A 1,151,277-nucleotide genomic window follows, 5' to 3' on the forward strand; every position below is an offset into this window, starting at 1 on the left:
ACTGCTTGAGCCTCCAGCTGTTCATGTCTGAACAAAAGTATCAAGAGAGCAGACAGTCTTTATAAAACAGAGTGGTTCCAAACTATGAGGCTACTCCTTCTTCTATAGTATTCTAAGAATATTTAATTTATCAGAATTATAAATGTGAAATTAGAGAAACCCATAAAGAAGAAAATGACAGTTGACAATATCCTCATTTCAAGCTATAACGTAGTTAACAACTTAAGCTTTTTACTTCAGTTTTTTCCTCATGAATGTGTTGACTGTGCATACATACATTTATTTTGGAACATTAATATAGATGGATTATGTTGACTACTTTTCATTTACCATTGTCTAGCTATTTCCTATACTATGAAAATATGTATAACCATTACCCAATAATTGGACTTACAGATTCTTCCCATTTTTTCCATTATAAATAGAGGTAAAATGATTAAAATTTAGAGCAATATTTGTCACGTTTTAAATTATTCTTCTAGGCTAGATTCCCAGCAGTAGAAATACTGACATAAAAGTTAAGAATATCGGACTTCCCTGGTGGTGCAGTGGTTGAGAGTCCGCCTGCCGATGCAGGGGACACGGGTTCGTGCCCCGGTCCAGGAAGATCCCACATGCCGCGGAGTGGCTGGGCCCGTGAGCCATGGCCGCTGAGCCTGCGCGTCCGGAGCCTGTGCTCCGCAACGGGAGAGGCCACAACAGTGAGAGGCCCGTGTACCGCAAAAAAAAATAAAAAAATAAAAGTTAAGAATATCTAAATCATCTTGTTACATACAGATAAAATGCTCTCACAACGGAATCTGCACTCTCATAGCAATATATAGAAGTACTAACTCATTGTTCTTTATCTACCTTCACTATATTTTAAAATCTTTGATAATTTGATGTGCCAAAAATGATTTGTAGGGAAAATGAGCTATTGAGTTTGTTTTCTCTAGTTTCCTAGATAGAGAAAAACAACAGAAAGTTGGGAATATGGCTCCAGAGCCTGGAAAAAAGTTCTGGGCTGGAGATATTGATCTTAGAGTTTTTGGGAAACAGAAGAGTGCTGAAACCAGGAGGTTGTGGGATGCACACGTAGGTTATGTGCTCAACTGTGTTTTTTAATTCCTTTAAAGTTGAACAAAAAGTGACAAAACTGTCAAGGAGCAGTAAAAACAATATGCATGGTAATGGCTATAATGCCATTGATGACAAAACATCAATAAAAAAAACATGTATTCAGACATATTAGGCTCCAGGTTACCCATGTGCATTTATTCACAATAATGCATCATATGTGGTAAATGCTATTCATATTACTATTGAATAAATGAGGAACTGAGGCCCAAAGCCCAGCTCACAGGTGTGGCTGTGAAACTTGCTCCTGGTTTGTCTGAATCCAAAGCATGTGCTCTTATCCATCAAGTTAGGCCACTTCTACAAAATGGTCATTGACTAATAAAGATGTTGGATTGAGGGGCTGAAATTGAGCTTCAGACTTGTCTTGTTCAACCCAGTATATTTAATAGGTTTGTTGACTTATAGCTCCTATAATTCCTTTTGCTCTTACAGAAGGTGGTAAATATTGTATACATAAGTATATGTGAAATTAAATATAAATAAATAAAATATATTAAATATATAAATATTAATATATAGGAATATAGCATATGTCTATATTACATATATATAAATATACTGTAATTTCAATTCATGAATTTAGACATGTAACTGAAAATTAAACAGCAATATTTCCAGATCTGTACTTCATAATTTTCAGCACAGGTTAAACATGTCAAAGGAAAACATGAGCTATGGCTTCAGTCCATACACAGATATTACTTCTACACTCATCCTGATTCCCTCCATCCATCTACCATAATAAAATGAAATGACAGTTATTCCCGGTACTTAACTACTTCTCATAAAAAATCCTTGCCGAGTGTTTGAGTGGTTTCTGGTCTGACATGTACAGAGCTTGGAAGTCATCATTCCCATCCCCACAACAAGAAAAAAAGCTGAAGAGAATGAAAATTAACAACGTTTTAAATATTTATCAGAGAATTGCGGTCATTGCTGCCTTGAAAACTGAAGGGACAGACAGGCAAATACAGGAAAGTATGGCTTCCCTGGACAGAAACCCATGGCTGAAGCTGCTTGCACATCTAAAGTAGAAATACTTTAAACTGTAATTGATGAAATGCTGGAGCCTTCGTGTAAAGCAGCCTGACAGTTAAAGACCTCAGACTTGAAGGTCCTCACACATTCTTGAGTTTTACCAGGAGCTTCCAATGGTCTCAGAATGAAGATCTGAGAAAAAGTCCCTAGTACTTCCCACAGAGGGTGAGGAAAAGTGACCGTTTTGGAATAAGTTCAGAGCTGTCTGTTTTTCTTCACAAGGTCTGCCTTCCAGGGAGATGATTTTACTAGAATCTAGCTTATTGGGGTTTTTCTGAAAACTATCTGATCTGGGGGAAGGGAAATACCCAACTGAGGCCCACTAAGAGACCAGGACTTAATCTTAGGAACATAGAATTCTTCCTTTGCCAACCTTTTACCTCTGCATCAATAAGTCTTCAACATAGTAACAGGAGATTGCTGCTAAAAGAACTGCAAGCCTCAGATCCTACTTCACAGTTTCTAGGGACACCCAGAGAAAATAGGGGAAACAAAAGCAAGGACACTACAGGAAATTTTAACTTCAGAGAGGAACCCACGGCTAATGCAAACATTAAACACAGCCTACCTTCCAACCAGATAAACATAAAACCTCACACCAAAGGACTGTCTTCCTTGGTTCTTTTGCCTAATGTATTTGTCCTCCTTCAACAAAAGAGTCACAAGGCATGCCAAAAGGGAAAAAAAAACAAAGTATGAAGAGACAAACCAAGAATTAGAACCATACTCAGATATCACAAAGATTTGGGAATGATCAGACATGGAATTCAAAATAACTATGATTAATATGCTAAGGTTTCTAATGGAAAAGTTAACAACATGAAAGAACATATGGGCAATACAAGCAAGGAGATGGAAGCCCTAGAGAGAAACAAAAGGGAATGCTAGAAATGAAAGACACTGTAACAGAAATGAAGATTGCCTTTGATGGCCTTATTAATAGACTGGGCATGGCCAAAGAATCAGTGACCTTAAAGATGTGTCAGTAGAAACCTCCCAACTGAAATGTAAAGGGATAAAAGAATGAGAAATATGGAACAGAATATCCAAGAAGTGTGAGCCAATTACAAAAGATGTAAGGCACACATAATAAGAATACCAAAAAAGAAAGCAAGAAAGGAAAAGAAGAAATATTTGAAGTAATAATGGCTAAGAATTTTGCAAAATTAATGACAGACACCAACTCACAGTTCTAGAAAGCTCATAGAACACCTAGCAAGATGAATACCAAAAATCTACACCTAGACATATCATACTCCAACTGCCAAAAATTAAGACAAGGAGAAAAATTCTGAAAGAAGGCAGAGGGAAAAAAAAAAACTTTATCTGTAGAGGAACAAGGATAAGAATTACATTGGAGTCCTCTTCAGAAACCATGCAAGCAAGAAGGGAGTTGAGTGTAATATTTTAAATGTTGAAAGAAAAAACCCAAAACTTCACTGTATCCAATGAAATTATAATTTAAAAGTGAAGGAGAGGGCTTCCTTCATGGTGCAGTGGTTGAGACTCCGCCTGCCGATGCAGGGGACACGGGTTCGTGCCCCAGTCCGGGAAGATCCCACATGCTGCAGAGCGGCTGGGCCTGTGAGCCATGGCCGCTGAGCCTGCGCATCCGGAGCCTGTGCTCCACAACGGGAGAGGTCACGACAGTGAGAGGCCCACGTACCGCCAAAAAAAAAAAAAAAAAAAAAAAAAAAAAGTTAAGGAGAAATAAAGACTTCTCAGGAAAACAAAAATTGAGGGAATATACCTCCAGTAGACCTATCTTGTAAGAAAAGTGAAAAGAAGTTTTTTAGAGAAAAAAAAATTACAGGTTCAAAACTCAGATCTACATTTAAAAAGAAAGAGCATTAGATAAGGAATAAATGAAGATAAAATATTTTATTTCTTATTCTTAATTTATTGAACAGATAACAGTTTTTTCTAATAATAATAGCAACAATGTATTCAGTGACTGTAGTTTGTGGATAAGTGAAATGAAATATAATATGGGGTGGGAGGGAGGAATTAGGAGTGCTCTGTTATAAGGTACTTGCACTAAACATGAAGCAATATAGTGTTATTTGAAAGTGACTTGGATTAGTTGTAACTGTATATTACAAACACTAAGGTGACCACTAAAAAAGTTAAAAAGGAAGTATAACTGACATGCTAATAGAACAGAGAAAAATAAATCATATAAAATACCAAGTTAAAATCAGAGAAGGCAGAAAACGAGTGGAAGTCAAAAAAAGAAACACAGAAATAATTCCACATAAATTTAGTCAACTGATCTCTGACTAAGGAGCAATAGAAATTCTCTGGAGAAAGGACAGTCTTTCAACAAGTAGTGTTGAAACAACAGGGCATCCACATGGGAAAAAAATGAATCTAGACCCTGACTTTACACTTTTCACAAAAATTGACTCAAAAAGGATCATAGACATAAATGTAAAACATAAAAATACAACGCTCCTGGAAGATAACATCGAAAAATATTGATGGCTTTGAGTTTGACAATGAGTTTTTATATACAACACCAAAAGCATGATCTACAAAAGAAATATTGATAAATTGGACTTCATTAAAATTTAAAACTTCTGTCCTGCAAAATACATTGCTAAAAGAATGAAAAGACAAGCCACAGATTAGGAGACAATATTAGCAAAAACCATATCTAATAAAGGCTGTATAACTATGATTCCAATTATATGACATTCTGGAAAAGTTAAAGCTATGGAGGTGGTAAAAATACCATTGGTTGCCAAGAGTTGAGGGAAGGGAGCAAGGGATGAAGAGATGGAGCACAGACTTTTTAAGGCAGTGAAAGTATTCTGTACGATGCAGTAATGGTGCATACATGGCACTGTGCATTTGGAGAAACGTATAGACCTACACAACACAAAGAGTCAACCGTAATGCCAACTATGGACTTTAGTTTATAATAATGTATCAGTACTGGTTCATCAATCATAACAGATGTGCAACATAAATGCAAGATGTTAATAATAGGAACCTGAGGGCAGGGGGAAAGGGAGTATAAGGGAACGCTATTCTTTCTGTCCAATTTTTCTGTAAACCTAAAGCTACTGTAAAAAATAAATAAATAAAGTGTAGTATTTTTTTAATCCAGACACATAAGGTAATAGGAACTCAACCACCCCCATCCATCTGTCCATCCTTCCGTCCATACATTTTTGGAGTACCAGCTATGTGCCTGATCTCATCTAGACCCTGTGCACACCTCAGTGAATAAGGGAGAAGAGAACCCTCTTCTCATGGAGTTTGCATTCAAATGGGGCTATATAGACAATAAACAAGAAAACAAAAATAACATAAATTCAGATAGGATTATACTGTTATGAATAAATGAAAACAAAAATATGGTGAAAAGTGTCTATATTAGGGAGAGAATGGTATTTTTAGCTAAGACCAGAAGGACAGAAGAGAATCCTGTCAGACAAGAAGGAGGGAGTGCGTTTTAAGAGGAGGAATAACAGATGCAATGGGCCAATTATTGTTTCAAACTAAAAACGACCAAAGAGCTTTTGAAGTCATTTGATGACACAGGGAAACAGGGAAGGTAAAGATATACACCGTTCTCTATGCTTCTAATAATATAATATTTCATATCTATCACATCACAAGGGAACCAAGTTTCCTATTTCGGGGCTGTCTTCCCAATCACATGATTTAAGTCTGAGGCTTGTTAAATGAATACTGGTAGGTTGATGTCAATCATTAAATTAGCAATATGGAAAAACCTAGAACAAGGATACCAAGAACCAAACATTTGTGTTTTGATTTGAGATAATTATTCAATATGAATTTTTTTTTACTGACTGAGTGACCAAAATTAATGACCTATACCTGGAACTGTAATTCCTATTCATAAATCAATAGAGAATGACCTGTATTTTCCCAGAGTTAAACCAAGGTTAAAGGGAAATAGAAAATCCCTTGCAAAAGTCAAAAACATTGGTAAAGTTTATCTTGCATAGACCGATACCAGAATGAGTGTATGTTATTGTGAGTGGGCAAAACAGGCACCCATTTATTTACTAAATTATGTGCTTGGCAGAGCAGGCTTTTCCTAAAGTTCTTTAGGAAATATTTATTTTTAGATTAAAGTTATCTTACCTACCAAAAGGAAACCAGTTTTCAAAAGGGTAATATAATTTTAAGTCATTCACACCTCTCAATTAATCTACAACTCTTTCTTGAGACAAAGTTTTGATATAGAGTGAAGAAGGGATAATCCATCTCCTAATTTCCTGAAAGGTCACTGCCACTCAGAAGAGATAGAGGGTGGTGAGTTTATAGACTCTTTCCTGTTCAAATGCCCAAATTCTAGCTTTCCTATGGGAATAAATGAAAAATAAAGTTGTCAAACTTTGTATCATGCATTCAAGCCCAGTGAAGCTGTTTTGTACTGCTGTACTGTCTGCTAAACCTATGATAATCCTACTACAAATTGCCTAGATTATCTGGTACCATCTCTTACTTTGAACATACTCTGCAAGGGTATACAATGATGACAGAGATTATCTTTAAAGGATGAAAACAAGAAGATCATTTGGATCTAAGAGATAATGTTCCATCAATTTCATTTCCTCGTGGATGAATTGATTTTCAGTTACCGAATTACAACAGACGAGAAGGAGTGAGCTAGGTATTAGCTCTCTGTCCCTGGAGAGTGAGACACAGCAGCAGCTGTTCTCTTAGGCAGTGGCCAGACGCCTGAGCTGCATTTAGGCTGGTGTGTGTTCTGGAGAAGTTATCTTCAACTGTTAAAACTGAGAAGAGAAGCTCTCTTTCTGTCACGTGCTTCAAAGGACTTCTCTGTTACATTCTGATTTTGGTAAACAAGAACCCATGAATTAACCTCATGGAACAGAAACTCAGTTCAAAATTTTGTTTCTGACCAATTTCTTAGTCTTAATTATTAAAAACTATATTTTATTGGTTAACAATAAAATTATCAATGGATGATAAAATCCTCAACCTAACAGTGCTTTACTAATATGAAAAGCACTCCTGGCAAAATCACTGTGGGACGCAAACTACACGCATGAACTGATGCCACAAAGAATATAGAATCACAGTCACCTTTGGCATATATAATATGCTTGTCTTCTGACAGTTATCTCAGCCACCAGTGTATATCCTCCATTGATAATTTTACTATTATCTGATAGAGTTGCCTTTGGATGCTACGAGGATGGGAGTAACAGGTGGTCCCACAACAAAAATAGAGAGTAATTGTTACTCACTTCCCAATATATCCTCAGTGAAACTCTCGGGGTATAGTAAAAATTCAAAGCCAGATTATCCACAAGAAAATATTTCCAATGATTCTATCTTCTGCCAAGTAACCCCAGGGGAACAGCCTTCCCGCAGACCAATGGTCCATGCCACATGGGAACATCCTTCTAGACCTTTCTTGGCATTGGTTCTGTGACTTCACTTTTAATGGGATGAGCCTCACAGTTCTTTGTGATGATTGCCCTGTAGGCAGAGTAAGTGTAGACTAGGCATTGTACAGGGTATCTCTGAGTGTCTCTCCTATGTCTTCAGGAATCTGTGTAGATACAGGCAAGTACTGATTCCTTGGGATAGGGTATTGTAAACTTAGTACCATAATTAATACCAATAAAGTAAATTTACCATCATAAATTTAATAGAATTGACTCATTGATTTTTACCAATGAGATATACCAGAACACTTTGGAGCAAGTTTCCAGTCCACTTTAAAAGGTTATTACTACAGTGTCTCCCCTTACAGCCTGAGATTGAAGAGAAAAAAGTGTGTTATAGAAGAAAGGATTTTAGTTCTAGGATCAACCACTTGCCAATTGTGTGCTCTTGAATGAGTCACTTTACTTTTCTTTTTTTAAAATGTATTTATTTTTATTTATTTTTGGCTGTGTTTTTTTTGTTGTTGTTGTTGTTTATCTGAGCGCGGGCTTTCTCTAGTTGTGGTGAGCGGGGACTACTCTTCCTTGCAGTGCGCGGGCTTCTCATTGCGGTGGCTTCTCTTGTTGCCGAGCACGGGCTCTAAGCGTTCAGGCTTCAGTAGCTGTGGCTCGCTGGCTCTAGAGCGCAGGCTCAGTAGTTGTGGCGCATGGGCTTAGTTGATCCGCGGCATGTGGGATCTTCCCGGACCAGGGATTGAACCCATGTCCCCCGCATTGGCAGGAGGACTCCTAACCACTGTGCCACCAGGGAAGTCCCACTTTACTATTTTTAAAGCCTCAGTTTTTTTAATTTATAAAATGGAGACTATTACTCCCCTATGGGCTTTTGGTAAATATTAGTTGTGATACTTATATAAAGTACCAAAGGCAGTACCTGACACATGATAGTATTTAATAAATATCGGTTTCCCACTTTTTACCTCAACTTATGTTCCTGTTTGAAAATTCCTTAGCTGATTAGGTAAATGATTCATTCCCTGAAATACATAACTGGAAAATCATGTGCAGATTAGAATACAGAGATATGACCCATATATAAGAAGAGAAATTTTGTCAAAAATAGATTATGTAAGGGGGGACTCTTTAAAATAAGTTGTGAAAGAACTTCCTCCATAAAAATTGCTCATCATCTGCAAATATTGTCTCAAGTCCTGGAATTATTTTAAGAATCCGTCAACACATTCCAGTACCAGGTTGTTCTGATGGAAGGAAGACCCTGGACTCCCAATTCTACCAAGCAGAGTTAACCAGTTTGTTCTCAAGAAATTTTTTTCATATTCCCCCTTTGTGATGAACAGAAACGGTTTTGTAAAGTGAGCAGAAATAGTATCTCCAGCCACCCTCCCCACTTAATTTCTGGTAACCATCTATTCCCTGATCTGGGTGTTCTAAATTTGTGAAAATTCAGTGAGCTATACACTGAATGATAGATGCATTTTATATATACATTTTATATTTCCATAAAATAACATTTTATAAAAGGACCCAGTAGCCAAATTGAAGAGGTTCTTACTGACCAAAAAAATGATCAAAATCTGAACATCAATAAGTATAATAAACCACAGTGGATTTAATACAACAATGTTTAAATCTCTTCATTCTTAAAAGTACTAAAATAAATGAACAAATAAGCTTTTTGGTTACCTTTTAAGGATGCTAGAGAACATATTCGTTATTTTGAAAACTAAATGTTTAAGAAGCTGAAAAAAGTCAAACCCTTAGATAAACAACAAGGTCTTGATGTATAGCACAGAGAACTATACTCAATATCCTGTGATAAACCATAATGGAAAAGAATAAAAAGAGAATATATATATATATATATATTTATAACTGAGTAACTCTGTTGTAGAGCAGAGATTGACACAGCATTGTAAATCAACTAGACTTCAATTAAAAAAAAGTCAAACCTTTACCTTGTCTTTCTTTTGTGAGCTTTATCACAGAATAACCAAATACGACGAGAATTTTTTCCTGATAGTGTCCCAGCTAATTAATGAAGAATGAATAAATGAATAATGATTAGATTAACAGCATTTTATGACACCTGATGAAACTGTGGACCAAGGTTATAAACATCTTTATGAACATTTCTCATCACAAAAGAAAGGTAACAATTCATGTTTCCTGATGTAAGAAGGAAGCAGACAACACAATCTAAGACATATTCTTGCCAAAATTTGATTTCAGGTTAAGCCTATAGATCTCACGACAAATTCACAGGGAATTCAGGGGGAGATGAACATATTAAAGGATACCACAGGGATGCAATTAGTGATTTCCCCACAAGAGTCTAGGGACAAAGACCTAGTTTCATCAACAAATAAAATTGCAAGGAAAAAGATGACTCCGGTGTACATGTAGATTATAAGAAGCTTAACGATCACATCCACTAATGTCAATGTGTGAATGTTATTTTGATGCAATTCCAAAAATAAATTTTAAAATTATAAGACAATTGCACGCAGATGAGAGTGTTATTAATATTAAAATTTATTTTCATTGTTTTAGTGAGATAATGGTATTGTTATATTCTTTCAGAATCCTTATTTTTTAGAGGTACACACTGAAATATTTATGGATGAAATAAATTTACATTTTGCCTTTGCCTTAAATAATCTTAGAGATGGAGAAAATGTGTGTGTGTGCTGTTCTGTGTAGATAAAACAAAGTTAATCATGATAGGTTTTGAAGCTGTGTGATAAGTATATAGTAACTTTCTCTGCTTTTGTGTGTTTCTAATTTTTTACCATTATAAACACTATAGATGGCTGTTAATTCCTTTGAAAAATAAGTGAAAGAACTCTTCATGTTACATATAATGCCCTTTGTAACTTGACTTTAATTGTCCACTGATTTAGGAAGCATCTTACTTACTCGCTATTTTTCAGGAGGATACGTGGGTGGCTGGAAGCATAGAAAAACAGTGATTCTGGAAATGGCACACTGATAAGAAATTCAGTACACTTTTGAATGGCTACCCTGAGTAGTTGAAATTTGGGATATAAAATCAGTGATACCCAGTGCCTGCTGTCACGGAGCTCAGAGTCAAACAGGGCACATGTATGACTATATAAGTCAGATGCAGTGAGACAAATGCTGCAACCAAAGATAACACTAAGAAAATTTAAGGCATAAACAATGAAGACTTGCTAGATTTGGAGGCAAGACACTGGAAGACCAAGGACTATCGGATATGAGCATTTTCAGGAATTTTTAAAGTATCTTTGTGAATCCTGAATTAGGCAACAAACGACATACCTTCAATTCAATTTAAAACTGTATATCCCTTTCTCTATTATTTTTCTTTCCCCTCTGAAACTGACTTTCAATTTGCTTAAGTGTTGTATGTCTAGGTCATAAAAAACAGCACCAGTGCTGTAAAATACAAGTACCAATAATGCAAAACTCCATCAATCAGTCCTCCCAAAACTTCGCTGGTAAGCAAGGCCAAGTTTTCCTCTTTTATTCCTACTGTTCCATTCTCTCTATCCTCTCAGAGCACCTTCATGAGATAATGAGTTGAATGTAATGATGAAACAGGAAATTAGAAAATAAGTAGTATTATATTACTTTATAATGGAAAGAGAGAAATAGTGAGTAGCTACTATCCCTCAGAAAAGGGATGCTTTGTGAATTAATCTAAATGTACAGTATGGAAAAAGGAAATGGACACTAAATTGTCACTTATATAATAGTGAAAAACTTTCTGAGTATTAACCTATCTTTTATCAGATAAAAGGACAAGAACAAGTTGATTATAAGAGAAAGTCCAAAAGAGTGAAAACTTCAAGATAAATGCATGATAATATATGGATATCCTACAGATTTTAACTAAATTAATGATAATAAAGAAATTAGACTATTTAATTTTCAAATCATACTGGGAAAAATCTCTAAACACTCATCTGTGCCTAAGTAGGTAAGTACAGTTTTCCTGAAAAAAATAATAATAATAAGGCCAGCCCCTTATCTGTAGTTTTTCTACAGGGTATGATGAATGGAGAGGAAATAATAAAATTTAATGTAAGCATGAATTTGAATCCATGTATTTCTTTATTACTTTTAATAAAACTAATTTTAAATCTAACGTTTTCTTACAGACCTTCATATGTAAATTTTTATATTATTAGTTAACTGTACAATAATGGGAAGCCATTCTCTGGCAATATAAGTCAAAAAATTTGGCTTCACATGCATCACCTTCTGGCTATTCGTTTGTTCAAACCAAGCCAACATCTATTTTCCTTAATTAAGTTAACAGTGATTTTGCTTAGAGAGACCACGTAAGAGTCCTGTTCGCCCACTGCAGGCACTGGATTAGGGCTCCAACACCAGCCTAGGGAAGGAAAGTGTGGTCCAGGTCTAGCCAATTACATGTCAAACTCCTCTCGTCCAGTAGATTTAGTGATAGATACATGGACCAGATAGTATCAAATAGTGCAATTCCACTCCCATGGATCCAATTTGCTCCTCAAAGAGTAAATCTCGGGATTTTTTTTAAAGCAGCCAGGAAGAAGCAAACTCTTCTTCGTCCAACTTGAACTTTTGGCTGTGGGACTTAAACAGAGTCAGAAACCAAAGTCAATATAATTGAGGTAGGCCAAGAGGTAGAAACAAGAGCAGGTAACATTTGAATCTCTGGGTCAAGCCATGCCTGGAGACAGTCCCTTTGGTCATTTAATCTAACGGATTTTGTTTTTATTTAAGCCAACCTGAATCGATGTTTTATCAGTTACAACTCCATGTAAACCATTCATTACAAAAGGCTATGCACTTGTTATAATGAAGCTGCTATTGTTCAAGGAGGTTTTATTACATTTCTCAGAGAACTGACTTAAGATTAACAGTTTACAAGACACAGATGAAATAATGTTCATTATTTTATAAGCACATCTCATTTCCAATCCCAAATAGCATTTTACAGGTTGAGCACCAAGCACTTTTTTACTCTGGGTAACAAGAGTTAACACACATGCACACACACACACACACACACACACACACATACACATGCAAGACAAAAGTTTACTACTACTTAAAATATTCAGATGCCTATGTTCCAGTCTCCAAAGAAAATTTTGGAGGTGTTATACACATGGCCTAAACAATGGCAGTAACGTTAGTGGATGTACATAGCATCCTTAAATAACAATATAGCAATTGCATATGTAGAAGGCAACAATTGTTTAATTGTTTAACAATTTCTCATGTTTATTTAAAAATCTATCTTTTTTAATAAGTTGAGGCAACAGGATATCAGTTCACCTGGGAATTCATTCATTCCTTCTGGATTAGAGTTTTGGTATTTTAAAGAAATTTTCAGGTTTTCCTAAATGATTATGAAAAAATAGGTGCCAAAAAACGACAGAAGTCACACTTTTACAAGATGAAAATTAGGTAAAAAACAAAGAAAAATATTGCTGTAGAATAAATAGTTCCATAGCTGGTAAGTAAAATTATTCTTTATTGAATATTTATGTAGAAGCAGTGGAAAACAAAATAAATAGCTACTCACTCTCCAGATGTTTGAAAATGCATAGCAAAAAATAAACTCAGAAGGGTGCCACTATTGTTGTTATAATTCAATAAAAAATTACCTACAAAATTTTAACAAAAGTATAACGAGAGAAAATAAAAATAGTCTCAGGATAGGGCTTCCCTGGTGGCGCTGTGGTTGACAGTCCGCCTGCTGATGCAGGGGACACGGGTTCGTGCCCCGGTCCGGGAAGATCCCACATGCCGCGGAGCGGCTGGGACCGTGAGCCATGGCCGCTGAGCCTGCGCATCCGGAGCCTGTGCTCCGCAACAGGAGAGGCCACAGCAGTGAGAGGCCCGCGTACCACAAAAAGAAAAAAAAAAGTCTCAGGATAAACACATAAGCAAGGTTTACAATTATTCACAGGAGTGAGTTTTTCAACTGGCTATGGTTAAAAACAGTGACATTTTTCAAAAATTTCATTCCAAACGGAGAACATTTTTTCACTTCAAGTATTCACATACATCAATATAAATAGAAATGTGTGTATATAAATAGGTCTGTTCTATTAATACACATGTTCAACTTTTTTTTACTGGGAATGATCTCTTATAAGTTGGTCGAGCTCAGTTATTGGATTCCTATTGCCTATGGGCCACCTTTATTAGAATTTTGAAAGAAGTTTTAAAATATATTTAATGTCATTGTGGTGTTAACTATATTTTAGTATTTTATAATTTCATATTTGTTATTAGATGTCTAATGTAGAAAATGATATGGATCTCTATTCACAAAAATGAAGGGCGCAGATAACTAACAATGAAGCTGATAAGACATCTACTCAGATGCCATTATTTTAGGATGAGGAAATAAATCCAGAGAAACGGAAGAAACCAGCATGACATGGCTCAATAATGGAAAGGGCAACCCAAGCCCACTGTTTTTCCGCCTTTGTACAGAGCTTTTATCATTTATAAAATATAATATGACATCAATGCTGAATTGTGTAAGAATTTGCAATATATAAATATAAACTGTCCACTTCTGCAAATCTCAGAGCTTAGGTCCATAAAATTGAGATCAAATCCTAATGCTTTAAGAATAAAAGTAAAAACTAGGACTGAACACTGCAGTAAACCAGAAGTCTTGCCTCATGTACATACTTAACTACTGATATTTCCAAATGAAAATAGGCATTACCACAACAATAATAAAACTGTACTAATTTATCTATAAATATTACGAGCTTCATACATCATAAAAAAAAAAAACTTTTCAACAATAATACAGACTGATATAACCAGACAGACATTGGGGAAATATACTGCCTTTTATAGTTTCTACTGTACAGTGCTCTAGAAAATGCTGTCCACACACTATATCTGAGAACACGAGAGTCCTACATCCAAGCCTTTAATGTGATAAAGCAGCCATCTGCAGGTGGTGAGAGACCCCACTGGGGAATCTGAACCTACCATGTTGCTTATGGTTTCCCATAAAGAAGGCTACAGTTACATCAAAAACTGAAGTCCAAAAAGCTTTAAGCACTCTTTCTTGAAACAAAACATTCAACAGAAGATACACTTGAAAATTAACTGTTCAAATACCCTTGCTACATAAAACTCAAGTGCATGTCATTCAATAGAGCTGTTGTATGTGAAAACCAGATGTAGAGTTTTTATTCTGATTGCAAATTTAATATACCAACAACAACAAAATACCACTCTGGTAATTCAATTACAAATGAACTGACCCTGTGTACCTTTTAAGCTGGAGCTATTGGGAATGATGATACAGTTATAATAGCACTGAAAATGTTGTATATTTTCCAAAAGGAAAGAAATATTGAGGGAGAAAATGAAGCCACTCTGAATGGGATGAATAAAAGTAACACATACATATGCACATACACACACATGCATACATACATACACACATGCATACATACATACACAAATACAAATAAAACTTCAAAATGCTTGTTTTTCCAGTTACAGGTACAATAATCTACAAGAAGGTTTTGCTCTTCATGGTCAAGACTAGCATTTTTGCCCTGTCTCAAATGTGTCTTTTCAGTAACATGAGGTTTTTTCCTCCACATACTCTGTTCCAGTAATGATATTTATCTGTAGAATCCATTTTAATTCTCTCAAATGCAATTACCAAATTTAAATAAGAGAAGGGGAGATTAATCAAAAGCGAGTATTGAGGGGACTCAGCATGGGGCATGGGGCATGTGCTGATATCTCTACAACAAGGGATGATACGCTGTGTGGCTCCTTGGCAACAGGAGTTCTTCCCAAGGTCTATTTCCATGCCTGGAACATTGAGAAAGCTTCCTCTGTACACAGTTTCCAGGGTGGTTCCATCAGATCACAAGCTCTCATTCCAGCTGCATCCACAGGAGGCCCGACTTCCTGGGGTTTCAAGCTTCACTGGCAGGCACTTGGGATGACCGAGGTACAAGGGGCTTTCGAGACCCATAAGCCATCTCCCAAGTGCAGCCTGGGGTTTTCACAAATGGATTCCCAGAAAGAGAGCCACGCCAGGTTCATTGAAATTCATAGATAAGCTACACAGCAAAACACAAGCTATTTAAGAACCCTTGTTTACTTAACCAAAGTAATAAAATATTTATGAGAAAAAAAGAACATCTAGCCAGTCCATAAAGTAAACTAGCTGACAAACTAATTAGTGTTTAATAACAAGAAATTTCTATCAATTGCCAGAAGCACCACAAATTACTTATGGAATATACAGACTTTTTTTTCATTTCTGTTCTAGTCTCAGTAACTAATATTTGGCCATTATTCATAATTGTTCCTTTGGAGTTTGCAGCATGAGTAGCAGCATAAAAAATTAACAATCTTGGAAATGGCTTTCAGAATATGATTTTCCACTTTTAATATAGGCCTAGTAACATACTTTGATGTAGAAAGAACAGTCAAGCCACTCAACAGACCTCTTTTTCTTCCCAAGTTTTAAATTTAATAGATAAGGACCTAATACTAAAAACAAATAAACACAAGCAGTGCTTATTTGATAAAGCCAGGTGCTATCCATATTTTAGGGGGTTGAATTATTGCTTCTTGAATTTCCAAGCTTACTAGACACATAGCATGGGTACTACTGCAGGAAAGTAGAGAATCAGTTTTTCAAATGCTAGCATTAATGTTTCTAATTCACCAGGACCTTATGCAGAAAACCAGTGTTCATTTGTGGAGTGTGTTGAACTTTATTAAATATACAATCTAATTAAATGTAAGGTAATAAAAAATACAACAAATTCAGGATCTCAGAATTAAGTCCAAATATCCATTCAATATCAATAAATAAATACAGAATAAATCCATTTATCAAAATAAAGTAACTCAAAGACTTAGTTAAGTAATGCAATTTTATTATATGTCAAACACAAAAAGTTGAACCCTCTCCTCCCTCCCCCAAAATGAGCAGAAAATCTCCAGGAAAAATGTTCACAAAAAGAAAGCTGAGTAGACTTTCCACAGGGAGAATGTGTTAAATGAGATCAAGGGACGCATCATTTAATAATGAAGGTCACAGTATCCAATGAGATTTCACACATAAACATTTATGCAGCAGATGGCAGCAGAAAGGTGTCAAATTCTACAATTATATTTCAATGATCATTTTTCTAAATACCAGCAATAACCAGTTAGAAAATTTATTAAAACCCCAAAAATGATGTTGAAATAAATATTAAAAAACTCAAGTATGTAGATTGTATAATATCATAACAATATTTATTCACCAATAAATGTAGAGTCAATAGCATCTCAAATAAGTGCCACCAGTTTATTTTTTAAATGCCCGGACTTATCTGAATATTTATCATTACAGAGTGGACACTCCTATAAATGGATGGGTGAGAGATTAAATTGGGACAAACTTTAGAGCACACAATTTGGCAATATCAACCGAAACATACATTTCAGGCACTCTGCAACACAAGCTTTTTATAATAAATGTATCCTATTCATAATATTCTAAATGTGCAGCATATTCTATGAATATTGATTTATTTAAATTATAGTTTATAATAGTAAGAGAGTTAAAGACCATCAAGTATCCTTCAGAAAGATGCTATTTCATAATATGTGATGTGGGCCACTGAAATTGTAGCCACACAGAGAAAATTAATAAGGCCTATGCTCAAGGATGATGCAAATTTATGGAATATTTCACATTTTGGTGTTCATTTTGTTATTTTTTTACCTATACATATTCTTACACACACACACACACAGGATGTGCATGCGTGTATTTGTGGATTCAGAGAAAGAATAATAGAAGTGAGAATTTAAAACATTATTTTAATAAGTTACTTCCCATTGTTTCCCAAAAGGACAGGAGCTGATGTTGAAAATACTGGAAAAGACGTAAGGGAATCATCCACTTTTCTCAAGTTTCATGGGAAACTGTTAAATTGCTTTGGTAATATTTGCCAAAAACTTTTGGAAACAAGCATGACTTCCCATGAAAAGTCCAATTTTGTTGATCAGAAAAGTATTAGGAAAGCATTCATAAGCTAAGAATTCTGAATTTCATTTTCATTTGTAAAAGACAGCCCCTGTGCCTTTTTTGATCTGTTAGCACACAGGGTAGCAGTGATCCACAGCCCCATGCACCTGAGCTTGCCTGACTTACAATTCCAGGGGATGAATGGAAATGCCGTACAGCAGCACTTCTCAAATAAGAAAGCAATGTAAATCCAGTGTGGGGTCCAAAGGGCATGAGGCAACTTACTCCATCTCATAAAATGCAATAATCTAGCAGGGTGCAATCACATTGTATGCAACACAGATGAAAAACATAATTGAATCACAGGAGGAAGAGGAAAAGAAAACCCTGGAAAAGAAGACAGTAGTTCAGTTGAAAATCAAAACCTGCTGCTTCCCAAGTTCCAGAGTATTTACTCCCCATTGTTTCCAAAACCGACTTTACAAAGTGCCCGTGGATGACAACCTCTCTTATTGGGCACATCTGTGAGTACACATTTTAACTGCTGCAATGACGCCATACTGAGAGATACATGAGCCAGCATCCATGAAGAAAGGGACACGTGGTATTTCCCCACAGAGAAGAAATTTGTCCTTAAACGTTTATATCTGTGTACATTAAAATCTTTATTTTATGTATTAGGTGTTAATTTTTTGTAATTAAACATATTAATTCCAGGTAATAATATCAATTGATACACAAAAATATTTCATGTGAATAGTAATCAACTTCTTAGATGTAGAAAATAGATTTCCATATTAAAAAAGAAAACTACAACAAAAAATTTAGATAAATTCCTACAAATCTAATAAAGCGCAAGAAGGCTTCTAATAACTCACAGTGCTAAGAAGATATAGTGCAGAGGCTATTTTAATGCTATTAGCATCCATCCATTTAACCAATAACTATTGAGTCAGACAGGATAAACATTTACCAGTAAAGCCAACCAAATCTATGTATTTGTCCATCTCTTTTAAGCTTTCAAATTTATTGACATAATTGCACATGATATCATCTTAAGATCTTTTTGATGTCTATAGAATCTGTAATTATATCCCCTTCATATTCCTTATATTGGGATTATGGGTCTTTTCACATTTATTCTTGCTAGGTATTCCATGTGCTCTTAAAAATAATACATATTCTTAATTTTTGTGTAAATGGTAAATTTGTAAATGTATTTATATAGATATATGATAAAGTATGTTTATTTGTTCAAATATTCTTTATCCATGATTATTTTTAGTCTACTATTTTATGTCTATTCACATATCTATCCACTTATTCCTTTTGTTTACTTGTTGATTTATCTCAGGCAATAAAAGAGTCTATTGAAAAACACCAGGTATCTTCCAAAATTAACAGAAAACTTGGCAAACTGGGCTTGGTCAAACACCATGAGACCTCCAAAATGTCACTGACTCCTGAGTGAGGAACCAGCCGCCAACCAATCACCTTCGATGCTTCCATTGCTGGACAGTCACTGCTACAAGAAACTTATTCCTCCACAGCTGACTTGAAAACTCAAACTATAAGTTATTGAGAGAAAGTTAATAAATAAGTTATTAGGTCCCTGGTTTGTAAGTTTTTAAAAATGTAATTGTTTGTTTTATGTATTTAAAATTCTTTTGATTAATGTATACAACTTCATGATGATATCTGTACTTGGTTGAGAATTTATTGTTACCAGTATGAAGTGCCTCTATCCTTGTTCAGGGTATTTTTGCATTAAGTAATATTCTTTATAATAGTAATATTGCTATAATAACTTTCTTTTGCTTACTATTTTCCTATCATATCTTTTTCATCTCTAATCTTCAACTTTTCAAAACATTATTTTTCCTACAATGAGTTTCTTCTAGGCAGCATAGTATTGATATTTTTTAAAATAATATGTTTGGAACACATGACATTTTGTTGATCAAATAAAGAAAATGAAGTTTAATTTCCCAATACTTTATTAAAAATGTATTGTTATAAGATATTTTATTGCAAAGATAAAATCTCGCAACAGAGAAAGAATTACGATAATAACAAAGTTTGCTGTAATAACAAGCTTTAAACAAATGTAAATTCTTTTGTAGTTTCTTTTATTGTTAAACGCCTGCAACATCAAATTTACCATCTTAACAATATTTAAGTGTACAGCACAGTAGTGTTAACTATATGTGTATTGTTGTGCAATAGATCTCTAGAACTTTCTTTATCTTGCAAAACTGAAACTGTAACCATTGAATGACTCTTCTTTTCCTCCCCCGCCCCTGGGCACCCAGCATTCTACTTCTGGTTTCTAATTTGACTGCTTTAGATACCAGATGTAAATGGAATCATGCAATATTCATCTTTTGTGACTACTTTATTTTACTTAACATAATTTCCTCAAGTTTCATCCATTTTGTAGCATATGATGGGATTTCCTTTTTTTAAAATATTCCACTTTATGTATATACTACACTCCGTTTATATTCATTCATTCATCAGTGAATATCTGGGTTTCTCCCACCTCTTGGTAATTTTAAATAATGAGGCAATAAATATATTTCTGAAAATATCTCTTCAAGATCCTCATTTCAACTATTTTGGATATATATCCAGCAGTGGATTGTTGGGTCACATGATGGTTTTATTTTTCAATTATCTGAGGAATCTCCATACTATTTCCTTAGTGGCTGCAGCAGTTTACATTGCTACCAAGATTGCACAGGGAGTAGATTCCAATTTCTGCACATTGTTGCCAATATTTGTTACTTCTATTTTCTTTTTTGTTCAGTAGCCATTCTAATGGGCATGAGGTGATATCTCATTGTGGTTTTGATTTGCATTTCTTTAATGATTAGTGATGTTAAGAATATTTTCGCTTGTCTGTTGGATATTTGTATATCATATTTAGAGAAATAGCTGTTCAAGTCATTTGCCCATTTTTTAATCACATTACTTTTCTTGTTGAGTTGTAGAAGTTCTTATATATTTTGGATATTACCTCTTATCAGCTATATGGTTTGCAAATATTCTTTCCTATTCCATAGGTTACCATTTTACTCTGTTGTCTTCTTTGCCATGAAGTTTGAGGTAGTCCCATTAGTCTATATCTCCTTTTATTTTCTGTGCTTTAGTATCATTTCTAAGAAATCATTGCCAAATCCAATATCATGATGTTTACTTCTAGTAATTTTAGTTTCAAGACTTGCATTTATGTCTTTAATTAATTTTGAGTTAATTTTTGTACATAGATAAGAATCTAACTTCGTGCTTTTACACTTACATGCCCAGTTTTAAAAACACATTTGTTGAAGAGACTACCCTTTTTCCATTGTGTAGTCTTGGCACTCTTGTCAAAGATCATTTGACCTTATCCACAAGGATTTATTTCTGGGTTCTTTATTCTGTTCCATTGGTCAATACATCTGTCTTTATGTCAGCACCATACTCTTTTGATTAATGTAGCTTTGTAATATGTTTTGAAATCCAGAAGTGTGAGGTCCCTTGCTTATCTGTAACCTCCACCCCTAGCTGTGAGAAACCTGGCTCTCACCTTCTGCCACCTAGTTACCTATTATCTAATTCATTGTACCTGTATAACTGTATCAGAATTGTTAACCTGTGGGAAACAGTTTTACTATCTGGTATGCAGTCCCTATGTGTAGTTGCTTTTGTTTTTAACCTTACAGACTCTTCTCATTTCTAACAGCACTCAGGTCAGCACCCTTTCACTCACTCCTTCAGAGATGTTATATGATATATTCATAATACAAGTAGATTGTTTTGTCACATTAATTTGTCTGCATTCCATCCTAGAATCTTCTCACCTCACAAAGGATTCTTTTAAAATTTACATACATTAAGTTCACTCTTTGTGTGGTAAACTTCAATGTATTTTATAGTTGTGTGTGTCTATCCTTACAATATCACAGGACCCTATGCTGGGTTAGGTTCTGGTACAGAATTTAGTCTGGGGTGGGGAGAAGGGTAGTAGTAAGAAGGAAAACATTTACTTAGAATGAGGTAGAGCCAAATCATACAAGCACTTAGTGATCAGGAAAATTTCTAAGTCAGCTGAAGAAAGTAGAAGTGAAATTCTCAGAATTTGGTAAATAGGCACAGCTCCACTCAAAGTAACTTGTATGCTGTTGGGCTAGATATAATAAATGTCATCCACATATGGTTAAAATTAATCCTTGAAATGGAGGTGAGGCTCGCCCTATAAATATATATCAGGTGGCCCCAGGTATAAAAACAATATGACCATAAAGACTGAGGAACAGTGCCTGGCAATTACTATGAATATGAAGTTACAGAGTCCTCTACTGTAATAATATCAGTTCCGTATAAAGAGAGAGGAGGAGGGAGTGAGGTAGAGAACTGGAGACATGAATGCACTTTTTCTAAACATAATTTTGGAATTGAATGTGCCTTGTGGCTATTTGTGCTAATGTTTTATCATTGTTCCACGAGCTACTGTAGCAGAAAGACAAGTTGTTTTTCCATAGTCATGGGGTCATAAATCCATAGTTTCATATAATTAAACAAAGTTTTGCAGGAAAAAAGCAAAATGTTGACATGTGTGGAGGCGTTTAAGATAGAAAGTACTGACCTAAGGGAAATATTGTATTTTCCTTTATTTAAGGACCACCTAATTTAAACTAATATCTAATTAATAACAATAAGTCCAATTACAAAAGCAAAACTTAATATTCAACAAAATGGTGAGTAGATGCTATCTCAGTCAATGATAAATGGATGATATTTTTAAAATGCATTTTGAGCCAATTAGCCAACTAAAAAAGTGTAAAATTATAGATTTTTCTTGTTAGTTTTATCACGACAATATTTGTATGATTAAAGATTGAATGGTATACTAAAAACCACATTTTGGAAGAAAATATAGCTTAATATTTATATAATCTTGGGGTTAAAGACATGTTCTTGCTCTTTTTGTTCTATTAACAGCTAGGTAAAATCTGGTGTGGAATATATGCAACCAGATTCTAGGAAATGTTTGCGTTAACACCATCCATAATGGAGATCGTTGGCCTCTGTGTAAAAGTCACAATCACAATAATTCACACTGATATTTGGGCATGTTCTCACTAATTCTTGACCCCTGAAACCACTCCAACCTTTGGTGACCCACATCAATACTTAGCACAGTTGGTTTAAGTGTATAACATTTTTGGAATCTTCTCACAAAAGCAGGTGTTCCCTGGCAATTCTAAATAAAAACAAAGCAACAACCCAGCAAATCTGAGGGCATTCTGATCTCAACTAGAGGATGGAGAAATGCTTTCCAACTATGACCCCAAAGGCAGAAATCTTAGAAAGACTAAGAGATTTGATAACATAAATAATTGAAAAACCTGTATAGCCCTGAAAAAACAAACATAAGTAAGGATGAAAAGTAAACAAAAATCTGAAAAAAAAAGGCAACTTATGTCACAAAAAGGGTTACAATTCTTACTACTTATAGGAATTGTTATCACTAGAAAAACAGGCTGATGCATGAATAAACAAACCACTAAAGAAGAAATACAGATGCTGAGAACACACATAAGTATTGTTAAAAAGTGCAATCTCACTAGCAACCAAAGAAATGGAAATTAATAATGGGGCAATCTTTTACTAAATGTTTTAATCAATGAAAATACCTAATATTTGTGGGAATAAGTGAAAATTTACATGTAAGCACACTGTTTAGGGTGTAAAGTGGCACAGGCTTTCTGGCAGACCACTTAAGTGTACATCAAATGATTTCGAAATTAAGAATCCTACTACGAAAGCAGCAGTTCTACTTCTAGGGATTTATTCCAAAGAAGTAGTTAGAGAAATGCCCAATTATGCATTGATTTAATGCATAATGGCTACCATTTACAATACATTTACTGCATTCGAAGAACAGTGCTAAACCCCTCACAAGTGGTATTTAAGTTCATTGTCACGAAGCAGTTTCAAAACTGCTCTGAGCCTTTAGTTTCTTCATGTGCAAATGGATATTATCCCCATTTGCACATGAAGAAACTAAAGGCTCAGAGCAGTTTTGAAACATGTCCAAGTTCTCACAGCTATCTACAGAATGAAGCTGGGAATCAAACCCAGTCTACACACATCGTATGCCTGCATACTCCACCATAATGCCTTCCTTATGGATGTTTACTATACTTATATTTAAAATAGCAAAATTATAAGGAAGAATAAAAGGAAGAGGAGATGGAAAAAATAAAGCTGAACATAACAGGACATTTACTAAAATTCATGTGAATTCATGTAATTTTATATATAAAATTTATATTTATATATAATAATTTTATATAATAATGCACATTAAGAATGATGATTAAATTAAATTCATTAATCAGAAATGCTGTTCCTGGTGGACATGGAACAATAAAAAAATTTTTTTAAATAAATGTATTTATTTATTTTTGGCTGCGTTGGGTCTTTGTTGCTATGTGTGGGCTTCTCCTTGCAGTGGCTTCTCTTGTTGTAGAGCACAAGCTCTAGGGGTGTGGGCTTCAGTAGTTGTGGCACATGGGCTCAGTAGTTGTGGTGCACTGGCTTAGTTGCCCTGTGGCATGTGGGATCTTCCCAGACTAGGGATCAAACTCGTGTCCCCTGCACTGGCAGGTGGATTCTTAACCACTGCACCACGAGGGAAGTCCTTAAACAAAACTTCTATATACAAGTAAGTATGTGAATAGAAATGTTTAAAATTCTACACAGTATAGTTTAGACAATTTTATAGTTTCTTATTACCCTGCATGTTTTTTCCAAGGAATATATATTTATTTCTTATTTCTTATATATTAAATTTTAAAAGTGAATCAAATGTTGAACTGCAGTGAAACAGTTAAGGAATCAAAGTCCTTGGGAGTTTCAGGCCATCTGAAATCTATCTGAGTGTTTTGTGAACTTTCTTATTTAGGAAGACCAGAGCTCCAGTGAATTTAAACTGTACTTCCATGCAGCATAAAATAACACAGTATTGTAAAACAATTATACTCCAATAAAGATGTAAAAAATAAAAAAAATGTACTTACTCCAAATATTTGGTTGGCAAGTTAAGAAGAAAAAGAGCTTCTCAGCTCTTAAATTTTTCTTTCTAGTAATGCTTCTATATAATATATATATGTGTGTGTGTGTGTATATATATATTATATATATAAATATATATATATATATATATATATATATAATATATATATATTCCCAGTTTTCTTTTATTTAGGAAAAGCTAGTTTAAAATATAAGGAACATGTACACTTAAGTTGGAAAATATTTACACTAAATTAATGAGCAAAATTTCACTGATCAGTTCGTGTTAAATGTCCATGAAGTAGAGGAGGGAAGATAGCTGACCTCCACATCTCTTGCCTTTAGCACTGTGAAATTTTAATAACCACACCAAGGAGAGAATAAACAAGTCACTAATGTCCTCTGTGTGTGTGTTCGTTCCTTGACAAAGGATTCCTTGGCAGACAAGTGAAGGTGGTGATTTACTGTCCATTAAAATGTGCTACTAAGCAGAAAGAAAAAAGCCTCTGCCCAGCGCCTGCCCTGGTCCCTGGACCCTGGCTCTCTGAATGGTGTAGGTGCAGGAAGCTAATGAACCTTTTATATTGCCAGTCATAAAAAGGGCCAATGTCTCTCCATGCAGTAATGGACTGTTCAGTGAAACCTGCCTAACAAGTTTCATAAGGAACTATTGTAAAATCAATTGCCTCATTGAGGTTAGTCTCACATAGCTTTGCAACAAAATAATCTAGTGGAGGTCAATGCACTGCTATTTCATGAAAATTAAAAAATGGCTTTTGAACCGTGTTTCCCTCCATTTTAAAAGAACAAATATATTTTCCACTCACTCAGCCACAGTTGTCTTTATCACAAGTCAAAAACAACCAGAAAAAAAAAAAGGCATCAAAAATGAATGAGGAAAGGAATCATTGTTTTGTTCCTAACAGTATAAAACAATAACAACATATATTTTCATGGCACTTTCAGGTTCAGTGATTATTTTTTAACAGCCTTGTGAGGTAGGCATCACTATCTCTGCTTTACACATTAAGCTCCAAACCTAGATTTAAACTCAGCTCTTTTACTTCCAACTGCAGTGAGTTGTTTGTGTGTTTTCTCCCTATTTTCTTTCCCTCCATTTCAAGCAGATGGTCAGACAATATGCTTCTTTCTCAGGGAATATTTATGGCAAGAAGGAAAGACAATGTAGTTAGAAGCAAGGCTTTCTTCCTTGCATCCTTCCTTCCTTCTTTCCTTATTCTTTCTTTTCTTTTTGTAAAACCCAATTCCTTTAAAGAGATGATTCTGTGTATCCCTGAGAGAAGAGCTCAGAGGCTCCTTAGAAAGCAGGTGGAGGAGAAAAAAAGAGATTTTCCTGAGACTGGGAGGATTGGAGAGAAACCTAGCAGTTTTTGGATGCCAATACTCTTGGTTTAAAGATATGGATAAATAGAGAAGCGTTAGCAAAGTGTGTCATAGAAGTAGAGGAAAAATAACAAATAAGACCTAAGAGGAGTGACTATTCAAAGTAGTGATGTTGAGGCTGAATAACCGTCCCTCAAAAGGTAGCCATGTCCAAATCCCCAGAACCTGAGAATGTGACCCTCCATGGCAGACAAGACTCACAGACGTGATTAAACTAAAGATCCTGAGATGGGGTCATGACCCTGGATTATCTGGCTATGCCCTAAATGTAATCACATATGTCCTTACAAGAAGGAAGCAGAGGAGGTCTGGGTATAAAGCAGTAGGTGTGATGATGAAAGCAAGAGGTTGGAGTTAGGCAGAGAAAGAACCACACGCCAAGGAATGAAGCTGGAAAAGCCCCGAAGTCTCCAGAGGGAACACAGTACTTCTAGTACCCTGATTTTAGACTCTGCCCTCCAGAACTGTAAGAGAATAAGTCTGTGTATGTGTGTGTGTCTTTGTTTGAAGCCACTATGTTTGCCGTTATGTGTTACAGCAGCAATAGGATACTAGTACAAATGATAAACGCGAAAGTTTATCAAACCCCAATGAAAGAGAGATGAAAGTCCACAGATTACAGGAGGGCACAGAGAGCTGTATAGGAGATACAGATTTTAAAAATCCACACTAGACCTATGAGAATGAAATTTTAAAACATCAAAGATGAGAATGTCAAGGCTTTCAAGGTTTCAACAATTGAACACCTGAAAAGGAAGTCTTATTAGCCTTCTCAAGAGAAATAGTAACTAAAGGAAGACAATTAAGTGGTACTTTCAAAGAGATGAAGGAAACATTGTGTGAAGCAAACTTGAATTTTATATCCAGTTAAATATCATTTAGATGTTAGCATGAGATAAAAACACCCTCTCTAAAAACACTCAGAACAAAATACCCCAGGAAGAAATGGAAGATATTGTGGGAAATATGGGAATTAACCATGAATAAATAACTAAAGAAAAATTGTAGCTTATAAATGAATAAAGTTGAAGATATTTCCATAACAGTTTGATGTAGATAACAGCAATGTGGTGGTGACGGTGATAGAGACACTGAGGAACAGAGATGAGAGAATGCTTAAGTTGAGTGCAGCATGTGCACTCAAAAACGTGTGCTCTATGCAAGTATTACATAAAAATGCTGTCTAAATTACCAATATATATACTTGTTATATAATTGTTATGGCATCTTGGATAGTTGGCCTCTTTATCATTATAAAATGTATGTCTTTACCCCTGAAAATATTATGCAATCTGTAAACAATTTCATTGGAAATTAATATAGCTGCTTTAGCTTTTCTATTGTTTAGTTTGGGGTTTGGGTTTTGGTTTATTTTTAACTTTTGTTTGTTTTTTTGTTTGTTTGTTTGTGTGGTATTTTTCCAGCTGGTGTTCTTGGCTATCTGGTTTTGTGTCTGTAAACAATTTTGAAAGTCCTTGCCTGTTATTTCTTCTAATATTTGTTTATACCTATTCCCTCTTCTGGGATTCCAATTATACATATATTAGGCCTCCTGAAATTTTTCAGTAGATTTAGAACTCTCTGCTCTGTTCTTTAATTCTTTTTTTCTCTGTATGTTTTAGTTTGGGTAATTTCTATTGACTTATGTATAAGATCATTGTTTTTTATTTACATTTGTAGAGTCTGCATTGAGACTGACAAAAGAATTCTTCATCTCTGTTGCTTTTTTTTTCATTTATAACATTTCCATGTGATTATGTTTTACAGTTGCCAGTCACCTGAAATTATCTGTCCCTTCTTGTATACTGTCTACCTTTTCCATTAATGGCTGTAACATATTAATAATAGTTATCCTAAATTCCACATTTGGTTCTGATAATCCAAGGACTGCTTTGTCTCTTCAGAGTGAGTATTTTCTTGACTTCTGTCACACCTCATGATATTTTGTTGTGAGATGGATATGTTGTATAGGACAGCAGCTACAAAAGCATTTTTGTTTAGTTCTTGGACATGAGCACATCTTTCCTTATGCCAGGCTTTTAGAGTTGGGGGTGAGCGGTCTGTGCAAACATAGCAAAGGGCTGGTTGGATGGAATTTTGTCCTCCATGTGGTTTGAGTCTCCCTGCTCAGCCAGGGTTAAAGGTGGGGCTAACACATATTCTCCCATCACCAGGTGTAGAGGTTCTGTTTTCCTCTCTGCTTCCCCATCATCAATGGGATTTCCACCAGTGCTCTCAGCCAACAGTTTCATGACTTTTCCAGCCACAGACTAAAGCTTCTGTTCCTCAAGAAGAAGGGAAGATGCATCTGCCATTCCCTTCCTCCATCAGCACCTTGGAGATGTGTTCTCAGGATTCTCATGGCATTCCCTGTCATGAAACAGGGAACAAAAGTATGAAGCCACCCTCTTGTCTGTGATCCACAGGACCCTCACATTCTCAGGCTAGCCCACAGTCAGCTGTGGGCAATATCTAATCATTGTATCTAGTAATGCTGAATACTATTATATCTAACAATAATAATAATAAATTGCTACCTTATTTCTGATCATTGTATAAAGAGGAAATGGTTTCATTTTTTATATTGAGTTTTTTCTTTCAATAAATTCATGGAGAATTTCTGAACTACTTATTTCAGTGACATTTGCCCCAGGCAAGTAAATATTGGGGTCTGTTTCTCCCTGAAGGCCCTTCTCTCCAGGTTTGAAGTTACCTTTCCTGTGATTTCAGATCTCAGAAAAATTCAAGAAAAATTCCTAATTTTCAGTTATCCAGTTATTTTTATTGCCATACAGGTGAGAAATGTTCTCAGTAGATAAGGGGTCTCCTACCAGCAAACATCACCCCCACCTTCTGCCATGTTCCATATTGCAGATACATTTACTTGTCAATATCAGATGCATTTCTACTGAAATGTCACCAAAATATTTTTGTTATAAATTTTGTCTAGTTAAACCAAAGGTCTAGCCCACTTCACAAAAATAATTTTTAACATCTTTATTGGATTGTAATTGCTTTACAATGTTGTGTTAATTTCTGCTGTATAATAAAGTGAATCAGCTATACGTATACATATATCCCCATATCCCCTTGCTCTTGTGTCTCCCTCCCACCCTCCCTATCCCACCCCTCTAGGTGGTCACAAAGCTTGAAGCTGATCTCCCTGTGCTACGCAGCTATCTATGCTTCCCACTATCTATCTATTTTACGTTTGGTAGTGTATATATGTCCATGCCACTATCTCACTTCGTCCCAGCTTACCCTTCCCACTCCCCATGTCCTCAAATCCATTCTCTACATGTGCATCTTTATTCCTGTCCTACCCCTAGGTCCCTCAGACCCTTTTTTTTTTATATTCCATATATATATATGTGTTAGCATACAGTATTTGTTTTTCTCTTTCTGACATACTTCACTCTGTATGACAGACTCTAGGTCCATCCACCTCACTACAAATAACTCAATTTTGTTTCTTTATTTGGCTGAGTAATTTTCCATTGTATGTATGTGCCACATCTTCTTTATCCATTCATCTGTCAATGGACACTTATGTTGCTTCCATGTCCTGGCTATTGTAAATAGTGCTGCAATGAACATTGTGGTACATGACTCTTTTTGAATTATGGTTTTCTCAGGGTATATGCGCAGAGGTGGGATTGCTGGATCATATGGTAGTTCTATTTCTAGTTTTGTAAGGAACCTCCATACTGTTCTCCATAGTGGCTGTACCAATTTACATTCCCACCAACAGTGCAAGAGGGTTCCCTTTTCTCCATACCCTCTGCAGCATTTACTGTTTGTAGATTTTTGATGATGGCCATTCTGACACGTGTGAGGTGATACCTCATTGTAGTTTTGATTTACATTTCTCTAATGATTAGGGATGGTGTGTATCTTTTCACGTGTTTGTTGGCAATCTGAATATCTTCATTGGAGAAATGTCTATTTAGGTTTTCTGCCCATTTTTGGATTGAGTTTTTTGTTTTCTTGAAATTGAGCTGCATGGGCTGCTAGTATATTTTGGAGATTAATCCTTTGTCAGTTGCTTTGTTTGCAAATACTTTCTCCCATTCTGAGGGTTGTCTTTTCGTCTTGTTAATGGTTTCCTTTGCTACATAAAAGCTTTTAAGTTTCATTAGGTCCCATCTGTTTATTTTTGTTTTTATTTCCATTTCTCTAGGAGGTGGGTCAAAAAGGATCTTGCTGTGATTTATGTCATAGAGAGTTCTGCCTATGTTTTCCTCTAAGAGTTTGATAGTGTCTGGCCTTACATTTAGGTCTTTAATGCATTTTGAGTTTATTTTTGTGTATGGTGTTAGGGAGTGTTCTAATTTCATTGTTTTACATGTAGCTGTCCAGTTTCCCCAGCACCACTTAATGAAGAGGCTGTCTTTTCTCTATTGTATATTCTTGCTTCCTTTATCAAAGATAATATGACCATATGTGCGTGGGTTTATCTCTGTTCTTTCTATCCTGTTCTATTGATCTATTTTTCCATTTTCATGCCAGTACCATACTATGTTGATTACTGTAGCTTTGTAGTATAGTCTGAAGTCAGGGAGCCTGATTCCCCCAGCTCCGTTTTTCTTCCTCAAGATTGTTTTGGCTATTTGGGTTCTTTTGTGTTTCCATACAAATTGTGATTTTTTTTTTCTAGTTCTGTGAAAAATGCCATTGGTAATTTGATAGTGATTGCATTGAATCTGTAGCTCACTTTGGGTAGTGATAGTCATTTTCATAACATTGATTCTTCCAATCCAAGAACATGGTATATCTCTCCATCTGTTTGTGTCATCTTTCATTTCTTTCATCAGTGTCTTATAGTTTTCTGCATACAGGTCTTTTGTCTACATAGGTAGGTTTATTCCTAGGTATTTTATTCTTTTTGTTGCATTGGTAAATGGGAATGTTTCCTTAATTTCTCTTGCAGATTTTTCATCATTAGTGTATAGGAATGCAAGAGATTTCTGTGCATTAATTTTGTATCCTGCTACTTTACCAAATTCATTGATTAGCTCTAGTAGTTTTCAGGTAGTATCTTTAGGATTCCCTATGTATAGTATCATATCATCTGCAAACAGTGACAGTTTTACTTCTTTTCCAATTTATATTCCTTTTATTTCTTTTTATTCCCTAATTGTTGTGGCTAAAACTTCCAAAACTATGTTGAATAATAGTGGTGAGAGTGGGCAACCTTGTCTTATTCCTGATCTTAGAGGAAATGGTTTCATTTTTTCACCATTGAGAATGATGTTGACTGTGGGTTTTTCATATATGGCCTTTATCATGTTGAGGTAAATTCCCTCTATGCCTACTTTCCAGAGGGTTTTTATCATAAATGGGTGTTGAATTTTGTTGAAAACTTTTTCTGCATCTATTGAGATTATCATATGGTTTTTATCCTTCTAATTTGTTAATATGGTTTATCACATTGATTGATTTGCATATATTGAAGAATCCTTGCATTCCTGGGATAAACCCCACTTGATCATGGTGGATGATCCTTTTAATGTGCTGTTGGATTCTGTTTGCTAGTATTTTGTTGAGGACTTTTGCATCTATGTTCATCAGTGATATTGGCAAGTACTTTTCTTTCTTTGTGACATCTTTGTCTGGTTTTGGTATCAGGGTGATGGTGGTCTCGTAGAATGAATTTGGGAGTGTTCCTCCCTCTGCTATATTTTGGAAGACTTTGAGAAGGATAGGTATTAGCTTTTCTCTAAATGTTTGATAGAATTTTCCTGTGAAGCCATCTGGTCCCGGGCATTTGTTTGTTGGAAGATCTTTAATCACAGTCTCAGTTTCAGTGCTTGTGATTGTTCTGTTTATATTTTCTATGTCTTCCTGGTTGAGTCTCGGAAAGTTGTGTTTTTCTAAGAATTTGTCCATTTCTTCTAGGTTGTCCATTTTATTAACATATAGCTCCTTGTAGAAATATCTCATGATCCTTTGTATGTCTGCAGTGTCAGTTGTTATCTCTCCTTTTTCCTTTCTAATTCTGTTGATTTGAGTCTTTTCCCTTTTTGACTTCATGAGTCTGGCAAACGGTTTATCAATTTTGTTTATCTTCTCAAAGAACCAGCTTTTAGTTTTATTGATCTTTGCTATTGTATCCTTCATTACTTTTTTATTTATTTCTGATACGATTTTTTTTTCTTTCCTTCTGCTAACTTTGAGTTGTTTTGTTCTTCTTTCTCTAATTGCTTTAGGTGTAAGTTTAGTTTGTTTATTTGAGATTTTTCTAGTTCCTTAAGGTAGGATTTTATTGCTATAAAATTCCCTCTTAGAACTGCTTTTGCTGCATCCCATAGGTTTTGGGTCATCGTGTTTTCATTGTCATTTGTTTCTAGGTATTTTTTCATTTCCTCTTTGATTTCTTAAGTGATCTCTTTGTTATTTAGTAGTATATTGTTTACCGTCCACATGTTTGTATTTTTTACAGTTTTCTTTTCCTGTAATTGATATCTAGTGTCTTAGTGTTGTGGTTGGAAAAGATACTTGATACAGTTTCAATTTTCTTAAATTTACCAAGGCTTGATTTGTAACACAGGATATGACATGTCTTGGAGAATGTTCCATGAGCAGTTGAGAAGAAAGTTTCTTCTGTTGTTTTTGGATGGAATGTACTATAAATATCAATTAAGTCCATCTGGTCTAATGTGTCATTTAAAGCTTGTGTTTCCTTATTTATTTTCATTTCGGATGATCTGTCCATTGGTGAAAGTGGGGTGTTAAAGTCCCCTAATATTACTGTGTGACTTTTGATTTCCCCTTTTATGACTGTTAGCATTTGCCTTATGTATTGAGGTGCTCCTATGTTGGGTGCATAAATATTTACAATTGTTATATCTTCTTCTTGGATTGGTCCCTTGATTATTATGTACTGTCTTTCTTTGTCTCTTGTAGTAGTCTTTATTTTAAGGTCTATTTTGTCTGATATGAGAATTGCTACTCCAGCTTTCTTTTGATTTCCATTTGCATGGAATATCTTTTTCCATCCTTCCATTTTCAGTCTGTATGTGTCCCTAGGTCTGAAATTGCTCTCTTGTAGACACCATATATTTGCGTCTTGTGTATATATATATATATATATATATATATACATATATATATATTCAGCTAGTCTATATATTTTGGTTGAAGCATTTAATCCATTTACAGTTAAGGTAATTATTGATATGTATGTTCCTATTACCATTTTCTTAATTGTTTTGGGTTTGTTATTGTAGGTCTTTTCCTGCTCTTGTGTTTCCCGCCTAGAGAAGTTCCTTTAGCATTTGTTGGAAAGCTAGTTTGGCCGTGCTGAATTCTCTTAACTTTTGCTTATCTGTAAAGGTTTTAGTTTCTGTGTCAAATCTGAATGAGATCCTTGCTGGATAGAGTAATCTTGGTTGTAGGTTTTTCACTTTTATCATTTTAAATATGTCCTGCCATTCCCTTCTGGCTTGCAGAGTTTCTGCTGAAAGATCAGTTGTTAACCTTATGGGCATTCCCTTGTATGTTATTTGTTGCTTTTCCCATGCTGCTTTTAATATTTTTTTCTTGTATTTAATTTTTGATAGTTTGATTAATATGTGTCTTGGCATATTTCTCCTTGGATTAATCCTGTATGGGACTCTCTGTGCTTCCTGGACTTGATTGACTATTTCCTTTCCCATGTTAGGGTATTTTTCAACATTAATCTCTTCAAATATTTTCCCTGACCTTTTATTTTTCTCTTCTTCTTCTGGGACTCCTATAATTCGAATCTTGGTGTGTTTAATATTGTCCCAGAGCTCTCTGAGAGTGTCCTCAGTTCTTTTAATTTTTTTTTCTTTATTCTGCTCTGTGGCAGTTATTTCCACTATTTTATCTTCCAGGTCACTTATCCATTCTTCTGCCTCAGTTATTCTGCTATTGATTCCTTCTAGAAAATTTTTGATTTCATTTATTGTATTGTTCATCATTGTTTGTTTGCTCTTTAGTTCTTCTAGGTCCTTGTTAAATGTTTCTTGTATTTTGTCTTCTGTTTCCAAGATTTTGGATCATCTTTTCTATCATTATGCTGAATTCTTTTTCAGGTAGACTTCCATTTTCTCTTCATTTGTTTGGTCTGGTGGGTTTTTACTTTGCTCCTTCATCTGCTACATATTTCTCTGTCTTCTCATTTTGCTTAACTTAGTGTGTTTGGGGTCTCCTTTTCACAGGCCACAGGTTCTCAGTTCCCATTGTTTTTGGTGTCTGCCCCCAGTGGGTAATGTTGGTTTAGTGGGCTGTATAGGCTTCCTGGTGAAGGGGACTGGTGGTTGTGTTCTGATGGATGAGACTGGATCTTTTCTTTCTGGTGGGCAGGACCATGTGCAGTGGAGTGTTTTGTGGTGTCTGTGAACTTATTAGGATTTTAGGCAGCCTCTCTTCTAATGGGTGGGGTTGTGCTCCTGTGTTGCTAGTTGTTTCGCATGAGGAGTACAGCACTGGAGCTTGCTGGTCTTTGAGTGGAGCTGGGTCTTAGCATTGAGACTGAGATCTCTGAGATAGTTCTCACCAATTGATATTACATGGGCCCAGGTGGTCTCTGGTGATCCAATGTCCTGAATTAGGCTCTCCCAACTCAAAGGCTCAGGCCTGACACCCGTCCAGAGCACCAAGACCCTGCCAGCCACATGGCTCAGGATAAAAGGGAGAAAAAAAAAGAAAGAAAAAATAAAATAAAGTTATTCAAATAAAAAATATTTTATTGGCCTTCCCTGGTGGCACAGTGGTTGAGAGTCCACCTGCCGATTCAGGGGATACGGGTTTGTGCCCCGGTCCGGGAGGATCCCACATGCTGTGGAGCAGCTGTGCCCATGAGCCATGGCCATTGAGCCTGTGCATCCGGAGCCTGTGCTCCACAACGGGAGAGGCCACAACAGTGAGAGGACTGCGTAACGCAAAAAAATAAATAAATAAATAAATAAAATAAAATAAAAAATAAAGTAATAATAATAAAAAGAAAAGAGCACCCAAACCAATAATCAAATACACCAATGATAACAAGCACTAAAAACTATACTAAGATAAACATAAAAATCAGAAACTAGTCAGGAACATACAGGAAATCCCAAGTCTACAGTTGCTCCCAAATTCCACTGCCTCAATTTTGGGATGATCCATTGTCTATTCAGGTATTCCACAGATGCAGGTACCTCAAGTTGATTTTGGGAATTTAATCTGCTGCCCCTGAGGCTGCTGGGAGAGATTTCCCTTTCTCTTCTTTGTTCGCATAGCTCCCAGGGTTCAGCTTTGGATTTGGCCCCACCTCTGCATGTAGGTCACACTCGGTCATCTTTTGGGAGTCTGAGGTCTTCTGCCAGCATTCAGTAGGTGTTCATAAGAATTGTTCCACATGTGGTTGTTGTGGGTTTTTTTTTTTTGTTGTTGTTGTTGTTTTTCTTTGCGGTACACAGGCCTCTCACTGCTGTGGCCTCTCCTGTTGCAGAGCACAGGCTCCGCATGCACAGACTCAGTGGCCATGGCTCACGGGCCCAGCTGCTCTGCAGCATGTGGGATCTTCCCGGACCGGGGCATGAACCCATGTCCCCTGCATTGGCAGGTGGACTCTCAACCCCTACACCACCAGGGTAGCCTGTAGTTGTATTTTTGATGTGTTTGTGGGGAGGAAGGTGATCTCCACATCTTACTCCTCCACCATCTTCATGGTCCTCCATAGACACTTTGATTTTAACATCCTCTCTAGGCTAGATCCAATTAAATCTCTGGATGCACATCAACTCTAACAAGATGCTTCAGTCGCACTGAATTTACATTCTTTCAAGCCTCCATAACTCTTCTCAAAAATAATTAATTCAAAATAGAAGAAAGTGGTATATATTTTTTAATTTGAAGTTTCATATCAAATTATAGCTACCGCACAGATTCAACAGAGGGCAGAACCTATTTTATGATGTTTGGAACTGCACTGTTAATGGCTCATTTGATAACAACTGTCGTTTATCTGCTTATATCTAATTATAATAGACAATTGTTACCTTATTCTGATCATTGTGTGAAGAGAATATTGTTTCTTTTTTTCTTTTATAATTTTTTATATTATTTATTTATTTATTTTTGGCTGCATTGGGTCTTTGTTGCTACGCATGGGCTTTTCTTTAGTTGTGGCCAGTGGGGTCTACTCTTCGTTGTGGTGTGTGGGCATCTCATTGCGGTGGCTTCTCTTGTTGTGGAGCAAGACCTCTAGGCGCATGGGCTTCAGTAGCTGTGGCTTACAGGCTCTACAGTGCAGGCTCAGTAGTTGAGGCATGTGTGCTTTGTTGCTCTGCTGTATGTGGGATCTTCCCAGACCAGGGCTCAAACCCATGTCCCCTGCACTGGCAAGTGGATTCTTAACCACAGTGTCACCAGGGAAGTCCTGTTTCTTTTTTTAATATTGAGCTTATTCCTTTAAGAAATTTGGACACGATATGTTAACAGAATGTCCCAGTTCAGCAAATAGTGCCCTGAAGTCTGAGGCAAAGGAACTTATCTCCAAACAGGAGATAAGAGATTCTTGACAGTCAGGAAGAACAAGCCAGTGGTTTTCTACTCTAAATAATTTCTGCATGTCAAATATTATCAAAAAATATTAAAATTTACATTGAATTTATAATTACTAAAATTATTTTAAGCTTAGTAAGAGTTGTTCCATATTAAAAAGTAAAAGAACAAGAAGACATTCCAGGCAATGACAATTTCTCATTGGTGTTCAGTAAATCAAGAACAATATTCCTTTGGTGACTATTTATTCCTTTTGAGAAGATCGAATCCTATTTTATAAGCAAGCCAATAATGTTAATATTGACAGGGAAACAAATTGTTGTTATTTGAAAAACAGTATTAATTATAAACTGTATATTACTATATGTGATCGAGTGGGGTTATTACTTTGTGTTGGGTTGTAATGAAAAGTTCAATGAATCCGAATTTCAACAAGCAGGGCTGCTAATCCTGGATGTGTCACCAACTTGATGTGACAAGGAGTTTTACTCAGTCTTCTCCAAGACTCTTTTTGACACAGGACATGATTCTAAATAGGTCAAATTAACTAATAAAAACATTGGTGGTACTCACTCCTCATACTAAATATTGTGCTGAAAATAAAGCATTAGGTGAGATGGATGAGAGCACAATCCCTGCCAACAGCTAATGGGAAACAAGAAATCTGAGCAAGTAAATACAGGACAAGGTGGAAGATATCAAATTAGGTTAAAACACATAAAATAAAATTCTCCATTTAGTAAATGACATCACCAAATGCTCAAATAGAGCAACATTAACTGAAATAGAATGAAGGAGTAACACACTTCATAGCTGCATTCCCCAAGGTTTTAAAATAAAATTTATCTTAGAACAATTTTAGATTTACAGAAAATTATGAAAACATGTAGAGAATCTTCATATACACCACGCCCAGTTTCTGCTATTATTGATATCTAACATTAATATTGTATATTTATCACAATTAATGAACCAGCATTGACACATTATTATTAACTAAAATCCATGCTTTATTTAGATTTCCTTAGTCTTATATATAATGTCCTTTTCCTCTTCCAGGATCCCATCCAGAATACCACATTACAATGAGTCAACCTCTTTCTTTAGGCTACTCTTGGTTATGCCAGTTTCTCAGACTTCCTTGTTTTTTTATATTCTTCACAGTTTTGAAGAGTCCTGTTCAACTATTTTTAGAAGATCCCTCAACTGGGATTTCTCTGATGTTTCTTTCAACACCAGACTGGGCTTATGGGTTTGGAGGAGGAAGATCACAAAGATAAAAGTCATGCTCACCATATCATATCAAGGGTACATGCTATCATCACTGTTAATGTTGACCTTGACCACCTGGCTGAGGTAGTGTTTGTTAGGTTACTCCACTGTAAGGTTGCACTTTTCCTCCTTTTCATACTGTCCTTTTTGGAAGGAAATCACTGCGTAGCCTGCTTTAAGGAGTGAAGAGTTATGCTTACCACCTGAGGGTGGATTCTCAAAGTCTAAATTCCAGGAACAATGGCACATTTTGGTGAGATGATTAGCACATTATCTGTCCTCTACAATCAGGGTCATTTTCTACTGCTAAGAGTAAGGTATCTCATTTCATCCAGTAAAATAAACCTGGTTCTCATGTTTTATTACTTTTTCAAGATTCAATATAAAATCTGTGAATGTTTTAAAGGAGAAGCAAGTATCTTGTGGTATAGAATTGTACTGCCATTGTGAGAGGCTTTGTGAGAGAAGGAACCTGCTATTATACTCCAACCCTAAGGAGGAAAATGTGGTCTGCTAATAATGATAAAGACAGGGGCAATTTCAATCTCCAAAAGCAGAAACACTGAAACTATCTCTTCTCTGTTTCCAGAGTTGTTTCAGTGAGCTTTCTGATGTCAGTGACAGTTTATTTTCTGAAATGTAACAACCGTATATACAGTCAGGACAACTCAATATTAATCTGATCTGGGACTGGTCATGACCCACCAAATGGGACCCCTTACCTGTATATTTAGAACGTGGTCCAGATGTTTGGTAAAATCTAAGTCAAGTAAACTCAATTTATAGATCTTAGGGGCTTACTGTATTGGAGGAGAGGGGGAAATTAATCCAAATAAATGTTTTGAGATAAAAAAAGAAGATGCCTCACATAGCAAATTGGTCATACAAGGACAAACCTCAATGGATATAGCAACGTATTTTTAAAGTTATTCTGCATTTCCTAGACTGGTCAATTAATTCAAAGTACACTTAAAGGGTACAATATGCAGCATTTTATTCTTGAATTACTAGCTAGTTTCTTTATTTCTAAAATGCTATAAATTATAAAATGCATTGATTTAATAATAGCTTTATGAGGGAAGGAGGAAAAGTACATTTCATTTATTTTAAAGAAAAAATTGTGAAATTTGAGAAAATACAAAAAATATTTTAGATTGTCACAATATTGTGACAATTTTTTTTTATTCCTGCATATGTCCTAATAGGAGCATTGATTGTTTAATGATGAATATGTAACTTCTAGGGAATAGTCAATATTGTTATTATTAAATTGTTTGTTTTAAAATTTATACCATTTCCTCATACACATAGGCAAGTATACACAAATCGTGATCATGAATAAATGATACCCAAGACAAAATAAAATTATATTTTAATGATTAAAAATAATTTTTGAAATTGTTGATATAATTGTGATATATTTTATTTTATAGCTTCTGAAATAATATTTTTACCTATTCTAGATATTTAAGTGAGTGTTAATGTAGTATATTTTATACTTAGTAAAATATTCCCCTTTAAAGTGTTACAGTTTAAAATGTACACAATTGACAAGTGTACATATTTGTGTGACAAACACTATAATTAAGATAAAGAACTTCTCAATCACCCTGTGAACATTCACGTACAAGCCTTGTGTGGATATAAGTTTTCATTTCTCCTGGGTAAATACTTAGAAGTAAAATTGACGGATCAGTTAAATCTAATGTAATCATTAACATGGTTGGAATCTAACACACCATTTTGCTATTTCTATTTCCCCATCGATTCTTTGTTACTTTTTCCTCGTTACTTAACTTCTTTTTGGTTAACAAATATTTTTATGATTTTATTTTATCTCTACTGGCTGATATAGGGCTTAAAAGATACCTCTTAATTTATTGTAATCTAACTTCAAATAATGCTACACCACTTCACATATAGTCATAAGAACTTTATAACATTTTACGTCCATATTTCCCCTCTCAAGCTTTATGCTATTGCTTTAATCATTTTACTTCTATGCTTGTCATGAACTGTGTAATACATTATTACTCTTTTTCTTTAAACAATTTTCTTTTGAAGCAATTAAAAATGACACAAACTATATTTTACCTTTATCCTCATTCTTACTGTTTCCAGTGATTTTCACTTCTGTTTGGATCCAAATTTCCATCCACTATCATGATCCTCTACCTGAGGAATTTTCTTAATGTTTCTTGTAGTGCAAGTCTGCTTGTTTATCCACAGTTTCCCATTAGAAAACTTCTGTAAGTTTTCCTTGTTCTTCTGTAGGTGAAGTTCCTCAGTGCTTTGTCGTTTTATCTTTGGTTTCCTGGAGTTTTCCTACATTGTGACTAGTTGTGGAGGGTTTTTTTTTGGAGAGGATGTGGGATGTTTCTGAGCTTCTTTGATCTGTGGTTTAGTTTCTTCATTAACTTTCATTATCTCTTTGCTTCTATTTTTCCTCTCTTTTCCTCTCCTTCTAAAATTCCAATTCCAATTATGTTAGACAATTTGATGTCCCACAGCCTTTGAATGCTCTATTTTTTCATATTATTTTTTCCTATAATCCAATGTGAAAATTTCTGTTACTAATTCAAATTCACTAATTCCTTTTTTGGGCCCAACCTGCTGATAAGTACATGGAATAAGTTCTTCTTCTCTGATACTGTTTATTTTTTAATTTATAGTATTTCTATTTAAGTATTTTTTTAGTCTACAACTTTTCACTGAAATTCCATATCTAGTCATACATGTTCAACTATATACTTTCCACTCTGTCTTTTAACATAATAAGAATAGTTATTTTAAAGTCCCTGTTGGATGGCTTCAACATTTTGGATTTCTCTAAATTTTGTTCTGTTGATTTCTTTAACTCACACTTTATTTTTTATCTTTGCTTTTATTGTGTTTCTCACTTTTTGATTGAATATAAGACATTGTATAGAATAAAATGGTAGAGACTGAGGTAAATTTTGTTTATAACCCCAAACTGGCCCATCTCTTCTCCTCTAAGACCATTCGTGTGGAAGGTTGATTCAATCTGGTTGGTTGAGCTGAGCTTGGTTCTATGGTTACTTTCCTCACTGGCAGTGCACCCAGGCTTCAAGTTTCTGCAGCAGGGGACTGCTGCTCTTTGTGCTTGGTGTTGGGCTCAGGTGACAGAGGGATTTTCTCAGTGTTTCCACCCCATCATCAGAAGCCATTTCTGATCCACCCTCATTCTCGGAAAACCCTGTGCACTCAGGGGGTAGGAACCAAGCATTCTCAGATGCCTTTTGCTTACACCCCTCTTCCAGAAGCAGTAGTCTTTGCATGCACTGGAAGCTGGAGGGTCATCTCCCTTTACCATAGGCTTTGACTTCACATAGAGAAGGGTCTGAGGAGGTGGGCGATATTTCTTAGCTGGCCCCAGGAACAACTGATCATCACTGGGATACCCACACCATCCAGGAAGGAGTCTCCCCAGCCCCCTGCCCTGTCCTCCGGAGCACCTGGTGGAAGCATAAGAAAGAGCGAAAGTGAGTGTAGACTCCTCTCACATCCCAGCTCCCAGTTATTCTAGGCTGTTGTCGGGCCAACACTTGGCTTTTAAGAATTTGTTAAAACTTTTTAGCTTCTTTCTTCTCACCCTCTTTTACAAGGGTCATCCACTTCTTCCACACTCTGCTAAAGGCAAAACAGTTCATGTGCCCTTAATTTCCTTGGATGGTCTGAGCAGCCTTCATCATTCAGAACACTTGGCTGCTCTCTGATGAGTTCAAGGAAGGTTATCTTCTAGAGATTTTCTGACCTTTTCTCAGTGTTAGGATTGAAGTGGCATTACCTTGAAGCTTTTGACATACAGGGTGGAAACACAACCCCTCATCTGTTTTGTCCTCATTCTAGCTATTTCAGAGATGAAACACAGAAGCCTTAGTCCCTACATGGATATTAGTATTTTAAGGTTTCTTCTAATTTTAAGGTTCTTAAACCACAGACTCCTAGAGAAATCGTTGTTTTGAAACTTCAGATGAGAGCTACAGGGAGCATTTTTTTCATAGTAACTAGGGAGAAGAGTAGTCCTCTGATATGTAAAATGATATTTAATCATGTCATTTCTAAGTCACAAAAATACCACACTATTCTGACTCAATTGCAATGGGCAAGTATCATCAAGTTGTAACCAGTTTAAAAAGATGCATTTAATATATAAAAATATGAACTATACTTATTTTTCACTTACTGTACTCACTATACACCCCCTGACAGTTTCCTACTTTCTGGCCCCTGAAGAAATTCTGTCAGGTCTCTTAGCCTTTGAGGGTCCCTCCTAGTTTTCATTAAGTTCACTAGCTAACAATCAGTCTATAACTCCAAGTTCATTGATTGTTCAGTTTCTCTGCTTTCCCCAACTTGGGTCTACTTTGGGTTTGAAAGTCGTGTGTGGAGATTCCCTCCTTTTCCCTTTCCCCTTCCACCTTGTGGTTTTTAGGGACCCCTTCACAGCCAGGGTGAAGGAAAGAGGAGGTTAAAGCAGCAGTGCTGGTAAATGTTCAACAGCCAGTTCTCCAAAGAATAAGAGAGATCTGGATCCGTAGTGCTTGCTGATGTCCTTGGTAGAAAGGCTCCTGTGATAGCTGATTTGATGCTACCAGCATATGCATCACTGAGCACAGAGATGAGAAGAGATGTACACGGGCAGCTTTTCTGAGCACCATCACTCCCCTGGGCTGGAGGGAAGGCAACGTGCTCCTTGTCTAGGGCAGATGTAGTCTGCTGTTGGTGCACTGGGCATGGAAGTAACCTGGTTTTCAAGCTTGTGTGGTTCACCTAAGGTTCCTTCCTTCTGCAGCTTCAGTGACGGCTCTTTCCTGCTGAAGACTCTCCTGTCCAAGGCTTCAATTTTTGCACCCTCCTGCCCCTCAGGTGGTACAAACAAGCAGGATTTTTCCATAGGGTCTATATATAAGCCCTGAAAAACATGTCTCTTTGGTGGAAGGACAGCTCTCTCACAGTGAAACCCTCCTTATTCACCCTTCCCACTACAGCTGGCCAGTCGCAGTGTCTCATATTTAGTCTTTTCAGGCAAGAGTCAAATACCAGTCCTTAAATAAAAATAAAATAAACAGTCGGAAGTCCTCACATTGCTTTTCCATGTTGGTGGCTTTGTACATGCCAAGACAGAAAGGGTCATAATTTAACGATCAAAGTCCTATCATTCTACGATATTTCCGTTTAAATGTATAGAGAATAAGGGGTAACTGAAACATCTATAAATAAGAAAATATAAGCAGTTTGTGTAGAGATATAATCCAGAAAGTATTTTGAAAGCAATAGCTCTGGAATGCGGAACGCACATACTGTGTTATTCCTTTCTAACAAAGTGGTTCTGCAGGCATTAAATGAGCAATAATTGCCTTAAATTGTGAAGTTTTTATTTTTTACTTCAGTTAAAGACAGAGTGGTAAAATGTGGAGCTCAGTGGGGTGGCCTGAGAAATCTCAAGGTCTGTATATTAATGGAAACTCCACCATAAATGGATTTGCAGTGTTGCCCTAAGCAAGATGCTGTCTCTCATTTGTTTCATTTTTCTCATTTATAAAATGAAGATAACTGAAGAGAATTCGTCACAGGATCACCTTAGATATTAAACAGGAAAATGAAAATTTGTTATTTCCTCCACATTCATTCTCTGTGTCTAGCTCTCATTTTTCTCTCTCCTTCATTTCTCTACTCAGCTGGTCTTGACCCAGCTTGTTTCTACACCATTACTTTCCATCGGTGTTTCAGTCCCTTCACCACCTGCCTTTCCTTCCCAATCCCTATGGGACTCCCTCTCTCAGCACACAGCCCGGTATCTTCTCTGCCTTCATCTTCCACCTGTCAAGAAACTTGACACATGTTTTCCTGATGCTTCCTCCTTTGCTTCTGCATAATCTTCTCCTATTTCACTCCTTAGTGAAAATCACTCCTTTAGTGATTTCCCCTCTTCTGCCTTATTTACTGGATTTTCTTTCTCACTTTCTTCATCTCTAAAATAAAAATAATAGTAGTATTTTATTCAGAGGATGTTGCTTGAAAACTCAGTGTATTGCTCTTTGGAAAGATACGAGAACATGCCTTTTATAGAGCAAGAGCAATATACCTGTTACTTATTAATGTATTTATCATGAGTGAAAAAAAAAGTTATGTAATAATAGATAACGTTAATTGTTTGTTTATTATGTTCCAGGCACAGCTGCAGGGTCTTCAAAGAAAATGACTCTGAAACAATATAAGCTATATATTGTAATTCTTACAACAGGGTCAGAAAAATGCCCAATTATCCCAATTTTATAGAAGAGTGAAGAGGTAAGTGACTCACCCAATGATGAGAAAGCTTGTGTTTGCACCTAAATTTGCCTGACTTCAAATCCCGTGCTCTTTCACGAGCTCAGTTTTCACAGTGTAATGTCCATGGCTATGTCTTTTTTCTGCCTGTAAATATTTTACATTCCCTTCTGTGTTCACTGTCTCATTGTGACATCACCAGATGCACAGTTACCATATCTAGAAATATCCATGACTTTTCAATCTCCCTTTACACTCCACATTCATTTAATCAGTGGCTCTTATTCGTCTTATCTCTGTATTTTCCCTTTATTCCATTCTCTCCCCTCCAGATCTCTGCTGCTTTGCCACTCAGACCCTCATCATCTCCTGCACATTGAATGAGCAACTTTGTCCTTCCAACCCATCCTCCCAAACTACCACCAGAATATCTTTTATAAAATACAGGTCTGTTCATATAATTCTTCCTCATTCTGTATAAAAATCTGAAATTGTTCCCTACCGTTTTCAGAATGAGCTCACAAACAGCTTAATATGTATAGATAATTCATGAACTGGTAAATGATAGACAGATAAGGTTATGGACTGAACATTGTGTCCCTTTAAAATTTGTATGTTAAAGCCCTATTCTCCAGCGGTAGTAATTGGAGGTGGTGATTTTAGGATATAATTAAGATTAGGTGAGGTCATGAGGGTGGTGCCCCCATGATGGATTCATGCCCTTTTAAGAAGAGGAAGAGAGACCAGAGCGCTCTCTCTCTCTCTCTCTCTCTCTCTCTCTCTCTCTCTCTCTCTCTCTCATTTTCCACGTGAAGAAAGTGAGAAGGGGGCTGTCTGCAAACCAGGAAGAGAGCTCTCATCAGTTTCCAGAACTGTGAGAAATAACTTTCTGTTGATTAAGCCACCCAGCCCATGATACTTTGTTATGGCAGCTCAAGCAGTCTAAGACAGAGAGGAAGAAAGATAGAGAGAAAGAAAGAAAGAAACATTTCTCAATGACACATATGTACCAAAAAATAAACAAATTCTTCCCAAACAAGCAAATTATCTTTTGCCACTATAAACTACCTTATGATCTTTCTTATCTTAAATTCCTCTTTAGCTTTCTTTCCCTTCCAAGAAAAATTCCAATTGCGTCTCAAAGTTTAACTCTAAACTGCCTTAATATTTTCTGCAGGACTTTGTCCATATCAATAGCAGCAGTTATCATATTGCATGTTTTATTTACGGACCTTCATGCCAGAGAGCAGTTCAGCCTTTTTCATCACTGGAACTCCAGTCCTTAGCATACCGACTGGTGTACAGTAGACAATAAATATGGGCTGAGTTCATTTCAAGTGTCCCTTGTGTGCTGGTTTTTGTATTAGGTGCCAAAGGAGGAAGAAACAGAGAAGAAAAGACATGTAAAGGAAGGGTCCTTGCTTTCACACAGCTTACCAGCTACCTAGCGCTACACAATTAATAAGTGCTCTTTAGATGTAAGACCATCGGAAAAGCAGCATTATGTGACTAATAGCACTGTTCATAATCAAAGAGTTCTATGTGCTCTCTTTTACAATGACCCATTCTGTTCCATCCCAATTCCTAGAGATGATAGAGTACTGTATCAAAAGAAGGAAATGCTCCCTCACAGAGAAGTTGCTGTCAGCGAATTGTCTGTCATTTTCTCCACGTGTGCTTTTACAAAGCATTCAGCTTTAGTATACAAGGATAGCTACTTCTGCAGAAGTCTATAACACTATGCATGCACATGCTCACACGTGTGTGCACACACATTGATGCAACCTCTTACACTACACACTCACATGTGTGCACACAGGCAACCACAAAAAGGTGCCCTCTCTCACACACAGACACTCACACACACACACACACACATTCAGATCTGGCTACTGAATCCTTGTGGAAATGAATCTCCTGTCCCTGGACACACTGTGGACTTAGAATTAATTCATCCTTCAACTGGAAGAAGGCAAACCTCAGTTTATAAAGTAGATTGAAGAAATGTGTGGTAAATTTTCTTGATTTCCTAACATTTCTCTCTCAAAGAGGTGAAATATTTCCATTCCCATGCAAACTGTTATTTTCAGGAGAAATTTCTGTTTTCACACAGAGACACTGACTCATCTCCTTCAGGTGGGAGTTTATGCTTAGCAAGATGCTTTCCAGGGGCAGATGGGCCCCATGAAACTGTTTCTCAGTAATATCATCAGCAAGAAAATGTCAGCAATAAAATGACCTGACTAGTAAACACTATGTGGTTAAGTGTTAGTTGTCCAAATATTTTAAAGCAGTCTCAGTAAGAACCACTAAGGAAGAGAACTTCCCTACATGCAGGCCTAAATAAGATCTCCTTTATCCCTGCTACTGCCTGTCATGGAAGTGCTCAAAGGGCCTGCGCATCAGAGGATGCTCCGAAGTACTGATACAGCTAAAAAGTGTTAGAGCTCTGCTACACGTCCTTCAGACTCTATTTATGAAGTAGGCAGTACCAGACCCAGAGGCCCACAGCTGGTCCAAAGAGAACTTTAGGCAAATTAGGGAAAGGCTCATTTTCCTCTGGATCAGGACTTCTCACCTCAGCCCTTCGGACACTGCAGATCAGATAGGTCTTTGTTAGGGGAGACGGTTTGCAGTGGGCTGTCCTATGCATTGTAGGCTGTTATCAGCATCCCTGGTCTCTACCTACTAAATGCTAGTAGTAGCCCTCTCCAACTATAAAAACCAAAAATTGTCTCCAGACACCACTGTTCTTAAATAAATTTATTTTTTTTTCTCTCAGTGTAAGCAATTGAAACAAATATATTTTCAGAAAGAGACACAGCATTGTGACCACAGATAGGACTCTTGTATGAATCTAGACTAAACATCAACTGCATTCTTTTTTTTTCCTCACACCCAGTACTTTTTCATAATGATTTTATAATTATTTTCTTATTTTCTCTTTACTAAAAACTGTATATGTATTTTTTTAGCCTCAAGGGACTAAATTGGTAAACATGATAGTAAAAAGCAGTGCTGTGTCTTTTTGCCTACAATCTTAGAGCAAACCTAAATTTCTTACTCAAATGATATAAAAATATAAATTCTTAATATATAAAATAAGTCTATCAACCAGATCCAATTCTTTTCAATAAAATGCATATTTCTAACAATAAATTCTCATATACTTTCCAGAGGCAGAGGCCACTAGCTACTGCCTTTAAATATGATTTATTTTTGCTAGAAATTGACAAACAAATGATTATTTCCCAATTCCCTCATTAGATCTCTAAAAAATTCTTACCTCTTCCATAATAAAGAGTCTCTAGCTGAAGCTCTGACATCAGTTCTATTTGTGGAAATCCATTCACACAAACGTGGTTAAGTAAATTATAGTACATTCACTAGATTTGAACCACTGAAAACAATGTTTATGAGTCAATGACACTGGAAGATGTAAAAGAATACCCACAATATTATTTAGTTATCTCTATCTCTCTACATCAGTGTCATCTTTACCTCTATTTATATTATTTATATTACATTTAGGGAAACCCTGGATATAAATGAAACCAAGCATTAACCTTGGCACTCAAGAGCTCTCCTAACACACCTCTTCTTACTTCATTTCACTTTCCAACATCTCACTGGTCACTGGTTCACCATACTCTCTTTGTGGCCCTGAAGAGTGACAGTGGTCCAGCCGATGTTTTGATCCTTCTCCCCTCCCTCCTCATCCCCCAATTCCTCCCCGTCAAGTGCAATCTCAGAAGTACAAAGCTATTTATAGGTCACTGCTATGGAAATTTAAAAATGCAAAAGTAAAATCACAAAGAACATTTTTATATTTGCATGTCTCATGACAACACAGAGTTTATATCATCAGCTATAATTTTATATGCATATATGATTCAACCCCATATTTCAGAAACAAAATGTATAATATCAATAGTGAGGTAGACATTATTTAGAGATACCAGTGAAGTCTTGTTTTGCCACAGTATCTAACACTATTTAGATATACACAGAGAAAGTCAATGAGAATCTGTGAGAGATTTCTTTTTAATTAATTTTGATTAAATATTCAGTGAAATCCAGTTATATTTCCCAGTACACAACTTTTAATGACTGTGTCTAATGCTCATATGATTTCCTCTGTTAAATTGTTTCCCTGTAGCATTTTCTTTTCTCAGTATGTTAGAAAGAGTTATAGAGAAGAAGCATTTATTGTATTTTAAATTTATGCTCATTGCTGAGTGGATGCCCAAAGGGCATTTGATAAATGTCCTTTCATAAATCAAAAAATAAATCAGGGGACAAAGATTGCTCAACAGCCTATCAGACTCATGTGGACATCACTGCTCCATGCCCCATAATCTGCACAGCTCTGACACTGTAAATCGGAACTTAAGGATCCATCTAGTGCTTATTATACAGTATCTCCTTCATTAATTATATACCCATGTCAGAGGGCTTTTACTAGGAATTTTTAAAGATGAGACCTATGAAGGAATGTTGATAGTTGCTTGGGTGGATTTGTGGATATACAGCTGGTTGAATATCATGCATTACTTTGTGGGATAGGAGGTCTTTCTCTTTTCTCAACTTTTATCAATGATATAGAAGACAACAAATATGCATGTTGTGCAGGCAACTTATAAAATGGTTATTAGACAAATCATAAGTTCAGTGATTTTAGAACCATTCATAATGGTTCTAAAGCAAAATGGCCTTGAAATCAGAAAGATCTCCCAATCCTAGCTCAGAAATTTAATAACCATGTGACTTGGTCATTTTACTTAATCTCTCCCTTCCACAGCATATTCGCGTAGAAAACTGAAATATCTCTTTTTACATAGAAGGGCTCCTGGATGGGGAAAACAAAGTTGTAAAGTTTCCGAGACAGAGGTAGAACCACTCTGGGCAAACCCAAACAGCATTTCTATTCCCAATACACAAACATACCACTTTTGGATAATCTTGATCGTGAATATATAGAGATTGGAAAGGAAAAAGTAAAATGGTCTTTATTCACAGATAATGGTATGTATAAGTAGAATATCCAAAGGAATTTACAAAAAAACAAAAACAAAACTAGTAAGTGAATTTTTCAAGGTAACAAAATACGAGATCAATATACAAAAGTCAGTTGTAATTTTACATGTAAGCAGTGAACAATTGGAAAATAAAATTTAAAAACAATACTATTTATAATAATACCAAACACTTAAAATGATTAAGAATAAATCCATCAAAAGATATTCAAGATCTCTTCGAAAAACTTACAGAATTTTGTTAAGCAAAATTAAAGAAATCCTAAATCAAGAGAGATATGTACTATGATTATATGTTAGAGAAGTCAATATAGGGGATGATTTGCACTAACTGATTTCAAGACATTATAAAGTGACAGGTACTGAGACAGTGTGGGATTTGAATGAGGGTAGACAAATATATTATGAAACAGAATCAACAGTCCACAACTATACTAACATTTAAATGGAAAACTAATTTTCAATTCAAAAACCAAACAATTAATAGGGAAATAAGGGTTTCTTCAACAAAAGGCAGTGAAACAACTTTATGTCCAAATTGGGGAAGCATGCCTCAAATTCTAATTTACACTATTTTTTCTCTCAGTGTAAATAATCGAAATAAGTACATTTGATAAAAGAGACAAAGTGTCATGACCACAGGCAAGACTCTTATGTGATTATACACCACACATCAACAACATTCCTATTTTTTTGCACTACTTACAGTATTTCTCACTATGGCTTCATAGACATTTTCTTATTCTATCTGCAAACTGTATATCTTTTCATTTTTAGTCTCAGGGACTAATTTGATAAACATGATGTGGAGAGCAGTGAATTGTCTTTTTTATGTACAATTAGGTTGTATTCTCCACAGTTGTAGAACAAAGTAAATTTTCTATTAAAAGGGTGTAAAAATATGAAGCCTTAAAATACAAAGTAAATCTTATTTCATCAACCTGATTCAAGTCTGTCAAGTAAAATAGGTATTTCTAACAATGTTAGAGTGTGCAGCCACTTTGGAAGATGGTTTACCAGTTCTTACAAAATCAAGCATACTTTTCCCATACGATCCAACAATCATGCTCCTTGGTATTTACTCATGAACTGAAAACTTGTGTCCACCCAAAAACCTGCGCACAAATGCTTAGAACAACTTTATTCATAATTGCCCAGACCTGGAGCAAACAAAACATCTTTCAGTGGGTAAATGGATAAACAAATTATGGTCCATCCAGACAGTGGAATATTCTTCAACACTAAGAGAAATGAGCCATGAAACCATGAAAAGATGTGGAGGAGACTTAAATGTATATGACTAAGTGAAAGAAGCTAGTCTGAAAAAGTTAGCTACTATATGGTTCCAACTACATGATGTTCTGAAAAAGGCAAAACTATGGAGAGAGTAAAAAGATCAGTGGTTGTCAGGCGCTAAGAAGGAGGAGATGAATAGGTGGAGCACAGAGGAGTTTTAAGGCAGTGAAACTATTCTGTATGATACAATCATGGTTAATACATGTTGTTATACCTTTGTCCAAGCCCATAGAATGTACAAAACAAGGAATGAGCTCTAATGTAAAGCAGAGACTTTGGGTGATAACTATGTGTCAATGCTGAGTCATCTTTTGTGACAAACATACCATTTGGGCATGGCAGGGAAGGTTGTGTGTGTCCTGGGGTGGGACAGGGAACTCCCTGTACTTTCCGCTCAAGTTTGCTATGAACCTAAAATTTCTATAGAAAATAAAATCTTAAAAAAAAAAGTTCAAGGAAAGGACTAAAGACATACCATGGGAAAGGCTGCCAATGACTGAAAATGTGACAATTTGAGTATTTTCAAAATGACTGTAATACACTGAAACACAATGAATATATAAAATCCATAAATGGAATGTTATTACTTAAAGGGGAGTAAGAGAGAAAAAGCTAGAGAGAAGAAAAAAGAAAAACAGTGGAGGAAGCACCAAAGGCACTGTTTGCTGATGACAGACACTAGAACATCATTCTAGTTTGGGTCTTGCACAAAAGAGACCCTGGAACAAGGATTTGTGTGTATGCAGTTGATTTGGAAAATAATCCTGGAAACACCAGCCAAAGAGTGGGGATGTAAGATGGAAAAAGGAGGAAAGCTTGAGAAAGTGTGTAGAGTGCTTGTTATTAGCTAATTGTCACAGTGCTGAACTGGGGCTTGATCCTCATGGAGGATTCTGGAAGCCAGTGTAGAACAAACATGTCAGAGATATCTCACCTGGGAGAGAAGGATCTTGGGTCTTTTTTTCACGTATTCCTGTCAGGTATTGGTTAAAGCAGAAAGGAGGAAGGGGGTTGGCAGCATTAATTCCCTCTGGTCTGCTATGGTTACAGGCAAAGTGAGGTCTGGTCACCAGAGAAAGTTGTCAGGCAAAGAGCTGCAGTATCTGTTGGTAGGAGCTGAGAGGAGCTTGTGCTGAAATGCTAACCCTACGGGAATGTGGGCTGGGAATCACAGTGCTGCTAGAGGCACCAGCTTCTCACTCTGACAGCTGCCAGAAAAAGGAAATGAATTAAACATATTTCTGTCATTCTTGTATGAAATGTACTTCAATGTAATCAAAGAATTCTAGCTCATGAGAGATATTTTTAGAGAAAAATTCCAACTAATAACTACAGAAATGAGAAAATAAAGAAATAACCATTTTGTTGGATAAAAAACAAGGACCTACTGTATAACACAGGGAACTCTGTTCAACGTTATGTGGCACCTGGATGGGAGGGGAGTTTGGGAGAGAATGGATACATCTATATGTATGGCTGAGTCGCTTTGCTGTGCACTTGAAACTATCACAACATTGTTAATCAACTATATTCCAGTATAAAATAAAAAGTCTAAAAAATTAACCATTTTGCAAGATTTAAATAAAATAATTAATTCAGGCAAAGATCATCACCTGATAAAAGAAGGCAAACTTTTCCACGGAAGGTTTAGGCTGCCACCACCGAACACAATGGTTCATCTTGGCATCAGTAAGAGTGGGACACCAGGCAGGCTGTGATGCTATCAAAGTATACAGCACCACCCAAGAGGGGTTCTGACCTCTGATAAGTTAACTTTTAATCTAACAAATCCCTTAGAGCTTGCTTTAAGTTTACAGGCAATCCAGAAGATGGAGGATCACGTTAAATGACTACATGAAGTTATCAATAAATCAAGAAACTGTCACTTTCTACAAGGTAATTGACCCAGTTACTTCAAGTCAATGGCGTGAAAACAAAAATGATGGGGTGATTGTATTGTATTTAAAAAGACCTAAGAGATTGAACAAACACATGTAATGGATGAACTTTCTGAATTCTGCTTCAAATAAACCAATTGTAATATCCTATTTCTGAGATAATCAGAGAAACTCAAGTGTGAAATGAATACTAAATGTTACCAGGAATTATTGTTATTTTTGATAAGTGTGATAAAAGCATTATGGCTCAGTAAGAAAAGGTTCATATTTTTAAGAGGTACGTACTAATCATATAGCATCAAAATTATAAATAATCTGGAAATTTGCTTTAAAATATTTCAGTAATGCATGTGTGTGTGTGTATGTGTGAGACAGAGAGAGAGACACCGGGCATGGCTAAATCTGGGACGGGTCTTCTATAAGAGATGCAGCTTTAGAAGAGGAACCAAAAGACAAAGTAACGTTATAATTAGACCAAGTAAGTGTTCATCTACAAGGTGTTCCTGGCATCATCAAGGCATATCTGGATGAAACATCCTCTAAATGTGCTGGACTCTATCCTGGGCCTTCCTCTTCAAACAAAGGAGGAATTCTGCAGACAAACAGCTGGCTTCTCTCTTAAGGGCATCTGTAATACAGCTAAACCGTGTGTTTAGTTTGTTGCTCTCAGACTCTCAGTAAGTACTGGTTACTATTAGATATTCTTTTTTCTTTCTTTTTTTTTTTTTTTGTTGTTGTTGCATTATCCATTATCCATTTATTGGCTCCATTTCCTTGACTCCATTTCCTTGACTAACCACTCTGCTTTCTTTTCATTAGCCATAATTTTTTTTTTTTTTTTTTTTTTTTTTGTACACAGAGCCAAGGTACAACCTGATGTAAGACCTCAGATTTAGAAAGAGGACCAACTCATAGAACTGGCACCTGTAAGAGTCTGGCCAGTGTTACCATTTTTCTATTCCCAATCACATGTAGTAGTACTGGATAAGTACAAGCTTTTATGACTATCTATTACCCTGGGTAAGAAAGAGCCAGAAATGGTTAGTTACCCACCTCTGCTGCTGAGCAGAAGTATCTCTTGGTCTCATCTCCCTGCATCTATACACTTGATTGGTTATATAAACAAGGATCACCTTCTGATCCAAAGAAATGTGTATCCAACTCCCTTTTTGTGTCATGTCCCTCATTTCCTGCTTAGTGGACCTGGCAGCCTAGGGTCTTTACTCAGTTACTTCATTTTTCCCAGAGTAGCAGAAAAGAAGCCAAGGTACTGAATTCTTGACTGACTTCCCATCTGTCTGACCGGGGATATTGCCCTGTCTCTGGATCTGTTAGCCTCTAGCTCCTTTGATAAATGGTATTAAGCAATATGTATGTTAATTAATTTGAAAAGCAGTATGCCAGGACAATTTTTATTTTAAAAATGATCAACATAGATTATAAATTTTAAAAGAACATTTACCTCAATTAAGTTATCATGGTCAACACCAATAGTGATGGCATGCTAATACGTTGTGATGAGAATTAGGCTCTACCTCTGAGGTCTTCCTCCCAAAGACACAAAACTCCAGTCTAATCATGAGAAAAACATGAGACAAAGCCCAATCGGGGGACATTCTACAAAATATTTGACCAGTACTATTCAAAACTGTTAAGGTCGTCAAAAACATCATCATAAGAAGCAGTCACAGTCAAGGGGATAAGTATAAGAGTACATAAATTATATATGTTTAGCATTCATATTTTTAGTGTAAGTATCATAACGAACAGGACCCTATGAGGCCTTCCCAGAATAGACCTCCACCCATGTCCTCCACCTGCCTTTTGTCTACAGAAAAACTTTAGTCAAAGAATAAATTTAATCAGAAAATGCTGAAAGAAAGGAAAACAATCAAGCAAGACAAAATAATAATACTTTAGCCATTAAACAAAGTCAAGGACGTTTAATTCCTCCTCAAAGGCTATAGATAATATTCTAAGCCATGACCTTTGAGGTGTTTTGCAGATACTGAAACCCGCACCAGGTGGAAGAAATTACCTCTATGCTGCCCAAAAGCACGGAGACCCCAGACTGGTTGGAACTAGAAGGTTGATGATGCTGACTTGCAATTACCTCACCTCCAACCAATCAGAAGAATGTCCACGAGCTGACCACGTCCTGCTCCTTGAACACTGTAAGACTCCTCACTACCCACTCCAGGACAGCACACAGAATTTTGAGGACATTAGCCTGCTGTGGCCCCCTTTTCCTGGCAGAGCAATAAAGCTATTTCTTTCTACTTCACTCAAAACTCTGTCTCCAAGATTTAATCCAGCCGTGGTGCATAGAGGGTGAATTTTGGTAACTGTATTCCAAATACTAAATTGGATAACTTGGACTCAACAACTATTTGCTGTTTGTCTGAAATTCAAATTTGCCTAGGTATCCTATATTTTTATTTGCTAAACATAGCAATGCTAATAACAATGCCACTCAACAAGTCTCTGTAATCTAGACTCTGTTACCTCTCTGATTTATACAGAACTCCATGCCCAGTCAAATTGCAGCTGTGACCTTTTGATAAATTTAGTATTCTCAGAGGATTAATTACCAGACATAGGCTTTGGTTATAATTATTTTGGACATGACACCTAAACAATAAGCAACAAAATCAAAAATAAACAAGTGGGACAATATCAAACTAGAAAACTTCTGCACAACAAAAGAATACATCAGTAAAGTGAAAAGACAACCTACAGCTTGGGAAAAAATATTTTCAAACTGTATATCTGATAAGAGGTTAATATCCAAAATGTATTTTTAAACCCCCATACAACTCAATAGCAAACAAAACCACCAAATAACCTAATTAAATATGGGCAAAAGACCTGAACAGGTATTCCTTCAAAGATATAGGAAGGGCCAAAGGTACATAAATGATGCTCAACATCAATAGTCATTAGGGAAATGCAAAGTAAAGCCAAAATGAGATATCATCTCACACCTGTTAGAATGGCCATTATCAAAAAGATGAGAAATAACAAATGTTGGCTTGGATGTGGAGAAAAGGGAACACTTCTACACTGTTGGTGGGATTGTATATTGGTACAGTCACTATGGAAATCAGTATTGAGAATCTTCAAAAAATTAAAACTAGAACTACCAAAAATTCCATTTCTGGGAAAATACCCAAAAGAAATAAAAACACTAACTTGAAAAGATATCTGCACCCCCAGGATTATTTACAATAGCCAAGACATGGAAACAATCTAGATACCCATCAACAGATGAATGAAGAAGTTGTGGTACGTAGGTACAATGGAATGTTATTCAGCCATAGAAAAATGAGGAATTCTTAGCATTGTGACAGATGGATGGACCTTGAAGGCATTATGCCAAGTGAAAGAAGTCAGAGAAAGACAAACAGTGCATGATCTCATTTATATGTGGAATCTAAAACAAACAGAAAAAAATTAAGAAAACAAACTCATAGAAAAAGAGCTCAGACTTGTGGTTACCAGTGGCACAGGGTGGAGGGAGAGGAAATTAGAGAAAGGTGGTCAAAAGATACAAAGTTCCAGTTATAAGATAAATAAGTACTAGGGATGTCATGTACAACATAATGACAATAGCTAACACTGCTCTGTGAACTTTAGCAAAGCTGTGGAGAGAGTAAATCCTATGAGTTCTCATCACAAGGAGAGATTTTTTCCTTTCTTTTTTCTTTTCTTTTTTATTGTATCTATATGAGAATATGGATATTAGATGGGCCTACTGTGGTCATCATTTCATAATATATGTAAATCAAACCATCATGCTGTAAATGTTAAATTTATACTGTAATGTATGTCAATTATTTCTCAATGAAACTGGAAAAATACTATATACTTTAAGTCAAAATCTGAAAAAATAGAATAAAGTTGTAAAGTATTTTAACAGTGAGTCAGAAGGGAAATGGAATAAATTTATACAGCAAAAGGGGGTCTGAGGATAGGAATGTAAGTTGGGTGTGTTTGTACAGGATTACATATAATGCTATATGAATGGTTCCCCATCTTTACATTGAATTATAGTTTTTATTGTCCACATAAACTGTTGAAATAATTCAGCTGAGAACGACCTTTCTCTAAAAAATTTTAACCAATCCAATATAGCTTCTATGTCACCTTAGAAAAAGAACATGACTATTGGACTTCACGTTGCACTCTGCTTTTCTCTGTGGCAGAATTATGCTTAGACTGGAGGGTAAACTTTGTAGAAATGAACGGGAAGACAAGATGAAATCAGAAAAGAACCATTTTTCTCTACAACTGCCTGAGGCTACTCACTTACATCTTTAAAATATGTATCAGCTCTTAACGAAAATGTAGGGTCCTGGTGAAGAAAAATCAGAATTCAAGGGCACGAGAAGCTGTCAGTTCCATGGCCCAAGAGCACTATAATATTAACCTCTATGCAAGTTTAAATTGTACCTCTGATATTGAGATTACAGAAAAATGTCTCACAGCATTAAGCATCAGAGAGAGGCTGAGAGTTTCTGCATTCGGAACACTTCTCAAATGGGTTACTGTATTAGAAACTGAAAATTTTAGTCTTGCAAAAAATATTAAGTGCCATATAATATTTAGGGTATTACAAATTTAGAAATAGGTATTGTATGTGACCAGATTTTCAATAAATTTACCATAAGAAGTTTGAGAAATCAAATTGGATGAAAATAAGCACCAAGAGATATTTGTGCATATCCTAGCTGTGCTATATTGTACTGATCAAATAATGCATGTTTACTAAAAAAGGATAAATTAAAATTGCCCCTAGTAAGAACCTTTTTATAAGAGATGTCTATTTGTAGAATGCTAGAGACATTGTCCTGGAGGGAAGGAGGAGGAGAAAACCTCTCCCTAAAAGTAAATTGAAAATGATGATATATATTCAATGAAAAAAGTTCCCACTGCCCATTTAAGATTTGGAAACATGAAATTTTATTCATAGAAAACCCTCCCATTCCCAGCACTCTTAAACTAAACTTTAAACTTTATAAACTTCTGATGAAGTCATATTCAAATATTCAAGAATAAGATTATGCATGCATATGATCTATGTAAGTACTATATGGCTTTAAAATCAAAGTCAAATTAACTGAGTCAGAATAAACCAGAATATCACTAGAATATTACCTGTACTAATACCTCTCTCTTTTTCTCAGTCTCTTTCCCTCTCTTTCTCTCTCTCTCTTGCGCGCACACACACACACATCCACACTCACATATTTGTATGCATGTGTGTATCTATTTCTATATCTATACATACACAACTGAGTGTATACACTCATGTATATCATATAACAATTAACATACAGGAACTTAAGCACCTGATTCAAAAGGTAACATTCTCAGCAGAACTGCAGCATACACTCAGAGTCATCCAGCGTTGTTACTCAGAGTAACAAAGTTACTATCTTTGTTTACAAAATTGTTACTGCTCCTCTGCTAAGTGAATGCTCTATGCAGAGTTAAAACTACAAAATCTGGTCCCTGGCTACCCGAAGAACAGTTTAGAAGTGTGTATAAGACAAACACCTATTTAGAGCACAGTGCAGTGCATGATGTAAAGCCACAATGTGGTTTTAGTAATGATGATGAGGACGACGAGGGAGAAAAAAGACTGAAAAGCACTGGTGGAAATTAACTATGAGGCTCCAGTTTAAAACAATGGATGGAACACACGTATTTGCCCTCCTCCCTCCTAAACTTTACAAATATTACAGTGACAGAGTAAAAGAGGTGTGAACCCAAGCAACAAAGAACACTAGAGCAGAAACAAAGAGAGTGGTTACTGGATTTGCACAAGGCGGTCGGCAGGTGAGGGGCTGGAGACCAGCAGCTGGCTGAGACTTCCAGAGACTTCCAGGATGTCTCAGAGAAAGCGCAAGGCCCTGGCGTGAGGGAGCTGGGGGTGGGCAGAGGTGTCCACACAGAGGTGATGGACCCCCGCTCCTTCTACACACACCAGCACCACCAACCTCCAATCCACGAGACTGAAAGTTTCTTTTCTGTAAAAACTCGACCTGGGGGGAACATGGATTTGAGAAATGAGAAACGGCAGAGACCTGGGCTAAGATGAGAGGTTGAAAACAGGGAGATTAAATTCTGTAATTGGACTGTGTTGACTTAGAAATCCTTCCCTGACAAACTCCCAGAAGGCTAGCTGCCTGTTTCATGTCACCCACTGACAGGATATTGTAGGATCCTCTTTGGAGAAACTTAATAGCCACATATCCCTCCCACATACAGCGTGTGTTCCACACCCTGCCCACCCAGCAAGAGAGCTGCTTTGCCACTTGATGACTCTAAATGCGAGCCATCCCCTCAACAAGGCTTGCCTGGCACACCAAGCTTTCAGTGGTCTTTTTAGGGATTTACTCTTGACTATGAACAGAGAAAGAAAGACACTGAAGACAAATAAAAAGCACCATAAATGGAATTTTTAAAGCACCATTGTGTTTCTTCGTATCTTCAGAAAGGTAGGAGGATAATAATTATTAATTGATGCAACTATGCTGCATAGCAAATGTCAGTTCCCGGTGAATTTAAGGTTCTTTCTTCATCGTGAAAGAATTCGGAGACAAAGCAGAGAGGTTAGGAAAGCAAAGTGAGAGTTTATTTAAGCAAGGATACGCTCTCAGAGGGAGAGCAGGCAGAACGGGTCAGGAGCTGCTGCCCTGGGTTTCTTGGGCAAGCTAGTGATGAGGGGCATGCAAATGAAGGGGTGTAAAGTTCACTGGGGAAGGAGTTTGGGGGTCATATTCCCTGATTTTCATCCCAGCTCCATTTTCCCGAGGGGAGGAGGGATTTTTGTCCTTATTTAGCTTAGATCAGACGTGTCATGGTGTCGGTACATGATGGGCATGTCTTATCTGTAAGGCTACTTTTATTGTAATGAGAGCATAATGAGCAGCAGGTTACATTCAGGCGCAGGGGATTCCTGCCTTTCCCCACTTTTCTTTATCGTTCCTCGGACACTTATCACCCAGAATGTGTGGTTTCCTGTCAGCCTGGAGGTTCCTGCTTTTCTTTGCCTGCCTATGGACCCCCACTGTTTGCAAGATGAGTGATTTCCTGCCACCTGGCCCCTGTCCCCATGTCTCTACTCATACCTAGCTACCTGCCTGCTGTCACAGTGGGAGAGATTTGCTGGGGAGCATCTATGATAAGAAAAAAGGGAAAGGGAGCCAGACAGGCAAGGGCAGCCTTGGGGTCCCAGAGAGGTCTCACTGTGCAAAAGGAGAGGAGGAAAGGCTGAGTTAGGAGAGACTGAAACTGGGAAATCCTTGAGGACCTGGGAAGGGAGCCTGAAGCCCAATCCAGCCTCTGTACCCTGACACCGAATCAAATCTCAGAGACATGTTTGGGGTAGAAAAGAACAGCGTTATTGCTTCGCCAGGAAAAGGGGGCCACAGCAGGCTAATGCCTTCAAGACTGTGTGTCCCAAACTGGGGGGCTTTGTGAGGAATTTTACAGTCAAGGGGGTGGGGTTGCTGATAAGGATCAGGGTGCATGCAGGACCCGAATTCCTTCAACCCAGAGATCCCCTGGCATCAGGTGGTGACGGGCAAACTGTGACCTTCTCTGGAATGAAGAGTGCTTCATCTAGTAGTTAACATCTTCCATCTGGTGAGGGTTTTAGTTCTGCAGAAGAGCTCAAAGATATTGTTACTTATATCCCTTGAAGGGGGCCCAGGACCCTGCCTCAAGGCTGCACTATTGTTTCTTGACTGCTCCTCCCTTGTCTCTGCATCCCATCCCTTCCCTGAAACTCAGGGAAAGAGACACAAAAAGGCTTTTGTGTCCAGGAGCCCCACAGAGTCCTGCCCGGTTTCAAGCCCAGAGCAACAATTATTATTGACAGAGACCAATATCTGGTGGAAATGCTGGGGTTCTAGCTCCCTGTGCCCCCCATCAGGTGGGAGTGTTGGGGTTCTAGCACCTCACCCCATCTTGGATGGGAATGTTACAGTTCCAGCACCATCACACCACATCAAGCTGGAATGTTGGGGTTCTCGTACCCTTGCCCCTACATTGGATGGAAAGCTTCTGTCCTCAGCATTTTCACCCCACATCAGATGGGAATATTGAGGTTCCAACTCCCTCACCCCACATTGGATAGGATGGTTCCAGGTTCCAGCACACATAGAGCTTTAAACTTTCAGATCAAAGGAAAGTCAGAGAATAAAGAAATTTCTCTGCGAAGCCTAAATAATATCTTATTGGTAAGGCTTATATACATTCAAATCATGCTCAAACTTTAACATTGAAAGAATTATAATATTTGAATTTATAGGATATCCAGTATTCTTATACACAAATTAGTGTATTGATTGGGATGGAATAATATTCTAAGAACTGGAAAGGAGCATTTCATGCATTTGTGTGAATCTGGAACCTTGGAAGTCTCACATTCCTTTGAGATTACCCTGACCTTTTGAGGGAAAAGTTTCTCTGATTTTAAAGGAAATGATGAGCTTTCAGAAGAATAGAGGCCACCCGGTATCACCTAAATGCCAGAAATAAGACAGGTCATTTGTCATAAGACACCAGGGCTGGTAAAACAACAGAAGGCTTCTATCAGAGATCCTCAACAGTGGAAAATTGCTCATGGTATCCCTAGTGATGAAATATATTGTCACCATTTAAAAACATATCTTGATCGAGATAATCAGAAAAAATCTAAGACTGCAGAGCCAACATCTGGCTTGAGTACGACAGGAAGAATCAAAGCCTATTGCACGCTTCACAACCCAATGTCCCTTGAATTAAGAGGGTATTAGTTTCCCTTAAGGAAAATCTTGCCAAACTGCAAGTATACTCCATAAATCTTCCTTCATGGCTTCCCATTTCCCAAGGTGAAATAACCTTGTAAAAAAGGGAAAGGGAAATAACTAAACGTTCCTGAAGATTATTAGATGTAGGCTCTAAGGTGGTGCTGGGAGTTTACCCAAATTCCTGGTAATCCAAAATATTACTATATTCCATCTGTCAGCCTGGGAGTTTAAGGAAATCAGAAAATAATTGGGTTTGGCTCAAGTTCTTCTCCTAGTAGGACCAGTGAGTACACAGACCTACTGTGATTATATGACTATTCTTAAGGTAGAGCTGAAATAGATATACTCAGTAGCTGGAAGAATTCCCAGCTGGGCTCCCTGACCTGTGAAATGAAGACTCTTATGGTAAAAAGAGCAAGTAGAAGCCCCTGGGATTAACTCCACTGACCAAAATAGTAAAGCAAAAGCAGTGGTACATCCCTGGGATATTTGTAGATAGAAGTGTCCCATTGAAATACTTGAAAAGTACAGGGTCATGCTTTCTATCACATAACTGTCTAATTCATCCATTAGATATTTGCAGAAAGTAACAAAATTCTGGAAAATCATTGTGGATTGTTGGCAACCAGGAAACAGCACTACTGTGCACCTCAGTAAGACAAAGGAGTGCCCAAGAGCACATTGCAGGGGATCCTGAAGTTACATGAAGAGGTAGCTCATCCTTCGATGGTACCCCTCTTACTAAGTGCCCATAATATGAGCTTAATAAATTTTAACCTCCTTCTGCTCAAAAGATTGGGATTTATTGTCTTTTTAGGAAATAAGCTTCTTCATATTTCACACACATGTTCCCATGTGGATATGTAACAACCGTTAGTATAGAAGACCACTGAATTCTACTAAAAATGCATATAGGTTCTTCAAGTCACACCAAACACCTATCCCAGCATAGATCTTTATGTTACATTGGAATTTTTTAATTACTGTAAAAGGACCCAAACTGGAACCCAAGAGCATAAAGGAAATAGAATACAACAAAAAGAGAATTGAACACCTGGGAACAAAATTACCTGGCAGGTTCCTTATATTTCACATCAAAAGACAGAACTAATGCTAGATGTTTATGTGTATATTCTATATACGTCCCTTTATATTTCTATATTCTTCTTAATTAATTGATTTGGGGTATTCTTCCACAAATTACACACAGGAAATTTTTTCCAACATAGGACATATTCCCAACTGTGTTGAGTGGGGCATGCCTACCTTAAAAGAACCCTTAAACAGTAACATGGCATCCATGGCAGTACTAGTTGTCATGAAGCTTTCATAATCATATATCATGCATTCTGTTAAGGGCATTTATTTATACTAGGAAGAAAGATTGGCAAATAACCTTCTGCTCAGTCTGAAACCAGTTCTTCAGAAATCCAAAATTAATGGATTTCGTGCCACTGTTCATGGGGTCTTAATATAGCAGTTTTTATTTAAATGAAATACCTTTTTCCTTAAAAAAGTATTAGCTTGGAAACTGATATACCGTATCACTCTGGGAGCAAACAAAAATTACTGGCAATTGGTAACAGAGTTAAACCAATAAACTGCTGTCTTAGGTGGATTAAGTGATTGTTTTACATTCTGTTATAATATTGTCACCTCAGATTGAGATTACTGTTCTGCTCCATTGCAAGGCACTAACTTTCACACAAGAAAAACAAATACCCCAAGGTCAGCAAAGGATTTCCATTTTCTTGGTTCTTCTCTGCCAGGAATGTCATGTCATAATTAAGAAAGTATCACATTTTCAGACCATCTCAAATACAATAAACTCAGCCTTGAAGAGTGAGTTGGAGCCAAAACTGGGCAAATAAGGTGATGTAGGTTATATTAAATTAGCCCAAGAAACAAGTAAATAGAAGAGTTTGATGTTACAGCTAGGGCTTTCTCAGCCTCCAGTTAAGTGTTTTTCCCTGCGCTGAAAATTCTGTTCACATCTTCTCCAGTGTTTCCTTATACGACACATCAAAAAACAATATTTCCTCTCACATATATGTTGTCTCCTGATGTGGGCTCTACCCAACAGATACCCAAAGGCAACATTTGGGATCAGAAATAAGCCACTGTATCAACCATGAAGCCTGAGCCAATGGCAAGTACAGGAATTGTGCTTTCATCTTGAAATGACTATTATTTTCCTAAACTAAATCACAGTTTTGTGAGGTAAATCCGTGTTTGCATTATCTTCTCAAGGGACACTTATTTCAAACAAAACAATTGTGTTTTTCCTGAAGAAGTTTAAATTTCTGATAAAAATCCCAAACCCCTCCTTATATATGTAGGAGTTTCCCAAGTTATTAAAAATGACCAACACCAGCAGAGAACCTCTTCTTGACCCCTCCATGCTTCTCAGAATATCTGTACACTGACTGCACTTTCTTTCTTTACTAGCTCCTAAGGTGGTCCCTGAAGTTGTTGTGGACCTGCAGGCTTATACACCAATCAACCGAAGTGTTCAAGTCTGCCGGTTGGACCACTGAAGCCTGCTGGCACGTAGGCAGTTTTAAAATGGCTAAACATTCTTCCAGGGCTTAGAGGAATTCAGACCATCAGTGCTCCATAAGTTAAAGACTGATAACACTCATTCTAGTTGGGTCTTCTCCAGCACAGCATTTTGTTCTGCCCCATATCCAGTTGGTTTGACTTGGTATGTTTCCTAAAAACATGAGCCAGGTGTCCAGCACTGCCAAGTCAGAAGTCATTTCCGTTTTGGATGCAAATTAGCAATTCTAATTTAATTCAACTTTGAATCTTTCAGAATCGTTTGTAAAGGTAACCTGATTTTCAGCAAAGCTAGAGGATTCTGACAATAGTTCCCTGCTTTTTGTAGAAAGTCAATATAGGTTGTTTGATTTTTTTTTAATTCATCAATTCTTTCTACTAATGATGGTTGGATGATCAATTTTAAATCTAACTTGAGAATATACCAATTTTATTAGGCTGAGTAAAATATTATCAAGATGATTCAAGTGAAGGAGTGAATCACTGCAAGGCACAATTTCTCAAGACCCAAATTATAACAAGCTAGACATACTCGTATCATAGACTTGATGTCAATAAAGCCTCTATATATGTGTTTAGTAATCACATGCACAGATTGATCTTCTAACATTGTCTTCCAAACTTCATGAAGGGAAAGATCAGGGTTTTTGTTAAATTACTTAGCTACTGTAGTCTTTAATTCAAAGGCAGAACCTCAATGTCTACTATCGCTACAAATTTTTAATCTAAATGAACTAAAGTACTACCAAACCAGTGCACTCACCATTCTTGTTCCAAGACTTGAAATCAATAAACTCTCTAAATCTGATAGTTTCATTAATAGAACTGTTCAATCATTCACTCAAAGAAATAAGGATGCCTATATTTATAGTCTAGAGCAGCTTAAAAGATAATTAAATCAACACCATTTACCTTCCCAGGGATTGCCTGAAAAAGATGAAATAAATAAATAAAATGTTGAAGACAAACTCCAAACTTATTTAGTGAAACATTCTTTTTGTAGGATTCCAATACTCACAAATGGAACACAATCCACAATGATTCTCCAACACTTTCTCTTCCTTTTTACCCTCACAATACTGCCCGTAGTTCAGGGGAAGATAGAATTAATTGAATACTTTGTCGATATATAACCACATTTTATTTCTCAAGAAAGGCCACCACATGGCATATGTCCCAGGGGTGCCATGCACCTTGAGGCCTCTTTGAATGGCACCTCCACTTACTATTTTAATACAGGAAGTCAAAGAGAAAGAAATTATGCTAAAATCAAACTTCTCTTGGTTCAATTGGTAGCATGGTAAAAGTTACCTGAATTCTCTGAATATTAGGAAAACAAATGGGTATTCTAAGAATTTTTAATAAATTAAAACATTCCAGTTAATTTCAAGGTAAAACATAAATGGGCCTCTATTCACACTTACCAATGCCTTGTAGCTAAGATTATTTAACAAGAGAATTTTCTAAATCAAAACAGTAATTCTCAGCCTAGTGAAAAAATCACTATCAAATTAAAATCCACGATCCAGTCCTCTTAGTCTGAAAGTAAAATATTTAGGGATAAAATAAGGGCTTATAGACAATTTATAATTCTCCTATTTGTTATCATTTTATTGTAAGTAAACTGAATATAGATAACTTTAAAGCAATTACATAAAGTTGACAACAATGATACAACTCTGTGCCCACAAATTTGATAACCTAGATGGAATGGACCAAATGCTTGAGATAAAGCCTGCTAAAACTCATACAGAAAGAAACAGACTATTTGAATAAGCTTATATCTATTTTAAGAATTGAAACACTAAGCCCATGTGGGTTCACTGGTGAATTCTACCAAACATTTAAGGAAGAAACTATACCAATTCTCTGCAGTCTCTTAGAGAAAATAGAGGCAGATGGAATGCTTCCTCACTCTCTCTATGATGCTGGTATTATCTTAATATGAAAACCAGACAAAGACATTACTGGAAAAGAAAACTGCAGATTAGTATCACCCACGAACACAGAAGCAAAATCTTCCAAATATTAGAAAATCAAATCCAACAAGGTGGTTACCAAAAGGGAAAGGGGGAGATAAATTAGGAGCTTGGGATTAACATATACACACGACTATGTAAAAAGCACATAACAAACAAGGACCTACTGTACAGCACAGAGAACTATACTCAATATTTTGTAATAACCTACAAGGGAAAGGAATCTGAAAAAGAAGATAGATAGTTAGATAAATAGATACCTGAATAACTTTGCTGTACACCTGAAACTAACAACACTGAAAATCAACTCTACTGCAATAAAAATAAAATAAAATAAAAATAAATAAACTCAAAAATAATTATACACCACAACAAAATGGGATTTATTCCAGGTATGCAAGGCTGGTTCAACATTTAAAAACAATTAATGTAATCCACATCATCAATAAGCTAAAGAAGAACAGTCACATGATCATATTTATAGATGCAGAAAAAGTATTTGACAAAATCCAACAACCATCCATAAAAAAATTTTTATCAAACTAGAAATAGAGGGGACCTTTCTCAGATATATAAAGAACCTCTACAAAAAAAAACTATAGCTAGCATTACACTTAATGGTGAGAAACTCAGAGCTTTCCCACTGAGATAGGCTACAGCACTAGGATATCCCCTATTACCACTGCTTTTCAACATCATACTGGAAGTCATAGATAAGTCAAGGAGACAAGAAAAGGAATTAAACTGCATAGATATTGAGAAGGAATAAATAGAATTGTTTTTGTTCAGAGATAATATGATAGCTTATATAAAAAATCCAAAAGAATCAATGAAATAAAAACTTCTAGAACAAATAAGCCATTATAACAAAGTTACAGGATACAAGGTTAAGGTACAAAAGCTTATGAAGAGATGTTCAAGTCATATGTCACTAGGGAATCGCAAGTTTAAAACAGCAATGAGATACACACTTATTAGAATGAACAAAATCTAAAACACTGACAGCACCAAATGCTGGTGAGGATATGGAGCAACAAGAACTCTCATTCATTGTTAGTGGGAATGCAAAAGAGTACAACTATCTTGGAAAACAGTCTTCCTGTTTCTTTAAAAAAAATTAAGCATATTCTTACCACATGATCCAGTAATCATGCTCTTGACATTTACCCAAATGGGTTGAAAGCATATAGCCACACAAAAACCTGCACATGGATGTTTATATCAGCTTTATTCATAATTGCCAAAACTTGGAAGCAACCAAGATGTCTTTCAGGAGGTGAATGGATAAACTGTAGTACATCCAGACAATGGAATATTACTCAGCACTAAAAAGAAATGAGCTATAAAGCCATGCAAAGACATGGAAGAACCTTAAATGCCTATTACTAAGTGAGAAAAGCCAATCTGAAAAGGATACATACTATACGTGATTCCAACTGTATGGCATTCCGGAAAAGGCAAAACTATGGAGGCGACAAAAAGATAGTGGTTGTCAGGGGCTGGGGGAGAGGTAAAGGGATGATTAGGCAGGGAACAGAAGATTTTTAGGGAAGTGAAACTATTCTGTATGATACCATAATGGTGGATACATGTCATAATGCATTTGTCCAAACCCACAGAATGTACAACACCAAGAGTGAACCCTAATGTAAACCATGAACTTCGGATGATAATGATGTGTCAGTGTAGGTGTACGGACTGTGACAAATGAACCACTCTAGTGGGGGACGCTGACAGTGGAGGAGCTTGAGCATGCATGGGGGGCAGGGATGTATAGGAATTCTCTATACCCCCCACCCAATTTTGCTGTGAACTTAAAACTGATCTAATAAGGTCTGTTTTTAAAAGCACATAAATCTGTGGAACTTGAAACTGAAGTTTAATCTAATCAAAAACTTATAAACAGAAAAGAAAAACAGATGATCCCACAAGTTAAATACAGTCTTACTCCATTACATGACATGCTGGCAAAGGCAAACTATGGGAACAGAAAACAGATCAACAGTTGAAAATGGCTATGGGTGGAGGAAAGTTTGACTACAAGGGCACAGAAGAGAATTTTGTCGGGTGACTGAACTGTTCAAAATCTTTATCGCGGTGGTAGTTAGATATATACATGTTGGTCAAAACTCACCGAACTCTGTACTAAAAGGGTGAATTTTACTGTATGTAAATTATACCTTAATTTTTAAAATTTGGAAAAATAAACATAATAAAGTGACAAAGAAATGCTCCTTGCAATCTATATCTACAGCTATAGGTTTTGCTTCCAGCAAGTCGATTAACTTTTCTTTTTTATGTGTAACAGGAAAACTTAGTGCTAAGGTGAGCACTCACACTTCATAGGTAACTAACTGTGTCAAAATTGAAACTACCCTAGGGTCCAAATTTCTCCTGTTAAAAACAAAATGAGTACACTCAATAAACAAAGTGTATTTCGTTGATTCAATGCACACCTGTGCACTAAGCATTTTAGTCTTTTCTTTGCTAAACGTCTTCATAAACCAGTCTGCATATAGAAGTAAAAAGTAGTATAAATAGATGTACATGCAGAGATGTGCTTATCCATTGAAATTTAGAAGTGGAAGATAGTGTATTGATCAAGCTTTCTGAATCCTTACAATTATAAAGCACACTGGGTCCAGAGGGGTTGATGCTCAGGACAGCATGTTGGTGACCACTGTGGACCATGACAGGATCCCCTCAGCTGCTCTCCTTGCTTCTGCCTTCTGTTCCAATCCAGCAACTACTGTAAGTCCTCTACATATGAACAAGTTCCATTCCAAGAGCGTGTTCGTAAGTCCAATTTGTTTGTAAGTCCAACAAAGTTAGCCTAGGTATGCAACTAACACAATGGGTTATATAGTACTGTACTGTAATAGGTTCATAATACTTTTCATGCAAATAATACATAAAAACAAACAAACATGAAAAATAAAGAAAATAGTTTTAATCTTACAGCACAGTACCTTGAAGAGTACAGTAGTTCAGTACAACAACTGGCATACAGGGACACTTTCACATCTTTGTAAGTTTGCAACATGAAGGTTCATATGTAGGGGAGGTACTGTAGTGGGCTACAACAAGTGTGATTATGTTGTTCCTTTAATCCAAACTTCCCAATGCATTCCCATCTCACTCAGAGTAAAACCTGAAGTCCATACAACAGAAAAAATTAGGCCTTACATGTTATTCCCTCTTCTTGTTTCTAGGATTTCGCTTCCTAGGACTCTTGCCCCACTCATGCCACTCCAAGGACACAGGATTACTGCCACACCTCAGCCACAGTAACACTAGCTCCTCTCAATAATGTGCTTCCCCAGGCATCATTATTGCTTTCTGGTTCTGTCTTAGTTCCTCCAAGTCTTCTATCAAATGCTACATTGAAAGTCAGGCCATCCTACCTAAAAATGCAACCCTGAACCGCATCAGCTCTATTCATCAAGTTAGCAATTATCAGTATCTACATACTATAGGTTTTAAATAATATTTGCTATGGTCAGTCTCCCCCGCCAGAATAGAAGCTCTGTGAGGACAGGCACAATAGATAAGAGAATTTCTCCCAGGGAGCAGAATTAGGATTTAACTAAAGCAATATCTCATCGCCAGTGGTAGGTTCTCCACAAGGCCTGCAGCATCAGGTCTTAAACACTGTGGACCAATGAGTGCTATTTGTCCCCCATCATTCAATTCTTCTCTGCACTGGAGGTTGTGTCACATCCTGGCTGTTACATGAGAGGCACATGACTTGTCTATTGGGTCACAGCTTTCTAAATGCTGAGAAACCACATTTGGGTCTCTAAACAGTAATGAAATCATGTCTTTGCACTGCATGTACGAACTAGGTGGCACATTGGATTGTCTCCCTAGGGGATGTACAAGAATATCCTGCTTGTGAAGAAAAGAGGAAACAGATATCCAAAGCTACAGGATACCTAAAGGAACACCAAAATTCATACACCTCTCCTTATAGCAGAGAGTTGTCATGGAAAGAAAGCACTGGTGGCAGCCAGGGTGACAGTTCCCAGCCTTTCCTTCACCTGGTAGGGGGTGGGCGGTGGCCAAGGACATAGTTTTTGCATTAGAAATGTGACCGAAAGTATAGTTGTCACTAACAAGTCAAGGCAGGAAAACCGTCAAGATGTGTTCTTCACCCTGTCTTTCCCTCCTGTTGAGGGCTAGGCCGTAGGTGAGAAGGAGCTGTCAGACTAAATCATAGTGGCCTGACCAGGACCATCGACCTTGGACTATTATGTAAGCAAGCTACAAACCCCTATTGTGTTAAACCACTGAAAGTTTGGGTTCTGTCAACATAAAAAAAAAAAAAAAAAACTCACAACCTAAAAGTTGAGGATTATGTTTTATTTTGTAGACAAACTGAGGATTTTAAGCTCAGGACTCAGCCTTTCAGATCGCTCTGAGGGATGACTGTGAAGAGGGAAGTGTGGAAGCCAAGATATGTAGCAGTTTTGCAACAAACACCAGGTAGTAGAAGCAAGAAAAGGGTACCGTTAAGTAAAGAATATCAGACATCTCAAGGTAAGGAATTTAGAGCTTTTCTGTGTGTGGGAAGATACAAGAGTCTGGGCTTCTTGAAATCATTCCTTTGACATGCACCTTAGCTCTCTAGGGCAGGCATCCTGTTTTCTCCCATCCTGATCCCCTCAGGGTGCACCCTTGGGGGCTGCTGCCATGGCTGAGGGCTTTGCAGGGGGCACATTGTTTGTCTCTATCCTGATCTCCCGCAGGGCTCAACTTGGGCTGTGGCAGTGGCTGAGGGCCTGATGGCCTCAGCATCCTTTGTGGATACGCAGGCAGTATTTCTCATTCACAGTTTGTTGGAGCTGCTCTTATTACTCTAACACATGTTTTTAGGCACTTTCCTGCTGATAATCCTCAATTCTTTTTAAAAGTTGTTTTTACCCTCTCCCAGAGTTGGAAAGAAGGATAGAGACTAAGCTCCCAAACACCATCCCAATACACACGGGACAGTGCAGCCATTTACACAAACACACACACACACACAATTCCATTTGCCTGGAAAGGACTCTCAGGTGACTGTTAACAAAGAAAATCTGCTCTAAGCTAATTTTTTCTGCCTGCATGATGCATCTTGATCACAGATGACAATGATAATGATGATCATTAAAAAAAAAAAAAAGGTAATGTCTGGCACCCTATTAAATGATAATACAGAATTATTAGTACTAAATAGAGCTTCTATAAAGTGCTCTGTGAAGAGACAAAAGAATACCTGAAAACTTGAGAGTCATTGACAAAAAGTCTGGAAGAGAAGCAGGAATTGGATGGTGAAGACCCCCATTTGCCTAAATAAAAGGTTTGGATTTGACATTAAGTAAATATGCACTTAAACGTTTAAGATTCTCTCTACTTCAAGGTCAACTGCTTGGAGAATTCTTCCCTGACCACCCAGCTGACTAGCAGCTCTCTATCCCTGAAGCATGCTTATTTCTCTCCATCACACCATCACTCCCCTGTCTGCCTGTCTTCCTCACTAGAACGTAAACTTGTTAAGTCAGGGATTTTTGTTTTACCCTTTCACCACTCATTCACTGAGCAGATTATTCAGCCCAGGATGAGCAGGAAGCAAGTAACTGTTGAAAGAATACAATGTGGGTGTGACAGGTGTGTATCTCCCTGCGCCTAGACTAGCCCGTGTCTAGAAGCATCGTTGCAAATAGGAAATAATCCCATCAACCTTAAAGCCGGAAATTTATACTGAAACACTTAGTAGGGTCACTCTATGATTGCCCTGTTCCTCCAAGTTCACTGGTTTTCTCTATAAATAAAAACAATTACACAGAATAAGTGCCAGGTTGTCTTGCTAGAATAAGCAGATATAAACTAACCTTCACTCAAACCTGGAGGGTGTGGTAAATATCATTACCATAAGGACACATCTTCAAACCTTTCCAGAGTTGTAAAGCTCATTACTGAACACATGAATTAACACGTTTTTTTTTTTAAATTCCACATGCCTACCCTCATTAGGTTCACTTACCACCTCCCAAGCAGTTCCACCCAGATAATACAGATTTGCATCAAAAATTCCTATTTTGGAATGAAAAAAATTCTTTCTGTTTTCATAATGTCATTCAGACATGATATGAACATATTAACCTAAAAATTTGTATTATTTTCTGAATCTCTTTTCTAAGCCAAGGTGCATATTTAGTAAACAGTGAATTGCTTAAGAAGTTAAAAGAGAACAAATCCCAGACATCGGTGAGAAACAAGGAAAAACAAAATAATATGTCTTTTTCTCAAGAGTATTTTGTTGACTGTGTTAAACTTGTATCTCTTATTCCAGGTAAGATTTATAATATCTAGTTCTTATTAATGTAAATAAAGCCTTTCAAGGGACAACCTGAAATATGTGAGGCTCAGGAGTGTCTCTACTGAAAGAAACTCTCGTAGACCTCTGCTACTTAAAACCTTGCAAGACTATGGAGAAGGCAACCCCACTAAGACCTCAGCAGCAGCAAATCCAACAGAGAATTTAATTGATTATTCTTTTAGTGGAGATTTCGCTCCCAGAAGCTCTTGTTTTTTGGTTCAGTACAGCAGTATTACAAGGTTATAACTGTTTTTTATCTGCTTAATCAGAGATGATCAAGCTCAAGCAAAGTGATTCATCTCCTGAGAGATTGATTTATAAACCAGAATGGCAATATTATCAGTTGATAATGTGAGCTGTAGCTGAAGAAATGGTGGCTATCTGGGGTACAATCGACAGGAGTCTTTCCTAGAAGTCACGTCATCTACAAATTTATTTTCAGGCCACATTCTTTATTGTACTTAGGTTGTCTATTATAATAGGTTCTTAGGTAGTTTTCCCAGGAATTAATTTTAATTATCTGGCATATTTCTATGACATGAAGCAACGATTAGCAAGTTCAAAGACAGTGTTAATTAAGTATAGGGTTTACTAATCCCCATAAAGTTACTAGACCACTAGTTGAAACTGCAGGCTAATATAGACCAAAGAGTAAAACCAAATAAAAATTAGTTTATAGTTGATATAAGTTCACAAAAAATGCTGTGATCAATGGAAATGTTTATTCTTTCCCATGAAAAAATTTCCCTTTGTCTGATTCAAGAATATATTTTTACAATAATGGTTTCTTTTTCAATAAATTATGTTCTTCATGAATTATGGATCACATTGTCTTTCAAACCCAGTACATGCAATTCTGCTAGCCATGACCCATGTATGAAGAAATTACTCAAGAAAATGGTACACATTGATTTGAAAAACTGAGAGTTGTTAACTTCAGATGCCACTATCAATTAAAAGTGTAATGATGATAAGTATGGATTTCCTGATCTTAGCACTAAATTGTTCTACCTTGTGATAAGAAACCTGGTTTTGTTTAACACTGAGCATGTAAGTATTGATTTTTCTTCCTGAGTTATGCTTTCACTGAAGTCTAAAGTTGAATTTTTAATGCAGGACAAATTAAGATGTTATAAGCACCAAGTAGATTTGATATGTCTGAAAACATAAAAAAAAGATCATTTTAACATTGGTTCAGTGAATATCTGTAAATAATAATCTGAGTACTTTCTCCCTGCACCTCTCACAGAGAGGTGAGACTTTTCAAACTACGTGGAGATTTTTCAAAAGACAGAATGTTTGAGTTGTAATAGAATAAAAATACTGATAGTAATAAATATTTATTGCAATGGTTAATGTTAGTTATCATTATATGCCACTGATGTGTATTAAGTGTTTATCTGTAATATTTTAGTTTGGAGTAGACATTATTAGACAGTAGTAGATACCAGGGAGTGCATATTTTTATTGTTCCACTTCATACATGAAGAAATTGAGGATTAGGGGGTTACACAACTTGCTCAGTTCACAACATGGGTAAGAGGTAGAGTCAGCATTTGCTTTAATCCTTTTCCTATTAACTGAAGACACACTGCTCCTTTCAGTTCCAACACCCTCTGACCCTTTTAAAAATGCACTGAAAGAAGGAAGTTAATAAAATTGATTACACCAAGTGAGATATAAATTACTATGAAGGATGGGAGTAGACTTTCCATCCAGTTTGCGATGATACAAAACCTTCACAGGCAAGATGGGGGAAGTGACTGACTTCTGAGTGACCAGGTTGATTTCTGGTCATTTAAGTGGACCAATTCCAGGAGATGTCACAATCATGAAGTGGGGACACCCATAAATAATTATACCTGTTACTTCAACTTCACTAGGAATAGTTGAGACAATTTTGCATTATATTCATATAGATCAATGGAAAACAATAAAGAATCCAGAAATAGACCCACACATCTACAGATAATGATTTTTCACAAAACTTAACACAAATGAAACTATAGACATAAGTGTAAAGGCTAAACTTATAAAACACATAGAAGAAAACATGAGGCAACCTACTCAATTTTGAATACATGAAGTTTTCTTAGCTATGATGCTGATAACAAAAACTATGCAACAAAAATTAATAAACTGGACTTAAATATAAAACCTCTATTCCTCAAAGATAGTGATAAGAAAATAAAAATGGAAGCACAGAGAGAAAAGGTTCACAATACATCAGAAAATATAATGTAATCCAGAATATATATATACCTATGTACATAATATTTATGACAAAACAATAACAAAACAACAATCCAATAAAAATTGGCAAAATATTTGAAACCACATAAGAACATGTAAAAATGCTTAATAAGCATATGAAAAATTCTTGACATCTTTACTTATCCAGGAAATACAAAATTAAACCCTCAATGATATAACACAACATACACGCTAGAATGACTAAAATTAAGAAGACTGACAATACAAAGTGTTGATGAGGATGCAGAGCAATTGAACATTTACCTATTATGGATGGGGGTATAAAATGGTACAATCATCATAGAAAACAACTTAATAATATCAATACCCCTCATGATCCAATCATAACATTCCTAGGTATTTAACTAAGAGAAATAAAAATATATGTTCACACAAAAGCTTTTAAACAAATGTTCATAACAGATTTATTCACATATCCAAAACTTGAAAACAACCCAAAAGTCCATAATCAAGTGAATGAACAGACAATTGTGGTATATCCATACATATAATACTTCTTAGCAAGGAAAAGGAATAAACTATTTATATACTCAATATCATAAGAATAAACTACACTGTTACTATTTTCTCCCACCAGATTGTCAATAATTAAAAAGTATGACAAGACATTTTTCACTAAGACTTTGGGGAAACAAGCATTTTCATATACAGCTGGTTGAAATGCAAACTTGTTCATGCAATATTTAACAAACGTAGTTAGGATTTATTTTTTGAGTTAGCAATTCTACGTCTAGTAATTTACCCTAAAGATATATCTAAACAATACAAATATGCATATGCACAAGGTTATTCACTGCAACATTGTTTATAAATGCCAAATATTAGAGATAACAAAACCCCTATATACAGGAGTTAAAAAAAAATGGATACATCCACACAAGGCTATACTATGCAGTTTTAAATAAGGATGAGGAACATCTCTATGAACTGGTAGGAAGGGATTTCCAGGATATACTGCTAATTGAAAGTAAAGTACAAATACCTATAGTTTGTAACCTTTTATTTTAGAAGGAAAACTAAGAAATTAAATGTATATCTACTCACTAGTGCACAAAGAAGCACAGGATGTATAAACAAAAAACAAATAGAAGGTAGGGTCAGAAAAGTGTGGAAACATGAAGTGTGACATCTATCTGACTATACTATTGTGCATAACCTGTCTTTTAGAGTGATGTCCATGTAACATATATACCAAAAATTTACAATAAAGTCAACAAGAATCCTAAAATAAAACAAACAGAAATAAACCTATATTTCAAGGGAGAGACACGACAACACTGAAAAGAGGAATAGGAGCTGACCTAAGAAACTTTTAGTCACCTTATTTTTATTACATATCCTCAGGCTGAACAGGAAAATAAATTTAAACAAACATTAAACTCTAGTTATTACCTTTTTCAGTGGGTTTGATTTAGCTATATAATACTACTTTCTCTGAATTTTAGTATAGAGCAAATAAGTAAATATATTGCAGACAGATGAAGCCAGAATTTTCAATGTGAGGTATAAAAGGATGAAGTGAGAATAAACATTTTTTTTGTTGAATTGGAATTGGAGTTATCAGTATGAACCCATAATTTGATAGATGGATATAGATACAGATATACATATTGATATATACATATCCAAATGGTATATTGATAGCTAAACAGGTACAAGTGTGTCTGTGTATGTACGTGTGTGTGTGTTTCCTGGCTCTGTCTATTAAAAGTAACTAAAAGCAATAATATCCAGTAGCAATGAGCAGATCTAGTGCTCAAATCTTGGTTTCCAAATACTATTCTCCACTAAAAGAAATCAGGGCTTCTTGGAGAAAATACTGATTCCAGATCCTGGACCAGGAGAATACAAGATGAGACTAAAGCACATTGTTACACCGAAAATTAAGATAATGTTGAAAAAGTGATGGGGACATACGAAAGAATCAAACCAAATTTAAAGGGTTGTCACTGGCTAAAATGCATTTATTAAATCAAGAATGCATAATTCCTTATTCCTTATGAAATGAATAAATTCATAGTTGAAAAGTAAAAGCTCTTCCTTATAATAGAACCCCAAAGAACACATGTAGGAGGAATGATCAAATTAGAAAAACTGTTTGATAATCATCATAGCAATCATTTATTTAGATAAGAATCATTAATGGATACTAAAAATAGTGAATGAAAGACTTCAGGAGAAACAGGATATTGACCTAGTCTCAAAGAATCCACCCATAAGATATTTATTTATCAAAAAATAAAGTAGTAACTTAGTAGCAAGCAAACTTGGAAGACATAACTTTATAATAAAATGATCAAAATTAGCATCATTGCATCGTTGGTAAAGGGACAAATCAGTAGCAATTACCTCCTAATACAAAGTACTAAAAACATCAATCCATGTTGTTCCAGTTGCAAATGCACACCTTAAACCTACTCAGTAGAAATCATCCAGCAATCTCAAATTAAAAGATCTTGAACACGATAACCAGCTTGCGCTTGTCAAAATGTCAATGACTGATGAACTGCTCCAGATGAACGAAGACCAAAAAGAAGTGAAAACTAAATGCAATGAGTATTCCTGGGTTGCATCCTATATCAAAACTTTTTATCTTCTGCTATAAAAGACATTATTGTGATAATTGATTAAATTTGAATAAAGACTTGTGACTAGCAAACAGCATTATACAGCTGATAATTGCACTGTAAATAGGTAAAAGAATTTCCTCAGTTTCAGGAAACACACACTGAATTATCTACCTGTATGGAAGAACACATCTGCAACTTTACTTTAAAAGGTTCAGAAAAAAATGTATATAGTGTATAATTGTGTTAGTATATTAATATATATAATATATATAATAAATAAGGTAAGTATTAATATTTGAGGAGTCTAAGACTTATGGAAATTTTACTATTCTTGCAAGTTCTCTGTAAGTCTGAAATTATTTCAAAATAAAAAGCTTTAAAAATTACTGTAATTAAGCACATCATAGTCAAACAAATGAAAACATAAGATAAGAAGATTATATTGAAAGAAACCCAAAAAAGTAATATTAAAGACAGGAAAACAATGATATGAATAACAGCTGTAAAGAAAGGCTAGAGACAAATGTGAAAAGAATTAAAAAGAAGAAATGCCATCTCCAAATCTATATCCAGTGATAATAATATATTAAAAAAAGTAGAAGATAAAAAGGCATTTAAAAAATTAAAACTCAGGAAATTTATCACTAGCAGACATGCACCACAAGGAAAATAATTTCAGATTGAAAAGTTATCATAGGGAAACTTCAGTCTATAGGAATAGATAAGGACCTTCAAAATATACATATGTATGGAAATATAAAAGGAGATTTTTTAACTCTTGCTTCTCTTTTCTTTACAATATATGTGATTAATGTGGTGTTAGTAATCCATGTAAAAGTAAATTAGCAGAGTATGTATAACAAAACAACTTCATTAAGAAGCTGAAATTATTACAGTGCATAAAAATATAAAATCCAATGAGATGCTATTTACAAGAAACACCCTTTAGAGATAGCTGGGAAGCAAAATGATAAAAAAAAAAAAAGTTATACTATACAAACAGGGGGCATAAAGAAACTGGAATGCTTCTGTTAATATCAGACAAACTAGACTTCAAGGCAACACCTACATAAGTATTAATTAAGTAACTGGAACTATAAGTTAACCAAGTTGGCATATGAAACTGAATATCACACTAAGCATAGAACTTCCAAATACACAAAGAAAAACATGACAGACATTCAGGAGATATAGACAAACCCACAGTAATAGTTGGAGATTTTCATACCTCTCTCTCAGTAATAGAAAAAAGGACAAGATAAAGAATTAATAAGGGAAAGGAATATCTGAACAGCATTAACTATCTTAAGTCACATTTAAAGATAAAATATTGTAATGTAGGGCAAACATGTTCATGCTACGTAACATATTACCACAAATTTAGTGGCTTAAAACAACACACTTTTATCATCTTGTGGCGTCTGTGGGTCAGGATCCTGTGCATGGTTTAGCTGAGTCCTTGGCTTCAGGGTCCCATCAGGCTGCAGTGTAGGTGTTGACAGGGCTGCAGTCTCATCAGAGGCTAGCCTGGGGAAGTACCAACCTCAAAACTCTCTCCAGTTATTGGCAGAAGTATTTCCCTGACAGCTAAAGAATTCATGACACCTTGCTTTACTAAATCCAGCAAGGGGAGAGATATACAGAGACCGAGACAGAGACAGAGAGAGAATGACTCTAAGATGAGTCTGAAAGCAAAACAGAGTCTTATATAACATAATCACATAATCACAAGAGTAGCAACCCTCTCCTTTGTCATATTCTATTAGTTAAAACAAGTCACAGGTCCCACCCAACTTCAAGGATAATGAATTACATTAAAGCATAAATACCAGTAGGCAAAAGCTTGGAGGTAAGCCTAAGTCTATCTGTAACAATCCCTAAACCAAACAATTGAAGCAATTTCTTTTTTCAAATGTGCTTGAAAGGGTCACCAAGATAGAATATATATTTAGCTAGGAAAAAAGAGTCTCAATACAATTCATATAATTGAAACCATACAGAGTACATTTTCTGATAACGGTGAAATAAAACTAGGGATCCATTAATGAAAATACCTAAAAAATTGCCAAACATTTGAAAATTTAGCACTGTACTTCTAAATTATCTGTGGATCAACAAAGAAATCATGATGGAAATTAGAAAATTTTTTGAACTAAACAATAATAAAAAATACAACATGTCATATTTGTGAAATGCCTCTAGAGCAATGTTTAGAGGGAAAGTCATAGCTCTAAATATTTGTATTAGAAAACAAATAAAGTCATGCCGTTTGTGAAATGCCTCTAGAGCAATCATTAGAGAGAAAGTCATAGCTCTAAATATTTGTATTAGAAAACAAACATTTAGAATCAAGAATTAAAGTTTTCACTTTAATAAGCTAGAGAAAGATGCACACATTAAATCCAAAGTAAATAGTAGAAAAGAAGCTATAAAAATAAGATCAGAAAGAATGAAATGGAATACAGACAACTGGAAAATATAACAAATCACAGTGCTAGAGAGATTAAAGCTAAGAAGTTTTTTAAGCCCATAAACTACTAATACCATAATGAAAAATGAGATATCATTACAAATCTTACAAGCATTAAAGGTAAATGTGAGAACAAAATGAAAATCTTTCTGCCAATAAATTTAATGACATAGTCAAACAGTCACACTTTTTGGAAAATACAACTTTTAACAAGTTGACTGAAGATGAATAGAAAATCTTAATAGCCTTTTATATATTAAAAAATTAAACTCATTATTGAGAACTTTTCCACGATGAAAATTCTAGGCTTAGCTTGTTTCACCAGTAATTAATTCAAAGATTAAAAAATAAATACTGCCATCATTTCAGAAATTAGAGGAGGCAAAAAAAAAAAAAACCCAGCAATTCATTTCTTATAACCAAAGCAAACCAGATAAAGGCATTATAAGAAATGAAAACTATGGACTAATATCCCTGATAAACCTTCACAAAAATAAGCTTAACAAGTGTGAACAAATCAAATCCACAAATATATAAAAAGGACAATACATCATGACAAAGTGTGTTTTATCTCATAAATGTAAGGCTGGGGCTTCCCTGGTGGCGCAGTGGTTGAGAGTCTGCCTGCCAATACAGGGGACACGGGTTCGTGCTCTGGTCTGGGAAGATCCCACATGCCGCGGAACGGCTGGACCCGTGAGCCATGGCTGCTGAGCCTGCATGTCCAGAGCCTGTGCTCCGCAACGGGAGAGGCCACAATGGTGAAAGGCCCGCGTACCACACAAAAAAAAAAACAACAACAAAAAATCTGACTCAACCTTGTTCAGTGTGAACACTGAGAAGGACAGCCTCTGGCATTAATTCCTTGAACACTAATTATCCAGCCTTTTCCAGATTAAATGAAATGACAGAACAATTACAGAACAATTTATCAAAATTACATAAAGTATAGTGAATACATAAGCTTGAAGATGATGAAAGGTCAAGAAGTGATTCTAAATAATATTGTTCCAAAAAGCAATATAAAAATCATAGCTGAGAAACCATGCATCCAGTTAGTGGCAGCCACATATAAATTCCTCATAGAAAAACTTCAGTGAAATTCACTCAATCCTACTCATTCTGGCATTATACATCATTCCCTTAGGCTTTGGGTTGAATCTGGACAGGAAAACAATATAGATCCTTTACTGTTTTCAAAGTCACACAATCTCTGTCTTTAGATTTCATGGTCTTAATGTTATTAATATTATTTTACCCCATCATTCTCTGTGCACTGTGATTTGTCATGCTTCCAGGTAAAGTGTTGTTTAGTGTGAGTTTCCCCATCTAAACTTTATTTCCTATTTATGTATGTCATTCCTCCTGGATTGTTCTAAAGTTTCATCCACTCTTTCCTTATAAATTTTCTTTGCCTTTTTACTGACCTCATGGGCTTTATGAAGCCATCGTGTTTTTGCTTCCTACATTTCCAAATCTGCCCTTACCCCTTTTATTTATGTTCATTAATTCCATTTTCCCCTCATGCTTCTTTGTTACTCCTCTGCTACAACCTCCCTTACCTGCGCTATTGTGATTTCACTCTTCTGACCTTATTTTGCCTCCCCCTTTTCCCTCTCCCATAGTCAGACCTCAATTTTTAAGGAATAATGTTTTATATATGAGTATAACTCCCAAAAAGTCTAGAATTCACTCCACTTGTATTTTTACTCTGGAAAGTTGAAATAGATATATTTCTTAACGATGTTTACTGGAGAAAAGATATCATTGTTGTTAAAGACATGTCCATGCCTAAAGCACTTCATTATAAGAAGTTCAGTACTCAAATGTTTTATTACATGTGTATGTGTATTTCTGTATCTGTATCTATATCTATATATCTTGGCTATTGTGAAACATATATATACACACACAATGATTTAATATATAACTAAATCATAGAGTGTAGGACCTACTACCAACAGTGTGCAAAATCCCAAAGTTCATGTTTATGTACTTGCTTGCTCCCTAATGAATCCTATCCTTTTATGCTCCCCTAACCTCATTCATCAGATAAACCATGAGAGCTGACATCCCACAGAGTTAAGGTAAAACATTTATCTAGAGATGTTGTAGTGAACTTTGACTACCCTGTCCCGATGGTGTATGGTATTTTTCTCTCCTCAGTGCTACCATTTATTTTCTCCCCTTGTGCACTGGGCTTATAGCACATATTACAGTATCAGTGTTGCTGTGGTCATTTCTGACCTTCCCTAATTCCTTCATCTGTGCACTTTCCTTAGTTCTTCACTCCTTTTAATTCTATACCTTCTGCATCAGGCTTTCTTCTCTTTTCTTTTCTTTCTTTTTTTTTTTTAACACATCCATCACCTCACATATTTGATTTGTTCATGATGTTTTGGTGAGACATTTAAGTTCTACTCCCTTAGCAAATTTCAATTATACAACGCAGTGTTATGACTATAGTTTTACATGTTTTACATTAGATCATCAGACCTTATTCATTTTATGGCTAAAAGTTTGTAACCTTTTACCAACCTCTCCCTATTTCCCATATCCTTACCCTCTGCCACCTATATACATTACAATTATGTTCATATTTCCTTTCATAAGGGTTTAAAGGGGAAGAATGCAATATAGTCTTATTTTCCCAAGATGAATCAATTGTTGAAAAAAGTTAAGATATCTTTTGTTTCATTAAGTTTCTACAGTCAACTAATCTTCATAAAACAATTATTTAAGTTATGGCAGTGGCTTTCATAAAACCATACTCTTCACAAAAGCAGTTTCATTCCAAAGTGATTCAACCAGTAGTTCTCAACATTTTTTCCCTCCACATCATATCTTAGGGGGGGACTTCCTTCATCAGCAGCAGTGACTTATTAATGATTCTTCTGTTACCAAATGCAAGTTGGTGGGCCCAAGGCACAGTGAGGCCAAACAAACCAAAACGTCAGAGTTTGGAGCAGAAAAATTTTATTGCAGGGCCAAGTAAGGAGGACAGGCAGCTTGTGCTTAAAAACCTTGAGCTCCTGATGGTTTTTGGGGAAAAATTTTTACAGGCAAAATTTGGGGTAAAGGGCCGATGGTGTGTGACTTTCTTCTGATTGGCTGGTGGGGAGGTAACAGGGTGGGGCTCCAGGACTCTCAATAGTCAGCCTTCTGGTTTCAGCCAGTCTGGGGTCTCAGCAAGTAGTTACCCCCTTCCACCTGAGTGGAGGCTTTAGTTCCTACAGAAGAACTCAAAAATATTGTTATGTATATCCCTTGAGGAGGAGCCAAGACCTTGATTTAATCGCTGCACTATTGTTTCTTGACTGCTCCTCCTTTGTTTCTTCATTCTCTCACTTCCCTAATTAGCTACTGTTTGAATCTGCCCTTTGGAACTCAGGGAAGGTCTAGGAGGTTGAATGAGGCATATTTCCTACAAACAGGAAATGTGGGGCACAGAAAGGATTTGTACCTGGGTGGGTCCCGTAGAGTCCTGCTCAGTTTCACTTCCACACTGGGCAGGGAGGTGGATAATCAGAATCTCCACAGAGCATATCCAGTTTGAACACCACACCTGGTTCTGACACAGCTCCCTAAGTGATACCCCCCCATCCCCGGCTCAGTTTCCTGACATTGATATGGGATAACAGTACCTGCTTCATATAGTTGTACTACTGAAGTACCTAGAAGTCAGGGTTTTTAGAAATTCTATACTTCAATATCTCCAAAATAGAATTTTTCTGTTATTAACAGTAAACTATACACTATAAAAAAGAAGGATCTATGTCTTATTTTATTTTTACCTTTACCCTCCCTCTATATCAACTTGTACCTTATAATTTCTCAATTTTTAATATACTTTAACTAAGTAGAGCAAAGATCAAATACGTAGGTGAAAAGTGAAATTTTCTAAGTGCTGCATCCATATGCACCATCTCAAGTACAAGTCTTCTCTACAACGATTCACAGCACTGCCCTGCATGTCCCCAACCTTAATCCCACTCTTCTTCCTTCCATGTGACTGAGTATTGCCAGAAAAAGTATTCATAAAGGCTCAGATTGTTCATTACTATTCATCAGATATAGTTAGGGCTTGCATCCTCAATGTTTCTTAGCACTTAGAACTCTTAATACAACACTTGTCACAATGCATTTAAACTGTTCATGTACTTTTCTGGCTCTCTCTCTGTAAGTTCTCTAAGACCTAGGACTGGGTTTGGTTTAAATTTTTATCCTCAGCAGCTAGCACATTACCAAGCCATTGTAGGTATGAAATAAAAGGCAAATAAATAGATGAACAAATGCATGAATGGTTATTAATGAAACTTGAAAGTGTACTCTAAAATCATAGATCCAAGAAACATGGACCAGCAGGTATTCAATAGGCTCCACAAAGGATGACCAAGACTCCATAATGATAACCTCTCAATGCAAAGAGCACAATCAAACTCTTCTCGGTTATATTTCATGATTAAATTGTACACTATGGTCTGTTGAGCACTGAGAAGTTGACTCTAGAATTAAAATTTTGGCTGACTCAACCTTGTTCAGTGTGAACACTGAGAAGGACAGCCTCTGGCATTAATTCCTTGAACACTAATTATCCAGCCTTTTCCAGATTAAATTCAGAATAGAATGGCCAGGTCAGGCAATCTCCTTAAACTTCAATAGAAGTTAATTATTCATTTATTAAACTCACTTACACCTAATTAAAGTTTTCCTGCAGTAGAAAATACAAGGTAACTGAGTTATATTTCTCTCCTTGGGGGGTGTATCTGATGTAGAAACAAATGAAAAAATTGTGACATTTGTGTTACAAGAATTCACATGTGACAACTGAATTGTCAACTTAAGGCATAATTCTTTCAGGTGACTCCCCAGGTGAATGTAGTTTTGAGTATAGTTCCAAATTTGGGTAATTTTTGTAGCTGGAAGAATAAAGCCTTACTATAGACCAGTAATGTTTATGTATCAGCAATGGTTAAACAAAATCAGAGACTGAATTTTATGTAGGTAACTATTACTGTTTTATGAAGCATAATCAATTGTGCTTCACCATAAATATTTATAACAAAAAACTAAAGACTTGAGGCTTAGAATGGAACTGCCATTTTATAATCAATTTTTATGAGATCCTTTCCCAAAGCCTCTGAAATGGCAGAATTGTCTGCGAAGAAGTAAAGATTGAATGATTTGCCATGGAAAAATAACATACGTTTATCCTAAAAAAAATTTTTCCCGTGCATTTCACTTTTAACAGTCATCAGTTACAATATGCTGCTTGAAATATGTTGCTTTCTTTTATAGCGTGTTTTCTAAGATTGAACATATTTCACAGTTGCAGATTTTTGCTTTAGGGATATAATTTCTTTCCTAATGGCATATCTTTGAATGTCTTGTTCTTTTATGATGGCAAGATTGACAGTTTTGTTTCCTAACACCATGCATCTTCAATTTAAACCACTGCCTGAAAATGTCAATTACCATGAATAAGCCATTACAAATAGATTTTGTACAAGGTCTGAGTTTACAAGGCTAAATGTTAAATCTCTTTCTAAATCCATAAAGTGCTTTATGACTTAGTTATTATTTTCATTTATGATAATAGTAGTGACCTAAAATTTGATTTGAAGCCCTCAAGTCTCTGCAGTCTTCATGTTTGGTGTACACAAAATGTTCCCTACCCCTGGATCTATAACCACAGAAGTGGGTGTGTCCTAAAGAGATACTTAATACTTTTGGAGGGGGACAAAAGATCATTTCTTCTAGTCATCTTTCAGAAAGGACTAGAGGGAAAGTAAGGTCTTCTCAAGATCGTATGTTGCTGATTTGGGTATTTCCCATCATTTTCTAGAATTAAACTACATTATACTTGTTTGTTTGTATGTTTGTCTTCCCACAACACTATGAGTAAGACATGTACTTTATTTTTCTTTACACTCAGAAACTAACAAAAAAAATACATGCTTAGAAATCTCTCAATAAATATTTGTGGAATATGCAAAATAAGAAATGGATGGATGGATGGATGGATGGAAAGATGGACGAGTGAATGAAATCACTACGGTATGCTGCCTGATGCAGTTGGCATGCTTGATTGTCACAGATATTGGTCCATCCAAACCTATTCCCTTTTTGAAGGTAAGTAATGGCCTAAAATAAATTTCTGAATGATGTAACTATACATGCTAATTTAAAGATTTTAAGAGATCTTAGAAATCTTTATTGAGCCATGCAAAACATTTTTTTCCTAATGAACTTTCATAAATCTTCAAAATATTTAAATCCCTTGTATAGGAGCACAAATTTCAATGCCAGAAGTTCATCAGTGTCATGTTCATTTTAAATCTCTTTTTACCAGGAAACTCAGAAAACAGCACAATTTAGAACTCAGTCTAAGATGTTCCCTGGACAAGCCAAGCAGAAACAATGTATTCTTCTCCTTCGGAAAGATAATAAACCTGATTTTGAAATAGCTGTAGCTTTATGTAGGAGGCATTAAGGATCATATTTCATTTTCAGAGGTTTTAAAAAATAATAATAGTATTAACTCTTACTGATCTGGTAAAGGAAAGAAAAAGGGTTTTCTTTACTAGGAAAGGATAAGATATATTAGGTTTTAAGGAAAAGACACAACTGGCTAATGGCACTATGTTGATATAAGGAAATCAGCACCCCATTTTGAAAGAAATAAAGGCACAAAAATTGGCAACTATTGCAGATATTTGAAGGTATTTTTCTTTGCCAGTCCACATCTGCTATATCTTTTGTTAACTGGATTAAAGCCAGCTGCTGTACAACCAGAAACAGAACTTTTTTCACACATGGGAGCATAGTGGTAGTAGTGAGGTATACCCAGTATGCAGAGGAGTACACACAAACATTTAAGAAATGGCATTTTCTTGTTTTTTAAATCAACTGAGAGTCACCTTTAACAATTTCCAAATTATGAAAATATAAGCCAATATGCTCTAACGTGGGATCCCACTTTTTGACACCAGTGGGAGTTGCCGAGAGTTGCATCAAGTTGTGTGCAGGGGGGCAGAGGCGCTGGGTACGCCTCCCGTGGGTTCATATGCTGCATCATTGCAGTGAAAGAGGGGCTCCCTCTTAAGTAGCTCTGAAGGCATTTCTGGCTCTTGCAGGACATCCCAGGTATCCCTAAAAACATGAACGTCTCCACTTTAGAAGCCATGAGAGTCTAGATTATATTTTCACTAATCCTGAAAACTTCTTCCAAGATTTCTTTTACAATAAATTATCTTATTTTTTAGCTTGTTTCCTGGTTTTGAGTAGAAATACTGTGTATATTCTCTATGAATTTCCCACACCCTCCGTTGCTATCCTAACCCTAGAATGTCCTCATTGTGATATTCTCTGCTGAGGAACCCTTGAAACATCTGGACATTTTTGAAATAGTTTTTTAAGGAAAGGATTTCACTGACATCACGGATGCCATGAAGCAATGGTCCCCAACCCCAGGGCTGCAGACCAGTAAGGTCTGCAGCCTCTTAGGAACCCAGCCCCACAGCAGGGGGCAAGAGGCAGGAAAGTGAACAAAGCTTCATCTGCAGCTCCTCATCGCTGGCATTCCTGCATGAACCATCACCCCCCCCCCCATCCGTGGAAAAATAGTCTTCCACGAAACCGGTCCCTGGTGCCAAAAATGTTGGGGACCACTGCCATGAAAGTAGCTGTGGTGAAACCGCTAAGTGTTCCCCTGGCACAGGTCAGAGAGCCTTTTGGACAGCAAGAAATCATCATCACTGAATTTATCTGCTTATTCTCTCATTTCAGGTCATCTCATACCATAGAGGAAAAAAAAGAACCAAAGAGGAGGACATCCCTGGTGTCGCAGTGGTTGAGAGTCCGCCTGCCGATGCAGGGGACATGGGTTCGTGCCCCGGTCCGGGAAGATCCCACATGCTGCGGAGCAGCTGGGCCCGTGAGCCATGGCTGCTAAGCCTGCACGTCCGGAGCCTGTGCTCCGCAACGGGAGAGGCCACAACAGTGAGAGGCCTGCATACTGCAAAAAAAATAATAAATTAATTAAAAAATAATAATAATAAAGTGCGGTCTAAATTTGCAGGGAGGCCCAGTACAGCTAGATTCCAGGCAACAAGCCATGTTATCTGAATTTGGTCGATAGATAGATAGATGATAGATAGACATGTATACATACAGATATAGTTCATTATAATTTTATTTCTGTCCCCATCTTTTCCTCTTCCATGCTGGACCAGCTGTACTTTGGTTAGCCTCATTCTGAGGCAGGCTCTTTCAACATGGAAATTGAGTTATCTCCCATAAATTTAGGAATAAAAACACCCTCTTGCCTAACAGAAAATACCTTTATCAAAGGTTCTGAGTTGGACCAAAGCACATAAAGCACCCTTCTTTGAACTGATCACCCTGACTTTGGTTGGCCAAGGATGGGCCAGATGCCCCTTCCTGGAGTTGGAGTGGGATTGGACCCATCGAAGAATAAGGGTCGAAAGTATAGGAGGTCAGTTCCCCAAAGGTAAATCATGAGCTGCTACCAGAAAAGGGAAACTTGGGTACCAGACAGGGGAAAACAGTAAATTTCTACCACACCTCCTCTATGTCAGAGAAGCAAACTTTCTGTTAAGGGCCAGAGAGTAAAAGGTTTTGTGGGCCATGAGGCATCTGTCACAATGACTCAATTCTGCCACCACAGTGCAAAAGCTGTCATAGACAATGTGTAAACAGATGAGCATGGCTGTGTTCCAAAACACCTTTATTTACAAAAATCGGCAGCAGGCCCAATTGGTCTGCAGGCTGTAGTTTGCTAACCCCTCTTTTACATATTCAACAGGAACCACACCCAGGGACAATGGGCATGGCTGTCACTGTCTGGTACACAGACTACCAAATGCTTTTTAGTAATATGTCATTCATATGTTGTTTTCAAAGCCAATTCAAAGTTCTCCTGCAAACATGGTCAGTAAACAGGATGCCCACTAATGAACAATTACTATAGAAAATAGTGATAAACCCCAAACTGAAAGGGCTATCAAACTGAGGAAAATTCCTTTCAACACAATTCTATGTTCACAATGATTTAAACAAAGATAGCAAAAATATGAAAATATTGAAAGAATCTATAATTCTCTTCATATGTGCAAACTTCCTTGTATCTATTTAAAATCTTGATCCTTGCTGGAATTTTTAAGCATTAATATCCCTTTTACCCAGGAAAACTACATTATTTCTGCATTACTAATTGAGACAGCTAATAATTTTTAGAAAGTAAAGACAATTTCATACCTCCCACCTAAAATTTAAAAATATAATTTTATAAGTATTATTCACAAAACTTTCAAATCAAAATATAAAAGTAGATGAAAGTGAGTTATTAAAATTTATAAAACTCTATAATTCAAAATTCATATTCTTACCTCAATAAATACAAAATTTTTCAGTCTGTCACTTGTTTTTCACAGCCTGTATCCATTTGTAAATATAATCCTTTCTTTTTCTTGAATTTATATACTGCCCCTACTTAATTATAATATTTCTCTCTTAATTTTGCCACCTCCTCCCATATGTCTGCATTTAATTTTTATTGTATTTTTATCATCATTTGCCAAACGTGAACTATGAGTACCACTCCCAATCCACATTCTTCAGTTCACGCCCTTCCAATACTTGTGTATAATTTCATCAACATTTCTGATTTCTTTCTAGGAAAGAAAACTTGATTCTTCTTAAAAATAAGGGGCATTCCTTATTTGGGTGCCTTTAAAAAGTGCAAGTGGTGATTCAGGTAAGTGTGGTCATGTTTTCATGGCAACAGAGACAAAATAAATGCCTTGATTTGCATACAGGGTGCTGGGTTCTACCTGGTGCATGAAGGTCCCGGTACAGATGGCGACTTGCCCCCAAATCACACAACGTACAGTTGGCAAAGTTCTGTTTGCCTAATTGCTCATCACACCACATCGAACTTGTTAGTTGTGCAAAGTTATGCAAAGTTGTGTGAAGTTTTTTGCAAGCCTGTTGCCCTCTATGATCCACCCTCCAGCAAACACCAATATTGTAGTTATTAGTGTTATGTGTGTTTGGGGTAACTTCCTGACCCCCTACAGTGAACACTCTCGCAGGGCTCCCTGATGCTGTGGACAGCTTCCTGCATGCAAAGCAGAGACACTGGCACCCAGGGCTGCTCTGGTCCTTAATGAAGAATCACTCCAGTTGGTGAAATTTTCTGGAACTCAGTTTACTCACTAAGTGGGAAGAGTAACACTTATCCAACGTCATGGGATTGTTGAAAAGCTCAAATAAAACACTTCCTTTAAAAGTACAAGGTAAATTCTAAAGCGTCAAACAAGCAAAATGTTAATTATGAAAGCAAGGAAGTGCAAGATGAGTCACAGCTTCACAGTCCCCATGATGCACTCCCCAGGCCTTGCAGATGATAAATTCTTGATTAGCAGTAGCTTGTTTTTTGTTTGAAGTTATCCCTTGTGTAAAGCAGACAAGCCACATTTTGTGACGTACAAAGAAGCATAAAGCACTGTCTTCAAAAATTTGAAACTGTCAATTTAATTGAAGAAATGGACTTAGAAACCTAAGAATGAAGAAATGGACTTAGAAACCTAATATAAACTAATATAAATAAATGTTTTAAAGTATGGTGAATGGACGATATAAGTTTTTTTTTTCCCAAGGTGTGTTTTGTGGAACACGAGTCCCATTTGTCGTTCCATGAAATCAGGTTTGTACTCAAGTATAAAAGTCAAGTGAAAAAAAAAAAAAAAGTCAACTGTACACACCGTGTAACCCCTGCTTGAGGATTCCAAATGCAGATTAGGATATTCAAAGCTCTGAGAAATACTGTGGCAAAGAAACTCGATTAACTTCATTTAAATCAGCAACTCCCAAAGGTGTTTGACCACATAACCCTGTTTTAATGAGAAAAAAAAAAAAAGATCAGAGGTCCAAAGAAATAGTGTTTTTCAGGCCATGTTCAGGAAATGCTGCTCTGGAGGCTCAAGGTAAAGAAAAGGTCCTGTGATGAGGAGCCTGGAGGGTTCCCGAGGTGGATGATGGGAAAGAACAGAGAAGAGGAGGAAAGGGTCTTTCCAAGTTTGGGATCACGAGTAGGTGGAATGTTGAAGCAGAGACTATGGACTCTGGGAAGGTGGAAGTAAGCCAAGCAGGTACCCTCGGGTTAATCAAATCCCATCCTGGTGTCTTCACTAGGGCAGACACTCAATATATGTTTGGTTAATTTAATTCACAGAATTAGGAGACTGGAATTTGTAATCAGAGGGCAGTGAGTAGACAAAGTAAGTACCGCTGAGAAGTAGAATGTGAGGCTGCAACGGGAAGAGAAGATGCTGAGAGGGAGGAGAGTGAACACACAATGGAGCATCATGGGCAGCTACCCCACACCTGGTCTCACTTAATCCTGACAGTGTCCTATGGCGGGGGAGTGAATGATCTCACATAAGGAGCAAGACAGAGGTCAATAAGAGAGGAAAAAAGCCCTGAGCAACCAAGATTCAAAGGAACAGAAATTGTGAAGCAGGAAGTGGGAATGGAAAGGTAGTCCAATGTGGGCAAAAGGCACAACCCAATGAGAAAGTGAAACAGAACTTCCTCCAAAAAAATTATCATCAACCTTTCCAAACTGATGAACCTTATTTTTTTAATTTATTTATTTTTTAAAGAAGATGTTGGGGGTAGGAGTTTATTAATTAATTTATTTATTTTTGCTGTGTTGGGTCTTCATTTCTGTGGGAGGACTTTCTCTAGTTGTGGCAAGCGGGAGCCACTCTTCATCGCGGTGCACGAGCCTCTCACTATCACGGCCTCTCTTGTTGTGGAGCACAGGCTCCAGACACGCAGGCTCGGTAGTTATGGCTCACGGGCCTAGTTGCTTTGCGGCATATGGTATCCTCCCAGACCAGGGCTCGAACCCGTGTCCCCTGCATTAGCAGGCAGATTCTCAACCACTGCACCACCAGGGAAGCCCATGAACCTTATTTTTAATAACGCCATTAGACTCCGGATTTCTGAGCTATTTTATCTTACAACTTCCTATAAAATTAACAAGAATTATACAATTAGGATAATTACTACACTTATTCTTTCTCTTTTTAAAAGACGTATCCTAATTCCTATCTTCTGATCTTCTGATACCTTCCCGGGTCTCTATTTTTGTATTCTAAAAATACTCTTTAGTAGTTGAATATGTTTCTTAGTTAGTTCAGCTGCAGCACTGCATTCAATGCCATCTGGAACCACTAATTTTATTTTGTTTAAATTATCCAAGTGTGCCCTTACCTGAATTTCAACAGCAGCTATTTTTACAAAGTCTTCATTATTTTCTAATTTTCTGGAACATGTTTCTTCTTTTTCCAGTATTTTAAAAAGAATGATTAAAGACACTAAAAGAACTGTAGGTCTCTGAAATGTGCTACTTTGAGCTGTCTCATTTTAACAACAAACACCAGTAAGATTTGGTTGAAACACTACATTTTCACTTGTTTGTTCTCTACTACATGCTTAATTAAAAACCTCTTCAAAGATTATTTTAAAAGCCTTCATTTTCAAATCAGCAGGATACTGACTCAATCTGCTTTGAAAAGTATTTAATAAAAATGAGTCACAAACAATTATTTCAATAACTACTGGAGTACAGGTGAGATTTTAAGACTGGAAAGGGAAATAACAAATGACTTCATTGGTAAAGGAGTAGGTGATTTCATGAAACATCTATGCTTGTCAACATAACCTGATGCTCTCAGGTGCTGCCCACTCCCTGCTCTGTCAGACTCCAGGCATTGGTCCTGCATAGAAGGATCAAGACAGCTCAGTCTCTACACCATCCCTGACTCAGAGAAATTTAAGGAGCTTAACAGTCCAGCATCAGCACCAAATCATACTCACCTCTAAATCCTGCTCAGATCTGGTAGCACTTGAGCTACCTGAGCTTCTGCCTTTTTCCTATTGCCTAAATCCTTATTCAGTACTCCAGCCTCCCAGTACATGTGGTCCTCTGGGACTAGGATTCCACCTTGCTTTGAGCATCTACACCCACAGCTCTTCCTGCATCTAGCTGGTATCCACCTGTCCGTGGCCCCTGCCCTGAGATAGAACTCCAGTGCTTGAGGACATACATTGCTAGGTCATCTGTCTACCTACCTAAACTTCTACTTATCACTCAGCTGAGCTTCCTCACTGCCTCATGATGCCTGCAGGTAGACCTCCCCCTACTTCACATGAGACCACCACACTAGCTTTCTGGCTGAATTTTCCTTCATCACTTGTCAGATTCTTTGATTTACATGCCTTTGTTTTGGAATGGACCTCAATAGTCCCTTCAGATGACCATATTAGGGATCAAATTTCTCTTGGTATGAATCTTTCTCAGTCTAATTTATTTTAATAACAACAAGACCAGGTTCAATGTAACATCAGCTTTACAAAAATGTTGACGTCTGAATACAAATTCAACTGGCAAACAGCAGCAAATTACAGCAAGTAATTACTCAAATTGCAATTGTGTTTTAAAAATTAATATAATAAGTAATCGTGTGTGAAGAGAAGTTTCTACAAGACAGTAAAGAGGACATTCCAGGACAAAATAATTACAGACTCAAGGGCCCAGAGGCATAAAGCTCAGAGCCGATGTGGTGGATGGAGATGAAGTTGGCCAAGTACAGAAACTTGGTCATAGGGATTTTCTACCATGATAGAGAGAATGCATTTTCTACTGAGAAATGTTCTCTTTGAAAAACACTGAGGGAAGGAGTAAAAGAATTAGATTTGTAAGTGATGGAGATCATTCTGTCAGTGATGTGGAACGTATGAGGCTGGAATCAGGGAGACCAATGGGAACTCTGCACTTACCAAAGAAAATGGACATGAGCATAGGAGTTAAGAATATGGCTTAGACCATAGCATAGAAATGAAAAATACTTCAAACAGGTCATGGAGAATAGGGAGTGACTGAATATTGGGGGAAGAAATGAGACAGAAGAATGACTGTCCAGGTTTCTGAGATGGGTAGGTTTGTGGAGAAGCTGATGAGCCCATGATACAAGAATCAATACATTCATTCATCCATCCCTTCTCTTGCCAAACACTTGGTAATTCCTATGGGTCTACATGACGAAAGTCACATTTGGAAAATGCAGATAGAGGTATGTCTCTGGAAATCAGGGGAGATGTATTGACTGGGAACTCATTGTCACAAAGGCAGAAGCTGAATGCTATGAAAATCAACAGAAAAAGCAAAGGAGAGTTCATAAAGTTGGAGGGAAAAAGAGCCAGAGAAAGCAAATTTTAAAAATTCAACCTTTGAGGACTTCCCTGGTGGGACAGTGGTTAAGAATCTGCCTGCCAATGCAGGGGACAAGGGGTCGAGCACTGGTCTGGGAAGATCCCACCTGCCGCAGAGCAACTAAGCCCATGAGCCACAACTACTGAGCCTGCCTTCTAGAGTCTGCAAGCCACAACTACTGAGCCCATGTGTCTAGAGCCCATGCTCCACAACAAGAGAAGCCACCACATTGAGAAGCCCGCACACCACAAGGAAGAGTAGTCCCCGCTCACTGCAACTAGAGAAAGCCTGTGTGCAGCAATGAAGACCCAACGCAGCCAAAAATAAATAAATTAATTAATTAAATAAAATAATTAAACCTTTTAAGCATGCCCTGTTTATATTCCTTGAAAAATTCCTCAAGGAATAAAAGTTGAAGATGTTATTGGGACAATTGACAAAATTGCAATCTAGCCCATGAATTATATAGTAGTATTACATCCATTTTAAGTATCCTGATTATAATAATTGTACTATGGTTATTTAAGAGCATGTCCTTTTCCTTAGGAGATACATTCTAACGTATTTAACGGGGCATTAAGTTTTCCATTTACTCTCTAATGGTTCAGAAAAATAAGATAAAGATATACATATATAAAATGTATTTAACATATAATTATAACTTTATTATTATATATATAATTTCTCTCTCTCCCCCTCTTGCTCCCTCTCTTTGAAAGAGAGAAAGTGGACACTGAAGCAAATGGGGCAAAATGTAAACAATTAGTAAATCAGGATAAAAGATAAAGAATATACAGGTTTTATTTACCTATTCTTACAACTTTTCTGTAGGTTTTGAATTATTTTACACTGCAAATTCATATCGAAATAAAATGTTTATATTAAAACTTGAGGAAAGGGGGTCATGTTGGAAAAAATTAAAAGAAAAGGAGAAATTTTTGTGCAATAAAAATTTTAAGGACTATTTCATATGAATAAAGTAAAAAAATGTTTTAATATAAGATTTATGGAGTCTGACGCATTGTTTAATGACCACTCCTCAGTCAAAAAGAAAACCTGTATAATCAAAAGGATGGAAATGGGATATAAAAATTCTGGACAAAATCAGCAGGTGGAGGGGTTGCCTGGGAATCAAAGATTCCTGGCAACTCCACATCAAATGTCTGTGACAAGTGCCAGCTCTGATCAAGGTATGTCCACTGTCAGTAAGAGTCTAGGAGCCCCTGTCTGAGAGCATAGGGATTAGTTTGCTCAGAGGGAGTCTCCATGGCTTCATAAGAGCACTTCTAGCGTTAACATTGTTGGCATATTATGTTTTGGCCATTCTTCCTTTCTAATATTCATGTAATTGTATATAAATATCTCCCCAAGGTAGGATTAAATACAGTAATTCCAACATAGTTATCTTTTCATTTTTCTTGGGTACAATGAAATAATTGATTCTTATTGATTAGACTCATTAATTCTACATAAAAGAAAATCTTGTCAGTTGAAAGTTAAGTGGAACTTATGATAAGGATAGATGTGTGACCAGGAAGCCCAGGGCAGGAGCAGCATTGTACCTCAGGGAGAGACTGGAAGCAGAAACTGGTGAGTGACAGGTACTCTGCATCTCTTACATCTCTTTCTTTTGTATTTTTGTCTCAATCTTCTCTCACACCAGACTAGCTTCCTCCTCATGCTCCAGAATTAGGATATTGTTTACTCAGAGCCCCTGGGTTTAATGTAAAAGATAAATAGATTTTAATCATACCCTGAGTGTATCAAAAATGGACAATTTTCCTGCCAATCGATTTTACACAAGGTGCCAAGACTATTCAACTGGGGAAGAATAGTCTTTTCATTAAGTGATGTCAGAAAAACTGAATTTCTACATTCGAAAGAATGAGGTTGGAAACTTCATACCATATACAATAATTAACATAAAATGAATCAACAACCTAAATATAATAACTGAAACCATTAAATTCTTAGAAGAAAACATAGGAGTGAATCAGTAATGGATTCTTTGATATGACACCAAAAGCATGAGCAACAAAAGGAAAAATAGATAAGCTGAACTTCACTGGTCAAAAACTTTCATGCATCAAAGGACATCATCAATAAAACAAAAGACCACATACAGAATGCGAGAAAATATTTGCAAATCTTCTACTTGATAAGGGTCTTGTGTCCAGAATATATAAAGAACTCTTACAACTAAAGTACAAAAGGACAAACAACTCAATTTAAACATGAGCAAAGGACTTGAATAGACATCCCATCAAAGAAAAGATACAAATGGCTAACACACACATGAAAATATGTTCAAAATCATTAGGCATTAAGGTAATGTAAATCAAAAATACAAAGAAGTACCATTTCACACCCACGATAATGACTATAATTTAGAAAATGGAAAATAACAAATGTTGGTGAGAATGTGGAGAAAGTATAACCGTCATATATTGCTGCTGACAATGGAAAATGGTTCACCAATGTGAAAAACAGTTTGGTGGTTCCTCAAAAGATTAAACATAGACTTACCATATGACCTAGAAATTCTACTCCATGGGAAGTATCCCCCAAAATTGAAAACAGGTACTTAAACAAATCGATGTATATGCATGTTCATAGCAGCACTATTACCATAACCAAAAGATGGAAAAACACAAATACCCATCACTGGATGAATAAATAAACAAACAGTGCTAAATACATACCATGAAATACTAGCCATAAAAAGGAAAGAAGTTCTGATACAGGGTACAATGTGGATGAAATTTCAAAATATTATTTTAAGGACAAGTAACACAAAATGTCACATATTGTATGAATAGTTTTATTTGAAATATCCAGAATAGATAAATCCACAGACAGAATGTAGATGGATGGTGAGCAGGGCTAGGGGAAGGGAGAAATGAAGAGCAAGTGATTCTTGGGTACAGGGCTTTCTTTTGAGGTGATGAAAATCAAGTCAGTGTGACCCCCTCAACCCTGGAAGCACCATGCCATCACCATTCAGCCACATTCCTCTCAATTTCAGCCACACTCAGAGACAGAGCAAATGGTCCTGGGTCACAATTCTAAATCCCCAGAGAGAAAAGTTATGATCCCAGTTGGAGTTCTTGTCCACACCTGGTCCATGCAGCTGGGACAAGGGAGGAGAGTCCTGTACAGACCGCCCTCCGTAGTAGAGGATGCAATTCTAGATACCTATGCAACATGCAGATGCCTTAGCAGTGCTTTATTACAACATTTCATTTCTAAAGTTAGACACAGGTGTGGGTGTGAGAGGAAAGGTACAAATGTGTATGTAACAATATCCAGACAAGTTCTTGAAAGTTTCTGAAGATGAAAAAATGACTTATTGAGAAGAGTTGAAAACGAAATTAGAAATGTGAGCTGCCGGGGGCTTCCCTGGTGGCACAGTGGTTAAGAATCCTCCCGCCAATGCAGGGGACACAGGTTTGAGCCCTGGTCTGGGAAGATCCCACATGCTGTGGGGCAACTAAGCCTGTGAGCCACAAGTACTTAGCCCACGCGCCACAACTACTGAGCCCACGCACCACAACTACTGCAGCCCGCTCATCTAGAGCTCATGCTCCGTAGCAAAAGAAGTCACTGCAATGAGAAGCCCGCGCACCGCAACAAAGAGTAGTCCCCACTTGCCGCAACTAGAGAAAGCCCACGCACAGCAAGGAAGACCCAACGCTGCCAAAAATAAATTTAAAAAAAAAAGAAGAAATGTGAACTGCAGGCTTGTACTCATGTAAAATCGTATACTATACAGGGATTTCTTGTGATCATTTTCACTCATCCTTGACCAGTTTTTCCAAGAGAATAGAGATGTGAACGACTCTTCTTTCCTTACTAGGATATTCGCTCTATGCACTCTTTACACTGGCATGTCTGTTCCTTACTTAAGGGTTCTTATTACTTATTGCCACAAGCTGTTAACCTCACTTTATCTATGTACTCAAAGAACAGTTGTTAAAGACTCTGCTTCCCACCATCAAGATTTGCAGAGTTCTGGCTGCCTGCTTTGCTTAACAGAAATGATTGTGTGCGGATGCAGTTCTCGGCCTTGTGCCAGTGTTTTCTGCCAAACTAGCAGCTTTTCTCTGCCAGTATCAGTCTTCTGTACTCCACAGTGATGGGAGAAGCACTTTAAACCTCTTTTTTGTGGAAAGACTTACTTCCTATTGCAGAGGTAATAGAAAAAAATTGGCCTGGACACACCCATTTGAACTGTTACATCATCCTTTCAAATTTCATTGAACAGAGAAAAGTTAATTTCAAACTGAACATAGAATAGTGGACTTCTGGGTTTTTCTAACAGTCACATGGTTAGATTTTTAACTCTTGATTTATCAGAGGGTCTTCAATAGGCTTCATAGAGGGTCAACAACAAGGACTCTCTCTAGTTGCAAAAACTTTATTAACATGATTTTTCTCCTAATTTAAAATTTAGTGGATTAGCAATTATATATCACCCTTTCCTAATGAATGCAGAAATGAGACCGACTAACATACATACAATGGAATACTATTCAGCCATGAAAAAGAATGAAATTTTGCCATTTGCAGCAATGTGGATGGGTTTGAAAGGTATTATGCTAAGTGAAATAAGTCAGACAGAGAAAGTCAAGTACCATATGATATCACTTGTATGTGGAATCTAAAAAGTACAACATACTAGTGAATATAACAAAAAAGAAGCAGACTCACAGATATAGAGAACAAATTAGTGGTTGCCAATGAGGGGGAGGGGCAGTATAAAAGTGGGAGAGTGGGATGTACAAACTATTAGCCTCAAGGATACATTGTATAGCACAGGGAATGTAGCCAATATTTTGTAATAAGTGTAAATGGAGAGTAACCTTTAAAAATTGTATAAAAATGTAAACATTATTTTAAAAAGGACCTTTCCAACCCAATTATTAGAATAAAAGAAAGGAAGAAGAAAAGAAAAAGAAATGCAACCAGCTAGAACCTGCATCCAAACTCCTCCCCAAGCCTCTGCCTCTGTAATGCCCTGGAGACTACACAGAACCCCTCATTAGCCAGTGCCACACTGGGTGTGTCTCATCACTCTTGGTTTGTTGCTGGTTTGTTGCTGAATCCACCATTATGTATCAGTCAGGGCCAGGTAGGAGACAGAGGGTCTATCCAAGCAGGATAACTGAGAAAAGTTCCAGAATGGGACAATTTATAAAACTATGTGGAGTTTTAAGAAATCAACAAGAGATGGTGAGGCATCCTGAGGCTGACACAGCTGGACCTGAAGGGAGGAAGTGGCTACCAAAACCTGGAGAGAGCCAATGCAGCTGTACGACACAGCTGTCCAGACAGACAGTGATGTAGCCACCAGCGGGGGAGTCCAGGGGCTGAGCTCCAGTCTCCTCCTGGTGAGTCTCAACAGCCAGAGGGCCCAGCCAGGGCGCCATTGACTCAGCCCATGCAGGGCAGCCTCCTGAGGCTCAAGCAGGTTAGAGAGGGAGCAGCAGTGCCTGACAGGAGCAAACAGAAATTTTGCAAGGGCAGCCATTGCATGAAAGGCTCTGAGTCTTCCCGCCCTGCTCTGCCAAGCCAGAAGGTTCACTGGCTCACTTACAACCTTTCACAATGGACCCTGACTTCCATACCAAACGACCATGCTCAGATGTCCTCCTCAGATGGAAGAACCAGTGGAGACAAAAGGTCCAGGTCAGCAGGGTCTCCTGATTCTCATTGCTCCTTTAAGAGTCACTGTGAGCTTCTAGAGACTGGTTCTTGCTCATGGCTTCATCCCCAATTCATTTTTCTGGTGTTTGGTGACTATTAAGTGGCATAAAATTCTTTTTTTTTAATTTAATTTTATTTTTTTCTACAGCAGGTTCTTATTAGTTTTCCATTTTATACATATTAGTGTATATATGTCAATCCCAATCTCCCAATTCATCAGACCACCACCACCCACATGCCAATTTCCCTCCCTTGGTGTCCATATGTTTGTTCTCTACATCTCTTTCTCTATTTCTGCCCTGAAAACTGGTTCATCTGTACCATTTTTCTAGGTTCCACATATATGCGTTAATATATGATATTTGTTTTTCTCTTTCTGACTTACTTCACTCTGTATGACAGTCTCTAGATCCATCCATGTCTCTACAAATGACCCAATTTCGTTCCCTTCTATGGCTGAGTAATATTCCATTGTATATATGTACCACATCTTCTTTATCCATTCGTCTGTTGATGGGCATTTAGGTTGCTTCCATGGTCTGGCTATTGTAAATAGTGCTGCAATGAACATTGTGGTACATGACTCTTTTTGAATTATGGTTTTCTCTGAGTATATGCCCACTAGAGGGATTGCTGGGTAGAAATGCTTCTTGAGTTAATAAACAAGTGAGTGAATGAACACATATTTTCTTCTCCTTAAAACAGGCTTTAGCTAGAGTAACTCTATGTCCTAGAACTTCTGGAGCATCCGTATTTCAAATATTCTTGCTTAATGTTCCCATGTAAGTACACTGACATTTGACAGACCCAGTGCCCTGATCTTCAGCTCTGAATACAGGCGTCCCAGCTGCTGAGACCTAGTTTTAGTATGCTAAATGTAAGCACCGAGGGCAAAAATGGCAATGGATAGCTTGCTGAGTTCATAGACTATAGTTATCAATATTCTCGCTCACTGGCCCATGGTAACATGCCAGCCCTGAAACCAATTTTGTGCTTTCAAAAGAAAGTACAGCAATCAATTACCAAAGAAGGATTATTTTTGTATTGCAACTGCTTGCCTTCCAGAATAATTTAAAAATCATTATAGACCACCACATTCACAGAACACTCTTCCACCCTTTCCCAATAGATTTTGCCTTACAAAAAAAGAAGAACTTGACAACCTGTTTATTGAAATACAAGAAACGGCTTTGTTTTACTGTTACTTCATTTTGAATCCACGGTGCTTCTCTATTTCGATCTTTACAAACTAAGTTGTCAAATTTAGTCAGTCTATAAGTTAAGGAGAAGCTATGATCCTCACATGGTCTGTTATAAAGCCATTTTTCTATTTTATTAGCCACATTAGCATTCTATTGCCCTTTAAATGTCACATGTTCAAGAGTACCACTGTATGCACCCTGGAAATATTTCTCCTCATTGTAATAAAACTTTAGGATACAATTTCCTAGAACATATATAAGATGACAGAGAAACAATAAAATTAGAATCAAATGTGTTGCGTACTGTTAAACAGACAAGAAACTAGGTTATTTTTCAGTCAAAGCTTTGTCATTGTTCTAACACTGAGCCAGTCAAGAAAGTGTTTCATTTGTTCGTTGGTACATGCTATTGTTTTTTCTTTTATCATCTAAACCATGATTAGAAAAATGAAATTTGCTCATTCTGAGATGTGCAGAAATATAAGATGCTACCTCTTTCTAAATAGAGGAAGGAAAATCACATCATGAGGAACAGTATTATTTCAGAAGTGCTTGCAACCCGCTAACAATCTGAGTATCCACTGTAGTTACAGATAAGCTTGGGGTTATAACATTCCCCATATCTCAAAACCTATAGTGAAATAAAGCAATACAGTAGACTGATCGAAAAATGAGAATGGGGAGAGAGTAAAGAATAAATGAATTCTGATTTTTCTGATGTCTTAAGTCCATATTTAGATCTTGTAAAAATGAGGTGAAATGTGATTTTCACCAATATTTTCAATGATCGATCCCCAAGAAAACACATGCAAAAGATTTCTTCCTTTATCTTACTCTTCCTATCATAATTCTTAGCATTTTCTAAAATTTTGAATTCTATTTTTCTTTTTTCATCTGTATCCAGGTCCTTTCAGCTCTCTTTCCAAAATACTTCTTTAACCAGTGTTCTTTCGTTTTCCATATCTTTCACAATTTCCATGGTTTGTTATTCCTTTAATTTACCTTGAGCTTTTCAATTCCTTTTGCTGACTTCTGACTCTTCCTTATTTCACCTACTGAAGTGTGATCAAATTCATCTCTCTGAGACATAAATCCAGGAATGCATTTCTTTTGATAAAGTATACTCTATTTCTCCCTAACGCCTATATTGACGATTCCCAAACTGTGGGAAGAAAAGCAACATTCATATAAATTTCCTAAATCATTGTGTAAAAGAAGCACAAAAATCACCATGTGGTCCACAGATCAAGTGGCTCATTTCTTAGGACAGAAAAAAAAAAAAAAATGAACTAGCTTCAGCAATAAGGTAAATGTATTTGTTTAACTACACAGGAAAGAGTGTAACTAGTGAAGATTAAGAACCAGAGATTTCTGTGATTCTTTCATTCATGGTTTACCTTCTCTGTACAGCAACTCCACCTTTTCCTTTTACAAGTTGCCTTTCCCCAAAGGCTGGAACTGTTCCCTCTGGGACTCACGCTTTCAAAGAGTTGCACAGGAGAGGAAAATATTCTTCCCCCTAGTTACAGGGCTTCCAACTTGGGAAAGATTCTGATTGGCTGTCCTGGGGAGTGGAGTTCTCTGATTGGCAGCTCCCACTCAAGTCGCCTGGTTGGAGTCGAGGTCCAAGTAGTCTCTGAAACATACATTCCTCTAGGCAGAGGGAGTCCATGCTATTCCCGTGTCAAAACAAAGGACATCTACTACAGGGGGTCTTGCAATTCTCTATGCTAAAATTAGTCATTATAGGGGGATATTCAGTTCTCATCATAGAGCATCAGTTTGTTACTATCTCTCCTGCTGGAAAAAAGAAACATAAAATCTGGAGAATTGGAGGAAAAAAAACACTTTAAAAAACTTTGAAGAGTAGCCAACACAGGCAAGAATTGAGAGGCTCTGATCCTCTATGAAGGGAAACACAACAAGGGGTGTTTTGCATTCATCTTGGCACTTCTACTGACAACATTTGCCATTTTTGATGTAGAGGAATAGAATGCCACAAGAATGCTAACAGAGGTTGGCGTTCAGGCCAAGGTACAGCAGTCCTAATAAACACCAGAAGGGCCACCTTCTCAGAATAAGGGCAAAACTGAAATCGACCAGCAAAATTGAGATAAACAAAGCTAGGAACAAGCCTCATCAGAATTTAAGTGATTACTTACACTCCATATATGTTATCAAAAAGAAAGGAAGAAAAACGGCATAATACAGAGGCTCTACTTTTTTTAATTTTAGCAGGTTTACTGAGATATAGTTTATATATCACAAAATTCACCCATTTAAAATATAGAGTTTAGTGGGTTTTCAGTACATTCACAAAGTTGCACAATCATCACCATAACTAATTTTAGAGCATTCTCATCACCTCAAAAACCTCTGTCCCCATTACCAGTAACTCTGCAATTCTTTTCCTGCCCCAGTCCCTGGAAACCACCAATTTATTTTCTCTCTCTATGTATTTGCCTTTTCTAGACATTTCACATAAGTGGAATCATAAGATATGTTGTCTTTTGTGACTGGGCTTCTTTCACAACACCTACTAATGGAGTTTCAGGGTCATATGGTAACTCTATATGTATCCTTTTGAAAAGTTGCTTTCCAAAGTGCTACACTGCTTTACATTCCCACCAGCAATGTATGAGGGTTTGAATTTCTTTCTATCCTAGCCAACAGGTGTTATTGTTTAACTTTTTTTACTGTAGCCATCCTAGTGTGTATGAAGTGGTAACAATCACATCGTGATTTTAACTTGCATTCTCCCATTGACTAATGGTATAGTCTAATGATCTGTTCATTTCTTTATTAATAATTTGCATATCTCCTTTGAAGAAATATTTATTGAAATCATTTTAATTGCTTTGCATATTGCTGAATTTATTAGTTTTAATAACTTTATTGTAGAATCCTTAGAATTTTCCATATACAAGATTACATAATCAGCAAATAGAGATAGTCATACATCTTCCTTTCCAAACTTGATGCCTATTTCTTTTTCTTGCCTAATTGCACCAGATAGAACCTTCAATGCAATGTTAAATAGAAGTGTGATAGCAGGCACACTTGTCTTGTTCCTGATCTTAGGGAGAAAGCATTCAGTTTTTCTCAATTGAGTATATTAGCTTTGGGACTAGCCCCGATGTCTTTTACCAGCTTAAGGAAGTTTCCTCTATTCCTAGTTCATTGAGTGCTTTTATCATAAAAATAGATTAGGTTCTTGTCAAATGATTTTCTTGTATCTATTGAGTTGTTCATGTGGTTTTGTCCATTGTTCTAGTAATATGGTGTATTACATTGATTTTCAGATGTTGAAACAACCTTCTTATCCAATGATAAGTACCACTTGGTCATGATGTATAATCATTTTATATGCTGCTTGATTTTGTTTGCATTATATTGTTCAGGAATGTTGTATCTATATGTATAGGTGATATTGATCTGTTGTTTTCTTTTATTGTATTATCTGTCTGGATTTGACACCAGGATAATAATACTAGCCTCACAGAATGAGATGGGAAGTGTTCTCTCTTTGTTTACTTTTTTGGTAAAGTTTGTGAAAGATAGGCAGTAAGTCTTTAAATGTTTGGTGAAATCACCAATGAAGTCATCTGGGCTTGGTTTTTTTGTTGTTGTTGTAGATTTTTACTTATTAACTCAATCTCTTTGTAATCAGTCTCTATCAATTATCTCTTTCTTTTGACCAGTTTCAGTAATCTTTGTCTTTCTAAGAATCTATGCATTTCACCTAATTTGTCAGCATGCTTTGTTCATACTATTTTCTTATAATCCTTTTTATTTTTGCAAGGTCAGTGGTGATGTCCCATCTTTTATTAGTGATTTTAGTCATTTGAATTTTCTCTTAGTTTCTTGATAAGCCTAGCTCAATGTTGTCAGTCTTACTGGAGAATAAATATTTTAAAACAAAAAAATCATATTTACAGTCATTTATGTATATACCTTTGTATATACCTATGTATGTGTATGTACCTTTACTGGTGCTCTTTATCACTTCATGTGGATTTGAGTTATTGTCTAGTGTCCTGTAATTTCAGACTAAAGAACTCACTTTAGCATTTCTTATGGGGAATCCTTGCTAGTAATAAATTTTCTCAGCTTTTGTTTATCTGAAATTGTCTTAATTTCTTATTGTTTCACTGGATATAGAATTCTTGACTGACAATCTTTTTTCTTTCAGCATGTTGAATGCCTCATCCCACTCCTCAAGAATGTTATACAGACTTCATCAAATCCTAACAAAATCCCTAGAAAATTAACGTTTTGGTAGAAATTCAGAAGACATTTCTAAAATTTGTACAGAAGGAAAGAGCCAAGATTATTTTAAGACAAACTACTGGATGTTGAGAATTACATAAAGCCACAGTAATTAAAGGAGTGTGTTATTGACATAAGGATCCATAAATAGAAATAAAATAGTAAGAGTCTACCAACAGAATCTCCCATAAGTGAACGCTTTGTTATGACAAAGTTTGTACCACAGAGCAGTGGAGAAAGAACTGTCTTTTCAAAAAAATTTTACTGGGTCAATTGGATACCAATATGGCAAAAAAGTAAAATGACATCTGCCTCATACCACAGCGAAAAAATTATACCTTATGGATTGGAGTTCTAAATGTGAAAGGTAATACAACAAAACTCCTTGAAGTGTGTCATCCAATAGAACTTCCTGTGCTGATGGACATGCTTTACTATCTGCACTGTTCAACATGGTAGCCACTAGCCACTTTTGAGCACCTGAAATGTGACACTTGTAACTGGATCACTTCATTTTTATTTTGACTTTATTTTACTTAATTAAAATTTAACTATGGAGTAGGCAGCTACTTCTTAATAGAACACAAAAAGTTCCCCATAATGAAAAAGACTGATAAGTGAGACTACATTTTAATTAAGAACTTATAGTCATCAAACAACATCTTCCAGAGGGTAAAAGGGTAAGCCGGAAAGTTGGAGAAACTGTTGTAGCCCACATAGTAACAAGCCTCCAGAAAATGAAAACATCTCCCATAAATCAATGAGAAAATTACCCCCCCAAAATAGAAATGATGGACAAATCACTTGAACAAGCACTTCCCAAAAGAGATACGCAAAGAAATCATACTTACATCATGAGTCATTAAGGAATTTTGGTTAAAATCACAATGGGATTTTTCTGTACACTCGCCAGAATAGCTAAAATTAAAAACACTAACAGGACAAGAGACAACGATTTGGAGCAACAGGAACATTCACACTATGCAAGTGGTAAATTGGAACCCACTTTGGAAAACAGTTAAGGCATTATCTTCTAAATTTAAATGCATATGTACTGTAGAAAGAGCATCTCCACTCTAATGGGTATGCCCAACATAAATGCATGTAGATGTGCACCAAAAGTCTTGGAAAAGACATGTGGAATGTTCTTCAATTTGTATTTATGTGGTATTTTCTCATGATAAATAAATTGTGAGATGTGGTAAGAAATTGTGAAATATAATGGAGTATTACAAAGCAATGAAAATGAACAAACTACCTGGACACACAACAACCAGACTGAAACCTATAAGCATCATAGTAAGGGAAAGAAATGAGATAGAAAGAATACATGTATGTGATTCCTATTCTGTTAGATTAAACAAAAAGTAGTACTAGTCCATCATGTTAGAAGTCAACGTCATGGATGTCATGGTTACCCATGAGGAAGAAAAGAATGGGACGTACTGAGTACTATACAGCGTGAAGTAGTCTGAGGCATATATAATGTTCAGTTTCAAGCCCTGGATAATGAACACCTAGGTTTGTTCCCATGTGGTCAGACATTCTGTATGTTTATGATTTGTCACTATTTTGGGGTTTGGTTATCCGGCATTGAAAAATTATAACATTATTACTTTAAATTCATAGTCTTAGAAATTTATCCCATTAACTCTTTGTGTAATTTCTTCCCATAGGCCAGCAGGTCCAAGCCTGGTTTTATGACATTGCTACTCTTGCCAGGTGTTACAAGAGCATGTTTGTGTATTTCAAAGATCCTCAAAATTAAATTAAATTAATTTCTTTGAAATTCAAAAAATAAACAATATTATAGTTTGAAGAGACAATGAGAATATCACAAAAGTCCACAAAGAATTTGACTTCCATCTCCTAAAACAGTGGAATGCCCTGCTTTAAATGAATGGAATCCTTGTTCTAGCAAATATTGATGGAGTCTAACTTTCCAAGGTGAATTTTATGGTGCTAACAACTTTTGTAAATGACTTCTGGGCTAAAATATTGAATTAGTATTATTATCCTTTGGTGGGTCATTAGATGTTTAATGAATGTTTTTTTTACACAGATAACAATGGACATTGTTATCCTGGTAGACATAAAAGAAACCATTATCTCACCACTTTTATATCCTTCTTTGCTTTAGTTCTCTTAAAATCCTTCCAGAAGAAAAATGTGTACACCTCTTTTCATTCTTTATGCCTCTCCAGGGTTTACATTAGTTGCTAATTGCAATATCCTGTTTTATCTACTTTGGTCCACAGAGATCAAAGACTTTTTGTGACTTCCTTTCCATAATACCAGGCATAAATTGCTATTTATTAGCCACATATATAATGAGCCAGCATTGTCAAGGGGAAATTTCTCTTAGATGAGAAAATTTGCATAAAAATAGATGTTTGCATTTTAATTCTATGGGATATGCTACTCTTATCTATGCCAGAGTTAAAATACAAAAACAACAAAATAATAATGTGTTGGGAAAAGGCTAATCCATAAGCTAATACACAATTTACCCTGGTCTAACCCTCAATAAGCTACAACAGCATCAGATATTAGTAGTGAGTTAGATAAAAATAATACTGTTCTAACGTTAACAGGTCAGAGTAGCCTTCTTGTAGAATCCAAAGACTTGAGGGTTTTCTGAATTATATTCTGGAAAACATTGCCCTATATTTCATTTTGAGGCATTTTGAAATATACTCCAATGAAACTTGTGAAGACATATTTTCCACATGTGTTTATGCCTCACTCCCTCTCACTCTACAACTCCCTTTTCCATTGTAAAATGGAATATTTCCTGAAAAATTGAGGTCTCTCTGGTCTGTCAGGATAACTGACAAAAAAACTGAAAAGGTATTTCCACTAAACAGTGTATGACAAGCTAGTCTAATGAAGTATAGCGATTTTCGTCATACATCAGTGACCCTGCAAAAGAATTACCCATTCCTCTTATAGAAACAAATTACATTCTGCTTGATATACTTTCTACTTTCTGAAATAGCAACAAAAAACACAAATCACTCACTGGAAGAGTTGTTCCCACCTTGCGCCATCTGGTACAATCCATTATTGCCATTTGAGAGCTGTTGCAACCAGCACTTGTTTGGTGATCTGTGTGTGTGCTCATGTGCATGTGTGTGCATACACGTGTACTCATGTGGATGTGTGTGAATGTATGTGCACATCTCTGATGTTATGTGCATGTGTGTGTGTGTTTAACTATATTTTAGAGGAAGAAGAGAAAATGAATCTTTCCTCTTTTAATCTGGAAAAAAAAAACTATATACATACATTTATTCTTAATACCTTGTTCTACCTTTGGAACCAAAGAGAAAGAAGAAATGTAGGATATTTCTTGTGGCATTTTCTGATGGACACACCGAATCATTGTGATTTCTATAGCCCGCTGATCCATGGCTGTTTTCTCACCACTTTCCATAGAAACTTTATATTTTTTGCTTTTCTTCTCTGTTGTGTCTTTACTTCTGTGAATTTTCATACTTGGTAAAGTTATAAAAGGAAAGAAAAATTGCACCTGAAAATAGTTTACCTCTTTGTTGAATTTATTTAGTTATTATTTCAGCTATCTGTGCTTTAAATAGGAGTCTCCCACCCACGTGAAATGGCTTTTCCATCTGCTTGATCTTCTGGACATAAAAAGTGAATGTCCTGCCATAGATTTAATATCAGAACTTCAGTGTGGGGTCCATATAGTTCATGTGTTTCCTAGGCTGGGAAATAATGAAGCTGCTTTTGTTTTATTTTGTTTTTGTTGTTGCTATTTTAGCATAATTGGATCCAAATAGACACTAGGGGGCAAAAAGGAAATGCATGTCAAAGGTAACTGGAAGTTCAATTTATGTGATGACATTTTTAAGCCCTATTTCCAAGCTGGCATTATTGTTGGTTTGTTTGCCTGTTTCATTAAAAGGAAAAAAATAGCTGAAATAATAAGAATAAGGTGGCATTGATACAAATCCTGGGCTCCTCAGCTGAAACTTCAGAAACAATCCCCAGGATTCTTTCTTTACTAAGGATTCTTAAAATTCCAATAGGTTGCCTATCAATACAAGTTACTTTATGAATTAATCTTTCTAGAATATGACACTTCTTAGCCATGCTAGATTTTCCAGGTTACCACCAAAGAAATAAAACAAGGATCAAAACAGAGTAAGCACAGAAAACATGAAATGAAGAAAACCTGCATCACAATAAGGAATCTCCAAAAGCCAACGGGTCTGTCTTCCAGCTGGGACTTAGTTTTGTAACCCAAATTTTATCAGAAAGCTCAGCAATATTCAGGCTGCCAGCAGAGAGATTCTGGAAGCAGAAGAGAACCAGATCTGCAGGGGAAGAAATCCAAACTCCAAAGTGAAATCGTAAACTATACCAAGACATTTTAGCCTCTAGGTTTGCTCCTTTCTTTTGTGTGCGAGAAGGGTCAAACAAGCACGACCATGCATTCTGCCCTTAAGTGGATGAAGTATTCCATTGCTGACTTCGGTGGGTGGCTGCTGTGAGCCTCTTACCTTATGGCTGCAGGTGCCAGGCACTTGTAGGCAAGGCAGTTTGTTGTCATCTGGCAGATGATAGGGATGAAAAGAACATTTCTGAATTAAAAGCCAGACCAATGTGCCAACACTTGAGCAATTGTCACCAGCATCTGCTTCTGAGGTTCCAAGCCTCCTGCCTGTGACTAGATTTAAAGACAGAGAGGGAAAGACAGAGATAGAGACAAAGAGAGACAGAGAGAGACCCAAACATTTCACTTGCTTTCAGTCTGTAGGAAATTTAAAGCTTTGGATTGTTACCTTCTATAGAGTCAACTAGGAGGACTAGTTAATACTTCATCTTCCAGTGCAGGGGTGCAGGTTTGATCCTTGGTCGGGGAGCTAAGAGACCACATGCCTCAGGCTCAAAAAACCAAAAACATTAAAAAAAAAAAAAGAAGCAATATTGTAACAAATTATACAAAGACTTTAAAAATGATCCACATCAAAAAAAATTTTTTTTTAAAAAGGTCAAGTGGGGAAAGCCCTTTTTAAAGTACAGACCTTGAGTAGATGTTAATTCAACCTGTAAATGTTTATGAGCCCTTCACATACTGGCCATCAACCAGTGTGGAGATCACAACTCTTTATAATAATAGAGTTTTTAGAGTATTCAGAAGGAATTTCTATTGTCATTTGTGCCATATTTTTTCCTATGCCTATTAAATTTGTATGATAGCTATATCTAAATCTATTTAATATCTATATTGACAAATATAATATGAGAAATTTAGAAGTCAAAATTATTCGGAAAAGAAAATCCTGGGGAAAGTATCCAAATTAAGTGAGACAAAAAAACATTACATGCAAAAAAAATATTTTAATGTATAACACTTAACAGGAACTAAAATAATAATAAGAAAAAGCAGAAGAAGAAGAAGAAGAAGAAGAAGAAGAAGAAGAAGAAGAAGAAGAAGAAGAAGAAGAAGAAGAAGAACCTAACATTCTAATTTGTAGCTAATCCACATATTTATTGAGCATTTACTTTATGCAAGATCCTGTGAAAAATATTATAGATATAAAAGATAAACAAAACATGCTCCCTGCCCTCAGAGAACCCCCTTTTTAATAGGGAAGATAAAGCAAATATATTAATAACCCTAACACATGGGAGAATATAGTGAAAGAAAGGAGTATGGTGAGCATGTGGTGAATGCAAGTGGGAAGCTGAGTTAGAAGCAGAGTCTGAAGAATATTTAAAATCAAGACTTGGAATGTCATGGGCAGGCCTGATACAGGTCCAATAGTGGCAAAAAGAAAACCCGAGGGTATACAACTGTTTCCCTGAAGGAGTGTCCTGACAGCATAGATGGGTGAGGATCCTGTTTAGCAGAGTAACAGAAAACGTTACTGACCTAAACGTGGAAGGAATAGGTCTCTTTCATAGAACAATTTGAACATGATTTTTAATTTATTTTTAATTAACATTTTAATGAACATTTTAAATGCAAAAAAATAGAAAAAATGGTATAATGAACCCTTAATCACCCAGTTTCAAAAACGTCTAAATGTTTACCTTTATTCTTTCATTAATACACCTTCAGCTTTTCTTTTGTGGAGGGAGCACATCCAAACTATTTTAAAGCAAATCCCAGACAGCGTATCATTTCACCCACATATGCTCAGTACCTGTTTTCATATAAGAACGTTTTTATAAAAACAAAACCACCATTAGTGCACTTAACAAAATTAAAAATTATTTATTGATATCTTTTAATACCCAGTCTGAATATGATATTCCCTAATTCACTCAAAAATGTCTTTTTATTGTTGATTTATTTGAATTAGATTCTAGGAAAACCCATAGCCTACACTTTGTTGATGTCTTTTAATCTATAACAAGTTCCCTGACCCCCTTCTTTTTTGGACTATTTGAAGAGCTTATGTTATTTGTCCTGATGAATTTTCCACTGCTTGGACTTAATTGTGTTCCCCCAAAATTCATGTATTGAAGCTCTAATCCCTTATACCTCAGAATGTCACTGTATTTGGAGATAAAGCCTTTAAAGAGGTAGTTAAGTTAAAAGGAGGTCCTTGGGGGAAGGGGGGGTCCTAAACCAATCTGACTGGTGTCTTTATAAGAAGAGGAAATTGCTACACATGTGCACAGAAGGAAGATCACATGAGGACACAGGAAGAAGACAGCCATCTACAACCTAGGAGAGAGGCCATGGAAGAAACCAAGTTGGCTGATACCTCACCTTGATCTCGGACTTGCAGACTCCAAAATGGTGAGGAAATAAAATTCTGTGATTTAAGCTGCCCTGGGGTATTTGTGATGTAGCCCTAGCAAATTAATACACCCACATTCTGGATTTCACACATTTCTCTCTCTGTCCCATACTTTTGGCTACCTGGTTGTGGATGATGCTGTGCTGGCCTCCCCTGGTCACCGCTACTGGTCCAGCAAACATCCCCCAGGAACTGTGGGTGAAGGATGCTGAAGGCTTATAGCTGTTCCCCTTCTCTGGACAACTACCTACAACTGACAGAGCCACCTTGCCTGGGAAATTGCTCCCACCATCTCACACCTTATGGCCTAAAACCAATGACTGAGCGACATGGGGACGTGAAAGCCTGGCTCACTAGCCTGAGGTGGGCAGAGGGAAGCAACTCCCTGGTGTGGATTATGCTCCCTTTATGGGTCAGGCCAACACTAGGCTTGACCTGAGACCAGCTTGCTCAGCTTTTCCCCCTGCTCTCTCTTGCTTCACAACCTACAGATTTTTCCCAAAGAACATTCATTCAATACTGTAAATCACATGCTCTGAACCCTGGATTGGGGACGGCTTTTAGAGAACTCAGTTTAAGTTGGTTGGTGACAGTAAATTTCTCTAGAAACAGAATCTTCGTATGGGGTTCTGGAATTGGATCCCTGGCAGACCTGAAGACAATGAGGTTTTTATGATTGGTGATGGGTGGAGTATTGCTAGAACGTAGTAAGTAGATGTGTGATTGCTAAAGCATCTACCTCTGATAAACGGGATCCAGATAAACATAGAAGGAAACACACTAGCTCTTGCAATACCTCTGTCATTTGAAAAACATGGGGAACTTGGTAATTTTAAGGCCTATAGACTTGGATGAACATGGCTAAGGGCCATAGATTCCTTGAAGAGAGAAAATGGCAGCCACAGATCTATTAAGCACAATTTAGAGCATAATGTGAAGGTCAGTGAACTTCTTTGAAAACATTTGAGTGAATTTTCATATTTTGCAATCCAAAGGCAAATGGAGCTAAAGATCAAGCATGAAACCTAATTCTAACAATGGAAAAACTTCAGAGAAGACTCCTCTAGTCGTCTTTGATGATTTACTTGCTTTCTGAAAAGACAAAATGTCCAAAATTTATACTGTTCCCCAGACCTAGAAGCAGCCATTTATTTAAGTGGCCCTTCTTCTTTTCAGTGTGGAATGGTATTTAAGTTCCTGAATCTGGAGGTAAAGGTGCTCTGAATATGGATGGAAGTGTCAAACTCAATAAAGTCAGATTAAAACCTGTCATTTTTTTAATTTTATGAATGTCAATGTAGAATTAAATCTACAGATCATTTGAAGATTTGCATGTTCAATATTTCAATTTTCCCAAAACACAATTTTCAGAGTCAAGTAGTTCAATAGCATGTCAAATGACTTTCAGTAACTAGATAAATGTTAAAACATAATTAAATTGGAAAACCCTAAGAAATCTGTCCCTGATTAATTTATAAAATACTCAAAACTCTGTGTACCCATGGAAAATGAATTTCAAGAATGGAATAATAAAAGGTGTAAGAGAGCAGTGATATAAACTAAAGTAACAGTAAAAACAGAGACAATCCTACTTACAGTTGACATGTGGTAAAATAAAGTTCTTAATTCAAGTCTTTCTTCATTAATCAAGTACAACTTCTAGTTTATTTCTTTAGAAATTTGTGCATAAAACCATGGTGTTCAATACACTAAGATCTAACCTCCCTAGGGAAGAGGGAGATTAAATATGAATCATTAAAATATCCAAGTTAACAGAAAGCTTAGAATCAACTATCACCATTAGTGTGTTGTCCATGGTCCTGATTATATATGGGGGATAGAATGAGGGAAACACCGAGGACACAATATTACCCCCAATCCCCACCTTTCCACCATAACAAGTTAAAATCCCAATACATGAGGAAAAATTATGAGCATTTATTAAAAATAAGACAGAACATAAAATATGACATTATATATTAATAAACTCAGTTTTGTAAGTTGTGAGATGCATTTGCTCTATAAAAGCATAAAATTTGCAAAATAGAAAACATCAATAAAGTAAACTGACAGTGTGAACCTATGGACTAATGTCCCACTATCAGGTCAGATTGTGTTCCCAATGCCAATTCCTTATAAACCCACTCTCCAGTCAAAACACATTCTATATAACAAAATATTTATAGTTTATCTCCCAATGGTCGCCCATCCTTTGCTTCAATATATGTGGAACGGTTTATTTTTCAGCTCATTTGGTGCTTTCTTCTAGTTACCTTCTTCAGCGCAACCCACAAAAACTCCGGGTCCTCACCACATTCCCACCAACAACAACTTAATACTGTGGATTTAACAAGGTATCATTTTAAGGCATAAGAATTGTTTTCCTTAACAAAATGGATTTCTAGTCAAACATTCAAATTTTACTCAGGATTTAATTTGTCCCTTTTCATAAGAAAATAAATGTATTAAATTATTTTAATTGTTGGTAATAAAAGGATCATTTCTTTGGTATAACTCTACTCAGCGCTATCTTTTTTCTTGTTTCTTTTAACTATAAGTTACATCACTCAATACACTCTTGGGCCATGGGAAGTCTAATTCTTAGATGTCTTAACTAATGCTTAAATCTAAAAGAGTGGCAACAAAATCCTAGTCCTAGATTAAAGTCCAGTAACATAAAACACGAGGAAAGCCTGGAGAAACTAACTCCAGTTAAAGTTTTTGTAAAAAAAAAAAAAAAAACCCTAAATATCTTAGAAAAGTACTGACACTCAACATGAAGACACAACATAAATACATTTGGGTGAATTGGCTGTGTGTGTGTGTGCACGTGTGAGTGTGTGCACACATGTAGCTCTAAGACCAAAATACTCTAAATGTACAAAGATATGTATGCAACCGAATTTATGTTACAGACAATAACCAAGTATTGTGTAGGAAAGACCTATTAAGAAATTTTGATTTATATGTCGTTTGTGGGTTTATTTCAAGGTGAATTTCCTTAAGGTTTTATTTCCTAATAAGAGGCATTAGCACATTTAAACAGTAGTTGAGTTTTACACGTAATAAGAAATGTAGTGTGTGTAAAATGTATAAAGAAATATATTCTTTCTACTGATAGATGCGAATGAGAGAAGGATGAAGATGAGACCTGTTGTTTAAGCAAACTATATACATTAGGAAATGGACAACTTTGAACCACCTACACGAAGTGGGTGAGAGTACAAGAACAGGAAAATTCACGTAATTTTTGTTACTCTTGGTTCATCACTCTATTCTGAAATCTTGATGCTTTCTTTATCCTATCTTAAGCCTACTCGTCAAAGATTTGTTAAAGATCTGCTACATGCTTTACTGTACTAAGTGCTTCAAGGAAAATTCATATAAAAATTATATCCCTTCTCTCAGGGAGATTTTTACAAATTACTATAGTATACAGCAAATGTAATGTGTGTGATAGTGGAAATACATGAAAATTCTAAGAGTACGAAGGCAGAGAGAATTATATCCTAGGCATTCTGTAAGGGTTAATCCAGGCAGATTCGCTGTGACAAGGGAATTAAAAAAGGTTTCCTGGAGGATTTTACAAGTGAGCTAGATCTTCAAGCTCAGGTAGAAAGAAGAAATGGAAATTACAGATAAAAAGCCAGAAAGATCAAAACTTCAGGTCATGTTTTATCTACTCTCTATAATTTTTGCCATGAAATATTCCATCTTCTGAAAGTGTTCAGAAACTAGGGTCTGTGAATGAGGGTTTTAATAAGGAATGAAACAGCAGATGCCAGATTGTAAAAGACAGTGAAAGAAATCCAGATAAGAGAATTATATTTTATCAGGTAAGAAGATAGCATGGGGGCTTCCCTGTTGGTGCAGTGGTTGAGAGTCCGCCTGCCAATGCAGGGGATGCAGGTTCGTGCCCTGGTCCAGGAAGATCCCACATTCCGCGGAGTGGCTGGGCCTGTGAGCCATGGCCGCTGAGACTGTGCTCCACAATGGGTGAGGCCACAACAGTGAGAGTCCCGCGAACCGCAAAAAAAAAAAAAAAAAAAAAAATGAACAGGGTCTCAGAGACTTACGGGACTTTGATGGTACCAACCTACACATAATGAGAATCCCAGAAAGAGAAGAGAGAAAGAAAGGGGCAGATAGAATATTTTTTAAAAGTCTGAGAACTTCCCAAACTTGATTTTTAAAATATTAATCTACACTTCAAAATAAATTCTGTTATTGATTTTTTAATTTAAAAATATTGTAAATTTGTACAGTACCACATTTTAAACATATAATTTTTAAAAATATTCACTCAAAATATTTGCCCATTTTTTACAGTTAAAAGAGTAGACAGAAATGTTGGGCAAACTTAAGTTCTCTATGATAATTTTGAACCTATATCTTGCTCAAAATCTTGCATCACAGGTTCAGAATATCAATTATTTTTCTTTTTAAAGTATGGAAGCCATTTTAAAATTGTATTTTTATAACTTTTATTTTATCAATAAAATAATTGTTTTCTTCCAAATTAAAAATTCAGGACAACTAAGTGAATTTGAAACACACAGGGCAGAAGAAAAGAAGTAACACCTCTAGGGCTTTAAATAGATAATTACTTCTAATATCTCCTTCCAGAATTTTTGCCAGGAATGCTTGTTTAAATATATTTAGAATGATAGCGTTGCTGTAGGTGCAGGTTATAGACAGAAAAGAAACAGAAAACAACTTGGAAACAAATAATATCTATTAATAAGTAGTTTATTTGTATTTCCTAACTTTAACATACGCAGTGTATAAGTCAATAAAAAGGAGGTTTAAAAAAATAAAATTACCATTCAAATTCTTTTATAAATGGCCATTTTGTTGCCTTTCACAACATTGTTTGAATAGGAGTTAAGATTAGATTTTTTTAAATAAATAATTTTCCAATCTCAGAGTTCAACTTAGAGAAATATTTTACCAAAATTGGTAAGTAGTGAAAGAGAAAAAAGAGTAATCATAGGAAGTGGACACAAAGTTGAGTGTCAGATTCTGTTTCCGTGTATGGGGGAAGAACATGTCTGAGAAAAGGGATCCTCGTGAGAAGAGTAGTCAGGTGTGTAACCAATGAGGAAAATCCAGCTTGGGCCCACCTGCAGTACCTGTCAGAATACACAGCTCAGCTAAATTCCAGAGTCTCTGGTGAAATCCAGGGAGGGAAGACTTGCAAGCCCTTTTGAGCCATGAATATGTTACTTTTAAAGTCATAGCTTCAATGCATCTTGGTATGTTTCCAAAATTTCTTTTTACCATAAAAATAACACATTTACAGTGTATTTTCCTAGTCCTTGTACATCTGTAACTGTCTTTAATGCCTTCCTGCGTAAAAAACAACTTCTTTGGTCATGTGCTTCTTGGGTAGCAGGCATTTATCTCACAAATGTTGACTACGGCACAGTTTTCTTCTGAAACTAGGTGCAGAGGAAAAGAAGGAAGCCAATTTAAGCTTTTGCACCTTTGAATGTAAAATATTCATACTTCTTCAATACTTCCAGAATCTTTCTAAGTTCTCATAACTAAAATGAAAAACACCATAGAGGGAAGGCTGTGCGTGTGTGGTGGAAGGGAGCATATGAGACCTCTCCGTACTTTCTGTTCAATTTTTCTATGAACCTAAAACTGGTCTAAGAAATAAAGTCTATTTAAAAAAAAGAAAAGAAAAGAAAAATACCTAGTGAATTTAGGAATGAATCTCTTCTCAAAGAGACTGAGAAGAGATTACTCCAAAATACAGTTATCATTTTGTAAATGAACCCTTCATATTGACTTAAAGGTACTATTACATTTTTTAAAATTTCACTGAAGTCCTCTCTTAACTCATGCATCTCCATGTTTATTCACCCCTGTTCAGTTTTTATCCTCTTTCTTCTCTTCCAATGTATAGCAGTCCCTGTGTCTTAAGAGTTCATTCAATCTTACAATGTATTAAGAATGTTTAGAAGTTTTCTACATTTTTATTCTTATTCATGTAATAAAACAATTGAAAAGAATGCTAAGTTCCCTCTATGACTCAAGATGTTATTCACTTGCCCCTTTGGTCTTCCACAGAACCCTTGTTTATTTGTGTTAAAGTAAGACAGGTTCTCAACAGAACCGTTCTTTACCAACAGGAAGGGTATGTGCATTGCTTTTGACTCATTCCCCATCCACCTGGATGACAATCAAAATTCCTCGTAGGATATTCAGGTGTAGAATAAGTTGATGGACATAGTTTCTTTCCCTCTATCCTCGTGTTCAGTAGACATTCATCCAGGTGGGTTCTGTTGGACCAGAGTGGGACCTCCCAATACTCCCAACCAATGAAACACAGAGCCCACCATGAATCCCAGCATGCACTGCTCCAGAGCTCTCCCCCTCACCCCACTCCTTGTGGCCCCTGACTTGTGACCAATGTTCTGCCGAAAGTCCCCCCCTTCACCCCACCTACTTTCTTTTTTTTTTTTTTTAATTTATTTATTCATTTATTTATGGCTGTGTTGGCTCTTCATTTCTGTGTGAGGGCTTTCTCTAGTTGCAGCAAGTGGGGGCCACTCCTCATCGCGGTGCATGGGCCTCTCACTATCGCAGCCTCTTGCTGCGGAGCACAGGCTCCAGACGCGCAGGCTCAGTATTTGTGGCTCACGGGGCCAGTTGCTCCGCGGCATGTGGGATCCTCCCAGACCAGGGCTCGAACCCCTGTCCCCTGCATTGGCAGGCAGACTCCCAACCACTGCGCCACCAGGGAAGCCCCCCACCTACTTTCTACTTTTTGTTTTCTATGAGTATGATATTTCAAAAGAGATGATAGAGAAGAGAACACAATAGGGAAGGGAGGAAGAACACTCTAATTGTGCCAATAATCAACACATGAATATAATGGAACCCTCATGTTTTCTTGATGCAATTAATCTAATCTCTCTAGGATCCATAATATGCAGTGGGCAAAGGCCAAGTAAAGACAGTTCATTAAGGAAATACAAATGCCTAATAAAAATATGGGGAAAATTCCATCTTATGAGTAACTACAGAAATACAAGTTGAAACACTGATGCATTATATTCACCTCTAATCTTAGTAAATACTTAGTGTAAAGAGTTATTTTGTGAATATGTATTATTGGTGAGAGTTCAAGACAGTGCAGACTTTTTTTTAAAGATTGTACCCTTTAAGTAAGTAATGTTACTTCCTAGCGTTTATTATAAAGAAACTATAATAATAAATATCATTCACAGCACTATTTATAACAGAAAACCAAAACACCAATAACAGGAAAATGATTAAATTGCAAATCTAAAGTGTAATTCTATTAGAAAATGTTTTTAAATTACTTAATAACATTTAAGAATGCTCATTATGTCATGTTAAGTCAAAAGAAGATTCATGACCCTATTATGAACAATACATCATGTACAGAGTTATTCCAGTTTTGGCCTCCACATATACATTTGTATAAGCAAAGTTTTTCACCATATAAGCGTAAGTTTATACATGTGTATTTACATGGAAGAAAGCAACTAGAAATATAAAATGTATTAATAATTGTTTTATGTAACAATTTATAAATTTTTCCTTATTTGTTCTAATAGACACTACTATGAAATCAATCTTCTTTTAAAATTAGAATAGAAACAAGTAACATCATAAAAATATTACTGAGAAAGAAATGAATAAATTAATGCCCTGATATAAAATTGGTATTTTGGGCTCACTTTTAATTGTGACTTAGACCTCAAAACATTATTGAGTGCATAGCACAGAATTAGACATAACCATATTACCCATTAACATATAAGGGCAGCCCGAATAATGATAGGAAAGGGGTACAATAATTGCTTTACTCCAACAGTGAATAATATTTAGAAACTGCCCTAAGCAAATGTACTCAATATGATATGGATAAATGTACAGAAGACATTCTGGGACCATTTATAGTACTGAAAGATGTACTTTATCAAGCAATCTCCAATGTATGGGTTAGAAATGATTAATGTTTCCCAACAGTTACTAAAATAAAAGATACATAGATGGTGAATAAATGATGATGATGATAGAAAGATAGATAGATAGGATGTAGACATTTTTAAAATAGCACAAGAAAGGGAACAAAATACAGGTCAAGGTGGAAGCCTTATTTACTCATTTTATTTGTTCACTTATCACTATTATTCTCTCTCTTCTGTGAAGAGAACCAGGAATCAGAATTTCTGAAAATTCATTCTCTGATAGTCTTCTAAAAGGCACTCCACAAAAATTCACACATTGGAGATTACTAGAAATTCAGCCACATATCTCTATAAATTCTCCTCATGTGGTAACATGAGTCAGATTAAGAAATCTTGATTTTCCCTTCAGGTTGAAGCCCAGATAAAATGTGACCTTAAGAGGCCTCTCTCATGCTTATTGTCTCCTGGGTCCCACTGGGTTGCAACTACCTGTCTTTATAACTCAGAGTTAGTAGAAAGAGGGATGAGAGAAGTATTTTCTCCCAGGTTGGAGGAAATCCTGGATCACTTTTCATCACTACCCCTGTGGAACAGGAATACAATAAAAGATGAAAATCTAAATGGTAAAGAAATCAAAAAGGGACATGGAAAAGATCTCTTCTAACCACTTGGATTTTCCACTCAAAAGCTCTACTTACTTTACTTATGAAAGTGTAAAAGTCCTACTCATAGTGGGGTTAATTTTTCCACCATATTCCTTTACATGCCACTTCCTTATGGGAGAAGGAAATTTTGCAACCCCCTAGAGGTTATGCTCCAGCTACAATCATCCACTGCTTGGACCCTTTCTTTAAAAATGAATAAATTGGGGCTTCCCTGGTGGCGCAGTGGTTGAGAGTCCGCCTGCCGATGCAGGGGACACGGGTTCGAGCCCTGGTCTGGGAAGACCCCACGTGCCGCGGAGCAACTAGGCCCGTGAGCCACAACTACTGAGCCTGCGCGTCTGGAGCCTGTGCCCCGCAACAAGAGGCCGCGATAGTGGGAGGCCCGCGCACCGCGATGAAGAGTGGTCTTGGCTTGCCGCAACTAGAGAAAGCCCTCGCACAGAAACGAAGACCCAACACAGCCAAATAAATAAATAAATTAATTAATTAATTTTAAAAAAATTAATAAATTGACCATTATTGTATATTTTGTTTTGTTCTAGGAACTATGCTTATTGATTTCCATTTATTATTTTAACCAATCCTATCAAAGCCTGTACAAAATAGCACTATGGTAGTAGCACTATGGTTGCTACTCCCATTTTAAAGATGAGGAGGCTGAGACTCCCAGGGGGCCTCACAGCTGGAGAGAGGTAGAGGTGGAATTCTAGCCCAAATCTGTCTGAACCCAGAGACTTCGTTCTTCACATCACCACATAGCCTGGTGAACTGGTCAATTTAACTAAATCAACTTGTTTTGAAACCAGTGTGGACATAATTTTAATAGGAGTATGCTTTATTTCACCCGATATTTCCAATGTAGTTTTAGGATCAAAGATGGTCTATGTATGTGTAACTAGCAATTTGATCTATAATTTACTGCATAAACCCAACATTTAATCTCAACCCATTTCTAAATATACATACATACACATATGTAATGTTCATAGTGTATTTTTCTGAAGATATAAGTGGTGACAGGGAGATTTACAGACTTAAACACAAAACCTGACCCCCAGTCCTTAGAATTATCACTTTCCGTGTTTCTTTTTGTTTTGTTTATGTATGTATGTATGTATTTATTTACTTGTAACTGGATTCTGTTGTGTCTCATCCCACTCTAAGAGCTTCATCTTCAATTTCATCTTTTCTTTCTTCTGATAATTATTCCTTAAGTGAGAGTATTTTACAAGATTCAATATCTGTGTCAGAGACTGCTAGCTGACCATCAATCCTATTTTCTTGTATTTTAAGCCACAGTCAGACTACATTTCCCATCTTCACATACAGCCAGTGGGAATGACCTATATATGTCCCAAGTCAGACCCATAAAAATATTCTCTGCATAATCCCCCATCTTCTTTACATGTGTGCTGGCTGAACATTGGAGGGCAATGTCAAGATGGCAATGCTTTGGCAGCCTGAGTCCCTGGATAAAATATAAGGAACAGAATCCCCTACATCTAGAAACTCTGAAGTTGACCCATATGCTCTGGTTAGATAAGCAGGAAATAAATAAAGCAGAGTCAGAGCATCATGTGTTGTGCTGCTTTGGGATGCCCTTAGCAACATATGAAATAAGCTTAGGCAAAACATCAATGGTTTTCAGCTGAAATTAAAGGAAATACAGAACTTCTGAAAATAAAGAAAAGCCGAGTGCTTCTGGCCCCAAATAGAAGAGAATAAGATTGATTAGAGCTTTGGGCAACAAAGGCTAATAAGACTCATCAGTTGGACAGAATGTCCTGGAGCTGCGTTAAATACCAGGCTCCACCTGTAAGCCTGTTATTTAAGATGCTTATATGGTGAAAGAACCATGGAAGGAGGAAGAAAAGATGAAAGGCACATCCAGGAATGAACTTGGGTACGGTTCTCCTACACATAACTGACCAGAAACAGGCCAGAAGCCTGATGGTTTCTAAGGGGAGGGTGTTGCCCAAGAAACCATGATTCTGGTATGAAAAAAATCCCATGATTGTTAGGTGAGCCTTGGAAAAGCCTTGAGGAGCTAAACGATGCACAAGCCCAAAGCAAACTGCATGTTCAGTCATTAAGGAGAGCGTACTCCCCATAACCTGCCTTAGGTGTAGACATGGAGAAGGGAAAAGAAAAACCCTTCCAAATGAGAATCCATTTTGTTTCAGTGTGTAAAAGTCATTTTGCAAAGTTAGCAGCTCAAAAAACAAGCATATATAAACTTGCACAATTTCCGTGGGTCAGGAATCTGCAGAGAGCTTCGCCAGGTGGTCTGTCTCAGGCTCCCTTGGGAGGCTGCGGGCAAGATGCTGGCTGGGCTGCAATCGTCTGAAGGCTTGACTGGGCTGGGGCATCTCTTCCAGTGTGGCCCGACATCTGACCCAGCAAGTCAGTGCTGGTGACTGGCCGAGGCTGCGGTTCCTCACCCCAAGACCTCTCCACTGGGCTGCTTATGTGTCCTCAGACACAGCAGCCGGCTCCCCGCAGAGGGCGCTCCAAGAGAGAGCAAGGTGGAAGCCACACGTTATCATGCCAGCAATATCCCATGGGTCAGGCAGCCCAGCCCTCTCCAATGCGAGAGAGGACAGCACAGGACCTTGTATTAGTTCCTGGGGCTGCTGTAACGAAGTACCACAAATCAGGTGGCTTAAACTAGCATTCTCTCACAGCTCTGGAGGCAAGAAATCCAAAATCGAGGTGTCATCAGAGCTGCTTCTTTCTGGAAGGGAGAATCTCTTCCTTGCCTCTCTCTTGGCTTCTGGTGGTTGCTGGCAATCCTTGGCTGTTGTTGGCTTATAGATATATCACCCAGTCTCTGTGTGTAGCTTCCCATGGGGTTCTATACTCTGTGTCTACAGATCTCCCTTTCCTTATACGGACAACAGTCATTGGATTTACAGACCCACCCAAGCCAGTATGACCTCACCTTAACCTGATTACATCGGCAAAAACCTTATTTCTAGAAAATATCACATTCTGAGGTTCCAGGGGAACAGGATTTGGCGGGGGGGACATTATTTGACCAAAACAGACACAACACCAGGAGCTGAGAATCATTCAGGGCCGTCTGGGAAGTTCACTGCCACAGCCGTTGACATAGGGATTTAGTTGCTGCTGTGGCTGTCATCATTGTTATAGCTGTTACCTACCTTCTCTTTCCTTTTCACTCCACAGATTCTCCTTTGGCAATATGTTCTTCTCTGACGACTTCCATTAGCAATAATACTAAGCTGATGGAATACAAACCCCTGTCTCCAGCTTTGATCTATCTTATGAGCTCCAAAACCACTTTTTTTTTTTTTTTTGCGGTACGCGGGCCCCTCACTGTTGTGGCCTCCCCCGTTGTGGAGCACAGGCTCCGGACGCGCAGGCTCAGCGGCCATGGCTCACGGGACCAGCCGCTCCGCAGCATGTGGGATCCTCCCGGACCGGGGCACAAACCCGTGTCCCCTGCATCGGCAGGCGGACTCTCATCCACTGAGCCACTAGGGAAGCCCCAAAACCACATTTTGATTTGTCTGACTAACATCTTGATACAAGATTCCGAAACCTTTGAAACAACATTTTCTAAACAGAATTTACCGCAGAATCCCCACAGACACATGGCAAACTACTCCTACTCAGATATATCATCAATGCCTCTCTAATTCCACTCTGAACAATCATTAAATCCACTTCCTCGCACCCACCTTTATCTTATTGCAGCCACTGCCCAGGTTCATAACTGGAATTGATAGCCCTCCTCCTACCATCTTGCTTCTTCCAAATCGGTGCTCTTTACAGCTACCAGCATCAGGTTTGTTTCCATACATACAGAACAGAGAATGCCACCCTTTTGTTATAAAATAGTCAGTTGCTTTCTATTTCAAACTTTTCATTCTGGTATTTAAAAGCTCCCTAAATTGATGAAGTTCTATTCCCCCTAATATAATCAGTCCTTTGTCTTTCTTCAAGTTGTTTCCTCTGCATGAATTGCCCTTCTGAATTCCAGGCATCTTTTAAATGACCTCTCCAGTTCTAGATTCTTTCAGAAGCTATTACACAGATTTTTTTTAAAGTATTCACAGATAAAACTGACCTCTCCCTTCCTTTACCCTCAGTATTATATTGTCTTACTTATTGTATATCTGCATTGGAATAAAATCGTTTACAGACACGCCTGGCTCCCTGATTGGATGTTAAGATTCTAAAGAAAAAGGACAGATTCTTGGTCATCTTATTAATCCCTAGGGCCTGACAGAGGACACCTCCTCCATGGTAAGAATTTGATAAGCGCTGACTAAATATGTGTTGAATAAATTATTACTGAATTATTTTAGATCCTCAAGTTACATGTATTGAATGTGTGTCAGACACTTGCTCACAGTGGAATCGGACTGGTTTGATCCAGTTTCCCTGTTACATTTTTCCAGAAGAATACATTTTCACCAGAGCCAGAAACCATCGGACTAGATTTGGACCATGCATTAGAAAGGTCCGTATTTGTAATCCACCTAATACCTTATGCTCTGAAATATTATATACACACTTTATATTTGCTGAAGCCATAAGAAACATTAACAGTTCACTAATTCACCCTCTTTTTTGGAGTAGAGAACTCATAAAGTACAAAATGACTCTAAGCAACAAGGGAAAAGAAAGCTCCAAGCATTGGATAAAGGCTTCCAACAGACACTGAGAGGCTCCTCTGGAGGTCTGTTCACACAGCTCTGGAGAAAGGCTCATGGTTTCCTCGTCCACACTTGACTTCTGGCCTCACCCTCCTGTGAATGATTCTGGTCCTTACTCCTGGTTCATGTGACACCAAAGGAGCCCTGGGCAGGACGGGCAGCCAGGCAGGGAGGCCGGCTGTGGTCCCCCTCTAGCCACAGCAGTGACGACCCCTGCTCTCCACCAGGACCTCCTGGGCCTTCACCCCTTTCCTTCTCTTGATTTCTCACCCAGATCAGCTTCTCCAGACTCTGCTCCACACAGGGGATGTTTTGGTCCCACTTTAAGATGAACCTCTATCAGGGTAGGGATCACTGTCTATTTCTTCACTGATGCATCATCCCAAGACTTTGCAGGGTTTCTAGGCCATAGCAGGTGCATAAATAAATACTTGCTTCATGAATGAATGACAGGTCAGGAGCCCCAAACACCAGGGTGTGACACAAACTGAGGGGAAGAGGTTCCCTTGTGGCCATGCCTTGTGTAACAAGAGGTGACAGCAGCTCCTGTAGAAGGAGGTGGGAGCCCCCAATGCCAGGTGCAGAAACCCCGCATCACTGGCCTTAGCAGGTCCTACAGCACAGGGAGGGGGCAGAAGACACCACTCCGACTGGCATCCTCTGTGTTGCTTCATGGCTACTGGTAGCCTTTGCAGTCTGTGGAAGGCATTCAGGACCAGAGAAAATATAGAAACTCTTATCTATGTGCTTTTCTAAAATAGAAAGGACCAAAGATCTTATCTGTATGAAAAGTACTTAGTCATTCTTTAAAGGAAGGCCAGCTCATTTTTATCAATAATGAGTCCAGAAGATTCACTGTGAATGAATGAAAACATGTTGTAATCTGCCAAGGTATAGCCTTTCCTCTTATAAAAGTTGTCACGTGAGAGTGGCATTTTAGATACTGAAAAGTCAGGGATCCATCTATAAGAGAAAAGCTCAAAGCTCAAACAGCTTTCTGACCACTCTCTTCTGCCCCTGAGCATTTCAAGAGAGGGCTGTTTTTGCTCTGGGAGATTTTCTTTCTCCCTCTTAAAAAAATGTGGAGAATATTTTTCTTCTTACAAAAACAAAAGCATTGAGACCGATATCATAAGTAAAGAGAACACACCACAGAGTGGCATTTTAGTGCTCGGATGCCATCAGAAGGTACTTAGTGATGTACACTTAGCCACATGACATCAGCATTAGAGCAACGGCTATGGTGAAATTACAACATACCGGACAGAAGTCCCAATGTCTCCAGTGTGCGCCATGAGATGGGAGGCCAAGCACAGGTAAGAACAGCACAAGGAGAAATCCTAAAGGGCTCGTTGCCCTTAATACCTGGAATTCAAACTATGACGGGGACCTGGAAGGTAAATGCTTAAGAACGTCAATGCACTTCTCAGCACCTCTGAAAAGTATCTACTGAAGATCATCCAAGAAAAATCCATATGTGCTGGGTAAGCTCAGTGGTGAACTCATTCAGGATGCATAGAAATCAAGGCCTTTTCCAAGAACTGTATGATTTCTCATCTTCAGATATGCCAGCAAGTAAATCAACAGTGGAAAATATTTCTGAAGAATTGCTAGAGCATGTGCTCCTTGAGGGCATAACCTGCTGCATATCCAGAGCAATCTCCATACCTAGTACAGCGGTTGGCTTATTTGACTGCTTATTTATTGAATTAAATAGATTTCAAGTTGATCTGGAAATTTGAAGTCTAAACCACAGGGTTGTGAATTAAGTAGATGATTTTTTATAAAATATCTATTTTAAATAAAAATTTGAAATATGTTGGATTAGATTCCATTAGACCCTAACTGCTGTCTAGTCCCATTTCTCAGCTGATAGAAGAATATCTGTTACAGCCAGGGCCAGCGCTTGTGGAGTAGAAGTTCCAGGAACAAATACTCTGGACTCTGGGCTGCCAGTTGCCTGCTGGTTAGACAGCAAAACTTCCTGTTAAATCAAAAAGCTGCATTTCAGGGCTTCCCTGGTGGCGCAGTGGTTGAGAGTCCGCCTGCCGATGCAGGGGACACAGGTTCGTGCCCCGGTCCAGGAAGATCCCACATGCCAGAAAGCGGCTGGTCCTGTGAGCCATGGTCATTGAGCCTGTGCGTCCGGAGCCTGTGCTCCACAACGGGAGAGGTCACAAAGTGAGAGGCCCACATACCGCAAAAATAAAATAAAATAAAATAAAATAAAGCTGCATTTCAGATCTGGTCAAATATTCCAGTAGAGATGTATGATAAATTTCTATAAAGCAGGGCTGAGGTTTTTCTTCTTATTTCTCCCTCCTCCCTACCTCCTTTTGGCCTCCTAATTGCTGATGTTGACCTAAAAAATAATGCAAGGTGTAAAAGCTTCACTTTTTCTTTTTCTTTATTATCCTAAGTGTGAACCTTACACGGTGAACTTGGGATGTCAACCCAAGAAAATACAAATATAATCTGAGTTTGAAAATATGCCATAGCTGCCTAGCTACAGAAAAGCCTGGACAGCTGTACCTGTTAGTCAGCTGTGCCACATCTGCCCACACTAGGCTGCAATTACGTTCTTTGCTTTGGAATCTCTTGTACTCTTTTATGTAATCTTCTTTGCTAAAATACGAGAGGAACTATCAAGCGACAATATGAAAAAACTCGTGGAGTGGCAATTCAGTCAATCCATCGGTCCTTATTGAGTGTGCGTCTCTTGTGAGGCGCTGTGCTCTGTATGATGTGGGAACGTACGGATGGTATTGCTTATCCTCAAGAAAAGAATCATCTGTAAAGGAGACAGGAGAAAACACTTGAAAGCATCATTTACGATACAGGACATGGAGAAAACAAGAAAAATTCAGAGCAGGGAATAAAAACAATGTCTACTGCACTCTCCCTGAGGTGTCTTACCCCACTGTGGGTCCAGCCAGGAGTTTAGTTTAGATTGCCTTTGGCAGCCCCCAAATCCATCCCAAGGCTGGCTGTGCTTTCAGCTCCTTGGGGACCATTGTCAGGCTTGATTACCAGTGGGGATAATTTCAAGTCTTGTGATTAGCTGGGACTTGAAGGCAGTGTGGAAATTCCAGAAACCTCCCCATGATGAGGTGCCTGCTTTCTTGGCCAATCTGGGGAACTCAGAGCAGGAGAATCCCAAGAATGTGAGCCCTCTGAGCCACCCTGCATTCTAGGGGAGTGTCCCCAGCTGCGTCTCTGAACCTCTTCAAAAAGAAGCTGGGCGTGAGACAGAGGAAGACAAATATCATATGATACCACTTATATGTGGAATCTAGTAAAAAATGATACGGTTGAACCTGTTTACAAAACAGCAACCGAGTCACAGATCTCGAAATCAGACTTACAGTTACCAAGGGGGAAATGGGGCTGGGGGGAAGTGATGAATTGGGAGATTGGGATTGACATGTACACACGACTACATATAAAATGGAGAACTAATAAGGACCCGCTGTAGAGCACAGGGAGCCCTACTTAGTATTCTGTAATAACCTGTATGGGAAAAGAACCTGAAAAAGAATGGATATATGTATGTGTATGACTGATTCACGTTGCTGTACACCTGAAACTAACACAACATTATAAGTCGACTATACACCAATAAAAACATGTTTAAATATGAGCTGGGCTACAGATGGGAGCCCACAGCAAAAGTTACACGTGATTTTAGAACAATGCTGGCACATCACAAGAACTCAATAATTGTCTGTCATGATCTTCATTTAAGTGTTTGAAGTAGAATTATAGTCATAGTCATGTGAACTTTTAAAAATGTTTGATACAAACTTTTCAGAGAGATTATACATAGTAAAATTCCAACCTAAAATGAACGAGAATAAACTTCTCACACAACCTGGCCAACACTGAGTATTAACCATTGTTAAATGGCTTCCAACCTGATATTTGAAAATGCTGTTTTAATTTTTCATGTTTTGGAATACCAGTGGGGGTGACCTTTACTTTTATCAAATGTTTACTAGTCAATTGTAGTTCTTGTTTGAGTTAACTGTGCCTGTCCTCTGGCAATTCTTTTCTTGAGTTGTCCACTGAATCTTTCTAAATCTGGGGAAGACAAATTAGAGTGATACGTAAGAAATGAACCAGGGAATGAAGAGACAGCACCTTCTTCATGAGCCTCTTCAGGAGGCAAAGCTGGATTAGATGGCAGTGAGAGAGGTTGAGACCGCTGAGAGTTACCATTTATTGAGACCCACTATGTACCAGGCACCATGCACACCATTCATTTATTTTACAGATGGTAAACTGAGAACCTAAGTACAGTAATGCATGTGAGGTAACTTAAGGTCACAGCTAATTGGTGAGGTCCCCCCATCTGCCTCCAGAGCGTGAACACACGGGCTCTGGGGCTAGATCATCAAATTTTGATTCCTGGGTCTACCACGTACTGGCTGTGTGTCCCTGGGCAAGTTACTTAACCACTCTGTGCTCCCAGTTCCCTCAACTGGGGATAATAATTGTATCTACCTCATAAGATTATCGTGACGACTAAATGAGGCATAATATACAAATGACAATGATCTGTTCATTTCTTCTCTCAGTTTATTAAAATCTCTGCTATAAGAGTAAATTTGTCAGTGAGTTTTATAATCTATCCCTTTTCTATTGATTTAAATATTTTGAGGCCATGAGGTTAGGTGAATAAGGGACATGATTTTTATATCTTCTTGAGGAAATATTGCTTTTATTATTAAGAAATCTCCTTCTTTATTCTCCTTAATTCTTTTCCCCATAGCTTTTTTTCTGATATAGCTCATCTAGTTTTCTTTAAGTTAATAACTCCATGGTTATCTTTTTCCCTTTCTACATTTTCGACCTTTCTATATCCTTGTATTTTAGGTACGTAGATAACTCTTCTAAACAGCATGTACCTAGACTTTCTTTAATCCATTCTGAGAATACTTGTCTTTTAATAGATGGATTTAATCCATTTAAATTATTAAATTTATTCCTAAGTATGTTATCTTTTTTGTTGCTGTTATAAATGGGGTTTTCTCCTCCATTATACTCTAATTGGTTATTTTTTTCTGTATATGGAGACTATTGATTTTTGTGTGCAAAGTTTATATTCTACTACCCTGATAAATCCTTTTATGGTTTGAGTTAGTTTTGTTATTGTTTCTCTAGGGCTTTCCAAACATGCTTTCATATCAGCTATTAATAGTGGTTTTACTCTTCTTCTAAGTCTTGTGTCCTTAATTGTTCTCTCTTTCTTAATTGCATTGGCTTCCCATGACCTGCTAAATATTCTTGCTTTGTTCCTGACCACGAAGGGAATGCCTCTTTCCTCTCCATTAATAGTCTGATATTAAGACTGAGGTATTTATATCTTATGATGTTAAGAAAGTACCTATCTGTACTTATTTTCTTGGAAGTCTTTAATAGGACAGGTGTTGAATTTTGCCAAATTCAAAGTTTCTAAACCACGTTTGGAGATAATTACATGATTTTTCCTCTTAGACTCATTAGTATGGGGAGTTATATTAATAGATGTCCTGGGCTTCCCTGGTGGGGCAGTGGTTAGGAATCTGCTTGTCAATGCAGGGGACATGGGTTCGAGCCCTGGTCCAGGAAGATTCCACATGCCACGGAGCAACTAGGCCCGTGTGCCACAACTACTGAGCCAGCGCTCTAGAGCCCGCGAGCCACAACTACTGAAGCCCGCGTGCCTAGAGCCCATGCTCCACAGCAAGAGAAGCCACCATGATGAGAAGCCCGCACAGTGCATTGAAGAGTAACCCCCACTTGCCGCAACTAGAGAAAACCTGCGCACGACAACAAAGACCCAATATAGCCAAAAATAAAATTTAAAAAAAAGAAAAGATTTCCTAATACTAAATCAGATTTGCATTCATAGTATACATTTGACTTAGTCATGGTGTACTTACATTTAATGTGGTTTTCAACCTGTTTACTAATATTGTAACTAGTATTTTTGCACTATATTCATAAGCAACATTGATCTATATTTTATTTTTGGCATATCTGTGTCAATGTTAATCTTGTTTCATAAAATGAATTTAGAAGTTTTCATTCATTTTCTACAATTTTTTTTAACTTTGAGATTATCTGGTCATGTAATGATTTGGTGGAAGTTCCCTGTGATAGCATCTGGGCCTGGTGCTTTTTGTGGCCTTGATAACTTTCCTATTTCTTCTATAGGAATGAATAGAAGCTTTTTGTCTCTACTGGGATTAACTTGGATAAATTTTATTTTCCTAAGAAACTGTTCATTTCACTGAGATTTTCAAATATATTTCCATAGAGGTGTAAAAATGTTTTATGTTTTTTCAAATTCCTCTGTATCAATAAATATTTTGTATATATGTGCTTTCTCCCATTTTCCTTGATGAAATTGGTCAGTGGATTTTCTTCTTTTCTTTCTTGTTTTTTTTGATATCTTCAAAGAACCAACATTTTGAATTATTAGATTCATCCAATATTTTTCTGTTCCAAACCTCATTAATTTTTCTTTATTATTTTCTTATTGTGCTTTTGTGCTTTTGTTCTGTTTACCTTGTACTTTGAATAACGTTTTAAATTGTAAATTCATTTATTTCACTCTTGCTTTCATTGCTAGAGCTATTTGAGGCTATATATTTTCCTCTAGTCACTGCTTTAAATGTATCTCATTGATTCTGATATGTAATATAAGTTCCTATTATTTTTTCCAGAAATTCTGAAATTTCAATTCATATTTCCCTTCTTCCCATAGTTGTTTAATAGAAGGCTTTAAGTTTCCAAATAGAAGGAATTTGAGGAGTTTTTAATTCCTTTTCAAATTTCTAGGATTTTGGAGGGTTTTGTTTTTTTTTTTTTTTTTTGATTAAAGACTTTTGTTTGAAATATATTTACTACATAGAATTTACCAATGTTTCTTGATGATCTGATATATGATCAAAATTACATACTTTTTGTACATCCTCTATGTGCAGTTGTGAAGAAGGTATATTCTCTATTTTCAGGATATATTTTTATATATAGTGATACATAGATAAAGATATAGACAGATATAGGTATATATACATATACATAAGAGCTACTTTATTCCAGATGTTTTTTAGATCCTTTATATTCTTACTTACCTGTGCACTTGACCTGTCTTTCACCATGTGATATGTTAAAATTTTCTACTATTAGTGTGTTTATGTGTATCTCCCCTTGCATCTCCTGTAGTTTCTGCTTTGTGCAGGTAGTGGCTGTTTGGGGCATAGGTAATCATTTCTTGGTTATGAATTTTTACTCTTAGCATTATAAAATAATCTCATATGATGCTCTTTTGCCTGAATTCTCCTTCATCCCAAATCAGAATTGCAGCACCAATCATCTTATTGTTTCCATGCCCGGTATACAGTCCCTCATCCCTTTATTCTTAGCTTTTTGAATCAATGTGCCTTGGGTGTGTCTTTATTTACAGCATAGAGTGGGGTTTTATTTTATGTGCCACTGTGAAGATGGTTTTGTTTTTTTGGGGGGGGCGGGGGGTGCATCACATGGCTTGTGGAACTTCCCAGATCAAGGATTGAACCCATGCCTCCTGCATTGGTTGTGTGGAGTCTTAACCACTGGACCAGACTGTCAGGGAAGTCCCGCTTTAGCTTTAATAGATGAGTCAAGCCCATTCACCTTTTATTGATATGATTGCTATATTAGTCTCAGATCTGTCACATAATTTTTTGTTATAATACCTGTATGTACTATGTCATATTTATTGTTTCTTTATATGGGGCGTCACCTCTGTTATTACTTTTTAAATTCCTTTGATATTTTTCAAAGGCTTAAACTTGATCTAGTTGTTAAATGTATGTTTATACCTTTTACAATGCAGAGTCCTCTTTTGTTTTCTTACATAACCACCGCTATTAGGTCTGTGAGGCTTAAATTGTATTGTTTGACTCACACCTATTTTCTGTGATTTTCTATTTTGAATGATCTTATTCTAATTTTCCTTTGTCTCTTCCTCTAATTGCCATTATTTACGTGTCTCTTTCTACACTGTCAGAACATATTCTTGTTTTAATCTTAGCTCATCCATTAACTGGATTAAGTTATCAGCATCAATTCTTTGCTAAGGCTTCCCCACTTGATGATGGTCATCCTTTCGGTGATGTTTCACACAGCCCATGTGTCCACTCTGTCCCCTGAGTTCCCGCACCTTCAGTGCTGTTGTTCCAAAGCCTATACTTGGAGGACTACTTGGTCTCAAGTTTGCCTAATTCATTTAACCACATCAGTAACTTTTTTTTTTCAGGAGGTCCAATGAATACTTTTAATAGGCTTTGTCTCAGGTTTAGTGATTTCAGTTCAATTTCCTGGGAAAACAATGGCCATTTTCAAGAAATAAACTTCAGTCTTTCCTCACTATCCCAGAAAATTTACCTGGATTGTTATTTTAAATATTCGTTCTCTTCCTTTATTTTGTTTTACTTCTTCAGTAACTCCAATTATATCTAATTGGGGCCATTTTTCCTGCATTCAATTACAAACTCTTTCCTTCTGAACATTTCACTTTTATTACATTTTCATCTTCTTCATCGTTTTTCTGCCTTTCTTCAAAGTTTCTTAGTATATTTCAATTGATTCACTCTAAGCCACCCAATAATATATTTTTTTCACTTCTGACATGGTTTTTGTCTTTTTCTTCATAGTTCTCCTGATTTCTATTCAGGTCATTACCATTATCCCCCTAACACTATAGCTTACCCATTTTATTGTCCTGAGATGTTCATTTCTCCTGAAGAGTAGACTTTTCAATGGTCATTTTTAGTAGATATTCTGTCATTTCTCTTTGATAGCTGTTTAGATATTTATTTTCATATTTGACGGCCCATAGTTTTCCTACAGTGTGCCTATGAATAAACGTGTTTTTATTTGTTGTTATTGAGACGTTGTGCTTTTTCATACTGAAGTTTCATGGTTTTTTTTTTTTTTCAATTCCAGAAAACTTCCTTCCCTATTACTCTATTATGTCTTTCTGAAACCTTATTTGATATATGTTGAGACTTCAATTTCTTTCCCAGTGTCTATTTTCCTTTCTCGCTAGTAATAAAATCTCTTTTATTAAAAAAAAAAAAAACACAAAATTAGGGGGAAGGGTAAGCTGTGACAAAGTGAGAGAGTGGCATGGACATATATACACTACCACATGTAAAATAGATAGCTAGCGGGAAGCAGCCGCATAGCACAGGGAGAGCATCTCGGTGCTTTGTGACCACCTAGAGGGGTGGGATAGGGAGGGTGGGAGGGAGGGAGATGCAAGAGGGAAGAGATATGGGGACATATGTATATGTATAACTGATTCACTTTGTTATAAAGCAGAAACTAACACACCATTGTAAAGCAATTATACTTTGATAAAGATGTAAAAAAAAAAAACACAAATTTTTTTTGTCACAAAAATCCACTGTATCAGTGATCAGTGGATGGGAAGACATCCCTAGCCTAGTTCCCCGTATAAAACTTCCATTTCCCTTTTCTATGGACTGTTGCTCATCCCTGCACCCATCTATTAGTTATACTGGGGTCATGGCCATGTCAGTAAATACTGACCAGTGAGCGAGGAACTTGGAAAACCTTTTTATTTCTGTTATCAGTTATACTAATGTACTGTGAGAAGTTAATAATGCAGGCAGATTTAGGCAGATTTAAATGAAACGTGTTTCCAAAATAATCATTCTATAAAAGGTAATTTCAATGATCAGTGTCAGTCGTTCCATCAGCATTTCTTCAAATTGTACTACATATCACTTTCTATTTTATGTGTAAAAAACATCAGTGTAATGTTAATTAATGTTGTCATAATCTAGATATAAATATTATGCCAAGTCAGAGATTTAGGGCAGCAGCTTTGTACTCAGAGACAGCAGATCAGGTCATATCCCCACTCGGCCTGCCCCTCACTGCTTGTGCGACCTTAACAAACTCAATTAAATTCTCTTAGTTCCTTCAGCTGTTAAATGGAGAGTTATTTTAGGAGAATAACTAATGAAAGTGCCTAGCACAGTTCCTGAAGCAGACTATGATTTAATCTGAAGTATGGCATCAGACAAAATTAAACAATGGTTCTGTGTGATTCTTCACCTTTAGTTCATCAAGCTTTTAAAATCCCTATACTTTAGTGACAACATGAGGAAGTGAAAATATCAGGTAATATTTGAACTCTGAGAGTTTTGACATCATCAGACCTAATAAACCAACACGGTCATTTTCCCAATGCAGAAAATGAGACAGTTAAAAAATTGTCAGAAAAAAAATCACAATAAGGCCAGGTCTCCTGACTTCCTTCCCAGTGTTTTTCCGTTACCCTATACTACCTCTGATCAGGCTGACTCAGAACAATAACTCATCTTAAAGTCTCAACTTTCTTAAGTGTTTTTTCCATGTTTGTTATATTTTAAATGTCACAGGACTTTCCTTCTCCAGTTATCCTGTTTTGCTTTGTGAAATTAACATAGAGAACATCTATAAAACTCAATTAATATAATTAAATATACATCAATAATACTTTACATATACATGCAAAATTAAAGAGTTTTATTCATATTAGCAAGAGGTGCTTATAAGCTAGCGTCAAGAAAAGAAGGAAGCCAACAGATCTTTCCATTAACATTTAAGACTGAATAGCTTCATTCTTTTATTTTATTATATCAAATTCAGTGTTGCTGCCAAACTTGAACTTGACTTTGAAACATCAGCCATATTTTGTTAATATCCCAGCTGTTGCAGGAGTCTTCAGGACAGACTGTGATGTAGAAAAGAAGATGGTGTGGAAATGAATTGAGAGTGGCTTTATTCTTGTTTGGCAGAACATTTGAAGTTTTTATCATTATCTTTCTTATTTGAGAATCCCTTGTGCCATTCTTCTCTCATTCCAAAATGGACACGTTACAAATGGAAAATTAGTGGCAACAGATAAGGACTTGGTAATTATGTGACTGCTAGGTGGTAAGATTAGGAGCCTATAATTTAAAGGAAATCACTGACTAAGCTTTCTAATTCATAAAGAGCAGAAAGAGAGCACATTTGTGCTGATGACATCTTTTCCAGTCCTCATTTGCCTTTATCCACCAAAAAAACCCCACTTTTTCTGTTGCAAACGTATCTTGACTGTTGAAATATGCAAGTGTATTTGGCTGAGAGTTGGTCATTAGAATAAAACTAATAAACAGAGATATAATGATAACATTAGAAACAAAGTTATTGTGGAATCTTAGAGTTTTCTGACCAAGGAAGTAAAAAGCTGTTCATTGCAACCTTCATATGCACTGCACCCTATTCACTGTGTGGTAAGAGCTTGTCTCTGACATCTGCTGTAAAATGCTCCTTTTATTCTCAATTCTGGAGCACGAAGAGCATTTAACTAAAGCCCTAAGGAACTGATTAAAAGAACCTGGCTCCCAGAGGCCAGACCAGCAGATTGCAACACAGAATGCCAATATATTATTTTATAATAATGAGAAAATAGACAATTTTCCAATGACAAGCATATCTATGCTCGGTCTCCAAGGAACCTCTTGTCCTAGAAACAAGCTTGGAAGACAAAATTGAGTGCCTTACTCAACAAGCACAAGTAATAGTAACAAAGGTTTTGAAGATGATAAATACATTTAAATGTATATCTTTAAAGGACATTTTTAAGTATGCCTATCAAAACTTTGCTGTATAAAAAAGGAAACTGGAAGAATATTGGTGTTAAAGTTCATGATAAGATAGACATCTGCCTTGTATTAAAATAGAAAATATCTAAAAATAAAATAAAAAGAGATTCTTTAGTAAACTTCATAGACTTTCAGTAAAAATTAGGATAAAATAGAAAATATGGTGTTTTTCTCTCTCTCATTTTTTTGGTCTTACTTCTCCAATACCTATGGCACCGAAGTCATGTAGGACAGCATAGTTTTGAAAATTTGACAGAGAACTGTAATAATATACTTTCCCTGAAATTTATGTATTCTTGGTATCTTACTGCAATATGACCATCAGAAGAGTCCCTGGGCTACCAGGAAGTAAAATTAAAGGTCACTTATATCATAAAATAGAAATGATGGCTCCAGAAAAACAACAAATGCCTAGAACACACTGTTATAATTTATTGACTACTTTACCCTTTCCTCACTGACTTCCTCTGATGTTGAGCTATATTTCTCAGTGGTTCATAAAGTACATCCCATGAAGGTGAGAAGGGACCAGGGGGATGGAGGGAAAGTAGCTGCACCTGGACATTTGGAACCCCTCTGTGACTGTGACCTTCAGCAGTTTCTCCTGTTTGCTGCATCCTTTGTCTTCACTTATGTATCCTGTGTACCCTGTGGAGCCTGTGAGTCCTTTCAATCCCCCACCCTGGGTCATCAATGCAATGTCTCACCTGTATGGCAAGCAGCCCTCTTATTAATTTACAAAAATATCTTTATTTTCATGCACTTCTTCATTAGGAACTTCAGAAAAAGTGCCGTCTAGTTATAAAAGGAAAGGTATTACGATTTTGGTTGGAAATTTGCTAAATATATAGATCTACTTATTAGTCAAAATTAACAGCATTTCCAATTTCCTTTCATGCCCTTCAGATAGGGATGAACACATACACAACAGTTAAAGATAAAAGCAACACAGCAGGGCATGTATGCAAGTGAGAAAATGGAGAAGGAAAAACTTGGCTGTTATAAAATGGGTGATTTTAAGGGTGCCACTAGACAATTTTAAAAGCTAACATTTATTAAATATTTCCTATGGGCCAGGCACTGTTTGAATCACTTTGCATAAAGCAAGTTGTTTAATCCTGACAGCAACCTGTGAGGTATGGATAGACGTGGATGATAGATAGAAGACTGATAGATAGATGACAGATAGATACAGAGATATGAGAGAGACAGAGGATTGATAGATGTAGTGATAGATAGGCAATAGAGATGCACAGATATGAGAGAGACAGACAGAGAAAGATGATAGACAGAGGATATATTAGATAGATAGATAGATAGATAGATATCTGACGATGAGGAAACTGACATTCAGAGAAGTTAAGTAATTCACTCAAGGCTAAACATTGAGGAGAATCAAGCTTCAGACACCAGGAGCTGAAGTGAGACCCCAGAGCTGGCGTCCTTAACCACTACTCTACACTTCTAATCAAATAAGCTAATAGTAGTCTAAGACACAACAAAGTTGGATATAATTAACCCTGTATCTGTGGTGTGTGTGTCCACGGTGCAGACATTTGCTTGCACTAGTTGGAGGCGGTATCAGGATTTCTGGAGGGAAGTATTTAATGGGGTTACCTAGGCAGCATCATAATGCTCAAAGCAAAGGCCCAGGTTTCAGTCCGTATTTCCAATCAAGACAAGAGCCCTGTCCACACCTTAGCTGCAGAGAACTCAGTGCGGAGAGGGGCCTTCGGACACATGCCTACAGGAGCTACTCTTGGGGTGATACGCAGCTCTCCTTTCTAGCACATATTCCAATACACAGAGACCAGAAACAGTTACTAAGGCTGCATATCAGAGGAATTTTGAACACGTACCTAAGCAAAGGCTGAGGATATTCTGCAAGTGTGTGAGGGCCTGAAACACGCAGCTCTTCAGCTCGTCGGGCAAAACCAAGGGATGGCGGAAAGCTCAGCAGAACCCAAAAGCAACTGAACTTCATGAGAAGAGATGTTGGTCTGATGCTACGTAAGTATCACCCTCAAGGCAGGTAGAACCTGAAGAAAAGCAGGACCTCTCCACTTGTTATGGAGAGCCGTGGTTTTTAGGCAAATCTAACACCTGGAAAGAAGCACCTCTGCCATTCTTAATCCAGAAAGCAGGTTGCATCATGTTTAATAAATGCTCTTCTTTCTTCAATGTTCTAAGAGAAAGTGTGCCTTCTCGCCTTTTTTACATGGTTTGGATGGGGCGGATTCCATCTGAACAATTACAGTCCAACAATCAAAACCTTAGAGACGCCACTGGATAAATCCAAGGTTTGTGTAGACAGCTGCTCTCTTCAGGCCAGGCTGAATATCCTCAGCTAAAGCCTTTACTACTTGAGGATTTAAACAAGCACTGGCCACAGGCAAATGTAAGCTGCTTTGTAATTCAGTAAAGTGGTCCAAATGTTCTCATCTCTGCTTCTGGAATCCAGATTTCTCAGGTTTAGAAGGGCCCTAATTAGCTGAAGTTAATCACATTTATGCAGATCTCCACCACTGTGTAAGCCTCTTACAGCCTCAGGATGGAATATAATCTTACATAATCACTAATCTTTTGCTACAATGGGCCTCCATCTCATTAGATGCAATTGCCCTATATTGGTGACATGACAGAACCTTGCACCATGCCCGGATGCCAGCTGGGTCTGGAATTATTTGAACAGGTGAAAAGGTGCTTTGGGAAAACAACAGAAAGAACAACTCCCATGATTTTCACCCAGACTCATCCACACAAGTCAAAGTCAGTTTTCTGAGGAGCATGATTTAGACCCACTTGCTCCTTTACTCACTTGTAAATCTCTGTCCAAGTTTCTTTCTGTCCTCACCTGCTTGGACTTCCCACTTGCTTTGCCCACCGTCTGTACTGTCCAGGACTCAGCACCACCCAGTGAGTGTCTAGTTGTTACTAGGGTTCTGATCTCCCATAGCCTCTCTGTACAGGTGTTCTGGTCCTAGTCTCCAGCTTAGAGGAATACCTCTAGTTCTACCAAGCTCCAGCATATTCAGTGGGCTATAAGGGCCATAGACAAAGAGACCAAAGTTTACAAAAGTATGTTCTATTTCATTAGGAGTATTAGAAGCCATTTTTGGCATCCACCATTTATTGCAAAGCAGAAGTGTATTAGAACCTTTCTTACTTTCATTTAATGGGGCCAAATAGAAAAGAATCTCATTCTCTAAATAAATTCAAAGATCAGATAGTCAGATGACTAGAGGGATCTTCAATCCTATTCAGCCCATTCCCAGTCATGGTAGCTCTAAGATGGCCCCAGACCCCACATCTCCCATTGTGCTAGGGTTGGTCCATTCGACCAATAGAAATGGCAGAAGTAATGGTGAGTCACCTCTGGGATGATAGTGTAAAAGACAATGTGCTTCCATCTTCCACTTCCTCTCTCTCCCTCTCTCTTTCTCTCTCAGATTGCTCACTCTATGGGAAGCCAGTCGCCAAGTCCTGAGCAGCCCCACAAAGAGAACTCATGGTAACAACCGAGGCCTCCTGCCAACAGCCATGCCAGTGATCTCCCAGCCCCATCGGGTCTTCAGATGACTGAAGCCCCAGCCAACAGACTGGCTGCAACCTCACAAGAAACTACGAGCCAGAAGCACCCAGCTAAGCCATTCCCAGAACCCTAACCCTCAGAAATTGTGTGAGGTAGTGACCTAGACAACATACAGGAGTGTCCCATTTGGGAAGGGGGGTGTTGGGTGGGGGGAGTCATCATTTTTTCACAAGTTCTGGAGCTGTTAAATTTGAAAAACAAACCCTACGAGGTGAACCCCCATGGTGTGATGGAAGAAAATACATTTTCTGCATATTATGATATTATCTAAATGTTTAAACACATGGAGTGGAGAAAGTAACAAGAGATCTACACCTCTTATTCTGATCTTGGGTGTAGAGCCCATTCGTACCTTATTCACTTTCACAGTCCCTGTAGCTCCTGACAGGGCTCCTTGTAATGGCAGGTGTGCAAGAAACGTGATGAATGGGTTAATGAGCCCATGCATTTGAGGGTGAGGGAATATTTTTCTTGTTGAAGTCCTGCTCTGTTACTCTCAAAATTATAATACTGATGATTTAATGCATGATTCAAAAGGTAAATACAAAAGGTCTATGAAGGAAAAAATACTTTCCCTCTGAAAATGTCACAGAAAAAATCATCATCCCACTTGCTACCTGGAGAGGTAACTGTGCTACGTTCTACCTCATCTCAGATGCAGCACCAACGTGTACCTGCTCTGACACTGAGATATATAAACATCCCCTTTCCCGCCAATTTGTAACCAAGGGCTAACACTGAATGTTTGAGAATCACAAGTTTTATTCAAATTCTCTCCCAAACCAATATCCTATTTCTTCCTCCATGAGTGAAAACACATGAAATGTGAATTGTAAGATGGTAACATGATCTGTTTCACTGTGGCCAATTTCAACCCATTTAACCTCCTTAAGAGAAAAAAAGAGTAACAAGAACATGTATTTCTGGGCACTACTGTTTTCTATAATGACTACTAATTTGAACTCTAGAGCCTCCATCTTTAATTATCAATGTCTAAATAATATGTTGGAACCTTAGCATGTATTACCTATTTTGAAACAACTAAATATCGTGCTACTTGTTGCACAAAGCAAGTTTTCCAGACTCAATCTCAGTCAGCATTTCACAGTCTTTTTTTCCCTAATGTTCCCTGTTTAAAAGTGGATAATCCCAGTTTCCTTCCACAGATGCGTATTTGAATGATGTATGGGCTGCTCCTTAATGTTAGGACTTTTCTTGTCTTTGAGTCCCTTTCAGTTACGTGTCACCAATCTTTGCTCTGTCTCTGAAACCCACTGAGTCAATGGCATGAGTATCACTTTTGATAAGTTGCTGGGGAAAAGATTTACAAGAAGGTAATGCATTTGTTGCTTAAATTAGGAAACCATCAGATAATATATACTTCTGATGTGACAGCTGAGAAATGAAAAAATAGTGCTTCCACAGAGAGAGTCGGAAATTGACAGGAAGAATACATCTCGTTACTGTTTTCACAAGGTAAATGATCCTATACTTTTGGATCTATTATCAATTAGTTGTGTTATTTTGGAAACAATCACTTCACATCTCTAAAGACCATATTCCTCATTTTTGCAGTGAAGAGATTTGATTAGATAAACTGTCCAATTCATTTCCTCTCTAAATCATGTGTGATTCAAACAGTACCTCATGGAGGGGTCTGAAAGCTGACAACAAACGATTAATAATCTATCTCTTGTCCTCTTATGGACAAAAAAACCCAGTGAATCCCTTTTCTTCTATCTTTGTAGTGCTCCCCACCTTGTACCCTGCCATTTCCATAAGATCTGCCTCATTGGTTTAGAGATAAGCTTGGCCGACTGTGACATTATTAACATCCTAACAGTTCTCTGTGGATTAGCACAGCACACTGACAAAGCGTATGTGGGGCTGCTCCAAGGCATCACATCAAAAATCCTATTTATGCAAATTTGCAAACTGCAGACTGACAAGGTAGTTTGTCTAAAAGATTCCTTTTTCATGTCTAGGAGCACCCGGCTGGCAGGAAGCGTTGTTGGAGTTCCACTGGGTGGCCCCAGGCTCCGAGCTGAGGGCAGAGTTTGTTCCTTCATGAAGCACCAGGCACAGATGAGTAATGAGTGATCTGAAGGGAACAAAGTGGGGCCCCGTTCACACAACCAGATCCTGTCAACTAGCCACTAAAATCGTGGGTTGTACGTCACTCCCAACACCACTCAAAATGGACGAGTCTCCCGGCCCTGCTTCCTCTGGAGTCTTCAGATTCGGGATGATTGTAAGAACACGATGCCACACTCCGCTGTATGCAACCTGCTACAGGTACCATATCATCACTCAACTGAGAATATATTTTACATAAAAACATACAAGTGAAGATGACGTTGGGAATGGTGTGACTGGTGACATACTACGGATGAGACAGAAAATGTCATCCATCAGTTGGAAAGTTCAGGGAATCAGGGATTCTCAGAGTGGGAAAAACCTCTCTTCCTGAGCTGTGGATCAAATCCAGATTCAAGCAGTGCACAGAAGAATTACTGGCCCAGAATCTTTGGGACACAACACAATATAAGCTCTCAAGAAAGTGTGATGAACTGCAGGTTTGGGAAGCAGAGCCTTAGAGAATCTGAAGCATGAGTTCCCAAGATGTCATTTGACTTGCCAAAACCGTTAATCGAGAAGCAGAGGTAAAACTGCAATAAAGGTCTCCTGATTCCCAAACAAGTGGCTCTTCTGACTAGTTTCCAGCAAAAAAAGCAAACTCAAGGTCATGCAGACCATCTACTGTTTTCTAGATATTCTATAATACATTTCTAGATCTAGAAAATCCAGCAAAATACGGTACCAACGTCAAATTTGAGCACTTGTAGAATCACTTACTAAGTTGCATTTTCTTTTTATGATGTCAGCTTACATTGATTATCTTTAAAATAAATAACTGTGAAAATTACTGCATTTCTAAGGGTTTCAGTAAGTAAACAAACATCTCTTCCCCGTGTGACAGCTGAGCCAATTGAGAAATAGAAAATAAGCAAGTAGGTGGAAATTCAACATACTATTTTTTGACTGATAAATGAATATTAAAGAAATTTCAGTCAGTGGGATTACTCGGATTTATTCACAGATCCAGTCATAGGCAGTAGTGGGCTGGCATCATTTCCCATTATTTTTTTTTTTCTTTTATTTTTTTCTTTTATTTTTTATTTTTATTAGTTTCTGCTTTATAACAAAGTGAATCAGTCATACATATACATCTGTTCCCACATCCCCTCCCTCATGCATCTCCCTCCCTCCCACCCTCCCCATCCCACCCCTCCAGGCGGTCACAAAGCACCGAGGTGATCTCCCTGTGCTCTGCGGCTGCTTCCCGCTATCTATCTACCTTACGTTTGGTAGTGTATATATGTCCATGCCTCTCTTTCCCTTTGTCACAGCTTACCCTTCCCCTTCCCCATATCCTCAAGTCCATTCTCAAGTAGGTCTGTGTCTTTATTCCCGCTTTACCCCTAGGTTCTTCATGACATTTTTTTTTTTTTAATTCCATATATATGTGTTAGCATACGGTATTTGTCTTTCTCTTTCTGACTTACTTCACTCTGTATGACAGACTCTAGGTCTACCCACCTCATTACAAATAGCTCAGTTTCGTTTCTTTTTATGGCTGAGTAATATTCCATTGTATATATGTGCCACATCTTCTTTATCCATTCATCTGATGATGGACACTTAGGTTGTTTCCAGCTCCGGGCTATTGTGAATAGAGCTGCAATGAACATTTTGGTACATGTCTCTTTTTGAATTATGGTTTTCTCAGGGTATATGCCTAGTAGTGGGATTGCTGGGTCATATGGTAGTTCTATTTTTAGTTTTTTAAGGAACCTCCATACTGTTCTCCATAGTGGCTGTACCAATTCACATTCCCACCAGCAGTGCAACAGTGTTCCCTTTTCTCCACACCCTCTCCAGCATTTATTGTTTCTAGATTTCTTGATGATGGCCATTCTGACTGGTGTGAGATGATATCTCATTGTAGTTTTGATTTGCATTTCTCTAATGATTAATGATGTTGAGCATTCTTTCATGTGTTTGTTGGCAGTCTGTATATCTTCTTTGGAGAAATGCCTATTTAAGTCTTCTGCCCATTTTTGGATTGGGTTGTTTGTTTTTTTGCTATTGAGCTGCATGAGCTGTTTATAAATTTTGGAGATTAATCCTTTGTCAGTTGCTTCATTTGCAAATATTTTCTCCCATTCTGAGGGTTGTCTTTTGGTCTTGTTTATGGTTTCCTTTGCTGTGCAAAAGCTTTGAAGTTTCATTAGGTCCCATTTGTTTATCTTTGTTTTTAGTTCCATTTCTCTAGGAGGTGGGTCCAAAACGATCTTGCTGTGATTTATGTCATAGAGTGTTCTACCTATGTTTTCCTCTAAGAGTTTGATAGTTTCTGGCCTTACATTTAGGTCTTTAATCCATTTTGAGCTTATTTTTGTGTATGGTGTTAGGGAATGATCTAATCTCATACTTTTACATGTCCCTGTCCAGTTTTCCCAGCACCACTTATTGAAGAGGGTGTCCTTTCTCCACTGTACATTCCTGCCTCCTTTATCAAAGATAAGTTGGCCATATGTGCGTGGGTTTATCTCTGGGCTTTCTATCCTGATCCACTGATCTATCTTTCTGTTTTTATGCCAGTACCACACTGTCTTAATTACTGTAGCTTTGTAGTATAGTCTGAAGTCAGGCAGCCTGATTCCTCCAGCTCCGTTTTTCGTTCTCAAGATTGCTTTGGCTATTCGGGGTCTTTTGTTTTTCCAAACAAATTTTGAAATTTTTTGTTCTACTTCTGTGAAAAATGCCAGTGGTAGTTTGATAGGGATTGCATTGAATCTGTAGATTGCTTTGGGTAGTAGAGTCATTTTCACATTATTGATTCTTCCAATCCAGGAGCATGGTATATCTCTCCATCTATTTATATCATCTTTAATTTCTTTCATCAGTGTCTTATAATTTTCTGCATACAGGTCGTTTGTCTCCTTAGGTAGGTTTATTCCTAGATATTTTATTCTTTTTGTTGCAATGGTAAATGGGAGTGTTTTCTTGATTTCATTTTCAGATTTTTCATCATTAGTGTACAGGAATGCCAGAGATTTCTGTGCATTAATTTTGTATCCTGCTACTTTACCAAATTCATTGATTAGCTCTAGTAGTTTTTCGGTAGCATCTTTAGGATTCTCTATGTATAGTATCATGTCATCTGAAAACAGTGACAGCTTTACTTCTTCTTTTCCAATTTGGATTCCTTTTATTTCCTTTTCTTCTCTGATTGCTGTGGCTAAAACTTCCAAAACTATGTTGAATAAGAGTGGTGAGAGTGGGCAGCCTTGTCTTGTTCCTGATCTTAGTGGAAATGGTTTCAGTTTTTCACCATTGAGGACAATGTTGGCTGTGGGTTTGTCATATATGGCCTTTATTATGTTGACGAAAGTTCCCTCTATGCCTACTTTCTGCAGGGTTTTTATCATAAATGGGTGTTGAATTTTGTCGAAAGCTTTCTCTGCATCTATTGAGATGATCATATGGTTTTTCTCCTTCAACTTGTTAATATGGTGTATCACATTGATTGATTTGCGTATATTGAAGAATCCTTGCATTCCTGGAATAAACCCCACTTGATCATGGTGTATGATCCTTTTAATGTGCTGTCGGATTCTGTTTGCTAGTATTTTGTTGAGGATTTTTGCATCTATGTTCATCAGTGATATTGGCCTGTAGTTTTCTTTCTTTGTGACATCCTTGCCTGGTTTTGGTATCAAGGTGATGGTGGCCTCGTAGAATGAGTTTGGGAGTGTTCCTTCCTCTGATATTGTTTGGAAGAGTTTGAGAAGGATGGGTGTTAGCTCTTCTCTAAATGTTTGATAGAATTCGCCTGTGAAGCCATCTGGTCCTGGGCTTTTGTTTGATGGAAGATTTTTAATCACAGTTTCAATTTCAGTGCTTGTGATTGGTCTATTCATATTTTCTATTTCTTCCTGAGTCAGTCTTGGTAGGTTGTGCATTTCTAAGAATTTGTCCATTTCTTCCAGGTTGTCCATTTTATTGGCATAGAGTTGCTTATAGTAATCTCTCATAATCTTTTGTATTTCTGCAGTGTCAGTTGTTACTTCTCCTTTTTCATTTCTAATTCTATTGATTTGAGTCTTCTCCCTTCTTTTCTTGATGAGTCTGGCTAATGGTTTGTCAATTTTGTTTATCTTCTCAAAGAACCAGCTTTTAGTTTGGTTGATCTTTGCTATTGTTTCCTTCATTTCTTTTTCATTTATTTCTGATCTGATCTTTATGATTTCTTTCCTTCTGCTAACTTTGGGGGTTTTTTGTTCTTCTTTCTCTAATTGCTTTAGGTGCAGGGTCAGGTTGTTTACTCAAAATGTTTCCTGTTTCTTAAGGTGGGATTGTATTGCTATAAACTTCCCCCTTAGAACTGCTTTTGCTGCGTCCCATAGGTTTTGGGTCGTCGTGTCTCCATTGTCATTTGTTTCTAAGTATTTCTTAATTTCCTCTTTGATTTCTTCAGTGATCACTTCGTTATTGAGTAGTGTATTCTTTAGCCTCCATGTGTTTGTATTTTTTACAGATCTTTTCCTGTAATTGATGTCTAGTCTCATAGCATTGTGGTCAGAAAAGATACTTGATACAATTTCAATTTTCTTAAATTTACCAAGGCTTGATTTGTGACCCAAGATATGATCTATCCTGGAGAATGTTCCATGAGCACTTGAGAAAAATGTGTATTCTGTTGTTTTTGGGTGGAATGTCCTATAAATATCAATTAAGTCCATCTTGTTTAATGTATCATTTAAAGCTTGTGTTTCCTTATTTATTTTCATTTTGGATGATCTGTCCATTGGTGAAAGTGGGGTGTTAAAGTCCCCTACTATGAGTGTGTTACTGTCGATTTCCCCTTTTATGGCTGTTAGTATTTGCCTTATGTATTGAGGTGCTCCTATGTTGGGTGCATAAATATTTACAATTGTTATATCTTCTTCTTGGATCGATCCCTTTATCGTTATGTAGTGTCCTTCTTTGTCTCTTCTAATAGTCTTTATTTTAAAGTCTATTTTGTCTGATATAAGAATTGCTACTCCAGCTTTCTTTTGATTTCCATTTGCATGGAATATCTTTTTCCATCCCCTTACTTTCAATCTGTATGTGTCTCTAGGTCTGAAGTGGGTCTCTTGTAGACAGCATATATATGGGTCTTGTTTTTGTATCCATTCAGCTACTCTGTGTCTTTTGGTGGGAGCATTTAGTCCATTTACATTTAAGGTAATTATTGATATGTATGTTCCTATTCCCATTTCCTTAATGGCTTTGTGTTCGTTATTGTAGGTATAGTCCTTCTGTTGTGTTTCTTGCCTAGAGAAGTTCCTTTAGCATTTGTTGTAAAGCTGGTTTGGTGGTGCTGAACTCTCTCAGCTTTTGCTTGTCTGTAAACGTTTTAATTTCTCCATCAAATCTGAATGAGATCCTTGCTGGGTAGAGTAGTCTTGGTTGCAGGTTTCTCTCCTTCATCACTTTAATTATGTCCTGCCACTCCCTTCTGGCTTGTAGAGTTTCTGCTGAGAGATCAGCTGTTAACCTGATGGGGATTCCCTTGTGTGTTATTTGTTGTTTTTCCCTTGCTGCTTTTAATATGATTTCTTTGTGTTTAATTTTTGACAGTTTGATTAATATGTGTCTTGGTGTATTTCTTCTTGGATTTATTCTGTATGGGACTCTCTGTGCCTCCTGGACTTGATTAACTATTTCCTTTCCCATATTAGGGAAGTTTTCAACTATAATCTCTTCAAATATTTTCTCAGTCCCTTTCTTTTTCTCTTCTTCTTCTGGAACCCCTATAATTCGAATGTTGGTGCGTTTAATGTTGTCCCAGAGGTCTCTGAGACTGTCCTCTATTCTTTTCATTCTTTTTTCTTTATTTTTCTCTGCATCAGTTATTTCCACTATTTTATCTTCCACCTCACTTATCCGTTCTTCTGCCTCAGTTATTCTGCTATTGATCCCATCTAGAGTATTTTTCATTTCATTTATTGTGTTTTTAATCGATGCTTGATTCATCTTTAGTTCTTCTAGGTCCTTGTTAACTGTTTCTTGCATATTGTCTATTCTATTTCCAAGATTTTGGATCTGGGAAATAGAATCTTGGATCAGCTTTACTATCATTATTCTGAATTCTTTTTCAGGTAGACTGCCTATTACCTCTTCATTTGTTAGGTCTGGTAGGTTTTTATCTTGCTCCTTCACCTGCTGTGTGTTTTTCTGCTTTCTCATTTTGCTTATGTTACTGTGTTTGGGGTCTCCTTTTTGCAGGCTGCAGATTCGTAGTTCCCGTTGTTTTTGGTGTCTGTCCCCCATGGCTAAGGTTGTTTCAGTAAGTTGTGTAGGCTTCCTGGTGGGGGGGACTAATGCCTGTGTTCTGGTGGTTGAAGCTCGATCTTGTCTTTCTGGTGGACAGGTCCACGTCTGGTGGTGTGTTTTGGGGTGCCTGTGGCCTTATTATGTTTTTAGGTATCCTCTCTGCTAATGGGTGGGGTTGTGTTCCTGCCTTGCAATTTGCTTGGCATAGGGTGACCAGCACTGTAGCTTGCTGGTCGTTGACTGAAGCTGGGTGCTGGTGTTGAGATGGATATCCCTGGGAGATTTTCGCTGCTTGATATTATGTGGAGCTGGGAGGTCTCTTGTGGACCCGTGTCCTGAAGTTGGCTCTCCCACTTCAGAGGCACAGCACTACCTCCTGGCTGCAGCACCAAGAGCCTTTCATCCACCCGGCTCAGAATAACAGTGAGAAAAAGTAGAAAGAAATAATTAGTAGAAGAAAGAAAGAGAGATTGAAAGAAAGGAAGAAGGGAAGTAAGGAAGGAAGGAAGGAAGGAAGAAAGAAAGGAGGGAGGGAGGAAGGAATGAAAGCAAAAGGAAGAGTGAATGGAAGAAGAGAGGGAGGGAGGGAGGAAGGAAAGAAAGAAAGAAAGAAAGACAGGAGGGAGGGTGGAAGGAAAGAGAAAGTGGAAAGAAGAAGGGTGGGAGGGAGGGAGGGATGGAGGAAAGAAAAAGAAAGAAGGAAAGGAGGAGCGGAGGGAGGGAGGGAGGAAGGGAAGGGAGGAAAAAAAGAAAGAGCAGGTAAAGTAAAATAGAATAAAGTATGAAATATAGTAGCGTTATTAAAATTAAAAAGTAATTATTGAAAAAAAACACGGACCGAAAGAACCCTGGGACATATGGTGGAAGCAAAGCTATACAGAGAGAATCTTACACAGAAGATTACACATACACATTCACAAAAAGAGAGCAGGGGGAAAAATCAAAAATCTTGCTCTCCAAGTCCACCTCCTCGATTTGGGATAATTCGTTGTAAAAAGAGGAAAAGGGCGAAAAGTCTGAAATCTTGCTAAGTCCACCTCCTTAATTTGAGATAATTCGTTGTAAAAAGAGGAAAAAAAAAAGGGGGGAAAGTCTTAAATCTTGTCCTCAAGGTCCACTTCCTCAATTTGGGATGATTCGCTGTCCATTCATGCACTCCACAGACGCAGGGCACATCAAATGGACTGTGGAGCTTTAATCCGCTGCCTCGGAGGCTGCACAGAGAGATTTCCCTGTCTCTGCTCTCACAGCTCCCGGGTCTCAGCCTTGGACCTGGCCCCGCCTCTGCGCGTAGGTCGCCGGAGGGCGTCCGTTCTTCGCTCAGACAGGACGGGTTTAAAGGAGCCGCTGATTCGGGGGCTCTGGCTCACTCAGGCAGAGGGGAGGGAGGGGAATGCCCTCTCCTCGCGCACCAGGCAACAAAAGGGAAAAAAGTCTCTTGCCTCTCCGGTAGCTCCAGACCCTTTCCCCGGACTCCCTCCGGGCTAGCACTAACCCCTTCAGGGTCTCTTCCTGCCGCCAGCCCCAGACCTCTCCCTGCGCTCCGACTGAAAGCCGATACCCGAGCCTCAGCTCCCAGCCCCGCCCGCTCTGGCGGCCGAGCAGACAAGTCTCTCGGGCTGGTGTGTGCCTGAGGGCACCGATCCTCTGTGCCAAAATCTCTCTGCTTTGCCCTCCACACCCCTGTTGCTGTGCTCTCCTCCGCTACTCCGAAGCTTTCCCCCTCCGCCACCTGCAGTCTCCGCCCGCGAAGGGGCTTGTAGTGTGTAGAAACCTTCCCTCCTTCACAGCTCCCTCCCACTGGTGCAGGTCCCGTCCATAACCTATTGTCTCTGTTTATTCTTTTTTTCTTTTGACCTACCCAGGTATGTGGGGAGTTTCTTGCCTTTTGGGGGGTCTGAGGTCTTCTGTCAGCGTTCAGTAGGTGTTCTGTTGGAGTTGTTCCACGTGTAGATGAATTTCTGATGTATCTGTGGGGAGGAAGGTGATCTCCGCGTCTTACTCTTCCGCCATCTTCCTCCGGCTCCCCCATTATTTTTGATGGCTGTAGGGATTCCCCTGTAATAGGTAATAACTCAGAGTAGAGGGAAGTCTGTATCCCAGCAGGCATCTTACTCCCAAGGAGAGGGAGAAGCTACTGTACTCTTCATGCCAAGGTTTGCTTTGCACCAACTCACAAAGGGAATGAGAGGATGGAGAGAGGCCAGACGTGCTTCTATAATGAAGCATTCTCCACTTAGAGGGAAACATCACGAATGGGGGACAAGCATCCCCGAGTAATAAAACTCAGTAACTACTGTAAAGACATTATGAGGTCTTTGTACATTGTGTTACATAGAGTGTAATTCTTTACCACACTCTCTGAATTCTCACCTGACATTAGCCCCAGAGCAGTTCCAATTCTAAGTATAGAATACATACAAATAGTCTTTGTCACATGCACTACCAGAATGCCTTCGGACTCAATCAGAGAATACATGCAGGCCTTAGTAACACATGTTTAACGTGACCCTTGTCTGCAGTTTGTTCTCATCATCCTTCCCTCCCTCCTCCTCCTCCTTCCTCTTCATGTTGTAATTGAGTCACTTAATATTGTCACACATCATCCACCCTTGAAAGCCACTTGAAATGCTTTTAGTAACAAGGCAAGGTACAAAATAAATAAATATTGGATTTGCCTCAAAAAGCAGCTCTACCCTGACAAATGATTCATCAAAGGAGGATTTTCTACATGCCGTAAGATGAATTTCACTTTAGGAGTGCTGATTTTCTGTCAAAATCAAAACAAAACACTGAACTTTTCTTTCCTTATTGGAATCATTATTCCACAAAAGCAATCACTCCCTCTCTCTCCATTCCCAAGGTGCCTAAGTTTTAAATATATTTCTCCAGCTCAGATATCTATTGGGGTACCAAATACCTACGAGGCTTTTGCACCTGGGCATCTCAAAGACAGCACCTCCTCAACTGAAGTGACAGTATTTCTTACAAGCATCTCCCTGTAAAATTCCCTTTTCAATGATCATGGAAGTACCCTGCCATGCACCACCCAAAAAATGTGGACATCATTCCAGAATCTTCATTATCCCCACCTCTAAATGCCATAAATAAACATAAGTAAACATGGTTTTATCAACATAACCTGGGACTATAGAATGTGTCCCCAGCCCCAAACCTCAACACCACATTACTAAAGGCCTATTTACCCTGTGTATCATATCCAGCTCTGAAGGAAAAATTACAAGACGGAAAAACTACAAGACAGGAAATACAGTTGGAAGAGACAGAGAAAGTATCAGAACCAGGCATGACAAAGATAAAGGAATTATCAGATAGGGAATTCCAAACAACTGTAATCAACATGCCAAGTACTCTAATTGAATATAAACACAGAGATGGAAACCCTAAGACAGAGCCCAAAAGAAATGCTAGAGATGAAAACACTGTCACAGAAATAAAAAATGCCTTTCATGGGCTTATTAGAAGACTGGACACAGCAGAGGAAAGAATCTCTGAGCTAGATGATATATCAATAGAATCCTCGAAAACTGAAGAGCGAAGAGAACAAAGACTGAAAAAATAAAACAGAATATCCAAGGTCTGTGGGATGACTACAAAATATGCAACATATGCATAATGGGAATAACATGAGAAGAAAGAGAGAAAGGAACAGAAAAAAATATTTGAAAGAGTAGTGACTTAGAATTTCCCCAAAATTAATGTCAGATACCACACCACAGAGCCAGGAAGCTCAGAGAGCACCAAGCAGAACAGATGTCCCCAAAAATTCTACCTAGGCATATTATATTCAAAGTACAGAAAATCAAAGGTAAAGGAAAAAAAAAATCCTGAAAGAAGCCAGAGGGGGAAAAAAAACAATTTACCTAAAGGGGAAAAAAGATAAGAATTATATCAACTTTTCACAGAAATCATGCAAGCTAGTAGAGAGTGGAATGAAATATTTAAAGTGCTGAGAGAAAAAATCACCAGCCTAGAATTCTGTACCCTTCAAAATTATCCTTCAAAAGTGAAAGAGAGGGACTTCCCTGGTGGTGCAGTTGTTAAGAAGCCACCTGCCTATGCAGGGGACAGGGGTTCACTCCCTTCTCCAGGGAGATCCCACATGCCATGGATAAACTAAGCCCATGTGCCACAACTACCAAGCCTCTGTGCCTAGAGCCCATGCTCTGCAACAAGAGAAGCCACTGCAATGAGAAGCACATGCACCACAATTAAAAGTAGCCCCCGCTCGCCGCAACTAGAGAAAGCCCACGCGCAGCAACGAAGACCCAATGCAGCCATAAATATATAAATAAATAAATAAAATTTTTTTAAGTGAAGGAGAAATGAAGACTTTCTCAGACAAACAGAAACTGAAAGGATGTTAAAATAAGTTCTTTAAAGAAAGGGAATATAATACAGCTTAGAAACTCTGATCTACATAAAGAGAGGAAGAATATCAATGAAGGAGTAAATGGGGGTAAAATAAAATTTTTATTTTTCTTATTAATTGATCTAACCAATAACAATTTGTTCAAAATAATAACACTGTATTCAATTATGTATGCTTATGTATATATCTTATGTATAATTGAAATGAATGAAAGCAATGATGCAAGGGACAGAACAGAGAAATTACAATTATTTTGTTATTATAGGATACTCACATTACCTGTAAGCCCATATAGTTTTATTTGGAAGTGAACTTGAATTAGTTGTAAATGTATTTTACCAACACTAGAGTAACCACTAAAAATAAATAAATAAATAAAAGTATAACTGATATGCTAAGAAAGGAGAGAAAATGGAACCATATATAAAATGTTTATTAAAACCTCAAAAGGCATAAAAAGTGGAAGACAAAAATAGGAACAAATAACAAGACAACAAATAGAAAACAGTAACAAGTATGGTAGATATTAATTCAACTATATCAGTAATCAACTTAACATCAAATATCTAAATGTACCAATTAAAAGATTATCTGAATGAATCAAAAAATAAAACCCAAATATATGTTGCCTATGAAAATAATATAATTAAATATTAGACATATATAGATTAAAAGTAAATGGTTCAAAAAATTATACCATGATAACACTGATCCAAAGGAAACAGGAGTAGCTATATTAATTTCAGACAGAGCAGACTTCAAAGCAAGGAAAGTTATCAGGAACAAGGAAGCACATTACACAATGATAAAGGGATCAATTTTCCCAGAAGACATAACAATAAACACTTTTAAGAAAATAAACAGAGAAGCTAGGAGAAAATATTTCCAAAACATGTATCCAATAAAGAACTTATAACCAAAATATTTTTAAGTCTTTCAATTCTACAATAAAAATTTTTTTAAACCCAGTTAAAAAGATAAGCTATGGCTTCCCTGGTGGTGCAGTGGTTGAGAGTCTGCCTGCCGATGCAGGGAACACGGGTTCATGTCCCGGTCCGGGAAGATCCCACATGCCACGGAACGGCTGGGCCCGTGAGCCATGGCTGCTGAGCCTGCGCGTCCAGAGCCTGTGCTCCTCAACGGGAGAGGCCACAACAGTGAGAGGCCCGTGTACCGCAAAAACAAAACAAAACAGAAAAGATAGGCTAAAGATTTGAACAGACACTTCACCAAAGAAGAGCTATATAAAGACAGCAAATAGAACATGAAAAGATGCTCAACATCATTAGCTATTATGTAAATCTAACTTAAAACTACAATTTAACACTACTATAAACTTGCAAGAATGACTCAAAATTTTAAAACAATACAGAGAGTTAAGATGTGGAGCAATAGGAAAATTGATCCACTCCTTCCAAGAATGCAATATGGTACAGTCACTTTGGAAAACAATGTCACTCTTGGGTATTTAACATGTGTCTGCACAAAGAATGTTCATAAGAGCTTTATTTGAATTAATCAAAAATCAGAACAACTCAAATGTCCATCAAGTGAATGTATAAACAAATTGTGGCACATTGCTACCATGGAATACAATTTAGGAATAAAAAGGAATGAACTGTTAGTACGAGGTATATCATGAATAAACCTCAAATTTATAGTGATGAGTAAAAGAATGCAGACATAAAAGTGTACATACTGTATAACTCCATGTACTTAAAACTCTAGAAGAGAAAAACCTGTAGAGACAGAAAACAGATGAGTGGCTGCATGGGGTCACTGCTGGGGAGTTGCCTGGGAAGAGGCACAGGGACTATTTTGTGGTGACAGAAATGCTCTACCTACTGATTGCATTGGTAGATACACAGATGTATCAATTTGTCAACCTCATCAAAAGATGCACTGAAAATGGGTGCTTTTATTGTAAGAAAATTATACATTAATAATGTTAATTTTAAAAACTATACATGAGGATGACTTCTGGTTTGGTAGCATAAGTAAGGACCCACTCTCTTGTGAAATGAGCATGACTGGTGAAACTTTTCTTTAAAAACAAATTTAAGTCTCTAGAAATTGTCCTAAGCGTATATAGCAAACAAATAAACATTCAGTCAAGAAAATCTATGAAATCTAAATAAGAATAGAAACAGTCTGTAGTATTTGAGCCATGATGCCCTCCTTCCCTCCTCCTTCCTTCACCCATAGTGACAGAAGCACCACATGTATGGAGACAGAAGAGGACACACAGCTTCCTCTCCCCTCAGCTCCCAGTGGATGGCTATGGTATCTCCCCAGGAGGGGAAAGCGACAAGTGTTTTTTCACCAAAGCCCCAGGTCCATGTTGTAGAGGATTTTCTTCCAGACAATGGCAACAGAGGGATCTGAGACTCTTTTATCTACCCAATTCTCACTCATAAAGCAGAAGCTCGGCCTTAAGCACGGCAGATGGAGAATATCAGGGCCCCAGTTGCTCTCCCCTGAGCCCAGTGCCATGCTAGTGAAGCAGGGTGTTTCAGAGAAGTGTGGTATTGTGCTTGGCCCAGCTCCAGGGCAGTCGTACAGAGATTGTTGCCCAGAGGAAGAGGAAAGGCATAATTACAGATAGCACCAAAGCTCTGCCCAGTTGAAGTAACTATATTTGGAACAAAACATGGGGAAATTCAATCCTAAAGGTGTTCTTGGAAACAATGGAGATTGTGGTGGTAAGCAAACAAGATATAAAGGTACTGAGTCAAAATTATTATGTGCAGTAAGAACAGCTCAGGGTGAGGAGAGCTTTGTAGCTGGTGAAAGTTGCAGCTGCTTGAGTCAGCACATGTGATAGAAAATTCTTTTGGAGAGCTCCTAAAACTCTTTCATAAGATAGGGAGCATTTGTCCTCATGATCAGGTCAATTTTCAGTTCAAGTAATTCTGCTCTGTGGCCCTAATATTCTTGATGCCATTTCAATTTTAGCATTCACCCTTGGCATCTTCCGCTTGAGGAAAAATCTTAACAGACAGCTGTGTCACACCGCCGACATCAACTGGCTTTCACACTCCCTACCTTAACATGGAGACCTTTGTAACTGCAGCTGGCAAACAATGACAGTTTAGTCAAGACACATCAGCTGCTTTTTCTGCAAGTCATACACATGGGAAATATTAATAATTGCCCCATAAAAGTTCATTTCTGTCTTATTCCTAAACCTAAACAATTTCCTGTGCCTTTATCTTTCAGTGTTACTGTATTAGTGTGCATTTAATGTATACGCTATTATAGCAGATGAGACAATGGTGTGGAAAAAAATTAATAGAGATTTCAGCTTGGCTTCAAGTATTCTTAAATCTTAACTCATACAGGCATTTCATTTTTCTAAACTGGACATTCTGCAGAGATAAATGAAGACTGATCACATTACCCAGAAGCTGGTTATCTTGATGAAAGATCTCAGGGAATCACAGCTGTAAGCAAATGTGACCCTTTGACATCTTACATGTAGACAGGTTTTGGAAGAGAGAGGCGGCAGTGTGTTAGCACAGCTGCTTCTCTGATAGGAACGCTGACAGTGCTGCAGTGATTATTTTTTTTTAAGTTCTGCATCCCATTAGTTCGGATACGAAAGGCTGATCGTTTGATTCTAATGTATTCACATTTCTCCCATCAGGAAAAGTCTCAGTCTGGTTCAGCAGTGCTAGAATCCAACACCACTCAGTCAAAATTATCTGAAACCTAAACCCTTATCATGTTTTGTCATATATTTTAAGAACACAGTCAAGTTTGTTATGTCAAGTGATATATGATCAACAAACAGTAAATGTAATAAAAATGAGGATATCATTCAAAATAAAAGCTATTTGGGCACCTGTGTCTGGCAGGTTATTAAAGTAGAAAATAGATGCTTGGGTTGTTTTCCTGACACTGGATAAACATTCCAATGGACAATGATAAATTGGAAGGTGAGAAAAAAGTGTCTTAGGGGGCTTCCCTGGTGGCGCAGTGGTTGAGAGTCCGCCTGCCGATGCAGGGGACACGGGTTCGTGCCCTGGTCCAGGAGGATCCCACATGCCGCGGAGCGGCTGGGCCCGTGAGCCATGGCCGCTGAGCCTGCGCGTCCGGAGCCTGTGCTCCGCAATGGGAGAGGCCAAACAGTGAGAGGCCCGGGTACCGCAAAAAAAAAAAAAAAAAAAAAGTGTCTTATCTCTTACATAGACAAAAAAGGACTTGACAGCTATTTTTACATTCTCTGTATGTGTCCAGATAAAGAGTGCATGACTGGTTTCCCTTGGAATCTTACACTGAGTATTTTTGCCTCAGTCTGAATGAATATTTGTTCAGAGTCTAGATACCACTGATTAACATCATAGAAATAGATGAATACAGAAGATAGTAGAGTTGGCAAGAGTGGGGTCATTTTAGAAGAACCTGGGGGAGGATTGGGACAAAAAGAGAGCATATTCGGATGTTCTTATGCATTCTTATTTTAAATGGCCCAGACTGGTAAAATTTTTAACTACATCAGCATGGGAATTAACTCGAGTGGTCAATTCCTGTCAATACTGAAAACCTTTATCTGTCACCTGGTAGATGAGAAGTCAATGTGAGATGAAACATGAAAGTTAAAGTAAGCAACGTATGGAACATTAAAGTTAATGCTCATTTTACTCATTAGAGTGCAGGTACTGAACAAAGCAGTGTAATTAAAATTATTTATCAAACTGAACACAGAAAGCAAAATACCTATTTACTGGGTGATAATATTTTGATCAGTTACCAATCTAAATATTTGTCCTCTCCTTTGTCTAGAAAACAGTAAAAATAATATAACTAGCGTTAAGTTTCTTCATCTGTAAAATGAGAATAACGGTGTCGCAGGACATTGTCGGGAAGGCTAGACTAATGATCTTTATTCTGGGCACGCACTTGGTGCCCTGTGAGAAACTTTCTTTGCCTTGTCTCCACCAGCAGACAGTCTTCTTCCCACATACTGGGAACTTACTGGGAACATACTGGGTCCTTCATTAGGACCCTGCCTAACCCTGCCATGTTCAGCCCATTCTGTCAAACTCTCCTAAAACTGATTTGCTCAGTGATCAGATCTAAGCTACCTTTTAAGGAACCAAGTTATTAAACATGTTGAATTAGGCTTTTCTAGTCAGAATTGCTGCTAAAGACTCTAGGTTTCAAGTATCCCCATGTTCGAAAGAGATACACCAGCCAGTACAAACAAGTCACACACAAGACGATGAAAGCTCTTTGGAGCTCTCCCCCAGGCCAGGTACTTACAGGAGACTGATCAGTAAGGGAGAAGACTGACCAGGAGGATTTTCTTGGAAAGTGTTTGAAGAGTACTGTGTGTCCCATACCCCCATCCAGGAAAGGATATATTTCCTCTAATTCAAGTCAGGTAAAAGGAAACATTACATCCACCATATAAAGTTTGAGGCATAGAGACTGAGTAATTGACTTTTATCTAGAAAAATCCAAAAGCAAGAGTTTGGCTGTAGGTATCTGTGATAGATGAGTGAGAAATTGTAGCTACATGGAGAGTGACCTGCCAAGTGCTTTCCATGGGCCAGAGTAGTCACCATGGAAAGTAGCCCATGAACTTCCATGAAAGAGCCCATCCCACAAATGGCTTGTCAGGGAGAAGTGACATCAATGGAAAGAAGCTGTGTGAGCTTTACCCCAAGACTGAAGTGTCTGCATTTTCACAGCAGAAACATCAGTACTATACCAGATTGCAATGACACCAGTCAAGCAAGACCTTCACATTCCTACAACTCCTCTCTCTGCTCACCCTGGAGGCACCAGAAGAACCAGGTCTAGGAGAAGAAAAGGAGCAAAGAGGAAAAAACAAACCACACCTTCTTCCTACATAAGCTTCTGGGTTAGGCCAGAAGACCTGTGGAAAAGAGAGTTTAAATTGAATGAGAAACCAAAGCTTCGATTTAGGTCTTTTCTGTGCATGAAACTTTATCAGTATCTGAAATTGACTGAGCGTTTGCCAGAGTCTTTGTTCTTAGGGAGAGGGCCATCTGACATGAGTCAGAAAAAGTTGCTTGTGGGGAGTTCCCTGGTGGCCTAGTGGTTAAGGTTCCGGGCTTTCACTGCTGCAGCCATGGTTCAATTCCTGGTCGGGGTACTGAGATCCTGTAAGCCGTGCGGTGCAGTCAAAAAAGAAGTTGCTTTTTTATTCACTACTCAGAGCCCAGATCATTCAATAAACCTATGATGATCATTAATGTTCAATGTTTCCTTAATATATTTTCCCTCCCTTTATGTTTAAATATTAAAAACGTATGCTTGGGAAAGTTCTTAAGAAACATTTTGTTCCCCAGCACAGTCTCCAAAAGAAGGTTGCTACTCTTGTGTTTCTGCCACATATTTGCCTTATGCATTCACTTACACAATTTTTTTTATTTAACAAATATTTATTAGTATCTTACTGCATATACATAAAGGGAGAAAAAATGGCACGGGCTCTTGGAATCATAATTTTCCTGACTTGAGTCCCAGTTCCCCAACTGGTTCACTGAGAAAACTAACAGGCTACTTGTGGTACTTCAGTCTTCTTATTGGGAAACATGTAAATAATAATGTCATCAGCATTAAATAAGATAACCCATGCAAAATTTTTAAATAGTTTCTCCCTGATCACAAAGACTCAGAAGCAACTATGACTTAAAAGAGCTAAGAGAAGAGTATTCCAGGCAGAAGGAACAGCAAGTGCACAGCCATCCGGATGAGGGAACTGGTTTTTCTGGTTAGAGGAACAGAATGAAAGCTGGTGTTGTTCTATATCAAATTACCCCAAAAAACTTTAATGCTTTAAAACTGCAACTATTAATGTGGCTCACTTTTCCATGAGTCAGCAATTTGGGCAAGTTGAGATAGACTGTGTTTCTGGTCTCAGTGGGGCTCACTCATGCTGGATCTGTTGGATCTGTTGGGGGCTTCTTGATCTTGGACTGCCTCAAAGGCGATAGCAAGTCTCTGCTCCACGTGGTCTCTCATCCTCCAGCAGGCAGCTGTCATGGTGTCTGGATAGTGACCCGAGAGGCTAGCAGAAGCACAGTAGGCCTTCTGATGCCGGGACTCAGAATGGATGCATCATCACGTCTGCTGCACTCATTTAATCAAGGCAATCACAAGGCCAACACAGATTCATGGGGGAGAGAAATAGACTTCATCTTTTGATGAGATAAGCTTCAGTAAGTCATGAATCTGGGTAGGGTAATATTTGGGCTGTTTTGCCATCTATACCATGACTGCTGATGCAATTAGTTCAATAAGAGAGATGGGCAGAAGTCAAATGATTCAGAACATGTGGGCCAAGTAAGGAGATGTAGTTTTTTTACTAAATACAGTATAACTCACTAGAAGCTAGGTGATTTATGGTTTTGGAATATTACTTAGGGACCCTACATAGGTAATAAGTTGCAAGAGCAGAAGCAAAGTGATCATTTAGAAGTAATTGAAGAAATACAGGAAATATTTAATGATGTCTTAGATGAGATGCTGGAAAAAATTCAATTAAATCAGGAAATATAAATAAAGCTGATATGACTTGCTAATGTACAAACTGTGGAGGGCTATGGAAAGAGAGGAACCAAGCATGATCGCTAGAGCTTTATGTACTGGGTAAGTTATGGGACTCTTTACAGAGAAGTGGAAAAGTGGAGAAGAAACAGGTTTCGTGAAGCAATTCAAATTATATTTTGTACATATGAAGTTTGTGATCCCATTATTCATTCAAATGGCAATGTTAAGTAAGCAATTAGATATGTGAGTCTAGAGACTATCGGGTGTTTAAAGCTAGAACAATCAGCATACCAATAGTATTTTAAAACAGGAAAATATATTTGATTACCCATAAATGGAGAATGAAGTACAGGACCAAATCTTATAAAATTCTAATATTTAGAGGTTATCTGGAAGAAGATAATAGCAAATGAGACAGGAGAATCCCTTGAAACCATCAGACAGTTACGAATAAAAGATAACCTCAGCACCTTGGCACTTCATATTGACATGCTGGGCTGGATAATTCTTTGTTGTGAGGGCTCCCTGTTCTCTCCCCACTAGATGCCAGTAGTACCTCTCCATCAGGACAACAAAACATGTCTCTAGACATTCCCAACTAACAGCTGGGGTATAAAAATTACCCCCAGTTGAGAATCTCTGGTCTAGGAGGAAAAAATGATGTCAATTGCATCAGATAATACTAAGTAGTCAAATGTACTGTGAAAAGAGAGGTGACCACAGGGTTTGTCACTATGGAGTTCCTGGTAATCCTGATGACGTAGTTCTAGCCCAGGGGCTGGTAGAGTCAACACCCAGGAGAATCCCATGTTTCAGTTTGTGAGATAATAGAAAAAATATATATATTAGTCTCTGCCCCCCAGTCCCTGACACAGGACTTATAAAAATCTTTGTAAGTTCCTCAATGATAACAAAACCAGGAGCATCTTTTGCACTAATGGGGTGAGTCTGGGTAGGCTCCTAGTTGGGGGCTGGTCACCAGAAAGACCAAGCCAGAATTAGAAGCTTGGCATTTTCAGCTCCAACCCCACTTCCATCCTCCATAGAAGGAAAAGGGGCTGGAAATGAAGGTAATAATTCACCATGCCTGCATGAGAAAGCCTCTATAACACCCCAACAGTATAGGCTTGGGGGAGCCTCCAGGCTGGCAAATACATCCACGCATTGGGAGGTGATGTACCCCAACTCCATGAGGACAGAAGTTCTTGTGCTCAGGGCCCTCCCAGACCTCACCCTATTTATTTCTTCATCCGGCTGTTCATTTGTATCCTTTATTATATCCTTTAATAAATGGGTAAATGTAAATAAGTGTTTCCCTGAGTTCTGTGAGCTGCTCTAGCAAATTAATCAAACCCAGGGAGGGGAATCATTGGAACCTCTGATCTATAGCCCATTGGTCAGAACCCCAGGTGGTAACTTAGGCTTTGTAACAAGCATCTGAAGGAGGGGGTAGAGGAGGGGAGGCAGTCTTGTGGGACTGAGCACCTAACCTGGGGGATCTGATGCTCTGTCCAAGTCGGTAGTGTCAGAACTGAGTTAAATTATAGGACACAGAGCTGGTGTCGCAGAGAATTGCTTGGTGTGGGGAAAACCTCCATACATTTTGTAACCAGAAGTGTCAGAAGTGAAGTGTTTTCTGGAGACACACCGTAGGGAAGAGCTAGGTTATTCCCTACATGGGAAGGAAAAAACTGAGGTTTTTTTCCCCCCATCATACAGTTCAAGTCTAAAGGCAAGGAAAAAACAATGTTCCAGCTTGAAGACACTCAGGCAGGAGGAATTCCATCTTACTGGCTGGACAGTTAGTGCTTTGCTCTATTCAGGTATTCAGCTAATTGGATGAAGCTGCCCACATAAGGGATGGTGATTTGCTTTGCTCAGTCTACAGATTCAAATGTTAATCTCATCCAGAAAGGTCCTCACAGACACCACCAGAATAATGTTTGACAAAATATCCTAGCGCTTCATGGCCCAGTCAAGTTAACTCATAAGATTAGCCATCACAGGTGTCATGGGAGAAAAAGAGAAAACTGGAAAAGAACAAGCCCAGGAGCTTTGCCTTGTAGAATAATCTCTCTCTCTCTCGTACTTAGCCTTTCATACAGCTGGTTGAGAGCTCCACCATGTAGGATCCAGGGACAGGACAATGTCAGAGCAAAGCCACTGCTTAGGACCCATCCAACCTCCATTCTTGATGACTGCTCCATCCCAAATATTGAGGTCATATTATAATTACACAAGCCTCTTCACCTACATGTAACATCAGAAACAAATGCCTCTACTCAGGTAAATGTACCAGTTCATAGCTATTACATGGACAATGATACAGGCATCTAAAAATATACCATCCAGAATAAACCAGAGAAGGCTATAGACTCCCCTTCGGGTCTAGTCTACCTGTTTCTCTTGCTATCGTCACGCCTGTGAGAGTTCTTGGCTTTCTACCCTCTGGTTTCACTGCTGAGGCTCAGACTCAGCTTGCTTGACAATCCACTTGGAAATAGGCCCCCAAGTAATTAATGTCAGCAAACATTAAGCTTAACCCAAATTAAACGTCCCTCAGGTCATAAATATAAGGCTGAGAGTCAAAGGTGTTTCCTCCTACCCATCCAGGTCCCCTGGGACATATAACCACCAGGCCAACTTTGCCAGGCTTCCCACCAGGGAGAGGAACTTAGAGAATCAATAATATACTTATTTCCATCTGAAGATGGTGTTTGCCACTTAATCCATACTCCTTGCCCACTTTCTTTTGTACTCAACTCATGGTTTCACTAAATAGATTTAGGCTATAGAGATTTTTTCTCCATATTAGATGCCCATGTTAGCTGCAGACTGATAATCATGCTCACATTAGCCCATGTTCCATGCCATACTAGTTGACACCCTGAAAAGGAAAAGCAGTGAGAAAAATACATTAGTTTCACATGCACATTTTGCTGAGTTGTTCATAACAAAAACACTCATCACCCTGACTCCTCTCTCATTTCCCACGTCCAATCCACCCAACCCTACTTTGTAGGTATTTTTTCTTTTTTAAAACTGTCTTATTTATTTACTTGTTTATTGGCCACACCCTGTGGCTTGAGGGATCTCAGTTCCCTCACCAGGGATCGAAACTGCACCCCCTGCAGTGGAAGCGCAAAGTCTTAACCTCTGTACCACCAGGGAAGCCCCTGTATGTGTCTTCTCTCATAGCACTCATCTTCTAACAAGTTACAAATTAAATATTCATATATGCCTTTGTTACTTTCTGTCCTCACACCCCCACCACCTCCATTAGATATAAACTCCAGAAGGACAATAATCTTTTTTTTGTTGTTCACTGATGAATCTCAACCACCAGGAATTGTGCCTGGAACCCAACTGGTGCTCAAGACAGTCTCTATCAAGTGAATAATTTGGATTTCTCCCAATAGGCAAACAGTTTTGTCAGAGAGCAACAAAACAGTCCAAGCCAGGGCTTCCATGGTGGCGCAGTGGTTGAGAGTCTGCCTGCCGATGCAGGGAACACGGGTTCGTGCCCTGGTCCAGGAGGATCCCACGTGCCGTGGAGCGGTTGGGCCCGTGAGCCATGGCCGCTGAGCCTGCACATCCGGATCCTGTGCTCCGTAACGGGAGAGGCCACAACAGTGAGAGGCCCGCGTACCGCAAAAAAAAAAAAAACAAACAGTCCAATCCAATCTCCTGTATTCTGTTTTCTCTAAGAGAGAAGCAAGTGGCCCAGGAACTTCTCCTATATCCTTCCTTGCCTTGTTCTTTCTTCTGACTTCTTTTTTTTTTTTTAACATCTTTATTGGAGTATAACTGCTTTACAATGGTGTGTTAGTTTCTGCTGTATAAAAAAGTGAATCAGCTATACATACACATATACGTATATCCCCATATCTCCTCCCTCTTGAATCTCCCTCCCACCCTCCCTATCCCTCCCCTCTAGGTGGTCACAAAACACCGAGCTGATCTCCCTGTGCTATGCAGCTGCTTCCCACTATCTATCTATTTTACATTTGGTAGTGTATATATGTCCATGCCACTCTCTCACTTCATCCCAGCTTACACTTACCCTTCCCTGAGCCCTCAAGTCCATTCTCTACATCTGTGTCTTTATTCCTGTCCTGCCCCTAGGTTCTTCAGAACCTTCTTCTTTTTTCTTAGATTCCATGTATATGTGTTAGCATACAGTATTTGTTTTTCTCTTTCTGACTTACTTCACTCTGTATGACAGTCTCTAGGTCCATCCACCTCACTATAAATAATTCAATTTCATTTATTTTTATGGCTGAGTAATACCCCATTGTATATATGTGTCACATCTTCTTTATCCATTCATCTGTCAATGGACACTTAGGTTGCTTCCATGTCCTGGCTATTGTAAATAGAGCTGCAATGAACATTGTGGCACATGACTCTTTTTGAATTATGGTTTTCTCAGGGTATATGCCCAGTAGTGGGAATGCTGGGTCCTATGGTATTTCTATTTTTAGTTTTTTAAGGAACCTCCATACTGTTCTCCACAGTGGCTGTATCAATTTACATTCCCACCAAAAGTGCAAGACGGTTCCGTTTTCTCCACACCCTCTCCAGCATTTATTGTTTGTAGATTTTTTGATGATGGCCATTCTGACCGTTGTGAGGTGATACCTTATTATAGTTTTGATTTGCATTTCTCTAATGATTAGTGATGTTGAGCATCCTTTCATGTGTTTGTTGGCAAGCTGTATATCTTCTTCAGAGAAATATCTATTTAGGTCTTCTGCCCATTTTCGGATTGGGTTGTTTGTTTCTTGAATATTGAGCTGCATGAGCTTCTTGTATATTTTGGAGATTAATCCTTTGTCAGTTGCTTCATTTGCAACTATTTTCTCCCATTCTGAGGGTTGCCTTTTGGTCTTGTTTATGGTTTCCTTTGCTGTGCAAAAGCTTTGAAGTTTCATTAGGCCCCATTTGCTTATTTTTGGTTTTATTTCCATTTCTCTAGGAGGTGGGTCAAAAAGGATCTTGCTGTGATTTATGTCACAGAGTGTTCTGCCTATGTTTTCCTCTAAGAGTTTTATAGTGTCTGGTGTTACAGTTCGGTCTTTAATCCATTTTGAGTTTATTTTTGTGTATGGTGTTAGGGAGAGTTCTAACTTCATTCTTTTACATGTAGCTGTCCAGTTTTCCCAGCACCACTTATTGAAGAGGCTGTCTTTCTCCATTGTATATTCTTGTCTCCTTTATCAAAGATAAGGTGACTATATGTCTGTGGGTTTTTCTCTGGGCTTTCTATCCTGTTCCATTGATCTATATTTCTGTTTTTATGCCAGTACCATACTGTCTTAATTACTGTAGCTTTGTAGTATAGTCTGAAGTCAGGGAGCCTGATTCCTCCAGCTCTGTTTTGCTCTCTCAAGATTGCTTTGGCTACACGGGGTCTGTTGTGTTTCCTAACAAATAGTGAAATTTTTTGTTCTAGCTCTGTGAAAAATTCCACTGGTAGTTTGATAGGGAATGCATTGAATCTGTAGATTGCTTTGGGTAGTAGAGTCATTTTCACAATGTTGATTCTTCCAATCCAAGAACATGGTATATCTCTGCATGTTTTTGTATCATCTTTAATTTCTTTCATAGTGTCTTATAGTTTTCTGCATACAGGTCTTTTGTCTCCTTAGGTAGGTTTATTCCTAGGTATTTTATTCTTTTTGTTGCAATGGTAAATGGGAGTGTTTCCTTAATTTCTCTTTCAGATTTTTCATCATTAGTGTATAGGAATGAAAGAGATTTCTGTGCATTAATTTTGTATCCTGCTACTTTACCAAATTCATTGATTAGCTCTAGTAGTTTTCTGGTAGCATCTTTAGGATTGTCTACATATAGTATCATGTCATCTGCAAACAGTGAAAATTTTACTTCTGCTTTTCCGATTTGAATTCCTTTTATTCCTTTTTCTTCTGTGATTGCTGTGGTTAAAACTTCCAAAATGATGTTGAATAATATTGGTGAGAGGGGGCAACCTTGTCTTGTTCCTGATCTAAGAGGAAATGGTTTCAGTTTTTTCACCATAGAGAATGATGTTGGCTGTGGGTTTGTCATATATGACCTTTATTAGGTTGAGGTAAGTTCCCTCTATGCCTACTTTCTGGAGGGTTTTTATCATAAATGGGTATTGAATTTTGTTGAAAGCTTTTTCTGCCTCTATTGAAATGATCATATGGTTTTTCTCCTTCAATTTGGTAATATGGTTTATCACATTGATTGATTTGCATATATTGAAGAATCCTTGCATTTCTGGGAAAAACTCACTTGATCACGATGTATGATCCTTTTAATGTTCTGTTGGATTCTGTCTGCTAGTATTTTCTTGAGGATTTTTGCACCTATGTTCATCAGGGATATTGGCCTGTTGTTTTCTTTTTATGTGACATCTTTGTCTGGTTTTGGTGTCAGAGTGATGGTGGCCTCGTAGAATGAGTTTGGGAGTGTTCCTCCCTCTGCTATATTTTGGAAGAGTTTGAGAAGGTTAGGTGTTAGCTCTTCTCTAAATGTTTGATAGAATTCATCTGTGAATCCATCTGGTCCTGAGCTTTTGTTTGTTGGAAGATTTTTAATCAGAGTTTCAATTTCAGTGCTTATGATTGGTCTGTTTATATTTTCTATTTGTTCCTGGTTCAGTCTTGGAAGGTTGTGCTTTTCTAATACTTTGTCCATTTCTTACAGGTTTTCCATTTTATTGGCATATAGTTGCTTGTAGTATTCTCTCATGATCCTTTGTATTTCTGCAGTGTCAGTTGTTACTTCTTTTTCATTTCTAATTCTGTTGATTTGAGTCTTCTCCCTTTTATTCTTGATGAGTCTGTTTAATGGTTTATCAATTTTGTTTATCTTTTCAAAGAACCAGCTTTTAGTTTTATTGATCTTTGCTATAATTTCCTTCATTTCTTTTTCATTTATTTCTGACCTAACCTTTATGATTTCTTTCTTTTTGCTAACTTTTGGGGGAGTTGTTTGTTTTTCTTCTTCTTCTTTCTCTAATTGCTTTAGGTGTAAGTTTAGGTTGTTTATTTGAGATGTTTCTTGTTTCCTGAGGTAGGATTTTATTGCTATAAACTTCCCTCTAGAACTGCCTTTGCTGCATCCCATAGGTTTTGGGTCATCATGTTTTCATTGTCATTTGTTTCTAGGTATCTTTTTATTTCCTCTTTGATTTCTTCAGTGATCTCTTCATTATTTAGTAGTGTATTGTTTAGCCTCCATGTGTTTGTATTTTTTACAGATTTTTTTTTCCTGTAATTGATATCTAGTCTCATAGCATTGTGGTCAGAAAAGATACTTGATACAATTTCAATTCTCTTAAATTTACCAAGGCTTAATTTGTGACCCAAGATATGATCTATCCTGGAGAATATTCCCTGAGCACTTGAGACTTTCCTCGGACTTCTGATTTAATCTTTGCTTCCAACTCTAATTTGATTAATTGGCTTTAACCCAACTCTTTCCCGGGAATCTGCTTGCTATTTTTTTATACCCAAGTGACAATAAATCATGTTGCATTTTTCAAGTAGCATTTCTATACTTATCCTTCAATTTCTAACTTTTCCCAAATGTCTCCTTCTGTGTTACATTTTAATCCTCAATTTATGGCACTGGCCTTTGATACCTTGTTCAAGTACATATTGTTTAGAAGACATTGTACAGCCTCCTGGGTACTAGAGTGGTAACAAGTGGTTTAGATCACTCTACCCCATTGAATCAGAGCCAAACCACAAAGCTGTTTGAATCAATTTCAGAATATTTTTTCTCCAACAGTGGGTGACACGGAACTGATTTTAAGCACGTTTAACCAAATCCACATCATTACATGAATGCAATATGATGAACTCATTTTGCAGCAGCATTGCTATATCCACACAAACAAGCACCCCAGCCACCGTGTGTAGACCATGCTTTACCTTGCTGTCTGAAAACACTTGAAAACGTCTTCTGATCCAAAACTGGCAGCAGTCTGGCTCCCAAACTGACTTCCCTCCATTGATTTTCTTGGGTAAGTAGTTTCCAACCCTACCTGAAAGATTAAAAGAAAAGGGGAAGAATTTCTCCTCAAAAGGTAAGGCACAAGGATTGCTGACACTACATTTTCATCTGCTACATTAAGCCATATTTGTCATATCCACTGAAGTATATTACATATTATTTAGTATTTTTTAAATATTCTATTTTTTTTCATCACAGTGGAAGGAAATCTCAGAGCAAAGTATATAAAGATTAGGAAAGTCACTCTTATATAACTTATTCCATCTTGATGAAAGTTTAAACATTCAGTAAGTGTCTTTCATCATCCTCCTTTTCAAGTCTAGCAGTCAATAATTATAGTGCTAAAGAACTCTAGGAAATTGAAAAGATATTAAACACGTTTTTTGTTGTCAAGGCCCATAATCCAGTTAAAAGAACAAAGCATGTTTTCATGAAAAAATTACCTTTTTGTAAATAGTACAAGGTAATATACTATGACTCAGAGAAAAGGGAGAGATGAGTTTAGGCTAAGCTGATTAGGAGTGGAGTAATTTGAGTAGGTGAGATGGGGTCTGCATCTTCAAAATTAGCTCTCATTAAATCAATGGTGTGGAGAAGCATGAGTGTTCATAGAACAGCAGCAGAGGTAACAGGGCTCAGTGTACAGATGTCCACATGTCAGATGGCTGGTTGAGGTCACAGGGTTAATTACTTCATCCGTCCCTTTGTTAATTCACTAGATCAATAAATTGTTTACTGAGTGTGTTTAATATACCAGAGACCCTGCTGAGTGGGTGCAGGGAATACAAGAGTGAACCAAACAGAAATAATCCCTGCCCTCATGGGGTTACATTTTACTAGAAGAGACAGAAGCTAAACAAGTTCACTAATTAAATAGTATGTTAAGTGCCAGAAAAGAAAGAAGCAGGTTTCTATAAGATTGAGGAGAAGCACCACAAGAAGAGTTAGGCGGAGAACATTCCAGGAGAGGGAACAGCAAATGCGAAGCCTCTGCCGTGTGAAGAACTCAACGCGTTGTGACAGTAGAAGCAGACTGGGGTGACCGCGGGGGTACAAGCAAGATGAAGCAACACAAAGTGAGGTCACAGTCTTGTCACAACCCAGGACTTCCATGGCAAATGGGTCCAGGGCAATGCGGTAAGGAGCTTGGTCTTTATTCTAAGAGTAACTGGAACACTCTGGAGTATTTTAAGCCATTAGTTGGCATAATGAATTTGTGTTTAAAAGAAATCACGCATGCTGATGTGTGGAATAGAATGGAGGGGATGTAAGCAGAAATCAGGAAACCAATTATGTGACTCCAGAGGTAGGATGCTGACTTCTGGAGGTGGTTTCCAGAGAAAAGGCCATGATTTTGGTATGAGAGGGGATCCTTGACATTATTCCAGGGAAATGTTTACCCATTTTTATTCTTGTGGGAAATACCCATGTCTGCAGACACAGAGGAGGAGCAGTGGGGAGGGAGGACATTGAGATAAAAGAGGGACAAAAGGGAAAATTAAAAGAATACAATCCTGAAGGACACAGAGATGCCAACTGGAGGGGTTAGCCTTGGAAATGAGATCCTTCTTACTCTAAGATGGTTGGAAAGGAAGACAGATATCTGGCTGTGGAGAGAATGCATGAGTTTGTGGTATGTCCACAAGCAGAACGTCACAACTGCTGTGTTCCAGGACATCCACCCATTTTTCAACCGACACTCGACTGGCCCTGTGACTAAAACTGGTAGAACGCATCTCGGTACTTAGTAGAGCATAGGTTCTTCTGTCTTGATGCAGAAAGAATTCAGTAAGAGGCAGAGTGACAGGTAAGGAAAGAGTTTATTAGAATAGGAGGCTTGTGAGAAATACAAGCTGGCGGGCAAGAGAGTGTCACATTGAGAACTTAGTGGACTACGGCTTTATAATCAAAGAGAAAGTGGGGAGGGGGAGAAGACCACCTTCTTCCTCATTCTTGAGTAGACGTTGAGCTTCCATCATCAGCCCCTCCCCTCCTCCACATTGGGCGGGGGAGTTTTCTTGTCCCTACGTGGTCAAACTGGGACTGTCATGGTACCGTGGAAATGAGCAAAAAGTTGGTAACCTATGCTAAAATATGGTAAATCTTCTCAGATTTCAGTATAAAGTCACCTTTTCCTTATATTTTTGTTTTTAGTATGCCCAGAAGAGCATGTCCTAGGAATCATTGGCTTACTGAGCTCACTGGGCAGGATGTGGGTCTTAGGCCACCATTGTTGTATTGTTTGGGGGCATGTCTCATGCTTCTGTTGCATGGTCTTGTTGCTAAACAAGCCTGATTGGTTTTGTGGTTAAGCAAACCTGCTTTCTTGAGTGATCATCAAGTTACAGGCGTCTCCCATACTGTTCCCTTTACTTAGGATCCGTTAGTGGGATTAACTATTTAATCACCTACTTTGTCCCTTTACTCTGTCCTTACCATGACAAGGTAGAGAGACTCGCTGTGGCTCCAGAGAAGGTGTCCGGATAGGCTAAAGGTCAGTGGACAAGGACCAACAAGGGCTTGAAAACAACAATGTAATCAGATGGTGACAATCGAACAAAGGAAGCATTTGTTAAGGAATCATGATAGGATAACCCTCTCGAAGCACAGAGGAGAGCAGAGAGCCTGACAACCCCTCTCCTTCCCAGTGTGTCCAGAAATATGGGAAGGACGGTCCTGAAGTGAGTCATCATGGCCTGGCCAGGTCTGGATCAGGAGTGGAGCCCGAACTAGCAAATCATAGACCTGGAATGAAGTCGGAGATGGTAACTCTAAATCCAGACTCTTTTCACAAGGAGAGCATTAGGGTAAAAGATTTGCCTGGAGCAGTAATTGAATGCATTGGGATTGACTGAATTTGGAGGTTTGCAATAAAGCAGCATTAATCTGAGTGGCCAAATGAGTAATAATGAAGAATTTAGCTACTGGAGTTTATGAAATTGACCAAGCCTAAATTCCATTTGGAAAATTGCCTTAGTTGCCTCTGCAGGACTCTGACTTGGTTCGTATCAATAGTGGTTCACTCTGGCAAGAAAAAAATAAGCCAAACAAAATATGGGGCTCCCGAAATCGGGCTGCCCAGGGCAGAACTCTTTAACTTGACCACACTTGGATTCTTCCAAGCTCTCTCTCCCACCAATTTTTCACCCCTATTTCTTACATTTCTGCCCATAACTTTACTGCTCCCTAATAAAATGGCACTAGCACATGTCTCTGGAAGGAAGCCAGATCCCCAAGTCCTCATGGCTGGACCACTGTTTTAGAAAATAGCACACCTCTGACTTGATTACATTTCATTGCCCAGAAACTGTAGCGATTTGGGGGGAAAGGGGTTTTACTACAGCTTTAGCTGATGATCGCTTTCAGTAGGGGGAAATACATTGGCTCAATAAAGATTTTTGAGTAAAACAAAGAAACAAAAATCTTGCTAGGACAGTCCGGTCTCAACATTAAGGAAACAGCAGCTTAGGATGACAGCTCACCAATCGGGACACCACCTCACCTCCCCCAGGTAAGGCTTTATAGGGTCAGAGTACCATTTCAGGCGAGTTTATACTGTGTTTAAATCTTCTGCAGTCTCTTAGGAACTTAGTTATTCTTGTAACATTCCTATTTCATGTTCATTCAATCTAAAAATGTGGCTTTTCTGAAATGTTACAAGATAGGCACAAATTAGAATGCTACGCAGCAGTGGTGGTGTTCGCCGTGTGTGGTTCTATTAAGCTGAGTCAATTTAGTGCTGGATAAAGAGAAGGAATAAATTAGAATTTTGGATGGCAGAAAGAGTCTCCCATCTGGCACTGTAATTACATACTACCTTGACCTTGCTGTTCTAGCCCTAGGGTTCCTGAGGGGCACACACAAGATTTAGGAGATATATGTTATTTAGAATATCTTCTTTATCTTTCTGAAAAATAAGCTGTATAAAAATTATTTTAATATGCCTCTCTCTTTTAAAATGAAATAACTTCCAGACGCCTAAGAAATGTGACCACTTTATGGTCGAAATAAACAGCCGAGATCTGTCTATTTTCACCCATGACATCAGACATTATTTCAACTAGGACACTGTTTCAGTACACTCTTCGGTGAGCTGGTCCCTGGGCTTTTCTTTCAAAGGGTCAGTCTTGGTTGCTGCTGACACGCGGCATTTTCAAAGACTCAAAGTGGTCTTTATTACAATCCTTGACTTCACCTTCTATGCTAACGGGAAATTGTATACAGCTCTAATCTCCCTGTCGCAGCCGAGCAGGAAGCTGTGCTCTGCCTGGTTCGATACTGCCACCCACTGGCAAAATATATTCCGCCCCCACTTCTCATTTTATTGATTTTTTTCTGGGCTAACATTTAGTGTTTCCTGGAATCCATGTGGAATTAGCTTTTAACGTTCTACCTAAAGCTACAGGCTGGACTTATAACCAAATAAAATCACCATCTGAATCACTGCTAGTCAAAATCCATCAAGATCTTGCCAAATAGGGCTGAAATCACCCAGGCAAGGTATAAGCTCATTTTTACTGTCAAATGCAAGCGTGTGTCACCATCCTGCGTTTTTTCAGGCCCTGCCCGCAGGGTAACCCAAAGCAGCCAATAGCCAGGGCCTTCTCTCTGCCCTCTGGTCTCTCCTCCCCATTGTCCTACTGGGTCTAAGTCTCTAGGTCCCTCCAAAGGGCTACTGCACTCACAGGCGACCAAATAAATGGATTGTTTTTAAACAGAAAATGGCCCTGATTGTCACTAAATATAACTAGTGCCTTATGTACATTTCATTGGAACCACCAGCTCGAATTAGCCTGTCAGAATTTCACTACTCCTGATGCCAGTGTGTCAAGGGACACAAACAATCAGCTCAAGAGAGTAAAGAAAAGGCTTATCACAGCCTTTACAGCATCCTCTTCTCTGAGTTCCATCCCTTTACGTGGTGCCTGATTTATTTCAAATTCTCTTCATGTTTGAAGTACACGTGTGTGTGTGCGCACGCATGTTACCCTTCAAACTTCAAAACCATCGCACGGTAAAACCTTATTTGTTATAAGGGTCCAAATGCTTTTTTTCTCCTTTTACTTTCCTTGTGCAAATGAGAATTTATCAAAGGCTGAATCCTAGCCCTTTGTGAGAAAAACAAAGTATGCTGAAAAAAGGATGTAAAATTCACATTGAAACTGGAAAGATCAAAGCTTGAGGAATATTGACCCAGCATGACTAAATACCACCAAATCTGAAGGCTTCAGGACTACCAAGAGTACCTCTTTCCAGGCGGTGAGAAAACAGAAATAAGTCTGTATTTAATGTGGAATCAGAAGAAGTGTCCCTTTGGTGCCATGTCCGGCCTCCAGCAAAAGTCAGTATGATATTGGATCCTTTCGAGAAAAGCTTCAACACACACGCCTCCAAAACAAATGTTTGGAACAGACCCCACCAACCGACGGGGGGATTGTTTCCCAAAAGATACAAATCCACTCCTGCAGTGAGAGCTGGGATTGCTGCAGATTCTTATCCCAACGATTGTGAGGAAAACTCTTTAAATATTGGAGGAATGTGCCCCAAAGACACATGTGTTGTGGAATCACGTGCCACGGTTCACCAGCCTTGGGGCCACGACAGGTGAGTCCACGAGTTCCAGAAAAACAGGCAATCCCACACAAGTTGCTCAGAGGCTAGCAAGAGGGGCGGCGGAGACCCAACATGGGTCTCTTCCCCCAGAGTCAGCATAAAGGATGCAAGTGTCTCTTTATGCTCAAAAAGCCAGTTTTCTACCAGAAAATTATGAAAACGTCCTCTTTTGTCTTCAAACCCTTTTTCTCCCATGCTGTATCAGTCAGGTATCTCTAGAGAAACAGAACCAATGAGAGAGAGAGAGAGGGAGAGAGACTTATTTTAAGGAATTAGCTTGGGAGATTGTGGAGGCTGGCAGGTCCAGAATCTACAGGGCAGGAGGGCAGGCTGGACATGCAGGCAGAGCTGACATTGGGATACTGAGGCCAAATTCCTTCTTCTCCAGGAGACCTCTTCAGGCCTTCAACTGATTGGATGAGGCCTACCCACATGATGGACGGCAATGGGCTTTACCTAAACCAAATGCAGAGTGATTGCAAATGTTCATCACATCTACAGAGTAACCTCAGAGCACCACCTAGATGGTATGTGATGTAACAACCAGTGTCACAGCCCAGCCAAGCTGACAAAATTCCCCACCACATCCAGGTCCTCTCCGTCTAGGTACCCAAGAGGCTATATGCTGAATATAAATCTATGTCACTTTCATATCACTTAAGATTCTGAAATATTTAGACCCCAGTTTAAAATATAACTGGATCCATCCTGTCACTTTCTCTCCCCTACCTTTCAACCTTTCTTCTCCATCTGCCTTTCTTGCCTAAAATCTGGCTTGGGGAGAGCTGGTCTCCTTCAGAGGGGTCAGCTGGCCTTCTAGTGAGGCCACAGGCTGGAGTGCCTGCCCCCTGGAAGCCACCGGAAGGGCACAGTGTGGAGGATCTCCCATGAGCTCTGCCTTGGTCAGGTACCCTCAGGTGTTCACGGCCTGTCTGTCGCAGGGCCTGGCTCTCCTCCACAGCTACAAACAGGCCAGCCAGGGTGGCAAGTTAAATACTAGTGTCTGAATATAAAATCTGAATAGAAGTCAGCAAGTATAACAGGATCTGCTTGGTTATTTTGTTTTAATTCCCAAGAGAAAATAAATGTGTTCATTCCCCCTAGGTACCTCCCACCAGCACTGCAGACAGAGCCCTTGTGTGCCCGGGACCCTAGGCTCTGCGTCAGCAGGCGGCCCAGGTGGCAGCCTTGTGGGGCCCCGTGGCAGAGGTCGGGAGCCCCCTGTGCTTCAGGGATCGTGTCTTGCCCTCTACACGATTTCAGCCCGACTCGGTGCGCAGACCGCGGGCAGAGGCTCCACTGCGGACCCCTGGCCTCCCCGGGGCTGCCACGCCCCCCGCCCCCCACAGGGGAGCACAAAGCGACAGAGGAGCTCACTGTGGCGCACGGATTCAGAGCCCAGGGCAGCCCCAGCCCTAGAGGGACAGGCAGTGCAGCCCACGCTGCTCACACCTGACAGGTGCCAGCAGTGGCCCTCATCCCCGAGGCTTCTCGGAGCCCACGGAACACAGACCCAAGCACGCGTCGCCATCAGACCTGCTCCAGGGGATTGGCCACCGAGACAGGACGCCGCTCCCTCACCCCCAGCGGGACGGACTGCAGAGCGATCACTACCATAGCCGATATCCCTGCCCACACAGCAAGTGCTGGTTTTTTATTTTTGAGATTAACTATTTTTTAAAATTGAAGTAGAGTTGATTTACAATGTTGTGTTAGTTTTAGGTGCACAGTAAAGTGAATCAGTTATATATATTATATATATATATATATATATGTAAATGAATCATATAATATTTGTCTTTCTCTGTCTGGCTTACTTAGTATGTTCATCTCCAGGTCCATCCAGGTTGCTGCGAATGGCATTATTTCATTCTTCTTTATGGCCAAGTAATATTCCATTATACATGTAAGGATTTACGGGGGGTGGCACCACGAGACCAGAACCTAAGAGACGTGGTTAGTGCTGGTCTGGAATCACACGGCAGGTAAGATGCTGTCATCCTCCAGCTCAGGAGACTGCAGGCAGCCTGCTGGCTGCTCTGGACATGGTGTGGCAGAGGAAAAACATTGCCTTGAGTGACCAACACTGCTCAGAGCATTAATACAATACATAATCACTGAGACTAACTATAAACAAAATTACTTGTGCATACTGGATAAAGAAAATAGAAGAACCATGAAAGTCACATGCACACACAAGGAGGAACAAAGAATTCGGAATTACTGACTTTGTTCTAGGAACAAAGTAATACAAGCAGTCAACCAGGACATACACTGTCCATGAGCAATAGCTGGTCAGGAGGACAATGCATCACAAACAACAGGCAGGCAACAGAGCCATTGGAGCCTAAGACTGAACAGGCTGTGGGTCTAACTTCGAGGAAGCAAATCACTTTAGGTTAACAAAATCAGACATCATGCCATAAAATTTCTAAAGTAATTGCTATTTGATTTGGGGGTGGTTAGAACATATTCTCTAGTAGATTACTTCTTTATTATTTTTATTTATATTTCTAACAGCTTTGTTGATATATATCTAATATAGAGTATACTGTGCATATTTAGAGCATACAATTTAAGAATTTTGACAAGTTTATATCCTGTAATCAATGTTATGAAATAAAAACCATGTGCAAAGTTTCTCTCGGCCCCTTTGAAATCCTTCCCTCCTGCCCCTTTCATTTCACCTCCATCCCCAAGAACCAGTAACCCCCTTTCAGTCATTATAGGTGAGTTTGCATCTCACAGAATCTTATATAAATGAAACCATGCAATATATCCTTTCTGCTTCGTTCATTCAACATCGTGTTTTGGGATTCATCCATTTGTGGCCCATATCAATAGTGTATTCCTTTTTATTGTTGGATAATATTCCATTGTATGGATATATCTATCCATCCATCTATGGATAGACATTCAGGTTTTCTTCAGTTTGAGGCTCTTGCAAATAAAGCTGCTATGAACGTGTGTACAAATATTTGCAAGGATGTGTTCTTTCGTTTCTCTGAATACCTAAGAGTAGGATGCCTGGGTTATGTGAGAGGTATATGTTCAAGTTTTTGAGAAACTGCTGAATTCTTTTCCAAAGTGATTGTACCATTTTACAGTCACACCAGTGGTGTATGAGAGTTTCAGGTCCTCCACAACCTTGTCAGCACTTGCATGGTCATTCATTTTAATGTAAGATAGTCTATAAGGTATGTCTCACAGTGGTTTTAATTTTCAGTTCCCTTAAACCTAGTAGTATTAAGCATCTCTTCATGTGCTTTTTTCCAATGGTTTAATTGACTTCTCTCATCAATTGATCTTATAGTCAACCACTAATAACTTTTTGGCTTTGCTATCACAATTTGTCATTTATTTTGCATAGATTCTCAAGGTGTAGTTTTCTTCCAACCTCTATTATTTACTGTGGAACACACAGCATAATATCAATGGTCAATCAGTTGCAAGACAACTCTTTTAGGTAACAATGAACCAAAATAAAATTTTAGAGTTTTATATTCAAATTCATTTGAGAAATAAACTTTCCATATATTGCTTTATCAGAGAGAAAAATGTGCTTTCCTTAAGAAATATATTTTCTCATTAAAGTCAATCTAAATTCAATAAGCATTAGTTTAAAATCATTTGGAAGAAGGCTTGAACAACTCTTACACTGCACGTAAATTTATACCTAATTTTCTTGGGTATAATTTCTAAGTTCAAAGGTTTTTCATAAAGATTTTTAAAATACTTTTCTGCCAATATTTATGCTTTGTCTCACCATAGTTACTACCTTTACAACATTTAAATGCTCCATTGTTACTATTCTTAGTCATTTCTAAGTTTTCCAAGGCTGATTTTATCAGTGTGAGAAGGATAAATAATTTCCATTGGCTAAATAATTGAACACATATCTCCCATGTATACATGTGTTTGAATATGTGAGAGAAAGAGAAATAAAGAACAAGGTATATTTCCTTTCAAAAATATTATTGTGAACATGTAAATCCAGTAAGTGAGACTTTACACATTTGGTATTCTCTACTAGTAAACTACATCAAAATAATAATAATAATAATAAATATATTTTCCCAGCCATATAAAAGCTCAAATAAACATTCATAATTGTAAAACATCCCAGTTACAGCAATAATATAACAAGCAATAAATAGTCACATTTCTGCAATATGCCTTTTGTATGCTCATCAATCAGCTGTTATTTCTCTCATCTGATGATACTGCTTAAGTATGTGAGTGTATTGTGAAGTTCTTAAGATTCTTCATTGACTATAGCTAAATACTTTCATTGTAGTAATGTAAAGTTTTACAGCAAAGTAGAGAAATGAATTGTTCAAAAATGAAAAAAAAAGAAGTCTTTCCAGGAAAGCACTGAGGCAGTGAATACAAAGGGAGAGGTGAGGAGGAGAATCAGAGAAAATGATGAAAAGTAAATAAAGTGTCAGAAAGCGAAGAAAGCATTTAATGAGGTGGAAATGAAGAGTCTATGGGAAGATAAAAGAAGAAAAGTGTCCAAGTATATTTTGAAAATTAGGCCAAAGATTAAATTAGTCCAAAGATTTCAAAATTAGGCTGAAGGTTAAAGAGAATTTCTCTCACCCAGGTCTTAAGTTAGAGGCCATCCCACCCATAGCCTACCCAGCACCTGGGCAGCAGGAGACAGCAGAAGACAGAGTCTGCACAGACCTAGAGAGCAGACTTGTGGTTGCCAAGGGGGAGGCGGGGAGGGAGGGAGGGAGGGATGGATTGGGAGTTTGGGGTTGGCAGATGCAAACTATTGTATATAGAATGGATAAACAACAAGGTCCTCCTGTAGAGAACAGGGAACTCTATTCAATATCCAGTGATAAACCAGAATGGAAAAGAATATGCCTAAGAATATATATATATGTACAACTGAATCACTTTGCTGTACAGCAGAAATTACCGCAACCTTGTCAATCAACCATACTTCGATAAAATTAAAAAAGAAGAAGAAGAAGACAGGGTCTGTTCCTGTGCCCACCAAGGAATAATGTGCTCCTGTGGTCGTCCTCCCTCCCTCCCCTGCCCCTCCTCCCCCCCCCCCCCCCCCCACGGTGGCAGCAGGTGTGAAAGAAAGCGCTCTGGGCACAGCAAGCCAGTGACTGAAGCATTCCAAGACAGAGTTTCAATAATAATGCAGCCTCTTGACCCGACTGCTGAAGACCTTGTAATAACAGTGTGTATTGAATCAAATTATTATGACATGCATCTCAAAACCTCTGATGTCACAAATAAGCAGAAGTGCCTGCTAAGTGGTGCATGGCCGTAATAAGGTTTGCCTGTCTCTACACTGGCGCTTCCTGAGCATTTGAGGGGAATAGAAATGTAAGGGTAAAGGAAGCTCTCTGTGCACAGCTCTTCAAATGCACCAGGTATGGCTGGGAGTCCCTGGTTGAAAGGATGGCCCTCTCTCTCAGCCTCGGAGGGACGTTTGCCATCCAAAATGCCAAATAATCGTTGTTAGGATCATAACAATAACCCAAGCATAGCTGAATTTGGATGGAGCATTTTAAAGTGTTGTAGAGCAGGCTGCCCTGCCATCTTGTGGTTGATATTATACAAAGAAATTCTCCTGTTCAAAATTGACACACAAAACTTGATCTTTATTTCTTGAGAGGATGGTGTCCATATTTCAAGATGGAATGTTCCAGAGAACTGAACTAAGAAGAGGGGGTGGCAGGGGTCTTCAACTTAGCCCAGCTTCAACCATACCCATGCCGCTCTTCAACACTTACTTGGAACTCTCAATAAAAATTCATGAGAAACATGTTACTAATCAAACTTATTGATTCACTTATTTTGAGTGTACACTTCAATGGATTTTGACAAATGCAAATAGAACAGTCGCTACCACCACCACAAATAAAATTTTCCATTATCCCCCAAATTTCCCTCATGCCTGTTTGCCACACTACCCACCCCATACCAGCCCTAACCACGGATCTGCTTTCTTTTATATTATGCCAGGTTTCGAATTTTTGATAAATTGAATCATACAATATATTTGCTTTGCTTCCTGACTTCTTTCACTCACCATAATGATTTGGAGATTGACCCATGTTGCATGTACCATGAACTTAATCTTTTTTCTTGCTGAGTAGTATTCCATTGTATGGATATACCATATTTTGTTTATTCATTCATTACCTGGTAGATGTCTAGGTAGTTTCAGTTTGGGGTAATTATAAATAAGTCAGTCAACATTTGTACACAAGTCTTTTCATTTCTCTTGAAATGCCTTGGAGTAAATTCACAAGGTCATATCGTGAGTGTATAATAACTTTATAAGAAGCTGCCTGAACTTGTTCCAAGGTGGTTATATCATTTTATTTTCCAACCAGCAGTGTATGACTGTACCTGTTGCACCACATCCACTCTGACAGTGGACACCCCACTGTAGCTGACAGAGCAAGTATGCTGGAATATCTTACTGTGGTTTCAGGATGCGTTGTCCTGTTTACTAATGATTAGCATCACACCTGTGAAATAAGATTCATATTTTATGGCAAGACAAGAAAAATTTAAACATAAAAATTCTTCTCTGCCCTTTGGCCTCCCCTCTCCCTCCACTGCACACTGTGTGTCTGCGTTGTGCATCCACCAAACCTCCCCCATCAGCAGGAATACCTGCTCAGCCATAAAGAGCAGCATTCTCTCAACATCAACAAGACAACTCCTGAAAAGTAACATTCGGGGCTTCCCTGGTGGTGCAGTGGTTGAGAGTCCGCGTGCCAATGCAGGGGACACGGGTTCGTGCCCCGGTCTGGGAAGATCCCACGTGCTGTGGAGTGGCTGGGCCCATGAGCCATGGCCGCTGAGCCTGCGCGTCCGGAGCCTGTGCTCCACAACGGGGGAGGCCACAACAGTGAGAGGTCCGAGTACCGCAAAAAAAAAAAAAAAAAGTAACATTCCTTCTTGATCTCGTAAGGGGCCATGTGGCGCTTAGCTCTGGATTGTGTTAACTGTCAATAATACGTACATCAGTTGATGCACAGCCCTCTGTCTCAAAAAACTTATATAAACTGTGTCTGACTTCTAACAGTGGAACAGTTCTCAGAGCTTTCTGAGATGCTCTTTCCAGATTACAATCCTCAAATTTGGTTTGAATAAAATTTACCAATTGTTTCTTAGATCAACTGATTAATTTTTCATCAACACACTACAAATGTACAGTACACTTGAGCAAGTACAGATGTACAGAGAAGTACTTAACAAAGATTCAAAGAGTCACATAAGCAGATTTCTGGAACTTTTTCTCTGCACAGCTCACAACTCTTCTGTCCACTGTCCTGCAAATTCCAGCCTCTTTGTCTCTCCAACTACCAACACTCACTGGTGACTTCCCTCCTGCTCTAAGGCCCCCTCATTTGTTCTCTCCTCTCAGGGAACACAGTACTACATCGCCTGCTGCCCAATGTCTGTAAGCAGTTCTTTCATTATTTTACCCAGTTTCTAGATTTTTAGCGTAGGAAGGCAAATCTAATCCCAGATAATCCATCAAGTGATAAAAGTGAAAATTCCCAGGAAGTTATCTTTTGATATTCAGTGAAAATTGAATGTGTGTATTAGCTCCCTGTGGCTTCCATAACAAATTACCACAGACTTGGTAGTTTAAAATGACAGAAAGTTACCCTCTCACAGTTCTGGAAGCCAGCATCTGAAATCAAGGTATTGGTAAGGCTATATACCCCACAGAGGCTTTAGGAGAAAATCCATTCCTTGTCTCTTCTAGCTTCTGGGGGCTGTCAGCATTCCTTGACTTGTGCCTGCATCCCATGAGAAAGGTCTTAAAAACCATATTACAGTCTAATCCCCTGATTTAAAACTCTGGAAAATGAGGCCCCCCAAAATGAAGGAGACATTTTCACTCAAGAAGCAGAGGAAATATACAGATTCCCAGATCTCGCCCTTAGATGCAGGTGGCCATTGGACCACACTGAGAAAGAGCATTCAAAGGGCCCTCACCTGGCCAGGAAATAAGGTATATAAGAATGTCCACAAGCCAAAGGAACAGGATACACCATCAGAGTGGACAGATGATTAAGCCTGCAATTTCAGCATCAGTTCTCCTATAGTCTGCTACTTTAATTAGACTCAAAGAGCCACGACCCTTGTAACATTATCTCCTGATTTTTTTTTTTTGCTGAGATGGATCATTTTCTTCTCTAAATCTTGACCTCTAACAAGTTGATCATAATACAAAGCCACTGGCCATGACTGAGGGTTTTTGAACTTATGAATTCACCAGGGAATGATGCAGCACTAGAATCAAAGTTCTCTTGCACTCTCCTGGTGCAAAGTTCCATCTTTAGGCTACAGGTGTTCCCTAAAAGTGAACATGGTCCTACATTCCCTACTGATGAAACTCTAAAGTTGCCCCTAAGACATATCCTGATCAGAGACTTCACAGCAAATATTTTCAGATTTTTCTAATGGCTTTAAAAAGAGGACACAAATGAAATGCACAATATACTTAATTTACTAAATTGACCTTGACACTATTTCAGTATCCCATGGAGCAATCGGAAATAGGGGGAAGAAAATTTAAGTGGTCTATAATGATATTTTAAAAAGCTAGAGACTAATAACTACATGAAAGTTTACATGACTGACATTTTTAGTTAAAGATCAGCTAGAAAATGATTTTTGTCTATGTGTTCTCAGAGCCAAAACCACCAGTCAATTCAATCAATCCAAATGAATTCAAAAGTCAAACTGGTTAGAGGAAAAACCCTAGTGACTCCTAAAGTTTCCATTTGAACAGGTAAAATATTATAAAAACACAAAGACATTTATAAGACTTAATACACAGTGCCATAAGAACGCTTTCTTTTATCCACTGAAGGAAATGAAAAATGTGTGTAAATCTAGCTTGGACCCTTGTCAGTTACATGAGAAATGTAAACCACTTGATGACATGGGCTAAGCTTTATTCATCACAGTGTGTAACATATAGAAGGGGATGTGTAAATATTTGAACAACTCCATAGGAATAGACTTATGTTTTTCTGGAATAGAATAGAAAGCTTTTAATAAAAGTGTTTTATTATTATTACAAAATAAATAATGTAAAGAACCCATGAATTTTGAAATGAGTTGCTGAGTAAAATCTATTATTCCTTTCTGCTGAGTTCTCTAACTCTTAACCTGACAAAATTAAATAGCAGTAAATTTCCTTATTTCTTCATATGTCTACATACTATATTTCATTTACCCATGAGACTCAAGCCAATTTAAATAAACTAGCATTGCTTTTCAAAAGTAAGCAATTACTTCAGGGAAAACTTTGATAAAATATTTCATGTAGCTCAAAAAAGCTTCAATAACACCTCCAGATACTCAATTTTTTGGAAATCCTCTACTCTGTTCCCCCTTCATTCCACTGGTGGCACTCCAGCTGGCAATCACAAACGTATCCCATACACTCCTGAAGAGAAAGTGAGATCCGAAATGAATATTTCATCCTTTCACTATAAACATTTCTTTATGTTTTCAAGTGTCTCCATAGAAAGTCTTGGGTAAAAATGGTAAGTGTAAATGGAATGCAAAATGGAAAATACTTTTAACTATTTTAAATGACTTGGTTTGAGAATAAAAATATCAAACTGGAAGTAGGGAGTAGGCAGTGTGGGGCAGGGTGGGAGTGGGATGGGTATGATAATGACCCGGTAACAGACAAATAAGCCCCAAAATGCCACTGCAGCAGCAACTCCAAGCTACAGTTCTCAACAGTGATGATTTTCAGGAGCAGATCAGTGCAATCTGTTACTTGGGACCCCTTGCCTGACTGCTTCCATGGTAACATCTCCCTCCCTCTCAATTCCCAAGGGCTGTTACACAAAGCTGAGAAATGGGTCTGGAGTCTTGATGTTCATTGAGGGTATATCCTGCAAGTACAACCAACTTTCAACAAATTAGATCTCTAAGTAAATAGGATCCCAAAGCGGTGCTAGATAATCATTAGACTCTCACATGACTCAAAAGGCCTGTCAAGATTTTCTAACACCTGAGGATTATGTTTGTAAAAACGAATTACTCTATTGACAAAATATGTCCGAAGCTATTAGTAGAGATTTACAATTGGAAACACAACTGAAGGAAGGTGTTCTCCTTGTGCCTGGGGGTCAGAAAGCTGGGAAGAATATTCCTCCTACTCCAGCCATGAGAAAAAGCTGGATAATTTCAAAAACATAATAATGGTATCTCAACAGAGAGCTAAGGTCACAGAGCAAATAACCTAAACTCTACAGAAAGGCATAACCATCCAAGGAGAGGTGATGGACCCTGGATCACTTGTAGCAGAGCACAGGAAGAAACAGTAGGCACCAAGAATTGATCCAAAAATTGTAGAAATTCCAAAAGGCTTGTGTGGACGAGCCTGAGAATACAGAACTTCTGGAAGCCAGAGACACAAGAGGAGGTCACACCCTCTCACTGGATCCTTACATACTTCTGCTGGGTGCTCCCAGGAAGGCAGCGCAGAGAAAGCTATGGGCTCTGGTGCAGCCTGGGGGAGGCGATGGTTTACTAGTGCAGAAAAGGCACAAGATAAAAGGACTCCTCCCCTCTGAAAATTAAGCTTTAAGCCACTACTAGAACCCAGCCAATCCCAGTGCTCACGTGATGACCCATTGCAGCTGGGGAAAGAGTAAAAGGAGCAAAAGCCTTCTGTCCTGGGGAAGGTGAAGGAAAACTCCTGGACCCAGGATCCTAAATCAATTCAGTGAGGTCTTTTACCACTGTGGGAAGAAAAGAAAGACCTCCCAGAATCACTGAAAAAAAAAAATCATGAATCAGGTACATATAGCCTAAGACTGAGGCTACACTGGGAAAACAGAGAAATGTCCCCTCCCAGTGACCCCTACCAGGCTAGCAAGCACCGAGGAACAAGTGACAGCAATCTACCACTGGGAGGGGGGTGAGAGCATTGGGTTGAATTGTGTCCCCCCAAACTATATGTCAGTCCAAACACCTAGTACCTGTGAATGTGACCTCATTTGGAAATGGAATCTTTGGATTTGTTATCAAGTTAAAATGAGGTTATTGGATCAGGATGGCTCTAATCCAATGACTGGTGTCTTTATAAAAGGAATTTGAACACAGACATACAGAGTGCAAAAGGCCTTGTGAGGCAGAGATATTCACAGACAGAAGATGGCCATACGAAGACAGAGGTGTAACAGGGAAGAACAAATCTGGCTCCATATTGGATCTGTTTCTTTTACTTTAACCTTCGTATTCTATTGATTTTGCTACAAGTTAATCACTAAAGGGATGCTGTCTATAACTTAAATTACACATAATGGCCCATCACCAGGAACCCTGCCTCCCATGCCTGAAGTTAAGCTAAAATACCTTTGTTTAGCTGCAAGAAACACCCTGACCAGGCCCACCTGTGAATGGCTGCAGGAAGGAAGAAATTAACCCATCCCCTCCAGAGTCTGGCTGGAACCAGGAAATATTTGTAACAACTTATCACCTTTATTACTTTACCTCCTCACCTACCCCTCTTTGTTCTATATAAGAAATGAACACCCAAACCCAGGCAAGATGGCTCTTTAGGACACGAGTCCACCCTCTTCTCAGTCCTCTGGCTTTCTGAATAAAGTCACTAATCCTTGCCCCAGCAATTCATCTCTCAATTTATTGGCCTGTCGTGTGGTGAGCAGTATGAGCTTGAACTCGGTAACAGAGGCAGCGATTGCAGAGATCCTGCCACAAGCCAATGAACACCTGGGACCACCAGAAGCTGCAAGAGGCAAGGAAGGATCCTCCCCTGGAAGACTGCAAGGAACGATCCTCCCCTGGAAGACTGCAAGGAACATGGCCCTGCTGGCACCTTGATTTCAGCCCTCTGGCTTCAAGAACTGTGAGAGATTACATTCCTGTTGCTGAAAGCCATTAAGTTTGTGGTAATTTGTTACAGCAGGCCTGAGAAACTAATACCCAGCCCCCCAGGCATAGGAGCACAGCAAAGATTAAGAACTGAAGATGGAGGATGAACCTGAGAAAAGCCCTCAGGATACCAGCCACCACCTTCAACACAAAGCAATACTGGCAGAGTTTGAAGCTAGGGGTGCAGTGAGTGGAACCAGGGCAACAATCAAACCTGAATCCAGCTCAACTATTGGCTGGGCTGACTTCACGTACCATACTCAAAGCATTATAGATGAAAAGTGGACCCATATACGAGCTCAGTCTCTACGAGTCTACAATACTCAGCATTCAAAAATTATTAGACACACACAAACTCTGACACATCATCTTCAAACTGCTAAAAGTCAAAAGTAAAAATAAATTCTTGAAGGCTACCAGAGATAAAAATACATGACACACAGAGTAATAATACAGGAGATTACAGAAGACCTCTTGTCAGAAAATATGCAACGTTAAATATGATAGAGGTTTTTTTTGCCACATTAACCTTATTTCAATTACCTGTAATTGTCATTGTTGCTCCCAGATTATCTTCCAAGTATCTGTAAATTTCTTAAACCATTGAATATTGAGAATTGAATTTATGCTCTTTCTCTCTTGGCCCTTTCAAATAAGATGCGTTTGCCACTTTAACCCACAAGATTCAAGTGGCCGAAAGAAAAGACTATCTCATTCTGCCTTATGTTCTCCATAGGCACTAAAACAGTGCTTCTCACATAGGAGGCATCAATCAATCAGTTTGGAAGTGAAATTGAAATTGTTCTTGTATTATTTCATTGTCTTGTATTTCATATCATACTTTTCCCTTCTTTATTCAATCTTTTCCTAGCTATCCAATCATCTCCTATATGTGTTCATTTTCACTTGCAAAAAGAAGTAATCTAAAAAATTCTGCAATGAGTTTGCAAATATTATACAATTTCTTAATCAGTAAAAATTTTTGCTTTGATTGATAGCTTTACTAGGAAAAATCAGGTTCCACACTTCAGTATATTTTATTCAATTATGGTGTTTTGCAAGAAGAGTTTATAATTAAGTTATGCTAGGTTAAAAAGATAATAATAACAAGCCCTTTAAGAAAATCTTATGTGAAGCTTCTGTATTTTGGCACAGTCTTGAGTCCATGTGTTAGAGGAACAGTGGTTGATAAGTCAGAGTCTATATCTTTTCGGTTTGGTCAAGGTTAAGAAAGGACTTTAATTTAAATTAAAATGTTATGATAAATAAAGATCGAGCACCGTTTAACAATGAATTCAATCATTCATCAAATGTTTATTAATTTCTTACTACATGCCAGGTACTCCTCAAGGCATTTAAGATACACTGGTGAACAAAACAAAACAAAACAAGAATACCCATGCCTTCAAGGAGCTTAAATTTTGGCAAAGGAGGATAAAGATAAGTAAGTAAATAATATAGCATGTTGGAAGGTGATAAACACTCTGGGGGGAAAAAGTGAAGCAGGAACAAAGGAAGGTAGCAGAAGTGGGTCACATTGTATGAGGCACATGAAGAATAAGATAGAGAAAAAGTGTGGAATTTGTTGGAGAAACACAATCAACAGATCAAATTAATAAACCATAGTTAGAAATCTTCCTATGAAAATATGACTATTTCATCTATTTGATGTTTTCTAATGATTATCCACTGTACTCATAATGTATGCTTACTTTATGCCTCAACTATCATATTCAATATCTATCCACAACCAAATATTTGCACTTATGCAAAATTCTAGTATGAATACATTTATTTATGAATATCTTCCCAACAGCAGCAAGGATTACAACTCTAGGATATATGGAATTCCACTGTCTCCCCCTGGGGATAATTAGAAAAAGAGAAAACTGGGGTTTGGGTACAGAAATGGGACAAAAAGCAGATGGCAAAGCAGGAGTCAGGTTTTCTTACAATGAAGTCTTCTGAGAAGTAAAGGACATGAAGAGGATATAAGAGCAGGACTTAGAGCTTCTTAGGTCTGTTAAGAAGAGAGTTAAGAAATGTGTAGATAAAATACATCTTATTTTAAATACCTCTAAATATCTGTGTGTCTGGAGCAAACCAACCACTGTCCACCAATGGAGATGCCGACCCAAAGCAATGAACTAAGCCCAGGCCAGGGCCCCAGCTCTGAAGGGAAAACACTCAACTTGAGGATGTGTGGACCACCCTGGCTCCTGAGTGATGATAAAAGACTTAAGAACATGTATATGTATCACCGAATCACTTTGCTGTACACCCAAAACTAAAACAACATTGTTAATCAACTATACTCCAATATAAAATAAAAAGTTTTAAAAAATTAAAAAAAGAACACATACTCTGGAGCCAGGGCACCTCCCCTGCTTACAAACCCCACGATCTCAGTCAGTTGTTAGACCCTGCAGGGCTTGCTTCAGCTTTCTCTTTATAAAGGGAGGATAATAACAGGGTACCTACTCTTATGGGTGGAAGGAGGATTAGATTAACTGATGTACACAAGACACATAAAGCATCAGAAAAAGTGTCACAAATTCATTGTGCCCATCTCTGTTCTAGGCTCGGAGGACAGGGTAGACAAAACCAACTGAAATCTACAACTTTTGGAGCTGACATTCAAGCTGGGAGGAAGCAGGCAATAAACAGAATCAATAAGTAAATTAATTGGGGTGTTACATAATATATACGTCTGGCGGAAGAATTAAGCAGGTATGAAGGATGGGAGATGGAGGGCTGTAATTCTGAGTAAGGTAGTCATGGATGGCCCCACCAGGGCACCCTGAGAAGAGACTCAGTCCACAGGGAGAGGCCAGAGTGTTCTGGTTGGAACCAGCTGGGAGGAGGGGTCCCAGAACAATGGTGGGCGGAGCCATGAGAGCCAGACAGGCACCTAAGCACTTGGGAATTTACTCTTCAGGACCGGGTGCCAGGGAGCCTGTGAGCAGAGTAAGTGCTTGCCTCACATTTCAGAAGCATCCCTCTGGGTGTTGAGCTGGGGGCACCAAGAAGAGAAGCAGGGGGACCAGTAGGAGGCGATCACTATAATCCCAGAAAAATATAACCCGGGCCAAGTGCAAGGTGGTGCCCAGGTGGTATTGGCCAGTGATAGCAGTGTGACTCTGGATATACTCTGAGGGTAAAGTAAGCGGGGCTCTTTGCAACAGAGCCCGTGACATTCAGTGTCTGTCACTGCTCTCTTGATGAGTTCTTATCACAGCAGATGAGAAAAGGTAGTGGGACACAGACAGCTAGAAATATCCCTGTCTTTACAATATTTTGCCAACCCAGATGTTCGATCTCTGATTCTGCGGAGGTGGACGATCTGCATGTCTGCGCCCCACAACATTACGACATCTACAGTATATAAGTAAAGTTCAGTCAAAGTTTAATTAGCATATTTATATAGATTGCAAAGTATTCCTATTTTCTGAGAGCAGAGGGGCTTAGGAATGTGCACCAAGTCTGAAGATCAAAGTTCTTCTTGGATGAGCAGGCTGAAAACACCAGCAGACGTGAGCCTGAGTCTGTGAGGGTCAGCCCTGAATCCTTATCAGCAACGCACCCATAACTAAAGCAAAATCTACCCAGAAACTGCAATGTGTGATTTATAGGACTGCATCGTTAGTCACAAAGTTTCATTTTGTTTCCAGTTAAGGGCTTCATATTTTCTGTGAAAGGTACAGAAACGAGAGCGGCTTCAAAGTTAGCAATAGTATCAAAATTGCTAACTCTCCCTGCTGCCTGTCGCAAAAATTCACTTAAACTGCAGTAAATATGCTTTAGGTTAGACATGTGGAACAATGTTTCTTTAGAGAGGTAATCATATCTGCAAAAAAGAGTCATCTTTCTTGGAGAAATTTAAGAATTTCTGGAGGTGTCTAGGGGGGGAATAAAAATTCCAAAAGCAGAAGAATCCTCTTGCATAGTTTCAAGGCTGACGCCTCCAGGATACAGAAAGATAACTTTGCTGACAGAGGGAGGAGGACGTGGCACCAAGAACCCTCCATATAGGGTGACCGAGGCAGTGCAGAACGTCCAGCCCGTGACAAGCAGGTGACAAGGTCAGGCCGAGCCACCCCAGATCCAGACAATACACTTTCCTCTAGGGGCACTCCTTTCCAAGGACGCTAATATATAAACCTGAACTCCAAACATATGTTAAAACATGTCTTTGCATATTAACATCTCCTCATCCCTTTTTCAAGAATCATAACTGCTTTTAGTTTAAACAGCTCTACACAATGGAAGCGATTCCAGACAATTCCCGTATTTCATGAATATTTGTTTCCGCAGAGGGGGCCACATAGCACTCAATCAAGTCATATGAATCAATGCTTGAATCTGTGAAATCGTAAAGGTGCTCTGATCACGCTCTTGGGTGCAAGTGACAAGAATCTATTCAAACTGCCAAAGAAGAGGTTTTATGAGGACCCTACAGGCCAGAACTCAGACCCACAAGTCTGGCGTCGAAGCATCTCTCAGTCCCCAGGGGCTACCCGGCATGTCTCACCTCAGTGTGTCCTCAGGTACGCACCGTGTCCTCTCTGTCCAGCTTCCCCTGGCCTTTCTCCCTTCCCTGTAGCATCACGTATGGTCCCTGCCCTCCCAGAGTCCCTCATCCCACCCTGGATGTCACCTGCAGCTTAGCGGGAAGTTCCCACGCACCCCTGGGGCCCTCTCCTGAGATCTCTCTCTCTGTCCACAGAGGCCTGCTGGCTCCTTCAGGGGCACCAGGGTCATGATGCACCCCCAGAAGCAACCCCCAACCCACACAAGATGGAAGTTGGTGATAACTACCCCAGCTTCCGCCCTCCTGGGTGGGATCATTCAGGGCTGGGTACAGGCTCCCTGAGCGTCCCAGCTGCCCACAGCAGACATGCAATATGCTTTCAGTTAGGCATTCCTGGGGCTCAGGTGTCCATCCTGTGACACTGAGGACTGGTGCCCGGTAACCTGCTGCTCACTCAGGGGTGGGTGTGGGATTCCCTTTGAAGGAGATCACCGCAATTACAGATATTGCCAAAGCACGTATCTGGGACTTGACCTTCACAATAGTTTTCGTGAGTTATTACTATCACCTCCCATTTTGAAAGAGGGAAATTGGAAGACATTAAGGCACTAACACAAGGGTAACCTTCCACCTGGCCTCTCTGGCCCTGCCAGGGCAGAGACGGAAATGTCACCTGTATTAGCCTCTGTTCAGGGATAGGAAGGTCCCATCAAATACTTGGGGTTCTTCTTTGGAATATTCTGGATAACATGCCAATGAGAGTTAACTTAGCTCCAAAAGCCTTTGTTCTGCAGAAGCCAAGGAAACTTGAAAGTATGTGATTTAAACAAGGGGAAGTGAAAATTCATGCCCTAAACCTTCCAGGTGAAAAGGAAATACAGTAGCCAAATTGGCTTATTATTGTACAAATGTGAAGAGTAGTGTTCTCAGAAAGAATAAGCTAATAGTTGCATTTCTGAAACAACTAGATAATAACTGTTCAGCCATTTTACAAGAGTGTAAATCAACTTTATTTGTGTGTAAATTCCTTGAGATTTGAAAAATCAAGTAGGTCAGTTTCACTTTACTACCAGAAGAGAAGTTCACCACTATTTTCTCATTTCTGCCAAGGACTCTGAGTTCAGCATGTTTTGAAAGTGTAGGAAAATGTCTAGCAAAGCACCGTCTGGGGAGAGGGAAAACCCAAATTACTTTCAGTGAACCGAGAGAATTTGAAATGGAAGATACAGTGAAGCAAATAATGGCCTGGAAATAAATTTTAAATATGCAATTGCTTATACAACGCTTGCATTTCAGAAAAGTCTAACATAAATTCTTAAAAGACCAGAGAATAAGAAATCTAGACAAAACTTAGGTTAAAAGATAATTTTCTTAACTAAAAATGAGGAGTGTGAATTCACAAGTAAAAAGTCCCATCCAATATTTACACCATTTTGAGCAGGGCCGGTCTAGGTTTGAGCCCCAGAACATAGCCCTGCACTAAGCATGCCTCCCCCACCCTCTGGCTCTGTAATACGGAAGAACAAATCTGACTCCATATTAGATCTGTCTTTTACTTTAACCTTTGTATTCTATTGCTTTCGCTTTGCTTTAAGAATGTTGCCTATAGCCTGAAATATACAGGATAGCTCATCCTCAAGGCTCTGACCTTTAAGGATAACATACTTTTCACTCATACAGAGATAAAAAGTTGCAGAACAGAGAAGAACATTTGTCTTCTTGGAGGTTTACAGGAACGCGTGACCTGACCTACATGGACAGCTTCAAGAACAAAGGATTCCTGCTCAAGAAGTTTGCAACTACCAACCACTCCCCTCCCTCACCTGGCCTTTAAAGATGCTTTGCTGAAACCCGTTGGAGAGTTAGGGATTTGGGGGGGATAAGCCCCCCATTCTCCTTGCATGGTCCTGCAATAAACCTTTCTCTGCTCCAAACTCCACACTTCAGTTTGTTTGGCCTCACTGTGCGTCAGGCATAAGAACTTGCGTTCAGTAAAAGCTCTACCTGTGTTGGGGGTCAGAGCTTCGTTCCTGTGGTCAAGGTTAGCTTCCCTGTTCACTCGTTCACTCAGGCACCCAGCATGCAGGGATTCCTCTCTGTCTTTGCTTCCTGTGACTGCTGTCACAAAGTACCACAGACTGAGTGGCTTAAACAATAGAAATGTATGCTCTCACAGTTCTGTAGGCCAGAAGCCAAAATCAGGGGGTCGGCAGAGCCAGGTTCTGTTCCAAGCCGCTCTCCTAGCTCCTGGCGGTTTCTTGACTTGTTCTCCCTGTGTGCGGGTCTGTGTCCAACATTCCCCTTTGCATAAGGACACAGTCATACTGGATTAGGGCCCACCCTATGACCTCATCTCAACTTAATAACCTGAAAAGACCCTAGTCCCAAATAAGTTCACATTCTGAGGGACAGGGGATTAAGAATTCAACATCTTGGGCTTCCCTAGTGGCGCAGTGGTTGAGAGTCCACCTGCCGATGCAGGGGACACGGGTTCGTGCCCCGGTCCGGGAGGATCCCACATGCCACAGAGCAGCTGGGCCCGTGAGCCATGGCCACTGAGCCTGCGCATCCGGAGCCTGTGCTCCACAATGGGAGAGGCCACAGCAGTGAGAGGCCCGCATACTGCAAAAAAAAAAAAAAAAAAAAAAAGAATTCAACATCTTTTGGGAGAACACAGTTCAACCCATAATGTCACCAAAACACATTACGTGTTATGAAGATACTGAAGGCAACAGGTATGACTTATGGCTCCTTGCCTCAAGGAGCCACCCCTCTTGTGGGGGGACACTGACCCATAAACAGAAAATCACCGCATCTGTGACAATGTGTACACAGGAGGGGCTTTGTGCCCCTAGGACAGTTTCCTAGACAAGGTGAACATCTGATTCTTAAAGATGGATCCTACTTACTGTAGCAGAAAGGATGGGCAGACTGTTCTAGGCTGAGAACCCTTCCCTGTGACATTAAAGCAGAGACGGCGTGATGCTCTGTGGGGCCAGGAATGGGTGCTTGTGACGGAGAGTGTGAAACGGGATGAACATGGGACCAACGAAAAGGACCAAGAACAGTGTCAGGTGTCCTGGACCAACGCCTGATGCCAGCCCTTCTACTGGATGTGAGGAGGTCAGAAGACAGTGGCTCCAAACACTTGGGAGAGGAAAGTGATGAAGTGAAGAAGGCCCCAAGCAGTACAGCCTGAGCCAATGTGGCTCAAATAAGAAAACTCACTGAGAAGGCAGAGGTGGATGGCCTTCGGGAGATTGTGGTCAGATCAGCTCACAGTCCGCATGCCCTTCTCCTCCCTCTGCCCACCTCTGTGTGTCTATGCTGCTCTCGAGGTCCTTCTTCATCATTGCCAGACAGTTGTCAGCAGCAACTGAGCAACTTGCCTCCTTGTTGACCTTCGGAGGCCAGAGGACACTGCTCCCAACCACACAGTAGCATCCTTGGCTTTCATCTGATTGGTCCAATGTAGGTCTTGTTCCCACCCCTAGACAGTAAGAGTCCCCTATACCAGGCTTCAGCCTGAGTTCCTGACCAAATACTGGGGAGGGATGAAGTCAAAAGCACCAGCTCAGCCATCAGAAGAACTAGGGGAACTTATACAAATTTCTAACACCCAAGTCTCACCAATCTCTCAATTTAATTAGTCCAGGTTGAAGCTCAGGCATCTATTTTTCCTTAATTTCCCTCAGAGGAGTCTAATGTGCAGATAAAATTGAGACCCATTGGCACGGTCGAATTTGGGATCCACTCTTGAATGTAGAAGGAAGGCCTGGTCTGCCACATTACAAGGGCTATGGTGGAGGAGGTGTGGGTACGGTGGAAAAAAATTAAAAATTAGAAGTATAAAACAATTGAAAACCACGGATTCTTTTAGGGAGGCAGAGTGGGTAACAGATGCTAGGTAGGCAGCCCACACTACAGCAGAGTAAAATCAAGGGAAGTTTGTTCTTTTTCCTTGCTGTATGTTTGTTTGTAACATGGATAACTTGGCCATGTTTACAAGTTAAGGGAAAAGACCCAGGAAAGGAGCGATTAAAGATAATGGATAGAGAGTCTGATTGATGGGGCAAGGTTATTGAAGAGTCAGCAATGGGTATCTCCAGAGGCTTAGAGCGTACACAAGTTAAACGCTCAGAGAAGCGCTGTTAACACACCGTTGAGTCCCTTGCAAATAACAGTAGACTCTGAGATCCAAAAAGAGCCGCTGCTTAGCAACTGGAAGTTATAAGTAAAGAGGGAGTGAGTCTTGGAGAGTGCTCTATGAGGACACTCAAAATCAATAGTTATTTCCTCCCTTCCTGGAAGGCAGTGCTCTTTCACTTTCTGTTTGCAGCTCAGAACAGTTTTGCATCCTTAGGACATTGGAAAACCCTCCAGAGTGCCCTGACTCTTACTATTCCAGGCAAGAAAGGTACAAGAACAAATCTACAACACACACTGATAGAATTTAAAAACTCATCTTGGAATTAAAATGCTGTTAAGTGTTGCAAGAAGAAAACATGGGAGAAATGGCACATCCATAGACCAAATTAAATAGTTCTTAAGGTCATAAATTTTGAATCAATTAGATCCAAGGGATTTTGTATATATTTAACGTAAAACATAATATCCATTTAAATATTATACCTAGAAGGCTGAGCTGAGAGCCAAAGCTAAGCAAATTCAGATGATAAAGTAATAATTTTAGATCAAGTCTCCACGATAACAATCAATGGAGACTGAAAAATCATAGTTTACTCTTGCAAAAATGTTCCTCTTAATTTATTTTTACATTTATGAATGGACCTAGAGCAAATTAGAATATGGGACCAAATTCAAGTTAAGATGTTCAGCATTCTGAACAGAACGCTTTATTCAACATTATAAAGATAAAGACATATTATAAATCAGTTTTAAATGAGCTTGCAAGTTCAAATTAATGAAGTTTATAAAAATTGTTCACAAAAAAAGACTATGATGTTTGATTAAAGTTATTGCTATTTCACTCATTCTGCTAATTTGGTCAATGTTTTTCATTCAAGTTTTAAGACTATTATTCAAAATATGCAAAGAACTTTTAAAACTAAACAATAAGAAGATAAACAATCCAAATAAAAAATGGTCAAAAGATCTTAATAGATACCTCATCAAAGAAGATATAGAGATGGGAAATAGCATATGAACAGATGCTCTACATCATTTGTCATCAGGGAAATGCAAATTAAAATAACAATGAGGTACCACTACACACCTGTGAGAATGGCCAAAATCCAGGACACTGACAACACCAAATGCTGATGAGGATGTGGAGCAACAGGACCTCTCATTTCTTGCTGGTGGGAATGCAAAATTGTGCAACAACTTTGGAAGGAGTCTTGCAGTTTCTGATAAAACTAAACATACTCTTCCCAAATGACCCAAATGTGCACATGAATGTTTATAACAACTTGATTCATAATATCCAAAAGTTGGAAGCACCCAAGATTTCCTTCACTAGGTGATGGATAAATAATCTGTGATACCTCCAGATAATGGAATATTATTCAGCATTAAAAAGAAATGAGCTGGACTTCCCTGGTGTCACAGTGGTTAAGAATCCGCCTGCCACTGCAGGGGACATGGGTTTGATCCCTGGTCTGGGAAGGTCCCACATGCTGTGGAGCAACTAAGCCTGTGCACCACAACTACTGAACCTGCGTTCTAGAGGCCGTGAGCCATAACTACTGAGCCCACGTGCCACAACTACTGAAGCCCGTGTGTCCTAGAGCCTGTGCTCCACAACAAGAGAAGCCACCACAATGAGAAGCCTGTGCACTACAACGAAGAGTAGCCCTTGCTCACTGCAACTAGAGAAAGCCTGCGTGCAGCAAAGAAGACCCAATGCAGCCAAAAAATAACTAAATAAAAGTAAATAAAAAATTAATTAAAATTTAAAAAAAAAAAGAACTGGAAGAAAAATATGCACTACATAAAAAATTTTCTAAAACAAAAAGAAAGAAAGAAATGAGCTATCAAGCCATGAAAAGACATAGAGGAAACGTAAATGCATACAACTAAGTGAAACAAGCCAATCTGAAAAAGCTACATACTGTATGATTCCCGCTATATGACATTTTGGAAAAGGCAAAACTATGGAGCAGTAGAAAGATCAGTGGTTGCCAGGGATTAGGAAATGAATGAATAGGCAGCGCACAGAGGATGTGGGGGACAGTGAGTTAAACTTCTCTGCATGATACTCTAATGGTAGATGCATGTCATTATACCCATGGCATGAACAACACAAGAGTGAACCCCTAAGGTGATGATGTGTCAACATAGGTCCATCGATTATCCTAAATACACCACTGTGTTGGGGGATGTTGATAATGGGGGAGGGTGTGCCCATGCAGGGGCAGGGGGGATACGGGAAATCTCTGTACCTTCCACTCAGGTTTGCTGTGAACCTAAAACTGCTCCAAGAAATAAAGTCTATTAAAAAACTGAATAACTATATTCATAAATATAGATAAACTATCCCTACCCTTGGGACTTTAAATCATTGGGTTTAATGCAAGAAATACCATGGAGACAGAGGAGTCTGGAGAATAATCTTGAGGACCTGTAAAGAGAGCATTGCTGGAGCCCCTGGATTCCAACCAGCCCCAAGTCCCCACCCACCCCTACCCCTGCCAACAGCCTAAGGCCAAACACACCCCTGGACTTACCTATAAAACAAGCCAGTAAAAGATCCTTGTTTTATGATACTGATTTAGGTTTCTTGCTACCCCTTGAAAAAAGCTCTATACTTTCAAGTGTCCTAATTGATAATTCTCACCAACACAAATTCTCATAAACTCTAAGTAAAGTAGCAATGGAACAAAGATCACTGGTGGACACACATTTAATTCTTGTATCAGCTTAGTGGGTGCTTCAGGTCTACCACTCTGGTTGAGAGGCGAAAGGGCTTCAGCTGTGCAGAAAAACATAAGCAGCATTGCTTTAACAAGTATAAAATGCCTTGAAAACAGGCCCTTGCAATACTTAAAATATTTATACCTACATTTATAATTAGAGTTTGCATTTGATGTCACTGGATCTGTAAGCCTTGGTCTAATGCAAATAGAAAATAAATTTAATTCCTTAGAAAATCCGTTCTCACCCGTTGTTTTTTCTCTAGCACACACAAGGTAGTTTTATGCACACAGGCTCTCTTATGGTGGGGTGGAGGGCAGGGAAGAAGAGATTTAATACTCTGACCTCAGCCTTACTCCCTCATTTTCCGTATCAAAAAACAAAGCCAATTGCAAGTGAGAGCGATGCTCTAACGGGGTAAGTTTTCATATGCCTGAGTACAAACATGGTCATTCTCCAGCTTGGTACCTTATTGTTGGTGTAACACTCTTCTCAGACTTCTCCATCCACCCTGTGTCGGTGCTGGGACAACAGACCAGCTCGCGGAGCCAACGTACCTCACCCCCTCACACTTCAGTCCCAGGAACTCCAGGACTTGGAAAGATCACCTCTCCCCAAGCAGCGTCAGGGCGCCCAGGGATTCTTGACAATGTTCCGAGTCAGTTCTCAACACAGTGACCCCTTCACTGCGCACCAGGGGAGATGAACGCAGGAGCTGAGCCAGGTGATAAACGTCAGAGCCCACTCGCCCCAGTGCTACCCCTGCCTGATCTACACACCAGCCCTTGGAGAGCCCCTGGGCTGCTTGGACCACAGTTGGCCCCCCCACCCCCTCACCGAGTCTCTAATCCAACAGGTCTCAACAATTGGGTCTGAGAATTTGCACTCCTAACACGTTCCCAGAGGTGCTGAGCCGCTGGTCAAGGACCAGACTTGGAAAACGACGTCCAGCCATACAGCTTGCTAGCACATCACAAGGCAGTGAGGATTCCAAGTTGAGCATAAGAAAGGGAGATCTGGTTAGGAAACAGACAAGTCACGCTAATACTAACATTTACTGAGCATTTACTGTAGTCCAAGTCATTTGCTAGCGCTTAACCTTTATTTTTCAACTTAATCCCGAAATATGTGAAGGAAGGATTATCACTGTTGCCATGTCACAGATGGAGAAACTCAGAGATGTGGAGCCACTGGTCCCGGCCACGTCGGGGCGCATAGCAGCCACCGCCGACTGCCTGCAGAGCTCGGCTGCTCTCTGGCACTCCCTGTCCCCCACCATCCGGGCTGGAAATGCCAAACCCTTTCCTTGGAGATCACCCTGGGCTCAGTGCCCCTGCCCCTTTCACCATGGTCTCCCTACAAGATGCCCTACTTTGGGGGTCCAGTGATGTCTCCCTCCCCTCATCCCTTTGGCCGAGGTCTGCAAACATTTCAAAAGTCCCAGCCCTGGAAGACTGCCCCAGCCTAGCAGGCCCCCCAGCCCAGCACCTCTGTTATTGAACTGTCCTAAGATTATCCTGTTCCGTATGGGCCTCCTTCCTGTAGCACCAGCCTCTCTTGCAGCTAGACTTCGAGCACCTACCCGATTCTGTCCTGTGATTTCTGGTGGGAAGTCTGTTGATCGCTCCTCGGAAGGATTTTCCTCCTGATACAAAAGCAAGGAATAACATAAAATGCCTCTCTTCTTTGGCCAATTTACCAAGAGGGAAGAAATCTAAATGTTAAACCGAAATACTAGGACAGCTGAACCATGGACAGAACCTGGATACCGTGGACACTGGAGCCACTGGATCAGCTCTAAACTGCCTGCCTCTGGGCTTCCTGACATTTAAAATAATACATTCTTAGATTTACTTAAAAGGTATAAAAAAGCACAGAGAGTTCCTAAGAACCTTCACCCAGATTGCCCTAATGTTAATATCTTAAGTGACTACAGTGCATTTGTGAAAACTATGAAATTAACACTGGTCCACAACTGGTATCTAAACTACCAGCTTTGATTGGGTTTCACCAGTTTTTCCACTACTGTCCTTGTCCTGTTCTGGGATCCAATCCAGAATTCCACATTGCCTTTTACTTTTTTTTCCCATGCTTCCTGTGCCCTCACTTAAAAAGAATGTCTTTGCTGCCCAAGCTCATGAAAATATTCTCCTGTGTTCCCTCTGGTGGCCTATTGTTTAGCATTTATGCCAAGTGTAGGCCCATCTCTAATTGATTTTCCTGGACGGTGTGAAGTAGAACTTGAGAAAGCACTTTTCCCTTACGTATACTCAGTTATTCTAACACCATTTGTTGAAGATATTTTTCCTTCACCACGGGATTGCTTTAGCATCCTTTTCAAAAACACTGACCATATATGAGCGAGTCTATTTCTGGTCTCTATTTTTTGTCATTTTACCAATACCATACTCTCTTGATCAACTTTATAGTAAGTTTTGATGTCAGGTAAAGTATGTCCTTGATTCTTGGTCCTTCACTTTTCCAAATAAATTTTTAAATTGTCTTTTCAATGTTTAGAAAAAAAAATTATCCCCAAGATTTTTATACCCACCAAAGAGGAGCTGGAGAGAGGAACTCTAATAATTGATATGAGCTATCTTTCTACCAGATGGATAAGGGTTTCAGAGCCAACTTTAATTTGACTTAGAAATAAAGCAACTTGGCATTCCATGTGTTATGGAGCAAATTGTACGTTCATGCTCACCTGCCACATTGTCGTTCCACGCAGACCCTCAGGCTCCATGGGCTCAGGCAGTGACCCTCTGTTTGGCTCATGTGTGTGCAGCCAACTGCAGTCCCTGGCACACAGGGCAGGATGTCTGCTCACAAACCCACAAAGTGCAGGCAAATGGTCTGTTAAGAAGCTCGACTCTGAAACAAAGATTTGCCCCTAAGAAGACTATTGGGTAAAGAAGTTCTGTTTCTTTTTTTTTTTTTTTTTTTTTCTCGGTACGCGGGCCTCTCACTGTTGTGGCCTCTCCCATTGCGGAGCACAGGCTCCGGACGCGCGGGCTCAGCGGCCATGGCTCACAGGCCCAGCCGCTCCGCGGCATGTGGGATCTTCCCGGACCGGGGCACAAACCCGTGTCCCCTACATCGGCAGGCGGACTCTCAACCACTGCGCCACCAGGGAAGCCCCTCTTTTTGTTTTTAATAGGAGAGATTTAGACATTTTTACCCTGATATGAAGGAACCGATGGAAAAGGGCTATCTGACAATATAAGGAAATAAGACACTGCTGAGTCGAGGGGCCAGGGAAGGAAAGAGCAGGATGAGGATGTGGGCAGAAAAGTCTCCCACATGGAATGAGCTTGGACTCCGGAGGCTACACAGGAGCACTTAGGAGCGGGGCCCCGGAGCCAGACAGCACGACTTGGCCGCAAGGTTCTGTGAACTTGGGCGAGTCCTTCACCTCTTGTGCCTTGGTTTCCTCATCTGCGGGGCTGGGATAATAACAGCCCCTTCCTCTGTTTGGAACAGCGAGCCCGGCACTGGGCTCTTACTGTGATCATGACACTTGGTAAATTTGAGGAAGGTGGCAACAGTGGATGAGAATATGGATGATTTTGTCATCAAAGATCAGGACATAAAGATGGTTCCGGGCTTCCCTGGTGGCACAGTGGTTGAGAGTCCGCCTGCCGATGCAGGGGACGCGGGTTCGTGCCCCGGTCCGGGAGAATCCCACATGCCGCGGAGCGGCTGGGCCCGTGAGCCATGGCCGCTGACCCTGCGTGTCCGGAGCCTGTACTCCGCAACGGGAGAGGCGATGGCTCTGATCAGATGGCTTCCGGCCTTGATTGTTTCCTTTTGTTTTCTTTAAATGTTATTGTAGTAGAGTTGATGTACAATGTTGTTTCAGTTTCAGGAGTACAGCAAAGTGATTCAGTTAGGCATATATTTACATACATCCATTCTGTTTCAGATGATTTTCCCATATAGGTTATTACAAGATATTGAGTAGAGTTTCCTGTGCTCTACAGTAGGTCCTTGTTGGCTATCTATTTTATATAGTGTGTATATGTTAATCCAAAACTCCTGATATATTCCCCACCCCCAACTTTTCCCCTTTGGTAAGGGTAAGTCTGTTTTCAATATCTGTAAGTCTGCTTTTGTTTTGTAAATAAGTTCATTTGTATCATATTTTTAAATTGTTTTCTGCCAAGTGGGAATGAAGGTCAGTAGCAGACACTGAAGCTGCTGTTTCATGGAAGAAGTGGGGGCTATGGAGGTGTCCTGTGGCTCAGGACAGAGGGAAAGGTCTCTGAGTCACCGGCCCAAGCCGAGATCTGTTGTCCACGAAAGGCACAGTGTGGACCTCCACGGTGATACATCTGACCTGATTTCCACAAGCAGGTAAGGACGTGGATTCACCTTGATGGACCATCTTGGTGCCTGGGCCCCCAGCCACCTACAGCCAAGACTCAGTATTCTCATCTGTAAAATGGGAACAAAATGTGATTTTCCTAAAAGAAGGGCTCTCCAGATGCTTTCGAGAGGTTCTAATCAGCTCTGAGAACCATGAGAAGTTTGCACGTTGCCCCCTCCTCCTTCAGAATATGCTGTTACCTATGTACAAGTTGGCCCCCAAAATTCCAGATGGAGCTGGCAGTGCTCCAACCAACCTGTGGGACAACCAGCCTGATCCCTTACAGTGAAAACATACACATCCACACACTCCAGGACCCCACTCAAGCAGGCACACGCCTTAAAAAAATAATGTCAACTTTCTTGCTGTTTTAATTAAATAAGGTAGTACTAATAGAATACACTCTGTGTACAATTGACAGGTGAATGAATTCATGATTACTTAAAAACTGAAGTCCAGTGGTCTCAGTTGCTGCTATTCCAAACAGAAATCAAAGCTTTGTACTTGCTGAATACTACACAAGATCCATGTGCCAAGTCACACAGAATTCCGATGAAAAACCCATAAAACAAATGGGCACAACATAAATGGGTAGCCAATAAGCAATGAAAAATAGTTATTGAGGGGCTTCCCTGATGGCGCAGTGGTTGAGAGTCTGCCTGCCGACGCAGGAAACACAGGTTCATGCCCGGTCCGGGAAGATCCCACATGCCACGGAGCAGCTAGGCCCGTGAGCCATGGCCGCTGAGCCTGCGCGTCCGGAGCCTGTACTCCGCAACGGGAGAGGCCATAACAGTGAGAGGCCCGCGTACCATACCGCAAAAAAAAATAGTTATTGAGTATCTACCAAATGTGAAAAATATAGAAAAGGGGGAAAAGAATAGCTAACATGCATATTTTAAGATGCTTGATCTTGTTAATAAGAAGACATTAAATGGCCAGATAAAATTTATTTTTAAAAGCTCAAGTAAGAATCTTAAATTAACTAAAAACTCATAATTCCCTCCCACTCCATTTTCCCAAAACCCATGCTTCCCACAGTCAGCTCCTGTCTGTTGCTCAGACACAAAGCCTTAACGTCGCCTTAGATTTCTTGCTCTCCCTCCAGCGTTAGATCCAAACCATCAGCAAATCCTGCCACTTCCCCTTCAAATCTGCTTTCCTCTACCCCCAGTTCTAGCACATCTGACAACTTCTCGCCACTCCCAAGTTTGCTGGCTGGCTCAGCATCACCTCCTGCTTGTATTCCTGGAAAATTCTCCTCGTGGGGTCCCTGTGTAGAAGGTTTCTGCCCTGGGGCTTGTATCGGCCATGGTTCTCCAGGGAAATGTACCCGTAGGCTATACATGTTAAAATGAATCTTTAAAGGAATTGGCTCATGCCATGTGGAGGCTGGCAAGCTTGAAATCTATAGGACAGGCCAGCAGATTGGAAACAGGTGGGAGTACATGCTGCCATCTTGAGGCAGAACTTGGTTACAGGGAATCCTCAGTTTTTGCCCTTAAGGCCTTCAACTGATTGGGTGAGGCCCACCAGCATTAGGGAAGGAGATTACCCTTACCAAAAGCCAACTGATGGTAGATGTTAACCCCACCCACCACATAGCTTTACACCAACACCGCAACGGTATTTGATTAAATCCCTGGGCACTGTGGCCCGGACAGACTGACCCATAAAACTCACCGTCCGAGCCCCTTACGCAGGAGACAGACGGGTCCTCTCTCTTCTACTCTCACCCCCAGTGACTGCCTGTCGCCCTCACAGTAGAAGCCCTGCTCTAGCTCTGGGCGTCTCCCCCTGTTCGTTCTCCCTTGCTTCCTCCTTTCTGCTGCATTTCCCTCCTTGCTGAGCCTACTCTTGGTATGATAACACGAGCAGTACTGGATGTACACCCCTGCTGTGCCTTGAAGTCCCACGTCCTTCTGTTTCCAGGGCCTTTGCACGTGCTCTCTTTCTGCCTGGAATGCTTCCACCAGACCCTTGTGTGATTTCACCTCTCTTCTTTAGGGTGTCTGCTCCAATATAATGATAGGAGGGAGAACTTCCCTCACTGCTCTATGTGAAATGGCATCGTCCTCACTATCCTCCACACACCCTGTCTCCTTTTCTCTGCTTTACTTTCACTCATAGCACTAATTGCCATCTGACATATTCACCAATTTACTTGTGAGGAACGGGTCAAGAACTGGTCAAGAACTGGGATTCCTGAGCCCAGGACTCCTGCGGCTTTGTATCTGGCATCTACAGCTGTGTCTCCATCATGTAGGATAACACCCAGCACACAGTGTGTCCTCAATAAATAATTGTGAGTAATGATTGAATTAGAAATAATAACTCCAATAGCTGCTAGTTACAAAGAGGTGAAATGGGTATTCTATGGTTGATGAGGGTTTAATTTTGGTACAACCAAATTACAGTTTCATGATTTGGACCAATTTGAACAAATCTAGAAAAAAATTAATGCATGTACCATTTTACATAGAAATCCTACTTTGACTAGTTTATCTTAAAAAACTACCGTCTCAAATAAAGGTTGTTCATGGCAGTTGCAAATGTCCATTCCATTGCAAAAAGATTTTGAGAACAAGCTAAGAGTCAGTGATCCATGAGAGAATAGTTAAATCAATTAAAATATAGCCACACCATAGAATAGGATGTAGCCATTCAACAAAAAAGCAGATTTTCATGTTCTTATTTTAAAAGATGATACTAGTATAATGTCAAATAAGGACAAGTTTCAAAGCTATTATAAGTTGATCCAGCTTTGTTAAAATATGTATGCACTTATTAATTTATAGTTACAATAAATTTATCATTAATTATTAATATAAGTGCACAAGCCTGTTATATGAATATATATATGCACCAAACACAAGTATACATAGAAGGACATCCAGAAGACCATCCCTTGCGTCAATATTATGAGTATCTTTGGGAGATAGATCCCTGGGATGATAGCATGTGTAGTATTATCTCTACAATCAAGATAAAGGTTTAAAACTACACAGACAAGATTAAAAGCCAAGATTCATGTCAATTCCAACATGCAAGTTAGACCCATGAGCAGACTGTAGTCTAGAATTTTGCCTTTCATGGAAATGTAAATAGTGAATATGTTTTGCCTAGATGGTTTTACCACCTCACGTGGTGAAAGCACGAAAGCAATCCTGTGCGGATGTTTCTATTGCACAGAGCATAAAGCATGCTGGAGATGTGCTTCCTTACTCCCTTCGGCCATGCAAACTCATGCAAACTCGCGTTGCATGAGGGCTGTGGTGTGCTGGCTGCGGGGGAAAGGAGAGCTCAGTGGGAGACACAGCGCCTGGTAAAGTGCCTACCAGAAGGGAATCCTCTCAGAAACAGACGTGAGACACCTTCTCCTGCGCCCAGAAACACGTGGGGAGTGCCACAGGCTGAGATGCCCTGTCTATAAGCAGAAGCCACATGCAGGAATTTGAAGCTTGCCTGTTGGGTGACCTGTAGGAGACAGAGGACTGGGGAACGTGGCTTTCGTGTGTAGAAGAGAAAGCATGGCCCATGGCCCCTATTCACGAATGCCAGCATGCCCTGGTCACCCTTGGGATACCCCCCATCCACTCCCTTGGACTCCAGTGGCCACTTTCATCACAGAAAGCAATTGATTCTCCTGTTCCTTCCTCACTTCAAACTTAATGCTTAAGACATCTGTGTTATGACTACGGCTTCTCTCTACTATGATTCTCATTCTCTTTCAAAGCCAAGCATTCTTGCAGCATCTCTGATGGACCCTCCTGGCACCACCAAGCTCCTGGAGACCTTGCACTTTCTTCTTATAGCCTAACAGTTGGGACTTGGACAGTTAAAGGTTTATCTAAATAAATCTATGTCATAAATACACTACCGTGTGTAAAACAGATAGCTAGTGGGAACCTGCTGTATATGTATAGCACAGGGAGCTCAACTCGGTGCTCTGTGATGGCCTAGATGGGTGGGATGGGGGGCGGGGAGGGAGGTCTAAGAGGGAGGGGATGTGTGTATGCATAGGGTTGATTCACTTTGCTGTGCAGCAGAAACTAACACAACATTGTAAAGCGATTATACTCCAATAATAAATAAATAAATAAATAAATAAATAAATGAATCTATGTCACCCAATAGACTCTTTCCAAAATGCTGTGAGATTTGCGATACAGTCCAGTGTTCAGGGAGTGACGTCAACACCATTGTTGAATAATGTGTCCCTTATTCTCCCCCCCTGACTCCACAACAACAAGTCATGGTCCATCCACAGACAAAGGTGCCTCTGTGGAAGCTGTGGGATCCAGCACCATATGTCAAGGGACCCAGGGACAGCCTCACCCACACATGACTCTGGTGATAGGCAGGTAGACCTTGGTCCCAGGTGTGTACCCTGCTGGGGCCCATGAACCAGCGCCAGCCCCTCTCAGCCGTGGGAGCCCTTGAAAAATGCTGTCTTAGACAATCACCTACAGTCAAGGGAGCCTTGTGAAGTCCAGGTTTCCAGAGGAGAAGGTCCTGCACAACTTTGGAGAAAAAAATACAAGTTTGGATGCACTCGCGTGGGTAAGAGGAGAAGTGTGACTTTACCACATCATCCTTCTCCCAGGGCAGCCCAGCTGAGGGCCAAGACAGCTCACGATCTTCCACAGGGGAAGGTGTGAGCTTGTGAGGGCCGCTTCTCTCTCCCTCCATCCTGAGTACCAGATCGTGGCTGCAGGACTGGGGGCAGGAAGAGGCTGGGAGAGCAGTGCCCTTCCTGGGAACTTCTTGGTGACAAAGGACTCCAAAGGGCCATCAGGCCTTTCTGACCCCTCTCCCCCATGGAGAATGCTCAGGAATCCTTTGGGTCCATCTGTTTACTCTCCTTACACCATTTACAAATACGTACACCAGAGCCCCATAACGGAGCTATTCCACTCATCGTTTTATAAAATATATTTAAATTGTGAAACATTTTAAATAAGCAATTCCCCATCTATAAAATGAGAATGATAACTGTAGTCTACCACATGGGGTCATGTGAGAATTAAATGAACACACGTAAAGCGCATAGACTCGTGTCTAGTATACAGTGAGTGTTGATTACGTGTTAGGTGCCAGCATAATAATTGTACAGCAATGTATAGAAAATAATATAAGCAATACTTGTGAATCCACTATCAATATTAAACATACATTAGGAATGTATCTAGGAATATCTGCTTCAAATTTTTCTTTTTTAAAAGAAATGAAACATTACAGATATACTAAACTATTAAAGCTAGCTATGCCTTCTCTTTTCTTCCCCACAGTTAATCAGCATCCTAGAATTAGTGAGTTTCATACCAATGTGTGTTTAATTATATGTTTGTTTAATTTTATTTAATGATTGTTTATTTGTTTAATTTTATATTTAATTAATGATACCACGATGTATGTATCCTCTTGAAACTTGCTTTTTTCACCTAACATTATATTTTTTATATTTAGCAATGTTAACATATGTAGCTCTATTTCTTTTAACTGCTGTATAGTGTTCCATTGAAAGACTTCATCACCAGGACCATTACTACTCTACTCAGGAACCATTAAGTTGCTTCCATTTTCCACTATCACAGTTATACAGTGACCATTGATAGATAGGTATTCAGATGATAGATAGAGATAGATAGATTATAGATAGATAGATAGATGATAGATAGATAGATGATAGATAATGGACAGACCAAATGAGAGAGAGAGAGAGAAATCTCCTTGGGTACATGTACATGAGTTTCTTCTTTAGGGTCAGACTTTTTTTTTTTTTTTTGGCCAGCCATGCAGATAATGGGATCTTCGTGCCCTGACCAGGGATAGAACCCGGGCTCTTGGCAGTGAAAGTGTGGAGTACTAACCACTGGACCTCCAGGGACTTCCCTAGGGTCAACCTTTATGGTAGATCAGGTTAGGTTATGCTGCAGTAACAAGTTAATCCTAATACCTGCTGGCATGTATAATATATCTAGCTGTAATAAAGCTTACATCTTACTGATGTTGCAACAGGGAAATGTTTATGTCACAATCCACACTCTGAGTAATAGAATCTTTGTGCTCACTTCCTCCCTGGCATGGAGATACTCCCAAGCTCTCTAAGGGACACAACTTCCCATCCAGTCCCTGCGTCCAGCTCAGAGTCCACGATCATTGGGGGATACCCTGTAGTCTCTCCATCCGCTGATAACCAGAAATAATTGTAATAAATGTACAAGTGTGTTTTCATACAGAAAAGGTGAGAATAGGGCTTCCCTGGTGGCACAGTGGTTAAGAATCTGCCTGCCAGTGCAGGCAACACGGGTTCGAACCCTAGTCACAGAATATCCCACATGCCGTGGAGCAACTAAGCCCGTGCGCCTCAACTACTGAGTCTGCAAGCCACAACTACTGAAGCCCACACGCCTAGAGCCCGTGCTCCACAACAAGAGAAGCCACCGCAATGAGAAGCCTGTGCACCACAGTGAAGAGTAGCCCCTGCTCTTTGCAACCAGAGAAAGCCCAAGTGCAACAACAAAGACAAAACACAGCCAAAAATAAATAAATAAAAGACATAATTAAAAAAAAAAGGTGAGAATAGAACATACACATAGCGGCCCTTGCTCTGCAGCATTTTGAAGGCCTGCAGAGAGACACTGTAAGGGTCCCTAGGAAGCATCTGGGTGAAGTGCTCGGTTTAAGTACTGATTCTGCATCTGAATGGAACCCTCTTGTTCATTGTCCTCGTCACTGGCTTGGCCCTCCTTTATTCCCCACTTGGACACGTTTGAAGTGGGCTTCCCAGAACATGCTTCCTTGGGGGATACACGTTTTCTCAGCTTCCTTCCTGCACCTCTTCATTGAAGTTCAGGGGTCCAAGGATGGTTCAAGGTTTTGAACAGCAATGGACTTTCTTGCCTTAGGTTTCCAATTTCCTTGGCAGTAAAAGTCCCCTCAAAACTCATTAGATGTCCACTCCATTTGCTTCCCGTCACTTCCAGGTGCCCACTGTTTGCTTAGAGATGCTCTCAGATCTTTTTCTTTGCTTTCTCATTCCCACGGCCCAGCTCTAATCCTCAATTCAAAGACAGTTTCCTGGAGGCAATGGGGCTTTGGTGGAAAGGCCACACCTATAACTTACTCTTTATTTTCACATGGTCAGTCAAGTTACAGAGTTTTTATAATCTCATCTCTTACATCTCTGGACTCAAAGCAGTCATTTTTTGTCATAGTAAGAAGTCCAAATTTCTGACTCTTTTGTATTATTCCTGTTTATTTCTTTTTACAAATAAGTTGATCTTGCCGGTGCTCACCTTTCTTGTAATATGTTATCACAACCCTCCCACATTGACCCAAACATGTTACCTGGTCTTCCTGCAAGGGGGGTTGGGACACATTAGGAACACAGATATTCGGTGACCAGCACAACTTGTGGCCTAATTACATTCTAACCTGTTCGGATCAATTTACACTCACTTCAGCAGTGGGTAAGACTTAGTTTATCCATGTCCTTGTATGCACTTAGGTTTAGCAGACTTTCTTTTTTGTCGTTATTCTGTTCAGAAATCTGTGCAGCAAATGATAAACTCCCTAAGGATTGGGACTGTGTCTTCTTTCCCATACTTCCAGCAACTAGCATATTGTTTGAAATGTACCTGAATGTTGATGTAATGAATGTTGCTTGAATAAATGAATGAATAGTAGGATGAATAGTAGGATGTCTTTTTTTAAAGAAAAATTAACCAGTCCCAAGTACATACATACCAAAGTGACTGCTACAAGACTTTGATCTTGACAAAGATTTATTATAGTTTATCTCATGTCTCTTCAAAAACAGCGTTTTTGTGGCATTAGCCAGAATCATGGTCAATTGAAAGAAGGACTTTCCTGCCCCGCCACTCCTCCCCCACAAATCCATTTGGTCCCTAAAGCCAGAAGCCCTCATAACATGGAATAATACATCCCTTTGCCTCTACATCCAGCTTTTCTGCCTCCACAGTAGATCTTCCCTGACCCCGTCTCTTGAGTGAATAGCTCTCCCTTTCTTTTTTTTTTTTTTTTTTTTTTTTTTTTTTGCGGTACGCGGGCCTCTCACTGTTGTGGCCTCTCCCATTGTGGAGCACAGGCTCCGGACGCGCAGGCTCAGCGGCCATGGCTCACGGGCCCAGCCACTCCGCGGCATGTGGGATCCTCCCAGACTGGGGTATGAACCCGTGTCCCCTGCATCGGCAGGCGGACTCTCAACCACTGCGCCACCAGGGAAGCCCAGCTCTCCCTTTCTTGACAAGCAAATAAATGCAACTTTGTGGGTTGGTCTGTTTTTAGTTCTAGTGGTCTTTATGTCGCTCTTTGACATTGCAGAAATTCATTTCCCTATATCTTGACTGGTGATGTGTCAAAATGACATGACACATTGCAGTGATAAGAGTTTAGGAACTGAGCAAGCCACATCTGGGTTTGGATCCCAGTTCTATTAATTAAGTGAACTTTAAGCAAATCAACTCACCATTTTACATTTTCATTCTCTCCCCTGTGTAATGGGATATCAGGTGCCTACTCAATGAGATTCCAAAGAACATAAATAACCCATAGAAAGCAACTTGAACACAGAGAACTCAACAAACATTAATAAAGTCTAATTTATTTTTATACATGGTAACATGTTTCTGTTTCAGTTGCCACCCATGTTTCTCAGAAAGAAGAGTGGATCAGGCCCTAGGAAGAGCTGAACATCTTAAGGAGACCTGTGATGAACACACCTTCTGGTCCATAGAAAGTAAACCTTACTTATCTCTTTCTCTCTCTCTAACCTCAAACCCTACTGTTCCAAGTTAGGGTTAAAATCCTCATGTTTATACCAATCACTGACATTTGATCTTTACTGCAGCTCTATATACGGTTGTCCAAAGTAACTGGACTTGCATTTACTCTGATTGTTCAGACCATGTCATAGGCAAAGTGCGGATACAAAGGTTGTCATGAAGATCACAATCACCTAAGACATGTGCAGTGCGAAGCACCATGCTAGTTTTGTAACGGCGATAGAGCACTGTATCATTTCATTAAATGGATATTTATACAGTGACTACTACATTTTATTAAGTGCTTATACATAAACTTGCATTGGCAAGTAAGAAATAAGTTTAATCTGTATTGCAGCAGTGCTGAATTTCCTATTCCTATCCAACAATTGAAAGTATTTTTTCCTGGAGAAAGTTATTGAGTGGAAGCAGAAAATACTCTAAGAACTACTATTTTTATGAATATGTATACAAAGTAAAACTAATCACATGAATACATGTACTTATTTCAATATCTTGAGTAGGATACATATGCCACATTAATTTTATTGGAGATTAAAACTGACAAAATGAAATGTATCTTCATTAATTTATACCTCTGAAAACATCCACACTATGTAGATGGTGGCTGTGAGTTTTCCTAGGTCATTCTTCCAGTCACTTAAGAGTTATCTGTCTGTTTTAATTTTACAAATTCATTAATAAATTCCCAAAGGTTCCTTAAAATACAAAACAAATGAGTACAATGGGTTAGAAAAAAGTACATTAAGCATAAAAGAAAATTTCAAAATAAACATCTATTTAGGACACATTTACTCAAAAACTTAGAGTAAGACTTTGCAACCCTCCACTTTCTTTCAAAGGATATTTGTAGTAGACTTTTGGCCTTGAATGTAGCAAAGTTTCTCTCTCTACATATGGGCACAGTCCCCTGCAACATTTTCCAGGCTAAGTAGGGTGTGGCAGCAGAGGTAGATTTACCTTGACGATAATGATGTTTAAACGTCAGGTCAGTTCATTCTCACTACCAAGACTATGGAACGAATCTTCCCTCTTTTGTATTTGTACTTCTATATTCTTTTCCTTTGAGGATAATACAAGGCCTCACAGAACCTGGATCTACCTGTGTGGCTCAGTCAACACCCATCCTAACACCTTTTCTCCTCTCTCTACCATGTAAACTGGCAAGTGGAATGGTTCTATTTTCTGACTCCTTTGCAGCTAAGGGTGGCCTTAGGATGTGGTGCTGGCCAGTGAGGTACAGTGGAAGTCCCTGGGAAGGGCTTTCCTTCCTAAATACAACAGAATAAGCTCATAATGTAAAGCTCTTTGCCACCTGTCCTGCACTTTCCCCTTTCTTCCCACATGGGACATAGACCCAGTGCCTGAAGACAGCCACGCTGAAGCCCTAAGGAGGAAAACCATCCTCAAGGAAAGCAGGGAAGGAAGAGAGAAGAACCCTGGTTCCTTGGTGATTTCATTGAACCTACACCACCAACAACTAAACGTTTTTTTACTTGTTGATACAATAAGCTCTTTCCATATTTAAACCATCAATGGTTTTCCCAGCCTTCCCAAATCCTGAGATTTAAACTATGGTACCAACTCAAACGAAAATTAACTCTACAAAATCTAAACATATGTGACAGATAATACAGATCAGCATTTTATTTTTAAATTAAAATTTTCAGAATCATACATGTATAGGTTGTTTCAAAGATTTAGTATCACTAAAAGCCATATAATTTGAGAAAAGAAAGCCACTCAGAGCCACACGCCTCCCCACCTTCCTGATCCCTGTCCATGAGGATTCACCCTCAACACTTCAGCTTTGTCCAAAGAATTTATTTCTAGATTGCTGAATAATATACACAGTGGAGATTGAAATCTTGGACTAAGCATTCTTAAGCACTGGAAAGGATGTGTGTCATGCATGTGTGAAGTTAACACTCAGGAATGTAAACACTTCCAAAGTACTGTCCAGTGTAATCTAGTTGTTAATGGACAGTCTTGATAGTTTCAACATCAGATTATTATGACAGTTCCTTTACCAGGGCATCAATACTCACTGCTGCTCCCCCTCACTCAGCTTGCTCTTCCCCATGATCTGCTTCACGTGGTTTTCAGTAAACTACCAAGAATTAGAAATCATTTGGTCATGTATAATGCATGATACTGCTCATTGGTAATGGCGGTGATGTTGTCGATTACGTCCAAATGCATTGCCACTTCTAGAATCAGGCATAGCATACTACTTCATACTGTATATAGTACAAATGTAATCAAGGCAGCACTACCATCTATGAAACAACAAATTGTTACCGTGCATTTTGGAGGGCTATCCTGGAAAGTCATTAAGGGAGCCAGTTCATTACATTCCTTGTCACCAAATAAACTTATTACAATTAATTTTTATGTGCAGAAGGGTTAGAAAAATGGTCAATTCTGATTGACACATTCAACTATTTAAAAAAGAATGCTTTTCTTTTCATTAATACATTAGCTTACAACTGTCCAGTTTTAAGCTAGTGTCTGCATAGCGAGATATTCCTGGCATGAGAGAAAGTTATCATTTAGAAAGATTATGCATATACTTTCATATTTGGTTTATGACATAGTACGAGAAGGCACTAGGGGGAATATTTTTATTGAAAAACATAGATTCGCACAAACTTACTTGTATTTTCTTCTTTAAAATTTTATTTGCTGTTTCCAACTTTATAGTTTCAGTCTGAAGGAAAAACGGTTTGAAAAGAAAGATACTTGGTTAAGAATATTTGTTAAATTTTTTTCCCCATTTATGGAACAAAAAGTATTATGTGAATACTGTTATTCTAATTTCAAAAGTATTCAACAGCACACCACTTAAAAACAATGAATAAACAAGCATGACTTGAAGGACATTTATTAAGACAGAAAGATCCTGGCCCTCTGGGTCAAAAACTAGAGAAGGTGGAAGCTGATGTTGCAAAAAACTGGAGAAGCTTATGGAAGTTCCAGAGTAGAAGAGTTACTCATTTTTCAGAGCTAATAATGGAATTTTTAAGATAGCCAGATATAATATAAAAATACAAACATCAATAAGTCACATAATATCAGTGTTAACTGATTATAAACTGTAATGTTAAGAAAAAAATTTTGAGTTGCCATTCACAATAGTAACAGATACCAAAAAGTCACAAGAACAAAAGTAACAAAAAATATTTAAGACCAGTGCATTAAAATAAACAAATACAAAATGATCCTAGATGGAGTGCTCATATTGTAAAGCTGTCAGTTCTTCCTGAATGAATTTCTAATTCATTAGAAGCACAATAAAAATACCAAGAGTATTATTACTGAAACTGAAAAATTAGTTAATACTGTAAATGACAATATCCAAGATAATTGTGAACAAAATAATGATGAAGAAAGGATATCTGCTCTTCCAGATATCCACCATATTGAAAAAGATTCGCAAGTGCATCATGAGGCTGAATAATGTATAATTAAGAAGTTGGGCTGACTTTAAATCCTAATTCTACTACTTGATGCTGTGAGCTTAATCAAATTACTTAGTATACCTGTGCCTTGGTTTCCCTATCTGAAAAAGAGGGTTAATAACAGCATCTATCTTTTAGGGTTGTTGGGAATTAAATGAAATAGTATTTTTGTATTGTTTACAGCAATATATGTCCATTGTAAATCCGTGATATATTTAGTTATTTTTTCTTCTGGTTAGAAATAACATTTCGAATCCAGATCCAGATATCAGTTACTTAATAGGATAATAAACGCAATTCTATTGTACCCTCCAGTATTTGAATTAAGGAGCCAAATATAAATAATAAATATTTAAAGTATTATAGATTACTGATATGGAATCATTATAGGGAATCTTCTATTTCCTAGGTTCAATCGATTTAAAAGGGGTCTTAATTATGAAAGAAAAGTTTACATGATTTTGCATTATAACATGCTCACAATACATAAAGCTACAACTTGTTTTCACTGTTTAAAAATTCAACTATAAATTAGTGTTTCTTCTCAAGTCAGTTTTAGTTTAAAAAATAAGGGGCAGACTCTAAATGAAAACACAGAAGGAAATCTGAACAGATTATTTTAAAATAGAGAGAGAGAAATCAAAACAAGTTTAGACCACCACCACCTTCCTATACACTTTATAATTTGACTTAAAAAGAAAAAAAGGTAGTACTGGGAAAATATAGGTAACTCTATAACCAGGAGAAAAAGAACATTCAAACATCACTTATAAATTCTCTAAGTAGAAGTTGTATTGAGTCAGATTCTGCACAAATAAAAATTAGGTCATAACATTAAAATTTTGGGCATCATAGCATTTCAAAACATAGATCATAATTTATATTTTATTGTTTATCAAGAAAATGGTTAGCAACAATTGACAAAGTCTAATATAGTAGACCCTCAATGGCAGTAACTAATCCTATCTTCCAGCATAATTGTACAACTTGTATGGAGTCTATGTGGCTCCATAGTAAGTATAAGGACTTTGGGGCCCAGAAGAATTAAAGTGAATCCCAGCTTTGCCACCTGTATTCTGTGTCAAGTTGGGCAGGTCACTCAGCCTCTCTGGGCTTCAGATTAAACTACATAGTATATTTTAGACACTGAATGATGGGAGTAATTTTTATGATAAACATTTTCTATACAAAGTTGTTAGGTTTTAAGAGATGTCAACTGACCTGAAAGAGATCCAATTTGACCCTTAACAGAGCTCTACAGAATTTTTATCACCTTCATTTTTGTTGTTTTAGCTCTATCTCTTAATTATTCTAATCATTTGCTATAAGTGTTTTGAAATGAAAATATGTTTGGACCAAATGTTATGTTATTTTTTTTCCCAATTGCAAAATAAAACACGTCATGTGTTTGCCAAGGTCTTCCAGCAAAAGAACAATGTAAACATTCAAATAAACAGTTTGCATACCTCTAAGCTTTTAATCTTATTCTCGGTGATATGCAAAATTCCAGTATGAACCAAAGTTGTTTTAATTTCTCTTTCAAGAGCTTGAATTTCATCCCATTTATTAAGCACTTCACACCTCTTTTTTTCAACCTTCTCAATAAGAGTAAGGCGCTCCTCCTTCATTACATTTTTCTCAGGTGATTCTGGAGTATTTTTTAAAAGCAAAGTATTCTATGTTTAATACCTTAGTCCTTATTAATAACATTATGTGTTAACAATATTATGTATGTTGCATAGAGTTATAAACTATAATGTAACTCAAACTTCAGTCACGTCAATAAAAATTATCTGATCCAAGTTAAGTACATGTATTTCATTGCTTTGGTTTTTATATATTTTTCTATATTGTGAATCTTTTCCTATTAAAAATATAAACAGTAAAGGCATAGCCACTGAGATAAAAGAAAAAATTATCTGATCCAAGAATGGGGGCATTCGTCCTTTAATTCATTTATATAATTGATGAGTATTTATTGAGTGCCTAACACAGTGTGGGGAAGACGCGTGGATGGATGACTTTGCCAGAGACGTGTGACTAAGTTGAGACCAGGAGGATGAACAGCAGTCAGACAAGCGGGAGGGTGTGGGGAGGAGGCAGAAGGGCAGAATTTGGCACATTCAGTAAAAGGAAAGTTACACAGTAGGCTGGGGACACTGAGGGACCGGTGAGAGACATGAAGAAATGACACTAGAAAGGAACAATGGGCAGATCTGAAAAGGTCTTCTAACCTACGTGAAGAAATCAGTCAAAGCTGACTTGAAGGCTTTTAGGCTGGGAAGAAACACTATCGACCATGGTCACTCTGTCTATGGTACCAAAAGTGAGAAAGGCAAGATTCCAATCTGGACGGCCAGTTAGGAAGCTACTGCAGTCATTCGAACTATCAGATCACGATAGAACCTGGGGCATAAAGAGAAGTGCAGAGGAACGATTTAGGAAATAGAACTGGTAGCTGCCATGATCTGGATGTAGAGGAGTAGATATCAAAATAACCCCTAGGTTTCAGCTTGGCCATAGGTAAGAACAGATGTGGTGGGAAGGGAATAATGAGCTCAGTGCAGCAGAGAGGTAAGAGAGAGCTGGCTTTGAACCCAGCTTGGCCATGGCCACTTACTACAAGCCCTGTTGACATGGTTGCAGGGAGGAGAGGGAAGACGCCTGCCAGTGGTGTTCTGACTTGAGCCGCCATGCATTTGGAGATGCCATTCACTGAAATTTCCAAGGACATGCAAATTCAGAGAGAGAGCGAACCCAACCTTGGACTTGTTGAGTTGATACTCACGTGCCATGTCCAGTAGGCAGTGGCATATACAGATCTTAAGCCTAAAAATGTATTTTAGCAGGGAAGAGATTTAGAATCAAAGACATGTGGATTGAACCAAAAACATGCTGGGCTCCAATAAATATCAGTATTCAAAGAGTACAGAGAGGAGGTGGAGACAGAGAGTAACTCACTGCTAAGGCTGCTTTGTTTTCAAGCAGCACAGCTAGATTCTGATGAGTGAGAGGTTTTAATTTTTTGAGAAAGAACGACTACTCCTTTTTGACAGGAAAAAAGGCAGAAAGAGGAATCATACCTACTTACACATAGGTGAGCAGGACCCAAGTCATTGCCGTCACTCAAACTTGCCAAATTTGGAAGAAGGGAAAAGTGGGAAGGTAAGTTTTGATACATGATGAGCTAACAGAGCAGAAACAGTCATTAAGCCTCTACATGAACTCTGAGAGATACTACAAAATAAAGTCTTTGACCCCCACCTCGATCTAACCTGAGGGTTTCACCTGAAACAATTAACTGTCAGCAAAGAAGCCAAAAGGAGTGTGACCCAACTATTTCTCTTTTTTACCTAAAGAGGAAGACTGTGGTATCAAAATGGGGGGAATTCCACAGAAAATGTGTATGGCTGGAGAAGGCTTGTGAATGAGAAAACTTTAGAAAAAGAATAAAGGAGGAAGAATACAGGACACCAGATTTCTTCTCAAAACCAGTCTCAAAACAGGGTAGACTTGTGAGAACAGCCTCAAAGATGCTGAGAGGAGACAAGTGATTCCAGGATGAGTTAGTGTGGAACAAACCTGGAGGAAAAGTGACATTTGAGTGAATCATAAATGTAAACAGTAAAGATTAATGAGCGACATACTTAATTGAACTTATTTTGGTTATTTAATCAAACTCCAAGTTGCGTATCTAATTTTGAGATAATTTTTAATTTTGTTACTGCATAAATGTTCACAAAATGTAATTAATTTCCTGTGAACTGTGTGTTCCTGCTCACATGTAATAATGATACAAGAAGGAGCGTACAAGCAGAGCAACTCCACTGTGCCAGGCCCTGTGTTCCTGCCTCACAAGGGCCATCAGGCTGAATCCTCCTAACGACTGAGGGAAGCACTGTCATTGTCCCCAGTGAACAGGCAACAGCTGAGATGAAACCAGTTCAAATAACAGCCATGTGAGTGGGTTGCTGTGATGGGCAGGTTGATGACAGTCTGCAAGAGAGGGCACCCCAGACCTGGGCAGAAACTCATTGTTGTCTGGAAAAGCTGACTCCTCTGATCCAGGAATAAAGATGTAAGGGTTGTGAAAACCAGGCTGGCCCGTCTTCCTTGCTGTTACCCTGGAAACCACAGGCCACGACCCCGCTTCCTCTGTTTCCATCTCACTTGGTTGCGCTGAAGTGTTCACTGTCCACCCCCCCTAAAATCCATTATATATTTCAAGACACTTTCTCTAAAATCAACAGCGTTTAGTCCTTCAGCACTTCCTCAGGGGAGCTGACTCTCTTATTTATACCATTTGGTCAATTTTCCTAGAATCTATTCCAAATATCTTGGTCAAAGCTTGACCTAATTCTTGCTACATAAGGTCCTGAATTCATTCAATGTTCCACTAAAACCCACAAAGATCCTGGAGGAAAATGAAATGCACACAAGTCATCTCTTGTTACAGAGAAACTCAATAACCAAAAGTGCCCAAAGCAGCAGAAACTGGGATAATGATCTTGGCCCTGACATAATCTCTTAAAGAAATCAACTGCTTCCTTGTGTCTTTAAAGTATTTCATTTAAACCACTTCAGATAAAATGAAAACTTACTGAATTTCTAAAGAACTTGATGGGGAAAAAAAGGAATAAAATGTAATAACCTCTCTGAAAAACCCTTTCAAACAACTAACAGAAGAGGCCATGAACAGTGGACCAGGTTTGAAGATTCCTCACCCGAAGGTCACAGCAAAAGTCACGTCAGAAGATCAATCACACGGTCACTCACCTGATCTCTTCTTAGTGGATTGCAGCAACATGCGTTCCAGCTCCAATTCACTTCTGAGTCTACGGTTTGGTGATAAAACATAGTGATGTATTAGAACCCTGTTTGTACCATTTTCCTTTTGTCTATTTTATACAACAGTCCTAAAATTGAGAAATAAGAACAGATCTTCTTAGTTTCTAACCAAAAAGGTGATTTGAAGATGTATGAGAGCCTGGATCAGTCAACTTCAATAAACAAAAGAATACTTTCTTACCAAGATTGCCTAAGCCACTGGTAAAGGAGCTGGTCTTACAGCATTTATTAATATTACTTGGTGACTTGAATTTTTAAGAAGCAAGGGGGCAAAGAAACTAGCATTTTACACTCTGAAGCCAATAATGAAATAATGTTTCCAATAATGGAAAAATCCTACCGATATTGGAATACATGTTGCATTTTCCCTGTTAATTATGATTGTATCCCATAGATACAATTTACAAATTCCACTATATTTAAACTAAAAATAAAACATAAGAAAAGTTAAAAGGAGGAAATAAAACTTTTGTTATCTCTTTGTATCTTCTTCCTCGTTCAAAATAAGCTACACTGACTATCTCTAATAGATTTAGAGAGAAAAAGGAATCAAATAAGTCTTGCATATACTGAGGGAAACCCTGTGATTTGGTTAAAAACATCAGCACCACAAATGTCTTAACACTGCCTTGTCTACAAGGGGCTTGATGGTTTAAGATTTTCGTACACATTAACTCATTTTATGACAGACTAAAAGAAATAGAAAAGTATTATGACTCCAAGTTTAAGAAATTAAGGTTAAGTGGGTTAATAATAATGGTGAAAACCTTTTCAATATATATTTCAGAGGGCTCAGTCTCCACAAACTTTTGATGTGTTGTGTTATATGAGACTTCCCTGGTGATGCAGTGTTTAAGAATCTGCCTGCCAGTGCAGGGGACACAGGTTCGATCCCTGGTCCAGGAAGATACCACATGCTGCAGAGCATGCACCACAACTACTGAGCCCATGTGCTCTAGGGCCCACATGCCGCAACTACTGAGCCTGCATGCCACAACTACTGAATCCCACAAGCCTAGACCCCATGCTCCACAACAAGAGAAGCCACCACAATGAGAAGCCCGTGCACTGCAACGAAGAGTAGCCCCTGCTCACCACAACTAGAGAAAGCCTGCACACAGCAACGAAGACACAGTGCAGCCAAAAATAAATTTTAAAAAAAACTTTTAATGTGTTACAGTTCTAAATGTTACTTATGTTTCTATTTCACTGCTTTGTTTTTCTTCCTGGGGACTTCCATTACATATAAGTTGGATCTTCTTTGCCTGTCTTTTATTTCAACCACTTTTTCTCCGACTCTTTTCCTTTATTTATCACGTTTTAATTCTCTTGATTGTTTCTTGCTTTTTTCTAATGCCCTTTGTTACATTTTCATTCAAAACAATTCCTCCCTGGACATGTCCTAGTTTAGTCTTGATCTATAATATAATTTTGACTTTTTCACTATCTTTCCTCAGTTGTCAAATCTTGTTTCATGGCCTCCTCCTTTGCTGCTGTTGATTTCTGTGTTTAAGTTTTAAATTTATGACTCAAAGTTGTTTTCATACCCTGAAATGCTCTTTTGAGAATATTTCATTTAGTTTGCAGGGCTGTGGCACAGTTTTCTTCTCCAGATGTTTGTTGTTGTTGTCATATGTTAGGGATTTTCATCAGCCAAATTATATGGGTCCTTATTTTCTGTTTTCTTTTTAGAGTCAGCTGTGTGGACACAGACTCTGCATTTTTATGGTTAGAGCTCCTAGTTTGTGAGATTCTTAATTCAAGAAGACACTTTTCTGTCAGAGAAAATTATACTGTTGTTTTTGTTGTTTGGGTTTTATTTTGTTTTGTTTTGTTTCCCTTTTTTTTTTTTGAAGAGACAAAAACAGTAGTGGGAGGGGTTGTGTGCCCTTTGATTTTCTTCTCTTAAGGGGTTCTAAATTTCTCTTCCTTGCTAATTTTTCTCTTCCAAGTATGCTGATCACTTCCTTTTAACCCTCTTCTCACCCATATCATCATCTCAGAATTGTTTCCTTGCTTCCACACTCACTTTTTTGTCCCCTTCATTTGAGTCAGTGCTCTGGTGGACCCCCCAGTAACCTGTGCAGTATTCTCACTTTGGGTGGTTCACTCTCTCTCACACAGTGCTTTTAAGACAATTTTAGGATTTCTACTAACTCCATTCTTCTCTCTGCTGCAGACTGACCTTGCTCTCACCAAGTTTTGCAGAAAGAGAGTAGATAATGTTTCACTGGCACAGAATGTTTATTTCTATTTTCAGGTATTTTGAATTTAGGACACTTTCTGTCTTTTAGTTACACTGAAGGCAGAGTCTTGATTTTTGGTTTTTGTTTCTTGTTTTGTTTGCTTGAGCATATTTTGAGTGTGTCAGATTTACTTTCATCTTTTTTTTAATTCTTTAAAAAATTATACCCTATCAGATTGTGGTTTCACCCTGAAAGACTAATGACAGAGGTTAAAAGATTGTCTAAGTTAAAAAAATAACTAGGGCATTCTTAAAAGCTATCTTGATTTTCCAGCATACTCAGCCAACAATAAATCCTCAGGGGACAACTGAAGATGACCTGAGATTCTTCAGAAACCTCCCCTCATAGAAACACCAGATTTAGTAGAACATCCTAGTCACGTGTGTGACAGTTTGTGCAAGAGACCCGGCGACCAGCTTGGTGTTGATAAAGGCAGCGTGCCACACCCAACAAGGCAGGAAAAAGTGTAAACTATGCTTGTCACATGGTTTTAAGACATTGTAAAATAAGTGTAATCCCAGTATAGATCAACCCTCACTTGTCATTACGGTCCAGGGCTGCTTTGATGGCCATCACGAGCGCCCTCAGCTCCTCTCTGGCCTGGTCGACCTCTGTGGTCCTCACCCTCCTCGTCTCCAGCCCCTGGATGTGAGTCAGCAAAGTCTGGGCAGAATAAGGCCGTAACAGGTGAGACAAACACGAAGCAAGGGTGAGGATTTTCCGTTTTTTTGTTACTACAGTGTATTCAAGATGTCCTGAGTCAAAATACAAATTCTAGTCAACATAGGTAAATAGGGAGGATGGAAGGGAGGGAGGAATATCAGAGGAGGGATAAATAGCCACATGAAGATCTGGGTAAGGTATATATTTTTTAATTTTAAGTTTTTGTTTTCCTAAGAAAGTTAGAGTGGTGGGGTTTCCTGTTGGTTTGTGTGAGGGAAGGAAAGTGCTGAATAAAGTGCTTTGAGCGCATTATTATCAGCACCACAATTGTTTCTTTCTAATTAGTGAGAAATGATATTAACTCGATGGCTATATATGGATATGAAGTGATGCTTCTCAAATGTGGTGAAACAAAGGTCTCTGCCTTCTTAAGTGATGGGCTGCCAAGTTTCCAGAAGCAGAAAGAAGAATCTAGTGCCCTGATGCCCTGGGGATTTTTTCATTCTGGTGTTTGATTGGGATATGGGCATATATGTTCCTTTGTGACTTTACCTCAAAAAGTAAAGAACAGGGTAGACCCCCAGCTGGAGCCATTGCTTATTCCTGCCAAACAAAAGCTTTTTTCTGAAGCACGAAAAGCTCAAAACAAAGAACACCATGCAAACATGTGATTTTCGATTAAGAGCTAAATTAGAACGGACTTCTTAATCAGTCTGTGATTTTTTTTTCATAGACAAAGTAAGACATTCTTCTTCCCAATTTATAAGATAAAATTTTTCAACTTTATTGAAAATGTCAAAAGTCATCCTAGCTACAGTGCTATATTCTCTTAGTTTTGTAAGCGATAACATCATTCCTGTAGTCCACCTTCCTTATTAAGCATCCACAGGTGTGGCTTAAGCCTAGAGGGAACCCCTGGAAGTTGACACAGTGAGAGGAGGTAGCCACAGTTTATGTGGGCTGCTCGCTCTCCCCTGAGGGTAACAACTGTACATGCTTTCCAGTAATTACTAACATAGCACCCTCTATATTCCCGAACCATTTACATGTATAGCTACTCCACGGTTTGGGACTCCAGAGAGTCCCATCTCTGCTTCCAATTTCCATGCTGTGTCTGTGTCCAAACTCCCCTCTCCGTCTAAGAACACCAGTCATTGGATTAGGACTCACCCTAACGACCGCATCTGAACTTGATTACATCTGCACAAACCTTATTTGCCAAGAGGTCACCCAGCTTCCAGGTGGACACTATTTCGCCTCATTGGGAAAATGCAGAATGTGCAGTGTGGAAGGAGCTGGTGAGGCATCAGGAGACAAGGACCACACACGAACTATGGCAGCAAATATTCAGTAAAGAGCAGCTTAACAACAGTGTTGGAAACTGGAGATGCTTGTGGGACATTTTCTTACTTTCATTTTGCTGTCATAACGAATTACCACAAACTTAGTGTTATAACACAAATTTATTATCTCTGTTCTGTAGGGCAGAAATCTGAGTGGCTTTTGGACTCTGCTCAGGGTCTCACTGGGCTGAAATCAAGGTGCAGGCTGGGCTGCCTTCCTTTCTGGAGCTCCAGAGCACAAACTCTTTCCATGTTCATTCAGGTCATTGGCAGAATCCGGTGCCTCGAGGTTGTAGGACTGAAGTCCCATTCCCTTGCAGGCTGTCAGCAGGGTCCACTCTCAGCTCCTAGGGGCCTCTCTCTAGTCCCTGCATCTGGACCCTCCACGTCACAGCTCCCAATGGTCCTGAATTCTTCTCAGGCTTAGAATCACAGAACTCTGCCCTCCCTTTCTGCCACCTCTCCCTTCTGACTTCAGCCAGGGAAAGTTCTCTGCTTTTAAGGGCTCGTGTGATTAGACTGGGCCCACCCAGTTAATTCAAGCTAATCTCCCTATTTTAAGGTCTGTTACCTGCCGACTCAGACACCTAAGTGTCAGCCTCCAGGGGGACACTGGCAGGATACACTGTAATCTGGAACTCGCGGGAAAGATTGGGGTGATGCATACAAAGCCAAGAGCCATCAGTGTAAGGGATCTCATCTACCAACAGAGAGTGAGGAGAGAGAGAGGGCCGATTCTGAGCGAAGCAGACACGCGAGGACTGGGTTACAGAAGGACAGACCTTCAGAGATCACGGAGAACTGGTGGCCAGAGATACTGCAGAAAACAAGAAACGTGTGTGCCTCCCCGGCCCACCCCTCACTGTTGCCTTTACCTGGAGTGTCCTTCATGAGTATAAAGCCCATTGTTATTAAAAGTGTCAGTTGTTCTAAATTATGGAGGCACAAATGGGGCTTCTTTGATTCAAACATGTTTCCAGTGCTCAGGAAATATGAAGAAATAGGTTCTACTTAAGACTTGCAGGATTGATTGTTACCTTACACTGTTCTGTGGGCTGGGTCTTCAGAAGTAATAACATATAGAGTTCATATTCATCCTATAGAAAGAAAAAAAGAGAAAAAAAGAAAGAAGGAAGAAAGGAAGCAAGGGAGAAAGGAGAGAAGAAAGAAAGATCCATTGGAAATGTGTTATGAGATTACAGTACAATGTAATATTATTTGCATATGTAAATAAAATGGAGGCTAAGGACGCCAGTTCAGATCATTTTAAAAAATGTAAGAATGCTCCTGCAATATATTAAATAGTATACACACTAAAATTTACAAAATCTCACCATCTTTAAAGCATATTTGAATATTAACTATTGATGACTTCAGGATAGAATCACAAAATACCTTGACACACGTACAACATATGACCTCCTGCCACTAGGATGCTCCGTGGATTTGGGTCCTACTGACCTTCCAGAGATGGAGATGTTCTATGGAGGGCAGACCACCACACCCTGCTTTTTTTTTTTTTTTTTTTTTTGCGGTACGCGGGCCTCACACTGTTGTGGCCTCTCCCGTTGTGGAGCACAGGCTCCGGACACTCAGGCTGAGTGGCCATGGCTCATGGGCCCAGCCGCTCCGCAGCATGTGAGATCTTCCCGGACCGGGGCACGAACCCGTATCCCCTGCATCGGCATGCGGACTCTCAACCACTACGCCACCAGGGAAGCCCCACACACCCTGCTTTTAAGCCTTGCCTGTTTTGGGGACTTGGACAATAACAGACTTCACACGCAACCTAATTCCAACCCAGCTATGATATGATGGTCACTTTCCCCATGAAATCACAACAAACTTATAACTCCTTAAAGATTCATATAAAATTATCTATGCATAACCATAGAAGTTTCTGTGTTACATATGTGCAGTTTATAAGAATTTATCTACAATTAGGAAGCTTTAGTATAAATATATGGGCTTCAGGAGTGAGCTAGCTGGGTGTTTATCTCATGTGACCCATTTATGACTCATGTGGCTGTAGGCACATTCCTTCAAGTTTCCGTGAATGATTTTCCTCATGTGTAGAATGGACACCATGATACTCGGCAGAATTTCTGTGAGGCTTGAGCTCATGTGTGCAAAAAATCATGCATGGCTCTCAATTGCTATCTGGGAAAAGCATGTTTCTCTTACCTTAATTTCTTTCAAGATATCACCAAATATCAAAGAACTATTGCAAATATCTTCAAAGACTTCTCCAAAGACCTGTAGTCTGTTGAACTCTTCAGGGTCACAGTCACATATTTTCTGGAGCTTCTGGAGGAAAAAGAGAACCAGCCCGTTTCAGGATGACTTCGTTTTTCTTTCTGATTACTTTCTCAGGTTGAGGAATCAGACACCCCATGGGGCTTTCTATCAGGGGGCACAGGTCCAGCCCCCCAGCGTTGGGTCTCAGCAGAGCTGAGTGCCAAACCACCTGGGGCTGAGAACCTATGTTTGCCTGATTTTTCTTTATTTATTCCCTTGCATCCTGTGAATCAGGGATTCACTCTCTGCCTCTACAGTGTCCTCAAGGTCCTTCTCCTTCTATCAGTCCTCTGAGCCAAAAATCTCATCACTGTTTGGTTATTTCATATGTAGACTCTTCCCTGCATCCTCACTCTTCCCATCACTAAGTACCACTCTCAGCCCTTGGTCGTTCACAACAGCATGTCCCACGATTCCAAACTACCTTCTACAGACCACCTGGCTCCTACTCGGATTTCACCTGCATCCTCACCTCTCTCCTCACCCTCTCTTCACATTCTTCCATAGTGAGTTAGGCAAACCTCTTCCTCAGGTGCTTCTGCTGTCCCAGGGACATTTGCTTGACTGTAGCTGCTCTGCAGCATCCATTGCTATCCATTATGAAATCACCTCCAAGGCACCACTTTCCAAACTTAACCTTCTTTGATTTCACCCTGTTACCATCTACATTATGTGGGATATTCTCAGCCCTTTTCCATCCTAACTGGGAAAGTAAGTGAGGCATCAGAGAGCAGCCTCCGCCCACAACCTTTAGACTCCCAGGACCGGCACGGGTACCGATAGCATCGCAGAACTGCCCTCCTCACCTGCTCCAGCTTCTTTTCATGGCACATCACTACCTTGCTCCCAGTGAAGTCACTCTTCAAGACATCTTGCTTTGCAAGAACTTGTTTCTGGAAACTCAAGAACTTCCTGTACTTGTCTGCTTTTGTTATGCCAGCCAAGTGTGAGCTGAGGTCCTGGAACTCGTCCCTGCCTGGGGGGCACATCGCACACTCACGGCTGGACTTCACTTCTTTGTAGTTCAGAACCTTCATCTTTGGCCATCTTAGCTCTTCTCTCTTTGGCCGTTCAGGGGAACCTTCCTCTCTCAAACCCTTCTTTGGAATCAAATCCTCCTCCGAAGTGTGGGAACCATGTGTCAGAGGGTTCAAATACCTGAAGAGTGGTGTGTTCTCGGCATCGTTTGGGCCCACAGCTGTGTTGATGGCAAAATAAGCTAAAGCATCTTTCATCTTTTTAATCTTCTTATCAGATGGCTTTTCTACTCTAAAGACGTTTGCCTCCTTGGGCCTGTTGGCATTGGGCCAGTGATACAGGATTGTCTCCAGAGGCCTGTAGAGCTTGCTGGGGTTCAGGTGTCCAGAGGTGTACATGTAGACATCATGTCTGTGGTCTTTCTGGAGTTTGTTCAGAAGTGTCCTTAGATTGCACAGAGTCTTAATACCTGGTGTCTCACAGTGTTTCCACCTTAGGTAAACTGGTCAGGAAAGACAAGAAGAGTATTAAATACCACTCTAGCTCCACAAAGAGGCTGTAAGAGGGCTGTGTGCAGTTGCTGAGCTGGCATATACTTCTCCCAGAGCAGGAGCCCACACATACAGAGAGGAGAGAGTACAGGCCAGCCTGACTGCAGACGAAGGGTGAACCAGGGCACGTGATGGGCAATTGCCATCAGAAAGCCCAGGACCCGCAAAGCCAGGAAGAAGGAAAAGGGGATTTTGATCCAGCAGGGAATTTCTTACTCTCTTAGCAAAGGCTCTAGAAGAAAAATCTAAATCTAAATCATAATTCTTAATGACGCTTAAAGACAGCTATGCTAGGGAATAAATAAAGGTGTTTTTCTTTCTCCCTTAAAACTAAACATCACAGGAGTCCCTGAGCAAACCGATCCATGACTGATGAGGCGTTCACACATCCCCTGCCCCATGTAGGAAGATAATGAGCCACAGAGGGAACCCTGTGGCTGTGTTGACAGGGGCCCCAGCTCCCCACACAAAGAGTCCCGGAGGTAGGAGTCCGTTCGGGCACTGGGAAACGCCAGTCTTCTGAATCAGTTCCCTAACTGTGTGAGCTCAAAGATCTTACATGACCTCTCTGGAGCAGTCCCTTCCTCTGCACAGTCAGGAGAACTGTCCTACTCTGAAGGGCTGACTGCCAACCAAACAGAACTGCTTTTGGCAAACAAGCACATGGATGAGTAGATACTCCATAAAGGTCACCTATTTTTATCAAAGGACTACAGTCCAGGGAACACCTTCTCAACACTTCTGGTAGGAGAGGAGTCGGCCCAGACTCCAACATGACACGGGGGAGGGGCTTTCTTCCTGGGCTGTCGCTGAGATGCTCATAGAGCAGCAGGCCTGGTGCACGACCTTCCCAGAGAATGCTGGAGGAATCAGCCAGCAGACGTCGTATCACTGCCTTGTTACCTGAGCTGAGAGGGGCCCTGGGAACAAGGCAGTGAACCAGGCCCATCGGGGCCCTCGAAGGCCTGGCCTGAGCTCTCAGAGGCCCAGGATTCACCTACATCCACACCTGCCACACCCCTCAATCCATACGACATGCCCACCTGTAACTAGGCCCCTTTGGTGACAGGGAAGCCAAGGGGAGTTTTGTGATCAACTCAAGTCCCAGCACCTGACAAGTGGTAGCGTTGGTTTCTCTATGCAGCATTTTTACCCTAACTGTTGGGTTCTTCCCTCATTCCACAAGGGCTCGAGCAAAGGGGGCCAGGACAGGGCTTTCTGGGACCCACACCAAACCCCTTCCTCTGTCCAATCCACGTCTGAAAGCAATACCATAAATCAGGCCGTGCCATTGTCTCCATTGCCACCTGAGATAAGAGATGAGAGACCAGAGGGTATGAGGAGGTGTAACAGCGTCTCGTGCTGTGTGATGAACCCCCCTACATTCAGAAGTTTCACACCCCCAGACTAGCTCACTACTCCATGGTCGACACTTCATCCTGCAGGCTAAGCTCCCCACTCCAGGATCACAACCAGGATATCAGGGTGTGGGCCTAGCTGGGTCCTTGGAGGCTTTGATGGGAAATCTGACCCTGGGCTCAGTCCTGTTGGAATAGAAGCCAGTTTCTTGCAGGTGTTGGACTGAGGTCCTCACCTCCTAGTTGGCCTTTGGCAGGGGTCACTCTTGGTTCCTGGGACCACCCACCTTCCTGGCCATACGGGCCACCTTAATCCCTGAGCCAGCAAAGGCACTCTGAATACTTCCCATGCCCTTGACCTCTGGACCTCTGACTCTTCCCCTGTGACGACCTCATGTGATTAGGTCAGGCCCACCCAGCACTCTCCCTGCAGTGGGGTCACTGGTGCCATGGGACACGGTGCAACTGCAGAGTGCTTGCCTCATGTTCAGTCCTGGGATCTGTGCTGGGCACGTACAGCAGGGGGCAGGGAACTCGGGCCACCCCAGGGCTCTGCCCACCCCAAACCAAGCCTGGGCTCTGGGCTTGGGCTCTTGCTCTCTGACCAAGCCCAGAGCCCAGGCTCCTTTTGCACTGTCCGAGGTGGAAAAGAATTATCCTTTCCCTCCTGTGCAGTTGGATCCTGGAGCAAACACTTCTAGCAATGGGATCCTTGAGAATTTCCTTGCCGAGTAGTTTTGTACTTCAAAGAAACCAGTTAAGAAATGTTAAAAAAAAAGTTTTTCAGCCAGAATTCCTTTTTTCTTTTTTCTTTTTGTTTAACCTTTTATTTTATATTGGAATATAGTTGATTAACAATGTTGTGATAGCTTCAGGTGTACAGCAAAGTGATTCAGTTATACATACACATGTATCTATTCTTTTTCAAATTCTTTTCCCATTTAGGTTACATAATATTGAGCCGAGTTCCCTGAGCTATACAGTAGGTCCTTGCTGGTTATCCATTTTAAATATAGCAGTATGTACTTGTCAATCCAAGCCTGTTTCTGTTTTGTAAATAAGTTCATTTGTATCAAGAAAATGTTAAAATATTAATAGAACAAGTTTTCAAGACAGATAATCATAATTCATCAAATGCACCAACACGTAAAGAAAGCACTAAAAAAAATTGCATCAGTTGGGCTTCTCCAGAGAAACAGAACCAGCAGGATGAATATACAGAAACAGAGATTTATTGTAAGGAATTGGCTCACACAGTTATGCAGTCTGGAGAGTCCAAAATCTTCAGGGTAGGTAGCAGGCTAGAGACAGAGTACACGTCCAAATACCTTCTGCTGGAGGATTTTCTCTTGCTTGTGGGAGTTCAGTTTTTGGTCTATTAAGATCTTCAACTGATTAGATGAGGCCCACCCACACTATGGAGGGGAATTTGTTTTATTCAAAGGCTCCTTACTTAAACGTTCATCTCATCCAAAAACACCCTCAACAGAAACATCCAGCATGTTTGACCAAATATCCAGCACTGTAGCCCACCTAAGTTGCCACATAAAATTCACCATCACACACATTAGACCCACTCTTTTTGGAAAATCGGAGGAAGTGACTTAATTGTTGTGTTTTCCTTTGTTTATTCTATTTCCAAAAATGAGTTAGAGCCACCAGCAAATTAATTAGTAAAATCACTTTCCTACTTAGAATTTGTTTTCCTTAGTTTGCAGGAAGACTTGTTTCACTAGACTTAGAGAATCCAGATTCCTGTTTCTCTCTGCCAAGATCTTATGATAAGTACCAAGGGTTCCATCTCAGCAATGAATATTTTAACGATTTTTCTAACTGTAAACATTGTGATTTGCATATCCTGCCATCTCAAGCTGACAACCAAGAAAAAAAAGTTGAAAGGGTTCATGGAAAATGTGACTCTTTACAAAATGATCAAGGAATAAATTTGCTTTAAGTAAAACCAAACCAACGTTTTGAATAGACACTGATAAGGCAGATATAGTCATAGGTTTTGGGGACTAGATTTGAATTAACAGATATTTCAACCATTGTTAGCATTTGATATTTTTAAACACGGGGTGTTGTTTTTCAGTAATTCACCTTTTTCAGAATAGAAGCAACAGGTCTTTAACATCAGAATTATTAGAAATCACTGCCCTGTGTTATCTGAACTCTGGGAACCCTGGCATCCCATGGAAGTCTTGTGGGTCTCTTTCTAGAACATCCTACACCACCTGTATTTTCTGTGCTCTGTCCCCCTCACTTCCATCCTGAAGTCAGCAAATATCCTGGAATGTGTTAATAGCAAGAATTCAGAGAACAGGCCAGGCCAGGTGGGGTGCCAGGCTTCAGACAACCCCGTCCCTCCCTGTGTTCTGTGGTCCCCTACCAACTCCTAAGAGAGCCTACATGGGGCATCTTTCCATCCATGTGGACCCTCTCCTTCTGGCTATTTTTCTCTGCCCCATCTTATCCACCTGGAGGATATTTAAAAACTCCTCTCAAGATTGTCAACTTTCTTTCCTGAGCCCAGCAGATGGCATTGGGACTGCTCCCATACACTTCTGTTATGACTCTTAAATTTCCTCAAGGGAAAGAACTACGTTGTATTCACACTAGCATCTTTGGGAAAAGATCAGGGGTAATTGTTTAGTTTAAAGAATAAATGTGGAAAAGAAGTAATGTTTTCAGAATTTTAAATAATAATTTAGAATTTTATTCTGTACCACACACTGTGCTCTCTCTCTTAGGGGATAAAGCATATGTCCCACCAGGAATCTTAAAGTCCGATAAGGAAGAAGATATGAACACCTGTGATAAGGGAGAATACAGGTGCTGTGGGAGAAGCACACATTACAGTGTTGACTGAGAAAGGAAAAAGAGATCTTATGTCAATTACCTTTCTTAGGTTGGTTGAGAGTGGAAGGCAGAGTAATGGTGCCTCAAAGATGTCCACCTCCTAAGCCATGCTCCTAACAAAAGGAGTTTGCAGATTTAATTGAAGTTATAACCTTAAAATAAAGAGATTTTTCGGAATTTTCTGGGTCCAGTCTAATAAATCCCTAAAAGCAGAGAACTTTCCCTGGCTGAAGTCAGAAAAGAGAGGTGGCAGAAAGGGAGGGCAGAGTTCTGTGATTCTAAGCCTGAGAAGGATTCAGGACCATTGGGAGCTGTGAGGTGGAGGGTCCAGGTGCAGGGACTAGAGAGAGGCCCCTAGGAGCTGGGAGTAGACCCAGGAGACAGCCAGCAAGGGAGTGGAACTTCAGTCCTACAACCTCAAGGAACAGAATTCTGCCAATGACCTGATGATCCTGGAAGGAGTTTGTGCCCTGGAGCCCCCAGAAAGGAAGGCAGCCCAGCCTGCACCTTGATTTCAGCCCAGTGAGACCCTGAACAGAGGCCACCTGAGCTCACCCAGATTTCTGCCCTACAGAACAGAGATAATAAATTTGTGTTGCTAGGAGCAGCAGAAAACTAATACATTGGGACAGTGCGTGGAATGTAGGTTTAGATGATCTGTGATAGGAAGGGTGGGACAGTGATGACAGGGTGGCGGAAGCTAGTGGCCAGCAGAAGGGGCGGCCAAATCCCTAGACAGAATTGGCATTTCAAGGACAGCAAGCATCGCAAGGAGAGGTGACAGGTGACCACCCAGAGCCCACCATCTCCCTCCCCCAGGGACCCCAAAGGGAAGAAAGCAGTGACACCTCCCAACCTTACGGAGTAGCGCGACGTCAGTTTCTTTACTTGCCTCTTAGAGAAAGGATGACCTCCAGGGCTGACCGACTGTAGAATTACCACCGCTGTCCTATGCACTTCCCACGGCCGGAATGCGGGCATCTCAGCCTCGCTGGCACCGAACCCACTGGCCTTCTACCCACTTTACCTGGTAGGGATTTGCCTGGCCACTAATTTTTCTTCCTACTTTTAATTTACAGATTATGTACTTATTAAGAAATACAAAAATAAGGTGAGATGCTCTTCTATGTCCAACCAGCGAGTTGTACTTTTTACACGAGAAATGAAGTTACTTTATGAATTTAATTCTGTAGGGCAGTTCCTGAGAGTCAGGGACCATAACACGGATGTTCCGGCAAAGTGGGCTTGGATGTTCTGCCTCAACCTCATGAGCTCTACTCTGGGCGCCCAACTCCTACCCTCCCACCCCTCATGGGAACAACATTGACACCCTCACGGGACACAAAGAAACAGGCGTTTTGTGCAAAACTGTCTGAATGATCTGTACGATGGAGGCAACACACCTGGAAGCAGACAGGAGCTTGACAAGAGCTAAAGTAGCACAATTAGAGATGCTTCTCACTCCTGGTGTTGAGAACACTTGCCCAGGGAGGGGACTGACATGATCATTTATATTCTTTATAAAGAAGAGGGTTTTTCTTAAACACAATTAGTATGTTGAGTAATTGCACGCAGAAGAAATAGTCAAAGAACTTACAAAATCACGTTTTAAGCAGGGAACATTTCCAAGACACTTTTGCACTCACACCGGCTGCTGTTCACCCTTATTTGTTAAGTTGGGTGATTCCTGCAGTGCGTTGATTGGGCCATATCCCTGAGACCAATCCCAGTGTGCATGTGGGGGAAGCTCTCGTTCTGGTTGAAAGTCTCCATGAGGCACTTGAGGACGTTCAGAAATATGGCCCACTTCTGATGAACCTAGGGGCAGGACAGGAATAAAGACACAGACGTAGAGAATGGACTTGAGGACACGGGGAGGGGGAAGGATAAGCTGGGATGAAGTGAGAGAGTGGCATGGACATATATACACTCCCAAATGTAAAATAGATAGCTAGTGGGAAGCAGCCTCATAGCACAGGGAGATCAGCTCGGTGCTTTGTGACCACCTAGAAGGGTGGAATAGGGATGGGGGGAGGGAGACACAAGAGGGAGGGGATATGGGGATATATGTGTATGTATAGCTGATGCACTTGGTTATAAAGCAGAAACTTGAGCACCATTGTAAAGCAATTATACTCAAATAAAGATGTTAAAAAAATTAAAATATAATTAATTAATTAATTAATTAATTACAAAAGAGAAATATGGCCCAGCCACCCTTGAACTAGACTCATTACCTTGTTGAAGAAACAGTAATAGTAATAGCAAATTTAACGAGTACTTACATTTGGTATCCTAAGCGCTTTACATGCACTAGCTCATTTAGTCCTCACCACGGCCCCAGGAGCTAGGTGCTCTTACCATCCCCTTTTGTAGATGTGGACACTGAGACACAGGTGGTTAATCAGGTGTGCATGGCTCCTGGAAAGCTGCTTCCACAGCTGATGGTCTCACTTGCCCACTAACCAATGCACAGAGGCCAGTACAAATGCACTTGGAAGTAATAAAATCCCATTAAAATATTTTATAATTCAGACTGCTTCAATCCAACAAGTTTTCTCTCTGTCCCAAATTCATCTGAATCATCAACATTTTCATGCATGCTGTGTGATGAGAAAGCAAGGGCTTCAGAGTCCAAAGACCCAGGACGAAGTCTGCGCCCCATTTGTAAAATACAGTAACCCAGCCTCCAGAGAGATGAATCTAAATCAGAGATGGGGAAGCACTTTGTACGCAGCGGTGTGGAGCTCCTGTGCTTTGTGGTTGTTTAGCGAGACTGTGGAAGGGCCATGTGCTAAAAAATATCCTGAAATGTGTTTTTTTAAAAAAGAACACACTAACAGCATCTAGAAATGTCCCCCATCCTCCCTCTTCCCAGAAGACACTCACACACACACACACACACACACACACACCCGACCTCTTTCTCTGCCTTTTATTATTGGATTTTCTGAGAAGTTTCCAATCCCCAAATCCAATCCTAAACCTTGGTGATCCGGGAGCTGAGTTGCAGCCACAAGAAGGGTTTTGATTCTTCACACTGGGTTACAGAAGCTGGGTTCCTAGGCAATCAAACATCAAACACCAAACACAAAACGTTCAATGTCTACTTACATTCAGGCTCCAAATCCTCAGCCATCACCTTCCCACTGCAGCTGCTGAGGCTGGGAGTTGCCCTGGAGACAGACAAACATTCCAAGTCCCTCCCCCAGGGCTCCTCTGTTGCCGGGCAACCAGGGTACACAGCCCCCTGCCAAGGGATCTCTCCTCTGACCTCCTCACATGCCTCTGGCCTTCTTGAACAGGGAGTACTAGGTTTGCTTGCCTGTTTTCCTTTTAAAAATAAAACCCTTTTTGTGATTTGCAAAACATCAAAATGCCCTTGCACTCTTTAATTCCCTTCCGAAGCCCAGGAAGCCAAAGGTAAGTGACCTTTCGTTGGGCATCTTCTATGGAGATGTACAGATTGTACAGTGCACGGCCCATCCAACTGTACCTGGAGTTCTAGTGCATAGTAGGTGCCAGGCTCTAAATGATCATTTAGTCATTTTAGTGTTATTATGCCGAAGTTTCTAGTAGGAAATTGAGATCAGTTAGCAGGGAACAAAAGCATATAAATTCACGTTTGGCTGCAAAGTTGGTGCTTTTTCAACAGGCTACCCCATATGTCAAGGGAGGAAACTCTAAAACCCTCTAAGATTCTTATCTTTGAACACTGTATTCGATTTAAATTTCTTCCAGGCAGAGGGAATTCAGTGCAGTGGAATGCTGGCTCCTCTATTCTCAGGAGATGTCACGCTGAGCAGCCCTTACGACTCACCAGCTCCAGATGACAAAGGTGACAAATCTGACCTTACAGAATTGGGAGGATGAAGTCAGTGCCTGTGAAAGATTCAGGGCACATGGTATTTTTCTTTTCTTTCCACTGATGCTGGCCGGACACTTTAAATGTGAGCCTTTCTGAAACCATGAAGTTGTCATGACCCTAGCAAGCTCAGACAGCTCCCTAATCCGGTGTATTTGAATTTAACCTGGAAAAAGGTAACGAAAGTGTTTACTGATCTTCTCTCTCCAACGTTCACAGTATTTAGGCATCCAACCGTAACGAGAAATGCTGGCAGGAAGTGCCCACGTTACACGAGGCTAGCTAAGCATTGACCCAGGAGAGGAAAGTTCCCTCCTTCAGTTAATTATAAATTAAGAGCAAACGTGTGGCAATACAGGTTGCCATGTTACCAACTACTGGAGATGAAACAGTGAGCTCTTCTGTTCAGACCTGCTTAGTGGTTTAGTAAAAGGGCCGATTATTTTTGTAGACAGAGCACGCCACCTTTTCCACCCTGTAGGGGCAGGCAGTCAGGTGGCAGAGGTGTCCCTCCTCCACCCCACAGGAAGGCTGAAGCGACAGGGCTCCGAGGCCATGGTAGAGACAGTTGGGGGGTGTCAGCCCCGGCTGGTGGGCGGCCTCCAGGTTCAGCCAGGGCTCATTCTTCGTGGACATGCACAGTCTTGGTTTAGATAAGGAAGAAAACGATACATTTGTCCCCAAGACCTAAGTTTCTCCCAAGTCAAGTCTTATGGACACACATACAGTAAATTAACCTAACCCTTACACACTACAGTTCAGGGAGTCGTTGGTCAAATCAATAGCAAGCCTTAGAAGCCCACCTGCGGCTCTCCGATTGCTAAATATTTCAACGAAGTGTCTGAAGCAGAAATGTATTTAAGTATTACGTTATGGGCGCAACGAACGGATCTGCCAGAACCACAGGGGTCTTCCTGGAGGCCAGACGTCTGTGTAAGAATCAACAATGGCTCACCTTGGAGTTATTTCTACCGGGATGGATGGTCTATTTTGTGTTTCAGCTCTAGGTGGCGCTGGAGCACATCTTAAAACACGACGGAACGCAGGTGAGATGCAGCCGTCCCAGCTCCTGTCCGCGCATCCTCCATCCTACTCCGCGTCCAGAAAGAAAAAGAATATTGTCTGCTCTTGTCACTTTGCCAAGACTGCAGAGATGCACGATTTATTCCCTGAAGATTCAGAGTGGAAAAGAGACAGACAACTTAGGGGACGGACGCGGTGATCTGAGCTTTGCGGAGACCAGAGGAAAAGGCGCAGAAGAAGCAGTGGTCGAGGACCCCAGCCTGAAGTGCCGGGGGCGGGAGGAGAGCCTCGGGTGGGTCAGAACAGCCAATGGCTTGGAGAGGCAATTGGTCAAAAATAAACATTTTCCGTGATTAGAATTCATTGAGCAGAAATGGGCAAAGTTGAACCGACTTTTTAAACATCTTTGTGGCTCTCAGCTCTGGAGGCGTGAAACAGAGATGCCTAGAGGGAACTTGAGATTAGACGGAAATTACATGCCAGCCCGAGGGGGGAAGACGCGGAAATGTAGGGAGGCTGAGAGCTGCCGGGTGCACGGGGCAGCGTCAAGAGGGAAATTCTGTTTGGTCCCGCAGGTGGCAAGGAGTTGTTGGAAGAGTTTACACAGTAGAGAGGCGAGCACAGGTTTCCGTGTGAGAAGCATAACTCTGGTGCTGTACTGGAGACGGTGACGGGGCAGTAGTGAGAGTCAAGACGGGCATTTCCAGGTCCACACACTGAAAGGAGGGCTGGCTGCAAGTCCACCCCAGTCCCACCCCCTCCTGACGTGGAGGAAGGAGAGTCTCACCCATCAAAGGCCCACAGCGTGGGGTTTTGCGCTGCCTTGCGTGCTTGCCTTTTTGGGGTCCGCACCCCACCTGTGGGTCTTCCCCTCTGCCCCGCCTTTCTCTCCTTCTCCCTCCCTCCCTCCCTCCCTCCCTCCACCTGATGGAACATTTCCATCGGAAAAACAAATGTGCTCTCGTTTTTTCCAATCTAAATATATATAAAAGCAAACCTTTGCTGTGACTCCACTTCTTTCTAAGGCAAAGGCGCCCTCGCATTTATTATTACTTTTTTAACAACTTTATTGGAGTATAATTGCTTTACAATGGTGTGTTAGTTTCTGCTGTATAACAAAGTGAATCAGCTATAGGTAAACATTTATCCCCATGTCCCCTCTGTCTTGCGTCTCCCTCCCACCCTCCCTATCCCTCCCCTCTAGGTGGACACAAAGCACCAAGATGATCTCCCTGTGCTATGCGGCTGCTTCCCACTATCTATCTATTTTACACATGGTAGTGTATATATTTCCATGCCACTCTCTCACTTCATCCCAGATTACCCTTCCCCCTCCCCGTGTCCTCAAGTCCATTCTCTACATCTGCATCTTTATTCCTGTCCTGCCCCTAGGTTCTTCAGAACCTTTTTTTTAAGATTCTGTATATATGTGTTAGCATATGGTATTTTTATCTTTCTGACTTACTTCACTCTGTATGACAGACTCTACCTAGGTCCATCCACCTCACTACAAATAACTCAGTTGCGCTTCTTTTTATGGCTATTGTTGACAGAAAAGGTAGTAGTCAGAGAACATTGCAGGCAGGGCAGTGGACTACCTGCTGAGGTGGGAAGATGCAGCGGAGCAGCCGCCAGGGTGACCCATAACAGTCCTGTCTCCACGCAGCTCACACCTTCTCATGTACAGCCTTGACTCTGCCCTAACGGTGTTTTTCTGCAGCATCACTTTAGTTTTAAGTGGTATTTGAGGGTAAAGTCACTACAAGACCCCAAAAGGTTGGAAATGTGCTGTATGCCTTAAACGTACACAGTGCTAAATGTCCATTATATCCCAGTATAACTGAAGGAAAAATATTTTTTAAAGTGCCTGATGGGGCTTCCCTGGTGGCACAGTGGTTGAGAGTCCTCCTGCCGATGCAGGGGACGCGGGTTCGTGCCCCGGTCTGGGAAGATCCCACATGCTGCGGAGCGACTGGGCCCACAAATATTTTTAATGTTAGTGAAGTCTGATTGATCTATTTGTTTTATCGCTGATCGTTTTTGTGTCATATCTAAGCAACTGTTACCTACCCCAAGGTCACTTGATCAGGAATCTGCTAAAGTGCCACCTCATTAGAGATATCCCTCGCTGTCCCTCACCTCCTGCCCTGCTCTTCTTCGTTCCAGCTGTCCCCATTGGACACGTTATGTACTGTCTGCCTTGCTCACTCCTCATCCGCCTTTCCACACTTGCACGTACACTCCTTGAAAGCAGTGTTTCTCTTGTTTTCATTCATGGCTGGATGCCCAGTGCCTGGAACAGAGCCAGACTCACGGTCAGAATTCACCACAGCTGGGGAAGTGACAGCGGAGCTATTCGAGCGCCCGAGTGACAGCACCACTGGCCAAAGCCTCCGGAGCAGGGGCTCCGGGCAGCTGGCTTCTGCAGCGCATATTGGAAGGATGCAAAAGGGCCAAAACAAAAGGCAGCACACACAGAAAGAGCAGAGATCCAAGGAGGACTTTGTGAGCTGGAGAACTATTGACAAATAACAGTAAGTGCCCTGATGGAAGAAAGCACCATCTTGCTGTGAGGGTCCGTGTTATGTGTCAATGCCTGAGCTGCAGGGACCAGATATTTGGCTGAACAGAAGTCTCGGCACATCTGGGAGGCTGTCGCTGGATCAGGTGAGCACTGGAATCAGTACAGCATCAAGCGGATCACCTTCCCTAGTGGGGGTGGCCCCATCCAAGCTGCTGGGGGCCGGAATAGACAGAAGGCAGGGGTGGTGGGGTGGCTCCCTCTGCCTGACCCTGAGCCCGGACGCTGGTCTCCTCCTGCCCCTGGAATGAGACTGACACCATCGCTGCTCCTGGCTCTGAGGTCATAAGACTCAGACTAGAATTTAGAAGCTAAGCCACCAGCTCCCCTGGGTCCCCAGCTTGCAGGCAGCAGATGGTGGGGCTTGTCAACCTCCGTAATTGCGTCAGCCAATCCTTTATAATAAACGCCTGTGTGTGTGTGTGTGTGTGTGTGTGTGTGTGTGTGTGTGTGTGTGTTAGGGTCCTACACAGAAACAGAGCCAGCGGGATATATATAGACATTTGTACGTACGTCCAGACACGTGTAGGTGTATAGCCCATTGGCTCTGCTTCTCCGGGGAACCCTGACTCATACTCCTGGGCTGACTCAGTTGGACCGTGAATGTTAATAGGATATTGAATAAAAGTAGTACTTTTATTCTGAAAGAGAAGCAACTTTTACAAAGGGAATTTTAACACTACTCTGAGTGAGGAAACTCCGCCTTGGTGATAGCGCCGCATTATGATTCGTCAACACTGTGATGTAGAGACGCACATGTTCACTCTAGTAAATTCCATGTCACTCTCAGGCCGATGCTGGCAAAGTAGTAGTTGAATAAATCTCTAAACTATTGGAACGAAGAATTTGAAACCCCGAATAAGCTATATCAATATAGCGAAGACACATTTCAGTGGCCCTGAATTCAGTGAAAAAACAATGTAACTATTTTTCTAGAGCTGTATTTAACTTGCCTTGATTTCCTAATTTGTCCAATGTGGAAACTGAATTCAGGCATGATGGGGTCACTTGTACTAAACTTACTGTGTCCTGAAGTCCCTTGGGTTTTAAATCAGTCAAATTAAAAGCCTGTCTCCCTGCTCCATTCCACCTGAATTCTGGGTGTGGCTGCAGGGGGACCGGGGCAACGGGGTGGGTGCTGTCATGCGGGCTCAGGAGCGGGCTGTGCTGGGTTGTTGCCTGGTTGGGGGGCGAGTGGGGAGCTATGGCTGCTCTGTCCTGCCTGGTCCTTACCCATCTATCCTCAGTGATATCCCCTGAGCCAGTCTGTGCTCCTCTGGCTGGTTTCTCGGAGGCAATGTCCCTCCCCTTTACCCCCTAACCACCTGTGCTGCGGTCACAGGCAGGAGGTCCGCGGGTCTGTGACCCTCCCCTCAGAGCGGGGCTGTGACCCCCCCCCAGAGCTGGGCTGTGACACCCCCAGAGCGGGGCTGTGACCCTCCCCCGAGAGCGGGGCTGTGACCCCCAGAGCAGGGCGTGGGCTGCGTTCACCCGGTGGCCCAGGCAGCCCGCCCCGCAGGCTGATTTGAGGCTTCAGCTGCGACCTGCACCCTCTCTCCGAGCTCTAGGAGAAAAGTGGGCGCCAGGATCCTGTTGACCAGATTCCACTGAACTGGTCTGGGGTGAATCCCCCCCGCACGGTTCTCACCTGGTGGAGACGACATGCTGACACCTCGGCAGCTTTCTTCTCCACAGTCCGTCCTCCCCGGGGCCATGCGACCCTCAGTACCGGGACTGAACGGTCTGGAGACAACTCTTTTCAGCCAGATTGTCAGCTTATAAACACCCATAGAAGCGTTTCTCTTAAGACTGCATCTGAGTTTCCCCATGTGATTTTTCAACTCAACAGCTGAGTGCGGTTTCTCCCCTCTGAGTCCCCGTTCAGGTCCTCACCGAGGGAGGGCAGGGAGGGAGGCTTGCTTATGAAGCACCACGTGCTCTGGGGCCGGTCTTCACTGGCGCCTCCAAGGTTCCATGTGTCTAATTCGTCAAGAGGTGCCCTTTACCGGCAGGCAGTGAAGCCCGGCTCACCCAGGACGGCAGGGTGCTTGCGTGTGGGGCTCTGGACCTGGACGAGGCTAGCCTGCTTTCTCTTTCACCAGCTATTTAACTTCCTTGGGTTTCATTTTCCTCACCTTTAAATGGGGGCAATAGCATGCATAATTTATAGAATTATCGAATACTGAGTTGATCCAAGTAGTACCTAGAGGGCCAGGCACACAGTAAATGCTCAATATATGTTAACCTCTGCTATTTCCGTCTGGGCGTGGGGTGCATCCCTGTCCCGAGAGAGCACGGTCAGGAGGGAGCAGATCGCTGAGCGGGAGGAACGGAGATTCTTGAACAGACGAGGGAACAGTCGTGCCTCTCAGGATGTGCTCAGCAGAAGGGAGGCTATTCCAAGAGAGAGACCATTACGGGGCGTGCTCGTGAAAGGACACGTGGGAAGAGCCAAGAACAGGTGTGCCTCGGGATGACGGAGCCACGGAGACGGGAGGTGTAGGAGATGTACCCAGAGTGCCAGTTGATGAACCCCGACAGTTGGGTCTCTTGTAAGTACAGGCCCAGCAGAAGGCCACTGGCAAATTTCTACGGGGAGGATGTCGAGAATTGCACGGGCTCCTGAGCCAAGATACACTGTTTTAAATGAGACTAGCTTAGGCACAGGAGGCCAGAGAGCGTCCAGCTAGGTAACTGAAAGGTGGTATCTGTGTGGCTGCAAGTACAGAACTAGCGTCTCAGAAGAAAAATCATAAAGCTACAGATTTCAGGACAACTTTAGCAAAAGCTCTCTGGCAGCCAGAGCTGTCAGACAATGGTCTGGTTTGCATTATGGGAACGTGTCCTCCACCCCTGGAGCTGTGTCCACTTGGAGGACCATCTACCAGAGGTGGCGAGAGTAAGTGACCTCGAGTTGCTGGTGGAAGGTCAAACCAGTGGCCCTCAAGTCAAAACTCTGACAGTCATAGTTTCACACGGACAGAATTCAGTTACCAGGAAGGCTTAGGAAACAGGTGTTTTGATGCATGGCCTCTTTAGTTACTGCCAAGTTAAGCAGGTAAATGTTATTTTCTTAACGTACATTAATATAATAATGTATCTTAGTCATTCTGTGTGTTAAAATGTTTGACTTTTTTGTTGATGACTGAGCATTTACCCTATTCTAAGAATATCATTCTGAGCAAGAATTCTACCTAATTAATGACACGGACATCAACAAGGCCAACATTATCGAAATGTATACCGTTACCAAATAAACATTTGGAAGTTGGTGTTTCAGATAAATGCCTGGTTTTATTTTCTAGTCATTTTACTTTCTCCCCTCAACATCAATCAAGGAAAAATCTCACCCGGCTCCCTTTTACGTGATGGTGGAAGAGGGCCGTGGGGAGGGAGGAGAGGGGTGCAGGAACAGCTTATGGAGGCTTCTGTTTCATCAGGCTCCGGGTCCTCTTGCAAACTGCGTCATTTGTGTATTACTTGGAAGATTTAAAAAACTGTCTTGTTAAATACGTGAGATTCTCAGGTCAAAAAGTATGTAGTTTCCCTTTTGTCTCTCCCAGAACTGGGCCTCTGAAAACAGTCATCACAGGAGGGGACAAAGGCACAGCAAGTCACAGCAAGGTGACAGAAGGCCTCGGGAGGAAGGAAGACTTGTGTCCTGCCCTTGACTCCCAGCCGCCCCGCCCTGCATTTCCCGGAACATCAGGCGCCCGACACACTTGCTGAATAAATGTTTGCTTAATAGTGTGGTGTTTTTAGGGTTCCTTTGGTGTGGAAATAGCTCTTGGTTATGGTAAGTCTGATGGAAAAGTCAAACCTGTGTAATAAAGATAAGGGTTCAAATTCAAATCAGCTTTACAGAGAACCAGTCTGCAAGCTCAATTACCAAATAAGTTTCTGGAGATATTAGCTCATGAAATTTATTTTTAACACAGTAAACATTTGATACAGTGTCACAGGAAATGAATATTGAACAAAAATCCTGTCTACAACATGCACAGTGCTGTGCATTCAGAAAGCAGTCCATCAATAAGAGTTTGGTGTGCAGAATTCCATTTGAAGGTCTTTCTATGTTCGTCTAATTAACAAGGCCGTGGATACCCATGTTTAACAATGCAACAAGTCTTTATTCCAAGAAACATTTATTTCATTCACTCTCAAATGTAGCTCTCATATGTTTTTGGTTAGAGAGGGTCTTGGGATGCGATTCAGCTTTAACTTTCTGGTCTTAAATATTTACCATTTCCCTGCCCACCTGATGGCAAGCGGAAAGCCAAATAAACACCGTTACGTTAAGTGGAGTTTTAAAGATGAAGCCATGAGGATACTGATCACGGTTTAAAGATTATGTGAGTTTAGCTGAGAACATTTTTTCTTCCTAGCAGAGAGAATCCCAGCGCTTAGTGTAAACACGCCCACCCCGTGCAGACCTTCCCACTCCTAAGCCATGTGGGCTTGGACTGGTCCTGGGAGCCCAGCTAGTGGGGAAGCTGCTTCAGGAACCAGCCTTGGCACTGGGGCTCATGAGTTTCGTAACATGAAGCAGTCTTTCTAAAAGACCACACTTTTCCCAGAGAGTCTTTTCACTTTTAAAATTACACAGTGGAGTTAATACAAATCATCCTGTAAAATGTAGCGTTTTAGGTTGTCTCATCCTTTCTGCTAGAAAATGGCTGAAGCAAACATATCACGTTGCTCCAGTGTGAACTTGGTCTCTCCTCTGCAGACGAGGCCTGGAGTGTTTGCACATGAACTTTTATGAAGCTGCAAAGATCTCTTACCTTCCCCACACGTGAGAACAAATGATAAACGTGAAAGGTGATATTTTAAAAACTCTTGTATTCAATTATTCACACCGAAGGATAGCCATTAAAATTATGAACATCTCTACATATATTTCATGTATCATACATATATATATATACTTTAAATGTATAATTACATATCAACAAAGGTCTCTTGCTGCTCTAAGCATGTAAGTAAAACAAAGATTTTGCAAAGTAATACCCATATATGCATATATACTGGCTGTTTGAATTATGAATTTATTTACAACTTGCCTAGGTTATAATCAGTGATTATTGTTATATTATACAAACATGACAGTAAAGGTTTCTTTTAAATACAAAGACAGCAAATGAATACATGAAAAAATTACACACATGTACAATATTTATAATTTATAAATGCAAAGTTAAGACCTCTTTAAATTATTGCACTTGTGCATGTTACAAAGTTTTTATATGTCGTACATATAAAATATTTTTAAATTTATAACCTATTAACTGTAATGAAGTTGGATATTGTTAACTCAAAATTCCTTCTCCTTCCAAAAGTGAGCCCATTAAAACTTTGGATACAGATCCATCGACTCTACAAATCAGCTTATTATGAGCATTATATTTTTGACAGCTTGTAACCTGTATTCCACTCCAGCAGCTTCTGGTCAGCAAGGAGATTATCACCAGCAAACTCTTAGTTGCCTTGGCTAGGCAGGGATAGAGGATCTCCTTTGTTCATAAGGACTTAAAAAAAAAAAAAGTCACCTCTTCTTTTCAGAAAGAGTCAAGATGCTGCATTTCTACAAATTTTGGTAACTGTTTCACAGTGTTCTGGGCACGCACACCTTTTCCAGTGGGTCACTGGGTGGGTTCTGGTGAATAGGTGGGGGGCATGGTATAGAAACACCTTTTACAACTACATCTACTCTCAGTGTGCACACTAAGTGAATATAAAGGGCATACACCATACAACAGGTCATATGGAAAAGAGTGTCTCCACATGTCGTTTACACAGTATATTTGAGATACGGCACAAGACTGGGAACTAAAGAAAAAACAAAAGCTGCAATGCCCAGGATAGGATGATATTTTAGGTGGTCTAGGGTACTGGATAACACAATTTTAAAACTTATCCTGCAATAGGAATAAAACCTTTCCACTTAAGCTTCAGTGAATGTACGGTTCCTCAAAAATATTAGCTGAAACTTGATGTGTGGAAACCGACTACCCTAATTGGCAAGCGTGATCTGGCTGGAAGTTTCAGCCTGGGTCCTGGGGTAACGCTAACCCGTGCCCAGCAGAGGTACACGCAGGTCTGCACCCTCTCAGGGCGGTCAGCTCTGCAGGACCCTCCACGGTCAGTCAGAGAAGGGAAAAGCTTAGAGTTCGGGTGAAGGTAGTAATGCTTCTTTGGATTTCAAACGTGTTTCTTGTCTTTCACTTTGTCCCATCTTTTCAATTTAGAACCAGAACAGCATTAAAACTGTTTTCTTCCTTTTTTTCTATTCTTGTCATTACATAAATGTATCTAGTGCTTCAGACAACCAAAATATCCAGTAAAAAAAAAAAAAAAAAAAAAAAAAAGACAAAAAACAAAAAGTGTAAGCACTGCATTGGGTATCACTAATTTAAACTTAAGTGTTTAAAGAAATTGGCAAAATGTGTATCAGGATAAATACTTAATGCAAAGGTAAAAATATACTAGCCATGCACTACAGACAAGCCTGGGGAAACCATCACTGACAGCATACTCGGTTAATTTACATTTTGCAGTGATTTTAAAATCAGATTAATACTTGCAATAGAAGGGATACACTAAGGTGACTAAATGAATATGTTTTTAAAGAATTAAATCCTGAATAAAATCAGCAAAGTGTAGAAAGCAAATACATTTGAAATATACAAAGATAGAAGTGATTTTCAAAATCTAAGTCATGCATATGTACCTGAAAAACCCAACAAAATCACATCATAATCAATGTCACAGTTTTTGGAAGTTCTTGCAAAAAAGACTGAATCTGAACAGTTCATCAGTTATGGTCACAAGGGTGACTGTGAATGAAATAAAATAAGGGATAGAAATCTGATAAGGAGAGAATGATCCTAACTCATTCCACTTGATAAAATTAACCATGGATGTGTCCCTTGAAATGTTTTTAATTATAGTTAAGTAAGAAAGCAAAACAATGAGTATATGAATGAAGAAGTAAAATTACAAAATTTAAAATAAAGGCACAGGCCAAGGCATGGTGAATCACTTAGTCCTATTAAAACTCAAATCTTTACTCTGGGTTAAAAGACCAGCAACATAATACTCAAAACTAAATCTATTAAGCAATCCAGGAAGCTAAGGATTTATGCATCTATGTGTATCATGTACATGTACAAACATAGCTACTGTGCTTGAATATACCAAGAAAGCAAAATTCACTGAGGTTGATTGCATAAAATAAAGAAAGCATAATATCTGAAAAGCATGCTAAAAAGAGGAAACCTACACTGAACAAATCTAGTTCTGAGTTAGCTCTGTTTTTGCTGCTGTGAGAACAAGTCACCCCGAGGAGCACCGTGATTGTCTGCACAGATGCTTTTCCATTGAGAGAAGAGTCAGGATGGAGGACAACGGTGTGTGACAAATTCAAAACCTGGTCTCTCTTCCAACATTGGTTTCTCACGTGCTTCTCAGAAATAACTAAAGTTGGGAAATGGATCACAATTCCTGCCCTAGTAAAAGGTTCATTTTTGAGAATTCCTTTCCACATTAATTGCATTTAAGATTTTCTATTTAATTAAATCACAACTAGTAATTAATCAGATACTTGCATTTTTTAGAATTTTATTCCGCTGCCCAAGTTCAATAGTTCACGTTGTTAGCATGCATTTCCAAGAAAATTTCTAGTTAAAAAATATATTTACTGTCTCTGAATGGAATAATTGCATTTGATGATAAAACTGTATCTATTATAAATCAGCACAACCAATAAAAATTTTGCAAATCAAATATTCTACATATACTCACAGCTGGTTACCAAATTTATACTGAACAGGGAAACTTTGGCCCAATATAAAATACCACTTTAAGGAGAAACTCATCAAAACTTTTGGCGATAAAAACCATCTGCCCTTTAAAGAAAAAATCTGGGGAAAAGACAAAACAGAACTCAAAAGCGTGTCTGCTAAATAAATCTGCCGAGATACAAGATACTCCTAACTGTGTGTTTTCCAAAACAGATTGTTAACTAAATATCACTGCATCTGAGGCCCTTTCATTTTAGGTAAATCTATGATTCCTAAGTCAATCTTACACATGATAAAAGTAATAGTAACAGTTTACATTAGAATACAGTCCTTTGTTCAAACTTTGCTTCTATTATGACTATTTCACAAGAAATCAACCAACCAATAACTCCATACACGTTTCTTTGGGAAACTACTGTTCAAAGTACAGGTCACATAATGCAATACACCTGGGTGTGCCAAAATAAGATACTTTTCTCTAATAATCATGTCAGAACAGCAACCTTAAAAATGCAAGAATAGCCATAGCATTCCCTCCCCCATGACTGTTGTCTCTTTCAAGAAGCAGAATTCATGCACTCTTTTAAAATCCTTTTAATTAAACAATAGTCTTCAGTGATATTTCCTTCCCCCTTGCAATTCAGTCTCCAGGTTCAGTTAGATGACCTAAGTAAGTTTTGTGATTAAAGTTGAATCTCATGGGTCCAGTTTCATACATTTGGCTGTAGGAAGTTTGGATGTATGCAACTTTTTAGAATTCAGTTCTGTGAATACATGAACATGAGAAAGGACTCTTTCTAGTCAGCTCTATATCAAACCATATACATTTTCCAACATGAAAAATCACTTTTTGAAGAATGGGGCTGACTTTTACTTTTCACAGATGTGTTTGCATCTCTCTCCCTTTCTCTCTCTCACACATATATGTGTGTGTATCTACATACATGTGTGTACCTACATGAATGTCTATGTGTGCACAGCTACATACATCCGTGTGTGTGTGTGTGTGTGTGTATCTAGCCACAGTGGTATTCTGTCTCCTTTGTTATTTCATTTTACCTCATACTGTATAATTATAATAGCAAATGGAGCTCCATGTAAGGAAGATGGCGACTTTCAGAAGCCCATAAGGAAACTGAACACGCAGTGGTAATTTTAAAATAAGAACTATGTTTATGTATAGCTAACTCTGCTGCAACACAAATAAACCATATTATAGAAACACCTGATTTCATCATTTTTGCAAAAACCAAGCTCATATGAAAAACAATGTGTATAGTATTGGATATGTAGAAGAATATTTTTCAAAAGTTATTTTGTTGAAAGTACTATTCCAGTTTCCTGCTTTGAGAATCATGGATAAGCCATTTGTTACGGCTCAGCCTAGCACTTCTGAGACTCTAATTCCTTCAGGTCGGGACTAGCACAGCTTCGGAGGTTACCATGTCATTGTGCTAAAAATCTTTAAAGCATTAATATGCACCAGAAGTGACTGGTTTGTAATCCTTGTAGGAGGGGGTCCAGACTATTACTTTTGCATATTTTTTCAAAACATTTACATTGTAGAGTAATATGAGCCTATCAAAACTGATACAGGAGAGGCTATGCAGACGCAGGTGTCTCTGTAGATATTCAATCTTGAGCAGAGCAAAGAGAACAGAGATGGGCCCCAATGCAGCTGCCGAGGGCAGAGAGCTTACAAAAGACCATGCAGAGTGCGAGCACGAGGGGAGTACAAACAGGAGATGAATGAGCGGCTCGCAGTGAAGACTCCCGGAGGCTTAAACGTTATGGTTTAATTGATATTAGGAGAAATGTATGGTCTTGTAATTAAATAATTTGTAGAACAACCCTTTCACTTTGAATGTGAGTTTAAGATTTTGCAATGACATCAAGTGAAAACACAAAAGAATCATTGTTAAAAATCCACGTTTTACATCCGTAAGAATTGTCTGTTGAAAAAAAATTGTATGCCTTGCTTTTATTTTGTTCTTTATGTAAAGGGTTTAGGAAATTTGCCAAGAAGACTACAATAAAGAAAAAAATAAAGAAAAAATATTCTCTGACATTTTTTGAATTGATACTTGGATTTCTGAGATTTAGTATGATGTATACCTGCATCTCGTTTCAAGAGGATAGAAAATCTGCTTCCTTTAGTGTTAAATTTATTCATCTAAGCTCTTTAGTATAAGCTTACAGAATATGCTTTAAGTCCACCTAACTTTTAATTCATGAGGCTCTGAAGAAGAATCGATTTTCCCACACTGATTGCAGAAAGGCGTTTCTTACTCTGTAACCTCGATGCCACGTGTCTGAGGCTGTCTGCTATGATTCACGCTAATTACAAGTAGGTCACACATGAACATCCACAAGAGTAACATGTAAAAGTTCCTATTTATAACCAACAACATCAAAGCAACACTGGTGTGAAAGTCAAAGTACAATATCCTAATAGTACCGTTTTAACCCTCACTGGAAAGATACAGTGGAAAAGTACCCCTTCCGAATAATTCTCCGTTTCCATTAAGGCCTCAGCTCTATTAGCCCATTAGAAAAGGCCAGTTCACAAGGAGTCACTGGGGCTGCGGATTTCTGGTCCTGGCTGATCACCGTCTGTGACACAGTACAGAGGAGGCTGGCAGGGAGACGTCTGCTGGATGTGTTTACTTGATGGTACCTTCTTGAAGAGGTCTGCATCCCAGTTACCAGGTGTAGGTTCCCCCCACAAAAATAAAAGGAAGAAAAGTCAAAGAAGCAAGATGAACGTCTTCAGGTGGGAGGGCTCAGGGGCGGACATCAGTCATCGATCTTCACGGGCAGCTTCTCCGAGGTCCCCTGGGCCGCCGGCGGGTTCGAGATCCACACGGCACTCTCCTCCCCTCGAATCACCTTCTCCCACTGGCTCAGGTTATTCCTGGAATAAGAGATACAGCAACAGGGGCTGTTTCAGAGAGAATTTCTGGACTCTGTCCCAACAATTATCCGCACCATCCTGTGGCATAACTCAGCCTGATGGCTTTTGGGTGTCGTTTTGACTCTGGTGACCTTGATTATAACCAGCTTGCAGGCTCCCAGCCTGTCCCCCGACTCGGCACCACAGCTCAGTCTCCTCAGAGGAGCCTCAACCACCAAAGCCCCATCCCACCAGCTCGTTTCTTAGCTGGGATTCACTGGAAAGGGGACTGAGCTGACGGGTGACCACCGAGGACACGCGGGATGGGAGGAAAGGGTGGGAGGGGGCCTGGAGCCGCAAGTTCATCCACCAATGACACCTCCGGCCAGGTCTTCCCACCCCATGGGGGGAAGTGTGTGTCCCCCCAGGGCGGCTCCATCCCCTTCACCCCACACACGAGACCGGGGAGAAGTCTTATTTTGAACACCGTGTCATGTATTAGAAAGGCACCATAAGTTACACCTGCTACAAACTTTTGAAATTTCCTCATTACGAGGTTGTATTTGTGCTCCGGTGGCCTCTAGTCTCAAACACAGCCGCACTCCCCCACCTCCTGTCTTCCCCTCTCAGTATCTGCAGCTCAAGGGTTGCAGCCTCCTCCTCTCCACCGATGGTGTGAGAACTCCCTCTGCCTGACCGCCACCCTGCTGGCCCAGCTAACCTCGCAGAGGCCTCATCAACATTCTCCACTTTGCACCTTGCTTTCTCACACGCAAAGTCAAAATCAGAAGGGAACCTTAGCATTAGCAAACACAAAGTTCATGCAAAGCAGACCTGCTAAGATACCTTTGGACAAAAGAAACCCCTAAAATATAACCTGAAAAATGTAACGCTTTAGCTTTTGTCCTATGTCATCAGGTATCATTTTCCCAGAACCTGAAGAGATTTTTTGATATATTGGGAAAAAAAAAACACCCACTAACTTTGTTGTGTTTCCTTGGATACAATGATACATGATGAATTTTTCAAGTTTTAATCATATTGAAATGGCCTTTAAGGGATTATGCGGTTTAGCCAAGTCCACAGTAGCAAGAAGGCATCAAAACTGCTGAGACAGCTGAATAACAATCCCAGAGCTTGATAATAATAGCAAGCGTTCATTCTGCTGGTTCTAAATATTTAGTGCAAATACAGAGAATTTTTGGACAAAAAGAACTTCTGAGTAATGCCTGCATCTATTTTTTTTTTTTTTTTTTTTTTTTTACAACATGCTGCTTGGATTTCAATTGATATTCTCTTTTTGCTTTGGTGGGACATTCATTTTTCCAACCTGACTCTATCAAGAATGAATACTCACTCACACTCCAAACTGTCCACATGGCTGAGCCCTTAGGGAATAAGATAATATTTTCAGAAACTAGCTACTGATTAAGGTCAGTGATGGTGCAACAAAATACACTGGGATGTTCTGTTCATCTCCACAGGAGCAGAGAAGAAAGAGAATCACTTAAATAGGAAAAAGCAGGATCTTTTAAAAATTTTCTTGCTTGTTAGTTTGTTTTCCTTAAAGAATGAGCTCATCAGATAAGTTTCCACAGCAGAGAATGGGAGCACGCTAAATCCTCGGATTTTGTTTACAAATATCTCGTCACATGTCTGTTCTCCCCTCAAAGGTGCATCTACTCCAGCCCCTCAGTGTAGTTCTGGCTGGGTGGTTAGAAAAATCGTGTCGAAACCAATTCCCCTGCAGAGAATCAACTCACACAGCCGTTGTTCAACACCGTTCGCCTTCCCCAAAGGAATTTCCTTTCAAAGTAAGATGAAAATCTTAAAAAATTTCCAACGTTCTTAGCAGAGTTTAGCCCTCCAAAAAGATGATGAGAGGACACAGAGAAATCTGAACTAGAACAGATCAACTGTTGATGGCTTGCATTTCTTCTGGGAAGAAAATGAAACTTAAAGAAGATGCCATTCAAGATTCCATCTCTTCCATTCAAACGATAAACTGTGTGATTTAAACTGGGTGCCTTTCCAAACCAGCAGCCCAGAAAAGATATTATTGTCTTCTTCAAAACAGCATTGGGCAGGGATCTCTGAGTGATAAGAACGAACAAACAAACAAAACTTCAAAACTTTATGAATAAATACTCTTGATGTATACTTGTTACATAGGCAAACACACAGCCCATTTATTGTAAACTGTAGTGAAGACACATATACTTGGAGATAAAACCCTATACATTCTTACCTTTTAAAAAATAGCATCACAGGTTGAACTACTGTGCATACCTGCAGGCTTTCAGGAGAGGCTCTGTGGGCGGGAAGATCTGGGTGAGAGTGGTGTAGCAGGGAATGGCCACGGCATTGTAGAATCCAAGCTGCCTCAGCGCAAAAACCACGGACAAGAAACACAATTGCACATTAGCAATTCTAGTAACACTATATTCCTCAAGTGAATTTTCTACTCCTCAAGCCTACCTAAAAAACGAAATGTTCCGGTTTTGCTAAGTAATCTTTGGCTCAAGGAACACTACTGCAGATTACAGTTAAAAATTCATTAAAATACATTCACAAAATAAAACATAAAAATTTAAAACATAAAAAGAAGTTAATCTAAAACCCAAGTACAATATTCAATGGGATTCTATTTATAGATTAGTTATAACTCAGGTCCTATTTTTATCTCTGGTTAAATTTAGTACTTTAAGTATTAAGCATCTCAAAGTCAAATCTGCTATTCTTCTACATGGGGGATTCTTCACCAACTTAATATTCAGGAATCACCCACTGTTGGGTGTCTTGTTTGTTACTCTTAGCTTTGGTACCTCATTTGGTTTACTGAAATTTTCTTCATCTCCTCCCTCCCTTTTTTTGACCTACGACAAATCTCACTGACTTTATCATAGCACTCTCAGGTAAGAGCTCTCTCAATATGTCAGAATTTAAAGTTTTTAATCTGTGATACTTTAAAAAAATATATTAAAGATTTTATTAGGAATTATTCTGGGCCACTGTGCACATAAGTGATGCTGGCCCCGACTGGCCTTTGAAGGCCACATGGAAAAGAGCTGCTGGATGATTAACCAGAGAACACAGACTGTCTGGCTACAAATAACTGCCCTAATGGTTGACAACATGTACAAGATAAAACTGGCTCCTTAGATAAAGTGACGGGCAAGCCATGACTTACCAGTTTCTTAACTGAATTTTGGTGAGACACACCAAGGAATATAGAAGAGTCAAATCTACTTGGTTCCTTTCTGCTTTCTCCTGTTGTAAAGTCTATCATCATAGTCACCTTGCTAGAATAAATGCATTTTCATTTTTAACTTTACAGTTCATGCACAGACTTTCTTATGTCAATATTTTGCAGATGCCATGAAGCAGAAGGTCTCGAGAGAGAGACTAATTATTGGGAAGTAGAGTCTTTTATTTTTATGGCAAAGAATAATTTCATAGTAATCTCAAGTCAGAAGCAATATATTTGGTAAAATACTAGCTGATCACAGAAATATTTTATTTAAAATTCTCTAATACTATAAATGGATCTGGAATTTTGGCAGAAACATACTACTCTTAATGAAATAACATGAGAACAAAGTTCATTCCCTGACAACATCTTCAGTAGTCTTATGTACCCTATTGGGATGACTGCTCAACTATTTACAAGGAAAAGCTAACATCATCAACTCCCTATCTTATCCATATAACAAGATAAATTCCAAATGAATTAACAAATTAAATATAAAGTGATGAAATAAAAAAAATAACTGAAGAAAATATAGACAAATGTTTATATAATCTCAGGGTGGGACAGGACTTTTACAATGTGACATGAAAAGCAGGCACAAGACAGGAAAGAATAATCACTGTGATTACCTATACGGGAAAGTTCCACAAACAATGTTAAAATAAAACTAAACTGCAAAGTCCACCTGCAACATGCATGGTAGGCATGTCAGTATACAGTCAGCAGAGAAGGAAAGTGAGCCTCCTGCTAGAAGAACTGGTTAAGGATATGAACAAGTAAACTGCTCCCCAGAGCAATGATGGTGAGAAAATCATGCCACTTCTTGCTGGGCTGTGCCCTCCAAGAGCTGTGGACAAGCTTAAACTTTTGTATTAAGAGTTAATAACTTAACTTTAAATAACTAAGTAGGAAAATTTGAGAACTTATCCAAAACCTTCATCTTGTGAATTTTCTAAAATGTTTTCTAAACTGAATTTTATATTATATTTATTTGTCCACAACTAACATCCTTATTATGATGTTAGAAGATTGAGAGTTTAAAAAGACCATAATAAAAGGAATATATCACACCACACACGCACACATGCAAAACTAACAAGGCACAAGAGCTCTCGAAACATCAAAAATTAACATAAATTATGTAGTAAGACCTGAAAAGAGAATAATTAGTGCCAGTTTATGGTAAGACAAAACTCAAAATGTACTAAAATATATGCATTAGTTGTTAGGAAAAGTGGACCTAATCAAAATCTATAATGTTATTCTCCAAAAAATATCTTTGTTGATGACAAAATATTTTCTGCTTGCTAAAAATATCAACAATTCAAATGCATCCATCCCCTCTATTTCAAGTAAGAAAAGAAAGCCTGCAATTGACTGCAATTTCATCCTTAGATGACAAGGCTAGCTGTGAATCCTTTAAGTCCAACTAGGATTTCCCATTCATGGTCTTACTATCCTCCAAGTCTGTCTAAATGGAGATTTCAGGTGGTTCCAGGTCCTATAAGACTGCATATGCTTTTTATTCATATCTGCTGTTATAGCCACTGTAAACGATTGGACTTTACAACACAATTCATACCTGGCCTTGTGGGACTTCGTCCTTCTTGTCTCTATCCATCATGGGAATAGGCTGTATTCCCAGCTTCTTCATTTCATCACCCTGGGAGAAACAGGGGAAAACAAGGCTCTCTCAATTTAATAAACTGTTATAAAACTTTGGTATTAATGAGTTGTTCCCTTTTTTCATTAATTTTCTTCAAAATGAATAATGTTGCTGCTTAATGACCCAAACAAATGTCAGAATAAAAAAAATGTAATGTATTATTGCAGGTTTTTATCCTGATATTCCTCTCCTGAACTGAATTACCAGAAACCTAGCCATCTCTTCTGGTTTCATTGTGTAGAAGTTAGTGAAAGTTAGTTAGAAATAAGAGGAGATAAATGTGTGAGGAGGAACACGAGAACAAAATGTGCAATAACCTCAAGGTCTTTATCTCACTTCTTCAGATGATTTTTCACATGCAAAGCACCGGGTGAAGCTAGGCTTTAAAGAGGAATATTGATACATCATTAATAAACAATAGTCTACTAAAACATGTCAGTAAAGATACAGTATAACTGGCTAGACATCAGCATAAAGGTTAAAAATTATAGATGTTTATTAAAGATGTATGGTATCGCAGGCTCTGGTCTAGGCAACTTGTATTATTATTTCACTTAATCTTCATGAAATACTATGAGTTAGATATTATTATCCCCGTTTTATAGATTTTAAAAATTATCTTACTGTTTTTATTTATTTTTTAAGGTTAAAGATTGTTAAAATTTTTACTGAATACCTCACACTCTTCCCTCACATTTCTTAATTATTTTATTATTTTATTTTAATTATGCTTGTTTTCAGAAATCCAAAGCACAGAACAACTAAAACCACCCTGAATTTGCTAAGATAAGGTCTAGAGACAACTTACTATAACCCTTGTTAAGAATGTTTGTGTACAGGATGAAGACACTTGCTTTGACTACTTAAAGTCACTTGAAGTATAGAGTTTGCTCTGGTGTTGTTGCTTTAAATATGAACAGCAGTAGTTCTCAAGCTTTTTTTTTCTTTTCTGTCCTCAGTGAATGAAAATAACTAGGCCCCTTGCTCAAGGATGTCACAAGCCCAACATACAAAAAGATTTAAAATAAGCAGTGATTTGAATATGTACCCGAATAAGGATTGATGCTGGCGAGGAAAACAATGGGACACCATGGACCGTGTGTGCAGGAGCACAGGGGTGTCTGGGGCTCAGTGGGGAGGGGCTGCAGGGGTGAGGGAGGGAGCCCCAGGCAGATGAAACTGCACAGCACGGTCAGGGACCCAGAGGACACAGGGGTTGAAAGGTGGGAGAGCCTGGAGAGGCAGAGGGCTTGCTGCATCAAGCGCGTGATTTTCATCTTTGTCATGTCAGCGTGGAGAGATGGAAGATGGGAGGTGTGGTACTGACATAAACAGAATTAAAGTCGTCCTGAACCTGCAAGTGTGGTCACCGAAGCACAGAGATGAGTCAGAGAACTGGCCTGAGGGCTCAGTCTCAGTACTAAGGCAAGGATTTCATCTCAAGCAACATGACACCAGAGACTATACTCTTAATCACTGTTACACTGATTTTAAAAGATAAAGGCAAGGAACCCAGTTAGATGTTGCAGTAACCCAGGCGGAATCTGGTGAAGCTCTGAAGAAGTGGGAGAGAGTGCGGGGCCGAGGTGAGAAGCGTGGACTTCATGAACGATCAACTGTCAAGACTGGGTGATTACATTTCTGTTTCCACCCCCGGACTACGAGCTCCCTGCAGACGTCATTTATGAGCATTCGGGCAGCTAATCGCTCCCTGTGGGCTGTTAAACCAATGGGCAATAGAAAGGAAAAAGTCTACACGTCTCTCACATTTCGATTCGTATTCTAGAATCCAAATATAATTGTTATGGTATGAAGTATGTCATAGTTAAATAAATAAAAGTATTTGCAAAACAATAAGCTAGCTTCAGACAAGTTTTCTTATGTGGTATTTATAGAATTAATTCTAGGTTACTACTTTTAGACACACATGCAAATTAAGTTGACTGTGATAATAAAGTCAAACATTACAGCTCAGACATGTACATCTAAAAACAATCTTCCTGAGTCTGACAGTAACTAGATTTTGACACACACACAATAAAATAAAGAAAAAAAAACATGCAAGAGGATGCCTACACAATGTATGCGTTGTGTATTTCAGAAATAACACCATGAGTATATTCAACTCAATGCCCGTGGTCCTCACCCCAAAAAAATTCTTCGGCTTTACAATTATAAGACAGATCAACATTATAGACTATTTCTACTAATTGTTAGCTGAATGATTTACTGTTTTTTACTTTTTACATCCACTCTTCTACATGCATGAGATTTATGGTTTGAACCATCAACTACCGAACTTTTTGTCCTCCAAATTTACTTTTACTTCTTCAGAACAAATGAGGTGCACAAACACTTTACAGTTTTTTTTCCATAATCTTTGAATATGCAGGAATCTAAGTATTTGTGGATTCATTTGAATAAGAGAATTATATTCTACTTATTCATGGCAAATCAAGGAGTAAACACATGTTTCTGATAATTTGGATAATCAGTCTAGAAAACGTATTCATGAAAGTAATTCACATGGTTGTTTCACATGTCAGGAATTCATGGATTAACATCCCACATATTCTACAGAACTCATAATTTGCAGCTGAATTGACCATTTGGTATATTTACATAATCTCAGTTTCTACGGTACAACGTGATTATTCTCTCGAATTTCTAGCTGCAGGCACATAAAGCCCGTGATATTGTGGGTCCCTCTTAGTACGTTTTCCAGTGGCTGACATAAAGGAGATGGCCTAATACAGTTTATTGGATGGATGACAAAAGATTGGCTATTAAATAAGGAAAACTCTTGCACTACTGTTCAGGGAATCAGTTCCTGAAATATTTCAGTGGAGATCAGAGAATTTACACACATATTCAAGTCAGATGTAACAGAATGACTGTTCTTACTTCATACCTGTATAAATGCTAAACAATAGTTTTTTTAAGTAACTAGCAACATGAGCAACTAAGATAGTTACTAAATTATCCTTATATTTAATTTCTTCCCAATTGTTTCTCATTTCTTGATACTATCTATGTTCATATAAAAATCAAGGACATACCTCAGCCCAGAATTCTGCGTATATATCGTTTGCTGTCAATTTTGTTACTGGCCACAGCTTTGTCACAGAACAAAGATCACAGGCAGTCATCATCAAACCAATGACACGGTCTCTAGAACACAATAATATAAAACTGGTCACTGCAACATTTGAAAATTTATAAGAACAACTGGAAAGACTTCTGTATCTTCAGGAGTGAGTGAGGCCTAAAGTAGGCATCACTTCATGGTGGGGGAACGATAGCGTTAGAGAGCAGATACAACTAACAGGCAAAAAAATAAAGAATTAAAGAACAGTGTAGCTTTAATTGTAAGAACAGCAGTCACTTCTGTCCCTAGTTCCACGAAGAGTATATCCTGTGTTCCTGCTGTCTGGTTGTTACTGTTGAAATAAAATATTATGTGGGCACGGCCCTGATACCATCTAAATCCCCTGCTATATTTTACTGCCACAAACCAGATTTTGATTTTCATGGAATTTTGGAAATTTAGAGTGAGAAGAAACCTTGAAGAAAAAAGTCCCAATCCTTTCATTTTATATAGGGAAAATCTGAGGTGCAAATAAATGAAATGATGTCTTCAAGGTATAACTGGCTTAAGACAAGGCCAGAGTAGATGTAGATTTCCAGAATTCTCTCCCATCTCTCCACCTGCAGAGAAATGTGATGTCTCCAAACACTTTACAAGCTCCAACTTCCCAACTGAAAGGAGTTTCCTTTTCAATTGCTTTGCACTCACAACTATGTGTTCTAGGTCTGATTTTTTATTCTAAATATGGTTTGGTTTAATATTTCCTCTTGGAGAAAGATAAAAATTGCTTAAAAGAATTCAAACAGACATAGCCCCTATAATTTTAATGCATCTGGTCTAGTGACATGCAGTTACCCTAAATGAAGTCTACACTTACTGGTGGCACTAAGTACTAGTTATTAAGAGCTTTTAATGTTACTGACGTTAACTTTTACAAAGCAAATTACATAATAATAAAAGGCAAATTATTGAGAAAGACACAAAACCACATAACAAGTGAGAAGGTGTCATAATTCCAGCTCCTACCTAAATTCTAATGTGTCTGAGGACTCCACTGCTGCTCAAGGCCACCTTATTTCCTGGAGGTGCACAGACAATCCCCATCTGTGGGCACAGTACTCCCTGGGTCCTGAGCCTGCCCGCCACGCCCAAAGCATATTAAGAGCATCTGTCGGTCGTGTGGGCAGAGTCTCAGATTTAGTGGTGTTCCCTAAAGCAGGTTCCTTTGATGCCAATCATTCGTAAGGTTCTTTCATTTTCCATCAGCCAATTTCGTTTAGCCCATTAGCCTAATTAAATGGTATCTTCCACAACTTTACTTTTCATTAAGGACACATGTCAAAAGGGTATCATGTCTCTAACAGGGAATCCTAAATAACTTTAAAAACGTCCATGAGACTTACATGTACCCATCCTGTGACACCAAAACAGATGCCACGTGAAGATGCAAATCCTTTAAAATGATCAGGAAACCCCATGGTTTCTTGATGAGGTAGTTTCCTAAGCACTTTGTGGTTTAAAAGAAGAATATTTATTTCTGGATTTGGGCTTCTAAAGCAACAAGTATATTATCTGTTTGCTCAGCAGATAAATTCATTTAAACAGAAATAGAACATGAGAAAAAATTATTATTTTGTTAACAAATAATTATTTCATAAGATAGAAATAATTCAATTTTATTCAATCTACATTCACACAAAAAATCAGTATTTATTTCTTTTGGCTAAATATTGTAATAAGCTTTATCTCAAAAAAGATTTCTTATCTCATAAATCTATGAAAAAAATGTTAATAGAACTGGGCGCTGGAAAGCATGTGGAGCCAGCTTTCTCACTGGATATGATTCCATAGGTAGCATTGCTACTACTAGGGTTGAAAAGCTTATAACCTAGTTATCCTTTAGATTTCACTATCAAAACTACTTAGACAAAACAATTTAAGAGTATTTTACTGTGAACCAAACAAGTAAAAAATAAGACAGATAAGAAAATTTGTACTAAATGCCTTTAGTAAATAAAAATTACTCATTTTTGACTCTCCATGACAAATCAGCTAGATGGTCATGGTTTTCCAGAAATAGTAACCTGAACTGGAATTGTTTTATTTCTTTCTCTGACTGGAATATAGACCTAATGGTATAGAGACCTAATTTGTAATGCATTCCAATAACCAACTGTGAAAGGGATGGAGTTTATGCCAACTGTGCTCTTGGTATGATCTTGCACAGCCTCCTGACTAAGAGCACTGCAGTAAGAGCACAACACAATGCCTCTATCACAGATAGTTTCTACGGGGGTAATTTCTGGGGGGACTGACTACATTCATTTATTCCAAAAAGTCTTGAATGCCTGTATGTATCAGGCACGGCGAAAATAACAAACGAAATACGCACTGCTCTTGTAGAACTAATGTTCCAATGGGGAGAAGTAGAAAATAAGGTAAAGATTTTCACACAACAAGTCTATACAAAAAATATTTTAGGGGACTTCCCTGGTGGTGCAGGGAAGATAAGACTCCACGCTCCCAATGCAGGGGGCCCGGGTGTGATCCCTGGTCAGGGAACTAGATTCCACATGCATGTCATAACTAAGAGTTCACATGCCACAACTAAGGAGCCCATGTGCCACAACTAAGGCACCCACGTGCCGCAACTAAGGCCCAGTGCACACAGACAAATAAATAAATAAATATTTTAAGAGAGGCAAAAATATGAAGATGACAGAGAGAGTCCAGCAGAGACGGCAGTGTGCGTACAAGTCCTAACATGGGAATAGGTGAGGTGTGCTGGAGGAACAGCGAGAAAGCCAGTCTGGCAGAAACGCAGGAGCGAGGAGGGCCCAGGCCGCTGCTAAGTCTCCAGACAAGACAGGACCAAGTCTGACGGTGAGATGCCGGCAGCTGTGAGTAGAAGAGCGACATGACACACTTTTAAAGAGATCCCTCAGCTCTGCCCAGAGGAGGATGAACTGTAGCATTGTAGGGGGACGGAGGTTTCTGAGAGGCCGTTTAGGAGAACACACGGCAGTCCAGATGTGCGAGGACGGCAGCTTGAATTAAGGTGACAGTAGTGGAGACAAAGAAAGTAGGAGGGTTCTAGTCGTTAGAGGCAGTGCCAAGTTGAAATAGGTTAACATCCACAGGAGTTACAATAAGAGACATCTCTCTCCCTGTCTTTCCCTCCTCCCTTCTCCCCACCCCCCAGCATCATCCAGACCGGCTAGAGCAACTTAAAACACAGGACCTGTCACAGGTGAGCAGAGGTTCTGACCTGAAAGCGAGCGCCTCTTGCCAGTGCATACGTCTGCCTTCCCAGGGCTAGCCTATTTTAAAATTCTCTTCCCACATCCCACAATCACAGAATCACAGAACTTTACAAAAGGGAGAGAAAAGAAACCACACAGCCTGCAGGATCTCAGGTGAGTTACTGGTGGCCAAAAAGGAAGCCCCAGCTCTCCCCCACTGCCCCTCATCCCATGCCACAGACTCTGTAAAGTTAGTTAGCCGAGGATACGATGTCCTATTGCAAAAGAAGTAGAACCACGCAGATGAAACATATAAGCCACTTTATAAAAGATTTCAGGTAGCACTGTGAAGAAAAACAAAGAATGAATTCTCATATGATTATTATTACAATTTCTCACTTGTGTGAATAACTAGAATTCAAAAAGACTGAAAGGCTGGCTGGATTTCCACAGTGAGCTGGAAATGTAATACTCAGGACCTCTGATTCTCTACCCTCACTGTTTACTAGGCTCTGACCTCATTGCAACCTCCCACATACCAACTAAGTCTTTAAATGGGAGAGAAATTTAGAAATATAGCCCAGTTGTAAAACACAGTAACTTTAATACCTACTTCACTACAAGGTTATATCAGCCAGGATCCTGACGTGAAACAGATGACACACCCAGGAGAATTGGAGGATTGACTGAAGGGACTATTCACATGGCCTGGAGGAAAACCAAGGAATAGTAAGGCACCGAGGGCCAGTGTTAGTAGGCAGGTTCCCACCCAGGGCCTGGAGGGATGAAGGACAGCTAGCAAGGGCCTGAGGTGTTGCCCCCAGAAGCGCTGTTAAACCGGGGACCCACAGGGAAGAAGCAAGGGGAACGAACACACCAACTCTTCTCTCCTCCTGCCCTCTGATCTCTTGTCAACGTCACCCGTGGCTGAATCCAGATGAAAGCTGGAGGGAGGGCAAGGGAGCTGAGTGACTTGCCCCTGGGGATCAAAGTGGAAGACAAGCTTAGTGGATCTGGGGGCCAAATGGAGGTCGCCCAACACATGGGAGTAGCCCAGAAGGGGAGCTAAAAAGCTGTTGTTCACACGGAAAAGTACATTTGAAATTTGAACCATTTAAATATTAAATTGCACAGAAATAGAAAAATGAATTTAAAGCCAACATTTCTACTAATCTAAGAAAATCTATGCCATTAGGTTTTGGGGACCCAGCACAAGATTGTCACCAAAACAACAGAAAGAAAAGAAAAGAAATGGACATCCTGCTTATCTTAGAGTGTGCATATAGAAAGAGCTTCTATTAGGAGGTGTCTTAATTGTAACTGTTATAGGAAGTCAGTAAAGTGGCGCCAAGTGGTTAAATAAAAAGCAAGTGCTTGGGGGTATACGAGTGGATGTTTTCCTTAGAAACTGTCATCTAGCCTTATTTTAATCCCTTTGTTTTATTTTAAAATTAGGTCATACATAGCATGTGAAAAGAGACTAGGTTAAATCCGTTTTCCCTTAAATTATCATTTTAATGATTTTTTTTCTTGTTTTAAAACTTATCTTCAAGGAATTTTAAATCAGTGTACTGAGTAACTTAAATCATGTCTATAAAAACTACTGTACTTCTCTCATAATATGACCTATTTTGGTTAATTTATTAGATATTAAACTGGACTAAGGATGCTGTAGATTCTGAGAATATTATTTGAATAGGTGCAGAACCAAAATCATAGATAAGATTTTAGAATCTTACTGTTTCCAAAGACACAAATAATAACCTTTAATATAAACATCAGCATGATATCATGATGATCTCACTCAATAAACTTTAAGTTCTCAATTCTTATTTTTGTGGAACCCTGTGTTGCTTTTTGAAAAACACCATTAAGAAGAGGGAAAACGAAATTATATGTCAATGCAGAATCAGTCTTGAGCAAAGGTGTCTCACAGAGGGATTTGCTGTTATTAAAAACATATTCTAACTTAAAATTTCTTTGCCTAACAGAATCCTTGTGTTAGTCCCAGAGTTGATGACTCTGACCTCCTAACATGGGCAACTCTGTATTACTTTAAATCAAGTGAAGACATCAGTGATTTCATGCTAGAAAGTAGTTTCCCTACATTTCAAGTTCTTCGGCTGAAACATAAAACACACACCTAGCAGAACGAGGCCCTCGTACATTTACTACTGCAGGTAAAGACAGATCACTGGTGTCACGTTGACAAAATGCTACAGGAAACTGCATTATGGTCTAAGAATAAAGGAAACCACACAAACGAAGTACAGAGCAGTAGCCGTGTGAAAGTGTACATCTTTTCTAGCTCTGTTTCTGAATTGTTTAAAGAATTGGTCAAGTGTTTAACGTACCCTTTCTTTGACGTGCACCTAAATCTAAATTAAGGAAAGACTTCGGAGGAATGGTGGCAAAGGAATGTCTTTGAAGGGTACAAATATTCCCTGAGATTAAGAGAATAAACATTTTCATTCATATATTTCCGAAAGCTTTTAAGGATAAAATTCTGCACTTAGTTGATTTTTAAAATACATGTTTGAGGAAGGCAATTCCAACATGAAGTACATGGAAATAAAAATTATAAAAGCTACTACTAACTCATATATTTGTCATTTAACATTTAAAAGGATACTTTAACTTAATTTCATAACTTAAAAAACATTTGATCTTTCATAATGTTTGCTAAAGTGGTCCTTAGGCAAGACTATATGTTTTCCTCCATTAAGAAAGATGCTGTAATTCAAGAATAGTTCTCTGATTTCCATGGATGTTCTGTTCAGTTTTTGTCCAAAGGGGACAATGATCACTAGTTGTTTCAGGGAAAAACTAAGCTACCCTTTGCCGACCCTAGCTTTGAGTCCAGAGCTGGTTTCCAAATGTGACATTCATTTTCGTTGTGGTTAACTGTGGTTTAACTGTGGTTAGGGAAAGAGTATCGAAGTACATTTTCAGTGAAGGAATGAATTAGTTTACAATTTCTGTTTCTCTTTTTGGTGTACTTTATTTCTCCTCCTCTCCATCTTTTATGTCACTCGCAAGTCCCCTTTTATAAATTAGATTTAAACTGATCTAATAATTCATTTCTGGGGTCCTAAAATCACTTGGCAGGCTCTGTTATTTAAAAAGTTTAAAGAACATACTCATTACTAAATGTGAGATATTTGTAAACATAAAACTGTATGTATGTCTAATATAAAAGTGAGTCACTCATCTGATTTTGAAAGACACATGGCAATGACTTTCATACATATCTAGTCTCTGGTTGATTCATTTTCAAAATAAAGAATAAGAAAATTACCTAATATTTTCAAGCACAGTTGTGGCTACAATGTCAAGTTCATATAAGACATAATAGTCAATGTTAAGGGCATGTCAAGTTAAGCTGGAGAGGGATAAATTAGGAGTTTGGGGTTAACATATATACACTACTATATATAAAACAACCAGCAAGGACTTACTGTATAGCACAGGGAGCTATACTCAATATAATACTCTGTAATAACCTATATGGGAAAAGAATCTGAAAAAGAGTGGATATGTGTATATGTCTAACTGAATCGCTTTGCAGTACCCCTGAAACTAGCACAACATTGTAAATCAACTATACTCCAATATAAAATAAAAATTAAATTTAAAAAAAGACATAATAGTAAATGTCAAGGGCAGGTGACAAGGACCAGAAGTAAGGACGAAAGGTAGGGAAGAAGTGTCAGAATATTAGGACTACCAGCAATGATGAAGAGATTACGTGACATTCAGCTCCAGACCGAGAGGAACAAAGACTGAGAGAGCCATAAAATGAGAGAATGATCTGGGTAAAGTCCAGCTGACCCAAGAGTAAGAGACCAATAAGAGGCCAACATGCCAAGGACGACGGAGCAGAAAAACACAAAGAGCCTGGTTTCCTGAAAGCATCACTGGGCAGCTAAACTTAAGCCAGCAACTACCTGTCTTCAGACTCTTTACAATAGGATAAAAATAAAACCCTATATTTTGAGACACTAGTCATTAGGATTTATCTTTTGTAAACTAAACGCTTTCCTAACTGATAGAACACTTAATGCACATGCGGCTGTCTGGCTTCATTCAGAATACACTATATGTTTTGATATAAAATGATTATCTGTCATGTTCTAGAGAATACTTGTGAAAAAAAAAACCCAGAGAGTTGAGATATCTGACATGATACTGTCCTTTTTTAGAAAGGACTGGATGCCAGGAAGGGCAGATTTCCAGCTTCATCAGTACATGTAAAATATTCGCAAATTACCGGGACACAAAATGCCACTGAAGATATAATAAGAATATAAGATCACATTATGAAACCTACACTCTTCATTTTTTGTCATTTTGGATTATTTGTTTGCTTGACAAATACTGAACCCTCCTACGTGCTCAGCAGCATCACAGTTACCCGTAGCTCTGGGCCCAACAAGTGGACAAAAGCCTGGAATGTAATTACTTCCATCACATGACATTCTGTCTTCTGATTATGCTCAATGGGGCATTATACCATTATAATTTATGTCTAAGACAAGAGAGTTTTGAGAGTGAAAGTGAGCACTAATTTTAATTATATCAGGACAACAGGTATTAACTGAGAATGATCCAGACCAACTAGGGAGTGTGGTCACCCTGATTTTAAAACAAAAATATCACAAAATAAATAAAGATAATATCAGTACTTTGAGAATTGTTATGAAAATATTAATCTTAAATATTAATTTTTTACCAAATAATTGGTAGGGAAGAAAAAATATCCATCTAAACATTTTTAGGCTTAACATGGATATGCACATGTAACTAAATAAAATGCTCTTGTAAGTACTATGTTAATCTCTCTGCTTATGGTTTAGAAATACAGTGATTCTTAATTTAAATAAAGGCTGCACTTCTCTAGATATTAGGTTACTTCACTCTTGGCCAAAGTCTGCCACTGATGTCCTCAGACGAATGGTAGCATCTTTTGTGTTTTAGTATTAATTCCAGGTATAAAGGGAGAGGCCATGTTTGCCATTTATTAACTATCTATTGGAGCAATTACAATTACTATCTCTAACAATCATCTTCTAAGAAATATAATCATATATTTAACTACAAAAAATTTGAATACCAGATAAATAATTTATTAAATGTATAAAACAAATTAAACTAAATTGGATATTCACATAAGAGGAGAAAAACATTAGTGGGCTGAAGTAAATGATTGCACCAGAAACTGCTGCTGGAACAGAGTCCCAAAAGAGAACAAGAATTCACAATCAAAGGAGGATACCACACTGTTAAGCAAAGATAAACAGTAAAATAACAGAATAAACTGTATTCAAAAGTATATTTCCAGCTTATAGACTGCACATTAACTAATAGATAGAAAACAGCTTTGGAGAAGCATCTTTTTTAAACCATCTGACGAGAACCCCCGGCTACCGTGAATGTGGACCAGCCAGACCTGGAGACACCTGTCCCGTGAATGCGTCAGCAGAGTCAGGAAAGAGAGCCCTTGCCATGTTTCTTTCGAGCAGAAATTGCTAGAGCAAGAAAACAAGGAGCTAGATGTAAAAACTAGCCTAATTTGGAGACGATATTGAGCTCCACTCAATGGAGCTATTTCTGCAAACTGCAGCTCTCACTGGAGAAACAGCTGTCAAGTTATAGATGATGCCGTGTACAGAACATTTGGAGCGAACCTGTGTCTATGACAGAGGTGGTGGAATATATACCCTAGTCACAGGGGAAATGATGTCTGTGTTAACTCAAGTGTAGTAAAGGTTCTAGAAAATAGAAAGGAGAAGAGAAACATTTCTCACAGCAAGGGCAGCCCTGAGCCTTTGTAAAATCACCCTGTGGCTGAACTCCATGTCTACCATTTCCTAGGACAACGCAGAATGGCTCAAATTATGCAATTTCTTACATACATCATTATGGAATCCTCACAAGAAAATCTATGAAAGACCAACAAAGCCGTGTCAAATGCATGAATACTGAATTCACTAATAATACTAAAATAGATTAAAAGCTGGTTCAGTACCATGCAGAATTCTGTGAACGGCTTCTATGAGCTCATCAACCCCTAATCACCTCACAGAAATGAGATTTGATCTCATTTGGTGAATTAAGGACCATTCTATTTAATTTTTTTTATAGATTTCATTTAAAGGCCTACTGATATAATTGACATACTCTACCTTGTTTAAGAACAGAACACTTGAAACAAAAGTATATCATATTTTATCACAGAATCATACTTCTAGATTGCATATTTTTGTTGCTTATACTTTAACTTAGGTGTAACTTACATTGAATTAAATGCATGAATTTGAAAGATATAGTTCAATGAGTATGAAAATGTGTACAGTCCAACCACCAGACCAGTGATGACAGGGAACATTTTCATGATCCAGACACTCCTTCTGCCCTTTCCCGTTCAATATCCCCTATCCAACACCAACAACTGCCAGCCTGAATTCTACCGCAATCACTAACACTATTGATTTGTTTGGCTTATCCTAGAATTTGGTTAAAATGTTTTCATATAGTATGCACTGTTTTGTTCAACATAGTGACTGTGTGATTTTTTCATGATGTTGCATGAATCTGTAGTTTCTAATTTTTTTTATTGCTGAATAGTACAGTATTCCACTGAATAAGTGCCAGAAACTGTCTATCCATTCACTGTTGTTGGACCTTTGGGCTGCTTCTAGTTTAGATATATTATGAATAATGCTGCTGTGAATATTTGCGTCCAAGCCTTTGTGTGAAAGGCAGAAAAAGAGTGGAAGACAAAATTGGGAACAAAGAACAAGTGCGAAGGATAGAAAACAGTAACAAGTATGGCAGATATTAATGCAACTATATCAAAAATCACTTTAAATGTCAATGATCTAAATACACCAATTAAAAGAGATTATCAGGGGCTTCCCTGGTGGTGCAGTGGTTGAGGGTCCGCCTGCCGATGCAGGGGACGTGGGTTCGTGTCCCGGTCTGGGAGGATCCCACATGCTGCAGAGCAGCTGGTCCCATGAGCCTGCACGTCCGGAGCCTGTGCTCCGCAACAGCAGAGGCCGCGGCAGTGAGAGGCCCACGTACCGCAAAAAAAAAAAAAAAAAAGAGAGAGATTATCAGAGTGGATCAAAAAATAAGGTCTGAATATTTGTTGTTTATAAGAAACACACTTTAAATATAAACACACATATAGACTAAAAGTAAATGGATGGAGAATCATATACCATGCTAATGTTATTCACAAGAAAATGGGAGTAGCTAGATTAATTTCAGACAGAACAGACTTCAGAGCAAGGAAAGGTATCAACAATAAAGAGAACATTTCATAAGAATAAAGGGATCAATTCTCCAGGAAGGTATAATTGTGCTCAACCTGTATTCCCCTAGCAACAAGGCATCAAATTATGTGAGGCAAAAACTGATCAAAGTGCAAGGAAAAGTATATCAGCTCCACTACTATAGGTGCAGACTTCAACACACCTCTATCAGAATTGGATAGGTCTAGCAGGCAGAAAATCAGGACATATTTGAATCCAACAATTTCATCAAACAATGATACAACTAACATCTGTAGATTGCTTCATCCAGCATCAGCAGAAGACACATTCTTTTCAAGCTCAAATGGAACATTCACCAAGATAGACCATGTTCCAGACCATAAAATACACTTTTTAACAAACTTAAAAGAACAGAAATCATACAATGTATGCTCTTAGATAACAATGAAATTAACAGAAAAGTAGCTGAAAAACCCTCAAATATTTAGAGATTAAAAAACACTTTTGGGGGCTTCCCTGGTGGCGCAGTGGTTGAGAGTCCGCCTGCCGGTGCAGGGAGCGTGGGTTCGCGCCCCAGCCCGGGAAGATCCCACATGCCGCAGAGCGGCTGGGCCCGTGAGCCATGGCCGCTGAGCCTGCACGTCCGGAGCCTGTGCTCCGCAACGGGAGAGGCCACAGCAGTGAGAGGCCCGTGTACCGCAAAAACAAAACAAAACAAAACACTTCTGAATAACACACAGGTCATAGAAGAAACCAAAAGAAATTTTAAAATATTTATAACTAAACATAAATGAGGACACAGCTTAACAAAATCTGTGGGATGTAGTGAAAGCAGTGTTTAGAAGGAAATTTACAGCATTAAATGCATATAAGAGAAAAGAAGAAAGATGTAAAATTAAAAATCTAAGTTTCCACTTCAGGAAACTAGAAAAAGAAGAACACGTTAAATCCAAATATGCAGATGAAAAGAAATAGTAAGAATTAGAGCAGAAATCAATGAAATTTAAAACAGCAAATCAACAGAGAAAATAAACCAAACTAAAAGCTGGCTCTTTGAAAAGATCTATAAAAGCAATAAGCCTGTTGCCAGTCTAACTAAGGAAAAAAGAGAATACAAATTACTAATATCAGAAATGAAAAAGGGGACATCACTACAGATCTCATGGACATTCAAAGGATAATTAAGGAGTACTATAAACAACTCTACGCCCACAAATTTGGTGACCTAGATAATATGAATCAATTTCTTGTAGGATGCAATCTTCCAAAACTCACACAAGAAGAAATAAACAATCCAAACAGGTCTGTATCTATTTAAGAAATTTAGTCAATAATTAATAACCTTCCAAAACAGAAATCATCGGGCCCAGATGGGTTCAGACAGCATATCCTACCAAACAAACTGAACTCACCCTGCTCCGATGGCTTGGGTGTTAGTTCACGGCAGCTGCGACTGCAAACAGGATCAAATCATGCAGGTTTTGATTCCGGGTAATGCTGCAGTGGAAATGTGCTCAACTGCTCTTCAGTATGGTCATTGTGACCCTCTCAACTTCCCTTCTCCATGAAACCTCGCATTAGTCAGGGCTGGAGAATCTCACTCCACCCGTTTATCCCCAGAAGCAGAAAGTGGGATCCCTGGAGTTTCTCTTCCTGGCAGTGAACCCGGCCCTTCCCGCAGGACTGTGACAGCTGACTAGGGTTAGAACAGCAGGGAGGCCATGATGGGGCAGGGGTGAGGCAGGAGTCTCCTTACCCACTTACTCTCCACCCAGGGGTGGGGGAGATGAGTGTCTGTGGTCAGAGGGATTGTGGGCCGGGTTGAGGAAGCAGTGGGGATGGGGAGGACAATGGAGCCAAACAGGCACACAGCGGGGGCTACCCCACCCCCAGGAAGCTCCGTGAAGTCTCTAGGCCTGGCCAGGCTCTTGCCTTCCCAAACTCAAGACTATTTGCTCCCAGGGTCAGTTGGGCTCTTTTGATTGCAGAAGACAAAAACTCACTTAAGCTTCTGTATTAGTTTGCTAGGGTTGCTGTAACAAAGTACCAAAAACTGGGTGGCTTAAATGACAGAAATTTATTGTCTCACGGTTTTAGAGGCCAGAAGTCCAAATCAAGGTGTTGGCAGGGTTGGTTCCTCTGAGGGCATGAGGGAAGGATCTTTTCCAGGCTCCTCTTGTTGGCTGGCAGATGGCCATCTTCTCTCTGTGTCTTCACATGGTCTCCCCACTGACACATCTCTGTCCAAACTTCTTCCAAGGATATCAGTCATATTGGGTTAGGGCCCACCCACATGGCCTCATTTTACCCTAATCACCTCTATAAAGGCCCTATCTCCAAATGCTGTCACATTCTGGGAATCTGGACTTCAACATACGAATATGTGGGGCGACACAATTCATCCCATAAGAGTTTTCTAGAACACAAGTTTATTTTAATGTGCTGTAGAGTTACTTAGTTGATGCACCCATCTCCCTGTTAGACTGGAAGGCCCAGGACAGCAGGGCCAGGGGCTGTCTGGCTCTTTGCTGCACACCCAGCACTCGCCCCAGGCTTGGCACTGAAAGGTACCGAATCTGTAGCTGTGGAATTGGGTGTCTCCCTTGGTGTCTCTGCTCCCTTCTCCCATTCCTTACTGGCCAATCCCTCAAGAGCCTCTGATACGACACACTCACATGTCAGACAGTACACTTCACATACTGTATTTCACTTGATAGCATCTGCACTAACATACTTAATCTCCTTTAAAGTAAGTCACATTTTTTCTTAAATAAATTTAAAAGGAAATGTTTTCATGTACTTTCTACTTTGATTATTTGTCTTATTATTGAGTTGCAAGAGTTATATAAGACTGCTATTAAACATAAATATTGAGAATATTTTCTCACATTCTGTGGCTTGTCTTTTCATTTCCTTAAAAGCTGTTTTGAAAATCATAAGTTTTTAATATGATGAAGACAATCTATCATTTGTTTGTTTCTTTGAAGGTTAATGCTTTTGTGTTTTGCTTTTTCCAGCTTTATTGTGGCATGACTGACCAAAAACAGTTGTACATATTTAGGTTGTACACGTGATTATTTGATATATGTATACATTGTTAAATGATTACCACAATTAAGTTAATTAACACATCCATTACCTTACACAGTTACCTTTTCTGTATGTGTGTGTGTGTGTGTGTGTGTGTGTGTGTGTGTGGTGAGAACACTTAAGATCCACTCACTTAGCAAATTTCAAATGTACAGTACAGTGTTACTAACTGTGATCACCATGCTGTACCTTCGATCCCCAGAACTTATTAATCTCATAACTGAGACTTTGTACCCTTTGACGGACATCTCTGAAGGTTAATGCTTTTTGTGTGCTAAGGAATCTTTGCCTATGCAAGGTCATGAAGACTTTCTCCTATGTTTAGTTCTAAAAATTTTATAATTTTAGCTTCTACATTTAAGTCTATCATCCAACTGAAACCTCAGTAATTAAAAAGCAATGTTGAAATGACTATCCTTTCCCTAGTTGAATTATCTTGGCCCCTTGGCTGAAAATCAACAGGCTACATTGAATGGATCTTTTCTGATCTGTCCCAATTTGTCTACCCTAATACCAATACACCCAGTCTTGATTACTGTTATTTTATAGTAAGTCTTGAAATCAGATAGTATAAGTCCTCCAATTTGTCTTTGCTTTGTCAAAATTGCTTTGACTATTCTAGGTCTTTTGTATTGCTATATAAATTTGAGGTTGGTTTGTCACTGTCTACAAAAAGTAGCCTCTGGATATTTTGACTAGAATTGCAGTTTTGGAGGAATGTTTGTAGAGAATCAATAACAATATTGAGTGTTGCAATTCATAATCATGATATATCTCTCCAGTCATTTAGTATTCTTTATTTCTCTCAGGAAATGTTATGTATTTTATCATTTGTTAAATTTATTTTTAAATGATTTTATATCATTTGTTAAATTTATTTTTTAAGGGACTTTATATAATTTGTTAAATTTATTTCTTAAATGACATTGCAAATGGAATTGCTTTAATTTGAACTTCCAATTAATATTAATATATATAAACTAAATTAATTTTTAAACGTATCCTGTGAACTTGCTAAAGTCAATTATTAATTCTAGTAGATTTTTTTGGAGATTCCTGAGGAATTTTTTAGTAGATGGCATGTGATTTAAAAATAAAGACAGATTTACTTTTTCCTTTCTAATTTTATTTGTTGATTTATTTACTTATTTTCAGTATAATGCACTGGCTATGATCATATGGTATTTCTTCTTTGTTCCATTACTGTGAATTATATTAATTATATAAATGTTAAAACACTTTTCTATTCCTGAGATAAAATCCATTTGTTATATTGTCTTTTGAATATGTGACTGAATTTGTTATACTTTGTTATGAATTTTGGATCTATGTCCGTGAGGAATATAGATCTTTTTTTTTTTTTTTTCATGGAAAGGCATTTTCTTTTAAATATAGCAGTGCATACATGTCAATCAATATAGATCTTTAATTTACTGTTTTTGTAATGTGTTAGTCAGCTTTTGGTATCAGTATTATTCAGACTTCATAAAATAAAGTGGTAAGTAGTAGAGCCTCATTTTCAGAAACATTTTGTGTAAGGTTGATATTATTTCTTCCATAAATGTCTGATAGAATTCACAAATGGAACCATGAGGAGAATTTTCTGTTTAAGGATAGAATTTCTTTAATAGGATATTCAGATTTTCTGTTTCATCTTGGTTCGTGTACAATAAGTTGTAATTTTCAAGGAATTATTCCATTTTTAACTGTTTCAAATTAGCATAAAATTATTTATAATAATCTCTTACTGCCTCTTTTTGCCCATATTCTGTAACAATATCCTCTCTGTTACTGTTAGTATTGGTGATTGGTATTTTCTCCTTTTTCCTTACTTAGTCTTGTTGGGGGGTATACATTTTAATAATCTTTTCAAGGCACTGACTATTGGCATCATTGGTTTTCTCTGTTGTGTGCTGCTCTCCGTTTTATTGTTCTGCTCCTCTCTTGATTATTCATTTCAAGTTAGGGTTTAATTTACTCTTCTTTCTCTAGCTGCTTAATGTGTCATCTTAAAACACTGACTAACACAGGCATTTAAAAATAAACTTCTAGCTGACTCCTACAGATTGTGATAGTTTTTTTTCCCTATCATTCAGTTTGAAATATTCTCTTATTTCCCTTGTTATTTCTTCTTTGATACATGAGTTATTTAGAGGTGTGTTGTTTAATTTCCACATACGTAGGGCTTTTCTACATAGGTTGTTGTAATTTTTATTTCCATCACAATAAAAAATATTCTATGAATCCGATCTTTTGAAATTTATTGTGGGGGCCTCCCTGGTGGCGCAGTGGTTGAGAGTCCGCCTGCCGATGCAGGGGATACGGGTTCGTGCCCCGGTCTGGGAGGATCCCATATGCCGCGGAGCGGCTGGGCCCGTGAGCCATGGCCGCTGAGCCTGCGCATCCGGAGCCTGTGCTCCGCAACGGGAGAGGCCACAACAGTGAGAGGCCCGCGTACCGCAAAAAAAAAAAAAAAAAAAAAAAATGAAATTTATTGTGATTTATTTTAGGTACCAGCACACAGTCTATCTTATAAATATTCCATGTGCAGTTGAAAAGAATGTGTAGTCATTTTTTAGTGTTCAGCGTATATAAAATAGGTGATGTTGACAGTGTTGATTTTTCCTTTACCTTAGATTTTTATGTACTTGCTCTATAAATTACTTCAAGAAAAATGTAAAACTCTGTTTTGCATTCCTTTTCTGTTCTGTGAGATTTTCCTTCATGTGTTTTTAAGCTCTGTTAATTAGGTGCACGTGCACATTTTGCAGTGTTATTTCTCTCTATGTAATGACCCTTCTGTCATGGTGAATTATCCCTCTTACTGGCTCACAGTATTCTGCCTTCAAAATGACTTTGTTTGATACTACTACAGCCACGCAGATTTTTTAAGGTGTCTGCATGGTATATCTTCTCCCATCATTTTACTTTCAACCTATCTGAGTCTTCCTATTTAGAGTGTATATTTCTTACATAACATATAATTAAGTCTTGTTATTTTATCAAGTCTGATAATTTTTGGCTTTCAATTGAGGTATTAATCCATTTATGTTTAATTGTTAGTTTGATTGGGTTCAAGTCTACTGTCTTCATATTTGCTTTCCATTTGCTGCATTGTGGGCTAATAAAATGTACTTTTTATTATTCATTTTTCCTCTTTCTTTAAAAAAAGCTATGCTTTTATTTTTTAATGGTTTCTATACATTACAATATACATATTTATAACACATACATAAATTTAATATTGTTCCACTTAGCACTTCACTCTCACCCTTCACAAACATAAGAACCTTACAACACTATAATTCTATGTACCCCTCATTCTTTGTGCTATTGTTTTCATATATTTAATCTCTACATATGATATAAACCTCACCTTAGTACAATTATTATTTTTGCTTTAATCACTCATTTATCTTACAAAAAAATTAGAAGACATATATGAGAACTCATACATCATATTCTCTTTTGGATCCTTTTCTAAGGATCCAGTGTAGCATCCTTAGAAACAAAACAAAAAGTAAGCAAATACCCAAAGTATTTGGAAATTAGGAAATTCTTTTAAATTAACCTCTACATCAATGAGGAAATGGAAACAGAAATGAAAATTATCTAAAAACTAAGAAAAAGAAGAATGCTTCATCAAAAACTTGCAGGGTACAGTTCAATTAGTAGTCAGATAATAATACATATATATGTTTTGTTATGCAATTTGAGAAATAAGAAAAGGAACAACTAAAGTACAAAGAAGGTATAAAAATAAAAGTTAAAATGAATGAAAGAGGGCTTCCCTGGTGGCGCAGTTGTTGGGAGTCCGCCTGCTGATGCAGGAGACACGCATTCGTGCCCAGGTCCGGGAGGATCCCGCATGCCACAGAGCGGCTGGGCCTGTGGGCCGTGGCCGCTGGGCCTGCACATCCGGAGCCTGTGCTCTGCGGCAGGAGGGGCCACAGCAGTAAGAGGCCCACGTACCAAAAAAGAAAAAAAATTAATGAAAGAGCAAATACACAAGAAAGAAATGATAAATTTTTAAAAAGTAAGTTTGTAAGAAAGGAATAATTAAAATGAAAGGGCAAATTTGATTAAGAAACAAAGGGAGAAATAAAAATATAATATATTGAAAATTAGATAACTACAGATATAGTAAGATAAGTACATTTTAAGTGAGAATAATTTGTGTAAATATTTTATATAAATTTGAAAGTCTAAGGAAAAATGATTTTCTAGCAAAATAAGTTGACCAAGAGGTGAAATAAAATGGAAAAGCCAAAACAAAACAATTACCTCAAACCACAAAAGACATTAAAAAGTTTGTTAAAGACCTTCCAGGCCCTCACCTACAGCCCGACGCGCGCGCGCTCGCGCACCATGCGCCCCGCGCGGCCCGCCCGGCTCGTGGCCTCCCGAGAGCAAGCAAAGCCGCTTACTAAGTGAGGAACTCTGAGGCCTTGGGGATTCACGGGTGGATAAGACACAGTCCCAAGGACTTCCGGGTAAGATGGTGGAAGAGTAAGACGCGGAGATCACCCTCCTCCCCACGGATACACCAGAAATACAGCTACACGTGGAACAACTCCTACAGAACACCTACTGAACGCTGGCAGAAGACCCCAGACCTCCCAAAAGGCAAGAAACTCCCCACATACCTGGGTAGGGCAAAGCGGAGAGATTCCCGCACAGAGGATTGGTGCCGAGCGGCACTCACCAGCCCGAGAGGCTTGTCTGCTCGCCCGCCAGGGCGGGCGGCGCTGGAAGCTGAGGCTCGGGCTTCGGTCAGAGCGCAGGGAGAGGACTGGGGCTGGCGGCGAGAACTCAGCCTGAAGGGGGCTAATGTGCCACAGCTAGGCGGGAGGGAGTCCGGGAAAACTCTGGAGCTGCCGAAGAGGCAAGAGACTTTTTCTTCCCTCTTGGTTTCCTGGTGCGCGAGGAGAGGGGATTAAGAGCGCTGCTTAAAGGAGCCCCACAGACGGGCGCGAGTCGCGGCTGAAAGCGCGGAGCCCAGTGACGGGCGTGGGACGCTGGGGCTGCTGCTGCCGCCGCCAAGTAGCCTGTGTGCGAGCGCAGGTCACTGTCCACACCGCCCTTCTGGGAGCCTGTGCAGCCCGCCACTGCCGGGGTCCCGGGATCCAGGGGCGGCTTCCCTGGGAGAACACACGGCGCGCCTCCGGCTGCTGCAATGTCACGCCGGCCTCTGCCGCTGCAGGCTCGCCTCGCACTCCGTGCCCCTCCCTCCCGCCCGGCCTGAGTGAGCCAGAGTCCCCGAAGAGGCTGCTCCTTTAACCCTGTCCTGTCTGAGCGAAGAACAGACGCCCTCCGGCGACCCACACTCAGAGGCGGGGCCAAATCCAAAGCTGAGACCCAGGAGCTGTGAGAACAAAGAAGAGAAAGGGAAACCTCTCCCAGCAGCCTCAGAAGCAGCGGATTAAAGCTCCACAATCAACTTGATGTACCCTGCATATGTGGAATACATGAATAGACAACAAATCATCCCAAATTGAGGAGCCAGGAGTCAGTGCTGTGCCTCTGAGGTGGGAGAGCTAACTTCAGGACACTGGTCCACAAGAGACCTCCCAGCTCCACATAATATCAAACGGCGAAAATCTTCCAGAGATCTCCATCTTAACACCAGCACCCAGCTTCACTCAACGACCAGCAAGCTACAGTGCTGGACACCCTATGCCAAACAACTAGCAAGACAGGAACACAATGCCACCCATTAGCAGAGAGGTGGCCTAAAATCATAAAAAGTCCGCAGACACCCCAAAACACACCACCAGACGTGGACCTGCCCATCAGAAAGACAAGATCCAGCCTCATCCACCAGAACACAGGCACTAGTCCCCTCCACCAGGAAGCCTACACAACCCACTAAACCAACCTTAGCCACTGGGGACAGACAGCAAAAACAACGGGAACTACGAACCTGCAGCCTGCAAAAAGGAGACCCCAAACACAGTAACATAAGCAAAATGAGAAGACAGAAAAACACACAGCAGGAGAAGGAGCAAGATAAAAACCCACCAGACCTAACAAATGAAGAGGTAATAGGCAGTCTACCTGAAAAAGAATTCAGAATAATGATGGTAAAGATGATCCAAGATTCTATTTCCAAGATCCAAAATCTTGGAAATAGAATAGACAAAATGCAAGAAACAGTTAACAAGGACTTAGAAGAACTAAAGATGAATCAAGCATCGATTAAAAACACAATAAATGAAATAAAAAAATACTCTAGATGGGATCAATAGCAGAATAACTGAGGCAGAAGAACGGATAAGTGAGGTGGAAGATAAAATAGTGGAAATAACTGCTGCAGAGCAAAATAAAGAAAAAAGAATGAAAAGAACAGAGGACAGTCTCAGAGACCTCTGGGACAACATTAAACGCACCAACATTCAAATTATAGGGGTTCCAGAAGAAGAAGAGGAAAAGAAAGGGACTGAGAAAATATTTGAAGAGATTATAGTTGAAAACTTCCCTAATATGGGAAAGGAAATAGTTAATCAAGTCCAGGAGGGACAGAGAGTCCCATACAGAATAAATCCAAGGAGAAATACGCCAAGACACATAATAATCAAACTGTCAAAAATTAAACAAAAATAAATCATATTAAAAGCAGCAAGGCAAAAGCAACAAATAACACACAAGGGAATCCCCATCAGGATAACAGCTGATCTCTCAGCAGAAACTCTACAAGCCAGAAGGGAGTGGCAGGACATAATTAAAGTGATGAAGGAGAAAAACCTGCAACCAAGATTACTCTACCCAGCAAGGATCTCATTCAGATTTGATGGAGAAATTAAAACGTTTACAGACAAGCAAAAGCTGAGAGAGTTCAGCACCACCAAACCAGCTTTACAACAAATGCTAAAGGAACTTCTCCAGGCAAGAAACACAACAGAAGGAAAAGACTTACAATAACGAACCCAAAACAATTAAGAAAATGGGAATAGGAACATACATATCGATAATTACCTTTAATGTAAATGGACTAAATGCTCCCACCAAAAGACACAGATTGGCTGAATGGATACAAAAACAAGACCCATATATATGCTGTCTACAAGAGACCCACTTCAGACCTAGAGCCACATACAGACTGAAAGTAAGGGGATGGGAAAAGATATTCCATGCAAATGGAAACCAAAAGAAAGCTGGAGGAGCAATTCTCATATCAGACAAAATAGACTTTAAAATAAAGACTACTAGAAGAGACAGAGAAGGACACTACATAATGATCAAGGGATCGATCCAAGAAGAAGATATAACAATTGCAAATATTTATGCACCCAACATAGGAGCACCTCAATACATAAGGCAAACACTAACAGCTATAAAAGGAGAAATCGACAGTAACACAATCATAGTAGGGGACTTTAACACCCCACTTTCACCAATGGACAGATCATCCAAAATGAAAATCAATAAGGAAACACAAGCTTTAAATGATACATTAAACAAGATGGACTTAATTGATATTTATAGGATATTCCATCCAAAAACAACAGAATACACATTTTTCTCAAGTGCTCATGGAACATTCTCCAGGATAGATCATATCTTGGGTCACAAATCAAGCCTTGGTAAATTTAAGAAAATTGAAATTGCATCAAGTATCTTTTCCGACCACAATGGTATGAGACTAGATATCAATTACAGGAAAAGAGCTGTAAAAAATACAAACACATGGAGGCTAAACAATACACTACTTAATAACGAAGTGATCACTGAAGAAATCAAAGAGGAAATTAAAAAATACCTAGAAACAAATGACAATGGAGACACGACGACCCAAAACCTATGGGATGCAGCAAAAGCAGTTCTAAGAGGGAAGTTTATAGCAATACAATCCCACCTTGAGAAACACGAAACATCTCGAATAAACAACCTAACCTTGCACCTAAAGCAATTAGAGAAAGAAGAACAAAAACATCCCAAAGTTAGCAGAAGGAAAGAAATCATAAAAATCAGATCAGAAATAAATGAAAAAGAAATGAAGGAAACGATAGCAAAGATCAATAAAACTAAAAGCTGGTTCTTTGAGAAGATAAACAAAATTGATAAACCATTAGCCAGACTCATCAAGAAAAAAAGGGAGAAGACTCAAATCAATAGAATTAGAAATGAAAAAGGAGAAGTAACAACTGACACTGCAGAAATACAAAAGATCATGAGAGATTACTATAATCAATTCTATGCCAATAAAATGGACAACCTGGAAGAAATGGACAAATTCTTAGAAATGCACAACCTGCCAAGACTGAATCAGGAAGAAATAGAAAATATGAATAGACCAATCACAAGCACTGAAATTGAAACTGTGATTAAAAATCTTCCAACAAACAAAAGCCCAGGACCAGATGGCTTCACAGGCGAATTCTATCAAGCATTTAGAGAAGAGCTAACACCTATCCTTCTCAAACTCTTCCAAAATATAGCAGAGGGAGGAACACTCCCAAACTCATTCTACGAGGCCACCATCACCTTGATACCAAAACCAGACAAGGATGTCACAAAGAAAGAAAACTACAGGCCAATATCACTGATGAACATAGATGCAAAAATCCTCAACAAAATACTAGCAAACAGAATCCAACAGCACATTAAAAGGATCATACACCATGATCAGGTGGGGTTTATTCCAGGAATGCAAGGATTCTTCAATATACGCAAATCAACGTGATACACCATATTAACAAACTGAAGGAGAAAAACCATATGATCATCTCAATAGATGCAGAGAAAGCTTTCGACAAACTTCAACACCCATTTATGATAAAAACCCTGCAGAAAGTAGGCATAGAGGGAACTTTCCTCAACATAATAAAGGCCATATATGACAAACCCACAGCCAGCATCGTCCTCAATGGTGAAAAACTGAAACCATTTCCACTAAGATCAGGAACAAGACAAGGTTGCCCACTCTCACCACTCTTATTCAACATAGTTTTGGAAGTTCTAGCCACAGCAATCAGAGAAGAAAAGGAAATAAAAGGAATCCAAAGCGGAAAAGAAGAAGTAAAGCTGTCACTGTTTGCAGATGACATGATACTATACATAGAGAATCCTAAAGATGCTACCAGAAAACTACTAGAGCTAATCAATGAATTTGATAAAGTAGCAGGAAACAAAATTAATGCACAGAAATCTCTGGCATTCCTATATACTAATGATGAAAAATCTGAAAGTGAAATCAAAGAAACACTCCCATTTACCACTGCAACAAAAAGAATAAAATATCTGGGAATAAACCTACCTAAGGAGACAAAAGACCTGTATGCAGAAAATTATAAGACACTGATGAAAGAAATTAAAGATGATACAAATAGATGGAGAGATGTACCATGTTCTTGGATTGGAAGAATCAACATTGTGAAAATGATTCTACTACCCAAAGCAATCTACAGATTCAATGCAATCCCCATCAAACTACCACTGGCATTTTTCACAGAACTAGAACAAAAAATTTCACAATTTGTATGGAAACACAAAAGACCCCGAATAGCCAAAGCAATCTTGAGAACGAAAAATGGAGCTGGAGGAATCAGGCTCCCTGACTTCAGACTATACTACAAAGCTACAGTAATCAAGACAGTATGGTACTGGCACAAAAACAGAAAGATAGATCAATGGACCAGGATAGAAAGCCCAGAGATAAACCCACGGACATATGGTCACCTTATCTTTGATAAAGGAGGCAGGAATGTACAGTGGAGAAAGGACAGTCTCTTCAATAAGTGGTGCTGGGAAAACTGGATAGGGACATGTAAAAGTATGAGATTAGATCACTCCCTAACACCATACACAAAAATAAGCTCAAAATGGATTAAAGACCTAAATGTAAGGCCAGACACTATCAAACTCTTAGAGGAAAACATAGGCAGAACACTCTATGACATAAATCACAGCAAGATCCTTTTTGACCCACCTCCTAGAGAAATGGAAATAAAGACAAAAATAAACACATGGGACCTAATGAAACTTAAAAGCTTTTGCACAGCAAAGGAAACCATAAACAAGACCAAATGACAACCCTCAGAATGGGAGAAAATATTTGCAAATGAAGCAACTGACAAAGGATTAATCTCCAAAATTTATAAGCAGCTCATGCAGCTCAATAACAAAAAAACAAACAACCCAATCCAAAAATGGGCAGAAGACCTAAATAGACATTTCTCCACAGAAGATATACAGACTGCCAACAACCACATGAAAGGATGTTCAACATCTTTACTCATTAGAGAAATGCAAATCAAAACTACAATGAGATATCATCTCACACCAGTCAGAATGGCCATCATCAAAAAATCTAGAAACAATAAATGCTGGAGAGGGTGTGGAAAAAAGGGAACACTCTTGCACTGCTGGTGGGAATGTGAATTGGTACAGCCACTATGGAGAACGGTATGGAGGTTCCTTAAAAAACTACAAATAGAACTACCATATGACCCAGCAATCCCACTACTGGGCATATACCCTGAGAAAACCATAATTCAAAAAGAGACATGTACCAAAATGTTCATTGCAGCCCTATTTACAATAGCCCGGAGATGGAAACAACCTAAGTGTCCATCATCGGATGAATGGGTAAAGAAGATGTGGCACATATATACAATGGAATATTACTCAGCCATAAAAAGAAACGAAATTGAGCTATTTGTAATGAGGTGGATGGACCTAGAGCCTGTCATACAGAGTGAAGTAAGTCAGAAAGAGAAAGACAAATACTGTATGCTGACACATATATATGGAATTTAAGAAAAAAAAAAGTCATGAAAAACATAGGGGTAAGACAGGAATAAAGACACAGACCTACTAGAGAATGGACTTGAGGATATGGGGAGGGGGAAGGGTAAGCTGTGACAAAGTGAAAGAGCGGCATGGACATATATACACTACCAAACGTAAGGCAGATAGCTAGTGGGAAGCAGCCGCATAGCACAGGGAGATCAGCTCGGTGCTTTGTGACCGACTGGAGGGGTGGGATAGGGAGGGTGGGAGGGAGATGCAGGAGGGAGGGGATATGGGAACATATGTATATGTATAACTGATTAAATTTGTTATAAAGCAAAAAAAAAAAAAAAAAAAAAAAAAAAGATCTTCCATTAAAAAAGTGTGCCAGCCTGTAATGGTTTTACATTTAAGTATAATTTAAGCTTCCCCAAATGGATATCTTTAGTTATTTAAACCCTTCTAGACCAGAGAGAAATTTAATTTCATAACTATCATAATCTTAATAGCAAATTATTATACCATACAGAAAAACAAATACATGTCAATTAATGGGTTCGACACAAACTTGCTAAAAAAAAAAAAGCAAAAATTGATTTCCTTAGCATATTAAAAAAGTAATTCCATGGGAAACTAGAGTACAAGGAACTCAGTGGTAGCACAAAATTAGGAAATTTAAAAATCTATTAATAAAATAAGAAATCAATAACACAGAAATTAGGAAAATCATATTATCACCGAATCTGAATATGAATTTGATAAAATTCCTAATAAAAAGTAATATAAACAAGAAACAAAGAAAAAAACTCATACATGATGAAAATGATTTACCAAATAATATCACATATCACATAAAAAATTAAAATCTAAAATCACTACAATTAAAATCAAACACATATTAGATATACTTGCTTTTTCACCATAATCCAATATTGTTTTGTAGGTTCTAATTATACAGTCAGATGAGAAAGCAAAATAGGTATCAATACCAGAAAAGTGGAATGAATGATATTTAACTGTAGATGATGTGAAAGTATGCCTAGAAAATCCAAGAGACTAATATTTTCAACTGACACAGAAAACATAATAAAATGGCTAGAAAACACATTTTTAGAATTCTAGTAATGACAGAATAAATTCTGAACAAAATTTAAAAACAACTCATTGAAGGCAATTGAGTACCTAAAAGCAGGCAGAAACTGGAAGGGGTTAAAAACCTTTGGGCATAATCCACATTTATTAGCTTTTCTGCTAAGATTATGGCTCAGTTGGGGTATGAGACATTTAGAGGCCCCAAAAAGTCACAGTATGGTGGAGAGGTTAGCATCTGTGCTGTCAGAGCACATGGAATTTGAGGAGGAAAATCCTGGAAAGGAGAGAGCCACAAAGGCGATAGTCCCCAAATATGCATTCATATTCCCCTCAAATCCTTGGCTGGACCCAAGGACCAAGGCCAAAACAGAAACAGAACCACACAAAAAATGCTTAAGGCACACATCCATAAATTTAGGATAATCCATGAGAAATTTAACTGGCCACTAGAGTAAAAGTCAATTATCTTCAGAGAAGGATAACAGGATTTAGAAAGATAACAGAGAATACATATTATCCACAATGTAGCATATAAATTAAAAAATTACTAGACATCTAAAGAAAAAGAAAAATGTGTTCCATGACTCAGAAAAAAAAAATAGTCAACAGAAAAAGACCCATAGAGGACTCAGTTGGTGGAAATGAAGACAAGGACTGTTAAGTAACTGATAGATATACTAAAGAATCTCCAGGAAAATATATACTTGGATACAATGGGTGAAGAGACAGGAATTTTAAAAGATACAGAAGCTATAAAAATGAGCCCCAAATAAATGTCAGAACTGACAAACACAATATATAAAATAAATCACTGGATGGAATGGACAACAGATTGGAGAGAACATTAGAAAGGATCATTGAAATTAAAGGCGAATCATACCAAATTACCCAAACTGAGGCACAGGGAGGAAAAATGACTGAAAAAACAGTTCAGAGCCCTAATAACCTGTAAGACAGAATTAAGTGCTCTATCATATGTGTAATTAGAGTTGCAGAAGAAAAATGATGGGTTGACGAAAAAAATATTTGAAGAAAAGTGGTTAAAACTTTACTACGTGTTACTGTAATCAGCAGCCCAGAGACCCAGAAACCTCAGAGGAACTCAAGAAGGACAAATACAAGGAGGACACTGAGGCACAAAATAAACAAAGTGCTGAAAAACCAAGGATATAGAGAACATCTTAAAAGCAGCCAGAATAAAAAGACATGCTACATATAGGAGAATAACAATAAGAATGACTGCTGACTTCTCATCAGGGAAAAAAGAAAGAGATGGAGGCCAGAAGACAACCGAATAACATTTTAAAAATGCTGAAAGAAAGCGTGTCAACTTAAAATCCTAAATCCAGCAAAAATATCTTGGAAAAGTGAAGCCAAAATAAAGGTGATAAACTAAGGCTGAAAGAATCTGCTGTCTGGACTGAGGTAAAATAATTACCAGACGGAAATCTGGATCTACACAAATGAATGCAAAACATTGGAAATGGTATATATATGAGAAAATATGACAGATTATCTTTTTCTTTTTAAAAATTCTTTAATAATTAATTAACTATTTAATTTAAAGTATTAGCAACCTGGGTGGTGTATACAACATATGTAGCAGTATAATATTTAACAACAACAGCATAAAAGACAAAACTGGGCATAACTGGATTCTGTCTTTTTAAGATTGTTACATTGTACAGAAATGCAGTAATATTAATTCAAGGTGGACTGAAAAATGCAGGTTCATGTAAACTCAAGAGCAACCACTTGAAAACATACAAGCGTAACAATAAAAGCCAATAGAAGATATAGAACACAACAACAAAGGAAACATTTCATTAACTCCAATGAAGACAGGAAAGGAAGGACAAAGAACAAAGGGTTAAAGAGAAAACAAACAAGATAATGAGACAAACATAAATATAATTACATTAAAAGCAAACGAACTGACAGTCCTAAAGGAAGGAGCGACTGAAAGTCTCAACTACTGCTGATTACAAGACACATTTAAAATATAAGGATGCAGATAGGATAACAGTAAAGGATTGAAAAATAATATGACATGCCAATAAGTAAGCGCAAGAAAGCTGGTGTGGCTATTAGACACAGAAAACTTTAAGGCAGGAAGTATTACCAGAATAAAAAGAGAATTTCATAGTGACAAGAGGATAAATCATAGAGAAGACATAACAAATACACAAATGTATAAGCACCTAATAACAAAGTTTCTAAACACATGAAGCAAAATTGAGAAGTATATAAAAATTCATAACTTTTTTTATACTGGAAATTGTATTTCCATTAAAAACTGGAAAAAAACACATTCACAAGTGATAACATTTATAACATGACCAGTATAATTTAACTAAAAAAGTGATAGGATCTGTGTAAATAAACTATATAAAATGTTATCCAAGACTAAAAAGTCATGCCAATGCTTTTGGATGAGAAGCCAATATGCTCTCATTTACAAGTGAAGAAATAAGTGCGATATAACTGCAATCAAAATCCCAATGTGGATATTTTAAATTGAAAACAAACACGATAAACTATTCTTTTTCTTTTTTAAGTATTCACTATGAAGGACTTAAAGAGTAATGAGGTCTATAATCCACAAGGAAGTGGCACAGTCAAAAAATAAAGGCAAAAAATATGGTAAAATGTTAATAATTCTTGAATGTGGGTATGAGTATACATTTTAGTATAATTTCTTCTTCTCTTAAGTTTGAAATTTTTCTTATAAAAATATAAAAAATGCATTTACTAAGTAACGTTTTCCATGAAATTTTCAGAAAGTAAATGAAAGATGAAGATTATTTTACCAGGTTGTATGATAAATTTCAATATAGTTACAATAATCAAAACAGTATGATCACAGTCGAGGATTAGATAATTAACAATTACCTGGCTTAAGGAGTCCAAAGAAGTATTCGAGTTTATATGAAACTCCAATTCAATTCAGTGGAAGAAAATAGATTGTTAATTAAATGGTATTGATTCAACCCATCAGGAAGAAATAAAGTTATGTTCATAAAAAATATAACTCCAGAAGCATTAATATGCATAGAAAATTTTAAGTACAATTTATATTACTTTGAGGATAGGGGAGGCCTTCATAAGCAAGACAGGAAACCAGATTTGATAAAAACAAATGAGGGCTTCCCTGGTGGCACAGTGATTGAGAGTCTGCCTGCCGACGCAGGGGACACGGGTTCGTGCCCCAGTCCGCAAAGATCCCACATGCCGCAGAGCGGCTAGGCCCATGAGCCATGGCCGCTGAGCCTGCGCGTCCGGAGCCTGTGCTCCGCAGAGGGAGAGGCCGCAACAGTGAGAGGCCCGCGTATCGCAAAAAAAAAAAAAAAAAAAAAAAGATTTGGCTTCATGAAATTAAGTTTCTTTGTATTTAAAATAAAATCTAAATAAAACTTTTGAAAAGCACCTAAGAAAATGTTTGTAACATATAACAGAGAAAATGTTAACATCCTTAACAAAAATATAGAATGCAAACTGATATATAAAAAAAGTAAAGAATTCAACAAAAATTACACAAAAGTTGTGAACAAACAGAAGTGGGAACAAAGTCAACAAACATGAAAAGATCTTTAATGCAGAGAGTTGTCAGAGAATGGCATACTTAAAGAGAAACAGTTTTCACCGTATGTGAGGAGAAGTGTGAATTTCTACCGTCCTTTTAGAAAATTTAACATGTATCTACATTTCTAGCACCGTAGGCGATGTGATATATATTTTTAAAGGACAGTAGATGACTTTATAAGAGTTTATTGCAGATTTATGTTGCAAAATTCTAGAAACATCTGATCAATAGGAGGAAGGTTTAGTGAGGCTTTAGCTAGTCCTCCATACTACGTGATGTCACATAACTCTTAAAAATAGGCAGGCATCTGGTATACCGTCGGCCCTGCTCATCTGCGGGTCCTGCATCCGCAGATTCAACTGACCTCGGATCCTGTACTATGTTGCTTGAATCTGTATAGGTGGAACCTACGGATACGAGGGCCAAGGGCCGACGAAGGGATTTAGGGACTTGAACATCCACTGATTTTGTTATGCGGGTGGTGTCCTGGAACACATCCCCTGTGGATACCGAGGAAGGTCTGTAATCACGTTTTTGTTTAAAGATGTATGTTTGTGCATATAAACAGCTTAGAATAAACAGAGGAGAATGCATGGTTCTGTTGGTTCTGCAGAACAGGACCCAGCAGACCCCCGGGTCTCTCATCTGCACTGTGCAGTTGGGAGAGTGACCCTATTCATCGTCCAGGGCCATTTTATACAAGGGACGTAATACCCGTATTCTGGTACCTGCAGGGGCTCCGGGAATGAACACCCACGGACGACTCTATTATTGTTTTTCTTGTATATACCTGCACTCTTTGAATTCTTAAAACAAATATGCAATACCTTTAAAATTATTTAATCATCATAACTATACAGTATACACCACTAACATGTACATATGCATTAAGCACCAAGTATAATATTACTTGCAATTAGATTTTTAAATTTTCTATTTTATAAGAATATAATTATTGTAATCATTTTGCTAAAATCATATGCAAGAAACTTGTTACTACTTACATGACTCTTATTTATAACTTAAAAACAATGTGTACACATAGGTTTCAGCAAGCCAAAGGATACCTTAACCCAGCGCATATTTCTCCAGTCTTATAATTGCCATAAGAAAGAGAACTGTGGACAAACACCCGTTTCTGCAGACACATGAAGACTGTAAATCACACGCATCCCTTGGGCTGCAGACGGAAGAGGGTGTGTTGTCCTGCATGACACTGACCCTTCTGCCAACCCTGGGAGGGTGCTGGCAATGTGTCCAGACTGCCCTCTGTAAAATTAAGATGTATATTTTTTTCCTCAAAGAAGGTTCCCCATAAAAACTCTGATGATCATATTCTTGAAGAGGTCAACTTTATTTATTATGTATCTGTCTATAGTCATCTGTAGACCTAATGTTTTGTGTTTGGGGCACCTGAGTGAACTGCTTCTAAGAACTGAAAGCAGATTTCTCTAGAAAGAAATGTTATGATCAGTACCTTAATGGATTACAGAGGAGGTACACAAAGCACCTAAGCAAAAAAGAATAGATTCAAGTTCAGCAAGACTAGGATGAACCAATAAACAAGTTCCCAAATCTAAAGATCAAGATGGCATCACTTAAGATGGACTTAGTCAGACATGGAAACAGCAAAGGGAAAGTCCTACAAAGAAAAGCTGGTGGTAACCACCTACACACCGGCAAGGCCAAGAGGTGTTTTAGCCAGTGGACTGAGATCTAATGGACAGATGGGTGGACAGGTGCACAATGAAAACTGCGGACACATTTCTGAATCCAGCGGGCAAGTCACGCCTTCTCAGAAAAAAAGGAATCAAACTACCTTAGCCTGATGCATTAGAACATTTAAGGAATCTCATTCTCTCTGTTCTGACCCCACGTTCAAACCACTTTGGATTGCCACTTGGCTTCCTAAAGGATTGTGACCATGCTGAATGCCAATATTCTGATGCTTATAACTAGAATGTATGTTTGCAGATCAATAAAATGGAATTCAGGTTTTATATATCAATCACATTGGCTTGGTTAATAAGATCTGGATTCTGATGAATCCATTTTCACTTGCTTTTGAGTCTGTGAGGTCAATGACCAAACGCTGGACTGTGATAAATTCAAGGAGAGGCTTCTTGGAAAATGACTTCCCTTTAAAAGTACCCATTCCTATGTGACCAGTTTAAATTCTAATTCATATTTTAGTGACCTTCACAATACATTGTCAGCAATCTTGTCAAATAACGAAATATCCAAAGTAAATATAAAGTGCACATAAAACAAACAAAAAAACCACATAAATTCTTTTTACATTTCTTTTTTCAAATATAAATTTATGCCAAATTACATTTTTGTTTTTAAATATAAATTTATTCCAAATAACCCTTCCTGGGCTACTAAACTTTCAAAAATTATTTTTACCTATGTGATTGATTATTAAGGTTTAGCGAGCCGGTCTGGTACATCTCTTCCAACTGTTTCCTGTTTCCAAAGTATAATGCAAGGTCTGTGGCAATGATGGCTTTGCGGATGATCTCAAGCACCTGTTCGTATTCACTGGAGCTCAGGGTGGAGAAGATATTGTGCCCCTCCAACTAGGGAAAAAATACAAATAAACACCACCAATAACAAGCACAAGCTCCAATCTAATGACATTTCCAGTTATTTGAAACAACAGTCAGTCAATGGCATTCGGTCAGGACGGGTTTTGGGGGAACAAAAGGATAGTTTGAAATGACTGATGAAATTAATGTTTTGGTTTCTCTTCATGATACAACAATAAAGCTACCACTTAAATGAACTATTTAAACTACATAACATTTCCCACCATAAAATCTCAGTGATTTAAATATACACCTAGTTTGGGGATATTTGTAGTAAGGAATTAAAGGAGTGGAATATGTAAAATATTTAAGTAAAAGACTTTTCCTTGTAAACTAATTAAGAACTTCGGTAATTTTCCCATTATACTGGAAATTAATGGGCTTAAAAAGTCATCTATATCTTTGTCCACTTCTGCAAGCCTAATGATTAATAAACTATTTTCTCTGTATCATAGAAGAAAATGTCCCAGGACCAGAACATAAAATTTAGGCATATTAAAAACTCTTCCTACAGGCAAGAATGCTTTTACATAAAGCACAAATCCCTGAGGTGCAAAAACTGTAAGGCCATCCTGTCTTCTGTCCTCATGGGAGATGGACCCAGCAGATCATCACCCTAAACAAGACCAAACACTGGTCATTTGAATTCTGTTTTCTCATAAGTATTCTTCTGTATATGAATCTTTTAAAAACTTTTTACAATAATTTATTCCTCAGGATTTTAAGTTTTATTTGTAGTTGAGGTTAAAACGGGTCATTTTTGTTCAAACAAAAAAAGGTAGAGATTCAATTTGTGGGTTCATCGATTATGTTTTAATGATTCATTAGTCAACACAGTTGTACTATAAACCGATTTTTAATTGTTTCCACTGTCTTAAGCTACAAATACTGACTGATAAATTACATGACAAACTTGAAATTATTAAAGTATATTTCTTTACAAAATCAGACATCTCACTAAGATATTGTCTGCTTCCTATTACTCTGAAATAAGGTTGTATGTGCCACATTTATTTTCAGTTATCAGAATCTTCCTGTATTATTTACTTTTAAGGTATTATATTTATATTTAAATTATCCTATGATAAATGGAGTTAGTTCTAGTTGGTTCTTTCTCAGACAATGATAATAGTAAGGACATGTTTGTAGAATGCTCTAAGCATTATAAAGCACTTTCAAACACATGATTGCACTTTCAAATTATAAAATTTAAATAAATCTTTGATATCTAATTGAAATGAAGGATTTGCTGAAGCATTAACAACATTTGTATTTGACTAAAGAAAAACTGCAGTACTTATATAAACTGGTTATTTCCGTAATTTTTAGTAATGTAATCTCATTTGAAGCAGCCTTTATAAATAAAATAGGGCCAAAGAGGTGGACATGATAAGGACAGGACTTCAGCTCAACACAAGGAAAAACCATCTAAATGTTCAGAGTTACCAGGTGAACTATGCATGGGATGCTGTTTGTGGAAACATTCAAAACACACGCTGGTTAGTAACTGATGGGGGACAAGGGGTGGGGATTTAATCACTGGGAAGGTAATTAACTTCCAAGCCCCTTTCAACCTCAACTCTAAACTTGTATTGTACAAAGTTACAAGAAAGAAATCTTGACTCTGACTTGTGCTAAGAAAGCTGCTTTGCTTGGATCATAACTCCAGTAAAGCAGCTGGCCTCTCCTTCAGCGCTTAATGCCTTGTGACCTGGGATCCGACCACATAAACAAGTTCCACATTGGATGTGTTTGGCTGGTACTCACGCACACATCTGCTCTTGGCAGGTCGTCTGAAGAGGAATCACGTGTGATATATATTTATATGATTTATTCTCTCTATCACCAACAAACTATTAAATTACAGCACATAAGATATTCTCACATACTGTCGGATTTTACGTTTTCACCTCTAAAATAGGGACTTCTTAGCCTGGGTTCCAGGGACCACAGAGCGATGAACTCGCTACAACTGTGTGTAGTATGTTGAGTGTGTCATCCATAAACACATGTTTTCATCAGATTCTCAAAAGTGCCCATGATATAAGACAAAGTCAGACCCGTTTTAAAGGATCTGTGTATTCTGCTGGCTATTTCAGATTCATTATTTCTTTTTTTACTTTACTTTTCGATATTAAAGGGAAACTAGGTGGAAAAGTTCAGCAGTGAACCCTTATAATGAACAGCTTGACTACTTCCTTCAACATTTTACAAGAGTAAAGGGAATAAGTGATAAACAAACAATAAATGGCCCCTTCCTTTCAAGAGAATATAGTATATATTTATCAACACTTTGCTCCTACCAAAACAAAAGACAACAAGGGAGAAACAGCAACCCAGCACAGCAGATAAACGGCTGAAAATGCTTTGAAAGCTCCAATATCACGTTAGTTAACAGCCTAATAAAACCTCATAAAATAATAAGATGCTTTTATATACCAACTGATAAGTTTATTATAACTAATATTCCAGGTTATGTTGTTTAAAGTTTATATTAATTCAAGGCAGTTGATCCCATGTTGTATCAATCAAGCATAAAATAACAAGTATTTTATACCCAGCAATGTTTCTAAAGTCCCAAAATAGGTAAGGAGCATATAATTCTTACGTCTGTGAAAGCTTACGAGTGGGCTCTGTTTGTAAAGGCTCAGCTGCTTAAGTAGCTGAGATTTGTGAGATGTGTACGAGAGAATATAAACAACGCTGAAACGGTCCTGATGCTGAGAGACTTCTCGGGGACACACTTTACGGTCGTTAAGGTGGATGGTCTTTAAGGTCCCTGCTAACTCTCACACATGATGGGTCTAAGGATTCTCAGCATTCTGACTCACTGTTGGAGCACTGCTTTCTTTCCATAGCTGTATCTTTCCCACTACAAAATGAGGAATGTATGTCTCATTGAGCAGATATTCAGTCTGTAGTGTTTCACTTTGGGTAAGGATATTAGTAGCTTAGTACCTACTATATCCAAGGTCCTAAACAACATAAGTTCATTTTTTTGAGGCATTCACTGTTCAGTGGTACACGAAAAATAGAGTGGCATGGTCCCCACGAATGAGGTAAGTGAAGACCATGGGAGCACATGGGACGCTCTTCTTGGTGGCGACATGATTTCTGAAGGACCAGCTGGAGGAACAGAGGAGAGCATGAGACCCTGAGCGTTTGCTGGAAGCACAGACACTTCCGTGCAGCTGAGGCAAATTTAATACAGAAATGGGAAGAACTAAAGTAAAAGTTTTTTAAAAGGCCTGGATGCAGGACTTCCCTGGTGGCGCAGTGGTTGAGAGTCCACCTGCCGATGCAGGGGACACGGGTTTGTGCCCCGGTCCAGGAAAATCCCACATGCCATGGAGCGGCTGGGCCCGTGAGCCATAGCCACTGAGCCTGCGCGTCCGGAGCCTGTGCTCCGCAATGGGAGAGGCCACAACAGTGAGAGGCCCGCGTACAGCAAAAAAAAAAAAAAAAAAAAAGGCTTGGGTGCAGAACTGAAATATAATATGGAAAGTAATAAGGAGCCACAGAGGATTACGGAGGTGGCTTTTAGAGCAGTCCCTCTGGCAACAGCGTGCGTTGAGGTGGGTCAGAACAGATGCAGAAGGGCGGATGATCAGTCTTTCCTCAGCACGCATTTAAAATATTACCATTAATCATACGTAATTCTCCCCAAAGCCCTACTGTGCTGAGCTCTACAAAAGAGATTCTCCTGGAAGGGCTTTGGAGCTCAGATTTCAGTATCTGCATGCCAGCCAGTCCAGGTCTCACTCCCCAGCAGCCCTGGCCCTACTGGGCTGTGAATCACTGTCACAGGGGCAACAGGCGGAGGCTGAATCATTCTGGGGCTTCAGGATGAAAAAAGTCAATGACACAACTAGTTGCTTCAAGCATTCACAACAGTGATGCCTTTAAAAGATACATAATATTTATTTTGACATTTAATTGTCCACTGCATCAAACCATATACTAGGAAACATGAGAGTACTGTAATTAAGAACACAAGTTTTGGAGTCAAACAACTCTGATTTTTAATATCCTCTGCCCCCTACTAGCTGTGTGACAATGAGCCAGTTACTTAACCTCTTTGATGCACATTACTCTTATGTGTAAAATGGAAATGAATAATAATACTTGTCTCATAGGATACCATAAAAATCAAATGTACTGATACGTGTAAAGTTCTTAAGTTTCTGGTATATAGGAAGTACCTAATAAATGATGAAATGATTACCGTGATGATGGTGATGATGATAAAACCTACCAGTAGAACTTCTGCAGTCAGAGTTGAAACAGGGAGAGAGAGAAGGAGAAACAAGCAAACAAACCGATACGCCCAGAATTGAATTGGACCGCCAGAGAACACTTCTATCTATTTAGAGTACATCTGTGGAAAAGGATAGATTTAGGCTAACCTCTGTAATAACTAATACATTTTAGTCTAGAAGTAAGGACAGTGTTGAGTGTAAGTACAACTATTTTGCTATAATTGCAACAGACAACGGTAAATTCTACCCACTGCAGATGGATTTGGCTGTGTCACAGAAATGCTACTGCTATAAAACGTAATGAAAATGTCATGGGATCCCAAAATGTTGGGCTAAAGATAACTTTTTAAAAATGTAAACATATTTCAAAAGCACTAGATGATTTAGGATTAATGGAATGATGAGAAATTTTTCTTAATAATGAGAACAACCATTCCTAATTGGTCTGTTTTCTAAAATTTTGACTTCTGCGTACCTAACGTAGGGTATTCACAGAAGGCAAAATACAGAAAGAGGGTAGCTTCAATATTCAAAATAATCATTATCTTATTATGAAATATAATTTGACTATTAAAATGAACATTAATTATGAATATTAAATAAAGGAATGTTCAATGAACATTAAAATGGATTTAATATTCTAACGCTAATGGTTCTATCACCATTGCTAAATAAAAATACATGGGTAAGTTTTAGGTCAGAACACAAAGCTTACCCACCATCTTGTCACTGTCCACATAGAACAGTCTCCTTACCTGAAGTCATTCCACTTACGCTCCACCACCGAGCCACCTACATGCTTTGTCCTAAGGAGACATATCTACTCAGTTTCCCCTAAATAGAACCTGGCAGTTACCAGTCGCCAAACGTTGCACACATTGTTTTGCCTTCTCTCTTAGGTCCACGTTCTTATCTTCACGTGACCACCACCACCCACGTCAACAGACCTGGCAGCAGGCCTGCGGGATGGAGATGAACAAGGGGCAGCGACTGTCCTCACCGGGCTTACAATTCAGAGGAGAGGATGGCTAAACTCACAAACAGAAAATTTCAATACCACGTGAGAACTCTAGAGTACGTGTATGTTTAAGGGACCTGGGGGCCATGTGGAAAAGGCACACAACTGTGCCCCAGTTATGTGGAGACGTCATAAAATACTTTCACTGGAGGAGGTACTGCCTGAGCTGAGCCTTAAAGATGAGGAGAAGCTGGCCACCAAAATAGAAAACTCTAGACAATGCAGAGTTAAGAAATGGTCTGGAACTGCAAAAGTACAGTAGATACAGTAGTCCTGGAACAGGCAGAGGCCATTCATAAAAGACTTGTCTATCAATTAAGAAACAGAATTTATTCTTGAGGCCATGGGACCCACTGGTGGCTTTTAAAAAGGAGAATAATATGCTCAGACATATATTTGGAAGATAAATTTGAGAACCACAAGTTTGGGGAAATGGTGATCAATATGGGGGAAAAGGCAGTCAAACAGACAACGTCTAATGAAGGCGGAATTTGGGATGTCACTCGGGAAAGGTCCTTGATGGACATGTAGGAGACTGTACGCTCAGAGGGGCCAGTTCAGCATCCACTACAGGCACCAAATGGGAATTCCGTCTCCCCTGAATGCCCCTCACGGCCTGTACACAGCCCCGGGCCCCAGTCACCGGGAAAACAGTCCTGAGGCCCAACGTTGAGACAAGGGGCAGCTCAGCAAAAGTTAAGAATCTGAACCTATCTTTCCTCTAGATGCTTTCACACTTCTCCTTACTTCATTCCTGACTTAGTCTCCTCCCACTGCCCACTCGGGGCTGGGGGGTGGGGAGGGTGGGAACTGCCCACTGCATCTTTCTCCCTGTGACGGAAGTGAAGGCAAGTGTGAACGAACATACACCCTCCCTGCCGTGCTGCACCGTGAATAGTTCTGTGCTCGTGTGTGAAGGACTGAGGTTAGCTTTTAAATATACACCCCCTTTCTGTTTGCTGAGGTTGCTGTGGTCACACAGGGGGCCTCTTCCCCACACTTCCCCAGTCACCCAGATTATCCCATAAGTAATTGCGGCAACAACACTGAAAGCCAGCAGTCAGGTTAACAAGACTGTGGTCTGTAGACACACACACAGAGCCACACACACACAGCTTTGAGGAGGCCTCATGGGGAGCCATCTCTAACCATCATGGTGAATTTTTTTATCTCCTCTTTGGCCACGTGGCCAAAGGATGAACTGTTCCGGGACTGCGATCCTCTGTGCAGCCAGAGCGCTGAAGGCTGCCTGCGGAGGTGAGGACACCGAAGGAGAGGCCTTCACTACCGTGCCCACTGGGTAGACAGACCTATCAGAGGGGTCTGTGTGACGTCATGACATATTGTTCTGTCTGATAATTCAGTGACTGGATGTTGAAATTAAATTTTACCCTCAGCCAAGGATATCACCTTAATTGGTCAAGTCTGGAGGTATCCTGACAAAACTTCAAACTGGCAGGGCTTGGTGACTGGAGCTGGAGGCAGGGTGAGAGGGAAGGGCTCTAACAGGGTCACTGACCTGTGGGACGTAAAGTAACTCAGCACAATTTTGGCCACACTGAATGCTAAGCACAGTTCAAGCGTTTGGAAACAGAACCTTATGGTACCCCAGGCTGACGCACAGGTGTGAGAGCCACAGCCTGTTAGGATGGCTGGGACCCCAGGAGGCCGGCCAGGTGGAGAGGCAAGAAGATCAGCTTGAGGGCGGAGCTGTGGACACAGCAGGCATTTGTGCTTTTGTTATCACTGTCCCCCGGGCCTGAAACGTGTGCTGGCAGCTGCGAGGCAGTGAATAAATATGTTCGCTATTGAAACGAATTTCAAGAGGCAGTTAGATGGATCTGAGAAGCCAAACTCAGAGGAGTTATCATGAGCATGTACAATCAGGAGATTCTAGAGATTTCCAGGAAATGAAGGAGCCCTCCGCCATTCTCCTGCCCATGAAGATGGGGCCATGAGTTTATGCCCCCTATGTTTCTCCCTGCCACAGCTCACACAGGAGGTGTTGGTCAAGCCAGGATACAGATTCAGGTTTTAACTGGTGGGCTGAACCTGCGGCCATGACGGTTCTTCTAGCCGGCTTCCCATCCCACTCGTCTGTGGAGAACCTCACCTCTCCAAAGACACAAGAACACAGGTGCCCTTATGTCCTCCCCCCCGACCAGTGACTGAAATGCCTTCTCTAATACTTGGAATCTAACTACCCTCCAACAACTCTGTGGATGCCAACAGCGTGCCTGAACTTAATTCACTGCCTGAGTTCCAGTGATGACGCTCTGATCATCCTAGGAACACCGCATCGTGTAACACAGAGCCCCCCACGTGGCTGAGGGTTTGCTGAAAATGGGACAAACTGCTCTGTGCCATCTCCCCTGTCAACGGCAGCAAACGGAGCAAGTCTTCCTGCCAGAAGTCTTCCTTGGCTGGGTCAGACCCTCTCCATCCCTTCTGCTTTGTATCACTGCTGTATCACACAGTTTATGTCTTATTCCATCCAGCAGCAATGTACTTTGCAATCCTGGCCTCTGTTAAAACTAAGTCTCTTAAATTTAAAATAGGTTTTCTGAGGGAACTTTATGAAGGCTATTAAAATTCATTTGCAGATTAAATTGCCAGAAATGCTGTCATAGTCATATGTATGAATTCATTTAGGACATAGGATGCACATGGGACCCAGGGAGTCCTAATTATTTCTAAATGAAGGCGTCCTCATGTCATTTCTGCCATATACCTTTCTTCCTGGGCAAATAAATAGCGTAAGGGGAAAGTAGATATAAACTGTCATAAAGTTTTATAAATGTCTATTTACAAAAAGCATGTTTTAATGCATGTGTGTATATATACACCTATCATATACACACATATATAGGTACACACATATCTATATCATGCACACATACACACACACACACACATATACATATATCCACACACATCTTTTATCTTGCTTAAATTTCTAGGTATGTATGTATCTACCTATCTATCCAGACAAACATACATAACATACATCATTTAAAAAATAAAGTATTGGTGCCAAGGAAACACTGGGAATGGTGACTACCTATTGCTTTCAGGGACAGAACCAGCCCGGGAGCAAGGGGGACATTCAGCCACCTGCCGGATATGACTCCGTATCTGACAGACCTTTCACTCTACGCCGCAGGTCATCAGAAGAGCACCTGCGCTTCAGTAAGCTCACCATTTACCTTCTCAGCCCTGAGAAAAGGGGGCCTGACCACGTAAATGTTGCTGGGTTTTGAAAAGATCTGAGTGTGCAGTACTACCAATCACTGGGACAGCTGGGACCGTGAGGCGCCACTAAGAGAAGCTACGGAGAGGAAAGAGCCCTGGATGGTGAGGGGAGGTCTGGGCTACACAAGAAAGGAAACCTGCACCAAGTGGCAGACACCTTTCTGCTTCGCAAGTCGCCCACAGCCAGGCGCTGCTGAGGTCCTGCCGGGGCTTTGCGTCACAACCTTGACAATTCCAAATCCTTCCCGTAGACACGTAATCAGAAGATCTCATGAGACTTCTCTTCTTATTTTGAGGTGCTGACAGTGAGAGGAAGAAACGGGGTCCACTATTCTCAAGTCAAACACAGATCACATTTTAAAAATTGTCTGTGAGTGGCGTCAAAGCATTACGAGGCGATAGTTACGTAGTTAAGATGACTTTGAGAAAAAGGTTTGAAGTGAAGGAGCGTACATATCTCACAGGGAAGGGAGACCTGTCAGCATCCAGATCAGTCACTAAGGACATCTTAAAAGCAAGAAAACTCAATTTAAAAACACACAAAAGAAAAAATAAAAGAACTTCAATGCACTGAAAGTCTTGTTTGCCTAACGTTCAAGATTCGTTGTTCGACACGTTCTGGTTCAGGAACATGATGATCCACATAGATTCAATTAACTATGTGAAACAAACTTTGCCTTAGGGTAGAACGTACTTAACAATCAAATGTGACTGCAAAATATATATAAATCTTTTAAAAAAGGTTTTACGAGAAAATGTAGCTGCTGTGTCTAAAGAAAGCCAGAGGAATATCCCTCTTTTACGTAGAAACCGTGGGTCTCTCTGACAAGACGATGTACACACGGGGCAGCGGGCAGGCACGTGGCCCTGGGCGCCTCACCTGAAGGATGGAAACGGTCTGGGAGAAGTGGTGCTGCTCCATGGTCGACGTGGAGTATAGCGCTGCGAGAGGGTGGTCGAATTTCTGCAGGTAGCTGTTACTGAAGCCCCTGTGGTCCAGGTCATGGCACAGACACGCAATGAGCAGTCCCTTGCGCTTAAGGAGAAACCACAGTGCACAGATGTTGAAAACAAAGAAATGGGACATGAGGAAAGTTACGGTGAGTATTCTTATCACACTGACTTCTGTCACTGATGCAGCCAACATGCTCATGAATGCCTGAAATAACAGATAATCGAACTTCTTTTTTAACCAGTTTCTTTGTCTTTCTGCTTATGAGCTTAACAATCAAATTATTCTTGAGTTTTCCTGATCGACTCTGGTAAAAAGTGTAGGTGGTATCAAATTAAAGCAAATGTTCCAAAGAATCACAGATGAAGCAAGTCTGCAAAAGGAGAGGACAGTGTCAGTGCTTCACGCAAAAATCTATTCAATATTAAATTCTAACGATGTTACTGCTATCGTAAATGAGAAATATAGCAAGTAAATCATAAAGCATGTGAAAAATGGCAAATTGCATGGAAAAAGATAAAAGGAAGAGCAGGCTGAAGGGGACAGGGGAGAGGCGGGTGGCTGTGATGTACAGCAGTTAGGATGGGCCTCAGACAGGCAGAGGTGCAGGTAGGAGAAGGGGAGAAGCAGGCGGCTCCCGGGGGCGGGGGCGGGGGCGGGGCTGACAGCCAGCGCGCATCCTGGCAGGGGAGCCTGCCCACGAGCCACAGGACCAGAGTCACATGACCAGGACTGACCACTGCAGGGGCTGCGGGGAGAGGAGGACAGAGAGGAACTTGAGGGCAGGGCGGGGGGGAGGGAGGGTAAAGAGCTTGTATTATTTGTGATCCAGGGACCGATGGCGGGGTTTCTAGCAGAGCAGTGACATCATCTAGCTGATGTTCTTTAAAGATCCCCACGCTGGCCACTGTATTGAGAACAGACTCCAGGAGGGTGGGAGAGACCTGGGGAAGGCTTTTGTCGTGACTCTGGCAAAACATAACAGAAGCTTAGACCAGGACGCTAGCAATGCAGGCTTAGGAGACATGACTAAAGTCTGGAAGATTCTGCAGGCAGAATCAACAGAGCTTTCTGGCAGGCTGGGCATGAGAAGAAAGGAGGGCAGGACGGCGAGCGGGGGAGGGGAAGCCAAGCCTGAGGGCCAGGTCATCAGCCTTAGACGCTGATGGACGGGGTCGTCACCGAGAAGGGAAAGTTGAAGGGGGAGCGGGCGGGAGGAGAGCTCGGGAACCGAGGGTGCTGGGGGTCCTGGGTGCCACGTGAGAACAGCGACGCAAAGAGGACAACTGAGCCCTGACCCTTGGACCCGCACGGCCCCTGGACCAGAGCATTTTCTGGGGCGGGTGATGGAGCTGGTTTCAGAGAAAAGGGGAGGAGAGGAATTGCAGGCGGCCAGCACAGCGGCTCCACCAGGGGCCGGCGGCAAAGAAGAGCCTAGAAATCCGGAGAGAGCCGAGCGGAGAGGCAGAGGCAGAGGGTGCAGTGAGGTGGAGGTCACAGCCTGCGACCTGCACGGGATGCAGAGCCTGCGGAGGACCCAGTGCGGAGGGAGCGAGTTAACGGAGGCGGGGGGAGGGAAGAACCGCGAGGGCAGGGACCTCTGAGACCTGGGCAACCGGCAGGGCGGCTCTGGACAGGAGCCCGGGCAGCATCGGAGGAGGGCGTGAGGCCTGGGCGCGCAGCCCCACCGGCCGCGGGGCGGGCGCCTGCAGGAAGCCCCACAGGAGCACTGCGCCTGCGCCCCGCTGCTGCCTTAGTCTCGCCGAGCCACGCTGGTTTCTCCTGCCACCTAATGGGAAGGGAGGTCGCCCCGGGCACCCGCACCCCTAAACTATGCGGTAGGCAAGGGACCAACCCTAAGTGTTTGGAGGTCTTAAGACACTGAACTGTGTATGTTCTGGGGGTCGTTTTGTTTGGGGGCTGTTCCCATACTTTATGCTGCAACGTCAGCCATAATGAATCTGGTAAGAAATGTCAAGGTTGTAAAATCTGGCACAATGGATAAAAGCTTTCTAATTCCTTTTAACCTATTTTATTTGTATTGATGTTCGATAGTTTTGTCAAGTGTATGCCAGAATCACGCATCTGAAAATAACTTACAAAGTAATGAACTGCCTTTGCTAACTTTTCCTTTAAAAACATCAAATGATCATTTCTAAAGCTCTACTAGAGATTACATATGCACCTTATAAAATATATTTTAAATACTTATGTATGTTATTTGTGGATTATTTTTAGCCAAAAGACCTGAAGTTTCTGGAGAAACAGAATGATATAATTCTAGAAACTTAAATGAAAGTCAATATGTAGTAACAAAACTTATCTCACTTGTCTTAAAATTTTTCAATTTTTGAATATAAATTTTAATATAATCCAAAAGAATAATTTCTATAATTCTCAAGCTTACAGGCTAACTTTTGTCAGAAAAGATAATAAAATTGCTTTCTTAAAAGGAAGTGAATGGAGAAATACTGAAATTTTCAAAAATACGGGGTTCAATGAGATGGAAAATTGTTTACAAAAATTTATATTAAAAAAGAAGAAATTTCATCGTGTGTGTGTGTGATAAATAATAAATTATTTATTAGGCTAAGCCCCATCTAAAGACTATTAATTAAAACAGGAACGTTTTGACTCTTTCTTTACAGTAGCATTTTTTTTTCTAAAATGCATCTTTCAAGTTTCCCACCCAAATTGTGAATTTGGTCTGACAGGATGGAAAGGACAGGACTGGACCTCAGGGTTCTAGTGTTGGTGGACGTGACCTTGGGAGAAGCACAATTTCTTTATCACAGAGACGGCAGCTCCCTTTCTTCACGTGTCCTGAAGCAGGAGGAGAGAAGGGTGGATTCAAGTTAGGGCTTTCATAGGGCTGCTGGGACCTTGTGGAGAGAGGGCAGCGAGGCCATCAGGAAGGTCCCGCCTGGGAGGAGCACAGCTGGGGCGAAGGGGCCCCATTACCAAATGCGGGCTGGGCATTCAAGGAAGGGGCTCGACAGCAGTGCATGAATGGACTAGGCGTCCCCAAATCTTCTCTGAGTGTGTCACCAACTCCAAGTCTGTAAAGTCCGGTGAATCAGTGGAACATCGCCGAGCCCCTGTTCCCTTATGCTAGAGAAGGTCAAATAAGCATTTATGTTTGAATTGTATTTAATGCTCTGGGTTCTCAGATGGGTAGGATCTGTCTCCATTATCCAGGGCATAAGGGCAAAGAGAACAATTCACTTTGTTTACATCCTTTCAGAAGAATTCAGCTTTAATAGGGAAGAAAGACTACAAAAATGAGTGTTTCCTTGAGGGATATTTTGATGAAGTTGGAATTTCTGTATCTACATTCCTTATACAAAATAATAGGGAAAATGCTTGGGTACAACAATTTAAAAAGTATGCTTCTGTGAATTTACGGAACCAAAATTTGCCCCGGAATGACACAGAGTTGCCTAACTATATCATAAATGTACTCCAGACATAGAGTTCTTCAACCCACTCAGGTTATTTGAAGCGGGAGAAAGAAAGCATGTACACACCCACCTCGAGTTCGGAGAAGAGCCCGTGGTTGTTTTGGAGTATGGCGTACATGCAGTGTGCCACCGTGACAGCGTGCTTCCAGTTGTGGTAAGGGACCCGACGATAGTTTTTCTTCACAGACATGATAAAACGACACAACTTTTCAAGCTCAAAGCTGTGTGGAAAAGAAATCGTCATGACAGAAACTGGTAAAGAAGCAGTACGTTCCAGGAGACCATTAGATGTGCACGTCTGTCCTGCACGCACTTGCACGGGTGAACACTTGCGCGGGGACGGGATGCAGGAGTGCGGGGGCCTCACTCACGAACCTCCCCACTGCTTCTCCAGCCACGTGACAGACGAAGACGTTGGCGGCTTGTGCTCTGGCACGGTAACAGGCCCACCGGGGAGCAAATCCCAGAATCAGCTTGCCGTTACCCATCGTGAATGCCCACCACCTCTTCCTTAGCTTTTAAGCATCTCCTGCATCCCATTGTGCTCAACAGACAACAGCATATCATCATCCCGTTCAAGGGTATTTTTAGCTAAGTTTTTCCAGAAAGCATATGCAGATTCCCAAACTGCAAACATGCATACTATAAGAATTTCCTAGGTGAGTGATTATTCTTTCAAGAGGAATCCAAATTACCATGGGACACTCAAATTATTACGCAGTGGTAGCAGATGGCTATATCCAAATGTTGACGCAGTCCATGAAAGAATATGATGTATTTTATCATACAATATGGTTATACATTTTTATGTGTATCATGTGTTTACACGTATTTAAAGCCCCACCAACTCTCTCAGTGGATTTAAGGCAGCTTAAGACAAAGGCATATCAATATGAAACAGGGCTCCCCGAAATACCAAAGAGACGAGAGTCCATAAAACCTCTAAATACATATAACCTTTATCTTTCTCCATTGAAGATTTTCAGATGTCCCTGAAGCATGAGGTATGTGATTTTAAGAGTTTCAACTGGTCATACTCTCAATTGATATCTAAGAAATAAGTGGCATTAGTTACCCTGTGTGCATCCTTTTGAGACAACAATTTATAAAAGTCACTGGTGGAAATAAGAGAAAACACAGAATTCAATAGGAAACAAGTGACAATTTAGTTCTAGAGATGCTAAGAGCCTCTATAAGCCACTTAATGACTAAATTAGTAAGAAAAGAGAAAAAGAAAATTATTCCTTGCATTTTAAGTATGTGTTTAAGCTGTAAAAAAAAAAAAAAAAAAAAAAAAAAAACGGATACAAATTCATGAAAGGCCTCTAGGACAGGCCGCAAGGAGAGGACAGAGATTTGCAAGGAAAGGGCAACATAACTTCATTACTAACAAAGGACTAGACTTTGACTTAGGACACCTGTTTCTTTCACACTTGTTTTAACTGATATATCGAAGTTAAAGGTGAAAGTCGATGTTAAATGTGTATGTACATTCCAAAACACACCTAAAAACAGTACGCAATTATGTTGAGAAGTAACCCCTATCTCTTTTAGCTCCACCTATATTCTTCTGATCACCTGGTTAGACCTGGTTGTTAACCAAGGGGCAGCCTCTGAGGGAATCTAAAAAGGATGCACATTTGTCCAATAATCTTAGCTTTTTTAAATTTAAATATCTAGAAAAACAATTTCTATATGGCATATTTAAAGTAATTATCAACCAAGAAAGTGGCGAGGCATTTAGATAGGGGAGGAGGATTTTAAAGCAAGGGTGTAGGTCACACATACCAGGCTGTCCCACAGGACCGGTGGACCATGTAGACAAAAATTCCAGGCCACATGTTTTCAAAGGGACCGATGTCAAAGTGGAACCTGAAATAAACAGAAAGCATAGGTCATGAGTAAATGTAATTAATTAGGATAAACATAAGAACAAGTAAAGGGAGTAACTGAACTTTTTGCCTATCAAGAGACTAAAAAAATCCTGGGAGTTCGGCCCCCCCTTCCTGCCTTTCTCAGTCACATCTCTGTTGTATTCAAAGGTTTCCAGGAGGAAATTCCACACATTCCCTCAGGAACTTAGTCCAAGATTTAAGCCATTGCTTAATGCTTTATTAAGCAATCTGTAAAAATGGAATGTTGTGTTTGTTATCAGAGCAATGACAAAGTCCAAAATAATTATATCATGAGCCCTACACATACATTACACAACTCACAGATACGGGGGAGAATCTCATCTGAAATTTTCTGAGAGATGAAAATTAGTCTATTTCCTATTTTAATCCAGAGAAAATTTCATAAATATTAACATCCAAAGTTATTACCTATTTTTCAAGTGCTAATTTGGTTACAAACATTTAACCCAAATAAGCAGAACGGGAAAGTATTAAAAGAGACCATTTTCCTCTCGTTACAGCACTTCTGACACCAAATGTGTGAGTTTTCCACACCAAGCAATTCTCCGGTTCTCCGCAGATGCCAGCTGATTTCCTGCAATTCAGTTCAATTCTGTCACTACCTGGAGTTAATGCAGACCCCAGAGGTTAGGGGCGCAGGCCCACAGGCTGCCCCCACTTGAAACGTCAATCACAAGCCCAGGCCACCCACACTTCTAATCCATCGGCTGTCCCCACAACCCCTCCTCAGGTCAGATGATGCACTAGGACAGCTCCAGAACTCAGGGAGACACTTCGTTTACAATTACCGGTTTACTATGAGGCATACAACGCAGGAAGGGCCAAGCGAAAGAGATGCACAGGGTAAGGTGGGGGGAGGGCTGTGGAGCTCCCATGCCTCTCTGGGGGCGCCCCCTTTATAGCACCTGATGCCTTCACCAACCTGGAAACTCGCCGAACCCCTTGGTTAGGGTTTTTTGGAGGCTCCAGTACATGGGTACGGTTGACTAAATCACGGATCACTGGTGATTAGCTTAATCCCCAGTTCTCCCTGGAAAGGAGTCCAAGGGTAAGGCTGACTTCCAACCCTCTAATCATATGCTGGTTTCTCTGGCAACTGGCCCTCAGCCTCCGAGAGCCACTCAGAAACTCAGGGTGGCTAAAAGAGGTTTAATATGAGTAACAAAAGATGCCTCTCTCACCCAGATCACTCAGGGAATTACAAGAGTAAAAGGAGCTCTGTGTCAGGAACTAGCTACAAAGACTATAGTCATATATTTCTTATTATATCACAACATATACTATATATATATATACATATATATACATATACACACACATGTACACACACTATATAATACATATACTGTTAAAAGATAAACTGAGGCATATTAAAAATCTTAAGAGTTTATTTGAGCAAAAACCCATTTGAATAGGGCAGCACCAACTTAAAGCAGTTGAGTGCTTTGGTGACAGGAGCCATGGAAACACATTTAAACAGAAGATGCAAAGAAAAGAAATTATTTGATTGGCTACAGCTTAAAGCCTAGTTGGCTGTTCAGAACTGGCTGTCCTTAGCATTTCCATCTCATTACCTTGAGGCATTTACAGGTTTAGATTTATAGGTTCGTTTACTAGGCCACCAGGGCATTAAAGTCACATCAGTCTAACGGCCTCCTTGTTTAATTAATTTAAGAATACTCTATTTCCAAGTATAAATAAATATCAGCTCTGGATCACTTCTGAAGATTTTTTATGTAGTTATATAGTGTTGGCTTGTACTTCTAATGGGCAGGTCCTACCACCAGTAACAAATACATTAGCATAGGATTAGAAACAAAGTGTGAAAGTTGAACTATTTATTACTAAATTCTCAGATTTAATTTGTAAATTTAAAATTATATGGAAATGAAAACTTTCAGCTATCTGATATTAAATGTCATTTTGAATATTAAATATCACATTGTGTAAAGTGTGCAAAAGACTGAAGAGAAAAGCTAACATTTAGGTTAAATCATTTCAAAATGGTGTTCAGACTTTTTTGTTTTAAGATAAAAAGATCTGGCCTTTCCTTCCTTCCAAGGGGAAAATGGCAACACAAGAAACCACACATGTAATAGATATTTATGATTCTAATTCTAGAACCCATTTCACTTTAAATTCAGTCAAATTAAAAATCTGTTCCTGAAGAAACTGACAAGACAAAACTCTCACAATTCAATTTCTTTGCAAAGACGGGCGGGAAGGTTGAAATGCATGAGGCCTTGCCATTCCTCTGAAGTACAAATGCTATGATAGGACAGCTTCTCCATGGTGACCCGGTAAATGCACTCCGAATGACGAATTCTATGATACATCTGGAAAGCAAATCCAACAGGGAAAAAATAAAGAATGTTTAAAGTAGTTTTGTCATTAAAGTTCAGAATTTGGTATTAAAAAATCAGAACTATAATTGGATTCACTATTACTTTCCATTAACTACTATTACTATATATATATTTCCATATACACTGAAGATATCCATGACACATGTGACTTTGAAGATACAAATAGTTTTTGTTTTTTTTTTTTTTTTTTGTGGTACGCGGGCCTCTCACTGTTGTGGCCTCTCCCGTTGCGGAGCACAGGCTCCGGATGCGCAGGCTCAGCAGCCATGGCTCACGGGCCCAGCCGCTCCGCGGCATATGGGATCCTCCCAGACCGGGGCACGAACCCGTATCCCCTGCATCGGCAGGCGGACTCTCAACCACTGCGCCACCAGGGAGGCCCGATACAAATAGTTTTTAAAAAAATTTTTAAACAACCTAAACAACCTAAGTGTCCATCATTGGATGAATGGATAAAGAAGATGTGGCACATATATACAATGGAATATTACTCAGCCATAAAAAGAAACAAAATTGATCTATTTGTAATGAGGTGGATGGACCTAGAGTCTGTCATACAGAGTGAAGTAAGTCAGAAACAGAAAGACAAATACCGTATGCTAACATATATATATATATATATATATATATATATGGAATTTAAGAAAAAAAAAAAATGTCATGAAGAACCTAGGGGTAAGACAGGAATAAAGACACAGACCTAGTAGAGAATGGACTTGAGGATATGGGGAGAGGGAAGGGTAAGCTGTGACAAAGTGAGAGAGTGGCATGGACATATATACACTACCAAACGTAAAATAGATAGCTAGTGGGAAGCAGCCGCATAGCACAGGGAGATCAGCTCGGTGATTTGTGACCACCAAGAGGGGTGGGATAGGGAGGGTGGGAGGGAGGGAGACGCAAGAGGGAAGAGATATGGGAACATATGTATATGTATAACTGATTCACTTTGTTATAAAGCAGAAACTAGCACACCATTGTAAAGCAATTATACTCCAATAAGATGTAAAAAAAAAAAAAAGAAGAAAAAGATCAAATTAATTTTAAATTATATTTAGTTAACACAGTATATCCAAAATATTGTCATTTTAATGTGTGATCAATATAAACATTATTATTGAAAAAAATTATATCTCCTTTTTAAAAGACTTATTAAATTCCATAACAAATGTCTTTTTGCCGAACATCATCTCTGGGTAGAGAGATTACCTGGTACCTTATTCTCGGACTCCCAGCCACCAGAATGGTGAGAAATAAATGTCTGCTGTTTATAAGTCACCTAGTCCATGTATTTTGTTATAGCAGCACAGATGGACTGAGACAGAGACTAAATGAGACAAGAGTTAAGATATTTTTTTCTAGGTCTCCTTTTAAAAATATTTAGCTTAATTCTTGGTGATCTCAAAGTCCTCTCGTCCAGGGAGTTTGAAGAATGTTTGATTGTAAAGTTCTTTACTGGTAAGATAAATTTAAAGATGCATGCATAATAAACGTATACTTCTTCAGCAATTATATGCACATGCACTGTGCTAATATATTGTTTATATTATGAAACAAACTAAAATAGAAATTTTAAAAGATAAAAATAAAAAGTACATATTTTTTAAATATTTTATTTACTTAGTAAACAAGACTCTTTTTGTTCATACTAAACAATTATATATTTTGAAATGAAGCATTGTAATTGTATGTTATCAACTGTCAAGTTTTTTCTTTACTACTTTGTGAGATGGTGGTGTCAAGTTTAATAGTTAGAAACAGTTGTACTATTGGAGAATGTGCCAAAAAGTATGCGGATCCAGATGGAATAAAGGTAGTATTGACTGTTCTTAAATATCACACTTACAGTTTTGCTCCCTAATGACTAACATTTTTGACTGAAATTCAGATAAAATTCCATTTTCCCTGATGTAAATCAGTTAATCTTGCATCTTTATATATTATCAATCAGGTTCAAAACCAATGACACTCAATGAAATTATTCATGGGGAAGATTTTAATAAATTAAAAGCTGTTTCATAAAATAAAATTTTTTTAAAATTCAACTTTTGAAGACAGAGATGGGAAAGGAAATAAAGAACAGGTGGAACAAACAAAACAAATAACAAGTTGATGGACTTATACCTAAACATAAAATGTGCCTGGTCTAAATATCCCTATTAAAAAGAAAAGGTTAACTGATTGAATAGAACAGCAAAACCCCAACTCACGCTGTTTACAGGCATCCTACTTTAAATATAAAGACTCAAATAGGGTAAAAGTAAAAGGCTGAAAAAGATATTTAACATTTAACACCAGTCTAGAGAAAGTGGGAGTGGCTGTACTTATATCAAATAAAGTAGATTTCAGAGCAAAGACTATTACCAGGGATAAAGAAGATCATTTCAAAATGATAAAGGGGTCAGTTCATCAGGAGAACATCATACTCCTAAGTGTGTATGGTCGGTTGGTTTTCAACGAGGGTGCAGGGGCAAGTTAGTGGAGAAAGGAGTCTACACAACAAAGGGAGCTGGATCAATGGGCACCGGTAGGCCAAATAAACAAACAAATGTTGATCCTTCCCTTGTACCATACAGAAAAATTTACTCAAAATGTAAAATTATAAAACTTCTAGAAGACACCATAGGAGAAAATATTTGTGGTCTTAGGTTAGGCAAATATCTCTTTGATACAATGCTGAAAGCATGATCATAAAAAGAACAAATCATAAATTAGACTTCTTCAAAATAAGAACTGCTCTTAAAAAGAAACTGTTAAGAGAATGACAAGCCAAACACTGGGAGCAAATATTTGCAAATAAGCAATCTGATAGATGAGTTGTATCTAGAATATATAAGAGAACTATTAAAGCTCAATAAAAAAAAAACAGACAATCACAAAAAAAAAATAGGCAAACGATTTGAGAAGACACTTCACCAAAGAAGACATGGAGATGGCAAATGTGGAGAAACTGGAACACACACAATGATATTGGGAATGTACAACCACTTTGGAAAACGGTTTGGCAGTTTCTTAAACATCCCCTTACCAGATGACCCCACTGTTCTAGGGATTTACTCCAGGGAAATTAAAGCGTATGCCCACACAAAGACGAGTGCAGCTTTATTTGTAACAGCCCAAAATGAAATAGCTCAAATGCCCATCAACAGGTGACTACATAAACAGCTCATATCCATTCAATGGAATACTCAGTAATAAAAAAGAATGAACTATGTACACACGCAATGTCATGGATGAATCTCAAAATAATTGTGCTAAGTGAGAGAAGCCAGGTAAAAAGGAACACAGATTTTATGATTCCAATTATAAAAAATAGTTCTAGAAAATGCAAAGTAAGTTATAGAAAGTAGGTCAGTGGTTACTTGAAACTGGGGGATGAAGATGAGGAGGGTCCCATGGGAGGGATCACAAAGGGGCCACAGAAACTTGAGGGGGTGATGGGTACATCCGTCATCTTGATGTGGTGATGCTTGCACTGGGCTGTGTGCATATACACACATCAAACTGTATGCTCTAAATGCACGCAGTTCACTGTATATTTATAAACCACAGTAAAGTTTTTTTTAAAAGTTTGCTCCCAGTCTTTGTAAAGGTATGTGATAATTTGTATATGTGACACATAAATTTCAGCAAAAAGAGTCATATCATGGTGATGAAAACATCCGTTTTCAAAGTACTCTATGGCAATAGTTTATTTGGAAAAGCAATTATCTTCTTTTTCAGTGTTAATGTGACTTGCAATTTGAAAGTTCAGATTAAATGCTTATTTCTTTGAATATGTCTTCTAAGTAACAAAACATTGTCATTTGTCATCAGAAAAGATCAGCAATTTGGAGTTACCTTTTTGTGAAAGAAATATGTGTAACTAATCAGTGAATTTAATAACTATTCCAAGTACTTTGCCTCATAGCAGCAAATCCTTGGTAGTACATTGCAAAGCTGTCCTCCTGATATGGTTGAGGAAAAGCCAGGATGGGGCTTAAAAGTGCAGGCTGGACACCACTGTCACCTCTTCCTCCTTGTAGAAGGCCCACTCTGTCACAGGGAACTCCACACCCTGGACAAGACACAACCACCTGATGCATGAACAGGATGAAAGCTCCATCCGTGTATGACCAATCAAGAAACTGTAGTTTCTTTAATATCATTTACCTAAAAGAAGTTCTCACATTTTCCTCCTACCCCTCAATGGACTGTCACTTGCCTTCCACTCGAGATGATACTGTAGGTTCTTGTAGGAGGGTGAACAGGCAACAGGATTTACTCAGTATTTACCGTGATTCGGTACTACCTGTTATTCAGTGTAATTCTATGGGGGGGTGTGCTAGTAAAAGTAGCTATTATACGTTAGGCAGCAAAATAATACTGCTATTACAGTCATTAATACTAGCGAGCACTAACTCTGCGGCAGGCAGCGTTCTAAGTGCTTTGCATGCACTACTTCACGTGACTCTCACAAAAATACTGTCATTTATCACTTTACAAGCTTATGACCTCCAATTAGAATAAGCTATATTTTTATTTATTATTATTATTTTTTATTTTATTTTATTTTTATTTTTTTGCGGTATGTGGGCCTCTCACTGCTGTGGACTCTCCCGTTGCGGAGCACAGGCTCTGGACGCACAGGCTCAACGGCCATGGCTCACGGGCCCAGCCACTCCGCGGCATGTGGGATCTTCCTGTACCAGGGCACGAACACGTGTTCCCTGCATCGGCAGGCGGACTCTCAACCACTGCGCCACCAGCGAAGCCCTGGTGAAGGATTCTTGAGTGGCAGGGGCGTCTGTGCTGTCTTGCAAGTGCCGACGACGCACATTGCCACACAAGTCTGCACTCATTACGTTGTGTGGGAGCTTGAGAGAGTCCGCAGTGGGAGCCCGCGCTCCACAGAAACTGGGAAACGCTGCAAATAAGGCCTCTTCTTGGGTAGAGAGCAGGCTTTACCAGCATACCACCGGGTACGGGCAATCCACAAGATAAAAGTAGCTTAACTTCTGCTGTTATAAACTGTGCGCTCTTTTCCCCTTTCTACGCAATTCACGTTTCCAACCTAATTGACAAAATATTTGCTAAAGTACAAATTTTCAGTATGGTGTTTATCAACAGCATTAAATGATATCGTTAATAAAATTAATTTGGTCCCCTAAATAAACCTAAAATGAAAGACACACTCCACACGGGCATGAGCAAGAAACCCTGTGCTATGTTTTTAGCGACATAAAACAGTGCTGCAGTGGGCGAGAGAAACACCAGACTCAGCAGAGGCTGTGCTTCGTGGTCTGGGACTTGAAGGCCTGTGTGGGACGAGAGACCTCGCTGTGGCTGCTGAGACCAGTTACTGAACTGAGGACTCTGTAAAGAGAGAAGGTCACGTAAGTCTCCCGCAGGGCAAGTAATTCCGGATCAATTTGAGTAAATAAGTAAAGATCAAGTAAATAAGTAAATGAATGAATGAATGAATGAATAAATCCAAGAAAGAAGAGACCAACACAAGGAAAAATCAACAGATTTACGCCCCCTAAGAACTGAGCTGATAAAGAAAGAATTGAGTGATTAAAAGTATACTGTTGAAAAAATTCACCATTTGATGTGTGACTTCTTTTGCCTGCATGGTTATTCCAGTTTATGGAAACCACAGCACCAAATGCAAAGCAATGATATTTTTTCCTTGACCAAATCCTAGGTAGAAGTGTTTACAATGCTGTCTTTCTTAAAGACAAGTGAAGGACAGCATAGCCAGGGCTCCAGAGCCGGGCTTACACACATTCAGAGCCTGGCTCTGTCACACATTTGCTGTGAGACCTTCCACAAATCACTTAAATGCTACATGTCCATTTTTCCTCCTGTCACGTGGAGCTAATGATACTCAGGATTGCTGTGGGAATAATGAAACGAGTTTTTATATGTAAAGTGTCCAGAATAGTGCCTGTCCCAGAGTCAGTGTTACATCGATTAAGAGGACTTCTTATATCATAGCCACCTTAATAGTCACCTTCTGGTAGAGAAAAGACACGCAGTACTTAGTGGTTGAATTCAGGAATGAATAAAGTTTGGACCATTTATTAAATCTGTTCCTAGCCAATTGGTTTCATTTTAATAATGATTTTTTCCACCTTCCTTTAATGTTAAATGTCTCTCGATTCAAAATGTACACAGCTAATCTGCTTTTAAAGGACTCCTTTTTTCTAGGCAAAAGATATAACAGGTATTTACTATACTGTTAGCTTTTTGCATCATATCAAATTATTTCTTTAAAATCACATGTATGAGTAAATTAATTGGCTCTTTTAGTTTTAAAAATCTCTTTCACTCTTTTTAAAGGGTTACCGTTCCATTGACAGTGCTATCAATTATCTGTCAAAAATAAAATGGAGATGTTATCAGTCAGAGACGTGCCCCTTTAATCCAATAAAAGGGGTGTAACCTAAGAGATCTACAGATGAACTAAAGAAGAATAAAGACATATGCCTCCCGGACAGGACTTTCACTCAAACAAGACCACTGAGCTGAACAATAAGAGATGCTCTTACATTATCACATTCAGTATTAGAAGCCTTTTACATGTGGTAAAATGCTTCTGTTAAGGATATAATAATCTGTTCGGGAGCAGAAATATTTTGAATTTCCCAGGACCAACCTGTTTAATCTGACTTAGTAGCCAGCGATTACAAGGCACTTCACACTACACAACACTTCTTCATATTTGCGATCTAAACAAATATTCATGTATACTCTCTAGAAACAAGTAGAGCATTGAGGTAAAGCAGGGAGCCATGGATATGATTAATTGCTTGGGACAATGCTAATACAAGTTTTTGTTTTTAACGAATCTTCATAAGATGCTTGGGGAAAAAATGTTCAAAACTGCGAAGCAGACTTGCTCAAAGAAACATCACGTAAGCGCCCGAGTGAGGACTGGAATCCAGGTCTTGGTCTTTACCCTAGAGGTCTATGATCTGACATCCTCAGCTGAAGAAAGTGCTGAGAAACTCTCTTGTAAAGAAACCAACTGCTGGCTTATTGAAACTGACATAAATTGGGAGTTGTTTGCTTTTTCTTTTTGCTTTAGAAGGATGCTTGCTTCAACAAAGCAAGTATTACTTTAAAGAAGGTATGTAAATTGGTCTTTTTTCTGAATTGGAACAGAAATAACCCCAGACTGGAAGGCCAGGGAAGGGAAGAGGAGGTACCCTGAAGCTGCAGCATCAGAGGCTGTTAGTCTTTTTGAGTTGGAGAAACTGTCAAAAACTATATAATTTTTTAAAGTTTCCATGAAGAGAAGAAATATTGCAGTTAAAAAAACTGGTAATTAACTCCACAGAGAGCTGAAGCTGCATTACTTGGATTTCAACATGCACCTTCAAGGCAACCAGCCCTGGGTCTGCTCAACCTGGGAGAGTTTTACATCCGGAGCCTGCCAGCGGGCGATGACTTACTACAGCCATGGCACATACACTACCTGTCATTGTTGGAGAACAGAAATAATTTTGGTGAGTTTCAAAGTGTTTATAAAAATTACAAGTGTTTCACTACAAACGAACTCCACTAACTTTACCCTAAATAATCAACGTAAAAATAGAATGCCTGTTAACTTATTCATGACTTTTCAGAAGGAGTGTTATTTTTCTTGATTCAGTTTGGTATTCAGCTTGGTATAATCATTTAATCATGACTGAGTCCAGGTTTCATGATGCAACAATCAGTGTTCAGAAGAACTTTGAACCCACTGGGCTAGCTCATCTCACGGCACAGCTGAATCAATTCCATAGTACTGAAACTGACATTTATATATTCTGGGAAGTACATAGTAATTCTTCAAGGGATACATGAAGACATGGATAGATTATAAGAGGATCAATTTCCACCGGCTCAACTTTCACACGTACATTTACTTAAAAATGACCTTTTCCCACATCCCATTTCAAATCACCCCTTTCTCAAATTGCACTAATACAAAAACCTCTTAAAGCAAAGAGATAATTTAAAATTTAAAATATTGGTGTTAATAAGGTCTAAAAGTGGTTTCTAAAGCTTTCATAAGACACTGAAGGTGGACCTAAATAAATTTTCAGCTGATAAGTCATTAAAAATAATTTTTGATGATAGAATTGTCAGTACTTTTCGGCCTCTTAGCTCAGGTGGCGCTCAGATTAAGAGTAATTGCCATAATAAAACTTCTTGTCCCCATCTACCCCAAATGAACACAATTCTTATGGCTTCCCTAAAAATAAAAGTGACAAGTACAAATAAAACTGACGCTGAGTAGTGGGGGACACATTTCTCAACGTCAGAGAACAAAGTTCCAAAGATGGAAATGAAATGGCTGCAAGGAATTCCGTGGCGTCACACGGAGGTATCGATAGGCAAAGAGAGAGAGAGAGCACAAAGGATATCGAGGCTTATGTGGAAACTCTCCTCTAAAATAGTGAAAAGAGGGGCAAGGACGTTCCAGTGGAGAAACCAGGCAGATGCCTCCGGAACAGAGTGGTAAAGGCCAACATCACCAGCAATGGGCCACGAGCCTTCCCTCAATGGGTGCCACGAGAACACAGCATCTGTGATAGTCCTGTTAAATGATAACCTTGATGCAGTCATGAGGAAATGCCAGACAAAACCCCAAGAAGAAACAATCTGCAAAACACCAGCCCATACACTTCAAAAACGCCCAGCTCATGAAAGACCGAGTAAGGAAGGGTTCCCGATTAAAGGAGATTAAGGGGGTCTGCAGATTAGACAACAGTACAATACCTGTTAGGGGCTGAATTGTGTCCCCCCAGATTCATATGCTGCAACCCTACTCCCCAGTACCTTAGATGTGACTGTGCTTGGAGATGGGGACTTTAAAGCAGTGATTAAGGTAAAATGAGGTTGCTAGGGTGGGCCCTAACCCAACATGGCTTGTGTTCTTGTAAGAAGAGGAGAGTGGAACAGAGACTTGCACAGAGAAAAGACCACCTGAAGACACAAGGATGAGGAAGGCATCCATAAGCCATGGAGAGAGGTCTCCGAAGAAACCAAACGTGCAAGCACCCTCGCCTTTAACTTCCAGTCGCCTGAACTGTGGACAAATAATGTTCTGTCCTTTGAGCCACCCAGTCCGTGGTATTTGTTATGGCGGTCCTAACAAACTAATACAATACCGAGGTGAATTTCTTTTTTTTTTTTTTTTTTTTTTTTTTTTTTTTTTTTTTTGCTGTACGCGGGCCTCTCACTGTTGTGGCCTCTCCCGTTGCAGAGCACAGGCTCCGGACATGCAGGCTCTGGCCATGGCTCACGGGCCCAGCCGCTCCGCGGCATGTGGGATCTTCCCAGACCGGGGCACGAACCCGTGTCCCCTGCATCAGCAGGCGGACTCTCAACCACTGCGCCACCAGGGAAGCCCTAGGTGAATTTCTTTATTTTTAATTATGCAGTAGAAAAAGAAGATGTCCTTGCTTGTAAAAAATACAAACTGAAGCATTTAGGGGTTATGAGACACATTGTCTGAAACATACTCTCAAATGTATCAGAAAAAATGATACTTATGAATGAAAGAGAGAGAAGGAGAAAGAAAGAATATCAAAGCAAAAATGCTAATATATTAACATTTAATATATTAACATTTGGGGGAGCATGGGTAAAGGTATAAGGGAATCCTTTGTATTATTTTTGCAACTTTGCTTTCTGTCTGAGATTATTTCAAAATAAAAAGTGTAAAAAATTTATGGCAAGCCTAGTTTCATTCTAATGATAGGTAAAATTTAAGAATGGGTACATTAACTATTTTTGTTCTAAGCCACAGCCATCTCATTAAGAAACAACATTTTCCAATGATGTGTACTTTTCATTTTTGATAATTATCAAAATTTAATAACATGGTTGCTTTGATCACATATAGAGTAATAATGACATAATACTATAGGTCAAAATTAATTTGTAATCCTTCTTATACATGTTTGTTTTAGACTATTATCCTAGGGTAATTAACAAAATAAAGCATAAAATATATTAGAATAAACTTTTGTGGCATAATAGAAACACATGTTCAAAGAGAGAAAAGGATGATGCTCAATTTTTCAGTCAGAAGAGCTAATCATTGTGTTTTTTAAGTGGACTATAATCAATGTCAAGTTGTTCTAATACATAGAGTCCATCAAATACATTTAAAAATGATGAAAATCAGTATTTAGAATATACTGGAAATTACATTCTCTGAAACTTTTAAACTAAACAAAACAAATGTAGGGAATTCCCTGGTGGTCCAGTGGTTAGGATTCCACGTATTCAGTGCCAAGGGCCCGGGTTCAATCCCTGGTCAGGAAACTAACATCCCATAAGTTGAGTGGTGCAGAAAAAAAAAAAAAAGTATACTGTCAATATTTTTACTTATGAGGAAATACATAGGTACAGAAAATGTTTGAAGTAAGAAGTATCTGACAACTGCACTAGTTTATTTCTGATGGGCTGAGTAACAATAAATATCCCCATGAGAGGGCCCAGGTGATGCAGACAGGGGACGGGTGCTCTTACTAAACAGCACTAATCTCATTGTAAACAGTTATCCCTAGTCACCAGAGTATTTTTTTTTTTTGCCATTTTTGTTTCTCTTTTAACTGTTTCCATTAGTTATATGCTTGCTCCTATGGAATTCCATCCTATTTCCAAAAAGACAGTTTCTCTAAACTACTAAGGTGATAATTCCCATTTATGTTGATTTGGCTTTATAAAAGGTTACTAAAAGTTTCTTTAACTTCAAAATTCCAGTGATGTCATTAGAGGATTACTAGAGTTTATAGAATACTAAATGTTTAATTCATTCAAAATATAAAAATGTAAAAGAAAGATGATACGTTCAACTGTTTTAAAGTGAGACTTCATAAAATAAATGGAACCTCATCTTGTTATTCAGTAAACAGGGCTGGGCTGTTGTGAGGATTAAATGAGTTGACATCTACAAGGCATCTGACAAACGTGCTGAGTGGCTGCCTCACTTTTCCTCACAAAGGAAACTTGCCTGGCTGGTGTTAAGACATGAGTCATTACTCTCTTTTTGTGTACAAGAGTCTCAAGTGCGGTACAAGTGACAAACGCTAAGGGTTTGGATAACCCTCTCATGCACATCAGTAGATTATCAGGAAATGTAAACCTTACATTCGAACGTTTTACCCTTAGGTTAACTTCATTTTTCTTTTTAACAAATTCACACACTGAAATGAATGTAAAAATTAGGAGATTCTTTTTCTTCCAAGGCATTTTAAGGTATTTCCTAAAACATGCACAACCAGGAATCGCTGTTTGGGGTTTCTAAAAGAAGTGGGGGAAAAAAAAACAACCTTTATTTAAAAGGTTATAAAATTTAATATTGAGTAGTAAGAAAGGTGTTTAAAAAGTATTACTTACATTGGCACAGTGTAAGGCTAAAGCACAAAAGACAGCAAACATTTTGAAGTTGTTTTCGTCCGTCTTAGAGAAGGCACTGCCGCTGATTTTGTTCACCATCTGCACCACGCCGATCACGCTGCCCCGACTCACGATGGGCATGCACAGGATGTTCCGGGTCGTGTAGCCTGTGTACAGGTCCACCTCTCTGCACAAGAGTCAAGAAGCAAGACGACAAAAGAAAGAACAGGCAGAAGAAAATAAACCACACGTTCTATCGTAAATCTCAACTCAGTTTTGCTTCTCTTACAATTAGCTGTAATGGAATTGTTAGCGTCTAAATTCAAAGACAACGTGACATCTGCAAGTGTTTTATTAAAACCTTCTCAAAAATATTTTAATGAACTTGTTCCGTTTTCAAGAGAGTTTTTCAGAACAGTCGTATATATTTTGCAAATATTTTCTCACAATCTGTCGCTTGCCTTTTCAGGTTCTTAATAGTTGATCCATACATTTTTATATAAAGGCTTTCTATAAGGATATGTAAATATTTTCAATATTTAAGTACTTTAATAGCAAGTTTATTCCTTTAAGAAAAAAACCTGAGATTTTCAGCATACTCTTCACGTATTGATAAAATCTATTACGAGGATACAGCTGTGTTCATATGCGAGTCATGGATATCTGACATTAATCAATCAGACGCCTGAAAAGCCTCCTGTTGCCCTATGGTATTTAACTGTCTCTTGAAGGAAGCCCAGTGTCTGAATGCACAGAGCACTGCGGCCAGGACATGTGAGCCATTACTGTCAGTGGTCAGAGCGTCAACCGTGGGATTGCAATTCTGAGACATTTATTAAGATTGAATTATATAAACTGGTTTCTAGTTCTCCAAAGACACTCAGAACAAAATAAAAAATCTTTATAAGCAATCCTAATATCCACTTCAATAACAGCCAATAAAGGCTGCAACTTATTGAGTTCCTACTTTGTGTCATATAAAGTTGCCAGACCTTTTATGAATATTTTAAAAATCTTAAAGTCTTAACCTTAAAAAAAAAAAACCCTACAAAATAGGTATTACTGTGCCCATTTTAAAGATGAGAAAACAGCTGAGGCTCCAGATTAAGTAACTTACTCCAGGTCATTCTAGAGCCAATAAAGGACAGAACCAGGATTCAAAACAAGTACTTTTATCACTACGTATTACAGCCTTTGAAGGTATTGTTTGATAAAGAATATGCTCAGGACAAAATGCTGACCCTATAATGAAGAAAAGTAACTTTATAAATTTAAACTCTTGCTTTTTAGTTATTTTTATAACATTTCAAACCCCTGCAGCTGGAGATGATTAATGGTTTAGAATCCATCATTTTATATTGATAAATACCTGAACACACTGACTACTGATAATAAGCTGGTTCAAAGACAGTATAACAGCACCAAGTGGGAAAAAAAAAATTGAGTTGGGACACGAAGAGCTAGGGCTCTACCTCAGAGGCTTGGCCAAGCGGGACCGGAAAGGAGAAACCGACGGAGGACACAAACTCCTTCTTACCTGTTAAAGCGTGGGTCAGCATAGGCATCTGGAATGTTCAGGACTTCCCCTGTTCTTGCTACTTGACCAGCAATTCCTTTCTCGATTGAAAATCTGCACATATAAAAAAAGAGGAACATGCTAATTAAAATACAGATGTAAAATAATTTGAGACATTTCAGTACCACCAAATATTGAATGAAACAGATCGTTTTACTTTAAATGCTTGTATTAGTTTTACATTTACAAACTCTAAATCGTATTATTATAAAATACATAAAGGTAAAGCATAAAACCACTGCATAGTAACCACTTGAGAACCCTGTTTTAAGATATAATTCATGATGTATTAACTTATACTGAATCACAAGCTGAAATTGAAAAATTAACTAGCATTCTCCTGCACTGACCAATAATAATCTTTTATATTTGCAAAATACCTTATAATTTACAAGATGCTTCAATATAAATTTTTCTTAATTAATTCTCACTGTGAACTGAGACCCATATGGGTTTGATAACTTGCCAACACTCTTAAAATATTAGTGACACAATAAAAACAAGAATGCAGGTCAATGCCAGGGTATGTTCCACCACACATATAACCAAAACCACAGGTTATCTGTGATCTTTGAGATACAAGACTTGAATTTTAAGGCATTTGCAATACAAGTACTATACCAAAATAACACAATTTACAACTTGTAGTATTTTTACTCCTCTAATTTGTTAAATTTAAAAACAGCCAAAATACAGGCATTATCTCACTACACTTAAATATGTTTTGATATCTAATATCAGCATTTTTATACATAAATATATTCTAAAACAACACTGTAAAGCAATTATACTCCAATAAAGATGTTAAAACATATTCTTATATTTATAGTTTTCTCATTACAATATTATAATCAAACATGGATTCATTCAAAATTTAGTTAAGATGATTACAATCACAATATCTACATATTTCAATAGCTCAAAAATTACTTCCATAATATTACATTTTCAGCATTATAGAACATAATCATTATTGAAATAAAGCTCCACCCTAAGGATTTCCCTAAGGAAAATTCAAAAGAGAATTGACACCAAAGAGAACTAACTTTCTTAAAACACCAAAAAGTGAACCCAACCTTGCACTGCATAAAATGCGAGGTTGTTTTCACCCCGGTTTTCTTGTGCTTTGAGCAACATGACCACAACAAATTAGAGTGCCTTGAGCAGAGCATCAGAATCCACTTCATGGTTTATGCTTATTTCCATGCTCTAGGAGTAGCTCGGTGTGGTTTGCTATCTCCAGTCAGTGGAAGCCATAACTGAGGAGCCAGTCCTCACATAAATGGCTGGCATCGCTCGGTCAGCTGAGAGAGCTACAGCCAACCATATCCCCCTCACTGTTTTCCCCACACTTGTAAATACAGGCTCCCAAGTTAACATCTTCAAAATGAGATCGATGCCAGCACTGTTAGAGAACACTCAAACCTTCAGCAAGAGAAATGACTTGACCTAAATGACTACATCCAGACTGACCTACTGAGCTCTAAATAAACAAACAAAAACTAAAACAACTTTTTAAAAAACCTAAATGGTGCCTGTAAGTCAGAGTTATGTGGGTATGGAATATAGGTTCTATTACCCCAGGATGATAGAATGGGAAGCACCCAGGGGTGGGCAGTAGTGAGGCCCACTGCAGACCACATTCCATGTTTCCTTGTATAACAGATGGCCCAAGTGAATAGCAATTCTTATTAATAAGGAACAGCATTTTACTAGAAAGTTGTAACTACCAAGGTACTTTAGAGTACTATGCAGAAAAGTAGTTAAACAATATATATCAATATAAAGCAAAAGAAATGCAAATATCTAAAAAAATACAATTTCTGAAAGTTATGCTTGATTCTTAGCAGTTCTGTGACAGTACCCCTTGTAGGTGCCCAGACTGTCATAGGGCTGAGCCACCACACCTCTACCAGCCAAACTCCATTCTGTTCGCCTAAGTGACAACAGCTGCCACTTAAAGAACGAAGAAGGCTGTGGTTTCAAGGTGCAACAAAAGTGTTCTTTGTGATCGATTAAGCCAACTGTTGGGTATAGAATAATGTGCCAAAGTTACCGAGTATACCAGGCCAATGTCCACTATGGTCTGGACTCTGAGACAGCGCTATAAGCTGGGAAGGGTGGGGTCCGGATTGTATAAGTACACCTGCTCCTAGACACAGGAAACCTTGCAGACTCCAGGTGGGGTGGCACCTTTACCTACCTGGCAGCACTAGTAAGTTTTTCCAACATGATTTCCAAAAGGACCGCCTCCGGAAGACGGCATTTCCAGGAGTGACGCTAAAGCTTCCTAGGCGCGGTTTCGCTGGCACTGCAAGGTCATTCCCAGAAGCACTACCTTCAGGAGGCGGGTCCTGGTGGGAATGATATCACAGTATGACAAGTACTGTCAGCACACCTGTGAATAGGCACAGACAAGTGGGTAACAGAGCACCTGCACAGCCGCCAGCACAGCACCCGGCACGCTACTTCCAGCTGTACCTTATTTCTTTGGTCTTCTTGAAGACAGGTTTTCCTTCCTTCTCCTCTCCGATATCAAAAAGGTCTGAATATAACTCCTTGTTCTTCTGGTCTACCTGGAAAAGTGCACAACGATCGGCATTCACCAGGTTTTTTGCATATATCTAAAGGGAAACGAGAAAACAAGAGTAAGCCAATGAGAGATTCACAGAGTTTACAGGTAAACTTTATCAGAAGTAAATATTAATTTCAGCTAGTCTATACTTTAACGGGGTAGCAAATTAGCATTATAGTTAAATAAACATAGGCATATAAATACAAAAAGTAATACTCTCTGTCACTGTCAAGGTGCTGACACTAGCAGCTGCTCTCCATCCACGCTGTGGTGGCAGATGTTGGAATATTATAACACTCCTGGGTGGGCTGGAAAGCAGCTACTGGCCTTTCTCCCTGAGAGCCTGTCTGCCACCCTGGCTACTTTTCCAGAGCTTCTCAGGGCTCCCTGATGCCCTAGTCTGAGCCTCTGTCGGCTCTCAGGCCAGCAACCATTCTGACTGGCTGATGTTTACAACATACCAGTTGTAAAAAATATGAAATGTGTGTCCAATAAGACACACAGTGTTCATATTTACATTAGTTGCATTTTATTTGCTGCACTAATAATAATGTGTAACAATTAGTAAGTGTCTACTATGTGCCAGATAGTTTCTATAGACTTATGTGCATTAATTCACTTAATCCTCACAATAACAACATTAATTCAGGGGAAACTCAACCTCCTTTTTACACATTAGAAAAACTGAGGCACAGAGAGGTAACTTGTCCACTCTCACGTGGCTAGTAAACGGATCTGGTATTTGAACTCATACTAGCTGTTTCCACGGCCTATGCTCTTATATCAAACATGCCTTACCATTTCTGAATGGAAAATTGTGGATTCATATTGTCATGCATTTGTTCATCAATTCCCTTCAACAAGTATGTCTTTAATGCCTAACATTTCTCACTGTCCCCTGTGGGCTGGGATTACAGTTATGTCACAAAAAAATGTATTTATCCATATTCAGAATTCTGGCAACTTCAAGATGATAGACATGAAATTATTGCTCAGAGAAAAAGAATTACTTCTCAGAGAAAAAGAGCCATCACAAAGTCTGTGCAAAAGGGACATAGGCCACCTTGTGGCCAGAGGAAAACATATAATCTCATGTAAAAATACCTTATAGATTAAATAAAAAGAAATCAGAGGCAGTTAGGTACCCTGGTTCATTCTCATATTGTAGCTTTGTCTTTCCTGCTATTATAATCTGTACTCATTCACTCAGCAAACACTGGCTGTGCCTTATATGCCGTGGACCAAGTACTGGGCATTCTGAGTGTCAGAATTTCCAGGCGACCTGTCGCGGCCACAAGCCGACTGATGAGGCCCTCGGCAGTGGAAACTGCTTCCTTTCCCCCACGGTATCCCAAACGCCCAGAACCAGGCCTAGAGCAGAGGACGGCTAAAGTCCACAAGCCATTTAAACCCACCCCATTGCTTGTGTTTGTAAATAAAGTTTCACTGGGACGGAGCCACGCGCATTCTTTTATGCATGGTTCACAGTTACTACAACAGCAGCGTTGAGTAGTTGCAACACAGTACGGCCCACGAAGCATAAAACTTTACTACTGGCCCTTAAAAAGAATTTGCCAGCCCTTAGGTTAGAACATAGAAGAGCTCTCAATAAATACTTGAGGAGGAGGAACAACGTGAAGGTGGGAAGGGAGCTATGGGTGTCACTGCTGGCGATCCCAGAACCATCACCCATCTATTCTGCACACTCACGCGATCTTGAATTATTAAGTCATAATAAATTATCTACAGCGACATCTGCATCCTTAGTGGTCACGCTGGCTGCTTGATACTTGGGCACATATTTATGTCAACAGTTATAAAAATCTGGATGAAATGGACAATTTTCTAGGAAAAGGAAATGAATTTAGAAGGAGTTGAAAAATCTGAATGGAACCAGAATTATAAAGACAATTGAAATACTGTAAAAATAATTTATTCCCATAAAAGGCAGCAGGCCCAAATGATTTCAAATACGAATTACTTAAGAGTCTTCACGAATAAAGTCCCAACTAATTTAAATTGTAAGTTCAGACAGAACAAAACCTCTCCAGTTATTTTTACAAGCCCTGCTATGTCACTGATACTAAAAATTGACAAAGATACTATAAAAAAGAAAATCACAGACCAATTTACCTTGGAAACAGAAGAAAAATTATAAATACACATATTAGCAAGTCAAACAGGAATAAATTTTTTTTAATTTCAATATTTTAAAATTACACTCTATTCGTAACTGTCCAGTATTGTAGAGTCTATTGTTATAGTTCATAAAGCAATAAAACAAAGGAGAAGAATCATATGATTTTCTTTATGGCTGTCAAAAAATATATGTAATGAAATTCAGTAATTATTCATGATAAAATTTTAGTGAAATGGGAATAGAAGAAAAAATATATATGTACATGTGTATATATCGGTATGCATACACATACTGATAATATGTGAAAATATCAGTCTTCATCATACAAAATGATAAAATATCAGAATTAACCAATTAAGGTTAAGACAGTAAAGTTATGAACAAGACAAAGACATGTTATCATAATTATTAACACACAATTAGGTAAAAAAAGCATGAGTATACATATTTGAAGAGACAAAAGTTTTACTGTTAGGTGACAATGTTACTGAGTATGTTGAAAAGTCAAGAAAATCAACTGAAAACAATTACATGCAACAAGAAAGACTTCTGTTTTAAGATGAGTGACTCTAAACACATGTTTACTTTTTCATTCTCCCCGAATATTAAACTTTCAGTTTGAAATGACACTCACATACTGGAAAAGAGTTAATAAAGAAATTCTAGGCATATTTTGGTAATATTTATGAACTCCAAGCCTCAGTAGGTCATTCTAAAAGCCATCCCCATTCCTACACACATTCTCTCTCACACACACACAGACACATACACACATGTACACATGCACACGCACACAGGTTTACTTACAAGCAGAAGATAATTTTTGACAGCAACAGAGGATTTAAAATTCAGTGGAAATATATCTTCAAATTTCTGAGGAAAACTTATTTTAAACCTAAACTTCTTTGCCAAGTCAAACTAGCATTCAGCCATAAGTCATAAGGCAAAATAAAGACATTTCTCAAGCACACAGATGAACTTGAGCAAAAATAAACAAATAGATAAATTCAAGAAAGCATGGGAAGACTTGGGGTACAAGAAAAGGTGATGAGCAAAGAAACCACTAAAACTATAATGAAGCTGTAAAATTCACTAGGAAATGATATGTAAGGAGTTACAGGTATAATATAAAAAAGCTAATTTAAAAAAAGGCTTAAAATATCTGGTTGTGTCCCCAAAATATATGATTAAAATGCAAAAAAAGGAAGAAGTAAAATTATGCTGTGTTTTATCATGGACCACACATACGTTAGCTGGACAGACAGAAAATGACATATTCCTGAAAACATAATTTGAGGCCCCAGGTCGGCAATTATAGAAGTCTGAAATTTCAAGGTTTTCAGTGATAAGAACCAAGAAATCCCTCATTTTATTCTCTCAAACTAATCTGAGTTAGGTAGTTGACGTCTTCTGGCTTACACCACAGTCCAAATGAACAAACAAGCTCAAGGCAAGTCTGATTTGAGAGAGAGAGAGGGAGGGTGGGAGAAAATATTCATTAATTGAATTACAGATGAGGAAGGGAATTTAAGTACAGATCAGAAGAATATTTAAAGTGCCTATAAATTTATAAAAATTAATTGGCAAGTGTCATTCATTAATTTTCAACTAGCCGATGAACCACCTCTCCACGGAGAATGTGAAAACGGTGAAGGCATTTCTATTTGTGGTGGACCAGCTGGTGATGAGTCGCTCTTGGCATTTAGTTCTCAGAGGTTAAAGATGCTGAACACCTGCAACGCTCAGGCCAGTACTGTGTAAGGAGGAGCGGTTCTCCCTAAAATGTCAATATCACCCCCACTGAGGAACAGTATGCACATTAGGAAAACTATATCCACTCTCACTGGTTTCTTTCAACAGTGTTCTTAGGTTCTAGCAAACACATTAAAAAACAAAAAAGAAATAGTGTAAGTATTGGAAAAGTAGAACCACTGTTCTCATTATATGATTATAAACGATTTTCTTTCTTAAAAATCCAAGACTGTAAACTGAAAAAAACAACTTAGCAAATATGGGAAATCAAAGTCAACACATTCAATTGAGAGAGATTTTTAATTGAAAATAAGACAGTGTTTTTGTATAAGAAGACTACATATGCTAAAGATATCAACTCTACTTAAGATTTTATTAAATTAAGGTAGTTCCAATATAAATCATACTCCATGAGGAAGAGGGATACATCACAGGAATGCAATAGACTAAAAATTTTAAAACACATGATCATCTTAATAAATGCAGAGAAAATGGATGTTGACAAAATCCAACGTCCAATTAATATTTACAACACTCAAAAATCTAGGAATACAAGGGAACTTCCTCACCCTGATCAAGGCCACCTATCAACAGTCCACAACTAATCCATCTACTTAATGGTGAAAGATTGGAGAATGGATGCTTCTCCTCTAAGATCAGGAACAAGACAAGGATGTCCACACTCACCATCCCCTAATTCAATATTGTACTGGAGGATCTAGCCAGAACAATTATGCAAGGGAGAAAAAAAAAGGTATACAGATTAGAAAGGAGGAACTAAGACTACAACTAATTATGGATGACATGATCTCGCATATAGAAAACCCTGAATAATCCACTAGGAAACTATTGGAAGTAATGACTTCATCAAGGTTGCAGGATACAGGATCAAAATATAAAAACCAATTTTATTTCTATATATTTTCAATGAAAAATGTGAAAATAAAATTAAAAACACAATTTCATTTCTAATAGCACTAAAAGATAAAATACCTAGGAATAACTTTACCAAAATAAGAGCAATACTTGTACTCTGAAAATTACAGAACAGTGTTGAAAAAAATTAAGAAGAGCTAAATAAATGGAAAACATCTCATGTTGATGTACTGGAAGTCTTAATATTATTAAGATCGCAATATTCCCCAAATTGATCTACAGAGTCAACAAAATCCTTGCCAGAATCCCATCTGAATTATTTGTAGAAATTGACAAGTTGGTTTCTAAAATTTATGTGGAATTGCAAGGGACCCAAAACAGCCAAAAAAAAATTGAACGTGGAGAACAAATTTGTAGGACTCACACTTCCTGATGTCTAAACTTTTTATAAAGCAACAGTAATCAATACATAGTGGTACTGTCATTAAGCTAGACATATAGATCAACTGAATAGAACTGAGACCCTAAAAAGAAACCCATGTGTCTATGCTCACGTGATTCTAACAAGACCACATTTAAAGGGGAAATAATAGTCTTTTCAACAAATGGTACTGGTAAAACTGGATAGCTACATGCAAAAAAATGAAGTTGGACCCTTACCCGATAAACAAAAATTAACTAACATAAGTCAAAACCTTAAATGTAAAAGCTAAAGCTATAAAACTCTTAGAAGAAAATATTGGAGTAAATTTTCATAATATCTGATTTGGTAATGGATCCTTAGATATGACACCACAAGCATGAGCAACAAAAGAAAACAAAAGATAAATTAGACCTTAATAAAATTAAAACCTTTTGTGCTTCAAAAGATACTATCAAGAAAGTGAAAAGATAATACACAGATGGGAGAAAATATCTACCAATCACACATCACATAAGGGAGTGTTATCTATAATACATGATGAAATCTTAGCACATAACACTAAAAATTAAAGTAAAAAGCAGCCAATGAATCTGAATCTTTCATCACATGACAAGATGTTCAACATCATTAATCAACAGGGAAATGCTAGTCAAAACCGCATTGAGGGGCTTCCCTGGTGGCGCAGTGGTTGAGAGTCCGCCTGCCGATGCAGGGGACAAGGGTTCGTGCCCCGGTCCGGGAAGATCCCACATGCCGCGGAGCGGCTGGGCCCGTGAGCCATGGCTGCTGAGCCTGTGGGTCCGAAGCCTGTGCTCCGCAACGGGAGAGGCCACAACAGTGAGAGGCCCGCGTACCGCAAAAAAAAAAAAAAAAAAAAAAAAACGCATTGAGATAGCCCTTCACATCTACTATGATGGCAATACTCAAAAAATAAGATAATAACCAGTGCTAGTGAGAACGTGGAGAAATTGGAACCAGTGTGCTGGTAGGAATGTAAAATGATACAAGTGCCATGGAAACAGTTTGGCTGTTCCTCAAAAAGTTAGCCATAGAGTAACCATATGACCTAGCCAGTCCACTCTTACCTAAAACAACTGAAAACAGGTATTAGAACCGAAAATTGTACCCAAATGTTCAAAAGAGCATGATTTGCATTAGTCAAAATGTGGTGATAAAGAGGTGATAGCTAAAATGGTATGAAGTTTCCTTCCAAAGTAATGAAAATGTCCTAAAATTGACTGGTGATGGTTTCAAATGTCCGTGAATATACTAAAAACCACCGATTTAAACACTTTAAAGGGATTAATTGTATCATAAAGGAATTATATCTCAATAAAACTGTTTCTTAAAGTATAATATTAATAATACAAAAACTGGTCGATAGTGTTTCTTGTACTCCTTGTACAAGCTCTGTGTTGATCCATATTATATCTACATATTTTCATATTCTTCTTAATTCTTTTCATTGCTTCACAAATTCCTTAAATTGTGTCATAACCAAAGAGTTACTTTTTTTTACTGTGCAATCAATTATTCTCTTTTTTTGTCCAAATACAGCTGAACATTGAACATGGCAGGGGTTGGGGCACCGACCCTCTTACACAGTCCTGTATAACTTACATCACCCTACACATACGCAGTTCCTCCGTATCCATGGTTCCACATCTGCAAATTCCACAACTGCAGATCGTGTAGTACTATAGTATTTAGTACTGACAAAAGTCCATGCATAAGTGGACCCATTCAAACCCATGCAGTTCAAGGGTCAACTGTAAAAGCATCAATGTAATTAATTACAGAAGGAATGTGTAAAAGTAATAACCCCTAATATTACCCTCAGTAAACTGTCTGTTTCTACAAGACACTGAGCATATCACACTCCATACCTGGCCCTGCCATGGTATCAAAGAGAAATTGATCAGTGCACATCAGAAACATGGAGATGAAAAAACCCTTGTTGCACAGGATTACTATATTTTGAGAAAGACCAGGAAAATGGGAAGGAGAAAAAATATTTATCAAAATAGACAACAGGGCATGAACAGCACCAAGCAAGCCAGACTAGCACCCATGGGGTACACATGCACAACACTTCGACTACTGGAAGCCACTTCCTCAGTGGAGTCTCTCCAGAGCACTAAAGCAGCAACACTACATGTGGCAGAAAAAAATTCTATTTCATATGGCTTTCAACCACAGTTGCCTGTGAATCTTCTAGAAGAGAGAAATAATTAAGACTAAAACTAAGTAGAATGAACCTCAAGATCAGGAAGAATCCACTGGAAATTCCTAATATAACCTATATGCAAAAGGTATTCTGAAGAAATCATAAAAAGAAACTAAATGTTTTTCCAAATTAGCTCTCCACTAAATAATCAAAAACTCTGAGGTGTTTTTCAAAACACTATTCAAAACCCCTCCAAAATTAACAGAAGTGACAAATAAATCAAGGCGACGCCTCCAGATCACTAAGCACCACCCTTTCATCATATTTAAAACAGCGTGTATGTCTCATACATTAAAATGTCCCACCACATATTAGGACATGAATCTAAGGATTAAATCAAATCATTTTCCAAACAGAAGGCAACCTACCATTATGTGTTCAAGCAGAGAATCTATTGCAACTATGTTATCAAAATACGTTCTGAAAAAAAGGAAGATAAAACCTTTAAGTAATGTTATTAGAACAAAGAACATGTTAAACTTTGAATACATTTCTCAATTTTGTCTACATTTAAATAAAAAACCTAAAGGTATATGTTGTCTGATTTTTGTCCTTTTGTGGAAGCAACCAATAATATTATTTTAAAGAGAGAAATGAAAGTTTATCATTGACTTTAGTATAAGGACTCTAATTCCGGAGGCTGCATTAAGTAATTATTTTATCAGTAAGTATTCAAGGTAGAGAGAAAGTTTGAGGCATTTAACTAAAACTATGAAGAAATAAAATTGGTTTCATCAAACTTAATACCTCATAAATAACTTTGATCTAAAATAAAAATATTTAAATTTGCTAAATCTCATTAATATGCTAAAAATGTAAACTATCACTGGAAAAGCTCAAAAGTTAAAATGTAGTTTAACTGTACTAAGAAAGCAAAGCAATTCATTTGAGAAGAGATATCAGAATACAAATAATGACAAGGACCTGACAACTTTACACAAGTAAAATATATATGCATCATTTTGAACTGCAAGTAAATATTTTGGAGGCATATGGTACATACATTAAAATGTAGACCAGAGAAACAGATGAATCAACAGGCATGTGTTATAGGGAATATATAAAGAAATACTCTTAACATAGACTCGATTGGCAAGGTACTGTTTTCAGTTTAGTTTTGTGAGAATTTAATAATGTATTCAGGATTAAGATAACTTATAGCAATAAACAATGCCTTTTTTTTTAGAAGAGAAATCATCCGGCTTGAAGCTACTAATATGCTTAGTTACACCATCCATTGAGGAATATCCTGCAAGGAACAGGGTGAAGTAAATGGGTTTCCCACTGGGGAACAGATTTAAGGTGTCACATGAGGGTTTTAATCGGACTCTGGGAGACCTACAAAGTATTCAAATACATTAGTACGAGAACGTACACAGCTTCCCTTCCTAGGTGTTTCTGAAGTCGTAATATCATGTGTCCCAGAGATACTGTTTAATTCCATCTCAAAGAAGACAACTGGCCTAGGGGATCAAAAGAGCACTCCCTCCGTCCCATCCCTCTCTAATTTTATATTCCAAAGCACAAAGCAGCAACGTCAGAATCATTAGTGATGAGGATTACAAGACTTGGTGATGAGTTAGTTATGAAGTGTGCCAGGATGACGTGAGCGAGAACAGTCAGAGTTGTGTTGGAGGCCTTGGAGGCACAGGTACATCACACCTTGAGCTAACTTGTCAGAGGATGGGACCTGAAGTTACCATGTCCTGGGGCGTTTTAGATTTCAACAATTAAGCAGATGGGTCAGATAGATACGAGATCTTCCAAGTAGCAAGCAAACCCAATATGAACCTGAAATTTAATAAATATCTGTAATTGCTTCCACTGCCAGCCCAAGGGAGTTTTTCTAGGTCAAACTTCAGGGAAATGGAGCATTTTCTGGAGAATGATATCTGAGCTACTATACATGGGATAATTAAAATGATAATATTAAGAGTCTGTTTTAATGTACTGACATTTGTTGAAAAGGCCAGAGAGGACATTTTGGAAAATAATAAACTAAGACATTTCCTCTCCTTCTACTGCTGTCAGTTTTCTCCTATGAAAATAGAAATATCAATACTTAGTGCATCTCTCTAGATAGTCTCTATCTTCTAGTGAGTCTGTTTAGAAAATATATACCAACTTGCAAATTAAGATCATCACTTATACATCTGCGATCCTTCACTTGTAAAGTGAACGTGGATGAGAATGTAACTCTATGATCCAAAATACGACCGACCATGGTTACCAGACCACTTGCCTAATAAAGATTGGTCTTCTGTTACTGACTGCACTAGACAGTAATCCATCACTGTCAGAGCCTGCACTTAATCTAAACTGTTGATCAATAAGAGCTACCACATCCCTAGAAATGAACACTTACTTTGATACGTCGAGTAGAAAGTCATTCAATTCAGTCTGTTTGGCAAGACCTCTGCATACCTGCCATACAAAATAATGGCTATTAATTTTAAGGGAGTTCTGCTTATTTAAGAATAAAAATTCCAGAATACTATTTACCTTATTTATTTAAAAAGGCATAACACAATCACTACTTCGATGTTTTTAAAATTGTACTTGGGTGCATATCCTACCTACATTCAATACTGTCAGGTCCAGGAAGCCCTTGCTTCTCATACCATTATCCTAAAATATATATACATTTTCTTCCTATCAGACAGTTCCTCATCAACCTGAGTTTGCTGAAATAGACTTAAAGGAGCAAAACAAGAAGAAGTGGAAGAAACAAAATAGAATTCTATTGCTGCCATGTTCCTGAACTTAAAAGTCTAGTTCTCGGGAAAACTCCATGCAGTTTGTGATCTTTTAAATTACATCACATTTTTAAGAGAATAATCGGGTATCTTAAATAACAATTAATGTTTAAGATTAATGTTTTCATATAACACTTAGTTTAGTGGATGTTTTAATTTAGGAAATGGAGTTATAAAAATATCAGTGTTACTGCCAGGAGGAGGTCATTCTTGGGCTTTCAGTGGAAAACAAAAACCATGATAGGGAACATAAATAATTTAACATTATATGTAAATATATAAAAATAATTAATTGGAAAATATTTAAGGCAGGGAGTAAGTAAATATAAGCGAATAGATCAAGCATTTTAGAAACAACAAAATACCTAATATCCAAACACAAAGCACTGGGTTACTTGTTAACCTCCATTCCGTTCCCCAATGCTGCACGCCAAACACCCTTTTCTCCTAGGAAGCCCCTGTGAAAACATCCCAAAGACACACCTGAACCTGATGTATGGCTACTGAAGCCCAGGCAAGATTTGCTGTTGCAACCTAAAAAAAAAAAAAAAAAAAAAGAGTATGAAGCAAGTTTTTATCAGTCACATGCAGACATCCCAGCAAAGGACTCTAGCATAAACATATATGAAGAATTTTGTAAGATCATTGCATTTTTGAATATTTTGCCAAATGTGAATAGTCAAATATGTATAAAGTTTCTCTTTTATATTTCCCACTTCTTTGTTATTGAGGTTAATGCTCTCTTGTTCCTCCTACTTTGGGTTAAAAAGGAAGATAAATTGATTAAGAGAACTGTCATCCAATGATTTTAACATAAAATAATTATTTTTCGGTTTCAACCAAAATACTATTAAAAAGGCCTCTAATGCCACTTTAAAATGAGGAAGTATTTCCCAGACTTCACTGACAAGTGCTCAAACTTCTAGCTATTCTATTTCTTTGATTTTTCATCCATCTAACAAATATTTATTGGGTGCCTACTAGGTACAAGGCGCTGTTCTAGATGCTGGAGATACAGCATCAACAACAGAACAGCTCACAGCTGCTGCGGGCAGAGAGAAGGGCAAGAAAGAAAATAAAGCGAAGCGCACGTTATACTGGCTGGTGACGCGGCTACGGCGGAAAAGATGCAAGACAGAGGGACAGGAGCCGCTCACGTCTGTGTGCGGTGTTCAGCGAAGGCTGATCAGAGAGGGTGACCTTAGAGCACATTCCTGAAGGAGGCAGCTGGGGCTGGGTACAGGACAAGCGCAGCGCAAGGGGAGGGAGAACAGAGGTGCAGGCTGTGCGCAGGAGAGGGCCCAGCGTGGCTGCAGGCAGGGAGCGGGCTGGAGCAGCAGAAGACGGGTCATCTTGGTAAGTGCACACGGTGCAGGCCACGGAGGGACCTGGGCGAACACCACGTCTGACAGATAGATCATGTACTGTTTGGTTTTAGTAGGACTGAGCCGTTCCGGTTCAGGGAACAGTGAACGGAAGTTATTGTTTCCCAAATGGATTTGATGCTGGAACTTCTATTCAGGACATACTCTAGGAAGAGGACATTTTTAAGGGGTCAACTAGAATGTGAAAACTCTCCAAAGCCATCCTACTGCTTCATTTGATTCGCAGTATGGTATTTTATTTTTAGTGTTAAAATGGATCCTTACTAAAATAACTTACTATAAATTTCTATATCGCTATATTGAGTTTCCTCTCTAAACAACTGCAAAACAAAAAAAAAAAGTTTTAAAAAATCGTTAGTATTAGTATCAAAATATTATTAAGCAAATTATGGTTTTAAATATTCACTCATTAAATATTCATCATTTATTAACTGAACAATATTAATAAGCACCTTCAATGAACTAGGTACAACTAAAAGTCCTCACAGGCAGTGTCCAGGCCTCACCTCCTGATGACTCAGACAGAAGGCTTCTTTGCCCCAGTGCCGGTACAGCTCAAGGATGCCGATCAAATCACCGATCGCCGTGACAATTGGCAAACAAAGAACAGACTGGATACGCGTCCCTGATTCCAGTCCGGTACCTCTTGGAAATCGTTCATCCTAAAAAAATAGAAGGGTAAAAGATATAAATTCAGTGAAAGTAATGGAATCATCAAGTTATGATTCTATCAGAAAATTCCTTATACTTGTCATCAGTAATAAGTAGTCCTTTTCAAAGGAAAACCAAATGATCATGGCCACTATAAACATTGCTTAAGAAAATGCTTATCTTTAGCAACGTGGAACTTATACCCAAATATGGATTTAATGTTTCTTTATCATTGTACAGTAGAATTTAATTAGTGAATGAATATACATAACTTCATGCAATAATAAAAGTAATTATGATGGTTAACATTTATTTATTCCTCACCTGGTATGTGCCAGAACTAACGGATTTACAGGTATAACGTCACAAGTGAAAATTACTCCAAATGTAAATGCCATAGGAAGGAAATTACATGTATAAAATTTTTTCTCTTCTTTTTTTAAGGTTAGAATAACACAAAAGCATATGTTAATGAAAGTAATTGTAACTGAACCTCAAAGGCCCATATTAGATATTCAAATCATCCAATAATTACCAATTACCTATCATAAGAAATGAATCGGTTCTTTGACTTAATTTTCTAGCTTAGAAAAATCACCCAAAGGAACATAAGAAACTCAAATGAATTAATATCAAAACATCAATTCTATTTATTCAATTTCTGTGGTCTACAGGAAGCTTTTCATGAATAGACTGGTATAAATCTATACTTTGTAATTTACAGATATTTTGAAAGCTTGCGTATACATAAAATAGAACATTTTCAAATGACAACTTATACAGTATCTACTTGTTACATTTACTTCTTAGAAATGAAATATATTTGGCATATAACATTGTGGAAGTTTAAGGTATACAACATGTTGATACGTTTATATATTGTAATATGGTTGCCACTGTAGCATTGTTAATACCTCTATCAAGCCACATAATTATCTTTTCTTTTTTGTGGTGAGAATAATTAAGGTCTAGTCTCTTAGCAAGTTTGATGATTATAATACAGTATTGTTGTCTATATACATTATACTGTGAAACATTTATTTTTAGCACTATTTCTTTTCTTATTTTTGATAAAGTAACTAGTAACCTGATTTGTTCAAGGCTATACAGATAACTAGTGGCAAAAACAAAATTAATATCTAGATTTTGTGACTCCAATTTAGTACTTTTTCAGAGCAAATTCATGACACCTATATACTTGTTTGTATGCTTGTCAGTTTCAAAGTCTGAGCTCATGCAGTGACATTTCATCACCATGTGCACATGCACTGTGGCAGACTGCTCTGAGGGCTCTGTTTTGTCCTGTTCTCTGTACCCATGGCCTTGGTCAGACCCTCCTACATTCAGTCTGGACCTCCCATGAGATTTGCTTGGCTAACCTGAGGGCAGTGAATTTGATGTAAGCAGAGGCTTGAAAAGTCACTTGCATGTGTCCACTTCTTCTCTCTGACACCTGCCACCATCATAAGAACATGAGGCTAGCCTTACTGGAGGGGGTGGTGAGACACACACAGAGAACAAAGGCCACCTAAGACTGGCCAGCTCCTAAGTGACGGCCAGTTGATCTCAGACACATAAGCAAGCCAAGTCAGAGATAGCCCAGATCAGCAAAATGGCCCAATCCAGAGACAGTGAGTGGTGGCTGTATGACCCCACTAAAATCTGGGGTAGTTTGTCACACAGCAATAGCTGACCCATTCATATATATCCTGCTAGGATATGAAACATAAAACAGTAATCATCTAGTCTATATGACTATGAGTATATATTTTTATGCTTAACTATACTGGCAAATGTTGAAAGAACAACTACTCAAATCTACATCTTAGGGGTACATAAGATATAATTCTTGGAGTACAAAGAATTAGTTTACATACAAATGCATTTATTGATCTGTATCTTGCTTTAAAGCTGTTATAAAACGGCTTAAATTATAACAACAAGAGTATATGTTATCTTTCTTAATTAAATACTTCAGGTTACGAAGGGCACAAAGAGTAAAAAGCCACTTACCCCAAGGATGTCTTCTACTAGCAACGTTTTTCTGGACTTGGCCACATAGGCAGAGGTGGTGGTGCCCTGGGCGATGGGCCCAGCAGGGATGAGCCTGGGTTTTCCTTCCTTGATTCCAGGTGGGGTAAACACACAAAGGCTCTAGGAAGAAAAAAGGAATATGTTTTATAGACTTAGGAAAGTCTTTGGCACAGGATGAAAAGTTTACTTAACAATGGCGAGAAATCTGTGAGCCAAGGAAATGTAGAGACATAAGATGAGGAAAGGTGCTTTGCACGACCAAACTGAGCGTCTGAGGTGAAATTCTCTTTCATATGTCCTACGCACACAACACACAAGCTAGATACAGGACTCACACAAATGTCTAGGTGCAGAAAATCTCTTAAAATAGCCTCCGATTTTTATCCACAGAAAATAATAAAATGAAAAAAAAATGTAAGCTGTCCTTGGGCTCAAGAAACTATCACACAAGAAACAGACACATTGCACCCCACCACCCTACAGACTTGCCACATGGCTCTGTAACTACAGGTCAACGTGATTTGGTTATATTTTTTCATTTTCATTAAAAATCTTTTTCAGAACATTATTTCTATTTTTAATACTCAACCACTCCATTCCTGAAACTGACCTGCCCATAAAATTACAGATTCAGAATACGCTTGGTAAAATCTTTGCTCTTCTCTGCACACACACATGAGGAAAAAAAAAAAAAAAAAAGAAAGGACAAAGCTGGGTGTATTTTTCTGTCTCAAAAGACTAGGTGGGAGGGTAACATTTGAAACTATTTTAAACGAAATGTTTTTTAAAATATGATCAGTTATTTTGACTAAACCAAATCATATTTTAAAATAAATTTCTACTAAATAAGAATTGCTCATCCAAACAAGTCGTCTGGGCATGGGGAGCAATATTTTGACATAACTGTATTATGATTATCTACTCAATTTGAAAAATATTAAAGTTCTGGTAAATTCTCCCAACACTATACTTTTATCTTAAATTGGAGTGCTGTGACTTAAGGATGATGCCCTTTTGAAGCAGTGAATATTAGGCAATCCTCTGAAGCTAAAGATGTTCCTATTAATGCTTGCTAGCACCAAGCTAGGTCTAAGTGAAGACAATGAGTTGGATGTGGTTATTACTTTTTAGATAACGTGGTTTTCAAGCTTTGTAATGTCGAAGAGCCCTTTCTTCAAGTAAAATCTTACAATCACAAGAGAGTGAACCCTATAAACTTGAGCTATTTCAATCACTGGGAGCAGAGAGGAGGAAAAGAGCTTTGGCTCTCACCCCATCAGCTTTAAGTAAGTCATCATTATCTAAAGATTACAAGTTAAGTTCAAAATATTTTTATTCACTAATATATCTACACTAGTTAGGATTGTGTTTAAGCAGTAATTTGCTATTATGCCTGTGAAAAATGTTTTTTGAATGCTTCTTTTAAAAAGGATTAAGCTTAAAATGTTTAAATACAAGTTACACACTTTAAAAGATTTTTACAATTCAACTACACATAAGATGATAAATGACAAATGCACTTTATTTTTAAAGAGGCTAGAAATAAGTCACTGTTTTTATAGTTACTATAATGCACCAATATACATATGACATAAACGAAGTAAGACTTTCATTAGATTTAGTATCTATGTGGCAATACAATTCAGTGTGTCACCCCTTCTTAAGATTGAGAGAAGAGTAGCGAAATTATCCAAGAACAGGAAGAGAGATGATTGCAAGAAAAAAATGTTAAAGGACATGGTATATTTAGCCTGAATTAAAGTCAGAATTGACAATGATTTTTCCAAACTATGAGAAAGTTAATCGTAAGAAGGATGCTGAGTAATGTTTCTTTGCTCAATCAGAGTCAGAACTGCAGGAAATGAACTTAAATTGACCTGAATTATTTAGATAAGTCTTAAAGAACTTCCCATGACAGTGATAGAAAGTAAACTCTAAAGCAAGCTCCCAACAGAAGCTTTGGACTTTTTAAAAAATAGTTGTTGACTTTATTTGTTTGTTGTTTGAAGATATACAACAGATATCTCTTTTGGATGACTTTGCTATATGCTCTTTAAGGCTGGATTTAATAGTATCTTCATAATATCTTCATAATAATATCTTCATTTAGCTTCATAATTCAATATGACAAAATAGTTTACACATACACATTCCTAGGTTATTAGGTCATTTATTTAATATAAAACATTTATTACCTCTGTGTAGGCTTTCTATATGATGCATAAGAAACAGACAAGCAAATACTGCATCTTGGGTATATGGAAAGCTATTTTACATACTAGATTTGCTGAAAATAAATGATTTAGAAATCTTTCAATTACTTGATTGAATGTGGAAAACTCCTTGTGGAAAATAATTATCAAAACAGTAAATAATTCTTTACAGTGAGAACTTTATACTTGTTTTACTAATTAGCTTATGATTTTTGTTCATACTTACCAAATAGAAATGCTTACAAATGAGAGCAGAGGGCAAGTGCTAACAAAATTTTGAATAAGTTGTCATATGAAGGCCAAAAGCTCAGTTAGGAAGGGAAAATGAGGACCAACCTAGACAGACACCTGTTTTTTGATGTTTTTACAGCTTCAATTTCTCTCCTCTGTGCACTTAGTAGTTTCCTACTCTTTTTGTTGGCATTTTTTTTAACTCCGTATGATTCACCTGTGCAACAGCTCCGTCCATGACCTTCATTTCTGATTAAAGATCAATCACTGGTTTGAATTGTGTGTTCTGCAATAGCATATGCTGTATGATCTTTGTAGTGGAACAGGCTGATGGGCAGCTATTACTGCAAAAAGACAACGTCGATAACGAACCTCCAAATTAGAGGCTAAATTTTACATGTATTCAGGAATGGAGAAAAGTTTATTAAATATACCTTTATTTACTCCACAGAAATAATCGAACAGATAGTTGTGTATCGAATAGTCTTCTTTTTCCCACTGGCTGAACGGACACTTTCATCATATACTAAATCCCCAAGTACACTTGGGTCTGCTTCTGAACACTCAATTCTGTACCACTTGGTTTATTTGCCTAGCACACTATTTTAATTACCGTAAGTTTATAGTACATGTTGTGATCTGGCAAGGCGAGTCTTGCTTGGGTTCTTCATATTTCAAAATAATCATAATTTATAAGACATATTTCGCATTTTTCATTGGTGAAAGGCCTGCATTAATGCATTAACAACTGATGGGTGTAAGTAAGTTCTAAAGAAACTTAAAAATGAAGTAATGGCTTTATTTTTCAAAATCAATCATGTTGAATTTTTAAAGACGTATTTAAAATTTTTTAATACAATGCTTAAAGGTTATGTTCCATTTAAAGTTATTACAAAATATTGGCGATATTTCCCGTACTGTACAATACATCCTCGGAAGCCTATCTTACACCCAGTGGTTTGTACCTCCCACTCCTCCATGCCAATCATTATGAATTTTGACATAAGAATTTGACTGGGATGTTCAGATTAATAAGATGAAAAAGATTATACTCACTATTTACTTTCATAGGTGGATGAATGAAAACTTTCATCAAACATCACTACATAACACTTTAAATGTATTAAGACTATTATGCATACATTTACAATCTATAACATCCAGCGTTGAAATGAGCCTCTAAAATTAATTTCTGCTTTAATGTTGTATGAATCTATGAAAACTTTTATTAACACAAACATTTTTTAGAGGCTAGAGATGAAAACTACACGAAAACTAAAAACAAGGAAAAGGTTCAAAGTTTCAAACCTCAACCACCTCTGCCCTTTCCAGAGAAGAGCGTCACTGCATTCAGGGCACGCACCTGCCCACTGATGCTCTGCACCTTAATTCCCACCTGACAGCTCTGCAGGTGGCTTGACTGTTGTTAGGCCTTTCCCCTCCCAACACCAGCAAGGAGACTGGCCAAAGAGCTAGAAATCAATCCAGAGGCAAGGCCATGCAGTAGTAGGGGATGAATTAGCTCTTTCAATATTTCAAAGAAACTCATTATGAACTATCCAATATTTTTTTGATAACAGTACATTTTCATAAGTATTTCTAAAGTTAAATAATTTAAATTAGAGAAGATTGGTAATGGTAGTCATAATGAATAAGTTGGCTCAATGAAGGAATAAAAAGCATTCAAATTAGTTAAAAAATCAAATTTTGAGAAATAGATTTGGTGGGAAAAGAACCATAGAATAGGCTATCACACATTATTTCTTAAACACCAGGATTTTTTTGATGAATTGGGAAACTGATTCATTGACATCAACTAAAGAGAGAAGTCTACTTCACTTGGTAAACAGTTGCTCTCATCTTTCTTTCCATGAACGATTCAAAGATCACTTGATTCATGAAACTTCACTTTCATGTTAAGGCTTCAACTCACAACCAGTTAAATTTTGGAAACACTTTTTAAGAAAAAAAAACATTATTTAGGCTTACCATTAAGTTATTTTTCTTATAGACACTAGATGGCACTGAAGAGTAGATGAATGTAGATCCGGGCAGAGGGCGTGAGCCAGGAACCCCAGGTACACTGGACCTTGAACCACATGCCTAACTTTGTTAGCATGATTCTTAGAAATAAACCTACTAAAGTCATTGTGCATTGAAAAAAGTCACACAGTTACTCTAAACTACTGGCTGTAAACTGGTTTCTAAGCCAATACACAAAAGCTATCTATGAACTTACTTTGTGAATTATAAAGTTTGACGTATAATTAGAGACCACTAGGTTCCCAGCTTTCACAAACCACAATTACAGGCAACACAAGAAAAACTATAGTAATGACATTATAAAAAATGTTACATAGTAAGTGGAGTATGTGACTATAGATATGAAAGAGAAAACCTGTAGAAACATTAAAAAGTGAATTAAGCAAAATCTTAATCATGGAAAAATCAGTTTTTTGGGGTTTTTTTTTGTTTTTTTAATTTAAGAAATTTCCATCTATACTCATAGGTAAGCAATATTGACATATAAATTAATATTTCTGATGTTCTTTTCCTGTTTTGATAACAGATTTATGCTGTTAGCATAAAATCAGATATTTAATTTTTATCTTTGTTCTGGACTGAATTGTATTCTCCCCCCAAATTCATACGTTAAGTCTCTAACCCCCATGTGATTGTATTTGTAGATAAAGACTTTAAGGATCTAACTAGTGTTACAATGAATTCATAAGAGTCGGGTCTAATATTATAGAACCAGTGTCCTTATAGGAAAAGAAAGAGATACCAGAGCTCTTTCTCTCTGTTTCTGTGTACAGAGAAAAGTCCATGTGAGGACACAGCAAGAAAGTGGGCAACTGCAAGCCAGGAAGACAGGTCTCACAGGAAACTGAATTTTTTTAGACCTTGATCTTGGACTTCCAGCCTCCAGAATTGTGAGGCTATAAGTGGCTGTTTTTTAAGCTAGCCAACATGTGATATTTTGTTATGGCAGCTCAAGCAAACTAACAGTTTTTTAAGCCAGCCAGCATGTGAAAAATCAGTTTTGCCCAACAAACATTTTAAGAGCACCTTGTATATGTTATGTGTCAGACACTGGTATTGGTCAGAACACAAAAGGCTTCCTTTCCCAGCTCCAGATTTCTCACAAATTGCTTCTTCCTTTACTGTCCCTTCTTGTCTATTAAGGAAGAGGCCTTCTAATCCCTGCTCCACCAGAGGGCTCATCATCCAAGCTCTTTTCAGTGTCACCAACCCCAGCACCCCTGCCAGCCCCATCAAATGCAGGATCCCAGAGCACCTTTGTTCCTCTCTTTTCGCACATAAGGTCATGTGCTGTGATTAACTGTGGATTTCTTGATTTCTCCTACTAGTTGTACATTCTTTGAGGACAGGAATGATTTTTATTTATCCTTGTATGCTCAGCAATTTAGCACAGTTTTTGGTACATGGCAGGTGTCTGAAATGGTTTGTTAAATAGCATGCATGATGTAACATTTAAGCAATGGAGGTTAAATTCGGACTTGGAAAGTTTAAGACTCTTGTCAAAGTCCCAAAGTGGTGAATTGGAACTCACACAATCCAACTCCAGAATCAAAATTCTTTGGAAAACTAAGCTGCTAACTGAGAAACTTGTCTTCTCTTCCCAAGCTCTGAGACAGTGTAGACAGCACAGGAATTCTCTCTCCTGAAGGGCTGTCCCCAGTGGAGTGTGTGCACAGAAGTACAGGAAACGATTCTGGTTCATCAATGTGCCCCACGGCTAGCAACTGCCTGAACAAGGTTGGTGCTCAAAAAACTGTGTTAAATAAATGTCCTACCAGCTTTTTAAAAAAAACATTATTTCAACACTTCTTTCAATTTCTTCCATTTACTGGTCTATTCGTTTTCTATCATCATTTGCATTAAATGGAGCAGTTTATATTTTCCTCGAAAACTGTCCATTTTATCTAGATTTTCACATTTATTAATATAAGTATCCTCTCATAATTTATCACTTTCACTCTATTGTTTTACTATCTTTTAAATTATCTTCAAAATGATTGTGATAAACATATTTTATGTTTTATTTTTAGTGCTTTAATACCACTTAGGTTGTTTTCTATCATCTCCTAAACTTTCTATGTTTTCTTTAAATTTTTCCTCTCTGGTAATATGAATGTGGCTTTTAAATTCTACTAGTATAACTTTTGATGTATTTAAATATTATTTAAATTATATTTCTTAATGCATCAATTTCGGAAATTAAATTTTTTCTACTGATTCTCATTTATGAAAAAAGAAATTAATACTTTTATAAGTATAAGAATGTTATAGCCCCTGCCATGTCTGTCTTAATCCTTGGTATTTATTGATATAGACTAAAAATTTTATCTCAGTCCATTTGGGTTGCATTATTATAATTTTGTCACTAAAGTATATATATTTTGTTTTGAAAGTAAGTTATTAAGAAACACTTTCTAACTATGATTCAAAATCCAGAGACAATTTTTAAAAACATTGATAAATATCTATAATATGCTACCTTTCACGTACAAAGGAAGAAATATAAGAAAATATACATGTATCTGCTCATTGTTCAAAAAATGTTTTATTTTATTTAATATGGTTAGCTTACATTTTAGAAGTATGTCAACATCTGTTGCAAGCAATATGGCAGATTAGATAATTTGACACTCCTGAAAAAAACAATTTTAAAATTATTTAAAACCTGGATAAAGTGTATTTCACAAATATTTTATAATGCATTGCTGGGCTGAGAAGAATGGAGGAATCCACAGAAATCTAAAAGGAAGTAGATAAAGGAACCCTGAGAGGTTAGCAAATCCCAAACTGTCTTTTTCTTGAGAGCATCAACAAAAGCCTAGATATAGAGTTGACGCTTGAACAACATGGGTTTGAACTGTGTGGATCCATTAATTTATTTCAATAAATGCCATGGTAGTACTACACATCTGTGGCTGATTGAGTCTGCAGATGTGGACCCGTGGATACTGAGGCCCGACTGTAAAGTTATATGTGGATTTTCAACTGCATGGATGGGGCCAGGACCAGCAAAGGGCTATGGGCTCATCTTAGTTTGAAGGGTGAATATACTTACAGCTGCAAGGGGATTACAAGGAAACCAGATTATCTTGGATTTATTGCTGAAGGGAAAATAAAAATTTCCTCTGAAAAATAATAACTGCACATCACGTGGATTTGAGGCTTGAATCCATGCCACTCAGTAGTCTGAAAAAAAATCTCAACTAGATAATTTAATTAAAATTGTCCTGAATTGATACTGCCTTAGGTGATTGACAAGAACAAATACATATCCAATCTCTAGAAATATAACAGGAAAGGAACTTCAACAGCCTCAAGAATATCCATTTAAAAGGGCCAAAGGAATATGATTTATGGCTAATAAATAAAAGGCATGAGCATATAAGTCACCATCGATGAAATGCAGATGAAACAAAAGCCAAGAAACTAATTTCAGAAAGAATATGAAACAATACGAGAGGTATAGTTAGTCATATTTCAAGAAATAAAAGATAAACTTGAAAATATGTCCAGGGAACAAAAAAAAAATGAAGGACTGAGACAAATCAAAAAACCACCAAAATGTAACTAATTATAGTTAATATATGGAGAGATAATATTTATCAACCTGAATTCTCCATCCAGCAAAAATATCTTTCAAGAAAGCAGTGAAAGAAAGATATATTCAGACACACAAAAATGAGAGAGTTTCACATCAGCAGATTCTCACTCAGGGAAGCTCTCCGAGACAAAAAAAAAAACTGATTCCAAATGTCAGACCTGAGATATAAGAAGAAATGAAGAGCAAACAAACTGGTAATTAAGTAGATACATTTAAGAAACACCTCAGTGAACTTCAGACTTCAGACAGTATGTCTTCTTCCTATCCAGAGAAATCACTGGGTTAAGGAAGTAACAAGGGCCTCACTACCTATGTGGAATGCATAAAAGGAAAAATACAGTGAGTAGAACACAGTCATTATCCCCTAAAATTATCCTCCCAGGGAGACGGTCTCTGCCTTCATGAGGCTGGTATTCTAGTGAGAAAGCCAGATAAGCAAATAATTGAACAAATCACAGATAAATATGTAATTACAGGTTCAGCTAAATTCTATGAAGGAGAAGTATATGACATTAAGAAAGCATAGCAGAGTGGAATCTGACTTAGGAAGGTCAGAAAAAGCTACAGTTTTGCTATGTACCTTGCTGCTCCTAGGGTTATACTGTTAAACAGGATACACTTGGCCCCTGAGATGCGGGAGAGAAAGGAGTAAGGACCCTAGAGAGAACCACATAGAGTATATTAACTGACCTGAGGGGTTTAGAATAAGAAGCCAACTAAAGCCTGAAAAGACATGGTATCCCCCCTCAATTAAGCTACAAAAGGGAATGATAAGTAAAAGTGAAACAATTAGAATTGATATACAGAGAATTACATTTTGGATTTTATAGATACAAAAGTGTTTTCTAAATCATAATCACGCAGAAGTATGCAAACAATGAAGTGAAAAGTATAGCCAAGTTATTAACAGCATGGGGTTTGGGAATCTAAATCCAGGCTCCAAGAGTCAAGCACCGTTGGAGGTGCCCACACTGCAGACCCAGGCCTCCAGGCGCCCGCCGCTTTTCGACCTCTGCAAACTCTCCCCATCTCCCCATTCTCCTTCACGTGGAGCAGAAGAGGGCCAACCCACCGTGGCAGCCTCAGCTTAGGGTTCATATTATTTCTTTTCAGGTAAACAGCTAGAATGCTGAGTCCACGACCCAGGCTTCAGTAGAGAATCTGATTGGTCCCTGTTTGGGTCACAAACAGCTGCGATTGAGGGTCAGGGGTCACATGAAACAAACACGGCTGCCATGGCCAACTCCTGTGGGTTGTCTGGAGATGTCGGGGAAGGAGTAATGAAATGTGGACTATCACAGTTACATGATAATAAACATACCAGAAATCATAAAAATTATGGCAAATTATATAATAATTTTCTGAAAGGAAGTCTTGATTTTTAAATAAAAATATCAAATTTCAGAAACAAATTTTTGGAATGAAGAGTAAAGAGATCTATTTGTTATTTTAGTAGCTTAGCCAAATACTACCAGTATGTAAAACATAAAGTATTTACAAGTAGGAGTAATATCTGAATAATTCAATTTATTAAACCCTCTTGTTACTGTTTATGCGAAAGGCACTAGAAGAGATGCTAGGTGATACAGAAAAGAATAAGGAAAGGTCCTTGTCCTAAAGAGCTTTTAATCTTGTAACATAGATTATCACAACACAAGGGGAAACGAAGGACATGCAAATGAAGAGGATCAGTTACGAGCTAAGTCATTCAGCCAATAAATACTTTTTGTGCAACTACTGTCGTGCTTTTCACTACTCAACTATTCATGAATACTATTAAAAATCTCAGACTACTGTGTCTCTATTCCTATTAATATTTTATATAATATAAATATTATATTATAATATTATATAAATATTATACTATATATTTTGTGAGTTTTGATTACTCACAAAAACAAATATCACATTGCAAAAATACATCCCAAATCTCAAATAACAATACCAAACGCACAAGAAATACACAGTAAAAGTTTGCAAAATAACGTTGTAACGGAGTCTTATATATCTCGGCTATGAATATAGGTGTTATTGGTTCAGAACATTTTTCTAAAATGTTACTTATGTGTTAATACCATAATAAAACTCAAATGCCAGTAATGGAATGCCTCAAAATACTTTTGAAAGTGCCTATGCAAGCTGCACTTGACAGTGGACTGTGCTTGCAGTGAGTCAAAGCAGAAACACAGGGTCTGCCTGGCGCACCAAAGACTGGACCAGGCACCCCTGGGCAGCCCCATGCCACCAAACAGTCTGAGACACGCCACCACAGCTCAGGAATCCATACCTAGCAACTCCATCCCTGCACTTTTAGAGTCATCTTAAAAAATATCTAAAATATTCACATAAAACGTCTGCTCTCATTTTCTTCTACTGCAGATTGTGTGTGAAAAAAGGGCATAGACTGTCCCTGACATCCCAGGCCACAGTGATGAAATAACTTCTATACCAAACAGTAAGTCTAGAAATGCCATTCAGAAAATAGGATACCACAAACCAAAACCAAAACAATAAAAAATATAAGATTTTATGCCTAACTGTCACCATGTTGGCAAAATTCCCAACTGGTAATAACCACATATAGAAACAAAATAACAAAATGAGCTTTAAGGTACTTAATTATGATACATCTATTAAGTTGTTTGTAACATAATAGTTTATCTTTTTTAAAAAGCGTATAACAGGGCTTCCCTGGTGGCGCAGTGGTTGAGAGTCCGCCTGCCGATGCAGGGGACACGGGTTCGTGCCCCGGTCTGGGAAGATCCCACATGCCGCAGAGCGGCTAGGCCCGTGAGCCATGGCCACTGAGCCTGTGCTCCGGAGCCTGTGCTCCGCAAGGGGAGAGGCCACAACAGTGAGAGGCCCGCCTACCGCAAAAAAAAAAAAAAAAAAAAAAAAAAAGCGTATAACATTCTCTTATCTAGAGCACCTATATCTAAATTTAGATACTTACATTATTACACTCTCCAAGGAAATACAGTGCAAATCCATCAGCTTTTGTGGCTGCCAAAGTAATAAAAAAGGAAGAAACTAATCTCAATGGAAGAATATAACATGCATGAATTCTCTAAGGTGAGACCTCAAATATGAGTCTTTTGAATGGATTTGTTAGCAAAATTAAGGGTCATGCAATAAATTGAACAAAATAATTTATGGCTTTACTGAATCACATAATTAGAATATTTTCATTAGCTATTGCAATTTTTAAGATGTGGCATCCTCAAATGCATACAGCAATGTACTATGTAATAATACATTTGTCAAAATGTGAATATCAGAACTATTAGAAAATATTTTTTAAATTTGAGACTTACCTTTAATTTTTAAAGTATTTAAAAATAGGCAAAGTGATATTCATAATACTGAATAACCAATAATATAAGCATCAACCAGAAAGAACGATGTATATATGCTTACATATCATCAGTGAGGAGAACATAATTTAACTTTATCTTCGGTTTAATTTTTCTACTAGGAGGAATATAAAACGTTTCTTACCAACTTTAATGATGCTACTCAATTCATAGAGGAGTAGTTGGTTGTCTCCTCCTGTATCCAACCGTTGTTCTATATAGCTGTTTAGTTCGTATACAACTCCCTGCATATTTGTATCTTGATACTTTGAATTAAAAAAAAGACATAATTAAATATAATAAAATAAAAATTCCTTAGTTTGTAAAACATACTATTAATATATATGGCTTTATGTTATATAATAGCTATTCATTATGCTTTTATAGAGCATGATTTAAATATTATGATCTACTATAAACACAGATTGAAAATTAAAATTGCTACCACTTACTTAGAATTATCTATAGACTCCATGCATGCTTATTTATACTAAAACATCGAATGTTACAAATTACAATTTTGTTTCTGAAGCTTTATATTGATATATGATGTATCAGGCAACTAGATCAGTAAAAACAGTTTGAAAGTTTGTTAACTGAATGAAACATCCTAATATGCTAGAAAAGCGCCCCCGTGCATCGCACCGGGTTAAACAAAGTTTATTACTCTCCACTCCCTTGGGTCCACATGGCGACCACTCTAGTCTGACCTCAACTCTGCCGCCGCCGTAGTAGCAGCAGCCCCGCAGCAAGCCCGTGGCCCTAGGCTGCACCGCGGTGCAGGAACACCAGCACGTGGACAAAGGTCTGGGAAGAAGGTGGAAGCGAAACCGTGGCTATGCCCAGCACTGTGTCTTCTTCAAAGGACTGAAAACAGTCTTCCAGTGAGCTTCCCTGCTACAGAGCTTGCCTTCCTAAGCCTCTTCTCCTAACATCAACCATGGCGAACTTTAAAATAAAATAAAAATCTGTGGCTCAAAACACTCTTGGGGCTTTTCCCACTGTACTTAGAACAAGACTCCTCCCAGCGTGGCCTTCGCACTTTGCAAGATGTGGTTATTTTCTGCCTCGGAACCCGTCTCAAGCCACCTCCCTCTCTCCCTTCTCTCTCTCTCTCTCCCTTCTCTCTCTCTCTCTCTCTCCCTCCCTCCCTCCCTCCCTCCCTTTCTCTCTCCCTCCCTCCCTCTCTCTCTCCCTCCCTCCCTCCCTCTCTCTCTCCTTCCCTCCCTCCCTCCCTCTCTCTTTCTCTCTCTCCGTCCCTCCCTCTCTCTCCCTCCCTCCCTCCCTCTCTCTCTCCCTCCCTCTCTCTCTCCCTCTCTCTCTTTCTCTCTCTCCGTCCCTCCCTCCCTCCCTCTCTCTCTCTCCCTCCCTCCCTCCCTCTCTCTCTCTCCCTCTCTCCCTCTCAGCAGGCCTATTGCTTGCTGTCACTGTTGAGCACTGTACTCAGTAAACACCTGTGGAATGAATAAATAAAGAATGGCTGAACCAATCAGTCAATCATTCCACAAACATGCGCAGCCAATCCTGACAACCTACTACACGTAGGGACACTTCTAGAAACAAAAAGTGCTAGAGCATGAACAAAATAAAATTCCAGTCCTCAAGGAACTTACATTCCTGTTGGAAGAGAATAAGTAATCTACACGGTGTGAAGGAAGGCAGTGGTCACGAGGCAGAAAGGAGAGCTGGGACAGCTGACAGTAAACGCCTTTGGAGGGAGAGGGCTACCTTTTAAGTAGGATGGTTAGGGAAGGGAAGGTTCAGTGACATGGGATACAGGGACAGACTCCAATGAAACTTAGAACCCGTAAGGGCCGAAGTCTACCCTTCATCCACCACCTCTCTTGGCTTCTGACCTATTAACAGACTCAAGTTCCAGGCAGGTCCCAGAAAATCAAGTATCAAGGATGACTTGTCAAGAGATGAATACACACCAAAAGGAATGGATTAGATTTAGCTAATGTATAGAAACCTCGGAAACAAAGGAGAATGGATCTCACAGGTGCTGGAATAGGCTAGAATAAAGATAATGGTGGACCAGGCAAATCTTTTTATATGGGTGCACTAAGCAGAAGTACTGGCTTCAGCGTGCTAGTGCTTGCTTGGCTAAAACCTATTCCCCAAAATGGCTGACATTAAATGAAGCTGAAAACCAGAACTTCTCTGGTATATATTCTAACCTTGGCAAGACTGGAATGCTAGAGTGGATTTGTCCTATACGACCCGTTTACCCATCCCCTAGCTATATCCCATGGGCACTCCCTTCATCAAGGCCATGAAAAATACATCCCGAGGCCACACCTGCCTGGCCTGTGTGAAGAGCTCTGCGGTGTGGGCCTCGGATGACTAGAGGCACCACCGCCCTACAACAGGGTCCCCTGCTTCACTGAGAAGATGGGATCTTGGCGTCGAGGGGACAAGAGGCAACACATAATCTCCAGAGATAAGGTATTGTTAGCAAAATGGACAAAACTGAAGCTGCTATCAGAATGACCTGGCCAGCAGAGCTCTTCGACATTGGATCAAGCACTCGATCAGTGTCCCTGGAACTGAAATAGATAGGGCGACCTACTATTTTTTCATTTGTCTGAAGAGAGAAGTTCTGGGTTAAGCAAAAAAAAATCTGACTTAATTACCACAGCAGAAAGTCAGGTACCTCAATGAATTCCAGACTTGAGCCACTTCACAGAACTTCTTGAATAAAGCCAGGGGAGACCAGGTCCCCTCAAGGAAAGATTTTGATTCACAGCCCCAAATTTACAGTGCTTCTTCTTACATTCCCCAGAGGTCTGCTGTCACTAAGCTGGGTAACTGTGCACTGGGTAAAGGAGAAATTACCAGAGTGACAGTGCAAATGTGCATAAGAATCAAGAACACTTGAAATTCTGATGCCTACAAAACATGACAGCATTGTATGGGGTCACAAAAGCTTTTGTTGTTTCTTATCATCTGTAAAAAGATCCTATTTGAGCTATTCCAAGTTTTGAAGAACTCCAGAGAAAATATTCTACTCTAATATACACTTTCTTCCTTACTGCTCATCAGAACAACTCATTCTACAACCCCCCCGAACCCCAAAGTCCTGGGAAAGAGCTTATCTGAGACTGAAGCCAAGAGATAGAGACTGAGTCGTAATGACAGACTTTGAACCCCTAGACCCAGCCACGCAAAAGCCTTCAAGCCTAAAATTCTATCCCTAGGCATTTCTTTGTCATGAATCAATCCATTCTTTGAATACACCCTCTTTTTTGTGGGGAAGGGATACTTTAGCTAGTTTTAAGGTGGGTGTTTAGTCACTCAATAGAGGAGTCCCTATAAAAATGATATACAGACAGACCCTTTTCTCTGACAATGTAATTCTGAGAATAGGGCCTTTAAAATGACCAGAATGCAGTGTTGACATTAATGGCCAGCTGTTCTCCATCTCTTTTGGACAGGAAATGGTTTGTCACACACAAGTGAGAACAAGAAGACATTTGGGGTTATGGACAGTTTATCATGAGATTTCCTTTCAAGATTTCCTTACAAGAAGATTGAAATATATTGTCTTTAAAATACCTTTCAACAGTAACCTTCTGTGATGATCTATGACCTCGATTTTGTTGTTGTTTATATTAAGCTTCAAATTCTAATCTTGAACCCAACAGATGGGTTAGTACACCCTGTTTGCTTTGATTAGCAATGATAATTGCATAAATCTCATGAGAAAATGTTTAATTATGATTACTAAACTATACAAATGTAATACTACCTCTAAAATATTAAAGACCTACCTTCATAGTTAGTGGATCATTCAAACCATAATATATTGAAAATTTAAAATTTTCAATATATTTAAATTTATTTAAATTTATTTAATATATAATTTCAATATATTTAAATTTAAATTTTATATATTTAAATTTTTTAATATATAAATGTGAATAATAGGAATAATTATTATTTGGTTCTTAGCCTTATAGCCATTTTGCTGCTCATGAGCACTAACAGGAGAGGGAAGGAAGAGGCAACAAGTGGAGACGAACATCAAAAAATGCACTTCTCTTATGGAAACAACATGATGAAGAAAGTTTACTAAGGGATCAATTCCATTCAGTCGAAAAAACTTTCAATTCTATGTCTTGACTAATAGAAAATTACAATAGTATATTAATGAAGTTGTTAAGAACTTGTATTTGCACAGCATTTTTAACTTCACAAATTCCTTTCACCACTGCCTTTATTAAAAGAACCCATATAAAGTATATACTGAATATCACTGAGACATTCCTCAATCAAGATGAGTTAGAACTCTAAGGTACAATGAGTTGGGCGGTATAAACCTCAGAATCAAACTGGACATGGCCAACCTCATTTTCTGTTCCATGCTGGTTTTCATGCAGTACTTGCTTTTCATTAGAGCAACCACTAAAAAAATGGATTTGCAGAGATATGACTTCATTGACAGGACTGTAGTGACCTAACATTAAAACTGGGAACTATGTCAGGTTACTATTGAAACTGTGAGCTCCAGCAAGCTCTGACAGACGGTGTTGTTTCCCGTGAAACTGCAGTATGTCCTAAATCATCCCTGTGGGTTTGTTGTGGTGCCAACGGCATTTGGAACACAATTTGGGAAGCAGGGGAACAGCCACTCTTTCACCCAGAGGGAAATAGTATTTTATGAGATACAGTGGTCATGAATGGAGAAGTATTAACCCTTGGTTCAGAAAGAAAGCTGAGACCTGGTCTCACCAGAAGAGTAAATGTCCTCAGACTTGCTAAAGTGAATTAGGTGCTTAAACACAGATTGGAAGACCACTTCACCACAGGAGTTTAGAGGCAATTCAAGAATGAAATGGGAGAGAGAACAAGATGAAGTCTGTGATGCCTGCTGGCCCCAAGAGCCCATGACTCCGTGAGGGGTCACTGACATATCTCGAAGCGCTATAACAAACACACTAGAAAACAGAGTGAGATGGGTGTTAAGTTAGATAAATACTTAAAAGCATGCAAAATAAGCTCTTAGTTTCCAGTATAAAGCTCAATGTTTGGATATCTTCTCATCATCATTCTTTAGATTTTTCCTGTTTCTTTTTTAAATTTACCTTTTTTTAAAAAATAACTTTTTGTTTTGACATAATTTCAAACCTACAGAAAACTACAAGACTAGTACAAGAAACTCCTACATATCAACAACTATTTACATTTTGTCATATTTGCCTTATCCTCTTCGTAAATTATTTCCCTCCCTTCCCTTCCTCCCTTCCTCCCTCCTTCTTCTTCTTCTTCTTCTTCTTCTTCTCCTCCTTCTTTTTCTCCTTCTCCTTCTTCTTTCTCTCTTTCGCTCCGTCTTTTCTATCTGTCTATACACACACACACATATATACACACAACAAGTAATAAAATTTTTTTCTGAATAGTTGAGAACAAGTTGGTATGCTGCTTTTACCCAAACCTTCAGAATATACTTCCTAAGAAAAAGAATATTAAGAGAATACACTAAATTTGTACACTGAATGTGAGAGACATAGTTACAATGCAGTTATCATAATCAGAAAAACTAACATCCCTACAACAATATCAGCTAATTAAAAATTCACATTCATAGAGAACAAACATGTGGACACCAAGGGGGGAAATTGGGGGGGTGGGGGGTGGGATGAACTGGGAGATTGGGATTGACATGTATACACTAATATGTATAAAATAGATGACTAATAAGAACCTGCTGTATAAAAAATAAATTAATTAAATTAAAATTTAAAAAATTCACATTCAAATTTCATACCTTGTCCCAATAATGTCTTTATAATTATCCCCCACTCAGTGGTCCAGGTTTGAACTCCAGATCATATATGGCATCTAGTTGTCATGTCTTTTTGGTATACTTTAATGTGTAACAATTCTACAGCCTTTCTGTGTTCCAGCCTTTCTTGAACTTGATGTTTTTGAAGAATATGGGCCAATTTTGATTTGTCTGATATTTTCTCAAGATTAGATTCAGGTTCTGTGTTTTTGGCAACAATACAATGAGGTGATGAAGCTAGAATACTATCGACCATCCTACATTTGCTATTTGGCATTCTACTGGGAAGAAGAGCTTTCTGTTTTCCCTCATTCATTCATTTACATGAGCCTAGACTCACAAATGCTTATTTTATTCAACATGTGTAATTAATATTAATTAATACTATTATACATGCATTTTAATGCTCAAATTGCCCCAGATTTGACCAGTGGGAAGCCCCTTAAGATATCTCCTATGCCCTTTTGACAAATTTTCATGATGCTTTCAAGACTTTCTTACTTTCTCATCAAATATTTTGCTAGCACTTGAACCAGCCATTTCTGTTTCTTAAAAGAAGTCCTAGATCCTTTTAGTGGCAAATGATATTTAAAATCTAAGAGCTGGAGCTATATGTGCCCAGTGTGGTCATTGCTTCTAGGCTTCTCATCAACACGAATATAATATATATATATATATATATATATATATATATATATATATATATATATATATATGAGAGGCCCTTATGTAAATATATATATATATATATATACATATATACAAATATGTAATTCTTTACTTATTTATTTATAAATACATGTAGAGTAAAAGATTAAAAACTATGAGTTCTTACTGATACTTTCAATTTCAACCAAACACCACAGTGAACACATTCTAATATTCCCCATTTCTATATCTGTAATTCCTCACCCAACAATGAAATATCTTACTGCCAATGACTATAACATATTTACATATTTTCTCAAGCTTAGAATGTACAGAAGTAGTTTCAGAATTGTTAAGCCATGTCATTGAAAATAGCAAACCTACTAACTAGTTGTCAATATATTTTAGATTTTTAGGTAAATGTAAGAAATACTAAAATATACAAAAATGAAATGTACAATTCATTAAGTTTTGACAAATGGATACATTCTTATAACATATACACTAATTAAGACACACAAAATCACCATACAGGAATTAGTTGCATTTCTATTCACAGACTATCTGAAAAAGAAATTAAAATAGCAATCTCATTTATAATAGTATGAAAAAGAATAAAATACTTAAGAATAAATTTAACCAAGGTGGTAAAAGATCTGTATGCTAAAAATTATAAAACATTGATGAATGAAATACAAGAAAGTACAAATAAATGAAAAGATACCCCCATACTCATGAATTTGAAGAATTAATATTGTTAAAATGTCAGTGGTATCCAAAGTGATCTACAGATTCAATGCAATCCTTATCAAAATTCCAGTGGCATTTTTCCTAGAAATAGAACAAACAATTCTAAGATTGTATGTATGGAACAACAAGAGGCCCTGAATAGCAAAAGCAATCTTGAGAAAGAGGAAAAAAGGTGGACACATCACACGTCCTGGTTTCAAACTATATTATAAAGCTATAGTAATCAAAACAGTATGGTACTGACATAAAAACAGACACTTACCAAACGGAACCGAATAGAGAGCCCAGAAATAAACCCATGCATATAAGGTCAACTACTCTTTAACAAGGGCAACAAGAATACACAGCATTGAAAGGACAGTCACTTCAATAAATGTTGATGGGAAAACTGGATATTCACATACAAGAGAATGAAATTGTACCCTTATTGTATGCCATACACAAAAATCAACTAGAAATAAAGACTTAAATGTAAGACCTGAATACTGTATTGCATACCTGAAATATGCTAAGAGTAGATCTTCAGCATTCTCACCACACACAAAAAAAGAAAAATGTAACTATGTGTGTGATGACTGTATTAATTAACTTGATTGTGGTAATCATGTTACAACATATATCAAATCATCACCCTGTATACTTTAGACATATACAATTATTACTTGTCAAAAAAAGAAAAAGAAAATAATTTTTTAAATAAATGTAATTTTTAAAATAAATAATAAACATCTCAGCAATAATAATAAAGGTATAGAACATTTCATCTTTCTATAAAGTCCCTCCCATGGTCTTTCTTAATTAACCATTTTCCCACTAGAGTGGTGCCTGTTTTAAGAATTTTATGGAAATGGAATCACACAACACGAACTATTTTGAACCTTGCTTTATTTGTTCAACATAGTATTATTGATATTCATCCATGTTGGTGTGTGTTCCAGTAGCTTGTTCCTTTCTATTTCTGGTAGCATCTATTGTATAAATATACCACAAATTGTTTATCCGTTCTACTATTGTTGGATATCTGGGACGTTTTTGTTTCCAGCTTTGGAATATTGGGAATAAAGCTGTTATGAACATTCTTGCAGAAGTCATTTTGTGAACACAGGTTTTCAATTATATTAGAATAAAGGCCATATGTGACAAACCAACAGCTAACATCATACTCAATGATGAAAAGCTGAAAGCATTTCCTCTAAGATCAGGAACAAGACAAGGATGTCCACTCTCGCCACTTTTATTCAACATGATTTTGGAAGTCCTAACCACAGGAGTCTGAGAAGAAAAAGAAATAAAAGGAATACAAATTGGAAAGGAAGAAGTAAAACTGTCACTGTTTGCAGATGACATGATACTATACATAGAAAATCCTAAAGACACCATCAGAAAAGTACTAGAGCTCATCGATGAATTTGGTAAAGTTGCAGGATACAAAATTAACATACAGAAATCTGTTGCATTTCTATACACTAACAATGAACTATCAGAAAGAGAAATTAAGGAAACAATCTCATTTACCACCACATCAAAAAGAATAAAATATCTAGGAATAAACCTATCTAAGAAGGCAAAAGACCTGTACTCGGAAAACTATAAGACACTGATGAAAGAAACTTAAGAAGACACAGACAGTTGGAAAGGTAAACAGTGATCTTAAATTGGAAGAATCAATAATGTTAAAATGACCATACGTCCCAAGGCAATCTACAGATTCAGTGCAATCCCTATCAAAATACCAATGGCATTTTTCACAGAACTAGAACAAATAGTTTAAAAATTTGTATGGAAACACAAAAGACCTCGAATAGCCAAAACAATCTTGAGAAAAAGAACAGGGCTGGAGGAGTAATGCTTCCCCACTTCAGACTACACTACAAAGCCACAGTAATCAAAACAGTATGATACCGGCACAAAAACAGACACATAGATCAATGAAACAGAATAGAGAGCCCAGAAATGAACCCACACTTATATGGGTAATTAATCTATGACAAAGAAGGCAAGAATATACAATGGAGCAAAGACAGTCTCTTTAGTAAGTGGTGTTGGGAAAACTGGACAGCTACATGTAAAAGAATGAAATCAGAACATTCTCTAACACTATACACAAAAATAAACTCAAAATGGATTAAAGACCTAAATGTAAGACCAGATACCAGAAAACTCCTAGAGGAAAACATAGGCAGAACACTCTGACATAAATCACAGCAATATTATTTGGATCTCTTAGAGCAAAGGAAACAAAAGCAAAAATAAACAAATGGGACCTAATTAAACTTAAAAGGCTTTGCACGGCAAAGGATATCATTGACAAAACAAAAAGACAACTTACTGAATGGGAGAAGATATTTTCAAATGATATGATTGATAAGGGGTTAACATCCAACATACATAAACAGCTCATACAACTCAACATGAAAAAAAAAACACAAACTGATTAAAAATTGGGCAGAAGAAGTGAATAGACACTTTTCTAAAGAGGAAATGCAGATGGCCAAGAGGCACATGAAAAGATGCTCAACATCACTAATCATCAGGGAAATGCAAATCAAAACCACAGTGAGATATTACCTCACACTTGTCAGAATGGCTATCCTCAGAAAACACAAATAACAAATGTTGGTGAAAAGTGAACTCTTGTGCACTGCTGGTGGGAATGTAAATTGGGGCAGCCACTGTGGAAAACAGTATGGAGGTTTCTCAAAAAACTAAAAATAAAACTACCTTATGACCCAGCAATTCCATTCCTGGGTATATATCCAAAAAACCCCAAAAACACTAATTCAAGAAGATACATGTACCCAAATGTTCATAGCAGCATTATTTACAATTGCCAAGATATGGAAGCAACCTAAGTGCCCATCAACAGATGAATGGATAAAGAAGATGTGTTATATATATACAATGGAGTACTACTCAGCCATAAAAAAGAAGTAAATTTTGCCATTTGCAGCAACATGGATGGACTTGGAGAGCATTATGTTAAGTGAAATAAGAAATAGAAAGACAAATACTGTATTATATCATATGTGGAATCTAAAAGACACAACTAGTGAATAAAATGTAAAAGAAGCAGACTCACAGATATAGAGAAGAAATTAATGGTCACCAGTGGGGAGAGGGAAGTGGGGAAGGGCAATACAGGGGTAGAGGATTAAGAGGTACAAGCTATTATATTACATACAAAATAAGCTACAAGAATATGTTGTACAACATGGAGAATATAGCCAATATTTTATAATAACTATAAATGAAGTATCACCTTTAAAAATTGTTAATCACTAAACTGCGTACCTGTAACTTATATAATATTGTATAGCAACTATACTTCAATAAAAAAAAAATTTAATACCTAATTCTCAAAAAAAATAGAAACAAAATTATACTACGTAAATACATGACAGGGATATTCCTGGGTCAAAAAGTAAATGCATGTTTAATTTGACAAGAAAGTGGCAAACATTTTTCTATGTTATATGTTAAAGATCAAGTTATCAAAATGATTTGAGTATTTTAGAGGAAAATAAATTGTAAATATAGGTCATTTATTTCACACAAACACCACAGGCAGAAGAATTCTAACTGCTCGAAGGATGAGCAATCGCAATGAACAGTTAAGGAAACCTGTGGCCTCAAAGGCATCATGGGAGAAAAAGAGAACAGGGCTAGGAAAGAGGGTGCTACTGACCCGTTTGCAAATGCTCATTTTAAAAGTTTAGAAGTCCTCAACAGAAAGCAAGGGATTAGTAGATATTCATCCTGAGCCTATCCTAACACTAAGGGGAAGCTGCCTCGCCTGTCCTGCCACATAACTGAGTGCAGAGGGGAGGCTACCGCTGGTTCAGAGGAAGCGTCTTACGAAAAGCTGCAAAGGATGGAGAAAACCGGAGGAAGGCAGAAGAGCAACAAGCAGGACATGAGGACAGATGATCACAGCTTACCCTCAGGAAAGACAGTGAATTCACGGTAAAAGTGGTGAAAGCAAGCAGGCTGAGAGTCTATAAATGAGTGAGGCATTCTTCTGAAAACACATCATCAGCTCAACACAAGGACAGAAATAATAAAAACGAATATTCCTAAAGAACACTTAAGTTTTCAAAGGACTATGATTAACTAATTTAATTTAGGGCAAAAATGTCCATGAGATGAAAGGGCTTTTCATAATAAAAATTTAATTTAGGAAGAATGACTCCAGGAGACAAAATAGTTTCAAATCACTCAAGTAGTAAACATTTCTGATATGTTTAAGACTGCTAATAGAAAAAAAAAATTAAGTTATCAGGAGAAGATGAATAAAGAGAAGGTTAGAGAAACAAAAGAAGTATGTAAGGGCTTTACCTAGTAGGTATAGTTCTGAATGTCAGTAAGTAAGTAAGTCTTTTTAAACAAATATTTATTCACCAACGTGTCAAGCACTATTGTAAGTATCAGATAAGGCTCTAACATCATGGAATTTAAATCCCAGTGAGGAGAATGTGATAAACAAGCAAATATCAGTTTGTGATAACATCTATGGCAAAAATGAAACATATTTATGACTTTGTTGCCACCTTTAATGTAATAAACTGTGATCTAGGAGAAACTGGATTTTATGCACAACTACTCTTTGGCTGGATCATTACTATTTTCGTTTTTCATTCAATAAGGAAATGTGCACAAAACAATGGCCTTTAATTAGCCTTTGGTTCTGTGGCCAAGACCAAACTCTACTAAGACCAAACTTAATACTGTTTCTCCATTGTTAATACTTTTCAACATCTATATTCTAAAATAAAGTTGTGGTTGCCAAGAATGGTCTTAAAAAACAGGTAATAAGTTAAAATCTTGTGAAAGAAGAATGTGTTCAGTTCCCATTTTTTAAAAGAATTATCATAATGGTTTGATACTGTTTTTAATCACCACCATCATGATTAATAGGATCTGTATTCTTCTATACATCACTCATCTCATTTTATTATCACTGATCAGGAACAAACTTTAATAGACAGATGATTGGTATGTTTAATTTATTGTTAAGATTGTGGGGTTCATCCTTAGTACAAGCAAACAAAAATCACTATCTTTGGCCACCGTTTTCCAGTATGTAAGTAGAATGAAATATTTTCGTATAGCAGATTGATGCATTCAGTTACATAGGGAAATATTTTGCAACTAATTCTCTCAGGAAACCGAGGTGCTTAGAACTGATACTCCACACAGGGTTCTATGGCTATAGTTAATAACTAGCGGCAAAGCCTGTGAAATGAAATTTAGCTAAAACAAACAGTGCCATGCTTTATGAGATATTTTCTTTTGGGTTTCCACAAAACTCAAGTTGGAGTGCCTGAAGCTATTTTGACCTGTGTGATATGGAAAACACAGACTCTGCCTGCAGGCTTCCAGCCAGTATTCCTCAGGAAAGTAGGTGATTTTCCATCAGGGTGAGAAATACTTGTTGGGCTCTTTGATATTTAAAATTCAAAATGCCAGAATTTCACTTTACCTGATAGGAACGTTACATCTCTGCCCGCTCTGGTTTCTCCATCCTACAGATATGCTGATAATCAATGCGACCGTGACCTGCCTGTCCTCTAGGGCCTTGTTTCTACGTATCATATTCAACTGTCCAAACCCCACCTCTTAGCCAAAACCTGATTAAAGTAAATTATATATAGGGAGGTTTTAGAAGACATACTTTCTGTCTGCTTCTCCACACATTCTAACTTCTATCCTTGGGCCACAGCACATGAGCCCCGTGATTATCAACTGGAGGCGGGGTATAGGTAACATGAAAAATTACTCCAGATAATTCTACCATGTGTCTACCTACTCTCGCTGTTTGTATATCACCTTCACTTACTGAACAGTGAACCACATTTTAATAGTATGTCTTTGAAACTTACTAAAGATGGATGTAAGATTATATAAACAGATTTGCGCTTTTATGAAATTTAGTAATGATAATAAAAACTTTGTCCTTAAGAATAATTGATTGGTATCCTTCCCTAAGAGATGTAAAAATAAATAAAGGATACATTATTTAAATTGGAATCAGTTAAGGGCAGAAGGGGGAACTCTCATGCAGACCCCAAACAGGAAGAGACTACCTTGCATCTCCAACTGGGAGAAGGCTGCTTACTACCTAACTACCCAGTAGAAGAAAAGAAAATCTTCACACTGCCCAGGCACAGCCCAGCCAACAAGAGACTGTCACAACTCAGCCAATGAAAAGACACTACACTCTGAACACCCAGTTTCCTTCAGTGGACTCCTTGCTTATTAAAAGCCGCTCCAAACTTCCCCTTTTCCTCTGTAAAAGGCCATTCCTCTTCTTTGTCTGGACTTGCTTATAGTCTTTGCTATAACATTCTTATCCCAAATTGCAATTCTCTGCTACTCCTGAAAAAAACATACCTTGCTGGTAAAATAACTGTCTTTTATTTTTAAGGTCAACTTTACATAAGTGAAGCAACCTACTTTGGTTCAGTTTCACATAACTGGAAGTTAACAGCCTGCTTATTCATAGAAAAGTACTGACTATTCCAATTTTTATTTCTCCACTTCTGTTTCTTCCTCTATTTTGTTTCTTTGGTTATATTTGTTTTCTGATAACCAATTAAAAATTCTTTTTAAGACTGATATGGTATAAAAAGAAATTGAAAGCGAGTAAATGGGAATTAGTTGTGAAGGAAAAAACTTGATGTGTACTGGGGAGGCTGCCGAAGGCGGGTGAGGCCCCTTGAGCACTCAAGGACTGTGCAGCAACCAACTTGCCTCTCTGTCCCAAATCATCACGTTTTCTCTCTCTACTGTATTATTTCCATTAGTATATTTCTGTTGTCATTTATCCCATTTTTAAAAAGACAAACCAAACATTTTAAAAAGAAAATATCTCAGGGGTGGAGAGTGGAAAGTGGTCAAAAGATACAAACTTTCAGTTATAAAATAAGTAAGTTCTGGGGATATAATGCACAGCATCATGACTATAATTAATAAGACTGTATTGGATATTTGAAACTTGCTAAAGGGAGTAAATCTTACAGTCCTCACCGCAAGGAAAAAGACATTTATAACTATGTGTGGTGATGGATGTTAACTAGACCTATTGTGATGATAATTTTACACTATGCACATATATTGAATCATTATGTTGTATACCTGAAACCAATGAAAGATTATGTGTCAATTATATCTCAAGAAAAATATCTCAACTCCTTATTTAGCTACCGCCTTATTTCTCTTCTCTCTTTTAAGGCAAGACTCCGTAAAACAATTGTCTATATTTGCTGCCTACAATTTCTCTTCTTCCTCTCCATCTCCCTCCCTCTCCTTCTCCCTCTCTCTCCCTCTCTCTCTCTCTCTGTCTCAAACTCAACCTAATCTCTCCAGTGAAACAGCTCTTACTGAAGTCACCAATGACTCCACATTGCAAAATCCACTTGTCAACTCTCAGGCTTCATTACCCTTGAAATACAGGCAGTATTTAACACACCGGTGATCATTCTCTCTGTCTTGACATAATTTCTCTTCCTTGCCAGGATGCACACACCCCTGGTCCTCCTCTTGCCCCTTGGACACCTCTTTTCAGTCTCTGTAGGTCTTCCTTCCATCTCAGGCTTCTAAATGTTCTGTGCCAGGGCGGGCCTTTGGCTTTTATCCTCTCTTCTCAAACCACACGCACTTCCTAGGTGATCTCATCCAGCCTCACCACTCTACATACCATCCTACATGCTGATGATTCTTAACTCATCCATATTATTAAGGCTTCTCAGAGTTATATCTCTAATTCAGATCATTTCCCTAGACTCCAGACTCAAATATCCAGCCAACTACTTAACGTCTCTATTTAGAAATCTACTAGGTATCTCAGACTTAGCACATCTAAGACTAAGCACCCAGTAGTGACCTCTGTTTCCCCCTCCTCCACACACACCTTGACCTGCCCCTCTGGCAAACACTCCTATCTAAGTAATAGCAACTCACCCTTCCATCTGCTCAGGCAAAACCTCGATGCGATCATTTCTCTTTTTTGTCCTTTTTTATACCAGACATCTGATTAATCGGCAGTGCTTGTTCACTCTACCTTCCAAATATACGTAGAATTCAGTCTACCAAATCCAAACACTTCTCCCCACCTCCATCATCCTCAGCCGGGTCCACGCCATCTTCATCTCTTACCAGGATTACTGCACTAGCCTTCTACCTACCACCACCCTTGGCAATGAAAGTCCTGCTGAATTTATTAAGATTTCTGCACTTACGTTTGCGCTAGTAAAACTGGTCAATACTTTTCTATTTTGTAGAATGCTCTAATTTTTGTTTTAGGAATAAAATTCTGTCTTGAGTGAGATAAGTTATTTTCTTAGCTTTGGAAATACATACTTTATATTATGTAGGAATTTTCTCCTTTTTTATGTTTGGTGGAATTATCCAGCAAAAGCTTTTGGGTATCATGCCATTTTAGGGGGTCTTTTACTAACTTTTCAGTTTTTTTCATTGGTTAACAATATATTTAGGTTTCTTAACTCTTTTTCAATCAATTTTAATAATTTATAATTTCCTTAAAATTTCCCATTATATCTAATGTTTCAAATGCATTAGTATCTACTATTCCTTATTAAATTATTAACACTCGCCCTGTTGCCTGTACTATAGTTATCTTTCCTTTCGCATTCCTTAATATTTGTTATTTTCTTATTTCTTGAATAGATTGCCAAACACAGCCTATTTTATTGATGTATTTAAGAAAATATATTTTTCATTATTAATCAAGCCTGTATTTTAAATTGTGGGCCATTAATATCTTTTCATTAATTCCCTCTGCTTTTAAAAAGTTTATTTTGGGTGTTCTAAAAATGAATATAAGAATATAAATTTTCATCCTATTATGGCTGTATACCTTAGGTTTGGTAGATTTTGTCCCCATTTTACATTTGAGCCTTTTAAAAGTTATTTTTTTAAAAGGTCACTCAGATGAAGAGTGGCAAAGTAGAAATTCAAATCTAAGTGTGATTTACACTATACCAGAGAAGTTCTTTTGAATATATCACACGCAAAAGACATAGAGATGCAATTCACACAAAAGAAACATAGTTAACATATGGCAATATGTTTATTTTCTTTAAATAAAAATATTAAAATAATGGCATGCCATTTACACAAGAAGGGATATAATTGGTAATTAAATTGGGTTAAAATGAAACCTTAAATTGGAACAATAATTTGATAAACCAACTTAACAATGTATATTAATTGTCATAAAATATTTGTGTCCTTTGACCAAGTAGCCTCGAATCAGTGTTTTTCCTCAGGACATATTTCATAAGACTAAAACTGTTATATAAAAATTAGAATATAATGAAACATATCTACAGCAGTTTGAGGGACAAAGACAGTACCCAAGAATTCTAGACCTGGCTAAATTTTTCATATTCTAGCACTCAGCACCCAAATACTCTTCTTACCTTGTTTTCTCTCTCTTTTCCTGTCAGAAGCTGGAACCACTTAACAATAGCAACAACAATAATAGTAAAATAAAAGATTAACTTTGCTGACTAGATGAAAACAAATGACACAGATATGACAGATACCACATCCCTCTAGATCCCCTCCTGCCTCAAGCTCTCTGACCAGGGCTCTCTCCTGCACTCATTCAGTTCTGGCCCAGATGACCTCCTTCTGTAACGTGAACCTTCCTGCCTCTGGGCCCTTGCACTTGTGCCATCTGCCTGGAGTGCTCTTCCTGCTGTTCTCAGCATGGTTCCCTCCTTCATCTCCCATAATATTTCCTCAATTACCCTGGTAAGCCACCCCTGGCTGCACACTCACACCCCCAGCACCACATCCTCTGTCCTGGCTTTGTCTCTACAGTTAAGTCCACTCCTAATCCACCGTCACTCTCTAGCAGCTCATTCTGCTTTATTCTTCTATGTACTTATCATAATATTTATCACTGCCTGATATATATAAATTAAAAAAAAAAAACTTGCAACTGTCTCCACCACCACCTTCCATACTATGATAACTGGAATACTGTTTTGCACTGTATCCCTAAAACCTAGAACAGTGCCTGGCATATAAATGCCCAAGAAATATTTGTCTATGGAACGGCAGGTAAGGAGGAAGACACGGAGAGAGGGAGGGATGGAAGGAGAAAGAGAGGAAGAAAGAGGGGACGGAGAAAGGGCTTAAGACTTATAGATCTGACTTGACTTCATGGAAAAAATATCTTCCATTTCTGGATCAATAACCAGAAATGTCCTATAGTTTCTTGGAAAAGCTAATCCTCCCTAAACTCTATTACAGACACATAGTTTCCGAGGGCTACCTGGCCTACCTCGTCTTATCAGGGTCAAGCCACAGTTGGTCTATAATGTCATGGCACTGCCTCCACCTTCTAAAAATATATATTAATAATGCATACTTTGTCCAGAGAATGTCAACCCAGACCCTACCCACAGGAAGAAAATTATTTTAAGTGAGTGTGTCTCACTGGGAAAGACAGAACACAATCCCTCTAATTAAAGAGCTCTCATATGGAGTAGGGGGTATAGCCCTTTTTGAGCTGCTACAGAAGTCAAAACAATACTAGTAGATGGCAATTAAAGAGAGGTTGTTTGGCGCTAAGTGAGAAAGTATGTCACAATAACCAGAACTGCCTGGAGGGGTAAGAATCTGCATCACTAAAGAGCATGCTTTTGACAATGGATGTGCCCTGTGGCAAGTCACCATCTACCAAAAGTTTGCACTAGTATTTCTAAATCTTAATTTTAACTTAAAACATTGGTATACTATTTTATAATGCAAATTCTATGTATCAGAACTGACCAAGATCTGGGGTATATTCAGAAAAAAAAAAAAAAACTTTTAAAGATCCGGCAACTGTTAACTATTCTAGGTTATCAGTTCATATATTTAGCATTTCTCACCTGGAATTGTATTTTCTCCAAATTTGGCATAAAGTAAAAGAATTTTATAAAATAATAGCAAAGAAAAAATGACTATGTATAGTTTATCATCATATCTAATGGGCCTAAAGATAGTGTGTGTTATTGTCTGCATCTCTTCTCTCTTCACCCAGAAGAAGGCACTGGCATAGTAAGAAGTAGGTGGCAATCTGAATCCAAGATGTCTTGTGGCGATATTTTGCATAACTAAAATATATAGAAATGCATTCAATTAAAAAGTCTACTCCTTGTCTATATAGCTGTTCTCCCTAAATAGAACCTGCCTTATAATTGTAAGAGTGAGCTGCAGTAACAAAATCATTTATGACAGACAGTATGGTACAAAATCTTTAAATTGGGGGACCCTGGAGGCGAAGGGTGAGTTTCACCCAACAGGTGGATAGAGTTAATATATTGAAATAAGCAAGGTATCACAAGGGCAGCTCTGGTCTTTTCTGTGAGCAGAACAGGGTGTAAGGAAAACACGGGGTGGGTTGAAACCACCTTTTTGGGCATCTCTTTTCCCACTTCCCTCAAAAACAACAATGTCTAAAATCTTCTGAGGGCTATAAAGGTTAAATTGAGGTCAGGGGTTCCCTATAAACAAAAGTTATTCTAAAACAAGAATACTGATGAGTAAGTTGTAGTTTTTTTTCCTACTGTCCTGGATTTATAGACACCTGGTACTATCTCAGAGATCTGAGATAGTAGCTTTGCCAATATCAACACCCCAGTATCTTATGACTGCCCAGGTCCACTTGTGAGAATCTTCTTTTATCCTCAAACATGGCTTTTCAGCCATTTCTGCTGCTCTCAGTAGCTGTAAAAATTCCAGGCTGATCCCTCTGCCCCCTGACATACCTTGAAGCACTCAGTCTTGGGAACTTTCCAGGTGTGAACCCTGTAAATGTGAAGTTAATAGTGCATGTACCCAGGAAAACCCTGAGACTTATAGAAACCTTAAGAGTCTGTTAGGTTGCTAGGGACAGAGGGAATTCTGCCCAGTCTCCGGCAATGGCCCTGGTCATTTTAAAGATTCCTTTCTACAGATAATCAAAAATAAAGGAATATATCTATATATGTGATCCTGATAACAGTACTTCAGTTTATATCTTATGATAAAGAGTGATCTCTTACATAAGTGTGCATCAGATACAATTCTGATTATTTTCAACATTGAATCCACATTTTAAGATCTTTATCTGTAAACAGGATATACAGTTAAGATTCTTTTTCATATGTAATTACAGAATTATAATTTTGTAGCATTAAACATGGCATGCTAAAATGCTCTCGATACTCATACCCCATAAGCTTTTAAGTTTGTTAAGTCTCATAACTTTAACACTAAGTATTTCTCTTGAACGTGAGAATGGTGCATTTAGTATTTCTAAAAGTACTGAAGAATATCACATATTCAATTCACGAGTAGTCACCTTCTGTTCTCCCAGAAACAAGGTGCATGAACTTGAAGGCAGGGTTAACCCGATAGCACATGTGCAAAGCCACTGAGCAGGGGACGGTGAGGAAGCGGCCTGAGCAAACCGTCGCCACATGGGAACTCAGTATCAGTGCTGCCTTATCTTATGGCTTTTCAAGAGAAGCCAGAAATCCAATCTTAATATTCACTCTCTCAATATCTAAATGTTGGCAACAAATTCAGAAAACTCCATAAGCATGTGCAGGCCAAATGGAACGCATCTGTTAGCTGTATTCAGTTTGAGGCCTCCAATTTCACACCTCTCTCCTCACTGGCTTTACTCCATACTGATGAGTGATACTTTGGAGAGGGCACTCACTTTTTGTAATTATTTTTCTAACACTTAAACACGTTAGAGCACTGAAAATATACAAAAGAATTTATTTCCTATATTGTGGTAACAAAAATGATATTCACATTACTTACCCTGCTGACTTCCTTAGGAGATGATTCATCTGGGGGATGGAGAAGGAAGAGAGAAAAAATTACAATTAGAAAGTCTGAGTAGTTTCTGAAATACAGAACATGTCATTCACGCTCAATAAACTAGAAGGCTATTTGCAATGCCTCCGCTTGTGAAATCTAGGAATTTGGTTTTAAAACTCTGTAAAATAAAAGTTAAACAATAAGTTTAGAGTAGATGTATGTATTAATTTTGGAGGGAAATAAAATAACACAACAGTTTGCCAGTCATTTTCAAGATTATCTTTTTAGAGATTCTAAAATGGTACTGCCTGCAAATATGGCTACACTGTGGTTTATCAAATACACCTAGAAAAGGGTTTGTGATATTTGCAATATTCTAAATGACACAACCCACATGAATATCTCAAATGGTCATTGACACTTGTGCTGTGAGGGTTATTTCCAGCATTTCTAATTTGCTGAAATAAGACATGTGCCTGCATGGCACCCTGGTTAAGGCATGAAACACACCTATTAATAGTGCTGCTTTGTACCATGGATCCCAGGAGTTGGCGGGGGTGTTTGTACCAGCATGTCAGCATTCTTTACTAGTAAAATCAGACTCATGGACTGACCTGGTCTAGTTGAGGCCCTCTGAAGGGCTCTCCCCACGAATCTGGCTACAGGGCAAGAATATGCCTGTGTCCACCAGCAGGGTATAAGACACAAGCTGTCCAAGACTCCACTTTAGGTCCACTGGTTAAGAGTACCCCATGCCTGGTAACCGGTTCTGACCCAGAGAAAAGGTGTTGATATGGCCCTTCCAGAAGAAGGGTGACTGGAGCTGGGCCTCTCCAGACCGCTCACAGGGAGGCAGCCTTCAATTTCATGCTGTTGCTATCTTGTGTCTTGTTTAGCAACCAAACCCTCTCTAACTACCACCAGCAGCACACACTTAACACACCAGATTTCTAATGTATTCTACATTACCAAAAAGCACAGCCTAACCTATCTTAACACTGACAAAGTTCACAAGTCCAGAGAGGGCTGTGATGCTTCTTTCTCCTTCAATATTCTTATTAACTAAACCACGAGTCCTGTTGTTTCCTCTTTTTTCTTATCTTTCTCAGATTTACTGCTTACCTTCCATTTCCACAAATAACATTAAGTCTAGTTCCAAATCACCTATCAACCAGTAACCTCTAAGCTGATCCCTGAATCCAATATCTGCCCTGGCAATCATGCCTACACACACACACACACACACACACACACACACACACACACACACACACTCACCCACTCAATTTATCTTTCAAAAATACCCCATCTATCATGCCCCTTGGATTCTTCATAATTTAAAGTAAATTACACTTCAAAAATTGCTGTATGTTGCCTTTACCTGGGAACCTTTTCAAAATTAGCAAGCTTGGGACTATCAGATAGTAAGCGTTCAATAAGCAGTTCCTATTTTTTTGTATTACTGTATTAATACATACTTGCTTATATATTTTTCTTATAATTGTTCCATAATGGCTTGAGCATTGCATCTGATTTCCCTAAGAATGTAACCATGTTATAGGAAAAACATTTATTTTACCTTATACACTGAAGTCATATCATAGAAACATTTTCATTTATTCTTTAACTCCTAACCTCTTATTCTTTTCTAAACCTCTCTGAAGATGAGACTCTTCGATTTAATCATCACAACAAATTTATTAACAGATTATAAAGTTGTAGAGGCATATATGTTTTTAACTATTTTTAATTTTTATCTAAGAAATTCAATGAACAGGGTTGAAAATTCAAGGTTGATTAAAACATGCAAAGGAAAGCAGCAGCTGTGTGAACAAGTTTACTGTGGGACTGAATGGAGTTTTCGAGCTGTGACCCTTTGGCACCTTCCACTCTCCAGTCATCAGTACGATCTGAAAGTTAGTTCAAAGGAAGAAGAGCTCGAATGTTCAGACATCTGTACATAAATGTCCCCTTTGCTTTTTCCTTTAGTTTTGCTTAGTGCTTCTCAAACTTGAGTGTGCATAAGAAACTCTACTGATAAGTATTTATAAAAACCAATTTTTTTTCTTGCTTTATGGACAAAGTTTTTGAAAGAAAAATGCTACCTATAACTTATTTCTGGATTTTTCACCTTATGTACAGATTTAGAAATATATCATCTATCTCTTCCTCCAACTTAGAAGCCAAACAATTTTTGTTAAATGAATGTCAAGTCCATTACATTTAGGGAACATGGTCTTTTAGCTGAGGAAATTAATGGGTCCAGTGAATTTGTTAGGATAAGGGAGGCTTCCGTCCTATTTCCTATACTTGGAATTTTCATTTTGTTGAACTCTCTTGCCCTAGGCAAGTTTCAGCATGTTGCAGACAATCCATTCACTTTCTCATCCACAATGGAGAGGACAGGATGACCGAATAGCAGAGGAGGCACAGCTAGTGGCTCAGAGCGTGCACTGTGGTCAGAAGCCCACATGGCCAGTCACTTGCTGTCTTACTTTTTGGCAAGGTGTCTGACTTCTTTTGCCACCTTATAAACCTGAAGTTAGACAACATCCTATCAATATAATTTGATACTGAAAAATAATTTTTTCCACAAAAGCATTTTCAATGTAAGGTTAAGAGACCACAACTTAGAATGACTCCTAAAAACCCACAACTCTGGAATGTCTCTGTGCACGTCCAACATGTACTCCCAGCTAAACTGTCTGAGTGGCATTTCACATGGTTCAGGAATGAAGCTCACTTAAAAATGAAGGGACAGGCAATCATAGAAAAGAAGGAAATTTCCATGGATGACAGATTTTGAGTCCGTCATGAGCATCAGATTAGCAACAAAAATGTTAGCAACAGCAGACACTAATTTTTATGTGGCATTAGGGTTCTGTACACATTTGTTTATTCAAGAAATGTGTACTATGGATCCATTATGTGCCAGGCATTTATCCCTGTTCTCAAGGAGCTTAAATTCTAGTGGGAAGAATAAACAAGAAAAAATTTTAAATAATTTCAGAAAGGGAATATTGATGCTTGTTAAAGAGAAAAAATTTTTTTAAAAAAGAAACCGTCTTCAACGTAAACATCATTTTAATAATTTTTTAAAGCCTTAGGAAGAATAGCTCATGCAACAAAAAATCCCCTGGAGGATTTCTTAGTAAGTACACCGTTCAGCAAGTACTTAATTTTGAATATTTTATGAATCCTTATAACTGCGCACATATTTGTATGTTGTTTTTTGTGATCAATTTTGATATTTCTTTGGATTTCAGGAATGAATCCAAATTTATAAGTAGAACTTAAAGGAATTTACATTATGATGACTGACTTAAAGTTCTGTGTCTGCTTCTAATATTCATCTTTACTCTGGTGTTTAGCTTTGAAGTAAGAGCTCCAGAAATACAGAGTAGACAAAAATTCCATTAAAACTCATATTCTTTAGAATCAATAAGAAATTATTAAATTTTCTTACTATTTGAGCCATAAAAACTATAGGCAAAAGTGAATATCATTAAAGAAAAACAAAATGTGATAAAGAAAAATAACAAATAGAATAACAAAATAAGTTTAATAAATTATTATAGATCTAAAAAAGATCCATTTAAAACCAAGCATTAAAGAGTTTTGATTGATTCTTATGATCCTTAAGTATTTTTATTCTTTGCTGATCTTTTAAAATCTTCCTACTAAAAAAGAATATTTTTTTACAATAAAGAAAACAGATTCAACATAATTCAAGACTGCAGCTGCTAAAAATGATGATGAATGTTTATGTTTATTTATTGACATGAAAAATTGTCCATGATTTGGTTAAGTTAAAATATATGTATATGTATTTAATCTATAAGTGTATGTAAACACATACACATTTTATAAATTATATACATAGACACACAAATTAGTTTCAATTACAAATTATTCTTTCTTCAGTATATCATGTTACAAGTCTGAAATGAAAACAATTATGGTCGTGTATAATTTATACATGTATAAATGTGTGTTAATATTGTTAAAAAGAAAACTTTTTAGATTGATTATCATTTCCTTGAAGTACAATATACAGTTATTTTGACTAAATCTTCCACGGTTAAGTTCTCGGCTTTCAGTGCTCACCCTGTAGTATAAGAAAAGAAGTCTAAGAAGTCACGCATTGATACTATGTATCCAGAGAGGAGAAACAGTGACCAGAAGATAGAGAACTTGCGATCATTGCAAAGATGTCACTGCACCTCAGTCCTTCAAGATTATCCATCTCACTTTGCCTTGCAGTCTCTGCAGATAATGTAAATGGAGCATACTTGTCTTCTCCTTGTGGGAAATACGTATTTCCCATGAAAATTAATAAACCAGCCATCTTTTATGCACACTTCCATCACTCAGGAGCTGGTGTGGCTCCATTCAGCCTCCTCCAGCCATTTCTGGCACAGCTATGGAGCTTGTCTAAAGACAGCTATGTGTCTTCTAACAATGCAGTCTTAACGACTCAATCCACAAATATCTATCAGATGTCTAATATGTGCCAGATACTGAATAAATGTCTCAGTTGGCCCAATCATACCAAAGGGGAGGACTTAAATTCCATGGCTTTGAGAGAAAACAAAAAGGCAGCCTTTGGCCCTAGCTGGTGGCAGGAGCCACCTTGTAGTCATGAGAGGAGTAAATCCCCAACAATAACCCAGCAAGGGCAACAGAGGAGAAGGGGAGGCAGGCACAGAGCACTGGGCAGAAGGAGAGGGCAGCTGGGGGAGAGGAAAGAGAGAAAAGCTGGATCTCTGGAGACATTTCTAACCAATTTAATCAGCCAACCTTGAAGACTGCCTTACTAAAGCCTTCTTCATATGTGAGACAGTTTATTTCCCTATTGATTAAGCCAATTTTACCAGGTGAAACAGAAAGCCCTCAAAAGGAAATGAGGAAAGGAAATGAAGGAAATGTAATAAAATGTTAATAGGATATTACTTTTATATCATTAAATCAATACACCATTATTTAAAATAAAATCTTCAGAAAGCTCTCCGATTCCTACCAAAAATAAACTAATCCCTTTGCTTAGGATTCAAGTCCTCACAATTTGGTTCTATTTTTCCAACTGGAATCTGTAACAACAGGACTCAACTGGTCTTACTAGAGCCCCAAATATGCTTTGCTCTCTGTTAACTCAAAATCTTCACACCTTCCAACAACAAGTATTTTTTGAGCACCTACTCAATAACTAAGTTCCTGGCACTATTCTCGGTGCCTACAATATATCTGAGAACAAAAAAGGACAGTAATCCCTGTCCTCCTGAAGCTTTATTCTAAAGGCAGGAGATGGTCCATAAACATGATAAATAACTAAATTATACAGCAAGCTGGAAGTGGTAACACAGTAGACCAGGTTAAGAAGGATCAGAAAGCAAGGGGGGAGTGGCTGGGGGCAGGCTGCAGATGAAAGTGTGGTTAGAGAAGACCTCCTCCACGGGGTGGATTACAAAAGCAGCTACCTAAGGGAAAAGCATTCCAGGCAGAGGGATCGGCCTGAGCAAAGATGCTGAGACATGCGTGTGCCTGCTGTTTCCTCAAAGTTGATTCCTCCCTCTTCCCACACATTGAAGTCTTTCAAGACTCAGCTCAATTTGTATTTTGTCTCTGAGGCCCTCTCAAAAGCACACAGGCCCACTATATGTCTTCCCTCAGAATTTTTACACACTCCTTTCCTGTGAGGAGAGCAGAGTGCTACATTAAAAAAGAAGATAGGCTTAGAGTCCAAAGAGATCTGTTTGCAACTCTCAGCTTCACTGACAAACCATACATGGGCTCCTTGACCTTCCAAACTTGGTAATCTCATATTTATAAAATGAGGTCACTTCAGAAGGTGCTAGGATCAGGTGAGATAATGTATATGAAGTTTTTGCACAGAACGGGCTCTCAATAAATTGCACTTTTCTTTCTCTGTATTCAACCTGGCATTGACTATTCTGCTTTGTGTGGATAACTATATACATATGAATGACTTAACTTCTTCACTGAACACAAGTTCTAGGAGACAAGAGACCACATATAATATTTCTTTTACATTACGGGGGGGGGGAGGCATTTCAAAAAATGATTCTTAAATGATTAAGATATAATGATTCTTTTGCATACAGACAGCAACATTGTGGTAAAACATTAGGAGATTGTTACCTTTGCCAACGGTTTAAAATCTCGTGGCCTAACTATTAAACATAGTGCTCAAATCACTTCACTTTTGTTATCCTTCTTAATTCAATTTTCTAACACTAAAAAACAGGAATTGATGGAAGAATATGAGCCATGTAATCAGACCTGAAATACCAGATTAATTGATTTTTGCCAATAAACCCTCTATTTTGCAGTTACTGATGAGGAAACATGAAATAATCTACAAATCACTAAATAATTGGAAAGTATAGAGAACTATATACTTATGGTAGTCTTGGTCAAAAAGGGGTGGGGGGAGGAAATAATAAGTTTACAAGCTATATCACAAAACAGGAGAAATTATTTTTTTTTCCCCTGAAGGACTGTAATGATTTTCAGTAACTTACAGAATCACATTTTCTAGCACACCCCAGTGTAGTCTATTCTTTGCATTTATTTCTATATAAACAGAAGGAGACCATTCCTAGTGAGAGTTAGTCCATGAAGCTTTCCAATTCTATAAATGAAAAGTGATGGCTTAAAAAGGCATTGTGTGAATTGCAGGCAGTCTTCTATATATAATGTAATAACTTACAAAGTACCTTCCTTATACATATAGGTATCATTAAGCAAACACTTAATATGCTTCTCTCCATTTCTATATATTGCATTATAGAACTTAGCTATCTCTAAATGTCCTGGAGCTGTGTGCATTCTGTGTCTTTGAACTCTGCTTTGGTATCAGGTTCGTGAGCAACTGTAACTCACTGTAAGGTTCACCATTAGCAACCTGAGCAACATCTCTCCCAGAGGCTAATGGCAGAGCTGATCTTAGCTTCTCAATTGATAACATGTGAGCTGTTGAAATAGAGAAGCAATTCTATCATTCTGACAGAAGAAACCAAAGTAATTAAATGTAACCTCTGTTAACATTTGGAGAATTATTCACCTTTTAACATGGGAATTTCTATATTCAATAATGTCTTCCAAAATTCATAGTTTCAAGTAACTATTTAGAAACAGCTAAGGAACTTAAAAATTTATTATAATAGATAGATAAATAGATAAAAATTATAAATAAAAATTATGGAGCCTTCCTAAAACTCTTACAATATTTTGTGCCTTTTAAAAAATATCTTTTTAATGATGCTTCAATATTGAGGATGTGGGGATATGAGAAATCCAAAGCTTTCCTATCATATTTATAAAAATAATCAACAGAAAAGGACTTAGCATCAAAGTCTACATGGTCTAAGAGTTTTCTGAGGATGGGGAAAAAATCCCAGAATGTATTGATCACCTCTAGATTTCCCAAATTCTCTGGAGCATACAAGATTCCATGAAATTTGGACATCACACACCGCTATGTCAACAGAGATCTTTTTTTCCTTTTAACATCTTTATTGGAGTATAATTGCTTTACAATGGTGTGTTAGTTTCTGCTGTATAAGAAAGTGAATCAGCTATACATATACATATATCCCAATATCCCCTCCCTCTTGCGTCTCCCTCCCACACACACTATCCCACCACTCTCGGGGGTCACAAAGCACCGAGCTGATCTCCCTGTGCCATGCGGCTGCTTCCCACTAGCTATCTATTTTACGTTTGGTAGTGTATATATGTCCATGCCATGCTCTCGCTTTGTCACAGCTTACCCTTCCCCCTCCCCATATCCTCAAGTCCATTCTCTAGTAGGTCTGTGTCTTTATTCCTGTCTTACCCCTAGGTTCTTCGTGACTTTTTTTTCCTTAAATTCCATATATATGTGTTAGCATACGGTATTTGTCTTTCTCTTCTGACTTACTTCACTCTGTATGACAGACTCTAGGTCCATCCACCTCATTACAAAATAGCTCAATTTCATTTATTTTTATGGCTGAGTAATATTCCATTGTATATATGTGCCATATATTTCCTATTTCTTCCTGGTTCAGTCTCGGAATGTTGTGTTTTTCTAAGAATTTGTCCATTTCTTCCAGGTTGTTGTCTTTATTGGCACATAGTTGCTTGTAGTAATCTCTCATGATCCTTTGTATTTCTGCAGGGTCAGTTGTTACTTCTCCATTTTCATTTCTAATTCTATTGATTTGAATCTTCTCCTTTCTTCTCTTCATGAGTCTGGCTAATGGTTTATCAATTTTGTTTATCTTCTCAAAGAACTAGCTTTTAGTTTTATTGATCTTTGCTATCTTTTCCTTCATTTCTTTTTCATTTATTTCTATCTGATCTTTAAGATTTCTTCCCTTCAGGTAACCTTGGGGTATTTTTGCTCTTCTTTCACTAATTGTTTTAGGAGTAAGGTTAGGTTGTTTATTTGAGATTTTTCTTGTTTCTTGAGGTAGGATTCTTAGAACGGCATTTTTGCATCCCATAGGTTTTGAGTCATCACGTTTTCATTGTCATTTGTTTCTGGTAGTTTTTTGATTTCCTCCTTGACATCTTCAGTGATCTCTTGGTCATTTAGTAGTGAATTGTTTAGCCTCCATGTGTTTGTATTTCTTACAGATTGTTTTCCTGTAATTGATATCTAGTCTCATAGCGTTGTGGTCGGAAAAGATACTTGACACAATTTCAATTTTTCTAAATTTACCAAGGCTTGATTTGTGACACAAGGTATGATCTATCCTGGAGAATGTTCCAGGAGCACTTGAGAAGAAAGTGTATTCTGTTGTTTTGGGCTGGAATGTCCTATAAATATCAATTAAGTCCATCTTGTTTAATATGTTGTTTACAGCTTGTGTTTCTTTATTTATTTTCATTTTGGACAATCTGTTCATTGGTGAAAGTGGGGTGTTAACGTCCCCTACTATGATTGTGTTACTGTCGATTTCCCCTTTTATCGCTGTTAGCATTTGCCTCATATCTTGAGGTGCTCCTATGTTGGGTGCATAAATATTTACAATTGTTATATCTTCTTCTTAGATTGATCCCTTGATCGTTTTGTAGTGTTCTTCTCTGTCTCTTGTAATACTCTTTATTTTAAAGTCTATTTTGTCTGATATGAGAATTGCTACTACAGCTTTCTTTTGATTTCCATTTGCATGAAATATCTTTTTCCATCCCCTCACTTTCAGTCTGTGTGTGTCCCTAGTTCTGAAGTGGGTCTCTTGTAGATAGCATATATACAGGTCTTGTTTTTGTATCCATTCAGCCAGTCTATGTCTTTTGGTTGGAGTATTTAATCCATTTACATTTAATGTAGTTATCAATATGTGTGTTCCTATTACCATTTTCTCAATTGTTTGGGGTTTGTTATTGTAGTTTTTTTCCTTCTCTTGTGTTTCCTGCCTAGGGAAGTTCCTTTAGCATTTCTTGTAAAGCTGGTTTGGTGGTCCTGAATTCTCTTAACTTTTGCTTGACTGTAAAGCTTTTGATTTCTCTGTTGAATCTGAATGAGATCCTTGCTGGGTAGAGTAATCTTGGTTGTAGATTTTTCCCTTTCATCACTTTAAATATTTCCTGCCAATCCCTTCTGGCTTGCAGAGTTTCTGCTGAAAGATCAGCTTTTAATCTTATGGGGATTCCCTTGTATGTTATTTGTTGCTTTTCCCTTGCTGCTTTTAATATTTTTTCTTTGTGTTTAATTTTTGATAGTTTGATTAATATGTGTCTTGGTGTGTTTCTCCTTGGATTTATCTTGTATGGGGCTCTCTGTGCTTCCCAGACTTGATTGACTATTTCCTTTCTCATATTAGGGAAGTTTTCATCTATAATCTCTTCAAATATTTTCTCAGTCCCTTTCTTTTTCTCCTCTTCTTCTGGGATCCCTATAATTGGAATGTTGGTGAGTTTAATGTTGTCCCAGAGGTCTCTGAGACTGTCCTCAATTCTTTTCATTCTTTTTTCTTTATTCTGCTCTGCGGTACTTATTTCCACTATTTTATCTTCCAGGTCACTTATCCATTCTTCTGCCTCAATTATTCTGCCATTGATTCCTTCCAGAGAATATTTAATTTCATTTATTGTGTTGTTCATCATTACTTGTTTGTTCTTTAGTTCTTCTGGGTCCTTGTTAAACGTTTCTTATATTTTCTCCTTTCTATTTCCAAGATTTGGGATCATATTTACTATGAGTACTCTGAATTCTTTTTCAGGTAGACTGCCTACTTCGTCTTCATTTGTTTGGTCTGGTGGGTTTTTACCTTGCTCCTTCATCTGCTGTGTGTTTCTGTGTCTTCTCATTTTGCTTAACTTACTGTGTTTGGGGTCTCCTTTTTGCAGGCTGCTCGTTCATAGTTCCCGTTGTTTTTGGCGTCTACTCTCAGTGGCTAAGATTGGTTCAGTGCATTGTGTAGGCTTCCTGGTGGAGGGGACTAGTGCCTGTGTTCTGGTGGATGAGGCTGGATCTTGTCTTTCTGGTGGGCAAGACCACATCCGGTGGTGTGTTTTGGGGTGTCTGTGAACTTATTATGATTTTAGGCAGCCTCTCTGCTAACAGGTGGTGTTGTGTTCCTGTCTTGCTAGTTGTTTGGCATAGGGTGTCCAGCACTGTAGCTTGCTGGTCGTTGAGTGGAGCTGGGTCTTAGCATTGAGATGGAGATCCTTGGGAGAGCTCTGGCCCATTGATATTACATGGGACTGGGAGGTCTCTGGTGGTCCAATGTCCTGAACTCGGCTCTCCCACCTCAGAGGTTCAGGCCTGACACCCAGCTGGAGCAACGAAATCCTGTCAGCAACACGGCTGCTACTGCTGGAGTGTCTTCTGTAGACTCAGGGGGTGGCTGTGTCTCACCGTGGGGACAAGGACACTGGGAGCAGAAGTTCTGGGAAGTACTCCTTGGCGTGAGCCCTCCCAGAGTCTGCCATTAGCCCCACTGAAGAGCCTCTAGCCAGAGATCTTAACTGATAGGAAAATAGGAGAAGATCCTGGGACTAAATAGATGATAAACATTAAGACCTCAGAAAAAGGTTTAAATTTTACTGACTCAATCATATCATTTTGAATTGTAATAACATTAATAATGAAAAATAAAATAAATTGGAAAATGTGATACAAAAGTCCCTAGTTCTGTGCAAATCTTTTACTTTACTTTTGATTGAAGATGTTTTTGTTACTATTGTCTGTTATAACCTAATTACTGCTAACTTAATCTGTACATCTTGGAAGTTCTACTCTAAAACTGTTCAGGGGAAAAATTAAAGTAGGGGCTTTATTATTTTTCTCTGAAGTTACTTCATATTCACTCTATTTATTCTGCAGTATATTTCAAGTGTGCGATAGATAAAGTTTAGAACACTGGCTCTCTTTTTTGTTTCTGTGACACTGAAAATGGTAAAACTTTTAAAGAGTCTCATTTTGCTTAAAAAAAAAAATCTGCAGAAAGCTGACGTTTGTGAGCAGTTCTCTTTCTGCTTCAGACCAGCTGACAGGCCAAGAAGGGAAACACCCTCAGGGACAGAGTCTGCTCAGGCCAGTGGGAGAAAAGGGGTCTTAGCAGGGGAGTGGGCAGCTGAACCATGGGGGTGAGGATGGCCCTACACGAAGTACAGCTCTGTCCGAAAATTGCTTATTCTCTAGGAATATGTACATTTATATTGGACATCCATTTTATTTATTATTGATACCAACCAAAGGAATAAAACAAAGAAACCAGGCAAATACTTCATGTTTTTGAGACACTAACAAAAAAATACTAGAACTGAACAAAGAATTTAATTGCCTACAATTTTTAGCATATTGACTCTTTCTTGTTACCAAGATACATTTCTGGTATCAGTTAAGAAGTAAAGACTTGTCGATAATTCCATATTAAGACTTTTTACTTAATTTAAAGGTAACAGCAGTTCATAGCAATGAATCACTGAACATTCATTTTCACTTTGTCTGAAGTTTGATATGGGTGACATTAGTTATAGTATTAAAATAATATTCCACTTCTGCTCATGAAGGATTAACTGAAACAGAAATGGCCTTCCAATCATCAACAACTAGAAAACCAGACAAAATGCACAAAACAAAGGTTTTTAGACAGTGGCCACCAGGCAGCGAAAAGACTGTAATCTCAGAGATAAAATATTTGAAAAAAAGTCAGTGCTCTTTCAGGAAAAAAGCTCATTGCAAATTAGGAATTTAAACGGATTTCTTTAACCTGATAAAGAGCATCTGTGAAAAATCTACAGGTACCATCATATGTAATGGTGAAAGACCAAATGCTTCCTCCTTAAGATGGGGAGGAAGGCAAGAATATCTTCTCTCACCACTCCTATTAAACATTGTACTGAAAGTTCTAGCCAGAAAAATAAGACAAAAAAGTGTGTGTTATATAATTTATATTACATATAATATAAATATTATATATGGTATACAGATCTGAAAGGATAAAAAAGTCTTTATTCACAGATGACATGATAACCTAGGTAGACAGTCCTAAGGAATCTGCAAAACAAAACTACACACACACACAAAAAACACTATTAGAAAAAATAAGTGAATTCAGTAAGGTCACAAGATGCAAGATCAGAGAAATTTAACTCCTAAATAGAGAAAGATACCCTGTTACATGATAAGGCAAATGACCCAGGGAAGCCAAGTCAATTTTAAAAAATAAGGAAGTTGTAGAAGCTACACTGCGTTCTAAGGCTTCCCATAAAGCTGTATTAATCACAACTTCATGGTACTTTTCTCCACATCCTCACTGGCATTTATCTCTTGTCTTTTTGATAACAGACTCCCTGACAGGTGTGAGCAGATATATTTCATTGTGGCTTCTATTTGTACTTCCCTGATGATTAGTGATGTTGATGTTGTGCCCTTTAATTACATACAATTTTGTCAATTATACCTCAATAAAGCTGGAAACAAAAATAAAATAGTGTGATGGAAACAACCATCATATGTAGATAATGAACCAAAATAGAGAATCCAGAAATAAACATATGGATATATGCGATTTTTCAACAAAGGTTCCAAAGTTTTATTCACTGGAGAAAAAATAATCTTTTTTAACAAATGTTGCTGTAATAAATGGATATTCATATAGGAAAACAAAACAAAATAAAAAATCTTGACCCTTATCTCACCCCACATAGCAAAATTAACTTGAAATGAATGAATTTGAAATGACATATACAAAAGAGTGAAAACTATAAAACATGAAAGAAAATCTTGAGTTAATTTATTTCTTGGATTAGGGAAAAAATCATAAATGAAAAAATTGATAAAACAGACTTTATCAGAATTAAACACATTGGCTCTTCAAAAGACACTACTGGGAAAAAAAAAAAGAACAGCCACAGTCTGCGAGATACATAATATTATATATCTAATAAAGGACTTGTGTCCAGAGTATACAAAGTAATATTACAACTCAATATTAAGATGACAAATATCTCCAATTTTAAAATGGGCAAAATATTTGAATAGATGCTTCACAAAAGAAGACATAGAAGTGGCAAGTAAGCTCACTGAAAAAAAAAAAGATCACCATCTTTAGTTGTTTGGGAAATGCAAACTATAACTACAATGAGATACCATCACATACCCATTAAGATGGTAAAGTTAAAAGGAAAGAATGTGAAGCAACTGGAAATTTATAAATTGCTAAAAGTGTCATACATCCAAATAAAAGAATATTACTGAGCAGCAGAAATGAACAGAGCGCTGATACACACCACAACAGACACAAGTCTGAAAAGTACTGTGCCAAGTGAGAGACACCAGATGCAAATACTGCCTATTGTATGATTCCATTCATATGAAATTCCGTAAACAGGACAAAGGCAGCTCAGAGGTTACCAGAGACTAGAGAGGGATGAGGTAGGGGAGCTCGGCTGCAAAGAGGCACATGGGACTTTCTGGGGGGACAGTAATGCTGATGTGGTGATGGTTACATGACACAATACATTCATGAAAACTGACTGACCTGCATACTTAAAATTGGTCAGATTTATTGTATGTAATCCTGCCTTAATAAAGCTGATTGAACAGGAAAGTATGGCTCGCCCTAGGCTTTAGCTCCTCGTGCAGCGGGCGCCAGGACCATTCAGGATACCGTCTTGTCTAGAACATCCTCTGGCCCTACACTTCAGTGCTGGCTGGGGGCACTGGGGGCGGGGAGGGAATGTTAACGTGTCCTGCATTCCCTCCATTCTCCCACCGTCCCCAGCCTCCAAGTTATTCCTCCATATCGACTGCGAACCTCGCAACCTGACCCACATCATTCCTTTCCCTCAAGCCCGGCTCAAAGCACCCTGCAGGCGTTCAGCAGCCACACTGGAGAACGGAGGGCACAGGCAGCAAACCGAGGGACTCTCACGGGGAGGCCCTGCATCATGTTAGCCTGAGCAGCCTGAGCAGTGAGCTCAACGGAACCCAGGAGGACAGTGTTAAAGGGTCAAAGGCTGCCCACCGTCACTGCCTCGTTTCCTAGTTTCCCTACATGCCCAACCGTCGGAGAGAAGAAAGAAAATTTAGGAAGAAGCTGTCCAAACCTGGAACTCTCACACAGCCACTTTGGAAAACACTTTGGCACCTTCTGATAATGCTAGTCCTAGGTATCTAAGACTAAGTATGGAGAATACCAAGTGCCAAAAGAGACCATGTTAATGCAAAAAAGTAGGCTTTAAAGCAGAAGTAACTGAGACCTTCAATCGCCGAGATTATATGTTTTCTATCAGTAGAAAATGTAAAATCCATGAGCAACATAAAATCAGATAAAGAAAACAAAATTATATCTTCTTCTGCATATCCAAAGCAATCTTGCTGCTGTACTTCTACAAAGAAGGCTAAAATATTGTTATGAAATTCATTATTCTTCAACATCCATTAATAATAATCAATTATTAAAAGTGAATTAAGCATTTATCTGCAGAAAAGACTGTTGAATTAAAAAATGCTGTGTCTGTAGTTCTCTGGAAATTGATAAAAGAACTGATAACAGAATAATTCCAGAATCCTATGGAGTAGAGATCAGTAGAACAAGTATAGCCCAGGGAGAAATAATTTTTTAGAATATTATTTTGGAAGTTTGAGAAGATAACCACTAAGCAGAGACAAGAGGTCACATTCCTAAATTAAAATGCATTAGAGGTAGAAACTATTAGGTATAAAATAAGCTACAAGGATATACTGTGCAACACGGGGAATATAGCCAATATTTTATAACAACTATAAATGGCGTATAACCTTTAAAAATTGTGAATCACTATATTGAACACCTGCAACTGATACAATATTGTACAACAACTATACTTCAATAAAAAAACACAAAATAGAAAAATGCATTAGAGACCAACACTATGATGTCTTTCTTTAAATAAATTTACTTATTATTTTATTTATTTTTATTTTTGGCTGCGTTGGGGCTTCATTGCTGCATGGGAGCTTTCTCCAGTTGCGGTGAGCAGGGGCTACTCTTTGATGCGGTGTGCGGCTTTCTTATCGCGGTGGCTTCTCCTGTTGTGAAGCACGGGCTCTAGGCGCGTGGGCTTCAGTAGTTGTGGCATGTGGGCTTCAGTAGTTGTGGCTCGCGGGCTCTAGAGCGCAGGCTCAGTAGTTATGGCACACAGGCTTAGTTGCTCCGCGGCATGTGGGATCTTCCCGGACCAGGGCTCGAACCTGCGTATCCTGCATTGGCAGGCGGATTCTTAACCACTGCCCCATTAGGGAAGCCCGATGACTTTCTATTAACAATATAAAAAATAACCAAACATAGCCATAGTATTAAATACCTAGAATTTAAAAACAAATTACAGCATTATTTGAGATAAATGATTGAATATTCTTCATCTCTACTATGATCCCAATAAACTTGAGGTCTCTAAACACACTGGCTATGGTTCTGGAACACAGGTGCAGCCATGACAGCAGATTCTAGGGGCTTCAAATCAACACGCTTACAGACAGGCAGAGCCATCCACTTGTTATCAGAAGATCTACAGTGTTTGGTACTGAATATCACAATCTAAATTTTGGTGCTTGTATCACTAGTTTCCAAACTTTTTCTAACGGGGCAGGTTTTTATTTCCAAATAAAATCTTATATGGAATAACCCAATACATTAAATAGAGTAAAAGAAATATAGTGGCAGATATAATTCCAACCTCCATTGAAACCTCCTTCCTGTTTTGCACAGGCTGGAAACTGAAAAAGCACATTGTCAGATTTCCTTGCATCTAATCAGATGTACTGCTAATGGGAGACTGAGTTCAGAATGGGGTGACGTGGGAGCATGAAAGCAGGGACAGCGTGGATCCACAGCCACCAGATTCCTGCCTCTCTGGGCTTCCTGGAGCCAAGGGAGCAATTTTTCCTGTCCCAGCTGAGGAAGTGAAATTCTGGGGCCTGGCAGTCTTGGTCACGCCACCTAGAGTTGACCCCTCCTGCCCTTCCAATGCTTTCTAAGTTGCCCAATACATTTCTTTCTCTTTAAGCTAAATTAGATTGGTTTCTATTATCTATAACCAAACCTTAACTGACATGTGTTTTGTTAGTAAAAATTTATTGTCAGAGTTAAAAATTATTATATGTCACATTACAAGCTCAACAAATGAGAACAAAGAAGCTATTTGATTAACATAAAATTTTGAAACAGACGTTCATGGAGGACATCTGTAGTCTTTTTTTTTTTTTTTTTTTTTTTTTTTTGGTTTTTGCTCCAAATTTATTCTACTCTAATTTTTAAAGCAACTATATTCAATTATTTGAACACATAAAAACAATAAGCATTCATTCTATTCATGAGTCCCATGTTTTCTGAATTCTTACTGTAAACAAGACCAAATAAGTTCACGTACTTATTTCAACATTCCCTGGCACTGTTTATGACTGCATGCCGATAAAGGTAAAAACAGTGTTCAGCAAAATGCCTGGAGCAGCAGAAACTAACCATAGTACAGTGTCAAGGACATCTACTTATTTCCCAGGGACTCACTACTGCATGTAAAAATGAAAGTTATCGAATTTTTTCAGAGTCTTGGCCATCTCATGTTTTGATGTTTGATGGGCGATACTATAACCCTGAAAAATCCCTTGACTGCAACGGATCTTTTTAATCTGGCCCTTTGGTAACTAGGAAATTAACAAGTATATGCTATTTCTCATGTTAAAAGTATTTTAGAATGATTCTGCCAATTTTCCCAGAAGACACTCATTTAAATGAATTTCACTCTTGTAGCAGGTTTATAGGGATGCTGGCCTTACTGGTTGGTGCCCTGGAATCATTATTTCTTCTCATGGTAGTAATAAAATTATTATTTCCCATTCCTGGGGAAAATCTTAGTTCAATTGTTTTCAAACAGTTATGGAGAAAAATGTTAAAACGAGTTCAGAAAAAAAGGACATCTGTAGTCTTCATCAGTCTGAGGATCAGATTTATTTCTGAATTTTTTTTGGAGACCCATAACAGTTCACATAAGTAACAAGATATAAAAGATATTGCTTTAGGGCATTTGTTGTTTGCTTGTTTGTTTTATAGACCGCTTTACAAATTCAAAAGTCTCTTGATTAAAATGACTCAGGGGACTTCCCTGGTGGCGCAGTGGTTAAGAATCCGCCTGCTACTGCAAGGGACACAGGTTCGACCCCTGGTCTGGGAAGATGCCACATGCTAAGAGCAACTAAGGAGCAACTAAGCCCGTGAGCCACAACTACTGAGCCTGCACTCTAGAGCCAGTGAGCCACAACTACTGAAGCCCACGTGCCTAGAGCCTGTGCTCTGCAACAAGAGAAGCCACCACGATGAGAAGCCCGCACGCCGCAACGAAGAGTAGCCCCCCTGCTCTCTGCAACTAGAGAAAAGCCTGCACGCAGCAACGAAGACCCAATGCAGCCAAAAAATTTTTAAAAAAATCTAAGAAAAAATAAAGACTCAGAAGCTTAAAAGAGATATATTTACAAATTTTTCTTTCAATGTTGAATCACTAAATATATAACAAACACAAATACAAATTTCTTATAACAAGAAACACCCAAACACACAATAAGCCAACTCCTGTATATGTTCTTGTGATTAAATATGCACGGAACTATTTTTTTTTAAAAAGCTAAGAGCACAGAGCCAAAACTTGACTAATACGACACATTTATAAGAAGTTCAAACAAATATACAGATAGGTTGTTGTAAGTTTTATCTGAGTTCTTCTTAAAATAAGTTGAACCAACAACACAAAGTTATTCTCCTGGTGGTCTCCAATAGATTAAACTTGGTACATTTAAACATCCCTATTATTTTATTATAGTTTTAAATATTAAAATAAATTTGAATGAAACATTTCTGGAGCCTCTGAAGCACTTCTGTAGAAGTACATAATTCTAAGGAACACATCATGAAAACCACTGTTTATGTGATTCTCTTTCTTGTTATTTCCTTTTTTTTGTTTTTTGCCACAATTAAAAAGAAAAAAGAAGATTCCTAATCATAGGTCTGAGAATGATCTATAAAAAGAAATATATTCAAATAAAATAAGCATGGGGGTTCAGGTATGAGGCACTTGGCCTAGATAATCATGTTTTAAATCTAATTTCAGGTACACAACAAGATTTACATAAATTCTGGGTACACAAGCTTCAACTCCCCAAATATTTCCCTTGGGTAGAAATTTTAGCATTTATCTCTTTCATTTCTTATTGCATACACTTAAATGTGTTTCTATTTTAGTTCTAAAATAATGTTCATTGGGATTTCCCATTATACAGAAGTCCCATGTGCCTAGGCATTTCCACCTTAGTCAACAAAGTGAGCTCTATGTCCATGAATACCCAATAAAGATTACAGCCTCTCATCTGTCCCTTACCCTGGCTTTTGTTTTCTTCATACCTCAAACATAATATAAAAAGTGCTAATTTATTATTTTATTGTCTGTCTTCCCTCTACTCACACTACAGTGAAAGTTTAATGAGGGCAAAAATATCTCTTGTAGAATTTTATATTTTCAGTGCCTAGAACTATTTCTGACACGAAGTAGACAATTCAGTAAATATCTGTTAAATGAATGATTGGATATATAACTATTTGATCATATTTATCCATGAGTATACAGTAAATGCATTGATCAGTGATGATTATGAATAAATATTTATTCAATGCCCACTATGTTCTCAGCCTGAAAATATCAAAAGATATAATATCTTCAGTCAGTGAATGAAGATTTAATAATTTCATATCTACCACAGCAACAAAAGTATAAATAAAATCAATACCTTGTATAATAGACCTGAAGCCACTATTATACTGAATATAAAATTTAAACAACTGTCTGATATAGGTCAAAGAATTCATCCATATGTGACATCATGAGCTCTTCTAATTTACCAGAAACTATTTTCATAAAATGTTGATAATAGTTTAAAATGAGTAAACAAATCAAATGAACATTTCAAAATATAAACCCACCTAACCATACACTTCAGAAGGTTCAAGGCTGTGGAAATGGGAACACAGATATTAATATAAAAATAACCTGGAAGTTTGAGGTCAAAATGGCAACTAATATTATGATAATTTTCTTCTTACCACTTTAGAAAGAAAATGATGTTCACTAATGTAATAGGAAGAAGAAAAAAAATGACAAAAGGTTTCGATAGGTGGTTTTATTTTAATACTGTGAGATAGTAAAATACTAAACCCTGATATTTGGAGACAAGTATATCAAATACATATAAAACAACATCTCCCCAGGATCTTATGAGGAAATGAAAAGATTGTTTTTCCTGTTAGATTATTATTCATTTTTATTGCATTGTTATCCTCCATGAGTGAATGAATGGCTAGCAGCACAAGCATTTCTCTAAATCTTCCAGTTGTCTTCAATCATTAAATCCTTAGACAAAGGAGGAGAAACTAAATATAGATCAGTAGACTAAGCTATGCTTTTAACAAAACTATCTCATATTTCTAAATTTATTTGAGGTGACAATTTAGACAGTTTCAGTCTCCCTTATTTTACTTTAGAGTGATCTATAGCACCTAAAGCTTCTTAAAAGGGGAGGGAGGGAGACACAAGAGGGAAGGGATATGGGAACACATGTATATGTATAACTGATTCACTTTGTTATAAAGCAGAAACTAACACACCATTGTGAAGCAATTATACTCCAATAAAGTTGTAAAAAAAAAAAAAAAAGAAACTGACCAACTGTTTTCCAAAGTGCTATTACCATTTTATTTTTCCAAAAGTGAATCGTACAGATTCCAGTTTATCCACATGCTCATCAATACTGGACATTGTCTGCCTGTTTTAATGTATTTAGTGAGTGTAGAACAGTATCTCATTGCATTTCCCTAATAATGATGTTGAACAGCCTTTATTGGTCATTTGCATATCTTCTCTGGGATAATGCATATTCAAATTTCTTGTTTATTTTAAAATTGGGTTATTTATTTTCTTATTGAGTTTAAGAATTCTTTACATATTCTAGATACAAGTCTTTAATGAAGACTATTTTTCTTTTTTTTTTTTAATAAATTTATTTATTTTATTTTATTTTTGGCTGCATTGGGTCCTTGTTGTGGTACGCGGGCTTCTCATTGTGGTGGCTTCTCTTGTCTCGGAGAACAGGCTCTAGGGGCACAGGCTTCCGTAGTTGTGGCACACAGGCTTAGTTGCTCTGCGGCATGTGGGATCTTCCTGGACCAGGGATTGAACCCGTGTCCCCTGCATTGGCAGGCGGATTCTTAACCACTGTGCCACCAGGGAAGTCCAAAGACTATTTTTCAAAAATTTTTTTTTTTATTTTACAGATCATGCTTTAGGTATTGTATAAAATAACTCTTTGCCTCACCCAACATCATGGATATTTTTTCCTAGAAATTTCAGAATTTTAGCTCTAACAATTAGATACAATATCCATATTAAATTAATTGTAGTTTACAATATGAGGAAAGGGTAATTTTTTATTGTGCATGTGGATACCCAATTGTTCTATCTATCTAACAACTATCCTTTCTCCCAATGAATTGTTTTGCCACCTTTGCTGAAAATCATTTGACCATGTAGGGATTTTTTTCTGGACTCTGAATTCTGTTGCATTGATCTATATGCCTATCTTTATGGCAGTAACAAAGGGTCTGAAATATCATTTGTATAGTAAGTCTTGAAATCAAGTAATGTGACTCCTCAATACGAAACTTCACTTTCAAAATGATTATGGCTCTTTTTAGGTCCTTTACATTTTATAATCAGCTGCTCAATTTGTACAAAAAAGACCTCCTGGATTTTGATAGGTATTACATTGAATTTATAGATCAATTTGGAGAGAATTGTCATCCTGACAATATTGAATCTTCCAACCCGTGAACATAAAATCTGTCTCCATTTATTTAGACTTTTCTTTCATTTCTCTCAGAATGATTTATAGATTTCAGTATATGAATTCTGCATTTCTTTTGCTAAATTTATTCCTAAGCTTTTAATTTTTTGATTCTATTATGAATGAAATTATTTTCTTAATTTATCTACAATTGTTCCTTTCTAGTAGATAGAAATGGAATTGATTTTTGTATATTGACTTTTTTTTTGTATATTGGCCCTTGAATCCCGAGACCTTGCTCACTCTTTCATTAGTTTTAGTAGTTTTTTGTGGAATATTTGAAATTTTCTACATACAGGACCATGTACCTGTGGAAAAAAGACAGATTTAGTTTTCCCACTTAAATCTGGATACTTTTTGTTTCTCATGGCTCAAGTTAACAGTTCCCTTCTCCTACTTCTCTGAGAGTTTTTATCATGAATTAGATGTTGGATTCTGTCAAATGCTTTTTCTGTATTATCATTTTTTTAACTTTAATAAATTTAAATAATTGATTTATTGATATTAAACCAACTGGTATTTGTACTGGGTCATACTATACCATCTTTTTTACATCTTACTGGATTTGGTTTCCTAATTTTATTTAGGGACTATTGCATCTATGTTCAGGAGGGACTTGACCTATACTTTTCTTGTGCTGTTTCAGTCTGGTTTTCATATCAAGTTAATACATTACTCATAGAATGAGTTGGGAAGCTTTTCCCCCTCCTCTATTTTCTGAAAGAGTTTGTGAAGGATTGGTATTACTCCATTTAAAATATTTGATACAATTCATCAGTACAGTGATCTGGAAACAAGCTTTTGGTTGTGGGAATACGTTTAATCACTGAAGACCTGTTCAGATTTTCTATTTGTTGTTGCATCAGTTTTGGCGATTTGATTTTTCCAGGAATCTGTTTCATTCAAGTCGTCTAATTTCTGACATGAAGTTTTTCATCCTCCATCAACTGCTGATGGGTCTGTTCATCAGAAGGGGAGCAAATCCAAAATTCAAACCGTTTTCAGGTCTGCTTGAGTTTTATGTCGTTTGGGCCCTTTCCAAGGGTGACCAGCAGAAACTGTGAAGAGACAAGGGGCTTCTCCAGGAACGTGTGCATGTCCTCAGCCAGGAGCATGTTTGCCTCAATCTTGACTGAAGTCTCAGGCTGGCGCAGCTCAGCTGTTTGCCAACCCTCCCTCACTCACTGGCCCCCAAAATTCCAGTGAAGTGGGGGAGACGGGATGGCCTCCAAGTTGAGTGAGCCCTTTCACCTGTGGCAGAGAAGTTGTCAGAACCTCTGCTCCAACCAAGGGGACAGAGGGTAATGGAAGAAGCTCCAGGCCATAACATGACGAATACCCACAGTTCTTTCCTGCATGTCACAGCTTACAAATCATAAATGCCTCTCGAATTGTTGTATGCCTTTGATTGATATCCAGAGACTAAAATGTCTGGTTTTGTCCATGACTGTCCATTTTATAATTGCTTTTTGAGAAGAGAATTTGCTGCTTTCTTCACTCAGTCATAGCTGGAAGTCTTGCTTTGCATTCAAATTCATCATTTTCACTGAGTAGCAGCAATTATCAACATGTACTTCAGAGATCTCTGGCCTCCCAGAGAAAATTCAGAGGACTCACAGGTAAAAACTATTGATATTTTCATAATCACGCTAAAATGTTATTCACCTTTTTCTCACAAATGTACATTGTATTTTTCAGAGGCTACATGTCCTCTCATGATTCATGGAATGCATCCTTTGTATCCTAATATTTTCTACAATGTTTTAAGGTCATAGCTTTAGGATATCAGTATTCAGAGGTTAATTCATGTTCTCAGTCCTTTCACAGTGCTTTTATTTGCTACCTTTGGTCACACCTGCTACAATCTCTGCAACTTCATTAACATCCAGTAAATAGTTATTTGAATTCCCAAGTTTTCTTTGTATCTACATAGACACAGAAAAAGTACAGTTCATCCAAAACTATTATTATTTAGAATTTAATATTTTAATTATTTTATCTTAAAAATAAAATTCATCTATAGTGTATTTTCTTATATTTAAGGATAGATCATTGGCTTTAAAAGGGGGAGCTTAGTAAACTCATTTTCTCAACCTACAGCTGCACTATTTATGTCTAAAGATATTGAAAAAGATGAAACTGACCTATCAGAAGATTCTCTGACTCATGGAAGGGAGGAGTCTACTCCAAAGAAACAGGGTGAAACCATAAATAAGAAACAAAAATATGATAAAAGATCACTCTCTTGGCTTTAATAATTTACCTTATCCTGGCTTTAAAAATTTACCTTACCCTGTCTTATGCAACAGAACATTTTCAAATAGTACTGCGGCACCAGTTTAGTTGCAAGGTTATTTTGAGACCAATCATTCAGTGTATAAAGAAAAAATTACTGAACATTTTAAATGTAGACATGATGCACTCTTTAAAAGCCCAAAATTGGGGCTTCCCTGGTGGCGCAGTGGTTGAGAGTCCGCCTGCCAATGCAGGGGACACGGGTTCGTGCCCCGGTCCGGTAGGATCCCACATGCCGTGGAGCGGCTGGGCCCTTGAGCCATGCCGCTGAGCCTGCATGTCCGGAGCCTGTGCTCCACAATGGGAGAGGCCACAGCAGTGAGAGGCCCGCGTACCGAAAAAAAAAAAAAAAAAAAAAAGCCCAAAATTGCTTGGAATAGCTTTTCAAACTAGAAATGTCAAAGCCACTGGCTTCAGGGTAAGTTACTGTTACTGAATTGACCAGAGAGGAACACACAAATGTACAGCTGATACTGCTGAATGCCTGCTGCATGAAAAGTCAGCAAAAGAATCCACAGTGTTGTCATGTTTCCAGTGATACGGTAACTCATTAACGACTCATTAACGACTTAGTTGCAAACATAAAGATTGAATTGGTATCTTGGAAGCTGTAATTTTGCCTTACAATGAATGAACTTATAGAGGTGGCTGGTGTCACTGTTTTCCTTACATTTGTCTAAAATCAGAACATAAGAATCATCAAAGACCTTTTATATGAATATTGGATAACAAATACAAGTGGTGCTGAAATATTCAAAGAGCTGAGTAACTTTTTCACAAGCGGTGCTGAAATATTCAAAGAGCTGAGTAACTTTTTCATAAGGGGTGCTGAAATATTCAAAGAGCTGAGTAACTTTTTCAAGTGTCACAGTTTATCCTGGAACAACTGTGTTGACATTTGTTCTGCTAAAACAGCCTGTGGCTATAGCACAAATCATGGCAATGACTCCAAACTGTGCTAGTAGACACTAATTTTTTTCTATGCCATACACTAGCAAAAAATATAAATATTCTGTGCAATATTAGGCAACAAGCACAAATGGTAACAAAATATGCTAAGTGTTGAATAACTTTTTTAAAGCTCTCCCACACTCATAGAAAAAACATCAGTTTAATTTTTTTTTTTTTTTTTTTTTTACAGAAACTAGTCCTAGAGAGCTCACTTTAAATTTTATTTATTTATTTATTTATGGCTGTGTTGGGTCTTCGTTTCTGTGCGAGGGCTTTCTCTAGTTGTGGCAAGCGGGGGTCACTCTTCATCGTGGTGTGCGGGCCTCTCACTATCACGGTCTCTGTTGTTGCAGAGCACAGGCTCCAGACGCGCAGGCTCAGTAGCTGTGGCTCACGGGCCCAGTTGCTCTGCGGCATGTGGGATCCTCCCAGACCAGGGCTCGAACCCGTGTCCCCTGCATTAGCAGGCAGATTCTCAACCACTGTGCCACCAGGGAAGCCCTAAGGATGTTCTTAATGAAGCAGGCCACTGCTGTGGAACTTACCCATTTAACATCACTAGAAGGCAAGTGTCACAAATAGGTGCCCGAGTGAATGACCTCAGGACCAAGCATAACCTCCATACCCCTTTGTGTAAACCAGTCCCTCTCGTCACTGATACATCTTAAATCACAGGATACGTTGGATCATATGGCACCAGAAGCAGAGTCATTTGCAGCATGGCCTGGATCTGTTACAGGCAGACTGAGCTTGTTCTGGGTCCCAGTCAAAGCCCAGCCTTTTGTGCTATCCAGCATATAGGGTGGAGAGTGTTCTCAGGCGTGGAATATGCTTCTTCCAGACCTGAACAGACTACCAGGAGTATGCTAACTGTTTTGTAATGGGAGGTGCAAGATGTAGTAATTTCCATATTACTTTGCAGGCAATAACCCAGGATCACTGAACCCCTAAAAATTTTTGCTGATTTTAGGCAGACCTCTGAATCACTGTAGGGTTTATCTCCAGTGGTGAGCTGGTAAGTGTTTAACAAATCACTCCTTGGGGAAAGTATGCTTTGATTTGTAGCATTTTCCAGTCTCTGTGGTATAAATATTCCTATCATGTGCTTAAACCAGGTTGCATGGGCTTGAAAGAACCAATTATTAAACTTTCAAGAATTTTTCAAGATGGTTGTTAAAAAACCATTATTAAAAACTTAATTACATAAACTTAAAATTAAACAGAATATATTTTAAAGGTAATAAATATTGAAAACTCATCATTCTCTAATTATTTTATGACATTTTACTGTTATCTATACCCTTGAGATCTACCGTATCTGTATGATAGAAATACTATATAATGTTGTGCTACTGCTTATCTCTTCTTAATTCCCTGTTTGGTGGCCTCACATTGGTAGCTTGATATGGACTAGGATGGGAGGAATTCACTGCTCTGTAAGTAAATGTTTACCAGCTCTATCAAAGGAAAAGAAGCAAAACTCTGATTTGTATTGATAGCATTTGTTGATTGCTGTGGTGTGAATACTTCCACCATGGCTGATTTCAAGCTACCAACTTTGATATCATCTGGATCATAAAATTCCTAAAAACGTATCAACTGGCTGAGCCAATACAAGCCACTCCAACATACTGCTGGTTCTTTCATTTATATTTGTCATTAATTTTGTTGTCATGTAAAACTTTGATTTTTCAACACATTATGTAAAAGCTCAATAAGTTATTTCTGTAGTTTGTATGGACATAAAGCTGCATGTATGAAACACTTCACAATTATTTTCTAAAAAATCTGTTTCACAGATTTACTTTGAAGAGGTTTGGGAAATGGTGGTACAGTTCATAGGCGTCCAAATATCAGAACTTTAATTGAGGGGAACAGTTCACTTAAAGGAAAAGTAAGCACTACTTACTTATATATATAAAATCAGATTAGGTAGCAAAGCATTAATGATCTAGTTTTGTTGTAAACTGTCTTTCAAAACAATAAAAATTAGCACTATGGATAAAATTTTTAAATTTAGAATATACAATACAACTGATCTACTTCATTTTATTGTGTCAAAGGATTATTAATGAATGAGGAGTTGGGGTAAAAATTACATCTTAAAAACAAGGAAATACAAACTAATGGGAAGAATACATCATATTACAAGATTTGCATGAAGGGAGAGAGAGAATTCTGAAAATTAGTCTCCCCCTCTAGACAACAACTGCACTGGCAGAGTTTGTTGGATGTAATTATTTTGAAAGTCTGGATTCTACTGAAGGTTTGTAACTTCCAGGGAAAGCTTGGATAGTAAATTACAGTTAATTTTGGTCAATTTTGGCTCTTAGCACAGTACCAGCTACCTTCCCCCTACTCCCATGGCAGGCAGCTGTGCAGTGTTCCTGTAGCAGTTTGCACACAGCTTGTGGGAGTCAGGGTGAGCAAAAAGGGCCTTCTCCTCCAGATATCAAGGGCCTACAATCTGGTCATTGATTGCTGTTTCTGATTTCAGAGGTGCTGGCAAAACAGTGGGCATCCATTGTTGTTACACTTCCCCCAACTGTTGCAAGGCCCTCTCTTCTGGCTAAAGAGGCTATCAGGGGACTTAAAAGGCCAGTTCTCTTTTTCCCTTCTGGGAGCCAAGCATTAAAGACATTAAAAACATTCAAAAACAACTGCATATACCATGCATGCTCAGGTAAAAACACATGCTCAGGTAAAGACCCAGGCTCAGAAAAGACCCAAGAATATTTTGAACTTACACCTTAGGCTGATCCTCAGAACAGAGATAGCTTGCATCAATTGAAAAACAAACTAACAAAAATCACAAATCCTGGAGAAGGGGGAGAATCTTGCTTCCAGAGTTATGTATTTCATTCAAATATACAATTTTAAACAACAAAAAAAATCAAGGCACACACAGAAACAGTAAAATATGGCCCATTCAAAGGAAAAAACAGATCAACACAAACTCTCCCTAAAAAAGAACTAATGGCAGATAAATAGACAAAGACTTTAAAAGACTGTTTAAACATACTCAAAGTAAACAGAGCCTAAGGGACCTGTGGAACACCACTAAAAGAACAAACACATGCATTGTGGGAGTCCTGGAAGAGAAAAACAAGGTGTAGAGAATATTTAAAGAAATCTCTGAAAACTTCCCAAAGTTAATGAAAGACATGAATATAAACATCCAAGAAGGTTAACAAATTCCAAGTAAGGTGTACTCAAAGAGACCCATACAAGATGTATTATAATCAAACTTTTAAAAAACAAAGAAACTTGAAAGCAGCCAAAGGGAAGCAATTCTTCACACACAAGGGATCTTCAGTAAGATTATCCACAGATTTCTCATCAGAAAATTTGGAGGCCAGAAGGCAGTGGGCCAACATATTTAAAGTTCTGAAAGAAAAAAATTATCAACCAAGAAGCCTATATCAGTAAAAATTATACTTCAAAAATGAAAAAGAGATTAAAACATTCTCAGATACAAAAGGGAATTTATGACCATTAGCCCTGCTCATCAAGAAAGGGAGTTCTGCGAGTTGAAATAAAAAGACATCATATAGTAACTCAAAGTCACATGAAAAAAAATGAATATCTCAGTAAAACAGGCATGCAACTATAAAAGCTGGTATTATTTTAACTGTTTGAAACTCCACTTTTTGTTTTCTACATGATTTGAGGCTAAAATATTTTTTAAACTAGTTTACAAGTTAGTAGTAGTGTAACTTTTGTTTGTAACTCCACATTTTGTTTTTTACATAATTTGAGAGACTAATGCATTTAAGATAATTATTAGCAAATGTTTGGGGGTACACACTATATAAAGAAGTAATTTTATGACAAACAACTAAAAAGGGTGGAGATAGAGCTTAATGGAGTAAAGTTTGTGCATGTTATTTAAGTTTAGCTGGTATAAATTCAAGTGTTATAACTCTAGAATGTTAAATGTAATCTGCATAGTAACAGCTACAAAGAAAATAGCTAAAGAATATACACAAAAGGAAATGAGAGGGGATTTAAATGGGTCACAAAAACAATTAAACAAACACAAAAGACAACAATAAAGCGGAAGATAAGGGAAAAATATATATGACATGTGGAAAAACAAATAGCAAAATAGAAGTAAGTTCCTCCTTATCAGTTATTATTTTACATGTAAATGATTCTAATTCTCTAATCAAAAGACAGAGATTTAAAGGATAGGTTAAAAAAAAAACATGATACAAATACATGCTATCTATAAGAAACTCACTTTAGATCCAAAGACACATAAATTGAAAGTAAAAGGTCAGAAATATATATTCCATGAAAATAACCAAAAGAAAGCAGGGATGGTTATACTAATATCAGATAAAATAGACTTTAAGTCAAAAAAGTTTATAAAAAACAAAGAAGAGCATTATATGTTAATAAAATGTTTAATACAGCAACAAGATATAACAATTACAAACATTTACACACCTAATAAAAGGCCATGACAACATATGAAGCAAAAATTAACAGCATCAAAGAGGGAAATAGGCAGTTCCACAATAATAGTTCAAAACTTTAATACCCCACTCCCAATAGTGGACAAACCAATCAGACAGAAGATAAGCAAGGAAATATGGGATTTGAATAACATAATAAACCAACTAAACGTAACAGATATATACAGAACACTCTACCCAACAATAACAGTATACACATTCTTCTCAAGTGCACATGGGACATTTCACAGGACAGACCATACGATGGTACACAGATTAAGTCTCAATATACCAAAAAGATAGATACAAAGCATCTTCTCCAACCACAATGAGATGAAGTTAGAAATCAGTAACAAAAGAGAAGCTGGATAGTTCACAAATTTATGGAAATTAAACAACACATTCTTAAACACTAATGAAATCACAATAGAAATTAGAAAACACTTAAAGATGCATGAAAAAAAAACCCCACAACATACCAAAACTTATGTATGGGACACAGTGAAAGTACTGCTAAAGAGAAAATTTATAACTATAAATGCTTATTTAAAAAATAAGTAAGATCTCAGAACAACAACTTAACTTTAGAACTAAAGCAACTAGGAAAATAAGCTCCAAGCCAGCAGAAGGCAGGATATAAAAAAAGATTAGAGCAGAGATAAATGAAATAAAGAAAACAATATAGAAAATCAGTGAAATCAGAAGTTGATTCTTTGAAAGGGTCAACAAAATTGACAAACCCTAGATAGATGGACTAAGGAAAAAAAAAAGAAGACTCCAATTACTAAAATAAAAGCAGGGATATTACTACTGATTCTACAGAAATAAAAAGGATTATAAGAGAGTACTATGAACAACTGCACACCAACGAACTGAATGAACTGGATGAAATGGAAAATTCCTAGAAACACAAAACACACCAAGACAAAATTTTGAAGAAAAAGAAAAGCTGAAGAGACCTGTAACTAGTAGGAGATTGAATCAATAATAATAATAAAAAAAAACTGACCAAGAAAAGCCCTGGACCTGATGGCTTCACTAGTGTAATCTACCAAACATTTAAAGAAGAGTTAACACCAACCCTTTTCAAACTTTTCCAAAAAGCTGAAGAGGAGAAAACATTTCCTAACTTTCTGCTTGAGGCCAGCATTACCCTGATGCCAAAGCCAGACAAAGAAGCTACAAGAAAAGAAAACTGCAGAACAATATCCCCTATGAATATTGATGCAAAAATCCTCAAAAAAATACCAGCAAGCTCAATTTAGTATCATATTAAAAGGATTATACACCATGATCAAGTGAGATTTATTCCTGGAATGCAAGAATGGATCAACATACAAAAATCTATCAGTGTAATATGCCAAATTAATAGAAAGAAGGAAAAAAACCCACACAATCATGTCAATTGAATCAAAAAAATGCATTTAACGAAATACAACACCCTTTCATGATAAAAACACTCAACAAACTAGAACAGAAAGAAACTACCTCAACAAAATGAAACCCCATATATGAAAAACCCACAGCAAACATTATGCTCAATAATAAAAAAGAGACGCCTTTTCTTTAAGAATGCCAACTTTCAACACTTTTATTCAACATAGTACAGGAAGTTCTAGCCAGCATAATTCGGCAAGAAAAAGAAATAAAAGGCATCCAAGTTGGAAAGAAGTAGTTAAAAGATCTCTGTTTGTACAAGATCTCATATGCAAAAAAACCTAAGGATTACACACACACACACACTATTAGAATTAATAAATGCAAAGTAGCAGGATACAAAGTCAACAAACAAAAATCAACTGAATTTCTATGCACTAACAATGAATAATCCAAAAATGAAACTAAGAAAACAATTCCACTTACATTAGCATCAAAAAGAATAAAATACTTAGGGAGTAATTTAACAAAGGAAGTGAAAGACTTGTACATAAAAACTACACAACATTGATGAAATAAATTAAAGCAGACATAAATGGAAACACATTTCACTTTCATGGATTGGAAGACTTTAAATTGCTACAATGTCAATACTACCCAAAGCAATCTACAGATTTAATACAATCCATATCAGAATCCCAAAGATGACTTGTGAACAAATAGGAAAACCTATCCTAAAGTTCATATGAAATTTCAAGGGACCCCAAAAATCCAAAACAATCTTCAAAAAGAACAAAGCTGGAGGAGTCACACTTTCTGCTTTTACAACTACAATAATTAAACCAGTGTGGTGCTGGCATAAAGACAGACATGTAGGTCAGTGGAATAAAATAGAGAACTCAGAAATAAACTTTTACATATACGGTCAAATAATTTGACAAGGGTGCTAAGACCATTCAATGATGCAAGGACAGCCTTTTCAACAAATGGTGCTGGGAAAACTGAATATCCACATGCAAAATAATGAAGTTGGAGCCTTACATACCATCATATAGAAAAATTAACTCAATATGGATCAAAGACCTTAATGTAAGAGCTAAAACTATGAAACTCTTAAAAGAAAATAATGGGCAAAATCTTCATGATATTAGATTTATCAGTGATTTCTTGGACACAATACCAAAGGCATAGACAACAAAAGAAAAAATTGAAATATTGGACTGCATAAAAATTTGTTCATCAAAAGACACTATCAACAAATTAAAAAGGCAACCTAGAGAACTGAAGAAAATATTTTTGAATAACACATCTGATAAGGGATTAACATCCAGCATATATAAAGAACTCCTAAAACTCAAAAACAAATAAGCAACCAGATTTAAAAATGAGCAAAGGACTTGAATAGACACATCTCCAAAGCAGATAGGAAACTGGCGAATGAACACATGAAAAGATGCTCAACATCACTAATTATTAGGGAAATGCAAATCAAAGTTACAAGATACCACCTCACACCCATTAGGATGGTTATTATCAAAAAAATTTTAAAAAGTGTTAGTGAGGATGTGGAAACTGGCACCTTGTGCACTGCTGGTGAAAATGTAAAATGGTGCTGTTACTATGAAAAACTATATGGTGGTTCCTCATTTAAAAATAGAATTGCTATAGGATCCAGCAATTCCACTTCTGAGTATATTCCCAAAAGAATCAAAAGCAGGAGCTTGAAGAGATATCTGTATAACCATGTTCATAGCAGCCTTATTCACAGTAGCTAAACATGGAAGCAATCCAAGTGTTCATCAACATATGAACGGATAAGCAAAATGTAGTGTATATGTACAATGGAACATTTTTCAACTTTAATAAGGGAGGAAATTCTGATATATGTTAAAACATGGATGAACCTTCAGAAGATTATGCTAAATCAAATAAGCCAGTCACAAATAAAATGCTCTATGATTCCACTTATATGAGATACTTAGTCAAAATGATAGAAAGTAGAATGGTGATTTCTGGGAGCAACAGGGAAGTGGGGAATGAGAGTTATTGGTTAATGGGTATAGAAAAGAGTTCTGGAGATGGATGGTGGTGATGGTAGCATAACATTATGAATGCATTTAATATCAATGATCTGTATACTTAAAAATAGTTCAGATGGTAAATTTTATATGTATTTTACCACTATTTTAAAAATTGGAAAAAAAAGATTACATGAGAGGCAGGTCATTTATTTGCACAAGACTTTTAAGAAACATATTAAGTATTTTATAGACTAGAATATTTTCATTAAAAGGCAGTAAGTATACAACACTTCCAGTTACATGATTGATACTAATTGTATAGTGATTGCATAGTGACTTTTTTTTTATGTTTTATGAAAACAAATGCTAGAACTTATATACTTTTAAGTACAATACTTGTCCCAAAAGTTCCTTCTCCCTTTACTTCCACACTCTAAATTTGCTTCTAATATGTAAAATCTAAATATGTTAGTTAAGATGGGAATGCTAATGAATTTGAGCAAATAAAAAATGTCACAACGTATTGAATTGGCTTTTAATTAACAAAAAGCCCTAGCTATTAGTAAGACAAATACATCATATTTTATATGCTCAACAATATCAGAAAATAATATGTTAATATATTATAGAACTGAAAAAATTAAATGAATGTATACATTATGAACAACTCTACTGCATAAAGTACTTATACAGAGTATTTAGAATTCTTTTTTTAGACCATAATTTCTTAAAAGATTTTAGTCTTTCATTAAAAGCCAGCCATGGGAAATCTGGGAGATTCTTACACTGAAGTGGTTCTCAATTTTTTAATCTTACATTCCTTTACACTCAAAAATTAATGAGGAGCCCAGAGAGCTTTTAATTTATGTATTTTATAAGTACTGATATTTGCTGTAATAGAAATAAAAACTGAGGCATTTTAAATGTGTATTTATTACTTTTAAAATAATAATAATAATCCCATTACACAAAACATGCATACAAATTTTTACAAAAAAACTACTATTTTCCAAAACAAAGAAAATTTTACTGGGAAGGGGGGTATATTTTTACATTTTTATAAATCCTTGTAAAGTCTGCCTAATTTAAAAGCCTTGATTCTTTTTTAAATGGCTCTTGAATCTAATTTTTTGTGGCATGTTATTATGGTTGAAGTAATCAAAGAAAATCTGAACTCATAAAGATACGTATGTAGTTAGAGAAGGGAGGAGTATTTCACAGACTTTTCAGAAAACTGTATGTATTCTGCTTTGAAATGAAACCACCACTTGGCATATAATAGTTTCTTACAGACGGGTTGAAATGTGAATTCTAAACCATTCTGACCTTCTTGCACTTGGTTTCTGTGGTAGATACTGCGATGTATCTTACCTAGTGGGTAATGAACTTACCCGCCCTGGGAATACTGTCAGTACAAAACCCATGCACCCATGTTAAAAAAAAAAAAAAGAAAGGCCCTCACACCCTCCAGATACCATGCCCTCTCTCTTCTCCTTCACAACAAGCCTTAAGACTTGTATATACGGGGTGGGCCTTCAAGACAGCAGAGGAGTAAGACGTGGAGATCACCTTCCTCCCCACAAATACATCAAAAATGCATCTACATGTAGAACAGCTCCTACAGAACAGCTACTGAACGCTGGCAGAAGACCTCAGAATCCCCAAAAGGCACGAAACTCCCCATGTACCTGGGTAGGGCAAAAGAAAAAAGAAAAAACAGAGATAAAAGAATAGGGACAGGACCTGCACCAGTGGGAGGGAGCTGTGATGGAGGAAAGGTTTCCACACACTAGGAGCCCCTTCAGTGGCAGAGATAGGGGGATGGGCTGGGGGGAAACTTCGGAGCCGCGGAGGAGAGCACAGCAACAGGGGTGCGGAGGGCAAAGCAGAGAGATTCCCGCACAGAGGATCAGTGCCCACTAGCACTCACCAGCCTGAGAGCCTTGTCTGCTCACCTGCCAGGGTGAGTGTGGGCTAGAAGCTGAGGCTTGGGCTTCGGAGTGAGAGGACTGGGGTTGGCTGCATGAACACAGCCTGTAGGGGGCTAGTGCACCACAGCTAGCTGGGAGAGAGTCTGGAAGAGTCTAAACTTGCCTAACAGGCAAGAGACCATTGTTTTGGGGTGCATGATGAGAGGGGATTCAGAGCACCACTTAAACTAGCTCCAGAGACAGGCACGAGCCGCGGCTATCAGCTCAGACAACAGAAACGGGCATGAAACGCTAATGCAGCTGTTGCAGCCACCAAGAATCCTGTATGCAAGTACAGATCACTATCCACACCTCCACAGGAACCTGTGCAGCCCGCCACTGCCAGGGTCCCATGAATCACAGACAAGTTTCCTGGGAGAACACATGGCACACCTCAGCCTGTTGCAATGTCATGCTGGCCTCTGCCACCGCAGGCTCACCCTGCATTCCAATTATGACTACCGTACCCCTCCCTCCCCACATCCTGAATGAGTTAAGCTCCCTAATAAGCTGCTGCTTTAACCCCATCCTGTCTTGGCGAAGAACAGACGTCCTCAGGCGACCTACACGCAGAGGCAGGCCCAAATCCAAAACTGAAGGAGCTGTGCAAACAAAGAAGAGAAAGGGAAATTTCTCCATTCAGCTTCAGGAGCAGTGGATTAAATCCCCACAATCAACTTGAGGAACGCTGCATCTGTGGAATACCTGAATAGATAACGAATCAATGCAAAATTGAGTTGGTGGATGTTGAAAGCAACTGTAGACTTAAGGTTTGCTGTCTGTGACTGACTTGTTTCTGATTTTTATGTATATCTTAGTATAGTTTTAGCACTTGTTATCATTGGTGGACTTCTTTATTGGTTTGCTTGCTCTCTTTTTTATTATTTTTTTATTTTAATAATATTTTATATGAATTATTTAATTAATTAATTAATTTGTTTGTTTTTCTTTCTTTTTTCTCCCTTTTCTTCTGAGCCATGTGCCTGAGAGGGTCTTGGTGCTCTGGCCTGGTGTCAGGCCTGAGCCTCAGAGGTGGGAGGGCCAACTGCAGACACTGGACCACCAGAGGCCTCCTGGTCCCATGTAATATCAGTCAGAAACAGCTATCCCAGAGTTCTCCATCTCAATGCTAAGACCCAGCTCCACCCAAAGGCCAGCAAGCTCCAGTGCTGGATGCCCCATGCCAAACAACTAACACAACAGGAACACAAACCCACACATTAGCGCAGAGACTGCCTAAAATTATACTAAGTTCACAGACACCCCAAAACACACCATCAGATGTAGCCCTGCCCACCAGAAAGACAAGATCCAGCCCCACCCACCAGAATACAGGTGCCAATCACCTCCACCAGGAAGCCTACACAAGCCACTTAACCAAACTTACCCACTGGGGGCAGACACCAAAAACAACGGGAACTACAAACCTGCAGCCTGCAAAAACGAGACCCCAAACACAGTAAGTTAAGCAAAATGAGAAGACAGAGAAACACACAGCAGATGAAGGAGCAAGGTAAAAACCCACCAGACCAAACAAATGAAGACAAAGTAGGCAGTCTACCTGAAAAAGTATTCAAAATAATGATAGTAAAGATAATCCAAAATCTTGGAAGTAGAATGGAGAAAATACAATAAACTTTTAACACGGACCTAGAAGAACTACAGAGCAAACAAATAATGATGAACAATAAAATAAATGAAATTAAAAATTCTCTAAAAGGAATTAATAGTAGAATAACTGAGGCAGAAGAATGAATAAGTGACTTGGAAGATAAAATAGTGGAAATAACTACCACATAGCAGAATAAAGAATAAAGAATGAAAAGAACTGAAGACAGTCTCAGAGACCTCTGGGACAACATTAAACGCACTAACATTCCAATTATACGGGTCCCAGAAGAAGAAGAGGAAAAGGAAGGGACTGAGAAAATATTTGAAGAGATTATAGATGAAAACTTCCCTAATATGGGAAAGGAAATAGTCAATCAAGTCCAGGAGGCACAGAGAGCCCCATACAGGATAAATCCAAGGAGAAACACACCAAGTAACATATTAATCAAACTATCATAAATTAAATACAAAGAAAAAATATTAAAAGCAGCAAGGGAAAAGCAACAATTAACATACAAGGCAATCCCCATAAGGTTAACAGCTGATCTTTCAGCAGAAACTCTGCAAGCTAGAAGGGAGTGGCAGGACATATTTAAAGTGATGAAAGGGAAAAACCTACAAGCAAGATTACTCTATCCAGCAAGGATCTCATTCAGATTCAACAGAGAAATTAAAACCTTTACAGACAAGCGAAAGCTAAGAGAATTCAGGACCACCAAACCAGCTCTACAACAAATGCTAAAGGAACTTCTCTAGGCAGGAAACACAAGAGAAGGAAAAGACCAACAACAACAAAACCAAAACAATTCAGGAAATGGTAATAGAAACATACATATCGATAACTCCTTAAATGTAAAAGGATTAAATGCTCCAACCAAAAGACATAGACTGGCTGAATGGATACAAAAACAAGACCAGTATATATGCTGTCAGCAAGAGACCCACTTCTGACCTAGGGACACATATGGACTGAAAGTGGGGGGATGGAAAAAGATATTCCATGCAAATGGAAATCAAAAGAAAGCTGGAGTAGCAATTCTCATATCAGACAAAAAAGACTTTAAAATAAAGACTATTACAAGAGACAAAGAAGGACACTACATAATGACCAAGGGATCAATCCAAGAAGAAGATATAACAACTGAAAATGTTTATGCACCCAACATAGGAGCACCTCAAGATATAAGGCAAATGCTAACAGCCATAAAGGGGAAATCAACAGTAACACAATAATAGAAGGGGACTTTAACACTCCACTTTCACCAATGGACAGGTCATCCAAAAAGAAAATAAATAAGGAAACACAAGCTGTAAACAATATGTTAAACAAGATGGACTTAATTGATATTTGTAGGACATTCCATCCAAAAACAACAGAATACACTTTCTTCCCAAGTGCTCGTGGAATATTCTCCAGGATAAATCATATCTTGGGTGACAAATAAAACCTAGGTAAATTTAAGAAAATTGGAATCATATCAAGTATCTTTTCTGACCACAACACTATGAGACTAGATAGCAATTATAGGGGAAAAAAAACTGTAAAAAAAATACAAACACATGGAGGCTAAATAACCAAGACATCACTAAAGAAATCAAAGAGGAAATCAAAAAACACCTAGAAACACATGACAATGAAAACACGATGACCCAAAACCTATGGGATGCTGCAAAAGCAGTTCTAAGAAGGAAGATTATAGCAATGCAATCCTACTTCAAGAAACAAGAAACATCTCAAATAAACAACCTAACCTTAACCCTAAAGCAATTAGAGAAAGAAGAACAAAAAACCCCAAAGGTAGCAGAAGGAAAGAAATCATAAAGATCAGATCAGAAATAAATGAAAAAGAAATGAAGGAAATGATAGCAATGATCAATAAAACTGAAAGCTGGTTCATTGAGAAGATAAACAAAATTGATAAACCACTAGCCAGACTCATCAAGAAAAAAAGGGAGAAGACTCAAATCAATAGAATTAGAAACGAAAATGGAGAAGGAACAAATGACAATGTAGATATACAAAGAATCATGAGGGATTACTACAAGCAACTATATGCCAATAAAATGGACAACCTGGAAGAAAGAGACAAATTATTAGAAAAGCACAAACTTTCAAGACTGAACCAGGAAGAAATAGAAAATATAAACAGACCAATCACAAGCACTGAAATTGAAACTGTGATTTAAAATCTTCCAACAAACAAAAGCCCAGGACCAGATGGATTCACAGGCGAATTCCATCAAACATTTAGAGAAGAGCTAAAACCTATCCTTCTCAAACTCTTACAAAATATAGCAGAGGGAGGAACACTCCCAAACTCATTCTACGAAGCCACCATCACCCTGATACCAAAACCAGACAAAGATGTCACAAAAAAAGAAAATTACAGGCCAATATCACTGATGAATATACATGCAAAAATCCTCAACAAAATACTAGCAAACAGAATCCAATAGCACATTAGAAGGATCATAGACCACGATCAATTGCGGTTTATCCCAGGAATGCAAGGATTCTTCAATATATGCAAATCAATCAATTAGATACACCATATTAACAATGTGAAAGATAAAACCAAATGATAATCTCACTAGATGCAGAAAAAGCTTTCAATGAAATTCAGCACCGATGTATGATAAAAGCTCTCCAGAAAGTAGAAATAGAGGGAAATTATCTCAACATAATAAAGGTCATATATGACAAACCCACAGCCCACAACATTCTCAATGGTGAAAAACTGAAAACATTTCCACTAAGATCATTAATGAGACAAGGTTGCCCACTCTCACCACTAGTATTCAACATAGTTTTGGAAGTTTTAGCCACAGCAACAGAGAAGGAAAACAAATGAAAGGAATTCAAATCAGAAAAAAAGAAGTAAAACGGTCACTGCTTGCAGATGACATGATACTATATAGAGAGAATCCTAAAGATGCTACCAGAAAACTACTAGAGCTAATCAGTGAATTGGTAGAATAGCAGGATACAAAGTTAATGCACAGAAATCTCTTGCATTCCTATACACTAAGGATGAAAAATCTGAAAGAGAAATTAAGGAAACACTCTCATTTACCATTGCAACAAAAAGAATAAAATACCTAGGAATAAACCTAAGGAGACAAAAGACCTGTATGCAGAAAACAATAAGACACTGATGAAAGAAATTAAAGATGATACAAACAGTTGAAGAAATATACCATGTTCTTGGATTGGAAGAATCAACATTGTGAAAATGACTCTACTACGTAAAGCAATCTACAGATTCAATGCAATCCCTATCAAACTATCAATGGCATTTTTCACAGAAATAGAACAAAAAATTTCACTATTTGTTTGGAAGCACAAAAGACCCCAAAAAGCCAAAGTAATCTTGAGAAAGAAAAACAGAACTGGAGGAATCAGGCTCCCTGACTTCAGAGTATACTACAAAGCTACAGTAATCAAGACAGTATGGTACTGGCAGAAAAACAGAAAAATAGATCAATGGAACAGGATAGAAAGCACAGAGATAAAGCCACGCACATATGGTCACCTTATCTTTGATAAAGGAGGCAAGAATATACAATGGAGAAAAGACAGCCTCTTCAATAAGTGGTGCTGGGAAAACTGGACAGCTACATGTAAAAGAATGAAATTAGAACACTTCCTAACACCATACACAAAAATAAACTCAAAATGGATTAAAGACCTAAATGTAAGGCCAGACACTATAAAACTCTTAGAGGAAAACATAGGAAGAACATACTTTGAAATAAAGCACAGCAAGATCCTTTTGGACCCACCTCCTGTAGAAATGGAGATAAAAACAAAAATAAACAAATGGGACCTAATGAAACTTCAAAGCTTTTGCACCGCTAAGGAAACCATAAACAAGACGAAAAGACAGCCCTCAGAATGGGAGAAAATATTTGCAAATGAAACAACTGACAAAGGATTAATCTCCAAAATTTACAAGCAGCTCAGTATCAAAAAAACAAAAAAACCAATCCAAAAAATGGGCAGAAGGTCTAAATAGATATTTCTCCAAAGGAGATATACAGATTGCCAACAAACACATGAAAGAATGCTCAACATCATTAATCATTAGAGAAATGCAAATCAAAACTACAATGAGATATCATCTCACACCTGTCAGAATGGCCATCATCAAAAAATCTAGAAACAATAAATGCTGGAGAGGATGTGGAGAAAAGGGAACACTCTTGCACTGCTGGTAGGAATGTAAATTGATACAGCCAATATGGAGAAAAGTATGGAAGTTCCTTAAAAAACTAAAACTAGAACTACTATATGACCCAGCAATCCCATTACTGGGCCTACACCCTAAGAAAATCATAATTTAAATAGAGACATGTACCACAATGAACAGCTGTTCATTGCAGCTCTATTTACAATAGCCAGGAAATGGAAGCGACCTAAGTGGTCCATCGACAGATGAATGCATAAAGAAGATGTGGCACATATATACAATGGAATATTACTCAGCCACAAAAAGAAATGAAATTGAGTTATTTGTAGTGAAGTGGATGGACCTAGAGACTGTCATACAGAGCGAAGTAAGTCAGAAAGAGAAAAACAAATACCGCATGGTAACACATATATATGGAATCTAAGAAAAAAAAGAAATGGTTCTGATGAACCTAGGGGCAGGACAGGAATAAAGACGCAGACATAGAGAATGGACCTGAGGACACAGGGAGGGGGAAGGGTAAACTGGGATGAAGTGAGAGAGTGGCATGGACTTATATACACTACCAAATGTAAAACAGATAGCTAGTGGGAAGCAGCCACATAGCACAGGGAGATCAGCTCCGTGCTTTGTGACCATCTAGAGGGGTGGGATAGGGAGGGGGGGAGGGAAATGCAAGAGGGAGGAGACGTGGGGACATATGTATGTGTAGAGCTGATTCACTTTGTTATACAGCTGAAACTGACACAACACTGTAAAGCAATTATACTCCAATAAAGATGTTAAAAAAAAAAGACTTGTATATACACTTCACCTCCAAGCCCTCTCCTCCCCCTCTCTCTTAATCCCACCCCAGTCAACTGTACCACTCCACCAAAACCGTGCTTAGCCAAATCACTAATACTTCCACATTGCTAAAGTAAACGATCAGTTCTTCATCCTCAGCTCACTTGATTCACCAGCAGCATCTGACACGGCTCTTCACTCCATCCCATAGGTTTTCTGCCCTTGGCTCCCAGGACACCACACTCTCTCAGTTATCTTTCTAGCTCACTGAACACTTTCCTTCTGTTTCTCTTGCTGGATCCTTTTTCTCAAACTCCTATGTTGAAATTCTACAGGGCGCCTAGTCCTTGAACCTCTGTCTACACTTACTCATATAGTCTCGTGGCTCTACATGCTGTCTATATGCTCATAATTTCAAATTCATTTCTTCAGCCCTAAGCATACTCTGAATTTCAGACTCAAATATCCAACTGCCTATCTGACCCTATATTTTTATGTCTAATAAACATCTCAAACTTAACATGTCCATAACTGAACTCCCAATATCCACTGCCCCCCAAAAATTGTGCTCTACCCATATTCCTCTTATCTTCAAAATTCTCCCTATTTCTAAAATTAGCATTAAACAGATGCTTTCAAGTTAAAAATTCCTATTAAAACAGGCCCAGCACATCTGTTGCTACAAAGTAATTATATGTCCATTAAGTTTGCTATGAAGGAATTACATGTCTGTTAAGTCATGAAGTACTTGTGTACATAAATTCAAACACGGTGAAATGCAAATCCTCAACATCAGTTTAAGCCACCCTTCTAAATTTATGGAAACTATTGTTTCCAGTTCTTTTAATTATCTGGTAGAAATCAGGTTCTTCTTAGGCAAAGCTAATTTAACCTATGTTAAATAAATATATCCCAGGATTTAAATCTTATTTGATAATTAAATGTAATAGAACCTCAACTGCATCTATCAAAAAGAGAGGAAAATATTATGAAATTAATTTCAGCACTTGACTTTAAAAGTGAAACAAATTTAATTTCATTAACAAATATGCATTTCCAAAATTTGGTTGCAGTAGAACATCTACCATAATTAGAATGAGGAGAACCTGCCCGTGTATTTTTTTTTATTGCTAAGAAAATAAGGAAAGAATAAATATATTTTAAATGACGATAAATTACAAAAGGTAATATTCTCCAACTTTTCATCTAACACTGTTGGGCTGGCAGACCAGACGGCCTAACCATACATCGAATCTCTTGATTTAGTTAGAACTGCTTTGACTAGCATGTAGTAAATATGTGAGTGAACAAATGAATGAGTGGATAACAAATACAATAACCACTTAACTGTATAAATTGATAGCTAACCTAAGCTACACCCCCTGCAGATGGTGCGACGAATACTTATTGAAGCCCACCGTGCTGGAGTGGCAGTCAGGAAGTAACAGACTAGTATTTTTGTATGTGAAACTGAGTCTATCTGTGTGCTATTACCAAGAAATAAGAGTATAATTACAGTGTAATTACAATAATATTGAAATTAAGTTAATTCTCGAACTTCTCCAGAAATAAGTTAAAGAGTTAACAACCAAATGATGGTATCCTTATTGGGTTTTCTTTTTAAAATATACTCCCAACAGCATCACAGATGTATAAGTTCAGTTAAATTAACTTTTTACAACTCAATTTACTATCTTAGGAAGCATGAAAGCATAGTAAGAATCAGAAGGTAAATATAGGATCATTCTAATGTTACAAACAGTCCAGAGAAACAGCAGAATTACAGCAAACTGTCTGAATACTGCAATTTTAATTATATTTTCTGACCGTAATCACCTATAAACACCATACTGCTTCCCTATTCTAACCCTGATATTCAAAAATATAAAACTCCTAAACTGTCAAATTAATGATTGCTTTATTGAGTTACATTATTCCCAAAGATCTACACACATCAAAAACAGGCTGTCCCTCACCTGTTTTTATTGATCCAGATGAAAGAACCTTCTACTACCACATCACACATGAAACCTTACTTGCTGGCACTATTTCTGATGACAGTATAAAAGCACTTAGTAGTCTGACACCACTTTACATGTTAAGAATGCAAGAACAAATTATAAGCAACTTTTACATTTCCAAAAGTAATTTTTCATTAATGAATGGATAAGTGAGGTTAACATGAGACCTATGAGAGCTTCTGGGGCTTCAGAATAAATTGGTCACACGCTTCCCCTCTATCACGTATCCAAATTAAATCATTAAAGGAAAACAGCAATTGAAAAATATTTAAAATAATCATAAATATCATGTTTCACTTTGAATTACATATATAATTATTCCCTTTTTACCATGTTCGACAACTACAAGGACATAGTAGAATAAAATAACAGCTACCTTTAGACAGTGTGTCCTTGGGCACTAACAAGTGACACATTTTCTGTGGTAAGCAATATATAAATTAAAGATTCCAGTTCAAGGTAATATAAAAAGCTGATTTTTAATATATAAGCTACGATAATAACCTTATATCACTATCTTACCATGAATCAAAACTAATTTCATTGTATACATTAGAGTGCTTGTGAATTATTCATTCACTTATTAAATCTTTTATTCATTAAGTGAACATTTAATATTGCCCATTATGTCAAACACTGCATAAGAGATTAGAGGCTTAACCAATCCTGGAAAGCTCTGCCACCAAATGATTCCTTCTTATGATTAGAAACCTAGTAAATAAAATAAATCTCTAAGAAATCGAAGCTAAGTAGGATAAGCATGAAACAGATGTTATTTTTTACACATCTAAACACATCTTATGATGTCTTAAATGGACTCAGAAGACTCAAAGATCCCTATCCAAGAGATAAGATTAAAATCTCATCAAAAAGACCAAAACATAAGTCAACACATAAAAACACTCCAGTAAAAGCAACATGACCCAGCACTTCCCATGAAACTGCTCTTCTAGGGAGTTATTTAAAATTGCATTAATATTATTCACAATTCCTCAAAAGTGGAAATAACTAAAGTTAATACAGTATTATGTTAATTTTCTGGATTTGTGTAATGTTCCTAGATTTTTCAGCTTTTAAAAATTCTTAATTTCAGGTCATTTATTTTCCCAATCCAAAGAAATATTCACTTTTGGATGAACCCAGAGATTATCATAGTAAGTGAAGTAAGTCAGACAAAGAGAAATATCATATGAATATATGGAATCTAATTTTTAAAAAATGATACAAATAAACATATTTACAAAACAGAAACAGACTTACAGATATCAGAAACAAACTAATGCTTACCAAAGGGGAAACATGGAATGGGGAGGGATAAATCAGGAGTTTGAGATTAACATATACACACTACTATATATAAAGTAGATAACCAACAAGGACTTACTGTATAGCACAGGGAATTCTACTCAATATTCTGTGATAACCTATATGAGAAAAGAATCTAAAAAAGAATGAATATATGTATATGCATAACCGAATCACTTTGATGTACACCTGAAACTAACACTACATTGTAAATCAACTATACTCCAATAAAATTAAAATAATAAATAATAAATACTCGCTTTTATACCAAATTTTCTTCAAGAGTGTCTCTCTCGAGCTTCACAAACCATGGACTTACTCCTATGCACAGTATCCCAGAGCCAGGAGAGCAAGCCGGGGTGCCATGGGAAGCAATTGGCCCATCTAAATCAACCTGGGGCTGTCCCCCAAAGGCTTCCTAAATGATGTGATAGTTGATTGGAATTTTTTTTTTAATTTTTAAGTAAAAAATTTTTGATAAAATACACAACCTAAAATTTACCATTTTAACCACTTCTAAGCATGCAGTTCAGTGCTGTTTACTATATTTACGTTATTGTGCAATCAATCTCCAGAACAATTTCATCTTGCAAAACTGAAACTCTGTACCCATTAAACACTGATTCCCCATTCCTCCCTCCCCCAGCCCCTGGCAACCACCATTCTACTTTCTGTCTCTAAGAATTTGTCTACTCTGGGTGCCTTGTATTAGTAGAAACACACAGTATTTGTCCTTTTGTGATGGGATCATGTCCTCAAGCTTCATCCATGTGGTAGCAGGTGTCAGAATTCCCTTCCTTTTTAAGGCTGAATGATACTCCACTGTACGGATAGACCACATTTTGCTTATCCACTCATCCATCAATGGACACTAGGGCTGCTTCCAACATTGGCCATTGCAAATCATGTTATGATGCACATAGGTGTATAAATATATCTTCCAAGCCCTGTTTTCTTTCTTTCTTTTTTTATAAATTTATTTATATATTTATGGCTGCGTTGCTGCACTCAGGCTTTCTCTAGTTGCAGTGAGCGGGGGCTACTCTTCTTTGCATTGCGCGGGCTTCTCATTGCGGTGACTTCTCTTGTTGAAGAGCACGGGCTCTAGGTGCGTGAACTTCAGTAGTTGTGACACGCGGGCTTCAGTAGTTGTGGCACGCGGGCTTCAGTAGTTGGGGCTCGCGGGCTCTAGGGTGCACTCTCAGTAGTTGTGGTGCACGGGCTCAGTTGCTCCGTGGCAGGTGGGATCTTCCCAGACTGGGGATTGAACCCGTGTCCCCTCCACTGGCAGGTGGATTCTTAACCACTGTGCCACCAGGGAAGCCCCAGGCCCTGCTTTCAATACTTGTGTTCATATCCCAGCTCTGATGCTTTACAGATCTATTTCAGTTTCCTCATCTGTAAGTTGGGGATGGTGATAATATCCTTCTCATAATATTGTTGTAAGGATTAGCTGAATTAATATATGTAAAGCACTTAAAATAGTAGTTGGCAAATAAGTACCACATTATTATTTGCCATTACCATTTGAAAAATTCATTTTTTACATAATTTATAACTTTACTGAGATCTCTGCTTGTTTTTACTATTTGAGTAAGTTAATATACATATTTTTTATTCATAGGAGCATCTCCTATACCTGCTGTTTCCTGTTAGAGTATTGTTATTGTTGTTTTTCCTTAATAGCATAAAAACCAGTTTTTAAAATTTTCTTTCTACAAAACAGTATGGGGATTTTCTGTAATCTTATGGGCTTCACTATATTCACTTATTCATTCTTTCTATAAATGTTTACTAGCCAGGCACTAATTTCATTTCATAAAACTTTGATTGATTTATATTAGTAATCCCCAGTTTTACTGAAACTTTGCATGTCCATATTTAACTTAAGTGAATTCCTTCCTTCAATGAATATTTAGAGCAAGAATTCTGCATAACAGGATACTGTTCTAAGAAATGGATTTGCAATTCTTAAAACAAAAATAATTTAAATATATGCTACATGTTACATTTTTAAATGTGTATGGAGAATGCATAAGTCTTTTTATGTGAAAAAATATCAGAAAAAATATTTTGCTTCTAAAGTCGCTTCTAATTTCCTCCTTAGAGTATCAAACACAAAAAAAGAACTGAAGTCACGTATCTTAGAAATTGCCAATAAATCAACACATTTTAAGTTTCCATTCTTTGCATTATACTTTCATATAAAAAATTTATGAAGAAAGTTCTAATAGAACTTAGTCTAGAACTTAATTTTCTTAGTCCCACAGTAAAAGAAGGTATAGAAAGCTGAAAAGGCACTACAGTATAAGGACAATTATAAGCCAAACTGAAATCTGAGTGCCTCCACTGATGTCTAAAAAAAAATTTCAAGGCTGTGAGAAATATTATTAATAAGTCCATCTCAAACAAATCTCATACATATATAATTAGGAAAATAAATATGCTTGTTTATATATATTTTAGGTAAACTCTTTAAGTGAAAAACATCACATAAATTCCAAAATAAGGAGTTTCAACTCTGATTACTCTAAGGACCCTTGACTTTTAAGATCCTTAGTCTGAGATTAATTTCTAAAACATCCCTAGTATTAATGGTTCATTTGTTGATTACAAGCTCTTCATGTTTATAAAATTACTCCAAGATAAATCATTCCTTTCATCATTTTTATCATTTCCTGTTCAATTGTTTTGGAAGTTTGAGAACCATTCTTGTTTTGTTGTGTCTCTTCTCAATGTTCTGTGCTTTATGAGTCATTCTTGATAATGTTCCATGATTTATACAGATTAAAGAAATGAGTGATTTCTATCTTCCTGAATCTTGTTCACTCAATGTTCACTTTTCCCCAAATACATTCAATGTTTTACCATTAGGTTTTAAATTGTGCCAAAACCAACATGAACATTTATTTACTCCACTTGAAAATATTAGTCATACAGGTTCTATAAAAAGTTCCCAGCAAAACTTTATTCCTTGATATTTCATAAACGTTAGAGATACACACTTTTGGCTTCCATTTCAAAATACTGAACTACTGCATTAAGATATCTGCAAGTAAGTTATCAACTGATACTGACACAACAAACCACCAAACAAATGTGCTGATGAGTTCTGGGAAGATGACAACTGACCGGAGTCTGAAACTTCACTGCATTGATTTTTTTTCATACCAAACAAGATATTATAGATTGTGAAAATCCATTCAAACTATGTCTTATCAGACCTCCTTCAAACCTTTCGATACCTTCATGTTACTCTCAAGATAAAATCTAAAGCCCTTAAATATGACCTGAACAGTCTTGTAGGATCGTTCTCTGCTCACATCCGCATCCTCCTCCTCCATGATTGTCCAACAAAACCCCTTCCACCTTTGGAGTTCTCCAACTCTTTCTCCCTCTCCTTCTAATAGAATTGCAAATTCAGGACTTCCCTGGTGGCACAGTGGTTAAGAATCCACCTGCCAATGCAGGGGACATGGGTTCGAGCCCTGGTCCGGGAAGATTCCCACATGCCACGGAGCAACTAAGCTCCTGTGCCGCAACTACTAAGCCTGTGCTCTAGAGCCGCGAGCCACAGCTACTGAACTCCACGTGCCTAGAGCCCGTGCTCTGCAACAAGAGAAGCCACTGCAATGAGAAGCCCACGCACTGCAACGAAGAGTAGCCCCCACTCACCGCAACTAGAGAAAGCCCGCATGCAGCAATGAAGACCCAGTGCAGCCAAAAAAATAGCAAATTCATCCTTCAGGCCTGAGCTTAAACACCAACCTTCCTTTTTAGCACCTTTTTAAAGATTTTTTTCTAGTTTTACCGAGATATAATTGACATACAGCACTATACAAGTTCAGGGTATACAGCATAAAGATTTGACTTACGTATATTGTGAAATGGTTACCACAGTAAGTTTAGTTTATATCCATCATCTTATATAGATACAAGTTTAAAAAAAGAAAAAAAAATGTTCCTTGTGATGAGAACTCTTACGGTCTACTCTCTTAACAGCTGGTGTATCACAAAGCAGGGTTAACTATAGTCATCATGTTTTACATTACATTCCTAGTGTTAATTATCTTATAATTGGAAATGTGTGCCTTTTAATCACCCTCATCCAAATCCTCCCTCCCATCACCCCACCCCCGACCTCTAGTAACCACAAATCTGGTCTCCTTTTCAGTTTTTTTTTTTTTTTTTGATTCAACATTAAAAAAAAGTGAGATCTTACAGCATTTGTCTTTCTCTGACTTAGCAAAATGCCCTCAAAGTCCATCCATGTTGTCACGAGTGGCAGGATTTCCCCTTTTTTTAAATAACTGAATAATATTCCATTGTATATATATACCACAACTTTTTTATTTGTTCATCAGTGGACACTTAGGTTGCTTCCATGTCTTGTCTATTGTAAATAATGCTGCAGGAAAACATTGGGGTGCAGATATCTCTTTGACAGAGTGTTTTCATTTCCTTCAGATATATTCCCAGGAGTGCAATTGCTGGATCCTATGATAATAGTATTTTTATTTTTTAAGGAACTCCATACTGTTTTCCACAGTGACTGTACCAATTTAGACTCCTACCAACAGTGCACTAGGATACCCTTTTCTCCACATCCTTGCCAGCATTTGTTAGCTCTTGGCCTTTTTTTTTTTCAGCCACACCGGGTGGCATGCAGGACCTTAGTTCCCTGGCCAGGGATCGAACCCCGTGCCCCTGCAGTGGAAGCATGGAGTCTTAATCACTGGACCACCAGGGAAGTCCCAAAGTTCTTGTCTTTTTGATGATGGCCATTCTAACAGGTGTGAAGTGGTTTTGATTTGCATTTCCCTAATGATTCCAGAAGTTGAACATCTTTTCATGTACCTGTTGGCTATTCCCATATGTCTTTTGGAAAAATGTCTATTCAGGTCCTTTGCCCATTTTTAAATTGGATTATTTTTTTTTTCTTTTACTGTTGTTGCTATTGAATTGAATGAGTTCCTTACTTATTTTAATGTACTAATTTCTTATCAGATTGTTTGCAAATTTTTTCCCCATTCTATAGGATGGTTTTTCATTTTATTCATTGTTTCTTTTGTTGTGCAGAAGCTTTTAGCTCGATGTAGTCTCACTTGCTTAGTTTTGTTTTTGTTGCTTCTGTTTGGAGATGTCATATCTAAAACATCATTGCCAACACCAATGTCAAGGAGCTATTTTTCCTTTGTTTTTGTCTAGGAGTTTCATGGTTTCAGATCTTACATTTAAGTCTTTGATCCATTTTATGTTAATCTTTGTGAATGGTATAAGATAGGAGTCTAAGTTTCATTCTTTTACATGTGAAAATTCAATCTTCCCAGCACCATTTACTGAAGACTGTCTTTTCTCGTTTTAGTATTCTTGGCTCCATGGTCAAATATTAGTTGACATATGTTTGGGTGTATTTCTGGGCTCTTGATTCTATTCCATTGATCTATTTGTCTTTTTTCACATAGTACCATACTGTTTTAAGTACTATACCTTGAAATCAAAGTGTGATACCTACCACTTTGTTCTTTCTCAGTATTCTTTGGCTATTTAGGGTCTTTTATGGTTTCATGTAAATTTTAGGATTCTTTTTTCTACTTCTATAAAAAATTGCCACTGAAATCTTAATAGGGATTGCATTAAATCTACAGATGGTTTTGGGTAGTATGGACATTTTAACAATATTAATTCTTCCAATCCATGAACACAGTACACCTTTCAATTTATTTGTGTCTTCTTCGATTTCTTTTATCAGTGTCTTGCAGTTTTCAGAGTAGAGGTATCTCACCTCCTTGGTGAAATTTATTCCTAAGAATTTTATTGTTTTGGATGCTATTGTAAATGAGATTGTTTTATTTCTTTTTCAAATAATACATTGTTAGTGTATAGAAACACTACTGATTTTTGTATTCTTCAATTTTCCTGAATAAGCTGATCAGATCTAACAACGTTTTGGCAGTGTCTTTGGTATATTCTCTATATAAAATCATGTAATCTGCAAATGGAGACACTTTTACATCCTCCTTTCCAATTCTGATACTTTTTATGTCTTTTTCTTGCCTTATTTTTCCGTCCAGGCCTTCCAGTACCATGTTGAACAGACGTGGTGAGAGTAGGCAAGCTTGTCTTGTTCCTGAGCTTCAGGAAAAAGCTTTCAACCTTAACACTTTGTAAACTGATTTAGGATGAGGAGATTGAGTGAAAGTGGTCAAAAGGTACAAACTTCTAGTTATGTGATAAGCAAAGACTGAGGATTCAACGTACAGCATGATGACGAGAGTTACCACGGCTGCATGGTATTTGAAAGCTGCTAAGAGAGTAGATCCTAAAGGTTCTCATCACAAGGAAAAAACTTATATAACTGATTTAAATAATTATGGTCAAATTACTTAATATTTTTTGCTCCCTTTAAACAGCAAATTCCATTACAACTGAATTCATGTCTGATGCTTATTAGCAAATGCTAAACATATAGAAGATATTTGGTAAATTTGAGTAAAATTATTTGTAAACCCAAAATGATGACTCTGGGAAAAAACTGAGCTGTGTGCTTTGCTAGACCCCATTTCAGCCGCCAACTTCCTATGTGATAATCTATGTCACCAAAGGTAACATATGGGGGAGGGGTAGGAAAAGCCAACAATAAAGGGATTAGTAAATATAGAATAAATATTTATTATCCCTTGCAACAGAAAAGTAGCCAAACAAGCAGAGGATAATTGGTTTAAACTGAATTAGAAGTACTGAAATTTGGGGCAAAACACTCCATATAAGAAAAACTCTAAAAACTTTCTTTTAATATTTCTTCTAATTATTTCTTATTATAACAGCAACACATATAAGGATATAAACACACCTATAAATCCCCAAAATCCAGAAACAACCACAATGACATATATTTTGCTAGCTCTTTGTCTATGCATTTATATGTGATTATTATCTTGCAAAAAGGTGATAATATACGTAGCTCTACAACTCACCATACTTTAGCAAAGCTATCAATTAAACACCTATTTTGGATTTTTACATTGTTTCTGCTTTTCCTATTACAGTCAATGCAGAACATGAATAAATAGCTAAAATAAAATGAGAGTAGAAAGACAAAAATTTTAACAGCAACTTCTCACATTCTTAGAATAAGAAAAAATATTTTCAAGATGTAAAATCTATACCAAATGACTCCACAACATATCAAAATGCCAGCACTACAAAAGCAAACAAACAAACAAAAAAATCCAGAAACATTTTTAAAAAGAAAAGAAGAGTGACTGAACATATTCTCTTTAACCAAACTTCTATTTGAGCTGTTTTAGCCAACTTGCTTTCGACCACCCTACTGCTATCAACTTGCTTCTACCCAGAATTTTGTGACAAATCCTCCCTCTTCAGCCTCTCACAGAAGGAAATCACAGCAAGTCCTGCAGCCCTGCCTTTTCTCCTGTTGCTCGCCCCAGCCAACAGCAGCACGACACTTACTCCTCCACAGGCCCCACCCCAGTGCCCAAGGCTGTGGTTCTCAAGTGTTAGCTTGCATCAGAATTACCAGGGGCCAGGGCCGGGGCCAGGGACCACCTGAAACCACGGCAGGCGCTTGTTAAAACACAGATTGCTGGTCCAACCACAGGAGTTTCTGATTCAGGAGGTCTGGGCTAAGACCTAACCTATGGCATTCCTAACTAGTTCCCAAGCGATGTTGGTGGTGATCTGGGGAACCAGTTGCCTAAATCAAAAACCAATTCCTACAAAAAGCCTTCTCAATTTTCATACCTCTTAATGACCCCAATTCTCACAAGTGTTGTCTTGATAAACTATACCACACAATTTAACACTTGATTATACACCCTCAGTTGCTGTACTCTCATAGTTTCATATCTTCTTTCCACACCACAAGATTATGAGTCCCTTAAGGGCAGTAAACATGAGAAATAGTGCTCCTGTGACTTACAAAGAGCCCAGGACAGGGCAGATGGACAGGCACACATGCTTAATATAAAACATAGGCTCTGTCTGACTATCCAAAAGCAAACAATGTGGATTTTAAAATCTCAAGCAAATCTAATTCTCCTAAAAATTTCTATTTGCTAGACCTTATGCTAGATGTTTTCAAATACACACAGTCAACAAATACTGAAATAAATCTTATTCTTAGCTTATGTGTTTATTATCTGTCTTCCTCTACCAGAAAGTGACCTTGAGGGAATCAAATTTATATTCCTTGTTTTCCAACTACACTCCCATAGTAGGTACTACATAGATTTTTGTCAACTGGCATGCTGAATAAGTAGCTAGAGAAATGAGTAGTACCTGGTCACATTCCAGCTACAACTCACCACTCAAATGAATGTTTCTAGAAATGATTATTCAACCTTTGGTCAAATAATCCAGATCAATGTTAAACCTTCAGGAAGCTTTTAAGGGGTAGATTAAAACACACACACACACACACACACACACACAGAAATGGTTATATCACTTATCTTTCACAGGCTTTTTATTTTATTTTTAAAAATCTGTGTTACATGAAATAAAATTTTAAATGCCAAAAAAATTATATTAAATAGATGTAATGACTTCTATTACACATCTTTGTCTATAATATGTGCAATTAACAAATACAATTTTTATAAAAAGAAGCAAAAACAAAGTATTTTCAAAACTCCATTAGCTCATAACATTTTCATTAGTTAGAATCCCTTGCAAACAAAATTTTTATTTAGGAAATGTAGTAACAATGTTGAATGAAAATATAATAGCTACCACTGATAGGAACTTTACAGATAATATAAAAATTGCTTCAGAAATCAATCTAGTCTATAACAAAGTTATTAAATTTATTTGAATTAGTTTCATAATCACTAACAATATTTGTGATGATCTGACTTAATCTTTTTTTTTTTTTTTTTTTTTTTTGCGATCCGTGGGCCTCTCACTGTTGCGGCCTCTCCCGTTGCGGAGCACAGGCTCCGGACATGCAGGCTCAGCGGCCATGGCTCACAGGCCCAGCTGCTCCGCGGTATGTGGGATCTTCCCGGACCGGGGCACGAACCCGTGTCCCCTGCATCGGCAGGCGGGCTCTCAACCACTGCGCCACCAGGGAAGCCCTGACTTAATCTTTTGAAATTATCAAAATCCCAATCAACTTGATTGGATTGCTAAGGAGCCCAAACACTCTCAAAAAGAATATATTAAAGATACACCTTTTAACAGTAATATGTACAATTAACAGAATTAACGAAATACATCAAGTAACTCTTTACAAATGAATTAATATCAACTTTATCCCCCTTCTAGTTACTAGATGGTGAACTCACGTTTATTTGTAATTTAGATTAAGGCATGCAACACTCAACACATTTTCTGTTTTCCATTATGAAAAAGAATATGAAAGTTCTATGTGAAAATGTAATTTCAACATTTGAGACAACGTAATTTTAAGGAAAAGAGAGAAAGTGCCCAAAATGAAGTTCCAAGTAAACTATTTCAATTATGTGTTTTTTCTTATTCCTGTTATGTCCTAATAGTTAACACATCACTGATTAGTGTCTTACTAACTGAAGTCTTCTAACATTGTGTGCTTTGGCAAATTCATGCTCTGTTAATTTAATATCCTGCTACATTATATACACTAGCATAGAAACTGTATGTTATATACCAAGTAGGGCAAATGCTACTTAATCCACATATTAGGTTGTATATAATAGGTTTGGGGGGCATAAATTAAATCCTACTAATTCTAAGTATGAAGTATCTAACAGTTTTATTTGAATGAAAATTAAATCCCATCTCTAGAATCATGGAGAGGTGAAAAATATGTAACTATATTCTTTGGGTAAAAAAAGAAACCATTCTTGTAAATATTGAAGGCAGCTGACAGCACTAACATTTTCATTGTTAATTACTTGACATTTACAGGTACACGTGACAGACTGGGCAATGCTTTTTCCATGCCACTCACACAAGTTTAGTGCTAACCCTTGCCTTTAAACAGTCTGCAGGGGCCATGCTACAGAATCTCACTGAATATAAAGCAGATGTAATGAGACACATTCTTGTGATAAACGCTGGACCGTTAGTGACCCTTTAGCTTCCCTTGCACAGTTCCAACATCTGCCAAATGAACATGAGCTTACTTAACCTTCATTAATTCAACCAGATGTAAAGGGTCAATATATGTGAGCTGTCTTGAAAATTACAACTGCTCTATGGTCACACAATATTAGTCCATTATAAATATTACCATAGTTTAAATAAAATGTCATGCATTCTCTATTTTTTAAACATTTTGCCTTCTGAGCACCAAGCAAACAGTAGGTGCTGAACAAAATGCTAAATGATTGAAGAAAAACTAGCTTTTTGGATAGCACAGTCATCATTAAGAAACACGTGCAAGCAGTATGAAAGCTGACCATTTTAAAGGCAAATATAATTTTGTAATTTAAATAATCACCCCTTTATTCATTTGTTTAAAAATCTGAATTTTCATATAGGATCTTTCTCTAAGCAGAATATGCCTTTACACGATTTCTGTCCTCATAATGTAGATCATTTCCATATGAGGCTGGTTTATCGGTGTTTAAAAAAATAAATAAAATAAATATTTATTGAGAACTTATAATGTACAAAGTGTTGTGCAAATTACTTATTCCAGCACAGCTTTCCTTACTTCATTTTCTTTGACTAAACTGACACAAAATGAAATAATTTGAATAGGCTTTTCTCATTTTCAACAAAATATTCTCCAAGACCTTCTAGCTATCACACTTTCTGTTCCTGGGTCCACACATGGAAATAGAAACACTCCCTAAAAATCCTCCTGACAAAAATTTTCTTCCTCAAGGCATTTTCAATGAAGGGATAATAATGAGAAGGGCAGGGTGAGGGAAAAGAAAGGAGATGGTTCAGAGAACCACTACTTTAATCCATGACTATATAAATGAAATAAACATATTTAACTGGCTTTCTATATCTCAAAGAAGACTGGACAATGCTTTTTCCATGCTACTCACACAAGTTTAGTGCTAACCCTTGCCTTTAAACAGTCTGCAGGGGCCATGCTACAGAATCTCACTGGATATAAAGCAGATGTAATGAGATACATTCTTGTGATAAACTCTTTGGAAGAGGAGGTAAAAAGGGTCTTACTGGGACTTCCCTGGTGGCGCAGTGGTTGGGAGTCCGCCTGCCGATGCAGGGGACACGGGTTCGTGCCCCGATCCGGGGGTATTCCACATGCCGCGGAGCGGCTGGGCCCGTGGGCCATGGCCGCTGGGCCTGCGCGTCCGGAGCCTGTGCTCCGCAACGGGAGAGGCCACAGCAGTGAGAAGCCCGCGTACCGCCAAAAAAAAAAAAAAAAAAAAAGGGTCTTACTGGACCACAGCAGTAGAATTAAAGATTCCTTTTAATGCCCTTCCACTGCAAACTGCTTGCATCCTTGTTTACTGCTGATGAATTCTGTGCTGTGGTTACTTCTATGCCTGTCCCCACCACTAGACAGTGAGCCCCGAGTGGACGATTCATTCACATTCTCGGTGGCATCAACAGTCTCTAGCCCGGCACAGGGTCACTGTCAAAATCATCTCCTTATAAGGACAAGTTTTTCTTCCAGCATAACTGAGTATTGTTTCAGTTACACATTGCTATTCTTAATAATCATTTAACTCTTGATTATATGTATTAAGAAGTTTAAAGTATTATTTGGTTAACTAATATAGAAAACAGATTCGGGAGATGTGGAATGACATTCAAATATTTATAAAACTTTAAAAGTTAACTATCACTGTAACACTAAAACAGCATGCAATTCTTTTCATTTTTCTAAGACCTACGCTCAATTTCACATCTCAGAGACATAATATATATTTTAAACTTTTCACTTTATATGGGAGTGTAGTTGATTAACAGTGTTGGCAGCATATATGTTTGCATTATATTACTGTTCACCATTATACAGCAGGTTGCCTTAAGTACAACTCAGTCACACTTCTGAAAGTTTCAGACATCTCGAACTGTTTGGAAATGTGTAAGGTTTGTAATAGATGAAGCATGCCATGTCAAGTTTTGTTCTTACTATTAATGCCATGATCCTTTTGAAAAGAATATGCCTGTCTCTGATTTAGGTATCTCTCTCTCTCTCTCTCTCTCTCTCTCTCTCTCTCTCTCTCTCTCTCTCTCTCCCTTTTTCCCTCCCTCTCAATCCACACATACATGCATACACATTCACACCCACCCATGGACACTTTAAAAACAACTTTGGTTTCAATACCACAGACTCTCTTTTTTAAAAAATCCACCTCTTTTTTATTATAAAAATTATGTAAGAAAATTATAGAAACTTTCATATGTAGAGTGAGGAAAATCAGCTCCAGGCAGCACACTATTAGCATAGGTCTAATAGCATAATATTTTAATAATGGTCATTTTTGAACTTTAAATGTAGCATTTTTTTACACAAGAAAAATTTCCAGAAAAATAGTAAATATTTTGGTTTTTTTAACATAAAACTTCTCCGTGTAGTTAGAATCATATATAAATTTTAATTTCCACTATAAAAGCAACATTCATAGAAATGAGAAGTCATAATTGGCCAAATATAAATTCATTTAAATCCAAAATTAAAATTATACCAGAATAACCAAATCTAATATATTTATATAGATTCAATTTTGGGGGAAATTTATTTGACTTCACATTCCTTTTGAGTCCACCTTTCTTTTTTCCATAAATATAACCACATCTTAAGTTTATGAGTATAAATAAAATGTCTAATGCAAGTCAAGAGTTCTTTTCCTACTGTGCACATATAAAAATTGTTTGAATAATTCATTTTGCAAAATATAATAATATAAATCTATTTTTGAAATATATAAAGAATATTTTTATAATCAACAATAATCATTAAATAAAATCAAATCTAATACTGACTTTTGCATTTTTCAATGTGGTCATATCTAAATAAATTTTCAATTCTTTTCTTAAAGGTCATCCTTTTGTATTTGTTTCCCCTCATTCTAACTTATTTTAAGTTATCTTTTTAAACAGAATAAAATTCTTACAGAATTAAACTACTAATATTTTACTTTCTAGCATGTATTAAATACCGTTTTGTCACTATAAAATAGAAAATAATTCACACTCAATCTGAATGAGATCTTACCTTCTGGTTTGTTGTTTTTCCTCTTCAGCCATTTTTCTACAGTCTCTGCACTAACACTTTCAGATACAAATTCATCTAATACCTGGGGGTGAAGAGAAAGATATGCCTTCACTTTTTCATCTGTCAAACCTGTAAAAGAATAGAAAAGAATAAAATTAACCAATACGACATCTTCATTTACATCAAAGATATAGAAAAATGACATTTATGCAAATTGATTTAACATAGAAATATTTTTAAAAGATGTATATACATACAATGGACTATTATTCATCCATAAGAAGGAATGAAGTCCTGTTACAACATGAAGGAATCTTAAGAATGATATAGTAAATAAAATAAGCTAGACACAAAGCGCAAACATTATATGAATCCACTTATATGAAATATCTAGAACAGGTAAATTCATAGAGACAAACTAGACTAGGGGCATCCAGGGGCCGAGGGAGAGGAGAATGAGGAATTATTTGCTTAATGGGTACAGAATTTCTGTTTTGGATGAAGACGAAGTTTTAGAAGTAGACAGGGGTGATGGTTGCATACATAGTGAGTATAATTAATGCCATTGGATATATCCTTGATATGGTTAAAATGGCAAATTGTGTGTTATTTATATTTTACCACTATGAAAAAGTAGGGGAAAAAAAGTAAAGTTAGAACTTTAGCAATTTTAAACTATAGATATTACATCATGTTATACAGCTGTTTTGCAACAGTAAATTTCAGTGTCATATTTGAACCGATGCTGTAATCCAGTGCTGGTCGGTTAAGCCTTGCAAAGTGCTTCCACTTTTTTGTAAGTAATTATCATAGATTTAAGACTTAAGGTAAGTGAAACTCTAGCAACAGTATCAAATGGGAGAATAAAGCACTGGTACAGTTCAGGTGCTAAAAAACATGCTTAATGAATAAGTTCTTATCTTTTACTGTTTACAACACAAATTCTCCTTTTTCTCAGGGTCACTAAATCCAATGATAAAACTAATGTTCAGTTCAAAATACTTGACATTTTTTCATTGACATTCAATATATGTAGTCAGTTTCACTGAAATAACTTTCAGTCTAATAATAACTGCTGAATATACACAGAATTTTCAAGCAAAGAACTTTTACATATCTTCACTTAAAAATATATAAAATTACATGTTTTCAAATTGATGCTTCATGTTGGTATGCCATTTCACTAAACAACTCAAAATCACAAGTAGGCTATCAATAATTGTTACTCAGTGATTGTAATTATTTTTACTACTGTACACACTGTGAATTATTCAATAAATTACCATCCTTAGGGATGGTTAGGTGAAAAAGACAATGGAAAATTGTACTTTTAGATGCAGAAAAGAGAAAAAGCAAGTATATCTTTATGACTTCAGGGAATAGGCTGCATGTTTCTAGCACAGACAAGGCACAGAATTTATACATATTAATTAATTCTGCTGGGGAATAAAGTCACAACTGTATGATTCTACAACAGACTGGTATTATTGAGAAGGCAACTGATTTATTTCAATGAATTCAGTATTTAAAAAATCAATTTAAACTATATAGATATGTAGATCTCTCATAATATATATAATTATGTAGTTGTAGTAGATAAAAAAAAAAACAAGATCCAGCCCATGTTCACCCTGCAAAAGAGCCTCAGTGATGTAAAATTCAATTTGAGAAATTCTACAAGGTGCTAAAGATAAGAGACTCATTAAAGTAAGAGAGAGAGCTCTCTTGACAAAGCAAGTTGGGGTCCCCAGATACAAAAGGCACAGAATATAGAAGTAAACTGACAGCTGATTTGACCTCAAGAAGACAAAGTAATTTTCATACTTTCATTATGTCCGTCATAGTGGTACATATTCAACGTCTGATTCCTTCTTAAAACTTCCTTCTATCACTTTTGTGACACAATATGGTTCTTATCCTAACTGCTATTTGCTCTTTACTTCTTTCTCTACAATAATCTATGACGATGACAGCAAAATCTTATTATATTTTTAATCTCTAGTTTGGAAATTCTTCCATCACCTGTAGCTCCATCTTGACTCAAAACTACATGAGTCATCTCCTTCCCACTTATTCCCAAAGTGATTTTAACTCTCAGCTTTCTGTTTTCTGTTACTATTACTCTCCCTTTTTTCCAGAAACCCAGGCTGAAAATATAAAGGCATAACTGACTCACTGTCATATCATTTCATCTTAGGGCATATTATACAAGTCCTATTTGCCAAATTACATATCAGATAAAGGAACTGTATCTAAAATATGCAAAGAATGCTTAAAACTCAACAAGAGGGGCTTCCCTGGTGGCACAGTGGTTGAGAGTCCGCCTGCCGATGCAGGGTACACGGGTTCGTGCCCCGGTCTGGGAAGATCCCACATGCCATGGAGCGGCTGGGCCCGTGAGCCATGGCCGCTGAGCCTGCACATCCGGAGCCTGTGCTCCACAACGGGAGAGGCCACAGCAGTGAGAGGCCCACGTACCGCCAAAAAAAAAAAAAAAAAAAAAAAAAAAAAAAAAAAACTCAACAAGAAAAATACGCAATTAAAAATGAGCCAAAGAGCTGAACAGACACTTTGCAAAAGAAGATGTAGATATGGCAAATAAGAATATGCAAAGAGGATCATTTGTGAGTTGAAGTTAAACAAAAATGAGATTCCACTACATACCTATTGGAATGGTTAAAATCCAAAAAACCGACAATCAATTTCAGCAAAGGATGAGGAGCAACAAAAATCCTCCTTCAGTGCTGGTAAGAATGCAAAATGGCAGTCACTTTGGAAGACTGGCAGTCTCTTACCAAGCTAAATACAATCTTACTATATGATCCAGCAGTCATGCTACCAAGTGTTTACCCAACTGATTTACCCACACAAAACCTGCATGTGAATGTTTAGAGCAGCTTTACTCATAATCAACCAAAATTGGAAACACCTAAGATGTCCTGCAAAAGTGGTTACCAGCGGGTAAAGGGGGGGAGGGATAAATTGAGAGACTGGGATTGACATATACACACTACACTACTATATAGAAAATAGATAACTAATAAGAACCTGCTGTATAGCACAGGGAACTCTACTGAATACTCTGTGATGACCTATATGGGAAAAGAATCTAAAAAAGAGTGGATATATGTGTATGTATAACTGATTCACTTTGCTGTACAACAGAAACTAATACCACATTGTAAATCAACTATACCCCAATAAAATTTTTTAAATAAATAAAATTTTAAAAAATAAAAAAATGTTTACAAAAGGCAAGTTGGGTACATCAGTTGTGCCATAAACATATAATTAAATATTATTTAGCAATGAGGAAGAATGAGCTAGCAAGCCATGAAAAGACATGGATTAGCCTTAAATGCATATTACAAAGTACAATAAGCTAGTCTGAAAAGGCTGCAGGTTGTATAATTCTAATTATGCAACATTCTGGAAAATGCAAAATTATAGAAAAAGATAGTAAAAAGATCACTGGTTGCCAGGTGTGAGAGGCAAAGGGTGGAACCCTCATGAATGGCATTAGTGCATTATAAAAGTGGATTTGAAGAGATCCCAAGCCCCCTTCCACCATGTGAGAACACAGAAACTCTGTGATTCAGAAGAGGGTCCTCACTCAACCAAGCTGCACCATGGCCTTGGACTTCCCAGCCTCCAAAACTGTGAAAAATAGATTTCTGTTGTTTATAAGCCACCCAGTCTGTGGTATTTTGTTATAGCAGCCTGAATGGACTAAGACAATCCATGAGTTCATACTGATATAAATAAATGAACAAACAGAGAAGAGTAGACAAATCTTCCATACAGAAGAATTCCAAATAATTTATGCAGATACTCTGCCCTCAAGAAGGTGGAGCATAACTCCCCACTCCTTGACACTTATTTTGTATAAATTACTCAAAATATTTTTTAAAGATCAATTGAGTCATAAATGAGCTGTGATGTCTAAGTAAACTTCTAAAGAAATTAATCAAATCCTGGATTTAAGTATGTAGATGAGAATGGGATGGAAAATAGACCATTTTGGTTGTAAACTCCTTTTAGATTTCCAAATGTTATTACATAGCTTGATATCTCAAATGTCTCAAAATACCTAATTATAATTTTTCTCCCCAAGTTACCATTCACATTTCATGGAAATAACTACCACCTTCAACATGAGAATGGCAGGGGGAGTCATTATGTCTTGGTGATTAAAAGTGATAAAAAGCAAAAGTTAGTTTCCTCATTTCACCTATTCACCTGGGCCTGAGCCTGGACAAAGCACCTAAACTCTCTCAGCCTGGCTTCTTCTTTGTATGGGAATGGGATTTGAATAGGAATGAGAACAATAATATCTATCTCACAGTGTCATAATAATTCAATGAGCTAATCCATACACAACATTTTTGCTGAGTACATTTACTAGTATCGATAGTACCAAAAAGTCATTTTTCACCTGTATGAAAGCCAATTCTTGGATTGTCCACAGAATCAAATCACACTTTTGTAACTTCTCATTTCTTTAGCATTAAAACTCCAAACTTTCTAAAATGTCCATTTTTGTTTTATCGTTTAAAGTATGTTCAACTTTCTTAGCCAACAAAAGCACTCTTTTCTAATATTTTATCCATTTTTACTTCCTATTAACATGCAATTTTGCAAAGGACCTTTGGGCCAACACAGGACCAACCCAGAATATAAGACACTGAAATAATTATCCACACTCCTGGAAAATGACAGATGTATGGATGATGAAATCATTCTTCTTTTGTTTTTGTCTGACTTTGGTTTAATGTTTCCATAGCTTCCCATGGCCTGGACATTTTGTTTATGTCAATAAAAGACTTGGTTAGTGTTTCTTTGAAACAAACCCAATGAGAGCAATGGGATCAGACCACAGCTGTCATTAGCACACACTAGCATGCAGTGATTAAAAATTTGCCACCAATAATCCACACAATGAATCACACAGATAGATACTAATGTCTATTCCAAAGTAACATGAACATTTGAACCAATATATTTAAAAATACTTCATTTCCACTAATGAACTACATTCTCTCATCTATGCAATATTTTGCCTGCATACAGATTTTAAGATGCTATTATCACATATAAAGACAAATTAATAGTCATTTTTAAAACCATCAAATATCCAAGTGTTTGAGTTTCTAATTCTCAATATATTTTTTTAATTGGGGGTATAGTTGCTTTACAATGTTGTGTTAGTTTCTGCTGCATAACGAAGTGAATCAGCTGTATGTATACATACATCCCCTCCCTCTTGTAGGTCCCTCTCACCCCTCCCCCCATCCCACCCATCTAGATCATCACAGAGCATCGAGCTGAGCTCCCCGTGTTATACAGCAGGTTCCTGCAAGCTACCTGTTTTATACATGGCAGTGCACATATGTCCATCCCAATCTCCCAGTTCATCCCACCCTCTCTCCCCCACCCCATATCCACACATCCATTCTCTATGCCTGCCTCTCTATTCCTGCCCTGCAAATAGATTCACCTGTACCATTTTTCCAGATATTTTTTGACCAGGCTGTTTGCATAAACCTCGACCCAGGTAGGTCTACATGCTGCAGTTATAGTTGTTCAGTATTTTCATAGGTTTCTTTATCCTATAGGTTCCCCCTCCATTTTTTTTTGTTTTCCCCATATATTTATTACTGAAGAAAACAGAACTTTTGTTCTATGGTTTTCTAGAGTTTGGATTTTTTTTTTTTTTTTTTTTTTTTTTTGCAGTACGAGGGCCTCTCACTGCTGTGGACTCCCCCGCCGCGGAGCACAGGCTCTGGACACGCAGGCTCAGCGGCCATGGCTCACGGGTCCAGCCGCTCCGTGGCATGTGGGATCCCCCCAGACCGGGGTGCGAACCCGTGTCTCCTGCATCGGCAGGTGGACTCCCAACCACTGCGCCACCAGGGAAGCCCTAGAGTTTGGATTTTTCTGACCGTATCCCTTTTGTGTTGTTTAGCATGCTCATCTTCCCTCTGCATTTCCTGAAAACTGAAATTAGATCTAGAGACCTCAGCAGATTGAGGTTCAACATGGAGGTCAGTAGCCAATGTTTATAAGCCGCATTGTGTTCTTCTGTCAAAAGGTTCACACCATCTGGCTGTCTCTCTCTGTGACATTAGCAGCACTGATGATCTACGAGCTATTGATTCATTATGCCTTGAAAATGGTGGTTTCCTGATTCTATAATGCCTTTTCCATGTACTAGCTGAAATAATACAAAGAGAAACCTCACCTCATCTAGTATTTGGTTAGTTCATTGAGATAAGACAGGATAAATGCTTAATTTGTTCCCCTTTATTTACCAGTTTTCACAATGAGTTGGTTCAGTAGCATTCTGTAGGTGAGGAACTAAAAATATTACTACTATGAACCCATAGATTTGAACAAATTTGATCTGTTTCTTCCATTGTAATTATTTTCCTTGCTGGTACTCAAACTGTCCCATCTTTTGGCCAGTGGAAGGAGCCTCTTCAAGCTGGTTCCCAAGTCACTGGGACAAGAGTCTAGTAGCTCTTGAAGGCTTCCTTATAATCTGCGAGGATGTAGGGTGTTTCAGGTTCAGCTTGTACATTTTCTGCCCCAGATGTAGATGCAGACAATTTTCCTTAGGATCTCTGGTTCCTTTTGGTGGGCAGTGGTATTTCAGTTCCAGGAATGACGGACTAGATTACATAACTACTCATCTGTTTTATTACACAATACACATGTAACAGTATGAGTGCTGTAAACAGATAAGTTGTTCTTTTTTTTCTCCTTTAGTATATATCTCACTAGAAATGTACAAATTACTATATTTTAAAGTCACTTGGAATATTCTTCTCTCTGATTTTGTCACCAACTGGATACACATTTAGGTTCACTTCAGATATACCTGTAAATGTGTCTTTATTACGAATTATTATTCTAAAAGTGGATATCTACATGCTGAAGAACTTTTTATTTCTGAAATCTTACCATCTTAATATTCATAAAAAATTAGAAAATCATTTTCAAATCAGAGGCTAAAGAACTACTGTTTTTCTCACTCAGAGGGATACTTTTAAATTAATTATGAGTACTAAAGGATCTATTGTTAGAAATAAGAAAAAGCACAATTTTCCAAGTATTAATTCTGCTATCTTAATTTGTGGAGAGAAATCCCAATGCATGTCTGTATTCTTTTTTTAAAAAAGCAGTCAAATACATATGGCAGGAGCCCAGCACCCTCCCACCGCCCAGCCCTACTCCTGAGCTGTGGTTCCTGAGCCCCATTCCACAGTGCCCTTATGTTACCTTAATTCAGGTCTTCTCAAGCTTAAAAGAATTCTTTCCTCTCAAATTAGGGGTCTTATCATCAAGTCTTCTCCTGCCCCATTATCTCACTGTAGCTAATCTCAGCTAGACTAGAAGAAACTGTATACTTTAAAATTCTAAGGTATACATTACTAATAGTGCTTTCTCTGATTCATCACAATAATTGTCTCAATTTTATAATTTCCCTATGTTTACTCCAGGTGTGAAGAATAAGTAAATAATTTTCAGATTCTTAAAGTCGTAATTCAACCGTAAGATAGCATTTGATTAAAAATAAACAACCAAGGGGCTTCCCTGGTGGCGCAGTGGTTGAGAGTCCGCCTGCCAATGCAAGTCACACGGGTTCGAGCCCTGGTCTGGGAAGATCCCACATGCCACGGAGCAGCTGGCCCCGTGAGCCACAATTACTGAGCCAGTGCGTCTGGAGCCCGTGCTCCGCAACAAGACAGGCCATGATAGTGAGAGGCCCGCGCACCGTGATGAGGAGTGGCCCCCACTTGCCACAACTAGAGAAGGCCTTTGCACAGAAACGAAGACCCAACACAGCCATAAATAAATAAATAAATAAATAAATAAATAATAAAAATAAATAAATAAACAACCAAAATAAACCAAACCAAACCAAAACCTCTCATGCTATTAAATATTATACTATACTAGCTCAATTGTCAAAGAATAACCTGAACTGTGAGGGGGTTGAAATGCATGTCACATGAGGAGTCAGGGAATGACTACAAATGTTTAGTTGGGAGAACACAAGGTCCCTGGTGGACACTATTACTGCTTAATCTGAATGCTGTTAAGTAAAAAAGGTTAAGAAATTTGGATTGGTTTTTCTTTTCTGTTTTTTTTTCCCATATATGAACCCAGGAGACAAAACTAGAATTAACATTTTAGGAAACCAAATTGTTCTTCAATATCAGGCGGAAATTTTTAGGAAATAAAAGCTTCTGTAACTGGATCTGGAGGTTCAGGAGAGGGGAATCCAGTGGACTCCACCTTACAGTCTGAGGTGTCATCACATTCTCAAACTATCCAGGAGAGAGGCGTATATAACAATTTACTGCAAAAATCATTCTCATTAGCTTCAAAAGACAATTCCAAAATACATGTCTTAAAGAGTAAATATTCTAAATGTACAGTAATCATTTTAGTGCCTTAATAACAAAATCTGTCAAGTTAAAACAAGATATCTCATGTCGTACTAAGCAGTGGTGGACAGTCATGGTGCTCAATGGTAATACTTTGCGAAGTTGTCTGTGCGTGTGTGTGTGTGTGTGTGTTCACACAAGTTTCAGGTAATCGCTCTCCTGGGTTGCATGTGTATGCTTCTAAGCATGACCTTCTGTATTTATCCAAAATCAAGTGCAGGTTAGCAGTGGAATAAGCTTAAAATCAGTTAAGTTTGCCTTTAGAATCCCCAACACAAACTTTGTACACCTTCTCCCTACTGGGTATTGATCTCGCTTCACCTCTGCTCCAACCACTTAATCTCCTTCCCTCACAAAAGGATAAACCAGCTACGAGCCTTCGTTAATCACTGCTGGCCTCACTTCAACACTCTCTCTGAATATGATTCTATGCTACAACGGTGGCATGTATTAGTTCACTGAAGCCCCAGAGCATCATGTACCTGGAACATAGTAAATGATCAATAAATATTGGTTGAAAAATAAATCCTAATCCTCAAAGTATAAAAAAGGAAATTGAGCACAGAGAAGTAATTGAATTAGTTTTCTCTTCTCCACAAAAGCAATAATTCAGGTTGGAACAAAGCTACAAGCCCAAGAGCTTACCTCTTAAAGGCAAATTGCTTCTTGTTTTTGACACTTTCCCCATCTGAGCTTATCATATTTTAATGGGATTGCTACTGATCAGTGCTACCTCCCAATCTGGAGTGATATTACACATTTTACTTCAAATTATAAACTGAGAAATCTGACTGCTAAACCTCAGACTTTGAAAAGAAGGCAGGAAGAAATCTTTGGAGCAGAAACCACCTGGAACCACAGGCTAGCCCTGAAAATAAGTCTAATTTGAGATCCCACTTTCCCCCCATGCTTCCTCTGTTTCCTCAAATGCACCAAGCCCTTCCCCATCTGTGGTCTCTGCTGATGTCTGCCCACTCTTCACCTGGCTAAGCGAGACATCTCACCAATTTCAAAGCAACTTCCTCAGAGGCAACTTCCCTGACCACACATTCTACATTCACTGCCCTTTCTGTGATTCTCTCATACTCCAAATCACTCACCCCAAGCTGAAGTCCCTATTTATTTATTGTTCTCTTATTAAACGTCAGCCTCTCCTGGTAGACTATAAGCTCCATGAGGACAGCTGATCTGTCTCATTCTCCACTGTCCACAGAGCACAGTCCCTGGCTCCGTGCAGAAGAGACTTGACAGCGGGCCTGAGACTGTTCTGAGAGGCTGCTTGCAAGGCTGGCACCTGGGAACTTGGCCCTGAGAGTGTTTCCAGTGGCCACTGGGGCTAGCCTGCTTGTGCAAACAGTATGATTTATGCCAAGCACCTGCTCTCCTTCTGGGAGTCTGCAAGTCTGGACAGTGACAGGCAGAGGGTGCCTATACGACGAGCCCCCAGCAGGAACTCTGGGTACTGAGTCTCTAATGAGTTTCCCTAGTAGACAGCACGTCATACGTGTTGTCACAGTCATTGCTGGAAGAATTATCTGAGTCCTGTGTGGCTCCCCTGGGAGAGGATTCTTGAAAGCTCATGCCCGATCTCCCTCCAGTCTTCACCCTGTGCACCATTCCCCTTTGCTGATTTGGCACTTTTGCTATAAGAAATCTTAACCATAAGCAGGACTACGTGTTCTGGAGTCCTCCTAGCAAATCACCAAACTCAGAAGTAGTCTTGGGAATCCCCAACACAGGGACAATCATCAATTAGTGAACTAATCCATGAGTCATCATTTTTCTCACATGATTTCACAGATGTGTAGATGTGCTGCTGCAAACTGTGCCCAGCCCTGCAAGATCACAGAGGCACCCAGGTCGGAAAGCAAGTGTCCAAGCAATGGACCCCACCTCTCAGTAGCCCACAGCTCCCACTCAAGTTCCCAATCCTCCCTGAGACCAGATGAGATTCGCTTCTTTCTTTTACACTACTTTCACATTTCTTTTTCCATCCAAACAGTTTGAATGTCTATATTAAGTTTTCTGAAAAACAAGAATTTCTTTACTTCTTGAATATGCTTTTCTAATTCTGACACCCTTCAATTCACCTATAATGTAGCTCCAATTCTGGAAACAGATCCCTGTATATACTGTAATATGAAATCTTTACGTCAAAGTTCTACCCTACAATGCGCCGGTGTACATGAGTTTATAAACATAAGGATTTATATAGCAGTTCCTTCTTGCCATTTATCAAATAAAGGAAGGGATTCATGGGCTTTAAAGTTAATTTCCATTTTGGCTTCTTTACTTAGAAAGGCAAAGTCCTTTATATGCAATGAATAGAGGTTAAAATGTGAGAGATGTAAACGGTTTTCAATATCATTAAAATAGCTCCAAAGTTATAATAAAAACAAAGAGATGAGATGCTTTTTTGGAGTTCTGTCAAACCCCACAGCCAGTGATATCATTCTTTTTTAACCAAGGAGGAAAAACAAGGAGCAAAATAAAAGCAAATGCCATGTCATTTTTCACAGAAATAAAAGAAAACTCTAAAATTCATGGGACCCACTCCCAATGAGCCAAAGCAATCCTGAGAAAGAACAGCAAAGCTGGAGACACCACTATCCCTGATTTCAAACTTTGTTACAAAGTTATACTAATCAAAACAGTATGGTACTGACATAAAAACAGATACACGGACCAATGGAACAGAATTGACAGCCCAGATATAAACCTTCAAATATACAGTCAACTAATATTTGACAAGGGAGTCTAGAAGACTCAATTGGGAAAAGACAGTCTCTTCAATAAACAGGGTTGGGAAAACTGGATGACCACACACAGAAGAATGAAAGTGGACCCCTAACTTACACCACCCACAAAAATTAACTCAGAATACATTAAAGACTTAAATGTAAGACCTGAAACCATAAAACATCTAGAAGAACACATAGGGAAAAGCTTCTTGGCATTGATGTTGGCAAAGTTCCTCTGGATATGACACCAAAAGCACAAGCAATAAAGGCAAAAATAAACTAGTGGGACTACATCCAACTGAAAAGCTTCTGCACAGCAGAAACAATCAGCAAAACAAAAAGGCAACCCACAGAATTGGAGAAAATATTTGCAAACTCTCTGATAAATGGTTAACATCCAAAATATAGAAGAAATTCATACAACTCAACAGCAAAAACAAATCCAATTAAAAAATGAGCAAAGGACTTGAATAGTCATTTTTCCAAGGGAAACATACAAATGGTGAGTAGATGAGTACATAAAAAGGTACTAAATATAACTAATCATCAGGGAAATGAAAATGAAAACTACAGTGAAGTATCACCTCACACCTGTTAGTATAGCTATCACCAAAATGACAAGAGATGAAAAGTGTTGGTGAAAGGGGAACACTCGTGCACTGTTGGTGGGAATGTAAATTGGTGCAGCCATTATGGAAAACAGTGTGAAGTTTCCTCAAAAAATTAAAAATAGAACTAACATATGATCCAGCACTCCTACTTCTGGGTATATATCTGAAGGAAATAAATGCTATCTTGAAGAGATCTATCTGTACCACCATCTTCTTTGCAGCACTATTCATAATAGCCAAGTCATGGAAATGACATTGTGTCCATCAACAGATGAATGGATAAAGAAGATGTGATACACACACACACAGAGGAATATTATTCAGCCATAAAAAGGAAAGAAATCCTGCCTTTTGTGACAACATGGATGGACCTTGAAGGCATTATGCTAAGTTAAATAAGACAGAGAAAGACAAATACTGTATGATTTCATTTGTATGTGGAATCTAAAAAAGCCAAACTCAAAGAGAGAGTATTGGTGGTTGCTAAGAGCTCGCAGGTCAGGGATATGGGAGGTATTGGTCGACGGGGTCCAACTATAAGATGAGTTAGTGAATAAATTCTGGGGATCTAATATACAGTGTTGTGACTGTAATTAACAACACTATATTATATACTTAAAAGTTGTCGAGCGTAGATCTTAAAAGTTATCACACACACACAAAAAGGTAATTATGTGAGGGGAAGGAGGTGTTAACTAACCTTATCTTGGTAACGATTTCTCAATAAATACGTATCTGAAGTTATCACATTGTATACCTTACAGATACATGTAAGTCAATAATACCTCAATAAAGCTAAAAAAACATTAAATGCCTTGTAATCATTATTCTTGCCTTCTATCTGTCTATCTATATAACCTAAATAATTCCTTCCTACCCAAGTACTTTCTTACTGAAAGAAGATTTGCCTATGCCCTAAAAAGGAGTCAATGAATGAACCTTAATTGAACATACTGCTGGGATTTTGACCTACCTATTTGATTGCTCATTCCAAGTGAATTAACAGCCTGAAGGGTGCCTCGGCTGCAAATAAGACATCGTTTTCATTGTTTGTAATTTGCGTTTATCAGAAGGCAAATCCCACACTGCTGTATTTCTAAACCAAAATGAAATTATGTGTTTTCCCTTGGCTTAGGATATCGATGAAAGTTTCTTTAACTGAGAAAGCCAAATAAAAAGTTCAGCTGCTCAAAGTGCTAAGACATAGAGGAGAGCAATGATTTTGGAGTAGAACCACAAGGAAAGCTTAAGACACCAACCTTTACCCTTCTCCTGACTCAGAAAACAACACCAGCAAAGAGAAGCCTACAGCAGAGGCAGCCATTCAGGCACACACCTTGTAGCACAAAGGGTTTAAGACTCTCACCCATGTAACTCAAGTTCACCTGTAAATGTGCAGTAACCTGTGGGAGACAGCATATTTTGGTCCTCCAGGTTCTGAGTCACCAGATGTATGCTGAAGCACAGGCTTATGTTCCTTAAGCAAGCCACTTAAACCGCTAAGCCTTCTTGGCCTCACAAACAAAAGATGAGCCCAATAATAGTACCTACTCCACAAGGAAAAAACACATGCAAAGGTCTGAACACATAATAAGGGATTAATGAATAATTATCCACCTTCATCAAAACAGTGGGCACCTTTATATCAAGAAATACTCTGAGATTTAAGATTTTTACAGATATCTAAACATGCTACTGTTTAAATGTAATTTGACTTCACAAAACCTTTATTTACCTATATTTAAAGACCATTTCATCTAGGTGTGTTTCAGAATAGTAACACATTTTATACGCACCCATGAGTGCTTAAGTTGAGAACTATCGAATCCATAAACTGTCTAGCTAAGCACCGTATTAACCAGAATGTGTATTTGAACACTAAACTCAAAGGGACCAAGGCAGGTCTAATTCGAGAACTTCCAGGAAGGCAGGACCACACAGGGATGGATGCCAAAGCCTGGGTTAAGCCAATTAGATACTGGAGAGAGCCAGAGGGGTGTGGAGGCCATGGGCAAGTCTATAAGCACAGCTCAGAGCGCGCGGAGGGGGTAAAGTCAGCTGAAGGCAAATCTGTAAGTGAGCTCTGAGGGACATCAGAAAGGAGTAGAAAGAGGGGTAGTCAGACATAACCACGCCGCAAGGCGAGTAAGGGACATTAACTGAACACAGAGGTTGGCTGACATGATTAGTTCTAAATGCTGAGATTCATTTATTCACTCAATAAGTGTTCATTTAGAGCCTATTATGAGCCAGCATATCTATGGGGTTGATATACAATAAAAAACAATATCCTTACCCTTGTAAAGTTTTAAAATTCTCTTTAATCCTGGGTAAGGTCAGTCAACACGAACTAGTGACAAATTAAAAACACAATGAAGGGGCTTCCCTGGTGGTGCAGTGGTTGAGAGTCCGCCTGCCGATGCAGGGGACACGGGTTCGTGCCCCGGTCCGGGAAGATCCCACATGCCGCGGAGTGGCTGGGCCTGTGAGCTATGGCCGCTGAGCCTGCGTGTCCAGAGCCTGTGCTCCGCAACGGGAGAGGCCACAACAGTGAGAGGCCTGCGTACCACAAAAAAAAAAAAAAAAAAAAAAAAGACAATGAAGCAGTAGGATACATTAAAGTTGACTCCAACATTTCTAGCTTAGGTAACGGACAGTCATAGGAAATACAGGAGTTAGTGAAAGATGCATGGAAAAGAAAATGGTTTTGGTTTGAGATCTACTGAAATTCAGTTGCCTATCGGATTACCTATATGGTGATTTCCAGTAAGCAGTAGGAAATATACATCTGCAGCTCAGAAGAAGGAAGTAGAAGCTAAGAGGTGTACACTTTGGAAGTCACTCATATTGATGACAGATTTACATATGGACTAGATTTCTCAGGAATACTGCACTGCCTCATACATAGCAAAAGAAAATGCTCATTCCCATCCCTATACTATTTTTTAAATCATGGAGGGAAATTGTATTATACACTGTCTCATTAGAAAGATTAAGTCATTCTAGAAAAATGTAAAACACGTATGTATAGTTTTTTGTCAGTTGGATTGCATAGGAAATACTTTGATCAGTCCCTCTTTATTCAAATCATCAAGATTCAAAATCACAGAGATATTCACTTACAGAAAACCCTTTTGTGACGGGCATAATTGTAAGATGCCCGTAAGATTTTCCTGTGGTGTCCACACCCTGCATAATTTGCAGGGCTGAAAATGATGGATTTTACTCTCATGATTAGGTTTTGTTACATTGTAGATTGGCCTTAAACCGGGAAGATTATCCAGTTGGGTCTGACCTAATCACACGAACCCTTGAAGAACAAATAATTTTCTCTGCTGGTGGCAGAAAGGGAAGTTCGAGATTCAAGCACAAGAAAGATTAAGAGCTCCACTGCCACCTTGAAGATGGAGGGCCATGCATCAAGGAATGCAGTCAAACTCTGGGGGCCCAGCAAGGAAAGGGGGCCTTGGTCCTACTGCCACAAGGAACTGCCTTCTGCCAATGACAAGATCGAGTTTAGGAAGCTGAACTTTCCCCAGAGCCTACAGATGAGAACTCAGTAAGGTGAACACCTTAATTTTAGCCTTGTGATACCCTAAGCAAAAAAAAAAAAAAAAAAAAAGTCAAACAACACCAGACTGTTGGTCCACAGAACTGTGAGCTAATAAATGGGCATTGTTTTAAATCACTAAATTTGTGGCATTTGTTATGCCAAAATAGTAAATACTCCTCTGAAAGTTGGATTATTTTTAACATGAACCCACTTAAAAGTAAAAAGGAATATAATACAGTTCCCAAACTATGTGACCCGTATACAGTTTAACAAAAATCATAACTGCCAACTGTTATTAAAGTTGTAAAAATTTTCTGTTTAATGGAAGTTCAAACTCAGAAAAGTAAATCTCTACTTTCCCAAGCTCACGTTAGTACTGAAAGACACTAACAGTTCTGAGGAATATGTACATGATTCTGAGGGAACACACCAACAGGTGGTGGAACACTCCTGACAGGTTATAGTCTGTGAAAACTAGCATTCATTTAACTAGCTACTGTAACACTCAGCAGACCATAACAAGCATCCAATCCATGATTCCCTGAAAAGCCCATGCAGAAGACCCTGTCAGGTATTCAGTTACATGACAGCACAATTAGGAAAACACATTCCAAAAGCAATAGCGTAAAGGAGATGTATTAGTCAGCTTGGGCTGTCATAACAAAATAACACAGACTGCTGGGCAGCTTAAATACAGAAGTTTATTTTCTCACAGTTCTAGAGACTGGGGAGCCCAATGTCAAGGTTCCATCAGAGTTTGGTTTCTGGAGAGGCCTCCCTTTTGGCCGCCCTCACATGGTGGAGATAGAACACTAGTTCTCTGGTATCTCCTCTTATAGGGACACTAATCCCATGTGATTAGGGGCCCACTCTTATAACCTCATTTAAGCTGAATTATGTCCTTACTGTAAATACAGTCCCAGTAAAGATTAGGGCTTCAACATATGAATTTTGGGGGAACAAAATTCAGTCCACAGCAGCAGAGATTCCCAATCCAAGTATCTTAAATTAGTTCAATTTGTGGTATAATATCATTCAAAAAGGTTTCTTAAATTTTCTTGAATTTTAAAATAACAATGAATGCAAAACGTGGGCAAATATCATAAATTTAAGTTTGAAAGGGGGTTAAATACCTAACTGAGTGAGGATAAGTGGTTAAAAGGTGTTAATATCAAAGGCTCAATTAGCAGACACAGCAGGTACATAAGGAATAGCCCACTGGAGGATAACCCTGTGAAAGCTTAAACAGTTAGCAATATTACTGAGAATAAATTTTTATAAAAGCATACGGTTCCACTGGTGAATTATCTAAAATATTTAGAAGAAAATAATACCAATCCCACACAAAGCCAAGAGGGAAGATTTCCCAACTCCTGTTATGAGGCATTTTACCCTCATACCAAACATAAATATGCCTCATGAATGTAGAGCAAAGACCCTTAATAAATTATTAGCAAATTAGGGCTTCCCTGATGACATAGTGGTTAAGAATCTGCCTGCCAATGCAGGGGACACGGATTCGAGCCCTGGTCCAGGAAGATCCCACATGCCGTGGAGCAACTAAGCCCATGTGCCACAACTACTGAAGCCCGCATACCTAGAGCCCATGCTCCGCTACAAGGGAAGCCACAGCAATGAGAAGCCCACGCACCGCAATGAAGAGTAGCCCCTGCTTGCCGCAACTAGAGAAAGCCTGCGTGCAGCAACGAAGACCCAACGCAGCCAAAATAAATAATAAATAAAATAAATAAATTTAAAAATACATATATTAGCAAATTAATCCCAACAATATATATAAAGGAATATACAATCAAGAGGGTCTTACCCTAGGAATGTAAGGTTTGTATAACATCCAAAAATAAATTAACATAACATAGCAAGTTAATAATCATAACAATAAAGTTATGATACAAAAATCATACAATCACCTAAATCGATACAGGTAAATTTACATAACAAAATCCAACATCCACTCATGATATAGAAACAGAAGGAGATTTCCTCAACCAGATAAAAAGCACCTATAAAAAACCTATAGCAAAAGCCATAGTTCATGGTAAAAAACTGAATGCTTTCCTAAGACAAGGAACAAGGCAAAGATGTCTGCTCTCACCACTTCTATTCAACACTGTACTGAATACATTGTTCCAGTCAGTATACTAACGCAAGAAAAAAAATGTAATAACTCAAGAAAAAAAGTAAAAGCATACAGATTAGAAAGGAAGAGGGAAAGCTGGCTTTATTCACAAACAACACACATAACCTTGTAGGTAGAAAATCCTAAAGTATCTACAAGAAACTACTAGAACAAATAAGCATATTTAGTAGGGTCACAGGATACAAATAAATATGTAAAAATCAATTATTTTTCTAAACACTAGTAGGAAGTAATTGAAAAGTGAAATAAAACAATAGCATCATGAAGAATAAAACATGTAGAAACAACTTTAACAAAATAAATTTAAGATCCACACACTGAAAACTAGAAATACAGCAAATACAAATTAAAGAACACTTAAATAGAGAGATATACTATATACACTGATTACAAGACTCGGTATCATTAAGGTATTTATTCTCTCCAAACTGATCTACAGCTTTTTATAAGAAATTGCTATGGATTCAAAAGACCTAGAATAACCAGAACAATCTTGAAAATGGAAAAAAGACAAGACTTATATGCCTAAGTTTGACACTGACAATAAAGTTACAGTAGTATGTCTTAAAAACAAATTAATAATACACTCATGTTACAACATTCTACCAAAAATTGCTTAATCCACATATTTGCAAAATAAGACTTTTCCAAAACCTTCTCCTTGACGGTTTCCATCATCTCTGTAAATGAAAACTCCATTCTCTGACTTGCTCAGGCCAAAATCTCTCTAGTCAGCCTTAACTCCCCTCTCTGTCACTAAGTCCAGTGGGCTCTAAATCTAGAATCCAACCACTCAATACCTTTACTCTTGCTGTCCAGGTTCTAGCCACAACCTCACTCACGCACACATTTCAGTAGTTTCCTAAAACCTAAATCGCTTCCCTGCTACTTCCCTTGCCTTCCTTCTTTCTATTCCGTACACAGCAACAAAGCAATGCTGTGAAAATACTGATATAAGTCAGATCACGTCACTTGGCTCAAATGGCTTCCCGTATCTTCAAAATAATAGTCCCTCCCCCAAATGACCCAGTTGACCTCTCACTTCTCTATTTTCCCTCTTGTTCACTTCTCTCCATGCACTTGGTCAGAGGTACCAAGAACGCTGCATCAGGGCATTTGCATGTTGGTGTCCTTGCCTGGGAAGCTCTTTTTTTGTTTTTTTTAAACATCTTTATTGGAGTATAATTGCTTTTAAATGGTGTATTAGTTTCTGCTGTATAAAAAAGTGAATCACCTATACATATACATATACATATATCCCCATATCTCCTCCCTCCTGTGTCTCCCTCCCACCCTCCCTATCCCACCCCTCTAGGTAGTCACTAAGCACTGAGCTGATCTCCCTGTGCTATGCAGCTGCTTCCCACTAGCAATCTATTTTACATTTGGTAGTGTATATATGTCCATGCCACTCTCTCACTTCGTCCCAGCATACATTTCCCCCTCCCTGTGTCCTCAAGTCCATTCTCTACATCTGTGTCTTTATTCCTGTCCTGCCCCTAGGTTCTTCAGAACCATTTTTTTGTTCCTTTTTTTATAGATTCCATATATATGTGTTAGCATATGGGATTTGTTCTCTTTCGGACTTACTTCACTCTGTATGACAGACTCTAGGTCCATCCACCTGACTACAGATAACTCAATTTCATTTCTTTTTATGGCTGAGTAATATTCCATTGTATATATGTGCCACATCTTCTTTATCCAGTCATCTGTTGATGGACACTTAGGTTGCTTCCATGTCCTGGCTATTGTAAATAGTGCTGCATTAAACATTGTGGTACATGACTCTTTTTGAATTATGGTTTTATCAGGGTATATGCCCAGTAGTGGGATTGCTGGCTTGTATGGTACTTCTACTTTTAGTTTTTAAGGAACTTCCATACTGTTCTCCATAGTGGCTGTATCAATGTACATTCCCACCAACAGTGAAAGAGGGTTCCCTTTTCTCCACACCCTGTTCAGCATTTATTGTTTGTAGATTTTTTGATGATGGCTATTCTGACCGGTATGAGATGATACCTCACTGTAGTTTTGATTTGCATTTCTCTAATGATTAGTGATGTTGAGCATCCTTTCATGTGTTTGTTGGCAATCTCTATATCTTCTTTGGAGAAATGTCTATTTAGGTCTTCTGCCCATTTTTGGATTTGGTTGTTTGTTTTTTTGACATTGAGCTGCATGAGCTGCTTGTAAATTTTGGAGATTAATCCTTCATCAGTTACTTTGTTTACAACTATTTTCTCCCATTCTGAGGGTTGTCTTTTCGTCTTGTTTATGGTTTCCTTTACTGTACAAAAGCTTTTAAGTTTCATTAGGTCCCATTTGTTTATTTTTGTTTTTATGTCCATTTCTCTAGGAGGTGGGTCAAAAAGGATCTTGCTGTGATGGATGCTATAGAGTGTTCTTCCTACGTTTTCCTCTAAGACTTTGATAGTGTCTGGCCTTAGATTTAGTCTTTAATCGATTTTGAGTTTATATTTGTGTATGGTGTTAGGGAGTGTCCTAATTTCATTCCTTTACATGTAGCTGACCAGTTTTCCAAGCACCACTATTGAAGAGGCTGTCTTTTCTCCATTGTATATTCTTGTCTCCTTTATCAAAGATGAGGTGACCATATGTGCGTGGGTTAATCTCTGGGCTTTCTATCCTGTTCCATTGATCTATATTTGTTTTTGTGCCAGTACCATACTGCCTTGATTACTGTAGCTTTGTAGTATACTCTGAAGTCTGGGAGCCTGATTCCTCTAGCTCCATTTTGCTTTCACAAGATTGCTTTAGCTATTCGGGGACTTCTGTGTTTCCATACAGATTGTGAAATTTTTTGTTCTAATTCTGTGAAAAATTCCATTGGTAGTTTGATAGGGATTGCATTGAATCTGTAGATTGCTTTGGGTAGTAGAGTCATTTTCACAATGTTGATCTTCCAATCTAAGAACATGGTATATCTCTTCATCTGTTTGTATCATCCTTAATTTCTTTCATCAGTGTCTTATAGTTTTCTGCATACAGGTCTTTTGTCTCCTTAGGTAAGTTTATTCCTAGGTATTTTATTCTTCTTGTTACAGTGGTAAATGGGATTGTTTCCTTAATTTCTCTTTCAGATTTTTCATCATCAGTGTATAGGAAAGCAAGAGATTTCTGTGCATTAATTTTGTATCCTGCTACTTTACCAAATTCATTGAATAGCTCTACTAGTTTTCCGGTAGCATCTTTAGGATTCTCTATGTACAGTCTCATGTCATCTGCAAACAGTGACAGCTTTATTTCTTCTCTCTCGATTTGGATTCCTTTTATTTCCTTTTCTTCTCTGATTGCTTTGGCTAAAACTTCCAAAACTAGGTTGAATAATAGCGGTGAGAGTGGGCAGCCTTGTCTTGTTCCTGATCTTAGAGGAAATGGTTTCAGCTTTTCACCATTGAGGATGATGTTGGATGTGGGTTTGTCATATATGGCCTTTATTATGTTGAGGTAAGTTCCCTCTATGCCTACTTTCTGGAGGGTTTTTATCATAAATGGGTGTTGAATTTTGTCAAAAGCTTTTTCTGAAATCATCTATTGAGATGATCATATGGTTTTTCTCCTTCAGTTTGTTAATATGGTTTATCACATTGATTGATTTGTGTGTATTGAAGAATCCTTGCATTCCTGGGATAAATCCAACTTGATCATTGTGTATGATCCTTTTAATGTGCTGTTGGATCCTGTTTGCTAGTATTTTGTTGAGGATTTTTGCATCTATGTTCATCAGTGATATTGGCCTGTAGTTTTCTTTTTTTGTGACATCTTTGTCTGGTTTTGCTCTCAGGGCGAGGGTGACCTCGTAGAATGAGTTTGGGAGTGTTCCTCCCTCTGCTATATTTTGGAAGAGTTTGAGAAGGATAGGTGTTAGCTCTTCTCTAAATGTTTGATAGAATTTACCACTGAAGCCATCTGGTCCTGGGCTTTTGTTTGCTGGGAGATTTTTTAATCAGAGTCTCAATTTCAGTGCTTGTGATTGGTCTGTTTATATTTTCTGTTTCTTCCTGGTTCAGTCTCAGAAGGTTGTGCTTTTCTAAGGATTTGTCCATTTCTTCCAGGTTTTCCATTTTATTGGCATATAGTTGCTTGTAGTCATCTCTCATGATCCTTTGTATTTCTGCAGGGTCAGTTGTTACTTCTCCTTTTTCATTTCCAATTCTTTTGATTTGAGTCTTCTCCCTTTTTTTCTTGATGGGTCTGTCTAATGGTTTACCAATTTTATCATCTCAATGAACCATCTTTTAGTCTGATATGAGAATTGCTACTCCAGCTTTCTTTTGATTTCCATTTGCATGGAATATCTTTTTTCATCCCCTCAGTTTCAGTCTGTATGTATCCCTAGGTCTGAAGCGGGTCTCTTGCAGACAGCATATATAGGGTTCTAGTTTTCGTATCCATCCAGCCAGTCTATGTCTTTTGGTTGGAGCATTTAATCCACTTACATTTAAGGTAGTTATCGATATGTGTGTTCCTATTACCATTTTCTTAATTGTTTTGGGTTTGTTATTGTAGGTCTTTTCCTTCTCTTGTGTTTCCTGACTAGAGAAGTTCCTCTAGCATTTGCTGTAGAGCTGGTCTGGTGATGCTGAATTCTCTTAGCTTTTGCTTGTCTGTGAAGGTTTTAATTTCTCTGTCAAATCTGAATGGGATTCTTGCTGGGTAGAGTAATCTTGGTTGTAGGTTTGTCCCTTTCATCATTTTAAATATGTCCTGCCAGTCCCTTCTGGCTTACAGAGTTTCTGCTGAAAGATCAGCTGTTAACCTTACGGGGATTCCCTTGTATGTTATTTTTCCCTTGCTTCTTTTAATGTTTTTTCTTTGTATTTAATTTTTGATAGTTTGATTAATATGTATCTTGGTGTGTTTCTCTTTCAATTTATCCTGTGGGACTCTCTGCACTTCCTGGACTTGATTGACTATTTCCTTTCTCATATTAGGGAAGCTTTCAACTATAATCTCTTCAAATATTTTCTCAGTCCCTTTCTTTTTCTCTTATTCTTCTGGGACCCCTATAAGTTGAATGTTGGTGCCTTTAATGCTGTCCCAGAGGTCTCTGAGACTGTCCTCAATTCTTGTCATTCTTTTTTCTTTATTCTGCTCTGTGGTACCTATTTCCACTATTTTGTCTTCTGGTTCACTTATCCGTTCTTCTGCCTCAGTTATTCTGCTATTGATTCCTTCCAGAGAATTAATTTCATTTATTGTGTTGTTCATCATTGTTTGTTTGTCCTTTGGTTCTTCTAGGTCCTTGTTAAACGTTTCTTGTATTTTCTCCTTTCTATTTCCAAGATTTTGGATCATCTTTACTCTCAGTACTCTGAATTCTTTTTCACATAAACTGCCTATTTCCTCATCATTTGTTTGGTCTGGTGGGTTTTTACCTTGCTCCCTCATCTGCAGTGTGTTTCTCTCTCTTCTTATTTTGCTTACCTTACTGTGTTTGGGGGTCTCCTTTTCACAGGCTACAGGTTCGTAGTTCCCATTGTTTTTGGTGTCTGCCCACAGTGGCTAAGGTTGGTTCAGTGTAGGCTTCCTGGTGGAGGGGACTGGTGTCTGTGTTTTGGTGGATGAGGCTGGATCTTGTCTTTCTGGTGGGCAGGACCATGTCCAAGGGTGTGTTTTGGGGTGTCTGTGACCTTATTATGATTTTAGGCAGCCTCTCTGCTAACAGGTGGGGTTGTGTTCCTGTCTTGCTAGTTGTTTGGCATAGGGTGTCCAGCACTGTAGCTTGCTGGTCGTTGGTTGGAGCTGGGTCTTAGCGTTTACATGGAGGTCTCTGGGAGAGCTTTTGCCATTTAGTATTACATGGGGCTGGGAGGTCTCTGGTGGACCAATGTCCTGAGCTCGGCTGTCCCACCTCAGAGGCACAGGCCTGACACCTGGTCAGAGCACCAAGACCTTGTCAGCCACACGGCCAAGTACGTGGAGAGTTTCTCGCCTTTTGGGAGGTCTTTGGTCTTCTGCCAGCGTTCAGTAGTTGTTGTGTAGTAGTTTTTCCACATGCAGATGTATTTCTGATGTATCTGTAGGGAGGAAGGTGATCTCCATGTCTTACTCCTCCACCGTCTTGAAGGTCTCTGACCCCTGCCTGGGAAGCTCTTAACGCAGTTTTTCCAAGGACCGTTCCCTCACCTCCTCCAGGCTTTAACCCACTCAAGTTGTCATTTTCTCAGTGAGGGCTCCCTGGTATCTTTTCTGAAACTGCCAATTCTGCCATTCAAAACAAACACATAAAGAGTCTCTTCTCTACTTTATTTTTCCCTTTGGTATATATAGTCTATAGACCAGTTTTCTTTTCTTCACTACTTTATTCCTAGCCTACAATAGTGCCAGGCATATAATAAATACCCAATAAATTATCTGTTGAAAGAATGAATGTGTATGTCTTTTGACAACTCCTCATTTAAAAAACCCAGTAAGCTGATTTTTATATCAATAAGTATACAGTTCAAAATAAGACTTGTTTAAAATCCCATAAGACTCTGAAATTTGGGCAGAACAGTCTGAAAGAAAACATCTGAAAAAGAAAATGATGACAAAATCATACCATTTATTGCTGTAAAAGAGTGGCACTATGCTTTTTTCAGGCATACTAAATTAATGTGTTTCAGGTGTTTTAGAAGTAAATCTCTGAGAAGAAGAATTATGACACATACCCTTAACTATAAATTGAAATAACTGCAATTGCTGCAGATCATCAAATTTCATTTAACTTATGTATTTTATTAGTAAGAAAACTACATATTTTTGCATAATCTAAAGAACTATGTAGTCATATAATTTTAGCATTATTTTTTAATAGTTACCAAATTATAACCATTATTTACCAAATTCTGTCAGAGAGATAAATGAAACATTTTTTTAAGTCAGTGCATTTTTATTTGAGAAATAAATTTGACCTCCAAACAATGAATATTTCTGGGGATAAAAATGAAATCTAAAAAAATTGACAAGTTGCTCTTTGACAAGTTAGAGAAATGCATTTGGAGGAAAGAAATACTAAAAATACACCTTACTCTACTGCATGATATGGTCTTTATGATATCTCTTAAAATAGAAAAAAGATTCATATCCTTCATGGAGGGAGAAACCATGAGCAATTTTTCTTCCAGGAAGTTAAAAGAAAAACAAAACCAAAAACTCTCTAAGAAATAAAAGCTCTCAGTTTTTGTCTTCCAGAAGGACTATTTTTTAAAAATCTAAGAGGCATCATACAACAAAGGAGTTCACCCATGACTACAGTTTTGAAAAGATTATTTCTTTATCCTCTGTCTCCAAATCCTGGCTTTGTTGCTCAACCAGACTTTATCCAAATAACAAAATTTTAAGCCCATCTACAAACACACATGACACCGTGCCCCTCTGTTCTGTAGGATGCTTATATAAATATTTTGATACCTTCCCTGTTTTCAAGAACAGAGCAAGCAAAAATTGGTAGGTCCATTTAGGGCAATTAAGGTCAAAATGCCTCTGACTTGCAATGCTGAAAGAGCTTTTAATACCTTCGAATAGTAAGGTCTTGATTCCCCTAAAACATTAGGTTGACCACTGATAAATGAAATTAGGCCAATAATCACCAACATGAACTCGTAAAAGATTAATCATATTAACTTCAATTCTATATTTAAACCCAGAAAATCCCTCCCTCAACATAAGAAATTTTATGAAGTATTAAAATTAGTTTTCATGAATCATGTATGAAGTCATTTTTGTTACTTTTTAGTGCCACTGTGTATTGTTTCAAAATTCCATTGGAAATTTAAATGATTTAAATATTATAATGCAATTTAATCATATCACATAAAACGATTTCCAAAATTAAAACTGATTTCCTAATGTAATTGCACTAAAAAATACAACAAAACAACGGTGACATGACCTCCCTCTTTGGACTGTCAGGAAAAGCAACTGTACTCTCTCAGAGCTGTTCCTTGGCAGTAGAAATGACTAAGTCAGCATGGCCATCATTATTTCACTAAACTCACTATAGCTGTTTATGATTTTAATAATCAAAACAATTATAATGTTTAAAATATTTCAAAAGCTAGAAACAAAATGTACATTTACATTCAAATGTAGGGTGTACTATCACAAAGAAACAGAATATAGTCAGTTATTAAATTTAAATCCATGAAGAAAAGGAATGAATTTGATCTTCTTAAATCAATGAAAGGTCTCAATTCTCCAACTATTTTACATGAAAGCACAGGCACTGGTATTAGCTCTTCTTCAACATAGCTTTCAGATAAATATTTTTTAAAGTGCAATTGAAGACAAAAGATGAAAAAAGTCTAGAGAATATCAAAGATAATTGCTAACGATTAGAAACAACAGCTAAGATTTCTTCAAGATACGTGTGAAAAAGCTGCTGACTTTTTAATTTAGCTCCTAGATTCCCAGATTGTTCTCCTCCCTTCTCACCCCTCGCACAATCTGACTATGAGTTTCCTTGATACGCTGTTCTCTGCTGCCCTGCACAGCCTACGTGTGTAACCAGTGTCAGTGACCTGAGTCACTTGAGGACGGGAGTTGTCAGAGTCAAATCTTCAGATTCCCCAGTGCCTGGCCTGGCACATAGTAAAGTGTAAATCAGTGGTTCTCAGCAGGAGGCAACCTTGTCCCCAGGAGGACATTTAGCAATGTGTCTGGAGACGTTTTGTCACAGTTGGGGGGGGCGGAGGGGGGAGGGGGAAGAAAGAGGAGTTGTACTGGTATCTAGTGGGTAGAGGCCAGGGATGCTGTTAAACAGCCTGCAGTGCCCAGGACAGCCCCATAACAAAGAACCCCCCCGCACAAAGTATCAATAGTGTTGAGGTTGAGAAATCCTGGTTTCAATAAGTGCCTCCTGAATTGATACTAGAAGCTTTCCCACATGCGGAAGTTTAAGAAGAATGTAGGCAAAAGAAAGAAAGGAAGGGAGAGGAAAAAATTAAGAAGATGGAGAACACTGAGATTCTGAAAAGTACAGCCTGGATACCTGATGGAAATGTGCTAAGTGCAGCTGAAGATGTTGATATAATGCTGATTTAAATATCTTGGCATCTGGACTTTAGGACTTCTAGTAACCATCTGAAACAGAAGGCCTTTGAAATTATGGCAATTAAAAATCACTTAGGGAACATTATATGTTGAATTGTAGTCCCCAATAGTCACATATTCATATATTCAGATACCTCCCTGAGGTATCTGTGGCATTTTGCATTCCTGAACATATGTACATTTTCCTGGGGAAGGCTCAACATGCTTTCATCAGATTCTCAAGGAGTTCTGTGGTCCCATCATCTAAGCTAGAATCTAATCCTTTTGCTTCAATAATGTCCTAAAGTTCATACATCATATTTGGTTGCTCCACTGAGCTGAGATTTTTAGATTGACTTTTTTAACCAAGGAAACCATTTTCTGTGCAATGCAGTCACCAAACCAGGAAAAGTAAATTAAAGCATAGTCTCACAGAAGACTGATTTTTCTTTTTAATTTTTTTAAACATTTGAACATTGTATTAGCTGAAAGTTCTTTGAAAGACGTCTATTTTCTTTCATTGTATGATAATGGTTTGATGTTATCTCCATCTCTCTGCATCTGTAAACCACACACTGGGGAAAAAAGTAAATTTGAAATGCATGTTAAGGTACATTTCAGAAATCCAGGACTTTACTTTTAATTCATCAGAATACAGCATCTCTCCTCATAATTTGGACTTTATACAGACAAGTGTATAAAATACTCCAATCAGGATCACTTCAGTACTTAAAAGCATGGTGTACGGAAATTAAATATCCCAAAACAAAATAAAAGGGAAGTCTACTAATATGATATATGTGTATTTAGTAATGAGATCTAGACGCTAATTTCCTGTGGCACTGTAGATAAACAAACATAAGCAATGTGCTTTTATTTCCCAAGTATGTTAGGGAACAAGGGGCACCCAAAAGTAACCATGTCAGCATGAACAAGGAGAAATGAGTACAGATGTCCACTTTCATCTCCTGCGTGGTAAACAGCTGCTCTGACCACTGCCAGGATTTGCTCCCTCTAGGCAAAACCCTCACATTCCCTGGAAGCATCAACTCACCCCCGGAGTGGGCGTCCACCTCCAGATGAGAGGGGATGCCCAATAACCATAGCAAAGAGAAAATGAATGAAAGAAAACGTGCCCCTGCCACCCCAGCTCTAATTCAGAACGTACTGCTGACTAGAAAAAAGCTGCACCGAGTTGCAGTGTAAACGTAGATTATTGGGACCCCAAGCTGAACAACACTGAACTAAGTTTATTTAATCCCTAATGAAGTTTTAACAAATAGCAAAGAGGAGAGGCAGGGAAGAAACAAAATGAAAAGGGAGACAGATAAGGAGCAGGATAAAAATCTAAGAGTAGGAGAGAGTAATAAGCAAGCCAACTTACAGCCTCTGTGTAAATTATTTTAGTGTCAACTATATCCCATCCTAAAATTACAATTAAAACTTTTGTTGGGCTTCCCTGGTGGTGCAGTGGTTGAGAATCTGCCTGCCAATGCAGGGGACACGGGTTCAAGCCCTGGTCTGGGAAGATCCCACATGCCGCGGAGCAACTAGGCCCGTGAGCCACAACTACTGAGCCTGCGCGTCTGGAGCCTGTGCTCCACAACAAGAGAGGCCACGACAGTGAGAGGCCCGTGCACCGCGATGAAGAGTGGCCCCCACTTGCCACAACTAGAGAAAGCCCTCGCACAGAAACTAAGACCCAACACGCCAAAAATAAAAATAAATTAATTAAAAGAAGGCTCAACCTTAAAAAAAAAAAAAAAAAAAAGACCCTCTCCTTAAAATAGCTGCTACCTCTGTTCCTCCAGAATTGTTATTAAAAAAAAAAAAAAAAAAAAAAAAAAACTTTTGTTGACTATTCCAATGTGACAGGCATGATACTCTGCACTTTATGCAATCATTACAGGCATAACTACTTCTACTTATTCTCATTCTATAGATAGGAAAACTGAGGCAGAGAGAGGTTAAGTCACATAGCTACTAGGTGGTTTATCCTGATCCCACAAGTGTTCACTTCTCAGTCACTATGCTATAATACTGTAGATCCTTGTGTGTTGCCTAGGAAACTAAAAAACTATACTTTCTATAGGAAAGGTTCGCTACTTAACTGTATGCAGAACTCTCTTGGGAGGAAATTAAATAGGATCTCTCTACCAAAGAACCAATAATATATTCATGTACGAATTCTTATCATCCAGACGGTTTTGAAATTATAAAGTTTATTTATGATCACTACATTCATCAAACATTTCCTTTAAGATCTGAAGTAGCTGAAAAGTACATAAGAACGTATTTTCTTATTACGCATTTATTCATTCTAGTGTATTCATACGAGCTCTGTTAAATTGGTCAGCTTGCCTCCCCCTCCCCCTGCTCTTCAGGTACCCAAGCCCAGGCAGGCAGCTCCCACCTGAGGGCCTGTGAGCTTTCTGCTCTCTTTTCCTTCCACTCTCTTTCTCTAGATTTAACAACTTCCTTTCCAATTCTCAGGTCTCCGCTCAAGTGTGGTTCTCAGAGCAGTCTAACCTGCCTACCCACTGAGGCAGGTCCCACCACACTCCACAGTCATTCTCGATCCTCTAGCTGGTTTTACATCCTTTCTAGCCCTTGACGCTACTGGAAACTGTCTGAATTATTTACATGATTATCTGTTCTCCGTCAACCCCAATTGTAACATTCACTTCAGGAGAACAGACATTTTGTGGGTTTGACTCACTTCTATATACAACACCTGGAAGGGTATGTGGTGTGTAAAAAGAGAGGTACTCAAATGTTTGCTGAATGAATGGATTTTCCCATGTTTCAGCTAAAATACCTTACAAACTGATTATACATCATTTCTTTTAACTAATAATAAGGAGCAGCCTTAAGGCTAAAGAATCCAACCCAACCTTTAACAGGCAAACTGGTTTTGTTTCACATTTAGAAACTGGAGAAGTCTGTGATTCTCAAAATAGGATACAAGAGTCTCCGGAGGGCAGAAGAAGGTGTTCTGGGTGGGGATACAAAAGGTAAAGATGAGGAATTTGGAGTGCCAACATCTATTTGGGGTTGGGAGTTGGGGAAGTAAGGAAGTAACCAAACTACAGACACAGAGCCCAAGCAGGTATGCTTTTACCTTTCCTCTGACATTAGGAGCGCTTGGGTAGAAACCTCGTAAGAAACCACAATTCAGACCACATTCAAGGTATAATAATAAAATAATGAAACTACCATCCTCTATGTCTTGAGTAAATTATACCATTATGATGTAGTTCTCATTTCTCAGCTGTACCACTGTACAATAGACCAAGGTCTCTTCCCCAGTTGGGCCAGTTTATCTTTAATCTAACCCAAGATCAAGGAGATATTCTACATTTGCAAACCACCTTGCAAATGAATGCTATTATTTACAAATCAGTGCAAGTTCATTATCACAGGAAATATAATACTAAAGATGCAGCTCATTGCCAATAATTCAAAATATATCAGTTAAAATGTGATACTGTTTTTTACAAAAAGTAATATGTCTTACTTTGGGGGATGGGGGAGAATAAAAGGGGGCTTGCCAGAAGGTGCTTTTCTTATTCCAAGAAGTTCAAATGAGTATGCCAGTAGTGTATACTAATTTTATATCTAATATACTAATTTTATATCTGTATACATATAAATATACACGTAAATATACGAATATCTTTAAAAGGTATATATGTGCATGTTTATCAGACAAAAATCATTTCAAACTCTTGGCTCTGCCACTAAGAGGCAGAATGACTTAGCAAGTTAGGGAGGCTTTCTGACCTGTTTTCTGATCTATGAGTAATAATTATACATCCATCTCATGGCTCTGATGAGAGTTAAAATTAACGTATGGAAAAGACATAAAACTTGGCTCAAAGAAACGGTAGTTATGATGATGAGACAGATGAAGGTATATGCACATATATACCTTCCCGTCCTCCTCCCCCCTCTCTTCTCCCTCCCCCTCAACCACATAGGCCAGCCTTCTCTCCAGAAATGCACAGCATTCAAAGGGAAAGGACTATTCTTTGTGATTCTGCAGAAGAAATTTAAAAATATCTTAGCCACAAAACCCTTGGTCTGAAATTTTTCTCCCCCCAAATCCTGGAACAAAAAATCCTCAACTCAAACCCCTATACTTCAGAACAAGTATTTACAGTGAAGACCATTAAATAGTGGATTTTCAAGCAAAGGTTTCCTGAGGAGTCCAAGATTGTTCTCCAAAGCAGGGCTGTTGAGAGAAGCAAGAAACACAGGGCTGGTGTTTGTGCCTGACCACACAAAGAGCTGGCAGTTGAGTGAAGCAAGGCAGCCAAGGCTCTCTAGGCCTGCTTCTCATCCTTAAGCCCACATAAACGCAAGAGGGCGAACAAGGACAGACAAGACCCCTCGACACTCCTGACTAAACAACAATAAAATGTTTTGACTAGGAACATCTTCCTGAAAAACAGAGATCACTCAAATAAATTTATTTCAAAAATCTTTCCTCAAACTCATTCAGACTTAATCGTAGAAAACAGCACCGGTGGCCACCTGCCCTGGCATATTCCACACCCATGTGGGCTAGACAGACCAACTATAGAAAGATTTTTCTCCTTGCCTAGTCCAAAAACTTAGTGAGTGTGATACTTCAATTTATAGAAAAAATATATACTTGGTCTTCATCCACAGTTCCTGGTTCATAGCTCCCAAAATCCTTGAAATTTCCTGAGTGATAAGAGCAATGGAATAATATTCAGTCTCTTGTCCTCAGTTCCTGAGAAGGCTTCAGGGAAGGTGGCCTTTGGGTCCCACCCAAGGGTGAGGGCTGGTTCCCAGGAGAACCAATCATGTGATAAGAGGGTTGGAACTTTCAGTCCCACCATCTGATTTCTGGGGAAGGGAGAAGGGCTGGAGGTTGAATCAACTGCCATTGGCAATGATTCAGTCATGTAATGAGGTCTCCATAAAAATCCAGAAGAGATGGATTTTGTGCCCTTTCTGAGAGCTTTATGATGGCGAACCATACCAGCGGCCAGGTCCCATGCCATACAAGGACATAAGCTCCTTTGTTCAGGCCCTTGCCCTATACATCTCTTCATCTGGCCATTGATTTGTATCCTTTTATAATAAATCAGTAATCTAGTGAGTAAAATGGTCTTCCTGAGTTCGATGAGCCCTTCTAGCAAATTAATCAAACCAGAGGAGGGGGTTCTGGGAACCTCTGATTTATAGCCAGTCAGTCAGAAGTACAGGTTAACAACCTGGACATGTGACTGTCATTCTGAGTAGTAGAAGGTCCTCAAAACCTCCAGTTTGTACCCGGTAGGTCAAAGCAGAGGTAACCACCCAGGCTTGGGACTGGTGTCTGAAGTGGAGGGGAGGTCTTGTGGCACTAAGCCCTTTACCTGTGGAATCTGATTCTATTTCTGGGTAGATAAGTGTCAAAATTGAGCTGAATTCTCAGACACCCTGCTGGTGTCGGAGAATTGCTTGTTGGTGTTGGGAAGCCTACACATGCACCAGGTTGGAACTGGGTCCAGGAACTCTTTGCAGTGAGCCATTTCCCCCCCAAGAAGCATTCGACCCTTCACCTTCACAGTGTATTGCATACTTCTAATTTGTTAGGTCATCATTTCTAATTATTTACTTAATGAATACAAGATTAAGTTCCATATAGAGTCTCTCTCATTTTCTGATATATACTCATCAGTATCTATTAAGTAACTGACAGACTAGGAGTGTATTTGACACCTAATATACCTTACATTAATATAAACATTTTATCCCACACTTATCAAATAGAAACTCAATAGATAAATCAGGGCTTCTTCATGGGAGAGAAAAATTAACTATTCCTCTCCAACAACTTTAACTTAAAAAGGGAAGCAAAAGACTGGGTAGAGTCAGCTACATTTAGGCTTATAACAAAAATTTTCCAAAGTATGTCAAAAATTATAACATTATCATCATAGCATATTAAAACAAGAGGAGACTTTACACTGTGGTATACATTGAGAAGATAGGAATTTCCTTCAAGAAATGAAATTTATAACAATATTCCAGGGGAAATATGCAAAGCATGTAATAAAGACATACAAGAATACAGATAAAAATCTTTAGTAACAAGAATCATGTTATTGAATCAATCCTATTTCCAAGTTTTAAAAAGGAAAATATATTTTAAAATTCTGAGAATATTTTATTAGCATAATTCCATTTCTCAATAAGACATAAAAGTATTGCTGCTAAGAATCAACATGGAATATAAAACTGAAGTCTTAGAACTGGGAGGAATTTGGGAGATCACCAAATAAGGGGAAGGCCAAGTTACGTGACCAAATAGGTGCACTAGAATAGTAAAAGCTGAATGTCCCACATCTTACTGTAATACTGGGTTGGCCAAAAAGTGCCTTCGGTTTTTAAGTAAAAATAAAAGACACATTTTTCATTTTCACCAAGAACTTTCTTGAACAACATCTTCACCCCTTTATTCCACTACCTCCTGCCATTTTTCAGGCAACTTCATAATTCCATCTTCCCGAAATTTTTTATCTTTTTGAGCAAAGAACTGTTCCAGGTGCCTTTTACAGTCTTCCAGGGAACTGAAATTTTTTCCACTAAGAGAAGTTTGTAAAGACCTAAATAAATGGAAATTTGAAGGTGCAATGTCTGGTGAATACGGAGGGTGAATCAGAACTTCCCAGCCAGGCTGTAACAGTTTTTGCCTGGTCATCAAAGAAACATACAGTCTTGCTTTATCCTGATGGAAGATTATGCATTTTCTGTTGACTAATTCTGGACGCTTTTCGTCAAGTGCTGCTTTCAGTTGGTCTAACTGGGAGCAGTACTTGTTGGAATGAATCGTTTGTTTGATTTTCAGGAAGGAGCTCATAATAGAGGACTCCCTTCCAATCCCACCATATACACAATATCACCTTCTTAGGATGAAGACCGGCCTTTGGTGTGGTTGGTGGTGCTTCATTTCACTGGCCCCATGATCTCTTCTGTTCCACATTATTGTACAGTATCCACTTTTCATCGCCCGTCACAAGGTGTTTTAAAAACGGAATGTTTTCATTACGTTTAAGTCACATGTGGAAATACGGTCAAGGTTTTTTTCGCTTAATTTAGGTGGAACCCAGACATCAAAGCATCATAACCAAGCTGGTGCAAATGATTTCCAGCGCTTGATTTGGGTATTTTGAGTATGTCGGCTATCTCCCGTGTGGTAGTTATACCACAATCAATATTAGTTGATCGCTCTCAATTAATGTCTCTATTTGATCACTGTCAACTTCAACTGGTCTCCCCGACTGTGGAGCATCGTCCAGCGAGAAATCTCCAGCACGAAACTTCACAAACCACTTTTGACACGTTTGTTCAGTCACAGCACCTTCTCCATACGCTGCACAAAGGTTTTTTTGCGTTTTGGTTGCATTTTTACCGTTCTTGGAATGATAAAGCATAGTATGCCGAATATGTTGCTTTTTTTCTTCCACCTTCAATATTAAAATGGCTACACAAAAATTCACCAATTTTGGTAAGTCTTTTTTTAAATGTATGCTGATATGACAGCTGTCACATACAATCTAACAAAACTGTTTCAAATGAAGTTAAAGACAATTAAGTGCTGCTAGAGCCGTCTTACGGAAAAAAACAAAAGAACCTTTTGGCCAACCCAATCCTGTCTCTCCCAAAGGATTCTAAGTCTCTGCCTTTTTTCATTAAAAAGAAAAAAAAAAATCCCCCTGGCCCTTTTAAAATCTTTCAGTGGTTTTCAAATGGCATGCTGAATTCCAAACTGTTATTGGTGATAAAAGACGTTTCCTGTCTCTGACACTATAACACGCTGCTAGGTTCTTACAAATTTTTAGTCCAAAAAATTGCAGAGGAAATATTTTTAACAGGGTCAAGGGTGTCTTTAAAAATAGTACATTTTCACATCCCTTGGCTAATATGAGTGCTTAGGGGAAAATAATTACAGTGATGCTTATTGCAATATATTCAAGTCTAAGAGAATAAGCTCAAAACACTCAACGCAATTTTTAAAGACAACTTCTTAGAACAGTTTTAGATTTCACGGCAAAATTGAGAGGAAGGTACAAGGATTTCCTATATGTCACCTACCCCCCACGTGCGTGTGACCTCCCCCACTACCAACATCCCCACCAGAGTGGTTCATTTGTTACAGTCTATAAACCTACACTGACACATCGGAATCACCCAGAATCCACAGTTGACATTAGGCTTCACTCGGTGTACTTTCCGTGGGTTTGGACAAATGTTCAATGACGTGTGTCCACCATTACTGTACCATACACAGTACTTCCACTGCCCTAACAATCCTCACCCCCGTGTTCAGTCTGTTCATCCCTCCCCCACCTCAAACCCTGGCAACCCCTGGTTTTGTTTACTGTCTCCATAGTTTTGCCTTTTCCAGAATGTCATGTAGTTAAAAATCATACAGTATCTAACCTTTTCAGACAGGCTTCTTTTACTTAGTAAGATACATTTAACGTTCCTCCATGTCTTATCATGGCTTGGTAGCTCATTTCTTCCCGGTAATGGATAATACTCCACTATGTGGATTTACCACAGTTTATTTATCCATTCACCTACCGAAGGACATCTTGGTTGCTTCCAGGATTGAAAATTATACATAAACCTGCTATAAACATACATGTTTTGGGGTGGACATAATTTTTCAACTCATTTAGGTAAAAGAACACAACTGCTGGCCTGTGTGGTAAGATGTTTCATTTTGTAAAAAGTCACCAAACCGTCTTCCAAAGTAGCTGCATCATTTTGCATTCCCAACAGCAGTGAATGAGAGTTCCTGTTGCTCCACATCCTCACCAGCAGTTGGTATTGTCAGTGCCCTAGATTTTGGTTATTCTAATAGGTGTGTAGTGGTAACTCACTGTTGTTTTCATTTGTATTTTCCTGACGACAAATAATTTGGAACATCTTTTCATATGTTTATTTGCCACCCATATATATTTTTTTTTCCTCTGGTGAGGTGTTTGTTAAGGTTGCTGGCCATCAGGTTATTTGTTTTCTTACTGTTGAGGTTTAAAAGCTTTTTGTATATTATGGATAATAGTGCTGCATCAGATGTGTGTTTTGCAAATATTTTCCACCAGTCTGTAGCTTGCCTTCTCATTTTCCTGACATTGTCTTTCACAGAACAAAAATTTTTAGTTTTAGTGAAGCCCACCTTCTCAATTTTTCTTTGATGCATTGTGCCTTTGAGGCTGTATCTAGAAAATTATCGCCCACACCCAAGCTCATCTAGGCTTTTTCTATGTTATCTTCTAGGAGTTTTATAGTTTTGCATTTTACATTTAAGTCTACTATTCAGTTACTTTTTGGTGAAAGGTTTATGATCTGTGAATAGATTTCTTTTTCTGCTTGTGGATGTCCAATTGTTCAAGCACCCTCTATTGAAGAGACTATCTTTGCTCCACTGTACTGTCTTTGCTCCTTTGTCAAATATGAGTTGATTATATTTCTGTGAGTCTATATCTGGGCTCTGTATTGTTCCATGGATCTATTTGTCTATTTTTTTCACCAGTACCTCACTCTCTTGATCACGGTACTTTTATAGTTAAGTCAAGGTGTCAGTTAATGACAATCCTCCAACTTTGTTCTTCTCCTTCAATTTTGTGTTGGCTATTCCAAGTCTTTTGCCACACCATGTAAACTTTAAAATCAGTTTGTCGATATCCACAAAGTAACTTGCTGAAATTTTGATTAGGACCACACTGAACCTATAGATAAAGTTGGAAAGAAATGATATCTTGCCAATATTGAGTCTTCCTATGTATGAACATGGAATATCCTGTTTATTTAGTTCTCCTTTGATTTCACTCAGTTTTGCAGTTTTCCTCAGATACATTTTGTGTACATCTTCTTAGGTTGATATCTAAGTATTCCATTTTTGGAGGTGCTAATGTAAATGGTATTGTGTTTTTAATTTCAATTTCCACTTGTTCATGGCTGGTACGTAGGAAAGCAACTAACTTTTGCATATTAACTTTATATCCTGAAGCCTTGCTATAATCACTTATTAGTTCCAGGAGGTTTTTTGTTGTTGATTCTTTCAGATTTTCTACACTGACAATCACAACATCTGTGAAAAAAGACTTATATTTTTCCCTCCCAGTCTGGATACCTTGTTTTCCTTTTCTTGTCTTATTGCATTAACTAGATCTTTCAGTAGAAGGTTGAAAATGATTGGTGATCAAACAGGAGGGAAGGGGGCAGGGCACAACCTTTGAAAGAATGACACAGTCTGAGGACATGACATAAACTGATTAGAACCAAATGGGTCCAAGATGGCAGACAAGTTAAGTTCCACTAAACCTTGAGCCCCAGTATACTCTCACTGTAACACATCAGCAAGCTAAATGACACAGCCACAGGCTCCAGGGCTGTTCCAAGGCTGAGGTAAGCATCAAAGAGTGGGCGGTGGTCCAATTCCTGGAAATCCCCATCCTTTCCCGAAACAGCTAGAATCCTCCTCCCACTCATTAGCCTGTGAAATTACCCACCCCTATATAAACTGACAACCCCCATACCTTGGTGCCTTTCTCACCTTCTGAGATGGCCCACACTCTGTCTGTGGAGTGTGTTTCTCTCTAAACAAATCCACTTCTTACCTATCACCTTGACTCTCACTGAATTCTTTCTGTGATGAGACATCAAGAAACTGAGCTTCATGATCACAGGTATGTGATCTCAGTTGGAAGACCATGGGTTTTGGCCAGGTTCGAGTCCCAGCTGTGTGGGTTCAAGTTCCAATCTGGGTGTAGGTTGGGTTCAAGTCCCGACACATGGGTTCAAGTCCCAATCTGAGGTGCATGGTTTCAGCAAAACGGGACATCCTTCTCTTGTACCTCATCTTAGTTGTAAAATATCAACTTTCTCATCATAAAGTATAATATTAGCTGTAAGTTTTTTATAGATGGAGTGACCTTAACAGAAATGGCAAAGTAGGGAGCTCAAATGGCCTGACTCTCCATAGAGCAAAAGAATCAACTTTGTCCGAATTTTGGAAAATAGTCAGATGTTTACAGCAACCAAAATACATTAAATCCAGAAAAATGCAACTTAAAAACAGAAGAGCTTTGTGCATTTCTACTTGCCATTGTCCCATCCACTCCCTTGCTGGGCAGTGGTATTGAAGACAGCAGCCATATTCCCAGTGTTGGAACCTGGTCCCTAGCTCCAGAGGAAGCAGAGATCATGATCTCAAAAACTAAATTGTACGGTCTGGAACTGCCTGTATTAGCAAGTAAAAGTGCAAAAGCACTTCAGTGCTAGCAAATTATAACAGTTAACATTCACATAGCACTTTCGAGGTGCCAGGTTCTAAGTGCTCTTCCATACCGCCATCTTCCCAACATCTACACCTCGTCCTCCCCTCGGTCCTCCCTCCCTCCCATCTTCCCCACTCTGTCCTCTTTCCCCTTCCTCTTCCCCCTCTTTCTCCTCCATTTCACACATCAGAAAACTGAGAGTCAGAATAAAAGATTTGTCCAAGGTCTAATTAGTAAAGGGCAAAGGTGGAATTAAAACCCAGTGGGTCTGTCTTGAAATAAAACAATAGTACAGTCTCCCTTTTTTTTTTTTTTTTTTTTTGGCTGTTTTGGTTCTGTTTTTGCTTTTTTTCACTTGTCATTTCCAAATTTAGTGAGGGAGTCACAAACATCTATATGAAAAGTCCATTGACAGGGAGACCAGAGGTGATATCTAAATTGGACACTGAAGGACTAATGAGCATTAGCCAAGGGGGAGAGGGAAGGCCTTCTGGCAAAGGGAACAGCATGGGTGAAAGTCCGGAAATGAGTGTGTGTGTGTTTGGGGGTGGGGTGGCGGTGGGGCGGGTGGTCGATATTGCAACTAACTCCGGCTGAGAAGTACAATGCCAAGAGAAGATTCTAGAGATAAACGTGTAGAGCAAAGCCAGGGTCAGATAACAACAGGCCTGGTAAGCCATAAACTGTTTTGTCCTGAAGGCAAAGACGGCTACTAAAGGGCTTTCCTAAAGCATGGGAGTGACAGGATCCTAATCACACTTGTAAAAAACAATCCCAGCTTTAGTGAGTAAGCTCTGGCAAAACGAGCAAGTCAAAATTCCACCCTCATTCCCATATACTGCTGGCGGGAGGCTAAATCGGCATGATCACACTGGAAAAGTGTTGGGCAGCATCTAGTGAAACTGAACATATGCAGGTCCTATGACCCAGCAATCCCCCCTGACAGCACTGCCTACTTGTGACCATCAAAGCCACACACAGTACTAGAATACTCAAAGAAGCACTCTTTCTGAGCGCCAAAACCTGGAAAGACCAAAGCGTTCGTCAACGGAATAAGAAAAGAAAGTTGTATGTTCACACAACGGAATACCATATAACAATAAGGACTTGTTACAACTGCACGCAACCATATGGGTGAAGTGCACAGGCAGAATGCTGAACCAAAGCAGCAAAAGACAAAAGCGTAAATACTGCATGATTCCATTCATAAAATTTTTTTTAATTACCATTTGTCAGAAGTCGGAAAAGTGGTTATCCTAAGGTATAGTAACGGGAAGGGGGCACAGTAAGGGCTTTGGTATGATTATCCTCATTTTTCAGTCAAGGAAGCCAAAATTCAGAGAGGTTCAATTGCTGAGAACTAGTAAGTGGTAGAAATGACATTCGAACCCGGGTTTACAAAACTATGAAAAATATAGAGCCCGGGGTTAAAAGCTACTTAGAAAAACTGTCATGTCTTTAAGCAGTGTTTGTTCTCCTCAGGCCTTCAGGTGCGCTGACTGCACTGCGAACACTGCCTTTCCATCTCCACACGAGCGTCTGCGCCTCTCCTAAGTGAAACCTTCCCCAATCTCTCCCTACACCCTCAACAGATCAGGAAACTAGCTGGTTTGAAAGTTACTTTTAAAATACTTTTTAAAAAATTATCATTTATTAAGGGCTTACTAATAACTGCCTGGCATTTATCAGCCTTTTCTCAATAAGAATAGAGGGGGTTCATGAGATAAATAATCTGGGGTCACAAGGCTAAAAAGTACCAAAACTAAGATCCAAATCCAAGTCTTGCTGAATCCAAATCCAAAGTTCTACCTACTACATCAGTTTCCATCTTTCACTTTACCTTGTTAATGATCGATTTATCTGTTTTGACCTCAAGATTCTAATCTCTTTGAAAGTCAAGACACTAACTTACTTACCTTTGTATCCTCTGCTCTAAGTAGAATGCCTACCACATAACAGGAACTCATTAAAGGTTAGGGTTAGTAAAAGAACTAAGTAATTAATAGGTATAATTTCCTCTGAAGATAAAAAATAAAGGCTCTATTAGAATACACAGGTGCTTATTAGATCACTCAACAAACATTCACCCAGTGCCTCCTATACCCCCAGAAACTTGACATTTTCTGGGGTAAGAATTAGAAACACACTCTTCTGTCACAAAGTCTATAGGGCTGTGCTTGTCCAACACAGTAACTATTAGCCATGTGTGGCTATTGAGCACCTGAAAAGCTGCTTCTCCAAAAGGGAGATGTGCTGTAAGTATAAAATATATATGGATTTCAAAGACAACAGTGCGAATGTAACAGTGAAAAATATTAAATAACTGGATGACTTATTGGGTTAAATTAGATGTATTATTAAAATTAATTTCAGCTGTTTACTTTTTTAAAGGGGTCACTAGGAAATTTTTTTTTAATTAATTTTTATTGGAGTATGGTTGCTTTACAATGTTGTGTTAGCCTGCACTGCACAACAAAATGAATCAGCCATACACATACAGATATCCCCTCCCTTTTGGACTGCCCTCCCATTTAGGTTACCACAGTGCACTAGGTCAGTTCCCTTTGCTATACAGTGCGTTCCCATCAGTTGTCCATTTTATACAGAGTATCAGTAGTGTATATGTGTCCATCCCAGTCTCTCAATTCCTCCCACCCCACCCCTTTCCCCTTGGTGTCCATACATTTTTGTTCCCTACATCTGTGTCTTTATTTATGCTTTGCAACTAAGATCACCTATACCATTTTTCTAGATTCCACATATATATGTGTTATTAAACAAATGTTTTTCTCTGTCTGACTTACTTCCCTCTGTCTGACACTCTCTAGCTCCATCCATGTCTCTACAAATGACCCAATTTCATTTCTTTTTATGTCTGAGTAATATTCCACTGTATATATGTACCAATTCTTTATCCATTCCTCTGTTGATAGACATTTAGGTTGCTTCCATGTCCTGTCTATTGTAAATGGTGCTGCTATGAACGTTGGGGTGCATGTGTTTTAAGTGGCCACTAGGAAGTTTTAACTTACATATGTGGTTTGCATTACATTTCTATTGGACAGCACTGCTCTGAGGACTTTTTTTTTTTTCCTGCTTATTCAAGATCTCTATCCCTTAATTTAGGCTATTAAAATGCACAGCAGAAACTAACTGACAGCCCATTCAGTTGCCATCCTCTGTCCTGGGTTCCACATAGAGAAGTAAATTTATTGTGTTTTCTTCTCTTGCAAGAGTGTTCTTAGACTGTATTAGTATTCAAAAGACATGCTCCAACTTTGCCAACCTACTTAAAAATTGATTTTGACATTACTCTTTTTAAGTGATTAACATGTAAGACAAATAACGTTTTTGATTTCTATGAAGTGATGTACATCAACATAATTTCTTTAAACCTTTATAGATCACCTAGTACATTGTCTCATGTGATTCTAACAAAAGGCTCGAGGGAGCTAGGGCTATTATTCTCACCCCCTTTTATGATGCAAAACCTGAAACGAAGATAAGTAATCTGCCCAAGAATATACGACTGACTGCCCATTAGCAGAGTGGAGACCCAAGCCAGGCTTTCAGACCCATCTCAGAGGTGTTTCAGAATAAGAGATTACTCTTTGCATTAGTTTTCTGTGGCTACCATAACAAATCAACACAAACCAAAGCGGGCGACTTAAAGCAACAGAAATTCATTTTCTCACAGTTCTGGGGGCGGGGCGGGGCGGGCGGACCTCACTCTGGCCGAGGGGCCGTGACTCTGGGCTGCCGCAGCACCTATGCCTGGAGGCCTCCTGGGCAGGCTCCCTCCTCCTCTTTGGCTGTGTGATCTCCCTCCCCGCCTCTCCTGTAAAGACACTTGTCATTGGGTTCAGTGCCCATCCAAGTAATCCAGGATGAACTCATCTCAAGATCCTTAGTTTAGTTACATCTGCAAGACTCTTTTTCCAAATAAGGTAGTATTCCCAGGTTCTGTGTTTAGTATGGGGACATATGGGGGTCGGGGGGAGGGACCACTCAACCCACCACGCTCTCCCGCAGCCCTCCAGAGCCACTGCTCTGTACAGTAGCTTAGCTCTATGTTCCAGTTCACATGCCCTGGCTTTTGCTCCCAGGAGCAGTAAAAATAAAACACCATTGATTGATGAGGGAAGAAGTAAGGATTTGGAGTCAGGCAGACACGGACCCCAAAGGTGGCTCTAACATTGGTTAACTGCGTGAGTTTGGATAAATTATCCGATCTCCCTGGGCCTCAGTTTTGTCTTCTGTTTGATAGAAGTAATAACACCTGCCTTATGCGGTTTTATGATCATTGCATTTTCTTAAAAAAAGTAAACCATCAGCACTGTGCAACTTCACCTAGGCTCCCTTGCCCCACCTTCTTTTTCAGATTTATGCCTTCAGTCAAACAATATCTGGGTTTACCTTACAGAGTGAAGGATCTTTAGAAAACCTAGCACACACCTATCATGCACAACCTTAAGTAAATCCAGGGTGTAAAACATCTAAATTTCCTAAAAGGATGAGTTATTATGTGCTTCACAAAATGTTCCTTTGCTTTACAAAAGAATTCAACGTCTAAGTTTACCTTAAATACCAAATCAAATCTGCAAATCTCTGTTAAAGGTTAGCTCGCTCTGCATATGGTTCATGCTTAATAACTGTTTTATGGAAAAGAACACATCTGCATAAAGGGAGGGAAATTTGCAGCCTCTTACCAAAACTTTGTTTCCTACTATAGTGGTGCCCCATGAAAGAAAGAGTACAGTTAGACTTGCCAAGCTGGAAGCACAAACTTGAAACACAAGTGCAAGTAGTTTTCTTCTAAGAGCTGAACTAAACTGCACTCATTTGTGGGCAATCTTTATTGCTGATGCTGACTAGTCCCTGGAGATACTATTGGTCTTTTTTTTTTAATTCATTTTTATTGGAGTACAGTTGATTTACAATGTTGTGTTAGGTTCTGCTGTACAGCAAATAGAATCAGTTATACATACACATATATCCACTCTTTCTTAGATTCTTTTCCCATATAGGTCATTACAGAGTATTGAGTAGAATTCCCTGTGCTATACAGTAGTTTCTTGCTGGTTATCTATTTTTTTTAAACATCTTTATTGGAGTATAATTGCTTTACTATTGGTTTCATATTTTTTGGCCCACATTTCCTGACAGAATTAATGTTAAATAGAGCAGAGAGAAGTGCCATCGGGAGAATATTCTCAGAGGCAGTTTGGTTCAAGAAATAAAATGGACAGTCCCTAACTCAGAACTGCATTTTACATGCTGAAAAACAATGGAAAGTAATAAAATGTAGAAGGACAGATGGACAATCCAATGTGACTGATGTCCTTATGGCAGCCCTCGCAAACCAATACATTCTCCTTTCTGGCAATCTTATTTCTAAAACTGTTTTTAAAGGCAGAATGAATCTTTTAAATAAATGCATAAATATTGTGTCCAATAATAAACATGCAAAAAAAGACTATTAATCTGATCTGATATCTGAGCCATGCAAATGTATAACTACAGTCTTCCTAATGCTTAGATTTAGTTGCATTCACTAGGAGAACAATCAAGATAAATGGGAGAGTTCTGACTAAGAACTAACACAATGCATATAATAATGTGATTTACTATACACTTTCAAAATATACATATTTGAAATTACAGCAATTCATTATTTTACTTTATTAATTCATTATTTATTATTCCTTATTTTAATATCAAAAAATTATATTTTAAGATAAATGTTTTCCAAGTCAAAACCAATATGCTCAAGTACTACTTAATTTTAAAACAGGAATAACTCAATTCCCTTTAATAAAGTTAATAAACTAGCATCCCATCCCCAAAAGTCTTCAAAGTCTTTACTGAATATACCTATGCCATATGGGATCTTCGGTACATCAATTTTCTAAACTTTAACTTAAGACCCTCTCCACCATTAGCATGATCTTTGAAGACAGAAACTATAACTTATTTATCTTCTTATTCCCAGAGCCTGTAACTACTGTTGACTCTTGTTAGTAGCAGTAGTTATATTCTATAAAGCCCAGGCAAACACTAAATTAGTGAATAATGAGACACTGCCCTTGGAGAAATAGAGGGTTTGGTTCCTATAAACTTCTGTCACTACATTTTCACCAACCGATCAATATATAGCCTTGTTTTATGTGTGTTTCTATTTAAAGATACCTTAAATATATAATAAGTACACCTCATTTAGCATATACTGTTGATTAGTTAACACTGAACTTACAGCCAACAGCACTGTAACTCATTCCTGAACGAAGCTTATCTGACACCTGTATTTTCTCCATAATAAGGCCCATCACAGCTGGCTTGTGCCTCAGAAGCCTAAACAGCACTTCAGTGCTCTAGTTGGAAGCCATTTTTAACAGTGAAGTCACCAATAAAAAGCACAAAAATGGGGAAAACGTGGCACTAAATATACCACGGAAAGGACTTTTGTTTACAGGGTGAGAGCTGAAACAGTAAGGTAGAGTATAGCATTGTTTGACCTCAGCTGGGAACGTGTGTGTAGGATGACTCATATTTTCCACTGCTCTATGTATACACATGCCCATGAGTAACATGAAAGCACTGTGAGTACTGATTCTGGAGCTACAAATAAATTTTAGTGAGTAGGCAAATTTGCAAATGCAGAATCCACAAATAAAGAGATTCAACTCATTTTCACACGATAGTCATTTGATAAATGTCTTAGAATTGAAGGAATAAATGAATGAAATCACTATCATAATGAGATGTTCCCTTACTTCTAGTAATTTCATTATTTTGATCCCATCTAAAACATACCCATATGACACTGAATCCACCAGGGCAGAAAAAGCTGTGCATGTCACGACCCAGGCTGTTTGTTAGCCATCAAGCTAACAACTTGAGTCTGTGGGAACTAAGCCCTCTGCCTTGCCCACCTAGCAAACAGGTTACCTTCTTTGTTTATTCTACTAGCTTTTTGCTGATAAATATGAATATACTGAAACAGCACATGCCATGAAATTATGTTGGGAAACCTAAGGAATCAAGTCCTGCCAATAGAATGGAACAAAAAATTACACACTATTTATAATTGGCACTGAGATATTAAAAACTTCCTATGTTTAAGAGTCAATATCACTGCTGTGGATAATGTTATCTCTGAGGAAAAGTAAGACCAGAACAAAGTTGAAGGAATCATGCTCCCTGACTTCAGACTACACTAAAAAGCTACAGTAATCAAAACAGTATGGTAATGGAATGAATACAGACTTATAGATCAATGTAATGGGATAGACAGCCCAGAGATAAACCCATGCACCTATGGTCAATTAAACCACAACAAAGGAGGCAAAGAATATACAATGGAGAAAAACAGTCTCTTAAATAAGTGGTGCTGGGAAAACTGGACAGCTACATGCAAAATAAAGAAAATTAGAACATTCTCTAACACCATATATAAAAATTAACTCAAAAAGGGTTAAAAACCTAAATGTAAGACTGGATACTGTAAAACTCCTAGAGGAAAACATAGGCAGAACACCCTTTGACATAAATTGCAGCAATATTTTTTTGGATTTGTCTCCTAGTGTAAGGGAAATAAAAACAAAAATAAACAAATGGGACCTAATGAAACGTAAAAGCTTCTGCACAGCAAAGGAAACCATAAACAAAATGAACAGACAACCTACAGACTGGGAGAAACTATTTGCAAATGATGCTACTGACAAGGGATTAATTTCCAAAATATACAAACAGCTCATACAGCTTAATATATATATAAACAACCCAATAAAAAAATGGGCAGAAGATCTAAACAGACATTTCTCCAAAGAAGACATGCAGATGGCCAACAGTCACATGGAAAGATGCTTAATATTGCTAATAATTAGATAAATGCAAATCAAAAGTACAATGAGCTATCACCTCACACCAGTCAGAATGGCTATCATTAAAAAGGCTACAAAGGGCTTCCCTGGTGGTGCAGTGGTTGAGAGTCCACCTGCTGATGCAGGGGACATGGGTTCGTGCCCCGGTCCAGGAGGGTCCCACATGCCGCGGAGCGGCTGGGCCCGTGAGCCATGGCAACTGAGCCTGCGTGTCCGGAGCCTGTGCTCTGCAACGGGAGAGGCCACAACAGTGAGAGGCCTGTGTACCTCAATAAATAAATAAATAAATAAATAGATGCTGGAGAGGATGTGGAGAAAAAGGAACCCTCCTGCACTGTTGGTGGGAATGTAAATTGAGACAGCCACTATGGAGAACATTACGGAGGTTCCTTCAAAACTAAAAACAGAGCTACCGTGTGATCCTGCAATCCCACTCCTGGGCATATACCCCGAGAGAACTTTAATTAGAAAAGATATATGCACCCCAATGTTCATAGAAGCAGTATTTACAACAACCTAAGTGTCCATCAACAGATGAACAGATAAAGAAGATGTGGTATGTATGTGTGCATGCGCACGCACACACACACACAGACACACACACACAATGGAATATTACTCAGCCATAAAAAAAGAAAGAAAGAATGCCATTTGCAGCAACATGGATGGACCTAAACATTATCACACTAAGTGAAGTAAGTCACAATCTTTTATGGGAAAAGAATCTAAAAAAAAGTGGATACATGTATATGTATAACTGAATCACTTTGCTGTACACCTGAAACTAACACAACATTGTAAATTGACTATACTTCAATTTAAAAAATGATTAAAAAATAATTTAAGAAATTAAAAAGTAATAATAATAATTAATGACCCAGTTTCTCCCTGGTGACTAAGAAATGCCACAATTAGGAATATAAACAAATTCTGCACACTAATTTAAACTTGCTGCACAGAAGGAACAGAACTGTGTTCATTTATATTAGAGAAAAATTTAAATATTGGGTTGGCCCAAAGTTCGTTCAGGTTTTTCTGTAACATCTTGTGGAAAAACCTGAATGAATTTTTTGGCCAACCCAATGCAAACATATCTGTTTTCTTGAAAGTTTCATAAATGTCACCTATTATCTCAAAAGCTCCAGTTCCCTTCCTCAATACTTAATCACTTATAATGATAGTTAAGTTGGCAGCCAAAGAAAAGGTGCATTATTTTTCTGGTCACTGTGACACCATTTAATCTGTGTGTTAAAGAAAGACTGCCAGGGTCCTTCTCTGAGCTCTCCCACTTACTGAGTTACTGAACAAGTTATTTAGCCTTTTTGTGCCTCAATTTCCCCATCTGTAAAATGGAGACAAAAATAGTATCTATACCTCATAGGATTGTTTTAAGGATTAAGTGAGGATATGAGACAAAAATGTTTTAAAATTGTGCTCAGAAATTGTTAGCTATTGCTAGCACATACATATAAAACATTAGTTTATGTATTAATTAGAAGAAGACACAATACTATGTCATCAGAAAAGTGGCCGCAGTAGAATATCACAGCTTCAAAATAAAACTTTAGGAATTCAGTGGCATTTATACATTCCCCAAACACTTCTTTTCAGCTACCTGAGTGACAAAAACATAGACATTAAACAGTCATTCTTCACAGCTTTTTCATTTTCAACATATTTTACCCTTCTCCAGTATTCCAATTGGATGTACATGCTTACTACTGTAATCTAGAGTTCTCATGCTAACTTTATTCAAAAGCGTGTATTCTGAAATAGAAAATCTAGATGATAATGAAAAATCTGAATTTCACTAACCTGAGCTGATCTCTGGATTAATAATTAATAATTCTGATATAAAATGTGCTAGGATGTTTAGGTTTGCAGACCATTCATTCAATTTGCTGTAGGCACCTTGGGCTCCCCTTTTTTTTTTTTAATTTTATTTATTTATTTATTTATTTTGTGTTGTGTTGGGTCTTCATTTCTGTGCGAGGGCTGTCTCTAGTTGTGGCAAGTGGGGGCCACTCATCATCGTGGTGTGCAGGCCTCTCACTATCGCAGTCTCTGTTGTTGCAGAGCACAGGCTCCAGATGCGCAGGCTCAGTAGTTGTGGCTCACGGGCCTAGTTGCTCCGCGGCATGTGGGATCTTCCCAGACCAGGGCTCGCACCCGTGTCCCCTGCATTAGCAGGCAGATTCTCAACCACTGTGCCACCAGTGAAGCTCCGGGCTCCCCCTTTTTAACAAGGCAGTCATAAAATTACAGATTTGAAGCTCTCTTTATTCTCAAGGATTTCATAATGAACCATTAATATAGTCAAGCAGACATTTTACTAGATAATATAAAGCTCAGACCTTATCACTGTAATGATAATTTGGCTCGAGAGTGTGGTCTGATAACTGGATGTTTTTAATCAGGAGAGAGAATGTGTTTGGTGTACACACTAGTAGATTATCACCAGTTTTAACAGTTCAATCCTATGAAACTAATATTTCTCATATTTCAGTATAAACACCAATAAGTGTGTTGAGATGAATGGCCTGTCAGATGTTAAGGGTTGCTGAACTGATCCTAGTCAATACTTGTTTTTTCCCCCCTCTTCATAGATTTACTAAGATACCTGGGGTGATAGCCAGGTATCATCTAATTTGCCACACTTATTTTTTCACAAAAAAATACAAAAACAAATGCGATGCCTTGTAAGTGGTAACAAATATATCACAGAAATCATGCATAATGAGTTAAACATATTTTTGCTGACCAACATTTCTGCCAAACAACTCAGAAATAATACTAAGTGGTTTAAACAGACAGGAATCTGGCCTACAGTCAAGCAAAGCAATAATATGTTAAAAAAAAAAAAGAAAAAAAAAACTTCAATAGAGCTGATTTTTCAGACAAAGAGCCTTTTCTCCCTCTGGCACAAAATGTGGGAAAGGAGCCAAGGTGCTACTTATCAGCTGTCTGACATCAGGGGAGGGCTGTGTGCGTCAGCCAGCCCAGCAGGGACCCCTGGCTCATGGCAGTGGACCATGTGCTGCTTATCTTATCAGTTTACAGTGTCTGGCACTTCCACCATTACTGTGTGAACCTGGGGGGAAGGAAGGTGTATAACTGTGAGGGTGTAGGTTACAGTTGTGAGCTAAGCAGGTTTTAGCCACTTATTGACAACAACAACAAAAAAATAGTCCAACGTCTTACATTAGTTATAATGAAAGTTTCTGCCCTCAAACTCAACCTTGAGAGAAAGAGAGTTTTTTTAAAAAGGCTCTCTAGCTATATGACGACCACCTCTCCTCCTACTTACGCAAATGTATGTCAAAGTTACAGTTCCAGAAGAATGATTCTGTTATATTCCACTTAGAAGAGTTAAAGAAAAAGCAATTTGTTAGAAAATGTACATGTAACTCTTACACTAGCTCCATTAAAACAGTCGTTTGGGGGTTGGGAATGAGATTTAAACTGCTTTCAAGTGTTCACCAATGTTCGCAACTCTTAAACACAAGATCTGAAAGGCAGAGAGATACACTCAACCACCCCAGTGCAGCTCAGTCACGTCACTCAAACCAGGACTGAGAGTCTCCTGCAGAGATAAACTGCCTTAAAAAAATTACCTAAAAATTAATTTTTTAAAAAACTGTAATTTATTTTAAAATCACTTTAAAACAAATTTTAAATATTTGGGAAAGATCATACTTGCTAAGTAAAAATTAATTCTGTCAATGTAATAAACACTTATATTTTGAATATCCAAAACAAATTTTTATTTACTATTCTCAACTCGGCTTATATGTTAAATGGTTCTCTATGAAACAATGATAGTACCTTTACACCATGATTTATATCTCAATATACTACACATCACAAACTATGTTGTCATCCGGGTTATACAGCTAATAAAACTATAGATATAAAATTACAGTAAACCCACTGCTTATTATTCCTTCAAGCTTACCTGTTAAATTAGAATAAATATAATTAATTTGCACCCAAATACTCCTCTATATGGGTTGGAGGTCATAAATCATGGATTGAAAAATTGTTCTCGCTCCCCCATGACAAAATTCCCGTCTGACCACACCTTCTGTTACAGAATGAACTGTAACCCCGCAAAATTCTACGCTGAAGTTTAAACCCCCAGTGTCACAGTATTTGGAGCTGGAGCCTTTGGGAAATAATTAGGTTTTGGGAGTGGGGCCCTCCTGACGGGATTAGTGTCCTTAAAAGATGCCAAGTCTCTCTTGCTGTGAGGATGCAGCAAGAAGAGGGCCATCTGCAAGCCAGGAAAAGAGCTCTCACCAGGAACTGAACCAGCGGGCACCTGGATCTTGGACTTCTCAGCCTCCAGAACAGTGAGAAATAAATATCTGTGGTTTAAGCCACACAGTCTATAGTAATCTGTTATAGCAGCCCTAGCAGACTGATCCACCTTTTCCTATCCTTATGCCTTGTCCTTTCATTCCTGTTGAGCCTGGTCTTTGCCCTCAACTGTACACTTTGGCTCCTGTTCACCTGGTTTCTCTGCCATTAGAATTAATTTTGTCTCACTACTGAGTCTGGAAACCTTTGCTAATTACTGCAATGATGGCTTAGGTACCACCACAGAATCCCTTGCATATCCCCAACACTAGGCAAACCCACCATCCAATTCCTTTCACTGGTATTTCTAATTGCTTAGAGAAAAATGCACAGTCATGCCAATACTTTGTATTTCCCCTGAGATGACTCCCTATCTTGATCCCAAAGCAGCTGAACCAACACTGCTACATTACTCTTAACATCCAGACACATAATTATCTCCCTGACATGTGACTTGACCTTTTTTTCTTCCTCCTGAGAGCATCCTTCACTTTTCCTCTTCAACATTTCTCTCTACCTCCTGTTCTTAACTCAGCTAGCTATCCCTCTTGGTTCTTCATTACTTCTTTGCCTTGCTCACTCAAGTATCTCCCTTCTACATCTCATGTCTTCAAACTCTCTTTATCCCCTTCTATCAGATTTCTAATATGCTTAGGCTTCCACTAACCCTGAAACAACAAAGACTCCCCACCACCACAAAGCAATCTTAAGAAAAATGGAGCTGAAGGAATCAGGCTTCCTGACTTCAGAATATACTACAAAGCTACAGTAATCAAGACAGTATGGTACTGGCATAAAAACAGAAATATAGATCAACAGAACAGGATAGAAATCCCAGAGATAAAGCCACGCACCTATGGTCACCCAATCTATCAAAAAGGAGGCAAGAATATACAATGGAGAAAAGACAGCCTCTTTAATACGTGGTGCTGGGAAAACAGGACAGCTACATATAAAAGAATGAAATTAGAACATTCCCTAACACCATACACAAAAATAAACTCAAAATGAATTAAAGTACTGAATGTAAGGCCAGACACTATAAAACACTTAGAGGAAAACATAGGCAGAACACTCTTTGACATAAATTGCAGCAAGGTCTTTTTTGACCCACCTCCTAGAGTAATGAGAATAAAAACAAAAATAAACAAATGGGACCTAATGAAACTTAAAAGCTTTTACACAGCAAAGAAAACCATAAACAAGACAATAAGACAACCCTCAGAATGGGAGAAAATATTTTCAAATGAAGCAACTGACAAAGGATTAATGTCTAAAATATACAAACAGTTCATGCAGCCCAATATCAAAAAAACAAACAACCCTATCAAAAAATAGGTGGAAAACCTAAATAGACATTTCTCCAAAGAGGACATATAGATGGCCAACAAACACATGAAAAGATGATCAATGTCACTAATTATTAGGGAAATTCAAATCAAAACTACAATGAGGTATCACCTCACACCCATCAGAATGGCCATCATCAAAAAATCTACAAACAATAAATCCTGGAGAGGGTGTGTAGAAAAGGGAACCATCCTGCACTGTTGGTGGGAATGTAAATTGATACAGCCACTATGGAAAACAGTATGGAGGTTCCTTAAGAAACTAAAAATAGAACTACCATATGACTCAGCAATCCCACTACTGGGCATATACCCTGAGAAAAGCATAATTCAAAAAGACACATGCACCCCAGTGTTCACTGCAGCACTATTTACAATAGCCAGGATATGGAAGCAACCTAAATGTCCATCAACAGAGGAATGGATAAAGAAGATGTGGTATATATATATACAATGGAATATTACTCAGCCATGAAAAGGAACAAAACTGGATCACTTGTACAGACATGGATGGACCTATAGACTCATACAGCATGAAGTAAGTCAAAAAGGAAAAACCAAATATCGTAGATTAATGTATATATGTGGAATCTAGAAAAATGGTACAGGTGATCTTATTTGCAAAGCAGAAATAGAGACAAACACAGAGAACAAATGTATGGACACCAAGGGGGAAGGGGGATGGGAGGAACTGGGAGATTGGGATTGACATATATACACTATTGATACTATGTATAAAATAGATAACTAGTGAGAACCTACTGTATAGCTCAGGGGACTTTACTCAGTGCTCTCTGGTGACCTAAATGGGAAGAATACCAAAAATGACAGGATATATGTATACATATAGCTGATTCACTTTGCTGTACAGTAGAAAGTAACATAACATTGTAAAGCAACTATACTCCAAGAAAAATTAATTGAAAATTGTATAAAAATAATTTGTTTAAAAAAAGAAAAAACTATAAAAGTATATAACTATAAATAAATTAACTAAATACATTGGTTTAAAATTAAGAAAAACGTTTTATTTCCTTATCTTAGGTGTAAGTAAAACAGACAATCAAAAACTGTAAAAAGTGAACATTACAACCTTTTAACTTTAAAAATCGAATTAGTATTTCTTACACTGGTTTGTTACTGCATGGGTGTTCATTTTATTCTCATGTTCTAAACTAATTACATTTATCCCCAGACACACAAAAGTGCCGAACACAGAAAATTTTTGTTACTGGATGGATGGAGAATGGATGGATGGATGAATGGACCGATGAAAAGCCAAGTGGATGGATGAGAAAAACTGTGAATTTGGAAAAAGAAAGTCTTAGACTATATGCTCAGGCTAACTAACTTATCTGCAATGTGGTATGACTTGAAAGTTCAATAACAAACTAGAAATTGAGGGAATAGGTTTTCAAAACGTCCACCCATAGAGTATATTAAAAATTTTGAGTTTTGTTTAAAATTTACAAGTGTTAAGTTTAATTTAAAGAAAATTTAGAGTGTTAAGTTAAAGAAAAACACTTCAAGAGGCAAAATGTTAAGCTTAAATATGCATACTGTACTATTTCTTTTTTTAAGACAAAAATAAAAAAGTATAAAGTTTCTTCTGAAAGTTAATTGAAGAATTTGGATTTTCAGTTGTATATATCTGAGGATGAGATAAATTTTTGGATTATTAGTGAATATGTTTCAGGGATGTTTATAAAGACTAGAAGAGGTTCAGATAGAAGAAAAATGACTAAATAATCTTTAATAATTGGTTTTCCTATAAAATAACACAAATATTTATTTCAAGAAAATCTTGGATTGGGCTTTTTTTCCCACAAGTTTACTAATTAAGAGCCAGGTAATAGTGATTTACAGGAAAGTAGTCATAATAATGATAATGGCTGACATTTATTAAGTATTAACCATGGACTAAGCACTGTATTGCTTTACACATATTAACTCATTTATTCTTCACAACAATTCTTTCAGATGAGAATTGCTATTCCCTCCATTTTACAGATGAGGAAACAGAAGAGGAGGAAACGGAAGCAGAGGAAGGCTGAAGAGCTGGTCACAGCGAGTCAGTGCCAAAGCTGGGGTTAAAATCCAGGTGTCTGCCTCCAGAGTCACACTCTTAATTCCAAGGGCAGAAATACTTCTTGAATTAAACTAAACATATGTCAAACATATAGAGTTTTCTATGCTTTTAATATTTACCCAAACACTTTTTGAGTGCTTACGATGTACCAGTTGCAATACCGCAGCCTGCTTTTGTCTTCTTCTTTTTTTTTTTTTTTTTTTTTTGCAGTACGTGGGCCTCTCACTGTTGTGGCCTCTCCCATTGTGAAGCACAGGCTCTGGATGCGCAGGCTTAGCGGCCATGGCTCACGGGCCCGGCCGCTCCGCAGCATGTGGGATCTTCCCGGACCGGGGCATGAACCCGCATCCCCTGCATTGGCAGGCAGACTCTCAACCACTGCACCACTAGGGAAGCCCTTTTTTCTTCTTTTAATGCATGCATTTCAGTGTTTGGACAGATGCTGAAAAATGACTTAAGTTAAAGAAATATCATTTTAAATAGTGTAGACATTTAACTCAAAATTACAACAATCATGATGAAATTATAAATTTGTAGTTATTTCCTTTCAATTAACAAATTGTTTAGACCAAAATAAGTAAGAAGATGAGACAGAGTTGTTTTTCCCGGATACTTTCCCATTGAATCTTATTAGTCATCTGGATTACAAAAGCAGTAAAGCAACAAAAGAGGTATTTTCATTGGGAAGAGAAGTAAGAGCAGAGGGTGGAGTGAAAGGGGAAAGTTTTTAACTGTGCATAATTCACTGTAAATTAGATAGCATGGTCAAAAGGGGAATCACATTGCAACCTTCCTGTCTGTGAGTCCTAACAGACAACAGAAAGGAGGTTTTTCTTTCATAGCCCAAAAACAGCTGAATAGATTTCAAGCATTTTCCCTGACAAGTATTTTCAGTCAAACTTTGTTTGTTATTCTTTGAAGGCAGAACCTGGGATGAAGTTTAAGTTTTGCACTTGAAATACAACTGGTGCAGAGCCTTCCCTGGTGGTCCAAAGGTAAAGAATCCGCCTTCCAATGCAGAGGATGTGGGTTTGATCCCTGGTCAGGGAACTAAGATCCCATATGCCGCGGGGCGACTAAGCCTGCGCACCACAACTACTGAACTCGCACACCTCAACAAGAGAGCCTGTGTGCCACAAACTACAGAGCCCACATGCCCTGGAGCCCACACACCATAGCCAGAGAGAGAAAACCTGCATACCACAACTAGAGAGAAGCCCACACACCACAACGAGGAGCCTGTGCGCCACAATGAAAGATCCCACATGCCTCAACAAAGTTCACGCGTGCCACAACTAAGACCCAATGCAGCCAAAAAAAAATAAAGAAAATAAATAAATAAAACATTAAAAAAAAAAGAAAGAAATACAACTGGTGCAACTGTAGTTGGTGTCAATATAGAAGTTATTTGTTTATTGTTTTATTTTTCTTTGCTCTACCATAGTAAACCTGTCAGTTCTGGCTGCTGTCTCTCATTCAAAGACCAGGTTTTCCAATAGCAAAAACTGCAGCAGTATGGAATGGGTTCCCAGAAATGTGAACCGTTATAGGTATTACTCACCTAGTCCTGCCCTGATCCTCAATCCTGGTCAAAATGCAATGTCAAGTTCACCTCACACTTGGGACATGCAAACAAAGAGCTTAAATAGCTCTTCGAAAGATCAAAAATCGTTAACTGGCAGCTGAATACATATTAGCATGACATAAATTAAGAATATAACCTACCTGAGATTGCCTTCAATGGATTTTATGCTATTTGCCAGAAGAAAGAAAAGAACTTAATCCACAAAGCTGACCCAGTCATTCAGCAATATTTTTTATTTAAAAGACTGTATTATGTGTTCATAACAACAATATCAAATATTTCAAATTATAAGTAGACAAAATGCCATACTAGCATCATAAACACTCATTGCAGCATAATCAGTTTTAATTCAAATTGTTTCATATTCATATATATATAGTTTAAAATATTCTTTTATATATATGTGTATATATATATATATATATACATATATATAGTTTAAAATGTTCTAATTAGCAAAAGTGATACTAAGAGGAAAATTTATAGCAATACAAGCCAATTTTAAGAAACAAGAAAAATCTCAAATAAACAATCTAACCTTACACCTAAAGGAACCAGAAAAAGAAGAAGTGAAGCCCAAAGTCAGTAGAAGGAAGGAAATAATAAATATCAGAATGTAAATAAGTGAAATACAGACTATAAAGACAACAGGGAAAACCAATAAAAAAACTAAGAGCTGGGTCCTTTGAAAAGATAAAATTAACAAAGTTTTAGCTAGGCTCACTAAGTGAGAAAGCTCTACTACATAAAATCAAAAATGAAAGAGGAGAACTAACAACAGATACTACAGAAATACAAAGGATTATAAGAAAATCTTATGAACCACCATACGCCAACAAACTTTACAACCCAGAAGAAATGGACAAATTCTTAGAAGCATACAACCTCCTATGACTGAATTATGAAGACAGAGAAACTCTAAACAGACTAATCACTAGTACAGAGATTGAAACAGTAATCAAAAAGCTCCCCAAAAACAAAAGTCCACAACCAGATGGCTTCACAGGTGAATTCTACCAAACATTAAATCAAAGAAGATTTAATACTTGTCCTTCTCAAACTCTTCCAAAAAATTAAAGAGGAGGGAACGTTTCCTAACTCATTTTACAAGGCCAACATCATCCTGACACCAAAATCAGACAAGGACAATGCAAAAAAAAAGCAAATTAAAGATCAATATCTCTGATGAATATAGATGCAAAAATCCTCAACAAAATAGTAACAAATCAGAGAGATCAATACTTTAAAGTGATCATATGCCAAGATCAGCAGGATTTATGACAGGGATGCAAGGCTGGTTCGACATCCACAAGCCAATCAACATGATACATCACATTAACGAAATGAAGGCTAAGAACTATAAAATCATCTCAATCAATGCAGAAAAAGCATTTGACAAGATTCAACACCCGTTTATGATTAAAAAAAAAAACTCTCAATAAAGTGGGTATAGAAGGAACGTACAAAGGTCATATGTGATAGACCCGCAGCTAACATCATACTCAATGATGAAAAACTGAAAGCTATTCCTCTAAAGTCAGGAACAAGACAAGGAGGCCCACTTGCCACTCTTATTAAACACAGTATTAGAAGTCCTAACCAGAGCAATTAGGCAAGAAAAAGAAATAAAAGGTATCCAAATTAGAAAGGAAGAAGTAAAACTGTCACTATTTGCAGATGACATGTTTATATATAGACAACCCTAAAGACTCCACCAAAAAACTATTAGAGATAATAAATTAATGCAGTAAAGTTTCAAGGTACAAAATCAACATACAAAAATCTGTTGCATTTCTATATGCTAACAATGAGCTAGCAATTAAGAAAACAATCCCATTTACAATCAAAACAAAAAGAATACCTAAGAATAAATTTAACCAAAGAGGTGAACGGTCTGTATACTGAAAACTGTAAGACATTGTTGACAGAAATTGAAGAAGTCACAAATAAATGTAAGGATCTGTGCTCAGAGATTGGAAGAATTAGCATTGTTAAAATGTCCATATTACCTAAAGCGATCTACAGATTCAATGCAGCTCTGATCAAAATCTCAAGGACATTTTTTATAGAAATAGACCAAAAAATTCTAAAATTTATATGGAACCACAAAAGACACTGAATAGTCAAAACAATCCTGAGAAAAAAGTTTAACAAAGCTGGAGATATCACACTTCCTGACTTCAAACTATATTACAAATCAAAACAGCATGGTACTAGCAGAAAAAGATACATAAATCAATGAAACAGAATTGAGAGTGCAGAAGTAAACCCACACATATGTGGACAATTACAAGTCAACAAAGGAGCAAAGTACATATAATGGGTAAAGAATAGTTTAGTTTGTTCAATAAATGGTATTTGGAACAATGGATAGCCACTTGCAAAAAAATGAAGCTAGACCACCATCTCACACTATACACAAAAGTCAACCCAAAATTGATTAAACACTTGAATGGAAAACCTGAAACCTTAAAACTCCTAGAAGAACACATAAGACATGCAGTCTTTGACTTCAGTCTTAGCAATATCTTTCTAGATATGACACCTCAGGCAAGGGAAACAAAAGCAAAAATAAACAAAAGGGACTACATCAAACTAAAAAGCTTCTGTACAGCAAAGGAAACCATCAACAAAATGAAAAGACAACCAAGAATGGGAGAAGATAGTTGCAAATGATATATCTGATAAGGGATTCATATCCAAAATATATAAAGAACTCATACAGCTCAACAACAAAATAACAAACAATCCAATTTAAAATGGTCAGAGGAGCTGAAGAGACATTTTCCGAAAGAAGACATACAGATGGCCAACAGGCACATGAAAAGATGTTCAACATCACTAATTATTAAGGAAATGCAAATCCAAACCATAATAAGATAGCACTTCACAACTGTTAGAATGGCTATTATTAAAAAGGCAAGAAATATCAAGTGTTGGCAAGAATGTGGTGAAAAGGGAACCCTTATATGCTGTTGGTGAGAATGTAAACTTGTATAGCCACTATGGAAACAGCATGGAGATTCCTCAACAAATTAATAATAAAACTATCATATGATCCAGCAACCCTACTTTTTGGGTATTTATCCAAAGAATATCCAAAAAAAAAAAAAAGAACATGAAGACACTCATTTAAAAAGATATACACACACCTATGTTCATCTCAGCATTATTTACAATAGCCAAGTATGGAAACAACATAAGTGCCCATCAATGAATAAATGGATTAAAAAGTTATGATTCATATATATAAATACACTAGAATACTAGTCTGCCATAAAAAAGATGAAATCTTGCCATTTGCAACAACATGGATGGACCTTGAGGGTATTATGCCAAGTGAAATAAGTCCGATGGAGAAAGACAAATATTGTATGATTTCACTCATGTGGAATATAAAAAACAAACAAAATAAATGAACAAATCAAACAAAAACAAACACATACAGAGAATACAGTAGTGGTTACCAGAGGGAAAGGGGCAGGGAGGAGGGTGGAACCGATACAGGGGGTCAACTGTAAGTGATGGATGGAAACTAACCTTGTGATGGTGAGCATGCTGTAGGGTATATGGAAGTATAAATATAAGGTTGCACACATGAAATTTACATAATGTTATAAACCAATATTACCTCTATTTTTTAATTAATTAATTTTTTAAAATATTCTAATTATGAGAGTTGATGATATGATTCTATATTCTAAAATGAGCAAAGGCAGAACAAATATGGGGTATGAAACTTTAAAAGTCAAAATTCATATGTTGCCTATCACATCAACAAAATCTACAGCTAATATTAAGACATTACATTAGTCACATTTCAATTTCTTCAGTCTTATTAGTAAACATTTATGTTTTAATAAATATATTTGAGTTATAATTTAAGAAATGTTAAAATGGTAAATGTACTCCTAAACTATCCAACTTGTAAAGACACTAATATTATGAATCATGTAGTCATTCTGAATAAGTTAGGGATGCAAAGAATTATCAAGTCAAGATTCAAAAGACAACAAAAATTTTCCTCAGATTTCTTGTTCTATCATAACCCACATAAGATATTATTCTAAGTGAGCTAAATCATCAATATTAATACTTGTACCATAAGATGAGATTCTTATGAGTCACACTAGCCTATAATACATCAACTTTCTAATAATTGCTTTCTATGCCGATTACTTGATATAATAATTTTTTAACTGCCTCTCATAGTGAGGAAGAACCCTATGGTATTGGATTTGAATTGGAGCTAGCATTATAAACTCCTAGCTTTATCCACTGAAAGGGCGTAGAATGAATAACAGCCAAGTTGCAGTGAGCACACTTGGTGCTCAGGTCTTGGCTACTAACTACCATTCCCCATTAAACAGGACTGGGGCTCCTTGGAGAAATGGCTAATTCCAGGTCTGAGATAGGAAAGTATAAAATAATTATGGAAAATTTTGTGCTTGAAGGGCAAGTAAGTGTCCAAGGCTAATGGAGATACGTTAAATGGGCTGAGGAAAAGCTTTGAAAGAATGGATACTGCCCAAATAAGGGGCAATTTGAGGATCAGAAATACTAAATCCACCAATGTATTGCAACATATTAAATATAAAAAGAAAAAGAATAAATGTTGGAATATATTATCATAACACTGAGTATAAAAGGAATCCATGAGTCCATAATGATACACAAAGCAAAGCAAAACAACAACAACAAAAAAAAGAGAGAGAGAGAGCAGGGGATTGGGGATGTGTGGTGAGGGAAGCTCACCTAGCCTATAAGGATAATTCAAGGTTTAAATGTACAACAAATAGAATTTTTCAAAGTCATCATTCTGTAAACCCCAAAGTAATAATTCAAGCAAAGATAATCAATGAATATTAAAACCACTGAATGAAAGGGTGTTAGAAACATGATATTCACACCATCTCAAACTATCATTCCACAGATTACTCATTACAAAGGAGAAAAGATACCTTTATAGTAGAGACATCTGGCGGACACCATCTGAACCTAGAGAGCAAATTTAGGATCGCCAAAAATAGAACTGACATTATGGGATGCAATAAGAATTTGTGCTAAGCCAGAGAACCATATACTCTCCTGCATAATTTGAAAGAGAAGTCACACATACAGGGGTGGCAGGAGATAAAGCTGGTATGGTAAACAAGATCCAGATCACGAAATTAGGGTTATCTCCAATCTGCTGATAAAGAAACCGTAATTCAGAGAAGTCTGATAACATTCTCAAAGTCAAGTATCTAGTGATTGCCAAAGCTGAAATTTAAACCAAGTGCACCTGATTCTCAAACCCAGATTATTCTGAGTACAGGAGCCAGGCAACCTCAACCACCACTGGTTCTAAAGTCTACATCCGGCCGAGTGTAGACTGCTCCCTTAAATAGCAGGCCACCCCTTCAGGGCCAGCCCTGGAGCCTACCTGCCCCAGCCTCAGTCCTTCCTCTTCCTAACCTACTTGCCTCTACCTTAGTCCTTATGAAATTCAAGCTAGAATACCCCACCACCATCAAAGCTGTGCCACAGCACGGTTACAGTAAAGATGGCTAGATGTCTTTGGCTGTATTATAGTCAAGAAAAATAACTCAATTATTACAGGTATGGATGCCTGCAAAATTAATAAACATGAGCCCATACAACAATAAAATTAAAAGATTATTATTATTTTATTGTTCTAGTCAATTTAAATGACTGAATAAAATTAACCATGAGAAATATCAATGAAATGCTTGCCTGTGGTCCATTACAACGGCCTCAAATGAAAATCAATGCCCATTTTAATCAGGTTTTAACACCCAGACTTCTGTCATAACTTAGCCAAAAGCCTACTCAATAGCTCTACTAAACATGTCCGAAACCAAACACCTGATTTTCCCACCAACCTGATCCCCCATTCTTCCAAAACTTTGGCCAAGAAACTTGGCCAAAACTTTGACACCATCATTCATGCCTTTCCCTCCCACCCCACGTCCAAATCCATTGGGAAATCCTGTTAGCTGTACCTTTAAAATATCCACAACCTGCCATTTTTCATCCAGTCGACTGCCTCTGCTGTGGCCCGGCCACCATCATCCTTTGCCTGGATTGATCACTGGCTTCCTAACCTGTCTCCCTCGCTCCACTTCTCCTTAGAGTCTGTTCCCAAAGCAGCAACCAGGGTGATTTTAGTAAGTCAGATCACTCCTCTGCTTAAAACCCTTTAATGGCTCCCTATCTTAGGCAGAGAACAGACAAAACCCTTAATGGGGGCCTGAGCACCCACGACAATCTCAGCTTTTCTCCTCTACTCACACTGGCCTCCCTGGAAAGCCTTTAAATATGTCAGCCATGCTCTCAGATCACGTTTTTGCCTTGCTGGTTGTTCCCTCTGCTTGAAAACCTTGTCACCAGCAATCGGCCTGGCTCACCTGCTTGAAATCTTTGATGAGATTTTACCTTCTTGGTGCAGCCTTCCCTGCTTATATCAACTAAAATTATAACTACACTCTATATCCCCCCTCACTGCTGTATTTTTCTCTGTAGCACTTAGCACAAACCTGACACTCTATATATTTCACTTGTTTATTTCTGTCTTCTTGCCCACCCCCATCATGTAGGTATCCAGGAGCACAGAGTTTTTTTTTTAATCTGTTCACTGCTATATTCCCAATTCCTAAAACAGCAGGCTCCTAATATCTGTTGTGTAAATGAATATCAAATAGATAAATATATGACAAACCCATACATACAATCATGGATTAAGAAAATTATCCTTGAGAGCAACAGTCAGCTCTACCCACCACCAGTCCCTCCCATCAAGCCTCTTAGATAGCCTCATCCACCAGAAGTCAGACAGCAGAAGCAAGAAGAACTACAATCCTGCAGCCTGTGGAACTAAAACCACATTCACAGGAAGATGGACAAGATGAAAAGGCAGAGGGCTATGTACCAGATGAAGGAACAAGATAAAACACCAGAAAAACAACTAAAAGAAGTGCAGATAGGCAACCTTCCAGAAAAAGAATTCAGAATAATGATAGTGAAGATGATCTAGGACCTCGGGAAAAGAATGGAGGCAAAGATCGAGAAGATGCAAGAAATGTTTAACAAAGACCTAGAAGAATTAAAGAACAAACAAACAGAGATGAACAATAAAATAACTGAAATGAAAACTACACTAGAAGGAATCAATAGCAGAATAACTGAGGCAGAAGAATGAATAAGTGACCTGGAAGACAGAATGGTGGAATGCACTGCTGCAGAACAGAATAAAGAAAAAAGAATGAAAAGAAATGAAGACAGCCTACGAGACCTCTGGGACAACATTAAATGCAACAACATGTGCATTATAGGGGTCCCAGAAGGAGAAGAGAGAGAGAAAGAACCAGAGGAAATACTGAAGAGATTATAGTCGAAAACTTCCCTAACATGGGAAAGGAAATAGCAACCCAATTCCAGGAAGCACAGAGAGTCCCATACAGGATAAACCCAAGGAGAAACACGCTGAGACACATCATAATCAAACTGGCAAAAATTAAAGACAAAGAAAAATTATTGAAAGCAGCAAGGGAAAAACAACAAATAACATACAAGGGAACTCCCATAAGGTTAACAGCTGATTTCTCAGCAGAAACTCTACAAGCCAGAAGGGAGTGGCATGATATACTTAAAGTGATGAAAGGGAAAAACCTACAACCAAGATTACTCTACCCAGCAAGGGTCTCATTCAGATTCAATGGAGAAATCAAAAGTTTTACAGTCAAGCAAAAGTTAAGAGAATTCAGCAGCACCAAACCAGCTCTACAACAAATGCTAAAGGAACTTCTCTAAGTGGGAAACACAAGAGAATAAAAGGACCTACAAAAACAAACCCAAAACAATTAAGAAAATGGTCATAGGAACATATATATCGATAATTACCTTAAACGTGAATGGATTAAATGCTCCAACCAAAAGACACAGGCTTGCTGAATGGATACAAAAACAAGACCCATATATATGCTGTCTACAAGAGAACCACTTCAGACCTAGGGACACATACAGACTGAAAGTAAGGGGATGGAAAAAGATAGTCCATGCAAATGGAAATCAAAGGAAAGCTGGAGTAGCTATACTCATATCAGATAAAATAGACTTTAAAATAAAGAATGTTACAAGAGACAAGGAAGGACACTACATAATGATCAAGGGATCAATCCAAGAAGAAGATATAACAACTGTAAATATATATGCATGCAACATAGGAGCACCTCAATACATGAGGCAACTGCTAACAGCTCTAAAAGAGGAAATCGACAGTAACACAAAAATAGTGGGGGACTTTAATGCCTCACTTACACCAATAGACAGATCATCCAAAATGAAAATAAATAAGGAAACAGAAGCTTTAAATGACACAATAGACCAGATAGATTTAATTGATATTTATAGGACATTCCATCCAAAAACAGCAGATTACACTTTCTTCTCAAGTGTACATGGAACATTCTCCAGGATAGATCACATCTTGGGTCACAAATCAAGCCTCAGTAAATTTAAGAAAATTGAAATCATATCAAGCATCTTTTCTGACCACAACGCTATGAGATTAGAAATGAATTACAGGGAAAAAAACGTAAAAACCACAAACACATGGAGGCTAAACAATACGTTACTAAATAACCAAGAGATCACTGAAGAAATCAAAGAGGAAATAAAAAATACCTAGAGACAAATGACAATGAAAACATGACAATCCAAAACCTACGGGATGCAGCAAAAGCAGTTCTAAGAGGGAAGTTTATAGCTATACAAGCATACCTCAAGAAACAAGAAAAATCTCAAGTAAACAATCTAACCTTACACCTAAAGAAGAACAAACAAAACCCAAAGTTAACAGAAGTAAAGAAATCATAAAGATCAGAGCAGAAATAAATGAAATAGAAACAAAGAAAACAATAGCAAAGATCAATAAAACTAAAAGCTGGTTCTTTGAGAAGATAATCAAAATTGATAAACCATTAGCCAGACTCATCAAGAAACAGAGGGAGAGGACTCAAATCAATAAAATTAGAAATGAAAAAGGATAAGTTACAACAGACACTGCAGAAATACAAAGCATCCTAAGAGACTACAACAAGCAACTCTATGCCAATAAAATGGACAACCTGGAAGAAATGGACAAATTCTTAGAAAGGTATAACCTTCCAAGACTGAACCAGGAAGAAACAGAAAATATGAACAGACCAATCACAAGTAATGAAATTGAAACTGTGATTAAAAGTCTTCCAGGGGCTTCCCTGGTGGCACAGTGGTTGAGAGTCCGCCTGCCGATGCAGGGGACACGGGTTCGTGCCCCGGTCCAGGAAGATCCCACATGCCGCGGAGCGGCTGGGCCCGTGAGCCATGGCCGCTGAGCCTGCGCGTCCGGAGCCTGGGTTCCGCAATGGGAAAAGCCACAGCAGTGAGAGGCCCGCGTATAGCAAAAAAAAAAAAAAAAAGTCTTCCAACAAACAAAAGTCCAGGACCAGATGGCTTCACAGGTGAATTCTATCAAACATTTAGAGAAGAGCTAACACCCATCCTTCTCAAACTCTTCCAAAAAGTTGCAGAGGAAGGAACACTCCCAAACTCATTCTATGAGGCCACCATCACCCTGATACCAAAACCAGAAAAAGGTACTACAAAAAAAGAAAATTACAGACCAATAACACTGATGAATATAGATGCAAAAATCCTTAACAAAATACTAGCAAACAGAATCCAACAACACATTAAAAGGATCATACACTACGATCAAGTGGGATTTATCCTAGGGATGCAAGGATTCTTCAATATATGCAAATCAATCAACGTGGTACACCATATTAATAAATTGAAGAATAAAAACCATATGATCATCTCAATAGATGCAGAAAAAGCTTTTGACAAAATTAAACACCCATTTATGATAAAAACTCTCCAGAAAGTGGGCATAGAGGGAACCCACCTCAACACAATAAAGGCTATATACGACAAACCCACAGCAAACATCATTCTCAATGGTGAAAAACTGAAAGCATTTCCTCTAAGATCAGGAATGGGACAAGGATGTCCACTCTTACCACTGTTATTCAACATAGTTTTGGAAGTCCTAGCCATGGCAATCAGAGACGAAAAAGAAATAAAAGGAATACAAATTGGAAAAGAAGTAAAACTGTCACTGTTTGCAGATGACATGATACTATACATAGAGAATCCTAAAAATGCCACCAGAAAACTACTAGAGCTAATCAATGAATTTGGTAAAGTTGAAGGATACAAAATTAATGCACAGAAACCTCTTGCATTCCTATACACTAATGATGAAAAATCTGAAAGAGAAATTATAGAAACACTCCCATTTACCATTGCAACAAAAAGAATAAAATACCTAGGAATAAACCTACCTAGGGACACAAAAGACCTGTATGCAGAAAATTATAAGACACTGATGAAAGAAATTAAAGATGATACCAACAGACAGAGAGATATACCATGTTCTTGGATTGGAAGAATCAATATTGTGAAAATGACTCTACTTACTACCCAAAGCAATCTACACATTCAATGCAATCCCTATCAAATTATCAATGGCATTTTTTATGGAACTAGAACAAATCATCTTAAAATTTGTATGGAGACACAAAAGACCCCGAATAGCCAAAGCAGTCTTGAGGGAAAGAAACAGAGCTGGAGGACTCAGACTCCCTGACTTCAGACTATACTACAAAGCTACAGTAATCAAGACAATATGGTACTGACACAAAAACAGAAACATAGATCAATGGAACAAGATAGAAAGCCCAGAGATAAACCCACGCACCTATGGTCAACTAATCTATGACAAAGGAGGAAAAGATACACAATGAAGAAAAGACAGTCTCTTCAATAAGTGGTGCTTGGTAAACTGGACAGCTACATATAAAAGAATGAAATTAGAACACTCCCTAACACCATACACAAAAATAAACTCAAAATGGATTCGAGACCTAAATGTAAGACTGGACACTATAAAACTCTTAGAGGAAAACACAGGAAGAACATTCTTTGACATAAATCACAGTAAGATCCTTTTTGACCCACCTCCTGGAGAAATGGAGGTAAAAACAAAATTAAGCAAATGGGACCTAATGAAACTTCAAAGCTTTTGCACAGCAAAGGAAACCATAAACAAGACGAATTTCTCCCTCAGAATGGGAGAAAATATTTGCAAACGAATCAACAGACAAACGATTAATCTCCAAAATATATAAACAGCTCACGCAGCTCAATATTAAAGAAATAAACAACCCAATCCAAAAATTGGCAGAAGATCTAAATAGACATTTCTCCAAAGAAGACATACAGATGGCCAAGAAGCACATGAAAAGCTGCTCAACATCACTAATTATTAGAGAAATGCAAATCAAAACTACAATGAGGTATCACCTCACACCAGTTAGAAGGGGCATCATCAGAAAATCTACAAAAAAAAAAATGCTGGAGAGGGTGTGGAGAAAAGGGAACCCTCTTGCACTGTTGGTGGGAATGTAAATTGATATAGCCACTATGGAGAACAGTATGGAGGTTCCTTAAAAAACTAAAAATAGAATTACCATATGATCCAGCAATCCCACTACTGGGCATATACCCAGAGAAAACCATAATTCAAAAAGACACATGCACCCCAATGTTCATTGCAGCACTATTTACAATAGCCAGGTCATGGGAGCAACCTAAATGTCCGTTGACAGATGAATGGATAAAGAAGTTGTGGTACACGTATACAATGGAATATTACTCAGTCACAGAAAGGAACGAAATTGAGTCATTTGTTGAGACGTGGATGGATCTAGAGACTGTCATACAGAGTGAAGTAAGTCAGAAAGAGAAAAACAAATATCGTATATTAACACATGTATGTGGAACCTAGAAAAATGGTACAGATGAACAAGTTTGCAGGGCAGAAGTTGAGACACAGATGTAGAGAACAAACGTATGGACATCGAAGGGGGGAAACCGTGGTGGGGTGGGGATGGTGGTGTGCTGATGGTGGTGGGCGATTGGGATTGACATGTATACACTGTTGTGTATAAAATTGATGACTAATAAGAACTTGCAGCATAAAAAACAAACAAACAAACAAAACAACTAATACTAAACTTTCTTTGGGTTATTTGTATGGAAATATGTTTCAGACATTACATGAAATTTCTAAAAATCTTATATGTTTTGGTATAATGTTATAAGTCATAATTCTAGTTATTACTTTAAAATGTATATCTCAGAAATAACTAAAAAAAAAAAAAGAAAATTATCCTTGTGGGTTGTGTTTTTTTAAGCCACTTTCTTCTAATCAGGTTTTGATGTTGAACTAATCATGAAGTTATCTTAATTCTTAAAACAAACTCTATGTAGAAAAGTAAGCCAATGAGCTTTTGGTTGTATTTGTACCCAAGCATTTTCCTACACAGAACTCAAGTTTTAGCCACAAAAATGTTTTCTCCCTTAGGTTATCTGTGTTGACTACAGAATAGTGTATGATATTTAGTGTACGATATACAGTGTATATCGTACACTGTATATCATAATAGTGTATGATATACATATCATAATAGTGTATGATATACAGTGACTACTGTAATTAATAGAAAGAAGTCCGTCAAGTCCAAATGTAGCGCATAAACAAAGACTTGGGAAAGTTTTGTAGGACAGAAACAAATCCACTTTAGAAACAGAATGTCTGTATTACGTGTTCCAGTTAATTATTTGCCAGATCGCTTAGTAGCTGTGGACGGATCTTAGCAATGTCCAACTAAAGTAGACAAGGAAAAACATAAATGACATTAGGTTTACTTACAGTCTAGTTGTGTCCCTCATATGCCTTGAAGTCCTATTTTTATATATAATGGAATGTAATTAGAAGCTAACAGAAAAAAGACTTCAAGGCTAGTATAATGGAAAAGAAGAGAAAGGGCAACTAAGATCTGCTGTGTGCGACCCACATGGAAGAGTGAAATAGATGTCTCCTATGAACCAAACACTTATGACAACAAGAACTTCACCAGCATAAGTAACATTTTGGTCCCTGGCCTCCTGGCTTACTCAAGGCCATGAATCAGACCAACAAACCACTCAGAGTCTAATTTAACAAGACTTTTTTCCCACTTATTTTTTGTTGAGGAAAACCTCCAAATGTGTCAATTTGCTGGTTAGATCTTAAAATACCAACATACATTTTGGCAATTATTTCACTGCATCTGAGAATGGTAAAATTAGTTGTTGTAACAGTTTGAAAGTAAACTTCACTACTGATGCTTCATTTCTTTTCTCCTTATTTCCAGGTCTTGGAGAGACCCCCAGAAGACTAACGATATGAAAGAGACCTTAAAAATATAACTTTTAAGAGTTACATGCAAATGCAGTGGCAACTTATTGTCAAATTATCTTTTGAAACAGAAAAAAATAAATGAAAAAATACTTTTTGGCAAAACTGCTTACAATCTTCCACACTTAAGTCATTGGTACAGAAGTTGTTCCACATCACGAAAAAGGAAGTCCTTCCCTTCATTTATAATCAGGGTACAGATGGTATGGTCCCTACTGTGTGAGGTAGGGCAATGGACTTATCCTAAGGTTCATATCTATAAAATGGTGATAATAACAGTGCCAGTCTTATAAGAATTACTGTAAACGCTAATAAAAATAATGCAGGTAAAATTCTCAATATAATGTCTAGAACACGATAACTGCTCAATAAATGGTTCCCGAGGTCCTTCTATTTTCTATTAAGCTCATACAGTGGGTAGAATCACAAATCAATTTTCAAAGAAAAAAAATCCTTATCCCTATCCTTTTTCAAATAAATTAGGAGAACTTTAAACTACTTACCCTGGACTAGGAGTTAGAAACTTGCTTTCGCTCTCAGCTAGGAGTGTGGCTTTGGACCTTAACTTATGTAAAATAAAGTGACCAGATCAGTGCATCACAACAACCTTTGCATCACCCCATCCTCTCTTGTCTCTGGAAGAGATCTCCAGCTGTCTCTTATGGAATGTTTTCCTTCCCATTTTCTACCCTACCCAAATGTGCCTCTCCAACACTTCAAAAGAGGTGAGAAACGGCCCTACCATAAAGTACTTCCAGATTAACCCAAACTCTAATCCAGACATTCTAATCTCTATTCCACTCTGGTAATCTTAGAAATGCCATATTATAGGACAATTATGGATGAATTGTAAAGAATACACATCATCATAATGAATTTTATGCCAACTCCTGCCTTCCTGCTGGTGTTTCTGGCGAGTAATAAATGCTCTGCTGAAAACAAAAGCATACTAAAACAAGCAAACAAAAAGAAGCAGTTGCAAAATGTCAGCCCTCATGTTCATAAGGCAAACAAACCTTTATGTGCAGCCCTTGCTCAGTTTAACTCACTCCCTTGCAATGGGGTTGAATTTCTCTCTGTTCCACGAATGCGCAGTGCCTCTACAGTTTTCCCTTTTTTTTTCCCCTCTACCTCTTTCCAAGCTTCTCTCTGATAAACTGTGTTAATATCAGTTTTTGGTTTTGTTTTCTCATCCGTCTCTCTCCTGGCCTTTTAGAATAATGAAAAGTCAGAGGAACCCTTGAAGCCACTGCTTCTATCACTTAACCTACATTAATTAGGAAAATACTAGGTGTCCCCATTACATTATGATACCATAAAACAGCTACTTAAGAGAACTCAAGGGATTTTTTTTTTGTTTTTTGTTTTTGTAGTACGTGGGCCTCTCACTGTTGCGGCCTCTCCCGTTGCGGAGCACAGGCTCCGGACGCGCAGGCTCAGCAGCCATAGCTCACGGGCCCAGCCGCTCCGCGGCATGTGGGATCTTCCTGGACCGGGGCACGAACCCGCGTCCCCTGCATCGGCAGGCGGACTCTCAAACACTGCGCCACCAGGGAAGCCCCCCAAGGGTTTTTAAACAGGCTCGGCACACTGGTACACAGTAAGGGCTGAATAAGCCTCCACGGCTCTACCGTTTGAACAAGCCTCCTCCTCACCATAGAATCTTGCCATCCCCCAGTTAGCCATCAGCCACTGGGGGGCGGGGGCGGGCGCAGGAGTGCTTCTCTGGCCAACAGCACAGAGCTGCTAAGCTGGCTTCTCCGGCCTCTGGGGCAGCCTGACTCCTGGGGTTGGCATCAGGCTTGCAGGCCGTCCTGGGGAGAGGGACTTGCACGGGTCCTCAGATTACCTCCTCTGCACCTGCAGTGAAAGCCGATGCACCGGTGGGGTCTCCTCCTGCCCAAGTCTCTCAGGCCAAGGATTGGCCAACCGCCCTCCAACAAATTCCAACTGCCGCGGGCTGAGTACAAGCTTCTTCCCTCCGGGGCCGCTGACATCACAGTGCAAGCCTGGAACCTTCACCTCACCACACCTCGCTCACCCCTCCCCAGCCAGAGGCTTGAGTCTCTCTCCACCAACACTTCCCGCCCCAGGGAGAATCTGACACCGTACAGGGGGTTCCAGGGAAGCCTCGCGGGGTTTTCAGCGCTCCAGGCTGGGGGCGAATGGCCAAGAGGCCCTGAGCTTTTCCGAGGTGCTCACCACTTGGTAGGGAGCGCGGGGCCAGCCAACGCACAGTTCTAAAGGCCGATTGGTAGGAAATGGCAGGGAATGAGTTCTCGGGAAATTTGGCTTTGAGACAGGCTGGGACCTGGGACCTGGGCCCCTTTGCTGCAGTGCCTGCACCCGGACAAACGTCTCCTGCAGCAACAAAATACAGAAAAAAAAAAAAAAAAAAAAAAAACCTCTAAGGGACTAAGAACAACTGCGTCCCTGCGCAGTCCGGGCAAATTATGGACCACAAGATACAAAGAGACCAAAAAGCCCAACTGCCACTTCTGAAGAGCTGGGAGCAGAAGCAGGGCACTGCGCACGCGCCCTGCGCACACCACCACCAAAGGGGTGGTCGAAGCGCCTACGCCACGCCCTCCTGCCGGGCCCTGGACCCACCCCCCTTCCCCCAGCTCACCGCCCCCTGCCCTCGGCAAGCGAGCAAGCCGGGGAACGTGTTGCTGTTGTTCATTCTCGCTGCCCGCTGCTGCAGCAGGGGCCCCAGTAAAGCCTTACCTGGATTTCTTGTCTGGCCTCTGATTGATTTCTATTGACTAAGGAGGCGAAGAGCCCTGGTCGTTAACAGTTTTCAGAAGCGTGTAAAACTTACTCTGATGGGAAAGTGGGTTGGTTGCCTTTTGAGGGTCTGTGCTTCTGTTCAGGGAACCAAACTGTGCGAGTGCGTGTGTGTGTGGACACACGGGCCCAGGTAAACTGCTCTACTGTGCCCTTCCGTGGACAGCGTAGCAAGTCCCGCTTCCTGGGCTCCTGTCACGGAGGCCCCTCCCTCCCCTCTGCCTTGCACGCCAGCTCAGCTGGTACACCTCCCCTTGTATTAGCTTTTTCCTCACTGGGTTTTCTAGCTCTCGCTGGCAGATTTACATCCATATCTTCCCTCACCACACCTTTCACCCCCACAGGGTGTACTCCATCAAGGTCTTGAGGCTATTTAAGCAAGGACACAGAAAAGCATTTGCCCACAGACATTCCCACAGGGCCTATTCACTGCCTTTAACTTCTCTGCCAGGATTATAGCAAGCACAATCACAAATTGGTACTTGCAAATATTGTTCCTTCTCTATCCGCTCCAGTCTTGCCTCACAAATAAGGAGTTAATTCTTAAAACATACCTGCTGCTGAAAGCAATATTAGCCGAATCTAGTGCTCAAAGATTTAGATTAAGTATGACTTCAATATTTTTTCTCTACCTACTCAAATGCGATAATATGAGCATTGTTTTTTTCTTAATTTTTTATGGGCGTATAGTTGATTTACAATATTGTGTTAGTTTCAGGTGTACAGCAAGGTGAATCAGTCATACATATACACATATCCACTCGTTTTTAGATTCTTTTCCCATGTAGGTCATTACAAGGTATTGAGTAGAGTTCCCTGTGCTATACAGCGGGTTCTTAGTAGTTACCTATTTTATATATAGTAGTGTGTGTGTGTTAAGCCCAATCTCCCAATTTATCCCTCCCCCTAGCATTCTGCTTCGCAAACAGTTCTTATCACACATAATTTATTACACACAATTTGCTAACATTTTTTGAGTGCCTGCTACGTACTATGTAATGTTTCATGTGACTAGTGGCATTACAACATGTCATGGTTACAATTTCTCTAGGAGGTAGAGGTGAAGACACCAACACACAAAAGTTGATAGACTCCAATACTTACGTCCAGTTGCCCCATCCTTCCAATTCACTTCACAAGAGTAACTGCTTTCAAGACTTCCTAGTCTCTGGATGCCTCATCCCCTGACATTTTTACATTAAGAACTTGCTCACAGGGACTTCCCTGGTGTCACAGTGGTTAAGAACCTGCCTGCCAATTCAGGGAGCACGGGTTTGAGCCCTGGTCCAGGAAGATCCCACATGCCGTGGAGCAACTAAGCCCGTGTGCCACAACTACTGAGCCTGAGTGCCAGAACTACTGAGCCCATGCGCCACAACTACTGAAGCCCACGCGCCTAGAGCCCGTGTTCCGCAACAAAAGAAGCCACCGCGATGAAGAGTAGCCTCCACTCGCCGCAACTAGAGAAAGCCCATGCGCAGCAACGAAGACCCAACGCAGCCAAAAATAAATAAATAAATAATAAATAAATAAATATTAAAAAGAAAAAGGCACTTGCTAACAGACAACTTCTTAGTCCTTCTAAAATTTTTCAGAGGTAGTCAGGCAGGCTGTTTTCTGATATTTTTACTTATTTGCTCTTAGCTGAGTTAAATAATAGGTAGGGTCTTTCACGTCTGTCTAATTTATTGAGAGTTTATGATTATACTGTCTCTTCTCAAAGTCTTCAAACATAAAGGGTCCCATACCTACTACTACAGCATTTAACCCAACTCTATCCTGGTTGCAATAATTATTGTTATATGATAGATGTCAGAAACAAAGGAGAAAATTGTTTTTCTAATCACTGTTTTTAAAAACGAACACTTGAGATCAGGATCTACCGAGCTAAACAGGTTGATAAAACAAGTTTGTCTCTGGGTCTGAGTTTTCACTTTTCATCCAGATCCACTGTCCTTTTCTTCACTACTCTCTAGGCCCCAGCATTCTCCATAGGCTTTTACAAGGACAGGGAAAAGTAATATCATAAATCCATAAAGTAACTCATGCTAAGGTGTCAGGCAATGGTAACAAACTGCAGGGATAGAAAACAAGTCCTCCTGACCCACCCCAGGTCTCCATCCCCCTCCCCCCATCCTACAGACAACTCCCCCTCCCCCTCCCACCACCCCAATCTATATCACACCATTCCTCAACAAAACACTCCAGGATCTGGCTACGGCCCATGGGAGCCGGGCCTGGAGAATAAACCTACTGGTCTCTGTGGCTTAACTGTTTCAGTCTTTCTCAGAAGTTTCAATTTTACTGGAAGAATTCCAGAAAAAGCAATGTACCACTGGAGTGCCCTCCCAGACATGCAACTTCAGCCATGGTGGAAACTGACTGAGAACAATATTTTGGGGTAGAGGATGATTTACCACAAAGCTAAGTTTCAAGGCCTAGCACTTGGACAGGCCCCTCCAGGTTCCCGGGAAAGACCCTAATGATGAGGTTTTGTGAAATGTGCAAAATTTCACATGATCACATATTTTTGTGAAATTTGCAAAAGTGAGACATTTGTGTTCTTCTTCATAAATAGGCACCCATACGGTATAAAGTTCAACCTCACAAAAATCCAGTGCTCCTAATTTATGTCTTATACAGGTATAAGGCTCTAATTAAAAGATAGATAATATGAAGTCTAAACTAGTTTGTATTATATTTATCTATGTGGCATTGCAAGTCATTTTTTCTCCAATATGAAAACAAAATTAGGTTAACTTTCAAAAGAAGGGAAATAAGTTAAAAACAAATTTCATGCTAGAAAGAAAAAATATTTATATAATATGATAGTTACTAATGATATGCCTCCTTTTCAGATCTCCCATGAACCAGCTTTGGTAACCCATGAGCATCTTTTTTAAAAATGTGTTGTCTGAAGAGTCTGCATGAATAAGCCTAGGACAGGAAACTTGACTCTCCCACAGGATTCTGCTGTGCAATCACACTGAGGGAAAATTAATGCACCAAAAGGTTTATGGGATTATACTCCATGGCAACTCTTTAAAAACTCACTGACATTTTTGATAATTTTGCATTGTACTTTAGTGACATAAGACCCAAGGCAATTGTAACCCACATGTTGTTAGCAGGAAACAGTTAAAACAGAATCAGAGAAGTAACACTTAGTAGCAAAAATGACACTTCTAATACCCCATGTTGTGTCCACAGTAGGAAGGCTTTCGGGTAAGAGAGAGAGGTCTTCCTGCCAGCACACAGTCCTGAAGACATAGTGGCCTCTTCTAATGCATTCAGACACTAAGCCCCTCCTACACAGTTCAGAGGAAAGGCCCTTGCAGAGGGTCCGGGAGGACAGTGTACCAGTGAGGATGGGGTCAGGTGGGAAGCACGCCTCCAAGCAAGGAGAAGTCATTGGCACATTGACACCTGCAAACAGAACTAGTACTAAACTAACGTAGAGAAACAGGGCAAGTTCAATGTTGGATGTGTTGTTCCCGAAATAGCTTTTTAAAAAAATAACAAAGAGTTGGTAATAACCTAAATGTTTATCCACTGTGGAATGAAAAAAATAAAAGGCGGTATAAGCAAACAGTGGAATACTATCCCCCAATTAGCTAAAGCGGGTAACAAAACCACACAAATTATCATCCAAACTGAGAATATTTCTACTTGTTTAAGCTAATTTTTACACAGTGTGCTCCTTCTAGGACACATGGAAAGTACAACAATCAAGACATGTACATAAAGAAAATATTATTGAGATTAGCAAAAAAAAAAAAAGAATATATGACAAACAGGGAGGGTTTTCCCTACCACTGAATTTAAGAATTAGAGTCCTTCCTACCAGCCGTTTCTTCCTTTTTGTAAACTTTATCACAATTTTTAGATAGATACACGAATATCCTTTATAGCATTACTTGTAAAAGCAAATATAAAGAAGTAAACAGAAACGTTATAAATGGAATGAAATACAACTTATCCTTTTACACTAGTAAATGAAATAGATCCATCTCTATGTACTTAAGTGGAAAGCTGCTCATACCATGCTATTAAATGACAAAAGAAACCTGCAAAAGGTACTATTTTTGTTTAAGATGATCATTACACAGACATGTGGTTTTAAACAAATGGGGAAAAACTAACAGGGTCATCCCGTATGGGGTGCAGGATTCCTCCTTTACTTTGAACATTTTTCACATTGTTTTATTTTTTAAAGTGAATAATCCCTATACAAAAAAGAAAATTTGCTAGTTAAAAAACAGAACTCTTTCTGCATTCCCAATCTTTATTACAAACATCTAAGTCACCAAGTCCGAAACTCGGGAGCTCTCCTGGGCTCCTTTCCTGCCCTCACTCCTGAAACTGTATAAAGGAATATGTCTCTCAACTTTCATTCTTTAATGTTGCTTTATATCTAATCTCTCCATTCCACCCCCTCTGCCTTAATTTAAGACTTCATCATCTCTCCCTCTCCAGCAGTCTACTAATTGGCTTCCTTTCCTTCGTCTGTGACCCCCTCCAATCCATCTTTGATGTTGCTTCCACACTTCCTGAATCCACACTTTAAAAAAAAAAAAAAAAAAAAGCCACAGCACAGACTTATCTCTCCCAGTGGTTCCTTAAGGCCTGAGCAACAAAGCTGAAGCAACTCAGTCGGCCCAGGACACCTGGCAGAATGTCATCTCTCGCCATTTCCTCCACTGTGCTCTGTATTTATCTTGTAACACATTTCTTGTAGTTCCCTAAATGTTTCATAACTTAGTTCATGCTACTCCACTTAGCCTGGAATGTGCTTCCCTTTCCCACCTCCTGTAAGTGACTGTACACTTCTGTTCAAGAGCTCAAGCCCAGCATCACCTCCTCCATGAAACTCTCCGGCTCCTTTTCCCTCAGATGCGGGCTCCTTCCTCATGTTCTAACTGCATCTTCTACTGAAACAACAAGATCAACTGGAAACTACCAGGTATCGTAGGCTGCCAAGTGCCAGGGACTTTGAATATTTGATCTATTCCACGCTAATGCTATTTTTGAGGTAGACAGGCTTCTGAATTTTATGGCTAATAAAATTTTGAAACTTCCCCCATTTTAGGAATGACAGAATAGAAGTCAGGAAGTGGGGGTGGGTATGAGGACTTGCCCAAGACCATACAGTAGGGGACAGGTTTTGATTCCAAATCTTTGAGTACCCACTATGCTGCATTACTTTTAAGACTTCATGGTACTTACAGGTCCCTCTCTCCCTGTACAGTCCTAACCTTCTCATGGACAGAGACTATTTCTTTTTTTTTTTTTTTTTTGCGGTATGTGGGCCTCTCACTGTTGTGGCCTCTCCCGTTGCGGAGCACAGGCTCCGGACACGCAGGCTCAATGGCCATGGCTCATGGGCCAAGCCGCTCCGCGGCATGTGGGATCCTCCCAGACCGGGGCACGAACCCGTGTCCCCTGCATCGGCAGGCGGACTCTCAACCACTGCGCCACCAGGGAAGCCCCAGAGACTATTTCTGATTCACATTTTCATCCTCAGACCTAGTACAGAGCTGGGCCCACAACAGGAGCTCAGGGATATTTGCAGGATACTGCGGCCCAGGGGGTCAGGGAGAGCGGTCATTGGAAGCACAGGCTCCAGAGACACACGGCATGACCCTGAACAAATTATATTACATCTCCAAGCCTCAGTTTCCCTAAAAGTGCAATAGTGATATAAAGAATTTCCTATAGGGCTACTGAGAAGATTCAATGAGATAACACAAATGAAGCACCTTGCACAGAGCATGAGACACAGTAAATTCTCAAAAATGCAATCAGTAGTTACAATAACCTTGAGGAGAGGGAAGCTCATTACAGGGGGCATGCATCAGTCAGTAAGAGCTAAATTTCACTGAAGTAACAAACTCTTCCAGAATCTTAGTAACTGAAAACACCAAGGATTTCTTTTCACTCACTATACTTGCCCACTGAAGTTCTGGGGATTTACCCCTACTTTGTTCTCACTCAGCCACCCAAAATGAGCGTCTAGAACATCACTACCTACCCTGGCGGGGGAAGGCAACATGGTAAACTGTGCACTGGCTATCAAAGACGTCCACTGTTAAGTAACACACCTCGCTTCCTTCCACGTTTTATTGGCCATGGCAAGTCACATGATTATAAGTTTGAAGGGGATGGGGAAATGCAATCTTACCTCATAACCAGGGGAAAACCCAGAAACTCCACATCACCAGTGACTACAGTGGGAAGAGAAGAGCATTTCTTGGAGCAGTAAGTGTACCAGGTACAGCAAGTGGGAGGAAGGCTCAGAGGAGGCACCAGGAGAAGAATGTACACAGGTCGGCAGAGAACAAACAGTAAGTCAGGCTGGAAGACAAGCATCTGCAGCGTGGTGTGGCTGGAACATGGAGTGTGTGGAGACCTTGTGGGAGCTTGGGCTGAGGAAGGCAGGTTGAGTCAGATTGGAAAGGGCTTCTACGCTATGTTAGTGGTCACACGAGGGGTGGGAACCGAGGAGACTGGCATGATAATATTTGCAATTGAATATGATCAACCTAGGCCTCTTCATATTCCAAGAGGAAGTATATTTATTCTGTTGCTACCTTGTCATAATTATACTCATGTTTTATCTATTTTCTTGCTTCACAACTTGGAAACAGAAAAACAACTTTTTCAAAGTATTTCCCCCACTTAGATGGAGAAAGAAAGTTAAATTCAGAAATTCATGAACCATAGGACCTGAAAGATCTAAAGGGCACACCCACCTCCAGAAGGAGCGGCTTCTCCTCACTGAAAGAACGAGGCCAAGCTGGCACCGTCCGTCCCAGTCTATGATGGAGTGTGGACCGCAAAGCTTTAATGTAATTATTCAAATGCCAACTCAGACTGGAGCTGGGCGGGTGCGGAGTGAAGGGAGTTGCAGGCACGTGGAACTCACCCCCAGCTGAGTTCCAGGGTCTCTGGTGTCAGCTGAGTTTACAGAGCACAGACCCCAACATGACCTCTGTGTTATGAGATGATGCCAAAACGCTTGTCCCGGCAAAGAGTCACCCTCGGTTATTCTCGAAAAAGTTCTTCCAATTCAAGTGGTGCTTCTGCTGCCAGCAATGATCACTTACAGGATTTTTAAATACAATTCCCAACCCGTGGGCAACGCGCCTACTGTGTGTGCTAACCTCATATACACTTGCCTTTTCTTTAGATACTTTATGAGCGAGGCCCTCAAAACTTTTCTACCTTTATTTGTGAGAGAGAGATTGTAAAGCATTGACAAATCACTGTATGTGGAGTCAGAAATCCTTTTTCTGGTTTAAGTCCCAGTCCTTAAATTCCTATTTGACCTTTAACAGGAGGCCCAAGTCACTTCACCTCAGCTTTCCCTTCATAAAATAAGGAAAACTATTAGTCTAACTTTAAGTTTGAACTTAAGAGTCTTCCAGTGGAAGCAGCTGAGGGCCCATACCCATGTTACAGTGAATCCTAATGCCATTCCTAACCACTGGCTCTGCTTATATCTCTCTCCTAAGGTGGTGTTCCTTTCCACTGGATAAAATTCCAGTATGTTTCTCAAAAGACCCTTTCAACTGCAAGGGACAAAATCCCAATTCATACTAGCTCAGCAAACAAACAAACAAGCAAGCAAAAAGCACGAAGCTATGAAGCTATCATCCAGGCCTGTGGAAAACTGTGTGTGAAAAAGAAATACATTACCATTCTATGGAGCCACTGAGATTTCCAGGGCACTTGTTACTGTGTTTTAACCTAGCCCATCCTGACTGAAGCACAAGCTTCCTTCACACGAGGGCAAGCAAATCCACCCCTGCTTACCAGCCTCAGCAGAATAAGAGAAGCCCTCCTCCCAGCAGCCCCTCCCAGACCTGAGGAAGGGCTCTGATGAGCCTTGCCGTGGTCGAGCCCTTGCACCGGATGACGGGACACTGTGAGGTCCAGCCCCGAGACACACGCCTTCTAACCCAGCAGGCGTGCAGGGGCTGTGACCAAAAGCTGACAGATGAGCCATAATTACTACTGTCCATGGAATACTCTCTCTAAAATTTACCTAATCTCTGAGCAATTACCTGCAAGCCTATCTCTTTATTAGTGCAGCCATTACACATTTTCATTCCCTTGAAAGCAACATGCAGAAAATTCTCCATAAATATTAATATAATTTTCTCTAAGAAAGCCTGCCACAATGTTTGGATTAAACAAGTTGTGTTTGTTTTATGCAAGCATAAGTAAAACAAAGATCATGTACTGTTTAGGTTATTTTGTCTCCTTCATTCAAAAATCAGCTCTCTTTCCCAGCCTATGAAGACCTGCCAAATTCCGTTTGAAAATTACACTGTCATCAGTAACTACTGCAGACAACTTCTGCTGGTCGCCAAGATGGGATACAATCTTCCCCCACTTCTTTCACGCACCCATGTATCCTCTTCTCCCTGGTACTGAAAACATACATTGTCCACACGCAGAAGACAACTCATCTCATTTAGGGTTTCAAAACATCATATACTGAACAACTTCATTACAAAAAAAAAATCAACACAAGAATATCCATGCTAAATTACCTATTATAAATCTAAAGGTAGACCAAACGAGATTTATATTGCTCAGAGAACAGAAAGTAATTTTCTGATGGGAAGCATTTGTTATTCTTGTAATCCTCTAAACTAGGGCAACCCTAGGGAAGGGTCTTTTCATTCCTCTCCCCAACCCAACCCATGTAAGCAAACATCAGGTACACTCTCCTTATCTGCATACACTTTTGAACCAGTCTTCACATTAGAAAATGGTGTGAGAAGCAAACCTATATGGTTTTATCTAATGCCAAGAATGCAAACTGAAGTAGACTATGAGAAACGGTACTAAAATAGCCCAGAAAACATCTTTTCCAGCAAGAGACTCTCACCTCACTACATTTCTTTCATGAATAACTATAAAAATATCTAGGCTTCCACACATCAAAAACCATTTTAATCAACAGGGCATAAATTCAAACAGAATGATGTGAGAACCATCATCAAAATCCTTTATTACACCTGTAATCAGAAGCAATGTGTAAAGATGAAAATGCATTCAAACTTGACACATAAAATATTTTAACACTCCAACAGAAAAGAATATTTTTATTTAGGAGATAGCTCCTCTTTTATATTTACTAGAGTTCTTTCCTGTGTTCATACCTTAAATTGAAAAACAAATGTCTCCCTTTGTTTCTGTTCCTTGCATCATGTGGTGTAATAGACGGTAATGTTATTTTCCCAATAGACGCTGCCTTTTGAAGAGTGACGTTATACATTCTTTGTGTGCGTCTGGATACTTTTCTTAACATGCCTCATTCCATAACCCAGCAGTCGATGAACCAAATACTTATTTGATGACAGTCAATAAATTGCCTATTCGTGGATACGGAGGAAGCCCACAGAACTGTAAAGCAGAGGTCGTGGAACTTATTAGTCACAACTAAGTGTGAAATTACCTGCATCAATCTGTTGCAGAGCTCCTCTTCCAAAGGCAGCACAAAAGTTAAAGATGCAGCAATATTCTCATTAACAACTTACCGCTCTCTCTTCAGCCTCAGACCCGTGCTCGAACTGCTAACACCAGCCCGCGCTCGCCGCTTGCCCAGCCAACATGTACTTGAGACTCAGCTGGCCCAAGCGAAGCTCTTCATCTCACTCCCCAAGCCGGCCCTCCTCCTGGGACCCCTTCCTTGCCACCCAGACCTGACACCTGGAGGTCCTCCGGGGGCCCCGCCATCCCCCTCCCCTCTCTGCCACAGGACACCACAGCTCCAAGCTGTGCTGATGCCATCAGACGTCGCTCAGATAGTTCCATTATTTTCACCCCTTTTGTCAGTGACTGGGTCTTAAACACTCTGCTGCCTATTCTCTGCTTTAACTCATGTCCCTCCAAACCAGTGGCCCAAAATGCCAAAGTCGTCCTTGTCGATGTTCATTCGACATTATTCCTCACACTCCCTCCTTAAGAGTCTTCAGCCATTCTTTCATGTGTTTGTTTGGAGGGAGGGAGATGCAAGAGGGAAGAGACATGGGAACATATGTATATGTATAACTGATTCACTTTGTTATAAAGCAGGAACTAACACACCATTGTAAAGCAATTATACTCCAATAAAGATGTAAAAAAAAAAAGTTACTTAGAACCCAGCAAAAAATTAATTAATTAATTAATTAAACAAACAAAAAAGAGTCTTCAGCCAGTCCTCGTGCCTTGAAGATAAAATCCAAACTATGGTTGTGGCTCAGAAAGCCTCCCAAAATCCCATCCCAAATGACCTCTTCCACTTCCCCTCCTCCACCCACCTCCGTACTGTAAGTGCAAGGACAGCAACCCCAGGACACTGGGACAGCCCACGGGAGCCTGACCTGTGGCCTGGCTGTACACTGGCTCTGCCCCACACCGAACGCACCCCCTACCGCCACCCCCATCTGCCTAAGGCCCACGTATCTTTTAAGCCCATGTATCAGGATGTGCCTGGTTCCAGTGAAGCTTCCCAGTGTGCCCAGCCTGCAGCAGCTGTTCTCCCCTGGGCCTTTTTCGAAATGGGGACTACTTTTTATTTTGTTCACTGATGTATTTCCAGCACCTAGCAGAGTTCTTCGTGCACAAGAGGCATCCGGTAAACATCTGAATAACTGATTAAATGAATTAAAACAGAGAAAATACGTTAAAATCCCTATGCAGGTGCAGTGACTGATCAAACAGAAATAAGGACTGGATGAGCGAACTGTTCACTGTAAGGGATGTGATAAAATAAGAATCTAAGCAAAGTGGTATAAACTCATTGCACCGACTTTACAAAAACGCATATGAAATAAATAAATTCCCTTCATTATGTTAAGATAAAACAAATTTGATAAGGTAGCTAATTAAAGTCATAATAATTATGTAAAACCTATCATTTTAAATGTCAGGCTTCCAAAAAAGCTTTTTATTCAGGTACTGTCAACAAACTCTGGAATGCTTCTGATACCAAAGTGATAAAGATAATTCTGGATTTCTTCCACGAGTGACAAACAGAAGCAAAAGGCAAAGATTATTAGGCTATGATGAAAGCAATGAGATATTATTGCTTTGTTGCTTTTTTAAAAGAAATATTTAAAACAAAAACAATGATAAAGTATTAGATGTGTGAGTCTGAGGTTCTTTTAAATATGATAGGTATCAAAAGTTTTATCTTAAAATTCCTTTTTGCAAAGAAATACTTTATGCGTAATAATGCTTATTCATTCAGCGTTGATTCATTTTATTAGGTTACTACTCAGTTGATTTTAATAAAATTCAAATGTCTTTTCACATTTATGCTACTTTCTCTCAGTGACTCATTCAGGACCCACTTACACACCCATTACCCGTTTATGGTCACTTTCATTTTCCGGTTCCTGTGATCTAACCCTGCGTCCCTGTTGTGTTTGCAGCATTGCAGCGGAATGCATGAATCACACCCTGAAGACCAAAATGGAGGGAAATAAAGAAAAATCTATTTTCATTGATTCACATTAGGTATTTTAAAACCCTGATTTTTGCCCACAAACTTGAGTTTTCTTCCTTTCGTTTTATACCTGATTTGCAGTTTGAAAACACTGGCTTTCTACTAAGTTACTTAAACTTAATTTCCTCTGTTATTCTTTCCAACTGAAGAGAAGACATTTCCCAGGTCGGATGTGTTTTAGTCCCCCGTCTGGCCTTACCCACATGACAGGAACGCAAGTTACCAGAACTCAAGGTAAGCAGTGGCTGCGATATTTTCTACTTTCCCCACCCAGAAACCTCTCAGGAACCAATTTATAAAATTATTCTGAAAATAAGTGCTCTCTTTAGCACAAAGCTTAGTTTGAAGGGGCAAACGTCCCAAACCATATTTAGCAAAGGAAACAGCAGAACGTCCCGGGGAGCAAACTTCAGCACACATCCCGTGAGTTCAGGAAGTAACTGCTCCTTGGCAGCTGTAGTAAACACTTTTTAAAGAATAATTCCAGTTTTTCCCCAAGTAGCTTTCACTCCATTAGGGAAACGTTTTCTTTAGGCAGACAGCCTAAAGGGGATAGATCTTTTGTGGCCTTTTCTAAAGTTTCTTTGTGATATTATCATGATGTGTATGTTATATATATATATATATATATATATATATACATATATATATACACACACACACACACACACACACACATACATATATATAACATATATATACATATATATATACACATATATATGTAATGAGATACATAACAAGATATTACCATATACAGGCAAAGCCAATATCATTATTACGTGCACTTGTCTTGGATGCCAAATTAATGTCCTATTAGCAAATTATTACACAGCCACTGAATTTCAAAAAGACTAGCTTCCTTCTAGCACAATGAATTATTTTGTTAATAGACAACTTATTACAATCAGTTTCTCCTGAATCCAACGAGTTAATGTGCACTGCAGTCTCCTACACAAATAAAAGAAAAAGAGTTGATTTCTAAACGGAAAAGAAAAAGGCACACATATTGTACATCTCCAGCATCTTCACACACACACACACAAATTGAAAGCAATACAAATATGCAACAGACCGTTTTTTCGATAAATTTTCTTTAAAATAAATATTTTATTTTAATTATACTGGCAGACATCTCCTGAATCTTTGCAGAATTAGTCAATACTATTCCTGTGTTAGATGCCTAGAATCAAAACTATGAGCACAGTGCTTCGCTGGTGGTGCAGTGGTTGAGAGTCCGCCTGCCGATGCAGGGGACACGGGTTCGTGCCCCGGTCCGGGAAGATCCCACATGCCGCGGAGCGGCTGGGCCTGTGAGCCATGGCTGCTGAGCCTGTGCATCCGGAGCCTGTGCTCCGCAACGGGAGAGGCCACAACAGTGAGAAGCCCGCATACCACAAAAAAAAAAAAAACTAAGAGCACAACTTCAAGAAAATATATCTTGGTACAAGAGATACTCGTAAGGGCATAGGATTGACATTTTCTCAAGTGCAAGAATCTTTCTCAAGTGTGGTTACGTTTACATCCTTAAGTCCTGAAATGTCAGGAGAACCTCTGGGAAAACAAGCAGAGCAAGCCTAAAAGGGTGAAGCCCATTTCTAAAGGGGGCAGGGTTCCTTCCTGTCCTCTGACTCCGATATAGGCAAGCTGACCCCTTGCAAAGGCAAAATACCCAACGAAGCAGTGCCTAGAAATCAGGAAGGGGTCAGCTTTATGGGTTAAAATATCTACAGCAGTGCCACACCTTTCAACTCTGCATGAACAACTTAAAATGAGCTTTTAGGGCTTCCCTGGTGGCACAGTGGTTGAGAGTCCGCCTGCCGATGCAGGGGACACAGGTTCGTGCCCCGGTCCAGGAAGATCCCACATGCCGCAGAGCGGCTGGGCCCGTGAGCCATGGCCGCTGAGCCTGCGCGTCCGGAGCCTGTGCTCCGCAAGCGGGAGAGGCCACAACAGTGAGAGGCCCGCGTACCGCAAAAAACAAAAAAAAAAAAAAAAAATGAGCTGTTACAGGTGATCAGCTACCAACTGTCAGTACTAAGGCAGAGCCAGGAGGTGGCCAGGCATTTGCAGCAATGTGCTCCTGGGAAAGTCTGGCACTAGGGTAATCAACCCTCTCGGCTTGCCTGGGACTGAGGGGATTCCCAGGACATGAGACATTTTGTGCTAAAACCAGGAAACTCCCAGGCCAACCAGGACCAGGCAGTAGATCGGCCTAACGGGCACAGTTGCAACTGCAGCATGAGATTTAGCCAAAATAAAGGTCAACCAAACACAAAATCAATCTCATGAGCAGAATAAACCCCACTGGCCTTCAGCTTTAAGGATCCATGCTTATTCACACAATTCTCAGTAGTGAAGCACAGTGGAATAATCACACAGCAATTAAGGCTGCTTTTTCTCCAAAATAAATTACATGCATTAAAGGTTAGAAAACTGACCAATGAAATACACAGAGAAGAATATAGTGACCCTACCTTTTTGATAGCAAAAATAATTTGTGTATAGGTATAGATATGTAAGTATAGATATATAATATGTATTGTTTAAATGTGTATTTGCTACTGTTTTACTTGGTAAAACTGGTGCATGAGAAAATCACTTGGACTAATATAATTGTCTAGTAAGTGGGTGTTTTTTTTTACTTTATGTTAGTATAACAGACTAATATAACTTGCAGATTGCACAAGCAAAAAAGGAACAGGAGCAAAATTCACTCTGATAGCAATTCTTGGATCTGAAACCTGGACACTACATCGCACGTGAAATCCACCCATCCTGCAAACATAGAAAAGGCATGTGAGGATTATCCAGAGGTGGTCTGTGTTGGCCGCCTATGTCAGTCCTGGTCTCCTCATACCACAGCGGGCCCATCTCAACATCAAGCATAAAACCGGCTGCAATTTGCATGCACGTGGTTCACTTCCTCAAGGAGAAAGTGGTCTATGTGAAGAAAGGACCAAAGACACAGAGGGAGAGAACAGTCACTTAACTAGAGAATCCAAGAATTACATGGTCCTTTTCCATGCAGAGAGTCAAAGAGAGGGGGTTCTGGTGTCCCCTCCAATTTTTTTCAGGCCTCCAGCAAGGGCAGTTTGTACTGATACACAAAAATGTCAGCTCCGCCCCTCACCCATCACCCGACGCCCCTGGGGCCAGACGGTGATGACCTGTACCGGCTTCCCCTCCTCCTGTCATAGCCATGTTCACATGAGAGCTCACAGCAAAAAGCACAAAACCCTCCAACACAATGTGAAGGATGAAGTGTGTTGGGTGAGCATTAAAAAAGAAAAAAGCAGTGTTAGTAGGTAACCAAAGAGCCCTAAGAGTATGGTCTGGCTCATCCCCTGGCCAGCGTGAGAAAGACATGCAGGGTAATGATCAAGGGTGTCATCTTGAGAGCCAGATCAACCGGGTTCTAACTCACCACAGAGCACCCTGAGTAAGTTACTAAACTCCCTGAGCATGTTGTAGTATCTGTAATCCCTGGATTATGTATAGGGCAGCAGTGGAGATTACATGAGATGATATATTTCACAAGCGCCCAGTCACTCTGAGTTTGTAGTAACTGACTCTTAGCTACCCTTGTGCCAACTTTCAAGGTCTCAACCAGCAGTAAGGCAGAATTCTAAGAATTTCTAAAATGAAGAATCTGTTTCAAAGAAGCTGAGAATAGGGCCTCCCTGGTGGCGCAGTGGTTGAGAGTCCGCCTGCTGATGCAGGGGATACGGGTTCGTGCCCCGGTCTGGGAGGATCCCATATGCCGCGGAGCGGCTGGGCCCGTGAGCCATGGCCGCTGAGCCTGCGCATCCAGAGCCTGTGCTCCGCAACGGGAGAGGCCACAACAGTGAGAGGCCCGCGTACCGCAAAAAAAAAAAAAAAAAAAAAAAAAAAAAAAAGAAGCTGAGAATACATTTTAATCTTTCCCTACTCATATCCCTTTACTCTCCTCCTTTAATTGTATTATTTTCCTACCAATTCCTACCCTCCATCTAATAAAAAAAATCGACAGGCCACTCAATACTCTGGGCCATGATACTTTTTTTTATACCAAGGACCAATCTCTGCGCTCACAGAATAAAGACACCAAGTAAAGCAGGGTTTTTTGTTTTCTTTCATGTCTTTGCTCCCGCCGCCACCCCATCCCAGCAGTGCCTAAACGTGGGGAGGTGACAAAGGGCAGTAGAAATGGAAGAGTGGATGCATCTCATCAGTGTCCAAATGAAATACCTTGTGACACATCGAAGCTAGAGCAGCTGCTTACTAGCTTTGTGCTTACTGATGCCACAGAGCATGCCTTAGGGTCTGTAACCATGCAGCTGTGGAAAACCTGACTGTTCCCTAGGCTAGCAGCAGCCCAGGACCTGGCGAAATGCTGAGCAGAGCTACTAAGGGCCAAAGGAAGAGAGCAAATGTCCGAGTAAAGGAATGGATAAGGTGTGAAGCGGGGTGGCCAAAGGCAAAGGATGAGGAAGGAAGGATGCTACCTCACATGGTGGCGAGTTTCATGGAAGAGCCCAGACCTCTCGGACTCAATTTTTGGTTCCAGAGCAGATGCTATATCAGGACAAGAAGGGCAGAGAAAGGTGCAACTGCTCACACTTTGATTCTTACCTCCAATTCTTATTCCATACATCGTCCTGAAACAATTTGAGAAAAAAAAATTTGAAGACCCTGATCAAATGTAACTGTTGTGATGAAAACTACATGGTGAAGCAAACTGCATATTTTAAAGATATCATTCATAACATTTAGAGAACTAAAAACTTTTAAAACTTGAACTGACATTCAGGAAAGCATCACATACCAAATTTAAGCTTAAAAATGACTACACTTACAGTATGACTTGCCTATAACGCTCACAATATAAAATTTGGAAAGTCAAAACTGACTCTTTCTGGAACTGAAAAGGCCTTTTACCTCTCAGATCAGGATCTCTAACAGGTTGCATAAGATCTAAATTGTCAGTAAAGGATTATAAGAGACTGATACAGAAAACAAAATCCCTGATACCAAGAGGTTTCTCCCCTGATTTTCTATCATACCTAAGGCTTCTAACACATAGATAATTGTCCTAAACTGTTTCCTTTCTTCCAGTGATGGTTCATTTTACATGTTAACTTGGCTAGGCCATGGTACCCGCCATGGTAACCAAGTGTTTGGTCAAACCAGACTCGATGTTGCTATGAAAGTAGTTTTTTAGATGTGATTAAGTCAGTCCCCTGTGAGTAAAGCAGGTCACCCTCCATAACGTGGTGGGCCTCAGCCAATCAGTCGAAGGCCTTAAGAGCAAAGACTGAGGTTTCTCCCAAGAAGAAGGAATTCTCCTCAAGACTGCAACACAGAAACCCAACCTGAATTTCCAGCCTGCTGCCCTGAAGAATTCAGACTCAAGACTGCAACACCAACTCTTACCCGAACTTCCAGCCTGCCATACAGATTCCAGATTTGCAGCCTCCATAATTATGTGAGCCAGCTCCTTAAAATCAATCAATAAATCAAGCTCTCTCTCTCCACACTCACACACACGCACACACGCACACAAACACACACACACAATTGGTTCTTTTTCTGTTTGCTTGTTTGTTGCAGGCACCACTTATTTGATTTGGTGGGTGGATATTTTTGTTTGTTTTGTTTTGGTTTTTTTGTTTTAGACTATTCAGAAGAATAAGAGCCTCTAAGATTGCTCATAGTTTTAAGTGGAATTTTCTATCACAAGTGAGAGGTCATGAATAGCGTTCGTTTTAGGTCAGCTGCAACTGGTTCTAATTGGGATTGGTTCTATTTTCCTGGAAAACCATGACTAATACACTTTCTCTTCACCCTAAAATACCTAATAAAACCCTTATGGTAAAACATGCACATGTGCGTCCGTGCACGCGCGCGCGCACACACACACACACACACACACAGTGGAGCTATCAGAAAACACCTTCAGTTGAAAAGTTCATGTGAGAAAGAAACCCGGTAAAAGGAAGAAATTTGGGGAATTCCCTGGCGGTCCAGTGGTTAGGACTCTGCACTTTCACTGCCGAACAAGACTCAGGGCACGGCGGAAAAAAAAAATGTTTTCTTTACAATCAACTTAGATGCCAAGGGACTCTATCACATCCTATGCCTTTTAACCTATGAAACAAGAACTGCAGGGAGGCCAAGAGGGAGGGAAGAAAGCAGGGAAATGGGGAGAGGGAGAGAAAAGAAACCAGAGAAACCTAAACACCCTCAAAAAGGAGCTGCCAGAAATGTCATCAAGGGAAGCACGTTTGAAACAGAAACTTTTTTAATGGTACAAAAGTATTAATATATTTTAAAGTTACTTAAAGGAAAAAGGAATGGTAGCTTGGGAAGACATCACAGAAGACAAATTCTCCAGATTTCAATGACTGCAATTTACTAATAAGGTTTCCTCTCCATCTTTTACTTGAAAGTGGTTTATTCTTGCTTTATACATAATTTTAAACCTTTTTTGCTTACGTGGATTATAAACCAGTGCCATGGTACATCAGCGTAACAAACACAAACAGCTGTAAATGATAAAAATCTTAAGCCATTGGAATTTAAGAGACTAGTGTGAAGTGATAGCCTTCAAGCATAAAAAAATTAAGAGAACAGTGCCACTCTGGGATCAGCTTGCCTGGGTTTTGAAACTCTCTGTGCTCACAGGCCAAGTTACCTAATCCCTCTGACATTTATTTTCCTTATATATTCAATGAGAATAATCACCACTACCTCACAGGGACGGACTGAGGTGCAAATAAAACAATCCAGGCAAAACGCTAAGCACAGTGCCTGACACAGAGTAAGGATGCACTGATTTCTGTTATTTCTATCAAGAAAAGGCTCAGTGATATCAGTTTGCTCTGATTTGGAAGTCAGAATAGCACACAGAACTTTTAAGCAAAATTTAAAACATTTCCATCCAAAACGGTAAGTTTTTCAAGTGTGGTGCTTCAAGGGGTGGTGAAATTCACTAATTCACTAAGCTGGTCTAAACCTCCAGAATGGTTGATAACCAGGATTTCACTATTGCATGTTTCCCTCATAGTAAAAAGCACTGTAATGCTCTGAATAATCCAACTGCTGGATTGAAAAAAAAGAAAATCTAGATAGTGAAAAGACCCCTTACTTGAAGGCAGCGGGCGTATGTGTTTAAAAAGCCCAGACTTTCATCACAGTTGTCAGAACCCCTGATACACAGATTTTCGCAGTGCTGGTTGTTTTTTTAATACAGAGATGAATGACTTGACACTGTTTCAGTATTTCTGATGTGCAAGTGGGCAGATAGTGTGGGAGGATGTGGTGACTAAGCGTTGAAAAAAAAACTTCTGAAGGGTTCCTAAGAATTGGAGAAGTTAAGCTGTGAGTGCGTGAGCAGATAAGACGGAGCTGTAGGCTAGGCAGCAGCGAACTGCAAGGCAGGGCACCGAGTCTACCGGACTTCCAGCAGGCAGTTACAGAATGGATCCTACATTCTCCTTAGATGCCTCCAGAAAGGAGAATTCCAGAAGGCTGTGTGCCAGAGTGAGGTGTGATCCTAACAGCATACAGCTAAGGTTCCATAGAAAACCGTTTCCCCTGACCTGGAGTCTTTAAATATCATAATACTGAATTCAGAAAGCCAGAAAACAAGTCACTTGAATGATATTTTCAAATCCAAACTTTTTATTTTCTTAATTAGATACAAATTAGTTTATAGACTTTCCAAGTAAAGCATGGATAATTTTTTTATTCACGTATAGCGGATTTACACTGTTGTGTTAATTTCAGGTGTAGAGCAAAGTGATTCAGTTATATTTATATATCTGTTTTTTCAGATTCTTTTCCCTTACACGTTATCACAAAATATTGAGTATAGTTCCCTGTGCTATATAGTAAGCTTTTGTTGGTTATTTTTTTATATATAGTAGTGTGTATATGTTAATATTAAAAACTACTTTCAAGTTGCCTACTTTGAGTTATGAGATTTTTTTAAATTAAAGCTCACTAGAGAATTTTAACCAGCTCAGGATTAGCAACTGCTTTCAATTTAAAAATGAACAAGAATAAATTGTTATCATATTAAACCATTTTTACTGTACTGATTTCATTTTGGTTCCAATTAAACAACATTGTCAATATAAAGAACTCATCCACAATTAGGAAAACTCAAACGTGAAACCCTCATCAAACAACACTTCAAGTTCCTTGAAATCTTCTTAACTTCAGTACAAAACCAGAGAATCCAAGCAGGGCTATTTCGACACTGATTTAAATGTATGTAAGGATTGTAGTTATGTGGAAAATGGACTGTAATTATTCCATGCAATTTAATGTATAGTGACATGAAGGAATTACACAGACTCGTTCTCTCTCTCACTCTTTTACCCTCCCTCCCTCCTGCTCTCTCTTAAATAAACTATTAAGGGAGGCATGTTTGAATGGAATTGAAATTTCTCCAGGTGGACAGTTTGCGGCCCTTTACGTGTCTGCATGAACATTTAGCAAAAGCTTCCCTCCACTTGTACGGCCCAGGAAGCAGGGCTGAGTGTGGAAGCAGAGAAGTAGGATCAATGGGGTCAAGCTTTCCATGACAGACATCAGGATACAGGGAATTTTCCTTCACCATTAAATGTCACAAAGTCAACTAGGTCCCTTGAAATATTAATACTATTTGGGGTATTTTTCAACAGCTATCTTGAGATATAACTCATATAACATACCATTAACCCATTTAAAGTGTTCAATTCATTGTTTTTGGTACATAACATTTTTTAAATTGTGGTTAAAAAAGTATGTGAACATATTCTTTATCCATTCATCTGTCACTGGGCACTTGGGTAGCTTCCATGTCTTAAATAGAGGATAAAGAAGATGTGGTATATATACACAATGGAATATTACTCAGCCATAAAAAATGAAATAGTGCCATTTGCAGCAACATGAATGGACCTAGAGATTATCATATTAAGTGAAGTAAGTCAGACAGAGAAAGACAACTATCATATGAGACATGGAAAACAAACTTACGGTTACCAGAGGGGATGATGGGGGAATGGGGTGAAGAAGATAAATTAGGATATGCACACACTACTATTAAATATACATACTACTATTAAATATGCAGCATAAAATTTGCCACTTTAACCTTTTATAAGAGTACAATTCAATGGCAGTAATGACATTCACAATGTTACACAACCATCACTATTATCTAGTTCCAAAAATTGTTAACACCCCAAACAGAAACTCTGTAACCATTGAGCAATAAATCCCCATTCTCTGCTCCTCCCAGCCCCTGGTAACCTCCATTTTACTTGCTGGCTTGATAAGTTTGCCTATGCTAGATAGTTCATATAAGTGGAACCACAAAACATTTATCCTTTTGTATCTGACATAATGTCTTCCAGATTTATCCATGTTGCAAAAAAAAATAAAAAGTAAAATAAATAAATAGTTATCGATGTTGCAGCATGTGTCAGACTTTCCTTTCTCTTGAAGATGGAATAACATTCCATTGTATGTATAGACCACATTCTGTTTATCCATTCATCTGTCGATGGACATTTGGGATGTTTCCATCCTTTGGCTGTTGTGAATAGTGCTGCAATGAACATTATGATACAAGTATTTGTTTGTGTCCCTGATTACAGTTCCTTTGGACATATACCTAAGAGCGGACTTGCTGGGTCATACGGTAATTCTATGTTTAGCTTTCCGATGAACCACCAGACTGTTTTCCCTCATGGTTGCACCGTCTTACATTCCCATCAGCAGTGCAGGAGGGTCCACATGTCTCCACGTGCTCACCAACAATAACTTTACATTTTAAAATTACACCTATTGTACAATATTAGGTGTGAAATGGTATTTCATTGCATTTTTTAACATCTTTATTGGAGCATAATCGCTTTACAGTGTTGTGTTAGTTGCTGCTGTATAACAAAGTGAATCAGCCATATGCATACGTATATCTCCATATCCCCTCCTTCTTGCATTTCCCTCCCACCCTCCTTATCCCACCCCTATTTGCATTTCCCTAATGGCTAATGATGTTCAACATCTTTTCATATGCTTATTTGCCATCTGTATATCTTCTCTGGAGAAATATCTACTCAAGTCCTTTGGCCATCTTTTTTTTTTTTTTTTTTTTTTTTGGCTGTGTTGGGTCTTCGTTGCTGCGCGCGGGTTTTCTCTAGTTGTGGCGAGCGGGGGTTACTCTTCGTTGTGGTACACAGGCTTCTCATCGCGGTGGCTTCTCTTGTTGCGGAGCACAAGCCCTAGCGCGTGGGCTTCAGTAGTTTTGGCACGTGGGCTCACTAATTGTGGTACATGGGCTTAGTTCCTCCGCAGCATGTGGGATCCTCCCCATCAGGGATCAAACCCGTGTCCCCTGCATTGGCAGGTGGACTCCCAACCACTGTGCCACCAGGGAAGTCCCTTGACCATCTTTTAGCTGAGTTATCTTTTATCCTTCAGTTGTAGGAGTTCTTTATATATTCTGGCTATTAAACCTTTATCGAACATATGATTTCCAAATATTTTCTTTCACTCCATCAACTGTCTTTTCACTTTCTTGACAGTGTCCCCTGATACCCCAAAGTTCTGAATTTTGAGGAAGTCCAATTTACCTATTTTTTATTGTGTTGCTTGTACTTTTGGTGTCATATCTAGCATCCATTTCCCATACAGATTGTTCTTGAAGGAAGTTTTTCCTTTTCATTCTTTGTTCTATTTCTTACTCTGCATGACACACTAGAACATTTGGATTCTGACCACCACAATTAACACTGGTAGGACACATTTCAGAGCATATTTGGAAATGAAGAATATTTCTACTGCAAATTATTAGAGAAATGTACACTTGACAGCCCTGATGTTTTACATACAGATGGGGAAAAGCTGAAGCATCTCACAGAAAGTATGATGCTGACAGCCTAGAAAAAGACCTAAGTCTGAGACTCTGTACACACATTAAGTCTTCTGAGTAGAAAGAATGAAGGAAATCTTGGAGAGACAGAACCCAAGGGACAGCTCCTCCAGAATCAGCTGGGTGGAGTTCTCACTGATCCAAGCCTAAAGCTCTGTCTAGCTCTCCTGCAAACTGCCCCAGTGCAATGAATTTTGTTTTAACAATAAAATAAACATAAGTGTCAAAATAACTGGAATTACTGTTTTCCTGTGCAGTGTGTATGAGGGCACCTAACTATTCTCTTTCAATCGAATAAAGGAGGGTTTAATTTCAACTTAACCATCTGACATGTCATAAATGTACACATCATCCTTAGCATCCACCTGGCAGCAGGGGTGGGGAAAAAAAGTCAATCCCCTCAGCATTGTTTGAATGAGACAATTTGGACAAAAGTAAACTGTCATCAATAATTTCCTTCCAAAAATGAATGCTGCGTTATCTGTATCCTTACAGATTTATTAATTACAGTATGCCATTAATTATGTGTCTTAAATACCTTTCTCCATGTTTTTTATTACAAGATTAAATTTACTGTTACAAAACCATGGATAAACAAAACATTATACGTAGAAATAAGAACTGTTAGCACTTACCCAGAGTAAAGAGGGGAGAAAGGAACACCATCCCCCAAACCAGCAGCCTGTGGAGGTTGCCAATGTCTTACAAATGTCATTCAGAAATTACGTCTTACATAAAACCTAAGTTTAACAAAAATACCCTTATACCCTTAGACTATAAACAGCCACCACCAAAAGACAGTACCTAATACTCAAGGGGATAGTGACATAACTAAAGATTTTTAAAAATAAAAAAAGGATATTAAGAGGCTGAGATTACAGAGGCCTGGGGGTGAATGCCATCCCTCGCTAAGCAGGAAGCCACAGAAGCTATGCTGCTTTAGAATCAAACGAAATGGAATTCCAGTTTGAGTTGAAAGCTCATAAGAAAGCTCAGATAGGAGACTGTGATGGCAATGTCAGATAACAGCTACACAGAAGGTCCTTGAGGACAGAGAACAGTGGGATCCATCTCTCGCCTTAGAAATTTCTTACACTGTAATTTGAACGAACTTCTAACACTTCAGAGAACCATCATGAAATGCACTGTTTTGATAAAGAGACTCCTTAAGAAAACTGAACTCTGCTCTGATTCTTATCAGCTCCAAGAAGCTGTGAGATAAGGGTTCATCACAATCGCTGTATCTTGTGATTTCAAATTAAGAACAAAAAAAGATGGACTTCCTATGACTTCGGTCCCCGTATCCCGGTAAATCTCGGAGGGTGAATTTCTGCCCAGATTCTACAGCCCTCGGGGATGAAGTGGCGTGGGGAAGGCTGTCCTTGCACAAGTCAGACACACCAGAGCCTAACAGGCTGGCTGCATGCAATAACTTGAGTCACAAATATGGGAACAAGGGTTCCTTCAGGCACACAAACTCCAACTAGAAAGAGACCCGGAGGGCTTACGGGACACCAGCTCCAGGACGTCTGGACTGACATGCTTCTGTAACATCTGTTTTGCTCTTTAGTTTAACACCCCCAGGAATCACTCAGATTTGCCAAGATGGGCTCCCAGCTCTAGCTTGAAGGCACAGGGCTCCCTCCATCCGAGATCCGGGGGCCGCATGATTAAAACATCACCATCACCTTGTGTGTTTTTCAGTCAATCAATGCGGAAGAGATTATTTCACAATTTCTGTGAAGAGGGTACCATGCTCACTTCAGAGAATAAAGAAAGTCATTGTATAGAAAAACACAGCTTTTTATCTTGGTCTGATGTTAACACTGCACGTTGAAGTCAATGCCCGTGGTTTATGCACTTGTGAGACGTAGGGTTACTTCTCTACATCCAAACAAAGCACCGGGGAGAAAGTAATAATAAGGCCCATAATAATGAATAATAAGGCACCCTCCATTCAGTTAATGTCTCTGAAATCTAGCTCAGAAGCTGCCTCTACATGATGAGGGCACCGCACGCTCACAGGAGCAGACGCTTCAGGAAAATGGGGGCCCGGTTTCCTTTGTGCAGAAGGGGACCAGAGTGATGTGCAAGAAAATTAAAGCTGTGGGGCTCCTCGTGGCAGGGGAAGGAGGGAGCCCACAAGAGCACGTACTGATGTCAGTGAGCATTGCAACCAAAGGGCTGAGTGCAAAGGATTCTCCTCAGTATCTTCAGGTGGGATGTCCTTTGTAAACATATTATAAAACCTTTACTGATAGGTTAGCTTTTTCTCTATAGTTACAGAATCGCAGGCTGGGAAAAAAAAAAAAAACTGAAAAACTCCCCTTGGAAGAGAGAAAGGATGGAATCATTAAGAAAAGAAACCAACAAGCAAACATTTAAAAACCCTGCGTTCACTTCTCCAAAGGAAACAGGGACCAGTAGTTTGGAGGAGTTTTGAGGAACAGGAATAGGTCAGATCATTTTTATTTCTAAAACTTACTCTTTTCACCCAACGTACATGTTATGGAAGCGATGTCTAAAAACTGAATCCTTAAAAATTGAATTCAAATGCACACGGACTTGAAGGGCCCGTTATTTAAGGAAACAATTTCTTTTCTCTAAAAAAAAATACTGAGTGGTTTTCAAAGTAAAGAGTGCATCAGGGGGGCTTCCCTGGTGGCGCAGTGGTTGAGAGTCCGCCTGCCGATGCAGGGGACGCAGGTTCGTATCCCGGTCTGGGAAGATCCCACATGCCGCGGAGCGGCTGGGCCCGTGAGCCATGGCCGCTGAGCCTGTGCGTCCGGAGCCTGTGCTCCGCAGAGGGAGAGGCCACAGCAGTGAGAGGCCCGCGTACCGCAAAAAAAAAAAAAAAAAAAAAAAAGAGTGCATCAGCTGGTGCTGGGCCCCCTGCTCTGAGCTTCCCAGGCAGGAGGTGTGGAGTAGTGCCCACACGCTTTGAGAACACTGCAGGGTCAGCCTGGACAATCGGGATGTGCTTGGCTTGGGGTGTCGATGTGTTTGCAGCTCCCCAGGCAAAGTTCATTTGTGTTTGTGGAGTGTCACGAGTTGTCACATTGTAGTTGTTGGTTTTCCTGAGAGAGAGCATGGCATGGTTGGTGGAACGAGCTTGGCTTTTCCAGGAAAGGGACCTACAGCTGAACCTGAATCCTGCCACCCACGTTATTAGCTGTGTGACCTTAAAACTGCTGGTTCCTGTACTAAATAATGAATAAATGAAGATTATTTACCTTGCCTTGTTCCAGAGTATGTATTGCAAGTATACATCAAGAGTAGTGAAAAAAACAAGATAACATACATTAAACAAAAAAGAAAAAGAAAGCAAAAATTGGGAAATATAATAGCACAAATGTGGATAAGACAAAACACATCCCACAGAAAGCGACACACACTACAGATAAGCCACAAATTTGCCTGCAAGCTTTCAGCAGTCAAGGTGAAAACGCAAATTGCTCATTTACACAACTCGGCATCCACAGAATAAAAGCAGACCACTTGTTCTGGAAAAACAGAACAATATTCCTGGTACTAAAAGAATGAACACGTCCCCCAACTGCTGGCCTTTCGCAGCAAAATTTCTGTAGACACGACCTCATTATAACGTCCCCTCTACAGAGCCGTGTTCACACTGACGGGTCCGATGGGACACGGTCCAGGGTCCACGTGTAGCACAGGCCTCTGGCCTGCCCTAACTCCAGCTTTTATGTGGCAATCACTGACCTACTGTATTTCCCGAGAAGTGGCTGGACTACGGCTCCTCCGGGCTGTCCGTGAAACGAAGACTCACGCTACCTCATTAAGGGCTGAGCAGGTAGAGGGGACATTTTTGCTAAAATTGAGCAGCCACGCCGCACTCCTCACAGAGGCCGCCTCACAGTTACTGAGAAGCAGCCGCGGGCCCCCCCCCAAGTCGGTGGCAGTATCAGAGGGACAAACAGGCAAGGAAGACCCCAGAAGACACGAGTGTTGTGGGCACGTGCCGAGCACAGGGAACGGGTTTATAAAAGGCGTCAGAATAGGGAATATCCGCAAAGGGGTCTGACTTGTTCTTATCGTTTGTGAGGCGCAGGGTTATTATTTGTCAGGTTACAAGACTGAGCGTAGGCGCCAATGTAGTCCTGGCGTAAGCACAGCGTCACCGATCGGTACCAAGTCAAACGGTGCACGTGTGTGTGTGTGCTTGCTGTCTTTGGGAAGCCGGGAGTTCAATAATATACCGCTTCTTTCTGAGTGTACAATCACAGTCAGTCCATTAAATCAGTTAGTGGCTAAAGAAACTTGCAAAACGTCTTAGGTCTGTATTTACAGACAATTAACTTAGGAAACCACTGTCCATGGCAAGTATCATACCAGATTCAGAATTATGCCATACAATTAAACAAGTGGATGCTTTAGTTAGAGTACATTCATATCTATTTTAACTTACTTTAAAAGGGATTTGTGACAAGTCTAAACATTTTCCTACATACGCATTTTGTAAAATTTTTTCAGAGATTTGGAAATACTTCTCAGAGCGAACAGTTTAAATTACTTTCAATTAAATGCATAGGTCTGTTCATATAAAAACTGTTGGGCTTCCCTGGTGGCACAGTAGTTGAGAGTCCACCTGCCGATGCAGGGGACACGGATTCGTGCCCCGGTCCGGGAAGATCCCACATGCCACGGAGCGGCTGGACCCGTGAGCCATGGCCGCTGAGCCTGTGCGTCCGGAGCCTGTGCTCCGCAACGGGAGAGGCCACAACAGTGAGAGGCCCACGTACCGCAAAAAAAAAAATAAAATAAAATAAAAAATGTTAAAGACCATAGTCTTTGCTGAGATATATAATTTGAGGCATTCAACAAAGCTAACTTTAATAACCATCTGAGGAGTAATTAGGAACAAAAAATAAAGAGAGAAGAATATTATAATTTAATAAAAACCAAAGATTCTACTTTCTTAACAGAAAAATATTAAATGCTATATAATTACAGTAATCTGCCTGGTTGCAGTGTTTCAAACAGTAACATTCACAATAATTGCAAATATCACAAGCTAAGGCTTATCATTATTGTTAAGTGTCTCGATGTAATGCAAGCTGTTCCCATGCCCTCTAGGAAGTCCCTTAGTGTTTGTTCTTTATTTTTTCTACAAATTTCAAATGCATAATTCTATCTATAGGTAGACATTTACATTCATGTGGTAAATAAAAATCTCTTGTTCACCTGGGGCATGTGATGCACATTATCAAAAGAATCCCATATCTCTATCCGTGGGTTAGAATAAATCCTGGGAAATAAATCCCATATGCTTGCCCCCATACGTTTTGTTGTATTAGCAAACATACAAGCCAGTTCACTGGCTCTGTACAAAGAAAATTTTGACACAGTACACACACACACACACACACACCTCAAAACAAAGTTCTAACAATTATTTTGAGGGGCAAAATTGAGGGTGAAAATATGGGATTATAATTTGATAAGTTACATTTATGTATCTATAGTCTTTCCATTGATATATAACTTTGAGGATTAAACATCCATCGTCGAACATTGAAAACAATTATACTCCAATAAAGATGTTTAAAAAAAAATCCATCGTCAAAAAGAAGCACCCTAATCTGATTAAAATTTACAGCTTTTTGGTAAATCTTCACAGGAAGAATGCAGGCAAAAGCAGCCCTGACAGGAAACCTCACATTCCAGACGTACTGTGGGCTCAAGTGAATCCCAGGAACAGCAGCTGTCTGTTCCCATCTACTTCCCACAGTAAATGCAACACTCACTATTCAAACAGAGAAATTTGCTACACAAGCAATTATTCTACAAACCTGGATAGGCTGTTTGTGCACCCACATGAAAATAGTTGTGAAAAATTAATTGGAGGTATAGAAATCAGCTTCCTTCTGATGCCACGCATTCGCTTGCTTTAATCAGGCATGATTCCACCTAGTGTACAAAAGCCCTGCTTCCCAAACCAGCCCCCGGCCCAGACACCCTTCACCCCGGAAGGAAGGCAGGGCAGGCTACGGGGAGGGCGTGGCAATGTCAAAACCTCCACTCAGGCTGAGTGACTGTCACAAAGCCACTTGACACCTCAAAGCCAATTTTATGATCTGCAAAACAATAGCTTGCCTCTCTAGCAAGACGGCTATGATCACACTTGAGATAATTAACCTGAAAATCCTCAGTAAAGGAAATAATAGCTGATATGTATTCAGTGCATTGCCCTGACTCCTATTATTTAACTAGTTCAATTTAAGAACAAAGTACTTCTTTTCATTCGATATTATAAATGAGATAAGCGGGACAAAAAGAAGTTATACAACTAACCGCTCGCAGACAGTAAGTGACAGGTCAGGCCTGAGGCACTTCCCCACCTGAACCAAAGTGCCGAGTACGAACGCCAAGAGCAGGAACACAGCTGACACAGAAAGAACCGGCAAAAGAGTGGCCACCTGCTTCCCCCAGGCTTCCATTCCTCCAGCCACTGCCCACATCTTCCACCCACCCAGTCCCGCCCGGGCTTCGAGGTGTGTTTATGACCAGATAAACCTATCTCTGACATGCACCGACTGTACTTGACCATGAAAGACTGGGTGCAATCTGTTCCATCCCCAAAACTAAGGTTTATGGTGGATGGCAGTGACGTACACACACAGGCTTTGGAAAATTACCCATATCTGCCATGAGAAAACAGATGCTCCATCCAGTCAATATTCAGTAAATACTCTTTGGAGCACCTTCTATGTGTCAAGCAGCATCATAAGATCACAAAGACAAAGGCCTCATTTTTAATGGTGTGTAAAAGGCTTTGCCCCAGTACTACAAACTTCTTATTTCTTCTCATCTAAACATGCGGAAAAGAAGAGCAAGGACCAGGCACCCCCAGATCTGAGTGTGCGGTTCCCGGGCACAGGCAGGAGATCCTCCCAGATTTGCAGTAAAGCCTTTCCAGAGTTCTCACTGAATTCCCTGGGCAATGATATTTACAATAAAGGCAGGGTGCCAAAGCAGAAGGCAAACTCTGGCTTGAATTTCCCTACAGCCAAAAAATAATTTCTAAAAATGTGCCTTTTCTACCTCTTGAAGTAAGAAAATGCTTTTTAGCAATTATTCTCCATAATCCCACTTCCCATAGGTCCTCATTTCCTCCATCCAGTGCTTGCTGTTGGTAAATGCTGTCAATAACTTCTCTTCTAAAAATGGGTCAGGATTTCTTTATGCTGCGTGAAGAGGTCCAACTCAAAATGGATATCTAATCAGATTCTAAGATTATGCCTTTTGTGAAATGCCTCAGAGTAAAGCCTCCTACTTTTTGCCAAAAGAAAGAAAGAAAGAAAGGAAGGAAGGAAGAAAGAAAGAAAGAGAAAGAAAGGAAATTATTTTAACCTTTTCCATTTGGAAATGATTCTAATATGCAGCACATCCACCGTTCCCTTTTATTTCCACTTTACAATTCAGATTAAGCACAGTAGAAGTCAAAACTAAACGCAAAACAATTTTAACAAAAAGGAAGGAAGGAAGGGAGGGAGGGAAGGAGGGAGGGAAGGAGGGAGGGAAGGAGGGAAGAAAGGGCTCAGTTATTTTGATATCAAAGAAAATCTATCATTAAAAGAAAAATAATTTAATTTTCTTATACCAATTACTGCACTGTTGTGTTGCATTCTGAAAGGATGCACAGAATCCTATTCCTCTGCTCAGATCACCTCATCTGCACTGGCGTTTGGGACAGAACACTTACACTGTATAATCTATGCTGTTAACGTAACTACACAGATAAATGCAGAGAGAATAGATTTTTAAAAAGCATATACTATAAAATCTTAAAACTTGATCATTTAAATATATACTAGTCATACTGGTAAAAGTTAAGTTCATCACACCAAGGTTAAGTCACCCACACTGTACAACAGGGTATGTATTTAGTTGCCCACCTAGCAATCTAAAATAGAGCCTGTGAACAACAACGGCAAATTAACTACTGTAGTGAGGTGGGGGGGGGCTGGTCTCTGAGAGCCTAGAGCACAAAACTGCCCCTCAAACACTATGTAACAGTGAGAACTATGAACTACATATTCTCTGTCCCCCAGGTTTTGTAACAATACCCTAATGGTGCATCACATTTGTGGTGAATTTTACAGTTTACAAAGCACTTTCACGTTCATTATTTCGTCTTTATCCTGACCAAAAAGGGAGGAAGGAGACGGAGGGGCAGATAGTAAGATTGCCACCATTTTACAGATTGGGGAAAACACTCAGAAATGAAGTGGTTTGCCCAGCCATCCACAACCAGCAGCTGGAGGGACCAGTGCTTAAACTATTCCATATTCAAACTCCGGTCATTTGATTCCAAGGCGTGCATTCTTTACATTACACTCTGATACTTATGTTTTATTGACTTGCTGCTATTATGACTTTTCATTCATTACCTTAGTTTGTACAACTGAAAACTCAGAAACTAATTTTATTTCTTATAGGAAGTCATACCTATTATAATTCTCAACTGCAATGAATAAAAGATAAACAATGAAGGGAGACAAAAAATAATCTATGTAACATCAAATGAAGCAAAGTTCTTTAAATTGTATGCATGTCACTCTTTTCCATTAGGATATAAGACATGCAGACAATGTGAAATTTCTTGATGTTGAAAATGCTTTTAAACTGCTAAGACATTTCAAATCATAAAAGTTCTGATAACTTTTATATAACATTTTTTAAAATCTTTTAAAAGTCACATGCCTTTCTGTTTCTGTATTATTTAATATGTAATATTAAGATTTTACACCTTTTTCAAATCACCAACCATAATACATCATTTACTCAGTAAACACATATTAAACAAGTACAACTATACTATTCTTGGTTTGTAAAGGTTTAAAAGTAAAAATTTCATGTTACTCATCAACAAATTGTACTGTGAAATTTAAACAAGCTTACTCACGTGATTCCAAAATGGCGAGAAAAGCAGTTAATTACTTTAGCACAAAGAAAATGTAAAGAACATGAAAACTAGTAAAAATTAAGGAGAACTTTCATGTAATAACCTATACATTACTATTAACTATTAGTAACTGCTGTGAGGCTCTCCCTCTTCCTCTCTTCCAAGACTTCTTGTTACAAAGGACTGAAAGTACACCAGATTCTCATCTGGATGTCAGATGTATAAAATAAAGTTTTGATAAACTATGCAATGTTGTTTCTGTAAGATACAAACTTTAGATCAAATCTGGATTGTGTAAATAATCGTCTATACATTTTTAATAAAAATTACTTATTAAAAATAGTTTATAAGTTTGGCAGAGAACAACATAATTCACCCAATAAGTACAATAACTTTATCCTGATTGTTACTTTGCCCAGCAGGCTATCAGGAAATACTGAAAATGCACACAAAGTCCGTGTCACTCATCCAAGGTCACCACTCCAGGGACCATTCTCCACGCAGTCAGGAGTGACATCACCAAGCAGCGGGTTCACTCCATCCACAGGCAGGCCTGCAGTTCCCATATTTAGGGCTAGTAACCTGCACACAAACGTGGTGTCTGCTTTTCCTGACCAGAGGAAATGGAAAGCAAGCCGCCTAGGGACGGGAGGACAGGAGAGCCTCAGTGGCTGATGCCCATGGATCCACAGAGAAAAAAAAGGGGAAGAAAAACCTTAAAAGTTGCAAGAAAGATAAATAAAAATGCACAATTTTCTGAGATTATTAATTAAAGTAGCCTATAGACCCATAAACCTTAAGAGTTCTTTAAGGCACTCCTATATTATAAAAGAACAATAATTGATGCTCATAGGATAAAAGGGAAAATATTAGATTAACAACATACATCTAATAAGGTAAGAAAGGCATCACACATTTTTGGAAGATTTCTATGTAAAATAAATTATGAAAAGTAGATGCTTTAAAAGTTACACATGAGTAATCTGAAAAAGGTTCCCCTCCCAGAAAGGCTGGATCATGGAGGCAGAGGCAGTCCATTTCAGGGTGATAACGCACAGGAGGTCACCATGCAAGCACATCCAGGTACAGAAGCCAGCGTGGGCCAAGGCTCACTGTGTCTACAGCGCTGGGGCCCAGGTCTGCGCCTCTGAGCCTCTCTTTGCTTACAATTTGTCCTCTTGGGACTATTTTAAGAACCAAAAGAGCAAACTTCCAGTTATAAAATAAGTAAGTCACCAGGACAAAATGTACAGCATAGGGAATATAGTCAATAATACTGTAATGACGTTGTATGGTGACAGATGGTAACTAGACTTATTGAGTTGATCATTTCATAATGTATAAAAATATCGAATCACTGTTATACACCTGAAACTAACATAATATTGTAAGTCAATTATACTTCAAAAAAATAACAAAAAACAAAGTGAGATCATGAATATAAAACGATTTAACAAACTGAAAACGCTTCCAGGTCTGTAAAGCGCTGTTATCCCTGGAACTATCCAGGTCACTGGAGGCCTCCACAGGCGGCTGTGGCAGCACTGGCCGCATCTGCCCTCCAGCTGTCAACCCCCATTTTAAGGGCGTGGCCTCCCGTGAATTTGGTTTCCTCATCCATCAGGGAGGTGCTGTCACAAACGCACGAGTGATCCATCTGTTCACTCTGTGGGGACTGCAGCGTGTCGCTTTGACGGTGACGAGGCTGCCCCAAGACACCAGATTCAGACACGTGCACCTGGGTAACAAGAGCCCTCTCCCCAGGTCTCTGCACCCACTGCTCCTGCTCCAGGGCACCTTCCCTCCCCACCCCTCCTCTTCAGAGCATCCACACCTTCTAATCAGCCTCTTCCTTCTCTCTGTCTCTTCCTCAGGGGGTCAAAGGCACAGTCTAGCTCAGCCCCTGGGCACACGGGTCCAGCATGCTGGCGTAGGTCTGCCTGGACTGCTGGACCACGGGCCACGGGGCTGTGGACGCTGCCAGCTTTGCTCGTCTCTGTATAGACAACATGCAGCCCTCAAAAAACACTCACTGGATTGAAGTGCATCAACATGGAATTTCAAATAAACATAGTCCACCACAGAGATACCCAGAGGGCGAGCTCTGCAAAGCAATCCCAGTCACCCGGGTCATGACATCAGGGGTATGAGCTGGTTGACAGCAGGAAGACAATCCTGGGGTCCTCTCTGGTCTTGAAGACACCTGTCAGCCAAACCTCAAGCATAATCCCCATCTGTCATCTTTACCCTTTTGGCTTTCCCTCTACCTTTTAGGGCTTTCAGGTACTCTTAGGTGGGGGACACCACGGCCCAGGTAATTCACCCACATGCAGCACATCAGTTCAGGTCAAGAGCACCTTTCACATCTACTCACTCTTCTGCAGTGTATTTTACTTCCAGAAGAAACTGTACCCTCTCACACATTCTTAGGCTGACACATAGAATTTTTATCACAGGTTTAAATAGATGTGAATGATATATGTTTCTTTTTTTTTTTTTTTACAACAAATATGTCTTACATGTATTTCTGTCAAAACCTTGGAGCTGAGGAATAGTTCATTCCGTCTATGGAGTCTGTCCACCACACAGCCTTACTGGAAAGCCATGCCAACAAATAACTAAGTCAGACCTAATTTCGGTCTGAAAGGATTATTTTGTAATCTAGATGCACATTCTAACTTGCATCTCACTTCTGCGTTAGAATTCGAAGACGGAGGATGGACGGAGCGCGGACGGAGACACACAAGGAGCTCCGCACTGATCTGTTCATGCGAGAAGCAGCGTCTCCACGTCCACAGGAGCCCTGCTCGCTTCACTGTCCCTGACCCCTCCCTCAGAGCAGAGCCTTCTCAGATGGTGCCCCGGTTCAGGACCCACGTCTACACCCCGGGGCAACAAGTCATGGTGAGACGCTGGATAGGAAAGTGGGAAGCCTTATTTCTTTTGTAAGTGGGAGAAGCGCAATCGTGCAAGGGAAGCAAATTCCTTTTTCAAGAGTCTATATGAACACTGAGGATATAGCAATTGATTTCTTTAAATCCTTTTCTTAAGTTCTTAAAACCTTTGCCCAAGTCCCCTCTTGGAAGTGGGTACACCAGTTTGAAGACAGCTGATGAGGAATTCCCACCATTTCGAGAGAGCCCTGGGGTCCTCCTGTCATCTCCCCTGAGCCAGGGCATTTCCATCATCCCTACAGGCTGCCTTTACCCCTGGGCATCACACGTGTGAAGACAGGCCCAGTGGTTTCCCCTCAGGCTTCTCCTTTAATGTAGCCATTACATCATTCAGTCATCACTATTACACATGCACTGTAATAATAATAACAGTTTATCACATGTAATGTATATATATTATTATACAAATGTATTTAGCATGCATTCAGTATGTAAACCCTGGAAAAATTTCCCTAACATATCTAAATAATAAGTCAGGCTGCATATCTAAATCTTCCCTAGGATCTGTAATTAATCAATACATTAAGAAAAAAAGAAAGGCATGTATGTATGTGACAACAGGGGTTTCTTGACAAATTGGCCATTCTGAGTACTAGGTCATTGGCCTCTGTGTAAATTAATCTAGTTATCCCCACAAAAGGATATATCAATATCATCTCTCCAAGCCAGTTCAACTGTACAAAAAATTTAAAGCATTCTGCCAAAAGAAATTACACATACATCATATGGGTCCCAGAGATAAGTGCATATTTATACATGTCTCCTGGTTTCTGTCTTACTCTTTGTGAAGTGATTTAGGACTAAAAGGTGCTAAAAAAAATAAAAATCAGTGATGCAAATTCTACAAGGAAATCCCAACAATTCCTGTTTCATGAAATTGCTGCCCTTTCGACTCCCCACAGAAGGTGAATTACTGGAGCAGGGTGCCCTGTCTTAAACAAACTGGGCCACTAAAGCAAAGAGCCAGCCAGCCACACTGCTTTGGGGTGAATGTCCACGTTCCCAAACTCTGACTATGATCTCAGACACTCTTTCTATGGAAAGAGTGCTTAGTGCTTTCTAAACACCCAAAGGGAGAAGTTTGTGTTCATCAAAAATAATATATTCTTCTAACATGAGGGGTCAGCAAACTACAGTCCACTGCCAGTTTTTGTAAGTAAGTTCATTCACTTATGAGCTGCCTGTGTTTTCCTGCTACAACGGCAGAGGTGAGGAGTGGCAACAGAAACTATGTCCCACAAAGTCTAAAACAGGTACCTAGCCCTTCACAGAAAAAGTCTGCCCCTGTTCTAAGACCATCATTTCATATAGACGTTTTCACAGAATATGCTAGCATTAGTATTTATTTATTTATTTATTTATTTATTTATTTTTAGGGTTTTATCATTTATCTTTTTTTTATTTTTTAACATCTTTAAAAAATATATTTTTAAAGATGCAGTATAATTGCTTTACAATGTTGTGTTAATTTCTGCTGTATAACAAAGTGAATCAACTATATGTATACATATATCCCCATATCCACTTCTTCTTGCATCTCCCTCCCACGCTCCCTATCCCAACCCTCTAGGTGGTCACAAAGCACCAAGCTGATCTCCCCGTGCTATGCAGCTGCTTCTCACTAGCTATCTATTTTGCATAGTATATATATGTCAATACCACTCTCTCACTTCATCCCAGCTTACCCTTAGCCCTCCTCATGTCCTCAAGTCCATTCTCTATGTCTATGTCTTTATTCCTGTCCTGCCGTTAGGTTCATCAGAACCATTTTTTTTCTTTTTTAGATTCCATATATATGAGTTAGCATATGGTATTTGTTTTTCTCTTTCTGACTTATTTCACTCTGTATGACAGACTCTATGTCCATCCACCTCACTACAAATAACTCAATATCATTTCTTTTTATGGCTGAGTACTATTCCATTGTATATATGTGCCACATCTTCTTTACTCATTCATCTGTCGATGGACACCTAGGTTGCTTCCATGTCCTGGCTATTGTAAATAGTGCTGCAATGAACATTGTGGTACATGACTCTTTTTGAATTATTGTTTTCTCAGAGTATGTGACCAGTAGTAGGATTGCTGGATCATATGGTAGTTCTATTTTTAGTTTGTTAAGGAACCTCCATACTGTTCTCCATAGTGGCTGTATCAATTTACATTCCCACCAACAGTGCAAGTGGGTTCCCTTTTCTCCACACCCTCTCCAGCATTTATTGTTTCTAGATTTTTGATGATGGCCATTCTGACCGGTGTGAGGTGATACCTCATTGTAGCTGTGATTTGTCTTTCTCTAATGATTAGTGATGTTGAGGATCTTTTCATGCATTTGTTGGCAATCTGTATATCTTCTTTGGAGAAATGTCTATTTAGGTCTTCTGCCCATTTTTGGATTGGGTTTTTGTTTTTTTGATATTGAGCTGGATGAGCTGCTTGTATATTTTGGAGATTAATCTTTTGTCAGCTGCATCATTTGCAAATATTTTCTCCATTTCTGAAGGTTGCCTTTTCATCTTCTTTATGGTTTCTTTTGCTCTGCAAAGGCTTTTTTTTTTTTTTTTTTGCTTTATAACAAATTTAATCAGTTATACATATACATATGTTCCCATATCCCCTCCCTTTTGCGTCTCCCTCCCACCCTCCCTATCCCACCCCTCCAGGCGGTCACAAAGCACCGAGCTGATCTCCCTGTGCTATGTGGCTGCTTCCCACTAGCTATCTACCTTATGTTTGGTAGTGTATATACGTCCAGGCCGCTCTTTCACTTTGTCACAGCTTACCCTTCCCCCTCCCCATATCCTCAAGTCCATTCTCTAGTAGGTCTGTGTCTTTATTCTTGTCTTACCCCTATGCTCTTCATGACATTTTTTTTTCTTAAATTCCATATATATGTGTCAGCATACAGTATTTGTCTTTCTCTTTCTGACTTACTTCACTCTGTATGTTAGACTCTAGGTCCATCCACCTCATTACAAATAGCTCAATTTCATTTCTTTTTATGGCTGAGTAATATTCCATTGTATAAATGTGCCACATCTTCTTTACCCATTCATCCGATGATGGACACTTAGGTTGTTTCCATCTCCGGGCTATTGTAAATAGGGCTGCTATGAACATTTTGGTACATGTCTCTTTTTGAATTATGGTTTTCTCAGGGTATATGCCCAGTAGTGGGATTGCTGGGTCATATGGTAGTTCTATTTGTAGTTTTTTAAGGAACCTCCATACCGTTCTCCATAGTGGCTGTACCAATTCACATTCCCACCAGCAGTGCAAGAGTGTTCCCTTTTTTCCACACCCTCTCCAGCATTTATTGTTTCTAGATTTTTTGATGATGGCCATTCTGACTGGTGTGAGATGATATCTCATTGTAGTTTTGATGTGCATTTCTCTAATGAGTAAAGATGTTGAGCATCCTTTCATGTGTTTGTTGGCAGTCTGTATATCTTCTGTGGAGAAATGTCTATTTAGGTCTTCTGCCCATTTTTGGATTGGGTTGTTTGTTTTTTTGTTATTGAGCTGCATGAGCTGCTTATAAATTTTGGAGATTAATCCTTTGTCAGTTGCTTCATTTGCAAATATTTTCTCCCATTCTGAGGGTTGTCTTTTGGTCTTGTTTATGGTTTCCTTTGCTGTGCAAAAGCTTTTAACTTTCATTAGGTCCCATGTGTTTATTTTTGTCTTTATTTCCATTTCTCTAGGAGGTGGGTCAAAAAGGATCTTGCTGTGATTTATGTCATAGAGTGTTCTGCCTAAGTTTTCCTCTAAGAGTTTCATAGTGTCTGGCCTTACATTTAGGTCTTTAATCCATTTTGAGCTTATTTTTGTGTATGGTGTTAGGGAGTGATCTAATCTCATACTTTTACATGTCCCTGTCCAGTTTTCCCAGCACCACTTATTGAAGAGACTGTCCTTTCTCCACTGTACATTCCTGCCTCCTTTATCAAAGATAAGGTGACCATATGTCCGTGGGTTTATCTCTGGGCTTTCTATCCTGTTCCATTGATCTATCTTTCTGTTTTTGTGCCAGTACCATACTGTCTTGATTACTGTAGCTTTGTAGTATAGTCTGAAGTCAGGGAGCCTGATTCTTCCAGCTCCATTTTTCGTTCTCAAGATTGCTTTGGCTATTCGGGGTCTTTTGTGTTTCCATACAAATTGTGAAATTTTTTGTTCTAGTTCTGTGAAAAATGCCATTGGTAGTTTGATAGGGATTGCATTGAATCTGTAGATTGCTTTGGGTAGTAGAGTCATTTTCACAATGTTGATTCTTCCAATCCAAGAACATGGTACATCTCTCCATCTATTTGTATCATCTTTAATTTCTTTCATCAGTGTCTTATAATTTTCTGCATACAGGTCTTTTGTCTCCTTAGGTAGGTTTATTCCTAGATATTTTATTCTTTTTGTTGCAATGGTAAATGGGAGTGTTTCCTTGATTTCACTTTCAGATTTTTCATCATTAGTATATAGGAATGCCAGAGATTTCTGTGCATTAATTTTGTATCCTGCAACTTTACCAAATTCATTGATTAGCTCTAGTAGTTTTCTGGTAGCATCTTTAGGATTCTCTATGTATAGTATCATGTCATCTGCAAACAGTGACAGCTTTACTTCTTCTTTTCCAATTTGGATTCCTTTTATTTCCTTTTCTTCTCTGATTGCTGTGGCTAAAACTTCCAAAACTAGGTTGAATAAGAGTGGTGAGAGTGGGCAACCTTGTCTTGTTCCTGATCTTAGTGGAAATGGTTTCAGTTTTTCACCATTGAGGACGATGCTGGCTGTGGGTTTGTCATATATGGCCTTTATTATGTTGAGGAAAGTTCCCTCTATGCCTACTTTCTGCAGGGTTTTTATCATAAATGGGTGTTGAATTTTGTCGAAAGCTTTCTCTGCATCTATTGAGATGATCATATGGTTTTTCTCCTTCAATTTGTTAATATGGTGTATCACGTTGATTGATTTGCGTATATTGAAGAATCCTTGCATTCCTGGAATAAACCCCACTTGATCATGGTGTATGATCCTTTTAATGTGCTGTTGGATTCTGTTTGCTAGTATTTTGTTGAGGATTTTTGCATCTATGTTCATCAGTGATATTGGCCTGTAGTTTTCTTTCTTTGTGACATCCTTGTCTGGTTTTGGTATCAAGGTGATGGTGGCCTCGTAGAATGAGTTTGGGAGTGTTCCTCCCTCTGCTATATTTTGGAAGAGTTTGAGAAGGATAGGTGTTAGCTCTTCTCTAAATGCTTGATAGAATTCGCCTGTGAAGCCATCTGGTCCTGGGCTTTTGTTTGTTGGAAGATTTTTTATCACAGTTTCAATTTCAGTGCTTGTGATTGGTCTGTTCATATGTTCTATTTCTTCCTGATTCAGTCTTGGCAGGTTGTGCATTTCTAAGAATTTGTCCATTTCTTCCAGGTTGTCCATTTTATTGGCATAGAATTGCTTATAGTAATCTCTCATGATCTTTTGTATTTCTGCAGTGTCGGTTGTTACTTCTCCTTTTTCATTTCTAATTCTATTGATTTGAGTCTTCTCCCTTTTTTTCTTGATGAGTCTGGCTAATGGTTTATCAATTTTGTTTATCTTCTCAAAGAACCAGCTTTTAGTTTTATTGATCTTTGCTATCGTTTCCTTCATTTCTTTTTCATTTATTTCTGATCTGATTTTTATGATTTCTTTCCTTCTGCTAACTTTGGGATGTTTTTGTTCTTCTTTCTCTAATTGCTTTAGGTGCAGGGTCAGGTTGTTTACTCGAAATGTTTCCTGTTTCTTAAGGTGGGATTGTATTGCTATAAACTTCCCTCTTAGAACTGCTTTTGCTGCATCCCATAGGTTTTGGGTTGTCGTGTCTCCATTGTCATTTGTTTCTAGGTATTTTTTAATTTCCTCTTTGATTTCTTCAGTGATCACTTCGTTATTAAGTAGTGTATTGTTTAGCCTCCATGTGTTTGTATTTTTTACAGCTCTTTTCCTGTAATTGATATCTAGTCTCATACCATTGTGGTCGGAAAAGATACTTGATACAATTTCAATTTTCTTAAATTTACCAAGGCTTGATTTGTGACCCAAGATATGATCTATCCTGGAGAATGTTCCATGAGCACTTGAGAAAAATGTGTATTCTGTTGTTTTTGGATGGAATGTCCTATAAATATCAATTAAGTCCATCTTGTTTAATGTATCATTTAAAGCTTGTGTTTCTTTATTTATTTTCATTTTGGATGATCTGTCCATTGGTGAAAGTGGGGTGTTAAAGTCCCCTACTATGAGTGTGTTACTGTCGATTTCTCCTTTTATGGCTGTTAGTATTTGCCTTATGTATTGAGGTGCTCCTATGTTGGGTGCATAAATATTTACAATTGTTATATCTTCTTCTTGGATCGATCCCTTGATCGTTATGTAGTGTCCTTCTTTGTCTCTTCTAGTAGTCTTTATTTTAAAGTCTATTTTGTCTGATATGAGAATTGCTACTCCAGCTTTCTTTTGGTTTCCATTTGCATGGAATATCTTTTTCCATCCCCTTACTTTCAGTCTGTATGTGGCTCTAGGTCTGAAGTGGGTCTCTTGTAGACAGCATATATATGGGTCTTGTTTTTGTATCCATTCAGCCAATCTGTGTCTTTTGGTGGGAGCATTTAGTCCATTTACATTAAAGGTAATTATCGATATGTATGTTCCTATTCCCATTTTCTTAATTGTTTTGGGTTCGTTATTGTAGGTCTTTTCCTTCTGTTGTGTTTCTTGCCTAGAGAAGTTCCTTTAGCATTTGTTGTAAAGCTGGTTTGGTGGTGCTGAACTCTCTCAGCTTTTGCTTGTCTGTAAACGTTTTAATTTCTCCATCAAATCTGAATGAGATCCTTGCTGGGTAGAGTAATCTTGGTTGCAGGTTTTTCTCCTTCATCACTTTAATTATGTCCTGCCACTCCCTTCTGGCTTGTAGAGTTTCTGCTGAGAGATCAGCTGTTATCCTGATGGGGATTCCCTTGTGTGTTATTTGTTGTTTTTGCCTTGCTGCTTTTAATATGATTTCTTTGTGTTTAATTTTTGACAGTTTGATTAATATGTGTCTTGGCATATTTCTCTTTGGATGTATTCTGTATGGGACTGTCTGTGCCTCCTGGCCTTGATTAACTATTTCCTTTCCCATATTAGGGAAGTTTTCAACTATAATCTCTTCAAATATGTTCTCAGTCCCTTTCTTTTTCTCTTCTTCTTCTGGAACCAGTATTTATTTTAAAATAGTCTCTATCGACAAGGTGTCCGTCGTCGTCAATTTAACAGACAGAGAGGTATGAGCCATGCAATGGGAGGGAGAGGAGGAATAAATAGAGGAAATATTAATTAAATGTTCTATAAACTATAATAACTGTGAATAAGACAGTCAAATCTGTTTTAGTGTAATGATTGTCAAGTTGAAAAACATTTTTGTATTTAAATTGGTATGCTTATATCAACATTCTTTATTAATAAAATGTGTTTCAGTGTCAAAAAAAAATAAAATAAAATAAAATAGTCTCTATCATTAGCCTTAGGCAATCACCATATTGATTGAATTAATCAATTACTTTATACAATCTTCTGATTCAAAAACATGCAACAGTAAAGATATTTTTTTACTAACCTAAATTCCATCCGTGCCAAATTTATAAATAAAGCTACATTCCCTGTGCTTATAATTATTATCCCTGTGGATAATAATTCCATGTCACCTAGAAGAATCACTTTTAAAAGCTGAGGACTAGCAACAACAAAATGGTGGAAATTTGATTATTCAGAGAGCATTCGAAACTTCTGGTTTCTGGGCCAGCAGTGGGGGCCGGTTCCTAGCGAGATGGGACTCCGCTGAGGTGGTCCACACCCTGAGCCTGACCGCTTTCAGGACAGACACAAGGCCCTCCAGCACGTGCAGAAGAGGCTGGAAGTGCGGAGCTAGTGCTCCAAAGAACGGCCCTCCCCAGTGGACAGGGCGCAGGTGGGTAAATGCTGCTGGCCCCTACCTGCAGCCCTGTGGGAGGGAGGCCTGTCTGGGCGGAGGGGGGGCCAGCAGAGCGGAGCCCTTACTGCCCACAGGGCCGTGTGAATAACTCACCCTCTACTGGCTCCACTCCTTGCCCATGACCCACACTTCAACTCCCTTGCTCCCACTTGCTGGAATCACCTCCCAAATCAACTACCGGTCTTTTATTGCAGGCTCTGCTTCCAGGGAAAACCCAACGAAGAAACTAGAGCTCTCTATTTTACATTTGGTAGTGTATATATGTCCATGCCACTCTCTCACTTTGTCCCAGCTTACCCTTCCCCCTCCCCATACCCTCAAGTCCATTCTCTAGTAGGTCTGTGTAGCTAGTGGGAAGCAGCCGAATAGCACAGGAAGATAGCTTGGTGCTTTGTGACCACCTAGAGGGGTGGGATAGGGAGCGGGGGAGGGAGGGAGACACAAGAGGGAAGAGATATGGGAACATACGTATATGTGTAACTGATTCACTTTGTTATAAAGCAGAAACTAACACACCATTGTAAAGCAATTATACTCCAATAAAGATTAAAAAAAAAAAAAAAGAAACTAGAGCTCTTCAAGTACATGCTCTAGTAGGTCTGTGTCTTTATTCCCGTCTGGGGAGGGGGAAGGGTAAGCTGGGACAAAGTAAGAGAGTGGCATGGACATATATACACTACCAAGTGTAAAATAGATAGCTAGTGGGAAGCAGCCACATAGCACAGGAAGATCAGCTCAGTGCTTTGTGACCACCTAGAGGGGTGGGATAGGGAGGGTGGGAGGGAGGGAGACGAAAGAGGGAAGAGATATGGGGATATATGTATATGTATAACTGATTTACTTTGCTATAAAGCAGAAACTAACACACCCTTGTAAAGCAATTATACTCCAATAAAGATATTAAAAAAAAGAAAAGCAAACTAGAGCTCTTTGAAATCTTTCTTCAAGGGAAACGTAGTAATTAAGAGAACCACTGGAGTCAGAGGTGTGAGCGCAGGGCGATTTCACAGCGATGCAACCACACTGGACTCTGGAAAACCTACAGGGGTGGCAGCTGAGAGCCCCTCAACCTCCCACTGGCTTCAGCCAATCACTCGACTCCACCGGAAGCCACTACCAAACCAACCACAAATGGTTTCACATACTCTTCCACTTGAGGACGATAGCCTTACATAAGGTAAGAAAGGAGAATAAAAGAGGCAAAATCACCCAGCAATGGAAACCACTGGGTTTTCAGGTCAAATCCTGAACCCTGCGTCATTCTTCTCAGGGAGAGGCCACACGGGCCCCCGGGACCAGCTCTGGGGCAGGTGGAGGCCCTGCAGCCCCAGCCCTGACACTTCCTCACAGACCTTTCCGCGAAGTCACAGACTCTTTTAAGAATCAGAGGCAATATTTTAAGGAATTCTGAAAACTGCTCTGCATTTTCTTGTCTCTTTTAATGCAAAAGAACTAAGCTGAGCCTCTCATACTTAACATAAAATCAAAATGAAAACATTACAAATCTAAACTTGTTACAATTCAAGAAAATTCCAAAGTGTTATGGCTTAGATCTGTTCTTTCTTCTTTGGGGAAAAGTACTGAAGGGACGCTAACATGTATTGACCACCCATTTTACAGATAAGCAGAGCTTAGCTCAGAAATTAAGCAGAGCTGAGACCTGGACCCAACTCTTTTTCCTAAGTACATGTTTCCAGTGCACCCTCCTGCTTCTCGGAAATCCTTCATTCATTCAATACACACTTAGTGAATGATTCCTACTGAAGACTCCGCTGGTCATGTGAGATATAAAGACAGCAAACCTCGAGCTCCCAGTGTCAAGGAAAGACAGGTGAACAGGTGAGCAATTTCGGCATCATGACAGAGTAATCACCCAGGTCTCCGTACAAAGAGCAGAAGGATGGGGAAGGAGCCTTTGCCATGGCTGCACCACTGAAAGCCCATCTGGAATTTCTTTTAATTTTTATGAACTATTCTCTGCGGTAAAGCAGAAGCCAATTCAGTTTTTTTTTTTAATATACATGTCTACTACATAGTATTAAAGAATTCCAAAAGATCATGACAGATAAAAGTGTAATTCCTCAAATTATTTGTAAAGTTTTAAATGAAAATGAGATAACTCGTTGATAGTTTTGTTTCAGATAAATGTAAACCAGATGTAGATTTTTTTTAAAATGGTTCCAAGTGTAGCCTCAAAATTCACCCTTAAGGAGGTAATCGTTCATGGGCCGATTCTCACCTTTCTCCAAGTCAGAGCCTATTAAATTACAGAAGAAAAATGTAACACATACATAGGACTAAGACCATTCACGTAGTTAACTAAGAATATAGACCCAAACTCTACAAAAGTCTGAAGTGAATAAAGAGCCAGTTGCAAAGTAAACAGTACACATACAAACCAAATCTAATCTATCCTGTCCTCTGGATAAAGGCCCAGACGTGGGAGCTGCGTCCTGGGCTGGCACACGCCTCACGTGAGGCCTGTCCCTGCGTCCAGGGATGCTGCACTTCCCACTCAACTGAAGCAGCAGGGAGGCCCCACAGAAACGTCCCTCTTTAGTCAGGCCAAGTGAGAGTGAACAGTTCAGGGACACGAGAAAATGGAGGTCAAAGATGTTGCAACTGCAGAGGCTCCACAAAGGGGGAAAATGACTATATTAGCCGTTCAAAAAATAGATTCCCCGAAATGCAAGAATTCTAATGACAATCACTGTTTCTCAGTTCTTTCTCTTTCCAAAAATTCTTCCCTTTTATTTTCAACACACTTTCCTTTAACTCCTTGCCAAGAAACTGGAATTGCTCTAAGGCTGCAGCCATTTCCTGGTATCAGTGTTTCCAGAAGCTGTACTTCCTGTAACGACAAAGAAACACCTTTCCCAGCCAATCGGATGCTTTAGGCAGCCTTTTTCTTCGTTTCCCTTTGCCACTTGACCATCTCCCTGCCAAATGATGCCCTCGCAGGGCTGCCATGCTTCCCTCCCGGCAAAGGCTGTCTCACAGGGTTCGCCCAGAGCCCAGGGACGTGAGGACAGCGAGTGTGCTCTGGCACTAACTCTGTTCAAGGCACTATTGCCAACACCGGACACACATCATCTCATTTCATCTTCGCTCCAACGTGAGCTTGCCTAACTCCACAAGCACCATGTTATGCTGTGTCCTCGGCATCTGCTTAACAAACAGCGACACAGACCCATTGCTCAACACCTCAGGCTCTCTGCTTTTCCTTACTGAGAAGTCACCAGTCCCAACGCGCTAGGAAATATTGACCAGGGCCAGCGGTGTATCCACAAAGAAAAAATGAACAAGAGTATGAACTGTTTGTATCTCTCTCCACACACACCCCCTCCCCAGGACAGATCTCTGTCTCATAATGACATCTGCAAAAAGACTGGATCGTCCCACACCCTGGTCTGCTGTAATAGCAATATGGGGTACTTCTCACCAGATCATAACCCAGATACAAGAAGCCATAATAATCTGGAATCTTGAAAATCTGGCCAGGATACATTTAAAAAAATGTACCAACACAAAACAAAAAGAGTTCAAAAATCACTTAGAAAAAAAATGACAAATTTCCTAACGATGGCCCATTTGACAAAAAGAACAGAACAGTTACAAGACACATGGGTGCCAAAACTCTACAGTTATGGTAGTCTTAAGAGAAATGCAATTAAACTAGAGCATTAACGTTAATAAAGAATAACCTTTAACATAGAGGCATTCCCAGCGACTTGAAAATCCTCTGAAAGTATCTGCAGTGCTCAGCAGAGTGAAAGGACTAGGGTTCCACCCCACCCCCCACACACACACACACCTGATCCACATGCCTCACTCCAGGAAAAAAGAGCAATAATCATCAGGGCTTTCCCTGAAAACCTGGCTACTATGGGAAAACTGTGCCTTCAAGAAAGAGGCTTAAGTATGTGCAAGCTGACAATGTCTGCATCCCCAAGGCTAGGGTGTGTAGCATGGATTCACTGTGTCAAGACCTCAGAAGCATGCACATGTGGGTCAGAGAACTTGTAGGGTAGTGGAAGGCTGACATTTAAGGTTAGAAAAGGGTTTGCACAAAATCCAGTAACTAGGAAGGAAGTAGCAGCTAAAATAAAACCAATGGGTGGACTATAGGAGGAAATAATACTAAGCGATAAGACAAAGAAAAATGTCAACATTATAAGCAGAACACAGGAAAATCAGCAGTGTTGATATCTAAGGACGTTAGAAAGAAACCCACTTAGATACTGAGAGAAAAGGTGAATATTAACTTTAAACCCAAAATCAAATCAGAGAATAGATCAAATGTGAGGATCTAAAGAATGTTTCCACCACAAAGGCACAGCCAGAAGGAGGGGCACTATCCTTGCTGGACAGCGAGGTCTCTGAGGTCAGGGGCAGACTTTCACTGGGTCCGGCCAGACGGCTCCCACAGTGGCTCAGCACATACATGTCTGCTGAGGAATGAATGCATGAGTTCACACTGTCCCTGCTCAAAAGGAAAAATCCAATCACTGTAATGAGAATAAATTATAATGAACTGCTATGGCCCCTGTTGAGGGGTATTATTAAGTTGTAAGACAACTCGGGGCTACATTTCCACTCACTTAAGAAGCGCTAAAATGTAAAGCCCACGTTTTCACAGGGAAGACGTTCAGTTTCTTGCCAAAATGTAGTGATTTCTACCAGATGAAGCTGGCTGGGCAGCTCTCCAGCAGTGTAAACAATAGTTCATATCTTAAATGTGAATCCATAGACTCTATCAGAGTCAGAAATTACATTAAAATAGAAGTGATGTCTTTTTTCCATTTTCAAATCTGCGCATGACGTAGAAAAGGAGTTGCTAAGTATGAGAGGTATTGATGCATGGAACTTTTTTTTTTAATATTCATGGTTTGACATTTTGAGATCTTGTGTAGGAGAAGTAAGTGGGAGGCTAGAGAAAGGCAGAAATCAAGTGAACAAACTTCAGGGGCTGAAAAATCAACTATGATCTCAACAGGAGGACAATAAAAAAAAAAAAGGAAAACGTCAACCACAAAGTAGGACGCCTACAATGAGTTAAACGGCATTTCAGTAAAATCTTACTGATTTTTAAATTTAATTTTTGAATGGGTAATAAATTGTTACTCAGAAATCAACAAATATAAAAGGTAAACACTGAAGTCTCCCTACAACTCCTGTTCCCGCCCCCCACCCCCGCCAGTTCCCACTCCCGCCATCTCCACCGGTCCTGCAGAGAAAGTGCTGTGGGTGCTTCCCTGAGTTTCTGCCCCTTTACGTTTCTTTCTGTTTCTTTACGCAACACAGACACACACAGCTATACACTTTTATTGTCCTTTCTAGCACAAAAGTGTGTGTGTATGTGTGTGCATTGCTTTACACTTTGCTTTTTTCACATAGCGATGTATCTGGAAAAGCTTTAGTACCTTTGTTTCACTGCTACAGATTTTATTTAGCCAGGCCCCTACAGGTAGGCCTTCAGGTGGTTTCTTCAAACGTTCTCTTCAACCAATGCTGCAATATGTTAATACCTTGTTAAGTCATCTTGCCCAAGTGTGAGTCTATCTGAATGATAAATTCCCAGAAGTAGAATTACTGATTCAATGGGTACATGCATCTTTAATACTGATCGATACTGCCAAATTGCCCACTTCCGGGGCTGTACCAGTGGATGCTCCCACCAGGAAGGCATGCCAGTACCTGCTTCCTCATAAAATTGCAATAGTGTGTTATAAAATGTATTAATTTCTGCAAACCCGACAGGAGAAAACGGTACCTCAGTGTGATTTTAAATGGCATTTATCTTATCATGAATGAGGTTGAGCATCTTTTTGTTCATATCCTTCGACTAATTTTTAATTGGGTTGTTCTTTTTCTTAAGCATTTCTAGAAGCTTTTCATATGTTAGGAAGGTTGGCCCTATGCTGTGATGTGGGCTATAAGTGTTTTTTTCTAGAGCTGACAGTTAACAGTTTGGTGATGCTGGAGCCCTAACTGTCCTGTAGAAAGCAGGATAGAGACAGCACAGGAAGGCAGAGAGCGTCACCGCACGGGAGATGCGCAGGAATATACTGTGATTTTTGCTTATGGTATTCAGGGCCATCAAAAGGTGTTTTTGCTAATGTAGACTCACTTCTCCATCTTTTCTTTATTTACTTCCAGATTTTGAGTCACATTTAAAGGCTCTTCCTACTCCAAGGCTAGAAAGGAATTTCCTCATTTTTCTTCCTTCTATGGTACATTATTTTTTTTTACATCTTTATTGGAGTATAATTGCTTTACAATGGTCTGTTAGTTTCTGCTTTATAACAAAGTGAATCAGCTATACATATACATATATCCCCACGTCTCCTCCCTCTTGCATCTCCCTCCCACCCTCCCTATCCCACCCCTCTAGGTGGTCACAAAGCACCAAGCTGATCTCCCTGTGCTATGTGGCTGCTTCCCACTAGCTATCTATTTTACATTTGGTAGTGTATATAAGTCCATGCCACTCTCTCACTTTCTCACAACTTACCCTTCCCCCTCCCCATATCCTCAAGTCCATTCTCTAGTAGGTCTGTGTCTTTATTCCTGTCTTACCCCTAGGTTCTTCATGACCTTTTTTTTTTCTTAGATTCCATATATATGTTAGCATACGGTATTTGTTTTTCTCTTTTTGACTTACTTCATTCTGTATGACAGACTCTAGGTCCATCCACCTCATTACAAATAACTCAATTTCATTTCTTTTTATGGCTGAGTAATATTCCATTGTATATATGTGCCACTCTTCTTTATCCATTCATCTGTTGATGGGCACTTAGGTTGCTTCCATGTCCTGGCTATTGTAAATAGAGCTGCAATGAATATTGTGGTACATGACTCTTTTTGAATTATGGTTTTCTTAGGGTATATGCCCAGTAGTGGGATTGCTGAGTCGTATGGTAGTTCTATTTTTAGTTTTTTAAGGAACCTCCATACTGTTCTCCACAGTGGCTGTATCAATTTACATTCCCACCAACAGTGCAAGAAGGTTCCCTTTTCTCCACACCCTCTCCAGCATTTATTGTTTGTGGATTTTTTGATGATGGCTATTCTGACGGGTGTGAGATGATACCTCATTGTAGTTTTTATTTGCATTTCTCTAATGATTAATGATGTTGAGCATTCTTTCATGTGTTTGTTGGCAATCTGTATATCTTCTTTGGAGAAAGGTCTATTTAGGTCTTCAGCCCATTTTTGGATTGGGTTGTTTGTTTTTTTGATATTGAGCTGCTTGTAAATTTTGGAGATTAATCCTTTGTCGGTTGCTTCATCAGCAAATATTTTCTCCCATTCTGAGGGTTGTCTTTTCATCTTGTTTATGGTTTCCTTTGCTGTGCAAAAGCTTTGAAGTTTCATTAGGTCCCATTTGTTTATTTTTGTTTTTATTTCCATTACTCTAGGCAGTGGGTCAAAAAGGATCTTGCTGTGATTTATGTCATAGAGTGTTCTGCCTGTGTTTTCCTCTAAGAGTTTGATAGTGTCTGGCCTTACATTTAGGTCTTTAGTCCATTTTGAGTTTATTTTTGTGTATGGTGGTAGGGAGTGTTCTAATGTCATTCTTTTACATGTCCCTGCCCAGTTTTCCCAGCACCACTTACTGAAGAGGCTGTCTTTTCTCCACTGTATATTCTTGCCTCCTTTATCAAAGATAAGGTGACCATACGTGCGTGGGTTTATCTCTGGGCTTTCTATCCTGTTCCATTGATCTATATTTCTGTTTTTGTGCCAGCATCTATGGTATATTTTTAAATATATATTTAAACATATGATCTATATGGAATTTTTCCTGGAGGTATAGTAAAAGGTATGCTCTAATTTTATTTTTTTTCCAGATGACTACCTAGTTGTCCCCAAATCATTTATTCAGTAGTCTATCTCTACTCCTCCTATATGAGATGATACTTTTAAAATATATTAAATTCCTTTATGAGTCTGGCTCTGTTCTAAGGCCCTTCTATTCTGTTGTACTGGTCTGTCTATTCACACGCCAGTACCACATTGTTTTAATCACTGCAGTTTTATAAAAAAAAATTAGATGACATATTTAATCATGAGACACAAAGAGTATTATCCTAAAAAGGCGTGATGACTGAGGACACAAGAATGTTTTTCAAAGTAAACTTCTGGTCCTGGGAGAAAAAGAAAATGTGAAGATGTATGTAATCCTAATAGCAAAGATAAATATATAATTACCAAATCTAGAAAACTATAGTAATCAAGCCCTTCTGGATATCATTTTAGATGTTTATTTTGGAAGCTGCTAAAACTCCAATATAGAAGCACACACTTGCGTCACGCACAGAGAAGTACAACTTGAATACCACACACTCATGATGCTTTGCTCCAGCAGTGACCTGCTCTTCATGCAAAATTGCTTCTTACAGAGTACTTACCAACTTACAAGTGCAAATATGCTTATATTCTTTTAAATAATTCATCACATCCAAACACATGGCATTGTTTCAGCAATTCACAAGCAACACCTTCTCTTTCCTAGTGTAGAAAATGTTTTTGTCAAAGTAAAAAGCTCTCTATCACCACCTCAGGAGCTAAAGCTGAGGCATCCAGAATGCTCTAGACACTTATGCCCCACTCCTCCTATCGTCTCCTGGGGCCGCCCCTGGAGCTCCCCATCCGGCAGCTCAGGAGGACAAACACGCTGTGCTCTCAGTAACTCAGAAGCCCTGGTCACTGGTGCCAAGCAGTGTACTTGGATCACATGAAAAAGAAAAAAGAATCAAGTGGAATTTCAAGTGATGCTAGCAAAATGTATCAACCACGTTACTTAATTATTCCCTTCCTTCGCAAAAACTAACATTTTTAAAGGACCACTTTGATCATTTTCTCCCGTTTAAACACCTTCACTTACTCATACATTAGACTTTCTGTCCTTTGCACTGTGCTAGGCACTGAGGTTAAGAAAAAGAATACAACGTGCCGCCTGCCCTCGAGGAGCAACGCCAGTGTGGATGGCTACAAGCACCAGGCATTAGGGAGACACAGACGGGGCCGGTGAGCAAGATGCGGAGCAGGATGGGATTCCAGGGGTCCCTGCAGCTGGCATCGGGGAGGAAGCCCTGTCGCAGGAGCCGTCATGACCCGGGCCAGCGGCTCAGGATATCAAGCAAATGGCCCTGTGGACAGTGGGCAGTGGATGCCATCAAAGAGTGTTCTTCACACCTACGCACTCCTCCATCAGTTGTCTGTGGTGGCCTTTTATCTTGTCCGCATCCCTCCTTGAAGGCAAGGATGGGTCTGGACGTAGCCATTACCGGTGATTAGACAGCAAGTGGTACACAGCAGACCCTCGAGGAACATCCGTGTGCTACAGCATCTGACAACACGGTGCACCTCGGCACCTCCCACCCTTCGCCAGTGAAACACTCGAATGACCTCCAGGGGAGGACCTGACAGTCTTCCCTTGCTCCATCCTACAGCTTTACCTTCCCTTCTCTTCTGCGTGAAGCCCTCACCACCATCACATCATCCCACTTCCTGTTTCCCGGATCCTGACTGTAAGCTCCTACCCTCCTGCCTCTGTCCAGGGCCTTGCTCAGCCTCACAGACCAAACACTCTTTCTCCCTCAAGACACCTCTCCAATTTCACCCCACTGGGCCCTTTTCACCAGGACGTGTACTGAGAGCTTAGAAGTGTTCAGCGTACTCTGTGAACGCAGGAGATGTGTGCACAGGCTCTGTGCCAGCCCCCTCTCATGCAAGCCTCTCTACACACCACTGATGGGTAAGTCTTCCTCAACTGTTCCTTCAGTCATATCAGTTCCCTTCTAAAAAATTCTCAGTCGGGATTCCCTGGTGGCGCAGTGGTTGAGAGTCCGCCTGCTGATGCAGGGGACGCGGGTTCGTGCCCCGGTCCGGGAGGATCCCACATGCCGCGGAGCGGCTGGGCCCGTGAGCCATGGCCGCTGAGCCTGCGCGCCCGGAGCCTGTGCTCCGCAACGGGAGAGGCCACAGCAGTGAGAGGTCCGCGTACCGCAAAAAAAAAAAAAAAAGAAAGTTCTCACTCATTCCCATCCCTCAGCTAACCACCCAGTCACTAGCCCATCCTCGCCAGCCTGGACAGGACCTTCGGTCATGCTCTCGACCCCTGCGTGGCCCTGGGTAGCTCGTCCTCCTCGGGGCTGGCCCTCCCACTCCACTCACCCCCAGATGCCTGCAAGGTTGTCCAGTCAGGGACGTGGGAAGAGAGGATCCTGTGAAGGTGCTGTTAATTCCCCCTGTTCCCTCTCTCCACCCAAACCCTTCTCAGCACCCACACCCGCTCTTCCCACTGTTCTCTCTGAGGACAAGGTCCCCTTGCTGTGCCAAGCCTTCTCGTGCCCTCTACATTCCATCCCTCCCAGCTTCTCTAAGGTTCTGTTCTCTTTTTTCCTACTCTTCAAACTCCTTTTCCTCAACAAATAAACACTCTGCAGCCAGTCCTACGTGGGGAAAAGCCAGCTCTTCTCTCCCTGTAGATACGGAGCGATGTCTCCCCTTTCCTTCTCTGAGGACTAAAGTGCCACACAGATGCGTCCCCGCCAACTCCTCAGCCCCTGAAGATGGCTCTCCGCCTCCGCCACTCCGCTCAGAAGCCCTGGACAGAGGTCGCTGGTGGCACCCTGGCTGCCTCTGTCTCGAGGTTCTTCTTCCAAATTCCACGGCACGTTCGTTCTGGCCCGTTTCACCTCCGCGCTCGTGCACCACTCCTTCTCGGGGCTTCCATGGCTCCTTCTCTTCTGTCAGCTCGGACTCCCGTCCATCTCTCACTCCCCCTGTTTGTTTCAGGTTCCCATTTAGAACCATGGCTTCAACGCCTACCTGGAGAGTCACAAACCTAATCAGTTCCCTCTGCAGGGTTCCAGAGCCCTCCTGTCACTCATCAGACTTGGGGGAGCACCTACAGCGCCCCACACGACTGCTTCTTAGCCGACTCCATCAAAGCCCTCCTGGTCTCGTAAAGCATCTGCAGACTCTCAGTGGGGGACACATAGCCCCAGGGCTTTAGACACCATGACTATAGTCTTTATTCTCCGGTCTTGGTCCATCAACCCTCTGATTTCCAGACTGACTTACCCAACCGCCTCCTTACCATCTCCACTAAACTGTGCGGCAGGCATCTCAGACTTGGCACAGCCAAGCGCGACGCCTGGTCCCTGGCGGCCCCCTTGCCAGCTCCCCCCGCTGGGCGCAGTTCCACCTTGTGGCCCGCACTCCGGCTAAAGCCCTGGGCCCTGTTCTTGGTCCTTGCTTCCCCTTATTCCAAGCAGCCCACCCGCCCGCTCGTCTGACGTGTTCTAACACCTCCCGAAGATACGGGGTTCGACGGATTCCACTTCCGTCACCATCGCCCTAGTCCAAGCCACCAGTGTCTCTTGTCCTGGCTACCGTGGTGGCCTTCGGGTCCTCCGTTTCCACCTCAGACCCTAGATTCACTCACCACACTGCAGCCAGAATGAACTTCTGAGATTACAAATCACATGTCAGCCACCTGCTTAGAACCTTCCAGGACCTGCCCCTTGCACGGGGAGTAAACTGCAAATTTTACAAAGCCCTAACCTGGCCCGTGTGCCTCGTGGTCTTCGTTCCACAGGTACGGCGTTCCCCTGGGCTCAAGCCCCAGCATCGAGGTCCTTGCTCGGTTCCTTTGGGTCTCCCTCGGCCTGGGCCGCTCCTTCTCTAACACGTGCAGTTTAACCTCCTCTGCCCAGAGAGACCCTCACAGACCGCTCAAACCTGCCAACTCTTACGGCACTTGATCTTCCTGACGGTTGACACTCTTGGCTTGTATGCCTGATCGCTCAGCGTCTCCACCGTGGCACGTAGGCACCGACGACGCTCGGCCCAGAGTAGGGGCTCAGTGCCGACCCCTCTTTTCTCAGCACCCAGCCACCACACGCAGCCCAAGCCCCCCCCATCAGGAGCCGAGTGGCCCTCTGCCCTCACCTCACCCGGCCGCCCGCTCTGTTAGCACTGGCCGCCGTCCGCCCTGCCTCGGGCTGCCTCCGCGTGCTGGCTGCCTGGCGCAGGCCCACCTCTTCTCACCTGGGGGCGTCCGCCACAGGCCCGAGCCCTCTGTCTCCATCGCCCACGAGCCCGGCTCCACCACGGAAGGTGGGCTTCCTGCCTTCCTACCTTACCTCTTCCGTAGAGTCCTTCAAAGGGTAACTGTGAGGCCCTCGGCATTGGTCCAGAAGAATCCTCTGAGCCTCGCCAGCCTCCCTCCCCAGGCCTCGCCCCACCTACCTCCTGAGAGCAGCCTCCGATGTGCCTCCCCTGGCCAGAAAGGCTTTCCCCAGAACCCGGCTCCCCCCAGCCCTGGCTGGAAGCACCCTCCACCGCAAGACCCAGCGCATCTCCTCTGGAACCTTTCTGGGGCCCTCGGAGGAGACGGGGCTCAGCTCCGGGTCCCGGAGCGTCTGCACCGCCTCCTCCGGGAACCTGCTTGTCAGCTGGCCTGTCTCTGTCCTCAGCCGTGCACTCTTACCAGAGTGGCTCTTTCTCACCCACGGTGGAATCCTGGCTCCTCAGGACAAGGGCCAAAGCCAAGGATGCTTTCGATGAGTGGCCTTCAACTTCTGAGTTCCTTGAAGGCAGACACCATGTTGTTGTTCATTTCAGTTCATCTTTGAATTTTCAACACAAATATCTGAGCTCCTTCCATATATGTGTCCACCACCTTTACAGGCTCAGGGATGTAACCAAGGAAGAGAAGCCCCTGCCCTCAGGCTGGCACCAAGCTTGCCTTCTGTGCAGGGAAGACAGGCAGATAAACAAGTAGGCCAGTAAATGAGCACAAGAATTCCAGAAAGTGGTAAATGCTACAAATAAAATCAGAGTGCTAGGCGTCCTCTGCTTCCTTTGTAAGATTTGAGCAATTCTATCACTGTGGAGTTTTCCCTCAGACAGACGTAGATCACCTGACGAAGCGTGATTTACATTTTAAAAGGAAATTAAAATGTTTTGAATTAAAACTAAGAGTTCTGGCCTTCCCTGGTGGCGCAGTGGTTGAGAGTCCGCCTGCCGATGCAGGGGACACGGGTTCGTGCCCCGGTCCGGGAAGATCCCACATGCCGCGGAGCGGCTGGGCCCGTGAGCCATGGCCGCTGAGCCTGCGCGTCCGGAGCCTGTGCTCCGCAACGAGAGAGGCCACAGCAGTGGGAGGCCCGCGTACCGAAAAAAAAAAAAAAAAAAACAAAAAAACTAAGAGTTCTCCTTTTAAGACAGAAATATTCCTTTCTCATGAAAATTATAGTTTCTTTCCTTCTCAGACCTCATGAGCTGTTTTTAAACAAACAAAAACTAACAATGTATTAACTGGTAAAATGTTCACCACACCAAGTTTAACCTGCTTTATCATAAACGAAATCTCGTAATCATCTAGCACACTGCATTGTGTGTGTGTGTGTGTGTGTGTGTGATGAGGACTTTTAAGATCTACTCTCTTAGCCACTTTCAAATATGAAGTACAGTCTTAATAACTACAGTCACCATGCTCCGTTACCATCACTTATTTATCTATCGCACTGCATTCATTTTTCTTAATGGGGTAGAAAAAGTTTTAGATGCAGAAATTACCTAAAGTTAATATATCAGGTTGACACTGTAGAAGACACCATCTTCTTCTGTTTCCACCATTGCTCATTTAAATTTTTAGGGATTATCTTTGTTCATGGAAGCTTTTTGAAATTAAAAGAGGAATTTCGTGAAATTAAAATTAATGAATCTAAATAGTTCCACCCGGTTTAAACAGTTTGCCCTTTGGATTTAAGCCCTGATTACTCCAGCCAAAACAGACGTAGGCACCTCCACTACGCCTGGTCATTTCATGACCTGCACCCTGGCCTGGCAGGAAGAGTTCACAGCCTTCCTTTGCTGGTTATCTTGGTAGGTATCCTATCTATATTTCAGGTCCTTTGAGGGACTAGTTCTTATCATTTGCATCTCCCTAAAATGATTTGCACTGAATAGGTCCGCAATAATTACCTGTTAGTTGGCTATTAATTGAGTTATACCCAGTTTGGTTGCTGTGTTGTTGGCCTTGCACCCCTCTGCAGTCCCAGTCTCAACAGATCCATAAAAACAGGTTCAACGTGAAGTCCAGTGTAGCTTCTATACGGTAGACACATTTGCTCTTAAAAGGGATCATATTTATCTCAATTTGCTCAAGTGTTCGCCACACAGTATTTTAAGTCTCAAGAAACAGAGCAAGAGTGGACAGTGATGGATGCGGAGTATATTTAAAGTCTAGGATTCCTAGACACATACACATTTTCTGTTTGGAATATTTGAGAAACATACAAATTGTGTGAAGAAGTATTGAATATTTGCCGCCCGCGCTAACAAATCTCTCCTAGCTCATTTTTCTTGCTGTCTCTGATCTCTCATTGACCAACAGTTTTCTCTACTAGAGCACTCCGCATCATTCGGAGCAGCCAACTGGTGAAACCCACAGTAGCAGAGCGGTGGGAGCATTCGTGAGAGGGAGAGAAAGACAATGACCTTCCTTTAACTTTTGGATGTCCTTAAGGCAGGGTTCCCGACTCAACTGGTAAAGTCCTTGCCCCCCAGGTATATTTCCTGCACTTCCCGCCAGGGCACCAAGTGTACTCAAGGTAAGCTCTTTCCTCCGGAAGACCGAATGCAGCTCCTATTGGCCTATCGAAGCACAACTTTTTGGCTTTCCTTTCCTGTGTGTATGTGCATGTGTACACACACACACACACACACACACACACACACCGCTGCCAAGTGGACTTCTCAGTTCGCTCTGGGAGGATTTGGGCTCTCCCTGCACGGGGCTTGCTTTCTATTCCAACCAGCAACAACTCTCAGAGCGGTAAAGTGCTCGAGCCCAATGCCTGAGGACAAGCTCAGAGGTCAGCAATGGAAGGTAGACGGCGGATGGGGTGAAGTCAGCAACACCCTGACAGGGATGGAGAGTGACCACTGACCCTTCCAGCACTGGCATCAATGCTGCACCTGCTTCTAGGAGCGCTCTTCTCCTGGTGGGTGACGTCCTCTTAGACCGCAGCCCGGCTAGGGCAGCGCCTGGCAAGTGGCAGTAGTTCTTAGTAAGTGTTTGCTCCGTGCGCTACTGAGCGAACCAGTGAATCTGTGTGAGCCAAAATGCAGAGCCAAAATGGACAGGAATGGAAGGAGGATATGATACTTTTAAAACACAATTTGCCCTTTGATGCTGATAAAAAGCAGGCACTCCTACAAACAACGGTTGGACACAGCAGCCTTTACGTGACAACTTGCTTGTTAGACCTAGAGGAGATCAAACTGAAAGGGAAAAAAAGGGAATAAACATGCACCAATCACGACATATCTGTATACACTTGGGCGTTCTTTCATTCTTATAGAATTCCAAAGTTTTCTCAAAAAGACTCATTTTTATTGACAAATATCAAAAAAAGTCTGCCAAGCTTCAGGTACTTCAGCCATTCACACAAATGTGGCTTGTCACGCAGCCACAGACAGAAACAGAGTCCCCCAACGTGAAGGATACAGGGTCAGAGCAGAAACTGGCAATGGTCCTTAAAGTCGCCATCTAGCCTTTTTCCACTTTTGCAGTGACGTGGGTCTAATAATAGATTTTGCTTAAAAGAACCTTAGTATTTACTACCTTAGTAACATCCCAAAGAAGATTTTTATAACCTCTGGTTCCTATTCAAACCCCAAGCTACCTCTCAGTGACTTGGTTAGAGAAAAAAAGACAAACAAAAAAACCCAACAACTCCTGAGTCTATTATCACTGGGCTTCTCCCTGTGGGAACTCCCCACGGGGGCGAGGGAGGCGGGAAATGGGGTCACATGGCCCTCTTCTCCGGGTCCTCTGTCCCTCCAAACGGAAAGCCTGCTAGGGATTCCCCTAGGACGTCTCCATCCCACCTGAGCTGTTCATCTTTATTCTTCTCCCCAGTATCCCTCACAACCTGCCCCACCCTAGACAAACAGCAGTAACAACCTACAGACAGAAACTTCATTTTAGGAAAACCCCTGCACAGCTGGTCTCCCTAGCACAGCCTTCTTACCAAAACGTTCATATGCAAAAGATGTGGCAGCCTCTGACCCGCACCCTCACTTCTCCTACCCCACCAGCTGCCAACTGTAAAGAGTAGATGTTTATTTTATACAGAAGGAAATCACTAGTGCAGGAGGAGGGGGGCAGACGGGAGCCCCAATTCTAGGCCCCGGACTGACCCGACACAAGTCAGAGCTGGTTGGGAGCTCCGTCCTCTCCCGCATCCTTCATTCAGTTCACGGCCACCAGGCTCCATTCCTAACACATCCAAGGGCAGCTGGCGAGGCCGCTCCTGCCCAGACCATGCCCTTCCTGAGCCGCAACATCTCTGAATTAATCAACACCCGCAGGTGGGGCCCGAGGGAGGTAGACCCCTGGGAGCTGCTGTGCGGGTCAGACTGCGGGAGGCTACAGGATGGAGGGGTCAGCTGCGAGTCCAGGGCCCACGCCCCGATGTCCTATCAGGTCCACCGGCAAATATGAGCAGAGACAGCCTCCAGCGGCTCCAGACAGCCAGCAAGCGAGAGGCCGCTGGACCACGCGGCCCCCTCGGACTGAACCTCGCCAGGGAGGCGGGATCTCGGGGCGGGGCGGGGCTGGGCGGGGAGGGGTGGGGGGGTGCCGGGCCGCACCGTACACGCTCGCACGCCCAGGGGCTGCACCCCAAAGGCGCCCTGCGGGCGGTGAGCCCAGACAAGTTCCGGCCGCGAGGAGGGGTTAGACCCCGGGTACCCAGGAGGCGCGGGCCGGCCGGGACTGGGGAGTGAGCGGCGGATGGGAGACGGAAGCCGCAACAGCAACCCTGGAAGAGTCTGCCTGGAGAAGGCGCCGCGGAAACGCGGTTCCCCGGCGAGAAGCAGACAAAGGCTCGGGTGCGCACGCGGTGGACGGTGGCGCCGGAGCCCCGCGCCTAGGGCCTCGAGGGGCCGCGCCCGCCCCGGCTAGCGCCGGAGTCGCCCGGTGTTCCGCGGGCGCGACCTCCCTCCCCGCCCCGCCCCAGGGCTCCGGTCCTCACCTCGCTCGCCCTCCATCCAAGACAACGGCGACCCCCTCCTCTGTGCACCCGGCGCCTCTTCCCTTAACATCTCCCGCCTCCTGCCTTCTAGCAAATATCTGCCTTGACGATTCTGCTCAGTCTTGTCCCCCTCCCCCGTGACACGCCTTCTGCCACCCCTGCTCCAGCGCGCTCTAAGCCCCGATCCCGGGGCTGGGGAGGCGGAGTGGCCGTGATCCCGGGGTGGGGGCTGGGGGAGGCCGGGAGTCCGATCCGGCGGCACCTTTCTCCTCAACCCTCTCGGCCCATTGTCCTTCCCGTTACCAACCCGACCACCAGCTAAGCCCCAGGATCTAGAGAAAGTGGACTCTCGGCGGAGGCGCACCCACTTCCACGCGGCTAGTCCACGCTCTGGAACAGGGTCACTGCGGGGTGCGGGGGTAGAGCAGCCAGGCGCCGACACCCAGCCCGGGGAACCGCGAGTGCCTTCACGTTTGGGAGCGCGGGGTCCCGGGGCCCTGGCCTGCCCTCCCCTAGCCTGGGGACGCAGCGGGCGGGACCCCAAGCGGAAAGAAGCGCCTCGACTCCAGCCTAGTGGCCGCAGGCTAAAGAGAGAAGCCTGGCGGCAGTGGCCACAGAGTTGAGAGTATAAAGACGTGCAGGGCAAGCGTGGCCAGAAACAGCACCGGGACCCCGAGGCGGGCAGCAGGTCCTGTTGTAAACGCTCGGCTCCCGCCGCTCTCCCGGTCACCCTTCCCCCGCACGCACGCGGAGCCTGGGAAACCCCGGTGTCCCGCCGCTGGCCGAGCCCCCCGCCCCTCCAGAGAAGCCCGCGGGCCGCCAAACTCCCCGGGCACACGCACCCTGCCGGCCGCCCACCGCGGGGAAGGTGGAGCCAGGCACTTACTGGGGCTCAGGAAACACTCCGTCAGCCTTCGGAAGCAGCCCGCATTATTAGAAGGTCCATCTTCCATGTCGGAACCGAAAAGCAGCGGGGACGCGGCGGCGAGGGCGGCGCCGGCGCCTCGCGGCCACCGCGGAGTTCGGCCGCCGCCGCCGAGGCTGGGACCGGGGCCGGGGCCGGGGCAGCCCCCGCCGGCGCCCGAGAAGCCGTGGGAGCCCGCGCGGAGGACCGCCGGGCCGAGCGGGAGCCGGGGCGGCAGCGGCGGCCGGGGCCCGGCGCGAGCTGGCAGCAGCAAGCCCTGGAGCGCAGGGGAGAGGAAGAGCCGCCGCCGCCCGCCGCCGCGGTGACTACTGCCGGGGGGGACGCTCAAGGGAGCTGCCTCTTGTCCTCCTCCTCCGCCGCCGCCAGCATCGCCGCCGCCGCCGCCGCCGCCGCCGCCGCCGCCGCCGCCGCCGCCGCCGCCGCCGCCGCCGCCGCCGCGCCCTCCCTTCCTGGGAGACGCACGGGGAAGTGAAAGGCAGATGAGGAGGGGAGAAGAGAAGGAGGGGGCGGAGGGGGCGGCGGCCAGAAGTAAAAGGAAGACGGAGTGGAGGAGCGGACAGGGGAGGAGAAGGCGGGCGCGGAGGGAGCGCGGGCTGCGACCCAGCCGCCGCGCGCAGGCAGGGCGCCGGGGCCCCCCGCGGGGCTGGCGCGGCCTGCGGACGAGGGGGGAGGGCGCGGGGGCACGGCGCGCTCGGCCCGGCCGCGACCAGGCTACTCGGGGGCCGGGCCCCGGACCGCCGCGCTCCCCCCGCCGGCTGCGCTGCCCCCGGGCTCCGGGCGGAGTTTGCCGGGGCCGGGCTCGTCCCCGGCCGCGGGCAGGGGGGCCTGGGGGCGGGGAACGAGCGGCTCCACGGGGCCGACCATGGCCCTCCTCCGCGGGCCGCCGGTGGGGGCCGGCCGCGGGCAGGAGAGGAGCGCGGCGGGCCGGGACTCGGCGGGCTCCGCCCCCTCAGAACCAGCCCTCCGGGGCCACTCGGCCCAACCGTCAATCTAGCCCTTCTCTCCCGCTCGGCCCGGTCTTCACGTCGTGTTCCGCGCTGGGGGTGGGAAGACCTGGGGCGTGCTCCGGGCCGGGGCGAGGGGCTGCGGAGCAAGCGTGGCGTGGTGTGTGCGCGCTCCGCTGGCGGAGCCTCCGCGACTGCTCGAAAGCAGCGGAGAGAAGCGCCGCAGTGCCGCTGCCCGTGAAGGCTGCAGCGGCTGCAGAAGACGCCCACTGGCGGAGCCGGCGCTCCCCACGCCGCCACCGCCCGCGCCCACGTAGCGCGCCCCGCAGCTTCTCGGCCTCACCGCACCAGGCACCGCACCCCGGCGGCCCTGTGCTAACAGTGCGCCCCAGGCCCGGGAGGAAGGACCGAGAAACGCTGCGTCTCTGCGAGGCGTTCTCAAAGCCTAGTGTTCCGCATTCGGTACCCGCCGCCCTGCAGCCGCTCCAGCTGTGCACTGCTGGGCGAGCCACGTCGGCCTGTTCCGTGCCCGAGCCCGGGAGCCCTACTGATGGCTGGCCAGCAGCTCCAACTGAGCTGTGCTCAGAGCTCCCAGGAGAGTGCAAACTCAGACATTTGGTTGGAGTTCCCTTCAAGGCATACTGTTCTCAATAAGCTAAGGTTTAGAAACCTGGTTCGTCCACAGTACTCCCTTTCCAATACTCACTTTATAACGAACTTTGTGTGCACAACCCAGTTTGCCCCGGCCACGTTAGAGAATGGAAAGGGCAAACTACGGCTGCCCTTAGTTAAAAACTAGGAGACCATCACTCCAAAGCCTTGAGGACAGCGTCCTCACCTTTGGCTTTCTTGGACAACGGCCCGTCTCTCCTTCCCCAGACCCAATCCACACGGTTGCTACTGAAGAGAACTGTGACGCCCAATGGGCGCTCAGAACCAGGAGCGACCGCCAGAAGTTAGGGAAGTTGGAGCGCTGGGCGCACGGACGCGCTGGTGTCGGTGTCCGGCAGGCGCGCGCAGCGGGGCCACCGCAGCGCTCCGGGTCTGAGCCGGGGCGGCGGGCCTGTTGACCCACGGTGGGACGGGCTGTCCAGACTCCCTGCACTAGGTCACCTTCCCAGGACTGCAGCACGCGCGCCGATGCCCAGCTTCCGCGAAGGTCAAGGCGGTCACCTGAGCGCTAGGCGTGCGCGGCGGTGCAGCCGCTCCGGTGACGCAGGGCCCGGGGCCCCCAGTGTGTGCTTGGCCTGGGGGGTCTTTTCTCGCCCTCAACTTTTTCTTCCCTCCGTCCAGTTCTCTGGTGTTTTTATTTTGAAACGTACTCCAGATTCTTCCCTGGTCTGCTTTTCCCCACTCTCATCCAGACACCCACAGTGGAAAAGGGCATACTGGTATTTGCACCAAACTGGGCCGGTGGGGCGCCTGGGAGGCTGTGCGGCTCCCCTCCGTCTCCAAAGTACCCGGGCGTTTCCGCGACTGCGGGGCGGACTCGGACTGTCGCTTGTTAACGCGCGCCGACCCTGGCACTGGATCGGAATTCGTAACTTTGCGGAAGAAGCAAAAGATTCTGGTGGTTCTTACCTTACTGAGGGGGGATTTTGCCCGTTGTATTTGCAATTTTTTTCCGGCGAAGAGAAAATGACAGCGACCGAGCCGTGCTGCCTGGTCTGCTGCTGCAGCCTCCACGCTGACGTTTCTGGGCCGCGCAGCTCTGACACCTGTTACTTTCCTGAGAGCTGGCAATTCGCGCGGGCTGAGCACTCGACCCCGCGGGGAGGGTGTCCTGGGCTGCCCGCAGGTTTGGGGAGGACGTGTTTCTCCTTGGAGTGTTTACTGTTCGTTTTTTTTACAGGCAAAATGTTTCTACTTGTCGTTTAAGTTTCTTTAGTTGCCTTTCTGGAGTCAGTAAAGTGACTTTCCTGTTACAGGAAAATTTGCCTTTAGCTTGAATTAAGCCATAGAAGCGCGGGGTGCAGGGCGCGGGATGGAAAACATCAAATATTTGTTCTCCGGGTCTTTGTTAAACCAGGATGCAAACTTTAGAATTTTCAGTAACCCTTTTCTGGAATCAACCTCTTTCTATTTTTCTTCCTTCTTTTCTCCAAATGATTGCTGGAAGGCACACATTTCCTGGACAAATTAAAAACGACAAAGCCTGACAACGGAAAAGAAACACGATGAGGAGTTTACTGATTATCGGTTACATCTATCTGTTAAGTGTTCTCCCTACTTAATGCCGGAGTCCACTTCTGTTAATATAAGTCTAACAGGCGCCCAGCCACAGTTCCTTTCTTCATGAAACATTGTGTAGTCAAGATGTAAATTACAAACACATAGACATAAAGGCGCTGTCACTCACCCCTGTGTTCAGGTGTTGCAACACCTGTAGAATGTGTTTCTTGGGGATTCTTTTCCTTCGCTTTGAGCTTCCTTAGTGATATATCAGGAGAAGGAGAAGACTGTCACTAAACGTGTTACTCCAAGCCTTTTAGGAATAAACACGCTGGCTCACAGTTAAGTGCACTCTGCATTCTGATAGCCCCCATAAAATTAGCGATTTAGCTATACGTCAAAATGTTATCAGATTACAACACAGCTTAAGCACAACTGAAATTATTAGCTGTAACTCCAGCAAAAGAAGAGCAATGGCAGAAGGTCACACCACGACTGTGCACCGTCTGTGAAATGAACAATCTTCCTAATTCTCAGCTGAAGAAATGCCAGCCCGCACTGCAAAGAATAAAAACTAAAAGAATATTAAGAGGGCGGCTAACACCAGGAAAGGTTCCAGAATTATGATGATCATTACTAGTAGTTCAGCATTTTAAAAGAATGTAAAGCATCTGTCTCTGCCCTTTACCAAGGAAAATGATCAAGGAAGAAATTGATATCGGTAATGAAACCTTGTATTAGTGGACCTATGCAACCATAAGTATATTTAAATTCTCCAAGTATTCTTCCATATGCTGTTATTTTTCAATTACCTTGATTCTATATTAATTTTAAGTATTTTATGCATAATAATTCATATATAGAGGAAACAATATCTGCCTGATTATTATCTAATTTGAAAGATATGTTTTTAAAAACATTTTAAAATATGCGTCAAGGAAGAGAATAAGAAATGTTAAAATGTTGGTTTTCTCATAAAATTATAAAATGTCTTTATGGTAATTGAACCATGAAACCCTTTTAATAGCCTAAGAGTTAGGTTTTCAATAAATATAATTAATATTTTATGAACTCTTTGGTCAACATGTGGGCCTGCGTCTTAATTGATTTTATTTTACAACTTTTAACATTAGTGCTTACAGCTGTAAATTTTACATTGCTAACTGATTTTTGAATAATCTGTTTTCTCTTTTAAAATGCTAGTAACCTTTATAAAGACATAAGACAAAGATTGATTAAACTCCTCTATTTATATAGATAAGGTCTATAAAAAGACACACTCTTTTTACTTTGATTTTAATTTTTGTGACTTGGTTAAAATACACAGTTATCAGAGCAAAGTAATTCATAAGCAAGTGTCTTTTGCTCCCAAGCTCAATAGAAACATGTGGGTTTCACATGTCAGACTTTTCCATTTAATTGTTAGTCAATTATCATCATATATCATAACACACAAACTCTCTGCATTCTAATAAGATAACTTATTCCTTGTCTGGCATGTTAAAAGTGGAGTTCAGCTGCCAGGCACTAATTCATGCCCTGCCCAGTCCACCAAATCCCTCACTACTAGTTCTAAGTTTTTCTTTCTCAAAGCCTCCTTTAATTTTTCTCATCTGCAATCCATCATAGCTTTGCTGTCCAGACTCCTAGAACTAATGCATTTTATCTGCATATATGAATGTGTTGCACTAAACCTCTTAAGAAATTTAATGCACGTATAATCTGCACTGACAATTTTATTTTAAAGAGCCTGATATTCGAAGTCAGGCTTCTCTGCCACTCATAACCTTTAATAAAGGCCAGCACACAAGAAGCACTCAGTGTTCACTCCCCTACCTGTCACCTGCATGCCAACTGATTACAAATTTCTATTAGCATCATTGTTAACAAATCATGACTAAAGTGACAGATCCATTCTTACAGTACTCTTGTAGTCAGGCCTATTTTTTAAAAAGGGCATTATAATTTTAGTAAGAAAAATATTATTATAAAGTCAATACACTGAATGGGACTGCCTTGAAAATAGACCAGAGTTGATGAAAACAACTTCTTCAGCCCTAATATTCCTAAATCTGCAGTTTTGATTGAATTATTTTTATGAATTCAAACAAACTAACTAGAAAACAAACTACAATTTTAGTACTGCTTGATGTTATAAAACAACTAACACTATATTATTTTTCATTAAAAAACGCCAAAATAGTGTTTAATTTTCAATGAGGGAATGTTTTTGATAACAGGCCAATTGTTAAAACATTAATACTCCAAATAAATCTCCTTAACTATCCATACCTTCCGAAAAGGGGAATAAGTGTGTCTCTTGATGAATAATAAGATCAAGTAGACATTTTCATTAATCAAGAGCAAAACACTTAATTCCCTCATGAAAATAAGCTCTGTTTAATGGCTGTGAATATCTAGACCCTAGGAGACTGCAGTTAAAAGGCCCACTTAAGTTATATAATCAATACAAAGTTCCTGTGATAACCCTGTGAGCAGTTACTTTCTTATATAACACTACTGTATTATGACACAGAACTAAATTTTGAAGATGTTGTCATTTAAAAAAATATCGAATCACTTTAGAAACCCATTGAGATTTGTAGAATGCTGAAGCAGTTTTCACTTCTCAAAAACACACAAAGTAGAATACAACAGTGAGTTCTGGTTAAATAATCAACACTATCACCAAACTTCCACAAGTCAGATATATCAATTTCCTTTGAGGCTCTCTTAAGAGTCACATAGAAGCTGAATGAGAGATTACATCTATTTATATACAATTATATACATAAAAGGCCTAAACGAAAGAAATACTTCTTTAAGAGAGCCAAGTCAATTTAAAGCACTTAAGTAGAACGTGACCGTGGGGGCATCAGGGATAAAAAGGATGAGCTAGGGAATGGCTTAGATTCCCTGACCCCTACGACCACCTGACATACAACGAGCAGAGAGTTTCATAAAAGGTTGTCAAAATTCCTACTAAGTCTGTCCCCCCATGATGAGCACCTTAGCGCCCACACAAATTATCATGTGATACTTTAACTGTGTATTGTTAAAGTCATTTGAAATAAGCAGGTCTTCATCTGTGGTTTGGGAATCCTTTCCTTGCAAACATTATCTTAATAGCCATATTCTTACAATGTGCCTTGACATTTATACAAGGGGGTTATGATGCAGTTATGGGAAAAAGCAAAACTGTTGACTCTTTCGGATTTGTCTCAAAAATTAGGATCAAAATGGCTCACTTAATCCAGAGAATGTGATTCCTTTCTGTTCATCTCAAAACAAAAAACAAAACAAGAAAAACCACGGCATGGCCTGGGGCCCAAGTGCTCTGATCTGGACCAGTATTGGATGGGCATTTAAGGGCATGCAGCAGAGGCCATGTTCATTCACACGGGTGAGTTGTTCTGACGTCAGGCCTTGACTTATTACAAAGACAGGTTTTTCCCGGAGCTCCTCTTATAAAAGTGCCCAAAGGAAAAAGCAGGTGGAGCAGAGAGGTTCATGCAGCCATCCAGCGCCATGGGCTGCTGATGCGCACCTCGCACGTTAGACACACAGCGCCCAGACGGTTCTCAGGATTTGGGTTTTATGATACAGACGGTCCTTATCCAGACTAAGTCATCCCTCCTTGTTGACACACACACCATCCGGCGTCTGGAAAAGCAACACGTTGTGAACTATCACTACAACTTTGTATATTAAATCTTTTGAAAGGACTCTTATCACTGAAAAAAACAAACAGAAGCCGAAAGGTAAGCAGCCTTGGTTTTTCAGCCACATGGGTTGTCTATGTGACTTGACCCAAAGCCAGAGACCTGTGGTTGAAGAAAGGGGAAGCTGAGACAATGTATCTTCCATAACCTCTGGACACATTCCTTTTGCTTGGTTGAGAGTGGGGGGTGGTTAGTAACTTTGTTTTATCTTCTGCACTAATTCATACTGCAGTCATCAACAAAAGCAATGTCAAAAAGTGGACTTTCCTCCCCAGGGAGCTCATCTGCATCCACATATGCTCCTGTAAGCACTGATGTGGTAGGATTTCCTTGTTTCAGGCAGAGGATAGGAGAGTGCTGGCCAAGCACCTGGAGGTCCTGTGAGTTCAAATCTGCCCTTTCACTGATCCCAGGTCTCCAGTTAGATTTCTGCAACGGTGTGTGTGAAAATTCCCTCTTTCTCCCTCCAGGAGAGGGAGAAATTTCCACAGGAAGAGATTTCCACAGGAAATTTCCAGAAATCTCCACCCAGGAGTCTTGTGCTCCTGGCACGTTAATCCATACTCTGCCTACTGGTGTTCAAGATAGTCCTACGGGGGACCTCCCTGGCAGTCCAGTGGCTAAGACTCTGTGCTCCCAATGCAGGGGGTCTGGGTTCGATCCCTGGTCAGGGAATTAGATCTCACATGCCACAACTAAAGACCCTGCATGCCACAACGAAGATTCCGCGTGCCGCAACTAGGACCCGGCTCGGCCATATAAATAAGTATTTTAAAAAATAGTCCTTTGTAAGGATGCTTGCCCTACTCAAATAACCCACCATCATTGCTATCAGCAACAAAACCCAACTATTTAGCATATCAACCCTAGCTGAAAAAAAAATACTAAAAAGCCACGTATCCTCCTGACTGGAAATCTCTGTAATAAATCTCCATTTTACTTTTCTTCAGTTTGCTGTGCCCTGAGAGCTTCCAGCTGAGCGACATGACTATGGCCAACAAGGCAAATGCCATCTTTACAGAAGAACACACCAAGGTTAAGTGGCATTAAATAATTTGTTAGCTTTGCTTTCCATGTTACACTGGTCCTTTTTTTAAAGGACCCAGCTGGCCCAAGCCCAAGTCTGTACACTTGTGGTTGAACGGGGCAGGAAGGGAACATCTGGAAGCTGCATTTGCTAAAGCTGCACCACCTGGCAGGGGCCAGGAAGACAACCCTGCCACACACGGATGGTTAGGGTGGCTCGTGGGGAATCAGACACAGGGAGCTTCAGAGGGGCAACTAATGTGGCACGTTCTGTGTGGACTTTGCCCATCTTCTCCTTCCAAAGGGTGTGAGGGTGGACCTCTGGTCCTGATATGAGTGTCGTGAGCCACGGACAGTGTACAGGCTGACATATACGGTGTGCAGACCTAATACACTTCTTAATATGAGTCACCAAAAAAATGCATTTGAGTGAAATACAGAAAACAAAGGGTGGCTTTAAGGCATTTATATCATAGTTTCCATTCAGCTGCTGTTTTCCCATCCATAGTGTAAAGTCCTTACCACAGGTGCACTGAGAAAGATAATGGAACATCATTAACCCAGATTCAACTCATTTGATAACAAACGTTTAGAAATGTTAACGTGAATTCTGAAAAATTCTACTTGGTTAAAAAAATGAAACTGGGGCTTCCCTGGTTGAGAGTCTGCCTGCCGACGCAGGGGACACGGGTTCGTGCCCCGGTCCGGGAGGATCCCACATGCCGCGGAGCGGCTGGGCCTGTGAGCCATGGCCACTGAGCCTGCGCGTCCGGAGCCTGTGCTCCGCAACGGGAGAGGCCACAACAGTGAGAGGCCTGCGTACCGCAAAAAAAAAAAAAAAAAAGAAACTGAACAATTAAAACCAAGTTTAAAGTGACTGTGACTTTTACCTGATAATCTTATATAACTGACAAATAAATCGTGATATAGTTACCTTAATTTAAACATGAGTGTTTCCTATGACTGCCTTATTCCTTGTTTCTGGAGTTCAGTGGCAACATTTCTGGGGAAGCTGCCCAGGTTACAGGTGGTAGAGACGGCCTACAATCCCTGGGGTCTTAGCATACCCCAAACTGCCGACATTACACACGCTTTAGGTAAGGAACAAGAACGGAGATAAATGTATGCAAACAAACAGAGAAGTTTCATGCGGCAGGGCCCCTTTAGATGAATTACGGTAGGGCCCCACCATGAAGGAGACCTTGATCATATTATCTGATAGCTGCGTGGTGTCTCTGTTGACCATGTTCCCCTGCCTTCTTGCTAACTGCTGGAGTCTTAACACACCGACACTGTATACCCGTGGCCTACCTTCCACATTACACTACAATAGTAAAGAGATGGATTTCATAGGTTTTCAAAGTATCAATGTTAAATCACCCTTTTTGGCAAAAAGAAGTTCACTATTTTTAAAGAGTAAAGAGTAGATGATCTTTGCTATAAATCCCCAAAGTCTATTTGTTTTCGTGAATATCATCCAGTGATAGGCTACAGTGAAACCCTCTTCTGGCTTTTGTTTTGTTTTGTTTTGCTTTGTTTTTTAACTATGTTGATTAAATTTCCCTAACCCTCTTTTCCCAAGACTGGCAAACTTGGTAATTTAGTTTTTTCGGGAGACAATGAGCATGATACCCCAGGAGTGATCACAGAGTATGTCTAACCCTGAAGAGCGCAGATTCAGCCCAGGTTCTCCTGCCCACTTAACTCGAGAACTGACCATGTGCCATTCACACAGCACTTGTGAGTTAAGTCAGCCCAGGAGAGAACACACTGCTCATTCTGCTCCCTTCACGTGACTGTTTTCTGTGTCTCTCCATGAGTGTGTTCACTGTCACTGCCCTCAGAGACAGTTAATTTACCTCCCATAACTGCTCATAACAGTCCTCAGAGGTGGCTTTTATGGGCTGGGATTTAGGTCCATTTGTAGATTTCACACATGAATTATAAACCTGATGAAAAGCAGCTACAGAAAGCAAATTAGGCCTTTTGATTTCCCCTTTAGGTATGTAATGTGTGCTTTATTCTCCAAGGCAGGATGTCTGCATTCAGTATTTCCAAATTTTTGTATGTATTAAGGTGAGATCACTTTCAAGAGGGCTCAATTAAAATGCTCTTCTGATATAAAAGCAAGCTTAAGCATTAAATAGGCCGACTTTATAGCTGGGTTAGTATACATGCTATGAAAATCTATCCATCTGTTTGCAGTCAAATCTTGTTTCTTAAGTAACCATAAAATACAGGTGAAGTCTGATTTTGTGTTTTGAACTCTGATTTAAACAAATCCAATATAAATAAGTTTTCAGAAGAGAGAGCAATACAAAGTGATAGATCTATGATTCAAAGTACCCCCTTTGAATCATGCATTTAGAACCTGATTCTAATTATAAAAAAGAATATTTCCAAGTTGATCTCCCTGTGCTATGTGGTTGCTTCCCACTAGCTTTCGGTTTTACATTTGGTAGTGAGCAGCTGGATGCTTTGTGATCACCTAGAGGGGTGGGATAGGGAGGGTGGGAGGGAGGGAGATGCAAGAGGGAAGAGATATGGGGATATATGTATATGTATAGCTGATTCACTTTGTTATAAAGCAGAAACTAACACACCATTGTAAAGCAATTATACTCCAATAAAGATGTTAAAAAAATTTTTTTAAAAAGAGTACTTCCACAAAGTTTATCAGAAACTCATTAATTGCATACAAGTATGCATTACTCATATAAATCTCCTGGGTCAATGGTCCTACAAAGCAATGGCTTTTAGCTTGACCAAAGCCTTTTAACATAACTCCAGCACTTCACTGTGGCTACTGGAGTTGCCAGTCTTTGTTGGGTATAAAAGAGTCCTTCCCCCCTTCCTTCTACAACAGATTAAAATAAGGTAACAGCAGTGGGCCCACACTGCTCATGGCAATTAAGTCTGGAACCAAACGCTTAACATGTCCAGAACTGTCATTTCTAGGTGAATTCATCCAGAATACAGTTACTGAACACAGTATAACTCTGAAGAAAGCATAATTAGTGGAAAAAAATTAATTTTCAAATCTTTCATTTGTTTTATAATAGTCACATCTCATTTTAAAACATTATAGGGTAGAAGAATTACCATCACAACTCCTGGGCACCGTGACATTGTTATTGTGGTAGTACAGGCTAGATGGGGGACGGTTTGTGAAGTCTATTTGGTAGGGCAAATCTTAACTGGAAAGTAAAAGTGTAGATTCACAATCACAAAATGCAAATAGAAAGTTTGTAATAACAGAAAAATCCAAAAGCTTGCCTCCAAAAAGCCCAAATCAGTGGTGATACATGAGCTTTGAGTGGCAAAGAATTTAAAGAGGGTCTATAAATCATGGTCTATCTGTTGAATAAGCAGTCAGCAAGCACATCACAACTCTGAAGAAAATATAACTTTATCAGTAGAAAAAGGAGACTGAGGAAAGGGAAGAGGACATGCACCACTACAGGTGAATGGAACGCAGATTCCCTATTGTGTGCAAACTTCCCAAGTGCATTTAAGTGGAATTTGATTTACAAAAGCCCGCATCACATGTCAGGAATCTGTAACCCCACTGTGAGGCGCACTATTCCAAAATAAGCAAAGCAGAGCAGTTAAATACTTTTGGTTGTTTTCTTTCATGCCATAGCAGGTTTGGCTTTATCAGACCAATGCAGCTTCTTTGTCAGTTTTGGAAGACGGGGGCTAAAGTCCTCAGAGCAGGAGCTCCCATACTATGGCGGCAAGAGGGTCCCTCGGAGATCCTGAGGCTCCGCCCGCAACTCAGGCCACTTCCAACTTCAAAGACTCAGTTTCCGTATTTACTTGAACTTTCTCTTATATGTTATTAGTTTCGGGTGTTCTGAATTCTCTCTCTGCACTTTCATTTTTGTCTGTTTTCTACTTTTTTATGATGTGTTCTCAGCTCCTTTTAGTCTTTCTTCTTTCATATTGAAGGCATTTCCTTCCATACATTGAGCTTTTGGGGATCCCATAGTCTTCAAAATAAAATATTCCCCCTTTCATATGTTTCTAGATTCCTAATTTCAGTTTTAATATCCCTTTGATAGACAGGTTATACAGGACGATGCTTATCAGTTTCCAAGTAGTGAAGAATATGTTTAGCCACATTATTATCATTTTTAAATTTTTTTTGGCTATAGTGAAAGTATGTAGCCTGTAAAATCTCTAATTTTACATTTAAATTAAAGTGTTCTTTGTGTCCATGTATATACTCAACCTTTATAAAGGTCTGGTGGGGAAGGAGAAGCTGAGCCTTGCAGACCCGTGTCTTTGTTGAGGAGACAAATTGCCCAGGTTCAAACCTTGCTTACTCCGCCTTCCAGGTGTGTGTGTCTCTGGACAAAATACAGAACTTCTCTGCGCTTCGTTTTCCGTCCTCAAAGTGGGAACAATAATAGCATTCACCTCCTAATGTTGCTGTGAGAATTATGGAAGGCTATGTGCGTGAAATGCCTCACACAGCGCCTGGCATGTCCTAAGCACTCAACAGACAGAAATACTACTAAGAAAAAAGAAGGGAAAAAAGAAATGGGTCTCTGAGCAGAGCAGTCTGGTTCTGAATCCTGGGTCTGCCGCACCCTGGCAGCTCTTTCAAGTCATTTTAGACGTAACTGTGAGGACTCAGAGAGAAAGTGCATGGAGGCCGTTAGACGGATGCCTGACACAGAGCCAATGCCCCACGCCCGGGGCCTGCTACTTAGGGCCATAAAATGAGACAACTCAGACTGAACTGTGTTTTTAGCTAACCAGCTAGCCTAACTGATGATTCTTGAGGGCCTAACCAGGCCAGAGAAAACCACTGACGCTCTCACAAAAGAAGTGCAGAAGCCACCGGGACTCAAAGTGCCCAGAGATTGCTCCTCCAAACAAGACCACAGAGCAGAGTGCAGCCAACAATCTGTGACCCAGAGATTGCTCTTCCAAACAAGACCACAGAGCAGAGTGCAGCCAACAGTCTGTGAACACTGTAACACTAACTTTCAACACCGGCTTCCAGGTACAGAGTTTTCATGTGTTTTGTGGGCATCTCCCATCGCCAATTCTCGAAGCTCGGAGAAAGGTGGTTCCATTCCAAGTGCCTTTTCCTTACCCACTCAGACCTCAGCCTCCTCTCTGAGTTTCAGTGCTCTCCATTCAGATGCCCACAGGACACAGCAACCCACTGCAACCAGGGCCTTTTGTTCTGGAAAAAGGGAGCAAAGTTTTCAAGCTGGAGTTTTTAGAATAAGCCATCTTGGTGATAAGAAGAGAGGTGAAGACATCAAGATAATCTGATATTAGAAAATCAAGCGTTTTCTCTACATCTCTGTCTGCTCTAAAAATGTGGCTGTATTTTTAATATGAATTTGCTCTTCTGCAAATAGGCAATTTTTTATATGCTTTTGAAAGCTTGAGATTTAAGTATCTGCTTTGTTTGTTTGTTTTTGTTTTGGAAGACACTTCTTAAGCAAAAAGACCAAACCACAGAACTTCACATTTAGTCACGGGAAAGTGTACATAAAATTAGACTGCATGCTGGCAAGTCATTACCAGTGCTTATCTATGCCTGGGTCTAAAGTAAGGATTTATTTTTATTCGGTAAGAGTAAAGTACATCCTTCTCTAAGTATTTTCTGTGTACTGAGAAGGGGAGAGAAGCCTTTAATATATTTAATTCAAATTTTTCTTGGATGATTTGCATTCTATATTTAGCTGAAATAAGATCATTTAAAATCAGATGTACAAATACTCTTGGCGTGCCCACATGCACGGATGCCCCCAGAGGATATTCGCAAAGTGGAAAGGACTCCCATCTCTTCCCAAGATTGCCTCAATCAGGCCAATGAGGAAAACCCAGAAACGCGGTGTGAGGGATTTAGCGGCAGCTGACCACCAGCCCTTGCAGCACCCTAGGAAGTCACTCATGTGTTCAGTCGACAAAAATTAACCGGGTGTCTGCTACGTGCCAGGCCTTATTCCAGGCACTTGGGATACATGAGTGGACCAAACAGATACAAACCGCTGCCCTTATGAAGCCTATACTCCAGAACGGAGAATACAGAGCCACAAATAACACGAAGAAGTCACCTGTATAATGTGGTAGGTGTGGTAGGTACAGTGAGGTGGGTCGAGGTGCTGGCCGATTTTCACCTGTGGCTGGACGGGGCTCACTAAGAAGCTGGTGTGTGAGCTGAGGCCTGAGGAGATGAGGGTGAGCCTGTGGTGTGTGGGAGGAAGAGTGCTCCAGGGGACAGTCTGTGTGAAGGCCCCACAAGGACCCGTGTGTGGCTTCTCAAAAAGGAGGCTAGAGCAGATCTGAGTGGGGAGGGGTGGCCGTGGCCAGGAGGCAGAAAGGGAATGGTGACCAACTCGTGCGAGCTGTTTAGGCCACTGACCTTGGTTTTCCTCCTTCCTGAAATGGGGGAACTGGTGGACTCACATGATCTGACTTTTGTTTTTAAAAAAATCATCTACATTTCATGTTTTGTTTTGTTTTTTCCTGAATTGCTCTGGAAGGATGGAGACGCTAGGAACCTGACAAGGTGGCAATCCACACTTGTGCTTCCTTTCCTGTGTGTCTGGATGGGCCTGTAACCTCAAGAGTGGGTGAAAGAAGACCTTCAAAGAGCACTGAAGGTGACTGGGGGCCCCAAGGGCCACCTCCTCCCACAGGACGGGCACTAACTTATTCCCAAGAAACAGAACTGTCCTGATAACAACTTTCAGAGAAAAAGTACCAAATCTTGCTTAATTATCGACGCTCTTCCTTCCTGCAATGGTTCACTTTATACATCAGTTCGCCTCGCCACAGTGCCCATGTTTGGTCTGCATGTCGCAGGGAAGGCATCTTTTAGATGAGATTAACATTGACACGGGTAGACCGTGCCTCTCCTTCCTGTCTGTCTGTCTGTCTCTGTCTCTCCCCTCCCCCCCACCCAACGCTTTTGGTTCTGTTTCTCTGGAGAACACTTCCCCATCATTCCTTCCCTGTTGTTAAGCCTGTCTTCAGACCTTGGTCTTCTGTATTTCTGGGAAATGTATCTGTATTATCTCTTACGTAGCAATAACCTTTTGGGATTTCTTTTTTAAATTTAAACTGGAAGTGTGAAAGCGCAAATCCTCATAATCATTTGATTTGGATTCCAAAATAAAGTTAGTAAAAATTGTCTCCCTTTCCTATTCTGCTTGCCTCGCGGCAACAGTTTTCTTTCGTGCTACGTGTTCGGTGCCAAACCCCAGCCCCCAGTCCCCGCCAGCGTCCTTTGCCGCTTTAATCTCAAACCCTTTCGCTGCCAACGCACTAGATCACAACCTTCCTCCGCCCACACTCAGCTTCTCTGTCCCTCTTTCTCCCTTTGTACTAACAGGTTTTGCACATTAGCGCTTACCAAAAAAGAAAAAAAATTCTCTTTGAATGATAAATTAGCATCACATTCTTATTTACACGTGGCAGAAATTCTACCCTAGCAACAGCCACCAAATCAACTGTCATCCCCAAGGATCTGGTCTGTTTTCTTCTAGAAAGAGAAGAAAGCAGTCAGCTTTTAAAGCAGTCGGCTAGACTTTTCCAGATTCTTTTATGTTAAGGAGTACATTAGAAGATGAAAGAAGATGGGAGGTTGTCCAGGAAAAAATCCCATTGAAAGGATCAGTTTGGGACTCCTGAATTTTCCCAAGGGTATTTTGATAGTATTTTTTAAGTGTGTGGCATGTGGTCACTTCAGGTAACCGTGGCCTGGGGTGTTCAGAATAAGGGGCTGTCCTATGAATCATCTCAGTTGAACTCTGGAACAACCGCACGAGGTCGGGAGACCAAAATGCATGCCAGGTGAAGGGAGAAGAGAAGAGGGGTGAGGTATTGTAGCTCTATTTAAAAGCCGATTTAGGGCTTCCCTGGTGGCGCAGTGGTTGAGAGTCCACCTGCCAAAGCGGGGGACACGGGTTCATGCCCCGGTCCGGGAAGATCCCACATGCCACGGAGCGGCTGGGCCCGTGAGCCACGGCCGCTGAGCCTGCGCGTCTGGAGCCTGTGCTCCGCAACGGGAGAGGCCACAACAGTGAGAGGCCAACGTACCGCAAAAAAAAAAAAAAATTTGCTGAATGAATGGATGACAGGAAGATGTATAGACAATAACTCGGGATGAGGGGGGTAGTTTTCTGAAAGGGACTGATTACCAGAGTAGTGACACAGTTCTCAGGTGACAGGTGGAAGGATGCAGCGTGAACACAACAGATTCAGGACACACTGAAGACCTTCGGGTGGGGCATCACCAACACAGACTTCTAGGAAACAGCCCAGACAGCAGGCATCCCAAAGGAAAAGTCAGGTAAAGACTAAAAAAACGACAAAAAGCACACACACACACACACACACACACACGTTACCTACTAAGACCCCTATGAACTAGCTTTGCAGTCACACTTGTCTGATGAGGCACCACTCCTTATCAGCCCATGAGGAGCCCTCTGGGGTCCTGACGTGTGATGTGCTGCAAACTCTTGGGTCTTTCGTGCTGGGCACAGTGCCTGGTGAACGGTGACAGCAACGTTTCCGGAGGTCATTTCCCCGCGAGTCTGGCTCTCCTTGCATGTCTGCTCTTTCCCACCTTGGCCACCATGCTTGCTACATGAGGCCTCTTCTACCTTCAGGTGAGCCCCTCATTTTGTTGCTGTTCAGGGCAGAGCCGCGGCCACACTCTACTCCCAGAGTCTGGCTTATTGGCTCTATTTTAAACATTAGGGTGAGTACTCAATTCTTGCAGCATCAGCATTTAGAATGACACATAACGAGGGCAGAGTACAACAACGTCTAACACGAAGGTCTGTAATATCATATGCCTGTGGTAGGGAGACCAATAGCCTTTTTCCCAATCAAATCGTAAGCTGCCTTTGTATCTGTCCTTTTGTTTCCAACACGTTTCTGTAAGTGCTTTTTAGAAAACCCTTAGAGATGCAGTAGACGCAGTGTCTGAATGGACGCTTGCCATTCAGACCAGGGCACAAATATGAGCAGGGGCATCATCCACTCGTTTGCTGGTTCTCGTGGGCATGAGCATTCTCACAGGACCGGACCTCCGCAGCCCAGCCGGGCGTGAGCTCTTACCTAAACGCTCTGCAGAGCCCCTTCTCCACTGAATGCTATTATGCATGCTTCAAGAACGTTTTGGAAAATGTACAACAGTTTGATGTTAAGGAGAGTGACATAAATAACACTAGAACAAAAACAATAGTTCTTTAAATGACTTTCAAAATTCTCTCTACTCAAAGTTTTAGCAAAAACAAGTCAGAGCACGGCTGTTCCCCACCACCTACCTGCCTTCCTTTCTGTCCACCCCCCAGTGCGCCTACACTACCCCATCCTCCAGCCACTTTAAAGCACCTATCCCGCCCTGCGAGCTCCCAGACGATGCCCATAGGCAGGCTGCTGCCCCGGTCAAAGCATGCTCTTTGTGAGGAAGCTGCATTTCCACATCACTTACGAAGATGTCTTAACTATGGATCAAAGTTGCCAAACTGAGGGAACCTAAAGCGGTTCTTTAAATTAAAGATGAGCATCACTACCTTGTATTTCACTCTCATAAGAAGAGAAGAACGGCAAAATCGAGAAGTTCATGAAATAAAAGTTTTCACTTAGTGAGACTACTTTAAATATATCATCGACCAGCTTAACTTTCCCACTAGTTCCGTTAGCAGGATGCAGTTTTCAATGACGTTCATTAGTTTGGTAGTGATACCGAGGGGCCGACGTTAAAATGATTCTGTCTCCAAGTATAAACTGCAGAGACGCACTAACATTTGTATAATGTATCAGGTTTTGTCTTTTCTAAGACGTTTCTTTATACTTTGTCTCACAATGCTTCCGTGAAACATTGTTGCTGGCTCCACATTCAGATGGGCAGCCTTAGATACAGAGGTTGAGGTTCCCTGAGAGGTTTTTATGATTTAAGCAAATGCTATAGGCAGCATTCACTCTTTGCCAGACATTAAGTGTTTCCCAAATAGTCACTCTTAATAATTCAACAGCCTCTTGAGGTGAAGACTAGCAGGCTGAGGTGGACAGACGTGACGAGCTCAGCGCAGTCACAGCCGGTAAGTGGCAGAGCGGAGATGTGAGCTGGGACTGACCGAGTCCACAGATCCTGCCCTGAGACACCAGCCCGGGCCAGCTAGTGGGTCCCACAAACGTAGACTGCTGGTGTGGTTTCACCTGAGACTCTGAAAACACACAGCAGGTACCATGTATGGATATACCTCTTCTCACAAGAGTGGGACTTATGTCTAGCTTCTGCATCTCTCCCCTATAGTGATGAGCTTGAAAAACCTAAACAGAATAGGTTTACATGCCTTTGAAGAAATGTCAAGGGAAAGAAAATGCAAACTGAGGAATTAACTTGAGCATTAATTCCAATGGATCTCAAATCCACAGGTTTATCTCAGTCCTCTCTAATATGGACCAGTATTGAGTGGTTTAACAGCATAACTGACGAAGCCTCAGAATAGGTAGCTGGCAACTAGTGGGATTTCCCTCAACTAGAAATTAAGGCAGGAAGCCCAGCGAAGAGCAGCCTCTGCAGGCCGGCAGGGCATCCTCTGAATGTTCTTAAGTAGTAATATTCTAATCAAATAACCACTGGTGCAGCCAAGCAGGGGAATGGAATATATACTGATCTAGAAAGATCTCCAGGACACCTTAAATGAAGAAAACATGATGAAGATCAGTGAATACGGAATGCCACCTTTTGTATAAGAAGAGAGAAAAATAATATATAATCATATTTGCACGTATCGTTTAAAGACACTCCGTAAAACTATTGCAGAAATGAATAGAAGCGGTTCTCTCCTCTCCTCCCCCTCCCTCTCTCCCCTCCCCCTTCGCACTGTGCGTGTGCACATGTGTGGGTTTAGGAGCAGACGGGAGTGGTGACGGGGAGCAGGGTTAAGAGTGAGACTTCCCCAAATACCCCTTTTTATGGTTTTATTTAAAGTCATAAAATTATTTTTTTAAAACCTGTCATGCGTTAAACAAAAGACCAGAAACGAAGACCAAAACAACATCCCCTACTGGCATTGTTTATGCAGGATATGTATGGGATGTACGCAGAAGTACAGAAAACTTATGCATGGAATTCATGTAGAATTAATCTAAGCATTAGAATCTCTCAGACCTGGGTTTAAATGTGGACAAAACCCACACAGCCTGTGGGACAGTTCAGCTCGAGGGCCTTCAAGACAGACGGAGCAACAGGAACCCCAGTGCTGCTGCGAAGGTTAAACGAGGCCCTGGCTCTAGAGAGCCCGGCACGAGTGTGTCCCCGACAAACGGCGACTGGATCACAGAACGCCGCTCTCTGGTGCGAGTTCAGGCTCTGCCAACATGTGGGTAAACGCAGGTCTTCGGCAGGCATCACGGACAGCTGTGTCTTTCCCTAGTAAGTAGTAGAGTTTATTTTGTTTTTTTGTTTTTTTTGCCAACCAGGTACTTTATACACCGTGCATGGTCTTACTTGCTGAGCATATGTTGACTATGGAATGTTGAGTGCCTGCACTTGGGAGACACTGTGGCTCTCTGTCAGTCTCACAGCAGAATTGCCAGAGTTCAGATTTGAATCCAGTTCTGTCTCAAGCAAAGCTCACGCTTCTTCCGCCACAGGCCACTTCGTATTTCAATTCAGTGTCAAACAGTCTCAGCCCAAGACCCCCGGGGCTGCCCTGCAGGGACCACTACGAACTTCCCAGCTGGTTGAAACCTCTTCCTAAGGCTTTGTTAATGAAAACTGTTCCCTGCCTATCAACAAACAAAGGATGCTGAGGCCATCAAGCCCTCAGCCACTGCCGCAGCCCAAGATGAGCCCTGCAGGAGCTCAGGATGGAGACAAACGATCTGCCCTCTGCCAAGCCCTCAGCCACGGCAGCAGCCCCCAAGGGTGCACCCTGAGGGGACCAGGATGGGAGAGAACAGGATGCCGGCCCTAGAGAGCTAAGGTGCGTGTCAAAGGAATGATTTCAAGAAGCCCAAACTCCTGCATCTTCCCATACACAGAAAAGTGCTAAATTCCTTACCCTGAGATGTCTGATTTTCTTCACTTAACAGCACTCTCTTGATGTTCTGACTACCTGGTCTTTGTTACAAAACTCCTATATATCCTGGCTCCCCCCATAGCTCTCTGGAGCAGTCCCTCAGAGCTACCGGAGAGGCTGTCTTCCAGGCTTAAATCCTCAGTTTTCTTTGCCAAATAAAAGATGATTCTCAACTTTTAGGTTGTGCCTTTTTTTTTCAGTCGACAGTTTCCAATCTTGTACATGGTCTCATCCCAGTAGAAAATGAACAGTCTGGCTCTGGGCTGCTCAGCCGCTGTTCTCCTGGCATGGCTCTCCACAAGTTCTCACATCAAGTGTCTGTACAGATTGTCATCACCCCAGCCCGCCTGGTTTCTGGTCTCCCTGGCTCTGCCCTCCTCAATTCATTTCCTTATAAAGCCAGAGTGAGCTCCCGAAATGGCGAATGTGATCTGGCCGCCCCCTTGGTTCTTGGGGAAGAGTCCAACCTTGTTGGCCCGCAGGGTCTTCACGGGGCTTTCCGGCCCCGTCTGCCACCACCTACAGACGCTTGAAGGTACAGAACAGCCTCCAGCTCCCTGGGCGCCCTCCTCAAGTCTTCTCCTTTCCTTAGGGCCAGCTCCTGTTGCCGCAGCCCAGGTGTACTCAGGAGGCCTCCCCGAGCGCCCAAGCGCCCATCAGGAGTCCCAGCGGGGCTGTCTCCCCTCCCTGAGCTGCCCAGCTCAGCTGCCCAAGGAGCCCAAGCTCCCGGTTCTTCATCTTGCCTCCCACTGGGCTCTAAACTCTGCATGGGTCCTGTTTATTACCATTTTATCCTACACTTTTGAAATAAGCACTCATTAAGTGCTTACTGAATTAATGGATTTTGATTATATCCCTTACACTTTTTGACTGTACACCGAATGAAGTGACAAGCAGGCAGCTTACATCATCCCTTTCTTTAAGTGAAGAAATGAGCCACCTTACAATGAACCGTCCCTTGAATAGGTGCCCTTTGCTCGGTAATTTTAAGTTAAAAGATATAATTGTTAAAAGTCCCTCATTAGTGGCAGGCCTAACCCTCAAATATAGACCAGTCTAGTCTAGAGCAGTACAGGGCTGTGTTCACCAGACTCCACTCATGCAAAAGTGCAGGAGGTGATGAGTTGTGACAGCGAGGGGGATTTCGACGCAGGAAGAGGCAGGTTCATACCCAGCTCCAACCGCAGATCTCTCTGCCTTTACGAACAGCTGATCATGAATCCCAGCCTCATAGAGTGTTACGAGATTGTAAAAGTACTTGATGCTGGGAGAGCACCTGCCAAGTTCTCCTTATATTCAGATCCACAGTTATGCTGAAAGCGGGTGGGACAAAGGGCTTCGCCTGTATTTTAGGGCAGAACTTTGTAGCAGACCATTGTGCTTTGAAGAGGAAAAGGCATTCCCGCCTCTTTTGGGCATCTGTGAATGAGGACAAGATTATGACTGGGCCTTTGGCATGCCCTGTATCATGATAATTTCGCATTACAAAGACTACTGCTCCCTCAGGCAGCGATGGGCTCAGGCTTCTGGGTCGCTGGCTCGGGGATCCTGTCTGTCCCCAGGGGGCACACTTCATGACCGCTATCAACAGGGTCCCACTGTCCTCTCTCTTCTGCTTGTCCTTCCGTCTGCCTTTTGGCTAAAACTTCCAGGAGTTAAGCATATCTAGAGAAGTGCTTTTCTTTAAACCCTTAGTCCAGAAAGCATTTTCTTTGCAGTAATACATACAGCACACAAACAAATCCTGCAAATCTTAAACAGATTTTGCATTTGGGAGAAAATTCCTATTTAGAAATTACCAGAGCACTTTTGATCAGATACTTTCAATCTTTCCTTTTCTAACAGAATAAAAAGTGTTGTCTAGGGCTTCCCTGGTGGTGCAGTGGTTGAGAATCTGCCTGCTAATGCAGGGGACACAGGTTCGAGCCCCGGTCTGGGAGGATCCCACATGCCGTGGAGCAACTAGGCCCGAGAGCCACAACTACTGAGCCTACGCATCTGGAGCCTGTGCTCCACAACAAGAGAGGCCGCGATAGTGAGAGGCCTGCGCACCGTGATGAAGAGTGGCCCCCGCCTGCCTCAACTAGAGAAAGCCTTCGCACAGAGATGAAGACCCAACAGAGCAAAAATAAATATGAATAAATTAATAAACTCCTACCCCCAACATCTTCTTTAAAAGTGTTGTCCAATACACCCAGAAGTAGTGGAGCATTGCGTTTTATTTCTAAGTTCCAACTAAATCCATAGTGGCTGTGCCGTAGAGATAAGCCTGCAATATATTTATAGTTCTCAGGAAACTGGTTCCTGTCTTATCTTGTTAACGTCACAGAGAGGATGGAATAGGTCTAGATAACCATCAGTGGCCTAAAAGATGTACCAGTTCTAGGTGTCACATTTTAATTTAAAAAAAAAATCATTACGTCCCTTAATTTGTTTTAAGTGTTGAATCTATGAATCGGGGATCTTTAGAAACACTGGCTTTAGTGAGTTGAGTTTCACTCTGGGCATCTATGCAACAGTTAGTTCAGATTCTCATTCTGGAGAATATCGTGTGAAATCATGAGTTAAGTGAAACATTTAAAATTACAGTGACGTTTTTAGAATGTAAATAGCAGCCAAGTATAATACTCCACATCACCATCATGGTTTCTCTTTTTACTATTATTTAAAAACCTGTAAGTACTCTAAGTCACGTAGTATTGGTTTTAAGAACCTGATTTGTTTGAATAATTCTCACCAATCTGAAAGGACAGCCTTGTATTCCCCACATCTTGGCACCAACAAAATTGATCTCAGGAATTAATTTTTTTGTGGAGCCAATTAACTTTGGGCAAGAAGGCAAACTAATACATTCACAGGGTCTTGTTGAGCAATTTTCAGGTTTCAAATAATGCTTGCTGTTCCCATAATGCTCATGAAAGTTTTTAAAAGTTTTTTTTCCTGCTAGCTAATACAGTTATGTGAAATCAACTTATTATTTTTCTAAAATGTATTCTGAATTTCATAAATCTAGTTTGAAGTAAATATTTTACTTTTAATGGATCCAGGTTGAAACATCTCACAAAACCACACAACATCTGTGCACAACAATATTAGATAATGTGTACATAATTCAAGGCACTGTAAATGTAACATAAACCAGAAGGAAAGGTGGCTCATTATATAACAGGCTTCCTGCCTTTGTGGGCAGTGCACAGGTATATCTCATTACAAGTTAATTAAATACAGAGACAAACTCACAAAATCAGGGAAGTAGGAAATTCTTTAACTTTTTGACATTAGCCTCAGCCTTATAACTAATCAATTTTCAGGTCACTGTGCACCATGTTTAACTGTAGCAGCTACAAGGCAGTGTGATGGAGCCCCCTCCATCAGCATGTTGGGAATGAAGGGGTCAGAGCAGCAGTGGGAGAAGTCGGGAGTAATCTGCCATCGCATGGAGTGGAGGTCAGATCTATAAACAAAACTGGTGAGTCACGTAATGCTGGAGGTTGGGACTCACCGCCCTTCGACGCTACCCCCAAAGTGTCCTGTCACAGCAACAGGTGGCGTAGCGAGCAGCAGTGGGGCTGGGAGACCAGGGCTCTGGATGCAGGGATGATGGCTGCGAGGGGCTTCTGACCCCTGAGGACTGCGTTTCCTCACTTATGAGAAAAGAGGAGAGTGCAGTCCATGGTCTGTAAGTGCCTGTTGAGCTAGAAGCTTCTCTGAGTCAAAACATCACCCAGTAAGGTTTCGTTTTGTTGCTCTTTAACTATCTGGGAGACAGGGTGGATGAGAAGGGAGCACTGACAGTAAAGAAAAGACACAAAATCAGAACAAAATCAGGCTCCAAAATGAAACAAAAACCTACTCGTGGAGAAGGTTAACTCCCTAAAAACACAATTTTAACCAGTTGGCAGCTTTCCCTTGTATTTGCCATGGCCTTTCATTCAATTAATTATGGGACTTTTTCTCCCTAAGAATAAATCTCTTATTTGAAAATGAAGTCAATTGAAAGTGATGTTTATTTTTCAGCCCCATTTCTGTAACACATTTTCCCCTGAAGTGAACAATGTTTCTATATAGAGATACAGATGAGGGTTTTTTCCCCTAAGAAAAACAGTATGCATAATACTAAGGGTGCATCATTTAGAGATCAAATTTCAGCTTGGCAGTGTGAAGAGCTCTGTGGGCTCCTTCCCCAATTAAATTGGTGAAAACTGTGAAAAAAAAAACCCAAAAAGCATATACTTAAAGCCTCTACAAATGATGCTAAGAGCATACAACAAATGAAGAAACATCTATTCAAGAAAATCTACAGAAATGTGTTAAGAACTGACAGAGTCTGTGATATTTGAACTGAGACTGCATCTTCACTCTCTCTTTCCAGCTCAGTGAGGTGGAGACTCCATTTCAGAGAGCTGCAGTCAAGATGGCAGGGCTCCCTCTCCCCCAGCTCCCGGGGCCCCAGGGGTCGAAGGGAGATCACTTCAGTGTTTCCTATCCTGCCCCAGCTCCCTGTGGCTAAGGCAAAGTCCCGGTGAGTACAGTGGAGAGGTGAGGCTTCCTTCTTCAGCCCAGACTCCATTCATGGAATGGAGGCTCTCCCTTGGACATGGCATGCTCAGAATACTGGGCCTCAGTCACCCTTCCTCCAGCTGCGAGGTGGAGGTTCCATGCCAGGAGAGGTGAGCTAAGAAGATCCCAGGCTTCTGTCTACCTCTCCTCCCCTACAAGCACTCAGCCCCTAGAGCAGAAGTGTCACACAGAGAGAAGCTAGCCAATGTCCCCACTCTCAGCCCCAGAGCCCTGGTTCAGAGATTTGGCCTGGGAGCAGAAGCAGGCTGTGAAACAGATAGGCTCCTATCTCTTGGGAAGAGGAAGGAACTGATCTCACTGGAGAAGTTTAAGATTGAGGGCACTCTCAAGAACAATGGAGGTGTGGTGAAAGGCAACTGGGAGGAGATTTGTGGTTTTAAGGAAGAGACAGTCTAGGTTGTAGGCTGGCTAGCCTGCTTTAGAGAACTGGGGAAGAAGATCGCTGCTGGGAGCCCTCCTAGGGTTAGAATATGAAACATGACCTCAGAAACTTTTCCTTCAAAGGAGCCAGAATTTGATTAGATCACTTTGTAAATCAATCTATCCCTAGGCATTGTTGAAAGCAACTGAGCAATCAGCCAGCAACACAATTAGTGGAGTTAAACAACTGTTTAGTCAAGGAAAGCAGGAAGAGAGCCCCACCAGTACCACTGTCACCCAGGATGACTGTGGGCACACCAGAAAAGCTGTGCCTCCAGTAGAGGAGCAATGTCAGAGAGTTATGCTGTGTGTGTGCACGTGTGTGTGTGTGTGCACGTGTGTGTGCGTGTGTGTGCGTGCGTGTGTGTGCTGAGAGCAATGTCAGGGGGTTATGCTTTGTGTGTGTGTGTGTTGAGGAACAATGTCAGAGGGTTATGCTGTGTGTGTGTGCGTATGTGTGCACGTGTGTGTGTGTGCTGAGGAGCAATGTCAGAGGGTTATGCTGCATGTGTGCATGTGTGCGTGTGTGCACGTGTGTGCATATGCATGCGTGCATGTGTGTGCTGAGGAGCAATGTCACGGGGTTATGCTTTGTGTGTGTGTGTGCTGAGGAGCAATGTCAGAGGGTTATGCTGCATGTATTGCATGTGTGCATGTGTGTGTGTGTGTGTGTGTGAAAGAGAGAATAGGCTTCACTAAAATAATCCAGCAATAACTAAACAAATAAGCAAACAAATACAACAGCAAGCCCTGGGCAGAGGGAGGACCAGTAGCCAGAGTGGCTACAATATATTATCTGAAATGTCCAGTTTCCAACAAAAAATTATGAGACATGTAAAGAAACAGGAAGGTATGACCCACACACTGGGGAAGTGGGTGGGGGAAGAAGGGAAAGTAAAAAATAAACAGATAACAGAAACTGCCTGTGAGAGCAACCAGATGTCAGACTTAATAGGAGATATCAAAGTAGTCATTATAAATTTGCTCACAGAACTAAAGAAAACCATGATTAAAGACGCAAAGGAAGGCATAATGACAATGTCACATCAAATACCCAATGTCAGAAAAGAGAGATAAATTTATGAAAAAGAACAAGGTAGAAATTGTGGGGTCCAAAAGTACAATAAAAAATCAACTAGAGGAGCTCAACAGTAGATATAAACTGGCAGAAGAAAGAATTAGCAAACTTGAAGATAGTTTGATAGAGATTATGCAAACTGAAGAACAGAGAGAAAAAAGAAAAGGAAAAATGAACAGAGCCTCATAGAAAAGTGGGGTACCATTAAGCATACCAACACACATATAATGTAAGTACCAGAAGCATGGAGAGAAAAGAGAAGAAAAAATATTCAAATAAATAATGGCCAAAATGCCTCTAATTTACTGAAAAACTATAACCAATAACCTACACACCTAGGAAGCTTGATGAACTTCAAATCTGATAAGCTCAAAAAGACCCACAAATAGACACATCACAGTAAAAATACTGAATGTCAAAGACAGGAGAAAACCTTGAAAAAAGCCAGAGAAAAATAAAGTGCATAAAAGGGAACCCCAAAAGGTTAAAAGTTGACTTCTCAGAAGGAACAATGGAGTCCAGAAGGCAGCCAAATAACACATTCAAAGTGCTCAAAGGGGAAAAAAACCTGTCAACAAAGAATTCTATACCCAGCAAAAATATACTTCAAAAATAAAGGGAAAATAAAGAATTTTCCCAAAGCAAAAACTGAGATAATTTGTTGCTAGAAGACCTGCTTTATGAGAAATACTAAAGGAATTCTTCAGCCTAAAGACTATAATTCTAATCCACGTGAGTAAGGATGACCAGTAGAAATAATTATAAAAGACACTATAAATGCATATTTTTTCTGATTCTTAACTCACTAAAAGAGCAACTATATAAAATAATTATATAAAATAATAGATATATATTTTTTGTCCTATAACATAAAAAATGTGACAGAACTATAATGTACTTGCCAATACAGCACAAAGGAAGTGGGTAGGGGCAAAGCTATAATTGCTAAGGAAATGATGACAGATTGTAAATTAATAATTATAAGAATATATTGTTGGGCTTGTATTATAATAAATCTAATATGTATAACAATAATACCATCAAAAGGGGGAAAAGGAATAAAGCTATATAGGAGTAACATTTATATATATCACTGGACTTAAGCTAGTATAAATTTGAAGCTGCTTCTAATAAGTTAAGATGTATATGATAAGCCTTAGAGCAACCACTAAAAAGTAACTCAAAAATACAGTGACCAATTTACACACCCACTAGGATGGCTATTATCAAAAAACTAAAGTAAAAAACAACAACAGAAAGAAAATAACAAATGTTGACAAGAATGTGGAGAAACTGGACCTTTGTTAATGGCTGATGGAAATGTAAAATGATGCAGCTACTATGGAAAATGGCATGGCAACTTCTCAAAACTTTAAGCAGTTCTACCTCTGTGTTTATACCCAAAAGAAGTGAAAGCAGGGACTGAAACATACTTGTGCTCTCATATTCCTAGCAATATTATTCACAATACCCAAAAGGTGGAAGCAACCAAGTGTTTGCTGGTGGATGAATGGATCAACAAATTGTGGTATATACATACAATGGAATAATATTCAGATGATTAAAATGGTAACTTTTATGTTATGGATATTTTACCATAATAAAAAAAATAATTGTGACTACAGGGTAAAGATAAAAAGAAAACATTCCAGTCTTACTCAGTTACCATTCCTGCTAAGAGTAGTGAGTATTGGTTCCTATCAACCTTCATAATAATAAGCACCTCAGAGAATTATTTTATTCCTCAGGCTTGGCTTTGTAGAATTAAACTCATGAAGTGAATCCTTCCTTTTCCTTAAACATCCCAACTTCCTATTATTAAAAAAAAAAATCCAATATTTCCTTAGTACCTAACTAAATTTTAACCTTTTTTTTTTTTTTCTGGCCACACCACACAGTTTGAGGGATCTTAGTTCACTGATCAGGGATCAAACCTGTGCCCCCTGCAGTGGAAATGAGGAGTCCTAACCACTGGACTGCCAGGGAATTCCCCCTAACTGAATTTTAGGTGCTATGAATGCCTCACCTAAACACCAGGGAGATCATTCAGTAACAATTACTAGTTGCTTAAGGCACCTTTGGTTGAACAGTCACAGCAGGAGGCCCCTTGGCTCTAGCTAGCAATCTCCTGTCTCGACTGAAACACTAAGGTTAATCCTTAAATTCTAGCCCTTTCCCCAGTGTTATAAAAAATGAAAACTGGGATAAATAACCCTTGTAAGGGCTACTACCTAAGGAGAAGGCAGGCAATCTGAACTGGGACCATATGGAGGGAACACTACTTGTAATCATAAATGTGAGAAGTGGCTTGATATAGTAGAAAAAGTGAGGGGTTTGAAATCAGAAAAAAAATAGAATGAAAAAAATTATTAATGAAATTAAAATGCTGCTTCAGAAAATATTATGCAGTGTCAAAGAAAGCAGTCAAGGAAAAATAGAGAAACAAAAGAGACATGAGATACATAGAAACAAAAGAAAAATGGCAGAATTAAATCCAACTATAACTAACACAACACTGTTAATCAACTATACTCCAATATAAAATAAAAAATTTTTTAAATCCAACTATATTAATAATAACATTAAATGTAAATGGATTAAACAATCCAATTAAAAGGCAGAGACTGTCAGAATGGATTAAGAAAACTATTTGCTGTCTACTGAAGATACACTTTAAATTCAAAGATATAAATAGGTTTAAAGTAAAAGGATGAAAAAGATATATAAAGCAAAAAGCACCCACAGGAAAGCTAGAGTGACTAGACTAATATCCAAACAAAATAGGCTTTAAAACAAAAAAAAAATGTTACTAGAGATAAATAGGGATATTTCATAATGATAAAAAGGTTAATCCATCAGGAAGATATAACAATTACAAAGATATATGCACCTAATAACATAGCACCAAAATATATGAAGCAAAAACTGACAGAACTGAAGAGAGAAAAGGACAGTTCAACAATAATAGTTAGAGACTTCAATACCTCAATTTCAATAATGGATAATGAGACAGAATATCAACAAGGAAATATAAGACATGAATACCACCATAAACCAACTCAATCTATAGAACACTCCACCTAACAGCAGAACACATTCTTCTCAAGAGCAGTAAGTGGGTAAGTGGCTAGAATGGTTTATCAAGGACATTTTTTGTTGTTGCTTTGTCTTTAATTGGGAGATACTGTATCAGATTTTCATGTTAGTGAAAATGATCAGATAGAGTAAGAGACTCTTACGATGCAGCAAGGTAAAAGGATGATTCGAGCAATATCCTTGAGCAATGGACGTGATCTAGTGGAGTGCTTTCAGGTCAGCACAAAGGACACACACTTAAAAGGACACACACTTTTATTTTGCACTGGGCCTTGCAAACTGTAGCCGATCCTACTCAAAGCATGGTCCATGGAGCAGTGTTATTCTGCAAAGTGCTTACTGGGGATCATGATAAAAAAAAAAAAAAGAGCACATAGAATATTCTCCAGGATAAACCATATGCTAGACCATAAAAGAACCAATTTAAAAAGATAAAAATAATAGAAAGCATGTTCTCTGGCCACAATGGAATAAAATTAAAAATCAACAACACGGAGAAATTTGGAGAACTCACAAATAGATGAAAATTAAACAACACTCTTAAACAACCAAGGGGTCAAAGAAGAACTAAAAAGGAAATCAGAAAATACTTTGAGATGAATGAAGACATAACATATCAAAACTTATGGGATGGGCTTCCCTGGTGGCGCAGTGGTTGAGGGTCCGCCTGCTGATGCAGGGGACACGGGTTCGTGCCCTGGTCTGGAGGGCACATGCCGCGAAGCGGCTGGGCCCATGGGCCATGGCTGCTGAGCCTGCGTGTCTGGAGCCTGTGCTCTGCAATGGGAGAGGCCACAGCAGTGAGAGGCCCGTGTACCACAAAAAAACAAACAAACAAACAAAAACTTATGGGATGCAGCTAAAGCAGTGCTTAGGTGGAAATGTATAGCTGTAAATGCCTACAATCAATAAAGCAGAAAGACTGCGAATCAGTAACCTCCCCTTCCAATCTTAAGACACTGGAAAGAGCAAACTAAACATAAAGCAAGCAGAAGGAAAGAAATTATAAAGATTGGAGTGGAAATTAATGAAACGAAGAACAGAAAAACAATAGAGAAAATCAACAAAGCTCAAATGTTTATAACAGCATTATTTACAATAGCCAAAAGGTGAAAATAACCCAAATGTCCATCAACTGATGAGTGGAGAGACAAAATGTGGTATATCCATCAAACAGAATATTATTTGTCCATAAAAAGGAGTGAAGCACTGACACACACTACAACCTGGATAAACCTTGAAAACATTACATTGAGTGAAAGAAGCCAGTTGCAAAAGACCATATACTATGTGATTCCTTTCCTTTGAAAGTCCAGAACAGGATGATCTATAGAGACAGACAGTAGATCTGCAGCTGCTTCTGGACGTGGGAGGGTGATGGGGCCAGGGTTAGGGAGTGAGAGTTAAAGGGCATGCAGTTTCCTTCTGAAGTAATGAAGATGTTCCAAAATTGACTGTGGTGACGGTTGCACATATCTATGAATATGCCCCAAACCATCTAACTGCACACTTCAAATGGGCAAATTATACCTCAAGAAAGATTTTTTATTTTTAAATATCACCTCTCTTAGTGTCTCCCAACATTAGCACATACACAGCCCATGTCCTTTTCCTTTACTTTTTGCAGGTAACATCATACAGATGTTAGAGAATTGGGGGGGAGATAAAAATGTCCCTCATTACCCAATATATTGTGTAGATTGGGGACTGAAGAGAATTAGAAAGTCAGATTTGAATTTAAATTAACTTTTGCTGCAGATTACATGGTTTATCCTAAGCAGTTTTATACCTACTTTATTTATAAAGATAATGCTCAGAGTTTACCATGATTGGAATGAAATCTCATCTTCTAAGTGCCAGTGGTAAGAGTATTTGCCAAGTATACCGTCACTGGAAGTATTTCACCATCAGCTTATCTCTGATGTCAAAACAACATATACATTATGCAACTTACTAGGTTTCTTGTATCCTTAGGAGAATCTCTGAAGAAAAAGGTACAATTTAATGTTCACACGATTTTTTTTCTCTTAGAGGATAAAGCTATCATGCAGATGATTTTATAGGTAGCACCAATGAGAAAAAGTGAGACATTTGAAGGGTTTATTTATGCAGGTTTGTTGGCAGCACTGGTTGGGAAATTGTAGGATATTCAACTTATGTCTGATACCTGCATTCTGGCAGTATAATTAGGAGAACAAAGACAGGGGTCCTATTTGTAATATGAGATTCTTTCGTGCCTCATAGGTAATAGTACCTCAGTTAAATGCCTTGCATATTTAGAATAAACAGATCAGTTACAAAGCACACCATGGCTCTACTGATAGACAGAAGGAGAGATATTTTGTTCAAACAAAATGCCCTGACTTCAGAGGCCTGGGCGTGAATTCCTGGGAAAAAGGAAAGCTTACAGAAAGGCCACCTGTCCAGCACTGCTGAGGCAAACGACCCAACTTGGTCTCCAGTGACTCCATGCCTTCCACAGGTGGGTTTCCTTTGTCCTCTGGTTGTGTTCAGAACCGAAAAACCACAAACAGAATGGGCCACTGTTGCTGTCCTTTGTACTTTTTCAGGAGGGTTCTGACCACTTGGCAGCTCTGTGCCAATCCCAGCTTGGATTATGCCGCTTTCTTTGATTCCACAAAAATTGTTTTGCTGGGCTTCCCTGGTGGCACAGTGGTTGAGAGTCCACCTGCCGATGCAGGGGACACGGGTTCGTGCCCCGGTCTGGGAAGATCCCACGTGCCACGGAGCGGCTAGGCCTGTGAGCCATGGCCGCTGAGCCTGCGTGTCCAGAGCCTGTGCTCCGCAACAGGAGAGGCCACAACAGTGAGAGGCCCGCGTGCCAAAAAAAAAAAAAATTGTTTTGCTGAATTTCTAACATGTTCCAACACTGCAGTAGGTGCCGGGGATACAGAAGTAAATAAGATGGTTTCTGCCATCAGGAAAGTCAGTCTGGAGAGGAGGCTGATGGAAGTATTTGCACAGTACCAAGAGATGTAAGAAAAAGATATGCTGGTACCTGGAGGGGAGGACGATCAGCTTTCCTGAAGAATGTGTGTGTTTGGAGTGGGGGTGAGGGAAGACTTCACAGGCTTGAGATGAGTCCTGAGGAATGACTGCTTGATAAACTGAGGGAGGAGAAATTAGTCATGTGGAGGGACCCTACACATGTAGCCAGGGACCCTGGCTACAAAGGAGATGTGCCAGGGAACCCTCGGGCAGTCTGGGCCTGGGGGCTGCAGCCTCAGGTGTCAGAGGGGAGGTCAGGAGGTAGGCAGGGCCACCCCAGCTATGTTAGAGTGTGTCTATCCTTCCTTCAAGAGGCAAACAATGTTTGAGCCCCTGATGGATAGAGCTACCTCACAGTCAGGGTCAGGGCTGTGTGAGTTCAGAACATGCCCTGAGACAGAGTCTGCTTAAGGATAAACTCTGTGTGCCGTAAATTGCAAAGGAAAAACCACGCAAAGCAGAGAACAGGTTCATTTTTTAAAACGAATTTTCTAAAATCACCCTGCCCTTTCTCTATTTCCTTCTGACAGTGAACACTTTTAACTTATAATGAAACCAGACCACGTTCCCCGGTTGCTGACGTCAATGGGCTTTTTGCCTGAGTAAGGACCTCACAGCCGACCCTAAGGGCTTGATTCTAATCTCGGGCACATGGGCCAGCAGCACATCTCCACAACCTGGAGAGCAGCAATCACACACTGAAATGGGACAACGCTGCCATCTGGGGCACACACGCACATACGAGAAACGTTCAGTAACACTTCAGAAACCTATTTGAGTGTCAAGAAGTAGACCATTAAGATCAACCAACTCGCTGCGGGAGAGTGACAGCACGTGGCACACTCACAAATGTGCTAAGCTGACAAGCGTTACACAATTCAAAGGAGCGAGAAGCAGAAGAGGACAAAGGCAGGCTCGGGTCTGCGCTGAGTAAGCCGAGCTGGCAGCCGGCCTTTGGCCCGCGAGATCGCCGGACTTCCCACGTCATCTGAGGAGTGAGCGCGGCTCATTACAATAATGCGCCCTCACTATCTAATCTGCTGGAACCAAATGCACACGGGGTCTCTGATATTCTTATTACACAAGATTAAACCTCTCAGAACCAGGACTTGCTCTGGGAAAGGTCACATACTGAAAACGAGCAGACAGATGAGAACCCACTGCAGCGATCTCTGGCAACCAGAATGCTCTTCAACTTGCTATGCAACCTGAAATACGTCTGAACAAGAACTAGATAGTGTCTCTTAGAGGTAAAGTGCACCCATCTCACTAACTCAAAAACAACTCACTTTGGAGAAGGGAAGACTGTGTTGTGTTGCAAAGGTCAGATTCTGGAGTTGTTTGTAAACTTGCAAATAATTATTTTTAATAAGACAAAACTGAAGTCACTCCCTACTTCTGTTAGAGTGGCACAGACTCTGCAGTCACACTGTCTTATACCCGGTGTGCGGTCCAAGCCTCTCGTAAGAAGTGACGTCGCGGAGGGGTTCTGTGGTTGGGATGTTGAGCTGATGCAGCTGTTGCTTTAGCCTCATCCAGGGATGGCAAGTGGGACAAAAACACGGGTGTCACTTTGCCAAGTTTTAGAGCTGTAAGAGGGTTTTGTGGGCAAAGCCATACAAAGAACACAAGGATAAGACACAACTGGGTTCCTTTTGTGCTCACTCTTGCTGTTAATTCACATTCCCCCTCCGTGAGTTCCAAAGAAACACAAAGCAGAGCACAGACTCTCAGCTCAAGGCTTTCAAAAGTAAGTTCAAAAGTTGTTGTAGATGTGAAGTTAAAGGAACGTGGAGATTGATCTGATGCTCTCTTTTGAGAACAAAGATAAGAAACAATACACATTTGAAATCTCAGAAACTCTGTCCAATTTGCTGAATTACTCCAAGGATCATGTGCCGTGCTCTTCAGCTCTGTAAATCTTGGGCTTAGGCCAAAAGCAAGCAAATGTGACCTGACCTTCTTTGGGACCTCCCAGCTCCCCGTCTCCATCCTGCCTCTTCGGCACCTCCTAAGCATCACTCCTTCCCAACAGCGGGGGCCCCTCGCCTGCGACCCTCACCGACGGCTATGGGATGGTGTGGGGCTGAGAAGCCAACCAGGGACCAGCCAGCCTGTCTCTCCTGTTTTCACATCCCCTGAGATTCTCTAAGAAGGAGTGGAGGTAGCTAGTCCCTCGGCAGTAAGGATGTGACTTCGCAAGTCACAAAGTCAGATCACCAGGAAGAATGGGTGGAACAATTGGCTGCCATAGTCAAGTCGTGGAAAACACAGCTTCTAGCATTTTCTTTCCCCACACATTTTTCAAGGCTGCTGCACACACACCCAAACATATTCACACATGTTCACCAAGGAGGGAGTAAACTCAGCTGCAGCAGTGTCACACACAGTATGTTGTCCCTAACAGAGAAATTCTATATACATTTGGGAACGGGCTCGAGTTCTCAGGCTCTGGGCCAGCAAACGCTGTGGGTGTTGAACAATACCCACCACCAGACGAACAGATGCGCATAATGCCAACAGCTTTGGAAGGACCTGCGTGTGCTCCTTCAAGGAAAGGGAGGGTAGCATGGGGATCAGGAAAGAAAGGGGGAGAGACCAAGGAGTACCCACTTAAATTATGAGCCAACCAGCACCACCACTGCCTGCCTGCCAGGGGACGGGGTGTGGCTGAGATAACTTCGAGGAGAGCTGACAGCAGAAACGCTAGGGATGCTAAAACTTCCCTGCGGCCTTGGCTGTCTCTGCACGGTGTCCTTTCCAAGAAGAGTTCACACAGAGTTTACGTACGTCATCCTATCTGTCACAACTAACACTCCTCAGAGGCATTTCTGTCCTTACCATCACACCTGCAAATTCACCAACGTATTGACCATTAAGAGGGGGGGAAAAATCAATGGGATCTGATCAACAGCAAAAAGCCCTGATGATTAGATTTTGTGAACAGGCTTCACTGAACAGACGATATCCCTTTTTGTAGATCTGGAGAACAGTGAGAGATTAATATAAACACACGAAGAGATGCAAAACCAAACAGACAAACCAAAACATCTTTCCTGTTATACATTTGATCATCTCATGCTTTTGGTCAAGGGGAAAAAAAAGCCATAGTATAGAAAGATATAACAAATGAATTCCATCAGCAATTGATAATAGCCCATAACCAAATATACAATTATAGCATACATCCGTGACTTCCCCTCATTCTCCTCTTTTCTGTCTCTGCCCTTTACATCATCTCCTTTCAGCGGTCATCCCCTGTTCACTGCAGACCCTACTGTCCTCATGGGCAAAGCACAACAAACCTTGATGCTATAGCAGGTGGCTTCTTCTGCATCACCAGTGCCCAGCACTCCAGTTCTCACTGCTCCACCTACCTGTCAACCACCCAGATTCCTGGGAACACCCACAGCTCCCGAGATAGTTCCATGAGGACGGGACTCAGGAATTCTTGTAAGGATTTGTCATATAAAACCTTTTAAAGTACAGAGATTGTTTTACGCTATGTTCCCCATAGCACCTAGCATGGTGTCAAAACCAGAATAGTCTTTAAAAAATACTTCTTGGGGTGGCAAGGAAGATGCCAGGAATTCAAGAATTTGTTCAAATAGTCTGTTGTTACAGAATCGTGTGGCCTCAAATACAACTGACAATAAGGAGAACTTCAGATGGAAAATTATTCATACACAGCTTTTGGTTACCGATATTTGATATATAAGATGGCTATTATAATTTAGGTACTAGATAATTTTGATAAAAGGTGAAATATGGAGTCTGCTTTTTAAAAAGATGCCATAACGTTAAAAATATTACAATTGCCTATGGATTATTACAGTTGCCTATGGATTATTAAGACAATAACTAAAGCAATCATTTGCTAATGATGAACCCTTCTTTTAAATATTGAAAATTTTATTTATTTGCATGTAAAATGTGAATTCCACCCCCCCAAGAAAAAGAGTTCCGATTGATTACAATAATGACACAGGCACTGCCAGAGAGAAGGAAGCGTGGACAGGGCCACGCTCCTCCAGGAACGTGGAGGTATTGGTAATGACCGTCTTCCCAGTGGGACAGCCATCCTCCTAGTACAGCACTCTAACAACACTGGTGATAGAAACGCATCTGAAAAATGTGGAGGGACGGCTGACATGGTGTAGTGGTGTCAGAAAAGCACATTTTAGTAGTGCTTAGCTTTGTAGAGAAGGGAAAAGATAAAGTCTGAGAGGCAAAAGCATCCCTGCCACCAGAAAAATGTTCTCAACTGGGCAGCAACAGTATTGCAATGATATTACTATGGTTTGGATGAAACATCACTCAAGATATTATTTCCCTTTGCCTTAATCCTAAGCAAACTGCTAATTAGCATTTTGGCTTCCTAGATATCTCACTATCAGGAAAGAGGTTTCCATGGATTACAAACAGGAACATTCTGGTTACCACAAAGAGATCATTGCCATTATAAGTCAATAAATTAGTGTTCTTGGCTTCCCGGGTGGCGCAGCAGCTAAGAATCAACCTGCCAATGCAGGGGACACGGGTTTGAGCCCTGGTCCAGGAAGATCCCACATGCCGTGGAGCAACTAAGCCCGTGTGCCACAACTACTGAGCCTGCGCTCTAAAGCCCATGAGCCACAAATATTGAGCCCGCGGGCTACAACTCCTGAAGCCCGCACACCTAGAGCCCGTGGCTCCACAACAAGAGAAGCCACCGCAATGAGAAGCCCACGTACCACAAAGAAGAGTAGTCCCCGCTCACCGCAACTAGAGGAAGCCCACACGCAGCAACGAAGACCCAATGCAGCCAAAAATAGATAAATAAAATAAATTAATGTTCTGATAAATACTTATGATAACAGTCAAGTACCCAACAGAAATACTTATTTATGTAGAGTAACTGATAAAGTTGAGTTTCTGGTCCTTCTTAGCTAAGGACAGAGCTTGAACCAGAGTCAGATTCCAGAGTCACTGTTCCTTCCCCCCCATCCTGTTCTCTCACTCAATTCCAGTAACTCCCTTTGGCTTCAGTGTTAAACCTTCCTCATGAAAACTTCAAAGACTGTGATTAAGTCAATTCGTTTTTCTAGGAGCTTCCTGGTAGCCAACACAAAAAGGGCAAGAAACTTTGGTGGATAATTAGTTCTCATTACCCAATAAAAGGTTCCTTTGGAAACCAATATTAGGAGATATTAAAATCCTATTTTCATCTACCATTTAGACTGTAGGGAGAAAAAGACTTATGAGTAACAGTTTTACATGATTTCATTCAAGGAAAGCAGATTTTTCAAAAGATGAAACACTATTCTTAGCCTCAACCCCAGCACTATCCCTATCAAGTAAGTAGTTCCGAATTTGCTTAAGTCTTTGAAAAATGCTAATGCTGTATTCCTAGTTAACATATAAAAGTTGAGATCCAGAAGTTTATTTCAAGTCAGTTGTTTAAAACACAAAATATTTCTCCATGAAAATAGCAGTCTTAAAATTATGGGAATTACTAGGGGGAAGCCCAGGAAATCCTATTTGACCCCAAATGTAGCTGAAATGGTGCTAACAGCAATCATGATCAGATACCACGTTTTGGTCCCTGGACCCTGAGCCAGGTTGCTCCAGGCTGCACAGTGGCTCCCCTAGCCCTGCCCTGATTCTGCTCCAAAACGGGGCTGGCATGGACCCCTCCTCTCTGCTCAGAACCACGTCTCAGGGTGCCCAGACTCTAGTCAGGGCCCCTGCCCACCAGGATCCCAGAGAGCACACTGAGCCTGGACTCAAAGGTCCACCACCTTCCACATGTCCTTCCATCTTTTAGGGAACTAGCCTCTCTAAGCCTCAGAAGTCACACCTGAATGTGCTAAGAAGCCCAGCGTTCAAGGACACCGTGGGGTGCGGGGGCAGAAAGCGCCTCTGTGAATTATGAAACGATCTCAGTTTCAAGGGAATCCTGTTCTGAGTTGCAAAACATTGAATTACAAATAAAAAACTGAAATATAATTGTTGGAGCTGCCTTTACTATATTTTTACTGATTTTTTTGCGTTCGATTTCTTTCTCTTACGATAAACTCTGATTAGTAGCTGTCGATTTGGTGCTCACCTCTTCAGTTCTCATGAGCAACCTACGATTTCATGTCTCCTAATTCTTCAAATGCATGGCCTTGTTTTCATTATGCTTTTCTTACATTTTATTCAGGATTGACAAATCCCTTCTCAGTTTGCTTTGCTCCCTTCTCCAGCAAATACTTCCTCTTCTTCTAGGCCAATCTTTCTTTAAGAATATTCTTTCCCTTAGGATTCACAGCAGCCTATCCAACAGAATGTGACTGTGGAAATAGTCCACTTCTATGCTCTTCCCTAAGTAGTCACTCACTACATATGGCTACTGAGCACTTGAAATGTGGTGGTTTGACTGAGAAACTGAGTTTTTAATTTCACTGAATTTTGATGAATTTACATCACAGTAGCCACATAGGGCAAGTGGCTACCCAAAAATGTAAAGATGCTGTTATTGGTTTCCCCACTGGAACTGAATTTGACATTGGAATTGAATTTGCACGTGTGTGTGTGTGTGTGTGTGTGTGTGTATCTGTCTATCTACAGCTTTCTGGCATTGTTTTTGCTTTAAAGTCTCTTGACTGGAGGGATAAGCAGACTTTTTCCTCCGATAAGGCTGAAAAGGCACTGATTTTGCCTTGGAGACTTCTACAGAGAGGAGAAAGTCCCCACCTGGCTGTAGGATGGTCACATTTGCTACTGATATTGTTCAATCAATCTGCCCTGCCCCGTGTTTAAAAAAAAAATACACAAAATAAACAAACCCTTTTGATCCCTACCTCCCCTGCCAGCTTATCATCCTACTTCCTTGTTCTATAAAACAAAACCCATTGTAAGAGCTTCCCACACTTGCTGCCTCCCGTCCCCCTCCCCCCGTCCTGCCCTGGGACCTCAGGCCTTCCTCCTGTCCCTGCACGGAACAGCTCTACCCAAGGTCCACCTGGAATCCACACTGCCAAGTCCACCATTAACCTCCTGGGGCCTTTGTCACCATTGCTTGCTTTCTCCTTGAAATGCTTCCTCCTCTTGGCCTCTGGGCCACCATATGCCTGGCCTTCCTCCTCCTCTCAGCCATTGTTGGTGGCATCTCCTCTTCCCTTATTCCGGAGGCTGCAGGGCTCATTTCTCAGCTATTTACTGGCATCTCTCTAGAGACCGTGACTAGCGCACATGCCAGACACCTTCTCATGACTGCTGTTGGTCCCCTCAGCACCAGCATCAGACATCTCACTGTCTACTCAACCAAGAAGACGCCTGATCTGACTCACCAAAAAGAGAGGTAAAGAGCAAGTATATTGTCAAATAAATCCTCAAACATAGGAGAAATAAGTGAAAGAGAAAAAAGCCATACAGGTGTTTTAGAAAACTCACGCAAGACTGCCTCTGTGTTCCTGGGAACTATTCTAACATCGAGAATCCCCGTATCTTTCCCGATCATGGACAGTTTTTTTGGCCACTGTCCACGAAGCCCCTGCTCAGATGAAGAGGGATTATCAGGGAAGGTAGAGACAGTCTTAAGGGAGGGGGGACGTCACAGCGGGGCTTTCCTTGTACCTGGTGCATCGCAAGAGTCCAGGCTGCCTTCTGCTGGGTCACTGCCCATCTGCTCCTGGGTGTCTGGCCTGCTTCTCAGTGTCAGCAAAGCGGGTCCTTGGCTCCCACTTTTAAGTGTGAAGCGGAGGCAGCTGGCTGGAGAGAACAACAGGGTATGGTGTTAATGTCAACTGCTAGTGAAATGTACTGTCACGATCAGGAGTGGGGCTCTCCCAGGAAGTCTCCAATCCCAGGAAGGTCACTGACACAGTGTGACCAGGGCTGCAACTGCCTCTCAGTATGGGAGCGCGCGCGCGCGCGCACACACACACACACACACACTCACACACGGCGCCAAACTGTGGATTCAGAGCTGTCGTGCTCAGAAACTTACAGTGGCTAGAACATCCTGCTTCTGGTCATGTACAGTGGACTCTGAGAGTTAGCTATTTGCAGGTGGCTTTAAGAGTTAGACTCGATTTGGCAGGTTTTCCTAAGGGGGTATCAGGTCAGCCTGCACTGTCTAGCACCTCCGACAGGACCCGAAATGTAGGGAATGTGAGTGTATGTGTGTCCTGGTGCGTCAAGAGATGAGATGAGGGCAAGAGGGAACGTGGAGGGTGAAGGGCTGAACTACCATGCTTGTTCAGTACAATGCCAACCTATGTTCAGCTTAGCTACAAACCTCTTTAAGAACCCAGGAATTGTGCTGTTCCTTCATCAGGCCTGGGTCTCAGATGCATTCTTGTGACACAGTGATGTTGGTGTTATATTATCTGTAATTCATTTTAACAGCCTTTAGTATAGACAGCGTGATGTTGCGTTGTTAGGCAGTTTTAATCTACATCCTTGGGGTAGGTAGTTAGCATCTGAGCACCCTGATCAATGACGCACTTCAGAAGTGTTTAATATGTGAAAGAAGCATCGAAATCTCATACTCCGCAGGTGGCCGCTACAGATTCTTCAACTGTCTTTATCGCTGGTCATACTGGAGGGTTTGTCATCAGAATAATGGGTATAGATATGGCATTTCAGTGGTGAGATGAGGGGAATTCAAGAAGGATGAACTGGCTAGAAAATTTGGGGCTCTGCACGGTGATATGAAGGAGGTAAAAGACTCCAGCAATTCTTTCCAGTTCTGGGAGCTGCAAGGGGAGGGCTCTAACATCTGGTGGGACACAAAGGTTAGCTGAATGCTGCTGCTAGAACAGTGCTGACCTCTCCTGGGTGAACGTCTCACGAGAGGCCAGCAGAATGCCCGCGATGACAGCAGGCAGAGCAGTCACCACCAGGAGTGGGGCTCTCCCGGGAAGTCTCCAACCACAGGTAAATGGTTTGCCTTTGTGTGTCCCTGTGCCCATTCCCTGACAAAGGTTTGTCTCAGTTGCAGGATTTGGTCTGAGATTTACTTCATCCACAAGATACCTGGGGAGTGGGGAGATAGGAAAGGCACCCTGTACCCTTCACCCAGCTCTAACTACTGGGGCCCACGGGCATCTTCCAATAAGAACCTGGTTTCGAAGATACTGAAGGGGCTTGGGTCAGTTTGCAACTTCAGCTCTTCTGCTATTGAAAGTAACTTGTACCAGTAAATGTGATTTTTAATAATAAAGGTTTCACTTTTACTTGAAAATAAATTAGAATGAGTAGATCCTCTCTCTCATGTGCAATCTGAAGAGCTTTCTAGAGAGGAAGGGATGGGACAGAGTTCCCATGGTCCAGTGGGAATTGCCCAGGGCCTTGGACACTTCCAAAGGACACAGCTGTGCCCATGAACGCCATCGTGGTTACCAAGGGCTGGAGACCACTCTTCTGGAGCCTCGCCCTCAAGGGCCCAGTGCTGCAGTAAAACCACAAGGGAGCACATGAAGAGGGCCCTCTGTGTCCAGATTCTGGGAAGCCATACCCTCCTAGCACACCTCCTGCGCCTAAAGCACCCAGGTGCTGGTTCACACCAGCAGGGCCAATCTGGCCAGCTGAGGGGGAACGGCTGGGAGAATCTTCCCAGTTCCTGACCACACATGGAGAGTGTGGTGTACTTGTGCTCACTGGGAGAATGGCAGTGTGCTGGGGTGTTACAGACACAGGGGGTTCGATTCAGAAGTGTGTCACGGGGCGATGTCGGGCTCAGCCTGGTCTCTCTCCACAGGGCCATGAGGTTTGCTGTCATTCAGGACGATTCTTGGGGTGAGGACCACCAAACATCATGGGCAGAAGAGCTGGGCACCGTGTGTCGGGAAAGAAGGCAAGGGCTGAGGAAAGGAGCAGAGGTGGCTGGAGACAAAGGTCGTCAGAGCAAACAGGACCAGAACTGCGCCAAGCACCAGTGCTGTGAAAAGTTCAATCCAGCCCTCTCCACGCCAGCGACAGCAGGCTGGGGCAGCGGGGTAGAGCCAGGACCGCCAGGCACACCTGTGTGCACGCAACTACCAACTAGTGTTCCTGGGTCTCTGTGTAGCTACTCTTACCTTTGATGTGTGGATAACTAACAAGAAAGCTGAGGTCGCAAGTCTGAAGTGAAAAATCATACAACAACTGATGACAAATAATTTCTAAGTCCTATGTACAGATTCTAGGATGCTTTATTGGTGAGAGGATGACTTTTGATACGTAATAAATATTTCGGATTAAAATGTCCCGTAACATATGAATTATTTTAAGACAGCTTAATGAAGGTATAATTGACACCTAAACTGCCCATATTTAAACAAAGCACTCGGATAAACTGTGATACACGTATGCACCCGTGAAACCATCAGCGTGACATGTTGAGTAATTAGAGTTGTGTGGAAACAAAAGCACAAAACGGAGAGAATGCTGGAGGTGGATGACTAGTGGTCTAGTCTCAGTTTCGATATTTCCCGTGCAGTATTGGACCAGTCACATGACATGCCTCATATCAAAGTCGAGCTATGGGCTTGATGGAGGGCCATGGATATTGCCTATTTCGGGCCACCCCCAACCTGCCAAGAGCCCTTGAGGCAGGAGTGCCAGGAACAACCAGGCCGGGTGGGGCTGGAGGTGGAGGCATCCACGGGTTTGCTCTTCCTGACCCCGCTAGCCTCCAGCCCCGTGTGGCAGATCACATATTCCTTTAAAATTTTAAGACATTCTAATGATAACTGTGTCTAAAAGACCAGGGCCAAAGTTTCTTTCTAAAATAAGAGGAACAGATAGGGATTGAAACTCAACCATGAAGACTGCAGAAGGAGGACAGACGTTAAAGGTCGGTAGGAGGGTCGCTTCCCCTGAAAAGCTGGGGCAGGTGGGGCAGGCGACACCTCCCTGCACTGACCTGGGCTCTCGCTGCGTGGAACCGAGATCAGGTGCAGCGCTGCGTTACAGGCACAAACAGGCTGGTTGTCACACCAGGGAAAACAGGAATTGAATCACAAAGGGGACCTCCGGGGCCCTTGAGAGAACTCCATTAATTCACACATTAATGAAATAGGATCTGCTGTGACTAGCTGGATTGAGCCCAGGATCTAAGGCTATAGGGAGTCACTGTTCTGCGTACAAAGTGATGCGCAAAGAAGAAAGTGTGTGTGTGAACACCCAGGGAGCCGCTCTGGGGCTCCAGGGACTCCCCAGCCCAGCAAGTAGGCCAGCAGAACACCAGGGGCGATTGCTCTTCCCTGCACAGCTCAGCTGAGCAGAGATCTGTGTGAACTGGGAGCTCTGGGGCCGGACTAGCAGGATGACCGGCCCTTGGCAGGAGCCCAGGCGCACACGTGCAGCAGAGGCTGGCAGCCCTGAGGACAGCGGGCTTCAGGAAGAGAACGAGACGGAGTAAAATGGCACCTCAGCAAGCGCTGGGCTGGGAGCTGGTGACACCCGTGTGCACTCACGAGCCATAACAGGTACTGTGCCCTTATTCACACTCAAAACTGGTGAGGCTTGGGGACATACAGATTACAAACGTTTCTGAGATAAGCAGCCACATCTTTATACAGATGAAAACCAGGATTTAAAGATTTTTAATAATAAGGTGAAAAACATTAATTCTAGACAATATGCTGCACACAGACTCAAAATTCAGCCAGCAGAAGCTGCACATGCACTGACAAACATCATCTAAATTTGAGCCAATCTCGAATTTAGACATTTTCTCCCCAAATGAGCCATTCAGCAGATTCCAGGAATGCTGTGTTTTGGGGCCACCGAGAAGACCACGTTTTCCTGAAGGAAGGGACCTGTCAGTGAGCAACAGATTCCAAGGGAATGAAGGAAAGAAGGAGGGGGAGAGGTGAAAAGAGGGGACACACACACACACACACACGCACATGCACACACGTGCACACGTATGCACACTCTCGTACACACACTAAGCCTCTTTCAGAGTGTGAGGGGTTGGCGGTATGGAGGACCTATCAGATGGATCAGGGCCCAGGAAGGAAGACGAGATGAAGCTGCCTGACAGAAAACAGAGGCGATCAAATAGCTCTAAGTGCGTTCTGAAAAGTGCGAGGCTCAAACCTCATTTCCCAGCATCTGTGTCCCCCACTACGGATCCACGCAGGTTACTACAGCAAACCGCTTTCTCCCCAGCCTTATTCTGTTCCACCAGAGCAGTCGGGATTCCCTTTCTTCTATAAACCATTCCTGGGAGTCAATGTAACATGAAATGCAGGCTCCTTGACCACAGAAGGCCTCCCGCTTAGGCCCCAGGCCACAGAGTACCTTCACCCACTGAGGACAAACAGCGGGAACAGCAGAGTTCTAACAGGAAGAGAACACTGTGTGCTTCTCGTCCAGCCTGATGCAGCCCCAGGCGCCCCGGTGCCAGCCCTGCGCCCTGCACTTACCAAGAGTCAGGGAGTCCTTCTGACAGTTGGGCACCGACGCCTGGGTTGTAAGTTTCCACAACTGTAAAATTCACAAATTATTTACAATTGATTCGGTTTGTAAAATTCACAGTATGGGTTTTTTTTTTTTATAGCAGCTCCTTCATTTTCTTGCATTTTCTGAATGAGCTCATGCACACTGCAGCGCAAGGCAGAGAGAGAGGGTGCTTCAGGATAGGGCGCGAGCCACGGGGACCGCCGAGGGGCAGTTCTCACGCGCAGGATCTGATCTCGAGTGAGCACCTGACCTTTTAGGAGGGTCGTGGAAGCAATGCTATCATTTGCCGTAAGCAGCTTTCAGAGGATTGGGCCTGAGGAACCGTTTCAGTGGTGCTCCGGACAGGGAGTGGAGGTGTGGTGGAGAACCGTTCTGAGAAGAGTGAGCACTTGGAGACATGGAGCCGAGGGCACAGGGTGGTGGCCGGCACAGAGAGCGCGCTGCAGGAGGAGATTCTCTTAGGCTCATGGAGCTCGGAGCTCGGCTTCAGTAAGGGAATAAGAAGCTGACGGTGACAGGGCCTCACGTTTATGGACAAGCAACCAGGCTTCAGAGCCTGGCCACTGTGTGAGGGAACTGGATGAAGGAGTAAGATGTTATGCCTCAGCGAAGGAGGGAAGACAGTTCTTTTCCTTGCATTTAGGAAAAAGAAGACAATGGGTGAAGACAAAGAGAATTCTGTCATGAAGAAAAGTAAGAGAGAGGAAGCACTACGATGGTTTTGGGGGCGTCCCTGGTGGTGCAGTGGTTAAGAATCCGCCTGCCGATGCAGGGGACACGGGTTCAATCCCTGGTCCGGGAAGATCCCACAGGCCGCGGAGCAACTAAGCCCGTGCACTACAACTTCTGAGCCCGCGTGCTGCAACTACTGAAGCCCGCACGCCTAGAGCCCACGCTCCGCAACAAGACAGGCCACCGCAATGAGAAGCCTGCGCACCTGATTCCCACTAGCCATTTATTTTACATTTGGTAGTATACATAAGTCCATGCCACTCTCTCACTTTGTCCCAGCTTACCCTTCCCCCTACCTGTGTCCTCAAGTCCATTCTCTACGTCTGAAACTAACACGCCATTGTACAGCAATTATACACCAATAAAGGTGTTTAAAAAATAATAAAATAAAATTTAAAGAGAAGCCTGTGCACCGCAACGAAGAGCAGCCCCCACTCGCAGCAACTAGAGAAAGCCCGTGCGCAAAAATGAAGACCCAACGCAGCCAAAAGAAAAACAACAAAAAAAGATGGTTTTGAACGTTTGAGTGAGATGAAGTATCTGTGAACACAAATCTTTTCTTTTTAATGGCTATTCCTGATTTAAATTTTTTTTATATCGTGGTACATATGCATACCATTTTGCCATAAAACTTTACCATTTCAACCTTTTTAAAGTGTTTGGTTCTGTGGCATTAAGTACAGACGCACTCTTGTGCAGACATTACCACGATCCATCTCCAAGTCTTTTCACTTCCCAAACTAAAACTCTGTGCCCATTAAAAACTACTTCCCCATTCTTTCCACCTGAGCCCTGGAAACCCCCATTCCACTTTCCATCTCTATGAATCCGACTACTTTAGGAACTTTATATAAGTGGAATCATACAGTATTTGTCTTTTCGTAACTTGTTTATTTCACTTAACATAATGCCCAGGGTTCATCCATGTTGTAGTTATGTGTCAGAATTCCTTACCTCCTTAAGGCTGAATAATACTCCACTATGTGGATATACCAAATTCTGTTATCCATTCATCTCTGGATGGACACTTGGGTTGCTTCCACCTTTTGGCAATTGTGAATAATGCTACTGTGAATATGGATGTACAACTATCTTTTTGAGCTCCTGCTTTCATGTCTTTTGGGTATATTTCCAGAGGTGAAATTGCTGGATCATATGATAATTATATATTTAATTTTTTGAGGAATCACTACACTATTTTCCACAGCTTCTGTATCATTTTTACATTCCCATCAACAAAGCACAAGCGTCCAATATTTCCATATCCTCACCAGCACTTGTTATTTTCTTTCCCCCACCCCTTTTTTTTTAATAATAGCCATCCTAAGGGATGTGAAGTGGTATCTCATTGTGGTCTTGATTTGTATTTCTCTAATGCTTAGTGATGTTAACCATCTTTTCATATGCTTACCAGACATCTGTATATCTTCTCTGGAGGAATGTCTATTCAAGTCTTTTGCCCATTTTTTAATCAGGTTGTTTTTTGTTGTTGCTGTTGAGTTGTAGGAGTGCTTTTCACAATTTGGATATCAGTCCATTATCAGATATATGATTTGCAAATATTTTGTCCCATTCTGTGGGCTGCCTTTTCACTCTTTTTATTGTGCCCAAAATTAAAAGTTTTAAATTTTGATGAAGTCCAACTTATCCCTTTTTGTCATTGTTGTCCATGCTTTTGGTGTCATGCCCAGGAAATCCCTGTAAATCCAATGTCATAAAGCTTTTCTCCCTTATTTTTTCCTAAGAGTTTTATAGTTTTAGCTCATATGTTTAGGTATTTGGTCAACTTTGAGTTAATTTCTTTGAAAATGTAAAATATGGCACAAATTTACTTGTCATCCTTGCACACGGGCCATGCTCATCTTCTCTGTATAGTTCCAATTTTAGTACATGTCCTGCCAAACCAAGCACTGAAAGTAAATCCTTGGAGGAAATTCCTTAACACAAGTGTATGAAAGTAACCCTGTCTGTGTTACACTTACAGTAGTCAGTGTTCTCGCTCTCTGTCTCGGGGATGCAGCGTACTTATCCCGGGTCCTCCAGATGCTTTACCTGCCACTGTTCAGGCCCAGCTCTGCCTCCCACACGCTCAGTGAAGCTCTTCCTTAAGGTTCTCACCCCGACTCTCACGCATTCTATAATCATGCTCCGTGCGTGGCCAGCATCTTTCCCACTCTCAATGCCAAGCCAGTGGGGACACAGCAAGATTTTTAGGTCCTGTCGTGAATTTTCCATAATTTTCAGATGGAAGCTGTGATAAGGACATATTTCTAAGAATTGAGACATTGATTTAAACAAGGGGGGTTGGACTGAAGGCCTTATATTGAGAGTCTAGACCCTCAGGTACTTTCCCCCATCCCTAGAAGAAAGAGAGGATTTATTCTTGGGACAAACTAAACCAGAGAGACTCTAAACTCAGACACACTGACTGGATAGAGGACTCAGAACACTGTACATACAGGAGGGCAGAGCTGAAGCCCTAGACTGACAGGAGCACAGTGAGAATCAGCATTTCAGCATTTCAGACTGTAAGGTACCCACCACTGCCCCAACTGCCTCCCCCCATCCTGCTGCTGGAGTGTACGCTTCCAGGGGTATGCTGCTGCCCCACCCCTGCCCTGACAAGACACGGGAACACTTTTCCCTGAAGAAACCGAACGGTACCAAGGAAAAGACCTACACGTGCTGACGTTTGTGAGGGTCTCCCTCGGCAGTCACTCTGCAGCAAGCTCACCAGACCCAACTCGCCGTCTCTACTCCCCACTTCACTGGAGCTTCCTGCTGGCTTTTAGTGCCTCCCTCTGTAGTAGGAAAGGATGATAAAGGGTAATACAAGAGTCAAGGAAAGCTTCCAACACAGAAGACTGAGGCTAAAATAATAAACAGTTTAAAGAACCTTGGAAAGACACCACACAGGGAGGAAAAAGGTTCTTAACACTATAATATTCTCAGAGAGAGAAGAAAATATATTACATTCATGGTAAAAAGAATGCTATACAAGGAACGACTAGAGAAGAGAGTTTTTAGAAATTAAAAATAGAATATTAAAAACGGTACAAATCAGTGGAGAATTTCAGGGATAAAACTGAAGAACTCTCTCAGAAAGTAGAGCAAAAATACAAAAATAGCAAAAGAAGAGAAAAGATAAGAAAATATAAGGATTAATTCAACACAGAAACAACAACGACAGAAGAAATTATCAAAGAAATAATACAGGAAAATAACCGAGGGCTGAAGCATACAAGTCTCTGTACTGTATGGTACATCACATGCCTGGAACAATAAACTTAAAGAGACCAAGACACGTCATCGTGAAATTTATTATCAGTGGAGATCCAGAACAGAGCCCAAGAGCTCCCAGAGAAGGAAACGGGCCACAAACAAAGGAAAGGGAAGGACAATGGTGTTCTCTTCCTCAAGAACATTACTGGACACTAGAAGACAGTGGAGTGAAGTGTCCAGAACTCAGATGAAAAAGGATTTTCAACCTGAATTCTGTATCCATTGAAAATATCATGGAGGGAGGAAAAAAGGTATCTTTAGACATACACAGTCTCAAAATGTTTATCTCCCAGGTACCCTTGGTCAGAAAGTCACTAGACGATGGGCTCTGACAAAGTGAGGAAGCAAACCAAGGAAAAGAGAAACACGAGACAGTGGGAGGTCCCAAGGTCTGTCCCAGGTTGATGATGATAGGGGCTCCCGGGGCAGCAGGCGTGCAACAGATGTAGCCCTTCTGGTGGGTCAGAGCTAAAGGTGGTGGGGGAGTGCTCCAAGGGAAAAGACCACCGAGATAGTACCATGCTTTAAACATGTTTGGAATAAATTTGGAAACTGTATTGTTAGTTGTGACAAATCTGTTAGAGCAATCTGGAAAAAAAGAAAAATCCAAACTAAGATATAGCTAAAAAACAAAGCACCCATAAAACAAGGTTAATACTAATTGAAGGGAGAATAAGTTATGCAAGAGAAAAAATGGAATCCAGGTACCCTATTTGGCTCAGGCATGAGGAATATTTACATGGACCAAAGAACGCAAATGCCACCACTTTAGCCAATAACTGTGATCTCAACACACTGAGCTCATGAGGGTGCATGGCGGGAGAGAGTGTCAGGAGAGTTAGTCCTCACTTCCATCACAGAAAATCCGTAGATGATGTGATGTGACTGGTTAGAGGTAGGGAGTTGTAATACAATTTTGGATGAATAAATGCAAGTCCAGTCTCAAGAAACGGAAAACTGTCACAACCAATCTTCTGCTCTGGCCAGGCCACTTATGCAGTATCGTTCTCAGTTCCAAGGTCTAAGGAGGTCACTGGTTGTGTTTATGCAGAGTCTTGAAATTGGCAAAGAGCAATCACATGGGCAGTGTGGGTGTCTGTAACTACAGACCTTCCTTAACTTACGAAGGGGCCACGTCCTGATAAGCCCGCCATCATCTGACAAAATACCATTAAGTCAAGAATATATTTAATACACCTAACCCACTGAACATCACAGCTTAGCCAGGCCTGCCTTAAATGTACTCAGAACACCTACATTAGCTTACAGTCAGACAAAATCACCTAACACAAAGCCTGTCTTATAATAAGTGTTGAATATCTCATGTAATTTACTGAATACTGTACTGAAAGTGAAAAGCAGAATGGTTGTTAAGTGTACTGGCTGTTTACCCTCATGATCTCGGGGCTGACTGGGAGCTGCAGCTCACTGACACTGCCCAGCATCATGAGAGAGGATGATACCACGTGTCACTAGCCTGGAAAAGATCACAATTCAAAATTTGGAGTACTGTTTCTACTGAATGCGTATTGCTTTCACATGACTGTAAAGTTGAAAAATGGTAAGCCAGACCATCATAATTCGGGGACTGTCTGTAGTCTTAAAAACTTAGAACAGGGGCTTCTCTGGTGGCGCAGTGGTTGAGAGTCCGCCTGCCGATGCAGGGGACGTGGGTTCGTGCCCCAGTCCGGGAAGATCCCACACGCCGTGGAGTGGCTGGGCCCGTGAGCCATGGCTGCTGAGCCTGCGCGTCCAGAGCCTGTGCTCCACAACAGGAGAGGCCACAGCAGTGAGAGGCCCACGTACCACAAAAAAAAAAAAAAAAATTAGAACATCATACAGAACAGCAATATATTAGACATTTTTTAATGTAGAGGATTTAAAAAAAGTTAAATGGAGAGAGAGACTGACTCATTATAAAGGACTTTCTAATTCAAATTGAGATATTCAAAAATAAAATGGGTTGCCTTGCACTGTTGGGATTAGAACTGGGCCCCTGTTGGGCGGAACAGGAGGGCAAAGTTATAACGGCTTTTTTGCCCTGGCTGAGACCAATTTCTAGTGTGAAGGGTTTATGATTTAATGCATTTTATTACTTCCTCTGAACCTTGAGCTAGAAAGTACACTTCAAAAATATTTAAGTGGTTGGTGAGAAATGATTTCATCCCCAATCCAATTCATTACTTCTTAACTTGAAAACACTGTATTGCTTTTTATGTGCTTCCAGGTAAATGATACTTTGGGGTGTGAATTAAACCCAAGAGAATTTTCTAAGAACGGTAGATCTGAACTTCTCAACTGCTCTGGAGAGGCTTTTTTGTCACCCTTCATTCCTGCCCATACTCTAAATGCCACTTACACACTGACATCATAAGTGGTTCCAGACACCATCAGTGGTCCGCAGTGAATTAACAAGCCATAGAATCCAGATGCTCTTTCCGGTAAACAGCTTCTTTGCAGGAAAAATAAACAGAACAAGAAGGACATTCACTGACCTCCTCTACCACATTCATTCACACACTTCACACCCAGCAAGCATGCGAGCCCCAGTTGTAGATTCACTGGTCCACAAATATCACCCATCTCATACATAAAATAACCTTAAGGTTATTTTAAGGGCAAACCAGACTAGCTTCAGGCTTCTAGATAACATCACATGCACTCCTTTTAATTAATTCATTGATTGTTTTAAATAACATAAAGCGAGTAGAGTCTATACAAAAAGATACTAATATATAAATTAAGAGAAGCTGAGACTCTAATAAAATTACTAAAGCCGTTAAAAATTTCCTCTGAGGACTATTGAGTACAATCTTGTCACATCAAGCTACAAATCACTGGTGCTTAAATTACAGTTCTCGTGGCATTACACTCCTTCTAAACCTAGGGATTCCAAGGTGATTTCTTATATGGGTGTTAAACCACAAATTTACATATTTCATCAAATATACTTCCCTTCAATTTTTTGAGTGATAAGGAATTATATACGTGATTATGTCAGGTAATTCTACCAGATTAACCTCATCTTGAGATTGGATGAACTTTATGGAAATCTATTTCCAAGGCATGCCCAGTGCTGTGATATAAAGCAAATATGATGGGTTTCTTGCTACATTTACCCATTGACCATTATCTGTGAAAAATAGAAGGTGGCTCCCTTCGACCTAATCCTGCCTCACTGGTTTATAACTATGACACAAGTGTTAGAGGGTTCATTTTTACTCATATTCATGCCAGAACAGTACCAGGTAAGGTAAGACACTTGCAAAGTCTGGTATATACAAAGTTCAGGGTCTTCACTTCTGCTGAGCACGCTGATAAATCAGTTCACATCACATCACACCTCCACAGGTAAAACAATATGGCCCACTGATTTTATGAATCCTTTCATGAAATTTGCTCCAAAATAAATAAATCTATATTTTCCACCCAGAAGCTTAATTTGGACAGCATTTTTGCTTGAAGTCAACACAATAATTCCTCTCAGTCCAATATAAACAAAACATGAACACAGCCCCATCACCCTCTGCTTTAGACAATAACGTGAATGCTTAGCCCTCCGCCTCCTATCTGCGGTTACGTACAATCCAGCCAGGGCAGGGGATAAATACACAGCTGTGACTTCAAAGCAGATGTGGCCAGAGCCACCATCACATGGGCTGTGGCGGTTCAGCGGAGGTGAATGTCCCCAGCAAGCGAGGCTGTGGAACTGTGACCTGGATGGCAATCACAATTCCTGAGATTCACTCTAGACAAACCCCAATTTCTCCTTTGTCCACCTCTCCCCTTACTTTCTCTCTCCTTTGCTTTCTCAGGAGATGGGGGTGAGTGCTTACTATCTAGTATGTAAAGATCTCTGAGTCCTTTCATTTATAACATGACATATCCTGCAAAAAGAGTGAGCATTCACTGTCCTCTTCCACATGAAATTCCACTTGCTCACACTCAGCGGAGGGTTTTGCTCACAAGGGCACAAGTGGAAACAGTGCAGCTGGAAATCCAAGTTGTGTCCACCACCCTCCAAAGCCCCCGGTGGGCTGTGCAGATTCTGAATCTCCCAGTGATCAAAATACAGCACATTTGGCTATAGTTGTTAACAATTCCATATGTTAACTTCTATATTTCAGAAACAGCAGGGAAATGAGTATGTGACTTCAAGCCTCTTCCAGAGAAGGAAGGTGGGACCTGAATTTTAACTGTCTTATTTTGAGCTTTGTTTACAACACAAATGCTGTTTCTGATTAGCTGCCTCAAATTGATTACTTAAACATTTTTAAGCCAGTTTTGAAGGTGTATGAACAAACAAGGAATAAAATAAGGGTCTGATTATTTTTTTATTTTCCCTTGGAGGTCAGTCTGTGAATTTTATTCAGATAATAAAATTCCTCTGAGAGATGCTGAAAAAAAAAGGAACTTTATTTCACTGAGAAATGCATGCCGTGAGCTATGTAAGCTATTCCAGAATCAGGACTATTCAGGTTTCTCCGTGTATGCTACAGGCTTAAAGTTTGTATCATGTAGTTAGTTCATCAAAAATAAAAGTTTGAAGATTAGTCAGCAAACCACTACATATAAAATGACCTTTATTTGTGTGCATACACAGGGTCACACTAGAAAGACGCTGGCAGACTTCCCCATATACTCATTATGCAAAATTGGAGTTTTATTTAAACTCATAGCATTATGATGTTGGAACTGAAAAAGACACTAGAAGTCTCTAAGTCTAATATCCCAGGGGCTCAGATTTTTCATCTATAAAATAAGCTAATGAAATCTTTCCTGCTCTCCTCAGGGCCATTTTGAGACCAAGAGTGTCACAGATGTGAAAGTATGGCGAGAATATTAGAAGAGCTATACAGATGCAAAATTAAATTATTATTCCTATTACCCTCATTCTGATAGACAAGTAGGTAAACAACTAGACTGTTAGAAAAAGACTAGCTAAAAATCAGGCTTGTAATCTTGTCTTTACAAACCTGATATAGTAGTGTTTCTTTTTGATATCTTCATGAGATCCATCTAGTCATTTAGCCTTTGAATATGCCAAGTGTAATTTCAAAGTTTCTTTTATCATGCCTACCAGGTCCTTATAATTCCTCTAAGCTATACTTACAAGGGAAATTAACAGAAGTTTGTCCAAATTTCCACATTTACTGGGAAACGGCTATATCAAATAAGGTTTACTTGTATTACCAATAATTAGGTAGAAGGAAATTTTTTGGCTGTGTTGTGTTTTTGTTGCTGCACGCGGCCTTTCTCTAGTTGGGGCGAGCGGGAGCTGTTCTTCACTGCGGTGTGCACGCTTCTCATTGCGGTGGCTTCTCTTGTTGTGGAGCATGGGTTCTAGGCATGCCGGCTTCAGGAGTTGTGGCACGTGGGCTCAGTAGTTGTGGCTCGCAGCCTCTAGAGCGCAGGCTCAGTAGTTGTGGCGCATGGGCTTAGTTGCTCCGCGGCGTGTGGGATCTTCCCGGGCCAGGGCTCGAACCCGTGTCCCCTGCACTGGCAGGTGGATTCTTAACCTCTGCGCCACCAGGGAAGCCCCAAGTATATAATATATTGTGTTTCAGTACACATGCAAGGCAGGGGAAGGAAGAACCAAGGAGTCACATCGTTTACAGGATAAATTTCCAGGGTTTCAATGAACAAAGGCAACTCATCCCACAAGAATGTTCACGCCCTGCAACGTTCCAGCCCTTGGAGGGAAAGAGGGAGGAAGATAACGGAAGTCCAGCAGTCCTCTATTCCCTGAAGCAATCACATATATAACTTGATAAATATTTTATAGAACTGGAAAACACTATAATGTTGGGGGAAAAAAATGAGGAAACAAAAAACTTTTTTCCTGGGGAAAAGAATTATCCTCAACAGTTAGATGAAAATATTCAAAATTTTACATTGGTGATAAGCAAGATAAATGAGTTCCCAGATAATATAAGCTAAGCATTGTCAGCAAAAACGTGAAGCTATGACCACGGAGCTAAGCATGGGGAGAGAGGTGGCGGGCGGAGGGTTGCAAAAGCCCAGTGGTTGCAAGTTAGAAGGACGCTGGGCCAGTAATCTTTGCTGATTTGCTTGTAAGAGCGGGGCTGGGGGTATCCAGAAGTTAGATCCCACACGGCCTGAGAATCAGCTTCCCTGGGCAAACCCGGCCCTCCTGACATCAGGGCATAGGCTAACACAGGACGTCCCCTGCTGAGCTGAACACAGCACAGTATTTTATAAGCACAGTTGCCTATTCAAGGAAAACAGCTGAAATTCCCCTTTGGGAAAAGTGCTGCACTTCATTCGTGACCAAACTGGAGATTACAGAGAAGCCCAAATGTGTTCCAAACCAACAAAACAGAAAGCACCCCAAGGACAGATGGGCAAGTCTAGCGAGAATAAAACGTGATACACCACTGTGTCGATAGATAGCCCGAGGGAAAGGGCTCTTCTGAGGGCACAGGAGGGGAGGTCGTGCTGAGGCGTTTCTGTCCTTCCATCCACCCTGCCTCCAGGCCAGAGTCTGCGCTGTGGGCCCTGAGCTGGACAGGAAGTGCTTCCCCAGCTGTGATGACGACACGCTGGACCCCACCATGCATGAGCTGAGGGCTGACCTCAGACACAAGCACTGACCGCAGGAGACCAGTGACTAACACAGAGCAGAGTTCTTGAGAACTGACACTAGTTTCCTCCTCCGAACCACATACTAACGGCGCAGCCAAATTTCACTTACCTTTGTGTCATGCTTCCTCCTCAGGAGCTCACGTCAGAGGTCAGCATGCAGAGCCTGTCAGAGAACCCAGGCCACCCCCAGTGAATCGTGTGCAACTCATGCCTGCTGAAGACAAGGGGCCTTTCCAGGGGCCCAGGGATGTTTTAAAAAAAGACAATTCTCGATGCCTATTCCTCTTCCTTCCTCTCCCTGAGCCGAGTTCAGGGTCCAGGAAGGAATTGCTGCAAGAAAGCCGGCCCCAAACTGACAGATAGCCCTGGGAGTGTCTCCTGAGTGGGCCAGCTCACTGGTTATTTTCCTAAGGCTGAAGCCACAGTGGTACACTCAAGAATTCAAAATGTTTATGGAAATTTGAAGGGAACAGATAGGAGGAAGAGGGCCAGGAGATCGAAAATTATAAAAGAAATGAATAAATCATTTGCTTTCTTGTCCACTCATTTGATCACTGCAAGGAAAAATCTTAGTCTGTTTGTTTATTTAATGAAACATAACCTGAATAATCCATGTTTCCAAAGAAAAATGAAGACATTTTATTTTGTCCAGCTGCTTTTCATCTTATGCTGCTGAAAAGACCAAAATTCAAAGCTGCTTTGTACGTTTGCAAAAATGAGATGAGGGGGGAGAAAAAACCAAAAGGGATTTACATTTTTTTCTTCTCAGACAACTAGGCCTTAGTCTTCAGCAGAAAACTAGGCAAAAATCCAACAGTTCAAGGAATCCCCGCCTACCCCTAACACATACATTTTTCAGGGGATAAGACAGCGATGAGATAGGGCGGTTCCCAGGAACACTGCTTGGGCAGGGTTTCTTCGGATGTCCAGCACCCAGAAATACAGGTTGTCCCCTAGCGGAGCCTCCGGAAGCCCTCAGAGCAGCCGGCACTTCTGCGTGCTCGCTTCCCATCCGAGTCCACACTATCACTTTCGCTTTATCCAGCTATTCTTCTAAGCACCTTTGGAGCAGCTTCTGGGGCACAAGAAGAAACTCGCAGATCTACACACGTGCCAGGAGAAGAGGGCACAAACGTAAGCCAGTTCACAGCTGGGTTCACCCCTCCCTTCAGAGGTGATGTGTGGGTGCATGGCACTGACCCAGCACAAAGATTAGCTTTCCTGCTTCCACTTGGAGTTTGCCAGAAACAATACACATTTTGAGAAATGTGATGGTTTGAAGACAAAGAATCCATTCACAATTCCAACATACCAGTTTTCACCACGCAAAAAAACTGCCCCCAAGATGGTAATATGATAATGACTATGAGAACACTGGAAAAGCTGGAACGGTAAAAAAAAGAGCGATGTTGCAATGATAACATATTTAGGCAAAAATGCCTTTTAAGCCATCCAAAGTGAAGGTAAGATACATAAAATTGTAAAATACCCTGGAATAAAAACAGAGAACGGTGGCCTTGACCTGGGAGAGACTGTGTGCAACATCCAAAGGCAATGACATCCCCGAAGGAGACTTAGACCACTTAGACCAAACAGATCAACATCTGTGGGGCATGATTGGTCTCTGATTCCTTAGTTTTTGAGACTCTGCTTTCTTTATTGCCTAATTTATATTATGTAAGAGTTATAAACATTTATCATAAAAGATGAAGATCTGTCATTTGGAATGAAGCTAATTAAAGAGAGATCAGGAAAAAATGGATGTATTTAAAGTTTTCCAGTGAAAATTTAGTTTCAGTAAAACTGAATATCAACCTTCTTCAGATGGAAAATACCCAAAATGTAACAGATTTTTTCCATCCTGATTTTACCTTCTAACTTATAGACATGAAGAGATAAAACATTATAATATTTGGATAAATTACTTAAAGCAGGCTTTTCAAATATGGAGAGTTGGAAATCTATTTTAAAAAAAGGATTGTGTTAGGAGACACTTAAAGATAATAAGAAAATAATAAATAATCATCACCTGCTCCTACCACTGGGGGGCAGTAACCCAATACTCACCTAATTGGGGTACTCAATGGATAACCGTGGGGCCCAGCCACATGGGTCCAAAGTTCCTGGTGATCATTGTATTAACGGAATCAGAGTCTTAATAAACCTCTGATTTAAGTAGTCCAAAACCATATGCTCAGCAAGGTTTACAGTGGTGAGTACCTCAGAGGTGGGCCTTTTGAAGAAGTTGTAAAGGGGAGAGCAAATATTGAAAGTGTTCATATCTGTTCTCAGATAACCATACCTGCAGTGGATTATCAGGCAGAAAAATGTCTAAGGTTATTTTAAGGGCAAACCAGACTAGCTTCAGGCTTCTAGATAACATCACAAGCTGGAGACTGTGGGGCAATTTCTGTTGTTTGTGATAGAATGATCTATACAGTCAAGCTGTGTTTTGAAGGCAACTGATAGACATATATATATATATATATATATATATATATATATATATATATATATATCTTATGTGTATATATTTTCAATAAATATGACATCTGTATACGTTTTTTGAAAAAATTATTATTAGCACTTGCACAGCCCTCCTCTATTTCTACCAGAGTGTTCCACTTATTCTACAAGGCTAAACCCAAAAACCACATTTGCTCTGAAGTCCTTCTGTATTCTCAGGTCCCCTTGTCAAATACATCACTTCCTCTGACCCCAGAGTGTCTTCTGCATTATCCGAACTATAGCATGCATACAAAAATGTGAGCAAATAATTCAGAACTCATGTACCCAAGCCAGCGACACAATACCACCATACTCCAGAAGCTGCTGGGGTCCCCTCCTTATGTCCCCGCATCCCCAGAGGGAACCATCGTCCTGTGGATCCTGGAGACGTGACAGAGAACATGACAGGCAAAACTCAGCCCCTGGGAGAGACAGACAGTAAAGGAATAGAGCCAAGCAGGCAGGATGTGATATGGTGGCAGGTACTATGGAGGAGAGCCATGCTGGGAAGGGGCTTGCAGCATTAGGGAAGGGGTCTGGACCCTCCTTCGCCAAGTGGGCATTTGAGCAGAGATGAAGGAATTGAAGGAGGGAGCCTTGTGACTATCTGGGGAAGAGGGTGCAGGGCAGAAGCATCAGGTGTAAAGGTCCTGAGGCCAGAGTTTGCCTGGGGTGTTGGAGGAATAGCAAAGACCAGCCTGGCTGGAGGAGAATTAGCAGAGAGAAGAATGACTCCAGGGTTTGCATTAGTAACTGGAAGAGTGGAAAAATGAACTGCTCCCATCAATAAGTATTAATTTTATAAAGAGAAAACCTAATAGTTACTTTAAAACAGTAACAGCAAACCAATAAAAATGTCACGTGGGATCAAAGTTTGAGTGTGTCTCGGGGATAATTCTCTAAGCTCTATGCAAGCTTTACTGATCCAGGACACACTGCAGAACATTAAAATGCCCACCCTCTAAAGCCGAGACTTCAGTCTGACCCCTAACTCTGCCACTTTCAATAGTGTGGCAAAGGGTGAGTTATTTAACCTTCCTGTGCCTCAGTTTCTTTATCTGCAAGATGGACACACTACACTGTGTTATTGTGAGGACTGTATGAGTTCAGTCATTAAAACACTTAGCACTGTGCCTCGTATGTAGTAAGTGCTCAAAAAGAGTTATCACCTTTACAAGAAATTAGATCTGCAGAAACCTCAGTATTTTGTTTTCACCTGGTATCAGGGGTCAAGGTAAGAAGTAGACAATAAAGATATTTCTATACATTGAGTAAAACTGCTACTGAAGACACGCCCATGGTTTTCAGATCCCTTTATGTGAAGCTCACAAAATTAACTTTTCTGGCAGGAAAATTAGTGTTTTTTTTTATTAGAAAGTTACAGCTGCAGCAGCCCTACTTCAGAATGGACCGCATAGTGAGTACTCTCTCATTTTGAATGAATTAACTCATCCTGTTCTCTTTTTGCTGTAGCTTTCAGGAAACACGAAGATAAGAGTTTACTCAGTTGAAGCAACAAGACCAGCTTTCTGACAGCAACAGCCTTAGCCCTTCTATTATTTCATGCCCCCAACCCCTGTTTTACTCCATAGGTTTTTCACAGTTTTAAGCCAACTCCAAACGATATCCTGGCAGCCTTTCATCTTTTGACAACTGTCTTATAGGAATCCATTGGTATTTTAGTTCTTAGGTCCCTGGTTCCCAATGACAGTTCTCTGGGATGCCAGTTGCCTATCTGGATGACTGACTACCACCTGCTCCAAGTTCCATAGGTTCTTATTGCCAGTGAAGGCTGCACTGTTCCAGAAATAGCACGCCCTCTGTGCCCTTCACCTTGTCAGTCAGCGCTACAGATGTGCTGGTTTCTTTCCTGCTACAATTATCCTAGTAAGCCCTGCTCTCGTCTTGCTGAAAAACCTCACCAGGCATGCCCCATAAAGACCCGAGATATAAAACATAAGTGAGCAAGAAGCTATCATATTAAACCTCCTCTTTGAAGAATATCCAGGATGGTGATTTATTTTCTTGTACATTGTTTTAGGTTAATAACAGCTTCCTTGAGCTGGGAAAGTGGGGGAAGACTCTTCCTATGTTTCTAGTTGCACCTGTGTGAACTTATTCATGGGATAATCTGATATTTTGTTTTCAATGTTGTCGCACTTGGGCTACCTGGTCCTCATTTTCCACTAAACAGACTTTTCTGCTAACAAACTAGCTTCCACAGCGTGCAAAGGTGTTGTCAGGATAAATGGCAACGTCTATAAAGTGCTTGGAATTCTCTGAATAAAAAGCACAGTAGAAGGATAGAGCGTTAGCACATTGTTATGCTCATAAGGTGTGGGTGGAATTGCAAAGAGAAATCGTGTCAAAGATGTAAGGAAACTTAAAAGTCTGAGACTTTAAAAGCCTGGGATTATTAAAACACCCAGTTGTTTGACAGGAGACAATTAAACTGTTCTCCTGTCTCAAAAGATAGAATACCACTTTCTCATTACTTTCTGTACTTCACAATCTCTTCTTCCTGCACAGAGCTTTCAGTGAAGTCAAGAAAGCTCCGTATATGAAAAATTGTTGTACAGATGCACCGTAAAATGACAATCTGGTCAGGAGGGGAACGAAACGATGCCTTTTTGTCAATCACAGCACCTACAGTCATGGGTTATATGTAGGATCCAAAATGCAACACCCAAGTGCACAGGCAATTTTCACTTCTTGCTCATGGATACGGCATGAGGCTTGGGGTCCGTTCAAGTTGGGGAAATGAAGCTGAGACATCAGCTTAGAAGTGGGACTCTTCAGAGGCTACATCGCCATGGAAAAAGGAAACAAGAAAGATCTATTCACTGGAAGGGAGAGGCTACAAAGAGCACATATCTCCCTGGTCTCTTGGTGAAAAGAAAGGTCTCTGAGGAATAAAAACGTGATAGCTGCATGGAGTCGGAATCTAAACTTATTCTGTGTCTGCATGTGTGTAGGAACCCACCCACTGGGGTAAAAAAAGCCTAAGGATGGTTCACAGGGGAGTGATACTCCTTGGCCACGTGCCAAAAACACAATAAAATCCATCTGGAGGGACATGGCTACCACCTAAGCCACACATGGTTCCCACAGAAAAAGATGTCGAAACGGGAGGGAAAATACACACAGGAGAGGTTTTGCACATACAGCAAACCCAAAGACAAGCATTCCCCAAATTTCAGAAACTAGAACAAGAAAAAAATTATAGGTCTACTTGAAATTCTTAGACAGAAAAGGATTGAGAGCTACAAAGAAAAATGTGTTATGAAGAAAGAGGCTGGCAGATTTGAAAAAGAACCAAATCATAGCTTCTGGAAATAAAAATATAGTCACTGAAAACAACAAAAAAAGAAATAAACAGCATATTGGATGAAGCTAATGAGAGAGAGCTGGTGAACCAGAAGGTGGAACTGAGGATTACCTAGAACACAGCTGGACTAAAGAGCTAGGAAACATGAAAGGAGCCGTAAGAGGCCAGGCACACAGAAGGAAAACTTCCCGCACATTCCTAGTCGGAGCACCGGAAGGAGAAAATAAAGAAGATGACAGAGAAGATGCTCTCAGAGATAACGGTAGAGAATTCTCAAGATTGTTGAAAGTCAAGAACCCTCAGACTGGAGAAGTACGACAGTTCTGGGCAGGATCAATATCCACGTGCTGGATATTTAACTTAATTCTATATTAGCAATGGATCTCCAGAGAAACAGAACCAATAATATATATAAAGAGATTTATTATATGGAATTGGCTCACGTAATTATGGTCTGTCCCAGCTTGAGTGTGAGGGCTGGAAGCTGCTGTAGAAGCGGGAGGAGCTGGCGTTCCAGCTCCAAGGCCACCTGGCAGAATTCTCTCTTACTCAGGGAGGGTCAGTCTTTCGTTCAAGTCAGGGCTTCAGCCAACTGGATGATGAGCCCCAGCCATATTATGAAGGGCAATCTGATTTACCCAGTCTACCAATTTAAAGGCTAATCCCACCCAAAAATACCCTGACAGAAACACTCAGAATCATCTTTGACCAAATATCTGGGCATCCCATGGTCCAGTCAAGTTGACACATAAAATTAACCATCACGTATTTCTTATTAGTGAAATTACACAACACCGAAAGACAACAGAAAAAAATTAAAATAGCCAGAGAAGAAAGTTATTTGACCTGTGAAGGAATGAAATGGGGCTACAGGGACTTCTTCATAGATCAGAAAATATTTAAACAGTATCTTCAAACTGCTGATGAAAAATAAACATTAACAGAGAATTTTTTACTCAATCTATTAGAGTATGGTCAAAATAAAGACTACTCCAGGAATACAAGGACTCAGGGAGTTTGCAGCTTCGAGCTCAGAATGTCTCTCAGGAGGTGGAAACTGCACTCAGAAGGAAGTGGTGGCCAGAGTGACAGCAGCAACTGTGTGAGCAAATCCAAGGGAGACGGAGACACACAGGCATGTCTGAGAAAGAGCACTGTGACCCAGCTTCGTTATTGTCATTGGCATTATTATTATTCTGGCAGTGGTTAAAACAAAACCATTCTACGCTTATGTAGCCTTCTACATTTCCTAGATGGGTAACAACTAAAAAATGCTACAAGTCCAAATGTTGACAGAGATCTAGATCATCCAAAACTGCTGATGGAAGTTTAATACTGACACAGTTAATTTCAAGAGGGATTTGACAGTAAGTAGTAAAGTTGAGTATAGGCGTATCTTACTACCTAGCAACTTTACCCCATGGACAATAAATTTTTTTTAAAAGGATGTCATTTTATAACATTAAAAGTAACCACAGCAATACTGTGTATTATATAGGAATCTACTTACATGCAGTAGAAGTTTTAAAATGTGCATGTGAACAAAAGCTGCTAAATTTAGGTGAGTGGATTCTAACGGAGAGGGTAGGAAGGAAATGGGATTGATTACGGGTACACGGGAAGGTTTATTTATATCTTTCATGATTTACTTTTAAAAGAAAACCTGCAGAGCATGATTTCTAAATTTACAAGACCACAAACTATAGGCAAAAGGGTTTTCTCTAGAGATTTTACTTCCATTTTTCTGATATTTCATTTGCAAAGATGACATATTGAGACCATAAAATGCATACTGCAATTAAATGTTGGCAGCGAGGTGTGGAAGAGCAGAGGGATTTAAACTAAGCCACGTGTGTTTCGCACAGGTCAGGACAATCATCACAGCAAGGACCACCTACTGATGCCTAAGGACCCTTTATGCATTATCTTATTTAATTACCACACTGACCTTGTAAATATCATTTCCTTCAGTTTTAGAGAAGATAAAACAAAGGCTCAGAGAAATGACAAAACCTAGCTTTAGACCAGCCTGCATGCCTTCAAAATCTGTGCTGACTTCTACCTGCTACTGCGCCTCCCCTCGGTCTCCCCAACAGAATTGAAGGCGGTCCCCCAAATGACAGATGATATCAAGTGCTTCTCCGTTCCAGTCCCTTCCATCTCCAAAATTTTTTAATCATTACAACAGCAATCACTCAGATGGGGCACTAGCATTTACCTGCTGTTACTGGTGAAGAATGAAGTGCAAAATTAAGCAATTTGCCCATGAGAGAGGCATCCTGAGCCAAACCCAGCCCATCGGACTCCAGAACACACCTTCCAGAACCACATCCATAGGGCCACATCAAGGGGCCCTCACACAGCAACAAGACCACTGCACCTTGCCTCTGGCTGCGGACTATGATTTTTAGACACACTTATGAGAAAATGAGATTGATGTGTATCTAACAATGATGATCACAGCAGACTAGACTTAGATCTCTGGCCACTGGCCTGCAAGCAGGTCAGCAAGACAGTGCTCTGGACAGGAACCCTTGTGCGGATGACTGGCTCCTAGATATACTGTTTGCAGCACTGTCTGTCCCTCTTCTCTGTGCTGTCCCACCTCCTGACACACATACCATGACCCACCATGGAAGTACAGGCTTACCTTCCTAGTTCACAGACAGAAAACTGAAACTCAGCCACTGCCTGCTTGGGTTAATCAAGAATGAACTAGAGGGGCTTCCCTGGTGGCGCAGTGGTTGAGAGTCCGCCTGCCGATGCAGGGGACATGGGTTCATGCCCCGGTCCGGGAAGATCCCACATGCCGCAGAGCAGCTAGGTCCGTGAGCCATGGCTGCTGAGCCTGCGCTTCCGGAGCCTGTGCTCCACAACGGGAGAGGCCACAACAGTGAGAGGCCCGCGTACAGAAAAAAAAAAAAAAAAAAAGAATGAACTAGATAATTTACCCTGTAACCAACACTTGCAAGGAGGTGTTCAATTAATGCCTGCCCTGATGTTCCCTTATCTTTTTATAGAGGAAAAAAAAGTTGCCAGTAAGTTGTTTCAGAGCCTAATGATGAGCCTGTATCTTAGCTGTCATTCATTATTACTGGAATGAGTGAGTCATTCATTCTTTTAATAGTAACTGTGGACCTATGATGTGCTAATTACTACCTAGGCACTGGGACTAAAGTCCATGATATTCTAGAGGACCCATTTCATAAATGTTCCCGGATATGTCACTTTTTAAAACTTTTTTCATTCTGCAGTAATTCTAGACATATAGAAGAACTGCAGAAATAGCGCCCCGTGTTACCCTATGCTGTCACCTGTAGCCTCTGCTGTTAACACCTCACGTTACCACGGCCCTTTATCAAAATTAAGAAGTTAGCATTGGCACGATCCTACTAACTAGACCACATTTCTCAAGTTCTACTTTGAGGACTACTTTGAAAGCACCTCTCCTGCTCGTCTTTAATTTTCATACAAGGCTCTCCTTACTTCTACCCTCTGCCTGCAGCGTCAAGGAAGGAGCTCTAGGAGAGATCTGAGTTATTTCAGTCGGTGTTCATGAGTCTCGATTTCTTACTTCATAAACCGGATCAATGTGCTCCTGCAGGTAGTGTAGACATTGTCGTACTGCAGACCCTCCAGTTTACTGTATTGTTTCAATACAATAAACAGCACAACATAGGCCACTTACTAAATCGGCATCAATCACAGAGCTAAGCAAGTGAAAAGCCAGGATTCTAAGGGAGATGTTCTGGCTCCCTATTTAATCTTCAACAAGAACTTTAGTAAGTGATGTTATCCTCATTTTATAGATGAGAAAATAGATGTTCCATGTGATCAGGCCAACTTTATTTTTATTTTAATGAACATTCCATCTAGGACATGGACAAATTGAATAGGCGGTATCACGTGTGTTTATCCACGCACAGGAAAATGGAATGCACGGGGAATATACAACCAGAGTTGATTGTGACTTTTGGATGGTGATTTATCGCCTCCCAATATTGCCTTTAGGGTAAAATGGAGGGTTCAGGCTAATCTATTTGAAACGCATATTTTTAAAAAGTGGTTTTACAGTCCCTCTAGGAAAATAGCAGAAATAATGTAAGACCCTAGATCCTTTACAAATTTCTGACATAATCCATGTTTATAAGTAGTGATGCCTACAGAAAAAAGAATTCCAAATTCATCCAATCCTTATGGAGCAAACACATCGGAACAGATGACGCAGGCAAGCTTGCATTTTCATGTCTACAATAATTAAAGATCTCATAGTAAAGACGGAGCCAATTTTTAAACATTTTTAAACCAGTTTTGCATATTGGTACATAGTTATCTTAATTTTAACTTTAGTCTTCCTAGTATTTCACTGTTACGCCACCAACATTTGCTTAAGACTTTCCATAATATTCATTTTAAATTGTTTCGGGGCTTCCCTGGTGGCGCAGTGGTTGAGAGTCCGCCTGCCGATGCAGGGGACACGGGTTCGTGCCCCGGTCTGGGAAGATCCCACATGCCGCGGAGCGGCTGGGCCCGTGAGCCATGGCCACTGAGCCTGTGCTCCGCAAGGGGAGAGGCCACAACAGTGAGAGGCCCGCCTACCGCAAAAAAAAAAAAAAAAAAAAAAAAAAAAAAAAAAAATTGTTTCGTAGTTTGTTTATATTATTCGTGACAGAAATAATACTGGTATTAATATCTTTTTGAGACGAGGTCTTACACATATTTATGAAATAAAAAAGCACTAAGATCTAAATTTTTTTAACAAGTTTGAAGCAAAATTTATTATTTTCCCTTAAGTTTAAACTCAAAATTCATTGCAAGTCATTATCTTGCTTACATGTTCCACAGGAGAGATATCAGTGTGTTTCAATGTAAGGTGTCACCTCAGACCCTTGTGGTGTCATGACAGTAGATACATCATATCATCTTTAAAAAAAAAAAATTAGCCTGAATTGTGAAACACATCTGGCCCAGGGTTTGGATAATGGATTGTGGACCAGTATTGCCTTTTTAATAGTTCCAGTTATTTATTTTTGATAAGTTTCTAGTAGTGAGATTCCTGGCCTAAAGTGTACAAATGTTTTTACTTATAAGTATTATTCTGATTTACAATATTATTGGTAATTTTTCAGGATACCTATTTCCTTGCAGACTCTCCCACATTCAATTTCATTTTTAGAATAGCTTTTGCTAGTTTTACAGGATTAAAATTGTAGCTCATTGGTATTTTAATTCCCTTTTATTTAGATACAAGCTAATTTAATCATTTTTCCCAGTGAGTTCAATGAAAATAATCTCTTGACATCGGGCGCTTAGAGTTGTGGGAAAGTTCATGTCACGGTCTCTTTACATAAAGTGTCTTTGAATTTTCTTTACACATTTACACACATTCTTTACTTTTAGCTACTTGTATAATGTGCTGTATATATTGACCCTTGACCATCACATTTATTACAGATGCTTCTCCATGATTTTTTCTTCACTTTTAGTTGTACTTTAGTTGTATTGGTTTTCATGGTACAAAATTCAGGTCTTTGAGCTTTTAATTTGTAATCCCTTAAAGTGCTTCCTTCCATTAGTAGAAAATTAACAGTTTTGAAGAGTTAACACATATCTTTTTAAAACTAATCAAAATAATATTTTTACAATTTTCTTGACTTAAAAATAAACTCCTGACCCAAATATGATTAGAAACCTTAGTTCATTCCCAGTAAACCACTACTTCACCATAAATGTGTTTAATGCATCACATAAAATTTAGTCAAATAATGTTAAAACTCAGGCTTGGCTTATTGATTACAACCAACATTGAGCTTACCTTTCTCTAATTCCTAATAAACACTTTTACAACTTTGAAGTTATTGTCTTATTACACGTAAACCTCTCTGCAATCGCTTCTACACAGTCTAGCATAAGATCAGGGGCATGCACTCATACGCTGCTAATTCAGTGCTTGGTGCATGCCTCTTGGCTCCAAGGGGTGGGAAAGACATATTAGAACTGATCCTTGCACTCAAGTATTTTGCAATTTGTTTAGGAGGCCAGGAAACATTGCAAGTCAAGGCAGAAAGTCGTAAGCACAAAAGGAGTGACCCAGACACTAAACATCTGGTTGAGAGAAGGACAAGAACAGGGTGAACGTACTAATTAGGTGACTTGCCTCAGATTTATTCTCTAAATGTTGCTTTATAAACACGCCTTTTTAGAAATACCCGGTAAAAGAGGTCAGGATAAATTAATAGAGAAGAAACTGAGACCTTAGGAAGTAAATTTAAGAACATTAAGTAAAATCCAGGGCCCACAACGTCAAACTATTTGCTCTACTTTCTAAGAAAGTGGCTATAGGACCAGCATATGTTTGAGCTCCCAGGCAAATAAGGTCATGAGGAAAATGTACACCAAGCTCACAGCGTGCACATGATTGAAAAAAGACCATTTGCTAGAAGAAAATGGGTAGGCCTGGACAGTTGTGTTCAAAACTCAAACTTACACTCAGTAACATCTCTAAAGCACACAGGATGACAAGCATCCTCCCAAAGCAAAGCAATCATACAACTCAACAGTGCAATCCATAAAGGAAACAAAGTTACATGGGGGTCAGAAAGCCAACTTTCTGACCATTTAGCTTGATTTCAGGACAACATTTAGAATAGTTAATATGTTGAAAATAACTAGGCATAAGAACCAAGGCATGATCATGACTGCTTGAAGTGGTTGTGAAAAATTAGATTTTCTAAGTTTTTTTTTTTTAATAAGCAGTAAATAAAATTTACTGAATACTTTCTTGCAGCCATTAAGATGATCACAGGGCTTTTCTCCTTCACTCGATGGGTGTGACAGATTCCATCAACATTTGTCAGCTTAACAATGTTAAACTGTCCATGCAACTTGGTCATAATTTTTTAAAAATTCAGTCAGGTTCAATATGCTATTTTTTAAAAGAATTATTGCTTATATATTCACAGGAGGGACTGGTTTACAATTTTTTTCCTATGTCCTTTCCTGGTATTTCATTTAATCTCAGAAACACCACACAGACGTCCACTAGCACTGTCAATACTCAATACAGTCACGGACAGAAGCAAAAGAAGTCATTTGAATTACTAGAAAGAGAGACATAAAAGTGTCATATCTACAGATCATATTGCTAACTATATAGAGCCTAAGGAAACATAAAGACAAATTGTTAGGATGAATTCAAGTGTGTTGAATAAAAGACCAAATGCTTCCCTATAGCTAGTAACAACTATTTAGAAAATGTAATTTAAATAATATGCTGTTTTGATAGCAAGTACAGCTACAGAGTAACTGTACTAAATCTAATAAAAGGTGTTAATTATCTCTAAGCTGAAAACTATGATCACATTATTCAAAAACATTTTTGAAAGACCTAAATATATGGAGTGATAGCATAGTCATGCAATGGGAAAACTCATTATTATAAAGACATCAGTTCTTCCCAAACTAATCTGAAAGTTCCATGCAATTCCAACCTGATTCTCAAATGGGCTTTTCTGATAAGATGTTCTAAAATTACTGTGGAAGAACAAATGGTCAAAAACAGCCAAGATCATTTTGAGGAAGGAAAAGTTGGGGCACCTGCCATACCAGACATCAAGATTTATTTTAATCTATGATGAATCAGACAATAAGATAATTGTGCAGAAATGACGAACAGACCAAGGAATAAGAGACAGAACCTAGAAACAGACTCATACATCAATGAAAATTAAAATATGACAAATGTACAATACATTTTAAAATAAACAGTGCTTGGACAACTGGTTTTTCATATTGAATAAAATCAGCTTCCTACCTTGTACCACATACAAAAAACAGTTCAGAGGGGAAAAAGCCCTTAATATAAAAAAGACAACTTCAAAACGCTTAGAAGAAATTTTGGGAGAGTACCTCTAGGTTCTATAAGAACAAATCATAACAAGAATGGTCACAAAAGTGAGAACTTTAAAATTAAAAACTACTGTTCACCAAAAGGAACAATAAATAATTAAAACAAAAGAGACATAAACAGCAAGAAGATACTTATGAATATAAATATAAATAGGAGAGGACAAGTACCCAGCATATTAAAGAACCAGAAATCTGTTAGGGAAGACATCAAAAACCCAATGGAAAATGAGCAAAAGAAATGCCAGACACCCAGGGAAAATACTCTAGGGCCTCGTTCTTAAATATGGATCTTTTGGCTCCAAAAAGGCCCACTAGCATTCAATTGTCAATTCCACTTTTACTGTTTATAGTGGTTAGGTACTTGGAACATAGAAGTGTTGCGATGGCTCTTGCCCTGAAAATGGATACAGAAACCATTAGAAAATATTAAGTGCTAAGCTACCTAAGGCTTTAGAGAAAAAGGAGAGTGTAGTGTGGGTTCTGTACTCTTACTTCGTTATATGGTTTCTAACTTTGTAGCATGAATGCATACGCTCTCCCAGCTGGAACTGGAAGGATTGTATCTTTTCCCCTTTCAAACATTTTCCTTCCAGTGTATTTCAGTCTCTGGTTCCGCTAATACCACTGCTGTTATTTCAAAGTCAGGGACATGACAGAAATATTTATGTTTTCTTGCCCGTGCCAAAGGAAGTAGTTAAATATGTGGGTTGTAGGAGCAAACTGTCCACAGTAACAACTACCAACAGTTCTACAAAGGCAAAGATGAGGGGCAGTTATCTGGAAAGAGGCAAACCTCACAGCAGAAAACAGACATACAGAAGTGCCACAGTGCACAGAGGTTCAAGTGGAGATGACTTTTTTTGGGCAGTGCAGCAGGCAGGATCTTAGTTCCCAGTGGAAGTGCAGTCTTAACCACTGGACCGCCACGGAAGTCTGCACAGAGGTTGCAGAAGCCCAGTGTTGAAATCTGAGTGCCCACTTCCACTTCTGGGAAGGGTGTGTGTGTGTGTGTGTGTGTGTGTGTGTGTGTGTGTGTGTGTGACTTGAGCCACCTGTGAAGAGGCACTATGATTAGGAAACAGAATTGCATTATCCTGAGGGGCCCGCAGGAGAGGCAGCAGAGTGTAGCTCAATTCACAGACTTCAGGTTAGGACTTCTAATATATGCCATTACCACTGTGTGCTTTGGACAAGTTACTTAGCCCCTCTCTGCCTCAGTTTCCTCATAGGTAAAGTGAGGATAATACTAGTACCAATCTTGTAAAGCTGTTATGAGAATTGAGTTAATGCACATTAGAGTTAATGCACATAAGAACTGAATCTGGCACATGCCAAGGGCTCAGTTTAGACACAGCTATCACCATCACCACCACCATCACCAAACACCATCACTACCATCTTCACCATTACCACTATCACAACCACCCTCATAATCAGCAACATCATCACTATCTTCATCACCATCGTCACCGTTGTAATCATCTCCACCATCACCACCACTCTCATCATCATCATCACCATAATCTTTATTGACCGTATCACCATCATCATCATCCATGGACTGTTTCTTCCAGTAAAGAAATTATTAAATAATTAAGTTATTAAGAAACAACAAATCCAAAATAGGCAACTAAGAGCTCCTAAAATATAGGTCAGACCTCAAATCTTTCCAGTTGGATGCACCTTTTCACCCACTTCCCTACTGGTACACTTACAAACTAATTCTGGCCACCTATCAGATTTAGTTTCTTTACACTTTTACCGGTGTATGAAAAACATCTGCTCTTCAGATTTCTGCTTTTTAGCATTTACCTTTTCTGTTACTAAGTGGGCAGAGAGAAATGCCACCTACTGAGTCCGAAATGTCTCACGCTTCCAACTCAAACCCTGACTTACTCTTTCCTTGGCATTTATTAGCCACTCACATTTCCTGAAGTTTCCTGGGATAACTCATGGACCGTGTTTAGGGGCAGAACCTGAGACGTGGGGCTGCTGGCGTGCCGCCTCCTGGTCCTCACTGACAGGTTTCTCCAGCTGCCACCTGAAGGGAGAGAAGACTTGCCAAGACGAAGGCCCAGGGTGGGCGGGGGCTGCGTGGGGACCGTGCAGAGGAGCAAGGGGACGGAACCGGCTCTTGTTCACTGGAGACAAAGATGCTGACGTCAGGAGGTGGAGGATGAGAGCCGCAGGTCACAGAGACACGGAGGAGCGGTGAGCGCACTGGAACGATTAGCGGGAATTATCTGAATTCAATTCCCCAAATCAAAGTGTTTGGTCAAACACTGTCAAGTGGAAAGCAAGAAAGGACTGGAGTACCGAGGAACTTTCCTGGACTCTTAGGAGCCACAGTCGAGGGAGGAGGAGGCCGGCTGGAGGACAGGGTGCAAGGAGCTCGGAGGGGCTGCGGGCGGCCTCGCGAGGCTCCGTGTCCGCCCCTGGGCCCGAGGTGGCCGCCGGCGGTTCCCTCACCGCACACAGGGGCCCAGGTGGCTGACTCAGCCCTCGGCCCGGCCGCGACCGCCAGCGCCCGGGGCTCGGCCGACAGGCAGACAGGGCAGAGGGACGGGGGCGCACCTCGCCTTCCGTTTCCGGTCGGACCTGCCCGGCGTAGGTGAGGGCTTCCGGCTTCCTTCGGTTCCGTGTCAGACGCCGTCTTTCGGTTCCTGTTTCAGGTGCAGATGTTCGCTTTATTTCGCAAATGTCTCCCCGTACACAAACTCTCTGGAGCACACAGACATCCTGCTCTGTCCAGCTGCTGCTGGAAACCAAACTGGGGCTCTGAGCTGACCCCCCTTCAGGTGTCACATGGCCTGGGGCGCCCCCACCCCGGGGGGGGGGGGCGCCGCCCACGGGGGTGCCTGGTGGGCGCCGTCTCTGTCCACAGGGCACTGGGTGCTCCTCACAGGAGGCCACTCTTCCCCGGATCTCCGCCCGGGAAGGTGGTGTTGCTTTCAGGCCCAGATACCATGAGGGGCCCTCCATCTGCTTAACACATTCCCACGGTGGCTCCAGTGGTGCCCGCCTCCTGGGGGTCACACTTGTGTCGCCCCTCCCCTCGAGGGTGGGCTGGACCCGTGACTCGCTTCTGATGGCTGAACGCAGCAGAGGGATGGATGCCCGCTGGGGGCTGAGTTCAGCCTATCCTCCCGTCTCCTTGCGACTCTGCACGAGCTTCTGCACTGGGTGCTGCCCTGGGGAGAGGCCAGCCTGGCAGTGCACGGTGGGATGAGGGGTGCAAGAGGCCCGGAGCCAGAGGGCCCCGCTGAGCTGCACCCCAACTCCTCCCCCGCTGGAGCCCAGAGACAGAAAGTGTGTGCCCCTTAAACTACCAGGACTTGGGCTCTTTTGTTACACAGAAACAGATAACCACTGTAACTGGCTCTGTCATTTGTACCCAAAAGAGTCATAATTAACACATCAACCCAGCAGGAGCACTTAAAATTCTCAAATACTTATCCCTTCAGGTTAGAACACTGAAGGGCCTCTGAGCATATCATTTCTAATGTCAATATCTATAAGGAAATGGCCTTTGAAGAGATGCTACTTAAAATATGAAGTACATTACCTAGAGTCATGTATCCTCTGATGCTTTTCTTCCACTTTTTTTTTTTTTTTTTTTTTTTTTTGGCCGTGTTGGGTCTTCGTTTCTGTGCGAGGGCTTTCTCTAATTGCGGCAAGCAGGGGCCACTCTTCATCGCGCTGCGCGGGCCTCTCACTGTCGCGGCCTCTCTTGTAGCGGAGCACAGGCTCCAGACGCGCAGGCTCAGTAGTTGTGGCTCACGGGCCCAGTTGCTCTGCGGCATGTGGGATCTTCCCAGACCAGGGCTCAAACACATGTCCCCTGCATTGGCCGGCAGATTCTCAACCACTGAGCCACCAGGGAAGCCCTTTTCTTTCATTCTTGTGGGAAAGTCAATACCAAAATTATATCACATTAGGAAATGCCTGTTCATTTCCTATATAATACATATGCACATTAAATGTATGTATCCATGTATAACTAAACTACTTTAAACATGTAACTCATATTTTACTAAAATAGTTCAGCATTATTACACTATATTGTTAGCATTTGAGAGAAATTTTCATAGCCTTTAAATTGATTATCAATGAAATGTTTTTGTGAGCAATACATGAAACTAGATTACCTGAATTTTAGGTAAGCAAAACAAATCAGAATTGTCGGAACTGTATTCAGTAAGTCAGTGCTATCTTATATTGCATCTTTAACAAGTCAAATAATGTACTTTAGGCATCAGTTCCCTGGGAGTTGGTAGGTTAAGTTGAAGGAACGCATTTCACCACAGTCTAGGGTAGGTAGATGGGCAGTGTCCACCTTTGGACTCTATTCAGGTAGTTTAGCCACTAACACGGTGAGAGGGCCAAACTCCTGATGGGAGGGGCACCTGATGGTGTCTCATCAGACAAATTCTAAAAGAGGAATTTTATTTCACATACAGAAGGCTCACATGAACAGCTTTCTTTTACCTAGGCCAAGTGTACAACTTTGTTTTCATTTTAAATAACAGTGTCAGAACTCACAGGTTTTATTTCTTAAAGGATAGTCATAATTTAAATCTTAGTGTTTAGTTTTTTTCCCCACCACATGCAAATTTGCTTAAATTTAAACTAAATGAATCTCAATAATTTATTATAAGCTTATTAAAGTTTTGGATAACTTCCTTTCAGTGACAGAATCTCATCTAATTCACAGTGGTAAAGAATTCCTCAGCGTTTACAATGCTGCAGTACTTTGAAATGCAGAAACGTTAATGGTTACACAGTTTTTTCCATGTTGAGATAAGTAAGCATAGTTACAATTAACTAGATATAAGAAAACACAGACAATAATTCTTCTACAATCATTTGCTTCATTTTCATAATTTAGTAAAGTTCAAACATGTCCAACTAGTGAGATACATAATTAAGGTACATGCCAGGCTGCCAAAGGCACCAGAGCTTGCTCACTTGTAATGCAGTGCCAGGAACATAGCGCTTGATAAGTGACTGTGCAACTGAACCTCCAATGTTTTTGAAAAACAGATTGGAGACATCTCCCCAAAGAACAAACTAGAACAAATCATTTTCCTGGTATGGAGGAATGAAGACCTAGCAATCCGATACTAATACTACTAATACTAATCAGTGTGCTATTGGAGACAAACACTGATTTAGAAGTAGTTTTTGGAAAAAAAAATTTTAATTTTAACATAACAGTTCTTATAGGTATGGACAACCAAAACATACTTTATATACATATGTTGTGTGTGTCTTTTTATTATTATTTTTGGTGGCTAAGCACATGGATTTTGGATTCAGAGAGCTGCAACTCCACACCACTTACAATGTGGACTTGCACAAGTCACTTAACCTCCTAAAGCTTCAGTTTCTTCATCTGCAGAATGGCAATAGCAATGAGACCTTCTTCATTGTGTTGTTTTAAGAATTAGTTAGATAAAACATGGAAAGCACATAGCTAGTCACCCTTTTGGGGTCAAAAATAGAAATATGTCACTCCCATCTGAACTCCTATCTTACATCAAATCATTTAATCAATCTAGAATTAGGATTTCTGGGGCACAACAAACAAGCTTCTCTCAGATGGCCTGTATCTTGAATTTTATCTAGAAATATTACAAAAAGTCAATTTTTGTTTCAGTAATGAATGTTCATGTTTAAAATTGAACAAAAACCCCAAGTAGTAAAAGAGTTTATATAGACAGACCTGCTTAGTTCTTTGAATATGTAAACAATATTTGAAGTTCCATAGAGACTAACCATGTCCAAATAAAACTACTGGGCAGTTTGTGACAAGTATTATAGGCAATTGAAATTCACAGCCATATTAGAAGGCTTGTTTCCTTAGAGCCATTATTAATGAGAACCAGTTTCAGGAGAGAAAAAAAGGTTTTGAAAGCCACGTAAATTATAAATCCAAGCTGCACTAGGGCAGAAAGCCATGAGTGTCAGTGTCTTTGGTCTTTGAGAACAGTGGGCATCTGACAATCAGTTCAGTATTTCTATTTCTAAGTCAGTGAGGGATGTGGGAGCTGTACTATGTGTTTCAATAAAAGAGTATGTATCAATAGCCACTTAGTTAAAAAAAATTCTCCTTATTTTTTCTTAAAAATCATTTTCTAATATGTGTACCATGATGTACACTTTAAATATTTTATGATTTTGCTTATCAATTGTATTATAATAAAGCTAAAAATTAAAAAAATAAAGACTCATACACACACACACACAAAAAAATCTCACTGAAAATACTTGTGTGGTTTTTGTCAGTTTTAATGTTAATCCGTAAGTTAGGAGTGTTAGAAGAAAAAGTCCAAATCTATGTCTTGGAAATGTTCTGCGTCTATCTTAGATATTAAACAGCAAGCAAAAAGACACAGCCATCCCCTGACCCCTCCACCCTCCACTCTGGATGTGATTCCATTGAGGACAGGGCAAAGCAGAAATAAATTCGTAAAAATACTTTTCTTTTTCTATTGAACTTCTCTGAAGAGGTACTTGTGTCCTCCATTCTCAGTAAACCAAATGGCATTGACGTGATATGGACCTGTGATTGGCAGGAGAGTCAGAGTCCTGAATCTTTCTGTGCTTTCCTAAAAGCAGCCTGCATTCTCATGAAAAACAGCACTCTTAATGAAATCACTTAGTAGCAATTACTATTTCATGATAACAGGGTCCCGACTCTCACCATGTTGTAAAATAATAATTACAACGAACCCGCGTCCCCTGCATCGGCAGGCGGACTCTCAACCACTGCACCACCGGGGAAGCCCAACGCTTACTGTTTTGACGCAAATAATTAAAATATATTATAATCTTTTAAATGAGTATTTATTATATCTGCTATAATTTATAGTAGTTAAAGAAATATCCCTTTCAAGGGAAACTGAGATGTAAATTATAAAATAAATAGTTTAAAGTACATCCTATTGTGTGGCTAGAACTACCTTCTCCAATAAGAAGTAACTGTATGCCTAGTAAATGATCCTCTCTCTAGTTATTTTAATGGAAATCCACCGAATGGTCTTTTTAAATAATGCCTTTTTAAAGGTTCATTACAACTTACTCTGTCAGTGGTCACCAGATCTTTAGATTTCAGAAACATTTAAAAAAAATGATGGTGAGAGTGGGGAAGAGAAAAGGGGGGTAATTTCTAATTTTGTAGACTTATTCTGTAATTATATCTTACACTCATACAGCGAATCTTTACAAATTAAGTGAATTAGAACACAAATACATAATGATTACAAATCAAATCAGTGTACCTCCACAAAAATTTTGCTGCACTCTTTTTTCTTATGTCACCATAAATACTGCTGCCTTTCCCCCACCCAACTCACTCCACTTCCACTGTCCTCTGGGCAAGTGTCTCCACAATAATACTGAGAGAAATGTAAAGAGATGTGTCCTCATGAAAGCAGTGAGTAGCAGTCCTTGACAGGTTATGATGACAGGACCCAGGAGAAAGGGGTGTATTTCTGGCTGCTTTTGCACATCCCATGTGTGGTAGGACAGTCACCAATACTTACTTGAAATAAAACCTTTAGCCTACAAAGAGCTAGCTTTTTTTAATTTGGAAAGATTCGCTCTTACATATGATTATATTATTTAGTTACACATTGCTTATAAGGCCTTAGCAAGAATTGTAAAGTTCAATTCGTCTTGTCCTCACAATTTGGCATGGAGACCACGGTTCAGTGCCCAGTTGAAAAACTCTGTATAAAGTTTAGAGAATGAACTGGAAACCTTAGCAGATAGTCTGAAGTCTTTTGCAGATTAAGGTCAATTCTCCATGCAGTCGTTTTGTGCTGCAAACTAGCTGAATTAAAAAATTTTTTTATGCCCTTACTTTTATTGTTTATTTGTCATGTGGCAAACACTTCCTGCAGGCAGTTTGTCCAGGCTGGGATTTTACATAACCCAGGAAATAGAGCCACCAGACCTGCAGCTCTGCAATGATTCTGCTCCCCCTTCTTGAGAGAAGCAGGCACTTCAGAGATTTAAATATAAATGCAAAGACAGTGACAAATAAGTGGAAATAAATGTGTTTAATAGTTTGCCAGTGCACTCAGAATCATTCCATTTATTTAAAACTTTAGAGACGTGTGAAAATCCTATGCGGTTCAGAGCTCTTTTTATATAGCCGTTGAAAGATTATATAACATGCAATTTTGACTAAAAAAGATGCTAACTACTTGAGTCTTTCAAACTCTTCATTGTTTTATAATTAAATTTTCTGGCTTACAAATAACACACTCCACTTATAATTTATACTTTTAGCTAAAGTGAAAAGAGCTGCTTTCTTATGTTTCTACGTAAAAACATGGACTTGATTTTGCTATTATCATTCACTCTGACACTTGCTCTCATCGAATTTTTCCCCCCACTCACGTTCCCTGAAAGACTGGGTCAGATGGCACTGAAAAAACTTACATATTATTAGACTAAGTGTTAAAAAGAGAAACCAAGAATTACACACTTATTTTAAAATATTTTGTTGAGGTATAATACATATACCATAAAATTTATCCTTTAAAAGTGCACAGTTCGGGAATTCCCTGGTGGTCCAGTGGTTAGGACACCACGCTTTCACTGCTGGGGGCCCGGGTTTGATCCCTGGTCGGGGAAGTAAGATCCCACAAGCCACGTGGTGTGGCAAAAGAAGAAATGCACAATTCAATGGTTTGTAGAGTATTAACAAGCCTCCACAACCATCACCACCATCTAATTAAAGAACATTTCATAACCCCCAAAGGAAACTCCATCCCCATTAGAAGTCACCCCCATTCCTTCCGTTCCCCAGCTCCTGGCAACCACTAGCCCTCTTTCCATCTCTGTGGATTTGCTTACTCTGGATATTTCATATACATGGAATCATACAATATGTGGTCCTCTGCGATTGTGTATTGGTACTTCCTTCTTTTTACAGCTGAATAATATTCCATGGTAGAGATACGCCTTATTTTGTTTTTCTATCCATCAGTTGATGGACATTTGGGTTGTTTCCACTTTGGGGCTATTATTATATTGCTCCTGTGAACGTTCAAATACAAGTTTTTGTGTGACTATACACTTTCAATCATCTTGGGTATATATTTAGTAGTAGAATTGCTGGTTGCATAATATCTCTATGTTTCACTTTTCGAGGAGCTGCCAAACTCTTTGCCACAGTGGCTGCACCATTTTAAGATTCCCGCCAGCAATGTACAGGGTTCTAATCCCCCCTGTCCTTGTCTACAGTTGATGTTTTTGTTTTTTATTTTAGTCATCATAGTGGTTGTGAAGGGGTATCTCATTGTGATTTTGATTTGCATTTCCCTGTGACGAATGATGTTGAGCATATTTTCATGTGCTATCTGACCATTTGTATATCTTCTTTAGAGACATATCTATTCAAATCCTTTACCCATTTTAAAATCGGGTTATTTGTTGAGTTGCAAAAGTTCTTTACATACTCTGAACACTAGATCCTTACCAGGTACAAGATTTGCAAACATGTTCACCCACCCTGTGGGTTGGTCTGTTCACTTTCTTGATAGTGCTCTTTGAAGCACAAAAGTTTTTCATTTTGATGAAGTACAATTTATTTTTTTCTTTTGTTGCTTGTGCTTTAAGTGTCATATGTAAGAAACCATTGCCTATCTAAGATCATAACGATTTACATTTATGTTTTCTTCTAGGAGTTTTACAGTTTTAGCTTTTACATATAGGCCTTTGATCTCTTTTGAGTTAATTTTTGTATATAGTGTAAGGTAGTAATTTACTTTAAATGTCCTTCACTTTGCTCTTAAACTTTTCCATATCTACAGGGAAACAGAAAATTATCCAACATCATTAATAGCATTAGAACACCTACAGAAAGAATCCTATCCTGTAACATTTCTAAGCACTTTGGAAGCTCAACATATCATATATAGAGAGAAAGAGTTGACCCTTGAACAACTCTGGTGATAGGGGTACTGACCCTCTACATAGTTGAAAATCTGAGTATAACTTATCATCGGCCCTCTCAATTTGTGGTTCCTCTGAATCCACAGTTCTGCATCCGTGGATTCAACCAACTGCAGATCACAAAGTACTGTAGTATTTACTACTGAAAAAAATCCACACATAAGCGGAACCACCCAGTTCAAACTTGTGTCATTCAAGGGTCAAATATATCTATACATATATTGATACATATAAAAATTATGATAACCTAGGTTTAGAAATCCAAAGAATACTAGGAAGAAAAAGTAGGAAATCAAGATTGGCCTCTTAAATCATTTTTCCTTCAACATCAGTTAAGGTCAGTTAATGTCCTAACTCCACCCAAGGCAGCGCTGTGTCTGAACTTGAATCAGATCTTGCTGTATTAAACCAGAGAAACACTGTGACTGTCATTAACCTTATTATTCTCATACTTTCCTTCCTTTGTCTAAAAAGGCAAATAAAACGCACCAAGCATGGAGCTCTACAAACTCAAACATGTTACATGCTAAGTGAAAACAGAACACAGTAAACTGTGAAGTACTGTTGTGCACTTTATATTCCATTCTGTAAGGAATATACATGAAGGACTTCCTGGTGGTGCAGTGGTTAAGAATCCACCTGCCAATGCAGGGGACACGGGTTTGAGCCCTGGTCCTGGAAGATCCCACGTGCCACGGAGCAATTAAGCCCATGCGCCACAATTACTGAGCCTGCACTCTAGAGCCCACGAGCCACAACTATTGAGCCCATGTGCTGCAACTACTGAAGACTGCACGCCTAGAGCCCATGCTCCACAATAGGAGAAGCCACCACAATGAGAAGCCCGTGCACCACAACGAAGAGTAACCCCTACTTGCCGCAACTAGAGAAAGCCCACACACAGCAACAAAAGACCCAACGCAGCCAAAAATAAAATCTTAAAAATTAAAAAAAAGAATATACATGAAACTACATCTTTTCCTTCGTTACACAAATTATTACAGAAACGTTTCCATTTTTGACTCCGTTTATGACATATGTTTACTCTAGATTAATGCTGTCCAATAGAACTTTCAGAGATGCTGGAATATTCTATATCTGTGCTGTCCCAGACAATGGCTGTCTGTGGCTGTTCAGTGCTTGAAGTGTGGCTAGGCTGGCTGAGGAATTAAATGTTTAATGTTCTCTAATTTTAGTTAAGTTAAATTTAAATAACCACAGGTAGTTGGTGGCTGCCCTGCCAATGCCACAAGTTTATCATCTGGTAGCTATAATCTGCTTAAAAAAACAAATACATTTTAGAGTAGATGAGACTGTCTCCTGAAATTGTAACCTATTTCAGAAAAGGGAAAACGTTGAGATCTAGCTCCTGTGGTACTCTGTATTGGTTAATTTAAAGAGTGATGCATCTCTCGAGACTCACTTCCTCTCTCTCTGCCAAAGAAAAGAATATATATATGCAGACTTCTGGCTGAGTATATCCTATACGCTGCCAAGCATGTAACTAAAATTAAGCAAAAGTTTAATTGCTAATAGTTTTTTTTTATACCCTGTGAAAATCTTGGAAAGCACATAGTCACATTCAGATAGAAATGTAGAACATTAGCAAGTTCATCTGTGAGCAAAGAAACAGTACAGTGTCTGCTACCTAGACAAAGAGTATAAAGCATTTTATAACACGGGCCAGAGAAGAGAAAGGGGCCTCAGTACTGTGTTCTAAGAACTATCTTGCTCACTTACTTAACACTTCAGTCTTCGTGGATTTGTGTGTATAAAACAAGCATAATAAATTATTTATGCAACATGTTATCTTGAGGATTGGAAGGAACTCTACAGACATAATTCCTTGTAGATAAAGAGATCATCCTTAATCTACTATGTGATTTTGATTTTTTCTTAGAATATAATTCCAGAAAATATTGACAGATATATTAACATCTAAAGAAAACAACTTCTTTACTCAAAAAGGAGTCCTGGCTATTGAACCATTATGTTATGTTGTGCACCTGAAACTAATACATTATATGTAAATTATATGTCAATTTTTTAAAAGAAGAGTCCTGGTAAGATCCTAGTCTCCATTTCTATTCCTGAGTAACACATAGAGGAGTGAACATTGCAGTAGAAATATTACCAAATGAAAACAAACAAACAAAGGCAACCCAATGCAGAAGCATTAAAAAAAAAAAGGTAGGTCCTTTCTTCTCAGGACTAGAACAGAGTCCAGTGAGGGTCCACAGGCAGCGCTCAGGGACTTAAGAACTGTCAAATAATATGCTCTGAAATGTAGAAAGCAAACATGCAGAAAGGTGTTAAATGGGAAATGCCAGTCTCCCTGTCAACCCCCAATCTCCATATCCACTGCCTAGATAAAACAATATTTTCAGGCTTTCCTGGTGGCGCAGTGGTTGAGAATCTGCCTGCCAATGCAGGGGACCCGGGTTCGAGCCCTGGTCTGGGAAGATCCCACATGCTGCGGAGCTACTAGGACCATAAGCCACAACTACTGAGCCTGCGTGTCTGGAGCCTGTGCTCCGCAACGAGAGGCCGCGATAGTGAGAGGCCCGCGCACTGCGATGAAGAGTGGCCCCCGCTCGTCACAACTAGAGAAAGCCCTCACACAGAAACAAAGACCCAACACAGCCAAAAATCAAAATAAAATAAATAATTTTTTAAAAAATAGTTGCTTATTTAAAAAAAACTTTCCCCCTTTATCGTTCCAGAATGTTCTCTGTGCAGATAGTCATATATAATAGGCAGTCTTTTATTTCAAGAAGTTAGGTAAGTTTCGCAAGCTTGAAGATGTGCCCTGAATTTCCACCCTAGAAACAATTGAGTCACTTTGGCCGCCTACTTCCCCTCCTGTTCATACAACACACAGCCCACGCTCCCGGGAGTGGGCACGAGGGGTGTTCTCTCGGGCTTGGGTCTCATCACCTCTGCTCTAAAAGTATCTATTAGCCTTCAAGCTGGACTCCGCACCATCGTCCGTGTCCCCGCACAGTGCGGGCTCTAACACACAGGTGTGTCACTGCATCCTCTAACCACGTGATGTCATGACGTCACCCACAGGAGACAGTGCAAAGCTCAGGAGCAGGGCACGGGGACCCCTGGCTGGTCCTTTCCGGGTGGGCGCCCCCAGCGCTGCTGCTAACGGGCCCAGTCCATGCCTCTGCCTAGAATTTCCTCCCCTTTCACCCTGCTGTCGTCCCTCTGGCCTGCAGTCCCCGTTCCCTGCCAGACACACCCTCATTCTTTTCCCAAAGACCATGCTTCTAACGTGACTCACTGCAGTTGGTAGAATTGGATGGATAGATTGAGTTGTCCAGGGCAGGGCTCCTGTTGTGCTAATGTTTTTACCTGTCGTGCCCAGTACAATCTGTGGCTGAATGACAGGGCCCCAGATATTTGCAGCCTCTGTATTTATTTAATGGCGAGGAGAGTCCGAGAGCCTCTAGGGGGCCGCTATGGAATAAGAGAGTATAAAAATCCGTGGGAGCTGAACCAGCTTCATTCTGTTGTGTCTGCAGAGCCCCGGGGGCTCAGGAACCAGTTCTGGCAGGGCTGCACCTAATCACACAGGACACCGACTGCTAAACCACACTGCAAAGCCTCTCACAGCCGTTAGTGTTCGCACAGCTCCATTTTCCTATTAGCCCCACAGGTTTGTGAGTGGTTCCAGTATAACCCGCACTTTTAATGCTTCCAGACTCATCAGCATAACCCCAATTTCACAGATCCAACAACCAGATTCTGATACGGGTGAAGTGACCTGAAAGAGATTTCTGCTCACTCCCATGAAATAAACAGGAAATAAAACTTATTCCCTCAAAGCTTATGTTCCTCAAGAATTCTGTAAATAAAACAAATAATACATTTATGACAATGGCAAAAAATATAATTTCAAGATTCTGATCTCACCTCTATCAAATCTCCAGTTAAACAAAAAGAAAGGAAGGAAGAAAGAAAAGAAGCAAACAAAGCAAGAGGAAAAATTTTTAAGCCCTGCTTCTGTCTCCTACCTCATTAGGCCCTAGGTTGTAAGCTGGTGGCAGTCCTGGGAAGTTCGTGGACTGTGTAACCTTGCCTGCACTAGAACAGCACGAGGGACCTAACGACAGCCACACTTGGTCAACTGTTGTGGAACTGGACTGTGGACTGCGTCCATCTGACTGGCCGAGGGACTGGGGCTGGAGCACCCGCTGGGAACGCAGCTGGTGGGTCCTGACTGACGTCAGGGGAGGGCTGCTGGGTTTATTTTCAGAAGTCGCCTTGCTCTCCCACCAGAAGTTTAACATTCACGCCACCATATATATTCTGTTGTGTTTGAAAATACTTCTTTAAAAGATCCACCTTAAATATTCATATTTCTGGGAAACTGAAATGATGTTTAACTCTGATAATATCTTATTTAAACAAATACAAACTGCTTTTAGTCCCATTGACAACACAAAGAATAAAGCATTGTGTGATTTGAAAAAGTCTGACAAGGAAACTACCAACTATTTTATAGGGATTATTTTTCATGTTCAAATAGGATGCACTTTGGTTATTATGCAGCATAATTAGACTAAATGCTCCTTTAATGTTCCTCAACATTTTCATATCCATCTTTCTCCTATAGTAAAGCCCTAAGAAAGAGAAGGAAGAAACCCAACGCTTTAACCTTTAAGTCCTCTTTCAAAACCCTGCGGCTTCCTAGTAACTATTTTAACATCACATCGCATCACATCCGAAGTTCTCACCACAACATCCGGGACCCTCCTCTGCCAGTTTCCATTCAGTCCTTCTGAAACGCTGGTCCTTGCCTGATGGGGACCCGCTTTGCGTGGTGAGCAGCTGGACCTCGCAGGGCTGCTTTCCTTCACCGGGTCTCACCACCTCATCTATAAACATGGGAGGCTGGGTGACCTCTAGGGTCCCTTTCTAACTCTATGATCTAGTGATTATGACCACTTCTTATTGCAATATTAATTAGTACTTTACTCTCCAAATGAGTCTAGTTGGGAAAACAAACGGGGGGTGGGGTGGGAGGAGGGAGCGCAAGGAGCAAAGACCTGGCCAGAGTGAAAAGTCTGAAGGACAGACTATTTCAGAAGTGGCAGTGCTGGGACATTCGGAAGCATGCACTGTGACTTGGACGCACAGCCCCCAGCCCTGCAAAGCACACACATTCCCGGACTTGCCTGTGAACCAACCATCATTTTCACAGAAATCAGTAAAGCGAGTTCGTCATCCCTAGAAAAGTGATTCTTTCAACAAACTCATTTTTATCATTTCCCTGGGCCAAATCACTTTTTAATAGGCAAAATGATCTGTGAAAGCACGCATCCCTCTGAATTTTCGTTTTTTATTACTTCAGGTTCAAGTTAATGAGCTTTTACTTATTTCTACTCAAATAACGCAAATTATTATTTTCAAAATATGCACATGCATAACTGGTCTCTTCCATCCTTGGCAGAAGAAATAATCATTTTTTTTTTCTTGAAAATATTTCTTTTTTACTTATTTGAGAAATGCATGTTGACATTACGAGTCCTCTTAGAAGTTTCCACGTCGAAATAATGTTCAGCATAAAGTTTGCCTCGCGTTGCTAGGAGAGACAATATTTGAAAAGCTGTTCTTATATTTTGCGATGACAACTTGTTCCCTATTGCTTCATTACTTTTTTCATATTCTCAAGTAGAAGTATTAGCTTAAAAAACAGAAAACACTTCTAATTTTCAAATATTTATTTTTTCTTCCTACAGAGAAAAGTTCAGATCTTCAACTTTGTAATTTTGACCAGGACACAGCCAAGAACCAAAAATAAGAAAGAAAAGAGGCCCCTGACTCAAATTTAGGCATGAAATGAGTTCCCCACTGATAGAAGGCTAGTTTTGGTTTAATAGTTTATGGTCAAAATTTCCAAGTAATGGCCTATTAAGAAGCAGAAAAGAGAAGGAAGGAGAGGGTTTCCAGAATCTTAACCAAGGATGAGAGCAAAAAGTGAGTTTGTCAGTGTGACAATAAGTAAACGGACAGAAACACCATAAAATCTAGATATAAGAAAAAAATCACATGGGGCCATTAGCGCAACAGGGAAAAACAGCCCTCAACCCTGGAAAATCTTAAATCATATGATTCAGCAAGCAAGTTCAACATGTTTCGGGGGTTTTACATTTGTTTTTTGTTTTTATTTTTAAGGCTGAGATTGTTTAAGACATTATTTCAGAAAGACTACCATCAAAAAAAGATCTGGCATTTCAATTGTCTGAGAAATTCACTTACATGTAACCAATCTCTTCAAGAACCCCCAATAAATGGAGACCTTTTAAATTTAAACACTCTCTCCCTCTGAAAGCCAGATAGAAAGAAAAAAGTAAAGTAAAAAGTCAATGTAAAGTGAAAGAACTTCAAGTATGAAGGTAGATGGATGTGACATGGACGTGATTATCTTTAATTTTGTGCTTTCTTTTCATCTCAATTTCACTCTAAAAATAACTATTAAATAGCAAGATACTTAGGAATAGATTTGCAACAATAGAAATTAGAAATATCTCTTTTAAGAGAATGCTGAGGGGAGAAAGCAAATTGCAGGGACACATAGAAATAAATATGCATTTTTAGGTGTATTTTTAAAACACATAGAATGACTACATAATATATGTTCTTGAATATGTATGTAACAGTTTAATAGAATGGCCTGGAAAATAATAGACCAAATTCCTAATAGTCATTGCTCTGGAGAGTCAGGAGAGAGCTGGGCCTCAGGATCAGAAAGAAATTCCGGGCTTCCCTGGTGGCACAGTGGTTGAGAAGCCACCTGCCAATGCAGGGGACACGGGTTCGAGCTGTGATCCAGGAAGATCCCACATGCCATGGAGCAACTAAGCCCGTGAGCCACAACTACTGAGCCTGCGTGCCACAACTACTGAAGCCTGAGCACCTAGAGCCCGTGCTCCCCAACAAGAGAAGCCACCGCAATGAGAAGCCCGTGCACCGCAATGAAGAGTAGCCCCACTCGCCGCAACGAGAGACAAGCCCGCGTGCAGCAACGAAGACCCAACACAGCCAAAAATAAAATAAATAAATTTTTAAAAAAGAAATAAATTGCAATGTTACTGATAATCTTTCCTTTACTTGAAAGAAAAAGATTGTTTCTTTTTTCTTTATTTGAAAGGAAAAGATCATTACTTAGGACTAATGTGACAAAATTATAACTCACAATTCTGGATGGCTGAAATACGGCTCTGTTTTATTACTTTCTTTAATTTTCTTTTTTTAGTTTTTTGTTGCTTTAATTTTTCTAAAAAAAAATAAGCACGAAAGAACCCTCTTTGGGTATGACACAGAATGGCCATGATTTTGAGGACAGTCAGGGGTTAGGAACTTTACTTTTGGCCCCTTTCCATATCATTATTTAGAAAAGAAAAATTAAGACAAACCACAAGCAGCCTGTGAAATGGTGTTAGGCTGAATGACGTGGAAGCTGATGTTGCTTATTGGTGGTCTTTGGAAACAATCCACATTCTACTAAATACAAATGTGAATACTTCCAGCAGGCCAAGTGGAAAGTTTTTTCTAGTTTATCTATCTCAGTAATATTATCAACTACACCGTCAATGGGGAAAACCAAAGCAAACCATTCAAAACCATTTCAGAATTGGCTTCTTGCTACAACAAGAATGGTAATCACTGCCGTGGAGAGGATGCCAGGTAGAACTCCAACCTCTGCAGAACAGCTGACGTTTTCCTAACATGTAGAGTGGTCATAACAACCACTTTGGCGGCACAACACCATCCATCGTCACCACTTCCTTAGCAACCATTTAACACCTGACTTTTAAATCATCCATTATTTTGGCAACAGGAAGAATATTTGCTGTTTATGAACTTTTATAAGATCATCACCTGCAAACAAGCCTGCTTCCTGTGACTCACCACCTCCCCTGTTCATGAAACGTACCCACTACTCTGAAGACGTGAAACCTAATTCCTTGAGGAAAAAGTAACATACTGTTTGCACCTTTAAGGGGAAAATAAAATCTTACTTTGGAGATATTAGAAAAAAGTCCTAATGTTGACTGCCCGTATTTTATTACTCTGCTACTGATTAATAGAAAGAATGAAACTGATTGAAAACAAATCATTTTGTTGAAGCAATTTTAAGCATTTTGGTTTATCTTTTAAAGTTAGTTATTAAAGTATGCCTGTAAAGCTCATAGTTAGCAAAAATACAAAATTAATTCATATTCAACTTTCAACTAGTATTAGATTTTAAGACTTATACTTAATTTTCAGCAAGAAAAAAATGGCCAATATTAGTATTACTTCCAGAAAGGGATGGTTTCATATTCTTATAAAATTCACTTGAATAATAAATTTAATCAGCTTTCACATTGCCAATGTCTTCAAATAATTTTACCACATTGGTATATTTGAGAAGAAATCAGAGAGATTTGCCAAGAGTATTGAGGTGCTTTTATTTATTAACTATTTTCAAAACATTCTACTTGATGAGAGGAAGATACTCAAACTGTTTCTCATCAAAGTTTTGTAGCTGTGAAATCGACACTAATTAAAATAAGCTCATTTTTAGAATGATTCCTGTTAATTTTATAAACCAAGTAGCTTTTTCTTACTAATTATGCATATGTATAACACACATTTAAATTTTTCTAAAGTATAAAATGGCTAAAAAGTAAGAAAATTTGAGAACATCCATACGAAGTCTCTCTGCTTCCCTCTTTCTCCTGGTGGATTATAGTGATGTCCAAATAGATCCAACAAGTTCAGAAGTTGGTACAGTCACTGGCCATTTTTGCTCATTTCTATGAATTCAAACTGCTGCAGTAAAATATACAAGGCAAATGAATGTTTATAAATATAGAAGACTTGCTTTCACTCTCCTTACAAAAGAGGGAATTTTTATATACATATAATAATTATTAGCAGTAATTGACCTTAACAATGGCATTACTTACTTTAAATTAACTTTTGTGAACTCCCTCAAGTTCTCAAAGCCTTTCCATGCACTATGCTTCACGGTCTGTGGTTGAACTGCTCTCCTCCCTCCTTCCTCTTCCCTCTCCTTCCCTCCCTCCTTCCTTTCCATCCCACGAGGGACTTGTATTCAGCTCTGAAAACGTTTAGGAGGCCGTGTCCCTGATCCCTGAGACTCACAGGCAAGTCAGCAGAGTGGAGGGGGGTCAGCAGGGCAGGTATCATTCCATTTAGAGACAGGGAAACTGAGGTTCAGAGAGGGTGAACAACTACCTAAGGTTTGTTCAAATCAGCAGCAGGACTTAGGTCTCCTGGCTGTTTCTCCAGTAAGATTTTTCCCTCCACTTAAGGATGCATATAACAAAATTAATTATATGTGAGGCCCGGTCCCTAACAGGGGTTGGGAACCCCTGATTTAACCCATGAGAATAGAGCCAGAGCCTCATCTTTGCGATCAACGGCAGTGTACCTCTAGGAAGGATAAACTATGATTCTGAGTCATTCTAAGCAAGAACGTAAATCTGGTGAACTTTCTGTTCAATACAGGTAGGTGCTCTCCTGTTATCATCCCTAGTCTAGGGAAAGTTCCAGACGTGCAAAACCACTCAGAAGATGGATAAGATGGCAAGGGTCTCTTCCCCCGGGGCATTTGCATGTATTGTTATTTAATATTTAATGCACACAAAAGAATATCTGTATAAAGCACAGTGGTAAGTTATGAAGCCTGAGAATAAACGGACCACTGTGAGTCAGTCATCAAACACAGAATGGGAACAAGGTTTCTCATCGCCGCGCTAGCCTGCTTCTCCCTGCTCTATCCCCAACTTCTCCCCAGAGGGCCTCATTTTCTGAAATTTGGGTTAATCATTACCTCCTTTTAAAGAAAGCATTTTGGGACTCCCCTGGTGGTCCAGTAGGTAAGACTCCACACTCCCAATGCAGGGGGCCTGGGTTCGATCCCTAGTCGGGTAACTAGATCCCACATGCCACAGCTAAGACCTGGCCCAGACGAAATAAATAAATAATTTTTTTTTTGAAATAAAAACCATTTTTATCACATATGTATGTACTTCTTGAATGATCCATTGTTTAGCTTTGCTTGGTTTGGGGTTTCAACAATGTCACCATATTCACAATATGCCAGTTTTCACTTAGCATTCTGTTTCTAAGATTCATCCACTTTATAGAGTGTAGATGACATAGCCATTTTCACTTCTGTCTAACGTTCCACTTTGCAAATAAAACAATTTTTATTCCTCCATCCTCCTGTTGATGGACTTTTGGGCTGCCTCTAAAGCCACTGGGCACATCCCTGGGCCCCTAGCAGATCTGAATTCACTTTCAACTGTCATGATGCAGTATGGGTTCCTGTCTTGCAGGTGTCTTTCACCTCCTACCTTCCCAAGTGGCCACAGCAAGCTGCTTCTCCCACTTCCCCTTCCTTCTCTGATTTGCTGAGAAAGGACCATTTGCCACCTTCCAATCCACTGCTGTCTATGCCCTGCACCAGTCCACACACAGTCACGGGGCATACATCATGCCCTGCTGGTCTCTTAAAGGATGAAAAGCTTAACAGGGCCGTTCCACAGCACGCTCACTCCACATAACCTCTCGTATAGCATTCTGATCTTTCCTTCTAACCACACCTCTTCCATTCTCTTCATCATCTGTGACGCTCCCCACAATGTCCTGCCATGTTCCCACCAACCTCCAGGATGAGGTCAGGGCCCTCCTTGCACTTTTCCACTCCACCCTTTTTGCTGACATCTTTCTGGCCCTCAGCATCATTTCACTTACCCATTAATGAATCATCGAATGCTCTAACTCTGAATAAATGATTTTTAAGAACTCATGTGACCTTCATCTTGATCCTCCAATATACTGCCTTGGAAGACCTTATAAGCACTTGAGGAAACATCAACCCCAGCATTCAGAACTCACCACATTCTCAATTCACCACAACCATCTCACCTTCTACTTCATATAGTCTCACACCTACAAGATCTGCTCTTGTATTCAGTCAACAAACATATATATATGTGAACTTGAGAGAGTTCACAAAAGTTAAAGTGAGTAATGCCATTGTTAAGGTCAATTACTGCTAATAATTATTATATGTACGTAAAAAAATTCCTGTTTTGTAAGGAGTTAGAGTGAAAGCAATTCTATTATATTTATAAACGTTCATTTGCCTTGTATATTTTACTGCAGTAGCTTGACTTCACAGAAATGAGCAAAAATGGCCAATGACTGTACCAACTTCTGAACTTGTTGGATCTATTTGGACGTCACTGTAATTCACCAGGAGAAGACAGAAGCAGAGAGACTTTGTGTGGCTGTTCTCAAATTTTCCTAATTTTTAGCCTTTTTATACTTTGGAAAAATTTAAATGTGTGCTCTACATATGTATATATATATATATATATATATATATATATATATATATATATATATATACACATATGGAGAGAGAGAAAGAATGATGTTGACATACAACTGAATAAGACATGATTCTTGCCCACAGGGGGCTCACAGGTAAGTGGGGCATACAGGAACACAGACAGACAACTATAAACTGCTCTGGTGAGTTCAAAGACAGAGAAGCGTTCTATTAAAGGGCACACCTGGGAAGGACACCTACCCTCTTCAGGGCTGGGGGAGGAGGTGTTCAGGGACAACTTCCTGGAGGTGAGTGGGATCTGGCAGAGCAAAGAGGAAGAGTCTATTTTATAGAGAAGGTAAAACACGAGCAAAGGAAATAAGAGAAACATATCATGGTGAATGTGTGGAACTTCAAATTATTCCAGAACCTCTCTACCACCTCTTCTGAAACTGCTCCTTCTATAATCCTCTCCCTCTCATGTCAACACCTCTCTTCCTCTGGCTCATTCTTTTCAGTCTACAAGACTCTCTAGGTCTCCATTCTTCTAAATGATCTGCCCTCAACCGTGCCGTCAGCTCAGGGGAAAGTCCTCTACAGCTGCTCACCACCTCTACCCACCATGGAGCTGTGATCCGAGACTGGGGCAGACTACCACTGCCCTTTTCTCTTTCTATCCTCCCATTGGCCCAAGACATGGGAAGCATTATGCAGGATACAATCCAAAATTACTCGGCACTCAAAAGCCAGGAAAATCTCAGTTTTTGCATGGGGAAAGACAATCAATCAACCAACGCCAAAGCAAAGATAACACAGATGTTGTTATTCAAATACATCAAAGCAGCTGTTACACAGAAAGGATTTGGAATTTTAAATTTATCTTGTATAAGAGAGTCCAGGCTACTTGGAATAAGTTCCCTTTCTCAGGACAGATGCCTGTCTTGCCTCAAGTCTGAATGTTTTATTGCCTTTTATGTCCTCTCCTTATATTCAATTTTTCCCTTCTCAGATTATTCACATTTGTATCTCTAAGTGGTACAAGTTTGAATTCAATTGCAAAGTGCCTTGAGTTTGTCTAAGGAAACTGAAATTTGACAAATAATACAAAAACAAAAACAGAAAAACAATCTTATTCCGAGCATTCCAATTTTACTGCTCTCAGATGACCAAACCAGCCTTCAGAGAGTTCTCTGTCCTACTTCTCACTTTACTTGTGGTGTGACCATGTTCACTATAATCTCAAAGGAGAAGAAAAAAAGCCTTGTACAAAGAAGATGTGGCACATACATACAATGGAATATTACTCAGCCATAAAAAGAAATGAAATTGAACTATTTGTAATGAGGTGGATGGACCTAGAGTCTGTCATACAGAGTGAAGTAAGTCAGAAAGAGAAAGACAAATACTGTATGCTGACACATATATATGGAATTTAAGAAAAAAAAAAGGTCATGAAGAACATAGGGGTAAGACAGGAATAAAGACACAGACCTACTAGAGAATGGACTTGAGGATATGGGGAGGGGGAAGGGTAAGCTGTGACAAAGTGAAAGAGCGGCATGGACATATATACACTACCAAACGTAAGGTAGATAGCTAGTGGGAAGCAGCCGCATAGCACAGGGAGATCAGCTCGGTGCTTTGTGACCGCCTGGAGGGGTGGGATAGGGAGGGTGGGAGGGAGACGCAAAAGGGAGGGGATATGGGAACATATGTATACATATAACTGATTAAATTTGTGATAAAGCAAAAAAAAAAAAAAAAAGCCAAAACAATGACAAATAATAAAAATAATAATGTCTAGTAAATTTCTTTTGCCTCAACATTCAGGGTGAAAATGCAATAAAATAGTCTTTAATATTCAGAAAGGCCAGTCATTTTCTTTCAAAACGTAATTGAAGTTTCATGCTTAATGAATCCCAATATGGAAAATAATAGAGATGCTGAATCTAGTAAAGTGACAAAAATGAGTTTGTAACAATTATCTTCATACCAAACCAAAAGGGGTATATCATAAGAGAACAGTTAATAACCCCCTAATGTGATTACTTTGAAATGCTGCATTTTCCAGATAATACATTAGAGCCTGTGTTACAGAAAAAAAAAAAAGAAAGCCTGTGAAAGTTAAAAGTGGAAAATGGTAAAGTAAAATAGCACAGTTCTGCAGATGCCCAACAAATGCCATCCGACACTGGGTTCTCAGGAGGATGGAGAGCAAATTGACAAGCCCAGGAAGGCAGATCCCTGGTGTTTCACAAAGTCCACGCCAGAGGACAGCATCATCTATGAGAATTTATTCAGACCATCTCTGCGCTCTTCACAATCATCAAATCCTCATAATAAATAACTACTGAGGTTACGCACACCAGGCACAGTACTGAGCTTCACCTTCCTGCATTGGTGTCGTCTGTTGGTCTGAATTTGCCGGAGGTCTCTGACTCTCAACTCTTCTGCTGTATTTAATATAATGTCTGACACTGACTGTGCTCTACTTAGCATTTGCTTGTTGTTTAACTTTCTGTATTTGTTTGGTGTCTGACCATGGGCAGGTTCAACTCTGGGTGATGCTTTGCTATTCCTTATTTGGTGCATTCAGCCCCAAGACTGGGTATCAGTGCAGAAGGAACCAAAAAGAATTCACAGAGATGCAAAGACAATAACATTATTATCCCTTCAGGAGTTTATGTAGTAGAGAAGGTGAAGTACACACACACTAACCATGACATTAAGGTGAGAACTAATGGCCAGCAGAATAAGGACCCCCCCCCCAAATGAAGTCCATGTCCTAATTTCCGGAAACTGTGAATGTTACCTTATGTTGCAAAAGGGCCTCTGAAGATGTAATTAAGTTACAGATCTTGAGATGGGGACGTCATCCTGGATTTATCAGGTGGGCGCAATGTAATCACAGGGGACCTTAAGAGTGGAAGGCAAAGATAGAAGGAGTGACAGTGGGAGACTTGACTATGGAAGAGGAGGTCAGGGTGATATTCCATGAGACAAACTCGACCAGATGTTGCGGGCTTTGAAGATGGAGGAAGAGGCCTCCTAACACCTTGATTTAGCCCAATGGGACCGGCGCTGAACTTGTTAATTCACAGAACTGTAAGATAATAAGTTCGCATCATCTTAGTCCACTACATTGTTGGTTATTTGTTCCATCAGCCATAGACAATAATACATTGTCCCAAATTAAGAGCAAAAAAGTCCACAGAAGGGAGAAATATGCAAGAATATGGGAATAAAGGTAGTTGATCTGCTGTCTAAACTAAGTGTAATCTGAAAGTTCTAATTAAAGTATGTTCACCTTGAAGTCCTTAAATCAAAAGTTTCTTAATAATTCAAAATTTAATCACGAAGTTAGCATATAGCTCAGTAAAAGGACTAAGTCATGTGAATCACTGACAAGTTAATTGTCCTCTGAGATTTTACTGTCATCCTCCCCATGAATTTGATTTATTGCTTCAGAGAAATCATATTACTAATTTAAGTCTGCCTCACAGGCATTGCCATAGACACACCACCTTATCTCATCTCAAGTCACAGAAATTTATTTGGTCACCCTAACTGAAAATCACTCTATAACCTAGTCAGAGGGTCCAGAGTGGGGACAAGGTGTGGGAAATCTGATTAAGTGTATTACAAACTGCCCAAAAAAATAGATTGAGCCCAGTGGTAGCTCTGATGTGTACAAGCGTTACACTCAAAGTTAAAGATCAATATGGTTTCACTGTGTTTCATTTGACCTTTCAGAGATGAACACTGGACTCAATTACCCAACCCTCCTCTGTCATTTCCTGTGGAACTTGGAACTCTGCTAACTCAATCCATCATATTTCCCCTGGGTCCACATATAACGTAGTATCCATCATAAACTAATTCTGAAACTAAGACGCCTATTCAGAAGAACATCAAGAACCACATCTTACTGTGTGCCCAGTGACATCTACAGATGCCTCATGACCTAATTGATACCCGTTGTGTGGAACAGTAAATCATGTAGTCAAATTTCCAAAGTAAATTAAGCACAGTTTTAAAATGCTGCTGAATACAAAGAAAAGAACAAAATGATCTATATAAATATAGATTTTAGTCTGTTATTTTCATGTTACTGCAGGTTTTTAACACCTACTTTGTAATACTCTCTGATGTTTCACACACACTTTCTTGCCTTATAAATTGATGAGTAAATGACTTACATACTCTACAAAATTATGTAGTCCTTGAAGGCAGTAACCATTTTATGGCTACCTGGCAATCTGAAATAATGTATTCAGTTAGCAAGGGCTTGGTGAGTAACTGCTTAACTGGAGATAAGAAAACTCTACAGGAGAGCATCTTATCATAACCGTCCAGCTGCACAGACCCAGGGGGCTGTTACAGAATATAATGTAAGTTACCATCACAGTCATAACTTAACTATGATTTTTTTAATGTGTGTCCTATCAGTCCTACTAGGGTATATTCTTTTTAAAGGTCAGGAACAGATAGTTTAGATTTTTATCCTCTACCATAGCATGTAATGTGGCACAGTTTTACACATTCATACCATTTCTACAGAATGAATGAATAATGTTAAGACACAGCTATGTGTACAATAAAAAAGAGGTCACCTTTTCAGACTGAGGCTTTTTAGTAGTTTGATAATTCTGTTTTAAGCCTGGTTTCTAGAGGAGTGATGGGCATTGATCATAGAAGAGAAGAAGATTCTTTTCAAGAAGGAAGATTTCTTTCCCAGAAGCACAGAAGGAAAGCATCAGAGCACGGCAAGACTATTGGTTTAGAGACATCTCACGCTCAGTACTAAAGTGTCATAGAATCAGTGCTCTACAGACCTTTAACTGGCTGTTGATAGGTCAGTTTAAAGAGTCTGAAGAAACACTGTTTGAGAACCAGGAGTGGTGGAAGAGAGTCCATCTAATTACACCCCATTCATTTTAGAGAAGAGGGAATTAGGACAGAAGAGTTAAGTGACTTGTCAAGTTCCAACTGCTAGTTAACTTGAAAGCCAGGAGCAACCCAGGTTGATGATATGAAATGAATGAACTGGTGTCAGGAGAAAGTGAGAGAAGGCAATGCAAGTACGAAGGTGTGTCTGTAGTTCATCTGACTAGTAATGCGTGTACTTCAGTGTGGTGTAAAACTAACTTTATTGGCCCTCGGGACTGTTTATCAAACAACCCACTCCCATGTCCACCTTGTCGGTGTTTGCCCACTCCTTTCTACTTTTCTACATTAACTTCCTGCTTGTGTGCTTACTCCACTGGTCTTTCTATCTGACAATTAAATCCTTTCTTTTCTTTTCAATTTTTAGCCCTTTCTACAGAGGTAAGGAAATTAAGAATGGATATAAATTGAATAAAATTAAATAATTCAAAGTTTCAGCTTCCAATATGGAATAATATAGAACAAAAGATGAAATGAAAGGTATTTCTATTTTTAATAGGAGTTAAATGTAAAAAATAACAAGTGATGCTAAATCTCTTATTTAAATGGGCACTTGAAATTCACCGTCCAAATAGCAACCTTCTAGTGAAGTTCCAATGTCCCCAGTAATTTTCTTTTTGTTTTTTTCTCACACAGACCGAGTTAGCTGGTCAGAGGGTAGGAAAATGATGGATACTGGGATAGACAAGGTAGACTGGGTTTGAGTGGCGATGACTGTAAACAGGATTTATGTGGAAACTGTACAGACAAGATGGGATGAACACAAGTAAAGGTGACGATTGGGATATAATTGCTTTAGTCCCAATTGGACAAGTTCAAACAAGGTCAGGTAGAGTTGGGGCTGGGACTTTTCAGTACCAGGGAGAATTCCTGGTGGATTGGTACCTGTGGGAAGACCTGAAGCAAACATTGCCCTTTAACCTCTGAAAGTCTCACAGGTCTTCTATTATAATAGGCCCTAATGCCAAAAGAAGGAGGATGGATTACCATCCATTTAAAATCCAAGACTTAAAACTTAGTGGGAGAATTCAACCTCCTTGTAAGCTTCAAAGAGACTCTGCTTCGCTTTTTACAAGTTATGTGGTGCTAAACACCTTGTGCAGTTGTCACAACCCCGGTCTCCCCATCTGTTAAATGGTCATATGATACTTACCTTGTGAGAGCTGAGGGAGGCTGTTTACATTAAATGCACCCACCGGGGCTGTGATGTCACGAGTTCCCACACCTTTAACGTCTACCTGAGGAGGAGCAGTTCTACAGCTCTGCAGGCCTGCATCCCTCCCAGCTTTGCTCCAGTTCTCGCTGCCATACTGAGGGTCTCTGACTGTGACATGATAGTGTTTTCTTCCCAGTCCACACTCAAAGTTTAGGAAAGGTATCCTTTCTTCTCTCCCTTGCAGGGACATGGTGAGCAGAATCTCTTCAACCACACTCCAGTGAAATATGTGTTTTCAGAGACTTTGTACTTTGGAGTTCATCTAACTCTCACTCTCCCACCTGCGCTGGGGTCTGCAGCCAGCTCTGTGGGGCACAGGTCTAACCCTCCCATCATGGGGTACAAACCCTCAATGATTTCCTGCTGTTACAGGTGGAATATGAGCGCCATGGCCTGACACCATAGCCCTCACCATCTAGCCCTGCCTGTCTGCTGAAGGTGGGCTCGTCTCCTGCCCTCCAACACCTCCGTCAGTGCCACAGAAGAGCCGCCTTCCTCCATGTGCCCAGACCCGGTATGCTGTGTTTCTCAGGCCTGGAACGCTGTCCCCTCCCCACTTGTCCTAATCCACTGAAGACAAATGTGACCACTTTTAGGAATCACCAACCATTCAGAGCAGGGTTCCAACCTCTAATATGATTTCCTCAGTCAGACAGAAAGATGTCACTAAAGTTGCCCCTGTGTTCTGCCTCTTGCTGGATCAAGAGGAGAGAGGGCATCTCCTAAAAGGCTGCAGAGAGGAGCAAATGTGCATCGGCACTGCCCCCACCCCGGTGAAACACCCTTGTCCAGGTCACCCTTGTAGCCCCTTCCAATAGCAAGTCATCAGCGCGCATCCTACTCCACTCAGGAGCCCCTGGTAGTGGCATACTCTCTCCCTGAGATGTCTGTTTGCTTCCAGGATGCCACTCTCCCTGGCTCTTCTCGGAAACTGGCACCTTTCCCCCCAGTCTCCACTGCTGGATTCCTTTCATTGCCCCAAATTCCACAGGGTTCAGTCCTGGGCCCACTGCTCTTCTCTACTTGATTCTCCATCTCAGGGACCCCACTGGCATTCGGCCTTAAATGCTGTCTCCATGCTGACCACACCCAAGTTTACATCTCCAGCCCAGACTTCTCCTTGAACTGCAGGCTCAAGTATCCAACCTCTCACGCTTTTTCCACTTGGATGAAACGTTCCTATGAGATTAACACCATCCAAAATGACCTCGTGACGATCCCAGGCCAACCGCCTCCTCTGCCCCATTGCAGTGGATGGAAACTCCATCCTTCCGGTGGCTCAGGCCAGAACCTGCAAGTCAGCCTTGACTCTTCTCCCCTCAGTCACCCTTCCGCTCTAGCAACAGATCTGATTGGCTCTGCCTGCAAAAGGGATTAAAAATGCATCCTCTCTCACCTGAATCTTTATAATAACCTCCTTAGAGGTCTCCCTGTTTTTCCTTGCCTTCCTGTGTGCTATTACCTAAACAATATCTTTAACAATATTTTTAAAATACAGGTTTTATCATGTCACCCCTCTGCACTAACCCTGCAATGGCTTTTCTCCAACACCCAGAATACAGTCCAAGCCTTGGTTCTGGTCGACAAGGTCCTGCACCGCCTGGCTCCCTGCTGCCCCCCCCACACTTCTCTTGCTCGCTCCACTCCAGCCACTCTGCCCTCCATGCTCACCTCTGGGTACACACAGCACGTCCCCATCCCTGAGCTCTTGTACTTGCTGCTCCTTCTGCTTGGAGCACTTGCCCCCAGATGTCCACTGGGCTTATTTCCTCGTTGATTTGAGTGTCTCTTCAAATGCTGCTTTCCCTGACTACTCTCTGTACAGTAGCATAGCCCTTCCATGGCAATTTTTCTTCCTGATCCTTACTACTGCCAGATGCATGTTGTTAGTTTTTTGTTTACTGACTCCAATCCCTAACTAGAATGTTGGTTCCTTAAGCTCAGGGACCTTGCTTGTTCACAGGCACAGACAGAGAAGTAAAATCAATGAAAATGTGTTTCCTTTTAGACAATGGAGACCCACCTATATGCAAAGGCATCCATAGAGTAGGGGGGCTTGATATGATTGGAAAAAGACACTGGTGTCAAAACAACATCCTTCCAGAACTGGAAGAGAAATACTCAGGCACTTAGGGGAAGGGATTGTCTTTGGACAGGAAGTGGGGTATCCCTTATTAATTAGGGCTTGGATTAAGGCTAAGCCAGACAGACAGAGGTGGAACTAACTAAGAATCCAGGGAGACAAGAGCTGTGTAAGAGTGGTGAGCCTAAGCACCAATACAATATTGATGAAGAAGAACAAAGAACAGTGACTAGCCAACTTCAAGACCCACTATAAAGATCCAATAATCAAGATGGTGTTGTATTGGCAAAAGAACAGACAAATATAGATCAATGGAGCAGAATAGAGAGCCCAGAAATAGACCCACACAAATAGAGTTGATTGATCTTTGACAAAGGAATAAAGGCAGTTCAATGGGAAAAGGACAGTCTTTTCAAAAATGGGGCTGGAATAAGTGGATTTCCACATGCAAAAATATGAATCTGGATGTTGACCTTATACCCTTCACAAAAATTAACTCAAAACGGATCACAGACCTAAAGTTAAAATGCAAAACTGGAGGGCTTCCTTGGTGGCGCAGTGGTTGAGAGTCCACCTGCCGATGCAGGGGACACGGGTTCGTGCCCCGGTCCGGGAAGATCCCACATGCCGTGGAGAGGCTGGGCCTGTGAGCCATGGCCACTGAGCCTGCGCGTCTGGAGCCTGTGCTCCGCAACGGGAGAGGCCACAACAGTGAGAGGCCCGCGTACTGCGAAAAAATAAAAAATGCAAAACTAGAAAACTTCTAGAAGATAACATTGGAGAAAATCTAGGTGGCCTTTGATTTGAGGATGATTTTTTAGATACAATACCAAAGACATGATCCATGAAAGAAATAACTAATAGGCTAAACTTCATTAAAATTAAAAACTTCTGCTCTGTGAAAGACAATGTAAAGACAAGGAGAAGACAAGTCACAGACTGAGAAAAAATATTAACATACATATCTGATAAAGGACTTTTTCCAAAATATACAGAGAACACTTAAAATTCAACAATAAGAAAACAGACAACACAGTTTAAAAATAGGCAGAAGGACTGAACAGACAACTCACCAGACAAGGTGTACAGACTGAGATGTGGGCGCTCCCAAAATGGCAGAGTAGGAAGACTCTGAGCTCCCCTCCTCTCATGGGCACACCAAAATTACAACTATTTACAGAAAACTATCCATGAAAAAAACAGAGTCTCCCAGAAAATATCTTCTACAACAGAAGGTACAAAGAAGGAATCACAACAAGACAGGTAGGAGGGGTGGAGTCACAGTATAGTCAAGACCCATAATCCCAGATGGGTGACCCACAAATGGGAGAATAATTACAATTGCAGAGGTTCTCCCCAAGGAGTGAGGGGTCTGAACCCCACATCAGGCTCCCCAGCCTGGAAGTACTGCCCTGGGAAGACAAGCCTCCAGAGCATTTGTATTTGAAGGTCAGTGAGGCTTACTTTTGGGAGTCCCAGAGGGCTGGAGGAAATAGAGACTCCACTTATAAAGGGCACACACAAAATCTCACATGCTCTGGAACCCAGGGCAGAATCAGTAATTGGAAAGACTCTTTGGTCGGACCTATCTACTGACTTTGGAGAGTTTCCCAGAGAAGCAAGAGACAACTGCAGCTCACCCGGGCGACACAGACACTAGTGGAAGCCATTTGGGGAGCTCCTTCTACCACGTGGACACTGGTGCTGGTGGGCACCATTGTGGAATCCTCCTTCCAGCTTATGAGCTTCAGGACCCAGCCCCGCCCTGGCCCAACAGCCTATAGGCACCATACTGAAATTCCTCAGGCCAAGCAACTAACTAGCAACTAACTAACTAACACAGCCCCACCCACCAGGAAATCAGAAAATACCTTGATACAAATGAAAACAAAAACATAGTAATCTAAAATCTATGGGACACAGCAAAAGCGGTTCTAAGAGGGAAGTTTATAGCAATACAAGCTCACATCAGGAAACAAGACAAACCTCAAATAAACAACCTAAACTTATACCTAAAGGAACTATAAAAATAAGAACAAACAAAACCCAAAGGTAGTTGAAGGAAAGAAATCATAAAGATCAGAGCAGAAATAAAATAAAGACTAAAAAAAATAGAAAATATCAATGAAACTAAGAGCTGGTTCTTTGGAAAGATAAATAAACTTGATAAACCTTTAGCCAGACTCATCAAGAAAAAAAGAGAGAGGACCAAAACCCATAAAGTCAGAAATGAAAAGAAGAGAAGTGCAACAGACGCCACAGAAATGCAAAGGATCATAAGAGATTACTATGAACAACGTTATGCCAGTAAAGCGGACAACCTAGAAGAAATGGACAAGTCCCTAGAAATGGACAATCTCCCAAGACTGAACCAGTGAGAAACAAAAAAATATGAATAGACATATCATCAGTAATAAAATTGAATAAGTAATAAAAAAGAACTCCCAACAAGCAAAAGTCCAGGACCAGATGGCTTCACAGGTGAATTCTACTGAACATTTAGAGAAGAGTTAACACCTGTCCTTTTCAAACTACTCCAAAAAGTTGCAGAGGAAGGAACGCTTCTGAACTCATTCTATGAGGCAAAACCAGACGAAGATATCACAAATAAAGAAAATTACGGGCCAATATCACTGATGAACATAGATGAAAAAATCCTCAACAAAATATTAGCAAGCCAAATCTAACAATATATTAAAAGGATTACACACCATGATCAAGTGAGATTTATCCCAGGGATGCCAGGATAGTTGAGTAACTGCAAATCAACCAAGGTGATACACCACAGTAACAAACTGCAGAATGTAAAACATATGACCATCTCCAAAGATGCTAAAAAAGCTTTTGACAAAATTCAACATCCATTTGTGATAAAAACTCTCCAGAAAGTGGGTATAGAGGGATACCTCAACAAAATAAAGACCATGTATGATAAGCCCACAAATATCATATTCAATGGTGAAAAGCTGAAAGCTTCTCCTCTAAGATCGGGAGCAAGATAACAATGTCCACTCTCATCACTTTTATTCATCATAATATTCTAAGTCCTAGCCACAGCAACAAGACAAGAAAAAGAAATAATAGGAGTTCAAATTGGAAAGAAAGAAATAAAACTGTCACTGTTTGCAGATGACGTGATACTACATATAGAAAATCCTAAAGATGCCAGCAAAAGACTGCTAGAGCTCATCCATGAATTCGGTAACATTGCAGCATACAAAATTCATATACATAAATCTGTTGCACTTCTATACCCTAACAATGAACTATCAGAAAGACAAATTAAGGAAACAATCCCATTTACAATCACACTGAAAAGAATAACATAGCTAGGAATAAACCTACCTAAGGAGATCAAAGACTGTACTCAGGAAACTATAAGACACTAATGAAAGAAATTGAAGATGACACAAACAGATGGAAAGGTAAACTGTGTTCATGGATTAGAGAAATTAATATTGTTAAAAAAAAACCATAGTACCCAAGGCAGATTCAATACAATCTTTATCAAAATACCAAAGGTATTCTTCACAGAACTAAAACAAATAATTCTAAAATTTATATGGAAATACCAAAGACCCTGAATAGCCAAAACAATCTTGAGAAAGAAAAACGGAGCTGAAAGAAACAGGCTCCCTGACTTCAGACTATACTACAAAGCTACAGTCATCAAAACAGTATGGTACTGGCACAAAAACACATAGATCAATGGAACAGGATAGAGAGTCCAGAAATAAACCCACACACTAATGATCAATTAATCTACAGCAAAGGAGGCAAGAATATACAATGGAAAAAAGACAGTTTCTTCAATAAGTGGTGCTGGGAAAACTGAACAGCTACATGTAAAAGAATGAAATTAGAACATTTTCTCACACCATATACCAAAATAAAATCAAAATGGACTAAAGACCTAAATATAAGACCATATACTATAAAACTCCTAGGGGGAAACATAGGCAGAACACTCTTTGACATAAATGGAACCAATACTTTTTTGATCCTAAAGTAAAGGAAATAAAAGCAACAATCAATAAATGGGACCTAATTAAACTCAAAAACTTTTGCACAGAAAAGGGAACCATCAACAAAATGAAAATACAACCTACTGAATGGGAGACAATATTTGGAAATGACATGACTGATAAGGGGTTAATATCCAAAATATATAAATTGCTCATACAAGCCAATATCTAAAAAACATACAAGCTGATTGAAAAATGGGCAGAAAACTTGAATAGACATTTTTCCAAAGAAGACATACAGATGGTCAACAGGTCCAGGAAAAGATGCTCAACGTTGCTAATCATCAGAGAACTGCAAGTCGAAACTACAATGAGATATCAGCTCACACCAGTCAGAATGGCTATTGTCAAAAAGATCAAAAATAATAAATGTTGGCGAGGATGTAGAGAAAAGGGAACCCTCATACACTGTTGGTGGGAATGTAAATTGGTACAGCCACTGTGGAAAACAGCATGGAGGTTCCTCAAAAAAGTATTAAAAAAAAAAACTATAAATAGAACTACCATATGATCCAGCAATTCCACTCCTGGGTGTATATTCAAAGAAAATGAGAACACCAGTTTGAAAGGACACATGTACCTCATGTTCATAGCAACATTATTTACAATAGTCAAGATATGGAAGCAATCTAAGTGTCCTCTAAAAGATGAATGGATAAAGAAGATGTGGTATAGATATACAATGGACTACTACTCAGCCATAAAATGAATGAAAATTTGGTCTTTGTAACAACATGGATGGACCTGGAGGTTATTATGACTAGTGAAATAAGTCAGAGAGAGAAAGACAAATACTTTATGTTATCACTTAATGTGGAATCTAAAAAATAAAACAAACTACCGAATATAACAAAAAGGAAACAGAACTCACAGATATAGAGAACAAACTAGTGGTTACCAGTGGGGAGAGGGAAAAGGGGAGGGGAAAGATTAGTATGAGAATTAAGAGGTACAAACTACTATGTATCAAATAAATAAGCTACAAGGATATATTATACAGCATAGTAAATACAGCCAATATTTTATAATAACTGTTAATGGAGTATAATCTATAAAATTTTTGAATCGCTATGTTATACACCTGAAACTAATATAATATGGTAAATCAAATATACCTCAATAAAAAATATATACAGATTGAAAATAAACATGTGAAACATGTTCAATATCATATGTCATTAGGGAAAAGCAAATTAAAACAATGAAATGATAACTGTGTCACTACACATCTATTAGAATAACCAAAATCCAGAACACTGACAATACCAAATGCTGGCAAGGATGTGGAGCAACAGGAACTCTCATTCATCACATTGGGAATGCAAAATGGTGCAGCTATTCTGGTAGACAGTTTGACAGTTTCTTACAAAATTAAACATAATCTTACTATAAGATCTAGCAATCATACTCTTTGGTATTTACCCAAATGAGCTGAAAACTTGGGTTCACACAAAAACCTGCATATGGATATTTATAGCAGCTTTATTAATAATTGCCAAAACCGCAAACCAACCAAGATATAAACTAGTACATGCAGACAATGGAATATTATTCAGTGCTAAAAAGAAATGAGCTATCAAACTATAAAACGACAGGGAGAAACTTTAAGTGCGTATTACTGAGTGAAAGAAGCCAACCTATAAAGGCTACATACCGTATGATTCCAACTACAAGACATTCTGGAAAAGGCAAAACTGTGGAGACAATGCAAAGATCATGGTTGCCAGGGAGGAGGAGGGGTGAGTAGGTGGGCCACAGAGGATTTTTAGAGCAGTAAAACCATGCTCTTTTATATCGTAATGGTAGGTACATGGCAGTACCTACCATCTGCATTTGGCAAAACCCATAGAATGTACAACATCAGGAGTGACCCCCCTAACATAAACTATAGACTTCAATTAGTAATAATGTATCAATATTGGCTCATTAATTGTAACACTTATGCCCCACTAAAGCAAGATGTTAGTAATAAGGGAAACCTTTGCAGGGAAGGAGTGGAAGAGAAGAAGAGCGGACATAAGGAATGCTCTGTTCTTTCCGCTCAACTTTTCTGAAAACCTATTAACAACCCTAAAAAATAAAATCTATACAAAAAGTAGGGGCACCAACAGGAATAATCTATTTTAGGGCTGGGCCCACATGGCTGATAGTTCAAAAAATCAATGTCATCTTTTTACAATAGTTTAATGACTAAGAACTACCACAATACTTATCTCTACCCATTCTCATTCTCTTTTTCTCTGTATCTTAATTGTAAGAAGGCACAGGCCTTATAATAAAAGGAATCATTCACTATGAAGATGATAAAATTCCATTTTACAGACTCAAAAATCCTGTCATCAGAAACAAAAATGTAATGCAAGGTCTTTTGACAGGAGGACAGTTTTTTCCCCTTGCTATTCCTCTCAGCTACAGCACACTATAGCATGGGGGTAAGATCAGCCATGGTGCCCTGGAGTTCATGCAGCACCAGGCACTGCTCTCCATCAGCTGAGTGGATCCCCACCATCCTACCTGATGAGCTTTACCAATGAGAAGACTGAGACTCACAGCAGTTTAAGCAACTACAGATCATTAGTACCATGTGAAAGCTGCTCTCATCAGGCCTGCTGCTGGATCTCCTCCTTGGGTGTCCCTGTCTACCCACCCCATCAGGGATACACACCCCATTACTCGTGATTTTAAGGAAAGTGGGCAGCTACTTCTGAGCTAGCCAATGGCTCCACCAACTTGCAATCAGAGCTAAGGATAGGCATTTAGATACGTGGGCCAAAGGCTGGCATTTTGCATTTTAACCTCTGTTTATAGCTCTCCAATGTTAAAAGAGAATAAAGACCTGTTTGAAAGATTTCTACATCAAAATATATCTAATGAAAAAGAAATATGCACAAAATAACAGTAATTTGAATTTATTAAGTGTTTATTATGGGCCAGGTACTGGAATTGACATCTTACTCATATCACCCCATTTTACCTTCAAAAAGTCGTGTGTAAAATAGGTATAATTTTTGTCTTACAGATCCAAAAACAGAGCCTCACAAAAATCAAAACCTGCCCAATGACTCAAACCCAGTAAGTGGCAGAGTCAGGATCCCAAACCTGAGCTGCCTCCACAACCCAGTGTCTCGTTTATGATAATGCAATTCCACTCTGCACACTCACACCCACAACTCACCCTCACCTTCACACACGCACATGCACCCGCACTTATAGTCACACTCATGCACATTCACACTTGCTCACACACACACTCAAACACTCACAAGAATGAATTTCTCATTTAGCCAAAAGGCAACCTAATACTGAAACAGTAAGATCCTCTGAGAACTGATTTCTGCCAGACATCATTGTACTTTAAAGGGCAGGTCTAAAGTGAAGTAATGATTTTATCATTGAATTGCATAAATAATTGGGAGTAAGTGAAACTTTCTGGAATAAGGAACTTACAGTGCTAATGAAAATGGTCTACAAAATTATTAATGAATAAACATGAATTTGCCTATTGTTTTGAGCTGCACACAATCCTATAATAGAAAAAATTAAAATTATATAGATACTCTATTGTAAAAGAAAACCTTATGTGACATGAGCTTATTTTAGAGCTCTGTCAAAACAGAACTGTCATTTCGATGTCAAAAAGGGAGTTAATTTTTCTGCATCTCACGTACCCCACTCTGCCAGCTATTGTTCCTGTCATCTCGAGGTGCCTGAACTGACTTTCCTGGAGGTGGTTCTGAAGAGCCTGACGCAAGGCACCACCTCTGGAGGGTGGCTGCCGACGCCTTCGTCTCTCTGTTTGCTCCTCTCCACCTTTCTTTTGTTCTTCCCTCTGGAAATTCTCTAACACTTCTGTCCTTTGCACATTCACTTGGCCATTAAGCTGTCTAAAGAAATGCATTTCCAGGAGTGATTTTACTGCTCATGATCCTCATCGACTGCCATACGGCAGTGCCCAGTATGGGCTGTGCTGGCCACTCAGGGGTCTTCATGGAACATCGCAGGGGGTGAGGGGCTTCCAGGGGTGAAAATGGACCGATGCAGTCAGCTGAGTTCAGCAGACTGCATCTCTGACATTCATTCCTCTCCTGTGTGGGAAATGTCCTTACTTATAGTGACCTGGGTACACAAATGAGGTAAAAAAGAATACTGTCTTGTAGTCCTGCACGCCCGACACTCATTCACACTGTCCTTTGGATCAGCCCTGCAGCTACACTATGGATTTCGTTTTTTGGGTTTTGGTGTTCCTTAGCTTTTATATTCTCAATGTTCATCTGAAGCCTTTGCTCATAAAAAGTTGGTGAATTCAACACAGTCAAAAGAGAACTCTTGACCAGGAAGATTCTACAACTAGATTGCATTTAAACACCTCTCAACTCATCCAAAAATTGGAGAAGAGATTTTGTCAGTCTCGTTAGCCATTTGCCTACCCACCTGGGCCAATGGGGTTTTCCCCAGAATGGTAGAGCCAAGTAGTAGTATGTCCAGCAGTCCTGAGTGGTATATATACCACCATATGGTTATGTGTGAGAATCAACTAGTGAGTTTCCAACATAGTAGTCAATAGCATCTCCCTTTCACATAAATTTCCAAAAAATAATAATTATTCTTCTTCTCTAATATCTAAACTCAAATCTCCCCAATTATTCCTTAATGTCTTCTATAGCAACTTTTATTTTTTGTTATTCCAAACCAAGATCCAATCAAGGTTCATGCACTGCATTTTGGTTGTTATGAGTCCTGAGTGCCTTTAATCAATAAAGTCTCGTGCTCTGGTTCCCTACACTCCCCTCACTTTCACAACATTGAAGCTGTGAAGAAACCAGGCCAATTCTTTTGTAGAATGTTCCACTTTCTGGATTTTACTGATTATTTCCTCATAGTGTCATTTAACTGCTTCTTCTTTAACTTGTATTTCCTGTTTACTAGAAGTTAGATTTAAACAGGGTAACCATATAATTTATCATCCTAACTGGAATACCTATGAGAGTAAAAAGGGCCCTTATTAATAATTGTACCTGGATACCAGGCAGGAAATAGGAAATAGGTGCAAATAGGTGAGCGGTGACCTTGGTCTGAAGGCTTGATCGAGTGAACTGTTCAGGCAAGGACACCTCCTAGGTGATACTGTCCAATTCACACTGTCACGAAGCTCTGTCTCATGACTTGGTTAAGTAGTGATCATGGGATCCCCCATTGTATGGGTTTGGTTTTGCTATTTGCAATTAATAAGTAATTTGTGGAGTGATTATTTTATGGTGTACCTAGAGAATATCTTGTTCTTCAGCAGCTTTCATCTAATTGTTTTGAACCCATTTTTGATCCTTGTTAGATTTATTATTTCCTTGGGGGTTGCAAAATAGTTATTTTCTAAATCTATCATTTTTCCTACATTTATAAGAGCTTGCATTTTTCATAATAGAGAGCTTTTCCTCGTTATCCAGGGTAAACTACAGTCCCTCCTATAAAGACAGAGTAAATCCTTTCCCCGTAATTTACAATGGTCAGAATGATGACTTGGGGGTGACAGTCACATCCAAAGGGGGAGCAGTGTATATTCTCTCTTTCTTTTAAGTATTACCATTGTTTGAAGATGTTTTATTTACTCAATATTTTACAATCATTCATAGTAATTATTCTTTTTTATGGTAAGCAAATTTTAATATGATCATAAGTTCAGGAGTATTACAGTCTGAAAATTTAGCAAATGACTAAAGCATTGCAGTCAGTTTTAAAATGAAAATATGTATATTTGGAAGATACTCTTAATCTTTGACCTTGAAAGACAAACATAACATTTACACACCAAATGCTTTTTGTTTCGAGCAGAGCAGTTTGCTCATTTGTTATGGTTTTCTGTGTATTCTGTTTTCTCTACTTTATGTGATACTATATAATCTAATTATTCTGAGAATACAGCAGACTAGGTAGGTGAGGGTGTCAGTAAATTCAGGTCGGATTCCATTATTGAGCAAAGCTTGAAGTGAGATGCTTATAGAGTTAGTACTTTTGTCTTTTGCATCCATCCAGTTGAAGAAATAGCTCTTGAAGCCCTGCAGTGGGGCAGACATCCCGCTACTCTTCCATACATACTCAAAAGCATATAATTTTAAAATGTCCGTGCTTAGCTGGAAAATTTTAAAATGTCCGTGCTTAGGTAGCTTTAAAGTTTCAGATTTTATTAACATTACATTTCTCAAAAATATAATCTTCGTGAACAATTGTAAATACACAGTAAAGTTCCTGATTGTGTTCTGCCTATTTGCTAATGAAAAGTGAATAAGGTAGATTTTGTGAAATCAGGTCCTTGTAACAGAAAACTCAGGATAAAAACTATAACAGAGAAATTATGGGGAAACAAGGTACAAAGTCAGTAGAGATTTTGGAATGTTTGATGTTTGACGCAGTGGGTCCCAGAGTTAAGGCATTCTGTCCCATGTGTGTCAGAACTTGGCCATTTTGGCCACTCCCCGACCTCACAAGAAGACAAATTCCACTCATGTGTTTGCAGAACCCACACCACTGTCCAAAGTCTGCAAATAGCAGTCATCTCTTTAAGTGGTGGCTCAGAGCGGGCCTGTGGCTGGGAAAGAAGAGCCTGGGATCCACCACTACATGTGAAGCTGCCTCATCATTCATGGGAAAAGTTGAAAATATTCACATGGAAATATAATATTTTAATGACATTAATCATCAAAGTTATATTTAAACCAGTAGTATTTAAGAGTTGGTGAATTAGTTTCAGTGAGGATATGATTATTAATGATAAAAATTAGTGACAACAGGCTCCATGGGAACATTAACGGTCCAATTTAAATTTTGGCAAAAAAAAAAAAAAAGACCGCAAAACTGGAATTCCCTTGGCAGCCTGCAAAGCCTGTCTCCGATTTAGAGCTCTAATCTAGCTTCTGCAGTGAATGAAAATCTGTGAAAGAGAAGATGCCGTGGACAGAAAATCAGAGAAAGAGGGTAGATCTGTGCTCCCACTGGTCACCCTACCTTCTGACAGCTGCCAGGGCTTTTTGTTTATATGTTTTGGTGGGTTTAAAATCTTACAAAACTAATGACTACCTAGGTAGGATTTCTAACCTACACAGAAGAGCAGAGGTTAGAAATAACTGTTCCTTTTCAAAACTTTTTTTAACCATTTTAAAAAATTGAAGTATAGTTAATTTACAATGTTGTTAGTTTCAGGTATAAAGCAAAGTGATTCAGTTTTTTTGTTTTAGTTTTAGTTTTTGTTTTCCTTTGGCCTTGCTGTGTGGCATATGGGATCTTTGTTCCCTGACCAGGGAATAGAACCCATGCCCACTGCAGTGGAAGCACAGCAGTCCTAACCACTGGACCGCCAGGGAATTCCCAGATTTGGTTTTATATATTTATAAATATATATATTATATATATATATTCTTTTTCAGATTCCTTACTATTATAGGTTATTACAAGATATTGAACGTAGTTCCCTGTCCTTGTCGTTTACCTATTTTATATACAGTAGTGTATATATGTTAATCCCGAACTCCTAACTATCTCTCCCCTTTTTACTTTAAAACTTTTAAAATATATTTTTAAGGGCAAATCTGTCCTGCTTCTTGGTGACAGCTTACTTCACCTCATTTTCCTCTCCTCACTGAAAAGGCAGATAACAGCTATGTTCTTCCCTAGAAGTTGCTTTTGGTAAAATGCTTTCTGTTTTGGATCTGAGTCCACAGAGCAGTGTTGCACCCCTCTGTTAATTAGTTCATCCATTCAGTAAGTGTACGTTGAGTATCAGTGTGCACAGTTCACACCAGATTTTACTTTTCCCCTATGGTCTTTTTTTTTTTTTTTTTTTTGCGGTACGCGGGCCTCTCACTGTTGTGGCCTCTCCCGTTGCTGAGCACAGGCTCCAGATGCACGGGCTCAGCGGCCATGGCTCACGGGCCCAGCTGCTCCGCGGCATGTGGGATCTTCCCGGACCGGGGCACGAACCCGTGTCCCCTGCATCGGCAGGCGGACTCTCAACCACTGCGCCACCAGGGAAGCCCTCCCCTACGGTCTTCTTAACTAGGAGATTTTTCCACTTAATCTTTAACGATCTTCAGAAATTGATGGTGATTTTCTTTTTAGACTTGTGTCAGATGAGGATAGCACTGGCCTAACCCTGATGTCTCTCTCCCTCTTCCACGGATATTACTTTCCTTACTAAACAGGTCCTAACTTGGGAGCATCAGCACTGAACCCTCAAGTGTGGACCCTCCGAAGCGCAGGCGTTTGTTCCTGGCCTGCAGCCCATGCGTCCTTTTGGTAACCAGGTGGCCTCGCTGGTGGTGTGGCCTGCAGCTCCCCTGGGCCGTCTGCCGGGCTACTCGCCTTAGTTCTTGTGAGCACGTATTAAAGACAAAGGCAGAGGGAGGTCTTGGAATTTATGCTTTTCCAGGAGCAGATTTCAGTCGTTCCTTGTGTGAGAGTGAGATCCCTGGGGCTTTCTTTCTGAGCAGATGTACTCAGAATCCAGGATTAATAGCTCTGTAAAACTAGGCTAAGGAACATTTTTAAAAGCAAGTTACTCATGCGATTCCCCAGGCAGGATGGTATCATCCTGGGAGCCGTGAACGAGAGCTGGAGAAAAGAAAGCTTAGATTGTCTTCTCTGCGACTTGTCAGGGGCTGAGAGCTGCATAAGCCAGGCTCCATCTTCTCATAATGGACTGCGTTATGTCACAGGAGCCTGGAGACCGTCTGCTGGTAAAGGTGTAAGGAAACTGGGGAATTGCACCCTGTGGGTTGGAAACCCTGCCATGGGAGGTAGACACAGACAGGCGGGGGCCAAAAATCTGGGGGCACCTACAGGCAGCAGCCACACTGCCCGCAGGGTTCTGGAGTGAAAGCCCCTCTGGCCACAAAGGAAACCCCGCACAGCGTGGCCAGCAGGGCCTCGGAGCCTCTGCCAGAATCCCGGCCGCGAGGAGTGACCTGTGTGCTGCAGCTCCACCTGCCACTTAGGTGCGGGTTATGGTCTGTGTACCTGGCGGTAGCTTGATGTGCTTCAGGGAAGCGCAGGGACTTGTCCCTGGTCAAACTGTCTATTAGTGATCAAGGTACAGCTGAAACGCATGTCCCGTCTGGTAGGCCCAGAGCAATGGGTGTAGTGGTTAGTAACGCGGATCCTCCACATCTGTAGATTGCAGCACCAAGTTAAATCCACTTGTACGGCAGCAGCAGGCTGAGAGGACACAGAGAGGGGAGTCACTACTGCTCTTACGGCAATGATGAGTCAACCGGCTACTGAGAGGTGAAATGGCCCTCGTGACGGAGCTGGGATGAGTCTCCCTGTCCTGGATCCTGGTCGAGAACTACAGCCATCACACCAGATCAGGGGCTCATTGTAAAGGCAGGAGTTTTCAGCAGTCAGCTGGTCAGCTTAGATCTCTGCATCATCACTGCTTCCTGAACTGTTCTCTTGAATCCTTAAACCCGCTGTCTCTTTCTGCAGAGACCTCCCTCGTGCAGGGGGCTAGAGTGGAGCCTGAGCACATCAGCATCCTCAAAGTGAATGGCATTTCAACAGCATCCCCCTCCCCTCTTTTTACGTTCATCGTTTCACTTTGGCTTGGCTAAGGAACTCTAAGGCGATATTTTGTTTGGATATAAAGAAATTGCTAAATGACTAGGACATATTAATTGTCCTGATTCAAAGATTCAAGCAGTCACAAGTTTAAACTCATTTTCAAGCCAAATCAACACTGTGTTTCTACTAGTTAATTCTTGATATATATTTTGTCATAGAGCTATGGGAAAAATGTTTCTAGGGTTGAAGCTTTAAGCCTTTCATGTTCCCCCATTAAAGATCAAAATGGAAGCCTGTCTAAAGGACAGTTATTTCTGGTTTCGGCATTCTATCAATGGTCTTTTAGGATCTTGAATAAGGCAGCCTCTCCCACAGGTGACCCAGTGGGCACTAAAGTGGGTGGTTACGGTACCAACAGTGGAAAAGTGCATGCAGAGAAGGGATGGATGAAGGTGATTCTCATGGTCACTGATAATTGTGTTGAACAAAAAGACCTGTACTACCAGAGTCCAAAAGTTATAAACAGCGACAGATGCCACTGGACAATCACTGCCAGCACTCAGGTTGAGCCTCTCCTCCCCTGGCCTTGATTCATCGCCCTGCCATCTGCATCCTGCTGTGGGGTTCATTTTCTTCCCACATGACTTCCACTCCACACCCAGCAATTCGAAATGGTTCCCCCCTGCCTACTCCATCAGCTCTGATCCCCAAGCTGAGGAGGTACTAATATAGCCATCATCACTTTCAACACTTCACAACTTGGACCTGGCTCTAGGGTCATCTGGACTGAAATACCTATTAAGTGAACTTTCTACCAGGCCCCTACAGTGATACTCAGATGATGGAGTGAAAAGCTTTCCTGCTAGGAGAGGCTGGCATGCAAACACATAAAGGACAATCTGAATTGGGAAACTTGGGAAGGGCTCCCCCAAAGGTGTGACCAGGGATCTATCCAGGTTGGTCAGGCCTGGAGCTTACAAAATCATGGGGATCGTCCTTAAGAAAAACATGACAGAATTATGACTCCAAAATTAGGTAACAAGCCTTAGAAGGGGCCTGTGTGGATGAGGCCTATGCCCTAAAGCTTAGCTTCAAAGACACTGTCTTTCAGGTATGTTTCACATGTGTGAGACTGCAAGGCAGGTGTCTTTACCCTTCACCACCATCCTTGTGCTTTGGCTCAAGAATTTAATCCACACTATGGAGACTCCTCAAAAATTTAAGAATAGAACTACCATATGATCCAGGTACCCCACTTTTGGGTATTTATTCAAAGAATACAAAAATACTAATCTGAAAAGATACATGCACCCCCATGTTCATTGCAGCTCTATTTACAACAGCCAAGATAGGGAAACAACCTAAGTGCCCATCAACAGGTGAATGGATAAAGAAGATGTGGTACATACACACAGTGGAATACTACTCAGAAAAGATGAAATCTTGCCACTTGTGACAACATGGGTGGACCATGAGGGTATTATGCTGTTATTTACGTCCGATGGAGAAAAGACAAATACCGTACACTTGTATGTGGAATATAAAAACTAATAAACAGGGCTTCCCTGGTGGCTCAGTGGTTGAGGGTCTGCCTGCCAATGCAGGGGGCACGGGTTTGAGCCCTGGTCTGGGAGGATCCCACATGCCGCAGAGCAACTGAGCCGTGTGCCACAACTACTGAGCCTGTGCTCTAGAGCCCGCGAGCCACAGCTGCTGAGCCTGCGTGCCACAACTACTGAAGCCCACATGCCTAGAGCCCGTGCTCCACCACAGGAGAAGCCACTGCAGTGGGGGGCCTGCGCGGCGCAATGAAGAGTGGCCCCCGCTCGCCTCAACTAGAGAGGGCCAGCGCGCAGCAATGAGACCCAACACAGCCAAAAATAAATAAATAAAATAAATTTAAAAAAGAAAAACTAATAAACATACAGAAACAAAATAAATGAACAAACCAACATAGACACGCAGATACAGAGAATAGAGTAGTGGTTACCAGAGGGGCAGAAGTGGAGGGGAGGGTGGAACAGGTAACGGGATTCACTGTATGGTGGTGGCGGACACTGGTGGTGAGCACGCTGAGCTGTATACAGAAGTAGAAATATAACGCCACACACATGGGACTCATATAATGTTATACATCAATGTTACCGCAATAAAATTTAAAAAGGGATTCGATCCAGCATGTTCCACCTGGATTCCCTTCTCCCTGTCCAAGTTCTACCGACTTGACCTGACCCCGTTCATCCCAATTTCTCCATAAAGCCATTCCTGATTTCACGGTTTTCAGTTAATTCTGTGCAGGGTATCGTCCAACTGCTCATGGCGATCCTCATTACGGCATCCCATGTTTCGGTTGTTTCAGGTTAGATTTATGTTGGCAAATAAATTATAAATCTCCAGAGGGCAGGGCTTGGTTTTATGGTGGAGATATAACCACTGTGTCTGGCATAACGTTGAAGATATGACAGATGCTTACAACTTGCTTGAGTTATAGATGGGAGGAATGATGGAACTTGATAATTCCACCTTTTGAAACTGACATTTAATGGCACCAAGGGGCCTATTTTGTATAGTGCAGCCCGTCCTACCAGATGAGTCACCTCTGAATATAAACTGGTATCCTCCCAAAATTCATCATTCAGGCACTTAACATCTCTGAAATTACACCTTTGCTCTGTTCTCTTGTCATTACACATATTCTCGCTGGGTCATCTCAACTCCTCCCATGATTTCAACTTTTTCTTATGTGTAAGGGCCTTCAGACATATATTTCTGGCCCAGCTCCAAAGTCATATATCTAACTTCACCATCACGTCTCTGTGTCCCTAGGGAACCAGTACTAATCACATCCACAACTAAATACAGGAGGGTGGCTGTGAGAAAGAAAAAAATTAAAAATATCTTTAAAACTCTTTTCATGTCTATGTCCCTGTACTAGACAAGAAGCTTTATGAAGGTAGAAATGAGTCTTGTTCACCTTTAAATGCTCAGCGCACAACCTATGCTGGAACAAAGTAGGAATTTAATAAATCTTTGAATAAATAAATAATGTGCAAAATTATGAGAGAGTTCATGCGGTGAATCGTTAAAAATGGACATTGTATATAAAATGTTCACAGGACGTCTTCATGGGCTGCATGGGCTGCACGTTCCATCCATAAGACGCCTTTGGACAGAGTGTTTATCATCTCCCTGCCTCCACACACTGCTCCACGCATGCAGGTGCAGTTATTAGCCTGAGGGGACTCCCATTCCTACCCGGCCTAGGCAGGAGGAGGCAATTTGAACTTCCCTCCCCTACACCCCCTACACCAGCCCAGGAACGAGCTGGGCCGTCTAAGCGCACCCCATATGCCTCACGTGTGACACCCGTGGCCTCTACTTTTCTCTCCTTTTCTAAATGAAAGAACCATTGTTTTTGACACCAAGAATGCAATGGTAGACGATTTTGAAGAAGAACTTAAAAAAATGAAATAGGAGGGACTTCCCTGGCGGTCCAGTGGTTAAGAATCCGCCTTCCAATGCAAGGGACGTGTGTTCCATTCCTGGTTGGGGAACTAGGATCCCACATGCCGTGGGGCAACTAAGCCCATGTGCCACAATTAGAGAGAAGCCCGTGCGCCATAACAAAAGTTCCCGCATGCTGCAGCGAGGATCCCACAAGCCACATCTAAGACCCGACACAGCCAAATAAATAAATCAATGAAATGAAATGGGGAACAAACTTATGTTTACCAGCGAGGAAAGGCGGGGGGTGGGGGGAGGGGAGGGATAAATTAGGAGTTCAGGGTTAACAAACACACCACTATATATAAGATACATAACCAACAAGGACCTACTGTATAGCACAGGGAAATATACTCAATATTTTGTGATAACCTATAAGGGAAAAGAATTTGAAAAAGAATACATATATATGCATATATATATACATACATATATATATATATAATTGAGTCACTTTGCTGTAACCCTGAAATTAACATTGTAAATCAAGTGTACCTCAATTTAAAAAATGAAATACAGAAAACAAACCTATGTTTAACCAACTGAAGTATTCTTCAACTGAATTTTACTTTATGAGTAAAAACATTGGTTTAAAAAATGAAATACTAAAAAATCAGGAAATAGGTGTGTTTGGAGGGTGAGTTGATAGGGCAGATTGATAGGGAATATTAAATGGAAAATATTTTATCAAAACAATGACTCATTCTATATTCAAACGTCCTCACACTGTAATATTTTCTTCTAAATCCACGTTAAAATGTTGACAGCTGCTACAGGAATGTGCTGCAAATTCCATCCTGATATTATAATTTTCCCACTTTCAGTCATTCATTTGCTTTCAGTTATTTTGTTTTGGTTTGGTTTTTGGTCCCTATGCTGACAAAGGAGACAGGAATGTTCACGTTGTTTTGTCAAAGGCTGGGTGGTGGTGAGGGCTGATGCACTCTGCAGAAGGGAAATCAAATGACGGAGTCCAGCACAAGGAAGCGTGCCGGGGAAGATGGGGTCCTTGGCCATGCGGCCAAGGTCGATTTCCTCCGAATGGCCAAGAAGCTACTGAGAACTTGGGGTGTGCAGCTGCGGGTATGGGGCGGAGTGCCTAAGTGAGGGGCAGGAGGGTGAAGGAGGAGGGAGCCCTGAGCACTGCGGGGCGCTCGTGGGAGGGCTGTCAGGTGAGATCCGGGCAGTCCCAGTGCAGCGGCGTTAGGGGAACAGCCCTGCGCGGAGGGTGCTGGACGAGGGCAGGGCGTGCAGCCAAGGGCTGGGGGCTCCAGCTGCAGAGACAGCTGAGGGCCAGGTGCGGAAACCCGCCTTGCCTTTTAAAGCGGGAGAGAGCTTCGAACCGCAGAGCATCTCCAGTGCGCCCAGGTCCCAGGGCGAGGAAGACCCATCCGTCCCGGAGGAGAAATTTCCAAGGGGAAGCGCGTGGCGCAGCGACTGTGATGGCCTGGGCCACCTTCACCTGGTGCAGGGCCCCAGGGGCCAGACTCAGCCCGAGCCACCCTCCGCGCGGGCATCTCCTCCGCCCACGCTCCGGAGATTTATCAGACTGGCCTCAGCTTCCCCGGGGCGCCAGAAGGAGGAGGAGAGGGTCAAGGTGCCAGGGACAAAAGGACGAATGAAAGTAAATGAATGTTTGCAAGCCGGAAGGCCCCCAGTGGGGGCTGAGAGACGCACTCCCCCACCCCATGGAAGGTATCAGAGGGGTAGGTCCTGTCCTTGGGTACCTGGGTCACCCCCTTTCCTAAGGGTTCGCTCCCCATTTCCAAACCCGGCCCCTTCCTCCCCAGTCCTCACACCAACCACCTCCCCAGCCCTGAATCTCTTTTAACTCTATTTACAAGTATATTTAGCTATTTTTTAAGGTGACAGGAGGGAAGAGAAGGGGTCCTAGATGGTCTGAAACAGAAATCGCATCAGGGCCCTCACCTTCTGGCTGTCTCCTCTCAGGGCAAGTGACCAATATGTCTTTATATTATTCCTATTAAGTTAGGTGTTACTTGGCAAAGTTAATTTTGTCCTTTTTGGAATGTGCCACCTTTATCATCATTAAACGTTGAAAGAATTGATTGAAACTTGGGAGAGTCTGCAAAGCAACACACAGGAAGCAAGGACCTGGGACCCAGCTTTCTGTAGGGACCAGACAGCGGAGAGGTTGGGCCCATAGTCACCACTCTGGGTCAGAACGTTGGCCCCAGTTCCTGAGCTCTGAACAGAATGCTCCATGATTTAATCTCTCTTAGCCTAGTCCCTTATCCAAAGAAAAATAATAATCTTGTATAGCTTAGGCTTCTTGTAAGGGTCAAGTGGAAAAGCATATCCCCAGTAATACGTATTATGATCAGTAGTGTTACCTCTTCCTCTGCTCTCTTCAACCCCAAGGCATTCTGTGGGGTCCTGGATGACAGCCTGACAAAGAGGTCCCTTAAACAGCAGGAACTCTCAAACATCCACATTCCTTCAGTTCTTCTGGAATCCATGCAACAACTGGCCCCATACATTTACCATCGGAAAAATGAATGAAATTGTTTCCAACTTAAGAGGTGTCAGCCTACTTCCAGAGTGCTGGGATGTGATGAAAAAGAAAACCCACGATCCGCCTCTTACAGCCTGGGTTGCTTTACAATCTTGCTATTCCCCCGTCCGCTTGTCCTCTCTCCGGAGCAAAGCACCGACTGCTTTAGTCTGTCCAGCGTGGAAGCCCTGACCCCTCTTCAGTCATTTCAGTTGTTTTTGTTCATCTGATGGGGCCGTTGCATTAACACATCCAAAGGTCTGTGAAAGGATAAGCCAGTCTGCCCGTTCCACTGTCAGGGTGTCTCCTGGGGTTGTCTGATCCCTTCCTAGGGTCACGGGGACAGAAAGGGGACAGCAATGCATAACGAGAGGTATGGTCCATCTCCCCAGGGGCCTGCTCTTCTGGATGCCCACACGGAGGCTCTTCTGTTGCTCTGTGCCCACCCTTAATCTCGGAGGCCACCCTTCATTGTAGGCACATATTGGGAGATTAGCATGTGCTGACGTCAGCACGTCCACCGTCAATCCAGCAGCCTAGTGACCCTTCTCATCCAGTGCCGCTGGATTTGGGAACCATGTTTAGTAAACTTGGAAATTCGAGCAGCATATTTGTGTTCATTCTTTTGACCTGAAAATAAATTTTAGGAATTTTTTAGGTCTTCAAATCTCTTCAGTGGTCAGCAAATATTACTAAAATAAACATTTTTAGTTTTAGAATATAAACGTCAGTGTGGGCCTAATTAATTAGTCAATTTCTGCCAGATTGCAGATTTTGCACATCATCTACAGATGGCCATCCTTCGCCACCCCCAGGGGTTACTTTTTGAAATGTTCCACGGCCAGCAAAACCCAGGCCACTCGACACAGAGGGTCATAAAAAATAATGGGTCAGAGATAAATCATAAAAATAGCATCGAGGATATTTTTATGAAAAGCAAATCAGATTTCCAGAGGCACCTACTTCCAAAATAAAACAGAGTTTTCAATGACTAAAAACTGACCCCAGTAAGTAACCTCTCTCCTGAAACATGGTTGAGGTGTTCTGATTGAGGCTGATTTTCCTCCCAAATTATTTATTAAGCAGACTGCATTTGATTCAGCCACTGTTGGATTGAAATTTAATGTCTTGAGCATTTTCATGATCCCCTGTTAAAGAGTTAAAGGCTTGTCAAAATGATTGTGTAACTGCTTGGCCTCTTAAAAAAGGATCAAATGAATAAGAACATCTTTTTCTGGTCTTGCCTTCTCTCTGTGTATTCCAGCGCCAGAGTTTAAACAGACAATTCTGTAAACGACCTCACAGACATACCCATAAGTCTACTGGAGTTGCGAGCAGTAAATATTGTGTTCTTTTGTATAAGACGAGTTTCTAGTCTTGGGTGTATAACTATGGCAAAACCACAAATGATGAGGGATTCCTACATAGGATCTGGGCGTCACTTTATGTTAGTGGAGCACCTGTGTCCAAGGGCCCCGCCCTATCTCGCCCATGCAACACATGAATGTGGGTCTCAGCACCCAGTACCCACTCGTCCTTACCTGTTTCACACTCTGCCACCCAGCCTGCTCCAGGTCTTCCTGGAACTGGGGGTCTTCATTACCCTACAGCTCATTTCCTATTTACAAACTTGTCTCCTTCCTGAGATGTACTCTTCTACGTGCTTCCCGACACAACCCAGACTCCGCTGTTTACGTGGTGGGGATTCTCCTCAGTGGGGCTCCCTGTCCCCAGGGCCTTCCTTTAGAAACTGGGAGCCTCAGCCTGCTAGGACCTCATGCACTGACGGCAAATGCACCTTCAGAACCTTCAGGACCAGAATCAACTGCTTTACGTATTGGGTTTTATTTAGTAAATTTAAAAGGCGTGTTGATTATAAAACAACAGAAATCCTTATAACTGAAGTGCTTAAACTGTCCCCTTACAATCTTATTTCTTTGCACTTAATAAGTACACCTGCATGGTCTACCATATACCACTGTGAGGCCCATTTTCCAATATATTTTGCGAGTTTCCCGTCTTTCCATCACAAAGAGTTCTTTAGGACCAGCGTATACTCTTGCAGTTTCAGTCGTACGCCTGTCCAAATGTAAGAGAAAACTTGAGATGAGGAATGGGAAAGACAGTCCTTCAGTCGGCTATTAATGTGTGTGTTTGATCCTCTCTCTCAAAAAGAAAAAAATTCCGCATTATTTATAAGTTAAATATACAGATGTGGGGCACGCATGCATATTGCCCTTCTTTGATACTAGTAGGATGTGTGTTGACAGTACAGGAAGTTGATTCATCTGTTGGGATCTTCACTTAGTAAACAGAGGCAATCACTTTTTGCCTCTCCCTGAGCCTCTCCCCATTTGTTCAAAATTAGTGTTAAGTCCATCACTCCTTATTTTACTCCCATCAGCTGCCTTCCTGCCCCGCACACAGCACAGCAGGCCTGGATTACGACCTGTTCTCTTGGCAGGAAAGCAGTGACAACAGCAGATCGATCGGGCGTACAGTAGAAAAGGAAGTTTGCAGAGCAGACCTGGGCCCAAGACCTGAGAGAGACTGGGGACCCCGATGGCATGAGGTCAAACGAGTGGTATGGTCATGGAAACGTTGACCATAAGTTGGAAAGAAAAAAAGCCAAGTTCAATGTCAACTTCTAGTTATTCAGAGCTTTTAGAAATTTGAAAAGATCATGCATCAAGTTCCCAAAATCCTCTTAGAAATTCAGATTCAAGCTGAAGATACAAAAGCTATTGCACTGCTGGCGGATGGTTCGTCACACAGGAGGTCTCCCCCCGGTCAGTAGGAGTCGATGATGGTCACATTTTCAGTGTGGCTTGAGTTTGACTGTTTTTGGAGTTAGGTGTGCCTGGTGCCAGTTTCCATATGTGTCTGTAAAACCACATTCACATTTTTTCCTGCCACTAACTCCAATGAGCCAGTATGTAGAGAACTGAGAATTTCTTCAGGACTAAGAGAGGAAGAAGGTCACAACATAAAGAAAAGGATTCATATTTTTGAAAGCCATTTGTGAAGCCCTTCAATGAAGGCAGAGGGAGCCTTCTGTGCACAGCCAAATTTCTATTGCCTCACCTTCACTGCCTTTGTTTACTTTTTCATCTCTTGCTTGATTACTTTTTCATCTCTTGCTTGTTTACTTTTTCACCTCTTGCTCTGTAGTTGTGTTGCCAAATCATTCTGGGGTCCCTTTCTAGCTCACTCGCAGGAAGCATTCATCTCTGTTACTTCTCATAGCTTACCTTGTTTCTTGTTCTTGCTGTTATGTACGAGTCTAGATAAATACAGGTACTCAAATTTCCTGGCAAAGATCCCTTTCATATTTACTTGCCGAGGGCAATCAAAACATGAAGCCATCACTATGTCAATTGATTTATACTATGGCCTTCGCATGTGTCAATGTGGAAAGTATCCTTTAAATCCAGTTGAGTTGAAAGCACTCTTCTCCATTTAAAATGATGGAGGCTGTGTATTAAAAGGACAGGCTGTGATTTTCTTTCATGTGAAGTAAAAGGCATCATTGCTTGCTAATACTCCCTGACATAATACTGGCAATGTGGACATTAAATATAATTAGAGCATTCTACATCAAACATTTTGCCAACATTGGGCACAGTTAAGGAGGTAAATAACTCCTGTCAGCAAATCATCCTCAGTTTTAGCACACTACAAATTTGAAACAAATTATTTCACCCTAAGTACTATTTGCCACGGGACTAAAGTGTAAGTGTATACAGTTCATGTAGCAGAGAATCACATGCTCTGAACCAGGAGGCTCTAAAATGCATCATTCCACTGAGAAAGCAAAGCTTTGCTCCTCCTGGAAGAGGCAACCTGAAATGTCAGGGACTCTTTATCCCCTGCAACCCTGGGCTTACAGGGCGGCCCTAAGTGCCTCTGCTGTGCCCTAGCCCCACCCCATCCAACCCGCCCCCAACCTGCTGCTCTCCCACTTAGCCCCCTTTTGTAATTCCCTGTAGCTTTCAGGGTCAAGTTCAACTGCCCTCCTTTAGGAAGCAAGGCTCTTCCTTCGCTGGCCTTTGACCTTCTCCATTTCCTACTGACTTCACAGCCCACGTCCCTGAGCTCTGAGCTGCTGTCGAGCCCCCTGCAGGAGCATCTCCCTAGCAACACCCACCCACCACCCCAGACCACTTGCCTGCTCTCCTCTTAGCGATTCTCCCAAAGTCCCCTCACACTCACACTACAGGAGGAATTCAATCACTCCGTCTTCACAGACCAGCAAGCACTCTTGAGTTTTCCGACTGGCCCAACACCACATCTGGCTCCCAGCAAGTGTGTTGGGTGCTTAGTAGACAAACCTAACAAATAAACAATGATGCCTAGGGTCTACTTTTTAATATTTGTAAAAGACAAGGCTGAACCACTTGTTTTCTACAGGGCTCTATCAGCAGGTGAAATGCTGCATGCATGCTGGGATCAAGCCTGCAACGGCGTGCAGGCGGGGAGCAGGGGGCTCCACAGAAAGAACTACTGATGCAACCTGTGAAATGAATCCCCCAAGTCAGCCGAAAACACAAGAATACCTCCCCACAGAAAACAGACTTGACTTCCCCCCTAGATGATAAATAAATTCACTGTCTGTGCAACATGATGGAATTTGCTGGCGGGACCTGTAAGAGGCTTGGCGGGCAGCCTTCCCACGTCTCTCTGAAGACGCCTCTCTGAACCAAAGGCGCATCCAGCAGCCTGCCCCAAGGATGAGGATTTCTACATCCACACTTTCTGGCCTCACACTTGGCAGGGCAGGTGGTTCAGGAGAGGTGAACAGGAATTACTCCCTCTTGACCTATCTGTTTTGAAAACGTTAAATTCTGACAGACTAGCAGAGAGCACAGGCTTGCTCTGGAACCAGCATCTGACTGTCCACTGACATTCCTTCTTTCAACTTTGTACAAGAAAAATGCCCAAAGTTTATTCGGATCTGATTAAGTATTTTGAGGTGTGATAACTCATTGACTACTTTATGACCATTGCCTTTCTTTTACTGGGGGATGTGGGAATGAGGCTTCCCCCTTCCCTTATGGGCATCTTCTCCTGGTGGTCTTGATGGCTACTTGTGCCCCAAAGTCTTGCGTTTGCCCTTTTATTCACTCCAGAGTTACTTCTTCAGAATGCTTAACTGTCATGGACCAACTATCATGTCCACGTGGATAATTCCTAAACTATACCATCCATCGCTGTGCATGGCCCTGAACATCTGCATTCTGCCTCCGTCTGCTGGAGGGGTGACCACCATCCTTTCAAAGTCAACCTCTTTAAAACAAAACTCTTTCCCTTCCTCAAAAAACTTGTTTGGCAGAAGTACAGCCTGCTGCGTGCCCCTCACCTTTCTGGCTTCTTCTGCCCCGTAACTGTCCCCCCATGGCTTCTTTCCTCTGAAATCTCTCACGGCTCACCTCCTTCTCTCTGTCCGACCATAGCCAGGCTGTCTGGCCCAGTGCCTTTCCTAACACCATCCTGGAACTACTCCTAGACTAATCTTTTTTAAGATATTTTCTTCATTTGACATTTTTCTGGTTAAAAGGAAAAAAAGCCAACACAGAATGGCCCAGAAGCTATAGTCCAAGCTGTTTAGACTGGACTCAGAGGTCACTGACAATTGCACTCAAATTGTCTTTTCAACCCTTCATTTCACTTCGTCACTAATCTCCACTGAGGCCAAGATGGCCTGCCTAGAATCCCAGGAAGTACGTTTCCTGTCCCCAGGCCCTCACCTAAATAAACAAGTCATTCTAGAAGGGCTGCTTAATGAATTCTCCCAACCCGGTTCATTTCCTGGGCTCCGTCTCTGTGGTCTCCCTCTCCTTGGCCATTTCCATCTCCCGTCTGGGTCCGGTGTACGCAGTAGGCTGGGGTCTGACTCCCCAGGGCATGAAGTGTCTCCTGCCTTCTCACAGGCCATCTGCTGACAACAGCAGGGAGTTGATGATCACTGCAGTTAGCTCTCTGCTCAGCTGCGGGGACCTTTGGGTCAGAGTGTGCGCTCAGAGGCAACAGCCGTTCTGAATTGAAATGTGTTGACAAACTGCTCCCTTTACCACTTCCATGGAGTTGTTCATTTAATTTTGTCTTATGCTCATGGTCTTCTATCCTTTTTTTTTTTTTTTTTTTTTTTTTTTTGGTTGTGTCGGGTCTTAGTTGCAGCGCCCAGGATCTTCGTTGTGTCATGTGGGATCTTTCTTTTGTTGCGGTGCACAGGCTCTTCTTGTGGCATGCGGGCTCCTTTCTAGTTGCAGCCCGTGGGTTTTGCCTTCTCTAGTTGTGGTGCATGGGCTCCAGAGAGCGTGGGCTCTGTAGTTTGCGGCTGCGGGCTCTCTAGGTGAGGCAACCGGGCTCAATAGTTGTGGCGTGCAGGCTGAGTTGCCCCTTGGCATCTGGGATCTTAGTTCCTGACCAGGGATCACATCCTCGCCTGCTCTGGAAGGCAGATTCTTTCCCACTGGATCACCAGGGAACTCCCCGGTCTTTGATCTTAATAAGACAATGTTTTTATTGTAAACAACCTTAGGTTCTTTGGGGAGACAGGAAAGCTGCAAACACATTTTCTGTCATCTACTTAATTTCTATCCACTCAGATATTGTATTATGTATGTGGTAGGTAGCAGACAAATATTTTTCAGACGATAATAATATATTATGCATACAAAGTATGCTATTTCTAATTTCCAGGTTCAGTGTTTTAAAGAAAAAAATATTTTTAATAAGTTCAGCAAAATTGATTAGTGGTCAAGCAAGAAACATTGAGGATCCTGAAGGAAAAAAAAAAAAAAAGTGTCCTCCTACAACTCTAGGTGAAATAAGAAAACTGGCTTTTTTTCACACCACCAGTACTGTTCATGGAGTGCAAGATTGTAGTTGACCAATCAGCCGAGCTATTTTTAATGTGAATAGGGGCTTTTTCAAAAGTTTCAAGTTGCTTTAATAAAGTTTAAGATAACAATATCATAATTAATGATTAGTGAAATATAAGTTGGAGATCAAAAGTTAAAAACAGAAATGTTTGAAACTATATATTTTCTCCAAATATTACTACCTATTATGGTACAATGTATTGATCACTTAGAGAGTCTTTATGTTCATTTCTACTCTGTACATAACAACCTGCAAAGATGGCACAATGATTTTTGCCTTGCAAAGAAGAAATTGAATCTGACAGAGGTTAAATAAGTTTTTACTAAGATTAGTTCACAGATACGCTACAAGGATAAGCTTGCTCTAAGGCTATCCTATATAAATGTAATTTTAAATCGATGCCCACATGAAATACGTAGGTATATCTGACAAAGTATGTACAAGATCTATATGAGGAAAGCTATAAAACTGATGAATGAAATCAAAGAAAAAAATAAATGGAGAGATATTCCATGTTCATGAATAAGAAGACTCAATATTGTCAAGATATCAATTCTTCCCAAATTGATCTACAGATTCCATACAATCCCAATAAAAATTCCAGCAAGTTACTTTATGGATACCAGCAAATTGACTCTATAATAGAGAGGCAAAAGACCCAACATAATACTGAAGAAGAACAAAGTTGGAGAACTGACACAACCTGACTTCAAGACATTATGAATCCTCAGTAATTAAGACAGTGAGGTATTGGTGAAATAATAGACAAATTGATTAATGGAACAGAATTGAGAGCCCAGAAATAGACTCATATAACTACAGTCAACTGATCTTTGACAAAGAAGTAAAAGCAGCACAATGGAGCAAAAATATTCTTTTCAATAAGTGGTGGTAGAACACCTGGAAATTCACATGCAAAAAACAAACAAACAAACTTAGAGAACTTACACCCTTCACAAAAATTAACTCAAAATGGGTGACAGACCTAAAGGTAAAATGTAAAACGTAAAAATTCTAGAAGATAAACACAGGAGAAAACTTACGTGACCTACAGTTTGAGGATGACTTTTTAGATGCAACACCAAAGACACGATCCATGAGATAAATAACTGAAAGGCTAGATTTCATTAAAATTAAAAACTTCTGCTCTGTGAAAGACAATGTCAAGAGAATGAGAAGACGAGTCACGGAATGGGAGAAAATATTCACAAAACACATATCTGATAAAGGACTTTTCCCAAAATATACAAAGAGCACTTAAAACTCGGCAATAAGAAAACAAAGAACCCAATTTAAAAATAGACAAAAGAATTGAACAGACAACTCACCAGGGAAGATATACAGATTGAAAATAAGCATATAAAAACTTGTTCAATATTACATGTCATTACGAAAACACAAATTAATGCAATGAGATGATAAGTATGTCACTACACATCTATTAGAATAAGCAAAATCAAGAACACCGACAACACCAAATGCCAGCGAAGATGTGGAGCAACAGGAACTCTCATTCATTGCTAGTGGGCATGCAAAATGGTACAGCTGCTTTGGAGAACAGTTTCACAGTTTCTTACAAAACTAAACATAAGCTTACCATACACTGTGGCAATCACACTCTTTGGTATTTACCCAAATGAGTTGAAAATCTATGTTCACACAAAAACCTACACTTTTATAGCAGCTTTATTCATAATTGACCAAATTTGGAAGCAACCAAGATGTCCTTCAGTAGGTAAATGGATAAATAAACTGTGATATATCCAGACAAAGGAATATTATTTAGCTCTAAAAAGAAATAAGTTGTCAAGCCAAGAAAGGACATGGAGGAACCTCAAATGCCTATTTCTAAGTGAAAGGAGCCAATCTGAAACGACCACATGCTCTCTGAGGTGGGTGGCTCTAGCAAATTGACATAAATTGATACGAGGGTGCCACGGGTGTTATGAAATATGTGGTATATTTATTGCCTTTTAAAAATCTAAAAAATTCTGAATTTGGAGCTACATTGGACCCTGAGGGTTTTGGGTATGGGATTGTGGGCTTGCAGCAGTGGGAACCTGATCCAGTGTTGGAAAGAACACCACATGGGTGGTCAGGCTACCTGGGTTCTCACTGTACTGCTTGCTACCCACCTGGCTTCTCAGGCCACCCAGCAGCTTCAAACCTCCCTCCACTGACCATGTAATGGGACGAAATGACCCCAGCCTTGCCTTCCATGCAGGATTATTATGAATATCAAATGAAATAATAGATAAAAGCCTAAAAAATGATTCATACATTTTTGAAAAGATTTCATCCTAAAGTTAAATTACTGGACCAATGGAGAAAAACAGGGAGTCATATTTATTTTTGATAGAGTATTTTTCAACCCTTTCCTCCATGATTTGCATATTCTTTAAATTCTGATTCACTTAATATGATTTAAAAATTCCTACTTCCTTATATACGTAGGAATACAATACAGTAGAAATCAAAATATAGAATTTCTAGAAAACTGTTCATATAGTCATATTCCTCAGCTTGGTGTTCTTTTGCTATAACCAAAAAACAAAAACAAAAAAACCCTAAGAAAAGAGCCAAACCCATGTGGAAAGTGATTATAGCTGGGCAAACAATAAGCCAGCCCATGACAAACAGAAAGTATACAAGGTTCTTTAATTCCTTCTGTTGCATGTGCAAGGCTAGGTAGGCATCAGTTGTGCTCCTCTGCTGTGCCCAGTAAGTCTGGTATTATAGGGCAACTGACAAATCAAATATTGAGGTTCATTGCGCTATTTCTGCAGATGATCCTTGGCACCAGAAAGATGAAAGAATCATACAGTGAAAATGGACTCTGTGTGCACCTATGATTCTGAAAGGAGATTGAGAGTAAAAAAAATGCACATGATTTTATCTCCAGTTTCCTGTTCAAACAAAAGAATAAACACGGTCAAGGTCAACGGTACATGCAGAAACAGATAAAACAAGCAGGGAATGAATCTTTCTCGTCATTGTACACTCCAGTGCCCAGCTCCTTCAACAATGAATGTGCTCCATAAATATCAGTGGCTGAGTGAATCCATCACTTGACAACAGCAGAAGAATCCCTTCCCTGCTGTTTTGCCCCAAGTCATGGAGGGCAGGGTGTCTTTATTCTTAAGGGGGTAGGCATTTTAGCTGGGTTTTGAACTCTTGTTAGGAAAATCTAAACCTCACATTTGGCAGAGGTCAAGGAGAATAGTTTAGCCATCAATTAACTCATCAGTGACACTGGTGCTAGGGAAGCTGCCCAGAGAGGAAAGAATACAAGATAAGTCATGTCTGATGGGAGAGGGATCGGTGGGAGGGAGAAGTTAGGAGCTGAGTCACCCAGCTTGGGGCATGGACATCATGACAGTGTTGACCTTGAGTGAAGAGGCAGATGTGCATAGGCTTGGGGAGGGGTACTGGGAAGAGGGCAAAGCTCAAGAAAGGTGCTGAGGTCCTGGCTGTGTGATGTCATCTAGAGGTTGGTCGTATTTGAGGACTATATTTGGCTTTCCAACTTCAGGTTTTATTTCCTTTGCTCACAGAACAATAGAAATATTGTACTTAGAAAAGTGTGTATATATACAGTTGTTCCTACTAGCCCATTCTGTTCCCTTTCACTGTAGACTTGGTGGGGGGGGGGGTAGCTCTGGTCCACAGGGTACGAAGGATGGTCCAGCTGGGGCATCAGACACCCCATCCGTGGCTCATTCAGCTGAGCTCATACACCACACTCCCCTCCCTGCCTCGTCCCTCCAGGTTCAGCCCTCCCAAAGTTGCCTGTTCCCAGAGGAGAGTCAGCCCCTGATAAAGAAACATGAGGAAGGCTTCAGTTTAATATTTATCGATCAATCATTTACTACATCCTCCCTCTGCTAGTTCCCACAGGGGATATTATTAAAGGAGCTGATACAGTCACTAAGCTTATGAAGCCTTCCAGCTGTTGAGAGAGAAGCAGCTCAGAAGCAGTTAGGAGCATGTGCTCTGGGGTGGGCCTGCTTGGACTTGATATGCATGGCTTCCACTTGCTGGCCATGGGAACTTGGGCTCTGCTTCAGTTTTTTCTCTGTACAATATGGGGACAGTAGTAGGAATGTTATGAGGGTTAAATGAATTAATGTTTGTAAAGTTCTTAGAACACTGCCTGCTAAGTATTAGGTACTATGTAAGTGTTTATTAAATAGATACACATAAAACAGTCAAATAATTACAAGCAGCACAAAATCTATTGATAAGGCTTTGACTAGAAGCCAACACCAAACTATGGTGCAGAGTGCCGTGGGTGTTCTGCAAGCAGAGAGAGAGAAGCACAGCCCCGGGGAAGAATTCACGGAGGAAACGGGACTGCAAGCTTTCTTCCTGGTGGAGATGCACTCGGCGTGGGGCATAGGAAGCAGAGTGCAGATAGGAGGAAGCCCCTAAGAAGGAATGATGGACATGGGGTATTACAGGGTGGTGAGGAGCTGGAGAGAAGCGATGCTGGAGCAGTTAAGATAGTTCTGGTTGCAAATGGTAGGAACACAGCATAAGCCAGTGTCACAGAAAAAAAGAAGACAAGAAACCTAGAGGGAAAACTCAATACGCAAGCTACAGGAAGAGCAAATACCTGGAAATCAGGACTCAAAAACTCTCAAGATGCTCTTCCCATCTCTTGCTTCTTCTTTGCTCTGCTCAATGGCTGCATCCTGCTTCCCACAGCAGACCAGAGTGTTTCATATGGAAGAGAACAGGGCTACTGGCAGCTATAGAGATCAGATCTCACTGCTCCAGCCACTGAAGAGGTTATTCACTGGCCCAGTGGGTCAGGGCCTCACCCCTGGACTGAGGCACAGGGAATGGCAGGGTCATGTGTGGACTGCAGCCTGCTGCTTTGCAGTGAGGGAAAGGCAGTGGGATGGGGGAGGATGCTCCCCTGAAGAAGAGACAACTGGAGGGGGCAGATACTGACCCCACCCATGGATGTGATAAGCTAGAGATATGCCTATGATATGCTGAATATTAAGGTCAGATTGAAGATGGTCTTGAATGTCAGGTCGAGCAGCGGACACGCAGTATCATGTATGCGGCCCATAGATGTAAAGTGAATCAAACAAGCAAGAGCTACTGTTCTACAGAACCCTCCCCAGTCCCTGCCATCTCACAGGAATGGAGAGAGGAGAGAGAGATCAGAGCAAGGAACACTGGATTTGGAAATAGGATAACTGGGTTCAAGTTTTGACTTTGCCAGTGAGTTTAGAAAAAAACAGCTTAAACTCAGTTTTAATTTCCTGATCTGTAAAATAATATATGCTCTGCTGTTTATCTCACAGGGATTTGGTGGCAAATGAGACTGTACACATGAAATTAGAAAGTGCCATAGAATTCTAACATTTGCAAGATGAAGGGTAGAGCAAGCCTATCCAATCCTATTTGTTCCACTTCCTAGGTTAATGCTTCCCTGCTGTTGATCATTCACCAGGTACTGACATGAACACATCACACATAAACGGCATTCGTTTCTCACACCTGCTCTCAGAGGTAGGCATTCTTAGCCCATTTTACAGACGGGAAACTCAGTTGCAAAGAGGCCATCACTGGCTAATGGAGGGATGAGACTCTGCCTTTTGTGGTCTCTCTCACTCATTTGTAAGCTTTTGTCACCTCACTCAGCTGTCACTTCTTCCCCATCCCCACCCTCATTCCATTGCCTCCTCCCATATACAACCACCTTTTCTCCCAGAGTCCTCTCTAAATAAGAACCAAAAGGGGGAAATGATGAAGAAGGAGAAAGAGCAAAAGAAACTTAAAATAACATTATGCATTTGCTAGTCTAGGCTGCCTAGGTTTGTTTCCTTTGTGCTCCTTGGATGTAATGGCAATGAAAGAAAATGCATGTCTTTGGGGAATTGTAAAGAAAGTCAGTTAAAGTCTTTAAGTTCAAGTATTTTTCAATCCCTGGGTAAGGGTGGCCAAACACAATACTAAAAGCAGGATGTAAGCTAATTTATGAAGAAAAATTGTATAAATTTGTTAACTATGGTTAGCCTTTAGTTTAGAGGTGTGAGGTGGTCCTATCAAATCAGTTTGCCTATGGGAAATGTAAAAATGAGATTCAAAGACTTTAAAGAAAGAATCATATTATTTTATGAATGATTGTTTCAGACTCAGAGCAGATTTCATATGAGCCTGTTCTCTTAATAATGAGCAGCAAAATCTGAAGGGCTTCCAAAGATGGTTGCTAAATGTTCTCAATAATTTATTTGGATACCAATGTTGAAAACATCTTTCAAAGTGATAAATAGAAGACAAACTCCTGTTTTTACGTCAGTTCTGTTGGACAGTATTAACTTATGTTTAGCAGATGTTGAGTTTCAAATCAATCTAAACTCTTGAAACTTTTCATGATTTCTTTACTTCTAGGTTTTAAAATGTCAATTAAATATATATGAAATGTAAGGGGCTGAACAAGAAGCTTAATGTGTAGCTGAAAAATATATGCATTTCCCTATGTACATTTATGAAGCTTCCATCTAAGCTTGAGTTCTGCCTCTCCACTGGCTGTGTGACGTCCTGAAGGCATTTCGAACTCAACATTTCCAAAGCCAAATTCATCTTCTTTCCTAAACCTGCTCCATCACCTGTACTCCTTTTCACCCTGTGTGCACCCCATCAGCACACCTTGCTGCGATTTTTCAACTCCTCCTCTCACTGCCCACATTTTGATAGTTGCCTGTCTCAGTTTTTCTATCCTAAGCACTTCTTGCTTCTTTAAAAATGCCACTTCTGCTGTGAAATTCAGCTCTTCATCAGTGGCACCATCTGTGTTTCTCTTGCCTCTCGTTTCCATCGCCTGCATCCACCCTCAACACTGCCACAAGCAGAGCTCCTCCCAGAGACATTCCTACATCTTGTGCACATCCCTATCTGACTGTAGGTTGCAGTTATTCTCCTTAGTTCTCCAAAGAGTGGTCATCCACTCATCCTCCAGGCCTCATCCAGTGCCTTGATCCCTATCCCAGTTTGTCCTGAACCCCATCAGGCAGATCCCACTGCTCCACCTCTGGTTTTCATAATATTTGGCCCAAACCTTTACTGACACTCTTACTATATGGCATTTCAGTGGCTTTGCAATATAGGCTTTTTGCTCTGGCTGAGGGCTCATCCAGGTAAGCCTCTCAAAGTGCCCTTCCCACATCCCCAGTACCTGACACACATTCTGCCACACAGGTGGAGTTCAAGAAAGGTTTCTTTTAATATACTGTGTTCTTGGATCGGAATATCATTATTGTTAAATAACCATACTACCAAAGGCAATCCACAGATTCAATGCAATCCCCATCAAATTACCAATGGCATTTTTCACAGAATGAGAACAAATAATTTTAAAATTTGTATGGAAACATGAAAGACCCTGAACAGCCAAAACAATCTTGAGAAAGAAGAATGGAGCTGAAGGAATCATGCTCCCTGACTCCAGACTATACTACAAAGCTACAGTAATCAAAACAGTATGGTACTGGCATAAAAACAGACACAAAGATCAATGTAACAGGGTAGAGAGCCCAGAAATAAACCCACCCACTTACAGTGAATCAATATACAACAAAGGAGGCAAGAATATACAATGGAGAAAGGACAGTCTCTTCAATAAGTAGTGCTGGGAAAATGACAGCCACATGTAAAAGAATGAAATTAGAACATTCTCTAACACCACACACAAAAATAAACTCAGAATGGATTAAAGACCTAAATGTAAGGCTGGATACTATAAAACTCCTAGAGGAAAATGTAGGCAGAACACTCTGATATAAATCACAGAAATACATTTTTGCGTGTCTCCCAGAGTAATTGAAATAAAAGCAAAAATAAACAAATGGGACCTAATTAAACTCAAAACCTTTTGCACAGCACAGGAAACCATGAACAAAACGAGAAGACAACCTATGGAATGGGAGAAAATATTTGCAAACAATACTACCAACAAGGGATTAATTTCCAAAATATACAAACAGCTCATACAGCTTAATATAAAAAAAAAACCTAATCAAAAAATGGGCAAAAGACCTAGATAGACATTTCTCCAAAGAAGACATACAGATGCCAAGAGGCACATGAAAAGATGCTCAACATCTCTAATTTTTAGAGAAATGCAAATCAAAACCACAATGAGATATCACCTCACATCAGTCAGAATGGCCATCAACAAAAAGTCTACAAACAATAAACACTGGAGGCAGTGTGGAGAAAAGGGAACCCTCCTACACTGCTGGTGGGAATGTAAATTAGATACAGACACTATGGAAAATAGTAAGGAAGTTCCTTAAAAAACGAAAAATAGAGTTACCATATGATCCAGCAACCCCACTCCTGGGCATATATTCAGAAAAAGATGAAAACTGTAATTCAAAAAGATACATGGACCTCAATGTTCATAGCAGCACTATTTACAATAGCAAAAACATGGAAGCAACCTAAGTGTTCATCGACAGAAGAATAAATAAAGAAGATGTGGTACATATATATCCAATGCAATATTACTCAGCCATAAAAAAGAATGAAACAATGCCATTTGTAGCAACATTGATGGACTTAGAGATGATCACACTAAGTGAAAGTTAAGTCAGACAGAGAAAGACGAGTGTCATATGATATCACTTATATGTGGAATCTAACAAAATGATAAAAATGAATTTATTTACAAAACAGAAATTGACTCACAGACATAGAAAACAAACTTATGGTTATACCAAAGAAGAAAGGATGGGGAGAGGGATAAATTGGGAGTTTGGGATTAAGAGATACATACTACTATATGTAAAATAGATAAACAACAAGGACCTACTGTATAGTACAGGGGACTATATTCAATATCTTGTAATAACCTGTAATGGAGAAGAACCTGAAAAAAATATATATATATACACACATATATATATGTATATATATATCTGAATCACTTTGCTGTACACCTGAAATGAACACACTGTAAATCAACTATACTTCAATTAAAAAAAAAAAAAGAAAAGAAAAGTTTCTTTAAGTGAATAGATGGACAGATGATAGGCTGGAATAATTTCAGAGATGTTTGCTAGGTTGTCTCAGTGTTATTCAACCTATTTGGTTAATACTTTATTCAGTAACCCAAGGCACTATTTTATTTTATTTTATTTTTTGGTTTTTTATTTTTATTTATTTATTTTCTTACATCTTTATTGGAGTATAATTGCTTTACAATGGTATGTTAGTTTCTGCTTTATAACAAAGTGAAACAGTTATACATATACATATGTTCCCATATCTCTTCCCTCTTGCGTCTCCCTCCCTCCCACCCTCCCTATCCCACCCCTCCAGGTGGTCACAAAGCACCAAGCTGATCTCCCTGTGAAAGGCACTATTTTAAAAAATCTTTTTTGTAACTGCCCAAACAAGTTAATAATATAAAATTCAGGGGGGAATTTTTCAAATAAAGTATCTTTTGAATCTTACAAATTATATTTGGCAAAATATATGTCTTATTACAAATACAAACATTAAAAATGGTGTAGAAGAATGTTTGCTATATTAAATAAAAAATAGATTATATGGGCATGTATGATTTGTATTCAGTTTTGTTTTACATACATATACCACAAAAATCTGTAGCAAAAGGTTCTAACAGGATTATTATCACTGATGTAGGATTAGGAATTTTTATTTTAATTTTTACTTCAAAAATCTCCTATAGTGCATATTCATTATTATAGGAAATCTTTTGTAAGCTTTTGCCACAAATCACCAGGATCACTTCAAAAGTTCATCATAAATAATCACTTGTTTCCTCTCCTCTCTCCCCATACTTTCTGAGGTCTATATTTCTCTAACAAGTGAGTGTTATCAGCTCTATAATTAAATGTGAACCTTGATCTCTAGTTTATTTAAATGAGTATAAAAAACAGTCCTGTGGCTCAGAGCATCCTGGAGAGAAGACACCACCCAACAGGGGCCCCATCAGAACCACAGGGCTCCCAGGACACTTCCCTCCTGCAGGCTGAAATTCATGGAATGTTGCATTTGCACAAGAGCTTACTTCAGCAAAAGCAAAACATAAATTACTATTTAACATAAAGGAAGCAAAATGACATATTAATGAACCTCAGTTCTTTCACTAATCAGTCACAGTTTCAGATGAACTCTCCCTGAAAACATACTTTTATAACTACACTGCATATTGTCCAAAGCAATATCTTTACTAGTCATAATATACTGCATATTCATTGCAGTAACATTCAATGGCTTTAAAATTGGGGAAAATACTATGATTTGGTGAGTGGAGAAAATAAATTTGACAGGCTATTCTGTAATTTGGAATCAATACACATTAGAATATTATTCCATTAGACGTAAATCAAATTAATGGCACTGTCAACATTTTAACTTCAATGATGGCTAAAAGCTATTTATTAAGTGCTAATCAACTCAACCAATTAAAACCAAATATTAATCACATATGGCATGACAAATCTATTCATGCTTTTGATAATTGAAAAGTAGCTAAGACTTTATAATGCCTGAAGATAGCATTATGCTCAAAACTTATAGCTCAAGAAAATATCGTATAAGTGGATTTTGTATAGAACAGAATCTTAGAACCAGCTTTTTAAAGGGGAAAGAATACTTTAGTATTGAAGAGAAAATTAATTTATAACTATGCATATTAGAAATCAACACCCAGAAAATAAACCTCAGTCTTACAGTAATTCCTAAATCTTTCGCTCAACTTCCAGGAGGCTTATTAAATTATAAGTTTCTGCAACAAAGCCAGCTGCCCCAAGATGACTGTAAACATACTCATATGAAACACAAGTATTTGACCACATTTAACAAAACTACAGTGAGATAATTTGAAACGGAACTTCTTGTTCCACTGATTCTATTGAACTTTAATTAGTAACCAAAGTGGTACCAGAGATGGTGCCCTGTAATATTCTTCCTCTGGATTAGTGCTTCTTTTCTGTTTGTACAACCCTCACCTCCAAATGTAAGCCCCCTCAGGAAGGGGGTCTTATTTGACAGCATAGCAGGAACAACATGCAAAGTGCAAGGCACAGAGTAGATGATCAATAAATGGTTGAATAAATAAATGTAGCATTGAAAACTTTTTTTTATTTTTAGAGATCCAATGTCTCATTCAGCCTTCACCAACTGGTGACTATGTAAACCATGCAGAATAACTTTTTGTTCATCGGCTTTCCCATCACTCCACTACAGTGCAGGACTTTTTCCTTTTTAATGAGTTTGCAATAAGTCTGTTCTAGCAGAGAAGCAGATGTATACCTGGAATGAAGGCAAGCACTCCTTTTCCACTGCAGAAACCAAAAACATAAAAATAAAAACCCCAAGGAAGGCTATTGTCATGCTTCCCAATTTGTTCTCAAAAAAATAAATCAGGAGCTCAGTTTTACACATTCTAAGTGCAGTATTTATAGCATGGCACAAACCACTTATAAGCTCAGTGGAAAGGCCTAGAAGAGATCCTGGCAGATAGTAAGTGCTCAATAAATACTTGGTGAAAGAGTGAGTGGTTACTGTGGATTTAGACAGCTTGATCTATGATCTGTCTTCCAAACTCATAAAAAACTTCCCAATGCTCTCTCTTCCTCAAAAATGTAAATTAGGGCTTCCCTGGTGGCGCAGTGGTTGGGAACCTGCCTGCCGATGCAGGGGACACGGGTTCGAGCCCTGGTCTGGGAGGATCCCACATGCCGCGGACCAACTAGGCCCGTGAGCCACAACTGCTGAGCCTGCGCGTCTGGAGCTTGTGCTCCGCAATGAGAGGCCGCGACAGTGAGAGGCCCGCGCTCTGCGATGAAGAGTGGCCCCCGCTTGCCCCAACTAGAGAAAGCCCTCGTGCAGAAACGAAGACCCAACACAGCAAAAGTAAATAAATAAATTAATGAACTCCTACCCCCAACATCTTCTTTAAAAAAAAAAAAAAAAAAGTAAATTACCAGTGGAAAGAAAGAAAGAGTCGGGCGTCAGCTGTGATGGGGCAGGTGGTCAGCCATAGTTGATGCTATTCAGCAAATAAAAGATTGAGTGGCTGCTCCCTGCTCGATCCATTCCCAGAATTGAAAGGAAGGACACAGAGCAGAAGCAACTAATTTCAGACGCATAAGCTTTAGATTCTAACAGCAGATCCTGAGCCGGATTCCTGACCCAGGCTAACAGTGCTTCAGTGATGTTGAAGTAGCCTCTCAGAGCTCCGCCCTCGCATTCAATTTCCCTACCTGCTTCTCCTCAACAAGCCTTTTCCTTCTCTGTGCCCCTTCCAGAACTAAAGTGAAAAATCATTATCTTGACAGCCTGGAGAAAAAATGGAAACCACTTTGATGATGAAGCATTTAACATTTTAATTACTGATAATTATGATACTGCAGAAGAACATGGGAGATGGCATTATTTAAATGTAGAAGACAAGTTTAAGTTATGCTAATGTGTTCCAGCTTGTCTATATATTCTTTTTTTATTTTTTTTTTTTTGACAGAATAGAAAGATCGGAGTCAGCTACCTGACTTGAGTGAGCTACTGGGCTGTCTCTTCACCTTGTGATTAGAAGTGATGACATTCTAGCCCTGAAGGATAGGAGGTAGGGTTAGGAAATCACTGTTCACGCAGAGAGATGACCTCAGAAAGGTCAGCTTTAAGCCTGAGCAAGCCCGACAGTGTTCTGAGTTTGAAGCGTCTGAACTTGGCAAAAACTTTCCCTTTTAATCTCACATCCTCAAACTTAAATATATATGCTTAAATGACATGTACACGTTCCAATATGCCCTGATTCACTGATGGCGATCCTTTTTACTGCTGCCTGAAAGTTTTTTGCTGTTTAAAAGTCCCGTGGGTTTTGAATTTAGAAATGCCTGGGTTAAATCTATGTTTCTGCTGTTTAAGTGCCTTGCGATCCTTGGAAAGTTATCTAATCTCCTGGTGACTCAAGTGCTTCCTTATAGGATTGCTGGGAGGCTACTTGAGAAGACAGAGCGAGCCTGGCACACAGCAGGTATTTGGAAATTGTAGCCCTCCTCTCCTATGACTAATTATTTTCAGTAAAATTTAATTTTTGATAGTTATTTAATTTTCAAAAAGTCCGACTCTTTCCCCAGGGGGGTGACAGATGAAACCAAAAGAAAAAAATTGCTCGCAAAAAAGATCAATCTCAAAATATCAGATAGCATGACCAAATTATTAATGAGCTTTTGATGGGGGTAATATGGATTTGAGAAGCTTTTGCTTTGGGCAAAATTACATAATTGTATGTAATTCATATGGACAACCATTGAAAATGCACTTTCCTCACAATCTATGTTTATCTCATCATAATCTTCTTGTCCGGATCTTCCAAGGGCTTATTCATCTCATTTACCAAATACCTAGGATCCCGACTTCGTGCAAGTCACTTTACCTCAGTCCTCACCTCAGAACAAAGGACGTACTGTTATTTGTATTTGCAGATCATAACCTGGTTCAAAAACCTTTTTTAACACGTCAACATCACAAAGCATTTGGTGACTTCTTGATGTATCTTGGAAGGAGTTTTCCAGTAGCTTTATGTCTTGATTTTTTTTTCAGGACAATCTATTATCTTTTATTTCTTGCAAAAAATGGATTTCCATTTCATTCTCACCCACTGAATTTTTTGAACAGTTGCATTCATTTGTCTTAAACTATTTATCTTCAATCTATTGAATCACAGAGTTGTTTACTGCATTATTTAGACATTTCTTTAAATTCGCCCCTCGATGGATGCTCTCAGAACAATGACATATCTGGGTCAATCTGTCAGGCTCATGGAAATGAGAGAGCCTTGAACGAGGAGGGAAAACCACGGAGACCTGGGCAGATCACGTTTTTATGCAGCAGCTTCACTCTTTACAAAGGAAAAGTAATACCATTCCAGCTCTCAACTGTTCACGTCACTGCCAGCAGGTGCATGTTGATGCCTGGAGACAGTGTCTATGTGCTAACATGCACGTTCCTGTGACAAACTAAAACCACTTTAAAAACACGGCTCCAGTCTGAGCAACTCTCATCGCGTCCTCCCAGCCTGGGCCAGGCCCACCTCCTCCAGCCCAGACCGCTGCAGGGGCTCCTCCCTGCTCTCCCCGCTCTCAGCCCGACAGGCAGCCCAGGCCTCCTGACCCCGCGACACTGGGACACAGTGGCCTCCTTGCTTCCGGCTCGGAGCCTTTGTGTTTGCTGTTCCTTCTGCCCCGACACTCTTCCTCCAGGCGGTGCCAGGCCTGTGCAGATCTCTGTTCCAGGGTCCCCTACCGAAAACACCCCTCACAAACAACCCCAGCACACACACACCCCACCCCTCCCCGGCCCTCCACTCCTGGCTTCTGTCAACACCGATTAGCACTGACAGGACACCACGTAGTTACTTGTTCTGAGTTCTACTGCTTGTCCCCCTCGCTGTGAGCTCTGGAGAGCAGGGGCCTTGTCTCCTGTGTTGATCGCCGCACCCCTAAATCCCCTCGTGTTCACAGAGCAGGGCTCAGGGCCTGTGCGCGGGCAGCTGGGTCAGCCAATCAGATGCGGAAGCTTCCCCTTAAGTTTCTGACGTCTTAGGAAGGCAGCTGGGCCAGATGGAGAAACGTTCCTCTTGAGCGTACTGAGTCAAACAGTATCGGAGAGGACGCTCGAGCAGCCTTTGTATCCACGCCTGCTCTCGTCAATTCACAGAGCTCCGGATCCGCGCCCACCTCCACCGGGAGGCCAGGCCCGTTTGGGGGCAACTCAGGGCAGCTCTGGTGTTGCCCGCCATCGTCCCAGGGCCGCAGAGCAGATAGCTGGGCCGTGTCCTGACTCCCGTCTGCCCCAGTGGTGTGGCTACTGGGCGTAGGAGGAAGAAGGCACCCAGCACAGGCCCTGTGCGCCAGCAGGTGTCAGACACCCACTTGTTCGCCTTAAACCAGGGTCAGCCTGGAGTCACTAGCCCGAGGTGGCTCCACCAGGTGGTGGGAGATGGGCGACTCCACCCCAGGTAGAACTGCCGTCGCAGCGTGTGAACTGACTTCCCCGCCACTGCCGTGGCGGGCATGGATGGCCAGCACGGAGACAGATCCCTGGCGACCTAGGAGCTCTTTCCCCTGTCTCAGGCGAAGTGGTTCTTAGCAACACAAGGAGGACGAGTGATCTGAGGGCACGGGCCACCGCCCATCATGCTATGGGCCTCAAACTGTGTGGTCCCCAAACCCCAACCGAGGTCACCCGAGAACAGTCCAGCTGCACTGCAGCTCCCTGACACTCGAGGAAGGAAAACCTGAAGCCGGGGACTCTGGAGCCCAGCCCTTACGTGCAGGCTAAAGAAGATTCCACCTGGGTTCCTCAGGCCATCTGGGCGGCCACAGAGTCAAGACAGACAAACACAAACTGCCGGAAAGCCGGCCGAGGCCCACAGGGAAAACAGCAAGACCAGGGATCTGCCCCGGTCGAGCTCCCACTGGTTAGTGGGCCTCCAGCTAGTATCTTTGCCCGTGGCCCCCGTGTCTGGGAAGCCCCCACGACGGTGTCTGCTCTCTCAGGACCCCACAGGAGTGGCTGCCCCTGAGTCTGGGGTTGGGGGTCAGGCCCTCCACCCACCGCACGGAAGAATCGCCTTCCAATCGCCCGAGTTAAACCTCAAACCCCGAGAGGCGGCAACCCCAGCCACTCCAACCCTCTTTTTATCACACCTCACCGCCTTCACGATTTTCTCATGAAGCCCAGGCCTTAAAAATTAGTATCAAGAAACTCCCTTTTTCCTCAGAAATTCTAAAATATTACAGCCATAATTTTGATCAAAATGCAGTTTCAAAAGAAAAAGAGTTCTCAGGCTTCTTAGAAATGAGCCCCACACACCTAAGCTCCAGCTCCCTGTTACCACAAAATTACAAAAGAATGCTTTTCCTTTGTGTCAGCCTTTGAAGTTTCCCGTCTTCCTCCCAGTTGTTCCCGAAATTGGATTTCTTTATTCACAGAGCTGATGAAATGTCCTGGCCTTGTATCTTCCTCCAAAACAAAACACGCTGCTGTAGACCCCCAGGTACCGAGCCCAGAACTGCACGCAGGCTCAGGATGGATGGTGCTCCTCGGTCCAGCGCACCGGCCTGCGGGGTGAGCGCGGGCGCGACGTCACGTGCTGAGTGGGCTCCGCAGGGAGCGAAGGTCGCGAGTAAACCCTGTCGGGGAGGCGGGAGTCGGGGGCACCGAGGGGGCGCGCAGCGGGAAGTGACTGGGAGGGGAAAGAGAGGGCACAGAGCGGAGAAGGACGGGGGAGTCTGGGCGTCGGAGCGGCCGGGAGGGGCCCCACTCTCGCTCACAGCCCTGGGGCCGCCAGTCCCGCCTGGAGCGGCGCCACCTGCCTCCGGGTCGTCTGCCTGCCCAGGAGGTGGCCCGACGGCCGGGGCCAGATGTGCGCGGGGCCGGGGCTGGACAGAGCCCGAGGCGGCCCGGCCCGGGAGGGCGCAGGGACTGCGTGCGTCCAGACCAGACCGGCGCGTCCCACAGGCGCAGGGCAGGCTGGGCGCGCACGTCCCACCGCGGCCAAGGTCACCGCGTCCCCGCGCCAGGCCGGCCCGGCCAGGACAAACGCAGGAATGACGACAATGGCCGCGCCCACGTCTCGGCCCCGCACTCGTCAGGCAGTCGGAACACACAGAGCGCGGCGGGGGCTTTGCTAGTGACGTCGGACCTGCACCCCACGCTCCACGCGAACGGGGAACATTTCTCTGCAACCCACGGAAACGCTCGGCCGCGCTTCCCATGCCACCTCCCCCAAGACGCAACGACCACTAAAGCCAACAACCCACAGAAACATTTAAATTTAGGAACGGATTTTCCATCACTAAGTGGATCCAAGTTACAACAGTATTTCAGTGGTTGCTAAAAATTGAGATGATATTATTAAACACACATTACTTATTTTGATACATGGCTTTAAGTCTATTTTTCTTTCTAATGCATTTTAAAGGTTAATGAGAAAAAATGATTGCCCATTAACTCCCCAAAGTAAGGAATCTGGTCCAGACTAACACAGGAAGATACAGATCTTATTTCAATGCCAGAAAACTCCCCCAGTGACTCAGAGCCTGCTGGAACCAACCGTCTGCAGAAGAGAAAAGATCAAAATCAGGCGTAAGAAGTGGAACTCTAACAAGAAAGAAACCATTCTATTTAGAGAAAATGGTTTGTTCTAAGGCATACTCCTTCCTTAGAAATGTAATTAGAAGCAGCATCATTATTTAATTTATTGAATACTTACTATTATGGGCTGGACTCTGCAGTAGGTATGGAATATAAACAGGTAAACTCCTTGCGGGGAAGAATTTCAAAGCCTAGGTCATGAAAATCATTCCATACCAACCTGAGAGCAAGTTAGGTCTGAAAAATAGGTATGCTATCTGGGGACTATTAAGGAAGGTTTAAAAAAATGTGAAACAGGTTAAAAAAATATATATATATATATATATATGCATGTATCTGACATTTATAAGTATGTGCACACATAATTACATATATAATTACAATTGCATATAATGTTAATACTCCCATTTTATAGAGACTGAAGCTCTGAGGTAAAATGCACAAGATTGCACAGCCAGAAATACTGCAGTTTGAGAATCTGAATGCAGTTTTGTCTGTTCCTTAGAGCTGCATCTTTTAACCAGACTTGTCAAAGCTGGAACTAACCCTTCAGCAGCAATAACCAATGTCCTAAGGGAAGGAGGCTGGCGGGGGGGGGGGTGGGGGCAGGGAGTGCCCACAGCCTTACCGCTGGGTCAGTTTCCTATTCAGGGCTGGGTAAGGAGTCCAGCTTCCTCCCACAGGCATCTCCTTACTTAGTAATACCTGACATTTCTTTAACAAAGAAAAATGCTTTCACTCTTAAGGAGGCTAAGGCAACGCATCAATGTTAATGAGTTCAAGTTAGCCAATCTAGGAGGTATTGTAAAAACAGCAGATACTGGAGACCCTGCCTCTGATGGATTTTAACTGGGTTAGCGCTCGTCAGGGCGGGGGCCAGGGATGAGGAGGGAAGGAAGATGAAGTGGTGAGGCTCTCACCTGAAGAGAAAAGGCAAGAAAGGAGAAACAGGGCAGGAAAAGCATCCTGTCGTTCCCAGGATGCTGAGGCACGCCCACCGTCCTTGTGGCTGGGACAGGCCCGTGGAAGCTCTGCGGCGCCCTCAAGAATCCTCTCACAGGGCACACCGGCCCCCTGATATCACTGCTCTCCCAGTCAAGCCCCCTTGAGGGGCTGGTGGTTTTGTCAGACTGGCAGTCCCACTGTAAAAGCAAGTACTGCGCTCCAGCATGCAAAGTTAGGAACTCGTGTGCTGTATTTACTCTCTAAGTGAAATGATATCGTCAAGTTGGCATTAACTGGTCCCAACCTTGGCTGCCAGTCTTGTCCTTCCTGCCTGAAACACTCACAGGCTCCCTTCTGTGATGATTTCCTAAGACGCAGTCCTACTGTCCCAGGCAGGGGCGTGTTTTCACTGTCAGAAACACGGAGTGTGAAATTTGATACCTGCAATCAGCTGCAGAGCTCACAAAGCAGCCCAGCTTGCTTACTCTGTGGGAACATAATATTCATTTTTTTTCCCCAGTCAGGATTGTGATCAAAATCAAAGCTAAACCATGAGTTTCATCTGACGGAGAGATCCTACTGTAAGGCTTCTGAACATTTATTTTGCCCAAATGCTGCCTTTGTTGGCAGGCCTGATCCCTTTTTATGTTGGTATCTACCATGTAGGGGGTGTTTCCTTGTTCTCCAGCAAAAGAAGGGTCACCCTCATTGGGCATTTGTGGGTGCTGCAACCTCTCAGCCAGAGTGAGCAGAAACCCTCACTCTGCATTCCAGGGCTCAGGGCAACAGCATTTAAAAAAAGAAAAAAAGCAATCCTTGCTCCATTAACAGGTAACTACGCTCATGGAAGCAATTCTGCAGAGGTGAAGGGAAACACAAAAATTTAAATCTAGGGTCTGCTTCCCTGGCAGACCTGGTAGTAAGCTGAAACTCCAGACCCCACCCCTGCAAATATTCTGGAAATCTTACTTAACAGCTAAGTTGATGAGACATGGAAATTCAGTATCTTGCATATAGCTGGGAAACTGGTGAGTATTTTGTGGGTCAGAAATGCTTTTTCAAACTGGACGTATAGAAGTAAAATTTACTGACAAGTTATAATGAAAACAGAATCATCACTTTGTTGCCTTGCTGGTACTGTTTTCGGTAGGAAATGCTTTGGGGACTCCTCTGTGAAGGCTCCTCTGGCTCTAACTTGGTCTCCAGATAGAATGTCACCCTGCCACCCACTCCTCTCCCTGGAGTGGGAGCCATGCCACCTAAACATTGGAGAAACAAGCAAAAATAGTAACAGCCCTCCACAGTAAATAACGATGAGTAATGCTCTCATCTAGGATACATTCAACAGCCAGCTTTCTGGTCCTTTCCAAAAAGAATTCAGGTGGACGTCAGCACGTATCTCTCCACACACCAGGTCACGAAGCCACGGTAAGCCGTGTAACTGTCACATGCGGCTTCTCCACATGCTCAGGAGTGGAACGGGGCCTCCCTCTGTGCAGCCCACGAATTGTCCCTGTGACACTGGAACTCAGTGTCTTAGGGAGTCGGACCAGCTTCCTGGTTGCCTCTAGTGACCCATCCTTCTGTGCAGACGATAAAACAGAGATGTCCAGTGCCCTCTGTGAAGCATGGTCTGAGCAGCTGAGACCACTAAAGCAAATGAAGAGCTGATCAAACTTCAGTTCTCCGTTCCTTGCGCCAATAATATACCTATTCCTACAGGGTCAACCTGATACAAATGGATGATTCTCATGAAATCCAGATGCTAACTTTAAAGTGTTCATCCTTAGCAGGATGAAGCTGTCAGATCTTTAACATAACCAACTCTAAACTTCGAGAAGGAGTCATAGAAAAGCACCTTTCCTTTTCTCTGAGAATGTCCAGTCACTGATCCTAACTAGCAACCACATGACGTTTTATCTACATAAATAGCCTACATAACTTTTTTTTTTTTTTCAGTACGCAGGCCTCTCACTGTTGTGGCCTCTCCCGTTGCAGAGCACAGGCTCTGGACACGCAGGCCCAGCGGCCATGGCTCACGGGCCCAGCCGCTCCGCAGCATGTGGGATCTTCCCAGACCGGGGCACGAACCCGTGTCCCCTGCACTGGCAGGCGGACTCTCAACCACTGCGCCACCAGGGAAGCCTGCCTACATAACTTTTTCAAAACAGATTCATATCTCTCAAGCGAGAAGTCAGTCCCTTCTGGTAAGAAACAGTTGCCCAGGATAGGAATTCTAACTTAAATTTACCTTTACTATTTTATAAGTTTCTGTGTATTTAAAAATTGCAGGAATCTTTTTTTTTTTTACTAAAAATCATTTTTTTTTTTTTACTGGTTTCTAAGATACTTATTGGCACTTTGTACTCTGCACTTCTTTTGTACCTCACAAATTTCTCTATCTCTTCCACTTGTCAAGATACCACATTGTTTTGTTGTTTTTTGTTTGTTTGTTTTTTGCTTAAAGAAAAAAGCTAAGAAACAATTAAAAAACACACAAAGACATCTAATGCCAGGCCAACGGCACAACAGAAAACACATCACAGAACCATGCTTGTTTTGTTTTATGATGGAAAACCATGGAACTTTAAGAAAGTGAAGGTGTTTTCAAGGACCTTCAACTTCCACACTAGGAAAGTGTAAGATTTTCTTTTTAAAGAGATATACCTGTATTTCTTAAGCCAAATGGGAAACCCTTGGTTCCTGTCACAGATAATCACACGTTCCTTCCATTGGACAGAGAGGAGGGGGCGGGAGCTGCCCCACTGCTACTTCCTACTGGGACCTGAGGGGCTTTCACTTGATGAGGTTTGCCCAAGACAAGCAGAGCTGCCCAACTGCGGGGACCCCTAGGCTAGAGGGCAGGCAGCGCCCTGCCTCATGTGTCGACTTGGTCACCTGACATGTGGGGCGCAGAGGTGCCAAGGGAACAGCTGCCCTGGCTGCTGACCTGAGCCGGCCAGAGTCCTAGAAGCGTTCTTCGTCTCCTTTCATCGCACAGGTATCAACTGGCAATGGACAGAAAGGCCAGCCCTGTGAAGGCTCTGATTTCCATTCCAGGTAAGAGCCAGTAAAGGGCAGGTGTCAGATCCCAAGAAGCCAAGCGAACAGTTCATTATCCCAGGAAAGACGTAGACACAGGTGGGGCCCCGGACTGGGAGCCGAGGGCTCACAGATGGGTGCGCAATTAGCCCAAGGGCTTAAACTGGACGTAAGATGCTGAGGTTGTCCTGCCAAGATCAGGCTGTTTAGTGCAACCTAAGGGGCAGACAACCTGTAGAGACACACGTCCTGCAAGCACCGGGGGCCCAGTCTGGAGAGGGACCGGAGTGGGCAGTTTCGCCCCGGAGTGGCTGGAGAGAGAGCAGGAAGCACCCCACTGGGTTCAGAGCACCGTAGGCAGTGGGCCCGCTTTCCAGGGGCTCCGGAGGCCCGTGTGACCCCCGTGTGACTCCACAGAACACCTGACCTGCGGGGCCACAGCAGCAGCCTGGGCCTGGCACGCAGGTGAAACCCAGGTCGTGTCGCCGGTGGGTGGGGTGGGAGCTCCTGCCCAGACACGGGGAGAAGCTCAACAGATGCGCAGCTCTCGGTTCCCCGCCAGGGCGGAGGCCAGACCCCCTAACCGAGGGTCACGGCTCCTCCCCGAGCAGCTCCCAGCGGCCCCAGGCGCTGCAGAAGTTCCGCCAAAGTCCCGCAGCTCTGGAAGCCCCACTGCCTGGTGGTCGAGTGCCTGGGCGGGTCGGGTGCCTCGTCATCCTTCGGTCAGAGCCCCGTCTGGCCAGTTCAGGGAACAAACACCGAGAACGGTGGAGAGGGAGCCTCTCGGTGGGCAGGGACCTCGCCGTCACACATCCCGAGTCCAGCTCTGCTACTTTCCACAAACCACGCCGCCTGGGCAGGTGGCTCCCTGCTCAGCCTCAGAGCGGCCCCTGAGAGCACAGCAGCCCTTACGCCCTGAACGCCGCCTGGCCTGGCCCTGGCCCTGCCCTGGAGGCTGCAGGGGAGAGAAATCCAGCCACTGCCCCGCAGGACTCGTGTGCAGAGAGGGTGGGTGTGTCGAGGTCCACAGAGTGTGGAGAGGAGCCCTGCCAGCCAGGCTCCCTTCCGGCAGGGAAGCATCGCCTGGAGTGGGGTCTGACCCTGACCAGTGCAAACGCCAACCCAGTGCCCGGGAAGGCAGGAAGCACTAATACTTCGGTCCCTTTTGAACCCACGTGCAAGGTCAGGGCTATGACGGTGGATCCAGGGCTCAAAAGACACGAGCCAAGAGGGCAGACGGATGCCAGACAAGGCTGTGCCAGAACCACACATATGGGCTGCAGACAGAATTCCAGGGGGCAGGGGTGGGTGGGCAGGAAATGGAGTGAGCCCCAGGGTCGGGGAGGAATGTCCTCAGCCTCAAAGATTCTAGCATGTGTCAGCAGTTAAGCAGGTCGTTTCAATGTAACGGGCTGGTAGATGACTCCACACCATCCCAAGACCTCAAGCTATATTTTAGCAATCATGAGGCTGAAACTATTTTTTGACTCTCATTTTTCTCTGTGCTTCCTCTCCCGGATGCCCCAGGATATCCCTTTATAAGAACAGAGCCCTGCAGATGTGCGTAGTCTAGGATGCCCTGGTCCCACTCCACTGGTCACCATCCGGCAATTTCCCTTTGTATCCTGATCTCCTTTCTCTCTAAGACATTGTGCCTCAAAGGCACATCTGCTCCTGCAGCAAAGGCAAGGACGGGGTAGCTGGGATTCCACTGAGATCACCTTTCTTCTTCCCCTGTTGGTCTAAGTGCTTGGACACCGTAGAGCCTTGGAGAAGCCTTACTAGGTAAGGAATCTGGGGCTGGCCTCCCACCAGGCTTCCAGTGAGGGCTTCTTTGCTCAGCTTACTAAACCAGTGTGAGAGGTCTCTGCAAGACTGCAGCTACCTGGGTGCATCAGCCCATGCACCTGGAGCAGAGAGCACCTGGGGAGACAGCCGTCTGCTCAGGAGGAGAGTGACAGCAGGCAGGTGTATACAGGAGGGGAAGGGGAGGAGGAGGAGGAGGAGAGTGTCCGCAGGTAAGAGCAGGAATGAACAGGAAGAAGGAAGGGTAGACCAGGTAGAGGGAGATTTTCCTAAGGTAACTTCCCAAGGACAGAGACTCCTTGATGTCTCCAAAGAATGAAAACCCTCAATAGCTCCCCCAAAAGAAAATAAATAAATAAATAAATAAAACCTAACTCTTTGGCCCGTTTGACATAATCATCTGAACTGAATATGAAATTGCCATTTTTGTACGTCAAAAAATAGTCAAATATTAGTGATTCCATGCAGCTAAGCCTAAGGCAGTGCCATCCCCATGGTCTGGACAAGTGACTCTCCCACCCCCAAATTTTTCTCTTCTGAAACGTGATCTCGTCCCTATCAGGGAAAGCATCAGCTCTGTGACATCGCTCAAACCATTTGCCCAGTCTAAACGTCTTCCCCTCTTTGCTGCCTGCCCAGGCCTTCCGATTCTGAGCCGGGGGTCATACTGCAGTGGATTAACCAGGATCCTACTAGACCGTATCCCCACTCCAGGTCTCACTAGTTTCTGAGGAACTTTAGAGCACTGTCTTCCAAATGTCAAGAATCTCACACCCACTGTATTCATTTCATAAAGTTCTGACCAGTCGTGAGGCTGGTTTATCGCCTCTCCAGGGTCTTTCATAGCTGCTGGAAACACACGACCAGCCCTTTGATCTCTATGACTGCGGACAGATGCTCACACTCCATTGTCGCGCTTCTGCAATGGGTGTCTTTCTGCTGCTGGTCATTCTTTGTATCAGTTTAAAGTGGATCCCGTGCGGACAGCACCCTTCGGACTAGGTTTTTTTCCAGATGGGTCATTGAGAGAATCATGCCACAGGATGGTGACTGTCTACCGTCATCCATATCCCAGGCCTAAGAGGAGAAGCGGAGTCTTCAGAGTTGCTGGATCCTTAGGAACCCACCGCCTCCTGGGAGCGTCTGGAGAGTGGGGCTTGGGAAGGCCGGAGAGGAGCATGGAAACTCATCCTCCCAGAGCTTCAGAGTAATGAAAACTCCAAACAAGGAAACTGAAGGCCTGGAGAAATGAAATACTGGACGGATGGATGAGATTTTAATGCTTACTGAGAATATAACCTACACACTTTACACTGCAATTCTGAGACGCTGTTATCTGTAGAGTCGTGTACGGCCACAGAGTTAAAGTGGTGCTCTATTTTCTTACTTGCTAATCTTTTCCCTTTTTATTATTTTCCCTACTTCCTACTACATGGGTTCCATGTTTCCTCTTTTGCTCAAGTTTTTCCTTTGGAAATGTAAGTAAACATTTGCTGCCAGAGGTTATTTTAGAAAACACATCCACCCAGTTACCTCACTGGTCGTGAATAATGTTTAACTCAAGGAGTTCTGAGGTTCCCCTAAGAAATCTGCTAATTTAGGCATGGCTTACACCTCTTCATTTTTAAAAGCTGAGCAGAGCCAGGAGCTCTGAGTGGAAGCTGAGGATAGTGTGCCTTCCTCTGCCCGAGGACTGCAGGAGTGGGTGGATGACCTCAACCTCCTGTAATCGTGGGGTTCAAGAAACACCATAAAACCATTCTGTTCCCTTCCCATGATTTATAACCTCGCTGAAACCCTTTGGGGGAATAACTTTAAAATCATACCTTCCCATTCATCATTTTCTATAGTTACTAAAAAGCCCACATTAATGGAATGCCTATTGGATGAAGGGAAGCTAAGCCATGAACTGATGGATATAAACAAGGGTTTTCTAAGATTTTTTTTGACCTTTGGTATTCTTTATGTAAGATAATTTTTGACATAGTACTTTTCCACGTTTTTATTGAGATATAATTCACACACCAAGAAATTCACCCCTTTAAAGTGTACAATTCCGTGGTTTTAGGATATTCATGAGATTGTGCAACTATCACCACTGATTGCAGCACGCTTCCATCAGCCCCAAAGAAGCCCCGAGCCCAGCTGCTGGCACTCCCCAGTTCCTCCTCCCCCAGCCCTGGGCAGTTGGTTGTAATCCAGTAAGTGTTTCTCAGGAATCTGTGGCTGCTTTGGGTAACATGTGACACCAAGAGTGTGCACTCGGTGGCTTTCGAAGAGCTGAGTCCTGATTCCAGCGACGTTTCTGCCACCTGTGTGAGGTCAGGCAGGTCTCCTGACTCTGTCCTCTGTCTCCTCATCTGCACGTCAGGGATCATACTGCTAGTCAAGTAGGCTGCAATGCCAGCTGTGCCAAAGGCCCTGGCGCACAGTAGATACTCACAACGTGCCTCTGTCCTCCAGGGAGAGCCACCTCCCATGAGATAGGAGCCCCGCGGGGCTGTGCACGTTGGTGGGGGGCTGCTTCCTGGGGGGCGGCTGAATTAGGAGGAACATGACGGCGTCCTGGGCTCTGGACTTGGTATGCTGATGGGCACTGGACTCTGCACTAGTGGCTCTGAGGGCTGGAGCTTCTGCAGCCATGTGGTCAGCAAAGTCCAGGACAGGTCTGCTCAGAAGAACTGAGGTAGCTGTGGAGAAGTGTTGCTTGAGCTCTCTCATCAGGGGTTGGTCAGCTAAGACTCTGGCCCCAACAGCAGCCCCTGTGCAGTGTCATCTCCCCCAGGAACCATGGGAGTTGGTCTGTTTCTCGCTTTGTCATACTCCATAGACCTTCCCTCTTCTTTACTTTCCTTCTTACTCAGGTTGGATCCATGACGGGGACCTTCAACTCCACCCCGCCCCATTTCTGCACATCATCTGGAAAAACCTCTACTCAAAACAAAAGCCCAATATCTTCCTGCTCTGGATCAGCATGGGGGGCTGCTTGGGGCTGATTTAAAGATACACAATGGGACCCTGGTGTCAGCCTTTACTTACGATCACGACTTAAAACAGGCCCGCAAACCACCTGGCATTTAACTGCAGTTTCTGGCCTGCTGGCCCCCTGTCTGCAAATCCAACTTTCTCCATTCTTCTCACATCTTCCCTCTCGGTCTACTAGGTCATGCCACCTTGCCTGTCTATCCCCATCTTTTTTCCTCCCTTCTATTAAATTAGAGGATAGAGTGTTTGTCTTGTTTCAGGCTAATCCCTGTGGCCTGGCCCTCCTGCTTCTTACCTGCCCCGAACCCGACCCCAGCAGTGGCCCTGCCTCTGAGCTACAGGCAGCGCCTTCCGCAGTGGCTCTTCCTGCTGAGAGCTCTCCATTTGCTCAAGCTCCACGCCAGCGGGAGCCTCCTGGGACCTGGCTCTCCCTCCAGCCTGCTCCCTAGTCCCTCTTCCCTGTCACCCTGAGTCCCCAGAGATGTGTCCCAGCCACTGGCCACTCCCCCACTTTCCACGCATGACGTGACCCACAGTCGTCCGGCTCCGCCCCCTCCCTCCACGGACTCAGCTCTTGTTCCTAAATGTAAGGGACATGTCAAGTCCTCCTCTCACCAGGCCTCTCAGGTGACCCCCCCGCGGCCTCGTGAACACCCCCTCCCGCTACTTCCAGGTCGCCTGTTCCCCATCCTCTTCCCAGGGCCGCTGGGTCACCTCTGCGCTCAGTCCCAGCCCCTCCCAGCCTCACTCCGGTGGAGTCCAGACCCCTCCTCTGAAGGCCATCCCTCACCCCATGTGCACCTGGTGTCTCCCCGGGACGTCTCAAAGGCGCCTCAGGTTCAAAGAGACCAAGCCCAGCGCCCACCGCGCACCCTCCAACGTCCCCTCTCCCGCGGGCCACCGTCCACTTGGACAAGCTGGACCTTCTCTGCGTCACCCGGCCCCCCACGCTGACTTCTGTTCGTTCCACCCCCTAAAAGTCTCAGGTCCTTCTGACCCCCGACACTAGCCTGGTCCAATCACTGACACCTCTTTTCCAGATGTCTCCAGGGCCACTTATTCCCTCCAAGCTGCTCTCTGAGCTGCAGCTGGAAGGGAGACCTGACCCAGTCATGGCCCCCCGGGCTGAAAATGCCATCCAGGGCTCCCCTTGGCTTTTCTGCTCAGGATTAATGTCCTAAGTGCGGCCTAAACGCACAGCACGAGGCCTGAGGTCTCGCTCCACGGTCCCCCACCTGTGCCCCAGCCGCCCCGGCCCCGTCAGCTGCCACACGAGCCACACCACCGCCACCGCCAGGGCTCCCTCAGGCTCCCCTCGTCAGGGAAGCCGTCCCTGACCTGCGTCAGCCCACTCTGCACACTCACTGGTGAGATGCTTATTCACACCCCTCCCCCTGCCCCACAGGCAGGAGCTGCAGTTGCTTTTGCGCGCAGAGGAACCCAAGCTCCTGCATGGGTGGGACATGGCACAGAAGTGCTCCGTAATGGTCTGTCCAAGGAAGGAGTAAATGAATATGAGTGATTTAACACAGTCCTATCATGAGTGACAGAAAAATGCTCATGAAAGATACTTCCAAGTGACTTATGCTTTGCAACATTCAGTGAATGGAGTGAAGCTCAAAATTCGATCTGAATAAAGGGATACACTGTATTTATTTATAGAGAATCAGCATCTCCCTGACTCCACTAAATAAATGCTGTGTAAATCCATCAGAGATACCAAACTACTAGCTGCCCAGATTGGGGTTGGAGCATTAGCATGTCACAAAGACCTCTGTCCAGCGTTGGGTAGAACAGTGCTAGACTCAGGCCAAGCGTTCCAGGCGGTGAAATTCCAAGGCAGGAGGAGAACGGGGAAAGGGAGATGCTGAGGACCAGCTCTGGGCTGGCAGACTTGGTGCCAGACCAGATGGCGCCAGTGAGTGGATATGGGCCTGTCACACAAGTGCTCTGGCCTCTGCGCTCTTCTTGAACTGTAGAGCGGATTCGAGGCTCTTCAAAGGAGGAGGAGATGAATTTGGAGCAGAGAAGAAGGCCAGGCTCTGTGGAGGAGGCGCAGCTTGAGAGGAAGTCAAAGGGATGAGAGAAGAGAGCCTTCTATGAGAGGGGACGAGCTTCATGGAGTCAGGAAGAGCAGTGAACTTATTCTTTCTCTCGGTGAATCAACAAACACCTGCGAAGCATTTACTTAGTGCCTGGGACTGTGTGAGGCTCCGGGGACAGAAAAGTGACAAAACCTATTTGTTGCCTCCGAGGACCTAACACCTCTGGGGCCCATTAGTCACTGACAAGCGATCGTTAAGATTGTGACTTGGTCGGTGTAAGGATCCAGGCGAGCGCAGACTGCTATGGGCAGCTGAGGCTTGGAGTCCTAGGAGGTTTAAAACAAGGGTTTGCATTTGAGAAGGAGCCACGTGGCTGCAGCGTGGGGGGCAGGTTGTGCACTCCCCACCCCCATCCCCAGGGCCAGCATCCCACCACTGTGCAGATGTCGGCGCTGGGGAGGGGATAAGACTGCAGGCAAAGTATCCTGCAGGGAACAGCTGTAATAATCCAAGTGAACCAGATCACGGGGAGGAGAATGGAGAGAGGGGATGGAGCTGAGAAGCATTTAGGAGGTAAAACAACACAATGAGATAACACTTCACACCCATTAAGAGGGCCACTATTTTTTTAAAAAAAAAAGAAAAGAAAAACTGTTGGTGAGGACATGGAGAAACTGGAACCTCTGTGCATAGCTGGTGGGAATGTAAAGTGGTGCAGCCACAGTGGAAAATAGTATGGTGGTTCCTTAAGGAATTAAACATAAAATTACGACATGAACCAGTAATCTCACTTCTGGTTATGTACCCCAAAGCAGTGAAAGTAGGGAATGCAAGTCACTGCAGGGCTGAATTTAGTTGACAAAACACTTGAGATTTAACATTGATATTTTGCTCAAGTCAAGGTTAAAGAAAAGAGCCCCCGGCATTCAAAATTCAGTTATTGAGTAAGAGACTGTGAATTTGTTCTTAAAATGACAGTTCTCCCCTTGTTTTCAACTTCATATTGTGGGAATATTCATTCCTTCATTTGAAGAATATTCATTAAGTTTGTGCTAGTAGCTCAGCATTATACTGGGCAGAAAGAAGATGTACATTCTTGTCCCCAGTTAGCTTCCAAACTCATGGCTTGATGTCTAGCCATAAGGCTGCTCTATCCCCTCCCCTCCTGCAGAGCAGATGTAGAGAAGCCAGGCACAATGAGAGAAGGGTGCCTCAGCAGGAAGGAACAGCACATGCAAAGGCTCAAAACCCAGCCAGAACATGATGAACTTGAAGAAGCAGTGGTCGACCAGTACCCCAGGCTTCCCCATGTGGTCCTCGGGAGACCTTAAGAAACGCCATCAAATTCTTACTGCCATACTCCGTTAATTCCCAGGAAAAGTCCAAGGCCTCCAGCACAGCTCACCTCTTCCACCTTCTCCTGCCACCTATTCTGTGAATCACAAATCAGTCACAAAGCAAAGCTCACCTGTTCCCCTTTGTATCTGTGCCATTGACATTGTCATTTCTTGGGCCTGAAGGAATTCCTTCAGCATCTCCCTCCTCTCCTGCATGGTAAATGGTCACGTGTCCTTCAAGATCCATGTAAGATCTCACCTCCTCCAGGAAGCCCACCTTGACCCCTCCCAACCCAGCATTCTGTCTCTCACTCCTATTATGGACCTTGTAACCACAGGCTCTGATCTTCTCCCAGTCGACCTCCTTCCTGTGTGTTTGAGCCCCTGGGGAACACAACCTGTATCTTTCTCACTGTGGCACACCTGCTACTCAGAGCCCAGCACATGGGGGGTGGTTAACCCTTTTCAAATATCTTTTGTTGCTTTGCTTTTTTGTTATCCAGAACCCAGTATTATGTAAACTCAGTCAACTGGATGTTTCTTCTGGGACTTTGAATGACTGATGCAGAAAAGCCAAGGGTCTAGGATTTACTGCACAGCATCCAAGGTGCCCATGGTCCAGACTGGTCCTGCCTCTGTCTATTACCTGGGCCTGGTTCCTGAGACGCCTCATGATACTCCGAGCCAGGGGATGTCCTTCCAATAAGTTCCTTCCCTGATTCTGAGCTGGTTTGTATTGTCTGCAAACGAGAACCCTGACTAGTATGCGGATTGAATGAAAGTATGTAACATCCGTGGCTGTCCGCAGGTTTCCCACCTGCTAACTCCTTCCTAGTTGACAGGACTAATTTGGTGACAAAAAGCCCTTCTAAAAAGTCTAGAAACTCTTCTTCCACATGCCAAACTCTACCACTGACTTACTAATGTGGCCCTGAGTCACTTTGCCACCTACCTTCCCCACAAGGGTGTCGTTAGGATTAATGAGTTAATATTCAAAAGTACTTCATGCTTTAAATAGTGCCTTTCAGCAGAGGATCTCAAAGAGTTATAATCACCATAGCTGTGCAATAAATTATAAAGAGGTTTTTTAAGAACTATCATATTTATCTCAAACTTTTAATGAGAAATTGACTACAATTGCAAATTTTCCCTTCAAGAAGTGGTCAAGACTTTTTGAGTATAAGAAACTGCAAAAAAAAAAAAAAAAAAAAAAAAAAAAGAGAGAGAGAGAGAAACTTACATAAAAACATAAATTAGATTTCTTTTATTCCAGCCCTGTTCTCAATAGTCGACTAACAACACAAGGTCTCTATGACTCGGGGGTACTTCCAGTCTCCAATTCATAGGGTTGAACGATTCTGCAAAGTTGAGAAGGTCTTTCCTGCTAAGTCCTCAGTGTAGATCCATATGGGCTCTCAGCCTCTGCTTCTCCAAGCTTCTCCCTTTTCCTCTCCACCCTCCTCTCCATTCTCTCCATCCTCACCTTCATCCTCCTCTCCCTCCTTATCTCCACCCTCATCTCCATCCTCATCTCCCAGCAACCTCTCACGGATGCCTCCAGTCAGACTGGGCATCCTTGGTTGTGTTGTCTGTAGCCTAAGAACCACCTTTCAGCAACAAAGGAGCATTGAAAGGCATGGGTTTTTTATCTTACTTAGCAGGAATCTCCTTTGGTACCATTCTAGAGCTGATCCTTCTTTCCCTGAAATACTATTTGCTTACCCTTCCCTCAACAATGATTTGTAGTCATTAACGTATCAGAAAAGCAGATGTCCACAGACGTACAGCAGTTGAGCACGACTGAGCCAGCTGAAGGTGCTGGCTCACTTCATTAATTACACATTCTCACAAGTTACTGAAACTGCAGGAGAGGGATGTGGGAAGACACAAAGGAGGGTCTGTGAGTCTTAGGGGTGCCCATTTGTGCTGCTAGTATATTCTAATGCAGAGTACTCTAAATGACTTTGATTGCCCATTCCTATCAGCAAAAGAAGTTTAATACACTCCTATTTCTGGTCTACTTTTTAACAAATTATACACAGAGGAAAGGATCAATACACGAACATATCATGTGCATTATAAAGTATACACTAAAACACAAAATTCAACAAGAGCACCCTATTTTAGAGACCGCCTTTCTAGAACTTAATTTGGATAATCTCTGTCTATACTCTTCCTTACCAGGGGATTCAAAATTCAGTTATATTTGACTGTATTTAAAACCACCAGGTTTTATTCGCATTTGTAGACTTAGCATCTCAGCTCGGTATTTTGCAAACAGTAGGTGTCCATCAATTAATTTAAGGATTTTGAACAGCGGTTTCTCTCATTTACTTTTGGATCTCAGTTTCCTTTTAGCTTGTCACCATTGCAAGACTCAGTCTCACTTTGTTTTCTGGCTCTCTAGTGAAAACCTCTACCTTGACTAAGTGCAGAGCAGGGAACAAGGCAGACCCTCCAAAGAGCCCCTGGTGCTCACCCCTCCTCACCCACTGCCCCAGAGGGCTGGGACAATGCTGGCCAGGGCTGGTTATTGTTACTGCTGACTTCTGAGAGTCCCTGGTGGACCTCAGCCCAGCCTGAGCATGTGGACATCTCTTTGCTGCTTCCAAGCAGAATGTACTGGAGTATTCACTGCAGGAGGTGACCCCAGCTACCTGCCCTTTGAACCACACGACAGTGCGGTGAGGAGGCCTACACCTCCACTCTGGGCACCCGGTGATCTGAGCTGTCCCTGTGGTTGCTGGGCACTTGCTGGGGTCCTCCTCCCTCTGGTGTGGAGGGAGAACGGCCCAGAGGGAGAGGGACATCTGCAGAGTGCCTCGCATGGGACGGAGCAGTAAACAGTAAACAGCTGTGGATAAACGAGTGACAGTTCTCACAGGCTGATAACCAACCGCTTCATCTTAGTGTTTCAGTGGCCATAGCAGAGCAGGGCTTCAGCTCATGTTTGTCGAAGGAAGAGGTAACTACATCCTTGCTTACTTTAATGTGAAAGTAACTGGAATGGAAAACAAAAAATATTTTAATTATGAGTATGATGTAAGTTATGCCCAGAGTCCTGCATCTTGGCTGTGACTTTTGCTCAACCTGAATTGCTACACAATTCTACTGCAGCTTCATGGTATTTCTCACTTTCCTGTAGTTACATTAGAAAAAGTGATAGGACAGGGAGAAAGAAAGAAAAAATATATGAACAATTTGCAAAAGATTTTATAGGTGTGCTTTAAAAAGTAAGATGTTACCAAAAAAAAAAAAAAAACCCAAACGAACTTTTTGGCCACCGCAGTGTAACAGTGGCCCTATTCCTCTTGAAACGATACGCGCTTGGTAACTTAATCTAACCAAAACCTTAACACGCTTGCCTTTGACATATTAAAAACTTGAAAGATAATGTTACACATTTTAAAAACTGTTAAGATCGTCACAATCAATCAACCAGACAAAGCCAGGTAATTCAGAGGCAGAGGGGTGACAACACTGATCTCTCTATTGTCACCCAGCCTGGTGATGTAACTGCATGACTTCCATTAAATGAGCCACTTTAGTGCCACAAATGTACCCCTTAGGATCCCTCCACAGTTCTGTAATTACTATTATAGGAGCTCAGTGGTTAAACCTTTTCATACGCTAAAGAAACGTAGGCATTCATATTTAAATCCAACTCCCTTGCCTGCAGCTCAAGAAACATCCACCTACTTTAACTCTCCAAGTGAGTTAAAATGAATAACAGAGTGAATGCAAGTTTACTTTGGAAATTCATCAAGGCCTTCTCCTGGTAGACGATATGGGACAGCTGATGATTTTGATTTTAACTTTACTGAGGTTGTTAACTCAACTGCATCCAGCATGTACTGTGCACCAAGGACTACACAAAGCACCCTGCAGGATCATTTCCTTTTATCCTCATCACTCTCTCACACAGCACAGAGAGGCGAAGTAACCAGGGTCGCACAGCAAGCTAGCGGTGGAAGAGGCGAGATTCAGCCTCCGAGGTCGGACACGATATCACGCAGTTAGAATGTCCACCTTCTCTCGCTCTCACTGTGACATTTATTGGTCCCTGGCTAACCTCCCACAGTTCATTCCACTTCTCTGAAGCTGGGCTGCTTCCCCAGTGAAGCTGGGTCACGTCTGCTTGTCTATCTGAAAGGTTGCTGTGAAGATGGGTGAGATCTTTGAAAGCAGAGACGTGTTCGTCTTCCCTCGACAAACACGAGCTGAAGCCCTGCTCTGCTATGGCCACTGAAACACTAAGACGAAGCGGTTGGCTATCAGCCTGTGAGAGTGAAGTCACTCGTTTATTCACAGCTGTTTACTGTTTACTGCTCCGTCCATGCAAGGCACTCTGCAGTGCCTTTAACATGTGGATATATGGCGTGCGATAAGGCGTGGTGCGTGTACACACACACGTAAAAACACAAGTCCCCACTGCACCTGACCCGTGTGGGAGACAAGATGGGTCAGGGCCCACCCCGTAGAAGCACCCCTTTGAGTTTGGGTGAAAAGACAGGCTCCCGCACAGACTTTTAAAAAACCCCGGTGCTAAATGAGGCAGGTGGACAGGATAAGCTAAAGGAATCTGTGGCACGAAGAGACCACTGTGGGCACGAGAGGAGGCCCTGGGACGATGGAGAAGATCCGGGACAGGATGGAAGCCCAGCCCAGGGCACCATCTGACCGAGGTGTAAGAGCCAAGACTGGCATCCAGAGAAGGCAAAGGGACGCACGGAGAGGAGGGGAGGACTTCTCTTCAGGAATGGGGACGTCAGCGTGGCGGGCATGGGGAGTGCGGGGGGGCGGAAGAAACACCTGCGCTTTATCCCTGCAGGGCAGGGTGGTCACCGACAGTCTCAGGAGCAGAGTGGATGGTCAAACCGGTGCTTAAAGAGACCTGTCCTGGCAGCACTGAGCTAAATCCATAAAGAGACACCAAAGAGAGAGATAGGAGAGATGGGGGCCCGCCCCACCCTCGGGGGGCAGAGGATGCGGGTCAGAGGCAGCTCCGAACACCACAAGGGGAGGTCCCCAGGCCTCCGGGGCGAGCTGCCTAGAAGGTCCTGAAACGGGACCGTCAGGTCAGAAGCAGAGAGGAGGCTTGCGGGGGTCACAGCACAGGAGGGGACAAGAGCAGAGCTTCGTTTTGGTGTGACTTTGATTTTCACCAACTAGGTCATTCCTGCGGGGAAAAAAGTCGTATGTACCAGGGCCTGGAACGTGGGAGGGGCGGAGTTCAAGCTGTGGAGTTGAAGGTCATTCATACCAAGGTCAAAGAGCCTCAGAACACAGAAAGCACAGTGAGCAGGATGGAGGAAAGCTGACCCGTCCTGGGTCCAGATTGAGGCTCTGTGAGCAGCTCTAGGTGCAGCCTCTCTTGTGAAAGCTCGTCGCGTGTTGCATAATATGCAAATGGCTCACCAGTGAGATTTAACAGGGGGCAACTAAGGTGCTCCAAGTCACTCCGTTATCCATTTTCTAAAATGAACCTGTGATATCTAACACCCTCTAATTGAACCTGAGCTTGGAAATGTCTTATGAGTTATCATAAGGCTAGAATTTGAAGTTCTTTACATAAAAGTTAACTTAAAAGTTCAATATGTTTAAAAACCATAAGGCAGGATGGAGATGGCTTTTAAACCCTGTTTATTTGACCTAATAAATTTCATTCTATCTTCCAGGAATATCCCCAATTCTTGTTTTTACTCTTTAGTCATAATTTAAGGAGGTTGAAAGAATTATATTAAAGCAATAACAGTATAATAAGACCAGCGTCATTGGGTAAAGTAGGGAGCCTGAAACGACAGTATGAAAACTGCCTAGAATCTTGTTAAAATGAGGACCCGTGGGTCCCACTCCCCAGGGGACGTGCCTGGATTGTGGCCAACACACTTCTTTTTCGAAACAAAAAAAAAACACAAGAGGTGATTCTCATCAGTTCACCCTGGATGCACTTTTTGGACAGTCTGCTGTATTTTCTTACCTTTACATTTATGGAAGTATCAACTGTTATGTTTTTTTATATCAGAACAGCATATTGAGTTAATGAAACATGAACAGACAATACCATTCTGAACCTAACAACTTCTGCCGATTGAAAGCATTCTTGTAATTTACTTGGTGGTCTGTACAGAGAGTCACTGTGTGATGCTGCAAACAAAACTTCTGAGATAAAGCACGTGATGAGAAATGGTTGAAATATCACAGGGTCTGATTCAAAGGTTCCAGTGAACTTGAGATACAAAAGCTGGAGGTACAAACTTAAATACCTGATGTGATGTACACTTAGCAACAATTTTTTTATATTTGAAATTTATCACAGAAGGCAGTCCAGTCTAAACTGACAGAAAAGATAGCATTTTATATGTTTTTCTACAATTTATACCAAAATGACAAAGGTCAAGGTCATGATGGCTATATTGATGGAATTCTAAAAGAGGGCACCTTATGGGAGGGACCTTGGCAAACCACAGACTCATGAAAAAAAAAGATAAAATTTGAGTGACCATGAAAAAGGATTGAGAAGAAATAAAGTTGAGATACTGAAAAACAAGGGCGATGAAATGTGGGAAGTCAGTGTTTAACACCAGGCATCAGAACTATCCCCCCGACACCCGTGTGGTTGATCTTACCCATGATGAAAGCAGAGAAACGTATCAGGAACGACATATCTCTTACCGGGCTCATGCACATCATTGCTGGGGCAAAACATTTAACCCACTTATTTGGAAAAATAGTGCTAGAGCTGATCAGAACGGTCAGGATCCAATAAGTAGGCTCAGACAGCTATGGTCAGTTCAACAAGGGGTGGGTTTCTCTCTTAAACTTAAAGGCTGCTGGTGGTCATTATTTATGTGCTGTTAAACCTCATAAGGGAAATTTGAAAGCTCTCTGGAATCAACCGAACATACAAAACAAGATTAAATTGTACCGTTTGACATACAACTTCCGAAGGTGCATAAATCTGCCAACATCTGCTAAATATGTAAGTGATTTATTATATTCTCTTTGGTGTGTTTGATAAGAAGACAGTAAATCTGACCAAAGACTCGGTATGAGAATGCCAGGCTTTCATTAATTAGTTAAACAGGAATATCTCAATGCAAAAAAAAAAAAAAAAAAATCCCTACTATGGCTGTCTGTAGAATGCAGTGATTCTCACAGTGAGTAAAGAAATACAAAGAGGTGTCTGAATTGGGAAACTAAATCTGGGGGAGGGTAGATCCTTTAGGGCAATTTCCAGAATTTCCAGAACACATGCTAGCTCGTAGTCAATCTTTGTCATCTTTCGGCACCTAACAGAGAACGGGCGATTTGTGCCTTTCTGGCCATGAGCTGTTGGTGCTCCGAGCAGATAGGACTTACAGTAAATGCTGTCATTGCTGCAGAAGCTCAGGGAGAGCCGTGCCCTGCGGAACTAGGGTCCAGAGCCATGCCCCACGGTTTGCAGATTAGGAAGCGCGGCCAAATTTTGACAGAAGCCCAGAATTATCATTCCACCCACCTCCGTCAGAAGCACCGAGGACTGACGCAGTTACAAGTCCTCCGAGCGGCAAATTACCCAGACGGATCTGACGACCCATCACCTGGCGTCAGGGCAGGTGCGAACCGGCCCAGGGGACAAGGTGGATGTCGGGTCGGTAACTGCTTCATTCCTTCAGGCGCCAGGGGCTCCTCCTTCCTGGTGCCCCCTCCCCCGCGCCTCTCACCATCACTGTCAATCCATGGGCTGAGCTTAGTTTCAGTTCAAACCCTAGGGACAGACAGTTCCCTGAGGAACTCCAAAAAAGAGAGCTGTTTCTCCTTTAAGCAGTTTGTGGAAGGAGGAAACGAGCAATCTAGATGGACAATTTGGAAACCAAATAAAAGCAAAACTGGATGAGAAGTGAATGCCACAAGCCCTGCGGGAGTAAAGCAAAACTATGCATTCCTTCCTTTCTTCCTGTCCCTGGGAAGAAAATCCTGCAGCCTGAACGCTCTGTCCTATTAAAAGCTAGTACTTAGGCTCCGTGAGGGGGCCTGCAGCTCCTCCAGGTAACAGTGCAGTAAGTGGTGTTGCTTTTTCTGAACGACTTTCCCAACCAGGTACGGGTTGGAAACACCATGGCCTTTGGAAGAGGTGCGTCCAGTGGCAGTACTCCTTGTTTTGACAGCATCTTCCCAAATAAGTAATTGTTTTCTTATTCTACATATAAGTCTAATCACTGCAGGTAAAGTCAGATATGCTAACATTCAACCTCGTGCCCTTTAGGATTTACACAAAACACAACGGCAACGCACGAGCAAGGAACTCGAGAAACGCAGCACCCCCTGCTGAAGCCCTCGGTACATGCAGTGATAGCTGGGAACACTATATGAGCGCATCGCTGTTCTTGACGCTGACACAGTAGGTGTAATTACGCTGACGCAAGTGGCTATAAATTACCAGAGGTCGATGGCTTCTGATTTATTAGCCACATTTTTATCATCGTTAAGAACGTTTCTCTGGCATCGTTACAATACACGATACAAACAACACTTAGGACAGCACAAAAGTATGGCAAAGTCCCTGCCTTATATAAAAACAATCTGATGGAAGGTCATGAACAAGTTTAGTAAGGCATATGAAAAATCAGTAGGAAGATAAATTTGCGACCAAACAAAGGGGCAGTCATCTTAAAAGTTTGAAAATACTCAAATGCAAATTAGCTGACTTCTTCAGAAACACAGACCTGCCTTGACATCACTTCTGATAGAGAGAGTCTTGCTTTGAAGCAAGCTGACTCCCATACTGTAAGCCCGCAGGTTTTTGGTTGTTTAGTTTGGGCAGGGACGGGGTGGGGGTGGGGCAGTTGGCAGCAGTTAAGGGAGAAAAGATGATTTTTTTCATTTATCGAGAGAACAAAGTTAACTTAAACCTGAAGCATTGAGGTGTGAATTGTCCTATTTCTTTGAACCTAAACAAACTTGCCTGAATCTCAATCTTCATTTCATTTCCCTGGGTCTTCTGGTGACAAATTATATTCAATCCAAATTTGTTTTTCAGTGGTGTAGGTCAAGTTTGTTAAAGTCTTGTGGACCTTTCAGAAGAGATGCAGTACCAATTAGTGAAGCATTTCTCTTTATTTTTGCTTATTCCACCAGTCAACAACACATTGCCTCTTGAGTGTCATCCAGACCTGCTGATCAAATGTCCATATGACATTTTATTCCTTCTTTCTCAAGGTCAAGTTTGGGACATAAATGCACCACAAAGACAAAGCAACCTGCAGGACAGCTCACTCCTGCCCAGACTGATTTGTTTGACGTGTATTTACTGAGCACCTCCTACCTGCCAGGACGGTTCATGCTTTGGGACTATGACAGCCAACAACTTGGGCCACATGCCCTGTTCCTGAGCAGCTTCCATGTGCGATAACTGGGAGGGTGTGTCCCCCGGGGGGGTTAGGACATCAGGCCTGTCTGTGGGCTGAGGAGGAGAACGTGAAACTGGGTCATGAGGGAAGGTCTTCTAGAGAAGGTGACCTCTGAACAGAGACCCTAAGGACTCGGGGTGGGGTTGCCGAGAAGCAGGCGGTGTGCCCAGGGACAGCAAGCAGGCTGGGCGCTGGAAGGGGGCAGGAGATGAGCCCAGAGGGATGCAGGGGGGTGAGATCCACCGTGAGGGCCTCTGTGGGGCCTTGGCCTTTCCTCTGAGGACGAGGGGCGCAGGTCGGGAGCCACCCCAAGGTAACAGTTCCTTCACAGAGACCTGTTCTCTCCTTGTTCTCGAACCCGTGCTCCTCCTGGCTCAGCATTTTCCAATTTTGACACAAACAGGCCCCATCCACCCCCGCCCAACCCAGCTCCAGGTCTTTCACATTCCACTGTGGGAGAAACCACCTCAAATGACTTTGGAGCCAGAGAACCAAGAGGAAGGGGGGCTGAGAGAGTCAGGGGCCCCCAACCTCTGGATGAGTCAAGCTAGTTGCAGTCAGAGCTCCCGATTTTTCAGTCAGGAAGTCTAGATACTTACATAAAACCTCTTGGCTTGGAACTACTGACAACTAATTAAAATACAGTTGACCCTTGAACAAGCCGCGTTTGAACTTCTCCAGTCCACTTACGGGTTTTTTCAGTGTAAATCTTGTAGTCCTAGATGGGCCCGGTTGTTGCATCCGCGGACGCAGAACCGCGCGTACAGAGGCGGGGGCCACATAAGTTATGACTGGATTTTCAATTGCGAGGAAGGTGGGCGCCCCTAACCCCTCCCTGTTCAAGAGTCACCTGGGCTTTAAAACTGCTCAGCCCCGAGTGATTGGGCCAGATGTGCCCAGGTGTGGCGCTGGTCTGACGGGAACATCACTCCCCACTGCTTCAGCCGCGGGGCTTTTCTCTGACGAGGAAAGAAGACCCGCAGCAGCGTCCACCTGCGTCCGCCGGCTTCTCCCAGCTCCCACGCAGCTCCGCGCTCTGCTCAGACCTGCCGAACGCACTTCTAGGCGAAGGTCGTGGACGGTCCAGTGCATCCATGTGAGGGCGGGAGCCGTGGACGAAGGGGTGGGACACCTCTGCTGCGTGCTGTGTGGAGACCTCGGAAATGACTCCTTCCTCGATTTTGGTCCGGTTAAGTCTCTCCAACTGCTCCTTGCACATCCACACCAATGGCCAAGCACACGGACTTAGGCAACAACTCAGGCCAGAAGACTCCTTCAGGCCTTGCGGTGCGGTGAAGTGTGTTCCCACATCCATATACTGAAGTTTTAACTCCAGTTCCTAGAATGTGGCCTTATTTGGAAAAGGTGTCATTGCAGGTGTAATTAGTTAAGATGAGGTCTAACTCGAGGTGAGTGGACCCTAATCCAACGTCACTTCTGTCCTTATAAAAAAGGGAAATTTGGGGCTTCCCTGGTGGCGCAGTGGTTGAGAGTCCGCCTGCCGATGCAAGGGACACGGGTTCGTGCCCCGGTCCGGGAAGATCCCACATGCTGCGGAGCGGCTGGGCCCGTGAGTCATGGCCGCTGAGCCTGCGTGACCGGAGCCTGTGCTCCGCAACGGGAGAAGCCACAACAGTGAGAGGCCCGCGTACCGCAAAGAAAAGGAAAAAAAAGGGAAATTTGGACACAGCACACACACAGAAAGAATGCCATGTGAAGATGAATGCAGAGATGGTGGTGATGCTTCTAGGCGCCAACAACACCCAGTATGACCAGCAGCCACCAGAGGCTAGGAGGGCACCTAGGAAAGGTTCTCACAGCCCCAGAAGGAACCACCTGGGCCGACACCTGGATCTCGAACTTCCAGCCTACAGACCGTGAGAGAATGAATCCGTGCAGTTTAAGCCCCGTCAGTGGTATTTCGTCATGACCCCAGCAAACTGCTGCAGGCCTTGTTTCCCTGTTTGTGGCTGACCCCTGTGGCCCCTACATGCTCAGCTTCCTAGTTAGGCTTGTTCTTCTCCTGGCCCCTGTGGGGTTTGGGGGTCTGGATTTCCATTGTTTGTTTCAGTTCTGACTCGGGATTCCCATCCACTCCCTTTGGTGCCAACACCCAGCAACAAACTCACATCATCTCTTGAGTCCCAGCTTTCCTGTGTCTTCAGGTAGAGCGGGCCATCCTCTCCTTCCACTCCACCGCCCCTTACTGTGGTCCACACCAGCTGTTCTCAGGCATTCTGGTCTTGGGACCTCTTTCATATATACCTCAATCCAAGCAGCACAGCAGACTGAATGCAGAAGCATTTGTGAAGATCCACTCTCTTCTATTAAGCCAGCCATTAAAGAGATTTGCAAAATGTAAACCAATGCCACTCTAATTTTTTTCTGTTTTTGAAAACAGTTGTTTTTCATGGCAATATGTTGCTGTTTATACTACATATAATGGGTTTATTACTGTTCTTTTTTTTAAGCAGATATTCATTTTTAATTATTATTTATTTATTTATTTATTATTTTTGGCTGTGTTGGGTCTTCGTTTCTGTGCGAGGGCTTTCTCCAGTTGCAGCAAGCGGGGGCCACTCTTCATCGCGGTGCGCGGGCCTCTCACTATCGTGGCCTCTCCTGTTGCGGAGCACAGGCTCCAGATGCGCAGGCTCAGTAGTTGTGGCTCACAGGCCCAGTTGCTCCGCGGCATGTGGGATCTTCCCAGACCAGGGCTCGAACCCGTGTCCCCTGCATCGGCAGGCAGATTCTCAACCACTGTGCCACCAGGGAAGCCCTACTGTTCTTTTAAATAAGTTCATATATGGTTTCCACAGCATTAATTTCGACTATGGTTATACATTAGTATCAATAGATAAAATTCACCCAAAAGTTCTCTGGAGTCCTCAGTAAGCATCAAAGTTTAACAAAACTCATTATTTTTTCTGCTTCCTCAAGGGCATTCTTGAGTGAAGCTTTCGGTTTTCTATTTTTTACAATGAGAGCAGAGGGGTGAAGACCCTGATTCATGCCAGGGCAGCAGCAGCTCCATCCACCTAGCAGTGCAAATGTCAACCTACTAAAAGATCAAATAATGTCTTAGCATTGTCAGGAGAAGACTTTGACCTCCCAAGCCTCCTGAAAGTGTGTTGGGACCCCCCGGGGGGGGGCGGTCCATGGGTCACATCTGCAGAGCAGAATATGCATCTTAGTCTCCAGGAATTAGTCAGTTTCTTATCGTTAATAGCTGAGAAGTCTGTTATACGCCTCACATACTGTAAAACCATAGTAAAATCAATTAACTTTAGTTGTATTCTTCCTGTAAATACGATGTGTTCTCAAAATAAAACTGACTCATAGTGGAATCAGTTCTGCTCTTCCTTGGGTTTGGGGGAGCCTGGAAACGCCGGCGCCTGGGGGAGGGTGCCCTCTGCTGGTCAGCCTGGGAAATGACTGACCTAGCCGTTCTCTAATGGTCCAGGCTCCTCTGTCAAGTATCCCCTCAAGCAGCAGGCTCAAGGTATTCAAGTTTTATCAACTACATACTTTATTTACTTTTAATAATTTACTTTTCAATAATTAAAATGTTTTTAGATCAAGATTATGATGTCAGAATTCAACATTAAAAATATTTGGTAGGGCTTCCCTGGTGGTGCAGCGGTTGAGAGTCCGCCTGCCGATGCAGGGGACACGGGTTCCTGCCCCGGTCCGGGAGGACCCCACACGGCGCGGAGCGGCTGGGCTCGTGAGCCATGGCAGCTGAGCCTGCGCGTCCGGAGCCTGTGCTCCACAACGGGAAAGGCCACAGCAGTGAGAGGCCCGCGTATCGCAAAAAAAAAAAAAAAAAAAAAAAAAAAAAAAAAAATTGGTGACATCCAGGCACCTAATTAGGTAACTTTAAGCATAAACCAAAAGTGTCTACTTGTTTATCTTCGTGAGCCATTGTGATTTGGATTAAGCAAATATTTTGATTAGTCAGTCCTACTGCTCTTGGCAGCTGTGTGTGTGTGTGTGTGTGTGTGTGTGTGTGTGTAAAGGGAGAGAAAGAAAGTGAACAAGTAGATTCAAGTAAGAGAAAACAGACTATGGAAAGAAAACTTTCAAATTACACATAAGAGACAACTTTCTACCTATATCTTTACCCTAATAATTACCATTATCACACATTCAAGGGGGGTTATGATCATGCCTTGCGAGTATTAAGACTCTTTTAAGCGTTATTCAGGTTTGGGTTAAATTTACATTGACAATCTGTCACAAAACAGAGAAAAGCAACTGAACTATTTCGTATTTAGCAAGAATCAGCTTGGTTCCGTCAGATGTATGGTTCTGAATGTCCCCCAGTGGTTCTGCCCACTTGAGAAAGGCACGCTGGCCATTCCTGATCAGTTACCCACCATATACTCTTATAAACGGACGTATGTCATGCGTTAACTGAGCACTTGCGATGTGCTGGACACTGTGCCAGACTTTGGGAAAGGTCAAAGGTTAATAAGGTGAATTTCCAGCCCTGCTGGAACTTTACAGTCCAGTAATGCCCAGCAGTGCCAGCATTAGGCGGGCCGTCGTAGACCCTCTGAGTGGGCTGCTCTGGGTGCTGAGGGTCGGGGGGATCATCAGTCAGGAGGTAGAATTTGAGTTGGTTTCACGGAATTGTTGTGATTCTATCAGACACAAATGGGAAGCTGGTGTATTCCAGTTTGACAAATCACATGAACAAAAGCCTGAAATCAGAGATGTTCTGATTGTATTCTGGAAACAAGAATAATAAAGCCTCACATTTAAAATACATCTATAATCCCACTTGAGGAATAGTGGTTTCCCATTGATAAAAGTAATGATGATACCACAACATTTCCCCAGAGCGTCCGCAGGCGGCCCAGCGGTGGGTGGCGCCAGCTGCTGACCAGTTCTCACCATGACCCATTTTCTCTTCCCCGACTTCTACTGAAATGGAAAGTCAGGCCTCACTGGTAGTGTTCTGGTAGTGGGAGCAGTGCTGGAAAGTGCTCTAGGATGGTTGCAGATGGCAAGCTTGGACCAGGACTACGCGGCCTCTTGTGCTAAAGGAGCAGATCATGACTGAGAACTGGAAGTTGGGTGATTCAGCTCGGAAACTGGCCAAGTGATTCCTCATCTGACTTTGCAGAGTGTACCTGAAGCTTATTACAGCACGCGGATATGGTTTAAAAAGATACTCACTTTGCCCTCTGTTTTGATAAGGAAGGAAATCACCTCCTCTCTGGTGGCTGGCCTTCTTAAAAAGCTCTGATGCCTGGGCCCCAACGTGAAAAGTCATGTTGTTTCATCCTTAGCAGGTTTAAGCCACTCAAGATACTGAATATATTACTGAGATAAACCGCTTGAAATCACAGAAATGCACATTACCTGTGTCATGAAAACAATATTTAAACCTTCCCCTTTAAAATGCTCCTAGGATCCGCCTCCCAGTGACGGTCTGCACACATCGGTGTGGGGAGCCTGGCCTCCCCTCCTCACGGACAGTGCTGAAGAGGTGCCCTCTCTGGGCTATTACCTGACCGCGTCTGACATCTGTGCTGTTCCCTCTGCAGGCTGGCCAGGGAGGGAATCACCTGGATGAGCCCCAGCTATTCTCCCTGTCCCCCAACCCTCCTCTGTGCGAAGCAGGTGGGGGGATGCAAGTGCAGCTGCTGATTCTGTGGCAAATCCTCTCTGCACCAGAGCTGGGCCTTGGTCATGCACTTTTTCCACGTTACAGCACAGCTCGCGGCTCATGAATTAACTTCAAAACCTTTTTTCCCCGAGACGCAGGCATGCAACTACAAAAGAACAGGGGTGGCGGCGCACACTGCCCTTGGGTATGAGCTGGCTTATTCTCTGCACATCAGTGAGTCCACCAGACGCCCACGACGGCACCTCCTTTTCCACCTTCCCTGCCCTTGATGTTGTGCGACACCCACAGTGTCGTCTGACAAAGATTCCTTCCAGTAGCTCGTTTTGCTTCTCCTCTGAATATAGCTCTGTCATTACGGTGGCGGTGCTGTTACTAAGTCGTCGGCAGTACTGCCACCTGTAGCCCCTGCCTAGTATGACTCTGAGTGACACCTCTGTCGTTCTAGCAACTTCTTTTCCTCTAGTGTAAAAATGATCATTTCACAAAGCATCGTTCGGAGTGTTCATTTGCTTTATCTGAAGAGGCACCGTGTTTGGATGAAAATAACATAAAGGGTTTGATGGTGTCACAGAGCTGATAAATATTCATGATAGAAATATATTAAGGACTAGGAATTAATGAGTCATGAAGAAAGCCCAAGTTCGGAAATTTACTATTATATTTGCTCTCCAAACATGTCTGTTTTTACCGACTTGTCCAAAACCATCCTGCGTGCAGATTCCGTTCATTTTCACATTGGAGTCGTACTCACTCCATTATTTCTGCTCAGGAAATTACTTGGAACTGCAGCGTTCACACAGATACTCTTAAGACCGCTTACATTGTGGCAAGATATCAAGTTTGTGCCATAATTCATTTTTTGTGAATTAGCAATGTATAAAGAAAGAGCAATGCCAATGACATAAGTGATAGAACACAGAAAAGAAATGGTGTAAAAAACTTCGCTTTGTCAACCATGCTTTATCAAACCAATGAATGTAATTCTTGTTGCACTCCTATAACTTTAGGAATGCAACAATAATTCAGAATGTAACTGGATTCCTGTGAATAAGATAATCAGCCTTAAATTTCAAATTGTAAAACGTCTGTTACCCCAGAAGCTTTACTACCTGTGTTCTGAAACCACCGAGCCACTTGGAAGAAGGCCAGAGACCACAAATGACTCACAGACCACACTCAGGAAACACTAATTTGGAAACACGCTCTCAGGACAAGCTGGGGCCCGAGGCGAGTCTAGGTCTTGAGGCTGAGCAAGCTGAAGCAGTGAATAAGGAGAGAGATTGTATGGAGGACAGACGTGCAGACGGACGCGCAGAGGTCCGAAAGCCCTCAGAGCCGTGAGGTCCTTCCCAGCCTGAGGACTGCAGCACTTCGCTCTGCGTGCCGCGGAATCAGAGTCACCGGGGCAACCGGTGAGTGGGTGGCAGGGACGCAGGCAGGGAGGCTGGGCTGAGAACCTGCCACCTGCCTAGAGGTCAAGCTGGAGTCGTGCGGAGGACTGTCTCGGTTTGGGCTCAGATGACAGGAGGGCCCGCCCCGGGGACTTGGTGCTGCTCGTTCACTTGGAAAGTGATGCCAGGGAGCCGGGGTGAGGGGCACGACGTGCGGAAAACGGAGGGACGAGAAGCCATGAAAAGGGGGCATCGTGCAAGTTGCTGCGGGAAGCCCCGGCGAAGCACCACTGGGCGACCCTCTGCCGGCCCCCTGCCCTCGGGTGTAGGCTCCTCTGGGGTCTTGGGCGTGCCGGCCAGGCTGGCGCCAGGGGGCAGCCCGTCTGCGGGACGCGGACTTGCAGGCAAGTGCACGGCGAGGCGGCGTCAGGCGTGCACCTCACCGTGTGGCGCCTGTCGTGTGCGACCCGGGCACCAGGCTTCCTGCAGCCACTTCAGGAGCTGCGAGTCCCTCCGTCAAACACCTTCTGCAGGTGTCTCGTGGGAGGCCGCGTGCACCGGGGGGAACGAAGGTAAGGGGACAGGCCCACCGGCCGCCAGGGCTCCGCCACCAGTGGGCGGGGCAAGTCGAGTATAAAACAATGAACTACAAGAAAGGAGACACCGTGGGTGGCTGGGAACCCCCGCCTCACTGGAGGATCCGGTTGACCCGGGCCTTGAAGGGTAAGATTGTGGTGAGAAAGAGGGTAGGAAGGCAGGTGTCTTCAAGGCCCTGAGACCCCCCCAGCATTCAATGGAAGTCAGGCCAACAGAGAGACGGAGGTGGGCTTAGACCAGCAGGGCCGCGGGGAGTCCCAGCTGCTGAAGGGGCCTGGGGAGCCCACAGCACGCCCGGGACTCATCCGGAGCCCGAGCTGGGCTTGGGTGGACAGCCAGCCGGGACCCTCGGTCCCACCCTGGGGTGGAGGCTTCCTCTGCCGCCAAGGGTCTTGCTGACCCTCCAGAGCTGCTCCAACCACAGCGAAGCTAAGGCTTGAAACTTCGGCGGCTTGTGCTCCATTAGCAATTTTCAAAAAATTCACCATTTTAAACATTAAATTAATACATTTGTAACCGTGGGTGAATACATAATACCTTTAAGTACCTAGCGTGACAATCACATGTCTGAGTGTAATTGTATACAATGCACTTTTATGTTCCTAATTACCCAGGTGCCTCCAGACCTGTACACGACTGAGAGGCATGGTGCCCAGGTCGATCTCACCCCTAAATTCCAAGCTGACATCATATGAGCTTCCTACTGCTGCTGTAACAGATTACTGGTAGCTTAAAACAACACACATGTATTATCTTCATAGTTCTGGAGGTGAGAAATTCAAACTGTGTAGTGGGGGGGCTGACATCAAGGTGTTGCTGGCCTGCATTCCCTCTGGAGTCTCTGGGGGAGAATCTGTTTCCAGGCCTTTTCCACCTTCTGGAGGCGCCCTCATTCCTTGGCTCAAGGCCCCTTCCTCCATCTTAAAAGCACGTGACTCCAACCTCTGTCTCTGTCATCACATTGCCTTCTCCGACTCTGGCCCTCCTGCCTCCCTCTTACAAGGTCCCTTGTGACTACACTGGACCCACGTGGATCATCCAGGACCACGTCTGCAATGTCCCTGTTGCCATGTAAAGTACCACATGCACAGGTTCAGGGGATTAGGACGAGGATGTCCTTGGGAGCCCATTACTCTGTTTACCACAACACGTTTTTAAACTAGGAAAAAACAAGTCTCACAATTTATTCATGATTTCTGAATATGTTACATGTGTTCCTTGTCCTTACCCTGGAAGCACCTCAGTATTTTAGGAATGTCATCCTGAGCGATGGGGTGACCAACTGGGTGACAGGAAGTGGCTGCTGCTCCTGAATTGGCTTTATTTGCTGACCCTACCAATAGCAGTTTCCCCCAAAAAAATGCATTGGCAATAGCTTGCTTTTGGATGATTTGACTCCTCCTTTGAATGTGGCTTGATGACCACGGCTGACTCCTGAAGTCCGGTGATCACAGCAGGAAAATCTCACCAAAGACAGACATTAGGCTATGGATTCCTGCTGTACATGTCTGAATGGGGGCATCTCTGGTTTGGTTTCTGCTCTCATTCTAAAACATTTAGCAGATTTATTGTGCAGTAAACAGGGAAACGGTAACTGATGGAATCTTCCCGTTATCAACCAGGTTCCCTCTGTGCAAGAAGGTGCAGCAGAACCTTTTCTGTGGAAAGAATTCTGAAGCCTGGCTCTACCGCTTACTAAGTGTGTGCTTTCAGGCAAATTATTTGCTTTCTCTGAGCTTTAGTTGCCCTGCTTCCGTGAAATAGGGATGATAACCCTGCCTTCCTCAGAAGGTTGGTGTGTGAAGACCAAACGTGATCCTGTGTGAAGGACTTAGCTCAGTGCCTGGCAAATAGAAAACTCTCGGAGAATGTGAAATATTATTTTTTTATTAAGTTGATTTACAATGTTGTGTGAAATATTATTATAGTTAACTTTATTAATCTTAGTGTGAAAAGACAGGGTGGATAGAGTTTTCAATCCTTTCATTGAAAGGATTCCACTTTCAAAAGTGATTTTTTTTAAAGAATCACATTAGGATATTTGGGGGGTTTTGTTTGTTTTTTGTTTTTTGTTTTTGTTTTTTTGCGGTACGCAGGCCTCTCACTGTTGTGGCCTCTCCCGTTGTGGAGCACAGGCTCCGGACGCGCAGGCTCAGCAGCCATGGCTCACGGGCCCAGCCGCTCCGCGGCATGTGGGATCTTCCCGGACCGGGGCACGAACCCGTGTCCCCTGCATCGGCAGACGGACTCTCGACCACTGCGCCACCAGGGAAGCCCACATTAGGATATTTGGAGGTGAGAAGAGGACTGCAGGGGCAACTGATGGTGAAGTGGCCTCTGGGCCTGGTCACTAACCTGCAAGGGTGACCGCACAAGTAGGGCGTGGTGTACCAAGGCCTGGAGGAGGCCGACTGGGAGAATATGTGACCGCAGCTGCCGTGCTCGGAGGGACTGGGGAGTGAGGGAAGGCTGGGGCACCCTCAGTGAACAGGTCCTGGAATTCACGGTGAGGGCAAAAGCAGGTCAGGGAGAAACGCATCGTTTCTGAAAGGAGACTAAACGACGTGGCTTGTCAACCAGTCCTAGATTTTGAGAGCCACACGTATAGGTCAGAACGGTTATTCATTTTGAAAGCAGAGAGTGCCTTGAGGAAGAAACAAAAGTAATCATTTAAAAATTATTTTCCTTGAACTGAAAACATCAGGCGTGCTTGCTACAGAATCCAGGCCACCCTGGTTCTAAATGCTGCTACTTCAAAACTAAATGTCAAACCGGCAGGATTAGATTATATACGCCAAACTGACGGTCAGTGTGCACTGGTCAGAGACTGCGTGGATGGGGATTTTTAGAATTTTCTTTCTTACAACTGTGCCCCCCTTGGCTCTCTTCCTGGCCTGGGACTGCAGCCGAACCTCACAGCAAAGCAAACTCAAACTGAATTCTGAAAGGCCGGCAGAGAGATCGCAGCTCTGAGTTTAGTCTCCGAACTCTTCTCCCTGGGATGTTATGATCATTCGCAGCCTTTCTGCTCCGTGACGCACAGAGGTTTGGCAGCCGCTCTTAGAACTGGGAGGCTGTTGGTTCTTAACCATTGAGGATCCCAAATAAGTAGTATCTCGTGCAGAGGTGGCTGTAACTTTGGGGAGAGAAAAATTCTAATAGGAAATATTTGGGAACGACAGCTTCATTTACTTTGCTATCCCAATTTCTGTGTTTTTCAGTTTTCAGATAGGATTAGTCAGAATGAAAAAGACATTCCAAAGAATCTTTCCCCCATTTTTGTTCGTTTTCTCAAGTGCCTAAGAGTTGGCCCGTTTGAAGTTTTAGTTTAAGTGCTTAATTCATTACATTAGGTTTTCTTTTAATAAATAGAGATGAACTAGTCTTCAAATGAGAATGACATGCTCGTTTACTTTAAACATACCAGCATCTGAAATAAGTAATGTTTAGATATTCCTTTCCTTCCTCATTTGACAATATCTACGATGAGCTAGTGGGTTCATCACAGGTTGTTTTTGCCTTTTTATTGAACATACGTATTTATTCCTAGGCAGACCCCCTCCCTGCCCCTCTGTGTGCTGGTCTCCTGACCCTGGGGGAGGCGCTGTGTTTAGTTTGCCTAGAAGCCCCAGTGCATCTCCTAGTGCTCAGCATGTATCAATCACATAATAAATGTTTGTGGTATTAATTACCTCAAGAGTTCCTCAACAACTTTCAAATATATGAGAATCATTTAAAATTCTGATTGTGGCTGCCAAACCCAAAGGCCCATCTCACGTTATCCATAAAAGCTTCTTCAAAAAGCCACTTTATGCAAGTATGTTGTTGTAGAAAGAGTCCTGGGCTAGTTATCAGGAATATCCTGTTCCAATTCCCGCCCTGCCCTTTACAGCTATTTGACCATAAACCAGTCACTTAATTTCTCCAAAGTCCAAACCCTGCTCTTAAAAGCCAATAAAGGAAGCAGTCTGAGCAGTTATAAAATATTTGGTAAGCTTAAATATCTCTGGGTTAAAACAAAAGAAAACAGCAAAAGAAAATAGATCAGAACTCAACCCCCTGACAAATCACAGGGAATTATCTTGGTTCTAGTGATGACAGAAGAAAAGAACAAAATGTGTCTTCTCAGGAAGGACTGAAAATTAGGGTTCGTGCCAGTTTCTAGGACTTGAGTGTTTTCCTGAGTAAACTTCTAATGTTAATGGCTTCAGCCTGTGTTGATCAATGGGTATTTACGATTTTAATTCTTCGGAGGCTAGTAAGGTGAAGTACTTAAATCACCCCCATGAGTACTTATATCAGCCCTGTGAAGTACTTAGATCACCCCTAATGGCTAACAAATATCCCTGCATGAAGCTGAGCAATAATATAAACTACTGGACACCTACTGTATACCAGGCATTAAGTCTACCACCCAACAGAACTGGTCGTGACAGATGACAGAGAAATGTAACCCATGTGGTATTCTCAGCTATGACAGGCGTTAAACAAGCTGGTTGCTTGTACTGTAGTCCAATTGTTGTAACTCTGCCGTTGACTCAGGGAGAAAAGACAGAGGGTAACCATCTCTTCTAACGTTACCCTCATAATACTGAGATCCATACACGAGGATGTCAGACACCAATCATTTTGGAAGAATTAGAGAAGGTACTGATTTATCTACTAAATATTAAGTGTGAGGTCTGGACCCATGGCAGCCGATCCCAACCTATACCAACTGTCAGTCCCCTAAGCATTTCTTAATGATTGCATCGCTCATCTTTTTGTACTACTCTTAAAAACTGTGCACAGTTCTTTGTTTCAAATACATTTTTTCCACTTCCTGTTCCTCTCTAGGAAACTGATTACCAGTTTAATAATAACCAATGTCCCTAGTGACCCTGACCAGTGTCCTTTCTTGGGCTAAATTACTTATCTACTTTTGAGCTCTGGGGAGGTGAGGAAGCAAACAGGGTTATAAGTTGCCTTTGGGAATTTGGGGTCTGCTACTGGGAGGAAGTTTGAACGTCCCAGTGGGGACGAAGTGCGTCATACTGACCCACAGATACACTGCTGAGAATCTGATGGAATTTTTTTAGTGGACTGGAGATATGTTTTAAGTTTTCCCTCTACTTCCTAATTTCAATTGCTAATACTGTGGACTGTTCAGACTTTTGCAAAATAATATCAAGAGAACACATAAATACACATACTTTTAAACATTCAGCACCATAATTTACATAAAGTACATTGATTTTAAAATTATTTTGTGGGCTTCCCTGGTGGCGCAGTGGTTGAGAGTCTGCCTGCCGATGCAGGGGACATGGGTTCGTGTCCCAGTCCAGGAAGATCCCACGTGCCACGGAGCGGCTGGGCCCATGAGCCATGGCCGCTGAGCCTGAGCATCTGGAGCCTGTGCTCCGCAACGGGAGAGGCCACAGCAGTGAGAGGCCCACGTACCGCAAAAAAAAAAAGCATTTTGTAGTCAGCGAATGACCACTGATAACATTAATTTGAACAAACCTAGTAATAACATCTTCCTTATCTTGCACAAAAGAAGAAATGAATTCACAGAACAAATTCACACCATAGTTAGAGTGTCTCAGGAATTGAACCTCAGATCTGAGAACCAAGGTAAGGCACCCTGGTCACTTTTCCTAATGCAAAATAAATTCTTTCACTATGTGGGTAAGTTTGCTACCAAGGAAAAGACTGTGCATTTTCCCCAGAAGCAAGTAGGTTCATTAGCTATAGCTCCCAACTTTGAATCTCATTCTCCGCATTTGTAACTCAGGGTTGGAATGAAGACAAAATGAGAAAATGCAACACTATGTGAGCTGTAAAACCTGAAGTCTTATATGTGAGATATGATTATTGCTGCAATTTTTATCAATCTTTTAGTAATCCTCCCCACTGTCCCCTGCCCAGTGAGCAGCTCCGGCTGTTTTTATTTTCTGAACAGTTTGTTGTTGCAATGATACCATTTATGCCTCATTTTCTCACAAAATGCTGTTTGCTGGGGCTCAGAGAACAAAGCTTCAGCCTCAGTCCCTTGGGGAAGGCTGGTAATAATAGGAACCTATATTTGTATTATGTTTTCCATTTATGGAAGCAGAATTTTCATCATAATACTTAACAGTCAAAACACGCACACACTTTGAATTCTTAAATGATCATTTTTAAAAAGAAAAATCCAGTAGTGAAGAATACTGGATTATTTTTAGGTATGTACCCTTTCGCTTCATAGTATGTGTTTCAGTGGATTGATGAGCAAAATAAAAAGAGAAAAGCCCACCTTATTTTCATCATCCAAATTAAGGGGGACAGTTATTTTTGCATCTAAGTTTTAAAACACATCCTTCACATCTCCTCTAAACATACATCTATCAAGATGATCTCTTGATAGCAAGAATATTCATTAGTTTAATCCCAAATTGGTGGGGGGTTTTCTAAGTTAAGGAAAGTTCTTTTAAAACCTAAAGTAAATGCTAGCTGTAAAACAAATGTTTTGTTTGTTTGTTTGTTTTGCGGTATGCAGGCCTCTCACTGTTGTGGCTTCTCCCGTTGCGGAGCACAGGCTCCAGGCGCGAAGGTTCAGCAGCCATGGCTCACGGGCCCAGCCGCTGTGCGGCATGTGGGATATTCCCAGACCAGGGCACGAACCCATGTCCCCTGCATCGACAGGCGGACTCTCAACCACTGCGCCACCAGGGAAGCCCACAAATGTGTTTTAAAAATGAGATCAGCAGATGTTTGCTCTCTCTTGAGAGGAGGGATGAATTTAAGAAAACTACTGCCTTTCAAGCTCTGAATTTATAATACGAAGTGATAAATTATCACCATTTTGCAGATGTTCAACAGAACAGAGACAGAGGTTAACTGACCCTCCTTGGAGAGCAAGTGACGCTGCGAGCCACAACCAAGCTAACCCAAGCCTCCTGTCTGCTGTCAAGGCTTTCTTCTCATTCCCAGAAACACTCCAGGAATATTATTCTTGTTTGGGGATGTGTTGAGAACTCACCATTTAAGGAGTTCAAAGAATGGGTGGTTGAAGAGATTTTAAGCAAGGGAGATCATTTTGATGTAGTCTTTCCTGAGCATGCAATTCAAAGTGAGGCCTTAATCTGAAGGCAGAAACCCCCCGCGGGCATCCCTGGAGGACACTCCCCCTCCCCCAAGGGCCTCTGCTTCCCCCTCAGGCAGGCTTGAGGCCAAGGAGCAACCTTGCCCAATAATGGTGGAAAACTCTCCATTTTCCAGCCTACGAAGGATTTGACCTCATCTGCTTCCTCCACGGGGAGTTTCTCCTTTGGTGCTGAGACCCAGACCCAGGGCAGAGGTCTGGGTCCTGCCCCGTCTCGACTGAACACCCGGGGTCTGGGTTCCAGCTCTGTGAGCAGTGGTGCTGATGGTCCCCGGTCCCCTTGGCTGTGTGGTCTGAGGACAGCCTTTGTCCCACTGGAGGCCACTACTGAACCTGCGTGGGGTTTAAATGCGTTCCTCTTTCCCTAGTGACGTCTCCCACATCACCTGAAGCCCCCCCACTTGTCCTGAAGGAAAAACACAGTCCCTCATCGTTCCCTCCCGTCTCGGTGACTCTCCCGCCCACCTGAGCCAATCGCTGTGGTCAAAGAAATGAAGGGCACTGGTGGGCTTTAGATAAGGGGGGAGGGGCTCACTCCTGGAGCCCAGGTGAGAGCAGTGTCAGCCCTCACTGCGCGGGCGGGAAAGGCGGGTCCTATCTAGGAGGGAGGCGGGGATCACGCAGAAGAGGCAGGCAGCGCAGGTCCCTGGCCCTTACTATAGGCTCCGTGAAGCTTGCGGCACCCGATACCCTGCAAACCACCACGGTGACACATCGATCCAGGTCCAAACCCTTCCAGCACATAAACAAGAGCGGTCTCCTTGCTGCAAAGTTAATGAAAGCAGGACTTCTCAATAGGTTTTCTAGTTACTAGTTTTAAAAACAGAAAAAGATGTTTTATTTGCTTTCATTCATTAGACAAATGAAAATAGACTATTACAAATGTACATGTTTCAGGTATAATAAGACTGATAAATCTAAGGGAATAATAGCACGAGCAGAAGCATGCACTAAGTCACTTCATAAGGGCGCCATCTAGCCTGCTTTGCGGCTGCCCTCTGTCGAGACTTTGCAAGGGCAGGAGTGCACGGCACTGAACAGAGCTCCTAATGAGTGCCAGGCAGTCAGTCACTTCTGATATTCGAGCCCTCTGAAATCTTGGCCCAGGTGAATTTTCCATATTTTCTACTCTCTAATGAGACCTTCACCCGACTTTGTTATTTTGTGGAAACACCTTGATTTCCTCCTTTGACTATGTCCTTCATTCCTCCCTGGAAGGCTTCCCTTTCTCCAGCCTGCAACTAGGATCAAATCCCACTCCCTCCAGGCAGCCTTCTCTAGGGGCTGCAGCGCTGGGTCCTCGTCACCCCACGCCTCTGCGTTCTCTTCCAGGTGTGTGTCGTACCCGGGAGATGCGTTCACACCTGCCACCACCTGCCCATGCCTCACTGGGGGCCTCAAATCCAGCATTTCCCAAACTGATCTTACTCTATTCAGTCCCCTCAAGACATCTGCCGAATTGTTGTTTCTCTGGGTTGTTGGTGTCACCCAATCAGCCATGTGAGGAGCTTGAGTTTCTCTCCACCTGACACTGACTCTCTCATCTCCCTGTGTTCACATGACCAGGTAATGTCAGCTCTGCTACCTCAGCACCACTCAGGGCACTGCTATCTACATCCCCACAGCATCCCTTTACGTTCAAAATATTTGCAGCTTTTACTGATTTTTGTTCCAGTTTAAAAAGCAAAGCACACGTTAAAGAACACTAAAAACATACCATAGTTTAAAAGTAAAATGATGAATCTATGTCACAACTGCTAGATAATCCCCACTAACGGTTTTACTTGGACCATGCTGTACAGATGGTGGTGTGGGCTGAGTTTTTTTCTTCCTCACAACATTCTTTTATGAACATTTTCCTATGTTACTGAGATTCCTTCATTTGGCATTTTATGGTCACATAATATTCTATCATACTTTCCCAGTTTTGGGACGTTTAATTTTTTGCTATTATAAAATAATACTGCATGAACAAATTTAGACTTAAATATTTGTCCACATTTCTATTTTTTGGCTAGATTCCCAGAAATAGAATTAGTGGATTGAAATGAATAAATATCCTTAAGGCTCTCGATACTTGCCAAGGAAGGTGAAAGTTTTATCCCCACCAGCAGCATGAGAAAGTTCACATCTCAGTCTGAATCACTAATTTGCTGGGTGGGAAAGCTGGTTCTTTCACGTTTCAGTTCTTGACTAATGATGTTGAACCCTTATTGGTTGTTTTAGTCGATATTTCATCTCCTGGCTCTGTTCCTGTCCTTTGTCCATTCCCGTGGGGAGGGGGTGGAGAGACCACAGTGTAAGAGCTCTTCCACACACACCTTTTATTCTGTTTATAGTGAACACATTTCCCCAGTTGGTTCTTTGCCTTTTAATTCTGTTGAGGATTTTCTGTTGTATAATACAATAGCATGTTATTCTGTCAAAGTCTTTCAGAACTTCTGATGACAAACCTTCAGGGCAAGAGGAAGGCTTTGAAGTCTTTGAAGCAGGTGCCCAAGATTAGGTTTCCTTCTGCAAAGGGTCACTCCGGCTGCTGTGCAGGGGATGGTTTGGAGAAGTGAAGGTGTAGTTTGGGGTCCACAGTGAGAGGCCACTTAGTGGCAACAGAGTGGGCACGCAGCCCTCTGCCCGCCCACAGCCCAGCCCCTGGTGGAAACGCTTCCCTTCAGACACGCAGCATCCTTGCTTCATGACCCTCTGTAGCCTCACACAACCGTACGTCCAGTCCGCTCACGTCCTGACCTCTTGGTTGGGGTCCTTAGGTCACCTCTTCATTCACACTTCAAGTGTATCTTCAGTAACTGCATTCACAAGGGTTCCCTTTATTTCTGGACTCTGGAAGTACCTTGCCCTAAACTCCTGCATATTTATAGCGTGTTAGTATCCGTATTTTGTTTTTTAAGCAGGTTTTTTTTTTTTTTGGCTGCGTTGGGTCTTCATAGCTGTGTGTGGGCTTTCTCTAGCTGTGGTGAGCGGGGGCTACTCTTCGTTGCAGTGCGCAGGCTTCTCATTGCGGTGGCTTCTCTTGTTGCGGAACACGGGCTCTAGGTGCACGGGCTTCAGTAGTTGTGGCTCCCGGGCTCTAGAGCGCAGGCTCAGTAGTTGTGGCGCACGGGCTTAGTTGCTCCGCGGAAAGTGGGATCTTCCTGGACCAGGGCTCGAACCCGTGTCCCCTGCATTGGCAGGCGGATTCTTAACCACTGTGTCACCAGGGAAGTCCCTGTATTTTGTTTTCAGAGCTACTGTAGTATATATGTGTTCATTTTGTTTATTGATGGTGGTGAGGTGATTTATGACTAACTCCCATACGATGAAGTAATTGTGAAATATAAATATTTAAAAATTTAAAAGTCAGCAGCAGAGGAACTATAAATAAGAAAATGCCAAGACAAGAAGAGAAAGAAAATAAATATGCTAAATTGTGTCACATCAGGCAGCTGATGTATTTCACCTCAGATTAAGCTCTGAGCTTCGCGCCAATGTTAACAGGTAGATGGAGGCATTTATCTGGTTTATATTGTCCAAGGGGACTCAGTGCCCCTTCTTCCCAGGGACCTAAAGCCTGTTTTCTAGTGTTTTGCCCCAAAAGTAAATTTTCACTTGGGCTTCACTGAGCCATTAGGCTTCCTGAGCAATAAAGCGTGTGCTCCACTGCTGTGAGCAAACTCAGGGTGAGCTTCTGAGTCCTGTCCTTTGATGAAAGCTAAATCATCAAAACCCAAAAGACAACAGATGCAGCAAAGACCCTGGACCCCTGGAGTAAGACTCCTCAAAGTGAGGCCTGAAGCTCCTCTGGAGGGGACACAAACGGCTCCCAAACTCAGTCTGTTATGGGCCTCTGGCACGCAATTCATGGGGTTTCAATATGCATGCTGCTAAAAACATTTTAGCCATTATTAAGGGGTTATGAAAATGTGGGATTTGTGAATTAAAGTCGTGTGTGCGACTGAGTTTGCTGAGGTTGATTCAGGATTCCTGGAGCCAGCGCTCTGTGCACACGGGAAGCAGCACTTGCTGATTTTCTGGCAGGACACTTTGTCATCAGTGTATCCCTTGGTGGTGTCCTGAGTTCAGCAGGCTTTTTTGCTCACCATACTCCTGGCTTCCTCATTATAAACTGCTGTGGCTTAAACTTCATCATCACCCTTTGCTTTTTTAGGGGTGGTGGAGTGGCCATCCATGTTTATCTGGTAATGCACGGGGGCATCCACAGATCCCTAACCTGTAAGCCAGTCCTCAGTTTGGACTGCAGATCCAGTAAGAACCAGCCTTACCAAGATTGCTAAAGCCTTCATCTCTCCACCTTGAATGGGCACATCCAAGGGTCCTTCCCCGGTTTATGCTGCCTGTGAGTTTGAGCTGTTTAAACACTTAAAACTTACAAGGGAAGTGGAGGGAAATCGAAGGACCGTTTTTAAATGCTGTAGGCCAGGGGTCCCCGACCCCCACGCCGAGGACCAGCATCGGTCCGCGGCCTTTTAGGGACCGGGCCACACGGCAGGAGGTGAGCGGCGGGCGAGCGAGCGAAGCTTCACCTGCTGCTCCCGGTCACTCGCATCACCACCTGAACCATGAGCCCCAACCCTGCCCGTGGAAGAACTGTCTTCCATGAAACGCGTCCCTGGTGTCAAAAAGGCTGGGGACCGCTGCAGTGCAGGCAATTTTTTACTAATGTGAAATCATGTGTCTAAGCTCATTAAAATGCATGTTTGTTTGGTAACTCTCTCTCTCTATTCTGTTATCACAAATGCCTCCTTTCTCAAGAACTCGAGAACTGGAGCAGTAACCACCAGGCCTTTTGCTTTCACCGTAGTGGCTGCCACCAGGAGCCTTGGCCCCATAGACCTAGGGGCATCACTGCGAACTTCAGGAGCCTCCTGGGAAAGCGAAGGCGTGACCTCCACTAAGAAGGGCAGGAATCACAGGTGGAAGGAAGGCAGCTGCCAGCAACTGAGCTTCCCTTGCAGTCCGTTTATATGTGAATTCTTCTCTCACCTGTCTATGGAATATCCATCCAGAGAGAATGCACTCGGAGCTCCTATTGCTGGAAACTCTGGAACCTCTACCATCAAAGTCTAGGCCAAATCCAGTCCTGGAGATGGACAGTGGTGATGGCTGCGCAATGATGTGAATGTTCTTAGTGGTAAATTTTTATTATGTATAATTTACCAAAATGTTTAAAGGCCCCCAAATCTAGCATCCTGAGCACGAGAAGGCTGCATTGTGCCTTACTAATTTCAAAGCCACAGCACCTACAATTACACAACAGTATTCATAGACATTTTTAAAATATTGAGCAAGATGCTTAAGACACAGATGCCTTCCATTCTATTTTCTTTCTCCATCCCTGTTTCCAAAAAACAGTACAAATAGGTTTGTGTGTATACAGGAGAAATGCAGCTCGAAAAAGCAGCGTCTGTGGAAGTTGTGGGGCTGCCCGCCCCGTCCACCTTACAGACCTGCTGTGCGCTTGTCTTTTCAGGCACAAAGCAGGCGGCGCCTCAGACCCCCCTCCAGTGACACAGACTGACCCTCTCCAACTTGGCAAGAGGTCCGCAGAATGGACTGTCCTAATCTGGTTTTGTTGCCCTGCGAAACACGATCATTCTTCACAGACACACACACGTGCAAAGCTGTGAAACCACATTGCACAGGCAAGAATGGGGCTGCAAATAAGCAATTTCCTCTCAGGGTTCCTTGTCGTCAGTGGCCCTTTGATCACTTCCCTTCCCCCCTAGGGTCCCCTCCGCAGCCTCCATGGGATGCAGCTTTCATGGTGGGGACCAGTTACTAGAAAAGGACTCACCTTTCCCTGCACTTGGTATGCGCTCAGGGAGACAAGACTGGAACAACAGGTTGTGCAATAGTGAAAAGCCTCACAAGAGGTATTCTTCTCCTCCCTGCCCCCTTAGGAGAGTCCGGGGATTGTGGGAGGAACGGAAACCTTAATGAAATGTTGGCTGGCTGGGCAGGTGGCTGAAAGGTCATGTTTGCTGTAAGGAGTGCTGGTCCTTCTGGGTTCAAGTCCTGATCAAAACTCCGGCCAAGATGCACAGTAGCTCACTGGGATGGAGCCCCATAGTCAGCTCGAGTATTTCAGATACCAAACGTTTTCTAAGTGGGTAAGTTTCTGCTTCACCCTGGAAGGCTTGGAATTAAATAACAGGGTGATGAAGCTCATCCATCCTTCGTCCTAATCCTTTTGTTAACTTTAGGAACCATCTCTGCCTATCTTTGTCAAATTATTTGATAACTTAGAGACTGAGAGATGAACCTTGGGTCTATTTGGGTTGAGCAATTTATTTTTAATTATGAATGTGATTTTTAGGTGGAAGGTCTAAAAAGTTTTCAAGCATTAACAGGACTTGGGATTCACACATCCCTGAGTCATATTTGTTGATTCACTGGAGTTGTTTCAAGTCCCACACAGCTCACAGCATCCATGCCTGCAGGGGGCACATCACCCCTGGCAGCAAAAGTCCTGGCCATCCTTCTCCCACGAGGAAAAGGAAGGAAATGCTCCTACGGAAACTTCTAGAAATCATTCCTAATTCTGGAGCTTTTCTTTTTCAAAAAAACTGCTTTATTGAGGTGTAACTGATATGCCAAGAACTACACATTTTTAATAGGTACAATTTGGACAAATGCAAACACCTGTGATACCATCCTTACAATCAAGGTAACAGAACCAATACCTCCCAGAGTTTCCTTGTGCCTCTGTTGTTGTTGTTGTGTGCGTGTGAGTGTGTGTGGTAGGAACACGACATTAGATCCCCTAACACATTCTGAAGTGTACAGCACAGTACTTTAACTACAGGCACTTTGTTGCACAGCAGATCTCTAGAAATCTTCCATCTGGCATAACTGAAATTTATACCCACTGGACCATAACTCTCCATATCCCCTCCCCCAGCCACCGGCACCCACCATTCTACTCTCTGCTTCCATGAGTTTGACTGTTTTAGATACTTTATATAAGTGGAATCATGCAGTATTTGTCTTTAGTGACTTATTTCACTTTGTGCTTATTCACTTAACGTAACGTCCTCCAGGTCCATACATGTTGCTGCAAATGGCAGAATTTCCTTCTTGTTCAGGGCTGAATGATACCCCACTGTATGTATATACCACACTGTATCCATTCATCTGTCAATGGACACTTGGGTTCTTTCCTTCACTGTTGTGGATGAGGCTGCAGTGAACACAGGAGTGCAGATACCTCTTTGAGATACTGATTTTAATTCTTTTGGATAAATACCCAGAAGTGGGACTGCTGGATCATATAGTGGAACTATTTTCAGTTTTCCAGTAAGTAATACTTTCTTTCTCCATCTGTTGATACTTATGGGCTTCGTGGATCATAACAGAGATAATTGTGCTGTGATGTATTTCCCAACTGGACGGGGCTGGATAGTGTCCCCTCAAAATTCACGTCCACCCAGAACCTGGGAATGGGAACTTATTTGGAAATAGAGACTTTGCATATATAATTAAACTGAGGTCATACTGGATTAGAGTGAGTCCTAAATCCCACATAACTGGTGTCCTTACAGGAAGGCCACGTGAAGACAGAGGCAGAGACTGGCGTGATGCAGCTGCAAGCTAAAGGCCTGCCAGCAACCCCAGAAGGTAGAAGGACGAGGAAAGACCCTCTCCTTCAGAGGGAGTGTGGCCCTGCCCACACTTTGATTTCAGACTTCCAGCCTCCAGAACTTGGGGAGAACAGATTTCTGTTGTTTTACGCCACCCAATGAGTGGTCCTTGGTGATGGCAGGTGTAGGAAACATAGACCAATATTTTCCCCACACCATGGAGGTTGTAAGTATCAAACCAGGTGAGAATCAGGGGGCCTTAGGGGCTGAGTGGAGCAGCTGCATGGACACTGCAGCAGGAGGCCACTTGGCCACACGCTGGACTCTCAGTGTGTGTTTCTGAAACGTCAAGCAAACCTCCCAGACTCTCCCAGATTTCTCTCAGAGGCAGAGCAGACCCAGTGCAACATCAGAGATGTTGTTTTCAGCTGTCCCTGAGAAGGCAGGGGATGCAGCCCCGCCCAGTGTATGGGCGGGTCTCAGCCTGTTGGCATCCTCCTCTCCTAGACAACTTTTAGCACACACTGTGGGTTCCTGTGAGGCCCGACCACAGGAAGGAACAGATCTTTACTAGAAACAGCTGGATCAAGAGCCATCTTTGGAGAAATCCCTCAGGCAAAGAGGATACTAGTATTTCTACTGTTATCTATGATGTTTTGAGTTATGTGCTGAATACGTGGCACATAGCATATAGTTTAATCCTAACAATAAATTTATGAGGTAGAAATGTGTCCCCCATTTACAGATGAGAAAACTAAAGGTCAGACAAGTTAAGTAATTCAGGCTTAAGTAACCCAGGCCCAGGCTTAGAGGTTGTAGGAGGTGAAGCCAGAGTTTCAATAAATGTCTATCCGTTTTTCTTTAAGTCATGTGACACTCTGCATGGTTTCCTTCTCCCTTCTCTGGGGAAAAGGATGGGAAGAAATCATGTTTGAAGATATTCACTGCACTGCTTATCCTTGGTTTACATTAACTGATGTGCTCTGATACTATAGGTAGTTTTACTTCCAAACTTATGGATTATGTGTATATGAGGTGAAGACAGTTTGGTTCACAAGGGTTCCAACATGCAAGACTGGGTGGGGAGGAGGGGCCGGTGGGGTTGCTTTACACCAAAGAGGGGAGGGGGCTGGACTCACCTCCTGAGGGGCCATGTGGATGGAGCTGTGGTTGCCTTTCCAGCAGGTGGAAGGTGGTCTATTTGGAGATGCACATGTGACTGGATTTCTACAGAAAGTCACAGGTGAGAGCCAGGTGTGCATGTGGCTGCAGCATTACCAGCCCAGTTTGTGCAAAGACCCAAGAATGGGGGTTGAGAGCGATCACTGCGGGGAGGGTGAAGGAAACGTGAGGGTAGGTCAGGACCCTCACTTGGGTTCTGAACTCAATAGGCAGAGAAATCTAAGTAATACCTGAATTACATATAATGAATCCTACATAGAAGGGCAGAATTGTTTAAAACCCCAAAAACCTCAGGCAAAGAAACTCCATGTGTTCCATGTAAACGTGCCTCAGTTCTACAGGAAATCTGTCATGATCAGTAATTTCCCAAACCAAGTTCAATGTTCAAATCTGAGGCTGCTTCCAGTTTGGTGTCCAGGGTGAGGCCTTCTCTGGGCCCTTCGCAGGTCAGCTTGGGCACCATATTGATTCATTCAGACTCACGCCCAGGTGAACAGGCAGTAAAGACAAAACCCAGGTCATGTCCTTTGCTGTAGATAGTTGTTTTTTTTTTTCAATTGTTCTTTTGAAAATAACAATAGTGCTGAATCTTCGGAATTCTTTAACTTTCCTAGTGATATTATTGAGGAAACAAAGTAAAATGCCGACGTACTCTGTGTGCCTTCTCCACTCAAACAGCTAGACAACGTTATCATCATTTGAGCGGCTTTCCCAGAGCCAATCCTTAACAAAATCGTGAATTAATATTACTACTCGTGCGTATCCTCCATACCTGTCTTCATAAGCCCCCTCCTCCACCACCACCCTCTCCACACAGGTGTCTGAGCCCATGTTTTGCTTCACAATGCAGTGGAAGGCTTTCAAACATAATAATCCACACCGAGGAGTAAGTGTGGAACAAGTAACTCGAGGTGTGCTCCCCAGAAGGGTGTTTGCATTTTATTTTCATTTTAAAGAATAAAATCATTTCTATTTTTAAAATATTTTCAGTATTTGCCTCTGAAAAACACAGTGAAAAAGGCAAGACTTAGAAGTAAAGAGTAAAGAAACTTTAATGGTGGGCAGGAGGGTGGGGAAAACACTTCTAAATCCTTCTGTCATTGCAGGTTATATAAGGCGGGAAGCAGGGACCCTGTGTGCGTATAAAGTCAGCCCTGGCTGGTCCCGTCCTCAAGGAGGCAGGTTCCTGGTTCAGTCAGGAACATGCTAGAAACTGAGAAAAATTAGTAGTAGTGACCTTTACTAAGCAGTTACGGTACCAGGCACTTTTCTGAGCACCTCAAATAGACCGTCTCAACGCTGCAGTCAAGGGGGTACGATCATTAGTCCCATTTTACACTCAGACAGAAGGGAGGTAACATCCAAAGGTCTTATTCTAGTGATTGATGACTGTGGGGTCAGCCCCTAAGCACCGTATGCCGTACGGCATCCTTGGGCCACTAAACCCCTGGGACTCCTCCTTTGGAAGTAGGTGTAGGATCAATACAATGTATTTTCTTCACAGTTCCAGCTCAACAATGAACTGAATTAGATCTTTGAAAGTGTTGCTCTGGCCTAAATTTCCCCTGTTCAATTTACTGTGTGGTTTCCCTTGCCTGATTAGACCCAGACTGATACAGAATTGGTACCAGAAGTGGGGTTTTAGTCTATGTGGACATATGCCCCTGCTCCTGGCAGGATGTATCTGTTTTCTAGAGTTCAAAATGAGAAGGTGTTGGGGTCCCTGCTGGATGCAGAGAACTGTCTTCTCAGCTCGTCCTGGACACCTCCATTTCCAGTGAGATTCCTAACGTTTTCCTGACCGCGCATATCTCTACCCATTGAGTCCTCTGACGTTTCTGAAAGTTTGGGGTCCTCATATGTCCCTCTTCTCCTACTCCAAGCTTCTCTGTCCCAGCTGGGCCAAGGCCTGCTGATGGGTAGTGATACCATCTTTCTCTGGTATTAAGTGTTTCAGCTTCCAATCATAAAATCATACCACATGAAGACTTTTCACTGGGAACAGGCTCAGCTAGCAGGTGGGTAGGTTCAGCAAAATACTACAAGTCATTTATCGAACTTTCTGGGCCAAGCACTTTTTGCCAGGAAATTTTTCCTTCTGATTTTTAAATCCATGTGCATCTCAAGGGAAATTTATGGATGGATGGATGGATGTGTTGCTCATCCATTCACACTTAACTCATCATTTTGTCATTTCGTAAGAGCTTCTGAGGTTCAAGAAGCCTTCTGTGTAATTTCATAAGCCTTTCTTTCTGTTCTTTAAACCATGTAAGCCACATTTTTTTAAACAAAAAAGAAAAAGAGCAAACAACCAGAGTTTTAAAAGACTCAAAATCGGTTGTACATTAAGAAAATGCCAAGATGCCTGGATGGCTTCTAGGCTTGTCCAGGGCACTGTACCCTCTTTACTTCTCAACCAGAATGTTGAGCAATGCTCTGGCTACTGGGAATGGAAAAATCACAACTAATTTTTAAAAAATCAACACTTCTAAACCAGAAATGTTTAAATAAATAACATCTAAACTCCACCCGGCAAGACAGTAAAACACTCTCTAAATACAAACATATCACACCTTTTAGAACTAGTTTCCTAGCTGAGGACAGTGCAACAAGCAATTTCCAGGTTTGGGGAAATGAATTTGACTAAATATACATCGTGGGGGAAGTAACGATCATATTAGTCCAAACAGCCGTAGTGAATTATTCTTTTTTCTCTCTCTGACTATTCAACTGCCCTCGACTCCATCACACATCTTCACAATTTTCCTCATTGTTGCAAAAATACAAGTCATGTGGAAAAATGCTGCCCAGTGATATTATCTGTACCACATGCAAAACACAGCTCCCGGGCCGAAGGGCTGCCGCACGGCTTGCGGTGGATCTGAAGCAGGGCTGCGCCCCCAGCACCCGCTCTCACACTCACCTCTTGGCTCCATCTCGTCCCCTGATTCCTGAGACCCCTCAGGTAGGAACCAGCTCTTTGGCCAAAACACCACTGATCTTGGCGACATGACTCCAGCACTGAATAAACTGGCATATGTGGCCGACTTCTGCCCTGCTATCGCTGACCATGTCAGAGAAGGAACCCTGATTCCAATGGTCCCCTGAGAGCTCTCTCACGGAGCGCCTCCGGTTTTATGACGCGTATTTGCGGACGTGTCTGACTCGTCCGCTAGGCTACGGCTGTGCTAAGGGGCATCCGTGTCCCTCACCCCGACCCGGTGCCCCCACCATATGCAGCATATAACGGCACAACGTTAGTCTTGGTTGAACGAGCCCGTGACATCGATCACGAATGCCAGGTGAACTGCAGAACCAAGCATCCAGGTAGCTACTAGTAGGTCGCAGTGAAGAGCACTCAGGCCTGGGAAACGCACATGTCAAGTGCTCCTGCCTAGCAAGTCTCACTGCTGAGTCCACCCGCGAGTCCATTTAGGTTTGGGGAACAGCGGTGAGCAACGCAGGGCCAGGCGGCTTGGGAGGGGCTGCTGGGAGCCTCCACCTCCCTCACCCAGAGGTCAACTGGCCGAGAGGAAGGAAAGGTGGGCGGGACCCAGAGCCACGGGGCTGTGGTTTGGAACGTCCCGTGTTGCCATCGACCCTCTGGGGGCCCTGGTGGAAGGTGAGGCAGGTAAGAGTGCAGTGCTCAGCGCGCGTTCAGCACGTGGCAAGGGTTAATCTAGGTGGGAAGTTAAATAGCAGACCTGGTGCTTCATCCCCGATCCACACTCAGGATGTGTGATGAGGGCGAAACGGTCCAGACCCCCAAAAGAGGCCGCGCCCACTGCGTTGCCGGACCCGCTCCAATCCCGGATCTCCCCGACTGGACTTCTTAGTCCCGAGGGGAGACTGCAAGATAAACCAGCAGTACGGACCGCGGAGAGGAAGGCAACCAGAACCCAGAGCATCTGTGTGCCTGAACGAATCCCTCCTTCCCCCCAAACACAGTGGTCCCGCCAGGTGAGAGGAGGGAGGGGAGCAGTGTGCAAACACGACCTGCAGACCTGGCGGCGGCGCTGAGGCTGCTGGAGATCGTGGAGGCGCCCACGCAGAGACAGCGCTTTCCCCAGAACAGGCAACTGTGCTGCACGGCACCAGGGCATCCGTCTTCTGGGGGAGGGGGTGGGGGGAAAAGGACTTCGGGGGTGTGCATTTAAAAATTGTGTTTCTTCCCCAAAGTTTCAAAAAACTTTGAATGAAAAAAGCCTCTTTCGTCAAATTTTTGACTCCCAAATTTGACTCCCACTTAGTCACCACTCGGGGGACCACAGGAAAGAGGTCTGGGTTCTGGGGACCATTCAGTCACAACCTGTTTGAGACCCCGCAGTCTAAGTGGTCTGCTCAGCACAGAGTTGGCTGGCGGCAGAGTTAGAGCCCCGAGCCAGGCATCCTTCATTTTCCACCTTTCACGTGATGTCTCTGAAATTTTCAACTATACTATTTTTTTAAAATACAGCACACATCTAACTCAATTTGAATCACATGGGTTTGTCTGAATCTCGCAAAGAAACCTAAAGTTGATACAAACTACTTAGTCTTAATGTTGCTGTAATGGATTGCGTGTAAAATGCCCTTTCACACAGCTGAGCAGAGCAATTAACCCACATCAAGCGTGACTGGTCTCCCTCTGATCACAACCACATTAACGGATCAGATTAACTGAACAAGACAGCGTGCCAGGTTTTGTTTAAGAAAATTACTGCAAACGTGTTCAGCGGTGGGGTCTCTGGAGATAACTGGAAAGAACAGAGCGAAGAACACAGGGGAAGGATACACACACGGAGGGAGGGAAGACGGTGCCAGATACGGCGTCGAAATTACAAGGTTTATACATGCCCTTGTGTGGGGTATAATCACACAGCTCTGCGGGGACTACACGGCAGGGGCTGTAAGCTGCACGTCTATGCAGCGGCTCACCACTAGATGGAAGTGTACACCAAATAAAAAAGCCAAGCCAGCCCGAGAACTGGAAGTTCTAGGTGTGTATGTTGTGATTTTCCAGACTTAACTAAGATTCCAAATTGCATGTTAATATCTCTTTTAAAAATCCATAGGTGAACGTAGGTGAGCATAAGGTGGGAGCTGCAGCAAAGAAAGGTAAAGATCACAGTCTGGTTATTAAGAACCGGGGCCCACAAATAACAGGTGCAAACCTGTGTGTGTGGTGGTTTTGACGGTGGGCTTTGGGGGAGGGTGGCCTCTCGGAATCGCCTGGAAGTCCCTTGGAGGGGCTGGAGACTAGCTTCGAATTGTGGAGGTAGGATCCGTGGGTCGCATGCGGTGGTTGGTGACAGTCACCATTTTACAAGCCTCCTTGGGTTGTTCCAATTCGCCCTTCTCTCACATCGTGTGCCTGCAGCCCAGGGAAATGCCAGGTGAGTGGCTGTGTTCTGCTGAGCTCTTAGCCCTGGCGTGTGCTGTGTATGCAGATACACGGATGCGTGTGTGTGCTGAGAGGGAGGACAGAAGGGCTAAACGAACTAACCCATCATGTCCTTTGGTCTGATATCTACCTGTTTCCACGTCTACATCTACTTCTATACAGATACGTTCCAAGACCCCAGTGGATCCTTGAAACCCAAGGTAGTACCGGACCCCATATATATGATGTCTTTTCCTGTACATACATACCTATTTAATTTATAAATTAGGCACAGTAAGAGATGAACAACAACTAATAATAAAATAGAACTATTACGATATGCTGTAATGAAAGTTATGTGAATATGGTCTTTCAAAATATCTTGTTATACAAATTTAATGCCTTTTTCATCTTAACTAAGCACTTATCATGGACTGTGGCCATAACTTTTGCAGTTTGAGGTGTGACAGCAAAACTGGTACAGATTTCTTTTTCCTTCTTCACAATTTCACAGATAGAAGATTCATTTTTACCATAGATCTTAGCAACCTCCGCATATGATTTTTTTTCTTTCCTTATGAAGTCAAGAACTTTTACCTTTACGCTTTTTAAAGGAAGCACTTTACTTCCAAATTGCCAGCATCACTCCTCTGGCACTTTGGGGCCATTATTAAGTAAACAGGGTCACCTGAACACCAGCACTGTGATATCTCAACAGTCCACCTGATGACTGAGGGCTGCTGAGTGCCTAACAGGCGGGACGCACCAGACGAAGGGATGAGTCACGTCCCGAGGGGGACGGAGAGAAAACGTTTCATCAGGATCCTCAGAAAAGATTATTCAAAACTTATGAATCGTTTATTTCTGGAATTTTCCATTTAATATGTCTGCATCAAGGTTGACCGTGGGTAACTGAAACCTCAAAAAGTGAAACCATAGATAAGGGGGCACAAAAGTATCTGTATCTACATAGAAGAATGACAGAAATTACTAAGTTTAACTATGAGATTTTATGTATTTCATGTACCTTTATGTGTGTGTTTATTCGTCTCCTCAAATAGTTACTGGAAGCCTATGATGAGCTATACACACTGTGCCAAGGAAACTGTAAAGACAATAACATCGCATTCATCTCTGTCAATAATTATAGTGTAGACAGCCTGAAAACGCTCTTGTCACAAACTGAAAGTGTTAGATAAAATGTTTTTTAAATCCTTGTATGTGCAAAGCTGAGTTCACGAGTGAAATCCTAGGCAGGAGTGTGGACCCCAGCTGCCCCTGGAGCCCCGGAGCTGAGCAGCCCTAACGGTGTCTGCTACTGCTGAGGGTTTAGTGACCATCCAGGAAGTCCGGAGACAGGCCTTGGGCTCACCCACGTGAAGTGAGTGGAGGTACGAGGCCCCCACATAAACCCAGAGCCCAGAAGGTGCTCAGTGAGGCTGAACAAGAAGAAAATCAGACCCGCAAATGAACACAAATGGGAATACTTCATGGTGGCCTCGGTTCCTTGAGGGGAAAATACGCGTCCAGTGAAACTCTGTAATCATGGGCTGGCCTGGTTTGGGGTTCAAATTTACGCTATGAGCACAAGCTAAACAAGAAAATTGTTTTACAAATATTGTATATTAATGCATGTATGTGGAATCTAGAAAAATGGTACAGATGAACCTAGTTTCAGGGCAAGAAGAGAGGCGTCGACATAGAGAATGGATGTGTGGACACAGTGGGGTACGGGGAGGGTGGGCTGAATTGGGAGATTAGGTTTGACATAAATACACGACCGCGTGTAAAACAGATAGCGAGGGGGAACCTGTGGCATAGCACAGGGAGCTCAGCTCGGTGCTCCGTGATGACCTAGATGGGTGGGATGGAGGGGTGGGAGGGAGACACAGAGCAAGGGGATATATGTATACATATAACTGATTCACTTCGTTGTACAGCAGAAACTAACACAACATTGTAAAGCAACTATACTCCAATAAAAAAGAAAACTGTTTTAAAGCATTGCCAGATTGGTAGCACCAACAATCAGCTGAAGACCATTACAAGGCAGCTTAAAAGTTATGGAGGGGGACCTGAGTGTCAGACACACAGGAAAGAGTGCTGTGTGAGGATGGAGGCAGAGAGTGGAGGGATGCAGCCACAAGCCCAGGAACACCCGGCGCCACCAGGAGCTGGAAGAGGCAGGAAGGACCATCCCCTGCAGCCTTCGGAGGGAGTGTGGCCCTGTGACACCTTGATTTTGGACTTTTGGCCTCCAGGGCTGTCAGCGCATAAACGTCTGATTTGTAAGTTACCAAGTTGTGGTGCTTTGTTACAGATGCCCCAGGGCACCCATACATCAAGAAAGAGTTAGCAGTTCCTGACTTTCAACCCCGCGCAACCCCAAGCCAGTCAGAAGAAGACTAGAGTCTGTAGCCCCGACGTGGGCATGACCACAGTTAATCTCACAGGAATGGGACGCTGTGTGTCTCCTTCACGGCTGTATTAATCCTCTCTCTAACCACATCACAATTTCCTCTCTTAGAAGTAGTGTCAGGATAAAGGCCCCTCTGGCTCACTTTTTGCAGCACCAAACACAACACTAGTGAATGAATGATTAGGAAAGCCCGTGACTGTACCAATGAGAAGAATAGTAATATTTATGAAATCAAAGTTTGTAGAACTATTTTATTTGCCCAAATTAAACAAAGGAGAATCTGTACACAAATACATTGGCGGTTCAAATGGTGACAAGTTGTGATTGTTAATGTCCATGGTGGGGCAACTCAAGACGCTACAAGACTGCCAAATCCTGCCAAAAGGCAGTTTCAAAACCTAAATATCCATAGCGGGATCTGACTGCAAGAAACCAGAAGGTTTTAACTCAGGAATGTGGTTTTTGCCCCCATCACAGCCCTTTTGAGATGACTATATGAGAACTCCGTGAATGTCTTCATCACAAGCTTCCATTGGAATTTTAAAAAATCAGTATGATGTGCTGCTGCTGATTATAATTCAGTGACACAAATTAGATGAGCCTCTGATGTCTTTGAAATGTAGTGTGTTAATGGTACATACAGGTTAAAAAATACAGATATGGAACACCAGGATTTACATGAAATTATCACAAGACTTCGATGGAGTCCTGGACCGATTCAAAAGAGCAAGTTTCATATGAAGCTGCCTCCTTCTCTTTGAAGGTGGCTTGATCTCTGCACAGTCACCTATGAATTATATTACAGATAAGGTAATTAAAAGGACTGCAGTATGGAAAAAAAAAAGTTGTGGAGGATAGAAAGAAAGCTCTAACATACATTTAATTGGAGTTCCCGAAGGAGAGGAACACTAAAGACAAACTAGTTGAGTACTTGAAAGGCATCAATCCTCAGGTTTAGGAAATACAAAAAACCTCAGGTAGAATATGAGTAATTACAACAACCACACTTATAAACATGGCAGAGATCAAGCAATAAAGCAAAAGTCCTCCCATCACAGACAACTCTTTACCACAGTTTCAGAGCCCTGACCTTGCATACATTTTGTGTATCTTCCATGAATTCAGGGTCAATGCTGCCTGTGTGATACCCAAGAAAATCCAACAAGAGAGGTGAAATAGTAAGGAATGAGATTTTGTGGGGAAGGGTTCCACAAGCCACGGTAATATCTAGTAGCTCTTGTCCCTTTGGGATTGACATCACCCCTGCAGAGAACGCATGATCCATGATGCATGTCACTGGGCAACACTGCTTACTGAGAAGTACGGGTTACAGGGACCAGAGAGAAGTCCCAGATAATTAATTGTTTGCACAAACTGCTATTTATCCAAAAGCGCACTCTTGGTAGCTGTCTCCTAATGTGTTCGGTCATGTGCAGCACATCCCTGAGCAGGGACATTCCCATTTCTTGGTAAAATATCAATACACTGGTCACCACAGAAGAAAAACAAACAGTTCTGGATACCCTGGTCTGCCTCTTCTGTGGGGACTGGGGGGCCAGCAAGCCTGGAGGGAGAGCCCTAGTTCACGAGGTACCTTTCGAGCTGCTAACCCATCAAGGCACACACTAGGAGACCCAGATAAAACCGACACTTCCCTGGGCTTCTCCTGTTCTCAGTGCAGGAGAGGATCTCAGAACTTCTCTTCCTTTCCCCACCCAGCCTCCTCCAATCAGAACACTACCTGGTCTCGAGAAACTCTAAGGACCACCTAGACCAATGGCCCAGGAACCTTTCCTCACAGGGGACCCAAGAGGCTTATGATTTCTTTCACTCATTTAATCCTTCTCTCCCTCCCCACAAGCACTCCCAAGCGCTGGCTCTGTGCTGGGTGCTGAGGATCCAAGGACACCCTAAGAGATGGGCCCCTGCAAGCATTTCCTGAGCACTTGCTCTGTTCTGATGAGGTAGGAGATAGATGGGCCCTTGGGCTGGACAGCTGGTATTTGTCAAGTGGACTAAAATTGAAGCTTCATTCTCACTCAGACACTCCAAAGACAAAGCTAGTGGCAGAAGCTGAGCTGTGCTGAAGTAAAGAGATAAGATGACCACTCCTGAGGTCAAGGAAAACTTCCCCATCTGCACGTGCACAGGAAGGCTCCTTGAGGGTCAAAAAGGGAGGGGGCGCCACCCCATAATCAGTGTGGACATGCACCCCAAAGGCCTCTGCAGTGGAATCCATCTTCGCAAAGAGTTGCACACGCATCTTGGGGAGGGTCCTAGGACCAATCAGGTGTGAAAAATGAAACAACTGGCCAAAAGGTAAACAAAGCCCCGGAAGGACTGTCCTACATAAGGGATTTCAATCACCTCTTCACTGTGCTCCTCCTCGTTAGAGAGGACTCCCACACCGTTTCTCTCTGGTTCTGTATTTCTGCCGAGCTTCTGACTTAAGTCAATAAACGGCTTCTCTGTGTGCTCTCCCATACGTTGTGCTGTGTCTCTAATAATAAACTCTATACCTGTTTTTACAGTTTTTGCCTCCTTGAAACATTCTTCCTTTCAAACGGAGCAAGAGTCAGGGAAACTTTGCCTCCAGCCTCTAGCCCCTGGTGGTCTAGCCGCTAGGATTCCTGGTTTTCATCCAGGCTACCCAGGTCCAATTCCTGGGCAGGGAACTGAGATCTTTCTTCAGGACCGCTCACCGCTGCCTCTCTGAGATCACTGGGTGCTGGGGATCCATGGATACCCTAAGAGATGGTGGCCAGCACAACGCAGGGTGATGACTCCTTCAGACGGCAAGTTCGAACCACTGTCTCCCAGTGACCTTAGCCAAATGTAATTTAAGGAATCATTTACAAGGAAACAAGAGGGGCTCTGTGTTATTTTGCCAATAAAAAATTATCTCACAGACTTTTAATCCAGCAGAGTACAGAGATTGCTGTTTCTTGTTTTCCAGTGGATGGCAGCAAACCCTGGAAACATGACCCCTCAGGAAAATAAGACAGAAAGGTGGCCTGGCTGTTTGTCTATGACACTTACTTTTTAGGCAGGAAAACTGTAGATAGATAGATGGGGGTGGGAGTGAGAAATGACCAATAACAGATCAATGGCCTCGGGATGATGGCTTCAGCTATTTAAGTCATGTTTTAAATCCTCCATTTTTGACTGTACTATGTTTAGACCTCATGAGACGTTAATGAGTTTTGTCAGGAACCACTTTTCTTCACTCTCCTTGTCCGAAAACATTAAAACCACCATTAATGACGTGTCATGCATGTTCACTGATTGTACCAAATACTACAGGCGGTGGAGGCGGCTGTGTGTGAGGGGTTCAACGGGAACTCTCTACCTTCTGCTCAGTTTTGCTGTGAACCTGACACTGCTCTCGAAAACAAGCTTATTCCTTGCTGTGAGAACAGACACAATTACAGGCTGCTCCTTTTCCTCTATATATACTGCCATGGTCTCCAGCGTGCCCCTGGGTGTAGAGGGGACCTTCCGGCTATGCTCTGAGACGCAGCTACAAAGGCAGAGGATGAGGTGGCACCCTCTCCCCTCACCCGTGAGACAGTTAAAAGGACACATGGGGTGTGAGTCATGACGTAATGACATTAGAGCCCTGTTATGTTAGAAATAACGCCACATCTACAGTTGAAGAGCTGGGCTTCCTGGTGGTGCAGTGGTTAAGAATCCGCCTGCCAATGCAGGGGACACGGGTTCTAATCCCTGGTCCGGGAAGATCCCACATGCCACGGAGCAACTAAGCCCATGTGCCACAACTACTGAGCCCGCGTGCCGCAACTACTGAAGCCCGCGCACCTAGAGCCCGTGCTCCACAACAAGAGGAAGCCACCGCAATGAGAAGCCCACGCACCGCAACGAAGAGTAGTCCCCGCTCGCAACTAGAGAAAGCCCGCACGCAGCAACGAAGACCCAATGCAGCCAAAAATAAATAAATAAAATAAATTTATTAAAAAAAAAAAAAAGCTGAAGAGCTGTCCTTATTTTCAAATTGAGAAAGAAACAAGGGAACTAATTTGTTTATTTCTGAAGGGATCTGCATCTGGTACCAGCAGGCAGGTCTAAACAATGTTTCAGTTTTATTCACCATCCCCTGTCCCAGACTATCTTAATCCCTTTTGAATTTTAGAAGAAAACAGGAAACTCTCCTCCCCTCCACCATTTTCTTTCTAGTAGATTGTTTTCTTAAAGTAGCAAACCTTGAACATGTTCTAAGACTAGCGGCTGACAGCCATGGATAGTATTTTCAGCCCCTTTTAATGTTCTGAAAATGTGTCACCCATTGTGTTCTGTAAAGGGTTTTGATTTTCTGTCTCATTTTAAGAATGTCTGGAAGGACTCTTGCAAACAATACGAGAGCAGCATTACATTACGGCAGTTCAACATTTAAAGTAGTTTTCTTTTTTTTATGTTCTGTCTTTGTACCTCTTTTGAGATGTACTGGCTCATGTCAATGATAAGTTCATATCAGAGCTTCAGGTATGGATGGATCTGGGGCTCAAAGGCATCAAAGGATGCAGGTGCTTGTTGTCACTCAGCTCTGTGTCCCCCTGATGGTGTCAGAAGGTGAGGCCTTTGAGAGGTGATTAGGTCACGAGGGGGGAACCAAAGACCTCCTGCATGAAACCTCACCAGGGCTGCTTTCCCCACACCTTACGAGGTAAAAAGGGCCCCAGCAAACAGCACAGACTGCCTGTGTGAGCCCTTGGCAGCCCTGGTTAAGAGAAGATGCTGGCATAGCTGGAGATCAGCCTTGCCAGCTCCTCCGCGAGGCCCAGTGCTCATGCTCATCCTGGACTCCAGCCCTCGTTCCCGTTTGTAAGGTTCCGAGTTTGTGCCCCTGTCTCCAGCTTCCTCTGTCCTCTACAGGCAGCTGTATCTGCAGCCCTGCCCGGCACCTCTAGCTGCTCACAGGGCACCCTCTTGTGAGTGTCCAGCCTCACCCTTCCCAGAAATAATCCAGGGGAATTGCCCTGCGTCTCCATCATGTCCAAACTGAAGACCTGTCCCCACTGCAGGGCGATGATTCTGTCCAAGGGAAGGCTGACCATGACACACAACACAGGGCTCTTGCTTGTGAGTTATACTCTCTTTTTTACCTGCACTGAATCATCTGTAACAACCATGTGTTGCTCTATAATGGTCTCGTTTTATACCAGTCTCCCCACTTCGGCAGAAGATGCTTATAGAGTAGAGGACACACACGTTAAACGGGTTGACGTTTACATTCCTTTAACTTCATTTTGAAATAACCACTCACTTGCAAAGGGTTGCAGAAAGAACATAAAGTCCTTCTGAAAAGTCCTTCCGCCTCCCCAAATGTTACACAGCCGCAGTACAATGATCAAGATCAGGAGATCAACACTGATACAACTACCTTAACTCCTGAGTCACTATTCAAAATTTTCCAAAAATTCTCCCACTAATGTCCTTTTTCTGGCTCAGGATCACGTATTACCTTTACTTGTCAAACCTTCATAGAAGTCGACGTTTTTGACCACTAAGTGCTGGGCCTGCTCCTAAGTCAGACTCTTTCCAGACATCTCATTTCGTCTTCACAATTTTGTTAGTTTGGCTTCTGTTATGGTCAACACTTAACTGATGGCCAGAATGAGGCTCAGAGAAGTTAATGATCTTGACAGAGGTCACACAGCAATCAACTGCAGTGCTAGCGTTTGAACCAGATCCATCCTTCTCAGGAGCCTGAACTCCTCACTTTATGTGTCCATACAGCTGGGCAGCCAGATCACAGATAATGGCCCCATCCCACCTTCCTTCATGTCTTTCTCTTGTCCCAGGAAGCCACATGTTAATATACTCCAGGGCATGCAGCACCGTGACAAATGTACAGTAGGAGTTCGGTAAAGGAACTCCACGTGCAGTTGAACATTCCAGGTACTTTTTTTTTTAACTTAAATAGGGTTTGGAATTGCAGCAACCTGAATACCATGCTCTAGCTTCTAGCTTGAAAAATTGTGCTATGTGGACTGTGAATTCGTTTCTCAGCATATAGTCACTTGGTGCTTGGCTGACTCGTTGATTGCTTTCGGTTCAAAGTTGACGATAAAAATTCTTCGTTTGTGGCTTGAGTTTTCTCGGTGGAGCCCAACTGATGTATGCATGGCCCTGGCCAACCTTGCCTGCCACTCTTTGGTCTTCTTGACTTGTACTTCAGGGACTAATTATACATTTGCAGCACCTCCTGGATGACAGAAGTTTCAAAGAATTCTCTGAGAATAAAATATGGCTTGACTAACTACAAGTTGGTTCAATACGACAGCTGATTTAGGAACTATGTACCGAAAGAGTATTTGCCAGTGGAGGTCTGTCTCTGGAGGAATATCATATGTCTCTCTCTGTGTGACATGTTTAACCTGTTTTGTAGCAATTTGGGTGAGGCCAGAAAAGACATGTTTATCAAATCTGCAGATGACAGACTTACGAGATGTGGCTCACATGATAAATGACAGACTCGAACTACAAAGGCCCCAACAGGCTAGAACACTTGACCGAAACCACAAGATGAAATTCAACAGAGATACATGTCAAGGCCTGCATCTAGGATCCAAAAATCAATTGCACAAGTACTGGATAGGGAAAACCTAGATTTATAGCTGTTCATGTGGAAAAGACATGGGAAGAGTCTCAACAGACCACAAACTCGACAAGCAGCCAAGTGCAGATCGGTCTACTGTGAAAGGGACCACCATCGGTACCACATCCATAGAGGAAGAATACACAGGACAAAATAAGTAATGGTTCCACTGTGCTCGGGCAGAGGCCACACGACATCGGGAGGATTATGCTCAATTTGGAGGGCCACATTTTAGGATGGAAACACTAGAAAACACTTATACATGGCTGTCCCAGACTTTGAAGTGTCCTAAAACTGACACCATAAGAAGGAAAAACCCTTCAACTGGTCCTCATCAGCCAGATGAGTGGCTCTAAGCCTGGTTAAGTATCAAAAACACCCGGGAAGCTTTATAAGTTTCATAACTGGGGGGATTCTGACGCAGAATCTAGACATCTGCATGGTAAAAAGATTTCCAGCTGTTTCTGATGAACAGCTAGGACTTAAGAGTCACTGACCTAAGGAATAAAGTCTGAACTCCTTAGCTTGGATTTCAGAGAAGTATAGGTTCGAGACCACCCTCCTACCTAACTTCCACTCTCCACTTGTTGTGGGTTGAACTGTGTCCTCCTAAAAGACATGTTGGAGTCCTATCCCACCCCTCAGTTCCCGTGGATGAATGTGACTTCATTTGGAAATAGGGTCTCTGCAGATGCAATCAAGTTAAGATGAGGTCATACTCCACTAGGGCAGGCCCAATCCAACATGACTGGTATCCTCAGAAGAGGAGAAAACAGAGACACACAAGCACAGAGGGAAGGTGGCCATGTGAAGACAGAGGCAGGGATCAGAGTGACGCTGCCAGGAGCCCAGGGACGCCTGGAACCACTGGAAGCCGCAAGAGGTGAGGAGGAATCCTCCCCGAGAGCCTTCAGAGGCAGCAGGGCTCTGCCCACAGCTGAATCGTAGACTTTTGGCCTCCAGGGCTGTGAGACAATAAAATTCTGTTGTTTAAGCTGCCCGGTTTGTGACACTTCATTACAGCGGCCAGGGAACTAAGACAGCCCTCTGTGTAGGGTCCTCACACCACAAAAGCGAGCTCCTCCTGGCCCCTGCACAGGTCCTGCCAGTCCCTCCTGGCTTCGCCCACACGGTCTCTCAGCCACCCCAGCCCCACGTGTCTGAGTCCTGCTGACTTTCCACACTCCTGCTCCCACGTGCTTCCTCCATAAAGCCACACAGACACCACCTCCCAGACCCCCCAAAAGCAGCACCTCATCAGATCGGAGCCCTTGCATTTGGGGTCTCTGCTGCAGCACACTCGCCGTGTCCTAGCTGATATAGGATACACCCGGTTGTCCCTACAGAGCCATGAGATGCAGAGGACGGACTCCATGACCATCGTTTCAGTAACCAAAGCACCCGGTACCGTGCTTTACACATAACACACATGTAGCAAATATTTATTAAAAGCCTGGAAACATATGAGAATGCGTACAGAGGAGATGACGAAAAAGACACATAATAGCTACCCTGAGATGTTTAACCATCAGTTGGGCACGAATGTGGGCATGTTTTTATTTTTCTGGTCCCAGAACTGAAAGGAACTCAGAGAAGCAAAATGAACCTCCTCGCAACCCCAAGCGTACAAGAATTAAACAAATTGCCTAGAGAAAGGATGAGCTCTCTGGGTTTGGAAGCATAAGGCAGAAAGAGTTGATGTTTGGTCAGGGCTGCTGGCAGTTGAATTTATAAGCCAAAGTTCTGAGGAGAGTTCCAGAGGATAATATATATTTGGGAGATATTTGTGTGTGGATCAGATTTAAAAAGTTGAGCCTGGGTGAAAGCACCTGGAGAGACAGGTATGTGAAGAGGGGAGGAGAGAGAAAAGATCCACGAGAGGACAGGGCTGGGAGGGGGCCTTGCAGCATTTGGTGGTGGGAAAGGCGAGGAGTAGGTGAAGGAGAAGGAGACCCAGGAGGCGAGCGTGGTTGGCTGTGTCTGCCACACCCAGCACTCCATCACTTCTTAGGTCTCCTCTCTGAGGTCATCTGATCCAGAGGGCTCCCTGGCCCACACTGCTACTCCCCGTCCCGTGGTGGGCACCCCTGGGCTGTCACTGCCCTGCTGTTCTGTGCAGGCAGCCTGCAGGCATGGTCACGTAGCACGGGGACCCACAGATCTGTGCCATGAGTGCAAGCATGCTGCCTAACTTAGGGGACAGCACTCAGCTGCCAGAATTTAGGTATCTTATTGCTGAAAAATACTGCTGTTAGCAACTTGAAAAAGAACCTCTGAGGTCATGATCCTCTCCCACATTTTGACTAGAGATGACATTTAATGGTGATCAGATCCAGTACACTAATATCAGTTTAATTTTCACTTGTTCATTAATTCATTCCACGAAGATTGAGACCCGCTGTGAACCAGCCGACGTAATATGTGCTGGGGATAAACAGTGTGAAACAGAAGCAGGCCCTGCACCTGCCCTTGGCCGGCTTCCAGTCCAGTGCATAGAGAGATGTTTTATAAAACCAGAAAAATACCTTTGTGGTTACAAATTTCGACACGTGCCATGCAGAAAAGGCATAGGGCACTCTGAGGGATATAATTAATGTGTAGTCCTTTCTGAAGAGGCCCCACTTCAACAGAGACCTACAGGAGGACACCAGTACGTTTGCCAGACTGTGCGGCTCATTCCGAGGTCTTCAGGAGGTCGATCCACTGGCTGAGTCCAAGAGTTTGGTACAAAATCAACTGCAGCCACCTTCTCGGTGTAAAAATAGCATCTCCCTCTGCTTACGGAGTCGGGTTGCTCAGCAACCTGGCTTTTTCCTATTTCTTTTTGAATCTCCCCATACACTAATTTTTCATTGGCCCCTTGGGTAATTAATCTGGAAGGGCTGATTGGTCAGAACAATCTGATGAGTCATGCTGGCGAGAGCGAAGGGGACTGTGATGCCACGAGGGAGGGAAGCAGGACTCCTACAGGCCTGCTGCAGATGCCAACCACCTGGGCCAAACCCGGGGACCTGCCACCCCAGCTTCAGGCTGGAGGGAGCCACAGGGAGGTTTTCAGAGACACATGGGGGTCTTTCCAGGTAGCACTCAAGAGTAAAGACATCCAACCATGGGGCACGAAGTCACCTCTCTCTCCTGCACACACACACCTAATAGGAAAGGACGAGGGACGGAAGCTGAAGACCTTTCTTACAAGCCCAGTGAGTACTGATTAGTAACAGAAAACAGAGTACAGGACAAATCAGTGATAAAGTTTAATCCTCCTTCCAAACTCCATTCTCAAGGCCGAATTCAATCACTGATCTGCAAAGCAAAACTGCAAACTTCACCTTTCTTCAGCACTTTACATACACACAGTTGGTTACCAGATAGCACAGCAAACATTACATGGAATAAATACTCAATATTCCCTGGACTAACCAGAATATTGGCAACAGAGTCTGGTTAAAGTTTTGAGCAAGCTAATGATTAAAGCCAGGCACAGGCCCTCCCTTACTTGGCAGAGAGATCATGTTTCAGATCACTGTCATTGGGCCTGGTTGACAGCACAGTGGGAAGCCCGGAGTGGGAGTGGGAGATCTAGAGGGTTAAAGCCCCAGTGTGGTCCACACCTGCACACATGCTGAACTGTCAATCTAATTCTTGATGGACAGGCTTTGGTGAATCCACAAGGGAAACATTCACCCAGTTGGAAGCACCTTCTCCATAGGGATGGGGCCCTGTTATCATTTTCTGTCACATCTCCAGCACCTAGCCAGGTGCCCAGCATGACAATGATGTTCCCTAAATACCAGTCGGATGAACTGATGCACGCACAAACGAATTGACCTCCACACCAAACAGCAAAGGATGGGCTTTCTTTCCTGTTATTCCTGACTCCATACCAGGTATCTCTTCAAATTCACTTTGCAGAGCAATTCATCTAAAATATAACAAATAACCATATCCTCCTCTGTTGTAAGACATCCAGTGGCTCCCATGCACACAGAGTAAAAGCCCAAGGTCCTCAGCAAAACTACAGTCCTGCACAGCCTACCTCCACCACCCTCACCCCTCCCCACACCACACCTTTTGCTGTCCACCCTCCACCAGTGCAGAATGGCCCTGCACACTGATTTGTGCAGCTGTGTCCTGATTTTGGCTCTCTTCTCTGCTTGGAATGGCCTCCTGACTCTCTCAGCTGTTCCTTTAAGTCTCAACCTAGAAACCCCCTCTGCCAGGGGTCCTCCCCTTTCTGTGCTGTGGTGCCCTGCTCGGGCTTTCCTACCCAGCCTTAGAAATCATCAGAGGGCATTAAGATAACTACTCAGCCTTAGAAATCATCAGAGGGCATTAAGATAATCAACTTTTCTTGCTACCTCTCTGCCATACGGCGTGTCTCCCCAGAGGGGACATGTTTCGCTTCTTTCTTTGTTCCCAAGGCCAAGCACAGTCCTGTCACATAAAATTGTGCAAAGGTATTAGCTGATCTGATATTCATTGTTGAAGTCTGACTACTTACAGATATTTGTATATTCTGTAGTCAAAGCTGCTTTCCAAACAGTCTCAGTCTGTTATTAACAATCGATCATCCTTCTTCTTACGTCATTTGTGTGAGCTGTTGAAAAGTCATCAATATTTATTTCCAAATTGAATAAAACAAAGATGAGTCTTTCTTTTTCAGTAAGTGCATTGGCCACATATGCAGATTACACTTCTGTCTCATAAGCTCATGGTCTTTCCAGAATCTTTGTTCAGGGAAACCCACCCCATCTCATCAGAGATCCACAAAATGTACGTCATGATTTGAACCTGGGCTTCAGTGGCTGAACGTTATGTGATGCTGAAATATCTAAGAAGTAAGACAGCTTCTGGGAAATGAATATTTTCCTTTGATTTGTGTTTCTGGCTTTAGTCTCAAACTATCAGTTGACTAATTGATTTTTATCCAAACTGATTGGTGGGTTTTGGCATCATATGCATAGATAGCTCACCTTGAAGTATGTTCTTTTTCTTGTACTTTGCTTGACATCATGTGAACACGTGATGCTCCCTCACAGAACTTGCTCTCTGCAGTGGTCTGTGTTCCCCGTCAGAGACAGTTATCTGTGGCAGAGTTGGCTGCATGACCACTGGAATTTGTGTCCTCCATTCACAGAAGAGAGTTCTAAAAAGTGGCTTCCCACCAGGGATATTTCCCAGCCTTACTTTGCATCCAGAGGCGGCCTCACGGATGGCCCTTGCCAATGGAATGTGAGTGGAAGCACCAAGCGTCCTTTCTGGACCAAAACGTACAAACAGATGTGCTTTCTCCATACTTTTTCTCCTTCCACAGTCTGAGTGCAGATATATGGGTTCCTGGGGATGGCAGGCTGGGATGAAAGGTGCCTAGGTCCCTCAATCTCTGAGCGGCAGAAATCTGCCTGGATCAGGAACACACTGTCATGTGAACCAGAAATAAAATTCTATTGTATTTGAGCCTTTTTTTGGTGGCCTGTTTCTTACAGCAACAAGCGTCAAGGTCACTAGTACCCTATCGAATTGAGCAAAGGAGAAACATAGGTCATTTTGACACTCTTTCCTCATGTCCTATATTTAATTCATTACCAGGTCCTGTTGCTTTACTTCCTAAGTAAAATTGAGGTAGGGTGAAGGAGAGTCATAGGATGTTGATGAACTAGATGGGGTCTAGTTTTTATAGAATTTTATAAGAAGTAGTAAGGTAAAGAGTTTGAATATTCATTCTTGTGCATTGGGATCCCATTGGAGAATATTAATCAATTGAGTTTTATATGGTTTCCGTTTCCAAAAATTGACTGCTCTGACTACACTATGGTAGGACAAGAGAAAAGGACAGAAACCAGAAGGAAGGCTACTTCAGACAGAAGCTGGACAAGGCTTTCAGTAGTGGACACGGGGAGAAGTGGGTGGATTTAAGATTGATTCTGGCGGTAAAGACATTAGGATTTCTTTAAGGTTTGAATGTCATAGGTAAAGGAAGGAGAGAAATCAAAGATGGCTACTAGTTTTGGTTGGAGGTTCATGCCATTTATTGAGATGTATAAGCCTGGAAGAGAAAAAAAAGCAATTGGAGTACAAAGCGAGAATTCTCCTTTGGACATGTTAAGTGTGAGATTTCAATTAGACATCCACGTGGAGAGGCCCAGAAAACTCTGCATGTTATAGTCTGATACTCACTGAAAAGATGAAAGGTGCAGGTAAAATTTTGGAAATTACTTTCATAAAGATAATATTTAAAACCGTCGTTTTGGATGAGATCACTTAGGGAGAAAGTGTAGATACAGATAAAGGCTGGGTACTCCAACACTTGGCAAAGAGAGAAGACTGAGAACAACAGCTAGAAAACAGGAGGTGATGTGTCACAGGAGCCAAGAGAAGAGCACACTTCAAAGAAGAGGAAGTGGTCAACGATGTTGAAATGCTGTTGAGGAGTCAAGAAGAGGGCAGAGACGTGAGCCCTGGACTTGGAAGATGCAGTCACTAGGGAGCTTCGTAAGGACAGTCTCCTCGCAGTCCAGAGATGAAAGCTGATGCAACAGGCTAGGAGACAATCCAGGCTGAGGAAGTGGGGACAGAAACGTCTGCTTCCAAGGGGGAGCAGAGAAGGAGGAAGTAAGTAGCTGGAGGTGATTATGGGATTCAGGAGGGTTGTTTTATTAAAGATGAAAGATACAAGAGCATGTTCTATGCTGAAGGGAATGATCAAGTCTAGGGAATCACTGGTGGTAAAGAGGAGAGGAACTGCAAGACAAAGTCTTGAGAAGAGAGAGGCAGTGGGGTCCTGAACACCAGAGGAGGGGCAAGGGGCTCTCACCTGTCTTGACAGAAGGGAACAAAGGGACCTCTACAGGCGTGGACGTACGCCAAGTCAGGAAGAAGATAAGGAGGTCTCTGTGATGGATTCTATTTTTGCAGTAAACTATGAAGGGAGGTCACTGGCCAAGAGTAAGGAAAACTAAGAAGTAACTCAAAATTGAAATTAATACCTAATGATGTAAGATATAATGACTTGCTTTAATTTTTCAAAATATAATCCCACTCAATATTTTTACCTATTTATGACATCATTTTGGTCCCTGATTTTGGAGAAGCTCTCTAAGGGGACTATCTCAGGTTCCAAGTTTCTTTGGATGGCAAGGACCTCCTATACTCTAGATTATTAAACAAATAAATGTAAATGTACGTAAAAGAGGTGTTATTTTTTTACTTTACCTGTCCTCTAAATGAGAGTGTTTAAATTTCCATTAATTTAACTTACTTTTTTTCACTTAGTACTTCATTTGTGCATAACCATGGAATCTCACCCCAAAAGAAGTTAACCCCACGAGTCATGTACTATCTTTTTCCTCTTTTCCATCAGCATGAAATCTGTCCCATTCAAAGACTTCCACGGAATCATGACTACCATAGAATAATTTATGTCACTAATTAATTAATGGGTTTGGGATTTTGTATGCTATTTTAGCTCTTTTTTCACATATGTGGCTAAATTCTTTCATCCTCTTTAGATACAAATGTTTCACATCTTTCATTATTTTATTCACCACCCTTATGAGCTTTTGTGTAATAGAATGTGTCTACTTACTGTATAAAAGGAAATGCCACCACCACCCAATTTCCAAACTACCATGATGTTGATGTTTGTAAGGAATGTTGTGCCTTTTACCCAAAGCTGAATGTTTTCGCTACAAAATTCTTTTACTTTTCGAGAGTAATAATAATTTCATAATAAAACCTTACTAATTTCAACCAATAGAGGAGAATCATTTGAAATGTTGAAAAGACTAACTTTTAGAATATTTGTAAAGAAATGATATTACTTTGTACTCATGTCTATAAAATCTACACAAGAGGCTGTTTTAAGTACTAGACAGAATTAAATTGTTATTCCCAAGCAACTCAGTCCTTAACAGTTACATGTGTTAATCTCTCTTTAAGAAACTTAAGAATCTTGCCAATACTTACTGATTTTATTAACACATTTTATCAATTGTCAATGTCATGGCTATACGTGTAAGAAGTCTAAAACATAAACGTGTATATCATATCCTGAGTTTGCTATTTTTCCATACCACCCCCTCCCTCCCTCAATAAGTCCGACAGTGCCATGAGGTGGTCAGTGGTGACAGAGACACCTTCCTGTGCTCCCCTGAAGAGGCCTGTTCTGGACCCCTCCGCCTCGACTCCCACCCCTCCACCTCCACTCCCACCCCTCTACCTCCTCTCCCACCCCTCCCCCCTCCATAGTGAGCTGTCCCAGGCCCCACTGGACTGCTGCCGACATACTGTATGTGGGTGAAACATTTCAGTAGATTATGTGACGGTGGGTAATCCAGTTGAGTTGTATGAACCAGGACCAGGAGGACTCAAGACACTTGGCCAAGCTCAGGCCGCACGCACCCGGAACAATCCCCATTGTCTGCAATCCTTAGACCCAGGCACACACCGTGCTGGCAATGACTTCCAAATGACAGTCTTACCCAAGTCCCAGAGGACAATGAAGAGATGGGTTCTAGCTGTGCAAACATTTCATAAGAAAGGAGTTGTGATCTCAGAATAAATCCAGTCACACATTTTTTAAATTCATCAACCAATAAATGAATCATTTGGGGGACATTTAAAGTACAAATACTTTCATCTCAGTCTTTTTGAGACCTCTTAAAATATTTTTGGAATTTATTTAATCACGGGGAGGGGCTGGTCAGGGGGTTCAGAAAGAGCCCATCACACATTTCCCATCAGACAATAGGGTCCTGAAAGGCAGCAACACTGTCTTGCAGCCCCTGCAAACATGCTCCATGACTGGTAAAGAAGAGTATTTATGCTCCACAAATATTAGATTCCCTCCCTCAGGACCAGGATGCTCCAGGAACCACTCGGGTACCCCCATCCTCTCAGTTTACAGTGAAGAAACTATGGCTGGAAGAGGTGAAGTGATTTGACCAAGTCACACAGTAGCTTAGAGTGCAAGTAAACACATTTACTTTATTTAGCAAAGAAGGGTCTGGAAACTAGTGCTGGTAAAGTCCTGATGCACCAGAGGTATTTTATGATTCCTCAGCCCACCATCCAAATATTTGTTCTGCTAAACTTCCACCACACAGCTTTGAAGTTGTGGCTTACGGATTGTCAGTGAGACTCGGTTCCTTACCTCCACTTCTTTCCTTCTTCTTCATCCCGTTTCTCAACCAGTAAAACAGGTTTGCTATTAAGACTGGAGAGTAAGCATGGACATGGGTCCAGGATGGAGGCTCCAGCCCAGGAAAACAGTAGTGCTACCAGCGAGGCACAGACGTCCTCATCCATGGCTAAGGCTCATCTTCTGGCGGAGGTGAAGGAAAAGCCTGGTGAAGGGTTCTAAATCAAGAGGCTAGGGAACTAACAGGCTGGGCCTGGAAATCTCTGACTCCAGAATGAAGCTCGCTCACAGGCAGAAGGAAAACCAGTCGGCTGGTTAGAGGAAAGTCTTCAGTTCTGCCACTTAAACTAACAAACTAACAAAAGTACCTGTCAGGTTTGGGGACAGCACGAGGAACCCTCAGAAGACTAGGGTCAACCTTCCCACAAGTTTTGTTCTAAAAAGAGGAGGAAGCCTCTTAAATACCTGGGAGAGAAGGAACAAGAACCAGGTAAAAAGTAAGATGAGGGTTTGCAGGCCCAGGCAATCTTCATGAAAATTACTGGGAAAAGACAAGGCGGATGGACTGAAGCTGTTGATGGGAGGTTCTGTTTCCTGTGGGAGCTATTGTGCCGCTAGACTTGAAAAACTGGGTAAAGCCATGGTGTTTGGTTCGATTTGACCCTTCTCAGGTGGAGCATTTAACAGGCACCTGCAGGGCTCTCCCTGGACCCCAGAGAGCACGGAATAACAAATCACTGTTACCAACAGCTTCACAGCTCGGGTTAAGAAATGGTAGGGGAAAAGGTAGATTCTCCATTTGCAGCAGATGAGGAAACCAGGAGGCACTGTTTTCTGAGCAGAAGTCAAAGACAGCAGCCACATGGCAGACTTAGAATGTCTTGGGCCATTTTGAAGAAATACAGGGAAAAGAGCAATGATCATAAGGAAAGCAGAGTGCTTAATTTTCCTTGGGAGTTGCTTATTACAAATGTGGATTGCCAGCTGGGGTCCAGGAACCCTTGCAAACAGGCAAGGGGAATGAGGAAGTTTTGACGCACAACCTGCACATGATAAACCGGTGAGAAATTTCAGTGAAACCTGGAGGTGCTGCCAATGCACGTGACACACTTGTTAGCTGACAGTGGGGTTTAAGATGCCATTTTTCACGGTGAAAGGCAGTCTGCCTAAAGGTAGACAGAGGATGTTATCTGAGAACCTGGAAACTCCAGTGTCACAATCTACTGACGGGAGATGGCTTTGAATTGAGCAGGGATTTTCCAAGGGAGAGTCTTGATAAACTGTACGCTTTTAACAGCAGCTTGGAGAAACTGAACCAAAACGCTGCTCTTTTCTCTCTTCTGATTCCCCCCTACCACCTTCCTCTACATACCACAGGCCATCTGCTGTAATCTGTAACTGGTGACAACAGAGCAGGTGTAAACTGTAGGAGAGTTACCAGGTCCTGCAAACTCCGCATTTCCTTAGGACAATAGCTGTTTGGATTGTAAGCTGACCAAATAGATGCATTTGGGATTTGGGGTCGTGGTTCCCATGTGGAAATGAGGGTCTGGAGAAAGCTGGCTTCTCTACCTTGATACAAAGCTTTATCTCGATAATTCATTGGAGTGTCGAGAAAATGGAACACAAAAGTCTCAGAGTTGTGTTGGAATTTGGAAGCAGCAGAAGGATCCACATCTGTTCCAGGGAAAACGAATTTTGCTGCAGGTTCTGAAGAAGGTCCTGACTTTACCAGAAGGCACTCTCACTAAGGCCCTCTGGTCAGGACCACCCAGACAGAGAAAAAGAAGACGGGAGGAAAGATGCTTTTCAGTTATTGTAGGATTTTAATTACTCCGTGAATAGGTCTTGAGTTGACGATGGGAGGCAGCTGGATGAGAAATTTTACAAAGTTATAATAAATTTTTATGATTGCTCACCTTGTCGGCTGCTGTCTGCTGGGCAAGGATACCATCTCTTCGGGCAAACAGGAAATAAAACAGAAAATGGCTTCAAGATAAAATTAACTGAAGCGGTGGCTTGATACTTTACAGAGCAACACTGAAAGGCATCTATAACTGGCCACCTCCTTGGTTCCAGGTGGAAGCTGGTGCAGGCTGACCCGAGAAGCCCACCAATTGCTCCTCCGGGCCTGCACGAGGCTCCCAAGGCTGGGCCTTGGTCCCGAAGGATGGAATCCACCCAGGAGCTTGTGGTGGAACTCTCCTGCCATTCCAAGACCTCACTTGAGAAGGCCAGCCAAGCCCACACCTGGCCACAGGCTGGCCAACAAGCCCCCCAAGGTTAATGGGAAGAGACCAAAGGAAGATGCCGATGCTTTGCCCCTGACCAGCATTCTCCAAGACGGGGGTCCCCCCTGCTCTATGAAGTGCAAGTGGGTGCAGGTGGTGGTGCTCCGGGAAGAGGGGACCCTCCAGCGGGCACAGCCCCGAGTGCCTCCTCTTAGAAGCCTCCCTGTGTCTCCTCTCTCTCCTCTGCTGCTGGACCTTGGGATGAAACTCCCATCTGGGGGGCCCCACCATCCACCTGGGGTTCCGCCCCGCCCCGGGGGAGTCAGGAAGGGGTTGGCTGCCTCAGCTCCTCTCACGCCAGGGCTTTTGGGAGAGTCGGTCCTCCTGTGGCTGCTCTTGGCCTCCCAGGGCTGAGACCCTGGGGACCCCGCGCGGGGAGACTCCCGGTTAAAGCGAGTCACAGCCTCTCGAATCTGCGCACTGTAGCATCGACCAGTCACCTCGGGGTGGAGGGTCAGATGCATTCACGTCATGCACAGGAGTAAAGCAGGGCCCAGCGCACAGGGAGCTGGAAGTTGGCGACTGTCACCACAGCACGGTAAATGTAAGGATCGTTCTGCTCCTGTCCTCCCCTGAATAACTTTTTTTAAAATTGGACTCTAGGGCTTCCCTGGTGGTGCAGTGGGTGAGAGTCCGCCTGCCGATGCAGGGGACACGGGTTCGTGCCCCGGTCCGGGAGGATCCCACATGCCGCGGAGCGGCTGGGCCCGTGAGCCATGGCCGCTGAGCCTGTGCGTCCGGAGCCTGTGCTCCGCAACGGGAGACGCCACAACGGGAGAGGCCACAACAGTGAGAGGCCCGCGTACCGAAAAAAAAAAAAAAATTGGACTCTACTTAAATGTGCCATGCTGTGTTAGTTCCAGGTGTACCGCAAAGGGATTCAGTGAGACCCATATATATTCTTCTTCAGATTCTCTCCCATTACAGGTCCCTACAGGATACTGAGCTCCCCGTGCCATACAGCAGGTCCTTGCTGTTTACCTATTTTATACGTAGCAGCGCCGACCCCCTTCTTCAAGCCAACGCTGGGTCTCTCCGAACGACCCCCAGGTAGTCCCCCCTCGTTCCTGAAGGGTTTCCTCCTTCGAACACGACCCCTGTCCAGATCCCTGCGCTGTGACGACGGCCCTCTCAGCGAGGGCTCCTCAGTCCGTGTCTTCTCCTCCCGCCGCCTTGCGGCCCTCACTACCATCCCCCCCCGGCCCCCGGCGCCCCGCCGTCCACACCACCTCACCGCCGGTCCCCCCGCCCCGACTCCCGCCGGCGCCACCCCCTGCCCGCCGCAGCTCTCCCGACACCAGGGTCTCCTCCGTCCACCTCGGGCTGCATTCCTCTCCTCAGCCGCCCTACCGTCACCGGGGAAGCCCATTAACACGTCCCGGGAAATAAAACCAGAATCTGGATAATAAAATAGAATCTAACCTTTTTTTTTTCCCCCTTTTCCTTTGTGCTTAGTCTTCTGTCACTTGCTCACAGGGCACCGTGCACTGTGAGAGGCCTCTCTCCGGGCCCCTTCAGACATAAGCTCCTCCCCGGGAAGCCGCCCCTCAGCTCCGAAGCATGCGGAGAGGAGGCCAACACTGAAACTCAAGATGGCGGCCGGAAGGGCGCAGAGAGGCTGCGCACTGGATCTGGGGGCGAGCGGCGGCCCCGCCCCTCGAGAGCCCCGCCCCTCCTCTCCCCGCTGACTGGGTCCCTATAAAGCGGCTCTGCCCCAGGCTTGTCGGGAAGTGTGTGCTCTAGAGCTGGCGCCTCTCTCTTGTTTGATCAAAGGTTAAAGCTCTCCTTTCCTTCTGAACCGAACCCGTCTCCCATTGGCGCAAGCGACACCAGGCAGGAGGACCCTGGTTGGGGCCCGACTGGAAAGTGTCAGGTAACGCGACACTTCCACCCGGTCCCTGTGACAGACCACGGCTGGCAGCCGCCCGTGTCCAGCTCCCCGGGCCCATCCCTGGCTCTGCTCTCAGTGGTCACGGCTTCTGTGTGGTGCTGCTGGACGGGCCTCACCGTGGGTCACCAGCCCCGGGGGGAGGGGGCCTCCCACCGCTCACAGCGCCCCCACACTTCCGCCCTCCTCCAGACCTTCTGCATCCCGTTCTCTCCTCCCTCCAGCGTGCGTGGACTCTGTCACTGGTCGCCGGGCTTCCTGTGCCCTCGGGGCCTCGGCCTCTCAGGCGTCCTCTCTTCCCTCTAGTCCCTCCCACGTCCCCACACTGCCAGGTCCACCATGGACACCCGGTCCCCATCCCACCAGGGTCCAGCAGCAGTGGGCACAGCTCAGCACACGCGGTTGAAGGGCTTTGCTCAGTCGAAGTCCGGGACGGGCTGCTCTCCTGTTATCCCTCCTCCCCTGCGTCCACCCCTGTCCCAGTCCCTTCCTGTTGCCCACCTATCATCAGAGCTCGTAAACTCAGGGCCCTGACCCTGGAACCGCTTCCCTTTCCTGTCTTGACCCCTCGAGGGCCTGTCCCCTGGCTTCAAATAACATCGGTGCTGGTGACTCCATGTTTAATTTTCCACCTGAGCCTCAACCCTGAACCCCAGACCCAGACATCCCACTGCAAGCCCAGCTGTGCTCAAACCTGCACCCCTGACACATTTCCTCCAGGCTTCCCATGTTGTCAGTGGGAGATCCTTTCTCCTCGTTGCCCAGGACTTCAATCCCAGAGTCCTCCTGACCCGCCCCCTCTCACCACCACACGAGGCCCCTGCAATCCTGGTGCCTGATGGCTTCACGGTGTGCCCAGTGCCCCCGACACCCCCCACCACCACGGCCGTTGCTGCTCTGAGGGAGGCATCACCTCCACAGAGTCAGGAGCCTCACAGCAGCCTTCCAGGCAACCCCAGCTCATCTCTGAGGACTCTCCCCTCACCGGCTGCTCCCCTCTGCAGCATTCCTCGGCTAGGGGTCCACACAGCTTGCTCCCACCAGACCCAATTTTGAGCACTTGCTCCCCCATACGTCCCCAAACACATGCACTTAATAGCTCCCTTCCCTGCTTTACTTTTTTCTTGGTACTGATCACTGTTTTAAAAATGTACTTGTTTATTTTCTCTTTTCTCTACTAGAATGTAAGCCTCAGGCAGGGATTTTACTCTAGTTTTCTCTTTACTGTGTCCCCAGTGTCTTGAATAGTGTCTTGGCATGGGCTAGATGCTCCACAAACACGTGTTGAGTGAAAGATGTGATGTGATGTGAAGTGATGCAGTGTGATGTGATGTGGAGTGAAGTGATATGATGTGATGTGATGTGATATGAAGTGATGTGATGTGACATGATAGGACAATCCCATCTTGGATTGAGACCCAATCCAAGGTGACCAAGAGTGGGCATTACTCAAGGATGTGCTGAACCTTTAATGAGTGGGGTGTTGATGACAAGGTAATCCACTTGGGCAGAAGACTCAGGAAGTCAGAGACAGTGCCCGGGAGCTAAAGGGATGACATGTTTACATTCAGACTCTCCCGGACGAACAGATGGGAATATTTTCATTGCTCATCAGATAGTCAGATGGCATCTAAATAAATTGCTGACAAATTTGCTAAGTACAGTGCTTTCTATTTGGAAGATTCACAAAGGAACTGACGTATGTAGTGTCTACCAGCTTAAAACAATACTGCCAGAATAAAAACTGTATTTGAAAATTTCTTTTAATAACATCTTGGGTTTTTTAAAAAGTCTAATTTGGTTCTTCAAAAGAGATAAAGCTTTAGTTCCTAGTAAAATGAATTTACTTCCTCAATTTCTTTATTCACATATACTAGAAGATCCTATAACTACACTGCAGTTAAAAATTGCAAAAAATAATTTCCAAATTTTGCAAATAAAACCTAACATGCAATTACAGTATTACACTTTGCAAAGCCAAAGAAAAATAATGTAGATTTGGGGATAAGGACACTTGGATTTGAATTGCTGATAAGACATCCTAGCTATTCAGAGCCTTGGTTTCATCATCTGAAGAATGGGAATCCTGATGTGCACCTTGCAGGGCTACTGTAAGGACTAGAATGGGTATAATTACAGTAACTATCAGAGAGCCCTGCATGCAGCACATGCTCCAGAGTGGTGCTAACAGTCAATTACTAAAAAACAAAACAGAACAGCCTATCTAATCTTGATGCTATAAAAGGATTTTTAAGAATTCTGATGCTATTACAACTCAAAAATTCTCATAACTCTAGAAACCCAAAACATCAACAAAAGCCATCAACAAATCCTTTTTTATTCAAATGAGTCAACTTACTCATGGAAAACATAAAAGGTACCTGTTGCATTATTCCCTGAACACTTTCACAAAGAACGGGGCTCCTAAAATGGCATGCAAGGCCCTTGTTACATAACTCCATCTGAGTTTCTCAAAATTACATAACAAGTTTTTTTTCCCCAAAAAGGACTTTAGAATCATAGACTTTCCCTAAACAAATGATCTTGTTCCACAGATGAGGACTTGAAGACCAGCTCCCATCTGGTTGTACAAGCAAGACCTGGCATAGTCTCCGGACTAAGTCATGACTCTGTCATCGGCACTTTGACTGGGGCAGCCAGTAAAGAGATGAATAAACCGTGGAAAGGAGAGTCCTAGGCCTATAACATCCTTTCAAGTGAGGCCTCGCCCACCTCTGGTTCCCTGGCACCAGCGTTCCTGTATTGCAAACGTTCTCCATATGTGGCTCACCCACCAGGAGCAGAGAACTGCATGGGACATGGGACCCTGGCTTACCCTCCAAATCTGCACAGCCTAGAAGGGACGGCAGGTCACACACCTGGAGAAAGCATCACACCAACGTGCATGGTCAGTGCCACGTGAGGAGGGTAAAAGCCAGTGTTTGAAGAGCCCGTGGGGGAGCCAGGATCATTTCCAGGTGCTTAGAGGAAGCTCTCAAGGGACAGGAAGTGAGCAGTATCTTCTCTCTGGGAGAGGTCTGCCCTTGCTTCCACATGGCTCACCACTGGATCTTCCAGCGGGTGTGAAGACTTTATATCTATTCACACACAGTCGGTCCTCATCAGTCACGGATTCCATATCTGCGAGTGAACTCACCTACTCGCTAAAATTTATTTGTTACCCCAAGTCAGTACTTGTGGTGCTTTTGCTCATTTGTGGACACATGCAGAGAGGAGAGAAATTTGAGTCTCCTGATTGATGCATGCTTTCCCAGCTGAGGTTGAATAAGGCCACACTCTGCCTTCTTGTTTCAGCTCGTACTGTAAATAAGTACCCCTTCTGGAGTCTGTTTAGTGCCACATTTTCCGTATTTTTGTGTTTTGTGTGTGTGTGTGCAATTTCACTGTTTAGAATTGCTCCCAAGTCCAATGCTGAAGTGCTGTGTAGTGAGTTATGGGGAAAATACATTTGTTAGATAAACTGTTCAGGCATGAGTTACAGTGCATCTGGCTATGAGTTCAGTGTCAACGAAACAACAGTGTATATTAAATAAGGTGTCTTTAAACAGAAACACACATGAAATAAGGTTTTGTATTTATAAGTGAACATAAATGTGTGACCAGAGGCTGGCAGGAACCTAAACCTGTATTTCCCCTGGGAGCAGTGGTTCGGTGTTCACTGCTTCCATGTTTGTGGTGACTACAGAACAGAACTACCATGACAAGGAGAATTGACTGTATGTATATATAGACGCACTTATACATAGATATGCACATATGCATGTACATGTGACTACATAAACATGCATGGGAAGATAAGGCATGTAGCTCAGGTCACGGTTTCCTGAAAGGAGACTGTCATGGTTCAATAAACTATATTGTGAAACCTGGAAATCTCAGGAGATGGGAAGTGAAATCTAAAAGAAATGCATCAGGAGTCTGTGCATAAATCACTCATCGGTGGCCCAAATCCAGGATAAGACATGAGTGAGAAGTGCCATGTCTGTGTTTCTCTTAGCTTTGCAGGGAGATTTTATATCTTCCTTATAACAACTCTGACTTCATCAAGACTGTGAGAGTTCCAGCACACAAGAGCTTCTTTTAATGCAGCTAGATGATAATACTTTTCTCAAATTTTCAATATTCTAAATATATATATATATATTTTTTCCTGTACTCGGGCCTCTCACTGTTGTGGCCTCTCCCATTGCAGAGCACAGGCTCTGGACACGCAGGCTCACTGGCCATGGCTCACGGGCCCAGCCACTCCGCGGCATGTGGGATCTTCCCGGACTGGGGCACGAACCCGCATCCCCTGCATCGGCAGGCAGACTCAACCACTGTGCCACCAAGGAAGCCCTATTCTAAATATTTTAAATGTCACAAATTATTTGTCTCCAAATAGTTGATATTAACAAACTTTAAATGTTAATGTTTTAAACAAAACACCCCCCCAATACATGCATCTCTATTGACATGAGCATAAAAAAAAAAGGAGGCTTTTCCAACTGTCAACATTTTAAAGCAGTGTTATCAGTTTTGAGGTTCCCATAGCAACATGTTCCATTGCCTAGGTGACAGTGATCTTATGATGTCACCAGTGAGCTAAACTAACTTGGAAAACAAACAGACATTTCCTCCTGAGTGTCCCCACATCTCAAAGTTGCCTCCAAGCCTTAGACGGTCAACGTACCAAGTGCAGCTTCGTGAAGAGTTATGAGGACATTTCATAAACATGATTCCAGGATTTGACCTGTTAAAGCATCTTTCATCTTCAAGGGGTTTACAACACTAAACAAGTTGCCCTTCATGTTATCCCATGGAGATTTCTCCCAGCTGCAGAACAGATGCCAGAATGAAGGCACAGCATCTTGGGGGAATATGCTGCAGCTGCACAAAGGCATAAGGCAGGGGGTGAAATGGAAGATGTCAAGTGATACTGTCACCAACTCAGGCAGTAGGAGCCACTCTGGAAAAAGCTGATGAGATACATGAACCAAGGCCAGTTTCTCCTTTCTCAAACCAAGTGATAGCCAAAATGTAGGAAGATACACCCATCTTGGTTTCATTCTATTAATAGTTCCATGAGTATGTAATCTCATACAGGAAGTTATCCTACATGCACATGTGTGGAAGAGATAGTTATACGAGTGGGGAGTATTTTAGAGTGCATTTAGGACCAGAAACCTAGACTTGGAAAAGGATTCCATGTTCTTTTCCAATTCGTCTCACAACTGGTTTGTTTGAATGACAGATGTGGTCAGGATGCTTCTAGAGAAAAAGTGAAATTTAGAGAACGGAATGTCAGTCCTGATTTCAAGGCACAGAAACACTGTCCTGTTGCATATTTTTCTTCCAAAATAATCAAATATGATTTAAGCACTTTATAATTCACCCAAAGGGGGCTTTTAACAAACAGCATGGAGCTCTAAGTTGAAAATGTACAATTGCAGAGTACGTCCAAAGCCAACTTTCTTTTGCAAAAGGAAAATGTGTGCTCTAACTGCTCATGTTCAACCAGAAGTGTGAGAACCAGGCTTAGAGGATGAGGCCCAGCCTCTCAGGCCAGCCAGACATTAGGTTGGACAAGTGTAAGGCTGAGGCTGAGAGAGAAGACGGGGTCTCTTCTCTCAAATTGTAATGATTAGAAAAAAAAAGTGAATTTTAAGAAAATTATAAAATAGAATGAGAAATAATTTGAGAATAAGACAAGAAAATATTATGAAGTCCTAAAACCTGATATAGACCATATATTCCATGTGAAGGCTAGAATGAAGAGTTACAAATCACAGCAGGCTAAAGAAGGAGGGTAGGCCTTCCCACCCCGGCTGCAGCTTGTCACACTTCGGGCCATGTTTTCTCTACAGCAGAGAAGCAGCAAGACAACAGAACCGAGGAAGGTATAAGACACTTCACCTGCCTACTATAGAGCACTGCTACCTCTTTGGTGATTCCTGTTTCCAGTGACCTGGCCAACTCTCAAAGGCTCCTGCACGGTGAGGCCCCAGGGCATTGCACATAAAATCAGATAGCACAAGGCTGCATCATTGGACCCCATGGTCCAATGTGCTCTGATTTTGCTTTCCTAAAAGCCAAGATTACTGCTACAAGCCTAGGTCATGGCCACGCACATACTTCAAAGCTTCTCCAGCTTGTTTCTTCAATACATCACTCAGTCTGCTCAGACACCGGGGCTCAAAGATCGGAGCACCTTTGACATGTTGATGACTATTGTTTTTAGCTCCTATTTTTTTTATTGTACTTCTGAAACAATCCAAAGTCCAAGACAATCCTGGAACTAAAATGTATGAGTCCACAAGAAAAAGACATTTTGGTGTGAAGGTAATGCTTTGTCCAGCCGTGCCGTTAGGTCTGAACACTAAGTCTTTAAATTAAGATGTAAACTATAACAATCAGTGCATAATGACTTTTGCACAAGGTGGCATTGCTATGGGAACATTAATTAATTTGGGAATGTATAATGATTCTGCTTTAAATATTCTTTAAAAATATATTGTCAGCAATTGTGGGAATTAATGCCAGTTTCTAATTTGCAATCTGTTGATCTAAACATGTTTCTGCAAAATCTGCCAGTAACAAAAACATAAAATATCTGTCAAGCATCATGAGGCTCCATGACCTAATTCCAAGTTTAATTTCCACATGTTTTTTTTTGCTATAACTGGGTCAGTAAGTACGCAGATTCAAAACTGGAATTTAAGGCCAAGCCTTCTTGTTGGCTTCATCTTACAGGCCGACAGAACAGCCAGAGCTAATGACAAAGAGAAAAGAAAACAAGACACCAGTGCTTTCCTTCTGCTGCCTCTTCCTCCTGCTTTGTGCTAGATCTGTATGTGCACTACACTCATCTATATTGAGAGTGACGTTGTGTGGCTCTGGGTTAAAAGATTGTAGAAACAAGAAAACAAAACAAAAAAATGGATTCCTTTTGGTCTTCCACAATTACTAACAATTCTGTCTCTTCTGAGTGGTTGTCAGACAAATTAAATATTAACTTGTTCTGTGGGATGTGGACCAACCGTCCTGTCATTATAATAAATTAAAACAGTGTCCTCTATAAACTGACACCACCACTTCCGTCTTTACCAGATGGGAATCTTCAAAGAGTCATCTCTCTTGTCCAAGTTTGGTGTTGATAAGATATTCTCAGTTACAGGCAGCAGAATATTCCATGAAAAATAGTTTAAATTGTTGGAATTTATTATTTCACGTAAGTCTCAGGGTTGGGTGGTTCCGAGGTTGGCTAACTCAGTAGCTCAAAGTCAAAGCTTTGTTGAAATCTGTTTGGATTTCCTTCCACTGCAGCAAGATGGCAGCAGTAACTCCCATCCCTGTACTCATCCCAGGGAAGAAGAGGGTCATGGCTCCCACCCCAAACTTCATTTTATTCTAGGAAAAAAAACATTTTCCCAGCAACCATCTCCTGACACAGAGGCTAGGACTGGGTTACATGGCCCATGCTAAACTACCACTAACAAGGGTAACTGAATTACCATGATTGTCTTAAGTCAATTACAATTCAGCCCTGGACTAGGAGGCAGCCACAATCCCAGGACACTCAGGAGGTAAAAACAGGGACAAAGTGAGATTCTGCCAGTGGCAAAGAAGTAGGGAGAGAGAATGGCTGCAAAGAGTGTCTGCTACACATCCTGGCACAATCTCCGTACCTGGGTGATGCTGAAATCTAATGCTTAGTTCTAAGGCAGAATCGGAGCAAATTTAGGAATAAGATTTTGGCCTCCACTATTATAAATCTATGTGTACATTTAATTTCCACCTGAAGGGGAAATTACATGGTCTGAAGTCTGTGATCTGTATCTTAGTATGCCGTGCCTTCCAGCTTGTGTTTTCTCACTGAGGCACCCAGCCATCTGCTTCCGAGTGAGGGACCCGGCTCCCTGTCCCTCTGGAGGTTGTGGCTTATTCTCACCATCCCCCAATAAATGCTCAGTAAATACAGAAAGCCCACTGAAATTAATTCACTTAGTGCTCCAAAAAGGAAAATACCTTTGTAATCCAACAATCCCAGGGTGGTGTAAGAAAATATAGAATGAATAAAGTAAATTTGAATTCCGCATATTAGAAGCTGTAGGAATTTTTAACCACGATGGTTTCATCATATACAGAACTCTTTGGAAGGTGGGATCAAACATGTATGTAGTTTTTCTTCAGTAAACTTTTTTTTTGGGGGGGGTAGGAGTTATTTATTTATTTTTGCTGTGTTGGGTCTTCGTTTCTGCGAGGGCTTTCTCTAGTTGTGGCAAGCGGGGGCTACTCTTCATCGCGGTGCGCGGGCCTCTCACTATCGCGGCCTCTCTTGTTGACGCGCAGGCTCAGTAGTCGTGGCTCACGGGCCCAGTTGCTCCACGGCATGTGGGATCCTCCCAGACCACGGCTGGAACCCGTGTCGCCTGCATTAGCAGGCAGATTCTCAACCACTGAGCCACCAGGGAAGCCCCAGTAAACTTTTTTAAATGAGAGATTTAAGTCCACAAAAACCTTGAGCAGGAAGTAGAGTTCCCACATACCCCCTGCCCCTGCCCATGGGTTGTATACTCTCAAGTTACCAATAGTGTTGGAAAACATGGATAATTAAAATGCAATATGCATTTCCAGGTTTAAAACAAGTGAATAGAATGCTTTGGCTTATTTTCATTCAGAAATATACCTCAGACCACAGTCAGTCTCTATTGAATTGAGATTTAATGTCACTGATACTTAAATGATTGTAAACCGCATTATCTGACTCCAGCAGGAAGGCCAGAAATTCTTCTTTCCAAACAATAACTATTTTACTTGCCAACAGTTCAGCTGAGATTTACAACTTTTTTTCATGGAATTGCTTGAATGACAAACTGATTTTTGCACTTAAACTACCTGCATTTGAAAATGGGTTTAAATATTCCATTTGAATATATTACCTACAATAAAACATACAGCACGTTAGTTTACATGTTTTAAACCTAGTTGGCTAGGCTCTTGTTTCCTAGAAGCACTCCTGAGCAAGACCACATCTCCTCCCAGGCTTTCCCACACGAAGCCTCCCTCAGGGGTGGCAGTGTGGGCATCTGGGAAGGAATAATACAAGTGACACGGACTCAAATTCTCTCCAGGGATGTGTTTGCAACCTCGTGATAAGTTATAGAGAGAGAGCTGTTTTCGATGACAGATGACGGAAACTCTTCTCCTACCAAACGGCAGAAGCATGAATGTAAATCACATTCTTCTGGGAAGTGCTCCGTACCCACAGACAGGGCAAATTGTCAAGGTTTACAAACCTGGCTCTATTCTTGAATAAACATGGGAAGATAAGGGAGTTCCTTCCCTAGAAGCCCATCTTAATGTTGAAAACTTTCTCTTCCTTATGCTCTGTCAGAAAGCACAGAGATCTGACGCCTGCCTTCTCTGATTGACCAAGTTCTTTAGAGAGGAAGTCAGAGCCAGAGTTTTGTCCCTGTGCCCGTTCCCATTCCAACAGTGACGTCTGTCCACCCAGCATGTGAACATGCACCATCCCTCAGGCAGGGCAGCCGTGCAGCCACGCTGGGTGCTATACCAGGGCATGGGGAGCGCGGGCATCTCGGGGGCACGTGCTCCGATAGGGGTGCAGCTGCTCAGAACCCTGCCCACCCAGGCACCCCTTGGCATTTCCCGTTAACAGATGGTGCTTGGTCCTTCCACAGACCAAGTGTCTTCTGCCAACATGGTCTTCCTACTCTCTAGTCAGAGGGCGGCCAGCTTCCTCTGCAAGGGCCAAAGAGCAAGTTTAGGCTTCCAGGGACACCGAGAGTCTCTCACTCTGTGTTCTCCTCCTCCTCCTCTTATTCCTCGTCCTCCCCCACCCCTTCCTCCTCTTTCTCTTTCTCGTCCTATTTACAACCCTTTGAGAATGTAGAAGCCATTCTTAGTTTGGGGGCTCGACAGAAACAGGCCACTGGCTGGATTGGCTGACCTCCGACTGCAGTTTGCCAGCCCAGGCCCCCCATCCAAAGCTATCTTTACAATCCTATTTTTAGAACTATGATTGCTCAGTGGATCTTCAATCTGATCTTTCCAACATTCCTTGCACTTTATTGTGCAGATGAAAGCAAATCTAATGCTCCAATCAAAGTCTGACCAAGGCAGAAATCCAGCTATTGATAACTTTCAGACGGCTCATGGTGAAAAGGATACTTCCCTGGACCCATTCTCTGCATGCCTTGGAGTCTCTGAGTCTCTATAGGTCTGGCTTCTAACATCACGCATCATTAGGTACGCTTTAATCACCCTAGAAAACGACAGTAATCTAAACACACTGCTGCTTGCGCTCTGCCTGTTCAGTGAACAGTTTTTCAGGGCTGCAGCCACACTCATTGGTCCCATGTTGTCTGCGGCGGCTTTCATGCTACAACAGCAGAGTTGAGTAGTTGCAATGGAGACCATATGGCCCACAAAACCTAAAATATTTACTGCTGGCCTTTTACAGAGAAAGTTTCCTGATCTACACTAAAGCAGCATGAAGCACATTCATATATCTACTTTCTGCTTCGCAGCCAATGCTTTGTTACCTACCTGCCCCCGTGCATTTTTGCACCTATTCCTCCCTTCAGAATTCTTACTGACAACCTTCTATGCGCTCAGCACTCGTTGATCTGGAGGGGGATTGTACAAGGACTCTGATCTTTAAGAACGAGGCCACTGGTCTTCTAACCCTGGTGTAATTATACTGATTGAGTATCAAATGCTTATCTTCTAAGTTTAGGCTCTTTCTCTCACTCACACACACACACACCCACGCACACACACTCTCCTATACCTGCTTACTATAAATCCCAGGACAAAAATCAAAGTCAGGAATGGGCATGATCAGCCTTTGTTATATTTTGAAACTGATTAAAAAATTGTTTTTGGTGTTTCCACCCTTTCTTTCTGTGCCCATAATCCCTGGGTACTCCCTCACCTCCCTTTTTCTATCATTATCTAAAAGGTTATTATTTGCGTTTGTTGACTTACTTGTTTCACATGGCATAACCCACTAGAATGTTCCATTCCATGGGTCAGGGGCTTTATCTTACACTACCGCATCCCCATTATTTGGGGAGTGCCAGTCAGTGCTCAACCAATATTAATAAAATAAATTCATTTTCAAGACACCACAGCATCTTCTCCAACATCTATGTGATCCAAGTCTGCTTGGGGAAAGAACCCATATAGATATGCTCACAGAATAACCCGAAGGCTCGTTGTGTCACCACCCTTGGCCTTGAGCAAAGGCCTGTACCTTCTGACGTGGGCTGTCAGGCACTGGAAACCAGCTCCCATGGGCAGGGGGCAAGGGTGGGCCTGTTGGTGCTCAGGGGTGCTGCCTGGGCAGCCATCTCTCCACGAGGACGGAGATCGCATTCTCGGGATCACGGGTCCCCAGGTAGGCTTCCCCAGCTCCTGCCTGCACACCTCGCTACCATTCTGGAGCATCACCAACAGCTGAGAGGTAAGAGCCGAGGTAAGTAGGTCTCTGCTGCCAGCGGGCTGTGCATGAAAACAGACTTAAAGCTGGAGGCATGTTGCTCTTTAAATGGTCCATTTAGAGAGCAGAGAGAGAGCTACCTGCTCCTGGGGGAGGTTCATCTACTAAGCACATAGGGATAAACCAGGGAACAAAGACCACATGATCCCTGCCCTCAGGGAACTTACATTCTAGAAGCTGAGGGTGAAGTCGGATGACAAGAATAACACAGTAAATTTAAACCTCACTGGGTGTGTTAGAAGGTGACAGTGCTGTGGATGGAAGAGCGGGTGAGGAAGATCAGGGGGCTGCAGCTCAGATGAAACATGAGCAGTGCGGTTGGCCTAAGCCTCATAAAGAAAGGTAACGTCTGCGCACAGGTCTGCAGGGGGTGAGGGGCTGAAACTTGGGAATCCGGGGGAAAGAACGCTCCAGGCAGAGGGAATATCCAGTGCAACGGCCCTAAGACGAGAGAGGGCTCGGTGTGCCCGAAGGCCAGCTTGCAGACCAGTTGGCCGTAGCAGAGTGAGCCGGGGGTGAGTTCAGAGAGGCGGGGCCAGGCCGGGCCAAGGCCAGCCTTGTTGGCCTTTCTGAGGACTTGGGCTTCTACTTTAAGTGAGATGGGGAGGATTGGCAAGCTTGGAGCTGAGGCCTGAGACAGACCGAGGTTGGCACAGGCTTGAGATTAGACAGTAGAGAAGCAAGGTGGAAGCAGAGAGGCAGGCTTAGGGGCAGCAGGTCAGGTACCAGAGGCAGTGGGCGGGGCGGGGGGCAGCAGTGGGAGGGAGGGGCAGGATTCCAGATGCTTCTGAAGGCTGAGTCCCCAGGATTTTCTGAGGGGATGGGGGTGGGATGTGAGACAAAGAAAGGAATCTAAGATAATGTCAAGGGTTTTGGCTTGAGCAAGAAGAAGCATGGAATTGCTCAATAAGAGAGGCAGAAGGGTAAGGGAGTTTGGGGAGGGATCCGGGGCTCAGATTTAGGTCTGAGGTCTCTGCTGGACATCCAGGTGGAGACATCGGGGAGGCGGACAGTCTGGACATTGGGACAGAGAAGTCAGGACTAGAGACATGATTCTGGCCGTTGTTGGTAGCAGATATAACGGAACGCCAGGAGTCTGGGTGAGACCCCCACGCCCCTGGACCGTCTATTCCCTTCTTGCGCAAACTCCTTTGATGACTTGTCTGTGCCCGAGTCTCTCCCCATCGCTTCCCCCTCAGGGTCTGCTCCAATCAGACGCTCAGCCCACCTCCTCACGGGCCGGCTCTGTCAAAGGCAGCACCGACCCCGTGTTGCTGGACCTGGTGGTTAATTCCCGGTCCTCAGCCTCCCTGGTCTACCAGTGCATGTGACAGCTGACCAGCCCTCCGTCCTCTTCCCATCGCAGGATGCTTTCTTCACTTGGTCCCAGGACACCACACTCTGCTGGGTTTTCTGCAAACTCAGTGGTCTCCTCAGGCTCCTTGCTGGTTCCTCCTCTGCCCCAGGAGTTGTGTGCATGATGTGCTTGTGCGATTGTATGTTGTGTGTTGTGTGTGTGTTATGTGTGTGGTGTGATTGTGTGTTGGGTGTGTGTAGAGTGTGGGTGTGTGTTGTGTGTATATTGTGTGTGTTGTGTGTTATGTGTGTGGTGTGATTGTGTGTTGGGTGTGTGAAGAGTGTGGGTTGTGTGTGTATTGTGTGTGCTGTGTGTTATGTGTGTGGTGTGATTGTGTGTTGGGTGTGTGTAGAGTGCAGGTGTGTGTTGTGTGTGTTGTGTGTGCAGGGTGCTTGTGTGTGTGTCGTGTGTGTGTGATTGTGTGTTGGGTGTGTGTGTGGCTGTGTGTTGTGTGTGGTGTATGTAGTTGTGTGGTGCATGTGTGTGTGTTTTCTCCAGACACCTTCAGCTGTTCAGGTGGAGACAGAGAGATGGACTTCAACACGCTCAAGGTCCTGCTAAAGTGAGGCAGGAGGGCGGCAGGGAGGTCAAGGGTGTGAGTGAGGGAGCGACACAGTGATGGACACGGGGATCTGAGCAGGTGAGGAGCTGTGTGGAGTCAGCACAAGCAACAGTGGTGCCGGGAAATGGGCTGTTGGAGTTGGGGCAGCTAGAAAGAGGGAGCCAGGGTGAGAAAAGTTGTTGTTAAAAGAATTTCTTTCAAAATGGTGGAGAACTTCGCTTAATTGTGCTAAGCGTTTGATGCCGTGAAGTTGGAACAACTATATTATTTTCCATTTGTATATTTACATGTATAGAAAGAAGAATTAAACCTTGGAGTGTTTTTGCCCTCAATTTGTCTGAGATGAGAGTCACATCATCTACACAGAAAAATATCACTGATATTTACTTTCTGCCCTTGGAATATATAAACCCATGAAGATACAGATAATAAAACTATCATTTCTCAATTTTCTACGACATCACCGTTGTAACAGTGAAAGGAAGTGTTATGTTCTAATCCTACTCTTGTGAGGGCAAAAGCCTGATTGCCAACCAGAAAAAACATACACATGGAAGATGAAATCAGTGTTATCGCAGAAACAGACTTTCTACTGTTAGGAAAGTTCCATCCTGATTCCAAGGCAGCAGGAACAATGTGATCAAGCCTCCTGATGGCTGATGAGTGGTCAGACCTTCCCTTGTCACCAGCCCCTCTTAAACCACGTGGTGCAAACACAGGCCAGGGGCAGAGTACATGAGTCCTGCCAGGGCTACTCAGCTGAGCTTGAGTGTCTTAAAATTAAAAAGTAAAAAGTAAAGGAAGGGTGTCTTCAATATTTGATAGTTAGATATTCAGATTGGGAGTGACCCATTTTTCTCTCTTTTTTTTAAACTAGGACAATATGCGTGCTCTCCAACTGATCAAGCAATGACACCAATTTTCAAGAATAGCCAAACCCCTTGGGTGGCCTTGTGAAAAAGCACGGGAGAGATTATGAGAATGTGAGGGTTAAGCTGAACCGACTCTGGCCCCTCCCGTGAGCCCCGCATTGATTCAGAGTCAGGAAGGTAAGTGTGCCGACGCGGCATTGCCAAGGGGTAGGTAGATCAGCCCACAGAAGTGTTCTCCACCTTGGAAACATTGGGTCCAGTCTTGTCAATGGGTAGCAAAACGTTGCGTCACTGGTTCTGTGTCAAGAGTGGAGGCCTTCGCCTGGAGGACATCAGAACCAGCCTCCCTCCCCCACGAGTCACGCCTCACAGCCCCAGGCGGGAAACCAGCATCCTGGAGGCCTGTAGTCCAAACTCTGGGACCAAACTTTATGCACAAGCCCTCATGTCTACACAGTTAAAGCAGACAATTCACAGGGAGCAAAATGTGAAAATACCCTAAACCACTGAAACAGGGAAAATCTCCCCAAGAAGGAGAAAAGAAACCAGATGTTACCTCAAGCCTTGGGGAGGTGGTAGCAGACATGAATTACACGAGCAAAAACTGCTTCTACCCTAATTATGATGCCACAAACTAGCTGCTTCTTTTTATATTGCTGGGAAAGAAGCATTGCACAAAAGCATAATGTGTGCAAATAATGGAGTTTATAATCCCATGAAAAGATCGCCAACATCATTAACGATGAGGGAAATACAAATTAAAACCACCACGAGGGCTTCCCTGGTGGCGCAGTGGGTGAGAGTCCGCCTGCCGATGCAGGGGACACGGGTTCGTGCCCCGGTCCGGGAAGATCCCACGTGCCGCGGAGCGGCTGGGCCCGTGAGCCATGGCTGCTGAGCCTGTGCGTCCGGAGCCTGTGCTCCGCAACGGGAGAGGCCGCAATAGTGAGAGGCCCGCGTACCGCAAAAAAAAAAAAAAAAACACCACGAGCTATCATTACACACCTATCAGATGGGTAAGATTTTAGAAACTAGTGAGAACACCAAATGCTGGCATGGATGCAGAGAAACTAGATCATTGTTACATTGCTGGTGAGAATGCAAAACGGTACAGCCACTCTAGAAAATAGTTCGGCAGTTTATTTCAAAGCTAAACACTCATTTACCATATGACCCAGCAATGTTACTCCTGAATATTTATCCCAACAAAACAAAGACTTACGTTCATACAAAAACCTGTGCTCAGATGTCCAATAAAAATACTGGAAAGAATTCAGATGTCCTCCAGTGGGTGAGACAAACTGTGGTCCATCCCTGCCACGGACACTGCTCAGCAACAAACACACGTGGATGAGTCTCCAGATACTGTGCTGAGTGAAAAGAGCTAGTTTCAAAAGACTGTGTAGGCTAAGATTCCATTTATATAACGCTCTCGAAATGACAAAACTATAGAGATAGAGAACAGATTAGCAGTTGTCAGAGAATGATGAGCGAGAAAGGGAGGGAGCTGTCGCTATAAAAGGGGGAGATCCTGGTGACGGAGCTGCTGTGCACACTGATTATGATGGTGGTCAAACAGTTCTACTCGTAGGTTAAAATCGCATGGAACTAAATACGCAAACAAGTGAAAGTAAAACCTGTGGAAGCTGAGTAAGATGGATTGCTTATATAATGTTGATTTCCTGCTGTGATACTGTCCCACAGTTATGCAAATTACTACCACTGGAAAGACTGGATAAGGGGTATAGGGGACCTCTCTGTATTATTTTTTACAAAGGCATGAAAATCCACATTTATCTCGAAATAAAAGGTTTTAAAAATCTGATTTCTTGGCCCGTGTGCAGAGACGATCCCGGGACATTAGTTTCCCAGATGCATTCTGCCCGAGGTTTCCACCTGAAGCGCCCCCTGGCAGAGTGAAGGATCAGCGACCCTTGCTGACGTGTGGTCCTTGATTTCACATGCAGGTGAGGCTCAAGGGCAAGGCAGGACCAGAGGTTTTGACAGAGCCTGTTATGCTTAGAAGTCATGTAGCTCTTGCTTGGCACTAAGTCCATCCCTTCTAATCTAGCAAAAGACACCCTTTAACCACATTCACCTAGAATTAAATGCGCTTGTGTCCTTCAGTATTGAGAAAGCACTGCTATTGTGATTTCTTTCATAGTGTTTGTATCAATGTCTAAATTCTTCTCCAATACAAATGTTCCAGTTTAAATGGAAAAGTCAAAAACATTCAGTTGACATTTAAAAATCCCAGTTTGCAGTTAATTGAGCAATCCTGATTGTGAGATTGGACACGCCTGTGTTCACACTCTCCCTGCAGGTCCCTGCACTGGACAACAGGAGAGACAAAACAAGCCAGGCTTCCAGCCCTGGACCATTAGAGCACAGCGTCCCACCCGAGGAGGATCAGGCGTTGCACGTCAGCCCACCTCGCGCGCGAAACATCCAGGCCCCTCAGGCAGACTCGGCTCTCCTTATCCTCAGATGACTTCACGGGTCACTGCAAACTCTTTAAACCTCAGAGCTACTGCAAATAATTGTTTTTCCAATAAGGATATTCTACTTCACATCAAAAAGGATTTAATTTTCTAATAGAAATAGGTTACACTTCTACAGATTTTGCAGTTGCACACCAGGGCCTGCTCAGGGAGGGCGAAAGGTTGCTGGATTTTCCTCCAGCTACTATAGCTACAGAACAAACTTATTGGAAGGATACTAAGATCCTTCAAAAAGTTTAGGCCAGCTCTTAAACTACCAGGAATTCAGCCAAAGAAAGTAACTAAGGATGCAGTTAAAGATTGGGCTATTACAATTATTGTTACAAATGGCCTAAAAGCCAACAACAGAAGAGTGGTTAAATTATTTACATGTATATATTAAAACGATAACATAAAAGTATGTTAGTGATATGGAAAGATAATTATAATACAGTAAGTTTTTTAAAGGCAGTTTATAAATAGTAACAACAATAAAACATTATTTTTGGAAAAAATATAAATGTATAAATGACGAATGCAGAAAGTTTGAAGAACGTACACAGTTATTCTATGTGTTGGTCTGTGGGTGGAATTCAAGAGGCCTTGCATTTTCTCTTAGTTATGTCTGTATTTTCTCACTTTTCTTTCATTCATATTATTAAGGAGAACAATATAAATTAATTGTATTTTAAGTAATAAATATATATATACACAAATTATATGTAATATTTAAAAGGTACACTATATAGTTAATATTTATATATAATATGAATACATAATTATATATATTGTATACATTATATATCGAAAGTAAGTATATTAAGGCTCAGACTTAGGTAGAAAAGGGGAAAAGCACTGGACATTTATGGGCCTTCTCACAGACACGTGTTCAAGGGTCTTCATTTAAGTCAGAAATGAGATCTCAAAGTACTCTGCAGGAGAATCATTTTTGTTTGCCCTATGAGCAGATTTATTGAAGGATGAGACTAAAATAGGGTTCGAGGAACCCAACAGAGCCCAAGAGAAGAGTGGGCTTGTATGTGGTTGCCACAGAACCTTCTGGAAGCCTCTGCAGAATTAACAAGCAGTCAGGCCAGCAAGTGCTCGGACACCCTCCATCTAACCGCAGAGCACAGGGCCGTGGACTGCTCAACCCCTCACTCCTGACCTAGAGGGGCCCTGAAGCCTTGCTAGAACTAAAGGAGAGAAGTGTTTTAAGAGTGACAGTGATGGAGCCAAGGGGGAAATCTCTTGAGGGGCACTCACTCTGCAGGGAAAGGAGGCGAGCTGTCTTCATCTTTGAAGGCTAGTGGTGCCGGCACCCAGGGTTGGCCTCGAGGTCCCGGTGTCATTGGCTCCCCTATATTCGCTGTAACAGACATTTGTCGGGCACCCTTTTCTAAGTGTTAGGGACTATGGTAGATGCTGTGACTTCAAAGAGGAATGCATATGTGTGTATATGTTAATCCCAATGTCCTAATTTATCCCACCCCCCTTTTTCCTTTGGGAACCATAACTTTGTTTTCTAACCAACAACGACCTACTTACAATACAGCACAGAGAACTAGAGCCAATGTTTTGTAATAACCTATAAGGGAAAAGATTTTGAAAAAAAAAAAATATATATATATACACATATAACTGAATCACTGTGCTGTACACCTGAAACTAATGTGACATTGTAAATCAACTACACTGCAATTTTGTTTTTTTTTTTTAAAAAAGAGGAATAAGCAATTACTCAGACGCTGAACACCGAATGCCCAAAAGCGGTATTGGGGGATGGAAAAGTGAGAGCTTTGGACCTTGTGACTGAGAAGCTTCCCTCCTGTCTGCTGCGATGACAGAAGAGGAATTAAACTGTGGGAAGAGGGCACGGGAAGCCACAGAGCTCTACGTGCTGCCAAACTGCTCCCATGAGAGTTGTGTCCTTCCACAGGGACTGCCTCTTTGAGCTCCTGATTTCTTGCCTACCAGGGAAATAATCCCTCCCTCCTTAGGGCTGTTGGGAGGACGGCCTTAAACCCTGTGCATTAAGTCCATGCACACAGTAGTTGCTCACCAATTAATTCCAGCCACAGCCTTGCTGTTTGTAGGCATCCAATAACTGACTATTAGTAAAGTGATTGGTGTAGGAAACAAAATGAAAGAAAATGAGACGTTTGTAAAGCTTCCTTATCTGTAGATTAAATTGCATGGTGGCTGGGAAGTGCATGGACACCAGGAAGGATGAAGGATGGGGCAAATGCCTCCTCCCACCTCACACTTGCTTGTTTCTGGGAAGGGCAGAGTTGGTATCGATCCAGGGAATACTATTGCTCTTGCGCTGGTATTCGGGATAAGTTCCACATTTTTTGTGGAATTATGCAAACATTCCTGTGAGGTGCCATCAGAAGCATTCCAGCAGGAGTGACCTTGACGCGCCCTCAGTGTAGCAGCCCTCCTGTAAGCAGCGAGGTGGGTGCATGCCTTGAGCTTGCTATTAGAAAATCATGATGGATAAACAACAAGGTCCTACTGTACAGCACAGGGAACTATATTCAATATCCTGGGATAAACCATAATGGAAATAAATATGAAAAAAGAATATATATATATAACTGAATCACTTTGCTGTACAGCAGAAATTAACACATTGTAAATAAACTACACTTCAATAAAAAATAAAATAAAATAGAAAAAATTTTAAAGAAAATCATGAAAAAATATTGAAAGGAGCAGAACCTTGTGGTACTTCTGCCCCCATGTCCTCCTCCCGCCTTTTGTCTGTAGAAAAACTTTAGTCAAAGAATAAGTTTAATCAGAGAAGTGAGAAAATACAGAAGCAAAGTAAAGCAGTCAAAGAGCACAGAATAATAATAGTTGAGTCATTAAGCAAAGTCAAGGACCTTGAGCTCCTCCTCAAGGGCTATAGATCATATTCTGAGCCACATCCTATGAGATGTCTTGTAGATACTGAAACCCCCGCCAGGTGGAAGAAGTCAACTACATGATGAGCAGACTGTAGCCATGACATAAGCTGCCACAATTCTGAGAACTGGCCTCAAAGAAATGGGAAAAAAACAACCCTGGAACTGAAGACCATCTGTACTTGAAACAATCAAGATGAGCATATGAGCAATTTCAAAATGACTGTCAGAGCTGATTGTGCTGTTTCTGCATGTAGCCCCCTCCCTCCTCCTCTACACCCCTGAAATTTCCCTTTAAAAGCTCTTGCCCACTGATGGTCAGTGGGGAGACAGCCTTTGGACACGAGTCCACCCTCTGCCCCAGTTGCCAGCCTCTGGAATAAAGCAAACTTTCCTTTCCACCAATCTTGCCTCTCAAGTATTGGTTTTCGAGTGGCCAGCAGCTGGACCTGACTTTCAGTAACAAAACCATAAATAGGATAAAACGACAACAACAGCAGTAACAATAATATCTTACTTTTGGATAAAAACTTCAGTTTGAGCAACATTTTTATACAAATTATCGCATTTATCACGTTTCATATAACCCCATGTGATATATAACAGGCAGTATACCTCCATTACATTAAAGGGGAAAACATGTAACCACGTGACTTCCCAATTTAAAGCATGCAAGAAGGTGGCAAATTCAGGGCCCAGAAAGATTCCTGTGTGTCAGGCACTGCTTCCAGGAAGCTACAAACATGGACAAGATGTCGCTCCTTCCCTGAAGAAGTACACGACCTGGTGGTGGATGCAGAGGTGTAAACCAGCCCGTGAAAAGGGTCCCAGAAGTAAGGAGGTGGTCGCTCCAGAAAGGAGAAGCCCACCACCAGCAAGAGAGGACAGGGAAGACTTGGCCAGTGAGGCCACGTTTGGGTTGCTTCCTTGAAGAATGAGAAGATTATAGGTAGAGCAGGGGAGAGTGGAAGGATGGGAGGAAGTGGTTCCAAAGGAAGAAGAAGTGTGGGCAAAGCTCCAGAGGCACCAAAGCACTGAAGGTATGCGTGCGTGTGAAGGATGTAGAAGATTTCTGGAAAACAGGCGGGGCTCGGCGACAAAGGGCATTGCGTGCACCCAGAGGAGATTTGACTTTATCTTACAGCCAATGGGCAGCCACTGTTGGTTTTAACCAGGAAAAAGACAGGATCAAATTTGAATTTGGAACTATTTTGACAGTAGAGAGGAGATGAACTTCTTTTTTTTTTAATATTTACTTATTTTCCTTATTTTTTTGGCTGTGTCGGGTCTTAGTCGTGGCACAGGGGATCTTTCGTTACGGAACGCAGTCTCTTCGTTGCAGCACTTGGGCTTCTCTCTAGTTGTGGTGTGTGCGTTTTCTCTCTCTCGTTGAGACACGTGGGCTCCAGGACACATGGGCTCTGTAGTTGTGGCGTGTGGGCTCTGTAGTTGTGGCACGCAGGCTTAGCTGCTCTGCGGCATGTAGGATCTTAGTTCCCCAACCAGGAATCAAACCCGTGTCCCCTGCGTTGGAGGGCAGATTCTTTACCACTGGACCACCAGGGAAGTCCCAAGAGGAGATGGACTTCTAAGGGAGGAGACGGTTGGCAAGAAAGCCCAGGCAGGATATGATTCTGGTCTAAACTAAGGCAAGGACCATGGAACTTGAGGAGAAAGGATATATTTTTTTTAATTTTTAGGAAGGTTTTTATATTTTTACTATAGGGGATATTTTTGAGAGATCTTTCTAGGGCGGAAAAATAGAGGGTCTGGTAATTATTTGGATATAGGTAGTGAGAGAAAGAAATTAGAAAAGATTTGAGGTTTTCAGCTCATAAATGTTGGAGGATGGTAATAATTTTAATTTAAGAAGAAAAAAAGAGCATATGGGCCAGGGAGTGAAGAGGAGGAATTGGGAAGAGAAGGTAATACATTTGGTTTTGAGCAATTCTTTACAACTTATGAAAGAAATATCTATTGGAATTTATTTATTTATCTATTGGAAGAGTTTATTTATTCGAAGGGTATATGTTAAGACGTTGTTACAGGTTCTACAGTGCTTGGCACATAGTAGGATTCGATAAATATTTGTTGAATGAACGGAGAGTCAACAGTAATTATTCAATGAAAGAATAGTGAATAGTCATTTTGACAAACAGATAAAAACCAGCTGAGAATGAGCTGCTGTCAGTTACACAAAGCTTGTTGTCAAGAGCAGCAATTCACAATTTAAAAATAAAATTACCCAAGTTGTCTAAACAGGATATAACTAATAATTTACATGCACTAAGCCAAACTGGCCTTTTCATAAGTGCTAATAATAATAGTCTTGCCAATTTCAGAGATTCTTACCTGTCAAGTCTTAAATTCAGGACCCTGTAAACCAGCTTCTGCTGTATGAAGTTAGATAATAAATGTTTAAAACTCCAGACATATGCACAGATCCTATGCCATAGATGGATCATAAGTCATTCTTTCCCTCTTAGTCTCTCTCCATAAAGACTTTAGAAGCCAAAAACTGGTCTATAAATGTCAAAAGTCTAAATATACTCGTTCTCGCCTCCCCAGTAAGTCAAGAAGATTTGCAAACTGAGTCAAGAGCTTTGGCACCCTTGAAGCACAACCATGAACACGTCGGTAACTCGAGGTAAAACACCCAGATGAAACCAGCTCAGAATCAGAACAACCTGATGACATAACCAGAACAGCTGTGTCATCAAAAGCTAACACGGTTTCATAAAACTATAGTATAGAATTTATTGGCAGTTATGGACACCCTGAATAAATTGTAGAAATATGGTTAAGTCTTCACCTCTAATAGAGAGGACATCAACCCATATCTCTTGCTGTTTTCATTAAAATAGCTATTCTGTATATAATTTACCTACTTTATTGAAATGTTATATATTTTTGAATGAAACCATGCCAGAAAGATGACTTTAGGCTAAAATGTTACTAAGCTTGGAAGAGTTTGAGGTGAGGACACCCTGGGCCCTAGTGCTCATTGGATGATGGAGCCCTCCTCCCTGGGCTACTATTTCAGTTCCCCAGGGAACCTGCCTGGGGCTTTCTTCGTGGGGGGAGCCCTGATGTTTTCGAAAGCACTTGTCTCTGAATCCCTTGAAAGCATGTACTCAAGAAATATATATAAAGTCTGGAAGTAATCAGGGTATAACAATAACAGGTTAACTGATCTGTGTGTGTGTGGAAGGGCAAATTGGATAAAATGGGAGAGAAAATTCTGTTTAGAGATTGGAAATGAAATTTTATTTGGAGAAGTAAAATCTTCAGCACATTGGATGTATACACAAGAATATTAATTGCTGCATTGTATACAGCCTCAGATAACTGGAAGCAAAGTAAATGACCATTGATAGGAAAATGAATAGAATATAGTACATCTACAGAATATTATGCAGCCCGTATGAAGAATTAATTAGAGTATATCAGTTGACTTAGTGATATTTCTAGGAAGTACTGTCACTTGAGCCAAGGTAAAAAAAACACGTATAACCTAAAAGCTGTGTGTACTGTATACAAATATCCCTTTCTCTCCAAATCCTCTTCTTCTTGAGTTCAGATAACAAGTTCAGATTATGAGATTTCATATAGTGAAGGTTACCTGTATATGTATATGTGTATATATTTACATCTATAAATCAACAAACAGCATTATGAGATCCCACATTTTTGCATTTATAAAAATATCTGTGTAAATACATATAATAAATTTCTATATTCAATTTTTAAAAAGAAGAAATGAAACAGATGAATTGTTTACATTTTATCATTTGTTTTCTTCTGGTATTTTCATTCCTGTAAAATAAATTCTATCTACACTTTGTGTAGATAATGTTTAAAATATTACACGTATCATCTTGTCCTCATAATAATTTTCAGAGGGAGACTAGGTGAGAAAAATGGTCCTCCTTGAGGTTAAGTCACTTGCTTAAGCTTACATAACTCAGGACCGGATGGTAGCCCAAGTCTGCCTAGCTCCAAAACCCTCTTTACTCCTCACAGGAGCCATAAGACCTCCATGGAGAATCAGACAGAATTAGCTCCAACAATGGAAGCATCCTTTGCCATTGCACATGTTGATTACTCCAAGTACCAACCACCTCCAGTTCTTGGGCCCTGGGACTGAGGCCCCAGGAATGAGGAGGTCATAGGATCCTCAGCTCTCAACAATCCCACATCTGCGCAGTGGAGGCAACTGGTAAACCTCACAGTGATGACAACCCACCTTTAAGCTGGAGACACCTGATGCTCAGCACATGGGCGCCAGCTGTTTTTTTATTCAAGAGGATTTACCAGGTGTCTCCTTCACATTCAGAATAAAGGCTCTTTCAGCCATATACCGTGGCATCTTTAGCACATTTCCAGTCTGTAGCACCCAGACTCAAAGCTTTTATTAGACTGAGTCTTTGCAGACAGGGTTGGCCTGAATCAGTGTGGAAAAAGGAAGACTGTATTAAAACACATACAGTGGAAACTAATCCAGGGAGCACAGAGACGTACTGGCAGCTACTTGACTACAACAAGGCCAAGGATAAAGCATAATCAGCGAAAAGTGACCAAATCCATTTCATATTGGAAGGTGGAACCAACTGGAAAGAGCAGCCCTGCCTCTTATACATTTGCTCTTGGGAAGTTCATGTGAGGTTCTGGTGCAGTTTTCCATCGTGATGAATCTGCAGGACTGGTGCTCCCACTCTCACTTACAGCACTGATACATTTGGGTGTATGATTCCAGGATTCACTTCGTCACTTTCTGCAGACATGGCCCACAAAGCAATCCTTTTCAGACTCTGATCCTCTTTCTTGAGGACCCTTCTCTGGCCTGTGCCACCCTGTGGGTTCTCCCTAGAGCTCCGAGCCATTCCACCCTCAGCCCATAGCTTCCATTTTTTAAAAGGTCTTGAATGAAGTGAAATGTGATTAGTTACTGGGAATGAGCTAACGATGTGCACAATTCAATAACCTTTGTCATTGATGAAATAAAGGAATAAAGCTAATTTTCTCCAAATTTTGATGCAATAATAGCCCATTTTTTTCTATGAAAAACATGTGTTCTATGAAAAACACAGAACTTAAATTGTTTCATCTTCATAGTGTCTTTTCAAGAAACATCATCCACCATCAACTTGAGGACTGCCTGCAGGCAGTAGAGTGGGAAGGTTAGGAGCCCCGACTGGGATTTGCACCCAAATCTGAAACTCAGTAGCCGTGTGATTTCCGGCAAGTTACTTAAACTCTTCCTGCCTCAGTTTCCTCACCTAAAAGAGGGATAGTAATATTACAGACTTCATAGGGTTGTTGTAAAGATTGAGTGAGACAGTGATCACTCAGAATGATGATTGGTAAATGCGAGCTATGAATAATTCATTAACGGTAAACCTGCAATAAGGAAAGTGTGACAAGTCTGCCTGAGACCAGCAGAAGTCTCCCCATTTCTACAGCCATGAAGGTACTGTCTTGCAAGAGGTACAGAGATACCCCTTCATAAACTGTCTGCCCAAACCAAACTTACTCCAGTCCTTTGAAAACGCTCCAGACTTTGCTGCCCTTCCACACAGAGTCTGTCTTCCACCTGCAATTTCCCCTCTTCTCGAGGCCAGACTCAAATACCGCACCATATGTGACGACTTCTTGGAGACGCCAGGCAGAGGGATTCTCTTCCAACTCACATGGTCTTTGTTCTCTTCTGCATCCATGTAGCATTCATCTTGCCATGCTGTTTGCACGATGATTTATAAGTTAGATTTGACTGCTCATGCTTGATGGCAAGCACCCTAAAAACACGTACATTTTGTTTTTCCTCATAAAATCTTGTTCGATAAATGTATGCTGCTGTGTCATTTATTAAATATCCCATTCGGGCTTGCCAATAAGCAAGTGTAGTAAACCATGTATGCACTGGGAGTTGGCAGGAGAGTTTAAAATGCCAATTTATGATAAAAAAATATCTTCACAAAATAATTAAAGTCTCACTGGAGCTTATTATCATTCCCTGTTTTGTTTCCACCTTGAAAATAATTAAAAAGATGCTAAAAATTTGTGACACATTTTCTTTAGTGTCTCTTTGCATCTGCAGGGGATGGTAGAGTATATGTGTTCTGGAAGTTACTATTTTCCTCTCTGTCTGCAATGGGACCCCACACATCTGTGCTGGCTACCCTGCTCCAGTTCTGGGGCACCTGCTTTGCCTTGTCTACTTTCTCGTTTCAGTTTGTTTCGTGAATCCCACTTGACTTCCGCCTGGGGAAAAGTACATTAATTCTGAGCATTTATTAGGCACTTAGTACATACCAGCTACTCCATTCAGTGTTTTACAACCAGCAGTGTGCTGGTAAGGACTTAACAGGTGCACGGGGCGGGGCGGGGGCGGGAGGCAGCCCTGACTTGAAGGATTTGCCAATTTCCAGGGTGTAAATGCAGCCAGTTCTGCTTGGATGCTTGCTCTGACGCTTGAGAATTTGTCCCAGCATAATTGATATATTAGGGCACAACTTGAGCGTAACGTGAATTTCAGTTTTTGCTCACGTGTGTTTCATCCCTGAGAACCCAGGTGACAGAAGCAGGAGCACACAAATGGACACGCGCTCGGGTCACCAGGACGACAAGCCACACCCACCGCAGCTGGTGGTACCCTTTCTGTCTGGTTTCAGAAGACTCTCCTGCCAGCACTTCTGTATAACATCAGCTGCACTCCTTCCCCCTCGGAGCTCTGGGCCCTCCCTGTCCTCAGTGTCCCCTGTACTCTCCCCTATTTTGTATTTTTCCCTCTGTTTCCTGTTCTTTTGCTCTTGGGGTCTTTTTTCTCTCTCCCCCTCTCTTATTCTCTTCCCCTTGCAGACAGGGTGCTGGACGTGGCGGGCCCCCAGCACTGTAAGCACTCACTTCCACAAGCAAACTTCAGACTTTATCAAGGTGACCTTTGCGAAGTGACACATTTATCACAGTATCCACACATTTCTTAACCAGTTCACATGGACAAACTGGGCTGCCATTTTTATTGAGTTACTATCTTTCTATTAAGTGTCACTAAAAATTTTTGAGTGCTGTGGCCCTGACTGCATTTTACTCTAAGTCCCGTGGTTTTTAATGCACAATTTGGCCAATGGGTTGAATTTGAGGAATGCAGACATCACGTGATAGCAGAAGTAACTGCCCACTCCCCTTGGAAGAGCTGGTTGTGTGTGTACATCTCTCCCCAACTCTGCATTAGTGACGTCACAGTGGTAACTGAAACCCACCAGTGGGAGTGTGTTTGGGGCGTGGGACTCAAGAATTTACGTCTCTATCATTCCCAGGCGACACTGATGCTGCTGGAGCAGACTTCGAGGACCACTGCCTAAGGGTCAGACCCTCCTGTGCCTCTCCTTTGCGGGAGCCGGGAGCGACACCACCCCTGTCCTCCTCCTACCCTCACAGAGTGAGAAGAACTGAGGAAGGCCCAGTGGAAACCCCATCTGTGGTGTCTACACGGATGGATTCACCGCCTGGGAAGACTGGGCTGCACTCCTCTGCTTCCGGAGCAGGGAGCAGTGACCCTCCCCTTCTCCCTGGCCTTGGAGTCATCTGCGTTTGGATCTACATCCACGCTCCACAGGCCACCAGCTTATGAGCTGCAGGACCTCGTGCAGATCAATGAACTTTCCCAGCTTCAAGTTTTTTCATCTGTAGAGTGGGGATAATAATACCTTGCTTGAAGTATTGTTGTGAAAATAAGTTGGTATCTGATCCCCTAGTTACAAGGTTGGGTAGGAAAGCAGAAGTCCTTGTAACACATTTTCCCAAAGGAATTGAATACCTAAGGAATTGAGTCCTCACTCAAGCCTTCCCCACTCCACAGGAACGTGTCTCCCAGACCATCTCATCAATACCTTTGCTTGTCAGTCTTTGCTACTTTTGCTAATGGATACGTTAACACAGAATTCAATGCCAATGGATTGCAAAACGAAACTGCAATTCTTTCAAGAGCTGGAAGATTTCAGGAAGCCTGTGAGTCATGTGAGAGATGTGCCCTAACCATACGCTCCATGGACAGGGTGGAAGCTAACAGTCAGACCAGATGGGGGAAGAGAGAATCAACAAGGATGACAATAGGGTAGGGTCCTCAAACAGCATGATTTGAATATCAAAGTAGGAGGAACAGTCCAGTCCTTAAGAAAACTGATTAAAAAAACTATTTTTACCAAAATGACCCTATATGAATGCTGAGAAAGTCAGATGTTATAAAATTTTTATTTTTTGTAGTTATCTGTTGAGTTCCAACATCATTCTGGCTGTTTTTTTGTTGTTGTTGTTGATAGGAAGTAAAAATGACTTGGGGGAAAGAATGGGAAAATAAAAATATAAAATATTATACAATTATAGAATAATAATAAGGGCTAACATATGAGGAAGAATAAGAATATTGGTGTCAGAGATTTCTTTAAAAAAATATTATTTTGCATGAATCCAGTCCAATCTCTTGTTTTTCCTTTATCGTTGTTAAGCTGGACTTCCTTTTTGTTATACTATCTCCCCTAAAAAGTGAAGTTAGACTGACTTATAAAATATGGCCAATTTCCAGAATTTAAAACATGCTCTATGATCTGAGTAGGAGAACCCAGAGAATGCTTCAATAGTTATCCTTACATACACAAAAGTACAATCTTTGCTGACTGTTTTAACAGGTTTATGAGGTTTGATATTAAGTTTTTAATCCAACATAATTCACTCACAGTAACATGGTTTATAGCCTTTTTTACCATTTTCAGTTTGCACACCGAGTCGAGAGGATGAGAGATGAGCTTGCTTTCTGGCAATTTTGTCTTAAGGTGGGAGCACCGCCTACCTGTTTTGCATTTGTTAGTGCCCTAGAAAGGACATCCTGGCAAAAGCTGTGGTTCTTCAAAGCCTTCCCACGGGTGGTTCCTTCTGCTTAGCACCTTCTTTTTTTGCATGCAGAGACAGCTCTTTCTGCAAGTGGGCTTTCATGAAGACTCCCAATACCTAGGAAGAGCAGATCCATCTGGAATGCAAAAAGGGGCCTTTTGAGTCAGGAAGACAGCAGCCAGCCTGGAAGTGGTCATGAGAACAAATTTAAACTGTACCAGTCTTCAGCTGAACCTGGGAAGTCCAAAGCACTGAAAAACGGGAAATCCATATTAAAGGATGAATCACAGCCTGATCTAGTTAAATCCTCAGACGTGAAGCAGACCACACAGTAAACTAAACCAATGGCAAAAATTCAATGAAATAATGTAAAACTGGAGTACAAGTTGGGAGATCTGGTCTCTTACCCAGATTTGAGAAAGTATTTGTGTCCTTTTTGGAAAGTTACTGATTTCTTTGTACATTATTTGCTCATATAAGTTCGAATGATGTAAGATGGGGGTTATCTTTGGCTCCAACATGTCACATCATTGTATATGCCTTCAAGCTCCAACGGTCAGTTTATGGGAGGGACCAAAGCCCTACAGGCCTTTCTCGAGACCGACATAAGCGACACTCACTGTTTCATGGTGTCCCATCAGCTGGTGAAGGATCTGAGAAACCGCTTCTGAACTGACACAGAATCACACTAGACTCACCAGCTCTGTAAAGTAACAAATTAGATCACAAGCAACAGAACAAATGTCAATATGCTGACTCTGTTTCTGAATTTATTTTATGTCTTCTAGTAGGGTATTACCTTTGTACTCTTTCTCCCTTTCAGGCTTTGCAGAACTTCAATTTAGGATGAATAGCTAGATCAAACTTGGTCCTGTCCAGACTGAGACCCCCTCCTCGGGACACTCTCTGACCTATTGGCTGCCACTCTGGTTCACATCTTCAGTATCTCACCGCTGAAGTGCCTCTGCTTGCTTGGTTCCCACCAGCAGTTGGCTGCCCTTCCAGTTGATTCCATGAGCGATGCTAGATTACTCTTCCTGGAACCTCACCCACATGTGCATGATGTGAAATTCCAACTCCTGACCCTCAGGTTCAAGGTCCTCTTCAATGGCTCCGATCCTCCTTTTTGGTTTGGTCTCCTCCCAACACCACTTCTTCCATTTACAGAGGTCTGATTACCCCCTTCAGCAGTGTCCTCCACCTGCTGTTTCTTCTGGTTTAATTTCCAACTCTCCACAACTCTGAGTCTTTCAGATCCAGGTCAAGTCATTGCCTTCTCCATGCAAGTGGTGATCTTGCTTTCCTTTAATAAAGGATGCTTGATCCTCATTCAACAAACTTTTATCACAGAGCTACAATGAGCCAGGCACTGTTCTAGCTAGAGAGTCAAAACTCCTCAATTGGCATTTTATCACACACTTGCTCTAATAATTTATAATAAAGAGTTAACCTTCATCAACAATGTACTGCTCCCGGCAGTGTGTTAAGTACTTCCGTATTATTTCCTTTTCCCAGTAACCTTCTGAAGTGGGGACTGGTATCCTCCATTTCTTAGACGAAGCAGTGAGGCACAGAGAAATTGAATGATTTTCCCAGCCGGGATTCACAGTTGGCTTTCCGGCTCCAGAACCTCCCTCTCAGCCACTATCGCACTTGGTCTCTCCCCACGTGGCCATCACTGCCCCTGCCATGGGCTGCCTGGCACCATTTTTAGTGTTTCGCTTGTGCATATCCTGTCTCCCCAGCTTTAATAAATTCCGTGTCTCTCAATAAGCATAACAGCACAGCATTTAGGGCAGCCGGGTTCACCCGATCATGATGAGATTTTGCTGGAATTCCATGTTGGAATCATGGTAATAAGTGTATGACATGAACTGCTTATGTTTTATAGTATGTGGGGAAAACACTGGGAAATCATACAGCTCCTCAGTTTTACCTACACTTCCCACCTCCCCTGAAACTTGTCACCTCTATCAAGCTTGTCCTTCAATATTACTATTACAATAAAACCTGCGACATTTTTGCCTTAGATTTTCATTGTGTCTTCTTAAAGAAATAGGGAAAAGTCACCAGAAGCCTATGAGCTTTCGAGTGGAAGGATACCACACCCCTCTAACCCCACCCCAGCAGGACAGCCCGGTGTGGACTTGGGTCTGCAGCTGCCTTGAATTATCTCGCCCGTGTTCCCCAAGGCCATGAGGCCCGAAAACGCGGCTCCACTCGCTTTGCTAAGGAAAACTTTTCTGTGTGTTTCCTTGGCCACTTTTTATTTTTATAAGAGCAAAGAGTGGCCACAGCACATTCCTAACCCAGAGCTGCGGGTTTCCCAACACCTCTCCTAACTATCAAAGAGCCGAGCAGCCTCTCTCCTGGCCGCTTCAAAATTATATTTCAAATCCAGCATTAGGGGAAATTATGAACCGAAACAGAGAGACCTGAAAAATGAAAAATCTGTTTTTTTGAAGTTGCTGCTGAGCTACCATTTTGGCATTCACCGAAACTTTCTAACTGAACTTTATATGCTAGGCTTGGCTCCATGGCTTGCTCTGCGACTTTGAGCCTTCCTTCTCTCTGTTCTCACAGAAGTGCTTTTAAACCACTTACTTAATAGCTCTCCCAACTTATCCCTTACAACATTCAATGATGAAATATTAATTTCTAAAATACTTCTTCAAGAGGTAGGAAAAGGAAATTTGTTTCTTTGTTAACAGTTTATTATTTTCTTAAATTAATACACGTTTTATGGAGCAGTTTTAGGTTTACAGAAAATTGAGCAGGAAGTACAGAGAATTCCCATACATCCCCTCCGGCCCTGGACTTGTGTTCCCTACTATTAACACTTTGCATTGATGTGGCACACGTGTTACAGTTGATGAACCAATATTAATACATTAAGGTCCATTGGGGGTCACTCTTGGCATTGTACATTCTATAGGTTTTATCAAATGCGTATGTCACGTATCCACCATTACACTATCATATATAGTGAAACCACGTACAGAGTGGTTTTACTGCCCTCAAAATCCTATGTTCCCTCTGTCCATCCCTCCCTCCCTCTTAACCCCTGGCAACCACTGATCTTTGTGCTGATCCATAGTTTTCCCTTTTCCACAGTGTCGTACGGTTGATGCCATACAGTATGTAGTCTATTCAGGTTGGCTTCTTTCACTTAGTCATATGCATTTAAGGTTCCTCCATGTCTTTTCCAGACTTGATGGCTCGTTTATTTTTAGTGCTGAATAATGTTCTACTGTCTGGATGCACCACAGTTTATTTATCCATCACCTACTGAAGGACATCCTGGTTGCTTCTATAGTGGTTTTGGCTGTTGTAAATAAAACCACTAAAAACATCCATGTGCAGGTTTTTGTAAGGAGAGAAGGAAATTTTTGAGTTAAATTTTTTTTTTTTTTTTTTTTTTTTTTTTTGCGGTACGCAGGCCTTTCACTGTTGTGGCCTCTCCCGTTGTGGAGCACAGGCTCCGGACGCGCAGGCCCAGCGGCCATGGCTCATGGGCCCAGCCGCTCTGCAGCATGTGGGATCTTCCCGGACCGGGGCACGAACCCGTGCCCCCTGCGTCGGCAGGCGGACTCTCAACCACTGCGCCACCAGGGAAGCCCTTGAGTTAAATTTTTAAAAATAAAAGTATTACAGAAGATGCCATGTCCGGCATTATTACTATTGAGATTACTGATGTTATTAGGATTGTGTTAGCAAACCTGGAGCCAAAGGCAGTGGTAATTTGACGGTTGAAGCATATCTTATAGAACGTCCACATCCACAGGGAGGCTTGATTTGCTTCTAGATATTCAGGGCTTAACATCTACCTATTAGGAAGCCTTTGGCTCCCAAGGAAGGAGAAAAGCCACTGTGCATCAGGTAGGAGCACACTCTGAAGCAACAGAAAACCCAGCTCTCAGAGCCTGCACGACGGGGCTTTGTTTCTCTGAGATAAGAGGACGGGAGTGTGTGGTGTGGGGTTCTCAGAGCCCTGGTCTCCCCATATCCTCCCTCCCACCATCAGTGTTGACACCATCTCTGCCACCTTCGTCCCTGTCAGCTCATGGTTGCTGGGTGGGTGTGGCAGCATTCAAGCTGGGCAGACAGGAAGGGCAGCGCCAGCATGGCCTTTACAAGGAAGCACCCGGTGTCCCTGCAACTTCTACGTGGGTTTCTTTGGTTTGCATCTCACTGGCCAGGCAGTGTCCCATGGCCACTTTTGGACCCAAGGGAGACTCCAAGGCAAGCATTCAGCTCTTCACAGCTCGGTGGTGGAGGAGATCAAAGGGATGGACAATGGGACTGGTTATCAGATTGGCTAACCCCACAGGTGAATAAATAGCCAACAACAGCAGCAAACACACTCAACACAGCTCCAGCTGGGCTCCGTCTAAGCACCTCGAAGCCCCCACAGATCTCCCTGATGCTCGTGGGGAGACCTGGTTGGAAAGAGATGCTCAGACGGGCTGCCGGGCTCCATGATATCTCCTGGCGGCTACCACAGTCCCGTTTTCCATCACTGCTCTGCAATACGTGTCTGGACAAACTAATCTCCTGTTTGACTAGTCGCTTGGCATGTACAAGACCCAAGTTTCCCACCTTCTGATGTTGAAGATCAGGCTCTGAACGTAGGGCTGGAAGCACAGAGAGCATAGAAGAGGCAAAAAGTTCACTTTCATGGCGTTTCTCGTTCATTTGCCACTTCCATTGCTTTGATTTAAGCCTCGTTACCCCTCACTTAGATCTTTGCGATGACTTCAGAATTGTCTCCCTCTGCCAGTCCCCCCACATTCAATTCATATCTCCCAGGGTTTCGAGCTGAGCTTTCCTGAAACGCAAAACAGATCGGTCCCTCACCTGCTCACACACCTATGCTGCCTCCCCACCGCCTGCCAGGTGCAGTCCCGATGCCCTGGCCTGACGTCCAGCATCTTTGCAATCTGTCTCCGTCTCTCCATCCGCAGTCTGGCTACGCGCCCTGCCCCGAGCCTCCAGTCATGCAGTTCCCTCTGCCTGTACTGTGTTCCTCTTCTCATAAAAATCCAGGATTTCAATGCACAAAGCATAGAAAACCAAACACTAATCCACATTAGAATGCTCTAATATAAGACACATATTAAAGCATTTTAAATGTGAGTACAAGAGTCATTTCTCAGTATACACATGTTTTTAAAATATGGACAAGGAAAAAGAACTACAGAAGACCAGAGAATTTAAAGACTTTGTATCCTAAAAAAAGGTCAGTAACCTGGTAGAGTAATAACGTGTAGTGCAAACAAGGTACTACAACAAAGAAAAATGGAAAAGCTGCCAATTCCTGAGCTATATGTTGATAGCTTACATAACAGTATACACTTTCATGCATATGAAAAATTGTAAAGCTACATAGAGAAGTACATATTGTTTATACTCCTTTGTTACAATTTCTGAGCATATTCCCTAATCCTTTGGGCCTCAACTGTCACATTTACAAAACGGGCATATTCATAAACTGAACAGAAGATAGGGAGAGAGACTAAAAAAATTGTTGGAGGTCTTTCCAGCTTTAAAATGTCCAATACTATTAGGTATTTAAAAGCAAAATAAAATAATGTCTCAAAAATTATTTAATTATTTCATAATATTCCAGCAATCTCTCCTTAACTTGTGTAAGCACAGGACTAATACATGGGCAAATCTAGTCTGGAGGGAGCAATACTGCATTAGCATGAGAAATACCTAAATTGCTATTGTTTCTCCACAATTTTTTTTTTTTTTTTTTTTGCGGTACGTGGGCCTCTCACTGTTGTGGCCTCTCCCGTTGCAGAGCACAGGCTCCGGATGCACAGGCTCAGCGGCCATGACTCACGGACCCAGCCGTTCCGTGGCATGTGGGATCTTCCCGGACCGGGGCACGAACCCGTGTCCCCTGCATCGGCAGGTGGACTCTCAACCACTGCACCACCAGGGAAGCCCTCTCCACATTTCTTTTTAAGAGTTCAAGAGAAGGACTCAACACCCCTGGCAACTTCTCTCCATTTCACTTAGCCCTTTTCTAAAACCTCTGTTTGGGTGACTGGATTCTGTGGTTTCCTGGGATTTAATTCTTTCAGGTGGTTCTACCCAGCTCCAAATTTTACTGACGTCTCTACAAACCTAACAAGAATGATGAAAGTCGTACAAGAAAAGCAATTTTTGTGGAATTTCAGCCTGTGCAGAACTGCAAATCCTATGATACTCACTTGCTGGATCCTTTTTGTTTCTGTGAGTGAAGAAACTAACCCTTCATCCACGTGTGAGGAATATTTTAAAATTTTCTATTTAAACCGTGGCCTAGTTCACCAGATTCTACATCTTCCTGTGGTTCTCGCTTGATTTTCAAAACATAACTGTTCTTACAGGAAAGCAGTGAATTATAGGATTTTCTCTTTACATCATTCTCTGTCCTCTGAGCACATGAGAAGTCATCTCTGCTGTGGTTCAGAATTCAACCGTGTCATAGAATCAAAGGGTGAGTGGGGTCTTAAGATTCTGCTGTAGACACACGGTGGTGCATTTTCAAATATATCTTTTCCTAAAGAGGGATAAACTGCATACGTCATGATTCAAACTCGGCCCTCTCGGAGCATTTGATGGAGTGATGGGCAGCCCGGAGGTTGATGATAAGCCACCATCAGCCATGGAGCTGGACCAGGAGCACGTCCAACAGCTGCCCAGCCCTGCCTTCCAGGAGGGGAGCATTTGCCAAAACAGCTCAAGGTGCAGGCATCGTGCAGCGGGCAGGATGCACTCAGGAGGCTGTCAGATGTTGGGGGTGGGAGCATTCTCTCTAACACCTTTGCCTGAGATACTGCTTAAGGACTCATTCAAGGAACATCCATCCTTACTAATAATCGAAACTAGCATTTTCCAGGTGCCCCCTCTGGCCGTCACTGTGCTAAGCTCTTCACACGAATGACGTTCAGGCAATTGGACTCCAGAGCCCAGTGGGGTCTAAGCCCACACCACTTCGCTCTAGGACCCCGTATCAGTTAAGGGCTTCCGGTGCCCAGGCCGCTGTGCTTGGGCTTTGGGAGGATAAAATGAGGAACGTGCGCAAGATACAGCCCCCAGCCAAGAGCTTAAAAGCTCTTGAAGGAGGAAACATTGCTCAGAGAGAGATAATAACACAAAAGCAGCAACCATCTTTTAAACAGATTTGTTCTATGTTGGTTTGAAATAGTTTTGTTTGAAGGAGTCCAGGCCCACATCACCCTGAAGACACTGCAGTGCTCAGGGCCAGGCAGGGGACCAGAGTCCAAGTCTGGCACCACAGGCCTGACTCAGCTCACGTTAGCCTAGCGCCAGCTTTGGGCAGCTCAGTAGAAAAGCATTGAAACTTGTATTTCTGATCCTTCCCAGATCAGAACTCATATGGAGAGTTTTTCACTTGCAAGAGAAGCAAAAAGGAGGATTTGCTGGTTTAATGAACAGAGACCTGGCACCTCCAGGACCGTAGGCTGCATGTGCATCTTCAAGCCAGGATCTCCCAGTAACTCATCCCTCAGCCTCACGGCACCAAAGACAGCAGGACCTGCCCAGAGCGGGAGGGCTGGACATTCATGTGCACACAAGCGAAGGACAAAGTGGCCCAGAGTGAACAGGAAAAGCCAAAAGAAACTTTTGTTCTGCGGAAAGAAGTATTGACCAATCATTAGCCCTTTGGCCTATGATTGAAAAAGTTTCAGTTCCCTACACAATTTTTTTTTTTTTTTTTTTTTTTTTGCGGTACGCAGGCCTCTCACTGTTGTGGCCTCTCCCGTTACGGAGCACAGGCTCCGGACGCACAGGCTCAGCGGCCATGGCTCACGGGCCCAGCTGCTCCGCGGCATGTGGGATCTTCCTGCACCGGGGCACGAACCCGTGTCCCCTGCATTGGCAGGCGGACTCCCAACCACTGCGCCACCAGGGAAGCCCTCCCTACACATTTTAATAATAGGGCTTTGTTTCCTGATGCCTCTCTCGTCACTTTTTCTGGAGAAATGAGAGGTGATAGCATTCATGGGATGGCTGAAAGGAAAAGGTAGAAACGCAGTCTTCAGCCACAGGCACTCTTGGACCAGGCTCGGCGAGTTAGACCAGCAGCCAGGTCGGGCCAGGTGCAGAGTGGTGACGTGTCACAGTTACTGCTGAAAGCATCACAGAGCTTCAGGCTCAACACCTCGCGCAGGCTGTTCTTGGCAGGCATCGCCCATAGAGAACAGAGTGAAAATTTGCAATATGCTCAGTGGAGTGGGAAGCCAAGGTGAGGACATTCCTAAAAAATGCTCCTCCAACCGATAGTTTCCATATTGCCAAGCAAGAAACCGTCTTCTCTCGAGCTGGGGGGAGTGCGGATGGGAGGATGGGGGAGGGGAGGTGTCATTTCGAAGTTCTTGGCTTTTCCCTCTGTCTCTAATAACCTCGTGAAGAAAAAACAGTGTTTTGCCATAAAAATATAATGAGCCATTTATCTACTGCCCTCCCTGTGAAACATATTACATACCATTCTAAAAAGAAACACGATAATTTATGTCTAGTTTTCGCATTCACATTGAGAGACTGGCTATCTTTGGATGATTTGTGGCAATCAGCCTAGAAAACTGATTCCCTGGGTAATATTTCATCCAGGTCCTCTATTTTTTAGAGAAAAGAACACGAAGAGGGTAATGAAAGCTGTGAGAGAAGAGGACTCCCTGGAAGTAATTTGTGCTGCTCTGGGGGCCCCTTCTCCCCAACTCACTCCCTCCCCAGCTGTCGGCCTCCTGGCAGACAGGCCAGGACCAGGGATGGACAACCAGAAGCAGTGACCCCAAAAGTTTGGCAGCCAAGGTTCCCTACAAGGCAGCACAGCTCCTGAAATCAGCAAGGGTATATGCTCATGAGGTCACTCCTGCTACCTCACCCCACTCCCCAGCGGTCAGCCTGCCATGTATAGAAGCAAGGAACAGTCTAGCAAGAAAGCACAGCCCTTGAGATGAGAGAGCGGCAAGAAGCCCAGCACACAGGGTAGAGTGAGCACCACCCATAGTTAAACCAGGCAACTCTGTGAGTATGAATGCTTAGAGGGCAAGGACTGCACCTCCAAAGCCACGAAAAGGGGTAATCAGACAAGAACAGGTGAAAGAAACAAGAATCCACGAAGACTCCGGGAAAGGAAAATAGAATTCTTCAAATGAAAAAAATTAATAAGGGCTTCATAGCATACAAAGTCCAAAATAATGTGGTGAGAATTATTGCCGAGTAGCTCTCCCAGAGCACTGTGCAATGTGTTCAGAAAACACACAATAGAGGCTTCCCTGGTGGCGCAGTGGTTGAGAGTCCACCTGCTGATGCAGGGGACAATGGTTTGAGCCCTGGTCTGGGAGGATCCCACATGCCACAGAGCAACTAGGCCCGTGAGCCACAACTACTGAGCCTGCACGTCTGGAGCCTGTGCTCCGCAACAGGAGAGGCCGTGATAGTGAGAGGCCTGCGCACCGCGATGAAGAGTGGCCCCCGCTTGCCACAACTAGAGAAAGCCCTTGCACAGAAACGAAGACCCAACACAGCAAAAATAAATTAATTAATTAATGTCAGATGCAGGCTTGTGACATCCTCTTTCACATAGGGGAGGACATAAGTCAGGCACCAGCAGATAAGCAAAGCTTCCACCTTAAAAAAAAAAACACACACACCATAAAGAAATGGAAACTATAAATACACGTGAACGATGCAGAGGACCAGCAGGAAGGAGTTCTAGGAGGAGAAAACAGAGAATGGAAGAGACACAGCGTGTAAACAAATAGCAATACATCGTCTAGAGCTGAGAAAGAAAAGCCCTCGAATTCGAAGGTCATTTTCCACTGAATTCCATCCTGGATAAAATGCTAAGCCCACACCGAGACATGCCGTCACTCAATTTCAGAACATTAAGGACCAAGAGAAGCTAGTTGTCATGAAAGGAGAGGTGGGGAATAGCTGGAAATCCAGTGAAGCTGTTCAGAGCAAGGTGACAATCCAGCAGATTTCTACACTAGGGGAGTGAGTCAGCCGATGAGGTGAAAAGGAAGATCTGAGCGAAAAGGAGCAACCAGTGACCCCCGGATGCTGGGAAGGCAGAGGTGTGTGCAGAGGCCAGGTGGAGCCCAGGCAGGGAGGGAAGGAGGCGGACACAGTGACAACTGAAGACAAGACAGAAGCTCATGCCTGATGCCCCAGGAGAGGAAGGCTCAGCGTGAAGACGGGCGGGCGTGAGGGATGAGTCTGTGGAATTTGCCCCCTTGCTTTCAGTGTGTCTGTCGGGTAGAAGGAGGAAGACGGAAGAGGCTCCACCAGGGGGTGGCAACAGAAGAGCTGGGCTGGGCCAGGGCCAGGGCCAGCCGGGGGCCAGTGTCTGGGGACGGGGGGTCCAGGCTAGGGGCGGCAGGGATCCGTGTGGATGCATTTGCTGAGAGCCACCAAAGTTTACTCATCTAAAAGTTATTGCTGGGAATTCCCTGGCAGTCCTGTGGTTAGAACTCCACGCTTTCACTGCTGAGGGCCCAGGTTCGATCCCTGATTGGGGAACTAAGATCATACGAGCCTTGCAGCTCGGCCAAAAAAAAAGTTCTAATTCAAACATTGACACCCACGGAACGTGAGTGCCCAGAGAGAGCACTAAGCTGGGTGTGGAGGCGGCCCCGCCCTGGGTCCTCAGCACCAGGTCACAAGCCGGGTGACTGCAGGCTGGCCTGCCGCCTTCCTTCTTTGTAAGATGGGCTTCCTACCTGGTTGACAAGGGGCGAGGCCCACCTTGCAGAGTCAGGTGAAGGCTGTGCACACCCCAACGGGCTACACGAACATGAGGGGGCACCTCATCACAACGAGCAAACGGGGCAAGGCGGGCAGGACGTGGCTGGCTTCCCACGGTATCAGAGCCTTACCTGCGGGCTGGGCGGATGCCAGGGCCCGGTCAACAGCCCTCCACTCCCCCGGGTCTGGTTGGAGAGGCCCCTCGACCTGCCTGGGAGCCGCTAGAAGGCGGTGTGTCCACCACAGCCCTCACTCCAGTGGGCTTCCCGGGCTCTGCACAGGCTCCTCGGCCCGGACGGCAAGGCTTGGGCTCAGGTTCCACCAGACCCAAGGTTCCAGCAGGTCCTCAAGCAAGACGTGTCCTCCTGCAGAGCATAGAGCCCCACGAAGCCCTTTCCAGAAATCCCCCTGCGCCTTCTCTATCTGTGGTGAAAAGGTGGTTTGTGGGCAGTGAAGGAAGGACGTTGGCCCAAGATGTCAGCCAACATCCATGCCTGGACCCTTGGACGTTACCGTGCTGTCACTTTATGTCATCTGACTGCCGCTACCAAGCCCTACCCGAGGCATTTCACATGTGTGATTGCAAATCCTTACAATGGCCCCGTGCTCCAGGATCGTTCCCACAACAGCCCTGGAGGTAAGGAAACATGAGGAAACCGAGGCTTAGAACTTATGTTGCCCAAGGTTTCATAGTGGATGGGATGCACTGGAGATTTGAACCCAGCTCATTCGCCCCCAGCCTGTCCACTGGGCAAGACCACCTGTGCCAATGCCAACCATCACAAGGAAAACTGATCAGGAGTTGGTGTATCCCTTGGGGAAGACCTTTAACCTGCGATGAAAGATGTCAGGAGCCACACCACCGGCCAGCTTGGTGTCTGCTCGGACAGGGGCCACCAACAGGCGAGAGGCTCCTGGGTATCTGGGCTGCATTCCCGCTTGGTTCCACATCCTCAGGCGGGAATGTGGACGCCCACCCCTGACTCATTCTCCATTGCTTGGCTATGTTCAGCTTTGCTGCGCCATACAATTCAGGTGGGAAGGAACAGTCCAACAAAATCATGAAGAAAGATGTTTTCCATTGGGCCCTAAAACAAGATGCGACGAGGTCCAAGTGGTTCCAGACTCTGGTCACCTGCTACGGGATGTCAGCCACAAGTGGTTTGTAAATAAAGTGTCTGGAAGACAACGGTCAAAGTGTGGGCTCCCAGATGGGCGGTGGGTGCTGTCACAACTAGTCCTACACTAGCCAGTAAAGGCAAAAGATCAACTGTCTTCATTATCATCTGTATGAATTCAGGGTCACGAGACTAGCAAGATGCCCCAGTCACTGACTATCAGCACCACAGTCACCCTCCCTGGGGGAACAAAATCCATCTGCTTGTGGACAAGCTTTTGTACATGTACCAGAGGCACATTTGTGACCAGCAAATTAGCTGTCCACTGTGCCCCAGAGCATTGCTGGTTCTGTACATTGAACCTGATTATTTTGTGAGTTAAAATATAAAATAAGCACATGTGTCCCCATGCACACACATACACAACCAAGCTGTGATTGCTATTCTAGCCACCCGATCTGAGAAATACAGAGAAGTGCCAGGAATGGAAATTTTTCAGTTGCTGCAAGAATGCAACCAACATTTCCACTCTTTAAATGAACGTTCTGAAGTAATTAATCAAGATTTGTGTGGTTTCCTACTCCCCCTCCCTCTCTCTCTTACACACACACACACACGAACTCACACACATGCTGACATACACACTTACACAAGGAAAGAGGGAAGATATTCTTAACACTAGTCCAGGGCAGCTCAAAATCTCTGGCTGTAAAGTAAATCTGCCTCCGTTCCTAAGACCTTACATTTGAAAAGTGCCTCACAGTTTTCCAGATACTTCCCCAGACATCCTCTCCTTGGCACACACACAGGCCTGGTATGTACGGTCATCTTCATTTTCATGGAGGACGAGTCGGTGCTTTAAAAAATAGCAAGAGCCAAACGGTTCCGGGTTCAAAGCCCGGCTGTACGCCCTCCTTGCTGTGTGACCTCTCACAAGTGACCTAACATCTCTGGGTCACAATTTCCTCGTCTAAAATGGGAGGGTAACGCCAGGCCCAGCGACTGTGGTGAACGTTTTATTGAAAGCATCCAGCATGAAAATGGACTAGTGGTTTTACTGAGAAAGAAAGCGGCCCAGGGAGCATCAGTGACAGAGCCAGAGCCCTGGGTGACAAGCGCAGAGATGTCCCTCGGCCTCGCTGGAAGGCGCCTCCATCCTGCTCTCCTGCTTCCAGGCTTCCCTCTCGGTCTAGATGTCCCTTCGTCATTTTCCAAACATGGTGACTCTTCTGCATTTCCTCACCCAGTCCAGACATCACCTCCTCGCCCACCGGGGCCACAGTAAAGCCCCTCTGCCCTCTGAACTCTCTCAGCAAAGGCCGTGCGGGCACCTCACAGGCCGCACTCTGAGGGCAGGTGCTGTGCATTTAACTCTGGATTCGAACCCCTGGGTCACAGCAGGTCACTGAGTTGGAAGGAAGGCAGAGCAGGGACAGCCAAGGTGTCGGCCACACCGTAGTTACTTGGGCTCCCAGCAGGCGAAAACCCAAGCAATCCAAGGCCGTCACCTCTGAAATCTACAGGCAAAAATATCTCATGATTTTCTCTCTGTTATTGCCAAGAAATTCTTCCTTTTATCTATAAACCCTCCCTATAAATGTAACCCACTTCCTCATTATCAGACCTGCAGTGACAGGGAGTAACCTGCCCAAGTTTACCCACAGTAACTCCTGTGTCCTGTCCTCCGGAAGCCGCTGGCTGCACTTAGAATCACGGTCCCTCCGGCCTGGGAGTGGCCCAGACAGCACACAGCTCCTTGTTTCAGAGAGAAAAGAGGTGAAATCCAGGAGGGCAAGGAACACACGACTGAGCTACTTCTTTCTTTTCTCGTGGGACCAAAATTCTCTATCCTCCAATCACTGGTTTTTCTATTCTTTTTGTATCGTTACCAGTTTACCACTTTCCTTTTTTAAAGGTAGAGAGATCTGGACATAATACCTCTGAAATATTCGTAATTTTTAAAAACACTCAACCAATTTCAGTTGAGTGACGCTAACGGAACTTACCACGAGACTAGTTGTGATTCCTCTCCCGTCATCATCAAAAATGTACAGAACACTGGCGACACGCCAGCTATGGCACAAGGCGCACGGGATATCAAACTTTATAAGGCCCAGTCCCTATTACCGAGCAGTGCCCAAACTTGAAGGGGACAGCCATGGAAACAAGTAATTACTAGGTAGATGTGTAAACGCAGTAACAGCTAAAGTACTTCTTAAACAAACACTTTGTTCTGGGCACACAGGTCAACTCAGGCAATCATTAGAAGAGTGTGTCAGGTATAGTGATGATGGTGAAAAGGGTGAGGGACCTCTGCTCGAGAAAATCAAGGAGCACTTCACAAGGAGAAGAAGCCACCGTGGTTACTAAGGAGAGAAGCTCACTAGGCAGATGAGGAGACGGAAAGTGCAGAGGAGGGTGGCGCCAGGGCCCAGAGGTGGGAAGCATGAGTGGGCCCAAGAGGGCGGAGTGGGGGGAGTGCAAATGAAGGACCCCTTTGCCAAACTTGACCCTGAAGACCAACCACTAGTGTTTAGCAGGGCATCCTGTGGACGTGTTCTATTTTAGAAAGCCCTCTAGCAGAAGTGCAGAGATGGTATGGAAAGCACGTGAACCTGAGCTGGGAAACCAGCCTTCCAAGTGACACGGTGAGGGACCGAGCTGGGGCCCGGGCACAGGGAAGATATCAGCACCCAGAGGAGAGAGATGATACCGGCGCAGGACTCAAACTGTCAAGGAAAGGGACGGCCCAGGTTTTTGGTGGGTGACACGGTGAAGGGTGTGGCCGTGCCCTTGTGGAGAGCTCGGTAGGAAAAGCTGATCTGAGCACACACAAGATAAACCAGACTTTGCCTGAGTCTGGAGTGTAAACCCAGGTATGGACGCAGCATGGCATTGAACTCGGGACTATGGGGCCCGAGGAGCTCTGGAGGCAGAACCCACAGCCCTGTCTGAAAAGGACAGGAGGGTTCTGTGGTCTAGACACTAACCTTTCTCTGGGGTGTGACCACCAGGACACTGCGTTCCCGCCCAGGACTTCGCTAGCAAGTCCTCACCTGCCTATTTCTCCGTCACTTAACCCACAGCTGCACATCGTGCTGCTCAGAAAACAGAACCTGGTGCGGACCAGGGTTTGTGCTCTTGACTCCCAGGTGTGCATCTCCACGGAGAAGTGTCTGGGCCAGGGCCAGTCTGAGTTTGGCCTTGGGCTCTAATCTGGAGCCCCAGGCTGACTCTGTGATGTGGTCCACAACCCAGCATGCAGCTGGGGCTCCGTCGGAAGGCGGTGGTCAGTGTCGGGGCCGAGTAGTTGCCTAAGCCGCTCAGGACGGGCCGAGGAAGAGGATGTTGCCCTGGCCCCTGAGTCCCTGGGGTCTGGCCTTAACTACACCAAATGTTCAGGAAACCATATTATCTGTTACGACTCACCAACCCTGCTTCATGCCATTGGATATGTGAGTTTAGGGAGATAGAAGTCCTCAGAAAACATGGTTAAACGCCGACATCACGTCTTAGTCCACCAGACCAGAGAACTACAAAGATGGGTCTTTATCTTCCAAGAGATCTAAGACATTTGAACTTCAATGACACCTCACTTCTCAGAACCAGATGTGCGTCCAGCGGGGAAGAGGTAGGGGCTGGGGAATTACAGCATCTGCAGGAAGAGCCGAAGAGTTACCTCTTCCGTGTGCTTCAGCATGGAGGCTTTTGAGGAAGTCAGCACCGCTGTGGGTTATTTTCACTTGGCTGTGGACCCTGGTTTCCTGTGTTTTTCACGGAGACGGCATTCAGGCGGAGGCGGGAGACCCGTGGGAGCTAACATCAGCTGCCCCCCGCCCCAGCCATCCCCTCCCTTGCATTTTGTGCCCTTGCTGTGTTTCCCGTCGCCGCCTGCGTACTCCCCTGTGTCTGGGACACCACGGGGCTTTGGGCCCCCGGGGGCTGGCGCAGTGCCCCCCCACCACACACACACAGGCCAGCACACCGAAGATGCTCAAACATAACTGGTATTGGAATCCCACTCACTTTTTCTGCCGTCACCCGGCAGAAAGTCCCCTGCTTTGCCACATGGACTCAGAAACAATTCTCTACAATTTACCAGACATTTATTAAGTCTTTGGTACGATTTCGCAAGGCATTGTAGCCAGGGGAAGATGGGAGGATAAAAAACAGTCCTGTCCCTGGCCTCACTGTGCAGGAATTAGGTATAGTGTGTGCCAGGTGCTCCATAATAATGTATCTATTTGTTTCGTTATAGTTACTCATGTTCTCCTGATTTTATGCCAAAAGGGATTTCACACAGCTTACAAATATACACCCAACCAACACAGCAAAAGAAAATAAAATAAATAGATGAGAAAGACTAAACGGCGGAGACTGAGGAGGAAGAAGAAGAGGAGAAAGGCAGTGAGGCCCGTGCACTCGAGTCGCCGTAAAATCCTCTGTAGTCTTCAGAGGAGATACAGAAATGCGCCCCATGGTTTCTAGAACTGAACGAGCAGAGGGACACAGTCAGGATCACAAAGTGCTCTCTATTCACCGAGGGCCTGGCTGATGCTCAGAGATGCTCTGGACTTCGAATCTCACTCCGGTGGCTGTGTCACAAGCTGCAGGATTTGAGAGAAAAGGAATGTTGACTCAAACAAAGAAAAAAAATTATTTTGCTGCCATAAGTTTTGAACTCCATCACTACTAATCTTTCCTGAACGATTGAAAAAAAGTTTAAAACAAATATGAGGAAAAAGGTCATTTAAATTAAGAAATGACATCTGCACATGAGACGGAGGGCAGAAGAAAGAAATGTCTGGGACATTTTCCTGGATGTAACATGTCTCTCTTTTTTCTTTTAATTAATTAATTTAATTTAATTATTTTTGGCTGTGTTGGGTCTTCACTGCTGCGCGTGGGGTTTCTCTAGTTGCGGTGAGCAGGGGTTACTGTTTGCTGCACTGTGTGGGCTTCTCATTGCGGTGGCTTCTCTTGTGGTGGAGCACGGGCTCTAGGCACACGGGCTCAGTAGTTGTGGCGCGCGGGCTTCAGGAGTTGTGGCTTGCGGGTTATGGAGTGCAGGCTCAGTAGTTGTGGAGCACTGGCTTAGTTGCTCCACAGCATGTGGGATCTTCCCGGACCAGGGCTAGAACCCATGTGCCCTGCATTGGCAGGCGAGTTCTTAACCACTGCGCCACCAGGGAAGTCCCCTACATGTCTATCTTTAATTCTTGGACTGGATTCCAACTTTGCCTGAGAGACAGCCCAGCGACTGCTCAGGTATTATCTTCCCAGGCTCTAATCTTTTTTTTATGCGTTTGTACAGAGATGGTGTGATTCCCCTGCTTCATTAAATGTGTGAGTAGGTGGGTAGCTGTTTTCCCCACAAACTCTGTCTCCTCCTAGGTTTCACAACAGCGTTCCTCACAATTATACTCTTGCTAACCTTTCTCAAACACGGAATGTAGATGTCCATATTAAATATACACACAGGAATCCCGGTGCAGGCGGTTATGAGTTTCAGCATCCAACAGAGAAATCCAAGATTAGGAGACAATGCAGGTAAAAGATGTTGATAGTCGTTCAAAAATTATAGGAAAGTGGCACACAAGGTTGAAATCAAGGGATCTGATCTGCGGCAATGTCCTTGTCCCAGTGGAAACGACGGAGGAGGGACAGTGGGTGTCAGCTCTGAGGAAGGTATCGGAGAAGCAGGCGAGGGAAGGTGACTCCCCGAGAAGCTCGATATTAGTGGGCGGTACAGGGTGCACCTGCATAAAGTCAGGTTTCAGTACAACAAATGCACAGCCATGGTTGTATTTTGTACGGCACCCGGATCCAAACCTATTGGGCTGTGCGGTGTGGGGTCATCCACACTGGTGAAGCATAAGCAGAAAGCCTTATCAACATGCCAAACCGCTCAGTAAGGCCCATCAAGGTGACCCACTGTCACAATGGGAGTCCCGTACACAAAGGCATTTCTAGAAAATGGGCCAAAGACATAAGACACTGATTATGTTTTAGCCAAGGAGGAGCAGAATTGGGCATGCACCTCTAAGACGTTAACCATGGTGAGTTGTCGTGACTGAGAGAGAGACAGAGAGAGAGAGAGAGAGAGAGAGAGAGAGAGAGAGGGAGAGAGAAGGGAGGAGAAGGAAATATACTCAGTCCCATGGCATTCTTTGTCACCTATCCTGACCAAATGACATGGGGAACCTCAGTTGTATCTAATCGGGAGCTTCCTTGTGAATGAGGAGTTTAAAATGTGCTGAAAATAATTAATAGATCAAAAGTGAAAAATCATATGATTATATCTATAGGAGCTAGAAAGTAGTTTGATAAAAAAAATTCTATATTCAGTGTCCACTCTTTTAAAAAGAAAGCTACTAAAAAGAAAGCTATTGATAAAAGATGGGGGATTTCCCTAGTGGTCCAGAGGTTAAGAATCCACTTTCCAATGCAGGGGACACGGGTTTGATTTCTGGTCGGGAACCCACGCACCACAACAAAAGATCCCACGTGCAACAAGTAAGACCCGACACAGTTAAAAATAAATAAATATTTTAAAATAAAAATAAAAGACCAGAGGCAAGGCTGGAGACGCAGCGCATCTGACCTCATTGGGAGCTTTAAGATCAGTGGGAGTCTGTCTAAATGGTTTTTTGTTTGTTTTTTAAAACTTTTATTGAAATATAGTTGAATAACAATGTTGTATTAGTTTCAGGTGTACAGCAAAATGATTCATATATATATACTCTTTTTTAGGCTCTTTTCCTTTATAGGTTATTACAAGATATTGAGTATAGTTCCCTGTGCTATACAGTAGGACCTTGTTGTTTATCTATTTTATATACATTAGAATGTATATGTTAATCCCAAATGCCTAATTTATCCCTCCTCCTTCCCCTTTGGTAACCATAGTTTGTTTTCTATATCTGTGAGTCTATTTCTGCTTTGTAAATACGTTCATTTGTATCATTTTTTTTTAGATTCCACATACAAGTGATATCATATGACATTTTTCTTTCTCTGTCTGACTTATTTCACTTAGTATAATGTCCAGGTCCATCCATGTTGCTGCAAATAGCATTATTTCATTCTTTTTATGGCTCAGTAATATTCCATTGTATATATGTACCACATCTTCTTTATTCATCTGTCAGTGTGTCTAAAGGTTTGTTACAGGGGTGTGATGTGATCAGATTTGCATTTAAGAAAGATCACCCTGATGGATTTACCTGTCTCTACCCAAAAGCCAGTAAGTACTATGATAAGTGGGGAAATGAAAGAAGCGTTCCCATAGCGTCTTTATCATCGTTCATGTTAATGACTTCCTGGAAGTGTTAAGCCGTACGATCAGATGAGAAGAAGGACGTATACAGTTTGGAAAGGGGAAGTAAAATTACCATTTCTTGTAACTGACCACCTCAGGTACTTGGAAAACTAATCTGAAGGACAAATATAAAGGACATAAGAGTCAGTAAGGTAGATGAGTATAAAGACAGCATTCAAATGTCTTTCGCCCATCCTCCTCTTTCTCTTCTGCTTCCTCTACCCTTTCCTTTCCTGAACAATTCAGTCCCAAAGCTATGAGACAGGGGCCGACAAGACCAGCAGCCTCGCCAAGGCCAAGGGTGGGGAGAAGTTGTGGCGCCAAGATCTGGGAGTCAGGGCTGGATGGATGAGGAGAGCGCCACACAGGGGAGGGGCAGCCGCAGTTACGGGGCACTGGTTACACACAGAGAAGTGACCAAATAACACACAGGTGCAGATATAGCCAGGTTCCTTCCCTTTATCAGAGAAGAAAGATGCAAATATGGAAAAGGAGCAAGCTTAGAATGAACCTTGTGCCACTGAATTGGAATGAAGAGGTTGGCATGAACTCCATATTTTGAATATAGACAAGTATAGAAAAAATACAGATGTAAGTGCGTTTATATATGCGTGCATCCCTTGGTCTCTCAGCATAGATAGATATAGAGATCAAGACTGAGGTAGAGATAAATATGTCAAAAGATACAGAAGCCACCTTGAAGGGGCTCCCACCAGCCAAATCCGGGATTACTTGAGCTTCAAAATGAACAGTGGTAGTAATGTATTGTAACCCACTGAATAAAATAGGAAAGCAAGAGTCCAAACTCATGTAAATCCACAAATTGTACCTGTTTTTTTAGGTCAGTCTCCCAAGGGAATAGAAATAAAAGCAAATTTGAAATAGAAATAAAAGCAAATAGAAATAAAAGCAAATGGGACCTAATCAAACTTATAAGCTTTTGCACAGCAAAGGAAACCAACAACAAAATGAAAAGACAACCTACGGACTGTGAGAAAATATTTGCAAACGATGCGACCGACAAGGGCTTAATTTCCAAAATATACAAACAGCTCATACAACTTATTAGTAAAAAAAAAAACAAAGTTATGTAAATCAGCAAATTAATAACTGAAAGTTTGAAAAGGAAAAGAACATTTACATGGATCAAAGTACCTTCCCACAAATTCCTTACTAACTCACAAGGGGAAAAATGTAACTTACAATGGAGAAAATTGGAGGACACTCCCATAACCAGTTGATTGAGTGGTCAGAGTGGACATCTTCACTAACGGGACAAATTCAATTCGTGGGCCACCTGTTAAGGTGCATAAGAAGAGCACAGCATCATTTCTATGACATTCTTCCCCCACAAGAGACTTGCCATGAAATAACTTGCTCATAATTTTCAAATCCACAAAGGTCATGAAAGTCCATGAAAGACTGAGAGATTGCTCCAGACTGAAGGAGACCAAAGTGACAAATGCCATGTGTGGCTCTGGACCCGATCCTTTCATAATTAAGGATGTTATTAGAACAACTGACAAAACATGAAGAAGTGGAAGATTAGAAGGTAGAGATGTATCAGTGTTCATGTAAGAGAATGTCCTAGTTTGTAGAACTTGCACAGGGTAATGGTTCAGGGAATAAAAGATCTTCCTATTGGGCTTGAAACTTTTCTGTGAGTTTAAGATAATTTCAAAATTTAAAGATCAGTTTATAAAAATATCCATAGCATTCACCATATATACAGAACTACTCCAAAATATTTAGTGCAAGAAATGATTACATTTATAAGGGCAATTCAGAACAAAGGATAAACAAACCTAAGAATGAACTTAGAGGAATTGGCAGTATCTATATGAAGAAAACTTTGAAGCAGTACTAAGTAACACAAAAAAGACATTTTTCATTATATGGCTTTTGTATCTTTTGAATTTTCACCAATGCATTTGTTTTTATTCAAGAATAAGTGAATGACATTTACAGCAAAGACAATGCATTGAGGAAAACACTACCAGAACATGCATTGGACTCCTTACTGAATCTACTGAAAGCTGTTAAAAAAAGAAATCTCTTTTAAATAAAGAAATTGCACAGAAATAGACTCTGGTTGTAAGAGCCAATGTGCTTAAACACAAGGAATGGTTCCTCACTACCCAGTGAGCACACCAAGGCCATCCATGATTCAACTCACCCAAGGCTGGGAGAAATGGGTCACTCCCTCTCAGAAACCTCTTTGAATGACTTCCATGAAGTCGCTCACTTAACGGCTCCTGTAACACAGGCTTGTCTTCCATAAACATTGAAAATTCCTTACGGCTGAGAAAATAAACTCTGTTCCATCACTCATTGCAATTCTCTGCTGCTTTGCACATAGTAAACATGTGATTGTGAAGTTTTCCTTTTCTTTTCTTTCTCCCTTGACCCCAACTCAGACCCAAACTGTAAATGGTGTTTCACTAATTAAGAACCAAGTTTTACGTATATTTTACTGATGATGGGAGGAAGGGGAGTGAAACTATAGTCAGTTATTGTCTCTAATTTTTACAAAGAGAAATGGAACGTTTAAATCATCAGACCTGGGGGGTGAAGCAATACTGACAACCACAGCTGTTCCAGACGTTTCCAGAGATAATTTGGCATTAATTTTTGCAAACTGGCATGTAGGCAGCCACAAAGCTTTTATTTATTTATCTCATTATTTTACCTCTTTACCTATCAAATCTAGAGTAGTAAGATTTCACACCGAAAGGAGAAAACTAAAGAACTATATGTACCCATCACGTTGACTCTGATGTAACTTTAAACATTTTAAAGTATAAAATAACAAGTGAGACTAGACAAAGTAGCAATCAAAGCATAAATAACAGAGGCTAAGTCCACCCCCTGTGAGGGGGTGAGGTGAAAAAGTACATTCTATCAAACAAGCCTAGAAGAACCTAACTTAAAAAAGCACACGCAGATAATTACTCCCCCAAGCACATAAAGATGGCGAATTAGGCAGGAAAAGTTTTCAAGAACGGGAAAATGATTTTAGAAAGGAAAGTGTGCCTTTCATTCTATCGTGGAAGGTGGAGCACATTTTGTTCTACTCACTAGGTGGAGTCACTGGGAAACAAGGATTCGAGGTACTGGTGGGGATTGCCACCCCGCAAAGCAAAGACCCGGAGGGGTTTGCATTGTTTCCTCCAAGCTGGTCCCAGGCTCCCTGCACTGCCTTCTGATCTGCCCCGACAGGAGCACCCAAATATGGACCTTCTCCCCTGTCCTCCTGTTCTCCTTCCCTCTCATCTTCCGCCTCTTTGTGGGGACCCACTTCTCAGGTGTGTTCCAGGTTCTCAGTCATTAACATAAAATCATTGGTTGAACAGCTACTCCGTGCTCATTACTGGAATGAAGACTTGATCATGACTTGACAATGTCTCCAATCTAGCTGGGGAGGCAAGGCTCACACAGGAGTGTTAGCTGACAGTAAAGCAGAGAGAGGACTGCAGCCACCGGAGCAGGGATGTGATAAACCACCTGGGACTGAGGCCCCGTAGGTGCCACTATGTTAATGGGTTTCACTTCCAGTTCACACAGGCAGTTCAGAGCCCCCTTCAGATGGTCCTGAATCCAAAGAAATTTGCATAACTTCATTTAAATTATTTATTTATTATTCTTCACCAAGGGGCCATAAAAATTCTGGTGTTGTGGGCTGTCCGCTGTCATGAAGATATCTGTAAAATGTGGTCTAGACCAGGGTTTTGTAACTTTTTCAACTCACAATGTGAAATTTATTTTTACAATAGGACCGAATGAGCACACACACAAGTCACTAAATAATAATCGCCGCTTACGGGACTCACTCTCACGCTCTCCACCCCTCGTCTTCCCCCTTATCCCCTTCCCTCCCTCCTCCCTTTTCCTCCCCTCTCTTCTCCCATCCTTTCCCCTCCACCCTCCTCCCATCCTCTTCCCCCTTTCCCCCATTCTATTCAGTTTTTAGAAAGACAATTTGGGTTTACTAAAAATAGATTTCATGACTCACAAATAGGTTGCTACCCACAATCCAAAAAACGCTGGTTGAGGCCATTCCAAAATGTTATGGAATTGAGGGCTCTGAGGATCCCCGCATATGTTTTGTGAGTGAAAGATACAAAGAAGGTTTATTGAGGTTAGTTGAAGTTGACTAAGAAGGGTATTATGTTAACAAAAGCTTGAAGTCTTTTTAAAAAACAAACATACTGAAGAAACATCCAACAGTCCTTGGCAGTCTACAGATGTACGTGGTACAGTAAGGTGCCCCTGGAAGATAAAGATGGACTAACAACATCATTTGCTTGTCGAGACCACCATCCAAGGGTGGGTGAAGGCAGGACCTTTACAGAAATATCCAAATAAATGTGGAATGACTGGGCATTACTAGTCTTAATTTATAAATAGAGTAACTGTTCTCCAGGTAAGTTTCTTTTTTTTTTTTCTTTATCACAATTCAGCTTCTTGGATATCTGGGCAATTTCCTTCTTCAATAACATGACAGAATTTCTTAGCAAAACTTAAGCATTTTTGCTTATGAATTAGCCACCCTGTAACCAGTCATTGGAGCAAAGAAGTTTTACCCTTATACTTTCTACTGTCTAAAAAATACCACTTGAATCAGTCTACTACATTATTGAATAATGCTACAAAAGTTTGTAGTAATTTTATATCTTCTTTGGAGAAATGTCTATTTAGGTCTTCCGTCCATTTTTGGATTGGATTGTTTGTTTTTTTGGTATTGAGCTTCATGAGCTGCTTGTATACTTTGGAGATTAATTCTTTGCCAGTTGCTTCGTTGGCAAATATTTTCTCCATTCTGGGGGTTGTGTTTTCGTCTTGTTTATGGTTTCCTTTGCTGTGCAAAAGCTTTCAAGTTTCATTATGTCCCATTTGTTTATTTTTGTTTTTATTTCCATTTCTCTAGGAGGTAGGTCAAAAAGGATCTTGCTGTGATTTATGTCATAGAGTGTTCTGCCTATGTTTTCCTCTAAGAGTTTGATAGTGTCTAGCCTTACATTTAGGTCTTTAATCCATTTTGAGTTTATTTTTGTGTGTGGTGTTAGGAAGTGTTCTAATTTCACTCTTTTACATGTAGCTGTCCAGTTTTCCCAGCACCACTTACTGAAGAGGCTGTCTTTTCTCCATTGTATATTCTTGCCTCCTTTATCAAAGATAAGATGACTATACGTGCGTGTCTGTCATACAGAGTGAAGTAAGTCAGAAAGAGAAAAACAAATACCATATGCTAACACATATATATGGAATCTAAAATAAATGGTTCTGCAGAACCTAGGGGCAGGACAGGAATAAAGATGCAGACGTAGAGAATGGACTTGAGGACACGCGGAGGGGGAAGGGTAAGCTGGGACAAAATGAGAGAGTGGCATGGACATATATACACTACCAAATGTAAAATAGATAGCTAGTGGGAAGCAGCCGCATAGCACAGGGAGATCAGCTCGGTGCTTTGTGACCACCTAGAGGGGTGGGGTAGGGAGGGTGGGAGGGAAATGCAAGAGGGAGGGGATATGGGGACATATGTATATGTACAGCTGATTCACTTTGTTATAAAGCAGAAACTAACACACCATTGTAAAGCAATTATACTCCAATAAAGATGTTAAAAAGAAAGTTTTTAGTAATTTTTAAATTGCTTTCCCACACCATATATAGACTATCACTAGTAATTAATGCAGAGCTTATCAAGGCAAATATATGTGGTTTTCTTTCTTCATCTCTTTCCTCTACTTTTACGCATGGAGTAATAACTTTTACTGGAATGACTACACGAATGCATATGAAACAGCCCCTTTTCTCTAGAATCTTTCAGGCCAACGGGGATCCCAGAACTATGGAAATGACCCTCATGCCACACAGAATGTGGTGAGCGCCTAAGGCCACGCAGAGCCCCAGACCCAGGAGGAAGGACACCCCCATCCTTCTCGTGGAGATGGCCACGGCTTCATGGAGAGGGTACACGTTCTGAGGGGCTTCCAAGGATGTGGAAGGGTTCTACGAAGAGAGACTGAGTGGTGAGCAGAGTCCTGGGAAGAGGAAACTTCATAAGCGCTCCTAGAAAGTAAGTATCAGTTTAGCTGAACGGGAGGGTCCTGTAAGGGGAGGGGTGGGAGAAGCACATAAGATGTTAAGGCTTTCACTTTGTGTGGCTACTTTTAGTTGACCATGCATTGGCACATCCATTATCTCAGTGCCATCTCTCCAGGACTACAGTGTGACAGACCCTCACGCCCAGGGACAGTGTTAGCACTTTACAAGAGAATAAAAGGAGAGCTGGCGACTTCCCTGTGGGAGAAGGGCCGGTGATAGGCTGCCTGCACTTGTTGGAGGGGTAGCGTTGCTGTGTCTGATGCACATACTTTCTTCTAGAAGTGGACTCTGCCCCGTCTGTCAGAACGAGAAATTCTGTCTTTGGGATACTTGGGCCAGGCGAGCAGGGTCAAGGTTTTCTTTCCTCTCTGCTCTGGGGTCCTAAGGTCTGACCTGGAGCTGCCATTCCCCTTGTTACCTTGGGGATGGGCATGCAGGCAAAGGAGCCCTGTCCAAGGCTGGAGGTCCCACTGCTCCATCTTTGACTCTCCCCCAGGGACTCCCTGAAAACCGGCTTCCACTGAGATTTGTTCTCTTTGGATTTTGCCACTTGTAACTGACAGGGACCTCGGCACAGATGGGCTGAAGCAGGAGAGTTGGGGGCAGAGAGTCCATCTAGGGGGCTCTTCTATAAGTCCCCCTTAGCCCTTTTCTACACTTCCTTCTGGGCATCCTAAGTCTACAGAAAAGTTCTACTAAAAAGGGAATTCCATTGTTCATTCATACATTTATTCAATAATATTTATAGAGCACTTAATATTTGCCAGGCTTTACTCTAACTGGAAAAATGGCCAAAGAGGTTTCTGTCTTTATGGAGAACACATTCTCACAGGGAGAGGCAGACTCTACAAAAGTAGGCACAATAAGAAAATCTCAGATAGCATTTTTGTCCTACAAGTGAAACATCACATCCCCACAGTGACCCAAGGTTCCAGGACCCTTTGTGGCCAGCAGAGAGCACAGGTCAAGCACTTACTCAGAAGATGTTTGACAAAAGAAAACAGAATGGGATAGAAATATATCGTAGTGGGGACACTGAGTAATCCTTGCTGGTTTTCTTTCTTCAGATGAAAGTCTAACTCACGTTCAATAACTTAGCACAGAAATGGAGCTGTTCCCAACATCACTCTCACGGATTTCATGAAATCCTGTCACTTCAGCATTTCAGTTCCACGTTGCGATTCTTTTGCACTTGAGACCGTCAAATAACAATGACCTCAAGTCTGACAATCAGAGAGACTGAACAACGAAAACTAAAGGGGATGGGCAGGAAAAGAGCTTAATATTAAGCAGAGAGAGGGATGGATTAAATTAACATGCTATCAGTTGATAATGGATTTTTCTTGTATGTTACAATAAATTACTTTTCCCTATATATACTTTGGACATTCATAACGAAGTTAAAGGAAACTCCTCCTGCTCTACAAGTTATTGTTATTTGTATGTGTTAGTTATCCTTTTAATCACTTACAATAGGCAGCTGGTTTTTATCCAATCCCAGTGATTTTAAACTGGGTCATCGAAATCCACTGGGTCTAAGTGAAACCAGGGTTTTAACAAGGCCTTGCAATCTTTTGCTGGATGTCAAGCCAGAGGTGATACTGTATTAAGAACAGGAGACTAAGCTGTAACAACAACCAAAATGTTCCAATTAACTTCAAGTTAGAGGGAACATGTGGCCAAATACAGCTCAAAGTCAGGGCTTGAGACTGAGAGATTTGCTCTGAATAGCGTATTATAGCCCGGAGATACTCAAAGCCCTACCAACAGCCCTAAAAATATTCTAGGACTTAAGACCCCATGGGCTCACCTGTGTCTGGCTGCTACTTCCACACACTCAGGTCTGCTCCACGTTAACCCAGACATGAGACTCAGGCCCTGCACTGGTTTCCATTTACAAATGAGATGTTGAAAAAGTTGGCAGGCTTATCAAAGAATTCAGGACACACAGAGGAGCGCAGCCTGTACCACCTACCAAATTAACATGCAGTCACCATCAATCACTCCTGGGTTCTGATTCCCTGTCAACCACACCACTAGTACGGGTCCTCCTCTGAGTTGGCCCCCACAGCCTCCTCTTTTCTGTTCTCTCTCACTTTCTTTTTTTCTTTACACTCAGGGACTCTCCCTTTTGCTGGAGCAACAAAAGCTCTTGCCCCTGAGGCCCCAGGGTCTCACCTACTGTTGGTGTGCACCAAAGCATTTTTCCAAACCAAGATCTTTCCCTTCCTGAGACATATTCTGGAGCTACATGTTAGGATGATTGCAAGTCCTCCACCAGCTACAGCACCTGTTATGTAAACATGGGTTTTATTATTGCAGGTCAGGGGGTGGCATAAAGTCACATCTGTCCCTTTTTCCTTCTCCTTCACAGTTAGCCCAGGGAAGCCCCAGATAAGACAGGCAAGTGACTGTCTTGATGTAGAAAAATGGAAAGAGGCAAAAATCAACATCATGACAGCACTCAAGGACAGTCTGGGAAAGAAAACTAAGCCTCCTGATTATACTTCCCTTCTTGAAACGAAGTTATGAACCTTCCTAGGCAGAGATTCCTAAGTTGGGTAAGCTTTCCCCAAACAGAAGTAAAAGGATCTTCCTTATGAACAGCTTCACCTCAAGACTCTATACCTGGTGGGTATTTCATCTTCCTTCTCAATACCTCCTCCTTCAGAGCCAGCAAAGCAAGCACAATATACTTCTTAAATGAATAAGAATCAGGGCTTCCCTGGTGGCACAGTGGTTAAGAATCTGCCTGCCTATGCAAGGGACACGGGTTCGAGCCCTGGTCCAGGAAGATCCCACATGCCACAGAGCAACTAAGCGCGTGTGCCACAGCTACTGAGCCTGAGCTCTAGAGCCCGTGCACCACAACTGCTGAAGCCTGCAGGCCACAACTACTGAGCCTGCGTGCCTGGAGCCCATGCTCTGCAACAAGAGAAGCCACCACATGAGAAGTCCATGCACCACAACAAAGAGTAGCCCCCACTCACTGCAACTAGAGAAAGCCCGTGCACAGCAACGAAGACCCAACACAACCAAAGATAAATAAAGAAATAAGTATTTTTAAATATATTAAAAAATGAATACGAATCAAAGTCAACATCCACGGTAGAGAATAACAAATACATGTGAATCAAAATTATGTATAGACTTTTACTGTTAAGAAAAAGATCTAGTTCATTTATCAAGATCCTACATCTGGATTGCAAATGTTGCCACGTTAAAGGGCTTGGAATGCATCAGGGATTTTTCTCATGAATATAAGGTTTATAATATTCAGACATGTTTATAGAAAACCATACATCTTCATTGATGGGCTCCAATGACTGATAAAGAACATTCCACAAATTATTACAAAAATGAGTGTGTAGGATATATATTTAAAACAAATGAGTTTTATGTCCACCCAAAGGCATGTACACAAGTTGTTTCATATCAGTTTTATTTGTAATGACCCCTAAATTGAAATAACCCAAATACCCATCAGTAGTACAAAGGACAAGTAAATTGTAGACTATTAATACAATATTACTTAGCACTCAAAAAGAACAAACAGCTGTAACAACGTAGGTGAATCCCACAGACATAATGTTGAAGAACCCAGACACAAGGCTATGTGCTGTTTGATTCCATATGTGTGAGTCCCAAAGCAAGGAAAACCAATTAATGGCAATAGAGTTCAGAACAGTGAGTAGGGGTTTTCTTGGGACAGAGCACAGGGAGCTTTCTAGAACGCAAGAAATGTCCTGTATCTTCATCTGGGTACGTATATATGTTAACATTAATTAAGCGGTTCACCTAAGAAAGTGAACTTCCTGAAAATGTTATAGTTCATTTAAATATATATATATATATATAGGTATGTAAGCAAACTCCAAATTTATATAGTTACGAACTGACTTGTACTGCAGACTTGAGTGCTCAACATTTTATACTTTCAGAAAGAGCTTTTGGCCACGGCGTAAGTAGTGAATTATCAGAATATGTTTCTACCTCTCTTGACAATATAGAAAGAAGACTGGCAGACAAAACCTTAACCAAGTGATCAAGCTTAACATCACTAGTGACAGGACCAGCTGACATCATGTGTCCTCTGATGTGACCCAATGTCACCTGGATAGTATCCTTGTCCAAAATGTTTAACCTGAATCTGATCATTCGGGAACATCAGATGAATCCAAACAGGGAATTTCTAAAAGATTATTGACCTGGACCCTTCGAAACTGTCGACATCAGGGAGCATTTCTAGATTAAAGGAAATGTGACAACTAAATGCCATGTGTGGTTCTTGATTGGATCCTAGATTGAGGGGGAAAAAACGGGCTCTTATTGGGGAAATTTGAACATGTGCTCCCACTAGGTAATATTATATCAACATGAAGTGTTCTTGGTGTGGTCGCTAGATTGTGGTCATTTAGGAGAACGTCTTGCTCTTAGAAAATAAATCTGAACTCTCTAGATAATCATAATGTCTACAAATGACTCTCAAGTGGTTCAGGAAAAAATAATAATCGTTGTGAGAGAAAGAAGAAGAGGAGGAGGAAAGGAAGAGAAGAAAACATAGCCAAACGTTTGTCCCCGTCACTTGGGAGTGAGATGGACCCACCTCAACCCAAAATTTGGTTCGAATGTTGAGACTGGTGATCCCACACATGCACCAAGAGGGTGTGGAAAAGTTTATTGCTCTCAGAACGAGGCTTTGCTAGGGGAGCAGTGCAGACTCCCAAGCATGTCTGAAAATGGCTTGAGAGCCAACAAGTGCAGGTTTCACTGTGGTTACAGGTGGTTCTGGGAGATTCTTACGTAGGAGTCAGGGCTCGTGTGGACTGAGTTCCCACTGGCACCAATGTTAGGACCACGTGGGCTGTCGCATCAGCCTGCCCAGGTTTGGAGCAGACAGGAAGCTGGGTGGTGGGGTCTGAAAGCTGTCAGCAGCCAACCATCAGAGATGGAGTCAGATTCTGTATCACATTGTCACATTGGTGATTTAGGTGAAGAGGACCTCAGCACGCACTGTACACATCCTGTAGCTTTTCTGTAGATGGAATACTTTTCAAAATAAAAAGCGGGAGAAGGGAAGATGAGCCTACTGTCCTCTCACATGAGTACCAGGCACTAATACCTTAAAATCAATGTAGTCCTAAGGAAAACTATTTTTGTAAATACGTGATGCTATGTTTTAATCGTCTGTGCATGCTTAATCTCAAAGCCTGTGTTCTTTCACAAATGAAAGGCATTTACAGCTCAATATAAATATTCCTTCTTATCTCTATCCATTTACAAGTAGAATTATCATGGTCACTATTAAATGGAATACTCAATACTTTAAGATGTCTTAGTTACAGAAACATTGGTCATTTCACTCAAGAAGAAATTATTGAGCGCGGAGTATGTACCAGGTATTGTATTGGGGCCAGGGATAAAACAGTGACCAAGACAGGAATTATCAGTTCTAGATGAAGCTCAATGTCTTAACACACCAGTTAAGACATTCCCCTCTGCCCTTTGTGAGTTTATATTCTGTCAATATTTAAGAATCTAAGTATATAAAATGTATAAAAGTCACAAAACCCAGACATATCATTAGAGTTATGTGAGAATTTAAGAGTAATACTTATACCAATCATAATTTTCATGGGCTCCCCAGAAGGTGTATTCATATCCTATTTTATAATAATGCATAGTTTAAATAACATAATTCTTTCTCTGTTATTACATAAATTTATAGCAAAATCACAAAGCTGTGCCTATTTACAGTAACTGACATGAACAGAACCCAATATCTTATCCACATCTGCTCTAAGCAGAGAGTTGGAGAAGAAAAACCATCCCATAAACCCTGAAGTGCGTAGTGCTATGGTTGCCCTACCTCTAGTACTGCTCAGACTCCAAATATTCTATCCCACTGATTTGAGGAGCTTGCTTATATTTGCTAATTACTCCATTTTTAGGTCCCCAAAGTGTAGTGTCCATAGTGATAGTAGATCACTGCAAAAGAAAATTGGGGCTGGTGTGGGCAAATAGGCCTTTGGTGGAGTTTCAATTGTTGTCACCTTTTTGATTCAACTTCTGTATCTGGGAATTCACCAACAGATAGATTTATACATGTGCTCAAGAAAATACGGCGTGGTTGCTTATTATAGCATTATGTATAAAAAGATTAATTCCATAAGAATTATCAGTTATGTTACATTGTGCCATGGAATACTATACAGACAATAAAAATCCAGTAGATCTATATATGCTGGTAAATTTCCAATACATAAGTGAATAAAGAAAGGTCCAGGAGAAAAGTATGTGGAGGGTGCTTGTGTTTGTGTAAGAAAGGGATATCACGTATGCACTCCTGCACAGTTGACCCTTGAGTGACTGCACAAGTTCACTTCTACACAGATTTTTTTCCAATAAATACATATAGTGCTCCACGATCCACAGTTGGGTGACTCTGCATCTGTAGAACCAAAGATAGGGAGGGCTGACCACGGGACTGGAGCACCCTTGGGCTTTTGTATCCACAGTGGGTCCTGGAACCAATCCCTTGAGGATTCTGAGGGACGACTGTATACACAGAACATTTCTGGTTGGTGTCATAAGAAACTTGTAACGTTGGTGACCTTTGGGAAAGGTGAATGGGGTTGGAGGGGGACATATTTTGCATCTTTTCTGTAAGTCCGGCTGTGATATTTACACTTTTTACCATGTGCACGTGTGTATATGTGTGTGTATGTGTATAATATATGCGTGTGTGTATATATATATATATATATATATATATATATAATATGATGATGTTGATCATTGTGATTGCCACATTGCATTCATCAAGGAAGAGGACAGAAAGTTAAAGAGCTTTTAACAAGAATCTCATATCACAGTTGAGCAGTTCTTATATTAGCAGTGCTCCTCCAGCCAACAAAGTGAAGGTAACTTCAGCTTACCTAAGAAGACAAGATTCCATGTGCACGGTTAAGTCCCGTCATGGAAGCACTTGAAGGAAACATCTCCACAGAGCTCTTACCTCTGTTTATTTGCAATCCTGTTTCTACACTGGTGGGAAGGGGGAAGGTGGGTGTTTGTGGGGGGGCAGGGAAGGGGCTAGCAAATCAGAGTATAAACAAAACTGCTTTCAACGTAAAGAGTTGCTTCTAAACCACAGACCAGAAGGTACCCTCAGTTAACACCCCACCATGCTCAGAGTGTCTGGTAGTTCCGGAAAGAATGGAGAGAAAGCATTGTCCCAGCCACCAGCCTGTCCAAACGGTGCAGATGTTAAGTGACTTCCCCAGCCTTTCACGTCAGCAAGAACTGCTGCTTATCTACTTCCTTGGCGAGTTTCCATTTAGTTTGGAGTCGGTTATGGTTTACCTGCTTCTTCGTACAATCCTAGTCTTAAAAGTTTCACCATCCAGGTCATCTGATTCAACCTTCTGATGTTACCGATGAGGAAACCGGCAACAGGCGTGTCTTTTTAGACTAATGGGACTTCCTTTCTGGTCCACGTGTAAAGACTCACCCCTGGAGGCTACTCTGTATTCTTGTCCTTCGTTTCCCTCAAACTCTCCTCTCCCCGCCAACCGTCTCTGGCACAATGGAGGGCAAGATGGCCTTCCTGGTGGGAGCCAGAGAAACTAAGGTGAGAACTGAAAAATATCTGAACTGTAACGCTCTTCGCCATCAAGCTTCTGTGGAATGTGTGCTTGTGAGATTTTCTTTAGGGGTCGAGATCTTCTTCCAGGGGTCAAGCCCACTCTTTCATAGTAATGACTATAAATAACCCTTTAAGAGATTTTTTATAATAATTAAAAATCTGATCAACTATTCTAAAACAATTAATCTGTTCAGAAAAAATCATTTCAACTGGTGTTAGGGGGTTATGTAGACGTAGGGCAGTTAACAATCAGATGTTCAGCTTTAACTGGGTTTAGAGGTACAGAGTTGCTAATACTTCCCCTGCCCCTGTTTCCAGATGCTCCCAAAGCCAATGGCCTGTGAATAATACAGGGAAGCCACAAAACCCAAAAGCCAGTGTGGTGTCAAAGAGGAACACGATTTTAAGAAACCAATGTTTACTTCCGTCTTTAACTCGTCAGATGAAGGAATAGCTACCCATAGACAGTTTCACTGTGGCTCAGGAAATCTGAGGAGTGTAAAACATGAGTAGGTCATGGGTTCTGTTCAAACCTCCCCTAAACTCGTTCACTGCAGAGGCCCCCTTTGGGTGACTTTACACCCCAGAGGGACAGGAAACCAGGAAACCGGGCTGGATAGGATCTTAACCAAGCTCATCAAAGATAGAAACTACTTATTTTTATAACACTCATGAGATTAACTGAATGTAATAATAAACATTTGACATCATTTTATACCCAAAAATCATCTTAAAAGAAATGAGAATTAAAACCAGAAGACAAAACAACACAGAACAGTTAGGGTGTGGGTGGGGAAGGGGGAGAACAGAAATGGGTTTCCGAGAGCCTACAAGAGCCCACAGGGGCTGAGAGAACAGGTTTCTAACTAGAGGGTAAGTGTTGGAAAATAGGCTTTAATGTTATATTTCAGTGTAGAGTAACTAATGCAACATCATGTGATTAGACCAAAGTATCTAAGTAAATAACAATTCCTTGAAAAGGGACCAATATGAAGGGAATGTGAAGAGAATGAAAAAATAGAAGTATCTTCTTACGGAATAAGATCAATAATTATAATTATTCAGTGTTTCCATCAGAGCCTCTTCCCACATGGTCTTCGACATACATACCCATCACCTTCACAGCCAGATGAATGCTGTAACATACTCGCATGTCTAAGTTCAAAGACAGTAGATGCAAAGCAAAGCAAAAATTGTGGCCGGCATTATCCATTTGCACATCAGATCTCTCTAAGTTGTAAAGACAAAATCTTTATATGTTTAACATTTTAGGCAAATATCTCCCATCAGTAGAGTCTGAACACACAGTGGACACAGAGCCAGCTGGGGCCCACAAGAGGCCCATACCCTGATCCCGATCGTGATTTTACACATACGCACACACGTCAGATAACTTCAACAGACTTCCAAATAAACGTTCAGCCAAACTAGGACAGGGCACTTCACTGTCCCCTTGCCATAGCTGAGCAAATAAGTCAGGGAGGAGAAGGAAACCATCCATGTGTGTTCACAACAACCCGTTCACCATCTTACCTTCATCTCATAAGGAATCTCCTGAAGAGAAACGATTAACAGAACTGGAGCCGTTACAGGAAATAGCCACCTAAAGCCTGAGTGGACACCTACCCTCGTGACTGGGGCGCAGATTGGTGGCAGGTGAGGGCATGAACAGGAGCAATGGTTTCTGTTCTTCTGTTCAAAGTTCCCACTGCACTCCCTCCAGGCAGCCTGCATGCTTACTGGCTATTTAAAACTTTAGACCAAGCCAACCTGCTGACAGACGGTCTTAAAATCAATGACTCCTAATGAAACTTAATTTCCAATTGCCTTGATCTAATAGATGCTATAATGTGCTTTCAGTGGTTGAAATGAACAAACGTATCGGCCTTCCAAGTTGTTGGAGCTCAAAAGAAACCCCTTCTGATATACAAGGTCAGCGAGGCTGATGTAAATGCTTTTCTCTCCTGTTCAGTGTGCGCATATTGTCAAGTTTGGCTGAGAGACTCAAAGGAAAGACACAGCCTTGAGTTGGAGAGGTGATAAGATGCAGGTCCTTAACCATGTGTAAGTGTCCTTGTATATTTTGTTGCAGGTGCATAACCACCCGTCACTCAAACACTGGTTTACACCTGGCCTCCCCATCTTCCATGGTCAAAGTACCCACAGTCATACATCCTCCCACATATGTAGAGATGTGTTTCCATCACGTTTGGTGAGTGCCATGACTACCATTTCCCAAGGAAATGCATTCACAATCCTATGGTACTTGAGTATTCACACACTTAATGGTTTCTACAGTTACACATTCATAGGCAATTATCTAGTAGCATTTTTATTTGCCAAATGCAAAGAATACAGTAAAATCAGTAGACATTTTTAGGCTCTAACAAAACCAATCTGTACAATAAGTCACTTCAAAATTATGATAATCTCTGAATAATATAGAAACAGGTACTTACTATTGCCTGTTATGACTTAACAAAATATTCTCAGCCGGGTCCTATCACATTAGGGAATGTGGGAATTTTGTTACTACTGTTAGTACAGGACCTCCAGAACATAGCTTTTTAAATTCTAATACCACACATTTCCACCAAAAGGACGATAAATGTTTGTTAAAATACAATTCTTATTGCTTTTTATAAATGCCAGCCATGCATACACTAATTATTAGAAAATGGCATAAAATGTATCCAGGTTGTTATTTACCAGGATAATCATGTCAGTTCCCATAGACTTCACTAGCTGCTTAACCAAAAGAACATAGTATGCACCTCTGAGAGTAACCTCGGGTCAAAACTGAATGCTGAGTATAGAGCCGATGAATTTGTCAGACACCCATGGTGATACCGAATTATTCTCCCCAAAGATGGAAAAACACCAAATACCATTCAGATAGAATCATTGCCATATTTGAATTTCTTACCAAATGCCATTTTTTTCAGTAAAATTAATTGAAGAGCTGTACTAACTTTTGCTCTAAGATCACAACTGAGCAAAGAAAGTCAAAACATGGGCAGACACTGAAATACAACCTGCGGGCTACATGGCTCTCACCTGCTTCTATTAAATCCCACTGCCCAGGGAGAGCCGAAACCAAACACTTTGCTTTAAAACGCACACAAGCCATGCAAAGGGTTGCAAGGGGACATAGAGATTCATGTTATATGAGCAGGAAGGACTCTGGTGACTTCGTATTTCTTATGACGTCAAAGGAGAAAAGCCATGGACTCCATTTTGGAGGCACACGCCCAGTCCTCCTGGTGCTCCGACCTGCCCCTGCCACCGACCAGGCCACAGGGCTCCCCTCTGAAAAGAAAAGCAACCCCAAAACACAACTCCTCTCCCTGCCTGGGTTCAGACCATTCCCCCACAGGCCCTTTCACCTCCCCTTCCACAGCTTAACCGATAACAAAACATTTGCATCTGGTTCATATTTCCTTTGTGTTTAAACTACAGTCCAGAAAAGAACTTGACTAGTTCATTTGGGCCTACTCTGAACCAAATTCAGAATACTGTAATGAAATAAAAGGTGTCTGACTGGGTTGCTTTTATGTGGCAATCAGATATCCAAGTATTACTTTTGCTTCCATAGGAAATTTCCCACCTTCACTTTTTCGTTGGTTTGATTCTAGGGAAAGGGGTCCCCAGATGCTTGCAGCACAGCATCTCCCCTTGAGATCACAGTCCACCATTAGATTTGCCTCAAACCTCACCTCCAACTTCGGGAGGATGCAAAGGGCTGCCTGAGCAGATGAGGATTCAACATGACGCAACCCTGAGCATCCCTGGATTGGAGAAGCCTGGGAGAAGCAGCAGCCCTCCTGATGCCCCTTGCCAGCAACACACATGAGGGGGACAGCACCAGCACCCCAACCTCCAGACCCAGGTGTCCTGCACAGACGTCAGTACAGGCCACAAAACCACAGGACAGCTTGACACCCCCATGTATGCGACAGCAAGGCAGTCAGAGGACGGGAACCGGCCAGCAATCCCCAATCCATACCCAGCCTCTTCCAGCCTCCTCTCCCACTCCACCCCACCCTCCCCTTCTCCCCACAGAGTTTCAAGTTCACCCAAATTTGGGTCTTCAATGTCAGCCGAATCAGCACATTCCCACTCCCCCGTTTCCTGGAGGCACATGTAAAATCCCACTTGTAGGGAAAAAAGTCTACCCAAGTTGCCTTGACACAGGGAGCTGCCGAGGACCGGCTGGAGCATTCCTGCAGAGCATCTCAACTCCCAGAGCTTCCCTGCAGGCTCCTTTCCTTTCCTCCACCCCTGCTCTCCCTACCTTCCTCCTCGCTGCCGCCCTCAAAGCAGCCAGTGGGCTCCTCCTCTGGGAGCCCGGACTGTCCTCCACCCTCCAGGGCTTTGCGTTTCTTCGACATCTCTGCCGGGGCTGGGGCTTTGGGGTGTTCTTTCCGCACCCCCAGCCTCCCCCCTCGGAGAGGAGAGTGAAGGTGGGGTTAGGTGGAGGGGAGAGAGACGGGCGAAAGGGTGGGGAGGAGAGGCCGCCGGGGAGGGAGATGGCTGGAGAGGAATTGCTGCTGAAGGAGGGAAGGCACTTTGGGGAAGCAGGAGCCAGGCGGGCAGGCGGCGCAGAGAGCCTACAATCAGTTGGGCAGCAGCCCTCCGTCTAGGGGGCTCTCTGCTCTCTCTCTCTCTCTCTCCCTCTCTCTCTCCCTCTCCCTCTCTCCCTCTCTCCTTCCTCCTTGCTCTTTTTCCTTCCACTAGAAGGGTAAGCCCAGAGGGAAAAAGAGACCAAAACACCAGGGAGGAGAGGCTCTTTGGGCGCTCAGCTGATTTCTTTCTAATTTAGGAGGGGGATAGCGTGGGTGCTGGGTATCGGGACTTCTGGCCCTGTCTATAAAGGACTGATGTCCTGGGAAGGGAGGTGCTGGGAGGGAGGAGGGTGTTTGTGGTGTTTGGGAGGGAATGTTTTCAGTGGATTGCAAGGAAAATTGGGTAGAATGAAGAAAACAAAATGCTGCAGGATGCAATATAGTGATGCCTTCAGGTGCTGGGGGCACAGGACCCCCTCCTCCTCTGTGACATCATTTGAGCTTTTGCAAAAGGGGCTGGGGGAGGTGCAGGAGGACCACGGAGAGAGGCAACCGAGGCCCGGGGCAGAAATGGGTGGGGGAGGCGTCTTGTCCCCACTCAGAACTGAGTTAGGAGGCCCAGAAAGGAGGCAGGAGGGTGGGGGCCTCCTCCCGAGGCCCCCTTGGGTCTAGCCTTGCAGAGGCGGCCGTTTGCAGCTGGAGGGCAGCCTTGCAGGGAACTTGGAGCTGGGAAACTTGGTCCAAGAAGCAGTAGCCGGAGGCAATCGCTCAGGAGCTGGGGTTGGCTGCCCTCCCTCTCACCTCCTCTGCCACCCCTGAATCTTCTGGTTTGATCCACTCAGGTCTCTTTTTTCTCACCTCCACTCATCACCCCTCTTCCAAAACAGTCATGTCCCCAAACAACACACACACACACACACACACACACACACACACACACACACACACATTCTTGTTGCCAAAAAGGATGGAGGGAAACGGTGGTAACTTTTTCTAAATGGTTGGATTTGAGTTCTTCTGGACTCTCAAGGGTTAAATAATAGGTAAAAGGAACAGTCCACTTACCGCCAAAGTATGCGAAGCGCCTGTCTGCTTTCCGCTTCAAGTTCACACACTGAAAAAAGAGAGAAAAAGCAAAGAAAAAAAAAAGCGGGCGGGCCCGGAGCCCCGTGGGTCCAGGGCTCCATTGAGAACTGCGCACAACAAGTTGCCAGTGAGCCCAGGTGGCCCAAGTTCACGACCTTTCCAAGAACACTCGCTTCTGCTCCACTCGGCAGGCATATTCCAGAGGCGTGGGGCAGTGTGCCTTTCGCGCTGATCTCCCCTGAGAAGGAGCAGACACCTCTGAGCGCTGTGTGGCATTCCTCTTTCCCTCTGGTCCATCTGGGGGTCTCCGGGAAAGCCGCGCTGGGCGCTCCAGGCGCCAAGAAAGGCCGGTCCATTTCAGCTCATCCTCCCGCGGCCGCAACTTTGGACCCACACACCTACAGAGAACCTAAGTGCGAGTGTGCGTGTGTGTTTGAGTGTGTGCGCGTGAGTGTGCCAGCCTGTGTGCCCGCGCGCACCGGGCTTTGGGGCGCATGTGCTCTCGGGAACGACTCTCCCTGGCTGCCTGGAACTTGGAGAGTTTTCCTTTAAGCCGGAGCTGCTGCTCGGACACCCCCCCTCCCCCCCGCCGCGCGTCCAACAGGAGGCGATGACGTCTGTAGCCTCGTTGCCAGACAGTCCCCAGGCAGCCGCTGCCGTTCATTGACAGGAGCGGGCGCTCCGACGTCAGCAGCCGGACCTTTGGCAAAGCTGCTCGGGCGGAGACGGCTCCCACCCCCGCACCTGCCAGCACCCCCGGGGGGGAGGGGAGGGGGAGTAATGAAATCAAAGTCGCTGGGGAGGGGCCCGGCGAGGCTCCGGGGCTCGAGGAGGAGGGGACTCCGCTCTTCCCTCTTTATCCTGGAGCTCCAGAGTTGATAAATAGCGCTGTCTCCAGCCAGACTCGACCCCTCCGCCGCAGCCCTCGCGGTGCCCCCGCCCCTGCCCCTGTCACTTCGCGCTGGACTCGCTCGGCCAGGAGGGAGGCGCGGAGGGGGCGGGGAAGCAGGGAGTGGAAACGGACGTTGCTTCTCTTCCCTCTTCCCATTCATAGATTCGGTTTGAGTGTTGGGGCCGCCGCTCGGCTCCAGGAGCCGCAGTGAATGGATGGACGCCCGCGCGCGGGGACCACTGGGTGGGCAGGGTGTCGCCCTCGCGGGAGGCGCCCCTCCCACGCGGGAACTTGCTCCCTCGCCTAGGGGCGTGTGGGAGGACCCCAAACGACCATCCTTAAGAGACCCAGGGCCTGCCCCCTCTGGCTCCTCCAGCCCCGGGCTTCTTTTCTGCCCCTGCTGGAACGCAAAACGCAGAATCGAGCTGCGCTCGGCCCCAGCACCATGGAGAGCCGGGACGCGGACGCAGCCTGGGCCACGCTGCGGCGACCGGGACCGCAGCCACACGGAGGGGAGCGGCCACGTGGCGCAGGGCAGTGGCTGGGGCCGAGGGTGTCACCTCGCCGTGCGCACCCTTGGCTGCACAAGCCGGCGCGCTCTCCGCTCCCGAACCCCAGGGCGCGGCGTGGGGTTACGGAGGACCGCAGGGCGGGTGCCCCACCCGAGGCCCGCTCTCAGGGGTCGTGGGCGCGCGTCTCCCGCGTGCTGCTGCCGGCAGCTGAGGAATGGCGAGGCCCGCGCCGGCCCGGAGCGGGACGCGGCGCCCCGTTTGGGCGCTGCCCCCGCTTCTCGCCCAGGAGCCCGCAGGATGGAGTTCTGAGGCGCCCTGCTCCCCGCTGGAGCTTGATGGACGCGCGCCAAAGCTTCCATGGGACCCAGAGCACAGTGTGGCCGAGGGGATCCTGAGCGCCTTTGCTACCCCAGGACCCGCGCGCGAGGTCTGGGTGACAGCAGAAGCCCAGGAGTGTGGAGACCGACCCGCAGAGCCCTTCAGAGCCCGGTTTGGCCCAGGCTGTTTGAGAAGCTGCCGCTCAGGGGGCCTTCTCTCCGTGCGCCTGCACCGCCGCCCCCCCCGTAAAGGCCACCCCTCCACCTGGGCCCTGGGCCCAGCCCCTCTCGCTACTGGAGGAAACGCCTTTCCAATTCCCTTCGCATCCCTTCCTGAGTGCTCGGCTGGGTCCGTCCCACGACAAGCATACTGTCCTTTCTCCCATGGGGGAAAAACAGGTCTTGACCACATCTTCTCTGCTCTTCCCACCGCTTTCTCTCCCCTTTACAACAAACAGCTCCCAGCAGTTGCCCTAGACTCTTTGCCTCTGGTTTCTCTCGTCTCATTGGCTCTTGAACCTAGGCCTACAAGACCATCCGTCTTAGATGTTCTGGCTCAGCGACTCGGCAAAAGCCCGCTCTCCCCCAGGTCAGCGGCCACCCCCGGCTGCTCAGTGCAAAGGTCAGTTCTCAGCCCTCCCCTCGCCTGACTTCCCGGCCGAGCGGGGCAGACTCCACGGTTCCCTCCTCCAGTGGACACACCCTTCACTTGGTTTCAAGACAGCACACTCCCTGGTTTCCATGCTACCTTTCTGGCCATCCCCTCTGGGTCACCTTTGATGAATCTGCATCCCCCCAACTTCTTGACGTTGGAGTGGCCCACGGCCCCCTTATCTCCTCACCACCTGCCCCCTTGGTGGTCTCACTTGGCCTCCTGGTTTTAAGTCCTGTCTCAGCGCTGAAGACTTTGCTTTTATGTCTTCAGCTCAGACCTCTCCCCTAAATGTTACACTCATGTCTCACTAGCACCTCCACCTGGGTGTCTAGAAAGCATCGGAAACTTAGGAGGACTAAGTGGGTTCTTGATTTTACCCTCACCCCAAACCTGCTCTGCCCAGTTTTTCCCACCTCCGTAAACAGACATTTCATCCCCACTGCCTGGTCCCCAGCCCCACTGGCCATTTATAAACCCATTCAGAACTCTGCGTCCGCGGATCCTCTCCAGACCCTTCTTCTGCTAAAGATGCACAGGACTAGCTGTCTTCCTCCTTCTCACATTTACCCTGGGGCCTCCTCGAAGAAGCCTCCAGAGGGCACCTCACTTAAAACTTCAACTCACTTCCTGTCCCCCATCCTTGCTTTACTTTCCTCTTGGTGTTCCTTCTGGTTTACTTATTTGCCATGTTTATTGTATCTCCCCACTAAAACGCTAGCTTCACGAGGACAGGGATTTTCGCTTTGGCTAATAATTGCATTAAAAACTAGACTTAGCCTCAGGAAGTTCCTCACCTCACCACACATTCAGGAGATGCTGGATTTGTTTGGTGACAAACAGAAGCAGGTGAGCTTAGAGACTGTCCGGGGGCATTTCTCCACCACAGTGGTCCCCAAAGAAGCTCTCCACCTGAGAGTGTGGGAGCCCCGCCCGAGGCCACTGGCAGGCCTCTGGGTGACTCCATTCTCTCCCCACTCACTTTCTTATTCCATTGCTTCTTTCTCCCTTTTTTCTCCCTGTTGGCCTTCTCTTTCCTGCCCAAGCCTTAAGCCTGCCATGGGCCACAAGGAGGTAAAGCGGAGCCGAGCTGCCCTGGGTCCTCAGAGACCACAGTCCTTCCCTTCAGCCCCGTTGTAGTGTTCACACCCCTTCTCATCCAGCGAGTCAATATCCTGAAACTGTAGAACGCCCACTGTATGTGTCAAACGTCATATTCATTCAGCAGCCACTGAGCTCTAGGGGCCAAAGCGTGAAGGCCCAGATCTCCGCCCAGGCTCTCTGATGGGGGAGGGGAAGGGGCACAGAAGGGGCCCCGGGCTGTGCGCTGTGCAGGAGGTGGCCTTGCAGGCGGGCAGGAGCGCCCCCCCCCAGCAGGCCGGCCGGGGTCAGAGGCAGGAGCGAGCGGTGGTCCGGAAGGCCCAGTGCTCCAGGCTCAGGCCCCGCTAAGGAGCTGGAGGTGTATTCTGAAGGCCTGGATGGGTTTTCAGAAAGGAATGAAATAAAGTCCTATGCGTGTCAGGAAGACAACTGGGGAGCGGTGGAGAGGGGCTGAGACCAGAGACAGGGCGAGCAGCTGAGAGGCGGTTTCGCAGATCTGGAGTTGAAGGCGGGGGCGGAGCTGGCAGGGTGCGTGAGAGGATGTAGGAGGTGAGGAAGACGGAAGCAGTTCTAGAATGCACACGTGGTGGCCCATCTTCTGAAGTAGGATCTGGAAATTCAGCTGAACTGTACTGAGGATTCCAGGGAGATGGACGGCAAGGGGCAGACAGGTCGGCTCCACTGGATGCTGCAAATAAGTTCCCTTTAAGATCTGTCACCCACCTTGCACACCTGGAAACTCCACGTTACCTGCCAGCGGAGCAGATGGGGGTTGGAGGCGCCCGGGTGAAGACTCACGGGGCACTGGTGTGTAAGCCAGGCCACCTCGTTCATCCCAGGGAGGTGAGTCTGCGAGGGCTGGGCTTCCCTCTTGCTTTATCCCGGCCACCCCTTCCCACGAACACATCGGATTACAGGACACTCTATGGGCTTCAAGGCCACTTCGTCTAAGCTGTGGAAAGGGGTAATGAACCGGTGGTGCCGGCCAGCGACAGTCACATGGGCTCTGAGGGGGACTCCCTCAGAGATTGCAGTCAGGACGTCCCGATGGCGACCTGGCTTCCTCGGGGCGCCCTCCACATTTCTGCTTCCAAAATGACTGTTCTCCTCCGGAGGAGAGCCATGAGAATAAAAGGCTCTGAGCGAGCCTGGGGCTTCTTCTGACCCCTGTGAGGCTCAGCTTGCGAGTGGAGCTGCATCCCACGGAGACTTTCCATTCCCCTGGTTCTTAGAAGAGCGTTTCCAGGTTCTTCTCATTCCGAGAAGAACTGAGATCTTTGGATAATGGAGCGTTAATTCTCATCACCTCCAAGGACAGTCTGGGGAAAACAAGCAAAATCAGAGTAGGCTTCCTGACAAAGTGGCCTGCTTGGCGAGGACGGGTGGGATCTCTGGTCCAACCAGCTGAGCACAAGCATTTCTGTGCCTGGAAGAATTTCTAAGTTGTGGGAAATGATTTCCAAATGGGTATTGCAGATGTAGAAAGTCTGAAAGTAGCTTATTTAACACTGTGAATGGGTTAAATAGAGTCTAATCACTGATTTGCAGAGCTGGAAGGAACATTCAATTAACGAATGAGACTAATCCCCTAGCCCCGAAATGCTGTGCTATAAATGAGGAAAATGAGGGTAAATAATGTAACGCAGCCAGATAGTAGTGGAGCTCTGAGTAGGCTCTTTTTTTAAAGGAAAGACAGTATAGCTGTGGATTGTGTTCAGATTTTTAAACCGAGCATATAAATGCAGAAATTTTAGTTACATCATATCTGTTCCATAAGTAGCGTGGCTTAATTATCCTAAAAATTTCATCTATTTAAATTTCATCATTCATGTTTTTTAGACTTTTACTTGGAAACAACTTCAAATTTACAGAGAACTTGCAAGAATAAAAATGGTACAAGCACCTCCATGCACCTGTTCCTCAGACTCTCCTCCTGTGAACTCTCACCCCCATGTTCCTTGTCACTTGCATGCTCTCTACTTTTCTAATCAGTTAAAAGTGAGTTTGTACCTCTTGGTGCTTTACCACCCAAATACTTCAGCGTGTATTTCCTAAAAATAAGAATATTTTCTTATAGAAACAGAGCACTGTAGTCAACTTCAGTCAATGAACATCACCGATAAAGTACTTTTATCTCATCTCCATCCATATTCCAGTTCTTTCCATTGATCCAATGTCTTTTAGGCATGTCCTCCCCTCCAGAGCAGAATGCAGTCTAGGGGCAAGGATTTCATTTAATTGCTCTATTCGCAGATGCTCTCAACCTGGAACCTTTCCTGAACCGTTCTTTTTCTTTTAGGACACGGACATTTTGGAAGACTATAGATATCCCCTTCCCCCATTTCTGAATAAACCATTTCTCACTGTGGGTTAGTTAGATGTTTCATCAGGGCTGGATTCAGGTTATGCGTTCTCAGCTGGAACGCTACAGAGAGGAGGCTGTGTCTTTTTCAGAATAGCATGTCGGAGGCTCTGACGTCCACCCGGTTCTCACTGGGGGTCTGAATCCTGATGAGGTTCTTATTTGATGTCTCCACTGTGTAATCACTCTTTTTGTTTCACTTGCACCTAATAAGCAGTCTGTGCAGAGACACGTGAAGATCTGGCTAATATTCTGCCCCAAATCGGCTTCAACTGAGGGTTCCAACTTGGTCCACTCCTGCTTCTTTAGCGTTGGAACTCAGCACACCCTCCACTTTCACTCATCAGCCAGTGGGGTGGGAAAGAACCCTCCCTCTTCCCTCATTCACTACTTTATGTATCTACTTATTAGTGATGTTGCCAGTGTTAAAGTGTTCAGGACACACAAATTCCATGGTCTAATGATTTATAATTCATCTTTGCATGCAATTATTTTGCTCATATTTGGTCCATAAAAGGACCAGTGAGAGTCCCGTAAGCTGGCTCCTGCCCACATGAAATGCCTTATCATTTTCTGAGCTTTTCCCTACATTTGGCATAGTAAAATGTTACAGACCCATTTTGTACCTTCCTTGCCCCAGCCTGGAATCAGCCATTCCTACAAGGAACGCTGGTCCTTGTAGTGGTATTAGAGACCAAGATCTGGGTACCAAGTTTGCTCACTGCTAGTGGGGTGTCCTTTCTTCTTGACCCTTGCAGAAGACAGATCTAGGCAATTAGTGAGCACGCACACACACACACACACACACACAAATATATGCACATGCACACATACATAGACAAACATGTGTGCACATATATGCATTTGCATATTTCAGGAGTCTTTCTTGCCTTCTCATGGCATCTGTGTATGCCCCTTTATCACAGTGAGAGCCCTCCTGCCCCCACTCTAACCACATCAACGTATTTCGTTACTTGCTCAATGCCGTGATGTGTCTAAAAGTTTCATAATTGCTTTGCCTTCGCCCCTGCAACAAAAACAACTAAAGGAGGTCAAGATTAGTTTTCCATTCTCCCCCCAGCACCTCTCACCACATGGTACAAAATCCAGATGATCTATAAACTACACTTTGTTCAGAAGTTGTCAGTTTGTTCTGTCTTCTGTATTTACTTTCCTTTCCTTTGAAGGATGACAGGATTCCTTTGTTGCATTGCCCTTTCAGGTTCAGGGGTTTCCCCTTCCTGTTCTTATCGATTTAATTTTATTCTCTGAGCATGTATTTTTGAATATGCTTCTGAAAGTCAAAACTCTACTTTAAGTGCACAGAGAGAGGGCCCCTCCATCTAAATTCATTCCATTCCATCTCCCCTCACCACCCCCAGGCCTGGCTAGAAACCAATTTCACTGTTTTCTGGTTTATCTCAACTCTGTTTCCTTTTGTAAAGGTGGCAGATATGTTTGTTTTCTTATTTTCTCCACAAAACTTATACTCTATATGCTCTTTTGCAATTTCCTGTTTGGGATTAGTAACATCTCCTGGAAATCACTCCCTATTGTTTTTCAGTAACTTCCTCAGTTTTTAACAGCAGCTCTACTGTGTGCATGTCCTATGCTTGGACAATTAGGCAATCTCCAATACTTTACAATTACAAATAAGTGTAATAAATTACTTTCTGTTTTTACATTTTCATACTATGGAAGGTATAACTTCAGGGTAAATTCCTTGAAGTGGAATTGCTGGGCTGCAAAGTAAATTTAAACATAGTCTTGTTAGGGGCTTCCCTGGTGGTGCAGTGGTTAAGAATCCACCTGCCAATGCAGGGGACATGGGTTTGAGCCCTGGTCCAGGAAGATCCCACATGCTGCGGAGCAGCTAAGCCCGTGCGCTGCAACTACTGAGCTTGCAATCTAGAGCCCGTGAGCCACAACTACTGAGCCCATGTGCCACAACTACTGAAGCCTGCACGCCTAGAGCCTTTGCTCTGCAACAAGAGAAACCACTGTAATGAGAAGCCCATGCACTGCAACGAAGAGTAGCCCCAACTCGCTGCAGCTAGAGAAAACCCATGCGCAGCAACGATGACCCAACACAGCCAAAAATAAAATAAATTAATTAAAGAAAAAAAAATACATAGTCTTGTTAGATACTGTCGAACTCTCTTCAAAGGGTTTACATCGGTTTACAATCCACCCCAGTCATTTTCTTTTTAAAAGGAAAACAAATAAAATTTCCCAAGTGTAAACCGATCTATATTAATGAAATAAAAATGTTTTAAGGAAGTAATTTGGTTCACTGAACTGGAAAGATTAGGGTCTAGGGACTGCTTTATCCTCAGGCAACTTGGGGTGTGATGAACTTACCAGGATATAATCTAAACATATTTTTCTATGACTAGTCTACTAAACTGAGCACATACATTTTTAACCATTTTTTAAATTGAAGTGCAGTTAATTTACAATGTTGTGTTAGTTTCAGGTGTACAGCAGAGTGATTCAGTTATACACGTATATATATTCTTTTCAGATTCTTTTCCCATGTAGGTTATTGCAAGATATTGTGTTCCCTGAGTTATACAGGAGGTCTTTGTTGTTTATCTCTTTTATATATAGTAGTGTGTATATGTTAAACCCAAACTCCTAATTCGTCTCCGCCACCCCCTGCTTTCCCCTGTGGTAACCATAAGTTTGTTTTCTATGTCTGTGAGTCTATTTCTGTTTTGTACATAAGTTCTTTTGTATCATTTTTTTAGATTCCACATATTAGTGATATGTGACATTTATCTTTCTCTATCTGACTTACTTCACTTAGTATGATAATCTCTAGGTCCTTCCATGTTGCTGCAAATGGCATGATTTCATTCTTTTTTATGGCTGAGTAATATTTCATTGAATATATGTGCCACATCTTTATCCATTCACCTGTTGATGGACATTTAGGTTGCTTCCATGTCTTGGCTATTGTATATAGTGCTGCTATGAACATTAGGTCCCATGCATCTTTTTGAAGTAGAGTTTTCTATGGATATATGCCCAGGAGTGGGATTGATGGATCATATGGTAACTCTATTTTTAGGTTTTTAAGGAACATCTATACTGTTCTCCATAGTGGCTGCACCAATTTACATTCCCACCAACAGTGCAGGAGAGTTCCCTTTTCTCCTCACCCTCTCTAGCATTTATTATTTATAGACTTCTTAATGATGGCAATTCTGACTGATGTGAGGTGATACATCATGGTATTTTTGATTTGCATTTCTCTAATAATTAGCCATGTTGGGCATCTTCATGTGCTTGCTGACACTCTGTATGTCTTGTTTGGAGAAATGTCCATTTAGGTCTTCTGCCCATTTCTTGATTGGGTTTTTTTTTAATATATTAAGCTGTATGAGCTGTTTGTATATTTTGGAAATTAATCCCTTGTCAGTAGCATCATTTGCAAATATTTTCTCCCATTCCATAAGTTGTCTTTTTGTTTTGTTTATGGTTTTCCTTTGCTGTGCAAAAACTTTTAAGTTTGATTAGGTTCTATTTGTTTATTTTTTGTTTTTACTTCTATTATTCTAGGAGACGGATCCAAAAAATATTGCTGCGATGTATGTCAAAAAGTATTCTGCCTATGTTTTCCTCTAGGAGCTTTATAGTATCCTGTCTTACACTTAGGTCTTTAATCCATTTTGAGTTTATTTTTGTATATGGTGTTAGAGAATGTTCTAATTTCATTCTTTTACATGTAGCTGTCCAGTTTTCCTAAGCACAACTTATTGAAGAGACTGCCTTTTCTCCATTGTATATTCTTTCCTCCTTTGTCATAGATTAATTGACTATAGTGTGTGGGTTTATTTCTGGTATTTCTATCTTGTTCCATTGATATATATTTCTGTTTTTGTGCCAGTACCATACTGTTTTGATTACTATAGCTTTGAAGTATAGTCTGAAGTCAGGGAGCATGATTCCCCCAGCTCCATTCTTCTTTCTCAAAATTGTTCTGGCTACTCCAGGTCTTTTGTGTTTCCATGCAAATTTAAAAATTTTTTGTTCCAGTTCTGTGAAAAATGCTATTGGTAATTTGATAGGGATTGCCTTGAATCTGTAGACTTCCTTGGGTAATACGGTCATTTTAGCAATATTGATTCTTCCAATGCAAGAACATGGTATAGTTTTCCATCTATTTGTGTCATCTTCAATTTTTTTCATCAGTGTCTTATAGTTTTTGAAGTACAAGTCTTTTGCTGCCCTATGTAGATTTATTCCTAAGTATTTTATTCTTTTCAATGCAATGGTAAATGGGATTGTTTCCTTAATTTCTCTTTCGGATATTTCATTGTTAGGAGCACATACATTTTGAACCTTGTATCCCTCTATATTACGTAATAAATATACTGGAAAAAATCACTTGGAACCAGGCATGATTTGTGTTCTCAATTCTGTCAAGTTCTTGCTCTGTGAATTTGGGGAAGTCACTTGATATCACTAAGACTCTATTTCCTTATCTGTAAAATGGGGATAAAACAATATGTTCCCTGACTACATAATAGTTTGGTTTAAGGATCAAATATGTATGTCATTTATAGACATAAATGACAAAGTGCTATCTATTTATCTATCTATCTATCGTTTCTATACGTCCACAGTCTTTGAAACATCTCACTTCTAAGAGAGTGAGAGGAAAGAACATTTAACTGAAATTTAGGAAATTTGCATTTTTTTGTCCATTTTCATCCCCACTACAGTTAACACACCGTTTGAATCTAGAAATGCTATTCCATCTTTCTGGATCGTATCTTCCATCTTTATACAATAAAAGGGTTGACCTCTTCGCCTGTAATATTCTTTCCGGTCCCAAAGCATTCAGATTCTTCAAGGAGCCTATGTTAAGCCAGCAATGAGAGGACTCAGAGGCTTGAGAAGAATGCCACGCCCCCTCTTTAAAGATCTTCACCAAGAAATAAGTTATTTGAAAATGGAACTTTTAACAAAGAGGCCGATACAGTTCCTGAAGGTCTAAGATCATTTTTCTACCAGAAAGTGCAGGACCAGCCACCTTTGATCCAGTGGAAAGTACTTAGGCTCTTATCCCTTGTCTTTCCCTAAGGCCTAGGATAATTATTTTGAGCTTAGTTGGTTAACAGAGGAAGACTGTAAAAAAAAAAAAAAAAAAAGAGTGAGAAGAGGCTATTCTGTACATCCACTGCCATAGTCACTGGAGTCTTGACTCTGGTGGCCAAGAAATAAAAGAAGTCCCCCAGGGCTTCCCTGGTGGTGCAGTGGCTAAGAATCCGCCTGCCAATGCAGGGGACACGGGTTCAAGCCCTGGTCCGGGAAGATCCCACGTGCTGCGGAGCAACTAAGTCCGTGCGCCACAACTACTGAGCCTGTGCTCTAGAGCCCATGAGCCACAACTACTGAGCCCGCGCCATAACGACTGAAGTCTGCTCGCCTATAGCCCGTGCTCTGCAACGAGAAGCCACCGCAATGAGAAGCCCGCACACCGAAACAAAGAGTAGCTACCCCTTGCTGCAACTAGAGAAAGCCCACGCGCATCAACGAAGACTCAAGGCAGCCAAAAAATAAAATAAATTAATTTAAAAAAAAAGAGGTCCCTCATCCAGCAGGAGGAAAGTAAAGAGAAGCTGGAAAGGAGAGAGTACTCAGAATTAGGTTTATCCTAAGGCAACAGGTGGGCATCAAGTGTTTTCAGTAAGGTGACAGGCTCAGATGAGCTTTCTTTTCTCCAAGGCCAGCTGTTTCCCCTCCCTCTTATCCACGTAACCATCCAAGATGATCACTGCAAAGTTTTTAGAGAGCAAACAGAATGCATCATAGTCTCCCTGCCTTGCACCAAAAGCTAGAAGATGAATTTTTCAAAAAGAAAATACTTTAGTTATGGCTGTCCTCAGAGGCAGAGACTGTTAGCATCCTCTGAGAGGCAAAGCCAACAGGGGAGGTAGGAGACACAGGGCAGCATGGACCGTGGGGGACGGTCCAGAAGTGCAGGCCCAGAGCAGCCGTGGGGGACCGACGGGGAAGCAGCGGGCGTAGCTGAGACCACCCGCAAACCCCACCCTCCCCTGCTGCCCCAGGAACAGAAGTACAGCCCAACACGGGGCGACATATTTCCCAGTCCTCCCCTGCTCTTCGAAGTGGCCGCCGCACCGAGTTTTGTTGAGTAGCTGGAGCAGAAGCCGAGGTGCCGCCTGTCAAGCAGAAGCCCAGGAGGGACCCGGTAGGCGTCTCTGCTCTGGGCTTTCCTTTCCTTGTGGCCCGAATATCTGTGCAACCTTGGAGGCCATGAGCTGCCAGCCTCGGGACCGTGACCCGTGTCTGAGCCTCGAGTGGCTTCACGGTCAGGTCACCCGTTACAGCAGCAGAGCGCTTCTCTCTCGCTACTAAGTGCCAAAGGGCAGCAGGCCTGCCCCATCCTGGGCCCCATGCAGCACCCACGGCAGGAACCGAACGGCCAGCCTCGTCCATATCCAGGCACGACTGCGCTCAGGGCAGAAAGGGCAGCGCAGTGCTCAGGGTGATGAGCGGGGCTCAGATAGACGGACCAGCTGGGTGACCCCCAGCCGGGCAGCATGTCCCATCCACCCACTGCTGGCTACACAATTTGCTGGGCCCCACGCAAAATGAAGATCCAGGGATTCTTGTTCAAAAACATTAAGAATTTTAAGAAGGTGACAGGCCAGTAGTAAACAAGCCTGAGCCCAACCGATGCAAGACCCTCAGTGACTTGAGACACAAGTCACCGGTGGTGCCCTGCATCCACTTTCCCTCTCCACAGAGTCCGTGCCTGGGGACCTGTGTTGCCCAACCCCCCAGCAAGCTGCACACAGGGTGGGTGACTGTCCCCTGGGGTCTCAGCTGCAAAGATGAGCTCCCAGTCAACACCCACCACTCATTCCAGGGTACCACAATTGTGCCAGGAGGACTCCCAGGACTCTAAAACAGGAACAAAGCCACTGAAAAAACAAGCACACAGGAGAACTTCACTTAATTTCTCTCCAGAGTATTGAGTTGTGAGCAAACTGCTTGGTGCCGCTGAGTTCACCTAGAGCAATATTCCTTAATATAGAATCAGGAACCCTCACAGGAGCCTTGGCGTGTCGGGCAGAATCTCAGCCCTAAAGACGTCCATAGCCTAGACCCCAGAACCTGTGACTGTGGCACCTGACACGGCAAAGGAGACTCTGCAGTGTGATCGGGGCGTGGACCTTGAGATCACCCAGGTGGTCCCAGCTCAATTTAATCACCTTTCCCAGCTGTGGGCAGAAGGGGATGGAGCAAATGGAGCATTGCTGCCAGTGAAGACAGTGCAAGGGGCCAGGAGCGGAGGAATGCGGGGAAGGCAAGAACCGGATTCTGCCCTGGAAGCTCCAGAAAGAACGCAGCCCTGCCCACACCTTGATTTTAGCCCAGTGAGACCGGGGTTGGATTTCTGACCTCCAGAACCGGAAGATGATCAATTCATGTTGCTTTAAGCCACCAAATTTGAGTTCATCTTACAGTAGCCGTATGATACTAATACACTTAGGTTAGCCGTACCGAAAAAGTTGAAATTATTTTTCTTCCCCCGGATCCATTCTGTTCATCTATGTCTGCAGTAGCCTTGGGGGCGGGGCACTATCAAAGGGAAGATCCAGAGGTGGTAAGGATTTAGTCCACTCTGGAACATTCTCAAATCGATATACAAGGCCTAGACAGCCCTTAGTGACTTTTAGTATCTTACCTCATGTGGGTTCTAAGGCAACAGAAGGTACATTTAAAGCTGGTGTTTGCAGCACGGGTGCCCTGCCTGAGGGGTGCCGTCCTTAGAATCGACAGTTTGAGGAGGAAACCCGGGCAAAGTAGCATCTCTAGAAGACGCTCGTGTTTGCTTGTTTGTTTATTATGGTGAAATATATACATAACATAGCAGTCTGTAAGTGCACAGTTGAGTGACATTGGTCACTTTCACAATGTGCAACCATCACCGTTATCCCAACTTTTTCATCCTCCCAAGCAGCAGCTCTGTCCCCATTAAACAATAAGTCCCCATCCCCCCCTCCCAGCCCTTGGCACCCACCCTTCTACTTTCTGTCTCCATGAATCTGCCTACGCTAGGGACCTCATATAAGTGGACTTATACAGTATTTGTCCTTTTATGACTGGCTTATTTCACTTACCATATTGTCCTCAAGTTCATCCATGTTGTAGCATGTGTTGGAAATTTGTTCCTTTTTATGGCTGAATGACATTCCACTGCACGGATAGGCCACATTTTGTTTTTCAGTTCATCAACAGATGAACATTTGAGTTGTTTCCACCCTTTGGCTGTTGTGTATAACACTGCTTTGAATATTGGTGTACAAGTATCAGACTTTCGTGTATTCAATTCTAAGGCATACTTAGGATTTGCTGGGGATGAGAAGGAAATTCTACCAAGAGGGTTTCTCAAAATCTCTCTCCACCAGCGAGGCTGCTGCCTGCTACAGTTGAGTTGGAAAGTTCCATGCCACGAGGACGTCACAAGCAGTATATCTACCACACCAAGTGGATATGAGAGTAGAGATGTCAGAATTTAAGGCTGAGGCTAAATTGTAGCTGTCAAGGTCAGTCGTATATGATGGATTTTCTAGCACACTGTGCGAAGGGTAAATCTGGCCAGCTATTCTGTTCTGGAGAGTGTATGGAAACCCATTGATTTGGAAATTTAGATGTTTCCCTTCAGTCAGAACTTTGCTCCTTGTAATAGAGGTGCAGCGTTTACCTTCAGGCCACAACGGCTGCATCTGACCCTCCCCCACCAACACCCTTCTTCTGGGCTGTCCCCACATGGCCACAGCGGAGGAGGCTCAGCCCCAGAGCTTTGCACGAGAAACACGCCTGGATGATAGCAGGGCCCTGGATCCGACAGGCACACTCAGAGCGCAGCATCACTCATCTTTTTTCTTATCCTGAAGATTTTTTTTAAACATAAAAATAACCCTGACTCATAGCACAGGGAGATCAGCTCAGTGCTTCGTGTCCATCTAGAGGGGTGGGATAGGGAGGGTAGGAGGGAGACGCAAGAGGGAGGGGATATGGGGATATACGTATACATATAGCTGATTCACTTTGTTATACAGCAGAAACACACCATTGTAAAGCAATTATACTCCAATAAAGAGCTTAAAAAAAAAATAACCCTGACCCCAGTAGGTTTCAGGCCATGCCCAATGGGCTTGCCGGAGAGGGGCTGGAGGTGATGTCCGGGGGAGTGCGGGTCTGCAGGGGCTTCCAGCGGCAGGAACCCCCGGGCTTAGGCATCCCGTTGGATCACATGGGAAATGGGGCGCCTCCCTCTCTCCAGCCTTAGCTCCCTTCCCCTGGGGGCTGCGACCTGCGGCCTCCAGGCCCGTACCCCTCCCTCTCCATCCAGCACTCTCCCAGGCAAGGGGGGACGGCGCTGGGGAGGCTCGGGCGTCTGCAGGGTGGCCCAGGGGTGGCTTGGGGGGCTGCAGAGCAGGTGCGGATATGGGGCGGATGGCAGATCTCGGGGTGGTGCGGCAGAGGCCGGCGCGGGGGGCACAGAGGGGAAGGGCCCGCAGGAGATGCAGGTCTACAGAGGGGGAGGCGCAGCAGAGAGGGCGGGGGCGTGCTGCAGGGGACGCGGGGCGACAGAGGGGGAGCAGCGGCGCACGGGGGCGCGCCAGGGGGGGTCGGCAGCGGACCCGGCGCAGCCGGGCCGCGGCGCCCAGGAAGCCGGCCCTCGCGCGCCCCTCGCGGGCCCCCTGCGCCCCCATCCCCGCGTCCCCGCTCGCGGCTGCTGCCGTCAAAGCTGCCTGCGTCAATGCCGCTTGGTGACACACACAGCTTTTTTTTCTCCTGCTCCTTTTTCTCAATGAGAGGAGCCTAATGGGATTTTTATTATCAGACTCATAAATCAAACCGCTGGGACCGTCACGCCTGGCACGTGCTCAGCACCCCTCCTCCGCCCCCCGCGCAAAGTGGGGCGGAGCTGCGTTTCCTCCTTTATAGAAAAAGCTTTAAATATTTCATCTGTGCGTGGTGAGGACCGCAGCTCTGCACCCAGCACGGCTGGGGTGCCAGGGACCGCGGTGGAGCCGGCCCTCGCCATCAGTGGAAGCGTCTTTGCAGGGCTGTGGGTCCTGCGTGTACCACACACACAAGAACAGAGTAGAAACAGGATTTGCAGGCAAATGGGGGCCTCAGACCCACCGACCACTAGTCCAAGCTGCTGCTAAACGTCGTGTCGGTGGGAGCTGTTGGTGCAGAGTCGGTAGCTTCTCCTACCCGGCTTCTTTTGTGTGGGTGTGTTACTGACACAAAACAGAACACAAGCTATGAATGCAAATCAAGTAGCAAAGACGTCAGCAGCAGAAGCAGTCTGGAGCGGCAGGAATCCTGCATGCTTCTGCATGCTAATGTCCGGTGCACGCAGATTTCTAGTAAGATAAATAGGCACTGGTTTATCTAATCAAGGCCTGGAGGCAAACAAGAGAGTTGGGGAGCCCCTGTGAGCGCTGGAAGGTGGGAGGCCAGGTTAATCCCCAGGGGGATAGTCCCAGGAGCCCCTTTGGTATTTCCACTGTAGAGTGGACCACAGGCAGAAGCCCAGCAACTTCACAGGCAGGCCCAGGGACCAAGCTAGTGGGGGCAGGGACCCTCAGGGGGTATATCCCAACGGGCTTTCAGACGTGGACCAGATGCAGAAATGAGCTCCACCTCTGGAAGCCACCCTTAGCAAGAGCTCCATATATTCAGGCCTGTCATCCACAAAGAACCCAAGAGCCTCTGCAAGCAGGTGACCTGGGCACTCCTTAACCAGGTCTCCAGGAGCTTCCCTGATAGAACCGCTCTGTCTCCTGGGTCTTCCCTGGGCCACATCTACCCGCTCAGAACGAAGAGCAAACTGCCTTCAACTAAAAGTGAGCATTCAGAGCACAGCGGCCTTGGAATAAAATAGCTATAAAGAGTGTGGCCTAATTTGTTGTAAATTCGTAATAATTTTAACTCTCTTTCCCCCAACCTGTGGCCTCCATTCCTCCAAGTTCCTTCAATGGCCACAAATAACAACCAGGAGCAGAGTGGTTGTGTCTGTTTTTTCCAATTCCAGACGTTTCTCATCTTAAAACTGCAGCGGTCCCAGCCGGAGACTACAAGGGAGAGGCTTGTCTGCTTGCCTCCGGTCACTGCTGTGCCCAGGTGGATGGCTTCAGCCAAGCCTTCTCTTTCTCCCTGCATTTTTACAGCAGGACAAGCCCTCTGTATGTGTGTGAACTTCCTTCACAGGAGTTAATAAGTCAACTATTGCCAGCTAAGAGAGGCGGGTTTTGAAAGAGGGATCACAGCAACTCCTTGATTCCCCACAGTGTTTCACTGCAGCGAGCAGAGAGGGAAACAAAAACACTGAGGAGAGAGCCACCTACAGAGGACTCAGGAGCAGCTGAAGGAGGGACACCAGGAAAAGAAAAAGGAGTACTTACAGCTTCGTTTGCGTCATTCGGATGTAACCCACAGATGCCCAGGATGACATCTTTTTTTTTTTTTTTTTTTTTTGCGGTACGCGGGCCTCTCACTGTTGTGGCCTCTCCCGCTGCGGAGCACAGGCTCCGGACGCGCAAGCTCAGCGGCCATGGCTCATGGGCCCAGCCGCTCTGCGGCATGTGGGATCCTCCTGGACCGGGGCACGAACCCATGTCCCCGCATTGGCAGGCAGACTCTCAACCACTGCGCCACCAGGGAAGCCCCCCAGGATGACATCTTTTACACTGAATGTGGTACCCAGAAATTTGCGGTGAACAACAAAAGAAGAAATTGGCATGAAGACATTGTAGCCTTAGGACACTGTTTCAAATATAACCTCCAACATTTCAGTGTTTAAGCCCATATTCCGATGTGAATAATATCTATGCACTGCAAAAGTAGGTTAGGTGCAATATGAAACCTATCTTAACTTGTGGATTGATGGACTTCAGTGGAAGATACCAATAGGCAGTTTGCATACTGCACAAAATAAGTTAAATTTGGTCCTACTGCAAAACGATTTCGATACACAATTCGAGCAGCAGACATAACGAATGCCACCAGAAAATTATTCAATACTTTTTGCATCCAAAGGAGAGAAATGATACATTCTGCAAATACGTGAAGATACGGAGGTAAATGGATGCCAGAGAGGAGAAGGGGGAGTAGGATCTGTTTTGAGGGGAGGAAACGCGCCTGGTAGGGGCGGAGGAGCGGGTCCTGACACTGACATTCAGCAAAGACCGGATGGGGTGGGAGGTGCCTGCTAGCGGCTGGCTCCGCCCATGCGGTTCCCGAGAGCGTCCCGTGCGCAGCTCAGATCCCAGCCCTGGAGACTCGGACACACCCCGCTCTAAGGGGCTGGGCAGAAGCGGCCACCGGGTGGAGAGACCCACCGAATCGGCGCCGAGCTGCAAGGCCTCCTCACGCTGTAGCAGAGACTAAGAAATGGAGGGCGAGTGGGCAGGGCGCCTTGGTGCGGTTTGCGCCGCGGCACCCGGGGGACGCACAGTAAACAGACATCGTTTGCAGCACTGCCCTGAAGGGAGGGAAAGCCAAAATGAGGACTGCTCTGTACGTTCTACAGCGAGGTGTTCAGTGCGCCATCTCTTATCCTGTCCCTTCTGGAGGACTGTACAGTGTGTGCGTGTGTGTGTGCGCGCACGCGTTTGGAAGCACATCCTTTGCGCGTACACACTTACAAAAGCAAACAGTAGTCCTGTATAGAAAACATGTACCGCCTATAATTTATTTTTCAGTGCATACGTATCCTTTAGCTATTTCAGTGCACACTCTACATCATTTTTATCACACTCCGTGGTGTGTGGAGGGAGGGAACACAGGAGCAAGATATGTAATTTGCGTGTTAGGAAGTGGGCTGTTGCTCCGCTGACGTCTGCACCTCGTGCTTTGTTCCGCTGCCATCAAAGTGACTGCAGGTCCCAGCCACTGCAGTAATACACATGCGCCGCTGGCTACGAAATCCTCCACCTTACCGTGGCTTTAGCTACGTACTCTTGGTATATTTTAATTTTATTAGTTGAAAGGAGGAGGGGGGGGAAAAGGAAATATTAAAGGACTTTAGGATTGTGTTTTTAAAATGCTTTTTCCTATGTGAAAGATTGACACGGTAAGATTAGAGAGAGATTTCACGCCTGAAAATGTTCTTGCTAAATGGAGTGTCAAATTGAGTTCTGTGGAATTGTGTCAGTATTTCTTCCCGAGAAGAAATAAATCTCTTGATGGTACTGCTTCTCTTTTCTTTGTATATCAGTGTTTAAAACTATGTGGAAAAAAATTTTTAATGTGCTGTCAATCCTTACGTGTTATTCTTCTCAGTTATTTTTGAGGGGCTTCACCACTTAAGATTGTGATTACATTTGCTTTCTAATGTATTTCATTGTGTAAAGGTAATGGGAGATATGAATTAAGCACAAATGGTCACAAATGAACCATAATTAATATTTGCATAGTTCTTGCAGGTTGTAAGGTAACAGCAGTGGGAACGCTGTCTATGCGGGCACACGGGGGACTTTCTGGAAGGATCACAGCGACTACCCTGAGGACTGGTCATTGGGCCTGGGTACGTGGATTAATTACAGGGTTAATGCTCTTGAATGAGTGGGGGCAGCAGATGTTTCCTGGAACCTTGAGGAAGTTTCCAGAGGTGGAGACAAGAAGGTGGGGAAATCACTCTGCAGAAGGAAAGCCAAGGTGTTTGGTGTCTATCTTGGGAACCATTAACAGATGACAGTGAATGAGCATTGATCAGCTTCCCAGGGCTGCTGTAAGAGACAGCCACACTTGGGAGGAAACAAATGTACTGTCTCACAGTTCTGGAGCCTGAAAGTCCGAGATCAAGGTGTGGGCAGGGCCATGTTCCCTCTGAGACCGGGTAGATCCTTGCTGGCCTCTTCCAGCTTCTAATCCCCGCCTCTGTGGTCACGTGGCCCGCTCTCTGTGCGTCCTCTGCTCTTCTTATAAGGACACCAGTCATATTGGATTGGGACTCACCCAAGTGACTTCATCTTAACTCGATTATGGCTGCAAAGACACTATTTTCATATAAGGTCACAGTCACAAGTACGGGGGTTAGGACTTCAGCATAACTTTTCAGGGGACATAATTCAACACACAACTGATGTTTTGGGGTTGCACCATTCGGATGGCAACTAACTCAGTCCATGAGGAACTAGTCCTGAGCTTCTCAAAAGACGAAACTAAGAGAAACAGAGGGAATAAGTCGGGAGTTCTCACACTGTCTGGGTTACAGTGCTTCAAGCTTGATGGCGTTAGCAGCCTCAACAAAAACCAGGTCAGCACTAGCAGCTACAGGGACACCTGATCCTGGGGCAGGTACTGATGGGGCGATAAAGGGGCAGACCCGCCGGCAGCGAGGCTGGCTTCTCAGACACCCGGGAGGACTTGGGCACAGCAGAGCCCACGCCAGGGGAAGACAGGAAGAGAGGGGACCTGTGCGTCTTTGGGTCCTAGTGACTCTGGATGCAGGCTCAGCACCAACAGCTTAACCCGTCTCTGACCTTGCCCCTCCAGTCCTTCTCCAGTTGGTGAGATCTGGGCAAGCAGGAATGACCATCTCTATGCTGAGCACAAATTAACCAGATGAGTGGCTGGATCTTTTCTTTCATCCTGATGTGTGCCATGCCGTGTAAAGACTCATGCGTGACTACATTGTGTGTTAGTCTATAGAAATAACTCACAGGTGAAGTCCAGCCAGGCCAGTGATTTCCAGCTGTCTTCCACAGAATCCTAGAACTGGGAAGAGGTACCCTAAGGAACACTGCAGGGATAAATTTACTTCTCTAATTTAGATAATAATGTTAAACTGTAAATTTTAAAATTAAGTTTAAGAATTAAAGTGATTCTAAAAATAAAAGTTATAAGAGAAAATGAAAGCTTATTTTTAGATTTTTATAAACTTTTTGGTTACAGTCAATAGATTAACCTTAGCACATATAGTAAGTGCTCCAAGTGCCAGATTAAAAAAGAATTTATCTGAGATATCAGCGGATGCACAGGGCAAAAACGACATTTCAGTTCAGTTCTAGGTTAGCTAATTATCAACAAACAAAGAAAACAAGAACCTTCCGAAGAACAAAATACAGTCCACGGTTGATTTTTTTAAAATGTACGGCTAAAACCATACTTATTCATGAGAAACTTGAAGCTTTCCTACTAAGATTAGAAATAAGGCAAAGATGTCCCCTCTCATCATTGTTTCAACATTGTCTTGGAATTGACTTTTGTGCATTTGTTTTCTTCCAGTTTTGTTGAGACATAATTGACACACATCACTGTAAAAGTTTAAGGCGTATGACATAATGACTCGACTTACATATATTGTGAACTGATTACCAAAGTAAGTTTAGTTAATATCCATCATCTCTTATAAATACAAAAAAAAGAGGAAAAATGCTTTTATCATTGTGATGAGAACTCTTAGGACCTACTCTCTTAACAATTCTCCTATATAACATGCAGCAATGTTATCTACAGTCATCATGTTGTATTAATACATTACATCCCCAGTACATAGTTATCTGATAAATAGAGACTTTTGTCCATTTATCTGAAATTTTAGAGAGGAGAAGTCCAACTACTGCAGGCAGATCAGGGTTTGCCTGGAAGTGGAGGACTGGTTTATTGCAGAAAAAACCTTTGGGGGTAACGGAAATATTCTATAACTAGATTATGGTGGCCGTTATACTGTTGTATACATTTGTCAAAACTAATCAAACTGCACACTTAAATGGGGTGTGTTTCAGTGTGTGCAAATTATACTTTAACAAAGTTAAAGTCCACTTAATAAACCGATTCCTAAAAAAGAAGAAATGTGAAGCTCAAGACGCCAAGCCAAGCTCTAAAAATCTTGCCCAGTGACAAGTTGATCCCCCGTGGCCATAATGGTCCTTCCCCCAGCCAGGGAGTGCTGGCGGGGGTGCTGGGAGCTCTGCAGAAACCATCCCAAACTCAGATCACATTAAAATTCCTGTTTAATGGAAGAGAAGGTAGGTGCTGGTCGGTGGGCAGCGTGCTCAAATCAACAGAAAAAGCTAGAAACCAGACACAGGGAACCCTGGCCCTCATCCCCACCCTTATCCTGGTTCTCCGCCTTACACTGGGCTCCGGAAGTCAGGAGGCAAGTAGGAGACACTGCATGGCCCAGCGCCCGCCTCCACGTGGGGCCTCTTTCTGGCCCTGCCTCCGCTCAGCCTCCAAGTCCTGGAATCTGAGCCCAGAGGCAGTGGGAAGAGGGCGCCCACGGGTGTGTGCGGGGAGAACTGAGTCAGCCCGCCACCCCTCCAGGGAAAGCTGCCCGAGGCTCCTCTTTTCAGAGTCATTTTTTATGTTTTTTTTATACCTTTCATACCTTCGGGCATCTTTCATTGCAGGGGCCCCAAGCCACTACAGAGCAAACAGATGAAAAGTTCACATCCAACATTAAATATATATGGGTTTAGCTACATTGCAGGAAACCAGCTGGTATAATGTTATATTCTGTGGACATTTAGTTAAACATTTATTTCAAATTCTCTGTGTTTTTCCCACCACAAATTGCAGACAATTTTTTTCCCTCTGCAGTTCTTAAAAAAAACTCTAGTACAGTAGGGCCTCTGTGCCCACCACGCCTAACGTATAAAATGGTCTTTCCCTTCACATACCTGCTTCTGGCTGCCTGTTTAGACTATTGTTTACTTTAAAGTTTCCGGTTCCATTACGGAGAGCTCACCCGGAGAACTGGGTGCGTGGGCAGGGCAGGTCAGTTCGTCGCCTGCCCCTCCAGGATGGATCAGGCCAGTCAAGTTGGGCATCCATCCTGTTCATGTGTGGAGTCTGCCGGACAGGTCTGGGCTGGCCCGGAGCTTCTGCCTCTCTCACCAGCTCCGGGGATGCCCCTTGTTTTCCACTGGGCTCCTGTCTCAGTAGCGACTGAGTTCCCAGAGCAGCTGTCAGGAGGAGGAAAGCAGGAGAGGGCCGGGAAGAGTGAAGCCAAGGTGTGCTCTCAGGGGGAGGCCAGCTGACACCGGAGCCCAGGGGGCTCTGGAGCAAGCATCTCACTGCCCTCGGCAGGAGAGAGCTCCCTAACCTCGCAGGGCACTTCTCCCGAGGGGGCAGCTTGCGGCCACTCTCAGTGGACTTTCAGAGCGGCAGAGCCCCGGAGGGCAGGCTGGGATGCGCCCAACTCCTGCTCTCCTGGCTGCCAGTCTCAGGACCACACTGCGCGCAGATCTCTGGTTCCCTGCGCGTCAGCAACGGGGATCTTCCCACCACCACGGATTTCCAGGATCCACCCCCCAGACAGAGGTCATTTCCAGAAACTTCCCAGGGACTCCAGTTGCGGCCAAGATTGGGACGCACTGAATTTTAACTGAAGTGTCATTGGCTCTAACTGTCGCGCAGTAACGAGCATCTGCGGACCCTTCCTCGCATCCTCTGGGCTCAAGGATCTCGGGGTGTTTTCCCCCCACACCTACACACCCACCCACCCAGCACTGGTGCTCAGGGCCGCTCACACTGGAAACCACAGCCACAGAGCCTGGCCTGCGACCTAAGCCGGCAGGAGACACGCTTTCCTTCCGTCACAAACTTTGCAAAGCGGGGCTCTTTGCCACAGCGGTCACGCAGAGTTTTTAGTGAAATATCTGTTCTGGTTTTTCCGTCATCCCCAGCCTATTGGCAGATGACATCCTGGTGGTGGGGGAAATGGGCCGCATTTATCCAAGTGGCAATGTTCTCAGGATCTCCCCTGTTCCCACACCTCCTATGGCTGGTAAGGACTAAGGACCAAGGCCGCCTCTCTGGGGAGACTCCTCAATCTCTCCTGCAAGTAAAGTCCTGGCAGCCTTTGGGTTGGTTCCTCAGACGGAGGCAGCTACTCAAGCCAACAATGAGAAAGTCCGAGGACTTCCCTGATGGCGCAGTGGTTAAGAATCCGCCTGCCAATGCAGGTTCGATCCCTGGTCTGGGAAGATCCCACGTGCTGCGGAGCAACTAAGCCCATGCGCCACAACTCCTGAGCCCGCGCACCTAGAGCCCGTGCTCCGCAACAAGAGAAGCCACCGCAATGAGAAGCCCACACACCTCAAGGAAGAGTAGCCCCCATTTGCTGCAACCAGAGAAAGTCCGCTTGCAGCAACGCAGCCAAGATAAATAAATAAAAAGAAAAGTAAAAAAAAAGAAAAGAAAAGAAAGCCCATTCGATTGGATTCCTTGCTCTGGTTCGGGAAGTGACATGATTAGGTCCCCTGCTCTTTCTCCCTCTCATTCTTTTCACCAGAAAGAACAATTCATCTAACACATCCAGTGTTAATTGTGGGTGCTTTGGGGTAAGAAGATCGTGTGTGTGATGTGCATGTGTGTCCTTTTCACTTTACACACTTCTGCACCCATCAGATTGCCTACAGGGCAGACAGTGAGCACGTGACAGACATGGTCTCTAATCACAAGGGCTAAGTTGAGAAAGGGTGGGTGTTAGGCATTTATTGACATCTGTATGGAGGTGTATATGAGTCAAGTTTCATGAATGATCTGGTTCTAGGTTTTTCCACGTGTGAGGGGAAAAATAATAGATCTTGTAAACATTTTCTCCTATATTTAATCTGCTCCATTAGCTACAAAAATCATAGTAGATGAAAGCCTGAGAGCTTCTAATGAACAGTTAGGACATTTTAGTTTACAGTTATCATCTAAAATGAACAGTCTTGTGTGATAGGAATTATTTGTGTATCAAACTACTGAATATATTGTAGGCTACATGTGGTTTCTCCAGACACTCTCAGAGAAAGACCAAGAAAAGCAAAGAGGGTATTTGTCTCATGCATTTTCCAAATTATAGTAAAATGCTAGGGCTGTATTCAATGCTGATTATTTCATATATAGTAACTCAAAATGCAGGCCTGTTTTTTACAGATAATGCAAGCATATCTGAGTAACAAGATGAAACATGAAGATTCACCTCTTATCATATTAATCTCATTGATGTCGACATCAACATCTAGAAAAATCTAGAATTTATACTTTAGCTGTCTTTACTCATCTGATATCTGATGATTACTAACACTGTACCCCACTTTGGTGAAGATAATAAACCCAGGGGCTGTTACTATCAGGTGGTAACAAAGTATCTTCTGTTGACACGCCTGAGGTTGGCAGGGGAGTGCAAGGATGAGAGCGCTGGGCTGACTTGAGTTGTCTGAAGTTTCATCTCACCTCTATCACTCACAGCTGGGTGTCTCATGTAATCACATCATTGTTGAAGTTTAGGTCCAGGCCAACTGTGAGTCCACTTTCTAAAATGCCATGGCATTCTTGTCTTGAGAATGTAGCTTATTGAAGGCTAATTCAAAATAAATTTCAACTCCAAAGGACAGAGTTTTATAGAAGCAAGTAACTGTAACAAATCTAGAAATAAAACATAACATCCAACCCATATGGATGCTTTCCTTAACCATTCAGACCATAAGATGGATGCCTACAAGATGTAAACGATCCAGCATTTCCACATAGAAAATGGCCCTGAGGCTAGAATAATGAAAAAAATTTAATGCCTGAGCTCCCTTAAATTTTTTAAGAGCTGAATGTTGATAGACAGTTCTCTGTGGGTCTTTTGTGTCTCTGAAAGTCTTCCACAGGAGGCACTGACTGCCTTGGCTTTGGACAGATTTTCAAGGATGTTTGTATGTGAACAGCCTTGGGAAACAAAGCCAGAATCTTCGTCCCCGGCAAAGAGCAGACGTGCTTAGCATCCAGTGTAAAAAAGATAATGTCCCCTTCCCGGCGAACGGCACACTTGCCCATTACATACGCTTTACATTTCCTAAGTCAGGGTTCTTCTCCTGGACTACAAACAACTGCAAATTAAAATGTCCTCTTTGGGTTGCCTAATGGGAGTTGGGGTTTGGGGGTCTGAGCTACTGGCTGTAGCTAAAGCTGAGAGTGAGAAACCACCTTCATGTTGACCAACACCCATGGTCTGGGCAGGCTGACATGTTAGCTTGTAAGTAGGGAAAAACTCAGAACCCACATTTCTCAACTGAAGGTTGAATTTTCAAAGCATTACCTCTAAGAATCACTAAAATTGACAGTGGTAATGATTAATAGGTTTCTTCTTCCTGGTAAGTATTTTGCTTTTTTTGTTTTTTTTTTGTTTTTCGGTACGCAGGCCTCTCACTGTCATGTTCTCTCCCGTTGCGGAGCACAGACTCCAGGTGCGCAGGCTCAGTGGCCATGGCTCATGGGCACAGCCACTCCGCGGCATGTGGGATCTTCCTGGACCGGGGCACGAACCCGTGTCCCCTGCATCGGCAGGTGGACTCTCAACCACTGCACCACCAGGGAAGCCCCCCCTGGTAAGTTCTCAAATATCCATGCCTTTCTGAGATTGATGTTATAAGTTGCTTAATTCTTTGATCCTTCATCTCCTCATTTATAAAATATGAATATAGGAGGATTGAGTGAGACATCACATGTGGAAACACCCAGAAAGCGACTGAATATTACAGACACTCAATTTTCATTTGTGGATTTTGAATTTGAAATGTCATCAAGATTTGTCAAAGATCACAGCAGGAAAAAGAGATGAGATTACTTTTCAACCCAGAAAACTAAAAAGTTAAAATATAATTCCCATTTTAAAAATTAACTTAAAAGATATTAATTGTTTAAAGTAAAAAGAATAAAAATATATTCTAGGGTTCATAACTCATGAAGAAGTAAAATGTATCAGAAGAAAAGCAAAGAGGACAAGGATTGGGAAAAGGAAGTAAACAATCATAAGTTCCTTCCAATATGCACGATATTATACAATAAGTAGTATAAATGTTACCTGAAGGTAGATTTGATAAATTTAAGATAAACAGTAGACTCCAGGACAACCATATACACACAAAGGAAATAACAACTAATAAACCAATTATGGCAATACACTTGAATTGTAAAAACTGTCAATACAAAAGAAAAGAGGAAAAGTGGAAAATAGACAAATAATAGATGGAACAAATCAAAAACAAAAGCAAGATAATAGATTTAAACACAAACATATTGACAATCACAGTACATGTAAATGGTCTAAACCAGGGATTTCTGCCAAGGGCCAGATCGTAAACATTTGACACTTGTGCACGCAATATGATCTCTGCTGCAAATACATAACTCTGCTCTTGCGGCAAGAAATCAGTCATCGACTTTCCACAAATGAATGGGTGTGGCTGTGATCCAACAATATTTATGTACAAATCCAGGTGGTGGGGTTTGGGGCAGGGGTCATAGTTCATGGTCATCTGGTCTAAGCAGTTCAATTAAAAGGCAAAGATATATATATATATATATATATATATATATATATATATATATATATATATATACACAAAGACACTGAGAGGCTAATAATAAAATATTGGAAAAACATGTATTATTAGAACACCAATCAAAAGAATGCTGAAGTGGCAAGATTAACAGTAGGCAAAGTAGATTTCAGAACAAAGAATATTACCAAGGATAAAGAAGGACATTTTATAATGACAAGAGGGTCAATTCATCATGAGGACATAGTGCTAAATTGGTTTGCACCTAATAACATATCCTCAAAATATTTAAAGTAAATTAAACTGAAAGGAAAAATTGACAAATCTGTAATTATCATTGGAGCTTGCAACCTTCTTTTCTCAATAACTGACAAAACAAGGAGGCAGAAGATTAATAAAGACATAGGATTCTTAACAAGCACTAACATCAACTTGTCTCAACTGACATCTGCAGAAAACTGCAAAAGGCACATTCATTTCAGGTGAATGTGCAACATTTACCAAGACAGACCACATTCAGGGCCAAAAAATAAGTATCCATAATAAAAGGATTGAAATCATGCAGAGTATATTCTCTGAAAAAAATAAAATTAAATTATAAGTCAATGACAGAAATATATGTGGCAAATCCCCAAATATTGGAAATTGAACAACACTTCTAAATATGCAATGTTTCAAAGAAGAAATCAAAAGAGAGATTAGAAAATATTTTGATTTGGATAAAAATAAAAACAGTCTATCAAAATTTGTGGGATGCAGGCAAAGCAGTGCTTAAAGGAAAGTTTATAGCATCAAATGCTTATATTAAGAAAGAAGTGTTTCAAATCAATGATCTAACTTCCAGCTTAAGAAAAGTAGTAAGGGACAGGACTTCTAATATGGTAGAGTGAAGAGCTTGGTAAATTCTCTCCCCCCAAATTAAAAATAACACTGGACACAATTATTTAAAAAAACAACTTCGTGGTTCTAAAAACTGACCAAAAACATATGACAAATTGAGAAGTGGTAATTCATGAAAGCCTAGAGAAGCTCAGATAATAGTAGTGGGAGACCGAAGGGTCTGTGCCTGTGGCTGATCCCATCCCTCTCCACTGCATCAGTGAGGCAGTTGTACCAGTTTGGGGCAGGCCATGGAAGCCAGCATGTTTGCTGCTAAAGGAGACTCACTTGATTTGGAGTGGAGTGCAAAACACAAGCAAACAACAGCCCTACCCCCAGTGGTATTGTCAGTAACAGTGGAGATCTTAGTGGCAAACACATTGGAAGGAGCAATGGTCACCTAGCCTGAGGTAGTAGTCCTGACAGGGACAAGCAACAGACCAGCAGACTAGCCAGGAAATTAGCAGAGTGATCCAGGAAATGAGACAGTTCCATGGGGGAGCCTGGAGAGAGCCCAAGCTATCTAGCAGCTGACCGTGACCCTACACAGACACCCAGAGGAGACGCAAAGGGGCCCACTGAAGGTTAGAGCCAGGACAGACCTGAATGTGCTTTCCACATCACACACCCATCTACTGGCAGATAGTGGAAGCCCTGCTGGCTTGGCTGTCAGAGCTCAGTGGTCATTGGCTGACCACTGAGCTCCACGTTGCTGACCCCTGGGGCACCACACTTTAAAATGAAAACAAGAATAAAAAACTCAGCCAAGACACCATGGGGAAAACTGATTCCACAGATTTAGTTGAGACAAGTTACAAAAAAAACACCAGCAACAACACCTTCAAGAAGGAAAAATCAGAATCCATAGTTGGTGTTCAACCATTGCCATTATACTTTAGTTTGTCAAATTCCCGTTAATAATTTAAACTTCCCCTTTAGTATTTTGAACGTATTTATTTAGAGTGCTGCTTTGAAGGCCTGTCTGCTAAGTTCAACATCTGACCACACTCGATTCCATCAGTTGGCAACAGGTCCCCAGTTCTGGGTCAGCTCTGATTTTCTCTCGTGTGGATCTGTAGCTCAGGCTTACCCTGCCTGCAGCCACCTTGGTGCAGGACTCACTCCAAGAAGCATCAGCCACACAGTCATAATAATGAAAAGCGTTTTAAAGTTTTCTAACATCTCTCAAACAGTGACAACGGAGAGCCTGTAAAAAGGCAAATTGAGGCACGTTAAAGTTTTAAGGGTTTATTTGAGCAAACATCAATCCACTTGGGCAGCACCAAATGGAAAGTGATTAGGAGCCTCTACTGACAGGAGCCAGCGGGGAGGTTTTTATAGAGAAGCTGCAGAAGCAAAGCAAGGAAACCATTGATTGGCTACAGCCCAAGTGGTTGCCTTATTTGGGAAAGCCCATTGGCTGCTTGTGATCCATTGTTCTCCAGTTCAAGTGCATGGACTCTGGCTTACTAGGCTAAGGAGGCGTGTGGGCCACCTGTCTACCAGCCTCCTTGTCTAGTGACAACGTCTCATTCATGATGTTTTGGAAAACTTCTTAAGACACACTTTCCAAATCCTCCATCAATATCTAAAAATATCTGTCTTCCTTCTCTTCAAGCAACCAAAGCTCTTTTGTCAAACTTAGATCTTTAAGATCATTCCAAAAGTATTGAAATTTTGCAAGATTCCCAAAGGACAAAACCTTACAACACCTCAGAAAATAATAACGATAACAACTAAAATAACAACAATAATACCTTGCAGTAGGAACTTGCTTTCTCCAAGTAAAGTGTCACACAGTTTTGAATCTTACTTCAAGTTTGTTAATACCATTATTCTGAATGTTCCACAGGAAAACAGACAACCGAAAGCCCAGAAGGTATATATTTTCTAAATTATACCAAATTAGAGATCTAAACTTCAGGAAGTTTTCAGTGCATATGCCAGATTTATCCCAGGGGAAAATGAAACAAGAAATTCCTGGCAATTAGAAAACATGTGTGAAATTGCTGGGGTAGGCAAATTGTTTACCAAATGCACACTCTCATGAGCCAGATATAAGTGTCTATTGAACTGATCATCTGATTCTGTCAATCACGTGGATATAAAAAGGTCTCTTACTATGATCTTGATTTGCATTTCCCTGATTACTAGTGACACGGAGCAGCTCTTCACATAACTATTGGCCTTTGTGTGTCGCTTCTGTATTTTTACCCATTTACCTGTTGGATTTTTCCATTTTTTTATTGATTAGTATGAGTTATTAAATACTCTTTATATCAATTCTCTGTTGCTTACACTTTACAAATATATTCTCCCAGTTTTTAGCTCACTTTCACCTTCTTTAAGGTCTCATTTGGTAAACAAAAGTCCTGTTTTAACATCATAGAATAAAGATACTCTCTTATTTTTTCTTTTTAGAGTTTGTGTCAGTCAACCAGGTGGAGTCAGTATAAAGGAGTGCCTGTCAGAAAGCTCAAGAGAGGGCATGTTAAATGGGGAACTCCTTAAAAAGATGTTGAAAGAGTTGAAAAGATAATTAGGAGCATAAGACAGCCCAGAGATCAACCGCATCAAAAGTTCGCAAACATCCCTCGGCCTCGAGGAACAAAAAAGAGGAACTTGGAAGGAGGAAGGAATTGACCTGAGAAAAAGCAGGCAAATGACAGGCACAGTTTTAAAGTTTTGCTTTTGACATTTAAATTCTTAATCCATCTGGATTAGATTTTTGTTTATGGTGTGAGGTATGGATCAAATATTATTTTTTTCCAGATCAATAACTCATTTTCACAGTTAAATCCTCTGAAAGATAACATGTAGATACAGACCCTTCTTGATTTTTAATCAAATGATTCATTAAATATGAAACAATGGTTTATCAAAAATAAATTTAGAATTAATAAATGTATCTCAAAATGCTTTACATTTTTGGTTGAAAACAGAATTTTAAGAATTTAAACTTTATGAAATTTAGCAACTCTTGACTTCCAAAATCTCTCAGTTTTCCTACTAGACATAGAAAAAATATTCAGAGCAGGAAATCATCAATATTTTTGAAAACAAAGGAAGTCGTATTTTATATTCCTATTCTCCTTCACAGAATTGTGCAAATATACACATTCAATTTTGTAAGAAGAGATGAGAAAGAAACAAACAAACTACATCCACTGGATAAGTTTTGCTCAAAGGAAGGTCTGTTCAGTCTGAGTTTCTTGGCTTCATGACATTGTCCCTTCTGGGGATGTTTTAGGGTCTTTGGAGAATTTAGAATCTTAAGGATTTGCTCTGATTGACACAGCTTCCTTCTATTTCTTTAGATTAGTGGGTTCTTTTATATTCAGTGTTTAGACCAGTTTTTAAGAACCAGCTATTGCAGAATAAGGCCCGAGAGAAACAGAGGGCACAGCGGCCATGTGGTGTGGAGCATGGGTGCCAGCTATGGGGGTCTGCTTGGCAGGTGGGGTCCTGGCTTCACTGCTGGATCCAGGACCTGTGGACATTCCAGTTTCTGTATTTCAAAGTCCTTTTTCTTTTTTTTTTCTTTTTTTTTTTAATTTATTTTATTTATTTTTGCTGTGTTGGGTCTTCGTTTCTGTGCGAGGGCTTTCTCCAGTTGTGGCAAGCGGGGGCCACGCTTCATCGCGGTGCGCGGGCCTCTCACTCTCGCGGCCTCTCTTGTTGCGGAGCACAGGCTCCAGACGTGCAGGCTCAGCAGTTGTGGCTCACAGGCCTAGTTGCTCCGTGGCATGTGGGATCCTCCCAGACCAGGGCTCGAACCCGTGTCCCCTGCATTAGCAGGCAGATTCTCAACCACTGTGCCACCAGGGAAGTCCCCAAAGTCCTTTTTCTAAAGAATTGTCTTGAGTTCCCTAAGGTTGTTATATGAGTCAATCAGATACACCAGCAGAGCTATTGCTGCGTATATTTCTGTCCTTGACTGAAATAGACATTACACTCCTTCTTCCCTCTTTTTCAGCTCTTTATGGCCTGCAAGAAAGGAACATATTCACTAACAATTAGATCAAGAAGTAGTACTAGAAAACTGAAAAGCACCACAGCATCCTCAGGAGATAAAAACATCTCACGCTTACATTTGAAAGTCATATGGAATTGCCTGTACCACGTAAGTCAAAGACTCCCTGGGGCACAGGCTTCAGAAATCGCCTCTGAATGTGGGAGAGCACCTAGCTATTTACCTAGTTTATTGCAGATCTACTAGGTGCCTGATACTTTGCCACATGCATTCGTTTCCTAGGGTTGCCCCTTATCCAGGAGTAGAAAACGTCTCTTCTCCCTTCCCTGGCTGTCACAGATCTTCGCTTGTGTCCTGGAGGTGACAGAGTTTTCTGCTTCTCTTCCTGCGACTTGAGACTTTTGTTTTTAAGAGAAAAGGATCCGGGAAGTAGGCAGAGCTGCGTGCCTCTCCCTCAGCACCGGCTGTTCTCCCCGCTGCCTGCCTGGCAGAAGAGGAGGCCCTGCCAAAGGGCTGCTCAGGGAGCACAGGCACCTTTGCGCCTGGAGACTCCCAGCTGTTCCACGCTGCCCACTGGCCACACTTGGCCTCTAGCACTTTGGTGACATCTAGGTGATTTCTCCTCCCCCTTGTCTCGAAACCATCTCTCTCCCCTGCTCTCCTAAAGCAAAGCCATTCATGTGCCCATCATTCCTTGGAAGTGTTTGTCTGTGGAATTCAGGTGATATGGTTGCCTTGCAAACTCAGCGTGATGAAGTTATGATTTGTAGATTATCTAGTTTTCTCTTATTAATAAGATGACATTGATCTTAGCAGCTTTCTATATCCTGCACGGAAGGTACCTCTAGAGTAGACATCTAAGAGTGGAATATCTAGGCTACATGCTGTATCTGGCGTGAGCTGTGTTTACTCACAACCCTCTGACCCCAAATGTATAGGGATTTGTTTTTTTTTTATACCAACAAATTCTCTCTGCACACTAACTGGGTGTCCTACAATTCACATCAATGCTGGCACTAACCACCTGGCGTTATTGCAGAGCTCCTAAGTTAGTGGCTCAGTCCCACAAGACTGATCCCCGTTCTGACCATCAGGCCATAAATCAGGAGGTCCCCATGGCTCCCTCCTCAGGTTCGGTTATTTACTGGAATGGCTCACAGAACTCAGGAAGATGGTTATTTCCTACCATTGGTTTGTTATAAGGGATACAGAGGGATGGCCAGATGAAGAGCTACATAGGACAAGGTGCAGAAGGGTCCCAACACGGGAGCTTTTGTGGAGCTGCATGCACCACCCTCCCAGCACAAGAATATGTTCAGAATCTCTCCAAACCCTGTAGCTTAGGGGGGGTTTTAGTGGAGGTTTCACTATGTAGGTGTGGTTGATTAAATCACTGTCCATTGGTGATTAACTCAATCTCCCTGGAGGTGAGGGAGGTGTGGCTCTGAAGGTTCCAGCCCTCTAATTGTGGCCTTTCTGGCAACCAGCTCCATCCTGAAGCTATCTAAGGGCCGAGACACATCTCACTAGCACACATGAGGCGCTCAGCACTTGGGGAATCCGAAGGCTTATTGGAGCTGTGTGCCAGGGACCAGAAGATCAAATATTTATTTTGTACTGTAGCACACATAGCTGTCATAGGTAAAAGCAAACTCATGATTTGGATGTTCACATATATTCTGTCCTCAGGAATAATATCCTTACTAAAAACTAATCCAACTTATTTTCCTCCTCCCTTCACTCCCACGTGTAGGGATGCTTGGTTTCTGGTGTACGCAGAGGACACGTTCCCCAGTGAGTTTATGGAGCTGACTCTTCAGCCAGGGGAGCTTAGCATTTAAGGCAGAGAGCATATCCTGGAAAACCTGCTGACAGTAAACGTCTAGCAGAGGACTTGTCGGTGAAAGGTGCAGAGAATTTTTTTTCTGAGTGCCATGTAAGGGTGGTCCTGGAATTTCCACCTATGGTGAAATGGCCGAAGTGGAGGTAGTCCCTTTCAAATTGTTTCTGATCAGACTACTTCAGGAAGACTGATGACTGTACAGGTCGTCTTCCTAAAGCAGCTAAACACATGAGGGACCCTTGTGTTGTCTTAGAAGTATCAATAAGTGGAAATTAAGCTATGGTTCGAGGTGTCATGATCTTTGTCTAATGCGTGATGGACAACGGGGTAGCAATTTTCCACCCACTTAGGTCAATGGTGTACCTCAGAGGGCAACCAGGGACTAGCCAGGGAATCAAAGCTCTGTCACTTGTTTTGGTGCATTGAGAAGAAAAAGACCAGGGAAGCTAATCTGATAAATGAGGAGACTGGTTTAGGACACTGCGTTAGCAACAAGGCTAACGCCAACTGCTGACAGGAGGACACGGAGTAAACCCCAAACCCATACACATTTTCCACAAGAAGCTTCCTCTGGTGCAACCGGCCCCCCCTGAGGGGAAGGAGATGTGAACGAGAGGGAACAGAAGTCAGAACCCGGAGGTGACGGGGCACGAGCGGAGGAGGAGAGGAGAGCGGCCTCGGCTGTTCCTTGGGGACTGGTCGGGGGGTTGCTTCTTATCTTTGGGCTTTGTGTTCACCACCTGTAAAGTGAAGCAGCTGGGCCAGATCATATTTAAAGTTCTTCCCTCCTTTAAGATTGTATTTCTTCCTCGTCTTAGATAAAGTCAAACCACGTGGCTTTGTCCTGGGAATCAGGTCTCAGATGCTGGGCAGAGTCCTGGCCAGTGACACCTGGAGTGATATTAGCTATATTTCTGTTGGAATTCAGTTAAACGCTGAAATGTAAACTGGAAACTACCTTTGAACATCTTATTTTTCTCAGGAGAGAAAATAACCTATAACGTACTTCCTCCTCAGTTTCCCAAAAGCAAAGGGCTTTAAATAAAACTATCTTTCAAAGATTTACCGTAAAATGGCAAGGTGTTTTGTGTGTGTGTGTCCCTTGAATTTTGTTTAGAGAGGAAAGAAACGTTTCCTTCAGCATAAGCCAGAGAATTAGGAATCAGTAATTTGAGGTTAGGACAAAAATGTCCACCTTCATATCATAACTGTACATTGTTATTTTTAATATTAGTAACAATGACAATCATATGCAACCTAGAATAACTTTCATCTGAGAACTTCTGAGCAGCTAGTTGTTTATGATCTTATTTTTCTTCGCTAAATCTCTACGAGGAAGTGGGCTGCGTTACTGCATTCTCCAGCTGTGCAAAGTAAGGAAGTAGCACCCTGTGCTCGTGTGGACACCAGACTCCTCCAGAGGTGATTCTGGGCCCAGAACTTTGTTTCCCAGACCAGATGTCATCAGCTAATGAGGCTGCTGCCGGGGATGGATGTCACCAGAATCCATTCAGGTGCTACAGACCTCTCCTAGATGTGTCACGGGTCACCATCCCCACCAGTTCTTTGTCTTTCTTTCCTTTTCTTCTTTTTATTCTTTCTTCTTCGCTTTGCTTCCCATTGACTTGTTTGCATGCTCAGCGACTAGCATGGGGCGTCACACATAGAAGACATCTGTAAATATTTACTGAATGACTGTATTGATTGCATAAATGGACACGTGGAAAATGGAATGTGTACTGTGGCTCTGAAGGTAAACAGTCTCAGCCATGACATTTTGTCCCATTTGTATAATTAAAAGTGAGACAGTACATGCAGGGCTATCCTCTTTGTTCACTTGGTGTCTGGGAAGGATTTTTAGGCAGAACAGCCTGTGGATAACACAGAAGCTAACCTGTATTGAGCATTTATCAGACACCAAGTTACGGTGCTCCTGGCATGATCGTGTAATGTAATCCTCACAAGTCTCATATGGTCAGGGTTCCTGGCAGTTACTCATAAAAATCAAGTGCCTAACGTACAGAAAGGGAATATTTTGGATGCATATTATGTATTTTGTAAAATCTATGAGAAGATTTGGGAAAAAGGTTCAATGAGCAGAAACCAGTCGAGGTTGGGGGATGCGGCAAGTGTCACCTCCAAGAAGTAGGTCCGCTTAAGACCCCCTTCTGCTGCCCATCCTGACCCACCTTCCATATTTGTGACCCTCCCTCAGGATTCAGCAGCTTGGGTGAGAGCATCTGATTGGTGGGCTTAGGTTATGTGCTCTTGTCTTTGCTGCCAGGGTTGTGGGCTTTTCTGGGGGGAGGTGGGTTGCCTCCACCAAGCCTCATAATATAAGCCATTAATATCCAAAAGGATGTGTGTTCATATCCTGGGCAGGAAAAAAAAGCCAATTAGAGGTAGGTATTATTATTATTCCCATCTTACAGAGGAGGAAACCTAGGCTCAGAGAGGTTATATAGCTCATCCAAAGCCACACAGCTGCTAAGTTGTATTGCAATGCTAAGTCATGAACAGAGGCACAAGGGAATGAGTATGTCCTGCCTTTTCATTAATCAGCTAAATTATTCAACAAAATACAGGTTGAGCAACTACTGTGTGCCAGGGAGTGCTCTCGGTGATGAAAATACCATGGTGAACTGTTTTCTGCTGTGGTGGTCCCTATCCTCTTGGTCTTTACAATCTAGTGTGGATATAGACATTAAACATGTCACCGTGAAGTGAAATAAACAATGGCCAATTTGTTGAGATTAAGAAGAAAAAATACCATAGGAGAACTTAAAGTGAGTGTGGGCTTATTTAAGTTGTCTAAGACAGAAGGTTTTATCTGAGTAGGGGTTAGTGGCAGGAAGAATGGGGGAAGTGGTGTCACGGGGATTTCAGGATCCACAGACCCCTGGGATTGGAAAGAGCTTGTCGTAACCAACAGGACGCACGCTCCCCTGTCTCCTCAAAGATGATCTCAACTAGAGTCTGTCAAACTCATCATTTTTATGAGGCCAGAGTAAACATGTATAATCATTAAATGCACGAGAAGACTTGAGTGATCAGTTATTGATTATTTTATGTCATGATGCATTCCTGAATTTTGAATTCTTTATTTAAAATTTAAAATCACTCAAGTAAGAAAAGCTCTTCTATGGTAAAAAAACAAAAATCAAACAGCAACAAAGAAACGAGCCTGCAATGTGCCAAGGGAAGGTCTCTCTGGCCTCAGGGAAATCCATTACCCCGAGAAGGTGTCCTCGATGGTACAGTTTCTTTATGCCAGTGTGGAGGCCAGAAATGTAGAGAGGGAGACAAACCTCTAGGAGGTGGGAATTCCACTCTTCAATCAAGGATACCTCACCAAACCTTGTGCCGATTTCTGCAGCCCAGTCCAAACGTACTAGTGTTCTGGGCAGGAGCAGCCCTCAGGAAAGGTCAGGTGCAGCCTGACTGTGTGCATCCAGTAGTCTTGGTTATGCTGCGGTGACAAACAGCTCCTGTTTCTAAGTGGCTTGGAACAGTAATATGTATTTCCTGCTCATGCTTCCTGTTCACTGTGTGTAGGTGGCAGGTCTTTACTCACTGTGGTCACTTAGGAACTGGCTCAGCGGGGACCGAACTTAGCACATGTTTGCACCGTAGCCGGGCGAGGAAAAGGGCCGTGGAGGATCTGCAGTGACTCTTCAGACTTCTTCCTTGAAGTGACACATGGCTCTTGTCAAAGCAAGTGACATGGTCACTGCTAACTTCAAAGTGGGTGGGAAAGTGCCTGGGAGCGGAAGAGAACTGAGATCTTCACGGGTAAACCTAATGAAAACCACGGGGACAAACGAAGGGATCCATGGAGCCCTGGACTTTGTAGGGTCTCATGAGTATCACCAAGATTTGCAGCCAAACCTTTTTTCTTTTATCCTTTAAATCTGCATATCAGCCAGGATCCATTCGAGACAACAGAAGCTACTGTAGGTATTTCAAGCCTAGAGGAATTTAGTTCTACCGTGCTGGAAATGCTGAGAGAGGAAAAGGGAGGAGGGGGAAGGAAGATCAAAAATGAAGTGATTGATCCGAGGGTCAGGGAGCTAACAGCCCTGAGCTGGGGTCCCCCAAGCCTGCAACACAGCTGCATCGTTGGCTCTGAGTCTGCCACTAAAATGCCACCTCACGAGGGCTGCAACTGTCACCAACAAACTTGCCTTGGTGGAACTTGACTGAGGTCTGCAGGTCAGGTAGAAGACGTGTGTCACTGTTTTTATTTACGAAATAAAAAACAGACTCACAGACGTAGAAAACAAACTTATGGTTACCAAAGGGGAAGGGGGGCAGGATAAATTAGGAGTTTGGAATTAGCAGATACAAACTACTATATGTAAAATATTGATAGATAAACAAGGACTTACTGTCTAGCACAGGGAACTCTACTCAATATCTTGTAATAGCCTATAATGGAAAAGAATATGAAAAAGAATATATGTAGGTATGTATAACTGAATCACTTTGCTGCACACCAGAAACTAACACAACATTATAACTCAACTATACTTTAATTTTTTTAAATGGCTGTATTGTGGGTATGTGGGAAAATACCCTTACATTTAGGAAATACACACTAAAGTATTAGGGGGTGACAGGGCATCAGTATGGCAAATTACTCTCAATAGATGCAGGTAAAAAACCATCCTGTGTATTTTCTGAATTGCCACTTTTTTGTAAGTTTGAGATTATTTTTTTCAATTTAAAAGCTGAGCACAGGAGCCCGAGTGGCTCGTCTGAACAACAAATACACTCTTTCCCTCCCCACGTGAAGCCACAGCCTAGCTCTTCGCGAAGAGCCGTCAATTCCCAGAGGCCAGCTCAGCTCCTCTTTCCTTGCCGCTGCTTTCTTGGTACCAGGACCCTGAAACACCTGGGTGACAGCCACAGCTTGAATTTTAATAGGACTCTCATTGTGTCCCCAGATGGGAATTCAGAAATGTCTGCCCTCTGGGAACCAGGACTTGTAGAATGTTGCAAACACGTTCCACTGAGAGATTGGGATCACTCACTGGATCAAGATGGTGGTGGGACGACTCTCCTTCCTGCCCTGTCCCCAGCCCCATAGAGCGTAGCTGCTGGGGACATAGCACCACTTAGAGGTCACTGATTAGGGTAGAGACTTGCAGTAGCACTGGTGCTCCTCTTACGAGGGCATTCCTTATTTTTTAAATCAATTCCATTGGGGTGTAATTTACACACAATGAAATTCAACAGTTTCAAGTGTAGAATTCATGGATTTTTATCATGATTAGAATTTTTTACTACCTCAAAAAGTTCCCATACCCCTATGCCAACTCCCCCAAACCACCAATGTGGTCTCTGTCACCACAGTTCAGCTTTTTCTAGAATTTCATAGAGATGAGTCAAATAGTATGTGGCCTTTCATGGTTGGTTTCTTTGGCTTAATTTCATGATTTTTGGATTCAGCCATGTTCGGGTGGAGTGATTTGCTCCTTTATGCTGCCTGATAGAATTCTATTACATACGTATAACACAATTTGTTTGTAATAGCCCTGAAATCAGTAGTGTAAGTTCTCCAACTTTGTCATAATTTTTAAAAACTGTCTTGGATTTTCCAGGTCCTTTGCATTTGCAAATAAAGTCTAGCATCAGCTTGTTGATTTCTACCAAAATGCCTGCTGGGTTTTGATTGGGACTGCATTGAAAACATAGGTCAGTTTTGGGAAAGGAAGCGTCGTAGCAATATTGATTCCTCTGTTCCGTGAATATGGAATCTCTCTACACTTGTTTGGTCTTTAATCTTTTTCAACTTTTTTTTAGTTTACAGTATAGAGGTTTTGGACACATTTTGTTAAATGTATCCCTAAGTATTTCACCTTTTGATGGTCATGTAAATGCTCACACTTAAATTTTAATTTCCAATCAGTCATTGCTAGCATACAGAAATATAGTTAATTTCTGTGTATTGCTCATGTAACCTGCAACCTTGCTAAAATAATTAGTTCTAGTGGCCTTTTCATAGTTTCTTGGGGATTTTTCTATGTAGACAATCATGTAGTCTGTGAAGAAAGCCAGATTTAATTTTTCCTTTCCAATCTATATGCTTCTTTTTTTCTTTTCCTTGCCTGTGTAGGACCTCAAAAATCATGTTGAATAGAAGTGGCTAGAGTGAGTCTTCTTGCCTTTTTCAGATCTTAGGGGGAAAGCATTCAGTCTTTCACCATCACGTACAATGTTGGCTACTGTAGGTTTTTTATCGCTGTGCTTTATCATGGGATAAAATTAATGTATATGCCTAGTTTTCCAAGAACTTTATTTACTAAAAATGAATATTAAATTTTGTAAACATCTTTTTTGAATTTATTAAGATAATCATATGGTGGGTTTTTTTAGTCCTTTGATATGGTGAATTATATTAATTAGTTTTCAAATGTTAAATCAACCTTACCTCTCTGATCATGAGGTATATTGATCTGCTTTTGGTGTCAGAGTCCTATTGGCCTCCTCAGTGGAGTTAGGAAGTGTCTTAACTCCTACCATGTTCGAGAAGAATTTGTGTAAAACTGGTACTATTTCTTCCTTAAGTGTATGATAGAATTCACCAGTGAAGCTATCTGAGCCTGGAGGGTTTTGCTTGTCTGGGGTGTTTATGTGGGAATATTTTTAACTAGAATTTAATTACTTTATAGTTATAGAGCTATTCAGGTTATCAATTTCTTCTTGAGTGACTTTGGTAGTTCCTGTCTGTAAGGAATCTATTTCATGTAAGTTGACATATTAGTTCCTATGAAATAAAGTAGTTCCCTTATTATCCCCTCAATGCCTGTAGGCTCTGTAGTGATGACCTTCTCTCATATCTGATTTTGGTAAACTTTGTCTTCTTTATTTTATTCTAATCAGTCTGATTATACTGTAGTTTAGTAATTTTATCAACCTTTTCAAATAACATAGTTCTGGCTTCACTGGTTTTCTTTACTGGTTTTCTATTTCACTGAAATATTTCTATTTCTCTTTAACATTTTCTTCATTCTTCTTGCTTAGGTTTAACTTGTCTTCTTGCCTAATTTCTTAGAGTTGAAGCTTAGGATTGAGTTAAGACCTTTCTTCTTTGCTAATATAAGCATTTAATGCTAAAAAATTACTCTGTAAGCACAGCTTTATGTGGATGCCACAAGTGTTGGCACGTTGTACTTTCACTTTTATACAATTTAAAGTATTTTCAAATTTTCTTTGTGATTTCTTCTTTTATCCATGGTTATTTAGAATGTGTTATTCTGTCTCCAAATATTTGGATATTTTCAATATAATTTGTTATTAATTTCTGGTATTTTGCTGTTGTGAAAGGAGAATATGCTTTTATGCTCTCAGTTCTCTTAAATCTATTTAAACTTGCTTTATGGCCCAGAATATAGTCTTTGTTGGTAAGTGTTTTATTTGTACTTGAAAAACTGCTGTTGTTGGATAGAGTCTACTACAAAAGTCAATGCTCTCAAGCTGGATGCTCGTTGTAAGCTGAATAATGGCCCCCAAAGAAATCCAAGTCCTGCAACCTGTGAATGTTACCTTATACGGTGATAGGAACTTTGCATATGGGATTAAGTTAAGGATCTTATCCTGGATTATCTTGATAGGTCTAAAATGTAATCACAAGAACCCTGTGACAGGGAGGCAGAGGTTGATTTGAAGGTGATACACTGCTGCTCTTGCAGGTGTAGGAAGGGGTCATGAGTCAAGTAATGCAAAGAATGTGGCTTTAGAAGATGGAAAGAGCAAGGAAATCAATTCCCTCTGGAGCCTCATTTGCCTCCTTTCCCCAGGGCTCTCGTTCCTACACTGCCTACTGTCCAATATCTGTAAACCTTGTTTTACAGTTTGTCTGGTTTTATAGTTGTTTTAGTTGAGAAGGTAAATCCAGTTCCTATTACTCCATCTGAGTTAGAATTGGAAGTTCCCAGCACTTCTTGTGTTTACATAGTGAATGGGTGTCCTCTGGACATTGCACAAAACATAATCAGTTTGTGGGTGCTCTGGACTTTGGTTGGACAGCCACTCGTGACCATTTTTCTAAGATCCCTCCCTCCATCATCTACCATGGCGTTTCTGGCATTCCTGCTTCACTTAATAGAAAAATCCATCACTTTTCCAAAATTCCAGGTCAGTCTAGCTGTTTCCACTATCCTCTGGGGTCCTTGCCAGGGTGTTACACCTTATGTCACTGCAAAGCACTCCAGGTACAGTAGGCAATTAGCAGGGACACACTAAAAGAAAAGGAAAAAGTTAGGTGACCCAGTCTGATCTCTTTTTGAACATGCTGATAACTGGACCTCATGACAAATGGCATTTTCTAGAGGAGTCATTAACTGTTGAATGTTTTTAGCTGAATGTAAACCTGTGGTAAACAAACCTAAAATCTGTGGGTTTATGGCACATAGTTCCCTGGAAAATGTCACATAGGCAATACAATCCTCTGGGCATAAAATCGGGATGTTTCATAGCCTATGACGTGCCCTGCTGTGTGAGGTGACCTACACTTTACCTGGAGACCTCAGCTACTGCCCTGGGTCAGCATCTTGTATGTCCTGTGGAAAGGAAAGCCCCAGAGAGCCTCCTTGGTGGTTCCAGACCTCTCCCTGCTCTGCATATGCCCCAGGACCTTGCCAGCAGAGATCTTCTAGATGCTAGTGCCCCTCCCCATCCACCCACAGCCCCTCTATGCTCCTGGTGAGCCCAGCGTATCCTCAGTTGGACTTCACTAGGCTTTGACCCTTGATATCCGTCTAGTTCCCAGAATAGAAGATGGAGCTCTTCTTCCCCGGGGCCTCGGCCGATCCTGTGGGGAGCCCTGGCACTAGGTGAAACCTTCCTGCTTACCCAACTGAAGTCAAGAGCTCAGACTCTGTGCCCCCATCAACCAGGCCCTGGCCACGTGCTCCTCCTTAAGCAAGGTGGTCCCTGTGGTCACAGGTATCACCCAGTAAGAAAGGCAGCTCTGAGCTGAGGGCAGCTGAAGTTCCCAGCACCCCCAGGTACGTCATGGGGCATCAGAGTACCCACAACAGCATTCAATCTGAATTTTTAAAATTCTAGGTGAGAATCACTGAATTGTAATTGGTCATGTCCTGAGATGGAAAAATACTGACCTAGCTCCTGCTTCAGCTGGCATCTGGCACCATGCTTGATGCATAGCGGGTGACGGAATCACACTGCAGTCCCAGCTCTGCTGATGGAAACGCCTTCTCTCCAGGAGCTGAGGCCGAAAACGTTGAGTTAGTCTTGACTCATCTTTTCCTCTCGCTTCCCACACCCATCCCCCCACCTCTTCCGGTTTGCTCCCCCTCCAAAATGCAGTGTATCCAGAATCTGAACTCTTCTTCCCCTTTCACTGCCGCTGCCCTGGTGTGAGCCCAGACTTCCGCCAAAGTGATGCTTCAAAAACGTAAATGAGATAATATCACTCCTCGGCTCAAAACCCTCTGTGGAGCTCCATTCCATTGAGTCAAAGGCTGAGACTTTACAATGGCGAAGCCCCTTAGGTCCCCTGACCCCTCCGTGGACACATCTCCCAGTGCTACTGCGTGTGGTCCGACCTGGGGACCTTTACCTGGAACACCTTCCCCAGACACCTGCGTGGCTCACTCTGTCACCAAACTGCTGCCCAAATAACTGTGCAGCAGTGAGGCCCACACTCTATCATTCTATTAGGAATCACAGCCCTCACCAACACCTCTTCCAAACCCCTGACTCGGCTCTCTTGTTCGTAGTATTTCCATCTTACAGCATACGAAGCAGTTCACCTATTTATGTTATTCTTTTCTGTTATTCTTTTCCTCCACTAGGGCTCTCCATCCCGTGAGGGGCAGGAGTTCTGCTTGCTGTTCACGGATGTACACTGGGTGCCTTCAACACAGGCGGCGCTCAGTAATTATTTGTTCACTCCGTCAGCGGCTGACATGGAGACCCAGGCTCACTGAGCTTGACTAGCTTTCTCTCCAAATGCTACCCACATTTCTAAAAATATTCTCATGCACATAATGGAAGGTCACATAGTTGAGCCCTAAAACAAGAACTTCCAAAATGATTTGTTTTCAAAAGGTTTTAACTCCTAGGGGCTTCCCTGGTGGCGCAGTGGTTAAGAATCCGCCTGCCAATACAGGGAACATGGGTTCGAGCCCTGGTCCGGGAAGATCCCACATGCCGCGGAGCAACTAATCCGTGTGCCACAACTACTGAGCCTGCGTTCTAGAGCCCATGCTCCACAACAAGAGAAACCACTGCTTGCTGCAACTAGAGAAAGCCCATGCACAGCAATGAAGACCCAATGCAGCCAAAGATAAATAAATAAATAAAAAATTTTAAAGGTTTTAACTCCTAGACCTCACTCTTAAATTCAAATCTGATTGGAAATTAAGAATTGTTTGATTTACATAACTGACAAAAATGAATTCAGGACAACATCCTTTCTCCTAGGAATTGCATCTCCAGGGCTTCTGCTAAAAACAGTCTGTGATTCTAAGAGTCTGTTCACACTCCTCAGCCGTATCCAAATATTTTAACGCCAACCCCACGGCCTGCACAGTTGGGCGGCCCAGCTGGTCGAGCTGGGGAAGCTCAGGGCTGCTGACGTCATTGGCAGAGCGCAGCCTGGAAGAAGCCCCCACTCCACCTCCTCCCATGCGCTTCTCTTTCTGCCCAGTCCTATCAGCTAACTTTTGCTTCTCAGTGTTCAAATTCATCTCCTACAATTTTCTCAACAAGGAAATCTGTGACCTTTCTAGACTCTTCAGTCTTACTCTCAACCTGTGAATAGGTCAGTGAAAAAGATAGGAATTAAGTGTGAATAGTAACAATTCATGACACTTTTAGTTACCCATTTATTTCTCAGGGTATTAATGTTAATTTTTAAAGAATATCCGAACCCATTCTTTTAAGGTTTTACGTTTTCTATCTGAAAGGAGGTTGAAGAGTTTTGCAGAGAAGAGCTGTCAAGCAGTGCAAAGCGGAGGATTAGGACAACTGATGTATCAGTTCTCTTCACTTGCTTGCTAAGGTCTATGAATTTATCTTTTCTCACTTTGTATGTGAAGACCAATAGTTTCCTTGGTTAGGCTTATGGAACAGTATACCTCTTTGTCACTATAGTGTGCAAATAGATCAAATAGAAAAATCACACAGCAAAACGCATGATAGTTTAGTGTACAATTGAGTGAGGGGGAAAACCCCAAAGTAACACAGTTCATGATATAAATAGGAAATGTTTTCTTAAAGAATCTCATTTATTCTGGCGTTTGCTTTAATCTGACATTTCTCCCGCTATGTTGGCTATCTAGTTTAATTAGAGGACATGAGTGCCTAAGATCCAAAAACAGAAACAAGAAGAGTGAAGGAGTCCTATGGACAGCTACATGGCTGACCGGCGAGCCCAGGGTCCCTGGGTCCTCAGCGTCCCTGCTGCATAGCCGGGAACATGGCGCCATCGTCCCTGGGAATTCTCTCGCCCATATTCTCAGGGACAGTTCGACAGCGTGCATTCTCTCCCTCCGTGTTCCTCCCTCCCCCAACTCACCCTATTCTGGGAAACTTCCAGGAATGTCCCGATCAGTTTTTAAGACGGACAGTACAATTGCTATCTTCCCTGGTTTCCTCTGGCTCCGTCTCATCCCTGTTTAATTATGAGCTCACCCTTAGTCTCACCTCTTCTAAGACTGCAGCCCATTTTGTTCTCAACTTCTGAGGACTGTCACCCCAAACCTTTGTTTCTTTAAAATCTGTGACTTTGATCAGCCCTTCTTTTTCCTCCTGTTGTTCCTTTAAATAAAGTAGCAACCTCAGTCCTCCCACCTAGAGCATTAATTTGCACAATGTTTATCAGGCTGAACAGGTTAGGAGTAGTAGACCAGCTTCCCTGTTACTCACTTCAGACCTGCCTGAATGTATGGAGACCTCCTCTTTCTAGTTCCTTCTGCTCATTCTCGGACTCTTTGAATCTGACTTCCATCGAAATCTCTTTGAAGAAACAGCTCTACGGTGTCTACCAGCTCCTCTCCTCATCCACATCTCGTCTGTACGTCTTTATATGGCTTTTCCAGAAAGTGTCAGTGAAAGCTTATACACTGAGTCACATTTCTCATTAATTTCCATTACAATTTCAGACATACTCTCCTACAGAAAGGAAATTACTTTCAGGTATGATAAAAATCACATTAACAATCATGAAATTCACTTCCCAGTACATTTGGTATTTTTGAATGCATTGTCCTTGTTCATTAATGGAAACCATCTCTATAAAGGTTGGACGACCGTAGAGATTGGTGGATACATAGCAAGTTTGGTGCACTGGTTAATGGAATAGTGCCATATGGAAGGAGGTTTCCAGTGGAATGCCACAAAGCATTTAATACGGTCTACAGCCTTAGAAACCAGTCTTGGAATAAAATGATCTGCGTGTAGCATTTATTCAATATGGAAAGCTCTCATGGATAGTAAAATGTGTAGGTTGGCTTCAAAACCAAATAAAACAAAAAGTAGAAACCTTGGCAGTCTGACATATTGGTCTAAATCCCAAAAAATGAAACTTAATAAGTACCATATCAAGTCTTGCATTTGAATTCTGCACCAGGATAGCACAACTTAACAGCAGTTTATAATTAAGAAATTTGGGGATTAAGAAACTCTAGAATTCCAGGGGCAACTTTGGCATAATCCACTGACCAAAAACCCAAGTTTGACTGTGCTCTTCGGCTACATTAAAAGTATTTCCAGAAGGAAAGGAGATGTTAATCCTGTTGTGGCTGTTCCACCCAGATCTGCAGTGGGGTCTGCGGGCACCCTTCTTAGGGGATGTTGGCAAACTTGCATAAACTCCATTATGAGCAGCCCGAATCCTGGGGTGAGGGCAGGGAATAACAAAATCGTTGTTGATTAGGCAAGGCTCAAGTAACTGGTAACATTCAGCTTAAAAAGAAATCATAGCTGTCCTCAAAGTTTTAAAGATTTCAATGCAGTAAAAAGAGTAGATTTTGATCTGTAGTTTGCAGCACGTGAGCTCTCTCGTTGAGGTGCACAAGCTCAGTAGTTGTGGCGCATGGGCTTAGTTGCCCTGCAGCATGTGGGATCTTAGTTGTCTGATCAGGGATCCAACCCGTGTCCCCTGCATTGGAAGGCGGATTCTTTACTACTGGACCACCAGGGAAGTCCCATATTTTTTAGGACCTTAACACTGTAGTATGTCTTAATATCTGGTGAGGCAGGTCCCCTCTATTTGTACATTTTTAAAAAAATTTTACTTACCTTTATGGACCTTTATTCTTTCATACAAATTTCACAGTAAGGTTTTTGCATCCCTTGAAAAGATTTGACTGCAATTTTTTGGTAGAATTGTCTTGGATTCATACTTTAACTTGGGGAAAACTAACATCTTTATAACATTAATATGTCCTATCCAAGAGTATGGATTGTCTCCCCATTTCTCCATTTCATGTTATGTCATTCATTAACATTTAATATTTCTTCTATAACATTTCTATGCATTAATGATTAATTCCTATATACTCTAGAGTTCTGACTACTATTTGGAATAGTATTTTTATTATATTTTTCAGTTAGTATTGTCATTGTAGGGAGATGCTAAGATTTCACAAGTCTTGTATCTGAAAATGTTGGTGAATTCTTTTCCTGGTTGGATTTGGTGGGGGGGGATAAATGATTATATCATCTTCAAATAACAACAGCTTTATCTCTTCCTTCCAATCCTTATTTCTTTTTCTTTCCTTATAACATTGGTCAGGAGCTTAAGTAAAAATGTTAAATAATAGGAGTAGTGATGGACATCTTTGCCTTGCTCACAATTTTAGAGGAAACATTAAAATGACCTTCATAAGTTTAAAGTATGCTGTAACTTTCAAGGTATATAACTTTAACAAGTTGAAGAAGTTTCTTTCTATTTCCAGTTTGTTAACAGTTTTCACTACAAATGTGTGTCAAATTTACCAAGAACGTTTTCTACATCAACTCAGATAATCATGTGTTTTACACTTGAGTCTTAGTTAGTGTGGTGAGTTCCACTGACATGTTCCCTGATGGCAAACCGTCTTGCATTCGTGAAAATGTCATTAAATTATTGTGTCTTTTTTTTTTTTTTTTTTTTTTTTGCGGTACGTGGGCCTCTCACTGTTGTGGCCTCCCCCGTTGTGAAGCACAGGCTCCGGATGTGCAGCGTCAGCGGCCATGGCTCACGGGCCCAGCCGCTCCGTGGCATGTGGGATCCTCCCGGCCCGGGGCACGAACCCATATCCCCTGCATCGGCAGGCGGACTCTCAACCACTGCGCCACCAGGGAGGCCCTATTGTGTCTTTTTTAGTATGCTGTTGGATTTTCTTAGCTGTATCTTGTTTAAGATATTTACAACTGTGTTCAAAATAAACTATACTTATAATTTTCTTCTCTTGAATTGTCCTTTTCTAGCTATAGAATGAAAAGTGTACTTTTTTGTCAGTTTAAATTTGGCAGGAAATAACATTATAAAGCAGGAATTAATTGTTCATTGAAGGTTTATAGAACTTATCAATAAAGCCATCTGGGATTTAGCGTTTTGGTGAGGAGGGAGATTTTTTTAAGTGTTATATTTATGTGTGTGAATTGAGTGCCAGTTGAAAGTATGACTAAAACAATTTCAGAGGCCCTGGTCAAGGGTTTCAGTGGAGCACTTATCTCTTGTATAATCTGTCTGTAGGATTCTATCCCTCTCTCCCCACATACCACCCTCTTCTTTATGTTCCTCTATGAGTCACACTGCCTGGTGCAGAACTTGAACTAAACTGATCAAATTTAGGCAGCTGTCGTCGATTGCCTCTTTTCTGGCCAAAAGCCCTAGTGAAATCTACCTGCCTTCTCTCATTCTAAGCAAATTGCCATTTAGAGACTCACCAGTGTCTCATGATTACCTGTACCTTTTGAATCACTAGTAAAGCTTAATAATGAGTGCAATTACTTTTTTTTAATTTTTATTTATTTATTTATTTTTGGCTGTGTTGGCTCTTTGTTGCTGTGCGCGAGCTTTCTCTAGTTGCGGTGAGTAGGGGCTACTCTTTGTTGCGGTGCGCGGGCTTCTTATCGCGGTGGCTTCTCTTGTTGCAGAGCACAGGCTCTAGGCACGTGGGCTTCAGTAGTTGTGGCATGTGGGCTCACTAGTTGTGGCTCGTGGGCTCTAGAGCGCAGGCTCAGTAGTTGTGGCGCACGGGCTTAGTTGCTCCGTGGCATGTGGGCTTTTCCTGGACCAGGGCTCGAACCCATGTCCCCTGCATTGGCAGGTGGATTCATAACCACTGAGCCACCAGGGAAGTCCATGAGTGCAATTTCTGATTCTTGATAATTTGACTTGATATTCTGACTAAATTTCCCAGTTTATTATTATAGAATTGTGCAGAGTATATGTTTATAATGTTCTTGATTTCTTCTTTACGTATGATTGCATAGCAACCCTCAATATTAACATCATGCATTTGCATCTTTTCTCTTATTTTCTTGGTGGTCCTTATCTTTAGAACTCCACCTGCCACCATCACAAACACAGTGCCACAGACATAACAAATTTACCCATGAATACTCCAGTGTGCATTTCTTAAAAACAAGTGCTTGCTCTATCTAATCAGAGTGCAATGATTAAAATCAGGAGCTAAACTTGGTACAGACTAACATCTAATCTACAGACCTTTTTCAAATTTCTCCAAGTTTCCCACTAATGCTGCTGATGGAGAAACAAACAAGGAGACAAAATCCTGGTTTGGGCTCCAATCCCGGATCACATGCCACATCTGGTTGTCTCTTCTATTTAGCCTCCTTTAATCTGGAACATCTCCTTGATTTTCTTTGTCTTTCATGAACTTGATTTTTTAAAGAATGTGTGGCGTGTACAATTTTTCAACAAGATGCTTGACTTGAAGGAGAATTTATTCAGTATCAGTTTTGTTAGGATAATTTAGTCCTATTGAAAGACAGAGAATGCCTTACAATTGACAGGAATATATAAAAAAATTAAAAGCAAAATCTATCAAGGAATGTATAAAGGGTTTTTATTTGTGTTTATCATTAAACACTGAGATGAAAATAACTTACTGACATAAAAACATTAAAAATTTGAATAAGCATGTCACTATTGAAGAAAAGAGCGTATTTTCTGAGAACCAATTTTTCCCCTCACCTCATTTATAGTTGCTGTTGATCAAAACATACAGTTGACAATTTAAGGGATAAAAAGAGAGCTTTATGCTTGAGCACATACACACCAATTATTTTATGTAGAGTCAAATCACGGGGTAGGTGTTGGAGATGATCAAAGACTAGGAAAAACTGTCACAGTGAGAATATGGTACAACCAACTTGTGGTGTCCCGGTAGGCCATATACTATGGTCCAGGCTGTCCCAGCTCTGGATAAAATAACAAGGTTTCTGTTTGTCAGTGCTTTGGGGGCTTCTTATTAGTTAGTTTATTCACTAGATACCTTTGTCTGGTGTGAAACACTGTGCATCCTCTGTTTTTCTTTGCTTGGCTGGTTGATCCAACTGGAATTTGCTCTCAGTTGACTCTCCTTCAGGCTTTCATTGGTTCACTTTGTGCACGTGGCTCTTTTTTTTTTTCTTTTTCACGGTGCGCGGGCCTCTCACTGTTGTGGCCTCTCCCGTTGTGGAGCACAGGCTCTGGACGCGCAGGCTCAGCAGCCATGGCTCACGGGCCCAGCCGCTCTGCGGCATGTGGGATCTTCCCGGACCAGGGCACGAACCCGTGTCCCCTGCATCGGCAGGCGGACTCTCAACCACTGCGTCACCAGGGAAGCCCTCACGTGGCTCTTTAGAGTCAGTTGCACCATCTGACCATCTCACCCACCACCTTCAGGTCAGTATAATCATTGCCTTCCAGCTGCCTTCTGTCTTTAGGGTTAGACTCAGGCCCACTGATCAGGAATCTCTCCACGGGCAACTTCACCAAAGCAACACCCCACGTGTAGCAGCACCCACAGAATCCGCTCCAGGGGGACAGAAAACTGGGCAGTGGCTCCTGTGCACAGCCAGCCCCTCGAGAGACCATCAAGTAACTGTTCAGAGGGCTGGGCTCTGTGCCCACTGAGGCAGAAGCAGTGGGCTGGGGTGATGGTCAGGCACAGAGGGGAGCTCCTGCCGACACCCCCCGCCCCCAGCCCCATCCAGCTGAACCACAGTCAGCAAGCAAACCGACTTTTTGGACAAAGGCAGGCTTCTCACCAGAATTTTGCCAATAGTACACATTTTCTTCCCGTGTTGCATTGCGTATAACTTATTGTCTCAGGGAGAACACTCAGATCTTGGTCTAACTGCCTTAATGGATATAGTTTTTAAATTCCATTTTATTCCCTCAAGAAAGGGAAACAAAACCATCAGTTACAAGGTTCATAAGTCCCTGGAAAAGAATTTGACCAAAAATCTTCCAGTCAGAGGTCTTTTGAGTTTTCTGCTTTTTCCCTATCTTGGTCTAGAAATTGAGATGTCTACTGTCGTCCAGGTGGCATTTTAAACCCAGAGCATGTTTCAGCACACACTGGTGCAGTTTCCTTTCATTCAGGTGAGAATTGGCTTGTCAAGCTGGTATCTGATGGGCGGCTCTAACAGACGCAAGGTCACCAGGTCCTGGAACGTCACTCTAGGGGCACGTCTCTGTGACCTCTTGACTGAAGGGCCCGAGTGGCCAGGGCTGCAGGTGGTGATGCCTACAGACCCATGGGCTGCCCCTCCTCGATTTGCACCTTTCTTTGTTAAGCAGGGACCATTGTTACCAGCACCTAAAGCTGAGGAAATGCCCACTCAAACCTCTAAATTAAAAATGAACTCAGGGAGCTACCTCCGCTGATGGAATCAACCAATCATCAGAGAAGGGAGTGTCTGGAGCCCATTCTGTCACATCTCAAAGGGCAGTGGTCAACATCGGGTTAAACCCATGTCCCCAACTGCCCACCCAGTCCTCTTTCTACCACATAATAAAACTCCTCTGCAATTTCCCCACATTATTCATGATAAAATAGTGGCTACCTACATGGCTGTTTTATATACTCTTCTAGAGCTATAGAAAACACAAAATTTTCAGCATCTTGACACAAACTAAACATTCCAACAATTGCTACTGTTCAAAAAATAAGCCATTTCTTTGGGTTTTCCCCCCTTTTATAGAAAGTTATCTCAGACCATATATTCTTAAGCAATTTCTAATAAGCATCCATATGGCACTATTAAGTATTGTGAAACTGAGGATATTTCTTAAAGTCATGAATGCTAAAGATTTCAACCATCAAACATTTTTTTTCCACAGATTTCTCCTGAACAAAACTTCTGTAGTTAAAATAACCAGAATCATATGTACCTCCGAATTTTGTAAATATTTCCGATTTCATGGATTTCTTTTCCTCCTATATTTGAAAACCAGTTCTTTATGGGAACACAAGAAAATGCTAAATGTGGGAGGTGTGAATGGTCTCAGCTCACAGCCTGTAGCCTGGCTATATTTCAGTACCATGTAGAAATAACTAGTTTAAAAATATCACGCATTCTACAATTTCGGCATTACACATGAGAAGGGATAAAGAACCAACTGTTGAAGCTCTCAGGAAACTCATGGCTATCAAATTATTACTGCACTGAAAGCCTGCACACAGCTGAGAGCAACTTATTGAACCGGAAATCTAAGCACATTTTACCAAAGGTTACATTATAATAGTCATTGCTTCCTATTATAATGGATACACTTTTAGTTTGGCTCAAAGTTTTAGGGGTACAAAGCAAATAGCACTGAGCCATAACTGGCTTCTTGAGGCTTCCGTTTGATGTGTGTCGATACAGATGTGGACGTAGGAATTTCTCTGGTACCGTCTTGGTGGGGCTGCTGGGGGCTGCTGGAGGGGATAGAAGGGGAGGGTTAACAGCTGCCATCACTGAAAAAAGAGCCCCTGCAGTCCTCAGTTATGTGAGAAGTAGATCACATCTGAACTACACTCAGCAAAAACTATGATCACTCCATCAATCATTCAACAATATTGGGGGTTTTCTGTTGTTGTTGTTGTTGTTGTTTTTGCAGTATGCGGGCCTCTCACTGCTGTGGCCTCTCCCATTGCGGAGCACAGGCTCCGGACGTGCAGGCTCAGAGGCCACAGTTCACGGGCCCAGCCACTCCACGGCATGTGGGATCTTCCCAGACCGGGGCATGAACCCGTGTCCCCTGCATCGGCAGGCGGACTCTCAACCACTGTGCCACCAGGGAAGCCCCTGTTGTTGTTGTTTTGGTTTTTTTTTTTTTGGCCACACTGCATGGCATGCGGGATCTTAGTTTCTTGACCAGGGATTGAACCTGTGCCCCCTGCATGAGAAGCGTGGAGTGGACCACCAGGGAATTCCCAACAATATTTGTGATGCAGGATTTCCGTGGCTGTCCAGTGGTTAGGACTCCACGCTTTCATTGCCGAGGGCCCGGGTTCGATCCCTGGTCAGGGAATTAAGATCCCGAGCGCCCCCACGCCAAGAAAAAATATATATACATATGTATATGTATTTGTGATGCAATAACAGTCTGGTCAGAACTTCAGGCTGGGAGGTGAGGGATGAAGTACATGTTACATAGGAAAATGAGTACCTAACTCTTCCTGAAAGAGTTGTGAAAACTTCACATAGCTTATCTACCATTGTTGAACTAAAACATGGAAAGTAATTTGAGAATTTCTAGGCGGCTAAGTAAGAGGAGAGTATGCCTGGCAGAAGAGAGGCAATGAAAATGGATCATAAAGTACTTACTGTGCCCAAGAAACCGTACCAGAAGTCATGAAAATAAAAAGATAAAGAACAATACCTATATAATTAGAAATAAATAATAGGAATTTGGGGACATGAGACAATAGGAGAGAAAACAAAATAAATGTGGAAGCAGGGTCAGTACACAAAAAAGGCATCATAAGTTGCTGAACACTTGAAAATTTGGTTCCATACTTCCAATCAACCAATGAAAAGAGGAAAACACAATCAATTGCCTAACTGACAGCACAAACAAAATTTTTAAAAATTAGTTGTTCCAGAGAAATACGAGTTAACTTAACTGAGCCCCGACATGTGATGATTCTTTGTGATGTACTGAACAGTGTCCTTGACAACGACTGTACGTTAAGAAAAGCTTGAAAGGAAAACAGCTCTCCCTAATGTAGACTTAAGGCACGACAACCAAAGCATAACTGGGTAAAAGACATTCTATTGGGGGTCAAAATAATGCAACCCAAGCCCACAGCTCTCTGAAGGTCTGGCAGGGAAAATTGATGGACTGCATACCCTCTAGTCAATATGCAGGATGGGTGCCATCCCTGGACCATTCAAGGGCCATTTCCCCCTCATAGGGAGGAGTTCTGAAGCAATATCTAAAGATGGATTCAAAGTTTTCCTCAGAAAGCAATTGTGGGTTGATTACAACACAGAGAATGGCCAAGGCGATTTTAGCTTAAATGACACCATCCCACAAAGCCTAGGCTGGGTTCAAGAACTGGTTGTAATGAAGACTTGGTTCAAGGCTTCTATGCAGTTTGTCTTACTACCAGAACAGCAAACAAGCCCTGCGAAGGACACAGAGTAGCCAGGGGTACAACCACGTGGCCTGAGAACTCCTGACCCTCATGAGTTGCTCACTGAGGTGTAACCAGAGTCTGATGCCATGGAAAGAAGATGGCTACCCTGCTGGAGAAACCACACACACAGAGAAAGAGGCTGGGCCAGCTGCCAGCTGAAACCACCGTTCCAGCAGAAGCACCAGCTATGTGAGTGGAGTCATCCTGCAGCCACATGAATGATACCAAGTAGGATGAGCAGAAGAACTGCTGAGCTGAGCCCAGTCCAGATTGAAGAGTCCTACGCAAACCACCGGTTACTGGTTTCAGCCCCTGAGTTTTGGGCTAGTTTGCCAAATGGCATTAGATTACTAAAAGAGCTCCACACTGGGAAAAATTTAAAGCACATATATCCAAATACCCACGAAGGCCACCTCCTCCCCAAATCCAAAAAAGCAATCAACCATCTACTGTTGAGCCTTCTTACTTCCTGATTGACTCAATAAATCAAAGGGCTGTGTAGGCTGTTGCCTGGACACTAGTGACATGCTGAAGGACAACACAGTTATTTGTGGTTACAGAGCCAGGAAGTCCTTTCAGCAAAGAACTGTGTAAAACAACCCTCACAAAAGACACATATCTGCCCAAAATTAGGGACTTGATCTTGAAATAGTTGCTCTAAAGCCCTTGCATTTAGTGGGTTTAGTGAAGAGCCTCTAAATACATAGAAGGGCTAGAGATGTGGTTGGAAGAGAGCGTAGGAAGAGAAACTCCATCCAGATGGAGAAAAGATCGGCAGCAAGGCAAAGAGGAGGACGGGGTGAGGGAGCTGCTGACGGGCGGGAACCCAGCTGGAGGTCCTCAGCATCTGTTTCCCAGGGCCGCCCCGACAAAGTGCCACAACCCGGGTGACTTAGAACAACAGTTACCTGTTCTTTCATGGTTCTGGAGGCTGCAAGTCCAAAATCAAGATGTCGGCATGGCCTTGCTCTCTCTGAAGGCTCTAAAGGAAGATCCTTCCAGCTTCTTCCAGCTTCTTCCAGTGGGTGCCACCAATCCTGGGCGTTCCATGGCCCATGAGGGCATAACTCCAATCTCTACATCCATTGTCACGTGTTGTCCCTGTGTGTTTCTGTGTCTTCACGTGGTCTTCCCCTCTCTGTGTATCTATGTGCAAATATACCTCTTCATATAAGGACATCATTGGATTAGGGCTCATCCTATTTCAACATGACCTCACCTTAGCTTGACTAATTACATCTGTGAAGACCCTATTTCAGATAAGTTCGCATTCTGAGGTTCTAGGCATTCATAATTCAGGACACTTTTCAACCCAGTACAACCTTCAATTCTAATTAAGATTCTTGGATTCTTAGAGCACGCAATTGCCCCATCAGAGTAGGAATTAAATGAATTACTGCCAACGGGGTGACCATGTCAGGACCTCCTATGAATGGAGAAATGGTCATTATCCTTCTTTTGTAATCATAGATAGTTATGTATTACTTCTTAACTCTTGTATATATGTTTTCTCCCTAACTAGAGTGTTGAGGAGGGATTGTGACCTACACTTTTTTTCATCCATGTACTGTGCAATAATCCAGCATGAAAGACTATTGGAAAGAAAGAGTGAAAGGAAACCAGGAATAGAACAATATACATTGAATCTCCACCCTGTGTCAGGCATTATTCATAAATTATCTCATTAATCATCAGTAGACCCCCTCCAGATGAGTAAACTGATAAGTAGACAAGTTTTGAGACCTCCCCAAGGTCACACACAATAAGTTTGACTATTTTACTTGCCTTTATGGAACCCACACATGCACCTCAACAGCATTTAACAAGTATTGACAATGAAAGAGGTCTTGTGGGAGGGGTCAGTGTTGCCATGACCTCTCTTCATGGGCTTCAAGAAAGACTGTTAAAGACTGGATTTCCTTTCAAATTATTGTACTCATTGCTAGACTGTGCTTCTTTGAATGCAAGTGGACCACGTGGCTGTCAGAATTTAAAAGTTATGTATATAAAACATATAAACGTTAAAGCTATGCAAGAAAATACTGTTTGGTGGAAACTTAGATAATTTTTTTTCTTTCTTATGCTTTTCTGAATCTTTTCATGAACATCTTTGCTTCTATAATAGAAATGAATTCTCAAAAAGAAAAAAGAAATGAACACACATTAAACATTTTTTTAAAAATAATTTTGACTTTGGCATTCAGGTCAGGACTTGGCACTTGGCTTAGCATCTACTAGTTAAATGATGATGTTGTGTCACTTCAGTACCATCTTTGCCCATATCTGTAAATACCGATGAAAATAGTATCCACCTCCCAAGATTGTTCAAACTAAAATCAGATTGTAAAAGTTCAAGTGCCTGGTACAGTGCAAAGACAAAATGTGTGGGAAACACCCATGCATTTGCTATTTTGTCTTTTCTCCACAAGAAGCAAGTCAGCTCTAAGCAGACGTGACCAGGTCCACACCCCCAGCACAGCGCTGTTCACAGACATCAACTTTATTCACAAGCCTGTCTCTCCAATAGAGCATTAACCCTGTTAAAATAAAATAAAAGGGAGCCCAGGCTTAAGACCCTCCCAAGCAGACAAAACCAAGTAAGTCAGGTAAGCAAAGCTAAATCTAACTTGTTTCATGAACATAAGCAAAACTGAACTTAGGTTATTTCTTATGAGTGTCTCTGATACTCATAAAAGAAACTTAGGTTATCTTCTTAAAAGGGTATAAGATAATCACTTTTAACTAATCCCCTGCCCATTGTAGTAACCAGTCACTGTAAAGGGTAAACAACTTCCACCTTTTCTCTTTATAGGCCACCCTGTGATGTCACGCCTCTGAGTATCCCATCAGTTTGGGGTTTGAAAGCTCCTAGTTTGCAAACTGTTCTTACATGCACAATAAACTCTTATTAATTACTATTTTGCTATCTGGTGGTTCTAATGTTTACTGTTTCTGGATATTTGACATTTTTAAGGGTAAACTGGATATTTGTCCTTAGGCCAATCTCCCCTAGAACAGCTCCTAGCATGTGGTAAGATGCAAAATATTTCAAACTCATAAATGAATTAATATTACTCATCAATGTGGTTTTATAATTTTTTTAAAGAGCATGTAAATTTTTTTAAATGGGTGTTTTTTATTACTGTTTTATAATTTGGAATCCTAAAACACATTTATAACACAACCGTCCAAATTATGGCAGGGCCGGTTTCACAGGGACTGACACCTGTTACCTAAAAGGATCAAAATGTTTAAATAGAAAAACACACCAATAAAAGAGTAGGGGAAAATATGTAAAGACATGAAAAGGAGAAAAATTAATTTTGAGTCCTGAAATGCACAGAAGTCGTATTTGAACGTAATTCCCTTGGGAAACATCATACCCCATTGTCATGAGTGGAGTTCTTGGTGTGGATTGTTGGTTTTTAAACAGCCCATGAGTGAACGCCCATGACCTGCTGTTGGCTGAAACTTTTACAAACATATTTAGAGTGATGGGCAGTGCAGATTTTAAGGCACCAACTAAAAGGTGAAGCCTTGACAAATACACCAGACAAGTTCCTTATGTGTGGAGTTCTTTACCAAGTAGCTGTATCTCCTGCTGGCAGTTGCATTTTAATTGTGAATAAGTTAGTCTCCAAAAGAATAAAGATTAATCTAAGGATTTTAAATTCTGGTATAGCTTTAACATGGCAAAGATCCCTTCTGTCTGCATCAATACAAAAGTGCTTGAGTTACTGTTTCTACTAAAAATTTACCCTCAGACTTTCAACATCAATAAAAAATTTTATTTTGAATTGTACCATATTCTCTTTAATGAAAAGGAAAATTAGATTTAAAACTGCTGAGTAGCAATAGAGTAACACACCCATCTGACTTCTTCTTTTTTAAATAAGGGGTAGTTTTTATCTATATCAAGCATTTAAAAATCTAAGTGTTAATAAGCATATAAAGTATTCTGCCTTTATATTTTTTGAGCTACTGGGGAGAGCAATAGATCTTTCAAAATCATATACTTTTTTTATTGGAGTATAATTGCTTTCAATGTTGTGTTAGTTTCTGCTGTACAACGAAGTGAATCAGCTGTATGTATACATATATCCCCTCCATCTTGGACATCCCTCCCAGCCCCCCATACCAATCATCTAGATCACCACAGAGCACTGAGCTGAGCTCCCTGAGCTATATAGCACATTCACACTAGCTACCTGTTTTATAATGATAGTGTGTATATGTCAATCCCAATCTCCCAATTCATCCCCCCCACACCACTGTGTCCACATGTCCATTCTCTATGCCTACGTCTCTATTCCTGCCCTTAAAATAGGTTCATCCGTACCATTTTTCTAGATTCCACATGTATATGTTAATATACAATATTTGTTTTTCTCTTTCTGACTTACTTCACTCTGTATGGCAGACTCTAGGTCCATCCACCTCTCTACAAATGACCCAATTTCGTTCCTTTTTATGGCTGAGTAATATTCCATTGTATATATGTACCACATCTTCTTTATCCATTCATCTGTCGCTGGACATTTAGGTTGTTTCCATGAACTGGCTATTGTAAATAGTGCTGCAATGAACATTGGGATACGTGCGTCTTTTTGAATTATCAAAACCATACACTTTTAAAACAACAAGTACGTATCCAGGCTTTACTGCTTACCAATTAGACAGGCAAACTTTCAGAATTACTTTAAAATGAGAGATCAGTTTCTGCATTTTTAGGGGATATACACACACAAGGAGTATTATTATAAGTGTTAGTTCTGGAAAGAGGTAAAAATATGAGTGATGTCATGTTTGTTATGGAACTTCTATTTACCCAAAGTCTCCTCTTACATGCTCCCGTAAAATTAAGAACCTCAAATGATATGTCTTTGCCAATCTTCTATCTTTCCCTTTTTCTCTCTTCGGCATCTGATTTTCTTAACAGAAGACGAAACCCTTAAATATCTTTAAGCATATTGCTGCTAGCAGCCTCCTCTGGCCAATTTTGTTGACTGTTGAAACAGCTTAGGAATAAAAAATCTGAGTTTTGGAATCAATATTACAAAATCGACTGCCCCTCCAAAGCTTTGAAAGGTTGCCCATAGCTATGACGGTTGGTAAAGTGCTGACTCACCCCTTTTGTGTAGGAGCAAGAGGCCATATGTTTTAAGAGACACAGCTATTAGATTTTTCCATAAACGTGGGTAGAACCGCCACTTGGAAAAATAAACAACCCAACTTCCCTCAAATCAGTTATGGCACATGACTGGTCATTTTACAAGCCTCCAAATCCCTTTTCAGGGCCAGCGTAGAGGTGGACATCTGCTATGGTTTGAATCACTTGATCACCTTTTCTTTCCAGGGGAGTTGAGGCAGAGAAAAGCCATTTCTGTCCCCAGCATGGGTGGGAAGGGGTAACCTGCTGTGGGGCCCAGCTCTTGGGAAGTGTGGGCACCAGCACCCACTGGACAGGGAGCATGCAAGGCAGGGGCTGTGACAGTGGCCACATTTCAGGTCATCAGTGGCCAGCTTTGCAGTTTCCAGACTGTTCTGCACTCTCATGGAAAGAAGCACAAATCAACTTATTCTGGGCTCCAGGTAGGTCGGAGCTACAGAGAGTCAGAGAAAAGACAGCGAGGTGATGGTGAGGCTCGGAATAAAAAGCAAAGGCCTTTGGCACCTACAACTCTTGGGCTTGTATGTCAGCCTTATATAGTGTCCGTCCATCACTCTCATACTTGAATGTATGGTGAGGGTTGGTTTAAATCTATGTCGACCTTACAATCTAATAAAACAGCTTCCGTGTTTTCTTAATTAGAAAAAAACTACTTTGATTCTAGGAATAAGGTTCTTGGGAAGAAATACATTTTCTAAGTCTTCAATTTCTTAGTTCACAAAATGGGTGACCAGATACCACCACATTATGGAGTGTTGTGAGAGAGAGAAAAAAAACATTAAATTTAATGTGCGTGCAAATCACCTGAGTATCTTGGTAAAATGCAGGATCTGATTTGGCATATCTGGGGTGAGAACAGAGATTCTGAACTTCTCACCGGCTCCCGGGAGATGCTGATTCTGCTCATCTGGGGCCCACCCGGTGAACAGCAGGGTGACGGGGCAGCAACGGCCATTCCCAGCTGGGAAGACAGATCGGTGGATACATTTTAAAGTGAAATACACAAACGCCAAAATGACTCTCAGGAGTCAAACGGCACCCAATTCTTTTATTAGAAATGAGGTGGGATGGCGAGGAGGACCCGTGGAAGCTTTTCCGTGTACCGTCCAGCTCATGCCTCTGGCTGACGTTCAGTTAGTTAGGGCCGAGAAAAGGAACGTTATTCATATTCCCGGATTTCCCAGGAGAGTCCTAATTTCAAAGCTTTACCTCACTGCTCCTCTTAGCACACGTTTCAGTGAGATTGTAAATCCTCATCTTTGATTCAGAAAATACGGCCCCGGTAGTCTGACCCGTGTCACTGCCGCGTCACATCCAGCCCTGGTTGGCGAGGCCCTGGGGGCTGCACGTGGTCCCTCCAAGGCCCAGTGTCTTCCGTCTGGTGGCTCACGGCTCCTCCCTCCCCTGGAACCCCAGGGGCCCTGGGTCCTCTGCCTTCAGGTGACAGATGGGCAAGAGTGGGAGCCTGGCATAGTGGGGACAAGGCTGGAGTGTGGACGTCACCCCACCCATCGGGGAGAGCTCAGGCACGTGGCTCCTTAACTCAGTGACCCTGGTCCAGTCGTGTGACCAGGAGGAAAGGAAACACAGAGTGTTATCTCCGAGGTGTCCCCTAATTGACTTTTAGCCGTCCTATCGGTCTGAATGAAGACAAATTTACTGGGCTTGGAGGAGTGAATCTTAACCGCGTAGCAGAGGTGAGATCTGAAGAGTTCTGGGATGTGCCCGCACCACCCCTCCAACCCGGAACCGTGGCCAAGTCCATCCCTGCAGTGGGACACCCCCAAAACTCAGAGGAGGTCCAGCGGGGGAGAAGGGCCTGGTGCTTATCAAACAGCCTTCACAATAGTCTAGGGGGAGGAGATAGGAATCCCAGTTTGTAGTTAAGCACATGAAGAATCAGGAAGGATCTGGAAGTTTCTTGCCAAGATGGGGAGCCAGGATTCCAAAGGTCTGTTCTACCCCAGGGCCAAACATGCAGGGCATTGCTCCTCAGGACGTGGAAGTCATTGTTAAACAAGCCTAACTGGACTGCTCCAGGGGCGTGTGTGTGTGTGCATATGTGTGTGTGCACGTGTGTCCAGGAAGGGAAGAAGAGGCTGGTCAGAGTTAATGTACATGTTAGACTCAGCGTATTCAGATCACCAAGGTCTCTGCCCAATTATTTTTCTAACTCTGAACACAGAAAACCTAGCCACGTGGAAACACTTGTTGACAACACCAAAATGTGTTTTTCATAGTTTAGTGCAAATGCGTCCTACAGATGCCAACTTAGATGAAACAATTTCCAGTTTAAATTTGAGTGAAAAATGACTGTCTGTGACCTCACCTAGACCTCAGGCCAGCCCCCCATCTGAGATGAGAGACCTTCATTTCTTACTTAAGTTTTAAATCGAAACTGATTCTAATCATGTTTTCAGCCCGTGTGGTTGGGTGTGAAATAAAAGCCCTGCTATAAAAAATTACATGGGCAATAAATAAATATTAAAAAAAACTACATGGGCAGACTCACAATGATTCTAGTTCTTTGAGTTTGAAAGAACTGAGACAATGGCAGGAGAGACATATTCCCACTTTGGAAATTTAATTCATAACACGAGCAAAGTCAACTGCCTTTTAGAAAATCTCAGGTAACATCTGAAAATTTTAATAAATGGTTTGATCCAGATGGACATACAATAGACAGGACTTGGTAGCCAGAAGCCTCCACTTGGAGCTTTGTTCCTCTGTCACCCACAAGAGTGCCAGCCTAGGGGACCCCTCCTCACCGTCTCCAAACACTGAGAGGGAACACAGAATAAGACTTAGTGTGAATTTGCCAATCTTTATTTGACAGCAATCTGGAATCATCCTTTTTCATTTGAATGTCTTATCATGACAAATACAGACTCAGAAAAAAATGTGATGGGCCAAGAGAGGGGTAGAGATGGAAAAGATAAATTATAGAGTCAGCTTTCCAAGGTCCAGTTTCCCAAGTAGCTCTTTAGCTTCCCAGAGAAATGGGGATGGGAAGGAAGGAAGGGAGGGAGGAAGGGAGGAAAGAAGGAATGGAGGAAAGGGAAGGAGGGAAAGAGGGAGGGAGGGAGGGAGGAAGGGGGCAGGGAGGGAGGAAGGAATCTTGAGTCCAGATCTGTCTTCCAAAGGCCGCCCCCAAAATCACACACACACAAGGCTAACCATGGATTTACTTATAAAGTACCTTAGAATTAAATCAGAGTAGCCGTGGGCTTGGAAAAGTATTACAAGGGGAATTTTCAATGCATTCACTTTGATCTTTGGTCATATTTTGAAGCTATTCCAGTTGAATAAATGGATTCCATTTATTATTTATTTACTTATTCCAGTTGAATATTCCACACATTCTGATCTCAAATCACGAAAACTACTTTCAGCCTGCCGAAGGTTCACGTTCAGGGTCTCCTGGTTCCCCCCCAGAATATGCAGACCTCCTTCATTGCACAGCCCGGAGGACAGTGTGACCAAGGTGAGGTCTGGCTGGGACCTCCTTACCTGGTCTGCCCCCTTCCCGATGGCCTCGCGCGCTGGCAGCCGTGTCCCTACCCAGCGCGTCTGCCTGTGGCTGGTGGGGAGCAGGGTCCAGGCGCAGGCAGAGAAGGTTTCTCATCTGAGAAGGTTCAAGGGAAGCTCTGTGGCTGACTGTTCATAAGGAAACTTGTCGCTGCAGGAACCACGAGCGGAAAGACCAAGCCCAGGCTGAGCAAACCAGTTCTGAGCCCCGTTACTGCATAACTTGGGGTAAATTCACTAATCTCTTTGAGAGTTTGTTTTCTTCACCTGCAAGTGGGATTATCAGGGGCCGATCAGCATGGCTTTGAGACTTATGATGCTGGCTGTCAACAGGGACCCAGCACATCGCATCCGTGGCCTGGGCCCCGGGACAGGCACATCCCAGGGACGTCCCACGTTAGCAGTTTCTCTGTTTCCATTGGACGATTCCCATCAGGACACAGTCATTCTCCAGGAAAGCACATTCTAAAAGCTGTTGCTTCATTGGACACCCCATTTCTGTTTCCTCATGGAAAACCTTTCCATGGATTTGTCTACACACCCTGTCTACACTCTGTCTGCACACTCTGGGCCGTGTACCCTTGTTCTCCCTTGGGTCTAGCTTCCATCCCAACATGCCCAGACCTGGTTCTCGCAGTCTTCACCGTATCTTCCATCTTGTTGTGTTTTTGTCCTGATCTTTCCTGGAGGAGCATCTTCCCAGCTGACACCATGTCCTGGAAACCCTCCTCCCTTGACCTCTTCCCTCTGGCCCTCCCCTGGGACCCCCCCACCTGCACAGCATCGCCATCGCTCTCTCCTTGGTGGGCTTCCGCTCCCCTTCCTGAGCCCTATATGTTGCCTGATTCTAAGCCTTCTTCTCATCTGTCCCAGAAATTCAATTACCATTTTCATGCTGGAGACTCTAAAATTCATCTCCAGCCCACACTTTCTTCTAAGCTTCAAACTTGATTATCCAATAGGAATCACAGGCATCTCAAACTCAGGTGTCTGAAAGGAAACTCTTTTGATTTCTCCCCTAAAATATGCACCCAACACCCAGTCCCCCCAACTCAGTCAATAGGGCCTTTGTTCATCCAGTTACTCAAGACAGAAACCGAGGTGCTCCAGCTCAGTTCCCCGCCCCTTTCTCTTCGTGTTCACACCCAATTCCCAGCAAACCCAGGCACACCAACTCCCAGAATGAATGCCAGTCCACCTCTCACCCCTCTCCAGGCCCTACAACCTGGGCTCTCATCTTTCACAGGGAGGGCTGCCCACCCCTAACACGTCCTCTGCATTCACTGTGCTCCCTTCCCCCACCAGCCCATCTCTTTTTCCTAAATTGCTTAGCATGGCCTTTAAGACCCTGCCTATTGGATAAGCCCTGACCCATCTCTCCACCCTCATCTTGATTTGCTCTCTCTCTCACTCACTCACGTGGCATTTCATCACTTCCTAGAATATGCCAAATTGTATTTTTCCTCAAGGGCCCTTGGCACTGTGTTTCCTCTCTCTGGAATCCTTGTAACTAAACTATTTGTGTGACTAGTCATTCTCATGCTTTATGTCTTAACGAAATATCACACCACGTGAAGTTATTCCACGACCCCCGCCCACACATACCATTATGAGAACCATGTCAGTTTGCTCTAGAGCACATGCCACGAGCGTTGGGTCAGACTGTCCAATTCAAAATTCCATCCCAGCACCCAGCACAATACATTCATGTACAGCAAGTGCTTAATAAATATTTGAAGAGTGAGTGAAAATCATTATCTTTAATAATAAAACTCATGCTGCATACTTCAGGAGTAGGCAAATCAAATTAAACCATGTTATTGGAAAATACTTTGTAAAACAATTTAAGTAAGTATATTAGGTCTTTACCTTCTATGCCTATACACTGGTAAAATTTTAATACATAAGATGTCTAATCCCATAATAATAAAAGCCATTGAAATTTTTTACAAGAATACACATGCTGATTTTTAAAAATTCTCTTCAGCAAATTAATTTTAAATACCCACGCCATTTTTGTGGGAGAATTCTTTTATTCACCCCAAATTATATTTAACAACCTACTCTGTGGCAAGTCGTGTTTTATCAGTTAGGATGTTTCTGGCTACAAGTAACAAACAAAACTACAACCAAAATAATAACAACAACATGACTCAAGCTGACTTAAAATATAAGGAATTTATAACCTCATATGAGAAGAACACCAGAGGTTAATCGTACACCGGGATTAGCCCATGATCTCTTAGGGATGTCGTCTCAGACCCAAGGTCCCGGATGGAAAGATCTTTCCACTCTGCTGTCCTTTGACAAAGACCCTCTCCTCGACCAGTTGCAGTCAGTCTCCTCTGAGCTCTCGTCTTGACCAGCCTTGGCCATGGCCTGCCTGCCCTTGGCCTGCTGAACCCAATTTTATCAAAGACTCCTGCTAAGTCAGTTTATTGAGAATCCCCACCCTGATGTCTAGCCAAGCTCTTCTTAGTAAATTCCCATCCACGGAGCCCCTCACTCTGCTCTTAGGCTATCAGTCCCCAGTTGTCTTTGCTGCATTCGGAGTTGAGCTCAGTTCTGTACTAAAGTCAGGAGCTCAAATAAAATCTGTCTTGCTGTTTTTAACAAGTGCCCGGTACAAAATTTTTCTATTACACCTTGCTATTGGCTTTCTTCCTAGCTTGGTCACAAAATGACTAAAGCAGTTCCATGGGTCAGATCTTGCCATGGCAACCCTGGAAAGCAAAGGAGCATGTGTCTTTCTTGAGAACAAAGATACCTTTCCCAAAGCGACCGAGCAGACTCCCATCTCGTTGGGGCGACAGCCCATCCCTAAAGAGCACGAGAATGCCACCACCGGCTCGTGCTCAGTATTTGGGGGGAGAACGGCTGTTGGGGATTCAACCGCAAAGACTATTATAGCTCTGCTAGGGATGCAACAGAGAGGAAGACAGCTGACCTCCCCGCCCCCAGAGAGCAGGTCATGTAGGATGTCACCTGGATGCAATGGCAGCCTCCAGGCACACTACTGGGTAAGCTATACCGGAGGTCACAGGCAGAATAAAATGCTCAAGTCACACAGGTTACTAACATCAGTTACAAACACAGGGCAAGAAGTAAATGGAAAGAGATGGGGTAAGTTAGCATGGCGTCTCTCTCTCTCCTGTTTATCTACCTGTCTGTCTGTCTCTCTCTCTCCCCCCATCCCATTTATCTATCATCTATATATCTAAATGTCTGTCTATCTCTCTGTCTCCCTCCATCCCATTTATCCATCTATCTATCTATCATCTGTATTTCTATACATCTCTCTCTCTCTCCCCCTTCCCCACACTCTGCTGAATCAGACTTTCCCACTGACAATGCCATTATAAGGACCAGAGTTGAATTTTGAGCAAGGGAGCCCACACTAAGAAGGTGCCTCAGGCCAATAACACACAGTTGTTCTATTAGGTAAGTTCGGGGGCAAGTATGCCTGGCTGTGCTTTACCAGTTAGCCTAAGGAACAACTATGGGTTTTATTTGTGCTTCTTGGGAAGAGGGCACATGGGGGTCACTGATACATGGGCTCATTAATATTAAGTGCTCATGTATATTTAGTGTTTCTTGAATATTTAGTGACATAGGCATTCAGCATCATGCATATTCTGCATATAATGGTTCAGGATATTATGAATATTTAAGACCTTCGTATGTTTGATGTATTATGAATATTCAGTACCCAGGCTACTCATGAATATTAGCTGTCTATTTGCTATTTAACACTCTCAGGCTACTAACTACTTATCTATACTTAGCACAACCTATGAACTCTGCCCATGTATACAAACTTTTTACTTAACTAGCTCCTTTTCCATTCTTAAAATATCTTAAAAGTTTTTACCTATGGTTCACGAATTTACTCATCTTTTATGGAAGAATTGAATACCCTCAGAAGTAAATGCACATTACAGAGCACAGAGTCTAGCGATTCTAACAAACAAAAATGAAGAGAATCGCGTAGCGACCGATTGTTTTCAGTCCAGAGAAGTAAATAAGTAGGTTCCAGTAGAGAATGGCAGGGCGGCCTTTGCTGGGAGTGTAGTCAGGGGTGGCTATGGAAGGCCTGAAGGATGAGTAAGGCAAGCCATGCAGTGAGACGGGGTCCCACCCCTCGCCATGCCCTGCTGCAGGAACGCAGCGGTTCTAGAACCTGACAGAGTCCGGAGTGCTGGGCTCAGTGAGGGGAACAGAGTCACTAGGATCTTCAGGCAGACAGGAGGGCAGGAGCCTAATACTGCACTGGAGGCCACTGGGAGCTTTAAGCTGGGGCATCTCATAGTGTGGTTGATTTATACCTTTAAAAATTCATTCTGGCTGATGTTTGGAGCCTGGATTGATAAGCAAAGCAAGAATGGAAACAGGTAAACTTATGAGGAAGCTGTTGTGATAATCCAGCTCCAGACGATGGTAGTGTGGACAGGATGGTAGATCAGAGATGGAGAAAGGTAAGTGGTTTTAAGAGATATTGTGAAGATCAAGTCAGCAGGACCAGCTGGTGAAGAGGATGAGGCAGAGTGGAAGGGAGGGGTCCAGGGTGACCTTCTGGCCTGAGGAACTGGGTGATGGCAGTGCCGTTTACTGAGTGGGGGAGTACACAGTTTGAGAGGAAGACGGGAGAGTTCCATGTGGAGAGGTCACGTTCGAGTGGTCAAGAAGAGACATGAGTAAGACAATGGAATAATCAGACCTGCATTTCAAAAGATGGAGACATGATCTGGGCCTTCTCGTGTGTAGATGGAATGAGCGAGGTCACCCGAGGAAGGCACAGATGCGGAGGGGACAGTGGCTAGAAAGGCCCGTCTCCCACGGAGGTGAGTACTTGCTAACCACGGGGCCCAGCTTGCACGTGGCCCAGCCCTAGGTATCTCTCCTGGAGAAACAAAAACCTTATCAAAAACCTAACAGTTATACATGAATAATTATAACAATACTCTTCATAATCACCAAAAACTGGAAGCAACACAAATGGCCTTCAGTGGGTGAATGGGTGAACACACTGTGGTCCGTCCACACCAAGGACACCACTCAGCGGTAAAAATGAATGAGCTGTTGATACAGAGAATGGCATGGGCCTGCCTCAAGTGTATTCTTCTGAGAACAGAGGGAGCCGTGTCATACACACCCCACCATTCCATTTATACGACTCTCGGGAAAAGGCAAAACCCTAGGGTCAGAGAACAAGCCAGGGATTGCCAGCAATCAGGGGCAGCAGGAGAGAATCCATGGGTGTGAGAGTTGCTCTGTATCCTGTCTGTGTCGTGGTTACAGACATCATTATGTGTGAAAACCCATCGGACTGTACCCAAAAAACAGGTGAATTTTACTGTATGCAGAATGTTTAATAAAATAAAAGTTAAAAAAAAAGACCAAAGAGTTCCAAACCTGGGAGGCTTTACATGACTCCTATTATCAACTAACTTTAAGTGGTGCCACAGATGGCGCAGTGCGTCACTGGGACCTTGGACTCTGAGCTTACCTCCCTGCGTTGGAAATCACCAAATATCTCTCAGGAGAGATTAAGAGGATAAACAGAAAACACATTTTCACTCCCCAGAAGGGAAGTTTTCTGTAAATCAGAAACCAAACTAATCTAAGTGAAGTAAGTCAGACAGAGAAAGACAAATATCATATGATATCACTTATATGTGGAATCTAGAAAAATGATACAAATGAAGTTAGTTACAAAACAGAAACAGACTCACAGACTTAGAAAACAAATTTATGTACCAAACGTAAGGTAGATAGATAGTGGGAAGCAGCCGCGTAGCACAGGGAGATCGGCTCGGTGCTTTGTGACCACCTGGAGGGGTGGGATAGGGAGGGTGGGAGGGAGGGAGACGCAAGAGGGAAGAGATATGGGGACATATGTATATGTATAACTGATTCACTTTGTTATAAAGCAGAAACTAAAAAAAAAAAAAAGAAAACAAATTTATGGTCACCAAAGGGGAAGGAGGGGGCAGGGATGAAGTAGGAGGTTGGGATTAACAGACACACACGACTATGTATAAGATAGACAAGCAACAAGGACCGGACGTACAGCACAGGGATCTATACTCAATACTCTGTAATAACCTATATGGAAAAAGAACCTGAAAAATAATAGATACATGTATATATATATAACGGAATCACTTTGCTGTACACCTGAAACGAACACAGCATTGTGAATCAACTATACTCCAATATAACATAAAAAGTTTTAAAAAAGAAACCAAACTAATGACAGCTATAGGACCGCTCTTAACCAGTAACACGTGAGTGGGAGGGAAATACCCCATTTTATTCTGACCCAGTGTGCTGCAGAGTTAGCACTGGAACCTGGATGCGACCCTGTTAAAAAACCCTGGCTAAGAGCTTCCTCCTAAAGCAAAGGGAATGTGATTTCTCACACGTGAAGGCACGTCCCGCAGGCTAACAGAGTACAAGCCAGCAAACCCCGCCCGTCTTCACCCACTTTCTCTTAAAACCGAATTACCCGTGCAACGCCTTTCTACAAAACAAATCATTTTACTGCAATGGAAAGATACAACTTACCAAGTCTATGTTGCAGTGAAAGGCAGGGATAGTGTGGGCTTTCGTGTTCTACCTGGGGCCCCAGGGCTGCTCTGCGCTCCAGTGAGGGAAGCCAGCCAGCCTGCAGGATTCCTACCAGCGCCGTCCTCATCCTGCTGGGATGTCCTCACCCAAGTCTCCTCTTTTTCTCCCATGATTCCTCTCAGTGAAATTCTTTATCTGCAGTACCTTAGAGAGAGAAGGGACCAGAAAAATTAGTTCCCAGAAATAAGAAAGTCCCAGGGCACCAGATTTTTAACCTTCCGGAGGGTGAGAAGGTATCTTGAGAAATGCAGCCCTCATATGCGGCAAAGAGTCAGTGAATTCATGTCCTCAGTGTGGGACTGGCTCCCTGCCCGTGGACCAAGACACAGCCATGGAGAGAGTGACACACATCTGTAACACAGACCTGGCGTGTTGTACCACAAAGAAGGCTGCCCAGCAAGGAGCCACAATTGATATCAACACGTCCATACCTACATTTCCAAAGAAGACATGAAGACGGCCCGCAAGTACATGAGAAGGTGCATAACCCCACTAACCACCAGGGAAATGCAAATCAGAACCTCACACCTGTTAAAATGGCCATCATGGAAAAGACAAGAGATAACAAGTGCTGGTGATAACAAGTGCTGGAAAAGGGAACGCTCTTGTGCACTACTGGTGGGAATGTACATTGGTGCAGCCACTATGGAAAACAGTCTGGAGGGGCTTCCCTGCTGGCACAGAGGTTGAGAATCTGCCTGCTGATGTGGGAGACACGGGTTCAGGCCCTAGTCCGGGAGGATCCCACGTGCCGCGGAGCAACTGGGCCCGTGCGCCACAACTACTGAGCCTGCGCTCTAGAGCCTTCAAGCCACAGCTACTGAAGCCTGCTCACCTACAGCCCGGTGCTCGACAACAAGAGAAGCCACCACAGTGAGAAGCCCGCGCACCGCAACAAAGAGTAGCCCCCACTCGCCGCAACTAGAGAAAGTCTGTGCACAACAACGGAGACCCAACGCAGCCATAAATAAATAAATAAATTTATTAAAAAAAAAAGAAAAGAAAAAAGAAAACAGTATGGAGGCCCTCAAAAAATAAAAAATAGAATTATCATATGATCCAGCAGTTCCACTTCTGGGTATAAATCTGAAAGAAGTGAAATCAGGATCTCAAAGATACATCTGTAATCCCATGTTTATTGCAGCATTATTCACAATAGGCAAGACAAAGAAACAATCTAAATGTCTTTCAATGGATGACTGGATAAAGAAAATGCAATATATTTACACACACACACACACACCCTGGAATTTAAAAAAAAAAAAGGAAATTCTGCCATTTCCAACAACATGGATGAATCTGGAGGACATTATGCTCAGTGAAATAAGCCAGACAAGGAAAGGCAAATACTGGGTGGTATCAGTTATATGTGGAAACTAAAAAAATAAAATTTCATAGAAACAGAATAGAATGGTGGTTAGCAGGGGCTGGGGGAGGGGAAATTGGGTGATGTAGCTCAAAGGATATAATTGTTCAGTTACAAGAAGAATAAGTTCTGAGGATCCAATGTACAGCCTAGTGACTATGCTTAATAATTCTGTATTACAGATTTGACAGTGGCTGGGAGTAGATCTTAAGCATTCACACACACACACACACACACACAGTTGACTATGTGAGGTGATGGATGTGTGAATTGTCTTGATCTGGGTACTCATTCTGCATTGTGTATGTATATCAAATCATCATACTGTACACTACATATATAAAATTGTATCTGTCAATTTTCTTCAATAAAGTTAGCATATCTGTTCTTGTAGAGAGACAGATCTGGAAAGAAAGTTTACTGAAATCTTAGTGGCTACGAGTTTTTGAATGATTTTTAATTTATTCTTTTTAATTTTCTGTTTCATTTGAATTTTCTCCATATAGATGTGCTATCTATATAATTGGCAATATAGTTGTTTACATTGCGTTAAAAAGACAGTACAGGGCTTCCCTGGTGGCGCAGTGGTTGAGAGTCCGCCTGCCGATGCAGGGGACACGGGTTCGTGCCCTGGTCCGGGAAGATCCCGTGTGCCGTGGAGCGGCTGGGCCACTGAGCCTGCGCGTCCGGAGCCTGTGCTCCGCAACGGGAGAGGCCACAGCAGTGAGAGGCCCCGTGTACCACACACACACAAAAAAAAAACACTGGGCTATATAGTAAAATAAGAAATAATAAGTAATATAAAATAAAGCAGATTTATCCCACCACAGTAATCACAACTTCTCTGAATATTCAAGATTTTTTTAACCCTTAGAACAACTGTGAGGCAGACAGCTAGGGAGGCCCCATATCCCATAGTGTTTGGGGTCAGCTTTGCGACCTTGGGAAATCATTTTACTGGATGCGCAGTGTTAAGAATTCCGTGAGCTGACACATGGGGCACACTCACTTGGCATAGGGCTGGGTCTCAGTAAACACTCAATAAATCATAGCAATCATTTGAATATTACTTGATGGGAACCCGAGACTGCTCTAGTTACATGACTTGCCCAAGATCCCACCAACTTTAAGCGGTTGAGCTAAGGTTCAAATCCAGGTTTGGTTCTGTTTTCAATCCCTAGCCCTTCCTCTTCCCGTGCTTCCTGGCCGCCCTTCTCACACTGTCTTGCCGTGGTGACCTCACAGACAGCACTGACCTTTGCCAAGAATACCCCATAACACCAACAGGTCTCCTGGATAAACTGAGTATTTCCATGATCACTTGTCTTCAGCGGTTCCCCATCCATCTTCTCTGCTGGTAAATCCCCTCTGCTCACAAAACCCTTAAACAAACAAACCAAGAGACAAAAACCCCTTTCTCCTTCCTGCCTTCCCTTCAGCTCCAGGCCTAACATGTCCCTGAAGGGCACATGTTTATAAAATGTTGTCTGCTATTTAGCCCCTGCATCAGCCCCTCTCTTTGGCCCCTTGCAATCTGGCTACTAGTACATGTATGTAAGCCCCTCCCCTTGGCTTCCTGACCCCGTTTTGTACCTTCTTGCTTTTCTCCAACTCTGTCATCTTGTCTGACTTCTTTTCCTGACTCCTCTTTCTAGTTACTCCTGACTTTTTCATTTTCTCTTAAAAATCAGATAATTTCAGGATGATAAGACATCTCAAAAGTTACCTGGTTGAAATGCCATCCACTGTTTGACCTCTCCCACCCCCCCGTATCCCTCTCTAAATGCCCACATGCAGGGCAGTGCACCACTGCCTAGCGAACACTGTGAAAAGATCTATCATTTATCCCATCAAAATCGGCTTCTGACAGCCGTTTTCACTTCTGCACTTGAGGTCACCAAGGGCAAACCCCATCCCTGCCTTTCACACAATCACTCCAGATATGGAAGGCTCTCACCTTGCCCTGATTTTGCCCCAAAACTCTGAGATTTCTTTTCTCTAGATAACAGCCCAAGTTTCTTCAACTGCGACTCAAGGTATGATTTCTTATTCTCCACTCTCCTGTCACTGAGCCTGTCCCAATTTACGTAGAGTTAAACTCTGAATTTTGCTTGCCTGAGAGGATCTGTGCAGCACACAGAGGGACGCTCCCCAAGAAGATGCAAGTGGCATCTAAAGTAGGGGGGGTCGATAGTGGAATGGGGCCCTAAATGGATGGATGGAGGGATGGAGGGATGGAGGGATGGGCAGACGGGAACAGACAGATGGATAGAAGATGGATAGATGGATAGATGATAGGTAGGTAGATAGATAGACAGGTTAACTGGATTCGTACATCAGAAGGAAAGTCAAAGCACAGCTAGGCAAAATAAAAGCTGTTTATTTCAGTGTTGAAGGGTGACAAGAGCAGAAAGGGCGAGACGAGCCTAGATGGTCAGATGTGTGTGTGTTGCTTGTCCCCGGACAGTTGTGCGTCAGTGTGTGATCGGCAGGTCCTGACCATACAGTGACAGCCGAGTCCCGCCTACAGCTCTGCTTCTCCACCAGCACTACTTGCTGTCCAGAAGGCAGATTGCTATTGTTCTCAGACATCTACTGCTCTCTGAAATTATCCTGTTTGACTTAACGGTTTTTTTGTCTGCACCCCAATCCCACACGTGGGGAGTAAACTGTCTTGTTCTCAGTAGTAGGGCTTGTACCTAACACATAGCAACAACTCCATAAATATTTGTCAGAACAATAAGCGACGTAGTAAGTGGATGAGTGTGTGGTCACACAACAGAAGAGGGTGCGCTAACACACAAGCATTTCATGACACTGGGCCCTGGGAAGCACTGCCGATGTTGTGCCGCCATCGTGTGGCCTTTTAGGCTATTGCAGCGGAAGACTTACAGTGAAACTGCATTTGCACAGCTCTTTTCCAGATGAGGATAATCCTCGTTGTGCTGGCCCAGGGGCTGGTGGAACTAGGTCAGAAGCTAATCAGATCTCCTGTGTTCACCTGCTTCTCTCTTACCTCCCCTTCTGTGTCTGTGCACATCCCTTAGAGTCAGTGTTCGCTGAGGTCCATGTGCGGCCTCTGCCTTTCTCCTTGGGAAGTGTGTGTTGGCCCGTTACACCTGCATGCTAATGACCGCTAATTCCATATCTCACCCATTGACCTCAGACTCCCCAAGCTCAGGCTCCTCATTTAAGCATTCACAGATATAAGCTTCTTTCTTTTGTTGTCATGCAGTTCAAAATGGTTTCTAATTTCCCCTTGATTTTGTCTTTGGCCCATGAATTATTTAGAACTATATTGTTTAGATATTTGGGGGGGGGGTTCTAGATATTTTATTGTTAGTGCTTTATAACTGAATTCCATTGTGTTCAGAAATACATTTCTCAAGATTTTGATCTTTTTCAATTTATTGAGACTTGCTTTATGTGCCAGCATATTGCCTATCTTAGGGAATGTACTATGTGCACTGGTAAAGAATTTGTATTCTGCACTTATTCAATGCAGTATTCTATAGATATCAATTAGATAAAGGTGGTAGATAGTATTGTTCAATCATCTGTGTCTTTACTAATTTTTTGTCAGTTTGTTCTACCAGTTGCAGAAAGAGGCATAATAACTCTTAGCTGTAATTGCAGAATTGTCTATATGTCCCAATTCTGTCCATTTTTGCTTTATGTATCTGACGCTCTGTTATTAAGCATATATACATATTTAATTGCTAAGTCTTCCTGACGAATGGTTACTTTTTATTATTATGATAATAAAATGTCTCTGGTAATACTCTGATATTACAATAACCACTCAAGCTTTCTTATATGGTATTTATTCTTGCTCATGGTGTATGCTTTTTGTTCCATTTCTTTCAAGCTATCTTTGTCTTTATATTTAAAGTATGTCTCTTGTCGCCAGCATATAGTTTGGTCTGACAATCTCTGGCTTTTAATTACCATGTTTAGACCATCAACATTTAATGTAAGCGTTGAAATAGTGGGGTCCTTGTCTTCCATTTTATTATTATTTTCTTGCTTTGTTCCTCTGATCCTCCTTTCTTTTGGATAATCTGATTTTTTTCTATTTTATTTTAATTTATCTATGGGCTTTTCAGCTATATCCCTTTGTGTTTATAGTGGCTGCTCTATGGGTTAAAATATACATACCTAATTTTTCACATTTGACTTAGAGTTATATTGTCCCACAGACTTGCAGACTTATTGGACCCTCTATATCTCCATCCTGCAAAGCTATCATTCAGATTTGAAGGAGAGATAATGAGTTACAGAAAAGCAAAAGCTAAAAGAGTTCAGCACCACTAAACTGCCTTTACAAGAAATGTTCAGGCAGCTCAATATCAAAAAAACAAACAACCCAATCCAAAAATGGGCAGAAGACCTAAACAGACATTTCTCCAAAGAAGATGTATAGATTGCCAACAAACACTTGAAAGAATGCTCAACATTAATCATTAGAGAAATGCATATCAAAACTACAATGAGGTATCATCTCACAATGGTCAGAATGGCCATCAACAAAAAACCTACAAACCATAAATGCTGGAAATGGTGTGGAGAAAAGGGAACCCTCTTGCACCATTGGTGGGAACGTAAATGATACAGCCACTATGGAGAACAGTATGGAGATTCCTTAAAAAACTAAAAATAGAACTACCATATGACCCAGCAATCCCACTACTGGACATATACCCTGAGAAAACCATAATTCACAAAGAGTCATGTACCACAATGTTCACTGCAGCTCTATTTACAATAGCCACAACATGGAAGCAACCTAAGTGTCCATTGACAGATGAATGGATAAAGAAGGTGTGGTACATATACACAATGGAATATTACTCAGCCGTAAAAAGAAATGAAATTGAGTTATTTGTAGTGAGGTGAATGGACCTAGAGTCTGCCATACAAAGTAAAGTAAGTCAGAAAGAGAAAAACAAATACCATATGCTAACACATATATATGGAATCTAAAAAAAAAAAGGTTATGAAGAACCTAGGGGCAGGACAGGAATAAAGACACAGACATAGAGAATGGACTTGAGGACACGGGGAGGGGGAAGGGTAAGCTAGGACGAAGTGAGAGAGTGGCACAGACATATATACTCTACAAAATGTAAAATAGATAGCTAGTGGGAAGCAGCTGCATAGCACAGGGAGATCAACTCGGTGCTTTGCGACCACTTAGAGGGGTGGGATAGGGAGGGTGGGAGGGAGACACAAGAGGGAGGGGATATGGGGATATATGTATACGTATAGCTGATTCACTTTGTTATACAGCAGAGACTCATACAACATTGTAAAGCAATTATACTCCAATAAATATGTTAAAAAAGAAAAAAAAGATATAGAGTGGCTGAATGGATTTAAAAACAAAATCCATCTGTATGCTGCCAAAAGAGATTAACTTTGGATCTAAAAACACATACAGACTGAAAGTGAGGGGATGGAAAAATGTATTCCATGCAAATGGAAATCAGAAGAAAGCTGGGGTAGCAATACTTATATCAGACAAAATTGACTTTAAAATAAGGACTGTTACAAGAGACAAGAACGACATTACCTAATGATCAAGGGATCAATCCAAGAAGAAGCTATAACAATTGTAAACATATGCACTCAACATAGGAGCACCTAAATACATAAAGCAAATATTAACAGACATTAGAGAGAAAGCGACAGTAACACAATAATAGTAGGGGACTTTAACACCTCACTTACATCAATGGACAAATCATCCAGACAGGAAATCCATGAATAAACAGTAGACACTTTAGACCAGATGGAGTTAATAGAAACATATGGAGCATTCCATCCAAAAGCAGCAGAATACACATTCTTTTCAAGTGCACATGGAACATTCTCCAGGATAGATCACATGCTAGGCCACAAAACAAGCCTCAGTACATTTAAGAAAATTGAAATAATATCAAGCATTTTTCTGACCACAACAGTAAGAGAATAGAAGTTAACTACAAGAAAAAAACCCACAAACACATGGAAGCTAAACAATATGCTACTAAACAACAAATGGGTCACTGAAAAAATCTAAGAGGAAATCAAAAAATACTTGGGGACAAATGAAAATGGAAACACAATGATCCAAAATCTATGGGACACAGCAAAAGCAGTTCTAAAAGGAAAGTTTATAGCAATACAAGTCTGCCACAGGAAACAAGAACAATCTTAAATAAACAATGTAACCCTACACCTAAAAAAAAACTAGAAAAAGAAGAACAAACCATGCCTAAAATAAAAAGTATCAGAGCAGAAATAAATGAAATAAAGAGTAGAAAAACAGTAGAAAAGATCAACAAAGCTAAGAACACTTTTTAAAAAAGATAAACAACATTGATAAACCTTTAGCCAGACTCATCAAGAAAAAAAGAGGTCTCAAATAAATAAACCAGAAATGAAAGAGGAGAAGTTACAACCAACACAACTGAAATCCAAAAGATCATAAGATTACCATGAAAAATTATATGTCAATAAAATGGACAACCAGAAGAAATGGATAAATTCTTAGAAATATACAATCTCACAAGACTGAATGAGGAAGAATAGAAAATATGAACAGACAAATTACCAGTAACAAAACTGAATCAGTAATTTTAAAAATTACTAACAAACAAAAGTCCAGGAGCAGATGGCTTCAAATGTGAATTATACCAAATATTTAAATAAGAGTTAGTATATCCTTCATGAACTATTCCAAAAAGTTGCAAAGGAACACTTCCAAACTCATTCTTTGAGGCCAGCATCATCCTGATACCAAAACCAGAAAAAGACAGTACAAAAAATATTACAGGCCAATATCACTGATGAGCATAGGTACAAAATTCTACAACAAAATATTAGCAAACTGAATCCAACTATACATTAAAAGGATCATACACCATGATCAAATGGGATTTATCCCAAGGATGGTTCAATATCCACAAATCCATCAACATGATACACCACAGTAACTAATTGAAGAATAAAAATTATATGATCATCCCGGTGGATGCAGAAAAAGATTTTGACAAAACTCAACATTTATTTATGATAAAAACTCTCAACAATGTAGGTATATAGGGAGCATACCTCAATAAAGGCCATATATAACAAACACACAGCTAACAACATACTCAATGGTAAAAAGCTGAAAGCATTTCTTCTAAGATCAGGAATAAGACAAAGATGTCCACTCTTACCACTTTTATTCAACATAGTATTGGAAGCCCTAACCACAGCAATCAGAGAAGAAAAAGAAATAAAAGAAATCTAAATTGGAAAGGAAGAAGTAAAACTGTCACTGTTTGCAGATGACATGATTCTATATAGAGAAAATCCTAAAGATGTCACTAGAAAACTATTAGAACTAATAAATGGGGCTTCCCTGGTGGTGCAGTGGTTGAGAGTCCGCCTGCCGATGCAGGGGACATGGGTTCGTGCCCCAGTCTGGGAAGATCCCACATGCCATGGAGTGGCTGGGCCCGTGAGCCATGGCCGCTGAGCCTGCGTGTCTGGAGCCTGTGCTCTGCAGTGGGAGAGGCCACGGCGGTGAGAGGCCCGTGTATCACAAAAAAAAAAAAAAAAAAAAAAAAAGAACTAATAAATGAATCAGCAAAGTTGCAGGATACAAAATTAATACACAGAAATCTGTTGCATTTCTATGTACTCACAATGAGCTATAAGAAAGAGAAATTAAGACAACAATCCCATTTGGAATTCCCTGGTGGTCCAGTGGTTGGGACTCTGCATTTTCACTGCTGAGGGCCTGGGTTCAATCCCTGGTCAGGGAACTAAAGATCCCACAAGCCGCACAGCATGGCCAAAAAGAAAAAAAGAAAAGAAAAGAGAAGAAAGGATTCCCATTTACAGTTTCATCAAAAACAATAAAATACCTAAGAATAAATCTAATCAAGGAGGTAAAAAACTTGTACTCAGAAAACTATAAGACACTGATGAATGAAATTCAAGATGATACAAACAAATGGGAAGATATACCATGTTCATGAGTTGAAAGAATTAATATTGCTCAAATTACCATACTACCCAGGGCAATCCACAGATTCAATGCAATTGCTATCAAAACACCAATGACATTTTTCTCAGAACTAAAACATATAATTTTTAAATTTGTATGGAAACACAGAAGACCCTGAATAGCCAAAACAATCTTGAGAGAGACAAACAGAGTTGGAGGAATCACACTCCCTGACTTCAGACTATACTACAAAGGTACAATAATCAAAACAGTATGGTACTATACCATACTGTTTTAAAGACACAGACCTACTAGAGAATGGACTTGAGGATATAGGGAGGGGGAAGGGTAAGCTGTGACAAAGTGAGAGAGTGGCATGGACATATATACACTACCAAACGTAAAATAGATAGCTAGTGGGAAGCAGCCGCATAGCACAGGGAGATCAGCTCAGTGCTTTGTGACCACCTAGAGGGGTGGGATAGGAGGGTGGGAGGGAGGGAGACGCAAGAGGGAAGAGATATGGGAACATATATATATGTATAACTGATTCACTTTGTTATAAAGCAGAAACTAGCACACCATTGTAAAGCAATTATACTCCAATAAAGATGTAAAAAAAATTATATATACAATTAAAAAAAACAGTATGGTACTGGCACAAACACACACACAAAGATCCATGGAAAAGAATATGGAGCCCAGACGTAAACCCACACTTATATGATCAATTAATTTATGACAAAGGAGATAAGAATATACAATGGGGAAAAGACAGCTTCTTCAATACGGTGCTGGGAAACTGGACAGCTACATGCAAAAGAATCAAACTGGACTACTTTCTCACACCATATACTAAAATAAAGTCAAAATGGATTAAAGACTTAAATGTAAGACCATTAAAGACTTACATGAAACCATAAAACTTCTAAAGGAAAACATAAGCAGTATACTCTGTCACATTGGTCTTAGTAATGTATTTTGTGTTTGCCTTCTCAGTCAAGAGAAACAAAAGCAAAAATAAACAAATGGGACTACATCAAACTAAAAATCTTTTGCACAGTGAAGGAAAGTAGCAACAAAACAAAAAGACAGCCTACTGAATGGGAGAAGATATTTGCAAATGATATATCTAATAAGGGTTAATTTCTAAAATATACAAAGAATTCTTACTACTGCACATCAAAAAAAAATTTTTAATGTGTGGAGGACCTAAATAGACATTGTTCCAAAAAAGACATACAGCTGGCCAACAGACACATGAAAAGATACTCAACATCAATAATCATCAGGGGAACGCAAATCAAAACCACAATGAGATGCCACCTCACACCTGTCACAACGATTATCAACAAAAAGACAACAAATAACAAACTGCCATATGTTCTAGAAAATACCGCATGATCTCGCTTATATGTGGAAGTCAAAAACCAAAGCAAGCAAACAAACAAAGTGAAAACAGATGACTAGAAATAGAATCAAACAGTGTGTTGCTGGGAGGGGGGGTGGTGTTGGGTAAAATAGGTAAAGGAGATTAAGATGTTCAAACTTCCAGCTTTAAAATAAATAAGCCGGGGCTTCCCTGGTGGCGCAGTGGTTAATTATCAGCCTGCCAATGCAGGGGACACAGGTTCGAACATCCCACATGCCATGGAGCAACTAAGTCCATGTGCTACAACTACTGAGCCCGCGTGCCTAGAGCCTGTGCTCCGCAACAAGAGAAGCCACCGCAATGAGAGGCCCGCATACCGCAACAAAGAGCAGCCCCTGCTCACTGCAACTAGAGAAAATCCACGTGCAGCAACGAAGACCCAACACAGCCAAAATAAATAAAAATTAAAATAATAATAATAATCATAAACTAAAATAAATAAGCCGTGGGAATGTAATATACAGCATAAGGAAGCATAAGGAAGATGGTCAATAATATTGTAATAACTTGGTTGGGGACAGATGGTTACTAGACTTGGTAATCATTTCTTAATGTATGCAAAGGTCAAAGCAATATGTAGTACACTTATAACATAATACAACTATATTTCAATTAAATAAACATTAAATATAGTGTGACCGTATGGCCCAGCAATTCTACTCCTAGGAATATACTCAAGAGAAATGAAAACATAAGTCTACACAAAACATATATAAATGTTTATAGTAGTATTATTCTTAATAGCCAAAACATAGGTGTTTGTTTGGAAATGAACACAATTCAGAACAGTTCCCTGCAGTCAGGATTGTGGAGAATACAGTAAGAAAGATGTTTAGAGAGGTGACTTTATTTTGCATTATAGATATTAAGGTGCTAATTGCATTATTCTTTGAAATTTTTGTATATGTTTTTATAATAAATTATTAAAAGGAAAGTGCACAAAAATTGGTATAGACGATCTTACTTACAAAGCAGAAATAGAGACATAGATGCAGAGAACAAAAGTATGGATACCAAGGGGGAAAGGGGTGAGGTGGGATGAATTGGGAGATGGGGATTGACATATATACACTATTGATACTATGTATAAAATAGACAACTAATGAGAACCTGCTGTATAGCACAGGGAGCTCTACTCAGTGTTCTGTGGTGACTTAAATGGGAAGAAAATCCAAAAAAGAGGGGATATATGTATACATATAGCCGATTCACTTTGCTGTACAGTAGAAACTAACACAACATTGTAAAGCAATTATACTCCAATAAAAATTTTAAAAAGAAAAAGAAAGTGCACAGAAAAAAGACAATACAAAAATGGTTGCAATCAACGTCATGAGTCCAGAAATGTCCTGGGAACTTCCCACAGGATCCAGGATTCAAGCTTCTGGTTTGAAAAACTTGACATGGTCAACAAATACCTTTGCTTTGCGGTGGTACTTTTTTCTCCACTGCGGGTTGCCTCCAAGGAAAAGAGTGTTTCTGTGGGATGCCCTGTGTCCCTGCGATGCAAGAAAGGGGAATCAGATGGAGAAGGAGGGAAAATCCTTCAAAAACCATGATTTCCGTGCCTAGAACTGTCTTGTGTTCACAGAGAGACACCATCTGCCCATCCAGGAGGGTGCAGTGAGATTCTCTGCCCAGGCTCAGCAGGCTCCTGTGAACTATTTTTGTCGGAATTGATAACTCATAGCTTCAACAGAGAACAGTAGCCAGTCCCTAGCAACCATGCACCATTTTTCCCCCAGACATTTCCTACTTCTCTAGATTCCTATGGAGACCATTATTTTCTTCTTGCTTTAATCTTTGTGTGACACAAGCAAAACCTTCACAGCTTTTTTGCTTTCTTATCGGCAGGAGTGGTTGTGGACTGAGCCAAAACAAGAGGAAAGAAACAGTTGTGAACCCAAATCCCTCAAACCGCCAGACTGCTTTCGTATTTTTTTCAACCCTGAGGGACAGCTACGAGGAGTCATCTCAGCTCCCTCTTGGCTTTTACCAACTGCTTCTTGGCCTCTGGGGCGGGATGGACCCTGGACCAGACACACAAGGTTCATATGGCTTCCTGATTCTGGATGCTGCTATCGAACATCCAATAAAACACTGCAGAGAGCAAGGTGAAGAGCCACGGCAGATTTGCAGATGGATAATAATAAAGAGGAGGAAAATTGAGCTGTTTTTCTAGCAATTCGTCTTTTAAACCTGGTTCTTAGGATTTGCTTCCACATTTTAGTCCTCATCATACTGGGCAGGGCTTAAGTCCCCATTGAAGTTCTCTTCCCTCATCTGTCAGTCCATCAGTGCTGTTTTAGCCCTTCCATTTCACCATCTTGTGGTCTTTGCCAGCTCCTTGCCCTTTCTGATCTGTAAATGACAGTCCCTCCTTGGGGAATTCCCTGGCGGTTCAGTGGTTAGGAATCCACGGCGTTCTTACTGCTGTGGCCAGTGTTCAATCCCTGGTCAGGGAACTAAGATCCTGCAAGCCGCACGATTTGGTAAAAAAAAAAAAAAAAAAAAAAAGTCCCTCCGATTTCCATGCAGACCCCTCTTCTGTGCCTCACCTCAAAGTCTGCTAAGAAACCTCATCCACTCTTTGACTTCATCCACCCGTGCACAACAACTCCCAGATTTATATACCCAGCTCAGACTTCCTAAAATGGTATTTGACGAATCCATGTGAAAATCTCACAGCTGCATCAAGCGATATGTCTACACTCGTCTGTTTCCCACCTGACGGGCTCTCCCCCTGTGTTCACTACCTCCGCTAATCCTGCCATCATCTCCCTTCTCCCTCGTAACTGACCTGGGTGTCACTCTTGGAAATGAGGGTAGTCATCAATTAGATCCATTAAACTGGAATTGGCTTAATAAATAATGAACCTGCCTTCACTGATTGAGCTCTCTTTGTTTTCACAAAAACTTGCATGTCCTCCCAGGGGCATGTAGTCTGAACATTAAGATGTTTGCTTGAGTTATTTTTCTGGAACTTGGAGTCAGCTGTGTCCAGTTCCAGTTCAAGCTGGTTAAGACTGGTTGGGACCCATCGACCCTCCAACTGGGCATGTGCGAGTGTCCAACAGGTGACCACTTGATGTCAGAGAGCCAGAAAATCCACCCTCAGAGCTGGCTAACGCTGCCATTTTCTGAGCACGCATCCCGTGAAGAAGTCTGTAGCAAGGCTGCATCTGGGCAAATCTCAAATATTCCTCCTGAAGGCAAAGGGCTCCGGATATTTATGGGAAAGAGAAAAAGGGTGGTCGGAGGCCCGGGGAGCTTGGGGGAAAGTGATTTGAGATTTGTTCTCCCATCTCCTCGGGTGGCTGCCTCAAGTTTCAACCCTTTTTCCGCAGCAAACCTCCGCATCTCAGTGTTGGCTTTGCTGCATGTGGGGCAAACTGACCTAGCTGAGTAACACGCTTACCCCCGCTGCCCCTGGCGCCTCAGCTGCATCGAATCTTTTTCACTCTTCCAGGGAAATCTCCCTCTTGGGGCTGGAGTGCAAGTGCCTTGGGGCAGGGGAGGCAGCATCCCTTCTGACACCCCACAGAGTCCTCGGGCGGCTGTGTTTCCAGCAGGAGGACAGGGCGCGGGGACGGTGGTGACAGTACTCAGTCCCGGGGCCAGAGGAGTGACAGGTGATGACTGCCCGGGGCCGGGGCCAGGGGCACGCTGGGCTGAGAGTTCCCTCCCCGGCGCTTCCTTGGAGGTGAGGGAATATGGGGGCAGGGTAGCCAGGCTTCCTGCAGCAGGTGGGAGACGTGGGAGTGTCACCCACCGAGCACAGCTCTGTCCCGGCTGCTGCGAGGCTGCACCTGGGAAGCACTGGGAGAGGGTGATGCGTCATTCTTCCAGTTACTGGGATCAACTTTCTGCCTCCTCCGCCAGGTAAAAAGTGTTCCCAGAGTATGACGGCTGTGTGAAAATCAGCAAGTTCCTGAAACAGCCGACTTCCCCTCACATCACCCCCAGGTCTCGTAGGGCTGGAGGAGGGCAAACAACTTAGAAACAACACACAACAGTTTGTTTGTGCACGTCTCCATGAAGCCAACCTGCTTCTCGGACACATAAGCTCCTTGTCCCCTCCATCTGAGCAGCGCCGCAGTGAGAGCGCGTGGGACACCCTGGCAAGGTGTCACCCCCGAATTCCAAGGGGCACCGTGGGGCACGTACAGAAGCTGAGTCATGGCTCGGAGGACGGTGTACGTGACAGATGCCGGGTCTGCAGTGGAGGGGACGGGGCGTCTGGAGGCGTGGGGACAATGGGAGCGCCGGGAGCATGCGGAGGGCTCAGCCTTCAACCCTCTAAGAAGGGTCCTTTGTGGGCAGTGAGCCTCATCAGCCTCGGCCGAGCCAGGCCGGCCGTACAGGGTCAAGGATCAAGGGCACGGGGCCAGGCTCACAGGACGGCTGCTGAGGAAGTGCTTCCCCCTTCTAGACTCAGGCAAGGGGGCGAGGACTGCATGTGTCCATTATTAATTACGTAGTATTAATTATGAAGTTTCCTGTGCAAATTCCCTCCTATCTCTGAAATGTATTTTGCTCAGAATGGCAGAATGAGAAGAACCACTTCATAAATCGTAATAAAGATTAAAAAGGCGATGATTAAGTTTTTCCTAACTGGGTTTTCCTGACAGATGAACTTTTAAAATAGCGAGAAACATTTTATTCTTTGTGCACTTGTATACACTATTCACAGTTAAAGGACCTTTATCGCTATTTTCCTTTTAATTTCACCCTTGCCAAAATAAAGCTTTTGATTGAGAAAAAGTAAAATAAAATAAAAATTAAAATATATGTGTGTCGGGGGCTTCCCTAGTGGCGCAGTGGTTGAGAGTCCGCCTGCCGATGCAGGGGACACGGGTTCGTGCCCCGGTCCGGGAAGATCCCACATGCCGCGGAGCGGCTGGGCCCGTGAGCCATGGCCACTGAGCCTGCGCGTCCGGAGCCTGTGCTCCGCAAGGCAGAGGCCATGACACTGAGAGGCCCGCGTACTGCAAAAAAATAAATAAATAAATAAATAAAATATATGTGTGTGTGGACATGTATATATGTTTATGAATGTGTATATGTGTATTAATATGTACATTATGTATATCTATAAGATAAGTATATGTACATTATATGAATATATATGTGTGCATGTGAGCCTATATGCATATGTACCTGTGTGTGTGGATATGGATATGTGTGCATGCCTAAATGAATATGTATATATGTATATGAGTATGTATGTGGTATGTAAAGTGACCATCACATGATCACCTCCTTGACCCCTGCCCCAGGTAGGCCAAGCCGCCCGCCTGCACCCACACCACCCCAGGTCCCAGAGACCCCTTCCTGCCTGAGAGCAGTGCCCTGTGGAGGCTTTGCCCTCCTGCATCCTGGGGGGGCCACACCAGCCTCTGCAGGACAAAAGTGTGGCCAGTATCCTCAGGACCGTCCAGCTTGAGCTGACTCCTCCAAGAGATTGTCACACCAAGTCACTCTGTCACCCAGATCGTCCTCACCCAGACGCTCCCCTCTGCTCCGTGCACTCCCAAACCCTTCCACTGCACACCTGAAAGCTCTTTTTGTTTCAAATTTGTACAGCTTTACTGGTATATAAGTAACATATAATAAGCTGCACGTGTTCAATTTGTGCAGTTTGATGAGTTGTGACATGTGTGTGCTCCTGTGAGGTCATCACCACGATCAAGGTCATGAGCATGTCCATTACACCCAAACATTTCTCGTACCTCTTTGTGAGCCATCTCTCCCTCCCAAATTCCACCCTGCAGCAACCACAGATGTGTTCTCTGTAACTGTATATAATTTATATAATTTTATATAAATGGAATAATATACTATGTCCTTTTTGTTGTCTGTCTTCTTTTATGCAACATAATTATATTTAGATTCTTCAGTGTTATTTCATGTATAAATAGTTTATTCTTTGCTATTACTGAGTAGTATTCCATTGTGTGGATACACCCAAAATATGCTTATCCATTCACCTGTTGATGGACATTTGGGCTGTTTTCAGTTGATAGGTAGTACAAATAAAGCTTCTGTAAGCATTGTACACCAGTATTTCTGTGAAACAAAATTTCCATTTCTCTTGGACAAATATCTAGGAGTGGAAAAGCTGGACCACATATAGATATGTCTTCAATTTTTAAAGAAACTACCAAACATTTTCCAGAGTAGGTGTACACTTTTACATTGCTACCACCAGTGTGTGAGAGTTCCCAAATCTTTGTCAATACTTATTACAATCAGTCTTTTAAATTTTAGCCATGATAGCAGGTGTGTGGTGGTTTCTCATTGTAGTTTCAATTTGCATTTCCATAATAATTTTATATAGTGTATTTTCATTTTTATTTGTTATCTATATATCTTATTTTGTGAAGTGTCTGTCCAAATCTTCTGTCCATTTTAAATGAGTTGTTTGTTTTCATATGATTTAGCAGTAAGAGGTCTGTATATGTACAAGTCCTTTGCCGGATATATATTTTCTTCCAGGCTGTGACTTGCTTTTTCATTTTCATAACAATGTATAGGTATTTTAAACAGAAAACATTTTCACTTTGAGGAAGTCAAACTTATTGATTTTTTTGTCTTTTATAATTTGTGGCATTGGGGTTTAAACTTCTTTAACTTTTTGCCAAACTCAAGGTCACTAAGCTTGTCTCCTGTGTTTTCTTCTAGAAGTTTTATGGTTTTATCTGTTGCATTTGGGCCTGGGGCCTATTTCAAGTTGATGCTTTAAATGGTGAGAAGTAGGTGTTTACACTTTTGTTTTTGTTTTTATATGGCTACCAATTGCCCCAGGACCATTTGTTGAGGAGATTATCCTTGAATTGCCATTGCACCTTTGTCAATTGATTATAGATATGTGGATCTATTTTTGTAGTTTTTATTTAATTTATATTTTTTATCTTTATGCTAGTAACACACAGCTTTGATTAATGTAGTTTTATGATATGTCTTGAAATCATTTAGGATTTTGTCCTTTGTCAATGTTACTTTGACTATATTAGGTCATTTTCATTTCCATTTAAAGTTTACAATTAGTTTTCAACACCTAACAAAAAAGGCCTGCTGGGATTTAATTGAAATTGCCTTGAATCTATAGGTCAATTTAAGGAGAACCAGCATCTTAATAATATCGCCTTCTAATCTAATCCCTTAACATAGTGTATCTCTCCATTTATCTAGATCTTCTTTTATTTTTCTCAGCAATGTTTTGCAGCAAGATATTACAGATAAGACAAATGTCCATAATTAGGTAATTTGTAATGCATCCATGTTATATCAGGTAAGAGACAAGTTTTACTAGATAAAATAGAAAACTCAAATTACAGTAGATTGAAAAGATTGAAGTTTAATTTTCTCTAACGTATAAATCTCGAGGGAGGCAATTCAAGGCTTGTACTGAAGGTCCATGATGTCTTAGAGGCCCAGGTCCTTCTAGATTTCTTCTCTATCATTGTTGTCACAAGGCTCCCGTCTAAGGTCAAAGAGACTGCTGGAGCTATAGTCAGTGTGTCTGTAATACACACAGAAATTCAGATGGGGATGACAGTGGAAGGAAAACTGCTTAAGACACAGTAGTGAGGTTTAGGACACAATTCAGAAGCAAGCAGAATAGAGTGGGAATGAATAATGATTCGAAGAAGTAAAGGTAAAAGTGATGAGTGCAAATGACATGCATATAATGCATGACAAATGTATAACAGATACCCCCAAAACAGGGAACCAAAAGAACAGGACAAGTGTCGAGCTATAAATTATACAGAAATACAGAACAAGTTCGAAGAAATTTTTTAAATATATTCTTTAGGTTGAAAAGTCCACAGCAGCCACTGAAAAACAGACACCGAACATTTCACAAGTTACTGAAAAGCAAGGTAAAGAAGAAACCTTTAAACATCCAGACAAAAAAGACTAAGTCACCTGTCAGAGAAAAATATCAGACTGGTTCCAGAATAATTCCTAGAAACGTTCCATCCATCTGTGGAAAAATATCTACAGGTTTTCTAAGAACGAATGTGACCGATAAATTTTCTACCAAGCCAAATTGACACTTAAATATAAAAGGATAGAACAGGAAGTATAAATGGATAGTAATAAAAGTAACTGCTAGAACAAAATACAAATGTCCAGCTTACTAGAAGTACACAAGTAAAACAAAACAACCACAAAAACAAACACAGATCAATTTAGTGGAAAACATGTTTTAAATAAGCAATAAAAATAGTAAATGTAACATAAAAATCATGACAAAATACTAAAAACATCCTCCATAACAATCAATGCAATTGAACTAATCTCATTTGTAAAATATAGACTCTCAAGTCAAATCAAAAGGCAAAACCTAACATATGCAATACTGAAAAAAATAAAAAACAAAACCAATGAAAACGAAGTACAACTGAGTGAGAAGCTCATAATGGTCTCGCCTGAGAAATGGGACCACTGTCTGAAGTGAGACAATGACTTTTTCTTTTCCACAGATGACACTGTATATAAAAGGGTCTCAATTCAGTGTTTGCAAGAACCAGGAAGATACAGTTAATTAGTTAAAAAAGCAGAACAGAATAACAGGCATTGATGGGACCTACCTGGAAAAGGCATTTAAATTCAAATTATTTTTAAAACTAGGTGACCAAACGAAATGTTTCTGCAGGTCAGACACACAGGACAAGAGTCTCTGATCCTGGTAGTTTTACTCAAAGGAAAAAAGTCTTTACATAAGAGGCAAAATAAGGAAGTCAAATTACTGTTGGAGTGATGGGGGGTGGGAGAGAGTTCTGAAGGGGCCAGTCTGTGAGGGGCTTGTGGGAGAGCCAGCAGGACCAAGGAGCAGGTCAGGCGTTAGCGGTGGTGGGCTGTGCGGAGGGTAAGCAGAGCAGCTCAGCATGGAGTCACTGAAGTTCAGTTCATGTCTATCCCATGGCACTGTGAGCTGCATATTATTACTTCCTTATCTGCCCCTGTGCTTCGTACTTGAAAGAGAGACCACCTAGAGTCACAGAAAATCACCAGCTTTGGAGCTGGATGAGCGTGGATTCAATCCCAACCAATTACTACCCACATTCACAACAGCTATGCTATTTGGCTTCGGCCAAGAACAGTAAGATATGTGAAATATTGAGGGCAATACTACATATTGCAACGTTTATCCTTAGGACCGAAAGTCAGGCAAAGGCCAGGTCTCAGCCCCGGGTGCTGGCGGTCATCCTCTCTCCACGTCCCAGGCCCCAGCTCATCTCCCTCCCACTGCGCCTCTGCCCCCACTGTCCTTGGATTCAGAACTGTAAGACTTTCCTTCAACCTAGTAAAGCATCCAGAACAAGGGCCCACTATTAACTTGTGCACATTTACCTTTGCAAGTCACTCAACCAGCCTTAGGAGCCCTGCAGTCAGACCTGTTTACCCTCCTGAATAACCACTCGTTCAAGAACACACATGGGCTCTGTCTGCCTCATCTGGAGGGAATGTTCTCACAGTCAGGACTGCAATAGGCAGAGTCGTATATCACCCTCCTCCCCTTGACATTTTTGATCCACTGCCACCCCACCCACACCCAGAAGGACGACTCTACACCGCCAGCCACATCTAATTAAAAGTTATGGGGCCTAAAAGGCGTTTTGGAAACAAATGAGAAATCCATCTTGAAGAATTCTAACTCAAATAGGTAACTAATGAGAATCTGCTGTATAAAAAAATAAAAATAATAAAATTTTAAAAATTAAAAAAAAAAGAATTCTAATTCAACATGTTCTCTTCCTAAAAATTGCGTCAGAAACTTTTTCATGAGTCGTCACCATGACATGAAGAAAATATCCACACCAGTGCCAGATTCGCCCTGGGAGAATCTTATGCCCACCCAACTTTCAGTTAGCTGGACAGAAAGCAACAATTAGGCACCCTGGCCACCTCGTCATCCACAGAAGGTAACTCAGCCACCACTCTGGGACGTGCAGTCACTCTGCTGTGCTGCTCACCTCGCCCGAGAACACATGGACACCATGGGTAAAAATCCCTGTGGCTTTACCTACAGGAAGCTAGAAAACCATCTCAGTAAATATGGTTCCATCACATCTTCAGGATTTTTAAAATCTTTTCTGGGACGTTCAGTGTTATCCACTGGAAATTGTTTTCAATTGCATTATCCATGGCATTAATTTACCACAATAACGAAAAGAACTAAACAGATTTCACAGTAATACTTTAAATTTAGACGGTAAGAAATTTTGAACAATTGAGACAAGTGTCATCCCGTTTGAAGTATACACTGTCATACTTTAAAGAGTTATGTAGAATGACTTTTAAAATGACTAATCCAACAATCTAAGTTTAACTTAGTTACATTAGGTGAGAGGGACCACGTCCCATGGTCACTATCTTGTCCCTGTAAGCAACCTGGGCAAGAAGTAGTGGAAAGGTCACAGGTTTTAGAGACAGACACAGACCTGGGTTTCACTTTCAGCGACCCATTATGTAAGTAAGCTTGGCCAAGCGTCTGAAAACTGCAAGATGCAGTAAGATTATAAAAGTAGTTAGGTAACCCCTACCCCATCAAAGTTGTTGTGGTGACAGATAGCTATGGCAGGGCATCTCACTGTCCAGCATAAGACTGACATGTTGATTTCCCTTTGACCTCCTGTGGTTTTCTGTAGTTCACATCTGAATTTGGGAATGTGCTGTATTCTGAGGTCCCAGGGCTCTGCCGTATAAATTGCATGTAGGAACGGCGCTTGCCCCAATGGGTTAGTGCGGAGAGAAAATAAGAACACATTATTAGGTATAATTCCTGGCACAGAGTGAGTGAGTCTGTGAGCTATGATGACCATGCTTTTTCAAGGTTCTGTCTGACTTTTTGAAAGGTCAATATCTGTAATAGAAACAGAAAATGAAACTGTGGAAGAGATGCTATGAAAAGAGCAGAAGGTGAGAAGTTAGTAAGGGAAGAGCAGAGAGAAAAACTATCCATGTCATGGAAAGCAGCGAATTCTGACCAAGGCAGAAGACATGAGGGGAATAACCATTCAAAAATAGAATTTATCTTACTATACTCTGTGTTCTTCTCCGTAACGGTGTTCATGCAGAAATGAAACAAGATACATGGAACTACTCATTAACACTAAGGCCATTGTGCTAATCTATTCCTTGCAAAACTTACACAGATAGAGTGGACACATTTTCAAAACCAAAAATTGAAGCCCAGAACTAAGTAACACAACAAAATAGTTTATTTCTGGTAGTACAGTAAACTAAAAATTGCAAACAAATAATTCATATTTCATGAGTGCTTACCATGTTTCTAATACAAGATTCTTAAAAATGCAATCCTTTCTTGCTTGTGAATACTCTCAACATAGTAGCATTCTTTTGAAAACAACAAAACTAGGTTATTTCTAATTCTTAAATAATTTGCGTGCTCTTTCTTTAATCTCATCTCAATATATCGAATAACAATGTAAAACATCTCAGAAACATTCTTAGTTCACAAAATACTGTTCTCTGGGTATGTTCTTCAGGGTATTCATTTTCCTAATATGAAAATATGTGTTAAAAACAAGTCACACGAATGCCAATTGTTTTTATGAGACACTTCATTTAAAAAGTCAGATATAAGTCATGGTTCAACCATAGCTAGTTATCTGTGTCAAAAACGAGCCCTTTAGACACTCTGAAGAGGTGCCACTTTCTTCAAAAACATGTACCGTTTAACTGGAATCCGCACCACCTCCTGCTTTTCAGCCCACCTTCCATCAATCACTCAAGCCCAAGGAATTTTCCTCAACGCTGTCTGAACTATGTGTTTTTCCTGATGAGAAAATTCTCCTACATAGGTGAGGAATGGCATTCATTTACACACTAGGCCTCTAAGGGCAGAGCACACACACAAGACTTGGATGGAGATGCAGCCTGCAGTGGGAGATCGGAGCTACGCACCCCCTGTCCCCGTGTGTGCTGGCCTCAGGGCAGCCCCAGTTCCTTCCAGAGAGACATCGTCGTAGCTGTGTCGGGGGAGTGCTTTCTTGTCTCTATAAAATGAATCAACAAAAATGATTTTAACAAAATCTTGGTCCTTGACAGGAAAATAGCATGTCCAAATATTGCCATAGAAATGGTATGTCCACGTTCTGAGGGAAGTTGCCTAAAAGAACATGATATAGTCAGGAATACTCTGGAAGCCCTATCTGGGCTGGAGGAGATTATTTGAAGAGCAAGGTCATGAAAGAAATCTGTTCTACACTTCATGTAATTTTTCAAACCATTTTTGCTCTGTCTTCTAGTATATTAAGCAACATTACTAAGTAGAAAATAAGGCAGAATTCTTGCTTCTAGAAAATTAGGCATAAATTCAAAGCAATGAAAAGGGATGAGGATGAAGCTACAATATGTAGTACCATCTGAGAAGGAGCTGGACAAAAGGTTATATAGATGGTGGTATCATTCGTGAAGGACCCGAAAGATACTCCCTTGGCCACCACCATCACTTGTCAACATTTCAACACCCATGTCATATTGGAAGCTCCATTTCCTAGAGAAGCTTCAGTAATCTGCACATTTTCTTAGCTTACTCAGCCCTCTTTTACTTTGTTTGTTGTTACCACAGAGATTATAAAAGCTGTCTGTAGAGCTTTTTTCAGCCTCCCGCACTGGAGGCCTGGAAATGTAGCAGTCCCCCAACAAGGCGAAAACATAAGGGTTAAATTCAACGTGGCAAAGACTGCGGAGCTGAGAAAAGAATCTGGGCTCCTGTTAGCAACATGAAGCCTTATCGTAAATCCTGGACTACCCCTCGCCAGTTTCTCATTATGTGATGCAAAAAGAAGGTCCAACTTTACCCAGGACTATTTGGGGCCATGTGGTTTTTGCAAAACTCATACCCCTCTTGGGTATAAATAAATTCTAATCAGAGCCTCAGATCCCATATACATTAAATCAAGTAAAAATATTCGTTGAGCCATGTGGACTTAGAATTTTGGTGGGCTGCAAGGAAGAATCAAGAGTGAAAGGCATGTAGGTATGCCCCCTACATGCAACCTGCTTTCAGTGGATTCTGGAGCAATACTGCTGCAGGGCCCAGTGTTGAGGCACTAAGTTGTACCTAATTGCATGCACACATACCTGCACCTGTTTAGCCAAGGATCTGGTAGAAGCTGATTTCTATGACGGCTGAAGAGCCCGGTGTGATGGGCTTGACCCAGGAACAAGGTGTTAACTGTTATTTTGTGTGCTGTAGTGAATGTCTCTTTAGGCAGAAGACAGTTGTAAGGGTTTTTCGAATTAGAAAAAAAAGAAAACATTTCACTAAAAATTCTATTAATCCCTAAGGGACAAACAAAAAATTTTTGGAACTCCTCTTACAGAGTGAAATACAAAAGTGAGAGGGGCACGCTTTCCCCAAATATGCCAGTCATCTTTTACCTTTGGCACTGCAAGGGTTCCAAGGCAAACCTGGTGGCCCCCAGGCAAGGACAGCTTCAGTGAAAGCCTTCGGTGTTCAGCCAGAGATGTAATACTTGACAAACGGCAGCACACCCAGGTTTTCAAAACTACAGGAGTCTCCAGGTGAGGCAGGTACTGTATATAATAGTGCAGGATGTGTCTGTCTGAGTGCACCAGGGAGAGAAGAGTTGTGTCCGAAAGCCAGCTTGCACCCCATGCTGCCCATCCAACATGGCTGCATCAGTCCAGAGCAGGTCTTCACTCTGATATGACAAGGATTCCATATGGGCTAAAGCCAGCTCTGGAGACACCGTTCAGTGGAGAAAGAGCACAGTCCCGAGGACTTGCAAAATTACGAGAGGGAAATTTTGAGGAATCCAGAACACTACCTCAGGGCCTGAGAATGAGAGTCAATAGTAGCTGGGTTATTACTCTGATGAAGCCCCAGAAACTCAGATTATATGGTTAACGTAACCCATGAAAGTCAGACTGCGATACAAATTACTATACATTTAATTACATGCTAAATTATATGTTTCAAAAAGAAGTGCTCAAGAACTTCAGACTTAAATTACGATCATTAGGAATTTAAAAATCAAGAAGTTAAATTGGAAGTGAAGATATCCACGGACAGGTTATATTGGAAGAGATAAGTGTGTCATAGAGACAGAAGAGTGACACCACATCATAAGCACAATACATTTTTTCACCTATCTCCATTAGAGACATGCATGCTCACACACACACATGCACACACACACACATCTGGGGAACAAGGGAAATTCCTGCTAGTGTAAAGCATGGTCTTACACTTTCCTTTCAATAGCTGGCCAGGAAAAACATCTCATTTTATGTAAAGATGATTAATGAAAAAGTAACAAGCTCAATACCTAGACATTTAAATCTCAAAAAAAAAAAAAAAAAGTCAGAGGAAAGAAAAAGGAAAGCATTTGATAGGTGAATAACACATTGACACATCAGAGGAGTTTTTGCTTCTGTTCTGAATTAAAAAACAAGTTGCCTGATACCATTGATTTTAACTTAATAAGAAAAAGGAGGTAAGCTACAAAATCACAAAATTTGTTCAGATTTCTGAGGACACAAAGATATGCAAATGAACTAAAGTCTAGAAAGCGACAAGCCATTCACAGAAGGGAAGACACCCAAGAATGCTCGCATCCATGACAGAATGGCAAGACTAGAATGAATCTACCATGGATGAGGGTAAGAAGAAATAGCCAAATTTTTTACATCTGCATGTGAGCTGGATGGGCTAGATAGAATCCTGAGTAGCCAGAGTCTTGAATCAATTCTGCTCCCAACTGCCAGCCATTCTCCGTAGGCCTCCACTGAGCACTTCACTGGGTGCTGAGAGCAAAAGCTGATCAGAGAATGAGAGCTGAGAGTGAGTCCAGTCAGGTGTGCTGGGTCTCACCCAGGTACAGGGAATCACTTTCAGAAGGCCAGAGGTGCACAAGAGAGCTGCCAGCATCCCTTCTTAGGTGTCCTGAGACTTTCAAGACTTGCAAGATTGCAGGGCAACAGCTCAGATGTGAAAGAGCTGAGACAGCCCCTGGAACCACGCCTGTGTTCAAATCCCAGGCTCTGCTGACCCATCCATCAAAATATGTCAGCAAGTAGTGAACTGAATCCAAGTGAAACAGCAACAAAACCCACACTGCACTGAAGTACAGATCACACTGGCTTATCCCCTCACTTCAGCCTGACCAAGTAAGATCTTGCCTCTGTCTGGAGGTAAATATTATTTACTTTAGTCTCTACTATTCTTTTCTACAAAAATATCCAGCAGAAAATGGAAAATTACAAGACACATGAAAAAGTAAGGAAAAGAGACCCATGTTTTTAAAAAAAAGGAAATTGTCAATAAACTCAGAAGTTTTAAAGAGTTTTTAAGGGTCAGAGACTTTAAAATGGCTATGTTAAAAATGCTAAGGTATCCAGTGGAAAAAGATAGCATGTATAAGAGACAGCTAAACTCAGCAGACACATGAACACATGAACTCAGCAAACACATGAACACTAGGAATTAGAACCAGTTTCTAGAATGCTAGATGTTAGAAACAAAGCAATTAATAATAAAGAATTCATTAGATAAGTTTAATAGTAGATTGGATGCTGCAAATCAGTGAATCGAAGACACGTCAATGGAAAGAATCCTCACTGAACAAAAAGAAAAAGAAGTGGAGGAAAATCAGGCAGGAGCAAACAATATTTGTGGGACAACATCAAACATGCAAATAATTGGAGTCCCAGAGGAAGAGGAGAGAGATAATGCAACAGAGGAAACCTATCAAGGGACAATAGTTAAGAACTTCCCCAAATTGGTGAAAAACACTAACTCGTAGATACAAAATCCTCAGCAAACCCTAAGCAGGATTAATGCAAAGAAAAATAAACCTAGGAACATCATAGTAAAACTGATGAAAACAAAAGATAATTAACAGATCTTAAAAGCATCAGAGGAAAAAGTAAAGTGATCTAGGTATAGCACGATATATAATAGTGATGTGAATGACGTCCAGCTTCTCACCAGAAAAAATGGAGGCCAGAAGACAAGAGAATGACCAAAAAATACCCACGGTATATAAACAAACAAACAAACTAGAATTCTATACCTGGTAAAAATATTATTCAAAATTGAAAGTGAAATAAAGATAGTCACTGACCAAAACTGAAAGGATTCCTCTCCAGCAAACCCATCCTATGAGAAATGCTAATAGAAATTTCCCAGATGGAACTCCAGATCTGAAGGAAAAGGTGAAGATTACCAGAAAGGGTAAATATTATATCACACATTGATGGTTTAAACCAAAAATAATAACCATTTGTAAGAGATATATATGTATGTGTGTATATATATATATATAATAAAGTAATAAAGAAGAATAAAGTTGGAGAGCTTACACTCCTTAAATTCAAGAATTATTATAAAGCAAGGCAGTGAGGGTCTTCCCTGGTGGCACAGTGGTTAAGAATCCACCTGCCAATGCAGAGGACATGGGCTCAAGCCCTGGTCCGGGAAGATCCCACATGCCGTGGAGCAACTAAGCCCGTGCGCCACAACTACTGAGCCTGCGCTCTAGAGCCCGCAAGCCACAACTACTGAGCCCACGTGCCACAACTACTGAAGCCTGCACGCCTAGAGCCCATGCTCTGCAACAAACGAAGCCCGCGCACCACAGCAAAGAGTAGCCCCCGCTTGCCGCAACTAGAGAAAACCCATGCACAGCAACAAAGACCCAACGCAGCCAAAAAATAATTAATTAATTAATTAAAAAGCAAGACAGTGAAACACTGGCATAAAGATAGGAAAACAGATCAGTAGAACAGAATAGAAAGTGAAGCATAGACCCATACCTGTATGGCCAATTAATTGTTAACCAATGTAGAAAGGAACATTTTTTTTAACAAACGTAGGTGGAACAACTAGACATCTCCATGGAAAAAAAAATGAAAAGTAACCCCCTACCTGATTCCATACTCAGAAAAAAAAAAATATGGTACAGAGCAAACCTAAGTATAAAACTAAGAACCACACAAATTCTAGAAAACTTGGAGAATATCTTCACAATTTTGGGTGAAGTAACAAACTCCCTCACCACCTCCGACAGCCATCCCCAGGCCTGGCACATAAGGTGTGTTCAACACAGACTTGTGAAGGGAGGGAGGGAGGGCCGGGGGGGTGGGGGTGGCTGGGCAACAGCAGCGCGTGGAGGTTCGGGGTGACCCACTAACGCGCTGTGGACGCTCTGCAGGCCCATGGGCGGCTCTTACTCTCTCACGGTCCAGTCACACCTCAGCATCTTGGTTCCTGCGTCCTATCCCCACCTCCACCTCAGCATCCAGTCTCAGGTCCTTGTAAGGCAGGGTAAGCCATGTCTTCACTGCACGCCGTCATCAAGGTATCAGATGCAGGGCTTCCCTGGTGGCGCAGTGGTTGATAGTCCGCCTGCCGATGCAGGGGACACGGGTTCGTGCACCGGTCCGGGAAGATCCCACATGCCGTGGAGTGGCTGGGCCCGTGAGCCATGGCCGCGGAGCCTGCACCTCCAGAGCCTGTGCTCCGCAACGGGAGAGGCCACAACAGTAAGAGGCCCGCGTACCGCAAAAAAAATAAAAGGTATCAGATGCCTCTTGTGATTCTAACAGCTCACCAGACCCTTCTCCTAGTACTATGGCAGGCAGCTCTGTGCATCCCGCTCGACCCTCCGTGGTCCCACGTGATTAGACCAGGGAAGCCACCTGACTTGCTTTGCTGGGCCAAGCCCACGGGGAGCAAGTAGGGGCTCCACACTCAGATTTCCCGGGAGCACCTCTCACCCCTCCCCTCGCTGGCTGTATGACCTGACCTTGGACAAGGTATTATACTTCTCTGTACCTCCACCTGCTTTTCTGTAAAAAGAGGAGAGGTTTCTTAGGAGGTCAAAGTGACACAAGCAATGTACTTAGAACAGGGATAGGCACATAATAAGCACCCAGAATGATAGCTGTTATCCGCTCCCGGGAATTTAAAACTGGGAGCCAGATCGGAGAGCTTTCTCTGGGCTGGCCGGAACTAAGTGATGTGTGTTTGGGTGCGAGAAGCAGCATCCTCTACCATGTGGATTCTTAGTGGGATCTACTGGGGAGGGGAGTTTGGGAACCTTTATGAGGCCTTAGAATTGAACAATTGTCTTTTCGTTTGATGTCCGGAGGTTTTTACACCTGAGTCAATGAAGATCCTGGTGAGTCGGCCGTAAACCTTTCTTCTGAGTGGAAAAAGGGCAGTAGTGAAAGGTTGGGAACGGGGACCCTCCACCTCAAGGCCCTTCTCAAGCAGACCCGCTTTAGGAAAGAGGAAACGTGGGACTGAGGATCTGGGAAAATGTGTCCAAACTTTCACCAGAGAAAGACGCTCTGCAGAGAAAACAGGTGTGGATGCTCCTTTGCAGCCCTTATACCATGGATCGGATGTCTTACAGGCCCCCTTCCCATGCATTCACCTATGGGACATTGCACCTTCTCACATGGAAGTGTCCAGCTGTAGGTTTTGTTTTGCTTTACTTGTATTTTTGGTTTTCTAAGGGATTGTGCTATTCCCACTAATAAATGTCTTTGTAATTACAGTGCTTTCTTGTTTTTATTTTTATTTTTTAATCAATTTATTTATTTTTGGCTGCACTGGGTCTTTGTCGCTGCACGCGGGCTTTCTCTAGTTGCGGTGAGCGGGGGGCTACTCTTCGTTGCGGTGCACGGGCTTCTCATCGCGGTGGCTTGTTGCAGGCTGTAAGCGCATGGGCTTCAGTAGTTGTGGCACGCTGGCTCAGTTGTGGCTTGCGGGCTCTAGAGCGCAGGCTCAGTAGTTGTGGCGCACGGGCTTAGTTGCTCCACAGCATGTGGTATCTTCCCCGAGCAGGGATCAAACCCGTGTCCCCTGCCTTGGCAGGCGGATTCTTAACCACTGGGCCACAAGGGAAGTCCCCTTTCTTGTTTCTAAAGCCAAATTTTATTTTAAGAAGAATAATGTTTGCTAACACAGGTCTTCTGTCCGTCCGTGGTAGACAGTAATTACAGGTTAAAATGCAGGGAAGGATAAAAGGGGGGTAAGCTGTCCTCTCTCTACTTGTGGCCACCTTCTGCCGTCTCTACTGTCACCCAGGCTCAGATGCAGCGCCCCTCCCAACAATGTGAAATCCTCTTCAGATGCTGGCATTCCAATAACTTCTACTTCTCCTTTCCCTGGTGGCCTCTTTCCCTCCTCTTGTGTGACACAGTCCTTTTCCTTTGTATGCTGTTGATGAAAAGTCCTGGTGTCTTATAGGTTAAGTTTCTTCTTGCTGATAGATTTCACAGCATTTTTCAACTGGCCGATGGGACACACTGAGGTCCTGATGTATGCTCAGGGTAAAACAGATCCATTTTAACACCACCCAATTTTTTCTTTCTCCACCTTGACAGATAAGGAACTTGAACTTCTGGAGTGGTAACTAACTTTCCCGGGGTCCCACAGCAAGGGAGGCAAATGGACACTCATATCCAGGCCTTTTGTACCAAGTTGCAGGCTCCTTGCGCTATGCGGCTGCCACTGCCCCACTGCATAGCTGAAAAGATGCTATTTGGTATATTAAAATATGAACTCCTTGAATTTGAACTCTGGGTCACCTTTAGAAACTCAACCATGTCAAAGCCCTAAGTAGAAGGTCTCTGGGGTCAGGACTGTGTGACTCCGTCTCCCCGCAGCCCCCAGCGTGGGGCAGGGCCACGTCCCCCGGCAGTGCTCCCGGGAACACCCCTCAATAAGCCGCAGCATCCGAGTCTCAGTGGACCCAGGCTCCTCTTCGTCTACAGGTCAGTCATTGCTCATTAGCGCTCTAAGGCCTGGGAAGGGACGGGGGCTGGGGAAGGTCCTTGGAATATAGTCCCAGCCTTCAGAGAGCAGTCAGGGTGATGGAGGAGACAGACAAGCTTCCTGGGAAACACCTGCACTACAGGATCCCGGGAGCGCAGCGTGTACCATCCACCCCTCACCTCCTTCCCTAAGGCTGCTCACTCTTCTCCAGTAGACCTTACACCTGGGGCCAGGCCACTGGAGGCCAGTTTATTTCCCAGTCCTACCTGGGCAGTGTTTTTTTAAAAAAATATTCTTCCAATACTTTTATATCAAGAAATCTTCTGATCTGGGGTATTTCTACATGAGTTGCAATAAAACCTAGTAGGAATAAAACCCAGAAGAAGTTTAAGTGGCAAATAGTTAACAAGAAGCACGTCCCACTTGGAAAGCAGGCACACACACAGTAAAAACACAGCCCTTTACACTTACATTCTAAGTTTACACTCTTTTAGAAAGCAGAGGTTCAGAATATCAAGCTTGAACCAGTAGGATTGAAGTAAGGATCCCGCCACTAGATGGAGAAATTGCCGCAGTCTAGCACAAGCGGGTCTTTGGCTCACTGCTGGGAAATCTTACCTGCAGGAAAGATATTTACAAGTGCCATATTGTTTAAATGACTGTGGCAACTACACCTTACATTTATAAACGGTAACATTTTGTCAATTCATTTTATGTATTTTTGCTTGAATGGGGTAGACATCCCATATTAATCTTTATGGCATCTGTATGTTCTACATTCTGCCATTACTATATTCATGATTCAGTGCTGACTATTTAACTCTCTCGAAAATCTTTTAACATTGTTTGCATTTTGTGGCAATTAGCATTGAGTAAATAAATGTATGCAAATTTCACTTCCAGTCCTGCAACTGATTAGGTAAAATATTAAAGTCTGGAACAGATTGAAATGCTTCTCCAGTACAGTCTTAACCACCAGCTATAACGAACAGCAAAATCTCATTCCAAAAGAGAAGTCTGAATAATAACTAGACCAACCAAATTTTGCACATTGCCTTTATTTTGCAGAAAATGCTTTCTGCTGATTGTCTTTGGCTACATTATCAGAAGAAAAATATAAACAGTTGTAGGTTTAACAGTACAAGAGATTAGCTACATATGCGTAAAATAAACACATTCTAGTGGGCAGAGCTGGACACTGCCATTTTAACTACAATCTGCCATCCTCAACTATGATTTAATTCTGTCTTTCACAGCTCAGCTCCAACTGTGACCCCTGCCACAAAGGGGACCTGAAGGCTACTTGAAAGCAACAAGGAAGAGAATTAAAAGTGTGCTTTTTATCTCACTAGAGTAGGACCAGTGGAGTTTACATATTGATGTGCCAGAGTCACCTACGTGTTGTACGAGAAACAAAGTTTCTGCATGCTAGCAAGTCATTTTTACTGTGAATCACGGCGAGTTAGGCCAACTGCATTGCTTGCACACTTGAATTCACCTGCAGCACACAAGGACCCAGGACGGCACTGGCACTGCCACCACCGAGGATGAGCAAAGGTGGTGTCAGCGGGGCTCTCGTACGGAACGTGTTTTCTCCTCTTATTTAAAGTGAGGTTAACAGGCTTTATTCCCTTCCCCGCCCCATGAGCCTACCAATCAAATCAAGACTTGCTGCCACGAGAAAGTCATTGCATCTTTAAGACACAGGCTCCGGCTCACATGGACGGAGGTGACACGGGCGTCCATGAGGCCAGGAGGCGGGCTTGGGCCGAGGCATCGTACTGGCTGTCGGCAATATCTGTGGCCGAGGAGGCCCCTTCGTACAGTGGGGATCCCGAGGAGGAGGGAGCCGAGACTGGATGGGCGAGGGAGGCAGAGTGGGCAGGGGAACCTCGAAAGAACTGGGCTCCCAGCCCGTTGGATATCCCTGCCGTCTGGGCACCGGGGGTGACGGTGCCGTTGCTCACGGACCACAGGCTGGGGTACTGACTGAAATGGAAAAGTGGAAAAACAGACAAGTGAGAGACCTGGGAAGGGGCTCCAGATCCGCTGCGGGAGGGGAAAACAAACCCCCCAAATCCCACTCCTGATAAGTGGGTTATATGGCAGCTTTCTTTCAAACGGGCCACTTCCTCTGTGTTATTAAACCACACTCTGACGTGCATAGAAGATATTGTCTCATGTGTTAGCAATGAACAAAATCATTAGGACAAAATCAATCGTTAAAAAGGCTGCTGACGTAGACAAACTCCTGGCAGAGCAAAATACTCCAGCTTTGCGCTCATGTTCAGAATCCAAAATTCTCAGATATACTGAATCAGGTGTTTCAGAGGATGTGTTCAAGTATCTGTTAACTAGCATGCCGCCCACCCTGCAGTGATTCCCTTCGAGGGAGACGACACGCTTCTCAAACACCGAGTGGTGGAGGGTGAGCATCCAGTGGCTGCTGTATGGGCACCACGTCTCCGCACGCGTTAGTTAGCCTGACCCACAGCAGAAAGTGCACCAGCAGTGAGACCCGGAAGCAAACCCCAATTAATTAGCTTTATCACGTTAGCCTTGTTCTGCGACTGCCTCTGAGGCTCTGTTTCCCCATCTCTGAAAGAAGGAATTGGAAATGGGTATTAAACCCCCCAGTCTGGGAACACAGGCTTGAATAGCATCACAGTAGGCTACAATTTTGTTTCAGGAAAATGTCTCTCTCTTATAGTAGAATCCTTTCATAAATGAATAATGAGACGGTAGACTGTCGTGGGCTGTACAGTTTACCAAGCCATGTCCTGCGCTTCAGATGCATTTGAACGTGCAAACAGGCCTGAGTTAAGTGAGGTAGGTTACCATCCCCATTTTACAGATGCAGAGAAACAAGGCTCCAAGATACACTGACGTCCTCTAACATCCTCGGGGAGCAGGGGGGCCCTTTGTAACCTACAGATCATCCAATTTACAGCAGTTTTCTAGGTGCCTTCAGAGCCCTGGAAGAGCCTGCTGATTATGTATTGCTTGCTTTATCTTTAACAGTAGACAATTAGATTCTTATTTTAAAGGAATTGTTTCCTAAAAATAAAGAATTAAGATCTTAGGCAAATAGCGATATTCTACACACAGAAACTGTGTTGCTTTTGAGGTCAAGATGCCTTGTCTATAGACTCAGTCTGCTGTAAGCCAACTTGTCCAATCATTTAATATCTTTGAGTCCATTTCCTCATTAGAAAATGTGGACTGACCTCTAGCTTTGTTATTTTAGTTGTCTATTGTAATAATCCTATGAAGAAATGCAGTACATTTACCGACCGGCTTGATTTCTTTCAGCCAGGCTCCCTCTATATAATTTTCAAGTTAAGAAAATAGTCATCATTCTTTACAAGTTACCCAGCATACACGTTAAGAACATTGATTCTATATCCACAGAAATCCAACAAAGTTATTTCCTTAATTTAAATCCGCCTGTCAAAAAAGGTTCTGGAAACATTTCTGCAAAATTCACCTACTGACCCTAATAACCCTGTAAAGACAGGCTGAGGCTGGGGTTATTTAGTGCCCTTTTCTTGAAGAAACAAGGCTCAAGAGACTTGTCCATCACAAGAACTAGTGAATAGCAAAGCCAGGATAGGGTTCCTGGTTCCCTTGCATCACAGCCCAGCTCCCATCCAACCTGAGGGAGCAACTGGTCTTCCCAGAGAACAGGCTGAAGCAGGCACTCACAGCAGTCATGTAACCTGGGGTCCCCAGACACACCTGGCTGAATGGTCAAGTTATAAACAAAAACCCAACACCCATAAGAGAAGGGCAGAATAGAGGCCAGTGACTGAGATGGCATGACGTCATAGGCACTCAAGAGTTCCCAGGACAGTTTGCATCATTGCCCAGACATACATTACCTAGAGCCCGTAGGAGGCCCAGTATTCGGAGTCATGGGAAGCATGCTGGTGTGGGCAGGCATTCCAAGGCTGGACCAATTGTCGTGGGATGGGAGCATGGACAAACATGCAGGTGAATTGTCAGAATAGGCTACGGGACGTAAGAAAGTGTCATTACTGATGGGATCTTCCAAGAGTGACAAAACGCACTGAAATACTTCCAACAGCTGGAGCTACCCGACATTGAAAACAAAATGTGTGCAATGTTAAGTAGAGAAAACAGTCCACTAGCCTCTGCTAAATTGGTCATCAAAGGCTAATACTTATTGTCAAATGTATATATTTGAATATATTCCAGTACCCAGGCTTTTTCTTTATCATTAGATCACTAGCTGCCCTGTAGAAATGGAATCCTACAATCACATGACTGAGGATTACTTATCTTTAAACATAAAATCAATGTAATTTTAACCTGCCTTTTCCCCAAAGGATTATTTCTTAAGAATTAAAAGGGCTTTAGAAACCAGGCAAAATTTAAAATATGATCTTCTAGCCTCTGGTTGGACAACTATTTCCTTCCCAAATAAGCTCCTTTCATTTCAGATAAGCTTTAATTGCTTCATTGTTTTATGGTGTTCATTCGCTTTTTCCCTCCTTTTGGAGCCAGACAAAATGAAGTCTGGGCATCCATGGTGTTAGAGGGAATTAGGTCCAGGGATCTTCATGGTCTGGCCCGCTGATCACAAGATTCAAGCCTGCACCAGGGTCGCCTAGGGGCTTGTTAAACCACAAAGTGCTGGGCCCACCTCTAGAGCTTCTGATTCTGTAAATCTGGGGGCTTTTCAGATGATACTGGGGCTGCTGACCCGGGTACCATACTTGGAGAAACACACGTGTGTCAGTCAAGCCAGTAACTCGAGTGCCTGGCTGGCCCGACATCATCACTTTCAAAGGGTTCATAAAATATCCAAACCTGGGCGCCTAGACATGGGCCCACAGTCCTGGAGTAAGAACGCTGGAGAAATAACGGTCACATTCAGCCCCAAAGGCCCCCTGGACTGGATGTCTCTGTGGTCCAGCCAGCAGTAACATGGACATGAAAAGAAGGTCCCTCCTGAGCCGATAAAGAGCCTGCTCTCGGGAGCCCTGCAGACTGCCTTTCCCTTTCCAGAGGTCTTCCGGCCACCCCCAAAGCCCCAGCCTCCTTCCGCTCAGGACTTACTTGGAGAATTGTTCCGATGCGCGTAAGGGCTGGGGTAGGGGGCTGGGCGGTGGTTCCTCAGGGCCGGGTACCTTTCACAGCCGTGCGTGGAGGGAAGAGAGAGGGGGCCTCCAAACTGAGGGTGAGGGGTGGCAGGTGGACACAGGGTGCTGGTTCCAGGAATCAACCACCCCCCTGCTGTGAGAGAAGAATGCTGAGTGCCTGACTTTTGCATCACTTCCACCATTTAAAGGACAGGAGGGGAAGCCCCCAGAGGTCCAGAGGTTAGGGCTCCGAACTCTCACTGCCAAGGACCGGGTTCACCCTGGTCAAGGAACTAAGATCCCACAGGTTGAGCAGCATGGCCCCCCAAAAAACCCAAAACACACAAACAAACAAAAACTACCAAAAGACAGGAGGGCAGAGGCCAGGAAGTGGTGGATCTTTTGCTCAGGATTCGTGAACACCGAGGACCCAGCGGAGTCTTCAGGTACCACAGGCTGGCCAAGGTTTCTAAACCCACAGGACAGCCGAAACCCTGGGAGACTGACCCCGACCTCAGCCAAGCCTGAGGCCTCCTGAACACCCCCAGAATCCTCCCAGCCTCTTACGGGATGTTCCGTTCCCGCAGGCAGGTGAGCTTTCAGGGCCTAACTGCTGAGCTTGAATATAAAGTAAAAAAGAGACAGAATTCAGATTCAGAGCCAGGCGCATTCAGGACACCTAGGGCGAGCGCCCCTCGTCCCACCCCACACCATCGCACGGAGGGGCTACTGTCCTGGCTGCAGGGGCACCCATGTTCTGCTCACCTTTCTTCTGCTTTAGGCCCACACTCTCCCCGCCTTACACATCAATCAGAAAATTATTCCAACATTGCCCTGCCCTCCTTTAAAACTCCAATTTCTTCTCCATTTCCTTTTTAACTTTAAAAAAGAAATCAGAAAAACAACCACTAGGAGGACGACAACTCTGGCTCCAATTCCCAAACTACAAACAATTCTTCAGACAACATTCAAATGAGGGGAAGGTCCAGATGTGGCCACAAAGTTTGGGCTCCATCACTTGCCAAAGCAGTTGTTCATATTCTGCTCTATGACACGGCAGCCCATGAGCCACTTAGGAGAGCTGTGTGTTAAATTAGTCCATAAGATGACAAGAAGGAGGGAAGGAAGAAGGAAGGGAGGGAGGAAGAAAGAAAAAGAAATAGAAAAAGAAAGAAACACACAGTTTGAGGAGGGTGCCAAGCTGGTTCGTCCAGACTCCTGAAGCGAGCAGCAAACACTAACTTTCCTCTCTCGGGGTCCCCTCCCTGCGTGGAGAGGAGGGCTAGACACAGCCCTTCCTCCTAACAGACTCTGCTGCAGACCTGCATCACTTCGCTGGCTCCTGGAACTCCTAAAGGAAGCTAGACTTAAAGCAGACTTTCCCATCCTACGCTCCACTGTTTCCAGCATGAGCTGATGGGCCATTCCCAGAACCGAAGCAGGCTAAGGGGGAACCCACACGTGATCATAAGCATCGTTCCAAGCATGGTCCTCCAGTTTTCAGTCATTAACAAAAAGAGAAACCATCTCAAAGTGGATATGAGCCGGGCTCTCCTCTTGTCCAACACAGCAGGGTGTAAACACCCATCCAGGCCATGGTTGGAGCTGCCTCGAAGCACAGCAAAAGAACCCCAGTCAATTCTCCCCAGGCTTCTCTGTCAGGAGTCCTGTGGGCTGGGGAAGCATCCGCAAGCCCCAGATGGAGCAGAGGCTGAGGGCCAGTAGGTTGAGGACCAGCAGCAACACCATCAACACACAGGGCCAGGTGCCTTGCCCAGCAAAGGGCAATGTGCTCCCCAAGCGCACCCAGAAGCTCTGTCTGCTCCATCCCCAGCTCCCAGCTCCCAGCAGGCTAGCCCCTGAAACAAGGTACATCTGGCCAGAGCGCAACAAACCGTACATGGGGAGTGCCCAGATTGCTGGCTGTCTCCAGGTTCTTCCATCATGTCCTTGTGATCGCTTCTGCCAAAGAAGTGCAGCGAATTGTCAAGGAGGACATTCAGAACATAGTATTTGCAGCAATAGTTCATGTTTCTGCACACTTCTTTGCTCAAAGGGTAGAGTTAGAATTCTCTCACCTTTCCTTTGCATCAAGGAAAGCTTTTGCAAATGGATTGTATTTAATTTTAAGAGCTGTGATCTGAAAAACAAGAAGTTGCGTTTACTAGTATGTTGCTCATTCGCCAGAGGATTTAATTTGGCACCAAGAAATCAGGAACTACCAGCACCCCCTTTAAATATTCAAATATAAACAGATTTATTTCCAGGTACATTTTTCTATTTGGATCTGAAGTAGCCGAGTAATGACCATATTTTATAAAGAAGAGCACAATTATGAAAAGCTTTTAAATGCTGATTTTCCGAGTGGAATTCACAATAAGTTTAACCTACTGCTGACAATATTCTGTGTGCATCAACCAAACAAACAAGGCACAAAACATAACCCGGGTCTGCTTAGGAATAGTGACTGCTAGTTCTAGTTGGCAGTCAACACCGACAACTTGACCAGCTAATCACAAACCGCCTGTACTCTGGGGGCAGACTTAGATAGGGATTTACAGGCACTAAACTGTATTCTGTATCTAGTTGACTCTTCACACCACAGATTTGGAAGGATGCCCCCAACCCTTTTAGGAAGATTCTCAGAGTAAGGAGAGGCCCCCCTTTCTCTGAAGTCCTGTTCTTAAATTCTTAGAGTCCTTTACCCCAAATGTTTTATTCATCTTTTCATTTTGAGCCTTTAGTGGATGCTTCGAGTTTTGGACACTTTTGTGGAAAACTAAAGGGGAAAGTGCTTGAATGAGTACTTATTTTAAAACGTTTCTCCCGCTGTCCCAATTTTACAGTTACGGTAAATTCCTTGACAAGGCATTCATTATCAGTCTAAAAGTACAAGAATCACACAGGCTCTTGGCATTCGCGGCACTCTCCAGACAGAGGGCTGCCGGTGCCCACTCTCACCTCTTCATTCTGATAAGCGGTCACCGCTATGAACTGGGTCTCCGGGAAGCAGTGGCTGGTGATCATGCGCTGCGGACCCCCAACTCTCACGATGTGGATTCGAGGCTCATACTTATGTAAGGAGTTCAACATGATCTGAGAGACATAAACACGGGAATGGTGATCATCAAAGTCCTACCGTTAAGACAACAAAACATCCATTTGTCCTGCTGAGGAGGGGGAAAATACAGCCAAGATGCAGAAAATCCTGCAGCTCACAGGAAAATGTCTTTCCTGTTGAAGCTGGTAGGTTTCCCATCAGGTGCTGCTCTCACGACTAGTTTGGAAAAGGAATGTGGGATGCTGCACACCATTAAAGGCAATGAATGCCCATCACGAAATGCTTTGACCTGGTAGAGTAAAGTTCTAAGGCTTCCAGGGCAGCTGCAGACAGCTTTAAATGCCTGAGCGAGATCGCAGCTTACGGGAACACCGGGTCTCCCAGTAACAATCCCCAAGTAAAGATGTTCTGTAGAAAAGAACAGATTTACAAGTTTGTTCACACTCCACGCAGTAAATATGTGGACATATTCAGCGCTACAGCGACCATTTACTATCAAGACTGATATTTTCTCTACCCTTAGGAAAGTTGAGGGCTAGGATGCAAAAGTTCCCCCAAACTTGAGATCTGCCCGAGTGTTCCCAGGGGAGGCGTTGCGCCCTCTCCCCGCTCTCCAGCCCTCGGTGTTACCGTCGTCAGTTTACTATCAACAACACTGCAGGCTGAACTGAGGAAGGCAGATGTCACCTCCGTGCACGCAGCGCCTTTCCAAGGCTCCCCGAGGACAAGGTGCAGAGTCTCGGGGCCCCTCCTCGCGTCGTCCGCCACCCCGTCCCCGCACCCCATCACACCTACCTGGCCCCCTCCATTGAGCTTGTTGGTGAGCTTGACTTTGCTGAAGGAGACCGGCGCCTTCATCCAGTGCGCCCCGAAGTTGGGCGAGTCGGGATGAATGTACACGCAGCTGGGCGCCTGCGGCTCAGGCTTGCCCCCTGGCACCCACTCCCCGTTCACGTACTTCCAGCGGTGGTTGTCGGCCGCCACAAAGTCCAGCAGGAAGGAGTACATGGCGTTGGGGTCCAGGCCAGACACGTTCACCTTCAGCACCGGGAACATCCTCCTGGAAAGGAAGGAGCGCAGCTGGAGGACCCCGGATCTGACCCGTTAGAACGAAGAAGGCAGGGGCATCTGCATTTGGAGCAAAAAGGAGCCCCCTTGGGAACTTACAAAGGGGACGCCCGAGCTCCCCCCTTCCCAGGACTCTCCTAGATCCACAGGCGCCCTCCTCACTACCCCCTGGCCTCCAGAGGCAGGGCGGGAAAGGAGCTGGCAGAGGGTTGCAGCACCCGGGTCCAGCCCTCGGGGCAAGCGTGGGCGAGGCGCGGCTCGGGGGAGTTCCCCGGGAGTCCCTCGTGCCCAGAAGTGAGGATTACGCGAAGTCCCAGAGGGACAATTAGGGGCCACAAGGGTCTGTTCCCCAGTCTGAGCGGAAATGAGCAAAAAGACAGGGAGAAAGTGTTGGAAGGTAAGGAACCCTGCAGCCCGGCTGCCCGGCCCGCCCGAGTGCGTGGCACACGCCGGCTTGGTGCGCGCCTACCTGCCGTTCTTGGTCACGATCATCTCGTTGGTGAGCTCCTTGAAGCGCAGCCACAGCTCGCTCTCCTCCAGGCCCACGCGCAGCTCGCGTTCCGTGGGGTCGCCCTTCTCGCTGCCCGCCTGCAACTCGCTCTCCACGGCGCTCAGCAGGTGGTCCACCCGGTACTGCAGGCTCTTCCCCGCGCCCTCGGTGCCCGGGGAGCTCATCCTCCCGCCCGCCCCTCCCCACCGCCCCCCGAAGCCCCGACCTGCTACCCGAGAGCCACCTTCGCCCCAGTAGGCGGCCGCTCTTCCAGGAAGAGGGGCCGCTCGGGCCAAGACCTGCGACGGCGCCCGGGTGCCAGCACAGACCCGGGAGGAGGGCGAGGACAGAGATCCGGGGGGGAGGGGCGGGGGGAAGGGGTGGCGGGAAGGTTATTCCACTTGAACTCCCGCAAGGCGCTACTGGAGGAGGTCTCGGGGAGAGAAAATCGCCCCTCGGCATAAATAGAGCCTCGAGAGCCGCCGAGGGGGCGCGGCGGATTGGGCCGCGCGCCCTTTGAAGTGCCAGGGCCGCTGCCCATTGGCCGCGAGCGGCCATATCAGACTCAGCCTGGCGCGCCGCGGAGGCGGGGGGGCCAACAATGGGCTCCCGCTCCTGCCTTCTGTAAATCCGGAGCCAGGCCCCGCGAGCCCCGGCCCAGCGCCTACACCTCCGCCCTCCTCCAAATGTTTGCACCTCCATCAAAGCGGCCGGGCTGGCCCCGAAGGCCGGGAGGGGATGGGGGACGGACGGGGTGGGGATGGACGGACAGGGCTCCCGAGCTCGCCCCGGCACGCACCTCGCCGAGGAGTTGCCCGGCTGCCCGCGAAGCTCCCCAACTCTCGCGCGCGGGGCCCTCCTCCCTCCCTCTCTCTCTCTCTCTCTCTCTCTCTCTCTCTCTCTCTCTCTCTCTCTCAGCGCACCCGGGACCCCGCAGGTGTGCCAGCCTGGAGTCGGTGTCCGTCCCTCGCCAGCGACCATCGCGCACAGCGCCGCTTAAGGGCGCGCCCTGTGCCTAGCCCGGGTCGGGCTGGTCTCCGCTCCTCCGAAGGCTCAGCCCGCCACCGAACCCGGTCCCGTCCCGACACGTCCCTCGGCCCGCGGCGCTTCAGGTGACTCCGCTAACACCCACGACCATGGATCAGCCCACCCGGCGTCCCCTGTTCTCCGCAGCCCTCGCCTGTCTGGAAAGGGAGGGCCCACGTCGGAGTCTGCCCACGGGCGCATCCAGCGCCCCGAGAGGGAGATAGGCCGAAATCAACCAAGCGACCCCTTTGGGGATGTTTCCTCGCTCCCCCCTTATCCAAGCAGGACTTTGGGGACGAGGTCTGTGCGTGCACTGAGTGTAACCCGAGAGGTGGCTCCACTTCTGTGGGTTTTGGTCTCTGCTTTCGCGGAAGGTGGGAGTGGGAGGGGGCGGGCCAGGCGTTCCTGGCGAGCCTGGTTCCAGGGGCGTCTCCCCACCCGGCCGGCCGCAGCGCCTGGCCGTGCGGGGCTCGAGTGGTTCATCACCTTTCGGGGAGAACCTCCGCGAGGAGAGCGAAGGAAAGGTGACAAAGAGCAGGAAGTAGTTCAGTAGGGTCTCTTCAGACAATAACATTCCCCCTAAAACGGGAGCCCCGGAAGGGGGACGGCAGCAGATGCTCGGCGTCGGGAAGAGGCGGTCTGCGCGCCTCGGTAAAGAGGGCGCGTGGCCCCACCTCGGTTCCCCGCGTCTGCTCGGCGCTCACCCCACCTCACGCCCTCTGGGAAAAGCCACGCATCGGCGGAGCACCCATTCCGAACAACCCTGCGCCTTAGCAAGGGGGCTGGCTCTGCGGGGAGGTCGTGGACTCTGCGCCCCGCGCTAACCCTGCCCTGCCCCGCGCGGGGCCGGGCTCGCTCGGGGTCGAGAATGCCGGGGGACCGAGGGAGGGACCGCGCGCCCGCAGCCCCCTGGGGAGGGGTGAGAGCGCTCCCCCGGCTACCTTTCCGCCCCTCTCCAGATGGGGCCTGCGGAGTCGCGAGGCCCGGCGCACCCCCACCACTGTCGCATTTCTCAGTTTCTTTTGTTGTCTAGGATGCAAGGAAATGCCCAGGGAGCTGACCCGAGGGGGAAAGTCTCCTTCTGGAAAGAGGCAGCAAAAGGACCTCATTTGCTCCCGGCACCCGGACCCTGCTGAGTCGCCTTCCACCCGGCTCTTCGGGCCATAGGCTTTGGGGGGCTTTCCGGAGAAATTAAAGATGTCTAAAGGTCATCTGTGCGGTTGAGACCCCCCGAGCCTGCGCACTTAGAATAAAGGGGGGTGGGTGTGAGGTGGAGGGGGAAGAAGCGTGGGTACCAGGCAGTTGGGGGTCTCTGAAACCCCCGGCCGGGAGCAAGGACACTCCTTGACCCCTGAGGCGGGAGCTCTCTTGGCGCTGATGCTTCGGGGTCGATTTTCCCAAAGTCTGGAAGCGCGGGTACCAGGTCGCTCCAGTAACTGTGGTTCCGATTTCAATTCGGCTCCACAAACGGGAGGGGGCACGGACAAATAAGAATAAAGCCTCGGCAGAAAAGAATGTTAGCTCTCAAACGTGAGCAGCGACATTTCTTCCCTCCAGAAGGAAGGTCCAGGTTTCCAGAGCGGCGCGCGGAAGCTCGGCGCGCAGCTGGGCGAGACGCCGGGGCTTAGGGGCTGCGCCGTAGCTGCGGAGGTCTCCGGACTGTCACCGCCTAGTATTTTTCCTTTCTTCTCTGTGCCTGATTTTCTGGATCTTTGTTCCTTGGTTCTCAGGATAAGCGTCTCCACTCTCCGGGTCCTTTCAATGAAGGCTGCCGTGCATGACAGTTTACAGCCAAAAACTTCCTCCCGCCCAGCTATAAAGAATTCCCAGTTAATAACAAGGTGCTTCCTTGGGGGAGGAGGGGCCAGGGCTCCCCAGATGTTTCTTTCCCAAGGTCTTTCTCCCGTTGGGAAGTCTAGCCAGGCGGTCCAGAAAAATAAGTGAAGGCCTTACGGCTGGGCCTTAGGCTCCACCAATAACTTAGGAAACATTTTACAAAAAAGCACATACACACACACACACCCCTCATTTCCCAGAGAGGCGGTTTTCCCCAGACCCACCCCCCTCTCAGGCAACAAAACCATTTGTCTTGTGGGAGCGGGTATCAATGGTGCCATAACAGGCTCAAGGGCAGTCAGGGCAGGGACAGCGTTGTGGGACCCCCGCCACGCCCTCCAGTTTCCTTCTTTTATTTTTTCTTCTTCCTTAAAAAATAAATTGATTTTTGATTAGATAATTTGTACTCACTGTAGAATATACTGTACACATGATGGATGTACATATCTGTATATACATGATGTGTGTGTGCTCGTGTGTGCGTGCGCGCACGTATGAAAATGCAAACCTCAAGTGCTAATCACTGCATGTGTGGGTGTGTTTTCCTCAACTTTTTTTTTCATTCTGTTCTTCAGGTGAGCCCTTCGTCCATACTGGTTAAGCAGACTTAAGAAAAGCATTTGCGTCCTAAATTTAAGACAACATATAAAGGGCGCTTGATAGCAAATCTTTTCTGTCACTAGTGGTTTTTCTGTCTATCCCACTGAAAGAAACCCGATGAATTTTGTTACGGTTTTTAAAGTTGCACAATATAATTCTTTAGACTCCTTAGCGTTGAAAGTTTTCAAAGGCCATTGGGTTGTCTGGGGCATCTCTGGTTTGTGGAAGAGAGCAAAGACTTGTTTCTCAAAGTCTCTCAGTAGTGTCTCAGCCCTGGACCTGGCTGACCCATCACTGCAGCCCCAGGAAGAGGGCAGTCGGGCTATCATTTTGAGCTTCCAGACCTCTCTCCGGAAGTGCACGGGAGGGTGTGGCCTTGGCAGGTGTGGAGTTGGATTATTAGCCCAAGGAAGTGCTTCAAGACCAAATCCATCCTGGCTATACTTTCTCAGCCACAAAGCTTTGTCACAGATGACAGTGTATGGTTTCCTGATGGGCGTTCACACACTAAAAACAAACAAACAAGCCTGGTGAGGCTGAACGCCTGGGATTGTGAATTTTCTCCGTGAAACTCCAGCGCAGAGGCAACTCCGTCCCGGAATCCCAGGCAGCAGAAGAGAAATCTGTAGGTGGCTGGACTATGGTCCCTTCTGTGGCGGGTAGCTTGTTCTCCTGGGTTCTTGAGTTTCTCAGGCCTCGTAGTCCATAGTTTGTCTTCAGGGTGGAATGTCTTTCTCCTGGTTTTTCCAGGAAGGCCGGGAAAGCCCCTTCAGCCATCTCTTTAGCTCTGGCCTGTGTTGTGGTAACAATTTCAGTCCTTCTGTCTCCACCTTATCTGTGCTTCCAAATCAGATTTCTTGCCTGTTCTCAGCTTCTCCACTGTTTCATCCCTTAGCCTTTTCTACATGTATTAAGTGGCTTGTGAAATGTTTTTCCCACACCACTCTGTCAATTTGCTTTTCTCTGTCACTTTTGGTGTTTACTGCCTCCAGTGAAGTTTCTTTCTCTGCTGTCGCCTCGGTTTTCTGACAATCCCGATCCCCCAGGTCCCTCGCCTCTGCCTTGCATCACAGTCTCCTCGGTCCTTGAGGCTCTGTTTCTTAGAAGCCATGGTTTTGTGTCTCACCGAAAAGGCCAAACAGTTTCCTGAATTCATCTTCTGGTTCCTGCCATTTACTATTTCCAGAGGCTGCTTCTCCTCTGAGTGTTAGGATAAGCCCACTGCCCCCACCCTGCACCCTCGGCTCCCTGCTCTTTCCCTTCCCCACCTGCTCCTCCTCCCTTGGGGCGGGTCCCCAGCCTGCCGCACTGTGAGGCAGGCGAGGTGCAGGGTCTCTTACTCACTCGGACCGGCACTTGACGCCTGCTGTTCAGTGCCTGGATTGGCAAAATTGGGATGCTGCCAGCATGTGCTTTTATTTATTTATTTATTTTGTGGTACGCGGGCCTCTCACCGCTGTGGCCTCTCCCGTTGCGGAGCACAGGCTCCGGACGCGCAGGCTCAGCGGCCATGGCTCACGGGCCCAGCCGCTCCGCGGCATGTGGGATCTTCCCGGACTGGGGCACGAACCCGTGTCCCCTGCATCGGCAGGCGGACTCTCAACCACTGCGCCACCAGGGAAGCCATAGCATGTGCACTTAAGGAGGAACAGGAGCTCAAGACCCCCCTGGAGACCTGCTAGGGGGCATTTTAACAGCACACGGGCAAAACATTAACCCCTTTTGTTATAAAGCAGAAACTAATAATAAAAAAAAAAAAGACATGAGCACTAAAAAAAAAAAAAAAAAAAAAAATTAACCCTTAACATTCACGAAAATGCAAGGGCCACAGAACCCAGAGCGGCCTTTCTTGAGTCACTACTCACTGACTTGAATCGCCCATCGTCCTGAAGACAGTAAAGCAAGGGTCCCCTGTGGAGTTGTGTACAAAATGAGACCCAAGAATGAAAAGAAATTAGCTCTTCCAAGGGAAGCACTGAGGGTGAAGCAGTAGGAACGTCATTTCAGGTATAAAGTGACTCAAGAAATCCTGCCCGGGAGCTCTACCCAGTCATTTAATCGGTGACCGTATAAAATGGCATTTTCCCTTTCTCTATACCTTATTTTAGAAAATCCTCCTTTGGCGCTGAATTAAATCTGAAGTCCCAAACCAATTCTCTTATGGGAAAGAATGCTGGACACAAACGGATTTGGGAGTGACTGGTATACACTACTTATGCTGGACCAGCTCTGAGGTTCCCAGTGTAACTATTCAGCAGGAAAGGCCAACATTATGTCCCACGTGAGGCCAGGTTGTGATTGTTGCTGTGAGAGGGGTTGGTACAGCAGGCTCTGAGCCCAGAGATTCAGGAGCCTGACCCTTCCTAGAGGAAGCAGCAGGGAGAGGGCAGGGTTCCAGGCCCAGGAGTGGGAGGGAGACTGCTCTTTCTATGGAAAAAACAGTATGCAGTGTGGCCAGATGTTGAATTGGAGCACAGGCAGAGAGACCTGAGGGAGGCTGCATGCAGTGGGGGTTTAGTGCCTTGATTCTAGAGCAAAGCTGAGGACAACTAAGAGAGACTGGACTTTTAATGACAGTGGAGACTCCAAAGACCCAATCACCTATTTAATAAGAACAAAGGGGACGTTAAGACAGGAGGGCCAAGTCTGGCGGGAAAGCTCAGGGTGAGGCCGGTGTGCTAGGTGCCCGCGTGGTTTGGGGAAGAGGACACCGGAGGGCAGAGGTCAGCAGGCAGGTATGGGGGTGGGGCACTGGGCAGACTTTTGAGACGGTGGGATTCTGGGATCTTCATGGACTAGATAGGAAGAACTCTAGAAAGGTCTGCACTGTACCCTAGAAACTCTGGGGGCACTTTTAGAGACTTCTTTTAGAAATTTCCATAAATACCATAGACAAAGACGAAAACAAGGGAGAATGAGAGATATTGTAAGGCTTTTTGGGGAAGGCCTCTCTGGGGGAGGGGGAAAGCGGGGAAGACAGAGGGAGCCCTGAGCAGAAATGTGCAAGAGCGTTTGGAGGGCAGGCGGCTGCAGCTGGGGTGAGAACAGAGGGCTGGAGGGTGACCATGGGGGGCGCCCCGAGGGAGAGCTGGGGGCTGGGACGACAAGAAGGAAAAGCTAAGATGCATCCTCCCTGCATATCAAGTACCAGACTGATAGTAAAAATCGGGACAAAGGGGAGGGCTTGGCATGTCTGTGAGAAAAGGGCCCCCGTCAATGGTTCCCACCACGGGGAACTTGCCGGCTGAAAAGAAGTCGCTGAGGAGGAAAACCCATTTGGAAATTAAGGTTAGCACGTTCTACAACCTCAGCTCACACAGCTTCCAGGGTCCGACGTGTCCCCGCCCGAGGACACAGGCAGGAGGAAGTAACATTCACCGCGGTCTATTATACACGAGGATTCCTGCATATGTTATCAGCCAGACATCAGCTCTGCAAGGCGGTGAGAGCTCCACTTTTATATTCAGGAAGCTAAGGCTCCAGAGAGAGGGGAAAATGGAGAGCGGCTGGATTTCTGATTTGTCTTACTTTAAACTCATCTTGTTTCCACCAAACTAGGGTAAATATATGGCAAGTGGAAACAAATGTATTTATCTCTCTCCTACCCACCGCAATCAAAAAACTATTTATAAATGGAACGTGGTGTGTGTGCGTGTGTGTGTGTGTGTGTGTGTGTGTGTGTGTGTGTTGTCTGGGGAGGGGAACTGGTTGGCTTAAATACTTTGAAAAATCTGAAGAAAAAGTTTCACAATACGAAAGATGACAATATAATAGGAACTGGAGGAGGAAAAAATCTCATCCTTAAACAATTCACAATCCAGTCGGAGATGCTGGTAATTAGAGAGAAAAGCAAAGGCCAAATAGTGCTTAAGCCTGAATACATCATTCTAATTGTGCTTCCAAAGCACCCTATGCAAGTCAGGATTATTATCCTCCTTCTTTTAAAAATTTTCATAATAAAATAAAATGTAGATCAGAGAGGGAAAGAAGTCTCCCCAGGGTCACAGAGTTCATGTGGAACTGTCACTCCAAGTTATACCAGTGGACTACAGTAATTCCAGAACAGAAGTAGGAAGACTCAAATTGTGTTCTTGGTCTTTGCCTGATTCATTATTTGTCAACTTGTGTAACTTTCAAAGATCATCCTTAACCTCAGAGGCTGGCTTTTAAAAAAAGACCATTCTACTATTGTAGCTACTTCCTTTGGGTGCTAGAGGAATTGATGAGGTTAAAGGCACTGAGAAAGGGACTTCCCCGCCGGTCCAGTGGTTAAGACTTCATGTCTTGAATGCAGGGGCCCGGGGTTCGATCCCTGGTCAGGGAACTAAGATCCCACATGCCGCGCAGCCAAATAAATAAATAAATAAATAAATAAATAAAGGCACTGAAAGAAAAACCTGGAACGTTGTGGGAACTTGCACAGTGTTATCTGCTGAGGTTTGAATACAGCTATAAATTTATACATCTTGGGATGCTCGTGAGTAAGAGTTCCCATAGATGAGCTGTAAGCCTAGAAAGGGAATTTCTGGGTAAGGTCCACCTTCGGTATTTATAGAATTTGCTGAATTGTTTTCCAAAAGATATTGCACCAGTTTTATACGCCACCTGCAGTGAGTAAGGTTCCTCTTTCTTTGCATCCAGGCCAACACTTGTTTGACAACACTTATTGTCAAAGTTTACAATTTTTTCGATCTGAAGGGTATAAAAAAGAATGTCATGGTTTCAAATGGCATTTCCCAGATTACTAAGGATTTTTGAGCATTCTATTGAATCTTTTTCTTTTCTTTTAATTGAACTATAGGTGATTTACAATGTTGAGTTAGTTTCTGGTATACAGCAAAGTGATTCAGTTATACATATATATAACTTTCTCATATTCTTTTCCGTTATGGTTTCTTATAGGATATTGCACATGGTTCCCTGCGCTATGGAGTAAGTCCTTGTTGTTTCTCTGTTTTATATATAGTGGTTTGTATCTGTTCACCCCAAACTCCTAAGTTATCCCTCCCCCACACCCTTTCCCCTTGGTAACCATAAGTTTGTTTTCTTTGTCTGTCAGTCTGTTTCCATTTTGTAATAAGTTCATTTGTGTCATATTTTAGATAGCATAAAAGTGATATCATATGGAAATTGTCCATTAAATTTTTTTAATTCAATTACAGGAGGTTTTTTTGTAATGCTAATACTAATCATGTGGCTATTTTATAAATAGTAAAACATTCTCTCCCTTAATGACTAGTCTTTCATGTCCTTGATGATATCCTTTTGCCAACAGGAATTCTCAATTTTAATATGGCCAAAGGTATCACACTTTTCCTTTCCACTTTATGGTTTTTGTGCCTTTGTTTAAGAGAGCCATTCCAACTCCCAAGATAGTCTCTCATATTTGCAAAGGTGTATAGCTCTGCCTTTTTACGTTGAGGGCTTTAAACCACTCAGAACTGACTTCTGTGCATAAGATGAAATAGAGATCCCCTTTCAATGTGGAAAATCACTTGTCTAAGCACCGCTTATTAAATCATCCATTGTTTCACTAAAGCGGCAATAAGTCTGCCATAAATTGTTTCTGTTCTGCATCTGATTCTGGGCCCTCGGATTCTGGGCTCCCTATTCTAATTCATTGATGGATGGTTTTATCTATGCTAGTGCCAATGAAGCACTATTTAAATTGTTCTATGGCTTTAAGTTAGGGCCTGACATGTAGGACAAGCCCCAGCCCTTACTATTTTCTGTTTCCAGTGTGTCTTGTCTGTTACAACTGGCTGCTCTTCTACATAAATGTAAGAATTAGCTTGTCAAATTCCATGAAAAATTATTGAAATTGCATTAAATCTAAAGATCAGATTGGGGAGAACTGACATCTTTGAAATATATAGTATTTCTCTCCATGAGCATGACACTCCTTTTATTTAGGTCTTTTTTTTTTTTTTTTTTTTTTTTTTTTTTGCGGTATGCGGGCCTCTCACTGTCGCGGCCTCTCCTGTTGCGGAGCACAGGCTCCGGACGCGCAGGCTCAGCGGCCATGGCTCACGGGCCCAGCCGCTCCGCGGCATGTGAGATCCTCCCGGACCGGGGCACGAACCCGTGTCCCCTGCATTGGCAGGCGGACTCTCAACCACTGCGCCACCAGGGAAGCCCTTATTTAGGTCTTTTTAAATGTCTCTCAGTAATGTTTTATAATTTTTTTCATAAAGGGTTTACACACTTTTTTCCCCAAATTTAATCTTAGATAATTAATTTTTACTGCTATTGTAAATGGAATATTTTACAAATTATTTTATAAAATCACACGTTTTAAATAATATTTATGTAAACACTTTTATCTTATTACAAAATCTCATATAACACCTCATTATAATACAAACCCTTAGTAATCCCCACCCAGATCAAGAAAGAGCCCATTCCCAGCACCCCAGAGGGTTCGCTTCCCAATCACAAGCCCCAACCTCCCCTTTAAAGTTAAACATTTTCCGGAAAATTATAATAATTACTTTCTTGCTTTTCTCTGTTGGTGTTTTTCTATTTAAAAATAGTTTTATATCTTTTATGAACTTTATGGCTTTTCTTTCTCTTTCTTTCTTATTATACTGGTCAAACTTCCAGTCCAAGCTTGAAGAGAAATAGGAATAAATAGGCATCTTTCTATCGTTCCCAAATTCAAAAGGAACAGTTTCAACATTTCACCATTAAGTACATTATTTATTTACAATTTTTTTTAAAATATACTAACAGATTAAGGAATTTCCCTCTTACTTATAATTTGCTATCATTTTCTTTATGAGCAGAAATTACTGAAGTAAACAATATATTACTGGGCTCAATTTGTTAATATTTTGTTTAAAATATTTGCAACTACATTCTTGAGTGAGATTAGCCTGTTTTTTTCCTTCTAGGTTATGCAGGTATCACAAAAAGAAATGGAGGATGCTCCCTCTTTTTCCATTTTCTGGGGAGTTTACTTATAAAAGATGACATTATTTTCCCCTAAATATTTGGATGAAATTCACTAGTGAAACCATATGGGCCTAGAATTTTCTTATTTTCTTTGTGGGAGGGTTTTCAAATTATGGATTCAATTTATTTAATAACTGTAGGACTATTTGGATTTTTCTATTTCTTCTTCCTAAAATAACTTGTCCACTGTTGCTATCGAGATGTCGTCTGTATTTCTAATTGTTATTTCTTTGTGAGTGATCTGTCCTTTCTCTCTGGCTTCCTTAAAGAACTTCACTTTACATTTGGTGTTTTTTGTTGTTTTTTTAATCTATTGCTCTTGTGGTTCTTTGGAATCCTTAAATCTGAGGATTGGTGTCTTTCATCAATTCTGGAATTTTTAGAATTTTTTCTTCAGATATTGCTTCTTCCCCTTCCTCTTGATTACTTCCACCGGAACTGTGATGAAACGTATGTTGAACTTTCTTACTCTGGCCTGTATGTCCCTTAACCCTCTGTTATATGTTCTACCGCCATTTTGTTTCTCTGTGCTGTATATTGGGTAATTTCTGTTGATCTACATAATTCACTAATTCTATCTTCATATATATGTCTAATCTACTCTTTAACCCACTTGTTAAATATTTTTATTTATTATTTTTTCCACTCTAAATATTCTATTTCTTCCTTTTTCAAAACTAATTTGATTCATTTTCATAGTCTCCTACTCTTTACTCATAATTTAAAATTTGTTTGTAAAAGTTATTTAACCGTATCAATCATACTTATTATACTTTCCACATAACTTCCATTATCTTGATATTTTTGTGAATCTAATTCTGCTGATTCTTATTTCTACTGGTTCTTATTCATGGTTCTGGGTTTCTCCAGGAAAAGGTCACATTTATAATAACTATATTATTATTTACTTGATGGTGCCATCATTGCTTTTCATAACTTTGAATTAAAGAAAAAGAAATCTGCCATTTAATTATTTCTTTGGGAGTTTCAACATTTCTTCATCCTTTGCATCTAGGTAGGATACTACAGTCTCATTCTCAATCTGCATACTTAGTCCAATATTGACTTGCTGTCTTAGCCTCCTAGAATCAAAAAAGGGAAAAAACTACATGTATAAACTCTGAAGGCAAAGTGCCTTGGAGATGTGCCACCCCCACTGTAATTCTTGGCTATTTGCTCTTATTCACCAAGGAATTGGGAAACAATTCATGCCCCTTCACTTTCCCCCTGCCATTATCCTGGGTTTTCCATCTCTTCCGGCTGCTGACCCATCTAATTCAGCATCCCTGAAATCTCAGTGACCTTCACCCCCACTCCGCCAAGGGCAGGAGCTCACACTCTTGCCCTTAGGCATTGTCCAGAGCTGCTCAGACTCAAATCTTAAGCTCAGTGTCCTGCTCCAACCACAGTCTCTCAACCTCTAGCATCTCCTGCTTTTAATCCCTCTCTAACTTGTTCTTTGATCTTCTGGGGAACTACATCCTCTAAGTCTCTGGGCAGAGAAAAGACAGGAGCCAACCACAACATGGTGTGTCTGAATTGCTTGTTCCAGGGTCAAGGGTACTATGGTCATCCCCGGAGAAGCAGGCTCACCTCTCATGTGTTCTGGGAGGTTAATCCTAAAGGAAAGAGACAGAGCCTTCTCTTTTACTAACAATGAATCTTCTGAAAAAGAAATCAATCCCATTTGCAATAACATCAAAAATAATTAAGTACTTAGGAATAAATTTAACCAAGAAGACGAAAGATATCTACTCTGAAAACTATAAGACATTAATGAAAGAAAACTTAGAAGACACAAGTAAATGCAAAGATATCCCATGTTCGTGGACTCAAAGAATTAATATTGTTAAAATGTTAATATTACCAAAGGTCATCTATAGATTCAACACAATCCCTATCAAGATTCCAATGGCATTTTTTTGCAGAAGTAGAAAAAAATCTTGTAAAATTTATACAGAAACACAAAAGACCGAAAATAGCCAAAGAAATTCTGAGAAAGAAGAACAAAGAAGGAGGCATAAAACTTGCTGGTTTCAAGCTATACTGTAAAGCTATAGGGATGAAAAAAGTATGGTACTGACATTAAAAACAGATAAATAGGGCTTCCCTGGTGGCGCAGAGGTTGAGAGTCCGCCTGCTGATGCAGGGGACACGGGTTCGTGCCCCGGTCCGGGAAGATCCCACATGCCACGGAGCGGCTGGGCCCGTGAGCTGTGGCCACTGAGCATGCGCGCCCGGAGCCTGTGCTGCGCAACGAGAGAGGCCACAACAGTGAGAGGCCCGCGTACCGCAAAAAAAAAAAAAAAAAAAAAAAAAACAGATAAATAGACCAATGGAACAGAACCAAGAATCCAGAAATAAACCCAAGCATATATGGACAACTAATATTTGACAACGAAGCCAAGAATACTCAATGGAAAAACAGTCTCTTCAATTGTCAATTCAGTGGTTCTCTCAAGACTGTTTTACATGTAAATTTTCTCATTGTGTATCTATCCACCCTTACCAATATTCCTACTTTCTTTCCTGATCATGTAAATTCACAAGGCTCTTATATCTCAACTTGGAAATTTTGACCACTGGGGAAATTATGGAAACGTTCTCCAAAATTTGGGGGGAATAGCATATAAAATTTGAATTAGCATTTCATACTCAACAATCCTGCTTGGGAAGATGATTTCAGAACCACAGATACTGGCTAAATAAATAAAACAGCATCTGTTTCTAGCAAGACAAATTAATCAATCTTCACCAAAATCAGTTATCAGAGAAATAAAAACAAATAGTTACTAATAAAGGTGTGTATGTGTGTCTGTGTGTGTGGGGAAAAAAATCATCTCTACCGCAATTTGCATGAAAATCCAAACAAACTAATGACTGATGAATCCAAATCTGCTGTTTATGTGTTGACTTGAAGTTAATATCTGTAAAACACCTATAAATGGATAGAATTTGAAGGCTTCCCCAGGAGACAGAGCCTAGAGGACAACTGGCATCAGATGACCCTGTCCTGTCTTCAGTGATGGGTCTGCACCTGCGTGCCCAGAAGCAAGGCATCCGTGACATTTTCGGAGGGCAGAGGCAGGCTCGGCCTGGACTGGAGGGGAACTTCCGACACCTCACCAGCAGCGGGCTGGCTTTCTCAGGCACCCCCAGAATCCTGGCTTTCCCGACCTCTCTGCAAGGCCTCGGCCTCTGACTGATGGGGGCTCTTTACAGTGCAAGGTCCCTTAATTAAAACATGAACTCTGTTCATTTCACACCATCTGATAAGGACCCCCAAAAGACAAGGGGAGTTGACCAGAGAGCAAAGTAGTAAGAGACTGAATCCCAGGGTCTTGTCTTGAAGGCTTTCCCGTACCTGCCACGTCAAACGGGACTAACGTCGATCTGGACTCACAGATGCGATCGGCCACCATCAGCGACCAGGCTGCAACTGGGCTTCTTCTAGTCGGAGGCTGGCTCGCCCATGGGGCCCCAGCGGGCAGCCCAAGCCTCCCCTTCTGGCTATTTATGAGGTTGTTGGGAAAGGTTGTACCTGGCATGGAGGACGTGCACCATCGCACACTAGAAACATCACCACCACCACCTGAATCGATGCAACCCATCTTGTACAACGTACTGGACAGTCAAAGAGCTTGTACCATGAGCCGGGCGTTATGTAAGCACCTTAACTACCTTGCTGAGTTCATCCTCACAGCAACCCTGGAGTAGGTATCCCTGTACCCACCGCACGAAACCAGGACACGAAGGCCGGGCCACACTAAGGTCACATGGGTAGAAAGGGTCAGACAGGAGCTGAACCAGGCATGTCCTGCCAGCCTGTGACCCCATCCTGCCTTCTAGCGAGAAGGGGGGGTGTGGGCATTACACAGAATTTATAGATGGAAAACTGAGCTAGAAGGAGCTCATTTACTCATTCATTTAGGAAAAATTAATTGATTTCCTCTGTGGGCCAGTTACTGTTCCAGAAGCAGGAGACCCTGCAGGGACCAAGACAGCCCTTGCCGCCTCGCTGGGTTGCCAACATGGGGGGGTGGAGTCGGGGAGGGAGAAAGGAGGGGAGCAGACGGACAAGCCAGCGTCCGTCACTCCACGGTGATGAGAGGAGGAAAGCACCAGATGGGAGGGGTGAGGGCCGTGGGAGGGCAGCGCGTGTCCCCTGCTGCCCTGCGGCATCCCAGAAGGATTCCTGGAGGAAGTGGTATTTGGGTTGAGGTCGAAAGGAGGAGCCACACAGGGACGTCCCCGGCGGTGCAGTGGTTAGGACTCCAGGCTTTCACTGCTGTGGTCCCGGGCTTGATCCCTGGTGGGGGAACTAAGATCCTGCATGCCGTGTGGCACAGCCAAAATTAAAAATAAAATTAAAAAATGACATAAAGGAGGAGCCACATTAAACCAGAATCTCTCAGTTCCCTTCCCCTCTCTCTAGCAAATTCTTCTCAAAAACAGCAGGATTTTTTTGTTCTTTTTTTTGTTTTTTTCAAATATTTCTCATTTCTGGTGTTTTTCTAGACTACTCACATGCCACCCAGGGCCGCTTGGTGTCTTCTTGTTTTCTGATTGGAATTTTTTTCCCACTGGCTGGGCTGTGGGAAGCCCAGGAATTTGAGGGGAGGCCGTGCTTTGGGCTGGTGACCAGCCGGATGGGAGCCCTCTGGCCACCTCCCTGGGGGCCGCACCCCACGCTGCATGTGTGCCCTGGGGAACACGGGACCCAGCTTTCGGAAGCAAACGTGATTTCTGTGGTTATTGTTTTCATTACGTCCAAAATGTGAGAAACAATTTTTAAAACAGAATTTGGTAAAGTTGGACTAACAACGATCACTAAAATGTGTATTTATTTATTCACATTTCAAATTTTCATTATATACTACTTGATATTTTAGAAGATATTAGTACCTTATTGCTAAGAAATACCATTCAAGTCAGGGTTCATCTCGTCTGTGATCACCTACCGAGGGGCAGCTTTGCTGGGCCGTGCAAGTCCATGGAGAAAAGTGGTAGGAAAATCAGACCACAGAAAGGCGGGCACTGCTTTGGTTTCATTTTGTTTGTAGATTAGACTCAAGATTCGATTTTTATGTCTCTAAGACCAAAACTAATGTCTCTGTCCTCTGGTCACCACAAGACCCAGAATGAAAACACAGTTCAGTACACATGGATGTGCCTTCATCCTTAGTTATAAACGGTGGCCACCGCTTCCAGGCAGCCCTCCTGGATGTGTCAGGACTTTCACCACACAGTCTGCTGACACGCAGCCAGGAGGGTACTGTGCTGTGGCCGCCCCTTCCCACGCCCCCCACCCCAGATCTAAGACAGAGCCTCACTGTGCAGCTTCCAGGCCAAGACAACACTGACCACACTGCCAGCTCTGCCCTCTGGGTCCACATCTGCAAACTGGCCGCTCTTCTCCAGCAGTCTGCTCAGGGTAGCACCAAACAGAGAAAAGCAAACACAGAAGCAAGCTGTCAGGCTCGGCACGCCTTGAACACACAGTGCTGTTATTAGGATGCCTCAATATTTTTCCTCGCTGGAAGCCGCCGGCTCATACTCATCCCGCAAACGACGGGGGGAAGAAAGCATTCCCCGACCCTATGCAGTGTGCATTCACGTGTGGACAGAGTTATATGGATTCTGTGTGATGCACATTGAATCCACCCATTATTATAGCCCAAGAAACTGCATTTTCCTTTTATTCCTCTAGAGCATCAGTAATAATACCCGGCACAAACTGGGCCTAAACCCGGGAAGTCCGGGGCTGAAGGAGAGTGCGTGGCTGGAGGGGTGCCTCCCGGAAGGGTGTGAGGACTCAGTTCCCCCGCCTGTCCCCCCGCCTGGGCGGGCTGCTCACTGCTGTGGACACGGGAGCACTCACGAGCCCCTGAGCCTGCTTTCTAGTCTGCAACACCAGTGACTCAGAGAGGGACAAAGGGACACACGTGCAGGAGGTGCCTGCCCGGTGCCTGTAACACCATCGGCCTCACTAGCTGCCGCCTCCGTCTCAATGCTAATAACAGATGCAATATTTGTCACCAGGCTGTGCCTTCCCTCCCTTGCCTGCATCCTGGGCGGATTGGGAAGATGGGGACAGAGGCCAGGAGGCCGCGGTCTCATGGGGAAGTCCCTTCAGGAGGCCGGGACCCAAGGGTTACCCTTGGGGCCACAGTTTCGGACCCCACAGGGACGGTGACAAGGACATGTCCCTCCGCAGTGGCAGCTGCAGGCCCCACGCGCTCTCACCTGGTGCTCACAGCGGCTCTAGAGAACACGGTGTAATGGTTGTCGTCACCGGTTGATTTGTGAGGACACAGACTCTAGAGCTGGTGAGACAAGTGCCCAGGGTCACAGCTCCCAGTGGTGGCCCTAGCCTAGGCCCCGGGGCTTCATCCTCCCTTTCTGCGTTGCTTCTCCTGGTGAGGCCAGAACAGCTGAAGCAAAGTACAGGGCGACCGCCTGCCCCGCGGGCGAGCTCCGGCGGGGTGGGCTCACAGCAAGGCTTGGGGGCGCCAGCAGCGGGGGGCACGTCGGGCTCTCTCGGCACGGGTGCCCCTCACACCGGGATGAGACAGTTGCCTGAACGCCCTGCCTGCCGTCTGTCTCTGTACACACGATACAGCAAACACTGAGGCAGAAACAAACACAGCCTTTTATCCCTCCTGGGGAACAGCTGTTTGACAAATTGCTTTCCTTGGGAAAGTACTCAGGCTTGTAGGAGGACACACAATCATTAGAAGACACGGTACCTGCCTTTGAGGCGCTTACAAAGCTCAAACAGCTAAAGAATGTAAGTGGAAGAAGGGCAATTTCAGCCCCCGCTTAGGAGGAGCGAATGAGTGAAGGGAATGCATCCTGGAAGGCTTCCTGGAAGGGGTGATGGATTTGTGGGCAAGCAGGGGAGGTAAAGGCAACGAGTCAACCCAGTCTCAGAGGAGGGGCTTCGCCTGTCATCCAAAGGCAAGTAGAGCAGTAAAGGAAGCCAGCAAATGTTTTAGCTACAAGAGTCGACCAAACGTGCCTTGGTTTGCACGATGCCCTCTGAAGGCCCACTGCGATGCCGGGAGCAGTTTCTCCTAGTTGCTGAGCCAGGTCTCGGGTGGAGGAGGGGAGAAGCATCTTCCTGCGTCTCTGAACATGCAGAGCAGAGCCGGGCAGCTTCGGAATCGCTGCTGTGTTGGTTCCCCCCAGCTGGAGCCAAGGCCGGGGGTCCTGGGCCCCTCCCTTGGGCTGGGGCCTCAGGCTCACAAGACCTCTGGTGTTTTACAGGCACCTTTGCTGGTTGCTCAGTGGGGATATGGTCAAGCCTGTCATCCTCGCAGCCCAGGAGCTGCAGGCCCCGAAGTGCTGCCAGGAGCTTCCTACAAGGCTGGTGGCCTTTGCTGCAGTATCTGGGTGCAGAAGTAAGCAATCCTGCTGACCTTGGCTCTGAGTTTGGCTGCAAACTCCTCAACTTTGCAAAGACCTTTTTTTCCCCAGATGGGTTGTCCTTAGTCATCTGCGCTTCTAAGAATCTGAAATCTTCACATTTCCATGTACGCAATATGGGAAAATGTGAGCAAAATAAAGGAACAATGCGGCCTATGAAGGTTTTTGAAAACCTGGTCTTGCATCTTTTTAAATTTGAAATTTTGCAGTTTTTATTCATTAGAAAAGTGAACAGGGTGTCTCCTAAGTGCACAGATTAAATATTACAAAGTGCTCCCAGGAGCTGGGGCCTTGGCTTCTAATAGAGTGTTGGTGTCCCCCTGGTGCCCGCCATGGAGCTCCCCGCTTCCCTCCTTGCGTGCAGGAAATGGATCAGCGGACTGAAGAGGACACCTTGACCATCCGTGATTCAATCATGTCTTGCTGCGTTTCTGTAATTATTGGAGTTGGTTTAATCCAAACAAAGAGAATATTCTGAAGACGTTCAGCCAAATTCTGATGGACAGGACAGCCGGCCAAGGGAGGCTCTGATCTCCCTGGGCTGAGCTGTCACTTGAGGGAGGGCCAGGAGCTGCGTTTGCATTTCCGAGGCCAGACCACACTTTACCCATATATTGCCATTTCCCCGACTATTTGCCCTGATTAAAGGAGGGTAGAAAATTACTTACGCCCCTAAATTGCAACAACAAAGGCTGGGTTTCTCTTTTCAATCAAAACAGCACGGCTGCCTGATTCAAATGCTAATAGCGGGGGCCTGAATTGGCCACTAAAAGAGGGAGACACTTTTCTCTGCAAATGACCAGAAAGTCACTCCATTGCCCAAGAATCTGCAGGATCCTTCCAGCTGGACGTCTGTGAAATTGCTTCATGGGAAACCTCCCGGAGGTGGTCTCGGGCTGCAGCCTGCTTAGGGTGCAGCTTCTGGGGAAGAGAAGCGCACCTTCGAGTGGAGCAAAGCTCTGACCCACGGAGCGGGGTCTCTGCGGGAACGCCCCTTCTCCCTGTTGCACATCCAGGAAGAGGTGAACACCTCCGGAGCAGCTTTGGAATTCTCTGTTGGAAAAGGCGGCAGTCTGAGGGTTGGCTGCCATCATCCTAATGCATCCTGATTCCGACCTTGCTCCCATTGGCTTTAAGGAGGAAAGGAGGTGTCTCCTCAGCTGTTGCAGCCGCATCCCCCCAGGCCCTCCCACCAGGCAGCCCAGGGCTCTGCTTGCTTGCGGGGGGGAGCTGGAGACGGCAGGGCTTCGGCCGATGATCCAAGTTCCAGTCCTGCCGCTTGCTCGGGCCGTGACCAGGCTCTGCCCTGTGTGCCCCTTGCTCGCTGCGTCCTCAGGAGTGCGGTCTTAGGGCAGAGGGGGACCAGCGCCTACCTCCCCACTCAGGTGAGGAGCCGTGCACACACACGCATGGGGACCCGGGCCAGACTGACTGCAGCTCCACGCTAGCCCGGCCCTGACCAGGTCGGCTAGCGCTCCCGCCCCAGTGCCCTTCCACGTCACAGCCCCTCCTGCAACACCAGACGCCGCGCCACGTGTGGGCGCCTGCGCTGTGGGACTCGGGGCCCCGGCAGGCGAGGCATCGGGGGGATGACACAGAGGTTTTGAAAACTTCTCGGTCTCTACGCCTCGCTGCCATTATCACAGTATATGTCTTTTCAACGTTTGCTTGTGTGTTCACCTTACCCACCAATCACGCAGTCGTGCACATGTAGACTTTGCGCCCACCCCGTGCCCAGCTGGGGCGCCTTGCTCGCCGAGGGCTACACCCTCGAGCCCCTGGTGCATTGGCTGGACTCGGCTCTATTCTGGAATCTTGCGTGTTTGGTGGGGGTTACGCTGATTTTAGATCTGTATGAGTTACGAGGCTTTAACAATTTGCAGTCCCAAGGGAACTGTTACATGATCCTCCAAGATAGCCATCCCTTTCTCTCCTCTCTACCCTCCCCCACTACAGTCCCGGCAACCTCAAAGGACAGGGGTTACTTTTGTTTACTTTTCAGATTTACACTATGCTGGTTACTTTCTTATGGATTATTTATGACGCTTCTTTTACTGGGAAATAGTACTGAAACCATATTGTGGAGTGACAGTTCTTTCATATACCTGTGAAAACACCATGAATACAACTGTGCAAAAGGTATTCGGAATAGGCATTCATGCGTGTGTTAGAAAGAGACTTACCTCCTAGAGAACTCCATGTTAGCAAGGGAAGTAGAATACATCTGATGTAAGTGACCAAGATATCTTTTACTTTGAGAATCCTTCTCATCTGATTTACAGATAGTCTTGTTCTGAAAGAAATGCTTTATTTTTATTTTTTATGTTCATGTCTTACCTCCAAGGCTAGACTTTAAGACTGTCTAAATGGGCACTTATCCCTCTTTATATTTCTAATGCACAGATTCATGTATTACACACAGTCAGTGTGCACTGCATTGTTGTGATAGGGAAGGACCTTTGTCTTCTATTACAAGTTAATCACTAAGGGATGTTGCCAATAAGCTTAAATTATACATTATGGCCCATCTTTGGGAACCCTGCCTTGCAGGTCATGAGCATTAAAAGCTAAAATACCTTGTTTAGCTCACAGGAAACATTATGACCAGGCCCATCTGTGAATGACTGCAGGAAGGAAGAAATTAACACATTGCCTCCTGAGGTGGACCAGAACCAGGAAATATTTGACTTTACTCCCTCCCCTTTTAGTATAAAAGGAGCCTGAATTCTAACTCAGGCAAGATGGTTCTTTGGGACACGAGTCCACCACCTTCTCCGTCTGCTGGATTCCTGAATAAAGCCACTATTCCTTGTCCCAACAACTCGTCTCTCGATTTATTGGCCTGTCATGCAGAGCAGTACAGCTTGGACTCGGTAACGTTGTTTCTTATGATGAGTAAACCCAGCAGTTATTCTCCATACTTTACATTTATAATGCTTTTGGATGTATGTCAAAATATTCTTGGTATGCTATGAATACTTAGACTTCTCTGCCTTGGCCTTCCAGTATAAATTAGTTGACAAGATAACACTGATGCCATTGGACAGCAAAAACATCTGACAGACAGCTAGATCCCCAGGCTAAGATTGGTACAAATGAAAAGATATTATTTAGCATAGCGTAATTAAGGGTGGTATCAAGTGCAGTATTTGAGACAATATTTTAAAAATCCAAAAATAGTGATGTAAATTACATCACTGTAAGTGTGGAAGATGAGGAGAAATTTAAAAAAATAGAAATAGCTGGAAAGCTAAAGTAATCCAATGTGATAGAATTTCAGGTGAGAGAAAATTCCAAACAGATGAAAATAAACCAAGAAACAAGTAGGACCAGGAAGGCAGAAGAATGGAAGGACTAAGAAATCAATGGCATAGTGTCACATTTTCAAACCCTAAGACCTTGGTGAGGAAACTTTATGGATAACTCGGAACTCATTCTCATTCAGTGCTCCAAGGAAGGAGCTCTGTGATCATGAAACATCCTTTAATTTCATGTCTGCCGGATCGAATCAGCACCAGTGGTCACAACCAGGTACATTGATTCGGGATTTCTCAAGTTTGTCTAATCGTCACAGGAATTCACTGAGAAGCTTGATAACAATACAGATTCCTGGGTCCCAACACAGACCAACTAAATCAGAGTCTTCAGACAAAGGCCTAGAACTGCACGTTCTACCAGGGGCCCCCAGTGACCACTGTGATTCAGCACATTTGGGGGACACTCGTTCAGCCAAGGATGACTCAGGAAGAGAAACCGGAAATAAGGAAAGAGATGGGTCCATCTTTCAGACAGCCCCAGAGCATGTGCATACGACCTACCATTATAGTCTTTGCTCAAAGAATCAGATTTGGGGCTTCCCTGGTGGCGCAGTGGTTGAGAGTCCACCTGCCGATGCAGGGGACACGGGTTCGTGCCCCGGTCTGGGAAGATCCCACATGCCGTGGAGCGGCTGGGCCCGTGAGCCATGGCCGCTGAGCCTGCATGTCCGGAGCCCGTGCTCCGCAACGGGAGAGGCCACAGCAGTGAGAGGCTCGCATACCGCAAAAAAAAACAAAAAACAAAAAACAAACAAAAAAGAAGAATCAGATTTAAAGCTAGACTATACTAGTGATAGGACAAGATTTGTTTTACACATGAAAGGCATTAGTAAGTGTGTATGTGTTTCCAGTTTACTTGTCCCACTGGGGTGGTGGTATCTGGTCCCTAGATTTCTAGTCATGTATATTCATGGCATTTTACAGTCTGAATGAGTCTCTAAGAAGATCATCTTCCCAAACTTCCTCATTTGACAGACAAGAGATGCACCTGTGTGCTTGTAAGTTTGCACATCTGTGCATATAAAAGTACGTATTATAGGTGTGGGTCTTTGACCCTTTTTGGAGTTTGGGGGAATTCTGGAGGCTACACCCTTAACCTACAGCCTGTAAATGAATTAAACAGAGTCCAATGCTAGCTTTCATAATCCATGACAGTAAGCCTTTGGAAGAAAGTTTGTTCATTAAATTCCACAAGTTTCAAGAATTCACATGCACCCTAAGAAGCTCAAATATGGCTCAGGTTATCCTAACGTGACCTCAACATGCTTTTGGGAAACTGAGCCAATATATCTGGCTTTGAGGCTGAGGCTCCAGATCAGTAAAGATAGCCCCCCCGTAGGAACAACTATAGGACGGGAACCTTTGCTCAGCCCTCAGCCAGGCTTTGTGGGTATTCTCATGATAAAGAAACGCATTTGTCTGTGACCTTTCTTTTCTTCTTCTCCACTACCACCTCAGGCCTTCTCTCAGGCTGAACCAGCTGAATCCACATGGGGCCCAGTGTGGAAGGAGGCGGACGGGAGGGGGGGCGGAGGGGGGAAGTGTGGAGGGGTCCAGCAGAGAGTGAAGGACACACACTCACACAACTCACCTTCTCTGGGCCTCGGGGTCACTTGTCTGCAGTTTCTCGCTGTTCACACTTTTCCCTCCACTCCATAAGCCGAGAAAGAAGGCCCTTAGAGGGAAATGTGAGATATCTTTTTACAAATACCCTTCAATGCCGCAGTTTATTAACACTGTCAGCCGAGCTGTGTCCCTCCGATTTCCACCACAATTTACAAAGTGGGAAACTTGCCTCACTGTTTTGTACCAGGCCAAGGGGCAAGGTCCCCTGTAATTTAAGGCTAAGATTCCAAATGCAGCCCAGTGTGACCAAGACCCAAATTTCATTAATAACTTCTCATTCCCAGTTTTAAGATGTGTGCATCTTCTCTCTGGTTTGATGGTGCCAGAACCTATCTTTCTGAATTATGATGGCACTGCGTCTGATGCAGAATGACAGCGGCTGTGTTTGGTCTCTTGTTTTCTGGTTAAGTATGAATGCAATGTATCAGATCTATAACAGTACTGACGATTTCCTGCTTATTTGTTTTGGTTCCTCTCATTGCTGGTTCTACAAGCATTCTGAGCACCAGGTACAGACGCTTCACGGCCATCTGCCTGGTGTCAGTGTGGAGTCACTGCCAGGCCCAGTGGGTGGCCAGAACTCTCGCTTGGTGGCCTCACTGCTGGCTGTCCACCCAACACCTGTAACCCATTTTCTTCCTTACTAAGAGTACCCTGGTATTGCTCTGGGGTACAAGGTACCCAGATGAAGAAAACTTCATAGTACACAAGATGCTCAGTGAAACTCTGGTTAGTTTTGATCCTCTTGTGCTAACCCACTGTACCTGGGACTCAGGACCAGGTCAGCCTGTCTGGTCTTGCTCAGTCCCTTCCCTCTCAAACTGGCCCAAAGTCCTGGAGCCAAATGTATGCTCTGTCTAACCTTGGGATCAGTGTATTTGCCAGAAAGCATCTAGTCTCTCCCACCCCAGTAGGCCTATCCTTCCAGTCCTCCAGGCAAAACAAATGTAAAGGTTTTCAAATATTTTATTTCCTTGTTTTAGTCTAGAATTTTTTGTATCTCAGAGTTTATAAACATTCTCAAATATGTCTAGATATTGCAATCTAGATCTTAGGTCACTTAACGTGCTTTCTCTTTATGACCTGTATTCATTTTCTCAACCCATTTTGAAATTTTGCCTACACTGAAGGGGTCAAATCAGTCACCTCCACTTCCAGAAACTTGATCTTGTTTACAAGTGTTTCATGGGCTTACCCACTTTAATCAGAGAACCATCCAATCCGCTGCCATATCTGTATAAGAGCTTAGTTGGATTTCTTCCAATCTTCAGCTGCATAGAACTTATTTGCCTACGGTTTCTGTCTCAAATGATTTCTAATTCATAGCAAGCTTGTCAACTGGCTTATGAAGAGGATGCTTTCCCACAGGTTCTGCACATCTTAGACAATATCACTGGACCATCCAAGGGAATCAAAAATGCCAAATTCTGTTGAACTGTTTTCTGTGCTTGGAAACACATACTGACTATTAAGTATACTTGCAGTTAGCACTGTAGTTTTGTTTTCATTCTAGCTTTACTAGTAATGCTAATATACTGAAGAAAAATAGAACTAAGGCTATTTTTATCTTGGAATCTATGATATCCTCAGGTAAAGTTGAGAGGGAATTATCTTTTTAACTCTAAGGTTTTTCTAACTGTTTATTTGGAAAAAATTCACACTTATACAAGGGTACAAGAATCATACAATGAACTCCCATAAGTCCTTCAGATAGATGTATCAATTGTAAACATACTTCATTTTGTGTCACATAAACTACATGTTTTATGTCTCCCTATCTCTCTCTTTACATATGTTTTTATATGTATACATGTATGTACATATACATATAATTATACTATTATTATTATTAGTTCCCCATTTAAGAGAAAGTTACAGACATAATGACCGTTTACTCCTAAATATTTCATCATATATTTCCCAATAAAAATGTCATTCTCTTATATAACCTCAGTAAAATGACCAAATTTAAGAACTGAATATTGATATAATGCTATTATCTAATTTACATCCTAAATTTCACCAATTGCTCCAATACACTGGTAAAGTTATAATGTTTTAAGGACATGTAGAAATTTAGTCAACATAGACAAGCGGATATTAACTTGCTTTTGAAAATGAATCTATTCAATATATTATAAAGATAAAAAATCTATGTGAGAAACAGATTTTATGGTGAGAAACGGACTCAATCAACAAGAATTATTTAAGTATTCAAAAAACTATTGGAAGGATCACTTTGGCAATACATATAATAAAACTGAAACAATGCAGAGAAGATTAGCATGGCCCCTGCACAAGATGATACACAAATTCTTGAGATGTTCAATATTTTTTTTCAGAAAGGGAAAGAAATGGTTGAGTGTTATGGACTGAATTATGTTCCCCCCAAGTCCTTATGTTGAAGCCTTAACCCTCAATGTAATATATTTGGAGATAGAGCCTTTAAAATAGTAAGGTTACATAAGGGTGGGGCCCTAACCCAAGAGGACCAGTGCTCTTTGGCGAGGAGTAAGAGATACCAGGGGTGCTCTCACACAAAGGAAGGACAATGTGAGGACCCAGGGAGAGGGAAGCCCTTTGTAAGCCAGGAAGAGATCTCTCACCAGGAACCCAACCATGCTGGCACTTTGATCTTGGACTTCCAGCCTCCAGAACTGTGAGAGATAAACTTCTGTGGTTTAAGACACCCCATATGTGGAATTTTGCTATGGCAACTCTAGCAGTTTAATTCACTGGGTAAAAATAGAGGTAAAAATCATAGACTATCCTTCTCATGAGATTCTTAAATTAGATTTGATGGTTGAAGCAAACATTATAACACTTAACACTATCTGATGTATTGCTCCATGTGTATAGAGGAAATACTTAAGACAATTTTATTTGAAAAGTAGAAAAGGGTTAAAGGTACCCAAATGGGAGTAAACATTCAATACTTCACTCAAAGTGATAAGATGTTGATATAAGGAGGCTGTGATGAGTTACTTATATATGTTGTAATATCTAGAACAACCACTAAGGAAACTATATAGAATGATATGATCAAAAACATTATAAATAAATAAAAATGCTATTCTAAAATATGCTGAGGTAATCCACAAGAAAGCAAGAAAAGAGAAACAGAGGAATGAGAAACAGAAGAAACAAAACAAAAATTGAAATGCCAGACATAAGCCCTAAGTTTCAATAATTGCTCTAAATGTAAACGGTCTAAATACACCAATTAGACAACAGAGGGTGGCAGAATGGATAGAAACACACAACCCAAATATACACTGTCTTAACAAAACTCACTTCAAATTTAAGTACAAAAGTAGTTTGAAAGTAAAAGGATGAAAAAAGATATATAATGCAAAATCAAAAAAGGAATGGCTATATTGTATCAGATTAAGTAGACTTCAGAGCAAAAGAAATCACTAGGCAACAAGAGAGACATTGCACAATGAGTAGACAATCAGTTCACCAAAAAGATATAGCAATTCTAAATATGTATGCACCAAACAATAGAACTTTAAAAACATAAAGGAAACACTGAAAGAACTTAAAGAAGAAAAAGAGAAATCCACATTTACAGTTAGGGACTTCATGACCCCTCTGTTAGCAATTGATAGAACCTCTAAACAGAAAACCAGCAAGAATACAGAAGAATTGAGCAATGTCATTAAACAACATCACCCAAGAACAGCAGAATGCACAATCCTTTTAAGCACCCATGGAACATTCACCAAGACAGACCATATCCTGGATAATTTTTTTTAATTTAGCAAATTTAAAAAAAAACCTGAAATCATACAGAGTTTGTTCTATGATCATAATGGAATCATAGTAGAAATCAATGACAGATGGAGTCATGCTAGAAATTGATGACAGAAAGACAAAAGGAAAATCTTCAAACATGGAGAGTAGCCAACACTCCTAAATAATCCATGGGTCCAAGAGGAAGTCTAAAAGGAAATTTTAAAATAAATTGAACTGAATGAAAATGAAAGCACAACATATCAAAATTTGTGAGATGCAGCTAAGAGGGAAATTTATAACACTAAATGCATACATAGAAAGGAAAAATCTCAAAATGATTTTCTAAGTTCTTACCTCAGAAAACTAGGAAAAGAAACCCAAAGCAAGCAGAAGGAAGGCAATAATAAAGATAATAGTGTAACTCAATAAAATTGAAAATAGGAAAACAATAGAAAAAATCAATGAAACAAAAGGTAGCTCTTTAAGAAATCTCAATAAAATCTGTAAACCTCTAGCAATACTGACAAAAATAAAAAGACAAAAATCACCACATCAGGAATGAAACAGGAAATATCATCACAGATCCTTCAACCATCAAAATGATAGTAAGGGAATACTGTAAAATTTATACTCATAAATTTGACAACATAGAAGAAATGGATCATTTCTCAAAACCCACAAAGTACCAAAATTCAGCCAAGATGAGAAAGATAACCTTAGTAGCCTTAGAAGTCTCAAAACCGTTAAAGAAATTGAATTGATAAATCCCCAGACCCAGATAGTGTCACAAGATAATTTTATCTAACATTTAAGTGAGAATTAACACAAAATTTTATAGATGAGGAAGGAATGTTTGCCAACTCATTTTATGAGGTTAATATTACCCTGACAGCAAAAGCAGAGAAAGATAACCTCCCTCCAAAAACATGTACAGAGCAATCTCTCTCATGAACATAGACTCAAAAGTTCTTGACAGAATATTAGCAAATCCAATCTAGCAATGTATAAAAAAATTAATATACCATGAAAAAGTAGAATTTCCAGATATGCAAAGCTGGTTCAACGTTCAAAAATCAGTCAACATAAACCACCATATCAATAGGCTAAGAAATAAATTGATACAGGCACAGGATTTGAACAAATTCTATACTCAGTGATATAAAATCTCTCAGCAAACTGGGAATAGAGAGGAACTTCCTCAGCCTCATACAGAGTATCTACAAAAAGCCCACAGCCAATATCACAATTAAAGGTTAAAGACTGAATTATTTTCCTTTAAGACTGGAAATGAGGCAAGGATGCCTGTGCTCACCCCTCTTGTTCAACATGGCACTGAATGTTCTAGTGCAATAACAGGGAAAAATAAAAATACATAAAGCCACACATTTGTGGGGAAGAAATAAAGCTGTCTGTATTGTAGATGATACATGGTTGTCTATGTAGAACACCTCGAGCAATCTACCAAAAAACTTCCCAGAACTAAAAAATGAGCTTAGTAAGATTACAGGACACAAGGTAAACACACAAAATTAATTGCATCTGTATATCCTAAAAATGGACAAGTGAAAACAGAAGTCAAATATAGAAATCAACAAAATGTTGATATAAGAAATCAAAGAAGATGTAAATAGTTGGAGAGACTTGTCATGCTCATGTATTAGAAGTCAATTCTCCACAAACTGATCCATAGGTTTAATGGAATCTCTATCAAAAGTCCAGCAAAATTTCTGTAAACTTACACAAGTTTATTCTAAGATTTATACGGAAAGGGAGAGACCCTAGAACAGTCCCCAAAAAATGAAAAAGAAGAAGAAAGTAGGAGGAATCACTCTTCCCAATATTAGGGCTTACTCTATAGCTACAATTATCAAGACTATGATTGATATGATATTGGTATGATATTGGTAAGGATTAGACACACAGATGAATGAAACAGACTAGAGAATGAAATTATCAGATTGACAGAGGTGCAGAAGCAATTCAATAGAGGAGGAATAGTCTTTTCCACAAATAGTGCTGGAGCAAACTAGTAACTGTAGGCAAAAAAATAAAATAAAATAAAATAAGCCTTTCTCAAGAAAATATTAACAAATCAAATCCAACAGTGTATTTAAAAAGTATACACCCATGACCAAGTGTGATTTATCCCAAGTAGGCAAGGCTGGTTCAACATTCAAAAATCAATTAATACATCACATCAACAGATGAAATAGATGCCAAAAAATCATTTGAAAAATCCAATAGCCATCATGATAAAAAGTCTCAGCAAACTGAGAATAGAAGGGAACTTCCTCACCAATAAAGAACATCAAAAAACCTACAGCTAACTTCATGATTAATGGTGAGAAACTAGATACTTTTCCCCTAAGAACGGGAAAAAGGCAAGTATTTCCCCTCTCACCACTCCTAGCCAACACTGTATTGGAAGTTCTAGCTAATGCATTAAGGAAAGAAAAGGTATATAGGTTGAGAAGGAAGAAATAAATGTCTTTGTTCACGTATAACCTGACTGTCTATGTAAAAAAATCCCAAGAATTGAGCCCCAAAAATACCTCGAAAAAAAAAATGCCTCAAATTAGTTGATTATACCATGGCTATAGGATACAAGGTTAATATACAAAAGTCAGCTTTCTGATATACCAGCAGTGAACAAATGGAATTTAAAGTTAAAAACACAATACATTAGCATTGAAAAAAGTACTTAGGGATAAATCTAACAAAATATGTACAAGGTCTATATGAGGGAAGCTACAAAACTGAGAAATCGAAGATTTAAATAAATGGAGAGATATTTCACATTCATGGATAGGAAGACTCAATACCATTAACACATCAGTTCTTCCCAACTTGATCTATAGATTCAATACAAAATCCCAATCAAAACCCTACCAAGTTATTTTGTGATTATCAACAAACTGATTCTAAAGTTTATATGAAAAAGCAAAGGACCCAGAGTAGCCAACAAAATAGTGAAGGAGAAAAAGAAAGTCAGAGGGTTGACCCTACTCGACTTCCAGATTTACTGTAAAGCTACAAAAGTTAAGACAATGGGGTATTGGTGAATGAACAAATGGATCAATGAACTAGAGTAAAGAGCCAGGACACAGACCCAGTCAGACCCACGCAACTGATCATTGACAAAGGAGCAAAGGCTGTTCAACAGATAAAGAACAGTCTTTTCAAGAAATCATGCTAGGGCTTCCTTGGTGGCGCAGTGGTTAAGAATCTGCCTGCCAATGCAGGGGACACGGCTTTGAACCCTGGTCTGGGAAGATCCCACATGCAGCGGAGCAACTAAGCCCGCACGCCACAACTACTGAGCCTGCGCTCTACAGCCCGTGAGTCACAGCTACTGAGCCCACGTGCTGCAACTACTGAAGCCCACGCTCCTAGAGCCTGTGCTCTGCAACAAGAGAAGCCACCACAATGAGAAGCCCGTGCACCACAAGGAAGAGTAGCCCCCGCTCACCGCAACTAGAGAAAGCCCGTGCGTAGCAACCAAGACCCTACGCAACCAAAAATAAAATTAATTAATTAATTAAAAAGAAAAAGAAATCATGCTGGAACAACTGAACATCCATGTGGGGAGAAAAATGTAGATTCAGACCTCAAACCTTTCACAAAAATTCAACTCAAAATGGATCATAGACCTAAAAGTGAAAGGCAAAACTATAAAACTTCTAGAAGAGAATGTAGGAGAAAATCTAGGTGACCTTGCTTTGGCAATGAGTTTCTGAGATACTACACTATAAGCAGCACAATCCATGAAAGAAAAAATTGATAAGCTGGACTTCATTAAAATTAAAAACTTCTGCTCTGTGAAAGACACTTTTACGAGACTGAACAGACAAGTCAGAGGCTGGCAAGACATACTTGCAAAAACATATCTGAGCATTTGTATTGCAAATATACGAAGAACACTTGAAACTCAACAATAAGAAAACAATACAATTAAAAAATGGGCCAAAGATCTTAAAAGACAACTCACCAAAGAAGATATACATGTGGCAGATAAGCATATGAAAAGATGTTCCACATCATGTGTCTTCAGGGAAATGCAAAGTAAAACAACAATGAGATACCACTACACACCTGTGAGAATGGCCAGTGTCTGGAACACTGACAATTCCAGATGCTGACCAGGATCCATTCACTGCTGATGGGAGTGCAGAATGGTACAGCCACTTTGGAAGACAGTTTCAGCTTCTTATGAACCTGAACATACTCTTACCATATGATTTAGCAACCATACTCCTTGGTGTTTACTCAAAAGATTTGAAAACGTATGTCCAACAAAGACCTGCACACAGATGTTTATCGCAGCCAAAACTTGGAAGCAACCAAGATGCCCTTCAGTAGGTGAATGGATAAATAAAGTGTGGTCCATCCAGACAATGGAATATGATTCAGCACTAAAAGAAATGAGCTATCAAGCCTTGAAAAGACATGAAGGAAACTTAACTGCATATTACTAAGTGAAAGAAGCCAATCTGAAAAGGCTACATACTGTATGATTTCAACTATAAGACAGGAGGAAAAAGGAAAAACAATGGAGACCGTAAAATGATTACTAGTTGCCAGGGGCTGAGGAGTGGGAGGGATGAACAGGCAGAGCACAGGGGATCTTTAGGGCAGTGAAACTACTCTGTATGATACTCAAGTGGTAGATACAGGACATTACACATTTGTCAAAACTCATAGAATATACATCACCAAGAGTGAACCCTGATGCAAACTATGGACTTCAGTTAAAAATAACAAAATGTGCTAATTTTATCTTTGCTTTGAAGGATCTTGGTTAGACTTTTCTTTTTAACTCTAAAAGGTAGCAATCTAGCAGTCATTTGTTATCACAGAAAAGGTCAGCAAATTTCTAACACTTTCCCTGTGTAGGAGAAAGGTATATAATTCATCAAACATTGAAATCTCCCAAGTGCTCCGTTGAGAAGGAACACTCAGTAACCTCTGTGAGGTACGAGAGTGCCTTGGCCAGGGCCCATGACATGACACATGCCATTATAACAATCCTGACATCTTTTATGTTTTATTTTTATAATCAGATTAATGATATCCTACATATCTTTGCCCATTTCTGGATTCCACTCATTCTGTGTGAGCTTACCTAGGAATGATGCAATGATTTAATTTCACGTATGATGCTGTATCTATAACCTTGCCCCAGGCTCATTCTCTGTAATTCCTGTCAAAGCTGTCACTACATCAGCAATTGCATTTTCACTGATTTTCCATAATTTTTAAATTAAGAAGTTATTTACTCTTAAGAATATATCTTTATTGTATACACCCATGGGTGATATTCAAAGTGTTTAAAAACAGTATTGCACAAATACCTAAGAGTTCGACCAGAAGCTGGCTGTCCCTGGGGTTCAGCTGCTGGACTGTGGCCTGAATGGGGGATGTGGGAAATATTTCCTCGGAGCAGAGGCTGTTCACCAACCTGCAGAGAAGTATTTCGACGTGGTGTCCCCTCCAATAGCCCACCAATACATTCAGGCTGACCCTCCATGCACTGGGTGGCCTCAGGGTACTTCACTTACCGGTATGAATTCTTTTTGGTAAAGAATTCCTCAAATCCCACTTTTGTCCCCAGAACTGTATAAACTCCAGGTCCCACAATTCCTGGCCTGGCCCTGGCGCTGTGGGACCCACTGACACACGGGACAGTGAGCTCGGGGTCAGCCTATATATTAAATGGGTTACATTTAATTCTTTTTTTATTTTTAGAAAAAAATTATGGGTAGACGTTTTCTCCCTCCCCTAAATGGGAAATTTTGAGCAGCCTATTTTGGAGGACACTGACTCCCAGGCTTATGTTTCTGGATTATGCTTCCATTTGCCGGGGAGTTCTTACCTAAAAGGCAACCACGGTGGCTGGTGACCAGGCCTCCCTGGGCCACCGCAGGGGATGCAAATCCACAAACCCTGCATGTGAAGTCACGAACAGTGATTTATTCTGCTCATTCAGTGTTTAAAGAACCTGTCATACCTGGGGAAGATGTAAAAGGAATATTAAGTGTTCTGCGCTGTCAGGGTTTGCAAGCAGCTACGAGGAGAAGACAGGGTGAGGAGGACGCCAGGTGGACCGGGGCAAAGGGAGATGCGTGTTCTCAGCGGGCAGCTGGACTGTTGGGGGAAAGGGAAGGTGGGAAACAGTGGAGAGAGTGTGGCTTCGGGTGGTCTTTGACGGGAACGCTTTGAACAGGTGAGGGAGAAAAAAGAAGAGTTAAGTGGTGGGAAACCCCTTAAAGCCTGGAATGTAAATGCCAAAGTCAGAGGGCGGAGGGTGAGACAAAGTTCGGGCCAGTGAGACAAGAGGGTGGTCGCCAACCCCCCTCCAGGGATCCGACTTAGCCCAGCAGGCAGCTGGGCGGGACTGGGAGTGGTGGCCCGCCAGTGGAATCTTCCAGTTGGGAGGATGGGTGTGTGGCCTGGGGAAGGCCTGTGGAGGATGGGAGGCGGGGTGTGGTTCCAGCGGCGCCCCCGGGGAGGGCCCGAGGCAGGGCTGAGAGCTTCCCAACAGCAGAGTGAGGCATGCCCCATCCCTGCCCCGGCCCTTTACAGAAAGGTTTGCAGACCCTGCAAAAGAGAAACTAAAAGTTCCAGATCTTAGACTAACTGTTGACTCAAATTAACCAGTGAATCACTTAAACTTTTCTTCCTTAAAGTATTTTTTCCTTCGAAAGGATACAGCTGACATAGCTACGATACGACCGAGGGCCTGGGCCCTTTGGAGCTGGTTTCCTTAATCAGGCCGAGTAGATGAATGGCGTGGCAGCAGGCCGGGTGAAGGTGGCCATGGGGGTGGGACGCAATCCGGTCCGGCGGGGCTTCCTGTTGTTCTAACATTAACATACCTACCCGGGATCAAAGGGAGCCTGGCTTCCCCGCGCTCTCCACGGGGGAGAAAAAAGTCTAATATAATTAAAAATAAGCTGCAATTTGGTATCGTCTGCAACTGTGACGCTTTGTTACTGAGGATGAAGGTTTATGGTGAGCAGTTGACTCAGCACTAATTTAGGATAAATACTCCTGCCACTTCTCTGTAGAATATGTACTGTCTTTGTATCTGCTAAGACATTTTCTCAGATTCACTTATATCGAATGATCTAGAAATCATTTTGAAGGTAGATGCTTTTGCATTTTCCTCCACACGAAAGGCAGTTGGCCCAAAGCTGCATATGTCATTTAATAGGTAACATGATCCTGTTTGATTGACTAAAAGGACAGGAAAAAGGAAATACATGTGTAAAAGTGCGTCTTACATGTCAGACTCTGTTAGAGGCTTTATTACATTTCTCGTCCACTCTGATGAATATTCCATCAATGATCTATTGAGCGTTTGCTGAGACCTGTGCCAGCCATGGTGGGCCCACTGGTGAGCAACAGGATTCCCGTCCCCAAGGAGCCCAGAGTTCCTCAGGAGACACAGATGTTACTAACCAAACAGAAATACACCCGCAGCTGCAGCTGGGTGAGCAGAATGGGGACCCCACCCGAGAACCTAGAATAGCAGGGGGAGGATGGGCAGAGGAAGGGCTCCTCCAGGAACGAGGCCCACCTGCGAAGGATGAGCGTTTTCTAAGAAGCCAGACAGAGGAGGAGGGAGCAGAAGGGAAAAGTGTGCGCAAGGCTCCTGTGAAGAGCCGTTCCGTCCACCTCGGGACCCAAGGGCCAGTGAGACGGGAGCTGAAGGCATGGGGACCACCAAGATCAGGGTTTGCGTCTTTATCTTAAGAGCACTAGGACAACACTGAAATATTTTGAAGAGGAGGCTGACATGATCCTGGGCGTGTTTTGAAGCCACGATCCTAATGAAAATCCACATAACAAGGACAAGAGTGGATGCAGAGGCCATTGGTCTGGGTGCAGATGACAATGGCCAGGCCCAGCGTGGGATGCGGAGATGGAGAGAAGGCTTGGACCTCAGCGACACTGAAGTCTGGGGTATAAAACACAAGTCTGCGGGCGGATTAGGTATGGGGGAGGGGGGAAGAGAGTGGGGGGAGGGGCAGTCCCCAGGGTTCTGGCTCCATATCAGTCCCTTGGTGTTACCACACTGAACTCTCAGGAGGACCCAGCAGTTCACTCTGTGGGCACAGACAAGACGGGGGGTGAGGGAAGTAACATCCAGTGCTCCCAGCCCCTGGGGCACTGGGTTCCCCCACGGCTTCCCAACGCCGTGCTACACCCACCTCACGAGCGCCCCGAAATTCCCTGAAACCCCACGGAACCCACCAAGCAGATTAGCCCACAGTGCTCTTTGAAATATACACTAAGAGGCACCAGGGCCACCTGAGCCAAGTGGCAGGACCTCCGTGTGTGACCACGTGGCTCTATTCACCATCAAGTTGATAGTTATCAGGGGTCACATCTGTATTTGTTTCCTACTGAAGCCAAGTGTAGTTATAATCAGACTTTTATAATTTAGTGAACTATTTACATAAGCTGGAAAAATATGACTGTGAGAGGGAATCATTTCTAAACAAAAAGAACCACCGTGTTGACTGCTTTGGGAAGACATGATAACAGTAAAAGACCCCACGAATGGGTCAAGCGAGAAAACTATATAAGAGTCTGAAAAGGATTCTGCAATCAGGTCGGATGCCAGGGGTGTTTAAGTAATCACATAACCAGAAATCTAAAATGTAGACAATGCATTGAAGTAGTTGGTGATGCAAGAAAATTCACAGGAAACTCATCAGCAGACCCAACCTCAAAGGAAAAGTCCTTGTCCCCGTCAAAAGTTATTGAATGAGCTATGCATATTTAGCTTTAAACATATTTACATTGAATGAGCCAAGAATAAACCAACTTTCAATATTAACTCACTACCAACCAATCCAGATGGCTCTATCGATTATTATATTCAGACCATGACTTTCTAGGTCCCCTCTACTTAATCAACCCAACTTGATGAGTGCTATTTAAACCATGAGTTCCACATCCATAAAAGTAACCAGGGAGGATTCATTCTATGGGATACTGTAAGGTGCTCTCACAGGAATCAGTCAGACAGAATAGAAAGTATAGACAAAGCCCAAATGTCTTTGAAAGTGTCGTCTGTGGTAAAGATAGCATTCCAAAGAAGTTGGGAAAGATTGGATTATTAAACAAATGGTTTTAAGACAAAGGGCTAGGGCTAAATATTTTGGAAATATAATGTCACATCAAATAAACATAGAATATGGAATTATAAAACTACTACAAAATATGAATCATGGGGCTTCCCTGGTGGTGCACAGGTTGAGACTCTGCCTACCAATGCAGGGGACACGGGTTGGAGCACTGGTCCGAGAAGATCCCACATGCCACGTGGAGCAACTTAAGCCCATGTGCCACAAGTCAGTAGTCTAGAGTCCGTGCTCCGCAACAAGAGAAGCCACCGCAATGAGAAGCCCTCGCACCGCAACGAAGAGTAGCCCCTGATTGCAACTAGAGAAAGCCTGCACGCAGCAACAAAGACTCAACGCAGACAAAAAATAAAATAAATAAAAATTTTAAAAATTAAAAAAAATGTGAATCATGGTTTTCACGCGTGTCTTCAAGGTGGAATTCCCTGGGTAGCTGGGTGGGTCCCAGGTATCCGTATGTCTTCAAGCTCCTCAGAGGAATCCCCCCTGCAGTCAACTTGCAGAACCACAATATAGGTCAGTATTTATATAACATTTGCTTTGGGAAGATATACAGCATAAAGGAAAACAATGGAATGTTAAATTACCTGAGAATTAAAACTGTCTGTTGCTTCCATAAATTTAAAATAGAGAAGCGTTAACAGGGAATTGACAAACTTGAAATTTTTGCAACTCTACGGCAGGCACAAGGTTAATATTCCAAGGAAGAGATCGTAGAAATCAAAAAGAAATCAGACCATCAATACATGCATATGTGTGCACCGCCCCAACTGATGATGATGAAAGTGACCTATGAACGTGTATCAGTGAAAGAATGCAAGTGTGTTCTATCTCACTGGTAATAAAAGAAATGCAAAACTAACCATTTTTTATTTGCAATGTCGAAACGCCCCAGTGTTGGTCAAAGTGTGAAGGCTGATGCTCTTCTATTGTCAAACAAGACAATTTAGGCACCAGTTCTTTTAGATACCTCATGCACCTTAACTCAGCAACACCATTTCTGAACCTTTACCTCATGGTGCTCTTATGTAATAATTTGTGCACACAGCTTTTGTCCCCCACCGAGGCTTAGCTTCCTTTGGAAAGCATCCCCTGCACGATGCCCTGCGCCCTCCGTACAGCTGTCCAAGTTGCTTCTCCATTTGGGAATTGTTCATTTGCTGGTCTTCTTTTGCAGGCAGTAGGCACCTAGCACACTAGCATGACGCTTTTTGTCTTTATGTCCCCAGCCTAGGGCACAATTCCTGGATCACAGCAAGTGCTCATCACATGTTTAAGGAATCAATGACTCTGCAGAACTGTTGTGATAAATAACATAATAGTGATTCAACAACAAGGGGAGGGTAAGAAGGCTGTGATTGGAGCCCAGCTGCCTGGACTGCCCTGTGTGCTGTTTCTCGGATTGTACGGTGTCACACACTTACCAGCCAGCACTGTTCCACAGAATTTTCCCTCCCCACTCTGCCTGGTACAATAGCCACTGGCCACTCAGGGCTGTTGAGCACCTGAGATGTGGCTGGTCAACTGTGGGACTAAATTTTTAATGTTACTTAATTGTATTAAATTTAAACTGTCACCCATGACTAGTGGCTACGGTATCAGACAGAAGAGGTTGAGACCACTTGCCTTACTTTTTCGGAGTCCCAGGGAGTTAAGGGATTGGTTTGAAGTCTAACAACTACGTAGTAAGAGACTGAGCACTTCAGTGATGGAATTGTGAGGATCCATGGATTGGTCTCTAAGTTAATTTCCACCCTACAAAGAAGGATGCGAGTATTTATGTTCCTTTTAATAGTTTTGAAGAAAAAGTAAGAGAACTGTGAGGATTTTTTGGTTCTGTCTAAACATTATGCTGGCCTGGAAACAGCCTTTTATAATGACCCTAATTCTTATTTTAGAACTGAACATCAGAGTCTAAATTTGATCCATTTTGCCTACATTTCATTAAACAGAAAGTTAAAAGCATTGTTAACATGAATGAAGTGACATCTGGAAATCACAAAGCTACCAAATATAAGGTATGTTATGTAATTTGAAAGGAATCTTTTATGCTTTTCTCATGTGCATGGTTCAAACTGGAGACTCAAGCCCCACAATCCAGCAAGGTCTTCCCAAGATCAGTGCTATGGGATTCTCACACACACACACACACACACACACACACACACACACACACACACCCTCCGGGACATTCCATGCTAAACTGTATAAAAGTGACAGAACAACGGAAATCCCAGACTCCCTTTTTTAAACAAAGAGAGAAAAATACTGAAAGAATAGTAGAAAGGAAAAGCATTAAAGGGAAATTAAACTTGAGATGTGAAAAAAGAGAAAACATAGCGCCATAGTTTCAAATCACTTTCTTAGCGTTTTTCCTTTAAAGGACAGAAGCCTGAAGGCCCAATGCAGAGTAAACACGTGGGAAAGACAAGGGGGCTCGGGGATGGCTTGTACCCTTTAACCTTAAACTTGAATCCGGAGAGCTCTCTGTATACGTGTGGGTGTGTATTTTCAGTGCATCATCCTTTCATGTACACCTCAGTCAAAATGCCACGCTTCTCATCTGCTTCTCACAGACGTTGTCTCTGAAGTGAAGGCCACTCAGCTCTGGAATTAAAATGCTGAGAACCACGAAGCCCCTAAGTGTTGGGAGGAAGTGGATCTTTCCTTGTAAAGTTAGCCGATAGTTGCTCTCAACATACCTGGGACACCAATTTAAAAAGGAAAAAGGAAGTGGTCAAAGTCATGCTTTTTTGTAAACTTCAAAGGTTATCTCTCCCTCCCCCTCTTTACATTTTACTGTCTGGTGAGCTGACTTGTCTGCAGCTGTTGGCAGAGACTGTGTTCCGTGGCGTCAAACCTGCCTCCTCACGGCCCATAAAACTACAGCAGGGAACCAGGACCGGCAGGTGTGGGAGGCCGAGGCCAGGATGCCCCCTTAATGATTCCCCTGACACCCCATGCTGAGAAACGGGAGAGGAGCTGGGGAAGACGGAGCTTCCCTGCCTGGGAGCCGTGCCAGCTCAGCTCCGCTCCCCAGCAAGGCTTTTAGCTCCTAAAATGATTCCCAAAATTTCCATGCTCCATGTGCCGGAGCATGGGGGAGCCAGAGTCTCATGACCCCCTCAGACCCTTAAGTCTGCGTGACTTCCCAGAAGAAAGCTTTAGTGCGACTCACGTCCACCAAAACTCAGGCCACAGAAGGAGGGAAGTGGACGGAAGCCAAATTAACTCTGACATTTATAACCCAAGTTTAAAAAATGTCTTAAACAGCATCAAGTACCATAACAAAATGCTTCTAAAATCTACAAGACCAGGTTCTTTTACTTCCTTAAATTGGGAGAGATGAATAAACATCATAGGTGTTTTCAAAGATGGCAGATCTCCACTGGTACTTAATAGTAAGAATGTAAAAAAAGAATGTATATATATGTATAACTGAATCACTTTGCTGTACAGCAGAAATTAACACATTGTAAGTCAACTAGACTTAAAATTTTTTTAAATAGTAAGAATGTAATACATTTTGCCCTCTTCCTTTTCTTTTAGCAATAGAAGAAATTAATAATTATACACTACGTGTCAGTCAATTGTAATCAAACTTTGCAAACCCCTAGCTCATTATGCCTTATGGCTTAGTGCCAATATTTTTTTTAAGAAAGGGGGAAAAACAGAAAATAAATTTATTTAAAGCAATCTTAAATTGTTCATATAGTGTTTATTTGACAGATTGAGAAATACATACTTTTTTAAAGAAATGGAGAAGTGGTTGCAGCATTTTTGCAAAAAAAAGAAAGGAGAATGGAAAGAAGAAGGACCATCTTGGAGAGTCTTGAAGGCCAGTGCAAGGGGTCTGCAGCCTTGATTAAGCCCCCACTGTGTGCTGAGTAGTGAGTACTTTGCCCCTTTGAGGGGAGGAATGAAGGAAAAAAGAAGCATGAAAGAAATAAGAGAAAGAAAGAGTCCTGGTTTTGCCCTCATAGACACTACTTTTTTTTTTTTTTTTTTTTTTTTTTTTTTTTTTTTTTGCGGTACACGGGCCTCTCACTGTTGTGGCCTCTCCCGTTGCGGAGCACAGGCTCCGGACGCGCAGGCTCAGCGGCCATGGCTCACGGGCCCAGCTGCTTCGCGGCATGTGGGATCTTCCCGGACCGGGGCACGAACCCATGTCGCCTGCATTGGCAGGCGGACTCTCAACCACTGCGCCACCAGGGAAGCCCAGAGACACTACTTTTTAATCAGAGATACCCAACAAATAAACACAATATGGACTTAAACACATTTTAAAAATCAGCAGCCAAGAATTTATCTTATACCTTTAAATTATTTTCACTCTCTAATATTGTGTTTGTACTATACATAACTATTGCTCATAGAGGTAATAAATAGTTTTGATAAATTGTATCTGTTGGGTTCCATACCTTAAATTTTACAGAAAGCTGGTAGGGTTGGGATGGGGTGACCCAAGAAAATATTTCTATTAAGGCTGATTATAAAAAAAAACCATCTCTCAGAATTGAAGTCACCCTTTCAATACTGTAGGATTAGATGAAAATAAGAAATGCTATTATATGGCAAGTATTTTCTGAAAACCTACCATGTATCAGGCATTGGGTTAGGATCTTAGCATATAAGGATAAACATAATAGAGCCTGTGGTTTAGACAGAAGAATGCAATATCATAAAGAAGGTGGCTTTGGTACTTATAGATCCCAAAAGATGCATGACGTATTTCAATTCATTCTTCTATAATTTAAGCCCAGAAAGAAGAATTGCCAAGTTAACATACTAGATCAGAGGTCTGCCAACTATAGCCTGTGGGCCAAGTTTGTGGTTTTTAGATTGTTAAAGGGTTTTTGAAAGAAAGAAAAAAGAGACAGAAAGAAAGAAAGAAAGGAAGAAAGGAGGAAAGAAAAGAAGGAAGGAAGAAAGAAAGAGAGAAAGAAAGAAAGAAAGAAAGAAAGAAAGAAAGAAAGAAAGAAAGAAAGAAAGGTGCCACAGAGGTGAATGTGGCCTGCAAAATCTAAGATGACTGCCATCTGTCCTTTCCAGAAAATGTTGGCCTCAATTAGAAGAACATCGAGAAGAAAGGTCACGCTTCTCCAGCTTATCATCTTCCTGTTCTTAGAGTTCTCAGGGTTTCAGATATTTGAGTGCTAATATAGGTTAATTTTAAATTTATCTGAATGCCTGGTTTACCATTGATTCTGTCACATTTTTCTTAATGAAGGCATCAGTACATTAAACATTTTAACAGTATTCAAATGCTGTTGATTTCTGAAAGGTCTTTCTGGCTACTCCAGCATGCTACCTCTTATAACCCAGACATTTTACCTGCTTAAAATAAATACATATATTGAATAATCTGCATTTTTAAGAGCCATGATATCTAATTGCAGTTAAAACACAAAGATTGTTTCATCTGGGGACAAAACTACTTTTCAGATATAATTGAAGACAAGTCTTTATTTAATCACTAAATTATGTCTGTGCCCCCTAATAAAATACATGGTTTAAGCAAACTCTCAGACATTGTTGATTTCTACCAGGAGTGAACCGTGAGGCCATTTAGATTTCCACGGATACATTTATATGCTGTCCTTTTCATCACTGTTTTTCAGTTGGTAAACTACTCATATGGTAAAGTTGGAATTTTTAGAATTTCTACTTTATGCATTTTCTATTACTTTTAAGCATACTTTAATATTTATATACTTGGGAGTGAGGAGGAATTTATACATTTTGCGATATTAAGGCAAAAAAATCAGCCTGGATTTCTTTATGCATATGTAGAGCATCTACATAGAAAGCAAATCAAATTAGAAGAAAGTTTATTTGGGACTTTCCTCATTTTACTGATGACATGTTTGCTCAATATAAACATAACAAAACGTGTTTTCCTGGAAGTAGGCAGAATAAAAGTTTGATCCTTGATCTAAGTGGAGGATATGGTTAGTTCCTAAAACCAATGACTCCATTTGGCTTATGCCTGTTTGAGGTAATTAATGCCATTTGTACTACCCAGGGCTGCAGCCACATTTCACAGCCGGCCGAGCCGGCCGGACCCAACAGGGACAGGCACTGAGTTATAGATGACAACTTACCTGCGGGGCGAGCAGGGTCTGATTAAGTACACGTTGCCTGCCACAGTTAGGCAACTGCATGTAAAATTCCCAACTGAAGCTGTAAACTAAGGACAAAAGAAGTTGTTTTCAAATCTGCATAAAGGCAAGCCATCCTGTCAGCTACAGCTACACACTTTCTCAGAGTTTATTGTTCAATCCCTTTGCATAGAATATAATGAGACACATTTTTTTTTTTGTGGCCCAGAGGATTCTGCCAACTTGAAAGTTCAGGGGAGAAATGCTACAAAATAGACACAAGTCATTATTTAAAGATTATTGGAGTAAATCTGAGGACAAAAGAGGCTTGCCGACTTTCTTAAATGTTCCAAAGAAATTTGAGGAAAAGAAATATTGAGGAGCATGAATGTGACTCTTCTTATTTAGCAAAACTGCTTAAGTGAGCAGGATGCCCTCTGTATTTGAACGGCAAGCAGCTAACTCCCCTCAGCAGGAAACCAGGCGCCCCTTCAGGCAAGGACAGCGTGGTGTAGGAAAGCATATGGAAACCCTGAGAGCCTGCCTCACGTTGGATTGTCAGCACCCGTCTATTGCCCGTCAGCTAAACCTTCCCATCCCAGCTCTACCTGTAAAAGAATAAAATTGTGCGTTGGATCGATGTGATATGGGACCATTTCTTACATTTATGAAACAATTAGAGAAAGTGGCTGTAGCATCACTTGAATACTGAGTTTATTCTGATGACAAACTTAAAAGCAGAGGTACAGTACAGTGTAATGCTCTCTTTCCACTATTTTCAATTCTTTACTTCACACTCCTATCAGGGCTATTATTTTTTTAATTGAACTCAGTTGGAGAAATAAAAAAAGAAGCAAACACAGTCAATGGGTGGTAAGTTTGTGAGCAGAACTTCGTATGATTTAATTTGTTTAATTGAACTCTTTAATAAACAAATGGGGTAGGAATTACTGCTCCCATTTTACAGATATGAAAACTGAGATGCAGCAGACAGAAGGGACTTACCCAGGGTCCGCAACAGGCAACTGGAAGAACCAGGCTCAAAGCCCACGTCTGGCTGAGTCAGAATAATTCAACAGTATTGCACTTTGCAGTTTAAAAAATTTCCAACAAAGCTAAAAAAGTGAAGTGCTCTTAGGCATAATTGAGAAAATCCTATACACAGGCAGTAAGTAAGCTTTAAAAGAAGATTTTTCCTATCTCTCTCTTGGCATCCTGCTTGAGTAGAATGAGAATTTTGAACCTTCTCAGCGGTAGGGATTGTGTCTCAAAAGTTGCTGACCTTACCCTGAAATGAAGCCACGAATCTACAGGTCCCAATGAAGGGCCCCACGATGTCATCGACGCTGGTGACAACTTGTAAGATGTTGCCACACGTGTTATCATAGATCATCCTCGTAAACCAGGATGGTGGGTTAGGGCTCATTCATTCATTCACACATTCATTCACTCATTCCTCATACTTTAATATTTATTGTGTCCTACGAATTCTGTACCTGCAACTGTGCTAGAACGTAGATACATAAAGATAAAAAGTTCAGGCCTAAAAACATTCACAGTCTCATACACAAATTAAATAAGAAAACAAGATGAGTGAAAACACTCCACATTGAATCCACATAACCTAATAATAATTAGTATTCCCAAAGGAAAATGAAACACTTTAAAAACAGACACCAGCAGTCATGAGACGATTATCACCACTTATTTTTTCTTCATTATATATAGCCCTTATTCCTTCCATTCTAAAAGCCCACATTTAGGTCTCACAGAGGGTCTAATATTGCTGATGAAAGAGTATAAAGGCTGATCATTTCTCTCAAGCCATGGCATGAGATTTCCTAAAATGGAATTTTGGACAAAAAGACAAGTTTTTAGAAAAGGAAGGTGACTTTCACAGACCGTCTTTGAGCGCTAAGCATCTTCACGATCACACTCGTCCGAGGTGCCGTGCTGAGTGCTCTCCTGGGGATGAGAGGCTGAGGATAAAACCCCGCGGACTAAGCAGACTTTCACAGGACCAGCCGTGAGGACTCCCACCCCGGGTGCTTCCTGGCAGAGGAGTCCTGGCTGCCAGGCTGAGTTGGCACCAGTGCTGCTCATGGGCCAGCCCTGGGCAGGAGCTGAAGCAGAAGAAGTGGCCCACCCCATCCAGGCGTCTACAGCCTCCCGTGCGGGCTAAACTGGAGAGGAGAGCGCACGTCATCAGCGGGATCCGTGGGGGAGGGTTTGCGCCGAGGCGCGAGCTTGGCCAAGGGAAAAGTCTGGACAGGTGGAGAAGGACAGCATGGGGGACGGGTGGAAGGAACGGAGGGGCGGCGTGGCCAATGCCGGGAAGCCCAGTGACCACGTCCACAGCTAAATGTCTTCATGTGTCCAGGCTCATGGTTCAGAGACTCCATGTAATGAAAGAAAATGAAAAGTATTGCCAAGGAAAATAATAGTTTTTAGAAAATTCCCAACTCTTTTCATTTATTCATCAAGTATTTCTTGAATGCCAGGCACTTTTCTAAGACACTGGAGATTACAGAAAACACTCTGTAACAGAGTGAGAAAGATGCTCGAGGGTAGACGGTAGAGAAAAACACTAAGGAATATAAATAAATGAAACGTGTATTATGTTGGATGGTGGTTAAGTGCTGAGAAGGAAAACCAAGGCAGGCGAAGGTGATTTAAATACAGGCAGGGCGTGGAGGCAGTGGGGAAACATCACATGGTTTCCTTGGTGTGGTCTTTTGAGTAAAGACCAGAAAGAAGTGAGGGAGTATCGTGGGGAAGTCTGCGGGAAGTCATTCCTGGAAAAGGGAACTTCAGTGCAAAGGCCCTGGGGTAAGAGGACGTCTGCTGTGCTGAGAGAACAGGAGGCCCGTGTGGCCGGGCAGAAAGAGCCAGAAGCAGATGGCCAACGGGGTGACATGAAATAGAGGCAGCTTCTACTGCAGCTCAGAATCATCTTTAGACTTATTTCTGCTCACCTCACACAATGAAGAAATCGATGAAGCACGAACTACAGAAGAAGGAGGAATCCTCCAGGAAGCAGCCCATGTAGGGAGGTGGGTTTCTCTCAGGAGCAAACCCTGAAACAATGCATTTTCTCAGATGCCCTGTAAATGACGGGCGGGGACACCTGGTCTACCTCCTCCGCCCTGACTCAGCCCTGATGAGTCAACAACGAAGAAAAGTGCGTTTGAGGTTGATTGGAGCGCACTGTAACTTGGGGCTTTGGGGTTGAATGTGAGGTCTAAAGGGGCCTCCATCCTCGCCCTCGTCCTCAGCGGAAGTGCCCGCTCTCAGGGGGGCCCTAAAACCAGCAAGAAAAGCCGAGTCTGGTTAACAAAAATGAAGATTTTTTTTAGGAACGGACAGACCGCAAGTGCATTTGGCAAAATGGCATCGACTTGAAACCGGAAGTGAAATAAATGGCAGTGTTTACAAGCCAAGGCAAATGTTCAAAGGGAGACTCAGACACAAAGGACAGATGGCGGTGAGAAAGCCAGTGCGTTCTGCGACACCCACAAAATGCAGATTTTTTAAGTGCCCTGAAGGCTGTTTATGGCCTGAGCACCCAGGACTCAGCCCCTCGGGCTCAGGCCCCGGGAAGCGGCTCACAGCGTCCCCACCTCGTCCTAGAAGGGACAGTGTGCAGCCTCTTCTTAGGGAACTTTATTCTTCACGCCAACACCACCTCTATCTTGTAAAAGCCAGTTAGTCTCTCCACCTTTTAGTTTACAACGTGAAAAGGGAGGAAACTATTTGCAGCGGGTGATTTGCCTGCTGAAATTGCAAGAAAAACGGGGGAAAAACCCCTATCACACCCTCTTCTGTCTATTCTAGGGGGTTGTCCAAACCCTGGGGGACCCTGGAACTCCAAGGTTCTTTACAAGTCCAATTATGGGAGCTGCGGAAAGGGCTCTGTAATTTTACCTCTTAGGAGCATCTGCAAAAATCATTCTAAAGTGTTCCTTCCATGTTTAATGAAGAACCGTTTAGGGTGAGTATTAAAGTACAGATGAAGAATGCTGATAAAATGAAGGACAAAGGATACAGACAGCAGTAATACACAACCAGCTTCATCTTCACAGAGAAAAGGCCGTCACATGGACAGCGTAATTATCAGGCCCACAAACTTAGAGACTGTGCAGTGAACGTCTGGGGGAGGAAGACCGCTTTTCACCACACTCAGTCCCGGTTTGGTTATCAAGTTGATAAATAACCTTAAGATTTCCAGGCCGCACTGAGGCGTCTTCTGTCACTTACCCAGGGAGGGGGCTGCTGAGATACCTCCCGTGCTGACGCTGGGGGAGACATCAGGGTCTGTAAAGAACAATAAATCCTCAATTGCAACAGCCGGTGAGCTCTGAAGAGACACCTCATTGCACAAAAGCACTTCACAAAAATAAAACACTTCTTATTTGGAGATATTATCATGTATTTCAATATTTCTGGAGTTAAAAACATATTCTTGCATGTCTATTTGGTATTTGGTAGTTGACATAACTTTTCCCCCTCTCAAATAAATGTAGTCTTTATATCTGTCTGGATTCTCCACATGTAACAAATGCCTGCACATAATAAGATGCCCCAAATGTACTATTATTTCGTATCATTTTTAGAGGAAAATTATCTCTGGTTCTTGAAGTTCTTTTATGTGAATATTAGTGATGAACAATATTTGTAAAAAATAGAATTGATGAACAATATTTGTAAAACATAGAACTAAGTATTCAAAAGCCGTATGATTTTACTGCTTCTCAGAATATCTAGATATGCTTTCGGCACAGCCCTCTAGTCAAAATAAGGATGGACAGACAGACTGTCAAGAAAAATAACTTATCATTAGAAAAGTTGAACTAATATATTTTGCAATTTCAGATTCATTAAAACTGGGTCAAATCAAATTAGACTATATTTAATATAATGGTAATCATTTTGTCTTTTCATTTTTGAAGTTAGAGAAGTTTTATTATTCCTGATAAACCAACAACAAACATTTTTTCCATTTACATTTAAGGAAAATGCAGATTTCAACATTATCCACTAAGACCGAGTGTGTGCTCTAACCGAGTGGATTGACAAAACTTCACTGCTAAACTATAAAGCCTTCAAAATTGTGAAAGATAGGTAAAAATGAAAATTTAAAAGAAGTGAAAAATAAAAAAAAGTAAAGAATGGCCAGATAAGGGTCTTCTAAAAGAATCTCTCACGTGTTTCTGACATCCTTGGTGTTTTAGAAACAGAAAGAATTCCTTATTACTATCATCCTAGACACACTATTACTATCACTTGTTTTTACCTCCATCCTATCTGAAAACATCAGCAGATATCTTTCCTGTAGTGTAAAAACTAAGGGTCTTCCCAAATTTAAGGGCCCTATTTGTTTTTGTGGGGGTTTTTTTTGCGGTACGCGGGCCTCTCACTGTCGCGGCCTCTCCCGCTGCGGAGCACAGGCTCCGGACGCTCAGGCTCAGCGGCCATGGCTCATGGGCCCAGCTGCTCCGCGGCATGTGGGATCCTCCCGGACCGGGGCACGAACCCGTGTCCCCTGTATCGGCAGGCGGACTCTCAACCACTGCGCCACCAGGGAAGCCCTAAGGGCCCTATTGTTGAACAAAATGCCACGGAGTAAGCTTCGAGAATTAGAACCTGGTGTTTGCCATTTATCATACTCTGTAAATAGACTCAACTCAGGTTCTTAGCTGAGTGGCTTATCTACCACTCATCCCAAAACAAAGGCAACGAAAGGAAAGAACTCAGCTCTGGAGATCCGCTGAAGAGCTAAAACTACTTCATTGCTCTATGATTTTAACATATTTTAAACTTAAAACTGGCACGTTTTTGTTTACCAACCAGAAAAAGGAGAAAAAAGGATTCACTTGATAAGAATTCACAAATTAACAAGATACCAGAGAAGGCGAGAGTCATCGCTCTAAGGTTGAGCACCAGTTTAACAGGTAGAGAAGCTTCTCTGATACATCCTGGGAAGCAACAGGCCCAGTCTGGCCCCACACGGTGCTGCCTTCCGGCACCCACGGGCCTGGGTATTGTGCCATTGTTCCCCGTGGACGACGGCACAGGTGACACCCCGCTGTCCCGTGCAGGCTGAGTTCTGGGTGCTGCGGTAGCCAGGGTACATGGGACCGCCCCGCTTCAGTCATGCTGGGCTCTCAGCTCGGTTACACGTTTTCTTCAAAACCTCAACCCACCAGACTCAGGATGATATTTTCTGTCTCACATATGTCACAACCAGAAGTCAACGGTCTTGTCTTTTTTTTTGGCTGAGCGGCATGTGGGATCTTAGTTCCCTGACCGGGGATAGAACCTGTGCACCCTGCGGGGGAAGCGCGGAGTCCTAACCACTGGACCACCAGGGAAGTCCCACGGGGTATTTTCTTATACAGCATCCTTCAGGGCATGCTTATAAAGTACAATCTGTTCTCAATGTCACCTGAGAATATCTCTAGGGTTTCCTTAAAGACCAGAGAAGGCTGCAGAGCCAGTTCACAGATGCTGAACTCGCAGGTGAGCGGAAGGGAGAGAGGTATCTATGACACTGTCGACTGGATGCGCCAGCTACTTCAGATGCCCTCTCTGCAGAGAAAGGAGGAAAGAAAAGAAAAAAACAGAAACAGAAGCTCCTGTTCAGCACCTCAGTCGTCCACACCAAGTGACACTACTGGCCCAGCTACCTTCTCCATCTGGTTTTATGTTTTCTACGCTTTTGTTTTGCTGCTGTTTTTTTTAAGTATTTGAGTTTGGACAGATTAGCTCTGGGGGGAGGGGTTTCCACAGTGTGAAGGGGAAACAAGAAAACTTTAAATACAGTGTATTTTCCAGCTTCCTGTCTTTACACCAAAAAAAAAATAAAGTATTTGACACTCACAAGAAAATAAATACAATCTGGCAACTAGATAAAAACCTATGTCTGGGTTTACTCGAATGTGCACTTTTTTCCCACTCATTCAACAAACATTTGTTGAGTTCTTCCTCCGTGCCCGGCACCGCGCTGGGCATTAAGGACAGCAGGCAACAAATGGATAGAAACGCCTGCCCACAAGGAACCTGCATCCAGGTAAGAGAGACAGACAGCAGACAAGAAGCAAATAAACAAGTCAGCTTGCAGACAAGGCAGGACCTCGGCTTTTACGACACCTGAAGCCATGGGAGGGTTTCGGCCGGGAGTTCACAGGAGCAGGCTTGCACCCCTGGGAGCTGGTCTCCGAAGGCAGCCCCAACTTCTCCATCTTTGCACAGACATGTGGCTGCTTCCATCAAGAGGTGGGATGGATTTCCCTCCTCTGCACCTGGGCAGCCCTGTGACTTCCTGATTCACAGAACATGACAGAGTGAAATTCTGAGACTTCCAACCCCAGGCCTGAAGAGCACAGCCAGTTTCACTGCCTCGTTCTTAGAAGACAGGCACCATTTAGGAAACATGGATGCCCTGCCAGAGAGAGAGAGAGAGAGAGAGAGAGAGAGAGAGGAGGCGGTGGGCAGAGAAAGACAAGGGAGAAAGACAGAGGGAGAGAGAGGAAGAGACAGAAACGAGAGAGAGAGAGAGAGAGAGAGAGAAGAGACAGAGGGCTTCCCTGGTGGCGCCGTGGTTGAGAGTCCGCCTGCCGATGCAGGGGACGCGGGTTCGTGCCCCGGTCCGGGAAGATCCCACATGCCACGGAGCGGCTGGGCCCGTGAGTCACAGCTGCTGAGCCTGCGCGTCCGGAGCCTGTGCTCGGCAACAGGAGAGGCCACAACAGTGAGAGGCCCGTGTACCGAAAAGAAAAAAAAAAAAAAAGAGAGAGAGAGACAGAGAGAAAGAAGTCTAAAGCCATCTCAGATGTAATAGAGTCAACCCAGCTCCCAGCTAGATGCAGCCACGTGATTGAGCCTCGGGGAGACCAATAAAAGAATCCTCCACTTGAGCCTAAAACAGCCCTTAGAAATAATCCCGTGTTGTTTGAAGCCACTGGGCTTGGGGGCATTTTGTCGAGCAGCAGAGATAGCTGACAGCTGCCAGCACTACTGTGGACCTTGTGTTACGTTCTTTACTTAACCTCTCCTTCCCTCCCCTTGCTTTCTCTCCAGCTAATTCTCCTCTCCTCCCCCGGGACAGCGTTTACACAGAGCCTGGCCGGTGCCAGTTCTGCGTCTCGTGCTGTGGAGACAAAACGACGGATCTCACTTAACTGAGCAGAGGATGAGCTGAAAGCCCACCGGGTACCCTAAAAGCGCCGTGGAATCCTGGGTAGAACGTGTGAGGGCTGTCGGCAGCTGCTATTAGTCATAACAGGGTTTAAGACTAAAGTCGAAGGCCTGAGGAGGATTCAGGGCGTGTGCAATTCATGTGACCTGGAAGCACATGCAAACTCCTCTGGGAACCAGTTTTGGTCACCGCCCTGTGCTGGGAGGGCCCGGGACCTGTATTCTAGAGAGTGCCGAGCTGGGATTCGCACACACACTTGTTCACATCCCAGGGACGTCTCCTCCTCCTCTCCCCGCTCCTCTCAGCAGGAGAGGCACCTCGCAGGCTCACCCCTGCAGCCCCCAGGGCTCAGACTCACTCCTGCTAATGAATCAGGGTCGGCGTTCACACGGGGGGCAACAGCTTAACCAGCAATGAATTTCTCACAGATATGCTCCACTGGTCATCAGGTAACTGGACAGGCCAAGTCCACTGCCACCAGTAAGGAAACACCTCAGAGCCCGGCCACCTGACGGCTGATTGGGGTGCAGGTGTCCTACAGCAAAGGCATGGGGCGGGGGCAGCAGCGAGAGGACAGGGAGTGCCTGCCCCCACCCCGGGGCTCGCGGGCAAGATGGAAAAGACCCACCTTCAGAGGCAAGCCCTGGTGTGCATTGCCTAAAGGCGGGCCGGCGCCCACTGGCCAATCCACAAGTGGACCCTGTTCCTACAATCAAATGGGACAGTTAACCCCCCGAGCAGGGGGCTGGCCGGGGCCCTGGTTCTCACACTCGAGCCTGCATCAGAGTCACCAGGGGGGCTTGTTAAAGCAGACTGCTGGCCCCAGCCCAGAGTTTCCGATTCAGTGAGTGTGCTCTGCGCCTGGGAATCTGCATTCCTAAGAAGTCCGCTGGGGTTGCTCTGGTCAGGACCGCCCTTGGAAGCTACTGATGCCGTGTAGGTATGGGGTCGGGTGTACTGCTTTCTGATGATGGTGCAGGATCTATCCCGACAAATATAAAAAGGCGCAAATTTGCTAATACTCCCATAGCTGTGCACACAAGTACATTACATCATCCCCGGCCAAGCCAGTCCACCCACGTGGTCAAGGGCTAGGCGTCAGAATGCAGGCACTGAGCAGTTGGCGGAGGGGCCCAACTTACACCAAAATGACAGGCAGCCTCATCCCAGGCCTTCCGAGCTGCCCCCACACAGCAGAAAGTACAATTGTCGTGTCTATGAAAAGCAAGACTGCTTGGTGTCTGGGTTTCCGGGAGGTGACACAAGGCCTCTCAAAGGAAACCTATGGCCACGTGGGCCAAGCTGCTCACCATCCACGTGACCTGCTTTCAGCATCTCAAGGGCATCCTTTTTGGGATTTCTGTGAGGCTTACTGGTGAAACATCACCCGGCCCCTCATACCAGCGACCGTGGTCACACGTCCGCTTGGATCACTTCGCCCATAGAAACCACAACCCAGTGCAATGTGGTTTTAGAAAGAAAACATCAAACTACGCAGGCGAAAATGGTATAGCTGCCCACACTGCAGGCCACAGATACGAGCATGAATTACGCGGGCTGGCCACATCCCACTCTTATTTTCTGTTTCTTTAATTTCCTCCCTGTCATTCTTCTAAAGCCTGGCTTGTTCACACTCATTTATCCTCTCTGTTGACAAACTGTTAGAGCGACCACCTTAAACTCATTTTGAATTTAATTTCAAGTGGCACTTCTCCTTTTCATGTTAAAAGGGGTCTTGCCTCATTTCAGCTTTGTTTTTTTCTCGCCTTTCTGTGAGCAATCTCCTCCTTAGGTCAGCTCTGGAGCAACAATATTGAGTCGGAGATATATTTGCCTGGGTGCAGGCAAACCAAACAGGAGCTCGAGGCCGGCAGAGACCCACGGGCCAGATGAAAGGCAGGGAGGCTTTCTCACAGCTCGGTGCGAGCTGCACCCACCAGGCTTCAAACTCACCTGAAGGGTCCTTGTGCAGAAAGGCTCCAGGGGAAAATACTTACATGTTGCCAAAAGCAGTGATCAGAAATGGACTTTTGGGCTTGAGAGTCACTTTCTATCATTTTTTTAAATTGGGAAATGCATAAAGAAGCCTTCTTATTTTCAACATACAAATAAATGTTGTGTTCTACGGTTTATAGTTTTGTTTTGTTTCTAATGAAGGCTTTATTTTTTAGAGCGGATTTAGGTCCACAGCATGATGGAGGGGAAGGTACAGATTTGGTACAGCCTCGCTGTTTATCAACATCACTCACCAGGGACCTATATTTGTTACCAAGGATGAACCTGTTTCAACACAAAGTCTGTAGTTCACATTAGGGTTCACTCTTGGTGGTTTATGGGTTTGAACAAATGTATAATGACATACATTCAACATTATAATATCATACGGAGTATTTTCACTGCCTTAAAAATCCTCTGTGCTCTGCCTGTTCATCTCTCCCAACCTCTAACCCCTGGCAACCACTGATCTTTTCACTGTCTCCCTAGTTTTGCCTTTTCCACAATGTCATACAGTTGGAATCATACAGTATGTACACTTACAGATTGGCTTCTTTCACTTCGTAATATGCGTTTAAGTGTCCTCTATGTCTTTTCATGGCTTGACAACTCTATTTTTTTGGTGTTGAATAATATTCCTTTGTCTGGAGGTACCACATTTTGTTTATCCATCACCTACTGATGGACATGCTTCCAAGTTTTGGCAATGATGAATAAAGCTGCTGTAAACATCCATGTGCAGATTTTTGTGTGGACATAGTTTTCAACTCCTTTGGATAAATAACAAGGAGTGTGATTGCTGGGTCGTATGGTAAGAGTATGTATATAGTTTTGTAAGAACCCACCAAACTGTCTTCCAAAGTAGCTGTACAATTAACATTCCCACCAGTGATGAGTGAGAGTTCCTGTTGCTCCGCATCCTCAGCAGCATTTGGTGTTATCAGCGTTCCAGATTTTGGTTATTCTAATAGGTGTGTAGTGATATCTCATTATTGTTTTAATTTGCAATTCCTTGATGACATATGACGTGGAGCATCTCTTCACATGTTTATTTACCACCTGTATATCTTCTATGGTGAGGAGTCTATTACAGTCTTTAGCCCATTTTTAAAATGCAGTTGTTTGTTTTCTAATTGTTGAGCTTTAAGAGTTCTTTATATGTTTTGGTATAACACTCCTTTATTAGATGTTGTCTTTTGCGAATACATTCTCCTAGTCTTGTGGCTTGCCCTCTCGTTCTCTTGACATTGCCTTTCACAGAGCAGAAGATTTAAATTTTAGTGAAGCCAAGCTTATTAATTAGTTATTTCCTGGATCGTGCCTTTGATGTTGTATCTAAAAAGTCATCACCATACCAAGGTCACCTAGGTTTTCTCCTATGTTATCTTCTAGGAGTTTTACAGTTCTGCATTTTACATTTAGGTCTATGATCCATTTTAAGCTAATTTTTGTGAAAAGTGTAATGCCTATGTCCAAGTTCACTTTGTTGCATGTTGCAATTGTTAGAGCACGAACATTGAAAAGGCTATCTTTGTTTATTTGCGTTGCCTTTATCCCTTTGTTGAAGAGCAGTTAGCTAGATTTGTGTGTCTGTCTCTGGGCTCTCTATTCTAGTCCATTCATCTATTTGTCGATTCTTCCACCAATACCACACCGTCTTGACTACTGTAGCTTCATAGGGTATTGTCAAACCTCCAACTGTGTTCTTCTACTTCAATATTGTATTGACTATTCTGGTCTTTGACTTTCTATATAAACTTTAGAACCAGTTTGTTGATATCAACAAAACAACTTGCTGGGGTTTTGATTGGGATTGCACTAAATCTATAGATCAAGTTGGGAAGAGCTGATATCTTGACAATACTGAGTCTTACTACCTGGGAACATGAAATATCTCTCCATTTATTGTTCTTTGATTTTGTTCATGAGAACTTTGTACTTTTCCTCATATAGATCTTGTCCCTATTGTGTTAGAGTTATACCTAAGTATTTCATTTTGCATGGTGCAAATGTAAATGCTATAGTGTTTTTAATTTCGAATACCACATGTTCATTGCTGGTATATAGTAAGGCAACTGACTTGTATATTAACCTTGTATCCTGCAATTTTGCTATAACTGCTGATTAGTTCCAGGTGTTTTTTGTTTGTTTGTTTGTTTGCTCATTCTTTCAGATTTTCTAAATAGACAACCATGTCATCTGTGAACAAAGACAGAGTTATGTCTTCCTTATCAATCTGTATACCTCTGATTTCCTTTTTCTTGTCTAATTGCATAAACAAACTTCTAGTATGATGTTGAAATGCAGTTGTGGGAGAGGACATCCTTGCCTTGTACCTGATCTCACAGGGAAAGTTTTGAGTTTTCACCGCTAACTATGATCTTAGCTGTAGATTTTTGTAGATAGTCTTTATTAAGTTCAGGAAATTCCCTTCTAATTCTAGTTTACTGAGAGTTTTTATCATGAATGGGCACTGGATTTTGTCAAATGCTTTTTTTGCATCCACTGATCCTGCAAAATCAGGATATAGCAAAATTGCAAAATTGTAGGATACAAAATTGCAGGATACTGATCACATGATCATGTGATTTTTCTTTGTAGTCTGTTGATCTAATGAATTACATGCATTGATTTTCAAATGTTCAACCAGCCTTGCCTATTTGGGATAATTCCCACTTGCTCAAAGTGTACAATTCTTTTTATACGTTTTTGGATTTGATTTGCTAATATGTTGAGAATTGTTGTATCTATGTCATTAGAGATATTGGTCTGTAGCTGTCTTTTCTTGTAGTGTACTTTATATCACTTTATTAACTAATGTTAATAATGAAGTCAGTGGACTAATGTTCACTGGTCATAGGCTCCTTCTCTGTGCATTTGTTGTACACCATCGAGTAATTTCGTGTTCTACCCTAGAACAGTACAACAGTGGTACAATAGTGTGGCTACATCTATGGGCTTTGGAGACAGGCTAGATTTGGGTCCATGGACACAGGGTCCATGCTGTGCAAACTGGTTATCCTGGGCAAGTGAGTTATCAATTGTCCTAAGTTTCCATTTCCTCATCTGCAAAATGGGTTTACTAAAAAATAGTAGGTATACCATTTCACAGGATTTGTGCAGGTCTAATTGGGATAATCCATGCACAATGCTTGAAATATCACATTCATAAATATGTAGTGTTATTACTGCAGTCATTTTCCTAGACCATATCTTATTGTTTTAACATAAGATAAGAACTGACAAACCTCTTAGATAGAGTTATCCATCAGAGGGCAGACAGCAGAAGCAAGAAGAACTACAATTTTGCAGCTTGTGGAACAAAAACCACATTCACAGAAATATAGACAAGATGAAAAGGGAGAGGGCTATGTACCAGATGAAGGAACAAGATAAAACCCCAGAATAACAACTAAATGAAGTGGAGCTAGGCAACCTTCCAGAAAAAGAATTCAGAATAATGATAGTGAAGATGATCCAGGACCTCAGAAAAAGAATGGAGGCAAAGATCGAGATGATGCAAGAAATGTTTAACAAAGATCTAGAAGAATTAAAGAACAAACACCTAGAAGAATAAAAGAACAAAGAGAGATGAACAATACAATAACTGAAATGAAAAATACACTGGAAGGAATCAGTAGCAGAATAACTGAGGCAGAAGAACGGATAAGTGACCTGGAAGACAGAATGGTGGAATTCACTGCCTTGGAAAAGAATAAAGAAAAAAGAATGAAAAGAAATGAAGACAGCCTAAGAGACCTCTGGGACAACATGAAACACAAAAACATTCACATTATAGGGGTCCCAGAAGGAGAAGAGAGAGAGAAAGGGACTGAGAAAATATTTGAAGAGATTATAGTCAAAAACTTCCCTAACATGGGAAAGGAAATAGCCACCCAAGTCCAGGAAGCACAGAGAGTCCCAGGCAGGATAAATCCAAGGAAAAACATGTTAAGACACACAGTAATCAAATTGACAAAAATTAAAGACAAAGAAAAATTATTAAAAGCAACAAGGGAAAAATGACAAATAACATACAAGGGAACTCCCATGAGGTTAACAGCTGATTTCTCAGCAGAAACTCTACAAGCCAGAAGGGAGTGGCACAATATATTTAAAGTGATGAAAGGGAAGAATCTACAACCAAGATTACTCTACCCAGCAAGGATCTCATTCAGATTCAACAGAGAAATCAAAATCTTTAGAGACAAGCAAAAGCTAAGAGAATTCAGCACCACCAAACCAGCTCTACAACAAATGCTAAAGGAACTTCTCTAAGTGGTAAACACAAGAGAACAAAACGACCTACAAAAACAAACCCAAAACAATTAAGAAAATGGTAATAGGAACGTACATATTGATAATTACCTTAAATGTGAAAGGATTAAATGCTCCAACCAAAAGACAAAGGCTCGCTATATGGATACAAAAACAAGACCCATATATATGCTGTCTACAAGAGACCCACTTCAGACCTAGGGACACATACAGATTGAAAGTGAGGGGATGGAAAAAGATATTCCATACAAATGGAAATCAAAAGAAAGCTGAAGTAGCAACACTCATATCGGATAAAGTAGACTTTAAAATAAAGAATGTGGGCTTCTCTGGTGGTGCAGTGGTTGAGAGTCCGCCTGCTGGTGCAGGGGACACGGGTTCATGCCCTGGTCCGGGAAGATCCCACATGCCATGGAGTGGCTGGGCCTGTGAGCCATGGCCGCTGAGCCTGTGCGTCCAGAGCCTGTGCTCCACAACGGGAGAGGCCACAACAGTGAGAGGCCCGCGTACTGCAAAAAAATAAATAAATAAAGTAAAGGAAGTGGGGCTTCCCTGGTGGCACAGTGGTTAAGAATCCGCCTGCCAATGCAGGGGACATGGGTTTGAGCTCTGGTCCAGGAGGATCCCACATGCTGCGGAGCAGCTAAGACCGTGCGCCACAACTACTGAGCCTGCGCTCTAGAGCCCTCAAGCCACGACTACTGAAGCCCATGTGCCTAGAACCCATGCTCCACAACAACAGAAGCCACCGCAATGAGAAGCACGCACACCGCAACGAAGAGTGGCCCCCGCTCACCGCAACTAGAGGAAAGCCCACGTGCAGCAACGAAGACCCAATGCAGCCAATAAATAAATAAATTAAAAAAAAAAGAAAAGAATGTTACAAGAGACAAGGAAGGACACTACATAATGATCAAGGGATCAATCCAAGAAGAAGATATAACAATTATAAATATATATGCACCCAACCTAGGATCACCTCAATACATAAGCAAATGCTAACAGCTATAAAAGAAGGAATCAATGGTAACACAATAATAGTGGGGGACTTTAACAACTCACTTACACCAATGGACAGATCATCCAGACAGAAAATTACTAAGGATACACAAGATTTAAATGACTCAATAGACTAGATAGCTTAATTGATATTTATAAGACATTCCATCCAAAAACAGCAGATTACACTTTCTTCTCAAGTGCACATGGACCATTCTCCAAGATAGATCACATCTTGGGTCACAAATCAAGCCTCAGTAAATTTAAGAAAATTGAAATCATATCAAGTGTCTTCTCCGACCACAACGCTATGAGACTAGGTATCAATTACAGGAAAAATCTTTAAAAAATACAAACACATGGAGGCTAAACAATACATTACTAAATAACCAAGAGATCACTGAGGAAATCAGAAAATACCTAGAGACAAATGACAACAAAAACACGATGATCCAAAACCTATGGATGCAGCAAAAGCAATTCTAAGAGGGAAGTTTATAGCAATACAACCCTATGTCAAGAAACAAGAAAAATCACAAAATAAAAAATCTAACCTTACACCTGAAGGAACTAGAGAAAGAAGAACAAACAAAACCCAAAGTTAGTAGAAGGAAAGAAATCATAAACATCAGAGCAGAAATAAATGAAATAGAAACAAAGAAAACAATAGCAAAGATCAATAAAACTAAAAGCTAGTTCTCTGAGAAGATAAACAAAACTGATAAACCTTTAGCCAGCCTCATCAAGAAAAAGAGGCTCAAATCAATAAAATCAATAAATCAATCAATAAAATTAGAAATGAAAAAGGAGAAATTACAACAGACATCGCAGAAATACAAAGCATCATTAGAGACTACTACAAGCAACTCTATGTCAATAAAATGGACAACCTGGAAGAAATGGACAAATTCTTAGAAAGGTATAACCTTCTAACACTGAACCAGGAAGAAATAGAAAATATGAACAGACCAATCACAAGTAATGAAATTGAAACTGTGATTAAAAATCTTCCAACAGGCTTCCCTGGTGGCGCAGCGGTTGAGAGTCCGCCTGCCGATGCAGGGGACACGGGTTCGTGCCCCGGTCCAGGAAGATGCCACATGCCGCGGAGCGGCTGGGCCCGTGAGCCATGGCTGCTGAACCTGCGCGTCCAGAGCCTGTGCTCCGCAGCGGGAGAGGCCACAGCAGTGAGAGGCCCGCGTACTGCAAAAAAAAAAAAAAAAAAAAAAAAATCTTCCAACAAACAAAAGACCAGTACCAGATGGTTTCACAGGTGAATTCTATCAAACATTTAGAGAAGAGCTAACACCAATCCTTCTCAAACTCTTCCAAAAAATTGCAGAGGAAGGAACACTCCCAAACTCATTCTATGAGGTCACCATCACCCTGATACCAAAACCAGACAAAGATACTACAAAAAAAGAAAATTACTGACCAATATCACTGATGAATATAGATGCAAACATCCTCAACAAAATACTAGCAAACAGAATCCAGCAACACATTAAAAGGATCACACACCATGATCAAGTGGGATTTATCCCAGGTAGGCAAGGATTCTTCAATATATGCAAATCAATCAGTGTGATCACCATATTAACAAATTAAGAATAAAAACCATATGATCAAAAAAACAAAATAAAACAAACAAAAAAACCCATATGATCATCTCAATAGATGCAGAAAAAGCTTCTGACAAAATTCAACACCCATTTATGATAAAAACTCTCCAGTAAGTGGGCATAGATGGAACCTACCTCAACATAATAAAGGCCATATATGACAAACCCACAGCAAACATCATTCTCAATGGTGAAATACTGAAAGCATTTCCTCTAAGGTCAGGAACAAGACAAGGAGGTCCACTCTCACCACTATTATTCAACATAGATTTGGAGATCTTAGCCACGGCAATCAGAGAAGAAAAAGAAATAAAAAGGAACACAAATTGGAAAAGAAGAAGTAAAACTGTCACTGTTTGCACATGACATGATACTATACATAGAGACTCCTAAAGAGGCCACCAGAAAATGACTACAGCTAATCAGTGAATTTGGTAAAGTTGCAGGATACAAAATTAATGCACAGAAATCTCTTGCATTCCTATACACTAACAACAAAAGATCAGAATGACAAATTAAGGAAACAATCCCATTCACCATTGCAACAAAAAGAATAAAATACCTAGCAATAAACCTACATAAGGTGGTAAAAACCTGTACTCAGAAAACTATAAGACACTGATGAAAGAAATCAAAGATGACACAAACAGATGGAGAGACATACCATGTTCTTGGATTGGAAGAATCAATATTGTGAAAATGATTATACTACCCAAAGCAATCTATAGGTTCAATGCAATCCCTATCAAATTACCAATGGCATTTTTTTACAAACTAGAACAAAAAAATCTTAAAATTTGTATGGAGATACAAAAGAACCCGAATAGCCAAAGTAATCTTGAGGGGAAAAAACGGAGCTGGAGGAATCAGATTCGCTGACTTCAGACTATACTACAAAGCTACAGTAATGAAGACAGTGTGGTACTTGCACAAAAACAGAACTATAAATCAATGGAAAAGGATAGAAAGCCCAGAGATAAACCCATGCACCTATGGTCAACTAATCTATGACAAAGGAGGCAAGGATATACAATGGAGAAAAGACAGTCTCTTCAATAAGTGGTGCTGGGAAAACTGGGCAGCTACATGTAAAAGAATGATATGAGAACACTCCCTAACACCATATACAAAAATAAACTCAAAATGGGGCTTCCCTGGTGGTGCAGTGGTTGAGAGTCCTCCTGCCGATGCAGGGGACATGGGTTCGTTCCCCGGTCTGGGAAGATCCCACATGCCGCGGAGCAGCTGGGCCTGTGAGCCATGGCCACTGAGCCTGTGCTTCCAGAGCCTGTGCTCCACAACGGGAGATGCCACAACAGTGAGAGGCCCGTGTACCGCAAAAAAATAAATAAATAAAAATAAATAATAAATAAAATAAAATAAAATAAACTCAAAATGGATTAAAGACCTAAAAGTAAGACCAGACACTATAAAACTCTTAGAGGAAAACATAGGCAGAACACTCTATGACATAAATCACAGCAAGATCCTTTTTGACCTACCTCCTAGAGAAATGGAAATAAAAACAAAAATAAACAAATGGGACTAATAAAACAGAAAAGCTTTTGCACAGCAAAGGAAACTATAAACAAGATGAAAAGACAACCCTCAGAATGGGAGAAAATACTTGCAAATGAACCAATGGACAAAGTATTAATATCCCAAATATATAAACAGCTCATGCAGCTCAATATTAAAAAAACAATAACCCAATCCAAAAATGGGCAGAAGACCTAAATAGACATCTCTCCAAAGAAGACATACAGATGGCCAAGAGGCACAGGAAAAGATGCTCAACATCACTAATTATTAGAGAAATGCAAATCAAAACTACAATGAGGTATCACCTCACACCAGTTAGAATGGGCATCATCAGAAAATCTACAAACAACAAATACTGGAGAGGGTGTGGAGAAAAGAGAACCCTCTTGTACTGTTGGTGGGAATGTAAATTGATACAGCCACTATGGAGAACAGTATGGAGGTTCCTTAGAAAAGTAAAAATAGAGTTACCATATGACCTAGCAATCCCACTACTGGAGATATACCCAGAGAAAAACATAATTCAAAAACACACATGCACCCCATTGTTCATTGCAGCACTATTTACAATAGCCAGGTCATGCAAGCAACCTAAATGCCCATTGACAGATGAATGGATAAAAAAGATGTGGTACATATATACAGTGGAATATTACTCAGCCATAAAAAGGAACAAAATTGGTCATTTGTAGAGATGGATGGATGGATGCATCTAGAGACTGTCATACAGAGTGAAGTAAGTCAGAAAGAGAAAAACAAATATCATATATTAACACATATATGTGGAATCTAGAAAAATGGTACAGATGAACCAGTTTGCAAGGCAGAAATAGAGACACAGATGTAGAGAACAAATGTATGGTCACCAAGGGGGCAAAGGAGGTGGTGGTGGTGTGATGAATTGGGAGATTGGGATTGACATATGTACACCAATATGTATAAAATAGATAACTAATGAGTACCTGCTGTATAAAAACATAAATAATTAAATTAAAATAATAAATTAATTAAAAAACATAAGGACCATTTTGCTCCTTATTATACTATTATATGTAGGATACTTTTTATTTTTAGTTCATTCTCTAAAGCCTTTTCCCATAGCACTGTGAATATCACAGATTGAAGCCTGTAAGTCTTATTTAAATTCAGCTATTTTTTTTATATATATGTCAAGTCTTACCATCTCCTAAAAAGCTATAAAATGGAAAACTCTAATTGTAGGATCACACATTAACAAGCACTTACATGTGTATCATGGTTTCTGGTTTATGAACTAGTGTATATATGCAGTCTTCTGTACAGGGCTTTTCTGTTTAGTGTGTTTGTTTTCCACATTGTGTGTTTTTATTTTTCTAGTTGTTTTTTTCTCTGTATTTAGATGATTATACACTTTGAATTGGAAGAAACATCCACGGAGGTGGATTCACCTAGCATCCACTTAGGTGAAACTCCATCTCAAACCTGAAATTCCAGGGTGGGCAGGGTGAAGGGGGTTAGTTAGAGAGAAAAGGGGATGGTAGTGTCCGCTTTAGGCTTCCACACTTCCAAGTTACCAAAGGTCAGCCTGGACCAAGGATACACCTTTAGTCATTAAAAAAAGTCCTCTTATATTGAACTGGAATTTACTTCTTTGTAATTACTTCCCACTGGTCTTAGTCTGGTCTCTGAAGCTACTTAAGATAAATATGAAATACATATGAAATATGCTCATTGGAATATGAAATAAATATGAAACTGCATGAGAACCCCAAGTGTATGAGGCCACTTATGCTTCCTTAAACATGTCTTCCCAGGCTCAGTTCACCTGTTTGAGTCTTTCCTGTGTGGAAGTTTATAGAGCCTTACCATCCAGCCCAGTTTTTTTGTTTCTGGGGGGATTTTTTAAAAGGCATTTTCATCCTTGTCTTGAAACTTCCATGAAATCTTATAAGTTGTCTACCAAAACCTTTCCCAGTATTGCCAGCATAAATACTTCTATACACATGCATGTACATGTGGACAAAGAAACTGCATTCATTTCTTCTTTGAATGCAGAGGGGAGACCAGAAATCATTAACTTCAAAAACACTTTTAATTTCTTCATTTCTGCAGAGACAATAAAGCCTTACTTTCAGGTGGATAATGATTTCTTTTCAAAAGCTCCACATTTCTAACATTATTTGAGAAAACCACCCTTCCTAGTCTAACATGTAAGGTTTATCTTGATTGAAAAGTGTTAAATGGAATTTCTGAGTCTGCAGTCTGCAGTCATCTTGTCTTCTTTCCAGAGAATGCAGGGCAGAAGACGAATGTTGGCTGCAAATTAAACTTTCAGCTGTCTCCAACCATCTGACACAGCAGCCCCCAAATCCTGCCCTGTCTAGCAATGGAGAAGGCTGTGCTCCTGACACCCGGGTGCGAAGGCCTGGCCCACCGGGCTCCTCTAGGAGGGCCCAGAGACCGGTGCGCTGGCCCACCAGCGCACCGCAGGGACAAGAGACAAACCAAAACACCTGCCCTCCACCAACGGTTTTGAGTACCACATGCACCCGCACAATTTTCTGGTGAAGAAAAGGTTCAGGACACAGCATAACAAGTTGTTCAGAAAAAGAATTTGATAAAAACCATACACAACAAAGTAAAATCTATTTTAAACAGCATACACTCTTCACTTTTGTCTTTAAACGAATTTGTGCCAGGCACTCGCCCCTAAGGTTCTTCTCATGGTAACTTCATGAAATAGGCATGATCATCACCACTTCCTAGACACACTCAGGGGTCTGAGGACCTGCTCAGAATGCCTGTAAAGGAGCAACACAAGGAGTCAGACCCAGACTGTCTTACTCCAAGACTGAGCTGTCCCTCTATCCTTGCTGCTATGACTGAGTATGCAAATAAAAATCCAACACTATGAACCAACGCAAAAAAATTATCTCATTTTGAAACCCAACCAGTGAAGTACAGGTATGAAATACAGTTCATGATATTTCACATTCTATCCTAGATTCTCCTTTAAATTTCTAAGTCGGGCCATGCTAGCTTGCTGAAGATGTTATCTGAGCTCTGGAATAACAGTTAAAATGCCACTTGGGAGGAAATGGCGATGCACAGAACAGCGAAGGCAGAAGGATGGAAAACACACCTCCTGTCAGAGGAAACCCATTCTCAGGTCCGGCAGTAGTGGAGCTGGGAACTTAAAGAGACCATACTACCTAAACTCACCAGAGACACACGGGACGAGCCCTCTCCTTTCTAGAAAAGCAAATCCTTTAAGACTCTTCTAAAACCTACTATCTATAGGAAACCTCCTTAGTTTGTTTTCACCCGGATTTTATATAATAAAGGGTAAGAGTAATTTATTTTCTTTCTCTCTAAACGCGTTTCTATTTGGTGATTTCATCATTCTCCTTGAGTCAGGTTTAGTGCATGTTTTTTCTCCCAGACGCACTACAGTCTCTTTGGAGTCAGGGATCATGACTTTCTTCTTTTACATCAATCAAATGAAACTATTTGGATGATGCAAAACATTATTCTGCATACAGTAAGAGTTTTAAAATGCTTATTACACTAACCACTTCTCTGAAGTGAATATGTTAATTCTAAGTAATTAAAAAGCTTGGAACATAGTAGACATGCAAAAAAATATTCCCAAATGAAAATTAAAATGTAGTATTAGAAAACACACTTTTCATCAATAAAAGAATTCTCACCTCTTTCCTCTGATCAGCATTGACCAATAGCCTAGTTCCTCTTCTCCTAGGAGAAGACACTGGAAAGAGAACATTTCATTATCAAGGCCCTATTTGCTCATGTAGTAGTGTATTGTAGCATTTCATATGATAAATTTTCATTACCTTATAAACTGAAAAGAATATGAATTCACATTGACATATACTGCTTAATATTTAAGGCCAAGTTTAACATTTGAACAATAAGTTCTTCCTTTTGGCACAAAACTGGAAATTTACTGTCCTTTCAACTATTCAAGATTTACTCTGGTATTTCAATATTTAATATTATTATTTATAAACATAACTGCTGGTAGATTTTTTAATTTATCATTGTATAAAAGTCAAAAAATATATCAGTATGTTTTAATTCTTAAAATTCTGAGAGAAGCGGAACATATCTTGGTAGAGACAAAAAGAAACACATTTTATGTACACCATTTAAATATTCCAACACTAAGGACCTACTGTATAGCACAGGGAACTATACTCAATATTTTGTAATAACCTAGAAGGGGAAAGAATCTAAAAAATAATAGATATATACATATATGTATAACTGAATCACTTTGCTGCACACCTGAAACTAACAGGACATTGTAAATCAAGTATACTTCAATAAAATTTTTTTTAATTCCAAAATTTAGTAAACAGTGTTTATAGACACCTATTTAGATCAAAGTCCTGTACTTTCTTTTTTTTTTTTTTTTTTTCCCGATACGCGGGCCTCTCACTGTTGTGGCCTCTCCTGTCGCGGAGCACAGGCTCTGGACACGCAGGCTCAGCGGCCATGGTCCACGGGTCCAGACGCTCCGCGGCATGTGGGATCCTCCCGGACTGGGGCACGAACCCGCGTCCCCTGCATCGGCAGGCGGACTCTCAACCACTGCACCACCAGGGAAGCCCTAAAGTCCTGCACTTTCTAGAAAATAGTACAATTTTTCTTTTGTGAATATCTATGAACAAGCTGCCAACCTGGTGCTCAGATTCCCTCATGGTGGACACCTAAGCCTCATCTCACAACTGTGACATCTTTGATTGCCAATGATGACTGAGATTCCCCGCGGTAATGAGGACCCCTTCATCACACTGGTCTGTTACACAACACAAAACAACTTGCATCTTTCACCTTCACACATACACGGTCTCAGTAGTGAGGAAGGTGTTTTTGTTTGACTTTCTATCTCTAATTTAAAACCCTTGTTCAGATAGCCCAGCTTTCTGTGTCCATTCAAAAAGGTACACCCTGAGTTACCAGGATTAAGTCCTGCCTACAGAGAGAAATGGGCAGTTCAGCGTGAACACGCATAAGCCTGCATTCAACAGTGACCAGCTCCAGGCTGGGTCCCCCACTCCTTGCTTCCCAACCAGGATCAAACTGCTGGCTCCTTTCCATAATTGTCTATTTAGGGGAGCTTCCCCAGAAGCCGGCATGCCATCCCTCCCTTCAGGAGGGCTGCAAGCTCAACACACCACTCCAAAATTTGCACTTGATTTTTCCATTCTAAAATAAAAGTCACTCTAACTAACAGTGTTGAAATCTTCTCTGGAAATTTCATGTTAAATGGATTAAATGCACAAATTACTTAAGAAATATGCAAGTTTGAGCAAAATTTCTTTAGACATTTTTATGGAAACAGCACACAACCATATACGGGGTAATGTGAAAGATAATATTGCCTGTAAAACCTGGAACGTAGTGTCAACTTAAAAAATATTCACAACCTAAAATTTGAGTTATGTTTTATTCAGCGGGAATTTTTAGGACTTCAAGCCTGGGAGGAAGCATGTCAAGTAACCCTGAGAGAGCTACATCCTTCGTTTACCGATATGGCAGGAAATATTCCATTTATCAGTAGGTTAGAGAAGAGAGACTAGAATATTCATGCAGGACATTAATGTGAATGCATAGTTAATAAAAGGTGATGCTCACCTCAAAATACTTTGCCTCAGCATTTTGTCCACAGAAAAACTATCGGTGACTATCAGCTTGTCATGTTCCCCATGTATCTACGTTGCCTAGACCAGTCCTGGCACGGTGAGCAGTTAATAAATATTTATGCAAGAATCCAGAGGGTTTCATCATAGAATACTGCAGACCTAAGAGAAGGTGGCACTCAATCACCAAACTCTATGAGGTTCTCATGAAGGTCATTTGAACCAACCAATTTATCCAAACGAGCCACAAGCCACCCAGAGGTGTTGGTGTAAGTTTCACTTACTTCCAAATGATTGCAATCTCGTACTTGCTGAAAAATTATGCTTCCATTAGCATAAGTGATGCTGTGTGATGTTACTAGCGTTATATGACTCAATAAAGAAGAGTTAGCTTACATAACTCCTTGCAGCCTTACTTGAAAATCTCATGTTCTCAAACTTCAAACAGGTTTTGGGAACCCTGGTTGCTCATCACACAGGCAATTTGTATTTGTGCACAGTTCTGAGCAAGAAGTAAGTGCTCCACTTTTAGTGAAATGGATTTCTTCTCTTTGGTGAGAGAAGCAGCCCAAGTAATGTACTGAGGGGAAAAAATGTAGTTTTGTTCTCCCTCTGAACTGTAGTTTTTGATGATTATTGCTATCACTGATGTCAGTACACTAAAGGAAAACATCGAACACATAAGCACTATTTTACAGTGCTTATTTAAGAAATTATATTAAAAATCAATATAGTTTTAAAAATATAGTTTTAAAGTATTTTAAAAATGGTTCTCCTATAATATTAACCTAATTGGAAGGCAGATTATAGCACTATTTCCCAGAATTAACTGCTAAAAAGTGAAAAAAAATTATTCAAATTCAGAAAAAAAAGGATAAATACAAACTTTTTAATTTTATATTCTGGAGTTTTTGTTTGGTTTCTGTTCCACAAGTTTCCTCCTGAATCGGCTTCCAAAAATTCTCATCGTCACCATGTTCTTCAAGATTCCACATTTGGTCAGTTCATCTTGCAACCCTACAATCTTATTTTCAAAAAGAACAGTATATATGTATACTGATACATATATATAGCAAAGGGACATTTTTAATGGCAAATTATGTCAGTGGGTAATTAGAAATTAAAAATCCCCTTTCTAAGCACCAAAGGATAACATCTGGATAACTTGCAGCCATCTAGTTAGGAAAGGGTTATTTTCAACAGTAACTGGCACCAAAAAAATAACATCTTTGAAAGTCTCTGTCCCTTAATTCTAGGGGTTTTATATTTAAAAACCAAAGGAAACAATTTGAGGGCTAGTAAACTGTTTTCCTTTCTTTCTTTAATCCTAGGTAGTGGTAACTGGGAGTTAATATAAGGGGACTTCTTTGGAGAGGATGACAGGGCAGAGGAGGGCTTTAGGAAGGGAAGGGAGAAAGGGGTGGGTAGCCTTGAGGACAATGAGAGGAAGTAGATAAAGGTATCTTTCCCTTAAAATTCAATTTCTAGTTTTATCTCCCTTTGACATGGAGACGCTAGAATTACCATACACTGTAAACCAATTGTCCCATAGGAATATGCTGCTTGTGACAAATGACGTATCTGCCAAAAGTTCATAGAAAACAGCCACCAGGAGTCTCACCTCTTTTAAATATCATTTCATCTCTGAGGATTGGGGGACACATCAAACTGATAAGGACTGTTATAGGAGGTATAACTAGATTTATGAAATAGCTTCTTTAAAATAGTACCTCGGCCTTTCTCACCTTCTGAGATGGGCCACACTCTGTCTGTGGAGTGTGTTTCTCTCTAAATAAATCCACTTCTTACTTATCAAAAGAAAAAATAGTACCTCCCCAGAAGAACCCTCTAATTTACCCAAGGATTTATAACTTGAGAGTGGAATTTTCCATTCAAGTCAAGACTACAATCAGGAAGCACAGGGCTCTAAAAAGATTGGGGGATATGTTTTGGATGTTGCCAGTGTAGCTTACATCAGCACCGATCAGACAAGTTTTTCAGTCTAATGTCTAGAGCAATTCCTCATTTATTAATACATGAGGTTGTTTTATGCGGACACCTTGGACTCCCTCAGATACTCAGGGCAGTGGCCCCTCCAGGTAGGTCCCTCCCTCCCTCACAGGGAAGAGCTTTCTCCTTCACCTGGGCTGTTCTCAGGACTCTGCTCAAAATGAAGTGGCGGCCTGGAATGAGATTCATCACCAGTCCGCGCTTTGGCGCGGACAGCCCCCCAGGAGCATAAAGGGTTTGGGGGCCGTGGTGCTCGGGTCTCTCCTACTGTCCACATCCCAGCATTTCACGTGACCCCGAGGGGCTGATGAGGGCTGGCATGGCTCGCACCTAACCCTGGGCAGAGGGGCTCCAAGAGCAAAGCCTTGCTCCAGGAGGGTTGAGGGGGCCCGGGACCCCCAATTCCTGAGTCACTCTGACGATGAAGCGCATTTGAGGCCGGACACACAATATTGCGGAGCGAGAATGCCTGTCCCAGGGTTCTCAGCCGTGCGCCCAGCCCCGGCCCGTGTCCTACCAGGTAGGCGCCGGAGCGCGGGGTACCCGCGGGGCGCCCGGCTGTGCGCGCAAAGGCTGTGCGCTGGGGCGCCCGTCCAGCTCCAGCAGCGCGCTGTAGAGAAGGAAAGAGAAGTCGCGGTCAGTCTGCGGTGCAGTAGCTGGGAAACAAAGGCGAAAACAAATGACAAGTAAACATCCAGCCACAGGAAGCCATTAAGCAGAGTGGGCGCTAATGAGCGCGCAGCGGGGACCCGCCGCCTGCCGCGCGCCCCGCCCGTCGAGGAAGCGGCCGCGGCCCCCAATCCTCCCGGAGCCCCGCTGGCGGCCGTAAACCTGCCGCGCTCTTCTGTCCCCTTCAAGTCGAGCCATTAGAAGCTGCAATTACTGTCGTCCCCAATAAGAGGACCCCGGGGGGACAAAGAAAAGAAAATTGGGATGCCTTGATCTCGCACGTTCGCACGCCTTGCCGGGCTGCGAGTGGGAACCTCAGCGGAGGGGGCGGGGAGGGGGAGGGGCCTCCACCGGCTCCCAGGTAAAGGGACTCGGAGATGTGAGCACCAGCGCACGTTCCAGAGTCTTTTGAAACAGTTTCTCGTAAAAGTCAGTCCTTTTGAATAACCAAATGTTCCTTTGTGCGCCCTTAAATTTTAAACCATTCTTTAAAACTTTTTTTTCAAGTAGCAGGGGTTTGTCAAGCAAGGGTTGACCGCCTCACTTTAACTCTGCCGTCTGAACTATTTAAGATGCCTTAGAGCTCGCTTTGATTTGCGGAGCGATGGTTCTTTCCCCGGACTCGGGCGGATGCGCCGGGGCAGGTGGCGCGGCACCCGCGGTCCCGGTGCGTCCTCCGCGGGGCCCAGCCCCGGCCTCGGCGATGGGCCAGGTCTTTGCTGCAGCGACACCCCGCGGTCAGCCCTGGCGTCCCAGTCAAACCCCTGCCACGTCCGCCTCGGCCCCCGTGTACTTGGGCCCTGGGAACCCACAGGGTCTTCCCTCCCCGGGTTCAGCACCAGACCACACACGGAGATGGGCTTAGAAACCTAAAGAACTATGCAAAGGAGCTTCCAACAGAACCTGGCTTTTAAGCCTGTTTACCTTAAACATTTTTTTTAAGAAAGTGAGAAAGTGCTTATGGTAAATTTCAGAAAAATCTGCATTAGATGCTCCGGCAAGCAAGGATTCACTAGGCATCACCTAAGACTTGAGAATTATTTCTTTATGGTTTCTTTATATGTGATAAGTTCCCTTTGTAGGAAGAAGAAAATATATTTAATCATAAATCTATAGATACATATGAAGATATGAACATTGGTAAAGTTTAAGGAGAGATAACCACAAATCACTTTAACTAAATAATCCTAAAAGGAATTGCAGTGCAGCATGGTTATTTCCCCACTAAGGCGATTCTACTGTCTTCTGGGTTTTTGTGCCTTTATGTTTTTGTAGGTTTGTCTTTCTCAATGAAAACTCACTGTTTATCAGCCACTATATAAATCTTCATACGTGAAATTCTCTTTTGAATCGGTCTTAACATCTTATCCCCTTATTAACTAATTAGTTGAATTAAATCTTTGATACATGTTTTTTTTTTACTAAAAAAAAATCCGTTCACCCATTTCTCCCACCTTCCAACTCCCCACCAATCTGTTCTCTGTATCTATGGGCTTGATTGGGGGCGGGGGGGTGTTTTATTTTTTAGATTCCACATATAAGAGAGATCATATAGTATCTTTCTACATTTAATTTATTTCACTTAGTATAATGCCCTTGAGGTCCATCCATGTTGTCACAAATGGTAATTTTTCATTCTTTTTGATAGCTAAATAATCCTCCATTGTATATGTGTACTACATCTACTTTATCCATTCACCCATCAACGAACACTTAGGTTGTTTCCATGTCTTGGCTATTGTAAATAATGCTGCATGAACATGGGGGTGCAGATATCTTTTTGAGTTAGTGTTTTTGTTTTCTTTGGATAAATACCCAGAAGTGGAATTGCAGGATCATATGATAGTTTTATTTTTAATTTTTTTGAGGAAGCTTCGTACTGTTTTCCATAGTGACTGCACCAACATACATTCCCACCATGAGTGCACAAGGGTTCCCTTTTCTCCACATCCTTACCAACATTTGTTATTTCTTGTCTTTTTTATAATAAACATCCTAACAGGTGTAAAGGGATATCTCATTGTGGTTTTGATTTACATTGCCCTCATGATTAATAATGCTGAGCATTCTTTCCTGTACCTGGTGCCATGTGTATGTCTTCTTCGGAAAAATGTCTATTCAGATCTTCTCATTTTTTATTGGATTGTTTGGGGGTTTTACTATTGAATTGTATGAGTTCTTTATATATTTTGGATATTAGTCCCTTATCAGATATATGATTTGCAAATATTCTCTCCTTTGCTAGTTTTTTTTTTTTTTTTTTTTTTTTTTTGGCCTCACCACATGTCTTGCAAGATCTCAGTTCCCCGACCAGAGACTGAAGCCGGGCCATGGCAGTGAAAGCCCAGAATCCTAACCACTAGACCACCAGGGAACTCCTGCCTTGCTAGTATTTTGTTGAGGATTTTTGCATGTATGCTGACCTGTAATTTTCTTTTCTGTGGCATCCTTGTCTGGCTTTGGTGTCAAAATAACGCTGGCTTCATAAAATGAATTTGGAAAAGTTGCTGAAACAATAAAGGAAAGTGTTTGCATTTCCACTACTCATGTGTTCAACACAATTATGAAAATTTAAAACTATTTAAAGATCCTCCTTTTAAAAAATGTATTGGTAAATGTTAATAGATGAATAAAACTGAGGGAAAAGAATCTTCTACCTCTCTAACATTTAAAATTTTTAAAAATAAACAGCATAATGTATGTAAAGGACATAAGTTTTGGGGGTGCATCTAACTTGGGCTCAAATCCAAGCTCTGCCCTTATGGGCAAGTTACTTAACATCTCCTACCCTCAGTTTTCTCAGCTTTAAGCTAGACTTAGTAATAATATCTTTCTCCCAGGATTGTTTTGAGGATAAGATCATGTCTGGAAAGTGCCTGGAACCATCTGGTAAACAGTAGGAGATCAAAGCACAATAAGTAATCCTTTTACACCCCATGAGGCTAAGTTTGATCTAGTAAACTATCAACTAAAGCTGGAGGACTAAAAAATACAGAAAAATTACTACTATGTGCAAAATTGTCTTAAAATCTTAACATTTATCTATTTCATAAATTGACTGGGCTATAAATATTCTAAAGATATACTCAGATGAATAAAAATAATGATGCAAACTAATGATCATAGAGCCATTGAAATTTTTACCATTTATTGGCATCACACCCTTTACTTGTGTTAAAGGAATAAATTGCATGCACTAATTATCTGTTGCTGTGTAACAAATTACCACAGCTGTAACAGCTTAAAACAATACACATTTATGATCTCACAGTTTCTGTGAGTCAGAAGTCCAGGGATGGATTAGTGGGGTCTTCTGCTTAGAGTCTCACAAGGTGTTGGCCAGGCAGTGTTTTCATCTGGAGGTCTGACTGGGGAAGGATGCATATGACTGCTCATGAGGATGTTGACAGTATTCACTTTCCTTTAGTTATAGGACTTATGGTCACTAGCATCTTCAGAATCAACAAAGGGAGAGAAAGTGAGTTTACTAGCAAGATGGAGTCTTGTAGATTGTACCATGGTCACCAGAGTGATATCCATCACCTTTGCCTTGAGCTATTGATTAGAAGCAAGTCTCAGGTCCTGTTCTGTGACTCAGGGGAGGCATTACCAGGAGGCAAGAATCAGGGGGCCACCTTGGAGTCTGTCTGCCACCATCCACCCTCTGGCCTTTATTATTCATGTCCCTGTCATATGCAAAACACATTCAGCCCCTGCAAGGGTTCCCAAGATTCTTCTCTCTTATAGCATCAACTCAGAGTCCCCAGTCTCCTCATTTAAATCAGGTCAAAGGTCAGAGAAGCCTCTTGGGAATAATCTTTAAGTTCAATTTCTGCCCATCTATGGACCTGTGAAACTGAAAAGTCATGTCCTCAACTCACCCAATGTACAACCGTGGGACAGGCAGCGGATAAGGACTATCGACAGGTCAGTTCGAAAGAGGAGAAAAAGGAAGGTAAAGGGGAGTCTCTGCTCTGTCGCAGTTCTGAAGCCACATGGGTGAGCTTGGAAGTTCCTTGATTAAGCTTCAAGGCCTGAGGATAATTCTCATGGCTTCACCATCTGGGTTCTTGGTTCCACCTTCTGAGTCTTGCCTTTGTTTTGAAATGAAAGGTAGCACATGTGTGCAGCTGAGTGGTCTTCTCAGCCTGCTTCCTGACAGTGGAATGTGGGGGGCTTGGACTCTCCCCATTCCTTTCTGCCCAAGCTGCCAGTGTTTTTGCAGAAGTAATGTTCTCAGAAACGTTGTGTGTCTCCCATGGACTTCAATGGGACTCACTCCATGAAACTAAGACCTCGCTCATAGATCCTTTTGAGATGACCCCTCTCTGTCTGGATCCTGCTGAGATGACCCTGGGTCGATGCCCTGAAGCTCGTTAGAGGCCCCAGGATAGGTTGATAGGCTCTGAGGCTCCCCCTTAATCCCTTGAAAAGGTCCTGGTGTGACTGGACTCCCCGACCTTGGTGTCTTTCTGAGGCCTCACCAAAACTTTGTACAGTCACGTCCTTGGCTTCTTCTCCCAAACGTAATGTCTTAATTTTAACACGTTTTGCCATCTGGAGAGGCTGACACCTTGATTTCAGACTTCTGGACACCAGAACTGTGAGGGACTAAACTTTTGTATCAACCGCCCAGTGTGTGGCCACGTGTTCTGCAGCCCTAGGGGACTAATATGCTGAGCTAAAGAACAGATGCAGCTGCGTTTTAAACCAGCGAGCAATGTACCTGGAGTAACGTCAGCTGGTGGTCTTGTGAGGTCATCTTCACTTCCACGCAAAGATCATTTGCATATGTCTACCTCGCCTGCCAGGGTGCCTCTGTCCCTCCTGGGCTGAAGTCCTGAGACAGCTCCTGAGTTTTGGAATGTGGCCTCTCTCACCAGACTGCCTGAGCCCAACTCCCAGCTCTGCACTTTCTAGCTGGGTTTCCGGGACATACCTGACCTCTGCATGCTCCACTTTTCTCATCTGCAGAAGAGGAAGGGGAATAGCAGAACCCACCCCAAACAGTTGTGAAGACAGCTGAACTGATACATGCAAAGTGTTGCAAGAGCACCTCCCTGGAGAGGGCAGTGGGGGGCTTGCTGTCGGGCACGTGTGTCATAACCTCTTGTGCTGAGGATGCAAACATTTGTGGAATGAGCGATGATTTACTGCTATGTCCTAAACATTCAATTAGTTTTGGTATTTTTTTAAGGTATCATTATATATGTTTGTGTATCTTTACCATAAGCCACATCAGATTCCTTCAGACAATAGTATAAATTAAAAACAACAATTCATCAGGCCCTTTTCTACTCCAGAAATCTAAGAAGTAAAACTTCAGCAATTCAGAGGCTTAAAGGATTGAGATAAGCTGGATTGTCAGGGTGCCCAGATAACAGGATTTTGAATAAAGCTTAAAACATTACATTCATTTTTCATTTGTTCTTTTCAAAAATGCATCAGCTCCTTCCCTGGCTTTTTCTTTTTCACTGTGTATTATTATAGTGAATTTTACAAAAAATAAACATATAAGACTAAATCATCAACCCTTCACATTATGTTTCTAAAAAATAATCAAAGTGATTTCCACTTTTTTTTGTTTGTTTGTTTTTGAACTTGTATCTTTTTTTTTTTAGCTGTTGGGGGTAGGAGTTTATTAATTAATTTATTTATTTTTGCTGTGTTGGGTCTTCGTTTCTTGTGCGAGGGCTTTCTCTAGTTGTGGCAAGCGGGGGCCACTCTTCATCGCGGTGTGCGGACCTCTCATTATCGTGGCCTCTGTTGTTACGGAGCACAGGCTCCAGATGCGCAGGCTCAGCAGTTGTGGCTCACAGGCTCAGCTGCTCCGCAGCATATGGGATCCTCCCAGACCAGGGCTCGAACCCGTGTCCCCTGCATTAGCAGGCAGACCCCCCAACCACTGCGCCACCAGGGAAGCCCGATTTCCACTTTTGAGCACCTTCCAAAGCAGTCTGCTGGGTTCTGCTTTCATTACCTAATTCGACAACTGTGTATTGAACATATTATAAGCCAAACCCTGTTCTGTGCTCTGGATCTATTTAACTCAATAGGAACCCACAGCAACCTTGCAAGGTGGACATTCTGTTTCATAGGTGGGAAAACTGACCTAGAACCAGGTCTCTCGGTGACCCCAACGCAGGCTGGTCTGACTGGGTTGCCCCATGCATCCTCTTGTGATGACCATCGACACCTGTAGTTTACAGAGTGGAGCTGGTGTGCACAGCTTGGTGTTTTGATTTTTTACTTATATTGTGTGCACGTTTCCAAGTAATGTAGGTTTTACATAATTATTATGGTAACATTATTACATCCCATTAGCTACCTGGATTCGGCTAATTTCCATTCAATAAATATTTTTTGATTGCTTATGTGCTGGCTCCTGTTAAATGCTGGGGACACAAAAGTAATCCATATAGGGTCCCTACCCTCAAACTTTTATCTAGCCAGGAGACAAACATGTGGAAAACTAAGTGTAAAGCAATGTGATACGTGTGTTTACCAATGATTAGACATGGAGTTATTGCTATCTCGGCTGTTATCAATGCCGCTATTACAAATATTTTCTACCCCAGATGATCATTTCACAGGTGGGACTGCTGCATCAGAGGGTGAGGACAATTGCCCAGCACAATCTGGTGACCAGACTGCTCCCCAGAATGAGGAATCTGCTTACTTGGTCCCCCATGGCCTGCCCAGGTTGGGGGTTTTTATTCTGGCTACTTTGAGAGTAAAATGGGTATAACTCAAGTGACTCTAATTTAAGTTTACCAGTTGAGTTGAACATTTTATGTAGACGTTTCCGTTATTTCTGTTCCCTCACATCCAGGCTCTAGTCCTGGTTCTGCCATGCGCCCTCGGTCCCTCACTGTGGGGTCATGAGGCTTCATATAATCTGTAAACACACGTTGTTGCTGTCGAGGTGGAACTGCTAATATCCATTGAATATCTGATTAGCCAAGTGTGTTATATGTTTATCAATATCAATATCAATCCATATACATTTTGGATGTAAACTTTTATCGTGTTTTCACATTTATTATTTTTAGATTTCAGTGTCTTTCTTATTATATGAAGTTTCTTTTCATTGTGTATAAAGGTCTTTATAATGTTATTGGGTTAAATCTAACAGCTGTGTCTCTGACTCTATTATTTATATCCAATAGGCAAAAATTAACTTCTCCATCATTGAGCTGCACAAATTGATCCACTAAAAAAAAAAAAAAGTGCTGTTCACCTGGCTTGAAATTGGGGTGTGTGAAGAGTAACCTAAGGTAAGGCATTTATTCTGTAGCTCTTCCCTCCTCCTCTGGTTTATTATTCCAGTTTGTTACAGATTCGGCCTATGTAACTTTGGATTTCTTTCTGCGGTGGATTCCTGCGGCCTGTTTCACAATTCCATACGGATAATTAGCATTGTATAATGGCCGTTTCCGCTGCCCTCTCTGTGGTGCCCATTGTGTCCCTCCCCAAGTCTTGTCCCCACTGGGATAAGGGGGAGGGGCAGGGTTGCCCCCATACGTGCTCACAGCTCTGCCATCTCCAACTAAGGGCAGCTCTGGTCTTAAGTTCCGAGAAGAGGAGGTGGAAGGTATTTTAATGACTTAAACATCCGATTGTTCTTTCCTGCTGTCTGTCAGCAGCTCAATCCTTCAAGTCTAGGGCTCATCTTGAGGTGCCCCTGCGGTCCTGTGGGCCCCAGAGTCTCAGGTCCCTGCATCCTCATCATCTCGAAGGCCTGTGAGGGGTGGGTGAGGACCCAGGCCGGGCCTGCCCAGGGCCTCGCTAGATTGCAAACCTTTGAAACATTTCTCACAACTCAGCCACGTGCCCAGGTCCACAAATAACTCTTCTGTGCTTTACTGTGCTGACATCTCAGGAGCTACGCAAACCAGCCTGGATGCCTTTTTCTCTCCCGATTTTTTTGCCCTGACACTGTCATTCTTACTGTTTTATTGCACCTTCTTACCATGTTAATTCTCTACTTCTAATCTGTCATGGGCTTGGAAAACAGATACATATCTGTTAGAATTGGATAGAAATAAGAGTTTTTAAAAGCCTATGAGTATCATGACCATATTTATAAACAACAACAACAAAATCAGATACTTGGTTGGCCAACTGCACAGACAATAAAAAGTCACCATAAAGTCCTGATGAATATTTATCCTGCCTACCAGGAAAATGCATGAGCTTACATGAATGCCTTTATACAAAAGGCCATTTGAAAGGCTAGAAGGTCAGCTAAAATAGTGTTTAGGAGCTTAAAATCTAGAGCATCCTGCCTGGGTTCAAATCCCAGCTCTGCCACTTACAAGCTACATCACTTTAACAAGTTACTTCACTTCATGGTACCTCGATTTTCCTCATCTGTAAAATGGAGTTGAAAATAACAGTGTCTAGCTGACATGGTTTTTGTAAGAGCCAAGTTAGTTGATACCTAGAAGCACTTAGAGGTGGTCTGGCCTGTAGAAGTGCTTGCTGTTACTATAGTTTTATCAATTTTATCAATATCAATTTACATAGTACGTGGGCTCTATGACATCCGTTTTGTTTATTCAAGGTCGTTGAGCTTATTTCCTATAATCAGTAAAGTTCAGAAGGGCTCAGGGTGCTGGATAGTTAATCCTGCGTGGGAGAGAGATCACAGATGCTCCAGGGATGGATTAACGATGTGATAGAGAGGGTTGATCTTGTTCTGTCTTCGCAGTATGATTTTAAAAGTTACACACATGGGGCTTCCCTGGTGGCGCAGTGGTTGAGAATCTGCCTGCCAATGCAGGGGACACGGGTTCGAGCCCTGGTCTGGGAAGATCCCACATGCCGCGAAGCAACTAGGCCCGTGAGCCACAACTACTGAGCCTGCACGTCTGGAGCCTGTGCTCCGCAACAGGAGAGGCCGCGATAGTGAGAGGCCCACGCACCGTGATGAAGAGTGGTCCCTGCTTGCCACAACTAGGGGAAGCCCTCGAAAAAAAAAAAAAAGTTACACACATGTATTGACACACATACATATACATATGCACACATCTCAGGCATTCACTTGTGCAAAACAATAAAGGCAGATTTAATGTCATCATGACTAGCAAAATGCACTCTCCTGAGAGTAATGAAAATAATAATGCTACTGTATTGAAATGGATTGTCTCGATTTAATTCTGATTACTTTCTTTTTGGGTTACAATGTAGTTTTTCATGGCATAGTCTTCTCCGCTGAGTTCAAGGCCACAGGAAATTGTAGATTCCCTGACACAAAGCACCGTTTCGATTAAAAAAATAAAATCAATTTTTTCAGTGTTTTGTAAGCAAAGCCCATAAAACAAATATTCGTTGTTCACCTAATGTATGCAAAGTAGCAAAAGAAATAGAATTTTCTATTATTTTGAAAACCATTCAATTATTTCTGGTACCAGAAATAATTTAATTATAATCCTTTTTCCATTACTGATACATATATTTTTATTATCTATTTGATAGGTCTTCAAGTACAATTATTAATAGAACAATGCCCACCTGAAAAATGTTTGCTGAAAATAATGAATGTTATGCTATTTCTAACCCATCAAAATCTGCCAAATGCTAGCACTTTCACATAAGTCTCAGTTCCTGCTAAATTATTCACATTTATTATATTAATATGCTTTAAGTTATCGATTTCATCTTGGGAATTACTGACTCTCTGAGAGGACAAGCTTATATCAGGTTCTTCTTTTCTGGGAGTGGAGGTTGGGGAACCTCCTCTTCTATGGACTGGGTTAGGGCAGGGCTGGTATCTTTCATTCAGGCTTCAAAGCGCTGGCCATGGGAATTCCCTGGCAGTCCAGTATTTAGGGCTCCACAATTCCATTGCAGGGGGCATGGGTTCGATCCCTGGCTGGGGAACTAAGATCCCGCAAGCTGCAAGCAGCATGGCCAAAAAACATTAAAAAAAATTTTTTTTTAATTAAAAAAATAAAAACACTGGCCGTGTGTATGGAACGACTGTCCAGCTCATTGAAAGGAACCCTGACATCACAGTCCCTGGAGAATCAACGGGCTGATGCCTGTCGCCAACTCTTCCCAAAATATCTTGCTCTGCATTTGTCCAGCTCTCTCCTCTAGAAACTTAATCCTCCTAACAACAAATGCCATCACCGCTACGCTATGCTTGAGACAAATAAGTGGCATACATGCTCACAGCTACTTGAAAAGAAAAAAAATGGGCACTGAATTTTCCCAGCAAAGATGGTGGCACCCAGGAAGCCCCTTTGTGGGCCCCTCTTGAAACACATGGTAAGAGAATCTACATGTGAGGGGCCGGAGGAGGGTGGGGGAGGCCGTGGGTAGCTAGGTGTGGCCTAGTTCCCACTAATTCTATTTCAACAGTCTGCTTGATGTTAATATCTATTCATTTGGTTAAATGTGGAAGTCTAGATCTTTCCAATGAAGGAAAAAATCAAAATCATCGAAAAGTACAAACAAATTCAAATTTAGCCATTTAGCAAATGTAGCACAATAAAACTCCAAATCACATGTCCTTAAAAGGTGTCATTACATCCTAATGAAATTAGGCAGAAGATCTTCAAAATGGAAATGCTGAAAGAAGAAATCAATAACATATACTATGGAGGAAATTACCCATTTTTATGTTTCACTAATTCAAACCAACATACATTCATTAAAAGCTTAGAATATATTCATGGCATAAGTGTAATTAAGTAGATAATGAAATAAACACATGGCTTGCTGTTGTTGTCCGTGTGCCATGTACTAACTCCCCAGTGAGTCTGTGAGCCCCTGGCGGGGAGACCAGATGGTCCCGAGCAAGTCACTCGAGGCTCTGGGTGTTAGTTCTTCTCACTGGAAAATACAAGTCCTTCCCTGAACTGATTGAAAAAGTCCTCCTCTTTCCTCCTTCCTTACAAAGCCCTATGAACCAACCCATTACTTTCCCCTGTTCATCTTTCTGTTCATTCCTCCAGCATCAATAAGGTGCTATGTATGCAGTGATGATGAAAATGACTGTGGACTTCACTGTGCTACGAAGTATACCTTTTTGTATTTCAGCCCAAGATATTTAGCTTATCCACAGAAAATAAAACAAAAACAGTTGTTTTGCCTTTTGCCAAATGACACCACATCCCTCTCAGATAGGTTTGTATCGTAGACATGACTCACTGTACCAAAGACATATAGTCTGGAAATTCGAGGTACGAAGTAAATCATATCTTAAATACACAAACAAGGCAACAACGGGGAGTCATTTTCCAAGTTGGAAACTCACTCTAATTATGTTTCTTGGTGCAAAATCTGTCCAATCCCTCAAAAGTCAATTACAAAATTGTGTTTTAAAGCAGAGCTTTTGTGCCTGAGGAAATTCCATGAAAATCAGGTAAGGACAATGTGACCAAAGGAAAGTCGTGCTACAAGAAGGTTTAGTATAGGAAGAGAATCTCAGAAAGTGGAGCAAAGGAGCCCAGACATCATCTGATCCAGCCCTCCAGGCCTGCCCCCCAGTCACGTCCCGCTTTACAGAGCAGGAAACCGGGGCTGAAAGCCTAGAACTTGGGATACTGCAATTCAGATCCCCTCTCCAGAGTCCATTTAACACAGACTTTAGAGTCCAAGGGATGGTTTTACAAGTAAGTGCAGGCACTTTTCATGGGGTTGAGCCTTAATGAAATTGATGCAAAGCAGGGCGGCATCACTTCTCCCAAATCCTGGTGAATTGCAGATATTGATACAGTAAATGTGCACCCCATTCACTTCCAACCAGTAAGAAAATGATTCCTTCACTGATTAAAAACTTGTTAAACATTGTAACAAAATAGGAATTATTTCTGAAGCATCTGGATCAGACAGAGGGCTGAGAGTGGAAAGAAGTGTGGGAGGGACCCCCCTCCGCAGTCTCCTACTGGGAAAATAAAGTGCTGGACCAAATGATTTCTAAGCTCCATCTAACTCTGCAGTTGTACAAATTTTAAGAGCTTCACATCCTCAGTCATGAGAAAAATGACATAACTAAACAAGTCCACTAACGTCTTTAAGATCTTCAATAAATCAGTCTCAGAGACAGGAAGATTTTGTCCAAAAAACCCCCCTATTTTAACTTCTTGGAAGCATCGAAAATTTACCGACAATATTTGCTGAACATTATTAAACACTTTAAACCTTTGCATTAAAAGTTGATGTTTTTTCCTATCCGGAACCATTTTTTATCTACTTTAACTATGGTGTGTTATTTTGAATAGGAAATCTATTCTTTAATGTCCATAAATATTTGGTTAGAGATCTTTTTATAACTTCCTCATAGGAACATGGTTCAAAGTCTACCGCATTTCAGTAATTGTTTGCCCCGCCCCAAAATAAAAGCATCAGTTAGGTGTTCGTATAAATTCCACACAAAATGCAAGTCCTTTGTAGTCACTAAAGTTCTTCAGAATATTTTCTAAAGGGTCTCACCTACGGCTTTAAAAAGGAGGGCAGGAAAAACGCCAGTTGCAAACTCCCGCTCTCATTAGGGCTCCCTGTCAGAAATTGGTTAAGGAGCCGGGAATAAGGGGTAATTTTCCTTTAAAATGGAGAGGAGTTTCTTTTGGAAAGGAAATTCCCTGAGGAAGTTGTTTTAGAACAAATAACTGTTCAGGAGGAAGCCAGCAAAAGGTGGGAAGAGGTTGCCTTTGATTTCCCAGTCTGTGTATTTGGGCTCAGACCAGACAACATTTTATGCACATATTAACAAAATGCAAATGAGCCTCCCGAAAGGACAGTGGTATTTGACACGAAGTATTGTCAACAGAAAGGGTTTGGGTGTATTTTTTTAATCCCATCAAGGTGCCTGTTGTGGGTGGTGGGGTGGGCACAGTATTGGGGGCTCCTGGGAATGAATTCCGGGTTTGTCTTCCAGTTGGGTGGCGAGCAAAGAGCTTTGCAGTATGACCTCCACATCAAGGAGGTTTCTGAAGGTGTGAGCATTCCTTCAGAGTCCCCAGGTGCTGGTGTTTATTTAGCCCCACTCCACTCGCCGAGAGCAGGGCTCTGAACCAGGGCCCTCACCAGAATCGCCTGGAGCTTCCGCCCACCCTTTGTCGTCCCCGCCTCGCCCCCAGGCTCTGATTCTGCAGGTCAGGGTGGGCGTTTCCCACTGACGCCCATGCCGCTGGTCCAAGGACCAAACTGGGAGACACACGGCTCTCAGCATCCATTAGATCCTCAGACCCCCCAGAAGCTCGTATTGTTCCTAAAAAGGGGGAAGAAAACTGGAGTTTGCACTACACATGGGATGAGGAAGTTATGCTCATCCGTGCCAGTAGGAAGCCTGGCCAGGTCGTGGGTGAGGAGGTGAAGGAAACCCACGCTTTCAGGTCGTGCAGTTGTGTCTTTTTTTTTTTTTTTTTTTTGCAGTTGTCTTTGTACAGAATTTCTCCCTGGTAGGGATATAAAAGCCATTTAACTACAGGTTACACTGTGCTCTAAGCTATAGACACAGGAGAAACACTAATTGCGTTTTATTCAGGCAGCTGTTCGTTCCTTCACAAACATTTCTTAAATGCCTCCTCTGTGGCAGGCACTGTTCCGGGCTTTTGGGAGACACTGACAAACAAGACAGATCAAACAGATAAGCCCTTTGCTCCCCCGTGGCGTTTAGGGGGGCAACCAGTGAGAACATACTAAGTCAGTTACACGGCCTGGGAAGGTGGCCGGTGCTTCGGGCAGAAGGAGAAGCAGAGGAACGGGGGCCTGGGGAGGGCGGCCGAGCAGGCACAGCAAGGAGAACGAAGATGGGAAGGAGGCGGGGGGAAGGAAGCCGGCTGTCTGCGCAAAGTTCCGACCCTGGGATCCACCCGTGGACCCAGGAGGTAGCAAGGACGCCAGAAAGGCGCGCGGCCCGGCCCAGGCTGAGTGTGGCTGCCCGACAGAGATGGGACTGCAGCGGCAGAAGGTGAAACAGGGCCGGTAACGAGGTGCCACCATCGTCGGGGGGACGTGGCCTGGACCGGGGCCGTGGGTAGGTGACCCCAGGGACCGTTTCCGCATACGGCGAAGAGCCATGAGGTTTGGATACAAAGAGAGAGAAGGGGTTGCCGGGCGGATCCGAGTTCTGTGTGATTTCCCAGCAAACACACACATGCCCCAGGAGGCCATCCACGCTCCACTCAAGAGAGCACTGGTTCTGAGAGCAGCCTGACAGGGCAGCAGAGACGGTGGCTTAGAACAACAGAAACGGCTTCTCTCGTGGTCCTGAAGGCCAGAAGTCTGAGACCAAGGCCCTAGAGGAGGGTGCTCCCGGCCCCTGCAGCTTTCAGTGGTGCAGTCTTCAGCAGGGACTCCAGGCCCTGGAGCCACCTCCCCTCTCGGCCTCTGTCCTCACAGGCCTCCCCCTGCCTGTGTCCAGATTTCCCCTTTTATTAGGACACCAATCACATTGGGTTAGGGGCCCCCTCCAGGACGACCTCATCCTAACTAATCACACCTTCCCTGACCCTATATCTGGCTTACTGGGTGTAAGCCTTCAGCACCTTTTTTTGAGGGGACCCAATACAACCTGTGACAGACAACTCATTCATGACACACTTGTTTCTTTGTGGGCCCTTCTCCCTCCACCGTTTACCAAGGCCTGTCAACTGCCCTGGGTGGGGTCCGGTTCCCAAGAGCCACCTGCCCAGCACAGTTAATAAATGTGCATTTTGTGGCCTGGGACGCGCACTGGATTCTCTTGAGACGTGATGTCTCCCCACAACCTCACAAAGGTGCATGGCCAGGGACTTCCCCTGGCGGTCCAGTGGTTAGGACTTGGTACTTTCACTGCCGAGGACCCAGGGTTGATCCCTGGTCGGGGAACTAAGATCCCAGAAGCCTCGAGGCACAGCAAAAAAAAAAAAAAAAAGTGCCATCACATCTTAGGAGATGGGCGCATTCGAGACACACTCCATCCCTCAGTGTGCTGCATTCAAAGGAAACACAGCACAGATAAATACACCTGAGGACACCCAAACAGCAAGAGGCAAAAACACTCGGAAGCATCAGACTGGATTCTGAAACTTGGGAATAAACTGTGAGCTCCTTAATGGTCTGCACCATTGTCTGCGGAAACCCTGCAGTGGCGCCTCGTCTGACCCGGAACAAAGCCGGAGTCCCTTCTGGGCCCTGGAGGCACGTGATCCGTACCCGTCCCCTGAGCGTGGCGTCTCTACTCTCCAAACGCTCTGTTGTCCTCACTGTTCCCTGCACACCACACATACCCCAGGGCCTTCGCACCCGCAGCTCCTCTCCTGGGGTGGTCGGACCCAGATACCCACAGGGGACACGGGAAGGAGCTGCTCCTGGCCAGCCCCTCCCAGCACCCCAAATAGCCTTTAACCTGCCCTGTATTGTTTCACAGCATGTATCCTCTCCCATCATAGTGTCTAATTTATTTTTTATCTTTGCTTTAAATTTTTACATGATTTGTCCCTCATCTGCACCAAGTAAACTCCACGAAGTCTCAAAGTGCATTCGTCACGTCCTCTAGAGAAGGCCCCCATGTGCTCGGAACTTGGGGGCTCGGGGGCTGGTGATGAGCAAGCGGCCCGAGGCCGGCAAACTTCACAAGCGGTTCTGTGTGCGTGGTGCTGCTGGAAGTAGGCGAAAGCTCCCTGAACCGGAGGGATGGCGGGTAGGCCCAGGCCTCCCGCCGTTGGGCGCACAGTCCGCTGAGAAGAACCTTGAGTTAGGGAGGAATAAATGTTAGAGCTTGAACATGTTTGAGATGTTCAGGCAGCCTGTCTGGGGAGCCTTGAGAAGGAAACTCAGACAGAGAAGGGATTCAGAGACGGACACGGGAAGGAGCTGCTCCTGGCCAGCCTCGACTCAAAATGGGCACAGGGATGCCGGGCCTGGACAACGAGGGAGTGGGCGGGGTGGATGGCAGCCGCTGAGACCCCATTGCCAAAAGCAGTGAGGAATAGTAACAGGCCTGGGGCAAACCCGGGCTCTGCCACCGGCCAGCTGTGCCCCTGGTCGGTTCTCTAACCTCTCCCAGCCAAGTTCTCATCTGGGAAATGGGTCTAAATAAAAACCAACTGGAAGGGCTTGCATGTTAACAAAATAGATGAAATGCAACCAGGCACGTGCTAAGGATGGACAGCCTGAAAGTCGCTTCCCAAAGCACGTTAAAGGCAGCAAATAAATACGGCCTGAAAGCACGATAGAAAACAGAATACCTTTCTCTTTTGATTCTCAAGGTCCTGTTGAAATTCAAGGTCAGGTGTTTTCAACTGCACCCATTACCTCTTCATTTTCTCATGGAGCATCTTTACACACAGAGCGTTTCTTAGTCTGTGCTTGTCCTTGCGGCACTCAAGGTCGTACTAAAAGAAATATCCTGTTACGGAATTAGGAATTAATCATTAAAACAATGCCCACAGCACAGGGGACTCACTAGGGATAAGGTATTCTATATCCTGATTAGGGTGAAGGTCCACAGAGATACACAGTTGTCAAAAGTCATCCATTGGTACACTTAAGATGGGTGAATTTTTGTTGTGTGTACATTACACCTCAATAAGGTTGATTAATTATACGATTTTTAAATAAAATAAAATAAAATTTGTCTCTACCCTCTTATTTTACATCATAGATGATTCTTCTGGTAAGAAAAGTTCTATATAAACAAGCTTTAAGTATAAAGAAATAAGGTTAATACCCTTAAGCTGGCATGAACATCAGTCTTATTATTTTATAATCAAATCATCAAAAAAAGAAAGAATATAATATAGGACACAATCTATTGCCATGGGTAATTTACAGTCGTCTTTGAGAATCACATTTATCCCTTTGACTTAACCTTAAAAAACGACAGGTTTGGGCCCAGGAAGAAGATAGAAAGAAAGCAGGAGGGTGCAAAGACCTCCCTGATCGCTCTCTCCCCTCACTCAGGGAAAAATAGGAGGAGGGACTTGAAGAAACGTTCACTCTCCAAAACTGAGACACACTTTTTCCTGGTGGTCGGTGGGCTGTCATCCACCAGGCTCGGGAACACTCCAACCCAGAAAAGCGGTACTCTGTTTCAGATCAAGACCTTTTTTATCTCTTTCAGAGTTGGGGAGTAGCCATGTTATTTAAATCAAAGGTGTAACTGCACTTTAACTTCTTGGTGCTTTTGTCCTTTTTAATCCTTTCACTTTTGAGGAAGTTCGCCTCAGTGAAGTCTCTTCCTCTTTGAAGAGTTAGGATGTTGGATACCCAGTGCCATGAACCACAGTGAGAACGCTCATTGCCTGGGCACCAGCGAACGGAAATGTGCTGAGTCCATGCAGTTAACACATAACCGACTCTCAAATCCACAGCTCTTAGTGATGGGAACGCCACACAGTTTCCGTGGTACGATCAGCCTCAAAATTTAGCACTACACACATATAGGTCTAGGATAACATGACATACCACCAATCACTTCTTCAGGTACTAGTGGTTTCACTTTTGACATTCAAATCTCTGAAGCATTGGAATTTATCCTGAGTATAGTATGGGATAATATGTATGCAATTTACATTTTTCCAAAGGCTATCCATGTGTCTGAACATCATTTAGTAAAAGCCCATCTTTTCTCCCACTAAGATCTAAGATGATGCATTTATCACCCTAAATTTCCACATGCACAGGGGTCAACTTCTTGATTTTCTGTTCTGTTCCAGTGATGTGCTAATACTACCTTGCTCTATTTATAGAGACTTTATAGTGTATTTTAGTGTCTGGAAGGGCTAGCCCTGTCCCCCAAACTAAATTCTTCTTTTTCAAGGTTTTCCTGTTTATTCTTACTTGTTTATTTTTCATGTAGACTTTATAATCAATTTATCTACCTTCAGGGGAAAAAATTGTTGGTTTTTATTTGGAATTACATAATATTTTGAAAATTGGGAGAACTGACAACTTTATATTGCTGAGTCTTCCTATACAAGAATATTGTATGTCTTCCAATTTGTTCAGATCTAACTGTGTGTATTTCAGGAGTGTTTTAAAGCATTTCATATGTAAATATATATCTTACATAATTTATATATATTTTATACATTTGTATATATATAATTTGTTTTCTAATTAAACTTTCCATTTTGAGATATTTGTAGAGTCACATGATGCAAGATCTGCGTACCCTTTACCCAGTTTCACCCCATGATAGCGTCTTTCAAAACTATGGTTCGCGATCGCAACCAGGATACAGACATAGATATACTTAAGATACAGAAGGTTTCCATTCCCACAATGATCACTCGTGTTTCCCTTTTGTAGCCACATCTATGTCCCTCCCTGCCACCACTCCCGCCATAACCCCTGGCCACCACAAATCTGTTCTCCATTTCTATAATTTTGTCATTTGAAGAAAGTTATAGAAATGGAATCATAGAGTATGTAACATTTGGGGGCTTGTTTTTCATACTTGGCATAACTCTCTGGAGATTCACCCAAATTACTGAGTGTCTTCATAGTTCATTCCATTTTATTGCTGAATAATATTCCAGTAGGTTGTTTAACTATTCACCCACTGAAGGACCTACACAGGTCAAAGCCATGTTGTCCAAGGGTCAACTGTAGACACAAAAATCTGTAACAAAATATTAGCAAATAAAATTTAGCAATACATTTTTTTTTTTTTTTTTTTTTTTTTTTTTTTGCGGTATGTGGGCCTCTCACTGTTGTGGCCTCTCCCGTTGCGGAGCACAGGCTCCGGACACGCAGGCTCAATGGCCATGGCTCATGGGCCAAGCCGCTCCGCGGCATGTGGGATCCTCCCAGACTGGGGCACGAACCCGTGTCCCCTGCATCGGCAGGCGGACTCTCAACCACTGCGCCACCAGGGAAGCCCCTAGCAATACATTTTTTAAAATGCACCACAACCAACTAAGTTTTATTTCAGGTATACAAGACTGCTTGGTATTCTAAAATCAATCTATTTAATCCACTATGTTAACATGTTAGTTCTTTTAAATAACATTTATAAGATAGTTTCAAAATAATAATTTTAATGTTATGACTAAGAACAAAATGACTATATGATGTTTAAGATTTCTTTGTAACTCCCTTTGTACTTTGACTGTATTCCTCTAAGCATGCACAAAAATATAAATCATAAAAATACTATGCTTTACGGACCCATGAAATAATTACTTTCTCTATGTGGTTACATTATCAATTTGATATATTTACAATTAGCCTTACTAGTTATGGCTTTCAATTTTAGGGTTTGCTTTTTTCAGTTAATTTACATGAAACATTTACATGATTCGAAAATCAAGGAGGATTCGAGAATTAATGATTGAAGTCTCACTTTCACTCCATCGCTGTTCTCCCTGAATTGTCCCCATAGGTAACCATGGAATGACGAGCTGCTGGTTCATCTGTTTCTTTTTGGGTATATGTATACATACCTATACCCTTATTTCCCACCCAGAGTGCACAAGGTGTAGATTCTGTTTATTCTGTTCTGACTCTTGCTTTTTTTCACCTGATACAAGACCTTGGAGGTCTTAATGTTTCAGTACACAGAGACCTTCCTCTTTCTTGTGTAGCTTCAAATCCAGCCCTTTATTCATGGATATTTCGGTTGTTTCTAGCCTTGTACTATCACAAATAACTCTGCAATTAATAACTTTGTCCTTGTGCAGGTATACCTTCATGATAGATTACCAGAAGTGGGCTTGCCAGGTTGAAGGGTAAATGCAGCTATTATTTTGTTTGTATTGCTTTTAAAAATAAAATAGTGTTTTTAACCTGAAAGCAATCTTTGCTGATCTCACCTCTGTTAGATGAAGTAATGTCTCAAACAGGATTAGGCCTTTAGTTTTTTTCCCCTGTATTAAAAAGTAAATTTGTTTTGTATGATACTAATTACTCTGAAGCCTCAAAATGATTCCCCTGTCCTATACCTTTGAGTCTTTTCTGTGTCTGGTCATTTGTTTTCACTGTCTTCTTATTCTTCAAGTGTGTCTGTGCGTGTGTGTCTTTGTGTGTATGCTCATGTATGTGCGTCTGTGTGTGTATGCTCATGTGTGTGTGTCTCTGTGTATGCTCTTGTATGTGTGTCTGTGTGTGCATGCTCATGTGTGTGTGTCTCTGTGTGGGTCTGTGTGTATGCTCTTGTATGTGTGTCTGTGTGTGCATGCTCATGTGTGTGTGTCTCTGTGTGGGTCTGTGTGTATGCTCTTGTATGTGTGTCTGTGTGTGCATGCTCATGTGTGTGTGTCTCTGTGTGGGTCTGTGTGTGTATGCTCATGTGTGTGTGTCTGTATGTGTATGCTCATGTGTGTGTGTCTCTGTGTGGGTCTGTGTGTATGCTCTTGTATGCTCACATATGTGTTTGTGTGTATATGCCCCTGTTTGTGTGCATTTGTAAGTTCATTAATTTCAGGCACGGGAGGTGGTGCTTTGGGGTGGCAGGCCTATGCTTTTTTCAGTATTGATACTTTGCATTTTTAACTTTTTCCGAAATCTGTGGGTCTCCCGTTCGTATCTTTTAATCTACCAACAAAGTAAGGGGAAAAGTTATTTATGTTGCTTAATCTAGCCAACTGGAGGTAAAGACACGGCAAAGAAGCTAGCAGCTTTACCCGGGTTTCGTTTCTGCAGCCCCGAGTGAGGACGGAGGTGGAGGTCCTTACTGAATCCCGCGGTGTGTGACAGGATCGCCTTTGTGCCCCCAGAACCCTCACTAGACTGGCTCAAGCACTGTCATCAACACCACCTTCACGGACCTTAGCTTCCTCGTGGTAGCCGAGCGCAGGCACAGTTTCAAGTGTTTTATACAAATGAACCCGTTAAACCCTCAGGGCAACCCAAGATGTATAATAGGTGTGGGTATTAGCCTAAATTCCCGTCATGCAAACCTCAGCACAGAGGGGTTAAGCAACGCTGCCCAAGCCACACAGGGCAGAATGTGAGCTGAGGAATCAAGTAGAGAAATATTAACGACCACGAATTCCATTTGTTAACACGAACAGTTACCACCTGCTCCAACAAGCTTCCAACCTCTGCCGTCCAGTCACACCCCCCAACCTCACCCGGGCCCCGCTCTGGCCTTTGCTGGCTCACTCTGTGCAATGTTCTGGAATATCTTCCAGTGTTCCCAAACTACCCACACACGTGGGCTGCAAATCCCAGCGGTCCCTCATAAAGAACACAGAAAGCTCCGGGGTGACCTCAGGCTCGCTCCATCCAATCCTGGGACCTGCCTGTCGCGCCCTGCCTGTCGCGCCCTGCCTGTCGCGCCCTGAAGTCCTGCTAGAGCGCCGGTGCTTACGGAGGGAGGGACTGGGTCTCCCCCCTCCAGGGTCCTGGCCTCAAAGAGCCACGGTGGACACAGCCTCTCTTCTCTGGATGCGAGTTTCTCCACTTGAAATTGAGAGGACCCCCGAGCGGTGGTACAGCCTGAAATCCAGCCTGCGGACACAGCTGGCTTTCCCAGGAGCGCACCTGCTCGCATCTGCTGCACCTCGACGTCCCGCCCGCCTCGCGTCGCTTCCCCTTTCCTCCTCCAGAGGGCGCCATGGACCAAGGAGCCGCCGCTCCCTCTGCTACTTGGTGCAAATCTTGACGCAGCAGCGAAAGAATTTAAAATACGCGACGTCTTTGGATTTTCCACATTATTGGTTGACTTCAACTCATGTTCTCTTTTGTGACTGTGGATGACCAAGAGCTGTGTGAATTTTTCACATGCATTCATGTAAAGTGACCTTTTTCTGAAAGGTTTGTTAGAAGGTGCAAATTTATACTCTCAGAGAAAGTTTTAATTTTTCCAGAACTATCGGCTTTTAGTATAAAGGCACAGGGCTATTTTCCGCCACTAATCATGGCCGTGTTGTCACGTATGGACTGAGGACATTAAATAGACAAATAGGCTTCCCTGGTGGTGCAGTGGTTAGGAGTCCGCCTGCCATTGCAGGGGACGCGGGTTCGAGTCCTGGTCCGGGAAGATCCCACATGCCGCGGAGCAACTAAGCCCGTGCCCCTCAACTACTGAGCCTGCGCGTCCGGTGCCTGTGCTCCGCAACGAGAGGCCGAGATAGTGAGAGGCCCGCGCATCGCGTTGAAGAGTGGCCCCTGCTCACCACAACTAGAGAAAGCCTGCGTGCAGCAACACAGCCAAACATAAAAATACATAAATTAAATAGACAAATATTAAAGACCACAAGTTCAACTTGTGACACAAATGGTTACTACCTGCTCCGGCAGGACCTGCTGTATTTCTTTGTCTTCAGCAGCCTGAAAATGCCTGTTGCTGACATTCTTTCCCTTCGCTGGTTTAGATCTTTCAAGATTCGTGATGTATTAAGTCACACATTTTAGAAAAATGTATCAAATTTTGGATCATGATAATTTCTATTCTAAGACATGGCTCACGTTGTGTTTTTCCCCACACTTAACAAGTGTGGTCCCTACAATGCTGGGAGAACGTTGGGATGCTCAGTCTGTGCAAACTCACAGCCAGAAGTATGAGCGGGCCCGATGACAGAGGCAGCCGCCAGCGCCAGTGGGAGGCCCTCCTGCCCCAAGGCCCGGGGATCTATCAAGCAGAAGAGGGCTCCGCAAACCACCCCCTTCCGGGCTCCTTTGGGGCACAGAATGGGCTCAGAACAGGAATGATGATTTTTACGAAAGAGGAAGGCTGTGGACAGGGAGAGGAGCGGAGACCCAGGCGTATGGGACGCTGCAGAGGGAATGTCTTCCCAAGCACAGCAGCATGCAGTCCAGACCCGCTCTGCCCGCAGAAGCTGTCACCAGGGCTGGGCCCGGGGAGCTCAGCCACCACGGAGCCTTTGTTCTATTTCTTGCCTTTTTTCCTTCCTGGAATTCGGAGCCTGGCAACAGCATGGAGTCCTTAGCAGGTGGCTTAGCAAAGTCACCGGGAAACAGTCAGGAGGTCCAGGAGAGCTACAGGAAACACTTTCTTCATGATTTTGTCCTTATTTCTCCTGTTTTTCTCCCACTGGCACCTATCTTAACCTCTTCTGGAGGTTAGCAGAATATTGTTTTTTTAATTGAGAAATATAATTCACATATCATAAAACACACCCTTTTAAATTCACAAGGCTGTGCGACCGTCACCAGGATCAGTTTTAGACCATTTCCATTGCCCCCAAAAGAAGCCCCTCCCCATTAGCAGTCACTCCTGTTCCCCCTCCCTCCTCGCCCCTGGCAACCACTGATCCTCTCCTGTCTCTAAGGATATTAGGGGCTGAACTGTGCACTTCTCCTTCCTGCCAAATTCATACGTTGGAGTCCTAACCTCAGGACCTCAGAATGTGACTGTATTTGGAGAAGGGCCTTTAAAGAGAGGATCATTGAAATGAGGCCCTTAGAGTGGGCGCTAATCCAATCTGACTGCTGCCCTTATAAGAAGTAGAGATTCGGACACAGAGAGACCCAAGGATGCAGGTGCACAGAGAAAAGTCCAGGTGAGAACACAGCGGGGAGACGGCCGTCTGCAAGCCAAGAAGAGAAGCCTCAGGAGAAACCAAACCTGCTGACACCTTGATCTTGGAGTGCCAGCCTCCAGACCTGTGAGAAAATAAATGTCTAAGCCCCCCAGTCTGGTCTTTTGTTAGAGCATCCCCAGCAGACTAATACAATAGCCTTTCCTATTCTGGATGTTTCATACGAATAGAATCATTTCATACAAATAGAATCAGATATAGTTTTTCACTTAGCAAAAGGTGAAACCTTTCCAAGGTTCATCCGTGTTGTAGCAGATATATAAGAACTTAATTCCTTTTTATGGCTAACTAGTATTCCATTGTATGGATAGACCACATTTTGATTATCCATTTATCACTAGATGGACATTTGGGTTGTTTTCACTGTTTGACTATTAAGAATAATGCTGTTATGAAAATCATGTACGAGTTTTTGCGTGAACATATATTTTCAATTATCTTGGGTATATACTTAGAAGTGGAATTTCTGGGTCACACGGTGATTCGATGTTTAACTTTTTAAGGAACTGTCAGCTGCTTTCCAAAGCGGCTGCATCATTGTACATTCCCACCGGTAACGTACAAGGGCTCCGATTTCTCCACATCCTCACCAAGGCTTGTTACTGTCTGTCTCTTTTATTAGGCCACTCTTGTTAGTGAGACAGCTGGTTGTGGGTACAGTGTTCTTTTGGGTCGAGAATGGTGAACATAACATAGTTTCCTTCTCTGTGCCTCCCTTTCCAATGTTTGTACTTTTCACAAATATCAGAAACATAGTCAACGGTCGTGAGGCCCATTATCGAATCTTATGTGATGGTTTTGTAGCTCATCCAGGTTGGCAGTGTTGACCTTGTCTAAGTGTGTGTGTGCACACGTGGGTGTGTGCACGTGGGTGTGTGGGTGTGTGCACGCACAGACATGTACATGTGTGTCCTCCTCCCATGGGAAGAGATCATCTCCTGCTCAGAGTGACTTTGTCGGTTCCCTGGACCATCCTCCCCACACAAGGCTGCAAACTCAGCTGCTGCTTGACAAACACTGGGAGCTTCTGGGATGGGCTCTTCCAGAGAGGCTCTGAGAACCCACTCCCACCGTGACGGTCCCCAGGCTGCCCCTCTCTCTGCCCTTCCAGAACACAGCTCTGTCGTCCCTTTACTCCCTGAGGCTTGCTGCCATGGAAGTTCCTCTGCCCCTGTGACCTGTGCCCCTACACCTCCGCAGCTCAGGCTCAGGCTGCGGAGCCCGGCCGTCCACTGCTCTTGCTGCGGCGTCTGCTCCGTGGGTCCCTCCAGCCGCCTTCTCAGCATGCGCCTTTCTGGGCCTTCCCCACCCCTGGTCCTCATCTGTATCCCTGCTTCGTTTTCCTCCATACTGCTTATTACAAATTAGCAAACTATTTATATATATATAATTTACTTGTGCGAGATTTTATGTCGTTTCATAAATGTTTTACTTTTCTGGCTTCCTGGCTGTCTCCCTCTGCCAGAATCAATGCCAACCAGACCTGGGATTTGCGTTTTGTTCACCTGTTGCATCTCTACCACCAGAACACAGCCTGGCACACAGAAGGGGCGCCATGGTGTTCCCTGAGCTAAACGTGTGTTACACCGCTCAGAGGAAGAAAGAAAACCCAACAAGCTGATGAAAACCCTGGTCACTCTCGTGATAACCCTAATCCCATCAGAGGAGAAAATGAGAGGCAGTAGCTTCAAGTTCAAGTAACCCAGCGACTCTGATCATCTTAAAGGAACGTGTTTAAACTTTGATAATGAAATACCATAATATAATTGAAATATCTTCATGTCAAACTTGAATCTGTGCTTTTAAAGCAATTATGTAAAGTCCTTGAGATCGCCATAAACTTCTTCCTGACAAGTGCTGGGCTTCGCCCTGGTAACAGAAATAGGAGGGCTTCAGAGGAAGAAAATCTTAAGATACAACAGGTGGGAAATGTCACACATGATTAAAGTACAAATATACCCAGACCTTCTATTTCACAAGCAGCGATGTTCCAAATGAAGTCACAGAGGTTTACAAAAAGAAATCATCATCACATTAAACCCAAACGTTTCTTTCCTAGTGTTGCATCAGAACACGGTGGTCTGGTCAAAACAGGACTAAAGCCAGCACGACCAAGGCATTCTGGAATCTATTTTTTAACTTCGGAACTCTCACAGAGCCCGCTGCTGATGACAGAATTAACCTCTGAAAATCTGAGGTCCGGGTATACATTACGCTAAAAACAAGCTACAGTTCATAAAGGAAAGATGGCAACAGTAATTTGACTGCAACTCTGACGAGTTGACTTGCCTTCACTAAAAATTCCGATGTTGACGTCTTAACCCCCAGAACCTAGAAGGTGACCTCACTTGGAATAGGGTGGCTGGAGATGTAAGTAGGTAGGATGAGGCCATACTGGAGCATGTTGGGCCCTGATCACATATGACTGGTGTCCTTATAAACAGCAGAAACTTGGCCACAGACACACACACGCAGTAGAGCGCCATGAATGTGAAGGCGGACTTGGGGTGATGCATCTACAGCTCAGGGTCACTGAGGATCGCCAGCCACCGCCAGGGGCCGGGGGCGAGGCCTGCGGCAGATTCTCCTTCACGGCCTCAGCGGGAAGCAGCCCTGCCCACACCTCGATTTCCAGAATTATGAGACGATAAAGTTCTGCTGTTTAAGACACCCAATTTGTGTCACTTTGTTACAGCAAACTAATATAATACCCATATCTGAAATTCAGGTATTTTTGTCTATTTGGCTGGGGGAAGCTATTTTTAAAATCATAGAATATTCTGTGTCAAATTTTGACCTGAGGGTTGGTGCTATGAATGCCACTAATTTAAGGAAGGAGAAACCTAAACTGTTAAATTCTGAGAAAAAAAATTAGTACTGAGATCCCAAATCAAGGAAACTGCAATTCCATTTGTGTGGCCGCACTGTCACCTTGGAGACAGGAGACCTGAAAGGCCAGAGACACATGGAGGCTGCTTCTGGGAAAGCCACACCTGCTTCACGGAACGTCCTCGAGACACTGGCTGGCTCTTCTATAGGGGCGGCCACAGGCTCAGAACAAAAGGATCCCCATCCTGCATCCGTCCAGTGCAGAAGTGCAGCCCTGGCCATGGCTCAGAGGGACCGTGATGAGGGGGACAGGGACGTCCTCTAACAGTCCAACCAAGGACGTCAGGAATGTCTCTGAGATGTTAGTTTATCACAGAATCGTCCCCTGTTAAATTAATAAAAGCTTCTTAAGGCTTCTGTTTGTTTTGCTTGTTGTTTGTTTGTAGCCTGCTAGTCTTGGGATAAGATGTGGAAGTTTACCACTTGCTGGGTAAAGCAGTTCCCAATCCATTTTTATCTTCAACTTGCCTTTCCTTTGAGGATCCCCTTAGTTCTAGAGGCTGCACCTGTCTTCTCTCCCCGCATTTCAGTCGTTAAGAGAGTCCAGTGCACAGAGAGTAGTGGACTATGAACCAGCAGCCCTCAGGATGCGGTCCAGTGTCGCCAGAGTCCCCAAGACCCTCTGAGCAGTCCAGGAGAGCAAACCAATGCTCTCCATAGTCAGAAATTTTTCTTTCTTTCACTCTCATCCCGTCGTGAGTGTACATTAGAGTTTTCCAGGGGCTTTATGACATATGATTTTCTAACAGATCAAATGAAGAAGCAGGTATGAGAATCTGGCTGTTTTCTATTAAACCATACATTTAAAGAAATTTGCAGAAACATAAACCAACGCCATTTTTCTTTGGTTTGGAAAATATAGCGGGTTTTTTTTCGTAAAAAAAATTATGTTGACGCGCAATGGCTTTATTGCTGTCTCAAAATAAATTAACGAATTGACTGAAAAAAACAGAGAGTCCATCGTGGGTGACATCCCCCAGAAGCACGTGGACGGCTGGTGTCCCTGGGCCCCGCTTGGCACCATCGTTGGTCACCGAGGCAGAGAGAGGCCAGCGGGTCAGTGTGAGCGTTGCGGGCGGGCTCGTCACCTGCGGCCTCCTGGCCAGCCCGTCCCACACGGGGATCCGGGGGACGTCCACGCCTGCCTGGGCAAGGCCCGCCCTGTCCCCCTGCACCTTGCCCGCCTCCCCCTCCTCCGCTGTCACCTGGAGCGCCTCCATCAGAAGCAGCGCCTCGGGCCACGCACCCTGCTTTGCCTCCGTCCTCGGCCCTTCGGCCCTGTGCCCTCCACGCTCGCCCGCGCCAGGGCCGCTGTCCGCACCTTCGGTGGCCAGGCTGAACCCCTGAGGCAGCCCGCCGCCGTCCTCTTGCTCGCATCTGCATGTGCGGACCCCGCCGACCAGCTTCCCTGCGGCCAGCCTGCAGCGCAGCAGGGGTCCGTGATCCCACCGCCCAGCCAGGTCTCCGGCTCCCAAGTCCACTTCCTGCGGCCTCTCTCCTCCCTGCACTGCTGGCTGCGCACCCCCGCCCCCCGGCTGCATGATGCGACCTCAGTTTCTACTTCACAGGGTGAAGCCGGGCCCCCCAGCAGAGCCGTCCACTCCCCGTCCCATGGCCGCGCCCGCCTTGACCCGGCCCCGCTTCCAGCCTCCGCTTCCCTCCCGTTATTCCCCCTCCTCACGGGCGTCCCTGCATCTTCCCACCGCCCCGGGGCCCGCTCTGTCTTCTCCCGCCGTAAGCCTCTCTGTCTGTGTTTCTCTTCATCATGATTTAAACATGCTCAAACCTCTTCCATGATAAAAAAAAAAAAAAAGAAAGAAAGAAAGAAAGAGAGAAAGAAAGCCAGCACACCCCGCGCAGGGACCCCGGCAGCTGCTCCCTTCCCTGCAGAGTGGAAGCTGAGAGCGCGGCCCGGCAGCTGCTTCCAGCCCCACGTCTATTGTCCATCTGTCCGCCCTCCCCACTCTCGTCTTCCTTCCCCCAGTGCACGGACATGGCTCTTGCAAGGGTACTGGTGATCTGCATGTAGTTAAATCTGTGGATGCTTCTTGGTCCCCATCTCACACCTGATGCTGTTACCCAAACACCCAACTCTCACCCAGTGACTTCTGTCTCACTCCATCCTCTCACCGGCCCCTCCCCCCCACCAGGAACCCCCCCCAGCCCTCCCCCATCCTGTCACTGTCTCTGGAATTCTCCAGACACCCCGCCCTCCAGGCACTGTCTCACCTCTCTCTTCAATATGTAACAGTCACTGGGTGGAAATACTTGAACGTCTCAGACACATCTGGAAGGCAACACGGCCCAAACTGACTCACAGGCACACACCGGCCCCGGCGAGCTCTGAGACCCATTATCCCCTCTGCAACCCCACGACACCACCTCAGTTCAGGCCTTTCTCACCTGGACAAATCCCACCACCTGGACTTCGGGCCCTTTGTCTCCAAACCAGTGCCCACTCCTGGCCTCAGAGCAGTGTCTCCAGGACGATAGCCCCATCACATCCGCGCCCCATTTAAAAAATATCCCAGGCTTCCCTGGTGGCGCAGTGGTTGAGAGTCCGCCTGCCGATGCAGGGGACACAGGTTCGTGCCCTGGTCCGGGAAGATCCCACATGCCGCGGAGCGGCTGGGCCCGTGAGCCATGACCACTGAGCCTGTGCGTCCGGAGCCTGTGCTCCGCAACGGGAGAGGCCACAACAGTGAGAGGCCCTCGTACCGCAAAAAAACAAAATCCCGTGGCCTGCTGCTCCCAAATGCTTTAGTGTGACCTAATGTGGTCCTTAATCATTTAGCAGCTCCCATCGCGCCCCACTCCCCCCACCCCTGTGCGCAGCCCTCTCTTATGTGTTTTCAACCCGCCCTTCTCTGTGCCCGGGAGGGAAGATCACCGGGCTTCTCCTGCTCATCCTCCTCTTCCTCAGGGAAGCCGTCGTTGTCCTCTCCGTCCTGGTGGACTGGCCTTCCTGACGTGCTCAAGGCTCTGAGCCCCCTGGCTCTGTGTGCACCCCACGCGTGCAGCTATGCAGTGTCACACCCGCACCCAAAGCATGCAGCTGTCCTCTTGCACTAAACGCAAGGTCCTTGTGAGCAACCTGACACCCTGTCTCGTGCCGGAGGAGAATCTCCTTCTGGATCACACAGCCTCAGTTATGCTGCCGAGCTTCCCCTCTGTGAGGATGTGTGTGTGTGTGCACGCACGTGCACGTGTGCCCTGGCCAAGGTGTGGTCAGACCCTTCCCTGGTTTTGTTTACATTCTGTGATGGCAGCTCTGCTCCCTGCAGAAGCCCAAGAAAGGGAGCTGTTCCCAACTGGCTTCAGGATGCAGCCTTATCCCTCCATCTTTAACCCTTTATCACCCTCCCCCGCCTCCATTTCCCAACCTGCCACCTGACCCCAGGGAGAGAACGTATCCTCTGTCTGTGGTTCTGGTGGTTTGTTTGCACATATCCTCTGTCTGTGGTTCTGGTGGCTTTGTTTCCACCAGGTGCCTGTCAGTCCCTTCCCTGCAATCAAGGTTCTCACCCCAACCCATGAATGTAGCCGGAGCGCAGGATGTACAGGACAGGCGCCATCCCTGAAACGAGAACCACACGCAGACAGCAGACGGGATGCCCCTCCCGCTGGCGACTGTCCACACGCCCCTCGAGTCCAGATTCCTTGGATTTTGGCAACTTCATTTCACTGCCAGGAAACCAGCTTTCAACTTTTCAGTATTTCTATTTCGTCCCCTACCAACTAAAACATTCAGATTTTCATACCAACTGTATTTCGTAGAAGAAAATATTCTTAATTGAAGGCATGGCTATTAAAAGCATTATAATTATTATGCTGTTTTCTGTGTGACAGAGTATTAAATACTCCTTTATCTGTAACTAACTTTCTTGAAAAAAATTTATCTGAGTACGTAATTTGTAAATTTTACGGTGTTGGAGCTAAATTCCTAAAGTAATATGGTTATCTTTAACAATAGTGATTACATAACATGCATGAATATGTTTGTGACTCTTAAACTCTGTAACCTAAGAGGATTTCAGCTCTCACATCGATCCTTTTCTTCTTTTCGGCATCAGATACTGATTCTGAGTGAATGGGATGCCCCTGACTCAAACTTTCGTGGAGATTTCCGTGGTAGCACAAGCTCCAAGACCCAATTCCCTGTCTGGTGAGAGTTTGACAAACTGAACTGTTGCTTTGAAAGAGAGTTTATGCAACTATAAATGCCAATATCCCGCTTTCGAAAACATTTGCAAAGCCAGTTTCCTGCACGGGGACACTGCATGGGGACACGGTGCTCCCAGCAGAGGGAACTGTGCGGCCAAGGTCACTTCGCGTCATGAAGGACAAGGAGTCCACCCCAAACTGCAGATCCCGTTTCTGCCCCACAAGCTGTTCTTGAAACTCGGGGAGGGAAGTGGCAGCTGTCTGTGTGCAAGATAGTTGGGGGGACTTTGAGTCCTGTGTGGAGAGGGGGTCGGAGCGACTCGTGGGGGTGCATCACTTGCTTCTAAGCGCTTAGCACTTAGGTACCTTGGCCTCTGCTTCTAAGGGACTGTTATGAGCTGGCCTTTCACGACAGGTCGGTGGATTCTACATTAAAAGCTGATGACTCGGGGCTTCCCTGGTGGCGCAGTGGTTGAGAGTCCGCCTGCCGATGCAGGGGACACGGGTTCGTGCCCCGGTCCGGGAAGATCCCACATGTTGCGGAGCAGCTGGGCCCGTGAGCCATGGCCGCTGAGCCTGCGTGTCCGGAACCTGTGCTCCGCAACGGGAGAGGCCACAGCAGTGAGAGGCCCGTGTACCGCAAAAAAAAAAAAAAATCTGATCACTCATGAAGAACCTAGGGGTAAGATGGGAATAAAGACACAGACCTACTAGAGAATGGACTTGAGGACACGGGGAGGGGGAGGGGTGGGCTGTGACAAAGTGAGAGAGTGGCATGGACATCTATACACTACCAGACGTAAAATAGATAGCTAGTGGGAAGCAGCCGCATAGCACAGGGAGGTCAGCTCGGTGCTTTGTGACCACCTAGAGGGGTGGGATAGGGAGGGTGGGAGGGAGGGAGATGCAAGTGGGAAGAGATATGGGAACATATGTATATGTATAACTGATTCACTTTGTTATACAGCAGAAACTAACACACCATTGTAAAGCAATTATACTCCAATAAAGATATTAAAAAAGAAAAAAGAAATTGGAAACTAAAAAGTAAAACTGACAAAAAACATTTGTTATTATAAAAAAAAAAAAAAAGCTGATGACTCATCGTGGGATTGCTCCTTAGCTCTGTTTCAGGCAGGTACTGTGTCATCTTCCTGACGGTGGTCAGCACAACCTGGTGGCAGGAGAGCAAGGCTGGTGGATGGGCCGGGAACCAGTCACCTCCCCGTCCCCTCCCACGAGAAGTGAGGTCATTGCCGACTGCAGCTGTTCCCACACACCCCTAGGGAAGCCTTGTTTCCCCAAAGAAAGAGGGCATTATTATCGACTGTGTTGGTCACATCCAAGCTCCGCATTCCCTTGCTCAACTCCAGGACCTTTTATATCTGCACTTTAGAGGGAATCTTTGTAAATGGTGCTCTCCGTTTCCCCGTATTTCATCAGAATTCCTGCCTGTGCTGGGTCTCTGGACAGCTCAGACCTCATCGCTGTGAAGGTGATGAAGGTGGAAAAGGAACAGACAGAAAGGTGAATGGCTTGGATGTTTGACTGGACTATAATACAAATGACTAAAGAGAAGTATTGCCGCCATTTCAAAACAGACAGTCATACTCAGCCTCAAGGATGGATGGGAAGGAAAGAGATTAAGTGGGGAAAGAAAGAAAGAAAGAAAGAAAGAAAGAAAGAAAGAAAGGAAGGAAGAAGGAAGGAAGGAAGGAAGGAAGGAAGGAAGAAAAAGAAAGAAAAGGAAAGAGAGAGAGAGGGAGAGAGGAAGGGAGGAAGGAAAGGAAAGAAGGAAAGGAAGAGGGAGGAAGGAAGGAAAGGAAAGAAAAAAAAAGGGTAGAAAAAAATAGAGGAAAGCACAGAGCCAGCTTTTGCCATTTGAAATAAATATTACACTCCTGTGAGAATTCTCATAATTTTGTGCTTCTTTGCAGAGTTTTATATTTTTTCAGTAAGTAATTGTATTAATGGCTCTGGGCCCCTCCTGATTTACCATTTACAATGGCTCTGGGCCCCTCCTGATTTACCATGTAGATTACCTACAACCTAGAAGCTTGTAGCACTAAATTCTAAAAAGAAAGCAGAAGAATTTAAATTGAATGAACTCAATTTTGAAAACAAAAATAAAGAGAAATTGAAATGCGTTTCTAGACAAAAATGTTTTGACAATGTACACAAACTTTCTAAACTGGAGGAAATCTCCCCAGAAAACTTTCTAAACTTTGAGGTGAACTGCTTTGGGAGACTTGGAAATCCTAAAAATATTAACTCTTATCCCTGAAAACAAAATGTTTTTCAAGAAAAGCAAAAGAAAAAAAGAAATGACGTTCTGCTGCCTTTGCAGACCAGTTAGAGCTCTTCAGTAAAGGCTGACGTATTTCAGCCTTAACTTTACTAAAACTTCAGGGTTAGAAAGCAAATTTTTCGTTTGCAATTGGACGCTCCTTCCCTGCCTGAGAGGGGAAGCAGTGGACATCGCGGAAGCCCCCGGCCTGGCTGCCCAGGCCCTGCCGCCTCAGCCGGGACCACAGGAGGCCACGCCATGAGTCTGTGCCTCAGTTTCCTCCTGCCTGAAAGACGAAAGAAAGAAAGCGAGCCTCTGACCCCCTGGAAGTCTGTGAACCAAGCTGCTCAGCCTCGAAGCTGAGGACGGGAGAGCCAAACAGGACGCGGAGAGAAGGCAAGCCTGAGCCCACCCCGCCCGGCGCAGGTACATCCATTCCGGCAGTTTTCCAGACCTCAAGTCCACAACCCCTCGCGCCACGTATCCAATTTAGGGGATCTGGCCAGCATTTTACAATGTAATAGAAGAGAAAATAATGTAACATATTCTATATACGTAAATGTAACAGAGCAGAAGAGACTGCATTTCACATAGTAAGGGTGAGGGTGGTATCATTACATTTTGGTTGTTTCAGACACACACAGTCCCAGTGTAGAGCACATTTCCTCTGCAGGTCACAGTGAAGGTGTGAGGGGGCCGGGAGAGCCTCCCGCGACCCTCGAACCACAAGAGGACGCTCTTACCCACCAAGCAGACAGAAATCAGGCTGTGTGTGTGCGGACTTGGCCTTTCCCTGGGTTGCCATGGCAAACTGCTCCCTCAGTCTCCACATTTGCAGGATCCCGTCTTTCTGCCCGATGGACCTGTGAGAACCCGCTGTCCGGGGGCTCCACGCATCCCCGGCCCCTGACACCCACAGACCCGGGGGAGGAGGGAGCCCGATGGGAAGCCCCCGGGCCGAAGCCAGCACAGGAGACCCGCCCCGAGGCCCAGGGATTTGTTCTCATCAGCAGGCAAAGCTCTACTCTGGTGTGTTTTTTCCTGTTACATGAGAAATGCGTTTGCAGGGCTCGGAGCGGGTGGAGTGGAAAGAACAGAAGGACGGCCCCTGTTTCCCTGGTGACGGCCTGAACCTGCGGCGCAGGATTGGACAGCAGCCTCGGGCCGGGGCCCCCCAGCCTCGCTGGTGAGGAAACAAGATGAAAGGAGAGGGCGCTGAGTGCCATGCCTCCCGCTCCAGAGACAGAAAGGCCACAAAAGCAGCCCCTGGGGACCCTGGCACTGTAAAGTGGTCTCATCGAGAAGTAGATTCAGTATTTCTATTCAGAGCCTGCTTCATCTTCACTATCTAGTATCTGCATTTTCATCTCTCAGTCATTGAGGAAAGAAGACACCTTCATAAGGACAAAAATACCAGAGACAAAGGAAATTGTTTAAGAAAACCGCATCCAACAACTGTATCTGTGTAAGCCTAGTATGTTTGAAATCTAATTTCTCCTCATCAAATATTTGATGCCTTTTCAGTGAGTTCAGGGACTCTTTAAGATTAGAATGAGGCTAATCATCAGAAAACAACCAATTTTTTAAATGGGCAAAAGATGTGAATAGACACTCCACCGGAGAAGATCAAGGGCTGGCAAATAAAGACGGTGTTCAAATCAAAACCAAGGTGAGATGCTACCACAGGCTTAAGAGAACAGCTGAACTTCAAAAGGCGGCCACACCAAGTGTGGGCCAGGGCGTGGAATTCTGCCTCTGGATGGTGAGGATGTGAAACGTGCAGCCACTTTGGAAACCAGCTTCAGTTTCTTAAAAAGTTAAATGTACATTTACCATTTGAAGCCCTTTTCTACTTCTAGGTATTTACCCAGGAGAAAGTGTATGTGCCTATGTGTACATGTGTGTTTATAGCAACCCTACATGTCACAGCCAGCAACTGGAAATGACCCAGTGCCCATCAAGAGGCACGTAGAGGGCTTCCCTGGTGGCGTAGTGGTTGAGAGTCCGCATGCCGATGCAGGGGACACGGGTTCATGCCCCGGTCCGGGAGGATCCCACATGCCGCAGAGCGGCTGGGCCCGTGAGCCATGGCCACTGAGCCTGCGCGTCCGGAGCCTGTGCTCCGCAACGGGAGAGGCCACAGCAGTGAGAGGCCCGCATATCGCAAAAAAAAAAAAAAAAAAAAAAAAGAGGCACGTAGATAGCAGAGCTCGTAGGCCACACGACGGAATGGAAAGCTACCCAGCAGTGAAAAGGGGTAAGTCATTGATACACCTGGCACCCTGAAACAAGACTGATTCTCCAAGAGCAAAAAAAAAAAAAAAAAAAAATGACAAAAAAAGTAAAGAGTGCACATGGGAAGATACTTCTCGGATAGAATTCTAGAAAATGCACACTAATCTATTGTGACAAAAAGCTAATCAGTGGAGGATAAGGGGGAGGACTTCCAAAGGGACACAAGGAGATTTAGGGGGTGATGACACATCTACTGTTTTGAATATGGTGATGGTTTCGCAGGTGCATGCACATGTCAAAACTGACCAAAGTATATGGGTTTATGTAAGTGCAGTGGATTGTATGTCAATGACACAGCAAAAAGCTATAAAACAAAAACCCTCCTTTGCCTCTCAGGCCCCTCTTACTCTGTCAACCGTCTTATTCCCTCTAAAGATGACATCACCTCCTTCACCAGCTCGCCGCTTATTTATTGCCACTGTGATCTGATTTCTACCCTCGCAGCTCTACCGAAACCACTCTCTCAAAGGCCACTAATTATCCGTGGAGTGTGAGACCCACTGGCCCTTCTCCCACCAGCTCGTTGTGGCACCCGACCCCTTGGCCCTCTCTTGTTTTCTCCCTCAGCCGCTGGTCCTTTGGTTCCCCTCCTGTCTCTGTGGCCTCTCACCTCCGTCTATCTCGTGGGTCCTCCCACTTGCCCACGTGCAGTTGGTTAGTCAGGGCTCTGTTCTGCCCTCTTGGCCCTTCTGCCGTGACCCCCAGGATGCTGATGGGGCCACACCCCGACTCCACATTCACATCCATCGGGAGGTCCCGTCAGCCCCCAGAGCCCCACGCGTCCACATCTGAGCTCCTTCTCTTCTCCTGAGGGTCCCCCGCACACCAACATTCCCTGTCTTGGGCAACATCACACTATCAACCAAATCAGAAAACTGGGGGTGCTCGGACACACCTCCCCCTTCCCGTAATCAACCAGCACATCCTGTGAAATCCCCCCACAAGGAGCGTTCAGATTCAGTCCCTCTGCTCCAGGTCACCGCTGCCCTGTGTCTCGGCTCTCACCCTCTCTAAGCGGCCTGCCTAAATTCCTCCGCCTGCCAGAGCGATCTTTCCAGAAGGGAAATCTAATCACCCTCTCCGGCGCGCACTTACAAAGCTTCCTTTCCCGGCTCTTCCCATCTCTGTGGCGCTCAAACTCTGACGTGTGTAAAACCATCTGGGAAGCTTGTTGAAAAGACGGGGTCTAACCTCACATCCCAGAGGCGCTGCTCCAGGAGCTCTGACGCGGGCACGGGAACCTACACTTTAACAAAACTCTCGAGGCGGGTGGGGAGGCCGCAGGCAGGAGGACGGGGGCGTGCTTGTGGCGTCCAGTGAACAGAGGCTGGATGCTGGTCAACATCTCCAGCACGCAGGGCAGTCCACCCGCCCACCAGCGCCGAGAGCTCTCCAGCCTAAGGCATCAGTGCCTGGACTCAAAGTTACGCTGAATTAATACTCTTCTTCTGTTCCCTATCTCTTTCAAACAACTCGCTGGACCGTTTTGCTGGTGATGTAATTGTGTTTAAGGGAAGGAATTTTTTAAAAACAACAGTGCATCTTTTTTTGGTACTAATCTTTAAACTAGCCAACATTTCCCACCTGATTCTTGTTAACCTTTCTGTAGAATAGAATAAAGTCTGCCATCTGGTTACTCTTTTGAAAAAAATAAAATGAAGCATCAGCAACGTGGAGGTGGGGGCTCCGTCCCCTCCTCCGCAGGACACTTGAGGCCCCCTGACTACCCTGAGCGCTGTCCCCGGGGAAGACCCTCAACAAGACCCATGGTTGGTCGCTGTCCCCACTCACCGTGCTCGTCAAAGCCCCCGCCACCTTCTTTCCAAATCCCCAGTCCTGGCAGCTTCAGCCGGGCGTGGGACCTGCACCTGCCCAAACAAGAGCTTTGGCTTGGAATGTGACTCCCGAGGGGGTGACGCAGAGGGCGTGGTGGCCAGGATACAGTGGGGCGCCCGCGCCGCAGCGGAGCAGGGACAGTGGTGGCGCTAGGTGACTCTCCCTGTCTGTGACTTTGCCCACCCCCGGTCTCCTTCTGTCCCGCTCGCTTTCTAGACCCCTTGTCGGCCCTGTGAGCTGCTTACCGCCCCTCCAATCAATTCTCTTTTTTATAAAGTTACTCAGAATTACTTTCTCCTGTTTGTAGCCAAGAGTCTCACTGGTACAGCCCTTGTTACTCAATGCGTCTGGCACTAGAAAGAACTCAATAAATATTTGTTCCATAAATGTCATTACTAAGAAGGAAAGTGAAAAGAATGCATGGTAACATAACACCAGGGAAACCTGGACGTTCCAGTCCACCAGCAAGGCGGCAGTCACCCTTTCAGCGGACGTCATAGCATCGTGGATGGGGCATGACGGTTATTGCCCAAAAATACAGTGGGCCTCTGTACGACCACGCTGGCTTTTCAGAGCAAACGGAAGGTGAATTAGATTATAGCCTCATCCCAAAGCTAAGGAAGTATTTTCCAAAACAGAGTCAGAAAAAAGGAAAAGGACCCTGCAAAGGGATGGGTGATGTGGTGGACACACGCACCTCTGGGGTTAAATCCAACAAGCCCACACTTGTTGTGCACATGAAATAAGCAGAAAGAATGACTGGGCACTGTGTAAACCTAATCATTTAACTGAAAACAACAAAGAAGAATATTAAATAGAGTGGGGCTTAATGACAGAGATACAGTGAAGCCTGAAGCAAAGGTCCAATTAAAAGTGTGCCGTGCAAGTCTCCTAATCTGGATAAATTCTCTCCTTCAGTTTGTCAGGAGCTGAGTTCAGTTTCCTAATCATGAAAAAAAGTCACATCTAGAAGATTCTAAACATTATGCACATGTGCAAACACACAAAGAGGCAAACGTCTTTCTTCAGAACAATGATGCTCAAATGTGGTTCATGGGAGACAAGTACAGAAACTGACAGTAAGGAATGAGAAACTGTTTAGAAAATTGAATGTAGATATTTTACATCTGTTAAATTAATAAGAGAAAATATTGCCTTGCATTTTGTAGGTCTTTTAAAATTTCATTGAAATTGAGAATAGAAAAAACCTGATTCTTCACCCCAGACAACTTGAGAAGCAAAGAAACCATATAAAATAATGGACTGGGCTCCCCTGGTGGTGCAGTGGTTGAGAGTCCGCCTGCCGATGCAGGGGATGCGGGTTTGTGCCCCGGTCTGGGAAGATCCCACATGCCGCGGAGCGGCTGGGCCCATGAGCCGTGGCCGCTGAGCCTGCCCGTCCGGAGCCTGTGCTCCACAACGGGAGAGGCCACAACAGTGAGAGGCCCGTGTACCGCAAAAAAAATAATAATAATAAAAAAATAATAGGCTGATCAATGGAAGTAATAGTTTGTAGAAAATCGGTCAGATCAGTATTTCACTTCTAATAGAACAATCTTCAGGGGAAAAAGCATCGAATGAAAGTACTAAGATGGGGCAAAGCTTGATGTGGTAGAGTGGACTCTTTGTTTGATATTCTTACTCTTCCCCTGCGTGTTTCCCTACCAGGAAAGTGAAGAACCTTCCAGAAGGCTGAACCCAAAGCCAGAGAACGTGGCCTGGGGCCTACTTCCAGGAAGAGAAGCAGCAGGAACTGATCGAGGAACATTCCATCCCTGTGCCCCTGGCAGCACTGCCCCTGGGATTTCAGAATCCTCAGTCCTGGATGTGGAGCCTAGGGGCCCGGGGAGGGTCTCCCCTGGGGAGGGAGCAGTGCATTTTGCCTGTGGAAGAGAAGAGAAGCAATTCCTTGTGACAAGGAGGGAAGAGGATGGTGGATGGTCTTATTTGTTTCACATTTGCTGTATGTCCCTCCTGGGCCTGCACTTTGGGGGAACGGCCCCCAACCCTGATGTCGGGCACTGGGCCTTGGCCAGCGTGTGCCCGGCGGGACCGTCACCAAGTTGCACCACAGTTCTTTCCTCTGCCCTAAGCACCGTCCCTGCCAGGCTACTCCGCCAGCCCCAGGCCCCTCGAAGGGAGACGCTGAGGAGGGGGCAGCCTGGCCTGCGGCTGATGTGACGCAGACGCCACCACCAGACGCCACCACCGCGCTGTAGGGATGAACACCCCAGAACGACCACACTCAGCGGACACTCTCACCACAGGAACAAAGCTCTAGCCCTCCTGGTTGTTTGCAAATGTATTCACACTGAACTTGGATACATCCAGGGTAGCACGGCGTGATCCACCTCAGCTAACGTGTGCTGCAGCGGGGAGGGAAACGGAGGCTTTTGTCTGCAGGGAGGCGGGGAAAGGGGAGGCATGCCTGCGGTCACAGCGTGCGGGCCGGAGGCACAGGGTGTCTCCTGCGGGGACACAGGTTTGAACATCGGTGAAGCACGGCCTGGCAGGTCACAGGACAGCGCCCGTGACCCGGCGTCCGGCGCACAGAAAGGAAAACCTGAGCTGCCTGTTCTGAGGCTGATGGTGGTAAAACTGGACAGAATGAGCCGACGCAGAACTGGGTCGTGAGCTGTGAGGGAGGGTCCACGGGCAGCCGCTCCTGTGTCCCGGGAGCCGCTGCAGCGCCTTTGATTCCTAAGTGGGAGCGAGCTTGACTTCCAAACCTGATGGCACCTAAGGGGGGCTTCAACATGGCCGGGGCGGGGCAGGGTCTCTCTCCACCAGCGCAGCCACCGTGACTCCTATGTCGGGACCCACAGAACACCAACGACCATCTCCAGATGAATCCTCCTAGCCCCCAGTGACCTCAAGCCTTCGTCTTAGGTAGGGGACCAAGAACACGGAAACGGTTCAGCCGTCTTCTTGGAAAGTGTCCTCCTCCGGAGTAGGATATGGACCATCGCAAGGGACCTCGGTCAAGATGTTTCCATTTGCCCGACACACAGGCCAAGCTGCAGGTTTCTCAAGAGCTCCACCCATGTGACCAGGGACCACCCAGATCCTGTGGGTCTCCACCTACTTACGTGCAGACATTTCAGGACAGAGGAAGAGGCCCAGCTTAGGGATGGATGGGTGATTTGAGCCCCATACCCTCAGGAGCACCCATGACCTCCATGACGTCCGGGCACACAGGGAGAATGCGGGAAGGAGCCTGGAACCATCTGGTCTCTTCACAGATTACACGTTCACAGTTAGAGAAACTCCGGTCTCCAGGGCCCACATCTGAGAAGGGCCACATCCAGAGCTCCAAAAACATCATATACAATTCAAAGATGCCCTGCTGATTCTTACACCACCCCTTCCAGGCCCACCTTCACTCACATGCCTTCTGCTAATGCCCTGGGACTCAGCACCAGCTGGGAGGGTCAACGCTAAAGCTTTGCAGAACTTGGGATTTCTGTTTTACCAGGATATTCAGGGGGCCTTGGAATGAAGCTCAGCATTTTACAAACACACAAAATATTACCTGTCGCTGGGAACAAGTTGTCATTGCGTTAAAATCAACATCAACATTTTATCTCATTAACACTAGCCGCTTGGGAAGCAGAGACCATCCGATGGGTCGTTGAGTGCCGGGTCTCTCCACAAACACCGCGTCCCTCTACGTGGCCAGCTCGCCATGACTGCCGCCTTGCCCTGGATTTCCACACACTTTCTCCCATCCCAAATCTGACCTTATTAGAGGCCCGTCATGGAGACAGTCCCCAACAAATGAAGGGGGAAGACAGGGGGGCAGCGCTCCATTTCTATAACTGGAATATACGTACTTCCTCTGTTGCCAGTTATCCAGTATATGACCAGTTCACGAGAGTGACACCGCAGGGGCCACTGGGAGAGAGGGAAATGCGATTTCTTGGTAAAGGTGAGGGCCAGCGCCATCACCCAGAAGGGGCTCCACCACCTGCTGTGAAGACAGAGGGCAAAGTCGGATCGGTTTTCCTGAGGACACTCGCCAAGGTGTGACACACCAGAGCAGTGTCACAGCCACTCCAAGGACCCCCAGTTCCACCGTCCTCCCCGCAGACCATGTTGGGACGATGGCCAACGGGAGGATGAAAAAAGGGCCAGCGGCTGCTACTCTAGGACATGGTTTACTCCTGAGCAGTCTCCCTGGGGGGGAGTGGTCGGCTGGTCAGAAGGTCAAGGCTGACATTTCCTTTGACTGGTGGCTCCTCTTCGGTACCCGCAGGAAAACATTCAATAATAATGTGGGCTCCTATGATGAGGAAGAAGATGATCTGGTCCATGAGGGAAGCACCTTCGAGCGGAGGGAAACCCAGGGGCTTCTCAGGAGCTCTTCCAGCAGTCGGGTGCACGTGAGGGGTCCCTCAAGGCTCTGTCGTCTGTCCGGATCACAGAGAAGGCCTGGGGGCAAAAGGGGCTCCTGGAGTGATGAAAGGGCCCTGCAAGCCGGGAGGCCTGGGACCAGTGTCCAGGGTCTGCCGTTAACTGTGACTTTGGCCACTCAACTCCAAGCTCAGGTCACCAAGACCTGGGAAGACAGGGGCTCTCCCCCGGGACTCTGACCCCGACTACGACGTGTATTAACACTCTGGTCCTTTAGGGACTGCTCGGCCTCCCGTTAAATTCAGTTACCTGATTTCTAAATGGGGTTGGAAGAACCCTTTACCTGCCGGAGGCCGCGAGTCCCAGTTAATATCTTGGGACCTTGTGGCTTCAGACTCTAAGGGGCTAATCCTGTCCATACCCCTAACCAGCTGGAGGCGACTGGGCTCTGTCTGGTTCAGTAAAATGTGTGGCTTTGCTCCCCATTGCCTTGGACAAGTTTCAACATTACTGAAAGCCAGAACGCTGCTTCCCCGGGTTTTTGTATCGGGAACTGAAATTTCCCTGCATCTCTTTCTATTCCCCTCCCACCCCCATTACACCGTGAACATGGTGCTCTCCTGGGACCTGCGTTTCCAAGGTTTCTCCTCTACAAATGATGGTGAGGAAGGAAATAAAACATGCCCGGGTTTTAAGTTGCTGGTGTGTGTGATGTATTTAGATAACTACATGAGGCAGGGCGGTTAGTGTGGGAAGTAAAGTTTTACAGAGATTCCCAACTCTGGCCTCCCATTACAATCACCTGGGCAGTTTCAGCCTGATGTCCAGGCCATCCTGGGATTCTGAATCACTGGGCGTTGTCTCTTGTTTTGTTCTGTTTTGTTTCTAATTACCCAGGGGCAGCCAGAGTTGAACACAGATCACAGGCCCATGACACAGAACAGCCATTAACTCAGCTGGGAAGGAAAAAGAGAGTTTAATGGCACTGCCACTTAAAAGTCATTTTAATGACTCAAAAAAAAAAAAAAAAAAAAAAACCCCAAAACCCCTCCATGTTATTGCCAGGAGTATTTAAGAATATAATACATTTCTTTTTTTTTTCTTGAATCTTTTTTCATGAAAATTAGAGGAGTATAACAATCTAATCTCCGCTGCTCGGTTTATTTTTGCAAAACAAAAAACAAATCCAAAAGCTACCAAACAAGGTGATGTTTGTTTTTCCACGGTGCTATTTTAAATAAAGAGGCCTTACAGGCCTGCTGCAGCATTTTCATGCGTGGTGTTAATCTCCTAATTCCCTAGAGAAACAGGCCAGCACTCTTTCCCGGGCCAGCACAGAGGGTGCCCAGGTGGCCTCACCCGGGAGGGGTCGAGGCGCCCATGCCGGTGTCCTTCCCATCTCCTCCGCTCCCTTTCACCCTCCTCACGCCTCGCTCCAGCCCTGATCTTGACGACGACCCCCCCCAACCCCAGACGCCCTCCTGGTGCCCCGCGCGCCCACCCTCCTCTGCGCGCTCTGGGGCGCAGCTCCAGCCGGCCGGCCCCGGTGTGCGCGGCCCCAGTCCCAGCACGTCCCGGCCCGGGACTCCCCGCGGGCCTCGCGTCTCCATAGCCGGCTGCCACAACACACGAGCAGTGCTCCGTGACACCTCGATGCTCCCAGGCGCTGCTCCAGCATCCTTTGTTCTCATGTACCATTCTATCAACGGCTGCCGGTTCATGTGGGAATTTACTGCTAGTTTGTTCTCGCTGTATAAATTTCTTGCTCTTTTTAGATTCCTTCCCCCAAGAAAGCTCCTTGAGCTTTTGGACCTTTGGTCTTGCCTCGAAACTAGTAAGCACTGGGGAACACCCCCAGGTGTTTGCATTTTCAAAAGCTGCTTGCATTTGTGATACTGAGAATTATACTAAATATATAATGTGATAATACCTCATCAGGCTAAATACCCATGGGAATAGAAGTCACTTTCTGTTTATTATTCAATCACATCCTTCCATCCTTTCCGGTGCTTTCATGAATCCTGGCATCAGGAGGGCGAGCAGTGTGGCTTGGGCAGATTTGGGAGCCGGGAAGCTCTGAGTGGACCCCATTCACGGAGGGGCGAAGGTTCTGGTGGCAGGAAACACATCTGATGTTCCTCCCTTTTGCACTTAATTTCTTTACTCCAGCTGGGAAGAGTGAGCAGCTACCCTCAGATGGAGGCTGCCTGTTACCCCACACAAACCTCGGCCACGGGGCTCTAAGGGCACAGCGCTGACCTAACAGCTCAAGGAAAAACAGAACCGTTTGGAAGGGGATTTCTTTACCGATTATAAGTCTACAAGCCCCTTCCCGCCAGCCTTAAAGCCTGTGAGACTGGACGTGTAGCCGCAGTTAGGAGCAGACTGGCCAAGGCTGAGTCTTCGCTCCCACGCTGACTGCTGTGTGATGGTGGGCAACCTGAGCAGCCTTTCTGGGCCTCAGTCTTCACGTCTGCAAAATAGCCCCTACCTCACAAGGATGTCGAGATAAGTAAATGAGTTCATATACATACCGTGTGTGGTGTTAAAGAAAAAATTATTCTGGCACTTGTGAAAGCGGTAAGGAAGATGTTATTTGGGGCTATTGCATTAGGGTCAAGACTATCACGACAGGGAGAGAGACTGGGCTCAGCTCCAGATACAGCAAAGGCAGCCGGGGATTCAGAGCCGGGGTACAGTGATGCACTCCCAGCTCTCAGACCAGTGCCGGCACATGTTTGGATCTGGTAAGTGAATGCCCGTGGTCACCGCATGAGACAATGCACATAGGTGCCCAGTGCAGAGCAGGTGCTCTGTGTCCCTGAGTTGCAGTGGCCGGTGGCATCCACCCTGCCCTTCTGTGGGCAGACATCCTCACTTCCCCACCCCCACTGGGTGAGGACAAACCACAGCCGTCTTCTCCCCAAAATCTGCATCCTGCAGGGAGTGACACAGAGTCAGCCAAGGCGGGCTCCCCATGAGTGCCTGCACCCCGGATCCCCGAGCCTGCTCTGGTCCCGCCCTCTCCAAAGCCTGATTCCTCAGCTTTTCCTCCCATTCTTCCTATTTTTTTTTTTTTTACAGTGAAGTACAATTGACTTACAATCCTACAATATTGTATTAGTTGCAAGTGTACAACATAGTGATTTTATATTTTTATGCATTACAAAATGATCACCACGGTAAGTCTAGTTACCATCTGTCACCACACAAAGTTGCTCCAATGTCACTGACTATATTCCCTATGCTGTATGGTGCATGCCCGCCCTCGTTTATTTATTTATTTATTTATTTATTTATTTTGCGGTACGCGGGCCTCTCACTGTTGTGGCCTCTCCCGTCCGGACGCGCAGGCTCAGCGGCCACGGCTCACGGGCCCAGCCGCTCCGCGGGGGCCCAGCCGCTCCGCGGCATGTGGGATCTTCCCGGACCGGGGCAGGAACCTGTGTCCCCTGCATCGGCAGGCGGGCTCTCAACCACTGCGCCACCAGGGAAGCCCCCCCGCCCCCCGTTTATTTTAAAGCTGAAGTTTGTACCTGGCAGTCTCCATCACAGATGTCTCTCACCCCTCCCCCTTCCGTTCTTTTCACATCCCATAATCTTCTCAGAACTCTCTTTTTGTTCATGTTGAAGCAAAGTTAGCTTCTACTTTTAGAAACCAAAGAACCCTAAAAGTAGATTTTGCTTTCTCCATATCCCTATTTAAAGGCTCTTATGGATGGTGAAAACCAAAGTTAAAAAGTTGTTTGTTTTTATTTAATAACTGGACTGAGTGTGTAGTTCCTGCCCAAATAACCCTTGACTGGTCACTTCCAAGAGCTGGAAAGCCACAGAGCAACCCCACATTCTGCAGACTGTGGAAGCCGCTCAGGGGCAAGCTGCAGATTATGCCTAGTGGATCCATGAACTAGGAATTCTAGTGTTAATTCTAGCAGGATCCAATACCAAAGAAATAAAGTCAAAATTCTCCTGTCCATCCCAGGGCCCGGAGCCCTCACTCTCATCACAACCCTGTTCGCAGAGAGCACGTCACTTCGTTTGCCCACCTCTGGCAGGGACAGGGGCTCCCAGTGAACTGATTTATGAGTTACCAGCTTTCTTGCTGCCATGTTGAGAAGTCGTCAGATCACCATCTCATCTGGCTACTTAATACTTTAGGTAAAGATGGATGTGAAAGATAACTGAAGGGTGAACGTGGTGAGTTTTCAAGTACTAACTGGAGAGCTAACGTCTATCGGAGATGGTAGTCCCACCCCACCTAAAACTCTAACAGATCAGAGGGACGGTCGGAACTAGTGGGTAGAAAACTGGGTGAACAGAGCAACACCGTTTCATTCCTGATTCTCTGGAAGCGTTTGCTCAGTGGTCCTACCTGCCTGTAGATTTCTCCACGTGCTGAGAAAGGAGAAGCCGAGTCCCCTTTTACGGGTGTTGTACGAACGATGTCTGATCAGTGAACTGAGCCGGATGGATTTTGCTCATTTAATCAAAAGGCATCCATCCACTCACTCATTCACTATTCACCCATTCAAGAGGCATTTTTACACACTCACAACGTTCAAGCAAGTGTCACAGGACCGGTATTGTGTGTAGCGATGAATCACAGCTCCCAGCCCCTGCCCTTGGCGGGGAGGTGTCTAAGAGGGGAGAAGAGAACGGTGCAAAAATAGCTCCAACTCAAGGCAGGATACGGCCCACGTCAGGGGAGAGCGGGACAGAAAGGGAGGTAACTCTGCTGCGGGTGCCGGGACGGCTCCAGCTTGGAGGGGGCACTGAGATGTCAGGTGTGACAGTGATGTCTGCTTTCATTAGCACGAGCTCAGCGGGAGAGCTGCTGGGGGCTGGAGGTTGCACAAGAGGAGCTGGGGGTGACGCTGACCTGAAGGGGCCCCAGGGGTTGAACTGCCCGCTCTAGGACAGCCCTGAGGGGCACAGCCAGGCGCCTGCGCAGAGCAGCTCCCAGCCCCTGCCCCTACGTTAGCACCTGTCCTTTAAAATCTCCTCAGACCCTCCCACCTAAGGAGGGAGTTAAATATGAGTACAGTATGAGTAAATGCATTTATAGGAGTTGAGAAGGCCAATGAGGGCCTTCAGATCTTAATTAAGGGGAAAACGTGGTTCCTCCTGACTTCCAAAGCAACCGGAAGATTAGGGAAGGGTTCATCCAAACTCTTTCATCCTTAGAATTAAACTCCAATTTAAATGTGAACCACCGCAGTGTTCAAATTTGAACTGATATTTAATTCCAAGCACATAATGCATGAAATACTTTTGTTTAAATCTTATTTCTTTCCCTGCTTGAAGAAAATAAGAAAAGGGACGACAAGAGAGAATTAATCTTTTTGACCAAGATCATGCGGTCACGGGGGGCCTCCCCTTCTGCTTTGCTCCCAGCTGATCTTTTATCTTTTTGATTTTACTATTGCATAGCTACGCGGGGAAATCTAGTATTTCTGTTCACTATAAATTATAAACTGTGTACTTGATCGTAAGCTTTTATAAGATACTAAGTTTTTTGAGAAAGGAAAAGCCAAATGAAGAGGGCCCTGCAGTCAATTTAGTTGATATACAAATAAAACCAACTTTTTGAGAAGTCGGGATCCTGGAGACCTTGGGAGAGGTTTTCCTGTTGATGATCGTTTCCATGGGGGCTTTAATCCACAAGCTCAGGTATGTACTCTGCCCTGGGCTCATTCTTTATTGTGGTTTTGTTATTTTAAGATACTATTATTTGACCAAGACACAGAGAGAATTCTGAATAAAGGCGATCATTTCCTCCCTTTGTGTTTATTGTGCACTGAAGCGTCCCTTATTTATTTGCAATGAGCTGGAAGAGGCTACTATGGAGGAGTACATCGGGGCCTTCCGGATCCTTCCAGCCGGCAGAGGAGACAAGAGGCGGGAGAAAAAGGAAAGAGGCCTGACCTGGGCAGTGGCCCTCCATTTCTCCCAACAGGAGGTAAAGTCGACGTGGGGGAAGAATCTCAGTGAAGCAGAACGTCCCTGGAAAGCCCGGAGTTTGTGGGTGTGGTGATTGTGCAACTGCATTCCCCTCCATCTCCTCCCGACAGGTGCGGATGAGGTACGGCCAGGGGAGCTGTTCAAACAGCCTGCTGTACTGGCAGTTTGCATCCCAGTGGCTGAGACCTTGACAACCACCAGCACGTTTGCCTAGGGTTTTGGTGACACATGGCTGGGGCCCGGGGCCCCTTTGAATCACACCTGTAACCATCAAAGTCTTTTGGTGGGCAAATGGGGGAGTCTTTTTTTCTAATATCAGATGAATATTTTTAATAAGCTTTTAAAAATAAACACATAATTTCATCTGTCTTCAGTTTTTTTAATTTTGCAAAATGCACAGTGTAGTAACCCCAGCAGCAGAGATAACAGCAAACCTGAGGTCGAGTAGAGAAAGCTGGAAGGAACCCAGTCTGGGTTCATCCTGGGGACGCGGACTCCTAACTTTTTCTTTAAAAATCTGGTATCTTTGGTCACGATCAGCATGTGTAATTTTATAATTTTTAAAAATCTGATAAAGCAAGCTGTGACTGAATCATCCTCCTGTACGATGCCTGCTATTCAGTTGACGTGGCGGAATTGCTGTCTCCATCACGTATCTGGGATTGCAGACGGTACGTGGGACAGCTTCTGGGTCCTTCCAGCATCACCGGGAAATGAACATGAGCCAGCTCAGCATAACCCACTAGAACACACCGCTCACAGCTCAGCGATGTCCAGGAGTAAATCTGCGTGACCCGTTCAAGGTCCCCGAAAGACCCGTGGGTGTGTCCCTGGTAGCACCAGCACATCACGATGGCACGTGCCCTGGGTGGGCATCCACGGTACTGAGCACCGGGGCTCCTGATCTCTTGAACGAGCAACAATACCGACCAGAGTCAGCAGTCACGTTCTGGAAACAGTGGGCTCTGTGGCCCCAGCTGAGCGAACAAGCCCTTCATTCTCTGTGGTTCAGTGTGGGATGTTAATGGTTCTTCACAGTTAACGGACAGTCAGGGCTCTGAGGCACAGCCAGCCTCACTGTGCTGTTGTGTAGAAGGAAAGAGCCGCCCGGGACATACCCGTCACCCCGGCCAACGGGCCAGCGTCTGAACACACATGTGGTGTTTGCGCTCCAAGGCGGGCACCCCGCCAGCAGGCGTGCACGGAGCTTCTGCTCACGCCCCTCCCGTGAATGGGGCCCCCAAACATGTCTTACGCTCAAATATATGTTTGAACAGTGATGTCATGGTACTGATGTGGGTGTGTTTCCTGAAAAACGGACTCAGGGTGTTTTCCGTAGAGAGGGATCAGAACTGCCTAAAGCTTTGGAGAGTTTGCTCGGACCCGGAGGATGAGGACGAGGGAGGTGTGGGAGGGGGCCTGGCCTGTGCCCTGCCCAGGAGGGTGGGCCACGGGGACCCCTGGGCACGTTACAGAGCCCGACCCCGGTGGGCCGCCCCCTCCCTGCTCACCGGCTTTCTCCTGCCCCCCCTGCAGAGCTGGTAGACACGACGGCGACAGTGGACACCGCTGTCCGGATCCTCCATCCCAACTCTCCCGGCCCTGACGCTCCGCCCAGCCTCCACCTCCTCAGATGCGTCATGCTCCCCACTCCATCCCCCGGGAGAAAACATCCCACAGCTTGTCCTGGAGCAAACGGGCCACCTCCTGTCGGCCTTGCGTGCACAGCTGTATGTAGACTTATCTGCGTTTTAGGGCAGAAGTAGAATCTGCAGGCCACTGACAGTAAGCGCATGCGCGCTTAGCTCAGCGACGGGGCGGTGCGGAGCATCCGTACACCAGGCCGACCCCGGCCATTTCCCAGCTCATTTACTTTCCTAACGAGGATCTACTGGTGAGTCTAGAACAAAGGTCAGTGCAGCTAGAAGACCACAAATGGCGAAGCATCACTCACTCATGTAATCACTACTCCGTTTTTGCCCGGACGTCTGTTCGTCTTTCCTTTCTACCGATGAGGGGTCCCTTCTCTTTGTGCTGCATATTTAACATTTTGAGGGCATTTTTTCTAAAATGTGGTCAAATATTCTGTTGTTAGTGGAAGAGTGGGTGTAATTTCTGCCAGGAGCTGCTAGGCTCTGAGAACAGACTGGCGTCCTTGAAACGGTGCCCCTGACTTCCAGACACGCCTTCTGTGGAGACGGAAAGTGAGGAACGCGGGTGAAACAATCTCCTTAACGTGGCTTCGACCGTGGGGCGGTGGGCACCCGCCGGCCAGTCTGCCCGGGACAGCTGTGCTTTCTAACAAGGATGAAATCATCTGATTGTCTGTCGTTGGCCCTTCCATCACCCGTGGTGTTTCTCTGCGGGCCCCGGGACAGCACAGCAGTGGGTACTGGCTGTGCTTGGTCATGAGTGAGCCCTTTGTTGGGAGGCCTGTCCCCACCACTAAGAGATCGTTCCAGAACTCTCTGGCTGGGCCTTCTCTGCTGGTGCGGCGCTGCGGTCAGCGGGGTCATGTTCAGCGGTCTGTGCCCAATGAAGTTGAGCACCGCGTCACCACGTGCCAGGCCCGGACCCCCGGCTGGAGCACCCATCGCCCTGGTCCAGAGGGGGAAGCCGGGAAGGCAGTGACCGAGGAGGTCACTGAGAACATGGGGACCGGGGATGGGCCAGGCACTGGGCTCGGTGCTGCCAGCCCACCGGCATCACCATGTGACACCTGGACACAGAGACCCTCAGGGTCACTGAGTCTCCCTCAGGGTCTGCTTTCTCTTTCACCCAGAAAGTTGATTTCTTCAAAGAGCACCTTTTCAGCAAGTCCCTGGGATAAGGTTTTCATGTTTTTGGCCTGGAGACCACATCACCCCATCCCAACCCCTCTGCTGTGTGACACACCCGTGAGTCTCAGGTGACTGTCTGTAACACCTCACAAGCATCATAACTGGAGGGTGCGGCCCCCCCGACTCGTGAAACTACAGAGTCCAGGTCAGGAGGCATCCTGGGCAGACTTCCCTGGATGCTTCCCTGTGGGCGTGGGACACAGCAGCCGGGGGGAGGGGCGGGCACACCCCCGCTCTGCCGCCCCAGCACCGTGGAGCACTGGCCACAGTTTGGTTGTTGCCACTCATACCTGAGCGCTTGGGACACATCACAGGTGCCCCTTTTGTCTATGAAATTGGCCAAAGAGTTTCATCCAAATTGGTGATGAATGTAAGAGCTCTGAAATGAAGGCTAGTGTTATTATTGATGCAATAAAAAGGCAAAACAGGGCTGCAGGCAGGCTGATGCACAGCGCCAGGGACCACAGCAGAGAGTAAAGCCAGTGGCTCGACAGAGCACAGCCCGCTGTGGGGAAAGAGTGAGCCCGAGTGGCCCCGGGGAAGAGAGGGGCGATGCCAAGGGCACAGGAGAGGCCCCGCACTGTGAGTGACGTGGCCCGCAAACCAGGCTCTCCTTGCAAAAGGGAAGCTATTTTTTCCAGCGTATTTGTGACTGTATGTTGCAGGCTTTCTGTTTAATCTTTTGCTTAAGGAAACAAGCAAAATCCTCCTTGCATCCAACTGAATCACAATGCAAAATAAACATTTATGCCTCAGACATGCAAATATCAGCTGTTTTTACTGTTTGGCGAACTAGATATTGACCTTGGAAAGGAACTTTTTCTAAAATAAACACCGAACACTAATAAACGCTAAGAGAACACATTGGCTAGCGCCTGCTCTGACCAGTACTGTTGGCGGTGGGTGGGAAGGCAGGCCTCCTCTGTCTCCCGGGTTAACTGCCCTTTTAAAATCTGTGGGATTGCAGTTAAATCCCTCCTCTTACTTCTGATCTTGGCAATTTGTGGGGTTTTTTTTCTCTCCTTATCAGTCACGCTAGACGCTTTTTTTGTGTGTGTGTGTGGTCAAGCTGCACAGCATGCAGGATCTTAGTTCCCGGACCAGGGTTCGAACCCGCGTCCCCTGTTGTGGAAGCTCGGAGTCTAAACCACTGGACTGCCAGGGAAGTCCCTCATTTTTAAATAATCTTTAAAAAGAACCAACTTAGGGCTTTGTAAGTTTTCTCTATTATAAGTGTCCTACTTCGTTGATTTCTGGTGTGATCTTTGTCTATAAAAGGTTTTAAATCTATGCTCCATGGAAAATTCAAGATTCCCAAAACCCACCGAGGGAGGTTCCTGGAAGGGGCACCGTGTGAGGGTCCTCCCCACGCTCGCCCACATGCCCTCCACATTCACTAGACCCTCTGTGTGAAGGTTAAGAAGTTGAATCCGGAGACCTGGGTATGAGGTCAGCTCTACGGCTGGGTGGTGGTACAGGTGCTGGTGTGAGTTGCTTTCCCCTCTAGGACTCATTTTCTACATCTGCAGATAGAGAGAAGGCTGCTGTGTCCTTGCAGCCGGCGCTGCATCCCGAGCCTCCTACTTGCGGAGGCTCCACCTGGGGCACGTGGGGAGGCCCCTCCGGGAATCCCGCAGAGGCCGCAAGCCCTGGCTCTGTCTTTTCCCGGGTGTCTCCACCAGGTAGAGCGCACTGCGGCCATTTCAGGCAGAGGGAATCTAACGCCGCACGTGGGTTTCAGAACGCAGAAGGGCTGCGGCAGTGCTGGCGCCACACAGTCGGCCTGAGTCGCCCACGGTGGTCCCTGCGGCTGCCGGGTCCCCTTCTGCTGGAGCAAGAGCCCACGAGAGCTGCCGTCTGAGGCTGCTGGGCCCCGAGCTGCCCCGAAGCTGGTCCTGCTGTCTGAGCCGGCCCCGCCTGAGGTCTGCTGAATTAGGACGTCTAGATGGGGTCTGGATGGTCTGTGTCTTCAAGTGCTTCCCCAGGATTTCAGACGTAGGCCTCCACCCCCCGCAGAGATGACAGGCAGCAGGAACGGATGATACACACGGTGGAAACGAGTGGTTCTCAAAGCGGGCTCCAGGGGCTTCTGAGGGTCCCCAGGTTCTTCTAGGGTCTTGGCTTGTATTTCTAATACAAGAAGTATTGATAGAAATATAATCTACATGGATTTAAGCTCTTTGGCCTCCTTCAATAACTTTTAAGCATAATATGTTTAAAAGTTTTGGTCTTGAGACCAAAAAGCTTGGGAACTGATTTGCAGGCAATTTTCTGGTGTTTTAGGCTAGTTGTTGCTAAATAGTTAAGCAGATCTAAAACTACTTCCTAAAGACTATTATTTTTTTTGCAGGTTTCCATATAATCCACCTCCATCAGGTGGGATGGCCCAACATGAGAGAGGATGCAACTGAATTATCCCATTGGCTTTCATTAAGAACTAAGAGTAGGGCTTCCCTGGTGGTGCAGTGGTTGGGAGTCCGCCTGCCGATGCAGGGGACACGGGTTCGTGCCCTGGTCTGGGAAGATCCCACATGCCACGGAGTGGCTGGGCCCGTGAGCCATGGCCACTGAGCCTGCGTGTCTGGAGCCTGTGCTCCACAACGGGAGATGCCACAACAGTGAGAGTCCCGCGTACCGCCAAAAAAAAAAAAAAAAGAAGAACTAAGAGTGATATGAAGAACATTTATGCATCTTCTGGAAACTGCATTTAAGGATTCGGTCTACCATATTGTATGTAATACAAATATATACATAACACAGAAATAGTTTTCTCTAAGAAAAGGTTTGTCTCTTGTAATGTGTTAGTGTGTCTTGTTATTAGATATGGAAATTAACAGCTCACTACTTTAAATTTTGCCTTTGCTACCAGGAAGCTCAGAGCTAAATTTTGTGTTCGGCTTGAAATAAGTCTGAAATATGGAGGTGAACCACAAGACAGGTTTTTATTTTAAACTCCTCAGGAAAATAAATCTTTAGCCCTCGCCACACATGTGCATTAAATGGTTAGAGAGAAAAATCTCAGAATACTGTAGCCAGGGAGGGTTTTGATTTTGCACACATAAGTGCCAGTGAATCATGTTTTTGGATAGTAAAGATCCTTTGAAGTAGTAATTACAGCTGACCTTGAGCTGGGGATGCACCACGTGGTCCCAAATGCTTCGCACACACCTCAGCATAATCCTTACCAGGATCCACCATGTCCTCTTATCCCCATAACACTTAAGAGATGGAGACTCAGAAATTTAATGAGAGATGGCTGACAAAGAACAGCAGGCTGGAAGGCTCCAAAGGGCCACCTTTAACCTCCAAAAGAACATTCTCCTGGACCACACTGGGGAGGTGCTCAGTCTCTAAGCTGAGCACAGGGCCACCATGCCAGGCCACGGGAACAGCAGCCCTCTTCACCGGTCAGCATCTGGACAAAGGCAATGCTGGTCTGAACCAGGCCACTCTGGGCACCTCACTGGTGACAAGGCGTTTGTGTGCAGGTCTGTAACACACAAGTGTTTTTACTGTTCATTTCACAGTTGGCAGAAATTTCTATGCTAACATCAAAGGTACAAAATTACAATTTCAGGGCTTCCCTGGTGGCGCAGTGGTTGAGAGTCCGCCATGGGTTCGTGCCCCGGTCTGGGAGGATCCCACATGCCGCGGAGCAGCTGGGCCATGAGCCATGGCCGCTGAGCCTGCACATCCGGAGCCTGTGCTCCGCAACGGGAGAGGCCACAGCAGTGGGAGGCCTGCGTACCGCAAAAAAAAAAAAAAAAAATTACAATTTCAGAGTCAGTTTAATATAACCAGATCCCACAGATCACCACCTTCCACAGAATTGTATCATTTCTCATGAAACCACAAAACTGAAGTTTCTGATTTCTGGCATCTGCTGTTTCCGGAGAAGACGCATCTGCTTTCCAGCAAGACGCTCTGCAACATATTCTTAGGAGTATATTTGAATATAACTTTCATGGGGGGTCTGTGCCACGACAGGAGGTTAAGTACCGTTGCCAACCTTATTACAATACTCTTTGACTAGCATTAGAATTATTAAAATCCTGGTCACTGCTGGCAGTAATTAAGGCCAATGACCCTTTGCCAACCCCTGGAAATTCCAGAGCCCCAGGTGGGGCAGCACCATGCAGAGACCATCTCAGATGAACTTCATTCATTCATTCATTCATTTGGCCTCGCTGCGCAGCTTGTGGAATCTTAGTTCCCTGACCAGGGATCAAACCTTCGCCCTCGGCAGTGAAAGCGCTGAGTCCTAACCACTTGGACCGCCAGGGAATTCCCTCAGAAGATCTCTAAATACCTTGGTGATATCTTCCTGACCAGTGTTTAATATCCTCCTAAAAAGAAATACAGTCATCAAATTTCTCTTTTATTTAAGCATTAAGAAGCTGCAGCGCGGTGACTTAGAAAACATCCTCAAAACATCAGTTACAACATGAACAGACATCACGTGTCATGTGTAGAACCTTTCTCGCTTTTTACTGAGGGTCGTCAACCAGCGTAATATAAATGTTCCACACGTCTGCATTTAAAGTGAAGAACAAGGCACACAACTCTACCCGACGTCGCAGGGGAGAAAAATGTGCATGGTGTCTCACTGCTGCCAGTTAAGAGCGAGATGGGGCTAGGAGCCCAGAGAAGGGGGGAGGGTGAGGAGAGGGAAACAGACAAAAGGATAACACAGGGGCACAGAGACCACGCATGACCAGCAGCAGGACCCAGACACACACGGGCAGACGCGGAAAGACGCTCTGCAAACGTCGATTCCTTTAGGAAAGTCTTTAAAATGTAATCGTCACGATGGGCAGGACCCTGGGCCTCTTACTTAATCACCGGTATTTGCACTAAGTGCAAATGAGACCAAGTTACGACTCTGCCCACCTTGAACTCACAGTTCACTCTCAACCTGCTGGTTGACGTCCAGAATGAGCTTTCATTTCTCCCCCAGGACCCAGCTCTGCAGACGCCACCGCGGGTGCCCGGAGCATTCATGAGACACGTGTCTTAATTTCACCTCCGAACGATTGCTGACTTTGTCTCTGGTAGTAATACACTCATTTAAAATAAAAGACAGTCTAGCTCTGTGCATTCAAACAGGAGGCAAACTATTCAGTGGGCGGGGTATTTGGTTTTGCATCTCATCTGGCGGCTGATCCAGCTCCCACAAAATTAGATGCTCCATGTCTAGCGAGATTTGTGCCTGGCCCGAGAGAGCGAGATTAGAGCAAAGATCTCCACAAGAAAAATACAAACTGGTTTTTAAAAATGTAAAGCTTCAGTGTAAATATAATCAAGACTTGACGCATTAAAGTCTAATGAGATAAACATTGAACTAGTTATTAACTTTTACAAAATAAGTCCAAAATTGAGGTAATACATTACACTCTTCTATAACGAGCTTTATCTGATTATAACATTTTCCCCCCTTCTCAACCTTCGAGTGAAATAGATGCATGGAAACAAAAAAATCTAGAAATCAGCCTGGAGTTAGTGGGGAAGAGTGTGACTCCTGAAAGGCAGAGGAGTCTTACCCTTTGTTCAAATAATAGAAATTTCCTTTTCTCAAATCACTATATACAACTGTACAAAGCCACCATGTCACTGATCTTCACACAGCGATGAAAAATACTGAAAACACACATCTGCTCTGCACTCCCTCCTTTTCTCCCTAAACAAGTGGCTCTCTGGCCCGGCACATCTCGTCCTGCGTCTGGGTCCAGCTCTCTGCACTTTGTCCCCTCCCTCTGGCTACCCTTCCCTTCTGTAGCACAAAAGACATTTGTGAGCAGCACTTCAAGTACAGAGGATGCATTTTCCAGAAGCTGAGCCTCGCTCCGGCTCACACCTTACCCCAGACGCTGAAAACAATTCCCGCAGCTGTGCTTCAGAAAGTCGTGTGTGCGCGCGTGCGTGAGCTTTGTGAGTGGAGAGAGCACTGCGAGCAAGAGCATAAATGTGAACCAGTGTGAGTGTGAGCATGTGTGAGCACGTGTGGGCTCGAAAGCCCCGAGTCAGTGTTGTGACCACAGAGCACTGTGCCCGTCACAGCACCCACTCTCCAGGCGGACCTTCCTGGTGGTCACTACCCTCCCCCTTCCCGTTGGGAAGTTCGGTTCACTTGAGCCCCCAGACCTTCCAGTCACCGGGACATGTTTCTACTCAGGAGAAACAAAATCCTAAGTGCAGCACCGTGTCCAGCTCTGCACCAGACGGCCACCCTCCTGGTTCGCCCCGCACCCACACGTGGCTGTCACCCACTGCTCGGACCAGGGCACCTGGTGTCGCGCACCCGCAGAGCGACACCCACACGCCGGGTCCCGCGCCCCGCAGAGGGTCTCCGGGACCTACGCGAACCTTAGGAGTGGGAGCTGAGAGGCACCTTCACCCCCGCTCATCCCCCCCCCACCACGAGCCCCAAGGACACCTGTGGGCGTGGAAGAGGCCCGCAGGTGCACAAGGCAGACCCGCAGGCCCCGGCGTGCGGCAGGGAGAGGTCGGCGGCCGTCCGCCCCCCGCGGGAGGTGGGCCGCGGGTCGGAGAGGCGAGCCGTGTCCCGCGTGGGCCCCTCGGCTCCCGGGAGGGGCGCGGCGCATCAGCGAGGCCGAGTCTCCCCGGGGGCGCGGTCACAGCGAGCTCAGGTGCGGCAGCGCGTCCAGGGGCCCCGCCCGGTCGCGCGCGGCGGCCGCCGACTCCACGCCGCGCAGCCACTCGGTGCACTTGCGCACCAGGCCCTCGTCGGCGGCCGCGGCCTCCTCCTCGTACTCCACGTCGTCGTACTTGTGCCGCTCATTGAGCAGCGACACCTTGAGCAGCGGGCGCAGGTCAGCGGGCCGCGGGCCGGGGTCGGGGCCCTGCAGGCCGCCGGGCAGCAGCGGGGCGCCGGGCAGGGGCGGGCGGCGGCCGAGGCCTGCGGCCCGGGCCCGGGGCCAGGGGGCAAGCGGGCGCCCGGCGTCGGCCGAGGGCGCGGGCGCCGCCCGACGGGCACGCGCCAGCAACTGCTTCTCCAGGTGGCGCCGCTGGATGACCAGCACGGCCTCGGGCGTGAGGCTCAGGGAGAAGCGCAGGGCGGCGTCGGGCCCGGCCCCGGAGGTGGCGGTCCCCGCGGGACCGTCGCCGGAGCCGGCCGGCCGGGACGCGCACGGGGCCGGGGCGCGCGGGCGGCCGGGCGCGGTCGGGGGCGGGGCGCGCGGGGAGCCCGGGCCGGGGGCGCGGCGGGCCGGCGGCCTCTTCAGGGTGGCGGAGGGCCAGGAGCTGGACAGCAGCACCGGGGGTCGCTCGGGGGGCCGCCTCTTCTTCTCCGCGGCCGCGGCGGGCGGCAAGGGCCCTGGCGGGGCGCAGGCGGGCACGGCCGCCTTGCGGGGGACGCCCGGCTTCCGGGGCGGCGGGCGCGCGGCCGGGACCCCCGGAGCGGGGGTGGGCGGCGGCGTTGGCAGGGGCGGGAACGGCATGGTGCTGCCAGGCCGGCGGGTCGTCAGCGCCCTGGAAGGAGAGGGGCGGCTTTAGTCCCGGTGCGCGGGGCCCGGCGCCCTCCCCGTGGGTGGCCGGGGTCGGGCCCTCGTCCTCGCTCCGCACCCACCTCGGTCCGGCCGCAGCATCTCCGGCTTCCTCACGTCCCGGCGTCCACACCCAGGGCTTCTCGCCAAGGCACCCCTCCCTCCTTCCTTCCCTCCTTCCTTCCTCCCTCCCTTCCGGGGCCGGGGGCTCTGCCCCGACTCGGGTCTCCTCGCCCGGCACGGCGGGCACAGCACCGGCCGCCCGGGCCACGCCGAGCCAGACGCGCCGGCGGGAGAAGGAGCCGAGCGCGGTGGCCGAGGACGCGGCGGGGCGAGGAGCCGCTGCGCCCGGCTGGTGTCACGAGCGACTGGACCGGGCGAGGCTCCCCAGCTGGCCTTCCACCGCCAGGGGCTAGTTTTAATCCACCAGAGGCGGGGAGAACCGGGCGTGTCCTAAGCCCTAGGCGGAGTCCTTGCACGTTGGAGAGAAAATCCTGAGCAGCCTCTCGGTGCCTTTATGATGGTGGGCCAGGCGGCGGCGGCGGCGGCGGGTGGTACCTCTGGCCGGGCCGGCCTCGCAGTCCGGTGTCGGAGGAGAAAGCTGGCTGGCGCTCAGAGGTGGGGAAAAGGCATTTCAGGGAATCTTCCTGCTTTTGTTTTTATATAATGTTGATGCCACTGCTGAAGGACTGTCATTTTAAAATTAAAAACCTAGTTTTCCTTGAATAGGCAAAATAGGCCAGTTTCAGTTAAATCATGATATAGGCAGTACCAGACATTAAGCTCTTTTCAGGAGTGATTCCTGTGAGCAAAGGCGAGTATTTATTGCCACAACAGTGGTTCAGGATGAATGAGACAGCTTCACTGTCAACTTCAATTCTAGTGGTAGAGACACGAAAACACTCCTACGATATTCAAACGTTTGTTGAATACATGAATAATTCAGTGAATAATTACAGAGCAATATGTCATGAAGTCAAAGTTTCATACAAGCAGTCCCTGCATTACTTATGGAGAACTGTTGGTTGTTTAGATCCGCAAAAAAACATTTCCCATAGGATATGCGCTTCTGGGCTAACCCAGGAACGTAAGTAGGCTGTGTGGGGTATGGCCCCAGCTTAGCTAAGAGCATTCAAATGTGGGTAAACTCGTTTGTGACCAACGGCCCCAGCGGTCCCGCCCAGCTCTCTGAACGCTCCTGTCCTGGCATGGGGCCACAAGGGCACTGGTCACTTTCCCCCCTGCCTACTCTCACGTGTCCCCACTGGGTCAGGCACAGCAAGAAGGAAACTTGATAGCTGACCAGAAACATTTCTCATGACGGCTGGGGGCGGGGGTAGGTTTAGGCCCCATCATCTCCACCAGCACCCTCAAAACTAGCCCCCCCACCCCGTTTACCTCTTCTCCATAAAATATACAAACACAGCTTCCAGACATGGACCTTCTCCCCTTCCCCACCAGGGCCTCAAGGTAACCCGTCTCCTCCCATGGCCCTGGGTGAATACGTTTGAGACCGTTTAGGTCATAAGATATCTGTGTCGTAGGTCCCAAAATCACATATGCATTTTATTCCAGGTATTTCTGGGTGGGTGTGGACTAGGTATGTTAGCCGTAGCAGCAGGTGGACACTCCTGCCGGGAGCGTGGAGGGCAGGAGATGAGGTGAAGCCAGTGAAGACGGGGGGACTGGAGGTCGGAGGATGAGGAGGGGGCTCTGGTACCACTCCTGCAGGCACAGCCCAGTGGTAGCTGGACGCCCAGCGATTTGAGTAGGGACCCCAGCAGTTCAAAAGCTGTAACTGTATCAGCAACTGGGTTTCTCTCCTTCCGATTTCCTAATTCTTAGGCTGCTTCAGAAGTAATGACAGTTGAAGGGTGAGGGTCGGAGGTGAGTGTGGATTGGCATCTCATAATTATATCAGCTAAGGGATGTGATTGACGTGCTCCGTGGCGGGCACTCTCCTGACCCCTCTGACTATCGCCAATCTACTAGAAAATGGGGGCTTAGGTGTGGAAACACCTCCCAACAACACACGGCTCCAGTGGGATGGAGATGAGCCTCAGTCCCAGCAAGGGGGTTCCAGAGCCGCATCTGAGCCATCACACTAACGAAGAGGACAGGCTTTGGGCAGGGGTGATGAGGGTAAGTAGCCTCCACCACCCACACCAGCAGAGACTGAGCACTTTCCCCCAAGAGAAAGTCAGAGTCCTCAGTTTGCCCAGCACATCTGACCAGACTGGTCACTGGGAGTCTCCCAGTCCCCCCCATGTCTTGTCCCAGCCCAGAAGCTCGGGGACTTGGGAGGCTACAATCTGCCAGACCTCTGAGGCAGGAGAGTAAATGCTGAGTGCCTGTCCCCCATCACCGCCCGAGTCGGAAGGGCACTCCTCTGCCCGCTCCCCGCTGAAGGCCCCATAACCCCCCACCCGTGGGGGAAGAGGAGTTCCCGTGCCTCGGGGCGGGTGGTCTGCTGTCCCAGGAGCCACAGGGCAGTTAGCATTTCTGAAGGGACTCCGGCCCACAGACTCTGCTAAAGCACCCAAATGACAGCATTACTGGTCCCTGCCAGCGACCTCTTCTACCTGAAACCTCCAGCCCCTCGAAAATTAGAGACTAGAAACCCCAGCAAGGGCCTGGGAGGGGGCCTGGGAGGGAGCCTGGGAAGACAGCACGGGTCTCGGCGCTGTCACGAGCAGCTGGCTGTTAAAGAATCTATTTACACATTCTGTTTGGTTGAGTTGCTAGCCGGTGACAGTTACCAGTAAGGCAAGTCACACCAGGAGAAGATTGCCAAACTTACGTTCAGAAGGAAAAGGGATTAGTCAAGAAATATAGTACAATTTAATTCGTAATTTACATAGGATTTTGCATAACAAGCCCAGAACACAACATTGGGGATAAACCGTTTATATATTAAATAGTAAAACTTAGCACTAGAATACTGTCATAAGCTTATCAGTTTCACAAACATGTTTCTGGGATCACCAGAGTACAAGAGTTGATCTCCAAAATACACGATGATTACATTTCACCTCGAGGATATGAAATTTACTATTTCAAATAAACTTGTTAATTTGAAAGGAAAAATCAAATATATGTATTTGAACTGTCCACATTTTTTTTTTTTTTTTTTTTTTTTTTTTTTTTTTTTTTTTGCTGTACGTGGGCCTCTCACTGCTGTGGCCTCTCCCATTGCGGAGCACAGGCTCCGGACGCCAGGCTCAACGGCCATGGCTCACGGGCCCAACCGCTCCGCGGCACGTGGGATCTTCCCAGACCGGGGCACGAACCCGTGTCCCCTGCATCGGCAGGCGGACTCTCAACCACTGCGCCACCAGGGAAGCCCTGTCCACATTTTTTACTTATGATATTTAATTTTCAAATTATGTTTATTCTATTTTCAAATTTCAAGTACACAATGACAATACTTTTCCACCATTTGGAAATTAATGGTAAGTTTTTCTCCTACTATTGTAGCAGAGTCAGTGTATGGACAAAGACTTTTCACTGAAACAACCCTTTAAAGTATTTCCAGGATGAGTAATATAAATGCAGAAAATATTTCAATCATTAAAATAAAATACCAAGAAGAGTATATCCAGGCCCAAGTAAAATTATAGAGGATTACTGGTCCACAGGTTTGAAACTGAACTGAAAATTATGGAGGCTGTGGTATGATGACCCCGCTCTGCAAATAAGGGCTGTAGACATGCTCCCACTTCACATCTGGACCCCACAGGTACATCCAAAATGGATGTGTGCTTTTTATCACACAGACATGTTGTGATCAACTGGTCATCACCACGGAGTTACCAGTTGATTAAATTACAGCCAGTGATCGCACCATAATACCAGGAAGTTAGCCATTATTTCAAGAAATGTTTCATTTTCCTCATTAACTTTTTAGGTTCTTGGTTCTACTAAGGCATATACTTCAATGTTCAGAAAAATTCCAAAGAGGAAAATAAATCAATCTTATTTTTCCAGTTACAACCTCTTCCCATTTCTATATTTTGACTGAAAGCATTTTACTTAATAGAGTGAGAAGTAAATGTTCTAGATCCAACGTCTAAAACTAAAACTAAATCTGAATTTTAAAACATGGAAAGCTCATTCTAGTTTTAAAAATCCTATTTTATTACTGAGACATAGAGAATTTGGCCAGTAACTGAAAAACACCTCCATTTCTCCTTGTGACACCGGTCTGTTACTGTGAAAGCCTTCGCGAGTAGAAAACATTTAGGAAATTGTTCAGATATTATTTGCTTTAGTCTTTCTTTTTCCCCAATCATTAAGATAATAATCCGCTTTATCTAGATTACTGCATTGAAACCTCTTGAGAGTCTTATGAGAGAAGAACCAGTAACACTTGCATTTTACAGATGAAGAAACCAAGGTTTACCCAAGTAGCCCCACAGCATGGCGGGGGTGATACCCGTCCAGGGAGTGAGAGCCCAAAGCACGCTCACCACTCAGCGCCAGTGGGTCTCAAGACCCCTTTACACCCTCAGGACCCAAAGAGCTTCTGTTCTGTGGCCTCTATCTACTGATGTTAACCTTGTTAAGAATTTAAACCAAGGGGCTTCCCTGGTGGCGCAGTGGTTGAGAATCCGCCTGCCAATGCAGGGGACACGGGTTCGAGCCCTGGTCCGGGAAGATCCCACATGTCACGGAGCAACTAAGCTCGTGAGCCACAACTACTGAGCCTGCGCTCTAGAGCCCACGAGCCACAACTACTGAAGCCCACACGCCTAGAGCCCCTGCTCTGCAACAAGAGAGGCCACTGCAGTGAGAAGCCCGTGCACCGCAACGAAGAGTAGCCCCCGCTTGCCGCAACTAGAGAAAGCCCGCGTGCAGCAACGAAGACCCAACACAGCCAAAAATAACTTAATAATAAAAAAAAAATAGTTGGCTTAAGGATTAAAAGAAAAAAAAATTAAACCGAGACTTTAAAAAAATGTTTACTAATACATTTAATGAAAATAATATTTTCTAAAACAAACAAGTCAGAGATGGGTGGTGGGCTCTGTGCACCATCCCTGTGCGATCGCACGCCCACAGCCTCGTGACTCTGCTGTGCACTCACGGTAGAGTGAACAGTGCAGTGTCTTGGGGTAATTACCTAAGTGGACCCTGAAAAGGTCTCCGGGACGCCCAGGCATGTCGCTGGCCTGGGCCACACTGAGAACTGCTACACTGCCTGCCAGGCGGCACAAGGAACCCCTCTCCGATGTCGCCAACCATCATCATGTCCTCCTCTTTGAAAGCAAAACTTAATACTTGGTTCCTTCTTGTAACAACCTGGAAAAAAGGGAAGCAAGTAAAAACATGAGATCATACAGGAAGAAAAGTCACAAGCTGTACTATTAAAAGTGATATGCCTTCAGTTTATATTACCCCTTTTTCTTGCAAAGCTCAGGTTTTTAGATGTATGAAATGTACTTAGGGTCTTCCCATAGGGCAGGGAGAAGCAGCAGCTTTAAGTCTTATTTATCCTGTGCTCGGAACGTGTGTGCTGATGAACGCTTTCTTAGAAACCCCAGGCCAGCGGCTGCTTCCGGGAAACTAACCTGGAGAAATGGAGTTAGGTGGCTGCAGTCCTGGTGGACTGAAAGAAGTCGGGGTGGAGGACAGAAAAGCAGTGGTCCAAGCGGCCCTGCGGAGGCACCGCTGCTGTCACCCGGGCAGGTGTGCCTCGCTGGGGCCTCGCCGCCCACATTACCCGCAGGTGAGTGTGCTTTCTCAGGGCGGAACCCTTCTGTGTGACTGCACCCCTGCTCACCTCCGCGCATCCCATGACACGTTAAATACAAGCACTAGACAGTCTCCACGAGAGGCAGGTGGCGTAATGTGCTTCCTCACCCCACAAAAGCACCTCGCTGTAAGCTGTTCCTTAAATAATTCATTTGAAAGAAAAGTGCCTAAATTAAGGATGGCGAGAAGGCCACTGAGGATGGCGCTCTTTAACGCGGACAGTCCCACGTGGGCCGCGACTCCCGTGCGTGTCCCGTAGCCCCAATCCAGCACTGCAGGTGCAACGACAGCCTTAAAGTGGCTTTGTAGAAGCAGACTGTGATTTTAAATGACTTTGCAGATGTTTTCACGGCTAGTTCATATGTCAAGAGATGGCTTAATTACCACTGGAAGAGAAGAACAGAGCGAAGTCCCCATCTTCCCGGGTCACACGAGTCGGGGATAGAGAAGATGAAGGATCTGCGAACAGGAGCAGCTGTCTCTTCGCCCTGCCCCGCCCCGACTCCGGTGCGGGTCCTTCTCCCAGACCCCCACGCGTCCTCTGCGGACACTGCCACACGGGGCCCGTCATCTCCCAGCCCAGCTCCCGACTGGAGGCCAGCCACTGACGCCCCAGGACCTGAGAGGCCGCCCCAAAGCCCTGTCATCGCCGCCATTTCCAGCAGGACACCCTTGGCACCGCTTCCCGCGGAAGCTCCTACACGGCGATCCTGACGCCCTCGGGCCTGTAGGGCTGGGCGTCCCCTCCCGCAGTCCTGAGGGTCACTCTGGGGCCCCTCGGGTACAATGCACTGTGTCCCAAAGGCTCGCAGAGATGAGTGTAAAGCAGCCTTTCCAACAGATGCCCGCAGGCTTTTTTAATGGTCCGTCTGCTGCCAGGCACTGCTCATTCCTTTATTCCTCCCAGACGTCCTGCCAGGCAAACACCAGTAGAACCCCATTTTTAGCCATTTTCTTGAGATGAGGAAATGGAAGCTGACGGAGGTAAGCACCTTGCCCACGCTCGAATAGCCAGACGTGGGAGGGCCACCCCATGCCCGAGACACGCTGTCCTCCTAAGGGTGGCCAAGCTGTGGGCAGTCTTGGTGAAGGTCACTGAGCTCCGCTTCCCCTCCTGACGGCTGCCGTGGCCTCAAGCAGAGGCCCCTCAGGGGTTACAGGGGGGAGTGCCTTTGAGGAGCTGGCAAAAGCGATGGGACACAGGAACGAACGCTCAGGTTTGCATACCGTGCGGGGACGAGGGGAGCCTCCCCAGGGACCCGCCAGGGGACCGCAGCACGAACTGCTCTCGGGGAGGCCGAGAGGGCGGCGCAGGCAGGTGCCCGGGCCGCCGTACTCTCCGTGTGCGCTGCCGGCCGGCCGCAGGGCCAACGGGGACCCGGAGGTGAGGGCTGCTCTGGGGATGATCCTGCTGTGGATTTGGACCTCCGACCACGACAGGCCCGCTCCCAAGGGGGACCCCCGTGCTGAAGGGTTGCCGGAAGAAGTCCGACGAGGAATTCTACGAGTAATGAGAGACTGGTCCGCACTTCCACGCAAGGCAGGGCCCGGCGCGGGCACACCTCTGACGCCGCCCTTCCTGCTGGGGTCACACGTGCACCGTGTCCCACTCACGCCGACAGGCTCTGAAGCCCACCGCGCTGTCCCTCCAGCCCCTGTAGCGGGACACGGAGCAGCTCCGTGGGGGACGCTGCTGCCGCCTGGCTGCACAGAGGGTCCCCAGCCCGGCTGTCTCAGGGCTCTGAACCTCCCGCACCGTCTCAGCGGACTCAGTGACCCTCCCCCCGTCCCGAGGCCACGCCCCGCCTCCACGGAGCACGTCTTCACCGAAGCTGCTCTGTACCCTGTCCCGGGATCCTCCGCACCCACACAGCAACGGGCTTCCAGTCGGCTCTGCGGACACGTGGCTCTGAAGCATGACTCCAACCGTGGGCTCGACTGGAGACGAGGACCCCGTCCAGGACGGGGTGTGTCTGCCCTCTGCTCACCATCCCAGCCCTCGTGCTGGTCCCCAGCAGACCCCTCACCGACTCAGCAAGTCCTCCCGCACCCACCCGGGAGCCCGTCCTCCCCCGCTCTCCTCACCGAGGCCGCCTTCCCTCTGCCCAGGCAGGTGTGGTGCCGGCCCGGCCCCAGGCCCCTTCCCTGCAGACGCGCTGGCGCAGCCATGGGCCGGGGGCGCCGGCGGGAGAGCCGCGGGAGGAGGGGGAGCGGCCTCGCCCCCAGGCTCCAGCCCGGCCACGCAGGCTCTCCCTCCCCGGCGGCCCGGCGGGGTGAGAACCGCTTCCCGGCCCCGACCCGGCCGGTCAGCCCTCCTCCTCGGGCGGCCGTCCTGGCCGGCTCTGTGTCCGGGCTCGCACCCTGAACAGCAAGCACACGGATAAATAAATGCTTGCACTGGTACTCGGCCTCTCATCCTTCACGTATTTGTGCTCAGCCCCATTATTAGGACAGAGATTGTATCTTCCTCGTTTTTCTGAAGATTGCGTAAGCGCCCAAACTAAATTTTATTCAACTGAATCAATGTACCACCCACTTAAAACATAAATTTGATCAAGAAAATGTTTTTCCCAAGTGTGGGTTTATTTCAAAATTATAAAGATTTATATATTATTTTTATTACATATAATTAGCGAGTTTTAGCTTATAAAAATTTTCACATTTAAAGTTTTTATTTTAAAAAGATATTTTTAAAATGTAGACATTTTAAAACCACCAAAAAAGCTGAATATATCTTGCAGCATAGGTTCACCCTTAAATATACACATCTCAGATGCTGTTTAGAAAAGATTAAAAAACTGGCTAAAAATCATTTACAATTGGCAATGATTAAAATCTCCTTATCTCTGGAAGAGCATCTTAATGACACAAAATGAATTTAACGCCACGAGCACTTAACAGTTTAATTAGCATGTAGTTTTTATCAGTATACAGAATGGTCTTAAATGGTCAGTGAAGTTGTTTTTTTGGAGTGATTACTGTATCAGGAAAAGTATACTTCACCAAAAACAGAACATCAGCTTTCAAATGGTCTTTTCAAAGAGTTCCTGATTTTTAACTCAGCAAAGAAGAACAGCATTTAATTACCGCATCCCTGGTGAAAAAACAAAAGAGGAAAAACAATATAATAATCTGCCTCCAGAGTGAACTTGCAAAAAGATTCCTGCCGAGAGACAAACACACGATGATCACCTTTTCCCATCAGAACTCAGTGGAACCCCCAGTACCTTTCCGTAATTAAAACTTTGTTGAGTATCACTTGAAATCAAGAACTGAGACATGGAAATAATTTGATAGTTGCTAAAATGGTATTTATTTATTTAGAAATCTTAAACAACATATGCTAATTTTATTATGAAGAAATAAATGTAAATACCAAAAACAGCAAAAGTATTTTTAAAAAGAAACAATGAACTGGATTTTAAAAAGCAGAATGTTTATAACTGTGTCCCTAAGAATTCCAAAAAAATTCATGTGAAAAACCTCATTCACCTTTCACATTTCTCTTCACAACAGTTAGTTTGAACTGTTGTTATATTAATACGGACTGTTAAAGGTGAGCACCAACAAAACAGACTGGAGATGTACAGACAGACTGTATGCTGCTCTCAAGGGCAGGGTCCGACACTCCTGGGGAGGGTGGTCACTGTCCAGACGCCCTGCCCTGGCTGTGAGCTCCAGCTCTACAGCAGTGGACATCATTTTGGGGCACCTTTTCCCCTCGTTGAGAAACAGCAAGAGTTCTCCCAGCTAAGGTCCTGAGGACTGGCACGTTACCTCTGTGCTCCTGTTCTAAGCCTGCTCTCCTTTAGTTGACCTTGCTTTGCTTTTTCTCCTTTTAAGTGTTCATCAAAAAGAATCATCCATTTGAAACTGAATAAAAATAGGATTTCTATCAATTTCCTTCACTGTTCATATCAGGCATACAATTCTGCTGTTTTTCATACGCAACCTATGTTTCCAAATTTCACAAGGAAACAAAGCTGTGCCTCAACAGAATATTCCTCCAAATCGGTCAGATTTAAGACTGCAATTAAGTATTTGTTTTTTCCTCCACAATTAAATTAGTACATATCTCTGAAAAGATACAAGAAAACGGCAATTACCTCTTGACATACAGAATAAATATGTTTCTACTGGCTTAAGACAAACATTTCTATATCAGACTCATTTTCTCATTAACTTCCTTTTTTTTTAATGTAGAATTTATTTTTGCTGAAGTCTCCATAACCTATTTACTGAATACTTGCAGTCGTGGAAGGATCTAGAATCTCTTGCCAAGATCCCCTAACTGCAAATGTTCAGGTGGTAAATCAGAAGTACATTCCCAGCCTACCTATTACATCTGTTCAACATGTTTTTTTACTTGATATTGCAAGCTTCTATTCCACTCATTTAAAAAATAATTTCCTTTTGGGAAAAAAGTCAAAGTCAACCAAAAACAGCCTTTTAAATCATATTTTAATATGAAAATTGCTAAAATTCACGTATCTGTGTAAAGAAAATTAGAGGAGCAGAAACAAGATAGAATTGAAACAAGCTCACCTTGCATACGGGATGTATGACAGACTATACCTGCAAGAAAAATTCAAGAACATTGAAACTAAATGATGGTTTCCTTTTTGCCAAGTGGCCATATTCTAACACCATAAAAAATGAAGCAGTAGACTATTGCGCAGTGATTCTCACAGTATGACCCCTGACGGCATACAGCATCATCGGGGAACTTGTTAAAAACGCAGGTTCCTGGGCGCCCCACCCCTCGCCACCTCCTGAATGGGACACTGCGTCTCAGTAAGCAATGTGCTTTTAACAAACTCTGATTCTGATGCCTGCTGAAGCCCGTTGTAATAAAAAGCCTGTTGTATTACCCCTTTCAAGTTATTTTTTAAAAATAAAAACTATAAAATAACAGAATAAACTGCACTCTCCTTCAGGGATAAAGCAATCATTAAGTACAGATTAGCAATAAAAAGCAACATATTAATAGAAAATAACAAAGATTTAAATTTTTCCACATTTCACTGAAAAAGAGTAAAACATCATCATAAGATTCTTTTGTAACACGTAGAGAATTGCATTTAACATCTGCTGACATTCCATCAGTGGAAAGGTAGAAACAGCACCAAAACAAAGACTGATCTCAGATTGGGTGATATCAAAAAGGAGAAATTTAGGGCTTCCCTGGTGGCGCAGTGGTTGAGAGTCCGCCTGCCAATGTGGGGGACACGGGTTCGTGCCCCGGTCCGGGAAGATCCCACATGCTGCGGAGCGGCTGGGCCCGTGAGCCATGGCCGCTGAGCCTGCGCGTCCGGAGCCTGTGCTCCGCAGTGGAAGAGGCCACAGCAGTGAGAGGCCCGCGTACCGCAAAAAAAGAAAAAAAGAGAAATTTAAAACAGCAAAGTCAGGAAGGGGTTTACTGACGATTGCAAGGAAGCAAACAAGACTGAGCTCTAAAGAAAAAGGAAGAACACTCGTAGAAATATTTTGTACGTGAAAAACACCTTTCTGGTCTGACGCGGGAGCGTGCAAGGAGGGCACATTCAATTCAGTCACGTATTCGCTGGGCCCTCAGCCCAGGACCTGAACGTGGCCTGGGGAGGCAGCGATCAGGAAGGACGGCGTGACTGAACACTCGGAGGGGAGGACGCCGCAGGGAGAGGCAAGGGCAGAGCAGCCTCGCCGAGGAGACGGCACCAGAATGAACTCACTCGGCGGGTGCTCGGCAATACCAGGCAAAGTGAGTGGTTCCCACCGTGCCCTCGGGCTCCTCCTGTGACTCGGCCTGGACTTCAGGGTTCGTGTGGCACCACCTGCATTTCCTAGCACTTCTCTTTCACACATTAGAGAAGTGAACGCAGCCCTGTGTGCCTGGGCAAGCACAGCCCCCAACTCTCCTCAGCTCTCCCACACTTAGGCCCCCCAGGACACACCGCAGACCTCAGGCACCGGACCTCTCAGGAGGCCCTTCCCCTCCAAGGCACAGGCTTACCTGACCCGGTAAAATGCCAAAGACCTTCCTAGGCTTACAGGCTCAGAACACAGCGCGCGGCACTGCTTAGGAAATTTTAACTTTCTATCTAGTGTACGACTTACCAGGTCATTGACAAGAACTGCAATATGCAGCATAATAAGGCCAGCCCCTTCTTATGCCACTGACAACAGCAAAGACAAAGAAATAATGAGTTAAACATTTAAAAAATATATATTTTTCACAAGCAAGTTCAGCTCCTTCCCTTCAAAGATATAAACGATAGCTCCACTTATTTCACTAAATCCTAGTATGACAAATTTAAGATTCAGTAGATCTGAGAATTACATATCCATAAATTGTATCTTCTTTCTAGAATTCTCTGATTCCATTTATTCAAATGCTGCTAAGTATATGGCATTAAACATTAATGAAATAACTGCACAGGCCGAAAATATTAAATCTCTCTCATGTTAGGTCCTTTAAGTCAAGGTTAACCTTTCTAAAATACACACTTGGTTATTAGATCTGTATCCTATGTGGAATTCACATATCTTTCTCATTCACACTTGTTCATTTTCTTGAGTTATTTTTTGAACTAAACTGTATTTTATTGTGATCTTCTGGAATAATGTAAAATAAAGTTTCCATAGTTGTTTTAAAATGATCTATTTTTAGAATTTCTTGTCCATCTTTATTTTAAATTTTTATTTATTTACTTTTTCACTTATTTTTAATCTACTGCTTATAAACAGACTGCTGGACCTTTCCAAACCAGAATTCAATTTTCCATAGGGATATGCGAAGATTGTTTACGAAAATTCTTTTAAGTTATCACTGGGAAATGAGGTATTAAGTGCTTTCTTGCATAACTAAAGTCCGGTCCTTAAATCATCAAAATTAAAAGCAGAACATTTTTGATGAACGTTTCTGCAGTGTGTCGTATGCCACCCTGTCTTCTTTAAGGTGCGCAGTGTTCCTGGGAGCTCAAGGACCTCCTCAGACCCCTCTGGAGGTAGATAAGGGACAATAAGCAAATGCAATGAAGAATCAGGAGCATCAACGAATAAACCGAATTGTAATAAAGTAACTTCTCTGAAGGCTAATGGGGAGCCGTTCACCTCATCCGTAAGTGGGGCAAGAATAATTTAAGTCTTTTTGTCCCTCTGTGTTAATTTGTTTGGGTTTGTTTTCTGGCCCTTTCTCCTCACTGTGTGGACACCCTGATGCTCACGATGCACTCCCCATCCTAGAGCCCCAGCATAGCGAGGCTATCAGCACAGCACACAGAGCACGCAGACCCTCAGCGAGGGCCTCTTATGGCCCCGGGCCTGAGGGAGGGGCCAGTCTGACCTGGAAGCAAGCACGAGCTCACTTCTGTCTGTTGTAGGTGGCAGAATCCACTGCAAGCCTAGCCACTAACTAGGTTTTAGGGACACCCAGTCTTTGGTGGGTTTTAAGAAACCAGACTTTGAGCTCCTTGGAGATGATGGTGCAATGACACTCTACCTGGTGAGGGGCCACACAGTTAGCAGAAAACAGATACGGTTGAGGTAACTTACCCAAAGAGCAGCGCACAGGGTAAGTATGAAACACAACTACGGGAAAGGAAAGAAAAATGGTCAATTTGAGCCTTTTCCAAAGCTTAACAAAAATGCATACACTGTTCTGCATTCAGTTTGCACGATAACACACTAGACAACAAAATTCATGAGACCGTTTACTCTAGTTGTCCTTATATATTCCCTGAGTATTATTTTAAAGTCTGTGACTGCTGCAATATTCCTTGGCAAACTGAAAGCACATAATAAATCACCTGTTGACTAAGCCAACAGAGAGACCGTTTCAAGAATGAGTGAGAGTGACAGCAGCTGTCGTTATGGATTTATGAATGCTTGCGCTACCGTGTACTCGTTCAAGCCGCCACCACGGGACTCAGTACAACCGCTCCTGTACAGTAAGTTCTGTTTTACTTAGCTTTACACAGGAACCTGTTATAATGATTTCACACAGAAAGACTGCACCGTCATTCCACAGCCGTGTCCCCCAGAGGAGGCAGGGGAGAGACGAGGAGAGGCAGGGAAAGCAGTGGGGTCAGGCGCAGAGATGGAGGCCTAGGTATCTGTGCAACAGTCCAACAGGGGAGCGACAAAGGCCAGGTGACAGACCATCAACATTAAGCCAACTCTCCCCGAGAAGCCTCATATGGACCCAGAAGTGACCCGTCTTCCAGGCCCACCCTCCAGAAAGTACACACAGGGGTCCATTAAGGTGCTCCATGGGGCCTGAAAATGAAATACATGCAGCTCTCATTTTCACGTGCAATACACACAGCTACACTGTTAGAATCCACAAAAGCAAACAGGAGGATTCACCCAGCCAGTCATTTTAGGTAATGCTACATAATCCAAACTCTTTAAACACACGGCCTGAAGAATGTGACTGTCATATTCAACAAGAGAATTATAACATTAGTACCTCCAAAGTAATGCAAAAAGAAAAAAAACTCAAAAAAAGTTTTTTAAAAGTATCATTATTTACTTACAAGCATAACAATCGTTGCAAGCAATCTCGTTGTTTCAAACATTTTCTTCAGTTGTTTCACGGGTCCCATTAAAAAGCACGTACTATTTGAAACGAATAAAAGAAATGAGAGAGGGAGCTATTAACTTGTCCGGCTACGTAAAAATAAGTACTTTTAAGAAAAGAAATCCTATGTTAGTTTAATTAGAAAATCTCACTAAGTCTGTTGCATTTTTCCTTAACATTAGAAGGAAACGTTAATCTTTCTGTCTTCTGTGACACAGGAACGCCTCTCACGAATCACTCACAGCACCGGTGAGTGCGACCGCTGAAGCCGGCCCAGGCTGAGCTCTGAGGAGGGGCGTCGGGGCGAGCCCAGGAGAGCTGACCGAGCTTGGCCTCGGCTGACACCCCTGCACTGGGCAGCACCTCTGACGCAGAACGTCCCTGAAGAGGCAGGAGCTCACCTCTGAAAGCTGAGAGCTCGTAAATGTGACAGCTACGCTAACAGACATCAACTCCCCCAGAGAGGCCCCCGAGGCCCCCAGGGGGGACTCCCCGAACGCCCAGTGCACAGTCCTCGGAGTCACTGCCACTGTGTGGCCCCGTCCAACTCCTGGGCCTGGCACTGCCACCCTCGATCTGCTTCCGCCGCTGGTCGGCTGGGCATCTGATGGTCCCCTCGCCAAGGCAGCTATAAGTCGGGACTCCGGAGGGCTGTCGGGTGGGAACCAGGCCTGGTCACCTCACTAGGCACCTCCCCGGGGAGTGACCCCCCTGCCCCGTGCTACTACACCCTGCTATAAGATGGGGTGATAACAGTGCCCACCTCACAAATGGGGTGACAGACACAGAACACTTAGGATAGTGCCTGGCACACAGTAAGAACCTCCAAATGCTGGCTACTCTCACCATGAACACTCTACTATGGCAGCTGGCACACAGCAGGAGTCTAAGTATCTATTAAATGAATGTAAATTTTGAATTCACAGTATGTATAGATCTACAGAAATATATCCTATTAAAAAAGAAAATTTTGATAATGATAGCAAATGAAATATTTTGAGAAGCCAAACTTCTTTACATACCTGGCTAAGGCAGCAATATTTCCAAGTGTATAAAACACTGCAAAAAGCTTTATGCCACCAGGAAGCCACAGCAATCCAGTTCCCTGAGTTAAGATATTATAGTTATTTAAAAGTAATTTTAACATTGTAATAGATTAAAATATAAATGTGCTACTATAATAGTAATGATAGAATATATATAATATTATAAAGTTTATGTATAAATGTGTTAATATATAGTCTCTATATAGTTTTTTAAAAAGTAGTTAATTTTCAATGTTATTTGCTAATTTGAATCTTCTGCCTATTTGCATATAAGTATATATAAATGAGCCATTACCTAACTTCCTTTATACATCTGAGTAAATCCCACTCTACTTAAGTATTCTTTTTATAAATGGCAAGTCAAAAATCTAAATCACATCTAAATCACTGACTGCAACTCTCCTAATACACAGTGATCTTTCTTAAATGAAATTATTTTAACAATCCATAAACCCCCCAAAATATTAATCTCTGCATCTTTTTATTGATCTCTACCCCTTTATTTCAGGGGACTAAATAGGCCCCATCAGAACAGTCCAGATAAAGTGGACTGCTTGTTGGGACTAAATGGAATGATCAGTCTCACACACAATAGAAATTACGAAGCAACGTATAGCCGTAACGCACAAGAATAGAGAACAAGACGCCACTGGCAAAGCATATGGCAAACCACTTCAGCCTGGTGTTGAAACTGAGGGACGAGGCGTCCAGGACCTGAGGAGAGAAGGGGAATTGGAACGTGTTTTTAAATCACCACTTGCCAGTCTGATGCTTTATACTACATTAAAGCAGAGCTTCATGTTAACATAGACAGTGAATCTGTGTTACTTTGCACGTTGTAGTGTTAAGAACATTACGATTCCAGGGCCGTGAAGGGGAATATCAACAGGTCTGGGCATGAGACGGTCCTGAGGAGTCACTGTTAACTCTGCCAGGTGAGATAACAGCAGTACTGTGTTATACGGTTTTAGAAAGCTCTCACCTGTTAGGGACAGGAGAAGCACTGACGTGGATGAAATGACATAAGCTATGAGATACCTTATAAAATACTCATTGATTGAAAAGTAGGGGAAAGATGAAACAAGATGGGCAAAATGTTGACAGGTGTTGAGGTGGACTCATGGACACACACCTTCTCCCAACATCTCTATGTCCGAGGGTGTCTGGGCAAAGCCCCTACACGCAGAGCCTGACACGGGGACTGTCCTGCCGGAACCTCTCTCTCGGGGAGCGGGGGGAGCCCTCAGGCAAGGGAAGGAAGCCGGACGGAGAAGGGGAGGGACCAGCGAGGCCCTGCTTGCAGCTGGAGCTCAGGGAGCACCGCAGCTCACCGTCTGTGCCGCTTGAGGCCAGGCCGCCCTTCGGGAACCCCCCTCCCAGCAGCTGGTCGCTGGCTGCAGGCTGCGGGCGGAGGGCCCAGGCTGCTGCAGGAGCTACAGCGTGAGCACAAGACGACAGCTGTGAGCTGCAGGGCGGCGGGCACGTCCGCCCGGTGACTGCGACATGGGGAGCCCCCGCAGCGTCCACCACGGGGCACATCTGACAACCGCAGCTACAAGTCACGGAAGCCCTGGCGTCCTCACAACCGTTATTAGAAACGCACTTTGGAACGCGCGCGAATTAACTGCAGGGGGACAACATCCCCGCATGTCACGCAGACTCCAACCAGATCATACGGGGCCGCACCACACACACGTCACACGATGATGCGGCACACAGTAACGATTAAGCACACAGTTACACAGTGTAACTGAAGTACTGATAATATTATTATATTATTTAAATATTGCATTAGTTTCAGCTGTACAGCACAGTGATTCAATATTTTTATAAATTATATTCCCTTTAAGGTTACTACAAAATAACGGGGATTTTTCCCTGTGCTGTACAATACATCTCAGCTGCTTAGCTACTTTATACACACCAGTTTGTATCTCTTAATCCCCTCCTTCTATACTGCCCCTCCCCCTTCTCTCCCTACTGGTAACCACTAGTTTGTTCTCCATACCTGTGAGTCTGCTTCTCTTCTGTTATACATATTTGTTTTATTTTTTAGATTCCACACATAAGCAATAACATACACGACTTGTCTTTCTCTTCATTAAGCTTAATGCTCTCTAGGTCCATCTACATTGTTGCGAATGGTAAGTACACATTTACATTACTAAGAACACCATTAAAACTCACTTCCCCAACAAGGCTGAGAAACCATCAACAACAGATGTTTCAAGAAACTAGAAATATACAATAAGGATTTATATTCCAAAATTATTATTAACTTGCATTATCATATACTTAAGAGACCACATGCTTATAATGTATTTTCAAGAATAATGATGCAAAAATACAAAGTTTTATATACAAAAGCTCAAAATTCCTTACCTCAATAGATCGATCTGTGAATCCTTATGTAGCATGAAAAGTAGATAAAAACAACTAAAGATTCTCTCAATGTAACATCCATCACTTTTGAACACATTTTAAATATTTTTTAAAATCTGCTTTAATCCACAGACATTCTTGTTTCCAGCAACGTCATCTGTTTATACTAAAACTGATCACTGTACTTTAAACAAAGAATGAACCTGCCTATAAAAACATCTAAATTTCTTTTTTATCTGATCAGGTAGAATACACATAGAACAGAATAAACCCAGAAGACTGCATATCGCACAGGGTATGATCTACTGGTTTGTAAAAAAGTAGAAACGGTATCCTAAGTATGCAGGGTTTCTAAGTGGTCAGTGCGAATACATGATGATGTGAGGACTTAATGACAGTGGAAGAAGCATCTGTTTTTACTTCTTTTTACAAGTGTCAATCACCCCATTGTTCTTAAGTTCAACTCAGTATTAAGCAGAGTCATCTGTATAATAGTAGATATTTTTCCTCTTATTACCATCAGCCAAGTGATCTTTAAATCGAAACATGTAACAAATTCTTTCCATTTGTAAGTTTGGAATATTTGATCCACAAGCAAATGACCTGTCGCAAGCCCTTCAGATTGTCCAGGATACAGAAACAAATCACAGATTCCCTAACTCCCAATTGGGAAAATGATACAGTGCCCACCGTGCAAGAAAACCAGGCACTGCCCTGTCCATAAGGGAGACGGAGGGAGCCCTGACCCTGCAGACCCGCATTAGCATGAGCTTGTAGGTGTGACGTGCTTGTCCAACGGGATCAGGAAGGAGTCCACCAAACCCAGCAACTATTTTGATCTTGTAAATTTAGTCTTAGCAAAGAAATACACATTGAAATTGCCACCAGTTATTTTACTTATTTGTTATCAAAGGAAGAGGAAGCAAAGAATAAACCTCGTGAGAGCAGGAGCGACTCTCCCATTCTCCGGTGCCCTCTTCCTGCTGCAATAAATCAACCTCACCTGGAACTAGAACTTTTTTTTCTTTAAAAAAGTTGGAAACAATGGAGGAAAACGTCTTCACCGCAGCACCAACATTACAGGTGAAGGAATGAACCCATGGCACAGACACGAGCTGCCTTCCTAGGGGATGGAGAAGCCGGGAGGAGAAGGACACCATCACAAGGGAACAGCGCGGGCACGTGGGCCTGGCTCCCGGACCACCACCACTCGGATAAAGGGAACCACCACATACACTGAATTCCTAGAACTGCTCCTCCAGAGACAGTGGTGGACAATGGGATAAAGACGAGCAGACAGCGAGCACAGAAGCAGGCGCCCACGGCCCTCTCCAGTGCGGTCCCGACCCCACCTCCTCAGGGGTCCCCTCCCTTAACCCAGAGGCTCCTCATTGCCGTCACCTACCGCTCTCCCAGGCATCCTCTCTCACTCAGGAGCCCGACCACGGGTCCTGCCCCAGATCCTAGCAGAGTCTTGGGTGCTTTCTACATCCACGTGGACAGCCCAGCCTTTCTGTTCCTCACTCTCTCCTCTCCGACGGCCTCTGCTCTCCCCTCCACTCAGAGACCCATGGACTCGCACTCCCCGAAATCGCTCCATCTCCAAGTCCAGGCCACATGCTCCCCAGCTGCGACATCCTCCCCAGGGCACTGATTCAAGGGCTCCTGCCTCGATGCTTCGCAGGCTCTCGGGCCCCTTTATCCCCTCCTTTACTTCAATAAAAAAGCGTAAGTTCCCTTTCTGCTCCATCACCAGCAAAACCCTGGCATGACTCAAGACCGCCTTCCTCTTCCTCTGGGTGGAGTCACACGGCAGGACATGGCATCCTAACCAGGTCATCGCCAACTTCAAGGGGCCCCGGGCACTGCCTGCCAGGCATCCCAAGTGCACTGTTGTTTAAGTTGACCTGCCTTCTCACTGTCACCCACTGACCCTGCCAATCCACCTCCATTTCAACCCTCCAGTTCCTGCCCTGGCACCTCCCCAGTCAGCAGACACACTTCCTCTATTTCCCACAGAAAATGCAAGCCCTGTGGGGATGCCCTGCACTGCTGGCTGTTGCCAAACGCCAAGCTCACCTTGGGAACACTCACCCTCCCTTCCTGGCCCCGGACCACCGCACAGGGGCAAAGGCCAACGTGTCCGCCCTGCTTTAGAGGCCAAGCCCTCTGACGTCCCAGGGAACTGACACAGCTGGCTTTTCTCCCCGTGTACAACAGTGAACCACGTTCTTGCGGAGACCCCCTTCCATCAACCTGTGAACATGCGTAAGCCTCTTCCATCTTAAACAGACAAAAAGCCTGACTTCACCCTCCAGCCTCTGCTCAGTCATTCACTGATTCACTCAACAAATACCTACTGGGTGCTCCTGGGTGCTAAATGCCGGGTGAGGGCCTGGCTCTTGGTTAAAAGGCGCGGGGGTGGGGGTGGGGGTGGGGGTGGGGGCTTCCCTGGTGGCGCAGTGGTTCAGAGTCCGCCTGCCGATGCAGGGGACACGGGTTCGTGCCCCGGTCCGGGAAGACCCGACGTGCCACGGAGCGGCTGGGCCCGTGAGCCATGGCCGCTGAGCCTGCGCGTCCAGAGCCTGTGCTCCGCAACGGGAGAGGCCACAGCAGTGAGAGGCCCGCGTAATGCAAAAAAAAAAAAAAAAAAAAAGGCGCGGGGGGAAGCTGCCGGGCCCACAGCCCAAGAGGAGCTGCAGGCAAGGACAGCGGCTGGCCCTGCCCTTTCACCTCCCTGCACCCCCAGCCCCCAGGCTCCTTGTCTGAGGCCCTTAGCAGAGCTCCCTGTCCAACAGGGGACACGCTCCTCCTGACTCATCCCCCTCGGCCCTCCCGCTCGCCCTCCTCCCCCGACCTCAGAGTCCATAAAACTGCCTGACCCCAGGCCTTCGCTGCCCCATCAGACCCCAGGTCACTGCCCGTCCCTGGTTTTAGCCCCGGGCTGGTTACATCGGCTGAATTAGCCCCTTCATTTGTGGCTCTGCTTGAGCTGCTGAGCTAGTCTCTGCCAGGACCTGGCCCTCTCCAGGTTCCCTCAGTCTCCTGAGCTCCTCACTGAAAGCTCCAGAGGTCAAACCCTGGGCCTTCTCCCTTTTCTACTTACCCACAATCCCTTCGTTATCTCAAGTACTTCCTCCCATGAACTCTAGAATCTGCACTCAGATGCTAGCTGGCATCTCACTCAACATCCAGATGACCCCCCAACGTGCGCCTTCCACGTCCCAGTCAAGGGCGACTCCATCTCTCCAGTGGCTCAGGTCAAAACCAGAGGCACCCGGGCCCCTCCAGCAGCACTCTCACACCCAACCCGTCAGCTCCGCACTAGGACCATTTACAGAGCCTGGCCACTCTCACCTTAAACCACCATCACTCCCACCTCCCTGACCCAGGTCCCTTCCCAGGACCACTACCCTAGTCCTCTGACCAGGCTTCAGCTGCCACTCTTGCCCCTGCAGTCTGTTCTCCACAGACCAGCCAGGGCGACCCTTTAAAGTCCAAGGCAGTCACATGCCCACTCTGCTCAAAACCCAACGGCTCCTCAGCACGCTCAGAGTAAAGGCTAAAGTCCTTACTGTCCTGCAAGATCCCACGTGACCTGGAGCCCACCTCCTACCTTCCCACTTCCCCAGCCCTTGGCTCCAGACACCCTTGCCTCTTTACGGCCTTGAACATGCTGAGCACTGTTCTCAGGATGTATATTTGCATGAGCTGGAAGATATTTACTTGTACGAGTTACCCAGACATCCCAGTGCTCTTCAGATCTATGCTGTAACGTCACCCTAACAGACACATCTTCCCTGACCATCCAACACAACAAGATGATCCCAACCTCATTCACCTGCTTTACCTTCTTCCATGGCACTTATCATTGGCTGACATATTTTTATATTTACTTGTTTATTAACTGTTTTCCCCAATTAAAATGTAAGTTCCATGTAGGGGAGGCCTTTGTTTTGGTCACTGTTATAACACCAGCATCTTGAACAGAGCCAGACATATGCAGGCACCAAAATATTTGTTGAATGAATAAATGATCACCTCCTCTGAACTCACTGCACTTGTCCATTCCAGTCAATCACTCCAATCTTTGGTCAATGACTTCTCTACCTAATTTTTCTCCCCTCTAGAGAGTGGGCTCAAGAGAAGTGGCACCATCACCTTCATGCCCCCAAGGTTTAGAGCAGCTCAGTCTACCAGGACTTCCTGCAATGGAATGCCCCAAGCATGTACTGTCCTGTGCATCAGCCACTAACTTACTTGCCCACCCAGCACCTAAAATGTGGCTGGTATGGCTGAGAAAGGAATTTTAAATTTTATTTAACTTAAATTTAAATAGCCGCATGTCGCTAGGGCTACTGTTTGTATAGCACAGACCTAGAGCATAATGTGAAGCACAAAACAGTGGTTTAATAAATGAGCTGGGGGCTTCCCTGGTGGCGCAGTGGTTAAGAATCCGCCTGCCAATGCAGGGGACACGGGTTCGATCCCTGGTCCGGGAAGATCCCACATGCCACGGAGCAACTAAGCCTGTGCGCCACAACTACTGAGCCTGCGCTCTAGAACCTGTGAGCCACAACTACTGAGCCCACGAGCCACAAACACTGAGCCCGCACACCACAACTACTGAGCCCACGTGCCACAACTATTGAAGCCTGCGCGCCTAGAGCCCGTGCTCCGCAACAAGAGAAACCACAGCAATGAGAAGCCCGCACACCGCAAAGAGGAGTAGCCCTCCTTACCACAACTAGAGAAAGCCCGCGCACAGCAAAGAAGACCCCATGCAGCCAAAAATAAAATTAAATTAAAAATTTTATTTAAAAATTAAAATAAATAAATAAATGAGCTGGGTAAGCCATTGCTGCCTCATGGACGTTTCTCATATTATCATTTATGGGTTCCTGTATTACCATTACGATTTGCCAAACTGGTTAGAGTTCACTTAGAGCAGACGCCTGGCTTTCAGTCTCTGAACCCTCACAGACTAGTCCAGAATCCTGTTCACAAGAGGTGCTGTTTATAACAAGGAAGGAAGTTAGGACAAGAGAAGGGACAAATAAAAGGTCCTTATGTAATACCGTTTCATTTAAAAAGTTCCACTTCTGTGACAGGCAGGCAAGAATTTGTCTGCATGCAAATAACAAAGATACTTACAAAGCAGTTCCTGCTGCACTATTTTTATCCCTCCTTTTAAAGGAAGTAACCCTTATCAGTCTCGTGGGTAAAGTACGAAGACAAGGATTGTTTTTTTAAAAAACCGCGTATGAGGGCTCAACAGACAACTTTTAATTCAGTATTATTTCACTTCTCAATGACCTGTGTTTTCTTTTCTCCCTCCAGTCTCCCTCCTTCCAAAAAACATACACACACTCACAACACCTCACTTAATTCCAGGGTCTAACGGGTGCAACGAACCTTTAAGATTTCAACTTATGCAGCTGGCAGGACGAGTACCCGCACACCTACTGCGCTGCCACCCCGAGTTCAGAGTCTACACCAGGCGCAGAAAACCAAGCGGAGGCTGGGGGAGAGCAGCGTGGAGGCAGATGGGTTATTTGGGAAAGGAAGACAGGCAGCGAAGTACGTTCCTGAGAGTTGCAAGGCCAAATGCGGGGGCGGGGGAGTCTCAAAGTGAGCTTCTGCAGACTACACGGAAACCTGGAAAGCGCTCCAAGTTCTTCCCGGGAGGCCCGTGGCGCCCTCCCGCATCACCGCCGCAGGTAAAAGCGGCCCGCTGCCCACGCTCCGCGGCCCCGCCCCAACACACGTTCAACCCGGAGGCAGGCTCCCTACCTGTGCAGTCAGGCCCTGCTCCTCGTCGTCCTGGCCGCTCAGGACTCGCCGCAGCTTCTCCATGGCCCTGCTCCCGGGCCGCAACGGCCCTTCTCGCCCTCCGAGAAACCCGGAACCGGAAGCTCTTGGGGTCGACCGGAAATCCGGGTATCCCGCTTCCGGCGCGTCGGCGCGGCCCTTGCGGCCCCCGTAGCAGCGTGCGCATGCGCGTCGGGTTCCGCCGCTGGCCTGTGTGGGCCCTGTGGCCGTGGGCGTCCGCGTTGGGCTTGGCGCCCGCCGGCCCGCGGGGCGGAGGCTGTCAGGGAAGGACGCGGAGAGCCGCGGTCACTCGCGCTCGGGTTCAGCAGTCGCTGCCTCCCACCTCCGGGAGTCGGGACCCAGAGGTGCGCACAGCCGTTGCTTGTTGGATGAATAGACCCACGAACGCGGATCCTCACGAGTGTCCTCGAAGCCGCGTGCCTTGGGCCCACGTCCAGGCCTGCGGACCCGGGCTCCAGTTCCGGGACTAGAAGTCTAGGTCTGCAGACTCAGGTCCAGTACTGAGGCCCCGTGCCCTAGACCCGCTTCCAGGCCCGACAGAAGAAGGCTGGGGGCCCTTGTGCCAATACTGGCAGGGATTCCGTTCTAAACTGCCGTCCTCCGAGTATCTCCGCTCGAAGGGAGTCCGGGGACAAGGGGCAGGCTTTGGGCGCTGGTGGTGTAACAGGGAGGAGCTAAATCCGACTCCCTGTTCCCGTCTGTTTCTTTGATTTCAGCCTTTGCTTTTCGTCGCTTTTGTTGGTGTAATCATATACATACATAATGGCCTGCCCCAGGGAACCCTGTGCCCCTCTGCCTGAATGTTAAACTAAAGCGCCTCTCTTCGTTTCCCAGGGAGACAGTCTCACCCTGCCCACCTGTGGATGGCTGCCAAAAAGAAAAAAAAAAGACATTAACACATTCCCTCACCCAGGCTGGCAGTTCCAGGGAATATTTGCAAAACGTATGGCCTTTTTACTTTACTTCCTCGTCTCTAACCCCTTTCTGTGTTATAAAAGAAACTGGCATCCAAACCCCGATAAGGTGGTTTATCGGAGACACTAGTCTGCCATCTTCTCGGTCTGCCGGTAGTGACTTCTTTTCTCTCTTATTCCCTACCTTGCTAAGGAGAGATGAGAAACTAGGGCTTCCTGTATAGTGTGAATTCCAGAGAATCCTGGAGTTTTCCATAAATACACTCCTGCTTTCCAGTTTGGTGTGATCGTGATGAAATGCCTACTGTTTTGTTTTATTACATTACCTACTCCGTTCCTTCCCTAAAATGTGACAATTAAAAGGTGGAGCCCCAAAGGCTTTTATTGCCCATCCTTACTGCCTTCAGTAGAATTTTATCTAATCTCAATGAGATAGAAAACACATGGTAAGGCCCCTAGAAAAACAGATGATACACTTGCTCTGATAAAACAGTCCAATGTTCAGCATCTTTTAGGTGGAAAATACTTACATTTGACCTATTTATACTGAAGTGTGAGATCCTATTCTTTTGTCCTTAACTTAAAAAGATCAGAAAATAGAGCGGAAAAATGCTATGAAATAATAAACCTGTGTGTTTCTATAATAAGAGTACATCTATACAGTCTCTAAATTTTTTCCTTTTGAAGTATAGTAACTTTAGTTTTGTGTATGCAAAAAAAGATGAAATAAACTGATACCTCTACTAATGGGGAGAAAGCTTTCCAAGGATATGTGAAGTTGAGCCATGGAATTTGCCAGTGTCCAATTGTGTTTAACCTAAAAAGGGCAGTTTCATAATTTTCAACCTGTACCTGGGTGTAAGAAATTTTACTTAGAAAAGAATATTGAAGATTTAAAAATGTGATTTGGGCCTTTTCACTTCTCATGCCCTATGAGCCAAGCTTAGTTTTCTAAAAAATACCACATAAAATTTATTGAAGTCATAACCCAATGGAGATAATTGAATAAGAGTCTAGGCTCCATAGTCAGACTGCCTGGGTTAGAATCCTGGCTCCCCCGTTTTGTAGCTGTGAGGTTTGGGGCAAGTCAACCGAAACTCCTGTTTCCCTTTCTGATATGTGAAAATCAAGGTGATAATAGTTCCTATCTTGCAGGGTTGTTATGAGGATTAAATAAAATAATACATCAATCGACCCTCATTATTCAGGGGTTCTATATTACAAATTCACCTACTTGACAAAATTTATTTGTAACCCCGGGATCAATACTTGCAGGCACTTTCACAGTCACTCAGGACATGTGCAGAACAGTGAAAAGCTAGTCACCCAACACTCACCATCACGGCTGGGGTGGAACAAGGCTGTGATGTGCCGCCTTGTTTCAGCTCATACTTCACACAGGCGCCATTTTTGCGGTCTGCTTACTGCTACATTTTTTCACATACTTGTGCCTTTTCTTGGTGATCTCACTGTTTAAAATAGCCCCCAAGCCTAGCGCTGAAGTGCTGTCTAGTGTCCTAAGCACAAGAAGGCTTATGGAAAAAAAATATGTGTTAGAGAACCTTCATTCAGGCTGTTATATGCTGATGTCTGTGAGTTCCACATTAATGAATAATACATACCGAATACGAAGTTTTTAAACAGAATCACTTCAGACAAGGTTATGGGTTGATCAGTTGAGGAACGCACAGTCAGAGGCTCGCAGGACCTTGACCTGTGTCTGCAGGAGTGGGGCCTCAGTCTTTGTAAACCAGTGTTTGCAGCGACTTTATCAAACGTAACCTGCAGATGACAAGGATCAACTATAGGTGTAAGCACAGGGCCTACCACATGCCAAGTGCTGAACAAATGCTGGGTTTTGTGATTCTAACCATTACTGTTGTTTCACCGTGTCTAATGTCTGCTCTGGGTCCCTGTCTCCCCATCTGTGGAAGGAGAATCTAAACGGAGTCATTATTGCTCAGAGAGCTCTGTGACCTGGAACCAGGAAGCCACGGAGGAAGGTGACGTGCATGCCTCAGCCTGGATGGAATCTGACCTTTTGACCTGATGAAGTTGTCCAGAGCACCTGCCAGAAACGCAAGATGCTTATCGGACCCTTACCCTAAAATAACTTGAGACAGTCTATCTACTTATTGGACCCCTGCCCTAGAACGACTGACGATTCCTTAAGGACAAATCTTCTCTCACTTGCGACTGTCAATCACGGTTCTTGCCAGGCAACCTTTAACAGCCTCCTGGCTTGTTTTCTTTTTTCCTGGCTTTGTGTCTTCAGAAGCCCCTGATCCTTTCTCTTCCTTGGAACACTCCTTTGGGGTTGCCCTGAATCTGTCTCCCAAATTGCAATTCTTAGGACCCCAAATAGCCTCTTCCTATTTGCAGCCTCCTGCATGTTTTTTTTTTTGGCTGACACGTCCTAGTGAACAGACTGTAAGGAAGCCCGTGCCCAGAATCCTAGAACAAAAGCTGGGAGCTTCCTACTTCCTTCCTCTTCCTGCTCCTCAGCCACAGAGCTTTCCAGAGGCAATGGCCTATCCAAACACGAGGCAGCCAGACAAGCAGGAGGTGGTTCCAAGTGGTGAGACGCAAAGCTTGAGAACATGTTTCCTGGGCCCCGAGACGAGAGTCCCCGCTTCCTTCCAGGCTGCCCGAGGGGGTCTCCGCTCCTGCGATCGGTCCCTCCTCCCTCCACCCACCCGCCCTCTGTCCCTTGACCAGCCCGCAGGGGAGCCCAAGTGAAGGAAGCAACAACAAGTTCCAGCAGAGCCCCCGGTCAGGGACGCTGAGGTCCCCCCTGGGAGACGTGTGGTCCGTTCCGGAGGCAAGCCCAGGGCCAGCCCACCCCCCCAGAGGCCACTCCATCCCACGTCAAGACCTCTGCCCCCAAGGGACCCCACGCACAAACCAGCACCCCTTCACCAGATGACTGTGGTGAAAGAGGCTGGGTTCCCAAAGGGGCCTTAGGAGAGAGGTACCACCTGATGAGCCTCTGCAGAAACCCTTCCCCATGGAAACATTTTAAGCATTTTGAAACAAAGGCAATACAAAACATCTCAAGTTTCCTATTCCCATTTCTTAAGTTTCATACAGTACTTTGTAGAAAAGTGTATCAAACACTCTCCAGTGACAATTCAGGTAGGAAATTACACTTGAATCTGAGCCCCTGAGCGGCTAGAAGTGCCTTAGAGTGCAGCAGCCATGAGCTGGGATAGAGCTGGTGACAGTTCATCATTGGCCCTTTACTCTGTCTCATAAGCTTGCCTTAATCCCTTCTCTGGACATGATAGCAAAGCTTGACACAAAATGTAACACAATAGCTTGTCTTCCTTGAGGACTGAGGCCCCAGAATGCTTTGTGAGTGAACCAAGTCGGTTGCCCATTAAGGCCGTGAGGCTGCCCCAGGCAGAGGATGGGGACCAGCTGTCATTGTGCAGGGGTGGGGATGGAGAGACCTTCATTCCTTTCTGCCTCCCGACCACATCCCTGGAAACAAAGTGGAGCACCCTGACAAGCGCTGCCATAAGGGCGACACTCAGAGTGTCCCACTGGAACAGGAGGTGGGCGCCGTCGCCACGCTCCTGGGTCAGCGGGGACCCTGAGATGATAGCCAGACCGCTCCCGCACCCAGGGAAAAGCAGACGGGCGGGCAGACAAACAGCATGTGGTTTGACAACGCCACGGTCCCAGGACACACACGACACAGAAGTGGCCGACATCAGCTCCAGCCAATCCGTCGTCTGGCCCTGCAGCCGGCCGTTCTCCACACGTGGCGTGGAGGTCATTGTAAATCTATTCGTCTCACTCCTCTGCTGAAACACCTCCAAGGACTCCACTCCAGCCTCAGAGTAAAGGGTGCTATCGTGATAATGACGGGCAGGGTAGGTTAGAGTAACGCACAGAGCTGGTCCTGCCCCAGCCCCGGCTCCTCTCTCCGGCCTCACACATCACCACATCTTTCTTTCCACAACACATACAGGGGCACACGTACGTGCATGCCTGCACACACACCGTGTAAGCACACGGGGAGGCCCACCTGTTTAGCCAGGCCTCCGTGCTCAGAGTCTGCGGCATCCACAGGCCTGCCTGCAGGCCTGTGCTCGTTGCTTGAAATCTTGCTCCCCGTGTCCCCCAATGCCCGCCCCTAGCTCCTGCAAACTTCCTTTCTTGGCCAATGCCCACTTGACCTCTGGGTCTCCTCCTCGGGGAAGCCCTCCCGGACCTTTTACGACGTGGCCAGCGGCCCGAGCCCAGCGCCCTCCTCATGCTCTGTCCATCTCTAAGCAGGGTCACCAGTCTCTCCCCAACTTTGCCTGGCCGAGGTCGGTCATCCCACTAGACTGCCTCGTGTCCAGACCCCACCCCGTGATAGAAGCTCAGAGGATGTTTACAGAATGAATACATGAGTAACAATAACGAGAGCATATTTAAAGAACCTGAGACATAATTTGCCTCAATACGACGTCTGAAGTTAATTGTAGGGGAGAAGGTAAATCTAGGTGTCAGTAAATGAACAGTTATGTGTTGAGCATGTCTGTGTGTAGCTGTCCCTTCAGCGGGCTGGTGAGGTCTAGAAAGATACAGCTGAGCATTCAAACGGCCAAGATAAGCCAGGCATTGCTTCCACCACGGGCGCTCACAGGGCCTCACGCCACTGCCGAGGAGGAGAGGGTCTGAACCTTCGCCATGTGTGGGCTAAGTGGTGTGCAGTGTGCCTTGACCCTCAGGCTCCCTTCTCACACACCGAGCTGCGTGAGCCACTGGGTGCTGAGTGAAGGGTGTGTCCGCCAAAGATCTGCTCTTTTGGAAAATATCCTGCTGCTTAATTTTGCTCAAATGTGTTATTCCAAAGAAAGACACAAAGGTGATTCTTTCTATGATTATCTGTTGGGCATTATGTCTTTCCAGGGGAGAAACGTTTTTTTGTTTGTTTTTCTTAAGATTTTTTGATGTGAACCATTTTTAAAGTCTTTATTGAATTTGTTACAATATTACTTTTTTTTTTTAATGTTTTGGCTTTTTTGGGCCCGAGGCATGTGGGATCTTAGCTCCCCGACCAGAGATCGAACCTGCACTTCCTGTATTGAAAGGCAAAGTCGTAACCACCGGACCTCCAGGGAATTCCCCAGGGGAGAAGTTTTTACAACTCAAACCCCTTGACGAGAGAAAATGCCGCCCCCAAATCCTGTTTCCTGAGAGAGAGCAGAGAGCCTGGTAGGTAAGAACAGAACTCTGCTCTTTCTCTGTCTTTCTGTCAACAGGTGGTGTTGCCAGCCATAAAATCCCTGCTGAGGTCACAGCTCTGCTGTAAATGGAGCTTCCAGTCACCCAATTAATGTCCATTTGAGGTCTTCAGGAGACTCCTTTACTAGTCCCTCAAAGCAAGGGACCCTCTCACGACTTTGAATGAATGAACCAGCTATAAACAAGTTTTGGATGTTGCTTGCTTAAAAGCAAAGGTAAATCCAGCATTTTGATAATTTATTTCTCCCGCTCCATTTGCTATATCCCTACTGGATGATGGAAACATGACTGCAGTATTACACAAATGGTTAAAATATGTTCCCATGGTAACTGCGACCAGGATGCAATCTATAGAAAAAGAGTGTGTATCAGTGCAACTAAATTACAGTCCAATTAAAAATAACACAATCTGCCTTTGAAGGAATTAGTAGATTAACATGCATTTGTTGTGTACTTGTTATTTTGTTCAGAGAAGAAAAAGATACTATCTCACCCTTGAAGAAGTTACAAATTAATTTTTGAAGTGATACTTAATCAGAAATGAACAAAAGCGAGACAGCACAGGGTGAATTTTAACTTTGGACATTCGTGGTCCCTGAAGGCAGCACCTGGGACCATTTTGGAAGTGTAGAGCCTCAGGCCCTGGAGTGAGGGCTTCCTGCTACCGGGCCCCTCTGGTGATGAATATGCACAGTGAAGTGTGCAAGCACTGGCCTCCACTAGGGAAACAGGGAGATCCCGAGGCAGCTTTATTCAGGAGGCGGATTTGGAGGGATACTTGTATAAAAACAAGGATTTGCTGCCGAATTCCAGAGACCTTACTTTCCAAATCTGTATCGATTCCGTTCTTCTTTCTCCATCTCAACTCTCTGCAGAGCCCAAGCCTCAGCCCCCCTCGGCGGGCATCCCTTCTCCTGCTCTGATGTGGCTCCCATCCCGCTGACCAGTGAAACGCAGGTGACAGTCCCTCGGCTTTCACACCTGCGTGGGGCTCCCTTACAGACAGGTCAGGTCCTTACCACCTTCCCCGACTGGGTTCCCACGGAGACAGCGCGGCAGGTGTCTGTGTGCAGGACACAGGACCAGCCCCGGTCGGGGCGTGACAGGAGCAGGTGTGCACCCAGACGATGGCATAGAGTCTAGGCAGAGGCTCTGAGCCCATCCCGTGAGGCAACCCATCGTGAGGGCAAAGGTCCAGGCCTCCACTTCTGCATCCACCTGTCACTGGACAGGAGCTGCCCCTGGGGACGGACGTGACCTGGTGTGAGGCGGCCATTCTCCAAGAGGGACTCAGCCAACACTAGAGTGGCTTCACCGAGGTTACGTGTGAGAGGGGCGGTCAGCCTGGGAACCGAAGGCAGAAGGCGGTTAAGGGGTAGATTTGTTTTTGCATCAATTTCATTGTTAATCACTCTTGCAGAAGGGTTGGTTACAAACAAACAAAAAAATAAAAGTTGTACAATCTAAAGCACTTTTTTCAGACAGTCTTGGCCCTGCCTGAACTGGCCCAGATGCTGAATCTGAGAAACGTGTGAGCTTTTTGTCCTAGGTTTTCATGTATATGTTAGGAGGTGAAAGGGAGATTCTAATAAGGAGGATGTATGTGTTTTTAAAAGTGTTGTTATATTCCTTACAACAAACATTAGCTGAACACAAATCACAACTCCATGACCTCAGGGTTTGAATCTTGTGAGGCCACAAGGGGGCGTAATTTGGCCACAAAAGAGTCTCAAGGCTGGAGAGAGCCAAGGAGGGCAAAGCCGCTTTGGGAACCACCTGCGTCCGGGAGGAGAAGCAGGTGCCTGCGGTTTCCACCTTCTCCCTCAGGTGCTCCTTGCTCCCCAAAGCGGGGGGCAGAGTCTCTTCCAGCCCAACCCAGTGACTGTGTCCCTGGGGCATCACAGCTTAACACAGGAAGAGCAGTGTCCTCCCTGCAGACAGGTGGAGGGCATAGGAGATCTTAATGATTTGTATATTTTATTGAAAACCCCAAATATTTAATGGGCTGCTAAAACTGACAACGACATACAAATTCCTCCCTCCTTCCCCCCACCCCCACCCCGGCCCTTCTCTTTCTTTCTTTCTAACTCATATTTAGGAGCCTCCATCCCCTTTATTTCTTTTGGCCTTGATCTTGCATCTCTGCCTGGGGACCAGCCCACAAGTGCCAGTGTAAACAGGGGAAAGCGCAGAGGGTTAGGCCTGCACCTGGGAAGGCAGCTCTGTGCTCCAGGCTTTCTGGAAGGACTTCTTCTCGTACTGGTTGTATTGCTTCCACAGGATGAAAATTATTTTCTCTGACTGCTGTGTGTTATCTGAGTTCCAGTTAGGAAAACTCCAGCTGGACGGCAGATGCCTGTACTCTTATGGAACTTGAGCTGAGATCAGGTAAAATAAGACAAACGTCTTTGCTGCTGCGACTACCGGCAATTAACACGTCAGAACTTGTCTTAGGTGAATGTTCCACGGTTACTGGGGACTGAGGTTGACCATGTTGCTTAGTGGTTGGGTGGTGGGTTCTGGTCTTAAAGACCTGGGTTCAAACCCTGAGCCCCTTGCTGGGTGCCTGATCTCAGACAAGCTATCTAACCTCTTTGTGTCCAGTCTCTATCTGTGGAAGAGGGAACATGGTGGTATGTAAAGTACCCAGAGCATCTTAAGTGCTTCCTATACACTTGTTATTATAATGTCACAATTTTTATAGTAGCTCATCTTTGTCCTTCAGGAGTCTCCTTTCAGAATAACTTTAGACTTGAAAAAATATTGCAAGCATAGTAGAGTTTGCTCATACCCTTCACCTAATTCTGCCTAATGTTGACATCTTACATCACCAGACCGCAGGGATAAAACCAGGAAATTAATGTGGATGCAATACCATTAACTAAGCTGTAGACTCTATTGGCGTTTCTCCAACTGTCCCCCTAATGTGCTTCTTTGTGTCCAGGACCCAGCCCCAATGGGCTCAGCGGCCACGACTCCTCAGCCCCTAGCGGGTCTGCAGGCTTCCTTCCTCTTTCACAACCTGAGCACTTTGGGAGATTCCTGGCAAGTGATTCTGTAGAATGTCCTTTGCTTTGGGCTAATCTGATATTTCCTCACAATTACACTGAGCTTACGCGTTTTGGGGCAGGAATACCGCAGAATTCTCAGTGCATCCTGTCAGGAAAGACGTGTGTTGATATGTCTTATTACAGACACAGTCTGTCCTCCGTATCCATGGGTTCCGAATCTGGTGGATTCAACCGACTGAGGTTGAATGAGAACATTAAAAATAAATTTTTCCAGAAAGTTCCAAGAAGCAAACCTTAAGTTTCAGGTGCCAGCAGATATTTACATAGTATTTACATTGTACTTACAACTACATGGCATTGACCTTTTAATAGGCGTTTTAAGTTATCTAGAGATGATTTAAAGTATAGGAGGATGTGCATGGGTTATATGCAAATACTACACCATTGTATACAAGGGACTTGAGCACCTGTGGATTTTGGTGTCCGAGGGGGGTCCTAGAACCAATCACCCTTGGATAATGAGGGACCACTGTTCTGTTAACTTTATTCCAGTGGCGTCAGCCACGTGTCCTTGCTGTAGAGTCACTGTTTTCCCATCTGTAATTGGTACACACCTTGGAGGAGATACATTGAGACTGCAGCTATGTGATTCCTCATCATGCCCACACCACCACGTTTAGCACCAGTAGATGGTTCTGGCCTAGGCCCATTATTACTGTGGTGTCGGCCTAAGGGAAATTTTCTATTTCCATCATTTACATTTACCTTTGTAATTCTACTATAAGGAAGAACTCTCCCTTCTCTGCTGTATGCATGTATGTATGTATGTATGTATGTATGTATGTGTGTGTGTGCATTCATTCATTCATCCATTCATTCATTCATTCATCCATTCATTCATTCGTTCTTCATTGATATGACTATGGATTTATGGGTATTGATTTTATTCTATGGATTAGTAATTACTATCATTATTTTATTGCCAAAATTGTCCCAGGTTTGGCCACTGGGGCTCTTCAAACAGGCTCCTGTGTTCTTTCAACATGCCCTCATGATTTTTTCAGCACTGCCTTAATTTCTGGCACCATAAAAATGTTCCAAGCTCATCGTGTGTTTTCCTAACCCCACGCTGGAGTTGACCATTTTCCAAGGAGTACTGTTTCCTTTGTTGGAAACTCATACTTAGAAACGAGTATCTGACCTCTAGGTATGCTCACTGCCCCTGGGTGTCCTTGACTCTCAGCCACCCAAGCAGACAGAGCTGGGTCAATATATAGACACCGTGAGTTTATTCTTACACCTCCCATTCATCCTGTCCTCCCCTTTGCCTGACTCAACGTCTTTTTCTGACAGTGAGAAACCTGGCTTTCATCATCCGCGGTGTATTTACATATTGGCTCAATCCTAGATTAAACGTAATTCAGTTCACAACTTCTTACCCTCACTCCTTGGGAAACACATTTCCTAATGAGAGTGAGATACCTGAATATGGATCGTTTTGTCCTGAGCTTCACCGTGTAGTCAATATACCGTTTTCCAAACGTAACGGGTTAGTGATTTTCTTCCCCACTCGCTTCAGTGCCTGTGTCATTCAGTCTCCCCACAGCCAGGTTCACCTGGGACCAATGCACTACATCCGGGCTACCCCCCATCCTGGCTGATTTTAAGTACTTACTTGAGGGAGCTGTTCTAGAACTAAAGGATACACAGAGGTGTCTCTCTCCCCTCACCTCCTTTTCCTCATTCCCTTCCCTTCATGGTCTCCACCCCATTCCCACACCGCCCTGGCTGGGGACTAATCTCATTAATTTCTGGTTTGTGCTTCTGCATTTCTTTTGCACAAAGAGCAGATACGTGTGTGTTTTCCTGCGTCACCCTTCTCTCTTACATGAGGATGGTCTACTAAGGTACTCTTTTGTATTTCACTTTTTTCACTTAGCAATATATTCTGGAATATCCATATCAGTTCTTAGAGGTCGTTTTCATTTTTTTTTTTTTTTACAGCTGCATAATGCTACATTGTATTCTGCAGTTTTCTTAATGACTACTTAGGTTCTTTCTACATTTTTTTCCATAAAAATAATGTTACAATGAATAACTTAATGCATACATATATAGATACATGTATATACACATACATGTATACATATACATATATGCACATACACACACATACATATATACATATGTGTATGTGGAGTTATGAGTTATCTATTGCTGCATAACAAATTACCTCCAAATATAATATCTTAAAACAACGAGCGTTTATCACCTCACGGAATCTGGAGGTCAGGAATCTACGCACGGCTTCTCTGGGTCATCTGGCTCGGGTCTCTCCCAGAGTGCAGTCGAGGTACCAGCAAGGCGGTGGTCTCAGCTGAAGCAGGATCCAGATGCAGGCTCACTCACGTGGCTGTTGGTAGGATGCAGTCACTCAGTGGCGTTGGGCTGAGAGCCTTGCTGGCTGCGGGCTGCTCTCAGTTCCCAGGTCATCCACAGGAAGCTGGCTTCCATCAGCGCGAGCAAGCAAGACAGACCAAGACCTAAGTTACAGTCTTTTTGCAGCCTAATGTCAGACGTGGCATTCCATCCCTTTGCCACATTCTGTTCATTAGAGGTGAGTCACTAGTTCCAGGTAACACTCGAAGAAGGGGAGTGCACAAGGGCCTGAATTCCAGGAGGTGGGATGCCGGGGAGCCGTTTCAGAGCCTGCCTGTCACAGAATGTGTCTTCAGGGTAAAGCAGAGGATTGCTGGGTCCGAGTCCGTGTCTGTAGGTTTGCTGGGCATTGCTGAATTCCCCCGCAAGGTAGGTTATACAGATTTGCATTCCCACCAGTCACATGTACGAGTGTGTTTGCCCACAGCCTGGACAACAGGATGCATCATTGGGCATTTCTATTTTTACCAATTTGACAGGTAAAAAATATTTCAATGTTGTTTTATTTTGATTTCTTTAATTATGAGTGAGTGTGAACATGTTTTTCATACATTTAAGTACCATTTTAATATCTTTTAGATGAATTGTCTGATCGTGTATTTTTCCTATTTTTGTACCACAATTTGGCTTTCTGTTCTTCAATTTTAAAGAGTTTTTTATATATTATAGTTATTAGCCCTTTCTCTGTAACATGAGTTGCAAATATTGTCTCCCAGCTTGACAGTTGCCTTGCATATAGTGCTTTTTCCATGCAAAAATTTTAGATTATTTTGGTAAGTCAAATTTATCACCTTTTTTGGTATAACTTCTGAATTTTGAGTCATAGTTAAAAAGCCTTTCTGTCCACTAATGTTAAAGAGGAATTCACCCATGGTTTCTTCTAGTGTTTGAATGGTTTCCTTTTTCACTTATGTCCTTGTTTCATTTGGTGTTTATCCTCGTGTATGGTGTGACGTAGGACTGTGACAATGTCTATTTGCAAATGGCTACCCAGTTGTCCCAGCAACATTTATCAAAGTCTTCTTTTTTTTTTAGAGTTTTGACTGTCATCATCTTCTTTTTTTTTTTAACATCTTTTTTGGAGTATAATTGCTTTACAATGTTGTGTTAGTTTCTGCTGTATAACAAAGTGAATCAGCTACATGTATACATATATCCCCATATCCCCTCCCTCTTGTGTCTCCCTCCCACCCTCCCTACCCCACCCCTCTAGGTGGTCACAAAGCACCGAGCTGATCTCCCTGTGCTATGCGGCTGCTTCCCACGAGCTATCTATTTTACGTTCGGTAGTGTATAGATGTCCTTGCCACTCTCTCACTTTATCAAAGTCCTCTTGTGTCCTGTTTTGCTATTGAGAAGTCCACTTCAATCTGACTTATTCTTTGCCCCAGTGACCTGAGCATATTAAATTTTCATATGTGCTTGTATCTATTCCTGGGCTTTCTGTTCCATGTCACTGGTCTCTGTCTCCTCATTCCCCCGTACCACAGTATGGTAACTTAAAGGTTTATAGTGTGTTTTAATGTCTGGCAGAGATAAGCCACCCTCATAGTTTTTCTTTTTTAGTATTTTCCTAGCTATATTTACATGTTCAATTTTACAAGTGAACTTTTAAAAAATTGTTTTATTTAGCTTTGGCTGCATTGTGTTTTTGTTGCTGTGCACGGGCTTTCTCAAATTGCAGTGAGCGGGGGCTACTCTTCGTTGCAGTGTGCAGGCTTCTCATTACGGTGGCTTCTCTTGTTGCAGAGCATGGGCTCTAGGTGCACGGGCTTCAGTAGTTGTGGCTCATGGGCTCTAGAGCACAGGCTCAGTAGTTGTGGTGCACGGGCTTAGTTGCTCCGCTGCATGTGGGATCTTCCCGGACCAGGGCTCAAACCCGTGTCCCCTGCATTGGCAGGCAGATTCTTAACCACTGTGCCACCAGGGAAGCCCCCAAAATGAACTTTAATATTAACTTGTCTAACTCCATAAAAAAGGCTTATGGATATTTTTATTTCTATTGGGGTTTTATTGCATTCATAAGTTAATCTAGGGAGAACTGACATTTTTATAAGTTTGAATCATCCTATCCAAGAACAGGTGGTGTCTTTCCATTTGTTCAAGTTTATTTTTGTGTCTTTCCAGAGTACTTTAAAGTTTTCCTCCTATAGTTTTTGCATATTTCATGTTTTTTTATTCCTAAGTATTTCATCTTCTGTTTATTCCTAAGTATTTCATCTTCTTTGTTGCTTTTGTAAATAGAGTTTTCTCTACTACTGTGTCCTCCAATTGGTTATTGTTTGTGTAAAAGAACTCTTAATTTCTGTATGTGAGGTTTATATCTTGCTACTACATTAAATTATTTTATTGAGTTAGTTTTGTCATTGATTTTCTATGGTTTTCCTGGTATACTTTCATATCATATATAAAGAGAGAGTTTTTACTTCTTCTTTACCAGTTCTTACACCTGAACTTGATTACTCTTCTCTAATTGCATTGCCTAGTGTCCCTATACAGTGTTGAATAGTTGAGGAGATACTGGGCATCCTTAACCTTGTTCTTGATCTTAGTAAAAATGCCTCTAATGTTTCTCCATTAAATAAGATGCTGGCTTCAGGACCAAGGAATATGTATGTTATCTTTATTATTATTATATTAAGAAAGCATCTGGGGACTTCCCTGGTGGAGCAGTGGTTAAGAATCCACCTGCCAATGCAGGGGACCCAGGTTCGATACCTGGTCTGGGAAGATCCCACATGCTGCGGAGCAACTAAGCCCGTGCGCCACAACTACTGAGCCTGTGCTCTAGAGCCCGCAAACCACAACTACTGAGCCCACGCACCACAGCTACTGAAGCTGCGCACCTAGAGCCCATGCACCGCAACAAAGAGTAGCACCTGCTTGTCGCAACTAGAGAAAGCCCACGCCCAGCAACGAAGACCCAGTGCAGCCAAAAATCAATTAATCAACCAATCAACCAATCAATTTATTAACAACAACAAAAAAAGAAAGCATCTTTCAAATCCATTGAGTAATTTTGATCCGGAATGTGTTCTGAATTTTGTCCAAGGCTTTTATAGCATCTGTGGGGATACTGTAATTATATGATGTCTTCCTGGATCTGTAAATATGTGAATAATATTAATGGATTTTCAAATATTGAGCCAACTTTGCTTTCCTGGAATAAGTCACACTTGGTCACGGTGAATTATTTTCTTAATGTGGTATTGACTTCTACTTGCTAACATCTTATTTGTATTTTTGTCATCCATTATATGCAATTTTTTGGTATCTTTCTGTTTTAATTATGTCTCTTCTAGACATCATATTATTGGACATTTTTTTAATAGTCCATCTGAGAGTCTTTATCTTTTATATTTGTAAGTTTTATCTATTTATAATTATTATGGTGACCATATATTAGGATTTATCTTATTTCATATTTTATTTTGCTTTTATTGAACTTTTTTTTGGCTTCTTTTATTCTCTTTTCCTGTTTTCTTTGGATCATTTTGAGTATTCTGCCAGTTTAAAAAGTTAAACATTATATTTTTGTTCTTACTGTGGCTACCCTCTATTGAAAACCTATAATTATGCATATTTACCTGTAGTAGTAAACTTAGAAATATCTTACTATACCCTTATAATTCAGGATTTTTTGCCCACGATCATGTCCCTTGGTCTCCCTCTTCCCTCAGCCCCATAATGCTGATATTTTAGTTCTAGACTGTTATGGACAGTCTGTTTCCCACTTGGGTCCCACTTGGGGTTTGCTATAACACTTTTAGGTGTGGTTTTCTCTTTTTCTTAATATTTATTTATATTTTTGGCTGCATTGGGTCTTAGTTGCAGCAGGCAGGATCCTCTGCTGTGGCCCGCGTGCTCAGTAGTTGTGACCCATGTGCTCAGGGGTTGTGGCACGGGGGCTTAGTTGCCCCGAGGCATGCAGGATCTTAGTTCCCCGACCAGGGATCAAACCGGTGTCCCCTACATTGGAAGGCAGATTCTTAACCACTGAACCACCAGGGAAGTCCCTAGGTGTGGATTTTCTGTGGTCCCCTACTTGGTCTTCTATGAATTCTTTCCATTTGAACCATATCTTCCTCCCTCCCTCCCTCCCTCCCTCCTTTCCTTCCTTCCTTCCTTCCTTCCTTCCTTCCTTCCTTCCTCCATCTATGTCCCAGTGAGTCCTGCTGTAATTTCTTTCACTCCCAGACTCTTTATTGTAGTCAAATGCAGAGAGTCACTTATCCTGCCAACAAGAGCTCTTTCAGTCTATGTGAGACGTATATTTATTATTGCAAATTTTTATAAAGGATTTTGTTTTGCACCTCTGTCTCCAGTACATTTTAATTTTTGAGTGCTTTCACAGCCTTAGGCACTCTGGGCCTGCGGAGTCAGGAGGCCCATCCTCTGGCCTTCCCTAAGAAGACATTACACTGGGCTAATTGTAAAGGATATTTCCAGATGCCCATGGCTCTACTGATGTCTCATCAGGAATTGTGGACATGAAGCCTAAGACGTCACATTCCTTGTCTCAGGATGGTTAGAGCTGCTGATTGCAAACAATGGAATCTACTTGGACCAGTTTAAGCAGAAAAGGGATTTACTAAATGCTTTGAGGTCCACCACGGAATCGTGCAGAATGGAAATGAGTTTTAAGACTGTTTCCAGGACCAACACCTGGACCGTGCGATGGGACTGGACAAGTGAGAAAACGGCCTCCACCTGATTAAAGCCTGGGCATCTGCTGCCGGAACTGACGCCCCTTCTCAGTGATGGAAGCTGCACATGGACCCGCAAAGTGGACGTTGTGTGGAGAGCCTGCTTCCTGGAATGCTCGCTTCCAAATGCAGGGTCACCTGGGAGGCCTGTGTGGCACAGAGGGAGCCCTCCAAGCCTCCCAGTTGCCAGGGATGGTTAATTAGAAAGACTTTTAGAAGTAAATGGAATGTGGTTGGATTTAATTGAAGCAAAACTTGAATGATTGAATCCATCCATTATAGACTGTTATTATCATCTATATAATAATGCAGATTATTGTATCTGTAGTGCTAGTTTAAAAATACAGAGGAAGGACTTCAGCAGGCCCAGAGCAGGTGACTGGAGCCTGTTTGAACGTGTTTCATCCCATGCTCTTGTTTCACTCTTGGCCAGAAGCAAAGATATTGCAGCGAAAGTCACTGCTGCACACATTAGACTTCCAGCTGGCTCGCTTGGACCTTTACCCTGACTTTTGGCAAAAATTGTGTCAAAAGTGGTGCTACTCTTACAAACTAAGCACATGTGGTCAGGCTAAACTCTTGTGTTTTATTTGTATTTTAAAGAACATAACTATAGTCACTATAAGGTTTGAGGTGGGTGAACTACTTAGAGGGTATTTGATTGTGCTAGAAAATATATTTAAAAAGCAAACCCTGCATTTTGACTTCTGAGTGAAGAGACGATTTCAGACAAAAATTTAAAAAATAAAGAGAGCTTGTTTTTACATGTGTTGCCTTTGCTTACCCTGTGGAATCTTGGGACCATGTGTCTCCTCAAAATCTCCCTACAAGAAAATTAAACACTGACTGCATGCGGTTAAGAAAATATTAACTGAGAATTATTTGAATGTATATAATGTAAACCTTGGTGTGAAAATACAGAGTGTGGTATGCAGAAAATTTGGATATTATTATTTTTATTTAAAGAGAAAAGTGATAACTCAAAAAGGGCACAAGATAAAACTTGTACATCAGTACAAGATTTAAAAATTAAACTATGTAGGTTGTAACAGAACTAGAAATTAAGTAGGAAAAGGTAGAGTTGATTTGTTCAGCCAGAACCCATGAGTGTAGACAGACTTCACTGTCTACACTGGAGAATTGAAGCGATCATAGAGATGGAATTTCCCGGATAGTCATTTAACTGTTAGCTTGGCCTCCAATTTCCTGTGCTAGGAACACGAGCCAAGAGCCGCCACCTTCTAAGAACTATAGCAGCTGCTGGAACGCAGAAGCCTTCACGCTGAAAATAAATATGAACAACTGTGCTGAACTCTCCATTGGGTAAGTGCTTGCGTAGCAGAGACAAAAGATTATTATTATTATTTTATTTATTTATTTATTTATTATTTTATTTTATTTATTTTTTTGCTGTGCACGGGCCTCTCACTGTTGTGGCCTCTCCCATTGTGGAGCACAGGCTCCGGACGCCCAGGCTCAGCATCCATGGCTCTTGGGCCCAGCCGCTCCACGTCATGTGGGATCTTCCCGGACCGGGGCACGAACCCATGTCCCCTGCATCGGCAGGCGGACTCCCAACCACTGCGCCAGCAGGGAAGCCCAAAAGATTATTTTAAGTGAATTTAGAACTATTACTTGGAACCTACATACTTGGGACGTTCATTCCAAGGACAAAGAATAAGGGAAATTTCGGGCTTGTATTCAGTAGTTTCATTGTTTACAGTAATAATGGTGTGATTGAGAAACCATTCTTCTTTATATTGTTGGGTAAAGCAAGTAAGTTATGAAATGCTTGTGTTAGAAATAACGCAATTAAGTATAAAAGATTCAATTACGAAAGTGAAAGAAATTAAGTAGAAGTACTATAGTAGAATTGACAGGGAAATATCAATATGAATGCATGATTTCTTTATAAAGTCCTTTTGAGTACTGTGCGCTGAACTGGCCAAGAAGCCCCGTACCTCTAGCAGCAAGTGGGTACTGAGAGCCTGTGTGTAGGGTACAAACCCCACTCCCCATACATGGAGCCCGCGCTCCCCATACATGTAGAAATGTCTTCGTGGTGGGGAAGTGAACGTTCAGAGTGGGCAGGAGGCATCTTGTGCCAGGAAACATGGAGGCTTAGTGGGATCAAAGCCCAAGAGACCTGGAAGGGGGCACCCAGTGGCCAAAGTTATGACAATTGAGCCAAAAAATGATAATAAACACTGTTGATAAAAACACTTTCAATCTATGAAAATTTGTGTCTGTTATGCTCAAAAGGGAAAATGCCAGAAAAAAATAATTCAAAATAATGTGTTACAACTGAAACAGCTATTGAGTCAATTATACTTTAAAAATCGGGCAGAAAAGGAAAGAACTGAGTATTTATCCTGCCTTTTCAGTAGAGCCCATGTCCAGGTGTAAGGGTATAGACTTAGTTAATGGAGTAAAGCCCTAGTTTATGGAAGGCCCTCTGATAACTAGACATAGAACACCACTGTCTAGCAGGCCTCGTGAATGATTAGGTGAGAAATACTAGTTGGGGCTGAAATACTGTCTCGTTGGCCTCAGCTGGACCTTCAGAGCAACTGAGAGGAATCAGAGCCAGGCTCCATCAGGAATATAGGCCAACAGCCCGTTTTGTGCCGGTCGCCTAAGGAACATTTGCCTGAGGTGCATGCCAGCAAGCAGATCTTGGCTTTGAGATCAGCTTTTGTAGTAAAGCTCTCAGGGAGTGTAGCTGATTCTCATGCAGCTTTTTTGTGGAGCTGGGAGCTCCATCACAGTCCTGGGAGCCCCGTGGCCACCCCTTGGCCGGCACCTCCCCCCAGGCCATCGTCTGCCCTCCTCCCATCCCCCATGGCTCCAAGGCCACGGCCCTGCCTGGGGCTACCACCCCCCAGTCACCAAGCTTTGCTCTTGTTGGCTCTCTCCTGGGCCTGAAAAACCAAATTATTTTGAGACAATGAAATTGATCTCAGAGAGGCAGCAGTGGCTGGTGGCTTGAAGCGCAATCTTAGTTCCCTGACCAGGAATTGAACCTGGGTAGCCTGGATGGAAACCAGGAATCCTACCTGCTAGACCAGCAAGCCACCAGACAAGCAAATTTTCCCTGGCTCGTTCCCCCACTGAAAAATGCATTTCTCCCATAATTCAAAAAGACACAAGCACCCCAATGTTCATTGCAGCACTATTCACTATAGCCAGGACATGGAAGCAACCTAAGTGTCCATCGTCAGACGAATGGATAAAGAAGATATGGTACATATATACAATGGAATATTACTCAGCCATTAAAAGGAACTGGGTCATTTGTAGAGACGTGGATGGACCTAGAGAGTGTCATGAAGTAAGTCAGAAAGAGAAAAATAAATATTGTGTATTAACTCATATATGTGGAATCTAGAAAAATGGTACAGATGATCTTATTCGCAAAGCAGAAGTAGAGACACAGATGTAGAGAACAAATGTATGGATACCAAGGGGGAAAGAGGGGTGGGAGGAATTGGGAGATGGGGATTGACACATATATATTATTGATACTATGTATAAAATAGATAACTGAGGAGAACATGCTGTATAGCACAGGAGCTCTACTTAATGCACTGTGGTGACCTAAATGGGAAGGAAAGCCAAAAAAGAGGGGATATATATATACGTATAGCTGATTCATTTTGCTGTACAGTAGAAACTAACACAACATTGTACAGCAACTGTACTCCAACAAAAATTAATTTAAAAAAATAAACAATGCTGACTGGAAAAAGAAAGAAAGAAAAATGCATTTCTCAAGGAGGCAAAAACTGTAAAAACAGGCACAAGTTTGTTATTAGAGACACAGCACAACAACAAGTGGGAGAGCACACAGAGAAGCAGTTTGTTTAGTTCAGACAGAAGCAGGGCCGAGATGCACCCCTGGAGAGGAAGGAGGAGGTTAAGTCATTTACAGGACAGCCCTTCCAGGTCTTCCTTTGCCTTTGGCCAATTACCTGGTTTCTTTCTCCACACCTGACCTCCTCTAGGACCCTCCCTACCATGCTTGCACAACATTTTTCCAAGATGGATTCCAGCCCAGAGGCCTACGGGGGGCCTTGGCGTCACATATTATGGGGTGGTGCCCCCTCCTTTTTGACCCCCAAGGAGCCTTTCTGCACACGCGCAATGTCTCCCTTGCCCCAAGGGTGGGAGATATGTGACCTGTGGATCTATTACTCAAACAAGGGTTAGCTCCTCTCTGTTCCTGCCACGACTGTTATCTTAAAGTGTCCTCTGGAGGCAAAATCCAGCTCTTTACCCTGTTCCTGCTGTTATTTCTATCTCAAAGTACAAACAGAGAGCTGGTTGTAAATATCTAGCCTGGAGCCCACTTGCCTCCCGCCTCAGGAAATGTAACCAGGAGGCTGGTTGTAAATGCCCAGCCTGGAGCCCATCTATCTCCAGCCTCAAAATGACTGGGAAGAACTCGGATGTAATGTCGGGTGTCAGGACCTCAGATGTTGTAACAACTCTTGCTGCTTTCCCGCTACTGTCTGCAAACCTTCCGTACACATGCACCTGAGAAAACGACTAAGAAATCCTGGATGAAAATGTAAAAAGACAAAAGGAGTCATTGAGCCCGACTGGAGGTTCCGAGTGGTCCCCGTGGAGTGTGGTAGGAGCTCTGCAGGAAGGCGTGTGGCAACTGTCACCACCAACGCTTATCACCCCTTTGCTCCCAGGGAGGTACACGTCCCAGCCCAGGACTCACGCTGTGGGTGGGAAAGATGGGGCAGTGCAGGACGTACTTCACGAGGGTCACCTCTGTCCCGTGACTTGTCAGAGAAAGGAAACGCTCTGTGGCTGAAGCCCTCGTGACACTTTGGCCCTGACAGTCAGTGGCCCTTATCATGGAGGTGTCATAGTGCATTCGTAGCTTCAAATTCTCTCTGTATTATGTGAAATGAAAAATATTTTGAGATCTTGAGTATTTTTAGAGAAAACGTTATATGTGGTAATTAAAAAATCTGGAAATGTATTTTTACCCACCCAAATTTGGGTCCACTTGCCCGCATGGTAAAGCCAATCCACTGACCCCGGGCTGTGGGGAAGGCAAGTGCAGCATTTACTGCAGGCGCCAAGCAAGGAGTCCAGACAGCTTGTGCTCAAAACACCTGAACTCCCCCATGGGTTTCAGGAAAGCATTTTCAAAGGCCAGCTGAGGGAGGGGGTGGTCCCAGGGTGTGTGATCAGCTCGTGCACAGTTCTCTGATTGGTTGATGGTGAGGTCACAGGGCGGGGTCACAGGGGTTCACATGATCAATCCTTAGGTGCCAGTAGGGCTGGGGGCTACGTGCCCATGGTCGTCAAGTAGTTAATTTCTTCCATTTGGTGGCGTTTTTAGCATCTGTAAAACAACTCGGGAAAGGTGCATCAGATACTATGATCCGGGTACTTCAGAGCGGAGCTGACGCAGAGGACCTGGGGGAGGGGCCTGTCCCAGGAAGGCCCCATCGGGTCCTGCTCGGTCACAGGATCATTGGGCTTTTAGAGTAATTACATTTTGCATCAACCCAGTCCTTGTGTTTTCATGTTTTAGCTGTGCAGCTATTGTGTCTGTAAATGTGAACTCCTGTTCATTGTTAACGTATTTACGTATTTACATCGCTGGCAGTGTTCTCTACTGATACACCCCCAATGCTCAGGTATGACGCCCTGAGGACATCCTGAAGGGAGCAGGCACTGCTCTCACAGTGTAGACCAAAGAGCCACTACATTTTTTCTTTTAACTTTATTGGAGTATAGTTGATGTACAGTGCTGACCACCGCATTCTGTGATGACACACTTCAGATGTCTCCACGAGACAGAGCTCTTTAAGTTCCCAGGAGGAGCACCGAGCTTGCCCAGGCCCTGGAGTCAGTGCTCCCAGGAGGGTTCCTGTCCAGTCCCCACGGCAATGACGTTTTCATACCGTTTGGTCAGTCTGCTTGACGAGGCTTTCACTTATAAATGGAACGCCCACTTGTTTTAAGTGTCCTTTTTGCTAATGAGACACTAGTCATTTTAAAGGAACCAAGAACCTTTACAAAATCTTGTTCCAGAATACAGTTTTTCCTGTTGGTGTGGATGCTGTAGGGAATTAGGGGTCAGAGTCCAGCCGTGGAACACTGCACGCCCTGCCCTGCCTTTTCTCGTTGTTCACCTGGAATCCTTGCTTTTGTCCTTGCCAGTACTCGGGACACTGCGCTCAGAGAAAGAGCACAGCTGGGGGCTTCCCGAGACCCCCTCAGGGAGCTGCCAGGGTACAAGATCCGTGTCCTCTGTCTGGGCCCCTCAGGACCCTCTCTGACGTGGGCCGTCCACCTGGCGGCTCCCACGGGACCGCTTCCCCGCACACCTTCGGCCCGTGCACACGCCCTGCTCAGCCGTGTTCATCCAGAGCATTAGTGACCTTGCTGGCCTCCGCCCGACTTCCTCACCAGGTGTGAGGGCAGCTCAGGGAAGCAGACTGGTGACCGACGTTATCGGGGCCTCTCCCGCTCCCATCTCTGCAGCATCTCTCCCGGGCCTGGGGCGGCCTCCTGGGGCGGCATCTCTCCGGGCCTGGGGCGGCCTCCTGGGGCGGCATCCCTCCCGGGCCTGGGGCGGCCTCCTGGGGCGGCATCTCTCCGGGCCTGGGGCGGCCTCCTGGGGCGGCATCTCTCCGAGCCTGGGGTGGCCTCCTGGGGCGGCACCGCGGTTTCCCGCCCAGCTGACCCCCGCGGGCTACCCCTGCTCCGCACTTAGCGCTAGAGACAGGTAGGTCGGACGAGTTTCCCAAGGCGAAAAGGGAAGCGGAAGATTCAAAACCACAAACACTAACAGTGGTGACGCCAGACAGATGGGAAAGGAAGGCACGAGCCTGCGGTGGCTCCTTTATATGCACGTGTAGAGTCTGAATTTCTTACCAGTTATGTTACTTGTATGACAGATTAAGCAGGACGCACGGTTTTAACTGAATTAAACGCATCTGGGCTCTTCTCGCCAGCTGCTTTTAACCACCCTCAACTCCAGTGAGCTGTGGAGGAATGAGCCTCAGGGGGGAGGACGGCCTGCGCCCAGCTCCCCGCCCCCAGCCCCGGGTGGCGGGGCAGCCGCAGCCCCTTGTCAGGAGGCCCCGCCACGCACACCCCCTTGTCCCCCGTGTGGAAGCAGCACCAGTCCAGCTTCACAGGGCTGCGTGTGGCTCAAAGAACGTATCCTAAAGCGCTTTGAAAGCTGTGTAACGCCTCTGAAGGAAAGAAAAAGGAAAAGTGACAGAAATGATTCAGAGGGAACAGGCTAGCTGAGGAGGAGCTGGGACACAGGCCCGCCGCTCTCATCCACTATCGCCGGGAGATGGGAAACCGTGCTCACGTTCACGGTGAAGGTTGACGAACTCCAACTACCTGCGTGACGTGACCTGAGGCGTGAGGACTGTGCTCTCAGGACGCTCTCGGGCCGCTGGTCCCACTCCTCGGAGCAGCTCCACCCCTGCCCTGCAGAGCCGGCTCCCCGCCCAGAGGTCAGCCTCTCCTCCCAGGGCCCAGCACGGCGCTGGCCACCAGGCCATCGACACTTGCTGTGGACCTGCAAGCCCCACGGCTTCCCTGGAAACAGCACAGACGTTAGCTGACCTGCCTCGGGGGGGAACTCAAGCCCAGGACACTTCTGGGCAGTCTGCAGTCAGCTAGTTCGGGGCAGTTTTCAGGCGCAGTGCTTGGGTGCCTTTTCTAATGTCTGCCCATTGAGAGAGCGCATTATGAATAGCTGGGAATGTGGATGCTTTCACGAAACTGGCCCCCAGCTTGTCACTTCCCTATAGCCATGTTAATCATTTTCAAGGAGTTCCACTTTTCACCTGTAATTGACCTTTCAGGGATATAGTTCTTCAGTTTCTTAACAAACATAACAAGGTATTTAATCATGCTCATTTGACAAATATGTAAATCATTTATTGCCATTAATTTACAGCATTTCAATATACACACTGCATGGAAATACAAATACCTTTTCAAACACTGGCAATGTGATTTTAGGTATGTGGCCAGCTGTCGGCTGTCTCATGGTCATTAAACGAAAGGTCACGATTTCTGAGTACTCAAATGCTGATGGTTACAAATTTTGTTCTCTTCTGTTTTTCATTAAGTAAATTCTAACAGATAATATACATATTACTGCAGATAAAACCATCATTGGGAATTATTAAATTGATTGCATATTTGAGCTACTCTTTCTGAAGAGAAGTAAAATATTCAGTACTTGTAAGGCAGCAGAGAGTAGGTTTAGGAACTCCCTGCTATTTCTAGAAAAATAGTCTGGTTAGTAAAAATAGCATTCCGCATATTTTTCTTAGCAAGACTATTCATTATGATGGAATCTGTGACTCAGCAGCAGCAGCTGGCAATGCCATCCCTTCAAGAAGCCGGTCCTTCATTTTCCATTGTTATGCTGAGGCATTTTTAGACATCCTGGGAAGAAGCACAAAGACAAATTCAATGAGAAACAAAACTTCACCGCCAGCCTCGAAGGCCTTGGAGGGCTTTAAGAAGACACCTTTAGGTTAACACGTATTTCAAGTCACGATATCATAAGAAAAGTAATACCCTATTTCATGCTAATTTTCGTGTTTAATAAGTGAATTCTCATCCCACTGTCTCAACGGCGCAGTCCCTGTTTTAACTTCTCAGCGTATTTCTCTCTGCGTCGAGTCTCCCCAGCTGCACAGTCACAGCCCGCCCCACGACACAGGCCTCCCCAGCTCCTCAGAACACAAAGGCTCAGTGGGATCTACTTACTCATGCCTGAGCAGCCGTCCCCCCTGGATGAGCTGGGCTACTTCATTTGTGGCGTGGCAGGCGAACAGCAGCCAGTTCCGAGGCTGCACCTTGTAGGCGAACCTCATGAACGTCAGGGAGTAACAGCAGAGGGCTGCCAGGAACACGCAAGACAGTGACTTACAGCCTCCAACTGAGGGCTGACAGGGCTCAACTGCCTCAAAAAGAAGAACCTCTTCTGCTAAAACCTTTACAGATGATAAAAGTTACTGCTTAAATGCTTACATGAATGGGAAACTCATCAGATGGTTTGCTCCACTGTTAGAGGTATTCTGTTACTTATTACTTAAACAGTTAAAGAACATAATGTCAGTAAACCGACATCAGTTCTAACCTCCTTTTCTGTCCCCTAGAGTGGTTTATAGTCCCTTATCTGAAAGAACTGCTATTTAATCCCCTCAACAAGTTTTATGTTCAAATATCAGGATTTCAAGTAAACTTAAAGATCCTTTTTCCAAATAAAGTTCAAGAGGACACACTCTTTAACTAGGGGTACTAAATCTGAAAAGCAACCAGGACCTTAATAAATACTTCCAACTACAGTAACCCTTTTTCTCCCTTACCATGAGGAGAACACCCATCAATGACGTCAGGCGCTTTACGTTACTTTCTATTAGTGACTTTAGTGTCTGGTGCTACAAACTTGAAATGTAAGCAGGAGCTGTATTATGCTATCATTTTATATATAAAGATCCTCCCAATTATTCAAATCTGCATCCTTACCAAATGTCATCCGCCCACTGATAATCTCCGGAGACTTTTTCATGTCATTGATGGCAGCAATGGGAAGACCCCAGTTGGCTACTGGGCCCCAAAAGTGCTGTTAAAAAACGAGGAGAGAAAGAAGAGGAAAAGTCAAGACGGAGCGGTGAACAGCTACAACTTCTCTTCAACAGTAACGTGAAATGTGCGGTTAACTGGGGAAGGTTACCATGCAGGCGTTCAGTTGTGCAAGTATGTGCCTGTGAATCAGCAGTTCTCACAAGGTGAGAGCCCCAAACCAGAAGGGATCAGCCAGTTTACCAAGGTCCCTACCAACTTCCAGATCACAACCAAGTAACCTCAGACTGTCCCGTTTAGAGAATTTTCAAATGAGATTAACTTCGTACACAAGTCACTCTTGCTACAACTTAAACCTGTTACAACCATTCTCTGTAATGTTAACGTTTAAATCTATCAAACTTTCTTCAAATTTTCATTAAGATATTTGTCAACATCTCTTAAAATGCACACCCTAAGTTGGATACTTTTTCTGAAGAAAGTAACTTAATAAGGGAAGAAATTGCTTTTCACCTCATATGAGCTGTATGAAGATCAGAGAACCTAAAAATCTACACTCAGACCCCCAGATAATGAGAAATTAAACTGAAAATTAATTTTGAAGTAATAGGAACAGCCTACATTTAAGAAATGGCTCAGGAGCTTCTCATGTGCGACCACGGCCGCCCCAGGCACCAGAATTAAGTTGTCACATTGAACAGTAGCAACATCCAATTTAATTTAACTTCTGAGGTTGAAATAAGTCCAGCGGCTTTCCCCATTAAATTAAAACTTGTTTTATTTATGTACAATTTGCAAATAATGCTTTAAAATATGAAGGAGGTCCTGGAGGTCCAATAGTTAGAACTTGGCACTTTCACTGCCATGGCCCGGGTTCCATCCCTGGCTGGGGAACTAAGATCCCGAAAGCCATGCAGCAAGGCCAAAAAAAAATGAAAAACAAAAAATAAAATAAAATATGAAGGAAACCACACACTGCTGGGTAAAGACCCTTTTCAGTTATTAGAACATTAAGCAGTGCTTTATTTCTGCCTATCAGAGCATCTAAGATAAACGCAGACTGCAAAATAACCTTTCTAGACCTGCATTTCTAATACTGACCAAGAGTCATTAAAATCCAAAAACTGGGCTTCTCTGGTGGCGCAGTGGTTGAGAGTCCGCCTGCCGATGCAGGGGACACGGGTTCGTGCCCCGGTCCGGGAGGATCCCATGTGCCACGGAGCGGCTGGGCCCGTGAGCCGTGGCTGCTGGGCCTGCGCGTCCGGAGCCTGTGCTCCACAACGGGAGAGGCCACAACAGTGAGAGGCCCGCGTACCACAAAAAAAAAAAAAAAAAAAATCCAAAAACTTCGTAAGAATGAGAAACAAGGAAATGCAAGAAAAATCAGTGAGAATTACCTTTGTCATGATCTAAGAATATTTTGAAACGTTTACATAACGTGTTTAATGTAAGCATGAGGCCTCTGCCTTAAACAGCTATCAAACTGTCAGAGCTGTTCTACTGCCAGCATGGTGAGTGCTGCAGAATCTCACATCTGAGTTATGGACGCTGTAACTCAGGCACAGTTGGTATAAAGAATCTGTGAGGTTCTGGGGTGGCTATTTAGTCCTCCTGCTTTCAGACTGGATTTTGTCTCAGCTACTCATTGCTGAAACTTTCCTGTTTCCTGTACCTAGATGAAGCCTGGCCACTTTCCTCCTTCCTCATCCTCCAGACCTCTGGCGATGGAGTATCTATGCCTCCTCACCTACCCGCCTGTTTCCCTTCCTGCCCTTTCCTCTGTGTCCCTTCACTTCCAACTCTCCATTACTCCAGTGATGTTCCCCGCCTCCTTGTTTGGACCACGTTAGTCTATTCCCGACGCTTGGCGGTTTCATCACGTTCCACCGCTCTGCTGTACTCTGCACAGTGGCCCCCAGATCCCCGCACTATGCACACACTCAGGGCTGCCCTGAGGGCCTCAGCCATGCCAGGCGTCTGCGCTCACAGCTGCGGCCAAGTAGTAAGAGGCCACGGCATAAATCTGAAACCTGAGGCAGCCCGGGGGACTTCTGGTCACAAGACAGTATTCAAAGTTTTCCTGTGGTGAGTGTAGGGTTATATGAAGCAGAGTTCTGCAAGTTAAGGGCTATATAGACACTTGTGATTATAAGCATTGAGATATACCTAAGAGAGATTTCATAAAAAGAACATAAAAGGTAAAGATAATTTCAACACTAGTTACTAAAATATCTAACCATAGAAAGTTAATAATACATCTTTTCTATCGAGTGCAAGATTCTCACTCCCCTTTTCTGGAATACATGTTTGGTCTGTGCTCTGTCAGATATTCACCAGTCAGTGCACTGGTCCTGCAGAGAAGTTAGTGTCCAGAGTGGAACTGGAGGACCAAGGGGTCACTGGAGGCGCCCTCAGCCCGGGACCCACAAGGATGTGGCATGATGGCTGTCTCCTGTCCCTACCCTGTTAACGCAGAAAGTCTGCAGAAGCCTGATGTGAAGTAGCAACAGGTTCTTACCGTACTATTTTGTGAGGAGTCACCGAGGTTCAGACAGGAGAGACATGCGGGGAAAAAAAAAAGATCAGATGCTTTGAAAGATTTCGGTTACTTTAACCTCATACATGTATTCAAGTTTCAGTAACAGAACTACAACACTAGCAGCACATATTCTTTTTTTTTCTTGAGACGATCGAGTGATATTGGGTCAATAACTTTGACCTAATGAAAGTAAACCTTAATTTTATGAAACGTAAACTTAACCCTTAGAGTGGAGCCATCCAACAGGACTATAGTGCAAGTCACGAACAGGAGTCACGTGAAATTTAAAACTTTCTAGAAGTCATGTTAACAGAAGTGAAAAACAACAGGAGTTAATTTTATTATTTATTCCAACATTTCTAAATGTTTTAATTTGAACATGTGATCAATAACAACCTATTGATGAGGTATTTTACATTCTTTTTCGGCCCTGAGTCTCCGAGATGCGGTGGGTGTCGACACTGCTGCACAGCTCGGCTTGGACTGGCCACCCCCCACGAGCTCCCCTGCCACCTGGGGCCTGTGGCTCTCAGACTGGACAGCACGGGCTTATAGGGGGCATTTCTTTGAAAACGACAAGCTGGAGAGAAGCACAATGCTGCAGAATTCTACCAGCAACAGGCTTTCCATTTTTACTTACCAACAGGCCCTCACCAGAATGTAAGCTCCTAAAAATAGGTGTGTAATTCCATATTCTGTTCACAGCTGAAACTCTGGCCCAAGTGGTGCCCAGAATTCACAAGGCACTCAAAAAATGTTTGCTGAGTGAATGAAGAGAAAAATCTTCTAATGTTAAGGGAATTGTTTTCCTCAATGTTAAAATTAATACCATTCAGAAATACGTCGAATTAATTACTTTTACTTCTGAGATGGCAATTCTTCTTTTCAGGATATAGCTTAATTGTTCTGATAAGGCAAACTCTTAAAAGTGTAGCCCTGAAAGAATTACTGAAATAAAATGATAAAATCCTCTATACACACTGTCTTGTCCAAACAGCTCCGCTAGTAGTTTTGACGTAGGGGTCAGGGAGGTTCTTATCTCCAGCATGAGAGTAGCTGTTGACGATCCTAATAATATACTTCAAATAGGTTCTGTTATGAAATACGAACAGCCTAGAAAGAGTCCGTCTTTCAATGTTAAGTGCACTGTTTTAATAGATTATGTTTCAACTGCGGTAACAAATTACGTTGCCAAGATCGTATTTCACAGCAAGTCCAAGCTGAGCACAGTGTTTGGACGGCAGAGAGGGTGATTCCCTCATCAGGTCAGAGGGCAGGAACCAGTAGTTTATGGACTAGAGTCACCTGTGGTGTCACTCTTCTTTGTTCAGGATCTGAACACAGGCCTTTTATTTATCTATAAATTACCAATGGCACATTTTTTCCCTACAAAAGTATTTTAAAAGATGTTATTTCTTAAAATCTAAATTGTCAACTTGGAGATAATTTAGTTTTCAATTCAGGACTCTTTCCTTGAGTTGTACAATAGTTCCAATTCTACCCTATTTTACAACAGGCAGGTTATAAAGGAATGTGGAGGAGGAGTTAACTTCTGCCGTCATACCCTGTTCGGTCCAAAAGTCCTGTGTGAAACGGACCACAGAAACAATGTTGATCACATCAGTTTAATAGTGGTTTAATGACGGTAAGCCAATCTGAGACTAAATTTATTCTAAACATCCCTGGGAAATACAAAAAGCCACAACTCAACATCCCTTAATTCTATGTCAGAACTGTCCAAAACATGCATCAACTACTCAGTCAAAAAATCTGAAAGGCATATTTGTGCAGAGCCAACCTAGAAAAGAAAAGCTTCCTACTATGTACTAGTTTCTGTTCCAAAGAAAGATAAACTTATAAGCAAACACAAACTGCAGTTGGGGGACAATAGTGTTAAAACTGTGTGGAAAACACCCTTGACTTTCTCTTTATTTGGTATGTTGCCTGTATCTTATTTCAGTGAAGGTTAAAACAACCTCAAAATGCATACGGGTTTTCTTGGTTCACTTATGACCTTGAATTCTTGTGGAGGAAAAACCGCTCTCCCCCGTTAAGAATGCTGATGGAGGGGACAACGGAGCATGACTACCCCGCATAAACTATCCTCTGCTTCTCCTTAATCTGGAATACTGCTTGTTTGGCTGCAGGTTTCTTCTAGGCTCATTTTTATTTTCTTAATGTCTTCTCGGCATTGCCAATCTGTTTCTTCCTTTCCTAAAATTACTGACAGTAACTGCTAGCTTTCTCTGAAAGTACTGTGAGTAATTTAGGTAATTTATAACTTGCTTATACAGTACTAAAAGAATCTAAGTGACAGCCTAGCATAGTCTGTTTATACCACTACTGAGAGCGGGGTAAGGCCTGGAGATATTCTAGACTGAAATTCTCTTATAGGCTGAAAATGCTCACCACCATTTCATTTATGCTCAGCAACTTTTACCTGATCTTCTAGTTCAAGGTAAAATGAGAGAAAGCTTTAACAATCAGAATGTGTGGTATTCAACTGTATTTAGCTGGTCAACACTAAACTGGACGGCAGAAGAGAGATTCCTGTGGCCAGTTCTGCTTCAACACCATCAGCCTCAGTAACTTTCTGAAGGTCATTTACAAGGTAGGGAAGTAAGGCCGGGGCGGGTATGCAAGCAGCGCGGCAGAGAAGGGAGGCAGACGCCGGAAAAGGAGGTGCAGAGAAAGCACCTGAAACCTTCTTTTCAAAACCATTTTTGTGCATAACTATTTCCCTTTAAATCTTAACCGACATTCCTGTTTTGGCTTCACAGGTTTGGCATCCAGAGGGTCTCAACTTTTCCACTTGGTTTGGATCTCAGTTTTTCTATATGGCAGGTGAAGTGTTGGACTATCTGATGTCTGAGGTCCATTCCAGCTCTAATATCCTATAACTTGTGAAAGACTCCCTGTTTTCCACTGCAACTTCTCACTTGGGTAGTAAATATAAATTCTTAAAGCTCTCCTGGAAACTAAGAAGTTAAAATAACTTAGAATAGATAACCTTATTAACTGGAGAATATTCACTGCAAACAGCCGACTCACTTCGGATTTACAAGAGCATGCTGACTGATGAACTGATTTTCAAATACTCGTGATCTAGGTTCTACCTAAGAAAACATTCTTTGCACATATATCCAAATACATATGTGCACATATACATCCGTTCACTTCTCTGAGGGAGGGGAGTAAATCTCTGGGATAAATATACACAGACCTTGACTGACTAAGTCACTAGAACATACATCCTACCTCAAAACTTAGTTGCTCATTCTAATTTATTTTTCTTAACCAAAATTCAGGAGGGAGAATAAGAGAAGAAGAGCCAAAAAGAGAGAGCTACCTTCTTTTACTCCAATAACGTATGTGAGGAAATAGTTTATTTAAAAAAACAAAACAAAATGATAATAGAGATCCAGGAAGTTCTTGATTCCAGATTTTCATTAAAGTAAGTAAGAAGAAATCAGTGAAAGGCATCAAAAGGAGTACCAGGGACCCAGGGATTAAACATGGAATATTGATAACAATAAAAATAGAACATTTACTTTTGTAATATACACAGCACTATGCTGTGTTGTCAAACAGCTACCAAAGCCCAAACACTAAGCAATTTGTCCAAGACTACACAGCTGGGAAGCAAAAAGGCTGGGATTCAAACCCATCCCTCAAACTCATCACCTAGGTGTAATAATACTGCCATCACATCCAACAAAAACTGTCAATAATTACTTAATATTTTAATACTAAGACCCAATTTAAATGCCCCAGTTGTCCCAGTAATGCCTTTTATAGCTGTTTTTTCCCATATCAGATCCAAAGTCCACACACTGTCTTTGGTTACAACCCGTTTTTTTAACTCCTGTTCCTCGATGAAAAAAAAAATCAACATTTTAAAATACACTTGGAAATTCACTTTAGTAAGAAAGACATTTCAGTCTTATCCATAAAATGTAATTGACAGGAGGTTATAATTTATGTAAAATATGACTTTAAATTTTTGCTAAAAACTTCAACTATGTTGTTAATAAAATGACTTTTAAAATTCTAGAGCAGCTTTAGTTTGGAAAACCTCTACACCTCTTCGGCAGGCTGTAAAAAGAACGCTAGAGGGCTTCCCTGGTTGCGCAGTGGTTGAGAGTCCGCCTGCCGATGCAGGGGACACAGGTTCGTGCCCCGGTCCGGGAAGATCCCACATGCCGCGGAGCGGCTGGGCCCGTGAGCCATGGCCGCTGAGCCTGCGCGTCCGGAGCCTGTGCTCTGCAATGGGAGAGGCCACAACAGTGAGAGGCCCGCGTATCGCAAAAAGAAAAAAAAAAAAGAACGCTAGAGAGCTTGAGTTGCTCAGGAGTGCAAATGATTGACGAGGTGAGAAGGCACAGACCCCGTCTCTGGAAGAGAATGTGAAATTGTCTTATTACGGGTTTATTTATTTGCAAAAGCAAAGCAGGGGCTGTAAGCAAGAAGACTAGAAGAACAAACAGAGGAAACGTTCCTCTAATAAATGCTGGGAAGAAGTGACTCCTTTCTGGAGAAAAAGCTAATAAAAGAGCTTCTGCTGAGCGTTTTGATATCAGCCCAATCACTCAATCACTGCTCTGCAGGCTGGCATGAAATCCCACTGCTGCCAAGAGCAGCAGGGAAAACAAGGCCAGCCGGACATCTCACTTCATCTGTTCAGTCCACAGAAGTATTTCCAAGTCAAAATCGCAGAGCTTTACGCCTCATGAAACTGAGCAGGACCCTTCCTGAGTACAAAAGCCCCTCTGTGTCCCCGGTTTCTTGTTGTAGAAAAAGGCTTTAGTCTTCCAGGCCTTCCCCAAGTTCCCAAGGGCGGACTCAAGCAGTTGCTAATGAGGGAAGTGAGGGAACGCAGGAAGAAGGAAAAGCAGTTAAGCAAGAAAAGCAATGATAGCTTAAACAATAGTTCAGCGATAAAACAGAGTCCTGGTTCCTCCTGGAGGGATATACATATCAATCTAACACATATCTTTGAGTTGTCCTGCAGGAACTAAGGCTCCCACCCAGGTGGAGGATGCTCACTACATTCCCACCACAAGAAGCAGCCTTCAGGCTGGTTGGAACCAGAAGGTTGACATTAAGATTCCCAAAACATCACCCTGTTACCTCACCACCTACCAGTCAGAAGAAAGTCCACAAACTGATCACACACCCTGCAACCCTCACTCCTAATGTGTCTTTAAAAGCCCCTCCCTGAAAGCCATCTGGGAGTTTGCTTCTCGAGAGCATGAGCTGCCCCTTCTCCTTGGTTGGCAGGCGCCCTGAAGTAAACGCTGCACTTCCCTTCCCCACAACCGGTGTCAGGAGACTGGCTTTGCTGTGTGTCGGGTGCACAGACTCAAGTTCGTTCAGTAACACTCACACTTAAGATTTTAACTTTTCCCATAACAGTACACTTTTTTAAATGTTTCTGCTACAAAAATAGCAAGATATGATAGAAATACGTAGTGATTTGGGGTTTCCAAGTATTTTCACATCCCTCATCTGGTTTAATTTTCTCAACAACCCAACCAGATAGGGCACTGTCATTAAACCCATTTCACAGACAGGGTAACAAAAGTCCACTGGGATTGACTGCTGGGGATCCCTTGGCTAGAAGTCATTCTTCGGAATCCTAGCTGGGTGTCCTACCAGGCAGCACTTTCCTGGACACTGCAGTTCTCTTTTTTTTTCTCATTTAGTCAGAGCTTAATACAATTAAAGCGATACTAGAGAAGACATGTAAACATTAAAGCTACATGAACTTAATCTTTGAAAAAAGGTTAGACCATATATCAAAGTATTCAGTTGAAATACCTGGCTCACAGACACCTGTCTAGTAAAAAAACGTAAGTTTAGAAAAGCAGGGCTAACTCTCTTCCTTGAAAATACATATATTTTACAAATTCTTCCTGTGTAATAGAACGTTAGGCAATCATCAGCATATTTCTAATATGGATAAGACTTTATTCTTAATTATATCATACAGTTTTATCCTTAGCTGTACTTAACTATTAGGAAGGCTCATACAAAGGAGATACATTAGCAAAAACCTAAGGTAATATTTGAAGTCATAGAGAAACTTAACTGCAGGGACTAAGAACACAGCCTCCCACGACTCCTTTCCTCAGATTTCCCCAGCACATTAATCTGATAAATACTCTCCTCCACAGTACTACACATCTATCCTAATTAATCATGGTCCTATGCAAGTACACAAAGTTCATTTTTGGAAAGTCAAGAGTGAAGCTTCTATTTCCAAATCTACCACATGGCAGACAATTATTGTTCTTACCCTACTGCCCTTTAAAATTACAAGCAAACAGTATTTGCAATAAAATTCAGAATTAAAAAAAATAATCCTTTTTTTTTTTTTACTGGTAAAATGAAGCTGCCTTCATACTGTACCCTATGGATAGTTATTTCTCCTCAGCTGTCATCACTTTACCTCTTTACTACACTAACCTGTTGAAAAATACCGCACCCTACACTTACCTAGGTTTAAAAAATCACACAAAGAAAAACTAAAATGTATACACCTAAATAAACTATATTAAACGGTTTTAAAGTTATATTAAATAAATGAAATAAAATGCAGGCATCTCAAGATTACAGGCGAAAATAAAATACAGAAAGTGGAACATCCCTGGAGGTCCAGTGGTTAAGACTAGCGCTTCCAATGCAGGGGGCGCAGGTGGTCCCTGGGGGGAAATTAGGATCCCGCCTGCCGAGCGGCGAAGCCAAAAAATAAAATAAAATATATGAAGTGTCTTTAGGCTTTTCATCCCGCCACTGCCCTTTCTTTCTCATTGAAAACAAAGACTTAAGCAGAATATTAAAAAGTATGCCCTTGGTTGGCAGAATATTCGTTATGTTAGATTTGATTCCGTCCCACGCTTGACATCCTGAAGCTGCGAAATCCGAAGGTCGAGGTCGACCCGGCGGGCTCAGTGCCCTTGTCGCGGAAAAGGAGCACCTGCGGCTCACCTTCCACCGAGCGATGCCGGGACGCCCCCTCCCAGCCCGCGCCCGGGGCAGGTCCGCCGCACACCTGGGCACACACCTGCCGAGCAGGTGCAGCGAGCAGGAGCCCCGGCACCACTCGCCGGACCGGGCCCGCTCTCGGCGCCCGCCCGCGCCGGGGTGGGGGTCCCCCGGCCGGGGCTCCGGCCCGCCCCGCTGCCCCACTGTCCGGAGCCCCCTGCGCCACTACCCCGGGACCCCGCCCGGCTGCCTGGACTCCCGCCCCGCGGCCGGGAGCCCCAACCCCGCTGTCCGCAACCCCCCGCCCCGCCGCCCCGGAATCCCCGCCCCGCTGCGCGGAGCCCACCCCGCTGCCCGCACCCTCGCGGCCCCTCGTCCCGGCGGCGTCGGCTCCGCACCCCAGACCCCTCGGCGGGTCCGGCCCCGGGGACTCGTCACCTCATGAGGTAGTCCCGGAAGTCCTTGCTCCGGACATAGTCCGCCGCCTTCCGCACCAGCGCGCCCGCCATGGCCGTGCCGGACACCAGGCCGCCCGCGGTGCCCTCGGCGCCGCTCCTCGGAGCCCAATGACACCCGGCGGAGCGGACAGCGCGGACACCGCACCCGCCCGCCGGCGTGCCTCACGACAGCTCAGCCCCACCATACGGTCGCGGCCCGCCGCCTGGCTCTGGGCCAATGGGAGGGCGCAGGGCGGGAGGCGGCGGCACGGATTGGCTCGCGCTCGCCGCACACCTCCTCCCCGCCCCTCGCAGCGCGTGGGGGCGAGGCCTGCTGCCGTAAAACGGCCGGGGTCCGGCGGCGATTGGCTGGCGGTTGCCAGGCACCCGCGCTGGCGCGCTCCAGGCAGGCAGATGACTGTCCGAAGGCGCGCGGGACTGTCCTCGCCGGCCGCATCTCGTGGGCCTTTGCAGCATCCACGAGCGCCCGCGGCCTCCCGGGCCTGCAGGCTCCAGACCGGAGGTGGGCGCCGGAAGGAGCGCAGCAGCGGCGCGCGGGCTGCGTCCGCAGTTGCCGCTACATGTGCCGGAGAGCAGGTCCGCTAGCTCGGGACCAGCGCGGGAACCGCAGCGCCACGTGTGGGGCGCACCGCGTGGAGAGGGAGACGTGGGAGGTTCCGGCTGTTCAGGGCTTTGTTTTGTTTTTGTTTATTGTAAATGTTTTATCCTGGTCAAAACTGTAGACGGCTGAGTCATCTAAAATGCCCCGGATGAGAGCATGGGGGCAGAGACCCTCGGGCATCTCTAGCAAGGACTTCAGTTGGAATGTAAACACCATTATTTTTAATATGGAAGGATTGGAAATGAGTTCCATATCCACCAGAGGAACAGAGTCAAATAAATCGTGGTGCATCCATCCCATCATCGAATACTATACGGTAGTTTAAAAGAATAAGGGAACTATGTGTGCTGAGATGGAAAGATCTTTAACATTTATAGGGAAAAAAATCAAGGTGCAGAATCCTGTGTGAAGTATGCCAGTCATTTGTACATAGGGACAAAGAAAGGATAAAATTGTCTCCAAAGATAGAGGAGAAATGTTAGTGGCTACCTCTAGGGAGGGCTAAGGGGGTGAGGGATGGAGGGAAACTTCACTGTATACTCTTGTTCCTTTTGAAACTTGTACAATGAACATATGCTATCCAAAATAAAAAGCATTAAAGAAGAAAGGAAATGCCTTTGAGAGTTAAAATAGCAATCGTTTCATTGAATCAGATTTATTTCCTGTTAGGATGTCTACGGGTCACACCTAACCTTGATCTTCTGTGAAAGTATATCTTAATACACAATGTTGCAATCCCATAATAACACCAGAAAGGCCGTTAGATTCCACTGGTGCTTTATGGTGGAGAGAGAAATGTACGACCTAGAAGGACCAAAGCTGTCTTTATTATTCATAATATTATTAATACCTCCCATTTGTTGACCAAGAGGCACTTTATTTATTTTTGGCTATGTTGGGTCTTTGTTGCTGCGCACGGGCTTTCTCTAGTTCCGTCGAGCGGGGGCTACTCTTCGTTGAGTTGCGCGGGCTTCTCATTGCGGTGGCTTCTCGTTGCGGAGCACAGGCTCTAGGCACGCGGGCTCAGTAGTTGTGGTGCACGGGCTTAGTTGCTCTGCAGCATGAGGGATCTTCCCGGACCAGCGCTCGAGCCCGTGTCCCCTGCATTTGTAGGCGGATTCTTAACCACTGCTCCACCAGGGAAGTCCCAAGAGGCACTTTTCAAATGTAATTTCTCCTCCTCACATCAACCCAGAAGGTGGGTGTAAGGAAACTGAATGGCTTTTTAAATAAAACCAAACTGTGTCTGCCCCCTGCCATGTGAGAAGGGGCTCCTGGATCTCAGTGGTTCAGTCTTATCCCCTAATATTTTTCTTTCCCTCATGAGCAGTGGTTCTGAAACTTGAGCTGTCAGAAGACCCCCCAACCTCAAAGCATCAGGAGGTCCAGAGTGGAGCCCTGAGCCTCACTGTCAAGTGACAGCACTTGGAGAAAGGCTGCTGAGGTCACCTGTCCCAATTACTGCTGTTCTCTCTTGGCCGGCCTCGAAGACTCAGCTTCCCCATTTGGGCCTCAGCTGGGCCTTTGAGCTTTCCATTGGTTTCCCATTGTGTGGAGGAATGTCAACTGGAGTATTTAAGTATAGGAATATACTGGATAAAGGAATATATAAATGTCCTACTAAGTAGCTAACCTGGGATCTGAGCCCAGTTCTCTTAATCTGAGAGCCATACTTTCTCCACTATTTCAAATGTTGGGACAAAGGGGACTTTCATGTTAATAGTATCTTTGCTACTTTAAATATGGAGCAGGCAGTGTGGTCTAATGTAGAAGTAAACATAACAGTAGATAAGAAACCCAGCTACTTTATTTCCTAAAGCTTCAGAAAGGCCCAACCCTCCGTGGTCCCTGCACGGACAGAGCATGGGAGGTGAAGATGCAAACATCACCGGCTACTTTGAATCCCAGGTTTGCGAAAGTGACTGCAAAGGCCTAGCAGTGGGAACTTGCATGCCCATCCAAGTCCAGGAAAGGCAGTCACCCCCGAGGCTGCACTCAGAGCTTCCCTGTTGACTGAGGAGCAGACTGTGAGCTTTGACAGATTGCTGAAGTCAGGATGGAGGGAGGCTGGCCCCGGGTTCAGAGCAGCCTCATGGCCAGCTCTGTTTGTACAGACTGTGTTTACTTACAGTGTGTGCAATGGAAGTGCTTGTGCTGTGGAAGGGCGGGCATGTCCCCTGGCTGGGTGTCCCATGGAGAGCTTCACGGCACGCAGCTCCGTGATGCTTTGTACAGTAGAAGAGCTTCCATGTGGATAAACAAGCTGTATTTTCTCACCTAAGTATCAAAATAGAAAAAAAAAAATTAAACAGTAGGTCTAATTATGAGCTGACACACTGAATTCCACAGGTCACAGATCATATAATCTGTTATGATGAAAAGAGGAAACATCTGAGGACGTACTTAGTGGTGATAAAAGTGTCATAAATGGAAAGAGGTATTGTTTCTGTCCTTCTGCCCGGTTTTCTTTTGTCCCAACACCTGCCTTTCTTGGGTTCCGGTTAGGCAGGCACGGGTCAGTTTGGTTAGCTTAGAGTAAACCATGGAACTCCAGGCCTTTGATGAGAGCCATGACACTTAAATTCAAAAGCCAAAGTAACTTTCTGAATCTGAAGGCTTAATATCTTAGCCAAGTTAGCTCTTCCTGTCTGGCCTGAAATTAATCCGCTGCGCTGCGCCCAGCTGCACTGCCCACAGGGCTTGGAGAATTAGATCCCTCCCAGGTTACGGTTCTAGTACTGAGGTCAGGGAAATCACAAACTTTCACAGGCCAGGAATCTTCACTCTGCCTAGCGATTCAGTAATTTGCTAGTGAATAAATGGCAAAGGAATAAAGAAAATAGAAACATCACTATTTTGCCCTTCCTGTGGAAGTGTGTGACTCAGGCATTCATCAGTGGACAGAACCCATCCACTGAAAGGTGAGAGGAGCTGAATCACCCCAAGGTGCCCGGGTGTCACCCACAGTCGCTGGCTGCTGGTCACGGGGAAACAGGCTTCACACACTGTGGATACGGACAGCTTTCCCCAACTCCTGTGTCCTCTGGAGTTTTTACGGGGGAAATGGTGAGGGCAGTTTTCTAGGTCAAATGTATTCAAAAACTTATTTGAATCAGACAAGGTTATTTTTTTCTGCAGCTCTTCCGAGAGAGCCTTGACTAAGCTCCCGTGAATGAGAGCATAAAAGAAGCTTATGCTACGGAGCATTTCCCAAACTTCCTTAACCATGAAGCCCTTTCGGAAGGAGCATCTCATGGACTGTCCGTCTGTCGGGTCCAGCGTCCGGGTTCCTGCCTTCCAGCCCTCCAAGCCAGGGCACGGTGAGGAACTCAGGCCTTGCAATCAGGCGGATGCTCCCACTTTTTAGCTGGCAAGTTATTCAAACCTCCCAGGCCTCAGTGTTTTAATCTATAAAGTGGAACCAATAAGTATCACATCATACACGTTGTTGAGTTTTTGTTAGAATTAAAAGGAATGATGTCTGTGCAAAGCCTGACACTGTCAACAGTAGATTTCCACTTCCCTGCATCCCCTTAGGACATAAATGTCCAGTTCTCCTTCCCTGAGTCCCCGTTGGGAAGGGCCTGCGCTCCCACCTGCCCTCCTGTCTTTTGCTGCTGGGTTTTTGTTTTTGTTTTTTTTTAATTAGGGAGAGGTTGTACCTTGCACCACCCTTTAATCCTCTGAGCATTATCTACTCTCCTGAAGGACAAACGTGGAGATAGGTTATCTGTGTGGATTTCTGTCCTTGGAGGAAGGTCGGAGGGGTCAGAGCTCACGGGGTGGGGGTGGGGGCCTCATCTCTGCTTCTCCTGCACGATCATTTGGTTCTGTGTATGCGGAAGACCAGGTTGGGGGGAAACCAGGTCCACCCAAAGGGTAGGTCCCAGCTGCAACCCAGGCTTAGCTGGTGGTAGGAGCCTGCAGGTGAAGCTGGCCCTGAGCCCTGTGAGGGGCTCTGGGGTAGTGGTTACAGGGGCCTGGGAAGTCCTCTCTCATCTCCAGCTAACACTGACCTGAAATTCTACCTCTGTGAGGATGCTCTTGAAGACGGTGTTTTATTGACAGAACAGGAAGCCATCCTTGGAGGGGCTCCCCCTGGCTAAACACAGACAGGCTGAGTATTGAAAAGAATGACTGCAGACAGTGGAAACATGCATGTGATTTTGTGAGTTCATGATTGTCAGGGAAAAGCAAAAAGATAGATACACCACAGAATGGGAGATTTTTGTAAATCATATACCTGATAAGCGACTTGTATCTAAAATAGTTAAAGAACTTGTAGAACTCAATAATACAAAGACAAAGAACCCCATTAAATAATAAGCAAAGGATCAGAATAGACATTTCTCTGAAGAAGATGGACAAATGGTCAATAAATGCATGAAAAGATATTCAACATCATTAGCAATCAGGGAAATGATAATCAAAACCATAATGAGATACCACTTCACACTCTCCAGTATAGCTACAATCAAAAAAATGGAGAATGGTAAGGATGCAGATAAATAGGAACCCTTGTGCACAGCTGGTGGGAAAGGAAAATGGTGCATCTGCTTTGAAAAACAGTCTAGCAGTTCTTTGAATGATTAAACACAGAGTTACCATGTGACCCAGCAATTCCACTCCTAGGTATACACCCAAGAGAAGTGAAGACATACATCCTCATAAAAACTTGTGTACGAATGCTCATAGCAGCCCTGTAAATAATAGCAAAAAAGTGAAAACAACTCAGATGTTTAATCGTCTGTGAGTAGGTAAATATGGAATATCCATAAGATGGAATAATGTTCAGCAATAAAAAGAAATGAAGTTCTGACAGGTGCTACAACATGGACGGGTCTTGCAAACACTGCTAAAGTACAAGAAGCCAGACACAAAGGACCACATATCCTGTGATTCCACTTACGTGAAGAGCAGGCAAATCTGTAGAGACAGTAAGTTGCCTGGTGGCTGCCTCCGGCTGGGAGGGTTGGGGAAACAGAGATGCTAATAGGTCTACGCTCTCCTCTTGGGGTGATGAAAATGGTCCAACATTGGTTGTAGTGATGGTTGCACATCTGTGACTATGCTAGAAACCATGGACTTGTACACTTTTAAGGGATGAATTGTAGGATATGTGAATTATATCCCAATAAAGTTATTTTTTAAAACTTAACAGAAAAAAATCTTTAAAAAGATGCATAGAGGGCTTCCCTGCTGGCACAGTGGTTGAGAATCCGCCTGCCAATGCAGGGGACAAAGGTTCGAGCCCTGGTCCGGGAAGATCCCACATACCACGGAGCGACTAAGCCCATGCACCACAGCTACTGAGCCTGTGCTCTGGAGCCTGTGACCCACAACTACTGAACCTGTGTGCTGCAACTACTGAAGCCTGCGCCTAGAGCCTGTGCTCCACAACAAGAGAAGCCACCGCAATGAGAAGCCCGTGCACCACAACTAGAGAAAGTCTGCGTGCAGCAGCAAAGACCCAACACAGCCAAAAATAAAATGTAAATAAATAAATTAAAAAAAAAAAAAAAAGGTTAGTTATTGCCTAAATGGAAAAGCATCTCTTTAGTTTGAGGGTAGTTTTTGCAGTTAATTTACATAATGCTGTTTATTACTATTGAAATGTTCTGCCTATGTATTCATGTTAGGAAAGCTTTGTAAAATCATTATTATTGATCTGTAGTCCAAAAATTTCAATTGCAAATAAATTCTCATACCTGTCTAGCTAGGACGCAAGTGTGAAAAAGTTCACTTTTTTTAAAAGAAATATTTTTTTATTTATTTGGTTGTGCCAGGTCTTCGTTGTGGCATGCAAACTCTTAGTTGCAGCATGCATGTGGGATCGAAACCAGGCCCCCTGCATTGGGAACGCGGAGTCTTAACCACTGCGCCACCAGGGAAGTCCCCCCAAATTCACATTTTAAGTGAAGTTTTTAAGCTTCAGGTTTAGCTCATTCATATGCAGTGTGATGCTGGGGAGAAAACACAAACCACACAGCTCTTTGTTGCCTTTGATCACTGAATATTTGGCAAACAGTCCCTTTATTTCAAGAAATCCTTGAACTGGAGGTAAAGTAAGAGTAAAACTGCCAGTGAGCACTGGCACACATCATTACATTCCTTGTCTTTAATGGGTTCTTTCAACAAATCCATTAAACTGAGGATGAGTCATAGCATTGGCACACATTTAAGGAACAATTAAAAAAAACTATTTATGACACTCTTCGCAGGGCCTGCTTCAGAAAACCGAATACGAATATTTTCAATATGCATCACGCAACGGAACAAAGCAATAAGAGAAACATCAGTGTCATGTTTTAAAATTCCAGGGACTTCCCTGGTGGCACAGTGGTTGAGAATCTGCCTGCCATTGCAGGGGACACGGGTTCGTGCCCTGGTCTGGGAAGATCCCACATGCCATGGAGCAACTAAGCCCATGGGCCACAACTACTGAGCCCATGTGCCACAACTACTGAAGCCAGTGGGCCTAGAGCCCATGCTCCGCAACAAGAGAAGCCACTGCAATAAGAAGCCCACACACCGCAACGAAGAGTAGCCCCCACTCACCGCAACTAGAGAAAGCCTGCGCTCAGCAACAAAGACCCAATGCAGCTGAAATAAATAAATAAATAAATAATTCCCCAAAATTCCTGATTTCAGCTAACATAGTTGGAGCACCATCCATTGTGTTAGAAATTATACCCATTTTTTTCACCTGTAGCTGACACTGTAAAAGACCCTAAAATGCCTGCCTTGGGCTCTATTCTCCAGGCCATGAATTGGCAACATATTTCTTCCTACCTTTGCAAGTCTGCTGTTGGCCTGGTACGTGGCTTCAGCCTTGGACCAGCCCATGCCATCTTCCTTCATTTCATATCTCGCTCCATATTCAACTTGTTTAGGTGCGTTTTAGATCTGTTTATTATTATTACCTTTTAAAACCTAAATGATGTTTCGAGCAATTGAAAAATGGGTGTATTCTGAATACATAATATTGGCAACTTGCCACCAATTTTTCATGAATATGAATTTTCTTTATCGTAACATGCGGTGCCCACCCTGCTGTGTCAGTTGCTAGTTTCTTCAAGACACATTACAGATGGTTTCCTCTGATGCCCCATCCTGGTTTCTTCTTGTTTTACCTGCAGAACACCCCACAAGCTCTGCCAGCTTTCCACAGCAGTGCCTCATCTCAGCCAGAAGCCAGTGGGCTGGGAGCTTGCATTCTAACGGCTCCAACTAGGCCTCAGTTAACACATCTTCTAAATGGGAAAAAGGACAGAGATGAAAGTAGCTGGTGGCGTTGTGGCATAGTTGAAGTGCATATACCCTATCAGTATAATGCGGCTACACATATTAGTCACAAACACTGAAACACAGGATAAGATCAATCAATTTCTTCAGAAACCTTTCACCCACAAAATGGGTTAAAGTTTGACTGGGTTAAGTCTATTGACTTGACCTCAAAGACACTTCCACATGGGCCGTGCCCTGCGGCCTGGATTGCAGTCTGAGTGGCGGATCTAAAGGCTAATATTTGCTCTGTCCTCAGCTGTTATCCTCGGTCTGGTTCTACGCTTCAAAAGAGAAGATGCAGCTTTACAGGATTCTATGCTGATCAAGCAAACGCTAGGGTCCTTGGGTCATTTAGCTGAAGGAGACATTGCCTGCAACAGCAATAAAAGTTACTCTGGACTTTTCCACCGAGAGAGGGAGGGACCCCGTGTGGTGTGGCACCTCCTGTGGTCCCCACGTGTCACGCAGCTCCCCTCCTGGGGGGAGAAACAGGACGGCCCCAACTTCACTCCACATTCCCTTCACCGAAGCCCCTGAGACAGGACAGCTCCTCACACAGCTCAGAATAGCCCAGGGTTTGAGCCTGTGGCTTCCAGGTGCCAGAGGGAACGTGCTTTTCTATTTTCACACACGGCTGGTACCGGCTGTGGAAATGAAGTCTTCCAGTGACTTTGGGTGGCGTGGGGAGCGGAAGGGGGAGGTTTTCTCTATCTAGTGACCCCAGATCTTACAGGCCGCCCCCCCACCATCTCTGCGCTGCTCCCATGCTGGTCCACTTCCAGTCTCCATCCGTCCCACGGGTGCTGCCTGAGAGCCTGGGAGATGCCAGGTGGTGCACCTGAGGTTCAGGGAAACACAAACAGATGAGGACTCTGCTCACATTCCAGCAGGAGAAGCAGACACAGACAGAGAGAACAAATTAATGCACTTCTGCCAAGTGCCAGGAGAGGAAGGGAGGGTGATGAGATAGAGCAGGATGTGGACAGGGCAGCCTAGGGGGGCCCGCTGCTGCTTTGGGGGGGATCATCGGAGAAAGCCTCTCTGAGAAGCTGAGGCCTGAATCCACAGCAGGAGCCTCTAGGGAAGGGTGTCCGGGCAGAGGAGATGGCAGAGAGGACCAAAACTCCTTTTGTTAGAGAAACAGCTGGGAGTCGGGGTGAGGGACAGGGCGGGTCGCCCAGCACAGGTGGGTTGAGTCAGCTGGTGTCTCCGCCCCCTGGCACCTTCCCCACGGCCTCCGGGGAGGCCTCCCTGACTGGCTGAGTGAGCCCAGCTCCTAGACAGCCCTGTGCGATCAGCCGGCCCCCATCAGGCTTCTTCACACAACAGCCGTGGGCTCACCGAGCGCCCATCACCATGGACCTGCCCAGTGTCGTTTCTGCCCAAGGGGCTCAGAGCGAAGGGGGCGCAGGGAGCTGAATGCCGCTTCCGCTCCAATCCACATGGTGAACCCTAACCCCCGTGTGATGGCACGTGGAGGGGGGCCTCTGGGAGGGGCTTAGGGTTAGACGGGATCATGGGGAGGGGCTCTTACAAGATGAAGGGACCAGAGCCGTCTCTGAACCAGGAAGTGGGTCCCCACCAGACACCGAGTGGGCCGGCGCCCCGACCTTAGACCCCCGGCCCCCTTGAACTGTCTGCTGCTTCAGCCCCCAGCCCGAGGAACTCTGCCTGAAGGCTGATGCCTCCAGGATTCAGGGTCCTGCCCAGCTTCCTTAAGGCCTGTGCCAGTGTCAGGGTAGGACAGCGCCGGGGCCGCCCGTGGAGAGGTCACCGTGCGGGGGACTGGGGTGTGGTCCCGGTCCAAGCGGTGGGCACTGAGACACTGCAGTTCTGGGGCTTTTCTCTGTCGGACCCCAGGGGCTGGAGAATGAGGGGCGCAGGTGCTGGTGGGACCCAGCGGGCCATGAGCAACCCGTGTCTTGGCTTTGCCTGTGCCTTTGCGTGCTGCAGGTGGGGAGTGAGGGGTAAGTGTTTCCCCGGGGACACAAATGCGGCTCTATCAAACCGGTCTGCCAGACGCCACCAGGCTGCGTCGCAGGCCAAGAGCTGTCACCGCGTGCTGACCTCTCCTGATGAGCCGGCGGTGGACGAGGGCTCCTGCTACAGTGGGGAGGGAGGAGGCCCCCACGCACAGCTCGCCCAGTGGGGAATATTGATGGGGGACCGGGGACCACACAGTGAGAGCTGCCAGAGGCAGAGAACGCCAGACACGGGCCCAGATGAAAAGGAAGACAGAGTCCCAGCCAGCTCGGATGCTAGTGAGGGGAGAGGACCAGGGGGCTGGGCGCAGCAGGTGGCCAGGGAGCCACCAGGGCTCTGCCAGCAGCCTTGGGATGAGCGGGTAGAGTGCGCTGTCTCTGGCCGTGCAGCTTCCAGGCCTGCCCTCCGGAAAGTTCTGCAAGGTACTTACTCCTCTATAAGAATTCCCTTTCTGCTTAAACTTGCTAAAGTGGATTCTCTTGTTTGTAACTAAGACTCCTGACCAATGTACTAGAACGGTGTCATCCAGTGGAACTTTCTGCCTTCATGGAAATGTTCTAGAATCTGGGCTGTCCAACCCGGGAGCCCTGGCCTCCTACAGCCGTGGGGCACTTGAAATGTGGCCGGTGTGGCCACAGAACCGAATTTTGACTTTTATTTAATTTTAAGTAATTTAAATTTAAATAGACAACCATGATGGGAGCACACCCTATTGGACGGCACGGAATTATAAATTTAAGGTGGGGTGTGCCTCGAGATTAGCTGAGAACACACCGGCCAAGGTCATGGGGGTCAAATACCAGATAAACAGGCTGGACTTTCTCCAGAAGAACCAGAGCTGCTGAAGCTTTTCCTTTAACACAGTAAAGGGATACGGGCACCACTGTCTGTTGATAGAATTTTAAGCCTCAGCGTGGACAATGGGCTTGGGGGGCAGTGCTGCAGTGGGGAGCCCAGTCAGGAGGTCACTGTGGCTGCCCAGGTGAGCAGAGAGAAGTGGGGATAACGGGAATGAAAGGAAGCCCCGGCTCAGGAGGCGAACCAGCAGGATCTGAAGGTTGATGACGCGGGAGGGGCTGGGGGAGAGGCTCTGGACCAAAGGACGGATCCATCTCTGGATGGATCCTTTGGAAATGGTGTGAGTCAAAGTGTCTCCACTGAGTTCAGGGATCAGGAAGGAGCGGCGAGTTTTGGGAGGCTGGGGTGAAGACGCAGGTCCAGGATGATGAACCAGGATGAAGTGCTTGTCAAATGTCCGCGTGGCAACGAGCAGCTTGGTGTCCAGCCAGGGGAGTACTTGGCTGTTTTTGGGACTTAGAGGCACACATGGCATTCTGCTTCTGCAACAGGGCCGATCCATGGAATCACAGGGATGCTTTACAAATGCAGGTATGCTCCAGGGGCTTCCCTGGTGGCACAGTGGTTGAGAGTCTGCCTGCCGATGCAGGGGACGCGGGTTCGTGCCCCGGTCCGGGAAGATCCCACATGCCGCGGAGTGGCTGGGCCCGTGAGCCATGGCCGCTGAGCCTGCGCGTCTGGAGCCTGTGCTCCACAACGGGAGAGGCCACAACAGTGAGAGGCCCACGTACTGCAAAAAAAAAAAAAAAAAAAAAAAATACAGGTACTTTCCAAATCTATTGTCTAAGCATCTCTCCTTGGTGGTTACCAGAGTCTTTGATTCACAGCCATTTTCACCATCAAAGACCTTTTTTGAAATTGTTTTTCCTATAGACCTGTTTTAAGAAAGACTGTCTAATAAAGATATATTTGTTAAGTAACTTTTCTGCTCCTCTACAGGAGTATTTTAAAAGAGAAATTTTAAAATTTCCCCTATGTGTGAGATAAAGTTAATGTAAAACCAACCAAAGCTCAGAGGAGCCTGACGTGTTGCCGTGTAGGCTTCTGGTGTGTAAATTTATGTTTCTCACACAGCTTTTGGCAACGTTGACATAGATCTCAGATACCCAGATCTGCCGAGAGCTCAGGCTGGCAGTCCCTGACTGGGTATAAGGAGCCAGGGGCAGGATTGGGGACAGCTGCCATCCCCCCACTGTCCCAGGGAAGCTGCCATCTGGGAGGGGACACTTTCAACACTGCACTCTAGTGGCACATTGTGACAATTGCAAACTCACGGAAAACCCTTGCTCTGTGCCCGAGGCTGTAGTGAAGCTTTGGGGGGAGGAGATGAACTCATGTGACCCTCCCTGCCCTGCAGTACCTGACCCCCACCGCCCTGTGCTGACCCACCGGTGACGCCTTCTCCAACCCTGTTTGAATTTGCCCACCGCTGCCCCCCTTGTCCTCTGTTTCTCCCACGGTGCTCAGTACCCTTTGAGAGCCACATCCTCTGTGTGATTTGTTTCTTCTGTTTCCCCTCACTAGGAAAAAGGCTGAGGGAGGGCAGAGAGCTTTGTCTGCTTTGTCTGCTTCCCTGGTGCCTGGCGAAGAGCTGGTGTCAGGAAATCTTTGTGTGAATGAACCAGTAGATCGAGAGCCGTCCGACTGAGAACCTCCCCGACTGTGGCTCACGGCGCTCTCCTTCCTGGACAGCGCAGGACACCCCCTGCGGTGGGCCCTCCCCCTTTCAGTGCCTCTATCAGCCATCAGGAGGCTGAGGCCCCCGCCCAGGGGTCACTGCCTTCTCCCATTTCCGCAGGGGGTCCTGGAAGGTTTTGCTGGAGGAAATGGAAGTCTGGAGTCACTAGAACTTTCGGGGGATGTGGGAGCCTGAGTCGCAGCCTGTGAACTGTAGTCTGGGAGGAGTACTGACCTCTGGCTTCCTTTTGTCTAAAATGTCAGGGACAGTCGCCTGTCCGGTTCCTGTGAGGCCAATGTTTATTATTTTATCATTAATCTTCTCAAGGGCTTACACATTAAACTTTCACTACTGTTCATACCAAAGTCTTTTAGATCGAGTTCTATGTGAGTCTGGGTTTCCTTGGGTGTTTTCCAGGTTTCACTGGGGATATTTTGTAACTAGGCGAGAGTTTACGTTGTTAGCAAAACCTTAGGCTCTAAAAATGTGTTTTAAAGTTATGTGAAGAGCTTAACTCTGCTCTTAATTTCTCTTAAGAAAATCTTTTCTTTAGTCTGAACACTTACTTTTTTCAACTGTTATTTAGGACTAAAAACAAACCTGATTGATCCAGTTTCCAAGTCCATAAAGAATCAGAGTTTGAAAGTCTGTGGGTTTTGACGTGTCTCCGTCTGATCAAAATTTCCAATTTCACAATCTATCCTTCAGCCCAAAGCAGAACCCAGGAGAGCTGAGATCAGGGGCCAAACTGGCTTCCTATTACCTCAGGAAAGAAAACCCCGTGTGATAAAATTTGAGGAAAACACCGAAATAAACGGAACTTGCTGCCAGCAATGATGTTTCAGAGCTAAGAGCACAGCTATGATTTGGAAATCGTGGCTTTCTTGCCCAAGCTCAGGTGTGAAGAAAACAGCATAGTGGAGATGGTTTCTCTGCCAAACATTTATTTGATGTTTCTCCTCATCATGGTAGTGACAAACACATGCCCAAATTGGACAGACGTCGTAAATGAGTGTTCTTGATTTTGCATCCTGAATTATAGGGGAATCAATTAAATAAAATTCAAAAGTCATGGGCTCAACATTGAAAGGTTGGTAATATCTGTTGCTGAGGAGAACCAGCAAATCTTAAGGATTAGTGTACGTTTTGAATTCCCTTCCTGAATAAAATGGCGAGTCCCCTTGGTCTGCTCTGCTTTTTCCTCAGAGCGCACGCCACCTTGGCATCTACCGTTTATGTGCTGTTACTGGTTTGCTTTCTCTCCCCTGCTGGAAGCTTAGTGTCACCAGAGGAGGGCCCTGCCCTGTGGCTGCGGAACCTCTTAGGACAGTGAGGGGAGTGTGGTCCAAGCTCAGGAAATGTGTTTTTTTGTTTGTTTGTTTGTTTGTATTTTGCGGTACGCAGGCCTCTCACTGTTGTGGCCTCTCCCGTTGCGGAGCACAGGCTCCGGACACGCAGGCTCAGCGGCCATGGCTCACGGGCCCAGCCGCTCCGTGGCATGTGGGATCTTCCCGGACTGGGGCATGAACCCATGTCCCCTGCATCAGCAGGCGGACTCTCAACCACTGCGCCACCAGGGAAGCCCATGAAATGTGTTTTGATTGAGCGAATCTCTGCTATGAGGGATCATCTGTTTAGTCTGAGTTTCCACATGCCAGTGACGAAATGACTGTCACTATGTGAAAGCACTGTGACAAGCTGAAGCAGCTGGGGCGGTTGTCCTCCCGTCCGTGGAGGTGTCCTCGACCCTTGTACGGCCAAGGAATCTGAGCCCTGGGATGGGGACGTGTCCACACCACACTGGCAGCAAAGCCCGACCCCACGCCCAGCCTCTGACTCGGGATCCTGAGTCACAAGCTGCCCTGCGATCTGCCCTCGTACACGAGATTTACTCATTTTACCTAGGAGGTCACAGACCGGATAAAACACCAGGGATTTGGTGGGCCGCATAGCTGGGTGACCCGGGGGCTGCCTTGGAAACCAGGAGCCCAGGCCCGAGGCTCCCTTACCCACCTCATGTTTCCAGCATCTTGGGAAACAAATACGGTCAATGGTCTGGGTTGGCATTACCTAGGACAAGTGGCAAGCTGGATTTGCAAGTATGGATACAATGCTCTGCATGAAAGGCACCTGGAAGACTAGGTCACATCCTGCAAAAGACGGATGTGCGCGCTTGCGGTTGAGTTAGCGGGACGTCCCCCGAGACACTGCATAGCCGGGGAGACAGGACTGCGTCCCCGTCCCGAGCAAAGCATGGCTGTTTGCTTGCAGCCCATTATAAATGACTGGTGTTTCCCAAGTCGGGCCCCGGCTGTCACACAGCCCTCTAGGCAACCCTCAGCCTGGGCCACATTCCACCACCCCCGTGAGACCAGGGGGCCAGGGGACTGACGCACACGGTGTCTCGCTGTTTGCTATGGGGGTGGGTGGGCTCTGACCCGGAGTCTCGTGTCTCGGTCCGGCATCCACGAGACTGCGGCAGGTAACTTGTCAGCTTCTGAGAAAGCAAAGCCCCAAAGCAACACAGTTCCTGAATCTCGTCCCCCTGTGAGCCACACACAGGCTGAAACGTGTGGCCAGATCTTTGCTGGCCCGGCAGACAGAGTGACGGGCCCTGCAAAGATGTCACGTGCTGGTCCTGGGGCAAAGGGGAGCTGAGGTGGCAGGTGGAATTCAGGTTGCTGACCAGCTGGCCTTACAGAAGGGAGCGTGTCCTGGGTGCTCCAGGTGGGTGACGGATGTGAGGACTGTAGCTTCGGCCCCTGCGGCTGGCTCTGAGGCTGGAGGGACACTGGAAAAGGGCTAGAAAGGTCTCCCCTGGAGCCCCCAGAAGGAATGCAGCCCTGCCCACACCCTGATTTCACCCCATGGGACCCATCTCGGACTTGTGACCTCCAGAACTATCACATAACGAATTGCTCAGCACCACCAGGTTAAGGGGATTTATCACAGTGGCAAGAGAAGATAACACACATCGGATGTAAGAGATGTTTTCTCCAATTCAATCTCTTCCAGTTGGCGTTTTCTGAGCATGCTCTGGGGCAGCAGGAGAAAGATTTCCTTGGGCATTATTGTTGGCCCTGAAATTCAGCGCTTCACCTGTCCTGTGAGGCTGTAGGATCTCGGGATGATCCCTCACCTGCTGGGGAAGCAGCCCCAAAACGATGGCAGAGATGTGTGCGTGGGGGGGTCCCACCAGCTGACACACGCAGGTTAGGAACTGGCCAAGAGGGAAGAAGAAATTAGGTTGCAGAGCTCACGACCGACAGCGTAGCTTCTTGTTTTATTTCTGTACGAAGAAAAGATGGGCGTGAGGTGGCAGGTGGTACACCCAGGAGAGACGGCAGGGATGGCGCCCAGCGGACCACCGGGCCACCTGCTTCGTTACCAACATGACCATCCCGTCTCCTGCTGGGCTGCACAGGGAGTGGACGCACACACACGTGCTCACACGTATACACGTACACACGCGCGCGCACACGCGCGCATCACACAACACACTTGGGCACGCATTTACACACCCACACGTGCACGCACGCGTGCCCCCGTGCATGCACAGCTCTCAGGGTGGGGGACGGCCGTGCCGCCTGCCCCCACGAAGAGGCCAGCTGGTGGCAGCAGAGGCTGGGAGCAGCTGGAAGGCAGTGCAGGGGAGGGGGAGGGCCTGGTAAGCTCACCTGCAGGCTGTTATTCGTGACGGTATAGAAAGTCCAATATCACAGTTATGCTAGAAAAATATTACACTTCATAAAACCCATGTTTATTAAAAAAATCTATTCAGAAAGTCTGGAAAGCGTAATAAATATCGTAGAGTGGCCGCCCATCTCCAACATAAAATATAAAGCGTGAACACGAGAGTCCCCTGTAAACACGGACGTGGGCAGGGACACAAAGTGCTGGCGGTGTCCTCGGGGGAGTGCGGGCTCGGCTGCAGCTGGCGGGTCCCTTCCCGGTGACGCCCTGAGCCCGCGGGTGGCTTCTCCTCATCACTCAGGACCTGAGGTGTCCTTTCCATTCTAGAATCCCACGGCTCTTGGGAGAGGTGAGGCCACCAAACCACATGGGAGAGAACGAGTGCAGATCGGACCCCTCCTGTGCTGGAGGCACCCAGAGAAGCAAGGTCACCACCCCAGGCGGCCCTGGGTCACGTCAGTCAGCAGGACTGGCTTGCGTCGGAGCCGTGACCACTCAGAGCCCTGACAGCCTTCCGCGCGGCCACACACACGCGGGAAGTTTGAAATCACGACCGACTGCCCCTGGGGAACAAGCGAAATCTCACTCTTGCCCAGTGTGACGTGGGGGACAGCATCGGGCAAAGCTCTCCCTCTGGGGG

The 1,151,277-nt window shown here is 42.2% G+C and overlaps 6 protein-coding genes and 1 long non-coding RNA gene across 9 annotated transcripts; 1 reads left to right on the top strand and 6 right to left on the bottom strand.

The window, feature by feature from the left end:
* Positions 1-211,286: 211,286 nt before the first annotated feature.
* On the bottom strand, positions 211,287-234,390 carry LOC307061419 (uncharacterized protein C6orf118; the record flags this gene model as incomplete). The annotated part of the gene is made up of 10 exons (XM_079716561.1): positions 211,287-211,344; positions 212,695-212,756; positions 213,303-213,356; positions 215,574-215,755; positions 218,884-218,942; positions 221,740-221,864; positions 224,245-224,304; positions 225,392-225,514; positions 226,312-226,985; positions 234,366-234,390. The coding sequence occupies 10 exons, from the start codon at positions 234,388-234,390 to the stop codon at positions 211,287-211,289; spliced, it is 1,422 nt and encodes a 473-aa protein (XP_079572687.1).
* A 14,928-nt stretch (positions 234,391-249,318) lies between these two features.
* Positions 249,319-837,419, bottom strand: PDE10A (phosphodiesterase 10A; the record flags this gene model as incomplete). The annotated part of the gene is made up of 23 exons (XM_079716917.1): positions 249,319-249,436; positions 251,705-251,793; positions 254,248-254,328; positions 257,391-257,502; positions 288,847-289,019; positions 298,438-298,593; positions 302,041-302,191; positions 303,759-303,842; positions 306,080-306,222; positions 317,635-317,821; positions 319,172-319,264; positions 321,692-321,834; positions 329,573-329,624; positions 331,570-331,628; positions 332,444-332,494; positions 333,852-334,007; positions 336,010-336,150; positions 347,072-347,121; positions 347,617-347,737; positions 367,486-367,514; positions 425,008-425,136; positions 596,284-596,418; positions 837,323-837,419. 23 exons carry the CDS (start codon positions 837,417-837,419, stop codon positions 249,319-249,321), a joined length of 2,550 nt encoding a protein of 849 aa, XP_079573043.1.
* A 103,337-nt stretch (positions 837,420-940,756) lies between these two features.
* On the bottom strand, positions 940,757-948,950 carry TBXT (T-box transcription factor T; the record flags this gene model as incomplete). 3 transcript variants are annotated; one of them, XM_079716655.1, is made up of 8 exons in its annotated part: positions 940,757-941,030; positions 942,923-943,052; positions 944,124-944,297; positions 946,047-946,108; positions 946,225-946,286; positions 947,108-947,242; positions 948,003-948,267; positions 948,745-948,950. In XM_079716655.1, 8 exons carry the CDS (start codon positions 948,948-948,950, stop codon positions 940,757-940,759), a joined length of 1,308 nt encoding a protein of 435 aa, XP_079572781.1. The 3 variants fall into 3 exon arrangements, with proteins under 3 accessions (XP_079572781.1, XP_079572780.1, XP_079572782.1); XM_079716654.1 differs by having other exon boundaries at positions 944,124-944,300; XM_079716656.1 differs by lacking the exon at positions 944,124-944,297.
* Positions 948,951-1,074,204: 125,254 nt separating this feature from the next.
* PRR18 (proline rich 18) lies at positions 1,074,205-1,075,241 on the bottom strand (the record flags this gene model as incomplete). The annotated part of the gene is made up of 2 exons (XM_079716252.1): positions 1,075,158-1,075,241; positions 1,074,205-1,075,060 (listed from the first exon to the last, which is right to left on the bottom strand). Exon 2 carries the CDS (start codon positions 1,075,027-1,075,029, stop codon positions 1,074,205-1,074,207), a length of 825 nt encoding a protein of 274 aa, XP_079572378.1. The 5' UTR covers positions 1,075,030-1,075,060; positions 1,075,158-1,075,241.
* An 8,173-nt stretch (positions 1,075,242-1,083,414) lies between these two features.
* SFT2D1 (SFT2 domain containing 1) lies at positions 1,083,415-1,098,695 on the bottom strand. Its single transcript, XM_079716562.1, has 8 exons — positions 1,098,610-1,098,695; positions 1,091,062-1,091,148; positions 1,090,411-1,090,493; positions 1,089,345-1,089,426; positions 1,088,362-1,088,397; positions 1,086,925-1,086,983; positions 1,085,374-1,085,403; positions 1,083,415-1,083,922 (listed from the first exon to the last, which is right to left on the bottom strand). The coding sequence occupies exons 1-8, from the start codon at positions 1,098,670-1,098,672 to the stop codon at positions 1,083,883-1,083,885; spliced, it is 480 nt and encodes a 159-aa protein (XP_079572688.1). The 5' UTR covers positions 1,098,673-1,098,695; the 3' UTR covers positions 1,083,415-1,083,882.
* A 105-nt stretch (positions 1,098,696-1,098,800) lies between these two features.
* Positions 1,098,801-1,106,244, top strand: LOC307061669. Its single transcript, XR_013811195.1, has 4 exons — positions 1,098,801-1,098,992; positions 1,099,483-1,099,591; positions 1,104,821-1,105,018; positions 1,105,679-1,106,244. It is a non-coding gene; the product is annotated as an uncharacterized lncRNA (long non-coding RNA).
* Positions 1,106,245-1,123,382: 17,138 nt separating this feature from the next.
* On the bottom strand, positions 1,123,383-1,134,674 carry MPC1 (mitochondrial pyruvate carrier 1; the record flags this gene model as incomplete). Its single annotated transcript, XM_079716658.1, is given in 7 exon segments — positions 1,123,383-1,123,407; positions 1,123,735-1,123,871; positions 1,123,873-1,123,893; positions 1,123,897-1,123,913; positions 1,124,497-1,124,593; positions 1,127,072-1,127,075; positions 1,134,518-1,134,674. Coding segments are annotated over 7 exon segments (372 nt in total). The 5' UTR covers positions 1,134,589-1,134,674.
* Positions 1,134,675-1,151,277: the final 16,603 nt, after the last annotated feature.

This window comes from Hyperoodon ampullatus (genome assembly GCF_949752795.1).
Source record: "Hyperoodon ampullatus genome assembly, chromosome: 12".
Lineage (NCBI taxonomy): Eukaryota > Metazoa > Chordata > Mammalia > Artiodactyla > Ziphiidae > Hyperoodon > Hyperoodon ampullatus.

What these genes read in the sequence shown, in the direction of transcription:
- SFT2D1 (XM_079716562.1), bottom strand. Translation starts at nt 1,098,672, where the DNA reads ATGGAGAAGCTGCGGCGAGTCCTGAGCGGCCAGGACGACGAGGAGCAG. An exon ending in CCCTGTGCGCTGCTCTTTGG is followed by an intron (nt 1,086,984 to 1,088,361) that starts GTAAGTTACCTC and finishes TGCTGTTGTCAG; the next exon opens with TGGCATAAGAAGGGGCTGGC. An exon ending in CAGTTCTTGTCAATGACCTG is followed by an intron (nt 1,085,404 to 1,086,924) that starts GTAAGTCGTACA and finishes TTTTTCTTGCAG; the next exon opens with GTATAGTCTGTCATACATCC.